The sequence below is a fragment of the Jaculus jaculus genome, chromosome 16, assembly GCF_020740685.1.
Source record: "Jaculus jaculus isolate mJacJac1 chromosome 16, mJacJac1.mat.Y.cur, whole genome shotgun sequence".
Lineage (NCBI taxonomy): Eukaryota > Metazoa > Chordata > Mammalia > Rodentia > Dipodidae > Jaculus > Jaculus jaculus.
This window is the reverse complement of record NC_059117.1, coordinates 44,745,700-45,899,132: the sequence shown is the minus strand read 5'-3', so window position 1 is coordinate 45,899,132 and position 1,153,433 is coordinate 44,745,700. Positions and strand designations below refer to the sequence as shown.

General features: G+C 40.0%; 4 protein-coding genes, 1 long non-coding RNA gene, 2 other non-coding genes and 5 pseudogenes across 17 annotated transcripts; 5 read left to right on the top strand and 7 right to left on the bottom strand.

Annotated features, from left to right (window-relative positions):
- Positions 1-32,115: 32,115 nt before the first annotated feature.
- Positions 32,116-152,054, bottom strand: Avl9 (AVL9 cell migration associated). 4 transcript variants are annotated; one of them, XM_004652754.2, is made up of 16 exons: positions 151,907-152,054; positions 132,001-132,121; positions 129,753-129,838; positions 97,241-97,312; positions 89,975-90,064; positions 89,182-89,248; positions 84,152-84,192; positions 75,727-75,765; positions 69,551-69,620; positions 67,227-67,750; positions 58,733-58,867; positions 56,233-56,452; positions 50,483-50,600; positions 44,497-44,550; positions 43,899-43,987; positions 32,116-34,335 (listed from the first exon to the last, which is right to left on the bottom strand). In XM_004652754.2, the coding sequence occupies exons 1-16, from the start codon at positions 151,997-151,999 to the stop codon at positions 34,220-34,222; spliced, it is 1,935 nt and encodes a 644-aa protein (XP_004652811.1). In that variant the 5' UTR covers positions 152,000-152,054; the 3' UTR covers positions 32,116-34,219. The 4 variants fall into 4 exon arrangements, with proteins under 4 accessions (XP_004652811.1, XP_044991766.1, XP_044991767.1 ...); XM_045135831.1 differs by lacking the exon at positions 58,733-58,867; XM_045135832.1 differs by lacking the exons at positions 97,241-97,312; positions 129,753-129,838 and having other exon boundaries at positions 151,907-152,040.
- Positions 102,348-103,307, top strand: LOC105943673 (annotated as a pseudogene).
- Positions 152,055-152,238: 184 nt separating the features above from the next.
- Positions 152,239-169,004, top strand: LOC123455330. Its single transcript, XR_006633842.1, has 2 exons — positions 152,239-152,371; positions 168,015-169,004. It is a non-coding gene; the product is annotated as an uncharacterized LOC123455330 (long non-coding RNA).
- A 13,562-nt stretch (positions 169,005-182,566) lies between these two features.
- On the top strand, positions 182,567-190,268 carry Lsm5 (LSM5 homolog, U6 small nuclear RNA and mRNA degradation associated). The gene is made up of 5 exons (XM_004652755.2): positions 182,567-182,672; positions 183,968-184,063; positions 186,010-186,037; positions 189,647-189,719; positions 190,066-190,268. The coding sequence occupies exons 1-5, from the start codon at positions 182,627-182,629 to the stop codon at positions 190,096-190,098; spliced, it is 276 nt and encodes a 91-aa protein (XP_004652812.1). The 5' UTR covers positions 182,567-182,626; the 3' UTR covers positions 190,099-190,268.
- LOC101606831 lies at positions 187,165-197,651 on the bottom strand (annotated as a pseudogene).
- Positions 197,652-243,038: 45,387 nt separating this feature from the next.
- On the top strand, positions 243,039-1,025,713 carry Pde1c (phosphodiesterase 1C). Of its 7 annotated transcripts, none has more exons than XM_045135620.1 (19): positions 243,039-243,562; positions 537,343-537,393; positions 591,693-591,864; positions 877,741-877,854; positions 882,341-882,523; positions 883,677-883,743; positions 886,899-887,015; positions 889,271-889,411; positions 912,066-912,166; positions 914,135-914,263; positions 925,319-925,420; positions 926,114-926,234; positions 929,537-929,618; positions 934,983-935,103; positions 937,175-937,350; positions 947,861-948,058; positions 967,458-967,535; positions 1,006,359-1,006,427; positions 1,023,201-1,025,713. In XM_045135620.1, exons 1-19 carry the CDS (start codon positions 243,262-243,264, stop codon positions 1,023,368-1,023,370), a joined length of 2,493 nt encoding a protein of 830 aa, XP_044991555.1. In that variant the 5' UTR covers positions 243,039-243,261; the 3' UTR covers positions 1,023,371-1,025,713. The 7 variants fall into 7 exon arrangements, with proteins under 7 accessions (XP_044991555.1, XP_044991556.1, XP_044991557.1 ...); XM_045135621.1 differs by lacking the exons at positions 1,006,359-1,006,427; positions 1,023,201-1,025,713 and adding exons at positions 997,127-997,138; positions 999,367-1,000,302; XM_045135623.1 differs by lacking the exon at positions 243,039-243,562 and adding an exon at positions 452,799-452,908.
- On the top strand, positions 383,157-383,744 carry LOC101595799 (annotated as a pseudogene).
- Positions 429,494-429,597, bottom strand: LOC123455379. The gene has a single exon (XR_006633868.1). It is a non-coding gene; the product is annotated as a U6 spliceosomal RNA (small nuclear RNA).
- On the bottom strand, positions 447,860-448,214 carry LOC101607120 (annotated as a pseudogene).
- On the bottom strand, positions 883,407-883,513 carry LOC123455484. Its single transcript, XR_006633945.1, has one exon. It is a non-coding gene; the product is annotated as a U6 spliceosomal RNA (small nuclear RNA).
- A 633-nt stretch (positions 1,025,714-1,026,346) lies between the features above and the next one.
- On the bottom strand, positions 1,026,347-1,027,685 carry LOC101607897 (annotated as a pseudogene).
- Positions 1,027,686-1,092,702: 65,017 nt separating this feature from the next.
- On the bottom strand, positions 1,092,703-1,113,947 carry Ppp1r17 (protein phosphatase 1 regulatory subunit 17). Of its 2 annotated transcripts, XM_045136207.1 has the most exons (8): positions 1,113,866-1,113,947; positions 1,113,588-1,113,671; positions 1,113,038-1,113,203; positions 1,107,497-1,107,626; positions 1,102,597-1,102,749; positions 1,101,180-1,101,332; positions 1,094,660-1,094,727; positions 1,092,703-1,093,268 (listed from the first exon to the last, which is right to left on the bottom strand). In XM_045136207.1, exons 4-8 carry the CDS (start codon positions 1,107,588-1,107,590, stop codon positions 1,093,227-1,093,229), a joined length of 510 nt encoding a protein of 169 aa, XP_044992142.1. In that variant the 5' UTR covers positions 1,107,591-1,107,626; positions 1,113,038-1,113,203; positions 1,113,588-1,113,671; positions 1,113,866-1,113,947; the 3' UTR covers positions 1,092,703-1,093,226. The 2 variants fall into 2 exon arrangements, with proteins under 2 accessions (XP_044992142.1, XP_004652815.1); XM_004652758.2 differs by lacking the exon at positions 1,092,703-1,093,268 and having other exon boundaries at positions 1,094,648-1,094,727.
- Between the last annotated feature and the right edge of the window lie 39,486 nt (positions 1,113,948-1,153,433).

The following is a 1,153,433-nucleotide window of genomic DNA, read 5'->3' as shown; positions in this document are numbered from 1 at the left end:
TTCTCACAACATGCTACTGCTTGTCACACACTGCTGCTCATTACCATTGGCAAATCTCTACAGTGAAAACTTTAAAGCATGCAAGTGAGATACATTAGGAAATGGAAAGACATCCCATGTTCTTGGGTTGGAAGAACGATTATTGTGAATATGTCAATCTTATCAAGAGCAATATAATTTAACACATTTAATGCAATCCCTATTAAAATTCCAATGGTGTTCTTCACGGAAATAGAAAAAAAAATCCTAATATTCACTTGGAAGCACAAAAAAACTCAAATTTCCTAAACAACCTTGAGCAACAAAAATGAGGCTGACAGGTCCAAGCAGAGACACACAGAGAGAGCCACAAGCCAAAAGCCACACAGCACACTTCAGCAATTCCATGTGGTACTAGACACTTTGCATATATTTAGATTGGAATTTCAAACCCACCACCACACCTTAAGATCCTCCCAGTGACACCTTCTCCAGCCAGGTGGCTGTAGATCTAAACTACAAACTAATAAAACACTGAATATATTGGGGGCCATCTCTTCAAACTACCACATTCTGCCCCTGGCCTCCAATAGATTACTTTTTTTTTGTTTAATTTATTTATTTGAGAGCAACAGAGAGAGAGAGGAAGAGGGAGGGAGAGAGAGAATGAGAGAGAGAGAGAGAGAGAGAGAGAGAGAGAGAGAGAGAGAGGGAGAATGTGCACACCAGGGCCTCCAGCCACTGCAAACAAACTCCAGACGCGTGCTCCCCTTGTGCATCTGGCTAACATGGGTCCTGAGGAATCGAGCCTTGAACCAGGGTCCTTAGGCTTCACAGGCAAGTGCTTAACCACTAAGCCATCTCTCCAGCCCCAATAGATTCAAAACCTTCATACATTGTAAACTGTATTCAGTCCAATTTCAACTGTCACCACAGTTTTTACCAATTTAACATAGTTCCAACGTCCCAAGTCTCATCTGAGCTTTATGATTGTCTCTTAACCTGTGAGTCCTATAAAATCAAACAAGTTATATATATTCAACATATATGGTTACAGAGTAAATATTTTCAACTGGTGTAAGGCATAGCAAGGAGAGACTAGAACAATGCAGACTCAATCACCATCAAGCAAATACCAAACTGCTGCAGTTCAAGTCTAGTGACTGGGAGTCTCCAAATTTTCCAATTCTGCCCTTCTAGCTCGACAGAGTAGCCAGGAAACACTTTGATCCTGGGCCAACAATGCGCTCCATGGTAGCACTCACACAGTCCTGGTATATCCAAAACATCTTTGGATTTCCATGCAACCCACAGTCCATCTTCCAAAGGCTCTTACAGCCTATCAGGGTCATCATGCTCTGCCTCATGCTGCATCTCAGCAGCAGCTCCTGGAACCCTATGCAATTCATGGCCACTCCATGCATTTTTCATGCTTCCAAACTAATACTAGGTGTTCAGGCCACAAGCAGATTCTTACTTATGGAGGGAGTACATGCCTGGCACTGAAAGCCTCTGGTGGGGAAGGTCATGAGCCTTAGGAGTGTAACTCCTGCTCTTACCTGGCTAAACACATACATTATGCCCACCAAGCTACCCTATAGCACTTCACCTAATTTTCATACCCATGTGTCAATGCTACTTTCAACTTTTGCTTAGAGAAGCTTCTCTTTTCAGATGGTGGTGACCACTGGGATGACCCAAAAGTCACCAAATTGCTGAGAAGATGTGATGGAGGAGTGTTCAACATTGAAATATCTCTATCACACCTTCCAAGGCTCAGGGTCCATTGTGAAAGAGGTGGCAGAAAAAAATGTAAGAGCTGGGCTGGAGAGATGGCTTAGTTGTTAAGCGCTTGCCGGTGAAGCTTGAGGATCCCGGTTCGAGGCTCAATTCCCCAGGACCCACGTTAGCCACATGCACAAGGGGGCGCATGCGTCTGGAGTTCGTTTGCAATGGTTGGAGGCCCTGGCGTGCCCATTCTCTCTCTCTCTGTCTATTTGCCTCTCTCTCTCTGTCACTCTCAAATAAATAAATAAAAATAAACAAAAAAATTAAAAAAAGTGTTTTTCTTTTTTTTGCTATACATCGTGAATATGTTTATTATATGTAATTATGTTGATATATTTATAGTATCATAAAAAGATTAATAATATAAAATGTTTCTAGAAGTAAACACTATATAAAGAATGACTTCCAAGCTAGCAGGGACAATTGATGATTTTATGTTATGGGACATTTGAGAATGCTAAATTTGTGTTACAGTCCCACTATGCTGGTGTTAGGTAATACATTAGTTACAGTAGGGAAAGCAAGGACCAGATGTGCGGTGCATCCAGGCATCCATCACATTACTAGTCATTAATTTGTTTAAACAGGGAGGTGGACACTAAATGGGACAAATTAGAGAAACAGGAAATGTACATACTGTCTCTAACCAGGTGACCCTGAGCTGTGGCTGCCAGCACTTAAGCCATCTGTAGCCAATAGTGAGGAGACTTCATGTACATCCACCTCAGCACAGAGAGCCTGCTTCTGAACCTTTATAATGAACTCAATAGACTAAAAATGACCTAGATTGTTTTCTCTTATTATATCCTCTGGTGAATATATGTCAACAGCCCACAAACTACCTCTTTTCCACTGTAAAATACATAAGGTAATGTTTATTACTTTTTATTATCATTTTGAGCCCATCTGAAACTCTGGTGAAAGCTATGAACTATCTTCCCAGAGTGTGTTCACATATGGAAATTCATGCAGCCCCTCAAGTCCATTTATGTAGGAACTTATTATTTTCAAGGGATACTAATTCCCCTCTTAAACTACAGATATTAACTTTTGTTGAGGACTTACTATTTGTCAGACATTTCACTGTTTAACATGTAACATTTCATGTCATGCTGAAAGTTATAGTATGCTAATATATTTTTTTAATTTATTAGTTTTCTTTTCAGTAAATACAGGCAGTTTGGTACCATTATTTAGGCTCATCTGTGATCTACCCCCTCCCATTAGACCCTCCTTGTTAATGAAAATGGGTCGTGCATTGTGGAGTTAGCCCCCAGTTATTGGTATGATAAATGTCTCTGCAAATCATGACCCAACATGTGACTCTGACATTCTTTCCGCCCCCTCTTCCGCAAAATTTCCCTGAGCCATGTTGGGTTCATTTTTGGTCTGCTTCAGTGCTGAGCTGTTGGGGGCCTCTGAGGCTCTGGCTCTCTGATTTGGAAGGAGTTGATTTTTCTCTGCGTTGATCTCCTTCCCCTTTGTGCTGGTATCCGGTTCACAGGAAAACATCACCCTTGCTTATTTCGCCAGTTGTCCTTAGTTTCTGTTGGGCCCCTTTTGAGGTATGTTGGGGCAGCTCTCTTCTTAGGATCTGCATCTATCTGGAAAAGAGAAGTAGCAAATAAATAAATAAAAATAAACAAAAAAAATTAAAAAAAAAAGAAGTGTTTTTCTAAAAAAAAAAAAAATGTAAGAGCTGAAGAAAGGGTAAGACTGCTTATAATGTAATGGTCCTGACAGAAATTGGCCTCAATATCCATGACCTCATAGTGCCTAATACTTCCTTCACAAGACCCTCACAATAGGAGGAAAAAATGACATCAAAATAAAAGAGAGACTAATGGAGAGAAGGATATGATGGAGTGTGGATTTGTGAAGGGAAAAGTAGGGAAGGGGATTATTATGTCTGTAATTGTGGAATCTGTCAACAGAAAAGAAATGAGCTGGATGTTGTGGCACTCGCCTTTAATCCCAGCATTTAGGAGGCTAAGGTAGGAGGATTGCAAGTCTGAGCTAAACCAAAAAAAAAGAAAAAATAAATAAAAAAGGAAAATACTATTTGACAACCAATGATTTTAGCCTAAATCTTGGATTGCACAGATTTTATGTATAACAAATTTTTATTAACACAAAACTATTTTATGTCTTACCCATGACTTAAAATTGACAAAGCTTAGGCAAGCTATCCCAACATGGAGGATAAAAGTTATAGTGACTGAAATTAAATCACTTAAACCTAAGTGATTAAACATAGTGATGACCATGTAATAGAATTAGCAAAAATCAAACAGGAGCTATCTTGAAAGTCACAATGTCTTTAGGTATGAGTACTTCATCTTTGGAAATCAAACACTTATATGTGAACCTTTATCTTTTTTTAATAATTTTATTAGCATTTTCCATGACTATAAAAAAATATCCCATGGTAATTCCCTCCCTTCCCCCCGCACACTTTCTCCTTTGAAATTCCATTCTCCATCATATTACCTCCCCATCACAATCATTGCACTTACATATATATAATAGCAACCTATTAAGTACCCTATTCCTTTCATTTCTCTTCCCTTTATGTCTCCTTTTTAACTTGCTGGCCTCTGCTACTAAGTATTTTCCTTCTTACGCAGAAGCCCAATCATCTGTAGCTAGGATCCACATATGAGGGAGAACATGTGGCGCTTGGCTTTCTGGGCCTGGGTTACCTCACTTAGTATAATCTTTTCCAGGTCCATCCATTTTTCTGCAAATTTCATAACTTCATTTTTCTTTACCGCTGAGTAGAACTCCATTGTATAAATGTGCCACATCTTCATTATCCACTCATGAGTTGAGGGACATCTAGGCTGGTTCCATTTCCCAGCTATTATAAATTGAGCAGCAATAAACATGGTTGAGAACGTACTTCTAAGGAAATGAGATGATTCCTTCGGATATATGCCTAGGAGTGCTATAGCTGGGTCACATAGTAGATCAATCTTTAGCTAGTGAACCTTTATCTTAAGACTCAGTTTCTCCAGTAGCTAAAACCCAGACAAATGGAGTGTGGTGATTTGATTCAGGTGTCCCCCATAAATTTAGGTGTTCTGAATGCTAGGTTCCCAGGTGATGGAGATATGGGAATTAATGCCTCCTGGAGGTAGTGTATCATTGGGGGTGGACTTATGGGTGTTATAGCCAGCTCCCCTTTGGCACACTCTCCTGTTCTTGTTATCTACCTTATGTGGGCCAGGGGGTGATGTCCACCCTCTGCTCATGCCATCATTTCCCCATTGTGGAGCTTCCCTTCAAGCATGTAAGCCAAAATAAACCTCTTTTTCCCACAAGCTACTCTTGGTTGGGTGATTTCTACCAGCAATGCAAACCTGGCTACAGCATGGAGAAACCTAATTTATTTTATTGAAAGCCTTAAAGCCAGTTTTTATAACCCTTAAACCATAACAAATTAGCATCAGTGAGCTGTTAATGTGTGAAGCCTTAACCATAAGACTCAGTTTCTCCAATAGCTAAAACCTTGACAAACAAAGGAACCTAATTAGCCGGGCGTGGTGGCGCACGCCTTTAATCCCAGCACTCGGGAGGCAGAGGTAGGAGGATCGCCATGAGTTCAAGGCCACCCTGAGATGACAGAGTTAATTCCAGGTCAGCCTGGACCAGAGTGAGACCCTACCTCGAAAAACCAAAAAAAAAAAAAAAAAAAAAGGAACCTAATTTACTTTATAGAGAGTCTTAAAGCCAGTCCCCACCCCCTCTGCCCCAAGGTAAATTCTCACTCTGGCCCAGGCTGACCTGGAATTAACTATGTAGTCTCAGGGTGGCCTCAAATTCATGGTGATCCTCCTATCTCTGCCTCCCAAGTTCTGGGATTAAAGGCATACACAATCATGCCCAGTTTAAAGCCAGTTTTATATCCCTTAAACCATGAATAAATTGATATTGTGAACTGCTGGACTCAATTTCTCCAGTGGTGAAAACCTTAGAATCAAGTAAACATATTTTTAGATTTTATCTGATTAAATGTTTCATTGGAGGAATCCATCTCTAAACACCCTTCATTACTGTTATGATCTCCTGGTGATGTTAATCTTTTTTTTTTTTTTTTAAGGTAGGTTGTCACCCTAACCCAAGCCAACCTGGAATTCACTATGTAGTCACAGGGTGGCCTCGAATTTAGAGCGATCCTCCTATCTCTGCCTCCCAAGTGCTGGATTAAAGGTGTGCACCACCACACCCGGCTCTTTTTTTTTTAAATCTCCCTTTCTATATTTTTTCTTTTTACTTTCTTGGTTTTCTGATTATAATAAGCAGTAGTTGTCACCTGGAGCAACTGCTTTAACCTCTTATCTGGTTCAGCTACTAAGTTTTGTAATTTCTTATAAATGTTAGATGTTGACTGAGTTCAAAGTTTATCGTTAAGAAGAATTTCCTCCTCCATGGTATTTGGGGTTACATTAGTATGTTATCTAATTGTCTCCTTAACTCTCTGAAAAAAAGTAATGGGCAATTCCTGTTCTCCTGTATTATAGAAATGAGCCCAGTTTTTTTTTTTTTCTTAATTAACAAGTTCCATGATTGTAAGCAATATCCCATGGTAATGCCTTTCCTCACCCCACTTTCCCCTTTAAGACTCCATTCTCCATCATATCCACTCCCTCTCTCAATCAGTTTCTCTTTTATTTTGATGTCATGAAGTTTTCCTCCTGTTATGATGGCCTTGTGTAGGTAGTGTCGGGCACTGTGAGGTCATGGATATCCAGGCCATTTTGTGTGTGGGGGAGCACATTGTATGGAGTCGTATCCTTCCTTTGGCTTTTACTTTTGTTCTGCCACCTCTTCCATGATAAACCCTGATCCTTGAAAGGTGTGATAGAGATATTACAGTGCTGAACATTCCTGTCACTTCTTTTTTTTTTAATTTTAATTTTTATTTATTTATTTATTTCAGCGTGTAAAGGCATTTTATTTAAGTGGTTTGTTCAACATTTTATTATGATACTGTACTTGGTCCATGATGGTCGCATAGTTGGTTGAAAGAGTATCTGTAGGATTCCAATGTCTAGAGGGCTTCTTTGTAATTTTTATTTTTTTATTTATTTGAGAGCAACAGACAGAGAGAGAGAGAGAGAGAGAGAGAGAGAGAGAGAGAGAGAGAGAGAATGGGTGTGCCAGGGCCTCTAGCCACTGCAAACGAACTCCAGACGCATGTGCCCTCTTGTGCATCTGGCTAACATGGGTCCTGGGGAATTGAGCCTCGAACTGGGGTCCGTAGGCTTCATAGGCAAGTGCTTAACCACTAAGCCATCTCTTCAGCCCCCTGTCACTTCTTTCCAGCACCATGATGCCTTCTGAGTCATCCCAAGGTCACTTCCATCTGAAAAGAGAAGGTCCTCTGCCAAAAGTGAGAGGAGCATTTATATATAGGCATGAACATTAAGAGAAGTGCTTACTGGGCATTTTGATGAGCATAGTATATACATTTAGCCAGTCAGCAGGAGACATTACACCCCTAGAGCTCATGACTACCCCTGTTGTAAGTTTTCAGTATCAGGGATGTATTCCCTCCCATGGAGCAGGCCTCCAGTCCAATTAGAGGGCAGTTGGTTTCCACCATGACAGACATGCCTCTATTGCACCCGTTGGCTCATTTGGCCTGGCTGATATAAGGCTTTCAGTGTCCACTGTTTATCTTCACTGGTAATTTCTCTCTCTCCCATTGAACTGCATGCAGAATGACTTCTTCCAGCTTTGTGTCAGCTGGTGTACATGGAGGAGGTTATCAGCTCAGTTCCAGCAAGATTTCTCATTGGCCTCGCAGCCCAAGTATGTGGAGTCTTCAGCAATAGGGTATTACTATTTATTCCTGGTGGGAAACCAAGGGCCTTGGCAATGGCCTATAATGTTTTGGGAGCATCAGGGACCTCCCTGGCCAAAAACTCACTGGAAGGTATCCCATCTGTGGTGGTTTGATTCAGGTGTCCCCCATAAACTTAGGTGTTCTGAATGCTAGGTTCCCAGCTGATGGATATTTGGGAATTAATGCCTCCTGGAGGGAGTGTATTGTTGGGGGCGGGCTTATGGGCTTTATAGCCAGTTTCCCCATGCCAGTGTTTGGCACACCCTACTGTTGCTGTGGTCCATCTTATGTTGGCCAGGGGGTGATGTCCACCCTCTGCTCATGCCATCGTTTTCCCCTGCCATCGTGAAGCTTCCCCTCGAGCCTGTAAGCCAAAATAAATCTCTTTTTCCCAGAAGCTACTCTTGGTTGGGTGATTTCTACCAGCAATGCGAACCGGACTGCAACACCATCCCTGGCACTGAAAATTTTCTAGCAACAATCTACAACTCCTGAGTGTTCCATTGTCCAAAAAAGTAGGTTTCCATATGATTTATTTACATCCTCTTAGATTTTGATTAGCCCTCCACCTTTCCTTCACTCAATCTCTTCCCCTGACCTCACTTAGAGCTCAGTTTTTTTTATTACTTAAATTTTTATTAGCATTTTCCATGATTATAAAAAAAAATCCCATGGTAATTCCCTCCCTCCCCATTCCCCACACTTTCCCCTTTGAAATTCCATTCTCCATCATATTACCTCCCCATCACAATCACTGTACTTACATATATACAATATCAACCTATTAAGTACCCTCCTCCCTTCCTTTCTCTTCCCTTTATGTCTCCTTTTTAGCTTACTGGCCTCTGCTACTAAGTATTTTCATTCTCACACAGAAGCCCAATCATCTGTAGCTAGTATCCACATATGAGAGAGAACATGTGGCGCTTGGCTTTCTGGGCCTGGGTTACCGCACTTAGTATAATCCTTTCCAGGTCCATCCATTTTTCTGCAAATTTTATAACTTCATTTTTCTTTACCGCTGAGTAGAACTCCATTGTATAAGTGTTCCACATCTTCATTATCCACTCATCAGTTGAGGGACATTTAGGCTGGTTCCATTTCCCAGCTATTATAAATTGAGCAGCAATAAACATGGTTGAGCATGTATTTCTAAGGAAATGAGATGAGTCCTTTGGATATATGCCTAGGAATTCTATAGCTGGGTCATATGGTAGATCAATCTTTAGCTGTTTTAGGAACCTCCACACTGATTTCCACAATGGCTGGATCAGATTGCATTACCACCAGCAGTGTAGGTTTCCTCTTTTTCTACATCCCCGCCAACATTTATGATCATTTGTTTTCATGATGGTGGCCAATCTGACAGGAGTGAGATGGTATCTCAATGTAGTTTTAATCTGCATTTCCCTGATGACTAGTGACATGGAACATTTTTTTAGATGCTTATATGCCATTCGTATTTCTTCCTTTGAGAATGCTGTATTTATAGAGCTCAGTTTTTTAAAAAATTTTTATTTATTTATTTATTTGAGAGCGACAGACACAGAGAGAAAGACAGATAGAGGGAGAGAGAAAGAATGGGCACACCAGGGCTTCCAGCCTCTGCAAACGAACTCCAGACGCGTGCGCCCCCTTGTGCATCTGGCTAACGTGGGACCTGGGGAACCGAGCCTTGAACTGGGGTCCTTAGGCTTCACAGGCAAGCGCTTAACCGCTAAGCCATCTCTCCAGCCCTAGAGCTCAGTTTTTAAGGAGACAGGCTAGCAGAGACTTTTGGGGTATATTGGAAGCTGATTTTCCCATCTGAAACAAAGTGGAGAAAAGAGGAAGAAGAATGTAGAGTCAGGTTATGCCCAATCCTGTCTAAAATATTGTTGGAGGGGGGAATCCCTCCAGCCTGATTTGGGAGAAGAAATTAGGATGTGTTTTTTTTTTTTTTTTCTAGGTATGGATCATTCTAGTTCAGGCTGACCTGAAATTCACTTTGTAGTTTCAGGGTGGCCTCAAACTCACAGCAGTCCTATTTCAGTCTCCCAAGTGTTGTAATCAAAAGCATGCTCAACCATGCCTGGCTAAAATTAGGGTTTTTAAATCTACAGGAGTCCTAACCCAAAATTTCCTATTTTCTCTCCAATCAAAAGGCGATATGGCTCTTCCATGGCCAGTGTTTAGAGGCACTCAGAGTGGTCCAGCGTTGACATACTATGGTAGGCTTTCCTATAATACATCCTCTAACAAAACTAGGCTGTTCTGAACCCCTGTAGTAGAGTTGTTTTTCCCTACCAAGAAGGTAGGGAAAGCACCAAAATCAGCATACAGCATGTGCCCAGGCCAACTTTGAGGGGTTCATGCTGTGAGACCTAAAGTCCTTATGAGATTGTCCAAAACAAAACAAAAAAATCAGCCAGGCCTATGGTGGTTCCACGAGTGCTAAATGTGTCCCTGACAGGATCAAGTTATCTTTCCTTGGTGAGGAGCAGAAAATTGTCATGAAGGTGTTGAAGGCACAAGCACAGAGTCAGAAAGCTAAATAAATATGAAGCTTTTTTAAATAATAAAAACCAAGGCTTGTTCTGTGGCTTTATGCTAAAAAGAAGAAAAAAAGGGTGATACATAGTGCTGTCTATGTGCATCTGGTTTTATAAAGAAAATATTTAGGGCTGGAGAGATGGCTTAGTGGTTAAGACACTTGCTTGCAAAGCCAAAGGACCCAGAGTTAGTTACCCAGGACTCACATAAGCCAGATGCTGAAGGTGGCACATGCATCTGGAGTTCACCTGCAGTGGCTGGAGGCCCTGGCATGCCCATTTTATCTGTCTCTCCTGCTGTCTCTCTTTCTCTCTCTCTGTCAAATAAATAAATAGTAAATAAAATACTTAAAAAATTTAGTTCACATTTCTGAAGTTTCGATGCCATGGTGCTGGCATCAGTGCCACATTGATGAGGACTGCACTACAGATGGCATTACAGTGGTAGGAACATTTTTGACTGATCACATAGGAGAGGCCAGGGAGAAGACACTGTCCTCAGTGATGATTCTTTTTTTAAAATGTATTTATTTGAGAGAGAGAGAAAGAAAAGAGAGAATGAGAATTGGTGCTCAAGGGCTGCCTTCTTCTGCAAACAAATTCAAGACACATGTGCCATCTGCATCTGGCTTTACAAGAGTACTGGGGAATTGAACCTGGGCTCATAGGCTTTACAAGCAAGTGCCTTGACTGCTGAGCTACCTCTTTGCTTTTTAAAAAAAATTATTGACAACTTCCATAATTGTAGACAATAACCAATGTTAATTCCCTACCACCTCCCATTCCTCTCTTCGAAATGCCACTCTCCATCATATCCCCTCCCCATCTCAATCAGTCTCTTTTTTATTTTTGAGATTCGGTCTCACTCTAGCCCAGGCTGACCTGGAATTCACTATGTAGTCTCAGGGTGGCCTTGAACTCATGGCGATCCTTCTACCTCTGCCTCCCAAGTACTAGGATTAAAGGCATGTGCCACCATGCCCGGTTCTCTTTTATTTTGATGTCATGATCATTTCCTCCTCTTATGATGGTCTTGTGCACCTAGATAGTGTCAAGTACTGTGAGGTCATGGAAATCCAGGCCATTTTGTGTCTGGAGGAACACATTGTAAGGAGTCCTACCCTTCCTTTGGCCCTTAAATTCTTTCTGCCACCTCTTGCACAATGGACCCTGAACCTTGGAAGATGTGATAGAAATATTTCAGTGCTGAGCACTCCTCTGTCACTTCTTCTCAGCACCATGGTGCCTTCTGAGTCATCCCAAGGTTACTGCCATCTGAAAAGGGAAGTTTTTCTAACCAACAGTGAGAGTAGCATTAATATATGGGTATGAACATTAAGAGAAGTGCTTACTGAGCAGTTTGGTGAGCATAGTATACACATTTAGCCAGATAGCAGCAGACTTTACATCCCTTGGGCTCATGACTACCACTGTTGTAGATTTTTAGCATCAAGGATGTGTTCTCTCTCATGGAGTGGGCCTCCAGTCCAATTAGAGAGCAGTTGGTTTCCCTCATAATAGACATGCCATTATTGCACCCGTTGGCTCATTTGGCCTGACTGGCCAAATTTAAGGCTTGCAGTGTCCACTGTTGAATATCTCCACTGGTGATTTCTCTCTCTCCCATTGAAATGCATGCAGCATAGTTTTTCCAGCTTTCTGTCAGCAGGTCTACAGGGAGGACGTTTTCAGCTCAGCTCTGGCGGATTTTTCAGTGACCTTGCAGTATAAGTATGTGGAGTCTTCAGCAATAGAGTCTTACCATCTATTTCTGGTAGGAAACCAAGAGCCTTGGCAATGGCCTGTAATGTTTTGAGGGTATCAGCGATTTCCCTGGCCAACAACTCACTGGAAGGTATGCTATCCCTAGCACTGAAAATTTTCTAGCAACAACTATGGCTCCTGTCCAAAAGTCGGTTTCCATATGCCTTATTTATGTCCTCTTAGATTTTGATTAGCCTCCCTCCACCTTTCCTTCACTCAGTCTCTACCCCTGACCTCACTTAGGCTTTTTAATCCCCATTAATCTGTTCTTCTACTTGCATATTTATAATACCATCCTATTAAGTCCCCTCTCCCTTCCTCCCCCACTTTTAAGGTTTTTTGTTTATTTATTCATTTATTTGAGACACACAGAGAAAAGGCACCAGGGCCTCCAGCCACTGAAAACGAACTCCAGATGCATGTGCCACCTTATGCATCTGGCTTATGTGGGTTCTGGGGAATTGAGCCTAGAACTGCTATCCTTAGGTTTCATAGGCAAGCACTTAACTGCTAAGCCATCTTTCCAGCCCTCCTCCCTCCCTTTCCATTCTCTTTATATTCCCTTTCTAGCTTTGCTACTGAGTTTTATTCCAACTCACATAGAAGTCCAATCATTTGTAGCTAGGGGCCAAATATGAGAGAGAACATGTGACATTTGGCTTTCTGAGCCTGGGTTATCTCACTAAGTATAATGCTTTAACATTCATCTACTTTCCTGCAAATTTCATTTTTCTTTACTGCTGAGTAGAACTCCATTGTGTAAATGGGCCACATCGTCATTATCCACTCATCAGCTGAGGGACATCCAGGCTGGTTCCATTTCCCAGCTATTGTGAATAGAACAGAAATAAACATAATTGAGCAAGTATCTCTGAGGTAGTGAGGTGAGTCAGGATATATGCCTGGGAGTGGTATAGCTGGATCATATAGTAAATCTATTTTTAACTGTCTCAGGAACCTCCACAGTGATTTCCACAATGGCTAGACCAGATTGAATTCCCACCAGCAGTATAGAAGGATTCTACTTTTTGCACATCCTTGCCAGCATTTATGGTCATTTATTCATGATGGTAGCCAATCAGATAGGAGAGGAATGGAATCTCTACATTGTTTTAATCTGCATTTTCCTGGTGGCTAGGGATGCAGAAATTTTTTTTAGATGTTTATATGCCCTCTGCATTTTTTTCTTTTGAGAACTCTCTTATTTATTTCATATCCCATCTTTAAGTGTGTTGTTTGATTTCTTATTATTTAGTTTTTGGAGTTCTTTGTATATCCTAGCTATTAATCCTCTATCAGAAGTATAGCTGGCAAAGATTTTTCTCCCGTTCTGTAGGTTGCCTCTTTGCTCTATTCACAGTGTCCTTTGCTGTACAAAATCTTTGTAATTTCATGAGGTCCCAGCTGTTGATCTGTGGTTTTATTTCCTGAGCAATTGGGGTTATGTATAGAAAGTCTTTGTCAAGACCAATATGTTGAAGGGTTCCCCCTGCATATTTTCTCTAGCAGTTTCAGAATTTCAGGCCTTTTATCCATTTGGACTTAATTCTTGTGCATGGAGAGAAATAAGGATCTACTTCATCCTTCTACATCCCAGCACCATTTGCTAAAAAGGCTGTCTTTTTTTCCAATAAGTATTTGTGGCATTTTTGTTGAAGATCAGGTGGTTATAGCTACCTGGACTTACATCTGGATCCTCTATTCAGTTCCATTAATCTACACATCTGTTTTTGTGCTAGAACCATGCTGTATTTTGTCACTATGGCTCTGTAATATAGGTTAAAATCAGGTGTCGTGATACCACCAGCCTTATTTTTGTTGCTTAAGATTATTTTAGATATTTTTGTACTTCCAGAAGTATTTTTGGATTGTGTTTTCTATTTCTGTGAAGAATGCCACTGGAATTTTGATGGGATTGCATTAAGTGTATAGATTGCTTTTGATAAGATTGATACTTTCACAATATTGATTCTTCCAATCCAAGAACAAGGGATGTCTTTCCATTTCCTAGTGTCTTCTGCAATTACTTGCTTGAGTGTTTTAAAGTTTTCATTGTAGAGATTGTTTACTTCTTTGGTTAGGTGTATTCCAAGGTACTTTGTTATTTTTCTTTTCTTTCTTTTTTTAGTTTAGTTTTTTTTTTTTTTTTTTTGAGGTAGGATCTCACTCTGGTCAAGGCTGACCTGGAATTCACTATGGAATCTCACGGGTGGCCTCAAACTCACAGGGATCCTCTTATCTCTGCCTTCCAAGTGCTGGGATTAAAGGTGTGCGCCATCACGCTTGGCTATTATTTTCTTAATGCAATTGTGAGTGGGAGTGATTCTCTGATTTCATCCTCTGTGTGTTGGTAGCATATAGGAAAGCTACTGATTTCTGTGTGTTTAATTTGTATCCGGCTACATGGCTGCAAATATATATCAGCTTTGACAGTTTGCTGGTAAAGTCTTCAGGATCCTTTATGTGTAGAATCATATAATCTGCAAACAATAACTTGATCTCTTCCTTTCCAATTTGTATCCCTTTTATGCTTGTCTTTTGCCTTATTGCTATGGCTAAGACTTTTAGTACTATATTAAATAAAATAAAAATGAGACAGTGGACCCTCTGGTCTTGTTCCTGATTTTAGTGGAGAAACTTCAAGTTTTGTCCCATTTAGTATTATGTTATCTGTAGGTTTGTCATCAATAGCCTTTATTATGTTGAGATATGTTCCTTCTGTTCCCAGTCTCCATAGGACTTTTATCATGAAGGGATGCTGGATTTTGTCAAATGCTTTCTCAGCATCTAAGGAGATGAACATGTGATTTTTGTCCTTCATTCCATTTATATAATGTATTAAGTTTATTGATTTTTATATGCTGATCCTTCACTGTATATCTGGGAGAAAGCCTACTTGGTCAAGGTGAATGATCTTTCTGATATATTTTTATATTCAGTTTGTTAACATTTTGTTGAGAATTTTTGGATCTGTGTTCATGAGGGAGATCACTCTGTAATTTTATTTTTTTTTGTTCCTTGTTTAGTGTTTGTATATCAGATGCTGGCTTTGTAGAAGGAGTTTTGTAGGATTCTTTTTTTTAATTTTTAATTTTTTATTATTTTTAAAGTTTTTATTAGCATTTTCCATGATTATAAAAAAAATCCCATGGTAATTCCCTCCCTCCCCACCCCCCACACTTTCCCCTTTGAAATTCCATTCTCCATCATATTACCTCCCCATCACAATCATTGTACTTACATATATACAATATCAACCTATTAAGTACCCTCCTCCCTTCCTTTCTCTTCCCTTTATGTCTCCTTTTTAACTTACTGGCCTCTGCTACTAAGTATTTTCATTCTCATGCAGAAGCCCAGTCATCTGTAGCTAGTATCCACGTATGAGAGAAAACATGTGGCACTTGGCATTCTGGGCCTGGGTTACCTCATTTAGTATAATCCCTCCCAGGTCCATCCATTTCTCTGCAAATTTCATAACTTCATTTTTCTTTACCACTGAGTAGAACTCCATTGTATAAATGTGCCACATCTTCATTATCCACTCATCAGTTGAGGGACATTTAGGCTGGTTCCATTTCCCAGCTATTATAAATTGAGCAGAAATAAACATGGTTGAGCACGTATTTCTAAGGAGATGAGATGAGTCCTTTGGATATATGCCTAGGAATTCTATAGCTGGGTCATATGGTAGATCAATCTTTAGCTGTTTTAGGAACCTCCACACTGATTTCCACAATGGCTGCACTAGATTGCATTCCCACCAGCAGTGTAGAAGGGTTCCTTTTTTTCAACATACCTGCCAACATTTATGATCATTTGTTTTCATGATGGTGGCCAATCTGACAGAAGTGAGTTGGAATCTCAAGGTAGTTTTAATCTGCATTTCCCTGATGAATAGTGACGTAGAACATTTTTTTAGATGCTAACATGCCATTCGTATTTCTTCCTTTGAGAATGCTCTATTTAGCTCCATAGCTCATTTTTTGATTGGCTTGTTTGATTCCTTAATATTTAACTTTTTGAGTTCTTTGTATATCCTAGATATTAATCCTCTATCAGATATATAGCTGGCGAACATTTTTTCCCATTCTGTAGGTTGCCTCTTTGCTTTTTTCACAGTGTCCCTTGCAGAGCAAAATCTTTGTAATTTCATGAGGTCCCAGTGATTAATCTGTGGTTTTATTGCCTGAGCAATTGGGGTTGTATTCAGAAAGTCTTTGGCAAGACCCACATGTTGAAGGGTTTCCCCTACTTTTTCCTCTAGCAGTTTCAGAGTTTCAGGTCTGATGTTAAGGTCTTTAATCCATTTGGACTTAATTCTTGTGCATGGAGAGAGAGAAGAATCTATTTTCATCCTTCTGCAGATATATATCCAGTTTTCAAAACACCATTTGCTGAAGAGGCTGTCTTTTCTCCAATGAGTATTTTTGGCATTTTTATTGAATATAAGGTGGCTATAGCTACTTGGGCTTACATCTGGATCCTCTATTCTGTTCCACTGATCTACATGTCTGTTTTTGTGCCAGTACCATGCTGTTTTTGTTACTATGGCTCTGTACTATAGGTTAAAATCAGGTATGGTGATACCACCAGCCTTATTTTTGTTGCTCAGTAATATTTTAGATATTCGAGGTTTTTTGTGATTCCAAATGAATTTTTAGATTGTTTTTTCTATTTCCATGAAGAATGCCTTTGGAATTTTGATAGGGATTGCATTAAGTGTGTAGATTGCTTTAGGTAAGATTGCCATTTTCACAATATTGATTCTTCCAATCCAGGAACAAGGGATGTTTCTCCACTTTCTAGTGTCTTCTGCAATTTCTCGCTTGAGTGTTTTAAAGTTCTCATTGTAGAGATTCCTTACTTCCTTGGTTAGGTTTATTCCAAGGTACTTTATTATTTATTTTTTTTTGATGCAATTGTGAATGGGAGTGATTCTCTGATTTCATCCTGTGTGTTTGTTGTTAGCATATATGAAGGCTACTGATTTCTGTGTATTTGTTTTGTATCCTGTTACATGGCTGTAGGTTTTGATCAGCTCTAACAGTTTGCTAGTAGAGTCTTTAGGGTCTTTTATGTATACAATCATGTCATCTGCAAAGAATGATAACTTGATCTCTTCCTTTCCAATTTGTATCCCTTTTATGTGTGTCTCTTGCCATATTGCTATGGCTAAGACTTCCAGAACTATATTAAATAAAAGTGGGGACAGTGGACACCCTTGTCTTGTTCCTGATTTTAGTGGAAAAGCTTGCAGTTTTTCCCCATTTAGTAATATGTTGGCTGTAGGCTTGTCATAAATAGCTTTTATTATATTGAGATATGTTCCTTCTATTCCCAATCTCTGTAGGACTTTTCTCATGAAGGGATGTTGGATTTTGTCAAATGCTTTCTCTGCATCCTATGAGATGATCAAGTGATTTTTGTCCTTCAACCCATTTATATAATGTATTATATTTATAGATTTGTGTATATTGAACCATCTGTGCATCTCTGGGATAAAGCCTACTTGGTCAGGGTGAATGATCTTTTTGATATACTCTTGTATTCTGTTTGCCAATATTTTATTGAGAATTTTTGCATCTATGTTCATGAGGGAGATTGGTCTGTAATTTTCTTTTTTTGTTCTATCTTTGCCTGGTTTTGGTATCAGGGTGATGCTGGCCTCATAGAAGGAGTTTGTTAGAATTCCTTCTTTTTCTATTTCCTGGAAAAGCTTAAGAAGCAATGGTGTTAGCTCTTCCTTAAAGGTCTGGTAAAATTCAGCAGTGAATCCATCTGGGCCTGGGCTTTTTTTAGTTGGGAGATTATTGGTAACTGTTTGGATCTCCATATTTGTTATAGGTATATTTAAGTGATTAATCTCATTTTGATTTAATTTAGGTAGGTCATATAAATCAAGGAATTCATCCATTTCTTTCAGATTTTCATACTTTGTGGAGTATATGCTTTTATAGTATGTCCCTATGGTTTTTTTAATTTCTCTGGAATCTGTTGTGATGTTACCTTGTTCATCTTGGATTTTATTAATTTGTGTCTCTTCTCTCTTTCTTTTCGTCAGATTTGCTAAGGATTTATCAATCTTGTTTATCCTTTCAACGAACCAACTCTTTGTTTCATTAATTCTTTGTATTGTTTTTTTTGTTTCTATTTCATTAATTTCTGCCCTAACCTTTATTATTTCTTCCCGTCTACTGATTTTTGGTTTGCCTTGTTCTTCTTTTTCCAAGGCTTTAAGGTGAAGCATTAGGTCGTTTACCTGTGACCTTTCTGATTTCTTAATACAGGCACTTAAGGCTATAAATTTACCTCTTAGAACTGCCTTCATTTTGTCCCAGAGATTTTGATATGTTGTGTTCTCATTATCATTTGATTCTATAAATTTTTTATTTCCTTCTTGATTTCTTCATTGACCCATTCATCATTTAGTAGTGTATTGTTTAGTTTCCATGATTTTGTGCATGCTCTATAGCCTTTCTTGCTACTGATTTGTAGTTTAATTCCATTGTGGTCATATAGAATGCAAGGAATTATTTCAATTTTCCTGAATTTGTTAAGATTTACTTTGTGTCCTAATATATGGTCTATTTTAGAGAATGTTCCATGTGCTGCTGAAAAGGATGTATATTCTGCAGCCTTTGGATGAAATGTCCTGTATATATCTGTTAGGTCCATTCCTTCTATGAGCTCCTTTAGTCCAGATGCCTCTTTTTTAATTTTCTCCCTGGATGACATGTCAATTGATGAGAGTGGGGTGTTAACATCACCCACCACCAGGTTCCTTATATGTGTGCTTTTCCTTTTCTTCAGCATGGAGGATTCTATCAAGTATTTTTTGTAGAGCTGGTTTTGTCTTCAAATACTCCTTTAACCTGCTTTTGTCATGGAATGTCCTTATTTCTCCATCTATTTGAATGGATAACTTTGCAGGATAAAGTAACCTTGGTTGACAGTTGTTATCTTTCAGAACTTGGAATATATCACTCCAAGCCCTTATGGCTTTAAAAGTTTGTGTTGAATAATCTGCTGTAATCCTGATGGGCTTGCTTTTGTAGGTAACTTGATTTTTCTCTCTAACTGCTTTCAATATTTTTCTTTGGTGTGTGTTTGGAAGTTTGATTATAATATGGTGAGGAGAGATTCTTTCCAGGTTTTGTCTGACTGGGGTTCTAAAGGCTTCCTGTATCTGCATTGGCACCTCTTTGCCAATTTGGGGAAATTTTCTTGTATGATTTTGTTGAAGACCCCTACTATGCCTCTGGAGTGGAATTCTTCTCCTTCTACTATGCCCTGAATTCTTATATTGGATCTCTTCATAGTGTCCCGAATATCTTGAAATTCCCACTCATACTTTTCTATAAGTTTGTCTTTCTCTTTGTTGGACTGTATTAGATCTGCCACCTGGTCTTCTAGCTTAGATATTCTGTCCTCTCCTTCATCCATTCTACTGGTGAGATTTTCTACAGAGTTTTTTTTTTTTTTTTTTTGGTTTTTTGTGGTAGGGTCTCACTCTAGCCCAGGCTGACCTGGAATTCACTATGGAGTCTCAGGGTGGCCTTGAACTTACGGTGATCCTCCTACCTCTGCCTCCCGAGTGCTGGGATTAAAGGCGTGCGCCACCACGCCCGGCTTCTACAGAGTTTTTTATTTCATTAACTGTGTTTTTCATTGTTAGTAATTCTGACTGGTTTCTGTTTATTATTTCTATTTCCTTATTTATGTCTTGTGTTGCCTTCTTTATTTCATGAAATTGGTGTGCTACATCTTCTTTGATCCCTTTGATTTCCTCTTTAAGTTCTTCTTTGACTCCTTTGATTTGTTCTCTGACTTCTTTGAACATATTTACAATCATTCTTTTGAAATCTTTCTCAGGCATTTCCTCTAACTCGGTCTTACTGGAGGTTATTTCTGATGCATTAGTACTTTTAGGTGGATTTATATCATCTTGCTTTTTAGTGTTTCTTGTGTTATAATGTATATATTTTTGCATCTTGTATTAAGTTAATGCTCGGATTTTCTAGCTTGTTGGGGATTCTTAGCTGTATCAATTTATTTGATGTTATATATTTTCAGGGTAGAAGCTTAAGGTGTTAGGTGTGGCTCTTAAGACTCTCAGAGGATCTACAAAGGTGCTCCTAGGGGTTGAGTTTGCCTGCTATGGGAGTATTCAAGTAGGCTGAGTGGAATAAAATACAGGTAGATTCTAAAATTTAACTAAACACTGTACCCATTCAGTGACAAACAGCCCCAAGTATGTATGCCAGAGTAGTTATTATAACAACCAGATCCTCTATCAACATAGAGGTTAAGATTTCTGGTCTGTTGAGGGATCCAAGTCAGCTTGTGACCAAATGAGACCCTTCCCTGGTGTAAACCCAGTTACCTTGGATGTGTTTGGTTTTAGTCAAGTTGCTGCCTGGGTCATCAGGCTGCTGTTCTGATTTCTGGAGCTGGTCACTGGCTTTTCCTGCAGGGCAATCCAAGCCTGACAGCTGTGGCCCTGCAGATCAGCACCCCTGCTGCTGGAACTGCTGCTGCGAAAGCTGCCTCTGCTGAGTGTGTCAGCTGCTGAAGCTGCTGCTTTGGGCCCACTGCTGCTGCTGTAGCTGCCACTTCTGGAGCCACTGCTGTTGCTGAAGCTTCTACTGCTGGGTCTGCTGTTGTTGCCGCTCCTGGGTCTGCTGCTGCTGGGGCCGATGTTACCGGTGCCGGAGCCGCTGATGCTGCTGTCAGACTCTGCTCCTGCTTGGGTCCCGCTGTCGGCTCAAGTTGGTGTGGCTGGGTCCCGGACCGCTGCTTTGTTCTCCGGAGCTGGGCTCAGGCAGTTGGGGAGGGGAGGGAGCCGCAGCTGCTCTGGATCTCTCGCTGTTCCACGTGTTCTTCTACCTTGTGGTCTGCTCCTCCGTTGCTCACTGCCGCTCTCCCTTCACGTTTCCTGAGTTGCGGAGGGCACCGGTGTGAGTGGAAGCTCCAGCACCTGGCTTTTCCTGTGGCTGAAGCCTAGCCTGTCGGCTTTTTGGTGTGCCTCGCTGCCGCAGCGGTTGGTGGAGCTGCTGGGGCCGCTTTTGCCGGTCTGTGCAGGCTCTGGATCTCTCCTACTTCTCCACTGCTGCTTCAATTTCCTATACACCTCACTTTTTAGTAAAAGTGTGTATTTTGCTGAGTTTTTTTGGTCTTTTTCCCCCCCATGCTGCTCTGGGGTGGTACCTACGCCGCCATCTTAACCGGAAGTCCTCCTATTATTATTTTTTGCTTTTCCTCCCTTAGGCTCTTTTGGCCATGGTTCCTATGCTGCCATCTTAACTGGAAGTCCTGTGCTTTGGCTTTTTCTTTTTGGTTTTGTGAGGTAAGGTTTACTCTAGCCCAGGCTGACCTGTAATTCACTATGGAGTCTCAGATTGGCCTTGAACTCACAGCAATCCTCCTACCTTGGCGTTCCATGTGCTGGGATTAAATGTGTGTGCCCCTATGCCTGGCTGTTTTTTGATACAGAGTCTCACTATGTTGTCTAGGATGGCCTATAATTCCCTGTCCCCATACTTCTGTTTCTGGAGTGCTGGGTTTACAGGTGTGCAACACCAGTATCTGGTTTTAGCCATGTTATTTTAAAAACAGTGATGTAGCCGGGTGTGGTGGTGCACACTTTTATTCCCAGCACTTGGGAGGCAGAGGTAGGAGGACTGCCGTGAGTTCAAGGCCACCCTGAGACTCCATAGTGAGTTCCAGGTCTGCCTGGGCTAGATTGAGACCCTACATCGAAAAACCAAAAAAGAAAAAAAAACAAGACAGTGACTTGTGAGGTGTCAAACACATACACAGACACACACACACACACACACATTCATCTTCATCAGTTTAAAATCCACCTGGGAGTTCCTGTCTTGCAGGAACTTGATGAGGGGGAACTAAGGCTCCAGCTACTAAAGCAGATGCCATTGTACAAAGATCCAGTTCAAGTATGTGGCTGAGGATGGTGTGACATAACTTGCCTTGGGCAATTTCTAAGAGGTGGATCCTGTTTTCAAGGGTAGGCCAGGCCAAGGCAGGTGGAGAGTCTGTTTTAAATTTCCCTTTTGTCCGCTTCTGACTTGAGTATTCCTCAGAGCAAGTATAAGTTCTTCTGTTGAATTTTACAAAAAAAAAAAATCATGGATTGGTTAGGATATGCAACTTCAGATGTTAGGTACAGATGGGCTTTTCACATATACAAACAACTTCATACTTGTAAAGTATATGAAGAAGGCAAGTCTTCTTGTTTAAGTGCACCCATGCATGACAGTGCCACATCTCTGGGGTCTCAGTTCTGCTAAAGAGAGTAACTGAACCAGAATCTCATGGCCCCAATATGATGGCCCACCATACTCACAGTGGCTTTAGTGTGCCTTGTATTTTCCATCTAGCTAATCTAGTCTCCACTGAAATCTGAGGAGCAATGTTCTCACAGTGCTGCCTCCCGAGTACTGGTATTAAAGGCATGCACCACCACACCTGGCTAACTTTCTTGTTTTTCAAATCAAGTTTACACTCCACAGGATGACAGGGCTTTTCTTGTTTCATTTTTTAATTTTTAATTATATTGTAACAGATTATACTCCTTTACCTCTGATCCTGCTTTCCTGGGGTCCTCCTCAGTGGGGTAAAGGGATTCACTGTGGGGTTCTGAAGGCCCCAGGCAGTCCCTATGGGACAGTGGGGGGCGGGTAGGCATGCCTGAGGGTATTCCTATCCACTTTGTGGCTTTTACAGTCTTTCTATCCTCTCTTCAGCAATATTACCTAAGCCCTGGTAGGCCTGTTGACAGTCTGATTTAGTGTTCAGTTCTCTGGATTTCTGCTTTGATAGATTTTGATTGATCACCATGCCTGTCACCATCAACCTGGAGCTGGTTGTCAGGCTAGCAGTAAGATCAGTGTTCATGGCTCCACTTCTACTGCAAGCTTTCCTGGGCCCTGGCAGATGTGAAAGAGGTGGCAAGTCTTGTGGGCGGTCTGTTGTATTTTTTTGTTTTATTGATGGATCTTGGCTGTCCTTCATTTTCTCTGCCATCTGTAAAACAAAGCAGATTCTCCCACAAAGAGTGGCTCTCCTTGTTTGACGTGGCTTTGTGTTTTGGTCTCACCACCTGTTTGTTACTTAGAACATTTGGTTCCCCCAAGCCACTGTTTCCAAATTTTATTTTTGCTGTCCTCATAGCCCTGGGGTCTGTAACATCTCACAGCTTCTCTCTGACTCTCACTTCCCCTCAAAGCTCTCAGCCTTCATTATTATCTTCGGCTTTAAGGGTAAGAGACATCAATCGTCCATGACATATCATTGACCCCCATAATGTCCTGGCTCAGCATTTTGGCTCACAGTCCAGCAGGCTTTACTTGCTAGTGGCTGCTCACCTCTGATGGTCTGGCAATGGAGCATGTATTATATAAAACGCATGGTACACAGTAGGCACTCAAATACTTAATGAGGGAGAAGGCAGACTCTAAAATGCAGCACAAATGACTCAGGTCATCAATAGTGACTTTCCAATCCAAGCAGCCAAAGAATGTAACCATCACATTGCTGGGGGTAAAGTGAGTCTCTGGTGCAGGGCTAAAATGTCTTCAATGTTGTGGCTGCCCAGGACAGTTTTGGAGACATTGGAAATTGATATGTCTATTAGACTTTAGGATGTCAGCCATTAAACAAGGCCCCTTCATCCATCTTCATGAGCCAGTGCTAAAGCAATGCTTTCCCAGGGCTTGTAGTAAAAATGAGATAGTCATGGATAAACTAATAAGACATGCATACTATTTTTGGGGGAAGGGAGTGTAGGGTCTCACTCTAGCACAGGCTGACCTGGAATTCATTATGCAGTCTTAGGGTAGCCTCAAACTCACAGGTGTCCTCCTATCTTGGCCTCCCCAGTGCTGGGATTAAAGGCATATGCCACCATGCCTAGCCTTCTTATAATCTTTCTGTCCTTTCTTCCCAATGTTCCCTTAGCCTTGGAGGGTGTGTTTGAAGTTTCTTTTAGTGTTGAGCTCTCAGCAGTCTCTCATTTTCTGCTTTAATAATTTTGAGTTTCCTCAGTGTCTACCACCATCTTCATGGAGGAGGTTCTCTGGCTAGCAGTGAAAGCAACACTCACATTTAATCCACCCTTTCCTATAATGTTTCCTGGGCCCTCACAGGTGACAGAGATGACTCATAGAGTGCCAGAAATATGGCTTTCTCTTCTTATTTATTTTTATTTTTTCATTAATTAGTTTTGTACTCAGTGAATACAGTCAAGTTGGTACCATTGTTAGCCTCCTCCATGTTCTCTCCCCTCCCCCTGACCCCTCCTTGTTCTTTTTTTTTCTTTTTCTTTTGTTTTTGGTTTTTTGAGGTAAGGTCTCACTCTAGCCCAGGCTGACCTGGAATTCACTATGGAGTCTCAGGGTGGCCTCGAACTCACGGCGATCCTCCTACCTCTGCCTCCCGAGTGCTGGGATTAAAGGTGTGCGCCACCATGCCTGGCTCCCTCCTTGTTCTTGTTGAGGTATATGGGTCATGCATTGTGGAGTTTGCTCACAGTTATGGGTAGAAGGAAATGTCTTTGTGTGTCATGACCCAACGCGTGGCTCTGATATTCTTTCTGCCCCTGTAGTCTCAGGTCTGACATTTAAGTCTTGAATCCATTTTGAGTTGATTTTTACAGATGGTGAGAGATAAGGGTTAAATATCATTTTTCTGCAGGTGGATATGCCAGCACCACCAGTTAGTGAAGAGACTGTCCTTTCCCTAACATCTGTTCTTGGCTCTTTTGTCTGAGTGGTGGTAGTAGTTCTCCTCTTTCTTCTTCATCTTGCATGTGCTTGAAGCATGTGTGGTGTGTAGTGTGTGATGTGCATGTGTGTACGGCATATGCATGTGTGTGTATGCAGTGGTGGGTGTTCCTTGCACACACACGAGAGGCCGGAGAAGGTCAGGTGTCCTCCTTTGTCACTCCTCTGTGTGTTTTCATGAGATGGAGTCACTCACTGAACCCAGAGCTGCCGTGTACTGATGGACAGGCTGACTAGCTGACCTGAGAGTTTCAGCAAGTCTCTAGTGTCCACACATGGGCCCCTTCCAACCCCCAGGACTGGGTTACAGGCGTATGTGTGGCTTTTTCTTCTTGTCCTGATGGGCCATGGGTCTCCCTGGTATTTGCCATGATCTGTAAAAAACAGGTTCTCTAACCAAGAACCCTTATTGGTGGACATAACCTATCCATTTAGCCACACAACAGTGGAAGGCTCCATTTAGGGTCTATGAACTTGCATGCCATATGCTTTTGACTTCATTCTCAGTAACAGGCATGAATTTCCTCCCATTGAGTGGGTCTTATATCCAAAGAGAAACTGATTACCCCCCTAACTCATGCACCACTATTGAATTAGTGGGTACAGTAAGGAAGGGCTTCTTTTTTATTTTTTATTTTTTTATTTTTTTGAGGTAGGATCTTACTTTAGTCCAGGCTGGCCTCAAACAACAATCTACTTCTGCCTCCCCAGTGCTGGGATTAAAGGTGTATGCCACCATGTCTGGCTCATAAAACTTTGAGACAGGATCTCACTATTGCTCAAATAGGTCTTGAACTCCTTGATTTAAGAAATCTTCTTGCCTTATCTGAGTGGATAGACAGGAGAGTGCCTTTCAGACACTGCAGTTTTGAACTGTTACAGAAGTTACCAAACATATATAAAAAGCAGAAGCCTAATGAACTTCTTAGTCTTGTCTCTTAACCTTAACCATGATCAGCATTTCACCAAGTACATGTTGTAATTTCTCCTTGGCACAGTCCCAGTCCACATCTCAGAACTCCAGGAATGCAGACAGTGAAAGATAACATGTATGTTAAAAAATTTGAAGGCGGGCTGGAGAGATGGCTTAGCGGTTAAGCGCTTGCCTGTGAAGCCTAAGGACCCCGGTTCGAGGCTCGGTTCCCCAGGTCCCACGTTAGCCAGATGCACAAGGGGGCGCACGCGTCTGGAGTTCGTTTGCAGAGGCTGGAAGCCCTGGCACGCCCATTCTCTCTCTCTCCCTCTATCTGTCTTTCTCTCTGTGTCTGTCGCTCTCAAATAAATAAATAATTAAAAAAAAAAATTTGAAGGCTGGGCATGGTAGCACAGTTGTTTAAAAAGTGCTTGTCTGCAAAACCAGCTGATATAGGCTCAATCCCCCAACACCCAGGTAAAGCCAGGCACAATGCATCTGGTATTTGTTTGCAATGGTAAGAAACACTAGTAAAATAAAAACTAAAAAAATATCTCTGTACAGATATAACCAGCCAGGCATGGTGGTACATGCCTTTAATCCTAGCATTTGGGAGTCTGAGGTAGGAGAATTGCTGTGAGTTAGAGGCCAGCCTGTGACTACAGAGTGAATTCCAGGTCAGCCTGGGATACAGTGAGACCCTATCTAAAAAAATAAAATTAAAAAACCAATTAAATCCTAGAATTAGGCATCGTGGCATATACCTATAACCTCAATACTCAGGCAAATGTATTTCTATGAGGTTGAGGTCATTCCTGGCTACACTGTTGAATATCAGTCAGCTAAGGCTGTCCTAAACGCCAATTGATTGAAATATCCAAATCCTAATTTGTGTCATGTTGTGGCAGTGGATTAAGAACAAAGAACACATGCCTCTTATCTCTTGCCAGGCTAGTCCCTGATTTGGCTCTATGATCAGGACATGTACCCGTGGATGCAATGAGCATTTGGTGAAGGAATGGGGCAGATGGGGGCTCTGTCATTGTGTTCTACAACTGTGCCTAGACTGCCTTAGGTAGGAAAGGCTTCACAAAAGGTTGTTCCTTGGGATGGCCTAATTCCAAGACCATGCTCCTCCAGATGTTACCAGATTCACACTGTCTATCAGAATGAAGAGCAGGTGGCTCTTACTTAGGTGGTGGCAATGGCCTAGACTAAGCAGGTATTCAGGAAAGGCCATTTCATTAGTTATAGAACTCTAGGTCCATGTCAAAGAATATTTAATCCTACACCATCAGTCACACATTACTGGGGGTAGAGACATTTATCTGCTTCTTCCATGAAATCACAAACTATACCAAAGTCCCTACTTTGTATAATAGTTAAGTTAGTTGTAAGGGAACCACAGTACACAAAACTTTGTATGTCTGAGACCCTAGGCATGGTGGCACACACCTTTAATCCTAGCACATGGGAGTCTGAGGTAGGAAGATTGCTGTGAGCTAGAGGCCAGCCTGTGACTACATAGTGAATTATAGGTCAGCTTGGGCTTGCTCTAGCAAGACCCTACCTCAAAACAAACAAACAAAAACAATACAATACAAAAACAGAAAAAAAAAAAGTGCCTGAAATACTGAGGGAAGTGCTGGGGCTCTTTTGAACCTTTAACTTAGGACAATATCATCCCTGGGCTGTCAGTGATTGTGAATTGATCACCCTTGAATAGCATTGGACCTTGAGTGTTCCACAGAAACTGTAGGGTATTTCGTGGGGAAGTCACCCCTAGAAAGCTAAGGTTCCACCATAAGCAATGCCAGGAGGCTAAATGAGTAGTGAGCCTTTAACTCATCTGTGTGTTGCTAAGGAATATGGTCCTGCCAAGCTGCAAAGGCCAGAAGCCACACTGACAGTGTTGAAGGTAAGCATAGGGGGTAAGTACAACAGCACATCAAAGAAACAGGGCAATTTTATTATCATGTTTTTCCTAACATAAAGATACAACACAACTTTAACAATTCAATAAGATTACACATGATTTATAACTTTAAACAATTTAAAAAAATAACAAAAGAAACAAAAAATTAGTACAAATTATAAAACTAGTAGATGAAAGAGAAGCCACCTTTCTGTCCAGAGAGGTAGCATAGCTAAACTTCTTTAGAAAACTTCCCAAGTGTACAACCTAAACTTTCTTAGAAATGATTTAAATTATTTATGAAACTACAAAGTGCCTTCACCAGGTCCTAAACTCAAGAATTTATGACCAAGTGACCTTAACTTGTCTTGATCTTTTTTTCCAGCTATAAAATATTAGTATTTTAAGAAAACAAAATATTTTCTAACCCCAGAAGCTTTCTGAAAATTTCAACGACCTTTTCTGGCTCAGTACTTGATGGAAATGTTTATATTGCACAGAAAGAATAATTTCAGCAGCATACTATGTGTGTGGGAAGCTGATGGAAAGTAAAATGGGGGAAAAACCCTAATTTGTGTTCCAACTATGTGATTTAAATATATTTTTATATTTTAAATTAGTATAATTAAAAAGGTCAATTTCTGAACAGCACAGAAATACAAATACATTTTAGAGTTTTACAAAATATATCCAACTCCATAGACATGCAGTGTTTTAACTTCAGAGTTAACGTGAAAGGGAGCCAGTTTTTTCTTTCTTCATAATGAAGGTAGGAAGTCATGTGTACATATATTTATAAGAAAAAAAAGATGTGTGCATGTTCCTTTGTGGAATGATGCAAACTATGAAAAATAATTCCAATGTTATGAAATTGTAAGACTTGGAATGAGTGAAGTCCTAGAGGCACATTGCACTACATGGTCATCTTCAAGTGATATGAGCAGTATTCTTTGTCATTATTAGAGGCTATCAAGAGATGGGGTGAAAAGCTATGAATGCTGTACCATATCTCACCAAAGAACCAGAGTATGCAAATGTCCATGACATTTCAAGATTCCCAACCAACTCTCTAATGCACGGTGATGGCTTGATTCAAGTGTCCCCCATAAACTTAGGTGTTCTGAATGCTAGTTTCCCAGCTGATGGAGATTTGGGAATTAATGCCTGTTGGAGGCAGCTTATGGGTATTATAGCCAGTTTCCCCTTGCCAGTGTTTGGCACACTCCCCTGTTGCTGTTGTCCTCCTGATGTTGGTGAGGAGGTGATGCCCACCCTCTGCTCATGCCATCCTTTCCCTGCCATCATGGTTTCCCCTTGATCCTGTAAGCCAAAATAACCCCATTTTTTCCCCCACAAGCTGCTCTTGGTCAGGTGATTTCTGCCAGCAATGTAAAAGGGACTGCAACAGTAAAGTTGGTACTGAGAGTGGTATCATTACTGTTAGACACCTGACTGTGTGGCTTTTGCCTTTTGGAGCTGATTTTTGGGAGGAATGTGTGAGGATCTGAAATCTTGGCCTATGAGACACCTTGTAGAGCTGTAAGTACAGCTTGATGAAAACTATTCTGGTCAGAGTAAAAAGACCTGAATGCAGTAAGAACTATGGACTATGAGGTCTGGCTTGTGAGGGTAAGAAAGAGTTTTGCCTGGACTGGACTAGAAGCATTTTTTGTGAGAGACTTGCTGTTATACCCATGTCCTGAGAACTTGTGCAGGGTTGCTTTGCGTAGAAATGGACTGGTGGGGCTGGAGAGATGGCTTAGCGGTTAAGTGCTTGCCTGTGAAGCCTAAGGACCCCGGTTCGAGGCTCGGTTCCCCAGGTCCCACGTTAGCCAGATGCACAAGGGGGCACACGCGTCTGGAGTTCGTTTGCAGAGGCTGGAAGCCCTGGCGCGCCCATTCTCTCTCTCTCCCCCATCTGTCTTTCTCTCTGTGTCTGTCACTCTCAAATAAATAAATTAATTAATTAAAAAAAAAAGAAATGGACTGGTGTGAGCAGAGGGATATAGCACAGAAAAACATTTCTGCTGAAACTTTTGCCCATTCACTTGCAGTTGTATGAGAGATTACAGATGACAACCTTTGAGATTAGGCCAGCTGACCTGCACTGGGACAACAGGAAGAAAGTAGACTCTTCTGAAGGGGTCTGAATGTTGAAGGAGTGTCTTGTTCTTAAGTCTGTTTTATATCCCCCTAGATTAACAAATTAGCACCCTACCTGGTATTCTGGAGTGTAAGAAATGCAGAAAAGAGAAGGTCATTGAATTTGCAACACAGTCTTGTGTTTTGGAAATGGCCATGGATAATGTGAAGCAGGATTGCCTGCATGGAGATTGGATGGAGCTGTGAGGATGAACTATGGGTTGCAGTGGAGATGCTGGGACCACAAAAGGACTGCTAAGGAGAGCTGTTGGTTTTGGATGAAGTTTTCCAGGACTATGAGTAGCCTAGCTGGAGGGGCAGAATTGGAAATCCAGAGACTTATTGCTGGTTAGATTACTGGACTTGAGACTTGTCACCGACACTAGGTTTTGGACTTGGAGCTACAGTTTGATGTTTGCCCTGGTTGTTTTAAATCTTGTATTGGTTGAATACTCTTTGCTATACCCAATGCCATCTTTTTCAGTGTGAATGCTTATTCTGTGCCATCATGGTTTTTTTTGGGGGGGGGACTTGGGTATTATGGCTCAGGTAAAAGACTTTGGGAATCAGGCGTGGTGGCGCATACCTTTAATCCCAGCACTCAGGAGTTAGAGGTAGGAGGATCATTGTAAGTTTGAGGCCACTTTGAGACTCCATAGTGAATTCCAGGTCAGCCTGGGCTACAGTGAAACCCTACCTCAAAAAAACCAAAAAGAAAAAAAAAAGACCTTGGAATTTGGGAATATTTTAACATCATTTGGGATTAAAGAAAAAAAAAAACCAAAAAGCAACTATGAGAACTTTTAAAGTTGGATGAATACATTGCATTTTACATCATGTATGCTTATCAGTTTATGGGGACCAGGGGCAGAATGTGGTGGTTTGGTTCAGGAGTTCCCCATAAATTTAGGTGTTCTGAATGTTAGGTTCCCAGCTGATGGAGAATTAACACCTCCTAGAGGCAGTGTTGTTAGGGGCGGGATTATGGATATTACAGCTAGCTTCCCCTAGCCAGTGTTTGCCACTCTCCTGTTGCTGTTCTCCTGATGTTGGTGAGGAGGTGGTGTCCACCCTCTGCTCAATCCATTCTTTTCCCCTGCCATCATGGAGCTTCCCCTTGAGCCTGCAAGCCTACATAACCCCCTTTTTTTTCCCACAAGCTGCCCTTAGTCTGGTGATTTCTGCCAGCAATGCAAACCTGACTGCAACATCCACTAGCAAGCTAGTTAGCAGCTACTACATTAACAAGTTGATCTTCAAAGCAGATGTAGCAGACATCTGCCTGTGTTAAGGATCAGGAAATTGACTCCTTATGACATTGCAGGACTTTCAAACTTCACACCAACACTGGAGGAAAAAGAACCACTGGCTTCGTATTAACTCCTACAAAATTTTCTTCACAGAATGTGTAGCTTTAACAAAACCTGTCTACTGAGGAAGACTGCTATTGCTTCACTTAAAATGTATAACTAGCAGACTAATTTTAATTTCTTTCTAAAAAGAACTCCTAACATTTTAGCAGATTAAACATTGTATTAAAATGCTTTTGTTAGGATTTTAAGTAACTTGTTCCCCAGTCATGCAACTTCTCATTTCTCTCCCTAATTTGTTTTTTCCTTGGCCTTGTAAAGGAAGAATAAAACATAGTCCATGCTGAGTATAGAACACAGAAGGTTTGAGGAAGTTACATCATGTGTTGTGGCTTGCTGTCAAAAAAAGCTGTTGCCATTTCTTAAAGCAAAAGGAGGTGAGGACTATTTTCAGGCTTGGAAGCTAGTAAATGGTAAATGAATTTAGGGGAAGACTATTAATAGTAGCCATGGAGTCATACACGTAGATGTAGTCATTCTTTCTGCTTCTATCCATATAGCCAGCCTTTAGCTCTGCCCTTACCTATACCATTGACATTACACTACAGGAACGTAATGATCTTTTGCAAAACCCTACTTTAGCATTGAAGCTACTGCCAGATTACAAATGGAGTCTGTGTGTCTGCAAACATGAAAAATGCTGGTTGGCTAGTTCCCATGGGCCTACTTACAAATACTTAGTTTTCAAATAGGTGTTGATAGTCACTGGAACAAGTATGGCCACCAACAGCACACCTTTAGTGGTGATAAGTCAACACAGCCTTGGCTCCAGGGCTTTACAGAGCCTGTGTTTGGAGGGAGGCTCTCAGCTGGACCCTAGACTGATGAATGAGGTGTGAGCCAGGCCCAAGCTTCTTGCCCTCCAAAGTACTATCTGACTGGGGCCCAGACCAACAGTATAATGGTCTATAACCCTTGAAAATTCCAACCTTTTCCAGAACCTGGAGGAAGTAGAGGTATAATCTCTTGACTATTTATCAGAAGCTCTATATTCTGAGACAGTTGTTTTATGGTGAAATCCAGTAGATGGCCACTTTAAGAAGGAAAACAGAAACATTACTAGAAAGTCCACTTAAAATATACATGCAAGCCTGGCACAGTTATTTGGGAAGCTGAGGCAAGTGATAGCAATTTTGAGGCCCAATTGGGCAAAACAGTAAAACTCAGAGGAGAGGATGTGATTACTAAAGCAGTTAAATTTCAGTAACCTATTTTTTTATTTTCCCAGTGGAGTCCAAAGTGAGTGACAAGCATTTACCCAATTCATACAAACCTAATGCAAACTAAAGAATGACAGGCTGGAGAGATGGCTTAGTGGTTAAGCACTTGCCTGTGAAGCCTAAGGACCCCGGTTCGAAGCTTGATTCCCCAGGACCCACATTAGCCAGATGCACAAGGGGGCACACGCGTCTGGAGTTCGTCTGCAGTGGCTGGAGGCCCTGGCGCGCCCATTCTCTCCCTCTCTGTTACTCTCAAATAAATAAATAAGAATGAACAAAATATTTAAAAAAAAAGAATGAACGATTATCTTGCTGGCTGACCCTTCAGAGGGCTTCAAGCTCTTAGCAGTATCAACTACACATGCTCCAACTAATGATGGAGATGCATGAACTGTGAGGATAAATTCTTTAGTCTTAGTGCAACAGTGATTCAAATACCTTTTGAGGTGTTGTTTGTTATTACTATCTTATCTCCAAATATTTCTTGATGTTACTGTTCCTGGCTGAAGTCCTTATATGAAGCCTATCAATGTCATCAATGAATTCTGAACTGATTAATCTCGATGGAAGTTTGCTTCAAGACCTAGTAGTCTTATGTGGGTACTGAAACTGGAAAGTTTAGTAATGTTACATTATGCCCCTATATTTTTTCATAATTTCATAAGTGATCAAATATAGTCAGTGTCCTTAATTAGGCCCCTTAATTTCCCAGTACTTATTATACCATATGTAGATTATACTCATAATGTGTTTTCCATGTGTCTTTGTTACTGGCCCTCACAAATATTCCCTGAGAATACCCTTTGAAGCCCCCTAAAAAGTAAATGACAGCTAAGTATGGCAAGCACACTAGTCCCAGCTGTGTATAAATCATCAGAAAGAGGCAAACACATGCCCATGACACATGCCATGGCAACATGAAAACAGGTGTCCTTTGCCAAAAAGGCGACTAATGCATGGATGTAGCTTTCTTTTCTTGCTTCTCTAAATGTGAACTACATAGCAATTTCTAGTTAACATTTATTGATCATTTGCTTTTCTTCAGAAGTGCCAGCAATTGATTATAGGAGCGTTTTCAATCAGAGAAGTGGGAAGGTCAAATGCCTTTTCTGAAAAGCTTTATGAAGACTAAGACTATGAATAAAAGCCTTTCAACACCCAATGGAAAACTGTTTCAAGGAAGAAACAATGGGCACAAACTTTAGATTAAAACAATTGCTGATTAAGACAAGTTAAAAAGAGTGTCTTTTCAAGTACTGCCCTAACACACATCATGTTACGCCACTTCAGCACTGCTGAGTCCTTTGCTGTACTGTTCCCTTGCATTGACTAGCGCAGTAAAAGGATGAGGAGAAATGCTCAGCTACTTCTCTGCTGTCTTAAAGCAAGAATGTCAGACAACAACGAATCAAGCTAACTTTAGACTTTCCCTCTAAATGTCACAGCTCTAGGCAGAAGTGAACTGGTAAATATGTTTTGTTCATCAGAACTCAGGAAAAGAATACAGGGTAGATGCATGGCCCTTTTTTATAAGCATATTTTGGGGCCAACTTCAAATGAAAGAAAATAGCAACATAAAAATGACCATCTACATATTGAAAATAGCAAACAGAACAACATATATACATGGAAAAACTTTTCTCAAGTAAACAAATACACAATCTCAGAACTGGAAAGTTCACTAGAAGATTCATTGTGATTAATTAGGCTCAGAATGAAAAGAAAGTAGTCCATCTACACCTCAACCTGGAAAGCCATCCCTGCTAGGGTTGTGGTTTCATCTGTTCACTGTCCTGTGACATTCGTTTACACAGAGTGCAACCGTCCATGTAAACTGCTTGATATCTTGATCCCTTGCTGTGGGCCCATGGATGAAGGAGGTCAGCAGATAGGCAGCAGTGCTCACATCTAACAAAGTAATGCAATCTCTGGCGTGGGGCTCAGGGTTTCCCATTTGGTGGCTCGGGGAGACTCTGTGGAGTGGACGTGGTGAAAGTAGACAGCCATGATGACATAGCTGTCTTTGCACTGGAAAAAGCTCCTCCGACTGATTGGCCTGCATGGAAAGGGGGAAAGAACAGTCTGAACCTTAACAACTTATTTGTAATTAATTACTATATTAAAAATGTTGGCTGGGCATGGTGGCATACACCTTTAATCTTAGCACTTGGAAGGCAGAGGAAGAAGGATCACTGAGTTCAAGGCCATCCTGTGACTACATAGTGAATTCCAGGTCAGCCTGGTCTACAGTGAGACTCTACAAAAACAAAAATAAATAAAATAAAAAGTAAATAAAAAAACAAAAAACTCATGTAAGTAAAAGAAATATAAATCCTCTTGCCATTACAAATGAGTGCCAGCCACTTGGGCTTGCCTTGGGAAATGAAGTGTAGTTGGCAGGCTTTGTAACAAGTGCCTTAAACTGCTGAGCCCCTTAAACTGTTTAAAATTAAAAAAAAAAAAAACAACCAAAAAAACTAATTGCAAGCAGAGAGGGGGGAGGGAGAAAGAACAAGAGATAGACACACAGAGAGAGAATATGAATGAGAGCACCAGGGCCTCTAGACACTGCGAAGGAATTCCATATGCATGCACCACTTTGTGCATCTGGCTTTACATGGACACTGGGGAATTGAACCTGGGCCGTCAAGCTTTGTAAACAACTGCTTTTAACCACTGAACCATCTCGTTAGTCCCCCTTCCCCTGAACTTTTTTTTCCCTTTTCTAGGTGGGGTCTCACTGTAGCCCAGGCTGACCGGAATTCACTCTGTAGTCCTAGGCTGACCTGGAACTCAGTGATCCTTCTACCTGTCTCTCTGTTGCTGGGATTATGCCTAGCCCAAACTTTTTAAAATAGGTTTTTAAATTTTATTTTATTTTTTGCTTGCTGAGAATGAAACAGAGGAACTTATGCATGCTAGACAAATCTACCACTGAAAAACCCCTAGCCCATGTCTTAAGAAACAGCAAAGTTGAGCATGGTGGTGCATAACTTTAATCCTAGCACTTGGGAGGCAAAGGCAGGAGGACCACTGTGAGTTTGAGACCAGCCTGGGACTACAGAGTGAATTCCGGTCAGCCTGGGCTACAGTGAGACCCTATCTTAAAAGAACCCATAAGAAACAGTGAAAACCCAATACCATGAATAAATTTTAACGCACAAAAGTAAAACAATTTGTTATAGTTACTAAAACATCATTTATATTTTTTGGTTCAAAATAATCCCTTCTCATGGGAATGTCTTAAAGGAAACTAGATAATTTCTTACCATAGGAGCCCACAGTACACTCTTTTTTGGTTTATTAAGGTAGGGTCTCACTGTTGCTCAGGCTGACCTGGAATTCACTATGTAGTTGCAGAGTGGCCTTGAACTCATGGCAATCCTCCTATACCTCTACCTCTTGAGTGCTGAGATTAAAGGCATGTGCCACCACGTCTGGCTTCTTGAAGGTATTGATCAAACTCTAATATTTACAGTTCTAACAACACTGGCTATGCATTAGAATTAGAACTTTAAGTGAAAAATGTTTTCTATATCTTACATATTGAGTTGATAATTGATAAACACTTCTATAGGAAGAGTGGCTAGATTGTTATAGGAAAATTTCTTTTTTCCTTTTTTTTTTGAGGTAGGGTCTCACTCTAGCCCAGGCTGACCTGGAATTCACTATGCAGTCTCAGGCTAGCCTTGAACTCATTGCAATCCTCCTACCTCTGCCTCCCAAGTGCTAGGATTAAAGGCATGTGTCACCACACCTGGCTTGGAAATTAAAAAAAAAACCTTTTATTGATTTTTTTTTTATTGACAACTTCCATAATTATAGACAATAAACCATGGCAACCCCTCTCCCCTTTCCCCTTTGTAACTCCACTCTCTAATATACTCCTTCCCCCTCTCAATCAGTTTCTCTTTTATTCTGATGTCATCTTTTCTTCCTGTTATGATGGTCTCATGTAGGTAGTGTCAGGCACTGTGTGGCCATGGATATCCAGGCCATTTTGTGCACTGTAAGGAGTCCTACCCTTCTTTTGGCTCCTATATTCTTTCCGCCGCCTCTTCTGCAATGGACCCTGGGAAATTTCTTGTCATCTAAAAGTGTGCCATGTTAAACAGAGTCAGAACTCTGTCTGGCCCCCACTTTTTTTTCTTCCTTTCTTTTTTGTTTTTTCCAGGTAGGATCTCACTCTAGCCCAGGCTGACTTGGAATTCACTCTGTAGTCTCAGGGTGGCTTTGAATTTACAACAATCCTCCTACCTCTGCCTCCTGAGTGCTGGGATTAAAGGTGTGAGCCACCACGCCCACCCCCCTCCCCCTGTTTTTTTGAGGTAGGGTCTCACTTTAGCTCAGGCTGACCTGGAATTTACTCTGTAGTCCCAGGCTGCACTTGAACTCACATGGATCCTTCTATCCCTGCCTCTTGAGTGCTGAGACTAAAGTTATGCACAACCATAACAGGCATCGGGTCTTTTTGTTTAGTCTCAAAAGTTGAAGTTAATGTGAAATCATCTAAGTAGGTTCAGTGCTTGCAGAGTGTGGAAGATACTCAGACTTAGAACTTAATCATCAGCAGCACTAACAATATAGCAACCATCCCTTATCTGAGATCTTACTTCCTGCATTTTAGTAACCTGTGTATGGTCTGAAAAATATTAAATGGACTATTTTAGAAATAAATAATTTATTAGTTGTAGAATATTCTAAGTAGTGTGATGGTATCTGTAGTAGACAGCTTCATGTTGCTGGGAGGAACTTCCAAACCAGATACAGTTATGAGAGGAAGGAAATTTATTTGAAGCTTACAGATCCAGGGGAAGTTCCATCAGTGGCAGAAGAAGCTGCTTCCTTCCACAGTTCCATGCAAACAGTAAACCTGCTGCAAGCAAAGCACCAGCACCAGCACACACACCAAAAAAACAGAAACCACAAACCAGCAGCAAGCAGGACCCTCACAGAGCACTGTCTTCTCTCTTACACCTCTGTGCTGAAATTCAGATCTGGCCCCCAGTGACACCACCTTCACCCAGGCAGCTAGAGATCTAAGTTTCAAGTTTAACAGAACACCTGAGTCTATGGAGAACACACATTTAAACTACCACAGCATCTCATACCATCCAGCTTTGTCTCATCCCACATCTTTTGTGTGATACATATATGCTGTATATGCTAACTGCCTGTACGTCACTTAGGACATATCTGGTTATCAGAGTCATGCTTATGGTACCCAAGTACCTTGTGTTGGAGTAGTCTTTATTTTACTTAATAGACCCAAAGGGCAAGAGCAGTGATGCTGGCAGTTTGGACATACCAATGAGAAGCAGTGAAGTGATTTAAGTGAAAAGGTATGTTATTTAATGATGGGATATATTCACAGAATTTTCATGAATAGTATAATTGTTTTATCTTTTTAAAAATTTATTTATACTTTATTTATTTGCAAGCAGAGAGAGAGAGACAGACAGACAGACAGAGAGAATGGGCACACCAGGGCTTCTAGCCACTGCAAATGAACTCCAGATGCATGTATCACTTTGTGCATCTGGCTTTCTGTGGGTACTGAGAAAATGAACTTGGGCAGTCAGGCTTTGCAAGAACGAGCTTTTAACTGCTGAGCCATCTCTCCAGCCCCTATCCTGAAGCTCTTAAATTCTGTTTAGTAAGGGCTAATTAACTTCTGTCAGAAAGAGATATGCACTATTTTTGCATACTGGTACGAATGAATAAATGAGGAAAAATGGCTGGGTATGGTGGTGCATGCCTTTAATCCCAGCACTTGGGAGGCAGCAGTAGGAGGATCACTGTGAGTTTGAGGCCAACCTGAGACTACACAGTGAATTCCAGGTCAGCATGGGCTAGAGCAAGACCCTACTTTGAAACCCCCCCACCCCGGCCAAAAAAGAAAGAGAAAAGTATGAAGTTAGTGAATCATAGATTATTCCAAGGTTTCTTTGCTGGTTGTGCTGTTTTGGTAAATTGTGGAACCTTTGGGACTTGTAGTCAGTCAGTCAGTTACTGGTTGGAGGTGGGGCTTGAATGTTCTGAATGATTCAGATTCAAGCACTGAGCTCTCCGTTTCTTGATGCACCAAGGACATGAGGAACAGCTGTACAGTTCCATGTCATGAAACCCACCATGCTTCCCTGCCACAGTGCACCTTGATGCCTCCTTTGAGTTGCTTCTGTCAGGCATTTGGTCATAGCAATGAGAACATTAAACACGATTTCTAGGTTTGAGATTATATAAAAATAACAGCTGTGTTGGAGGGATGGCTTAGCAGTTAAGGTGCTTGCCTGCAAAGCTAAAGGACCTACGTTCGATTCCCCACCATAAGCCAGATGCACAAGGTGGTACATGTGTCTGGAGTTTGCAGTGCAAGGAGGCCCTGGTGCACCCATTCTCTATCTGCCTCTCTCTCTCTCTCAAATAAATAAATAAAAATATTTTAAAAAATGAACAGCTAAAAATGAACAAAAGAGAAAATGAGGAATTGCTTCAGACTCGACATGAAACAATCTTCAAAGAGTGTATATATGTGACATGCTATTGCTTATCTAGTTTTGGTGTCTAGGTAATCTTGGCCTCTTCAAATGAGATGAGCAGTTTTATCTCATTTACTACGTTATGAAACATTTTGAAAAAAAAAATTAGTGTTATTGGGCCAGAGAGATGGCTCAGCAGTTAAGGCGCTGGCCTGCAAAGTCAAAAAAACCTAGGTTCAATTCCCCAGGACCCATGTAAGCCAGATACACAAGATGATGCATGTGTCTGGAGTTCATTTGCAGTGGCCAAAGACCCTGGCATGCCCATTCTCTCTCTCTCTCTCAAATAAAAATTAAGTTAAATTAAAAAATTTAAAAATAGTGTTATTTTTCCTTAAATGTTTGGTAGAATTCAAAGTGAAAGACAATCACAGTGTGCACTATAGACACAGCACCTTGGAGGCTAGTACAGGAGGGTCTTAAATGTAGGCCCATCTCAAAAAGACAAAATAGTGGAAAAGGAGGACCTCTTCTATACTGTTGGTGGGAATGTAATCTGGTATAGCCATTGTGGAAATCAGTGTACAGGTTCCTGAGACAGTTAAAAATAGATTTAACATATGAGCCAGCTATAACACTCCTAGGCATATATCCTAACACTCATCTCATTACCTTAGAGATACTTGCACAACCATGTTTACTGCTGCTCTGTACACAGTAGCTAGGAAATGGAACCAGCCTAGATGTCCCTCAACTGATGAAAGGATAATGAAGATGTGGTACATTTATATAATGGAGTTCTATTCAGTCATACATAAAAATGCAATTATAAAATTTGCAGGGAAATGGATGGATCTGGAAAGGATTATACTAAGTGAGGTAACTCAGACCCAGAAAGTCAAATGCCACATTCTCTCTCATATGTGGATACTAACTACAAACGTTTAGACTTATAGGTGATTTGGAATAAAAGTCAGTAGCAGAGGCCAGTAAGCTAGAAAAGGGCTATAAGGGAGGGAGGGAGGGGAGGGGAGGACTTAAGGGGATGATATTGTATATATGTAAGTAGACAAACAGATTACTGGGGGTGTAATGGCCTAAGAGAGGTTAGGGGGAAAGATTGAGTAAAGGAAGGGTGGGGGAAGGGTTAATCAAAACTTAAAGTGGTATGAATAAGCTGTGCTTTTTTGGATAATGGCACCCCCAGAAGCCATAGATATGTTACTAGAAAAATTTGAGTGCCTGGAATGGGATACCTTCCAGTGAGTTGTTGGCCAGGGAGATCCCTGATGCCATCAAAGTATTACAGGCCATTGCAGAGGCTCTTAGTTTCCCACCAGGTATAGATGGTAAGACCCTATTGCTGAATACTCCACACGTTTGGGCTGCAAGGTTACTGAGAAATCTTGCTGGAGTGGAATTGAAAACTTCCTCCCTGTAGACCAAATAACACAAAGCTGGAAAAAGCTAAGCTGTACGCAACCCTATGGGAGAGAGAAGTCATCAGTGGTGAAAACAACAGTGGGCATCACAAGCGTAAGTTTAGCCACCAAGGCCAAATGTGTCAATGGGTGCAATAGTGGCAAGTCAGTTATGGGGGAAAGCAACTGCTGTGTAATTGGACTGGAGACCCACTCCACAGGAGGGAATATGTACCTGGTACTGAAGACCTAGTCAAAAGCTTATTACAGGGGAGGTCATGAGCCTTAGGGGTGTAACACCTGCTGGTGTCTGGCTAAATGTATATATTATGCTCACCAAACTGCCCTGCAAGCACTTTTCTTAACATCCATATCCATATATTAATGCTACTCTCACTGATGGTTAGAGAAGCATCTTTTTTCAGTTGGCAGTGACCTCTAGGATGATTCAAAAGGCATCACAGTGTTGAGAAGTGACAGTGGAATGTTCAGCATTGAAACATCTCTATCATACCTTTCAAGGCTCAGGGTCCATTGTGGAAAGGTGGCAGAAAGAATGTAAGAGCCAAAGGAAAGGTAGGACTGCTTACAACGCAATCTTCCAGACACAAAATGGCCTGGATAGATGGCTTAGGGTTAAGGTGCTTGCCTATGAACACTAAGGATCCATGTTCAACTCTACCGGTGTCCCTCATAAGCCAGACACAGAAGGTGATGCAAGTGTACAAGGTCACACATGCATACAAGGTAGCGCATGTGCCTGGAGTATGATTGCAGTGACTGTAGGCCCTGGAATGCCAATTCTCTTTCTCTCTCCCTCTCTCTCTCAAGGAAAAAAAAAGAAAGAAAGAAAAAAATGGCCTGGATATCTAGGGCCTTGCTGTGCCCGATATTACCTACACAAGATCCTCATAATGGGAGCAAAAGATGATGACATTAAATAAATAAATAAATAAAAAGAGAGTAATTGAGAGTGGATGGGATAAGATAGAGTAGATTTGTGAAGGGGAAAGTGTGGGAGTTTGGGAAATATGGTTTATTATCTATAATTATGGAAGTTGTCAATAAAAGTATTAAAAGAAGACAAAATAGGCTGGAGAGATGGCTCAGTGGTTAAGGTACTTGGTTGCAAAGCCTGACGGCCTGGGTTCAATTCCCCAGAGCCCATGTAAAGCCAGATGCACAAAGTAGCACATACATCTAGAGTTCATTTGCAGTGGCAGGAAGCCCTGGCATGCCCATTTCCCCTGCCCCGCTTGCAAATAAATAACTAAAATATTTTTTTTTTAAATTTTTATTTATTTATTTGAGAGTGACAGACACAGAGAGAAAGACAGATAGAGGGAGAGAGAAAGAATGGGCGCGCCAGGGCTTCCAGCCTCTGCAAACGAACTCCAGATGCATGCGCCCCTTTGTGCATCTGGCTAACGTGGGACCTGGGGAACCGAGCCTCGAACCGGGGTCCTTAGGCTTCACAGGCAAGCGCTTAACCGCTAAGCCATCTCTCCAGCCCTAAAATATTTTTTAAAAAGACAAAATAGAGGGAGGAAGAAACAAAAATTCAAAGTGGAGACATATGGATGTGGATTAAGTTTAAAACACTGACAGAGTGTTTTTAAAATTTTTTTGTTTATTTTTATTCACTAATTTGAGAGCAACAGAGAGAAAGAGGCAGAGAGAGAGAGAGAATGGATGCGCCAGGGCCTCCGGCCACTGCAAATGAACTCCAGATGCATGCGCCCCTTTGTGCATCTGGCTAACGTAGGTCCTGGGGAATTGAGCCTCGAACCGGGGTCCTTAGGCTTCACAGGTAAGCACTTAATTGCTAGGCCATCTCTCCAGCCCTTTTTTTTTTTTTTGAAAGGTAGAGTCTTACTCTAGCCCAGGACAACCTGGAACTCACTTGGTAGTCCAAGGCTGGCCTTGAACCCATAGCAATCCTCCTACCTCTGCCTCCCAAGTGCTGCCACCATGCCTGGTGACATGGGGTTTTAATTCCTTTAATAGATATAAACTATCGTGTTTTTATAATTTAGTTAGGTTTTTTTTTTTTTTTTTTTTGAGGTTGGGTTTTGTGCTAGCCCAGGCTGACCTGGAATTCACTATGTAGTTGTCTCCGGATGGCCTTGAACTCACAGTAATCCTCCTACCTCTGCCTCCCAAGTGTTGGTACTAAAGGTGTGTGCCAACACACCCAACTCAAACTATCCTGATTTTATTTAAAAAATTGTTCTTGGGGCTGGAGAGATGGCTTAGTGGTTACAGTGCTTGTTTGTGAAGCCTAAGGACACAGGTTTGATTCCCTAGTACCCACGTATGCCAGATGCACAAGGTAGCACATGTATCTGGAGTTCATTTGCAGCGGCTCTGCTGTGCCTATTCTCTCTCTCTTTTTGATTTTCCAAGGCAGGGTCTCATTCTCACCCAGGCTGACCTGGAATTACTATGCAGTCTCAGGATGGCCTTGAACTCACAGAGATCCTCCTACCTCTGCCTTCCATGAGCTAGGATTAAAGACATGTGTGCCATCACGCCCAGCTCCATTCTCTCTATCTGCCTCTTTCTCTCAAGTAAATAAATAAATAAATAAAAATATTGGGCTGGAGGGATGGCTTAGTGGTTAAGCGCTTGCCTGTGAAGCCTAAGGACCCCGGTTTGAGGCTTGATTCCCCAGGACCCATGCTAGGCCGATGAAAGGGGGCGCATGTGTCTGGAGTGCATTTGCAGTGGCTGGAGGCACTGGGGTGCCCATTCTCTCTCTTTCTCTATCGGCCTCTTTCTCTGTTGTTCTCAAATAAATAAATAAAAGTAAACAAAAAATTTAAAAAAATAAAATAAATATTGTATTAGTTTTGGCAATTTGAGTCAAAGAACTGATAAATTTCATTTATGTTGTCAAATTTGCTTGCATAAAATTATGCATAATATTCCTTTATCCTTTTAGGTTCTGTAAGATCTACAGTAATGCCATCTTTGTAAGAGTTTCAAAAAGCTTTCCTCCAATCTTCCACTCTTTCCTCCTCCTATCCTAATTAGTCCAGAGGCTCTGTAACAACCACCTGTTATAGAAATTAAGATTTTAAAGAAAGTTTTCTTCCCCTCCTTCCTGTATGTCCATACTAGATATAAGATCTTAGGATTCCTACCTACTATATTTGGTAAATGGGTAAGCCTTTCCACACTACCTAACCTGAGAGGAAAAACCTTCCTCTCAGCTAATGCCTGTTAACTCTCTTCTCCAACACTCCTAAAGAGTTCAACAGGGGTCCAGGAAGCCTGGCTCCAGCAGGCTCTAGTCAATCCCCTCCCCAACACTTCATGTAATACAATACAAGGTCCTTCATTTTCCTTTACCCCCACACCCAAGAGACTTAAAAAAACCTCTCTTTCCCTCAAAACAAACAAACAAACAAACAAAAGCAAAAAACTCTCTCTCTCCTCTTCTCCTTCCATCTCCCAATGAACTCTGCCTCTCTTTCCTGCTGGCATAAAATAAAACTTTGGGCCCAAGAAACTGTGTCAGAGTCCTCTATTTGGAACCTTAAACCTAATACTTTATCAGTCCAGTTATAAAATAAAATTTCCTTATTTTAAGACAAAAAAATTAAAAACACTTTTGCATTAGTATGTCAGATACAGGTTTCTACAACTTTATACACTGAGAACAGAAAATGTGTATATATGACTCCAATTTGCTCTTGGCTAAAGATGTGCCTTACCAACAGCTTTTCCTGTTTGTACAACATTCCGGCTGGTTGTGACCATGACGTTTCCAAGTTTTTTGCCACGTTCACTGTTCTGAACAGAACTAAGTAAAGGAAAGAAATACACATAATCTTAGCCAAAAGGCTGAGAAGCGATAACAGAAATATTAAATATAATTTTTAAAAACCTCACACATGCATGAGTATGTGCATGCTAACATTCTAGCTACTCTATAGCCATCCTAAATTAGTATTGAGAAAATTTAAAAGCTAAATTATTTGCTATGAATAAATAAACTTAAAAATGTACTAAGAAAACATACAGATATGCTAAAAAGAGGTGAGGAAATGAAGATGCATGGTTAAATTTCCCTCACACACATGGTGTACTGAAGAGGAACGGCAGATCCTGTTGTTAGTTCACACTATTCTCCATAGGACAGAAGGATGTTCATTTTGAAACATGCACACTGTTGAACTACAGCATGTTATACATATATTTGGTTACTATTTGCAGCACACGTCTATCAAGTAGAGAAACAAAATACTCAATTAGTAGAAACACATGGCATAAATTCAGATAATTTCCCCCTTGTTTTCTTTAAGTACTCACTGTGAAAATCTTAACTTCATGTCTGACACTGAGTACTGGCCTTGAAATGGATGACTGAAAAAGAAAGTGTTTTAGACTATGAGTATTTCACCAATAAAGGTGCAAATAGTTATCATAAGACATGTTCATAAACCTCTTGGTGACACAACTATGAGGTGGCACTCTGAAACTTGATGTTGGGAAACTAGGCTTGGATCACAGTTCTCTATAAATATGAGATCTAAGATTATTCAACTGCTTTGAGATTCTTTTCCCCCCTGTAAAATGGATGCGTGTGCAAGAATGTGCACATGTATGTGTGGTGGGGATAGAGGCTTGTAGGGCTATCCTGATATTATGACTTATTTGGCCTGGGGTAGGGTACAAGCATCAGCCTAATTTAAGGTCAGGTGAGTAAGCAATTGAGGCCTTACACAGACATGGATTGTACCCTATCCTAGTCAGTTTATAAATGTGTGCTACTGGCCATGGGGCACAGTGGTTAAAGACATTCTTGCAAAGCCTGCTGGCCCAGGTTTGATTCCCCAGCAGCCACATAAAGGCAGATGCAAAAAGTGGCACAAGCATCTCACATTCCTTTGCAATGACAAGAGACTTTTGCACATGTGCACATACACACATACATGTAATTAAATAAAAATATTTTTAAAAAGAATTGTGAATGGATCAGCAAAATCCAGTTTGTTAAAAAAGTACATCAAAATACGGGTCTTTCAGATATATAAGGTGGTGCATACATCTGGAATTTGTTTGCAGTGGCTGGAAACCCTAGCACACCCAGTTTCTTTCTCTCTCTTCTTTCTAGCTGTTTCTGCTTGCAAATAAATTAAAAAAAAATAATTGCAGGTCTTAAAAATAGCACTATAGCTGGGTGTGGTACTGCACACCTTTAATCCCAGCACTTGGGAAGTTGAGGTAGGATAATCACTGTGGAGTTCAAGGCCAGCCTGAACCTACATCATGAATTCCAGGTCAGCTTAAGCTACAGTGAGACCCTACTTCAAAAAAATAAAATAAGGGCTAGAGAGATGGCTTAGCGGTTAAGCGCTTGCCTGTGAAGCCCAAGGACCCCCGTTCAAAGCTCGATTCCCCAGGACCCACTTTAGATAGATGCACAAGGGGGTGCATGTGTCTGGAGTTCGTTTGCAATGGCTGGAGGCCCTGGTGCGCCCATTCTCCTTCTCTCTATCTGCCTCTTTTTTTCTCGGTCTGTTGCTCTCAAATAAATAAAATAAAAAAATTTAAAAAATAAAGAGAAAATCTATTGTTTATCTATTCTATCTACCTATCTATCACCTATCTCTCTATCTTGCACTGTAGGTCCATGGAGATGGTTTAGCAGTTAAGAGGCACTTGCTTGCAAAGCCTGAAGGCCCAGGTTTAATTGCTTAGCACCCACATAGAAGCCAGACACAAGAAGTAGAGCAAGTACCTATAGGTTCTTTGCAGTGACAAGAGACCCTGGTACCCACCCTGTCCACAAGTCCATATGCAAATAAATAAGAATATATTTTATTTTATTTTGAAGCAGAGTCCAACTCTAGCTCATGCTAATCTGCAACTTAGTAGTTCCAGGCTGAACTCAGAGCAATCCTCCTACTTCAGCCTCCCAAGTGCTGGCAATACAAGCATGCACCACCACATCCAACCTAAGACTGTGTGTATGTGTGTATGTGTGTATGTGCTTCTGTGGGTCCTGGAGGGTCGAATCAGGATCCTTTGGCTTTGCAGGCAAATGCCTTTACTATTAAGCCATTTCTCCAGCCCTTCCCATGTTTCTTGATGGCATACATGAACTTCCTTGATTTTTTTTTTTTTTTTTTTTTTTTTTTGCTTTTTTGAGGTAGGGTCTTGCTCTAGCCCAGGTTGACCTGGACTACACTATGTATTCTCAGGGTAGCTTTTGAACTCATGGCAACCCTCCTACCTCTGCCTCCCAAGTGAAGGGATTAAAGGTATGCACCACTATGCATACCTCCCCTCACCCCAGTAATTTTTGAGTTAGAACTCAGAAAAATAGGCAAGTCAACCAACCACCCTACCACTCTGAACAAGTCAGCCAGATCTCACATGATCTCAAAAACCAAATCTGATGCCAGGCATGGTGGAGCACACCTTTAATCTCAGCACTCAGGAGGCAGAGGTAAGAGGATCTGATGTGAGTTCAGAGGCCAGGATGGGACTACAGAGTTACAGGACAGCCTAGGCTAGAGTGAGACCCTACCTCAGCCCCCTTTCCCCCACCAAAAAAATCAGAAGCTAAGCAGGTTCGGGCCAAAAAAAAAAAAAAAAGTGTAGAAGCATCTCTTCTCTGGACCACAGACAACATGATGACGGCATTAAGACAGATTTCCTCTGTCATCCCATCCCCATCTCCTCTGGACCACAGACAACATGATGATGGCATTAAGACAGATTTCCTCTGTCATCCCATCCCCATCTCCTCTGGACCACAGAAAACATGATGACGGCATTAAGACAGATTTCTTTTGCCATCCCATCTCCACCCTATTCACAAACAAACAGAGCTATTTAAATGCCCATAGTCCTTTTTGTTTTCGTGGTAGGGTTTTGTTTTAGTCAAGGCTGACCCAGAACTCCTTAGCTCCAGGCTGGCTTTGAACTCAAGGTGATCCTTAAGACTGGATTTTAAAAGGCACTATAATTTTGTAAGAAAATATATTATTATTACTTCCTTATTTCTATTACATGAAAGAAAAAAATAATATTAAAATGAACAAACAAATACACAATTTAGTAACAGTTAACATTATAAAATAGAAGGTTAACAAATTAAAACATTTTTATCTCAAACTTGGCATCTTTCTGTCAAATTCTACAAAGAAATTACTAGTGAAATTCACAAATGCTTAGAAGATACTACATGTTTTTCAAATGACAACAAATTGCTTTGGGCTAAAGTAAACTTATGGTACAACCTTCCCTTTTAATGGATTCTGATCACAGGAATGAAAACTCTAACAAATCATATAATCATGCTGGAGTTGTATTAGTGGTACAGCACTTACCTTGCATGATTAAGACCCTGGGTTCAATCCTTAGCACTGAAATTCACAAAAGCCAAGCAAAGCCAAACAAATATAATTCTGTTTCTGTAAACACTATATGAGATGAAATGTACCTGCTGCTTGGTACATGAGAGGTGCATTTAGGAGTTGAAGAGCTTCATAGATTTCACTTTTATTTTAATTTCTTTTTTCAAGATAGAGTTTCACTCTAGCCCAGGCTGACTTAGAACTCACTCTGTAGTCTCAGGCTGGCCTTGAACTAACAGGGATCCTCTTACCTCAGCCTCCCCAGTACTGGGATTAAAGACATGCATCACCATACCTAGCAATCTCAAAAATTTTTAGTTTGTAATATTTGTAAAATAGTTTTAAAAACTTTTAAAAATGTATTTACTTGAGACAGAAAGACAGGCAGGCAGGCAGACAGACAGACAGACAGACAGACACACACACACATACACACACACACAGAGAGAGAGAGAGAGAGAGAGAGAGAGAGAGAGAGAGAGAGAGAGAGAGAGAGACAGACAGACAGGCAGATAGACAGACAGAGATAAAGGACATACTAGGGCCTCCAGCTCCTGCAAACGAACTCCAGATGCATGTGCCACCTGTGCATCTGGTTTACATGAGTCCTGGGGGAATCAGCCTGGGTTCTGTGCTTTGCAGGCAGGTGCCTTAACTACTAAGCCCTTCCTCTAACCTTGTAATATTTTAAAATTATACCTCTGATAACTATGGAAGACTATCATTCCCCCTCCTCTTTTTTCTTTATTACAAATAAGGTATTGCCATATAGTTCAGGCTGGCCTACTTGCAATTCTCTCTCTCTCTCTCTCTTTTTTTTTTTTTTTTGGTTTTTTGAGGTAGGGTCTCACTTTGGTCCAGGCTGACCTGGAATTAACTCTATAGTCTCAGGGTGGCCTTGAACTCATGGAGATCCTCCTACCTCTGCTTCCCGAGTGCTGGGATTAAAGGCGTGCACCACCATGCCTGGCTATCAACTTGCAATTCTCTTGCCTTAGTCTCTTGAGTGCTGGGATTACAGGCCTGTGTCATCCAGCCTAGATGTTATTCAGCCTTGTTTTGAACCCCCTATAACCTCCATTTCTTCATTTCTTTACATATTTTTTATGTAAGCACTGTTTTACAATCCTTTAAAACCCATTCCATCTAAACTTCTTATGAACCTGCATTAAAATCTTTAAAGCTGGTTCAAGTTTAAAGGCACTGGATGCAGTGACTGGGATGACCCTGCATGCTGGACAGCTAAAACAAAGAGACAGTCTTAAGAGCATACCCTCCCTGAGTGTCCCCAGCACACCAGCTCACATTTAACCCACAGTGCTTCAGAACATAAATCTTGTAGTTAGTGAGACAGACTTCTCTGAACTTAGTTCTTTCATTTACTATTACTAAAATGCTTGTTTAAATCCCAAATGTAACACAGACTTTTGCTATAGCCAAAAATGACAACTAAATCATCCACCAAAATTAGTGTTAAACATAAGTAATTTTTCTCAAGAGACAATATAAAACTTAACAGATGAGCACTCCAAAATGGGTCTGAGCCACATCACCCACAGAGATGCTTCCAAGTTGCTATGGCTTAAGGCTCTGTGTCAGTCACTTGGGTCACAGCCCACTAAGAACAGCAACCCCCCAGCCCCAGCCCCAAAATAACATGGGGGTCAAAACAAAATTGACTTGATTTTGTTCCTTCCTTCCTTCCTTTCTCTCTCTCTCTCTCTCTCTTTCTTTCTTTCTTTTTCCTTCCTTTTTTCTTTTTGGTTTTTATTTTTTTTTTATTTTTTTTTCTTTTTGGTTTTTAGAGGGAGGGTCTCACTCTAGTCCAGACAGACCTGGAATTCGAGGGTGGTCTTGAACTTGTGGTGATCCTCCTATCTCTGCTTCCCAAGTGCTGGAATTACAGGCATGCGCCACCAGGCCCAGCTTGATTCATTTCTTACCAAGAGGAAAACCTTAAAATAATGACTCCTGGGGAGTGGGGGACATTTTCTATAGCACTGTAGCCACTGGCAGATTGCATGAGTTCTGTTGAATAATCCCCCTGCACAAGTTCGCAAGGCAACCCTAACTGAACTCAGTGGAGGGCATATGTGTGCACACACCCACACACCAATACAGAAGTAGAGAGGGACTACTTGGGAAGAAGGGCTCGGGGGGAGGGGGACAAGAGAAGGTAATAAGGACCCACCCTGAGACTACCAAGTTAGTTCCAGGTCAGCCTGGGCTAGAGTGAGACCCTACCTCAAAAAAACAACATAAACAAATAAACAAGAAGCCGTCAGTAAAAAAAAAAAAAAAAAAAGAGAAAAAAATAAATGAAAACTTTCTTTTTATTCCTCTTCTTCCCCCTCCCTTTTCTTTCTCCTTCTTTCCTCCTCCAGTTCTCTTCCTATAGTAGAGGTAGGAACAAACTCAGGGCCTCAGATATGCTAGCCAAGGACTCCACTCTTAGCTATATAACTCCAGCCCAGCTTCTATCGTTTGATCATTCTGTTAATTGTTAAAGTTTAAGTTCAGGGAAAGGGAGAGAAGAATCATCATGCATGAGAATTTTCATGTCTCAGGTGCTTCCTCTTTGAACCATACTGATAGCTAAAAAAATGTTAGTGCTTCCTTTCAATCACACCTTGTAATCTGGGGTTGTAGCACAATGGCAGAGCACTTACCTACCATGCACAAGGCCCTGGGTTTGGTCTCTAATGCTGCGAACAAAAGAAAAAAAAAAAAACACCAACAACAATAACAATTTTATGTGAGGATTTGAATATAGTTTGAAAGGAATTTTTACATAGCCCACATACAGTAAGTAGTCTTTGATATCTTCATGGAGTGTTCTTAATATACCCAGTATCAAAGTTAAAAAAAATTATGTTGGGCATACTTAGTATAAGCAACCATGTCATATTTTATCAATCTGATGTGCTTACTTTGGATTTATCTCTGTGAGTGCGGGGTGTCTGTTGCTGTTCCATATCCTATAGTTGTGAGTGTTCTTCCAGGCTGTAACAAAAGTTGTCCCATAGTCTGATAATATCTTTTCATTCTCTGTCAAGTAAATATATGAAAGAAATTGAGCTGAATTACAGCCATTCAGAGATGAAGATTAATAACCATAAAAGGTAAAAGAAAAGCTTTATTTCTTCCACCCTTCCACTTTCTTTTTTGGGAGACAGCCTACCAGATGTCAGGAAACTTGGGTCTAGTTCTAGAAATCCTGTTAAGAAGCTATGTGGCCTTTGGTAAACACTTAGTCACTCAGAACTTCATTTTTCTAACTGGAAAATAAGAGGATTGAGCCAGATATTTTCTAAGGTTCCTTACAACTTCAAAAAGTTTCAATATTCTCCTTATTGTTCTAAGGATAACATTACTTACTAAACAAAAACTGGACTTGAGCCGGGTGTGGTGGTGCATGCCTTTAATCCCAGCACTTCCACTTGGGAGGCAGAGGTAGGAAGATGCCATGAGTTTGAGGCCACTACGTAGCGAATTCCAGGTCAGCATGAGCTGCAGTGAAACCCTACTTTGAACTCCCCTTCCCCCCAAAAAACAATTGGATTTGGGAGGGGTATACTTAATAGATTGGTATTGTATTTATGTAAGTAGAATGATTGAGATGGGCAGATAATATGATGGAGAATGGACTTTCAAAGGGGAAAGTGTGGGGGGGGGGGAGGGAAGAGGGTATTACCATGGGATTTTTTTATAATCATGGAAAATGTTAATAAAAATTGTGAAAAGATCAAAATAAATAAATAAAATATTTCTAAAAAAAGCAATTGGATTTGATAATGAAGAGATATACTGATTTAAGCATATGGAAAAGTCAGTTAGAATATCTGTTCACAAATGTCATTTTTTTCTAAAAACCAAAAAAGATGAAGAATGAATATGGTGGTCTTTTAGCCATGTTTTCTCTTGTTGCACTGTGTCAAAGTGTTTGATACCTCATTATTGAGTTTCTAAGCATTTCATTGTCAAAAATACTTAAAACCAGGCTGGAGGGATGGCTTAGTGGTTAAGGTGTTTGCCTGCAAAGCCAAATGACCCAGGTTCAATTCCCCAGGACCCACGTTAGCCAGATGTACAAGGGGGTGCATGCGTCTGAAGTTCGTCTGCAGTGGCTGGAGGCCCTGGCGCAGCCATTCTTTCTCCCTCTTTCTCTGTCAAATAAATAAATATCTTAAAAAATACTTAAAACAGCCGGGCGTGGTGGCGCACGCCTTTAATCCCAGCACTCGGGAGGCAGAGGTAGAAGGATCGCCATGAGTTCAAGGCCACCCTGAGACTACAGAGTTAATTCCAGGTCAGCCTGGACCAGAGTGAGACCCTACCTTGAAAAACCAAAAAAAAAAAACAAAAAAAAACTTAAAACCATACTGGAGACCTTCTTTATTTTAGTTTTATGATAAAACTTTGATGCAGTCAGAGCACTTTTACTTAAGAAGCAAACAGGTCTGGAAGACTGATTCAAATGATTGCTGCTCCAAATGCATCACATTTGTTTGCTTCTGTGTTCGCTGTTTTCAGGCCGCAAACTCCTGTGATCCTCCTACCTTAGCCTCTAAGTAAATGGGATTCCAGGCATATGCCCCCTGACCCAGCCATGCTGCTTGATGTGAAAGTAAAATTCAAGTTCATTTTGTTACTGGGAAAGGAGAGTAGGAGAGAGTTTCACATGTAGCATAATGATATGCTTCTACAACTGTGTTCCTCAAGCAGCTTAGTGGGCCATATTTTCTCCCCTCACTTGTTTAGAGCATGGGTTTGAGCCAGACTGCTTGGGTTTAAATTGTAGTTCAGCCTTTTAGCCAGATGGATGAACAAGTTATCTTTTGTAAAATAGGTATGTCTAGTATTGTTACAAGAATAAAATGAATTACTATATATACCAAGGGTTAGGAACAGGACTTTGTACATATTAAATGTTTTAAGAAACTTATTATTGGGTTGGAGAGATGGCTTAGTGGTTAAGACACTTACCTGCAAAGCCTATGGACCCAGGTTTGACTCCCCAGTACCTATGCAAGCCAGATGCACAAGGTGGCAAATGAATCTGGAGTTCATTTACAGTGCTGGAGGCCCTGGCATGCCCATTCTTTCTCTGTCTTTCCTTCTTCCTTTCCCTCTCCCTCCCCTCCCCTCCCCTCCTCTCCTTTCCTTCCTTTCTTTTTTTCCCCCCAAGGTAGGGTTTAATTTTAGCTCAAGCTGACTTGGAATTCACTATGTAGTCTCAGGGTGGCCTCAAACTCACAAAATCCTCCTACCTCTGCCTCCTGGGTGCTAGGATTAAAGGTGTGTGCCACCACTGTCCAGCTGGAGCTTCCTTTCTAGATTAACCAGTGAATTTGGGCTATGAGAGTTACTTTGATGTTTTAGCTGCTATATTTATACAGGTTGCGGACATTAAAAAATACCCCACTAACAAAGGACTAGGGAGATAGTTCAGTGGGAAAGGTGCTTGTCATACAAGCATGAGGACCTGAGTTTAGATCCCCAGCACCTATGTAAAATGCTGGTGGAGTATGCCTATAATCTAAGCACCTAGGAGGTAAAAACAGGCAGATCAGGGCTTCATACACATGTTGTGTAGCCAAACCGGTGAACTCTTGGGTCCAGTGAGAGGCCTTGTCTCAAAAAACAATGTGGAAAGCAACTAAGGAAGACACAGTGTCAGTCTCTGACCTCTAAATATGTGCATACATGTGCAAACATATATATAAATGCATGTATCTCTTTCTCTCTCTCTCTCACATTCCACTAACAAATGAAATCTTGTTTTCCTTAACAAATAAAGAACATGCCTGAGACTTTAATTTAAAATGCCGCATATACTATGGCAAGAACTAATCAGGGAATTGGGCATGGCAGTAGTAATTTAAAAAACTCTATTGACACAACAGTTAATTTAATGCCACAGTGGACCTGTACATTTATAGAGTACTGACAGTACATTTTATATTGCATGTGTTTCACTACTATTTAAAATTTTTTTTGTTTTATTTTTATTTATTTATTTAAGAGTGACAGAGAGAGAAAGAGGCAGAGAGACAGAATGGGTGTGCCAGGGCCTCCAGACACTGCAAACGAACTCCAGACACATGCATCCCCTTGTGTATCTAGCTAACCTGGGACCTGGGGAATTGAGCCTTGAACGGGGGTCCTTAGGCTTCACAGGCAAGCGCTTAACCACTAAGCCATCTCTCCAGCCTACCACTAGTTTTTTTTTTTTTTTTTTAGAGACCTCAGCCACTGCAATCGAACTCCAGATGCTTATGCCACCTACTGGGCATGTGTGACCTTGCGCTTGCCTCACCTTTGTCTGACTTACATAGGATCTGGAGAGAGATTGAACTTGGGTACTCAGGCTTCACAGGCAAGTGCCTTAACCACTAAGCCATCTCTCCAACCCACTATTTCTTTTTTTGAGGTAGGGTCTTGCTGTAGCCCAGGCTGACCTAGAATTCACTATGTAGTCTCAGGCTAACCTTGAGCTCAGTGATTCTCCTACCTTGGCCTCCTGAGTGCTGGAATTAAAGGTGTGCACCACCATGCCTGGCACACCACTATTTCTTAAAAAGTAATGGCAATTATACCTCAAGAAGAAGAAAAAAATCCCACAAGCTGACCAACAATTATACTGAATCCATGCCAAATTTCCAAGGTGGAAAAGTTTACTGAGAAGCACTACTTTTAAAATTTATTTATTTATTTAGATAGATACAGAGAGACACGAAGACAGAGAAAGAGAGAAAATGGACATACTAAAGCCACTTGCCACTGCAAAGGAACTCCTGATGCACATGCCACTTTGTGCGTCTGGATTTACGTCAGTCCTGGGGAACAGAACCCAGGTCAGCATGCTTTGCAAGGAAATGCCTTTAACCACTGAGATATCTCCCCAGAACTCTACTTTTATTTTTCAGAAATTCTTTCTTTTCTTCCTTTTTTTTGTTGTTGTTCATTTTTATTTATTTATTTGAGAGTGACAGAGAGAGAAAGAGGCAGAGAGAGAGAGAATGGGGCACGCCAGGGCTTCCAGCCACTGCAAACGAACTCCAGATGTATGCACCCCCTTGTGCATCTGGCTAACGTGGGTCCTGGAGAATCGAGCCTCGAACTGGGGTCCTTGAATTTCATAGACAAGCACTTAACTGCTAAGCCATCTCTCTAGCCCTCTTTTCTTTCTTTTTAAAAAATTATTTATTTATTTATTTATGAGACAGTGCAAGAGAGCAAGTACGTGCAAATGGGCATGCCAGGACCTCTAGCCACTGTAAAGGAACTCCAGATGCATGTGCCACCTTGTGCATTTGGCTTACATGGGTACTGGGAATCAAACCTGGGTCCTTAGGCTTCACAGGCAAGTGGCTAAACTGCCAAGCTATCTCTTCAGCTCTAGAAATTATTTTCTAAGGGGAATGAAATAGTTTTAGCACAGAAGTTATGTTTAGCTGCTTCCTTTTAACCATTTAATAGAAAAAAATTCTTAGAATGGGATAATATTCAAAGGTTTAATTATCTATGATGTGATTTTAAATGACTCCTGGGTTTGTAAGTGTGCATGTATGTTCATGTGTGTGAGCAAAGATATGTGTGTGCTGTGACATGCATATGGAGGCAGAGGACAGCCTTGGGTGTCAGTGCTTGGTTTTAACTCTGTGTGATGCTGGGTCTCTCATTGCTTGCCATTGCCTGTAAGCTTGCAGGAATTCTCCATCTCCACTTCACATCTCTCCAAAGAAGTGCTGGCATGATAGATGTGAACTACCACCTCTAGCTTTTACATGGGTTCTGGGGATCTGAACTTAGGATGTCACACTTGTACAACAAGTGCTTGACCCATGGAGCTATCTTTGCCAACCTATCCTGTTTTTATAATTATTTTTTTCTCTAAATACCTTAAATATGTGAGCAGTATTTATAAATAATTGCCAAGTACTGACATATTCTCTCATACAATTAAATACTTAGCAACCAATTAAGTGACATAAATCAGTATTGTCTTGATGTATGTTTATGGTTCTATTAGAAAGTAAGAAAAAATAGGCATGGTGGCACACACCTTTAATCCCAGCACTCGGGAGGCACAGGTAGGAGGATTGCTGTGAGTTTGAGGTCACATTGAGACTACACAGTAAATTCCAACTCAAAGCCTAGGCTAGAGCGAGACTCTACTTGAAAAAAATAACAAAAGAAAAAAAAAAGAATCATTTAGGAAACATATCTAAAGGGATCCATTTTTGTACTACCCAAAACATCATAAAACCAAAGACCAAAATATATGTAAACAAAAAGGCTTGGAAGAATATAAAGTATCCAAAATGTCGAGTGGTTATATATGTGTGAATAACAGGTAATTTTCTGTAACAAACATATATCATTTGTGAAATTCAAAACATCCACATAAATATCATGGGCTGGAGAGATGGCTTAACAGTTAAGGCACTTGCCTAGAAGCCGAAGACCCGGGTTCAATTCCCTAGGATCCATGTAAGCCAGATGTGTAAGGTGGCACATGCATTTGGAGTTCATTTGCAGTGCTTGGAGGCCCTAGCATGCCCAACCACTCTGTCTTTCTTTCTCTCAAAGTAAGTAAATAAATAAAATATTTTAAAAATAAAAAAAATTAGAACATGAAAAATTACAAGAAAAAGGTAGCTGGGTGATTTCTTACCTAACTGCAGTGTAGCAGCTAGCAGGGCATGGATGTAGACTGCAAACTGGGCTCGAATCCATTCATCACCTCCCTCCCAGCCTGTGCCATCGAGAAAGACATCGTCCCGATTCTCAGTCACATGCCTCACTAGGTAATCTGCAAATCTTAAATCTGCAGTGGTTGGGTTAAGCAGCTTCCTGAGTTCTGGATCATGGATCTGGATCAGTGCTTCTTCTACCTAGAGAGTACCCAGGTATAAGTCAGAGTTGTAGCATTTGCGCAGACATCCATGCCACGCTTAAATGAGTAACTACTGGGAAGTTGGAGCTGAAAATAAAAAAAAATATGAATAACAGCATTCTCAAAAGCTAAATCAAAGAAAGATAGTTTTTTGTTGTGTTTTTGTTTTGGTTTTCTGAGGTAGGGTCTTGCTCTAGCCCAGGCTGGTCTGCAATTCACTCTGTAGTCTCAGGGTGTCTTTTGAACTCATGGTGATACTCCTACCATTGCCTCCCGAGTGCTGGGATTAAAGACATGCACCACCACGCCCAGTGAAAGACAGTTTTTATACTGAAGTTTCCATCTTTTCTATTTAAAAATGATCTTCCCTAAAAAAAAAAATTTCTGGTTTTAGAAAATATATGTTGAATACATTATTTTGAATTGTAAAATTCATGCTGACATGTTGATTATAAATATTTAAGTAAATATAGATACATGTCCAATAACAACAAAAAAAACCCCAAAACTTTAAAGCTAGGTGTGGTGGTGCACACCTTTAATCTCAGCACTTGAGAGGCAGCAGAGGTAGGAGGATCACTGAAAGTTCATGGGCACCCTGAGACTATATAGCAAATTCTAGGTTAAACAAAATCACCTTTAATGTACCACCAAAAATGAACAAGTTAAATTATAATTCCTTCAACTTTTTTTTTTTTTGGTTTTTCGAGGTAGGGTCTCACTCTGGTCCAGGCTGACCTGGATCAACTTTTTCTTTTTGAGAATGTACATATAGAATATATATGTACCAATATTTATGTTTTTTTTTTTTTTTTTTGAGGTAGGGTCTCACTCTAGCTCAGGCTGACCTAGAATTCAGTAAGGAGTCTCAGGGTGGCCTCAAACTCACAGCGATCCTCCTACCTCTGCTTCCCGAGTTCTGGGATTAAAGGCGTGCACCACCACACCCAGCTTATATGGGTTTTTTTGAGGAAGGGTGTCTTGCCCAGGATGACCTAGAACTCACTCTGTAGTCAAAGGCTGGTCTCGAACTCATGATTCTCCTAGCCTACCTCTCAAGCACTGAGATAAAAGGCATGTGCCACCATGCCTGGCTAGAATATTTTTAATACGGTAATATTTGATACACAAACAAACATATTGAACTTAGTTTTTTTTTTTTTTCAGTGCTAGTGACTGAACCCAAGGTCTTGTGCTTACTATTAAGTACTCTACAACTGAATTGCACACTAGCTCCTACAGGTTCATATGACAATACAATAAACTACTTTAGCTACCAAATTCTAATGTCATCAATAATGTTAGAGCCATTCTGTGTTTTCCATCTAAACTCTTTTGTTTTTATATAAGAAAAATATAAATTTTTCCTTATTCAAATTCAGAATCATAATAAAAATTCTAAATCTTGGATTTGTCATTACATTTTTTTCCTCATGAAATATATACTTCATGTCAGTAACTACAAAAACTACCATGCTAAATTTCTTTTTCAAAAGAGTCCTTAATTGTAAAGTTACACAAATGTTTTTTTTTTTTTTTTCCCCATGATAGGGTCTCACTCTAGCTCAGGCTGACCTGGAATTCACTATGTAGTCTCAGGGTGGCCTCCAACTCACAGCAATCCTCCAACCTCTACCTCGTGAGTGCTGGGATTAAAGGCGTGCACCAGCATTCTAATTTTTTTATATGTTGATAAGATGTCAAATATCTACTCTGAACTTCCTTTTTAAAATCATGAGCACATTAACAGGCTACAAAGGTTTGTTTCTGTGTGTGTGCATGTGTGTGACACACGCATGCAGGCCAGGTTCCTTCTAGCTGTAACATATGCCACTCTTTGTGTCCTACTCTATGTGGGTGGCTGAGGAATTGAACCTGGACTGGCAAGCTTTGCAAGCAAGTGCTTTTAACTGCTGAGCCATCTCACCAGCCCCTGTAGGTTTAAATTAGTTGAAAAATGAACACATTTTAGTAAATTACTGAGCTCATGATAGGTCTGGGTTGTTGAGGTTGGAATCCTGGCTCATGTTTAGTATCAGGCAAATCATTTAACCTCTTATTCCTTAGCTTTAGCATATGTAAAACGTAGACAGTACCTAGCCCTATCTTGTAAGGCTCTTATGAGAATTAGATTAGTCAATAGGTATAGTATTTAGAATGTCTGGCATATACTAAGCATTATTTTCCTTATTAGTATTGTTATTATACTACTATATACATTTAGTAAAGAGATAAAGGGAACTGCAAGGCCAAGTAACACACTCAGGCATACACATACTTCCACAATGGCATCACTGAGGTGTTTCTGTTGTCGAAAAAGGATGTTAGTAGCTCCAGCAACAAATCCCCGAACGGTGACATCAGAGAGTAGATGATGCTGCTGCAATGCCATGTAAGGCAAACACAGATATCCCTATGGGTTACAAGAGTGACAGAAAGTATCAGAAAAGTAGACAATAACTGTTTTTCTTTTCAAGCTAACAGCAAGAGAGCAACCGTAAAAGAAATGTCCATTCTTCTTTACCCGGCAGCTATTCTTTGGCTCACTGAAATACTACACAGGGAGCATCTCCGATGTTTGCAGTAAGTCCAGTTTCTGATTAGCTCATTTTGTCCAAAGTGGTCAAATTTCAGCAAAGAGGTTTACTAAGGGCTTCTATATATAGAAACCAATGAGTTTACTTCTTTTGTTTTGTGGTTGTGTATGTGTAATGTGCTATTTTGGTGGCGTGTGTGTGTGGTGTATGCACATGCATGTGCCCTGCAGCATTCCATATACTTGCCTGTGGTAGCCAGAGCAGAACATTGGATACATAGCTCCATTGCTCTTCTGCCTGTTCTTATTTGAGCTGGAATCTCTCTCTGCTCTCCTATAGCACTGGGGCCACAGTTGTGTGTGGTCATGCTAAGCTATTTATGTGGGTCCATGGGCTCAACAGTGTTCTTTCAGGCCTCCGCAGGCCCTCATACTTGGTACAGAAGTGATGTTCACCACTGAATCATCCCTTCAGCCTAAGTTTGACTTTTTTATTTAGGAATTAAATTATTACATTCATGAAAATTCTGCTATTTGAACTGGGTCTGGTGGCTCATGACTTTAATCCCAGTACTCAGGAAGCGGAGGTAGGAAGATTGTCACGTTTTCCAGGCCAGCCTGAGCTACAGAGTGAGTGTTCTGGGTCAGCCCGATCTAGACTCAGACCTAGCTTATAAAGAAAAGAAACAACCAAAAACTTGTATGCCGTTTAGTAGAAAGCACTTAAAGATTTTAAAACATGCAGCTGCACATAACCACCAAATTGTGATTATGAGAATAGTAAAGCACCATGTTGTTTTACTGTCCTGTTGTTATAAACCGTGCAAAAAATGATTAAGATTTTTCTATGTAAATGGCATTGGTAGTATTTGTGCTTAATTTCCATTTGAATTAATATGAAATAGCACTGCTTTGAACATGATAACTGAATTGCTAAACCTTGGCAGCCATTTGACTATGCATAAACCAACCAATCAATTCACTCCACCCCAAGAGCAACTTCAGCATGCTTCCCGAAGCGTTAAAGACTTGAACACTGGTAATGATTTGTGAATGAAGCCAAAGCACACTTGCTTACTCTCTGAATTTGTTTGCACCTTCAAGTCATACACAAATCATGACACGTGTTAAAAACCTATTTTTTGTTTTTTGGTTTTTCAAGGTAGGGTCTCACTCTAGCTCAGGCTGACCTGGTATTCACTGTATAGTCTCAGGGTGGCCTTGAACTCTCAGTGATCCTCCTACCTCTGCCTTCTGAGTGCTGGTATTAAAGGCGTGCCATGCCCAGCCTCCTATTCTGATTCTTTTAGCAAAATTTCATACCCTCCTGTCAGATAATATGTAGCCTAGACTACTGAGCAAAGACCCTGTCTCAAATACAAACCCCAAAACAAAACAAGCCAAAAACAATACTCTTTTGCCCAAATATCTAGCTAAATTTATCCTACTGACATGTCTTTTCATGTGAAAAAAATACGCGCACACACATACACACACACACATTCCAGGTCAGCATGGCCTAGAGTGAGAACCTTTCTCAAAAAACAAGTTTTAATGAGCTTGGCAAGAGGGGCGGGGAGTGGTGAGTGTTGCTGAGGGGTAGAATGAATGCTTGCAATTTACATGACCTTAGGTTCCTTATTTTTCAAGGTAGGGTCTCTTGCTCTAGCCCAGGCTGACATAGGATTCACTATGTAGTCTCAGGCTGGCCTCAAACTCACAGCAATCCTCCTAAACTTTGTCTCCCAAGTGTTGGGATTAAACGCTTGTGTAATCACTCTCAGCATGTGTGATATATTTTTGAAAAGTTATTTATTTTTAGGTTAGGAATACTAACCATTCATGAATATTGGACTACATAAATGTTTAGTCTTATCATGGGATATACAAAAGTGATGAAGTTCATCTCCCAGGAATATTACATGAAAGAGAGTAAGGAACAGAAATATATGTACAATCTACTACTATTGTGTCAAAACAGGACGGGAAAATCTACTCATTTTTCTTTTAACATTTGTTTTTTTTAAATATCACTTACCAACAGGAGAATCTGACTTGTGTCTTTCTCTTTTTTAAAATTTGTTTGAGACAGAGGAGGGCGGGGGGCAGAGAGAGAGAGAGTGAGAATGGGTGTGCCATGGCCTTCAGCCACTGCAAACTAACTCCAGACACATGTGCCACCTTGTGCATCTGGCTTACATGGGTCCTGGGGAATTGAATATGGGTCCTTTGCCTTTGCATGCAAGCTCTTTAACTGCTAAGACATCTCTCTGGCCCTGGAATTTTTAATATTGAACTATGTACACATATTATTACATTATTTATTTGAGTGCATGTATGCCTGAATGTGTGTGTGTATAATGGCAAGGTTTCTTACCACTGCAAATGAATACCTGTTCAGATTTATGTAGATGGCTGGAAAATTGAACCTAGGCTGGCAAGCAAATGCCTTTAACTACAGAGTCAGTCAGTCAGTCAGTCAGTCAGTCAGTCAATCAGTCTATCTATCTGTCTGTCTGTTATCCATCTATCTATCTATCTATCTATCTATCTATCTATCTATCTATCTATCTATCTATCTATCTGACTATCGTATATCCATCCACTCATCCATCCTCTGCCAATCTCCCCTGCCCTACACAGTTTTTTTTTTTAATTTAAAATAATTTTAGTCAGGAGTGGTGGCACATGCCTTTAATCCCAGCACTCAGGAGGCAAAGGATCACCATGAGCTCGAGGCCACTCTGAGATAACATAGTGAATTCCAAGTCAGCTTGAGCTAGAGTGAGACCCTACCTCAAAAAACAAAACAAGGGGGCTGGAGAGATGGCTTACAGTTACGCACTTGCCTGTGGAGCCTAAGGAGCCTGGTACGAGGCTCGACTCCCCAGGACCCATGTAGCCAGATGCACAAGGTGGCACGAGCATCCAGAGTTCCTTTGCAGTGGCTGGAGTCAGTGGCACACCCCTTCTCTCTCTCTCTCTCTCTCTCTCTGTCACTCTCAAATAAATAAATAAAAAACAAAAAACAAAACAAAACAAAAATCATTTTTAATACTGTGCTGTCATCTGGCTAAATGCATGTTATGCTCACCAAACTGCCTTGTAAGCACTTTTCTTAATGTTCATGCCTATATATTAATGCTACTCTCACTTTTGGTTAGAGAAGCTTTTCGTTTCAGATGACAACGACCACTAGGATGACTCAAAGGGCACCACAGTGCTGAGAAGAAGTGGTAGAGGAGTGTTCAGCACTGAGACATCTCTATCACACCTTCCAAGGCTCAAGGACCACTGTGTAACACGTGGCAGAAAGAATGTAAGAGCCAAAAGAATGGTAGGATTGCTTACAATGCAATCTTCCAGACACAAAATGACCTGGATATCTATGACCTCACAGTGCCTTGTACTACCTACACAAAAAAGGAGAAAAAGATGTCATCAAAATAAAAGAGAGACTAAATGAGAGGAGGAAGTGATATCATGGATGGTGGATATGTGAAGGGGAAGGTGGGGGAGGGGAGAGAATTATCATGGTTTATTGTCTATAAAATATATAAGTGTATATGAAATAATGTATATAAAATAAAATGTCAAAAATTGACACTTTTTTATATGTATGCAATGCATTCTGATCCCATTTTCCCTCAATTACCCTTTCATCTCCCTCCTCTCCCACTAAAACACTTCTTTTTCCCATTTTACTCCTATCCTACTTAATAGTATTACACTATTTATAAACTTGTTCAAAATAGTAGTTTAAAACAGCTTTTAAAAAATATTTGTGAGAGCCGGGTACGGTGGCACATGCCTTTAATCCCAGAGTTTGGGAGGCAGAGGTAGGAGGATTGCCACAAGTTTAAGGCCACCCTGAGACTACATAGTGAATTCCAGGACAGCCTGAGCTAGAGTGAAACCCTGCCTCAAAAAACCAAAACAACAACAACAACAACACACACATCTGTGAGGTGGGGGAGGGAGAAATGAGAGAGAAAGAGAATATAAGTGTACCAGGGCCTATTGTTACTGTTATTAACTCCAGAAGCATGTACCACTTTGTGCATTGGCTTTATGTGCATACTGGGGAATCGAACTCGGGCTGGCAAGCTTTGCAAACAAGGGCTTTTATCCATTGGAATATCTCCCTAGGCCCCCAAAATCGCTTTTTTGTTGTTGTTTTTCAAGGTAGTGTCTTACTACCTTCCAGGCTAACCTGGAATTCACTATGTAGTATTAGGATGGCCTTGAACTCAAAATGTTTCTCCTACTTCTGCCTCCCAAATGCTGGGATTAATGATGTGTGCCACCATGCCCAGGTGAAATAGCTTTCAAAATACTTACTTCCAAGGACAGAGTGAGAGAAAGAAGGAGAGGGAGAATGGGATCACCAGGACTTCTAATACTGCAAATAAACTCCAGATGCTTTCACCACTTTGTACATCTGGCTTTACATGGATAATGGGGGATAGAATCTGGGTTGTTAGGTTTTATAGGCAAGTGCCTTAACCACCAAGCCATTTTCCCAGTTCCCAAATAGCTTTGAAACTGTGTCATTACTATTTAGATGTTCAACTTTCCTGAAATCTTTGGAAGGTACTGGACTGTGTAGCATCAAGAACACAGACCCTTTCCCACAATGCAGCTTCCACACCTCAGCTTCTATATCTGAAGCCATAACATATAAAATAAAATGAAATGAAATAAAATAAAAAAAGAAATACAGGGCTGATGAGATGGCTTGGCAATTAAAGGCACTTGCTTAAAAAAAAATTTAGGTGTGGTGACACATACCTTTAATCCCAGCACTCAGAAGGCAGAGGTAGGAGGATCATTGTGAGTTTGAGGCCAGCCTGGGAATATATAGAGTGAATTCCAACTCAGCCTGGGTTAGAGTGAACCCTACCTTGAAAAATTAAAAACAACAACAACAAAAAAACCCAAACAAATCCAGGACCATTATTTTGTGTGATTATATATACTGATGAAAGCAAACACAAAACCAACACTAGGATAAAGAGAACTGACAATTAGAAAAGATGTCTAGAATGCACAAAGAAGTTCTATCAATTAGGGACCACACAGAGAATCCAGAAGTCTGAATCAATGCTATGAAAAGTAAAACAAATGCCATCAAGCATCTGAAAAGACGTTCAACCTAACTAGGGATTACTGAAAAAATATAAGAACTATAATATATCATCAGGTTGACTAAAAATTTATGAATGTGGAATAATGGAGCTATGCTGCTTGTGGGAAAAGGAATTGTTACTATCATTGTAGAAAATTGTTTGGAATTATCTAGTAAAGTTGAAGATACTAATTTCCTATGATGAAGTATTCTGTCCAAGGATGTATTGAATCCTAAAAGTACTTTGGCATTTGTTTCCTGAATAAGAATTTCATAGCAGTATTATTTCTAGTAGCCAGAAACTAGAAACAACATAGATGTCTACCTACCATACAGTTGATGAACCTCCGAGTAACTAACTGTACACTGAAAAGCTACTTAGAATTAATAGTATGCAGAATCATTCATAAATGAAAACATAAAGAATTGTAGTTCCACATAAACAAAATTAAGTTATCTGCAAGTTCCTTAAATGACAATTTTTAGGTTTTTAAATTAATTCTTTATTTATTTGCAAGGAGAGAGAGAGAGAAAGAGAGAGTGAGAGAGAAAGAATAAGGTCACCAGAGCCTCTTGCTACAAATGAATTCCAGAAGCATGTGCCACTTTATGCATTTGGCTTTAAGTGGGTACTGGGGATTTGAATCTGGCTCATCAGGCTTTCCAAGCAAGTGTCTCTAACTACTGAGTCATCTCTCCAGCCTAAAGAGTGGAAATTTACAAGCAAATAAATTCAATAAAACTTAGAAGCAATAATTGAATGAATTCAATAGACATGGTAGATGATTTTCAACTATATAAACTTTTAACTCATGTATAAACTTAAGGCTTTACTAAAACTAACAGACAAACTGAAGCTTAAGGGAATTCTGAGATCTCTTGGTGGAGGTGATTGTGCATTAAAAAAAACCAGATATATAATTTAAAAAATCTAAGTGGTTGATCTTTTAAAAAATATTTAAAAGTGGGCTGAAGAGATGGCTTAATGGTTAAGGCACTTTCCTGTGAAGTCTAAGGATCCAAGTTCTACTTTCCCAGCACTCAGGTAAGCACAAAGTCACACATGCACACAAGGTAGTACAGATATCTGGAGTTCGACTGCAGTGGTTAGAGGTCCTGGCAGGCCAATTTTCAATCACTCTCTCATAAAAATAAAAACAGCCAAATGTGGCAGTGCATACCTTTAATCCCAACACTTGGGAGGCAGAGGCAGGAATATTGACATGAGTTCAAGGCCACCCTCGGACTACATAGTGAATTTCAGGTCAGCCTGGGCTATAGCAAGATCCTACCTTGAAAACCCCAAAATAAATAAACAAACAAAGTAAATTAAGTTAGAAAGTATTAGGTGTGGTGGTGCATGTCTTTAATCCCAGCACTCAGGAGGTTAAGGTAGAAGGATCACTGTGAGTTCAAGGCTGGCCTGAGATTGCAGAATGAATTCCAAGAGAGCCTGGGCTAGAGCAAGCCTTGAGAACCAAAGAATTAAAAAATTAATTAATTAATTAAAAAGTTCAACAGAACTTAAAAAATACTCTCTCTAACCTTTAAACAGTCAAATACTTAAAAAATTATATTTATTCAGTAATAGAAAATGAAGTAACTTTTTTTTTTTTTTTCCCTGAGGCAGGATCTTGCTATATATTGCAGGCTGGTCTCAAACTCAGGATTCTCTTGCCTTAGCTCCCCAAGAAACTTTTGTATCTTTTGTGTACTTATTAAACCAGCTCTCAGGAAAAGGTTAAACACATTTAAGGATACTAGTATCTTTTTTTAAAAATTTTGTTTTTATTTTTATTTATTTATTTGAAAGTGACAGAGAGAGAAAGAGGGAGGGAGGGAGAGAGAGAGAGAGAGAATAAGAATGGGCGCGCCAGGGCTTCCAGCCACTGCAAACGAACTCCAGACATGTGCGCCCCCTTGTGCATCTGGCTAACGTGGGTCCTGGGGAATCCAGCCTTGAACCGGGATCCTTAGGCTTCATAGGCAAGCGCTTAACCGCTAAGCCATCTCTCCAGCCCAATACTAGTATCTTTAACACTTCAACAGTAAGCCTAGATTGTAAAACTGACATGAAAGGCATCATCCTCATGCAAGTTCAAGTATCCAGAGCATGAATCATGCCCATAGTGCAAACACATGGAAGGCTAAGTAAGGCAGAAAAATCTTAAGTTCAAGGTCAGCCCAGGCTACATAACAATGCCCTGCCTTACTCTCCTCTCCAATCCCAACCTAACTCAACCACATATCAAGATTGGAAAGATGAAGATTGGTCGACTCTACTTTTTTTTCTGTTGAGGCATTGCATTTTACATCATGGATGGTTAACAGTTTATGGGGGGCCAGAGATGGATTTGATTCAGGTGTCCCCCATAAACTTAGGTGTTCTGGAGGTTAGGTTCCCCAGCTGATGGCAATTTGAAATTGAAGCCTCCTGGAGGTGTTATATTGTTGGGGGCTGGCTTATTGGTGTCATAGCCAGTTTCCCCATACCAGTGTTTGGCACACTCTCCTGTTGCTATGGGCCACTTCATGTGGACCAGCGGGTGGTGGGACCTCAATATCTATTAAGTTTCAAAATTATTTCCATTTAACTTTCTGAGTTAAGCCAGGAATAGTGGTACATGCCTTTAATCCCAGCTCTCAGGAGACAGAGGTAGGAGGACTGTTGTTAGTTCAAGGCCACCCTGAGACTACACAGTGAATTCCAGGTTAGCCTAAGCTAGAGTGAGACCTTATCTCAAAAAAACAAAAACAAACAAACAAACAAAAAGAATAAAACAACACCCTGGCTGGAGAGATGGCTTAGAGGTTAAGGCATTTGTCTACAAAGCCAAAGGATCCTGATTCTATATTCTCCAGGACCTACATAAGCCAGATGCACAAGGGGGTGCATGCATCTGGAGTTTGCAGTGGCTGGAGTCCCTGGGTATGCCCATTCTCTCTCTCTCTCTCTCAAATAAATGAATAAATATTTAAAAAAATACCCTCTGAGTTTATACATTTAGTATGTAACAGTTTCTAAGGATAATTTTTCAGACCCACAAATGTGTTAAACCCTGTAAATTATAATCCTCATGTCCTCCATAAAAGGATGCTGCATTTTACCTTTGTGAAGATGGCCAAAGGCATACCATACTGGTCTTCTTCCAGACCAGAAATGAGTCCTGGGATCAGGACTGCCGGCCCAGTGTTAGCCTGGGGCTGGACAGTGATTGGAGGCACAGAGTCTTTTGGAAGTAAGTCTGCCTCCTCGGACTCCAACTGTTCCTTTTCTTTTAAGTTGGAGTCCTCCAGAACACTAGGATCCAAGGTCTCCCAGTCACTTTCTGAAGACTCTGGAGATGGACGAGATGGTGGTTTCAAATACTGGTTAGTTTCACTAAGTTCCTGCCCTTTGCTGTCTTCTTCTACTTGGAACAAAGGCTTCTTGGTCTTGACGGCAGCATCTCCCCCATGATTTCCTGCTGTGCCTTTTGTGGCAGTTCCCAAGTTTATATGTGAAATGTCAACAGCTGACCCAGAAACAAAGTCATGTTCAAGGGCATTACTTTCCTGAAGCCCAGTATCTTCAGACATACTCTTTCGGGGTCTGTACTGAGAACAGTCACTGAGACCATGTTCAAGCATGCCTGAAATACACAACATTGGAGAACAGCTTGTCTTATAATAATATGGAATAAGAGCCATATATTCAGTTTTCTACAGCAAAACTTTGCTGCTAATTGTTTTAAGCCATGCTTCAAAACATTTTAATAGGGCTGGAGAGATGGCTTAGCGGTTAAGTACTTGCCTGTGAAGCCTAAGGACCCCAGTTCGAAGCTCGGTTCCCCAGGTCCCAAGTTAGCCAGATACACAAGGGGGCACACGCATCTGGAGTTCGTCTGCAGTGGCTGGAAGCCCTGGCATGCCCATTCTCTCTCTCTCCCTCTATCTGTCTTTCTCTCTGTGTCTGTCGCTCTCAAATAAATAAATTTAAAAAAAATGAACAAAAAATATAAAAAAACATTTTAATAAAAATTTAAAATAAGGTACAATAGAACACCCAGACTGCAGGGAAAATCCTATTGCCAAAATGACAATGTCATACTAAAACAGAAATTTGGGGGCTGGGAAGATAGCTCAGTTAGTAAAGTGCTTGCCTTGCAAGCAGGAGGACCTGAGTTCAATCCCTAGTACCCATATAAAAATGCCAGGCATGGTGGAATGCCCTGGTAAACCCCAGCACTGGGGTGGAGACCATATATTGCTGATGATCCTCACTAGCTAACTAGTCTAGCCCAACTAGTGAGCTCTAGGCCAATTCGATACCCATCTCAAAAGAGCTGGGTTAAGTTCCTGAGGATGACACCTAAGGTGTCACAGGCCCTCCCCCACATGCACATGCACACACAGACACGTAAAAAATCTGCCACCACACCCAGTTAACCTTGAACTCTTTTCTTTTTGTAAACTTTTTTGTTTTGTTTTGGTTTGGTTTTTCGAGGTAGGGTCTTGCTATATAGCCCAAGCTGGCCTGGAATTCCCCATGTAGTCTCAGGCTGGCCTTGGAATCATGGTGATCCTTCTACCTCTGAATCCCAAGTACTGGGATGAAAGGTGTGTGCCACCACACCTGGCTTAAAAATATTTTATTTATTTATTTAAGAGAGAGAAAGAAGATGGCTGTGGTGGTGCATGCCTTTAGTCCCAGCACTTGGGAGGCAGTGGTAGGAGAATTGCTGAAAGTTTGAGGCTATCCTGAGAATACAGAATGAATTCTAGGTCAGCTTGAGCTAGAGCAAGACTCTATCTCAAAAAAAAAAACCAAAAAAAAACCACAAACAAGAAGGTGGGGGGCAGATACAGAGCTTGAGAGATGGCTTATTGGTTAAGGGCTTGCCTGTGAAGCCTAAGACACATGTTTAGTTCCCCAGTCAAAAAAACCTTTTTTGGGGGGGCTAGGGAGATGGTTCAGTGGGAAAAGTGCTTGCTATGCAAATATGAGGATCTGTACCTGGCTCTCCAGTACCCATCTCAAATGCTGGACAGAGTAGGACATGACTTAAATCCAGCACTTGTGAGGTAGAGATAGGCAGAGGTCCAGGGCTTGCTGGCTAACTTGTCTAGTTGAGTTATGAGCACTAGGTTCACAGAGATGCTGTCTCAATGAATACAGTACAGTGACTGAAGAAGATACCTGACATTTTTTACCTCTGGCCTCCATGTGTATGTGCACACATATATATACTTCCCCTCACACAATGACCATGCATAAGAACACTCATACATCCATGCAAGCACATCACACACAGAGAAAGAGAAAGAGAAAGAGAGAAAGAGAGAAAGAGAGAAGGAATAAATTAGTCCTAATGAAGTCATTCTTGTGCACTTGGTCCTGATCGTCTAACTTCCAGTGAAGTTAAACAAGAGTAGACAGGGCTATCTCTTACCTGGAAACAGGGACAGCACAGTCATGAGTGCGCCCACCAACTTATTCACTGGAGAAATATAAAAAAGAACCTGAAATGGATTCAATTGAAATTAAATTAGAAAATTCATGAGACCACAACAATACTAAAAGGAAGGTGGGAGTCTCTGCAGAAGAGTAATGTTAGCAAATCCATAAATAATAATTAAAAACTCACCTTTAGCAGCCATTACAATTCAAGTAAAAAATTATCAACTGACACTAAAATTACTGTGACAGATTGTTGGCAATTGTATATTCACAATGTTCACCAATCACTCATATACTTTTATCTCTAACAAAACAATCGCATTGTCCCACAAATTGCTGACCAAATGATCAAACTTCCTATGACTAAAAATATTACAAATACATGTGAGCTTTCTGATGTCATATGCTGAGGCTACACTGGCAACTATGTAGCATTCTTGATTAAAAAAAAAAAAAATTTAGCCAGGTGTGATGGTGCACACCTTCAATCACAGCACTTGCAAGGCAGAGGTAGAAGGATCACTGTAAAGTTCGAGGCCAGCGTGAGACTACTACTACAACTAGTGAATTCCAGGTCAGCCTGGGCTACAGCGAGACCCTACCTTGAAAAAAGAAAAAAAAGAGGGAGGGAATTACCATGGGATTTTTTTTATAATCATGGAAAATGTTAATAAAAATTAAAAAATTAAAAAAAACCACCAAACAAAAAAAAAAATTAATCTGAAACTAGCCACAAGAAAACAATCATGAGGGTACTGAAAAACCAAACTCAGGGTGGCCTCAAATTCACAGCGATCCTCCTACCTCTGCCTCCGGCGAGATTAAAGGTATGTGCCACCATGCCTGGCATAAACTTGCGTTTTTTGTTTTCGAGTTAGGGTATCATTCTGGTCCAGGCTGACCTGGAATTAACTATATAGCCTCAGGGTGCCTCAAACTCATGGTGATCCTACTACCTCTGCCTCCTGAATGCTAGGATTAAAGGCATGAATCACCATGTGCAGCAAACTCGTGATTTAAAAAAAAAATTTTTTTTAAATTTGCAGAGACAGAACAAACAGAGAGAGAGAGAAAGAGAGGGAGGGAGGGAGGGAGGGAGAGGGGAGGCCTATTAGGGCATCTAGCTGCTGCAACTCTGGCTTTATGTGGATATAGGGAAATTGAACCTGGGTTGTTAGGCTCTGCAGCCAAGCACCTTAACTACTGAGCCATATCTCCAGCCCAACTCTTGTGTTTTGAACACTTGATTTCCAGCTGGTAGAATCGGAATTGGAGCCTTGCTGGAGGTACTACTGGGAGCAGACTTACAAGTGTTACAGCCAGCTTCTCCTTGCAAAACACACTCTACTGCTGCTGTTGTCTACTTGATGTTGGCCAGGAGATGATGTCCAGTCTCTGCCCATGCCACATTTTCCCCTGCCATCATGGAGTTTTTCCTCAAGTCTCTAAACAGAATAATCCCTTTCTTCCCAACAAATGCTTTGGTCAGATGCTTTGTGCCAATAACATGGTAACTGCAACAGAGATCTTAAAAGAAGAGACATGGGGCAGGGGAGATGGCTCACTGGTTAAAGGTACTTGCTTGCAAAGCCTGAAGACTGGAGTTTGCTTTTTCTGTACACGCATAAAGCCAGATATACAATGTGGCATATGCACCTGGAGTTGATTTGAAGTGGCAAGAGGTGCTGCATATCCATTTTCTTTCTCTAAATAAAAATATTTAAAAGCTGGGCATGGTGGCGCATGCCTTTAATCCCAGCACTTGGGAGGCAGAGGTAGGAGGATTGCTGTGAGTTCAAAGCCACCCTGAGACTATAATAGTGAATTCTAGGTCAGCCTGAGCTAGAATGAGACCCTATCTCAAAAAACAAAATAAAACAAAAAAAAAAATTAAGGAAGAAGGGACAATGTAACATCTGGGGGAAACTTGAAAATGGACTGTTTATCATATTCTCCAGTCTTAGTTCAATAAATCTGTATTTTTTTATAAAACTGGGCTCACAGGCCTCATAGGAGGTTGGGCAATTTTTTTTTTTCTTACTGAACATACCATAAATCATCTTGAGAACAGAATCTTGGAATCTTTCTTATTATTTGGAGTTGCATTTTGTCATTTTAAAATTTCTTAGTTAGAGCCGGGTGTGGTGGCACACACCTTTAATCCCAGCACTTGGGAGGCAGAGGTAGGAGAATCGCCATGAGTTCAAGACCACTCTGAGACTACAGAGTTAATTTCAGGTCAGCCTGGACCAGAGTGAGACCCTACCTCAAAACAAACAAACAAACAAAAAAATTCTTAGTTAGGCTTGGTGGGACAGGCCTGTAATCCATGTATGGGGAGGAAGATCAGAAGTTCAAGACCAGCCTTAGCTACAGAGCAAATCTGAAGCAGTGTGGGCTGAACAGAGGCCCTGGTATGGAGCCCAGGCTACAATGGAGACCCTGGAATTTTGGAGATACCAGGATTATGGGACCATCCAAGGAGAGATGCTGGTTCAGGATTTTTTCCCCTGGGCTGTAAGCAGTCCAGATGGAAAGGTAGAATTTGGAGCCCAAAGATTTTATTGTGGGTCTCATGCCAGATGTAAAGCTGCAAGATTTGATGTTTTGCCCTGAAGATTTTTTTTTTTTTCTGCCGACTTTTTAATCTTGTATTGGTCTATTCTTTCCTAGCTATGCCTTTTTAAATTTTTTTTTTTTTTTTTGCAGTGGAAATGTTTACTCTGTGCCATTATGTGCTAAAAGTATTTAACTAGTTTTTTAATTTCATTAGCTCACAATTGAAAGACTGCCTCAGATATGACTTTGGACTTTTGAACAGTGTTTGGATTGGTAAAGATTATGGGGATTTATTTATTAAAAAATTTTTTTTGTTTATTTATTTGAGAGAGACAGACAGAGAGAAAGACGGGGGTGGGGGTGGGGAGAGAGAGAGAATGGGCGCGCCAGGGCTTCCAGCCACTGCAAACGAACTCCAGATGCATGCGCCCCCTTGTGCATCTGGCTAACGTGGGTCCTGGGGAATCGAGCCTTGAACCGGGGTCCTTAGGCTCACAGGCAAGCACTTAACCACTAAGCCATCTCTCCAGCCCTTATAAGGATTTTTAAAGCTGGACTGAATGCATCTTGCATCATGAGATGGTCATGAGTCTGGGAGTAGGGTGGAATGTAGTGGTTTGAATGAGATGTCCACCACAGCCTCACATACTTTAAATCAGCTCCAGCTGAGATGGCAATTTGGGAGTCTTGCTGGAGGTGTGTTGTTGAAGGTGAGCTTTAGGTTTTTTAGTCCAGTTACCTTTGTCAGAGCTCAGCTCATCCTTGCTGCTTTCTGTCAGCTGCTGTGGCAAGAAGTGATGCCCAGCCTCTGCTCTCCATTTCTGTCATGCTAAAACTTCCCCTCAAGACTTCAAGTAGAAATAAACCCTTTCCTCCCATCAGTTGCTTCTGGTCAAGTGTTTTGTCCCAGCAACCAGAAGCTAACTATAACAATGATCAATTTCAGGTTACGTGTTATCACAGTTTAACATAAAAAATTAAAAAGAGAGCTATCACATCATACTGTATTGTTTATTTTATTTTTCTGTTTGAAGAAGCAATATACTCTATATGACAACAGCAGGTGGAAAAATATTTCCTTTTAAAAATATAAACTTTCTTCTAGAATTCTGTTGATATCTTTTTTTCCAACTTTATTTCAATGAATCTGTATTTGTCTATAAAACTGGGCTCAGCCGGGCATGGTGGTACATTTCTTTAATCCCAGCACTTGGGAGGCCGAGATAAAAGGATTTCTATGAATTCAAGGCCAACCTGGGACTACGTAGTAAATTCCAGATCAGCCTGAGCTAGTTTATAAACAAAAACAAAACAAACAACAACACAAAAAAACTGATAGATAAATGGAGAACTTTTTTTTACTTGCCATGACATATCTTGACAACAATAAAAAGTAACGGGAATTTTTATTATTTGGTGTTATAAGCAATATGTAAAATAAATCACTAGTCAATTTATAATTTATTATTAAAAGCATTCTGTGATATACTCATTTGAGTAACTTTTATATCCAATTCATATTAATTATAGAAAAGAAATTCCCAGAGAAGAATTATTAAGTCAAAGAGATAAATGACCTTAAGCTAATGAACCACAGTGAACATGATATACAGCTGAGTCACCAACATCCTTTCTATCTCAAGTCCACTGACCACAGTTAATAAGGAATGTAAAACCAGCCATAACCATGGCTGGCTCCTGATTAGTTTAAAATCAAAAGTCAGAAAATTTCTTCTATAAAGCATCTGATTTACTTTGTATGTCAGGTCTCTGTCACAAGTACTCAACTATACTACTATAGAGTAAAAACATGCTGGGCACAGTGGTACATGCCTTTAATCCCAGCACTCAGGAGGCAGAGCTAGGAGAATCATTGTGAGTTTGAGGCTACCCTAAGACTACATAATGAATTCCAGGTTAGCCTGTGCTAGAGTGAGACCCTACTTCAAAAACACCAAAAAGGGGGTGGGGAGGATTGGAGAGATGGATTAGTGGTTAAGATGCTTGCTTACAAAGGCAAAGATCAATATCCCAGGACCCACGTAAGCCAGAAGCACAAGGAAGCACATGTGTTTGGAGTTTGTTTGCAGTAGCCAAAAGCCCTGGCATGCCTATTCTCTCTCTCTCTCTCTCTCTCTCTCTCTCTGATTCTGTCTCTCTTTCTCTCTCAAATAATAATAATACCCACAGCTGGAAACAATAAACTAAGCAACAGGTGTGACTGTTTTCCAATGAAACTTTATCTATAGGAGTAGAGAGATGGCTTAGTGGTCACTTATTTACAAAGCCTGACAGCCTGGGTTTAATTCCCTAGTACCCATGTAAAGCCAGATACACAAAGTGATGCATGCATCTGGAGTTCATTTGTGATGGCAAGAAGCCCTGGCATGCCCATACTCTCCCTCTGTCCTTGAAAATAAATAAATAAAAATATTTAAAAAAAAGCCTTTTATCTTCAAAAGTAAGTAGTGGGCCAGAATTGGCTATAAAGCCTAGTTTTTGACCTGAGGTATACACTAATCATGGCAATCCCATCTCTTTGATACACAGTGGTCTAGAATCCAAGTTAAAGCAGTACCCATAGGTCTTTGCAGGTCTATGGCTACAATTATGGTCTGATGAACTCAAACAAATCAATTTGAGGGAATAATTCATATTAAATGGTTTGCAAAGAGGTATTATCTCTGCTAGTAGTTATGACTGAGGAAGCAAACTGTTGGCAGTTTCTTATACTCTAAGAGAGATCCAGCTCTAAGCAAGCTACCACTGTGGACTACAGTGTAAAGAGACACTGGTAGTGACACTACACTACAGTGCAAATAGATGGAAAAAACCAATAGACTGACCCTTTGGAGCCATCAGGTCATCCAGTGGAGCCTGAAGTATGAGTGAGTTAACACATTACTTTTTATTTAAATTAATTTAAACTTGGGGTTTGTTACTTGTGGTGGCAACAATCCTGATAACTTAATATACTACCAAACTGCTTCCACAAGGAACAAGACATTAAACTTTGATGGCAGTAAGAAAAAAAAAAAAAAGTTTTACTTTACCACAATTTGATAGACAAAACATTTTTAACACTTCATTATTAATTTCCATTGTATATAATATATAAGAAATATCAATAAAATCATAAAACAAAAAATGGGAGAGATGACTTAGTAGTTAAGGTGCTTAATGGCAAAACCAAAGAACCCAGATTCAATTCCCTAGGACTCACATAAAGCCAGATGCACAAAGTGGCACATGCATCTGGAGTTCATTTGCAATGGCTGGAGGGCCTGGTATGCCTATTCTCTCTCTCTCTATCTGCCTCTCTCTCTCTCTCATAAATAAATAAATAAATAAAATACTTAAAAAGCTTGCCTGGCATGTATGAAGCCCCAGACTGGATATGCAACATTGCATAAATTGGGAATGGTGGTGCATGCCTGAAATCCCAGCACTGGGAGGTGAAGGAAGGAGAATCAGGAGTTCAAGGTCAACCTTAGCAACTCACAGGTTTGAGGTCAGATTAAGCTACATAAAACTCTGTCTCAAAAAATAAAACCACGGCAAATAAATAAATGGTAATAATCCCATCCTTTTCATCCTTCTAGATCTCACCTTTTTCTCAAGAAGAATTAGTTTAAACAAGATTAGGACCTGCAGAAAGAAAAAGAAATGTATTAAACAAGAAACTCAAGACTATTTTTCATTTATGTTTATTTTTCTCAAATATAATTGTGTATCATTTAATATTAAATAATTATAGCACTTGAAATTGAATTATCTGTGTTCTCTCATTTTTCAAAAAATAATTAATTAATATGCCACAGGCCCAGCCACTGCAAATGAACTCCAGACACATGTGCCACCTGTGCACCTGGATTTATGTGGCTATTGGAGAAATGAATTTGGGTCCTTTGGCATTGCTGGCAAATGCCCTAACCACTAAGCATTTCTCTACCCCAACCCGTGTTCTCTTTAAAAAAAAAGCAAGAATCACTTAACCCTCTAACTGAAATTATCTTTATAGGAAGGAGTGGTGACATCTTTACTTTAAATATTTGCAAACTCCTTGAATGGCAGAGATTTGGGGCTGGGATGTAGTTCAGTTGGTAGAATGCTTACATCACATGCCTGAAGCCTTGGGATTGATTATCATTACCACATTTATGCCACTAGGCATGGTATTGCATGTCTGGAATGGAGGCACTTGGAGGATCAGAAGTACAAGGTCATTCTTGGCTATATACTAAGTATAAGGCCAGCTTAAAAATATGTGAGAACATGTTACAAAAAAAAAAGATTAAATTTTGTTTTTATTTATTTATTTGAGAGTGACAGACAGACAGAGAAAGAAGCAGAAGAAAGAGAGCGCGCGAGACAGAGAATGGGCGTGCCAGGGCTTCCAGCCACTGCAAATGAACTCCAGACGAGTGCACCCCCTTGGGCATCTGGCTAACGTAAGTCCTGGGGAATCGAGCCTTAAACTGGGGTCCTTAGGACTCACAGGCACATGCTTAACCACTAAGCCATCTCTCTAGCCACCCAAAAGATATTTATTTTTATTTTATTTTTTTAAATTTTTATTAGCATTTTCCATGATTACAAAAAAATATCCCATGGAAATACCCTCCCTCCTCCCCCACACTTTCCCCTTTGAAATTCCATTTTCCATCATATTACCTCCCCATCTCAATCATTGAACTTACATACACACAATATCAATCTATTAAGTACCCTCCTCCCTTCCTTTCTCTTCCCCCCCCCCTTTTTTTTTTAAACTTACTGGCCTCTACTACTAAGTATTTTCATTCCCACACAGAAGCCCAATCATCTGCAGCTAGGATGAGAGAGAATATGTGGTGCTTGGCTTTCTGAGCTTGGGTTACCTCACTTAGTATAATCCTTTCCAGGTCCATCCATTTCTCTGCAAATTTCATAGCTTCATTTTTCTTTAGTGCTGAGTAGAACTCCATTGCATAAATGTGCCACATCTTCATTATCCAATCATCAGTTCAAGGACATCTAGGCTGGTTCCATTTCCCAGCTATTATAAATTGAGCAGCAATAAACATGGTTGAGCACGTACTTCTAAGGAAATGAGATGAGTCCTTTGGATATATGCCTAGGAGTGCTATAGCTGGGTCATATGGTAGATCAATCTTTAGCTGTTTTAGGAACCTCCACACTGATTTCCACAATGGCTGGACTAGATTGCATTCCCACCAGCAGTGTAGAAGGGTTCCTTTTTTTCCACATCCCCACCAACATTTATGATCATTTGTTTTCATGATGGTGGCCAATCTGACAGGGGTGAGATGGAATCTCAATGTAGTTTTAATCTGCATTTCCCTGATGACTAGTGACATAGAACATTTTTTTTAGATGCTTATATGCCATTTGTATTTCTTCTTTTGAGAATGCTCTATCTAGCTCCATAGCTGATTTTTTGATTGGCTTGTTTGATTCCTTATTACTTAACTTTTTGAGTTCTTTGTATATCCTAGATATTAATCCTTTATCAGATATATAGATGGCAACGATTTTTTCCCATTCAATTGGTTGCCTCTTTGCTTTTTTCACTGTGTCCTTTGCAGTGCAAAATCTTTGTAATTTCATGAGGTCCCAGTGATTAATCTGTGGTTTTATTGCCTGAGAAATTGGGGTTGTATTCAGAAAGTTTTGCAAAGACCAGTATGTTGAAGGGTTTCCCCTACTTTTTCCTCTAGCCGTTTCAGAGTTTCAGGTCTGATGTTAAAGTCTTTAATCCATTTGGACTTAATTCTTGTGCATGGTGAGAGAGAACAATCTATTTTCATCCTTCTGCAGATATATATCCAGTTTTTCCAACACCATTTGTTGAAGAGGCTGTCTTTTCTCCGAGTATTTTTGGCATTTTTATCGAATATCAGGTGGCTATAGCTACCTGGGCTTACATCTGGGTCCTCTACTCTGTTCAACTGATCTACATGCCTGTTTTTGTGCCAGTACCATGCTGTTTTTGTTACTATGGCTCTGTAGTGTAGGTTAAAATCAGGTATGGTGATACCACCAACCTTGTTTTTGTTGCTCAGTATTATTTTAGATTTTCGAGGTATTTTGTGATTCCAAATGAATTTTTGGATTGTTTTTTCTATTTCCATGAAGAATGCCTTTGGAATTTTGATAGGGATTGCATTATTAAACGTGTAGATTGCTTTAGGTAAGATTGCCATTTTCACAATATTGATTCTTCCAATCGAGGAACAAGGGATGTTTCTCCACTTTCTAGTGTCTTCTGCAATTTCTCACTTGAGTGTTTTAAAGTTCTCATTGTAGAGATTCTTTACTTCCTTGGTGAGGTTTATTCCAAGGTACTTTATTTTTTTTGAATCATTTGTTAATGGGAGTGATTCTCTGATTTCATCCACTGTGTGTTTGATGTTAGCATATATGAAAGCTACTGATTTCCGTGTATTTATTTTGTATCCTGCTACATGGCTGTAGGTTTTGATCAGCTCTAACAGTTTGCTAGTAGAGTTTTTAGGGTCCTTTATGTATAGAATCATGTCATCAGCAAATAATGATAACTTGATCACTTCCTTTCCAAGTTGTATCCCTTTTATGTGTCTCTCTTGACTTATTGCTATGGCTAAGACTTCCAAAACTATATTAAATAAAAGTGGGGACAGTGGACACACTTGTCTTGGTCCTGATTTTAGTGGAAAAGCTTCCAGTTTTTCCCCATTTAGTAATATGTTGGCTGTAGGCTTGTCATAAATAGCTTTTATTATATTGAGATATGTTCCTTCTATTCCCAGTCTCTGTAGGACTTTTCTCATGAAGGGATGTTGGATTTTGTCAAATGCTTTCTCTGTGTCCAATGAGATGATTATGTGATTTTTGTCCTTCAGTCCATTTATATAATGTATTACATTTGTAGATTTGCATATATTGAACCATCCCTGAATCTCTGGGATAAAGCCTACTTGGTCAGGGTGAATGACCTTTTTGATATACTCTTGTATTCTGTTTGCCAATATTTTGTTGAGAATTTTTGCATCTATGTTCATGAGGGAGATTGGTCTGTAATTTTCTTTTTTTGTTCTATCTTTGCCTGGTTTTGGTATCAGGGTGATGCTGGCCTCATAGAAGGAGTTTGTTAGAATTCCTTCTTTTTCTATTTCCTGGAAAAGCTTGAGAAGCAATGGTGTTAGCTCTTCCTTAAAGGTCTGGTAAAATTCAGCAGTGACTCCATCTGGGCCCGGGCTTTATTTTGTTGGGAGATTATTGATAACTGTTCGGATCTCCATGTTTGTATAGGTCTATTTAAGTGATTAATCTTATTTTGATTTAATTTAGGTAGGTCATATAAATCAAGGAAATAATTTCTTTCAGATTTTCATACTTTGTGGAGTATATGCTTTTATAGTATGTCCCTATGATTGTTTGAATTTCTCTGGCATTGGTTGTGATGTTACTTTTTTCTTCTCTATGATTTTATTAATTTGTGTCTCTTCTCTCTCTCTTTTGGTCAGATATGCTAAGGGTTTTATCAATCTTGTTTATCCTTTCAAAGAACCAACTCTTTGTTTCATTAATTCTTTGGATTGTCTTTTTTGTTTCTATTTCATTAATTTCTGCCCTAATCTTTATTATTTCTTCCTGTCTACTGATTTTTGGTTTGTCGTGTTCTTTCCCCAAGCCTTTAAGGTGAAGCATTAGGTCGTTTACTTGCGACCTTTCTAATTTCTTAATATAGGCACTTAAGGCTATAAATTTACCTCTTAGAACTGCCTTCATTGTGTCCCATAGAGTTTGATATGTTGTGTTCTCATTATCGTTTGACTCTATAAATTTTTTGATTTCCTTCTTGATTTCTTCATTGACCCATTCATCATTCAGTAGTGTATTGTTTAGTTTCCATGATTTTGTGTATGCTCTATAATCTTTCTTGCTACTGAGTTGTAGTTTAATTCCATTGTGGTCAGACAGAATGCAAGGAATTATTTCAATTTTCCTGAATTTGCTAAGATTTGCTTTGTGTCCTAACATATGGTCTATTTTAGAGAATGTTCCATGTGCTGCTGAAAAGAATGTATATTCTGCATCCTTTGGATGAAATGTCCTGTAGATATCTGTTAAGTCCATTCCTTCTATGACCTCATTTAGTCCAGATGCCTCTCTGTTTATTTTTTCCTGGAATGATCTGTCAATTGATGAGAGTGGGTTGTTAAAAAGTCACCCACCACCACTGTGTTTGGTGTTATCTGTGACCTTAATTCTAATAGTGTTTGTTTGATGAATTTGGGAGCCCCCATGTTAGGTGCATATATGTTTAGGATTGTAATGTCCTCCTGTTGAGTGTGCCCTTAATCAATATAAAGTGACCTTCCTTATCTTTCTTGACTAATGTTGGACTAAAGTCTACCTTGTCAGATCTTAGTATAGTAACCCCTGCTTGTTCGCTAGGCCCATTTCCTTGAAACACTGTCTTCCAACCTTTTACCCTAAGATAATATCTATCCTTTGTAGTAAGGTGAGTTTCTTGGAGACAACAAATTGTAGGATCCTGCTTTTTAACCCAGTCTGCAAACCTGTGTCTTTTCATTGGGGCATTGAGGCCATTAATATTAAGAGATATTATTGAAAGGTGTGGATTTATTTTTGCCATTTTTTTGTGTTTTTTTTCCTACCTGTGCTCTCTTCTGTTAACTAGTATTTGAGTATTGCTTGTTTTTTCCAGGTTCCTTATATGTGTGCTTTTCTTTTTCCTTTTTGTTTTTTTTTTTTTTTTTTGTTTTTTTTTTTTTTTGGTTTTTCAAGGTAGGGTCTCACTTTGGCTCAGGCTGACCTGGAATTCACTATGTAGTTTCAGGGTGGCCTTGAACTCACTGTGATCCTACCTCTTCCTCCCAAGTGCTGGGATTAAAGGCGTGCGCCACCACGCCCTGCTTTCTTTTCCTTTTCTTCAGCATGGAGGATTCTATCAAGTATTTTCTGTAAATCTGGTTTTGTCTTCAAATACTCCTTTAACCCGCTTTTGTCATGGAATGTCCTTATTTCTCCATCTATTTGAATGGATAGCTTTGCAGGATAAAGTAACCTTGGTTGACAGTTGTTATCTTTCAGAACTTGGAATATATCACTCCAAGCCCTCTGGCTTTAAAAGTTTGTGTTGACCATCTGCTGTAATCCTGATGGGCTTGCCTTTGTAGGTAACCTGATTTTTCTAACTACTTTCAATATTTTTTCTTTGGTTTGTGTGTTTGGAAGTTTGATTATAATATGGTGAGGAGAAGTTCTTTCCAGGTTTTGTCTGGCTGGGGTTCTAAAGGCTTCCTGTTTCTGCATTGACATCTCTTTCCCAATTTGAGGGAAATTTTCATCTATGATTTTGTTGAAGATGCCTACTATGCCTTTGGAGTGGAATTCTTCTCCTTCTACTAGGCCCTGAATTCTTATATTTGATCTTTTCATAGTGTCCTGAATATCTTGAAATTCCCACTCATACTTTTCTATAAGTTTGTCTTTGTCTTTGTTGGCCTGTATTAGATCTGCCACCTGGTCTTCTAGCTTAGATATTCTGTCCTCTCCTTCATCCATTCTACTGGTGAGATTTTCTACAGTTTTTTATTTCATTAACTGTGTTCTTCGTTGCTAGTAATTCTAACTGGTTTTTCTTTATTATTTCTATTTCCTTATTTATGTCTCATTTTGCCTTCTTTATTTCATTAAATTGGTGTCCTGCGTCTTCTTTGATTCCTTTGGTTTCCTCTTTGAATTCCTCTTTGACTCCTTTGATTCGTTCTCTGACTTCTTTGAACATATTTACTATCATTCTTTTGAAATATTTCTCAGACATTTCCTCTAACTCATTCTCACTGGAGTTCATTTCTGATGCATTAATACTTTTAGGTGGATTTATATCATCTTGCTTTTTAGTGTTTCTTGTGTTATAATGTATATATTTTTGCATCTTGGATTAAGTTAAAGCTTGGATTTTCTAGCTTGTTGGGTATTCTTAGCTGTATCAATTGATTTGATGTAATATATTTTCAGGGTAGGAGCTTAAGGTGTTAGGTGTGGCTCTTAAGACTCTCAGAGTATCTACAAAGGTGCTCCTAGGGGTTGAGTTTCCCTGCTATGGGAGTATTCAAGTAGGCTGAGTGGAATAAAATACACGTAGATTCTAAAAGTTAACTAAACACTGTACACATCCAATCAAAAACAGCCCCAAGTATGTCTGTAAGAGTAGTTATTATAACAACCAGACCCTCTATCAATAAAGAGGTTAAGATTTCTGGTCTGTTGAGGGATCCAAGTCAGCTTGTGACCAAGTGACACCCTTCCCTAGTGCAATCTCAGTTACCTTGGATGATTTTGGTCTCAGTCAAGTTGCTCCTTGGGTTGTCAGGCTGCTGTTCTGTTTTCTGGAGCTGGGCACTGGCTTTTCCTGTGTGGCAAACTGAGCCTGCCAGCTGTGGCCCTGCAGATCAGCACACCTGCTGCTGGATCTGCTGCTGCTAAAGCTGCCTCTGCTGTGTCTGTCGCTGCTGCTCCTGCCTCTGCTGCTGCTGGTCCACTGCTGCTGCTGCCACTGAAGCTGCTGCTGCTGGGTCTGCCGCTGCTGCCGCTACTGGATCTGCTGCTGCTGGGGCTGCTGTTACCAGTGCTGGAGCCGCTGATGTTGCCGCTGGACTCTGCTCCTGCTTGGATCCTGCTGTTGGCTCAAGTTGGCGTGGCCAGGTCCGGGACCACTGCTCTGTTCGCTGGAGCTGGGCTTAGGCAGTGGGGGAGGGGAGGGAGCTGCAGCTGCTCTAGTTCTCTCGCTGTTCCACGTGTTCTACCTCGTAGTCTGCTCCTCCGTTGCTCACTGCCGCTCTCCTTTCACGTTTCCTGAGTTGCGGAGAGCGCCGGTGTGAGTTGAAGCTCCCCGCACCTGGCTTTTCCTGTGGCCGGAGCCGAGCCTGGTGGCTTTCTGGTGTGTCGCCGCCGCCGCCGCAGTTGGCGGAGCTGCCAGAGCCGCTTTTGCTGGCCTGTGCAGGCTCTGGATGCTCTGGATCTCTTCTACTTCCCCGCTGCTCCTTCAATTTCCTATACACCTCACTTTTTAGTAAAAGTGTGTATTTTGCTGAGTTTTTTTGTCTTCCCCCCCCCCTAGGCTGCTTTGGCATGGTACCTACGCCACCATCTTAACCAGAAGTCCCCCAAAAGAGATTTTTATCAGGGCATTTATAAAGCAAGTATTCAGGGCTGGAGAGATTGCTCAATGGTTAAGTTACCTGCCTGCAAAGCCTTATGACCCAGGTTCAATCCCTTAATACCCATATAAAGCCAGATTCACAAAGTAGCACATGCATATGGAGTTTGTGTGCAGTGGCTGGAGGCCACCCATTCTCTCTATCTCTCTCTGCTTATAAATAAATAAATATTTTAAAAATTAGGTATTTAGTAAATGTTTGTTAAATAACTGATCAATGTCATCAATGGCATGTCTTCCATTCAACATATACTTTCATAATCTCTAGCACCAAAACCAATGAAAATGTAATATACTAAATAATATACTTGGAAAAATGTTCTATCCTCAGGCCAACACATAAAATATTCTGCAAGATTAAAATGTGTTTTTGGCTGGGCATGGTCATGCACACCTTTAATCCTAGCACTCAGGAGGCAGAGGTAGGAAGATCACCTTGAGTTTGAGGCCAGCCTGGGACTACAGAGTGAGTTCCAGGTTAGCATGAGCTCGAGTTGAGACCCTACCTTGAAAAACCAAAACAATAAATAAAATAAAATATGTTTCTTTCTACACTAGTTGAAATTGCACAGACAACAACAACAACAAAACAAACATACAAAAAAACAACTATACCGAGCAAGAAGTAATCTCAGAAAATTTTATGACACAAACATTCCTGACAACTTCAGCTTTGTACATTTAGGAGTCTATACATTGTCTCAGAACTAAAACACTGCAACATTGTAACCTGATTTTGATGTAACTCACTGAATTCTCCAATAAAAGGGACATAGAACTGTCTCCCATAAAGAATCATACCTTGTGTCGAAAATGAAGGACAAGATCTCGAGGAGACAAGCCTACAACATTAACAGAAAAGTTGGATATGATTATACACTCCTGTTTTTGAAATATATAAAATCCAACTATTTATGTAACATTTGCTTAAATAAACGATTAAAATGCTTAAAAGCTTAGAAATAGTCCTGACCAACAGAACCTACTCCAATGATAGAAATGTTTTAAGTCCTCTCTGTCAGTCATGTTAGCCATATGTGGTTACTGTGGACCTCAACTGTGGCTTTAAATTTTATTTAATTTCTATTAATTGTAATCAGCTGGGTGTGGTGGTACATACACTTAATCCTAGCACTCAGGAGGTAGAGGTAGGAGGATCACCATGAGTTCAAGGCCACCCTAAGACTACAGAGTGAATTCCAGGTCAGCCTGGGCTACAGCAAGACCCTATTTGGAAAAACTAAAGGGTGGGGGAGATGTCTATTAACTGTAATCTAAATGAAGTTATCTATACATTGCTAGTGGCTACTGTTTTGAAAATTGTGGGTCTAACACCATTATTCTAAAGAAGATTATATACTATAGTGTCAGTTACTGATTTCAACATCACTGCATTACACATACTATTATTTCTGAATAACAGCCTTTTCCTATCATATGCCTCAGACACAACAGTAAAAGAGAAAATAATTTGTAGAAAAATGTGTCAACAGGAGTTCTGTAGAGAGCTTACTTTACACACAAGATTGCAATAGTAAACTACTACAACCTGGCTTCTTATTAAAATGGGAACCGAGGGAACATAAACCACCATGTCATCACAACTCTTTTTGTCATATTTACTGAGTACCTCTGATATCAATGGATATTTTGAGCCATTAGAAGAGTGTGCCTTAAATAAAACCTCTAACCTGAAATTTTTTGTTTTTGATTTTTCAAGGTAGGGTCTCCCTGTAGCCTAGTCTGACCCAGAATTCACTCTGTAGTCTCAGGGTGGCCTTGAACTCACAGTGATCCTCATACCTCTGCCTCCTGAGTCCTGGGATTAAAGGGGTATGCTACCATGCCTGGCTCTAACCTAAAATTTTTTGAAAAAAGAGCTGAGCAGTACACTCTCTCTTGTCATTCTCTATTTCTAGAATTGAGCTGGTCATCAATAATTTAACAAAAAGCATCCAGTAGCATAAAAGGCCCCAGAGAGCCAAAAGTGTCCTTAGCAAAAAGAATACTGCTGGAGGTATCTCAATACCCAGTTTCAAGTTATACCACAGAGCCACAGTAATAAAAACATCAGTGTGCTGGCAGAAAAATAGACACCTGGCTCAATGGAATAGAGATCCAGGTATAAGTTCATGTAAATACAGCCATCCAACTTTAGACAAAGAGGCTAAGCAACTCATGGTCTAACCTACTTAGCAGCAAATAACCTGTTGTGATGCCCACACAAGTGCAATAGTGGCACACAGTCATGGTGGGGAACCAACTGCTCTTGATTTGGCTAACTGATTCCCTCAGTGGTATGGGACCCAAAGCTGGAACTGGGAAACAAGTCAGAACCATATCCAAACATTAGCCCATTCTCCAATATCAAGCTACCATCAATCATGGGCTACAACTAGGCCTACACCTACTAAATGCTTATTAAAAAAAGTAAGGGTTATCTTATTTGTCCTGGTGCTAACTTACTCTCTGTTGGAGAATCTGCTTCTCTTTTTTAGATAGATGTAGATCCTAAGGAGAGAGCCACCCCATCATACCCCAGAAAGGCCCCAGCTGAAACTAAGAAAAATTGGCAAAACAAGCAAGGGTGCTGTTTTCCTGATGAACTGGATACCAGCATAATGGGGAAGGAGACCAATACAGAGAAAAATCAACTCCTACCAAATCAGAGAGCCAGAGCCTCAAAGGTCCCCAACACCTCATCACGAAGCAGACCAAAAATGAACCCAACCTGGCTCAGGGAAATTTTGCGGAAGAGGGGTGGAAAGAATGTCAGAGCCACATGTTGGGTCATGATATGCAGAGACATTTATCTTACCCATAACTGTGGGCTAACTCCACAATGCATGACCCATATACCTCAACAAGGAAGGGCCAATGGGGAGGGGGTAGGTCATGGGTGAGCCTAATAATGGTATCAAACTGACTGTATTTGCTGAATACAAAACTAATTAATAAAAAAAAATTAAAAATAAGAGGCTAAAAAGATAGTATATTTTTTTTGAGGTAGGGTCTCACTCTGGCCAAGGCTGACCTGGAATTCACTATGTAGTCTCAGGGTGGCTTCGAACTCATGGTGTTCCTCCTACCTCTGCCTCCCAAGTGCTAGGATTAAAGGCGTGCACCACCACACCCGGCAAAAACAGGATTTTCAATGAATGGTTTTAGGAAAACTGGGTATCTAACTATAGAAGAATGAATCTAGATCCTTATCTCTCACCCTGCATAAATATCAACTCTAAATGGATTAAAGACATCAGTGTAAGACCTGAAACCCTGAATGGACTAGATAAAATGGAGAGAACAGTTCAAAATATAAATATGGAGAAGGACTTTCTTAGTAGGACTCCAGTAGCTCAGGGAATAAGAATCTAAATCACTATTGTACAGCTAAGGAAGCTGTCAACTGAGTTAATGGACAATCTACAGAATGGGAGAAAATCTTTACCAGCTATACATGTGATAGAGGATTAATAGCTAGAATATACAAAGAATTAAAAAAAATCTCATCCAGATGTGGTGGTTCATGCCTTTAATCTCTATCGGGAGATAGAGGCAGGAGGATCATCGTGAATTTGAGGCCACCCTGAGGCTACATAGTGAATTCCAGGTCAGCCTACACTAGAGTGAGATACTACTTTGAAAAACGAAAACAACAAAAAATCTAAGCAGTACATAATCAAACAACCCAATCAAAAATGGGCCACAGAACTGATCAGAGAGTTCGCAAAACAAGCAATACAAACGGCCAATGAATATCTAAAAATATGTTCAACATCTTTAGCCACTAGGGAAATACAAATTACAAAACCCTGAGATTTATCTCACCCCAGTCAGAATGGCTACCATCAAAAAATAAATCAAATGACAACAAATGCTGGTGAGGGTGTGGGAAAAGAGGACCCTTTACTCATTGTGGGAGCATAAGCTGTTGGAACCACTATTAGAATCAGTATGGAGATTTCTCAAAAACCTAAAAATAGATCTACCATGTGACCCAGCTATACCACTCCTGGATATATACCTTAAGGACTCTACTCTTTACTATAGAGATACTTGCTCAGTAATATTTGTTGATGCTCTATTCATAAAAGTTAGGGAATGGAATCAATCCAGATATTAATGAATATATGATGAAGACATGGTGCAGATATATGATGGAGTTTATTCAGCTGTAAAGAAAAATGCAATTATGCAATCTGCAGGAAAGTGAGTGGATCTGGAAAAAATTTTAGGCGCGGTAACTCAGGTTTAGGAAGAAAAACACTACATTTGTAAGCTAGAGTAAGAGTTAGCAGTAGAGGACAAAAAGTTAGAATGAGGCTTGGAGGGAGAAGTGAGGAAGGAATAGGAGAGGGGATAGTAGGCAAGTAGAGGGACAGAGTGTAGGTGTGGGAAGGTCTAAGTGGGCACATGGGAAACAGATAAAGGAGATGGGGGGGAGAGGGAAACACAAAACTAAAGACATGAATAAGTAACAAAGACTCAAAATTTATCAAATCTGAAAATAAAAGGCTGTTATGAGTTTAACACTAAATGAGATGTCTCTATCATACTGTCAAGGCTCAGGGAACATTGTAGAAGAGGGGGTGGAAAGAACCCAAGAGCCACAAGGTGGACAAGAGTACATTAATTGACTGGTGCATTCATGACCTCATAGTAGCTTTCGTTACCCCATAAAACCTGCACTGTTCTAAGTCCATCAACATTTTGAAGTGGTGTATAGAGAAAAACAAAAGGAATGAGACATCAAAACAGAGAAAGGACTACTTGGAAAAAGGAGGGTGCTCAGGGGAATAAGAGTAGGGAAAAGGAAACATAAAAGGGTAATGAGACAGGGTTATGATCAAATTGCAGTATTAAGGTTTCAATAAAATGTTAAAAAATAAAAAATGGGAAAGTGTGGGGGTGGGGAGGGAGGGAATTACCATGGGATATATTTTATAATCATGGAAAATATTAATAAAAATTAAAAAAAATAGTAAAAAAAATAAAAAAGAGGGCTGGAAAGATGGCTTAGAGGTTAAGGTGCTCGCCTGCAAAGCCTATGGACCCATGTTCAATTCTCTAAATCCCATGTAAGCCAGATACACAAGGTGATGCAAGCATTAAAGGTCACATATGCACACAAGATGGCACACACATCTGCAGTTCAAATGCAGTGGCTAGACACCCTGGCATGCCAATTCTCTCCCATTCATTCATATCTATCTATCTATCTATCTATCTATCTATCTATCTATCTATCTATCTATCTATCTATCTATCTCATTAATAGTACTATTCGAAAAAGATGAAAAAATTCACCTTGTGCAATACATACTAGTATGTTATAACAACCAGCCTCAGGCTTCTTTCTTCTTTTTTTTGAGGCAGAGACTCACTGTGGCCCAGGCTGAACTGAAACTCACTCTGTAGTCCCAGGCAGTCTTGAACTCACAGCAATCCTCCTACCTCTACCTCCTGAATGCTGTGATTAAAGGTAGGTGCCACCATACTCAGCCTGAAGCAGCATATTTGAAGGACTTAGATCTTATAAAAATATATAAACATTTACTTATATATATAATATTTGATGAAATACATCTGTGCTCAAAACCATTTTCCTGGGCTGGAGATACAGCTTAGCAGTTAAAGCACTTGCCTGTGAAGCCTAAGGATCCAGGTTCAATTCCTCAAAACCCACATAAGGGCAAATGCACAAAGTGGCATATGTATCTGAAGTTCATTTGCTGTGGCAAGAGGCCCTGGCTTCCCCATTTTCTCTCTCTATCTAATAAATAAATAAAAATAATTGAGGGCATCTCTCTGGAAATGTAAAAGTCACTTACCAAGATATACTTGAGATCCTTCTAATGAAGTTCCTCCCAAGGAACTATTCATGTGCTCATATAGTTCCTATGAGATACAGGCTGAATTTAGCACATTATATTATCATTGTAGACAGCAGTTTTAGAAATATGATGAGAAAAAAGGTGGGCAGCTGATTTTGCCAAGTAGTAAATGATGAAACAAGCAAATTCTCATAACTTGTCCATTTTCTAGCTTGAATCCTCTCTGAGACATGAGAAATACCAGAAAGTATCTGGACAAAAAGAATGAAAGCTCCTTAGGGTATTCTCTCCATTTCAGAACTTTCGTGGCCATCTGTCTCCTCACTAAATTCTTTACTGCTCTAGCTGTGACTAGTGTGCAGGAGACATGCATAAATGATCACTGATTTCAGCCTTGAGAAAATACACTATTACATTTCTAGTAATTAGTTAGAGTCCTTATTTTATAAATAGACAGTTTGGCTAAATTTAGTATGTATTTGGGGAGATCTCTCTGGTCTTTCACTATTTTAACACAAAACAGATTTTTAAAGAATGTCTTTCTTAAGCTGAGTGTGGTTGCTTGTTTTAAATTTCAGGACTTAAGAGGCTGAGTCTTAGGAGGAAAACTATGAGTTCAAGCCTAGGCTACAGGGTAAATTCCTGGTCAGCCTGAGTTAAGACATAGCTCCTTTCTCAAATAAAAAAATAACCAAACAAAAATGTCTTCCTTAAGGTAATCAATAACTATCTTTCACAGAATTGTTGGACTCATTAAACTACCTTTAGCTAAACACATCTGTGTAATTACCTTTAAAATGGAAATTTGGGAAAAATCCTTTTCTTCAAAATATGCATGTGTAATGAGTTGAAGTTTTGCTTGAAGTAAGCCATACAGAGGCTAAAAAGAGAGAGAGAGAGAAATCACTATTAAGTTGATAATAATAGCAAATAAATCCCTACAACTTTTTAATTTTTTAAAATTTTTATTTATTTGAGAGAAAGAGAGGGGGGAGAGGGAGGGAGGAAGAGAGGAAAGGAGAGAATGGGCAAGCTAGGGTCTCCAGCCACTGCAACTGAACTCCAGATGTGTGCGCCACCTTGTGCAGTTGGGTTACATGGATCCTGGGGAACTGAACCTAGGTCCTTTGGCTTTGCAGGCAAGCATCTTAACCACTAATCCATCTCTCCAGCCCCCTACAACTTTTTCTCTTTTTTTGAGGTAGGGTCTTTCTCTAGCCCAGGCTGACCTGGAGTTCACTATATAGTCTCAGGGTGACCTTGAACTCTCAGCAATCCTATTTCTGCCTCCAAAGTACTGGGATTAAAGGTGTGTGCCACCATGCCTGGTCCCCTACGTTTTTAATTTGAAGGTATCAGGAAGAAAAAAGTAACTGCCAATGTTATGGCCAGTATTCACAGCTGAAAGCTGTGACATCACCTATTCTCTCTGTTTGTAGGTGAAATGCTGCCTAATACATTAGCATTGAAGTGATTCAGTTTCAGACTTCCTGAGACTAGATCTACCCCCCAGTTACTAAACTGTGGGCCCTTTACCTCTCCATATTTGTTCACCAAGGTGAATAGGTGTATGACAAGATAGTTCATCTTACATGGCTATGCTAAGAATAAATAGTATGTAAAGGGCTGGAGAGATGATTCAGTGGTTAAGGCACTTGTGTGAGGGCCAAATTCCCCAGTACCCATGTAAAGCCACATGCACCAGGTGGTATATGCATTTGGAGTTCATTTGCAGTGGCTAGAGGCCCTGGTATACCACTGTCTCTCTATCTGCACTCCCCCCTTCTCTCTAATAAACAAGTAATTTTTTTTGTTTTGTTTTTCGAGGTAGGGTCTCATTCTAGCCCAGGCTAACCTTGAATTCACTAGGTAGTCTCAGGGTGGCCTCGAATTCACAGCGATCCTCCTATCTCTGCCTCCCAAGTGCTAGGATTAAAGGTGTGCACTACCACACCTGGCAAATAAAATATTTTTTAAAGCAGGCAGAAACACTAACTAGATTATCTGACATATGCCAAACACACTAAAAGCATTATTATTGTAAGATTCAAGGACTGGAGAGATGGCTTAGCAGTTAAGGAATTTGCCAACAAAGCCAAAGGACCCAGCTTTGATTCCCCTGGACCCACATATAGCCAGATGCACTAGGTGGTGCATGCATCTGGAATCTGTTTGCAGTGGCTAGAGGCCGTGGTATGTGTGCATGTGCACGCTCTCTCTCTCTTTCTCAAATAAATAAATAAATAAAAATTTAAAACATTCTCATGGCTGGCCCACAATCCCAGCTCTGGAGGATGAAGCAGATGGATCATCATGAGTTTAAGGCCAGCCTGCTCTACATAATGAACTCAGGACAGCCTGGGTTACATAGAGTTCTGGACAGTCTGACTACACAGAGAAACCCTGTGTCAAAAAAACAAGTAAGAAGCTAGGCATGGTGGTGCACACATTTAATCCCAGCACTCAGGAGGCAGAGGTAGGAAGACTGCCATGTGTTCAAGGCCACCCTGAGACTACATAGTAAATTTCAGGTCAGAATGGGTTAGAGTGAAACCCTACCTCAAAAAAAATAAAAGAAAGAAATAAGTAAGAGAAAGAAAGAAGGAAGGAAGAAAAGGAAAAAGAAAAGGAAGAAGAAAAGGAAGAAGGAAGGGGAAAGAGAAAAGAAAAGGCAAGGCAAGGCAAGGCAAGGCAAGGCAAGGCAAGGCAAGGCAAGGCAAGGCAAGGCAAGGCAAGGCAAGGCAAGGCAAGGAAAGGAAAGGAAAGGTATGGTGATGTGCACCTTTGACCACAGTGCTTGGGAGGCAGAGGGAGGAGGATCATTGTGAGTTCAAGGCCACTCTGAAGACTACACAGTGAATGCTAGATCAGCATGTGCTAGACTGAGACCCTACCTTGAAAACAGAACTCCAAAAAAACAAAACAAAACAACAGAAAAGAAAAAAAAGAGGGGCTGGAGAAATGGCTTAGCACTTAAGTGCTTACTTTTGAAGCCTATGGACCCTGGTTCAAGGCTTGATTCCCCAGTACCCACGTAATCCAGATGTATAAGGTGGTGCATGCATCTGGAGTTTGTTTGCAGTGGCTGGAGGCACTGGGTGTGCCCACTCTCTCTGTCTCTCTGCCTCTTTCTGTCTGTCACTCTCAAATAAACAAAAATAAAAATAATTTTAAAAAGGAAAAGAAGAGAAAAAAGATAAGCCAACCAATTACCTCTGTTTCTTCCGAAACTTATAAATAACTGGCAATAGTGATGCCATTTTATGAGCCTTAAGGACAAAGTGAGGTCATTACTGTCCCCCCAAATGGCTACAATATGTTGGGTGTAGTAGCATGCAAGGTAGAAGGATCACTGTTGAATTCAAGGCCAGCCTGAGACTACATAGTGAATTCCAGGTCAGCCTGGCTAAAGTGAAACCCTACCACCCCCATCCTCCCAAAAAGGGGGAGATTAAAATTTAACTGTAACTTGTTCTAAGCTTAACCAAACCTGAAACAGTTAATAAATCACATGAAAAAAATGTAAAAAACACCAGAGATAAAAAGAAAAGCAGTCTTGTTCCATACTTCATTCTGCTGTCTTGTGGCAACATTTATTCATCTTTAAGCATACTAGTTCTTAAGCAAAGTTGAATACTCATGATTTAAATTCACTTTCCTTTTTCCTGTTCTCTGTAGAAGTTCACAATAGCTAGTCTGTATCCATAATGTTGTTTTGTATATTTGAACAAAGGTCTTCCTTAATTCTTATTTCTCCATGCCCAAAATTTTCTAGATGTTTTCTCATATACATACATACATACATACATACATACATACATACATACATACATACACACATATATATATATGTTAGGATGCAGAGGACAATATATACTCTAACTAGGTCAAATAAATATACTGGAATAACCTGCTAATGTAAGATTACTACCTTCTAAGTACAAAACCATTGTATTTTTATATGAATTACAATACACTATGAACAAGACCACTACAATTTTGCTCTTCTCATCTTATGTCTGTTCTAGAGACAGACAAAACTGGATTTTTAGCCCAATTTTATCACCTAGCAGCTCCACATATGAGAATCAGATATTATTTATCTGAATGCTATCTATAAAATGAGCACAACAAAGAAATCTGTGGTGGTTTGAGGTAAAAAATGACAATTACATAAAAAATATTTGGTACAGAATTAATAAGATAGGCACTCATAGTGCTTCTGTTATAACTACCTTTTGAAGAATGAATGCTAAGGAAGACTTGTGACATGTGCTTGCTTTAGTACCTGATATTCCTATGCTTTGGTCATCTGGCCCTGAATAAAAAAGTAATTAACTAATAATAGATATTTTTCAGGTCCCTTTTAACTGTGTATAAGAAGAATCAGATTAGCATTTTTTCATGCCAGGGTCTTTAATAACTTGTTTTCTGAGGATTTTTGCCGTATATTTAAAATTGGTATTTGCAAAAAAAAAAAAAGTGTCACCTGTGTCTGGAGTTCATCTGAAAAGGCAGGAGGCCCTGGAGTGTCCATGTAGAAAATAAATCTGCTATCTTGGAAGAAATAATCTGATTCTCAAAATCTTATTAAGGCCTACAATACTAAAGTATTTTAAATAGATATTTATTATTTATTGATTTATTTGAGAGACAGAGAGAGGGGGAAGCAGAGAGAAAGAGAGAGGCACATACAGAATAGATGCAACACAGCCTTCAGCTACTGCAAACTAATTCCAGACCTTTGCACCACCTGTGCACCTGGCTTACGTGGGTCCTGGGTAATTGAACTTAGGTCCTTTGGCTTTGCAGGCAAGTACTTAAATCACTAAGGAAACTCTCAAGCACTACTGAATTATTATTATTATTATTTTTGAGGTAGGGTCTCGCTCTAGCCCAGGCTGACCTGGAATTCACTAAGGAGTCTCAGGGTGGCCTCAAACTCATGCTGATCCTTCTACCTCTGCCTCCCGAGTGCTGGGATTAAAGCCGTGCACCACCATGCCGGCTACCTACTGAATTATTTTAAAATATACTTTAAAATTTATTTATTTGAGAGAGACAGAATGACAAAGAAAGAGGCAGAGAGAGAGAGAGAGAGCGAGAGAGAATGGGTGCACCAGAGCCTCCAGTCACTGCAAACAAACTCCAGATGCATGCACTACCCCGTGAATCTGGCTTACAAGGGTACTGAGGAATCAAGCCTTGAGCTGGGGTCCTTAGGCTTCACAGGCAAGCACTTAACCATTAAGCCATCTCTCCAGCCCTTAAAATATACTTTTATTTATTTCCAAGGCAGGAGAGAGACAGACAATATAGGCACATCAGGGACTCTCAGCACTGCACATAACTTCAGACATTATGTGCCAGTTTGTACATCTGTCTTTACATGGGTACTGGGGAATCAAACCTGGGCCAGCAGACTGAGCCATCTCCCCAGCCTAATACTAAATAATTTTTATTCAGGATTTCTCTTTTTTCTTTTTCTTTTTTGCTTAGTAACAAAAATGCAAACAAGCCGGGCATGGTGGTGCACACCTTTAATCCCAGTACTTGGGAGGCAGAGGTAGGAGGATTACCATGATCAAGGCCACCCTGAGATTACATAGTGAATTCCAGGTCAACCTGGGCTAGAGTGAAACCTACCTTGAACCCCTCCCCACCAGAAAATAATAAATAAATAAAAGTGCAAACAAAGCTAGGTGTGGTGGCGCACACCTTTAATCCCAGCACTCAGGAGGGAGAGGTAGGATGATTGCTGTGAGTTTGAGACTACCCTGAGACTACATAGTGAATTCTAGATCAGCCTGAGTTACAGTGAAACCCTACCTCGAAAAAACAAAACAAACAACCCCCCCCCAAAAAAGCAATTATATCTTAGAAAACTCAATGTAGGGCTGGGAAATGGCTCAGTGGTCTAAGGACCTTGTCTGCAAAGCCTATAGGCTTGGAGTTCAATTCTCCAATACTCATATATGGCCAAATACACAAAGTAGTGCATACATCTGGAATTCATTTGTAGTGGTTAAGAGACCCTGGCATACCTACATTCATTCTCTTTCTCTATCATTCTCTGCTTACAAATAAGTAAATAAATAAATATTTTAAAAAACCCAAACTCAATTTAGAATTGGAGAGATGGCTTAGTAGTTAAGGCACTTGCCTTCAAAACCAAAGGACCCATGTTCCATTCCCCTGTACCCACATAAAGCCAGATGCACAAAGTGGCACAGGCGTCTGGAGTTTGTTTGCAGAGGCTGGAGGCCTTGATGTGCCCATTCTCTCTCTATCTGTCTAACTCTAAAATAAATTTTAAAATATTAAAAAAATGCATTTACATTACATAAAGTACATTTAAACTGTCTATGGATAAAGGAAATTTGATAATTGTTCAAGAAGTAATTAAACAAAAATAAATAAATAAATATTAAAAAAAGAAGTAATTGTGGATCCTAGCTACAGATGATTGGGCTTCTGCGTGAGAATGAAAACACTTAGTAGCAGAGGCCAGTAAGGTAAAAAGGAGACATAAAGGGTAGAGAAAGGAAGGGAGGAGGATACTTAATAGGTTGATATTGTATATATGTAATTACAATGACTGTAATGGGGAGGTAATATGATGGAGAATGGAATTTCAAATGGGAAAGTGTGGGGGTGGGGAGGGAGGGAATTACCATGGGATATATTTTATAATCATGGAAAATGTTAATAAAAATTAAAAAAAAAGAAGTAATTAAACAAAACCTATATATTTTAGTGATCAGACCTAAGAAATGTTCTCAACTTTGTTTCAATGTAACTGCAGAAGATTAAGATGGTAATCACATAGATCTACAATAATTAAAACTAATACAGATTTGGACCATTCTTCACAAAGAATTTTTGGAATAAGAGTTTTTACATTAGGTATTTGCTGTTACTAGTAAAGGTGTAGTCATCTTATTCATTAGTACTAAACATGAAGTACTACAAATGATTTAATTAAGAGCACTAGGATAGCCAAAAAGTATCACTTATTTTTTTTTCTCTTCCTCCCTCCCTTTGTGGTACTGGGGGTCAAAACTAGGGCCTTCTACGATAGGAAAGCTCTCTACCACAAAACTACATCCCCAAATATTTAGTGTCTTTTTATAAACAAAATATCAAAATAAACTGGATATAGTGGTAATGCCTAAAATCGCAGCACTTGCTGGGGTGGAGTGGAGGCAGGAGGATCAGGAATTCACATTTATCCTTAAGATACATATAGAGCTCTAGCCAGCCTGAGCAACATTAGACCTGTCACAAAAACCAACAAAAACTTTAAAATGGTTATTTGCGTCTGATCACCTTGTACCTAGAGAAACAAAATTGAAAAAGACTGTAATGGTACAATTTTACCATATCATTTACTTTTCTTAAACATTCTGTAATTTGAAGTATACCTTAAGGCTGAAAATTTTCACTGCAATTCTTTTTTGTGCCTAAATTATGCTAGTTAATTGTCCTACTACTAGAGTTTACTATTTGATGTGTTTGTTTGTTTATTTATTTGAGAGAGAGAGACAGAATGGGTGCACCAGGGCCTCAAGCCACCAGAAATGAACTGTAGACACATGGGCCAAACCATGTGCATCTGGCTTATGTGGGTACTAGGGAATCAAACATGTGTCCTTAGGTTTTGCAGGCCAAGTGTCTTAACCACTAAGCCATTATCTCCAACCCTCACTGCAATTCTTTATCATCAATAACATCTCAGCAATTATGGTATTCTAAATTTTACTACAATATTATCTCAAGTCTTGGGAATAAAAATAAATGATATATATATAACAGCTACTTCATTTTGGTCGAGTGTCAACAATCAACCAGAGTGGTTCCCTCTTATCCATCTAGTTGTCATTGGAGTTATAAGTGAGAGTACTGATGGGACATGAGAAAATCAAAAGGAAAGAGAAATGTAAGAACATAAAAGTTAAGTCCCTCCTAACTAGTTTTAGCAAATTCTTATTCTCATACATTTTTTACTCTAATAATGTGTTAACCTCAAATAAAAAGAAGTAACAAGGTCTCTCACCAGCTTGCTTAGAACACAGACGCTTTTCTGAACAGTCTCTCTGGTGACATCGGCTTGCCTTACTTTTAGTGCCTATTACAAGCAAACAGTTATAAGAAATATTTCACAGCAGTATTTACAAAACATATTTTTCAATATGAAAACAGTTATTTTATTTAATAGAAATATTCTTGCATTCAGGTAATTTAAAAATTTCAAGAATGTCAGAGAAGAAAGGACCCTAGGGTCCCCAATACCTGGATCCCCTGCTTTGGAAGGTACACATGGAATAGGCCAGATCTCCCTTTCCTCCCTACCTCCTCCCAGTTCCCTAGTCCTGGTCAGTTCCCAGGCTGCTGGCTTGGGGCTGCTTGGACCCTGGGAGTTTGTTGCTAAACCAGGCTCCTTGCTCTGCCTTCCTGACTGAAGTGCCCTGGGCCCCCAATTATGGGATCCCTTGCTCCAGAGGGTGTGCAGATTCCATGGTCCAAGTTGGTTCCCCTGCTGCTGGCTTGGGGCTGCCTGGACCCTGTGAGCTTGCTGCAGAAGCAGGCCCACTGCTACGCCTTCTTGGTCGAATGGCCCCTGAATCCCAAACTCCCAAATCCCCATTCTGGAGGGGTTGTAGAGTGAGTAAGACAGAACTCCTAGTAGGTTCCCCACCTCCTCAGTCCCAGTAACCCTGTTGCTGCCTTGGGACAGCCTGGTCCCTGCATGTGGGCTGCAGAAGCACACTTTTGCTCTGGTTTCCTGAATGATTAGCCCCTGGGTACCCAAATCCCTATTCCCCTGGGTCAGAGGGTGCATGGACCACTGCAGGAGCTGGTCTCTTGCCCCTGGTTCTCCAGCCTCCCAGCAACTGATTTTCCAACCCCTGATTGCCCTGGGCTGAAGAGTACCTGCAAGTGGAGTAAGTAGGCCAGAGCTCCCAGTTCCCTAGGTACCTGTGATATACTTGCAATCTCCACAATCTGCACATCTGTGGCTAGAACCCCCATTGTACACCAATCCAGTTCACATTTAAAATGGAACAGCCACTGAAGATCTACAAGGACAAATACTTGCTTTCCCCTCAATAGAATAAAAGAATGAATGAAGGAGAGGACAGAATATCTAAATTAGAAGGCCAGGTGGCAGATCTAGTACAGTTCAACAAAGAGAAAGACAAATAGGAAAGTATGAATGGGAATTTCAAGATATTCAGGACACTATGAAAAGATCAAACAAGAATTCAGGGCATAATAGAAGGAGAAGAATTTCATTCCAAAGGCATAGTATGCATCATCAACAAAATCATAGGAGAAAACTTCCTCCAAATTGGGAAAGAGGTGCCAATGCAGATACAGGAATCCTTTAGAACACCAAACAGACAAAATCTGGAAAGAACCTATCCTTGCCATATTATAATCAAACTGCCAAACACATAAACCAAAGAAAAAATATTGAAAGCAGTTAGAGAGAAAAGTCAAGTTACGTACAAAGGCAAAACCATCAGGATCACAACAGATACTCAACACAAACTTTGAAAGCCAGAAGGGCTTTTTCTTTTTTACCAAGTTCTGAAAGATAACAACTGTCAACCAAGGTTACTTTATCCTGCAAAGCTATCCATTCAAATAGATGGAGAAATAAGGACATTCCATGACAAAAGTAGTCTAAAGGAGTATTTGAAGACAAAACCAGCTCTACAGAAAATATGTGAAAGAATCCTCCATGCTGAAGAGAAAGAAAAGCACACATATAAGGAACCTGGAAAAAACAAACAATACTCAAATACTACTTCACACAAGAGGTAAAACCGGAAGAACTACAAAAAAATGGCAAAAATAAATACACACTTTTCAATAATATCACAATATCAATGGTCTCAATGCCCCAACCAAAAGACACAGGTTTGCAGACTTGGTTAAAAAGCAGGATCTGGGGACTTCGGGCCAAGATGGTGACCGCCTAGCTGCGCTGCAGATCCCGGGGAAAGAAAGGCACTGGGTGTTTTAGGGGAGAGCAATTTATAACAGATTGCCAGTGGTATGGCACAGAGGGGAAAAAACAGGGAATTGCTGATTCGCTCAGGGGCTTGTAGCCCACCCTTCTCCCCAAGCAGCTGCCGTACCCACAGTCCCAGCTTCGGGAAACTCCCGCACTTACTGTAGGAAAAGGATCCCAGGCCAACACAGTTCCACTTGCCTCACTACACAGGGGCGATCACCCTACTACCTCTGCCCACGAGTGACCTTGGCCAGGCTACGCCTGCTGGCCCGTTGGAACTCAGCTCCTTTGATCAATTTGCCTGCCAAATGGCACGGTGGTGCCGATCGATCCCTGCTTGTGGTAGCTTAGACTGCACCACCCACTTGCTCACTTACTGCTCTGGCTGCCACACATTCACGCAAGCTCAGGCCCATAGCAACTGCCATGCAAGCTCAGAGTGTGTCTGTCACTTACACCAGCTCAGGTGCCATCCCCTACCTGTCTGCTGCACCGGCCATCTGCCATTGTCCTGTTGCAGGGGAGCGCAAACTGCTTTCAGGTCCCAGGGTTCCCCCGCCAGAGTTTGGGCTGCTTTTGTGCTTAGTGCTTCAGTGTACCTCCTAGTGCAAGCACAGGCAGCTTTGGTGCATTACAAGAGAGCACAGGCAACTTTGGTGCCCCGGCCAGGCAGGAGCTCAGGAGGCTTTGGCAGTTGAAAGCCAAAGCCCAGGCTGCTTGGCAACTGCCTCAGGCTGCCCCATTGTGCTTCAGCCCAGGCTGATCCATCAACCTACATGCCCATACTCTGTGATGGGTAGACCACAATGCAAAAGAAATCACATGAAAAATCAAATGCAAGAAAATCCAGTTAGAGTACCCAGTCCTAAAATGAACATCTCTAATCAAAACATAAAAGAGTCGTTAGGATCAGAACACCAAAATGAAGCTATGAACAATGCAACCCTGACAAAGCTACTGGTAGAACTTGCAGAAAAGCAACAAAGGACCGATAATTGTGTGGATGCTGCCATCACTAGACTAGACCTAATAGATAAGAAAATGGAAAGAGTTCAAAGACAGTTAAGAGAGTGAAAAAAAAAAAGAAGACCTCAAAACCCAGCTGGCCATGCTAAATGAAGACATAAAGAAATGCAAGGATGAATTACAAGAAGCATCACGAAAACCAGAAAATGATGTGAAAAGGGAGCTTGACATAGGGATGGAAATTATAAATAGAAAAGTAGTAGAAAATGCAAACCTAATTGAACAAGTCCAAAACTCTCTAGAAGCTCTCAAGAACAGAGTCAGCCATAAGTAGGATAGAAACTCTGATCTGGGAGACAAGATGGAAGAAACAGTTCAAGAGTCCAAAAATTTCAGTAAGTTCAAAAGTTTCTGTGAACAGAACATGAGGGAATTATGGGATACATTTAAACGTCCTAATATCAGGATCATTGGAATACCAGAAGGAGAAGAAATTCAGACCAAAGGCATGGAGAACTTATTGAACAAAATAATCAAAGAAAACTTCAACAGTCTCTTAAAAAAAAGGCCCATCAAGATACAAGAAGCCAATAGAACTCCAAACAGACTGGACCAAAGGAGAAACTCTCCAAGACATATTGTCATTAAGACTCTAAACATTGACACCAAAGAGAAAATCCTAAAAGCAGCTAGGGAAAAACAGCACACCACTTTTAAAGGTAACCCCACCAGAAGTACTCCAGACTTCTCAACGGAAACTCTGAAAGCTAGAACGGTCTGGAATGAAACACTGTAAATCTAAGAACCTATGGCTTCCAACTCAAACTACTCTAGCCAGCAAAAGTATCCCTCATAATAGACAGTGAAAGAAAATCTTTCCATGACAAAACTCAGCTTGACAATAATATGAACACAAAACCAAACCTACAGAGCATATTTCAAGAAATTCTGCACAGAGAAGAAACAAATAATCAAACTCAAATGCCTACAAGAAGCAGATCACAATAACCAAACTCAGAGTAGGCACAAAAAACTTCAGAGTCCATGAAAACACCAACCCACATAAACCATCACAATATGGCAAGGATCAAATCAAATCTCACAGTCATTACCCTAAATATTAATGGCGATAATTCATCCATCAAGAGATACAAGCTAACAGGATGGATCAAAAAATTAGACTCTTCAATCTGTTGTCTTCAAGAAACCCACCGCACCACTAAAGACAGACACCTCTTCAGGGTGAAAGGGTGGAAAACAATATTCCAAGCAAACGGGAATAAGAAACAAGCAGGCATAGCTATATTAATATCAGATAAAATAGACTTCAAACCAAAAATAATCAAAAAGGACAAAGAAGGCCACTTTCTACTTATCAAGGGAACAATCCATCAAGAGGATATTACAATCATAAATCTGTATGCATCAAACACAAGGGCACCACAGTTCATAAAGCAAAACCTACTTGACAATAAAATAGAAATAACCACCAACACCATCATAACTGGGGACTTCAATACACCATTCTCAGTAATAGACAGATCATCCAAACAGAAACTCAACAGGGAAGTAAGACGGCTCAAAAAAACCATAGATCACTTAGACCTAACGGACATCTACAGAACTTTCCATCCCAAATACAGACTACAGATTCTTCTTGGCAGCCCATGGAACATTCTCTAAAATAGACCTTATACTGGGTCACAAAGACTGCCTCCACATATTTAGGAAGGTTGACATAATTCTCTACATGATATCAGATCACAATGCTATATTGCTACAAATTAACAACAAAAGACACGCCAAGAATTCCAAAGGCACCTGGAAACTGAACAGTATACTTTTAAACAATAAATGGATAGTGGATGAAATAAAAAATGAAATTGCAAAATTTCTAGAATTGAATGACAATGAGAACACATTGTAACAAAACTTATGGGACACAATGAAGGCGGTTTTCAGGGGAAAATTCATAGCACTCAATGCCTTCATAAAAAAAGACAGAGAGATCCCAAATCAATAACCTAACCACCCACATAAAGGCACTAGAAAAGCAAGAAAAATCCAACCCATACCCATGTGACCAGGAAAAAGAAGTGGGTTGAAAGAAAGCTAAACAAGTTGCGGGAGGTGAATTGCAGCAGGATATAGGGACACAGTAACTGGTCAGCTGATGGAGCAATTTGTCTGCGTTTCCTGCAACATATACCAGGGTCATGGGAACACACTGCCTTTGGGTTCCCCTGCATTCTCAGGGCCTTGTAAGCAGCCACGCTGGAGGCAAACTGTGGCTCCTGCCACTTTCCTGGCCAGTGCAAGGCTGCTGGTGCCCGCAAATATCTCTGACTATTGCACGTACCCTTACAAGAGGGCACAACTCAAGGCCATTCTCACCCAAATGAACCCCAACCCGAGTGTCTGGCTATGCAAACCCGACACCAAGAAGGTGGGCATCCAGGCGAGCCTTAAAGTGGACAAGTCTGTGCAGTGCTTGCTGGGGCCTTGGACCCTGCTCAGCAGCAGCTCCCCATGGAACAGAACCGGCCACAGGGAACCCCTTTTAGCCTGGGGAGTCTATTCAACAGCGGGCTGAAGGGCCTTGATCAGGTTGCCCAACGATGGGGAAGACAAGCAGAGCAAGGAGTCTCCAGATCCTGAGAAGGCTAAGCAGTGCCTGCCACCAACCTCAAGGTCAGATGGTAACAGGCAAGAGGAAGAGGAACCCGTACAGCCCCAGGAGTTGTGGGAGGAGGATGCTGCACCAGCTCAGGAAAGGAAGGGCAACCAGTTTTTGGAACCAAAATACGGCTACTTTCACTGTAAAGACTATAAGAACCGATGGGAAAGTGCATATGTGTGGTGCATTTCTGGAACTAATAAGGTTTACTTCAAACAACTCTGTTGTAAGTGTCAAAAGGGTTTTAACCCTTACCGAGTGGAAGCAATCCAATGTCAGACCTGCTCCAAGACTTGTTTTTCCTGTCCTCAAAAGAAAAGACACATTGATCTGATGAAGCCTCACCGGCAGGAGCTCTGTGGTCACTGCAAATACAAGAAGTTCCCCTGTGGAAACATCCACAGGATCAAGTATGTCCTGTGGCAGGCAGTAGATATGGCTGATGAGTTCGGATAACTGACCATGCTATCTTCCCTTTTTGCAACATGGCTCTGATTTGGCAATGGCAAATGGACTGGGCTTTTTATAGGCTGTATGTAACAGTTGTATAATATGAAGAAATAAAATATATGCATATGAACTAAAATAAAATCAAAGCCAAAGAGCTCCAGAAGGAAAGAAATAGTTAAAATCAGAGCAGATATTAATGAATTGGAAACTAAGAAAACAATTAAGACAATTGACAAAACAAAGAGCTGGTTCTTTGACAAAATAAACAAGATTGACAAAACCCTGGCCAATTTGATCAAACAAAAAAAAGAGATGCTTCAAATTAACAAAATTCAAAATGAAAAAGGAGAGATCATAACAGACATAAGTGAAATTGGGAGAATCATCAGGACTTATTTCACAAACCTCTACTCCACAAAACTGGAAAATGTGGAGGAGATGGATAAATTCCTAGACGCATACCATCTATCAAACCTAAACTCAGAGCAGATTAATCTCCTCAATGAACCTATTACACTCATGGAGATTGAAAAAGCACTAAAAAAACCTCCCCCCAAAAGAAGAGTCCAGGACCAGATGGCTTCACCGCTGAATTCTATCAAACCTCCATGGAAGAACTCAAGTCAATCTTCCTCAAATGGTGCCACATAATTGGAGAACAGGGAAAGCTACCCAACTCCTTTTATGAAGCTATATATCACCCTAATTCCAAAACCAGGCAGAGATGCCACAAGAAAAGAAAACTACCGGCCTATTTCCCTGATGAACTTAGATGCAAAGATCCTGAACAAAATCCCCACAAACTGAATCCAACAACACATCAAAAGCATTATCCACCCTGACCAAGTGGGATTCATCCCACGAACACAGGGTGGTTCAACATACGTAAATCTGTCAATGTAATACACCACATAAACAAGGTTAAACATAAAAGCCACATGATCATTTTGATAGATGTAGGAAAGGCCTTTGGCAAGACTCAACATCACTTCATAATCAAAACATTGGAGAGAAATGGCATGGTTGGTTCATATCTTAACATAATAAAGGCAATATACAACGCTCCTAAGGCCCAAATAATAATTAATGGAGAGAGACTGGAGGAATTCCCATTAAGATCAGGAAAAGGACAGGGTTGTCCACTCTCACCTCTGCTTTTCAGTATAGTACTGGAGGTCCTAGCTCAAGCAATAAGACAGGAGAAGGAAATAAAAGGGATACAATTTGGAAAGGAAGAAGTTAAGTTAGCCTTATTCACTGATGACATGATTGTATATGTAACAAACCCAAGAGACTTCATCCCAAAACTCCTGAAGGTGATTAACTCCTATAGCAAAGTAGCAGGATACAAAATCAATGCACAAAAATCAGTAGCCTTTATATATGCAAATGACAAATATACAGAGAAAGAAATAAGGGACATGGTCCCATTTTTCAATAGCAACAACAACAAAAAATACCTTGGAATAACGTTAACCAAGGAAGTGAAAGATCTATACAACAAAAACATAAAAACATTCAAAAAAGAAATTGAGGAGGACTTGAGAAAATGAAAAGAATGATTATCTTGAGCTGCAGGGATAGTATACTTAAACTCAAGCTTTTGTAAGAGTGCTAAATATTTCACAATTTTATTGCAATACAACATTCAACCAGTGGAATCCATATCTAGATAATTAACTCCACGAGCAGCTTCATGTAAACAGATGTGCTCCCAACAGCTCTGTATGCCTCAAGTATTTGTCTTCTCTGGTTTATAATCATGGAGTGTCAAACAACTAAACATCTCATGACAAAAGGAAGTACTACAAACACCAGGCCTTTGGTGAAAACCTTAATGCTGCATCCCTGCTAACTGTAAAGAGGTCCCCGAATAGAAGCAAAACATTTCCTGTGACAAATCTGTGCAAACCATCTCACCAGGAACTGCCAGGAACTGTTGCCACACACTTCTAAGATGTCATTCCTTGAGCACATAAGCTACACTGTACCTGCAAGGAAACCAGTTTATGTTGTATTTGATCAGAATGCTATAATGCAGAAAAAGGAAATCAAGTTGATTCAAACCTATGCTGGAATTCTGAGACTGGTCTTAGATACTACTGAAAGCATCAGCTCTTGTAATTTGAACTTGACTATCAAATTCATTAAAAAAAAATGTAAGTCAAAAAAAGAAAGAAAGAAAAGAAAATGGAAAGACCTCCCATGCTCCTGGATAGGCAGAATTAACACTGTGAAGATGGCAATCCAACCAAAGGCAATATTCAGATTTAATGCAATTCCAATTAAAATCCCTACAGTGGAGCTGGGTGTGGTGGTGCACGTCTTTAATCTCAGGACTCAGGAGGCAGAGGTAGGAGGATCACTGTGAGTTCGAGGCCACCCTGAGATTACATAGTAAATTCCAGGTGAGCCTGAGCTTGAGTGAGACCCTACCTCAAAAAACCAAAAAAGAAAAAACAAACAAACCCTACAGTGTTCTTCACAGAGATAGAAAGTATGATCTCAAAATTCATATGGAAAGGCAGAAGGACTCGCATATCCAAACATATCCTCAGCAAAAGAAATAACTCTGGAGGCATTGCCATACCTGATCTAAAGCTATATTACACAGCCATAGTAATAAAAACAGCATGGTAGTGGCATTAAAAACAGGAGTATAGACCAAATGGAATAGACTTGAGGATCTGAACTTTGGGTCAAGCAACTATAGCTACTTGATATTTGACAAAGGCCCTAACAATATAGGCTGGAAAAAAAGACAGCATCTTCAACAAATGGTGCTGGAAAAACTGGATAACCATATGCAGGAAATTGAAACTTGATCCACACATGCACTACACTCAAGTCCAAATGGATCAAAGACCTTAATATAAGACCAGAAACTCGACTACCACCAGAAGAAAATATAGGAAGTACTTTCCATGATATAGGAATGACAAAAGACTTCCTGAACAAAACCCCAGTAGCTCACTCAACCAATGGGATTACATGAAGCTGAAGAGTTTCTTCACAGACAAGCATACAATAAGCAGAGCCAATAGATTACCCACAGAATGGGAGAAAATATTTGCTGGTTATCCAACTGACAGAGGCCTAATCTCTAGAATCTACAAAGAACTCAAAAACCTAAACAGTAAAAAGTCAAACACCCCACTCACAAAATGGGGCAAAGAGCTGAACAGGCAGTTCACAGAGGAAGAAATACAAATGGCAAACACACACTTAAGATAAGAAAATGTTCATCATCCCTAATCATCAGAGAAATGCAAATTAAAACAACTATGAGATTCCACTTTACCCCAGTAAGGATAACAAACATCAAAAAATCAAATGAAAATAAATGTTGGCGAGGATGTGGGGAAGTAGGAACCCTCATCCACTGTTGGTGGGAATGTAAGATGGTGCAACACTTAGGAAAGCAATATGGAGACTCCTGAAAAAACTGACTATAGACATACCAACAGACCCAGTTATTCCTTACTGGGCATGTATCCTAAAACCTTCAAACCACAGGCCAGAGAGATTTGCACAACCATGTTTGTAGCGGCTCAATTCATAATTGCTAAGAGCTGGAATCAACCCAGATGTCCATCACTAGAAGAATGTACTACTAAGATGTGGTATATCTACACAATGGAATTCTATACAGCATTAAGAAAAAATGACACAATGAAATTTGAGGAAAAATGTTGAACCTGGAACATATCATTTTCAGTGAACTTACCCAATCACAGAAAAAAAAAAAATAACCACACAGTCTCACTCATCTGTAGCACCTAACCTGAATCTACCCAAGATGCCTTACATACCTAGCAAGCATCTCGTGTACTAGACAACAGGACAGGTGGGGAGGGAGGGGAGGGCAAAGAAGGGGTGGGAAACACAAATGTATACCCAAACGGCAATGGTACCATAAAATTCTACATCCTAAAAGGCAGACCAAATGTCTGAACCTTCATCAGGCCCTTACAGGGAACACCTGAGCCACAAGACACTGGAGAGGGTATGATTAAGACTGACCTTAATCTTCTACAGCTTCCTTCCCTCCCTCCCTCCCTCCCTCCCTCTCTCTCACTCTCTTCTCTCTAAGTCTTTTGTATTAGTTATCTTTTTTCCCCCCTTTTTTTAGTGAGCACTGACCTGATACTCCCAGTACCAGCATGTGGCTATCATCCACAATGGGCTTTTGATCAGAGAGACCTACAAGGATTCCTAAGAAAGACAGATTTCTGTCCGAGTACTTGATGACCCACCAAAGGTTAGTGGTAAGACCCTACTGCTGAAGACACCTTATGTGGATGACACGTAAAATGGAATGGCATAGATGGACGTTGGAAGAGAGTCAGTCCCCAGACAGCGCCTCTAGTGCCAGAAGGTGCTACATGGGCGACTGGGGGAAAATGACCAATATTTGTCCACGCAACTCATGGTCTAACATACTTAGAAGCAAATAACCTGTTGTGATGCCCACACAAGTGCAATAGTGGCACACAGCCATGCTCTTGATTCGGCAAACTGATCCCCTCAGTGGTACGGGACCCATAGAAGGAGCTGGGAAACAAGTCAGAACCATATCCAAACATAAGCCCGCTCTCCATTATCCAGCTACCATCAATTATGGGCTACAAGAGGACCTACACCTATTAAATTCTCTATAAAAAAAAAGTAAGAGTTATCTCATTTGTCCTGGTGCTAATGTACTCTTTGTTGGAGAATCTGATTCTCTTTTTCAGATAGATGTAGATCGTAAGGAGAGAGCCACCCCATCATACCTCAAAAGGGCCCTGGCTGAAACTAAGAAAAATTGGCAAAACTACCAAAGGTGCTGTTTTCTTGGTGAACTGGGTACCAGCACAAGGGTGAAGGAGACCAACACAGACAAAAATCAACTCCTACCAAATCAGAGAACCAGAGCCCCAGAGGCCCCCAGCACCTCATCATTGAAGCAGACCAAAATGAACCCAACATGGCTCAGGGAAATTTTGCAGAAGATGGGGTAGAAAGAATGTCAGAGCCACATGTAGGGTCATGATATGCAGAGACATTTATCCTACCCATAACTGTGGGCTAACTCCACAATGTATGACTCATATACCTCGACAAGGAGGGGCTACGGGGAGGGGGTATTAGGTGGATGAGCCTAATCATGGTACCAAACTGACTGTATTTACTGGAATACAAAACTAATTAATAAAAATAATTAAAAATAAAAAAAGCAGGATCCTTCAATTTGTTGCCTCCAAGAAACTCATCTTTCTACAAAGAATGGACACTATATTAGAGTAAAAGGTTGGAAAAAGGTGTATCAAGCAAAAGGACCTAGAAAACAAGCAAAGTTTGCTATCCTAATATCTGATGAGGTAGACTTCAGTCCAACATTAGTTAAGAAAGATAAGGAAGGTCACTTTATACTGATTAAAGGCACACTCCAACAGCAGGACATTACAATCCTAAACATATATGCACCTAACATGGGGGCTCCCAAATTCATCAAACACTATTAGAACTAAGGTCACAGATAACATCAAACACACTGGTAGTGGGTGACTTCAACACCCCACTCTCATCAATTAATAGGTCATCCCGGGAAAAAAAAAGAGAGGCATCTGGATTAAATGAAGTCATAGAAGAAATACAGGGCATTTCATCCAAATGCTGCAGGATATAAAGTCTTTTCAGCAGCACATGGAACATTCTCTAAAATAGACCATATATTAGGACACAAAGAAATAACTGAAATAATTCCTTACATTCTATCTGACCACAATGGAATCAAACTACAAATTAATACCAAAAGAAAAACTATACAGCACACACAAAATCATGGAAACTAAACAATACACTACTAAATGATGAATGGGTCAATGAAGAAATCAAGAAGGAAATAAAAAAAATTCATAGTCAAATGATAATGAGAACATGACATACCAAATCCTTTGGGACACAATAAAGGCAGTCCAGAGAGATTTAAGGGCCTATAATAAGAAATTAGAAGCAATGGTGTTAGCTCTTTCTTGAAGGTCTGATAAAATTCAGCAGTGAACACATCTCAGCCTGGGCTTTTTTTTTTTTTTAACCCAGAGAAATATATAGATTTATTGAAACATCAATAAACTCCCAACATTTTTCTTCATAGAGATAGAAAATATGATCTCAAAATTCATATGGAATGGTGGAAGGCTATGGATATCCAAATACATCCTCAGCAAAAGAAACACCTCTAGACGCATCACTATACTTTATCTAAAGGTATATTACACAGCCATAGTAACAAAATAATATGGTACTGGCAGGGCTGGAGAGATGGCTTAGTGGTTAAGCGCTTGCCTGTGAAGGCTAAGGACCCCAGTTTGAGGCTTGATTCTCCAGGACCCACATTAGCCAGATGCACAAGTGGGTATACGCATCTGGAGTTCATTTGCAGTGGCTGGAAGCCCTGATGTGCCCATTCATTCTCTCTCTCTCTCTCTCTCTCTCTCTCTCTCTCTCTCTCTGCCTCTTTCACTCTCAATCGCTCTCATATAAGTAAATAAATAAATAAATTTTTTAAAAAAATATGGGACTGGCATGAAAATGAGATTATAGACCAATGGAACAGAATAGAGGATCTGGACTTTGGGTCAAGTAAGTACATCTACTTGATATTTGACAAAGGCCCTAATAATGAAAACTGGAAAGAAGACAGCATCTTCAACAAATGATGCTAGACATACGGGATAACCATATGCAGGAAAATGAAACTAGAACCATACATCTTGCCATGCACAAAAATCAAGTCCAAATAGATCAAAGACCTCAGTTAGAACTGGAAACTCTGCTACTACTGTAAGAAAAAAAAAAAAAAAGGACATTTCATGATATAAGAGTGGGTAAAGACTTCTTGAACAAAAGAACAAAAGGGTAGTAGCTCAGGAAATTAAACAATCACTCAACCATTGGGACCCCATGAAGCTGAAAAGGTTTTTTTCACAGAAAAGCATACAAAAGCAGAGCCAATAGGTTTCCCACAGAATGGGAGAAAATTTTTGCTAGCTATACAACTTACAGAGGCCTCATTTTTAGAATCTACAAAGAACTCAAAAACTTAAACAATAAAAAGTCAAACAACCCACTCACCAAATGGGCCTGGAAATTGAACAGGAAGTTCTCAGAGGAAGAAATACAAGTGGCAAACACACATTTAAGAAATGTTCAATATCCCTAATCATCAGGTAAATGGAAATTAAAACAACTATGAGATTCCACCTTACCCCAGTAAGGATAGCAAACATTTAAAAAAAAATCAAATGAAAACAAACACTGGTGAGGAAGCAGAGAAATAGAAATCCTCATTCATTGTGGTGGGAATGTAAGATGGTACAACCACCATGGGAAAAAATATGAAGACTCCTGAAAAGGTTGACTATGGAGTTATCAACAGACCCAGTTATTCTCTTATGGGCATTTATCCTAAAAGCTCTATGCCTCAGCCCAGAGATATTTTCTCAACCATGTTAATAGCTGCTTAATTCATAATAGCTAAGAATTGGAATCAACATAGATGTCCATAATTAGAAGAATGGGTAACCAAGATGTGGTATATCTACATTATGGAATTCTTCACCGCAGTAAGGAAAAATGGCACAATGAAATTTGAAGAAACATGGTCAAACTTGGAACAGATCATTCTCAGCAAACTTGCTGGGCTTTTTCTAGTTGGGAGATTATTGATAATTATTCAGATCTCCATGCTTGTTATAGGCCTATTTAACTGATTAATCTCATCTTGATTTAATTTAGGTAGGTCATATAAATCAAGGAAATCATCCATTTCTTTCAGATTTTCATACTTTGTGGAGTACATGCTTTTATAGTATGTCCCTATGATTTTTTAAATTTCTCTGGAATCTGTTGTGATGTTACCTTTTTCATCTCTGATTTTATTAATTTGTGTCTCTTCTCTCTTTCTTTTGGTCAGATTTGCTAAGGGTTTATCAATCTTGTTTATCCTTTCAAAGAACCAACTCTTTGTTTCATTAATTCTTTGGATTTTTTTGTTTGTTTCTATTTCATTAATTTCTTCCCTAATCTTTATTATTTCTTCCCGTCTACTGATTTTTGGTTTGCCTTGTTCTTCTTTTTCCAAGGCTTTAAAGTGAAGCATTAGGTCGTTTACTTGCGACCTTTCTAATTTCTTAATATAGGCACTTAAGGCTATAAATTTACCTCTTAGGACTGCCTTCATTGTGTCCCAGAGATTTTGGTATGTTGTGTTCTCATTATTGTTTGACTCTATAATATTTTTATTTCCTTCTTGATTTCTTCATTGACCCATTTATCATTTAGTAGTGTATTGTTTAGTTTCCATGATTTTGTGTATGCTCTATAGCCTTTCTTGCTACTGATCATAAATGCTGGCGGGGATGTGGAAAAAGAGGAACTCTTGTACACTGCTGGTGGGAATGCAATCTGGTCCAGCCATTGTGGAAATCAGTGTGGAGGCTCCTAAAACAGCTAAAGATTGATCTACCATATGACCCAGCAATAGCACTTCTAGGCATATATCCTAAGGACTCATCCCATTTCCTTAGAAGTATGTGCTCAACCATGTTTATTGCTGCCCAATTTATAATAGCTGGGAACCAGCCTAGATGTCCCTCAACTGATGAGTGGATAATGAAGATGTGGCACATTTATACAATGGAGTTCTACTCAGCGGTCAAGAAAAATGAAGTTATGAAATTTGCAGAAAAATGAATAGATCTGGAAAGGATTAGACTAAGTGAGGTAACCCAGGCCCAGAAAGCCAAGTGCCACATGTTCTCCCTCATATGTGGATCCTAGCTCCAGATGATTGGGCTTCTGCAAGAGAAGGAAAATACTTAGTAGCAGAGGCCAGTAAGTTAAAAAGGAGATATAAAGGGAAGAGAAAGGAAAGGAGGAGGTTACTTAATAGGTTGGTATTGTATATATGTAAGTACAATTATTGAGATGGGGAGGTAATATGATGGAGAATGGAATTCCAAAGGGGAATGTGCAGGGGCGGGTGGGAGGATATTACCATGGGATATTTTTTATAATCATGGAAAATGTTAATAAAAATTGTGAAAAGGAAAAACAAAAAAGAAATTAGAACAGTCGCAAGTAAATGACCTAATGCTTCACCTTAAAGCCTTGGAAAAAGAAGAACAAGGCAAACCAAAAGTCAGTAGACGGGAAGAAATAATAAGGATTAGGGCAGAAAATAATGAAATAGAAACCATAAACCAATCCAAGGAATCAATGAAACAAAGAGATGGTTGTTTGAAAGGATAAACAAAATTGATAAACCATTATCAAATCTGTCCAAAAGAAAGATTGAAGAGACACAAATTAGAGAAGAAAAAGACAACATCACAACACATACCAGAGAAATTCGAAAAATCAAGGGAAATAATATGAATACATATACTCCACTAAGTATGAAAATCTGAAAGAAATGGATGATTTCCTTGATTTATATGACCTACCTAAATCAAATCTAGATGATATTAATCACTAAAATAGACCTATAACAAGCATGGAAATCCAAGCAGTTATCAAAAATCTCCCAACTAAAAAAAGTCCAGGCCAAGATGGATTCACTGGTGAATTTTACCTGACCTTCAGGGAAGAACTAACACCATGTCTTCTTAAGCTTTTCCATAAAATAGAAAAAGAAGGAGTACTGACTAATTCTTTCTACAAAGCCAGCATCACCCTGATACCAAAATCAGGCAAAGGTGGAACAAAATAAGAAAATTACAGACCAATTTCCCTTATCAACATAGATACAAAAATTCTCAACAAAATATTGGCAAAGAGAATACAAGAATATATCAGAAAGATCATTCACCCTGACCAAGAAGGCTTTATCCCCGAGATACAGGGATGGTTCAACATATGCAAATCAATAAATGTAATACATTATATAAATGGGCTGAAGGACAAACATCACATGAATACCTCATTAGATGCATAAAAAACATTTGACAAAATCCAACATCCCTTCAGGATGAAAATCCTACAGAGACTTGAAATAGAAGGAACATATTTCAACATAATAAAGGCTACTGGTGACAAACCTACAGCCAACATATTACTAAGTGGGGAAAAACTGGAAGCTTTTCCACTAAAAACAGGAAAACACAAGGGTGACCATTGTCCCCACTTTTATTTGATATAGTACTGGAAGTCTTAGACATAGCAATAAGGCAAGAGACAATCATAGAAGGGATACAAATTGGAAAGAAACATATCAAGTTATCATTATTTGCAGATGACATGATTCTATATATAAAGGACCCTAAAGACTCTACCAGGAAACTGTTAGAGCTGATAAACACTGATAACTAAGGAGGAGGATACAAAATAAACAAACAGAAATCAGTAGCCTTCCTATATGCTACCAACAAACACACAGAGGATGAAATCAGTGAATCACTCCCATTCACAATTGCATCAAACAAAATAAGGTACCTTGGAATAAACATAACCAAGGAAGTAAAGGATCTCTACAGTGAAAACTTTAAAACACTCAAGCAAGAAATTACAGAAGACAATAGGAAATGGAAAAACCATCCCTTGTTCCTGGATTGCATGAATCAATATAGTGAAAATGGCAATTTTACCAAAAGCAATCTACACATTTAATGCAATCCCCATCAAAATTCCAACAGCATTCTTCATGCAAATTGAAAAAATAATCCAAAAATTCATTTGGAAGCACAAAAAACCCTTGGAATATCTAAAATAATACTGAGCAACAAAAACGAGGCTGGTGATATCACCAGACCTGACTTTAACCTATACTACAGAGCCACAGTAACAAAAACAGCATGGTACTGGCACAAAAGCAGACATGTAGATCAATGGAACAGAATAGAGGACCCAGATGTAAGCCCAAGTAGCTATAGCCACCTGATATTCAATAAAAATGCCCAAAATACTCATTGGAGAAAAGACAGCCTTTCAGCAAATGGTGCTGGGAAAATTGGATATGTATCTGTAGAAGGATGAAAATAGATTCTTCTCTCTCTCCATGCACAAGAATTAAGTCCAAATGGATTAAAGACCTTAACATCAGACCTTAAGCTCTGAAACTGCTAGAGGAAAAAGTAGGGGAAATCCTTCAACATATTGGTCTTGGCAATGACTTTCTGAAAATAACCCCACTTGCTCAGACAATAAAACCATAGATTAACTGCTGGGACCTCATGAAATTACAATGATTTCGTATGGCAAAGGACACTGTGAATAAAGCAAAGAGGCAACCAATAGAATGGGAAAAAATCTTTGCCAGCTATACAGCTGACAGAGGATTAATATCTAGGATATACAAAGAACTCAAAATATTAAATAATAAGAAATCAAACAAGCCAATTAAAAAATGGGCTATGGAACTAAGTAGAGTGTTCTCAATAGAAGAAATACAGGTGTCATATAAGCATCTAAGAAAATGTTCTACATCCCTAGCCATCAAGGTAATGCAGATTAAAACTACGTTGAAATTCCATCTTATTCCTGTCAGATTGGCTACCATCATGAAAATAAATGATCATAAATGCTGGCGAGGATGTGGAAGAAGTGGAACCCTCCTACGCTGCTGGTGGGAATGCAATCTGGACCAGCCATTGTGGAAGTCAGTGTGGAGGTTCCTAAAACAACTAAATATTGATCTGCCATATGGCCCTGCTATAGCACTCCTAGGCATATATCTGAAGGAATTATCTCATTACCTTAGAAACACTTGTTCAACCATGTTTACTGCTGCTCAATTCACAATAGCTGGGGAATGGAACCAGTCTAGATGTCCTTCAACTGATGAGTGGATAATGAAGATATGGCACATTTATACAATGGAGTCCTACTCAGCATTAGAGAAAGATGAAGTTATCAAATGTGCAGAAAAATAGATGGATCTGGAAAGGATTTATGCTAAGTGAGGTAACCCAGGCCCAGAAAGCCAAGCATTGCATGTTCTATCTCATATGTGGATCCTAGCTACAGATTATTGGACTTCTGTGTGGGTAGGAAGAAAACTCAGTAGCAAAGACCAGTAAACTAGAAAAGAGATATAAAGGAAAGAGAAAGGAAGGGAGGGGGGTACTTAATAGGATGGTATTGTATATATCTAAGAAGACTAATAGATTAATGGGGGTGAAAAGGCCCAAAGTGAGGTCAGGGGAAGAGACTGAGTAAAGGATAGGCGGAGGGAGGGTAATCAAAATCTATATAAATCATATAGAAACCTACTTTTTTGGACAATGGAACACTCATATGCCATCAATTGTTAGTAGAAATTTTTCAGGGCCAGGGATGGGATACCTTCCATTTGGTTGTTGGCCAGGGAGGTCTGTGATGCCTCCATAACATTATAGTCCATTGCTGAGGCCCTTGGTTTCCCACCAGGAATAGATGGTAAGACCCTATTGCTGAAGACTCCATATACTTAGGCTGCGAGGCCACTGAGAAATCCTGCTGGAACTGGGCTTAGGACCTTCTCCATGTACACCAGCTGACAGAAAGCTGGAAGAAGCCATTCTGCATGTAGTTCAATGGGAGAAAGAGATACCACCAGTGAAGACACTCAACAGTGGACACTGCAAAACTTATATTTGGCCACTCTGGCCAAATGAGCCAATGGATGCAATAGTGGCACATCTGTCATGGTGGAAACCAACTCCCCTCTAATTGGACTGGAGGCCTGCTCCATGGGAGCAAATACATCCTGATACTGAAAACTTAAAACAGGGTTAGTCATGAGCTCTGCTGCTGTCTGGCTAAAAGTATATTCTATGCTTATCAAACCATCCAGTAAGCACTCTTCTTAATGTTCATACCCATATATTAATGGTACTCTCACTTTTAGTAGAGAATCTTTTCTTTTCAGATGGCAGTGACCTTGGGATGACACAGAAGGCATCATGGTACCGGAGCCTTCCAAGGCTCAATGTCCAACATGGAAGAGGTGTCGGAAAGAATGTAAGAGCCAAAGGAAGGGTAGGACTCCTTACAATGTGTTCCTCCCAGACACAAAATGGCCGGGATATCCAAGACCTCACAGTGCCCAATACTACCTACACAAGACCATCATAAGAGGAGGAAAAGATAATGACATCAAAATAAAATAGAGACTGACTGAGATGGGGAAGGGATATAATGGAAAATGGAGTTAAAAAGGGGAAAGTGGGGGGACGGAGGGTATTACCATAGGATTATTATTATTATTTTTTTTTGCAAGGGCAAGGAGCTTTATTTCAGGCTTAAGCTTGGTCTCTTGACTTCACCAATGCAGTGGATCTGTACAAGAGCCCCAAGTAGTGGGAGGGTAGGGTTTTTTTTTATAGGGATTTGAACATAGAAGAAGAGGATGGGTACATAATTGGTTGATTTAAACAGTAACTGCACTTGTACTCTTCTGATTGGCTTAGGATTTTGGCGGTCAAAGTTGGTGGGCTGTGGCTAGGGGAACTGAACTTATCTATGACTACAGGAATGTATGGCATATTCAGTTTCCAGTAACTGTTAAACCCACCTTGCCAAAAAATAAAAACTTAGACCTTGCCAGGAAACAGACATTTAGGCCTACTTGGGACTCTGAAGCCTTTCATGGTGTCTATCTGGTTCCTGAGTCCTTCATTCCCCCCCCTCTTTGTACTATGAGAGCTAATCTTATCCTGATTGAGTTAGTGAGTAGAGTACTGTGATCTTAAAACCATAAACTGTAATGTGTTCCCTAACAAAAGCAACTAATCTATTAATTACGCAAGGTCCTATTGTGATTAGCAACAAAAATAAAATTAATGGCCCTGCTAAAGCAGACAGCAGAGTTGTTAACCATGGGGAATGACTGAACCATGACTCAAACCATCCTCTATCAGCTTTCTTTTCTTTGCTTTCCTTTCTTTCTTTCCTTTTCTTTCTTTCCTTTTCTTCTTCTTTTCTTTTCTTTTCTTTTCTTTTCCTTTCTTTCTTTCTTTCTTTCTTTCTTTCTTTCTTTCTTTCTTTCTTTCTTTCTTTCTTTCTTTTATTCCCTCCCTCCCTCCCTCCCTCCCTCCCTCCCTTCCTTCCTTCCTTCTCTTTTCCAAATTCTCTTGTACCTTCACCATTGAGTCTCTAATTATACCTGAATGGTTGATATAAAAACAACATTCTTCCCTTAAGGCCACACATAGTCCCCCTTGCTGAAGGAATAATAAGTCCAACCCCCATCTATTCCGTAATACAACCTCAGCTAAGGAATCTATATTTTTCTCTAAGTGAGTAATGGACATTTCCAGCCTCTGAATGTCTAAGTCTACACTTTCTCTCAACTCATTGTAATGTTTTCCTTGAAGGGTGAGTGCTGCAATGTCTGTTCTTCCCCCTGTCAGGCCTGCATTGGGAAATACTGTCACCAACCGGACAGTAAATAAGGCACTGGGATCGTAGCATACAGTCTTATTCCTCAGGTCTTTCCATTATCCCAGGAGACCAGTCTCCCTTTTTCTATAAAGTTGAGAGGAACGAAGTTACAGGTCTCATTTCCTTTCAAGGGAGGGAGGTAACATGGTCCATTTTGGTCAACCATGGGATATTTTTTATAATCACAAAAGTTGTTAATAAAAATTTGAAAAAAAAGAAAAAAAGAAAAAAAAATTAGAAACCTCGCAAGTAAACAACTTAGTGCTCAGCCTTAAAAGGTCTTAAAAAGAACAAGGCAAACTAAAAATCAATAGATGGGAAGAAAATAATAAAGATTAGGGCAGCATAGCAAGATATAAAATAAACATACAGAATTCAGTAGCTATCCTATATACTAACAAAAACATGTGGAGGATGAAATAAGGGAATCTCTCCCATTCATAATTGCCTCAAAAAATAAATAAAAATAAAGTACCTTGGAATAAACCTAATCAAGGAAGTGAAGGATCTCAACAATGGAAACTTTAAAATAAACACTCAAGCAAGAAATTGCAGACGATACTAGGAAATGGAAAGACATCCCATATTCTTGGGTTGGAAGAGTCAATATTGTGAAAATGCCAATTTTACCAAAAGCAATCTTCAATTCAATGCAATCCCCATTAAAATTCCAATGGCATTCTTCACAGAAATAGAATAAACAATATTAAAATTCATTTGGAAGTACAAAAAACCTCAAATAGCCAAAACAATTTTGAGTAACAAAAGTAAGACTGGTGGTATCACCACACCTGATTTTAAGCTATATTACAAAGCCAAAGTAACAAGAACAGCATGGTACTGGCACAAAGGCAGACAATGGAACAGATAATCTAGATGTTATTCCAGACAGCCACAGCCATCCGATTTTTGACAAAAAAGCCAAAAAAAAAAAAAAAAATTCACTGGAAAAAAAAGACAGCCTTTTCAACAAGTAGTGGTGGGAATACTTGATATCTATATGTAAAGGGATGAAAATAGATCTTTGTCTTTCTCCATGTACAAGTATCAAGTTCAAATGGATCAGGGACCTTAATATCAGACCTGAAACTCTGAAACTGCTAGAGGAAAAGGAAGGGAAAACCCTACAACATATTGACATAGGCAATGACTTTCTGAATATAATCCCAATTGCTCAGGAAATAAAACCACTAATTGACCACTGGGATCTCATGAAATTACAAAGCTCTTGTACAGCAAAGGAAACTGAACAGAACAAAGAGAAAACCTTCAGAATCGTAGAAAATCTTTGTCAGCTATACATCTGGCAGAAGATAAAATCCAGAATATACAAGAATTCAAAAAACAAAACAATAAGAAATCAAACAATCCAAGTAAAAAATGGGCTATGTAACTAAACAGAGAGTTCTCAAAAGAAGAAATACAGATGGCATATAAACATCTAAAAAAGTGTGCTACATAATTGGCCATCAGGGTAATGCAAATGAAAACTACTTTGAGATTCTATTTTACTCCTGTAAGAATGGCTATCATCATGAAAACAAATAACAGTAAATGGTGACTAGGATGCGGAAAAAAAGGAAACCTTCTACACTGTTGGTGGGAATATAGCCTGGTACAGTCATTGCAGAAATCAGTGTAGAGCTTCTTGAGACAGCTAAAAATAGATTTACCATATGATCCAGCTACAGCACTCCTAGGGATATATCCTAAGGACTTATCTCACTGTTTTAGAGATACTTGCTCAATCATGTTTACTGCTGCTCTGTTCACAATAGCTAGGAAATGGCACCAGCCTAAATGTCCCTCAACAGATGAATAGATAATAAAGATACGGTACATTTACAAAATGGAGTTTTATTCAGCAGTAAAGAAAAATGAAATTTGCAGGGCAATGGATCGATCCGGAAAGGATTATACTAAGTGAAGTAGCCCAGGCCCAGAAAGCCAAACATCTCATGTTCTCTCTCATATGTGGATCCTAGACACAAATGTGTAGCCTTCTGTGTGAGCTGGTACTAAAAATTGGTAGCTGAGGCCATTAAGTTAGAAAAAGGGAGGAGAGGAAAGGACTTAAGGGGATGGTATGGAAGTAGAAGAACAGATTACAGGGAGTGTAATGGCCTGAGTAAGGCCAGGAGAAGAGACTGAGTAAAAGAAGGGTGGGGAGAAGAGGGGAGGGTCAATCAAAATTCAAGATACTCTGAATAAGGCTCATGAAAACATACTTTTTTTTTTTTTTTTTTTTTGGGTTTTCAAGGTAGGGTTTCACTCTAGCCCAGGCTGACCTGGAATTCACTATGGAGTCTCAGGGTGGCCTCAAACTCACAGCGATCCTGATCCTCCTACCTCTGCCTCCCAAGTGCTGGGATTAAAGGCGTGCGCCACCACACCCGGCTCATGAAAACATACTTTTTTGGATAATGGCACTTCCAAAAGCCATAGATGGTTACAAGAAAATTTTCAGTGTCAGATATGGGATACCTTCCGGTGAGTTTTTTGCCAAGGAAGTCCCTGCTGCATCCAAAAATTATAGGCTATTGCCAAGGCCCTTGGTTTCTCATTAGAAACAGATGGTAAGACCTTATTGCTGAAGACCTCACATCCTGGGTGGGACTGAGATGAAAACCTTCTCCCTGTAGACCACCTGACTGAAAGCTGGAAACAGGTGCAGCCCTATAGGGGACAGAAATCATCAGTGGTGAAAACAGTGGACACTGGAAGCCTCAGGTTTGGCCAGCCAGGCGAAATGACCAAACGGGTGCAATGGTGGCATGTCTGCTCTAGGGGAAACTAGCTGCTCTCTAATTAGACTGGCGGCCCACTCTATGGGAGGGAATACATGCCTGGTACTGAAAACCTAATCAAAATCCTATGGCAGGAGAGGTCAAGAGCCTTAGCGGTATAAAGCCTGCTGTTGTCTGGCTAAATACATATATTATGCTCACCAAATTGCCCAGTAAGCACTACAGTTAACGTTCACATTCAAATATTAATGCTACTCTCATTTTGGTTAGACAAGCATCTCTTTTCAGATGGCAGTGACCACTGCAATGACCCAAAAGGCAACATAGTGCTGATAAGAACTGATGGAGGAGTGTCCAGCACTGAAATATCTCTAGCACACCTTCCAAGGCTCAGGGTCTGTTGTGGAAGAGGTGGAAGAAAGAATATAAGAGCCCCGAAAAAGGGTATGACTACTTACAATGAAACTGTCAAGACAGAAATTGGCCTCAATACCCAGGACCCTATACTAGTTAACAATATGTTCATAAGATCCTCATAATAGGAGACAATGACAATGGCATCAAAATAAAAAAAGAGACTAACAGAGAAAGAGGGAGGGGATATGATGGAGAATGGAATTGTGAAGGGGAAAGTGGGGGAGAGGAAGAAATGATCATGGTTTATTGTCTGTAAGTATGGAAGTTGTCAATAATAAAACAATACATTAAAAAAGAGATACCAGAAAGTCTGCAAGTAAACAACATAATGCTTGACCTTAAGACCTTGGAAAAAGAAAAACAAGGCAAAGCAATAATCTGTAGATAAGAAGAAATAAGATTAGGGCAGAAATTAATGAAATAGAAACAAACAAAAAAAATCAATGAAGCAATGAGTTGGTCCTTTGAAAGGATAAACAAGATTGATAAACTCTTAGCACATCTCACCAAAAGAGAGAAATGACATAAATTTACAACAGATACCAGAGAAATTCAGAAAATTATAGGGACATACTATAAGAACATATACTCAACTAAGTTTGAAAACCTGAGAGAAATACATGATTTCCTTTACTTATATGACCTACCAAAATTAAATCAAGAGGAGATTATCCACTTAAATAGATGTATAACAACTACAGAGATTCAAGCAGTTTTCAAAAATCTCCCAAAAAATATATATAATATATAAAATATATATATATAAAAATATATAAAATATATATATAATATATAAAATATATATATATAATATATAAAAAATCCAGACCCAGATGAATTCACTGGTGTATTTTACCAGAACTTCATGGAAGGACTAACAGCAATGCTTCTCAAACTTTTCCATGAAATAGAAAAGGAAGCAATCATACCACACTCCTACAAAGGCAGCAGTACCCTGATATCAAAACCCAACAAAGATAGAACAACAACAAAAAAAGAAAATTACAGACCAATATCCCTCAAGAAGATAGATCCAAAAATTTTCAACAAAATATTGGCAAATAGAATACAAGAATATATCAGAAAGATCATTCATTTTGACCAAGTAGGCTTTATCCTAGAGAAACAGGGATGGTTCAACATGTGCAAATCGATAACAGTAATACATTATATAAATGGACTGAAGGACAAAAAATTCACATATCATCTCATTAGATACAGAAGAGGCGTTTGACAAAATCCAATATTCCCTCGTGATAAAAGTCCTACAGAAACTAGGAACAGGGCTGGAGAGATGGCTTAGCGGTTAAGCGCTTGCCTGTGAAGCCTAAGGACCCCGGTTCGAGGCTCGGTTCCCCAGGTCCCACGTTAGCCAGATGCACAAGGGGGCGCACGCGTCTGGAGTTCATTTGCAGTGGCTGGAGGCCCTGGCGCGCCCATTCTCTCTCTCTCTGTCTCTCTCTCTCTGCCTGTCTCTCTCAAATAAATAAATAAAAACAAACAAAAAAAATTTAAAAAAAAAAAAAAAAGAAACTAGGAACAGAAGTAACATATCTCAACATAATAAAGGCTATTTATGACAAACCTACAGCCAACATAATACTAAATGGAGAAAAATTTTAAACTTTTCCACTAAATTCAGGAACATGACAAGGGTGTCCACTGTCCCCACTTTTATTTAATATAGTACTGGAAGGCTTAACCATAGCAATAAGGCAAGAGATACTCATAAAAGGGATACAAATTGGAAAGGAAGAGATCAAATTATCATTGTTTGCAGATGACATAATTCTATACATAAAGTACCCTAAAGACTCTACCAGCAAACTATTAGAGCTGAAAAACACTTAAAGCCAAAATAAACACACAGAAATCAGTAGCCTTCCTATATGCTAGCAACAAACATGCTGAGGATGAAATGAGACTACCACACCCATTCACAATTGCATCAAAAAGGAGTATACTTTGGAATAAACTTAACCAAGGAAGTGAAGGATGTCTACAATGAAAACTTTAAAACACTCAAGACAGAAATTGCAGAACACACTAGGAAATGGAATCCCTTGTTCTTGGATTGGAGGAATAAATATTGTGAAAATGGCAATCTTATCCAAAGTAATCTACACATTTAATGTAATTGCCATCAAACGTTTTTACGTAAATAGAAAAAACAATCCTAAAATTCATTGGGAAGCACAAAAACCCTCGAATATCTAAAACAATTGGGAGCAACAAAAATAAGGCTGGTGGTATCACTGTACCTGATTTTAACCTATAGTACTGAACCATAGTAACAAAAACAGCATGTACTGACACAAAACAGACACACAGATCAGTGGAACAGAATAAAGGACCTAAATGTAAGTCTGGGTAGCTACAGCCACCTGATATTTGACAAAAATGCCAAAAATACTCGTTGGAGAAAAGACAGCCTTTTTAACAAATGGTGCTGGGAAAACTGCATATTTATCTGTAGAAGGGTCCTTATCTCTCTCCATGCACAAGAATTAAGTCCAAATACCATAATATCAGACCCAAAACTCTGAAACTGCTACAGAGAAAAGTAGGTGAGACCCTTCAACATATTGGTATTGGCAATGACTTTTTGAATATAACACCAGTTACTCAAGAAATAAAACCAATGATCAACCGCTATACAAAGCTTTTGTCAGCAAAGGTCACTGTGAATACAACAAACAGGCAACTTACAGAATGGCAGTAAATCTTTGGCAACTATACATCTGACAGAGGATTAATATCCAGAATATATAAAGAACTTAAAAAACTAAATAATAACTGGGTATTGTGGCACAAACCTTTAATCCCAGCACTCAGGAAGCAGAGGTAGGAGGATTGCCGTGAGTTCGAGGCCACCCTGAGACTCCATAGTGTAGCCTGGGCTACAGTGAGACCCTACCTCAAAAACAACAAACAAAACAAACAAGCAAAACAAAACAAACAAACAAACAGAAACTAAATAATAAGAAATCAAATGACCCAATTAAAATAGGGCTATGGAACTAAATAGAGTTCTCAAAAGGAGAAATACAGATGGCATATAGACATCTTTTTTTTTCTACATCGCTAGCTATTAGGGAAATGCAGATTATAACTACTTTGAGATTCCATCTCACTCCTGTCAGAAATGGCTACCATCATGAAAGCAAATGACAATAAATGCTGGCAAGGATGCAGAAAAAGAGGAACCCTTCTACATTGTTTGTGGGAATGCAACCTGGTCCAACCATTGTGAAAATCAGTGTGAAGGTTCCTGAGACAGCTAAAAAATAGATTTACCATATGATCCAGCTATAGCACTCCTAGGGATATATCCTAAGGACTCATCTCACTATTTTAGAGATACTTGCTCAACCATGCTTTTTGCTGCTTTATTCACAATAGTTAGGAAATGGATCCAGCCTTCATGTTCTTCAAATGATAAGTGGGTAACAAACATGTGGCACATCTGTACCAGAGTTCTGCACAGCAATAAAGAAAATTAAATTTTCAGGAAAATGATGGATCTGGAAAGGATTATACTTAGTGAGATAACCCAGGCCCAGAAAGCCAAATGTCACATGTTCTCTCTCATATGTAGAATCCTAGTTACAAATTATGTGAGTTGGCATAAAACTCAGTAGCAGAGGCCAGTAAGCTAGAAAGGGGATATAAAAAGAATAGAAAGAGAGGGAAGGGGGACTTAAGAGGATGGCATCGTATATATGTAAGTAAAAGAATAGATTAATGGGGGTGGAAAGGCCTAAGTGAGTTTAGGGGAAGAGATTGAGTAAAGGAAAAGTGGTAGGAGGACTAATCAATATCTGAGGGTATGACTAAGTCATATGGAAACCTACTTTTCTGGACAATGTAACACTCAGAAGCCACAGATGTTTATTAGAAAATTTTCAGTGCCAGGGATGGGATACCTTCCAGTGAGTTGCTGGCCAGGAAGGTCCCTGATGCCCCCCCAAACATTACAGGCTATTGCCAAAGCTCTTGGTTTCCCACCAGGAATACATAATAGTAAGAGCCCATTGCTGAAGACTCTCTACATACTAGAGCTAGAAGGTCACTTAGAAATCCTTCAGGAGCTGAGCTGAAAACCTCTGTCTAAAGCAGTGGACATAAAGCAAGTGAAACCTATACTGCATGCAGCTCCATGGGAATGAGAGAAACCACTAGTGCAGAAAAAGAACAATGGACACTGCAAGCATTAAAGTTGCCCAGTCAGGCCAAATGGCCAATAGGTGCAATAGTGAAATGTCTGTTACAGGGGAAACCAACCACTCTAAAATTGGACTTGAGGCTCACTCCATGGGAGAGAATACATGCCTGAAACTGAATCTATGAAGGGGGAATTCAAAAGCCCCAGGGGTATGTTTGCTCGTGTCTGGCTAAATGTTTATACTATGCTCACCAAACTGTCCCAGTACTTCTCTTAATGTTCATACCCATGTATTAATGCTACTCTCACTTTTGATTAGAGAAGCTTCTCCTTTGAGATGGTGGTGACCTTGGGATGACTCAGCATGCACCACAGTGCTGAGAAGTGACACAGGAGTGCTAAACACTGAAATATCTCTATCACACCTTTGAAGGCTCAGATACCATTGTGGAAGAGGTGGCAGAAAGAATGCAAGAGACAAAGTGTAAGACTGCTTACAATGCACTCTTCCACACACTAAAGGATTGGACATCCATGATCTTGTAGTGCTTGACACTACCTACACAAGACCATCACAATAGGAGGAAAAATGATGACATCAACATAAAAGAGACACTGATTGAGATAGGGAGAATATATGATGGAAAGTGGAGTTGTAAAGGCAAAATGTGTGTGTGTGGGGGGGGATTACCATGCTTCAATTATGGAAGCAGTCAATTTAAAAAAAAAGGGAAAAAACAAGAAGAGTCCATCCTTAAGAACTCCAGATGGAAAGAAAGAATTAAGAACAGAGTACAAATTAATGAATTGGGAACCAAGAAAACAATTTTAAAAATCAATGAAATTAAGAGTTCATTCTTTGTAAATATACACAAGATTGATAAACCCTTGGTCAATTTGATCAAGCAAAAAAAAGAAAAAGAAGAAGAGAAAGGAAGTCTGAAATTAACAAAAGCAGAAATAAAAAGGACAGATCAGAACAAACATCAGTGAAACTGGAAGAATCATCAAGACATATTTCCAAAACCTCTACTCCACAAAACTGGATAATCTGAAAGAAATGGATAAATTCCCAGCCACCTACTACCTACCAAAAGTAAACTCAGAGCAGATTAATCTCCTATACAAACCTATCACATCCATGGAGTATGAAATGGTAATCAAAAACCTCCCCCAGCCAGGTGTGGTGGGGCACGCCTTAAATCCCAGCAGAGTAGGAGGATTGCCATGAGTTTGAAGCTATCCGGAGACCACAGAGTGAATTCTAGGTCAGCCTGGGCTAAAGTGAGACCCTACTTAGAAAAATAAATTAAAAAAAAGAAAATTACAGACCAGTGTCCCTCATGAACATAGATCCAAAAATTCTCAACAAAGCCAGGTATGGTGGTGCATGCCTTTAATCTTAACACTCAGGAGGCCATGAGTTCAAGGCCACCCTGAGACTACATAGTGAATTCTAGTTTGGCCTGAGATAGAGAGAGACCCTACCTCAAAAAAAAAAAAAAAAATCTCAACAAAATATTACAAACAGAATACAAGAATATTTACCCTGACCATGTAAGCTTCATCCCAGAGATGCAGGGATGGTTCAACATAAGCAAATTGAAAAATGTAATACACTACATAAATGGGCTGAAGGACAAAAATTACATGATCATCTCAATATATACAGAAAAGGCATTTGACAAAATCTATCCATTCATGGTAAAAGTCCTACAAAAACTGGGAATAAGCTGGGAGTGGTGATGCATGCCTTTAATCCTAGTACTTGGGAGTTGGGAGGCAGAGGTAGGAGGACTACTGTGAATTCAAGGCCACCCCGAGGCTATACAATGAATTCCAGCCTGGACAAGAGTGAAACCCTACCTTGAAAAACAACAACAACAACAAAACAAAACAAACCAAAAATCTGGGAATAGAAGAAACACATCTCAACATAATAAAGGCTACTTATGACAAAATTACAGCCAACACAATACAAAATGGAGAAAAACTTGAAGTTTTCCCACTAAAATCAGGAAAAAGACAAGGGTGTCCACTGTCCCCAGTCTTACTTAATATAGTACTGGAAGTCTTAGCTATAGCAGTAAGGCAAGAAACATATAATATAATATAATATAATATAATATAATATAATATAATATAATGTAATGTAATGTAATGTAATGTAATGTAATGTAATGTAATTAATATAATATAATATAATATAATATAATATAATATAATATAATGAGGCAAGGGATACAAATTGGAAAGGAAGAGATCAAATTACTATTATTTGCAGATGAAATAATTCTATACATAAAGAACCCTATAGACTACCAGCAAACTGTTAGAGCTGATAAACAATTTTAGCAATGTAGCAGGATATAAAATAAATACACGGAAATGAGTAGCTTTTCTATATACTAAAAACAAGCATGCAGAGGATGAAATCAGGGAATCTCTCCCATTCACAATAATTGCCTCCAGAAAAAAAAAAATGTACCTTGGAATTAATATAACCAAGAAAGTGAAGTATCTCTACAATGAAAACTTTAAAAACTCAAGTAAGAAATTACAGAAGACACTAGGAAATGGAAAAACATCTCAGGTTCTTGGATGGAAGAATCAATACTGTGAAAATACCAATCTTACCAAAAGCAATCTTACACATTTAATGGAATCCCCATTAAAATTCCAATGGCATTCTATATAGAGATAGAAAAAAAAAATCCTAACATTCATTTGGAAACACAAAAACCTCAAATAGCCAAAACAATTTTGAGCAAAAAAGTAAGGCTGGCAGTACTTCCATACCCAATTTTAAGCTATATTACAAAGCTATAGTAAGAAAAACAGCATGGCACAAAGACAGACTAGATCAATGGAAAAGAATAGCAGATACAGATGTTAATCCAGGCAATTACAGCCATCTGGTTTTTTGAGAAAAATGCCAAAAAAATTTATTGGAGAAAAGACAGCCTCTTCAACAAGTGATGCTGGGACAAGTGGATATCTGTATGTAGAAGGAAAATAGATCCTTGTCTTTTTCCACGCATAAGAATCAAGTCCAGATGGAGCAGGGACCTTAATATCAGACCTGAAACTGCTAGAGTAAAAAGTAGGGGAAACTTTTCCACATATTGGCACAGGCAATGACCTTCTGAATATAACCCCAGGTGCTCAGGAAATAAAACCACTAATCAACCACTGGGATCTCATGAAATTACAAAGCTTTTGTACAGCAAAGGACACTGTGAATAGCGCAAAGATGCAACCTACAGAATGGGAGGAAATCTTTGCCAGTCATTCATTCATCTGACAGGGGATTGATATCTAGAATATAAAAAGAACCCAAAAAACAAAACAATAAGAAATCAAACAACCCACTTAAAAAATGGGCTATGGAACTAAATAGAGAGTTCTCAAAGGAAGAAATACAGATGGCATATAAACAAATAAGAAAGTGTTCTATATTCTCAGTTATCAGGGAAATACAAATTAAACTACTTTGAGATTCCATCTTACTCCTGTTGGAATGGCTACCATCATGAAAACAAATAACAATAAATGTTGGTGAGAATGCGGAAAACGGGGAACCCTTCTACACTGTTGGTAGGAATGTTAATCTGGCACAGCCATTGTGGAAATCAGTGTGGAGGTTCTTGCGACAGCTAAAAATAGATTTATCATATGATCCAGCTATAGCACTCCTAGGCATATATCCTAATGACTCTTTTCACTACCTTAGAGATTCTTGCACAACTATGTTTATTGCTACTCTATTCACAATAGCTAGGAAAGGGAACCAGCCTATATGTCCTTCAACAGATGAATGGATAATAAAAATGTGGTACCAAAATCCAGGATATTGTAAATAAGCCAAATAATAACCTACTTTGTTGGATAATGGCACATCCAGAAGCCATAGACGATTACTAGAAAAATTTCAGTGCCAGGGATGGGATACCTTCCATTGAGTTGTTAGCCAGTGAGGTTCTTGATGTCCCCAAGTTTATTACCAAATCTCTTGGTTTCCCACCAGGAATAGAATAGACCCGGTTGCTGAAGACTTCACATGCCTGGGCAGCAAGGTCACCAAGAAATCAAACTGGACCTGAGCTGAAAATCTTCTCCCAGTAGACCAGCTGACAGAAAGCTGTCAAAAACTGCACTGCATGCAGCCTTATGGGAGACAGAAGCAACCAGTGGTGAAAGCAGTGGGCACTGCAAGCCTCAAGTTTGGCCAGCCAGGCCAAGCAAGCCAACAGGTGCAATAGTGGCATGTCTGTTAGGGGGAAACCAACTGCTCACTAACTAGACTGGAGACCTGCTCTATGACCTCTACTTCCCTCTGACTCTTGGTTGCTTCTATTATGCACTCTTGTCATGATGTACCTACAGGCCAAGTGACCACAGAACAAAACTTTTGAAACCTTAAGACCAAAGAAATATTTCATCCTCATAAGTTCATCATCTCAGGTATGTTGTTACAGCAACAGAAAACTCTAGCACTACGAAATGTACATTAATATAACCATAGCAAACTGTTACTTTATAAAAACATTACTGTGTGAATAAATGTACTAATGGACTAACAATTATAAATTATTTATAATAACTGATGTTACTGGTTGATCATATGAAAATAAATTAACACTATGTGTTTCCCTAAGTGAACAATACCTAGAGAGAGAGCTTTCCCTTGCTGTTGCTTGCCATTAACTATCATACCTTGGCTTCAATTTGTCGATAGCAAGATATACCATATATTGTGGCTCCATTTCCATTTCTGGGTGGCAAGTGAAAAAACACAGTGTCTAAGAAAAACACAGAAAATACTATATTTACATAGTGTCCCAGATAAAAAGAAAGTAAAAAGTCATAAAAAAACAAATGGCACCATGTGAATCTTAAATAGATCCAAGAAATTATGGGGATAACTGAAGAAAAGTGAACCAAAACTGGATGTGAAATATTATGGAATTACTACTAAATCTTTTAGCTGTAATAACAAAACTGTAAGTTATGCTTAAGAATAAATGGATTCTTGTGAGTTATTTATTTATTTATTTTTTTTTGAGGCAGGATCTCACCGTAGCCTAGGCTGGTCTTGAACTCACAATGGTCCATCTCCACAGCCTGGAATGACTAGAGGTTAGGTAGGAGGTGTATGTGCTTAAGTAGTGAGATGGCCAATATTTGTCAGCAAACCATTTTTGATCTTTAGCATAGTATGGACAAAACTGAACATACACACAAATATAATCAGAGAGTATTCACTATAACTGAATTTCAGTTTTCCCACTGAGCTGAAAAGGCTTATTTATAGTAAAGTGAGGAAGAAAAAAAATTTTGAGTTACAAATCCTGCATTTAAATTTTAATCAAACTGCACAGAAACATTTGATTCATTTTAGCAGAAAATCCAGCTAAATTTAATTTGGCATTTTGGTAGAGCCTCTATATCAGTGTAAAATGCATTTCTTCATTAAGCCTGGCAGTGCACTCATTCAGATCATGAGACTGTGTGGCCTACTGTGCTCAGAGGGTGACTCAGAGCACTTACTTTGATAGTGAGAGACACTGTAAGAGCTTTTTATAACACTCCTTTCTCTGAAGGTTGAATACCACTCTTCATGTAAGCAACTGGATTCACAAGTAAAGCACTGTGACAGCAATGGCTACAGAGTTGAACCTGTTTCTAGGTGGGCATTGGAGGACCTAGTTAGGTATAAAGTTAGAACCTCCAGACAATGTACAGCTGGTGCAGGTAAGCCATTTTATAATTCTGCCTCAGAGGCGAAACTCTGGCTAAACATGAAAGTCTGGCAGGAGGGTCATCAAGGGCTACTGGTCAGGGCCAATGTCAGCCTAGTGCTCTCTGGAGGTTCTTCAGTGCGTGATTAGTCATCTCCAATAGCATATAAACAATTACTTATTTATTTTGATTTTTCGAGGTAGGGTCTTGCTCTAGCCCAGGATGACCTAGAATTGGCCTCAAGCTGGCCTCAAACTCATAGCTATCCTTCTACCTCTGCCTCTCAAATGTTGGGATTAAAGGCATGTGCCACCATTCCTGGCTGAACTTTTTTTTTTTTGGTTTTTAGAGGTAGGGTCTCATTGTAGCCCAGGCTTACCTGGAATTCACTCTGTATTCTCAGGGTTGCCTCGACCTCATGGCGATCCTCTTACCTCTGACTCCTGAGTGCTGGGATTAAAGGCATGTGCCACCATGTCCGGCATGAACTTTTTAAAAAAAATTATTTATTCGAAAAAAGGAGATAGATAGATAGATAGATAGATAGAGAGAGAGAGAGATAGATAGATAGATAGATAGGGAGAGAATGGACATGCCAAAGCCTCTAGCCAATGCAAACAAATTCCAGATACATGTTCCACCATGTGCATCTGGTTTACATTGGTACTGGGGAATTGAACCTGGGTCCTTAGGCTTTGCAGGCAAGTGCCTTAACCCCTAAGCCATCTCTCCAGCCCTGAATATTTTATAAATAATCACAATAGGCCCAAAGACTTTCCTTTATCAAAGCATTAAGGGCTGGAGAGATAGCTCAGTGGTTAATGTGTTTGCCTGCAAAGCCTAAGGACCCAGGTTCAATTCCCTAGTACCCACAAGGTGGCACATGTATCTTGAGTTTGTTTGCAGTGGCTAGAGACACTGGCAAGCCCATTCTCTCTCTCTCTCAAATGAATAAATAATTAAAAAAAAAAGGATATTCAAGCTGGGCATGGTGGTGTACGCCTTTAATCCCAGCACTTGAGAGGCAGAGGTAGGAGGATTGTTGTGAGTTCAAGGCCACACTGAGACTACATAGTGAATCCCAGGTCAGCATGAGCTAGAGACCCTACCTCGGAAAGCCAATAATAATATTAATAATAAAACAAAAAAGATATTCAAGATGACATGGCAAAAATTTTTCACAAGTAACATCTGCTAATCACTCCACTGTTTAATCACATACCTTCCTGGTAGTTGTGTGCGCCATCTGGTAAGGCAAGAAAGGGCAAATACTTCCATTCTTCAGGTAAAGTGTGGCTGTCATGTCCATCTCCTGGAATCAGTGGTGGGTAAGAGAATTCAACCTAAAATGGTAAAGAATGTTACCTAAACGTGGCTGATCAAAGAGAGCATCATAACACTAAATGACTGAAGTGGGGACAAATCACATCTGTTGATGCCATTTGAGCCTAGCAAACCAACATCATAGAAGAAGAAGATTATTAAAAGAAGGAAAGATATGAACTGTCCTTCCTTTCGGATTTAAAGGCCCTGGTTATAACTCAAAATGCTACCTAATCCTAAAATAGTTATTAAAAAATGGAACTTTAGGCACTATATGCATTTCCAAGAATTTAAGGAGTAAAATTAAGGCTATTCTAGGCTGACTTGGTCTCAGACTGTTTATAACATGTTTTCTTTGGGTAAATGTGCTCAGAATTTCAAAATGCAACTTTGGGAACATAATGCATTCATACCTTGTAGATTGCCTGCACAGTAGTAGCAATTCTAGAATTCTTGTCTCTTGCTGATAGATTTGTTATCAACAAATATTTACACTTGTTTGCAAACTGACAGCCTAAGCTGTATTCTTTAGTACCCATGTAAAGTTAGACACACAAATTAGATGGAGCTGGAGTTTGTGTTTTGTAAATTTTTTTAAAAGATTTTATCTATTTATATGAGACAGGCAGACAGAGAAAGAAAGAGGCAGAAAGACAGAGAGAAGAGAGAGAGAGAGAGACTGGGCACGCCAGGGCCTCCAGCCACTGTGAACAAACTCCAAATACATGTGCCGCATTGTGCATCTGGCTTACATGGGTCCTGGGGAATTGAGCCTTGAACCAGGGTCCTTAGGTTTCACAAGCAAGTGCTTAACCACTAAGCCATCTCTCCAGTCCCTGTAAAATTTTTAATAACTAAAAAATAGGAGCTGGAGAGATGGCTTACTGGTCAAGGTGCTTACCAACAAAGCCTAAGGACCCAGGTTTGATTCCCCAGTACCCATGTAAAGCCAGAAATACAAGGTGGCACATGTGACTAGAGTTTACAGTGGCTAGAGGCCTTGGGGTTCCCATTCTCTCCATATGCCTTTTCCTCTCTCCCTCCCCTCAAATAAATAAGTAAAATATTTATTTTTTTTAAAGGCCAGGCGTGGTGGTACACACCTTTAATCCCAGCACTCGGGAGGCAGAGGTAGGAGGATCACCATGAGTTCGAGGCCACCCTGAGACTACAGAGTGAATTCCAGGTCAGCCTGAGCTAGAGTGAAACCCTACCTTGGAAAACCAAATAAAATAGGCCAGACATGGTGGTGCACACCTTTAATCCCATCACTGGGGAGCAGAGGTAGGAGGATCACTGTGAGTTTGAGGCCAGCCTGAGACTACGTAGTGAATTCCAGGTCAGCTTGGGCTAGAGCGAGACCCTACCTTGAGAAACCAAAGAATAATATAAAATCAAATAATAAGGGGGAAGGGGGAATCCAGGGCCAGTGAGATGGCCTAATGTTTAAGAACATAACCTTTGGCCAGATGTGGTGGTGCACAACTTTAATCCCAGCACTCTGGAGGCAGAAGTAGGAGAATCACCATGAGTTTGAGGCCACCCTGAGACTCCATAGTGAATTCCAGGTCAGCTGAGCTGGAGTGAAACCCTATCTCAAAAAAACAAAAAGAGAATATAACCTTTGGGCTGGAGAGATGGCTTAGCAGCTAAGGTGTTTGCCTGCTTCTGGTTCAATTACCCAGGACCCACGTAAGCCAGATGCACAAGAGTGTATGCATCTGGAGTTTGTTCGCAGTGGCTAGAAGTCCTGGCACACCCACTCTCTAATAAATATTTTATTTTTTTAATTAATTTATTAGTTTTCTTTTCAGCAAATACAGGCAGTTTGGTACCATTGTTTAGGCTCATCCATGACCTACCCCCACAATGGCCCCTCCTTGTTGATGTAAATGGGTCGTGCATTGTGGAGTTAGCCCACAGTTATTGGTAGGATAAATGTATTTTTTAAGAATTATTTTATTTTATTTTTATTTGAGAGAGAAAGAGGCAGAGAGAGAGTGGGCACGACAGGGCCTTTAGCCACTGCAAACGAACTCCAGACATATGCGCTCCACTTGTGCATCTGGCTTATTTGAGTCCTGGGAAAACAAACTGAGGTCCTTTGGCTTTGCAGGCAAAATGCCTTAACTGCTAAGCCATCTCTCCAACCCTTAAAAAAAAAAAGATCATAACCTTTCCAGACATGAGACTTCCCATGACTGATTCCCTAGCATACACATCAACAGCTGGGCATGGCCATGCATATCTGCAACCCCTGTCTTGCGAGTAGTAGAGACCAGAGAATTGCCAGGGCTCATGAAAATGGCAAACTCCTGAATTAGTGAAGATTGGGTCTCAAGTAAACAAGAGGACAGCAATGGAAAGAAATGACCAACATTTTCCTGCCGCTTGTGCACAGGGTACCACAACTGCACACACACACACAAGAGTATTAAAAATATCACAACAGGGCTGGAGAGCTGGCTTAGTGGTTAAGCGCTTGCCTGTGAAGCCTAAGGAACACGGTTCGAGGCTCGGTTCTCCAGAACCCATGTTAGCCAGATGCAGAAGGGGGTGCACGTGTCTGGAGTTCCTTTGCAGTGGCTAGAGGCCCTGGCGCACCCATTCTCTCATTGTCTCTCTATCTGCCTCTTCCTCTCTCTGTCTGTCACTGTCAAATAAATAAAAATAAACAAAAAAACTTTTAAAAAAATCACAACAGCCAAGATATTTTTTATGTTTTTTAGTATTTTTAAAATATTTATTTATTTAAGAATGCAAGAAAGATTCAGCAGCACATGGAACATTCTCTAAAATAGACCATATATTAGGACACAAAGCAAATCTTAACAAATTCAAGAAAATTGAAATAATTCCTTGCATTCTATCTGACCACAATGGAATTAAACTACAAATCAGTAGCAAGAAAGGCTATAGAGCATACACAAAATCATGGAAACTAAACAATACACTACTGAATGATGAATGGGTCAATGAAGAAATCAAGAAGGAAATCAAAAAATTTATAGAGTCAAACGATAATGAAAACACAACATACTAAAATCTCTGGGACACAATGAAGGCAGTTCTAAGAGGTAAATTTATAGCATTAAGTGCCTATATTAAGAAATTAGAAAGGTCGCAAGTAAACGACCTAATGCTTTGCCTTAAAGCCTTGGAAAAAGAACATGGCAAACCAAAAACCAGTAGACGGGAAGAAATAATAAAGATTAGGGCAGAAATTAATGAAATAGAAACAAAAAGAACAATCCAAAGAATTAATGAAACAAAGAGTTGGTTCTTTGAAAAGACAAAAAAGATTGATAGACCCTTAGCAAATCTGCCCAAAAGAAAGAGAGAAGAGACACAAATTAATAAAATCAGGGATGAACAAGGTAACATCACAACAGATTCCAGAGAAATTCAAAAAATCCTAGGGACATACTATAAAAGCATATACTCCACAAAGTATGAAAATCTGACAGAAAAGGATGATTTCATTGATCTATACGACCTACCTAAATTAAATCAAAATGAGATTAACCACTAATAGACCTATAACAAACATGGAGATCCGAACAGTTATCAATAATCTCCCAACGAAAAAAAGCCTAGGCCCAGATGGATTCACTGCTGAATTTTACCAGACTTTTAAGTAAGAGCTAACACCATTGCTTCTTAAGCTTTTCCAGGAAATAGAAAAAGAAGGAATTCTAACAAACTCCTTCTATGAGGCCAGCATCACCCTGAAACCAAAACCAGGCAAAGATAGAACAAAAAAAGAAAATTACAGACCAATCTCCCTCATGAACATAGATGCAAAAATTCTCAACAAAATATTGGCCAACAGAATACAAGAGTATATCAAAAAGATCATTCACCCTGACCAAGTAGACTTTATTCCAGAGATGCAGGGATGGTTCAACATACGCAAATCTATAAATGTAATACATTACATAAACAGGTTGAAAGACAAAAATCACATGATCATCTCTTTAGACGCAGAGAAAGCATTTTACAAAATCCAACATCCCTTCATGATAAAAGTCCTACGGAAACTGGGAATAGAAGGAACATATCTCAACATAATAAAGGCTATTTATGACAAGCCTACAGCCAACATATTACTAAATGGGGAAAAACTGGAAGCTTTTCCACTAAAATCAGGACCAAGACAAGTGTGTCCACTGTCCCCACTTTTATTTAATATAGTTTTAGAAGTCTTAGCCATAGTAATAAGGCAAGAGACACACATAAAAGGGATACAAATTAGAAAGGAAGAGATCAAGTTATTATTTACAGATGACATGATTCTATACATAAAGGACCCTAAAGACTCTACTAGCAAACTGTTAGAGCTGATCAAAACCTACAGCAATGTAGCAGGATACAAAATAAATACACAGAAATCAGTAGCTTTCATATATGCTAACAACAAAAACACAGAGGATGAAATCAGAGAATCACTCCCGTTCACAATTGCATCAAAAAAAAATAAAGTACCTTGGAATAAACCTAACCAAGGAAGTAAAGAATCTCTACAATGAGAACTTTAAAACACTCAAGCGAGAAATTGCAGAAGACACTAGAAAGTGGAGAAACATCCCTTGTTCCTGGATTGGATGAATCAATATTGTGAAAATGGCAATCTTACCAAAAGCAATCTACACATTTAATGCAATCACTATCAAAATTCCAAAGGCTTTCTTCATGGAAATAGAAAAAACAATCCAAAAATTCATTTGGAATCACAAAAAACATCGAATATCTAAAATAACACTGAGCAACAAAAATAAGGCTGGTGGTATTACCATACCTGATTTTAACCTATACTACAGAGCCATAGTAACAAAAACAGCATGGTACTGGCACAAAAACAGACATGTGGATCAGTGGAACAGAATAGAGGACCCAGATGTAAGCCCAAGTAGCTATAGCCACCTGATATTCAATAAAAATGCCAAAAATACTCAGTGGAGAAGAGACAGCCTCTTCAGCAAATGGTGTTGGGAAAACTGGATATGTATCTGTAGAAGGATGAAAATAGATTCTTCTCTCTCTCCATGCACAAGAATTAAGTCCAAATGGATTAAAGACCTTAACATCAGACCTGAAACTCTGAAACTTCTAGAGGAAAAAGTAGGGGAAACCCTTCAACATATTGGTGTTGGCAAAGACTTTCTGAATACAACCCCAATTGCTCAGGCAATAAAACCAGAGATTAATCACTGGGACCTCATGAAATTACAAAGATTTTACACTGCAAAGGACACAGTGAAAAAAGCAAAGAGGCAACCTACAGAATGGGAAAAAATCTTCGCCAGCTATATATCTGATAGAGGATTAATATCTAGGATATACAAAGAACTCAAAAAGTTAAATAATAAGGAATCAAACAAGCCAATCAAAAAATGGGCTATAAAGCTAAATAGAGCAATCTCAAAGGAAGAAATACAAATAGCAGATAGCAGATAAGCGTCTAAAAAAATGTTGTACGTCACTAGTCATCAGGGAAATGCAAATTAAAACTACATTGAGATTCCATCTCACTCCTGTCAGATCAGGGATGTGGAAAAAAAGGAACCCTTCTACACTGCTGGTGGGAATGCAATCTGGTCCAGCCATTGTGGAAATCAGTGTGGAGGTTTCTAAAACAGCTAAAGATTGATCTACCATATGACCCAGCTATAACACTCCTAAGCATACATCCAAAGGACTCATCTCATTTCCTTAGAAGTACATGTTCAACCATGTTTATTGCTGCTCAATTTATATTAGCTGGAAAATGGAACCAGCCTAGATGTCCCTTAACAGATGAGTGGATAATGAAGATGTGGCACATTTATACAATGGAGTTCTACTCAGCGGTCAAGCAAAATGAAGTTATGAAATTTGCAGAAAAATGGATGGACCTGGAAAGTATTATACTAAGTCAGGTAACCCAGGCCCAGAAAGCCAAGCGCCACATGTTCTCTCTCATATGTGGATCCTAGGTACAGATGACTGGGCTTCTGCTGAGAGTGAAAATACTTAGTAGCAGAGGCCAGTAAGGTAAAAAGGAGACATAAAGGGTAGAGAAAGGAAGGGAGGAGGATACTTAATAGGTTGATATTGTATATATGTAATTACAATGATTGTAATGGGGAGGTAATATGATGGAGAATGGAATTTCTAATGGGAAAGTGTGGGGGTCTGGAGGGAGGGAATTACCATGGGATATATTTTATAATCATGGAAAATGTTAATAAAAATTAAAAAAAAAAGAATGCAAGAAAGAGGCAGAGAGACCGAGAGAAAGAGAGAGAGAGAGAGAGAGAGAGAGAGAGAGAGAGAGAGAGAGAGGGAATTCCATACACACGCACCACCTTACGTGGGTCCTGGAGAATCTAATTGAGATCCTTTGGCTTTGCAGCCAACGCTTTAACCGCTAAGCCATCTCTCCAGCCCCTGTTTTTAGTATTTTTATTTATTTGCAAGCAGAGAGAGATAGAAAGAAGAGTGACAGCGAGAATGGACATGGCAGGACCTCCAGCTATTGCAAACAAATTCTTGATGCATGGGTTACTTTGTGCATCTGACTTTATGTGGGTATTATGGAATCAAACTTGGGTCATTAAGCTTTGCTTTAACCACTAAAGACCCCAGGTATTTAATTTAAATTGTAACCACTGAGCTCTCTCTCCAGCCCTTAATTTAAATCTTAAACAACAATGCTACCAATTAAAATATATCTGAGGGCTGGAGAGATGGCTTAGCAGTTAAGGCACTTGTTGGCAAAGCCAAAGGACCCAGGTTTGATATCCCAGTACCCACATAAAGCCAGATAGATGGACAAGATGGCACATGCATCTAGAATTTGTTTGCAAAATACAAAGCGAACCAAAGAGAAAACACATGCTGGAAATTAAAAAAAGGAAAAAAAAAAAGGTAGTATATTCATGCCCCAACTAACAGAACAAAATAAAAGCACAAACCAAGACTGCTTAAATCAACTGCTGAAGTACACAAACTTAAAAACACAATCTCTTAAACAGAATGTAAAAAAAAAAAAGTATCAGTAAGTTACAAAGACATTAATTTTATAAATTTAAAACATTTTCTCATCTTCTTACACATTTGATGTTATTCTGATAGCTTACATATCCTCTTTTGATTTTGAGAAATGCCACATTGTAGTGAGGGTAGGCATATATTTTCAGCATGAACATGATACTGAGAACTAATTCCAATACACTTTCACAAAGTCAAGCTGGCTACTGCAACAGTTTTTGAAGGAAGACAATCATTAAACACACTTATACTTCTGCAAAGACCTTCGAATAGTTACAGAATTTTGACTAGTAAAAAGGCTCAAAGAATGATTATGCCCTGTTATTCCACTATCTTATAACTTACCTGTAAAGTTTATATATCTTAGTAAATGGAAATTTTTAATAGCATTGTCATCAGTTTTAGAGGAAATGAACTTACTGAAACAGCAAACTAAAGAAAATCCTAAAACGTGGAATGTTAATTTCATGCACTTTTAACTAAACTTCTCTGATACTTCCAAATTGTATATTAAAGAAAATCAGGTCATAATTACACCACAAAAATAGTCATGCACATACTAGAAGCATCAGCTCTATAATGAGTCAAGAGCTTCAGGCAATATTTCCACTATTTTACTACCACATAAAACAGGACCAGATGCAATGCTATACTGGGCTTCTAACTATACATCCAAATCACTCTCATCTCAACCCCAGAGATACTTGAATAACTTACTCCTTTACTAAAATTAAAAAAAATACAAGTTGAATGGAATAATAACATATATAAAGTAATTCTACAAAAGGTAAGCAAATTAGCACCCAAAACAATCTTTATGAAAAATATTTATTCAATCTTCAAATTAAAATTACAAAAGTTCATTACTTTAGCTTATTGTTTTAGAAAATGAAATACACGTATGGTCTCCAAATGGAATAAAATTGTGTTTTCCCTCCTCCCAGCTGCCTATCATTTCAGTATTTAAACCCAAACTAGTTTCAGGTACATTTCAAAAAATGGTTTTGGTGATAAATTCTCAACAAAACCAAAAACCGGGCTGGAGAGAAGGCTTAGTGGTTAAGTGCTTGCCTGTGAAGCCTAAGGACCCCGGTTCGAGGCTCGGTTCCTCAGGTCCCACGTTAGCCAGATGCACAAGGGGGCGCATGCATCTGGAGTTCGTTTGCAGAGGCTGGAAGCCTTGGCGCACCCATTCTCTCTCTCTCCCTCTATCTGTCTATCTCTCTGTGTCTGTCGCTCTCAAATAAATAAATAAATAAAATTTAAAAAAAACAAACAAACCAAAAACCTCTCTAAAAAGCCGGGTGTGGTGGTGCATGCCTTTAATCCCAGCGCTAGGGAGGTAGAGGTAGGAGGATTGACATGAGTTTGAGGCCACCCTGAGACTACATATCCAGGTCAGCCTGGGCCAGAGTGAGACTCTACCTCAAACAACAACAACAAACCCTCTCTAAATAGTGTCAATAAACTGACTAGTACAAAAACTGATATGCACTGTCTTTTTTTTCTCTCAATTTTTATTAACATTCTCCATGATTATAAAAAATATTCCATGGTAATACCCTCCCTTCCCCCCTGCCACTTTTGCCTTTGAAATTCCATTCTCCATCATATCCCCTCCTCATCTCAATAGGTCTCTCTTTTATTTTGATGTCATGATCTTTTCCTCCTCTTATGATGGTCCTGTGTAGGTAGTGTCAGGCACTATGAGATCATGGATATCCAGGCCATTTTATGTCTGGAGGGAGCACGTTGTAAGGAGTCCTACCCTTCCTTTGGCTCTTACATTATTCCAGCCACCTCTTCCAAATTAGACCCTGAGCACTGGAAGGTGTGATCAAGATGTTACTCAGTACTCCAGTCACTTCTTTCCAGCACTATGATACATTCTGAGTCATCCCAAAGTCACTGCCATCTGAAAAGAGATTCTCTACGCAAAGTGAAAGTAGCATTAATATAAGGGTACAAATATTAAGAGAAGTGCTTACTGGGCAGTTTAATAAGCATAGTATATATATTTTTCCAGACATCAGCAGATGTTATACCCCCAGGGATCATGACTACCCGTTTTAAGTTTTCAGTATCAGAAATAATATTCCGCCCCCCCATGGAGTGGGCCTCCAGTCCAATTAGAGGGCACTTGGTTTCCACAATGACAGACATGCCACTATGGCACCCGTTGGCTCATATGGCCTGGCTGGCCAATTATAAGGCTTGCAGTGTCCACGGTTGAGTATTTTCACTGGTGGTATCTCTTTCTCCCATTGAACTATGTGTAGAATGGCTTCTTCCAGCTGTCAGCTGGTCTACATGGAGGAGGTTATCAGCTCAGTTCCAGCAGGATTTCTCAGTGGCCTTGCAGTACAAGTAGGTGAAGTCTTCAGCATAGGCTGTTACCATCTATTCCTGGTGGGAAACCAAGGGCCTCAGAAATGGCCTAGAGTGTTTTGGGGACATCAGGACGTCCCTGGCCAACAACTCACTGGAGGTATCCCATCCCTAGCACTGAAAATTTTCTAACAATGATCTATGGCTCCTGAGTGTTCCATTGCCCGAAACCAGAGGATTCCATATGATTTACTAGCATCCTCTTAGATTTTGATTAGCCCTTCCTCCACCTTTCCTTTACTCAGTCACTTCCCCTGATCTCACTTTGGGCCTTTTAACCCCCGTTAATCTATTCTTCTACTTACATATATATAATGCCAACCTATTAAGTACCCTCCTTCCTTCCTTTCTCTTCCCTTTTATAACTTCTTTTTAACTTACTGGCCTCTGCTACTGAGATTTTTCCTTCTCACAAAGAAGCCCAATCATCTGTAGATAGGATCCATATGTGAGGGAGAATATGCGGCATTTGGCTTTCTGGGTCTGGGTTAACTCAGTATATATAATCCGTTCCAGATCCATGCATTATCCTGCAAATTTCATAACTTCATTTTTCTTGACCGCTGAGTAGAACTCCATTGTATAAATGTGCCACATCTTCATTATCCACTCATGAGTTGAGGGACATCTAGGCTGGTTCCATTTTCCTGCTATTATGAATTGAGTGGCAACAAACATGGTTGAGCATGTACTTCTAAGGAAATGGGATGAGTCCTTAGGATATATGCCTAGGAGTGCTATAGCTGGGTCATATGGTAGATCAATTTTTAGCTGTCTTAGGAACTTCCACACTGATTTCCACAATGGCTGAACCAGATTACATTCCCACCAACAGTGTAGAAGGGTTCCTCTTTTTCCATATCCCTGCCAGCATTTATTATCATTTCTTTTCATGATGGTAGCCACCTGACAGGAGATGGAATCTCAATGTAGTTTTAATCTGCATTTCCCAGATGACTAGGGATGTAGAACATTTTTTAGATGCGTATACGCCATCCATATTTCTTCTTTTGAGAACTCTCTATTTAGTTCCATAGCCCATTTTTTAATTGGCTTGTTTGATTTCTTATTATTTAACTTTTTGAGTTCTTTGTATATCCTAGATATTAATCCTCTATCAGAATTATATCTGGCAAAGATGTTTTCCCATTCTGTAAGTTGCCTCTTTGCTTTATTCAGTGTCCTTTGCAGTACAAAATCTTTGTAATTTCATCAGGTCCCCTGGTTAATCTGTGGTTTTATTGCCTGAGCAACTGGGGTTATGTAAAGTCTTTGTCAAGACCAGTATGTTGAAGGGTTCCCCATACATTCAGATCTCCATGCTTGTACTAGGTCTATTTAAGTAATTAATCTCATTTTGATTTAACTTAGGTACGTCATATAAATCAAGGAAATCATCCATTTCTTTCAGATTTTCATACTTTGTGGAGTATATGCTTTTACAGTATGTTCCAATGCTTTTTAGAATTTCTCTGGAATCTATTGTAATGTTACCTTTTTCATCTCTAATTTTATTAGTTTATGTCTCTTTTCTCTTTCTTTTGGTCAGATTTGCTAAGGGTTTATCAATCTTGTTTATTCTTTCAAAGAACCAACTCTTTGTTTCATTGATTCTTTGGGTTTTTTTTTTTTTTTAGTTCTATTTCATTAATTTCTGCCCTAATTTCTTATTTCTTCCCATCTACTGATTTTTGGTTTGCCTTGTTCTTCTTTTTCCAAGGCTTTAAGGTGAAGCATTAAGTCGTTTACTTGTGACCTTTCTAATTTCTTAATATGGGCACTTAAAGCTATAAATTTACCTCTTAGGACTGCCTTCATTGTGTCCCAGAGATTTTGGTATGTTGTGTTCTCATTATCATTTGACTCTATAAATTTTTTGATTTCCTTCTTGATTTCTTCATTGATCCATTCATCATTTAGTAGTGTGTTGTTTAATTTCCATGATTTTGTGTATGCTCTATAGCTTTTCTTGCTATTGATTTGTACTTTGATTCCATTGTGGTCAGATAGAATGCAAGGAATTATTTCAATTTTCCTATGTTTGTTAAGATTTGCTTTGTGTCCTAATATATGGTCTATTTTAGAGACTCTCCCATGTGCTGCTGAAAAGAATGTATACTCTGTAGCATTTGGAGAAATGTCCTGTATATATGTTAGATCCATTCCTTCTATGACCTCATTTAGTCTAGATGCCTCTCTGTTTATTTTTTCCTGGGATGACCTGTCAATTGATGAAAGTGGGGTGTTGAAGTCACCCACTATCACTGTGTTTGGTGTTATGTGTGACCTTAGTTCTAATGGCGTTTGTTTGATGAATTTGGGAGCCCCCAGGTTAGGTGCATTTATGTTTAGGATTGTAATGTCATCCTGTTGGAGGGTGCCTTTAATCAATATAAAGTGACCTTCCTTATCTTTCTTAACTAAGGTTGGACTGAAGTCTACCTTGTCAGATATTAGGATAGCAACCCATGCTTGTTTTCTAGGTCCATTTGCTTGAAACACCGTTTTCCAACCTTTCACCCTAAGATTGTGTCCATTTTTTGTAAAAAAAAAAAAAAAAAAGGTGGGTTTCTTGGAGGCAACAAATTGAAGGATCCTGCTTTTTAACCCAGTCTGCGAACCTATGCCTTTTGGTTGCGGCATTGAGGCTGTTGATATTAAGAGATAATTGAAATGTGTGTATTCATTTTTGCCATTTTTTGTAGTTCTTCCTGTTTTACCTTTGCTCTCTTGTGTTAACTAGTATTTGAGTATTGCTTGTTTTTTCCAGGTTCCTTATATGTGTGCTTTTTTCTTCAGCATGAAGGATTCTTTCAAGTACTTTCTGTAGAGCTGGTTTTGTCTTCAAGTACTCCTTTTGTTTGCTTTTGTCATGGAACGTCCTTCTTTCTCTATTTAACTGGATAGTTTTGCAGGATAAAGTAACCTTGGTTGACAGTTGTTATCTTTCAGAACTTGGAATACATCACTCTACGCCCTCTGGCTTTTAAAGTTTGTTTTGAGTAATCTGCTGTAATCCTGATAGGCTTGCCTTTGTAGGTAACTTGATTTTTCTCTCTGACTGCTTTCAATGTTTTTTCTTTGGTGTGTGTGCTTGGTAGTTTGATTATAATATGGTGAGGAGAGGTTATTTCCAGGTTTTGTCTGGCTGGGGTTCTAAAGGATTCCTGTATCTGCATTGGCATCTCTTTCCCAATTTAGGGGAAATTTTCTTCTATGATTTTGTTGAAGATGCCTACTATGCCTCTGGAGTGAAATTCTTCTCCTTCTACTATGCCCTGAATTCTTATGTTTGATCTTTTCATAGTGTCCCTAATATCCTGAAATTCCCACTCATACTTTTCTATTAGTTTGTCTTTCTCTGTGTTGAACTGTCTCAGATCTGTCACCTGGTCTTCTAGCTTAGATATTCTGTCCTCTCCTTCATCTATTCTACTGGTGAGATTTTCTACAGACATTTTAAATTCATTAACTATGTCTTTCATTGCTAGTAATTCTGACTGGTTTTTCTTTATTATTTCTATTTCCTTATTTATGTCTAGTATTGACCTCTTTATTTCATTAAATTGGTGTTCTGTGTTTTCTTTGATTCCTTTGATTTCCTCTTTCATTTTTTGATTTCTTCTTTGACTTCTTTGAGCATATTTATAATCATTCTTTTGAAATCTTTCTCAGGCATTTCCTCTAACTCATTCTCACTGGAAGTCATTTCTGATGCATTAATACTTTTTGGTGGATTTATGTTATCTTGATTTTTGTTGTTTCTTGTGTTATAATGTATATATTTTTGCATCCTGGATTATTTAATAATTGGATTTTCTATTTAGCTGGGTATTATTAGATCTATCAGACAATCTGATATTATATAACTTCAGGGCAGTAGCTTAAGGTGTTAGGTGTGGCTCTCAAGACTCTCAGAGTATCTATAAAAGTGACCCTAGGTGTTGGGTTTGCCTGCTATGAGAGTATTCAAGTAGGCTGAGTGGAACAAAATACAGGCAGATTCTACACTTTCAGTGAAAAAAAGCTCATTATTTACCCAAAAGTAGGTATTATGATAACCAGATCCTCTAACTGTCCCTTAGGGTGTGTGGTGCCCCACCCACACCCTTAATCCTGACAACAAGGAGGTTAAGATTTCTGATCTGTTGAGGGTTCCAAGTCAGCTTGTGACCAACTGAGGCCCTTCCCTGGTGTAATCCCAGGTACCTCTGCTCCTGCTTGGGTCCCACTGTTGGTTCAAGTTGGCATTGCCGGGTCCCTGGACCACTGCTCTGTTTGCTGGAGCTGGGCACTGGCAGTGGGGGAGGGGAGGCTGCCGATGCTGCTCTAGTTCTCTCGCTGTTCCCCGTGTTCTTCTACCTTGTGATCTGCTCCTCCGTTGTTCACTGCTGTTCTCCCTTCACGTTTCTTGAGCTTGCAGAGAGCTCCAGGTTGAGTGGAAAATCCCCTTGCCTGGCTTTTCCTGCGGCTCAAGTCAAGCCTGGTGGCTTTCTCTGCACTGTCTTTTGAAAGGTCTTTTGGGCTGTGTTTAGTAGTGAGCAGGCTGCTGGTGTATCTTGGGAGAGGTCAAACAGCGATGGGGAAGGGGAAAGGAGTTGACTCTCCATTCCTGTCCTGTGTGCATTCAAAAAGTAGCAAAACACCCGAGTTATCCAGTTAGCTGCTGCTCAGCTGTGCTTTCTGCTAGCAGAAGATCCATTTAATGAATTTTGGAGAACTCAGGAAGAGCCATGTCACACGCCTTACAGATCCACTAGGTGTCTTCTAGCTAGTGGTACAATGCCAATCCTCACTTTCATTTTGTCCCATACCTTGACACTCTGGTTGCTGGAGCAGGTGGCCATGTGGCACCCATGAAAGTTGAAGGAGACATCGTGGATGAAATCCTTATGGTCCACTGTGATGCTGCGCACCACAAACATGGCTCCCTGCGTGCCGCCTCCCAGAGGGTGGTGTACGGCCCACAGGCACCAGCCGCCATGGGGGTACGTATGGCACGTCTCTTTTTTTTGTTTGTTCGAGAAGGATCCCACTATGTAGGCCAGGCTGGCCTTGAACTCAGGAGTCTCCTGCCCTGGCATCCTGAGTGTAGGGTTTCTAGGTTTGATTAAGCCACTCCATGCAGCAAAATTCCCTCTCTCCCCTCACTCTCCCTCTCTTTCTCTATGTCAATACCTAAAACTCATAAAATATCCAGGTCACTTGACTCCCAGGACAAAATTTATTTTACAAAACCAGTCACCTAGCCAGGCAGGATGGTACCTACCTTTTAATCCCAGCTCTAAGGAGGCTAAAGTTAAGAGAATCACTAAGACTTTGGTGCCAGACTGGGCTAAACAGTAAGTTCCAGGTCAGCCTAAGCTAGAATAAGATCATGCCTCAAAAACAAAAACAAGGGCTAGAGAGATTGCTTAACGGTTAAGGCACATAGCTGACTCTCCAGATCCCACCTTAACCAGGTACACAAAGGTGAAACAAGCACAAGGTCGTACATGCCCACTAGGTGGTACAAGAGTCTGAAGTTTGATTACAGTGGTTAAGGCCCTGGCATGCCAATTCTCTCTCATTCTCAAAACAAAAAATACAAAAACAAAACAATGGGTAGGAGGGATGGCTCAGCAGTTAGAGGTGTTTATTTGTAGACCCAGACAGCCTGGACTCAAATCTCCAGGGCTTATATAAAGTCAGATGTACAAAGGGTGAGTCTATTTGCAGTGGCAAGAGGCCCCAGCATGTTCATTCCCTCTATCTCTTGCTCTGCTTTCAAAATTTAATTTAATTTATAAACACACACACACACATTTGAAAAACACAAAAAGGAGTTTGGGGTAGCTACACATGCCTTTATCCCAATACTCAGTAGGCAGAGGTAAAAGGCTTGCTTGTGATTTCAAGGCCACCAGTCTGGGCTAGAGAGAGACTCTACCTCAAAAAAAAAAAAAAAAAAAAAAGAGGGGGCTGGAAAGATGGTTTAGTGGTTAAGCGCCTGCCTGTGAAGCCTAAGGACCCCAGTTCGAGGCTCAATTCCCCAGGACTCACGTTAGCCAGATGCACAAGGGGGTGCACATGTCTGGAGTTCGTTTAAAGCGGCTGGAAGCCCTGGTGCGCCCATTCTCTTTCTCTGTCTGTTGCTCTCAAGTAAATAAATAAAAATAAACAGAAAATTAAGAGACTTTATCCTACTTTCTACCTAGACAGATAAGTTTCTTCTTATCTACCCCTGAGATGACTTTCAACACCTTTCGTTTTTACCCTGAAAGATTTCTAAAAAGCCACAGAAGAATGAATGTGGGGTAGGAAGAAATGTTACAATTCTGGCTCCAGGAGAGGGGGAGAGAGAGACAGAGACAGAGAGGGAGAATGTGTGTATCAAGCTGACCTGAACTCACTCTGTAGTTCTAGGCTGGCCTCAAACTCAAAACAACCCTCCTACTTCTGCCTCCCAGGGCTGGGATTAAAGGTGTGCACCACCATACCTGGCTCAGTAATATTATTTTGCCTCCTCCAAGTTCCATTACTTTACCCATATCCAAAGAAAGTTATGAAGTGACCAGTAAGACATTTCTTTAAAATATTTTATTATTTATTTGGAAGCAGTGAGAGAAAAAAAAGAAAGAGAGGGCATGGGTGTGCCAGGGCCCCTTGCCACTGCAAATGAACTCCAGACTCATGAACCACTTTGTGCATCTGTCTTTACATGGGTACTGGGAAACTGAACCAGAGCCATCAGGGCTTGCTGGCAAGTGTCTTTAAATGCATTTCTCCAGCCCCCAAAACATAGTTTTAAAGTGCTGAAAATCTTCTAGTATTGCACTGAGTAATGCTTTCTTCTTAGTGTCACTGTATACTATTTTTATTTGAGAGACAAAGAATATAGTATTAAAATTAATAGTCTTGGGGCTGGAGAGAGATGAGATGGCTTGCTTGTAAAGCCTGCTCTTACCATTTTGATTCCCAGTACTCATGTGGGGGCAGATGCACAGGGTGGCACCTATTTCTGGAGTTCGTATAAAGTGGCAAGAGGCCTGGCATGGCCATTCTCTCTCTTTTTCAAATAAATTTTAAAAAATTTAAAAAAATGTTAGTAGCCTTTTATGAGACAGGGTTGGTGTAGCCTGGCTGTTGCAGTCAGTTTTGCACTACTGCCAGAAAACACTTGACTAAGAGCAGCTTGTGGGAAAAATGGGTTTATTTTGGCTTACAGACTCGAGAGGAATTCTGCTCCATGATGGCATGAGCAGAGGATGGACATCACCTCCTAGCCAACATCAAGTGGACAACAGCAACAGGAGAGTATGCTAAATACTGGCAAGGGGAAACTGGCAATAGTACCCATAAGCCCACACTCAACACCTCCAGGAGGTGTTAATTCCCAAATCTCCACCAGCTGAGAACCTTGCATTCAGAACACCTAAGTTTATGGGGGACACCTGAACCAATCTACTCTTGGTCCCCACAAACTGATAACTATCCATGATGTAAAATGCAATGCATTCAGTCCCACTTTAAAAGTCCCCATAGTTTTATCAATCACAATGATGTTCAATCATCCCCATAATACACAGTCTTTTAATTGAACCATAATACCAAAAACCCATAATGGCACAGGATAAATATTCACTGCAATACATGGCACTGGACATAGCAAAGAAATATGCAACCAATACAAGATTTGAACAGGGCAAACATCAAACTCTGTAGCTCCTAGTCCAGCAACTCTAATCAGTGACAAATCTCCAAGTCTTATAATTTTAACCACTGACAAATCTCTGGAGTTCCAATTCTGCCCCTCCAGCTAGGCTACTCACAGTCCTAGAAAATGTCATCTGGGGTCAGGAGCTCTCCTTGGGAGCCATCTCGTGGTACTGGACATCGCCACTGGGTCTCTAGTGCAACCCATGGTCCATCCTCATGGCTCCACTGGGTCTCCATGCAGGCAATCCTGATTCACACTGCCCATGGCCATTTCCAAAACACAAGGCTATGCTGCAAATTCAATGACCTTCTTTCCTGTATTTCTTATACTCCATAATACTAGATGGGGTATTATGCCACTTTGCCAATTTGATAATCTCCGGGGGGGGGGGGATAAAGAACAGGATACTCCTTGAGCATTCAGGCACCTTCAAAAGAGTCTACATTCTTTCTGTTGCCCAATCTCAAAGGTTCTAATCACTTATATAATTGCAGCTGAATGGACAGTAGTTTCAGCCCAAAGATTTCATTTCTGTGACATATCCCTCTGTTCACACCAGTCCATTTCTACGCAAAGCAACCCTGCACAAGTTCTCAGGACATGGGCATAATAGCAAGTCTCTCACACAAACTGCTTCCAGCTCAATCCAGGCAAAGCTCTTTCTCACCCTCACAAACCAAACCTTATAGTCCATAGTGCTTACTGCATTCAGGTCTTTTGACTCTGACCAGAATAATCCAACAAGTTGTACTTACAGCACTGCAAGGCATCTTTTAAGCCGATATTTCAAATACATCCACGTTCCTCTTGAAAATCAGCTCCAAGGGCTGGAGAGTTGGCTTAGTGGTTAAGCGCTTGCCTGTGAAGCCTAAGGACCCTGGTTCGAGGCTCGATTCCCCAGGACCCACGTTAGCCAGATGCACAAGGGGGTGCATGTGTCTGGAGTTCATTTGCAGTGGCTGGAGGCCCTGGCGCATCCATTCTCTCCCTCCCTCTCCCTCTCCCTCTCCCTCTCTCTCTCACTCTCTCTCTCTCTCTCTCTCCCTTTCTATCTGTGTCTGTCGCACTCAAATAAATAAATAAAAATAAACAAGAAAAAAAAATTTAAAATAAAATCAGCTCCAAAAGGCCAAAGCCACATAGTCGGGTGTCAGGCAGCAAAGACCCCACTCTCCCTACCAACTTTACTGTTGCAGTCAGGTTCACATTGCTGCTAGAAAACACTTGACCAACAGTACCTTGTGTGGGGGGGGAGGGTTTATTTTGGCTTATATATTTGAGGGAAACCTCCAGAATGGCATGAGCAGAGGGTAGGAATCACCTCCTAGCCAACATTACTCCTGGACAACAGCAACAGGAGAGTGTGCCAAACACTGGCATAGGGAAACTGGCTATAATATCCACAAGCCCTACCAATGGCCTCCAGGAGGCATTAATTCCCAAATCTCCATCAGCTAGGAACCTAGCATTCAGAACGCCTAAGTTTATGGGGGACACCTGAATCAAACCACCACACTTGGCCAACCATAACTCAAGGCAATCCTCATACCTCAACTTCCTGAGTGCTTTTTTTTTGACATTAGTACTTGTACAAACAGGGCTAGGGAAATGGCTTAGTGGTTAAGGCGTTTGCCTGCAAAGCCAAAGGAACCTGGTTCGATTCCCCAGGACCCATGTAAGCCAGATGCACAAGGGGGCGCAAGTATCTGGAGTTCATTTGCACTGGCTGGAGGCCCTGGAGAGCCCATTCTCTCCCTCCTTCCCTCCCTCTCCCCCCCCCCCCCCCGTCTCACTTAAATAAGTAAATAAAATATTTTAAAAAAATACAAACACAACCATCTTTTCATTCCCTTCATTACTTTTTGGACAAGGTCAGGCAAGAACCTTGTTCTGTTTTACTATTCTCATTTAACAAACAGAACTTCTGCAAATTAAGTCTTCTAAATGTTACATTTTCTGTGAAAAGCAAGAAACCAAATGTTACATTACCTAACAGGAGCCATCAGTATTTTCAATATGGTAAGAATGCATTTCAATCTAGTATGCACTAGTACATTATGACATCATTGCTTTCCAGTGTGGAGACTAAACAATCCTCTTCTCTTTTGCTCCTCGAGTGTCAATACACACATTAGCAAATGCTCCAAGTCAGATAGGCTGCGACATTAACAAATGTCTACTTACACAATTTGTTCTGCAAGAACATTTTTATTTATTGCAACTGAACTGGAGCGTCAACCTGACCAATCTTTGGACAAGCTTGTTTTTAAATCCTCCCACAGGGCTGGGGCGAGGTCGGCCACCAACCGAAACCCTCAGGTTCTAGGATTTAGACATCAGAGATAAACAAAGTTGATTTTCCTCTGTAGTACCTGCTTATCCGACCTGCGCGTGGAAAACCTACGATACCCACTACCCTGAAAACAGAGTCCAAAGACTGACTTTGTGTAGATTCCCATTACAGTGGGTATCTGGCAAGTCGGTGGGGACACTGGTGGATAGGGAAGATGGGCGATCTTCATTCCTTCCTCCCACTTTACCACAAGAACGTAAAAACCTACCAGGCAGCCAGATCTCCGCTACCCTTTAAGCAATTCTCGGGAGCAGGAAAGGCCTCGGCGGCCGGGGCGCCCCGCGAGCCAGCAGGGGCGGACGCTCGAGCGCGGGGCCCGGGCCCCTTCCTCACCTGGCAGCCCTTCTTGTGGTGGAAGCCGACCACCACGATGTGCAGGACGGGCCCGCGGGGGGCGCCGTCACCCTCACGCCCGGCCTTCTCCATCGGCGCCTGCCGCAGGCCCGCACCGCGACTTCGACCGCCGAGGCGGCCCGGGAGGACGGGGAGCCGCGGCCCTGGGCGTCAGGCTCAGCGCCGCATGGGAGCCGCGCGGGGGGGCGGGCGACGCCCTGCAGCTCGCGCACCTCCGCGCAGCCCCTCCGGGCCGCGGCCGCCCTTCCTCGTCCGCTTCCGGGCTGTCACCTGACGGTCCCTCGCCCCGGCGGGGCGGAGTCAGGGCCTGGGCGGGGCCTGCCGAGGGCGGGGCGGGGCCGGGGCTCTGGCTGTTGGGCGGAAGGAGGTTCTGACAGCCGAGAACCAGTCGCAGCGCGTAGGGGCCAGGACGTGGCGGCGGTCATGCCAGCTCCTCCTCCGAAGGTTTGTTGTCTATCCTACCTCTTCTTTCTTCTTCCCCCAACTTTTCTTTTTTATAAATGTGCTTCAGCGGGTCATGGTGGCGCACGCCTGCAATCCCAGCAATCGGGAGGAAGAGGGAGGAGGATCACCCTGAGTTCGAGGCCACCCTGATACTACATAGTGAATTCCAGGTGAGCCTGCGCTACAGTGAGACCCTACCTCGCAAAACCAAAATAATAATAAAGTAAAAATAAATGTGCTTTTGTTCATTCTCTAATTACTGCCTCTGGCTTGGAGGCTTTGTGCCTTGAATTCCAACAACTTAGAGGCATATTGGTAAGGTTTCATATCTTATGTATTCAGCGTTTACATCGCTTGCCTACTTACATTTTTCTTTTATTTTGTTCTAGGGCTTTGGTGAGGATTTCCCTCTCCATTTAATTTTGATATATACTCCTATGTAGTGAGTGTGCACTTGTTAGTCCAGGATTTGGAGAGGCCGTGGCGGTAGAAGGATTGCAAATTCCAAGTCAGCCTGGTTTACATAGCGAGTTTGAGGCCAAGCCTGACTACACAGGGAGACCATGCCTAATCCCACAAAATAATTAAATGATAAATCAACAAATAAATGTATGTGTGGATGTATGTATGAGAATTTGGAATTGAAGGCCTGAAGCACAATATCATTAACAATAAAGTTTAGATGGACACCTGTAAAATGATTGTTTTAGTACTGTGATTTTTTAAAATATTTTTTGATCATTTTTTATTTATTTATTTGAAAGTGAACACACAGACAGAAAAAGAGGCAGAGAGAGAGAGAGAGGGAGAATGGGCATGCCAGGGCCTCCAGCCACTGCAAATGAACTCCAGATGCATGTGCCACCTTGTGCATCTGGCTTACGTGGTCCTGGTGAATTGAGCCTCAAACTGGGGTCCTTAGGCTTCACGGGCAAACGCTTAACCACTAAAGCCATCTCTCCAGCCATAGTACTGTGATTTTAAAATATCAATTTTCGTTGCATCTTTTGTGTTTACAATTGTCAACACAAAATATATGGATTTGGTGTTACTAGAGTTTTCAATTTCTTTACTGATTGTAGTATATTTTCAAATAAGTCTCATATCAATTTAAAAGTGAATAATGGAAATACTAACAGATTTGACAAGACCTACTTAGGGAAGTTTCGGAATAAACTAAAAGATACATCCCTACTTCAACTATACAACAGAATTTGAGATTGTTGTAATAAATGGCTTTGAAGTTTACTGTTACAAGTCACACATTTTAGTGTAGGCAAACTTAGCATTTGACATCTTCTACCTCTGCTCTTGAAATGTAAGACTTCTAAGCAGGGCTGGAGAGATGGCTTAGCGGTTAAGTGCTCGCCTGTGAAGCCTATGGACCTCGGTTCGAGGCTCAGTTCCCCAGGTCCCACGTTAGGTGCATGCGTCTGGAGTTCGTTTGCAGTGGCTGGAAGCCCTGGCGTGCCCATTCTCTCTCTCTCCCTCTATCTGTCTTTCTCTCTGTGTCTGTTGCTCTCAAATAAATAAATAAATAAATAAATACTTAAAAAAAAAAGACTTCTAAGCATAGCTGAGGAAAACAAGACTTCTTGAATCAATTTATATGGTTCAGTAGAATTTTGTAAATACAACTAAAAATACTCAACCAGGTGTGGTGGCACACATCTTTAATCCCAGCACTTGGGAGGTAGAGGTATGAGGTCCAGCCTGGCATCAGAGGACTATCTTAGGTGGAAGTCCTAACTTTCTACCTTGCTTGAGGGCAGGGTCTCTTATTTACCACTGTGTACCCTAGGCATCTGTGTACCCTTGTGCATCTGGCTTACATGGGTCCTGGGGAATTCAGCATTGAACCAGGGTCCTTAGGCTTCACAGGCAAGCACTTAAGTGCTAAACCATCTCTCTAGCTCCATGTTACCTTTTCTTTAAAAAAGAATATTTTCAAGGCTGGAGAGATGGCTTAGTGGTTAAGGCACTTGCCTGCAAAGCCTAAGGACCCAGGTTCAATTACTTAGGACCCACATAAGCCAGTTGCACAAGGTGGTGCATGCATCTAGAGTTCATTGGCAGTGGCTAGAGGCCCTGACATGTCCATTCTATCTGTCTGCCTCTTTCTCTCTATCTGTCTCAAATAAATAAATATTTCAAAAGAAATTTTAAACATATATTTATTTATTTATTTGAGAGAGAGTGAGAAAGAGGCAGAGAGAGAGAGAGAGAGTGTGTGTGTGTGTGTGTGGCAGGGCCTCTAGCCACTGCAAACAAACTCCAGATGTATGCGTCACCTTGTGCATCTGGTTTATGTGGGTCCTAGGGAATCAAACTTACGCCCTTTGACTTTGCATGCAAACACCTTAGCCACTAAGTCATATCTCCATCCCTCAAAAATATTTTAACTAATGTATTTATTTGGAAGCAGAGACAAAGAGAGGAGAGGGGGGGGGGAATGAGAGAGAGATCTTGCCAGGGCCTGTAGCCACTGCAGATATAGTCCAGATGGATGTGTCACTTTGTGCATCTGGCTTTACATGAGTACCCAGGCCATTAGGCTTTGCAAGTAAGTGCCTTAACCACTGAAAAATCTCACCAGCTCCAATGTTACTTTATTATTTATTTATTTACTATTTGAGAGAGGGGGACAGATCAAGAGATAATGGGTGGGCCGGGGCCTCTAGTTGCTGCAAATGAACTCCAGATGCACGTGTCACCTTGTGCATGTAGCTTATGTGGATACTTGGTAATTGACATTGTAGGTCTTATAGGCTTAACTGGCAAGTGTCTTAACCACTAAGCAATCTTTTCAGCCCTTGAGGTTACCTTTTTTGTGTTCAGTACCTCTAATTGCTGAGCCATCTCTCCAACCCAAACGTTTACTACCTGATTTATCTGTTTTCTTGCTGTAACTTGTGTTGACATCTTCCACAGTTGTGATAGCTAATATTACAGTCTAACTGAATACCTTTTTTAAAAAATATATATGTATTTTTATTGATAACTGCTAACTTACAGACAATAACCCATGATATTTCCCTCCCCTCCCCATGTTCCCCTTTATAACTTTGCTCTCCATCATATCCCCTCCCTCTCTCCATTAGTCTGAATACCATTTTAATAAATGTGAGGCAGATGTTGTCCTGAGGAGCCACTGGTTTTTTCTCTACACAGGTCTTCAGTTGATATTGGTCTTCAGTCAACACTGGAAGGCAGCAAACAGCTCCAGCACCAATAGAAGGAAGGGGGCTCTTTTCACTTTGACCTTCCTTATATAAAGCTCCCATCTGAAAGGGGAAGGGTTCACTCTGGGTGAAGGACTTCCTCCTTCAGTTAATCCTTCCTGGAAGCAACCTTGGAGACCCACCTGAAAGGGATTTCTGTGGATTACTAAACAGATCAAGTTGACAACACTTAAACCATCACAAGCCCACCCCTTGTCAACTTGACACCAAACCATATCTCCTTACATCATACTTAATTTCCAAATGAAAATAGTAACAAGCTCATAATTCTGCCTAACACAGCATAACTATCCCACATACAACCAGAAATGCAAAATCTTCTCTCCAACACAAAGCAAAGTTCCTTGAGGAATGCTTAGTCTCTAATATAATAAGTCAGATAGAAATTCAGCAACAGTTAGCTAGTGATATAGTCTTAATATTGGTGGAGATATGTACAAACACTCTGTATCAAGGTAGGACAGAAACATGGACAGTTACAGTCCTTATTTTTGTAACTACTCACGTGGCCTTAGTTTGTGTTTGTAACTGCCTTCTTCTGCTACCCATTCTGTATTTCCTCCACCTTCAGCAAGCACCTCAGGAAGTCTTGGTTCTTTACCTGGAAGGGTGATCCATACCTTCATTCCTGAAGGATCTGGGCCATTTATCACATTATCTCGATTGGGTTGTTGCAGTTGTCCATTGACTTTGATAACAGGCCATGGTAACACTAAGAGATGCCCTAATGGATCTCCTGCACTCCAGACATACTCTTCCTTATCTTCATTTGGAAGAGCAGTCTGATTTCCCCCTGGTAGTCTGCATCAATCAACCGTGCTAACACTGAACTCCTTTCTTAGACTGCTGACTGGTGGGCATCAGGAGCCCAAAGTGGCCAGGGGGAAGTCTTAGCTTCCAGTTCAATGGAATGTTCTTTGTGCCTCCTGGCAAAAGCACTCTCTGCTCTGGCACCAAGACCTCTAGGCCAGCAGAGCATAAGGTGGCAGGAACAGGAAGCAAAAATTTGGTTAATAGGTCACGTAGGGTGATGGTAAGTGGGACCACTCCCATTTCCACCCCTTAATTCCTGGACCCATGAATCCAGGCTATAGGAGAAACATCACCATATATAGGACACTGATTTAGCCTGCTGGAGGACACTCCCCCAGCCCTCCAAGCTGTTGCCACCTAGTTGGAGCTCTTTTTGTAAAAGACCATTCCACCATTCTATCAAGCCAGCTGCTTCAGGGTGGTAGGGCACATGATAAGACCAGTGAATTCCATGATCATGAACCCACTGCCGTACTTCCTTGGCTATGAAGTGAGTTTCTTGGTCAGAACCAATGCTATGTGGAATACCATGATGGTGGCATTCTGTAAGTTCTTGGGTGGTAGTTTTGGCAGAAGCACTAGATGCAGGAAAAGAAAATGCTTACCCAGAATAAGTGTCTATTCCAGTAAGAGCAAAACAGCTGCCCCTTCCATGATGGAAATGGTTCAATGTAGTCAACCTGCCACCAAGTTGCTGGCTGGTCACCCTGAGGAATGCTACCATATTGGGGGCTCAGTGTTGGTTTCTGCTGCTTGCAAATTTGGCACTCAGCCACAGCCATAGCCAGGTCAGCCTCAGTGGAAATCCATGTTGTTGGGCCCATGCATAACCTGCATCCCTGCCACCATGGCCACTTTGTTCATAGGCCCATTAGGTAATGAGAGGGATGGCTGAGGAAAGAGGTTGACCACTATCCACCAAACAGGTCAGCTTATCTACTTGATTATTAAAGTCATCCTTTGATGAGTTCACCTTCTGATGAGCAGTAACATAGGACACAAGTATCTTTAGATTCTTTGCCCATTCAGAGTTCTATCCACATAAACCTTCCCCAAATGTCCTTCTTACCAGTTTTCCAATTGTTCTCCTTCCAAGTCCTGGACCATCCAGCCATTCTCATGAATCAGGGTGTAACCGCACATCTGTCCATGTTTCCTTCCAAGCAAAATGCACAGCCATATGTGCTGCCCAAAGTTCTGCATATTGTGAAGACTTCCCTTCACCACAGTCCTTCAGAGTTGTCCCAGAAAGGAGCTGTAAAGCTGCAGCTGTCCACTTCTGGGAGGTGCCCATATAATGTGCTGAACCATCTGCAAACTATGCCCTAGTTCTTTCCTCCTCAGTTGATCATAGGGCACACCCCAAGATGCCATAGGGTGCATGCTTGGGAACAGAAGACAATGTAACAGGAGTAGAAACCATAGACATTTGGGCAACTTCCTCATGAAACTTACTTGTGCCTTCAGGGCCTACTCTAGCCCAATCACATATATACCACTTCCACTTGATGATACACTGCTGCTGTGCACATCCAACTTTATGTCCTGGTGGGTTAGGTAACACCCAGCTCATAATGGGCAGCTCAGGTCTCATAGTAACTTGATGTCTCATTTTCAAACGGTCAGTTTCCAGTAAGGCCCAATAGCAGGCCAAGAGCTATCTCTCAAAGGGACAGTAATTGTCTTCAGATAATGACAGGGACTTGCTCCAAAATCCCAAGGCCTTCCACTGTGATTTTCCTATGGGGGCCTGCCAAAGGCTCCAAACAGTATCCCTATCCACTACTGACACCTCAAGTACCAATGGATCTGCTGGATCATATGACCCAAGTGGCAGAGCACCATGCACAGCAGCCTGAACCTGTTGAAGAGCCTTTTCTTGTACTGAGCCCCACTGAAAACTAGTAGCTTTCCAAGTCACTTGGTTTATGGGAAGGAATAAGACACACAAATGAGAAATTTGCTGTCTCCAAAATCCAAATGAGCCCAGTAGACATTGTTTGTAGGAGGGGTCAGATGCAACAACTTATCCTTCATCTTAGAAGGACTATTCCTGCATGCCCTACACCACTGAACTAGAAATTTTACTGAGGTGGAAGGTCCTTGAATTTTAGATGGATTTATTTCCCATCCCTGATGTGCTCCATGAGTTTGATGCTACCCTGAGACTGGATAGTCTTATGTAGGTGGTTTCAGGCACTGCAAGGTCATGAATATCCTGGTCATTTTGTGTCTGCAGGAGCATGTTCTAAGGAGTCTTACCCTTTCTTTGGTTGTTACATTTTTTTTCAGCTACCTCTTCCACAATGGACCCTGAGCCTTGGAAGGTGAGATAGAGATGTTTCAGTGATGATCACTCCTCTGTCACTTCTTCTTACCACTCTGGTGCCTTCTGAGTCATCCCTAGGTCACTGCCATCTGAAAAGAGAAGATTCTCAAGCTGGGCATTGTGGCACCCACCTTCAATCCCAGCACTCAGGAGGCAGAGGTAGGAGGATAGCCATGAGTTCAAGGCCACTCTGAGACTCCATAGTGAATTCCAGGTCAGCCTGGGCTAGAGTAAAACCCTACCTCAAAAATAAATAAATAAATAAATAAATAAATAAATAAATAAATAAATAAAACAAACCATAGATTGTCACTAGAAAATTTTCAGTGTCCAGGATAGGATACATTCCAGTGAATTGTTGGCCATGGAGGTCCCTGATAAACCCCCCCCCAAACATTACAACCCTCTCTAATTAGACTGGTGGCCCACCCATGGGAGGGAATACATGCCTGATACTGAAAACCTATCACAGGGGAAGTCATGAGCCCTAGAGGTATATAACATCTGCTTGTGTCTGGCTAAATATGTATACTATGTTTACCAAACTGCCTGGCAATCACTTCTCTTAACATTCATACCCATATATTAATGCTACTCTCACTTTTGGTTAGAAAATCTTCTCTTTTTTTTTTTTTTTCTTTTTGAAGTAGAGTCTCACTCTAGCTCAGGCTGACCTGGAATTCACTATGGAGTCTCAGAGTGGGCTCGAACTCATGGCGATCCTCCTACCTCTGCCTCCTGAGTGCTGGGATTGAAGGTGTGTGCCACCATGCCCAGCTTGAGAATCTTCTCTTTTCAGATGGCAGTGACCTAGGGATGACTCAGAAGGTACCAGAGTGGTAAGAAGTGACAGAGGAGTGATCATCACTGAAACATCTCTATCTCACCTTCCAAGGCTCAGGGTCCATTGCGGAAGAGGTAGCTGAAAAAAAAAAAAATGTAACAACCAAAGAAAGGGTAAGACTCCTTAGAACATGCTCCTGCAGACACAAAATGGCCAGGATATTCATGACCTTGCAGTGCCTGAAACCACCTACATAAGACTACTATAATAGGAGTAAAAGATGGTGACATCAAAATAAAAGAGAGACTGATTGAGGGGGAGAAGGGGTATGATGGAGAGTGGAGTTGCAAAGGGGAAAGTGTGTGTGTGTGGGGGGGGATTACCATGGTTTATTGTCTATACTTCTGGAAGTTGTCAATAAAAATAAATAATTAGTTTAAAAACCAAAAAAAAAGGGGGGGGACTGGAGAGATGGTTTAGTGGTTAATGCAAAGCCTAAGGACCCAGGTTTTATTTCCCAGAACCCACATAAGCTAGATGCACATGGTGGTGCATGCATCTTGCATCTGAAGTTTGTCTGCAGTGGCTGGAATCCATGGTACACCAATTCTCTGTCCCTCTCTCTTCCTCAAACAAAGAAAAAAAAAAAGTTTTAAAAAATTGGAATTGGCCTATTGTTTCTTTTTGTGTCTTGCTTCAAGAAAGAACACAATAAAATAAATTCTGGCTGGAGGGATAGGTTAGCAGTTGAGGCTCTTGCCTACAAAGCCTAAGAACTCATGTTTGAATCTCCAGATCCCACATAAACCAGACTCAGTGACCCAATTGCACAATGTCGCACATGTGCACAGGGTGGCACATATGTCTGGAGTTCATTTGCAGTGCTGAAGGCCCTGGCACGTCCATTCTCTCTCAGTCTTTTTCTATCTGACTTTCTCTTTCTCTCAAATAAATAAATAAAACTTATATACTGTAACCCTTATTCTTAAAAAAAAAAAACACAACTATTTGATTTATTTAATTTTCAAGCAGACAGAGACAGATATATGAAAAAGAGAAAGAAGGAATGGGCAAGCCAAGGCCTCCTGACACTGCAAGCGAACTCCAGATGCATGCATCACATTGTGCATCTGGTTTACATGGGTACATGGAAGTCGACCCTAGGCACACAAGCTTTGCAAGCAGCACCTTTAAGTGCTGAGCCATCTTCCCAGCTCAACTCATAGGTATTCTAATGTGCAAATTAACTCTTTTTCTTTCTTTTTCTTTTCTTTTCTTTTTTTTTTTTTTTTACAACTTTTACCATTTATGAGACTTTGCAATGACCATAGCATACAGCAAAAAGAAAACTTTCTATCCAAGGGTGAGAGCAACAGTAATCTGTGGCTATAAACATAAATATTCAGAAAACAGATTAAAAACCTACCTGTTAAGCAAAACAACAGTATTAGGTTCCCCATCTAGCACCTGTGATCTTCCCAGCCATGGGCTTTTTGACCTGGTCTTGAATTCCCTCTTGTAGAATGTGTCTCAAATTCAATTAAGTAGCAATTGCTTACCACCATAGCAGCCATGCCACCATTGCACCAGTAGGCACCTCTTGCCTGGAGGTCAGTATTGTAGCTCACAAGCTCCATAGGTGGGTGAGGCCCGTTGGTGACTTTTCTAGCCCAGCAATCTGTATAGTACCTTCTGGCACTGTGAGAGCTATTTGGTAGGGCTGAGGCTTCTAGTTCTGTTCCAGCTAGGTTTCTCTATATTCTATAAGCAGAGCTTGAGGAGACTTTAGTCGCTGGATTTTACTGTTCATTTCTGGTAGGCAAACAAGAGCAGTATCAATATACTATACTATTAGGAGGGCCACTGGGCCTTCTCTAACAACTCATGAGGACATATCTCACATGTGGCTCTGCTATTTTCATTTAATAAATAACTTGTGACTTCAGTGAATATCTATCACTGCAAGATTCTTCTATTAATTCTCTTATTTTTTAAATTATATTTTAATTTAGAAAGTAGGTTTCCATATGATATTTCACATATCCTAAGTTTTTGTTATTATTATTATTGTTAGATATGGACATATTTTATATGTAAACATTACATGTTGGTACCATCCTTTTCCTCCTCCCTGCCCCTTTTCTGAAGAGGCCTTCCTAGTTGGGGATGCAGATCAACTCCATGGGGATTGTGGGCCATGCATTATGGGGGGGGGGGCGCGGAGGAGGGCAATGTCTCTGTGCAAAATGTCCCAACTCGTGTGCCAATAACAATCTTTCCATCCCCTCTTCTGCAAAATTCCCTGAGCCATGCTGGGAGCACTTTAAGTCTACATCAGTGATGGGCACTTAGGACCATCTGGATCTCTGGTTTGGTAGGTGTTAAGTGTCCTCAGTATCTTTCTCCATCACTCTTGTGCTAATATCAGCTTAACTAAGAGAGCAGCACTCTTGCTCATTTCCCCAATTCCTCTGTGGTTTTAGCTGAGGCTGGGTGGAGTGCTGTGGGTCATTTATCTCCTCAGGTCCATTTCCCATCTGAAAAAGAGAAGCAGATTCTTCAATGGAAAGTGAAGTCAGCACTGGTTTAATGGGATAATCATTATTAATTTAGAGAGAATTAAAAGGGTTTAGACCCTTCCCCCAATAGTCTAAGGTTAGTGGGAGCTTGACAATGGAAAGTAGAATCATTATCTGGATGTGATTCTGACTTTTCTCCCAGTTCCAGATATGGTTTCCTCTCCACTGAGCACATCTATTAGCCAATCCAAGAGCAATTGGTTACCCAACATGGCTGTGTGCCACTATTGCACTTGTGTGAGCACCATGTCATATTGTTTGCTTCTGAGTTGCTCAGACTTTAAGTTGCTTGGACAGGTGTTAGCCACTTTGCCCCAGTAGCTCACATAGTGCCTTCCAGGGAATGTCTCAGTGAAGAACAATAGATAGAGATTGTCTAGGCAACTTACAGTGAAAGGACCCTCATGTGAATAGCTTTCCTTAGCTAAACATGGAAACTGACCATGTGCCTATAGGGGAAAATCTAAGTCATTTCACTTTACTACAGGTCACAAACATCAGAAGGGGCTGGCTTGTTCTTAAAAAAACTTAAAAAAATTTTTTTTTATTTATTTGAGAGAGAGAGAGAGAGGAAGGGCGGGGTGGAGGGTGGGGGGAGATGCAGATAGAATGGGTACACCAGGTTCTCTAGCCCCTGCTAAATGAACTCTAGATGCTTGTGCCACCTTGTGCATCTGGTTTAATGGATATTGGGGAATTGAACCTGGGTCCTTAGGCTTCACAGTTTAATGCCTTAGCCACTAAGCTATTCCTTCAGCCTTGGCCTGTTCTTATCTTTGCCCACTTACAGAGTTGTATTAGTCAGCCTCAGTTTTCTAGAATGGAACTCCAGACCAGATACAGTTTATAGGAAGAAAGGATTTATTGAAATTTGCATATAAAGGGGAAGTTCCATAATGCTGAAAGAAGTTGGCTCCCTTTACCAAATCCACACTCAGAGAGAAAAGCAACCATCACCTGCACAAGCTCACTCCAGAACATCATAATGTCAGAACTCAAGCACTCTGCATGTATTTAGACTGGAACTCCAACTCAATCCCTACACCTTAGGGCTGAACCCTAGGATCCACCCATAATGACACCTCTATCCAGGTAGCTGGATATCTTAATCACAAGCTTTAACAAACTCTTGAATCAGTTGGGGGACATCCATTCAAACTATCACAGGAGTCCTTCTACCCACTTCCAGGAGGGCCTTTCCTAGATTATTAAGATTTGGGGGAAAATTGCTCTTTTCCAGAAATCCTGACTTCAGGCATCTGATGTCAGGGCTGGGCTGATTAGATCAGCCATCTATCCAGGGGTTCTCAGATAAATAAATAAATAAAAACCCAACCTGAGTCTAGAGGTGGGTTTCTAAAAGCCCTTCTTGCCTCATTGGATAAGAGCTCTGTCTTCCTTCCTTTTCTTTTTGTTTTCTCAATTTTTATTAACATTTTCCATGATTATATAAAGTATCCCATGGTAATACCCTCCCTCTCCCCCCCCGACTTTCCCCTTTGAAATTCCATTCTCCATCATACCCCCTCCCCATCTCAATAAGTCTCTCTTTTATTTTGATGTCATGGTCTTTTCCTCCTCTTATGATGGTCTTGTGTAGGTAGTGTCAGGCACTATGAGGTCATGGGTATCCAGGCCATTTTATATCTGGTAAGGAGTCCTACCCTTCCTTTGGCTCTTACATTCTTTCTGCCACCTCTTCCACATTAGACCCTGACCCTTGGAAGGTGTGATCGAGATGTTACTCAGTACTCCAGTCACTTCTTTCCAGCACTATATGTTCTGAGTCATTCCAAGGTCACTATCATCTGAAAAGAGAAGATTCTCTACCCAAAGTGAGAGTAGCATTAACATAAGGGTATAAATATTAAGAGAAGCGCTTACTGGGCAGTTGATAAGCATAGTATATACATTTTTCCAGACATCAGCAGATGTTTCACCCCCAGGGCTCATGACGACCCCTGTTTTAAGTTTTCAGTATCAGGGATGGGTTTCCTCCCATGGAGCTGGCCTCCAGTCCAGTTGGAGGGCAGTTGGTTTCCACCATGACAGACATGCCACTATTGCATCCGTTGACTCATTCGGGCTGGCTGGCCAATTATAAGGCTTGCAGTGTCCACTGTTGAGTATCTTCATTGGTGGTATCTCTTTCTCCCATTGAATTATATGTAGAATGGCTTCTTCTAGCTTTCTGTTAGCCTTCCTTATCTCATAAGAACTTCTGAACCTTATTCTCTGGTCTATAGATTTCATTTTGAGGTAGAAAAGACCACTTCCTAATGATTTATTGTAGGTGCTGATTTATTGTAGGTGCTTATTGTTTCCAGACACAATCTCTTCCTGCTCAATGGAATGGAAAGGCCCAGAAAAGCCCCTCCCAGAATAGTCAGAAGGAGGATATGGTTAAGACAAAATAGAGTTTACCCTTGGCAGTGGAAACCATGTAGCTAAATGCCATGTATGCTTTTGGAAAGTCCCCATTTGCTAGCTTGTTCAACCTTGCTGCTATGAATCTGCCTTGCTGGTAGAGTATAAACTGAAAATGCTAGAGTATAAAATGGAAGTGCAGGCTGAGCTTGGGGCCAGAGTTTCTTTGGGAGTGATCCTAGCTCCAGTCCCCAGGTAAATAGACCCCTTTCTTCCACTCTCATTGGTATTGGAGTAATCATTTCAGAGAAATTCTTGCTACATCTCTGGAGAACCCAGCATAGTTATCCTTTGCCACAACCCCCATTGGTCAAAGGGATGCTGTCACTCCTAGGCCTTCCCTGGAACTGGGAAGCACATACTCTCAACATAATTCCAGGGACCCCTTCCAGTTGTCCCAGGGGACTGTGAGACACAGGACTGGAGTCCCCGAGTGGAATAAAATGAGACCAGGCCAGAAATCTGAACCAGGTAATGACTCCCCAGAAAATAGACAGATAGGGCTGGTGTGGGCTTGATCACCCCACATGAGATTGCATCTGAAGCCTCATTGTGCTACTGATATGGCAATGGTCTCCAAGGAAAAAATAGATTGTTCTCCAGAATAATAGAGTAGGGATATAAAATGGGAATGCATAATTTCTGAATGAATTTGTGAATGACTATAATGGTCCCTTAGCCCTGTGGTTATGGGATCTGACTGGGCTCTAATATATGGTTCTGCTGGAAGCCATTTTACCTTAGTGGTCACTCACACCTCTGTGATAGAAGAGCTAACTAGGTGTGGGTTTATATGTGTGGCTCTATGGTAAGGCTTTCTTAAGTCCTCTTCAGGGGGCCAGCCAGGAAGTAACTACTTGAGGGAGAAGCTTCTCTTCTCCTCCCTTGCTTATGCATCACACAGGGTTAGGCACATATGAATTCCCCAAAATCATGGCTAGGGAACCTCTTCTGGGGTAGTTTGAATAAATGTCCTCCCCTCCCCCCCTCCCCCCATAGGAGTTCAGGAGTTTTACTAAAGCTTCTTGGATTTCCAGATACCTTGGCTGAGGAGCTGTCACTGGGTGGATCTTAGGATCAAGCCCTAAGATGTAGGGGTGGACTTGGAATTCTAGTCTAAAATTATGCAAAGTGCTTGAGCTTTTCCTGGTGTTCCTGAAGTGTGCTTGCTTGCTTTTGGTATATTTTTTGGATTCTCTCTTTCTCTCTGCTTGGTCTGGTAAAAGGGGACCAACTTCTTTTGCCATTATGGAACTTCTCCTGGATCTGTAAGCTTCAGATACGTTTCCTTCCTCTCATAACTGTGTCTTGACTGGAAGTTCATCTCCGTACCTAAAGATGACTACTACAGAATTGGTACTTGAGTGTGGAGAGTGCTGAGATAAATATGACTATGTGGATTTTGGTCTTTTGGAAAATGTGTGCTGGAGGAATGGAAAACTTGGTGCTTGCAACCGAAGAAGCTTTCTGGAATGGTTAGCCAAGTTTTATTGGCTACTCTGATGAGAGTTCAAAAATGCTAAGTGCAGAGAGAATTGCACTGGGAAGCTTGGCTTATGAACTTTCTAAGATGAAGAAAAGACTGCAGAAAACCGTGTTGGAACTCGGCTACTGGAATAAGGGCTGGCTGTGTTCTTCTGCCCAGGCTCAGAAAGTTTGATGAAGATTAAATTTATAATGGACTGATGTGCTTGGCTAAAGCTATGGGACTGAGAGATTTAAGATGGAAAAAAACTCAAGTCATTTTAAAATTACTGGCACAGACAATGGTTATTGACACTGCTATTTTCAAACACATTAGCAATCTTTTTTTAAAGATTTTTTTAAAAAATTTTTGTTTGCTTTTATTTATTTATTTGAGAGTAGGAGAGAGAGAGAGAGAGAGAGAGAGAGGGGGGGGGGGGAGAAAATGGGCACGCCAGGGCCTCCAGCCACTGCAAATAAGCTACAGATGTGTGCACCCCCTTGTGCGTCTGGCTAATGTGGGTTCTGGGAAATCGAGCCTCAAACTGGGGTTTTCACAGGCAAGCTGTTAACCGCTAAGCCATCTCTCCAGCCCCAAAGATTTTTATTTTTATTTTTTTTATTAGAGACAGAGAGAGGGAGAGAGAGAATGAGAGTGAGAATGGGTACGCCAGTGAGAATAGCCACTGCAAACAAACTCAAGACACATGTGCTACCATGTGCATCTGGCTTATGCGGGACCCTGAGAATTGAACTGGGGTCTTTAGGCTTTGCAGGCAAGCACCTTAACCACTAAGCCATCTCTCCAGCCTCCTAGCAATCTTTAAAAAATATTTTATTATTTATTTAACAGAGAGAAAGGGGGACAGGAAGAGAAAGAATGGGCATACTGGGGCCTCCAGCCACTGCAAATGAACTCCAGATGCATGTGCCACCTTGTGCATCTGGTTAACATGGGTCCTGGGGAATCAAACCTAGGTCCTTTGGCTTTGCAGTCACACACCTTAACCACTAAGCCATCTCTCCAGCCTCACTTTAAGGAAGATGGCCCAACTACTTAACATTGAAACAATGGAAAGAATGTCTGAGAAAAGATTATGATAGAAATGCAAACTCTTGGAAAAGAGTTGACTGAAAAGGAGCCTGTTTTTAAAAATCACAATTTATTTTGTCCCTGAATTAAGAAGATGGCTGTATCTTACACACCTATTATTGGTATGGGGAGCACAAAAAATGCATGGGGTGTTAATGAAGTGCATATGGCTGTAGGAGCAGCTCCTGAGATGTAGCAAATAGGTGGAGCATAATGACTGTCATGAAGAGGCTGGTGAAGCCATTGAGAGATTGTGGTGGTTTGAATAGATGGCCCCCAATATATTCAGTTTTTTGTTTGTAGTTTGCATTTGCTGCCACCAGGCTGGAGACAGTATCACTGGGTGGATCTTAAGGTGTGGTGGTGGGTTTCAGATTTCAATCTAAAGATATGCAAAGTGCCTAGCTGGAGTTCCTGAAGTGTGCTGTATGGCTTTTGCTTCTCTCTGCTTGGGCCTGTGAAGGCAGGCCAACTACTTCTGCCATGATGGAACTTCCTCTGGACCTGTAAGTTTCAATAAATCCCTTCCTCCATAACTGTGTCTAGTCTGAAAGTTCATCTCAGTGAACCTGAAGCTGTCTGCTACAGAGATGGACTGTGGTTTGCAGTGGGGACCCAAGTATGTATAGATTCACCAGGACTATGAAAGGGCTTCCATGGAGGATGTTGGCTAAGGATGGAAGTTTTCTCTAGCTACCCAGCCCAGCTGGAGGAGTAGAATTGGAAAATCCAGAGACTTTCAGTCACTGGTTATGATATTAGACTTGAACTGCAGATATTTGATGTTTGCTTGATGATTATTGGGTTTGCATTGTTCAAGTCTCTCCTTGCTATGTCTTATAGATGTTAAAAATGTTTATGCTATGCCTTCCTTTACATGTTGAAAACATGTAACTTGTTTTGATTTTACAGTATTCAAGAGACATCTCAGAGAGTTCTTGGGGGCAGCCAGATTTTGTCAAACTTGGATCCCAGATTCTTCACCATTGCTACGCCTTTCCACAATGCCCTCTGAGGACCTACTCAAGACCCATTGACATGGGGGGAAGGGGGAGAAGAAAATGCCTTTTGACCAACTCAGAAGGAGACTGAGTGAAGTTCCTGCAGTGGCACTCCCAGATGTCAGTTGCCCCCTTTCATTCTACATACATGAGAAGGGGTGAATTGGCTTGGAGGTCCAAACCCAATGACTGAGACCATGGAATATACCAGTGGCATACCTGTCCAAAAGGTTGGAGTGGCCTAGGAATGGCTCCCATGGTAGTGCCTCTGAGCACTAGCAGCAACAGTAGTGCTCGTAAAAGAGGCAGACAAACTGATTCAGGGACAAAGCATCACTGTCAAAGTATGGCACCAGGTCGCCTTTTTTGCTAAATAGGGCAGCCAGCCACTGGATGACTGGTGAGTTGAGAGACAAAATATAACCACTTTTTTAAAAAAAAGGCCCAGGCCTGACTTAGAGAACTAGCTGGCCAATGTGCTGACCTTTTGCTTCTGTAAAGTTTGCTTGCTTAATCGCTGCTTTTCCCCCTAAAGTTTCTGAGGTATCTCCACTTCAAGGACATTGCAGAAACACACTACTGTCGGGGGGTGGGGGTCTCTGGCCTCCGACCACCTGCTTAGATAAGAAACTGAGTTATCTCCACTTCAAGGACAATGGAGATTACTTCATCTGCCTGGAGTGCCCCTAGCTCCTGCCCCCAACTTTGCCTGCTGAAACCCCAAGCCAATTAGAACTGTTTAAATCAACCAATCATGTATCTATCCCCTACTTCTTTGTTTGAATTCCCATATGAACCCCTTCCCCCAAAAGAAAGGGTCTCTCTCCCTCACTACCACTGTGCTGGACTGTGGGGACAGAGCCCAGACCTAGGCTTACAATAAAGAAACCTGTTGCTTTTACATTCAAGTGTCTCGGCTTCTGTGGTGGTTCTATGGGTGACTCCTGGGTGACCAGGGGACTTGGCTACTGGTCAGGAGTCTTGGCACAACAGAGTAAGTGGCTCAATATTAGGCCATGTTGGGAGAAAAATCCCTGTGTATGAGTAAAACCCACTCTGGCCCTAAACCCAGCCACCTGAAGAGGAGGGAGAACCCCTCCAGGACTGTGGAGGGGTTATGGAGGAAAATTTCACTTTGTGTCTGGGCCTAAAGGTTCAGACATTAATCTTTTTACTGATGGGAGCAGAAACCTACAACTAGGAGAATACTGCACTTGGTATGCAGTGACCACTGAGGAGCAATTTGTTAAAGAAGGCTGACTACCTAATCACTGGTTGGCTCAAAGAGCTGAAATCCATGCACTGACCTGTGCACTCCTCCTTGCAAAGGGAAAGCAGGTGAACATCTACATTGACTGTTAATATGCCTTTGCTACTCGCCACATACATGGGCACTATATTGAGAAAGAGAGCTATTAACTTGGGGTGGGGGATAGAAATCACACACAGTGATCAAATCCTCCAGCTTCTAGAAGCAGTCTGGGCTCCCTGAGATGTGGCAGTAGTCTAATGCCAAGCACATATGAAGAATTGAGATTGGATAAGTCAAGAAAACCAAGTGGTGGATCAAACAGCTAAGCAAGCAGCCCTCCAGGAAGATATAATGGAGAAGATATGCTTTACAATCCCAGTGCTTCTAGAGTCTCCCTCATATAAATCAGCACTTGGGAGGCAGAGGTTGGGAGATAAGAGTGAATTCGAGGTCAGCCTGGGCTTGAGTGAGATTATACCTTAAAAACAAACAGAAACAATAACATGCAGGGTGTAATGGCACATGCCTTTAATCCCAGAATTTGGGAGGCAGAGGTAAGAGGATCGTTGTGAGTTTGAGGCCAGCCTGAGACTCCATAGTGAATTCCAGGTCAGCCTGGGCTAGAGTGAGACCCTACCTTGAACAAAAAAAAAAAAAGAACTGTATCTGGGGCTGAAGAGATGGCTTAGTGGTTAAAGCACTTGCCTGGAAGCTTAAAGACCCATGTTAAACTCTCCAGATCCCACGTAAGCCAGACACATAAAGGTAAGGCAAGCACAAGGTTTTACATGTCACTAGGTACAGCAGTTTGATTGCAGTGGCTGAGGCCCTGGGGTGCCAATTCTCTCTCCCTCTGTCTCTCTCTCTCTCACTTTCTCTTAAAGAAACAAAACAAACAAAAAACCTGCATCTGTTCCAGCATGAAGGGAATGAAGGTTTCTTATAACCAGAGTTCTTCTATGGCATCCACAAGCTCATCATATGTGAAGATTGACAGGGGAATCAACCATAGATCCTCCTGTATATGAGGCAGGAACAGATAAAATTGTTGGAGAGTAGTGTGTCATCTGGCAGGTCTGTCTCAAGGTGGTCTTATTCAGGTATAAGGGAAAGTTTAGTAATCTTTAAAGAGGAGGGACCTGTGAGTGTTGCCCGGAAAGAGGGAGGAGTGATGAAAGGAGATGATGGGGATCTTTTCAAGTGGAAGAAATGAACCTAGGTTGGGAAGCCCTGGAAGATGGCCGTAATGGGGGTTAGACAGAGATTGGTGGGTGGGATCAGAGATATAAACCATGCCTCTATCTCTAAGTAGGAAGAGGAGCCTCTGGATAGGGGAAGGGGAGGGTGGTGTTAGTGTGTTTACACAGTTTTGTTCTGAGGAATGGGAGGAGATAAGGAGGGAGTAGTGGAGTCTCAGGAGAGAGAGTTCAGGGGAAATCATGGGTTCAAAGGGGCTGGTCATGGAAGTGCGGGGCTCCTTCCCAGTCAGGTAGGTAGTGCCTAGGGAAGAACCAGGCCTGCTGGTTCCTCCCTAGGGGTTGAGGAGGATGATGAGCGTCAGATGACCCAGACCTCTCCTGGCCACCAGAGAAAAACCACACATCTGGAGCTCGGGAGTCTTTTCAATGCAGGAACTTGCAGAAACAACTCGCTGTATTACTCTGAGTAGTTGCTTATATCATGTTGGGGATGAAGGCAGGGATTTTAGGATGGGGGCAGAGGTAAGGGCCAATAGTAAACTGTAACTATTGAAATGGTAATTACAATTACCACGCGGAAGTGGCAGGCCAGAAGCCATTAGGCATCTTGCTGAGTCCTAGCTGGCCAGAGACGGGTCGCCAAACTTTAGCTAGGTTTAGGAAGTTCTACTAGGCCTCACACCTGGACCTTTCTGAGCCCAACATCTCCCCCTTTTGTTTTTGTAAGAGCATTAGTCACCGTGGCCCCTGTCTTAGGTTGTCCCCCTCTGGGGATCTTACCCATCATTGGGTACCAAGTGTTTGGCTCGCTGAGAACACACTCCATGGCCTGTCTTAGGTTGTCCCCCTCTGGGAATCTTACCAAACGTCATCAGTCACATGGAGGGCAGAGGAGGTGGCAGTGGGTCATCTGAGGAACTTAATTCCTGAGTTGCCAGCCTGTGGTAATGTATTTCGACCTGATGAAGTTTTATTGTCTTTAGCCACTGGTGAATAAATTGTGTAATTTTGTTAATTACACAAGGCCCAACACTGAGGATAAGGAAGAGGGGAAAGAGAAGGAGGGGGAGGGGTCCAGGTAGAGGGAGAAGGTAGGGTAAGAAGTCACATGAGCCCATGGCAGCGGGTTGTCCTGGTGGTCCCATCACCTCCTCTCCAAGTCTTCCTGGAGCCTCTTAATCTTGTCCTGGATGATTCCTGATTTATTGGCATAAAAGTGGCATTTTCCTGTAAAAACAAACATACGCCTCCCTTTTCGGTCTATTACCTCAGCCAGGGAATCTAGCTTCCAGGAATGATATCTACATCTGGGATTACAGTGTCTGGGCCACAAAGGCCTATCCAATTGGTGGGCAGAAAGTTATAGGCCATCCCACCTCCACAAACATAAACCATTCCAGAAGGTGGGCAGCGTTGAGCATTGGGCTCAGTTGTGTTAAAAGTACAGAAGGAAGGATGAATGTATCCCACATCTATACTGGAATTATTAGGGGAAGGCAGGGCCCAAATGCCCAGAGGTAACTTTGGGAAAAGCTGGACAGGGATGGGGAAGGTGGCTGAGCAGTTTTTTAAGGTTGTATGGGCAACTGTACTGCAAGCAGCTGAAGAGGCCCAGATTGGAGGCAAAGCCAGCAATCCTCTGCAAGGGAGGGAGTTATTTAATTTAGCAGGGTGAAGGACCATTTTAGGAACAGTCCTCAGGGGTGGGACACTCCCTAGAGAAGTGATTGTCAGTGTCCCCATGTTGGGACAAATATTTTAGGTCTCTCACTGGTACCCAAATGGGTCTTTTTCTTTTTACAAAGTTTTCCCATGGACAAAAATTTTATGAGCTTCACACAAGTTTCTATCAAAAAACTCCTTTCTGTTACAGAGTTTTTGTATTTTAATTACTTCATAGTACAAAGGTTGGGAAACAAACATATCCTTTGATCCCAGCAATACAAACATAAATCTTAAGGAATGGCCAGCTCTTATCAGTAACACTTAATGTGTATAATCTTGTTTATATGTAGGTGCTAAAGTCTTGCTGTCAAATGGCCCAGAGCTATGGACACAAGGCCAGCCAAATGGCTCCCAACAATTTCCCCTTTTTTATTTATTTTTTATGAACCGAGCCCCTCCGGGCCTCAGTGCAGAAAGACTGTGTCTGTCTTAGGTTGTTCTCTATGATATTTAGGTCTTACCCATCATCGGTACATGAATTCCATCATTCATGCCCTGTCTTAGGTTGACCTAACTCGAGAGAATCTTACCCGTCTTTCACTACCAGCCTCTGCAGAGGCTTTAAGATAATGTCTCAGGAAGCTGGGGTTGGGTCCATAGCTGTATCCCATGTATTTCTGTACGAATATCCATAAAGGATCTTAAAAGGTATTTAATGAGTATGGCAGCAGACACAGAATGAGCAAAAGACAAACACCTGTAGCAGTAAAGCTTTCTATCCAAGAAGTGAGAGAATTCCATCCAGGATAGGCAGACTTAAAAGCAGATATTAAGTCATCAGCAGCTTTAGCTGTATCAAAAATAAGCTGATTATTTTGTAAAGACAAAATCTCTGAATGTAACTGAATCAGATCTAAGGAAATTTTATCATTGTGCCAAATATCTCTTAAAAGTATTTTCCTGCTGGGTGTGGTGGCACATGCCTTTAATCCCAGCACTCGGGAGGCAGAGGTAGGAGGATCGCCATGAGTTCAAGGCCACCCTGAGACTACAGAGTTAATTCCAGGTCATCCTGGACCAGAGTGAGACCCTACCTCGAAAAACCAAAAAAAAAAAAAAAAAAAAAAAAGTATTTTCCCAATGCTGTTGACTGTTATATCTTTTAGAAGTAACACAAATCCATTGAAAATCTACATGACACTCCAAACAAGTTCTAACTTTTAACCCTAGTATATAGAGCATCTAACAGGTGAAACTGTATCTATGGTAAGGATCAAGCCCAAGATCTTAAAGGGAGGTGCAGTTTTAATTTTTTTTAGGAGCTACTTTAAAGCTTTGAGTATGAAGGATAGTTAGACATTAAAAGTACAAGCCTAAAGCCAAAAGCCACAGCACACTTCAGGAACTCCTGTTAGGCACACTTTGTATATCTTTAGATTGAAATCTGAAACCCACCATCACACCATAAGATAAACAATTGATTATATTGGGGGCCATTTATTTAAATTACCACATTCTGCCCCTGGAGCCCAATAGATTTATAACCATCACACATTATAAATTGTTAGAAAAAATGTAAATATTTAGGGTAAATAATGTCATACTTAGGGTAAATAATGCCTTTTTTACTTGGTTGTGTGGGGGTAAGGATTCCCCTTTTTGTTTTTGTAATTGAGACTTGAGAGTTTGATTATATCTTTAATGATAGCCTGGCCCCCAGGTGTTGTATGGAATGCCTGTGGAATGTGAGATTTTCCAGGTCTGGAGAAAATCTACAAAGGCCTTGCTTACGAAGTAGGGGCCATTATTTGTTTTAATTTGATCAGGCAGCCCAAGAGTGGCAAAACATTGAAGCATATGACTAATGGCATGTTTTTTTTCCCCCTGGCATGTGTTGATGCCCAGTTGGCGCAGGAAAAGGTCAGTGAGCCCAATCACCTCAAGAGGGCGGACTTCTCCCCTGTCCCCATCTGGGTCAGTCTAAGGGGGCCACGTGGCAGTCTCCCAGGAGTTGGATTGCCCGCCATTTCCCAGTAAGGGAGGGTCGGACACAAGCTGCCAGGAGGGGGGCAATCTATTTAAATTACTAAATTCCATCCCTGACTCCCAATAGATTTATAACTATCATATATTATAAATTATACTTAGTTTAATTTTAAAGGTCCCCAGTCTTGACCAATTTAAGATATTAAGATCTGTAAAATTAAACAAGTTAAACACTTTTAACATATAAAGGCACAGAGTAAACATTTTTAACTGGTTTAAGGAATAGCAAGGAGAGACTAAAACAATGTAAACTGAACCATCATAACCTAAAATTAGTCTCAGTTTGTAATTTTAACTTGCTTGAGGTTTTTTAGCTTAAAATGTTAAGTCTCAGCCAGGCGTGGTGGTGTACGCCTTTAATCCTAGCACTCGGGAGGCGAAGGTAGGAGGATTATCATGAGTTTTAGGCCACCCTAAGGTTCCATAGGGAATTCCTGGCCAGCCTGGGCTAGAGTGAAATCCTACCTCGAAAAACCAGAAAAACAAATCTTAAATTTTTTAATCCAGTATCTCTAGCTAAGCATATCAGTCTATTACAAATTTAACCCTGATTAAACTCTTTGGGCCTGGGCAGCAGGACGTAGCCAGCCCTTATGCCAGTAGCCAAGTTCTAACGAAGTTCCCTGTAGTCTTTCTTTCCTTTTAGAAAGCTTATAGGCTAAGCCTCAAAGTTTAATGCTGTCTGTACCTAGAATTTTTAAACTTTTATCTGAATAGTCCATAAAATTTGGCTTACCACTCCAGAAGACACCTTTAGTTGTAGGCATCAACTCCATGTCTATTTCTTTAAAGCAAAGGTTCCAAAAGATTAACATCCACATGGTCAGGTTCATCTCAGCTCATTAGACAGCTTTAGGTTTGCTGAGATAAACTTCCAGACCAGGTACAGTTATGGAGGAAGGAATATTTATTGAAGCTTACAGATCCAGGGGAAGTTCCATAATGGCAGAAAAAGCTCGCCTGCCTTCACAGGCCAAAGGAGAGAGAGAGAGAGAGAGAGAGAGAGAGAGAAAGAAAGAGAAAGAGAAAGAGAAAGAGAAAGAGAAAGAGAAAGAGAAAGAGAAAGAGAGAAGCATAAGCCTTTAGAAATATAAAATCCACAGATGTAGCTTGCTAGGCCCTGTTCGGAAATATAAAAGCCGCCGATGAACTGAAGGTAAAGGGAAAGAGAAAGGGGACGAAGAGATGTCGACAAGTAAGTACAGGTTACAGAAGCAAAGTTTCATGCACTAAATATGAAGACTGCCTCATAGCTCATGAGGGTACGCTCACCCGCACACACCGATTATCTCCTCAACGACTGCCTCTCATGGGGGGCACTAGTCTGCTGGGGTCCCAGAGCCGTACGTTAGGCGCCAGATGCGGGGCTCCTTCTCAGTCAGGTAGTGCCGAGGGAAGGACCAGGCCTGCTGGTTCCTCTCTAGAGGTTGAGGAGGATGATGAACGTCAGATGACCCAGGCCTCTCCTGGCCACCAGAGAAAAACCACACTGAATCGGGAGTCTTTTCAAAGCAGGAATTTGCAGAAACAACTCGCTGTATTACCCTGAGCAGTTGCCTATATCATGTTGGGGTCAAAGGCGGGGATTTTAGGATGGGGGCAGAGGTAAGGGCCAATAGTAAACTGTAACTATTGAAATGGTAATTACAATTACCACGCTGAAGTGGCAGGCCAGAAGCCATTAGGCGTCTTGCTGAGTCCTAGCTGGCCAGAGACAGGTCGCCAAACTTTAGCTAGACTCAGGAAGTTCCACTAGGCCTCATGCCTGGGCCTTTCAGAGCCCAACATGGAAGGTATTTTAGGTAGGGCTCTAAGTTTAAGTAATGCTAGAAGTAAAAGTCTAATTCAATCCTATTTTAGTTCTAGGGTTAGCTTCATGAGAATTTCTTTCATGGTACAGTTTATTCTCTCAACCTTGCCAGAGGATTGGGGATAGTAGGGAATGTGAAACTTGCAGGTGATCTGTAGGTACCTGGCAACATTTTGGAAGATGGAGGAGACAAATTCTGGGCCATTGTCAGACTGTACTGAGGATAGCAGGCCAAATTGGAGTACTATTTTGTAGTCAATATCTGAGCTACTGTGTTACCTCTCTTGTTTGTGGTGGGGAAGGCTTCTACCCATCCAGAAAAGGTAGCCACAATAATTAAAAGATATTTATATTGTTTAACAGGAGGCATATAAGTGAAGTCCACTTGTCAATCCTGGCTGGTAGAAGGCCTTACATCTGATGGGTAGGGAATTGGAGAGGGTTGGATATTGGAGTTAGGCTGTGCTCTTTAGCAGATATGTGAGTCTGTAATAGCTTTGAGGAATTGTCTATCTCAGAGTTGGAGCAAGGTGTGGTTTTGTAGGAAGGAAAATAGAACTCAGTTAGAGGGATAAAATAAAGAACGCAGGTATGAAAGAATTTCTTGAATGAGGGAGAACAGGGTAGAGGGCATGCTAAGAAAGAGGGGGAGATGGAGCATAAGTCTGGGTGTATCAAAGCAATTTCATTGGCCAATTTATCATCATAGTTGTTTGAGGGGGCGATGTACTGTTGTCTGTCTGTCTTTCTGATGGCCGCAACAGTGGATAATTTCTGCCTTAGGGGAGAGAAGAGTGGCATCCAGAAGGTGTTGGACTAGGAAGGCATTAATAATTAGGGTCTCCTTTTGGGTGACTGACTGTTTCAGTCAGGTTCGCATTATTGGCAGAAAACACCTAAGCAAAAGCAGCTTATGGGCGGGGGCAGGGGAGAGGAGGGAAGGTTTATTTTGGTTTACAGACTTGAGGGAAAGTTCCATGATGGAGGAAAAATGATGGCATGAGAAAATGATGGACATCATTTCCTGACCAACATCAGATGGACAATAACAACAGGAGAGGGTGTCAAACCTTGGCAAGGAGAAGCTGGTTATAACAATCGGAAGCCTGCCCACAATACACTGCTTCCAGGAGGCACCAATTCCCAAATCACCACACCATTGGCTGGGAACCTAACATTCAGAATACCTAAGTTTATGGGGAACACCTGCATCAAACCACCACATTCCACCCCTGGCCCCCATAAACTGAACCACCCATCATGTAAAATACAATTCCTTCAGTCCAACTTTAAGACATTAGAAAAAATTTGTATTTATTTGAGAGGGAAAGAGAGAGAGAGAGAGAGAGAGAAAGAATGGGCATGCCAGGGCCTCCAGCCACTGCATATAAACTCCAGATGCAAGCGCCCCCTGTACATCTGGCTTATGTGGGTCCTGAGGAATTGAACCCTGGTCCTTTGGCTTTGTAGGCAAGTGCCTTAACTGCTAAGCCATCTCTCAGGCCCAGTCCAACTTTAAAAGTTTCCATAGTTTTTATCAATCCCAATCATATTCAAACATCCCCATGGTCTAAAGTCCTTTGACTGAATCATAATAGCAAACCCTCCTCCTCAAACAAACAAACAAACAAACAAACAAACAAAAAACCCATAATGACACAGAATCAACATTCCCACTGCAAAATTTGGCATTGGGCATATCAAAGAAACATTCAACCAATGTAAGGTTTAAACAGGGCAAACATCAAACTCTGTAGCTCCAAGTTCAACAACTCTATCCAGAGAGAGTCTCCAAGTCAATTCTGTCAGTCTCTGGGTTCCAATTCTGCCCCTCCAGCTACGTTACTCACGGTCTTGGAAAACTTCATGTGGTGCCAGCAGCTCTCCTTGGCAGCCATTTCATAGTCCTGATGTCTCCATTGGGTTGCCACTGCAACCCATGGTTCATCCTTTTGCTCCATTGGACTCCACACAGGTAAGTTAACAATCCTGCTTCATACTGCCCATGACCATTTCCAAAATACAAAACAATGTTGCAAATTCAATGATCCTCTCTTTTCCTGCATTTGTTATACTCCATAATACCAGGTGGGGTGCCAATTTGTTAATCCAGGGGGAAATAAAGCAGACTTTGAAGAACATAACACTCCTTCAGTATTCAGGCCTATTCAAAAGAGTCTGCATTCTTCTTGCTGTCCCAATGCAGGTCAGCTGGCTCAATCTCAATGGTTGTAATCTTTCATACAATTGCAGCTGAACACACAGCAGTTTCAGCCCAAAGATTTCATTTTTTTCTGTGCCATATCCCTCTGCTCAAACCAGTCCATTTCTATGTGATGCAATCATGCACAAGTTCTCAGGACACAGACTTAACAGCAAGCCTCTCACACTGTGGTGGTTTTAAATAGATGGCCCCTAATATATTTGTTTTTTGTTTTTAGTTTGTAGTGTGTAGTTTGCATCTGCAGCCAGCTGGCTGGAGGCAGTGCCTCTGGGCAGATCTTAAGGTGTGGTGGTGGGCTTGAGATTGCAATCTAAAGAAATACAAAGTGTGTCTAGCTGGAGTTTCTGAAGTGTGCTGTGCTGTGTGGCTTTTGGCTGGTGCTTCCTCTCTCTCTGCTTGGTCCTGCCATTATGGAACTTCCTCTGGGTCTGTAAGCTTCAATAAATATCAATTTCTCCATAACTGCATAGTCTGGAAATTCATCTCAGTGAACCTGAAGCTGTCTGCTACAGAACTTGGTACCGAGGAGTGGGCTGAGATGAACCTGACCATGTGGATGTTGATCTTTTGGAACCTTTGTTTTGGAGGAATGGGCATGGACTTGGTGCTTGCAACTGAAGATGCTTTCTGGAGTGGTAAACCAAGTTTTATGGGCTATTCTTATGAGAATTTGAGAATGCTAAGTGCAGACAATATTGAACTTCAAGCCTTGGTTTATGAGCATTCTAAGGAGAAAGAAAGACTACAGATGACTTTGTTGGAACTGGGCTACTGGCATAAGGGCTGGCTGCATTCCAATCTCTCTATCTCTCTGCTTGGTCCTGGGAAAGCAGGCCAGCTTCTTCTGCCATTATGGAAATTCCCCTGGGTCTATAAACTTCAATAAATATCCCTTCCTCCATAACTATACCTGGTCTGCAACCTGAAGCTGTCTGATATACACACAAACTGCTTCCAGCCCAGTCCAGGAAAAGCTCTTTCTCACCCTCATAAGACAATCTCACAGTCCATAGTTCTTACTGCATTCAATTCTTTCAATTCTGACTAGAATAGTCCATCAAGCTGTACTTAAAGCACTGCACTGCAAGGTGTCCCTTAGGCATGATTTCAAATTCATCCATATTTCTCCTGCAAAGCAGTTCCAAGAAGCCAAAGCCACAGACTCAGGTTTCTAGCAGCAACAATCCCACTCTTCTGGTACCAACTTTTATTGTTGCAGCCAGGTTCATGTTGCTGGCAGAAAATACCTGACCAAGAGCAGCTTGTGGGGAAAAAAAAAAAAGTTTTTTTTTTGGCTTAAAGACTTGAAGGGAAGTGCCATGATGGCAGGGGAAAATGATGGCATGAATAGAGGGTGGACATCACTTCCTGGCCAACATCAGATGGACAATAACAACAGGAGAGTGTGCCAAACACTGGCAAGAGGACAAAAGAGACTGTGCACAGCCACCTTCCTAATCACCCTGGGTTTGATGAGTTGGGATTCACAACTGGTACTGACAAACTTGGACTTACTTATTGTTGTACAAAGCTATCTGGCAGGAATTGGGGTAGATGTTGGGTGCCCAATGGGGGTGCCAGGTCATCCCTGAGGGAAGTCCCATTTCTAATGACTCCACTGTCCACAAATATGGCAAGCTTTTGTGGGCAGCCTGGGGTTAGGGCAGGCTGTGACCCAGCGCCTTGACTGGTTACACCTAAAGTAGGTCTCAGGTATCTTTTCTCCATTGCAAGTTTTATTAGAGGGTGATAGGGTTGGAGACAGGCAGCTATTGAGAACAGAAGCTAAGAGCTGATATTTAATTTGTCTCTCTCCTTCTCTTGCTTGGCCTCATCTTTTATGTTGTTAAAGACCTTGAAAGCAACATATAAGAGGTCCTTGGAACCCTTTTCCAGTTTGTGAAGTTTGCATTTGGTGTCTGGGCTGACTGATTCATAAACTGGGCATTTAGAAATGAGAATCATCTGGGGTGGAAATGTCTTAAGTTTGAATATATAGTAATAGCTTCGTGGTAGATGGTCCCCAAGATATTCAGTGTTTTATTACTTTGTAGTTTGCATCTGCAGCCACTTGACATGAACAAAGTGACATCTGGTGGTTGCCTGTTAAACAATAACTGTTGAAGAAATGGAATACAAAAGCCTAAAATTACACTCCCAGAAATGACAAGGAAAGAAGCCAAAAGCTGGACTGATGCACTAAGTCACTCTAAGAGTTAACTGCTAAGTAGCTGAACTTATCTCTGTCAGTAGCTGAAGGAATCCCAAAGAGAACTGTTGGGGGCAAGAGGGGGGGAAACCACAGTTTAGACTAAAATAGAGCTCATGGTTAGGGTGACCCCACTACATGATTCATAAGCATGTTGATTCATATGTATGTTTTGAAAATTGTTGTGAATCATATAGGCTGCACAAGCTGTCACATCCTGCTTCTGTAAACCAGCTGATCACTTGTTTGCTCACCCCTCCCTCGGCTATGAACACTATAAAATGAAAGTAAAATCGCAGTTTACTGAAATTACTTCAGGGAGCAATCCCAACTTCAGTCCCTGGGAAATAAACTCCTCTACTTTCACTCTTGCTGGTGTTGGAGTAATCTGTTCAGGAAAGTTTTGCAACAGTCACATTAGATAAAGTGGATCAAATTTAAAGAAAAAGCTTTTATTTAGGTTTTGGCTTTTTGAGGTAAGGTTTCACTCTAGCCAGGACTGACCTGGAATTTGCTATGTAGTCTCAGGCTGTCCTCGAACTCACAGTCATCATCCTACCTTGGCCTCCTGAGCGCTGGGATTAGAGTCATGGACTACCACGCCTGGAAAGAAAAAACTTTTAAATACCCAGCATAGGGCTGGAGAGATGGCTTAGTGGTTAAGCGCTTGCCTGTGAAGCCTAAGGACCCCAGTTCGAGGCTCGGTTCCCCAGGTCCCACATTAGCCAGATGCACAAGGGGGCGCACACATCTGGAGTTGGTTAGCAGAGGCTGGAAGCCCTGGCGTGCCCATTCTCTCTCTCTCTCTCCTTCTATCTGTCTTTCTCTCTGTGTCTATCGCTCTCAAATTAAAAAAAAAAAAACCAGCATATTAATCAAAGCACTTGGGAGGCTGAGGTAGGAAGATCACTGTGAGTTCGAGGCCAACCTCGGACTATATAGTGAATTCCAGGTTAGCCTGGGCTAGAGTGAGACCCTACCTTGAAAAAAAATCTGTAATTAAATATCCAATATAGGAAAAAAAAAAATCTAAAATGCTGCTTTAAAAACTTGTAATGCTGTGTTGAGGAGGTTGCTCAGTGGTTAAAAGCACTTGCTTGCAAAGTCTAATTGCCCAGGTTTGATTCTCTAGTACCCATATAAGGCCAGAGATGCACAATGTGGTGCAAGTGCTGGGAGGCCCTGGCGCACCCATAGTCACTCTTTATCTTTCAACTAAATAAGTAAATTAATAAAATGTTAAAAAATAATACTGTGGGGGCTGGAGAGATGGCTTAGTGGTTAAGGCATTTGCCTGCAAAGCCAAAGGATCCTGGCTGCACCAGGGGCCACATGCATCTGGAGTTCGTTTGCAGTGGCTGGAGGCCCTGGAGCACCCATTCTCTCCCTCTTTCTGCCTCTTTCTCTCTCTCTAATAAATGTTAAAAAAGAATAAACTGTGAAATGACAAAAATTCTAGATTTAAAATAATAATAATAATAATAATAATAATAATAACAATCATCATCATCATCATCATCATCATCATGTAGGCTGGAGAGATGGCTTAGCCGTTAAGCCACTTGCCTGTGAAGCCTAAGGACCCAGGTTTGATTCTCCAGGTCCCACTTAAACCAGATGCACAAGGTGGTGCTTGTAATCTGGAGTTTATTTGCATGCCCATTCTGTCTCTAATAAATAAATAAAAATAAAATATATTCATTTATAAATAACAAAAAACATCTATCTCTATCTTTCTTTCTCTAAAAAAAATAATAATGCTGCTTGTGGGTTTTCAATCCTGTGGATTTAGGAGCTGCAGATTCCTAGAGAAAAATGAGTAGTTTTTCAGAAAATTGCAGAACTACTGATGACGGGAGATTGATTTTACTGGTTTTAGAGAGATTACGCAAAGGTTTCCGTATTCCAAGCTTCTATTTGACTTTTCTCAGAAAGTTCGTGGGCACAATCAATATCAATAATCGAGTGTCTGGGAACAGAACTTCTTCACAACCGTTTCGCTGGCCGGATCTGAAGATCGGCTTTCGATTGGTCGCGCCTTCGCCGGCTGCAGAAAAGGGCGGAAGGGCGCTCTTTTAAAGTCTCCGGCTTTGGTCTACGACCACTTCCGTCGTAGCCATGTCGGTTAATGCTACCACTAACCCATCGCAGCTACTGCCCCTAGGTAATTAGTTGTCTTTCCTTGGGGAGCCGGGTGGGTATTGAAGTTCAGGGCCCGACCGAGGGCCTGCAGCGGGAAAGGGAAAGCACTTATCGCCCCGAGTGGTTTCCCTGCGCGCCTCGTCGGCCGCCGCTGGTCTGTAACGTGGATTGAGACAGACCGTCGTGACTGTGGCTTGGGCTGTTTTGTTGTGAGTTCCAGCAAGGATGACTTGGTAATAGCTTGGTCTTTGGTCTCCAGATTAGATAGCCTGCAGTATATCTGGTTGGTTGAGCATAGCGCCATGGTCTACAATGGACCTTAAAAGTGTAATCTGGAGATTAGACTTGTTTTTCACTTGTTCCCTCAGTATCCCCGCCTTCCCCCGTGTCAGGGCACCGAACTTAAACCACAAGTCATTGTTTCAAACAGCACACCAGTAAACCGGACTAAGCTGGCCCAAGAGGTGTTCAAGTCCTCAAACCACCTGGATGAGCTTTACATGGGAGAGGTGGTGTAGCCAGTGAAGAATGAGTGGGCTGTGTCTATGACTGAAAACTTTCTCATTCTAGCCTCTTAGAATGCCCAATATATGGGGGAAACACTCAAGAGCAAAGATAGTCTCTACCTTATGAAGTGTCTGCCTATTTATTAAATAAGTGTAAAATCGCAGTCATGAATTGCTACAAAGAAGAGATAAATGGAGATCAAGAAGGAAAATGTTTCTGTTAAAGTAGTGATTGAGGGGACTGGAGGCCAGCAAGTGGTTGTGAAATAGTTGTGTTCCTCAGACATTTGGTTAACAGAATGATAATGATTGTGCCCATGAGCTTTCTGAGAAACGTCAAATGAGGTTCACATGATATTTTTTTCTCATACATGTGATTTAACACTTTATATATTTAAATTCAAATTCTATTCTCTATACCTTTATGCAGCAATGTAGTCTTTTTTTTTTTTAAAATTACTTATTTTGTCTAAATTAATTCTTGAAAAGAAGCCAAGTGTGTTAGTGGTTAAAGGTACTTGCTTACAAAGCCCAATGACTGGGTTCCAGTCCCTAGTGCCACATAAAGCCAGATGCACAAAGTGACACATTCATCTGGAGTTCAGTTGTAGTAGCAAGAAACATTCCTTCTCCCACTCTCGTTCTCTTGCTTTCTCTCCATAATCTCTCTCCTTGCAAATAAATAAATAAGTAGTTATTGAACAAATACTTGTGTATTAATATATAAAGTTGTTAATTCTTTTCCCTGGTTTTTTTTTTTTTAACTATATTGAAATAATGAGCAGGTAAAATAATCTTTTTCCTTCCACAGAGCTTGTGGACAAATGTATAGGATCAAGAATTCACATTGTGATGAAGAGTGATAAAGAAATTGTTGGTACACTTCTTGGGTTTGATGACTTCGTCAGTATCCTTTTAAAAAGTGTGATGGGGGCTGGAGAGATGGCTTAGCGGTTAAGCACTTGCCTGTGAAGCCTAAGGACCCTGGTTCGAGGCTTGGTTCCCCAGGTCCCACGTTAGCCAGATGCACAAGGGGGCGCACGCATCTGGAGTTCGTTTGCAGAGGCTGGAAGCCCTGGCGTGCCCATTCTCTCTCTCCCTCTATCTGTCTTTCTCTCTGTGTCTGTTGCTCTAAAATAAATAAATAAAAAATATTAAAAAAAAAAAGTGTGATGGAACCAAACAACACAAAAAAAAAAAAAAAACAAAAAGAGCTGGGTGTGGTGGCTCACACCTTTAATTCCAGCACTGGGGAAGCAGAGGTAGGAGGATTGCTGTGCGTTTGAGGCCATCCTGAGATCAGGTAGTGAATTCCAGGTCAGCCTGGGCTAGAATAAAACCCTACCTTGAACTCTCCTCTCCCCCCAAAAGTGTAATGGTATAGGTTTTTAAAAATTGTTTAATGCAAGGCTGGAGAAATGGCTTAGTTGTTAAGGTGCTTGCCTGCAGAACCTCAGGACCTTGGTTTGATTCTAGAGTACCCATGTAGGGGTAGGTGCATAAAGAAGCATATGCATCTGGCTGAATGGAGGCCCTGGTGTACCCATTCTCTGTTTCTCTTCTCTCCATCTGTCTCTGAGTGCAAATAAATAAAAATATTTTTAAAAGATTGTTTAATGGAGTCGGTTGTGGTGGTGCATGCCTTTAATCCCAGCACTTGAGAGGCAGAAGTAGGAGGATCACTATCATTTCAAGGCCAGCCTGGGACTACAGAGTGACTGCCAGGTGAGCCTGCACTAGAGTGAGACTCTACCTTGAAAAAAAACAAAAATAAAAAATTCTTTAATGGGGCTGAGGAGGTGGCTCAGCAGTAAAAGTCCTTTGCTTGCAGGGTTTGTGGGCCTGGGCTCATACCCCAGTACCCACATAAAGCCAGATAAACGTGGCATATGCACTTGGTACATTTTCTTGAAACAGCAAGAAATGTGGCACACATGCACAAACACACTTGCAAATACATACTTTTTTAAAAAATTAATTTATTTGAGAAAGAGAGAGCAAGAGAGAGAATGGGCATGCCAGGGCCTCCTGGCCACTGCAAACAAACATGGGTCCTAGGGAATTGAACCAAGGTCCTTTGGCTTTGTAGGCAAATACCTCAACCACTAAGCCATCTCTCCAGCCCCACATAAAATTTTTAAAAGATTGTTCATAATGTGTTGGGGAGATAGCTTCATGGATAAAATGCTCATAGGTCAAGCTGGAGTACCTGAGACTACAGTTCTTATGTAAAAATGTGAGATGGGAGTTGAGGCTAGAGTATTTCCCACAACTGAAACTCAGGGTGAGTGTGGCAAAGAACCACAGGGCGAGAACACAGAGAAACCCTGCTTCAAATGAGGATAGGCAAGGAACAACCTGAAAGTTGCCCTTTGACTACCACATGTGTATGTAGTACGTGCATGCACATACATATGCATGAACATGCATACATACACACAAGTAATAAAAAATATTTAATAGCTAGATGATCAGTATATGTTTTAAAAAGTACTTATTTACAAGGAGACAGTATGTGTGTGCCTAGGTCTTTTGCCACTGTGAACAACTCCAGATGCATGTATCACTTGGCTTTACTTGGGTGCTGGGGAATTGAACTCAGGCCTGCAGTGCCTTTAACCTCTGAGCCATCTTCCCAATCCAAGATGATCAGTATGTTTTTGATATGTTGAAATCATCTTATTTCAGGGAGCTTGTGGTAGCATTTTAAAGAGGCATGTGTATTGAAAGAAGATAAAATTCCTACCAACAGTAAGCCTGTTTGAATTAGAACAATTGTGTTAAGCATAATTAAAACCAAATGCAAAGGCAGAATAATTGAATTTTGTATATTTTCTTAACTCCAAATTTCAGATATGGTGCTGGAAGATGTCACTGAGTTGTGAGTAGTATTAAAAATTAAATAATTGAGGGAAGGGGTCTCATTTATTTACTGATATTTGTAAAATTTGGTCAGAAGATTATTACCTTAATGTAATTATTACTGAATTTTAGGAAATTAGTGTGGATAAGCTTTAAGGTAAATTATGCTAAAAACAGTCACATTTTTAGGACTTAAGTCTAATCAAGGAACCGATAATAAGTATTTTTTTTTTTTTTTCTTGAGATATGGTCTCAGGTAACCCAGGCTGGCCTTGACCTCACTATATAGCCAAGAATGACTTTGAATTCCTGATCTTCTTACCTCTTCCTCCTAAGTGCTGGGATTATAGGCACATATCAACCATGCCCAGTCTAGTAAGAAAATTCACTGTATAACATGAAATGTAAATTAGTACTCAGTAATATTCATTCTAATGAGTATGACCAGTATTCCTTAAAATTTTTTTTAATCTTGGGCTGGAGAGTTGGCTTAGCAGTTGAGCACCTGCCTGTGAAGCCTAAGGACCCCGGTTCAAGGCTCGGTTCCCCAGGTCCCACGTTAGCCAGATGCACAAGGGGGCGCACGCGTCTGGAGTTCATTTGCAGTGGCTGGAAGCCCTGGCGCGCCCATTCTCTCTCTCTCCCTCTATCTGTCTCTCTGTGTCTGTCGCTCTCAAATAAAAAAACAAATAAAAAGTGAACAAAAAAATTAAAAAAAATTTTTTTTAATTTATTTAACTTTTTATTGACAACCTCCATATGTATGTACACAATGTAACCTGATCATAATCCCCTCTCACACTTTTTTCCCCTCTTTTCCTTATCCTCTCTCCACTAAACCCTTTCTTTGAAAATAGTCCCTCTTTTATTTTGGGTGTCATCATTTTTTTTTTTTTTTTTTGGTCCTCATGTTATGCAGGTACTCATGCAGCCGCTGTGAAGTCATGAATAGAGCAGCTACTTGGTGGCTTGTGGAAGACAATATTCCAAAGCATTCCTCTCCATCCTTTGAAGCCTCACATTGTTTTTGCTACCTCTTCCACAATGGCCTCTGAGTCTTAGAGGGTGTGATAGAAGTATCTCAATGCTGAACACTCCACTTTCACATCTTCTGAGATCTTTGATGAATTTTGAATCTCCACAGTGGTCACTGCCATCTGAAAAGAAAAGCTTCTCTAACCAAAAGTTACAGTAGCATTAATATGTGGGCATAAACATAAGTAGAGGGCAGTTTGGTGCGCATAATATACCCATTTGGCTGAACAAACAGAAGTAGCTTACCCTCTAGAACTTATGACTTTCTCAGCCATAGACTTTTTGACTAGGTACCAGGCATGAATTCTGTATAGTCAGAGAGCACTTGGTTTCCCCCATAACAGACATGCCACCATTGCACCACTTGGCATATTTTGTCTGGTTGGCCAGCTATATAGCATGCAGGGTGCACTGCTAGTTAAGACCATTGATAACTTTTCTCCTTCAGCAGGCTGCATAGCTCTTTCCAGTATCACGACAGTTAACAGGGAGAAGGCATCTAGCTCAGCTCCAGTTTGATTTCTCAGTGACCTACATATTTTATGTAGTATCTTTAGCAATAGGGTCTTACCATCTAGTTCTGGTGGGCAGCCAAGAGCCATGGCAATAGCTTGCATTGTATCGGGGCATCAGTGTCCTCCCTGACCAGCAACTTGCTGGAAGGTATCCCATACCTCACATTGAACTCTAGCAGCCATCCTACCCCTGGCATTGAATTTTTCTGTTAACAATCCATGACTTTGGAGAGTAGCATTATTCACTCCCACAAGGTACTTCTGTCCAAAATCAATCAATCAATCAATCTTTCTTTCTTTAAAAAAATAGTTTTTATTTATTTGCAAACTGAGAAAAAGAGGGGTTGGTGTATGGGTGTACCAGGGCCTCCGGGCACTATAAACAAATTCCAGGTTCATATGCCACTTTGTGCATCTGGCTTATGTGGATACTGGAGACTTGAACCCAGGTCATTAGGCTTTGCAGGCAAGTGCATTAACCACTGAGCAATCTCTCTATCCAGCTTTTCTTTCTTACTTTCTCTCTCTTTCTTTTTTGAGATAGAGTCTCTGCTCTAGCCCAGGCTGACCTGAAATACTATATAGTCTGAGGGTGGTCTCAAACTCATAGTGATCCTCCTACCTCTCTCCCCACCACTGCTAGGATTAAAGGCATGCACCATCTATCTGTCTATCTATCTAGCCCCCCCTCCCTCCTTCCTTCTTTTTTTCCTTCCTTTCTCTCTTTCTTGAGAGTGAGAGGAGAGAGAGAATTGGTATGCCAGGGCCTCAGCTACTGTAATTGAACTCCAGATGCATGCATCACCAAGTGGGCATGTGTGACCTTGCATTTGCATCACCTTTGTGTGGCTGGCTTACGTGGGATCTGGAGAGTCAAACATGGGTCCTTAGGCTTCTCAGGCAAATGCCTTAATGGCTAAGCTACCTTTCCAGCCCATTTCTTTCTTTTTAGTGTATTTTCTCTAGAAAAGAAGTAAGTTTCCATATTGCTATACATAACATCTTTGATTTTGATTAACCCTCTTCCCATTCCCTCCTGTCTTCAATCACCTTCCCTAGACCCCACTTAGACTATTTCACCCCCTACAGCCCCTTTACTTACATATCTAGTATACTTTCCCTTGACACCCGTCTCCTCGCTCCTTCATGGAACCTTTTCTTTTTAAACATTCTAATTAACAATTTTCATGCATGTACATAATATATTCTGATAATCTCTCATTACCTTCTTTTGTTGTACCTCCCCAAGGCCATTCCACTGAACCCTTTGATGTTATTTCCCCTCCCCACCACCCAGGTAGAGTGTCACTCTAATCCTGGTTGATTTGGAACTCACTATAGTCCAAGCTGACCTCAAAGTCACAGTGATCCTCCTACCTCTGCTTCTCAAGTGCTGGGACTAAAGGTGTGTGCCACCATGCCTGGCTGATGTCATTTCCACCCTCCTTTCATCTATTGAATGTTGATGGGTCCAATATTGTGTGGCTCCTATGCAGATCAGCATAACCACTGTGAGGTCATGAATGCAACAACCACTTTGTGCCCAGAAGATGGAGCTTCAAAGTGTTCTCTCCATCATCTGGCTCTTACATTCTCTCCATTATCTCTTCTGCAATATTCCCTGAGCCTTGGAGGGTGTGCAGAAATATGACCAACATTTCTATTTCCAAAATCAAATTGATTGCAGATTGATTTAATGGATAGGAACTGGTAGTAATAGATATAAGTGCCTAAGAGATCATATGTGATCTCCTTGGCAAGTTCAGTTTCTTTTTTAAAGCTTCAGTGGTATGGATTTTAGGGCACTTAGTCTTATCTTTTGCCTTGATGAATGTATGTTACCCAGTGGGCCATCCCTGTCTATTAAAATTATTGATGTAATTACTTGGCCTCACATTGATTTACATACAAGAATAACATTTTTGGTGTGGGGATTGAGTCCAATGCCTTGTACATGTGCTCTGCCACCAAGCTATAACCCTTAGCCCAAGAATAACTATTTTTAGGGCAGGAAGCTATTTCAAAATGTTGGCTTTGATTACCTGCTTTTCCTGACTCCATTTTATCTATTTACTTAGTGAAATCACACCAGAAGGAAGAAGAATTACTAAATTAGACCAGATTTTGCTAAATGGAAATAATATAACAATGGTAAGACTCAGTAAAGCTGTTTTATTTAGATCCTAGCTCACTTTTGTCTTGCTACTTGTTTTTGGTGCTCATGACCTAGGAGGGCTTAAGGTGGGAAAGGGCTCCTTTGAGATCAATGCCCTGCAGCTATTGAAAAGGCCTGGGTCCCAGGAATAAGTTTGTTTGGTTTGTTTACTTTTTTATTTTATCCAGAATCATTGTTGAGTTACTTGTCAGTTAATGATATTAGAATTGTTAAGAGCTAATGATGATCTGGAGAAAAAAGGGCAGAGGGAACTTTGGTTCACAGGGGAGAAATAGATGGTGTTACCAGTTATTAATAAAATCTTTTTTTTCTCCCATGTAGCTGGTTCCTGGAGGAGAAGGGCCTGAAGTATGACTGGATTTCTTGATTCTGCTAGATTCTCTTTTGTCTTATAATGGCAAGAACTAGAAAACTTTTTTTTAACCTTTAATGTTTAGATTCTATACAGCTGTTTCCCATTACAGGGAAATACCTTAAAGATGTATGTGCATAAGTTAATCATGGTTATCTCAGAAAAGTTTTTTTTTTTTTTAAACTAAAAAATAAAGAATTTTTGATTAACTGTTTTTGCATTTATCATATTGATACAATAGTGGGACAGTGGTTACAGTTATTTGACCTTTTCATGTTATCTTATGTCTTATTTACTTCCTCATTTATATCACTTAATTCTCAATGAACAGTTGTTCCAGAACAAAATGAGCTTTGATTTTGAACAGGTACATTTAGGAAACATGAAATGGGGCTGGACAGATGGCTCAGTGGTTAAAGGCACTTGTTTCCAAAGCCAGATGGCCTGGATTCAATTCTCCAGTGCCCACATAAAGTCAGACACCCAAAGTGGCACATATATTGAATTCATTTGCAGTGGCAGAAGGCCCTGATGTGCCTGTACACATTCTCTCTCTCATAAATGAATAAATACTTTTTAAAAATGGAAATGATTACTTGGAAAATTCAGTTCACAGTAGTGTTTTGCAATTAGGATTCTTCATACTGAACTCAGTCTTCACTAAAAATGCAAAAGAGCAGCTGGAGAAATAGCTTAGCGGTTAAGGCGTTTGCCTGCAAAGTCAAAGGACCACGATTAGATTCCCCAGGACACATGTAAGCCAGATGCACATGGTGGCACATGTATCTGGAGTTTGTTTGCAGTGGCTGGAGGCCCTGGTGCACCCATTCTCTCATTCATTCTTTGTCTATCTGCCTTTCTCTCAAATAAGTAAATAAAAATAAAATATTTTTTAAAAATGCAAAATAGGGGCTAGAGAAATGGCTTAACAGTTAAGGTGCTTGTCTGTGAATCCTAAGGACCCAGGTATGATTCCAAGGATCCACATGAGCCAGATGCACAAGGTAGCACATGCAACTGGAGATAGTATGCAGTGGTTCGAGGTCCTGGCATGCCCATTCTACCTGCCTGTCTCTCTCTCTCCAATAAATAAAATATTTTTAAAAAGTTTTACAAAATGCAAAATAGGGCTGGAGAGATGGCTTAGTGGTTAAGACACTTGCCTGGAAAGCCTAAGAACCCAGATTAAATTCCCTGTAAGCCAGATTCACAAAGTAGCACGTACATCTGGTGTTTGTTTGCAGTGGCTAGAAGTCCTGGTGTGCTTATGTTATCTGCTTCTTTCTCTCTAAAATAAATAAATAAAATCTTTTTAAAATGCAAAATATATGTGATATATGCACATTGTAAAAATGCAGGTAAACAAAAGGAAAAATATAGCTTACCTTATATTAGCTTAGATTTTTTTTTTTTTGGTCTCTTTCACAGACTCTAAGTTCATGTGCCACTTTGCTCATGTGGCTTTATGTGGGTACTAGGAAATCAAACCCAGGTTGTTAGGCTCTGCAGGCAAGCACCTTAACTGCTGAGCCATCTCTCCAGCCCTTTATCTTGCACTTTTCTTTTTTTCTTGAGGTAGGATTTCACTTTAGACCAGGCTGACGTGAAATTCACTGTGTCATCTCAGGGTGGCCTTGAACTCATGGTGACCCTCCTGCCTCTGCCTCCCAAGTGCTAGGACTAAAGGCATGTACCACCATGCCCAATTTATCTTGGATTTAAAAAAAATATATATTTATTTATTTATTTGCAGGTAGAGAGAGGAGAGAGTATGGGATCACTGGGCCTCTTGCTGCTGAAAATAAAATGTACCACTTTGTGTGTCTGGCTTCACATGGGTACTGGGGAATCAAACCCAGAGAATCAGGCTTTACAAGCAATTGCCCTTAATCACTGGGCCATCTCCATAGCCCTATCTTTGGACTTTTTGAGCACACTATCAAAATATAAATTTTTTTTTTTTTTTTTTGAGGAAGAATCTTGCTGTAGCCGAGACTGATCTGGAATTCACTGTGTAGTTTCAGGCTGGCCTTGAACTCACAGTGATCCTACTACCATAGCCTCCTGAGTGCTGGGATTAAAGGTGTGCACCCCCAGCCCTTTTTTTGGTTATTTATTTATTTATTTTAAGAGAAAGTGAGAGAGAGAGAGAGAGAGAGAGAGGAGATAGAGAGAATTGGTGTGCCAGGGCCTCAGCCACTGCAATCAAACTCCAGATGGTTGTGCCACCTAGTGGGCATGTGTTGCTCTTGCCTCACCTTTAATGTGCAATCTGGAGAGTAGAACATGGGTCCTTAAATTTGCAGGCAAGTGCCTTAACTGCTAAGCAATTTGTCCAGCTCCTTTTTTTTTTTTTTTTTTTTTTTTTTTTTTTTTTGAGATAGGGTCTCACTTTTGCCTAGGCTGACCTGGAATTTACTATGTAGTCTCAGGGTCTCAGGGTGGCCTTGAACTCACGAGGATCCTCCTACCTCTGCCTCCCTAGTGTTGGGATTAAAGGTGTGCACCACCATGCCTAGCCTCAAAATGTTTTTGTTTTGTTTTGTTTTTTCAAGGTAGGGTTTCACTCTACCCCAAACTGACCTGGAATTCACTATGTAGTCTCAGGGTGGCCTCAAACTCATGGTGATCCTCCTACCTCTGCCTCCCAAGTGCTAGGATTAAAGGCACGCACCACCACACCTGGCTCAAAATACAATTTAAAAATATTTATTTGAGAGTGAGGCAGAGAGAATGGGTGTACCAGAGCCTCCAGCCCTGCAAATTAACTCCAGACACATGAGCCACCTTGTGCATCTGGATTACATGAGTTCTGGGGAATCAAACCTAGGTGCTTTGGCTTTGCAGGCAAATACCTTAACCACTAAGCCATCTCTCCAGCCACCACCCCCTTTTATTCAAGGTAGTATCTCACTGTAGTCCCAAGCTGTCCTTGTACTTATAGAAGTCCTCCTTCCTATACCTCCCAGGTGCTGGGATTAAAGGCATGTACCTCCATGCTGGCTATACTTTTTTTTAAAAATATTTTTATTGACAACTTCTACACTTACAGACAATAAACCATGATATTTCTTTTCCCTCCCCCATTTTCCCCTTCACAACTCCACTCTTCATTATATCCCCTCCATCTCTCTGTTAGTCTCTCTTTTATTTTGATGTCATTGTCTTTTTCTCTTTATTATGAGGGTCTTGTGAAGGTATTGCTAGGCACTGTGATGTCATGGATATCAAGGCCAATTTCTCTTTGGGCAGTTGCATTGTAAGGAGTGGTACCTTTCCTTTGGTTCTTACATTCTTTCTGCCACCTCATCCGCAATGGACCCTGAGCCTTAGAGGGTGTGATCGAGGTGTTTCAGTGCTGAGCACTCCTCCTTCACCTCTCATCACTATGTTGCCTTTTGGGTCAGCCCAGTGGTCACCACCATCTGAAAAGAGAAGCTTCTCTAACAAAAAGTGAGAGTAGCATTAACATATGAATGTGAATGTTAAGTGTAGTGCTTTCAGAGCAGTTTGGTGAGAATGATACATGCAATTAGCTAGATAAGAATAGGCTTTATACCCCTAAGGCACATGACTTCCCTGCCATAGGCTTTTGATTAGGTTTTCAGTACCAGGCATGTATTCCCTCTCACAGAGTAGGCCCCCAGTCCAATTAGACAGCAGTTGGTTTCCCCCAGAGCAGACATGTCACTATTGCACCCGTTTGGTCATGTGGCCTATCTGGCCAAACTTGAGGCTTCCAGTGTCCACTGTTTTCACTGCTGATGACTTTTATCTCCCATAGGGCTGCATGCAGTGCAGCTTTATTCAGCTTACAGTTGGCTGGTCTATAGGGAAAAGGTTTTCAGCTCAGCACCAGCTTGAGTTCTCAGTGAACTTGCTGTCTATGCATGTGAAGTCTTCAGCATTAAGGTCTTACTATCTGTCACTAGTGGGAAACCAAGGGCCTTGACAATAGCCTGTAATGTTTTGGAGGCAGCAGGGACCTCCCTGGCCAACAACTCACTGGTAGATGTCTCATCCCTGGCACTGAAAATTTTCTAGCAGCAATCTATGGCTTCTGGATGTGCCATTATCCAAATAAGTAGGCTTTCATATGTCTTATTCAGAATATCTTGAATTTTGAATGACACTCCCCAACCCTTCTCTTACGCCATCTCCCCCTACCCTCACTTAGGCCATTCCCCTCCCTGTAATCTGTTCTACTTACATGTATACAATAACATCCCTTAAAGTCTTTCCTTCTCCTCCTTCCCTTACAGCCTTTTTCCAGCTCACTGGCCTCTGCTACGGATTTTTTTTGGTTCCAGCTCACAAGTCTATATATATTTGTTTACTTTTGTTTCAAAAAAATGACGTATTTTAACGTGTGTTTTTAAAAGCTACCAGATACAGAAATCTGCTTTAACACCAATTGAAGCCTAAATTTTCCTTATTTTGTACTGATTAGAAGGCTGAATACCAAACATGATTAAATATATTATATTTATATTAATAACATGCTAAAATTAGCACAAATAATTCTACTTTTGAGTACATATGTTATGATTTTTACATATAATTTCATATAATGCTAAAGTCAAACTACTTTTTCACTTCAGAAATTTTCTGTATATTCAGTGTAGAATGAGTAATGTAGAATGAGTGGGTGAGTGGGGATTATCAGGAAAGGGCTAATGGCCCAAACATTAAAGATTTCTCATTCGCAGGCCTTAACTAGTGTTTTACAAGTGAAGGTTTTTTTTTTTTTTTTTTTTTTTTTTTTTGGTTTTTTGAGGTAGGGTCTCACTCTGGCTCAGGCTGACCTGGAATTCACTATGTAGTCTCAGGGTGGCCTTGAACTCTCGGCGATCCTCCTACCTCTGCCTCCCGAGTGCTGGGATTAAAGGCGTGCGCCACCACGCCCGGCAAGTGAAGGTTTTTTATTGTTAAGATTTTTTTTCTATTGATTTTTAGGAAAGTTCCCTAACTTAATGACACATTCTTTCATATAGTTTTACCCAGGTAAGAAAGAAAATAAGCTACACAGTTGAGAGTAAGTCTGCAGCAGCTCTATTATAAGACATTACTTGATAATTATTTCTATAAATAAATAAGTTAATTTATTGCTTGGATATAATTTCAAGGTCATACATGCTGAGAGACAGTTACTTGTTTTTGTCAACAGTTTTGCATCCCTGGGTTTTTGGTTTTTTTTTTTAAATAGAACTGTAAATTTATGTCTGAAAATCTGGAATGAATAGGAGCCTATTTTGCCAATAAAGATGAGTGTTTAAAAATGAAAAAAAAAATAGGGGTTATATTCAGAAACTCATTACCTATGCCAATATGTTGAAAGGTTTTCTCTACCTTTTTCTCTAGCAATTTAAAAGCTGCAGGTCTGTTATTAAGGTCCCTGGTCCATTTGGACTTGATTCTTGTGCATGGAAAAAGACAAGGATATATTTTCACCTTTAAACAGATACATATCAGTTTTCCCAGCACCACTTTTCTCCAATAAATATTTTTGGTATTTTTGTCAAAAATGAGATGGCTGTAGCATTATATGAAATTATATGTAAAAATCATAACATATGTACTCAAAAGTAGAATTATTTGTGCCAATTTTAGCATGTTATTAATATAAATATTATAATATAAATATAATATATTTAATCATGTTTGGTATTCAGCCTTCTAATCACTACAAAATAAGGAAAATTTAGGCTTCAATTGGTGTTAAAGCAGATTTCTGTATCTGGTAGCTTTTAAAAACACACGTTAAAAATACGTCATTTTTTTGAAACAAAAGTAAACAAACACTTGTAGGTCCAAAGATTTACACCCCCTTTCTGAATGAAAGATCTTAAGAAAAAAAAACCTTACAGGTTATGAGTACCAGAAGGAGCTAAAATAGATCCCGGGTATTTTTTAAAATATTTGAATCTAGTACTTAGGTATTTTAAGAGTTAATTACAAAAAGGGGGGGGGGAGATTCCTTGAGCCAAAGGAATTCCAAATTTGAGATGTGCATACCTATCTTGCTGCATCAAACATTGCAACTGTCAGCTGAATGAACTGTACTCAGTTCTTAACTATCAGCAAAAAAAAAAAAGGAGTAAAAGCTTGTTTTCATCATTAACCAAGAACCAAAACTCAATTCTTTCAAGTAGTTTAACCTACTAAATGTGTCTATTGTAAGAAATTATAAGATTGTCTTTCTTAGAAAGTAATCTTCCTTCTCTTTCATTCCTGAACTATTTCATACTCACAAGTCATAGGTAATTGCTGGTAAGTTAGCTATAACTAACCACCTCTTTTGTTGTGCATATAAAACATTCCTACAGCCTTTAAACCTGAATTGCCTTTTACAGAGTTTAAACAAATGGGAAGGCAGCTGGAGCCTCATGGTCTTAGCTCTACTGGCTGACACCAGACAGGAAGGGTGAACCGTGGCATGAGGAACTTGTACTCATAAACCACGGCCAAACTCACACTTTAAAATATGGGTAATACTATGCAAGCGTCTTTAATCTCTAAATCATCTTCCCAGCCCATAAATTTGGACTATCTATGCATGCCCCAGGCATTACTGGGAGGGTCCAAGTCTGCTTACGGGTCACTCAGAAAGCCCCGGCACCGCTCAACGTGCTGCTGCGCTGCAGTCACGGAAAGCCTTCCCTTGTCCTCCGTCAGCGGCAGCTAGCCTCTGCATCTCAGGTACGTTTGGGAGTGTAGTTTATGACCATTACTGGACATCTTCTGTTGTGATCTCTCAGCCAGTGCACTTGTACGCATTACAGAGCGGGTACAGGCTGACTGAAACAGTTTTCTGATCATTATTTCATGCGCCGGGGCGAGTCCTGGGGGCCACGTGGAGCAATGCGCAGAGCGAGGAGCCGCACACCTGACAGCCACTCAGCTCTTCCTCAGACTCAGGTCGCTGCTGGTCACTAGCGCCTTCTGGAGGCTCAAAAACGATTCTCGAGTTATTTGGAGGATCTCTCTCAAGCCTTTGTTTTCTTGTTCAAGTTGAAATATTCGCTCCTGTTTCTTGCAACCCTGCTGTTCATCGATTTCAATAGCCTTCCTCATTACTGCGGCCATTTCCGTTATCTGGTCAACGTGGGCTTGTAACTCCTTGGAGTGCTGTTCTTTTAGCTTCAATATTATGCTTAGACCATCTTTCTTGCTAGCCATCAGTAGTCTAAACATTTGTTCTCGATATTTGCTCATTATAAGCTCCAAGGCTGACTGATGCTCTTCCAGGGATGTGCGGAGTTCTTTACTCTCTTGCTGCAGTTCTCTGATTTGTCTGTTTTCTTGCTGGATCCCCATAACTAATGTGAATCGCGGGGGATGTCTTCCAACTTCATTAAGTTCTTGAATTTCTTCCCGATACTGCTTCATGTCTTCCACGCGCTTGCTGAGGGCGTGGTCTGCTCAATGAGAGACTCTGCTGCCTCGTCATGGTCCCTCAGTCGCTCAACAAGGGCTCCGGCGTCAGCAAGCGCCTTCGCAATTGTGCAGCTCATCTTCGGCTTCCGTCCCTCGCAGGCACCGAGGACTCCCGGCTTTCGGCCCTCCCGGGAAACCTGAGACTCCGCGTCCTAGTTCCGCCTGTCTCGCGAGCACACGCGGAAACCGGACAGACAGCGGCACTGCGGACCCAGCGCCCGGCTAGGCAGAACCCTGCCATGGAAATTTTTTTTTTTTTTTTTTTTTTTTAAATTTTTTATTTATTTATTTGAGAGCGACAGACACAGAGAGAAAGACAGATAGAGGGAGAGAGAGAGAATGGGCGCGCCAGGGCTTCCAGCCTCTGCAAACGAACTCCAGACGCGTGCGCCCCCTTGTGCATCTGGCTAACGTGGGACCTGGGGAACCGAGCCTCGAACCGGGGTCCTTAGGCTTTACAGGCAAGCGCTTAACCGCTAAGCCATCTCTCCAGCCCTGCCATGGAAATTTTAATGGGGATTGCATTAAATGTGTAGATTGCTTTTGGTAAAATTGACAGTTTCACAATATTGATTCTGGCATGCAAGATCATGGAATGTCTTTCCATTTCCTAGTGTCTTCTGCAATTTCTTGCTTGAGTGTTTTAAAGTTCTCATTGTAGAGATCCTTCACTTCCTTGGTTAGGTTTATTTCAAGGTACTGTATTATTATTATTTTTTTTGAGGCAATTATGAATGGGAGAGATTCTCTGATTTCATCCTCTGCGTGTTTGTTCCTGGTGTATAAGAAAGCTACTCATTTCTGTGTGTTTATTTTATATCCTGCTATATCAGCTATAACAGTTTGCCGGTAGAGTCTTTAGGGAGTTTTATGTATACGGTCATATCATGTGCAAATAATGATAATTTGATCTCTTCCTTTTCAATTTGTTTCCCTTTTATGAGTGTCTCTTGCCTTATTGTTATAGCTAACACTTCCAGTACTATATTAAGTAAAAGTGGGGGACTGAAGAGATGGCTTAGCAGTTAAGACATTTGCCTGCAAAGCCAAAGGATCCTGGTTCAATTCTTCAGGACCCACGTAAGTCAGATGCACAAGGGGGCACATGGACCTGGAGTTCCTTTGCAGTGTCTGGAGGTCCTGGTGCCCCCATTTTTTCTCTCTCCCTCTTTCTCTCTCTCAAATAAATAATAAATAAAACATATTAAAAAATGGTGGGGACAGTGGACACCCTTGTCTTGTTCCTGAATTTAGTGGAAAAGCTTCAAAATTTTCCCCATTTAGTATCATTTTGGCTGTAGGTTTGTCATAAATAGCCTTTATTATGTTGAGATATTTTTCTTCTATTCCCAATTTTTGTAGGGCTTATATATGAAGGGATGTTAGATTTTGCCTAATACTTTTCCTGAATTTATTGAGATGATCTTGTCATTTTTGTCTTTCAGTCCACTTATATAGTGTATTACATTTATTGATTTGCATAATGTTGAACCATTTTCTGCAATCCCTGGGATAAAGCCTACTTTGTCTGGGTGAATAATCTTTCTGATATATTCTTGTATTCTGTTTGCCAATATATGTGTGTGTGTATGTATGTATGTATGTATGTGTGTGTGTGTATATATATATATATATATGTATATATATATATATATATATACATACACACACACACACACACACACACACACACACATATATATATATATATACATATATATATATATTTTTTTTTTTTTGGCAAGGGCAAGGAGCTTTATTTCAGGTTTAAGCCGGGTCTCTTGACTTCACCAAGAGCAGTGGATCCGTACAAGAGCCCTGAGTAGCAGGAAGGTAGGGTTTATATAGGGATTTGAACAAAGTAGGAGATGGGTATATGATTGATTGATTTAACAGTAACTGCACTTGTACTCTGTGATTGGCTTGGGATTTTGGCCAGCAAAGTTGGGGGCAGGAGAGGGAACTGGAGGGGAAATCCAGGCAGAAGAAGTAATCTCCATTGTGACTGGCTAAACAAGCAGTGGTAACATTTGTATGCTTTCACTTGGCTGGTGCAGAAAGGCAGAAGGGACAGGTCTCAGGCACGTCCTGGGCATGTCTAGGAGTGACTGAGGCCCTTGGGCAGATATCTTTCCAGACTATATGTCAGGTCAGTTGCCTTCTGCTTAAGTGGGAACCTGAAACTTAAGCAGTGCCTACTGAATCCCGTCATGGCGTCAGTTTAGTTTCTGTGTCTTTCATTCCCCCTCTACTTGTAACTTCAGGAGACCCAACCTTGGGTATTTACTAGGGAAGAGGTGTTAGAGGATGGTACAGAGTTCATAGCACCATGCATTAATTCGTCCCCTGACAAGAGATCAATCTATTGATTATACAGGGCCCAAGGATTAGTAACAATAGAATCAGGTGTCCAGCTAGGGTTGTTAGCCATGGGGACCAATTGAACGTAGATTCATACCAAATTTGAGTCTGTTGTCTAGCTTTAGCCCTTTCTTCTACCTTCTTGCGGACCATAGCTAAACTACCTCTAACAACTCCTGAGTTGTTGGGATAAAAACAGCATTGTTCTACCAGTGCTTGGCATAGTCCTCCTTGGTGCAGGAAGAGTAAATCTAGCCTCCTTTATTTTGGAGTAACACTTAAGCTAGTGAGTCTACTGACTGTTCGAAGTGACGAATGGACTTTTCTAATTGAGCAAGATCTGAATCTATAAGGTTACTTAGGGTCTGAAAAATTCTGATTTGCTCTAATTAAGGCTGTATTTCCAGTGCCAAGTCTTGCATCTATGCCAGGTCCAATTAACGTTGAAAGAAGGATTGCTGAAGCCCCAAAATCTCATTTTTGTCTATGATGTTCCAGAGCTGTTTCCATACACGAGCCGAATGGAAGGTAATAAACTTAAGGGAATAGAGTAACTAAAACACACATACTGGAGTTTTGAAGAACTCATGAGTGTATACAGGGCGTCAAACCTGTGGTATAAGCAATCCAGGTTCTATTGGGAGGCACTAAATAGGAATTACTATATTTGGTAACTATAGTGTGGTCACAAAGGTGTTTGAGGTCAAGGAAATTATTTAGATTTATCCCTTTCTCTATTACACAAAGTCCTTTCCTGGTTACAGCTCTAAGGGTAAGGACTGGGGATGTTTCCCCAGGAACATCTCAATGGGCTTTCTGGGGGAGATGACAAGTTTCCTACAATAGCCCAACCGATACAGTATGGTGGCCTGGGATCTAAACAAAGCCAACAGTCTTCTCTGGTGAGGTTGGTAGTAGACTTAAATTAAAAGTGAGATTGAGTTATCCGAATAAATTGGGCACATCCAGAACCCCAAAAGGATGCATGATTGTTGAGGTTGTAACCCAATTCATGGGGTGGGTGGTGCTCAAGACTCGGGCTGGTCCTACAGGCTTTAGAATAGGCAAGACAGGAGCTGCTGGCCCTGTCTTGGGAGGTACTATTAAAATAACCTGTCTCTATCTCTGAAAGAGTAGCCCCCTATCCAGGCTAAATATATTTTCATATAACCTCAGACCCCAGTTTTTTCCAGCCTATCCTCTGCTTGTTTGTCCCTTTTCTGTTATGGAGATAGGGTTTCTCTTTTTTAGTGATGTCTGATTGTTTGATCTACTAATCAGTGTAAGGTCCTGATCTTTATCTTTCACCCAGGGAGCATTGGTTTCACAGCCCCATTTATGACAAAAGAAAATTTCCGACCCACCACAAGTCCCATAATTACTTGTCCCTGGACAAACATAAAACTTTAGAGTGGCAAGGTTTTGTTCCTGGCAGTTGCTACCACAATTAGCATCACTCTTGCTAACCCAGTATGATGGACGATTCTATACTTGTACCAGTTCCCACTGGGTGTGGCCCACCCATATGGAGCCAGCTAAGGCACAAAGATCTAGGTGAAAGACTGGGAAGGTGGTACTCGTTGGACCGATTAGTACCAGTGTCTGTACTTCTCTCCCTAAGTCCTGTGGGGAGGCCTTAGGGCCTCGGAGTATCCATTTGGTGGTGACAGCCTGGTGTGGGTTGAAAGTACATACAGTTACCAGCATGGTTAAGATCAAGAGCATTTTGCGTTTGAGTGGGGTGCTGTGTTCCTGGTCGATTTTCTGTGGTGGCTGGTAGTCCACAGATGCAGCTACTGGATCTGCTGGTGAGAAGTGGGTGTGATGAACTCAAGTGGCAATTCAGTCCACCTTCACAGCGGTAAGCATGGTCAGAATGATGATGTAAGGTCCCTTCCCGCAGGGTTCCAATGTCTCGCGGTGATGGCAGCGAACACACACCCAGTCTCATGTGAGGTCTGGAAGCACCAAGGCTGGGGCATTCTCAGCTTTGTGGTAATGTGGCTGAAGGCAGTTTCTTCTTGACACCTACTCAGTACGAGGTCCTCAAAGGGTACTCTGAAGGGCCTCATGATTGCAGAACTCTGGAATCCAGAGCAGACAAAATCCTGCAGCCCCTAGAAATTCTCATTAGAGTTGAAGAGTGTAGTCAGCAGCTGGCAGCCATTGTCCAGAATGGGCTAATGACTGTGATGGTATTAAGAAGGTCTGTCGTGGCCTGTGACTGTTCCAAATATGGTGGCACCATTTCAGGAGGTAGTCCAGTGCTGGTACACATACTGCAGGGGGACTGGGGCTTATCAGAGCAGTTGTGACTAAGGCTAAGATCCTGCTACTATGTTCCACCAGGGTGAGCACAAGTAAAAGAGCTGCCCGCTTATGTGACCCGAGGCCAGGGGATACCATGAGGTGTTCACACTCACGTCCACGGTACGACACACCTTGCTGCGGTCCTCCTGCTGCTGCTGCAGCAGCTCGGGAACCGCCGCCATGGCGACGCGGGACTCGAGCAGGGGCCGCCTGGCTGTGCGAGGAAAGAAGAGGCTGGGCCTGGGCCTTTTCAGGGGCCGCTACGCCCGCCTCCGCTGGCCTCCCGGCCCCACGGAGGCCCCGGGACTCGCCACCATCCCAGCAGCCCCGGGCGCGGGCCAGCGGAGCGCCGCGGGCTCCCCTACTGCGACCTCCGCGCCCCTGCTGCGTCCATCTCGGCGCGACAGGAAAGGACGTGGAGCCTACCCCGGCTCGCGCCGCGCGGATCACCGCAGGGCCGCGACCGAGACGCGGTGCCAACGAAGAATCCTGATTGCCAATATTTTATTGAGATTTTAAGAAAGATTTATTTTTATTTATTTACTTATTAGAGACATAGAGGATACATTCCTCACAGAAAAAAAAAAATCCTAAGATTCACTTGGAAGCAGAGAGAGAGAGAGAGGGAGAGAGAGAGGGAGGGAGGGAGGGAGGGAGGAAGGGAGGGAGGGAGAGAGAGAATGGGTGTGCCAGAGCCTCTAGCCACTGCAAATGAACTCCAGACACATGCACCACCATGTACATCTGGCTTATGTGGGACCTGGAGACTCAAGCCTGAGTCCTTAGCCTTTACAGGCATGCACCTTAACTGCTAGACCATTTCTCCAGCTCTTTCGTTGAGAATTTTTGTATCTATGTTCTTGAGGGTATTGGTCTGTAATTTTCTTTTTTGTTCTTTGTCTGGTTTTGGTATCTCGGTGCTGCTGGCTTCATAGAAGGAGTTCAGTAGAATTCTTTCCTTTTTTATTGTATGGAAAAGTTAGAGAAGCAGTGGTGTTAGTTCTTTCATGAAGGTTTGGTAAAAATCACCAGTGAATCCATTTGCGCCTGGACTTTTTTTAGTTTGGAGACTTTTTTTTTTTTTTGGTTTTGTGAGGTAGGGTTTCACTCTAGCTCAGGCTGACCTATGTAGTCTCAGAGTGACCTCGAACACATAGTGAGCCTCCTACCTCTGCCTCCTGAATGCTGGGATTAAAGGCATGCTCCACCACACCTGGCTGGAGACTTTTTATAATTGCTTGGATTTCTGTACTTGTAATAGGTCTATTTAATTGGTTTAGTTCATCTTGATTTAATTTTGTAGGTCATATAAATTAAGGAAATCATCCATTTATTTCAGATGTTCATGCTTAGAGGCATATATATTCTTAAAGTATGTCCTTATTATTTCCTGGATTTCTTTTGTATCTGTTATAATGGTGCCCTTTTCATCTCTAATTTTATTAATTTTTGTCTCTTCTCTCTTTCTCCTGGTCAGATTTGCTAATGGCTTATATAGCTTGTTTATCCTTTCAAAGAAGCAACTCTTTGTTTCGTTGATTCTTTGGATTTTTTTTTTTTTGTTTTGTTTCTATTTCATTAATTTCTTTCTTTTTTTTTTTTTTTTTTTTTGGTTTTTTGAGGTAGGGTCTCACTCTGGTCCAGGCTGACCTGGAATTAACTTTGTAGTCTCAGGGTTGCCTTGAACTTATGGCGATCCTCCTAACTCTTCCTCCCAAGTGCTGGGATTAAAGGCGTGTGCCACCACGCCCGGCTCCTATTTCATTAATTTCTGTCCTAATCTTTATTTTTCCCATCTACTGATTTTTAGTTTGTCTTGTTATTTTTTTTTCCAAGGCCTAAGGTGAAGCATTAAATTGTTTATTGTGAACTCTCTAATTTCTTCCCCTCAGTTTTTTTTGTTTATTTTTATTTATTTGAGAGTGACAGACAGAGAGAAGGAGGTAGAGAGAAACAGAGAATGGGCGCTCCAGGGCCTCCAGCCACTGCAAACAAACTCCAGACGCGTGTGCCCCCTTGTGCATCTGGCTAAGTGGGTTCTGGGGAATTGAGCCTTGAACCGGGGTCCTTAGGCTTCACAGGCAAGCGCTTAATGGCTAAGCCATCTCTCCAGCCCTCTAATTTCTTAATATAGGCATTAGAACTATAAATTTCCCCCTTAGGACTGTTTCCTTTGTGTCCCAAAGGTTTTGGTATGTTGTATTCTCATCATCATTTTATCATATGTATTTATTGATTTCCTTTTTTATTTCTTCAATGACCCATTCATCATTCAATAGTGTACTGTTTAGTCTCCATGAATTTGTGTATGCTCTGTAGTTTTTCTTCTTGCTGATTTATAGTTTAATCCCATTGTGGTCAGATAGAGTACAAGGGATTGTTTCAGTTTTCCTATATTTGTTAAGATTTGCTTTGTATCCTAATATATGGTCTATTTTAGAGAATTTTCTATGTGTGCTGCTGAGAAAAATATATATTCTGCAGCATTTGGATGGAATGTTCTGTAGATATCTGCTAGGTCCATTTGTTACATGACATCATTTAATCCAGATGTCTCTCTGTTTATTTTTTGCTGAGATGACCTGTCAATTGATGAGAGTGGGGTTATTGAAGTCACTCACTACAATTGTATTTGGTGTTATTTGTGACCTTAAATCTAATAGTATTTGCTTGGTGGAACTGGGAGTCACCATGTTAGGTACCTATATGTTTAGGATTGTAATGTCCTACTGTTGGAGTGTTCCTTTAATCAGTACACAGTGACCTTCTTTGTCTTTCCTCATTAATGTTGGTTGGAAGTCTATCCTGTCAGATATTAGGATAGCAATCCCTGCTTGTTTCCTAGGCCCATTTGCTTGAAATACTATTTTCCATCCTTTTACACGAAGACAGTGTCTATCTTTTGTTGAGAGATGAGTTTCCTGGAAGCAACAAATGGCAGGATCCTGCCTTTTAATCCAGTCTGCAAGCCTGTGTCTTTTGGTTGGGGCATTGAGGCCTGTAGTAGTTTGATTCATGTGTCCCCCATAAGCGTAGGTGTTCTGAATGCTAGGTTCCCAGCTGATAGTGATTTGAGAATTAATACATCCTGGAGGCAGTATATTGTTGGGTGGGTGTGGTGGTTTGATTCAGGTGTCCCCCATAAACTTAGGTGTTCTGAATGCTAGCTCCCCAGCTGATGGATATTTGGGAATTAATGCCTCCTGGAGGGAGTGTATTGTTGGGGGCGGGCTTATGGGTATTAAAGCCAGTTTCCCCTTGCCAGTGTTTGGCACACCCTCCTGTTGCTGTGGTCCACCTTCTGTTGGCCAGGGGGTGATGTCCACCCTCTGCTCATGCCATCGTTTTCCCCTGCCATCGTGGAGCTTCCCCTTAAGCCTGTAAGCCAAAATAAATCTCTTTTTCCCAGAAGCTGCTCTTGGTTGGGTGATTTCTACCAGCAATGTGAACCGGACTGCAACAGTAAAGTGGTACCAAGGAGTGGGGTTGCTGCTAGACACCTGACTGTGGCTTTGGCCTTTTGGAGCTGGTTTTCAAGAGGAATGTGGAAGGAATTGAAACCTTGGCCTAAGAGATGCCTTGCAGTGCTGTAAGTACAGCTTGATGGACTGTTCTGGTCTGAGCTGTAAGACCTGAATGCAGTAAGAACTATGGACTGTGAGGTTTGGCTTATGAGGGTGAGAAAGAGCTTTGCTTGGACTGGGCTAGCTGTTTGTGTGAGAAGCTTGCTCTTGTGCCCATGTCCTGAGAAGTTGAGCAGGGTTGCTTTGCGTAGAAATGAACTGGTGTGTGCAGAGGGATATGGCACAGAAAGAAAAATCTTTGGGTGAACTGTTGCCTGTTCAGCTGCAACTGAGAGATTACAACCTGACTGGGCTAGCTGACCTGTGCTGGGGCAACAGAAAGAATGTCGACTCTTTTGAAGGGGCCTGAGTGCTCAAGGAGTGTCCTGTTCTTCAAAGTCTGCTTTATTCCCCCCTGGATTAACAAATTGGCACCGTACCTGGTATCATGGAGTATAAGAAATGCTGGAAAGAGGGTCATTGAGTTTGCAACACAGTCTTGTGTTTTGGAAATGGCCATGGGCAGTGTGAAGTGGGTTTGCTGGTTGCCTGCATAGAGACCCCATGGGGCCATGAGGATGAGCCACGGCTTGCAGTGGAGACCCAGTGGAGATGCCGGGACCATGAGATGGCTGCCAAGGAGCTGCCGGCCCCAATGAAGTTTTCCAGGACTGTGAGTAGCTGGAGGGGCGGAATTGGAATGCCAGAGACTCGTTGCTGGTTAGAATTATCAGACTTGAAAATTTGTCACTGGTTTGAGTTGCTGGACTTGAAGCTACAGAGTTTGATGTTTACCCTGGTTGTTTTAAATCTTGTATTGGTTGAATGTTTCTTTGCTATGCCCAATGCCATCTACCGCAGTGTGAATATTTATTCTGTGCCATTATGGGTTTTTTGAGGTTGTATTTTGGTATTATGGCTCAGTTAAAAGATCTTGAACTATGGGGATGTATGAACATCATTGGAATTGATAAAAACTATGGGGACTTTTAAAGTCAGACAGAATGCATTGCATTTTACATCATGTATGGTTATCAGTTTATGGGGGCCAGGGGCGGAATGTGGTGTTTTGATTCTGGTGTCCCCCATAAACTTATGTGTTCTGAATGCTAGCTCCCCAGCTGATGGATATTTGGGAATTAATGCCTCCTGGAGGGAGTGTATTGTTGGGGGCGGGCTTATGGGTATTAAAGCCAGTTTCCCCTTGCCAGTGTTTGGCACACCCTCCTGTTGCTGTGGTCCACCTTCTGTTGGCCAGGGGGTGATGTCCACCCTCTGCTCATGCCATCGTTTCCCCCCTGCCATTGTGGAGCTTCCCCTTAAGCCTGTAAGCCAAAATAAATCTCTTTTTCCCAGAAGCTGCTCTTGTTGGGTGATTTCTGCTAACAATGAGAATCTAGCTGCAACAGTAAAGTGGTACTGAGGAGTGGGATTGTTGCTAGACACCTGACTGTATAGCTTTGGCCTTTTGGAGCTGATTTGCAAGAGTAATGTGAAAGGATTTGAAACCTTGGTCTAAGAGATACTTTGCAGTGCTGTAAATACAGCTTAATGGACTATTCTGGTCAGAGTTGAAAGACCTGAATGCAGTAAGAACTATGGACTGTGAGGTTTGGTTTGAGGGTGAGAAAAAGCTTTGCTTGGACTGGACTAGCAGTTTGTGTGAGAAGCTTGCTCTCATGCCCATGTTCTGAGAAGTTGTACCAGGTTGCTTTGCATAGAAATGAACTGGTGTGAGCAGAGGGATATGGCACAGAAAAAAAAAAATCTTTGGGTGAACTGTTGCCTGTTCAGCTGTAATTGAGAGATTACTGACAAGCACTGGGGTAACAGGAAGACTGTAGACTCTTTTGAAGGTGCCTGAATGCTCAAGGAGTGTCCTGTTCTTCAAAGTCTGCTTTATTCCCCCTGGATTAACAAATTGGCACCCCTACCTGATATTATAGAGCAGAAGAAATTCAGGAAAGAGAGGGTTATTGAGTTTGCAAAACAGTCTTGTGTTTTCGGAAATGGCCATAGGCAGTGTGAAGCAGGTTTGCTGGATGCCTGTATGGAGACCCATGCAGCCATGAGGATGAACCATGTATTGCAGTGGATACCTAATGGAGATGCCAGGACCATGAGATGGCTGCTAAGTAAAGCTGCTGGCCCAGATGAAGTTTTCCAGGACTGTGAGTAGCCTAGCTGGAGGGGTGGAATTGGACATGAGACAGAGACATGTTGCTGGCTAGATTTATGGGACTTGGAGATTTGTCACTGGCTAGAGTTGTTAGACTTGAAGCTACAGAGTTTGATGGTTGCCCTGGTTCTTTTAAATCTTGTATTGGTTGAATAATTTTTTGCTATGCCCAGTGCCATCTTTTGCAGTGTGAATGTTTATTCCATGCCATTATGGTTTTGTGTGTGTGTGTGTGGGGAATATTTTGGTATTATGGTTCAGTTAAAAGACCTTGGTCTATGGGGATGTATGAATATCATTGGAATTGATAAAAACTATGGGGACTTTTAAAGTTGGACTGAATACATTGTATTTTATATTATATATGGAAAACAGTTTATGGGGGCCAGGGGCAGAATACGGTGGTTTGATTCAGGTATCCCCCATAAATTTAGGTGTTCTGAATGCTAGTCTCCTAGATGATGGGGATTTGAGAATTAATGCCTTCTGGAGGCAGTGTATTGTTGGGGGTGGGCTTGTGGGTGTTATAGCCAATTTCTCTATGTCAGTGTTTGGCACCTCTTCTGTTGCTATTGTCCACCTTATGTTGGCCAGGGGATGATGTCCACCCTCTGCTCATGCCATCATTTTCCCTGACATCATGGAGCTTGCCCCTTGAGCCTGTAAGCCAAAATAAACTTCTTTTTTCCCACAAGCTGCTCTTGGTCAGGTGATTTCTGCCAGCAATGCAAGGCCATTGATATTAAGAGTTAGTATTGAAAGGTGTGCATTTATTCTTTTCATTCTTCTTGGTTTGTTGTGCTTTATGTTTTCTCCATACTCACTTGTTTTAACTTATTTGCATATGGTTTATGTTTTCCTATTTCCTCATGTGTGTTTTGCTTCCTCTTCAGGGTGAAACATTCCTTCAAGTATTTTCTGTTGAGCTCGTTTTGTTGTCATAAATTCCTTTAGGTTGTTTTTGTTGTGTAATGTCCTTTCTTCTCCATCAATTTGAATAGCTAGCTTTCCAAGATAAAGTAATCTTGGTTGACAGTTCTCTTTCAGAACTTAGGATACATAATTCCAAGCCCTTCTGGCTTTTAAAGTGTGTATTGAGTTAATCTGCTGTTATTCTGATGGGTTTGGCTCTATAGGTGATTTGCTTTTTCTCTCTAACTGCTTTCAATATATTTTCTTTGGTTTGCATGTTTAGTAGTTTAATCATAACATGGCAAGGAGAGGCTCTTTCCACATTTTGTCGGCTTGCTGTTCTAAAAGCTTCTTGTATCTGCATTGGCATTTCTTTCCCAAATTGGGGAAATTTTTCTTCTATGATTTTGTTGTAAATGCCTACAAAGCCCCTCGATTGAAGTTCTTCTCCTTTATTATGCCCTGATTTCTTATGTTTGATCTTTTCATAGTGTCCCAGATATCTTGAAATTCCCATTTAATACCTTCCTGTTAGCTTGTCTTTCCCTTTGTTGGTCTGTATTAGGTCTGCCATCTGATCTTCTAGTTTAGATATTCTGTTCTCTTCTTCATCCATTCTACTGGTGAGACTTTCCACAGAGTTTTTTTATTTGACTGCTTTTCAGAGCTCAAATTTCTGCCTGGTTTTCTTCAGTATTTCTATTTCCTTACTCATGACTTGTAATGACCTCCTTATTTCATTAGCTGGTTTCCTATGCTCTCTTGGAATTCCTCCAGGAGTTTGTTTTCTTCTTTAATTCCTTTGTTTTCTTCTTTGATTCCTTTGATTTCTTCTTTTATTTTATTTTATTTTATTTTATTTTTAGTATAGATAAAATATTTTGTTATTTTGAAATCTTTGTCAGGCATTTCATCTAAAACAGTCTCATTGGGGGCCATTTCTGATGGATTTATAATTTTTCATTGTTGTTGTTTTTCAAGGCAGGGTCTTACTCTAGTTCAGGCTGACCTGGAATTCACTATGTAGTTTCAGGCTGGCCTCAAACTCATGGCAATCCTCCTAGCTCCGTCTCCCGAGTGCTGGGATTAAAGGTGTGCACTACCATGCCCGGCGGATTTATAATTAAAAAAAATTTTATTATTTTTATTTATTTATTTGACAGAGAAAGAGGGAGAGGGAGAGAGAGAGAGAGAGAAAGAGAGAGAGAGAGGGAGAGAGGAAGAGAGAGAGAGAGAATATGGGCATGCCAGGGCCTCCAGCCAGTGCAAACAAACTCCAGATGCATGCGCCCCCTTGTGCATCTGGCTAGTGGATGTCCTGGGGAATTCAATCTGGGTCCTTTGGCTTTGCAGGTGAATGTCTTAACTGCTAAGCCATCCCTCCAACCCAGATTTATAATTTTTGATGTGATTGTATTGCCTTCTATTCAATTATTCTAGTGGGCTGGGTAGAGCATTTTACTGGCAATTTATAAAATTCAACTGAGCAATATACACAATAAAAACTAGTACAGGGTATGCAAGTGTGGGGATTGAAGCAAACAGAAAACATGATAACACCAGAAACCCTAAGGGTGTGTGTTCCTCTATACCCTGAAGCCTGTCAGCTTGGTGGTTGAGATTTTTGTTTTGAAATGAGTTCCACTTCAGCCTGGTTCTGAATCAGATCCTGCCCCACAGAAGAAATAGACAAAGGCCCTAGGAGTCTGAAAGCATTAAAGGCAACAATAGTCAACCCCCAAATATAGCTTAATTGAAAATGGGAAAGCCAACCAAGAATATGTAACCCATAACCTGCCCTGACATAGAAAGACAGATTAGTACTTCCAGTACAGGCCTATGTACCTGCTTTTTTTTTTTTTTTTTTTTTTTGTGGTTTTTCGAGGTAGAGTCTCACTCTATCCCAGGCTGACCTGGAATTCACTATGGAGTCTCGTGGTGGCCTCGAACTCACGGCAATCCTCCTACCTCTGCCTCCCGAGTGCTGGGATTAAAGGCATGCACCACCACACCCAGTCTGTACCTGCCTTTTTGTCAGACAGCCTCGTTATATTTTGGGGGTGGCTTTAAATCTCACCAATGCTGAGTGCCCACTTCAATCCCTCCGTGTTGTGTTGTGAATCTGGTGTTCTGATCATATGTGCTGGATGCCCTGCTGCTGGTAGCTGAATGTCGGTTGGGAGATGGGAGAGTGCAGGAAGCCTGGAGTTGTACTGGAACTGCTCAGCTCCTCATTCCACCAGTGTCCAGCTGTCTCCCCTTCAGACTTTGTGACTTTGCAAGGAGGCTGATGAGGTGGGAAAATCCCCTTGTTTGGTCTCTACTCCTACATCTGGGTGCTGAGCGGGCATGCAAATTCTTGTGAGTTCTGGTGCTCAGATCCACAAGCTCCTCTGTGGGATTCTGGTCAATTTCCTTCATCTAATAGATCTTAGTGTCTCCTGCTTCTCTGCTGTGGCAGAAGAAAAAACTAGACACTTTCACTTTTTAGAGGAAGTGTGTATTTTGCTGTGGTTTTGCTCAAATCCCTAGGCTGGATTAGTGTGACTCCTATGCTGCCATTTTATCCAGAAGTCAGATCCTGGCTATAGTTTTTATATTTATGTAGCTATGTTGACCTGGGCCTTTATGATTTTTTGTCTGCTCTGTGTGAATCAGAAAGCAATTGGCTCTGGATATATATATATTTTTTCCAGGTAGGGTTACCTGGAACTCATTCTAGTCCCAGGCTGTCCTCAAACTCACAGTGATCCATATTTGTGCCCTCCAAGTGCTGGGATCAAAAGGCATGCCCCACCACAACTGGCTTATATACATTTTTCTTTTAATGTTTTTTCCTTTAAATCTTGAATCTATCAGCAATTTTAGTGTTTCTAAATGAAAAAAAGGATCCTTTATTTTCTGGGAAAAAATTGTACTATTGATTGTAATTATTGTTTGATGTACATGGTGTCAAGTTTTTTTTTTTTTTTTTTTTTCAAGGCAGAGGTTTACTCTAACCCCACCCCAGGATGACCTGGAATTCACTATGTAGTCTCAGGCTGGTCTTGAATCACAGTGATCCTGCTACCTTTGCCTCCTGAGTGCTGGGATTAAAGACTTGTAGTGTACCACCACACCTTGCCAAATCAATTTATCTGTCTTAATGATGTAACACCAACCTCTTTGTCGCTAATTTCTACACCTAGGAAACCTTTTTTCCCCTCTGTCTCTGAGTGTAGTTGGACACATGTTCTTGACTCCAACATACTATGCATTTTCTAGGTGCTTGACTTCACTTAGGAAGGCATGGTTAGCTATGTGGCTATGTGGATCAGTGTACTAGGAGTCAGTCATAAGTGTACTTGCCTGCAGATAAACTGGATTGGACAGTCTGCCTTTTTTTTTTTTTTTTCGAGGTAGGGTCACACTCTAGCCCAGGCTGACCTGGAATTCACTATGGAGTCTCAGGGTGGCCTTGAACTCACAGCGATCCTCCTACCTCTGCCTCCCGAGGGCTGGGATTAAAGGCGTGTGCCACCACGCCCGGCTAGTCTGCTTTTTTTTGTTGTTGCAATTGAACCTAGGGCTTTGCACATGCTAGGCAAGCACTTTGAACCATATGCCCAGCTCCTAATAAAGATGGTATATGATTTCTTTCTGCTTATGCTATGTACAAATCACAGTTTGATTAGAATGGGTACTATTCTATTTCTCAACTCCAGCAGTATTGAAAAATTTTTAAAAATTGTCAGTATGTATATATTTGGGTAGGTGTCTACAAGCCACAGCACATGTGCAGAGTTCAGAGGGCAGTTTTTGGGTCAGTTTTTGCCTTCTATCGCATTTGAGGTAGGGTCTCATTCTTGACTGGTGAGTTTCTGGGAAGTTCTTTCTCTACCTCCCATCACCCCTAGTGTGCTGTGTCATGCTTCTAGCTTTCTACATGCAATCTGGGGACTGAACTCAGTACTCAGGCATGAGAGGTGTCATAGTGAGCTCCATGCTACTGAGATGAACTTCCAAACCAGATACAGTACAGGAGGAATGGAATTTATTTCAGACTTACAGATCCAGGGGAAGTTCAATAATGACAGAAGAAGCTGGCCCCTTTAACACAGATCTATGCAGGAAGAAAAAGCAACTACCACCCCAAAGCACACTCTGGGAACCTTAGGCAGAGCTTAAGCTCTCTGTGTATCTTAGGCTGGAATTCAGATCAGCCCTTAGTAATACTTTCGGGCTGGGCCCCAGGATCTGTTCACAGTGATACCTTCTCTAGGTAGGCAGCTGGTGATCTTATTTGGGGATTCAAACTACCATAAGTGAGGCCAGGTGTGATGGTTTGATTCAGGTGTCTCCCATAAACCTAGGTATTTTTGAATGCTAGGTTTCCAGGTGATGGCGATTTGAAAATTGAAGACTCCTGGAGGCAGTGTATTCTTGGGGACGGGCTTATGGGTGTTATAGCCAGTTTCCCCTTGATAGCATTTGGTACACTCTCCTGTTGCTGTGGTCCATCTGTTGTTGACCAGGAGGTGATATTCACCCTCTGCTCATGCCATTGTTTTCCCCTCCCATCATGGAGCGTTCCCTCGAAAATATTTCCCTCCAAATAAACCTTTTCCCCAGAAGCTGCTCTTGGTCAGGTGATATCTGCCAGCAATGTGAATATGACTGCACACTCAGTGTGGTGACTCAAGCCTTTAATCCTAGCACTTAGTAGGGAGGCCAAGGAGGGGAAACACCATGAGTTTGAGGCCACCCTGAGACTACGAAGTGAATTCCAGGTCAGACTGGGCTAGAGTGAACCCTACATTAACCCTCCCCAAAAGAGAAAAATACCCCCAAACAACAACAACAATGACCACAGGTGGCAAGTGCTTGATCCTTTGAATCATTTCTCCAGACCCTAGTGAAAATTCCTATGGGGACAATTTTTAGTTAGTGTGGGCTGTTCTGAGCAGCATCCCTGGCCTCTATCTGTATAATCTTCTTCCTTAGCCCTTTACTTAAAACAAAAAGCTCTCCAGATAACACCGAATGTCCCACAAAGGTGGAATAGTCACTCCTGAGAACCATCTAAGTATAACAAGGTACTATTTATTGGACTCCACTGTCCCCTAATATTTTTTGTTTGTTTTATTTTTATTTACTTATTTGAGAGTGACAGAGAGAGAGAATGGGTGTGCCAGGGCCTCTAGCCACTGCAAACAAACTCCAGATGCATGTGTCCCCTTATGCATCTGGCTAACATGGATCCTGAGGAATCGAGCCTCGAACCGGGTATAGGAGGAATGGAATTACTTGTCTGAGGCTTCACAGACAAGTGCTTAACCACTAAGCCATCTCTACAGCCCTGTCCCCTAAGATTTAACCAGGAATCATGGACATAGGATTTAGATGAAATTGGGAAGAAAATGCTGTGATGGTTCTAGCTGGGCAAGATGGGCAGTTTTAATATGGAAGGATATTAAATTAGGTGTTAACTATGGCTAATTTGTATTATTACCTTGATCAGATCAGGAATCAAGTAAGAGACAACATGCCTTTTGTGTCAGTCTGTGAGAGAGTATTGATGGAGTAAGACCTTTCCCCAGAGTGGGCATCCCTTCCAATGGTGACCTACATTAAAAAAAAAGAAGAAAAAAAAATCTCTAAGTGAACACAGTGCCCTTTACCTGGATGTATCTACCTTGCTGTTGCTATCCTTGGACACTGGAGCCCAGCTTCATCAGCCTTGCAATGTGGGCTGAAGACCAGTGGTTCTCCAGGAATCCTTCAGTCCTTCAGTGCCATATCAGGACTACTAAGCACCCAGCCTCATGGCCTCAACAGCTACTGGGTTCTCCATCTCTCCAGCTTGCTGACAGCTATTATTGGACAGCCTCATCCATATCCTATAAGCTCATCTAAAAATTCCCTTTTATAATACATATTCATTCTATTTATCTGTTCTGCTCCTCTAGAAAACCCTATTCTATTCAAACTACCACATGGCCCCCAACAGATTTATAATCATCTGACATTGTAAATTGTATTCAGTCCAGTTTCAAAGGTCTCTATAGTTTTTACCAACTTTGGGTCTCCTCTGAGATTTAAGATTGTCTCTTAGCTGTGAGTCATGTGAAATCAAACAAGTTATATACCTTCAACATATAAAGGCATACAGTAAACATTTTTAATTATTATAAAGCATAGCAAGGAGAGACTACACCAATGTAAATTCAACAACTAACAAGCAGACATCAAACTTCTGCAGTTCAAGTCTGATATAACCAGTGACTGACACTCTCTTTTTCAATTCTGCCCCAACAGCTGGGCAGAGTAGTCAGGGAAAACTTGCATCCCAGGCCAACAGTGCACTCTATGGTAGCCCTTGTCCTGGTATATCCAAAACATCTTCAGGTCTCCATGCAAACCATGGTCCATCTTCCAATGACTTTGCCAGCCTATTGGAGTCACCATGCCCTGCCTCATGCTGCATCTCAGCAGCCACTCCTGGAACCATGAGCAATTCATGACCACTCCATACATTTTTCATGTTTTAAAACTAATACCAGGTATGTAGGACACAGTCATATTCTTTTTTTTTAATTATTTTTAATTTTTATTAGCATTTTCCATGATTATAAAAAATATCCCATGGTAATTCCCTCCTTTTTATTTTTTTTTTTAAGTTTTTCGATGTAGGGTCTCACTGTAGCTCAGCTGACCTGGAATTCACTCTGTAGTCCCAGGGTGGCCTTGAACTCATGGTGATCCTCCTACTTCTGTCTCCCAAGTGCAGGGATGAGAGGCGTGCACCACCATGCCCACATAGCAATATTCTTAATTCAAGGATGAAATAAATTGTAACCTTGAAAAGGAGGTTCCAAGAGTTGACTGGAGAAGACATATCATTGTCTTTACACAGGCATCCTTTCCATTGCTTTAATGTAAAGCAGTTGGGTCATCTTCCTTAAGATTGCTAACATGTTTGACAATAGCAGCATTAGTAACCTAAAACCAGTCTCAATGCCTGTAATTTTAACTTGTTTGAGTTTTTCCAACTTAAAATCTTAAAATTCTTAGTTCAATATCTTTATCCAAGCACATCAGCCCATTACAAATTTAAACTTGATCAAACTCTATAGGCCTGGGCAGCAGAATATAGCTAGCCCTTATGTCAGTAGCCCAGTTTCAACAAAGTTCTCTGTAGTCTTTCCTTCCCCTTAGAAAGTTTATAAGCCAAGCTTCAAGTTTAATACTCTTGGCATTTAGCAGTTTTAAACTCTCATAAGAATAGTCTATACTTGGCTTATGACTACAGAAGGAGGTTTTACTTGCAAACACCAAGTCCATGCCCATTTCTCCAAAACAAAAGTTGCAAAAGACCAAAATCCACATGGTCAGTTTTATATCACCTCACTCTTAGTCCCAATTTCTGTAATAGACAGCTTTAGGTCAATGGGATGAACCTCTAGACCAGGCACAGTTATGGAGGAATGGATATTTATTGAATCTTACAGATTCAGGACAAGATCCATAATAGCAAAAGAAGTTGGCCCTCTCCTAAAGGACCAAGGAGACAGAGAGGGAGGGAAAGAGAGAGCAAGAGCTAAAGAGAGAGAGAGAGAGAGAGAGAAGCCACACCATACAGAGCACCTCAGGTAGAACTAGGCACTTAAGTATCTTTATATTAGAATTTCAAATCCATCACCACACCTTAGGACTGGAAGATCTGTCCAGTGACAGCTCCTCCACTCAGGTGGCTACAGATTTAAATTTCAAACTGTAATAAAACACTAACTATATTGTGGGCTATCTATCAAAGTACCACAGTAGGATTCTTTGCTTAAAATAAATATAAAAAGGGAGAGATGCTAACTGTGCAGGGTTTAGCTACTTCATAAATAATGAAAGTAGCCATCATGGCACAGGACTAAAGGGCTGCTACCAAGCAAGTGTTAGCCATGTCATGCTTAACAGAGCTGAGGGTGGTATATCACCAAGGCTTCCAAAACCCTCACTTCTAAAAAAGAGACTTAAAATATGTTGGGTGAGTAAAATCTGGTTGTTGAGTCTTCTGTTTGTCTAAATGTCTGGGCCTCCAAGAACATACAACCAATATATATGTCATCTGCTGAGAAGTGGGAGGCTTCATGGATAGAATTTCTCTAGGTATGGTTTATGTAGTTCCCTCATTAGCCTTCTAAGGTAACCAACTGAATTAAAGCAATCCAGTTGAAATTCACAGGTCATGGTTTCTGAACAATTGGCAGAGACAGCATCCTGGTGTTGACCCAAAACAGCTCTCACCTTCAAGGGAATAAAATATAGCTTATTCTTGTGGCAAATATGAGTGATCATGGTGTAGGAACACACCTTAAGCTTGATCAGAAAGATAAGTTCCCTGTAGAAGTGTTTATATTTTACTTTTTTAAAAATTTATTTTTTATTGACAACTTCTATAATTATATACAATAACCTATGGTAATTCACCCCTGCTCCCACTTTCCCTTTTGCAGCAACACTCTCCATCATACATCTTCCCCTCTCAATGTTTCTCTTTTATTTTGATGTCATCATCTTTTCCTCCTATTATGATGGTCTTGTGTAGGTAGTGTCAGGCACTATGAAGTCATTGATATCTAGGACATATAGTGTCTGGAGGAGCATGTTGAAAGGAGTACTCCCATTCCTTTGGCTCTTCTTTCTGCCATCTCTACAGCAATGGACCCTGAGTCTTGGAAGGTGATAGAGATGTTTCAGTGCTGAGCACTTCTCTGTCACTTCTCAGCACTATGGTGCCTTCTGAGTCATCCTAATGTCACTACCATCTGAAAAGAGAAGCTCCTCTAACCAAAAGTGAGAGTAGTATTAATATATGGGTATGAACATTAAGAAAAGTGCTTACTGGGAAGTTCGGTGAGCATAATGTATGCATTTAACCAGACACCAGGAGACACTGAACCTCTAGGGCTCATGGCTACCTGTGTCATAGGTTTTCAGTATCATGCATGTGTTCTCTCCTATGGACCTGGCTTCCATTCCAATTAGAGAGTGGTTGGTTTCCCCCATAATAGACATGCCACTATTTCACCCATTAGCTTATTTGGCCTGGCTGGCCAAATTTAAGGCTTTCAGTGTCCACTGTTGAGTATCTCCATTGGTGATTTCTCTCTCTCCCATTGAACTGCATGCAACATAGCTTTTTCCATCTTTCTATCACTGGTCTATAAGGAGAAGGTTTTCAGCTCAGCTTCAGCAGGATTTCTCAGTAATTGTGCAGCCCAAATATATGGAGTCTTCAGCAATAGGGTTTTACTTACCATATACTCTTGGCTAGGAACCAAGAGCCTTGACAATAGCCTGTAATGTTTTGGAGGCATCAGGGACCTCTCTGCCCAAAAACTCACAGGAAGGGATCCCATCCCTGGCACTGAAAATTTTGTAGTAATAATCTATGGCTTCTGAGTGTGCCAATGTACAAAAAAGTATATTTCCATGTAACATCTTTATACCCTCTAAAATTTTGATTAGCCCTTCCTCCACCTTTCCTTTACTCAATCTCTTCCCCTGACCTCATTTCAGCTTTTTCACCCCCACTAATCTGTTTGTGTACTTACATATATACAATCAGCCCATTGTACCTCACCAGGGCCCCAGCTGAAACCGTAGAGTATTTGGAGAAATGAGCAAGGGTGCTGCATTCTCGGTGAACTTGGTACCAGCACAAGGGTGAAGGACAAAGACACAGAGAACACTCAACTTTTACCAAACCAGAGATCCACAGACACAGAAGCTCCCAAGTCCTCATCACTGAAGTAGACCCAACATAGCTCACGGAAATTCATGGAAGACAGGACGGAAATATTGTTAGAGCCACAAGTTGAGCCGTTATGCACAGAGAATTTGACTCTTCCCCATAACTGATAAATACCCCCCAATTCATGACCTACATTCCCAAAGAAGAGGCTCCCTGTGGAGGGGGAAGGACAGGGAGGAGGCTAACAATGGTACCAACATGGCTGTATACACACTGTGTACATAACTAATAAAAAATAAACAAAAAACTTATTAAAAAATAAAATTTGATTGAGATGGGGAGGGGATATGATGGAGAATGGAATTTCAAAGGGGAAAGGGGGGGTGGAGGGAGGGCATTACCATGGGATATTTTTTACAATCATGGAAAGTGTTAATAAAAATTGAGAAAAAAGATTGCAATGTCAAAATAAAAATAAAAAATAAAATTCATCCAGAAGAGAAAATAATAAATGAATGATAAAAAAATCACAAAAGTAAGATGAGGATTGATGAAGAAGGAGAATATCAATGAAATGTGGAGGGGAGAAAGAGCAATTGGGGAGAATATGATCATATGATTACATTGTATTTTATCTACATATGAAATATGAAAGTAGAAAAAATAAATGAAAAAACACTTTGAGAGTCCATCTTACCTCAAACAGACTGGCTCTCATCAAGAAAACAAATGGCTGGGCTGGGCTGGGCTGGGAATATGGTTCATTGGTTAAAAGCACTAGCTTGCAAAGCCTGCCAGCCTGGGTTCAATTCTTCAGTGCCCATGTAAAGTGAAATGCACAATATAATGCATGCATTTGCAGCAACAAGATGCCATGGAAGCACCTGCTCTTTTTGTCTCTCTCTCTCTCTCTCCAAAGAAAGAAAGTAAATGAATGACAAAAATATTGGTGATGGGCTGGAGAGATGGCTTACCAGTTAAATGCTTGCCTGTGAAGCCTAAGGACCCTGGTTCAAGGCTCGATTCTCCAGGACCCATGTTAGCCAGATGCACAAGGGGGCGCACGCATCTGGAGTTCGTTTGCAGTGGCTGGAAGCCCTGGCACGCCCATTCTCTCTCTCTCTCCCTCCCTCTCTCTTTCTCTCTGTCTGCCTCTTTCTGTGTCACTCTCAAATAAATAAATAAAAATGAACAAAAAAATTAAAAAAACTATTGGTGAGGAAGTGGCAAAAGTGGATCCTTGACTTACTATTGGTGGGAGTGTAAGCTTATGCAGCCACTATGGAAATCAGCGTAGAGGTTTCTCTAAAAGCTAAAAATCTAACTTCCATATGATCCAGCTATATTACTCATGGTAATATTCCCAGAGAACTCTGTATCTTACTACAGAGATACTTGTACATCCATACTTAACAGTGGGTAGGTAATATGTAATGACCTATGAAAGATCATGAGACTCATAGCCCAGTGCTTTTGAGCATATGCCTTTTCCAAGTTTATCATCTCACCCCCATTTTCTTGGGAGTATTTTTTCATTCTTTTTAAAAAATTAATTAGTTAATTAATTTTTATCTTTTCACAATTTTTATTAACATTTTCCATGATTATAAAAAATATCCCATGTTAATACCCACCCTGCACTTTCCCCTTTGAAATTCCATTCTCCATCAAATTACCTCCCCATCTCAATCATTGTACTTACATATATACAATACCAACCTCTTAAATACCCTCCTCCCTTCCTTTCTCTTCCCTTTATATCTCCTTTTTAACTTACTGGCCTCTGCTACTAAGTATTTTCCTTCTCACACAGAAGCCTAATCATCTGTAGCTAGATCCACACATGAGGGAGAACATGTGGCACTTGGCTTTCTAGGCCTGGGTTACTTCACTTAGTATAATCCTTTCCAGATACATCCATTTTTCTGCAAATTTCATAACTTCATTTTTCTTTACCACTGAGTAGAACTCCATTGTATAAATGTGCCATATCTTCATTATCCACACATCAGTTGAAGGACATCTAGGCTGGTTTCATTTCCCAGCTATTATAAATTGAGCAGCAATAAACATGGTTGAGCACATACTTCTAAGGAGATGAGATGAGTCCTTTGAATATGCCCAGAAGTGCTATAGCTGGGTCATATGGTAGATCAATCTTTAGCTGTTTTAGGAACCTTCACAGTGATTTCCACAATGGCTGGACCAGATTGCATTCCCACCAGCAGAGTAGAAGGGTTCCTCTTTTTCCACATCCCTGCCAATATTTGTGATCATTTGTTTTCATGATGGTGGCCAATCTGACAGGAGTGAGATGGAATCTCAATGTAGTTTTAATCTGCATTTCCCTGATGACTAGTGATGTAGAACATGTTTTAGATGCTTATATGCCATTCATATTTCTTCCTTTGATGTTGCGCCCCTCCCGCCAGCAGGAAGAACAACAACAACAGGATTCTTCTCAAGCACACTTTATTGGGAGCTCCAGACTGAAAGAGAGAAGGACCCTGACCCTACAGAGCCCCAAGCTTATATACTAGTGGTTAGATGATTGTGCAGTGTCGTCTGATTGGCTTAAGTCTCATCAGCTGACTATGCATCACCCAATCGGGATAGGTGAGCAGCCATGTTAGGATAACATCATGTGCTCATGCACAGACAATTAGGATACAAAAGCAGTAAACAAGCTGACACAGCAAAGCCTGATAAAGCCAGCATGGCTTCCCACAGTAGCTGACACAGCAAAGCCTGATAAAGCCAGCATGGCTTCCCACAGTTCCCCCTTTAAAAATTGTTTTGAACCTCAGGATACCCGATCCAGGACCAGCCCTCATGATGGCCAGTCCGATCAAGGGTAGAGCCCAAGACCAAAAGCCTGCTTCAGCACCTTCCCGAGTGCAATGGAAAAATCCCTTCAGGGTGCAAAGGCTGCTCATGCAGGAATGTAAGCCTTCCAAGGTGCAATGACAACAAGGTCACTTGGTGTGCAAAGGCCTTACAGTAAGCAGGGTGGAACTAACCATTTTGCAGGCTTGCCAGCCACACTTGTGGAGATGCTCCTTGATCCAAAGCTATAAGTGCCTGAACAATCTTTATGTTATCCTGGTGACGTTGTCGTCTGATTCGACAGATAAGCCAGAGACAGAACACCATACCACACAAAAGGGCTGCTCCAAACATAGCCACCCCCACCCATTCCTTAAAGAAAGAAAATGCAGAAGATAACCAAGAAGTAAAATCTCCCAAAGAGATTGGCTCCAAATGAGTTCCATTCAGCTGTACAATCTGGAACAGTAACTTCCGAGATAGCTGCTCTCCTTCACGCGTCCAGTTTTCTGCCAAAAATTCAGCTAGCTTGCGACTCTGATTAAAAGAAGCAGTAAAATTAAATTGTAAAGGAGTAATACACAAATGTTGATACTGAGACACACATCTAAGTTGTATTATTTTATATAATTCCTCTACTTGATTCTGCACCAAATCTACTCTTTGATTGACTAGATGAATACCAGCAAGAAGGTGTGTATTAATTGCTTCTTGTGTTTCTAATGCTGTAGAAGTCTTTTTTACTATATTATTAACAACTTCCACAGTTTGGGCCTGAGATGTCATGGCAATAGCAGCAGTAGTTGCTGCTGCAGCTGAAATGACGATGGCGGAAATGATTGCTGCAGTAATACCAAAATCTCTTTTATGACGAATAAGTCCTACTAAAGGAAAGGTATTTGGATCCGCCTCTACTGGAATGGGGACAAAAGTAGGTAATTTTACTATTAAAGCTAGATTAACTCTAGCATTCCAGCACTCTGCAAGCCAACATGTGATATTTCTACAATCTATCAAAGAGATGTTAGTGCTAACATTTGCTGTCAGAAAAAAGAATGGAGCTTGTACACAAATTGAGGCTGGATTGAAGCTACTATTAATCCATTGGTGATTTTTATTTATGTCTTTAATATAAATTTTATCATTTATATTAACTCTAACTGCTGAAACATTCCATAATGCATGTTTAGTTCCCAATAATCCTGCTAAAGCTGACACATCTGCCATTGCACCGGCCTCATTGGACAGAAGCCATTTATACCAGGGCCAACCAGCACTATTACTAAGAGTATCATCTCCTTTACTTTTAAATTGGTAACGCCTTAATGGAGGGGTCATTTGAAATCCCTGTAAGATCTGTTTCTGGATTTTATCTGAACTCTGACATGGAGTAAAAATCGGAGGAAATGCATAATTAGGTTCACACCAGGGAGCACCTTTTACATTACTAGCATTTATCTTAAGATTGGGCTGTCTAGAAGGGACAGTCACTTCACTCTGTATCAATAATGTGGTAATATTAACATTTGTAACATTACCTCCCTCTCCTGACCCATTTTGTTTTTCCTTAGTAATCTGAGTTAAAGTTGTAAGTATTATACTCATATCAACTTTAGACTTTTCTAATGGGTCCTGCCAAGCACTAAGATTTTGTTTTTGTAATACAATACATGGGGGAGCTAGGTTTTTATTACCCTGGAAAAAACACAAAGTGCCATTCAGATGAAAAGAAGTTTGATTATAAATTGTTGGTGTTTGCATAGGATCCCTGATGCAAGGCATTTCCCCTTGGCAAGATGTGGAAAATAGAGTAGGTAAGACACTAGAATATGAATGAACTGGCATAGGGACAGGCCATGTTCTGGCCACAGCCCAAAACTGCATCTTAATTCCCTTTATCATCATCGGCAAGAACAGGCTCAGGATCATCAGTAGTAATACGGAGGTTGTCATTCCTTGTTGCCTCATGACGCACGATTCGAGTCAACCGCTCTGGCACCCAGATAGGATCAGCTTGGCCCTGTGGAAAAACACAAACAGCTCCCCTGGATCTGGCTATAACTGGATCCGGGCCTTTCCAGACATTTTCAAGTACATCCTTTCATTTTGTATCTTCGTAACAAGGAGGGGATTGGGTCACATGACGATCAGCTGCCGTCAGACCCGCAGCATCAATTGTCAGAAAGTTCAAAGTAAAAAGTACTAGAGATAATTTATTCTTTGGGGTGTGGCCTTGGCTTATTCCCCTTTTTTGTTTTTGTAAGTATTCCTTAAGAGAACGATGGGCTCGTTCAACAATGCCCTGCCCTTGTGGATTATAAGGAAGGCCAGTAGTATGAACTACTCCCATAGCATCACAAAAGTGGCGAAAACTTTTAGCAGTATAAGCAGGGCCATTATCCGTCTTTAATGCCCGGGGCTTACCCCAAGCTGCCCAGGCCTCCAGACAGTGAGTGATAACATGGTGAGTACGTTCACCAGCAAGGGGAGAAGCATGAACAATACCTGAACAAGTATCAATAGATACATGTACATATTGCAATTTACCAAAAGATGAGATATGAGTAACATCCATTTGCCAAATTTCTCCTGAACGTAGTCCTCGGGGATTAATACCAACATGAGGAGAATGCAAGAAAGGGACGCAAGCAGGACAGTTAACTACAATGTCACGTGCCATGGCCCGAGAGATATGAAATTTTTTGCGTAATACTGCAGAAGATACATGATACAAATTATGAAAATCACGAGCCTTAGACAATGTATCGGAAGAGAATAAAAAAAAGGCTCTGGTGGCTTTGTCAGCAAGATCATTGCCAACAGCCATGGGACCAGAAAGCATAGAATGAGCTCTAATATGTTGAATAAAAAATGGGTTAGTTCGAGACCAAATTAAACGTTGTAGCTGTGATAAATGTACAGCAACAGGACTAGTATCCTTAATAAGACCTGCTACTTCTAAATTTTTAACAGCATTAACTACATATTGAGAATCAGAAATTAGATTAAAGGATTCACTGAAAAGTGCAAATACATGACACACAATTTGACATTCTACTAGTTGAGCAGTATTTGGTTCAAATTGTACAGTAACTGGTTGTTGTCCCTGAATAACATAAGCATATCATAATTCCATACTGGCTGATTATTTGTTGCATTTATTCTAGCTTGACTTTGAGCAGCATCAGTATATAGAGATTTTCAGTCTAAATATTGTCCTAGGCTTAAACAAGCCTTTGATACTCCAAACCAATCTGCCGGAGTCATACAATTGTTAGCAAGACGTTCTAACAAAGCCATCGTAAAAGAAGCATTTATCCCATAAGTTCTAGCAGCTTCTGTAAGATCCTTGAGTTCCTTATATCCTATAGCTTCATGATATCTATTATTGGTATTAGGATCCTCAAAGACTGGATAAGCACTAGCCAGCTTTTTCCAAGTATCTGGTTTTATCAGACTACATCCGGATGAAGGACGTGCCCCAAACGGAAGTCGGCCATCTTGTTGTTTACATTTTTTACTCATAGAAGCATAAGCTGGAGGAGAAGCAAAGACGCCATCTTGTCTGGGTCTAGAACACTCCCGACCACATTCAGTCTCTACTTCCTCAAAATCCTGTTCTTCCTCTGGAGTTAATTCTTCTCCCTCAGATTCACTAGAACTTTCTATATATAAATTTGCAAGTTCCATTAAATCTGGATATAACTTAGGACCTGAATTTGGCCCTTCCTTTTGTGATTCATTTTTATTCTGTGCACTTTTATTCTGTTCTATTTGAAACCTAGGTTCTCCTTTTATTTTAACCTTTTTTTGTTTTCCCCTTTTACTTTCTTCAGACTCTGACATACTATCTTGATGATGTGCTAATATGCGTTGACCTTCCCTGATCACTTCTTCACAATGTTTGTCCTCCAAACAGGATCGCACCAAACGCCATAAGGGCTGTGTACCTGCGCGCAACTTTTGCGTTTCTGACTCACGGTCAATGTCTCTGCCTAATTTATCCCAGCAGGTCAAATTTAAACCTCCAGTCAGCTCAAACCAAGGCGCTATCATAGCCACTTCTTCCAAAAACCCTTTAAGAGTTTTATCTGAAATCTTAAGTCTACGTTGTGTTAGTACTTCCTGAAGTGGCTCCAAAAAGGTGGAGTGGTGTTGTCCCATTTTGTAACCTTATGTATGTTACTTAGAGATCAGTTACAGGCCAAAACTTATCATATAGCACCAGGGGAACTTACCGGTACCGCCGCTCCGTATGTTGAGTTCTGAATCCTCCCTCGGAAGTATCCTCAGGGGTCCTCTCAATTGGCCGTTTGTTGATAAGTTCCCGGGTTTCGGCACCACTTGTTGCGCCCCTCCCGCCAGCAGGAAGAACAACAACAACAGGATTCTTCTCAAGCACACTTTATTGGGAGCTCCAGACTGAAAGAGAGAAGGACCCTGACCCTACAGAGCCCCAAGCTTATATACTAGTGGTTAGATGATTGTGCAGTGTCGTCTGATTGGCTTAAGTCTCATCAGCTGACTATGCATCACCCAATCGGGATAGGTGAGCAGCCATGTTAGGATAACATCATGTGCTCATGCACAGACAATTAGGATACAAAAGCAGTAAACAAGCTGACACAGCAAAGCCTGATAAAGCCAGCATGGCTTCCCACAGTAGCTGACACAGCAAAGCCTGATAAAGCCAGCATGGCTTCCCACACTTTGAGAATGCTTTATTTAGCTCCATAGCCCATTTTTTGACTGTCTTATTTGATTTAACTTTTTGAGTTATTTGCATATCCTAGATATTAATACTCTATCAGATATATAGCTGGCAATCATTTTTTCCCATTCTGTAGGTTGCCTCTTTGCTTTATTCACTGTGTCCTTTGCAGTGCAAAATCTTTGTAATTTCATTAGGTCCCAGTGATTAATCTGCGGTTTTATTGCCTGAGCAATTGGGGTTGTATTCAGGAAGTCTTTGCCAAGACCAATATGTTAAAGAGTTTCCCCTACTTTTTCCTCTAGAAGTTTCAGAGTTTCAGGTCTGATGTTAAGGTCTTTAATCCATTTTGACTTAATTCTTGTGCATGGAGAGAGAGAAGAATCTATTTTCATTCTTCTACAGATATATATCCAGTTTTCCCAATACCATTTGCTGAAGAGGCTGTCTTTTCTCCAATGAGTATTTTTGGCATTTTTATTGAATATCAGGTGGCCATAGCTACCTGGACTTACACCTGGATCCTCTATTCTGTTCCATTGATCTACATATCTGTTTTTGTCCCAGTACCACACTGTTTTTGTTACTATGGCTCTGTAGTATAGGTTAAAATCAGGTATGGTGATACCACCAGCCTTATTTTTGTTGCTCAGTATTGTTTTAGACATTCAAGGTTTTTTGTGATTCCAAATGAATTTTTGGATTGTTTTTTCTATTTCCATGAAGAATGCCTTTGGAATTTTGATAGGGATATTAAATGTGCAGATTGCTTTTGGTAAGATTGCCATTTTCACAATATTGATTCTTCCAATCCAGGAACAAGGGATGTTTCTCCACTTTCTAGTGCCTTCTGCAATTTCTCGCTTGAGTGTTTTAAAATTCTCATTGTAGAGATTCTTTACTTCCTTGGTGAGGTTTATTCCAAGGTACTTTATTTTTTTTTGATGCATTTGTGAATGGGAGTGATTCTCTGATTTCTTCCTCTGTGTGTTTGTTGTTAGCATATACGAAGGCTACTGATTTCTGTGTATTTATTTTGTATCCTGCTACATGGCTGTAGGTTTTGATCAGCTCTAACAGTTTGCTAGTAGTGTCTTCAGGGGCTTTTATGTATAGAATCATGTCATCTGCAAATAATGATAGCTTGATCTCTTCCATTCCAATTTGTATCCCTTTTATGTCTGTCTCTTGCCTTATTGCTATGGCTAAGACTTCCAGTACTATATTAATAATAGTGGGGACAGTGGACACACTTGTCTTGTTCCTGATTTTAGTGGAAAAGCTTCCAGGTTTTTCCATTTAGTAATATGTTGGCTGTAGGCTTGTCATAAATAGCCTTTATTATATTGAGATATGTTCCTTCTATTCCCAGTCTCTGTAGGACTTTTATCATGAAGGAATATTGGATTTTGTCGTATGCTTTTTTCCATCTAATGACATGATCATGTGATTTTTGTACTTCAACCCGTTTATATAATGTGTTACATTTATAGATTTGCGTATATTGAACCATCCCTGCATCTCTGTGATAAAGCCTACTTGGTCAGGGTGAATGACCTTTCTTATAAACTCTTGTAGTCTGTTTGCCAATATTTGTTGAGAATTTTTGCATCTATGTTCATGAGGGAGATTGGTCTGTAATTTTCTTTTTTTGTTCTATCTTTGCCTGGTTTTAGTATCAGGGTGATGTTGTCTTCATAGAAGTAGTTTGGTAGAGTGCCTTCTTTTTCTATTTCCAGGAAAAGTTTAAGAAGCACTGGTGTTAGCTCTTCCTTGAAGGTCTGGTAAAATTCAGCAGTAAATCCATCTGGGCCTGGGCGTTTTTTTAGTTGGGAGATTATTGATAACTGCTTGGATTTCCATGCTTGTTATAGGTCCATTTAAGTGATTAATCTCATCTTGATTTAATTTAGGTAGGTCATATAAATCAAGGAAATCATCCATTTCTTTCAGATTTTCATACTTTGTGGAGTATATGCTTTTATAGTATGTCCCTATGAGTTTTTTGAATTTCTCTAGAATCTGTTTTGATGTTACCTTTTTCATCTCTAATTTTATTAATTTGTGTCTCTTTTCTCTTTCTTTTGGTCAGATTTGCTAAGGGTTTATCAATCTTGTTTGTCCTTTCAAAGAAACAACTCTTTGTTTCATTAATTTTTTGGATTGGTTTTTTTTTTTTTGTTTCTATTTCATTAATTTCTGCCATAATCTTTATTATTTCTTCCCATCCTCTGATTTTTGGTTTGCCTTGTTTTTCTTTTTCCAAGGCTTTAAGGTGAAGCATTAGGTCATTTACTTGTGACCTTTCTATTTTCTTTTTTTTTTTTTAATTTTTATTAACATTTTCCATGATTATAAAATATATCCCATGGTAATTCCCTCCCTCCCCACCCCCACACTTTCCCATTTGAAATTCCATTCTCCATCATATTACATTGTATTATATTATCATTGTAATTACATATATACAATATCAACCTATTATATATTATATACATATATATAATTATATATGGGCACTTAAGTCTATAAATTTACCTCTTAGAACTGCCTTCATTGTGTCCCAGAGATTTTGGTATGTTATGTTCTCATTATAGTTTAACTCTATAAATTTTTTTTATTTCCTCTTGATTTCTTCATTGACCCATTCATCATTTAGTAGTGTATTGTTTAGTTTCCATATTTTTGTGTATGCTGTATAGCCTTTCTTGCTGTTGATTTGTAGTTTAATTCCATTGTGGTCAGATAGCATGCAAGGAATTATTTCAATTTTCCTAAATTTGTTAAGATTTGCTTTGTGTCCTAATATGTGGTCTATTTTAGAGAATGTTCCATGTGCTGCTGTAAAGAATGTATATTCTGCAGCCTTTGGATGAAATGTCCTGTATATATCTGTTTTTCCTGGGATGACCTGTCAATTGATGAGAGTGGGGTGTTAAAAGTCACCCACCACCACTGTGTTTGGTGTTATCTGTGACCTTAATTCTAATAGTGTTTGTTTGATGAATCTGGGAGCCTCCATATTAGGTGAATGTATGTTTTGGATTGTAATGTCCTCCTGTTGGAGTGTGCCCTTAGTCAGTATAAAGTGACCTTCCTTATCTTTCTTGACTAACATTGGACTGAGTTCTACCTTGTCAGATATTAGGATAGCAACCCCGGCTTGTTTTCTAGGCCCATTTGCTTGAAACACCGTTTTCCAACCTTTCACCCTAAGATAATGTCTATCCTTTGTATAAAGGTGTGTTTCTTGGAGACAACAAATTGTAGGACCCTGCTTTCTAATCTATGTCTGTAAACATATGTCTTTTGGTTCCGGCATTGAGGCTGTTGATATTAAGAGATATTATTGAAAGGTGTGTATTTATGTTTGCCATATTTTTGGGATTCCGGTTCTGCCTTTGCTCTCTTGTGTTAACTAGTATTTGAGTATTGCTTGTTTTCCCCAGGTTCCTTATATGTGTGCTTTTCCTTCTCTTCAGCATGGAGGATTCTATCAAGTATTTTCTGTAGAGCTGGTTTTGTTTTCAAATACTCCTTTAACCTGCTTTTTTCATGGAATACCCTTATTCTCTGTCTGTTTGAATGGATAGCTTTGCAGGATAAAGTAACCTTGGTTGACACTTGTTATCTTTCAGTACTTGGAATACATCACTCCAAGCCCTTCTGGCTTTTAAAGTTTATGTTGAATAATCTGCTGTAATCCTGATCAGCTTGCCTTTGTAGGTAAATTGATTTTTCTCTCTAACTGCTTTCAATATTTTTTCATTGGTTTGTGTGTTTGGTAGTTTGATTATAATATGGTGAGGAGATGTTTTTTCCAGGTTTTGTCTGTCTGGGGTTCTAAAGGCTTCCTGTATCTGCATTGGCCCCTTCTTCCCAATTTGAGGGAAGTTTTCTTCTATGATTTTGTTGAAGATGTCTACTATGCCTTTGGAGTGGAATTCTTCTCCTTCTACTATGCCCTGAATTCTTCTTCTTCTTCTTCTTCTTCTTCTTTTTTTTTTTTTTTTTTGAGGCATTAGTTTTTTATTAGTTATGTACACAGTGTGTATGTAGCCATTTTGGTACCATTGCTAGCCTCCTCCCTGTCCTCCCCCCTCCACAGGGACCCTCCTCATTGGGGAATGTGGGTGGTGCATTGTGGGGTTGGCCATCAGTTATGGGCAAGAGGCAATGTCTCTGTGCATAATGTCCCACCATGTAGCTCTAACAATCTTTCCGCCCCCTCTTCTGCAAATTTCCCTGAGCCATGTTGGGTTCTTTTTATTTCTACCTCAGTGATGAGGTCTTGGGAGCCTCTGTGTCTCTGGATATCTGGTTTGGTAGGAGCTGAGTATTCTCTGTGTCTGTCTCCTTCTCCATTGTGCTGGTACCAGGTTCACCAAGAAAGCAGCAGTCTTGCTCATTCCCCCAATTACTCTCAATTTCAGCTGGGGCCCTGGTGAGGTGTGATGAGCTGATTCTCCCCTCAGGTCCTGCATCCATCTGAAAAGGAGAAGCAAACTCTCCAAAGGAGAGTGAAGTCAGCACCAGGTAAATGGGATAACTATTATTATTTTAGAGAGAGTTTAGTAGGTGTAGGCCCTCTTGTAGCCCATGATTGGTGGGAACTTGATAACGGAGAGCCAGCTTGTTATTTGGATATGGCTCTGACTTGTTTCCCAGCTCCAGCTATGGGGGTTCTATTCCACTGAGCAGACCAGTTAGCCAAATCAAGAACAGTTGGTTACCCACCATGGCTGTGTGCCACTACTGCACTTGTGTGAGCATCATGTTAGGTTGTTTGCTGCTGAGTAGCTTAGACCATGAGTTGCTTAGACAGATGTTGGCCATTTTCCCACAGTCGCTCATGTAAGTACCTTCTGGCACTAGACAAGCTAACTGTCTGGGGACTGGCTCTCTTCCAGATTCCAGCCAGGTCACTCCATGTTTCATACCAACAGCATGTGGTGTCTTCAGCAATAGGTTCTTACCACTAACCTTTGGTTGGTCATCCAATACTCTGACAAAAATCTGTCTTCTTTTGGGAAACCTTGTAGGTCTCTTTGATCAACAGATTTTTGTGGATGTAAACCACATGCTGGTCCTGGGAGTTACAGGCCAGTGCCAAGGAAAAGAAGGAAGAAAGAGCTGGGCATCATGGCGCATGCCTTTAATCCCAGCACTCAGGAGGCAGAGGTTGAGGGATCACAGTGAGTTTGAGGCCACCCTGAGACTAATTCTAGGTCAGCCTGGGCCAGAGTGAGACCCTACCTTGAAAAACCACACACACAAAAAGAAAAAAAAAAAAAAAAGAAAAAAGATGAAGAAAGAGATAGGTAATATAAAAGAGATAGAGAGAAGAGGGAGAGAGAAACAGGAGAAGATTTAGGTTAGTCTTCATCATACCCTCTCCAGGGCCCTGTAATTCAGGTGGCCCCTCTAAGGACCTGATGAAGGTTCAACCATTTAGTCTGTGTTTTAGGATATAGAATTTTATGGTACCATTGCCATTTGGGTCCAGTTTTGTGGCCCCCCACACCCACCCTTACCCTCCCCTCCCACCCCACCCTCCCTATTGTCCGGTCCTCGAGATGCTTATTAGGTATGGCAGCACCTCAGCAGATTCGGGTTAGGGCAGCACCTCAGGAGCTTCTAGTTAGGAGCAACAGATCAGTGAGACCATGCAATGATTACCTTTCTGTGACTCGGTGAGTTCACTGAGAATGATCTCTTCCAGGTTCGACCATCTTTCTTCAAATTTCATTGTGTCATTTTTTCCTCACTGCTGTGTAGAATTCCATCATGTAGATATACCACATCTTGGTTATCCATTTGTCTCATGATGGGCATCTGGGTTGATTCCAGATCTTAGGTATTATGAGTTGAGCAGCTATAAACATGGTTGAGCAAATCTCTAGAGGTTTGGGCTTGTTGGATATGGTTTGTATTTTCTAATGCTTTTTTTTTTTTAAATGTAGTTTCCATCCTTCTGTCAAGTTCCCTTTTCATGTCATTTTCTGATTTTCTTAATGTTTCCTGAATCCATCCTTTATGTCTTCATTGAACTTAGCCAGTTGGTTATTGAGGTCCTTTCCTCTTTTTTTTTTTTTTTTTTTGCTCTCCTGCAGATCCTTTAACTCTCCTTGGATACATTCCAATTTCTTTTCTATTAGGTCTAACCTAGCAAGGGCAGCATCAACAAGATTATCCATCCTTTGTTGTTTTTTTTTTTTTTTTTTTTTTCAATTTCTCCTATTTTCTTGGCCAGGGTTGCATTGCTGGTCTCTTCATTTTGGAGTTCTGATTTTATTGTCTTTTCTATGTTTTGTTTAGAGACATCCATTGTGGAACTGGGCAATCTTGTTGGATTTGCTTTTATTTGAATTTTCATGTTATTCCTTTTGTGGTGTCGTCTGCTCATCACAGCATACAAGTCTTATTTAATTTAGGAGAAAGCTGTAGTCTACTCCTTTTTTTCCCCCTGAATTCTTATATTTGATCTTTTCATAGTGTCCCAAATATCTTGAAATTCCCACTCATACTTTTCTATAAGTTTGTCTTTCTCTTTGTTGGACTGTATTAGATCTGCCACCTGGTCTTCTAGCTTAGATATTCTGTCCTCTCCTTCATCCATTCTACTGGTGAGATTTTCTACAGAGTTTTTTATTTCATTAACTGTGTTTTTCATTGCTTGTAATTCTGACTGGTTTTTCTTTATTATTTCTATTTCCTTATTTATGTTTGTATTGCCTTCTTTATTTCATTAAATTGGTATCTTGCATCTTCTTTGATTTCTTTGATTTCCTCTTTGATTCCTTTGATTTGTTCTTTGACTTCTTTGAACATATTTGGAATCATTCTTTTGAAATCCTTCTCTGGCATTTCTTCTAACTCGTTCTCACTGGAGGTTATTTCTGATGCATTAATACTTTTAGGTGGATTTATATTGTCTTGCCTTTTAGTGTTTCTTGTGTTATAATGTATATATTTTTGCATCTTGGATTAAGTTAATGCTTGGATTTTCTAGCTAGCTGGGTATTCTTAGCTGTATTAATTGATCTGATGTTATCTATCTTCAGGGTGGGAGCTTAAGGCTTTAGGTGGGGCTCTTAAGACTCTCAGAGTATCTACAAAGGTGTTCCTAGGATTTGAGTTTGCCTGCTATGGGAGTATTCAAGTAGGCTGAGTGGAATAAAATACAGGTAGATTCTAAAATTTAACTAAACACTATACACATTCAATCAAAAACAGTACTGAGTATTTATGCAAGAATAGATATTATAACAACCAGATCCTCTATCAACAAATAGATTAAGATTTCTGGTCTGTTGAGGGATCCAATTCAGCTTGTGACCAAGTGAAACCCTTTCCTGGTGCCATCCCAGTTACCTTTTTGGATGATTTTGGTTTCAGTCAAGTTGCTGGCTGAGTTGTTGGGCTGATGTTCTGATTTCTGGAGGTGGACACTGGCTTTTCCTGTGGGGCAAACCGAGCCTGGCAACTGTTGCCCTGTAACCCTGCGCTGGAACTGCTGCAGAAGCTGCCACTGCTGGATCCGCTTCTGCTGCTGAAGTTGCTGCTGCTGGATCCGCTGCTGCTGCTGTAGCTGCCACTGCTGGAGATGCAGTTTCTGCCACTCAAGCTTCTGCCACTGCTGCTGCTGCTGCTGCTGCTGAAGCTGTTGCTGTTGGATCCACCACTGCTGGGGCCACTATTGCTGGTGCCAGAGCCACTGATGTTGCTGCCAGACTCTGCTCCTGCTTGGGTCCCGCTGTTGGTTCAAGTTGGTGTGGCCGGGTCCCGGGACCACTGTTCTGTTCGCTGGAGCTGGGCACAGGTGGTGGTTGAGGGGAGGCTGCCAATGCTGCTCTAGTTCTCTCACTGTTCCATGTGTTCTACCTTGTGATCTACTCCTCCATTGTTCACTGCCACTCTCTCTTCACGTTCCTAGAGTTTGCGGAGAGCTCTGGTGTGAGTGGAAGCTCCCTTCACCTGGCTTTTCCTGTGGCTCAAGCTGAGCCTGGTGGCTTTCTGGTGCACCACTGCTGCTGTGGTTGGCAGACCTGCCGGGGCCGGTTTTGCCAGCCTGTGCGGGCTCTGGATGCTCTGGATCTCTTCTACTTCTCCGCTGCCATTTTAATTTCCTATACACCTCGCTTTTTAGTAAAACTATATTTTGCTGAGTTTTTTGGTCTTTTCACCCCTAGGCTGCTTTGGTGTGGTACCTATGCCACCATCTTAACTGGAAGTCCTTTTTCATTCTTAATAAACTCTATTTCTACTCCATTATCATGTGTCCCTGGTACAAATTTTTGTTCTGGGACACAAAATTTGGACATCCCAGTAGATATTCCTGTGTTCTTGACTCTAACATGTGTGTCTAACTTATAAGCAGAAGCTGACATTTTTTTCAGTGTTGTCCCAGAGTAAAAGTAGGTAGAGTGCTATGGACTGAATGTGTTACTCTCAAATTCATTTGTTGAAACTAATCCGTAGTGTGATGGCACTTGGAGGGAGGATCCTTGAGAACTAATTAGGGTTGAATTAGATTATGAGGGTTGAACCACCATAATATTACTAGTGTCCTTATAAGAAAGAGAAGGTGGCAAGCTTTTGTGTCCACTCAGAACAAGGGCCATGTAAATCCTCATAAAGAAGAGGGCCTTACACAAATGCAACCATGTTGGCCCTTTATTCTGAATCTCTAGCCTTCAGAACCATGAGAAATAAATACTGCCAGAGCCATCCAGAGGCAACACCATAGCAATTCAGTTACGCATGGAGGGTTTGCTGGAAAACCAAGTCAAGGTACCAGAATAAGAAATGTCTGCCAAGGAGCTTTCTTTCTCACAGAGGCATTTTCCAGAGGGAAATTTATACCAGGGTATACTAATCTGCCATGTAGGCAAAGAAAGAACAAAAAGGATTTAAAAAATGGAAAGTAGGGCTGGAGGGATGGCTTAGCAGTTAAGGCATTTGTCTGCAAAGCCAAAGGACCCAGGTTTGATTCCCCAGGACCCATGTTAGCCATATGCACAAGGGGGCAGACACGTCTAGAGTTCGTTTGCAGTGGATGGAGGCCCTGGCATGCCCATTCTCTCCCTTTCTTTTTTCTCTCTCTCTCCCTCCCTCTTTCTCTGTCAAATAAGTAAATAAATAAAAAAATTTGAAAAATAGAAAGTAAATGTACGTAGCCACTATGGTATGGTGATTAGTTTTATATGCTATCATGACTGGGATGTGGGGCACCCAGATATTTAGTCAAATGTTACTCTAGGAGTGTCTTAAGAATGACATTGCACTTGGACTGTTTTCCCATAGTGGTTGGGCCATTCAAGTCACTGGAAGCTGAACAGAATAAAAAGGGGAGCTAAACAGAGTTATTCTCTCTGTCTGTTTCCCCGCAGGGACATTGGTCTCATGCTGCCTCTGCCCTGGATTCAGACTGAAGTTCATGCCATCAGTCTTGCAGCTTCTCAGGCCTTGGGAATTGAGTGTAACTTCCTTCAAACCTTTGCTTGCTAGTTACAGGTCATGTGGCCTCTCACCTTACAAAACCACCAGTTCCTTATGATTCATCCTATTTCTCCCTCCCTCTGTCCCATGTTGATTCTATTTCTCTGGAGAACCCAGGATAATACACATGAATAGTTGACCCTGTGACATTCCCTTGTTTTGTCTTGGATCTCTGAGGTTAGAAGAGTAAGAAGACACTTCCAGAGCCTTTGCAAAGTGTGCGGTGGAGTGAGGATTTGGTGTGACTTTAGGAAATGCAGGATCCTTTGTGTAATGTTTGGCTTAGGGCCTAGGATTTCATGTCCACCTCTTGGAAAACAGACCAGAGAAAGAGAGAGGTCTTTGTTGCTCAAAACTGTTCCATCTTGTATGATCCTCTGATATGCCTTTTCTCTAAATCCCAGTTGAAGATTAAAAACCCTTCTCTTTTTTTAATTTTGATTGTTTCTAGAAGCCATCTCCATGACAGTACTACTTTACTGTTGAGCATGGTGTTATACAGGTAACTGGCCGGAGCCATAGCATGGTTTGGTAGTTTGAATGTCAAAGATTGAATGTTTGGCCCCATTGACTCAGTCATTTTTGATTAATCTTCCTAGGTGAGCCCCTAGCAGGAAGATCTCTGCTACAACTGGGCATGTCACTGGGGGCTGGGAGGTCCTGGAGTCCAGCCCTAAGCTCTGTTTAGGAGCAAATCTTAGTCAAGCTTTTCTAGGTGTGTAGAGAGCTGTTTGAGTTCTTGCAGGTTGTGCTTGCTGCTTTTGGTGTTTTCTGTCTGTTAGTGGAGTCTCTGCTTGGATCTGTGAAAGGAAGCCAGCTTCTTCCACCATTGATGGAACTTCCCCTGGATCTGTAAGGCTGAAATAACCCGTTACTCCCATAAACTGTGTTTGGTTGGATGTTCATCCCAGCAACATAGGGCTGACTGCAAAACATGATGTCATAGCAAGTGTTCTGGACTCTGGCTGGATAGGTTGAGGGTGGCCACTGCCCCCTCTCCCATGTAACCTCAGATATTCTGTGGATTTTCTTACTTCAAATTCAATGCCTGGAAACCTTTGGAGAAAAGGAGTGGCACAGATAGGAGACTGGATCAAGAATAAGGACTACCACAGTTGTGTTGCACACCTTTAATCCTGGCACTCCAGAGGCAGAGGTAGGAGGATTACTATGAGTTGGAGGCTGTAAGGTTCAGGAGTGACCAAGGACCATGGAGACCACTCAGAGGCAAAGATGGAAGTTTTTATTCAGGGAAAGACTCAAGCTGCCAGGACTCTCAAGAGTGGAGCAGTCAGTTTGGAATTATAGAAAGTGGGCTTTATAGCCTCTTCAGTCATAAGATGTCCATTCAATCTATAAGTCCGTTTTTGAAATTACTTTATTTATATTTAACATACCCAAAGAATAGAGGAACTGGATTAAACTGCTGTGATTTAATAAAAAAGGAGACAAGTGTCATGAAAAAGAGCATGTTAGGGCCACTTGCCACTGCAAACGATTTTCAAAACAATTTTCAAATGTATGTTCCACTATGTGCTTCTGGCTTTGCAATTAAGCACCTTTAACTGCTGAGCCAAAATGAAATATTTTAAATCTCTTAACATACCCAAAATTTTATGACACAATCTTTAACTATTTGAACCTTAATCAACTCTATAATTCTCTCTGTGATAATTTGGTAAACTTGTTTAGTAATGACATAAGTTAAAATTAAAGTATTAAGATAGATTGTTGGAGGAATTGAGGAATTACATCTCAAACCACAACATAATTTTGTTTAGATTTTTTTTTTTACTGTTCACCATGAAGTAGTTTTTTTTTTTTTTTCTTAGGTAGGCTCTCACTCTAGCCCAGGCTGACCTGGAATTCACTCTGTACTCTCAGGGTGGCCTCAAACTCACAGTGATCCTCCTATCTCTGCCTCCCAAATGCTGGGATTAAAGGCATATGCCACCATGCCTGGCAAGTAAATAGTTTTTATGTGTGTGGCAGATAAATACTGTTTAATGTTTCACATGTGCTCTATTTGCTTTATAAAATAGGGGGAAAAAGAGTAAATAGTTCCTCTGTGAGATTTTTTTTTTTGAGGCAGGGTTTTAGATATAATAACCTTAGGAGAGAATATTAATGAGCTAATTTTAACCTTAAGGTTTAGTTAAAAGGTTGAAAAATAGAGGAACCTAGTTAACTTGATTGGGTACACTAAATTCAGTCTTTCATAACCATTATTATGACCAGATTAACATCAATGAGTTAAAGTTAAGTTTATAACCTGAATACCATTAGCATCCTGCTACCAGCCAGGGCCATACTTTGTTAGTCTGATGTAAACCCTATGCTAAGTCATTTTGTATCTCAAAAGTCTATAATATGATTAAGTACTTTGTCTTTAACTTAAGCTTACTCATATCTTCATCTACATACTTTATTCATACCTTCATCTACATAGTTTTACCTTTCAATCTATGCAACCACTATAACAATTTTATTCATCAAGCATTTAACAGTCAACATTTAAAGTTTTCTCTGCAGTTTATTTTTTTCAGTCAGTTCATCTTATAACTACCAACAAAAACTTTTATTGTCCTTACCAAAATACTTTTTTTTTTTTAAAGTTTTTCGAGGTAGGGTCTCACTTTGGTCCGGACTAAAATGGAATTCACTATGGAGTCTCAGCTCACGGTGATGCTCCTACCTCTGCCTCCCGAGTGCTAGGATTAAAGGCATGCGCCACCACGCCCGGTTCCAAAACACCTTTTTTTTTTTTGTTGGTTTTTCGAGGTAGGGTCTCACTGTGGCTCAGGCTGACCTGGAATTCACTATGGAGTCTCAGGGTGGCCTCGAACTCACGGTCAAAACACTTTTAATATGACCATTTTTTCCTTCAAAAGGCCTCTTGAAATAACTTTTTTAAAGAAAGAATAGATCAGATTTGACTTACGTTATTTACCTAAATTAAACATATAAATTTTAGGGCTGGAGAGATGGCTTAGCGGTTAAGCGCTTGCCTGTGAAGCCTAAGGACCCCGGTTCGAGGCTCGGTTCCCCAGATCCCATGTTAGCCAGATGCACAAGGGGGTGCACGCGTCTGGAGTTCGTTTGCAGAGGCTGGAAGCCCTGGCGCGCCCATTCTGTCTCTCCCCCTCTATCTGTCTTTCTCTGTGTCTGTCGCTCTCAAATAAATAAATAAAAAAATTAAAAAAAAACATATAAATTTTAGAACTTTGTTTCTTATAACTTTCCTGAAACACATTTTAAAAAAAATATGAAGGCAGATTTAAACATTATTAGAAATTTTAGAAATTTTTTTACAAATTTAGTACCGAGTACTTTTAAATTTAAATATAAATCTTTAAAAAATTTTTAATTTTTTTTTTTTTAATTTTTCAAGGTAGGGTCTCACTCTAGCCCAGCCTGACCTGGAATTCACTATGGAGTCTTAGGGTGGCCTTGAACTCACAGCAATCCTCCTACCTCTGCCTCCTGAGTGTGGGATTAAAGATGTGTGCCACCACGCCTGGCCAAATTTTTTATTTTTTATACACCGGTGGGTAGATAATGCTGAGGAGGGACCAGGCCTGCTGGTTCCTCCCAAGGAGTTGAGGAAGAGGGTGAACATCAGATGACTCAGAACCTCTCCTAGTCACCAAAGAAAAACCACACTGAGTTGGGAGTCTTGTCGAAGCAGGAACTTACTTTACTGTTATAAGCAGTTGCCTATATAATGTTGGGAATGAAGGCGGGGGTTGTAGGATTGGGGGAAAGGTAAGGGCCAATAGTAAACAGTGACTATTGAAATGATAATTCCAGCTCCTACGTGGAAGTAGCAGGCAAGAAGCCATTAGGCATATTGCTGAGTCCAAGGCAGATAACCAAACTTTAGCTAGGCTCAGGAAGTTCCACTAGGGCTCATGCCTGGGCCTCTCAAGGCCCAACAATTAACAACTTCCATGATTGTAAACAATATCCCATGGTAATTTCCTCCTCCCCCCCACTTTCCCCTTTGAAACTCCACTCTCCATCATACCCCCTCCCCATCTCAATCAGTCTCTCTTTTATTTTGACGTCATCATCTTTTCCTCCTATTATGATGGTCTTGTGTAGGTAGTGTCAAGCACTGTGAAGTCATGGATATCCAGGCCATTTTGTATCTGGAGGAGCATGTTGTAAGGAGTCCTACCCTTCCTTTGGCTCTTACATTCTTTCTGCCACCTCTTCCACAATGGACCCCATGCCTTGGAAGGTGTGATAGAGACATTGCAATGCTGAGCACTCCTCTGTCACTTCTTCTCAGCACTGTGATGTCTTCTGAGTCATCCCAAGGTCACTGCCATCTGAAAACAGAAAGTTCTCTAATGAAAAAGTGAGAGTAGCATTAATATATGGGTATGAACATTAACAGAAGTGCTTACTGGGCAGTTTGATGAGCATAATATATACATTTAGCCAGAAAGCAGCAGATGTTACACCCCTAGGACTCATGACTACCCCATTGTAGGTTTTCAATATCAAGAATGTATTCCCTACCATGGAGTGGGCCTCCAGTCAAATTAGAGGGCAGCTGGTTTCCCCCAAACAGACATGCCACTATTACACCCATTGGCTCATTTGGCCTGTTTAGTCAAATATAAGGCTTGCAGTGTCCACTGTTGAGTATCTTCACTGTTGATTTCTCTCTCTCCCTGCATTCAGTGTGGCTTTTTCCAGTTTTCTGTCAGCTGGTCTACATGAAGGAGTTTTTCAGCTCAGTTCCAGCAGGATTTCTCAGTGGCTTTGCAGCCCAAGTATGTGCAGTATTCAGCAATAGGGTCTTACAATGTCTTCCTGGTGGGAAACAAGAGCCTTGGAATTAAATATAAGTCTTGAGGCTGATGTCTATTAGCAGTTCCATAGAAGCATAGAAAGATAAAGTAAACCTAAAGCAGTTATGAATTTCTTGTAAGCATAAAACAGTTATAAATTTCTTATAAAAAGTCCCCATAGTGACTTGGTATTCATTCATCATCATGCTGGGGTCAAGATTCTGAGATTATTTGTTCTTGCAGTTCCCAGCTCTGCAAGGCAGGGAAGCTAAGAAAGAGCCATTTTTTTTTTTTTTTTCTAAATTCCAGGGAGAGTCTTGATCTTCTCTCAGGGCTATAAGGCAGCTTTTTGAAACTGCCATTTTACAACTCTTTAAGAGTAGGAGAATCTTGTATTTTTTCTTTAAGAATTTTTTTGTTTATTTTTATTTATTTATTTGAGAATGACAGAGAAATAGGCGGATAGAGAGAGAATGGGCATGCCAGAGCCTCCAGCCACTGCAAACGAACTCCAGATGTGTGTGCCCCCTTGTGCATCTGGCTAACGTGGGTACTGGGGAATTGAGCCTTGAACCAGAATCCTTAGGCTTCACAGGCAAGCACTTAATGGCTAAGCCATCTCTCCAGCCCAAGAGAATCTTGTATTTTTTTTTTTTTTTGTCTATGATCTTAATTACTTTTAGGGTTTCTTCTGGGGGCTACTAAACAGTAAAAAGTTGGCTATGCCATCTCATACAGTGGGCTTTGTGGAAAACATCACCACAATGAAATGGCACTGCTTAGAACAGAAAACATTCTGCAACCTTAGAGCTGTGAGCCACATATATATTCATATACACACATTTATTTTAAGTGCACTGTTCATATGGACTCTAGACAACCATTTATCCTTCATATATTCCTTCAGTTATTCAGAAGTTATGCATTCCCATTTAAAATTTTTATTTGATTTTTACACCTCTGGAGATTAAAATCAAACCTTGTTACTAGGCAGGGTGTCAGGAGAGGCTGAGGGAGCTGGAGGAGCCATAGAAACTGTTGGGGCGAGGCCCTCTATGGTGTCAGGGTCAAAAGCAGAGGGTGAGGACTACTATGGGGGAGGGGTTGAGTGAGAGCGCATTTCTGAGACCTTGGCTAGGACCTGGTGAGAATAGCCCATAGAGCAGAGACTTGCATACAGAGTGAAAAATAGGGTATTGTGGACCATTTACTTGTACATTGGCAGGAGTTTGTTTTAATTCAGTGAGAATTTGGAAATCAAATATATCATTCTCAGGCCATTTGGACTCATTGACCAGATTATGGATGTGGCCAAGCAGAGTTGCAGAGAAAGACAAGATGTCATCCAAGAGTCATAGAGGCTTTAAGTTCTTAAGTTCTTAAGGAAACAGGGAAAGAGCAAAACAAGGGTGAGAGAAAAATAAACCAGAGCTTAAGCTGGGTTTACACAGAACTCCAACATGACTCCCTGGTCCGTTAGGGTGAATGAGGCCTGTACCTCCCATGTGGGCAGAGGCTGTACAGGTTGCCACTGTTGGCCTTTTAGCCTGTTAGTGGGCAAGGAGGGCGACTATGCTCCTAATAGGGAAAGTTGCTGGCTGTGGAAGATTAAAGCCACTGGCAGTGGAAGATGAGAGCTCAGGAGGGAGAGGAAGAGGAGGGAAGAAGATTTGAACATGCATTCTTAGGCTTTGCAGGCAAGTGCCTTAACTGCTAAGCTGTCTCTCCAGCCCTCTGTTACTCTTAAAGCTAATGCCACTTCTCCTCTAGGATGTGCTTCCTCAGGAAAGGCCTACTTGCTCAGGGCTGCTCCTGAGCCGACCTTGTCAATACCTTCCCTGGCATGTCTTCTCCAGAGTGTCTCACCCTAAGCATCAGACCTTGTGGCCACCAAGGCTGCTCATCCTTCTTGTTGAGGGTTGAGCCCAGAGAGGAAGACAGAAGTGCAAGAGGACTCAGCTCAGCTACATCTGCTCTAGAGAGTGAGCAAGGAGGCACCAGCTGGCTCTAGGGGCTCCCAAGAGTCTGAGCCCGAGCAGCCTGGGGCCCTACTAATAACCTGCTTTGCCCACTGGGTTGAGGCCCCTGACCCCATCCTTCTCTGCCTGCAATGAGAAGATGGTGATGTCTAATGTGCGAGACAGAAGTAGGAAGTGAATCCTGGGATGATGTTTTAGCTAAAGGTGTTGCTTGGAGATGTTTAAGGTCTTGCCAAAAGTTACACAATCAGTGAAGGATGAAACTGGAGTTTGTTCACAGTGGCTGAAAGGCCCTGGTGTGCCCGTTCTTCTCTCCTCTCACTCCCCTCTTCTCCCCTCCCCCTTGCTTCTTTCTCTCTGTCTCACTCAAAACTAAAATAATAATACAAAGAGTAACTAAGAGGAAAGCACTATTGACTTCCTCCACTCTCCCTAAACCTTCCATCCTCCCAGGGCACTGATCTGGTCCTCACGTGCTGGGAAGAGAGGAAGGATGTTCAAAACCTTTGCTCCATGTGAACCAAGTGTAGCGATTAGAGAAAAAAAAAAGTATCTTTCCCTTCATACCACGCCCCTTCCTCCTCCCAACCCGCGGTAAAGCCTCCAGACATCCTCTACACACCAACGCCCCTCCCAACGTCCCCTGGCCACTCTGGCCTGGGCGAAGCCAGCCGATCGCTCCCAGTCCACTTGGGGTGGGCACGCCGCCCACCAGCCCTCTCTCCTTCCGCGAAGGTGAGGCTGAGGCTGGCGGCTGGCGAAGAGCAAGCCCCACGGAGTAAGACTTAGCGGGCATCCGTGTGGATCCTACGCGGAGCCGCGGCGCTCACCTGGGCCTTACCCGGTCCTCCGGGATGGGTTCGGTCTCCTCGGCTCTGGTGCGGTCCCGCAACACCGTGGTGCAGCTGGGATCCTCGCCGCCGCCGGCCGAAACGTCCCTAACTGCTCGCAGAGACACACCTGTGCGCAGCAAAACTCAGAGTCTGGGTCCTGGGCGCCGGGAGACGAGACGTCCCCCAGCCGCCGGAGAGGAGCCGCCCGCCCTGCCGAGCCCGAACGCGAGCCCGGGGCTGGGGAGAGCAGAGCTGTCCCCGGTGCTGAAGCTAGTGGCGAACATGTCCCAACCTTTCTTGCTGGAAAGCTGCTGCCCAGCGGGTGAGTTCCCTTACTTCAATCCAGGACTAGGGGCGACTCTGGCTTAGACCCTTACAGTCGAAGGGCTTCTGTCTCCTCACATCATTTCATTTTTTGGGGGGTTTTCTTGCCTATGACTTCTTTCTAAATCAAGATTAATTTCTGTTCAATAGAAGTTATTTAGAAGGGCTGTCATTCTTTCATAGGGCTTTTCACATAGCTGGGAAGACAATTTACACCCTAAGGACCCTTGTCTTCAGCTTTGCACCTGCTCCAGCTCCAGCTCCATAGGGATATATATATATATATATATATATGTATATATATATATATATATATATATATATATATATATTTTTTTTTTTTTTTTTTTTTGGGTCACAGAAAGACAAAGACAAAATTCCCAGGGCAACCGGAAAGACGGAAACGGTCTCTGTTGAAAAGATGTGTAGTTGGGAAAAAGCGAGTGCACCTCTTTCTCTTAGGAAGTGTGGAAGGAGACAAAAGTACACAAACCATTTGGAGCCGAATCTGAGTTTCTGTCTATTGCTTTCATTGTGATCTTGGGTCACATAATTTCCCTATGCTTTGAGTTTTCATTGTGTGACAAATTTATTTGTCTCGATAGATAGCTGGAAAACATGACCAGATATAATGCAAGTATAAGTACTTTGCAAACTATAATTCTATGCAAATATTCAGCACTACACAGGAGCTATACACCTTTTCATTTCATCAGCTGAGGGAACAGTAAAACTTACTTCAACTTTTTTAGTTTGATATATTTAAAAATTCAATTTCATCAGAGAAAGTCCTCTTTTGAGCAACTGTGAATGAAATTTCTCAGCACATGTCATAAAAAACCACATAGAAAATGTTGCTGAATGCATTTTCTGGACCTCTATGTGAATCCTGCCTTCATCCCACAAAAGGCTGCTGCACTCCCTGGGGTTGTTGTGTTTTTAAGGGTTCAGCAGATTAAATGGTTCAGCATTTCAACAAACAAAAAGAAGAGGTTTGTGGAGGGAGACAGGCTTACATTTTGACTCTTGGAAGGTAAGGACACATGTATACACATTCTCTAGTATTTTCTTCTACAAACATTGTCAGTTTCTCTGAGCTGTTGTTTGCTTTTGTCTCTTTCAGTCAGCCCTTTTCAATTAAGAGAAGATGCATACACGTTGTTCTTCAAGGGAGGATTTATCATTGCGAAACATGTTTTCTTGGGTAGTTTTCTGTCCAGAGGACATGGAAGCTACTCATGGAAAGGGAAGTAGGAGTCAGCACATCTGGGGTCTGCCGAGCTCAGCTTCCTGGAGTAGGGACTTAGATTTCCTCAGCTTGTACAATGTTCTCTTTTAAAATGAGTACAAATCTGTTTGCATGATCTTCTATGCTATGGAAGTCAAAGAAAAATTTGGAGGTAAAATAGTTGGTAAATTATAAATATTGTGCAAGAGTAAGAAATTATTAAGGTATTGGGATGCTTTATAATTTCTAATTTATAGATGTAATTTTAATCTTCACATGAATATATTATGGCTTATCATAGTTACATTAGATAAAGTTTGGGTTTTCTTTGTGGAATTCTTCATATTAATTTTTTGAGTGTCATATCAGTTGAATCACAGACATGTATCTATGAATTGACACTATCATGTTTTTATTCTTATTATACTTTTTTCTAGTGTGGACAGATTATATGGGTATTTCAATGAATTCACACATTTGTAATGCTATAAAAACAATTTTAGAAATTTGCATTGAATTAATTTCTTTTCTGGATTCTATGATACTACCAGACTGTGTGTGTGTGCACACACTATACACCTGCATGTAGATGTCCACATCTTATGTATGTGCATGCAGAGGCCAGAGGAGAACATTGGGTGTCCCCTTTTATTTCTCATCTGCATGTTTCCTTGCTTCTCACTGATTCCATAGCTTGCTGTTTTCATGAGCCCCAGAAATTCTCTTGTCTCTGCTCCCCACAGAACTGGGGCTATGCACATGCATGGCTATGTTGAATTATCTATGTGGTGCTCAGGAATCTAACTCAGGTGGTCTCAAGCCCCTTCACCTTCATACTTGTTCAACAAGTGCATGGAACCAGCCACCAAGTTAACTTTTAAAAAAGATTTATTTATTTGAGAGAGAGATAAAAACAGGGAGTATGGGTATGAGAGAGAGAGAGAGAGAGAGAGAGAGAGAGAGAGAGAGAGAGAGAGGGAGAGAGAGAGAGCAGGGAAGAGAAAGAGAAACAGGGAGCATGGGTGTACCAGGGTCTCTTGACACTACAAATAAACTTCAGATACATGAGCCATTTTGTGTATCTGGCTTTATGTGGGTACTGGGGAATTGAACCTAAGTCATCAGGCTTTGCAAGTAAGCACCTTTAACCACTGAGAAATCACCCCATCCCCTCAACATTAATTTTCTGATTGTACAAGAATTGTTTTTTATTTCATTCCTGTCACTTTTATTTCATAAAGAATATTTCCAATTAGGGCTGGAGAGATGGCTTAGCAGTTAAGCACTTGCCTGTGAAGCCTAAGGACTCCGGTTCGAGGCTCGGTTCCCCAGGTCCCACGTTAGCCAGATGCACAAGGGGGCGCATGCGTCTGGAGTTCGTTTGCAGAGGCTGGAAGCCCTGGCGTGCCCATTCTCTCTCTCTCCCTCTATCTGTCTTTCTCTCTGTCTGTTGCTCTCAAATAAATAAATAAATAAAAATTTAAAAAAAAAAAAGAATATTTCCAATTGATATCACATTCTGAGGGTTAGGTTACCTAGACTGCTTAAGCAAAGCAATTAAATTACTATATTTTGTTTCTTTTAAAAATATGGTACTTGAGCTTACATCTTTAAAGTGTGGTTGGTTTAGTTAATTGGAATTGTGGATGAGGCTCTTTTTTTGTCTTCTGTAAAAGTGAGGTGAATTTTCTGTGACATTAGATGGCTTTTTGGCTGAACTAGATTGAATTTCACAATATTGAGTAGAATAGCACATATCTTGTGAATTCTGGGAAAAGAAAACCAGCTTGGTATGATAAAACTTAATTTTATGTATGTGACAAAACACACAGACACACAGACACACACACACACACACACACACACACACACACACACAGGTGCACACACGAGTTATGTGCTAGATGGATGAGACTGTTGGATGTATACTTGATTTATCCTGAAGATAATAGGCACAGAAAGGTTAAGTAACTAATCACATAGCTAGCAAATGGCAGCAATAATTGAATGCTAAGTATTCTCTAGAATGCTGTTCTTATTCACTTCTTAATGCCTCTATTTTAGATTCTGTGTGTTTATTTTCCATTTATTACTCCTATAGTTTATTATTTAGTAAGGTCCTTTGAGAGTTATCTCTCAGCTGTGGTGAAGAGTTACAATGGAAAGCACTTTAGAACCAGTGGAAAGTGCAGAGAGAGAGGTGTCAGAGTATTGGGGAGAGGGAGTCCCTTTGGGGATTACTGAAGTGGTAATTAAAGCTGGGGAGCTTAGAGGAAAGTCAGACTCAAGGTCTAGTCTCCATATGGAAATTTAAATTCTTTGAGCCTCTGAGATTTGTTTTGTTCAGGATGGTGTTGGGCTCCTCTCATCTTGTGGTGAAGATTCAATGAGATAAAGCATCAAAGTTCACTCAGGGATTTGTCATATATTAAATGTAGGTGTTTTTTCTTTATTTTTATTTTTATTTATTTATGAGTGAAAGGGCATGCTAGGGCCTCTACCCATTGCAAATGATGCATGAACCACCTTGTGCATCTGGCTTATGTAGGTATTGAGGAATTGAACCTGGGTTCCGAGGCTTTATATGCAGGAACTTAACTGCTCAGCCATCTCCAGCCCAAATGTAGGTGCTTTATGTTTGTTTTTAGAGTTTTGGAGTTCCACTCACTGGTACAAAGGAGGGTGAAACAATCCCTTTTTTCCCCCTGAAAATCTACCTTAAAACAAACAATAAAATAAATAAGGGACTTCATATACCTATCTGTTAATTACTTAATAACCTATGATTAATTATCAGAAGCTCCTTGTTGTTTTTTGTTTGTTTGTTTGTTTGTTTTATTTATTTTATTTTTTTATTTTATTTTTTTTTAATTTTTATTTATTTATTTGAGAGCGACAGACACAGAGAGAAAGACAGATAGAGGGAGAGAGAGAATGGGCGCGCCAGGGCTTCCAGCCTCTGCAAACGAACTCCAGACGCGTGTGCCCCCTTGTGCATCTGGCTAACGTGGGACCTGGGGAACTGAGCCTCGAACCGGGGTCCTTAGGCTTCACAGGCAAGCGCTTAACCGCTAAGCCATCTCTCCAGCCCTGTTTGTTTGTTTTGAGGTAGGGTTTTGCTCTAGCCAAGGCTAACCTGGAATTCATAATCTCAGGCTGGCCTCATACTCACAGCAGCCCTCCTACTTCTGCCTGGCTGCTCCTTGCTTTTGTTAGAAATGACTCTAGGTGGGAGAGACTTTGACCTTGTTGATGAAAGTTATTGCTTTGGTTAATAATATATATTTTGGAGGATCTTTTAATTTTTATTTTTCTCCCCCTTTTTGGTCTTGCTATTTTAATATTTGTGTATCTTATAAGTGATAAATCCTTCCCTCCCTTCCTTCCCTCTCCCTTCCTCTGTGCCAGGACCTTGCACATACTAGATAAATGCTTTACCACTAAACTACACTTCAAGACTTAAAAGAATATTTGTATTTATTTATTTGGACATGCACGTGCATGTGTATCTCTCTGTGTGTATCTGTGTATGGGTGTGCCAGGGCCTTTTGCTGATTAAAAAGAACACTAAATGCTTGCATCACATTTTGTGTCCATCTTATGTGGCTGGCATGGGAATTGAATCTGGGCCTGCAGGCTTTGCAAGCAAGTGATTTTAATGGATGAGCCATCTTTTTATCCTCCATCTCCAGACTTAAAGCTGATTTACTTCCTTCTTTCTTTATCCCCCCTCTCTCCTTCCTTCCTTCCTTCTTTTTGTGTATGTATACATGTGTGTGCATGTTTATGTGTGTGCTGAGCTCTGATTGTTTTAAAAAATTATTTTATAACAGGATATACTCTTATATCCCCTCACCCTGGCTCCCTTTACCCCAGGGACCCTCCTCAGTGGGGTTATGGTATTCACTGCGGGGTCATGAAGGCCTTAGTCAGTCCTTGACTAGTGGGGGACTATTCCTCATGGTATTTCTACCAACTCTGTGGTTCTTATCTTTTCATCCCCTCTTTTGCTATGTTCTCATGGCAGTCCTGTTGAAAGTCTGGTTTAGTTTTGAGTTCTCTGTAGCTTCTGGATTTGTGCTTTGATAGGTTTTGGTTGATTGCCATATCTGTCACCATTGTCCTGGAACTGGTTGTCAGGCTATTAGTAAGAGCAGTATTCATATCACCACTTCCTCTGCAATTTTTCCTGGGCCCTGGCAGATGTGGTAGAGGTGGTTAGTCTCAGGTGGGCAATTGGCTATCTTCTTATTGATGGATCTTGGCTCTCCTCTGTTTTCTCTGCCATCCTAGTAGTTCATTAGTGGTTTTATTTTTTGAGCAATTGGGGTTATATTCAGAAAGTCATTATCTATGCCAATATGTTGAAGGGTTTCTCCTAACTTTTCCTCTAGCAATTTCAGAGTTTCAGGTCTGATAGTAAGGTCCCTGATCCACTTGGATTTGATTGTTGTGCATGGAGAAAGACAAGGATCTTTTTTCATCTTCCTACATATAGATATCCAGTTTTCCTAATACCACTTGTTGAAGAGGCTGTCTTTTCTCCAATGAATATTTTTGGCATTTTTGTCAAAAATCAGATGGCTGTAGCTGCCTGGATTAACATCTGGGTACTCTATTCTGTTCCATTGATCTACATGTCTGTCTTTGTGCCAATACCATGCTGCTTTTGTTACTATGGCTTTGTAATATATCTTAAAATCAGGTATGGTGATACCACCACCCTTATATTTGTTGCTCAAAATTGTTTTGGCTATTTGAGATTTTTTTGTGCTTCCAAATGAAATTTTGGATTTTTTTTTTCTATTCCTGTGAAGAATGCCATTGGAATTTTAATGGGGATTGCATTAAATGTGTAGATTGCTTTTGGTAAGATTGACATGTAGGAAAAAACACCCCGCAGGGGGCCCCCACGCTCTGCCCGGATAAGGCCACACCCCAAATCACTCATGAGAAGCGGTCTTGATGCAAACTGCAAGAGGATTTTATTCCAAGCGCGCTGGGGCCCACAGCCATACACCGCACAGGGGTAGAGGACTGCAGAGCCCCGAATGCAGGAACGGGACAGTTTTTATAGGGTTTCTAACAAAGCCTGTGCATTAGACCATTCATTATTTAATATCAGGAGCCCCGCAGGGTGTTAGCCAGTCAGTTTGTGCCACCCCATAATTTCTAAGCCAATTAGTTTACTTTGTTCAAGCCCCTCATGGACCAATCATTCTCTTGTGACCTTGGTGGTCAGCATTTGCGCAGGTCCTTGGGTGGGAGTAGCAGAGTGTGGTACCAGTCTCCTATGACCTTGGAGGTCAGCACTTGTGCAATTCCTTAGGTGGGGGTAGCAGAGTATGGTATCAGCCTCCTATGACCTTGGTGGTCTGAGGCAGGCTGCTACAGCTTATGGTGCGAGCTACTAAGGCTTACAGTGTGGGCTATTAAGGCTTATGGTGCAGGCTATTTACAGAAACCAAATAAGTGGTTCACTTCATTACTCATGTCCCATCCTTGAGGGCTATCTCATGCCCTTTTTACCTAGTTTTATATTAGGAGCGGGCTCTGATATAATGAGAAGAGGGATTCTTTACTTGCTTCTAACAGAGAGTAAAGCCTGGAGTTTGAGGTATGCAGGGGGCCTGCTTAAGCTCCCTTTGGAGCGTGATAGTATTTCTGAGCTTCTGAATTCTTGCGCCTTTCATTTCCCACTTTTTCTCTTGTCAATAGTTCTAATCCTAGAACTTGGAAAGACTAAACATAATCTTCCTCTCTGCACTGAAGGCCCTTATATTGTTGTCTAAATACCATGATCTGGACCGCACTCACTCGTTCTCTAATGAAAGTAAAAATCTTATTAAGTATGCAAGGCCCAACTGAAAGCACCAGGAGCAAAACCATTAGGGGTCCCATCAGGGTGGAAAGCAGAGTAGTCATCCAGGAGGACTTGTTAAACCATCCCTCAAACCATCCTTGGTCAGTTTCCCTCTCCCTTTGATGCTTTTCTAGTCTTTCCCTGAGTTTGCTCATGGAGTCTCTGATAGCTCCTGAGTGATCTACATAAAAGCAACATTCTTCCTTTAAGGCTGCACATAATCCGCCTTCTTTTAGGAACAGTAAATCTAATCCCCTCCGGTTTTGTAAGACCACTTCAGATAAGGAGGTCAGGGACTCCTCTAGATTACTAACAGATTTCTCTAAAGCTTGGAGATCCTCACTTATGACAGCATGTAGTTCACCAAGCCCTCTTTCTAATTGTTGTGGTCCCGTGACCAGGGCTGTGGTCCCGTCCCCACACCGGCGGCTATCCCTAAGCCAAGTATGACTGCTAGGGTAAGGGTTACAGGCTCCCTTTTGGATTGGGTGGGATGATAGTCATATTCATCGATGACTACTTCCTCAGGATGGTAGTAAACCTGGGGGACAAGCTGGACCATAATACAGAAATTTTTGGATGGGTTAAAAACTGAAGTAGAAACACAGGGAGTCAGCCCAGTATCACATGCCCACCACCTGTTATACCCTGGCACTAGATATTGGTTGTCTGAAGTCTGACTATAGGTCAGAGTAACATTACAAAGATGTTGGTGGGATGGGGGGGCCTTTCCTATACATGCCCCCCTTCCTGAGACCTCGGGGATAGTCAACTTGTTTTTGGTCCCCCATGAACACTGGCTATTATGTTCTTTAGTTATATTAAACTCTCCCATAGTTGCCATCCCCTCATAGTAGGGTGGTCCTGAGGATAAACAAAGCCAGCAGGCAGAGGTAATGTTGGGGTTGGTGGCATTTATGGCGAGGAAGGCCCCTTGGATTAGGCTAAAGAGCCTCTGTCCTGTCCTGTGTGGGGCTTCCGAGAGTGGGCTAGTCAAAGGGGTTCTAGCAGTCGTTATGTGATGGGTCTTAGTTGCCACTGTGGGTGGGAGCTTGGGTAATGCCATTTTAGGGGGTCCCTGTTCTACTAGAACTTTATTAGGTCCTACTGGTCTTGGGGTGGGAGGCTCTATCTTAAGTCGTATAGTAAAGGTTAGGCCCTTATCCCATCCTGTCATATAAAACCTGAGTCCCCAAGTTTTTCCTTTTATCCAGTCTCGGGACTCTTGACCTTGGGGGGTGAAAGAGATGCTGAGAGGAACTGCTTTTTTCCCATCTAATCCATCCTGCACAGTAATCAGGTCCCAGGAGGAAGCTGGGTGCCAGTAGGTATTACCTGTAGTTTCACAACCCCAGTGTTTACAGTAGAACTCTTTTGTCCCTCCACAACTTCGTTTAGAAGTTCAGGGGCAGACATAAAATGGAGTATGCTGCATCTTACGTTGGGCTGGCCCAGAGCTGCACCCCGGGTTGTCTGCCATATATTGACCTTGGGAGATGACCCCTTGTGTGAGTGCCCGCTTTGCCACATGAGAGTGGACTTCTCTAGAGACCTCCTCTGGGGTGAGCTCTGGGATATCCCAAAATTCTATCCCGGCTACCAGGGCACAGATGTCTGGGGTCAGGACAGGCCACCAAGTCCAGGGGGGTGCTTCCCTAGTTGCAGTCCATATTATATCCTCCGTTTGAGAAAGCACTTGCCAAGTCAACATTTGGGGGGCATGGGGATTGGAGGCATCACCTAGCTGGAGAAGGAGAAGCCATACGGCGAAGCCTGAGTTTAAGGGGATTGTCTGTCCTCTCGGCTTGCCATTCGGGGCCCGGTGGCGGAGCAGGCTTGACGTGAGATGCATGGATCCAGGCGGGTATTTCTTCAACTTTCATGGCCGTTGGAGTGGTCAGTAGGACGAGGTAGGGGCCCTTCCACTGAGTCTCAAGGTTTCCAGCGCGGTGACATCTGACATAGACCGAATCTCCCACCTGGAAGTGATGTGGGACCTGTAAGTCTCCTTCTCCTGAGTAAGCCTCCCGGAGTCGCTTCCATGCTCATTGTCTCACCCACTCGAGCTCCTTAAGCCTAGAGAACAAAGGCTGGGAAAGCGGCACATCAATACTATGTATAGAGGTTATTTCTACCAGTGGAGGAGGCCCCCCGTATAGCAATTCATAGGGGGTCAGTCCAAATTGTCCGGGTGTGTTTCTAACCCTAAAGAGCACAAAGGGTAGGAGAGCTATCCAATCATTAGCGCCAGTGTCTGCGGTCAATTTGGTGAGGGTCTCTTTAATGGTTCCATTCATCCTTTCTACCTGTCCTGAGCTTTGGGGTCTGTATGCACAATGTAATTTCCAATCAATCCCCAATACTTTGGCCAGTCCCTGACTTACCTGGGCAACAAAGGCTGGACCGTTGTCTGATCCTATTACCTTGGGTATCCCAAATCTTGGGAAAATTTCTTCCAGTATTTTCTTAGCCACCACGGTTGAGGTTTCTTTCTTGGTAGGATAAGCCTCTACCCATCCTGAAAAAGTATCTACAAAAACTAGTAAATACTTATTACCATACTTAGCTGGTTTTACCTCAGTGAAGTCCACTTCCCAGTGAGCACCTGGGCTGTCTCCCCTTAGCCTCTTCCCAGGAGGCATTCTTGAGGGATTAGCATTGACCATCTGGCAAGGTACACAATGCTTGACTACTGAGCCAGCTATCTCTGGCAACCTCAGAATATGGTAAGGAGACGTCTGCAGCAGTTTTTGTAGATGTTTGGCTCCCAGATGGGTTAGGTGGTGTATTTGTTGAACGTACTCTAGTCCCTTTGCTTGAGGTAGAATCTCTTTTCCCTCTGAGGTAAAACAGGCCCCCTCTGGAGTTTCAGAGAACTGGCCTAACTTTCTAACTTCTTGCCAGTCACTTGGAGTATATCGTTGCTCACTTTTTTGGTTCTTTGGCTTCTCAATTATGGGCAGAAGGTTGACCCCCTGGGCAGCCTGCTTGGCCACTTGGTCAGCCATCTGATTTCCTTTGGAGATAAAATCTTTGGCTTTTTGGTGGCCAGGGCAATGCATAATGGCCAGTCTTTTGGGTAGATGTAGAGCTTCTAGCAAACTTAGAATTTCTTCTTTGTTTTTAATTTCTTTCCCTGCTGAAGTAAGTAGCCCTCTCTGTTTGTAGATGACCCCATGTACGTGTGCAGTAGCAAAAGCGTACCTGCTGTCCGTGTAGATATTCACAGACTTTCCTTCAGCTAGTCGTAAGGCCTGTGTGAGGGCTATGAGCTCAGCCTTTTGTGCTGAAGTTCCTTCTGGCAGACTGCTGGCCCAGACTGTTCATGTTCCGTCTACTATCGCCGCCCCAGCCATCCTCTTACCTTCTACAATGTAACTGCTTCCATCTGTGAACCAGGTTAATGTTCCTCCAGTCAGTGGGACATCTGTGAGATCCTTTCGGATCCCAGTTTCCTCAACCAGCAGCTGATGACAGTCATGAGTCACTGTCTCATCAGTTTCTTCAGGCAGAAGGGTAGCGGCGTTGAGGATGGCAGGAGGGGCAAACGTTATCCTGTCGGTGAGGAGCAGGCTCTGATAGTGAGTCATACGGGCGTTAGTCATCCATCGGTCTGGGGGCTGCCGGATAATGCTCTCCAGGGCATGGGGGGCAATGACAGTTATCCTCTGCCCTAGAGTTAGTTTATCAGCATCTTTGATCAATGTGGACACCGCCACTATGGCTTTTAGACATATAGGCCATCCACTAGCCATGGGGTCAAGTTTCTTTGATAGGTAGGCAACGGGTCTTCTCCATGGCCCTAAGGATTGGGTTAGGACTCCCTGGGCTATCCCCTTACGCTCATCTATGTAAAGGGTGAATGGTTTGGTCACATCAGGGTGGGCTAGGGCAGGCGCACTTAATAGTGCCTTCTTCATGGCATTAAACGCCCCCTGGTGTTCAGAGGTCCAAATGAATTTTCCTTTCTCTTTAGTTAGTGGATAGAGGGGGGCAGCTAGGGTTGCAAACCCTGGGATCCATAGTCTGCAGAACCCAGCTGTCCCCAGGAACTCTCTAACTTGTCTGGCCATAGTTGGGACCGGTATTTGTACTACAGTCCTCTTTTGTGCCTCTGTCAGCCATCTTTGTCCATCCCGCAAGGAGTACCCCAAATGTGTTACCTCTCTTTTGCATATTTTGGCCTTCTTAGCTGAGGCTCGGTAACCAAGGTCAGTCAGCTCCAGCAGTAATGCTTTTGTACCTTTTAAACAGTCCTGTTGGGTAGCTCCTGCCAGGAGTAAGTCATTAACATATTGAAGGAGGGTTACCTGTGGGTGTTGAGCTCTAAAATTGGCTAGGTCCCTGTGTAGGGCTTCATCAAAGATGGTTGGGGAGTTCTTGAATCCCTGGGGTAACCGGGTCCAGGTGAGCTGCCCAGTCCTTCCTGTATCTGGGTCTCTCCATTCAAAGGCAAAAAGAGGTTGGCTGTCCAAATGTAATCTTAGGCAGAAGAAAGCATCTTTTAGATCCAACACTGTATACCAAATCCGCTCTGGTGGGAGGGCACTAAGGAGGTTGTAAGGGTTTGGGACAGTTGGATGTATGTCTTGTACTCTCTTATTGACTTCTCTCAAATCCTGTACTGGGCGGTAATCATTGGTTCCGGGTTTTCTAACTGGCAGTAAGGGAGTGTTCCAGGGGGACTGAACTGATACCAGAATACCTTGTTGAATCAGTCTTAGGATATGGGGCCGAATTCCTTCTCGGGCCTCTCAGCTCATGGGATATTGTTTGACTGATACTGGTGTAGCACTGGCTTTTAGTTGAATGACCTGTGGGGGTACTCGTTTCGCCAAGCCCATGCCTGCAGTTTCTGCGCAGGCTTGGGGAAATTGTTCTAACCAGGGCTTTAGGTCTTGATCAGGCTCTACCGGGGAAGAGTATAATCGATACTCATCATCTAGCTGGAGGGTCAACACGGTGATGGGTCGACCTCCAGCAGACACTTCTGGTTTTTCTGATTTGAAGGAAATTTGAACACCCATCTTGGTTAATAGGTCCCTACCAAGGAGGGGCGCTGGACATTCAGGAATGACTAAGAATGAGTGGGTTACCCGTCCCACTCCCAGGTCAACGGTTCTTTGGGTAGTCCATGAATATTGCCGTTGTCCAGTAGCACCCAGAACCCAGGATTTTTTATCTTTTAGCCCTCCCATTGGTTCCAAGAGTACTGAATGTTCAGTGCCAGCGTCCACGACAAATTTGACTGGCTTCCCCTCCACCTTCAGAGTTACCCTGGGCTCGGGGAGGGGCTCCGAGTCCCGTCCTCCCTAGTCTTCATCTTCTCCAAGGGTTAGGACCCTAGGTCTTTTGCTGTTCTTCTTAGGGCAGTCTCTTGCCCAGTGCCCTTTCTCCTTGCAACAGGCACATTGATCTCTATCAAGTTGGGTCCTGTTGCCTAGGTTCCCTATCTGCCTGGGGCCTGTCCTAAACTTTCGAAAATTTCTCTCCCTTTCTCCTTTTTTTTCTACCACTGTGGCCAGGATCCTGGTCAGATTTTTCTCTTGTCGTCTATTGCGCCTATCCTCCCTTTCTTCTCTCTCTTTCTCACGTCTCTCTTCACGTTCTTCTCTCTCTCTTTCTCTCCTCTGCTTCTTTTCCTCTTCTGTCTCCCTTTTGTAATATACCTTTTCTGCCTCTTTTACTAAATCACGCAGCTCAACTTCCTGTAATCCCTCCAATCTCTGAAGTTTCCTTCTGATATCAGGAGCTGACTGTCCTATGAAAGCTAATGTTACTGAGCCTTTTTGAATCTCAGAGGTGGGGTCAAAGGGTGTGAATCTCCTAAATGCTTCCATGAGCCTCTCAAGAAACACTGAGGGAGACTCCGTTGGCCCCTGCATCACCTCTCTTACCTTGGCCAAATTGGTGGGCCTTCTGGAGGCACCTCGGAGACCCGCCACCAGAGCCTGGTGATAGATTTTTAAGCTCTCCCTGCCTTCAGCCGTATTGTGGTCCCAAACAGGGCAAGTCAGAGGGAACCCCATGTCTATCTCATGCTGCAGCTGCGTGGGCCGCCCATCGGCCCCAGGGACATTTTTTCTGGCCTCTATTAAAATTCTCTCTCGTTCCTCGGTTGTGAAGAGTGTCTGCAACAGCTGTTGGCAATCATCCCAGGTGGGCTGATAAGAAAACATAAGAGATTCCATCAGCCTCATGAGGCGTTGGGGTTCCTCTGAAAAAGGGGGATGGTTAGCTTTCCAGTTATAAAGATCTGCAGAGGAAAAAGGCCAATATTGGAGGGGTTGTAGTTGGCCCCCCAGCATGGGAGGACCTGCCTCGCGTAGCGGCAGTGTTACAATTCCATTTGCTCCCTCCGGGGTAGCATCTCTCTGGCTCCGCGTCCTTGCGGCCGGCCCTCCCATTTCCAGGAGCTCGGGAGGGGCAGAGGAAGGAAGCCCCGGCAAGCCTGGAGGCGGAGGCTCAGGGAGGGAGGGGGGCGGAGGCTTGGGAAGGGTGGAGGGAGGAGTTTCGGGAGGGGCGAGGGGCGGAGGCATGGGAAGGGCAGAGGGCGGAACTTCGGGAGGGGTGAGAGGCGGAGGTGTGGGAAGGGTGGAGGGTGGAACTTCGGGAGGGGCCAGAGGCCCTCCCTCAGCTCCTGGGACTAGGTAAGGGGGGGGAGGGGCAGGCTGAGTCTCTGGCCAAGCCAGAGGTTCCTTGATCTCAGGATAGATGCGAGGGGGAGGAGAGGGTTTTTTTGCATTTTCAAGAGTCAGGACTCTGGAGCTAGAGTTCCTGGGTTTATTCAGCCATGGCCTGACCCACGGCAGGGGGTTGTCCACCAAATCCTTCCAGGTGAGGATATAAGCCTCTTGGTTGGGACGGGAGCCTGGTCCATTCTGAAAAATAATATCTTTAACGGCCAGAATAGTCTCAGAATTAAAGGTTCCTTCTGATGGCCATCCGACCTTATAAGTTGGCCACTCAGAGGCACAAAACATTTGCCAGGGTCTCCTTCTAACCTCAACTGACAAATTATGGGCCCTAGACTTAAATTCAGTCCAGTGGTCAAGAGTCAAGCTAAGGGGCGTTGTCACCGTCTGTCCCATTTTAGAACTATAGACAAAGACACAAAGAACAACAACAACACACACAACAAAGACTAACAAACCCAGACACCAGCGACCCATCCGCGTCTTCCACAAGCAGGCAAAAGAATTGGACGGCCGCGAAGGAGGAAGCTTCTGCTCTAACAACAATACTCGGTCTTCTGACCGTGAGTAGGAGACTACCAGGCGTCCCTGGCTCTCCTCACCTCCCAGGGCGTCCCCCAGGGTGGCAGCCTGTGGTCCTCCTAGCACGTCTGCTGATCATGGTCCCCTGGCCCTTTAAGGCCCTAGAGGACGGCTGCAAATCAAACCAAGCCAAAAGCATGCGTCCCAGAAACCAGATACTCAAAACGAAAACACCTGCCGGCAAACATTCATTCCAAAGGGCCCCCTTACCTCCAAGTTGGTTCTCAGGTGTGTGGGGGGGCCTTCTATCCCGGACAAGCCCCCAGTGTAGGAAAAAACCCCCTGCAGGGGGCCCCCACGCTCTGCCCGGATATGGCGACACCCCAAATCACTCATGAGAAGTGGTCTTGATGCAAACTGCAAGAGGATTTTATTCCAAGCGCGCTGGGGCCCACAGCCATACACCGCACAGGGGTAGAGGACTGCAGAGCCCCGAATGCAGGAACGGGGCAGTTTTTATAGGGTTTCTAACAAAGCCTGTGCATTAGACCAATCATTATTTAATATCAGGAGCCCCGCAGGGTGTTAGCCAGTCAGTTTGTGCCACCCCATAATTTCTAAGCCAATTAGTTTACTTTGTTCAAGCCCCTCATGGACCAATCATTCTCTTGTGACCTTGGTGGTCAGCATTTGCGCAGGTCCTTGGGTGGGAGTAGCAGAGTGTGGTACCAGTCTCCTATGACCTTGGAGGTCAGCACTTGTGCAATTCCTTAGGTGGGGGTAGCAGAGTATGGTATCAGCCTCCTATGACCTTGGTGGTCTGAGGCAGGCTGCTACAGCTTATGGTGCGAGCTACTAAGGCTTACAGTGTGGGCTATTAAGGCTTATGGTGCAGGCTATTTACAGAAACCAAATAAGTGGTTCACTTCATTACTCATTTCCCATCCTTGAGGGCTATCTCATGCCCTTTTTACCTAGTTTTATATTAGGAGCGGGCTCTGATATAATGAGAAGAGGGATTCTTTACTTGCTTCTAACAGAGAGTAAAGCCTGGAGTTTGAGGTATGCAGGGGGCCTGCTTAAGCTCCCTTTGGAGCGTGATAGTATTTCTGAGCTTCTGAATTCTTGGGCCTTTCAGACATTTTCACAATATGTATTCTTCCATCCAAGAACATGGAATATCTCTCCATTTCCTTGTGTCTTCTGCAATTTCTCACTTTTGTGTTTTAATGTTCTCATTGTAGAGCTCCTTCACTTCCTTAGTTAAGTCTATTCCAAGATACTTTATTTATTTATTTATTTATTTATTTATTTTTGAGGCTATTGTGAATGGGAGAGATTCCCTGATTTCATTCTCTGTACTTTTGTAGTTAGTATATAGGAAAGCTACTGATTTCTGTGCATTTATTTTGTATCCTGCTACATTGCTAAAAGTGTTTATCAGCTCTAATAGTTTGCTGGTAGAGTTTTTAGGGTCTTTTATGTATAGAATAATATCATGTGCAAATAGTTATAATTTGATTTTTTCCTTTCCAATTGTTATCCTTTTTATGAGTGTCTCTTACATTATTACTATAGCTAAGCATTCTGGTAGTATATTAAATAACAGTACTTTTTCCTATTTCCTCCTGTGTGTGTTTTTTCTTTTTCCTTTTTTTTTTTTTTCATAGCTCATACCTTTAATGACTTAAAGATGAAGATATTCAAAGAAAAAAATTCTAACACATTTGTAAACTATACATCTATAAGCTGCGAATAAACTCTTTTCTGTGAGCATAATCCACAGTATATCACAACGGAACTGTTTGTCATAATGCTTACCTGTTAATATTAGATTTATTTGTGTATTCATAGCATCTTGTTTATACAGTAAATAATCAGCCAAAGGCATATGCAACACAATTATAATATTAACTGAAACATTTTGAAATACTTTGGGCTTAAAGTAATATCTGAAGTCAAGGGAAATATTCAAAACAAAACATGTTGGATTTCATCCATCTCAAATATAAGCCATCATAATTGATCCTATTTACTAAACATGCAGACCATGTAAAATAGTTGACATTGATCATGAGTTCCCTAAAATCATAAGAAACAGTTAAGACATTTGGCAAGAAGAGATTCACTAAACACTTGAAAAGCCTCTAACCAACCTATCCCAAAACCAGAACCTACCTGCTTCATAGCACTCTCCCCAATTTTATCTGAATGTTTTCGGATGCTCTCCAAAAAGTCCTTGAGATCAGACATAGAAACCTCCTTGATCTCCTCCCGAAGTTTGGGGATGTTGTCCACCATCACCTTGCAGAACTGATAGTGGCTTACTTGAGGCAGATAGGTATGCTCCAGATGTTCCAAAGTTTTCAGTGCAGGGTAATGCCTTTTAGTTTTCATCTGGTCCCTCAGTTTGCTATACATCTCTAGGACTGGAAGACACAACATTAATTTATTGACAGTGGCAGAAATATTCCTCTGCTGTAGCTGGCACTGCTTCAGCTCTTCCATTGCTATTACCAGTTCCTTTCCCTCATTCTGCAGTTTTCTATTAGTGTCTGTCACTTGGTTTTTGAGTTTTTGGGCTTCTCCTCTCACTTTCAACAATTCAGTAATGGAGTCCACAAAGCCCTGGTAATGAAAGTTGCACATCTTCTCAATTTCTCGATCATGGTGTGGATGCGAGTTTCCAGCTTTTCCATGAACCATCCATGTTCCTCACCATCATAAACAGACCTGCAAAACCTCAAGACTCTTCTGATCTTCTTCGACTCTTCTGATCCCACATAAGCCAGACACAGTAATGCAAGCAGGCAAGGTCGCACGTATACACAAGGAGTGCATGCATCTGGAGTTCGACTGCAGTGGCTAGAGGCCCTAGCATACCAATTCATTGTTTTTCTCTCATTTTTTCTTTTTCTTTTTTTTTTTTTTTTTGGTTTTTCGAGGTAGGGTCTCACTCTACCCCAGGATGACCTGGAATTCACTCTGTACTCTCAGGCCTCAAACTCACAGTGCTTTTGTTTTTTCTTTGGCATTAAGAATTCCTTATTTTCTGTAGATTTGGTTTAGTTGCCATAAATCCTTTAGCTTGCTTTTGTTGTGAAATGTCCCTATTTCTCCATCAATTTGGATAGATAGCTTAGCAAGATAAAGTAATCAGTTGTTACCTTTCAGAACTTGGAATATATCATTCCAAGCTCTTCTGGCTTTTAAAGTTTGTGTAGAGTAATTTGCAGTTATTCTGATGGACTTGTCTTTGTAGGTGACTTGCTTCTTCTCTAGCTGCTTTCAATATATTTTCTTGGGTTTGTGTGTTTAGTAGTTTAATTATAACATGGCAAGGAGAGGTTCTTTCCAGATTTTGTCCATTTGGTGTTCTAAAATCTTCTTGTATCTGCATTGGCATTTTTTTCCAATTTGAGGAAAATTTTCTTCTATGATTTTGTTGACAACAACTACTAAGCCTCTGGATTGAAATTCTTCTCCTGTTATACCCTGAATTCTTACATTTGATATTTTCATAGTGTCCTGGATATCCTGAAATTCCCATTCATACCTGGCTATTAGCTTGCCTTTCTCTTTGTTGGACTGTATTAGATCTACCACCTGGTCTTCTAGTTTAGTCTGTTCTCTCCTTCATCCACTCTACTGGTGAGACTTTCCATAGAGTTTTTTAATTCATTGACTGTATTTTTCAGAGCCAGGATTTCAGCCTAGGTTTTCTTCAGTATTTCTATTTCCTTAGTCATGTCTTCTAATGACTAATATGTTTGTTTTGTTGTTTAATTCATTTGTTTTCTTCTTTGATTCCCTTCATTTCTTCCCTGATTTCCTTGAACATAGATACCATCATTTTCTTGAAATCTTTGTCAGGCATTTCATCTAAAACAGTCTCATTGATGATCATTTCTGATGGGTTTATTTTGGTGGGATTTTATTGTCTTGATTCTTTGAGGGTTTTTTTTTTTTTTTTCGTATTATATTGTAGTGACTTTGCATCCTGAATTGATTTGATGCTTGGGTTTTCTACTTATCTGTTGTGTTCTCAGCTGTGGCAATCTACCTCTATATACACTGAGAATAAGAGTTCAAGGTGCCATGTGTAGCTCTTGTCCCCCCAATCAAACCACAGTAATCCTAGGTATTGAATTTACTTGCTAAGCAAGTATTCTAGTGGACTGGGTAGAATAATTTACTGGCAAATTCTAAAGTTCAACTTAGTAACATACACAATCAATAAATATCAATACAAAGTATGCAATTGTGGGGATTAAAACAAACAGTCATATAAAGCCTAAAACCCTAAGGGTGTGTATTGTTCTACACCCTTAATCTTGTCAGCTGGGAGGTAGAGATTTCTGTTCTGAATTGGGTTCCAGGTCAATCTGGATCTGGATCAGACCCTGCCCCCATTAATGACAGAGGCCCTATGTATATGAAAGCACCAAAGACAATAAAATTCAACCCCTAAATACAGGTTATTTGAAAATGGTAGAACCAACCAAGAATATACACCCCATAACCTGCCCTGACAAGGAAAGAGAGATCAGCTCTTGCAGGACTGTGTGACTGTTTTTTTTTTTGTTTGTTTTTTGTTGTTGTTGTTGTCAGTCAGCCTCATTACCTTTTGGGGTGGCTTCCAATCTCCCCAGTGCGGAGCGCCCACCTGGATCCCTCTGTGTTGTGCTGTGCAGCTGTACCTCTGATCTGCTCTACTGGCTGCACTGCCACTGGGGGCTGAATGCTGGAGGTTCGTGGTTCTGGTGGTGGGGGATGGGAGAGTTCAGACTTCTGGAATTGCTGGCACTTTCAGTAGCTCCTTAGTTGATCTCAGCTGTCTTTCCTTCAGATTTGTTAACTTTGCAAGAAGGCTGATGGAGTTGAAACATCTGTTTCTTTGTCTCTGCTGCTGGAGCTGCTGCCTGGCGTGCCTGGCAGGACTGTGCCGGGCAGGCGGGCATGTGGATCGCGACCTTGATCACTTCAGTGGGACTTTGGCTGTTTTCCTCCTTTCTGGTGGGTCTTGGTCTCTCCAGCTTCTCCTCTGTGTCTAAGAATAACCTATACTCCTTCACTTTTCAGAAGAAGAGTGTATTTTGCTGGGGTTTTGCTTAAATCCCTCCCTAGGTTGGTTTGGCATGGCTCCTAAGCCACCATATTACCTGGAAGTCACAAGTGTGTATTTCTTGTCTGGCTGTTTTATTTTGTACTATGCAGGGTCCCATAATTATTTATGCTGTTGGTGACTGTTGTCCTCCATAAGTTCTCATAGGGCTTTCTAGCACTATGAGGTCTAGCCAGATGGGAGCTAGTTTCCCTTTCAGTTCTACCATGGTATTCCAATGCCCTGTGATTGTAGCCTGTATGTCTTAAATAATAGGGTCTTACATTTTAGCTCCAGCAGGTAATCAAGTTCTTTGGCAATGGCCTACGTTGCTTTGTGGTCCACATGGGTCTCCTTGGCCAATACTGAGCTCTGATTTTCAAGTTTTAATTTATTCTTTTAAAGTTTATTTATTTATTTTGCAAGCAGAGAAAGATAGTGAGAAGAGATACAGACAACTAGAGTGGGTGTGCCAGGGCTTCTAGCCACTGCAAATGAACTCCAGATGCATGTTCTACTTTGTGCATGTGGCTTTATGTAGGTACTAGGGAGTTGAATACAGGCCATTAGGCTTTGCAGGTAAATAACTCAACTGCTAAGCCATCTCCCCATCCCTGAGCTCTGATTTTAATATACAACCAATATTTGTTAAGTAGCAGTCATTGCAGATTTTTTTTTACTGCTTCTTTGTTTCTGTCTATATCCCATGTGACTACTGTTGAAGTTACCACCATGTGGCTCTAGCTGGTCCTTTCAGGCACTGCTATCAGTGATTCTCAAACACTGGAGAGATAAGTCTAGAAGCCCAAGCTGATTGTTACCAGATAGGGCTGGGATCTGAGTAGGCTGACCACCTTTCCCAGGTGATTCTACTACCACCAAACTGTATCACAGCCACCTGATACATAGCCCTGGGCTCCTCCTAAATTTCTCATTTGTAAATCAGGCAAGCAACCAGAGCATCTGTGTGTCTGACACGTTCCCAAATGCTGCTGCTGCTGATATTAGTCAAATAGTCCCACTTTGAAAAACAGTGGCCTACAGGAGGCAGCATTAGTTAGAGTGTTATGTGAGCAACACACATCCTTGTTCCAAGATCTGACTAGATGATCTGTAGATGCTCTGGAGAGAGACTGGAGTCAAGGCAGCTTTCATTTACCTACTCTCTTCCCTTCACCGCCCCCTCCCCAAGCCCCTTAGCAACTATTCTCATGTCATTTTCTGAAATGTCAAGGTAATTATGAACTTTTACCAGTGAAGCTGTTAATTTGAGATTAAGTTTTCTGGGTAACTTTAAGCTGAATTAAAAGGCCTGACTAATGTGAAAATAAAATAATACTCTCATCATCTTAAGGATTGGTGGGCGGATGGATGAGGTAGCGACACCCCTAGTGACTTCATCTTCAACTCTTAACATGTGTGGTCTCCATTCTGACTTGATTAAAACAGATAGGAGCAAACTTCTCAGGCTTAATCTAATGACAGGCAATAATGACAGGCAATATTGATGAGGACAGACATATGATAGGCAAGTGCTGGGCTCCTGGACTTACATTTCCTCCAGGAGCTGCCCTATAAACATGTTTCCTTTGCCCTAGTGAGGCAAGTCCCTACCCCAGAATCTTACCATGACTGAGAAGTCCTGGAAACACTTTCCTTTGATTATTTCTCTTAGACATTACTAGTTATACTTTCCAAAGTCAATCTCAATTTAGGGAAGAGCACAGCAACCTCTTTAGGCCTGAATATTGGTTGCTGTGGGGTGGAAGACCTGGAAAAGGAATACTTATAGTCTGTACAGTACTTCACACTGTAGGGTCTTCATGGAGTCTCTGTCATTGGATCTTCACAGCTTTCTGAGGTAGATAGGACAAATGGCCACATTCCCCCCTTTAATAAAGGGGATTTAAATAAACTGTAAGACATTTTTACTTATGTGCCTGTGTGCACATGGATGTGACAGCCAGGGCTATGTTTTTGTGTGTGTACAGGTTATGTGTATGGATAGAGAATTGAACCCAGGCTAACAGGCTTTGTAAGCAAGCGCCTTTAACTACTGAGCCATCTTTCCAATTCCCCCCATCACCCTGGCTTCTTTTTTTTTTTTTTTTTTTTTTTTGTTTTTCGAGGTAGGGTCTCACTCTGGTCCAGGCTGACCTGGAATTAACTCTGTCATCTCAGGGTGGCCTTGAACTCATGGCAATCCTCCTACCTCTGCCTCCCAAGTGCTGGGATTAAAGGCGTGCGCCACCACGCCCGGCCCACCCTGGCTTCTTGAGGCAAGGTCTCACACTAGCCAAGGTTGACCTAGAACTCACTCTGTAGCTCAGGATGGATTCAAATTTATGCTATCCTCCTATCTCAGCCTTTGGAATGATGAGATTATAGGTGTGAGCCACCATGCCAGACTGTGAACTTTTCATTCATTATTGATGATATGCTGCAAATATTTTCTGTGTGATCAGGAAGGGGGCAGAAGAGTACATACTTTGAACACTAGTGACATTAGTACATTTTAGAGCTTGTTTTCCTCATTTCACATCTAGGAAACAGGCTCATAAAGGCCAAGTGACTTGCTTGAGAATATAGAGCTAGTAAATAGCAATGCTGGGATTTAAGTTTGAAGTTTGGGTTGAGGGATGATAAATTTAAATTAAAGGTCATCAGTAAAGGTAAATCCTCATTCATTAAATTGCATGCCATATCTTTTTTTTTTTTTGTTAAACTTATTTATTTAAGAGAGAGATACAGAAATAGACAGGTAGAGAGAGTGAAAGAAAATGGTGCACCAGGGCCTCTAGCCACTGCAAATGAAATCCAGATGCATGTGCCTCCTTGTGCATCTGGCTTACGTGAGTCCTGAGGAGTTGACCCTGGGTCCTTTTGCTTTGCAGGCAAGTGCTTTAACCACTAATCCATCCCTCCAGCCCAGCCCACGGGCTTTGACCAAGGCGGCAGGAGTGAAGGTCAGCCAGTCACCAGCTCAGCTTGAGCCTGGGCTCCATCCTGTGTGGGAAAGTCAGTGGGACTTATGTGCTAACCACAGCCAGCTCAGCTAGGAGTGGGTCTGTGCGTGTGCACGCGAGGGTGCTGAGGTCTTCACGGGTAGCATGCCATATCTTTTAAAGTGCATATGGAAACTCTTACCTCAGAGTTACTTGTGTTCTTCTTAAAATACATCCTACATCCTTCCAGGATCCCCTGTGACTTCCTGAGTCAGAATCTTGAATAATGAGGCCCAGAAGTTTGCATTTTTATGTCCTTCAGGTGAAGGGAGCCTTAGTTACCCTAATAATGAAAATGGTCCCCCCCTGTGGTGTTTTAATCATCCTCTTGAGAGTCTACATGACTTGTTTGTGGATAGAATGAGTCAGAACTGGGATGAGTGAGAGGATATATGTTCTAGGGCTTTGAGAGTATGCAAACATCAGGTATCCATTTGATTTTCATGGAATCACTGAGGCCAGGAAAGTGGACACCCACTCAGGCCATAGTTGGCAACAGTTGGAACTAATGAGCAAATATTCCAGGAACTTGATGTGGTCTCTGTTTAATTAGTTCTTCTCAGATATCATCTCCACTATCCATAATTTGAATTTACATAAAAGAAATTTTAAAAATCATCTTTTAAAAATATTTTATTTATTTGAGTTTTTCCTTCTCACACAGAAGCCCAATCATCTGGAGCTAGGATCCACATATGAGGGAGAACATAAGGTACTTGGCTTTCTGGGCCTGGGTCACCTCACTTAGTATAATCCTTTCCAGATCCATCCATTTTCCTGCAAATTTCATAACTTCATTTTTCTTTACTGCTGAGTAGAACTCCATTGTATAAATGTGCCATATCTTCATTATCCATTCATCAGTTGAGGGACATCTAGGCTGGTTCAATTTCCCAGATATTGTGAATTGAGCAGCAATAAACATGGTAGAGCATGTACTTCTAAGGAAATGAGATGAGTCCTTAGGATATATGCCTAGGAGTGCTATAGCTGGGTCATAATGTAGATCAATTTTTAGCTGTCCTAGGAACCTCCACAGTGATTTCCACAATGGCTGGACCAGACTGCATTCCCACCAACAGTGTAGAAGGGTTCCTTTTTTCCCACATCCTCACCAGCATTTATGGTCATTTGTTTTCATGATGGTACCCAATCTTATAGGAGTGAGATGGAATCTCAATGTAGTTTTAATCTGCATTTCCCTGATGACTATGGATGTCGAACATTTTTTTAGATGCTTATACACCATTCATATTTCTTCTCAGTAGCAGAGGCCAGTAAGTTAAAAAGGAGATATAAAGGGAAGAGAAAGGAAGGGAGGAGGAGACTTAATAGGTTTGTATTGTATGTATGTAAGTAGAAGAACAGATTAACGGGGGGTGAAAAGGCCCAAAGTGAGGTCATGGGAAGAGATTGAGTAAAGGAAAGGTGGAGGGAGGGATAATAAAAATCTCAGAGGATGCAAATAAATCATATGGAATCATCTGGTTTCAGACAATGGAATACTCAGGAGCCATAGATCGTTGCTGGAAAATTTTCAGTGCTAGGGATGGGATACCTCCAGTGAGTTGTTGGCCAGGGAGGTCCCTGCTGCCCCCAAAACATTACTGAGGCCCTTGGTTTCCCACCAGGAATAGATGGTAAGACCCTATTGCTGAAGATTCCACATACTTGGACTGCAAGGCCACTGAGAAATCCTGCTGTAACTGAGCTGATAACCTTCTCCATGTAGACCAGCTGACAGAAAGCTGGAAGAAGCCATTATACATGCAGGTCAATGGGAGAAAGATACACCACCAGTGAAGAAACTCAACCGTGGACACTGCAAGCCTTATAATTGGCCAGCCAGGCCAAATGAGATAACGGGTGCAATAGTGGCATGTCTGTCACTGTGGAAACCAACTGCCCTCCAATTGGACTGGAGGCCTGCTCTATGGGGGTAACACATCCCTGATACTGAAAACTTAAAACAGGGGTAGCCATGAGCCCTAGCGGTGTAACATCTGCTGATGTCTGGAAAAATGTATATACTATGCTTATCAAACTGCCCAGTAAGCATTTCTCTTAATATTTATACCCTTATATTAATGCTACTCTCACTTTGGGTAGAGAATCTCTTTTCAGATGGCACTGACCTTGGGATGACTCCGAACGTATCATAGTCTGGAAAGAAGTGACTGGAATACTTAGTAACATCTTGATCACACCTTCCAAGGCTCAGGGTCTAATGTGGAAGAGGTGGCTGAAATAATGTAAGAGCCAAAGGAAGGGTAGGACTCCTTACAATGTGCTCCCTCCAGACATAAAATGGCCTGGATATCCATGATATCATAGTGCCTGATACTACCTACACAAGACCATCATAAGAGGAGGAAAAGATCATGACATCAAAAGTAAAAGAGAGCCAGAAGAAGCTGCCTTAAATGGTCCTGTGTAATGCGGTTGCCAACCAGCTATGGCCCACTCTGGTCAGGCTACTTCTTATCAAGAAAACTACCTGGTGATGCATTTTTTTAAATTTAATTTTAAAATAAATGCTGCATTTGGTAAAAAAAAAAAAGTAAAAGAGAGACTGATTGAGATGGGGAGGGGGTATGATGGAGAGTGGAGTTTCAAAGGGGTTAGTGTGTGTGTGGGGTATCACCATGGGGTATTTTTTATAATCATGCAAGTTGTTAATAAAAAATATTTTATTTATTTGAGAGAGAGAGAGACAGAGACAGAGACAGACAGACAGACAGACAGACAGACACACACACACACACACACACACACACACACACACACAGAGAGAGAGAGAGAGAGAGAGAGAGAGAGAGAGAGAGAGAGAAAGAAAGAGAGGGAGGGGGGGAGAATGGGCATGCCAGGAACTCTAGCCACTGCAGTGAACAAACTCCGGATGCATGTGCCACCTGGTGCATCTGGCTTTATGTGGGTACTGGGGAATTGAACCAGGGTTCTTAGGCTTTTCAGGAAAGTGTCTTAACCTCTGAGCAATCTCTCCAGCCCCTAAAAAAATCATCTTTAACAAGTTCCTAATTTTAGTTTAAGTATTTTTAAGTGATAATGATTTAATTTTCCTATTATTGAACAGTTATAATTTTAGCTGAACCTCTCAACCAGTCATTATGGTGCTCTTATGATTCCACTTTATAAATGAAGAAACTGAGGTTTATGCTGAGGGCTGCACAGTAAATATGAGTCAGAATTAGAATATTCTCTGGTCCCAATTAACACAGAGAATCTCGAAATGAAAGTGGCCTTCATGCCTGCACGCACCTCCACAAATTGCATGTGTCTCTTCAGAAGACTGGATCCATCTGGAGTTAATGAGGGTTCATTCTCCCCAGGGGGCTGAAATGGCCCATAAAGTAGAATCCTTGCAGCTGGAGTGGCTGCTTTTGTATGCTGTAACACTTTCTGTCTCTATATCTACTACTTTTTAGGAGTTCTTAGCTATCTTACTAAATACTCTAGAAGACACTAGAAAGTTGTTAACTTGGATAATATATGAAGGAGAAGTCCTGCACACCCTTTGAAGGTTCTCTGAAATAAACTGACAATAGACAGTTTAACAGAAGGTAAACTCATTTATTTCACAAGTGGGAGCGATCACAAGAGGGCAATTACCCAGTAGGCCAGTGAGGACTTAGACTCTTCTGTACCTCTCTTCATCAGGATGGGGAGCTAGGGACAGTGACAATTTTGAGGAGCAGCAATGATCTTAGGTGAGTGAATGGGTCTTACTGCTCAGGTGGTGGTAAATTATTCTCTTTGGGAATTGAATGAGACTGGGAAAGGGACAATACCTTGTGAGTAAACCTGCCCAGATATGGTTCTTTAATATTCTTTCACACAGATAAGCATTTAGTCCATAAAACCCAAGGCAAGGGATCAAAGTTAATCTTATTTGTTTCTTAGGTGTGTTTAATATCAAATGTCTTTTCCAATATTAGATATACTCTATTAGTACCTTCAATTTAAAATAGCATTTTATAGTACTTATACTTTGGGGTATTGTTTTCTGATACCCAACAAATTAAATTAGGAGTTAATATTCAGGGGTAAGCTCTTTCTTCCATGCTTTCCTCATCAACATTTTCTCCCTCCAGTTTAAATATTTCAGGAGAATTCCATCATATTACCTTTTCTCTGCCAGTCAGCAGGCTAACCTGCCCTCCCAAGTCATATCTTCCTAATAGACAGACTAAACAGAAGAGGATGTGCACAGAACCACTGGACCAGCCCATACATAGTCTAGTTATTTATCCTGATATCTCAGTAAGTTTAGCTTGTAGTGTTATGGGGTTTGGTGTCATACAAGTAAGACCATTGACTCATGGACTGTGAGGCAAAAAGTTTTATTGGGTAAAAAAGAAAAAAGAAGGTCTGGCATACCACGTCTGCCCCCAGAGGGGATCTCAGGAGGATAGCCATGAACTGTTCAGAGTGTCAGCTTTTATAATAAGTAATCAAATGATGTTAGAAAAAACAAACAAACAAACCAGGATGGGAGTTAAACCCTAAATCACAATTTACATGTGACAGTTACAGACATAAAAGCAAAAAGAAAAATAAAAGGAACTTGTAAACAAATCTGTTGGGGGTTGTGAGGCAGGCCTATGACCAGGAGTCCTGCTTATCTTAAAGAGTTTGCTCAACAATACAGGCCCCAGGAAATGCTATTCATCCCAGCGGAGACCCTTGTTTACCTGCTATTAGCAGAGCCTCCTATTTGTCTGCCATCAACAGAGCTTCCTGACTTCTATATTTCTCTAGGGTGGGTATAAAGAAATGTAGAGAAATATAACATTTTGCTCTCTTTACATTTCCCCCTCTGACATGGCACTGAATTAAATCTTTGACTCGTGAGGGATAATGTCTAGGGTTTGTTCAGTTTCAGATAAGGGGGATATTGTGTCTGTAATACCATAAGTTTAGCAGAACTAATTGTATATATTTTATATATAAATATTTACTTAGAGTATTAATAATGCAGGGTCCTATGGCAAGGCCTAACAAATTATTATTTTATCTAAAGCCATACACAGACTCCTATTTTATAAAAAGTAAGTCTAATCCTCTTTTATTTTGTTCCCTTCACTTTCATAGCCATTGGAGTAGAAGAAGCCAAGTAACTAAAGGTTTAGAGAACCAGGTGGTGGGGTCCTCAGACTTGTAGCGGTCAAGCAACTCCTTGTTTGAGTTTTAATATTTTGTTTAACAACATTTGATTCATTAACAACAACAACAAAATACAACATTCTTGTCTTAAGACCACATATATCCCCCCCCAAGTTCAGCAGTAATGAGGTCTAACGCTAAACGGTTTTGAAGTACCGCACCCACAAGAGAGTTTGTCTCTGGAGAGATTCAAGGCTGTTGGGGAGAAAATGTCTTACGGTCTTGTTTGTTTTCCCCCTTGGAAAGCTCTTGTTGTATTACTTAATAGGCCATTTATGTATTTTTTTTGTCTTTGTTATACATTTCTCTCTGAGAGTTTAAGACCAAGCAGCCAAAATTTAATCAAGGATTAATTTTAGAGGTCACTAATGGTTCTCCAAAGAGACTTTAGAGACCCAGGAGTAGCCCTATAGATTACTGGTGTTTTCTGTATGTTAGGATGAGTCAGGGCCATGCTGGCCAAGTAGTTTTCCCTTCCAAAGAAGTCAGAAGGATTGGTAACTCCTCAATTGTGACTCTCGTGTTTCAGACTGTACACCAATTTTGTTTAGGTGTTCGTATCCTTCCTGCTCAGGAAGACAGGTGACTTACCAGGGGGCGAGTGTGGAAGTGTCCCTTCATCTCCAGTGGCTTCATGACCTTGGAGGATAGGCCAAAATATTGGCACTTTTTGCTTCGCTGATTTCAATTGGCTTTGGCTTCTACATAGGTAATTAACACACTTAGAAACGAAGTTACACCAGCCTGGATGTATGTTCATATAGAGCACATTTGATTACTGAGGTAGATTTAGTTATAGACTGGTACAACATTTTGTCCAACCTTAAAAAACTTTGTTGTACTGTGGCAGTATAAGCCATATCTGAGGTAGGCATGTCTTATATTTTAGCTATTTAATAGCTATGAATACAGGCAGAACCTGTTACCAGTATTGAAAACAATACGAGTTAATTTACAAACAAACGAACCAATTAATTTAACCTAGAAACAGAATGATATAATCTTTTAAAATACCTGGCAAATTATGAGTCACCACCTCAGAGAGAACTTTTTTTTTTTAAAATAATCTATGTAAGTTGAAGTTGACCTAGAACATAAACTCAGTAATTATATTTATGATATCATGTGACAAAGTATGGAATTGTTTACATAAAATTTTAGCTCATCATAGGCTTTAGTTAAATCTGATTTTTTAAATTTATTTTTATTTATTTATTTGAGAGTGACAGAGAGAGAAAGAGTCAGGGGGAAGCACGCCAGGGCTTCCAGCCACTGCAAACGAACTCCAGATGCGTGCACCCCCTTGTGCATCTGGCTAACGTGGGTCCTGGGGAATCGAGCCTCGAACCGGGGTCCTTAGGCTTCACAGGCAAGTGCTTAACCACTAAGCAATCTCTCCAGCCCTAAATCTGACTTTTATTTTTTTTTATTTTTTTATTTTTAAATATTTTTTGTTCATTATTTATTTATTTATTTGAGAGTGACAGACACAGGGAGAAAGAGGAAGAGAGAGAGAATGGGCGCGCCAGGGCCTCCAGCCACTGCAAACGAACTCCAGACGCGTGCACCCCCCTTGTGCATCTGGCTAACGTGGGTCCTGGGGAACCAAGCCTCAAACCAGGGTCCTTAGGCTTCACAGGCAAGCGCTTAACTGCTAAGCCATCTCTCCAGCCCCTAAATCTGACTTTTTAAAGACAAAAATGAAAAAACAAAAACAAACAAACAAAAACCTTGAAGTAAATCAAATGTCAACAAATCTTTAGGAGAGACCTGTTGGATTATTTGGATTAATAAAGAAACCTACAGGTGTCTATAAACAATGTTTTATTTATTTAAACCCAAAACATAAGAGAAAATATCAGGCAGAGTTCAAATTAAAATTATGTACTTATTTTTATCAAACAATTTAAAAGTCACATGGTTTAAAATGTGGAGTCAGGCTATCACATTGGAACCTTGAATTGGAGATCCTCCTGTCTCAGCTTTCCAAGTAGCTAGAATAATAGGCCTAGCTCATCTTATTGTTTATCTTTTTTTAAAGTGCTTTTTAACCAGTTTTAAAGGGTATTTTTCAACAGAATGATTTTGACCCATATCTTCAAAGAAGAGGACAAGGCAAACGAACACAGCACTGAACACAAACATGCTGGCAGTAACAGCTCCCCTGACACTGCCATCTGCTGCCAAACCAAAACTGAACCAGAAATAGACCTCCACTGGAAATCTCTCAACCTTGATCCCTTGTCCAGGGGAATTAATGCTGTGTCCAGCTTACCTCTTGGGCCCAGAAAAAGTGCACAGAACCAAAAAAAAAAAAAAAAAAAAACCCCAAAAAACAAAAAAACAGGAAAATCAGGAAAAAAAACAAAACAAAACAAAAAGAGTGGAAAAAGCACCTCTGGAGGTTTCTTACCCAATAAAATAGGGGGCCGGCAGTCCTAGGCAAAAGTTCTCCATCAGTGGCTTGTTACCAACTCCCACACTAAGAGCAAGCAGATGGATGGAGACATGGTTCTTGGGCCAAGACTAGGGGGTCTTTCCCCAGTACAGTTGCCCAGAGTCGGGAAGGGAGGTCTTGAAATGTGGATCCAGGGTGAGCCCCCAAGATGTTTTGGGACCAGTGTTGCACAAGTAAGACCATTGACTCACAGAATGTGAGGCAAAGTTTTACTGGGTTAAAAAGAAAAAAGAAGGTATGGTATATCACGTCTGCCCCCAGAGGGGATCTCAGGGGGGCAGCCGTGAACTGTTCAGAGTGCCAGCTTTTATTGGAAATAACCACATGATGTTAGGAAAAAAATGATGTTAGGAAAAAACAAAACACAACACCAGGATGGGAGTAAAACCCTAAATCACAATTTACATGTGACAGTTACAGCCATAAAAGTTTAAAAAAAAAAGGAATTTGTAAACAGATCTGTTGGTCAGTTACAGGAAGCACCAAGTGGGGGGTGTGAGGCAGGCCTGTGACCAACAGTCCCATTTATCTTAAGGAGTTTGCTGAACAATACAGGCTCCAGGAAATGCTATTCATTCCCACAGAGCCTCTTGTTTACGTTCTGTTTGTCTGCCATCAACAGAGCCTCCTGACTCTAGCCTAGGTATAAAGAAATGTAGAGAAATACAACATTTTGCTCTTTACAGTAGCCCACATATTTCAACAGTTAGGTGGGCTGCCCTGTATTTCGTGTCACCTTTTATTGAGGTATGTAATATGGCTTTTTTTTCTAGCTGATATTATGGTATAAAATATGAAAAAATTTCTCTGGGAATTAATAATTTTACTAGTTACTGGGGAGAATTCTGGACTGGGACAGATGGAGTGCAGAATGTGGGTTCTGCCCACTATTAACTGTGTAGTCAAGCAAGTTACTTAAACTCTGGAAGTCAGATTTTTCATCTGGAAAATGGGAGTTCTTTGACAGTGAGACTCTTCTGTTGGCTTTAGTGGGAAACTCTTAACATGGTTCTGGCATAGAGGTAGGGCTCAGTGAGCTCTGTGAACATGGACTATGATTTATTACAGCAGGGGTGTGGAGGCTTGTGGTCCAGTAGACTCACACTGCCTTTGTAACTCTAGTCTCCAACAACCCAGTTGGAAAATGTGTCACTAGCAGTGGATCTTGAGTCCCACCTTACGGTGTGAAAAGAGAAGTTTTAGGTATGGCTGGTGGTGTTTGCTTGCTGTTTGTTGGTGTCTCTCTGCTATGGATCTATGGAAGTGAGCCAGCTTCTTCTACAATTGATGATGTTTCCCTTGAATTTGTAAGCCTGAAATAAACCATTTTCCCCTTGAAAGCTGCTTTTGGTCGAGTGCTTGTCCAAGCAATGTGAAACTGACTGCAACAGGGGTCTTTCTTAACATGGCTTTCCTGACACCTGAGGAAGTGTCATGGTTGCAAAATAAACATTGTCACTTTCTAAAAGAGCTCCATCAGAACTAAGAGCTGACTTTGTCCCTGCTTCTGCTTTGCCCAACTTTACTGTGTGCTTTCTAGCCCTCCCCAGTTTGTGCCTCTGCCACAAAACTGGCACACCAGCTTGTAGCTGCTGGCCACCAGAAAATCCTCATGAGTGGCCGGAACAAAGAACTCCCTGATGCAGAGTAAGCTTTGCTTTTGGTGGCATGTAGAACTCATCAGAGGCCAAGCATTGGTCTTTTGGAGCATGTGGGTGGAAACATTCTGCTCTGAGGGAGGCAGCAACATTGTAAGCATTCCCGTTCTCCCAAGCATTGTCAGTGTGCTGGCTGTGACAGCCAGGTATGGGAGGAATGTTTGAGACTGGCTCTCCTCTGTGGTTGTTCTCTGGGCCTTCCTAGACTCATATTGGCCATTGGTTACCCTGGTCTTTCCCAAGGTCACCCCTCCATGGCTTGCCTTCCCTCTTCACTCATATTCTGCCTGAGCTCATCTTCTGCAAAGAGGTGGGTTTGAAGTGTCTAATATTTTAACATGACCTGCCCAAACACTTCTTTTTCCAAACTATATGTGCAGATCCCAGCCAACCCTGAGCTGCCTGCCTTTCTTGTTGACCAGTCTAACTCACTAACCTCCCGTCTAGCTCTCTTCTGAGGCCATCCACACTCACAATGAGAAAAGAATGTAGATAGGGAGAGTGTCAGAATCAGGTAACTGGCAAGGATCAAGCTAGCTGAAGAAGTTGGGTGTTTGGTTTAATGACAAGTTTAAAAAAGTTATAAACAATTGACCACATCAAACCACTATGTCAAAATGGCTGTCAAAATGTAGGCCGTTTTTAATGCACACTGTGGTCTGTTTCTCAGCAGGGCGTAACTTCTTGGTGAAAGCCCTTTAAGGTTATATTTTCAGTTTCTGTGAGGACAGGGACCTAACTCCCTTCCAGGCCACAAAGCCCAGGCAGGAACATCCATAAGTATTTAACTTACCTCTGAATATATATGGCCAGGTCATCTTCAAGCACGTTGTAAGTCTCTGAATCCCATGGTCCTGTGAGGACTCTCCATTCACCTCATATTAATGATACACTGTAAAACCCCATGGAAAAATCCCAAAGCTAAAACAGCCCCAGTTGCAAAAACCCTGTCTCAGTTTCCCGGAACCCAGGAGGTCACCACCCTGCCTGTGGTTGCTTCAGACTTAGCCAAGCAACACAGGTGGATTCCACCAATCAGAAAGTCCCTTGAGCAAGACCCCCTCCCTAGCTTTGTGGTTGGACTCCACCAATCAGAATCCTCCAGTCCCTTAAGCAAACTCCCTTAAGCAAACCTTGCTCAACTACCTAGTTCCCAAATCCCATCTCGGTTCCTGGAACCCAGCTATGCCCCCCACCCCCATAACCCTGAAACAGCCTAACATTGACCAATGATAAGATTGTAACCATGCATCTGCTTCTGTACACCAGCTTCTGCTCTCCCTAACCCTATATAAAAAAAAACCCTCTACCTTGCCGGCGCGCTCAGTCTCTCGAACGACTAGAGTGCCCGCAGGCGCCTGTGTGAACAATAAAGCTGCCTTTTGCCTTTGCATCCAGTGGCTCGGTCTTGGTTCTTGGGCATGGGTCTCCGGCAGCAGAAGATACCCTCCGGGAATCTTTCAACACAATGTGCCCTGCCAGTGAGGAATAGGGTTCATGTTTACATCACAGTGCCCAGCCATGTGTACATCTCGGTACTCTGACTAACTCCTAAGCTCTGATTGAAGGAATGTTAAGTTTCATCACATCTGAAGGTTACTGGGGTGGAGAGGGGGAGATTGTAGCATGGGGCAGGGCATAGTGTCTGGGCCCACCTTGGGACCAGACACCCAGGCCTTCTGGACTGCCTCCTTCTCTAAACTCCTGATCTACTCAGGTTGGAAGGCTTCATCTTCTGCAGGTATTGTGACCCATCACATGTCCTTGGAGATAACTAGACTGTAAGCCAGAGAGCTGGAGTTTTTGTTTTTTCCATTTTGTCACTTGTTCCACAGCCACACTAAGAGTGGGATCCCACGGAGAAGGAAAGAAAGTAGCTCTTTGTTCCCTAGCCTTACTGCAACCTCTGCCCTTTTGCTTTGCTATTGTCAGTAGTAGCATTCTGGATCTTTAGGGTGAGCAAAGGGGTGGGAAATAGGGAGGAATGTAAGAGTGTTAGGTAAGTGGGGGCCCAGACTCTCCCTGTGGTCTATGCTGCTCCTAAGGCTCCATGTATAACATGGGGCCTATTTTTCCCTTGAAAGATTTCTACATATAACACACACACACATACGCACACTTCTTGCTTAGTGTTTAGACAAATAATATTAATGACTCTTTATGGCTGGGTGGGAAAAGGACATCTTCTGGAGGTGGGCATAACCTTTTTTGTGCATGTGTGTGTGTATGGTGCATGTGCATATGTATGCATGTTTTTATGTGTGTGGGCACATATGTGTGTACACGTGAGTGGGTATGCATGTGGAGGCCAGAGGACGATGTCAAAGGTCTTCTTCAACCAACTCTCTACCTTATTCTTTGAGACAGGATCTCTCTCAATGAACCTGGAGTTCACTGTTCCAGCTATTTCTGCTAGCCAGTGAGCACCAGTAATTCTCTGTCTCTGCCTAGGTATACACTACTATACTCAGCATTTTTTTTTTTTTTTTTGAGGTAGGATCTTGCTGTAGCCCAGTTGACCTGGAATTTTCTGTATAGTCTCAGGGTGGCCTCAAACTCACAGCAATCCTCCTACCTTTGCTTCCCAAGTGCTGGGATTAAAGGCGTGTACCACCACACCCAGCTATACCAAGCATTTTTATGTGAGTTTTGGGACTTGGAACTCAGGCTTATATTTAAGGGACAAATGCCTTAATGACTGAGCCATCACACCAGCCCCAGCCTCTTCTAGTATTTCAGTGTGAGTTGAAAATGGATTTATAAGAAACATAAAAATTGCATTAACTAATATATAACAAATTATCATATGCATGATATGTTACATATACATATTAAATATTCACATATGTAACTTCATGAATGTACAACATATTAGTATATTTTATTATATATTATCATATGGTATATGATTTTATAATATATTAAGTAAATATTAAATTATAATCCATATACATAAGATAAAGTGTTATAAAATAATATATGAAATAATATAAGAAAATGCAAGCTTTTGGCAAAATGTCAAACAATGCGGACTAGTAAAAAGAATAAGACACTAATAAATTCACCAAGCAAAGTCTTGTGAATATTTTTGTAAACACCATGCCAAGCATTTCTCTAGACATATATTCTGATTTACATACATAGGGATCATATGATATATGCTATTTTATAATGTGATGATTTTAACTTTTTTTTTCTTTTGGTTTTTTGAGGTAGGGTCTCACTCTAGCTTAGGCTGACCTGGAATTCACTATGTAGTCTCAGGGTGGCCTTGAACTCAGAGCGATCCTCCTACCTCTGTCTCCCGAGTGCTGGGATTAAAGGTGTGCGCCACCATGCCTGGCTGACTTTCACTTTTTTATTGAGAATTTTAGTATGTGAACATATATTAGTGCAAATTGGACATATTCCCACCAGGTTATACTCTCATGTTCCTTCCCCCCAGACTCCATTCCACTGAGGACCCTCCTCATTGGGGTTATCAGTCTTCACTGTGGGGTCATGAATGCACCTGCCTGTCTCTCTCTCTCTCTCTCTCTCTCTGTGTGTGTGTGTGTGTGTGTGTGTGTGTGTGTGAATTGTACCTCTGAATACACCTTCCCACCCTTGCATTCTTTCCATCCCCTCTTCCACAATTCTCCCTGAGCCTTGGAAGGCATATTGTCAGTCTCCTTTATTGTTGAACTCTCAATCTCTGATTTTCTGCTTTGATGATTTTTGAGTTTTCTCAGTGTGTACTTCCATCTCCCTGGAATTAGTTCTAGCTTTGAGAGCAGCATACGTATTTAATCAGCCTCTTCTTCTGCAATGTTTCCTGGGCTCTGGAAGATAGAAATGACTCATTGCATGATAGGCAGTTGACTTTTTTTTTTCTTGTCATAGTTACAGGTCTTGGGTCTCCACAGTATTTACTGCCATCTGTAAAAATCAGATACTCTAGCTAAGAGTGAGATCAACATGGAACAAAGGGAATAAACATAGATATTTAGCAGACTTTGGGCTGATATAATCTCTCCTTTTAGTCAAAGAACTATGCAAGCTTCCATGTAGGGTCTATGATGTTCCAATCTATAGGCTTCTGATTTGGTTTTCAGTACCTGGTGTGACTTCTTTCATCCTGAGCTGGCCTCATATCCAATCAGAAAGCCATTGATTATCCCCATAGCCTATGTCTCACTGTTGCACTGGTGAATATATTTTTCCTGGCTAGTTGCTTTTGTAGCTTGCAGGATTTACTACTTGTTCAAGCTGTTGGTGACTTTTCTCTCCCAGCAACTTGTATAGCACTTTCCCTTTCCAGCTCTATGAGAGTTAGTCAGCAGGAAGCTGGCTTCTATCTCAGTTCCATCATGATCTGTCAATGTCCTGTGACTGCAGCCTGTATTGTTTTCAGCAATAGAGTCTTACCATTTAGATCTAGTGGGTAACCAAGTGCTTTGGAAATTGCTTGCATTGTGTTGGGGAGCCTCATGGGCCTCCCTAACTAACAGCTCACTGTGGGGATAACACAATTCTGGGATTATTAGCAATAGCTTATGGTTTTAGGGCAAAGATTCTCCACATGCAAGGTGCTTCTGCCCAAACTATCCCCACTCTATTTCATTATTTAACTAAGAGAAAGGTTTCTATGTTACTGACTCATTCCATCATTAGTTTTATGTGTCTCCCTCTCCTCTCCTCCCTTATCCTAGGACTCCCAAGACCCTCCTACTCCCTGTATTCTGTCCCTGCTGTTGCAGCCTCGTATCCCCTCCTTTCATCCTTCCCTGCTCCTACTTTCTCCAAGGCCTATCTGAGCTTCCTTACCAGCACTACTGATTCTACTACAAATTATAAACTGATCAAACTATCCCATGTTAGGATCCACATATGAGAAGGAGCATGTGCCATTTGTTTCTAACCTCATTAGTATATATATATTTTTTACCAGATCCATCCATTTTTCTGCAAATTTCATAATTTTAATATTCCTTAATACTGTATAGAATTCCATTGTGCATATGCACCACATTTTCATTATCCATTGTACATTGAAGGGCATTTAGGCTGGTACCATTTCCTAGCTCTTGTGAATAGAGCAACAACAAACTTGGCTGAGTAAATATCTCTGTAGTGAAGAGTAGAGTCTTTAGGGAATATGCCCAGATGTGGTATGACTGGGTCAAATGGTAGATCTAGTTTTAGGTTTTAGAGGAACTTCCATACTCATTTCCAGTGGTTGTACAGGTCTGCTTTCCCACCAAGAGTGGATGAGGGGTTTTTTATTTCCCAAACACTTGCCAGCATTTACTGACATTTGATGTTTTTTTGATGATAGCCATTCTGAGTAGAGTGAAATGTAATATCAAAATAGTTTTTTAAAAAATATTTTATTTATTTTACAGAGAAAGAGGGAGAGAGTAAGAGAAAAGAGGCAGAGGGAGAGAGGGAGAGAATGGGTGTGCCAGGTTCTCCAGCCACTGCAAACGAACTCCAGATGCGTATGCCCCCTTGTGTATCTGGCTAACATGGGTCCTGGGGTATTGAACCGGGGTCCTTTGCCTTTGCAGACAAATGCCTTAACTGCTAAGCCATTCCTCCAGCCCTCAAAGTAGTTTTAATTTTCATTCCCCTGATGGCTAAAGATATTGAATATCTTTTTTTTTGATGTTTATTGACCATTTGTATTTATTTTCTGTTCAGGTCTCTGTCCCATTTTTTGAGTTGGTAGATTTATTTTATATTGCTTAGCTTATTATTTTTTATTGCTTAGTTTTTTTAATGCTCTTTGTTTCACCAATTTTTAAAATTGCTTTCTTCATTTACAATTCATTTATTTATGATCTGATCTTGATTGTTTCTTTCCATATGGTACTTTTAGATTTAGATTGCTCTTGTTTTCTTTTCTTTTTTTTTTTTATGGTTTATAGGGACTTTATTAGATTAAAAGAAAAAGAAAGAGCTGGGCGTGGTGGCACATGCCTTTAATCCCAGCACTCAGGAGGCAGAGGTAGGAGAATCACTGAGTTTTTTTGCCAGCCTAGGACTACAAAGTGAGTTCCAGGTCAGCCTGAACTAGAATGAAGCCCTACCTTGAAATAACCAAAAACCCCCAAACCAAAACCAAATGAACAATAACAAAAAAAATGAAGGAAAGAGATTATAAAGAGAACCTGCATGAAAAGCAGGAGGGTGTAAAGTTTCTGTTCTTGCTTTTCCAAAGTCTTGAGATGGATCATAAATTGTTTATTTTGAGATCCCTCTATTTTTGTAATGTGAACATTTAGTGCTATAAACTTCCCTCTTTGAACTGCCTTCATTGTATTCCATAAGCTTGATATGTTGTATTTTTCTTGTTAATTAAGTTCTATGAATATTTTGATTTCTTCAATGACCCAAACAATTGAAGGAACCCCAGGAGGGGGACCCCACGCTCTGCCCGGATATGGCGACACCCCAAATCACTCACGAGAAGCGGTCTTGATGCAAACTGCAAGAGGATTTTATTCCAAGCACGCTGGGGCCCACAGTCGTACACCGCACAGGGGTAGAGGACTGCAGAGCCCCGAATGCAGGAACGGGACAGTTTTTATAGGGTTTCTAACAAAGCCTGTGCATTAGACCAATCATTTTTTAATATCAGGAGCCCGCAGGGTGCGAGCCAGTCAGTTTGTGCCACCCCATAGTTTCTGAGCCAATTAGTTTACTTTGTTCAAGCCCCTCGTGGACCAATCATTCTCTTATGACCTTGGTGGTCAGCATTTGCGCAGGTCCTTGGGTGGGAGTAGCAGAGTGTGGTACCAGTCTCCTATGACCTTGGAGGTCAGCATTTGCGCAGTTCCTTAGGTGGGGGTAGCAGAGTATGGTATCAGCCTCCTATGACCTTGGTGATCTGAGGCAGGCTGCTACAGCTTATGGTGCGAGCTACTAAGGCTTACAGTGTGGGCTATTAAGGCTTATGGTGCAGGCTATTTACAGAAACCAAATAAGTGGTTCACTTCATTACTCATTTCCCATCCTTGAGGGCTATCTCATGCCCTTTTTACCTAGTTTTATATTAGGAGCGGGCTCTGATATAATGAGAAGAGGGATTCTTTACTTGCTTCCAACAGAGAGTAAAGCCTGGAGTTTGCGGTATGCAGGGGCCCGCTTAAGCTCCCTTTGGAGCGTGATAGTATTTCTGGGCTTCTGAATTCTTGGGCCTTTCACAATCATGTGTTGTTCACTCTCATGAATTGGTATAAATTCTGCTGTTTTTCTTATTGCTGATTTCTAGTCTTATTGCAGTATGGTCATATATAACACAGGGAGGTTATGTCAATTTTCCTAAATTTGTGGAGACTTGTTTTAATACATGATCTATTTGAGAGAAGGTACCACGAGCTGCTAAGAAGAATATGTATTCTGTAGAGTTTGGGATGTTTTGTAGATCTTGGTTAGGTTCATTTGATCGGTAGTATTGTTTAGCTCTACTATTTCTCTGTTTATTTTTTTTATTTTTATTTTTATTTTTATTTTTTTTTAAATTTTTATTAACATTTTCCATGATTATAAAATATATCCCATGGTAATTCCCTCCCTCCCCACCCCCACACTTTCCCGTTTGAAATTCCATTCTCAATCATATTACCTCCCCATTACAATCATTGTAATTACACATATACAATATCAACCTATTAAGTATCCTCCTCCCTTCCTTTCTCCACCCTTTATGTCTCCTTTTCAACTTACTGGCCTCTGCTACTAAGTATTTTCATTCTCACACAGAAGCCCAGTCATCTGTAGCTAGGATCCCCATATGAGGGAGAACATGTGGCGCTTGGCTTTCTGGGCCTGGGTTACCTGACTTAGTATAATACTTTCCAGGTCCATCCATTTTTCTGCAAATTTCATAACTTCATTTTTCTTTACCGCTGAGTAGAACTCCATTGTATAAATGTACCACATCTTCATTATCCACTCATCTGTTGAGGGACATCTAGGCTGGTTCCATTTCCCAGCTATTATAAATTGAGCAGCAATAAACATGGTTGAGCATGTACTTCTAAGGAAATGAGATGAGTCCTTTGGATATATGCCTAGGAGTGCTATAGCTGGGTCATATGGTAGATCAATCTCTAGCTGCTTTAGGAACCTCCACACTGTTTTCCACAATGGCTGGACCAGATTGCATTCCCACCAGCAGTGCAGAAGGGTTCCTTTTTTTCCACATCCCCGCCAACATTTATGATCATTTGTTTTCATGATGGTGGCCAATCTGACAGGAGTGAGATGGAATCTCAATGTAGTTTTAATCTGCATTTCCCTGATGACTAGTGACGTAGAACATTTTTTTAGGTGCTTATATGCCATTCGTATTTCTTCCTTTGAGAACTCTCTATTTAGCTCCTTAGCCCATTTTTTGATTGGCCTGTTTGATTCCTTATTAGTTAACTTTTTGAGTTCTTTGTATATCCTAGATATTAATCCTCTATCAGATATATAGCTGGCGAAGATTTTTTCCCATTCTGTAGGTTGCCTCTTTGCTTTTTTCACTGTGTCCTTTGCGGTGCAAAATCTTTGTAATTTCATTAGGTCCCAGTGGTTAATCTGTGGTTTTATTGCCTGAGCAATTGGGGTTGTATTCAGAAAGTCTTTGCCAAGACCAATATGTTGGAGGGTTTCCCCTACTTTTTCCTCTAGCAGTTTCAAAGTTTCCGGTCTGATGTTAAGGTCTTTAATCCATTTGGACTTAATTCTTGTGCATGGCGAGAGAGAAGAATCTATTTTCATCCTTCTGCAGATATTTATCCAGTTTTCAAAACACCATTTGCTGAAGAGGCTGTCTCTTCTCCAATGAGTATTTTTGGCATTTTTATCGAATATCAGGTGGCTATAGCTACTTGGGCTTACATCTGGGTCCTCTATTCTGTTCCACTGATCTACATGTCTGTTTTTGTGCCAGTACCATGCTGTTTTTGTTACTATGGCTCTGTAGTATAGGTTAAAATCAGGTATGGTGATACCACCAGCCTCTTTTTTGTTGCTCAGTATTATTTTAGATATTCGAGGTTTTTTATGATTCCAAATGAATTTTTGGATTGTTTTTTCTATTTCCATGAAGAAAGCCTTTGGAATTTTGATAGGGATTGCATTAAATGTGTAGATTGCTTTAGGTAAGATTGCCATTTTCACGATATTGATTCTTCCAAGCCAGGAACAAGGGATGTTTCTCCACTTTCTAGTGTCTTCTGCAATTTCTCGCTTGAGTGTCTTAAAGTTCTCATTGTATAGATTCTTTACTTCCTTAGTTAGGTTTATTCCAAGGTATTTTATTTTTTTTGATGCAATTGTGAATGGGAGTGATTCTCTGATTTCATCCTCTGTGTGTTTGTTGTTAGCATATATGAAGGCTACTGATTTCTGTGTATTTATTTTGTATCCTGCTACATTGCTGTAGGTTTTGATTAGCTCTAAAAGCTTGCTAGTAGAGTCTTTAGGGTCCTTTATGTATAGAATCATGTCATCTGCAAATAATGATAACTTGATTTCTTCCTTTCCAATTTGTATCCCTTTTATGTGTGTCTCTTGCCTTATTGCTATGGCTAAGACTTCCAAAACTATATTAAATAGAAGTGGAGACAGTGGACACCCTTGTCTTGTTCCTGATTTTAGTGGAAAAGCTTCCAGTTTTTCCCCATTTGGTAATATGTTGGCTGTAGGCTTGTCATAAATAGCCTTTATTATATTGAGATATGTTCCTTCTATTCCCAGTCTCTGTAGGACTTTTATCATGAAGGGATGTTGGATTTTGTCAAATGCTTTCTCTGCATCTAATGAGATGATCATGTGATTTTTGTCCTTCAACCCATTTATGTAATGTATTACATTTATAGATTTGCGTATGTTGAACCATCCCTGCATCTCTGGGATAAAGCCTACTTGGTCAGGGTAAATGATCTTTTTGATATACTCTTGTATTCTGTTGGCCAATATTTTGTTCAGAATTTTTGCATCTATGTTCATGAGGGAGATTGGTCTGTAATTTTCTTTTTTTGTTCTATCTTTGCCTGGTTTTGGTATCAGGGTGATGCTGGCCTCATAGAAGGAGTTTGGTAGGATTCCTTCTTTTTCTATTTCCTGGAAAAGCTTAAGAAGCAATGGTGTTAGCTCTTCCTTAAAAGTCTGGTAAAATTCAGCAGTGAATCCATCCGGGCCTGGGCTTTTTTTAGTTGGGAGATTATTGATAACTGCTCGGATCTCCATGTTTGTTATAGGTCTATTTAAGTGATTAATCTCATTTTGATTTAATTTAGGTAGGTCATATAGATCAAGGAAATCATCCATTTCTTTCAGATTTTCATACTTTGTGGAGTATATGCTTTTATAGTATGTCCCTATAATTTTTTGAATTTCTCTGGAATCTGTTGTGATGTTACCTTGTTCATCTCTGATTTTATTAATTTGTGTCTCTTCTCTCTTTCTTTTGGTCAGATTTGCTAAGGGTTTATCAATCTTGTTTATCCTTTCAAAGAACCAACTCTTTGTTTCATTAATTCTTTGGATTGTTCTTTTTGTTTCTATTTCATTAATTTCTGCCCTAATCTTTATTATTTCTTCCCGTCTACTACTTTTTGGTTTGCCTTGTTCTTCTTTTTCCAAGGCTTTAAGGCGAAGCATTAGGTCGTTTACTTGCGACCTTTCTAATTTCTTAATATAGGCACTTAAGCCTATAAATTTACCTCTTAGAACTGCCTTCATTGTGTCCCAGAGATTTTGGTATGTTGTGTTCTCATTATCATTTGACTCTATAAATTTTTTGATTTCCTTTTTGATTTCTTCATTGACCCACTCATCATTTAGTAGTGTATTGTTTAGCTTCCATGATTTTGTGTATGCTCTATAGCCTTTCTTGCTACTGATTTGTAGTTTAATTCCATTGTGGTCAGATAGAATGCAAGGAATTATTTCAATTTTCCTAAATTTGTTAAGATTTGCTTTGTGTCCTAATATATGGTCTATTTTAGAGAATCTTCCATGTGCTGCTGAAAAGAATGTATATTCTGCAGCCTTTGGATGAAATGTCCTGTATATATCTGTTAGGTCCATATCTTCTATGACCTCATTTAGTCCAGATGCCTCTCTGTTTATTCTTTCCCTGGATGACCTGTCAATTGATGAGAGTGGGGTGTTAATGTCACCCACCACCACCGTGTTTGGTGTTATCTGTGACCTTAGTTCTAATAGTGTTTGTTTGACGAATTTGGGAGCCCCCATGTTAGGTGCATATATGTTTAGGATTGTAATGTCCTCCTGTTGGAGTGTGCCCTTAATCAATATAAAGTGACCTTCCTTATCTTTTTTGACTAACTTCGGACTAAAGTCCACCCTGTCTGATATTAGGATAGCAACCCCTGCTTGTTTTCTAGGCCCATTTGCTTGAAACACCGTCTTCCAACCTTTCACCCTAAGATAATGTCTATCCTTTGTAGAAAGGTGAGTTTCTTGAAGACAACAAATTGTAGGATCCTGCTTTTTAACCCAGTCTGCAAATCTATGTCTTTTCGTTGGGGCATTGAGACCGTTGATATTAAGAGATATTATTGAAAGGTGTGTATTTATGTTTGCCATTTTTGTGTGTGTTTGTGTGTGTTACTTGTTCTACCTGTGCTCTCTTCTGTTAACTGGTATTTGAGTATTGCTGGTTTTTTCTAGGTTCCTTATATGTGTGCTTTTCCTTTTGTTCAGCATGGAGGATTCTATCAAGTATTTTCTGTAGAGCTGGTTTTGTCTTCAGATATTCCTTTAACCTGCTTTTGTCATGGAATGTCTTTATTTCTCCATCTATTTGGATGGATAACTTTGCAGGATAAAGTAACCTTGGTTGACAGTTGTTATCTTTCAGAACTTGGAATATATCACTCCAGGCCCTTCTGGCTTTAAAAGTTTGTGTTGAATAATCTGCTGTAATCCTGATGGGCTTGCTTTTGTAGGTAACTTGATTTTTCTCTCTAACTGCTTTCAATATTTTTTCTTTGGTTTGTGTGTTTGGAAGTTTGAGTATAATGTGGCGAGGAGAGTTTCTTTCTGGGTTTTGTCTGGCTGGGGTTCTAAAGGCTTCCTGTATCTGTATTGGCACCTCTTTCCCAATTTGGGGAAAATTTTCCTCTATGATTTTGTTGAAGATGCCTACTATGCCTCTGGAGTGGAATTCTTCTCCTACTATGCCCTGAATTCTTATATTGGATCTTTTCATAGTGTCCCGAATATCTTGAAATTCCCACTCATACTTTTCTATAAGTTTGTCTTTCTCTTTGTTGGACTGCATTAGGTCTGCCACCTGATCTTCTAGCTTAGATATTCTGTCCTCTCCCTCATCCATCCTACTGGTGAGATTTTCTACAGAGTTTTTTATTTCATTAACTGTGTTCTTCATTGCTAGTAATTCTGACTGGTTTTTCTTTATTATTTCTATTTCTCTATTTATGTCTTGTATTGCCTTCTTTATTTCATTAAATTGGTGTCCTGCCTCTTCTTTGATTCCTTTGATTTCCTCTTTGATTTCCTCTTTGATTTCTTCTTTGATTGTTTTCATGTGTTCTTTGACCTCTTTGAACATATTTATAATTATTCTTTTGAACTCTTTCTCAGGCATTTCCTCTAACTCTTTCTCACTGGAGAACATTTCTGATGCATTAATACTTTTAGGTGGATTTATATCATCTTGCTTTTTAGTGTTTCTTGTGTTATAATGTATATATTTTTGCATCTTGGATTAAGTTAATGCTTGGATTTTCTAGCTAGCTTTGTATTCTTAGCTGTATCAATTGATTTGATGTAATATATTTTCAGGGTAGGACCTTAAGGTATTAGGTGTGGCTCTTAAGACTCTCAGAGTATCTACAAAGATGTTCTTAGGGGTTGAGTTTCCCTGCTATAGGAGTATTCAAGCAGGCTGAGTGGAATAATATACTGGTAGATTCTAAAATTTAGCTAAACACTGTACCCATTCCATCAAAAACAGCCCCGAGTATGTATGCAAGAGTAGTTATTATAATGACCAGATCCTCTATCAACAAAGAGGTTTAGATTTCTGGTCTGTTGAGGTATCCAAGTCAGCTTGTGACCAAGTGAGACCCTTCCCTGGTGCAATCCCAGTTACCTTGGGTGATTGTGGTCTCAGTCAAGTTGCTGCCTGGGTCGTCGGGCTGCTGTTCTGATTTCTGGAGCTGGGCACTTGCTTTTCCTATGGGGCAAACTGAGCCGCTGCTGCCGCCTCTGCAGCTGTTGTAGGTGCCACCACCGGAGCCCCCACCGCTGCTGAAGCTGCCGTTGCCGTGTCCACCGCTGCTGCTCACCCCGAAGCCGCTGCTGCGGGATCTGTCACCGCTGCCGCTCCTGGGTCCGCTGCTGTTGGGGCCACTGGTACCGGTGCTGGAGCCGCTGAAGTTGCTGCCGAATTCTGCTCCTGCTTGGGTCCCGCCGTCAGCCCAAGTTGGCGTGGCCGGGTCCCGGGCTGATGCTGTGTTCGCTGGAGCTGGGTTCAGGCGGCAGGGGAGGGGAGGGAGCCGCGGCTGTTCTGGTTGTATCGTTTCTCCACGTGTGCTTTTACCTCGCGGTCTGCTCCTCCCTCCGTTGCTCGCTGCCGCTCTCCCCTCACGTTTCCCGAGTTGCGGAGAGCGCGGTGTGAGGGGAAAATCCCGCACCTGGCTTGTCCTGCGGCTCGAGCCGAGAGTCCGGCGGTTTTCTGCCGCTCCGCGGTTGCGGCGGGTAGCCGAGCCGCCCCGGAGCCACTGTTCCCGCCTGTGTAGGCTCTGGATGCTCTATAACTCTTCCACTTCTCCGCTGCCGCCTCAACTTCCTATACACCTCACTTTTTAGTAAAAGTGTGTATTTTGCTGAGTTTTTTTTGGTCTTTCCCCCCCCCAGGCTGTTTTGGCGTGGTACCTACACCGCCATCTTAACCGGAAGTCCTCTCTCTGTTTATTTTGTTTAGATGACCTATTGATGATAGTGGTATATTAAAGTCTCCTATTATTATTGTGTTAGGATGTTGGGCCTTGAGAGGCCCGGATAGGAGGCCTAATGGAACTTCCTGAGCCTAACTAAAGTTTGGTGACCTGTCTCTGGCCAGCTATGACTCAACAGGGCGCCAAATTGCCTCTGGCCTGCTACTTCCGTGTAGGAAGTTAGAGCTTCCGCGCACGCGCTTAGAACCAATCATTTCAAAAGTTGCAGTATGCTATTGGCCCTTACACCTCACCCCATCCTGAGATTCCCCACCCTCATTCTCAATGGTATATAAGCACCTGCCTGTTACAATAAAGTGAGATCCTGCTTTGACAAGTCTTCCGACTCCGTGTGTTTCTCTCTGGTGACTAGGAGAGGGTCTGGGTCATCGACACTCACCATCCCGCTCCGCCCCAAGGAGAGACTGGCAGGACTGGCTCTCCCACAGCCCTACCTGCCAGAGAATCCAGCAATAGGATTTATTTCTGATTTAATGTCTATTAGATTTTGCTTTATAAAATTTGGTGCACCTGTATTTAGTGCATATAAATTTATGATTGTAATGTCCTCTTATAAAATTGTTTCCTTGATGAGTATGAAATGTACTACATTTTTATTACTTTTTGTTTAAAGTCTATTTTGTGTGATATTACTGTAGTCATACTTGTTTGTTTCCTATTTACATTTGCTTGGAATATCTTTTTCCATAATTTTACCCTAAGGTGGTATCTATATTTAATGGTAAAAGTAAAATGTTTCTTATAAACAGCAAAAGAATGGACCCCATTTTCTAATACAGCCTGTTAACCTGTATCATTTGGGAAGTTAAATCCATTGATGTTCAGAGTTACAATTGAGAAGTGTGTCGAATCCCTGTCAAGTTGAAGACTTTGAGGGGCTTGGGGTTTTCTTGACATTTGCTTTCATATAGGGTCTAGTTTTGATTATTGTTTTTCCACCCTGTAGCATCTTGAATATGTTTGTTCTTTTTGGTATGAAATATTCTGTCCAGTGATTTTTGTAGGGCTGGCTTAGTGCTTATATGTTCCTACATCTGGTGTTATCATGGACAGTTTTTCTTTTAGTTTCTGTTATGAAGGACAATTTTGGGTTAGTGTTTGTTGTCTTTTAAAATTTGAAATACTTGGACTGGGTAGATGGTTTAGCAGTTAAGTCACATACTTCCAAAACCTAGCAACCCAGGTTTGATTCCCCAATACCCATGTAAAGTCAGATGCACAAAGTGGCACCTGCATTTGGAGTTTATTTGCAGTGGTTGGAGGCCCTGGCATGCCTATTCTCATTCTCTCTCTTGCCTAAAAATAAATAAATAAATAAATAAATAAATAAATAAATAAATAAATAAAAAAAAAAATTGAAAAAAATTGAAATACTCTATTCCAAACCCTTCTGGATTTTAAAGTTTCCATTGAAAAATTGGACATAATTCTGGTCGGTTTACCTTTATAAGTGATGAGCTATTTTTCTCTTGTAGCTTTTTATACTCTGTCTTTGTTGTCTGTGTTTAATGTTTTAACCATAATGTGATGTGAGAAATTTCTTCTCTGCTCCTGTCTATTTGGTGTTCTATGTGCTTCTTGGTTCTCTCTTTTGCAAGATTTGGAATATTTTTAAAAATAATTTTATTGAAGATAATTCTCTATGTCCTTGTTCTATAGTTTTTCCCTTGTATGCCCAAGATTTCAAATTCTTGGTCTTTTTAAGGTAACCCTATTTCTCTCATGTTTGTGATTTTTTTGAACTTTTTATTGATTTTGGCCTTCTGCTCTAATTCCTTTGTAATTTTCTCAAGCCCTGATAGTTTGTCCTCTACATGACCTTCTGTTGGTGAGACTTTCTTGGGTGTCTTTTTTTTTTTTTTTTTGAGGTATGGTATCGCTCTAGCCCAGGCTGACCTGGAATTCAGTATGTAGTCTCAGGATGGCCTCAAACTCACAGGAATCCTTCTATCTCTGCATCCCAAGTGCTGGGATTAAAGGCGTGTGTGACTATGCCTTGCTCTTGGGAGCCTTTTAAATGAGTTACTTCACTTTTGTTTTCCACTAGGTATTTCTAGTGTCTCCATCTCTTTGTTGAATTCCATTTTCATTTCTATTTATTTATTTATTCATGAGAGGGCAGATAGAAAGAGAATGGGCATGTCTGGATCTCTAGCCATTGCAAACAAATTCCAGACACATGCACCACCTTGTATATCTGGCATCCCTCTGGGGAATCAAATTTGGGTCTAAGGTTTTGCAGGCAAGAGCCTTAACCACTGAGTCATCTCTCCAGCCCCATTTTCCTTTCTTGATTTGACTTTCTTATTTTCTCTTGGAATTCATTCCTTCATTTGATCCTGTCCTCATTGAGTCCTCATTCTGCTGTCCATTGAGTTCTTTTATGTTGTTTTTGTTGTTGATTCTCATCCATTTCATCCAGCCTCAGTAAGTTTGTTAAATATGCTTATCGTAATTGCATTTTGGCATTCTATGTCTTGAGTTTCCTCTAATTAGTTTTCAATGAAGGCTTCCACTCTGGGACTAGGCATACTTGTTGGGGGTATCTTGCTTTGGTTTCTTGTGTTATTTTGTGTGTGTGTGTGTGTGTGTGTGTGTGTGTGTGTGTGTGTGTGTGTCTGTTGAGGTTTGCCCATCTTGATATAGTCCTTTTGTCTTGGTAAGAATGCAGCAATAGCAGCTTTTATGGAGCCTATGCTTAGTGTGGCCTGGCCAACCTTGGTCCAGATTGGCACGTGCTGGCAACCTATCTGTAGGTTTGGGCTGGGCACACTGGGATATGAGTAGGGTCCTCCTTGTGTCTGCAGTCTTTAGGCAGTTCTGGGCTGGACCTAGGGCAACCTGGCCTACTCAGTGCCAAGGCCTATAGAGTATGATCAGTTTGGGAATCCCTATGCAGGTCAGCACAGGCCTGTAGGCCAGGGAGTGAGGTCAACACCAAATGGGTCTGATCCCTAATCCGAATGAGTGAGGCCAGGGTTGTACCCTCAGGGTTGAGGGGAGGTGCTCACCTGGACCTTTGGAAGCCTGCTCAAGTGCCTTTGGGCTGGGGAGTATGATTAGCTCAGGGGTTCCAACTCCAGGCAGCATAAGCAGACAGGGAGTGAGGTCAATGCCAAATAGGCTTGATCCTCAATTCCAGTGAGTGAGGACCAGGGTTTGATTTTCACTTTTTTGTTGTTGTTGCTGTTTTTGAGGTAAAGTCTTACTGTAGTCCATACTGACCTGGAATTAACTCTGTAGTCCCTGGCTGTCCTTGAACTCACAGTCCATGAGCAGTTGGTTACCTATATCAGCTGTGTGCACAAGTATATGCTTCTTGTTCTACTGGTTGATTTTGTATCTAGCAGGGGCTTCTGCTTATTCAATATGTTGGCAACCATTATTTATTCTTCAGCTGCTCTTCTAGCACTTTATAGCACTGGGCTGTGAGGGAACTGCATTCCCTCTAAGTTCCAGCATGATCACTTGATGTCCTCTGGCTGCAGGTCATTTGATGTCCTGTGGTGTCTTCAGCAATAAAGACTTTCCTTTTAACTCTTGAAGGTAACCAAGTGTTTTGACCATGGCCTGTATTATTTTTGTGATTTCATGTCTCTCTGAAGCAGCTCATTGTGGGGAGACAAACCCAATTCTGGCCCTGGGAATTACCAGCCACAGGCCATGATTTTAGGGTTGTGGTTTTTTTGGGTTATTCTGTTTGGGGTACCACTACCCCTTATTAAGGGTAGTGACTTATAGAATGGTATCTAGGAAGATGGTTTATATTGAATAATAAATAGTTTTCTATGTACATAGTATAGTTCATCCCTTTATTCTAGTTTGTGGGCTTGGGGGCTGTTTCCAGGTTTATTTACTATAAACAATCCCTTAATTTTTAGTTGTAGTTTTAAAGATCTTTAATCTTATGCAAGGTTAAAAAGGATAAAAAAGCCTATGTTTCTTCTAATTTTTGTGTTCAGACATACACTGATGGTTAACTCTACCTCTCCCCTCCTTGCTGTTATAATTGGTTTGAGATTGATTTTTTTTTCTGGTGAAAGAAGTGATATCTTTTCATACTGATATGCTAAGAGGATTAGAACACATCTTGTTTTTTTATATGAGTTACAATTAGGACATTCCCAATTTTCTCTCTTTTTTATGTTTTTATTATTATTATCAACAAGATGTTTCATATGGATGGATGCACAATGTGTAGATACCTTCTTTTCCCTCGTCCCTGCCCCCATTCCATTGAGGTTACTCCTCAAAATAGGGTTGCAGGTATTCCTCATGGGGTTGTAGTTTATGCATTGTGGGAGCAGTAGTCAGTTATTTCTGGAGGGAGGAAATGCCTCTGGACATGTCTCAACCTGTGGCTCTTACAATCTTTCTGCCCCCTCTTCCACAAAGTTCCATGATGTGTTGTGGGTGAGTTTTAAGTCAGCTTCAATGATGAGCTCGTTGGAGCCTCTGGATGTCTACTTTGGTAGGTGTTGAGTATCCTTAAGGTCTGTCTCCTTCACCCTGGTGCTGATTATCAGAAATAGCATGGAAGCAGACTCTTGCTGTCTCCCCATTCCTCTGTGGATTCAGTTGTGGCTTAGCTGAAGTGTGAGGGGTAGTGTACCTCCTCTATTCTCTATACCTTCTGAAAAATAAGAACAGATTCTCCAATGGAGAGTCAAGTGAACATAGTTTAAATGGGATAAACATTATTAATTTAGGGAGAATTTGATGTATGTAACCCCTCTTTTAGCCAAAGACTAGTGAAAGCTTGACACTAGAGACCATATTCTTTGTCTCCAAAAGATTCTGATCTAGTCCCCAATTCTAGATATGGGTTCCTTTACACTGAGTGGATCTCTTATCCAATTAAAAAGCTATTGGTTACCCACTGAGGCTGTGTGCCATTATTGCACTGGTGTTTAAATCATGTCAGGATGTTTGCTTCTGAGTAGCTTAGACATCTGGTTAGACAACTATTGTTGATCATTTTCCCCCAGTAGGTCATGTAGCACTTTCCAACACTAGACAGGCTAACTGGGGACTGGCTTTCTTCTGAATTCTAGCCAGGTATCTTCATGCTCTGTGTCAGCAGCATATGGTGTCTTCAGCAGTAGGGTCTTAGCCATTTGTAATTCTTCCTCTGAGAACTTCCTATGCATTTCTCTGCCCCACTTTTAGAATAAATTGTTTGATTTTTTAATTGTTTAATTTTTGAGTTCTTTGTAGATTCTAGATATTAGGCTTCTGTCAGTGGTATAACTGGTGAAGATTTTCTCCCTCTCAGTGGGTAATCCGTTGGCACTACATATGGTGTTTTGTCTGTGCAAAAGCTTTTTAGCCTCATGAGATCCCATTGGTTGAGTGATTGTTTAATTTCCTGGGCTACTGAGATTTTTGTTTATGAAGTTTCTCCCTACTCCTATATTGTGGAGAGTGCCTCCTGTTTTTTTTTTTTTTTCTTCCAGTAGAAGAGTTTCAGGTCTTACATTGCAGTCTTTAATCCATTTGGACTTGATTTTTGTATATGGAGGGATGAGTGGGTCTAGTTTCATTTTTCTACATATGGTCATACAATTTGTCCAACATTTGTTGAAGATGCTGTCTTTTCACCAGTCTACATTATTGGCACCTTTGTCAAAGATCAAGTATCTGTAGTTACTTGACCTAAGGGCTGAGTCTTCATTTCTGTTCCATTGGTCTTTGTTTCTGTTCTTATTCAAGTACCATATGTTTTTGTTAGTTTGGCTTTGTAAAATATATTTAGATTAGATATGGTGATACCTCCAGAAGATTTTTTTCTGAAGATATGTTTAGATATCTGAGGCCTTCTATAATTCCATATGAATTTTGAGAACATTTTTCAATCTCTGTGAAGAATGATGATGGTATATTACATTAAATTGGTATGTTGCTTTTGGTAGAATTTCCATTTTCACAATATTAATTCTATCTATTCAAGAGCATGGGAGGTCTTTCCATCTTCTCAAGTCCTCCTCAATTTCTTTCTTGAGTTTTTAATGTTTTTATTATATATATATATAGGTCATATATATAGGTCTTTCACATCCTTGGTTAGTGTTATTCCAATGTATTTATTTTTTTTTGCTACTGAAAATGGGACAGCCTCACTGATTTCTTTCTCTGTATATTTGTCCTTTGCCTATTGAAAGGCTACTGACTTTTGTGCATTGATTTTGCATCCCACCACTTTACTGAAGGAATTAATTACCTTTAGAAGTTTTGAGATTGAGACTTTCAGGTCAGTTATGTATGGGATCATATCATGTGAAAATAAGGCTAACATGACTCCTTCCTTTCCAATTTGAATCGCTTTTATATCTTTCTCCTGTCTTATTGCTTGGGATAGTACTTATAGTACTGTGTTGAAGAGCAGTGGTAAGAGAGGGTACTCCTGTCTTGTTCCTGATCTCAGTGGGAACTCCTTGAGTCTTTCCCCATTAAGTATTATTGGAGTTTGGGTACTTTAGCCTTTATTGTGTTGAGTTATAAACCCTCCATGTCTATTCTTTCCAGCATTTTGATCATGAAGTGGTATTGTATTTTATCAAAGGCCTTAACTGCATCAATTGAGAACCAAATGTGGTTATATAGTTAAGTTTATTTATGTGGTGTCTTATGTTGACTAATTTCCTTATGTTGAACCATTCCTGCATCCCTGGGATGAAGTGTACTTGATCAAGGTGGATACTCTTTTCATGTGTTGTTGAATTCAGTTTGTGAGGTTTTGTTCATGATCTTTGCATCTAAATTCATCAGGGATATAATACTATAGTTTTCTTTTCTTCTTGCATCTCTGTCTGGTTTTGGTATTAGGGTGATACTAGCTTCACAGAAGAAGTTGGGGAGGATTCCCTGGTCTCTGTCTTATGCAAAACAGTTTCAGAAAAATTGGTTTCAATTCTTCAATAAAGGTTTGATAGAATTTGGCTGAGAAGCCATCTGGTCCTGGACTTCTCTTTTGGGGAGGTTTTTGATTATCTTTTTAATCTCCATGGATGTGATAGATTTGTTTAGGAGATTAATTTGTTCTGAGTTTAGTTTTGGTAGGTGATATGTGTCTAGGAATTCATCCATTTCTTCCAGCTTATCCAATTTTGTGTAGTAGAGATTTTGGAATTATGACTTGAATATTCTTCTAATTTCATTATGTCTGTTGTGACCTCTCCTTTTTCATTTCTTATTTTGTTAATTTGAGACATCTTTTTGCCTTGATCAAATTGGACAGAGGTTTATCATTCTCCAGCTGTTCATTTCATCAATTTAAAAAATTGTTCTCTTAGTTTCTAATTCATTAATTTCTTCTCTGATCTTTTTTTTTTTTTTTTTTCAATCTGGAGCTGTTTAAGTTGGATTCTTCTTGTTTTACCAGTGCCTTTAGGTGGACAGTTAGGATATTAATTTGGAATCTCTGTTTCTGTTATGAAGGCATTAAGCACTATGAAATTTCCCCTTAGCACTGACTTCATTGTGTTCCATAAGTTTTGGTAGGTCATGTTTTCATTATCATTCAATTCTAGGAATTAAATTTTTTTTTAAATTCCACAATCCATTCGTTGTTTAAAAGTGTGTTGTTTAAAGCAAGGGTGCTGTTTTCTTGGTAAACTGGGTACCAGCACAAGGGTGAAAGAGATCAACACAGAGAAAAATGAGCTCTACCAAATCAGAGATTCAGAGACCCAGAGGCCCCCAACATGGAGGCTTCATCACTGAAGCAGACCAAAAATGAACCCAACATGGTTCAGGGAAATTTTGCAGAAGAGGGGCCGGAAAGAATGTCAGAGCCACATATTGGATCATGATATGCAGAGACATTTATGCTCCCCATAACTGTGGGCTAACTCTAGAATGCATGACCCATATACCTCAACAAGAGGGGCCAAGGGGAGGGGGTAGGTCATGGATGAGCCTAATAATGGTACCAAACTGACTGTATTCACTGAGTACAAAACTAATTAATAAAAACAATTACAAAAAATAAATAAAATAAAAGTATGTTGTTTAGTCTCCAGTAGCTGGTGGAGTTCTTGATGAGTCTCATATTATTTATTTCTATCTTTAAAGCATTTTGATTTGATATGATGCAGGAAGTTACTTCAATTTTCCTGCATTTATGGAGGCACTTTTTATGGCCTAATATATGGTCTATTTTGGAGAAGGTTCCATGGGCTGCTGAGAAGAATGTGGAAAGTTTCATATTTTTCCATTAGGTCTAGTTTATCTATGGTGTTGTTGAGCTCTATTATTTCTTTGTTGATTTTCTGCTTGGATGATAAGTCTGTTGATGATGGTGGAATATTGAAGTCTCTGACTATGATGGTTTTGGCATTTATTTCTATTTTGTTGTCAAGTGGGTTTTGTTTTATAAACTGTGGTAGTGGATTTTGTTTTATAAACTGTGGTGCACCTATGTTTGGTGCATATATATTTATGATTGTGATGTGCCTATGTTGGAACATTCCCTTGATGTGTAAGAGTGGCCATTTTTGTCCTTTTGTGATTACTTTTAGTATGAAGTCTATTTTATCATACATTAATATAGCAACACCAGCTTGCTTTTTCTTTCCATTTGATTGGAATATCATTTTCCATCCTTTCACCCTGAGGAGGTGTCTATCTTTAGGGGTGAGGTGTGTTTCTTGAAGACAGCAGGTAGGAGGGTCCTTTTCGGTTTCATCCTTATAACATGTGTTTTTTGATGGTTGAGTTAAAATCATTAATATTTAAGGTTATTACTGTGAGGTTTGAATTCATCTCTGCCATGATCACATGTTTTATGAAGTTGGCTGCTGCTTTGTGTTTTGTACACTTTGAAGCCTGGTTTATTTTTGGTTATCATGGTCTTCTTGTTGGTTCTTGGGATTGGTTGTTTGACTGGTCTGTATGGAGTATTCCCTGAAGTGTTCTCTTTAGGTTTGGCTTTGTGTTCATATAATCATAGAGTTGACTCCTTTTCATGGAAAATTTTCCTTTTACAATCTATTGTGAGAGATAGTTTTGCTGGGTAGTGTAGCTTGGGTTGGAAGCCATAGTTTTTTAGACCTTGAAGTATTCCATTCCAGGTCCTTATTGCTTTCAGGGTTTCCGTTGAGAAATCTGACATGATTCTGATGGGATTGGCCTTGAATCTAGTGAGTTTTTTTTTTTTTTCTTCCTGCTTTTAGCACTGTGTCTTTATTTTACTTGTTAAGTGTTTTAAATATGATGTTCCTTGGAGAGTTTTTTCTTTGATCCTGTTTGTCTGGTGTTCTGTGGTCTTCTTCTATCTGGATGGGCCTCTCTTTTGAGAGATTAGGAAAATTGTCTTCAATAATTTTGTTGAATATGTCCTTTGTGCCTCTGGCCTGAATTTATTCTCCTTGTATATCCATGATCTGGCTGTTTAGTTGTTTTAGGGTATCCCACAGTTTCCTCGTATTCTGTTTACTTGGTTATTTTGAACTTAGCAAAGTTTTTGGTCTCCTGATCAATTTATTCTGTCTTGTCTTCTAAGTCAGAGGTTCTGTCTTCTACATGAGTAACTCTGTTAGTGAGTGGTTATAGAGAGGTTTTTTATAAACTCTGTTTGATTTTTGTTTTCTGTTGTGTTATTTTGCATCATGTCCCACTCTTTTTTGAGGTGTGATTTTAGTTCCAGTTCTAATTTCCTTGAGGCTTCCTGGAATTCATTCCTACATTTGATCAAGTCTTCATTAAGCTTAATAATTGGTTATTGAGATCTTCAGTTTCATGACTCTCCTTTAATTCATTAATCTCTCTCTCTCTCTCTCTTTTTTTTTTTGGTTTTTTGAGGTAGGGTCTCACTCTGGTCCAGGCTGACCTGGAATTAACTCTGTAGTCTCGGTGGTCTCGAACTCATGGAGATCCTCATACCTCTGCCTCCCAAGTGCTGGGATTAAAGGTGTGTACCACCACACCTGGCTCATTTCTCTCTCTTTTAAAAAAATTATTTATTTGAGAGAGAGAGGGAGGTAGAAGCAGAGAGAGAGAGCAAGAGAGGATGGGCATGCCAGGGCCTCTAACCACTACAAATGAACTCCAGATTCATGTGCTCCTTGTGCATCTGGCTTACATGGGTCCTGGAGAACTGAACCAGGGTCCTTAGGCTTTGCAGGCAAATGCCTTAACTGCTAAGCCATCTCTCCAGCCTCTCATTAATATCTCTTTTGAAGTTTCTAACATTTTCTTCAATCATGTTAAGCCTGCTATCAAAAGATGAATGTTCTAAGAGATGCAGAGATGATTCTGTTCAATTTCATTGATACATCGATTGTTGTTTTTTGACAGTTTGCTTCCAGTTCAGCAGTTGTTTTAATCAGGGTCACACTGGTTGTTGTGTTTTCATTTTGGGATTGAATTTCTCTATGCTTTCATTGGAGGCTTCCATTGTAGGACTAGGCACCCTTGGTGGAGAGGTCTCAGTTTTCTGACTTTTGTTGGCTTTTTTGCATTGTGTTCTACCCATCTGGAGGTGACACTTTAGGATCTTTCAGGGGTATTCTGTTTTCAAAGTGAACAAGATTGTTATACTGATGTTATAACCACAGATGTACAGATTGTAGAGATATCAGGTACATCACAGGAACTTTGGGAACTGGGAGCACTGGCCTACTCACTCCACTTGCACATACTCTTCAGCACATGGGAATCATGGGTGTGGGGAACCAGGTTCCAGGAAGCTGGAGAGCCAGAGGCAAGAGTCCTGCTCCTACAGTAAACCCTACACCCTCTGACTCAGGGGAATAGGGATGTTGGTACCCAGGGGCCAGTCAGGATACAAGAGCAAAAGACCTGTTTCCACGGCCCCCATGCAGGGACTAGGCCTCCCCAAGCCAGATGCAGGGGGACCTACAGGGACCAGGAAACTGGAGGAGCCAGGGAACAGAGATCTGGCCTACTCATTCTGCACTATGTGATCATTTTGGTATGCACCCTCCCAGCACAGGGTATCCAGAATTGTGGACCCAGGGACACTTGGATCAGGAAAGGAGAGCAAGGGGCCTGTTTCCACAGCAAGTTCACAGGGTTCAAGCAGCCTCAAGCCAGCGTCTGGGGAATAAAGTATTCTTTTTTTAGGTAGGGTCTTGATGTAGCCCAGGAATTCACTATGTAGTCTCAGGCTGTCCTGGAACTCACAGCAATCCCACTAACTCTGCCTCCCAAGTGCTAGGATTAAAGACTTGTGCCACCATGACTGGCTTAAAACAAACAAACAAAAAACAACCTTTCAGCAATTTGTTTTGTTAAATGTGATAGATATAAATAATATTAACTTTAACGATCTAAGCATTTTATTTTGTTTCATTTTACTTTTTTGTAGGTGGGATTTCATATAGCTCAGGTGAGTTCAAACTTGTTCTGTAGCTGAGGATGATTTTGAACTTTTGATGCTCCTGATGTCATCTAGTACATGTTGAGAATACAAGCATGTACCATCATAAATGGGGATTGAACCCAGGGCTTTGTACATGCTAGGCAAGCACTCTACCAACTGAGCTCCATCCCCAATCTCTTAAATCATTGTTTTCTCCCTTATTCTAGACTCATTTTTACCTTTTCTAGAATTTTTTGTAATTTTTGTAAGTCATGTATCACTAATGCTCATAATCCAACTTATTTAATGCTTGTGAGAGCCATCTCTTGGTACGTTTATCAGTAACTCATTCTTTTCAATTTAAATATTTAATCATTCCATTAAATGTCTATATAATGTTTGTTAATGTACTTCTGATTATTTATTTATTTATTTATTTGAGAGAGAGACAAAGAGGCAGAGAGAGAGAGAAGAGAAAGAGGGAAGGTGAGAATGGGTGTGCCAAGGTCTCTAGCCACTGCAAATGAACTCCGACACATGTGTCACCTTGTGCATCTGGCTTTACGTGGATTCTGGGGAATTGAACCTGAGTTATTCAGCTTTGCTGGCAAGTACCTTAGTTGTTAAGCAATTTCTCTAGCACTACTTCTGATATTTTTATGAATTTAGTTTTTTTTCTCTTTTAATTTGATTCAGAGTTATCATGGTATACTCTGAGGTAAGGCTTATCTTTTAAAAAAATTTTTTTGTTCATTTTTTATTTATTTATTTGAGAGCGACAGACACAGAGAGAAAGACAGATAGAGGGAGAGAGAGACAATGGGTGCCAGGGCTTCCAGCCACTGCAAACGAACTCCTGTGCGCCCCCTTGTGCATCTGGCTAACGTGGGACCTGGGGAACCGAGCCTTGAACTGGTGTCCTTAGGCTTCACAGGCAAGCGCTTAACCACTAAGCCATCTCTCCAGCCCATCTTTTTTTTTTTTTTTTTTTTTTTTTTTTGAGGTAGGGTCTTGCTCTATCTAGCCCAGCCCAAGCTGACCTGGAATTCACTTTGTAGTCTCAGGGTGGCCTCAAACTCTGCAATTCTCCTACCTCTGCCTCCTGAGTGCTGGGATTAAAGGCATGTGCCACCACGCTTGGCAAGGGCTTATCTTTTGTCAGAAGGCTATCCATTTGTTTTTTCAAATGTCCATTTTTATTCTATTGGTGTGACATGCTAACTTCCTGTATGTATTTGAATCTATTTCCAGGTTATATATTCTGTTTCATCAATACATGTATCAGTCATTTCCTGCCAGGAAACAGAATTCTGCTGAAATGGGAGGAGGGAGGAAGGGCAGGAAAGAGAGAGAGAGAGAGAGAGAGAGAGAGAGAGAGAGAGAGAGAGAGAGAGAGAGAGAGGGAGGGAGGGAGACTGACTTTCATGAAGTCGAAGCCAAGGCTAAGTGAATCTAGAAGAGATGCTGTGTACTTGTAAGCTGAAAGGAGCAAAAAGAGGAAGTAGTAGCACCAGTTCTGTGAGCTCTAGAGCATGGAGGAGGGTGTGTACCCAGCAGGAACTGTAGTATGGAATAGCAGAGTCACACTCTAGGAATAAGAGGGGAAGGAGCAGGGGAAGAAACACATTCCTCTTTCTTCCCTGTATCTCTGATTTGCCAGTGCCTCCCATTGGCTGAACTCTCAGAAAAAAAGGGGGAAAATGAGATCAACTGGTGCATCCAAGACTGGGGTTAGACAGAAAATAATGGCAGGAGGAGAAAAATGCAGCATAGACCTCCTTCCTGCTCCCTGACAGTACCCTTGTCCTGGTTATTGAAGCTATACTAAAGCCACATCCCAGTCATTGCTTTTCTTCCTCAGAGATTCATTGGCTGAACTTTTTTTCCCATAATTTATTTGCAAACAGAGAGAGTGGACAGACAGAGAAAGAATGGGCACACTGGGGCCTCTAGCCACTGCAAACAACCTCCTGATGCATCTGCTGCTTTGTGCATCTGGCTTTACGTGGGTTCTGGAGAATCATCAGGCTTTGCAGGCAAGTGCCTTAACCATTGAGCAATCTCTCCAGCTCAATTTTTCCATATGAATATTTCAATCCATGTGATAATTTAAATATAAAACAGAAACAAACCCACTTGTTGATATTTTTGTTTGTGTTACAATGAACTTATATAGGCATGCCACTTAACAACAGGAATATGTTCTGAAAGGTGCATCATTTATACAACATTGTCACTGTGGGAACACCATACAGTATACATGGACAAATCTGGATAGTATAGCTTAGTACACACCAGGGGTGTATGGGCCCACCATAGCATACACAGTCCATAGTTAACATAAATATTGTTCTGTATTACGTGATAGTATATTAACCCTGGAGAAAAATGACTTCATAATGCTGAGTAGTCCTTTTTCTAATGTCTTTATATTTGTTCAAGTAGTATTTTTGTGATTCATATGCTTCATTAGTATTTTTAGTTTTCTCACTACAGGCCTTATATGTTTCCTTGTAAATTTATTTAAGGCATTTGAAATGGTTGTTTTTCTATTTGTTATTATTAATCATCATCATTGAGGCAGGGTTTTACTTTCTCCCAAACTGGCTTTGAACTCATGATGATCCATGTTCTGGTATTACAGGAATGGGCCACTATGCTTGGCTGTTGTGGTTGTTCTTTTTATTTATTTATCATTTTTATTTCTTTGAGAGAGAGAGAAAGGCAGGTAGAGAATGGGTGTGCCAGGGCCTTCAGTCACTGCAAACAAATTCCAGACAAATGTGCCACCTTGTGCATCTAGCTTTTGTGGGTCCTGGGGAATTGAACCTGGTTCCTTTGGCTTTGTAAACACCCTCCTTAACGGCTAAGCCATCTCTCTAGCCCTGTGGTTTTTCTTCTAAATAGACCTTTTCCTTATCTCATATTGTCTTATTGGTTTTAGTTGCTATAAAAGAAAATAGTTGCTTATGTTTTTTCTAAACTACTTGACAATGACTTTGTACTTTTTTTTTTTATCCAACTAACTTTTCCTATTGTTAGTAGTAGATTTTTGTGCATTGTTTTGAGTCTTCTAGGTGTTGTAGTTACCTTCTTGTTGCTAGGACAAAACAACCTATCAAAAGAGCTGATGGGATAGAAGATTTTTGTTTTGGCTTATAATCTTGAAGAGAAGCTTCATGATGGCAGGAAAAGCATAATGTAGGTACAGGCTGTTTGAAACTTTTTTCTTTTGAAATGCTGGGAGTTGAATTCAGGGACTTATTTATGATAAGCAATTACTCTGCTGAGCTATATCCTTGTTGAGTTTAGCTTTGTTTAGTTTGAAATTTTTTTTTCAGAACCCAAACTAGAGTTGAAGTTTATAAAATGTCTTTTCTACTTCTAAGGAATCACTATGGCTTTTCTCTTTATGTCAACAAATATGAATAGTTAGTAGTTTCCTAATATTTTACCATCTTTTTACTTCCTAGAATAAACTTAAGTAGCATATGACACTTATTATTTTAATGGGTGGGTGCATTTTATTTATTTATTTATTTATTCATTCATTCATTCATTCATGGGGGGGGAGACAGGGAGGGAGAGGTTGGGTGTGCAGGGCCTCCATCCACTACAAATGAACTCCAGATGCATCCAACACTTTGTGCATCTGGCTTTCATGGGACCTGTAGAATCTAATCTGGGTCCTTAGACTTCACAGGAAAGCACCTTAACTGTTAAGCAATCTCTCCTGCCCTACAGGTTAGTATTTAATTTATTTATTAATTTTCAAGATGGAAGGGAGAAAGTATGGGGACACCAGGGCCTCTTGCCACTGCAAACAAACTCCAGACACATGTGCCACCTTGTGTCTCTGGCTTATGTGGGCATTAGGGCATGGAACTGGGTTGTTAGACTTTATTGGCAAATGCCTTAACTGCTGAGCCATCTCTTCAAGCTTAACCTTCTTTTTTGTATTGATAATAAAGAAAATTAATTTTCAAACAATTCTTTGGTATGCATATAATTTTACTGATGAAAAGCCAATTTTATGCTAGTGACGTAGATAGGCTTATTTTTTAAAAATTTTTATTAGCATTTTCCATGATTATAAAAAAATATCCCATGGTAATTCCCTCCCTGCCCCCTGACACTTTCCCCTTTGAAGTTCCATTCTCCATCATATTACCTCCCCATCTCAATCATTGTACTTACATATATACAATATCAACCTATTAAGTACCCTCCTCCCTTCCTTTCTCTTCCATTTATGTCTCCTTTTTAACTTACTGGCCTCTGCTACTAAGTATTTTTCTTCTCACACAGAAGCCCAGTCATCTGTAGCTAGGATACACATATGAGAGAGAACATGTGGCGCTTGGCTTTCTGGGCCTGGGTTACCTCACTTAGTATAATCCTTTCCAGGTCCATCCATCTTTCTGCAAATTTCATAACTTCATTTATCTTTACCGCAGGGTAGAACTCCATTGTATAAATGTGCCACATCTTGATTATCCACTCATGAGTTGAGGGACATCTAGGCTGGTTCCATTTCCCAGCTATTATAAATTGAGCAGAAATAAACATGGTTGAGCACGTACTTCTAAGGAAATGAGATGATTCCTTTGGATACATGCCTAGGAGTGCTATAGCTGGGTCATATGGTAGATCAATCTTTAGCTGTTTTAGGAACCTCCACACTGATTTCCACAATGGCTGGACCAGTTTTCATTCCCACCAGCAGTGTAGAAGGGTTCCTCTTTTTCCACATCCCCGCCAACATTTATGATCATTTGTTTTCATGCTGGTGGCCAGTCTGACAGGAGTGAGATGGTATCTCAATGTAGTTTTAATCTGCATTTCCCTGATGACTAGTGATGTAGAGCATGTTTTTAGATGCTTATATGCCATTTGTATTTCTTCTTTTGAAAATGCTCTATTTAGCACCATAGCCCATTTTTTGATTGGCTTGTTTGATTCCTTATTATTTAACTTTTTGAGTTCTTTGTATATCCTAGATATTAATCCTCTATCAGATATATAGCTGGTGAAGATATTTTCCCATTCTGTAGGTTGCCTCTTTGCTTTTTCACTGTGTCCTCTGCAGTGCAAAATATTTGTAATTTAATGAGGTCCCAGTGATTATCTGTGGTTTTATTGCCTGAGCAATTGGGGTTGTATTCAGAAAGTCTTTGCCAATACCAATATGTTGAAGGGTTTCCCCTACTTTTTCCTCTAAAAGTTTCAGAGTTTCAGATCTGATGTTAAGGTCTTTAATCCATTTGGACTTAATTCTTGTGCATGGTGAAAGACAATCTATTTTCATCCTTCTGCAGATATATATCCAGTTTTCCCAACACCATTTGCTAAAGAGGCTGTCTCTTCTCCAATGAGTGTTTTTGGCATTTTAATCGAATATCAGGTGGCTATAACTACTTGGGGTTACATCTGGGTCCTCTATTCTGTTCCACTGATCTACATGTCTGTTTTTGTGCCAGTACAACACTGTTTTTTGTTACTATGGCTCTGTAGTATGGGTGAAAATCAGTTATGGTGATACCACTAGCCTTATTTTTGTGGCTCAGTATTATTTTAGATATTCGAGGTTTTTTTGTGATTCCAAATGAATTTTTGGATTGTTTGTTCTATTTCCATAAAGAATGCTTTTGGAATTTTGATAGGGATTGCATTAAATGTGTAGATTGCTTTAGGTAAGATTGCCATTTTCACAATATTGATTCTTCCAATCCAGGAACAAGGGATGTTTCTCCACTTTCTAGTGCCTTCTGCAATTTCTCGCTTGAGTGTTTTAAAGTTCTCATTGTAGAGATTCTTTACTTCCTTGGTTAGGTTTATTCCAAGGTACTTTATTATTTATTTTTTTTGATGCAATTGTGAATGGGAGCGATTCTCTGATTTCATCCTCTGTGTGTTTGTTGTTAGCATATATGAAGGCTACTGATTCCTGTGTATTTGTTTTGTATCCTGTTACATGGCTGTAGGTTTTGATCAGCTCTAACGGTTTGCTAGTAGAGTCTTTAGGGTCTTTTATGTATACAATCATGTCATCTGCAAAGAATGATAACTTGATCTCTTCCTTTCCAATTTGTATCCCTTTTATGTGTGTCTCTTGCTTATTGCTATGGCTAAGACTTCCAAAACTATATTAAATAAAAATGGGGACAGGGGACACCCTTGTCTTGTTCCTGATTTTAGTGGAAAAGCTTCCAGTTTTTCTCCATTTAGTAATATGTTGGCTGTAGGCTTGTCATAAATAGCTTTTATTATATTGAGATATGTTCCTTCTATTCCCAGTCTCTGTAGGACTTTTATCATGAAGGGATGTTGGATTTTGTCAAATGCTTTCTCTGCGTCCAATGAGATGATCATGTGATTTTTGTACTTCAACCCGTTTATATAATGTATTACATTTATAGATTTGTGTATATTGAACCATCCCTGCATCTCTGGGATAAAGCCTACTTGGTCAGGGTGAATGACCTTTCTGATGAACTCTTGTAGTCTGTTGGCCAATATTTTGTTGAGAATTTTTGCATCTATGTTCATGAGGGAGATTGGTCTGTAAATTTCTTTTTTTGTTCTATCTTTGCCTGGTTTTGGTATCAGGGTGATGTTGGCCTGATAGAAGGAGTTTGGTAGAATTCCTTCTTTTTCTATTTCCTGGAAAAGCTTAAGAAGCAATGGTGTTATCTCTTCCTTAGAGGTCTGGTAACATTCAGCAGTGAATCCATCTGGGCCTGGGCATTTTTTAGTTGGGAGATTATTGATAACTGTTTGGATCTCCATGTTTGTTATAGGTCTATTTAAGTGATTAATCTCATTTTGATTTAATTTAGGTAGGTCATATAAATCAAGGAAATCATCCATTTCTTTCAGATTTTCATATTTTGTGGAGTATATGCTTTTATAGTATGTCCCTATGGTATGATTTTTTGAATTTCTCTGGAATCTGTTGTGATGTTCCCTTTTTCATCTCTGATTTTATTAATTTGTGTCTCTTCTCTCTTTCTTTTGGTCAGATTTTCTATGGGTTTATCAATCTTGTTTATCACTTCAAAGAACCAACTCTTTGTTTCATTAATTCTTGGATTTTTTTTGTTTCTATTTCATTAATTTCTGCCCTAATCTTTATTATTTCTTCCTGTCTTCTGATTTTTGGTTTGCCTTGTTCTCCTTTTTCCAAGGCTTTAAGGTGAAGCATTAGGTCGTTTACTTGCAACCTTTCTCATTTCTTAATATAGGCACTTAATGCTATAAATTTACCTCTTAGAACTGCCTTCATTGTGTCTCAGAGGTTTTGATATGTTGTGTTCTCATTATCATTTGACTGTATAAATTTTTGATTTCCTTCTTGATTTCTTCATTGACCCATTCATCATTTAGTAGTGTATTGTTTAGTTTCCATGATTTTGTGTATGCTCTATAGCCTTTCTTGCTACTGATTTGTAGTTTAATTCCATTGTGGTCAGATAGAATGCAAGGAATTATTTCAATTTTCCTGAATTTGTTAAGATTTGCTTTGTGTCCTAATATGTGGTCTATTTTAGAGAATGTTCTATGTGCTGCTGAAAAGAATGTATATTCTGCAGCCTTTGGATGAAATGTCCTGTATATATCTGTTACGTCCATTCATTCTATGACCTCATTTAGTCCAGATACCTTTCTGTTTATTTTTTCCTGGGATGACCTGTCAATTGATGAGAGTGGGGTGTTACAGTCACCGTTTCCAACCTTTAACCCTAAGATAATATCTATCTTTTGTAGTAAGGTGAGTTTCTTGGAGACAACAAATTGTAGGATCCTGCTTTTTAACCCAGTCTTCAAACCTGTCTTTTCGTTCGGGCATTGAGGCCGTTGATATTAAGAGATATTATTGAAAGGTGTGTATTTATGTTTGCCTTTTTTTTTTTTTTTTTTTTTGTGGTTCTGGTTCTACCTGTGCTCTCTTGTCTTAACTAGTATTTGAGTATTGCTTGTTTTTACCAGGTTACTTATATGTGTGCTTTTCCTTTTCTTCAGCATGGAGGATTCTATCAAGCATTTTCTGTAGTGCTGGCTTGTCTTCAAATAATCCTTTAACCTGCTTTTGTCATGGAATATCCTTATTTCTCCATCTGTTTGAATGGATAGCTTTGCAGGATAAAGTAACCTTGGTTGATAGTTGTTATCTTTCAGAACTTGGAATATATCACTCCAAGCACTTCTGGCTTTTGAAGTTTGTGTTGAATAATGTGCTGCAATCCTGATGGGCTTGCTTTTGTAGGTAACTTGACTTTTCTCTCTAACTGTTTTCAGTATTTTTTTTTGATTTGTGTGTTTGGATGTTTAATTTTAATATGGTGATGAGATGTTTTTTCCAGGTTTTGTCTGGCTGGGGTTCTAAAGGCTTCCCTTATCTGCATTGGCACCTCTTTCCCAATTTTGGGGAAGTTTTCTTCTATGATTTTGTTGAAGACGCCTACTATGCCTTTGGAGTGGAATTCTTCTCCTTCTACTATGCCCTGAATTCTTATATTTGATCTTTTCATAGTGTCCTGAATATCTTGAAATTCCCACTCATACTTTTCTATAAGTTTGTCTTTCTCTTTGTTGGACTGTATTAGATCTGCCACCTGGTCTTCTAGCTTAGATATGCTGTCCTCTCCTTCATCCATTCTACTGGTGAGATTTTCTACAGAGTTTTTTTATTTCATTAACTGTGTTCTTCATTGCCAGTAATTCTGACTGTTTTTTCTTTATTATTTCTATTTCCTTAGTTATGTCTTGTATTGCCTTCTTTATTTCATGAAATTGGTGTCCTGTGTCTTCTTTGATTCCTTTGATTTCCTCTTTGAGTTCTGCTTTGACTCCTTTGACTTGTTCTCTGACTTCTTTGAACATATTTACGATCATTCTTTTGAAATCTTTCCCAGGCATTTCCTCTAACTTGTTCTCCCTGGAGGTCATTTCTCGTGCACTAATACTTTTAGGTGGATTTATATCGTCTTGCTTTTTAGTGTTTCTTGTGTTATAATGTATATATTTTTGCATCTTGGATTAAGTTAATGCTTGGATTTTCTAGCTAGGTTGGTATTCTTAGCTGAACCAATTGATTTTATGTTTTATATTTTCAGGATAGGAGCTTAAGGTGTTAGGTGTGGCTCTTAAGACTCTCAGAGGATCTACAAAGGTGCTCCTAGGGGTTGAGTTTGCCTGCTATGGGAGTATTCAAGTAGGCTGAGTGGAATAAAATACAGGTAGATTCTGAAAGTTAACTAAACACTGAACCTATTCAATCCAAAAGTGCCCCAAGTATGCATGCCAGAGTAGTTATTATAACAACCAGATCCTCTATCAACATAGAGATTAAGATTTCTGGTCTGTTGAGGGATCCAAGTCAGCTTGTGACCAAGTGAGACCCTTCCCTGGTGCAATCCCAGTTACCTTGGATGATTTTGGTCTCAGTCAAGTTGCTGCCTGTGTCATCGGGCTGCTGTTTTGACTTCTGGAGATGGCATTGGGTTTTCCTGCAGAGCAAACCAAGCCTGGCAACTGTGGCCCTGCAGATAAGCACCCCTGCTGCTTGAACTGTTGCTGCTGAAGCTGCCTCTGCTGGGTCTGTCACCGTTGCTGCCTCTGCTGGTGCTGCTGGGTCCACCGCTGCTGCTGCCTCCGCTGCTGTTGCTGTTGCTGCCACTGCTGGAGCTACCGCTGCTGCTGAAGCTGCTGCTGTTGGGTCCACCGCCACTGCTGCCACTGAAGCTGCTGCTGTTGGGTCTGCCACTGCTGCCGCTTCTGTGTCTGCTGCTGCTTTTGGGTCTGCTGTTGCTGCCGCTACTGAATCTGCTGCTGCTGGGGCTGCTGTCACCAGTGCTGGAGCCACTGATGTTGCTGCCGAACTCTGCTCCTGCTTGGGTCCCACTCTCGGCTTAAGTTGGCGTGGACGGGTCCCAAGACCACTGCTCTGTTCGCTGGATCTGGGCACAGGCGGTGGGAGAGAGGAGGGAGCGCAGCTGCTCTAGTTCTCTTGCTGTTGCTCGTGTTCTTCTACCTCGTGGTCTGCTGCTCCATTGTTCACTGCCACTCTCCCTTCATGTTTCCTGAGTTATGGAGAGCTCCGGTGTGAGTGGAAGCTTTCTGCACCTGGCTTTTTCTGCGATTGGAGCTGAGTCTGGTGGCTTTCTGGTGCGCTGCTGCCGCTCCTGCCATGGTTGGCGGAGCTGCCGGGGCCGCTTTTGCTGGCCTGTGCAGGCTGTGGATGCTCTGGATCTCTTGTACTTCTCCGCTACTGCTTCAATTTCCTATATACCTCACTTTTTAGTAAAAGTGTGTGTTTTGCTGAGTTTTTTGGTCTTTTCCCCCCTAGGCTGCTTTGGCATGGTGCCTATGCCACCATCTTAACTGGAAGTCCCCAGGCTTGACCTTCTTAAGTGAGATTTATCTTTAGAGTTATTGTGCATGAAATATTTATCAGTTTTTTGTTATTTAATATTTACCTACAATGACATAGAAGTTTTCTTTTTCTTTTCATATTCTAGGAAAGTGCAAAAACCTTTGAAAGTACCTGCTTGTTGAAGGTTTTGTTAATCCTGCTGTGGAAGCCTTTGGACCTGATGTTTTTTTTGGAAGATGTGTTTTGATGACTTCATCTCTTTCTTTGCCAAGAAACTGAGCCACGTGGAGTTTGGATTCCTTAAACTAAACTAAAATAAACTAAAATAAAATAGAATAAATATATATATTTGAGAGCAACAGACAGAGAGAGAAAGATACGGGGGAGGGGGGATGGGTGCACCAGGGCCTCCAGCCACTGCAAATGAACTCTAGACTTTAGACCTTTCCAGCTGAAGGCAAATTGCTTCTGGTGGTCCTTATGGACAGATGTGGAAAAGAAAGCATTCACAAGATCAGTAGCTGCATACTAGATTCCAGGAGATGTGTTAATTTGCTCAAGTAAAGAAACCACATCTGGTACAGCAGCTGCAAATAGAGTCACCACCTGATTAAGTTTCTGTAATCCACTGTCATTTCCAGGATCTGTCTGTCTTCTGAACAGGCCAAATAGGAGAGTTAAAGGGAGATATGGTCGGAGCCACCACCCCTGCATCTTCCAAATTCTTTATAGTGGCATTCATTTATCCAATCCCTCCAGAGATGTGCTACTGTTTTTGATTCACTATTTTCCTCAGTAGTGGCAGCCTCACTGGCTGCTATCTGGCCTTTCCAACCATAATAGCCCTCACTTCACAAGTCTGGGAACCAATGTGGGGGTTCTGCCAACTCCTAAGCATATCTATTCCAATTATGTATTCTGGGATTGGGGAAATAACCACAGGGTAAGTTCAGGGGCCCACTGGACCCAGTGTCAGTCTAACATTTGCCAAAACTCCAGTGATCACCTGACCTCTGTATACATCTACTTTAACTGGAGGGCCATCATGCTGTTTGGGGTCTCCTGGAATCAATGTCAATTCAGAGCCAGTGTCAAGTAGTCACCAAAAGTTCTGATTATTTCCTTTTCCCCAGTGTACAGTTACCCCAGCAAAAGGCTGCAAGTCCTGTTGAGGAAGCATAGGAGTAAGCTTAATATTGAAACTTTGGTGGGGGGGTTATGAGGGTCCTTCCTCAAGGGGACCTGGCCATGTCTTCAATCAAGTGGCTTAGGATCTGTAAACTGGCTGGGAAATTATTAATAGGCCTTGATTCTCTGTTGTTATAATCAAAGTGGCCTTTTGTTTCTTTGCTCTGGAAAATTTCTACTTATACAGATCAAACAGGAACTCAGTAGGCTTCTTTTTTTAATTTTTTTTTGTTATTTTTATTTACTTATTTGAGAGTGACAGACAGAGAGAGACAGAGGCAGATAGACAGAGGGAGAAAGAATGGGAGTGCCAGGGCCTCCAGCCACTGCAAACGAACTCCAGACACATGTGCCCCCTTGTGCATCTGGCTAACATGGGTCCTGGGGAATCGAGCCTCAAACTGGGGTCCTTAGGCTTCACAGGCGAGCGCTTCACCGCTAATCCATCTCTACAGCCCTCAGTAGGCTTCTTATTTGACTTTTGGAACACCATGATTAATCAGCCAGTGCCAATGGTCCATATGGGTCATATCTTTATGTGCATTGTTTTGTCTACAGTGTCTATTATGATAAACACGCCCACTTCACCTTTGGTGACTGAGTGTTGTCACTTGGCCCCTGTAACTCCAATATTCATTAGGCCCATTGCATCTAAGTCATCTAGTGCAGCAACTGCAACTCCCACTGTGATGTCTTCTTTACATAAAAGACCAATGATTGGGCACTTTAAGTATGCTGGTACTCCACTCACAAATCTGATTCTTTTTTTTTTTTTTTTTTGGTTTTTCGAGGTAGGGTCTCACTCTGGCTCAGGCTGACCTGGAATTCACTATGGAGTCTTAGGGTGGCCTCGAACTCTCAGCAGTCCTCCTACCTCTGTCTCCCGAGTGCTGGGATTAAAGGCATGTGCCACCACTCCCGGCACAAATTTGATTCTTAAGCCGGGCGTGGTGGTGCACACCTTTAATCCCAGCACTTGGGAGGCAGAGGTAGGAGAATCGCTGTGAGTTCGAGGCCACCCTGAGATGACAGAGTTAATTCCAGGTCAGCCTGGGCTAGAGTGAGACCCTACCTCAAAAAACAAAAACAAACAAACAACAACAACAAAAAAAAAACCCCAAATCTGATTCTTATTGTCTTAGTGAAGGACATATATTCTGGATGTTCCCATTGTGGGGGCAAATATGACTTTATGTGGCAAATCCACTCCAACATTCTAAGTTCTCTGAGCCTTTTAATCCCTTCATCAACATTAAGCCAAGGGATATCAGGCAGCTCAAACTCATTGACAGTAGACCATCTTTGGATCCATACTTCAGCCAACCAATCAAACAAACTCTTGGCACCCCTTCTAACTACAGGACCTGCAGTGTTAAATCTAAAATCTCTGCTCAATGGCCCCATTTCAATAAATTCTGCCTGATCTAATCTCATATTCCTTCTTCCATCATTTCACACTTTTAAATTCCATTACCACACATATTCCCATGCTTCTGTCTGTACAAGTTAGAAAGCTTCTGAAGTTCTTTAGGGGTGTACCTCACTCCCTCTCACATCACACTTTTTATCTCACCTTTAGGAGCATGTCTAGCCTTCCACCTTGTTATAGGCCTAGAGCACAAATAAATGGGCTCTGAGGAGTAGCAGCACCTCCTGCAAACAGGGTCATTGCTGGTTCCTCAAAGAAGGATTAATTCCTTCTGGCAAGGGTAGAGAGGGCAATAATTCACAGTGTGGGTGTGGGGATGCAACTGCCCCTAAAGGAGGGGAGGTCACATTCTCATGAAAAACAACTTCTTCAGAATCTGAGAATTCAATGTCCCCAGATTCTTCAGGGTCTTCCCACACATCCCCATCCCAAGTCATAGGATCCCACTCTTTTCCACTCAGTGCCCTCACTTTAACTTCTGATAGCCTGTGAGGCTGAGATTTGAGCATATGTTGCATATTAGCCAACCTTAAAATGACAGCTTGCTTTTAGTTATCTGTGATTTGAGCACTGTTCTTGCTAGAAAGGTTTATGCAGGCAGTGTCAGGCACTGTGAGGTCATGGATATCCAGCCCATTTTATGTCAAGTTTGATAATATTTTATTGAGGATTTATGTGTCTATATTCAGGAAAGATATTTGTGTATAGTTATATCGTGGCTGGCTCTGGCATTCGGGTAAAAATCAACCTCACAGAATGTGTTGGAAAACATTCTTTCTTTTCTGGAAGAAAGTGTGAAGAGTTGGTATTCTTTAAATTTTAAAAATATGTTAAGTTATTTATTTGTGAACAGAGATAGAAGAAAGAGAGAGAGGGAGAGAATGGACACAGCAGGGCTTCTAGTCCCTGCAAACAAATTCTAGACATGCATTACTATGTGCATCTGGCTTTCGTGTGTACTGGGGAATCAGACCTGGATTCTTGAGCTTTGCTAAACCATCTCTTCTTTAAATTTTATTATTTAATTTTATTATTTTAATTATTATTATTATTTTTTTTTTGGTTTTTCGAGGTAGGGTCTCACTGTAGCCCAGGCTGACCTGGAATTCACTATGTAGTCTCAGGGTGGCCTTGAACGCTCAGCGATCCTCCTATCTGCCTCCTGAGTGCTGGGATTAAAGGTGTGCACCACCACACCTGACTATTAATTAATTTTTTGGTTAGACATGGACATATTTTGTGTGTTAACATCACATGTTAGTACCATCCTTTCTCTCCTCCCTGTCCATTTTTCTGAAGAGGCCTTCCTTGTTTGGGATGCAGGTCAACTCCATGGGGATTGTGGGTCATGCATTATGGGGGCAGCACTTAGTTATGGGAGAGAGGGACTATATCTGTGCAAAATGTCCCAACTTGTGGCTCTAACAATCATTCTGCCCCGCTTCTGCAAAATTCCCTGAGCCATGCTGGGAGCATTTTAAGTCTTCTTCAGTGATAGGCACTTAGGAGTAACTAGGTGTTTGGTTAGGTAGGTGTTGAGTGTTCTCAGTATTTTTCTCCATCACCTTTGTACCGATATCAGCTTAACTAAGACAGCAGCATTCTTGCTCATTTCCTCAATTCTTCTGTGGTTTCAGCTGGGGCCGGGGTGGAGTGTACTGGGTCTTTTTTTCTCCTCAAGTCCAGTTCCCATCTGAAAAAGTAGCAGATTCTCCAATGGAGAGTGAAGTCAGTGCCAGTTAAATGGGATAGCCATTAGTAATTCAGAGAATTATAAGGGTTTAGATACTCTTATAGTCTAAGGTTAGTGGGAGCTTGACAAGGGAAAGTAGAATCATTATTTGGATATGATTCTGACTTGTTTCCCACTTCCAGATATGGTTTCCTTTCCACTTAGTGGATCCATTAGCCAATCCAAGAGCAGTGGGTTACCCACCATGGCTGTGTGCTGCTATTGCACTTGTGTGAGCATCACATCAGGTTGTTTGCTTCTGAGTTGCTTAGACTTTGAGTTGCTTGGACAAATGTTGGCCACTTTCCCCTGGTAGCTCATGTAGTGCCTTCCAGCAGGAGATGGGCTAATTATCTGAGGACTTGCTGTCCTTTGGATTCTAATCAGGTCTCTCCATGGTCTGTTCTGAGAGTGATTGGTATCTTCAGCAATAGGGTCTTACCATTAACCTCCGGTGGGTAATCAAGGATTCTGACAGAAGTCTGTCTTGTTTGTTTTGGGAGATCTAGTAGGTTTCCTTGATCAACAGCTCATTGGGGATGTAGACCACATTCTGGTACAGGGAATTAGAGGCCAGTGTCAAGGGAAAAGAAAAATTAAAAAACCAGAGAAGAAAGAAACAAGAGAAATTTTAGGTTATGTTTTGTCTCATTCTCTCCAGGTTCCTTTGATTCAGGTGCTCCCTGTGAGGTTTGCTCTTCATTTTATTGATTTTTAAAATTGTTTTCCTAGTTTCCAATTCATTAATTTCTGTTCTAATCTTGATTATTTCTTCCATCTGGAACACTTTGTGTTGGATATTTCTTGTTTTTCCAGCACCTTTAGGTGGTCAGTCAGGTTATTGATCTGTGATATCTCTGTCTCTGTGATGAAGGTATTTTGGGCTATGAATTTTCCCCTTATGACTTCCTTTATTGAGTCCCATTAGTTTTGTTAGGTTGTATTTTCATTATTATTCAGATCTAGGAATTTTACAATTTCTTTTTTTATTTCTTCCATGACCCATTCATTGTTAAAAGTGTGTTGTTTAGTTTCCAGGAGCTGGTGGATTTCTTGATGTGTCTCTTGTAGTTAATTTCTAGTTTTAAAGCATTGTGATCTGACATGATCTAGGAATTTATGTCAGTTTTCCTGATTTTATGAAGACATGCTTTATGGCCTAATATATCATCAATTTTGGAGAAGGTTCCATGGGCTGCTGAGAAGAATGTGTATTCTGTAGAGTTGGGGTGGAAAGTTCTGTAGATATCCTTTATGTCTTGTTGATCCATGATGTTATTGTGCTCTATTATTTCCCTGTTGATTTTCTGCTTAGATCATCTGTCTATTGATGATAGTGGAGTGTTAAAGTCTCTAACTGTGATGGTGTTGGTATTTATTTCTGTTTTATTGTCGAGTAGATTTTGTTTTATAAATGGTGGTGCCCCTGTGTTTGGGGCATACATATTTATGATTGTGATGTGCTCATGTTGGATCATTCCCTTGAAGAGTAAGAAGTGACCTTGTTTGTCCTTTTTTAAAAAAAATTTTTATTGTTTTTAAAAATTTTTTTTGTTCATTTTTATTTATTTATTTATTTGAGAGTGACAGAGAGAGAAAGAGGCAGATAGAGAGAGTGAGATTGAGCACGCCAGGGCCTCCAGCCACTGTAAACGAACTGCAGACGCATGCACCCCCTTGCGCATCTGGCTAACGTGGGTCCTGGAGAATCGAGCCTCAAACCGGGGTCCTTAAGCTTCACAGGCAAGTGCTTAACTGCTAAGCCATCTCTCCAGCCCTTGTTTGTCCTCTTCGATTACATTTGGTTTGAAGACTATTTTATCAGATATTATTGTATCAACACTCACTTGTTTTTTTATTTCCATTTATTTGGAATATCATTTTCCAACCTTTCAACCTGAGGACGTGACTATCATTTGTGGTAAAATGGGTTTCCTGAAGATAGCAGATAGAAGGGTCCAGTTTTTGATCTATCCTGATAGCCTATGTCTTTTGATGGGTGAGTTAAGACCATTCATAATAAGGCAATATAAAAAGCTCCTAAGGCCCAAATAATACTTAATCGAGAGAGACTGGAGGAATTACCATTAAGATCAGGATCAAGACAGGGTTGTCCTCTCTCACCTCTGCTTTTCAATATAGTACTGGAAGTCCTAGCTCAAGCAATAAGACAGGAGAAGGAAATAAAAGGGATACATTTTGGAAAGGAAGAAGTTAAGTTAGCCTTATTCACTGATGACATGATTGTATATGTAAGAGACCAGAGAGACTCCATCCCAAAACTCCTGAAGGTGATTAACTCCTATAGCAAAGTAGCAGGACACAAATATAAACATTTGTAGCTAGATCTACATATGAGAGACAACAAACATGTGGTGTTTGGCTTTCTGGGCCTGGGTTATCTCAGTTAATACAATCCTTTCCAGATCTATCCATTTCTCTGAAATTTTCATAAGTTCACTTTTATTTACCACTGAATACAACTCCAATGTATAAATGTACTACATCTTCATTATCCATTCATCAGTTGAGAACATCTAGGCTGGTTCCATTTCCTAGCTATTGTGAATGCAGCCTCAATAAACATGGACAAGCAAGCATCTCTAAGGTAGTCACAACAGTCCTTAGGATATATGCCTAAGAGTAGTATAGCTGGGTCATATGGTAAATCTGTTTTTAGCTGTCTCAGGAATCTCTACACTAATTTCCATAATGGCTGTACCAGCTTATTTCCAACCAACAGTGTAGAAGAGTTCTTTTTCCACATCCTCACCAGCTCATATTGCCATTTGTTTTCTTGATGAGAGCCATCCTGATCAGAGTGAGGTACAACCTCAATGTAATTTTAATTTGCATTTGCTTGATGACTAAGTATGCAGAACATATTTTTAGATGTTTATAGGCCATCTGTATTACTTCTGTGATAAAAGTCAGGGTGAATAATCTTCCTGATGTATTCTTGTACTCTGTTTGCCAGTATTTTGTTGAGAATTGTTGCATCTATGTTCATGAAAGACATTGGTCTATAATTTTCTTTTGTTTTCATTCTTTCTTTGTCTGGATTTGGTATCAGGGTAATATATAGAAGGAATTTGATTGTGTTCCTTCCTTTTCTATTTTATGGAAAATGTTTGAGAAGCATTGGTGTTAATTCTTCCATGAAAGTCTGGTAAAATTCACCAGTGAATCCATCTGGGCTGGACTTTTGTTAATTGAGAGATTATTTCTACTTGATTTTATCTCAGTACCTCTTATAGGTCTGTTTAAATGGCTTATCACACCTAGATTTAATTTTGGTAGGTCACATAAACCTCGGAAATTATCCATTTCATTCAGATTTTCAAACTTTGTGGAGTATATGTTCTTAAAGTATGTCCTTATGGTTTTCTGAATTTCATTCATATCTGCTATAATGGTACCTTTTTCATCTCTAATTTTATTAAGTTATGTCTCTTCTCTCTTTATTTTAGTTTGATTTGCTTAGGGCTTATCAATCTTTTTTATCCTTTCAACAAATTAACTCATTTCTTTGATTCTTTGTATTGCATTTTCTTGGTTTCTATTTCATTAATTTCTGCTCTAATCTTTATTATTTTTTCCTATCTACTGAATTATGAGTTGCCTTATTCTTATTTTGATTTCTTCAATGAGCCATTCATCATTCAGTGGTGGACTGTTTAGTTTCCATGAGTTTGTGTATACTCTATAGTTTTCTTGCAGTTGATTTGTAGCTGAATCCCATTGTGATCAGATCGAGTGCAATAAATTATTTCAGTTTTTCTTTATTTGTTAAGATTTTCTTTGTGCCCTAATATATGGCCTATTTTAGAGTGTTCTATGTGCTTTTGAGAAGAAAGTGTATTCTATAGCATTTGATGGAATGTTCTGTAGATATCTGTTAGATCCATTTGCTCTCATTATTTAATCCAGATGTTTCTCTGTTTTTTTTTTTATTTTTAATTTTTTTTTGTCAAGATGGCCTATCAATTGATGAGAGTGGGGTGAAGTCACCTACTGCAATGGTGCTTGGTGTTATCTATGACCTTAAGTCTAGTATTTTTTGTTTGATGAAAATGGGAGCACCCATGTTAGCTGCATATATGTTTAGAATTGTAATGTCCTTCTCTTTAATTGTTTCTTTAATCAATATAAAGTGACCTTCTTTATCTTTCCTCACTAATGTTAGTTTGAAGTCTATCCTGTCAGATATTAAGATAGCAAGACCTGCTTATTCTCTAGGCCCATTTGCTTAAAATACCATTTTCCATTCTTTCACCCTAAGATAGTGGTGTCTTTTATGAGTTATTTAGAGGCAGCAAACAGAAGGATCCTGCCTTTTAATCCAGTGTGCAAGGCTGTGTCTTTTCATTGGGGCATAGAAGCCATTGATATTAAAAGTTATTATTGAAAGGTGTGTATTTTTTCTTGCCATTCTTCTCATTTTGTAGTGCTTCCTGTTTTTCCTTTACTTTTTTGTATTAGCTATTATTGAATATGGTTTATTTTTTCCTGATTCCTCATGTGTGGCCTTCTTTCTCCTCAGTGTGAAGGATCCCTTCAAGTATTTTTTGTTGAGCTGGCTTAGTGGTAATATATTACTTTAGTCTATTGTTGTTGTGAAATGTCCTCATTTCTCTGTAAATTTGGATGTATAGTTTTGCTGGTAATCTTGGTTGACAGTTGTTATCTTTCAGAACTTGGAATACTTAATTACAAGCCCTTCTGGCTTTTAAAGTTTGTTTTGAGTAATCTGCTCTTAGCCTGGATGTGCTTGCCCTTATAAATGACTTGATGTTTCTCTATAACTACTTTCAATACATTTTATCTGGCTTGTGTGTTTAGTAGTTTAATTATAACATGGCAGGGAGAGGTTAATCCTTGATTTTGTCTTTTTGGTTTTTCTAAAAGCTTCTTATATCTGTATTGGCATCTCTTTCCCTATTTGGGAGAAGTTTTCTTCTATAATTTTATTGAAAATACCTACTGTGCTCTTGGAGTAAAATTCTTCTCTTTTGGCTGTTCCCTCAATTCTTACGTTTGATCTCTTCATAGTGTCCCAAATGTCTTGAAATTCTCATTCAGACCTTCTTATTAGGTTGCCTTTGTCATTGCTGGACTGTTCTAGATCTGTCACCTTGTCTTCTAGTTTAGATATTTGGTCCTGTTCTTTATCCATTCAGTTGGTGAGACTTACTACAGAGTTTTTTTTTTTTTAATTTAATTTATTAGTTTTCTTTTCAGTAAATACAGGCAGTTTGGTACCATTATTTAGGCTCATCTGTGATCTACCCCCTCCCATTAGACCCTCCTTGTTATTGAAAATGGGTCGTGCATTGTGGAGTTAGCCCCCAGTTATTAGTATGATAAATGTCTCTGCAAATCATGACCCAACATGTAACTCTGACATTCTTTCCGCCCCCTCTTCCGCAAGATTTCCCTGAGCCATGTTGGGTTCATTTTTGGTCTGCTTCAGTGCTGAGGTGTTGGGGGCCTCTGAGGCTCTGGCTCTCTGATTTGGTAGGAGTTGATTTTTCTCTGCATTGATCTCCTTCCCCTTTGTGCTGGTATCCAGTTCACAGGAAAACATCACCCTTGCTTATTTTGCCAGTTGTCCTTAGTTTCAGTTGGGCCCCTTCTGAGGTATGTTGGGGCAGCTCTCTTCTTAGGATCTGCATCTATCTTTTTTTCCCTCGTTTGTAGTGCAGCTAGAGTTTTTTACTCGACTTGCTACGTTCTTCATTTCTCATATTTCTCATTAATATTTCTTCAGTATTCCTATTTCTATTTTTACTCATATCTGGTATTGCCCTCCATATTTCATTAAATTGGTTTCCAGTGTTCTTTTTGGGAATCCTTCAGGAGCTTGTTTCCTTTGTTTTTAAAAATATTTTATCTCTTCTTTTTGAGAGAGAGAAAGGGCAAAAGATAGAAAGAAAGAGAGAGAATGAGAATGACCACACCACAGCCTCTAGCCACTACAAATGATCTCCAGGCACATCTTGTGCATCTAGCTTATGTAGACACTAGGGAATTGAACCTGTATCTTTAGGGTTTGCAGGTAAGTACCTTAATCTCTAATCCATATCTCCAGTCCTGATTTTGCCTTTAATACTCTTGATTACTTCTTTGATTTCTTTGAACTTAGTTATAATCATTCTTTTGAATTCTGTCAGGCATTTCATCTAAATCAGTCTCCTTGGAGGGTCATTTCTGATGGATTTATAATTTTTGGGAGAATTAGATTATATTGATTTTTGTATTTCTTGTATTAAAATGTGATTTTTACATTTTCATTTAGTTTTATGCTTGGGTTTTCTAATTATCTGCTGCATTCTTAGACTTGCAAACAGAAATTACATGTTTTCAAGGTAGGAGTCTAAGGTGCCATGTGTGGCTATTTTAATATGCCCACAGTAATATCAGAAGTGACCCTAAGTATCATATTTGTCTGCTATGCTGGACGGAGCAAAATACAGGCAAATTCTAATATCCAACTGGGCAATACACACACAATCAAAACTAGCACAAGTACTTATGCAAGAGTGGGGATTAAGACAGATAATATAACAAAACCAAAATCCGTAAGGGTGTGTGTTGACTCACACCCGTGATGCTATTGACAGGGAGGCTGATATTTCTGGTTTTTAACAGGTTTTGGGTCAGCCAGGGCCTGAGTGTGACCCTGTCCCCAAGAAAGACAGAATAAAAAGACAAAAATGGAGTATAAATCAGGAAATATCAAAGGCAACAAAAGTCATCCCCCAAACACAGCTTATTGAACAATAAAATCTAACATATAACCTGCCCTGACATGGAAAGGTGTTATTAGCACTTCCAGTGCAGGCATCTATACCTGGGCTTGGGGCAGTTATTGACCTAGTATAAATAGGTCCTGTTACCTTTTTGGGATAGCTTTTGGTCTCACCTATGCTAAGTGCTGGCCTGGTTCCCTCTTTGCTGCACTGTGGGCTCAGCTAGTCTGTTTGGGTCTGTGGATCTGCTGTTCCAGTTGGCTGTGCTGGATGCTGTGTGGCTGAGGGGTGGCTGAGATCCCTTGTAGTTCACAAATATTCAGTGGTTCATGGTGCTGGCTGTTGTGGGGAGGGGAAACTATGGACAGTACCTGAAGTTGTGTCTGAGCTTTTCAGCTGGTCCCTGTTGTTTTCCCTTTCCAGGGCTGCTCAGCTGGTTCCTGTTTACTTCTTCTTCAGGGTTTTTTTTTTTTTTTTTTTTTGAGGTAGGGTCTCACTCTGGCCCAGGCTGACCTGGAATTCACTATGTAGTTCTTCAGGTCTTTTGACTTTGTGAGAATGGTGTGAATGGAGAATCCCTTCATCATAGTTCTGCTCCTACTGGCTTAGACAGGGCTGAGTGAGTAGCTCTTCCTAGTGAACACTGGAACTGCAGCTGGAGCCAAATCTGGCTGGTTGTGTCATTGCTGGAAATTCTGTGTCTCTTTTGTTTCTCTACTGGGGTTAATAATTTTTTGCACAGCTTCACTTTTTGGTAGAAGAGTAGCCCATTATTTTGAAATTTAATTTTGCTTATCTTCTCAAGACATGAGAAGAGCATGTTCTGCCTCTCATACAAACTATTTCTAGTCCAGGCCCAACAAAGTTCTTTTCCCTTCATAAACTAAGCCTGCATAGCCCACAGTTGTTTCTGCATTCAGTTCTTTAAAACTTTACCAAAATAGTCTGTCAAGCTCTACCTATAGCACTGCAATGCTTCTCTAGTCCAAAGTTCCAAAATTCCTCCCAAAAATCAGTTCCAAAAGGCTAAAAGCCACACTGTCAGGTTTCTAGCAGCAGTTTCCTATTGTAGTTAGCTTCACATTGCTGGTATAAGAACATTTAACTAAAAGTGGCTAATGGGAGAGAGGGTTCATTTCAGCTTACAGTCTCAAGGAGAAGTTCCTGCATGGTAGGGAATGGATGGAAAGTCAGAAGCTGGACCGCAAATCTTGCATAAAGCTGCAAGAATTATCAGTGCTCTGGCAAGGGGGAGCTGGCTGTATCACCCTTAAGCCTGACCCTAGGAACACACCTCCTCAAAAAAGTCTCCACCAGCTGGGGTCCAAGTATTCAAAATGCATGCATCTATGCTCCTATTCAAACCACCACACATATCCAGCCTACGTCTCAAAATCAAGAGAGAGGAAAGCAAAACAAAATGGAAAAAACAAAAATCCTTTCAATTATCTTTTTAAATGATGGCTCAGGAAAAAAAAAAAAAAAAAAAAAAAGGACTATAAAGTCATGAAGCTAATTGGTCATGGTGCCAGAGGAATGCATCTTTACTTTGAATAGTATACCTTTCCTGCCTAACCAGAGTAAAGTGTCATGGGATTTAATTGGGATTTTACTCTGGAGTTATGAATCAAATCAAGTTAGGAATTTTCACTAATATTTCTTAGATTTTGTTTTATGCTAGAAGAAATGAAATCAGAAGCAAAGGGAAGGTTGAGTCCACAAGGGAGAGAGGGAGGCTCTTGGTGGATGTCCCCTTGTTCTCCAGGAGGAAATTGATGCCACACAGGAGGGCCAGGTCTGAGGAGAGTGAGGTACAAGAGAACCTCACTGCAATAGGCTCATTGTGACACTTCCATACTTGTATGAAATGTACTTAGATCATTTCCACCCCCTCTATCATCTTTTTTATTCCTCCCCCTCTTCCCTTTTTTCCCCTTCTACATGCATAATAACGTGGGGGTGTTTTTTATTTTTTAAAAAAGCTACTGATTATATAATTTATTTTGAAGGTCTTACTTTTTGGTGAGATCTTGAGTCTAGCTTCTCTTCCCCCATTCTGGTTTCATGCTTTCTTTCCTGTGTTCTCATACTCATGTGGTCCATTGGGCATTGCCAAATGGCTTCACAGGAAATAGCTTCAGCCTTTGCTTCTCTCTTTGGATTGCTCATTTCTCATTGATCCTAATTTCTGAAAATTTCTCTTACTCTCATGCCAACTCAGCCAGGAAAATGAGATTAAAAAAATTTTTAATAGCATTTTGTGGTGGTTTGATTCAAATGGTCTTCATAAACTTAGGTGTTCTGAACACTAGGTTCCTAGCTGATGGCAATTTGGGAATTAAAGCCTCCAGGAGGCAGTGCATTGTTGGGGTTGGGGTTATGGTTGGTATAGCCAGCTTCTCCTGGCCAGTGTTTCACATACTTTCCTGTTGCTGTTGTCCATCTGATGTCGGCCAGGACGTGATGTCCATCCTCTGCTCATGCCATATTTTCCCCCTGCCATCACAGAGCTTCCCCTTGAGTCTGTAAGCCAAAATAAACCTTTAGAAATTTTTTTTCCCCAAAGCTGCTTTTGGTTGGGTGTTTTCTGCCACCAATATGAACACAACTGCAACATACCAGGAATAATTTTATTTATTTATTTTGTTTATTTGAGGGTGCAGGGGAGAAAGAGAGAGCTAAGGGGCATGCAGGACCTTCAGATGCTACAAATGAACTCCAAATGTATGCGCCACCTTGTGTATTTGGCTTATGTGAGTCCTGGGGAATGGAACATGTGTCCTTTGACTTTGCAGGCAAGCATCTTAATAGCTAAGCCATCTCTCCAGCCCCCAGGAACCATTTTTTTCCTCTTTTATATATTTTATTTATTTATTTATTTGCAAGCAGAGTGACACAGAGAGAAAGACACACAGAGAGAATGGGTGCCCCCAGAGCCTCTAGCCACTACGAACGAACTCCAAACACATGAGCCACTTTGTGCATCTGGCTTTACGTGGGAACCAGGAAATCCAACTTGGGTCCTTAAATTTTGAAGGCAAATGCCTTAACCACTGAGCCATCTTTCCAGCCCACAAATGATATGTTCTTGATACAATGGACAAACCAGTTAGCCTGACTTGGTCATTCCATACTGTTTGTGTTGACATGGCTCACCAAGCCCATAAATATAGGTGATTTCTGTGTTCATTACACATTCTTCTTTATTTACTTATTTATTTTTATTAACATTTTCCATGATTATAAAATATATCCCATGGTAATTCCCTCCCTCCCCACCCCCACACTTTCCCATTTGAAATTCCATTCTCCATCATATTACCTCCCCATTACAATCATTGTAATTACATATATACAATATCAACCTATTAAGTATCCTCCTCCCTTCCTTTCTCTACCCTTTAACATTCTTCTTTAAATATAGATATCTGCAGAGAAAGAGGGAGGGAGAGAGAGACAGAGACACAGAGCTTGGAGTCCAGATTAGGCAGACTAAGGTCCACCACTTCTTTCTAGGGGGCCTTGGGCTTATTGGTAGAATGGGGAACCCCAAGCAGGCGAGGAACGCAAGGATGCAGTGCTCACGTACGAGAAGCAACCCTACTGGCTGCCTGTATAACTGGTGTTGATCTCCCCAGCTCACAACATCTTCCACCTCCCAGCGTGCAGTGTGGGTCTTCCCTGGACCTTGGGCTTCTCCTAGGCTCCTGGGAAGAACCATTCCAAGCCCAGAGTGTGCTCTCTGTTGTGAACCCTCCTTTAAGGTCCAAGGCCTAACAATGCCAAGCCTAGGGATTGGGAATGTTCTCAGTTACTAAGTCTTCTGGACTTGGTTCACCAGGCCTCAGGGAACTTGTCCACCCCTGATCCTTCACAAGAATCAAGTTCTTGAGGTTGCCAACAGGGTCACCGATCGGACTATGCTGTCATCCTCTAGGCTTCCCTGTGGAAATCATCTTGGTTTGTCTGCAGATGTGTGTTAAGAGCAAAAGAGAGAGAGAGAGGAGAGAAGCAAAGGAAAATTCTCTCTTAATATATGCATACTTTTCCAATTACGACCCTGCAGCCTGTGGTGCTTAATGGTGTATCCAATTATCTGTACTCCCTCATGGAGAGCAAACTCAGAGAATACAGAGCAGTCCCTTGTATCCCAGTACCTAGAACTACAATTAGGAAGACTAAGTCTAGAGATGGAACATTGTGTCTTCTTAGTATCCTGGTACTGGAAACTTAACCTCTGATGTACTGTTCTCAGGCAGTGGGTATTTTGGAAGGTGTATTAGCTACTTTGAGGTCACTGTGACAGAAAAATATAAGGTAGGAAAGATTCATTCTGGGCTTTTGATTTTAGAGGAGTTTGAAGGCAAGATGGTGGGTTCACGGAGGTAAGAGCTTGCTGTCCAGACACCTCATATTATGGCAGCTCAGGAAGCAAAGAGAATGTTCCAGAACCAGAAGCCCGGTTACAACCTTCAAAGGCCTCTCTCTACTGGCCAACTTCTGCCAGCTAGGCGCCACCTCCTGAAGATGACATATTTTCCCCATAGAGAACTTCTATTTGGGATATGACCATAGCAGAGGTGACTGGGCTATGAGAGTGGAGCCCTTGTCAATAAGATTAGCATCCAAAGATACCATGGGGAGCTCCCGTCACCACTTCAGCCACGCCAGTGAGAGCACAGCATATCTGAACAAGAAAGCTAGTCCTGACCAGCCAATGAGTGTGCCTTGATCTTGGATTTCTCAGATGGTCACTTATGAGTGAGAAATCCCCACAGTGTATAAGTCACCAGTCTCCAGAGCTCAGGAATAGCTTCCAAGAACAAAAACAAAACAAGACGACAGCACAACACCGATCTGAAGCTTCCGAGACGGCAGGTCTCGTTTGCTGGCTGAACGCATTCCTGAGTTGTACCATGCCTCCTCTCGCCATGGCCTTGGCCTGGGGTGAGTTGCTCTCAAGCAAACCACCAGCTGTTTTCCTCTTGGCCTCAGAAGTCCGTTTAGAGTTCTTGGCATTTTCTTCTTATTTGAGTCACATGATGGACACGTTGGCACCTTCTGGGGTCAGGGCCTGGCTGTAGCTTCTCACCCACATAGATGTTGCCCCTCTCTCCTCCTCTGGACACATTGCCGAATGAAGATGATAGTTTCAAAAACTTCTGGTATGTACACACACACACACACACACACACACACACACACACACACGATTTTTGCTTTGAGTTTATTTGGAAACTGCAGCAATAAATGAAAGAAAAGACTTTTCTTGAGTAGTAAATCTTCCCAGGCCCAGTGCTAGGCCTCTGGTGATGGGTATTTATGGAGCACTCCACACCACACTACGGAGGACATGTTCTTTTCCAGTACACAAGTGACATTCACCACATGCTGAGCCATTGTGTCTCCACAACTTAGGGAGGACACAAATCCTGCACAGCAGTTTCCCGAAACAAGAGGTGCAGTGTCATTTCCCTACAAATCAGGATAAGTTCTCAGATAAAAGTGAGGAAACACATCAGAATCCATTCAGCAGTCTCTCTGCTTTTATCCTCCCGATCCTCTGGTAGCCGCCGTTCTCCTCTTGACGCCTACGAGCTCCACTTTCTTAGAGTCCACATACAAGAGAGTATGGAAACGTCTGTGTCTCTGTGTTTGTGTCATTTAACATTATGATCCGCAGCTCTGCCCATGTTGCCAGAAATGGTAAGATTCCATCTGTTTCTCAGACAATGGTATTCCATTGTGTGTACATGCATGTTCTTTGGCTGGGAGGAACATGTTCTGCTGCACCACTACATGGAAGAGTGATCTTACCCCACAGAACTGCACTGCAAAATTCCCCAGACTCGGAGACGACGTCTAGAGTGTTCTCCTTGAAAAGATGAGGACGTTTGAGGTGACAGGTGAAGCTCAGGAGAGATCATTACACAATGCATCACAGTGTGCCCCATAAAGATGTGCGATTATGTGTGGATTAAAGAAAAGAACCCACACCCTGCGAGAAGCTGGTGCCAGCCTTCCCGAGTCTTCAGCTCATGCATCCCAGGAACCATTTTTAACTATTAACTGTATTGTTGAAAGTGAAAAACTACATTCAATCAGTAGCATAGTCTGGCTCTGACACTTGAGTGTGACCTTGCTGCCTCTCCAGTGTGATGATAGCCATGAGCAACTCACAGTCTATTGTAGGATATATATATGTAAACCACTGTATACAACCCATTTACATGGCTTATGTGGGGAGAATGAAGTGAAGAGGCCAAGAAAGTCTTCGTGGAAGAGCTGAATTGAGCTGGGATTTAAAAGGAAAGAGTAGAAGGAGCTAAGTCAAAGGCATGAAGGGATGAAAGAACATTCTTAAGAGCTGGAGAGATTTCTCAGTGGTTAAAGGTACTTCCTTGCAAAGCCTGATAGCCTGGATTCACTTACCCAGTACCCACAAAAGCCAGATGCACAAAGTGGTGCCTGCATCTGGAATTCATTTGTAGTGGTAAGAGGCTCTGGAGTGTCCATATTTTCTCTCTCTTTCTCTCCTAGAAAATAGGTGAATAAAAACATTTTTTATTTTTATTTATTAGAGACAGAGAAGGGGGAGGGGGGGAGAGGGAGAGCGTGAATGGGCACTCCAGGGTCTCTAGCCACTGCAAACGAACTCCAGATGCATGTGCCACCATGTGCATCTGGCTCACATGGGACCTGGAGAATCGAACCTGGATCCTTAAGCATTGCAGCCATGTGCCTTAACTGCTAAGCCATCTCTCCAGCTCAAATAAAAACACTAAAAAATGACATTCTTACAATCCCATAGCCAGAGTCACTTGAGTACCACAATGTCTTACAAAGTTTGTATTCCTGGTCTTGAGGTTTCTTGTAGCCTAGGCCAATAGCTTGGACAACAATATTATGTTAGTTCTACTGACTTTGTCCCTTGTTTCCATATATAATTAGTCTCATGCACAAGACCGATTCCCACCTACACGTCTTATTTACCATGCCTGTTTCTCCTTGGGGATTATATAGCCATCTAGAATTTAAGTTCTAATGAGTTATTGCCATAACCTAATTGTCTTTCCTCCTCCTTCATTCTTTGGCAGGTGCTATGCCAGGATTTCTTTAAGTAGCCTCTAATTTTTCTGCTCTCAAATACTCTGTGAAGGAGATTAAGTTTGGAATTCAGTGGACAGAAACAAAGACCTAGAATGAGCTTCCTTCTGGATTTCTCAGAAGCATACTCTACTTCCTGGCAGGTCTAAGTCATTCTGATTGTCAGGGACCTTGGGAATGAAGAGAATCAAGAGAGGGAGTGTCATGAGTTCTTTAGTTTCAACCCAGAATATTTGAAGTACTCTAGAGGCTGCCTGAGGGAAGGAAATGGTAACTCTAGTTTCTTTGGCATTACAGAGTAGGAAAAACAAAAATTTCCCTGTAATGGCTTCCTTATGTATGTCTCTTATCTATAACTCTTTTCTGAGCCTTAGATCTATATATTCAACTTTTTGTTTGGTATTTCTATTTATAATTTTCAAAGGAACTCTAAGAGTACAGCATGTCCAAAGATCAATTCATCTTCCTTCTCAAATGCAATTGCTTTTCCTCTGTCCTTGCCTTGGTTAGTGCTATCTTGATTCATTCAGACACCCAAGCCAGGAACTGGAGGACCACCCTTGTCTTCTTACATCCCAACAAGTTCTATCATATTGCTTCCTCCACTTTATTTCTGTTTCATTTGACACTCCTTCAGCCTGCTTCCTCACTATCACTCATCCAGTTGATACTTCTGCTTCTCTGGTTCTGATATCCAATCTATTTTCCAGAATGAGTTAGAGTACTTCAAAACCTTGGTGCTCAAAGTGTTCACTGGTGCCAGTGGGTCAGCATCATTGGCTTCATGTGGGAGCTCATTAAAACAGCAAGATCTCAGGCTCCATCCAGTCCTATTGAATCAGTCAGTAGGTATCTGTATAATTCAGTCAGTATCTGTATAATTCCCAGGTAATGCCTTAGTACATTAAATTTTGAGATACATAGTTATAAAACAAATATTTAATTTTTTTGTTTAGAAAGTCCTTTAAGGTTCCCCCATTGTACTCAGTAAAATCTACTATCTTTAAATGACACCATGAAGCCCTTTATGATCTAGAACACAGGTTCATCTTCCATCGCCTGCATCTGAGCCCTGAATAATAATGACATTGAACTGTGCTCAGTTCTCTGACAGAATAAGTTCTGTGTCTTACCTCCAGGCCTTTGCTCATGATTTTCCCTCTACCATAAATATTTTTTTCTCTCAGGTATTTCCTCCTGAAGAAATCTTCAACCTACTCTATATGACTTAGGTTCTTGTCTGTGCTCCCATGGTTTTTTGCATACACTTACCTTGTTAGTTAATTCATTTTCTCAAAAATAATTTTATAGTACCCGACTGCTTTGTGCAGGTGTGCACAAGCTGCTGAGACAATCCTGAATGCTGTTTTCAGAGCCATCTTCCTGAAGAGACAGAAGCTTAGTGTTCCCAAATAGTTTTATGTCTTCACTTACAAATCCCTAGGCTCTGGCATTGTCCTGGCTCTAAATAACATGAAATAAAAGCATGTTAAATGGATGATGAGCTCCAATTATACTAATATGAATATGGGATATAAAGGATTACAGCTGTGTTTTTTTTAGGCCTTTGAGGAGCCCTATATGTGTATAAACTTCTCAGCTGGTTGGGTGACAAACTTTTATTTCCTTTGATCTTATCTAAGGTCTATTCTGAGTGTTTTTGGAGATTGGAGAATGGAGGCAAGGAGAATTGGTTTAAAGATGTGGAAACTAAAATTCTGAGAAGTTAACCAATGTGCTGAGGGTAACATTGTTTATGAGGTGAAGTGGGGACAACCCAGCAGTGGCTGACTCCAAAACTGGGCTCTTTTCAGAATCAGGAGTTGAGAAAAGGTTGGGCTGACCCTTTTGTCCTGATTGAATGAATCACTGAATCCATTCATACATCCATCCTTTTGAATTATCTTTTAGTTTGTCAAGTACTTCACATTCAAAATACAGCCTGTAACATAGGACATTCATCCCTTTTGCAGTAGGCACTTGGTATTATATTTGTGTGTGCCACTTTGTATCCAGCTGTATGTGGGTGCTGGGGAGGATATAAATCATACTGACTGGCTTGCAAGAAAGCACTTTAACCACTAAACAACCTCCCCAGCCTCTGGATTTTTTTTCTTGATGGAAGATACAACAAACTTGTGTAATGATGGGAATAATACCAGAAAGAGGAAACTGATAAACAGGAGGTAGGAGGCACTGGCAGGACACAAGCCTTGATAGCAGCTTATAGATCAGCAGGGTGTAGGAGGGGGTGGCCTCTGTCAGCCATCTCTGCCCAGCACAAGAGCCCTGGGTGCTCCTGGATTTTTCCCCAGGAGAAAGGTGGTAAGGGTGTCCTAGGACAGTGACTCCTGCAGTGAATGTTCAGACTTGCTCCAGGGAGCAAAATGTTCAGTCTTTCTTATAGCCTTAGATTTCTGAACATGCAACTCAAGTGAATTTGAGGAACTTATAACCAGAAGCCAGACAACACAGTCACTAATAGCAGCTGGAGGTAATTCTTGGCTTCCAAATTATGCAGTTGTCCATCAGCAGCTCAATGAAGGCACTCAAGTGGAGGCAGTCTGTCAGCTGCGTTTATGCTTAAGCAGGTTAGAGATCCCCTCAGGAAGATGACTGAGCAGATTCTCCATTGACAGGTTGTTTTAGATGTCCTCAGTAACTCTGTGAGGGTGGAATCTCAGCAACCGTGCCAGGAGCTGCGGACCTCAGAAGGCAGCCCTCCACGTAGCACACAGCGTCCTGCTGTTCTCAGGTGCTTTGTGGGGTCTGTCTCTCCTTCCCTTGGTCCCTCTTTCCCTTCATTCCTTTCAAATTAGGTTCACTTTGTAGCCCAGGCTACCCTTGAACTTTCTATCCTCCTACCCTCTGAGTGCTGTGATTACAGGTGTGTGTTACCGCACCTGGCTTGCCAAAGCAGTTTCTTTACCCAGCAATCTTTGAGAATGGGAAGGGGTCTTTGTTTTCCATGGTGTTGCTTGCAAACAGGAGGTTTGCGGGTTTTTTTCCCCCCACTTTCAAGAGTATCTTTCTCTTTTTCTGAAAAGGTATTTAGGGTTTTCCTCATAGTTCATTTTACCCCTTAGGTTTGCAGACCAGATAATTGTTTGGGTTGGTGTCCGACCTAGACCCTATGAAGGCAAGCAAGAATTGGGGCCAAATTGCAGGACACCAATACCTGGCCTTTCCAAGAACATCCTATAGCAGGCTTTCTCAATCTGGGTACCCTTGGCATTTGGACTGGATTCTTTGTTGCTGGAGCTGTCCTAAGCACTGTGAGATATGTCTTTACCTGCTAGGAATCTGACAGACAACCCTTCCCTCTCCTTACGTAAACCAAAAATGTCTCCGGACATTAGTCAAGTGTCCTCTGAAAGCAAAAATCACTATTTTCTTTGTCCTTCAGGTATTGATCCCCTCTCCTCAAGTCTGTCCTGGAGGACAGCCTCTAGGAATACATTAATGGGCTTGGTACCCTTTGCCTTCCACCTAGGTTCAATATGTGGAGATGCGCAAGACTGCTAAGGCTGGCAGTGTCCCTGATTAAAGGGCTCTCCTCACAAAGAGGTGGCTGTAGAGCTGCCTGTCCTTAGTACTACCTCCTTCCCAGACCCCAAGCCTAACTTGCTGCTAGGCATCCAGGATGCTACATGAATCTCTGTATTCTTTCATTTTAATAATGAGTCCCTTTAAGCCCTCCTTGAATGATCCTTTCATTATTTATTTAAGACTCAAGAGATGCAAAATAATCTGGATAATTTGGTTCCTGTGAATTAGTGAAGCTTGCCTAGTACTACTGACATTGTATCAACGACTCACAGTTTTTCCTTGGTTTAGTGAATTGGAAACCATGGACATTAGATTGACTGATGAACTGAAGAAAAAGTGAATGAATTTAATATCAGAACAATCTGTATTTTGGTCAAAACTTTATCCATTATCAGTATCTGGTTTTTGATCATTTCTACATAAGAAAGCACCCCAAATATAGTAGTTTAAGATAGCCACCATTTTATGATTCATAGGTAAGAAACTGGGCAGACAGGACTGAAGAGATGGCTCAGAAGTTAAAGGCTCTTGCTTACAAAGCCTGTAGGCCTGGGTTTGATTCCCCAGTACCCATGTAAAAGTAGATGCACAAAGTGACATCTGGAGTTTGCAGTTGCCAGAGCCCCTGGTGTGCCCATTCCTCTTGCTCTCTCTGCTTGAAAGTTAATTACTTAAAAAAAGAGCCCTAGTGTACCTATCCCCTTTCTCTCTGTCATAAGTGAATGCATAAATAAATAAATAAAAGAAGAAATTGGGTAAATATATCAGGATTGAGTTGTCTTTGCTTTCTGATATCTAGGGTCTCAGCTGAGAAAGTGTGAAGGTTGGGTGACTTGGCATGCCCATTCACATGGTTTGTTGCCTGGGCAGGGATACCTGGAAGACTTAAACTGCTTTCCCCTGGGCTTAGGTTTCTTCTCAGTATACGGCCACCAGTAGGAATGTGAATATTCTAGCAATCACATGGTGTTCATTTGTTCATTCTGACACACTTTTGATTGAAGGAGTCAAAAATTCCCTAGGTCCAAAGGCAGAGAACATAGATCTCCTTTTTATGTGCAAGGGATATCAAAGACTTTTTTAAAAATATCATTTATAGCCCTTAATCCCAGCACTCAGAATGCTGAAGTAGGAGGATTCCCATTATTGCGAGGCCAGTTTAGGGCTACAGAGTGAGTTCCAGGTTAGTCTGGGCTAGAGTGAGACCCTGCTTTGAAATTATATATATGGTTAATGTTTTCTGGTGCATTCAAAAGTTCTTCAACCACCACTACTACAATCAATATTAAGACATCTTCATCACTTCCAAAGGAAATCACATATCCATTAACAGTCATTCCCTTTTTCTTTTCAATCTTCTTACTTCCCATGCTCTAAGCAACCACCAATTATTTTTTGTCTTTTAGGTTTGCCTATTCTAGACATTTAATATGAATAGAATCACATTTCATGTAATCTTTGCCTGGATCCTTCCATAATGTAGTATTTTTCAGGTTTACCCTTGTATGTACCATGTATCAGTAGTGCATTCCTCAAGAAGATTCCATTGGATACTACATTTTATTGATTCACTCCCAGTTCATAGACATTTGGGTTGTTTTCACTTTGAACTCTTTAGAATAATGCTGCTGCAATCATTTGAATGTAATTTTTAAAAAATTTTTTTGTTCATTTTAAAAAATTATTTGAGAATGACAGAGAGAGAGAGAGAGAGAAAGAGAGAGAGAGAGAGAAGAGGCAGCTAGAGAGAGAGCGAGAGAGAAAAAGAGAGAGAGAGAATGGGCACACCAGGGCCTCCAGCCACTGCAAACGAACTCCAGATGCATGTGCCCCCTTGTGCATCTGGCTAACGTGGGTCCTGGGGAATCGAGCCTTGAACCGGGGTCCTTAAGCTTCACAGGTAAGTGCTTAACTGCTAAGCCATCTCTCCAGCCCTGAATGTAAGTTTTTGTGTGGATTTATTTTTCACTTTTTGTTGGATATATACCAGGGACTCCCTGGTAACTCTGTGTTACTGTCTGAGGAATATCCAGACCACTTTCTATAATGGCTGCGCTACTTTGCATTCCCATTAACAATGTTTGAAGGCTTGACTTTGCCACACCCTCCTTATATTGACAATGGTTCATCTTTTAAATTTTATGGTTGATATGACATGGTTTCATATTAATGTTTTCAGTTATATTTGCCTGATGGATGGATAATAGTGCTATATAACATGCTATTTTTTATTGACATCTTCCATAATTGTAAACAATATCCTATAGTAATTCTCCTCCCTCCCCCCACTTTCCCCTTTGAAATGCCACTCTCTATCATATCCCCTCCCCCTCTCAATCAGTCTCTCTTGTATTTTGATGTCATGATTTTTATTGGCAGCTTCTATAAGTATAGACAATAAACCATAATTCTCTCCTCCACCCTCATTTCCCCCTCTCAAATCCACGCTCCATTGAATCCCTTCTTTCGAATTAGTTTCTCTTCTATATTGCTGTCATCATCTTTTCCTCATGTTTTGAAGGTCTTGTGTAGGTAGTGTCAGGAACTGTGAGGTCATGAATATTGAGGCCTTGAAGCCATTTTGTGTCTGGAATATTGCATTGAAAACAGTCCTACCTTTCCTTTGGCTCTTACTTTCTTTCTACCACCTCTACTGCAATGGACCCTCAGCCTTGGAAGGTGTGATATAGATGTCTCAGTGCTGAATACTCCTTTGTCACTTCTCAGTACTGTGATGAATTTTGAGTCACCCCAGTGGTTGCTGCCATCTGAAAAGAGAAGCTTCTCTAACAAAAAATGAGAATAGCATTAATATATGGTATAAACATTAAAAAGTGCTTAGAGGGCAGTTTTGGGGGACATAATAAATGCATTTAGCCAAACAACAGCAGGTGTTATACCCCTAGGGCTCATGACCTCCCCCGCCATAGACTTTTCAGTAGGTTTTCAGTACCAGGCATGTATTCCCTCCTGTGGAGTGGGCCTTCAGTTCAATTAGATAGCACTTCATTTTCCCCATAACAGACATGCCATTATTGCACCTGCTGGCATGTTTGACCTGACTGGCTAATCTTAATAAGGCTTGGAGGGTCCTTTGCTACTTAGTACTTTTAATGACTTCTCTTTTCTATAAGGCTGCATACAACATGGATCTCCTTTTCTAGCTTGCTGACAGTTGGTCCATAGGGAGGAGGATTCTAGCTCAGCTCCAGCTTGATTTCTCAGTAACTTACAGCCAAAGCCTGTGGGGTCTTCAGCAATAGGGTCTTACCTTCTCTTTCTGGTGGGAAACCACAAGCCTTGGCAATGGCCTGTAATGTTCTGGGGGCATCAGGGATCTCCCTGGCCATCAACTCACTGGAAGGTATCCCAACCCTGGCACTGAAATTTTTCTAGTAACAATCTATGGCTTCTGAGTGCACCATTATCCAAAAAGTAGGTTTTCATATGACTTAGTCATAACATCTTAAATTTAGATTACCTCTCTTCCCACCCTTCCTTTATTCAGTCTCTTCTGACCTCACTTAGGCCATTGTACCTCCATTAATCAACAAATCTATTTGCATATATACAATATTTACATATATACAATACCATCCTCTTAAGTCCAACAGTATCCTTCCTTTTTGATAGCCACTTTCTAGTTTACTGGTCTCTGCCACTGATTTTTACTACAACTCACATACAAGTCTAAATATTTGTAGCTAGGATCCACATATGAAAGAGAACATGTGGTGTTTGGCTTTCTGGGCCTGGGTTACCTAACTTAGTATAATCCTTTCCAGGTGCATCCATTTCTCTGAAAAATTCATTTTTTTCTTTACCACTGAATAGAATTCCATTGTATAAATGTACCACATCTTCATTTCCACTCATTGGTTGAGGACATCTAGGCTTATTTCATTTCCTAGCTATTGTGAACAGAGCCACAATAAAATGGGTGAGCAAGTATCTCTAAGGTAATGAGTAGCGTCCTTAGGATATATGCCAAGATATATATATAGCTGGGTCATACGTTTAACTGTCTTGGTAACCTGCACACTGATTGCCACAATGGCTGTGCATTCCCACCAAAAGTGTAGAAAAGTTCCTCTTTTTCCATGTCCTGGCCAGCATTTATTGTCATCTGTTTTCTTGATGATAGCCATCCTGACAGGAATGAGATATAATCTCAAAGTAGGTTTAATTTGCATTAAAGGGCATAGAACATGTTTGTAAATGTTTATAAGCCATCTATATTTCTGCTTTTGAGAACTCTGTATTTAGATCTAGAGTCAATTTTTAATGGGTTGTTTGATTTCTTATTAAGTTTTTTGAGTTATTTGTATATCCTGGGTATTAACCCTCTGTCAGCTGCATAATTGGCAGATTTTCTCCCACTCTGTAGGCTGCCTCATCGAACTCTTCACAGTGTGCTGTGCAGCTCTTCTTAATTTCATGATATTCCAGTGGTTGGTTAGGGGTTTTATTTCCTGAGTAACTGGGGTAATATTCAGGAAGTCATTGCCTATGCCAATATGAAGGGTTTCTCTTCCTATTTCCTCTAGCAATTTCAGAGTTGCAGGCCTGATAGTAATTCATTCGTTAATTTGATTCATTCATTCATTAATTCATTTGGATTTGATTCTTGTTCATGGAAAGAGATAAGGATCTATTTTCATTCTTCTACATATAGATACCTAGTTTCCTAGCACCATTTTTTAAAGAGGCTATCTTTTCTGCAGTATGTATTTTGGCGCTTTTTTTTGTGAAAAATAAGATGACTTTGGTTGTCTGGATTTATATTTGGGTCCTCTATTCTGTTCCGTTGATCTATGTGTCTGTTTTTGTGCCAGAATCATTTTGTTTTTGTTACTATGGCTCTATAACATATATTAAGATCAGGTATGGTGATATTGCCAGCCTTATTTTTATTGATTAAAATTGTTTGGGTACTTCAAAATGAATTTTAGGATTTTTTTTTCTATTTTTGTGAAGAATGCCATTGGAATTTTTGTGTGATTACATTAAATGTATAGATTGCTTTTGGTAAGATTGACATTTTCACAATATTGCTTCTTCCAACCCAAGAATATGGGATGTCTTTCCATTTCCTAGTGTCTTCTGCCATATCTCACTTGAGTGTTTTAAAGTTCTCATTGTAGAGATCTTTTATTTCTTTGATTAGGTTTATTCCAAAGTACTTTTTTCCCCCTGCGGCAATTGTGAATGGGAGTGTTTCCCTAATTTTAACCTCAGCATGTTTGTTGTTACTATATAGGAAGTCTACTGATTTGTGTGTGTTTATTTTTCATTTTATTTATTTATTTATTTGAGAACGACAGACACAGAGAGAAAGACAGAGGGAGAGGGAGAGAATGGGCGTGCCAGGGCTTCCAGCCCCTGCAAACGAACTCCAGACACGTGTGCCCCCTTGTGCATCTGGCTAACGTGGGACCTGGGGAACCGAGCCTCGAACCAGGGTCCTTAGGCTTCACAGGCAAGCGCTTAACCGCTAAGCCATCTCTCCAGCCCATGGTGTGTGTTTATTTTTTATCCTGCTACATTGATATAAGTGTTTATCAGCTCTAACAGTTTGCTGGTAAAGTGTTTAGGGTCTTTTATGTATGGAATCATATCATCTGCAAATAATGATACTTTGTTCTCTTCCTTTGCATTTTGTATCCCTTTTATGGGTTTCTCTTGATTTATTGCTAGTGCTAAGAACTCCACTACTATATTAAATAAGAGTGGAGATAGTAGATACCCTTGTCTTATTCTTGAATTTAGTGGAAAAGTTTCAAATTTTTCCCCATTGTTATGATGGTTGTAGGTTTGTCATAAATAGCCTATGTTGAGATATGTGCCATCTATTCCCAGTTTCTTCTCCTCCTCCTCCTCCTCCTCTTCTTCTTCTTTTGAGGTGGGGTCTTACTCTAGCCCAACTAACCTGGAATTCACTATGTAGTCACAGGGGTGACCTTGAATTCATGGTGATCCTCTTACCTCTGCCTCCTGAGTACTGGAATTAAAGATGTGTGCCACCATGCCTGGCTTCCAGTTTCTTTAGGACTGTTACTGTGAAGGGATTTTAGATTTTGTCAAATGCCTTTTCTGTATCTATTAAGATAATCATGGGCCGGGCGTGGTGGCGCACGCCTTTAATCCCAGCACTCGGGAGGCAGAGGTAGGAGGATCACCGAGAGTTCGAGGCCACCCTGAGACTCCATGGCGAATTCCAGGTCAGCCTGAGCCAGAGTGAGACCCTACCTCGAAAAACCAAAAAAAAAAAAAAAAAAAGATAATCATGTGATTTTTGTCTTTCAGTCCATATATATAGTATATTATACTTACCGATTTGCATATGTTGAACCATTTCTACATCTTTGGGATTAAAGCCTACGTGGTTGGGGTGAGTGATCTTTTTGATATATTCTAGTATTCAGTTTGCAGTATTTGTTGAGAATGTTTCATCTATGTTCATGAGGGGGATCGGTCTATAGATTTTCTATTTTTTTTTTCCTGTCTTTGTCTGGTTTTGGTATAAGGGTAATGCTGGCTTCATAGAAGGAGTTTGGTAGTATTCCTTCCTTTTCTATTTTATGGAAAAGTTTGAGAAGCATTCTTGTTAGTTCTTCCATGAAGGTCTGATAAAATTCACCAGTGAATCCATCCCCGAGCCTGGACTTTTGTTAGTTGGGAGACTTTTAAAATTCCTGCTTCAATCTTCCTGTTTGCTATAGGTCTGCTTACATGTTTATGTCAACTTGATTTAATTTTGGTAGGTCATACGTAGCAAGAAAATAATCCATTTTTTTGAGACTTTCAAATGTACTGGAGTATATGTTCTTAAATTATGTCCTTGTGATTTTCTGAATTTCATTGGTATCTGTTGTATTGGTGCCTTTCATCTCTAATTTTATTATTTTGTGTTTTTTGTCTCTTTTTTGTCAGATTTGCTAAGGGTTTATCAATCTTGTTTATTCTTTCAAAGAACCAACTCTTTGTCTTATTGATTCTTTGTATTTTTTTTTTTTTTTGGTTTCTATTTCATTAATTTCTGCCCTAATGCTTCCCATCTACTGATTCTTGGTTTGCCTTGCTCTTCTCTTTTCCAAGGCCCTAAGATGAAGCATTAAGTTGTTTACTTGTGACCTTTCTAATTTCTTAATGTATGCACTTAAAGCTATAAATTTTCCTCTTAGGACTTCCTCCATTGTGTCTCCTAGGTCTTGGTATGTTGTGCTCTCATTATCATTGGATTCTATAAATTTTTTTTTTTCTTTTTTGAGGTAGGGTCTCAGTCTAGCCCAGGCTGACCTGGAATTCACTATGGTGTCTCAGGGTGGCCTCGAACTCACAGCGATCCCCCTACCTCTGCCTCCCAAGTGCTGGGATTAAAGGCGTGTGCCACCACGCCCGGCTTCTATAAATTTTTTAAAAATTTCTTTCTTGATTTTTTTTTCAGTGAGCTATTCATCATTCAGTAGTGTAATGTTTAGTTTCTGTGACTTTGTATATACTCTATCATTTTTCTTACTGTTGATTTGTAGTTTAATCCCATTGTTATCAGATAGAGTACCAGAAATTATTTCAATTTTTCTGTATTTGTTAAGATTCACTTTGTGTCCTAATATATGCTATATTTTAGAGAATGTTCCATATGCTGGCTGTTGAAAAAAATGTATATTCTGGAGTATTTGGATGGAATGTTCTATAGATATCTGTTAGGTCCATTTGTTCTATGACCTCATTTAATCCAGATACTTCTCCATTTACTTTTTGCTGGGATGACCTGTTAATTGATGAGAGTGGGGTATTGAAGTCATCCGCCAAAACTGTGCTTGGTGTTATCTGTGACCTTAAGTCTAATAGTGTTTGTTTGATGAAATTGGGAGAACCCATGTTAGGTACATATATGTTTAGAATTATAACTTCCTTCTATTAGATTGTTCCCTTAATCAGTATGAAGTTGGTTTAAAGTTTATCCTGTCTAATATTAGGAAAGCTTGAAATATCATTTTCTGTTCTTTCACCCTAAGATAGTATCTGTCTTTTTATGGAAAAGGTGGGTTGCTTAGAGGCAACAAACAGAAGGATCCTGCATTTTAATCTAGTCTGCAAGTCTGCGTCTTTTGGTTGGGGCACTGAGGCCAATGATATTAAAAGTTATTATTGAAAGGTCTAAAGTTTTTCTTGCCATTCTCTTGTTTTGTAGTGCTTCCTGTTTTTCCTTTACTTTCTTGTATTAAGTATTATTTGAGTTTGGTTTAGTTTTACCTGTTTCCTTATATGTGTTCTTTCCTTTCTCTTCAGCATGAAGGATCCCTTCAAGTATTTTCTGTGGAGCTTGCTTATTCTTTTTGTATACTTTTTTGTGGAAAGACCTTATTTCTCCATCAATTTGGATGGATAGCTTTGCAGGATAAAGTAATCTTAGTTGACAGTTGTTGTCTTTCAGAAATACATCATTCCAGGCCCTTCTGAATTTTAATAGTTATGTTGAGTAATCTGTTGTTATCCTGTTGGGCATGTTTTTATGTGACTTGATGTTTCTCTCTAGCTGCTTTCAATATATTTAGGAATAACTGAGTTAATACATGTAAACACAGAGAATAATCTCTGGGATCAGTCAGTGTCTGTTACTACAAGTACTGTTATTTTAAGAGCAACAAGTTTTTAGCAGAGAAGTGCTGGTCTTGTCTTTGACAACTTTTAAGCAACAATTAGGTGTGGACAGCATTAGCTAGCAGTGAAAATAAGTTTGTGTGACCCTTTACCTACTTAATGAAACATTTTAAGCATGTTAGAAATAAAGTTGATGTATCACTTTGCATCATTTCTACCCATTTGTTAAAAGAAGAGCCACAAATACACCATTTGGCAACCTTCCTATAAGCGTGGAGAGTAACCAGAGTTTGTTTCTTAAACTCATCTGACGATTCAGCCTTACTTTATTTTTTTTTTTTTTTGAGGTAAGCACAACAGACTGGCATTTGTAACATGCATGCGTGTACTCCAACCACTGTAATCAAACTCCAGATGAATGTCTTCTCTTATGTGCGTGTATGACCTTGAGCTTGCATCATCTTGTGTAATTGGCTTACGTGGGACCTGGAGAGTCAAACATGGGCCCTTAGGCTTCGAAGGCAAGCACCTTAACTGCTAAGCCATCTCTCCAGCCCAGCTTCATTTTTTAATCAGATTCATTTAGGTTTCATTTCACAGTCTGGGAGCTTTTGTATCCCAGGAAGTATTCTGGGCTTTGCTTTAACACATGGCTTCATAGGAGGCAGCAGAGGTCATGGCAGAGATGTCCTGTCTTAGACTTCCAGCTCTGCCAGTCACCTGCTTGTGACCTTAGGCAAGGTACTTCAGCTGCCTCTGGACTGTTTCTTTATCCGGAACATGCTGTTAATAATATAACTTGCCTCTGGGGTTAACTAAATATGGACTAACTAAATTTTTTGGTTTGTTCTAGGCTGTTCCTTGATTATGAGTGTGCCCCCAATGTTATTAGTAATGTTCATTTTCACTGTCAGAGATGTTCTTGGCTTAGACAAATGGCTGTATTGACAAAGAAGGTAATCAACACAGAGTAAATGCAGTGTACACATTACCTGTTGTCATTATTAGCTTCTTCCTTCTCCCTCGGCCTAATGGGAAAAAAAAAATGATCCCAAATAAAGACCACAATGCACTCAGCCCTTTCTTGCCTGCCAGATCCTGCTCAGTCATTCTTTAGTTGCTTTTACATTCAGTCCTTCTTTCACCTCTGAGGTGAAAGGTTTGCTGTGAGGAGTTCTGAGTATATTACATCTCTGGGTTAGGAGGCACTATGGACTGTGCCTAGCTGGTAGCAAAATATTTTAAGTTCCACCCTTTTTCTTGGTCAAGGCTGGAGAGGAAGGTGGTAAGAGATGCCAATGACTCATGCAAGTGATTATGGTTTTGCACTTGGACTGGGATTTTTGCTTCTTAAATCACCTGCAGTGAATTTCCGTGTGCCTGTGTAACCAACCCTCTTTCAGCTTGCTCTAAACTTACTACTAACTGGGTCACCTAGAACATTTGGTAAAATTAGGATTTAGAAAGACCAAGATATGGGAGAAAATAGTGAGTGTATTTTCTTCTCTATGACTATTCAGTGACCATAGCCATTGAGAGAGATGGGGATGAGATAGGGCCTCTCCAGAAAGAAGGGGTCCAGACTGACATTTCTAATGGAGCAGGAGGCACAACACTATCCCTTTTGATGCCCTAACCTCCTGCAGTTTGCTCTCTTTGCTGAGCTCAGCCTTCCTGACTTGATCCTCCCTGCCAACAGGAAAGACATGCATTGTGCAACAGCTCCTCTCACAATGAAGACTTTGTAGCTAGACAGGCTGTGATTTGAATAGAAGTGTATGGCACAGCTACTTAACATATTCATTCATTTCCAGTCATTCATTTCCAATTTCCATTCTCTCTGGCATTCGAAGTCAACCTTAGGTTTCAAAGTACAAGCTTACCTATTGGGATTGTTGAAGAAAAGGTTCTGTTAAGTTTGGCTAATTTACTCTGGAGGCCAGAGCGGACCCCTCACCTGGTTCGGGGATGCTGGTCAGGCTGTAAACCTATAGTGCCTTTGAGGGTGGATAGACATTTTCTCCCAGAGATACAGCACAAGTCTGGAAGAGCATGGTCACCATAATTGCTGTTGTAGTCACTGCCTGTCCCATATAAATGCCTTGGTGCAAGTCAGAGACCCTCAAAATAGCAATTTCTAAAGAATAGCAATATCGAGCACATACTCTGGAGTACTGACACCCCAGATAGAACTGGATGCTTCTAATATCATGTGTCCCAAACATATGTTTTACTCCATTTACTCCATTTTCATTACTTTAACAATACATGAGAGCCAGACTAACTTTATGAAGAAGAGAGGCTTATTTTGACTCATGGTCCTAGATATGCAACGCTGAGGGATCTGGCCATGAATAAAGTACTTTTTACACAAGTATGAGGTCCTGAGTTTGGTTTGGTACTCACATAAAATCTAGGTACATATGGTGGTTTAAATCACATGTTCCCCACAAGATGATGTTCTGAATGCTTGATCCCCAGCTGGTGGAAATTTGGGAGGTGAAGCCTTCCTGGAAGAGGTGTGTTTCTGGGGACAGGCTTTCTGGTGTTATAGCCGTCTCTCCCTTGCCAGAGTTTGGCTCATTCTCCTGCTGTTGTGTTCTACTTGTAAGGAAGTGATGTCCAGCTTCTGCTCATGCCATGCTTTCCCCTGCTATCATGAAGCTTCCAATCAATACTGTGAACCAAAATAAATCATTTCCTCCCATCAGCTGCTTTTGGTTAGTTGTTTTGTTCCAGCAATGAGAAGGTAACAACAGCATGCCAGCGCATGCCTGTAATACCACTGGGGAGGTAGGAGAGGAGTCTCCTTGGGACTAGCTGGCTGGCTATTCTAGCCAAATTAGTGAGCTCTGGGTTCAGTGAAAAAGACCATCTTTTAAAAATAATAAGGGGAAAAAAAGGCAAAAAATATACACAGCTTGAAAAAGGTTTCCACATGCACATGAAGTCCAGACAGGACCTGTGACAGGTGGCAGTTTCAGTGATCTACACATTATGACAGTGAGGGCTTGTAGTCACCAGGTGGCACTGTAAATACAGAGTGCTGGCATCTAATCCCCAAAGTGTTTCTTAAGGAGGTTAAGGGACTAGGGGCCATAAAAAGTGAGTTTTAAGTAACTGCACATGCCAGAGCTTTTACCCTGAGCTCAGCACTCAGACTAACCTGCCTGATTCTATTTGAACATTTCCTTAAGCTTTCCTCAGCAACTTATTTTATTTTTTAATATTTATTTTTTAATATTGTGGTAGTTTGAATACATGACCCCCAATATATTCTGTGTTTTAATAGTTTGTAGTTTGCATCTGCAGCCACCTGGCTGGAGGCAATGTCACTGGGCAGATCTTAAGGTTTGGTGATGGGTTTGAGATTTCAATCTACAGATATACAAAATATGCCTAGTTGTATCTGGAGTTCCTGAAGTGTGCTGTGTGGCTTTTGGCTTTTTGGCTTGTGCTTCTCTTTCTGTGTTTGGTCCTATGAAAGCAGGTCAGCTTCTTCTGCCATTATGGAAATTCCCATGGATCCGTAAGCTTCAATAAATCCCTTCCTTCATCACTGTGCCTGATCTGGAAGTTTATCTCAGTGAACCTGAAGCTGTCTGCTACAGATACAGACATATTTTGTATGTAAACATCAGATGTTGGTACCATCCTTTCCCTCCTCTCTGCCCCTTTACTGAAGAGGCCATACTCATTAGGGATGCAGGTCAACCCCATGGTTATTGTGGGTCATGCATTATGTGGAAACAGTCAGTTATGGAGGACAGGCAATGTCTCTGTGCAAAATGTCCCAACTTGTGGCTCTAACAATCTTTCCATCCCCTCTTCTGCAAGATTCCCTGAGCCATGCTGGGAATATTTTAAGTCTACATCAGTGATGGCCACTTAGGAGCATATAGATGTCCTGTTTGGTAGGTGGTAAGTGTCCTCAGTATCTTTCTCTATCACCCTTGTGATGATATCAGCTTAACTGAGAGCACAACATTCTTGCTCATTTCCCCAGTTCTTCTGTGGTTTCAGCTGGGGCCTGGGTGGAGTGCACTGGATTGTTTATCTCCTCAGGTACAGTTTCCATCTGAAAAAGATAGCAGATTCTCCAATGAAGAGTGAAGTCAGTGCTAGCTTACTGGGATAATCATGAATTTAGAGAGAATTATAAAGGTTTAGAATCTTTTATAGTGTAAGGTTAGTGGGAGCTTGACAATGGAAGTCAGAATCATTATCTGAATATGATTCTGACTTGTTACCCAGTTCCAGATATGGTTACCTTTACACTGATAAGATCTGTTAGCCAATACAAGAGCAGTTGGTTACCCACCATAGCTGTGGTGCCACTATTGCACTTGTGTGAGCATCATATCAGGTTGTTTGCTTCTGAGTCACTTAGACTTTGAGTTGCTTGGACGGATGTTGTCCCCTGCTAGCTTATGTAGCACCTTCCAGCACTAGATGGGCTAATTATCTGAGGACTAGCTCTCCTCTGGATTCCAATCAGGTCTGTCCATTGCCGGTGCCAACAGTGATTGGTGTCTTTAGCAGTAGGGTCTTCCCATTAACCTCTGGTAATCAAGTGCTCTGACAGAAGTCTGTCTCATTTGTTTTGGGAGATCTAGTAGGTCTCTCTAATCAACAGCTCACTGTGGATATAGACAACATCCTGATACAGGGGATTACAGGCCAGTTCTAAGGGAAAAGGAACAAGCAAAATCCAGAGACGAAAGAGAAACAGGAGAAATTTGAGGTTAGGTTTCATCTCACTTTCTCTAGTTCCCTTCAGTTTAGGTGCTCCCTCTAAGGTTTGCTTGAAGGTTCCATCTTTTAGTCTGATTTCCAGGATATAGGATTCTATGGTACCAGTTAAATTTGGGCTCATATTTTGTGCCCCTTCCACCCTTTCCTTTCCCCAAAGCCCTGCCCTTCCTATTGTCCAAGCCTCAAGATGCTATTCAGTTATGTCAGCAACTTGGGCTGCTCCAGGTTAGGAACTGCAGATGAGTGAGATCATTCAACGATTGTCTTTCTGTGATTGTGTGAGTTCACTTAGAATGATCTGTTCCAAGTTTGACCATTTTTCTACAAATTCCAATGTGTCCATCGTGTTTTTGGTTATCCATTCACCCAATGATGGGCACCTGTGTTGATTCCAGTTTTTAGCTATTATTTTTTTTCTCTTTTTTAAAAATTTTTTTGGTTTATTTTTATTTATTTATTTGAGAGCGACAGACAGAGAGAGAGGCAGAGAGAGAGAGAGAATGGGCGCGCCAGAGCCTCCAGCCACTGCAGATGAATTCCAGACGCGTGCGCCCCCTTGTGCATCTGGCTAACGTGGGACCTGGGGAATTGAGCCTCGAACTGGGGTCCTTAGGCTTCACAGGCAAGCGCTTAACCGCTAAACCATCTCTCCAGCCCAGTTTTTAGCTATTATGAATTGAGCAGCTATAAACATAGTTGATCAAATATCTCTGAACTGAGATGTGGAGCTTAAGGGTAGATGCGCAGAAAGGGAATAACAGGGTCTGCTGTTAACTATATTCATCCTTTTCAGGAGTCTCCAAATTGATTTCCAACAGTGAATGAGGGTTCCTATTTCTCCATAGCCTCACCAACATTTGTTTTCATTTGATTTTTTTTTAATGTTTGCTCTCCTTACTGGGGTAAGGTGGAATCTCATAGTTGTTTTAATTTGCATTTTCTTAATGGTTAGGGATGTTGAACATTTTAAGTGTGTGTTAGCCATTTGTATTTTTCCCTCTGAGAACTCCCTATTTAGTTCTCTGTCCCACTTATGGAGTGGGTTGTTTGATTTTTTATTGTTAATTTTTTGAGTTCTTTGTAGATTCTAGATATTAGGCTTCTGTCAGTGGTATAGCTGGCGAAGATTTTCTCCCATTCAGTGGGTGATCTATTTGCTCTGCTTACGGTATGCTTGTCTGTGCAAAAGCTTTTTAGCTTCCAGAGAACCCATTGGTTGAGTGCTTGTTTAATTTCCTTGGCTACTGGAGTTTTGTTCAGGAAGTCTTTTCCCAGCCCTATATTTGGAGCATGTTTCCTATTTTTCATCCAGTAGTTGAAGTTTTTCAGGTCTTATATTGAGGTCTTTAATCCATTTGGACTTGATTTTTGTGTATGGTAAAATGAATGGATCTAATTTCATTTTTCTACATATGGTTATCCTATTTGTCCAACACCATTTGTTGAAGATGCTATTGTTACTTCAGCCTACATTATTGCCACCTTTGTCAAAGATCAAGTAGCTGTAGTTGCTTTCCCTAAAGTCTGGGTCTTCAATTCTGTTCCACTGGTCTATGTTTCTGTTTTTATCATAGTACCACGCTGTTTTTGTCATTAAGGCTTTGTAATATGGCTTTAGATCAGGTATGGTGATACCACCAGAGGTGTTTCTTTTGTTGAGGATATGTTTGGATATCTGAGGCCTTCTGACATTCCATATGAATTTTGAGATCATTTTATCATTCTCAGTGAAGAATGATGCTGGTATTTTTATTGGTATTGCACTAAATCTGTATATTGCTTTTGGTAGAATTGGCATTTTCACAATGTTATTCCTACCTATCCAGGAACATGGGAGGCCCTTCCATCTTGTTAAGTCCTCCTCTATTTCTTTCTTGAGTGTTTTTATGTTTTCATTTTATAGTTCCTTCAAATCCTTTGTTAGTGTCATTCCAAGGTATTTAATTTTTTTGTTGTCATTGAAAATGGGACAGTCTCACTGATTTTTTTCTCTGTATATTTGTCCTTTGCATATAGGAAAGCTACTGATTTTTGTGCATTGATTTTGTGTCCTGCCCCTTTGCTGAAGGAATTTATCACCTTTAGAAGTTTTGGGATGGAGATTTTTGGGTCACTTATGTACAGGATCATGTCATCTGCAAATAGGACTAACTTAACTTCTTCCTTTCCAATTTGAATCCATTTTATCTCTTTCTCCTGTCTTATTGCTTGGGCTAGTACTTCTAGAAATATGTTGAAGAGCAGTGGTGAGAGTGGGCACCTCTGTCTTCTTCCCAATCTCAGTGGGAACTCCTTGAGTTTTTCCCCATTACAAATTATTTGGGCTTTAGGAGGTTTATATATAGCCTTTATTGTGTCTCAATGACTATTCTTTCCATTGCTTTGATCATGAACTGGGGTTGTATTTTGTCAAAGGCCTTCCCTGCATCAATTGAGATGATCATGTGGTTCTTATGGCTCAGCTTATTTATGTGGTGTATTACATTGACCAATTTCCATAAGTTAAACCATCCCTGTAACCCTGGGATGAAGCCTACCTGATCAAGGTAGATAATGCATTTAATGTTATTGAATTCAGTTTACAAGGGTTTTGTTCAGGATCTTTGCATCTAAGTTCATTAGGGATATAGGCCTATAATTTTCTTTCCTTGTTGCATCTCTGCTTGGTTTTGGTGTTAGGGTGAAGCTAGCTTCATAAAAGGAGCCAGGGAGGATTCACTGGTCACCCATTATGTGCAATAGTTTGAAAAAAACTGGTTTCAGATCTTATATGGAGGTTTGATAGGATTCAGCTGAGGAGCCATCTGTTCCTTATTTTGGGGGAGGCTTTTGATTACCTTTTCAATCTCCATGGATGTTATAGGTTTGTTTAAGAGAATACTCTGCTCTGAGATTAGTTTGGGTAGGTGGTATGTGTCTAGGAATTCATCCATTTCTTCCAGATTATTTAATTTTGTGGGGGAGGGGTTTTGGAAGTATGCCTTGATGATTCTTCCAATTTCATTCATGTCTGCAGTGTTCCCTCCTTTTTTATTTCTGATTTTGTTTATTTGATACTTCTCTTTTTTGTGCTTGATCACTTTGGTCAGGGGTTTGTCAACCTTGTTTATTTTTTCAGAGAACTTTTTTTTTTGAATTGTTTTCCTAGTTTCTAATTCTTTAACTTATGCTCTAATCTTGATTATTTCTTCCATCTGGAACACTTTGTGTTGGATATTTCTTGTTTTTCCAGCACCTTTAGGTGGTCAGTCAGGTTATTGATCTGTGATATCTCTGTCTTTATGATGAAGGTATTTTGGGCTATGAATTTTCCCCTTATGACTTCCTTTATTGAGTCCCATTAGTTTTGTTAGGTTGTATTTTCATTATTATTCAGATCTAGGAATTTTACAATTTCTTTTTTTATTTCTTCCATGACCCATTCATTGTTAAAAGTGTGTTGTTTAGTTTCCAGGAGCTGGTGGATTTCTTGATGTGTCTCTTGTAGTTAATTTCTAGCTTTAAAGCATTGTGATCTGACATGATCTAGGAATTTATGTCAGTTTTCCTGATTTTATGAAGACATGCTTTATGGCCTAATATATCGTCAATTTTGGAGAAGGTTCCATAGGCTGCTGAGAAGAATGTGTATTCTGTAGAGTTGGGGTGGAAAGTTCTGTAGATATCCTTTATGTCTTGTTGATCCATGATGTTATTGTGCTCTATTATTTCCCTGTTGATTTTCTGCTTAGATCATCTGTCTATTGATGATAGTGGAGTGTTAAAGTCTCCAACTGTGATGGTGTTGGTGTTTATTTCTGTTTTATTGTCGAGTAGATTTTTATAAACGGTGGTGCCCCTGTGTTTGGGGCATACATATTTATGATTGTGATGTGCTCATGTTGGATCATTCCCTTGAAGAGTAAGAAGTGACCTTGTTTGTCTTTTTTGTTACATTTGGTTTGAAGTTTATTTTATCAGATATTAATATAGCAACACCCATTTGTTTTTTATTTCCACTTTCTTGGAATATCATTTTTCAACCTTTCACCCTGAGGAGGTGTCTATCATTAGTGGTGATGTGGGTTTCCTGAAGATAGCAGATAGAAGGGTCCAGTTTTTTATCCATCCTGATAACCTGTGTCTTTTGATGTGTGAAATAAAACCATTAATATTTAAGGTTATTTCTGTGAGGTTGGAATTAATCCCTGCCATGATGAGGTGCTTTATGGGGTTGGGTGCTTACTTGTGTTATGTACTGTTTTGATCCTAGTCTATTTTGGTTATTGTGATCTTCTTCTTGGTTCCTGAGGTTGTTTGTTTGACTGTCCTGTGTGGAGTATTCCCTCATATGTTCTGTAGGTTTGGCCTTGTGTTCATATAGCTATAGAGTTGACTTTTTAATGAAAAGTTCTTTTTTTTTTTTAAATTTTTATTAACATTTTCCATGATTATAAAATATATCCCATGGTAATTCCCTCCCTCCCCACCCCCACACTTTCCCGTTTGAAATTCCATTCTCAATCATATTACCTCCCCATTACAATCATTGTAATTACATATATACAATATCAACCTATTAAGTATCCTCCTCCCTTCCTTTCTCCACCCTTTATGTCTCCTTTTCAACTTACTGGCCTCTGCTACTAAGTATTTTCATTCTCACACAGAAGCCCAGTCATCTGTAGCTAGGATCCACATATGAGGGAGAACATGTGGCACTTGGCTTTCTGGGCCTGGGTTACCTGACTTAGTATAATACTTTCCAGGTCCATCCATTTTTCTGCAAATTTCATAACTTCATTTTTCTTTACCGCTGAGTAGAACTCCATTGTATAAATGTACCACATCTTCATTATCCACTCATCTGTTGAGGGACATCTAGGCTGGTTCCATTTCCCAGCTATTATAAATTGAGCAGCAATAAACATGGTTGAGCATGTACTTCTAAGGAAATGAGATGAGTCCTTTGGATATATGCCTAGGAGTGCTATATCTGGGTCATATGGTAGATCAATCTCTAGCTGCTTTAGGAAACTCCACACTGTTTTCCACAATGGCTGGACCAGATTGCATTCCCACCAGCAGTGCAGAAGGGTTCCTTTTTTTCCACATCCCCGCCAACATTTATGATCATTTGTTTTCATGATGGTGGCCAATCTGACAGGAGTGAGATGGAATCTCAATGTAGTTTTAATCTGCATTTCCCTGATGACTAGTGACAGAGAACATTTTTTTAGGTGCTTATATGCCATTCGTATTTCTTCCTTTGAGAACTCTCTATTTAGCTCCTTAGCCAATTTTTTGATTGGCTTGTTTGATTCCTTATTAGTTAACTTTTTGAGTTCTTTGTATATCCTAGATATTAATACTCTATCAGATATATAGCTGGCGAAGAATTTTTCCCATTCTGTAGGTTGCATCTTTGCTTTTTTCACTGTGTCCTTTGCAGTGCAAAATCTTTGTAATTTCATTAGGTCCCAGTGGTTAATCTGTGGTTTTATTGCCTGAGCAATTGGGGTTGTATTCAGAAAGTCTTTGCCAAGACCAATATGTTGAAGGGTTTCCCCTACTTTTTCCTCTAGCAGTTTCAAAGTTTCCGGTCTGATGTTAAGGTCTTTAATCCATTTGGACTTAATTCTTGTGCATGGCGAGAGAGAAGAATCTATTTTCATCCTTCTGCAGATATTTATCCAGTTTTCAAAACACCATTTGTTGAAGAGGCTGTCTCTTCTCCAATGAGTATTTTTGGCATTTTTATCGAATATCAGGTGGCTATAGCTACTTGGGCTTACATCTGGGTCCTCTATTCTGTTCCACTGATCTACATGTCTGTTTTTGTGCCAGTACCATGCTGTTTTTGTTACTATGGCTCTGTAGTATAGGTTAAAATCAGGTATGGTGATACCACCAGCCTCTTTTTTGTTGCTCAGTATTATTTTAGATATTCGAGGTTTTTTATGATTCCAAATGAATTTTTGGATTGTTTTTTCTATTTCCATGAAGAAAGCCTTTGGAATTTTGATAGGGATTGCATTAAATGTGTAGATTGCTTTAGGTAAGATTGCCATTTTCACGATATTGATTCTTCCAAGCCAGGAACAAGGGATGTTTCTCCACTTTCTAGTGTCTTCTGCAATTTCTCGCTTGAGTGTTTTAAAGTTCTCTTTGTATAGATTCTTTACTTCCTTAGTTAGGTTTATTCCAAGGTATTTTATTTTTTTTGATGCAATTGTGAATGGGAGTGATTCTCTGATTTCATCCTCTGTGTGTTTGTTGTTAGCATATACGAAGGCTACTGATTTCTGTGTATTTATTTTGTATCCTGCTACATTGCTGTAGGTTTTGATCAGCTCTAACAGCTTGCTAGTAGAGTCTTTAGGGTCCTTTATGTATAGAATCATGTCATCTGCAAATAATGATAACTTGATTTCTTCCTTTCCAATTTGTATCCCTTTTATGTGTGTCTCTTGCCTTATTGCTATGGCTAAGACTTCCAAAACTATATTAAATAGAAGTGGAGACAGTGGACACCCTTGTCTTGTTCCTGATTTTAGTGGAAAAGCTTCCAGTTTTTCCTCATTTAGTAATATGTTGGCTGTAGGCTTGTCATAAATAGCCTTTATTATATTGAGATATGTTCCTTCTATTCCCAGTCTCTGTAGGACTTTTATCATGAAGGGATGTTGGATTTTGTCAAATGCTTTCTCTGCATCTAATGAGATGATCATGTGATTTTTGTCCTTCAACCCATTTATGTAATGTATTACATTTATAGATTTGCGTATGTTGAACCATCCCTGCATCTCTGGGATAAAGCCTACTTGGTCAGGGTGAATGATCTTTTTGATATACTCTTGTATTCTGTTTGCCAATATTTTGTTGAGAATTTTTGCATCTATGTTCATGAGGGAGATTGGTCTGTAATTTTCTTTTTTTGTTCTATCTTTGCCTGGTTTTGGTATCAGGGTGATGCTGGCCTCATAGAAGGAGTTTGTTAGAATTCCTTCTTTTTCTATTTCCTTGAAGAGCTTAAGAAGCAATGGTGTTAGCTCTTCCTTAAAAGTCTGGTAAAATTCAGCAGTGAATCCATCCGGGTCTGGGCTTTTTTTAGTTGGGAGATTATTGATAACTGCTTGGATCTCCATGTTTGTTATAGGTCTATTTAAGTGATTAATCTCATTTTGATTTAATTTAGGTAGGTCATATAGATCAAGGAAATCATCCATTTCTTTCAGATTTTCATACTTTGTGGAGTATATGCTTTTATAGTATGTCCCTATAATTTTTTGAATTTCTCTGGAATCTGTTGTGATGTTACCTTGTTCATCTCTGATTTTATTAATTTGTGTCTCTTCTCTCTTTCTTTTGGTCAGATTTGCTAAGGGTTTATCAATCTTGTTTATCCTTTCAAAGAACCAACTCTTTGTTTCATTAATTCTTTGAATTGTTCTTTTTGTTTCTATTTCATTAATTTCTGCCCTAATCTTTATTATTTCTTCCCGTCTACTACTTTTTTGTTTGCCTTGTTCTTCTTTTTCCAAGGCTTTAAGGCGAAGCATTAGGTCGTTTACTTGCGACCTTTCTAATTTCTTAATATAGGCACTTAAGGCTATAAATTTACCTCTTAGAACTGCCTTCTTTGTGTCCCAGAGATTTTGGTATGTTGTGTTCTCATTATCATTTGACTCTATAAATTTTTTGATTTCCTTTTTGATTTCTTCATTGACCCACTCATCATTTAGTAGTGTATTGTTTAGTTTCCATGATTTTGTGTATGCTCTATAGCCTTTCTTGCTACTGATTTGTAGTTTAATTCCATTGTGGTCAGATAGAATGCAAGGAATTATTTCAATTTTCCTGAATTTGTTAAGATTTGCTTTGTGTCCTAATATATGGTCTATTTTAGAGAATGTTCCATGTGCTGCTGAAAAGAATGTATATTCTGCAGCCTTTGGATGAAATGTCCTGTATATATCTGTTAGGTCCATCGCTTCTATGACCTCATTTAGTCCAGATGCCTCTCTGTTTATTCTTTCCCTGGATGACCTGTCAATTGATGAGAGTGTGGTGTTAAAGTCACCCACCACCACTGTGTTTGGTGTTATCTGTGACCTTAGTTCTAATAGTGTTTGTTTGACGAATTTGGGAGCCCCCATGTTAGGGGCATATATGTTTAGGATTGTAATGTCCTCCTGTTGTAGTGTGCCCTTAATCAATATAAAGTGACCTTCCTTATCTTTTTTGACTAACTTCGGACTAAAGTCCACCCTGTCTGATATTAGGATAGCAACCCCTGCTTGTTTTCTAGGCCCATTTGCTTGAAACACCGTCTTCCAACCTTTCACCCTAAGATAATGTCTATCCTTTGTAGAAAGGTGAGTTTCTTGGAGACAACAAATTGTAGGATCCTGCTTTTTAACCCAGTCTGCAAATCTATGTCTTTTCGTTGGGGCATTGAGACCGTTGATATTAAGAGATATTATTGAAAGGTGTGTATTTATGTTTGCCATTTGTGTGTGTGTGTGTGTGTTACTTGTTCTACCTGTGCTCTCTTCTGTTAACTGGTATTTGAGTATGGCTGGTTTTTTCTAGGTTCCTTATATGTGTGCTTTTCCTTTTGTTCAGCATGGAGGATTCTATCAAGTATTTTCTGTAGAGCTGGTTTTGTCTTCAGATACTCCTTTAACCTGCTTTTGTCATGGAATGTCTTTATTTCTCCATCTATTTGGATGGATAACTTTGCAGGATAAAGTAACCTTGGTTGACAGTTGTTATCTTTCAGAACTTGGAATATATCACTCCAAGCCCTTCTGGCTTTAAAAGTTTGTGTTGAATAATCTGCTGTAATCCTGATGGGCTTGCTTTTGTAGGTAACTTGATTTTTCTCTCTAACTGCTTTCAATATTTTTTCTTTGGTTTGTGTGTTTGGAAGTTTGAGTATAATGTGGCGAGGAGAGTTTCTTTCTGGGTTTTGTCTGGCTGGGGTTCTAAAGGCTTCCTGTATCTGTATTGGCACCTCTTTCCCAATTTGGGGAAAATTTTCCTCTATGATTTTGTTGAAGATGCCTACTATGCCTCTGGAGTGGAGTTCTTCTCCTTCTACTATGCCCTGAATTCTTATATTGGATCTTTTCATAGTGTCCCGAATATCTTGAAATTCCCACTCATACTTTTCTATAAGTTTGTCTTTCTCTTTGTTGGACTGCATTAGGTCTGCCACCTGATCTTCTAGCTTAGATATTCTGTCCTCTCCCTCATCCATCCTACTGGTGAGATTTTCTACAGAGTTTTTTATTTCATTAACTGTGTTCTTCATTGCTAGTAATTCTGACTGGTTTTTCTTTATTATTTCTATTTCTCTATTTATGTCTTGTATTGCCTTCTTTATTTCATTAAATTGGTGTCCTGCCTCTTCTTTGATTCCTTTGATTTCCTCTTTGATTTCTTCTTTGATTGTTTTCATGTGTTCTTTGACCTCTTTGAACATATTTATAATTATTCTTTTGAACTCTTTCTCAGGCATTTCCTCTAACTCTTTCTCACTGGAGGACATTTCTGATGCATTAATACTTTTAGGTGGATTTATATCGTCTTGCTTTTTAGTGTTTCTTGTGTTATAATGTATATATTTTTGCATCTTGGATTAAGTTAATGCTTGGATTTTCTAGCTAGCTGTGTATTCTTAGCTGTATCAATTGATTTGATGTAATATATTTTCAGGGTAGGACCTTAAGGTATTAGGTGTGGCTCTTAAGACTCTCAGAGTATCTACAAAGATGTTCTTAGGGGTTGAGTTTCCCTGCTATAGGAGTATTCAAGCAGGCTGAGTGGAATAAAATACTGGTAGATTCTAAAATTTAACTAAACACTGTACACATTCCATCAAAAACAGCCCCGAGTATGTATGCAAGAGTAGTTATTATAATGACCAGATCCTCTATCAACAAAGAGGTTTAGATTTCTGGTCTGTTGAGGTATCCAAGTCAGCTTGTGACCAAGTGAGACCCTTCCCTGGTGCAATCCCAGTTACCTTGGGTGATTGTGGTCTCAGTCAAGTTGCTGCCTGGGTCGTCGGGCTGCTGTTCTGATTTCTGGAGCTGGGCACTGGCTTTTCCTGCAGGGCAAACTGAGCCGCTGCTGCCGCCTCTGCTGCTGTTGTAGCTGCCACCCCCGGAGCCACCACCGCTGCTGAAACTGCCGTTGCCGTGTCCACCGCCGCTGCTCACCCCGAAGCCGCTGCTGCGGGATCTGCCACCGCTGCCGCTCCTGGGTCCGCTGCTGCTGGGGCCACTGGTACCGGTGCTGGAGCCGCTGAAGTTGCTGCCGAATTCTGCTCCTGCTTGGGTCCCGCCGTCAGCCCAAGTTGGCGTGGCCGGGTCCCGGGCTGCTGCTGTGTTCGCTGGAGCTGGGTTCAGGCGGCGGGGGAGGGGAGGGAGCTGCGGCTGCTCTGGTTGTATCGCTTCTCCACGTGTGCTTTTACCTCGCGGTCTGCTCCTCCCTCCGTTGCTCGCTGCCGCTCTCCCCTCACGTTTCCCGAGTTGCGGAGAGCGCGGTGTGAGGGGAAAATCCCGCACCTGGCTTGTCCTGCGGCTCGAGCCGAGAGTCCGGTGGTTTTCTGCCGCTCCGCGGCTGCGGTGGGTGGCCGAGCTGCCCCGGAGCCGCTGTTCCCGCCTGTGCAGGCTCTGGATGCTCTGGAACTCTTCCACTTCTCCGCTGCCGCCTCAATTTCCTATACACCTCACTTTTTAGTAAAAGTGTGTATTTTGCTGAGTTTTTTTTGGTCTTTTTCCCCCCTAGGCTGCTTTGGCGTGGTACCTACGCCGCCATCTTAACCGGAAGTCCTGTTTTGTTTTTTTGAGGCAGCATCTCACTCTAGCTCAGACTGAGCTGGAATTCACTATGGAGTCTCAGGGTGGCCTTGAACTCATGGCGATCTTCCTACCTCTGCCTCCCAAGTGCTGGGATTAAAGGCATGTGCCACCATGCCTGGCTATAAAAAGTTCTCCCCCCCCCCAATCTATTATGAGGGATACTTTTGCTGGGTAAAGTAGCTTGGGTTGGAAGCCATGGTTTTTTAGTTTTGAAATGTTCCATTCCAGGCCCTTTGGGCTTTCAGGGTTTTCATTAAGAAATCTGATGTTATTCTAATGGGATTGGCTTTCTATGTTGTGAATTGCTTTTTTCTTGCTACTTTTAACACTCTCTCTTTGTTTTCATCGTTAGGGTTTTTAACTATGATGGGTCTTGGAGAGTTTTTTCTTTGGTCCTGCCTGTTTGGTTTTCTGTGGGCTTCTTGTGTCGGGATGACCCTCTGTTTTGCAAGATTTGGAAAATTTTCTTCAATAATTTTGTTGAATATGTTTTCTATGCTTCTTGTCTGGATTTTTTTTTTTCCTCCTTCTGGTATGCTCATGATTGGGATGTTTGATTGTTTTAGTGTCCCACAGTTTGCACATATTCTGTTCACTTGACTTTTAAAAAAAAATTTATTTTTGTTTATTTGATAGAGAAAGAGGAAGAGAGAGTGACAGAATGGGCATGCCAGGCCCTCCAGCCACTGTAAACAAACTCCAGACAAATACGCCCCTTGTACATCTGGCTAATGTGGGTCTTGGGGAATCTAACCTGAGTCCTTTGGCTTTGCAGGCAAACGCCTTGATTGCTAAGCCATCCCTCCTGCTCTCACTTGATTATTATTATTTTTTTTGGTTATTCGAGGTAGGGTCTCACTCTAGCTCAGCCTAACCTGGAATTCCCTCTGTAGTCTCAGGATGGCTTTGAACTCATGACAGTTCTCCTCTCCCGAGGGCTGGGATTAAAGGCATGCACCACCATGCCTGGCTGCCTCTTGATTTTTTGAACTTAGCAAAGTTTTTGGCCTCTAAATCAATTTCTTCTTTCCTGTCTTCCAGGTGAGAGGTTTTGTTTTCCACATGAGTAACTTTGTTGGTTCTAGAGAGGTTTTTATAAATTCTATTTGATTTTTGTTTTCTGTTGTGATGTTTTGTATAGTGTCCATCTCTTTTTTGAGGTATGATTTTAATTCAAATTCTGATTTTCTTGATGCTTCTTGTAGCTCATTCTTGCATTTGATCAAGTCTTCATTAACCTTAATCAACTGGTTGTTGAAGTCTTCCATTTCTTGACTTACCTTCAATTTATTCATATCTCTTTGGAGGGTTCTAACATTTTCTTTCTTAACTTAATGTTAAGCCTACTGTTAAAACCTGAACACTCTATGAGATGATTCTGTTCTATTTCATTGATACAATTGTTGGTTCTTTGATAGTTTGCTTGGAGATCAGCACTTTTTAAAAAAGAAAAATCATGGTCTCATTGGTTGTTATGTTTTCATTTTGGGAATGAATTTCTGTTGATTTCTCTATTATTTCATTGGAGGCTTCCATATTAGGACTAGGGATCCTTTTTCATTGTTTACCCATTTTAGGAAGACTATTTTATTGAGGAGGAAGCAAGTTTGTGTCCTTTGGCCTGATTCAAGTCAAGATACCAGATATAAAGATACCAGAGATAAAGGCCTGATTCCACAGCTCATACAGAAGTTAGTCCTCCCCAAGCAACACACAATGGGACCTACCAGGACCAGGGGACTAGAAGGAGTAAGAGAACAGGGATCTGGCCTACTTCATGCTGAGCCCTCCAAGACATGGACCAGTACAGGCAACTTAGACTTGGTAGGTGAGAGGAGACCACACACTCACCAGGCAGGGAAATCAGGCTTGGGCCGTGGGAGGGGACCAGAAATGGGTCTAGCCAACTCACTCCAGACTGCTGCACCTGCCCATACACTGACTATTGCAGGGAACTCATACCCAGGCTCTGGGTCTGGCCTACTCAATCAGAAGGCTGTACCTGCCCACACACTGACTGTGCAGGGCTCCTCAGCAAATTATGCTCATCTAAATATATGAGGATTCCCTCTTAAAAATATTTTCATTCTGAAGCCAGACGTCAGAGTAAACAATACCAAAAAAAAAAAAAAAAAAAAAAAGTAAAGCAAATGCCAGGTGTGCACACGCCTTCAATCCCAGCAGTTGGGAGGCTGAGGTTGGAGGATCACTGGGGGGGTTTGAGTCCAGGCTGGGTTATAGAGTGAGTTCCAGGTAAGCCTAGGATATAGTGAAATTCTGCTTCAGATAAACAAAAAATGGGCAATCAATCAAACAAAACACCCATGAAGCATAATTTTATCTGATGAGTCATATTTTAATTCAAACATGCTGTGCTTTACATTTTCTTCTGAACTACACAGATATGCCACAGCAAATGACCCAAGTTTTCTTGCACACAAACAATATGGCCAAACATGAAGACTGACCTTTTCTATGTTAATAAAGATGTAGTGTGTGTTGATATTGACAAAAGGTACGTGTCATCTTCACTCAAGCATGTTTCCTCTCAGACAACTCTGCATCTTGTGAGCACCTTCCTGTCTAATCTGGGGGCTGATTGTGTCTCTCTTAGGTATAGAAAAGAGCCTAGAATGCACAGCTCATCTTCAAAGTAAATTTTATATGTGTGTGTGTGTGTGTGTGTGTGTGTGTGTGTGTGTGTGACACAGTTGATTTGATATAAATCTGGGAAATCAAGGTTGGAACAGTGGAAGTAGGTCATAGGAAATTATGCCACATTAAATAAAATAGCAAATAAAATAGCATCATTAATAGGATGATTTTGTATATATTTTAGTAGAAGAGATTAATGGGGGTATAAAGGCCAAAGTGAGGTCAGGGGAAAAGATAGAGTAAAGACAAGGTGAAGGGAGGGCTAATCACAATATAAGAGGATATAAATAAATCATATGGAAACCTACTGTTTTGGACAATGGAACACTCAGAACCCATATATTGTTACTAGAAAATTTTCAGTGCCAGGGACGAGATACCTTCTAGGGAGTTGTTGGCTAGGGAGGTCCCTGACACCCCCAAAACATTACAGGACATTGCCAAGGCCCTTGGTTTCCCACCATGATAGATGGTAAGACCCAATTGCTGAAGACTCCACATACTTGGGCTGCATGGTCACTGAGAAATCCTGCTGGAGCTGAGCTGAAAACTTCCTCCATGTAGACCAGCTAACAGAAAGCTGGAAAAAGCTATGGTGTCTGCAGTTCAATAGGAGAGAGAGAAATCACCAGTGAAGATACTCAACAGTGGACTTTGAAAGCCTTTAATTTGGCCAGCCAGGCCAAATGATCCAATGGATGCAATAGTGGCATGTCTGTTGTGGGGGAAACCAACGCCTCTTAAATTGGACTGCAGGGCTCCTCCAAGGGAGGGAATACATTTCTGATACTGAAAACCTACAACAGGGGTAGTCATGAGCCCTAGGGGTGTAACATTTGCTGGTGTCTGGCTAAATATGTATACATGCTCACCAAATTTTCCAGTAAGCACTCTGTTAATGTACACACACACACACACACACACACACACACACACACACACACAATTAGTTTTATACTCAGTGTGTTAAGTCAAGTTGGTACCATTGTTAGCCTCCTCCCTGTCCTCCCTCTACCATAGGGGCCCACCTGGTTTGGGGAATATGGATCGTGCATTGTGGGGCTAACCATCAGTTATGGGTAGGATGCAATGTCTCTGTGTATCATGACCCAATGTGTGGCTCTGACATTCTTTTTGCTCCCTCTTCTGCAAATTTCTCTGAGCTATGTTGGGTTCATTTTAGGTCTGCTTCAGTGATAAGGTCTTGGGAACCTCTGTGTCTCTGAATATCTGGTTTGGTAGGAGTTGAGTGTTCTCTGTGTCTATCTTTTTCACCTTCATGCTGGTACTAGGTTCACCAAGAAAGCAGCCCTCTTGCTTATTTCCCCAATTACTCATAGTTTCAGCTGGGGCCCTTTTGAGGTATGATGGGCTGGTTCTCTCCTTAGGATCTATCTTAAAAAGAGAAGCAAATTCTCCAATGGAGAGCAAAGTTAGCACCAGATAAATGGGATAACCATTGTTTTCTTAGAGAAAATTTAATAGGCATAGGCCCTCTTGTAGCCCATGATTGGTGGGAGCTTGATAATGGAGAGTGGGCTCACTTTTGGATATGATTCTGACTTGTTTCCCAGCTCCAGCTATGTATTCTGTTCCACTGAGCAGATCAGTTAGCCAAATCAAGAGCAGTAGGTTTCCCACCATGGCTGTGCACCACTATTGCACTTGTGTGAGCATCACATCAGGTTGTTTGCTGCTGACTAGCTTAGACCACGAGTTGCTTGGACAGATGTTGCTCATTTTCCCAGTTGCTCATGTAGCACCTTCTGGCACTAGATGAGCTAACTGTCTGGGGACTGACTCTCTTCCAGCTTCCAGTCATGTCACTCCATGTTACATGCCAACAACATATGGTGTGTTCAGCAATAGGGTCTTACCACTAACATCTGGTGGGTCATCAAGTACTCTGAAAGAAATCTTTCTCTTTTGGGAAACCTTGTAGGTCTCTCTGATCAAGAGCTCATTGTGGATGATAGCCACATGCTGATACTGGGAGTTACAGGTCAGCACCCATGAAGAGAAGGAAGAAACTGATAAGTAATGTAACAGAAATGGAGGGAAGAGGGAAGGAGGGAAGGGGGATGGTGAGAGAGAGAGAGAGAGAGAGAGAGAGAGAGAGAGAGAGAGAGAGATTGAGAGAGAAACAAAAACAGGATAAGATTAAGGTCAGTCTTCATTGTACCCTCTCCAAGGCCTTGTGGTTCAGGTGTTCCCTCTAAGGGCCTGGTGAAGGTTCAACCACTTAGACTGTCTTTTAGTACGTAGAATTTTATGGTACCATTGCTATTTGGGTCCAGCTTTGTGTCCCTCACACCCATCATTACCCACCCCTCCCTCCCCATGCACCCTATTGTCCAGTCCTCGAGATGCTTGTTAGGTATGTTGGCTTCTCGGGTAGATTCAGGTTAGGAGCTGCAGATGAGTGAGACTATGTGGAGATTATCTTTCTGTGATTTGGTGAGTTCACTGAGAATGATCTGTTCCAGGTTTGACCATTTTTCTTCAAATTTCATTGTGTCATTTTGCCTTACTGCCATGTAGAATTCCATCATGTATCACATCTTAGTTATCCATTCATCCAATGATGGTCACCTAGGTTAATTCCAGCTCTTAGCTAGTATAAATTGAACAGGTATAAACATTCTGAACTGAGGCATGGAACTTTTAGGATACATATTCAGTAAGGGAATAACTGGGTCTGTTGGTAACTCTATAGTCAGCTTTTTTTAGGAGTCTCCATATTGCTTTCCAAAGTGGTTATACCATATTACATTCCCTCCAACAGCGGATAAGGGTTCCTATTTCTCCACATCCTCATCAGCAGTTATTTTCATTTGATTTTTTTTTTAATGTTTGTGATCCTTACTGAGGTAAGATGAAATCTCATAGTTGTATTAATTTGCATTTCCCTGATGATTTAGGGATGATGAACATTTTCTTAAGTGTGTGTTTGCCATTTGTATTTCTTCCTGCCTGTCTAGTTCTTTGCCTCATTTTGTGAGTGGGTTGTTTGACTTCTTATGGTTTAGGTTTTTGAGTTTTTTGTAGATTCTAGAAATTAGGCCTCTGTCAGTTGGATATTCAGCAAATGTTTTCTTCCATTCTGTGGGTAATCTATTGGCTCTTCTTATTGTATGTTTGCTTGTGAAGAAACTTTTCAGCTTCATGTGATCCCATTGGTTGAGTGATTGTTTAAGATCCTGTGCTACTGGGGTTTTGTTCAGAAAGTCTTTTCCCATTCCTATGTCATGGAACGTTCCTATTTTTTTCTTCCAGTAGTAACTGAATTTCTGGTCCTATATTGATGTCTTTGATCCATTTGGACTTGATTGCTGTGCATGGCAAGCTGTGTGGATCAAGTTTCAATTTCCTGCATATGGTTATCCAGTTTATCCAGCACCATTTGTTGAAGATGCTGTCTTTTTTGTAGCCTATTTGTTAAGGCCTTTGTCACATATCAAGTAGTTGTAGTTACTTGACTCAAAGTCTGGGTCCTCAATTCTGTTCCATTGGTCTATACTCCTGTTTTATGCCAGTACCATGCTGTTTTTATTACTGTGGTTTTATAATATAGCTTTAGATCAGGTATGGTGATACCCCAGAGGCATTTCTTTTGCTGAGGATGTGCTTGGATATCTGAGGCATTCTGCCTTTCTATATGAATTTTGATATTGTTTTATTCTATCTCTGTGAAGAAAAATGTTGGGATCTTGATTGGTATTGTATCAAATCTGTTTATTGCCTTTGGTAGAATTGCCAATTTCATGATGTTAATTTTGCCTATCCAGGAGCATGGGATGTCTCTGGGATAAAGCCTACTTGGTTGGGATGAATGATCTTTCTGATATATTCTGTTTGCCAATATTTTGTTGAGATTTTTTTGTTGTTGTTGAGAATTTTTGCATCTATGTTCATGAAAAAGATTGGTCTGTAATTTTCGTTTTTTGTTCTATCATTGCTTGGTTTTGGTATCAGGGTGATGCTGGCTTCATAGAAGCAGTTTGGTAGGATTCCTTCTTTTTCTGTTTTGTGGAAAAGCATTAGAAGCAATGGTGTTAGTTCTTCTCTGAAGGTCTGGTAAAATTCACCAGTGAATCCATCTGCTGCTGGACTTTTTTTAATTGGGAGACTTTTGGTAACTGGTTGGATCTCCATAGTTGTTGTAGGTCTATTTAAGTGATTAATCTTATCTTGATTTATTTTAGGTAGGTAAATAAATAAAAATAAAAAATAAAAATAAATAAAGGAAATCATCCATTTCTTTCAGATTTTCATACTTTGTGGAGTATATGCTTTTATAGTATGTCCCTCTGATTTTTTGAATTTCTGTGGTATCTGTCATGATGTTGTCTTTTTCATCTCTAATTTTATTAATTTGTGTCTCTTCTTTCTTTCTTTTGGTCAGATTTGCTAAGGGTTTATCAATCTTGTTTATCCTTTTGAAGAACCAACTATTTGTTTCATTGATTCCTTGGATTGTTTTTTGGTTTCTATTTCATTAATTTCTGCCCTAATCTTTATTATTTCTTCCTGTGTACTGATTTTTCGTTTGCCTTGTTCTTCTTTTTCCAAGGCTTTAAGGTGAAGAATTAGGTCGTTTACTTGAGACCCTTCTAATTTCTTAATACAGGCAATTAAAGCTATAAATTTACTACTTAGGATTGTCTTCATTGTGTCCCAAAGGTTTTGGTATATTGTGCTCTCATTGTCATTTGACTCTATGAATTTTTTGATGTCCTTCTTGATTTCTTCATTGACCCATTCATCATTTAGTAGTGTATTGTTTAGCTTCCATGATTTTGTCTACGCTCTATAGCTTTTATGATTTCTTTGATTTCCTCTTTCATTCCTTTGATTTCCTCTTTGACTTCTTTGAACATATTTATAATCATTCTTTTGAATTCTTTCTGAGGCATTTACTCTAACTCATTTTCACTGTAGGTCATTTCTGATGCATTAATACTTTTTGGTGGATTTATATTGTCTTGATTTTTGATATTTCTTGTGTTATAATGTATATATATTTGCACCTTGGATTAATTTAATGCTTGGATTTTCTAGTTAGCTGCAGCATTATTAGATGTATCAATCTGATGTTATGTATCTTCAGGTTAGGAGCTTAAGGTGGTAGGTGTGGCTCTCAAGACTCTCAGAGTATCTACAAAAGTGACCCTAGGTGTTGGGTTTGCCTGCTATGAGAGTATTTAAGTAGGCTGGATGGAACAAAACACAGGCAAATTCTAAAATTTAACTAAACAATGTACACATTCAATGAAAACCAGCACAGAGTATTTATGCAACAGTAGGTATTATGACAACCAGATCCTTTAACAAAACATGTCCCTTAGGGTGTGTGGTGCCCCACACCCTTAATCCTGTCAACAAGGAGGTTAAGATGTCTGGTCTGTTGAGGGTTCCAAGTCAGCTTGTGACCAAGTGAGACTCTTCCCTAATACACTACAGAAGAAGAAACAAAGCCACTATAAATCAAGAAGCAACAAATAACAAGCCCAAAATATAGCTTATTTAAGAATGGCAAATCCAACCATCCATGAGATTTAACATAGTATCCTGATATGGAAGGTGCAATTAGCCCTTCCAGTTCAAGCCTATGTACCAGGTTTATTTGGCGGGTACTGTCCTGGTGTAATCCCAGTTACCTTTTGAGATTAATTTGGTCTCAGTTATGCTGTGCTCCTGCTTGGGTCCTTCTTTGGTGGACTGTGGGTTCTAGTAGGCTGGCTGGGTTTTGGAATCACTGCTCTGGTTGCCAGTGCTGGGTGCTGTGAGCTCCCTTTCCCTGGTCTCTGATGCTTGCTGGTGCTTGTGCTGGCAGTGGGGGAGGGGAGGCTGTGTATGGTGGTTCTAGTTCTGTTGCTAGTCCACGTGATCCTCTACCTTGTGATCTGTTCCTCCCCTGTTCACTGCAGTTCTCCCTTCACATTTCTTGAGTTTGAGAAGAGCTCCATTGTGAGTGGAAAGTTCCTTCACTTGGCTTTTCCTGCAGCTCAAGCCAAGCCTTGCAGCTGTGGCCCTGCAGACCTGCTGCCACTGCGGACCTGGTGCTGCCACTGCTGGAGCCACTTCTGCCTGCTTATGTGGGCTCTGGATGCTGTGGATCTCTCCTACTTCTCTGCTGCCATTGGTAATTTCTTATACACCTCACTTTTTAGTAGAGGTGTATATTTTGCTGTTTTTTTTTTTTCTTTTTCTCCCCTAGGCTGCTTTGGCATTGTTCCTATGCCACCATCTTCAAGTTAATCACCTTTAAGAGTTTTGAGATGGAGGCTCTTGGGTCTTTTATGTATAGAATCATGTCATCTGTGAATAGAGCTAACTTAACTTCTTCCTTTCTAATTTGTATCCCTTTTATTTCTTTCTCCTGTGTGCTCTAGCTTGGACTTCTAGTACTATATTGAAGAGCAGAGATGATAGTGGAAACCCCTGTCTTTTTCCTGATCTCAGTGGGAATTCCTTTAGTCTCTCCACATTAATTATTATTTGGGCTTTAGGAGCTGTATATGTAGCCTTTATTATGTTGAGATATAAACCAACCATGCCAATTCTCTCCAATGTTTTGATCATGAAGTAATGTTATATTTTGTCAAAGGCCTTTTTTGCATCTATCAAAATTATCATGTGGTTTTTGTATTTAAGCTTATTCATGTAGTGTAGTACATTGACAGATTTCCATGTGTTGAACCACCCCTACATTCTTGGGATGAAGCCTACTTCTTGCTTTTGATGTGTTGTTGGATTAGTTCTGTGAGGATTTTGCTCAGGATCTTTGCGTCTAAGTTCATCAGGGAAATAGGTCTGTAGTTTTCTTTTCTTGTGGCATCTCTGCCTGGTTTTGGTGTTAGGGTGATGCTAGCTTCATAGAAGGAGCTGGGGAGCTTTTCCTATTCTCTGATTGTGTGGCACAGTTTGAGAAAGACTGGTTTCAGTTCTTCCATGAAGGTTTGATAGAATTCAGCTAAGAAGCCTTCTGGTCCTGGTCTCTTCTTTTGGGGGAGGTTTTTTGATTACCTTTTCAATCTCGATGGATGGGATAGGTTTGTTTAGGGGATTAATATGCTTTGAGTTTAGCTTTGTTAGGTGGTATGTGTCCAAGAATGAATCCATTTCTTCCATATTACACAGTTTTATGGAGTAGAAGTTTTTGAAATTAGTCCTGACGATTCTCCCAATTTCATTAATAACTGTTGTGATCTCTCCTTTTACATTTCTAACGTTGTTAATTTGAAGCATCTCTTCTTTTCTTTTCTTGATCAAATTGGCCAGGGTTTTGTCAATCTTGTTTATTTTTTCAAAGAACCAGCTCTTAGTTTCATCAGTTTTCTTAGTTTCCAATTCATTAATTTCTGCTCTGATCTTAATTATTTTTTTCTGTCTGGAGCTTTTTGGGTTGGATTCTTCTTGCTTCTCCATTACCTTTAGGTGGATGGTTAGGTTATTGACTTGGGATCTCTCTATCTTTGTTATGAAATCATTTAGTGCTATGAATTTTCCCCTGTGTCCCATAAATTTTGGTACAATGTGTTCTTCTTGTCATTTAGTTCTAGAAATTTTTCAATCTCATTTCTTATTTCATTCTCTACCTATTTATTGTTTAAAAGTGTGCTGATCAGTTTCCAGGAGCTGAAGGGATTCCTGGTGCCTCTTCTGTTGTTAATTTCTAGCAGTACAGCATTGTAATCTCATATCATGCAGTAAATTATATTGATCTGTCTAAATATATGGAGGGAGGCTTTGTGATCCAGTATATGATCTATTTTAGAGAAGGTTCCATAGGCTGCTAAAAAGAATGTGTCATCTGTGGATTTGGGGTGGAATGTTCTGTATATGTCTGTTAGGTCTAATTGTTCTATGGTTTTGTTGAGTTCTCTCACTTCCCTATTGATTATCTGTTTGGATGATGTATGTATTGCTGATAATGGAAGTCCCCAACTACGATGATGTTGGTGGTTATTTCTGTTTTATTGTCAAGTAAGTTTTGTTTTATGAATTGTGGTGCCCCTGCAATTAGTGCAGGAGGAACCTTTGGCTGGGACTATGGCTAAGATGGCTGCTAGAAGTGATTGGGGGAATGGTGGGCTACCTGAGAGTATGGGAATCAGTCGATTCCTTTTTTTTCCCCTCTGCATCCTCCTACTGGAGGTCTATTACAGTCTGATCCCCCCAAGAAGACCCAATGAACCCTTAATGTCATGCCTTTCCTTCCCTAGGAGGTGCAGCCCGGTTAGGCAGATGCCATCTTGACTGGAAGTCCATACCCATATATTAATGCTACTCTCATTTTTGTTACAGAAGCTTCTCTTTTCAGATGGCAGAAAACTACATGTTCAATATAATCACTAAAATTCATAGCATATGAATTTCAAATATGAGCAAGGTGTTTTAGGCATCATTGATTGGTTTCATGTGGTGTGACAGCATGCATCGTATAAAGTACATGTGTTGTATTCAGAACTAAGGGCAGTGAAGTCTTACCATGTATCATGGGCAAATGCTGCCACAAATACCTCAGATTCATTATGAGTTTGTTTTGTATATTCAGAAACTTGTTAGTATTGCCATTTTTGTGACCCCCTACATTTGTATGGGGTCACAGCTCACAGTTTAAGAAGCTCTGTGCCACTTGACCATGAATAGACACATGAGTATAATGCAGCACACTGAGTGCACTTTCAGAGGCTGGAAGAAACTGGCCAGGGAACATGGGAAGGAAAGCCAGTATTTGCCACTGATGACTGCTTTTCCTGCTCTTTCAGGAAAGAAATGGGGGAGAAAATCATTTGAGCTGTTCATCAAAACATAAGGAAAAAAAAAGCCGGAGAGGAAAAAATGATCTGGTGGTGATTGTTTATTGACCAAAATTTATGGGGCTCATCATGTTCTCATTTTGAGTATTTTCTGTTTTATTTTTTATTAGTTTTGTATTCACCAAATACAGGCAGTTTGGTACCATTTTTAGGCTCATCTGTGACCTACCCCCTCCCCATCTGCTCCTCCTTGTTGAGGTATATAGGTCATGCATTATGGAGTTAGCCCACAGTTATTGGTATGATATATGTCTCTGCATATCATGACCCAACATGTGGCTCTGATACTCTTTCTGCCCCCTCTTCCGCAAAATTTCCCTGAGCCATGTTGGGTTAATTTTTGGTCTGCTTCAGTGATGAGGTGTTGGGGGCCTCTGAGGCTCTGGCTCTCTGATTTGGCAGGAGTTGATTTTTCTCTGTGTTGGTTTCCTTCCCCCTTGTGCTGGTATCCGGTTCATCAGGAAAACAACACCCTTGCTAGTTTTGCCAATTTTCCTTAGTTTCAGCTGGGGCCCTTTTGAGGTATGATGGGGTGGCTCTCTCCTTAGGATCTGCATCTGTCTGAAAAAGTGAAGGAGATTCTCCAACAGAGAGTAAGTTAGCACCAGGACAAATGAGATAACCCTTACTTTTTTTTATAGAGAGTTTAATAGGTGTAGGCCCTCTTGTAGCCCATGATTGATGGTAGTTTGATATTGGAGAGTGGTCTTATGTTTGGATATGGTTCTGACTTGTTTCCCAGCTCCAGCTATGGGTCCTATACCACTGGGTGGATCAGTTAGCCAAATCAAGAGCAATTGGTTTCCCACCATGGCTGTGTGCCACTATTGCTCTTGTGTGGGCATTGCAACAGGTTATTTGCTGCTAAGTAGGTTAGACCACGAGTTGCTTGGACAGATATTGGTCATTTTCCCCAGTCGCCCATGTAGCACCTTCTGGTACTAGACATGCTGACTGTCTGGGGACTGACTCTCTCATGGCTTCCAGGCATGCCATATTTTTACGTGTCAGCTGCATATGGTGTCTTAAACAATAGGGTCTTACCACTAACCTTTGGTGGGTCATCAAGTACTCTGACAGAAATCTGTCTTTCTTTTAGGAAACCTTGTAGGTCTCTCTGATCAAAAGCTCACTGTGGATGATAGCCCCAATGCTGGTAATGGGAGTTACATGTCAGTGCCCACTAAGAAAATGAGGAAAAAGATAACTGATATACAAGAGTTGGAGAGACGAGAGACAGAGAGGGAGAGGGAGGGAGGGAAGATGTAGAAGATTTAGGTTAGACTTGATCCTACCCTCTCCAGTGTCTTGTGGTTCAGGTGTTTCCTGTAAGGGCCTGGTGAAGGTTCAGCTATTTGGTCTGCCGTTTTGGATGTAGAATTTTATGGTATCATTGCCATTTGTGTCTAGATTTGTGTCTCCCACCCCCTCCCTTGCCCTCTCCTCCTTCCCCACCTGTTCTGTTGTCTAGTCCTTGAGATGCTTGCTGCATATGTCAGCATCTTGGGTAGATTCAGTTTAGGTGCTGTAGATGAGTGAGACTATGTGGCAATTATCTTTCTGTGATTGGGTAAGTTCACTGAGAATGATCTGTTCCAAGTTCAACCATTTTTCCTCAAATTTCATTGTGTCATTTTTTTCTAACTGCTGTGTAAAATTCCATTGTGTAGATATACCACATCTTAGTTATCCATTCTTCTAGTGATGGACATCTGGGTTGATTCCAGCTCTTAGCTATTACGAATTGAGCTGCTATAAACATGGTTGAGTTACAGGTCAGTGCCCTCTAAGAAAATGAGGAAAAAGACAACTAATATACAAGAGCTAGAGATACTAGAGTGAGAGGGAGAGAAGATGTACAAGATTTAGGTTAGACTTGATCCTACCCTCTCCAGTGTCTTGTGGTTCAGGAGTTTCCTGTAAGGGCCTGGTGAAGGTATTTTCAAATATCTCAAAAATTAAAAAAGAACGTTCCATGCTTAATAATTGTAATAAACCAGGAATGTGAATTCAAAGCCATGAAAACCTACTTAGGGAGGAAAGGATTTTTTTTTTTCGAGGTAGGGTCTCACTCTGGTGCAGGCTGACCTGGAATTAACTCTGTAGTCTCAGGGTGGCCTTGAACTCACGGTGATTCTCCTACCTCTGCCTCCTGAGTGCTAGGATTAAAGGTGTGCGCCACCACGCCAGGCCGAGGAAAAGAATTTATTGCTAATGGATGATTATTTTAGATCTGCTCTAATGAATGGAGGGAACAGCTCTAATTGACAAATGCATTATTTCACACGAGCCAGCTCTGAAAGTGCCGTATTTTAAATGTTTTTAGAAAACCCGTCTCCAGACAGTATAGGAGTTACCTGGCCCTACATTCCTAGTCAGATTTAATTCTGGAACATGGAACTTGTCAGACCTGGTTTACCTAGTCTACCTCACCCAGCCTCCTCCCGCACCCTTATTTTCTCTCACCATTGTTTATGTCTATATTACAACAAGCCTGTTCGATGTGACTGTAGAGTCCACTGGACTATTGTCCTTAAGGGTAAGGATATGTCTCATCCACAGTAAGTACTCAGCACAGCACATGGCTCAATAGAACTGAACTGAACTGAGTAACATTTGGCCCAGGCTGTGAACTCACTGAGAGATTCTTAAAGCCTCTTCGGAGGCCACCGGAGACCATGAAGGGACTTAGAAAGTCTCTCGCTGGACTTTGAAGAGATTTCCCTTTGAGGGAGTCATTGATTCTTTCTTTGATAGCCGAACGCCCCCTAGTGGTTCTCTTTTGGAACTTTGGCTCTGTGGGAGAACTGGAATGCTTTTTGGCCACAAGCTGAAGCAGCAGCTTGTAGCTCTTGGTTACTCATCATTGGTCTGCAGGGCAGAGTGGCAGGTTTGTGTGGGCTCCACTGCACATGCTATGGCCCATTCGATGGTACAGACGGGGACCATGTACTCACTTGGTTAGGAGTCATCCTTTGCTGGCCTCTTAGGGGAGCCTTCCATTTGGGTTAGGCAGAGGGCAAGGGTCTTTACATGCTGAAAGGATAAGCTAACACTTTTTAAAAAATTTTTTTAAAAATTTTTTATTAGCATTTTCCATGATTATAAAAAAATCCCGTGTTAATTCCCTCCCTTCCCCCCCTACTTTCTCCTTTGAAATTCCATTCTCCATCATATTACCTCCCCTTAGCAATCATAAGCTAATACTTTTGAGCACCTATTGGATGACAGATATTGCAGGTGTTTCCACATACCCTCCCATTTTTACCAACCACCTATTCTAGTTTTTGTGGAGTACAACTGACTTGGAGCCCTGTTCCCTTTCTCCCAGGAAGTCATTTGCAGTTAACAGCCTATGGGTCCTGCCACATTTATAGTCCTCTTCCTTGAGCCCAACAGCCTTTACTGGATACAACCATCTGACTTAGCCTTTGCCTTTGAATGGACAAATGTATAATTTCTTTTTATGTAACAGATTATCAGAAACAGTCCTTTAAAGCAGCACACTTTAATTTCTCTTACTTTCTATGGGTAAGGAGATTGGCACAGCTGGGTCCTCTGCTGAGGGTCTTGTACTCAAGGCATTCATTGGGCTTCTCTCTCTCTCTTTCTCTTTTCTTTCCCCTTGTGGTTTTCCTCATTACTGGAGAAAAGAATCACAGCTTTAGCAAGGCTAGTCTGGGCTCCATACTGTCCTCAAAGGCTGTATTTGTGCCTGCAGGATCTGCTTCTAGGTTGCTTTAGGAACTGATGGGTTTTGTTTCCTTGACACACTATGAAGGAGGTTCCAGACACTTGCTGGCATCCAGCTGAAGCCTTTTCAGGTCCTGAGGGCTGTCCATGACTCTGCCTGTGGACTGCCTCAGCATGCAGCCTTACTTTATGTCCTCAAGAAGAAATCCTGACCCCAGGAATGACTCTTACCTGCCCAAGCCAAGCATCACATGACACACTTTAAAAATCTCTAAAAAATGATTTGGAGCCTTAGTTTCTTTCCCCTAGCAAACACCTTTAATTTCCTTAGCCATATGAATATTACCAGCTAAGAAAGATCAAGCCACAGGTGATGCCCATCCTGAACAGGGAGGGGGCACATACAGGTCATGACTACCAGGGGGCAGGGGTTCATCTTAGGAATTTGCCTATAACAATCTGACTATTCTGTTTGTAAGAGGTATGGCTATGCTTGGTGTGGAATTCAAAACCTCCTGCCTCAGGCTTATAAGATTAACCATTCCAGACACAAGACCTGATAACAGAAACTTCAGGATCCATAAAACAAGCTAGCCAATAGATTTCCCCCTTTCTTGATTTTTCTAAAATAAAAAATTCAATATCATGAATTTCCCAAGTATTAAGTATATTATTCCATGGTAGAAAGGGGGTTCCTTCAATTGTCTCAAGTCTTGTAGTTAGTTGTGCTTCCTTATCAGTAGACCAAGGAGCTCCTGGGGCAGTATATATGAGACATTGAGGGTGTAACCACATAGATGGAAGGGCGGAGAGGTTGGACCTCTGATTTTTTTTTTTTAAATTTGATTTATTAGTTTTCTTTTCATCAAATACAGGCGGTTTGGTACCATTGTTTAGGCTCATCTATGATCTAACCCCTCCCATTAGACCCTCCTTGTTGATGTAAATGGGTCGTGCATTGTGGAGTTAGTCCCCAGTTATTGGTATGCTAAATGTCTCTGCAAATCATGACCCAACATGTGACTCTGACATTCTTTCCGCCCCCTCTTCTGCAAAATTTCCCTGAGCCAAGTTGGGTTCATTTTTTTTTTTTAATAAATTTAATTTATTAGTTTTCTTTTCAGTAAATACAGGCAGTTTGGTACCATTATTTAGGCTCATCTGTGATCTACCCCTTCCCATTAGACCCTCCTTGTTAATGAAAATGGGTCGTGCATTGTGGAGTAGGCCCCCAGTTATTGGTATGATAAATGTCTCTGCAAATCATGACCCAACATGTGACTCTGACATTCTTTCTGCCCCTTCTTCTGCAAAATTTCCCTGAGCCATGTTGGGTTCATTTTTGGTCTGCTTCAGTGCTGAGGTGTTGGGGGCATCTGAGGCTGTGGCTCTCTGATTTGGCAGGAGTTGATTTTTCTCTGCGTTGGTCTCCTTCCCCTTTGTGCTGGTATCCAGTTCACAGGAAAACATCACCCTTGCTTGTTTCACCAATTGTCCTTAGTTTCAGTTGGGCCCCTTTTGAGGTATGATGGGGTGGCTCTCTCCTTAGGATCTGCATCTATCTGAAAAAGAGAAGCAGATTCTCCAACGGAGAGTAAGTTAGCACCCAGAAAATTGAAATAACAGTTACTTTTTTGATAGGCAGATTGATAGGTGTAGGCCCTCTTGTTCCCCATGATTGATGATAGCTTGATATTGTAGAGTGGGCTTGTGTTTGGGTATGGTTCTGACTTGTTTCCCAGCTCCAGCTATGGGTCTAGTACCACTGAGTGGATCAAATCAAGAGTAGTTGGTTCCTCGCCATGGCTGTGTGCCACTATTGCACTTGTGTGGGCATCATGTCAGGTTATTTGTTGCTAATTAGATTAGACAATGAGTTGCTTGGACAGATATTGGTCATTTCCCCCAGTTGCCCATGTAGCACCTTCTGGCACTAGACACGCTGACTGTCTGGGGACTGACTCTCTCCTGGCTTCCAGCCATGCTGTTCAATTTTGCATATCAGCTGCATATGGAGTCTTCAGCAATAGGGTCTTACCACTGGCCTTTGGTGGGTCATCAAGTACTCTGACAGAAGTCTGTCATTGTTTTGGGAAACCTTGTAGGTTTCTCTGATCAAAAGCTCATTGTGGATGGTAGCCCCAAGCTGGAAGTGGGGGTTACAGGCCAGTGCCCACTAATAAATTGAGGAAAAACATAACTAATATACAAGAGTTAGAGAGGAGAGAGATAGAGGGGAGAGGGGGAGAGGGAGGGAGGGAAGATGTAGAAGATTTAGGTTAGTCTTGATCCTACCCTCTCCAGCATCTTGTGATTCAGGTGTTTCCTGTAAAGGTCTAGCGAAGGTTCAGCCATTTGGTCTGTCTTTTAGGAAGTAGAATTTTATGGTACCAATGACATTTGGGTCCAGATTACTGTTTTCCACCCTTCGATGCCCTCCCCGCCCTCCCTTCCATTCTATTGTCTAGTCCATGAGGTGCTTGCTGAGTATGTCTTGGGTAGATTCAGGTTAGGTGTTGTAGATGAGTGAGACTATGTGTCGATTTTTTTTTTCTGTGATTGGGTAAGTTCACTGAGAATGATCTGTTCCAGGTTCAACCATTTTTCCTCAAATTTCTTTGTGTCGTTTTTTCTTACTGCTGTATAGAATTCCATTGTGTAGATATACCACATCTTTGTTATCCATTCTTCTAATGATGGACATCTGGGTTGATTCCAGCTTTTAGCTATTACGAATTGAGCCGCTACAAACATGGTTGAGCAAATCTCTCTGGCCTTTGGTTTGAAGGTTTTAGGGTAGGTGCCCAGTAAGGATATAACTGGGTCTGTTGGTATTTCTATAGTCAGCTTTTTTAGGAGTCTCCATATTGTTTTCCAGAGTGGTTGTACCATCCTGCATTCCCACCAACAGTGAATGAGTGTCCCTGCTTCTCCACATCCTCACCAGCATTTATTTTCATTTGACTTTTTGATGTTGGCTATCCTTATTGGGGTAAGGTGGAATCTCATAATTGTTTTAATTTGCATTTCTCTGATGATTAGGGATGATGAACATTTTCTTAAGTGTGTGTTTGCCATTTGTATTTCTTCCTCTGTGAATTGCCTGTTCAACTCTGCACCCCATTTTGTGAGTGGGGTATTTGTCTTCTTATTGTTTAGACTTTTGAGTTCTTTGTAAATTCTAGAAATAAGGCCTCTATCAGTTGGATAACCTGCAAATATTTTCTCCCACTCTGTGGGTATTCTATTGGCTTTGCTTATTATATGCTTGTCTGTAAAGAAACTCTTCAGTTTCATATGATCCCATTGGTTGAGTGACTGTTTAAGAACTTGAGCCACTGGGGTTTTGTTCAGGAAGTCTTTTTCCATTCCTATATCATGGAAAGTACTTCCTAAATTTTCTTCCAGTACTATTCGAGTTTCTGGTCTTATGTTGAGGTCTTTGATCCATTTGGATTTGAGTGTAGTGCATGGTGAAATGTGTGGATCAAGTTTTAGTTTCCTGCATGTGGTTATCCAGTTTGTCTAGCACCATTTGTTGAAGATGCTATCTTTTATCCAGCCTGTATTGTTTGGGTCTTTGTTGAATATCAAGTAGCTATAGTTGCTGGACCCAAAATCTGGGTCCTCAAGTCTATTCCATTGGTCTATACTCCTGTTTTTATGCCAGTACCATGCTGTTTTTATTACTATGGCTTTGTAGTATAGCTTTAGATCAGGTATGGTGATGCCACAAGAGGTATTTCTTTTGCTGAGGATATGTTTGGATATGCGAGGCCTTCTGCCTTTCCATATGAAATTTGAGATCATTTTTTCTATCTCTGTGAAGAACACTGTAGGGATTTTAATTGGAATTGCGTTAAATCTATATATTGCCTTTGGTAGGATTGCCATCTTCACAATGTTAATTCTGCCTATCCAGGAGCATGGGAGGTCTTTCCATCTTCTCAAGTCCTCCTCAATTTCTTTTTTGAGAGTTTTTATATTTTCATTGTATAGATCTTTTACTTCCTTGGTTAACGTTATTCCAAGGTATTTTATTTTTTTTGTTGCTATTGAAAATGGGACTATGTCCTTTATTTCTTTTTCTGTGTCTTTGTCATTTGCATACAGAAATGCTACCGATTTTTGTGCAATGATTTTGTATCCTGATACTTTGCTATAGGAGCTAATCACCTTCAGGAGTTTTGGGATGGAGTCTCTCGGGTCTCTTACATATACTATCATGTCATCAGTGCATAGAGCTAACTTAACTTCTTCCTTTCCAAATTGTATCCCTTTTATTTCCTTCTCCTGTCTTATTGCTTGCGCTAGGACTTCCAGAACTATACTGAAAAGCAGAGGTGAGAGAGGACATCCCTGTCTTGTTCCTGATCTCAATGGGAATTCCTCCAGTCTCTCTCCATTAAGTATTATTTGGGCCTTTGGAGCTTTGTATATTGCCTTTATTATGTTAAGATGTGGACCGGCCATGCTGATTCTCTCCAATGTTTTGATCATGAAGTGATGTTGTATCTTGTCAAAGTCCTTTTCAGCATCTATCGAAATGATCATGTGGTTTTTATGTTTAAGCTTGTTTGTGTGGTGAATTACATTGACAGATTTTCGTATGTTGAACCACCCTTGTGTTCCTGGGTTAAATCCCACTTGGACCTCTGATTTTTTAAAATAACATTATTAAGGTATAAAATATACTATAAAATCATTCATCTTTAAAGCACTTGTCGCTGTGTTTAGTATATTTATATACTTTAATCATCTCTATAATCTGTTTTAGAATAATTCCATTACCTTAGAAGTTCTCTTAGGGCCAGTTCAATCTGATCACTATTCTCAGCCCCAGCTCCAAAAAAACCACTGGTCATCTTTCCAAGTTTATAGCTTTGACTTTTCTAGAACTTTTTTAAACAGGTGAGATCATATAAAGTGTAGTCTTTGGCATCTGGCTTCTTTTATTTAGTGTAATGTTTGTAAGCCTCATTTCTGTGGTTGCACATTGCATTAGCTGACTCTTCTTTATTATTGCATAGTATTCCATTTAGGACTAGACTCATAATTTTCAGGCACAGAGAAAATTGAAAATTCCCTTGTTCAAAAACGAGGAGGGCCAAGGAGATGGCTCATCATATAAAGGCATTTGTTTTATGCCTGATGGCCTGGGTTCGATTCCTCAGTACCAACATAAAGCCGGTTGCACAAAGGTGCACCTGCATCAGGAGTTCATATGTGGCAAGAGGCCTTGGAATGCCCATTCTCTCTCTCTTTTCCTTTCCTTTCTTTCTCTCTTTCTTATTTCTTTTCTTTCTCTGCTTGCAAATAAATAAATATTTTTTAATGAGGAAAAAAGTACTATGAAAGGCATAAGAATAAAAGTAATGTAAAGCCATATGACAAACACAGCATGGTACTCTAGCAAAAGCAAAACATAGACCAATAGAATAGATAGAGGAAAGAGAAATACACTTACACAGTTATGGCTGCCTAACTGAAAATCAAATCTTCTTTATTGAGAACTTTAAGATATGAACATATTATAAATTGGTCATATGACCATGCTTTTAACTTATTTGTCCCCCTCCCCCACCTCCATTCCACTAAGGACCATTTTCTTCCAAAGTATTCCTTCCTTTGCTTTGAAGTCTCAGCTTTTTTGTCCTCCATGTCAAAATGTTGATGTGGGGCTAGAGGGATGGTTTAGTGGTTAAGGCACTTTGCTTGCAAAGCCAAAGGACCCAGGTTCAATTCCCCAGTACCCATGTAGCCAGAGGCATACGGGGACACATGTGTCTGAAGTTCTTTTGCAGTGGCTGGAGGCCCTGGCACGCCCATTCTCTTTCTCTCTACCTCTTTCTCTGCCAAATAAATAAATTAAATTAAATATTAAAGAAAAATGTTGATGAGTTCAGAACTATACAGGTCTTTGTTGGGGGGGGTAAGGACAACTACTGTGAGGTCATGAATACAACATTGAGTTTATGTCAGGACAGTGTTCTAAGTGTGGGCATTTTCTGTAAGTGAGGCTATGTACGACTGCACTGCTTCCCTGCCCACAAAGCTGACCACAATTCTGTGTATTCCGTTTCTTAAAAAAAGTCTTTGTTAAGTTTATTCCAAGGCACTTTATTTTATTTATTTATTTATTGAGGCAATTGTGAATGGGAGTGATTCTCTGATTTCATCCTCAGCATGTTTGTTGTTAGTATACGGGAAGACTACTGATTTCTGTGTTTTATTTTGTATCCTTGTATTAGGGTTCTCTAGAGGAACAGAATTACTAGAATGAATTATTTTAAAAAGGGAATTTATTGGATTAGCTTACAGTAGTCCAATAGCAGTTGCAGGCCCGAGAATCACCAAACCTGGTAGCTGCTCAGTCCACGTGGCCAGATGCCTCCGCAGTCCCCACCCGGCACTGCAGAGGGCGCCGGAAAGCCTGGAGGCTTCCTGAGGAGCCGGAAAGCCTGGAGGCCTCCTGAGGAGCCGGAAAGCCTGGAGGCTTCTTGAGGAGCCGCTGGGTTTCGATCCACGTGGGTCTTCAGTTGATGTTGGTCTTTAGTCCGTACTGGTCTTCAATCCACGCTAGAAGGTAGGGAGCAGCTCCGGCAGCCAAGTGGAAGGAAGGAAGGAAAAGGGAACTCTTCTACCCAGAGCTTCCTTATATCAAGTCCCTCTCTGAGCGGGACCGCCCACTCTGGGGGAAGGACCTCCTCCTTTAGTTGATCCTTCCTAGAAGCAGCCTGTGGATTACTAAACAGATCAAGTTGACAACTCCTTAACTATCACAATCCTGCTATGTTGCTAAAAGTGTTTATCAGCTCTAACAATTTGCTGTAGCGTCTTTAAGATCCTTTACATGAAGAATCATATCATGTGTAAATAATGATAATTTGATCTCTTCCTTTTCAATTTGTATCTCTTTTATGTGTGTCTCTTGCCTCATTGCTATAGCTAAGGCTTCCAGTATTAAATAAAAGTGGGGACAGTAGACAGCCTTTTCTTGTTCCTACTTTTAGTGGAAAAGTTTCAAGTTTTTCCCCATTTAGTATTATGTTGGCTATAGGTTTGTCATAAATAGCCTAGTTTCCTTAGACCTTTACCATGAAGGGATTCTGGATTTTGTCAAATGCCTTTTCTGCATCTATTGAGATGATCATGCGATTTTTGTCATTCAGTCCATTTATATAGTGCATTAAACTTATCAGTTTGCATATGCCGAACCATCCCTGAATCTCTGGGATAAAGTCCATTTGGTTGGGATGAATGCTTTTTTTTGGGCATATTCTTGTTTGCTAATATTTTGTTCAGAGTTTTTGCATCTCTGTTCATGAGGGAGATTGGTTTGTAATTTCCTTTTTGTTCTGTTTTCGTCTGGTTTTGGTATCAGGGTGCTGCTGGCTTCATTTAGAAGGAGCTTGGTAGAATTCCTTCCATTTCTATTTTATGGAAAAGTTTGAGAAGCATTGGTGTTAGTTCTTCCATGAAGGTCTGGTAAAATTCACCACTGAATCCATCTGGGCTTGGAATTTTATAGTTGGGAGATTTTTTTTTTTCATAACCACTTGGATCTCCATAATTGTTATAGGTCTTTTTAAGTGGCCAATATCATCTTGATTTAATTTTGGTAGGTCATATGAATCAAGGAAATCATCCATTTCTTTCAGATTTTCAAACTTAGTGGAGTATATGTTCTTAAAGTATGTCCTTATGGTTTTCTGAATTTCTTTGGTATCTGTTGTAATGGTGCCTTTTTCATCTTCAATTTTATTAATATATGTCTTCTTTCTCTCTGTCTTTTGGTCAGATTTGCTAAGGCCTTATCAATCTTGTTTATCCCTTCAAAGAACCAACTCTGTTTCACTGATTCTTTGTCATTTTCTGTTTATATTTCATTAATTTCTACCCTAATCTTTATTATTTCTTCCCATCTGAGTTTTGGTTAGCCTTGTTTTTCTTTTTCCAAGGTCTTAAGGTGAAGCATTAAGCTGTTTACTTGTGACCTTTCTAGTTTCTTAATGTAGACACTTAAAGCTATAAATTTCCCTCTTAGGACTGACTGCCTTCTTTGTGTCTCAAAGGTTTTGGTATGTTGTGTTCTCATTATCATTTGACTCTATGAATTTTTTAATTTCCTTCTTGACTTCTTCATAGACCCATTCATCATTTAGTAGTGTATGGTTTAGTTTCCATGAGTTTGTGTATGTTCTATAGTTTTTATTACTGCTAATTTGTAGTTTAATCCCATTGTGATCAGATAGGGTACAAGGAATTATTTCAGTTTTCCTGTGTTTGTTAAGGTTTTCTTGTGCCCTAATATATGGTCTATTTTAGAGAATGTTCTATGCGCTGCCAAAAAGATTTTGTGTTCTGCAGCATTTGGATGGAATGTTTTGTAGATATCTGTGACATTAAATTCAGATGCTTCTGTTTATTTTTCTGCCAGGATGACCTGCCAATTGATGAGAGTGGGGTATTGAAGTCACCCACTACAACTCTATTTTTGTTATGTGTGACCTTAATTCTAATAGTGTTTGATGAACTTTTGAGCCCCCATGTTAGGTGTGTGAGGGAGTGAAGTCCTGGGGCAGTTTCAGTTGCTCCCAGATTGTATACCTGCATTTTCACAACAGTCCCTTTAATGTTTGAAAGAACTCTTCTCCACAATGGATCTTGCAGGGAGATTTGCACTATCATATTTGAAGGCTAGCTATAATTGTCTGAAACATCTCAATAGGAAAGCTCAGTGTTTTAAGCACAGTAGTATTGAAAATTTACAAGATTTTTACCTAGCACTTACGTGTATAAGTACATTCAAAGACAAGCTAGTACACATGACCTGGGCTGTTGTTAGCCCTGTACCATGTTTTCCACATTGAAAGAAGAGGCCTGGGGTATGGAAAGGTGGCTCAGTGGTTAAAGGTGCTTGGTGCTTGCTCCACAGCCTGCTGATTGGAGCATGTCCCTAGCACCCACATAAAGCCAGTGAAAAGTGGTGCAAGAGTCCATAATCCTAAAGACCCTATGGCAATGGGAGGCAGAGTAAGGAGAATCCTGAAGCTTATGGGCCAGCTAGTCTGACTTCCCCAGTGGCAAAACATGAGAAAGACCTTATCTCAAGCAAAGTGGAAGAAGACCAACACCCCAAGGTTGTTCTCTGGGATCCATGCACACACACACACACACACACACACACACACACACACACACACACACTGTACTACTACTGAACCTGGAGGTCTAGTTAATAACTTTCCACAATCCACCATTTATTTTGAGAATTTTGCTAGTCATCATTTGGTAAATCATGAACTGGTATAAATTTGTACAGTAGATGTATGTTGATTGTTGCAATGTTCGATAGATTTCTATATTTTGAAGGATAAATTTTCCTTCTTCCTATATATAAATTGTTTCTATCTTGGCATTTAGGAACAATAACTAGAGTGAGACTCTATCTCAAAAAAGAAAAGAAAAGCAAAAACAGAAACAAAAACAAAACCCTGGCAGGTCTGTGGATGTATCTCAGTGGTAGGTGCTTGTACAAGGTTGTAGGGTCCAACTCTAACATCATAAAAAATAAAACCAACCAGCCATCCAAACAAACAAAACTGCACATGGGAAGAGAGATTATAAAGGACAATTTATTACAAAGTAAGCCCTAAGCAAGGAACTACAGCATTACAATGAAGGCATACATTTTTTTTTCACATTTTCCATGATTATAAAAAATATCTCATGGTAATGCCCTCCCTCCCCCCTGAACTTTTCCCTTTGAATACTTATTTATTTTTAACTTTTTATTGAAAATATCTGTACATATAGTCAGTATATCATTTCATAATCCCCTCCCATAACTTTCTTTTCCTTGTTCAGAATCTCCCCTTCATTGAATCCCTTCTTTCCAACTAGTCTCTCTTTTATATTGATGTCATTCTTTTGGCTCTTACATTCTCTCCACCACCTCTTCCACAAGGACCCTAAGCTTTGGAGGGTGAGAGAGAGATGTCTTACTTAATGATGAACACTCCACTATCATTTCTTCTCAGCAATTTAGAGAGTTTTGAGTCTCCCCAGTAGCCACTGCCATCTGAAAAGAGAAACATCTCTAATCAAAAGTGAGAGTAGGGCTGGAGAGATGGCTTAGCGGTTAAGCGCTTGCCTGTGAAGCCTAAGGACCCCGGTTCAAGGCTCGGTTCCCCAGGTCCCACATTAGCCAGATGCACAAGGGGGCGCACGCGTCTGGAGTTCATTGCAGAGGCTGGAAGCCCTGGCGCGCCCATTCTCTCTCTCCCTCTATCTGTCTTTCTCTCTCTGACTGTTACTCTCAAATAAATAAAAAAAAAAAAAGTGAGAGTAGCATTAATATATGGGCATAAACATAAGTATTTAGAGATCAGACTGTGGGCATAATATATGTATATAGCCAGACCACAGTAGTTACTTCATCTTTAGATCATATCTCATCTCCAGCCATAGGTTTTTGATTAGGTTTTCAGTACCAGGGAGGAATATCCTCAAATTCAATCAGAGAGCACTTGGTTTTCCTTATAACAGATGTGCCACCATTGTGCCAATGGGTACATTTGGTCTGGCTAGGCCAGCCATAGAGCTTGCAGGGTCCACTGCTGGTTAAGACTGTTGATGATTTGTGTCCCCCAGTAGGCTAAATAGCACTTTTCAACACTATGACAACTAATTAACAGGGAGGAGGCCTCAAGCCCAGATCCAGCTCAGTGTCCTACAGCCCAAACATGTTAATTCCACTTCAAAAATGAGTTTTTCAGGCTGAAGCAGTGGTTCAGTGGTTAAGGCACTTGTCTGCAAAACCTAATGACTAGGATTTGAACCCCCAGTACTCATATACAGCCAGATGCCCAAAGTGGCACATATATCTAGAGTTTATCTGCAGTGTCAGGAAGCCATAGCACACCCATACTCATTCTGTCTGTATCTACCTCTCTCTCCTTGTCTCTCAAATAAATAAAAAAATAAGTAAATAAGTAAATAAAATATTTTAAAAAAGTAACTCATGTGGCAGTGGGTGAAGATGGTGGGGCGATTCCACAGGGCATACACTGAGCAGCTTTCCAAGAAGGACATTATCAGATTTCTTCAGGATTATGGTTCATATTCATTTCTTGCAGAGCATAAATTGTTAGGAAACATTAAAAATGTAGCTAAAACTGCTAATAAGAACCATCTGGTTACAAACTATAACCATCTTTTTGAAAGTAGGCATTTCAAGGGTACTGAAAGTATAAACAAAGTAACTGAGCAAGTGAAAAATGTGAAATTTAGTGAAAATAAACCCAAAGTCAAAATCTGAGGAGATGCGGATGAGGGTTCACCAGAAATATACACAACTTGTTCTGAGGAAGGGAGATAAAACAAACTTTCCCAAAAGGTTCACTGCTAGTACACAAGAATGCTGTTTGATACTAACATTCAAACAAGCTCAAAGAAAAAAAATGACAAGTTTTTAAGTTTTAAGGTTGGGAAGGCTCAGCTGAAGCACTCTTGACTGAGTCAAGGAACAAAGGCTCTAGTATAGATGGAACCAGAATAGGCTCATGTAAAGAAAGGACAGCCTGATGTCAGACTTCCACCACATGAGAAACTCATTTTTAAAAATTGATTTATTTATTTGCAAGCAGAGAGACCCAGACATGCAGAGAGAGAGAGAGAGAGAGAGAGAGAGAGAGAGAGAGAGGGAGAGGGAGAGGGAGAGGGAGAGGGAGAGGGAGAGGGAGAGGGAGAGGGAGAGGGAGAGGGAGAGGGAGAGGGAGAGGGAGAGGGAGAGGGAGAGGGAGAGGGAGAGGGAGAGGGAGGGAGAGAGGGGGGGGGGGAGGTGCTCCAGAGCCTTCAGCCACTGCAAATGAACTCCAGATGCATGTACCCCTTTTTTCATCTGGCTATATGTTGGTACTGAGGAATCAAACTGGTTAACTTTTGCAGACAAGCACCTTAAAAGCTGAGCCATCTCTCCAGCCTGAAAAACTCATTTTTGAAGTGAAATTGGTAGATAGTGATTAAAATAGCTGTCCTTCAGTCTAAAGACATCAGCAACTGATTAGAGCTTATTATTATTATAAGGGAAGAGTCAATTGGAAAATTCAAGGAATTAAAACTTGTTTACTTGATTCCAATTTTTGAGAACTGTAGTAGTCTCAAGTATTGTGTTGTGCAAAGCATTCAGAACTGTTTTTCATTTTACCTCATATTATAAACTTAAAAGCTCAATAAAAATGTGTGAACTGGCAAAAAGAGCAAAAAGCAACTCAATAACACTGGGCATGATGGTATGCTTATATACTAGAATTTCAAAGCCTGAGGCAGGAAGATAGGGAGTTTAAGTCCAGCTGCAACTCTATATTGAGGCCCTGTCAGAAAATTAGCAGCTTAACAGAATACACATTAAAAAAAAATCTGAGTAAAATGGATACTGAAGATGTCTGTGTGCAGATTCAAGTACATAGAGTAATGTGGATGGTGATTCAAACAGTAGGCTTTAATGTGGGCCCTACCAATGTTTGAGAGAAAATCAAGCATGAGCACATAACTCTGCGTGGAGTGTGCAGGGTTCACCTCTGGAGATTTATGACCCAGCCTGCCATCTGTAAATAAGAGATTTGCAGAAGGCTCTGCAAACTGGGTAGCAAGATACGTAGGGAATACATGACACAAAACTCAAACAAATGCCATTATTCACTTTAATAAGAAAGTTCTGCAAGATTTGGGACACAGCATTGCCAAAATATGACCTCAAAAAGGAAAGAAAAGATGACTTCTTCAGACAGATGTGAATACAGGTTAAACTCATCTACTTTCAGGTTTCCTAATGTTCATCTGTGCATAGCCTTATTCACAACCATTGCTGGTGCCCCCTGGTGACTGGTTCTAATTGTAGACTAGCAACAGTAACACACCTGGGCTTTGACATTTCACTCAAGTTTATTCTTTTATTTTATTTTTTAAAAATTATTTATTTGTTTATTAATTAGTTTTGTACTCAGTAAATACAGTCAAGTTGATACCATTGTTAGGCTCGTCCATGTCCTACCCCATCACCTTGGCCCTCCTTGTTGAGGTATATGGGTCATGCATTGTGGAGTTAGCCCACAGTTATGGGTAGGAGAAATATCTCTGCATATCATGACCCAACGCGTGACTCTGACATTCTTTCTGCCCACTCTTCTGCAAAATTTCCCTGGGCCATATTGGGTTCATTTTTGGTCTGCTTCGGTGAAGAGGTGTGTTGGGAGCCTCTGTGTGTGTGGATATCTGATTTGGTAGGAGTTGATTGTTTTCTGTGTTGATCTCCTTCACCCTTTTGCTGGTACCAGGTTCACCAAGAAAACAGCACCCTTGTTTGTTTTGCAAATTATTCTTAGTTTCAGCTGGGGCCCTTTTGAGGTATGATGGGGTGGTTCTCTCCTTAGGATCTGTATCTATCTGAAAAAGAGAAGCAGATTCTCCAGTGGAGAGTAAAGTTAGCACCAGATAAATGGGATAACCCTTATTTTTTTAATAGAAAATTTAATAGGTGTAGGCCCTCTTGTGGCCCATGATTGATGGTAGCTTGATAATGGAGAGCGGGTTTATGTTTGGATATGGTTCTGACTTGTTTCCCAGCTCAAGCTGTGGGTCCTGTTCCACTGAGCAGATCAGTTAGCCAAATCAAGAGCAGTTGATTTCCCACCATGGCTGTGCACCACTATAGCACTTGTGTGAGCATCACGACAGGCTATTTGTGGCTAAGTAGGTTAGGCCATAAGTTGCTTGGACAGATATTGGTCATTTTGCCCCAGTCACCCATGTAGCACCTTCTTGCACTAGACATGCTGACTCTCTGGGGACTGACTCTCTTCCAGCTTCCAGCCATGTCATTCCATTTTACGTGTCAACCACATAAGGTGTCTTCAGCAGTAGGGTCTTACCACTAACCTTTGGTGGGTCATCAATTACTCTGACAGAAATCTGTCTTTCTTTTAGGAAACCTTGTAGGTCTCTCTGATCAAAAGCTCATTGTGGATGATAGCCACATGCTGGTACTGGGAGTTACAGGTCTGTGCCCACTAAAAGAAGGAAGAAAAAGATAACTAATATAAAAGAGTTAGAGAGGAGGGGGGGGAGGGAGAGAAAGAAAGAAAGAGAGAAGCTGTAGAAGATTAAGATTAGTCTTCATTGTACCCTTTCTAGTATTTTGTGGCTCAAGTGTTCCCTCTAAGGGTCTGGTGAAGGTTCAACCATTTGGTCTGCCTTTTAGGATGTAGAATTTTATGATACCATTGCCATTTGTGTCTAGATTTGTGTCTCTCACCCTCTCCCTTGCCCTCTCCTCCCTCCCCACCTACCCTACTGTCTAGTCCTCGAGATGTATGCTGGATATGTCAGCATCTTGGGTAGATTCAGGTTAGGTGCTGTAGATGAGTGAGACAATGTGGCAATTGTCTTTCTGTGATTGGGTAAGTTCACTGAGAATGATCTGTTCCAAGTTCAACCGTTTTTCCTCAAATTTCATTGTGTCATTTTTTCTAACTGCTGTGTAAAATTCCATTGTGTAGATATACCACATCTTAGTTATCCATTCTTCTAGTGATCCCATTGGTTGAGTGACTGTTTAAGATCATGAACTACTGGGGTTTTGTTCAGGAAGCCTTTTTCCATTCCTATATCATGGGAAGTTCCTCCTATATTTTCTTCCAGTGGTAGCCAAGTTTCTGGTCTTATATTGAGGTCTTTGATCCATTTGGACTTGAGTGTTGTGCATGGCAAGATGTGTGGATCAAGTTTCAATTTCCTGCATATGGTTATCCAGTTTTCCAGCACCATTTGCTGAAGATGCTGTCTTTTTTCCACCCTATATTGTTAGGGCCTTTGTCAAATATCAAGTAGCTGTAATTGCTTGGCCCAAATCCGGGTCCTCAATTCTATTCCATTGGTCTATATTCTTGTTTTTATGCCAGTACCATGCTGTTTTTATTACTATGGCTTTGTAATATAGCTTTAGATCATGTATGGTGATGCCTCCAGAGGTATTTCTTTTGCTTGGATATATGATGCCTTCTGCCTTTCCATGTGAAATTTGAGATCATGTTTTCTATCTCTGTGAAGAACAATGTTGGGATTTTAATTGGAATTGCATTAAATATGTACATTGCCTTTGGTAGGATTGACATCTTCACGATGTTAATTCTGCCTATCCAGGAGCATGGGAGGTCTTTCCATTTCCTCAAGTCCTCCTCAATTTATTTCTTGAGTGTTTTTATGTTTTCATTGTATATATCTTTCACTTCCTTGGTTCACATTATTCCAAGATATTTTATTTTATTTTTTGTTGCTATTGAAAATCGGACCATGTCTCTTGTTTATTTCTCTAGATCTTTGTTATTTGCATATAGAAAGGCTACTGATATTTGTGCATTAATTTTGTATCTTGCTACTTTGCTATAGGAGTTAGTCACCTTCAAGAGTTTTGGGATGGAGTCTCTCGGGTCTCTTATGTATACAATCATGTCATCAGTGAATAGAACTAACTTAACTTCTTCCTTTCCAAATTGTATCCCTTTTATTTCTTTCTCCTGTCTCATTGCTTATGCTAGGACTTCCAGTACTATATTGAAGAGCAGAGGTGAGAATGGACAAACATGTCTTGTTCCTGATCTCAATGGGAGTTCCTCCAGCCTCTTTCCATTAAGTATTATTTGGGTCTTAGAAGCTTTGTATATTGACTTTATTTTGTTAAGATATGAACCAACCATGCCAATTCTTTCCAATGTTTTGATCATGAAGTGATGTATTTTGTCAAAGGCCTTTTCTTCATCTATTGAAATGTTTAACCTTGTTTATGTGGTGTATTACATTGACAGATTTCCATATGTTGAACCACTCCTGCGTTCGTGAGATGATTCCCACTTGATCAAGGTAGATAATGTTTTTTATGTGGTTTGGATTCAGTTTGTGAGGATTTTGTTCAGGATCTTTGCATCTAAGTTCATAAGGGAAATAGGCCTGTAGTTTTCCTTTATTGTGGCATCTCTGCCTTGTTTTGGAATTAGGGTGATACTAGCTTCATACAAGGAGTTGGGGAGCTTTTCCTGTTCTCTAATTGTGTGGCAGAGTTTGACAAAGATTTTTTTTTGTTTTTTTTGTTTTCAGTTCTTCCATGGAGGTTTGATAGAATTCAGCTGAGAAGCCACCTGGTCCTGGACTCTTCTTTTTGGGGAGGATTTTTATTACTTTTTAATCTCGATGGATGTGATAGGTTTGTTTAGGAGATTAATCTTCTCTGAGTTTATCTTTGATAGGTGGTATGTGTCCAGGAATTTATCCATCTCCTCCACATTATCCAGTTTTGTGGAGTAGAGGTTTTTGAAATAAGTCCAGATGGTTCACCCAATTTCACTTATGTCTGTTGTTATCTCTCCTTTTTCATTTCAGATTTTGTTTGACTTGAAGCATCTCTTTTTTTTTTTTTTCTCAATCAAATTGGCCAGGGATTTGTCAATCTTGTTTATTTTTTCAAAGAACCAGCTCTTTGTTTTGTCAATTTTCTTAATTGTCTTCTTAGTTTCCAATTCATTAATTTGTCCTCTGATCTTAATTATTTATTTCCTTCTGGAGCTTTTTGGGTTGGATTCTTTTTGCTTTTCCAGTGCCTTCAGGTGGATGGTTAGTTTATTGATTTGGGATCTCTCTGTCTTTGTTATGAAGGAATTTAGTGCTATGAATTTTCCCCTGAGGGAAATTGTGTCCCATAAGTTTTGGTGTGATGTGTTCTTATTGTCATTCATTTCTAGAAATTTTGCAATTTCATTTTTATTTCATCCACTATCCATTTATTGTTTAAAAGAGTGCTGTTCAGTTTCCAGTCACCAATGGGATTCTTGGTGGGTCTTTTGTTGTTAATTTCTAGCAATATAGCATTGTGATCTGATATCATGCAGGGAATTATGTCAATCTTCCTAAATATGTGGGGCAGACTTCATGACCCAGTATATGATCTATTTTAGAGAATGCTCCATGGGCTGCTGAGAAGAATGTGTAGTCTGTGGATTTGGGATGGAAAGTTCTGTAGATGTCCGTTAGATCTAAGTGATCTATGGTTTTGTTGAGCTCTCTTACTTCCCTGTTGTTTCTGTTTGGATGATCTGTCTATTACTGATAGTGGTGTATTAAAGTCCCCAACTATGATGGTGTTGGTGGTTATTTCTGTTTTATTGTCCAGTAGGTTTTGCTTTATGAACTGTGGTGCCCCTGTGTTTGGTGCATACAGATTTATGATTGTAATGTCCTCTTGATGGATTGTTCCCTTGATAAGTAGAAAGTGGCCTTCTTTGTCTTTTTTGACTATTTTTGGTTTTAAGTCTATTTTATCTGATATTAGTGCAGCTATGCCTGCTTGTTTCTTATTCCTGTTTGCTTGGAATATTGTTTTCCACCCTTTCACCCTGAGGAGGTGTCTGTCTTTAGTGGTGAGGTGGGTTTCTTGAAGACACCAGATTGAGGGGTCTAATTTTCTGATCCCTACTTTTAGCTTGTGTCTCTTGATGGGTGAATTAAGGCCATTAATATTTAGGGTAATGAGAATGAGGTTTGATTTGATCCCTGCCAATATTGTGTTGGTATATGTGGTTTGTTGTTTTCATGGACTTTGAAGTGTTTTGTGCCTTCTCTGAGTTTGGTTATTGTGATCTGCTTCTTCTAGGCATTTGATGTTGATTGTTTGATTCTTCTGTGTGGAGAATTTCCTGAAACACTCTATGTAGGTTTGGTTTTGTGTTCATATAATTGTAAAGCTGAGTTTTGTCTTGGAAAGTTTTTCTTTCATCATCTATTATGGGGGATACTTTTTTAAATTTTATTTTATTTTTAAATTTTATTTCATTGATGTTTATTTTTATTTATATTTATATTTATTTGAGAGCGACAGACAGAGAGAGAAAGAGGCAGAGGGAGAGAGAGAGAGAATGGGCGCGCCAGGGCCTCCAGCCACTGCAAATGAACTCCAGACACGTGTGGCTAATGTGGGTCCTGCGGAATTGTGCCTTGAACTGGGATCCTTAGGATTCACAAGCAAACACTTAACTGCTAAGCCATCTCTCCAGCCCAATGAGGGATACTTTTGCTGGGTAAAGTAGTTTGGGTTGGAAGCCATAGGTTCTTAGGTTTTTCAGTGTTTCATTCCAGTTCCTTCTGGCTTTCAGGGTTTCCATTGAGAAGTCTGAAGTAATTCTGATGGGGTTACCTTTAAAAGTGATGCGCTGTTTCTCCATAGCTGCTTTTAGGATTTTCTCTTTGGTGTCAAAGTTTAGAGTTTTAATGACAATATATCTTGGAGAGTTTCTCCTTTGTTCCAATATGTTTGGAGTTTTGTTAGCTTCTTGTGTCTTGATGGGCCTTTCTTTTGAGAGAGTGGGAAAGTTTTCTTTGATTATTTTGTTAAATAAGTTCTCCATGCCTTTGGTCTATATTCCAATGATCCTGATATTAGGACATTTAAGGGAATCCCACAATTCCCTCATGTTCTGTTCGCAGAAATTTTTGAACTTATGGAAACTTTTGAACTCTCGAACTGTTTCTTTCAACTTGTCTTCCACATCGGAGTTTCTATCCTCCACATCTCACTCTATTCTTGAGAGCTTCTAGAGAATTTTGGACTTGTTCAATTAGGTTTTCATTTTCTGCTACTTTTCTATGTATAGTTTCCATCCCTCTGTCAAGCTCCCCTTTCACATCATTTTCTGATTCTCTTGATTCTTCTTAGAATTCATCCTTGCATTTCTTTATATCTTCATTTAGCATCACCAGCTGATTTTTGAGGTCCTCTTTTTTTTCAGTCTCCTTCATATCTCTTAACTGTCTTTGAACTCCTTCCATTTTCTTATCTATTAGGTCTAGTCTGGTGATGGCAGCATCCACACAAGTCCTTTGTTGCTTCTCTGCAACTTCTATCAGTAGCTTGGTTAGGGTTGCATTGCTCATAGCTTCATTTTGGTGTTCTGATCCTAATGTCTCTTCTATGTTTTGATTAGGGATGTTCATTTTGGACTGGATGATCTAACTGGATTTACTTTCATTTGATTTTTCATGCTATTTCTTTTGTGCTGTGGTCTGCCCATCAGAGTGTCTGGGCAAGGAGAGTAGGACTGTGGTCTCGATGGGCAGGGAAAGTAGTGCCTCTTGGGAGAGCTTGCCTGGGCTAGCAGACAGGCAAGCAGATGGGTTGAGTGGTCCTAAGCTAACACATGGGTGGGTGGATCAGCCTGAGCTCAAGCACAGTGGGATGCTGAAACAGTCTGAGGCCAGATGCTGAAGCAGTCTGAGCTCTCAATTGGTGGAATGCCAAAGCAGTCTGAGCTCTCACTTGGCACAATGCCAAAGCAGCCTGAGCTCCTGCATGGCAGGGACACCAAAGTTGCCTGAGCTCTCACGCGGTGATGTGCCAAAGCTGCTTGCGCTAGTGCTTGGAGGGATGCTTAAGCACCAAGCACCAAAGCAGCCTAAACTCGCATGTGGCTGACCACTGGGACACAGAAGCAGTCTGAGCTCACCCGCAACAAGATACTGGTGGGTGGCCAGCATGGTAGACAGGCCGGGGATTGTTCCTGAGCAGGTGCATGCAGATGGGAATAGTGAGCCTGAGCTCACTGGGCAGGTGGAATGGGCCTGAGCTTGCACATGGTGGCTGGAGCAGTAAGTGGACAAATGGGTAGAGCATGCTAAGCTTGCACAAGCAGGAATTGGCAGTGCACATGTGGTGGGCAAATAGATCTATTAGAGATTGCTCTCCCCTTAAAGACCCAGTAAACCCTTAATGCCTTGCCTTTCTTTCCCGGGGATGTGCGGCACTGTTAGGTGGTCACCATTTTGGCCGGAAGTCCAGAGTTTCTTCTTATTTAATAGAAAATGCCTGTGTTGCTGGGCATGGTGGCATATACCTTTAATCCCAGCACTCAGGAGGCAGAGGTATTGTTGTGAGTTTGAGGCGACTATGGAACTACAAAGTGAGTTTCAGTTCAGCCTAGGCTAGAGTGAGACTGTACCTCAAAATACAAATAACAATAAATAAATAAATAAGCCAGGCATGGTGGTATACACCTTTAACTCCAGCACTCGTGAGGCAGAGGTAGGAGGATCACCATGAGTTCGAGACCACCTTGAGACTACATAATGTATTCCAGGTCGGCCTGAGCTAGAGTGAGACCGTATCTCCAAAAACAAAACGAAGAAAAAAATAACAGAAAATGTCTATGCCAACTGCTCTTTGTAAAAGCCAACACTACCCCTTTGCTAGTGGTGAACATTTCAGAGTTTAATAAAATTAACTGAACACTAAATTTGTTTTTGAGCAAGCACAAAATAATTACAAAAACTTGGGTTTCTACAAGATAATAATACCCAATACTTCTGTGTCACTTAACTACATTTTAAATCTTCATAACATTTCAGGGTGCTAAGACAGGAGGGGCCATTGAGAGGCAAAGAAGTCTCACTTGCCCAAGGTCACCTAAAAAGTAAATGCTCAGGAGTAGAAACTGGTTGTTTTGTTTCATCCTCTGCTCTTAACACCACACTATTGCTTATGGGGGCAGGTATGCAGTTGGTTTTATATAATGTCTTTATACATGCCTTTAGTGCTGACTGTCATTATTCAAATACTCACCCTTTTTGTTCATGCTAGACAAATGCTCTAACACCGATGTATATTCTTTCCTTTCAAATGCTTCCACGTTAATAAGGAAGAGCAATATTGTCTTTACGTACATATGCATAGATACATGTATGAAATAATATGAAGTGAAACATATCACTTAAGATATGTCATTTAGGGCTGGAGAGATGGATTAGCAGTTAAGCACTTGCCTGTGAAGCCTAAGGACCCCAGTTTGAGGCTTAACTCCCCAGGACCCATGTTAGCCAGATTTACAAGGGGGTGCACGCATCTGGAGTTCGTTTGTAGTGGCTGGAGGCCCTGGTGTGCTCATTATCTCTCTATCTGCCTCTTTCTCTCTCTGTCACTTTCAAATAAATAAATAAAAATAAACAAAAAAGTTAAAAAAAAGATATGTCATTTAAAGAAATGTATATATACACACATGAAGAAAGATAAATACATAAGTTTGGTTTTATAAAGAATATTTGAAGTTATTATTATGGTTTTATATATCCTAATAATTACATTTAGTACTGTTAATTAACTCAAGCTGTTCTTGATATTGAGCCCATCATGTAAAATTATGTATGTCCTAAGAACACTTGTGCTACCTCTACCACCCACTGATGAGATGTTTGCAGGAGGCACCAGCCATATATAGGAGCTGTATGTGTGAATTTTGTTTAACTCTACTGTATATTGAAATGAAATCTATCTATTTGTCTTGACCATGTTCAGCTGATGTTGATTGTCTCAGAACGAACATTCAGAAGTGCTCAGAACTCTAAATGCAGATGCCACCCATGAGGAGCTAAATTCCCAGCATGTATATTGTATTCCAACCCAATTTTACTGGAACTGTTGAATAAATCTTTTATTTTCTTTCAGGTTTTAAAAAAAATTATGTATGAAATTTCTTTTGCATAGCTGGAAGTTTTCATATTTTAGCTATTATCACAACCACAATGAAAGAGCACAATGATATTATTTTTCTTTGCTATTCTGAGCTGCACAGCACTGCGTCTGATTGATCTCCCCCAAAGCTATACAGGTTTTTTAAATTTTAAAATAATTTAGACTTATAGAATGGTTGCAAAAATAGTAGAGCAACTCCTATCTTCTTCTTCATATATTTTACCCATTAATTTTAGCTTTATCTGATTTATCTTTGAATGCCATTGAAGAAGACTCTATCATGACTTGTTGAATGGGGAAACAATAGAATGAATTAGTAAGTATATCAGATAAACTTTCTCCAAAGTAGTAAATACTGATAACAAATGCTTATCAGGCACTCATGATTCATTACTTTCCTAATTACTTTGTATATACTAAGTCATTTAATCTGCAGCAGGTTTAGGAAGTAGATGCTACTGTTAGTCTCTAATTTACAAATAAGGAAACTGAGGCAGAAAGGTTAAACAACTTGCTTAAGCTTGTAAGTGATAGAACTGATTTGAACAGGAAGGTTAGTTCAAGAGCATCTGTGCAAATATCCCAAGGTGACCTTAAATACTGAATAATCCGGGGCATCTTGGCCAACACTGCTGTAGAGCACTGACTCTTTCTTTAGAGTTGGTCATATCCATCTCAGTGGAAGTTCCAGATATCAGATATAAAGAAACTTTACTGCAGGGTTTTCTAACACTATGCAGTCTTGGCACAGCTAGAGTTGGTTCTTACAAGTTCTAAGGAGTAGGATGTCTTTTAGCACTGAACACACTACTGTCTCTTCTCCTTAGCACTTTTATGGGTTTTGAGTCTCCCCAATATTCACCACCATCTGAAAAGAAGCTTCTATAACCAAAAGTGAGAGTAGCATTAATATATTGTCTTTTCAATGGACTTTAAAATTTTCATCTAGTGTAATATCCATGCGAAGTTCATTCACATTGTAGCATGTATGAGAACTTCTTTTAAAGGAAAAAATTACTATGTTATACACTAGTCTGTTTATTCATCTGACAATGGACATTGGGTTGTTTTTCATGATTTCATTTTTCTTTACCGCTGAGTAGAACTCCATAGTGTAAACATGCCAAATCTTCATTATCCACTAATCAGTTGAGGGACATCTAGGCTGGTTCCATTTCCTAGCTATTGTGAATAGAGCGGCAATAAACATGGTTGAGCAAGTATCTCTAAGGTAGTGAGAAGAGTCCTTAGGACATATGCCTAGGAGTGGTATAGCTGGGTCATATGGTAGATTTACTTTTAGCTGTCTCAGGAACCTCTACACTGATTTCCACAATGGCTGGACCATATTGAATTCCCACCAACAGTGTAGAAAGGTTCCTCTTTTTCTTCATCTTTGCCAGCATTTATTGCCATTTGTTTTCATGGTGGTAGGCAATCTGAAAGGAGTGAGATGGAACCTCAATGTAGTTTTAATCTGCATTTCCCTGATGACTAGACATGTAGGATTTTTTTTTTTTTTTTTTTTTTTTGTATTTTGAGATAGGGTCTCACTCTGGCTCAGGCTGACCTGGAATTCACTATGTATTCTCAGGGTGGCCTCAAACTCATGGCGATCCTCCCACCTCTGCCTCCTGAGTGCTGGGATTAAAGGCATGTGCCACCACTCCCGGTGAGGACATTTTTCAGATGTTGATATTCCATCTTTATTTCTTCTTTTGAGAACTTTCTATTTAGTTCCTAGCCCACTTTTTAATTGGGTTGTTTGATTTCTTTTTATTTAGTTTTTTGAGTTATTTGTATATCCTAGATATTAATTCTCTGTCAGATGTATAGCTGACAAAGATTTTCCCCCATTCTGTAGGCTGCCTCTTTGCACTATTCACAGTGTCCTTTGCTATACAAAATATTTGTAATTTCATGAGGTCCCAGCAGTTGATCATTCGTTTTATTTCTTGAGCAATTGGGGTTATATTCAGAAAGTCTTTGCCAAGACCAATATGTTGAAGGGTTTTCACTAGTTTTTCCTCTAGACTTTTCAGAGTTTCAGGTCTGATATTAAGGTTTTTGATCCATTTGGACTTAATTCTTATGCACGGAGAGAGAGAAGAATCTATTTTCATCCTTCTCCAGATACATATCCAGTTTTAGCAGCACTATTGGCTGAAGAGGCTGTCTTTTCTCCAATGAGGATTTTTGGCATTTTTCTCAAAGATCAGGTAGCTTTAGCTATCTGGACATATGTCTGGGTTCTCTATTCTATTCCATTGATCTACATGTCTGTTTTTATGCCAGTACCATGTGGTTTTTGTTACTATGGCTCTGTAATACAGGTTAAAATCAGGTATGGTGATACACCAGCTTTATTTTTGTTGCTCAGAATTGTTTTAGATATTTGAGGGGTTTTGTGCTTCCAAATGAATTTTTTTTTTTTTTCTATTTCCATGAAGAATGCCATTGGAGTTTTGATGGGGATTGCATTGGATTCGTTTTGGTAAAGTTGCCATTTTTTTTTTTTTTTGAGGTAGGGTCTCACTCTGGTCCAGGCTGACCTGGAATTAACTCTGTAGTCTCAGGGTGGCCTTGAACTCATGGCAATCCTCCTACCTCTGCCTCCCGAGTGCTGGGATTAAAGGCGTGCGCCACCACGCCCGGCTTAAAGTTGCCATTTTTACAATATTGATTCTTCAATGCACAAACATGAGATGTCTTTCTATTTACTAGTGTCTTCTGAAATTTCTTGCTTGAGTGTTTTAAAGTTTTCACTGTAGAGATCCTTCACTTCCTTGATTAGGTTTATTCCAAGGTACTTTATTTATTTATTTGAATGCAATTGTGAGTGGAAGTTATTCTCTGATTTCATCATCTGTGTGTTCCTTGTTAGCATATAGGAAGGCTACTGATTTCTGTGTGTTTATTTTGTATCCTGCTACATAGCTATAGGTGTTCATCAGCTCTAACAGTTTGCTGGTAGAGTCTTTAGGGTCTTTTATATATAGAATCATGTCTTCTGCAAATAATGATAACTTAGTCACTTCCTTTTCAATTTGTATCCATTTTATGCGTGTCTCTTGCCTTATTGCTATGTATAAGACTTCCAGTACTATATTAAATAAAAGTGGGGACAGTGGACACCCTTGCCTTGTTCCTGATTTTAGTGGAAAAGCTTCAAGTTTTTCTCCATTTAGTATTATGTTGACTGTAGGTTCATCATAAATAGCCTTTTTAATGTTGAGATATGTTCCTTATATTCCCAGTCTCTGTAGGACCTTTATCAAGAAGGGATGTTGGATTTTCTCAAATGCTTTTTCTGCATGTAATGAAATGATCATGTGATTTTTGTCCTCCAGTCCATTTATATAATGTATTACATTTATTTATTTGCATATGTTGAACCATCCCTGCATATCTGGGAGAAGGCCTACTTGGTCTGGTTGAATGATATTTCTGATATATTCTTTTTTATTAGTTATGTACACAGTGTGTATAGAGCCATATTCACATCATTGTTATCCTCCTCCCTGTCCTCCCCCCTCCATAGGGACCCTCCTCATTGAGGAATGTGGGTCATGCATTGTGAGGTTAGCCATCAGTTATGGATAAAAAGCAGTGTCTCTGTGCATGATGTTCAAACATGTGGCTCTAACAATATTTCTACCCCCTTTTCTGCTTTTATCCCCAAGCCATGATGGGTTCATTTTAGACCTACTTTAGTGATAAGGTCTTGAAAGCCTTTGTGTCTCTGGATATCTGGTTTGGTAGGAGTTGAGTGTCCTCTTATCTATCTCCTTTACCCTCATGCTGGTATTAAGTTTACCAAGAAAGCAGCAATATTGCTCATTTCCCCAATTACTCTTGGTTTCAGTTGGGGCCCTGTTGAGGTGCGATGAGCTGATTCTCTCCTCAGGATCTGTGACCATCTGAAAAAGAGAAGCAAATTCTCCAACACAGAATGAAGCCAGCACCAGATAAATGGGATAACCATTATTATTTTAGAGAGAATTTAATAGGTGTAGGCCCTCTTGTAGCTCATGATTGGTGGGAGCTTGATAAAGGAGAGTGGGCTCATTTTTTGGGTATGGTTCTGACTTGTCTCCCAGCTCTAGCTATGGGTTCCATTCTACTGGGTGGATCAGTCAGCCAAATCAAGAGCAATTGGTTACCCACCATGGCTGTGTGCCACTATTGTAGTAATATGAGCATCACATCAGGTGTTTGCTGCTGAGTAGCTTATATCATGAGTTGCTTGGACAGATGTTGGTCATTTTCCCCCAGTCACTCATGTAGCACCATCTGACACTAGATGAGCTAGCTGTCTAAAGACTGACTCTTCTCCAGATTCCAGCCAGGTCACTCCATGTTCCATACCAACAGTGTATGGTGTCTTTAGCAGTAGGGTCTTACCACTAACCTTTGGTGGATCATCAAGTACTCTGACAGAATTCTGTCTTCTTTTGGGAAAACTTGTAGGTCTTTCTGATCAACAGCTTATTGTGGATGTTAACCACGTGCTGGTGCTGGGAGTTACAGGCCGTGCCAAGGAAAAGAAGGAAGAAAAGATAGGTAATATAAAAGAAATAGAGAAGAGAGAGAGGGAGGGGGGAGGGAGGGAGGGAGAGAGAGAGAGAGAGAAACAGGATAAGATTAAGGTTAGTCTTCATAACACCTTCTCCAGGGCCCTGTGATTCAGGTGTACCCTCTAAGGACCTGATGAAGGTTCAGACATTTAGTCTGCATTTCAGGATATAGGATTTTATGATATCATTGCCATTTGGGTTCAGTTTGTGTCCTCCTCCCCCTCCTGCCCCACACTCCCTATTGTCTGGTCCTCCAGATGCTTATTAGGTGTGTCAACATCTTGGGCAGATTCAGGTTAGGAGCCACAGATGTGTGAGACTATGCAATGTTTCTGTAATTGGGTGAGTTTGCTGAGATGATCTGTTCCAAGTTCAACAATTTTTCTTCAAATTTCATTGTGTCATTTTTCCTTACTGCTGTGCAGAATTACATCATGTAGATATACCACATCTTTATTATCTATTTGTCTAATGATGGACATCTTATACACCTTCACTTTTTAGTAGAAGATTGTATTTTGCTGTTTTTTGTTTGTTTGTTTTTTGCTTTTTCTCCCCTAGGCTGCTTTGGCATGGTTCCTATGTTGCCATCTTAACTAGAAGTCCAGGATTGTTTTTAATTTTTGACTCTAATGAATACTACTTCTATGACTGGAATTTTTAATAGGTGAACATATTGTAATTTGCTCATAATTTCTTCCTGTTACTCCCTGTATTGTCTCCCCCTCACCCTATTTCACCAACCCCCTCCTATTTTCAAGTAGTCCCTTTTCTATTTTGATGTCTAATTATATGTCTGTGTGTATATGTGTGTGTGTGTTTTCCTAATTTATGTCAAGATATTTAAGAGCTCAGTATCGTACATGACTTATGGTGGTAGTGACCTCCACTGTGAGGTCATGAATCAGTCACTTCATATCCAGAGAATAGTTTCCCACATTACTGCTCCCTGTCCTCCGGCTCTTACATTCTTTCCATGCCCTCTTCCCCAATGTTCCCTGAGCCTTGGACAATATGATAAATATGTCCCACTTAGCACTGTGCTTTCAACAGCTTGCTATTTTCAACACTCTGAATTTTGACTCTCCTCATTACTGTTATCTTCAAAGAGAAGCTTCTTTGGCTTGGGGTGAGAGCTACACAAATATTCTTTCCTCCACCTCTTCCACAATGTTCCCTGAGCCCTTGTGGGTATGATAGAGATGTCTTGTCCAGTGCTGAGCACTCAGCTGTCACTACTTCTCACTACTTTGATGAGTCTTCAGTCTCTCCAGTTGTCACTACCATATGCAAAAACAAGGTTCTCTATCCAAGTGTAAGAGCATCACTAACATATGGGTATAAACATGAACATTTAGAGGGCAATTTGATGAATAGCATATCCACTTAGCCAAAGAGTAGTGGTAGCTTCCCACCTAGGCCCAGTGACTTTCCAAGTCATAGGCTTAAAAAAATATGTATTTATTTATTAGAGAGAAAGACAGTGAGGGGAAGAGAGAGAGAATGGGTTTCCAGGGCCTCCTTTCACTGTAAATGAATTCAAGATACATGTTCCACTTTGTACCTCTGGCTTTATGTGAGTTCTGGGAAATTGGATCTTTAACTGCTGAGCCACCTCTCCAGCCCCAAGCCATAAGCTTTTAATTCAGTTTTAAGTGTCAGATATTAATTCTCTCCTATGGTGTTTTCTATCAGAAAACACTTGGTTACCTTTTAAACTGACTCACTGCTATTTCACCCATGGGTACAACTGCCTGGATGGTCAGTTGTGTGGCATGCAATCCATTCCTGATTCAGACTGCTGATTACTTTTGTCCTCCAGCAGCATACCTAGCATATTCCAGCAATGTTACAGCTATTCATCAAGTAGGAGCTTTGAAGCTCAGTTTCAGCTTGATTTCTCACTGTCCTGCAACCAAAGCATATGGTGGCTTCAGCAATAGTGCCTTACTACCTACCTAGTTTTGGTGGGTCATCAAGGGCATTGGCAGTAGCCTGTATGTTTCTTTTCTTGAGTGCTCATTGGTTTCCCTAACCAACAAGTCATTGTGTGTGTGTGTGTGGGGGGGGGTAACCCTCTCTGGCACTGGGGTTTTCCAATATTGACTTTTCTGGTTTCTGGACACAACTGGTTTCTCCATTCAGCAGGGAACTTCTACACAATCTATTTTTTTAGGCTATATTTTAAAAACATGCTACAGGTATTTATTTTTGTTTATTAATTTTTTTAACATAGTTGTAATATGTCCTTCCTCAGCCCCTATTTCCCTGTGGGCCCTTCTCAGCAGGGTTATTGGTGTTCACTGTGGGGTAATTAGGGCCTCTGTCTCTGGGGGATCTGTGTCTCAGGGTGTTTCTACCTACCTTGTGGCTCTTACAATCTACATGTCCCCTTTTCTGAAACAGTCACTGAGCCTTAGAGGGTATGTTCTCAGTTTGTGTTGACTTCTTTGTAGCATCTGTATTTCTTTATGTGTTTCAGTTCACCACAGTGTTTGCTGCTATTTTCCTGAATGTGGATGTGGGACTAGCATTGGGAGCAATACTCATGTAGTTGCTGCTTCTGCAGTTTCTTCTGGACTCTGGTAGATGTAGTAGAGATGGCATATCTCATTGTGAGCATTTGGCTGTCTTTTCTTGGGTTGATGGATCTTGGATCTCCCCAGTATTCTCTGCCATCTGTAAAATAAAACAGAATCTCTAACCAATAGCAAGAGCAATTTTGATTAAAGGGGATGTGTCTAGAAACTTGAGAGATATTTTGATGAGGCTACCCACTCAACTTATACAGTGAATAATGTGGACTTCTCCATGGGTATTGTTATTTTCCTGACAATGGGCTGCTGAGTTAGTTCTCCATGCCAGATATAACTTCTCTCCACTGAATGGACCTCATGTCCAATAAGAGGGCAGTTGGTTACCTACAAAAGCTGTGTGTCACTATTGCATAAGCATGCCAGCGGGGAGTCGAACAAAGAAGCAAAGTGAAAATCAACCTGAATGAAAGAAGGCAAACAAACACAAGGAGACCATGCTAGATGTTTGTCACGGCCTCTAGAGTTTATTCTTACATGTAGGTTTATATAGGGTTGTAGAGGGAAGGGGATGTGGCCAGGGCAAGGAGTTGTCAGGAAACCTAGAGGGGATGTAATTAGGTGTTCATCTAATCTTGCCTCACTGGCTTAACATCCTGACTGCACCAGGTTTCACATCCTGACCATAAACTGGCCTTTTGCAAAAGATAAGATTCTGTAAGTAGTCTGCTGACCGGTTCCAGAAGTACCTAACAGAAAGCTGGATGGACCAGCTTTCTGAGTAATGAGTCAGTTTATGAGCAGGCCCAGGCAAAATGGAGAGGCTTTTGCTCTATGGCTCCCGACACTTCTTGCCTAGCTGGTGGATTGAGTGGCTTGCAAGGTCTTATTCATGCTGTTGGTGACCATTGTCTCCCAGTAACTCCCATTGCACTTTTCAGTGCCATGTGGGTTTGCCAGGCAAAGACAGTCTTTCCTTTTATTTCCTACATTTTCTCTTGGCATTCTGAGATGGCAGTCTTAAGCAATAGGGTCTTGCCTTTGGGTAACCAAGTACTTGGCAAAGGCCTTGTGGTGGTTTGATTCAGGTGTTCCCCATAAACTTAGGTGTTCTGAATGCTAGGTTCCCAGTTGGTGGCAATTTGGGAACTGGAGCCTTCTGGAGGTGATGTATTATTGAGGACAGGCTTATGGGTGTTATAGCCAGCTTCCCCTTGCCAGTGTTTGTTACACCCTCTTGCCACCTGCTGTGGCAGGGTGATATCCAGCCTCTGCTCATGCCATCAGTCTTCCCTGCCAGCATGGAGTTTCCCCTGGAGTCTGTAAGCCAAAGTAAATCTTTCCCTCCCATAAACTGCTTTTTGTCCGATGATTTCTGCCAGCAATGAGAAGCTGACTGCAATAGGCCTTCATTATTTTGGGGGATCATGTGGATCAACCTGGCCAATTGCTCACTGTGGGGATTAACCAAGATCTGGCCCAGGGATCCACAAGCCAGAGCCCATGGTTTAAACATTAAGGTTTCTCCACCTTCTACTGGGCATTTTGGTCTGGTCCTTCCATGCCCCCCCTTAGTTGGGGGTTCTATCTTCTATACTGGTTTCTGGGAGAAAGTTTCCTTTTGTGCTGACTGCTTTAGTCTTTGGTTTTGTGTAGCTCCTTTCCTTACTCTCCCTCTACCTGATACCCCACCCACCCACTGTTCCACATCAATATTCTTTCCCTGTACTGGTTTGTCTGAAAACCCCTCCTCTTCTCCCTCCCTGATTCTTTTTTTTTTTTTTAAATATTTTTTATTTTTTGAGGGATTGAGAGAGAGGGGAAAGGAGAGAATGGGCACGCCAGGCCCTCCAGCCACTGGAAACTCCAGACGCATGCTCCCCCTTGTGCATCTGGCTTATGTGGGTCCTGGGGAATTGAACTCCGGTCCTTAAGCTTTGCAGGCAAATGCCTTAAGACATGAGCCATCTCTCCAGGCCCCTGATTCTTCTTTTTACTGGTTTCATTCTAGTTACATACCCATAGTCTTAATGCTCACTTCTTTTTTACACTCTTCTGCTGGTTTAGTTTAGGAACCACATATGAGGGAAAACAGGCCATGTTTGTCTTTTTTAGTCTGTAAGACCATTCCTTTTTCTATGAATTTCATTATTTCATTTTTCTTACTGCTGAGTAGAATTCCATTGTATAAATGTACTTCATCTTCATTATCTGTTCATCAGTTGATAGGAATCTGGGTTGATTCCAAATCTTAGCTATTGGTGAATAGAGCAGTGAGAAACATTGTTGAGTAAGTATCTCTGAAGTAGAGAGTCTTTAGAGTAGATACCAAGGAGTAGAATAGCTGGATCAGATGGTATAGATATGCATCTTTTTCAGGAGACTCCATACTGATTTTCATAATGGTTTTACCAGTTTGCATTCTCAGTAGCAGGGAATACAGGTTCCTCTTTCCCCACAGCCTTGCCCACATTTGTTGTCATTTGTTGTTTTGATGATTGCCATGTTGACTAGAGCAAGATGGAATCTCAAAGTTGTTTTTTAAATTTGCATTTCCATGATGAGTAGGGATGTTGAACATTTCTTTAAATGAGTATTGGCCATTTGTGTTTCCTCCTTTGAGGATTCTCTGGTATGCTCTCTCCCATTTTTTGAGTGGATTGCTTAGTTTTTTGAGTTCTTTGTAGATTCTAGATATTAGTCCTTTCTCGGAGACATAGATGGAGAAGATTTTTTCCATTCAGTGGGTCATCTTTTGACTGTGTTTATAATATGCTTGTCTGTATAAAATCTATTTTAGCTTCATGAGATCCCACTGGCGGAGTGTTTGTTTAATTTCATGAGCTACTGGGATCTTATTTAGGAAGTCCTTCCCCACTCTGCTATAGGTATTTATTAAAATCAAGTATCCAATGTGATAAATCAAATATCCAATATGATGAGGACAATTTTATTTTCTAAAAGCCAAGTCATATTTTGAGATCCTAAACTATACTTCATTTTCTAGGCTTAATATTGACTCCATGGGTTTGGTCTGTGTAATATCTCTTTCCCATTATATATGAATGTATGTCAGCCTAAATTCAGTGAGTTTCCACTTGAATTTCTGAGTTGAGGCCACGTGGTAATTCTCATTTTCATGGCAATTATAATAAGGTTGTGAGACCTATGTATAAAGGACTGTGCTGTGAGAACAGTGCCTACACAAGCCTCCTAGATGTAGCTACATCCTACAGCCAAAACTGAAGTTGGGAGCCAAATGCTGTTAGAACAGTGTATCAGGGCCAACATGTGAAAAGTGCTCAAAAAATTAACATTTGAAAATACAATGATATTTATCATTACTTTTTCATCTTTACTGTTTTAAGTTTGTGCTTGACACTATCTTCTCTGTCTATGACTCTGGCTGACCTGAACTACAGCACACACACACATACACACACACTAATGTCAGGAGGAACACATGAGTCCTAAAGAGTATGGTACAGAGCAGACGAGACTAGACAGGGAGGTAGGTGCCAGAGGAAACCTCATTTTTGTTTCCATTCAGCTCTGATTTGGATAAGACCTTTTACATAGCTGTGTGCCTCACCAAGAGAAAGGACTGGCTCTACCTCTTGACCTGCTAATCTGGTATTGGAGGCCCTGGAGTCTGTGGGCATTGTGTGTGGTGATCTATAGAGATCACTCAGAATTCCAGGTGGCCTTGTCTAATCCCAAACTGATATTTACTTTCTTTTCTTCATTTTGTCAAGCCCTCACTTTTCCAAAGTCCTGTTGATCCCTTGCCTAAAGCTCATATGTGATCACATTACATTGCCTCGTTTCTGCCACTTGCCTTGTGGGTCTAGCCACACCATCTATCTCCTACATGAATAAAACAAACTCCCACTTTCCCATCTCTAGCTCCCTTATAGCAGCCACAGTGAACTGATGAAAACATGAATTCAGCTCTACTCAAATAATTATTCTATTTTCTTCCTTCCTTTGTAGCACTTTTCTCACTATGTAATTACACGTCTCTTTCCATCTGGGCCTCCAGGAAGGCAGGATCAGGCCCTATACACTGCTCAGGCGAGTTTCTGGATTAGACCCCTAGTGGCTGAGTCCACCTTTACATCAGTTCTGAATCTCATCTCCAGGGTTCCTGTGGATTGGCTCTCTGGCCTCTGTTGGATACCTTCAGGATGACTGTAGAAGCCACCTACCTGTATTTGAAAAGGAAGGAAGGGGTGTGGCTCTCCTGTCAAATGCTAGATGGGGACTCAGATAATTGAGTTAAGGATTCTGTTGAGCTCTGAGGAGCAGCTGGCCCAGAGTGGATGGCAATGTTCCTGTCTGTCCTGAAAGCAGAGAGGGCAGTATGGATAGAGGACCTTAGCTGGGGGATGGAAGCCATCCCTCCAAGGAGGCAGAGCAGAAGGGAGGAGATGAAAAGTGAAGAAATGCTGGGATTTCTGCAGGATGGAGAACAGCAAATTCTTCCCAGGACACTAAGGTCCCTGCTTAGTTGTTTTAGTTGGAAAACTCCCTTTATTCAGCAAGATGTGATTTCCAGCTCTTTGGCCTTAATTTACCTCCTATCTACAGTGTTTCTGGGGAACCCAGCGTACTTCTTCTATTCTGGGAACAAATCAAGTGTGTGGTCAATCCTGTTTTCAAACCTTGCTGCTGACCTTGTTCTTGGAACTGAAGTTCAGAATGGAGCAAATTATGGCCTGAGCCTGCAGAATAGTCACTGCCCATCTCGCATTGGCCCAGCTCCTCACCCAAGAGTGGATTAGTTAACACAGCTCATCAAAGGTGGTGGTGGGGAGGGGATTAGTCATCCAAGTGCACTCAGGAATGAAATAAGACTGCTGTATTTAGGCCATGTCCCCAGGCTTTAGCTCATCTATTAAGTAGTGATCTAACCTTGTAATGATCTCAATTAATTGGATGTTTCCCCAGTCCCCTTTATATAATCTCTGTTCAGCACTGCGGGTTCATGAGCAATTTTAAATCTAGCACAGGAAAGGGCCTCTGTTCTTTCTCCATTAATTCTCACAGTTCACAGCCAAGGCAGAAAATTTGTCCTTGTAGCCTGTCGAGACCTCAGAGCCAGAGATGTGGGGACAAGCTTGAATCAGCCACTCACTAAGTGGAACTTTGGAAGGTTTCCCTACTTTACTGAGCCCCAGCAGCTCACTAGCAAACTGGAGAAAATGCCCACCTCTAGGACCATTGGAAGACTCTGTAAAGTTATAAAAGGAGTTCAGTGCAGAGTAAAGGCATGTTGAATTTTTTCCATATAGACTCTCATCTCAGGGAAAAGAGGCCAAGCATGGTTTCTGAATCTTGATGGATGTGCTATAAGACTCTGTTCACTTGATCTGAGAACAATTACGGACTTATGTTGTGTTGACATTAACAAGTCCAAAGAGGAGAGCAGGGCTTCTTGGCATCTTTGATGTGAAGACAAAGTCAAAGTGAGAAGGTAATTTGATCAAATGAGCTAGAAACATATCTCAAACAGAATCTTTTGTAAAAATTAATTTAGCCCCAATTAATCTGTATTAGTTTTGAGTGAAAAAGATAACACTCTTGAATAATAATTAGAACTCCCTAAATGTCTGACTTTATGTAGTAGGTTTAGTCAAATCCTCTCCTGAGTCTTTTAATAAGATGGGAGAAAAGAAAGTCTGGAAGGGAATAAGCCCATTTTTCCTGCAAAAAAGAAGTATAGGCAGCTATTGTTTTTCCTCTTATTTTTCCCAGTTTTAAGTGATAATTTGTTATTACCAGAAAGGAAAAAAAGGCCCTACAAACTTCCTGGAGCAATCACACAAGCAAGAAAATTCAAATGCCTCAGTGCCTCTGAAGAGGGTGTGTTGACATTTACAAGTCCAAAGAGGAGAGCAGGAGTTTCAAGGCACCCCAAGGTCAAGCATACTGGATAAGAAACTCATGGACAACCGAGAGCAAGGGCCCGGGTAGCTCTGTTGCAGAGCTCATGTGGTTTACCCCACCTAGCAGGCGCTCTGGGAACAAAGCTATCACAGGCATATAAATGGTGCATCTCCTTGGAGCTTCTAAGAACATTTTGCTATATTGGTTTTTCTGAGTGTAAAAAGGATGCTGAGCTTAGAATTCCTCCAGACAAGGGTACTGTTTATTAAATCAATTAGCTGCTGAAAATTTATTGAGATTATGTTATGTGCCAGGTACTTTTCATATGATACTGACCAAGAAAAGCATGTCTTGTCTTCAAGAGTGTCCTAATCTGATTGGGAAGATAGGATGTGAACAAGTAAATAAAGAAAACATATGGGGCTTGATAGAAGGCTCAGTGTTTAAAGGTGCTTTCTTGCAAAGCCTGATGGCCTGGATTCAATTTCCCAGTGCCTATGTAAAGCCAGATGCACAAAATGGTGCAAATGTCTGGAATTAGTTTGCAGTGGCAGGAGGCCTGGGCATGCCCATTTCTCTCTCTTTCTCTCTCTCTGTATTTGTTCTCTTTCAAATAAATAAACATTTTTTTAAAAAAAGAAAAATGTGACTGTAGAACTGAGTTAGTTAATAAAGTCCTTACCTTGAAAACACGAAGACCTGAGTTCAGATTCCCAGTACCTACCTAAATTGCTGGATCTGGTATGTAATTCCAGTGCTGGGAATGAGGAAGACAGGAGTATTCTAGAACTTTCTGGGTAGCTAGTCTAGCTGAATTTGTGAGCTCTATGTTTAGTAAGTATTGCAGTCAGGTTCACATTGTTGGCAGAAAACACTGACCAAGAGCAGCTTGTGGGGAAAAAAACGGTTTATTTTGACTTACCGACTCGAGGGGACGCTCCATGATGGAAGAGGAAAATAATGGCATGACCAGAGGGTAGACATAACCTCCTGACAGACATCAGGTAGACAACAGCAGCAGGAGAGTGTGCCAAACACTGGTGAGGGGACACTGGCTATAATATCCATAAGGCTGCCCCCAACAATACGCTGCCTCCAGGAGGCATTATTTCCCAAACCTCCATCAGCTGAGAACCTAGCATTCAGAACACCTAAGTATATGGCGGGACACCTTATCTTAAAGAATAAGGAAAGTGGGAAGATGGCTCAGCCATTACAGGCAACTGCTTATAAAGTCTGCTGGCTTGGTTTGATTCCCCAATACCCATGTAGAGCCAGATGCCCAAAGTGGCACATGCACCTGAAGTTCTTTGGGCTGGGGAGATAGATGGCTCAGCTGTTAAAGACACTTGCTTGCAAAGCATGAAGGCCTGGGTTCAATTCCCCAGTACCTATGTAAAGCCAGATGTATAAAGTGGTGCATCTGGAATTCATTTGTAGCAGCAGGAGGCCCACGAACATCCATTCTCTTTTAAATAAATAATAATAAAGAATAAGGTGACAGATGTGGTGGCATACACCTTTAATCCTAGCACTGGGAAGCAGAGGTAGCCTCCATGTGAGTTTGAAGTCAGTCTGGGACTAGTGAGTGAGTTCCAGGTCAGCCTGGGCTAGAGTGAGACCCTGCCTCAAAAATAAAAACAAAAACAAAAATAACAAACAACAACAAAAAAGAATAAGGTGGAAGGCAGCAGAGAAAGACAACCAGTATCAATCTTTGGCCTCCACATGCATGCACATCTATATGCATGTGCCCACACACATATATTTGCACACACACATATGCATACACACACACAAAAAAAGTGTATGTGTCACTATTTCAGAAAAAATAAAGCCTTAACATGATAAGCATTCTTACCTGAGGAGGTGTCTGTAAATTGAGATTTGGAGAATTAATAGTAGGTATGCAGGCAGGGGTGGAGATGGGGGTAGATGATAGAGCTGTACTGTAGCAGAGAGAACAACATATGTAATGACCTTGGATTTGGAGAAAATATATGTAGCTTGTTGTGGGAGAGAGACTGGCCAGTCTGTAGCACAATGAAAGACAGAAGTGTGAGTGGTAAGATGAAGTGGGACAGAAGGTAGAAGCCATGTCCTGTGGAGACCTGGAGGTTGTGATCATGGGTTTGGATTTATTTATTCTGAGGGCAGATGGGAGCTATTAGGATGTCTTAAGAAGGAGAATGGTGTAGCAGAACTTGTGATTGTAGCATATTTCTCTGGTTTTATACAGACATCACTTACAATTCTACTCAAATGTATGACCAAGAGCATATGTGTACCAACAGAATGAAAGAAAATGTTTATGATAGCACAGTCACAAATAGTTCCAACTTGGAAGTAACTTAGATATTAGCAGTAGAGTAAATAAATAAACTATAATCTATTCATTAAAGGGAAGGCAATGCAGAGAAAGACTGGCAAAGCTGAGAGCTTGGTAACTGTTCAGATTATAAAGTTGGATGACTCAGCAGTCCCAATCAGGTGCTGAAGGCATGAATGCTGGAGAGCTGTTGCCCAGTGTTGGAAGAAGGCTGAAGAAGTTGTGTTCTGATGTCTGTTAGGAGTTAACACTGCAGGTGGTAGTGGAAATGGGCTTTGTGAGTGTTGGCATACTGAGAGTTGAGCAGTGGCAGCTCTATATAGGATGAGCAGGTTGCAGCTGCCTAGTAGATGGTGCTAAGCACAGCCAGTGGTGGTGTGGTCATAGTAAAGTGAGATAATTTAGGTCAAAAGCAGTAAACTCTCTGCGTAGCCTTGATTACATCTATTAGATCTCTATTTCCTTATTCTTTTTTATTTTTATAATTATTTATTTATTTGAAAGAGAGAACGAGGCAGAGAGATGAAAGATTATAGATGATAGATAGATAGATAGATAGATAGATAGATAGATAGATCCATCCATCCATCCATCCATCGAGAATAGGCATGCCAAGGCCTGCAGCTGCTCAAACAAACTCCAGGTGGCTGCACCACCTTGTGCATCTGGTTTACGTATGTCCTGGGGAATTGAATTAGGGTCCTTTGGCTTTGCAGGCAAATGCTTTAATCACAAGGCAATCGGTCCAGCCCTATTTCCTTATTTTTTTTTAAAGTTTTTATTGACAACTTCTATACTTACAGATAATCAACCATAATTCCCTCTCCCACTTTCCCCTTTACAACTCCACTCTCTTTTATTTTGATGTCATCATCTTTTTCTCCTATTAGGAAGGTCTTGTGAAGGTATTGGTAGACACTGTGAGTTCGTGGATATCAAGGCCAATATCTGTCTGGACAGTTGCATTGTAAGCACTGGTACCCTTCCTTTGGATTTTACATTCTTTCTGTCATCTCTTCGGCAATGGGCCCTGAGCTTTAGAGGGTGTGATAGAGATGTTTCAGTGCTGGACACTCCTCTGTCACTTCTCAGCACTACGTTGCCTTTTGGGTCATCCTAGTCATTACCACCATCTGAAAAGAGAAGCTTCTCTAACCATAAGTGAGAGTAATATTAATATATGAATATTAACAGTAAGTATAGTATTTACAGGGCAGTTTGGTAAGAATAATATATGCATTTATCCAGACAAGAGCAGGCTTTATACCCCTGAGGCTCATGGCCTCCCCTGCCATAGGCTTTTGATTGTGTTTTCAGTATTGGGTGTATATTCCCTTCCATAGAGTGGGCTACTGGTCCAATTAGACATCAGTTGGTTTTCCCCAGAGCAGACATGAACCCACTTGGTCATTTGGCCTGTCTGGCCTAACTTGAGGCCTCCAGTGTCCACTGTTTTCACCACTGATGTCTTCTATTTCCCATAGGTCTGCATGCAATGCAGCTTTTTCCAGCTTTCAGTTGGCTGGTCTACAGGGAGAAGGTTTTTAGCTCAGCACCAGCTTGATTTCTCAGTGATCTTGTTGCCCAGGCATGTGAAGTCTTACCTTCTGTTACTCATGGGAAACCAAGGGGTTTTGCAGCAGGCTGTAATGTTTTGGAAGGAACAGGGACCTCCTTGGCCAACAACTCACTGGAAGGTATCCCATCCCAGGCACTGAGAATTTTCTAGTAGTAATCTATGGCTTTTGGATGTTCCATTATCCAAAAAAGTGGGCTTTCATGTCTTATTCAGAATATCTTGAATTTTGATTGACCCTCCCCCGCCACCCATCTCTTGCTCAATCTCTTTCCCTGGCCTCACTTAGGCTATTCCACTCCCTGTAATCTGTTCTTCTACTTACTTACCCAGCACCACTTATAAAAGAGGTTGACATTTCTACAATGATTATTTTTGGTCTTTTTGTTGGGAATCAGATGACTGTAGCTGTCTGTATTAACATTTGGGTCCCTCGTTCTGTTTCATTGATCTGTGTGTATGTTTTTGTGCCAGTACCATGCTGTTTTTGTTACTATGGCTCTGTAATGTAGCTTAAAAGCAGGTATGGTGGTACTGTCAGCCTTATTGTTAATTTTTTTTGCTCAAAATTGTTTGGCTATTTGAGATTTCTTTTCTTCCAAAAGAATTTTAGGATTTTTTTCTATTTCTGTGAAGAATGGCATGGAATTTTTATTTATGTTTTTTTTTAATTTAAAAATTTTTATTAACATTTTCCATGATTATAAAAAAATATCCCATGGTAGTTTCCTCCCTCCCCCCTGACACTTTCCCCTTTGAAATTCCATGTTTTTTTTTTATTTTATACTCAGTGAATACAATCAAGTGTGTACCATTGTTAGCCTCCTCCTTGTCCTCCCCCCTCCACAGGGACCCTCCTTATTGGGGTTTATGGATTGTTCATTGTGGGGTTAAGCCTTCAGTTTTAGGTAGAAGGAAATATCTCTGCACATCATGACCCAATGTGTGGCTCTGACATTCTTTCCACCCCCTCTTCTGCAAATTTCCCTGAGCCATATTGGGTTCATTTTAGGTCTGCTTCAGTGTTGAGATTTTGGGAGCCTCTGTGTCTCTGGATATCTGGTTTGGTAGGGGTTGATTGTTCTCTGTGTCTATCTCCTTCACCATTGTGCTGGTTCCCGGCTCACTAAGAATAATTGGGAAAACATGCAAGAATGATGTTTTCCCAATTATTCTTAGTTTCAGCTAAGGCCCTTTTGAGATATTATGGGGTGGTTCTGTCCTTAGGATCTGCATCTATCTGAAAAAGAGAAGCAGATTCTCTGAAGAAGAGTAAGCACCAAACAAATATGATAACCATTATTATTTTTGAGAGAGTTTAATAGGTGTAGTCCCACTTGTAGCCCACAATTGGTGAGAGCTTGATAATGGAGAGTGAGCTCATTTTTGGATGTGGTTCTGACTTGTTTCCCAGCTCCAGCTATGGGTTCTGTTCCACTGAGCAGACCAATTAGCCACATCTAGAGCAGTTGATTTCCCACCATGGCTGTGCACCACTATTGCACCTGTGTGAGCATCACAACAGGTTATTTGCTGCTAAGTAGGTTAGACCATGTGTTGCTTGGACAGATATTGGTCATTTTCCCCCATTCGCTCATGTAGCACCTTCCAGCACTAGATGCGCTGTCTGAGGACTGACTCTCAGCTTCCAGTCATGTCACTCCATGTTACATGCCAACAGTGCATGGTGTGGTGGGTCATCAAGGGCTCTGATAGAAATCTTTTTTTTTTTTTTTTTTTTTTTTGGTGGGGGGGAACCTTGTAGGTCTCTCTGATCAAAAGTTCATTGTGGGGCTGGAGAGATGGCTTAGCGGTTAAGCGCTTGCCTGTGAAGCTGAAGGACCCCGGTTAGAGGCTCGGTTCCCCAGGTCCCACGTTAGCCAGATGCACAAGGGGCGCACGCGTCTGGAGTTCGTTTGCAGAGGCTGGAAGCCCTGGCGCGCCCATTCTCTCTCTCCCTCTACCTGTCTTTCTCTCTGTGTCTGTCACTCTCAAATAAATAAATAAAAAAATTAAAAAAAAAAGTTCATTGTGGATGATATCCACCTGCTGGTACTGGGAGTTACAGGTTTGTGCCCAAGAAGATAAGGAAGAAAAAGATAAGTGTTATAAAAGAGATGGAGAGATGAGAGAAAAGTGGGAGAGAGAGAGAAACAGAAACAGGAGGAGATAAATGTCAGTTTTCATCATACCCTCTCCAGGGCCTTGTGAATCAGGTGTTCCATCTAAGGGCCTGATGAAGGTTCAACCATTTGGTTTGTCTTTTAGGATGTAGATGCTGTTTGGGTCCAGTGTTGTGTCCCCCACCCCTCCCTTGCCTTCCCCTACCTCCCCACCCTTCCTATTGTCTAGTCCTCAAGATGCTTGCTAGGTATGTTAATGCCATGCAATTTTAATGGGAATTGCATTAAATGTGTAGATTGCTTTTGGTAAGATTGACATTTTCACAGTATTGATTCTTCCAGTCCAAGGACATGTGATATCTTTCCATTTCACAGTATCTTCTGAAATTTCTCTCTGAGTGTTTTAAAATTCTCATTGTAGAGATCCTTCACTTTCTTGGTTAGATTTATTCCAAGGTACTTTATTTATTTGAGATGGCAGAGCAGAGGAAGAGAGAGAGAGAGAGGGAGAATGGGTGCACCAGGGCCTCTAGCCACTGTGTTGCAGTCCAGTTCGCATTGCTGGTAGAAATCACCCAACCAAGAGCAGCTTCTGGGAAAAAGACGTTTATTTTGGCTTACAGGCTCGAGGGGTAGCTCCACGATGGCAGGGGAAAACAATGGCATGAGCAGAGGGTGGACATCACCCCCTGGCCAGCAGAAGGTGGACCACAGCAACAGGAGGGTGTGCCAAACACTGGCAAGGGGAAACTGGCTTTAATACCCATAAGCCGGCCCCCAATAATACACTCCCTCCAGGAGGCATTAATTCCCAAATATCCATCAGCTGGGAACCTAGCATTCAGAACACCTAAGTTTATGGGGGACACCTGAATCAAACCACCACATTCTGCCCCTGGCCCCCATAAACTGATATCCATACATGATATAAAAATACAATGCATTCATCTCATTTTAAAAGTCCCCATTATTTTTATCAATCCCAATGATGTTCATACATCCCCATACTCCAAGATCATTTAACTGAGCCATAATACCAAAAAAATAACCTCAAAAAACCCATAATGGCACAGAATAAATATTCACACTGCAGTAGATGGCATTGGGCATAGCAAAGAAACATTCAACCAATACAAGATTTAAAACAACCAGGGAAAATATCAAACTCTGTAGCTTCAATTCTAGCAACTCTAGCCAGTGACAAATCTTCAAGTCCGATAATTCTAACCAGCAACAAGTCTCTAGTATTCCAATTCCGCCCCTCCAGCTAGGCTACTCACAGTCCTGGAAAACTTCATCGGGGCCGGCAGCTCCTCGGCAGCCATCTCATGGTCCCGGCATCTCCACTGGGTCTCCACTGCAAGCCACGGTTCGTCCTCATGGCCCCATGGGGTCTCTATGCAGGCAACCAGCAAACCCACTTCACACTGACTATGACCATTTCCAAAACACAAGACCGTGTTGCAAACTCAATGACCCTCTTTCCAGCATTTCTTATACTCCATGATACCAGGTAGGGTGCCAATTTGTTAATCCAGGGGGGAATAAAGCAGACTTTGAAGAACAGGACACTCCTTGAGCACTCAGGCCCCTTCTAAAGAGTCTACATTCTGCTTGTTTCCCCAGCACAGGTCAGCTAGCCCAGTCTCATAGGTTGTAATCTCTCAGTTGCAGCTGAACAGGCAACAGTTCACCCAACGATTTTTCTTTCTGTGCCATATCCCTCTGCACACATCAGTTCATTTCTATGCAAAGCAACCCTGCACAACTTCTCAGGACATGGGCACAAGATCAAGCTTCTTACACAAACTGCTAGCCCAGTCCAGGCATAGCTTTTTTCTCACCCTCATAAGCCAAACCTCACAGTCCATAGTTCTTACTGCATTCAGGTCTTGCAGCTCAGACCAGAATAGTCCATCAAGCTGTACTTACAGCACTGTAAGGTATCTCTTAGGCCAAGGTTTCAACTCCTTCCACATTCCTCTTGAAAACCAGCTCCAAAAGGCCAAAGCCACAGTCAGGTGTCTAGCAGCAATCCCACTCCTCGGTACCACTTTACTATTGCAGTCTGGTTTGCATTGCTGTTAGAAATCACCCAACCAAGAGCAGCTTCTGGGAAAAAGACGTTTATTTTGGCTTACAGGCTCAAGGGGTAGCTCCACGATGGCAGGGGAAAACGATGGCATGAGCAGAGGGTGGACATCACCCCCTGGCCAACATAAGGTGGACCACAGCAACAGGAGGGTGTGCCAAACACTGGCAAAGGGAAACTGACTTTAATACCCATAAGCCAGCCCCCAACAATACACTCCCTCCAGGAGGCATTAATTCCCAAATATCCATCAGCTGGGAACCTAGCAATCAGAACACCTAAGTTTATGGGGGACACCTGAATCAAACCACCACACACTGCAAATGAACTCCAGAAGCATGTGCCACCATGTGCATCTGGCTTCTGTGGGACCTGGAGAATTGAACCTGGGTCCGTCGACTTTGCAGGCGTGTGCCTTAAACACTAAGCCATCTCTCCAGCCCCCTATTTATTTTATTTTGAGGCAACTGAGTATGGGATTGATTTCCTGATTTCATCTTCCATATGTATGTTGTTAGTAAGCAGTAAAGCTACTAATTTCTATGTGTTTATTTTGTATCCTGCTATGTTTCCAAAAGGGTTTATTAGCTCTAACAATTTTCTTTTAGAGTCTTTAGGGTCCTTTAAGTATAGGATCATATCATCTGGAAATAATGATAATTTGATCTCTGTCTTTCCAATTTGTATCCCTTTTATGTGTGTCTCTTGCCTTATTGCTATAGCTAAGACGTCTAGTACTATATTAAATGAAAGCAGGGACAGTAGACACCCTTGTCTTGTTCCTGATTAGTGAAAAAGCTTCAAGTTTTTCCCCACTTAGTATTTTATTGGCTCTAGGTTTGTCAAAAATAGCTTTTATTATGTTGAGATATATACCTTCTATTCCCAGTTTCTGTAGGACTTTTACAGTGAAAGGATGTTGGATTTTGTTGAATGCCTTTTCTGCATCTATTAAGATGATCATGTGATTTTTTTTCCTTCAGTCCATTTATAAAGTGTATTACATTAATTGATTTGTATATGTTGAACCATCCCTGAATCTCTGGGATAAAGCCTACTTGGTGAGGATGAATAATCTTTCTGAAATAATCTTGCATTCTGTTTGCCAATATTTTGTTGAGATTTTTGCATCTATGTTCATGAAGGAGATGGGTGTGTAATTATCTTTTTTTGTTCTATCTTTGCCTGGTTTTGGTATTAGGAGATTGGTAGAATTCCTTCCTTTTCCATTTTATAGAAAAGTTTGAGAAGCATTAGTGTTAGTTCATCCAAGATCTGGTAAAATTCACCAGTGACTTCATCTGGACCTGGACTGTTTTTAGTTGGAGACTTTTTCTACCTGCTTGGATGTCCATACTTGTTATAGATTTACTTAAACAGTTTATTTCATCTTTTACTTAATTTTGGTAGGTCATAATTATCAAGGAAATCATCCCTTTCTTCCAGATTTTCAAAATTAAAGGGATAAAAATTTTATTAACATTTTCCATGATTATAAAAAAATATCCCATGGTAATTCCCTCCCTTCCCCCCACACTTTCCCCTTTGAAATTCCATTCTCCATCATATTACCTCCCCATCTCAATCATTGTAGTTACATATATACAATGTCAACCTATTAAGTACCCTCCTCCCTTCCTTTCTCTTCCCTTTATATCTCCTTTTTAACTTACTGGCCTCTGCTACTAAGTATTTTCCTTCTCACGCAGAAGCCCAATCATCTGTAGCTAGGATCCACATATGAGGGAGAACATGTGGCACTTGGCTTTCTGGGTCTGGGTTACCTCACTTAGTATAATCCTTTCCAGGTCCATCCATTTTTCTGCAAATTTCATAACTTCATTTTTCTTTACCGCTGAGTAGAATTCCATTGTATAAATGTGCCACATCTTCATTATCCACTCATCAGTTCAGGGACATCTAGGCTGGTTCCATTTCCCAGCTATTATAAATTGAGCAGCAATAAACATGGTTGAGCACGTACTTCTAAGGAAATGAGATGATTCCTTTAGATATATGCCTAGGAGTGCTATAGCTGGGTTATATGGTAGATCAATCTTTAGTTGTTTTAGGAACCTCCACAGTGATTTCCACAATGGATGGACCAGATTGCATTCCCACCAGCAGTGTAGAAGGGTTCCTCTTTTTCCACATCCCCGCCAACATTTATGATCATTTGTTTTCATGATGGTGGCCAATCAAACAGGAGTGAGATGGTATCTCAATGTAGTTTTAATCTGCATTTCCCTGATGACTAGTGACGTGGAACATTTTTTTAGATGCTTATATGCCATTCGTATTTCTTCCTTTGAGAATATTCTATTTAGCTCCATAGCCCATTTTTTTTTTGATTGGCTTGTTGATTCCTTATTATTTAACTTTTTGAGTTCTTTGTATATCCTAGATATTAATCCTCTATCAGATATATAGCTGATGAAGATTTTTGTCCCATTCTGTAGGTTGCCTCTTTGCTTTTTCACTGTGTCCTCTGCAGTGCAAAATGTTTGTAATTTCATGAGGTCTCAGTGATTATCTGTGGTTTTTTTTTTTTTTTTAATACTCATCGAGGCAGTCATTCAGACTTTTTTTTCTTATTGTAATTAAATTTATTTATTTATTTATTTATTTATTTATTTTATTTATTTTGCCTGAGCAATTGGGGTTGTATTCAGAAAGTCTTTGCCAAGACCAATATATTGAAGGGTTTGCCCTACTTTTTCCTCTAGCAGTTTCAGAGTTTCAGGTCTGATGTTAAGGTCTTTCATCCATTTGGACTTAATTCTTTTTTTTAAAAAAATATTATTTATTTATTTATTTGAGAGCGACAGACACAGAGAGAAAGACAGATAGAGGGAGAGAGAGAGAATGGGCACACCAGGGCTTCCAGCCTCTGCAAACGAACTCCAGACACGTGCGCCCCCTTGTGCATCTGGCTAACGTGGGACCTGGGGAACCGAGCCTCGAACTGGGGTCCTTAGGCTTCACAGGCAAGCGCTTAACCGCTAAGCCATCTCTCCAGCCCTGGACTTAATTCTTGTGCATGGCAAGAGAGAAGAATCTGTGTTCATCCTTCTGCAGATATATATCCAGTTTTCCCAACACCATTTGATAAAGAAGCTGTCTTTTCTCCAGTGAGTATTTTTGGCATTTTTATCAAGTATCAGGTGGCTATATCTACTTGGGTTTACATCTGGGTCCTCTATTCTGTTCCACTGATCTACATGTCTGCTTTTGTGCCAGTACCATGCTGTTTTTGTTACTATGGCTCTGTAGTATAGGTTAAAATCAGGTATGGTAAGACCACCAGCCTCATTTTTGTTGCTCAGTATTATTTTAGATATTCGAGGTTTTTTGTGATTCCAAATGAATTTTTGGATTGTTTTTTTCTATTTCCATGAAGAATGCCTTTGGAATTTTGATAGGGATTGCATTAAATGTGTAGATTGCTTTTGGTAAGATTGCCATTTTCACAATATTGATTCTTCCAATCCAGGAACAAGGGATGTTTCTCTACTTTCTAGTGTCTTCTGCAATTTCTCACTTGAGTGTTTTAAAGTTCTCATTGAAGAGATTCTTTACTTCCTTCAGTAGGTTTATTCCAAGGTCCTTTATTATTTTTTTGATGCAATTGTGAATGGGAGTGATTCTCTGATTTCATCCTCTGTGTGTTTGTTGTTAGCATATATGAAGGCTACTGATTTCTGTGTATTTATTTTGTATCCTGCTACATGGCTGTAGGTTTTGATCAGCTTTAACAGTTTGCTAGTAGAATCTTTAAGGTCTTTTATGTATAGAATCATATCATCTGCAAATAAGGGTAACTTGATCTCTTCCTTTCCAATTTGTATCCCTTTTATGTGTGTCTCTTGCCTTATTGCTATGATTAATACTTCTAAAAGTATATTAAATAAAAGTGGGGACAGGGGACACCCTTGTCTTGTTCCTGATTTTAGTGGAAAAGCTTCCAGTTTTTCCCCATTTAGTAATATGTTGGCTGTAGGCTTATCATATATAGCTTTTATTATATTGAGACATGTTCCTTCTATTCCCAGTCTCTGTAGGACTTTTATCATGAAGGGATGTTGGATTTTGTCACATGCTTTCTCTGCATCTAATAAGATGATCATGTGATTTTTGTCCTTCAACTCATTTATATAATGTATTACATTTATAGATTTGTGTATATTGAACCATCCCTGCATCTCTGGGATAAAGCCTACTTGGTCAGGGTGAATGATCTTTTTGATATACTCTTGTATTCTGTTGGCCAATATTTTGTTGAGAATTTTTGCATCTATGTTCATGAGGGAGATTGGTCTGTAATTTTCTTTTTTTCTTCTATCTTTGCCTGGTTTTGGTATCAGGGTGATGCTGGCCTCATAGAAGGAGTTTGGTAGAATTCCTTCTTTTTCTATTTCCTGGAAAAGCTTAAGAAGCAATGGTGTTAGCTCTAAGTCTGGTAAAATTCAGCAGTGAATCCATCTGGGCCTGGGCTTTTTTTAGTTGGGAGATTATTGATAACTGTTCGGATCTCCATGTTTGTTATAGGTCTATTTAAGTGATTAATCTCATTTTGATTTAATTTAGGTAGGTCATATAGATCAAGGAAATCATCCATTTCTTTCACATTTTCATACTTTGTGGATTATATGCTTTTATAGTATGTCCCTATGATTTTTTGAATTTCTCTGGAATCTGTTGTGATGTTACCTTGTTCATCTCTGATTTTATTAATTTGTGTCTCTTCTCTCTTTCTTTTGGTCAGATTTGCTAAGGGTTTATCAATCTTGTTTATCCTTTCAAAGAACCAACTCTTTGTTTCATTAATTCTTTGGTGTTTTTGTTTGTTTCTATTTCATTAATTTCTGCCGTAATCTTTATTATTTCTTCCTGTCTACTGATTTTTGGTTTGCCTTGTTCTTCTTTTTCCAAGGCTTTAAGGTGAAGCATTAGGTCATTTACTTGTGACCTTTCTAGTTTCTTAATATAGGCACTTAAGGCTATAAATTCACCTCTTAGAACTGCCTTCATTGTGTCTCAGAGGTTTTGATATGTTGTGTTCTCATTATCATTTGACTGTATAAATTTTTGATTTCCTTCTTGATTTCTTCATTGACCCATTCATCATTTAGTAGTGTATTGTTTAGTTTCCATGATTTTGTGTATGCTCTATAGCCTTTCTTGCTACTGATTTGTAGTTTAATTCCATTGTGGTCAGATAGAATGAAAGGAATTATTTCAATTTTCCTGAATTTGTTAAGATTTGCTTTGTGTCCTAATATATGGTCTATTTTCGAGAATGTTCCATGTGCTGCTGAAAAGAATGTATATTCTGCAGCCTTTGGATGAAATGTCCTGTATATATCTGTTAGGTCCATTCCTTCTATTACTCACTTAGTCCAGATGCCTCTCTGTTTATTTTTTCCTGGGATGTCCTGTCAATTGATGAGAGTGGGGTGTTAATGTCACCCACCACCACTGTGTTTGGTATTATCTGTGACCTTAGTTCTAATAGTGTTTGTTTGATGAATTTGGGAGCACCCATGTTAGGTGCATATATGTTTAGGATTGTAATGTCCTCCTGTTGGAGTGTGCCCTTAATCAATATAAAGTGACCTTCCTTTTCTTTTTGACCAACGTTGGACTGAAGTCTACCTTGTCAGATATTAGGATAGCAACCCCTGCTTGTTTTGTAGGCCCATTTGCTTGAAACACCATTTTCCAAACTTTCACCCTAAGATAATGTCTATCCTTTGTAGAAAGGTGAATTTCTTGGAGACAACAAATTGTAGGATCATGCTTTTTAACCCAGTCTGCAAACCTATGTCTTTTGGTTGGGCCATTGAGGCCATTGATATTAAGAGATATTATTGAAACCTGTGTATTTATGTTTGCCATTTTTTTGTGTGTGTTTCTGGTTCTACCTTTGCTTTCTTGTGTTAACTAGTATTTGAGTATCGCTTGTTTTTACCAGGTTCCTTATATTTGTGCTTTTACTTTTCTTCAATATGGAGGATCCTCCTATCAAGTATTTTCTGTAGAGATGGTTTTATCTTCAAATACTCCTTTAACCTGCTTTTGTCATGGAATGTCCTTATTTTTCTGTCTATTTGGATGGATAGCTTTGTAGGATAAAGTAACTTTGGTTGACAGTTGTTATCTTTTAGAACTTGGAATATATCACTCTAAGCCCTTCTGGGTTTTAAAGTTTGTGTTGAATAATCTGCTGTAATCCTGATGGGCTTGCCTTTTAGGTAATTGATTTTTCTCTCTAACTGCTTTCGATATTTTTTCCTTGGTTTGTGTGTTTGGTAGTTTAATTATAATATGACGACGAGAGGTTCTTTCCAGGTTTTGTCTGGCTGGGATTCTAAAGGCTTCCTGTATCTGCATTGGCACCTCTTTCCCAATTTTGGGGAAGTTTTCTTCTATGATTTTGTTGAAGACGCCTACTATGCCTTTGGAGTGGAATACTTCTCCTTCTACTATGCCCTGAATTCTTATATTTGATCTTTTCATAGTGTCCCAAATATCTTGAAATTCCCACTCATACTTTTCTATAAGTTTGTCTTTCTCTTTGTTGGACTGTATTAGATCTGCCACCTGGTCTTCTAGCTTAGATATTCTGTCCTCTCCCTCATCCATTCTACTGGTGAGATTTTCTACAGAGTTTTTTTTTTTTATTTCATTGACTGTGTTTTTCATTGCTTGTAATTCTGACTGGTTTTTCTTTATTATTTCTATTTCCTTATTTATGTCTTGTATTGCCTTCTTTATTTATTAAATGGGTGTCCTGCATCTTCTTTGATTTCCTCTTTGATTCCTTTGATTTCCTCTTTTATTTCTTCTTTGATTCCTTTGATTTGTTCTTTGACTTCTTTGAACATGTTTATAATCATTCTTTTGAAATCTTTCTCAGTCATTTCCTCTAACTCGTTCTCACTGGAGGTCATTTCTGATGCATTAATACTTTTAGGTGGATTTATATTGTCTTGCTTTTTAGTGTTTCTTGTGTTATAATGTATATATTTTTGCATCTTGGATTAAGTTAATGGTTGGATTTTCTAGCTAGCTGGGTATTCTTAGCTGTATCAATTGATTTGATGTTATATATCTTCAGGGTAGGAGCTTAAGGTGTTAGGTGTTTTCCAGTACAGTTTTGTTTTTGGACACTGCAATTTCTTACCAAACATTCTTTTTCTTCCCATTTTTTGGCTACTTTCAAATTATAATGCCTTTTTGGCTGCTTAGACTACAAAGTAAATAGCAGAGCCTAGTTGACTACAGGTGGCTGGTGTGTTGATCCTTGCCTAATGTTAGGCACCTAACCTACAGCTGGGCTGGAGAGATGGTTTAGCAGTTAAGGTGCTTGTCTGCAAAGCCTAAGGACTCTGGTTCAGTTCCCCAGTACCCATGTAAAGGCAGATGCACAAGTTGGTGCATGTATCTAGTTTCATTCTATATGACTCTCTCTTGAATAAATCAATAAATTATTTTTTAAAGAAGCCCACATCCTTTAGGGAGCGTATTCCTGGGTAGCTGTAGTGTTTTCATCAGCTGGTGCTCTGAGAGCCTTGAGGAGGAGCTCCTAGTTTGGGCTGGGGACAAAAAGTTGAATGGGTTAAGAGGGAGAGCTGATGTAAAGTCACTTAAAACTTTCTGCTTTGTCCTCAGGCCTGCTTGTGCATTGCCCCTTCTGACCTCACATCTCTTTCCCTGGATAATGGCTCTGACCTTTAGTGTTTACCTCAGTCTCATTTCTGGTGCTGTTTTCCTCTAAGCTCTTACTTGTTTCTGTGTATTATATCAGCATCTCCCCGAGTTTGGTTCAGAGGCTTAATCTCTGAAGAACATTCCTGATGCTTCAGTCTTCAGAGACTGAACATGTGGCCCCTCCCTCCTGAGTGCGCTAAGCCTCGCCCTTAGTTTCCCATAGTCACTATAAATACTTCCTGAAGTGGTGTGTTGGACCTTGGAACTCTGAGCTCAGTGGTGTTGGAATGGTAGCCTGAATTCTGCTGTGGAAGGAGTGTTTTACAGACACCCTGGTAACTAAGTGAAGTTGCAAACAAACCATGGTATTTTTTCCCTTTTGGCTTTTCCTGTCCTGGATTGTTGGTTTACCAGCATAGCACTTTTTGTAAGCCTAGATAAAGTTATTCTTTAAGTTATGATACAATTCCATTTATTGATTAATAGAGTGGTAGAGTTAGGAGAAGTCTAGATTTACATATACCTTCACTTTGCTAGGCAAGTACCTTACCACCAAGCTATACCTCTAGCCCTCCTGTTTGATAAACTTTCAAAAATGTGGGGAATCTCTTCTCACTTTGTACTTTCCTGATAATTTCTTTCTTTATCCTCTGTGTACTTTCCTGATAAATTCTTTTGTATACCCTCTGTTGCAGTCAGCTTGTGGGGTAAAAAGGATTTATTTTGGCTTACAGACTTGAGCAGAAGCTCCATGATGACAGGGGAAATGATGGCATGAGCAGGGAGTGAATATCACCTCTTGGCTAACATAAAGTGTTAATTACCAAATTGTCATCAGCTGGGAACCTAGCATTCAGTATAGCTAAGTTTATGGGGGACACCTGAATTAAACCACCACACCTTCCAAGTCTGTGTTGGTTCTCTTTCCTTGGCACATAACATGTCTCCTTCTGATTAAGAGGCTGTCTTTTCTTCAGCTATTAGTTCCTTGACTGTGGGCTAGGAGTGGCAGCTATAGAGCACAGAGTGACTAATTTCCTAGAACCTGGAAACAAGCTATTTGGATTCAGTTTCTGTTCTATCACTTATCTTAGTCACCTTGAGAAGATCACTAGGTAACTCAGTTTACTTCGTCTGTAGAATGGGGGTGAGACATTCTGAGAGGGAGTCAAGTAGCTTTGTTAGGTAGTTAAGGTGACTTGGCACCTGAAAATATCATTGCAGTCCCCACTTTGCTAGAGATCAAAGTATGATCTGACTTCTAATCTCTTTCTGAGATCTGTTTTTCCACAACCTGGCCCCTTCCTGGGAGAGATGTCTTTCCTAGGATTTAAATCTAATCCTAACATTGTGGTTGGTTAAGTTCAGCCCCCAGAACATGGCTAGCCTCTTCCTGAGATAGTCCCTAGCCCAGATCAATCAACTATTGCTCTGGCTCACCTGAACTGGATAGTAGGGGCCACCACCATAAGGTTATAAATATGTTTGTGGGGAGAGGGCAAGCTCTTGCTCTCTGGGCTGCCTGACCACTGGTGAACCTCCATCTTCTGGTACATTTCTCCTTCTCTCAGCCCAGCTGGGCTGAGGTAAGGTGAGGGGAGAACCTTCTAGCCCTACTTTCCACATCAGATCTTTACCCTCTCCTGCTCCCCACATGGCAGGAGCTCTGTGTACTTTCTTTTCTGCCCTCTCTTTGTTTTTTCCACATGGCTCTCAGGCTAGGTGGGTGTATTCATTTTCCTTTCTTTGGTTCTGTACTTCCCTCAATAAATGTAACAATTTAATAATTATCCTTCTCAGTCTTATTTTATTCTATTCATTGGCTAAAAGCAGATACAAGGGCTGTAGAGATTGCTTAGTGGTTAAGGCTCTTGCCTACAAAGCATAAGGACTCATGTTCGACTCCAGATCCCATGTAAGCCAGACTCACAGAGGTGAGGCAAGTGCAAGGTTGCACATGCTCACTAGATGGCACAAGCATTTGGAGTTCGATTGTAGTGGCTGGGACTCTGGATCACCAATTTTCAAAAATAAAAATAAAGTAGACAGAAACCTAGGAGTTGGAGTTCAAAAACTTTCCTGAACCCCTAACATCCCATTCAATTCCTCCATAGAAAAGGATTCAATATGGTCATATACACAAAAACACTGCTCTTAGTAGGAATTCAGCTATTATTACTAGCTTTTCTATCTTCTATTGTCTGATGCATGTCAGTACATATTTAATATGCATATGAAATACTAATCATGTGAGCAAAAGTAAAAATGAAGGTAGAAAATGGATCAGTCCTTGTGGAATTTGAATAAATGATGGGGTTTGGAATGAGCTTATAGGTTTAGTAGAGTGTGGGCAGAGAGGGACAGGACTTCAGCAAGAAGTTGTACAGAGTTCTGTGATACAAAAGCTAGTCCTCTTGGTAAATACAGAAAATGAGTGTTAGAAGTGATCAGCATTAAGTTGATTTAACCTCAAGTTAGTAGCAGGCTTGCTATAAAAATTCCATTTCTGTCCTCCCCAGTATCTTCTGAAGTATTACTAAGTGTTTTGCTTTAGGAATTTAACAGATTTTAAGTATTGAAAGGTGCACTTGAAGAGAAATCGAGAAGTTAATAAAAATATTCTATGATTCTGGGGCATCTCTTTTATGCTTGATGAAGAAATTAATGTAGTATGGTCACATTTCAATAGTAATGTGGGTTGGCTTAGAGACTGTGACTTACTGAGTTCCCTCCCGATCCATGCCACTTGGCCTCTTGTGAGTCATTTTTCTTTTGGAATTGGCTTGTGCTGCCTTAGTGAGTCAAAGTCAGCTAATCAGGAATGGCTCTACCCTGTGATGGTTTAAATAGGAGTGATGGCTATTAATTTGTTTTTCATAAGGCTTTGAATGGCGATTGAGACTGACACAATTATCTTTGGGATTTCTTTCTTTTGTTACTGAGCAATTGTTCATGATTGGCTTGTGTAATTTATACCTGGTCTCTACCCCACTCCAAAATCTGTGGCTTTGGGGTCAAGACAGATCTGGGATTGGATCAGAATTGCTACTTTGTGGTGAATGGCCCAAACTTGTGATGCACCTTTTGTTTTGGCCTTCACCATTCCTTTACTCCCCATAAACAGAGATTATGACTCACATGTGGTTGTGGGTTTCATGTAGATGGCACTGTGATGACTATTAAACAGAGGTCCAAAGCTTTTCCTATCTTTACCTCTTCTTAAGGTATGCGCTCCAGAAATCTTTCTGGGCTGGGGAGATGGTTCAGCAGTAAAGGTACTTGCTTTCAAAGTCTTCTATCTGGGGTTCAATTCCCCATCCATCCACATAAAACTAGTTTGCATCTGCAAGATACCATGGTGTACACATACACTAACAAATTAAAAAAAAAACAAAACTAGAATGAAATGCTTCTTACTCTGCCCTAGCTACTTGGCCTCTACCTAAAAATGTATAACTGATTTTTCCACATCCATCTGTGAGGTGACATAAAACCTCTACAAAACTGAGAGAAAATAGTTTTAGTCAGCATAAAATGGAACCATTATGTACCACCTAAAAAAAACAGTTCTGTTAGATCATTTTCACTTTAGAATTTGTTTCTGAATTATTCAGTACTCACACCTAAAGGGGTTCTTGTGGGGAGGGAGAAAGCATGCTAGATCTTTTGAATACTGTGTTCGATTTCTGCCACTCAGGATCTTAGAGCTTTGGGCTTGTTGCTTATTCTTTCTCAGTTTGTTTCAAAAAATTGAGAGTCATTATAACTTCTCACTGAACTGTAGTAAATGACATTCTCTGACTGTTTGGCCTCCATTTTCATGCCTGTCTCTTCTATACCAGTGTCTTCAAGATGTAGGAATCTGTGTCATTCTGGGATCATCCAAGAACTTTGTAGAAAGTTCCTGTGACTTTCCCAACTGGTCTCTTTTCCAGGGAAGGCTTGCCACAGCCCAGATGGCACCAGACCTCTCCTGAGCTGTCTGGATGGAAAGGGGCCAGCAGAAATCAAGGGGACAGACAACCATTGCTTTTAAGGCATACTGTGTGCATGGGCAGAGGTAGAGTAGAAGATGGGTTAGGAGTGTAGGAGGGGTGAAAGTGTAGAACAGAGACGAGTCAACCTTGTACACCTGAGAAGGTTGAATGGATGGGAGCTCTGGTTATCTGGAGCTGCTCACAGACCCTGTCTCTTTTCTTTGACCAAAGCCATTAAAGAGTCGTGGAACACCTTGAGGGAAACTAAGCAGTTGCAGTCAGGTTACATTGCTGGTAGAAATCATCCAACCAAGAGCAGCTTGTGGGAAAAAGAGATTTTGGCTTATAGGCTCTAGGGGAAGCTTCACTATGGCAGAGAAAATGACAACATGAGCAGAGGGGGGACATCTCCCCCTGGACAAAGTAAGGTGGACCACAGCAAAAGGAGAGTGTGCCAAACACTGGCAAGGGGAAACTGGCTATACTACCCATAAGCCCTCCCCCAACAATACACGGCCTCCAGGAGGCATTAATTCCCAAGTCTCCATCAGATGGGAATTCAGAACGCCTAAGTTTATGGGGGACACCTGAATCAAACCACCACACATGGAGAACCTCCAGGATGCAGGATAACACCATATGACAGGCATGGTTCCAAATCTTCCTGGCACTCTTCCTATTTCTTCCTAACTCTGAACTTGTGGCAGAAAGAGTGCATAGAAGTTACACAATGGTGACAACCTGAGACTGGTGCAGGCAGGCACCCCACATTGGTTTTGCAAGGATTTGAGTCCTTTACTCCTGAACCTAAGTCCCTAGCAATTGGCCCTGGACTAGTGGGGTCCTAAGGGAATTTCTTAGGCTTTTCCAATTCCCAAGCCCCAATATGGGGCTGTGCAGTGTTGCTCTTCCTGCAGGTATCTGGGTCACACAGATACCTTTGACTTTGCCAATGTTCTCATGACCAATGTGTCCTGGCTTATTGCTTGCATACGCACGCACACACACACACACACACACACACACCATATATATATCGTTTTTTTGAGGTAAGGTCTCACTCTGGCCCAGGCTGACCTGGAATTCACTATGTAGTCTCAGGGTGGCCTTGTACTCAAGGTGATCCTCCTACCTCTGCCTCCCGAGTTCTGGGATTAAAGGCATGTGCCACCACACCTGGTTTATTGCTTATATTCCTGCTCATCCCTTTAACCACTTCTTCCAGATAGGTGGGCAGCACATCTATCCTAAGGGGAAGCAGCCATGGGGTGTGCAGTTTGAGAAGACCCCTGCTTCCATATCACCTTCCATTGTTCTCTGTGCCTGGCATTCCTTTCATGCATTTCTTCTGCCTTCCTATGAAGTTACAGTCCTGAATTGTGTGACATGGAGTCCTGCCACCCTATGGCCAGCACCTACATAGTAAGTGGTGCTCTGTAAGTATAGCCATGTGTACACCATTCCATGAGCTTCCAGTGGGTCAACTTGAGGTGTGAAGAGACAGTGTTTTCTACCATGAGGTTCCTGATACTATGGGTAGAAGTAGATTGGAAATGTTTTGAAGCAGGGACTCAGTGACAACATTTGCAGCACTTAGAATGTTCTTATGCTAAGGATATTATGACAAATCAGTCTCAGGTGTTGGAGCTGGGATCTGTTGAATGTTGTAGAGATGGTCTCTCAGCTCAGTTTTTCTCAGTAAGGATCAGGGAGTGATTAAAGCTTTTAAAGGAATTTTCTCCTGTAAGTCTATGGTTTTAGGGCTGGAGAGATGGCTTAGCAGTTAAGGTGCATGCCTGTGAAGCCTAAGGACCCAGGTTTGATTCTTCAGGTCCCAGTAAGGCAGATGCACGTCGTGGCGCATGCGTGTGGAGTTCATTTGCAGTGTTTGCAGGCCCTGGCGTGCCTATTCTCTCTCTCTCTGTCTCTATGTCTCTCTCCCTCTCTCTGTCTCTAATAATTAAATAAATTAATCTTTTTTCTCATTAAATACAAACTTTCATTTTGTGCTGCACTGCATCAATGTTTTGCATACAGCTTGATGCAAAGGAAATTTTTAAATTGCATCATGTTTAAAAACAAAACAAAATTCAGGAACTGAACAAAGATGACTACAACCACTTTCCAAGAAAGGAAAATTTCCTGCAACAAAGTATATTGCTGTGTTTGTATACAACATGTAAGCACTCAAAGGCAAAATTTACTTTGAAAGAAAATTAAAGATGCATGAAGAGCAAATGTTTAATACACCAAAGACAACCCTTTGATAAACTTATTGCCAACATTTAGAGCAAGTTATAGGTTTTCCAAAAAAGATGGCATTAATACCTCTCAATATTTAAAATAATATTAAAGTAAGATCTTTATACTATATTTGCATAAACTGTTCTAAAGATAGAAAACTAGTGCTCAGTTGCCTTTTCTTTGCTTAAAATAAGATACCAGTAAGTCTAAACCAGCCTCAATTTTTTTATTCCTGACCAAATATAAATATTTGTATTAGCAAAAATGTTTTTAGAATGAGTCCTCCATTAAAGCATCATAATTATGTAGAAATTAGTTTATTTTCAACTTCTGTGACTGGCTTCCAAAAATCCTTTATCCAGTTGAAGTACTGTCAAAATATCAGATATGAAGAATCAGATTTAATTCTTTGGTATAAGCATGGAACTGTTACCAATAACTTTACATGGCCAGCACAAACCATTAAGAAGCTCAAGGAACATGAGAGACAGTGAAGCTTAGAATACATGAAGGCATAATGCTTTGTTTCTGTTTTATAAGAGAAGCCAACACTAGACATACTTTACCATCTACTCAGAAGTTTGAAAACTATGAAAAACCAAAAGGTCAAGTTTCAAAATGACCCAACTTGTTAACTCCCAGCTGGAATATCTTGCTGAACATTGGCATTTTACTGTCACTTATGGTATACAAATATCTGAGGACTCTTAGCACTATCTTGACACATTAGACTAATTCTTCTCAACCCTCAAGAGTAAGAAAAATATGGAATGCTTCACAAATTTGCGTGTCATCCTTGCGCAGGGGCCATGCTAATCTCTGTATCGTTCCAGTTTTAGTATATGTGCTGCCAAAATGAGCACAAATAAATAAATCTTTAAAAAAGGTCTATGGTTTTAAAACAACTTTATAAAGTGTAACACATTGGAAATCATGTGGGAGTGTGGTGGTTTGGTTCAGGTGTCCCCCATAAACTTAGGTGTTCTGAATGCTAGGTTCCCAGCTGATGGATATTTGGGAATTAATGCCTCCTGGAGGGAGTGTATTGTTGGGGGTGGGCTTATGGGCTTCATAGCCAGTTTCCCCATGCCAGTGTTTGACACACCTTCCTGTTGCTGTGGTCCACCTTATGTTGTCAAGGGGGTGATGTCCACCCTCTGCTCATGCCATCGTTTTCCCCTGCCATCGTGGAGCTACCCCTTGAGCCTGTAAGCCAAAATAAACGTCTTTTTCCCAGAAGCTGCTCTTGGTTGGGTGATTTCTACCAGCAATGTGAACCAACTGCAACAGGGAGGCAAAAGTTCTGGTGCCAGAACTGTGCAAAGTAGTGGTCATCATTAGGATTATCTATCCCTCTTTCTGACTCTGTCTTTGTAATGTAAACCTTCCCATTATTCACAGGCTACTAGGACAAATGAGCATTGTGAAAGTGCATTGACATGTACAAGAGGAAAAAAAATGGCACAGCAAGGATGGTCATTGAAGAAGTTGCTTGATACTTAGTTCTTACTCTGAGCCAGTTTTGCCCTAAGCACCATTTACATGTGAATTCCTTTAGTCCCTAAAGCAACCACATGAGGTGTGGCTGGTATTCAGAAGGAAGCAGAATCAGAGCTCAAGGTCATGTTGCAGGTAGTTAAGAGTAGCACCAGGACTCAACTGCTCCTAGAACTTGTGCTGCTCCTTGTGATCAGTCATGGCATCAACAGGCACGTGGGTAGGATGAAAATGACATGATCACGGTTAAGGCAGAAGTGACATTAACTAGGCCTCCAAAAATGGAAAAAGAACTACCACTTATCTCAAAAGGAGAGAGATGCAGCTATTATCTTCTTCAGGAAATTGGGGGCTAGACTAACAGTCCCCAGCTGGTCTTCCCCCAGAACCTGAGCTTCTGTTGTCTCCACAGCATATCAGATTATTATCTTTTTAGTTATGGGCTAGCTTTTCAGGATTGTGAGCTACATGAAAGCAGAGAGGAAAGAATCCCCTTTGGCTCTGATCCTGCCTTACTCCAGCAGGTTAACTTTGTAGCTTTCATTCTGGGACTCTGGGTATCCTTGGTATATTCTCCCCTTTCTTCCTTCTCAGTTCTTTTAGATTGCTGGATCTCCATTCCATTTCCCCAGGACAGTCCTTGTTGAGAGGTATGGGGACTCTATAAGGGTACTAGGGAAGCAATTTTATGGTCCTCTGATAGGCTGCTGGCTTCCGGGTACATCATCTTGTGATGGGATACTTGGGGTTTTCTCATTTATGTTTTTGTAGCAAGAAGCTGACAATGGTCGTTTATTTCCAGGGGTTGGTTCCATGCTGGGAATGTGGAACAAACTATCTTAGGTGCTTGAGAGGATGGGTAGTGAAGAGGTGTTTGAGATGGCACAGGGGTGTCTCTCCCAGAATACAGTCTCTGTATTCTAGCTGGGTCTGGTGGGAAAGAATGGGAGCTACTCTCTGGTCTTCTACTAGGACCTGTCTCCTCCTTGCTTACTCATCATCTCTTTGGACTTATTTTTAAAAAAGGAAGTTGTAAAAGTGGGAACATGTGTAGGAGCTGCCTGCTGAGGGAACCTACAACTTTATACCCTCTCAGGGATTGATAAGCAAGCTCACATGATGAAGCCAGGAAGGAGCTACACTGGTCTCTATTCAGAATGCACATCCTCTTTACTGAAGTTGGATTTTGGTTTCTTTTTGAGTGAAATGGGAATTGTTGTATGAGTCAGATGAGAATCTATAGGTAGAAGAATCTCACACAGTGGCTGATATAAGGAGAGCTCAAGTACCTCCTGAAATAAAATGATAATGGCAGGTAAATATGAACAAACTCATAAAGCTATTTGATCAGAGTTTTACCTAATACACAAGCTTTTAGGCTGAAAATCCAGGGTGAACTTTTTTGTTTTACATATAGGTTGGATGAGGCCTGGATAGGCATGTAGAAAGGTGATTGGACACAAAGGTTATGGTTGAAAAGCCACTGAGGTCAAACCCAGAAAGGTCTGTCCACTGAGATTCTTCGTGGCGTTTTACTACAACATTCCTTCCTTTTGTGTGTGGCTGGGTCTTACGACACTAGTGGACAAGGTACGTCAGAAAATTCCTTTTGAGTAAAATCTTATACAGATAGGCTAGGGAAAGGTAGGATAACCATTTCAGGTTTTATTGCTGGTTTTGGAGAAAGGTTTTGTATTTCACAACCAATCCTGGGGAAAAGGAATTCTAGATCCATGACTTTCTCAAGGTTAATGAATGGTGAGATAGGTGGACGAGAAGTCAGAGAGAAACTTTGCTTTTAATACCTTCACTTGAAGTAATCATTTTCTGAGCCTCAACACTGGAGCACAGTACAAACCTTGACAAATGTGAGTTGTCATTGAAGAAAACCTCAGAAAGGGTCCACTGGCTCTTCTGTTACATCTTTTAATCCAGTCACTTAATTTACTACCATTTTACACTTTCTACTTCTTATTGTTTCTAGCATGTGTCCTGAATTTCTAGTTTATTACATAGTTCGATTTTCCTGTGGTTTGTTCCTGTGGTCACATGTTTTGAGTCAACCCCATAAACACATGCTAAGTGCTGGTTATATGTGTAAATGATGGTGCTTTGGAGGATGACTTTGAAATCAGAGGGAGGACGAATGAAACCAAGAAGTACCACATGTGAGAAGAGGAAACCAACTCACTTTTCATTCTCACAAATGGCTTAAGAAGTATTTTGCTAAAAATTTGGTTTCCAAATGTATGTGTAAGCATTTATCACAGTGGAAAAAGTACATTCTGGTACTTTAGGTACCTGATAAAAGCATCTCAGCATTAGTTGTTAATACTCCCACCTGCTGCCAGCTATGATTGCTTTCTTTTATCATGACAATATACTGTCTGATTCTCTGGTAAAATTTTTGGGGAGCAGTGTAATCAACATCTGGAAAATTTTTATGCTTCTGAGACTTCTATCATCTTGTCAACTTTGATTTTCCCACACAGGAAAGACTTGCAATTCATGATCACAATTTAGAGCCTCAGTCACACTAGCCTGCAGTTTACCTTGTATGGTAAAACTGCCTAATATTTTATAAGTTTCCAACAAAAAAGGTGTCACATGGATCTAATGGGGCAAGAACACTTTTCCTTAGGGTTGTGATATAATATAGAACAACAAAGTCCCTTCTGGAAAGAGGAGCCTGGAAACTCTGGACAAAAATTATGAATTCTTGGGGCTGGAGAGATGGCATAGCGGTTAAGCACTTGCCCGTGAAGCCTAAGGACCCCGGTTTGAGGCTCGATTCCCCAGGACCCATGTTAGCCAGATGCACAAGGGGGCACATGCGTCTGGAGTTCGTTTGCAGTGGCTGGAAGCCCTGGCGCGCCCATACTCTCTCTCGCTCTCTATCTGCCTCTTTCTCTCTCTGTCACTCTCAAATAAATACATAAAAAATAATTTAAAAAATATTTAAAAAAATTATGAATTCTCTTTTCATAATCATTGGCAAGCATGGACCATAGTATCCTCCATGGAGGATGGTTGGAGCCACAGTACCTTGTCCAAGGTCCATTTGTCTTTTGGTGATCCAGGGGTAGAATTTTGATCCTGTTGCACCTTGAACCAGAGTCTGTTCTCCTGATAGGAAACCATCAGCTTTTTGGAGGACCAAAAAATGTGCCCTAGTATTCACCAGGAATCTAACAGGTTCCCCTCCCCCCCACTTGTAGAGTTAGCCTGGGCTTGGGGGATGTGGCGGACTTCAAGCCCTGAGCCCCTCAGTCTTTTAATTCCAAGATGGCTGTAGCCCTTTGGCCTCATTTAGGGCATTCATTTTTCCAGTGGCCCCTTTCCTTGCACTAAGCACATTGATTCTTCTTGAGTGGGGGTTTTGTTCTGTCTTCCTGGGGTCCCCCAGTACTTCATTTTGGTTCTGATAGGGCTGTTTCATGGGCCTTGTGCCTTATGGAAGGTATCCACCATAACCTTAGCCATTTTCTCAGCTTGTCTGTTTTCTGGAATATCCCTATTATTATATACCCTGACAGCAATTCCTACTAATTCTGAAGGAAGTTTGCCTTCAAAACCTTCTATTTCCTGAATATTCTTTCTAATATCTGGTGCAGACTGAGTTATAAAAGCAATGTTAATAGCTTGCCTATTATCAGGGGCCTCAGGATCTATGGGGGTGTACATCCTGTATGCTTTTTGCTGTTGGACCTTGAGAGGCCTGGATTTGAGGCTTAGTGGAACTTCCTGAGCCTAGCTAAAGTTTGGTGAATGGCTCTGCCCAGCTATGATTCAGCAGAGGACCAAATGGCCTCTGGCCTGCTACTTCTGCATAGGAAATCAGAGTTCCTGCCCGTGTGCGCTTAGAACTCAGCATGGGGCCAAATGGCCTCTGGCCTGATGCTTCTGCACAGGAAGTTAGAGTCCCCACCCTTGCGTGCTTAGAACCAATCATCTCAAAGGTTGCGGTATGCTATTGGCCCTTACATCTCACCCCAACCTAAAATCACCACCTTCATTCTCAACATTATATAAACACCCACCTGTAACAATAAAGTGAGTTCCTGCTTTGAGGAAACTCCTGGCTTGGTGGTTTTTTTCCTGGCCGTGGAGACCCATCCTCCTCCTCAACCCCTTGGGAGGAACCAGTGGGGCCTGGTCCTCCCCCAGCACTACCTGCTGGGGTGGGGGGGAGCCTGGCATCTGGAGCCCAATGTGGGGCAACAGAAACCCAGCAGACTAGTGCCCTGTAAGAGGCATTTGTTCAGGAGGTCAATTGGCGTGTGGGTGAGTGTACCCTCATAAGTTATGAGGCAGTATTCATATTTAATGTGCTAAACTTTGCTTCTATAACCTGTACTTGCTTGTTAACATCTCTTCGTTCTCTTTCTCTTTCCTTTCACTTTCGTTTCACCAGCAAGCTGCATCTGCGGCCTTTGTACAGCATGTTTACCTATCTTTTGGATCCTTGTGTTTGTGTTGTACTCATGTGTCTGTGGGTTGTTATTGCCCTAATTTTATGGACATTTCTCTCTCGACTTTATAATATGGGACAGTCTACCTCTCAATCCAATCCTGCCTTAGAATCTCTCAGGGCACCCCTAAAGAGTAGAGGGCTTAATTTAACTAATAATCAGGCTCAACAGACCTGGGATTGCCTTCTTAAGTTGGCGCCATGGCTACCAGAAGGAAATCTCTTTGATTGGGACACGTGGGATAGGGTAGAGGCCCTTGTTTGTCAGGCACATGTGGAAAAGGGTCAAATATCCACCTTAGGGGTCCTCCCTACGATCTCTGCCCTCAAGGGCTGCTTTCCTCCAAGGCCAACCAAACATAAACAAAAGATAGAGGAAAAAGGTAGTATGCAGTCTTCTCCGGCTACTCCTCCTGGAGATACAGCTTTAAAAACCCCAGAAAAAGGTACATCTTCATATCCCTCACTTGATCCCTTTGAGAGTGCTCCCTGGCCTTCCAGGGGACCTCCTCTACCTCCTCCACAGACTAACCCTTTCTGGACCCCCTTGGCTCCTCCTTCATATTTGGCTGCCAAGCCACCAGAAAATAAAGCTACTTTTTTTTTTCTTCATAAATGATTTAATACCAACTTACATAGATATATTATACAATGTTTCACCATTAACGTGCATTTTTTCACTCAGCACAGTTTTAGATAGCTATCCACATCATGCATTTCATACTACTTATTTTTAATTGCTTGTATACTATTCAAACCATTTGGATACATCACATTTTGTTTATCCATTAGTCCACCCCCAAAATATCTAAGTTGTTTTCAATTTTATTTCTTCTGTATTATTTATAAGTTTCTATAGGCTATATATCCAGAAGCAGAAGAAATCCTTCTGTTTAAAAAAATGCTTCCTCGCCTTTTATAGTTATAGACAATATCTTGTATTTCCTTCTCTCTCTTTTTTTCTCCCAGGTAGGGTCTTGCTCTAGCCCAGGCTGACCTGGAATTCACTATGTAGTCTCAGGGTGGCCTTGAACTCACAGTGATCCTCCTACCTCTGCCTCCCAAGTGCTGGGATTAAAGGCTACTTTTATATTTCCCATCAATCTAAATCCTGGGGACAATCGCCCTGCTGCCTGGTATCTGTGGGAAGCTCAGCACCTTAAGGAGCTTAAAAAGGTGGTCTTGGAGGATGGACCTAACTCTCCTTGGGCTGAGACCATGTTACAGGGACTTGCCCATCAACCTTCTACAACCCAAGATTAAAAATTCTAGTCAGGGCTGTCTTGTCAGCTCCCCTATACATTAAGTGGTGTGCCTTTTTAAAAGATGAGTGCCATATACAGGCAGAACGAAACCAAAGTCAACAGCCCCCTGTGCTGATAACTTTTGGGATGCTCTCTGGTACCTCTGATCTATTGATATTGCTACAGGCACTCAATATATCATATAGGGACCAGGTCAGGGCACTGGGCTTGGTGGCATGGGAAAAGCTTGATGAGGGACCTTCTGAACCCCCCCCCCCCGTCCCCTTATGGGTATTACTCAGAAGCCATCTGTGGACTTGGCTATATTTATAGATAGGGTGGAAAAATTCTCCAAAGAAAATTTCCCCCAGGGGCATTACAGGATCAGTTTACTAAAATGTTGGTCTGGGAAGGGATGACGGCTGATCACCATTCACCTGTGCAGGTCTCAAGGACAACTCCATGAGTAGATGGATTGTAGCCATGAAGGACGTTGGCACTATCTCCCATCAGGCTAGGGCCATGGCTGCCGTCCTTCAGGAAAATAAATATTGATATTTGGCCACTATGATCTGTGCATTACAGTTAAACCCTAAAAAACCAACATGTTTTGGGTGCGGGGACGAGGGCCACTTTAAAAAGGAGTGCCCCAACAAGACAAAGCCTCCCCTGCCCTCTGGGGGGATGACCCATGCCCCTCGCACCTGCTGCCCTAAATGCAAAAAGGGGTTTCATTGGGCTAGGGAGTGTCGGTCAAAGTTTGACATATAGGGAAAGCCTTTAAACTCCTCCCAGGGCTCCACCCAGCCCTGTTAAATAAGGGGAAAGAGACCATCAAAGCCCATTGGGCCGTCCCTCTGCTCCTCAGCCTTAGACCCAAAATTATTTTAAATATTGACAATAAAAGATTCAAACTTCTCATCGACACTGGAGAGGACTGAACGGTCCCGAGAAAGGAGGAAGTGCCCCCCTCCTGGAAGCTTGTGCCCAGCCCTCCCCTACTGGGAGTTGGTAGGCAATCCACTTCCTGGGAGACTGCCATGTGGCTCCCTTGGACTGACCCAGGTGGGGCAGGGGAGAAGTCCACCCTCTCATGGTGACTGGGCTCACTGCTAACTTACTGGGGTGAGACATCCTTGGAGATGCTGAGGCCTTCATCACTACTAACCATAAGGCCTTTTGTAATGATTTGTTAGATATAAAAGAATATCAACAACAGTTTGAGGAAGGGAAGGAATGTCATCCTGGTTATAGAGATGATCCTTACTTTGAGCAACTCAGACAAAAGTACTCCAATGAACACCCCCAATTCTAAGGGCCACTGCCCAGGCTCTCCCATTTAAAATTCAGTGGAGACCAAGGGATCCTATATGGGTTGAGCAGTAGCCTCTCCCTTCTTCTAAGTTATACCAACTCCACATACTTATTGATCAACAGTTGGAGGCCAGACATATCCATCCCTCCACTAGTCCCTGGAAGTCTCCTGTCTATGTTGCATCTTTATCCCCTCTTCATCCAGGAGACATGGAAAAATTTACATTCTCTGTACCAGCTATTAATTTTTGTGGCCCAGATAGGAGATTTGAGTGGACTGTCTTACCTCAGAGCATGGCTAATAGCCCACCCATTGGTCAATATTACCTGTTATCCATTTTCTCTTCTCTTATCAATCTCCCCAATACCCTGTTTTATAATTACATGGATGATATTATTCTTGGGTGCCTAGATTCCTCCACACGCCAGGACCTTACCCACCAATGTCTAACTATGCTTCATACTCACAGCTTTAAAGTAGCTCCTGAGAAAGTTCAAACTGTGCCTCCCTTTAAGATCTTGGTCTTGATCCTTACCTTAGATATTCAGCCCTGATTTCCCTCTTTCCCTCTATGTTTTCTCTGGGGAGACCCTGACCACTGTCCTGTTGGCTCAAAAGGGTGAACCTATTCAGTGGATTCACCTCTTGATTGGTGGGGCCCCTAGGGTCTATTCTTTAAGTAACCAAGTAGCTGTTTACATCATTAAAGGAAGGGAAACTGCCATTAGACCCTTTGGTATTGAGCCTCACTCCATTATTACCTCGTATAAGATAACTGATTTCACTTGGCTCCAAAGAAATAATGTAAGGGTCACTATGGCACTTGAAGGGTTCCTGGGTAACATCGACTGCCATTATGGCCCTCATTAAGTGGAGGTTGGAGTGGAGACCCCCCCAGGCTTTTCCTACCTCAATCCAACCCTGACTTTCTCATTGCCTTTACAAATGGGGGACACCTGGTGGCTTCCCTGGTTGTATATCCCCCCTTTAAATTGGGGGTCAAACCTGAGCCCATCAAGTCTATCTCTCAGGAAATAGAGGGATCAGCACAGTACAAAGAGCTTTATGCAGTTGTTCTGGCTCTACATACTATTCAGGAGCCATTCAACTTATTTTCTGACAGCCTCTATGTGGTAAACCTACTGCCTAATCTTTTTGAAGCTCATATTAGACTTGATTCCAACCCTATATCTCCCTTAATGATCCAGGCTCTCACCCTACTCAAACAAAGAGTCCACCCTATCTTCATACAACATCTTCGAGGCCATCAAAATTTACCAGGTTTCCTTTCTGAAGGAAACAGCTTGGCCAATCAATTAGCCTCTGTGGCTCACTATCACACTCTCTCAGAGGCTATCAAATTTCATTCCCTAACCCACACCAACTGGAGAGGCCTTAAACAAAGATTCCCCCAAATACCAAATAAAAATCTTAAAAAGATTATTAGGACATGCAAGTCTTTCCAACCCTTCCTCCAGGTTCCCTCCCTCCAAACTTCCGGGAGTAACCCTTGGGGCCTTCATCCCAACCATCTTTGGCAAATAGATGTTACTCATTATTCACCCTTTGGAAAACTTAAATATATATTTTTATCAGTTGATAATTTCTCCTGTGCCTGTTGGGCATCTGCACATGCTGGGGAGAAATCTAAACATGCCATTAGTCATATGCTTCAATGTTTTGCCACTCTCCAGCTGCCTGATCAAGTAAAAACAGATAATAGCCCCTGCTTTGTAAGTCAAAACTTTACAAGTTTCCTTCAGATGAGGCAAATTACACATGCCACAGGCATTCCATATAACCCTCGAGGCCAAGCTATTGTTGAAAGATATAACCAAACACTTAAATCACAATTACAAAAACAAAAGGGGAAATCACTTCCCCCCCATGATCAGCTAAAGAAAGCATTATTCACCTTAAATATTTTAAATTTTTCTAGAAATAAAAAAATGTCCCTATTTCAAAAACATTGGTCATCCTCTGTTACATACAGCTCGATCAAGGTCAAATGGAGAGACCCATTGACTGGGGCTTGGAAAGGACCAGACCCACTCCTCACAGCAGGGAGAGGGTTTGGCTGTGTCTTCCGTCAAGATGAAAAAAGACCCATTTGGATACCAGCGAGGGACCTAAAGTATTTACCCCAACAGGGGAACATTGATAATCACCCCTCCAGGGAGTGTCCCACCTCTGAGGACTATTCCTAAAATGGTCTTCACCCTGCTAAACCAAACAATTCCCTCCCTTGTGGAGGATTGCTGGCTTTGCGTCCGATCTGGGCCTCCCCAGCTGCTTTGCAGTAATCACCAATGATACAATTACAGTTTCCCATACAACTATACTCGTTGGGTTGGAAATATCAGTGACATAAAACCATGTCCAACACTATCCTTGATCTCCAACAACAGCTAGATTCCCTGGTTGAGGTAGTCTTACAAAACCGGAGGGGACTAAACCTATTAATGGCTGAAAAGGGAGGCATATGCTTATTTTTATAGGAAAAATGCTGTTTCTACACCAATAGATCAGGAATCATTCAAGACAAGATCAAAAGACTTCGAGAGGACCTGGAGAAGAGACGGTGGGACCTCCAGGACAACCCACTGTGGATGGGCCTGCATAGCTTCTTACCCTACCTCCTCCCTCTAGCTCTTCTTTTCCTTTTGCTTATCCTCACTGTTGGGCCTTGTGTAATTAACAAAATTACAAAATTCATTCACCAGCGGCTAGAGGCAATAAAAATCCATCAGGTTGAGATACATTATTGAAGGCTGGCAACTCAGGAATTAAGTTGCTCAGATGACCCACTCCCACCTCCTCTGCCCTCCATGTGACCAATGACGGGTAAGATTTTAGACTAACTGAGAAAACCTAAGACAGCCTGTGGAGTGGGTTCTCAGCGAGCTAAACACCTGGTACCCAGTGATGGGTAAGATCCCCAGAGGGGATAACCCAAGACAGGGGCCATGGTGACTAATGCTCTTACAAAAACAAAAGGGGGAGATGTTAGGCCTTGAGAGGCCCGGACATGAGGCCTAGTGGAACTTCCTGAGCCTAGCTAAAGTTTGGCGAACTGCCTCCGCCCAGCTATGACTCAGCAGGGGCCAAATGGCCTCTGACCTGCTACTTCCTCACAGGAATTTAGAGTCCCCGCCCTCATGTGCTTAGAACCAGTCATCTCAGAGGTCGTGGTATGCTATTGGCCCTTACATCTCACCCCACCCTAAAGTCTCTGCCTTTGTTCTCAACATTATATAAACACCCACCTGTAACAATAAAGTAAGTTCCTGCTTTGATGAGACTCCTGGCTTGGTGGTTTTGTTCCTGGCTGTGGACACCCACCCTTCTCCTCAACCCCTGGGGAGGACCCAGTAGGTCTGGTCCTCCCCCAGCACTACCTGCTGGGGGGGGTCCTCGCCTATTCTCAGGGGCCTCAGGATTTATGGGGGTGTACATCCTGTATGCTTCCTGCAGCCTTTGTAGGAAAGCAGCAGAAGACTTAGTGGGCCCTTAGGTCACCTCACTCACCTTAGACAAGTTTATAGGGTGCCTGAGACTGCCTGGATACCACCCAATAGAGACCGGTAAAAGAGGTTAAGGGACTCCCTACCTTCAGTGATGTTGGGATCCCAGTCTGGTCATGTAGAAGGGAAAACCCCATTGATAACATTAGGGTTCTCCATGGGGCCACCGTCAGCTCCCAACATTAGTTTCTTGACTTTGCTTCTGATTCTTTCACATTTTTCTGTGGTGAAGAGGGTCTACAAGAGTTACTGACAGTCTTCCTATGTGGGCTGATGGGTATAGAAGGCTGTCTTGAGAAGGGATATCAAATTTTGTTTTTTTCTGATAAAGAGGGATTTTTATTCTTCCAATTATACAGGTCACTAGTGGGAAAAGAGGTATAAATCATAAACATGTGAGGGGATACACTGGGTGGTGGATTCACCATCGGAGGAGCCTGTCAAAGCAGCAGGATGGGGGCAGAGACTCCAAATGCTTCAGGAGGGTCAGAATGGGTAGGCTGAGAGGAGGTTGGTATTGAGAACCACTACGAGTCCTAAAAAGTGGGCTCTGTGGCACAGGTTGGGATGGGTCCAGGTTAGAAGATGGCTGCTGTGTTGGAGACCTGTCAAGTGGAGGGATTTCTTCTTCATTCTGAGAAAGAACCTGCTTTAAGCCAGGTTTAGGTTTAGCAATAAGAATGCAGGAGTATTTTCTTTAGCCAGGATGGGATTTCTTCCACAGGATAGTGCTATGTGATGATGTAAGGAACCTGGTATAGGTGACCTGGAGAGGAAAAGGTTCTTTTTTGTAGAGAGAAAATTAAAGATAAGTTAAAGGTGTCTTCTGGTGGCCATCCTACATTGAACACTGGCTAATCAACTGAGCAGAAAATAGTTTACCAGGAAAGACTTGGTCACCCAGTTCTGATGCTTTTTTTTCTGAAAATCTTTGAAATGCTTTTTGACTAGCCCTAAAGGATATTTGTCTATAGACTGGCTTTGACTCATATCTTCAGACAAGACAAATGAACACAACACCAAACACAAATATGCTAGCAGTAACAGCCTTTCTAATGTTGCTGTGTGTCTGCCAAGCCAAAACTGAACCAGGAACAGAGGGGTCTCCAAATGGAAACAGAGGATTGAGGGCAACCTCTTGGTCCTTCATCCAGGGGAATTAATGCTGCATCCAGCTTCCCTCTTGGACCCAGAAAAGTGTGCAGAACCAGAAAACCAAAGAACAATGGAAAACAAAAAGAGAAGGTGGAAAAGGCACTGGGAGGTTTCTTACCCAATAAGGGAGGGGCTGGCCATCTTAGGCAAAAGTTCTTAGTCGACAGTTTGCTACCAATTCCAAAACCAGGAGCATGCAAATGGATGGAGTTATGGCTCTCAAGCTGAGATTAGGGGTCTTTCCCTGGTTCGGTTGCCCCAGAATCGGGGTGGGGGAATTTCGAAATGTGGATCCAGGGCAAGCCCCTAAGATGTTACAGAGTCCAGTGTCACACAAGTAAGACCATTAACTCACAGAATGGTAAGCAAAGTTATATTGAGTAAAAGACTGATGCATCAGAACTGCACCCTAGAGGTTGGGATCTCTGAGTGCAGCCTGAGCTGCTGGGGGGGGGGGTGGGGGTCAGCTTTTATTGCAGAGAACCACGAGATGTTCATTATGAAAACAGAATAGGAGTTAAACCATAAAGTTACACAAAGTTACTGTTAAACAAGGTGGTCATTACAAAGAGTTACAAGATAAAAAAGTCACAAAGTATTCATTACATGAGTAACCCAAGCAGAACTGGACTGAAACAAAGGACATTCCATATTATACATCATGATCAAAGGCAAGACCACAAAGATTACTTTAAACAGAGGGGTTATGGTACATTGCATTAGGGACATTCCTTATGGTGCAGATAACAGAAAGTACCTCCATTTCACAATAAGGCATGTGGTAATGATTCCTGAAACTTCTCCTTTTATCCGTCTAGAAGCTCGATTTGGGGAGTGACTATGTCCTCTGTTATGTGTGCCCTAGAGGCAAGGACCACGCAGGAGAATGTTTAACCAGCTCTGTTGTATCCCTTTACACTAGGTAAGCATTTTACCACTGAGCTACATTCATAACCTCTGTACGTCTTCCTAAAACAACTGCCAGAAACAGTATATTCATGAATTTAGTTATTCAACAAATATTTGTTAACTGCCTACACGAGTATTTCTAGGTATCTATAACATATCAGCCTTCATGAAGCTTACAGTCTAGTGAAAGTATGACATGGAGGGTGGGACAATGACCTGGCCTCAAATAGTTTAGCTAAATATTTAGCTTAACTTATTTAGAAAAGGCTTAAAAGAAAATTCAGTACAGAAAGCAATTTAGGCATACATGCCTATATGACTATTCAACTTTCAAGAGGATTCTCTTTTTTTATTATGAGCATGGTAGAAAATATGGAGGACATATGTATTCATTCCTTTTGTCACCATCACTAAATTCCTGACAGCAGCAACTTAAAAGAGGAAAACTTATTTTGGCTCACAGTTTTAGGGACATATCAGTCCATCCTGGCAGGGAAGGCATGCCAGGGTTCCTGGTGTGTGTAGCAGAGTCATCATGGCAGAGTAGAAAAGAGAAAGAAGGTCAGAACCAGGAATCAGTATAACTTTCAAAAACCAGTCAAGCCTCCCTTTCTAAAGGCTCTATAAGCCTTCAAAATAGCACCACATGCTGGGGTCCAAGTGTTCAAAACATGAGCCTGTGAGGCACATTTCAGATACAAAGCATAACAACATAAAAAGGACTCAGTGTTCTAGCATGGGAAGTCATCAGGGCTCAGTCTTTGTTCACAGGAAACAGGACAAGCTTAAACTTGGTGGCTTTCAGAAACCAAGTTACCTATAATGTCAATACCAGGATATAATCACTATTGCCGTCTTGGTTTCCTTCCTTCCCCTCCTTTCCTTTCTTTTCTTTCAAATTTGCACAGGCAATAACAACAACACACACACACACACATAGACACACACACTCACCAGCCATATTTGGTTCTGGGTTAAGTGATTTGTAAGTATTGACTTAAACTTTTGGTTCCTGGTTTACTCATCGACTGACTCTTTCTTATCTTCCTGTTTTTCTTAAATGATCTTTTAAAAAATAGGGCTGGAGAGATGGCTTAGCGGTTAAGCGCTTGCCTGTGAAGCCTAAGGACCCCGGTTCGAGGCTCGGTTCCCCAGGTCCCACGTTAGCCAGATGCACAAGGGGGCGCACGTGTCTGGAATTCATTAGCAGAGGCTGGAAGCCCTGGCGCGCCCATTCTCTCTCTCTCCCTCTATCTGTCTTTCTTTCTGTGTCTGTCACTCTCAAACAAATAAAAAAAAAATAGTTGAGGGCTGGAGAGATGGCTTAGCAGTTAAGGCATTTGCCTGCAAAGCCAAGGGATCCTGGTTTGATTCTCCAGGACCCACATAAGCCAGATGCACAAGGGGGCATATGCACCTGGAGTTCGTTTGCAGTGGCTGGAGGCCCCGGCGTGCCCATTCTCTTCCCCCCACTCTCTCTCTCTCTCAAATAAATAAATAAAAAAATATTTCAAAAAAAAAGTTGAACATGTTGTATTTTATTTACTTCATAGTTTATTCATTTCCCTTCACATTTTGTTCTGTGACATTTTCATCAAAATACCAATATTAAACAAATCCAATATTATTGTCACTATCATCAGAAGCTACATCCAATGTAGAAAAAAGTTGGATGTGTGTGAGAGTGAAGGGGTTACATATTTTCTGCTAATAAGGAGTAGGTTTTCTATCTGATTTGAGGTGAATCACTAAGAGGGAAGAAAGTCCTAGAGGAGCTTAGTTGCAAGTGAATAGCTGATGCAGGAGAATGTCTTTAATAGAAATCATTTTGCCAAATAGTCAGGTCCACTCTGTCAGAACCCGCCCTTGGGCTGTCTCTGTCTGCTTCTTGGTTTCCAGCTTTTTGGTGCTCTTGATAATTCTGTTTCCAAGGTTGCCACTGGGATGAGTTACCTTTTCCAGGGAGTTCTGCACCACAGAGAGGACCACAGACTGCAAATCCCCCTGCTCAGCTATGGGAGGGCTTGAAATGAGATGCAGGTGCTGTTAGTACAGAGCCTGGCACATGTGGCCTGACCAAGGCTGGACTTCTAAGAAACAAAATTCCCTCCCCTTCTATGATTGTATGAAATGTGTGCCAATTTACTTGTAATCCATTACCCCCTTGGGACCTCCTGCTGCGCAAGTTGTAACCTTAGACTGTCTATTTATTCTAACTCCTTGTTCCCAAGTTTTTCATCAAGCATCTTTTACAAGTCTTGATGGCATATAAAAGACACATATTAAATTTCTCTCTGCTATTCTCTTTGCCTTTTCACATACTGACTCATGTATATTTCTATATATTTATGTTTTCTAGCTACAGAAAGAAATTATATGTCACAAGCTGATGCAACATGCAACCACTCTAAATAAATTATGTTTTTGGTTTGTTTTTATTTTTTTGTTTTTAGTTTTTTATTAACAACTTCCATGATTATAAAAGATATTCCATGGTGATGCTCCCCCGACCTTCCCCTTTGAAACTCCATTCTCCATCATATCCCCTCCCCCTCTCAGTCTCTCTTTTGTTTTGATGTCATGATCTTTTCCTCCTATTATGATGGTCTTGTGTAGGTAGTGTCAGGCACTGTGAGGTCATTTTGTGTCTGGAGGGAGCACATTGTAAGGAGTCCAGCCCTTCCTTTGGCTCTTGCATTCTTTCTGCTACCTCTTCCACAATAGACCCTGAGCCTTGGAAGGTGTGATAGAGATATTGCAGTGCTGAGTATTTCTGTCACTTCTTTCCAGCACCATGATGCCTTCAGAGTCCACAGCTGTAATGTAGCACCAAAACTGTTTACACCCTCTACTAATAACACCCCAAGTGAAATGAGTGGTTCTTTCTGGGGAAAGTGGGCCTTAGCTAAAATCACAGTGATGGTGTCAGGTGCTTTTGTCCTGTGAGCCCTGGTTCAGATGAAAGTTTAATCTCTGGTTTGGGACTAAATTATTTCTTCTGTTAAAACTCACATCTCTACCTGGTGAGTTGAAGGTCAGATTGAGTCAACATGGTAGAGTGGATAGGGTTTCAAAGGATCTGTGTTTACAAAACCTTTTTTTCCCCAGCCCTACCTTCATTTCTCACACCTAGCCTTGAGGTTTCATGGAGCAATATGACTAATTTCTGGTTTCAGGCATGTGGCAGGAGAGGACATATCTCTTCCAGGCTTAGGTCCCTAAAGTCCTTGGTTATGACCCTCTACTTTTCTTCACCTGGAAGCTAGCTTGTAGAGGATTGAGGGAAGAATGCTAGATTGTTAGAATAAAATCCAAATTTTTCTTTCTCTAGTTTATACTTGGCTCTGTGACAAGGAAAAAACAAGTCTTTCTCACAGTGTGAGGCCACTTAGAGTTTGAACATTTTTTAGCATTTAGCAGAGAGTAGACTAACATAGGATTTGCAATTGCAGGTCTCAATAGATGTTGGCACTTTTTCTTCTGGTCTCCATGAAACACATCATGTCTAAGTCTTTTCCAGGCAGTTAAAAGTCAGAAGAATTGATGGAGGTTGTCTAAGCATACTGAGCAGTTTTAAAAATTTTTATTTAGTTTAATTGTTGTTAGCCTACTTATTATGGAGATGTGTTTGCCTCCAGAATTTGTCATAGAGCAAGATGGAGGGCAGTAGAGAGAGAATGACTGGCAGGACAGACGGACTCTTCTGCCCCAATCACATCACTTCATAGCCACATGACATTGCCTTTTTCGTCTTTGTTCACATTTTTATTCCTTGACTGTTTTCACAAGGGCCTATTTTGTGCCAGATATTGTGCTGGGACAATTGAGGTTTGCAATTCTTGGCTTCTTAAGAATTCCAGATTTTAGGCAGTTTCCTTCCTGAGGATGTTTGAAGTATGTTAATGAGGTATAGAGGCACTGTTTTCTCTCTGGCATGGGAAATAAAACATTTTTTTAGATAGCTCACTTTTGGGTAATGTTCTAAATACTGTGTACTGTCTCATCTTTTTTGTTTATTTTTATTTATTTGAGAATGACAGAGAGAGAAAGAGGGGGAGAGAGAGAGAGAGAGGGAGAGGGAGAGGGAGAGGGAGAGGGAGAGGGAGAGGGAGAGGGAGAGGGAGAATGGGCACGCTAGGGCCCCCAGCCACTGCAAACGAACTCCAGATGCATGCACCACCTTGCGCATCTGGCTTACGTGGGTCCTGGGGAATGGAGCCTCAAACCAGAGTCCTTAGGTTTTACAGGCAAGCACTTAACCACTAAGCCATCTCTTCAGCCCCTCTTTTTGTTTTTAATCTAGAACTATAAAGTGTAAAAATCAATGAGCAAGGTGGGCATGGTAGTGCTTACCTGTAATTTCAGCACTTAATGAGGCTGAGGTAGTAGGATTGCTATTAGTTTGAGGCCTCAAGACCCTGTTTTGAGAAATATCTACCAACCAACCAAACCAAAATAAAGCAAAAGTGTAACAAACAACAAGCATGGCCTGTTCTCTTATGTAGAAGCAGGCAGGAAAGCCAGCACTAGATCTGTGGGGGCTCAAAGACCATGCCATGAGGCTATGAAATTATATTCCTGACCAAGAGTCTTATTTTGTGTTATCTTGCCTTATATTTTGTATTCTGTAATATGCACCTGTAATATTTTCAAGGGCATCATTTGACCCATGAACCAGTGAAGGTACTGACTTCAGTTTCTTGTCTACATTTTAAATTTACGTGTGTGTGTGTGTGTGTGTGTGTGTGTGTGTGTGTGTGTGTGTACCACAGCCTCTGCTAATATACTCCAGATTCTTGCACCACTTATTTTGCCTGGCTCATGTGGCTTGACTTGGGAATTAACCCCTGGCAGGCTTTGCAAGTAAGTCCCTTTAACCATTGAGACATCATCCTACCCTGGTGTTCTGCTTTTTTGAGATCAAGCCAGGTAACATTGTTCCTTGAGAGAAATTAATTATTTTTTTTACAGAACAAGGCTTGGTTTTTATTACTTAAAAAAGCTTCATATTTATTTAGCTTTCTGACTCTGTGCTTGTGCCTTCAACACCTTCACGACAGTTTTCTGCTCCTCAGTAAGGGCAGCTCGCTTGGTCCTGTCACGGACACATTTAGCACTCATGGAACCACCACGGGCCTGGCTGACATGTTTTTCTTCTTTTGTACAATCTCATAAGGACATTAGGTCTCACAGCATGAACCCCGCGAAGTCGGCCAGGGCACACACTGCATGCTGACTTCGGTGCTTTCCTGACCTTCTTGGTGTTCAGGTAAACAATTCTATTATCAGGGGTTCGGGACAGCCTATTTTTGTTAGAGGCTGTGTTGTAGGAAAGCCTATGATGGTATGTCAAACGATGGACCATTCTGAGTGCCTCTAAACACTGGCCCTGGAAGTGAGAGAAATTAATTTTAACGCAATTAATCTTGACTAATGACTGGACCCAAAATTCATTTTCATATTCTTTCTTTTCTTCATTGAATACTTGTTGCTCTACGTCTTCATTCCTTGTTAGAATTCAATCCAGTAGTCAATCCTAGGTCCATCCTATTACAAATTTACGTCTTCTTTTATTCCAGTGTGTGTTCATGTGGTGTGTGTACACACTTTTTATGGCATGCGTGTGGATGTCAAGGACAACCTTGAATGTTAGTCCTTGCCTTCCACTTTGCAATAGTCTCTCATTGTTCACTGCTTCATTAGCTAGGGATTTTGGAGAGTCTCCTGTCTCTGCCTCCCATATTGCTGTGCGTTCACTGGGATTATAGACCTTTATGCAACCACATCCAGTTTCTCTGTGTTCTGGAGCTCTGAGTTTAGGTACTCTTGCTTACACAGCAATCCACTGAGCCTTCTTTTTAAGTCTAGATTTTCAAATAAATGCAGTATAACTTAAAGTTATCCAAAGGTACCTATAATCCTAGAGTCAGTAAACACATTATGTAAGGGCCACATAGTACAAATTCTTGACTTTGCAAACTACCTGGTTTCTGGCACAGTTACTCCACTGAGTGTGAAAACACAAGAAAATAATATGCAAATATGTGAGTCTAGCTGTGTGGTTCTAACAAAATTTTAATTTTAGATATCAAAATTTTAATTCCATTTGATTATATTTTTGATATAGGGTCTTGCTATATAGCTTGTGTTCTCCTTGACTTGCGACCTTTCTGCTGCAGCCTTCTGGAAGGCTCACAGGTGTGCACCACCATTCCTAACTTTTTAATTCTATCTAGTGTGGGTGCTCTTGTGCATGTGTGTGGAAGCCACAGGACAACTACAAGTGTCATCTTCAGGAGCATCATCCACTATCTTTTTTTGTCACAAGGTCTCCTGGCTTGCCAGTTAGAGTAGGACTGGTGGTCAGCTTGTCCCAGGGATCTGCCTGTCTCTGTTTCCCCCATTCTAGGATTATAATACCTGCCACAACTAGCTTTTTTATTCTTTTTTTAAATATATTTTTCGATGTCAGGAGTGGGATTTTTGTTGTTGTTGTTGTTTGAACATTGGTTCTGGGTATGAGGTCAAATGTAGGTCTTCATGCTAACAAGGCATGTGCTTTACCTATTGAGCTATCTTCCAAGCCTGAATTCTATGTTTTTAATGTATCATAAGATATTAATCTTCTTTTGAATTTTTTCAATCCTTTAAAAATGTAATAGTCTTTCTTAGCTTGCAGACTCTACAAAGATGGGCAGCAGGCTAGAGTCAGTGTGCTGGCATTAATTGAATGACACCTGCTCTGTTTACAAGGGGAGAGGGTTGGCTTTTGTGTTTGATGGTCTGGACTTAATTTTCATACTTGACAGGATTTCTGGAGGGAGAGTATCTGAGACAGCAAGTGCAAGCCACAGTCCTAAACTATGTCTTGGTTTATGTGCTGTCAGCATTGAGCTTCATTTGGGTAGGTTGGTGTGAGAACCTCACATGGATAAGGCTATTAGAAGACTTGAGACAATGCATTGAGTGGTTCTGTAGGTGTGCAATCCCTAAAACTGTGGGGAGAGAAAATGATTCTGGGGAGAAGCAGTTTAAAAGCAGTTCTAATTGTTCAGGCAAGTTATTTTTACTGCACTGGGGGACAGATCAATGATCACATTGTTATTATTTTTTATAGGTTATATTTCAAGAAACTTTGTTAACAGCAATTAGATACTAGGTTTAATTTCTCTTTCTCAAGGAAAATTTTCCATCACATTAGGCTTTTTTTCCTAGATATATATGTTTTTTTATCTTTTCACAATTTCTATTAACATTTTCCATGATTATAAAAAATATCCCATGGTACTACCCCCCCACTTTCCCCTTTAAAATTCCATTCTCTATCATATTACCTCCCCATCTCAATCATTCTACTTACTACTAGATAATTTACTATATGAGGTTCTAACTCAGGCTTGTTAGGATCTATGTTCCAGGACTTTTGTTGGCATAAAAGAAGTCAAATGCTTCAGTTAAACATTTGTGAATGTGGGAGCAATACAAGGAACAGGGAACTATAAGAAACTTTTAGTGGTTGCTGTATTAAAATGAATATAAAATATATGTCCAAGGGGGCTGGAGATATTGCTTAGTGTTTATGGTGCTTTCCCGCAAAGTCTAAGGACCCAGGTTTGACTTCCCAGTACTCACATAAAGCTCAGATGCACAAGGTGGTGCATGTGTCTGGAGTTCATTTGCAGTGGCTAGAGGCCCTGGTGCACCCTTTCTCTCTCTATATCTGTCTCTCTCTCTCCCTCAAATAAAAATAAATAGTTTTTAAAAGGTATGTAATAATTATAAATATTACACATAAATTTTCATTACTTATAAAATTAGTGGTGGTAACAATAAACAAAATACATTGCCACGAAGAAGAATTTTTCAGTGTCTTTTCTGTCTAATGAGATTTGAGTCATCTGGTGTCCATGTTGTGACTGGGTCTGACACTTTTCCTCTCACTTCATCTACAATCCAAGACAAGGATAGGTAGACATGGGGGATGCTGAGTGTGTTGTAGCTGGTAAATGGTAGAGTTGTACTCTGGACCCAGGTCTCTGTGTTGGGAGTGCCATATAACAGTGTTGCCACCTGGGAATGCACCTCTGTTTCCTATGCTGAGACTGACCATTATATGGGAAAATGAGGTTTATGGCACTCACCGCTTTTACTATTAATTTCTCTTGGTACTAACCTAACCAAACTATCAACATGAATGTGGTTCTAGGTCTTCACTCTAAGAACTGATAACCAAGTTCCAACTATACACTGACTTAAAATTTATATTTCTGTAAAAAGTACCATGACTTAAAAGAAACTAAATTCCTGAGGTATGCATTAATCTGTATTCCAAAGGGCCTGGGATTTTATGGGTCCTTTGAAATTGTATCTAGACCACTGCACATAAGCATACCTGTACCTTTAATTTATAATAAAGTATTATTTTGTTGCATACAAACTAATGGGTTTCATTACATTTTTGCATGTATATTTAATATACTTTGCTCATATGTGCTCCTTAGCCTCCCGTCACCCTCAATTCTCCTTTCACTGGTCCCCTTACTGCCCCAGACAATTCTCTGCTTTTGTGTCACATATCTATGTATATATAGTTAAATCTAGATTCTGTATATGAGAGAAAAGCTATGATATTTTTTGTCACCCCTGTTACCTTCTCTGGTGCCTCCCTCTAAAGAGACCCCTTCTCTCCCTACAAGTCCTACCCCTACTCTCACGTCACACACACAAATCTAGATTCTACATAGAGATAAACCATACAACATTTGTCTTTCTGAGAGAACATTTGCCTTTGTGGGGGGGAGGGGGAGAAGGCCTCTAAATTTTATTAGATTGTAAAGGTGTATGCATCTATTGCTCTTTACATTCAACTGAAGTCAGTTAGGAATATTTTCTATATAACAGGATATATACTCTTATATCCGCTGGGGGTCCCTCCTCAGTGGGATTATGGGGATTATTCATTGTGGGGTCATGCAGGCCTCAGCTAGTCCCTGTGGGATGGCAGGGAGGATCATACCTCAGGGTATTGGATATTCACTTTGGGGTTCTTACAATTTTTCCTCCCCCTCTTCTACAATGTTCCCTGTTGTTCCATTCTCTGTTTGTTTGTTTGTTTTTCGAGGTAGGGTCTCACTCTAGTCCAGGCTGTGCTGGAATTCACTATGTAGTCTCAGGGTGGCCTTGAACTCACGGCAATCCACCTATCTCTGCCTCCCAAGTGCTAGAATTGAAGGCGTGCACCACCACGCCCGGCCCATTCTTAGTATTTATGTGCTTATTAATTATGCCAAGTTTCTACTCAGCTTGGGCTCTCCTTTCTAAGTGTGACAGCGAGTGGCCCCTCCTGTGGGCTTCAGATTTGCAGTCTCAGCAGACCTGCTTAACACCGTCATTTCACACATCTCGGGTCAGTCTTGGGATCATAAGTGAACCGTCTACTTTGTGATTCCTAGCTGAAGCATCTTCCGAAGCTCTCACCCTGTTTCTAGGGGATTGGTAAAATGAGTCCCTCACTCGAGGCACACCCACGTCTGAGGGAACTGGGACAATTACTGGAAATGTATTGCATTTCGGCTGTAAACTGAACATGTTAGAAACGCTCCTCCACGGTGCGGGTCGCCCTGATAGCGGCCAGGCGTTGCTGAGACTTGATCAGGGCTCCGGGCCGGTTCTGGGGACCGCCGAGGGAGCAAGTGGGCGTGACGGGCTTTCCGACTTCCTTGTTTGGAGGGAACTTGGGCATCCCGGGCGCAGATGTTCGCGAGTGCCTCGGTTGGAGCGCTGCCCCGGCGCGGCCCCGCCCGCCAGGAAACCTGCCTCGCGCGGTCCCCGGCGGCAGCGGCCGAGCCGCGGCGGGGAGCGCAGGGCGCGCGCGGTGACCGTGCGCGGCGGGGAGCGGGGACGCGGCGGCCGCGGGGCGGCGGGCGCTGGGCACCTGTGGCGCGGCAGGTCTCCCCTGCCCCGCCGGCCGAGCCATGACCGAGGCCAGCAACAGGAAGGAGGGCTTCAAAAAATGCCGGAGCGCCACTTTCAGCATCGATGGCTACAGCTTCACCATCGGTGAGAACTTTCGTCCCCTTCTAAGCGGGGACCAGGAACAGGCAGAGCTGGGCTGCGTCCGAGGGTGTTTGCTGGCCAGAGCCCTGCTGGAGAAGCCCTGGCCAGGTTTTCCATAGGCACTCCAACACAGCTCTAGCTAGCATCCTGCTGGAGCTGGTTCAGAGTCACACCTCTCTAAATGATTTCTTGTAATTTTAGTGTCATGAGGAAGCAGGAGCATAGAGATGGATGGAGATCGAGGAGGGAAAGTTACCAAAGGACGCGGACACAGTAGACACTAACAGACACACACAGAATGGCAGACACAGGTTATGAGAGACACCTGGGCACCAGGTTAGAAACCTAGAGACAGAAATATGAAGACACAGGCAATACAGTGACAAAGATGGAGAGGAGAGAAAGAGAGAGCACCAGAGACATGTAGTAAAAACAGGTCTGTCTAAAGCTCAGTTCTGAAAAGCAGGATGTTGGCAGGGAGGGAGGGATTATGTATTTTATTACTAAAATATTCCAGAAACTGTGTGTGTGTGTGTGTGTGTGTGTGTGTGTGTGTGTGTAGCCCAAGCTTTGTGTTGAGGGACTCCCAGTGATTTTTTTTTTGCTCCTAGGAACTTTTCATCAAGAAGTGATAAGAGGGGATGAAAAAAAAAAAAAAAAAAAAAGAGGCGTTGGGAGATACCCTTAGGCAACTGGCCTTGGAGTTCACTTTCAGTAGGCTGGTACCTGAAGAGATCTGTTTTTGATGCCTACTATGGCTTCTGTGCTTCAAAGCAACTTGTCAAGGCCTGGCATCTTCATCCTCAGGGAAATAGGCAGACCTGGGAGGCCCAGGTAGCCCTGGAGCAACTTCCTGTTTGGAATGTCAGCTGTGGAGAACAGCTGGCCTCAGCTGACTAGGTGGCGCTTCTGTATTCCTACTTCTGCCAGCACTCAGGGTACTGTGGCCTTCAATCTGGTTTTAACCACCAAAAGTCTTTTGAATAAGGGGGTATACTCTTTTTTTTTTTCTTGTTGGTTGTTCTTACTTGGAAGTGTAGTGGGAAAGTGTTAGGCACAACAAGAGACCAATGATGAGATTGTCTCTGTGCCACTTTTGCTCCTACTGAAGTGACCAGGGCTTTCTGGAACAGGAACTAACCATGTGCTTTTTCGAAAAGCACTTCTACACTTTGTCCAGGCTGTCCCTGATGTCAGGAATGCCATTCCTTCAAATTGGCATTGAGAAATCTTGCCTGACCTCAGATGCCTGTTTAACTTGCTATGCCCGCTATTGTCCGGCCCCATGAGAAAGGCACTCCTCCGCTATAGGCCTAAGAGTCACAAATAGAATTCATATCCTGCCTGAAATTAGCCATTGGGACAAGTGTTGGTAGTCCTTCTCACACTGTAAATTCCTCCAGAAGACACTGCTTGTATGTCTTCCCTGCTCCAGAGGCGGTGAGGGGTGCTCACGGAAGGGTTCTAAGAATGACTTGTAAGTTGCCAAGAAATTTCATAATTAATAAATTAAAAAAGAGCTGGAAATGGTGGCGCACGCCTTTAACCCCAGCACTCAGAAGGCAGAGGCGGGAGGATGGCTGTGAGTGCAAGGCCAGCCTGAGAGTACAGACTGAGTTCCAGATCAGTCTGCACTAGAGTGACGCCCAACCTAGAAAAAAACAAACAAAGAAACCAGGAAAAAAGAGGAAAACATTATAAATATAGCAATGTGCAGCCACATAAGAAAACAATGTTCAGCTGAGCTACTGATAACAAACAGGTTTACCTCAGGGGCTAATGAAAACAGACAAATATCTTGGCTCTTACTAACTAGTGGCTCCTGTGAGGCCCAAGTTCATGCTGAGTGATTTCCAATTAACCCATTTCAATAAATGAGTGTTTTAAAAATTACTTATTTGTGAGGGAGGGAGGGAGAATATGGGTTTGCTCCTGCTTCCATCCACTGCAAATGAATTTCGAAGGCATGTACCACCAGGTGCATCTTATGTGGCTTATGTAGGTCCTAGGGAATCAAACTGGGTCCTTAGGCTTTGCAGGCAAGTGTCTTAATTGCTAAGCCCAAATGACTGTTTTATTCCTTAAAAAAATAAAATTGCCAAAGTCAAAATTCATTAAAAGGTCATGCAAATATCAGTTATTTTGAGTATGGTAGGAAAAATTTTAAAGTGAATTTTAAGTTGTACCTGGTAAAATTCTCACTGCATCTTATTCCCCCCAGAGTGTGGCTTCCTAAAATCTAGGATCATAGTGTGCGTCTCTTCTGCCTGACCCCCCTCCTCCCCTTTAGAAGCGATGGTCTAGCAGAGCCCTATCATCTGGGTTGAGAGGGTCACCAAAAGTGAGCTGGTCACTTCCACATGAAAGTGCCAGCTTAGTGCATATCACTGGGCTTTTCTTTATCTATCTTCCCTTTCCCTTTTTCAATGAAAGTTCATTGAATTTTACTGTATTAAATGGTATTATTGGGCTGGAGAGATGGCTTAGCGGTTAAGCGCTTGCCTGTGAAGCCTAAGGACCCCGGTTCGAGGCTCGGTTCCCCAGGTCCCACGTTAGCCAGATGCACAAGGGGGCGCACGCGTCTGGAGTTCAGTTGCAGTGGCTGGAAGCCCTGGCGCGCCCATTCTCTCTCTCTCCCTCTACCTGTCTTTCTCTCTCTGTCTGTCGCTCTCAAATAAATAAATAAATAAAAATATTAAAAAAAAAGGTATTATTTAGTGCATTTCCTGTCACACAGGAAACTCGAGAAATGGTAATTGTTACAATCACTTAAGGCTGTGAGCTGCTCTATGGGAGTTTATGAGGTTAGACAAGTCTTGATGTCTGTAGTCAGTGGACCTGCACTCTTGCAGTTATGTGCAATGTGCACATATAACCATTCTATGGAGTAGAGATTAAGTGCAAACAAGAGATGTTTTAGAGTTTTAGGCTAGGCCATTCACAAACATTTTAGAAAATACACATAATTAAAAAAATTAAAGGAAGTCTTCCTGTAAGTTTATTACAGAGTGTTAAATGTTACTATTTTTTTTCATGCTTTTCATTGCATTTTTGCATAGACACAATTTTTAGTATTTTATTAGCATTATTCCCTGATGTATATAAAGTATTTATTTAATCAATTTTCCATTGTTGCCTATCTAGGGCTCTAATTTTCACCATAGTAAGCAATGATAAAAACTAAATCTTGATTAAATCCAAGAGATTTAAAAATATTTCTTCATAAAACTCTTGAATATAAATGGGTGCACCAGGGCCTTTGGCCTCTCCAAATTAACTGCAGATGCATGTGTCACCTTGTTGTGCATCTGGCTTATATGGGTTCTGAGGAATCAAACCTGGGTCCTTTGGCTTTATAGGCAAGTGCCTTAACCACTAAGCAATAGCTCTAGCCCTTAAAAATATTTTTGTTTATTTATTTGAAAGACATGCACACACACAGAAAGAGAAAGAGAGAACACAGTATGGCATCACCCTTTTGCCACTGCACCATACCCTAGACACATGTGTCACATTGTATACCTGGCTTTACATGGGTACTAGGGAGTTGAAACCAGGCTAGCAAGCTTTGCAAGCAAGAGCCTTTAACTCCTGATCCATCTTCCCAGCCCTATGAATATTTTTAAGGATAGATTTCTAGAAGTATAAGTGCTTGGTTCAAGATTGTGGATTTTAGGAACTTTAAAATTTTGTGCTCTACTACCACAGATGTCTTGAAGTTCTCACATGCTCTCTTGAATGCTGAGTGCTGTAATTTAAAAAGGCTCCTCGTTTGGGAGATAGAATCTCAATTCTACAAGTTGGTTTACTTATTTTGTAAATTGCTTTTTTAGTTCCTTTGACTATATTTTTCCTCTAGAGAGGTTTATCATTTATTTCACAAACTCATTGTATTAACTATACATAACACATAACTATTGCCAGTATGTGTTAATTACATTAGTATACTATGTTAATTATATCATTATCATATATGAAAATATTCATTTTATATTCATTTATGTATAGATACACATAAATGTGTGTATATTATGAACACGTATATAAAAACCTTACAAATGCTATTATATATGTTACTATATATATATTTCCAGCAAGACTCTTGTCCTTGCAAACATCAGTGTATGGCAGTCAGGACTGATATTGTATCTTGTAGGCCATATCTAATATGTCAGCTCACCATGTGCTTCTGCAACATGGCTGGTGGACAGTGCCCCTCAACTCATGTAGGAGAAAGTCCTGAGGAGGTCTTGGTCTCTCCTTTCCTCAGCCCTCTGCCCTTCTGTCTTCCCCTCTAGTCTGTTAATTTACAAAACTTTCTTGTTGAAGAACTTTGCTACAAAGAGTTCATATGGTTCTGGAGAGTCAAAATATTCTTCCAGGGGAACTCCGTGGGGATAATGGGAATTTAGGGGACTCTGTGGGTAGACATGGGCAGCCTCTGTGGCAAGGTCAAGAACATTTCCCCTTGGAAGGCCCCTGACTAAACCTCTGTCTGATAAAGACATGGTTGCTTTCTGCTGCTAATTGGGCTTTATCTTGTGGGTCTCCCTTGGGTGGTACAGTCCTCAGTATGGTGGTTTGATTCAGGTATCTTCCATAAACTTAGTGTTCTGAATACTAGATTCCTAGCTGGTGGCAGTTTGGGAATTGGAGCCTCCTAGAGGTGATGTATTGTTGGGGGCAGGCTTAGGGGTGCTATAGCCAGCTTCTCTTTGCCAGTGTTTAGCACACTTTCTTGCTGCTGTTGTCCACCTGATATTGGCTAGGAAGTGATGTCCACCCTCTCTGCTTATGCCATCATTTCTGCCATCATGGAGCTTCCGCTTGAGTCTGTAAGCCAAAATAAACCCTTTCCTCTCACAAGCTGCTTTTGGTTGGTGCAGCAACTTGAAACTGACTGCAACAGTAAAATTGGTAAGGAGAAGTGGGATCATTGCTACTAGAAACTGGACTGTGTGGCTTTTGGCCTTCTGGAGCTGATTTTTGAGAGGAGTGCATAAGGATTTGAAACTTTGGCCTAAGAGACACCTTGCATTGCTGTAAGTACAGCTTAATGGACTATTCTGGTCAGAGTTGAAAGACCTGAATGCAGTAAGAACTATGGACTGTGAGGTTTGGCTTATAAAAGGAAGAAAGAGCTTTGCCTAGATTGGGCTAGAAGTGATTTGTGTGAAAGGCTTTCTGTTATGCCCATTGTAGCAGACAGCTTCATGTTACTGGGATGAACCTCCAGACCAGGCATAGTTTATGGGAGAAAGAAGGGATCAAGAGGAACACTGGTGAAAAATAGAAAACCTACCACAGAAAGCAAAAACAAAATGAGAAAGGTAACTAATACACTGCCCTTCTGGCCATAGGAAAGATCATTCATTTCTTTGAGGCTCAGGCCCTTTTGTAGCAATGGGGATAATGATGGCTCTTTGGTTGTGTTGGTGGGAAAATTCTACAGGACCATGAATGTAGGAACCCAGCATGCTCTAGCTGCCTGGAAATTTGTAGCTGTTGGTTTGATGATGGAGAGGCTTTGAAATCAGGGAGCAGGCAAGGCTCCCAGACACCCAGCTGCGTCCTTGGATGGTGCCCATCAGCCTGATCCCAGCTGCCTCCCAAGTCCCCAGTCAGCCACTTATGTTAAACACTGGTGTGGCTGCAGAGTTGTCTTTGTTTTAGGGTAGATTTCTGACCAGGCCAGGGATCTGGAGTGCCTGGCTCTCCCCAGCTAACTACTTTCAGCTGGGTCTGGATGATTGATGCCAGCTGCTTTGGGGAGAGTCACTTGGCGCTTCCTGGACTGCTGGCAGGTGGGCTCTGGAGTGTAGTAGGAGGTTGGCCTGAGAGCCAAGGGGCTTGGGTGGCTTGCAGACACAGCTGTTGGGAGGTGAATTTTACTTGGTGGAAGGTAGTAGCTGTTGGATAAAGGCCCAAAGCCCTCAAGACACTGTCTCAGAGGTTCATGTTCTGCTGCTGAGGTTGCCTGACAGCAAATCACAGTGACTCTGTGTTCCCTCCTCTTTTGTTCTACTTCTCCAATGGCCGCTCTTTCTCTTGGTAACTCTATAGAGTGGGTTTAAGAAGGGACATCAATGGCTTTGCTCAAGAAAAAACAGGATACCAGTTCTGCAGTAGTAACCACTAGCACAAAAGATGGCTGCTTGGGGAATTAGACTTAATTCAGCCTTTCCAGGTTGAAATTAGATAGCTGGGGAAATTAAGCCAATAGTAAGGGTTAGGTTCAGCTCAACTCAAGGGCTCTTTCCTTACTTGTCTCATGTTTTTGGTGGGATGCTGCATTGGACCATCTGAATTATAGATCTTATTCCTTATATGTCTTAGCTGCTAGAGAGCATGTGGTGGAAAATTATTCCTCCTTTAGCTTTGGATACACTAGAAGCAGAATTACTGAGTTCTGATGCTCACTATGTGGTGGTTTTCTTTCTTTTGTTTACTTGTTTTTAATCTTTGTGAGTCTTATTTCCTATTCTTGTAAGGTACAATAATACTGTGTACATACGGTATGGCGTGTGGACCAGAAAGGAGACCATTGGAAGTGCTTATGAAAAGACTAGCTTCTTCCTCTTCTTTCTCTCTCTCCCCAATTCATGCCAGACCTGAAGGAATTTCAGCTGTCATCCCTATGTATGGGAACATCCAGCCCTGTGAAGTTTTTGCTCTCTGAGAGGCCCCAGGAGAAAACTAGAATTGTTTTACTTGTGCTTTAGGCTTTGAGAGCCCAAATGAATGAATACTGCATGATTTCAGCAGCAATGGGAAAGTGGATGGATTTCTATTTTAAATGCATTAGTTTACAATTTTCAAGAAAGGCTTGCTGTGTGTAATGACTTGTTTTTCATTAACAATTGGAAGTTACCTGAGATTTTCTAATTTTGCAAGTCAATACGTATTGAAGGGATTCCAGCATGTTGTAGAAGAGGGAGTCAGCAGGGTTCTGAACTGAGTGCACTCCTGTGCAGGGCCCCAAAGAGATCCAACTTTCTAACCGTGTGAATTTTCTTCCTTTCTCATCTGGGTCATTTGTGAGGCCATCTGTTTGAGATGGTGAAAAAGTTTAAAACGTGCAGAATTTCGTCCAGTGTGTAAGACTGTAAGCGGGGCTGTTTCTGGGGCACTTGTATGGCTGTCATGCAAGGTGACGCCCCCACATAGATGCTGGTGGCAAGGCTTTACTGCTTGTGTTGCAGCTTCAGCTGTAAGCCCTGACAAAATCACTGCGACCGGCTCCATGTCATGGGCATGAATTGGCTGGGTAAGGAAATTGTGCAGTTGCCTTGACCTCCTGAAGGAAGTGAACTCAAGTCCCACCCTCTGCTGCCTTTGCTCTTCATAGACCTTGGAGGGCTCAGGGGATGGCCAAGAGAAGCTAGTTCCCAAAGTTTTCAAAGCTTGGTCATCTGAATCAGAAACCTAGGGGATCACCTTAACTTCCTAATTCCATTCAAATCCTGTATATTCTCTGGTCTTCCAGTTGAAAAGCAAGCTGACCTCCCAGGAAGGACTGACACTTATCCTGACCAGGCCCTAGCTTGTGTCTGGGCTCATACTTTGCAGTGCGCCTCCATGCCCATGGTTTAAATCACCCACTAAGACCAGCTTTTAGAGAGTGCTCACCACATATGCGGTATTGTGCTAACTGATAGGGATACAATGGGAGAAAAACAGACTGGCTCTGGTGTCCTGGCATTTACAGTTAGGTGTGGTCCATGGTCATCAGAAGTATACCTGTGTTGTGTTTTCTGATGGAAAGACCAGGGTGCGATGGGAATGTCTAGAAGTCTGCTGAACATATATCAGTGGCTCTTGGTAGACTTAGCCTGTGCAGAGGCCCTGGGACTGGTGTGAGAAGACCAGCTTCTCGGTGGATAGAGGAGTAGCCTGGATCAGGAATAGACTGGAGAAGTGAGCAGAGGTCTGATTGTGTGAGGCCTACAATATTTTATCATTATTCTCAGTTTATAGGCATGGAAGTTGAGGCTTATGAGATAACATGACTGATATAACAAGGCTAGGACTTGAAACCAGTTCCGTCTGGCTCCATTCCCCTGTAGTAGCTTGGCCTCCTATATGCAGAGTCCTGTGTGAGTGCCACGTGAATAGGGTCCCGAGACTTCAAATTAATTTCTAGGAGAATTCATTATGTGTTCTGATATTACAGTGTACTCTCTGGTTGCAATTTGCTCTTCTCTCCAGTAGATTAGAGGCATATTCCATTTTCTCTAATGGAAATGATAATATCTAAATATAAGATGCCTTAGCTAAACACCTTGAGGCTTTAGTGTATCCTGGTTTCAGTAAATTTCCCTGGTTCTTCCTTCCTGGTCCCTGTTGGTCAATGGATTGTGCTGAAACTTGACCTTGTATCTCTGGTGGCTGTCAGAATCTGAATTTTACAGAAGTGAAAGAGTCATAGCTTCATTGACTGGGTTGGAGTTCTGCAGTAGAGCTGTTTTCAAAGCTGGATGTGTAATGAGGGGAAACTTGTAGTAATTACTGAGCAGATGCCCTTAATGAGGTCTCAGCTGGTTCCCAGCTGGCATCAAGAGCTCTGCATTGGGACGGGAATGCTGAAGTCATGGGGTGATTATGTGACATCACATCCTCTCTTTGTTGTCATAGTAGCTATAATCATATTGCTTAAAGAGTCCCTCAGGGTGATGGCAAACCATATCTTTTTTTTTTTTTTTCCATTTGTGGGAAGTATGGTGCTTCTTTACATCACAAGGAGAAAGAACTAATATATCAGCTATCATAACTGTTACTATTTTAACAGTGACTATACAATTTGTATATGTTGCCTATGAAAAAATATATATGATCTATTATGTTTTATTTCTATAGTTGAACAATCCCTTCATCTCTGGATTTAAACCTGCTTGATCAAGGTGTTCTTTTTTTCAGTGTGTTCTTTTTTTCTTTGTTAGTTATGTACATATGCAGTGCATAAACAGCACATGTTGGTACCTCCTCTCTGTCCTCCCTCCTCTCTGGGGAGAGATTGTGGGTCATGCATTGTGGGGGTAGGCATCAGTTACGGGTAAGAGGCAATGTCTCTATGCATAATGTCCCAACTTGTGGCTCTAACAATCTTTCCGCCCCCTTTTCCATGAATTTCTTCGAGCCATGTTCAATGTGTTCTTACTTTTATTATTTTTTTTGTATGCATGTGCATGCATGTATAGGTGTGTATGCTGTGATGTGGTGTGGTACATCCCAACTGCTGGCTTACAGCATTAAGTGCTTGCTTATGGGGGCTGAAGCATATCTGGTGTGCTTTCCTGCCTGCTCTTACTCTTGAGCTGGAGGCTCTGCACTGATTCGGGGGCTTTTGAGGCCCCTATGATTCTCAGGTCTTTGCTTCCTTGCAGGATTGGGTTTAAGATGTATATGCCCACACCCAGGTGTTTACATGGGATCTGGAGGCTTGAACTCTGGCATTATCAGTCCCCTTCAAGACCCTTAGGCTTGCATAGGAAGCATACTTAGCTGTTGAGCCATCTCTTTGTCACTTTAATGCATTCTTGAATTTGATTTTCAAAAGTTTTATTAAGAATTCTTGTGTTTAAGCTTATCAAGGATATTGGCCTATAATTTTCTTTTTTGTGTGTGTCTTTGGTTTTATTGTTATTTTAAATGCTGGCTTTGTCAAGGAGTTGGGGAGCATTCTCTTGTTTTCAAATTTATGAAATAACTTGAGAAGTAGTGGTTTCAGGTCTTCTGTAAAGGTCTGGTAGAACTTACAATGAATCTGTCTGGGATGGACTCTTTTTTGTTGGAAGATTTTTAATTACTATTTTAATCTCATTTCTTATGATACCTGTATTTAAATTATTTATCTCTTTTGGGTGTAACTTTGGTAGATCGTATGTGTCAAGAAATTCATCCATTTCTTGGGCTGGAGAGATGGCTTAGCGGTTAAGTGCTTGCCTGTGAAGCCTAAGGACCCCGGTTCGAGGCTCGGTTCCCCAGGTCCCACGTTAGCCAGATGCACAAGGGGGCGCACGCGTCTGGAGTTCGTTTGCAGAGGCTGGAAGCCCTGGCGCGCCCATTCTCTCTCTCTCCCTCTATCTGTCTTTCTCTCTGTGTCTGTTGCTCTCAAATAAATAAATAAATTTAAAAAAAAAAGAAATTCATCCATTTCTTATAAGTTTTCCAGTTCTCTGGAATATAGGTTTTTGAAATATGTCTTTCTGATTCTCTCCATTTCATTGGTATCTGTTGTCATCTTTTCTTTCATCTTTGATCTTATTGATTAGGGTTCTGTGTCTCTTTTAGTTAATATGCCTAGGGGTTTATCAATTTCGTTTATCTTTTCAAAGAACAAACTCTTTGTTTCATCAATTTTAAAAGTTGTTAGTTTTTGATTTCTAATTCATTGATTTCTGCCCTGATATTATTTCTTTTTGTATGGTACTTTTGGATTTGGATTGTTCTTATTTTTCCAAAGTGTTTAGATGGTTCATATTTGTTTGAGATCTCTTTATTTTTTTAGGGCTGTAAACTTCCCTTTTAGGACTTCCTTCATTGTGTCCTGTAGGTTCTGGTATGTTGTGTTTTCATTTTCTTACAGTTCCAGGAATTTTATTTCCTTCTTCAACTACTCATTCCTTTTTCAATTCTGTTATTTCTGTTATTTTCTTTTGTTAATTTCTAGCTTCATTGCATTATGGTTGGACATACTACAGGGAATTATTTCAATTTTCCTGAGTTTGTGGAGACTTGTTTTGTTTTCTTAATATGTAACATATTTTAGAGAAGGTTCCATAAGGTGCTGAGAAGAGTGTATTTTCTGTAGAATTTGAATGTAGTATTCTGTAGATGTCTTGTCTATGGTGTCATTTAGCTCCATTGTTTCTCTATTTTCTGTTTAGATGATCTGTCTATTGGCAATAGTGGGGTAGGGAAGTCACCTACTATTGTTGTATTGGGATTTATGTCTGACTTTATATCTAGTAGATTTTGGTTTACAAAATTTGGTGTACCTGTGTTTGGTGCATATATGTTTAGGATTTGGTGAATTTTTCCTTGATGAGTATGAAGCAACCTTCTTTATCTTTTCTGATTATTTTTGGTTATATTTTATTTTGTCAGACTGTAAGCCATATCTGCTTGTTTCCTGTTTCCATTTGGCTTAAAATATCTGTGTCCATCTTTTCACCCTAAGGTGGTATCTGTTTTTGTCACTAAGGTGGGTTTCTTAAAGACAACAAAAAGATGAATCTTGTTTTCTCATCCACCTGGTTAAACTGTGTTTTTAAAAAAAATATTTTCATTTTATTTGAGAGAATGGGGGCGGGGGGCAATGAATATGGGCACAAGGGCATCCAGCCCCTGAAAATGAATTCCAGATACATACATGCATCTGGCTTATATGAGTCTTGGGAAGTTGAACCTGGTCCTTTGGCTTTGCAGGCCAGTGCCTCTTTTGATTGAGGAATTGAATCCATTGATATTCAGAGTTATTATTGAAAGGTGTGAGTTAATCTGTGCCATAATACCTTGTGTTATATATGCAACCACTCTTGAAAAAAATTAACAAATAGAACATATATGGCAATATATCATAATAAAATTACCAGCATCCTGCATCATGGAGCTATTTTTCAATAAGATAAGTGTTTTGTGAGCACAGTCCTTGTGATAGTGTGGCTCTTGGTCTGATAGCCCTAGGGAACACCAGGTGACTGACTGGGGTATTAATGTACATAGCATGGCTATCATGGATGAAGGGATGATTTACATTCTGGATTGCTGGAAAGGGACTGGGTGAGACTCCATCATGTTACTCAGAACTGTGTGCAGTTTAAAACTTAGAAATTGTTTATTTCTTTTTTTTGTTTTTTGCTTAATATTTTCTAACCATGGTTGACTGTGGTTCACTGAAACTTTAGAAAGCAAAACTATGGAGAAAGTGAGATGCTGCTTAGCTGTTGTGCTCCCACAAGTTGGTTTACAGATCTCTGAAGGGACAACTAACATGCCATCTTCTGGCTCCCGCATATCTCCTTCTCTTAAAGTTGACATGTTCAGTTGTCCTAATGGCTCTGCTCTAAAGTGACTGCCATCAGTACTTACAAACCAATGCCAAGAAACCTGGTAGGAGCTGTGGGGATGGCTCAGTGGATAAAATACTTGTAGGTGATGGGATTAAAGGCATTCTTTTGTGTTTATTTTATTTATTTATTTATTTTGGTTTACAATCCTGAGGGGAAGATTCAACATGGGCAAGAAAGACAGAGGCTGTGTATGTCATTTTGTTATAGCAGCTAACAGGAAGCAGCAAGAGAGTGAGCTGGTTTCCGTATCTGGGTGAATGTCATTTCTGTGTGCTGGTACTGCCAAAGGGGAGCTGACCTATAGCTCCCCAAAGCCCATCCTCAGCAACACACCTCCTCCAGCAAGCCTTAACCTCTCAAATTGCCATCAGCTAGAGACCAAACATTCAAAACATATGAAGCTATGTGGGTCATCTCATTCAAACAACCACAGATCCTCAGAACCCACACAAAGCTGGACATGGTAGCACACATCTGGAATCCTACCACTTCTATGATGACATGGGAACATAGACAGGAGAATCCCCAGAAGTTCTCAGGCCAGCTAACGTGGGATACACCATGTCAGAACAACAAGACATCCTGTTCAAAGAATGCGGAGGAACAATAACTATGGTTCTCTGATCTCCACATACATGCATTCCTTTACTCATGGCATGACATGGAAATCTGGGGTGTCTTTGAGAGGAATGGGCTTTTCTCATTTCTTACTTAAGCTGTAACTCAGGAGTTAGCATGCTGGATGTTTACGATCATGCAAAATTTCCACTGAGTCAGTGACCTCTAAGTTCTTGTCTTAGGAATTTCAACAAATGAAATCCATAGGCCAAAGAGGGTGATGTTTGGAAAGATGTGATTATAGAGCTTAAGAGAAGAAGTTAGAGCTCCTGCATAGTAGGAAATGGTTACAAGCAATGGGAAAGCCCATCTGGAAATCCTCACTGGGGTATTTCATGGGAATTTATTAGATAGAGATTGAGATGGTTAGTCCAGCCCCCAACTCAGGTGTCCATGTACTACTAAGTTTCTAGTAAAGGAAATAAACCCATTTATATTCATAGAAAAGGAAGAAACAGTGAAACCAGATCCCATGCCATATGTTCAGTTGCCTATATCACTTATTCCAAAAAAGAGAAGATAAAACCATATTCCTCCTTATAGTCTCAAAGACATTCCTTGCTTTTACCTTCGGGGCCTCTGTTACCCCTAAACTGTCTCAACATGAAACACACACATAAACACAATGAAACCTGAATGTCAGCTCCAATTCTCCTCATTGGGATAACTTACTTCTGCTATGGCTACAGAAATAAGTGTGTGGTGATGACCTTTGCCCTTTGGTAATATGCCTGCCATGCTTTTGTTTGAGAAATATTGTTATTACAGGAAGCTCTTACAACACAAAGGATCAAGAGTTTATTAATCAAGATTTATTTATTTGATTTGAGAGAGACTGGAGAAGGGAAAAGAGAGAGAGAGAGTGTGAGAGTGAGAGAGAGAAAGATAATGGGCTTACCAGGGCCTCTAGCCATTGCAAACAAACTCCAGATGCATGTGCCACCTTGTACATCTGGCTTATGTGGATCCTGGGGAACTGAACCTAGAACCTTAGGCTTGTAGGCAAGTGCCTTAACTGCTGAGTCATCTCTCCAGCTCTCAATATACTTTTAGAAACATCTTTGCTTTCCCTTAAAATGCTGTGCATATTGTTGGCTATGATTCTGTCATTCATATAACTATGAGAGGCTGCATGCAATCAGCTTTTGACTAGAATATTCTTTGTCCTGTGTTGGTCATTGCAGCAACTGCAGCTACTGCTCTGTTATGGTATTATTTGAGTTCTCTGCACTTTTTTGGTATGCTAAGTAGAATTCGACTTTTTCCTGTTACCAGATGCTAGGATACTTTAATGATCCCACTTTTATGTCCATCTCAAAGCAAGCTCAATGGGTTAACTAGGCATATGGGAGATACTTAATAAATATTTATTCAAATTATAGAGTGGACCTGTTTGTCTAGTATTTTTTTAAACATTTTGTCTTATTTACTAGAGAGAGAGAGAGAGAGAGGTGGAGGGAGGGAGAGAATATGGGTGTGCCAGGGCTTCTAGCCACTGCAAATGAACTAAAGACACATGTGCTACCTTGTGCATATGATTTATGTGGCCACTGGGAAATTGAACCTGAGTATTTAGGCTTCACAGGTAAGCACCTTAACTGCTAAGCCATGTCTCCATCCCTGTCTAGTGTATTTAAAAAATACTTTTTATTTATTTGCAATGGGAGAAAGAGAGGAAAAGAGAGAGAGAAAGAGATAATGAACAAATGGGCACATTAGGGCCTCCTTCCACCACAAACCCTGATATAGGTGCCACTTTGTGCATTTGGATTTATGTGGGAACTGGGAAATTGAACCTGAGCCATCAGGCTTTGCAAGCAGTAAGCAACATATCCATTGAGCCATATCTCCAGTCCTTCAGTGTATTTTTTTTGCATTGTCATATTTAACAATGCATTTAAAATTTTTTTGTTTTATTTATTTATATGAGGGGGTTACTGGGAGGGAGAATGGATGTTCCAAGGCCTCCAGCCACTGCAAATGAATTCCAGATGCATGTGCCATCTTGTGGATCTGGCTTACATGAGTCCTGGGGATTTAAACCTGGGTTCTTTGGCTTTTCAGGCAAGCATCTTAACTGCTAAACCATCTCTCCAGACAATATTTAACAATATTTTTAAATAGCCCTACAATTTTCAGATTTTGTTCTGCAGCTCATCATTTATTGTTGGCAAAACATCTGATTTAGTAGTTGCTCCTTTAAATCTCATTTGACGATAGCTGAGTCACATATACACTTCTAGTCCAATTACTGGTGTAGTTGAACAGGATTACCTTGCTTGGATTGATTGGTATGTTTTTATTTATTCATCTTAATCATAATAAAAAATTATAGGTTTAATTATATTATGACAGTTTCATATATATATATGTATATATATATATATATAATATAATGATTATATATATGTATAATCATTCAACTTTGTTCATATCCACCCTTCATTGCTGTCTCTTATGTCTGCTCTGCATCCCACTGTCCTTCACCCTTCTGCTTTCATGTTATATGTGGATATAGCTAACTATATAGTTAAATCTAGATTTCACTTATGAGAACAAGCATGTGGTATGTTTAATTTTCTCCTATTACCTTACCTTATTTCCCCCTTTCTCATCCATTAGATCTCTTCTCTGTCCCACACATGTTATACTTTCATGTAATCTATATGTTTTAAATCTAAATTCCACACATGAAGAAAATGTGAAGTATTTATCTTTATGAATGTGGTTTCTTTTGCTTAACATGATGTCCATTCCCATCCATTTTCCTACACATGACAAAATTTCATTTTTCTTCATGGCTGAATAAAATTTCATTGTGTGTGTGTTGATGTGCATCTAGACTGGTTCTATATCTTGGTATTGTGAATAGTGCTGTAATAAAACATGGATGTGGGTCTGGAGAGATAGTTTAGTGGTTAAGGCACTTGCCTGAAAAGCCAAAGGACCTGGGTTCAATTCCCCAGTACCCACATAAACCATATGTACAAGATGATGCAATGCATTTAAAGTTTGTTTGCAGTGGCTAGAGGCTGTGGCGTGCCCATTCTCTCTATCTGCCCATTTCTGTCTCTCAAATAAATAAATAAAATATTTAAAAAACACATGGATGTGCAAGTATTTCCATGGTATGATAAGTTATAATCCTTAACCAGGAGTGGTAAAGCTGTATTATATTGTAGTCCTATTTTCAGTTTTTTGTGGAACCACCAAACTGATTTTGACAGTGACTGCACCAGTTGGTACTCCCACCTCCAGTATATCAGGTTTCTCTTTCCCCATATCCTTACCAGCATTCATTGCTATTTTTTTTAATAGTCATTTTAAAAAGCTTTTGGATATGTGATTATTTCCTTTCTCAGAAAATTTCTTACCCATATATGGAAAGCTACTGAGTTTTATATATTGATGTTTATCCTGTTACTTAGCAGAAAGTATTTATCTGATGTAGAGTTTTCTGATGAAGTCTTTAGGGTATTTTAACTATAGTATCAGATCATCTGCAAATAAAAATAATTTGACTTCCTCCTATTTGCATCCCTTTTACTTCCTTTCTCTTGCCTATTTCTTGCCTATTTCTCTGGCTAAGACTTCAAGTACTGTGTTGAATGAAAGTGGGGAGAATGGACACCTTTTGTCTCCTGACTTTAGAAGACTTGTTTTTAGTTTTTTTTCACTTACTGGAATGTTACAGCTGTTATTACATTGAGTTATGTTACTTTTATTCTACTTTCTTTGGGCCTTTAAATTTTTTTAAAAAAATTATTTTTGAGAAGAGAGGGGAGGAGGCAGGCACACCAGGGCCTCTTCCTATTGCAAATGAACTCCATATGCATGTGCCACTTTGTGCATCCAGCTTTATATGGGTACTGGGGAATTGAACCCAGGCTAACCCAGTTTGGCAGGCTTTGCTAGCAAACACCTTTAACTACCCAGCCATCTCCCCAACCCTGTTTGGGCCTTTTGTTATGAAGGGATATTGAACTTTGTTAAAGGTCATTCTGACTTTGTTGGAAGAACATATGATTTCTGCTCCTGAATCTATTTGTGTACTACATTTCTTCATTTGTGTATGTCGAACCGTCTTAGCATTTCTGAAATGAAACCAAAGCAGTCATGATATATGAACCTTTTAATGTGTTGTTGTATTAGGTTTGCAAGTATTTTATTGTGCTTTAGACAAATTGGTTAAATTCTCTAGAGGGTGGACAATATGGCTATAATTGTGGAAGGAATAATCAATTCAAAGGTCACCTCACTGAAATCTTGACAGAGCACTTATCACATGTCTGTCTTGAATTTGAGGAGGCTGAGGCACAAAATAGTTAAAGGTCTTCTTCAAATGCCAAAGCTAAAATTTGAATCTGGACCCCAGTTTTGCCTATGTCTTGAATACTATATCTCCCCATGTTCTGTAGGTTGTTAACACAGTATCTAGCTTTGGTCTGACAGTGGGGGTCATCTCAGATCACAAGGTCAGGTGCTCTCTTGTCCCCTATATACAACCAGCCCTTAACATAGGGAGTTTCAACCTGTCATGCACAAAATCCTTTCCTTATAACAAGCCACTAGAAACCAGTGCCCTTTATAGGACTTTGTGGTGCCTTGATGGGCACTTTTGAAATGGACTTTAATTTCTGGAGCAATCTTTTGTCTGTTTCTTGAGTGGGTGCTTACAGTTTCTTGCCTAATAACCCAGAGAGAGAAAACATTTTTCTGGGGCACATAATTTATTGTAGGTTGTTTTTTTTTTTTAACCCAATGCTACTTGCTTATCATAAAAGAAAATTAGGAATTACAGTTGCACTAAAACTAAAACAAATTAAAATCACTCTAAATGTTACTACATAGACATAAATACTAACATATTTTGGAATACATATGTATATATTCACATATATATTTAGACTTTTTTACATGTAAATAAACACTTGCACATAAAGTGGAATTATGTTAGTTTATACTCTGTGTTTTAATCTTTAACATTTTAGTTTGCTTTTTTGCTTCAACCACTCAACAGTCCATCCTAAGTTTCTTTCCATGTATCCATGTTCTCATTTTTAAGAGGTGGATATGATTTTAATATACATTTATTATAGCCCACATTAACCAAGGTTTTGCTATTCATGGGTATTATGTGGGCATTTTCCTATCCAGGAAACTTGTGAGAAATGGGGTCCTCAGCTTGGAACTAGACTATACTACCCTTAGGTACTTACTGTCAAACTGAAATGTGAGAAGTATTGGCTTAAGCCTGTCTACTTCCTGTGTTTTCCCTCTAAACAATACTGTGATGAGTGATTAGCTGGCATATTTAAGGAGGTCTCTGTGTACTGCTCTTGCTACAGCTATTGTGACAACATGAATCCAGTGAGTTCAGGTGACTTTTGTGTTACAGCCTCATGCCTCTTTTGGGTCTGGGGGAAAGAATTCATAAGATCTGAGAGTTTCTTTCAAAGTCAAAATAAGTAAAAAAAAGTATCTTTGTGTGTTCTAACTGGTTCTTTAGTATATCTTGCCCTATTCCAGTCAACACTCAGCACTTAGGGGGTCCTTTCAAATTTGTGGGTTTGTGAAGAGAGGGAGAAAGAGAATGAGTTAAGGATGCCTAGTTCCATGCTATTAACTACTGAAAAAGCTGCATGTTATTTGGGATGTTAGCCATTCTTTTCACTGCATTTACAAGCTAAACTTGTTTTTCCCCTTCTTCCAGTGAAAGGTGGAAACTCAAGTAATTGACTTTAAAAACAACCTCACAATTCATTGTAGGTAATTTTTCTTCATTTTTTCTTTGAGCCTCTCTGTGGGTACTCAGGCACACGTTTCTCTGTTTTATATGATCTAGTCAGCAAGTGTTTACTGTGTTGTCTTGAATCCATCTTAGAAGAAAACAAGCTAGAAATGAGGAGTAGATCTAGCTTTTAACACAGGTCTGTCTCCAGACCCACCCAAGTCCTACCTCTGCAGACCAGACCAAAGCAAGCAAGGAAAATGGAACAGGGAGCCATTCAGAAACTTCCAGATTGAATGGAGCTAAATTTCAGACTTCAGAACTCATCCAGAGTACCCCAGGGGTGGTTCAAGGAATGGACCTACACAGCTTTGACTCTGGCCCTGGTGAGACGTGGCTAAAGGGTAATTCCCTCCAGGGGCCTGCTGCCAGTCTTTTCCTTTTCTGAAGGCCATATGGCATTATGTTAGAACAGTCATTTTCACTAACCTTCTCTGTGCCTCAGTTTCCACCTCTGTAAAACAAACAAAAACCCTGATGCCCAGGTGCAAGCCAAATCCTTCATAAACTGATGCCTGGGACCCTGTGCCTCATTTGTCTCAGCATTGATTTTAATTTCTTCATAGCAAACCTGGATTCTTGTTTTTTCCCAAGCTTGTATCTTCTTGCTTACTCTCTCACCACCTGTCAGTTGGATAAGGATTTTGTCCATCTAGTTTTTAGCTGCATTTGAGGGTGGGGACTATGTCTAGCATGTGACAAGATGCTGAGATATTCCTTTGGTTTGTTTTCCAAGTCTCTCTTCTGCTTCTGCTAATGGTATTACCTATTCACCTTTCCTTTACCATAGTCATAAAATCATTCATTGTTCATGATCTCTCCCTTGGATCCTGTATGTACTCCAGGTTCAAATCTACTCTTCTATTCCTTTACCACCACGGGTGTTTCCCTGTCTCTGTTTCTCACCATGATCGTGGCTGATACTCATTTGCCTTCCATAGACTAGTCTCAGTCAGATTACCTACAGTTGTCTTTTAAACATGTCAGTTTAACTATTCAGACTCCAGGGCCTGACTTGGATTCTGATTTTAACAAAACTAGCATAAAAGGGTACTTTTATGACTGTAGGAATGTTGAATAGAAAGGTATTATTGAGGTATTATTTTTGAGGTGAGGATTGTCTTGTGGTTGGTTGTCTTAAAACAAAACAAAATATTGGAGCGAAATCCTGAAGGTTTATTGGCAAAATAATGTTTAGAATTTGAATTAATATGTTGTATGCCTTTGTGGCTTTTGTTCTTTTTGCTGGCTATTGTTGCTCTTCTCTATCACTCTTATCCCACCTCGTGTCTCTGATGTCCCTAAATATGCATTAGGAACTTTCTCAGATATCCCCTCTGTCGTGTAGCCTTCCCTGAGTACTCCATTGGAAGTTATGTCTTTTTCTTGTGAATGTGTTTTTTATCATATGTTCTTCATTTCTTACAGCTATCAGCCTGATCCACCTAAAAGTTGTTTAGGCATGTATCTCTCTTTCTTGGTGAGGAGTCTATAAGTTGAAAGGGCAAAGATTTACCTCAGCTGACTTGAGCGTAAAATCTAACTCAAGTCACAAAATAGAAAACCCCCAAAGATAATCTAGACTTAGGCATAGTTGGATTCTGTGGATACAATTATATCTATTGGTTTGCCTCTGCCTGCTTCTGTCTCTCCGAGACTCTACTTACATTTTTGTTTGTTTCACTCTCAGACAGACTCTATGTGGTAGCTTCTCTTACATTGTCCTTATAGGAAAGAGAAATTCTGTTCTGGCAGGACCAAGTCTTGTTGGATTAGATTGGATTATATATTTCTCTCTGAGCCAGTCAATTTGGCTAGGGGACAGTTGGATATACTGACTGGCCAAGTTAAAGTCAGATATCCCTGGAGCTGAAGGATTGAGGCAGCATCACTCAGACTTCATCAGAAAGAGAGATCAAATGTGCACTGCTTGTAACTATTCATAAATGTTGCTAGCATGGTAATGAACTGAGTTAAATGGGTTTGAGAGAGTACACATTACCTAGGAGATAAATTCTCTTTTATTTCTTTTCTGCCAGTCTTTCCCCTCTGAAATGTTTTACCTCTTCTGTTTTGTTATCTGCCTAAAATCTGTTACTGTTGTTAATTTTATGTACCTTAGTGAGTTATAGCACAAATTGAACTATTGCTCTAGTTTCTTGGCAAAGCCATCCTAGATTCCCAAGGGAAATGTAGTTTAGCTTAAGGAACAATGGGGGATATTATAGTATAAAATTGGCAGAACAGAAAGCATCTGTTGGGCATTTGGAGAAAGAAAAGGAGGTATGAGGAAAGCTTCTCAATGGAACATTAGCTACTGCCATGGTTTGTTTTCTGGCTCTGTGATAGGCTCAGAAAATGTGGGGCATGGAACATACTGGTTCATCAACTTCAGGACAGTAAGGAAGAAGGATCAATGTGGGCACTGAATCCAGTTGATCAATTTGGATAATTGCCAGGAAACTTTTCCTTCCATTCCTTGAGAATTGCACATAGGCTGTATAGAACCAAAGTTCTCTGTGACACAGTGAATTCTCATTGAGGTCTCTGACCCCAGTGGACACTCATGTGATTAGTAGATACAATGGCTTAGATCCATCTCGAAGGGAATCAGAAGCTAGCTATGAAAGTACAGAGAGTAAAAGGCATGGGCTTTAAAAAATATATTTTATTTTTGTTTATTTATTTATTTGAAAGAGGAAGAGGGAGAGAGGAAGAGAGAGAATGGGAGCACCACTGCAAACAAACTCCAGATACATGTTCTCCTTTGTGTATCTGGCTAACGTGGGTCCTGGAGAATCGAACCAGTATCCTTTGGCTTTGCAGGCAAACACCTTAACTGCTAAACCATCCCTCCAGCCCAAGGCGTGGGCTCAGGTGCAATTAGGTTCAAATCTCAGTGTAGTCCCTTAGCTGTGTGACTCTATACGGGTTAGTGGATCACTCTGAGCCTCAGAGTGTTCATCTGTAAAAGGCAACACAAGTCTCTACTCTTGGTCATTGGAGTGATACACGCATGCACGCACGCACGCACGCATACATATAATGTATATATCAGGTGCTTGATACTATTCTCTTTTTTATTGACAACTTCCATAACTGTAAATAATAGCCCATGGTAATTCCCTCCCCCCCCCACTTTCCCCTTAGACACACCATGGTGCTGAGAAGAAGTGACAGAGAAGTGCTCTGCACTGAAATATCTCTATCACACCTTCCAAGGCTCAGGGTCCATTGCGGAAGAGGTGGCAGAAAGAATGTAAGAGCCAAAGGAAAGGTAGGACTCCTTACAATGTACTCCTCCAGACACAAAATGGCCTGGGTGTCCATGACCTCACAGTGCCTGACACTACCTACACAAGACTATCATAATATGGGGAAGAGATCATGACATCAAAATAAAAGAGAGAGTGATTGAGTCGGGGAGGGGATATAATGGAGTGTCTATTCTCTTTTTTTTTTTTTTTGATAAACTGATACTCTTGCCTTATATAACTCCTATACATGAAATTTGAATTCTTGTCATTTTTAAGGCTTGAAAAAATTAATGATGCTTAATTGTAGAAGAAACATAGGAGGGCAACCATATGGTAAAGGTGAGATCAGACAAGAATCATCCATGGCTATTAAATCTAGGGATATGTGGGATTTTGCCTACTTTAAAGTGTTATGCATTGTGCAAGGCAGGAAATGAAGCAGCAGGCACATTGAGGAATAATCCAACAGCACCTTGACCACAAGACTAAAGTGGCAGGATTTATGTGGACACATGGACATTGTATCCCTCTAGCTATGAGACCCTGGAAAGGAAACAACAACGTCTATGCAGTGTTCTGGCTCAGGATAGAAAACCTCAATCTAACCACAAGGATGTACCAGATACCCACACAGTGAGGAACATTATTTTTAGTATAAAATACAGTGTCTGGTGAATAAGCATGTATACATTAAAAAAAAACAACAACACAAAAACAGTGTCATGAAAGAGAAGGAAGGAAAGGTTGTGGAATTGTTCTAGATGAAAGATTGTGAAAAAGACCTGCCTGACAAGTGTGATGTCTGCACTCAGGCTGGCTCCTGTCTAGAGAGGAAAATGATCTCAAGGACATTATTATATCACCTAAAAAAGCTAGGATGTGGGTGGCAGATTAGATAGACACACTTTGTCAGTGTTCATAACTGCACTGTGGTTATCTCTTTTCTTAAGGCATTTACCCTTGGTTAATATTATAATATAGTATAAATGTAAAATGCCATAACATGTATAATCTATCCTAAAATGGTTCCAAAAATAGATTTACCCACATCTATCTAAAATATATACATGTATATGTACAGTGTAAGACTAGGAAGAGGAGAAGGAAGACAGGACAAAGAGAAAGAAAAAGAAAGAAAAAAATTTAGGTGAATCTGTATAAAGTGTATATGTTTTTTTTTTGTATTACTTTTGTCTTAAGTTTTTGTCAATTTGAAATTGTTTTCTAGAAGTTAAGTATGAGAAATCATACTTCCAGAGATCCATGTCACCAGAGTGTTGAGGTGGCCATGATGAACGGGTATATGGTATCTTCCTACTGTGTCTGATGGAATGATGGAAACTGGACTTTATGTCAGGCAGTCACATTTTCATCTAAATTCTTTAATTATGATTAATTGCTGCTCAAACCAGTAATCACAATTCTGTCATCTTGAATGGAATAAACTTTGTGACTAAGGACTAAAAGGAGGGAACAAGAGAATTTTTGCACATAAACATAGGTGTATGAGTATATAAGACCTCATCTTTCTTAATTTTCTCAAAATTAGCTAAAGCCTTATTCTAGACTCCCAACCTTCTGTGTTGGCAAGAAATTCTAACAGGTGTTACTGGAGCTGCCTTTCCAGGGCTTATAGAAGTTGAGCCACATGAAGTGAATGGAGGGAAGAAAGGCCTGGTAAATGCTCACTGGTTCACAGGGCTGCCTGTTCTTAGCCACTCCTTAGGGGTCTAGATGATTACATTGGTGCTTCTTTCCCTTATTAAGTACACAAGAAATTTTTGGTCAACTGGGACCTTGTGTGTCAGAGGTGCTCTTGTGCTGGAGGCCTTTTCGGCCAACTGAGTGCACTGCATATAGCTACATGTAGCCCTCTGCTGCTCCAGGCGCCCCATGCCCAGCATGGACCTCCTACCAACTGAAATGATCTCTTTCCTCCTATGGAACCTTCAAGAGCACTGAGCATCCTGGAGCCAACATCACATAACTCCTCTCAATTGTCAGCACAGTTTTTTCTGAGACTAAGATGTTAAGAAAAGAAGGAAATACAGACATTTCCCTGGCTGTTTGCTTGGAACTGAGTGAGTGGCAGTGGGAAAGAAAACAAAATGCAAATTGATGTTAAAATTATTTGAAAAAATATTCTGACACAGAGCTTTTCATGTCCCACTTGTAGTTCAATTTAGGTTTTAAAATATATAAAAAAAATTGCACTCAGAGCGGGAGAACCAGGTGAAGTTCCACCTCCGTACCTGGTCTTCTGCAGCTGTTTTCACACTAACTGGCGGGCATCATATCTCAAAATGCGAAAGCACCCACAGGTATGAGGCACCCATATCCAGGGTCAGCACAAAATGTTTGTATTTTGTGTTTAGAATGAAAGGCTTAGGATAATTTTAGCACCACAGTATTTCCAAAATTTGTTTTCCACTTAAAGACAGCACTTTAAACCTGATGCCATGTTAAAATAAAAACCTAACAAGTTGTAATATTGAACTAAGATCCAGGAAATAAATGACCTCATGATGCCTTCTACCTACCAAAATGCTTGTCTGGCTGTTTTGATTCTAACCATTCTATGCAGAACATTTATAGACACTTCTGGGCAGAATCAATGTGAAAAATCAAAGTTTTATTCCATTCCTGGCCTCAATGCAAGAGATGATCAGTAAACCCAAGCATCAGGGAGGGGGACTTTATGGCTCCTCTTAGTCCCTAAGGTATGAGGAAGATGAAATCACCCACAGAGAAAGCCCATGTCAGGGCTCTGCTCCATGGACAGACCACTGTGCTTTCAATACAAAGAACTGGGATGAATTATACTGCAGGAAAAAGTGACTCATGTTGTACAAGGGCCTTTTCGGCATATGACAGTACCCACCACAGTGCTGAACACTAAAGTCAGTTACACATGATCATTTTGCAGATGGAAGAACCAAGATTCAAAATGACAGATAACTTTTTCAAGGTCATGCAGCTAATGTGCAGTGCAGTCAATTTCCAAGACTCTGTTGTGCCATAATTTGCTCATTTTGCTCTTCCTTGCCCTTCTTCCCAAGTTTGACTCATTTGTAGGACTTCCTGTTTTGGGTCCTTAACAATGACAGCTTCTCTGGTTGAGGTGACTAGTAGGGAAATAAGAAGAGGTATGGGGAAGTTCCCTGGTGATTGGTTTGGCTGGCACCTGTTGGGATCAGCTCTGTGCTTAGGTAGGACAAAGTGTTTCTGGGAATCTGTCCCTAGCTGGACAGGTAGAAGAAAGAGCATGTCATAGATTTGTATTGTGACAGATGACTGTAACTGGAGCTGTTGAGGAGTGAGCATGCAGAGCAGACAGACCATCAGCACCAGGAGGAAGGGGGAGGAAGGCAGGTCCCTTGGCCTCTGCTGACAGTCTCTCTCTAGATTCTCTGGTGGCTGAATTGACACCACAGTGCAGTGGCTTGTTCAAGGAGTCTCCCTGAGAGTACACAAAGGAGAATAATCAAATCCTTAAGAGAAATGTTTAATTTGTTTTGAAACTTTCAGTGCAGGCAAATAAGCAAATCACAAGATATTAAGCACCATCTAGATATGACCCTAAAATGTCTAATTGTCACAGAGGTTAGAGGTATAGGCATTTGCTTAGGGACCCTAGCAGGTATGAGGTAGACCCTGACATTAACCCATTCGGCCTGAGCCCAAGTAAGTGTTCTTCTTATAGCAGAGACTTTTCTTTTACCCCAGTCATAGCAAGGCTTGTATCCTGTGCATTTCTGGGCTGTGTCCAGACACTTGAACATATAGGGGAAGTATAACAAAGTGCTCATGACAGGAGGGAGAGAAAGAGAGGTAAGACAGAAAGCCCCATGTTGGGTTCACAGTATACCCGTGACTCTCTCTTTATCCTTGGCCAGAGTGTAGGAAATAGTGTCTCAAAACTGTACTTGGGGGGCTGGGGAAATGGTTTAGTAGTTAATGCATTTGCCTGTGAAGCTTAAGGGTCCTTGTTAAATTCCCCAGGATCCACATAAGTCAGATGCACAGGGGGCACCTGTATCTGGAGTTCATTTGCAGTGGCTACAGGCCTTGATGAGCCCATTCTCTCTTTCTCTCTGCCTCCTTTTCTCTCTCTTTCAAATAAATAAAGAAATAAAATATTTTAAAAACTGTACTTGGGCAGCTGGAGAGATGGCTCAGTGGCTAAAGTAGCTTTCTTTTTTTTTTTAATTATTTATTTATTTGAGAGTGACAGACACAGAGAGAAAGACAGATAGAGGGAGAGAGAGAGAATGGGCGCGCCAGGGCCTCCAGCCTCTGCAAACAAACTCCAGACGCGTGCGCCCCCTTGTGCATCTGGCTAATGTGGGACCTGGGGAACCGAGCCTCGAACCGGGGTCCTTAGGCTTCACAGGCAAGCGCTTAACCACTAAGCCATCTCTCCAGCCCTAAAGTAGCTTTCTTATAAAGCTTGATGGCCTGGGTTTGATTCCCTAATACCTACAGATGGATCATGCACCAGAGTCCAATTGCAGTTGCAGGAGACCTTGCTGCACCCATACTCTCTCTCTCTCTGGCTTTATTTCTCAAATAAATAAAGCATTAAAAAAAAAAACCCTGAATCTAGAGGAGAAAAATGCTGATACTGTCTCTTATACATTTGGGGAGTTGGGCAACATACAATATATGAAGCTTAAGAAATCAGGATTCTACTGCCTGACTTTGTGACATGCACATAATTCACCAAAGTACCAACTCTGAAGTGAGGTCATGTGGATGGGGATGAGGGCCTTCTAAGGACCCATTCTCCTTGCCCTGTACTGGGCACACCAAAGATAGTACCTCCCTTAAACCTAGCTCCTCCAAGAGGCAGATCTTGTTATCTCAATTCCCAACTGCAAAGATTGAGGCTTGAGATTGTAAGTGACCTGGGACCAGCAGGCTTTGAAGACCTGTCTTTTCAAAGTTACAAGATTGTCCAAAAAAAAAAAGAAAAGAAAAAAAAAAAGAAAATATCAGGAAATTGGCAGCAATTAGATTTCTTGGAACTTCCATATGAGAGTTTGTTCCCAGTTTGGGGGCATATCCTTGCATTATCCTGGCTTTTGCTTTTTTTTTTTTTTTTCCTGAGGTAGGGTCTCACTCTAGCCCAGGCTGGCCTGGAATTCACTATGTCATTTCAGGGTAGCCTTGACCTCATGGCGATCCTCCTACCTCCACCTCCCGAGTGCTGGGACTAAAGGCATGTGCCCAGCTTTGCTTTTTTTTTTTTTTTTTTTGTTGTTGTTGTTTGTTTTTTAATGACTCCTTAGGGACCCAAAAGTATTGAAGTCCCCCGATTAGCCCGGGTTTTCTGGGCGTACATATAGCTTGTTAACTGAGAACTCACTAGGGACATGCCCTTTCCCTTGTCCCTCTGGACGCCAGCCAGTCCCAGGTTATGCCACATGCAGGTGCTCTCCTGGGCAAGGAGTGAAGTGTATGAAAAATAAATGTGTCAGTGAGTGAATCACTATCAGACTTAACTGTTTAGAAGATGGGGAAATATTGCCAGATACAATAGATTTTGTTTCATCTCAGCTTTGACTGCCTACAATATGCCTGGCTTTATGTTAAGGCTGTGACTTCATTATGAAATGAAAAGTAGGTTTTGCTGGGTGTGGTGACACATTCCTTTAGTCCTAGTACTCAGAAAGCAGAGGTAGGAGGATTGCTATGAGGTCAAGGCCAGCCTGAAACTATAGAATGAGTTCCTACCTCAAAAAAAAAAAAAAAAAAAAAGAAAGAAAGAAAAGTAGGTTTCATATACAGGACACATAGTTGCTAAGAGATTCAAGAACTTGCCTATGTTCCTGTTGGTGGTGAGAGGCAGAACCAAAATTCAAGTCCAGTTGCCCTGAACCTAAGGCAAGATCCTTTCTAGAACAGAGACATGCCTCTGGCCTCAAGCATCTAGGCATTTGTCCTCACTTTTGGGGCATTAATCTATTCATTTGCCATTCTTGGACACTCCAAGGTGGCCCAGTGCTTTTGAATAGCCTCTCTGGCTCACTGAAGCTATCTCACTTGCTTGAGTAGGTAGATGGGATAGTAAGCATGTATCTGGCTCCCTGGAGGGATGGTCTCTGCCTGTCTTTTCAGGATGCATTATCAGGTTTTAATAAAGATGTTTGCTTCTGCTCCTAGAGACTTAATGTAGCCGTGTAAAGTCAGAACATAGCAGGTAGAGCCCTTGCTGGGCTCTGGTAGGCAGGAGCAGGCCCCCATCACCGGGTTTCCTGCCTTGCCTGGAGCCTATGCAGAGTTTGGGCAATTGAGGTAGGCATGAGCTTGAATGACATACCATCTTCCTGATACTCAAGGGATATCCATCACTTTTGCTACTTCTCAACTGCTTAATCCTAACAGTAGTAGCAGCAGCAGCAAAAGTAACAAAACTAGTAAGTACTCATTGCAGGACATCGTAGTAAGCATTATATTAAGCATTTTACAAATATTAACTCATTTTAATTTTCACAACACTTTAAAATAGGTATAATTATTGTCTACTCATTTTAGAGATGTAAAAACTGAGAAACCAAGAAGTCACATAACTTGCCCATTGTTGCACAGTAGGGGAGCTGGGGATGTGAATTTATGGGGTTGGTATTGGGCACATCATTACAACACAAATTAATTCCCACTGAGCCTCCACTCTCCTTTGTGCACATGATCAGCCCTGGGATGGAGGTGACCAGTTACAGTCAGCCAAGGCAGTTTGGGACAATACTTAAAGTATTGCCATTCTTCTTTCTTTCTTTTTAAAATTCTAATGTATTTTCTATATTTTTATTTATTGATTTTCAAGCAGAGAGAGAGAAAAAATGAATATGGGTGTAACAGGGCCTCCAGATACTGCAAATGAACTCCAGATGCATGTACCACTACACATCTGGCTTTATGTGGGTACTGAGGAACTGAACCTGGGTTATTAGGCTTTGGAGGCAAGTGCCTTAACTGCTGAGCCATCTCTCCAGCCCTTTATATTTATTTTTTATTTTTTATGTTTCAAGGTAGGATCTCACTCTAGCCAAGGCTGATCTGGAATTCACTCTATATTCTCAGTCTGGACTTGAACTAACAGCAAGCTGTTCTTTCTTATTTTCCTCCTTTATGTTCTGTCTTTCTCTAATTTTGCCAAAATTGTATATTTACATTTTCATTATCCCTCATCTTTGCCCATTTTTTTTGTGAGTTCCATGAGGTTGGGAACTATTGGGGTCTTCAAGCTTCTACCCATCCTCCTCTCTGTTCTCAATCACCTGGCCATGCTAACCCTGGGACTCTGGGACTACCTCCTGCAGTATGGTAATTGAGGACACCTCTGGGATAAGGGGAGGGCAGACAACCTCCCCCAACCCACACCTCTGCACACCACCCAAGGCCCTCCCCTTGCAGGCCAGACTGCTTTCCCAATGGGATGGATATGAAAGCCTTTTAGCCATGTTCTCTCCTCTTTAAAGTGCTCCTGGTTTTCAGGTGTGTGCAAACTCTCATCTCTCCCTCTGCTTTTTTCTCCCACCCCACTTGCATGCCTTCTTCCCTTCTATCTCTCTCAGCTTCAGAACCTCTTTCCTACCTGTCCCCATACTTCTCCTAGGACCCTACTATGGGAACAGTACACCTGGGCCAATGACTCTGGCTTGGGATGGCCTTAAGCAGCAGCTGCCATTACTTGGTCTAGAAAACCAAATCGTTAAATATGAGTGTTGCTCTCACTGTTAACTAGTGAATTTTCTCCTGGAAGTTGGTGGTAGACATTGAAGGGTCACAAAATTCATCAAAGCAGAAAATAAGAGATTGCAAGAGCTCAACACCAAAATAGGATTCTAACATGCCCTCCAAGGCTCAGAGAAGTCCTGGAAGAGGAAATGGAAGATCCACAGCAGGGGAAGGTGTACTGGCAGGTATTGTTCTCCACATAGGAAGTGACTGATGTATCCATCATCCCAAACAGACTACTGTTCCCCCACTTCAGGGGATAGGGATGAGGGAGAGGGTCATAAGAGAATAACTCCATGGGAATATGACCAATTTGTAATATGTTCATACATTAAAGTTTCTAATTAAAAAGATAAAAATCCAAATTCTGTAATCCTACTCTCTTCCTTTTCCACCCCAGTACCCCCTCACCCCCCACACCCCCTTCACCAGCTCCAAGCACCATGGTGGCAGTACTGGGGCTTCTGGGATCCTGTCATCTGCTATCCTTCCTTGACTGTCTCTCTTGGCTGCCTCTCTGGCTGTCTGTCTTGGCTGTCTCTCTCTTCCCCTGAAATAAGCCTGCTCTGAGCCACTAATAAATAAACTCTCTTTACCCAAGAAATTATGTCCTAGAGGCTCTGTTTTCCCAACTGTAACTGGAACTATGTGCCTGGGAACCATAGTATTGTACAACATCCATTGTATGAGAAATGCTGGGCTCATGTTTGTGAGATGGAGCCATATGGGCAGATGGTTTGGTGAATTTAAGCCCTGCTTCCTAGGGATCAACCTCAAAATGACCTTTCTTAAATTGGGGAAGGCCTGGTGCCTAGAAGAAGGTAAGAAAATCAAGAAGCTGAAAATAGGAGTTTGGATTAGATGTTGAAACAAGGACACCATGTATTGATTTGCAGTTCACAGAACTTTTTTATATACTTTGTATTTAAACCCCAGAATAACATGTTAGATCAACATGTTAGAGGCAGAGCAGATTCGACTGGTACCTTTTCCAGAAGAGAAAGGAAGCAGGCCAAGCAAAGTGACTTGCTCAAGATCACTTTGCTCTAATTTAGTAGTCCTCCCACTATCCTGCAGGGTTGATAGACTCCACAAATGAGGAATTTAGATGAGCAGTGGAGTAGCATTCATCAGGTGAGGCTGAGTGGGCAATGAAAGTCCCCTGCTGGGCTGGCAGAAAGCCATCCCTTGGCGAGTTGCTGCCTTTCGTCCCTGTGCTCTCTCTTTGAAGGAGGGAGGCCCACTGTGGACGCTGAAGGCTCTGCCACTAGCCATGTGACCCAGATCTCCTCTCAGGAGCTTCCACACTGACACCTGACAGGAGAGTCAGACTTCAGGGCTGTAGGGAGACCCCTTATCTCAGTTCCAAGGCTGGCCATGCTCATCTTTTAGAGAACCCCATTAAATTACTTGTTAGTGTTTTTGCCCATGTCAGTGAATCCTTCTGGTGGATATCTACTTGTGAGAGAGAGTTCATCTGCCTAGGCCCCTGAGGATTAAATCTTTGGTGAACATTACTTTGAGTGAAGTGACAAAACATTGATACTAGTTTGGGCAATTGTCATGAGCTCCTCTCCATTTCTTTTTCTCATCCTTTTCCCTAGGTCATCACTCTGGGTCAGGCTTTCCCATCTCTTGTGCCCTGAAGGTTTTCTCTTCTTCTGATCTTGGCTTCCTAACCCACTTGCCTGCCATTGCCACAGTGTCCAACCCAAAACACAAGAGTGATTGTGCATAAACATGTCTTTTCTCCTATTTCCCTATGGGGAACTTCTGACCATAACATCCCAGGCCCTTAAACTAGCCTTGGCCAGCCTTGTGCATACATGCATAACTCTGGGTAGAGGCCAGTAGGGACTATTTAATCCCCAAGCTCACTGTCTTCTGTCGTGCTTCCCTGCTATTGTTTCTGTTTGGGTCCTTTTCCCTTCCTACTATCCTCTGAGGCCCATGACAAATGCACTGTAAGGCTTTCCAAACTTTTGGTTTCTTTGTAGGCAGGACAAATGTCTTTTTCTTGCTGGCTTCCAGGACATTTCATAAAATTTCTAATGTGTTGCTTAAAACAATGAGTGTTAGTCACTTGCTTATGTCTGACTTCCAGGTTATTCACGGGAACTGGAATGGAATGGGACTTTGCAGCCCAGTAGAAACAGGTGCCCAGGACAGAACTGTGGTTCCATCTTACTAAGTTTCATGAACATATGTGAAACTGGAGGCTAGGCAAGCAGAAACACAGGCCCCTAAAGCTGCATTCACTTCCTTTCTTCTTCAAAGCATGTAAACCCAAAGGAACCTAGAACTCTGACACTATTTTAATAAAAAGATGTGTGTATGCATGTGAGTGTGGAATTCTTTTCATGGTGGTTCTTTGATCAAAACTTCTTTTGTGTGAGACCCTGAAAAAGCAGGTTCTTTCTTGCCATGGCCATGGGGCTCTAGGTGATTGGTCTTGTGTTCATTTAAAAAAAAAAAAAAGGAGTAAGCAGAGGCCTAGGGTCATTCTGGAATTCATCAGAGGTCTTAGAGTTAGGCTGTGTAAAAGATGGGCATCTCAGCCACTTCTGAAGCTTGGGCAAAATGCAAATTCATACATCCACATCAGCCATGTGAAGTGAGTTGCTGTGGGTGAGGCTCAGCACTCTGCGTCATAATAGACTCTCTGGGGGTCTTGCTTGAGTTGAAGGATTCTAGGTGTGGCTCAGCTATAGCCACACTGAGGTCTGTGCACATGCCAGGCATGGCTCATTCTGCCTGCCAATATCTTAGGACAAAGGAAAAAGTGGGGCAGGATGCCTCTGGCTTAGAAAAAAAAAATCTGAGTGGTTTATCTTGATGTATTCCATGCCAGTGGCCTTGACCCCAAGAACTTGCTAATGTACTTAACAGCTTTGCAAAGTGACATCAGCCACCCTGCCCTGATTACTGGGCTCATGCCAGCCTCTGAGACCTCTTGTTATCAATCTGAGCGATTTCCAAAACAGAGGCTTGGGTTTCAGAGCCCTTTGGGGACATTGGACAATGGGGAAAGGTTCCACATTTCAGCAACTTCAGATTGGCTGATTGGACAGATTCCCAAGATATTTCTATGAGTTTGTTTCCCAAGTCAGATTCAGTGGTTTGGACTTCTGGGATAGCCTCTAGGTGGTGAGTTTGTAACCAGGTTTTAGGAATTAAGGGAAGTTCTTGAACTCCAAACCCTGAGTTCATGTCTGTTTTTAACCAAAGAGTTGGATAAACCTGACTGAGAAGGATAATTTATGAACCATTACAAAGTTATTCAGGAATATATGAGGGACAGAAAGAGGGTCCATGAACTGGGTATACCCACATGGCCCCAGAACTCATGTGGGAAGTGAGTGTGGGTCTAAAATATAAAAAGGGAATTAGGAAGGAGAAGAAAGCACAGAGAGCTCCTGCCATGTGGAGGGCAGTAGGGGGCAGAAAGCCCATGTGAAAGTAAAGGAAGCTTACCAGACAGGAATCTGGAAGTTCAGGAGAGATGAACAAGCAACAAAAAAGGGGCTTGCCGACCTGGAAGTATAACAGGGTGATCAGGGTTCAAAAAGATTTTGGACCCCAAACCCTAGGTTTGTTTCTAATTTTAATCAAAGAATTGAATAAAAAAGACTAAGAAGGATAATTATTAAATTATTATACTTACTGAGGAAAGTACAGAGTCAAGGAAAGTTACATGTCTAGAGATCTCATGTGGAGGGCCTGGGAAAACTGTGGTAAGAAGAAGAGAAAAGAAAGTTCAAAGAGCTCCTGCCATGTGGGGAGCTAGAGGAGATAAAGAACTCATATGGGGTGTAAGGACTTGGTGGGTTCTTTGCTCAGCCTGCGAAAGAAAATCCAGGCCCAGTTGAGGGAAACTCATAAGGAGCTGGAAGTTGCCAAGTGATTAGGCAGCTCAGAGAGCATGCCCTCCCCTTTGTAAAGGTATCTATAACCTTATAGTGGAGGGCTGTCTTCTGGCCCAGGTGAACCAGAGGGTCAGCTGGTTGGTTGGTTAGGACTAGGGATTGTCTCAGGGAGTGGCTACCAAGTTCTGGGGGATGAACTTGACCAACCACAATGTTTAAATCAAAGACCTCCCTCCATGAGGGGTCCAGGTTGTTGGAAAACAGGTCTAAGCAACAGATAAGACATCAAGTCATCTTTGATTTCTAGCAAGTGCAGACTTTCCTGTCTTGTTTACTTTCAGGGGCTCAGTCACCCTAACTACCTACTCCCTCTCAAAAGGATTAATATATATTATCTCATTGTGGTGGGCTTTACCCTCATACTTAGGTGAGCCAGAGTGAGGGCTGATTGGTCTGGGCTAGAGGCTGGCTCAAGAAGAGGCTAGCTGTGATGCCGATTTTGAGGCTGAGTTTAACCAACCACAATGTCAGGATTAGATTTAAATTCTAGGAAAGGGGAACTCCTTCCCAGGAGGGGCTCAGGTTGTTTATGGAAAAACAGATCTAGGGAACTCCTTTAGTCAAGAGATAAGGAGAGGAGATATCCTTCTCTGGCCTCTAGTAAAGCAGAGATTGTAAGGGCAGATTTAAAGACATTTTTGCCTTTTAGTTTTGGGGCCCGGTCACCCTAAACTACCTAACAAAGCTACCTGACTCCCTCTTATCAGGCTTCGTTAGAAGTAGGGAGCAGGCTATAGTACCCTAGACCCATTTACTGTAGTTTTGTTCTTTTGCAGAGCTGTCTCTGAGAGCTCTGCCTTTTCCTTCCTCACCTGCACATATGTTCATGCACACATGTACATTTGCATATACAGGCAGACACATTCTCTCTCTTTCTCTCTCTCCATAGACAGCATTGATCTAGTTATTGTTTTGATACTAGTGAAGGATACTGTTGGGCTTTTGGAGTGAAGGGAATGAGCTCTTTGCTTCCTGCTTTCTTAGGAGAGATGGGAAGCTGTGCTGATCTATTCAAGGCTAACATCCAAAGTTTCATCCCTGCTCATGAATTTGTAGGGACTCTTGTTTCCTGGAACTGTCAGTTTAAATTAGATTACAATAGTGGTACTGGAATTGTTAGAGTCAGATCCTAGAGATTAGCAGCCTTAATAAACCAGGTTTGGCCACTGACCTTCAGGAGGCCAATTAAATAAACAGTAAAAAACAGATAAGAAGATATATTGAATGTGTCACATTGAGAAGAGGAACAGAGAGATCAAATGGCCACCAAAAGAGTTCATTTCTGAAAGTTGGGCATGGTGGTGCAAGCCTTTAATCCCAGCACTCAGGAGGCATAAGTAGGAGGATCACCATGAGTTCGAGGCCACCCTGAGCCTCCATAGTGAATTCCAGGTTAGCCTGGGATAGAGTGAAACTCTACCTTGAAAAAACAATAACAAAACGTTCATTTCTGGAGTCTTAACATGAGGCTTAAGTTTAAATAGAGGACAGAAGCATGCATAAGTAAGTAGTCCTGGTCAAGGTGTAGCCCTACCCATCTCTTCATGGTAGAGGCTGCAGTCCCTACCTACTAGGTCTGACAAATTGTCAGTACTGTGTGACATCTCTTTCCTGGAGACAAACTACCCCCTCTGGCTCATTCCAGGGCCTCAGAAATTTTTTTCCCTAACGTGAGACTCCTGAGGAAATTCCAATTCCTTGGGATGCATTTTCTCAATAGCCAGTGGGAGGGGAACACTAGTCTCTTTAGAATATCTTCATTTCTGCCAGGACAATAGCTGTCAATTGTGCTGCCTTTTTACTGTCTGAGTAAATCAGCCAGAACAGATCTTAAGTAAAAGGGTTCACCTTGGTTGTAGTAGAGGTCATGGTGAGGAAAGTAGCATGTAATGCACCTGGCTTAATTCCATAAGTAACCTTGTAAGCAACCATAAGGAACCTGGGCTTTGTTTTAGTAGTAAGGTGCAATCACAAAGGTTTAAGGATAGTTGAGGTGGAGAATGGAGAATAGAGAAAGAGTAAGGGGTTATGGGTATTTAAACTAGATTTCTATAAATCATAAACTGGTGGTCAGTGTGTTATTATTCTCCCCTGAGTCAGGCATTGTGTAGTACAGAGAACTGGGGAAGGCAGTTGACCAGATATAGACGAATCAAGAGGCAAGGAACAGTTAGGAGACAGCTGGAGCAATCGAGAGAAGACATGGTTGCTGGGAGAAGAACTAGAATTGTCCTGGTAGTGGTGGCAAGTGATGTAGAGATGGGTTAGACACAGAATTGTCTAGACTTCACATGGATTAGGTGTGAATGGCAAAGGAACAGGAGTGAAGGATGATGGCTGCTTAGGTGTCTGGTTTAGGAGATGAGTAGGTGATGGTACCCTTCAGCCTGCTCATGCTGTTAAAGAAGGCTAGCCAGTCATGTTAGTCAGCTTTCTGTTTTTAGCAATAAATACCCAGAATGGTTGATAAATACCTGAGAAAAGTAGAACAACAAATACTTGAGACAATGAACAAATTCCTGTGATAACATAAACATCCAGAGATAACAACATAACAACAGATGCCTGAGATAATATAACACATTCCTGAGATAAGCAACATAGAAAATGACTGGTTTATTTTGGCTCACAGTATTAAAGGACTCAGCCCATATCTGGTTGGCCCATTTGCTTTAGGCCTATGGTGGCAGAGTGGCTGATGATCACAGTGACTTATCTTATGGCCAAGAAGCAAAAAGAGAGAATAAGGGGATAGGGTCCTGATATCCTCTTCAAGGGCATGCTTCCAAAGACCTGAGAACCTCCTTCTAGGCCTTGTCTCTTAAAGACTCTACCACTTCCCAGTAGTGCTTCCTGAGGACCAAGACTTTACCATATAGACCTAGAAGATTCAAACTATAGGACTAGGGTACAGTGTGGAAAGGCGTAAAGGGTCTCTGGCCTGATTCATTTTGGCCTAGGTCTACCTGCGCTGTGAGGAGCCAGCTACAGGTGGGAAAAGTTGGGGACATATCCAAGAGTGACAGAGGCCAGGGAACAAGCTGATAGGGAATTCACTGTTATAGTTAAAAGAATTTGGCATTAGACCTCTCTCTCTGTGTACTCGTGCATTGGTAATCCATCATCTTCTTTATCTGCATCATGCTTCACTAAAGCTCTTGACTTAATCCAGCTTGACTTGTATAAATATCACCATCTGGCACTGGATCACGTGTTCATCAAAGGGAGCAGAATGTTTCTGTTCAGAAATACGAACCTGTGCCTGGATGCCTTCATTATGTGTCAGAGCCAAATCTGTACTCGGCCTTTGAGGGCTTTTTTTTTTTTTTTTTTTAAGGCAAAAGGCTTATTTGGATTAACTATGATACAGATTTCTTAAAAGAAAATGTCCCACCATTTCAAGGGCTTTACTCTGTCCTGAAACATTAAAACAAACCCCAAACTGCTGGGTGTACTCCTGTGTGGACTTCAGGCATGCTGCTTCGGATGTGCATGGTAAGAGGATGTGGCTGATGCATTGTGGGTGATCAACACTAGACATTTTATTTATAGCATCACAGCAGTGATAGGCAGTTTAGTACAAAGTGTATTAGACCAGGAATTAGAGCCAACGGCAGGGTTTCTCAGCATGTTCTCTGTGGACCAATGTTGTCAGAATCACCTGGACAAGAAGCCCAAATTGTGATTTAACGGGTTTGATATGGACCAAGAAAATTCCATTTTGATAGCTTCCTCCATGTGATACGAAGCATATCTAATTGCTCCCCAAAAGCCATGATTGAGTCATATGAGACTTTGGCTTCAGCTCAGCCACTTTATGACTGTGTGACCCAGGGTCAGTCTCAGGTGTATCACCTGTGAGATGAGGAGAGTACCAATGTCTGCCCCAACATAACGTAAGTGCTAGGATTCTATAAAGTACTAAACAGGGTGCTTGGGCAGGACGTCAGTGGCCGTCAAATGGGAATAACGGTGTTATTATTCTGCTTCTGTTGGGTCACCTCAAGCAGCTGTCTTTTCTTCTCCCAGAGCTGCAGAGCTGAACTCACTGTGTACTGGTGGAACAGGGATGTGTGTACATTTGACTCATTAAACCTTCATTATTTCGTCTTGTGTATCATTTAAAAATCTACAAAATCTATATTCTGCATTTAAATATTTTACTAAATGCTCTATTGCATGCACTTACCTTACATACTGTTTAGGATTCTACAGATGATGGCAAAGCCACTGTACCTTACACTTGGTTTCAGGGATTTTCATAGGCAACCCTGGAGCACACGTGATGCTTGCTTTCAAAGCTAACTTTAGAACCTCACTGTCGCCCCCACAGAAGGTATGACTTCTCTATACTTAAGACACAATGATTTACCTATTTTTGTGCATTAATATTTTTATCTGAAAAATTGACATAATGACATCTCATGGGCTATTAGATGGATACATGAGATCATAGTTGTGAAAGACGCTTAGTTCTTAGGCAGAAAACCTTTATTTATTTATTTATTTATGACAGAGAAAGAGAATGAGCATGCCAGGGCATCCAGCCACTGAAAATGAACTCCACATGTGTGTACCACCTGTGTATCTGGCCTACATGGATACTGGCAAATCGAACCTGAGTCCTTAGGCTTTTCAGGCAAATGCCTTAACTGCTAAGCCATCTCTCCAGCTCCAGAAAGAGTTTCAACTTAGTCTAAAGTAGAATGGACAAAGGTAGTCACCAGTTTTGGTGGGATGGCTCTTCAAGGATAATGTCCAGAAACTGGTGTCCTACTGCCATAGGTATGAGCAACCTGTATAGTGAGGTAAGTTGGTATTTAAAAAGCTTTTTCTTTTACTTCAGTGTTACATGTAGCCATTGAGAGGACACCTACACTTCTAGTACTGAGATGGTTTCTTCTGATTCAACTGAGGCATGGACTTCACTGTCTGACAGACTGACAGACTAGAGCTTGCACTTACTAACTTCCATGAAAAGGATTCTCCTAGCAATATTGTATAACACCTTCTGTGAGGTGATCAAGATTGTTTGGATAATAATTACAGAATCTTGGAATGGACTTCTTTTTTCAACAGGGTCTGGCTGGCTTCTAACTCAAAATTCTCCCACTTCAGCTCCCAAGTGCTGAGATTTTAGGCATGCTACCACACTGGATTTGGAATGGCCATTTTAATCTTGATCAAGGTTATAAAGGTCCTGTCTGAATCCTGCTATCCATGAGGGGGCCTCATTACCTCCCTAGGTTCCCACTTTCTTCTGAACATAGTTTTTTCAAGGTAGGGTTTCACTCTAGCCTAGGCTGACCTGGAATTCACTACATAATCTCAGGGTGGCCTTGAACTCACGGTGACCCACCTACCTCTGCCACCCAAGTGCTGGGATTAAAGGTTTGTGCCACCACACCTGACTCTTCTGAACATTTTTGACTAGCAGGCATCTTTATAATGTCTCAGATTTGATTTCCAGGAACTTATTGTCCATCACCATTAGAGAGAATATGTTTAGGCCCTTTGAAAAAGAGTCATGTAGCTGTGTTAAGTAGTTTAGGGTGACTGGGCCCCAAAAGTAAAGTCAGGAATGTCCTTTAGGTCTGCCCTTATAGTCTCCACTTTGCTAACGATGAAAGGATGACTTGATTTCTTATCTCTTACCTAAAGGAGTTCCCTAGGCATGTTTATTCACAAGCAATCTGGACTCCTCCTGGGAGGGAGGTCCCCTTTCCTAGAATTTAAATCTGATCCTGACGTTGTCCAGCCTCCAGAACTTGGTGTCATGGCTGTCCTCTTCTTGATCCAACCCCTAGCCCACACGAATCAGCTCTCACTCTGGCTCACCTGAGCCAGAAGGTGAAACTCACTACAATAAGGTTATAAATAGATGTGTGCAAGGGGACAAGCCTCTTTGGACTGCCTGACCGTCACTGCTGAACCTCCATGTTCTGATGAGTTTCCCTTTTCTTGGCCTGGATGTGCTGAGATAGGAGAGAAACACCTTGCCCTTACTCCCAGCTGGGGTCTCCACCCCTCCTGCCCTCCACATGGCAGAAGCTCTTTTTACTTTATTTTCTTTCTTCTATAACTCCTTTTTCACATTTCTTCCAGGTCTACCATATGGGCTCTCAGACCATGCGGGTGTATGCATTTTCCTTCCCTTGGTTCTGTACTTCTCCCGATAAATTATCCTTCTCAATTTAATTTGCCCAATTCTTTGGTTAAATACAAACATGCATTTAGGGTGCCAGGATAATTCTTAAGCATCCCATTTTGTAGTTAGTTCCCATAACATTTCTCTGTATCACTTTCTGTAGGACATCTCCTTCCTATGTGTGGAGACAAGGAACACCTGTCTTCTTTACTATAGACTATAGACCACTCTCCTGTTATGTGTATTCAACAGGTCTCATCTCCTATCTGCTGTCTAACATACAACAACTTTTATACAAGGCAAAAAAACAAAAGGAGGCTTTTGATAGAGTCTTTTAATTCTAAATGTTTTATTTTCTAAGTGTTGGTGACATTTTTAACAGTTAATGTGGCCAGAAGTTAATTATGGTATGACATGGTCAAAGATTATGGGTAGAGGGTCCTGGTAAGTCTGTTTGAGAAAAAGCAGTGATGGTAAATTTTACCTGTCCTTCCAGATTTCCTTGGAGGTCACCAAATCTGGAGGCCTCTGTCTGTCCATCTCCTATGTGCTGTGGCATCCATCCTTACCTGTCACTGCCTGTGTCTGTGTAATTCATAACATGGCCTTTCTGTGCCACTCACTGGTATGGTGGTTTGAAGCAGATGTTCCCCAATAAAATCATGTGTTCAAAATACTCAAACCCTGGTTTGTGGCAGTTTTGGAGGAGCCTTGCTGGAGGGTGTGTGTTGCTGGGGGCAGGCTTAGGGGTATTATAATCAGCTCCTCTTTTCCAGAGTTCAGCTTATTCTCCTGCTGCTGTTTTCTACCTGCTGTGGCAGATGTGGTATCTAGCTTCTGCTCATGCCATACTTTTCCCTGCCATCATGAAGTTTCCCCCTGAGACTGTAAGCCAAAATCAAAAAATTCCCCTCATAGCTGCTTTCGGTCAGGTGTTTTGTCACAGCAGCAAGAACGTAACTACAACTGGGTGGTCTTTCTTTCATAATCTGAGAAATCCATTCTGGGGCTGATTCAACTTTATTAGATTCAGTTCAGCCCATTGCTTCAGTTTGACATACAGTTTTCATCCTTTTAAAAAATTTATGAGTGAGTGAGAGAGAGAGAGAGAGAGAGAGAGAGAGAGAGAGAGAGAGAGAGAGAGAGAGAGAGAGGGAGAGGGAGAGGGAGAGAAAGAATGTGAGTATGGAAGCTTATCTGTTTACATGGGTACTGGGGAATGAAACCCAGGCCATCAGGCTTTGCAAGCAAGTGCCTTTAACCACTGAGCCATCTCTCCACAGTTGACATTCTTAACTTCATATTTATCTGTTGACTCCTTGCTGAGTTATAAGACTATGTAATGGCTGGACTTTGATTTGTACATCTAGGCATTTCCTGTCTAGTGATTATCACGTTATTAGTAGTCAATGTTGTGATGAAGATCTGAGGAGAGTGGTCTTCTGTTCCCCTCTAAAGTCTCTCTTGGGAACTTTATCCATTGACGTCCTTTCTGTACAGCATTCCTCACGGTTTTTATCAAACTCCAGACTGAACATCTCATTGACAACTGAATTTCTTTGTGTAGGTGCTTAAGAGGAACCTCAAACTCAATATGTATAGCAGTTAATAATTAATTAATTAGTTAATTAAATAGCAGATAATTAAGTATCTTTCACACTCTCATTTGAGGTCCTCAAACTGATTCTGAATGGCATCATGACTTACTTCAGTTAATTGCCAGATCTTGCCTCTGATCATATGACATGTTGTTCCTTATTAAATTGAGTTGTTCAACTTTGAAAATGTCTCAAGAGCCTGGCAGAGAAAACACAGGAACATAAAAAATGCTCAAAGAGCAGAAGACAGGGTGGTGGAGCAGAGGAAGGTAGTGAAAGGGAAAAGCAATAAAAATTGGGCTAGAATAGTGATTGTAAATGACACTAGAGAATAAATCTTTCCAGAATAAGTTTTGCTTGTTCATCAATTGCCTCAGGAACAGCCTTGGGCAACCAGGGGGCTAACAAATTATAATTTATCTTATACATACTAAATACTTCAATATTTGAAGGTACCTTTTAAGTGTTTGTTGTTTCAGCAAAAAAGAAGGAAAGAAAAATTTCCCTCTTTTTTTGGGCCTGAGAGGATGGCTGTACTAGGGTGAGGTTACCTTGGCTTCCACCAGTGTATTTACAATGAGAGACTTTCAAGGGCACTGAATGTTGCACTGACTACAAACATTTCTTTCCCTTTGGAAGTACCCTTGGTATGTGCAAGGGCATGGTTTTGGAATCTTTGAAAGCTTGGTAGGGGTCTTATCCTGCCACATACTGGTTATAAAGGCAAGACCCAATCATACAACCTCTCTAAGTCCCAGGTATTTTGTTTCTAAAATGAAGATAGCAGTGCCTGCCTTACAGGGCTTCCTGAGGACTGCATGAGCAGGCATATGCACTACACTTTTCACAGAACTGACAGAGAGCTGTGCCGGAAAGGGGTTTGCATTTTAGTGGAATGGTTCATGGGAAAGGCCATGTGGCCCTCAGAAGCATTCTTTTTTCTTCTTTTTGTTTAAGATATTTTTATTTGAGAGAGAGAGAGAGAGAGAGAGAGAGAGAGAGAGAGAGAGGGGGGGGGGGGGGGAGGGAGGGAAGGAGAGAGAGAGAGAGAGAGAGAGAAAATAGGCATGTCAGGGCTTCTACTCACTGCAAACAAACTCTAGACACATGTGCCACCTTGTGCATTTGGTTTACAAGGGTACTGGGGAATTAAACCTGGGTCCTTAGGCTTTCCAGGCAAGTGCCTTAACTGCTAAACATCTCTCCAGCCCTCATCCATACTTAAAAAATATTTTATTTATTAGAGAGAAAGAGAGAGAGAGGGAGAGAGAGGAGAATGGGGGTGGGGATGCTCCAGGGCCTCCAGCCACTGCAAACAAGCTCCAGATTCATGTGCCACATTGTGCATGGTACTGAGGTATTGAACCTGGGTCCTTTGGCTTTGCTGGAAAGTGCCTTAACAGCTAGGCCATCTCTACAGCCCCATCCATATTTTTTTAATCCATGGTTTTATAGAAACAAATGCTATCTTTGTAAACCCAGAACTAAGGCCTGAACAACTTCCTGTGTTGGTTAATGGTTTAAGATATTTGTATTAAGTCACAGAGAAACCTCCAATTTGACATCTTTACAGCGCCTTCACCCTCTTATAGTGTAGTTGGAGTGATTATTCCAGTTTTCCCCTCTTCCTGGTTTTACAACATTTTGTCTGGCACTCCATCATGTTGCAATACTCTTCAAAAAGCTTTGCAGAAAGAAAGAATGCAAACTCCCTCACTTTCTCAGAGTCCATCATAGTTTGCTTTCTGGATGGCTGGGCATGTGCTTCCAGCAGATGAAATTCTCTGAGTCTGACTTTTGAGGACCATGTCCAGGACAGTGATAGGCAGAATATTTCTTCTGACAGAATTTTTCATCGTTGCGTGAGAAAATCTCAGTTATATGTTTTATTTATTTCTCAATTTTTATTAACATATATGATTATAAAAAATATCCCATGGTAATACCTTCCCTCCCCCCACTTTCCCCTTTGAAATTCTATTCTCCATCATATCTCCTCCCCATCTCAATTAGTCTCTCTTTTATTTTGATGTCATGATCTTTTCCTCCTCTTGGAGGTCTTGTTTAGGTAGTGTCAGGCACTATGAGGTCATGGATATCCAGGCCATTTTATGTCTGGAGGGAGCACATTGTAGGGAGTCCTATCCTTCCTTTGGCTCTTACATTCTTTCTACCACCTCTTCTGCATTAGACCCTGACCCTTGGAAGGTGTGATTGAGATGTTACTCAGTACCCCAGTCACTTCTTTCCAGCACTATGATACCTTCTGAGTCATCCCAAGGTCACTGCCATCTGAAAAGAGAAGATTCTCTACCCAAAGTGAGAGTAGCATTAATATAAGGGTATGAATATTAAGAGAAGTGCTTACTGGGCAGTTTGATAAGCATAGTATATACATTTATCCAGACATCAGCAAATGTTACACCCCTAGGGCTCATGAATACCCCTGTTTTAAGTTTTCAGTATCAGGGATGTATTCCCTCCCATGGAGCAGACCTCCAGTCCAATTGGAGGGCAGTTGGTTTCCACCATGACAGATGTGCCACTATTGCACCTGTTGGCTCATTTGGCCTGGCTGGCCAATTATAAGGCTTGCAGTGTCCACTGTTGAGTATCTTCACTGGTGGTATCTCTTTCTCCCATTGAATGGCATGTAGAATGGCTTCTTCCAGCTTTCTGTCAGCTGGTCTACATGGATGAGGTTATCAGCTCAGTTCCAGTGGGATTTCTCAGTGGCCTTGTTTAAAAGCACTATACTCATCATATTTGTGTGCAGCGGAATACTATGAGTTTTCATCTTTGCATGTGCACTGACCATCTTGGTGATGGGGAGATTATTTGGAGGAGTTTCTAGCATTATCTGACAAGGTACTCTTGCCATGTGAATCATCTTGTAATGCTGGTGTCCTGCAAAATACTCATTGGGAACATTGTTCCAGGCTGAAGGAGCCATTGATTAAGGGGACATAATGAAATACCTGTAGTGGGAAAGGGGCTGAGTAGATTCCATTGTCCATGTTCACTGCTGGGGCTGTGGGTTGTAGCAGAGCAGCAGGCTCTGGAGTCTTCAGGGTTTTCATGTGTGGTTCCAGCTGCAAAATCTTCTGTCTTGCGGAACGTTCCGGGAACCAGTATCAGTCTTACCTTCTTCTTCTTCTTTTCTTTTTTTTGGTTTTTCGAGGTAAGGTCTCACTCTAGTTCAGGCTGACCTGGAATTCACTATGTAGTCTCAGGGTGGACTTGAACTCTCAGCAGTCCTCCTCCCTCTGCCTCCCAAGTGCTGTAATTAAAGGCGTGGGCTACCACTCCCAGCTTTACCTTCTTTCTTGTTCTCTAGCACCTCCTGTGGTCCCAGGCCCAGGGTCTATTCCCAGTTACCTGTCTGCTCCCTGCTTGTGGCCATTTTTATGTGTGCAGATTCCCATCTCTGCATGAGGGTAAAGCACAACATTCCTTTTTTCATTCACCCCACAAACTGGGTGTGGTGAGTGCTACCTTTTAGGCCAACATTTAGGCCTTTCCTCCTACTTTTCTGTTATCTGTCAGAATGTAAAAGCATCTTGCTGGGAACAGGAGTGGGGTGTCCTCTTTCTTTGTTAAGGGAGTGTGTCTCATAGTAGCTTTTGTACAAACTCTCTCCTTGGAAACCTACTAGCACATAAATCCTTATCACAAAAGGCATTTAAGATGTGTTTCATTCTTTCTGCAGCCTTTTCAGAAACTAATGTGTAAGTGTTCTTCCTAAGCAGGAATACTTGTAGTCTCGTGTCTTATACAGGTCTGAATGATCTAGACTTAAGGTATTTTAATTTAAAAAAAAGAAAGGAGAGGTATATTAGTCAACTTTCCATTACTATACCAAATACCCAAGGTCTAACTTACCAAGAAGAAGGGTTTACTTTGGCTCACAGTTTTAGAGATTATACTTCACTCAGGTGGATTCATTGCTTTGGGGCCTCTGGGAAGGAGTCTGTGGTAGAGCAAAGCTACTCATCTCATACCAGGAAGTGAAAGCAAGAGGAAGGGACAAGGGTCCCATAACCTCCAATGACCCAGAAGAGCTCTCACTAGGTCCTACTTCTTTACATCTTTCATCACCTCCAGTAGTCTACTTTGGAGACCCAACCTTTTACACATAAATCTTTGGGGGAACATTCTAGAACCAAACTATAGCTAAATATAACAAAACTAGCCCTAGGGCTAGAGATATAGCTCAGTTGGTAAGAGTGCTTACTTAGCATGGTGAAGCTCTGGGTTTGATCCCCAACACTGTATAATAACTGATAGGCTGATGGCTTTCTCTCTCAGCAGCTTACACATGACCTCTAATATAAAGAAAGCTACTCAGCAGGGAGGAAGATTCCTGCTTAGTTTCTGTGTCCTGCAACATCCACTATCTTTAGCAAGATGGTAAAAGAGGCTTGACATGGTCTCTACAAAGCCTTCACCCTCTTATAGTATACTTGGAGTGAATATTCCAGTTTTTGTGGGCAACCAAGAGCAAAGGTAATAGTCTATATTGTTTGAGGGAACTCTGTGGCCTTCCTGACAAACAAGTCATTGGGAAATTACTATTAGTCACATACAGCTTATGGGAGCAGATTTATCCACCCACATAGGGCATCTTTATTCAAACACTTTTAAGGTATATCTTATTTTTATTTTTTGGTTTTTGAAGGTAGGGTCTCACTCTGGCTCAGGTTGACCTGGAATTCGCTATGTAGTCTCAGGGTAGCCTTGAACTCTCAGTGATCCTCCTACCTCTGTCTCCCGAGTGCTGGGATTAAAGGTGTGCACCACCATGCCTGGCTTAAAGTATATTTTAATTGGCTTACTAAATAGTAGTTTTCCATATGACTTATTCACATATCTTTATTTTTTATTCAGCCTCTCACTATACCTTTTCTATCTTCCATTCTTCTTCCCCCAGCCCTGCTTAAAACTTCCCTTCCACTATTACCCTTTTCTACTTTCATGTCCCATGTGTTCCACTATCTCCCCATAACCTAGCCCCCTTGCATAACCCCATTATAGTTTCTTGGTCTGTATGGACATTCTGACATATAGCTACTAATCTAGAAATTCTAAAGTGGAATCCACATGTGAGAGAAGACATGTGTTCCTGAACCTCTGTGACATCCACTGTCTTACCCAGGTGTGGACCCTATGTACTCACATATGACCTGTTAGGTAAGATATGCCTGCTGATGCAACAATGGAACAGATGTTATGGGAGTAACCAACCGCTTTATGATTGGATTTGAGGCCTGTGCCACAGGGGAGATACCCAGGCTCTGGGTATGTGTGTAGGGGGAAACATACTACTGTACTAACTAAACATAGTACTGTACTGTACTGTGCTAAATGGATATCATGTCAAACTGCCTTCTAAATATGTATATTTGTTCTAGATTGGTAGCAGTGCTTAAAGCCTCAACCTTTGAAGTTTCTTACTATAGTGGGCAGTGGTTAATGCAGAGATGTGTAGCTGGCAAAGTTTCTGAGAACAAGTGACCAATATGTGCTCAACTTCAAATAGGAGATCTAAACCGCCTTCTCCAAGGTTCAGAAGAACTTATGGAAGAAGGGGAGGAAAGAATTTAAGAACAGAAGGGTGAGGAGGAGGGCTGAAAAACATTGTTTTTTGGATATGACATGGTCATTACACTCAGGAACTCACAGCAGCTGTGGTTTTCAGCATAAGATTGAGCCTATCAGTATTTCACCATCACTGGGGGAAGGGTACACCAGATATCTCCAAGACCTCCCAGAGTAGCCAATGTCAGCTAATTGTTGTTAGGAGAGGGGAGTCTGGTTTATTGGTGATATAGCCACTGGTATGTTACCCATTCCATAGAAAATAACCTTCCTTTCACCCATGATCATGCAAACCAACCTCATTTAACTCAGTTTGTTAACAAAGGCATGAATGTAAGATGGGGATAAACTGGGAAGAAGTACATTAATGGGAGGGGAAGGAGATAAGAAAAGGTAATTGGAGTGTATTGTGGTTTGATTTAGATGTCTCCCATAAAGTTAGGTGTTCTGAATGCTAGATTACTAGTTGATGGAGATTTATGAATTCATGCCTCCTGGAGGGAGTGTATTTTTGGGGGTGGTCTTATGGGTGTTATAGCCAATTTCCCTATGCCAGTATTTGGTGAACTCTCCTGTTGCTATTGTCCACCTTATGTTGGCCAGGGGGTGATGTCCACCCTATGCTCATGCCATCATTTTCCCATGCCATTGTGGAACTTCCCCTCAAGCCTGTAGGCCAAAATAAAACTCTTTTTCCCTCAAACTGCTCTTGGTTGGGTGACTTCTACCAGCAATGTGAGCCTGACTGCAACAGTAAAGTGTTACTGAGGAGTGGGGTTTCTGCTAGACACCTTCTGTGTGGCTTTGACCTCTTGGAGCTGAGGAATGTGGAAAGATTTGAGACCTTGGCCTAAGAGATTCCTTGCAGTGCTGTAAGTACACCTTGATGGACTATTCTGTTCAGAGTTGAAAGTCCTGAATGGAATAAGAACTATGGACTGTGAGGTTTGGCTTGTGAAGGTGAGAAAGAGCTTTGCCTGGGGTAGCAGTTTGTGTGGGAAGCTTGATATTATGCCCGTGTCCTGAGAAGTCGTGCAGGGTTGCTTTGCATTGAAATGAACTGGTGTGAGCAGAGAGATATGGTACAGGGAAAAAAAAATCTTTCAGTGAACTGCTACCCATTGAGCTGCAACTGAGAGATTACAACCTTTGAGATTGGGCCAGCTGACCTGCACTGGGGAAAGGGGCAGAATGTAGACTCTTTTGAAGGGGCCTGAGTGCTCTGGGAGTTGTCTTATTCTTCCAAGTCTGTTTTATTCCCCACCACCTGGATTTACAAATTGGTACCTGGTATTGTGGAGTATAAGAAATGCAGGAAAGAGAGTGTCATTGAATTTGTAATACATCTTGTGTTTTGGAAATGGCCATGGGCAGTGTGAAGCAGGTTTGCTGGATGTCTGCATGGAGACCCCATGGAGCCATGAGGATGAACCATGGGTTGCAGAGGACACCCAGTGGAGATGCTAGGACCATGAGATGACTGTTAAGGAAAGCTGCTGACCTGGATGAAATTTTCCAGGACTGTGAGTAGCCTAGCTGGTGAGGCAAAATTGGAATTCCAGAGACTTGTTGCTGGTTAGAATTATTGGACTTGGAGATTTGTCACTGGCTAGAGTTGTTGGACTTGAGGCTGCAGAGTTTGATGTTTGCCCTGTTTTTTCTTAAAATTAAAAAAAATTTGTTTTAGTTTTTATTTATTTATTTGAGAGTGATATACAGAGAGAGAAAGAGACAGATAGAGGAGGAATGGGTGTGCCAGGGTCTCCAGCCACTGCAAACAAACTACAGATGCATGCATCACCTTGTGTATCTGGCTTACGTGGGTCCTAGGGAATACGAGCCTCGAGCCAGGGTTCTTAGGCTTCACAGGCAAGCTCTTAATAGCTAAGCCATTTCTTCAGCTCTTGCTCTGGTTGTTTTAAATCTTGTATTGGTTGAATATTTCTTTGTTATGCCCAATGCTATCTTTTGTAGTGTGAATGTTTATTCTGTGCCATTATGGATTTTTTGAGGTTATTTTTTGGTATTATGGTTCAGTTAAAAGATCTTGGACTAGGGAGATGTATAAACATCATTGGAATTGATAAAAACTATGGGGAATTTTAAAGTTGGATGAATGGATTGCATTTTGTATCATATATGGTTATCAGTTTATGGGGGCCAGGAGTGGAATGTGGTGGTTTGATTCACGTGTCTCCCATAAATTTAGGTGTTCTGAATGCTAGATTCCCAGCTAATGGAGACTTGGGAATTAACGCCTCCTGGAGGGAGTATATTGTTGGGGGAGGGCTTATGGGTGTTATAGTCAGTTTCCTATGCCAGTATTTAGCACACTCTCTTGCTTTTGTTTATCTGCCTTATGTGGGCCAGGGGGTGATGACCACCCTCAGCTCATGCCATTGTTTTCCCTGCTATCGTGGAGCTTCTCTCGAGCCTTTAAGCTAAAATAAGCCTCTTTTTCCCACACCCTGCTCTTGGTTGGGGGATTCTACCAGCAATGATAACCTGACTGCAACAGAGGGGAGTAAGAACAAATAATACACTATGTCAAAAATGGGAAAAAAAAAAACAAAACCTGGGTGTGATGTTGCAGGCCTGCAATCCCAGTGCTTGGGAGGTGGAGCCAAGAACATTGAAAGCTTAGAGTCATCCACAGCTGCACAGTGAGGAGCCAGTCTGGGCTATGGGAGACATTGTCTCAAAAAAGTGGGGAGGGGCTGGGAAGATGGAAGAAGTTGCTGCATGAGCACAAGGGCCTGAATTTGGATCCCAGCACCCACACAGTACTGGTCATGGTAGCTGGAAGAAAACACTGGGTGTTCCCTTCCATTTCTCATCTGTCTAGTTTTTCCTTGCAGTGGAATCTCTTACTGATTTTGGCACTTGCTGTTTCTGAGCCCCAGAGATTGTCTCCATTCCCCACTGGACTGGTGTTACAGGCACGTGTGTCATGCCCAGCTATTCATGTGTTGTAGTTATCTTCATATTGCCTCAGCCCTGGATCAGAAGCAGCTGATGGGAGCAAAGGGTTAGTTTTGGCTTGCAGTCTTGAGAGGGAAACCTTATGATGGCAGGGAAAGGATGAGGCCGGACATCACTTTTTGCCACAGCAGCTTGCTGAAAGCAGCAACTGAGTGAACTGAGCTCTGACAAGGGGGAGCTGGCCGTAACACACCTCAGCAAGGCTTCCCTTCTCAAATTGCCACCAGCTAGGACCAAACATTCAAAACACATGAGTTAATGGGGGACATCTGTGTTAAGCTACGACATGTATGTTCTGCAGACTCAAACTTGGGTGTTCTGTCTTCTCAAGCTCTTATTCTTTCATAGGAACCTCACATAATGGTAGAACCATCTCTCCAGCACTACCATTGAACATTTTGAGAGGAGAAGGCAAACATTTCTCACAGTTACTAGATAAATAGATAGATAGATAGATAAAACATTCTGTATCTCCCTCCCAAGTCCCATTTATTTCCCTGTTCTCATGAGAGCATCTTTATACTTATTTTGGCCTTATTTATTATAGCTTTATTAGACATTTCATGATTATTAGTGAGGTTGGACATCTTATTAATAATCACTGTGGAGGTTTCTAGTTTGTCTTATCTAATTTTTAAAATGATTACATCATTTTTTGTGTGTTTGTCTACAGGAAAATCTTGTACTTTTTTGGATATCAGTATTTTGTTCGTTACATGAATTGTATGTGCCTGCTTCATTTAGGGCTTATATTGTACTTTATTTTTGGAATCTTGGAGCGTAAACGATTTAAAGATTTTAAATCCTTTGCTGTTTCACGGTCTTTTCCTTGATGGCCTTTTGCATTTTGCTTAAGGAACTCTGTCCTGCATAACATGGTCATTGCACTCATGAACCCACTATATTGGGATGGTAAATAATGGATCATGGATGGGGGAAGGGCTTATGAAGCCTCACCCCTGCATGAGGAGCTTTGGCAGTTAGTGGCTGTTTGGAGAGGGAGGTACTTTCTTCTGGGATGACCGCCTCTGCTTGCTCCACATAGTAACTCCCCTCACTCACGCCCAGGCAATCTTAATTAACGTCAGTGAATCACAACAAAAAGATTTGAAAGTAGAGCCCTGCAGGAGTGGGAGGAGGAAATGATAAGAGAGAGTAATTGAGGTGTTTGGATATGATCAAAATATTATATGCATGTATGATCTTGTTAAAAATATAAATAAATTTTTAGAAGAAGTCTTGTCTTACCCTGAGTATATAACATTTTCTTCTTAACATTTTGCTTTTTCATATTTAGGTCCTTATTCTACCTGAAACTGAAAGTTGTGAATTAGTTTTATTTTTCCCCACTATGCATATTGAACATTTTTGGCATCAGTTATCATGTCTTTTCTGTTGTGTATCATGGTTTGATGCAGCAAACATTCTGGGGCTCTTCATCCTATTCCACTAGTCGGTGTGTCTATTCCTGGCCCAATGACAACATTGTCTTAATGGTTTCATAATTAAGCCCTAATAGCAGATGGAATAAGCATTATCTTTCCTCCCACCTCTGTTCTTCAAGATTGCTTTGTCTATTTTTAGACCATTTTTCTGCCTTACAAATGCTTTCAGAACAAGCTTGTCAAATTCTATGAAAAAACTCATTTTGGAATTTTGATTTATTTATTCAATAACAGTTATATATCACTTATTATGTGTCACACTGATATAAATGCTTTACAAATACTTATTAATCGCAGTATAGCTGTATATGGGTTGAATTGTAATTTCTATGCTTCTGACTTTAAAGAGAACTTTCATCTCTGTCACAAATGCTTGCTTTAGGTGTCTGGTAGCTTTTCAGTGACAAGTTGAGGAAATTGCCATCGACTTTCAGTTTGCTTAGTTTTTATGCTCATTGTGAATTTTAGTTTCTAAAATCAGCAGAGAAAATTTTGGTGTACAGTCTGCATATTCAATACAGGTTGAGATTGTGTAAGAGCCACCTCAGGCTGGAGTATAGAATGGTTCCATCACTTCTTTCATGGTCACACCTTCTCCCCTCTTCAATTACTGATGATCACTAGCTTGATTTCTCACTTTATAATTTTAATTTTTGGATGTTGTATGACTGGAATCATGTAGAATGAACCTGAGACTTGCTTTCCCCCAACTCAGTATCATGAATATGATATATAACGCTGTTGTTGCCTGTGTCTGCTTTCTCCCCAGTAGTGTTTATTATAAGAAACTGCCATGCTTTTTGGTGCCTCTGGCTTTAATTGGGTCCTGGGGAACTGCATATTCAATACAGGTTGAGATTGTGTAAGAGCCACCTCAGGCTGGAGTATAGAATGGTTCCATCACTTCTTTCATGGTCACACCTTCTCCCCTCTTCAATTACTGATGATCACTAGCTTGATTTCTCACTTTATAATTTTAATTTTTGGATGTTGTATGACTGGAATCATGTAGAATGAACCTGAGACTTGCTTTCCCCCAACTCAGTATCATGAATATGATATATAACGCTGTTGTTGCCTGTGTCTGCTTTCTCCCCAGTAGTGTTTATTATAAGAAACTGCCATACTTTTTGGTGCCTCTGGCTTTACGTGGGTCCTGGGGAACTGAACTCAGGTCATCACGTTTTGGAAGCAAGCACCTTTAGCCACTGCACCATCTCTGTAGCCCTGATAGTGTCCATTTTTAGAAGCCATTTTATATTCCCTAAGATGTGTGTAGTAGCATCTTGTGGTGGTTTTAATTTATAGCTCCCTAATGGTGAACAGTGTTGCATATTGTTTTCATGTATTTGGGGATTACTATATCTTCTCTATGTAGTCTTTCCACCTTTTGTCGATTTTTATATTTTTTAATTTTAATTTTTTATTATTGACAACTTCCATTAATTATAGACAATAAACCATGATAATCCCCTCCCCCCTCACTTTCCCCTTCACAACTCCACTCTCCATCACATCCCCTCCTCCTCTCAGTCTCTCTTTTATTTTGATGTCACCATCTTTTCCTCCCATTATAATGGTCTTGTGTAGATAGTGCCAGGCAATGTGAGGTCATGGATATCCAAGCCATTTTGTGTCTTGAAAATTATATATATCATATATATAATTTTTTAAAGGTAGGGTCTCACTCTAGCCCAGGCTGACCTGGAATTCACTGTCAGTCTCAGGCTGGCCTTGAACTCAGTGATCCTCCTGCCTCAACCTCCCAAGTACTGGGATTAAAGGTGTGTACCACCATGCCCAGCTCTTTTGTCTAATTTTTTTTTAATTAATTTATTTATTTGAGAGTGACAGACACAGAGAGAAAGACAGAGGTAGAGAGAGAATGGGCGCGCCAGGGCTTCCAGCCTCTGCAAACGAACTCCAGACGCGTGCGCCCCCTTGTGCATCTGGCTAACGTGGGACCTGGGGAACCGAGCCTCGAACCGGGGTCCTTAGGCTTCACAGGCAAGCGCTTAACCGCTAAGCCATCTCTCCAGCCCTCTTTTGTCTAATTTTAAATTGGTTTGTTTTCATACTATTGAGTTTTAGGATAGTTTTTGGAGTATGTGTCATTTTTTGTTGTTGTTGTTACTGGCAAAATTTTCTCCAGGCTATAATTTGCCTTTTCATTCTCTTATCAGTATCTTTTGCAAAGCAACACATGAGATTTTGATAAAGTCCAACACATTGTTCTTCTTTATGGACCATATTTTGGTGTTATGTCTAAGGACACCAAATAATGAAGTTTTCCAATGCATGAACATGGCTTTTCACTCTTTTATTTAGACAGTTTTTAAAAATTTAGAGTTTCTTTTAGACACACACACACACACACACACACACACACACACACACACACACACAGAGAGAGAGAGAGAGAGAGAGAGAGGAAGGGAGGGAGGGAGGGAGAGAGAAAGAGAGAGAGAGAGAAACTGGCTCTCCAGAGCCTCAGCCACTGCAGTTGAACTCCAGATGATTGCACTACCTAGTGGGCAGGTGCAACCTTGTACTTGCCTCACCTTTGTGCGTCTGGCAAATGTGGGATCTGGAGAGTAGAACATGGGTCCTTAGGCTTCACAGGCAAGTGCCTTAACCACTAAGCCTTCTCTCTAGCCCTAGAGTTATATTATGTAATCCACAAACACACACACACACACACACACACACACACACACGTATAGTCTATTTTGAGTTTTTAAAATATGTATAAGGATATTGATATCCAGTCTTTCTAATACCATTTGTGGAATATCCTTTTTGCAGTGAAATATTGTTTTGGGAGGGGAAGGATATCTTGCTCAGGCTGATGTTGAACTTTCCATCTCCCCTCACCCTCCTCAGTAGCTGAGATGTCATTCCAGGCAGTACATATTTTAATTGTAAAGAATCAATTTAACATATTTGTACATGTTTTATTTTTTCCTTTTAAAATATTTATTTATTTATTTGCAAGCAGAGAGAGCTAGACAGAAGGGAGAGAGACAGAGAGAATGGGCATGCCAGGGCTGCCAGCTGCTGCAAATGAACTCCAGATACATGCACCATTTGTGTGCATGTGGCTTTATATGGGTACTTGGAAATTAAACTCGGGTCATTAGGCTTTGCAGGCAAGTGCCTTAACAACTGAGCAATTCCTCCAACCTTGCATGTGTCTTTTCTAGTATATGTATTCAGTTCTATGATTGTTTCTTTGCTGATAACTTCTGATGACTATGTCTTAAGTTTTAAAATCAGACAATGTGGTTGCTTCCTTTTTCTCCTCTACAATTGTTTTTGATATTTTAGTCCATTTGTACATATATATGTATATATTTCTATATTAACTTTATTTATTTGGCAAAATTTCTACTGGAATTCAACTATAATTGTGTTACCACAGTGGTATGTTTATTGATTCTTCCAACTCCTGACTATGATATACTTCTTTTGTTATTTATGTATTCTTTTTTGTTATTTGTGTGTGTATATGTGCATGGGCATGCACATATGGCACTGTACACAAGTGGAGGTAAGAGGGCATCCTTAGGGTGTTGGACCTCTCTTTGTACCTTCTTTGAGATAAGTTTTCTTTTGTTGTGTTGCTGCTGGCCAGTGAGTTTTGGGATTTTCCTAACTGTGCCTCCCATTGCTACAGGATCATTGAGATTACAGATTGCCCCATTGCCCCACATTGCATGTAGCTTTAAGTGGGTACTTGCATCTGAGCTTTGGTTTGTATGGTTATTAAGTAAATGTCTCAACACTGAGTCATCTCCCTAGCTCTTACTTATGTATCTTATATGCGTATTTCATAGTTTTCAATACTCAAATTCTATACATGTTTCAGTATTTCATATAGGAAAGAGCCACTGTGAATAGTATTGTCTTGAAATTTTGTGTTCCAGCATTTTTAAAAATTAGTTTATGGCTCTTACATTCTTTCCATACAACGTGCTCCCTCCAGACATAAAATGGCCTGGATATCCATGACCTCATAGTGCCTGACACTACCTATACAAGACCATCATAAGAGGAGGGAAAGATCACGACGTCAAAATAAAAGAGAGACTTATTGAGATGGGGAGGGGGTATGATGGAGAATGGAATTTCAAAGGGGAAAGTGCGGGGGGGGGGAAGGGTATTACCATGGGATGTTTTTTATAATCATGGAAAATGTTTTAAAAAAATTGAGAAAAAATAAAATAAAATAAGATTAAAAAAATTAGTTTATGGAAAGTCATTGATTTTTGTGGGCTTTGCCAAGGTTGCTTATTAGTTCTGGGGGGGTATTTTTTTTTGTTTTACTTTTTGGTCTGTTCTTTGAGATTTTCTGCCTAGACAATTGTGTTGTTTATGAGTGGGCACTTTCAATTTATTATTTCTAGTGCAACCTCTTTTTCCCTTTGTTTGGTCCCCTCTTCCACCTTTCTTTCTTTTCCTCCCCCCCCCCAATCAGGATGTTTCCTCTGTTTTTAAGTTACTAAGAGTGCTTTTTTTAAAATCATGAATGGATATTTGATTTTTGTCCAAAGAAGACTTGCCTTAGTTGATATTGATATGACTATATGATTTTCTTTTTCAGGGTAATGTAATGTTCCTTTCTTTCTTGGTGTGAAGATGGCTCAGTGAATAAAGTGCTTGCCTCTCCCTTCCTCCCTCACTTTCTGCTTTCTTCCTTCACTGCTGTCTCTTCTTGTTTTTTTTTCTTTTGCTTTCCCTCACTCTTTCTTCACTTAAAAAATTATGTATGTGTGGGGGGGGTGTATGTACGGACATGTCTGCCTCAGTGTGTGTGTGGAGGTCAGTGGACAACTTTAAGGTGGCTGTGCTCTACTTCCTGTGAGAGCGTTTCTTGCTGTTGCAAATGGATTATCAACCTCCCATTGTCATAGGTGCACTAAGATCACAGCTGCAGGAATGTATACAACCTGGGTTGGTAGGCTTTGCAAACCTTTAACTGCTGAGCTATCTTATTACCCTTCTCAGTTCTTCATTTTTTGAGATAGGGTCTTTTCATGTAGCCCAGTCTGATTGACCTTAAGCTTGATATGTAGCTCAGGATGGTCTTAAATTCCTTCTACCTCTACTTCTGAAGTGCTAAGACTACAGGGATATACTTCCACACTCAGTTTACGTGGTACTGGGGATTGAAGCCAGGTCTTTGGGAATGCTAGATAAGCACTCTTCCAAGTGAGCTAAATCCTCAGAATTGATTTTTTTAAAAAACATTGAACCATTGTATTAGAAGAAGAAACCCTACCTGTTTGTTCATATGCTACTATATCTAATTTGCTAATATCTTATCCAAGTATTTACATCTACATTCATGAGAGATATAGATCTGTGGTTTCTGTTTTCCTTATACTGATTTTGTGGATTTGGTATCAGAGTATTACTGGTCTATGAAATGCTTTGGGAAATTTCCTTCTGTTTTCTACATGATATTCTGTCTAATTGTTAATTCCTCTTCAAGTTTTGACTTAGGATGATTTTTCACCACTTTTAACTAAAAATTCAGCTTCCTTAATAGTTGTGGGGGCATTTTAGGCCATATATTTCATCTTAGGCTGGTTGTGATAATTTGTAGTTTGTGAACTGGTCTATTTCATGAAGGTTTTCAGATGTGTTTATATAGAGTTGTTAATTGTAGTATTTTATTGTCCTTACTACCTGTAGAGTCTATATTCATATCTCTTCTTTTACTGATGATATTAGTAGTTTGTGTTTTCTATCTTATTTTCCTTGCCTTACCATCCTAAGTTTTTGCTGCAGGTTTGTAACTTTTATTGATCTTCATATTTTTCTCTCATATTTTAGTTTCATTGACTTTTCTTTATTAACTTGAAACTTTGTATGGATATATCAAGTGTTGGTACCAACATTCCCCCCTCCCTGTCCCCATTCCACTAAGGCCTCTCCTTAGTAGGACTGCTGTTATTCACCATGGAGTTGTGGATTATGAATTGTGGGAGCAACAGTCGTTCATTATTGGGGGGCAATGCCTCTGGCTCTTCCCTCCTACTCTGTGACTCTTACATTTGTTCTTCCCCCTTTTCCACAAAAGTTTCTGAGTCTTGGTAGATATGTTTTAAGTTTATGTTAGTGTTGAGCTCTTAGCAGCTTCTGAATTTCTTGTTTGGTGAGATTTAAGTATTCTCAGTGTCTGTCTCCATCACCCTGGCTCAAGTTGCCAGGCTTGGCATGGAAGCAGCACTCTTGCTTATCTTGCCAATTCCTTTGTGTTGTCACCTGAGCCCTTGCTGCTGTGCTAGGGGTGGTTCATGTGCTGACGTGGAGTCAGCAATTCTTGTCCCGTTGATAGATTTTCATTGTCCTCAGTTCTTATGCTTTCTGAAAAAACAAAACTAAAGTAAAAACATATTCTCCAAGGGAAAGTGAGATCAGTATAGTTTAAGGGTATAAGAATTAATTTAGAAATATTTTGCTGGGTGTGGCTTCACTTTTGGCCAAAGACTGGTGGAAGCTTCTTTTTGGAGTATATAATCTTGGTCTCCATAGGATTCTGATTTGGTTCCCAGCTAAGCTATGATTTCCTTTCCACTAAGCAGATCTCTTAGCCAATCAGAGAGCCATTGGTCACCCACCTGGGCTGGGTGCCACTGTTGCACAGGTGTGTCCATTTTGTCAGGATGGTTGGTTGCACGTAGCAGGATCCCGCACTTGCTCACGGGGTTGTTCACCATTTTCAACCAGCATCTCATGTGGCAGTTTTCAGCACTATACAGGCTAATCATCCAGGAGCTGACTTCCTTCCAGATTCACCTAAATCTCATGTATCTTTAGTTCTGTCTTCAGTTTTACTGATCTATGTTTTATTCTTTATTATGTCCTTTCTTCTAGGATTAGTTGTTTTTCAGTTTCTAGATTGCTAAACTTATATTACTAATTTGAGAATTTTCTTTTTTTAAAATTTTTATTAGCATTTTCCATGATTATAAAAAAAAATTCCATGTTAATTCCCTCCCCCCCCACAGAGAATTTTATTTTTGCCTAACAAGCCATTTAATGCCATATATATTGAGGCAAGCCCAACAGACTGTCCTTAAATTTTTTTTTTTTTTTACTTTTTATTTATTTGAAAGAGAGAGAGAGAGAGAGAGAAAGAGGCAGAGAGAAGGAGAGAGAGAGAATGGGCATGCCAGGGCCTCAAGTCACTGCAAATGAACTCCAGATGCATGCGCCCCCTTGTGCATCTGGCTAATGTGGGTCATGGGGAATCGAACCTGGGTCCTTTGGCTTTGAAGGCAAACACCTTAACCACTAAGCCATCCCTCCAGCCCCAGACTGGCCTTTTTATGAGAGAGAGATAGAGAGATAGAGAGAGGGAATTGGCACACCAGAGTATCCAGCCACTGCAATTGTGAGGAGACAAATACTCCCTTTGTGCGCATGTGCGACCTTGTGTGCTTGCACACTGTAAGTTTGGCTTGAGTGCTTAGGCTTCACAGGAAAGTGCCTTAACTGCTAAGCCACCTCTCCAGATCCTGGCCTTTTGTTTCATGTGAAAGAGTTAGACTGAGAGAGAGAGAACTGGTGCCCTCAGGCACTGCAATTGAATTCCAGACACTTGCCACCTTGTGTGCATGTATGACCTAGCTTATATGGGACCTGGAAAGTCAGACATGAGTCCTTAGGCTTGGCAGGGAATCACCTTAATCACTAAGGCAACTCTCCAGCCCTGATGCTACATAATTTTAAAATAATGCTTGAGTTGTGTCCCATTAATTTTGATACACTGTTTTCATTTTCAGCCAGTTCTTAATATTTTATAATTTCTCTTGATATTTTCCTTCCAAATTATGGATTGTCTTTAGATATTTTATTTAATTTCCAAGTGAATAGAGATTTTCTTATAATCTGAATTTTATTTACTTCTGGGTTAATGTCTCATTTTTGTATAGTTTAGACTGACCTTCAATTAGCTTTGCATCCCATGATGACCTCTGGCTCAAGATGTTTCTGCACCAGCCTATTGAGTGCTGGGATTACAAGAGCATGCCATCATATCTGGCTTAGACTACATTGTAGAAAGCTTTATATTGCTATTTTGGGGTAGAGTATTCTCTGAATCTCTGATGGCATAGCTGAGCTATAATAGCTCATTTTCCTTTTCTTTGTCCCTGCCTTTATTTTTGTGTTGATGGTGCCACCATTATTTAAGAAGGGCTCCATGATGCAGGAGAAAAACAATTTTGAATTAAATGGAGTTTGAGAATAAAATTGTAGCAGAAGATAGGCCTAAAATTATGAGGCCCCATTCTTTATCCTATTTTTAAAAATAGTTAATGTATTTATTTGCATGTCTCTCTCTCTCTCTCTCTCTCTCTCTCTCTGTGTGTGTGTGTGTGTGTGTGTGTGTGCATGCATGTGTACATGCATGCCTTAGGGTCTCTCTTGCCTCTTCAAATGTTTGGCTTTATGTGGTTGGCTGGGATATTGCTCACTTATAAGCAAGTAGCTTTAACTACTAAGCAATCTCCCCAGCCCTTATTTTGTCAGTCTCCCCTGGTGGGTAGTGCTGAGGAAGGACCAGGCCCTCTGGTTCCTCCCAAGGAGTTGAGGAAGAGGGTGAATGTCAGATGACTCAGACCCTCTCCTAGTCACTGGAGGAAAACCACACTGAGTCGGGAGTCTTGTCGAAGCAGGAACTCACTTTATTGTTATAGGCAGTTGCCTATATAAAAATTGGGAACTTAGGTGGGGATCTCAGGAAAGGATGAGGTGTAAAGGCCAAGAGTATATAGTGACTTTTGAAATGATTGGTCCCAAGCACGTGTGCAGGAATTCCAACTCCTACGTGGAAGTAGCAGGCCAGAAGCCATTAGGTGTAGCTGGCCCGAGGCAGATTACCAAACTTTATCTAGGCTCAGGAAGTTCCACTAGGCCTCATGCCCGGACCACTCAAGGCCCAACATCTACCTCTTTTGTTTTTGTAAGAGCATTAGTCACCCTGAACCCTATCTTAGGTTGTTCCCCTCTGGGGAATCTTACCCGTCACTGGGTAGCAGGTGTTTAGCTCACTGAGAACCCACGCTATGGCCTGTCTTAGGTTGTCTCAGTCAATCTGAGATCTTACCTGTTATTGGTCACATGGAGGGCAGAGGAGGTGGCAGTGGGTCATCTGAGGAACTTAATTCCTGACTTGCCAGCCTGTGATAATGTATCTCAACCTGATGGATTTTTATTGCCCCAACTGCTGGTGAATGAACTGTGTAATTTTGTTAATTACATAAGGCCTGACAGTGAGGAGAAGGAGAAGGAGAAGGAGAAGGAGAAGGAGAAGGAGAAGGAGAAGGAGGGGCCCAAGTAGAGGGAGAAGGTAGGGTAAGAAGTCATGTAAGCCCATCCACAGAGGGTTGTCCTGGAGGTCCTGCCGTCTCTTCTTCAGGTCCTCTTGAAGTTTCTTTTTTTTTTTTTTTTTTTTTTGGTTTTTTGAGGTAGGGTCTCACTCTGGTCCAGGCTGACCTGGAATTAACTCTGGAGTCTCAGGGTGGCCTTGAACTCATGGCGATCCTCCTACCTCTGCCTCCCGAGTGCTGGGATTAAAGGCGTGCGCCACCATGCCCGGCACTCTTGAAGTTTCTTGATCTTGTCATGAACGATTCCCAGTCTATTGGCATAGAAACAACATTTTTCCTGTAAAAATAAGCATATGCCTCCCTTTTTGGCCATTAGTAGGTCTAGTCCTCTCCTGTTTTGTAGACCATCCTGCCTCCATAAACATTAGGGGAAGGCGGGGCCCAAATACAAATTCCAGAAGGAGACATTTGGAAAAGCTGGACGGGGATGGGGAAGGTGACTGAAGAATTTTTAAAAAAATTTTTTATTTATTTATTTGAGAGTGACAGACACAGAGAGAAAGACAGAGAGAGGGAGAGAGAGAGAATGGGCATGCCAGGGCTTCGAGCCTCTGAAAACGAACTCCAGATGCATGTGCCCCCTTGTGCATCTGGCTAACGTGGGATCTGGGGAACCGAGCCTCGAACCGGGGTCCTTCAGCTTTACAGGCAAGCGCTTAACCGCTAAGCCATCTCTCTAGCCCGACTGAACAATTTTTTAAGGTTGTATGGGCAACTGTACTGCAAGCAGCCGGGGAGGCCCAGATTGGAGGCAAAGCCAGAGCAGGGTGAAGACTATTTTAGGAACAGTCCTCAGGGGTGATACACTCCCTGGAGAAGTGATTGTCAGTGTCCCCTTGTTGGGACAAATATGTTAGATCTCTTGCTGGTACCCAAATGGGTCTTTTTTCATCTTGAGGGAAGACACATACAAACCCTCTCCCTGCTGTGAGGAGCGGGTCTGGTCCTCTCCAGGCCCTAATCAATGGGTCCCTCCATCTTACCCAGATAGAACTGTAGGTAACGGATGAGGACCAATGTTTTTGAAAAGAGGTAATTGTTTATGTTCTTTAGAAAAATTTAAAATGTTTAGGGTAAATAATGCCTTTTTTAGTTGGTCATGTGGGGGTAAGGATTCCACCTTTTATTTTTGTAATTGAGACTTGAGAGTCTGATTATATCTTTCAATGATAGCCTGGCCCTGGGGGTTGTATGGGAAGCCTGTGGAATGTGAGATTTTCCAGGTCTGGAGAAAATCTACAAAGGCCTTGCTTATGAAGAAGGGGCCATTATCTGTTTTAATTTGGTCACGTAGTCCAAGGGTGGCAAAGAATTGAAGCATATGGCTAATGGCATGTTTAGATTTCTCCCTGGCAACTGATAAGAAGATAAACCAAAAGCCACAGCACACTTCAGGAACTCCTGCTTGCACATCTTTAGATTGAAATCTGAAACCCACCACCAAACCTTAAGATCCACCCAGTGACATTGCCTCCAGCCAGGTGGCTGCAGAATGCAAACTACAAACAAACAAACAACTGAATCAAACAAGCTACACACTTAAGATTGCTAATGTGTTGACAGTAGCAGCTTTAATAATCTAAAGCCAGTCTCTGTGCCAGTAAATTTAACTTGCTTAAAGTTTTCCAACTTAAAAATCTTAAATCTCTCAGTTCAATACCTCCAGCCAAGCACATCAGTCCATTACAAATTTAACCTTGATCAAACTCTCTGGGCCTGGGCAGCAGGACACAGCCAGCCCTTATGGCAGTAGCCCAGTTCCAACAAAGTCCTCTGTAGTCTTTCCTTCCCCTTAGAAAGCTCATAAGCCAAGTCTCGAAGTTTAATGTTATCTGTACTTAGCATTCTCAGACTCTCATCAGAATAGTCCATAAAATTTGGCTTACCACTCCAGAAGACACCTTCAGTTGCAAGCACCGAGTCCATGCCTATTTCTCCAAAGCAAAGGTACCAAAAGATCAACATCCACATGGTCAGGTTCATCTCAGTCCACTCCTTGGTTCACTGAGATGAACTTCAAGACCAAGCACAGTTATGGAGGAAGGGATGTTTATTGAAGCCTACAGATCCAGGGGAAGTAAATGGCAGAAGAAGCTTGCCTGCCTTCACAGGCCCAAGCAGAGAGAGAGAGAGAGAAGTACAAGCCTAAAGGTCAAAAGCCACACAGTGTGTCCACTTGGGACATATGACCCGTTCAGAAATACAAAAGCTGCAGATGCAGCTTGCTGGCGAACTGAAAGTGAAAGGAAAGAGAAAGAGAACAAAGAGATGTTGACAATCAAGTACAGGTTATAGAAGCAAAGTTTAGCACATTAAATATGAAGACTGCCTCATAACTTATGAGGGTATGCTCACCCGCACACCGATTGACCACCTCAACAAATGCCTCTCATGGGGTACTAGTCTGCTGGGTTTCCGGAGCCCCACGTTAGGCACCAGATGCCGGGCTCCCCCGGCAGGTAGTGCGGAGGAAGGACCAGGCCCGCTGGTTCCTCCCAAGGGGTTGAGGAAGAGGGTGAACGTCAGATGACTCAGACCCTCTCCTAGTCACTGGAGAAAAACCAAACTGAGTCGGGAGTCTTGTCGAAGCAGGAACTCAATTTATTGTTACAGGCAGTTGCCTATATAATGTTGGGAATGAAGGCGGCGATCTCAGGAAAGGATGAGGTGTAAGGGCCAATAGCATATCGTGACTTTTGAAATGATTGGTCCCAAGCACGTGCACAGGAATTCCAACTCCTACGTGGAAGTAGCAGGCCAGAAGCCATTAGGTGTAGCTGGCCCGAGACAGATCACCAAACTTTATCTAGGCTCAGGAAGTTCCACTAGGCCTCACACCCAGGCCTCTCAAGGCCCAACATTATTTTGCATTTTAAATAAATGAGTGTTTCTGAATGTGTGCCATAGAACAACCTTCCTTGCTAAATTTTTGGCTACTAGTTATATTACTCACTGAGAGATGAGAATTAAAGTCTACAACTGAAATTGTGGTTACTTGTTCTTTCACTTCTGTTAGGTTTACTTCCTATGTACTGAAGTTCTGCTGTTGCATGCATACATATTTAGGATTATTTTACATTATCTTTTTTTTTTCACCCTTTATTTTTATTTTATTTTATTTTTTTTTAAAATTTTTATTAACATTTTCCATGATTATAAAATATATCCCATGGTAATTCCCTCCCTCCCCACCCCCACACTTTCCCGTTTGAAATTCCATTCTCAATCATATTACCTCCCCATTACAATCATTGTAATTACATATATACAATATCAACCTATTAAGTATCCTCCTCCCTTCCTTTCTCCACCCTTTATGTCTCCTTTTCAACTTACTGGCCTCTGCTACTAAGTATTTTCATTCTCACACAGAAGCCCAGTCATCTGTAGCTAGGATCCCCATATGAGGGAGAACATGTGGCGCTTGGCTTTCTGGGCCTGGGTAACCTGACTTAGTATAATACTTTCCAGGTCCATCCAATTTTCTGCAAATTTCATAACTTCATTTTTCTTTACCGCTGAGTAGAACTCCATTGTATAAATGTACCACATCTTCATTATCCACTCATCTGTTGAGGGACATCTAGGCTGGTTCCATTTCCCAGCTATTATAAATTGAGCAGCAATAAACATGGTTGAGCATGTACTTCTAAGGAAATGAGATGAGTCCTTTGGATATATGCCTAGGAGTGCTATAGCTGGGTCATATGGTAGATCAATCTCTAGCTGCTTTAGGAACCTCCACACTGTTTTCCACAATGGCTGGACCAGATTGCATTCCCACCAGCAGTGCAGAAGGGTTCCTTTTTTTCCACATCCCCGCCAACATTTATGATCATTTGTTTTCATGATGGTGGCCAATCTGACAGGAGTGAGATGGAATCTCAATGTAGTTTTAATCTGCATTTCCCTGATGACTAGTGACGTAGAACATTTTTTTAGGTGCTTATATGCCATTCGTATTTCTTCCTTTGAGAACTCTCTATTTAGCTCCTTAGCCCATTTTTTGATTGGCTTGTTTGATTCCTTATTAGTTAACTTTTTGAGTTCTTTGTATATCCTAGATATTAATCCTCTATCAGATATATAGCTGGCGAAGATTTTTTCCCATTCTGTAGGTTGCCTCTTTGCTTTTTTCACCGTGTCCTTTGCGGTGCAAAATCTTTGTAATTTCATTAGGTCCCAGTGGTTAATCTGTGGTTTTATTGCCTGAGCAATTGGGGTTGTATTCAGAAAGTCTTTGCCAAGACCAATATGTTGAAGGGTTTCCCCTACTTTTTCCTCTAGCAGTTTCAAAGTTTCCGGTCTGATGTTAAGGTCTTTAATCCATTTGGACTTAATTCTTGTGCATGGCGAGAGAGAAGAATCTATTTTCATCCTTCTGCAGATATTTATCCAGTTTTCAAAACACCATTTGCGGAAGAGGCTGTCTCTTCTCCAATGAGTATTTTTGGCATTTTTATCGAATATCAGGTGGCTATAGCTACTTGGGCTTACATCTGGGTCCTCTATTCTGTTCCACTGATCTACATGTCTGTTTTTGTGCCAGTACCATGCTGTTTTTGTTACTATGGCTCTGTAGTATAGGTTAAAATCAGGTATGGTGATACCACCAGCCTCTCTTTTGTTGCTCAGTATTATTTTAGATATTCGAGGTTTTTTATGATTCCAAATGAATTTTTGGATTGTTTTTTCTATTTCCATGAAGAAAGCCTTTGGAATTTTGATAGGGATTGCATTAAATGTGTAGATTGCTTTAGGTAGGATTGCCATTTTCACGATATTGATTCTTCCAATCCAGGAACAAGGGATGTTTCTCCACTTTCTAGTGTCTTCTGCAATTTCTCGCTTGAGTGTTTTAAAGTTCTCATTGTATAGATTCTTTACTTCCTTAGTTAGGTTTATTCCAAGGTATTTTATTTTTTTTGATGCAATTGTGAATGGGAGTGATTCTCTGATTTCATCCTCTGTGTGTTTGTTGTTAGCATATACGAAGGCTACTGATTTCTGTGTATTTATTTTGTATCCTGCTACATTGCTGTAGGTTTTGATCAGCTCTAACAGCTTGCTAGAAGAGTCTTTAGGGTCCTTTATGTATAGAATCATGTCATCTGCAAATAATGATAACTTGATTTCTTCCTTTCCAATATGTATCCCTTTTATGTGTGTCTCTTGCCTTATTGCTATGGCTAAGACTTCCAAAACTATATTAAATAGAAGTGGAGACAGTGGACACCCTTGTCTTGTTCCTGATTTTAGTGGAAAAGCTTCCAGTTTTTCCCCATTTAGTAATATGTTGGCTGTAGGCTTGTCATAAATAGCCTTTATTATATTGAGATATGTTCCTTCTATTCCCAGTCTCTGTAGGACTTTTATCATGAAGGGATGTTGGATTTTGTCAAATGCTTTCTCTGCATCTAATGAGATGATCATGTGATTTTTGTCCTTCAACCCATTTATGTAATGTATTACATTTATAGATTTGCGTATGTTGAACCATCCCTGCATCTCTGGGATAAAGCCTACTTGGTCAGGGTGAATGATCTTTTTGATATACTCTTGTATTCTGTTTGCCAATATTTTGTTGAGAATTTTTGCATCTATGTTCATGAGGGAGATTGGTCTGTAATTTTCTTTTTTTGTTCTATCTTTGCCTGGTTTTGGTATCAGGGTGATGCTGGCCTCATAGAAGGAGTTTGGTAGGATTCCTTCTTTTTCTATTTCCTGGAAAAGCTTAAGAAGCAATGGTGTTAGCTCTTCCTTAAAAGTCTGGTAAAATTCAGCAGTGAATCCATCTGGGCCTGGGCTTTTTTTAGTTGGGAGATTATTGATAACTGCTCGGATCTCCATGTTTGTTATAGGTCTATTTAAGTGATTAATCTCATTTTGATTTAATTTAGGTAGGTCATATAGATCAAGGAAATCATCCATTTCTTTCAGATTTTCATACTTTGTGGAGTATATGCTTTTATAGTATGTCCCTATAATTTTTTGAATTTCTCTGGAATCTGTTGTGATGTTACCTTGTTCATCTCTGATTTTATTAATTTGTGTCTCTTCTCTCTTTCTTTTGGTCAGATTTGCTAAGGGTTTATCAATCTTGTTTATCCTTTCAAAGAACCAACTCTTTGTTTCATTAATTCTTTGGATTGTTCTTTTTGTTTCTATTTCATTAATTTCTGCCCTAATCTTTATTATTTCTTCCCGTCTACTACTTTTTGGTTTGCCTTGTTCTTCTTTTTCCAAGGCTTTAAGGCGAAGCATTAGGTCGTTTACTTGCGACCTTTCTAATTTCTTAATATAGGCACTTAAGGCTATAAATTTACCTCTTAGAGCTGCCTTCATTGTGTCCCAGAGATTTTGGTATGTTGTGTTCTCATTGTCATTTGACTCTAGAAATTTTTTGATTTCCTTTTTGATTTCTTCATTGACCCACTCATCATTTAGTAGTGTATTGTTTAGTTTCCATGATTTTGTGTATGCTCTATAGCCTTTCTTGCTACTGATTTGTAGTTTAATTCCATTGTGGTCAGATAGAATGCAAGGAATTATTTCAATTTTCCTGAATTTGTTAAGATTTGCTTTGTGTCCTAATATATGGTCTATTTTAGAGAATGTTCCATGTGCTGCTGAAAAGAATGTATATTCTGCAGCCTTTGGATGAAATGTCCTGTATATATCTGTTAGGTCCATTCCTTCTATGACCTCATTTAGTCCAGATGCCTCTCTGTTTATTCTTTCCCTGGATGACCTGTCAATTGATGAGAGTGGGGTGTTAAAGTCACCCACCACCACTGTGTTTGGTGTTATCTGTGACCTTAGTTCTAATAATGTTTGTTTGACGAATTTGGGAGCCCCCATGTTAGGTGCATATATGTTTAGGATTGTAATGTCCTCCTGTTGTAGTGTGCCCTTAATCAATATAAAGTGACCTTCCTTATCTTTTTTGACTAACTTTGGACTAAAGTCCACCCTGTCTGATATTAGGATAGCAACCCCTGCTTGTTTTCTAGGCCCATTTGCTTGAAACACCGTCTTCCAACCTTTCACCCTAAGATAATGTCTATCCTTTGTAGAAAGGTGAGTTTCTTGGAGACAACAAATTGTAGGATCCTGCTTTTTAACCCAGTCTGCAAATCTATGTCTTTTCGTTGGGGCATTGAGACCGTTGATATTAAGAGATATTATTGAAAGGTGTGTATTTATGTTTGCCATTTGTTTGTGTGTGTGTGTGTTACTTGTTCTACCTGTGCTCTCTTCTGTTAACTGGTATTTGAGTATGGCTGGTTTTTTCTAGGTTCCTTATATGTGTGCTTTTCCTTTTGTTCAGCATGGAGGATTCTATCAAGTATTTTCTGTAGAGCTGGTTTTGTCTTCAGATACTCCTTTACCCTGCTTTTGTCATGGAATGTCTTTATTTCTCCATCTATTTGGATGGATAACTTTGCAGGATAAAGTAACCTTGGTTGACAGTTGTTATCTTTCAGAACTTGGAATATATCACTCCAAGCCCTTCTGGCTTTAAAAGTTTGTGTTGAATAATCTGCTGTAATCCTGATGGGCTTGCTTTTGTAGGTAACTTGATTTTTCTCTCTAACTGCTTTCAATATTTTTTCTTTGGTTTGTGTGTTTGGAAATTTGAGTATAATGTGGTGAGGAGAGTTTCTTTCTGGGTTTTGTCTGGCTGGGGTTCTAAAGGCTTCCTGTATCTGTATTGGCACCTCTTTCCCAATTTGGGGAAAATTTTCCTCTATGATTTTGTTGAAGATGCCTACTATGCCTCTGGAGTGGAGTTCTTCTCCTTCTACTATGCCCTGAATTCTTATATTGGATCTTTTCATAGTGTCCCGAATATCTTGAAATTCCCACTCATACTTTTCTATAAGTTTGTCTTTCTCTTTGTTGGACTGCATTAGGTCTGCCACCTGGTCTTCTAGCTTAGATATTCTGTCCTCTCCCTCATCCATCCTACTGGTGAGATTTTCTACAGAGTTTTTTATTTCATTAACTGTGTTCTTCATTGCTAGTAATTCTGACTGGTTTTTCTTTATTATTTCTATTTCTCTATTTATGTCTTGTATTGCCTTCTTTATTTCATTAAATTGGTGTCCTGCCTCTTCTTTGATTCCTTTGATTTCCTCTTTGATTTCCTCTTTGATTTCTTCTTTGATTGTTTTCATGTGTTCTTTGACCTCTTTGAACATATTTATAATTATTCTTTTGAACTCTTTCTCAGGCATTTCCTCTAACTCTTTCTCACTGGAGGACATTTCTGATGCATTAATACTTTTAGGTGGATTTATATCGTCTTGCTTTTTAGTGTTTCTTGTGTTATACTGTATATATTTTTGCATCTTGGATTAAGTTAATGCTTGGATTTTCTAGCTAGCTGTGTATTCTTAGCTGTATCAATTGATTTGATGTAATATATTTTCAGGGTAGGACCTTAAGGTATTAGGTGTGGCTCTTAAGACTCTCAGAGTATCTACAAAGATGTTCTTAGGGGTTGAGTTTCCCTGCTATAGGAGTATTCATGCAGGCTGAGTGGAATAAAATACTGGTAGATTCTAAAATTTAACTAAACACTGTACACATTCCATCAAAAACAGCCCCGAGTATGTATGCAAGAGTAGTTATTATAATGACCAGATCCTCTATCAACAAAGAGGTTTAGATTTCTGGTCTGTTGAGGTATCCAAGTCAGCTTGTGACCAAGTGAGACCCTTCCCTGGTGCAATCCCAGTTACCTTGGGTGATTGTGGTCTCAGTCAAGTTGCTGCCTGGGTCGTCGGGCTGCTGTTCTGATTTCTGGAGCTGGGCACTTGCTTTTCCTACGGGGCAAACTGAGCCGCTGCTGCCGCCTCTGCTGCTGTTGTAGCTGCCACCCCCGGAGCCACCACCGCTGCTGAAGCTGCCGTTGCCGTGTCCACCGCTGCTGCTCCCCCCGAAGCCGCTGCTGCGGGATCTCCCGCCGCTGCCGCTCCTGGGTCCGCTGCTGCTGGGGCCACTGGTACCGGTGCTGGAGCCGCTGAAGTTGCTGCCGAATTCTGCTCCTGCTTGGGTCCCGCCGTCAGCCCAAGTTGGCGTGGCCGGTCCCGGGCCGCTGCTCTGTTCGCTGGAGCTGGGTTCAGGCGGCGGGGGAGGGGAGGGAGCCTCTGCTGCTCTGGTTGTATCGCTGTTCCACGTGTGCTTTTACCTCGCGGTCTGCTCCTCCCTCCGTTGCTCGCTGCCGCTCTCCCCTCACGTTTCCCGAGTTGCGGAGAGCGCGGTGTGAGGGGAAAATCCCGCACCTGGCTTGTCCTGCGGCTCGAGCCGAGAGTCCGGGGGTTTTCTGCCGCTCCGCGGCTGCGGCGGGTGGCCGAGCCGCCCCGGAGCCGCTGTTCCCGCCTGTGCAGGCTCTGGATGCTCTGGAACTCTTCTACTTCTCCGCTGCCGCCTCAATTTCCTATACACCTCACTTTTTAGTAAAAGTGTGTATTTTGCTGAGTTTTTTTTGGTCTTTTTTTCCCCCCTAGGCTGTTTTGGCGTGGTACCTACGCCGCCATCTTAACCGGAAGTCTACATTATCTTTTTATTATTATGTAGTGTTTTTATTTATTCACAGTGATTTTCATTTTTCCTAAAGTCTACTGTATCTGCTATTAAAATAGCTACTCCAGCTTTCTTTTGATTATTGTTTGCATGACATATCTTTCTATTTCATTTTAAAAGTTTTTGTGTGTGTTTATTATTAGATATGGATATATTTTGTATGTAAACATCACATATTAGTACCATCCTTTCCCTCTTCCTTGCCCATTTCTAAAGAGGCCTTCCTCACTGGGGATGCAGGTCAACCCCATGGGGATTGTGGGCCATGAATTATGGGGCAGCAGTCAGTTATGGGGGAAGAGCAATGTCTCTGTGATAAATGTCCCAACTTGTGGCTCTAACAATCTTTCCACCCCCTCTTCTGCAAAATTCCCTGAGCCATGCTGGGAACATTTTAAGTCTACTTCAGTGATGGCCACTTAGGAGCATATAGATGTCTGATTTGGTAGGTGTTGAGTATCCTCAATATCTTTCTCCATCACCCTTGTGCTGCTATCAGCTTAACTAAGAGCAGCATTCTTGCTCATTTCCCCAATTCCTCTGTGGTTTCATCTGGGGCTGGGATGGAATGTGCTGGGTCATTTATCTCAAGTCCGATTCTCATCTGAAAAAGAGTAGCATAATCTCCAATGGAGAGTGAAGTCAGCACCAGTTAAATGGGATAACCATTATTAACTTAGAGAGAATTATAAGGGGTTAGATACTTTTATAGTCTAGGGTTAGTGGCAGCTTGACAATGGAAAGCAGAATCCTTATCTGGATATGATTCTGACTTGTTTCCCAGTTCCAGATATGGCTTCCTTTCCACTGAGCGGATCTGTTAGCCAATCCAAGAGAAGTTGGTTACCCAACATGGGTGTGTGCCACTATTGTACTTATGTGAGCATCATATCAGGTTGTTTGCTTCTGAGTTGCTTAGACTTTGAGTTGCTTGGACAGATGTTGGCCACTTTCCCCTGGAAGCTCATGTAACACCTTCCAGCACTAGATGGGCCAATTATCTGAGGACTAGCTCTCTGGATTCCAGCCAGGTCTGTCCATGGTCCGTGTCAACAGCATTTGGTGTCTTCACCTCTGATGGGTAATCAAGTGCTCTGACAGAAGTCAGTCTTGTTTGTTTTGGGAGATCTAGTAGGTCTTTCTAATCAACAGCTCATTGTGGATGTAGACCACATCCTGGTCCAGGGAATTCTAGGCCAGCACCAAGGGAAAAGAAAAAAGAAAAAGCCAGAGAAGAAAGAGAAACAGGAAAATTTGAGGTTAGGTTTCATCTCACTCTCTCCAGGGCCCTTCAATTCAAGTGCTCCCTCTAAGGTTCACTTGAGGGTTTCACCTTTTAGTCTGATTTCCCGGATATAGGATTCTATGGTACCAGTTCAATTTGGGTTCAGATTTTGTGTCCCCCCCCCCCCACTGAACCTTTCCCTTTCCCCAAGTCCTGCCTTCCCTATTGTCCAAGCCTCAAGATACTATTTATTTTAAAACTTTCTGATAGTATGATATTTGAGATGAGTTTATTGTAGTCTTTACATGTCAAGTCAGACTCTCCTTCTAGGAGTTGCCTAAAAGTACCTTCCTGGATCAGCTTGTAGGTGACCCAATAGTTAGCACCACCTGGGCTATGTTGTGTGTAGCTTGGGGTTTGGCATTCCAGAGCTACTTCTTCATGGTTCCCAATTGGCTATATGCAGGGTCCCTATCAATGCTCCAGGTAGGAAAATGGATGGACTGCATTAATGTGGCTGTTATTACCATGCTCAGCTATATCTGAAATACTTGCTATTGAGCCAAGAAGGAATAGTGGAGTGATTTTTGGGAAGACATTGACTTCCTAAGGTGTGATTTTAGACAGTCTTAAGGCCTTTATCTTGGAAATGCTTGAGCCGTGTTGTCCAGGAGGCTAGACGGGGCTGTTAATGGCATAATGCAAGAGGACTAGAACTGCTGGTATTGAGCAGCCACGGAACAGCACAGCATGTTTCTAAATTTTAATTTTGCATATCTGACTATTTCCATTTTTTCTTCTTTTTATTTACTTATTTGAGAGTGACAGACACAGAGAGAAAGGGAGATAGAGAGAGAGAATGGGTGCTCCAGGGTCTCCAGGTGCTGCAAACAAACTGCAGATGCATGTGCCCCCTTTGTGCATCTGGCTAACGTGGGTCCTGGGGAATCTAGCCTCGAACCCGGGTGCTTAGGCTTCACAGGCAAGCGCACAGCATTTTAATTGACTTCTTCCCCCGAACAGTAAATTAAGTGCTCGGATTTCCTCCTTGTGTTCTCTCTCTTGGCTCTTGTCACCCTGCTGGAGCTCAGACAGAAGTGAGTTGCCACTTGGGGGCTGTTGCCATGGTTTTCAGAACTCCCAAAGAGGCCTGTGAAGTGTGAGTCTCTCTGCAAGGTAGACACTGATTGCCTTGAGATCCCATAGGAGGATCTGGAGGCTTCACATGGCAACCATTCTCCTCTTGGGATTTGAGAAGACTGCAGGGGAATGTTCTTTCCCCTTCTGCTCTGGAGATGCTTTAGAGTGCTGCCTCCCAAGCACCACTCCTACCCTCCTCTTTTTAAGCTTGGGCTTCAGAATGTTGTTAGGAGAGGGACATTGTCCCCAGAGGTCTTTTATTTCACTGTTTCCATACACAATTGGAAAAAAGGTCTGCTGAAAAGAAAGTAAGAACTGTAAGTGTGGATAATCTAGGTTTGCTTGTTGGTGGTTGTGATTCAAACACTTTTGTAGCAAGGCCAACTTGTCACACAGGATGTGGGTTCTTGTCATCCTTGCCATGTCACACTTTATGATTTGGGGCTACTTACTTCCCTTTTGGGGACTGTCTTCTTCCAATGCAAAGGGAAGACTTTGAGGGAGATTATCAAGTGCCAGCATTCTTGGAATGGCTTTAGTTCTATGCTCTCATCTCCTATGTATTGAACCAGAAGAACTAGATATGGAAAGGATTGGAGTTATCCAGGGAAGGTGTAAAGATCTGGTAGAAAGAGTACAAGCTTTCCAGTCAGGTAGCTGTTAAGCCAAGTCCCCTCTGGTTGGCAGGGTGCACTGAGAACCAGGGCTGACTCATGTGACAAGCATAAGTGGTGCCTCTTCTGGAGCCACTTTTTACTGGGAGATGTTCATGACAGACACAAAAGTGTGTGATGAGTGTGATGTGACCTGTGCTTGTAAGAGTGGCACAGGACACGTCCTGCCTGGGTGTACAGTCTGCACTCTTCCGCATGTTGATCAAACTCTTTAGGTTTCATTTATTCATCTGGAAAATGAGGACTGTGGTGCCTACTTCATGGGTGGTGGTGAAGATGGATATAGAGAAAAGATGCAGGCCTGGATCAGTAGTGGCTCTGGAAATGCGAACTTCCTTTTCTCTTTACCAGAAGCTTTCTTCCTGGGCTGTGGGCTCAGGGCCATGGTTGGAGGTGGTGGCTGTTTCTGTGATGGGTTTGAAGAGTATGTATTGTGGGTATGGGTATGAGTGTGTGGGTGTGTGAGTAAGTGTGAGTGGGTGGATGTGAGAATGTGAACATATATTGAATGCTTTGAAGGGAGAAGATGTGCTATGTAGAAACTCACAATGGAAGATGAAGACAAAGCACCTTGACTGTAGTATGAAGCTTTCATGTCTATTGTGCATTCCTGGAGTGCCCACCCTGTACCTCCCTTAACATCTTTTAGCTAGAATTGGCCACTTAAGACATCAGAAATTTCATCTGGCTTCTTTGAAGTACCTCAGGTTATTTCATGGAGGTCTCATTTCTAATGTGCATCCCCAGAGTGCCCACCTTGCACATCTTGTCTTAATTTATCTGGAATTTGTCTACTTACTAGAACATCAAAAGTTTAACCTGACTTCTTTGAAAGTAACTAAGAATTGGTTTGCCTTTAAAGGCTTACTTCTTTCTGACTTACAAATATATAGTCATATATAATTCGTTATATACACAGTGTACTTGTATCTTGTTGGTACCATTGTTAACCTTCTCCCTGTCCTCCCCCCTCCACAGGGACCCTCCTCATTGTGGAGGATGGGTCATGCATTGTGGGGCTTGCCATCAGTTATGGGTAAGAGGCAATGTGTCTGTGCATAATGACCCAATGTGTGGTTCTAACATTCTTTCTGCCTACTCTTCTGCAAACTTCCCTGAGCCATGTTGGGTTTGTTTTAGATCTGCTTCAGTGATGAGGTGTTGGGAGCCTCTGTGTCTCTGGATCTCTGGTTTGGTAGGAGTTGATTGTTTTCTGTGTCTAGCTCCTTCACCCTTCTGCTGGTTCCAGGTTCACCAAGGAAGCAACACTCTTGCTTATTTCCCCAAATACTCTTAGTTTCATTTGGGGCCCTATTGAAGTATGAAGGGCTGGCTCTGTCCTTAGAATCTGCGTCCATCTGAAAAAGAGAAAAATTCTCCAGCATAGAGTGAAGTTAGCACCAGATCAATGGGATAACTTTGTTTTATTTTTAGAAAGTATTTAATAGGTGTTGGTCCTCTTCTAGCCCAAAATTGGTGGTAGCTTGATAATGGAGAGTGGGCTCATTTTTGTATATGGTTCTGACTTGATTCCCAGTTGCAGCTATGGGATCTGTTCCACTGAGCAGATCAGTTAGCCAAATCAAGAGCAACCAGTTGGTTTCCCACCATGGCTGTGTGCCACTATTGCACTTGTGTGAGCATCATGTCAGGTTGTTTGCTTCAGAGTATCTTAGACCATGAATTGCTTGTACAAATGTTGGTCATTTTCCCCCACTTGCTCATGTAGCACCTTCTGGCACTAGACACACTAACTGGGACTGACTCTCTTTCAGATTCCATCCAGGTCACTCCATGTTCTGTACCAACAGCATATGGTGTCTTCAGCAGTAGGGTCTTACCACTCACCTTTGGTGGATCATTAAGTACTCTGACAGAAATCTGTCTTCTTTTGGGAAACCTTGTAGGTCTCTCTGATCAACAGCTCACTGTGGATATTAGCCACATGCTGGTATTGGGAACTATATTTTGATAAAGTTTTTAAAGTAATAAAGTCAATTGGTGTGATAGCTTATGTCTATACTTCTAGTACTTGGGAGGCTGAGGTAGGCAGAATGCTATGGGTTGAAAGCTAGCTTGGACTACAGAGTGAGATCCTATCTCAAAAAAAAAAAAAGTTAATCTCTAATGGCTCAATTAGAGGCTTTTGGAGGGCTCTAGGTTTCTAGGTACCTTTCCAGACCAGTGTTAGTTTTTCTTAGTCTTTTTCCAATTTTTTATAATAAAAAATGTGGTGGCCATGCTACTTGCCTATTTCAAAGAGCAGTTTGTATGAGAGGCTTGTTGTTATGCTCATGTCCTGAGAAGTTGTGCAGGGTTACTTTGTGTAGAAAAATACTGGTGTGACCAGAGGGATATGGCACAGAAAAATGAAATCTTTGGGTGAACTGCTACCTGTTCAGCTTTAATTGAGAGATTATAACCTTTGAGATTGGGCCAGCTGACCTGTACTGGGGCAACAGGAAGAGTGTAGACTCTTTTGAAGGGGTCTGAGTGCTCAAGGAGTGACCTGTTCTTCAAAGTCTGCTTTATTACCCTTTGGGTTAGCAAATTGGCACCCTACCTGGTATTGTGGAGTATAAGAAATGCAGGAAAGAGAGGGACATTGAGTTTGCAACATGGTCTTGTGTTTTGGAAATGGCCATGGGCAGTGTGAAGCAGGTTTGTTGAATGCATGCATAGAGACCCAATGGGGCCATGAGGACGAACCGTGGATTGCACTGGAGACCAAATGGAAATGCCGGAACCATGAAATGGCTGCTAAGGAAAGCTGCCACCCCCAGATGAAGTTTTCCAGGACTGTGAGTAGCCTAGCTGGAGGGGCAGAATTGGAATTCCAGAGACTTCTTGATGGTTAGAATTATTGGACTTGGAGATTTGTCAGTGACTAGAGTTGTTGGTCTTGGAGCTCCAGAGTTTGATGTTTGCTTTGTTTAAATCTTATATTGGTTGACTATTTCTTTGCTATGTTGCATGCCCTCTTTTGCACTGTGAATGTTTATTCTGTGCCATTATGGTTTTTTTTTTTTGGGGGGGGATTTTTTTGGAATTATGGCTCAGCTAAAAGACCTTGGATTATGGGGGATGTATAAACATCATTGGAATTGATAAATACTATGAGGACTTTTAAAGCTGGATGAATATATTGCATTTCACATCATATGTGGTTAACAGTTTATGGGGTCAGGGGTGGAATGTGGTGGTTTGATTCAGGTGTCTCCCATAAACTTAGGTGTTCTGAATGCTAGATTCCCAGCCGATGGAGATTTGGGAATTAACACCTCCTGGAGGTAGTGTATTGTTGGGGGCGGGCTTATCAGTGTTATAGCCAGGTCCCCCTTTACTAGTGTTTGGCACACTCTTCTGTTCCTGTTGTCTACCTTATGTTGGCCAGAGGGTGGTGTCATGCCCTCGTTTTCCCCTGCCATCATGGAACTTCCCCTGTAGCCTATAAGCCAAAATAAACCTCTTTTTCCCACAAGCTGCTTTTGGTTGGGTGATTTCTACCAGCAATGCGAACCTGATTGCAATAGTGTCAAACTGCCTAGATGTGAGTCTGACTCCTTTACCAGCTGTGTGGCTTTGGGATGGTTGCCTAATCTCTGTACCTCAGCTGTCTCAGCTGGGAAGTTGAGAGCTGCAGCCTACCTTTAGAGCTGTTGGGAAGACTTCCTGAGTTAATGTGTGAGTGCATAGACTGGAACCTGATACAGGGAAGGGCCTGTATTGGTAGCCGCTGTTCCTGGAATCCCATGTACCAGTGGTATAGCAAGTGAATAGGAATATGTTTGGCAGATGCAAGAGAAAGACGCATGGCCAGTGTGGCTAGAACCTCATTAAATAATGGTTGGAAGGAAGGGTAAGGGTGGAGCAGGAAGAGTTTGGAAGTACCACTGGGGCATGTGGAAAAGTCTTGGAGGGCTACAGCAGGGAGGTCATAGGCTCCATGTGGCCTCTTTATACTGTGCTCCAGTTGCCTTGGGCTGGTTTTAGGATCAGAGCTGGAAGGTGGACTATGAGTTTGGGTCTACTTTAGGGGCAAAGATCATGGGATTTACAATGGAAAGGATATGAGTGTGAAGAAAAAATGCAAGACAGAGCAATGTCCTATTTGTGGCCAGTCAGCTTCTGTGGGGAGGAGTTTGGAAAAATGCTAGTGAACTGAGATGAGGTACCTGGGGAAGGCAGGTTTTGCAATAGCAGGACATTGTGCTTGGGCCCCCTTGTGTCAGAATCATAGTGCATGTTCACATGGGGTCTCAGGTAGATAGTTGGAACAAAGTAGGCCTAGGAACTTCTCCCAAGGGAATTCAGGTCATTTAAAAAATTTATTTTATTGCTTGTATTTTTATGTGTGTAAGAGAGAAAGAGAGAGAGAGAACTCATGAACTAGGGCATCCAGCATTGCAACCCAACTCTAGATGTACGGGCCTTCTTGCCTGCATGTGTGACCTTGCATGCTTGCATTGACTTGTTCATCTGGCTTATGTGGGATCTGGAGAGTCAAACATGGGTCCTTAGGCTTTTCAGACAAGTACCTAAGCTAAGCCATCTCTCCATCCCAGGTCATTTATTTTTAAATGCCTTGCTTGTCAATCCAAATACCTGCCTCTAGTCTGTGAGCTCCCTCCCCAGATAGGACCCAATCTTCCACAAAGATGAAATACCAAGTTAAGAGCAAGCCTTTAACTGTCTTCTAGGAAGGCTTTGGCTTGTAAACAGAGGGAGAAAGTCCAGGCAGCCTGGCACATTTTTATCCCTAGACCCTAAGACTTCATGTCAGGACAGACTTCCTTCTTGAACCCAGTGGCCCTTTACCTAGTGGCTCATGTGTGCCAGGTTTGTGTCAGGCTAATGGAAGAGCATGTGAATATATGTGCCTCTGCCAAGGGAAACTCTGTGTAGTGGGCACCTGAGTTTCTACCCAAGGGCATGATGTTCTATGCCAAGCTTCATTTATTTGATGTAGCTTGATCTGCTTGGCCTGCAGCCACTTGGTCATGATGCAGTGATTTATGCTCCTGGACATAGCAGTGCCAGAAGCACATGCTTGAGCTGATGTATGGGAAGGGGGGGGGAGCACGTGCACACGTGCTTATGTGTATGTGCATGTGTGTGTATGTGCATGTGTGCGAATGTGAGCTGAAGGTATTGTGAAGAGCTGAGATCAAAATGGAGGAGTACAAGGTTAATCCCATTTGTGAGGTTGAGTTCCAGTCTCAGATCTGGTGGTCTCCTTGTTTATGTGAAGCTATGTAACCAGCTTGTGTTTTGCTCAGGAGACAGTAAACCTATAGTTTACCTTTGTGAAGGGGTGAATTTCTCCCTGCCCCTCTGGCCTTCTGCCTTTTTAGACACTTCTTGACTGCATACACTGTCAGTATCCTTAGGTGTGTTTCTGAGTTGTACTGTTAATCATTCTTTCCTGACCCAAAAAATTGTTGAACCAAGCTAATGGAATTTAACATTTAATTCTATAGCATACATTTTCAAGATCACTCATGGCTTTCCAGTGATACTTTAGGAAACGTTCTTTCTTTTTTCTTCTAAAAGTGGGTTTTCATTAGCACCTTGTGACGATGTGGCTACTGGACTTGTGGACTTGTTTGAAATGAAGAATTTTAGCCCTAGCCCCAGCCCCAGCCCCAGGTGGACTGGAAAAGTACTTGCATTTTAATAAGTCCCACAGCCCTGTGTTTGGTTAAGTCTTTGACTTTCAGATTTATTCATTATAGAGAATGCTGTCTGTCTGAGTGCCTTATGCATGCATGACTTAGAAGATGCTCTCTAGGTACCCTGCACTGTTCCTGAGAATCCCATAGAAAAAGACTGATGGAGGCAGAGGTAGGAGGATTGCTGTGAGTTTGAGGCCACCCTGAGACTACATAATGAATTCCAGGTCAGCCTGGGCTACAGTGAGACCCTACCTCAAAAAACAAAACAAAACAAACAAACAAACAAAAAAAAAAGACTGATGGAGCAAAGTGCAAATGTGGCTTGGCCTATCATAAAGATCATGCTGGAAAAATGAGTGGCATTTAGCAATGGGTTGCAGAAGCTTGTTAGAAATAACACGTGAGCCTCTGCCACATCTTAGCATTATGGTGCCTTTTTGGTGCCTTTTTAGTCATCCCAGGGATCACTGCCATCCGAAAAGAGAAGCTTCTCTAATCAAAAGTGAGAGTAGCATTAATATATGGGTATAAATGTTAAGTAAAGTGCTAGCAGGGCAGTTTGGTGAGCATAATATATGCATTTAGCCAGACAAGAGCAGGCAGTATACATCTAAGGCTCATAACCTCTCCCACATAGGCTTTTGATTAGGTTTTCAGTACCAGGCATGTATTCCCTCCCATAGAATAGGCCCCCAGTCCAATTAGGGAGCAGTTGGTTTTCCCCATAACAGATAGGCCACTATTACACCCATTGGCTCATTTGACCTGGCTGGCCAAATTTGAGGCTTGCAGTGTCCACTGTTTGCACCACTGAAGGCTTCTGTCTCCCATAGGGCTGCATGCAGTACAGCTTTTTTTCCAGCTTTCTGTCAGCTGGTTTATAGGGAGGAGATTTTCAGCTCAGCCCCAGTTTGATTTTATAGTGACCCATTTCTGTCTCCCTAGAAGCCTCTTTGTATCATTCATTCCAGGCCCAGAACATACTCTCCATTCTGTATAGGACCCTGCAGGTAAGTTACCTCATAAAGTAATACAGTGTTTCACCAGTGGGGCCTTAGGTTCACTGAGTTGAGACCTGATAACTTGGCCAGGTGGCTTACACAGAGATACTAATCACTTCAATCAATTCATAGAGCAACAACTTGTATGATAATGCCAGGAAGCTCAGTGCCAGCTCTTGAGTCTATAAAGGACTGGTACATACAGTAAAACAAACAAAACATAACAAAACATGGTTTGCATGTTTTGAATATGCCAGGACTGTAGAATGGCTGCCAGGGAGAGCTGCTGGCTGGGGATGGATCTTCCCTATGCTGCAGAGTGGCACTTTGCCTCTCACTGAGCCTATGGACAAAGGAAGGGTCAGGCTGTAGCTTGTTTCTTCCCTTTCTTCTGTCCATAGGTATCCTCATATCTATACTACAAACCACAGTTCATCTTCATAGCTCCTTACTGGGCCTCCAAGGATTTCAACTACCAATGCATGCTAAGCAAATGCTCCAGCACTGAGATATATCTCCATGCAATGATTCTATCATTTTCTTTAAATTTTGGGACAGATTCTCACTAATTTATCCAGGCTGTCCTTGAGCTCACTCTGTAGCCCTGGTAGGTCTTCAACTTGTGATCCTCTTACCTCAGCCTCTCAAGTTGTAGGGTTGACTATAAGGTTGAGCTGCCAGGCATAGCTCCTGTCTTTCTTTCCTGTAGACAAAGAGGCTAAGTTGAAAGATGGACTTTGAGTCCAGACACACCCAGGCTTGGATTGAAATTCTGCCATATAACTGTGGTCTTGGAAGAACTGCAACCTCTTATCTCTTAGATGTGGGAATGGAAGTCCTATTTAATGTATTTGTAGGAAGCAAGACTAGGGGTGTACATATATGGTATCTTCAATATTTTTCAGTGTTTGGTTAATATTTTTGAAGTGATGAATAGTTACTTAGAACACATGAATGCCCAAGGGGTATTAATGTCTTGTATGTTTCTTTTCCTATTTTTTTCCAGTCCTCTTGGCTGTACTCACATCTCTGCATGGTATATGGTAGAAGTTTTCCCATTGACCCATTAAATCAATATTGTGCATGTGACATTTAGGCACTGTGGATACTGTAACATTTTTTTTTACTGGCAAAAAAATCTCTGCTTATGTGGGAGTTATATTGAAGTGGAAGGAGAAAAATATTAATCTCTACAAATAAAATATATGCAATAAGTGTTATAAGAAATAATTAAGCCATAAAGGGGAATAGGGAGCATAGAAAAGGAAGCTGGTCATAGAAGGCCTTACTTAGAAAGCAACATCTAGGGCTGGAGAGATGGCTTAGCGGTTAAGCGTTTGCCTGTGAAGCCTAAGGACCCCGGTTCGAGGCTCAGTTCCCCAGGTCCCACGTTAGCCAGATGCACAAGGGGGCGCACGCGTCTGGAGTTCGTTTGCAGAGGCTGGAGGCCCTGGCGCGCCCATTCTCTCTCTCTCCCTCTATCTGTCTTTCTCTCTGTGTCTGTCGCTCTCAAGTAAATAAATAAAAAATTAAAAAAAAAAAAGAAAGCAACATCTAGGCAAGGCAGTTAGCATTGATGTTGGACTGAGTCTCTGTCTTCTGACCATTCTATCCTATTTTCCTATAGTTGTAAGTTGAAGACAAGGTGAGATGAGACAGATCTCCATGAACAATTGTGAGCTTTCCTCTCCCCAGTAGCTGGGGGAGGTCCCTGGATCTTCATTCCAACTTTTCTTCACTAGGGGTCTGTTTCCCTGACATTTTAGCTACCAGTAGTTCCAAGAGCTCACCTATAGGGGGTCTCTGGGCTAAACACAGAGCTTGAGGCAAATAGGAGCCAGCCAGTACACTGGCAGATGCTGCCACAAGCTCTGCTATTTACTGTGTGTTTGCCCAGGATCCCAGCTGTGTATATGTACACTCAGGTGTCAGGGCTTTCAAAACAAGAGTGGCAGTGTTTTGGTAGGCATTTTCAAAATAAGAGGGGCAGTGTTTTTAGTGGCAGTTTTGGTTACAAAGCAATTTTCATCTGCCTTGGTCACTACTATGACTGACTATTAGGTCTGCCCAACCTTTCTACATACACACTCTCTCTTGTCCTTTCTGATGGCTGAGATTGTAGCTTGGCTGGTATATCAAAGCCCCTTTATTGACTTGGGCTGAGATGCTCATTGTTCTGAGTTAAATTCATTTCCATCACCCATGGTCTCCATAGAAAGGCCTCACTTTGAAGTTTATTTCTGGGTAACTTTTTTTTGAGGGAAAAATAAAGCAAACAAACATAAGGCATATGCCATTTAGAATGCTGCTGTAAGACATTAGCATATCCAAGTGGCTTCTGACTTGTTTAAAACCTAGAGTTTTGTTCCCATTGCAGGGACTACACCAAATAAGTGTAGGCTGGAACCCGGATATTGATATAATTCTCATCAAATCAATTCCTACAGATCACATTTGGTTAAACCTAGATGGTTCACTGGCATGCATGTTAAGGTTTTTTCCTTTCCCCTCAGAACCAAGTTTAGTGCCCAATACCCAGGCAGTGCTCAGGGTGCATGCATGGAAACTTGGAAGCAATGTGAGACAAATCCTTTGATATCTCCAGGGTGCCTGTGTGGTTGCACATACCTTTAATCCCAGCACTTGGGAGGTAGAGGTAGGAGGATCACTGTGCATTCGAGGCCCTTGAGACTACATAGTGAATTACAGCTCAGCCTGGGCTAGAATGAGACCCTACCTCAACACCTCCCCCAAAAAGCATCCTTCAGGGACTTGGGAGATAGCTTAATGAAGCACTTGCCACAAAACTTTGAGTTTGGATCTCTAGACCCCCCACATCTTGTAGTTGGGGCAGGTTTCTTCAATCCTGTGTGCCTATGGAGATAATGGAAGTGGATATAGGAGAATTTCCTGAAAACCACCAAAGGAGTATAGATAACCTGTTTCAAATGAAGTGGAATTTGAGGACCAACCCAAAAGTTGTTCTCTGGCCTCCATATGCATGCTGTGGCACATATGAACCCATACTCACACACATGCAAAATAAATATTTTTTTTTAAAAGAACTTTTCACTATGTGTAGAGTTCTCACCAATCCCGACAATGATGTCTGCAATTTTAGCAGTGGAATTTTCCTTAAACAGAAGCATACCTCAGCTCAGAATATTGTCAGGATAAAATCATTTAGAAAGGAACAGAATAAGGGCAACTTTTTTTGAAGGACTATTAACTACACCTCCTGTAAGTATTATTGTAGTAACAATGTGTAATTATACCATTTTCTGGTGCTTCTCAACTTTGGCTACTTGATGGAAATATCCTGACTCTGAGGATTTGATTGGCCTAAGAAGTGGTCAGAGTATGAGGATTTTGCAAGGGTTCCCAGATTATTCCAACAAATTACTAATGTAGAGTGTGTGGGACTCTGTGGTAAAGAGAGTGAGAGTCATGCCTTCTTGAGTCTTATGGAGAGTCTCTGTGGACCAGAGTGACAAATGCCTTGGAATCTGTGATCCAAGTCTGCTCGTAAATCTGAATCTAAAACTCATGTGTGTGTGCGTGTGTGCGTGTGCATGCGTGCGTTTATATGCTTACAGTTGTAATATATAAAGAAGAATGGCTGATTGTTTTCTATCCCCTTTGATAAAGTATTTTCCCAATTATAAACATGACATATATTTATCATAAATTGAGTTTGTGAAGAAATAGAAAAATAGTCACATTTACCCCTGTGGTGGTTTGATTCAGGTGTCCCCCATAAACTTAGGTGTTCTGAATGCTAGGTTCCCAGCTGATGGAGATTTAGGAATTAATGCCTCCTGGAGGGAGTGTATTGTTGGGGGTGGGCTTATGGGCTTTATAGCCAGTTTCCCCATGCCAGTGTTTGGCACACCCTCCTGTTGCTGTGGTCCACCTTCTGTTGGCCAGGGGGTGATGTTCACCCTCTGCTCATGCCATCGTTTTCCCCTGCCATCCTGAAGCTTCCCCTGAAGCCTGTAAGCCAAAATAAACCTCTTTTTCCCAGAAGCTACTCTTGGTTGGGTGATTTCTACCAGCAATGCGAACCGGACCGCAACAACCCCCTTGGATCTGTGAACACTGGCTTTATTTTAGGAGCTTGGCATACATTTGTGTGTTGAAGGACAGACCCTTCAGAGGAGGCTTGGGGCACCAGGGTGTTAAGTTACATGGAAATAGGTGTGTGCAATCCTAGTGACCTCTCTAGGCATGTTAGACTTAAGATTGTTTAGTCCTCTTCAGGTTTGCTCAATTTTTCTAATCAAGAGAATGAGGCATTGGCCTCAGGTAGGTGTTGAAGGCAGCACTGGAAATCTAGATAGAGCAAGGTTATCTTTTTTCACCTTAAAACTCAAATACAAAAAAGGATAGGGGTATAGGAATACAACCAAATTACTATATGTTCATTTATTAAAGTTCTCAAAACAAATCCTCAAACACAGCTTAATATCAAAGCATGTAGAGGGTCAACTGTAGCTAGGACATTTCTGTGGGTACATGGGCCTTGTTCTTAATCACATTCTTTGTTGTTTTTCCAGTTGCAAATGAAGCTGGAGACAAGGCTGCCAAATCTCTTGCCCGCTTTTCCCGTGAGTAACTCTTCTTTCACTTCTTTTCTGGGCTCCCCGTACAGCACAGTACTAATAGGGATTTTTTCATGTGGCTCACCTCTGATAATTCTGTTAATAAAACAGTAATGGTATTATACTTGGCTACAGGCATTTCAGTCCTCTGTACTGTAGTCTTGGCCTCTAAGTTGTGTTCTGGGGCTTTGCTTGTCAAAGGATGGTCCTCACAACAATGGGACCAGCTTCTTGTCTGCTTTTGAGAAACACAGAGCTTCAGGTCTTCCACCCAGACCTACTGAGTCAGATTTCCATTTTCATAAATTGCCAAGGATTCCTGTTCACTCTGGAATTTGTGAAGCACTGTGTAAGGAATATCCTCAGAGTGTGATGCAGTGGATGTTTTTTAAGAAGATACACAAAAGTGTACACAAGAAGTGCTTGTAGACGTCTAGACTGTACGTGTATAAAGCGTTACCACACATTGTGGGTTTGTGCACTTGCACAGCTGTCTTGGTCACATTTTCAGCAGATAGATTGAATATTTTCCCTAGGCACTAGATTATGACTAAGGCTCTTGGCAGGCTGTGGTATCCCTTGACTCTCATCCTGAAAAGAGAGCAGCAGTAAAAATCTCTCAATGCCAATGCGATCAGCAAATCATATAGCAAATTAGTAGACTCTGGCATGAAACTGAGTTCCCATGAAAATAATGAGAATACTGGAGCTAGAGTAGGATGGGGTTCTGTATTGGTGACTTCCCTCTTTAATATGAGCCTGACAGAAGCACTTAAAGAAGGGTCTCTTTTGGCTTACAGTTTGATGGCACACAGTCTACGATGATGGGTAAGGCATGGCAGCAGGAGCATGGGGTGGTTCAGCAATGAAGCACAGAGCAATGAGTTCTACAGCACAGCTCCCTTTCTCCTTATTCAGTTCAAGACTTTAGTGCATGGAAGGGTGCCAACCACATTCAGCATGGGCCTTCATATCTCAGTTAACCCAATCTAGAAACTCCCTCATAGACATATGCAAATATTTATCCTCTAGGCGATTCTAAATCTGGTTAAATTGGAAATCAATATATAACCATCTCAAGGTAACTCAACGCCCAAACATATCACTTTTAAGCTCTAACCTTTTATCCCTTGTACTCATGGATCATGGTCATCTTATATTGCAAATTTACCTATAATCTCTAGCAGTTACAATGCTGTTCAAAAGTATAAGTACAGAATCTCTTCTGACACTTGGGCAGTAGTTCAAAGCATGAAAAAAATACTTGCTTTTCAACATATAATGGCATGGAATAAACCCAATCCAAAAGGGAGTAATGGGAGCATAGCAAGGAAAGATTGGATCAAAGCAGGCTGAAACCTAGCAGGGCAGATACCAAGTCCTGCAGCTCCGTGTCTGGCATTCGAGGCTCATGAAGGATTCATCTGGGCTCTGAAGGTTGAGTAGCTCTGCCCCTTCAGGTCCTCTGCCTGCAGCACACAACCTCTCTTGCCCCAGCTCTTCTTTGTGTCCACAGCTTTTCTCAGGATGTCCCATAGTCCTGGTATTTCCAACATCCTGGATTCTCCATAGCAACTTAGGCTTCAACTTCACAGCTTCACACAATGGCCTCATGGACCTCTGTACAGAGAATCTGATCTTGACACACATTGCTTGTCTTCAGTGGCCTCATGGAACCTTGGTGTAAGTCTCCATGACCCCCTCATTCTTTCATCTGTAGTGTCTATAAAGCCAGTACCATATAGTTGATGATGCAAAGTTCTGCTGCCAGCTTGAGGTATAGTATTGGCTTCTTGATGCCTTCCAGGATTGACCCTGAGGGATCACTTCCCTGTGTGGTTGTTTTTGAGCAGGGAATCCTGCAGTCACATTCTCAGGGTAGGATCTTTTTCTTCATTTCTTTTCTTTCTTTCCTTCCTTTATTCCTTCTTTTCTTTTGAAGCAGAGTCTAGCTCAGGCTTACTTGGAACACATTTTGGAACCTAGACTCTAAGTCATGGTGATGCTTCTACTTCAGTCTCCTGAATGCTGGGGTGTGGGCCACCATGCCCAGCCAGGGTGTCTTCTTTTAAATAAATTTGAATGTTCATAAGATGAAGCCTTTGATTGGCAGAGTCTTACCCTCAGGGCACCATTCCTGTTGTCCTTGTGCAGAGCAGTTCTCTCTTTAATGATGCACCCTCCTTAGCAATTACCACTGCTCTTTCAGTGCGTGTATTGTCTGTGACTTTATACACCTTCCTTTCCCTGCCAAGTGACACATTTTCCATATCTTTTTGCTCTACCTGTTGCTCTCTCTTACTACAGAAGTTGAAGCCTGGAAACAACCCTACATTGAGATTTCCTTCATTAAACAAGTTACTTTTGTATTCATCACATTTGAATTCAGCTTCACACAAGTTCTCAGGACACAGCAAAATGCACCCAGGTTCTTTTCCACATATCACATGAAGCCCTCTAGCCTAGTTCCTGATAGAGTCCTTGTTCTCTTTGAAACCTCATGAATTGGGCCTCTGCTTGCTGAATTTCTCTCAGCATCCTGATCTTTCAGATTCCTCTGCTTACAGCATTCTAGGGCTTTTCAAACTCAGAGTTCCAAACTCATGTACATAACTTTTGAAAACCAGTTTCAAAGGTCCAAGAACTACATAGGTTTCTCATAGCAACAGCCTCATTTCTTAGTACCAGTTCACTAGTCACTTTCCTCATTACTACAATCAAGTACTTGGCAAGAAGTAACCCAAGGGAGGAAGTTGTGTTTTGTCTCTGAATTCTGATGGGAAGGCATGGCAACAGGAGCATGAGGCAGCTGGCCATATTGCATCTGCAGTCAGGAAGGAGACAGCCATGAATGCTGCTTCTCAGCTTCCTTTCTCCTCTGTTCAGTCTAGTATTCCAGTCCATGAAATGGTGCTATCCTCATTTAGGGTGGGACTTCCTCCTCAATTAACTTAATCTAGAAACTCCTCCACAGACCTGCCAAGAGATTTGACTCATAGATGATTCTAGAACCTGTCAAGTAGACATTAATCACAGAGAGATGTTCCCCAAACCTGCTAATCCTCAAGTGGAGAATGGTAGAATCATCAATTAAAATAGATAAGACCCTCTATCCCAAACCATATCATTATCTTTTTCTTAGAATAATTTTACTTATACCTTTCTGGACCTCATTTTCCCAATGTAAAAATAAAAATGTTGACATCTTTTGATGCCAGAGAATGAGAAGAACACCACAAATCCTATCCCTGCATTGTTCCCACAGGATTGGTAAGGTCTGAGCATGACTACCAAAGGAAATCTTAATATATAAAGCTGAAAGTATAGTTTCTCTATTTACAGGGATTCTTCTAAACTGTACCTTCTTACTCTTTTTTGGACAGCTTCAAACTTTAGGATTGATTTCCTGAAGATGATTTTTATAAAACTATGATAATGTATGCTAATGGAAGAGCCTTAAGTGCTCACATTTTAGAAATATGCAGGAAATCACTATTTCTCACTGCCCTCCTACCAGGAATCATTATTTCAAAAATAAGTATTTTATTCCATAGCACAATGAAGATAATGAATGTGCTTTATTTTTTATCTTCTGAATAATGGTTAGAAAAATTAATAAGCTGCCATTATAACTCTATCATGCTGTGTGCAGGATGTCCCTCCATGGGAGTGCCTGACACTTGTCACAATGTGTGGGAAGGGGATGGGATCCTTGCACTATGAAGCCAGGGGACCTAGAACACCAAGTCCCTTCATGGACAGAAAATGGTAATTTCTCTTTTAGGTGATGTCTACAGATTTTGAGCTATGTGGCTGAATTGGAAGGATTATGCATTACTGGAAATCATGTTAGCTGAGGATAAGTGAGGACATAAAGTGAGGGGCCATCTCTACAGGAAAAAGTAATTAGCAGAAAATCACTTTAGTAGGGCTGATTTGGAAAGGAAAAAGGGAAAAATATGACTTAGCTTAATATCATAGGAAAACATTAGGGAGCACATTAGCTACTTCTGTAGCAAATACTAGAGAAGGAAAAATTAGGTAGTTTTAGGAGGTAGACATTCTCAGTGTTCCATTGACACTCTTCACTATATCACATGGAAAGAGTGGTGGAATGAAGCATTCACTTAGAGAAGAAGAGAAGGATTTGGATGATATTAAAGGTGTAAAAGTGAAGTACTAGGATGATTGTCTAATTTTCTTGCATCTCATAAGGCAGATAGATAGATTGATAAAGAGCCCTGTCACTGTGCATTGCCAAGCATGGATTTAGGCACAATGGGGATAGAAAGAAGGAGCCTCTGCTGTGATGACTGGACACTGGGAAAGGGTTGCAGAGAACCACTCAGCAGATCAGAGGTTATGCTGGTGGGCCCGATGGAATGAGCCCTGGGAAATTTCAGATCCCATCTGAAGTGCCTTTACCATTGCCACTGTATTACTTTGCTCTTCAGCTTTTGGCTTTTGATCAACCTGACAAGTCAGAGCAGCACTTAATAACCATGAGCACGTGATAATGCTGAGGTCATTCTTCTAGGAGTGACACTGCAGAGGAGTAGTGGGGATGAGATTCAAAGGAAATGGAAAAGAGTCTTCTCCCTTCAAAAGTATACAATGAGAGTGTCCAGCACAGTGAATAGTTAAAGGGTGTTCTTGAAAAATATAGGCTGGTGCCAAGGCTCTTGGTTGCCTACCAAAACTAGATAATAAGACTTTATGGTTTGTGGTGGTTTGATTCAGGTGTCCCCCATAAACTTAGGTGTTCTGAATGCTAGGTTCCCAGCTGATGGATATTTGGGAATTAATGCCTCCTGGAGGGAGTGTATTGTTGAGGGTGGGCTTATGGGCTTTATAGCCAGTTTCCCCATGCCAATGTTTGGCACACCCTCCTGTTGCTGTGTCCCACCTTATGTTGGCCAGGGGGTGATGTCCACCCTCTGCTCATGCCATCGTTTCCCCCTGCCATCGTGGAGCTTTCCCTCAAGCCTGTAAGCCAAAATAAATCTCTTTTTCCCAGAAGCTGCTCTTGGTTGGGTGATTTCTAACAGCAATGCGAATCGGACTGCAACAGTAAAGTGGTACCGAGGAGTGGGATTGCTGTTAGACACCCGACTGTGTGGCTTTGGCCTTTTGGAGCTGATTTTCAAGAGGAATGTGGGAGGATTTGAAACTTTGGCCTAAGAGATGCCTTGCAGTGCTGTAAGTACAGCTTGATGGACTATTCTGGTCGGAGCTGCAAGACCTGAATGCAATAAGAACTATGGACTGTGAGGTTTGGCTTATGAGGGTGAGAAAGAGCTTTGCTTGGACTGGGCTAGCAGTTTGTGTGAGAAGCTTGCTTTTGTGCCCATGTCCTGAAAAGTTGTGCAGGGTTGCTTTGCGAAGAAATGAACTTGTGTGTGCAGAGGGATATGGCACAGAAAGAAAAATCTTTGGGTGAACTGTTGCCTGTTCAGCTGCAACTGAGAGATGACAACCTTTGGGACTGGGCTAGCTGACCTGCGCTAGGGCAACAAGAAGAATGTAGACTTTTGAAGGGGCCTGGGTGCTCAAGGAGTGTCCTGTTCTTCAAAGTCTGCTTTATTCCTCCCTGGATTAACAAATTGGCACCCTACCTGGTATTGTGGAGTATAAGAAATGCTGGAAAGAGGGTCATTGAGTTTGCAACACAGTCTTGTGTTTTGGAAATGGCCATGGGCAGTGTGAAGCAGGTTTGCTGGTTGCCTGCATAGAGACCCCATGGGGCCATGAGGATGAACCATGCATTGTAGTGGAGATGCCGGGACCACGAGATGGCTGCTGAGGAGCTACTGGCCCCGATGAAGTTTCCCAGGACTGTGTGTAGCCTAGCTGGAGGGGCGGAATTGGAATGCCAGAGACTTGTTGCTGGTTAGAATTATCGGACTTGAAGATTTGTCAGTGGTTAGAGTTGCTGGACTTGAAGCTACAGAGTTTGAAATTTGCCCTGGTTGTTTTAAATCTTGTATTGGTTGAATGTTTCTTTGCTATGCCCATTGCCATCTTTTGCAGTGTGAATAATTATTCTGTGCCATTATGGGTGTTTTGAGGTTATTTTTTGGTATTATGGCTCAGTTAAAAGATCTTGGACTATGGGGATGTATGAACATCATTGGGATTGATAAAAACTATGGGGACTTTTAAAGTCAGACTGAAAGCATTGTATTTTACATCATGTATGGATATCAGTTTATGGGGGCCAGGGGCGGAATGTAGTGGTTTGATTCAGGTGTCCCCCATAAACTTAGGTGTTCTGAATGCTAGGTTCCCAGCTGATGGAGATTTGGGAATTAATGCCTCCTGGAGGGAGTGTATTGTTGAGGGTGGGCTTATGGGCTTTATAGCCAGTTTTACCATGCCAGTGTTTGGCACACCCTCCTGTTGCTATGGTCCACCTTCTGTTGGCCAGGGGGTGATGTCCACCCTCTGCTCATGCCATCGTTTTCCCCTGCCATCGTGGAGCTTCCCCTCGAGCCTGTAAGCCAAAATAAACCTCTTTTTCCCAGAAGCTGCTCTTGGTTGGGTGATTTCTAACAGCAATGCGAACCGGACTGCAACATGGTTGAAGATACCATGTGTGTCAGTTGCAGGACACAGGGTAATCAAACCGGAGGAAGCCTCCACCCTGCTGGCCCGCTGTCATAGTGTGGGAAGGTGCTTTGCAGGCCTCTGGGGGAGAGAAGTTCTCAATAGTTTTACCCCATGGTTGGTCCCCCTGCTTGCTATACAACTCACCAGCCTGGCAAGATATACCTATTGCCACCATGGTGGCATGACTGTTATGTGGATAACCAACCACCCTTTTGGTTTTTTTGGTTTTTTGAGGTAGGGTCTCACTGTAGCCCAGGCTGACCTGGAATTCACTATGGAGTCTCAGGGTGGCCTCGACTCATGGCAATCCTCCTACCTCTGCCTCCTGAGTGCTGGGATTAAAGGCATGTGCCACCACGCCCGCCCAACCACTCTTTTGATTGGGTGTAAAGGCTGCTTCATGGGAGAGAGTTCCCACTAGCACTGAAAACCTACTCAAAAGCCCGTGGCTGAGAAGGTCATAGGCCTAGGGAGGGAAGCTACTACTGTTGTTTGAGCAAATGGACATAATTTTCTCATCAAAATGCAGCCCAAATTTTTAATGTATATTTTGTTAATTATTTCCAAGCAGAGACAAGAGAGAGGGAGGGGTTAGACAGAACAGAACATGAATGAGAGAAGGGGTGGGGAATGGGCATGCTAGGGCCTCTTGTCACTGAAAGTGAACTCCAGATTCATGGGCCACTTTATGTACTTGGCTTTATGTGGGTCCTAGGAAATCAAACCTGGGCTGTTAGGCTTTGCAAGCAAGTACTTTTCTTTAACCTCTAAGTGATCTCTCCAGCCCTTGCTAGATAAATTTTAGACAAAATTTTTATTATGTTTATACCCGTAGATTAGTGCTGCTCTCACTGTTGTCCACAGAAGCTTCTTTTTGCAAAAGGTACTTGATCCAGTTGTGGTAGAACATACTTTTAGTCCCAGCACTGGGGAGGCTGAGGTAGGAGGATCTCTCTGAGTTTAATCCCAGCCTGGAGCTACAGAGTGAGTTCCAGCTCAGCCTGGGCTAGAGTGAAATCCTTCCTTGAAGCCCCCATCCCCAAAAAGGTGTTAGAGACCCAAAACTTGGCAGAGGGTTGAGAATAAGTAGCTATTGAGTGCTCAGCATTAAATGAGACATTTCTAGCACACCCTTTATGGTTCTGGGAATGTGGTGGAAGTAGAGGTAGATAGAATGCAAGAGCCAGTGTGGGGAGGAGTGGGGAGAATATCTGGGATATTGTCATGCAAATATTAAGTTATTGTTGTATTCATGATCTCATACATTGGCACCTCCACAATATGTACACATTGTTGAGCTCATGAACATTTCAACATGAATGAGGAAGGAGGACAATAAAGAAATTTTTAAGGATATCAAAATAGAAAAGGGACTAGTCCTGAGGACCTCCTCCAGAGAAAGGGCAGTAGATGCTGAAGAGACTCAAAGCTCATCAAAGCATAAAATCAGAGGCTGCTGAGAGGAGACTTATATCACATGCTCTCAATGGCTCAGGAAACATTGTAAAAGAGGGGGTGGAAAGATTGTAAGAGCCACAGGGTGGTATGTAGTATCCTGAAGCATTGTTCCTCTCCACATAGACTCACTTCTGCATTCATGACCCCCACAATGAATACCTATAATTCCATTGAGGAGGGCCCTCAGTGGAACGGGAGTGGTGGAGAGGGAATATAAAAGTACACCTGATGAGAATATGACCAATGTGCAATATGTTGAAAAAAAAAGAGGAAAGGACTAGTTGGAAAGAAGGGAGGGGTTAAGTGGGATGAGGGTGCAAAGAAGAGCCCAAAGAGGTAATTAGAGGAGATTATGATAAAATTACATCATGGTCATATATTACAATTCTCAATATAAAGAGGATAAAAGGGGATGGAGAGATGGCTTGCCTTCAAAGCCTAAGGACCCAGGTTCAATTTCACAGTACTTACATAGCCAGATACATAAGGTGGTACATGTGTCTAGAGTTCATCTGTAGTAGCTGGAGGCCCTGAAAGGCCCATTCTCTATCCACCTTCTCCTCTCTCAAATATATATATATATGTTTTCAAAGTAGGGTCTTGCTCTATCCCAGGCTGACCTGGAATTCACTATGTACTCTCAGAGTGACCTCAAATTCATGGTGATCCTCCTACCTCTGCCTCCCAAGTGTTGGGATTAAGGGCATGCACCACCACACCTGGCTTACATAAAATACTTTTAATAGGGGAGGGACTGGAGAGATGCCTTTGTGGTTAAGGAACTTGCCCATGAAGCCTAAGGACTCAGGTTTGATTACCCAGTACCCCCTTGTAAGCCAGATGCGCATGGTAGTATATGTGTCTCGTTTGTTTGCAGTAGTTAGAGGCCCGGGCATGCCCATTCTCTCTCTCTCTCCCCCTCTCTCTCCACCCTCTCTCTTAAATAAAAATAAAGAAAACATTTTTTTAAAAGAAAAAGTTCAAAATCATCCTTGATTACATAACAACTCTGAGGATGGCCTGGGCTACATGTGACTCTTTCTTTAAAACAACAAAAATCAAAATAAAACAAAATAACACAAAGGTACTAAGGTACTGTGTGAGCTCAGGGTACCTTGGCTTTGGAAAAGTAGATCCCTCATGGGGGTAGCTGTCCTGAGACAGGAGCTCCTGTTTATGTTGGGGTGTGGCTTCTGATATTAAAAAGGAATTGCAGTGGGCTAAGATGGTGGCTCAGTGGACAACGTGCTTGTATGCAAGTGTGAGTGTCACAGTTTGGATCCACTGAGCTCATGTAGAGCTAATGTCTGTAACTCCAGCATGTCTTAGAAAGAAAGGGAAGTAGCGATAGAATTGCCTAGAAGCTTGTGGGTCAACTAGCTTGGCCAGTGCAGTAGTGAATTAGAGACTGCCTCAAAAAAGGTATAAGGTGATGATGGGCACTGGGAAGTTGTTCTCTGACCTCCACAAGCCTCGTGTGGCATACACATGTCTGCATTCACACACATGAACACACCTATTCAGCACAAAAGGCAATAAGACATGCAGTGTCAGGGAATAAAGGCTACATGCAATGCTCAGGCTTGGCCACAGTGCGGCAGAACAACCCCAGATTATGGTGTACATTTTCATTTTAGAAGCCACATTAGACAGAGCACTGATGAAGATCTTCTGGCCTGGGCAGTGTGCAGAGGGACACAGCAGTCCCAATGCTGGTGGAGCTGGTTATCTCCATTATGGAGTTTTCATTGCTCTTTTTATTTATTTTTTATTTTTATTTTTATTTTTTTGTTTTTTCTAGGTAGGGTCTCACTCTGGTCCAAGCTGACCTGGAATTAACTCTAGTCTCAGGGTGGCCTTGAACTCATGGTGATCCTCCTTCCTCTGCCTCCCGAGTGCTGGGATTAAAGGCGTGCGCCACCACGCCCGGCTTGAGTTTTCATTGCTCTTTAAATGACAGGGAGAATGATTTCTCCCCTGAAGCAAGCAGTCATTACAAGAACATAGTGGTTTCAGAAACAGTAGGAGAAATGGAGACTAATTAGGAATGCCTTCAAAATTGACATTTCTTGCTTTGGGAGGGAAAATTCTGGCTATTGTTGGAAACTAATCTTCCCATTGAAGAGCTGGAGTAATTAGGGTGAATGGCTGATGAAACTGTGTTATTGTGTTGGGTAAATTATCTCCTTCCCTGGCATTGGTCAGCAGGAACAAGCACTGAGAGGCTGAGGTAACACTTGCTACATGTTGATACCTATGCCCTATGGAAAACCCATAATCATGTCACAGAGAGGACTATGGGTCAGTGGAGGTTTTCAGATTAATTGTCACCACTAGGAGAGTCTGTCACACACACTGGGAGCTTGAGTTGGGAGAGGACAGATTATGGGACCTGGATTAGTGAGAACAAGGAGATAAAAATGAGGAGGAGGAAAGACTGAGAGGGGCTGCAGCTTATGACTGTGGCTGTTTAATGTGTTGATGGGCATGTGCTAAGGAAAAGAGAGTCATATGAGGTTCTACAGCAGATATGGTCAGAACTTTCAGGGTGTCATGCAAGTGGAAGCATGTGGACTCAGAGAACCAGAAAGCACAAGCTAGGTGCTAGAGGGAGGAGAAAGTGGGAAGTTGTTGTTCAGTGAATATAAAGGTTTGGTTTTGAAAGATGAATAAATCCTAGAGATCTCTTACTTGTTATAATGTCTGCAGTGACTAATATAATATTGCACACTTTAAAATATACTAATAGGATAGATTTTATGTTATATTTTTAACCAAAACAACAAATCAAACAAAAACCAGATGAATGTGAGGACAGTTTTTGAGGTAATGGATATGATTAGTGCCTTGAAAATGATGACAGTATCACATGTATGTACTTAGGACCCAAGTCGTCAAAATGTACACTTTAAATAAATGTATTTGTATACATCAGTTATGTCTCAATAAAGTAAAATAGGGCATTAGATTGAACAGGAACTGGATTTGGATAATTCTTATTTCTCATAAACACACCAAAGCATTTCTCAATACTTCCACTTCTGTGTGGAGCTCTAGGTCCTTCAACAATATTCTAGAAATGAGCATCTTTATTTCCTACTCATCTCAGCAAAAATTATTTTGATGACATTAACTCTAGAATCTCTATAAATTAATTATGAAGGCCCTATGGATTCTAGGTGGAGTTCCCAGGAAACTGTTAAAAAGGCAATTTTCTAATTTCCCACCTTGTTCCAGCTAATTTCAGACCTCAGTCCAGATCTGTGAGTCTTAGGGTGGAAATTGTGGGGAGATGGTCTAAAGGTTTCCATTTTTCACCTTGGAGCTTGCAGTGTTCTGTGTCATGTTGAGTCTGATTCTTTCTCTAAGGTCAGCTGTTACTTCATCTGAGACCTTTCCATAGCAATGATTTATTTTTTATTTTTATTTTTGAGAGAGGGAGAGAGGGAGGGAAGGAGGGAGGGAGAAAGAGAGAGAAAGAGAGAGAGGGAGAAGATGCATCAGGGCCTTAGCCGCTGCAATCAGACTCCAGACATTTGCGCCACCTAGAGTGCACGTGTGGCCTTGCACTTGTGTCACCTTTGTGTGTCTGGCTTACGTGGTTTCTGGAGAGAGATTGAACCTGGGTCCTTAGGCTTCACAGGTGAGTGCCTTAACCACTAAACCATCTCCCCAGCCTGTAATTTTGTTGTAAGAGCTTCTTGGCAGACCCATTATCTTCTTTTTAAAATTTTTTGACAAATATAATTATAGACACTAAACCATGGTGATTCCTTCCCCCCACATTCCCCATCACAACTCCACTCTCCATCATATCCCCTCACCCTCTCAATCAGTCACTCTTTTATTTTTGATGTCATCATCTTTTCCTCCTATTATGATGGTCTTGTGTAGGTAGTGTCAGGCACCATGAGGTTATAGATATTCAGGCCATTTTGTGTCTGGAAGAGTGTATCATAAGGAGTCCTACCTTTCTTTTGGCTCTTACATTCTTTCTGCTACTTCTTCTGCAATGCACTCAGAAGGTGTGATAGAGATGTTTCAGTGCTGAGCACTCCTCTGTCACTTCTTCACAGCACTATGGTGCTTTCTGAGTCATCCTAGGGTCCCCACCATTTGTGTGAAGCTTCTCTAACCACAAGTGAAAATAGCATTAATAATATATGTGTATGAACAACCCAGGAAGTGCTTACTGGGCAGTATGGTAGACATAGTATATACATTTAGGCAGATACTTGCTGATATCACACTCCTAGGGCTCACAACTTCCCCCATCATAGGTTTTCAGTATCAGGCATGTATTACTTGCCATGGAGTGGGCTCCAGTCCAATTAGAGAGCAGTTGGATTTCTCTATTGCACCCATTGGCTTTTATGACCTGGTTGGCCAAATTTAAGGCTTGCAGTGTCCACTGTTGTTTATCTCCCCTGGTGAATTCACTTTCTCCCATGGAGCTTCAAGCAATGTAGGTTTTTTCCTGGTATACACGGAGGAGGTTTTCAGCTCAACTCCAGCAGGATGTCTTAGTGACTTGGCAGCCCAAGCATTTGGAGTCTTCTGCAATAGGGTCTTTACTGGTGGGAAACCAAGAGTCTTGGTCATTGACTGTAATGCTTTGGGGGGGAAATCAGGGACCTCCCTGGCCAACAACTTTCTGGAAGGTATCCCATTCCTGACACTGATAATTTTCTAGTAACAATCTATGGCTTCTGGGTATGCCATTATCTAAAAAAGTAGGTTTCTATATGACTTATTCATACCCCATTAGATTTTGATTAGTCCTCCCCCCACCTTTCCTTTACCCAATAGCTTCTTAACCAACTAATGTTGGTGTTTTAAAAAAGTTTTAACTGACAATTTTTATATACAAATATGATGTATCTTGACCATAATTCCCTCCTGTTGCCTTTTGCCTCTCCTCTGTCCCTTTTGTCCCTACCCATTCTACTGAACCCTCTTTTCTTTTTTAAATATAATTTTATTGACAACTTCTATACTTACAGACAACAAACCATGCTATTTCCCTCCCTTCTCCCACTTTCCCCTACATAACTCTGCTCTTCATCATATCCCCTCCCTGTCTCCATTAGTCTCTATTTTAATTTGATGCTATCATCTTTTTCTCATGAAGGTATTGTATAGGTATTGCTGGGAACTGTGAAGTCATGGATATTGAGGTCAATTTATGTCTGGACAGTTGCATGTAAGGAGAAGTACCCTTCCTTTGGCTCTTACATTCTTTTTTTATTTTTTATTTTTTTTAGGGTTAGGGTTAGGGTTCTGCAATAGACCCTGAACCTTGGAGGGTGCTAGACACTCCTCCATTCCTTCTTCACAACACTGTCTTGCTTTTGGGCCATCCCAGTGATCATCCCCATCTGAAAAGAGAAGATTCTCTAACCAGAAGTGAGAGCAGCATTAATATATGAGTATGAACATTAAATGTAGTGCTTTCAGGTCAATTTGGTGAGAGCAAAATATGCATTTATCCAGATAAGAGCAGGTTTTGTACCCCTAAGGCTCATGACCTCCCTTGCCATAGGCTTTTGAATAGGTTTTCAGTACCAGGCCTGTTTTCCCTCCCATAGAGGGAACCTTCAGTCAAATTAGAGGGCATTTGGTTTCCCCCAGAGCAGACATGCCACTCTTGTATTCATTCGGTCATTTGGCCTGTCTGGCCAATTGAGGCTTCCAGTGTCCAGTGTTTTCATCTCTGATGACTTCTGTCTCCCATAAGGCTGCATACAGTGCAGCTTTTTCCAGCTTTCAATTGGCTGGTCTACAGGGAGAAGGTTTTCTAGTCAGTATCAGCTTGATTTCTCAGTGACTTTGCTGATCATGCATATGAAGCCTTCAGCAATAGGGTCTTACCTTCTGTTTCTTGAGGGAAACCAAGGGCCTTGGCAATAGCCTGTAATATTTTGAAGGCAATAGGGACCTCCTTGACCAACAACTAACTGGAAGGTACCTGGCACTGAAAAATTTTAGTAACAATCTAGGGCTTCTGAATGTGCCATTATTCAAAGAAGTAGGTTTTCATATGTCTTATTCAGAATATCTTGAATTTTGATTGACTCTCCTCCCACTCTTCTTTTACACATCTCCTCCCCTAACCTCACTTAGGCCTTTCTCCTTCCTGTAATCTGTTCTTCTACTTACATGTATGCAATACTATCCCTTTAAGTCCTGCCCTCTCCTCTCTCACTTATAGCCTCTTTCTAGTTTACTGGCCTCTGCTACCGATTTTTGGTTCCAGCTCTCACACAAATCTATACATTTTTAGCTAGAATCCACATATGAGAGAGAACATACAATTTTTGGCTTTCTGAGCCTGGGTTGCCTCACTTAGAATGATCCTTTCGATATCTATCCATTTCCCTGAAAATTTCATATTTTCATTTTTCTTTACTACTGAATAGAACTCCATTGTATACATGTACCACATCTTTATTATTCATTCATCTGTGGAGGGACATCTAGGCTGGTTCCATTTCCTACCTACATTGAGATTCCATCTGTCTCCTGTCAGAATGGCTACCATCAGGAAAATAAATGACAATAAATGTTGGTGAGGATGCTGAAAAAAGGGAGTCCTTCTACACTGTTGGTGGGAATGTAATCTGGTATAGCTATTGTGGAAATCACTGTGGAGGTTCTTCAGATAGCTAAAAATAGATAGCGCTCCTAGGCATATATCCTAGTGACTCTTCTCACTTCCTTAGAGATACTTGCACAGCCATTCTGAATGAAGAGAGATGTCAATCTCTCAATGTAGTTTTAATTTTCATTTCCCTGATGGCTAAGGATGTAGAACATTTTTTTAGATGTTTATATGCCTCTGTATTTCTTCTGATGAGAACTCTATTTAGTTCCATAGCCCATTTTTAATTGGGTTGTTTGATTTCTTATTGTTCTGTTTTTTGAGTTCTTTGTATATTCTGGATATTAATCCTCTCAGATGTGTAGCTGGCAAAGATTTTCTCCCATTCTGTAGGTTGTTTTTTGCTCTATTCACAGTGTCCTTTGCTATACAAAAGCTTTGTAATTTCATGAGATCCCAGTGATTGATTAGTGGTTTCATTTTATGAGCAATTGGGGTTATATTTAGAAACTTATTACCTATACCAATATATAGAAGGCTTTCCCATACCTTTTCCTTTAACAATTTCAGAGTTTCAAGTCTGATATTAAGGTCTTTGATCCACTTTGATTTGATTCTTGTATATGGATAAAGACAAGGATATATTTTCATCCTTCTACATATAGATATCCAGTTTTCCCAGCACCACTTGTTGAAAAGGCTGTCTTTTCTCCAATGAATATTTTTGGCATTTTTGTCAAAAATCAGATGGCTGTAGCTGCCTGGATTAACAACTGTATTCTCTATTCTTTTCCATTGATCTATATGTCTGTCTTTGTACTAATACCATGTTGTTTTTGTTACTATGGCTTTGAAATATAGCTTTTGTAAGTGTCACTTGCCTTATTGCTATAGCTAAGACTTCTAGTACTATATTAAATAAAAGTGGGGACAGTGGGACATCCTTGTCTTGTTCCTGAATTTAGTGGAAAAGCTTCAAGTTTTTCCCCATTTAGTATTAATGTTGGCTGTAGGTTTGTCATAAATAGCTTTTATTATGTTGAGATATGTTCCTTCTATCCCGAGTTTCTGTAAGACTTTTAATGTGAAGAGATTTTGGATTTTGTCAGATGCCTTTTCTGTATCTATTGAGATGATTATGTGATTTTTGTCCTTCAGACTATTTATATGGTGCATTACATGTATTGATTTGTGTATGTTGTACTATCCCTGCATCCCTGGGATAAAGACAACTTGGTCAAGGTGAATGATCTTTTTGATATAATCTTGTATTCTGTTTGCCAATATTTTGTTCAGAATTTTTACATCTATGTTCATGAGGGAGATTGGTCTGTAATTATATTTTTTGCTCTGTCTTTGTCTGGTTTTGGTATAAGGGTGATGCTGGCTTCATAGAAGGAGTTTGGAAGAATTCCTTCCTTTTCTATTTTGTGGAAAAGTTTGAGAAGCAGTGGTGTTAACTTTTTCATGAAAGTATGGAAAAATTCACCAGTGAATCCATCTGGGCCTGGACATTTTTTAGTTGGGCGACTTTGGATAACTGCTTGGATATCCATACTTGTTATAGGCCTGTTTAAATGGTTTGTCTCATCTTGACTTAATTTTGCTAGGTCATATGAATCAAGGAAATCATCCTTTTTTTCAGATTTTCAAACTTAGGGGCATATATATTCTTAAAGTATGTCCTTATAATTTTCTGAATATCTTTGGTATGTGTTATAATGGTAACTTTTTCATCTCTAATTCTATTATTTTTTGTCTCTTCTCTCTTTCTTTTGGTCAGATTTGCTAAGGGTTTATCAATCTTGTTTATCCTTTCAAAGAACCAACTCTTTGTTTCATTGATTCTTTGGATTGCATTTTTTGTTTTCTTTTTCATTAACTTGTGCCCTAATCTTTATTATTTCTTCCTGCTTACTGATTTTTTGGTTTGCCTTATTCCTCTTTTTCAGAGGCCTTAAGATTAAGCATTAATTTGTTTACTTGTGAACTCTCTAATTTCTTTTTTTTTTAATTTTTATTTATTTATTTATTTGAGAGCGACAGACACAGAGAGAAAGACAGATAGAGGGAGAGAGAGAGAATGGGCGCGCCAGGGCTTCCAGCCTCTGCAAATGAACTCCAGACGCGTGCGCCCCCTTGTGCATCTGGCTAACGTGGGACCTGGGGAACCGAGCCTCGAACCGGGGTCCTTAGGCTTCACAGGCAAGCGCTTAACCGCTAAGCCATCTCTCCAGCCCTCTAATTTCTTAATATAGGCACTTAAAACTATAAATTTATCTCTTAGGACTGCCTTCATTGTGTCCCAAAAGTTTTGGTATGTTGTATTCTCATCATCACTTGATTCTCTGAATTTATTGATTTCCTTTTTGATTTCTTCAATGATCCATTCATCATTCAATAGTGTACTGTTTAGTCTCCATGAATTTCTGTATGCTCTGTAGTTTTCCTTGTTACTGATTTGCAGTTTAATCCCATTGTGGTCAGATAGAATACAATGGATTATTTTAGTTTTCCTGTATTTGTTGATATTTGCTTTGCATCCTAATATGTGGCCTATTTTAGAGAATGTTCCATGTGCTGTTGAGAAGAATGTATAGCATCTGTAGCATTTGGGTGGAATGTTCTGTAGATATCTGTTAGGTCCATTTGTTCCATGATATCATTTAATTCAGATGTCTCTCTGTTTATTTTTTTACTGGGATGACCTTTCAATTGATGAAAGTGAGGTGTTGAATTCGCCCACTACAGCTGTGTTTGGTGTTATCTGTGACCTTAAGTCTGAACCCCCTTTTCTTTACATGTAGTCCCTCTTTCATTATGATGCTTTAAAATATTCTTTTTCATGAGCTCAATATTGTGTAGGTCTTATGGAGGTAATGACAACCACTGTGAAGTCATGAAGTAATGGGCACTTCATATCTGGAAGATGACATCCAAAAGGATTCTTTCCCATCCTTTGGCTCTTACATGCTTTTTCCTCTTCTGCTGGAGTGTCCTCTGAACTCTGGAGGGGTGATATATTACCCAACAGTCAATTATTCTCAGCACTTTGAACTATTTTGAGTCTCCCCAGTAATCACTATCATTATCAGCAAAAAGAGGCCTTTCTAGCTAAATGTGAGAGCAGCACCAAGTTATAGTAATAATCACAATATAAATATTTATATGGCAATCTGATGAGCACAACATATCCAATAAATCAAAGAACAGTATTAGCTTCCCCTGTACTTAGATGTTTTTGAAACATTTGTGTTTTGTAACCAGAGGCAGTTACTTCCCAGCTTGTTTTCCCAAGTATTATTTGCTTACCCACAAAGGGATTCTATAACTTTATCTTCCTTCATTTTTTTAGTTCCTTTAATAAAATACTATTGTCAGATAGGCAAACATCCTGACTGAGTGTGGTAGTTATCTTCACTTTACTGGAATAAAACACCTGACCAAAAGAAATTAATAGGAATAAAGTGTTTATTTTGGCTTATAGTCTTGAAGGGAAGTTTCATGATGGCAGGGGAAAACACTGGCACAGGCAGAGGCTGGACATCACTTCTGGAGATAGCAGGGGGAAAATAGTATTAAGAGGGTGAGCTGAGTTCTGACAAGGGGAGCTGGGCTATAACACCTCAAAGCCCACAAGCAGCCATGCACCTCCTCTAACAAGGCTTCACCTTTCAAAGTACCACCAGCTTGGGACCAAGAATTCAGAACACATGAGTTCTGGGGGACATCTGATTTGAACAACCACATTCTGTCTCTGACCCCATAGACTCTTGATCATTTCAAGATGTAAAAATGTATTCAGTCAAGTTTAAAAGTTCTCATGGTTCAAATATCTCTATAGGCCAACATTTCTTTAACTGTGAGCCTGTCAAAGCAAAACACAACTAGCATGCACGCAATGGAACAGAGTAAATAATCCCACTGCAAGAGAAGGCATAACATGAAAAATTGGAACCATGTAAGATCTAAACAAGCAAGTCAAATATCAAATCTGGCAGTTCCATGTGCAGAATCTTAGATGAAATCTCTGGGGTTCCAATTCTGCCCCTCTGTGTGGACTGACCAGAGCTTGGAGAAAACTCTATCCAGAGCCCACAGCTCTCATTGGCAGCCACCCCATAATCTTGGCATCTCCAAAATCCTAGAGTCTCCACTGCATCTTCCAATTCTTCCTCATGGCTCCACTGGGCCTCCATGTAGGGATTCCAGTAACACTGCCCTGTATTGCCTACTAGTTATCTTCTAGAACACCACATTACAAACCAAATGACCCTTTCTTTCTTGCATTTGTTGTACTTATATAGTACACAAGTAGGCCACCAAGTTTGGTAATTGAGGGGGTAATAAAGTCAATTTAAGAAGCAGGAACTTTTAGCATATTTCCTTTAGTCTCCCTTCTTTCAAAAGAGCATTCTTTCTACTGTCTCAATGCAGAACAGCCATCGTAATCTCCACGATGGTAACTTCTCAAACAATTGCAACCTGAAGCAGGCTATAGTTTCTGGCCCCAAAACTTGCACTTCTCTCTGTGCCATATCCGTCTGACTATACCAGTCCATTTCTTTATAGTTCAACCTGGCTTAAGTTTTCTGGAAATGGGAAGAGCTCAGCCAGCTTCTTACACAAACTGCCTCTAAGCCAGTCCTAATAACATTCTTCCTCTCCTTCATTAGCTTAATTCTTAATTCTATATGGTCCGTAGTTCTTTCTGCATTTAGGCTTTTCAGCTGTCACAAGAATTGTCCATCATACTCTGGTTAGAGCACTGAAAGGTATCTCTTATTCCAAGATTTCAATTCCTTTCATGAATCAATCAGTTCCAAATATAAAATCACACAGCCACGTCTCTAGCAGTATCTTCCCCACTCCTCTGGTACCAATTTTCTGTTGTAGTTACCTTCACCATGCTACAATAAAACACCTGACCCAAAGCAGCTGATGGAAAGGAAAGGTTTCATTTTGGCTTATAGTCTTGATGGAAGCTTCATGATGGAAAGCATGACAGGCAGAGGCTGAACATCATTTCTTATGACAGCAAGTAGAAAATATCATCCAGAGAGTGAGCTGAGCTCTGACAAGGGAGAGCCGGCTATAACACCTTAAAGCCCACCTCAACAACACACCTCCTCCAGCAAGGCTCCAACTCCAAAATTGCCATCTTCTGAGAACCAAGTATTAAGAAGGCATGAATTTATGGGGAACTTGTGAGTCACCACACTTAGTCAACAGATATATCAACCTATTATCTTAAGTTTAACAATTTTCAAGTTAGTGTAGAGCTTAAAAATGGTGAGTTCTAGAGCTAGAGATATGGCTTAGTTAAGACACTTGCCTGCAAAGCCAAAAGACCCAAGTTTGATTCCTCAGAACTTATGTAAGCAGATGCAAAAGGTGGCACATATATCTGGAGTTTGTTTGTTGTGGCTGAAGTCCCTGGTGTGTCTATGCTCTCTCTCTCCTCTTTCTGTCTCAAATAAATAAAATAAAAAACATTCTGATGCTTACCACCAACCTACAGCTCTAATATCTTGTGGCATCCCTATTAAGGGGCTGTGAGCAGGCACCTATCTAGTGGTAGAATACTCATCTTGTCTTGCAAAGAGTTGATGGTCTTGTCAGAGGGATGGAATGGAATAGTAAATGTCTATTGGGTATGAGAGGACTGAGAGTCACTCACTTCTCTTCCTTATTGATTGCATTTGATTGAGTCTTTGAAATGTGTTTGCTACAATTGCCCTTAGATATCCATTAGTAATGAGTTACAGTGCTCTCTACCTGCACCCCCCCCCACTATAGATATTAAGATCTGGGGGTTATCTGCCATTATGGAATTTCCCCATGAGCTTATAAGCTAAAATCAAACCTTTCCTCCCCATCCACAAAAAGATATAGGGATTCTTAAATCCCTTATCTAAAATGGCATAATATTTGTATGCCAAGGCATATCCTCCTATATAGTTTAAATTATCCCTAGATTATAATGTAAATGGTTGTTACAATGTATTGTTTAAGCAATAACTTAAGAAAAAAGTAAATTTTTTGGTTGAACCCCTGGATGTGGGACCTGTGAATATGAAGGCATATTATATATATCTTGATTCTAGTATGTTAGTCACTATTCTACAGTGGATTGGCTGATGATATTGTAAGTAATTTCTAGAAGCATGTTAATGATACCTTACTCCAATGTCAGTTAACTGGAGGCTTTTGTTCTTTTAGGATCTGCCCCCCATGTTGGAAATCCAGAGGACCTCCTCCTACCCCCGTGTTGCTGTGAATACCTGGGATAATTTGTTTTTATTTTTAGGCTTGATTTCTTATTTCAGTTGATAGGTTTCCTCTATTGCTTCTGGCTGTCTTTATATTTGCTATGATATAGACCAAAATGTGAACAAAAGTCCTATTTTTTCTTCTTTTAGGTAACTAAAGTGACTAAAGTCAAAGCTGAACTTGATTGAGGAATGCAGAGGATGAAAGGCTCTATGACAGATTCCCAGTACACACTGGAAGCTGTATAAAACAATTTAGATTCATAGAACTGTTTCCCATCATTTCTTCAGCAGCTTCACCACCAGTAATTTTTAAAGGGCCACTTTGCCTTGTTACCACCTGGCCCATCTTGATTCCCTTTCCCTTACTTACCTTTTGTTTCCATCTCCTTTTTAGGATCCTAAAGACACTCCTTAAGTTTCTCACCCAGAACAGCTTTTGACCATCTCTTTATTACCTTGGTGTTTGCAGTCCCTTTGCCCTTTAGTATCTTACCTTCTGCTCCTTTAAACTTATATTTTGGTCAAGTACCAATCAATTTCTATTATTCTGGTATAAACTCTTTGATAAATGTATAGTAGCTTATTAGTTTAAAGATCAGATTGAAATATTGTATTTATATGTATTCATTGTGACCCCAGGGAGGGCCAAGAAGACATGACTTGGCTACTATATTCCTGGTAACACCTCTTTGACCTGTTCAGTGTATACTCTGAATAAAATTAAGATGCAGAGCCGGGCGTGGTGGCGCACGCCTTTAATCCCAGCATTCGGGAGGCAGAGGTAGGAGGATCGCCATGAGTTCAAGGCCACCCAGAGATGACAGAGTTAATTCCAGGTCAGCCTGGACCAGAGTGAGACCTTACCTCGAAAAACCAAAAAAAAAAAAAAAAATTAAGATGCAGTTTTTAAAACTTTTATTTATTTATTTATTTATTTGAGAGCAACAGAGAGAAAAAGAAGCAGAAAGAGAAAGAGAGAGAGAGAGAGAGAGAGAGAGAGAGAGAGAGAGAGAGAGAAAATAGGTGCACCAGGGCCTCCAGTCACTGCGAACGAACTCCAGATGCATGCACCACCTTGTGCATCTGGCTTATGTGGGTCCTGGGGAATCGAGCCTTGAACTGGGGTCCTTAGGCTTCACAGGCAAGCGCTTAACCATTAAGCCATCTCTCCAGTCCTAAGATGAAGTTTTGAATTCCAGCAAAAGATAGACTAGGGTAACTTGAAAACTTTCCATTTTTTACAAGTATATAGAAATACTAAACAAAGTATTTAAAAGTACTTTGTAAAAAACAAAGGATACTCTACAGGTGTAAGAAATGAAAGAAGAATTTAATATCAGTATAGTGGCTTGTGAACATATCCATTGATTATAAATATTTGTAACACAGGGATGGAGTGCTAAATTCATAGCATCTAGTGGCAAACTTTTCAATACCTACATAAGAAACTGATAAAGCCTTGGACTATGCAGTGTGGGGAATGAGAACTGAGTGTTTTGTTTAACTCAGACTTTTAAAACATGTGGCATGTTTTATTTTCTATAATTATTTGAATCTGTGTCTCCAATTCCACGTGTTCCTTTTGCAGTGTGCAACTGACAAGCCCCTCACTAAGATGTGAGACCTGCATCCTCTCCCTTTGTATCTGTGTGTCCTATAAATGTAGCAGAAATGTCATAATCTGACTTGGAAAACTCAATTGTCAAAGGTGATGCAGCTTCTGTCTGCTATGGGTTAGGATGAACTTTTGGTTCTGCCATCATGTTGTGAGGAGTCAGAGAGGCTTTGTGGGTGAGTCCACCTCTAAGCCCTTCCTAGGGTATAGGATTGTGAGTAAAATAAATAAATGATTGTTGCTTAAAACCACTAAGTCTTGAATGCTCTGCTATGCAGCAATAGATATCTATAACAAAGGGTGTATACCCTAGATAACAAGGATCAGGAAGGCAGCATCCATCCATCAGCATAGAGACTTAAGAAGACAACTTGTTCGCCCCTTCTGATTCTTGGGCAAAAGACTTCCAGGACAATTGAAACTATATGTTTGATCCAGGAACATTTTCAGACTAAGGGATTAAAGTAAGTTGAGTCTTTACTGAGTATAATGCAAAACTCTTGTGAAGTAGAACCCAATTCATAATATACTATTGTAAAAATAACGTGACTAACTAAAGATGGACTCACAGGCAACAGAAACCCCTCCAGAGTACCACAGTCTATCCTGCTGAGCGTGATGAGTTAGCCAGACAACTAATAGGAAATTAGATCCTACAGAACTTGATAAGCTGAAAGTATATATAAACTAGATCTAGTTAAAAATAACTAGAGGGCTGGAGAGATTACTCAGTGGTTAAAGCTGCTGCTTAAAAAGCCTTCAAAATACATAGACTAATGCATGTGTCTGGAATTTGTTTGCAGTGGCAGAAGGCCCTAGCACATTCATACTCGTTTTCTCTCTCTCTCTCTCTGTCTCTCTGTCTCTCTCTTCATTAAATAAGTAAGTAAAATGTTTTTTTTTTTTTTTTAAATGACTACATATGGGCTGGAGAGATGGCTTAGCAGTTAAGTGCTTGCCTGTGAAGCCCAAGGACTCCAGTTTGAGGCTCGATTCCCCAGGGCCATGTTAGCCAGATGCACAAGGGGGTGCACGCATCTGGAGTTGGTTTGCAGTGGCTGGAAGCCCTGGCACGCCCATTCTCTCTCTCTCTCTCTCCCTCTCTTTGCCTCTTTCTCTCTGTGTCACTCTCAAATAAATAAATAAATAAAAATTAAAATAAATGACTACATATATAAAAATTAAAAATTAAGAAAAGAATGAGATATTTCTGAGAAAAAAAAGTTTTAAGAGAAGCTGTAGACCTTAAATAAATTTGAAAGTTGCATTAAATACTCAACAAAACTCAAACACACTTTTGTGTGTTGGTTAGGACTAAAAAGACAATTATTGAACAGAAGAAGTCATAGGAAATAACCCTGAATGTAATAGAAAGGTAGTGGAAATGATGGAGTGGGTAAACAATATGAAAAGTCTAGCATGTATTAGGCAGGAGTCCCAGAAGGAAAGATCAGACAGGATATGGAAAAACTGAAGGTCTGATGGCTGAGAATTATCTAGAATTAATTAGTGATATATGAATCTTTTATCTGAAGAATTATACTTAGTTTCAAGCAGAAAAATAAAAACTAGGCTCTTGGTAGACACATTACAATGCAGGACATCAAAGACAATGAGAAAATCTTAAAGAACACTGGAGGGGAAAAGGCAGGTTACTCGTTATATATGAGATTATAAGTTTAGTTCTTTTTTACTGAAAGAACCTCAATTTTTTACCTGGGCTTACATACTGCAATACTGTATACCCAATCAGAGTTTATTTCCCAGGTTGCCTTCAAACTAGGTAAAATCATGTAATTAAGTTATAGTCAACTAAATGGAAGCAGAACTGCTGGGGACATTTATGGACATTTCTTGAGGGTGTTGTATACTCTTCCCCATTTTCCTTTTTCCCTTTTCTATCTTGCTGCCTTTTTGAAGTATCATATTTGAAGCACAAATATGATACTTAGGGCTGTAGCCACCACTTTAGACCATAGTGTATGGCTCATACCAAAGGATTGTTAGAGGAGTGGAAAACTAAAGATCTTGTGGAGTAGAGCTGACATACCAGTTCTGAACTGCCACCATCCAGATTTTTCTGTAACAGGGATACAAAGTACTATCTGGTCTAGTCCACTACCATTTAGGCATATCTAAATGCATTGATGAGAAAAAGATACTGTCAACTGGCCTTTTTTTTTTAAATTTTATTTATTTATTTATTTGAGAGAGACAGACATAGAAAGACAGATAGAGGGGGAGAGAGAGAATGGGCGCGCCAGGGCCAGCCTCTGCAAATGAACTCCAGATGCGTGCACCCCCTTGTGCATCTGGCTAACGTGGGACCTGGGGAACCGAGCCTCGAACCGGGGTCCTTAGGCTTCACAGGCAAGCGCTTAACCACTAAGCCATCTCTCCAGCCCTCAACTGGCCTTTTTATACCAAGACAAATATTATTAAGAGTAATGGGCTGGAGAGATGGCTTAGCAGTTAAAGCACTTACCTGCAAAGCCGAAGTACTTCAGTTCATTTCCCCCCAGGACCCATGTAAGCCAGATGCACAAGGTGATGCATGCATCAGGAGTTCATTTGCAGTGGCTGGAGGTCCTGGCACTCCCAAACTCTCTCTCTCTCTGTCCCCCCTTCTGTTTCTCAAATAAATAAACAAAATTAAAAAATGATGGAATAGTAAAAACTGATTTCAGGCAAATCATCCAGAGGAAACTATATATGTTATATCAAGATGAAAATTGAACCCAGAAGTAAGAATGAATGCAAGCAAAGAAAAAGGGCATTATTTAAAAAATGAGTTTTATAATTAAAAGAGCAAATCCATTGTCCTCTTTAGGATAAGTAAATAAAATAAAATATGTTCTTTTTCACTTAGATAAAAAGTTAAAAAAGAGTAGGGCGATAGCTGCTATTTAATTTTAAAAAACATTTTTATTGAGATATAATTCATATGCTAAAGTTAATCTTTAAAAGTATAAAAGCCAATAGTTTTTAGTATATGCATTTTGAGGCCATTTCCATTATCTAATTTTTGATTTTTTCAAATATTTTATTTATTTATTTGAGAGGAGGGAGGGAGAGAATGGGTGTGCCAGGCCCTCTAGCCCCTGAAAACAAACTCCACATGCGCGTGGCACTTGTGCTTACATGGGCCCTGGGGAATTGAACTTGGGTCCTTAGGCTCTGCAGGTAAGACCCTTAACCACTGAGCCATCTATCTATTCAGCCCTAGTTTTAGAAATATTTCATCAGTCCAAAAAAAAAAAAATCATGTACTTCATAGGGGACAATATCCATTGTGAGATTTACAGTCCTGCTCTTAGGAACCATGAATGATTTGCCTATTCTGGTCATTTTTATATAAATGTGTTAATATGATATGTAACCTATTATGACTGGCTTATTTATTTATTTATCTATTTTACTTATTATGGGTATACTTAGTATGGGTACATCATGCCATCCTTTCCCTTGTCCCTTCCCTCAGTGGGGTTGCAGGTATTACCCATGGAATTGTGGGTTATGTGTTGTGGGTTATTGTGGAAGCAGCAATCAGTTGTTGAGGGAAGCCAGTGCCTCTGGGTATGATATCCCAACCTGTGGCCTTAATAACCTTTCTGCCCCATCTTCCACAAATTGAGCAGTGGGTGTATTTTAAGTGTACTTCAGTGATGAGTTCTTAGGAGCCTCTGGATATCTGCTTTGTTAGGTTTTGAGTATCCTCAGCATCTACTTCCTTTATCCTTCACCCTGGAACTGATTGTCAGGCTCACCATGGAGGCTGCATTCTTGCTTATCTCTCCAATTCTTCTGTGGTTTCAGCTGGGGCTTGGATGAAGTGCAAGGGGTAGTTTATCTTGTTGGGTCTGTTTGACTCCATAAGATTCTAGTCTGGTTCCCACATCCAGATATATGGGTTCCTTTCCACTAAGTGGATCTCTTAGCCAATCAGAAAGCTACTGGTTACTCATCAAGGCTGTGTGCCACTATTGCTCTTGTATGTACATCCTGTCATGGTGTTTGCTTCTGAGTAGCTTAGACCTCTGGTTGGTCAGACCATTATTGGCTGCTTTCCTCAAGAAGCTCATGTGCTTTCCAGCACTAGAAGGCCTGTCTGGGATCTGGCTGTCTTCTGGATTGCAGCCAGGTCTCTTTGTGTTCTGTCCAGCAGCATATGGTGTCTTCAGCAATAAGGTCTTACCTTTTACCTCAGGCAGGTCATCAAGTGCCTTGACAGATGCCTGTCTTGTTTTGAGGACCTTGTAGGTCACTCCAATCAATAGCTCATTGCGGGTATCAACTGCTAACTGGTAGTGGGACTTACAGGCCAGAGCCAAAAAAAGTTTTTAAGGTTGGTCTTCATCCCACCCTCTCCAGGACCCTTCTTTCCAGGTGCACCCCTTATAGTCCTGTTGAGGGTTCAATATTTTAGTCTCTCTTCAAGGATAAAAGTTTCTATGGTACCAGTTCACTTTGGGCTTAGTTTTGTGTTTTTTTCCCATCCTTTCCTCCCCCCAAATCCTACATCCCTCTTGGCTGGGCCTCAAGTTGCCTATCAGGTGTAACAGCAACTATCTTTTCTCCAGTGTATATTATTGACACCTTTCTCAAAGATCAAGTAGCTATAGTTACTTAACCTAAATTCTTGGTCTTCAATTATATTGAATTTGTCTATATTTTGTTTTTATGCCAGCACCATGCTGTTTTTGTTACTATGGCTTTGTAATATAGCTTTAGGTCAGGTATGGTGATACCTTTAGAGGTGATACCTTTGCCTTTGGCTGAGGATATGTTTGGATATTGGAGGCCTGCTGTCATTCCATATAATTTTGAGATCAGTTTTTCTACTGTAAAGAATGATGGAATTTTTATTGGTATTGCATTAAATCTGTATATTGCCTTTGGTCAAATTGCCATTTTCACAATATTAATTCTACCTATCCAGGAGCATGGGAGGTTTTTCTATCTTCTCAAGTCCTCCTCAATTTCTTTGTTGAGTGTTTTTATGTTTTTATTATATAGGTCTCTCATATCTTTGGGTAGTGTTATTCCAAGGTGTTTAATTTTTCTTGTTGTTAGCTAAAATGGGACAACCTTGCTGATTTCTTTCTCTGTATATATGTCCTTTGCATATAGAAAGACTTACTGGTTTTTGTTTGTTGATTTTGTATTCATACAGTTTACTGAAGAAATTAATCACCTTTAGAAGTTTTGAAATCGACACTGTTGGTAACTAAAACATAAAAAGCTGAGGTATGCCGGGCGTGGTGGCACATGCCTTTAATCCCAGCACTCAGGAGGCAGAGGTAGGAGGATTGCCATGAGTTCAAGGCCACCCTGAGACTACAGAGTTAATTCCAGGTCAGCCTGGACCAGAGTGAGACCCTACCTCGAAAAACCAAAAAAAAAAAAAAAAAAAAAAAAAAAAAAAGCTGAGGTAGCTTAGTATCTCTGCAGCAGTCCAAGACCATGTGCCCTAATTACAACTAAAACTACATGTGTTGCATATATTGGAAAGACACACCTGCAGTTAGTGGCTATAATAAATAAAGATAGCAAGCCAGCTTGTCTGCAAAATTTTCTATATTTTGTTTAAAAATTATCTGATAAAAAATATCACTGCACTCCCTTTGCCTCTTTACTACTGCCTAGGCAGTGTTTATGTATAGGAACATATCATCTGCAAATAGAGCCAACTTGACTTCTTCCTTTCCAATTTATATTCCTTTTATTTCTTTCTCATGTCTTATTGTTTGGGCTAGTATTTATAGTACTATGTTGAAGAGCAGTGGTAAGAGTGGGCACCCTGTTCTTATTCCCGATCTCAGTGGAAACACCTTGAGTGTTTCCAGGTTAAATATTATTTGTGATCCAGGTGCTTTATATGTTGCCTTTAATATGTTGAGATATAAACCTTCCATGCCTATTCGTTTCAGTGTCTTGATCATGAAGTCATGTATTTTGTCAGAGGCCTTCTCTGCATGTGTTGAAATGATCATGTGGTTCTTGAGATTAAGTTTATTTATGTTGATGTATTATGTTGACTGATTTCCATATGTTGAACCATGCCCAAGTCCCTGGGATGAAATCTACTTGATTAAGGTGGATAATGCTTTTGATGTATTGTTTAATTAAGTTTGTGAGAATTTTGTTCAGGATCTTTCCATTTAAGTTCTTTAGGAATATAGGTCTATAGTTTTCTTTTCTTATATCTCTGTCAAATTTTGGTATTACGGTGATGCTAGCTTCATAGATGGAGTTGGGGGAATGTTCTCTGTTCTCTGATTATGTGAAACACGTTGGGAAGAATTGGTTTCAGTTATTCAATAAAGGATTGATAGAATTTGATTGAAAAGCCATCTAGTCCTGGAATTTTTTTGGTGGGGGGAGTTGATTACCTTTTCAATCTTGATGGATGTGATAGCCTTGATTAAGAGATTAATCTGCTCTGAGTTTAGTTTGGTAGGTGTTTATGTGTCTATGAATTCATCCATTTCTTACAGATTATCCAATTTTGTGGAGTAGAAGTCTTAGAAGTAAGTCCTGATAATTCTTCTTCCACTTTCATTTATGTCTGTTCTGACCGCTCCTTTCTCATTTTTGATTGTGTTAATTTGAGACTTCTCTTTTTTTCACTTATTCAAATCGGTCAGGGGTTTATCCATTCAAGGCCTTTCTGGTTTGCAGGACTTCCATTGAGAACTCTGAGGTAATTCTGATGAGGTTGCCTTTGTATATAGTGAGTTGTTTCTCTCTTGTTGCTTTTAGCACTCTCTTTGTTTTTATTGTTTAGAGGTTTAGATGTGCCTTGGAGAATTTCTTCTTTGATCCAGTCTCTTTGGAGTTCTGTTAGCTTCTTGTTTCTTGATGAGACTCTCTTTTGAGCATGTGGGAAAGTTTTGGACTCTCTTTTGAAAGGGTGGGAACTTTTTCTTTGATAATTTGTTGGATAAGTTCTTCATTCCTTTGGTATGAATTTCTTTCCCTTCTGGTATATCCATGGTCCAAATGATAAGTCATTTTAAGGCATCCCACAGTTCCCTCATGTTCTGTTCATAAGATTTTTAAAAAAATATTTTATTTTTTTAAAATAATATTATATCTATTTGACAGAGAAAGAGGGAGAGGGAGAGAGAATGGGCGCACCATGGCCTCTAGCCACTGCAAATGAACTTCAGACACGTGCACCTCTTGTGCATTTGGCTAACGTGGGTCCTGGGGAATAGAACCTGGGTCCTTTGGCTTTGCAGGCAAATGCCTTAATCACTAAGCCATCCCTCCACCTCCAGCCCTGTTCATAAGATTTTTTTTAACTTATTAAAGTTTTTGGACTCCTGACCTGTTTCTTCTGTTTTGTATTCCAGGTCTGAGGTTCTGTCCTCCACATGATTAACTCTGTTCTTGAGATGACTGGCTTATTTGATTTAGTATAATATTTCCAGGTTCAACAGTATAATATTTTTATAAGAATATCATTCCTTATTGATGAATCATATTTTACCATATGGATATAATTCATTTTTTACATTCATCATTTTTGGTTGTTTCCATTTTTTCTGGATATGGTGAATAAAGTGACTATGAGCATTTCTTTAAAATATTTATTTGAGAAAGAGAGAAAGAGAGAGAGAGAGAGAGAGAGAGAGAGAGAGAGAGAGAGAGAGAACAAAAGAGATCAACCAGGGCCTCCTGCCACTGTAAAAGAACTCCAGATGCATTGACCAGATTGTGTATCTGGCTTTATGTATGTACTGGGGAATTGAACCTGGGCTGTCAGGCTTTGCAGGCAATCACCTTTAACCACTGACTCATCTCTCCTACCTGACTATGAGCAAATTTTTGGATGGGTAGGTTTTTTGTGGGGGAGGGGTGAGTGTTTTAATTCATCTTAAACATATAGGTACAAGTCATAATGCTGAATCATATGGTAACTCTAAATCCAACATTTTGAGGAACTGCCAAACTGTTTTTCAAAGTGTTTGTGCCCTTTTATTTCTACCAGTGACATATTGAGTTTTAATTTCTCTATATCCTTCCCTACATTTGATATGCCCGTTTAAAATAATTTAAAACCTATGGTATGTGCATGATATCATATGGCCTTGACTTATATTGTCTTAATGATTAATTGTGCTTGGCATCTTATAAAATTTTTATTGGCCATTTGTATGTCTTCTTTAGAGAGAGAATTCATTTTTAAGATAAAGAGTATAATCTAATACTCTAATTTTGAGTTGAAGTATGTTTAAGATGGGAAATAAGGACTAGAGGGATGAATTAGTAGTTAAGGTGCTTGCCTGAAAAGCCAGAGGACCCAGGTTTGATTCTTCAGGACTTATGTAAGCCAGATGCACAAGGTGGTACATGCATCTGGAGTTCATTTTTGTTATGAACAAAAGTTGAAAGAAAACTCACAAGTCACACATGCACTCCTCTTTTCACTTACCTGCACCCAAAGTTCATGGATTCTCTCTGTTAATTCCTTCTAGTCCATTCACATGACCACAGCTTTATTGCAGTCCCTTAGCATGTCTTCTATAAGAGGTTCCAAGGAGCCTCTGTTGTCCTTGGTAAAATCAATTTTCTTCCCCACCAGAGCAATCTTTCAAAGGATAAATCTGACTGTGTCATTCCTCTTTTAAAAAACCTTTAGATGTCTGCTCCTAGTAAAATGGAGTCCACATACTTGGTCCTATAACTCCCATGGAGTACAACCCAACCCCCTATATACTGTATCTAAAACAATCAAGGGAAGATTGAAATTTATTATAATAAAGGCATACTGACTAGAAGCTTTGTGAACTTTTTCCAAGAAACACCATGATCATAAGTTTCCTCAGTTTAATTTTGCTATTTATATCTGAGATTTGGAGCTAAAAAAGCCCTGAAGCAGGGAATGTTGACAGGTGCCACAACACAACTCTGCTTCTCTACCCAAAACCAGGAAAGGCATAGCATAGGGAAACATAAAGCTTTTAGGCAGTAACCACTCAAATCTAGCCAAATAACCACTGAAAAAATAGTGACCTCATCTCAAGCAGATCAAAACAGGCTGAGTGGCAAACCCCTACAAAGTTGTACCTAGATATAGCAATATCCTTGTTACTTGGTCCCAGGGAAGGACAAGTGAGGAAGTTCAGGCTTTTTTCCACACTAGCCTCCTTTCCATTCAGTTTCAGGGGAGAACCTAGGGGAACTGGACTTGTACTTCCATCTGATGGGAACAAAACACATCTCTTCCTCCTGCTGGGTGTTGTCACAGGGTCCTGGGAAGAGCCATCATGTCATTGTCCAGGAGCCATGAGGTTATCCTTACCAAGTGTCAGAGACCACATATGGAACTAGAACTTTCACCTTTCTCTGCAGTGACAACATTTCTTCCTTGCTTGGAAGTGGGAAAGAAGAGGCCCATTAGGACAGTCAGGCTTCTTCAGTGTACTATCTTTTTTGGCTGGTTTGGTGTCAGAGAAAGTCAGTTAAAACAAACCCTTTCCACAATACGTTTAATCAAAATTCCAAATCCTCAAGAAAAACCTCAAGAGCAATAAGAGCAAAGAGACAACTGACTTCTAGGGGAGACAACTGGAGTTATGGTGGCTTTCTCGTCAGAAGGTACAGAAGCATGGTTCATGCTGAGTGCTAAAGGGGAAATGGTAAGCCCAGAATCCCATAACTGGCAAAATGTTTCTTAGGAACAATGGGAAAATTAAGACATTGTAAGATGAAGCAAAAATACAAATTTGATGAAATAATTCCACTAGAAGATGATTTTGAGCTATTTGTTTATAATGTAATACCTAGCACAACTACTTAGAAGCTAGTACAATTACAAAGAGATACACTATAGATAAACCAAGTGAAATTTTAAAAACTGTTCAAACAGGTCACAGGTAGACAGGAAAAAGAATGGAAAAATAAAAACAAAACAAAACATTTATGAGCCCCCAAATATCAATAACTGCATTAAACTTAAATGGTCTAAATACAGCAAAATAATATATTTTCACAATAGATAAAAAATCATGAACAATTTTATATTGCCTCTAAAGAATTCAAATATAAGCAGGTTGAAAGGAAAAAAGATAGCCATACAAACATTAATCAAAGGAAACCTGTCATTGCATCAGATAAAGTAGATTTCAGAGAAAAATCATTAAATCAGAGAGGAACATTATATAATGATATAATAATGATAACCCCACCCAAAAGACAGCAATCCTGTGTTTATGCATAGTTATTGAGTTGTAAAACAGATGAAGCAGAACCTGACAGAACTAAGATGAGAAGCAGACAGCTCCATAATTACGGAAACTTCAACACTGCTCTTCTAACAATGGGATGACTACCAACATAGAAAAAAGGTCAGAGGAGCACCCAGCAGCCAGCAGAATTTAATTGCTGTTTATAAAACTTTACAATCACCAGTCACTGAATATGCATTTTTCCCCAAAGTACTCAAAGGGAATATTCCAAGATGGTCTATGCTGGGTCACAAAACAATGTCCCAAAATTTAAAAGAATGTAAATTACATATTGTATGTTCTCCAATTACTTACGGAAGAGTCTTTTAAGTTTTAGCTTTCTTAGACTTATTGACCTTTTGATTCTCTTCTCTCCTTATGAGGTAATATTTCAGTTCAGAGAATATGCTATATCACATTGTTGTTTACCTACTCCTTTAGTCTTGGAGGGTGGTTGTATAACTTTTTAAGTTTCAGCCCTCCCAGACTTCTTGACCTCTTGGCAACCTCCTTCCTCCAGGAGGGAATATTTCAATTCAGAGGAATTTTCTATACAAATTCTGTTTTCCTCTAGTAGTAGTTTCAAATATTACATTAAGGTCTTTGATATGTTTTGAATTGATTTTTATATAATTTCATTCTTCTATGTGTGGAAACCTGTACTATTTCTTACAGCTTTATACACATCTACAATTATCTCTGAAAAGTTTGAGAAAGGATTGACCTTCAGTAACTTCCTTGGCACACCACACACACTTTGAAATCCAGTACCAGAGTTGACTTCTGTCATGCCACAACTTATCATTTAATGTCCCTCAAAGTTCAAGTAGTTGCCTCTTGTGATGTTTCAATCTAATATATTTTTGCATAAGCTTTTTCCTCTGCTTTCTTTGCTGTTAACTACACACATGGATTCATCTCTAAAATTTCTGGTCACAAGTCATCTATTTAACCAATTATGGTCTAACTTCAAGAACAAAGATAAAATTGCTTTCTTCTTTATCTGAATTGTATTTATATCTGAACAGCTATATTATTGGTATGTTATATTACAAATGTCTCTGTATTTTTTGTGGAAAAAATATTTTTCCTAGAAATTAAACCTTGTTCAGTAGACACTTGCACATTATAGGCAAGCAGTTTATCACTGAGCTAAATTACCAGTCCCTTAAAAATTTCTCTTTAAGGGGCTGGAGAGATTGCTTAGTGGTTAAGGAGCTTGCCTGCAAAGTCTAAAAGACCCATGTTGGACTCTCCAGATCCCACCTTAGCCAGATACACAAAGGTGAGGCAAGTGCAAGGTCACAAATGCCCACTAGGTGGTACAAGTGCCTGTTTTTCTCTCTATGTCTCTCTCACTCTCACTGTCTCTAAAATAAAAAAAAATTCTCTTTAAGAACTACCACGGTACTAGTTTGTTTTACTTCTTTGAAAGCAATACCTGTGTCTTGCTAATCCATGTAGGTGTCTAGGTGCCTCCTTCACTTTCTCCTTCCTTCCTTTTCTTTTCTTGTCTTTTCTTCTTTTTCCTTTCCTTTCTTGTCTTGGTGATTGAACCTAGGGCCTTGCATATGTTGAGGCATATCCCTAGTCCTCTTCTTTTACCTTTTTTTTTTAATATTTCATTTATTTATGACAGGGAGAGAGAAAGAGAGAGAGAATGAGAATGGGCTCACCAGGGCTTTGCATGGGCCAAAGGAGAAAAAGTTACTCTCTGTGAACAATATCCTTTGTTTTACTGAATCTTCAAGCACTTACTACCAACACTTTTATTTTTGATCACAGAGCACATCCCATTTAAACACATCCAGGATTAATGGGGCACATTTTTCTGATTGCTGAGAGTACTCTCTTATATATTATGTCACTGAATTTATTCTCACCAAGTTTTTATAATGAAGTTAAAAACCAATCCTGAACCTTCCCAAAGGAATAGATTTACAAATGAATCATCCAGCAGATGGTAAGAATTGGATATTTGTATGCTTTGCAGGCATTAGCACATTTCAAAGTAGTTACACATTGAAAAATTTTTCCTTAAATGATGGAGGAAGCAGCATCTAAATTAGTGAAAAAAAACCTAAAGTATAGAAAACTTAAAAATATGCTATCCTCTACTCTCAACTATTTGACTTATACTAGCCATTAATTAACTGTCAAGTGGATTTCACTCTTAGTGGATATGCTTCTATCTTTTTTTTTTTCGAGGTAGGGTCTCATTCTAGCTCAGGCTGACCTGTAATTCACTGTTAATCTCAGGGTGGCCTCAAATTCATGGCAATCCACCTACCTCTGCCTCCTGAGTGCTGGGATTAAAGGCGTGCACCATCTTGCCTGGCTGATATGCTTCTATTTTGATTATTATACTAGATGGATGCTGTCAAAGTTTTTGAAAACAGTTACCCTTTCATCTTGTCTATATCATTTCCCTGTGGATAGACTCATTCTTCTTATGTGTGATCACCATACTATGGTTGACTGCACTACATGCAATTCTAAATAGACTTCAAAACTGATGTAGGAACTTTGCACATTCACTGAGTCAGGACAGGTACAAGGGTCTACTTGGAAGCAGTTTGGTCTCTGTTTTTTCTGCTTAGTCTTTGGGTTTGGGTTATTCATTTACTGCTGGGAGAATGAGCTGTTTAAAAACAACAATGCTTCTCTTGCCATTGATTTTCGAGTAGCTCAAGTAGACAGTGTTTGGAACATACAGCACTTTGGCCTTATGGGGAACAGCCATCTCTATATGAAAGCATTGGTACTGATGATTATGATAAATCCAAAATGAAACATTGATCAAAAAATAAAGGATCAGGGAAATAAAATACTCTTCTACAGACCTCGGGTAACAGGTAGACTTGTACAAAAATGATTTAATACAGATGCCAAAATAGCCAGTTGCACCAAAATAAAAATGTATTATTTGCATTCTCCATTAGAAGCAAGATGATTCTCATGGAGCCCCTTTAAGATGGGTGCAGAAGTATAGAAGAACCGAAGCAGGTTATTTTTGAGGGAGATGCAAAGAACAAACAAACAAACAACAACAAAAAAGAAACTCTGCAAAGAAACCAACTATGCTATGTGAGAATTAAAATTCACATAGAAATGACACTAAGGAAAGTTTGGTCACTTACTAGAAGATGAACTTGAGAGCATTGTCTTGGAGTGAAGACTAGAAATGATGAATTATATGATGAGAAAAGCTAATAGGAAGTCATATAAAAACTAATACAAATCAATGAATTATTGATGTTCTCAGACTAAAGCCAAACAACTGGAACAGAAGCAGCAATTAAAGATAAAGTGAAAGGCAGTTCTCTGAAAAGGGGAAAAGAAAAAAAAAAAAAAAGCTCTGAGTCTATAGTTTGTTCATTTTTTATTATTTATTTATTTATTTATTTGAGAGCGACAGACAGAGAGAGAAAGACAGATAGAGGGAGAGAGAGAGAATGGGCGCGCCCGGGCTTCCAGCCTCTGCAAACGAACTCCAGACGCGTGCTCCCCCTTGTGCATCTGGCTAACGTGGGACCTGGGGAACCGAACCTCGAACCGGGGTCCTTAGGCTTCACAGGCAAGCGCTTAACCGCTAAGCCATCTCTCCAGCCCTGAGTCTATAGTTTGAAAAATACAATTGTGTTCAATAAAAGAAGATTTAAAATTCAGTAAAAATGACTTATAATTACAACACAGTAGCAAAAGTTTTGAATTACAAAGTTAAAGAAATACTATAAATGAAAAAATGATGAATCAGTTCTTATTTCACTCTGTCATTCTTAAAAAAATTACTCAAGGATATGTTTCAGTGAACTTCATCATGTATCTAAACAAATGATATAGGCTGTACTTTTTTGTACAATGTGGTTATTAAACATTTGAAATTTAGGTAGTCCTACTTGAGATGTTTTGCATGTATGAAACATGCACTAGATTTATTTTAAAAATGAAATCCAAAGTATCAATATTTTTATAATGATTACATGTTATATTTATTGTCTTAAAGAAACTATACCGTTGAAACTAATGTCATTTATTTATATCTCATAAATGTAGCTATTAGAAAACTTAAAATGATATTTGTAGCTTACATTGTTGTTCTTGATTATACATTACAATGGTGAAGCATTGCTGAACACTAAAACCAGGTAAATATGTCATTAAATCCACATATTTATTGAACATAAATTTAGAAAATAAAATGTAGGGGTTAGGAAGATGGCATACCAGTTAAAGGCATTTGTTTTCTAAAGCCTGACAGCTAGGTTCAATTCTCAAGCCACTCCTTAGTAAGTCAGATGTAAAAAGTAGTGTAAGCATGTGGCATTCATTGGCAGTTGCAAGAGGTTTTGGCACAATCTTCCCACTACAACATGCCTACATGCAAATAAGTAAATAAGAATTTTAAAAAGAAATTAAAATGTAATGGAAAACACAAGTCTTAACAGTGAAAAATATTAATATTAAGATAATTTAGCAATAAAATCTAAATGTTTGTACAATAATAATGAAAGTGAATTGAGAGAAGGGTGAGAAGGGATGCACTTTGATCATTTCATGCAGGTAGGTGTCAATGGATTTTGTATGTTATTGATATTGATATAAAGGTAGAAGAAATGGAATATATAATTGTAGATTTAAATGTAACTGTTATAATTTCCTAATTTTGATTAAAGCACATTGCCATTTTATATTGTTTTAGGAATCAAAACCTATGCAGAAATAATAGGCTAAAATATTTTAGGAAGCTAGAAATAAAAGACATATGTCTGATACTATTACCCTTTTTTTGTTGTTTTTTTGAGGTAGGGTCTCACTCTGGCCCAGGCTGACCTGGAACTCACTATGTAGTGTCAAGGTGGCCTCAAACTCATGATGATCCTCCTACCTCTGCCTCCCGAGTGCTGGGATTAAAGGCGTGTGCCACCACACCTGGCTCTATTACTTTTATCAAAAACAGAATTCAAGGAATAAAGAGCAAAGGAGGTTATTTTCTACTAATAAGAGATATTGTGGTGGGTTGAAAATGAGTGTCCTTTCTAGTCTCAGGTGTTTGTGACTGAGCTTCCTACTCATTCCCCAGCTGGTGAAGTCTTTGGCAGGGGGGAGCCTTGCTAGGGAAGATGTATTTCTGGGGGTGGACCTTGGGGTTAAGGAGTCCAACGTACTGTGTACTCAAGCCAGCTTGTGCTTGCTGTTTTCTCTCTCTGCTGCTTTTGGTCAGGTGTTTTGAACCAGCATCCAGAGATAACTACTACAAAAAATGGTCTACAATAAAGATGTGATAGTTCTAGACCTTGCATCTTTATCTAGAGATGGTCATTTTCTTCAAATAAAGAAATGAAAGTTATAAAATGGCCACAAATTAGATGATAGAGATTAATATTGATTAGATTAAATCAATTAAATAGAACACATTCTCTTAACAAGATTTTTAATAATATTACCATGTCATGCTAGTGATCATTTATGTAAAGATTGTATTGATACCTACAAAATAAAACATATAAAGAAAAAAGGAAATCCTGATTGATAATAACAACTAAAAAGCACACTTGAGGTATTTTTTGTTATCATAACTAAATAACTCATGAGTCTAAAAATGAAAACTTTTAGTAAGTCTTAGAGAGAAAGTTCAGTGTGAAACTGACCTGGAAAAACAGGAGCATTCAGCCAGTACCATGGGCACATGACTCTAAATTAAAAAAATAAATGGACAAAGTGCTAATTTATTGAAAATAGAGGAATAAAATTGTTAGTTCTATGAGCCAAAACAAATTAGGGATGAGAAAAGCTGCAGAGATTATAAATTCCAGAGCTAACATATTAAACAGATAATGAAATTAACAAACTCTTAAGACAGAAATTGCCTATTGAAACTGCTGGGATTATAGAGTATTTTATGTTTGTCCTGTCCAATATAGTATCCACTAGTCATATATGTATATTGAGCATTGAAGTGTGGCTAGCAAGGACATTTTTAGGTTTATTCATTTTTGAATTATTTAAATTTCAATAACCACATATGACTAATGGCTACCATGTTGGACCATTCTGGAAAGTAGCCAGAGAAGAAACTGAATAAGTGAATAAATTCTCAAAACTGTATATATACATATACATAAATAAATAAATAAGTAAATAAATAAATATATATATACACACACACACATATATATATATAAAACATTTATAGCAATATATGCAAATAAACTTGAATATCTCTACAAAATGGCAATTTATAAAGTAAAATACTGACTTTAAAAGAAATGGATAATGACAAAGGAAAACTGAAAAACATGTAAAATAATTACTTTGTTAAAAAGTCTTTAGAAGGACTTCCGGGTAAGATGGCTGCTTAGGAGCCATGCCAAACCAGCCTAGGGAAGGATTTAAGCAAAACCTAGCAAAACACACTCCTCTTTTGAAAAATGAAGGAAGATAGGTTATTCTTAGACACAGCAGAGAAGCCTGAGAGACCAAGACCCATCAGAAAGGAGGAAAACGGCCAGAGTCCCACTGAAGTGATCTCAGCTCTCAATAGGTGTGTGCCTGCCCGGGGCAGTCCTGCCAGGCGTACCAGGTGGTGGCAGCAGCAGCAGAGACCAAGCAACAGATATTTTCAACTCCATCAGCCTTCTTGCAAAGTTCATAAATCTGAAGGAAAGACACCTGAGATCAACTAAAGAGCTACTGAAAGTGCCAGCAATTCCAGAAGTCTGAACTCTCCCATCCCCCACCATCAGAACCGCTAGCCTCCAGCATTCAGCCCCCAGTGGCAGCACAGCCAGCAGAGCAGATCACAAAAACAAACAAACAAACAAAACCAGGTACACAGTCCTGCAAGAGCTAATCTCTCTTTCCATGTCAGGACAGGTTATGGAGTATATATTCTTGGATGGCTTTACTATTTTCAAACAACCTGTATTTGGGGGTTGAAAATTGTTGCCTTTGGTTTATACACACACACACACACACACACACACACACACACACACACACACGCCTTTGTTTTTTGCTTCTGTTATTATTGGGAGTAGGCTTTGATCCAGAGTCAGGTTGACCTGGAACTCAATTCAAAACAAATCTCTACCTCTCAGCTGACAAGATTAAGGGTGAAGAACAATACATACCCTTAGGGATTTTGGCTTTATATGACCATCTGTTTGTTTTAACTCCCACAATTGCATACTTTGTGCTGGTTTTTATTGATTGTGTATGTTACTCAGTTGAAGTTTAGAATTTGCCAGTAAATTATTCCACCTAGTCCACTAGAATACTTGCTTAGCAAGCAAACTCAACACCTAGGATTACTTCTGTGGATTGATTAGGGTACAAGAGCTACACATGGCACCTTGAACTCTTATCCTGAGGGTATATAGAGGTGGATTGCCACATCTGAGAACACTGCAGATAAGTAGAAAACCCAAGCATCAAATCAATTCAGGATGCAAAGTAGCTACAATATAATGCAAGAAACTCAAAGAATCAAGACAATTCAGTCCCTCCAAAAACTATAAATCCACCAGAAATGATCACCAGTGAGACTGTATTAGATGAAATACATGACAAAAATTTCAAAAAAAAAAATGATGGTATCTATGCTCAAAGAAATGAGAGAAGAAATGGAGAGAATCAAAGAAGAAAACAAAGGAATTAAAAAAGAAAACAAACTTCTGAAAGAGAACACAGGAAACCAGCTTAATGAAGTAAAAAGGTCATTAGAAGACATGAGTAATGAAATAGAAATACTGAAGAAAAACCAGGCTGAAATCCTAGCTCTGAAGAATACATTCAGTGAAATAAAAAAAACACTGTGGAAAGTCTCACCAGTAGAATGGATGAAGGAGAGAACAGAATATCTAAGCTAGAAGACGAGGTGGCAGATCTAATACAGTCCAACAAAGAGAAAGACAAGCTAATAGCAAGGTATGAATAGGAATTTCAAGATATTCGGGACACTATGAAAAGATCAAACATAAGAATTCAGGGTGTAACAGAATGAGAAGAATTTCAATCCAGAGACATAATAGGTGTTTTCAACAAAATTATAGATGAAAATTTTCCTCAAATTGGGAAAGAAAGGCCAATTCAGATACAAGAAGCTTTTAGAACACCAAACAGACAAAATCGGGAAAGAACCTGTCCTTGCCATGTTATAATTAAACTACTAAACACACACAGTGAAGAAAATATATTGAAAGCAGTTAGAGAGAAGAAGAAAGTCACCTACAAAGACAAGCCCATGAGAGTAACTGCAGATTATTCAACACAAACTTTAAAAGCCAGAAGGGCTTAGGATGATGCATTCCAAGTTCTGAAAGATAACAACTGTCAACCATGATTACTTTATCCTGCAAAGTTATCTATCCAAGTTGATGGAAAAATAAGGACATTCCACAACAAAAACAGGCTAAAGGAATTTATGACAACTAAACCAGCTCTACAGAAAATACTTGAAGGAATTCTTAATGCTGAAGAGAAAGCAAAACACACACAGGAGGAAATAGGAAAAAATAAACCGCACTCAAATAACAGTTAAAGCAAATGAGTAAAGGGAAAACAGGAAACACTACAAAATAAGAATGATGCTGAGAATAAACGCATACCTTTCAATAATAACTGTTAATATCAATGGCCTCAATGCACTATCCCAAAGGCACGGGGTTGCAGACTGGATTAAAAGGCAGGATCCTGCCATTTGCTGCCTCCAGGAAACTCATCTCTCAATACAAGATAGACACCACCTTAGGGTGAAAGGATGGAAAACACTATTTCAAGCAAACAGGCCTAGGAAACAAGCAGGGGTTGCTATCCTAATGTCTGGCAGGATAGTCTTTACACCAACATCAGTGAGGAAAGGTAAATAAGGTCAATTTATACTGATTAAAGGAACTGTTCAGCAGGAGGACATTACAATCGTAAAAATATATGCACCTAACATGGGGGCTCCCAGTTTCATCAAACAAACACTATTAGACTTTAAAGTCACAGATAACATCAAACACAATTGTAGTGGGAGACTTCAACACCCCACACTTATCAACTGACTGGTCATCCCACCAAAAAATAAACAGAGAGACATCTGAATTAAATGATGTTATGGAACAAATGGATCTAATATATATCTGCAGAACATTGTACCCAAATGCTGCAAAATATACATTTTTCTCAGTAGCACATGGAACATTCTCTAAAATAGACAATATATTAGGACACAAAGCAAATCTCCACAAATATAGGAAAATTGAAATAATCCCTTGTACTATATCTGATCACAATGGAATTAAACTGCAAATCAGCAATAAGAAAAGCTACAGAGCATTCAGAAATTCATGGAGACTAAACAGTACACTATTGAATGATCAGTGGGTCATTGAAGAAATCAAAAAGGAAATCAATAAATTCATAGAATCAAATTATGATGATAATACAACATACCAAAACCTTTGGGACACAATGAAGACAGTTCTAAGAGGGAAATTTATAGCTCTAAGTGCCTATATTAAGAAATTAGAGAGTTCACAAACAATTTAATGCTCCACCTTAAGGCACTGGAAAAAGAGGAACAAGGCAAACCAAAAAGCAGGAGACGAGAAAAAACCCTAAAGATTAGGGCAGAAATTAACGAAATAGAAAACAACAACAATCCCCCCCCCCAAATCAACAAAACAAAGAGTTGGTTCTTTTAAAGGATAAACAAGATTGCTAAACCCTTAGCAAATTTGGCCAGAAGATAGAAGAGACAAAAATTAATAAAATTAGATGTGAGAAAGGCACAATTACAACAGATACCAAAGAAATTCAGACAATTATGAGGAAATACTTTAAGAATATATATGCATCTAACTTTGAAAACCTGAAAGAAATGATTTCCTTGATTCATATGACCTACCAAAATTAAATCAAGATGAGATAAACAATTTAAATAGACCAGAGATCCAAGCAGCTATAAAAAGTCTCCCAACTAGAAAAAACTCAGGCCCAGATGAATTCACTGGTGAATTTTCCAGACTTTCATGGAAGAACTAACACCAATGTTTCTCAAACTTTTCCATAAAATAGAAAATGAAGGAAAGCTACCAAGCTCCTTTCTATGAAGCCAGCATCACCTTCATACCAAAACCAGGTAAAGGCAGAACAGAAAAGTAAATTATAAACCAATCTCCTCATGAACATAGATGCAAAAATTCTGAAAATAATATTGGCAGACAGAATACAAGAATATATCAAAAAGACTATTTACCCCAACCAAGTTGGCTTTATCCAACTTTATCCAGGGATGCAGGGATGGTTCAACATATGCAAATCAGTAAATGTAATACATCATATTAATGGCCTGAAGGACAAAAATCACATGATCATTTCAATAGATGCAGAAAAGGCAATCAACAAAATCCAACATCCTTTCATGGTAAAAGTATTACAGAAATTGGGAGTAGAAGGAACATATCTCAATATAATAAAAGTTATTTATTACAAACCTACAGCCAACATAATACTAAATGGTGAAAAACTCGAAGATTTTCCACTAAAATCAGGAACAAAACAAGGGTGTCCACTGTCTCTACTTTTATTTAATATAGTACTGGAAGTCTTAGCTATAGCAATAAGGCAACAGACACTCATAAAAGGGATACAAGTTGGATAGGAGAGATGAAATTATCACTATTTGCAGATGATATAATTCTATACATAAAAGACCCTAAAAACTCTACCAGCTATCTGTTAGAGCTGATAAACATTTTTAGCAATGTAGCAGGATACAAAATAAAAACACAGAAATCAGCAGGTTTCCTATATACAAATATGTAGAGAATGAAATCAGGGACTCTCTCCTATTCACAATTGCCTCAAAAAAAAAAAAAAAAAAAAACCATGTTGGAATAAACTTAACTAAGGAAGCGAAGAAGCTCTACTATGACAAGTTTAAAACACTAGAGGAAAAGGTAGGGGAAACCCTTCCACATACTGGGATAGGTAATGACTTTCTGAATATAACCCCAATTGCTCAGAAAATAAAACCACTAATTAACCACTGGGATCTCATGAAATTACAAAGCTTTTCTACAGCAAAGGACATTGTGAATAGAGCAAAGAGACAACCTAGAGAATGGGAGAAAATCTTTGCCAGTTACACATCTGACAGAGGATTAACGTTCAGAATATACCAAGAACTCAAACAACAAAACAATAAGAAATCAAACAAGCCAATCAAAAAAATGGGCTATGGAACTAAATAGAGAGTTCTCATCAGAAGAAATACAGATGGCATATAAACATCCAAAAAAGTGTTCTACATCCTTAGCCATCAGGAAAATGCAAATTAAAAGTACCTTGAGATTCCATCTCTCTCCCCTCAGAATAGCTACCATCAAGAAAACAACTGACAATAAATGTTGGTGAGGATGTGGTAAAAGGGGAACCCTTCTGCACTGTTGGTGGGAGTGTAATCTGGTACAGCCATTGTGGAGATCAGTGTGGAGGTTCTTGAGACAGATAAAAATACATTTGCCATATGATTCAGCTGTAGCACTCTTAGGCATATATCCTAATGACTCTTCTCACTACCTTAGAGATACTTGCACAACCATGTTTATTGGTGCTCTATTCACAATAGCTAGGAAATGGCACCAGCCTAGATGTCCATTCACAGATGAATGGATAATAAAAGATGTGGTACATCTACACAAGGGAATTTTATTCAGCAGTAAAGAAAAATGAAATTATGAAATTGGCAGGGAAATGGATGGATCTGGAAAGGATTATACTAAGTTTGGTAACATAGGCTCAGAAAGCCAAATGTCACATGTTCTCTCTTATATGTGGATCCTAGCTACAAATGTATAAGCTATAAGGGAGGGAGGAGAGGGAAGGTCTTAAGAGGATGGTATTTTATATGTGTGTGTGTGTGTGTGTATGTATGTGTGTGTGTGTGTATGTATATATATATATATATGTGAACATATATATGTAGAAGAACAGATTACAGGGAGTGGAATGTCCTAAGTGAGGTCAGGGGAAGAGATTGTATAAAAGAAGGGTGGGGTGGGGGTCAACCAAAATTCAAGATATTCTGAATAAGACATATAAAAATCTATTTTCTTAAACAATGACACATCCAGAAGTCATAGATTGTTACTAGAAAATTTTCAGTGCCTGTGATGGGATACCTTCCAGTGAATTGTTGGCTGGGAGGTCCTTGTTACCTGAAAAACATTACAGGCTATTGCCAAAGCCCTTGGTTCCCCGTGAGAAGGAGATGGTAAGACCCTATTGCTGAAGACTTCACATGCCTGAGAGGCAAAGTCACTGAAGAATCAAGTGTTGCTGAGCATAAAAACTTCTCACTGTAGCCTAGCCAACTGAAAGCTAGAAAAAGCTGCACTGCATGGAGCCCTGTGGGAAACAGAAGTCATCAGCGGTGAAAACAGTGGATACTAGAGGCCTCAAGTTTTTCCAGATAAGCCAAATGAGCAAATGGGTACAATCCTGGCATATCTGCTCTGGGGGAAAACAACTGTTCTCTAATTGGAGTCTATGAGAGGGAATACATGCCTGGTACTGAAAACATTATCAAAAGCCTATGGCAGGGTAGGTCATGAGCCTTAGGGGTATAAAGCCTGCTCCTGTCTGGATTTATGCAAATATTACTCTTACCAAATTGTCCTGAAAGCACTACACTTAATGTTCATATGTATATGTTAATGCTACTCTCACTTATGGTTAGAGAAGCTTCTCTTTTCAGGTGGTGATGACCATTAGGATGACCCAAAAGGCAACATAGTGCTGAGAAGAAGGGACTAAGGAGTGCCCAGCACTGAAACATCTCTGTCACACCCACCAAGGCTCAGGGTCTATTGTGGAAGAGGTGGCAGAAAGAATGTAAGAGCCAAGGGAAGGGTCCCACTCCTTACATACAATTCTCTGGACAGAATTTGGCTTCGATACCCAAGACCTCGTAGTACCTAGCAATGCCCACACAAAACCCTCACAATAGGAGAAAAAGATGACATCAAATTAAAAGAGAGATGGAGGGAATATGACAGAGAGCAGAGCTATGAAGGAGAAAGTGTGTGTGTGGGGGGGGGAGGAAATAATGTGCTTTATTTTCTGTAAGTATAGAAGTTGTCAATAAAAAAATATATATATGTTATAAAAAAGTAAAGTCCTTGTATCTCATGAAACAAAGAGTGGGTTCATTTTTATTTAAGGTTTTGGGAACTGACTATTTCTGAAAACTGTAAACTCTAAATTCCTTTACAAAAGTTTCATGTTATATATTCATTATACATAGTATTTTGTTACATAAGGACATTTTCATATATATTTTACTCCCGTACAATATCCTCATACCGCCCTCTTTCTCAGTTTCCGTGTCTATCTCCTTCACCCTTGTGCTGGTACCAGATTATAAGTTGTAGTAATCACTAGTAGTATTGATTAAGAAGCTATAATGAGGCTTGTTGAAAGAAGAAGTGGGAAAAGATCACAGGATGGGAGAGTAAACAGTTATGTGGAGGGACAGAATACAGGGTGTGGAAGGGTCTGGGTGTAGGACAGAGGTAAGGGAGAGAGTGTAAGAGCAACATGCACAAAATTAATGATGGCATGAATCGGTAGCATAGAAACCTACCTCTTTGTTAACTAATTAAGAGATATAACTCTCTTAAACTAAAAGAGAGAGAGAGTTTGGGCAGAAACCTCCAGAGGTGAAGAAATCTTAACTTTAAAGGTTGTTGCTGGCAAATCCTGGTGTAACAATTGAGGGACCACTTACAGTTAGATGTTTGTCAAGAAGGCCCACGAAGCCTCTGTTCTCCCAGACAGATTTGCTTCTTCTTTGATGTAATATATACATATATGACTTAAGTACCTATATCAAATATAGAAAGTATAAATGTGAGAAAGCATATTTGTCTTTCTTAGACTGGATTAATTTGCTTAATATAATTATATCCAGTGGCTTTTATTATCCTGCAAATGACATAACTACATTCTTCCTTATGGCTGAAAAATTCCATCATGTAAATTCAGCACATTTTCATTATCCATTCCTATGCTGTTAGACATAAAGGTTGGTTCCATATTAACTACTGTAAATAGTACTGCAGTCAGAACTGATGGGCAAGTGTCTCTGTTTTTGTTGACTTGGATAAATATCCCAAGAGTGGTTTGGCTTGGACATGGTAGATCTCTTTTTAGATTTTTTCAGAAACATCTATACTGATTTTCATAGAGCTGGGCTAGTTACATTCCCACCACATTCTTGCTAACATTTTTATGTATTTATGTATTTATTTGGGAGAGAGAGAGAGAGAGAGGAGAGAGACAGTAAGAGAGAGAGTGAACATGCCAGGGCCTCTAGCTGCTGCAAATGAATTCCAGACACATGAGTCCCATTACGCACATGTGTGACATTGCGCTCTTGCATCACTGTGCATCTGCCTTACGTGGGACCTAGAGATTTGGACATGAGTACTTAGGCTTTTCAGTCAAATATCTTAACTTCTAAGCCACTTCTCTAGCCCTTTTTTTTGTTTTATTATTTTATTTTTTATCAGGAATTTTAGTATATCGACATATTGCAGATTGGTCCTCCTCCACTCTCTCCCTTACCTCTGTCCTACACCCAGACCTTTTCATACCCTGTATTCTGTCCTTCCACATAAATGTCTACTCTTCCATTCTATGATCTTTTCCTGCTTGTTTTCTCAACAAGCCTTATTATAGCTTCTTAATCAATACTATTAGTGATTACTATAACTTATAATCTGGTACCAGCACAAGGGTGAAGGAGATAGACACAGAGGATAGTCAACTCCTACTGAACCAGATATCCAGAGATACAGAGGCTCCCAAACCTCATCACTGAAGCAGACCTAAAATGAACCCCAACAGGCTTGGGGAAATTTGTGGAAGAGGGGATGGAAAGAATGTTCAAGCCACACGTTGGGTCATTATGCATAGAGACATTGCTTCCTACTCATAACTGATGGCTAACCCCACAATGCACAACTCATATTCCCCAACAAGGAGGGTCCCTGCAGAGGAGAGCCCAGGGAGGAGGCTAATGCTGGTACCAACAAGACTGTATACACTGTGTACTTAATAAATAAGTAAATAAATACTAGAACAGTGATACAGTAGGAATAATAGTAAAAAATGAAAAAGCTCTATTGTGTGATTTTAAAATGTGAAAAAAAATCAAACTATTCCATATTCTTGATGTTAGCTCCCTGTGTGATGTATAGCTGGTGAACAAAATGGGAAAACATATCCTATTTGATAGGTTGTTCTTCACTGTGGATGTTCTTTCCTTTCCTCACAAAAGCTTTTTAATTTTATTTAATCCCAGTTATAAATTCTTGAGATTATTTCCTGTGCTGCTGGAATCTTTCTCAGAAAGTATTTGCCTATGCCTATATTTTGAAGTGTTTTCTTTGTTTTGCTTCAGTAGTTTGACCCTGCAGGTCTCATTTTAATGGACTTTGATCCAGTTTGAATTTGTTTTTGTGCAGTGGGAGATAATGATCTAGTCACATTCTTCTGCAGGTAAATATCCAGTTTTGCTAACACTATTTGTTAAAGAGGCTGTCTTTAAATGTTAGTTTTTGGCACTTTGTCAAAAATCAGATGGCTGTGGCTGTATGAAGTTATTACTCTTTCTTCTATTGGTCTATGTCATGGAGTATTTATCTTTCTTAGCTTGGGTGACGTCACTTAGTATGAGTATTTCTAGGTTTATCAGTTTTCTTGCAAATTTTATAATTTCATTTGCTGTGTAGGATCTTTTTTAATTTCATGATGTCTCTTTTTGACAATTGTTAGCATTATTTCCTGTGTTAGTTCAGTCTTGTTTAGAAACTCCTTGCCTTGAAAGTAGTTTTCCTATTTTTTAAAAATCTAATAGTTTACTTACTGATCTTACATGAAGGTCTTTGATCCTTTTGGAGTCAATTTTTTACATGGTAATAGATAAGATTCTAGTTTCATTCTTCTATACTTGGCTACAAAGTCATAGTAACAAAAACTGTACAATGCTGTCACATAACAGACATGTAGACCATACACATGATAGAATATCCATCTATAAAGAAAAATTAATTAATTATACTTTTATTAGCTATCATCCCAATATAATTTAAAAAGAGAGATTTTATTTTAGAAACTGACAATATGATTTTAGCTGAAAATTTCCTAGAGATCAATCAGATAAGAATAACTATAAACAGAATATAAAGTATCAGATATTAAAACGCTATTCAAATTAAAAAATAATGTAATCCAGTGTGTTAGTCAGTTTTCATTACTGTGGCAAAATCTTAACATCTTAAGGGAGGAAAACTTTATTTGGGTTCATGTTTCAATCCACGGACAGCTGGATTCTTTGCTGTTAGACTGCAGCGAGATAGAAAATGATGGTAGGGCACACTGGTTGGCGCATGAGGCATAAGCTCACTTCATGGAGGCCGAGAAGCAGAGCAACGCGGAGGGAAAGTCGAGGGACAAGACCCACTCTTCAAAGGCTTGCTTCCAGTGACTTCCTCCAACTAGGCCCCGCCTCCTAATATTATATTCACCTGTGAATTTGTCAGTGGGATAATCTATTCGTTGATGAAGTTAGAGCCTGCATGATCCAAACACCTCTCAGATGCTCAACCAAGCTGGCTACCAAGCCGTTAACACATTAGCCTTTGAAGGACATTTTTAGATTCAAAGTATAGTAATCAGATATTTAAAATCTAATAAGATTAAAAAGAGTGTGACCCAGTCACTAAAAATATAGGTTAATTAAATAGAATAATTTAGAAATAAACTCTAATGCATTTGAGAGTTCAGAATGTGTCATCACAAATAAAATTGGATTCTTAAATCTTTTTTTAAAATTTTTTTTGTTTATTTTTATTTATTTATTTGAGAGCAACAGACAGAGAAAGAGGCAGATAGAGATTGAGATAGAGTGCCAGGGCCTCCAGCCACTGCAAATGAACTCCAGATGCGTGCGCCCTCTTGTGCATCTGGCTAACATGGGTTCTTAGGCTTCACAGGCAAGCACTTAACTGCTAAGCCATCTCTCCAGCCCGGATTCTTAAATCTTGCTGAAGGAGCCCTTCCCTCCCTCTGATAGCCAGAATGTGTGATATGGAATTAAGTTTTCAAATCTCTTTAAAATCACAGAAGACAAAATTCCTGACAAGTTTTTAAAACTGAGAATTAGTGTATTTAAAATAATAGAACATGATCTGTATGATTGATTTAAGAATTGAAAATACTGATACTTTATATTTTGTGCTGTCATTATTGCTTTGCTTTTAGGAGGCTAAAGTTCATCAGGACTTGTTTTGAGTTTCAGATCTGTGCCTTGTGTCCTGCCCAGAGGAGTTCTGGGAGTCTCGTCCTCCTGGAGAGGAGGATGGCTACAAATCCACACTGTAGATAACTGGAAAGCAACTAAAGGTTTCAGTAATGTTTTTTCTTCCCCTTTCTAGAGAATTAAATCTCTTCCTTTCTCTATACTTCTACGGGCTTTAAATTCTCAGCCTTCTGTCAGTGTATTTTTATCAAGAACCAAGTTATTAGTCACTTGTTAAATTTAAATAGGATTAGCTGGGTGTGGTGTCTCAAGCCTTTAATCCCAGCATTTGGGAGGCAGAGGTAAGAGGATCCTTGTGTGTTCAGGGCCACCCCGAGACTGCATACTGAATTCCAGGTCGGCCTGGGCTAGAGTGAGACTCTACCTCAGAAAATCAAATAAATAAATAAATTAATTAATTAAAAAATCAGCTTATGGGGGCCAGGGACATAATGTGGTGGCTTGGTTCAGGTGTCCCCCATAAACATAGGTGTTCTGAATGCTAGGTCCCCAGCTGATGGAGTTTTGGGAATTAAAGCCTCCCAGAGGCAGTGTATTATTGAGGGCAGGCTTATGAGTATTATAGCCAGTTTCCCCGTGTCACTTCTGGCATATTTTCATGTTGCTGTTGTCCACCTGATGTTGGTGAGGAGGTGATGTCCATCCTCTGCTCACGTCATCATTTTTCCCTGCCATCATGGAGCTTCCCCTAGAGTCTATAAACCAAAGTAAACCTTTTTACCACAAGGAGCTCTTGGTTGGATGTTTTCTGCCTGCTGGGAAATTGCAATGGCATTGAATTGGAAACAGTCAGGGGAGAGAGCACAGCTGGGGTAGGGTGGGGGCAGGAGGAGCAGAGGATCAAGTGGCATTGCTCATCTGCACCTGAGCTATACTATTTTTGGTACCTTTAAGGCTTAGTTTACCTATGATTTCCCTCATGGGGTTTTGGATAGTGTTCAAAAAGATTTTTGCAGTTCTATTTCTGTATTTACTCTTGCCTCTATTTGAGTCAGAAACATTCCATACTTTTAAAAATCAGCTTAAAATAAAATGGAGTGGAGGAGATTTTATTTTTCATTTGTCAGAGAAGACCTTTTCCGTGCCCTGGAGAGTATTCTACCTACATTCAAAGTTAAGTGTCAGAAGAAGCATACTTTCCTACTCTGTCCAAATTCAAAAAGGAGAAAGTTTCTCAAAAAGGCTCACATCAAATTGAAATGCGGTCAGCCAATGCAGAGGCCCACATGAACCTTAGAAGGCAGAAGAGTACAGCTGGTGGGCTTATGCCAAAACATTCATTCCATGATGCAGAGCTGGATGGATGCCCTATATACTAAGTACCTAGAAAGGTCGTATTTCTTTGTATAGGATGGTATTCATGCTTAGTTATTTAGCATTTTTCAATACTTTTCTCCATGCATATTCTGTGATTTTTTTAATTAAAAATGTTTTGAGGGCTGGAGAAATGGCTTAGCAGTTAAGTGCTTGCCAGTGAAGCCTAAGGACCCTGGTTCGAGGCTCGGTTCCCCAGGACCCACGTTAGCCAGATGCACAAGGGGGCGCACACATCTGGAGTTCATTTGCAGTGGCAGGAGGCCCTGGTGTGCCCATTCTCTCTCTCTCTCTGCCTCTTTCTGTCTGTCACTCTCAAATAAATAAATAAATAAATAAACAAAAAATGTTTTGAAACTATTTTTGCTCATATTTTACCTTAACATTTTTCTTGTACTTTTGAAAAATAGTTCATTGTTTATTAATTTATTAAGTCATCCAACATGTCCTCAAGTCCTACAATTATGGGTTCATATTGAGATTTTTTATTCAGATAACAGGCCTCTTCTGAACCTTTTCTTATTTTGTGTATTTGATTTTCTTTCTCTTAAAGTAAAAGATTTGTTTTCCTCACTATCATTGTAATTACTGATTTCCTACAGCCGACAATACATATGATAAAATTTAGAATTACTGCTGCATGATTACTAAGATTTCTGTGCAGGGTGTGTGCAGATAGGTACTTAGATTTGATCTCAGGACTAGTGGTGTAGCTAAGTAGTAGAGTATTTAAGCAGGGGAAGCAGGAAAAGACCTTGAGTTCAATCACCAGTACCACAAAGAATTTTTTTTGGTCTTCTTAAAGATACACAATTGGTGGTCTGGACAGATGGCTTACTGGTTAAGGCACTTGCCTACAAAGCCTAAGGAACCATGTTCAATCCCCAGGACCCATGTAAGCCAGATACACAAGGTGGCACATGTGTCTTTGAATTCATTTGTACTGGCTAGAGGCCCTGGTCCACCTATACTCTCTTCTCTCTTTGCCTCTTTCTCTTTTTTCCTCTCTCTCTTAAATAAATAAATAATTTTATAAAAAGATACACAACTGGAGTACAGTAATCTACACATAATAATTTAGGTTTATTTTCCATTATGGTTATTGGTAACTTGACATATAGTTGGGTTTATTTGTTTCTGTTTGTATACAAAATTAATCTTTTATTTTTAATGATTTTAGTTTTAAAAAATATTTCACTTATTTATTTAGTTTAAGAGAGAAAGAGAGAGATTGAGAGAGAGAGAGAGAATGGGAACACTAGGGCCTTTAACCACTGCAAATGAACTGCAGATGCATGTACCACCTTGTACCTCAGGGTTACAGGCAAGTAACTACCTTAATTGGTAAGCCATCTCTCCAGCCCTAAAATATATATTTTTTAAAAAAGATATATGGTTAGTACTTTAAGGAAAACTATCTTACATTTCTGGTGTTTTAGGATGTGTTTCCTTCTCCTAATATCTTTTTGATTGATATAAAAACAGTTTTGATGGACACCCCAAGATGTTCATGTCATTAACAGAGTTGTTTGCTGGTTGGCCATAGGGTGTCCTTGGTGAAGGCTTGGGGAACCTTATGATGTCCATCCCTTTGTGTGTTCTTTTGATCTCAATGTCAGAATTGTCCTTCAGGCATCATGAATCTCTATTATTAGGTGGATGTGAGTTCCAGTGTTGTGAAGAAGTATGTATCCCTATGTGCAAACATGTCTATTCTCCACCCACTTGCCACATGCACATGTGTTCACACTGTCTCTAACTCCTCCTTGCACATCACTCATACTCTATACAGAGCCTTTGTGAGTTAGAAAGAGACATCCATTCTGCATGGCTGGAGCAGAAAAATCCACAGCCCCTTTACATGGACACAGTTCTATGGGAGCATGGCTTAGCTACCTGACAGTGTATTTGTACAAAGGTAAAAATCTTTCTTCTAGGTAGAGCATAGCCATTGTTAGACAACAGTAATCGTATAATGCTTTCAAATTCTAAAAACAAAAGTTTGGAAAATTTGGGTTTCCTCAAAGACTGTTTATAAAATTATTTTGATATTTTTGTTTACTTTTAGTTTTGTAATCATTTTTATTTTAAAAATGGTTTCAGATTTACCAAAATACTATCAAATAATACAATGAGAGATCTCATAGATCCCCACTCACATGTGGTTCCTCTGTTAATAACCTCCTGCAGTTTTTACACTTCCCTGCAATTAAGCATCAGTTAATACAGAAGCTAAAAAAAATGCATTTAGCAACAGTGAGAAAAAACATCTTTTCTTGAGGTGACCTGTTGTTTAAAGCAAGCCAAGCATAGGGTTCAAGTGTAGGTGAGACCTTGTCATGTGGCTGAACTTCCATGTATAGGTTCACAGTATGTCCTTTTCCAGCTTAGGTCCCTATCATAGCATCATCAGGAGCAGCAACACACAGAAAAATACAGCAAGAGAGAACTAGCTCTGAACATCCAGATGACTGGACTAATCAACCCCAAGGTCTACCCTCAGTGATACACCTCCTCTAGCAAGGCTCCTCCTCCCAAAGGCTCCACCAGCTGGGGACTAAATAAGAAGCTTAATCACAAACATTTGAGTTTAAGGGGACATTTTACACTCAAGCTACAATGAAGACAATATATTTAGTACTAACCTGTTTTCTGCATATAAATAGAAATTCCTGGATATTCCATAAATTGCCTGACCAGTATCTCCTAGAGTGATGATGGAGAAGGTATACATCTGCTCTGTTTTTGCAAATCATGAATTGAGAAACAAGACACAGACTTAGTTGAAGATTCACCTTCATGTATCTTTCTTCATCCTCAGGGTCTAAGTCTCAGAACTGCCTGTGGAACTCCTTCATCGATGGGCTCACTGGAAATGTCAAGGAGAAGCCAAAACCAACAATTGTCCATGATCCCCGTCCCCCAGAGGAAATCCTAGCAGATGAATTGCCTCAGTTGGATAGCCCGGAAGCTTTGGTGAAGACATCCTTCAGGTTTGGTGGATGAGAACCCAGTTTGGTTTTTGTTAATTATGTGCAGAGTTGCTACAAACTACTTGGATGCCTAGTGTAGCTAGCAAGTGACTTCCTCTCTTTGTGTTGAGTAAATTAGCATTGATGAAGGAGTGTTGGAATCAATATTAGTTGGAGTTCTGGCTGGATTTCCTAAATGTAATGGAGATGGTATCAGTGTTTCAGTTGCTGTTGATATTTAATTGGTATTGCCATTTCAATGCTGAGGCACAGGGCTTGGTGATATTGGGAATTTGAATTTGATTAACAAGTATTTTGCTTCAAAGGAAGTTAATGCATCCAGATAGATAAACAGAGAGAAAGCATGTGGGGAAATTCATTCAGTCTCTTGCTAGGGGAGGCTTCTGGGTTGGAGAGATGTAAGAGCTGCTGCTGACTGAAATGCAGTGAGAGCTTGGTTGCTTCCCAGGTGGCTGCTGTGCTCTGCTCTTATTCCTTTAGCCTTGCATCTTCCTGCACAAGCCTCTTTTACTTCTTTTGATGGTTTGCTCTATTTCCATTATAACTCTATCCCTTACCTTCTCACCCATATTAAATAAAAATCAATCGTTATGAATGTAATATGAAAAAGGGATTCTTTCTTCTGAATGGGCATTGAAGCTTCCAGTACTACTGGCATCACTAATTAATATGTAATCATTTATCCTGCTTGCCTTCCTCCTTTTCTTCTTGTTACATTCATTTTACTTTTCCTTTTCAACATTTTTTTTTAATCCATTATTTATTTATTTATTTATTTGGCTGTGACAGACACAGAGAGAAAGACAGATAGAGGGAGGAGAGAATGGGTGCGCCAGGGCTTCCAGCCACTGCAAACGAACTCCAGATGCATGCGCCCCCTTGTGCATCTGGCTAATGTGGGACCTGGGGAACCGAGCCTTGAACCGGGGTCCTTAGGCTTCACAGGCAAGCGCTTAACCGCTAAGCCATCTCTCCAGCCCCAACATTTTTGTTGTTATTGTTTTTCAAGGTATGGTCTTGCTCTAGCCCAGGCTTACCTGGAATTCACTCTGTAGTCTCGGGCTGGCCTCAAACTCATGGTGATCCTCCTACCTTTGTCTCTCAAGTGCTGAGATTAAAGGCGTGCGCCACTGTGCCTGACCTTTTCTTTCCACTGTAAACTTTCTTGCTCTTCCCATGGCTAGTGGGGTATATAAACCTCACTTCAGACAATTCTTGAACTTTGTGAAATTTGTTTGAGAAAAATAAGCTCTCTTTGACATCTATGATATGTGAAAGTCATTTCACTGTGTAAAGGCTCTCCTATACATTGAATTATAGATGAATTCTAAAAATGAGTGATGAATAGGGTTTTGATTTCTTTATGCAATGTAATAACTACATTGGTGGGATAAGAATTGCAGGTAAATGCTTTTCTTATCCCTACAAAGGGTTTAGTTATTGCATTCTGAGGTTTTGAGTGTAATTTAAGCCACTTATCTGGAGAGAAGCACCTTCTATGAGACTATAATTCCCTGCAAGCGACTGTGGTGGAAAGGGAACTTTGAATGGCTTTCTTAGGTCATGTGGTTTCACCATGGAATCAGTTTACTCGCATACGTTGTTCTCACAGCTACTTCTTGCATCTCAAACCAGATTGTTTTCTTCAGTTAGTAGTTGAAGGGTTACTCTCACAGGAAGAACATCTGAGTTGCATGTCCCTTTCCATTACCTTCACCCATTCTCTTTGAGCTTTTAAATAGAATGTGCTGACTGGTGGCCCTTCATTTGATCTGCTAGTTATATCACGTGTCAATGTTGTGTTTCCTGAAAGAGATTACAAACTTCTTAAGGTCAGGAATTCTTTTTGGTTTCTGTAACACTTGACACAGAGGAAGAAAAATAGCAGGTATAGATATGCTAGTTTTTTTTTTATATCAGTTCAGGCTAGAAATTGGCTGTTGTCTGTATTAATTGTAAGATTTGTTATACACAAAGTCTTATAAGGATAATAGTCAGGTATAGGGACAATTAACTTATCAGTCAACAAAATCAGTAAGTAAAAGCAGTATCCAGGTTGCTCTTGTGACAGTGCTACTTGTTTTCTATATGGCTTTTGGATTTCAAAGGAAAGAATGATAGCTAGGTTTTTAACAATGCTTATAGAAGTGTAGTACTTTTGTGTTTTTCCTTCAGTTCCCTGTAACTCCAGAGTGAAAACTCTGCAAATTGTAGAATCCCATTGTCAGTGACTTAGGAGAAAAGGTACAACATATCTTACAGGTTTTAAACTCCTTAAACTCTATTGCTCCAGAGCACTGTTCCCTCTGCTGAGGTTGAAGTGTTGAGTTTTCCATTTTGATCCTGAAATCAAGAACCTCTCAGCTTCCTTGTGTTCTGTGTGTACAGGTGACAGCTGTGCACCTGTGAATGTTAATGACATGCACTTCCTGGTCCTGGAGGATCTTGTTTGTGGAATTGTCACCACCTGTCCTCTCAGCCATGACGCATATCACCAGTCCTTCCTGCTAAACAAAATCCAAACCTACAATGGCAGTAAGCATTAGGGAATGGAGACTTAGAGCTCTTGTGGTTTCAGTGTCAGCCTTCATGTTGCTCTGCTTTCTGTCTCTTATCAGGGAATTGAGAGTCATTCCTTAGACCTCAGTGAGGTCATGAGTTGATACGGACAATGGTATATACTCAGATAGCCTCCTGTGTCTTCTCACAGTCCCACTGTTGCCCTTGTCTGTCATCTGGTCGCAGTTGACACTACAGAGATATTTTTTTTTTTTTTGAAGCAAGCCCAACTAGCCTTTTTTTGTTTTTAAATGAGAGAGATAGATAAAGATAGAGATAGATAGATAGATAGATAGATAGATAGATAGATAGTGAGTGAGAGAGACAGAGAAAGAAGACAGCAGGGTAGAGCATCTAACCAGTGCTCAGGGTGCATTGGTTTGTATTTCCGCTTAGCACTTGGTACACTTTGTACCCTGGAGCCTAGGGTAGTTGGGGTAGATGGATAAAGCTGAATTTCTGGCTTCAGGTGCAACACTGTTGGGGTCTTAAAGCTCAGTGAGCATTTAAGCAGAAGTTTTCTTTCAAAACCCAAGACTCATGCAAGGAAGAAAGTGGAAACCAGAGCTAAACAAAAAGTCTTCAGTGTATGGAAAGGCAACTCCCCTTGGGTGCCCCTTTTCCTTGTTCCTTAGGTCTTGTCCCTTTGAGCCTGTTGCTCTGCTAAGCCTTTCTTAAAGGATAATGAAAAATACATTGAGCCTGAGGAAAGAAATTAGCAAGTCCAGCCAGTTTCAACTTACCATCAGAGGTCCCAAGAGAACAGGACAGACCTGGCTGCAGAGTGCCTGACCATACACATTTGCAGAAGAGAAACCTGGCCTATGGTGTACTGAAAGCCAAAGAAACCAGTGTTGTATTGCATATCTGCTGTGTGCCATGTTTGAGGTATCCATTTATTCATTTAGTACCCTCAAATCCTGGCAAAATGTGTATTGTTATTGTACAGGCCAGGAAATTGAGGCACAAGAGATCAGGCAGCTTATCTGAAGTCATAAACTGGTGGCTAGAGAACCAAGTCCACCTGGCTGTAAAGCTCAGTTCTTTCCACCATGTTCTGCCACCATATCACTTTGGCCTTAAGTTTCTGGAATTACTGGTAAAACAAGGATAGTGTGATTGCTTGTATTATTTTGAATATATATACTTTGATATATATTCAAATATCTTCCTAGACAGACCTTCTTCTATTAACACTCAATGTTTTCCTAGTCTGGACTTATGTTTTCTATCTATTCTTGCTTGTTCAGTAGGAATTGTTTAAGGGACTATGTCTCAAACTTTATGCCTAGACAGATTCCTTGACGAATCCTGTTGAAAGAAGACCCAGTTTTTGTGGGTCTGGGGAGCAACTTGTGTATCTGTATTCCCAACAAGCTCCAGCAGATAGGGTGGTCTGAGAACTATCTTCCTAGTGATGAGGTAAGGTCTGTGAAATACCACAAGTATGAATTTGTGCACACTTGTGTTAACTGTATGATGTGAGTAATTTTAACTGTTAATTTCATTTTCCAAATGGAAATACAAGCTGTAGAGGCTGCTGTTAGGATTAAGTAGGTTAAGGGGGCTAACACTGTCTAATTTCTTCTCTTCCAGTGTTCAAAACCCTCTTATACCCAAAGCTCTTTGCTTATCTCTGGGACTAAATATTTGGCAAGGAGAAGTTTAAGTTAGGAAGGGTTTAGTTAGCTCACAGTTCTAGGGTATAGTCTGTTGTGGTGGGGAAGTCATGGTAGCAAGAATTGAAGGCTGGCTGGTCACATTGCATCCATAGTCAGGAAGCAGAAAGAGAGATCAGGAAGTAGAGCTGGTCTATACATCTCAATGCCCACCCCCCAGTGACTCATCCTTCAGCAAGGCTCCAACTCCTGAAGGTTCCACAACCTTCTACCATCAGCTGGGGGCCAAACATATGAGCCTATAACCACACACCTTTCTTCTGTTACTGGGTCAGGCAATCACCCAGGCTAGAGTTGTGTGGGTGCTTTATGAGGAAGGTTGGCTTGCTCACCTGATTGTAGTAATGATGGAAATCACAGAGCACCCTGTATACTGGCCATCTCAGTTACTTCAATTGTGTGTCTCCCAGTTTGGGTACTGTTACGAGATTTTGATAGTTTCACATTTGGAAGGCAAGAAAGTACCCTCCATGGACAGTTCCCAGGGGCTTGGTGGGGCTTGGTGAACCTCTATTCCTACTTTGTGTGGACTGATTTAGGCTTTGAAGATGCTGCCTAGATTTTAGACATAGTTTACGAGGAAGTTACCAAAAGCTGAACTTCATTGATCCAACATCTCAGTCATAGAGGAGATTAAAGCCATGCCACATCCCATTTAATAGACTGTGGTTTCCATGCCAAATTCAATCATTGAATTCGTCCTCATTTTTGCATTTTCAGTCATTTTTCCAGTGAAGGCTCCTGCCAGAAAGTCAGTTTTTGACTTGGTTACTTTAAGGAGATGTGCAATCTGGTTGCTGATATGGTGTGGTATGGCAGAGTCCCCCAAGATCTCAGGATGAGTCATAGGATAATGTGCCCAGTTAGCTCATGGGAAGTCTGGCTATGTGAATTTCTGTGTCACCATGTGCTGCTCTCCTACTGCGGATTTTTGGGGACACCTCCCTGATTTAGTATTGCTGCATAGGGGTTCTTATTTTTTGCCCCCTCTGGTCTTCCTTAATCAAGAAGGTCTTCCTGTCAGGCATGGTGGTGCACACCTTTAATCCCAGCACTCTGGAGGCAGAGGTAGGAGGATCGCTATGAGTTCGAAGCCACCCTGAGACTCCATAGTGAATTCCAGGTCAGCCTGGGCTACAGTGAGACCCTAACTTGAAAAACCAAAAAAAAAAAAAAAAAAAAAAAGGTCTTGTGAACAAAAAAAGGAAAGGGATTTAAATTTTGCTTATTAAAAAAATTAAGTTAATTTTTAGGTCAACATGCAAATTAATGGGTTTCATCATGACATCTCTCTCTCTCTCTATTTCTCTGAAATATATATTCTTATTTATTTCTCACATACTGCCCTCCTCTGTGTCCCTTCCATTTGGTTCCTTTTCTTTCCTCAATTAATCTTCCATCCTGCTTTCCCATATATGTATTCTTTTATATTCTCTGTGTCCTATCTCTATTAAGACCTCTTGATTCCCTCTCAAAATCTCTTTTCTAATTTCATGATCTATAAATACACATATGTGAACACACCTCCATGCACATATATTTCAAATCCAGTTTCTATATATGGGAGATTTCTAAAGCTCAGAGGCATTTTGGTTACAACTTTGGCTTTTCACAAGGGAAATATTTAGGTTTCTTTTTCTAAGGAAGTTTTTATGGACATATTTTTCAATTATAAGTTGACAAAGTAAACCTAAAATAATCCTCTTGAATTTGTCTTAACCCTTCTACTAGAATGAGGGGCTTTGTCCTTGTGATGGCCATAGAATGTGGCTGTCACATTTTACCATTGGTATGTATTTGGCTCATGGCCTTAGTTGCTGAAGAATGACCCTGTGCTTGCTAACGGCTGTCATTCCAAGTGAGCTGAGCATGGCAGGGGTGCTAAGGCCAGGCATTTTAGGAGACACCAGACTGCTCTGATGGGAGTTTGGACTTGGGGCCTTCTGAGTGGGCTTGATGAGCTCTCTTTGGAGCTGTACCATATATAGATCATATCTATCCATCCTTTCTTATCTCCTTTACTGGGAGTCAGATCTACTTCTTGGTTCCCCTAGTCTTTCCCAGATTCTTTTACATTTTCTTTTATAATTTTTTCCCTTAATAAATTACTTATATGTCTAATCTTGACTTTGTATCTTCTTCCAAAGGAACCCAGCTACCAAGGTGTCTGGTAATGCTGTGATCCTCTGAAAGGCCCACTACCACTTGTAGCTCAGTCAGTGCTATGAGCACAGTTCCAAAGCTATGGGCTTAGAAATCCTGAGACAGTCTCTCTGTGTACTTTTATTTGTGTGGTGCTTCTTTTCCCATGGGCTATAACATTATGGCCAGGGCACAGATTTCCTTATTGTCTTGTAGTTTTATTTACTACAAGAGATATTTGAAGTATTGAGTTAAGTAAAGAAACTAAAGTGTATGAGAGGAGAATTTTAAATTATTCTAAAAACATGGTTATTTCCATTGCCTAGAGGAGAGAGGTTGAAGCTGAGTTCTGGATGCTGTCTGGTTCTCAGCCAGAGTCCTGTCTCTGAGACTCATTTTCTCTAGAGCATGTGTGCCCTTCTTCAAACCAGGGTGTACTCCTCATTGAGCTGCTGCCAAATCTAGGTTTACACCTGCAGGAACATAGCTAATTGAGCTCATTTTACAGTGTTAATATTTAGTCCAGAAGAATTTTTAGAAAGGAGTGAGAAACTTCAGTACAGATCTGGGAGGGCATGGCTGGAGCATTCCTAGAGCCTCTATCTAAATCCCATTGCCATTGTCAAGTGTGGGTAAACTTCCCTAGACTTCTGAATTATCAGTAGGAGCTTTTTCTGCAGAAGCCAGATAAAGACATGAAGTAAGCAGGACTCCCTGAAAGAATCTCCAAGGAAAGGAAGGAAGCATGGAGGTTTGAGAATAGCATTGATACTCAGAGTCAGTGAGGGGAGAATGGTGAATGTGTTTGTCCTCTTGGGTAAATAAGTAATAACTTCTTTGTATATATCTGGTAAATTCACAAGGAACATTTTTTTTCTTAAATTTATTTATTTAAGAGAGAGAGAGAAAGAGAGAGAGAGAGAAGGGGGGGGAAGGGAGGGAGGGAGGGAGGGAGGAAGGGAGAGAGAGAGAGATTGGGCATGCTAGGGCTTCCAGCCATTGTAAATGAATTCCAGATGCAAGTGCCACCTGGTACATAAGGATTACAGGGGTCCTGGGGAATTGAACCTAGGTCCTTGGGCTTTGCAGGAAAGTGCTTTAACTGCTAAGCCATCTCCCCAGCCCCAAGGAACATATTTTCAATGGAATAATTAATATGTGAAGGCAGCACTGAAGCTGTGGGGATGGGAATAGCAGAAGAGGGAAGGTTTGTGGGAAATCCAGGTATAACCTCAGGTCAGTAGCATCTGGAACTCTTCCTTGGTTAACTTGTTTGGTGCAAGAACTCTTCCTCAGATCCTCAGCAACATAGAATGTCCCATATTGCTTTAAAAAATATGTTTCACTTAATAATAATTTTTAGAAGGGTAGGAATCCATTGCCTAAGCTGCCTGGTATATCAGAGATGCTCATGGTATATTTGTTGAGGAATGACTAGGTTGTGCTTAAAAAACTTTTTATTGACAATTTTCATATATGAACATAATGTAATTTGATTATAATCTCCTCCTGATACCTTATTTTCTTTCCCTTCCACTGAACTGCATCTTTCCAACTAGCCTATCTTCTATTTTGATGACATTTTTGGCCCTTCTCCATCCATGACAAAATGTTGATGAACTCAATTTTGTATAGGTTTGAACAACAGCCGCTGTGAGGGCATGAAGTAACAGCAACTTCATGTCTGGAAGATAGTGTGCTAAAATACTGTGCCTTCCCATGCTTTTGCTCTTACATTTTTCCTGTCCACTCTTCTACAATGTTTCCTGAGCCTTGGAGGGTTTAATAAAGATGCATCATTTAGCACTGAGGACTTAACAGTCACTTGTTCTCAATACTTTCATGAGTTTTGAGTTGCTGACCACTTTTGAATGTACTTATTCTTTTGTTGCAATAAGTATCCTCTTACAGAAATGTTATTAGAAATCGTTTTGCTAAGTATAATAGTTTGGGTTGGCTGTAGTGGTCTTTCAATATTTGAAATTCATCATACCAAGCTCTTATAGTTTTTAGAGTTTCCATTCAGAAACCAGTTGTTATTCAAATTGGCATGCCTTTATATGTCTTGATGTTTCTCTCTTGTAGCTCTATTTATTCTGCAAATGTAATGTTTGTTTGTTTTTTTTTTTTGGTTTTTCGAGGTAGGGTCTCACTCTGGTCCAGGCTGATCTGGAATTAACTCTGTAGTCTCAGGGTGGCCTTGAACTCACGGTGATCCTCCTACCTCTGCCTCCCGAGTGCTGGGATTAAAGGCGTGCACCACCACGCCCGGACAAATGTAATGTTTTGACTATAATAGGATGTGGTGAGTATTTTTTTTTTTTCTATTCCATTTGGAGTTTGGTTATTCCTCTCTCTCTTCCACTCCCTTACCATTTCCCCTTTGGCTTCTTTTAGATAAAGTATTCCTATATAGCCTCTCTGGCTTAGAACTCACTAAGTACCCTATACTGCCTTCAAATTTCTGACTCTCCTGACTCAGGCTCATGAGTGCTGGGATTACAGGTATGTGCTATCATAACTACCTAGCTGCAATTTGGCAAGGTGATATCTGAATTTGTGTGACTTTGGTACTCCCTAAGGAATGGGGTCACCCATTGACTTTTACTTTCAGGTGGGGTCTGGCCTCCCTTACCTGCCTGTACCCCCAGTGACAGTACCTCAGTCTTGGTTGAGGGTCTGGCTGTGCTTTCTCCTATGGTTCTGGATATAATGGTCCAGCTTTCAGCCTTGGCTACTGTTTTCCCACATCAAATATACCAGCTAACTCTCTAGTCATGATCCCTGGTAACATCTCAGGTTTCTCTGAAGGAGCATGTAGGAAACTCTTGGACCTGTTCAAACCAGGAATGCCAGAGACAAACCAGGAATGCAAAAACCTGGCCTCTCTTTACTGGCTGCTGCATTTCCCTTGATGTGCCTTGAGTCTGGGATAGATGTCCTTTTAGACAGGAAAACCATGAGTCTTACCCTTGCTTCTTCAGTCAGGTTTTCCTTGTCCCTATAGCCCTCCAATTAGCTGTATCTCTGACTTTCCACTTCAATGTTACCTTCTTTTCCTCCCCAGCATTAGACCTGGGCTAAGTCACAATGGTGGATGAAATAGACAGACTGGTCTGGTGACATGTGACCCTATGCTGGGAAAAAATACCATATGTCAATCCACATAAACTTTCACTGCAGTAATTTTTTTGCAGTGAAATTAAGGTAAAAATAAAGCAAATCTCTTTATAATTGTGTCCTCTGATAATGCAAATGTAAATATAACTTGACTGGTAACTGAGCTCTGTTTTCTGCCACAGAACCTCCAGTCAGGTTATTAACACTATGATAGTGTGACCCTGTTTTTTACTCAGCAGAAATATTCATTCCTACTAATAGTATCATGGCAAGGCTTTTGTACAGCTAGCAGAAAAGAAGCAGATTCCTTCCTACAGTCTTTCTAGTAGCAAATACTATCTGTGCCATTTAAATATTCAGGGCATCCTCCAATTTTCTGTTGTGGCATCCTGTCTGGGTATTGGAAGCCACACATACAATGAATTGGACCAGTGCATGCCCTGACACCTTAGCCTCATGTAGATTAATGAATGGCTATTGATAGATATGTGGAAGGCACTGAATCATGGTGGACATAAACAAGAAACAAATGAAACCATATGGAACAGGGTCAGAAGATGGGAAAATGGTTTAAGTTTTAGGGCTTGCTTGATTTGTGTCTAAGGTACATGTAGAAGAGGCAAGTAAAAATTTGAACCAGGTAAAAGAAAGGTAAAGTTGGGACAATACCATGGTAAGGTCTTGTTTGCCAGGGAAGTACTTGCAGTTTTCTGTGGGCAGAAATATTTCGAGGTCTGAAAATCTTTGAAGAAAAAAAGGCAAGTTACAGACTTTGGAATCAATTCTCTCCTATCTGTATAACATCAAAATTAAGTTTTGCTAAGCAACAATAGAGCTAGAGAATGGTGCAGGGTCTACTCACCTGTTCATTTTATGGTGCCTAGAGGGAACAGTTTTGGGAAGAAACCTGTGGAAATATTATTCCTCACATGGATTGGAATGGTGTCCATATTTTAACTTATTTCTAAAGGCAGTAATAGCTAATGGCTATTGAGTAAACCTTCTTATAACAGCCCATGTATGTCACAGTTACCTTCTCATAGTTGGGACTGATCAGAAGTAGCTGATGGTAGGAAAGTTTTTGTTTTGCCTTATAGTCTTGAGGAGAAGCTCCATGATGTCAGGGGGCAGCACAGCATGGCATGAGCAGAAACTGGACATCACCTCTGCCACAGCAGGTAGAAAACAAGTAGGAGAGTGAGCTGAACTTTGGCTAAGGGGAGAATGACTGTAACAGCCCTAAGCCTGCCTTCAACAACACAGCTCTTCCAGCAAGGCTCCACTCCTCAAGTTGCCATCAGCCAGGGGCCAAGTATTCAAAACACATGAGATTAGAAGGGATATCTGATTCAAATAGCCACAACGTGCTTCCACATCTGTTGATTATTACTGTTAAGAGTGGAAAGAAGTGAGTTTGCTAGGATAAACAACCTACAGGCTTTGGGATGGTAGATGGGGGAGGGCACTGCTATTGTAGGAGAGCCACAGGCCCATGTGTCCTTAGAGGATGTTGGAGGAGGAGATCTAACTCAGAAGGGGAAGGTCAGGTACTTGAAGATATACTTATCACAGGCTGCCTCAAAGAATGACTCATCTACTTTCCAAAGTCACAAATAGGAAGATATGACTTAAACAAGCAACTTGGCCTAGGGATCCAAAATTGTAAGCTTGGATTTATTCATTATTCTCCTTCTTTGAAAACAATTCAAGTTTTGAATAAGAAAAGTATAAGGGGAGGGTGAGTATACATTATAATAATTGTTTAATTATGTGTTTGAAAAATGTTTTATTGTTTATTTTGATCTTTAATATCTCTGCCTGAATCAGGGTTGAATTTCCTTGGCTATTGAGTTTCCCAAGTTAGCACATAGTCTGGTGAAAGTATATAGCTCTAGGCCAAACTACAAGGGCCCATATTTAAAGAGATACTTTTACATTTGGCTTTTCAAAAAACATTTTTTGAGACTAATTAAAGTCTATTTTTTTGTAATTATACAAAACACTACACTCTGTTCAACACTGGGATGGAGGCTACAGTGACCAGGGGACAGGAAGTAGGGAAAAGCAGAGCAAGACCTCTGAGAGAGAGAGAGAGAGAGAGAATGAGAAAAAAATAAGGGCTTGCCAGAGCCTCCTGCCACTGCAAATAAACTCCAGTTATATGTGCCACTTTGTGCATCTTGCTTTACATGGGTGCTGGGGAATTGAACCCAGACCATCAGGCTTTGCAAGCAAGTGCCTTTAACCACTGAGAAATCCTCCAGCCCCCCAAAATCTGTTTTGATAAAATGTAAACTTCTAGAAATACTGCAAGACTGATTAAATAATTACCATTCATCATTTTACTACATTTGCTTTAGATCTATCATCTCTCTATCCTGAACCTTTTGCCCCTAAGTTGTAGACAGCATGAACTTTCAGCTTTAATTTGTATCTTTTAAGAAGAAGGCCAATTCCTTTAGATAAGATGATTATCTATAGTCCACATTCAGATTTCACTGAGTATTGCAGCATAATAGCGATGTTCTTTTTCTGATTCAGGTTCCTTTCCAGAGTATCCAGTACTTTAGTTGTCATTTCTCTTTAGTTTCATTCATCTGAAAGAGTTGTTGATGGCATTGACCTTTTGAGGCAAACAAACCAGGCTTTTTGTTGTGTAGGATGTTTCATTCTGGCTTTGTGAATCTGGAGGCTGCTTTACTAGAAACACTGGGTGCTTGTGCTCCTCAGTGCAGCTGCTAGGAAGAAAATCATTGGTTTCCCCTGTTCCTTGTGGTACTGGCTTCATTCATTTGTTAGGAATTTTTATGTCCAACTTTTCCATGCCCTTCTCCCTTTTGTCTCTAAATTATTTTTGGGGAGGCACTTTGTGACTGTACCATTTGTGTTCAAACTCTTGCCTTTGTGACACAATATTGTCATCTATAAAGTTCACACTTAACTGTTCAGTTGAGTTCCAAAAACTTCAAAAAGTAATTGCATAATGGTTTAAGTAAGTTTTTGATTTTGTATTGGGCATTATTTATAGATATCCTCTCTCCATGTCGTGCTGCATGGAGCCTTTGGGTTGCAGGTTGGGCGTATGTGCCGGCTCAGTTGTTTTCCTCAATAACTTATGCAATGGTTCTAGTATTTCTGGAAATTCCTGTTTGAATCAATGCTTATTTCTAACTCCATTATTTCTTCTCTGTTTATAAGAAGATATTTGATTATATATAAGAGGTTTTTCTTTCTTCTCTCTCTCTCCCTCCCTCTCTCTTCTCTCCCTCCCTCCCTCTCTCTGTCTGTCTGTCTCTCTCTCTATATATATATGTGTATATATATATATATATATATATATATATATATATGAGAAAGAATGAGAGAAAATGGGCACACCAGGGCCTCTTGCCACTGCAGATGAACTCCACATGCATATGCTAATTTGGGCATCTGGTTTTAGCTGGGCATTGGGGATTTGAACCTGGGCTGACAGGTTTTGTAAGCAAGTACCTTTAGCTGTTGAGCCATCTCCTCAGCCTTAATCTTCATTTTAGTATCAGTATGGACTCTGTTTTTTTCTTTCATCCAGATTTTTTGTAAGCCAATATATATTTTTCCTACCTGGAGTCCAGGTGGTAATCAATGAGAAAATGTCCATAAAGACCAAACATAGGAAAGGAAGGCTTTTCATTAGTCTAAAATGCACAGACCCTATGGGAGCTGACTTAAAATATAAAGATATATTTCAGTAGATCCATGGTCCAATTTCTTGTCCCATAGCTGCTGTGAATGACCATTGGGGCCTTCTGGAAGTCTTTATTTGATAGAGACAACTTCTTGCCTTTTTCTGATCATTTCTGATCATTGCTCTCTGCTCCTAATGACCTATATCCACTGGTTATGCCAAATACCATTGTTAGTAAAGTTGCAATCAGTGCAGATCTGGTGGGAACATCTATAATCACAGCTCCCCTCCTTGCCCCCTCTGTGAGCTTGAGCATACAGTTTAAGTTGAGCCTTGGCTTCTTCTTCCTCTCTTTAAGTGCCACTGGACATTCTTTCCCTTATGGACTACCTGTGTGGAATCATGGAGGTCATGTTAGGTGCTTGTGCCACAGTGTGTGGCACTGGAAAGTGTTGTGTACTTAGTAAGTGACATGTTCCAGTTTCTGCATCCTGTTTAATGTTCTTGTAAGATGTATAGCAAGTAGCACTGGGCTATGGGTTGTGTGATGGACTTAACCTTATTCTGGCTAGACAGCCATGTTAACATGTCCCTCAACAATGAACAACTTCTTGATACCTGGGACCTTTGAGATAATTTCTGTCTTCCCTATTGTTTTCTTCTCAAGTTATGTTGTGTCATGTTGCATAGACTGATAGGAACAGCTGACCTGAGTGGAGATTGTATGTTAAACATGTTTCTTCTTGCATTATATGCTATAACAAGCTTCACAAACTCCTATAATAGGTATTTTATTTATTTCATCCTATAGGTGGCACAATGGCATTGCTTAATCTGAGGTCATACTATCAATTAGTGGATCTGGGATTTGAGGCCAGACAGTCTGGCTCCAGAACCCACAAAATCTTAGCCACAAGATCATACTGGTGTTCATATTGGTGCTTGGTGTTCCCTGGTAGGACATGGAGGTAGTGGGTTGACCTTACTGGTGTCATGGCTGCTTTTGGTGGAGTAGTTATTTCCTGCCTGCCTCCCCATAATTTCTGTTCAAGGCTGAATACTAACATCAGCTTGCCTGCCTCATTTCCCATCATTTCTGAGAGTTTAGTATCACAGGAGCACAGATAGTACTGCCTTGGGGTTAACCGTGGGACTTGAGAGTTAGAAGGCCTTCAAGTTATACTGCCCTCCTGCATTGAGTTCCTGTCTGCTACCCATGGTCTCTCTTGAAGCTAGTCACCAGCATCACCTTACAGGTTCTCTGGAGCCCTGTCTCTGCAATGCTGAGACCCTGATGGTGTACACTGTGCTGGATGGTGACCCTGAAGAGGAGGGTGCTTAGACACTGAGGCTTGGAAACAGACAAAGCTAAATTTCAATTCTAACATTGTCATTTACTAACTTGTGGGAAGATCCTTAGCCTCAGCTTTCCTTTCTGCCAAACTGAAATAATTATGCTAGGAGGATGAATTGAGATAGTCTAGGCACAGACTTACCAAGAGAACTCTGACAGTTTGAGGTTGTAATTGGATTGTGTCCATGTTGGTTTCCTGGTTGTTTGAGTTGTTATCATGGAGGACCAGATGATGGTCACACAGGACCTCTTATTTTTGCAAGTTCTTGTGTGTAACTTCAATAAAAGTGCCTTATCTCCATTAGTTATAGTTTTCAAAATTATAAATGATCATTCATTATGTTACTTGATTCAAGCTCAACCTTTCTTTTTTTACATGTATACATATGTGTGTATATGTGTGTGTGTGTGCACGTGTGTGGGTGCATTTGGAGGCCAGAGTTTGAACGTCACGTATCTTCCTCAATTTCTCTCCATTTTATTTTATTGAGGCAGTTTCTCTTATGTGAATTCAGAGCTTGCCAGTTTGGTAGATCAGCTAATTGCCTTGGGATTCCTGTCTCTGTCTTCTTGGGTGCTTGGATACTGGTGGGCTGTCTTGATTACCCTGCATTTAAGTGAAAGCTGAGGATCTGAACTGTGGTCTTCAAATTTGTACAACAATTACTTTATCCACTGACTTGAGACATTGTCACTTTGAGGGGAAGCTGACCTGAGACATTCACTCTGAGGGGAAGCTCCTAAAAACTGTCTCAATTTTTTGATCACTAGTCCTTTCCTTTATCTTTTTAAAATGATATTTTTAAAATTTAATTTATTAGTTTTCTTTTCAGCAAATACAGGCAGTTTGGTATCATTGTTTAGGCTTACCCATGACCTACCCCCTCCCATTGGACCCTCCTTGTTGATATAAATGGGTCGTGAATTGTGGAGTTAGCCCACAGTTATTGGTACGATAAATGTCTCTGCATATCATGACCCAACATGTGACTCTGACATTCTTTCCTCCCCCTCTTCTGCAAAATTTCCCTGAGCCATGTTGGGTTCATTTTTGGTCTGCTTCAGTGCTGAGGTGTTGGGGGCCTCTGAGGCTCTGGCTCTCTGATTTGGTAGGAGTTGAGTTTTCTCTGTGTTGGTCTCCTTCCCCTTTGTGCTGGTATCTGGTTCATCAGGAAAACATCACATTTGCTTGTTTCGCCAATTGTCCTTAGTTTCAGTCGGGCCCCTTTTGTGGTATGTTGGGGCAGCTCTCTCCTTAGGATCTGCATCTATCTGAAAAAGAGAAGCAGATTCTCCAACGGAGAGTAAGTTAGCACCCGGAAAACTGAGATAACAATTACTTTTTTGATAGAGAGTTTAATAGGTGTAGGCCCTCTTGTAGCCCATGATTGATGGTAGCTTCTTGATATTGGAGAGTGGGCTTATGTTTGGGTATGGTTCTGGCTTGTTTCCCAGCTCCAGCTATGGGTCTTGTACCACTGAGGGGATTAGTTAGCCAAATCAAGAGCAGTTGGTTCCCCACCATGGCTGTGTGCCACTATTGCACTTGCGTGGGCATCACATCAGGTTATTTGTTGCTAATTAGGTTAGACAATGAGTTGCTTGGACAGATATTGGTCATTTCCCCCAGTCGCCTATGTAGCACCTTCTGGCACTAGACACGTTGACTGTCTGGGGACTGACTCTCTCCTGGCTTCCAGCCATGCTGTTCCATTTTACGTGTCAGCTGCGTATGGAGTCTTCAGCAACAGGGTCTTACCACTGGCCTTTGGTAAAACTTTCCACCTACCTTATAGCACAATTGGTGAACAGAGAAAAATCCCCTATCAAATATCCCAGTTATCATTCCTCATTCCTAAGGTCTTATTATTTATACCTTATTCCTGTAATTTAGGTACAGAGTTATTATATCTACTTTTTTATACTAAACATTTTTTAATTTTAATTTTACATTTTATTTACTTATTTATTGGAGAGAGAGAGAGAGAGAAAGAGGCAAATATATGTAGAGAGAATGGGTGCATCAGGCCTCTAGCCACTGCAAACAAACTTTGGATGCATGCCCTACCTTACGTGGGTGTTGGGGAATTGAACCTAGGTCCTTTGGCTTTCCAGGCAAGCGCCTTAAGAGCTAAGCCATCTCTCCAGCCTTATTTATTTGACAGAGAAGGAGGGAGAGAGAGCGAGCGAGAAAGAGAATGGGCATGCCAGAACCTCCAGCCACTGCAAACAAACTCCAGAGGCATGTGCCCCCTTGTGCACCTGGCTAATGTAGGTCATGGGGAATCAAACCTGGGTCCTTTGGCTTTGCAGACAAACACCTTAACTGCTAAGCCATCCCTCCAGCCCCCTACTGAACATTTTTATCTTTAGTATTTTTCCATATTGACATATTCTCTCTCTCTCTGTGCACATGCACAAATGTACAAGGGTTTATTTCCCTACAACACTATTGTTGGACACTTAAATTTTTTCAAGTTCTTCACTTTTGAACAGTATACTATGATAGAAGAATTCATGCATCTACATCATTTGAAGCTACATTCTAAGGGCGGAAATAGAGCACTAGGTAAAAGAGCATTTTGGCTTGTACTAAACAATATTATAATATTACAAAAAGAACAGAAAAATCAGGAAAAATTTATATAATTCAGAACAAATGAACAAGCAGATAAACCTTGTGGCAAAAGGTCCCCAAGGAGTCCCTTTCAATGAAGATTTTTCACAACCTCAAATCAGCACCAAATTCCTTTTGTTTGGTGTGGTCATGTTTATCTCCCACTGCTGTGGACTGTTTTTTAGGTAGGTTGCCTTTTCATTAAAGTCAGACAGTACATCTGTTGACTATGTTGTGTCTTTTGCTGACATATTACTCATGGTAATGACATACTCCCTTTTTATTTTTGTTTTGTTAGGACTCCCTCATTTATATCCTAGGAAAGCAGGGTTAGGGGTATTAAGTAACTTACCCAGAGACATCAAGTTAGACTACAGAGGCCAGGGTGAAATCTATAGGAAAAGCACCAGGGGACACTGGGCCTATGAAGAGGTTTTATTTTGGGTTGCTGTGGACATATGTAGCCAAGCACATGGCTAAACTGCATCCAGCATTAGTTCCTGTGTGTCACTGAGGTGAGAATCTGATTCTCAGACCAAAGAGCCAAGGTTTTTATTCATATTCATTGTAAATAATGAGCACCAATGCTGAATGGGAGTGGGAGTACCCCTGCTCTCAGGTCCAGACTCTGCTGCTTCCATGTGGTGTGGTCAGGAGCAAGCCAGTCTGCTGTAGCTTGTGAATCAGGAATGATTGCTTCAGAGTTATTGTGAAAATAAAATGAATGGAGCTAGACGAAAGTGCTGTGAAATGGAAGGAACTACTTTGAAGTTATTAGTTATAATGATAGTAATAATTATGTTATGGTTACAAATGATAGGTATTCCTAATAATGTCCACAGAAGCATGAATAACCACATTAAAATAATCAGTAATTGCCATTATAAACTATTGTTTTATTATACTTTTAAATACAATCACTAAACAGATAGAAGAAACACTTCCCTGACACTAAGTGTGGAAACTTTGATCAGATGGAAATCTTCATCTCTTCCCATCTCATTTGCTATTTTGAATGTGTAGCAAGGGAAAGAGAAGGATGGAATAAGGATGACTGGTTTATAAGCTGCTGATTTGATCTAAAACATCACTCAGTTAGTTGTTATATCCCATGCAATGCCTCTGTAATTAGTTCCTCTACTTCATTTCTCTGCAGCTGACTGGCTCAAATCCTTGGCATCCATCATCTACTGCAATAACTTTTCAACTTACCTTTCTGCCTATAAAATGTCTCCATCCCGTCTAGCTTACATTTTTAAATTACATGTGTCTTAATTTGAAACCTACAGTGATTCCTCTTTTCCTGTAACATCTGTGCTCAGTAGAGGCATTGGGAAACAGTGGAATCAAAATAATTTCTTACTACTAATAATTGGAGAGCAGAAGTCTGTGAATAATTTATTCTATTTCTGTTTTACTCTTTAAAACTCAATTAGAGCACTGTTCACTGTGTCATGGCTGTTATTATGGGAGGGTCAGGACAGACCAGATTTATCCATACATGCTCCCATTCATCATTTATATTGTGGGGAAAATAGTTGAGACCAGTAGTCAAAGGAATAAAATACACACTTGTTAGTCTAAACTAGACTTGGAACATAGTTTGATTTGCTCATTTCACTTCTACTCCTCATCCCTCCTTCTACCCCTGGCCTATGTTACTTCCCAGATACACTAGTTCAAGGGACATTTATTTCCTACCCAGAATGTATCTTTCCTTTATGTATCAACTGTACCCTGACTTCCCTTTCAAGAGGTATGCTTCCCCAGCTTTTGGACCATAGGACTTGGTGAGGTTGGCTCCAGAGAAGTACAGAAAGGAATCTTATAGCCATGGTGAATGGTTAGAGATGGGCAAGTGCTTCTAGATGGCACAAACAGACACAACCTACAGTTTTATGGCAATTATTGGGAAAGAAATGCTGTTTCCACTAAGTCTGCCAAGCAGGGAGGATGCATGTTAGTAACTTCTGCAATCCTGTTACACCTTGCTCAAAAGCCTACCAGAGTATAAAGATAATAGAAGAAGGGAGGAATGTTGGTAGATAAATGTACACAAGGTTCTGTGTATGAGTGTGTGCAGGTATGTGTGTACGTGGAGGTCATAGGTCAATGTCAGTGTCTTCTCAGTCACTCTCACTGAACCTGAAGCTCACAGATTCAGCAGGACTGGTTGGCCAGCAAGCCCCAGGAATCTTCCTGTCTATGCCTCTCCTGTCCTCATATTTGAATGGCAAGCAGTTTACCAATGAAGGCATTTGCCCAGTGCTCTGGACACTAAGTCTTAATGGTATCATTTGACTCACTGAATCTTCTCTAAGGTAGAGACTGCTTTTAGGGAAGCATAATGTCCGTCTCTCTGCCTGCCTATCTGTCATCTGTCTGTCTGTTTCACTCTCTTATTTAAGTCAGAGTGAGTTTTATTTGTCACTTTAAGCAAAGAGCCTTGACTAATATATTAGTCTACTTACCATGTCCCAATCATGACAAAGTTTTCATGCTTCTGTGTTTTTGCTTATAGTCTGGAATATCAATTTCTCTCTCTCTCTTCCTGGAAATTTACCAAAGTATTAATCCAAATATAAGTCAGATATCCTTGTATGTTTCTATTCTACCTGGGCAGGGGCAAAACATATTCCTGTCTCTGTTCCTGTAGCCCAGAATCACATGTCTTGTCTGTGGTCTTATAGTTTGGGATACTTAAATTTCAGACATTTTCTTACTTAAATGTACATCTTTAACACTGAAAAATTCCCATGACGTACAAGAAATATTTATTGATATTAATTTAGCAGGAAAAGCAAAATAATGAAAGAAGTATAGAAATAAAGAAAAAATTAACAAAAGTACATTTTGTTCTTTAAATGTAATTTTTGAGCTAGAGCTGTGGGTAATAGAAGATGGAAATGGGTGATAACAAGTTAAGCCAATTTAATATCTTTTTTTCTGGGAACTGTTTTATTTATTTATTTATTTATTTTTATTAGTTATGTACACAGTGTATACATGTATGTTGGTACCATCATTAGCCTCCTCACTGTCCTCCCCCCTCTGTAGGGACCCTCCTCATTGGGATATATGGGTCACACATTGTGGGGTTAGTCATCAGTTATGGGCAAGAGGCAAGGTCTCTGTATATAATGACCCAACATGTGGCTCTAACGTTCTTTCCTCTCCCACTTCTGCAAATTTTCCTGAGCCATGTTGGGTTCATTTTAGGTCTGCTTCAGTGATGAGGTCTTGGGAGCCTCTGTGTCTCTGGATATCTGGTTTGGGAGAAGTTGAGTATTCTCAGCATCTAGCTCCTTTACTCTAGTGCTTTTACCAGGTACACCAAGAAAGCAGCACTCTTGCTCATTTCCCCAATTACTCTTAGTTTCAACTGGGGTCCTTTTGAGGTGTGATGGAATGGTTCTCTCCTTAGAATCTCTATCTATCTGAAAAAGAGAAGCAAATTCTCCAGCAGAGAGTGAAGATAAATGAGATAACCTTTGTCTTTTTTTTTAGAGAGAATTTAATAGGTGTAGGCCCTCGTGTAGCCCACGATTGGTGGGAGCTTAATAATGGAGAGCAGACTCGTTTTTGGATATGGTTCTGACTTGATTCTGAGCTGCAGCTATGGGTTCCGTTCCACTGAGCAGATCAGTTAGCCAAATCAAGAGCAGTTGGTTTCCCACCATGGCTGTGCACCATTATTGCACTTGTGTGAGCATCATGTCAGGTTGTTTGCTGCTGAGTAGTTTAGAGCATGAGTTACTTGGATAGATGTTGGTCATTTTCCCCCAGTTGCTCATGTAGCACCTTGTGGCACTAGACAAGGTAACTGTCTGGGGACTGACTCTCTTCCACACTCCAGCCAGGTCACTCCATGTGCCATACCAACAGCATATGGTGTCTTCAGCAGTAGGGTCTTATCACTAACCTTTGGTGTGTCATCAAATGCTCTGACAGAAATCTGTGTTCTTTTGGGAAACCTTGTAGGTCTCTCTGATCAACAGATTGTTGTGGAAGTTAGCCACATGCTGGTACTGGCAGTTACAGGTCAGTGCAGTGCCCAAGAAGAGAAGGAACAATAAAAGATAAGCAATATCTCTCCAGGGTCTTGTGATTCAGGTGTTCCCTCTATGGCCTGATGAAGGTTCACTCATTTAGTCTGTCTTTTAGGATGTAGAATTTTGTGGTACCATTTGGGTCCAGATTTGTGTTCCCACCCCCACCCTTACCCTCCCCTCCTGCCCCACTCACCCTATTGTCTGGTCCTGGAGATGCTTATTATGTAAATTAGCATCTCTAGTAGATTCAGGTTAGGAGCCACAGATGAGTGAGACCATGTGATGATAATCCTCCGTGAACTCTCTCAATCACAGAAAGATAATCTGTTTCAGGTTCAACCATTTTTCTTCAGATTTCATTGTGCCGTTTTTTTCTTACTGCTGTGTGGAATTCCATCATGTAGCTATACCACATCTTGGTTATCCATTTGTCTAATGATGGACATCTGGGTTGATTCCATCTCTTAGCTATTACAAATTGAGCAGCTATAAACATGGTTGAGCAAATCTCTGTGAACTGAGGTGTGGTGCTTTTGGGATAAATGCCTGGGTCTGTTGGTAACTGTATAGTCAACCTTTCTAGGAGTCTCCATATTGCTTTACATAGTGATTGTACCTTGTTACATTCCCACCAATAGTGGATGAGGGTTCCTATTTTTCCACTTCCTTGTCAGCATTCATTTTCATTTTAGTTTTTAATGTTTGCTATCCTTACTGATGTAAGGTGGATCTCATAGTTGTTTTAATTTGCATTTCCCTGATGATTAGAGATGATGAACATTTTCTTAAGTGTGTGTTTGTCATTTGTATTTCTTCCTTTGAGAATTGCCTGTTCAGTTCTTTGCCCCATTTTGTGAGTGGGTTGTGTTTGACTTTTATTTAGGTTTTTGAGTTCTTTGTAGTTTCTAAAAATTAGGACTTTGCCAGTTGGATAGCCAGCAAATATTTTCTACCATGTTTTTGGTAATCAATTGGCTCTGCTTATTGCATGTTTGTCTGTGGAGAAACTTTTCAGCTTCATGAGATCCCAATGGTTGAGTGATTGTTTAAGATCCTGTGCTACTGGGGTTTTGTTCAAGAAGTCTTTTTCCATTCCTATATCATGGAAAGTTCCTCCCATTTTTTTTTCTCCCAGTAGTAACCAAGTTTCTAGCCTTATATTGAGGTCATTGATCCATTTGGACTTGATTGTTATGCATGGAGAGATGTGTGGATCAAGTTTCAATTACCTGCATATGGTTATCCAGTTTGTACAGCACCATTTACTGAAGATGCTGTCTTTTTTCAGCCTTTATTGTTGGGACCTTTGTCAAATATCAAGTAGCTGTAGTTACTTGACCCAAATTCCAGGTCCTTGATTTTGTTCCATTGGTCTATAATTCTGTTTTTATGCCAGTGCTGTACTATTTTTATTACTATGGCTTTGTAATATAACTTTAGATTAGGTATAGTGATGCCTCCAGAGGTGTTTGTTTTGCTGAAGGGAGAGTGGGATGGAGTTCATGTGGGGCAGGGAGGCATTCTCAAGGGGTGGGGAGAGTGTGTGGGAGTTTGCACAGGGTGGGAAGAACTGGGCTGTACAGGGTGGGGAGAGTGGGAAGGTGGTTGCACAGGGGCCGGTTGAGTGAACTGGGCAGGTTGATGGGAAGGTGGTCATGCGTGCTGGGGGTGTGGGATGGCTGGCTGCCTGGGGCAGGGGGAGTGGGAAGGCGTTTGTGCAGGGCAGGGAGGGCAATGGCCCTTGTGAGGCAGTGCAGGTATAGCTGTGCTTTCCTGGATCCCCTTGCCCACAGTTAACACAGGGGGAACGTGTGGCTGGGACTGTGGCTAGGCTGGCTACTTGGGGGATTTGGGAGCTGGTGGACTATGTGAGAGTGTGGGAATCAGCCAATTCTCTTTTTTACCCCTCCGCACCATCCCACTGGAAGTTTGTTAGAGTCTTCTCCCCCCCAGGAGACCTAATGAACCTTAGTATCTTGCCTTTTCTTCCCTGGGAGGTATGGCATGGTTAGATTGACACCATCCTGACCAGAAGTGGGAGAACTGTAGTTTTTGACAGCTGAAAAATATATGGTAGTACCTAGACAGGAGGAATTTAGCACACCACAAAGAATGGCAAGAAGAGAGCTTCAAGCCACAGTTGCATCTGAGTTTCATAAATTTCATGGTCAGTGACCTGCATCTTGCTGAGTAAATGGATGTCAACACCTGGGACATCTCTAGGACTTTGCCCTTCTCACCACTGCCTAAATCAGACTGTGTCTGCTAGGCTGTTGCAGTGGTCTTCTCACAGGGTTCCTCAACTCACCCTATATGTTGAGCTAGCATGACCCTATTGTTCAGCTCTGACTCCTGTGCATAAAACATAGATACCCAAGATATGTCTTTAAAATCTTGCACAAGATTCACTATGCTGTGTGCGTGTGTGTTTGTGTGTGTGCGCACGCGCATGCGTGTCCTTAAAATCGGGAACGGTTATACCACCAGTCTTACTTTGTTGCTTAAAATCGTTTTGGCTATTTGAGGGATTTTTGTTCTTCCAAATGAATTTTAGGGTTGACAATAAGAAATAAAAAAATCCAATTAAGGGCTGGAGAGATGGCTTAGCGGTTAAGCGCTTGCCTGTGAAGCCTAAGGACCCTGGTTCGAGGCTCGGTTCCCCAGGTCCCACGTTAGCCAGATGCACAAGGGGGCGCACGCGTCTGGAGTTCGTTTGCAGAGGCTGGAAGCCCTGGCGCGCCCATTCTCTCTCTCTCCCTCTATCTGTCTTTCTCTCTGTGTCTGTCGCTCTCAAATAAATAAATAAATAATTTAAAAAAAAATCCAATTAAAAATGGGCTATGGAAGTAAATAAAGAGTTCTCAAAGGAAGAAATACAGATGGCATATAAACATCTAAAAAAATGTTCTACATCCTTAGCCATCAGGGAAATGCAAAATGAAAGTACTTTGTGATTCTATCTCACTTCTTTCAGAATGACTACCATCAAGAAAACAATTAATAATAAATGTTGCCAAGGATGTGGTAAAATGGAAACCCTTCTACCCTGTTGGTGGGAATGTAATTGGTACAGCCATTCTGCAAATCAGCTTGGAGGTTCTTATGATAGCTAAAAATAGATTTACCATATGAACCAGCTATAACACTCCTAGGTATATATCCTAAAGACTCTTCTCACTATGTTAGACTTACTTGCACAACATTTATTGCTGCTGTATTCACAATAGGTAAGAAATGGGACCAGTCTAGATGTTCGTAAATAGATGGATGGATAATAAAGATGTGGTACATTTACACAATGGAGTTCTATTAAGCAGTAAAGAAAAGTGAAATTATGAAATTTGTAGGGAAATGGGTAGATCTGGAAAGGATTCTACTAAGTGAGGTAACCTAGCCCCAGAAAGCCAAACATCTAATTTTCTCTCTCATATGTGGATCCTAGCTACAGATCTATAGACTTGTGTGTGAGCAGGAGCCAAAAGTCAGTAGCAGAGGCCAGTAAGCTAGAAAAGCAGTATAAGCGAAGGAGGAAATGGAAGGACTTCAGGGGATGTTATTGTATATATGTTAGTAGAAGAATAGATAATGGGGAGTGGAATGGCCTAAGTATGGCCAGGGAAAGACATTGAGAGAACAGTGTGGGGAGGGTCAATTAAAATTCAAGATATTCTGAATAAGACATATGAAAGCATACTGTTTTTGGATAATGGCACATCCAGAAGCCATAGATTGCTACTAGAAAAATTTCAGTGCCTAGGATGAGATACCTTCCAGTGATTTGTTGGCCAGGGAGTTCCCTGTTTTTTTCCAAAACATTACGGGCTAGTGCCAAGGCCCTTGAGGAAGAGGTGGCAGAAAGAATGTAAGAGCCAAAGGAAGGGTATGAGTCCTTACAATGCAACTGTCCAGATCGAAATTGGCTTCAATATCCATGACATCACAGTGCCTGCAATACCTTCACAGGTATTAGGAGGTATAGGTAATAGGAGAGAAAGACAGTGACATCAAAATAAGAGAGAGTAACACAGAGATGGAGAGGAGTTGATGGAGTTGTGAAGGGGAAAGTGGGGGAGGGGAGGAAATTATTATGGTTTATTGTCTGTAAGTATAGAATTAGTCAATAAAAATTACTAAAAAAGGAAGATAAAAAAGAATCATGATTATCATTGTGCCTCCATTTGGCATAAGAGTTTTATTTATTTATTAGTTAATTTAGTTTGTGCCTACTCAGTTCTGTCCCCAAACTTCAATTCTTCAATGCTCAGGAAGGGTCAGACCCTGAGCTTATTTTTTCTCTCTTGTCTTGGCTGCCCAATGTACTGTGTTTCATAGTTCTTAACACCTTCATCAGTAATATGTTGAGGAAAGTAAAGGGTACTAAATTCAAATTGTGAGAAATTGTCACTTCTCATCTTATGTGAAAGTCTGGTGGGAAAATGTTCATTCCAAGATGTTTGGATGATCTATTGGCACAGTTATCTGCTGGTATTGGCAACGATTGTCCCTTAGATTGGAGTATCTATTTTTGGGGGTTTAATTAGATGTCCCCAATAGTCTTGTGTATTTTAAATGTTTGGTCCCCAGCTGATGGCATTTTGGGAGGTGAATTTTTGCTAGAGGAGGTGTGTTATTAGGGGTGGGTGGGCTTTGAAGTGTTATCCAGCTTCTATCTTGCAACAGCTAAGTTCACCCTTTGTGTTTCCTGCCAGCTGCTGTGGTGAGGCATGATTTTCAGTTTCTGATCTACCATCCTTTCCCTGCTCTGAGAAAACTTCCTCTTGAAACTGTAAGCTGAAACAAACCATTCCCTCCCATCATTTGCTTCTGGTGTTTTGTCCCGAAAATGGGAAGGTAACTACAGTGCTGTTCAAATTGTTATCTCTCTTATTTTTTTCAGACCTTAACTTCTTTGTTTTTTTTTTTTTTTAACATGTGTATATGTGTGTTATGTACATGTATCTACCCATGTTATTTGTGTGGGCAAATGTATATGTGTGTCTTCATGCTTGCTCTAGCAAGTGTTTTGTCCATTGAACCATTTTTTAAAACTCTCTTTTAATCTTCACAACAAGCCATTGCAAATGAACTTCAGGTGTGTGCACCCCCTTGTATATCTGGCTTATGTTTGGTACTGGAGAATCAGACCTGGGTCCTTATGCTTCACAGGCAAGCATCTTAACCTCTAAGCCATCTCTAGATCCATGCTAATCTCATTCTTGAGAGCTTGTTTGGAGGTTCTAGCAGGGGAGCGCAGCTACTCGTATACCCTTGACCGAAGACTGGTCCTCCTCTATTCGGGGAAGGTCGTCCTCTTCGACCGAGCGTGCAGCTTCGGGAGGGACGCACATGGAGCGGTGAGGGAGAAAGGGGACACCCGCCTAGCCAGCCAGATCAGCTGAATCAACCCTGGCGATCAATGGGGTAACAGATGTCGCAGCCAGATCGCCCTCACATCCCTAATCTCATTCTTAACACACACATGTGTACACACACACACACACACACAGCAACTTTTATACTTACAGACAACAAACCATGGTATTTCCCAACCCTACCCTCCCTTTCCCCTTCATAACTCTGTTCTCTGTCATATCCTCTCCCTCTCTTCATTAGTCTCTCTTTTAATTTGATGTCATAATATTTTTCTCCTATTATGAGGGTCTTGTGTAGGTACTGCTCGTCACTGCGAGGTCTTGGATATTGAGGCCAGTTTCTGTCCGGACAGTTGTTTGTAAGGAGCGATAACCTTCCTTTGGCTGTTACATTCTTTTTACCTCCTCTTCCACAGTGGGCCCTGAGCCTTAGAGGGTGTGAGATATTTCAGTGTTGGACAGTCCTCCGTCCCTTCTTCTCAGCACTGTGTTGCCTTTTGGGTCATCCCAGTGGTCATCGCCATCTGAAAAGAGAAGCTTCTCTAACCAGAATTGAGATTAGCATTAATATATGAATATGAACATTGAATGTAGTGCTTTCAGGGCAATTTGGTGAGAGTAATATATACATTTATCCAGACAAGAGCATGCTTTATACCCCTAAGGCTCATGACCTCCCCTGAACCCTTTGAGGATAGTTAATAGCATTGTTTTACAGATGAGGAAATTGAAGGTTAGAAAGGTTAAATAGCTTGCCATGGGCCTGGTTGCTAAGTGGCTGAGTGGTGATTTGTATCCAAGGATATCTAGCTTAGAAAAGAAAAGATCATCAGTGGACTACTCTGGGTAACAGAGAAAATGAGGACTTCAAACTTCCAAGGAATCATGCTCTGTATTAGATGTGTACCCAGTAGGCGAACATAGATGGTGGTAGGAGTATTTTACTTTCCTACTTATTTTAAGATCTTTAACAGTATTGTGAATTATAGATAATTCTTTAGAAGTGTCCAGAAACCTGAATACCAAGCAACTTTAAATGTTCTGTGATAATTTTCAGGAATGGAAGAATATTTTATAAAGAAGAATGTAAACTTATAATTAGGGGTCAGGTTAATTTAAAAAGTTAAATCTGGGTCTTATTTCTTAATTTCTAGCACTAGGGTCTTATCTTTAGACAGAGGTCTCAGGGTGGGAACTGGTATAAAATATGACTAATGTATTCAATCCATTTGTCCCCATGGGAATTTCAGTACTTAAAACAAGGTGATGTAAAAAAGGAAGAAGCGAGAGTGGGAAGTAAATGTTTCTATTTGTGCCACCAAACCTTAAGATGTTTTATTATGTCATTCTAAAGAAAAAAAATTCTGATTTGAAGTAATAAGTGATATAAATTCTACTATGTTTGATAGCAAAATAAATCCATATTTCTGGTTGTTCCCATTAGTCATACAATTCCATAAATAAAGCTGCTCCCCAGTGGCATAGCAATCCACTTTTCCTTAAAAGACACTCATGCAATATGCTTTAAATTGCCAACCTCTACTACCTTGAGGGAACAGTAAAGATGTTTTACTTGAATTTTCCAGAAAAACATTTGAATACTGGGCTAAGGTAAGCCCCATGATATAGTTTTTACCTTTTCATTGATAACTTCTGTAAATATAATCCATGATTTTTTTCTTTGTTAAAATTTTTATTTACTGTTTTATTTATTTCAGAGAGAGAGAGGGAGGTAGGGGTTGGGAGGGAGGGAGGGAAGGGGAGAGAGAGAGGGGGGGGGAGAGAGAGAGAAATTAAATAAAGAATATGGGTATGTCAGGCCCTCCTGTGGATACAAACAAACTCCAGATGCACGAGCCACTTTGTGCATCTGGATTCACCTGGGTACTGGGAAATCAAAATCAGGCCATTAGGCTTTGCAAGCAAGTGCCTTTAATCCCTGAGCCATCTCTTCAGCCCTTCATTTAAAAAATTTTTTGGTCTTTTTTTATTAATTAGTTTTGTACTCAACGAATATAGTCAATTTGGTACCATTGTTAGGCTCATCTATGTCCTAGCCCCTCCCCTGACCCCTCCTTGTTGAGGTATATGGGTCATGCATTATGGAGTTAGCCCACAGTTATGGGTAGGACAAATGTCTCTGCATGTCATGACCCAATGTGTGGCTCTAACATTTTTCTGCCCCCTCTTCCGCAAAATTTCCCTGAGCTATGTTGGGTTCATTTTTGGTCTGCTTCAGTGATGAGGTGTTGGGGCCTCTGAGTCTTTGGATGTCTGATTTGGTAGGAGTTGATTTTTCTTTGTGCTGATCTCCTTCAACCTTGTGCTGGTACCTGGTTCACCAAGCAAACAGCAACCTTGCTTGTTTCACCAATTGTTCTCAGTTTCAGCTGAGGCCCTTTTGAGGTATGATGAGGTGGCTGTCTCCTTAGGATCTGGGTCTATCTGAAAAAGAGAAGCAGATTCTCCAATGGAGAGTAAAGTTAGCACCAGACAAATGAGATAACCCTTATATATATTTAAAAAAAAAATTTTTTTTTTTTTTGAGAGAGACAGACACACAGAGAGAAAGACAGATAGAGGGAGAGAGAGAATGGGCGCGCCAGGGCTTCCAGCCTCTGCAAACGAACTCCAGATGTGTGCGCCCCCTTGTGCATCTGGCTAACGTGGGACCTGGGGAACCGAGCCTCGAACCGGGGTCCTTAGGCTTCACAGGCAAGCGCTTAACCGCTAAGCCATCTCTCCAGCCCAACCCTTATATTTTTAATAGAGATTTTAACAGGTGTAGGCCCTCTTCTAGCCCACAGTTGGTGGAAGCTTGATAATAGAGAGCAGGCTTATGTTTGGATGTGGTTCTGATTTGTTTTCCAGCTCCAGCTATGGGTCCCATACCACTGAGGGGATCAGTTAGCCAAATCAAGAGCACTTGGTTTCCCACCATGGCTGTGCATCACTATTGCACTTGTGTGAGCATCATGACAGGTTATTTGCTGCTAAGTAGGTTAGACCATGAGTTGCTTGGACATATATTGGTCATTTTCCCCCAGTCACCCATGTAGCACCTTCTTGCACTAGATGCGCTGACTGTCTGGGGACTGACACTCTTCTAGCTTCCAGCCATGTCATTCCATTTAATGTGTCAACTGCATATGGTGTCTTCAGAAGTAGGGTCTTACCACTAACCTTTGGTGACAGAAATCTGTCTTTCTTTTAGGAAACCTTGTAGGTCTCTCTGATCAAAAGCTCATTGTGGATGATAGCCACATGTTGGTACTGGGAGTTACAGGTCAGTGCCCAATAAGAGAAGGAAGAAAAAGATAACTAATATAAAAGTGTTAGAGAGGAGGGGAGGGGAGGGACAGGGAGGGGGGAGGAGAAGGGGAAGCGGAGGTGGAGGGAGAGGGAGAGGAGAGGGAGGGAGGGAGGGAGGGAGGGAGAGAGAGAGAGAAAGAGAGAGAGAAAAGCTCTATGTCAGTCTTCATCATACCCTCTCTAGGGTCTTGTAGCTCAGGTGTTCCCTCTAAGGGCCTGGTGAAGGTTCAACCATTTGGTCTGCCTTTTAGGATGTAGAATTTTATGGTACCATTGCCATTTGGGTCAAGATTTGTATCTCCCACCCCCTCCCTTGCCCTCTCCTCCCTCCCCATCCATTGTATTGTCCTCGAGATGCTTGCTGGGTATGTAAGGGATCTTGGGTAGATTCAGGTTAGGTGCTGTAGATGAGTGAGACTATGTGGTGATTTTCTTTCTGTGATTGGGTAAGCTCACTGAGAATGATCTGTTCTAGATTCAACCATTTTTCCTCAAATTTCATTGTGTCATTTTTTCTTTCTGCTGTGTAGAATTCCATTGTGTAGATCAGAGCTGGAATCAACCCAGATGTCTATCACTAGAAAAATAGATAACTAGGCTGGGCATGGTGGTGCACGCCTTTAATCCCAGCACTCGGGAGGCAGAGGTAGGAGGATTGCCATGAGTTCCAGGCCACCCTGAGACTACATAGTTAATTCCAGGTCAGCCTGAGCCAGAGTGAGACACTACCTCGAAAAAAACAAAACAAAACAAAAAACAGCCAAAAAAAAAAAAAAAGAAAGAAAAATGGAAAACTAAGATGTGATATATCTAATCCATGATTTTTAAAATGCATTTCAAAATACATTGTGGACTTCAGTATCTTCCTCCTTGAGCACTTCAGTGTACATGTCTTGTCCATTTTAACATGTTTATGCTGTTAAGCCAAGATTTTTAATTCATATAACAGAGGACTGATTTGATCAGAAGATCTAGCTTTATGAAAAAGGACTTTAGTCCTATTCTATAGGAAAAATAACATGAGGATGATCTTGTAGGAAATTATGAAAGCAGGCCTTACATATTTAAACCTAGACTCTAGAAAGTTCTCACAGATGTGTAAAGAACCTTTATTCAACTAAATCTCTTCATTTTAATAAAGTAAAAGTTGGAAGAGCTTTGGAATCATAAGCCTGGACTGTTATTCTAGCAATTCTATCTATTTATCCTTCTACCTATCTTTTTTTAAAGAATATTTTTTGCTTTATATAATTAAAAATCTGAACAGTTTGTTTAAAATATAAATGCGATCTTCTAAGGACTTATTGTAAACAAAGTTTAAATGGAAACTAAACATAGTTTTAGGCTTACATTTTAAAGGAAACTGAAATTTACTAGACATATAAAAACCCAAGTCTATGTTAAATCATAAAAGTCTGGAAGTAGGGAGCCTACCATCCTCGTTGTCTCCCTCCCGCAGCTCCGTGCATCCTGCCGCCTGACAGCACAAGAACAAGGGCAAACAGACAAACTCCATCTCATGCCATTTCAAACTGGCTGGAAGGAAAGCCATGCGGTGTCAGGAGCCTCCTCCCTGCGCCACAGATGACAGGCTGGGCTCAGCTCGGCTGCTCCAGTCCCAGAATGGCAGTGTCCAGTGGTCCAGCCCCGCTCTGCAGGCTTGTCCATGCCGTCTTGCAGCACCTGGGACGTTCAGGGTGCTGGCATCTTGGAAAACAAAGGGGATTCCCAGCCATTGTTCTCCATGGCACTCAGCATCACCAGCACATTCTGCCTATCCTTCTCTTACTTTGATTCATATCTGATTTGGCCTCAAGGACAAAAGAAAAATGCAAATTACATCCCTACATAGGAATTATGTTCAGATCATTTGAACTTGAGTTTCTTGGAATCTTTAACAAAGTACAAATAAAATCATGTATATGAGGAGAAAGGCTCACAAACATCATATAACTTTGGGCAAATCTTATAACTTACATGTAGTACAACTTCTCATCTGTAAAATGGAGAAAATAAATGTGTATGCTCCCCAGGGATCTGGTGTAGTTGTATGAAGCTCAGTCTCTTTGAAAGGTCAGACACATGGCCTGGCACTTAGGCATTCAGCAATTGCATTACCATATGACTTGTGTTCTTCCTAAAAGAACATATTCAGAGTCCCACAGAACAAAAGTTTTTGTTAGAGTTTTATTAAGTGATGCTTTGGAACTAATGTCCACTGTTTCCTATTTATCCATCCATCTTCCAACTGAAGATCACAAGAAACTAATGCCTCAACTCAAGGAGCCAAATGAGGGAAGTTGTCTTTTATGCTCTGTTTAGGTATCACATTAACACATTAACTAAGTTGATTAAATGACTTCAGGACTTTTAGAAAACCAACATACCATTCTTGGTTGTGGTCTTCAAGTGCTCACTTATATCACTGCTTGCAGAGGATTGCTGGGCTAATTCATCATTATTATTATTTTGTAAAATTCACCCACAGAAGAAGGCTCTCTGATTAAAAACATACAAGATAAAGCAAAGCATTCTTCTCAACATGGGGTGCTTTGTTTGCCAGCTCAGATCATTTCCCCTTCACCTACAGAACTCCACATGTTAGCAATGAAGTTGGAGCCATGATATGCTGGTCTCTGTGGGGGGGGGGGGGCTCAATGGGCAATAGACAAGATCTCTGAACACTTCATTCTAGCTAGATTGTTACATGACTCCTTCAGTGATTTGAGCAACTCAGTGGTGGGGTTGGTTACCAGGGCTATTTCGATTTACTGCTTGGTATGTTGGTTTTCTAAAAGTCCTGAAGTCATTTACTCAACTTAGTTAATTCAGTAGCTATATTTAGATGTTGGGATGGCTAAATTAGACATTTAGCCAAACATGTTGGTTGTCTACATGAAGGAACTACACAATGAGATGAACATTTGAATTAGTAAATTGAGCACTAAAGATTGCACTTCCTAATGTGGGTAAGACTCATCCAGTAGATGTGATACCTAAACAGAGCATAAAAGACAACTTTCCTCATTTGGCTCCTTGAGCTGAGGCATTGGTTTCTTGTGATTTTCAGACTGGGACTGAAATATCAGGTCTTCTGGCGTCTTAAACCTGCTAGCATTGATGGGGGAACTAAGTACACCAGTCATTGTTTCTCCATGATGGAGGGTTGAGACCTTTCATCACTATACTTGTGCTGTCAATTCCTTATAACCAATATTCCTCCAAATTTCCTGTGTGTTTTCCTGATCAGTGGATACTTGTCCTGAATTATGACATATACCAGAATTTGGAGCAGAACCATCCCTTCTATATAGATAGAGCATAAGCTACTTGCATATGACATAGTGTGATATTTTCCATATTGCAGAAAAACAATATTTTAACGTATGTGTTAATCATTTATTGTCATGTGATGTCATTCATTTGTCTTATTTAGACCTCACAATAGTTCTGCAAAGGCAATTTAGAATTGGTGAAAGGAGAACCAGGAATTGATTCAGGTGTATCTAATTCCTAAGCATGCACTCTTTCCACTGTGATGAGGGGGCTGATGAATAGTTTAGGACATTTTATATTCTCTATCATTGTACAGCTAAATATGAAAAAATTGTTTGGGCTATATTTTAACATTTTCTTATTAACATTGTAGCCTCCTCTGATTCAGGCTTCATAAAACATTTTTCAAATCAGTAATGTTTCCTTTCCCCAGCTTTAGCTGAAATGCCTCGCCTTGTTTGTGGCCGCATGGGTTTATAAAGGCATATAGGCAACAGGGACTGGAGATGATTTGTGGGTGAAGGTTTTTGTGCCCCATAATTAATTCAATAGCTATATTTAGACATTTGGTCAAATGTGCTGGTTATGTCCATGAGGGAGCTACATAGTGAAGTGAATATTTGAATCAGGAAGTTGAGCACTAAGGATCAGTCTTCCCAATGTGGGAAGTCTGGGAAATGCTGCACACTGGTCCCTGTCTGAAGGTTCATAGTACACTTTTCAAGTGTAAGTTCTCAGATATTGTCTAGCAAAGTTACTCTTTTCATTCTTTGTTTTTTTTTAAATTTTTTTCTTTATTTATTTGAGAGTGACAGACAGAGAGAGAAAGAGGCATATATATATATATATATATATATAGAGAGAGAGAGAGAGAGAGAGAGAGAGAGGAGAGAGAGAGAGAGGAGAGAGAGAGGAGAGAGAGAGGAGAGAGAGAGAGAGAGAGAGAGAGAGAGAGAGAGAGAGAGAGAGAATGGGCACGCTAGGGCTTCTAGCCACTGCAAACAAACTCCAGACATGTGCGCCCCTTGTGCATCTGGCTAGCGTGGGTCTTGGAGAATTGAGCCTTGAACCAGGGTCCTTAGGCTTCACAGGCAAGCGCTTAACCACTAAACCATCTCTCCAGCCCTCTTCATTCTTTGTAACCTAGCATTTATATGGTTTAATTGAGCAAAGGCTGTTTTATGATCTCATCAACCATTCTATGCAAGATAATATTATGGGAAATGCTGTCTTAAGCATGGGGTAGGTGTGGAGGCTGGAGAACAGCCAGATGTCAGAGCCTGCATCATGCCATTCCATAGCAAGTTGACTTAAAGACTACTTTGTTTAGATCCCAACAAGAATGAAGGCACGGAGGATCTACCCACATTTGCGTACGGGTGGTCAGTCTGAGTTCTAAACTGAGTACCTGTTCCTAAAGTTCAGAAAACAGCTTTGCAGTACTTGCTGGGTTCTACAAACGGATTTCAAGATCATTGTGCTGCAGGCAGACTTTTGGGTAGAGGATGAAGGCATTGCAGATACGTTTTAGTCCCAAAGCAGGCTGTAGAACTATAATAATAAGCATGTGTGTTCTGTTCGGTAGTCTTTGACTCTGGTCAAGGCTGGTGTTACTCTGGCAAAGCCACACACCCCCAACAGCTGTGCATTGTGACTGCAGCAGGGGCACACTTTGAAACTTAAGAATTATTTTTGGAATTTTCCTTTAACATTTTCAAACCATGGTGAAAACCAGGAAATCATCTGAAAAATAAGGGATCTTCAACAAGCTGTCAGGCTAGTAGCAAATTCATCAGGGACATAAATTATGTTCAGAGCAAGAGAGCCCTTTCTCTCATAGTCAACAGGCTTGCTAAAGAACATTAGCTGGAAGATCTTGAGGAGGGAAGTGGGGGACTAATTTTCTGCATTATGTTTTCATTAGGAACTCTACTCTTGGATTCTAGAACTTGGCTGTAAACTGGGTGGGAAAGTAACATACCCACTGAATACTTACTATGTATCTCATTGTACATGCACCGCATATCATCTGCTAGGTATTTAAAAAAAATTACTACTACTACTACTACTACTGGCAACATATTTTGTATGGATACATCATGTGTTGGTACTCTCTGTTCCCTCATCCCTACCCCCATTCTTCTGGGGGACTCTTAGTGGGGTTGTGGGTTATACATTTGGGGAGCAGCAGCCTGTTATTGGGGGGAGGAAATGCCTTCAGGTATCATGTCCCAACATGTGGCTCTTATAATCTTTCCACCCTCTTTTCTGAAAAATTCCCTGAGCCTTGGTGAGTGTGATTTAATTCTACTTTAGTGATGAGCTCTTAGTAGCCTCTGGATCTCTGCTTTGGTAAGAGTTCAGTATCCTCAGGGTCTCTCTCCTTCACCTTGGTGCTGATTATCAGGTTCACAATGGAAGTAGCCCTCTTGCTGGTCTGCAATTCCTCTATGGATTCAGCTGTGGCTTGGCTGAAGTGTGAGTGGAAGTTTATCTCCTTGGGTCTCCAATGGAGGGTGAGGTCAGCATAGTTTAAATGGGATAAGCATTATTAACTTGGGAGAATGTGATGTATGTAACCTCTCATTTAGCCAAAGACTACTGAGAGCTTGACACTGGAGAGCCTAATCTTTGTCTCCATAGGATTCTGATCTGGTTCCCAATTCCAGGTGTGGGTCCCTTTCTACTGAGCAGATCTCTTAGCCAATCAGAAAGCTATTGGTTACCTGCCAAGGCTGTGTGCCGCTATTATATTGGCATGTACATCCTGTCAGGGTGCTTACTTCTGAGTAGCTTAAAGGTCAGACATTTTTGTTGTCATTTTCCTCCAGTAGCTTATGTTGCAAGACAGGCTAACTGTCTGGGAACTGGCTGTCTTCTGGATGCTCTGCATTTTCAGCAATAGGTTCTTATTTTATGCCTCAAGTTGGTAGCCAAGTTCTTTGACAGAAACCTGTCTTGTTTTGAGGACCTCATAGGTTTCTCTGGTTAACAGCTCACTGAAGGTAGCAACTGATTTCTGTTACTGGGAGTTACAGGCTTCTCTTTTTCAGATGGATGCAGATCCGGAGGAGAGATCCAGCCCATCACACCTCAACAGGACCCCAGATGAAACCAAGAGTAATTAGGGAAATGAGCAAGCGTGCTGCTTTCTTGGTGAACCTGGTACCAGCACAAGGGTGAAGGAGCTAGACACAGAGAACACTCAGCTCCTACCAAATCAGAGATCCAGAGACACATAGGCTCCCAGGACCTCATCACTGAAGTAGAACTAAAACGACACAACATAACACAGGGAAATTTGCAAAAGAGGGGGCGGAAAGATTGTTAGAGTCACATGTTGGGTCATTAGGTACAGAGACATTGCCTTTTACCCATAACTGATGGCTAACTCCATGATGTGTGACCCATATTCCCCAACGAGGAGGGTCCCTGTGGAGGGGATAGGACCAGGAGGAGGCTAATGATGGCACCAACATGACTGTATACACTGTGTAAGTAACTAATAAAAAAAGAACAAAGAAAAAATAAAAATAAAACAAAAAACATGGTTGAGCAAATATCTCTGTAGTGAAGCATGGAACATTTAGTATAAATGTCCACCAAGGGAGTAAGTTGGTCTGTTGGTAGCTCTATGTCTATGTTTGTCCATTTTAGGAATCTCCATATTGATTTCCATAGTGGTTGTACAAATTTACATTCCCACCAACAGTGGGTGAGGGTCCTATTTCCTCACATCCTTGCCTTGTTACTGTTAGATTTTTTAAAAATTTCTTTTGTTCATTTTTATTTATTTATTTGAGAGCGATAGAGAGAAAGAGGCAGATAGAGAGAGGGAATGGGCGTGCCAGGGCCTCCAGCCACTGCAAATGAACTCCAGATGCATGCGCCCCCCTTGTGCATCTGGCTAACATGGGTCCTGGGGAATCGAGCCTTGAACCAGTGTCCTTAGGCTTCACAGGCAAGCACTTAACTGCTAAGCCATCTCTCCAGCCCAGATTTTTTTTTTTAATGATTGCCATACGTACTAGAGTAAAGTGGAATCTCCTAGTTATTTATTTTATTTTTATTTGCATTTCACTAGTGGTTAGGGATACTGAACATTTCCTTAAGTGTGTGTTAGCCATTTGTATTTCTTCCTCTGAGAACTCTGTCTTCAATTCTCTGCTCCAGTTTTGGAGTGGGTTGTTTGGCTTTTTATTGTTTAATTTTTTAGTCCTTTATAGGTTCTAAATACTAGACTTCTGTCAGTGCAATAGCTGGTGAAGATTTTCTCACATTCATTGGGTAATCTATTGGTTCTTCTTATGATGTGTTTGTGCAAAAGCTTTTTAGCTTTTGAGATCCGATTGGTTGAGTGATTGTTTAATTTCCTAGGCTACCGGGTTTTGTCCAGGAAGTTTTTACCCACAGCTATATCATGAAGAGTTCCTCCCACTTTTTCCTCCAGAAGGAGAAGAATTTCAGGTCTTATAGTTGATTTATATGTATGGTGAGATGAGTAGCCCTAGTTTCATTTTTCTATATATGGTTATTCAAGTTGTCCAGCACCACTTGTTGAAGATGATGTCTATTCTCCAATCTACTTTATTGACACCTTTGTCAAAGATCAAGTAGCTGTAGTTACTAAAGTCCTGGTCTCCAGTTATATTCCATTTGTCTATATTTCTTTTTTTTTTTATGCCAGCATCATAATGTTTTTGTTACTATGGTTTTGTAATATAGCTTTATATCAGGTATGGAGATACCTCCAGAGTGTTGCTTGTGCTGAGGATATGTCTAGATATCTGAGGCCTGCTGCCATTCCATATGAATTTTGGGATTTTTTTCCAATCTCTGTGAAGAATGATGCTGGCATTTTAATTGGTGTTGCATTAAATCTGTATATTGCTTTTGGTAGAATTGCTGTTTTCACAATATTAATTCTACATATCAAGGAGCATGGGGGATCTTCTCAAGTCTCCCTCCACTTATTTCTTGTGTTTTTGCATATTTTCATTATGTAGGATTTTCACATCCTTGATTAGTTTTATTCCAAGGTATTTAATTTTTTGTTGTTATTGAAAATAGGACAGCCTCACTGATTTCTTTCTTTGTCCTTTGCATATTGGAAGACTACTGATTTTTGTGTGTTGATTATGGATCCTCCACCTTTATTGAAGGAATTAATCACCTTTAGAAGTTTTTTTTTGTTTATTTATTTATTTGAGAGCAACAGAGAGAGCGAGAAAGAGGCAGAGAGGGAGAGAGAGAATGGGCGCACCAGGGCCTCCGGCCACTGCAAACGAACTCCAGACGCGTGCGCCCCTCGTGCATCTGGCTAATGTGGGTCCTGGGGAATTGAGCCTCGAACCGGGGTCCTTAGACTTCACAGACAAGCGCTTAACTGCTAAGCCATCTCTCCAGCCCTAGAAGTTTTTTTAAAAGAGAGAAGGAAAAACAGAGAGGGAGAGAGAGCAAGAGTGAGAATACCACAGCCTCAGCCATGGAAATAGAACTCCAGATGCTTGCATAACCTAGTGAGCATGTATGACCTTGAATTTGCCTAACCTTTGTGAGTCTGGCTTATGTGAGATATGGAGATTCAAACATAGGTCCTTAAGCTTTGCAAGTAAGCACCTTAACTGCTAAGCCATTTCTCCAGCCCATTTAGAAGTTTTGAGATGGAGACTTTTGGGTCATTTATATATAGGATCATGTCATCTGCAAGTAGGGCTAATTGACTTTTTCTTTTTTAATTTTTAATCCTTTCATTTATTTTTCCTGTCTTATTGCTTGGCCTAGTACTTCTAGTACTATGTTGAAGAACAGTGGTGAGAATGAGCACTCCTGTCTTGTTCCTGATCTCAATGGGAGCTCCTTGAGTATTACCCAATTAAGTATCATTTGCTTTAGGTGCTTTATATGTAGCCTTTATTATGTTGAGATATAAAACCTTCATCCCTATTTTTTCCAGTGTTTTGATCATGAAGTGGTGCTATATTTTGTCAAACACCTTCTCTGCATCAATTGAGATGATCATGTGGTTCTTATAATTAAGATTATTTATGTGGTATATATTACAGTGATCAATTTCTCTATGTTGAACCATCCCTGTATCCCTGGGATGAAGCCTACTTGATTAAGATGAATAATACTTTTGATTTGTTGTTTAATTCAGTTTGTGAACATTTTGTTCAGGATCTTTGCATCTACACTCAGGGATATTGGCTTATAGTGTTCTTTTATTGTTATATCTCTCTGGTTTTATTATTAATGTGATGGTAGTTTCATAAAAAGAATTAGGGAGCATTCCTTGCTCTCCTATTGTATGAAAAAGTTTGAGAAAAATTGGTCTCAGTTCTTCAATGAAGCTTTGATAGAATTTGGCCAAGAAGTCATCCACTCCCGAACTTTTCTTTTTGGGGAGTTTTTTTATTATCTTTTCAATCTCTATGGATGTGATATTTTTGTTCAGAAGATTAATCTGCTCTGAGTTTAGGTGATATGTGTCTAGGAATTTATACTTTTCTTTGGATTATCCAATTTTGTGTGGTAGAGATTTTAGAACTATATTTTGGCAATTCTTCCAATTTCGCTAATGTCTGTTGTAACCTTTTTCATTTCTGATTTTGTTAATTTGAGACTTGTCTTTTTTTTCCCTTGATCTAAGTGGCCAGGGGTATAACAATTTTGTTTATTTTTTCAAAGGACTAGCTCTTTGTTTCATCAGTTTTCTTAGTTTCCAATTCATTAGTTTCTGCTTTGATCTTGATTGTTTCTTTGGTCTGGAGCTCTTAAGGTTGGATTTTTCTTGTTTGTTTCTAATGCATTTAGGTGGATAGTTAGGTAATTAATGTGGAATCTCTCTGTATTTTCTTATGAAGATATTTGACACTATAAATTTCCCCTTAGCATACTTTCATTGTGTTCCATAAGTTTTGATAAGTTGTGTTTTCATTATTTAATTGTAGGAATTTTCCAATTTCTTTTTTGATTTCTTCCACAACCCATTCATTGTTTAAAAGTGTGTTGTTCAGTCTTCTGGAGCTGGTGGAGGTCCTGATGTGTCTCTTGTTAATGTCTAGCTTTAAAACATTGTGATTTGGTATGATGTAGGAGGTTACTTCAGTTTTTCTGAATTTATGGAGGCATGCTTTATGGCTTAATATATGGTATTTTTTGGAGATGGTTTCATGGGCTGCTGGGAAGAATGTGTGTTATGTGGAATTGGGGTGGAAAGCTCTGTATATGTCTGTTAGATCTCGTTAATCTATACTGTTATTGAGCCCTATTGCCTCCCTATTGATTTTCTGTTTGGATGATCTTTCTATTGATGATAGTGGAGTATTGAAGTCTGTGACTTTGGTCATGTTGGTATTTATTTCTGTTTTGTTGTCAAGTAAGTTTTGTTTTATAAGCTGTGGTGCACCTGTGTTTGGTGCATATATATATATGATTGTGATGTCCTCCTGCTGGATCATTCCCTTGATGAGTAAGAAGAGGTCTTCTTTGTCCTTTTTGATTACTTTTGGTTTGAAGCCTATTTTATCAGACTGGAACCAACGAACTCTTCTAGGTTATTTTTGAAGTCATGCATACACATGTGGAATATAATGAGACAGGAAAAGTGACTATCTTGCCTGTGTTGCCCAAGATTTTCCTGCATGTTAAATTCCAAACTCTGGGTACCCTTTAAAACATTTTTTTGTTGTTGTTGTTCATTTTTGATTTACTTGAGAGCAACAGACACAGAGAGAATGGGAGAGAGAGAGAGAGAGAGAGAGAGAGAGCACACCAGGGCCTCCAGCCACTGCAAATGAACTCCAGATGCATGCAGCCCCTTGTGCATCTGGCTAATGTGGGTCCTGGGGAATCGATCCTTGAACCGGCTTCACAGGCAAGCATTTAACCCCTAAGCCATTTCTCAAGCCCCCTCTGGGTACCCTTTTAAAGCTTGGTGGACAGGACAGTTGGTCATCCTAGAGGCAGCTATGATAAAAACTGTACTCTATAAATTCAGCTTTCTGACCAGTGGATCTTTTGTGGAAAACTGGCCAGCTATATGAAACTTTCCTTTTTAGAGAAACTGAAAAAATAATGCTGGCTTTCCAAGATGTATAGATTCTGCAAGATCTTACATTAAAATATATTTATCATTGTCCCTTGTATGTAGTAAATATGCAATAGATTTTTCTTTTATAGGAAAATAGTTTTTCCCTTTACCTGTTCATTTTAATATTTTAAAAGGAAGGTAAAGGGAGATTTACTTTGTGTTAAACCTTCTCAGTTTCTACTTTCAATCCACATACTGTCTCCTGGCCATGCAGTAAGATTTGGCAAAGAGCTCTAGATTCACACTAGACTTGGACCAGATCTGATGGCTTACATTTGTCTGCCAGCTTAGGCGACCAGAAACTTTGGTCCTGTTTGTGGCAGGAAAGGAAAAATCCTGGTAATTGGCTCTTGTTATATTTGGGTATCTGTATCCAGAGCTCATGCTGTAAGGAGCTGATTGCAAGTCACATTTTTGCAGGGGAGCCAGCAGGTGGCCTGCACCAAGGAGAGCAAGAAAGATAATACAGCCTTAGGCACCAAGGCTAGGGGAACTACAAAGAATTCTTTTCAACACTTGCTGAAAACTGAAGTCAAGAAAAAGTGAAACTAAACATGAATGGGCTCCCCCCTGCCCCCCAGGTAGGGTTTCACTGTAGCTCAGGCTGACCTGTAATTCACAATGTAGTCTCAGGGTGATCTCGAACTCATGGAGATCCTCCTACCTCTGCCTCCCCTGAGTGCTGGAATTAAAGGTGTGCACCACCACGCCTAGCCATGAATGGGCTTTTAAAAGATCTCTCTCTTAGTTTCTCTCTCTCTCTTTACCAGCTGTACATGGTAAGCATCTAGCATCTCTGTTTAGTTTTTGCTGGGATGATCTTTCAATTGATGAGAGTGGGGTTCAGAAGTCAACTACAATTGTGTTTAGTGTTATCTGTGTCTAACAGTGTTTGATGAAATTGGGAGCTCCATGTTAGGTGCATATATGTTTAGAATTGTAATGTCCTTTTTTGTTGGAGTCTTCCTTTAAATCATTATAAAGTGACTTTTAAAAAATATTTCCTAACTAATTTTGGTTTGAAACCTATCTTGTCAGATGTTAGGTTTGTAACACCTGTTTGTTTTCTAGGCCTATTTGCTTGACATATTTTTCCATCCTTTTTCCCTAAGATAGTCTTTTATGGAAAGATGAGTTTCTTGGAGGCAACAAGTAGAATGATCCTGTTTTACAACCAAAGCTGAAAACCTATGTCTTTTGGTTGGGGCATTGAAGCCATTGATGTTAAGAGTTATTATTGAAAGGTGTGCATTTATTCTTGCCATTTTTGTTTTGTAGTTCTTCCTATTTTGTGTTTGCTCTCTCGTATTATCTAATATTTTAGTATGGTTTGTTTTTTCCAGGTTCCTTATGTGTGTGCTTTTCTTTCCCTTCAGCATGGAGGATCCCTTCAGTTATTTTCTGTAGAGCTGGTTTAGTTTTCATGTATCCCTTTAGCCCATTTTTTTTTTTTTTTGTTGTGGAATGCCATTATTTCTCCATCATTTTGGATGGATAGTTTTGCTGATAAAGTAATCTTGGTTGACAGTTGTTATCTTTCAGAACTTGGAAGACATCATTTCAAGCCCTTCTGACTTTTAACATTGATGTTGAATAATATGCTGTTATCCTTATGGGCTTGTAAAGACAAGACTTGATTTTTCTCTCTAGCTTCTTTCAATATATTTTCTTTGATTTGTATGTTTTGTAGTTTAATTATAATATGGCAATGAGAGGTTATTTTCTGATTTTGTCTGTTTGACACTCTAAAAGCTTTCTATGCCTGAATTGGAATCACTTTCCATATTTGGGGGAAATTTTCTTCTATGATTTTGTTGAAAATACCTTCTATGCTTTGGGAGTAAAATTCTTCTCCTTCTACTATACCCTGAATTCTTATGTTTTATTTCTTCATAGTGTCCTGAATGTCTTGAAATTCCTACTCATACCTTCCCATTAGTTTGTATTTCTCTTTGTTGGATTGTATTAGATCAGTTACCTGGTCTTCTAGTTTAGCTATTCTGTCCTCCCCTTGATCCATTCTACTGGTGAGACTTTCTAGAGGGGTTTTTCTTCCCTGTTTGGCTTACTATGTTTCTCATTTCTAGTATTTTTGTTTTGTTTTGTTTTTTTGAAGTAAGGTCTCACTCTAGCTCAGGTTGACCCTGAATTCAGTATGTAGTGTCAGGGTGACCTCAAATTCATGGCAATCCTCCTACCTCTGCCTCCTAAGTGCTGAGATTAAAGGTGCACTCCACAATGCCTGGCAATTTCTAGCATTTCTGATTGTTTATTTTCATTATTTCTAGTTACTTATTCATGTCTTGTATTGACCTTATTTCATTAAGTTGGTTTCTTGTGTACTGTTGGGATTCCTTTAGGAGTGTTTCCTCCTTTCATTCCCTTGATTTCTTTGAGCATAGATATAATCATTTTTAAAAAATCTTTATTAGGCATTTCATCTACACTTCTGATGGATTTATAATTTTTGATGGAATTGGATTGTTTTGAGTTTTGTGCATCTTGTATTATAATGTAGAAATACGTGCACCTTGATTTAAATTGATGCTTGAGTTTTCTAATTATCTGCAGTATTCTTAAATGTGTAAATCCTACTTTATCTTCAGGGTAGAAGTTCAGATGTGGCTCTTATATTACTTTCAGGGTAACAGAATAAGTGACCTTGGTTGTTGAGTGTGCATGCTATGCAAGTATTCTAGTAGGCTGGGTAGAGAAAATTAAAACAAGCAGATAATCTAATAAGGCCAAAGTCCATGAGGTTGTGTGTTGCCTCACACCCTTAATACTATCCTATGGGAGGCTGAAATTTCTGGTCTGAAATGGGTTCCAGGTCATCCTAAGGCCAAGTGGGACCGTGTGCCCAATAATGACAGAAGAAAAAGACAAAGGCTGTATAAAATCAGGAAACTTCAAAGGCAACAATAGTCAACACCAAAATACAGCTTATCTGAGAATGGTAAATCAGACAAATAATACATCAACCAAATCTAATTTATCACCTACCCTGACATGGGAGATGAGATTAGTAATTTCAGTGCAGGCTTTTGTACCTGACTATGTATAAGTAGGCTGTGTGATCTTTTGTGATTGCTTCCAATCTCATTTATAGTGAGTGTCCGTCTCAATCCCTTCCTGTTGCACTGTGGACTCGGTTAGGCCATTGGGTTGCTGGATCTGGTGTTCTGATTGGCTGTGTTGGATGCTGGGTAGCAGGGCGGGGAGGGGGCGAATGAGTTCTGTGGTGGTTCATGGCACTGGCGGTTGGGTGAGGCTTTGCAGGATGCCTGGAGTTGCACCAGAGGTGCTCAGCTGGTCCTGTTTGTATTCTTCTTTAACAGCTGCTCAGCTGGTCCCTGCTTTCTTTCCCTTTGGGTTTCTTGATGTTGCTAAGAGGCTGTTATAAGTAGAAAACCCCTTTACCTGGCTTCTCCTCCTGCAGCTCTGCACAGGGCCAGGTGGGTACATGGACCAGGGTTACCTGGGCCTCAGTGGGATTCTGACTCTTCTCCTGCCTGCTGGAAGCTCTGGGTCTCTCTTATTTTTCTGCTGTGATTGATAGTTCCTTATATACCTTTATTTTTAGGTAGAAGAGTACATTTTGCTGTTTTTCTGGTTCTTTCCCTCCCTGGGCTTATTTGGCATGGCTACTATACTGCCATCTTACCCAGAAGCTCTTACACACCCTTTTTAAAATTTTTTTGTATATTTTATTTATTTATTTATTTGAGAGCGACAGAGGGGGGGGGCACACAATGGGCATGCCAGGGCTTCCAGCCACTGCAAACGAACTCCAGACGCATGCACCCCCTTGTGCATCTGGCTAACGTGGGTGGGTCCTAGGGAATTGAGCCTCGAACCAGGGTTCTTAGGCTTCACAGGCAAGCGCTTAACCACTAAGCCATCTCTCCAGCCCTCTTATACACTCTTGATGGGAATATAAACTAGTACATCCACTAGGGAAAACAGTATACAAGTTCCTCAAAACCTAAAAATATAAATAATATGTGAACTAGTCATCTCACTCCTGCTTCTATATTCACATAAAATGAAGTTAGAAAACAAAAGATACACTTGTATATCCATATTTTTGTGGTGCAATTATTTTGATTTCTTGCATCTCTTGCAAGCTTTAAGAAGGGAAAACTAGATGGAATGGAATATATAATCAGCTTAGGTATGTGCCAAGAAATGAATGGATCGAGAAAATATGGTGTTCATTCACAATAGAGTATTCTAAGCCAGGTGTGGTGGCGCATGCCTTTAATCCCAGCACTCGGGAGGCAGAGGTAGGAGGATTGCCATGAGTTCAAGGCCACCCTGAGATGACAGAGTTAATTCCAGGTCAGCCTGGACCAGAGTGAGACCGTACCTCGAAAAACCAACCAACCAACCAACCAACCAACCAACCAACCAAACAAACAAACAAACAAACAAACACACTAGAGTATTCTTCATCCATAAAGAATGAAATGGTCATTTTCATGAAAACAGATAGACTAGGAAGGACATCAGAAATAAGCTAGACACAGCACTGTGGTTGAAGCCATGACAAGCCACAGTGGAGTACTGATGGATATTCTTACTAAATGGCTGTCTTTGATTCCTAACAAAACTTCCTATTGATCTGTGTCTGTGGCAGTGTTTGATGTTTGTATTGCATGTTTTCCTTTATATGTGGAAATATTTTAAAAATATAACCTGAACATAGAAGAGAGACTATTAGGGAAGGGGAATTTGACTGAGGTTTGTTGGGTATGAAAATAGGAGGGAAGGCAGAGGTGATCAAAGCATGGCAATATAGGCATGTGTGGGAATGGCACAGTGAGGCCAACTAATATGTCCCAATAATTATAACTTTAAAAAGAGGATTGATGGGGCTGGAGAGATTGCTTAGCAGTTAACCGCTTGCCTGTGAAGCCTAAGGACTCTGGTTCGAGGCTTGATTCCCTATGACTCACGTTAGCCAGATGCATAAGGGGGTGCATGCATCTGCAGTTCGTTTGCAGTGGCTGGAGGCCCTGGCGCGCCCATTCTCTCTCTCTCTGCCTCTTTCTCTCTCTGTCTGCTGCTCTCAAATAAATAAATGAAAATAAAAAAATAAAATATATATTAAAAAGAGGATTGGCTGCAAGAACATGGAAAATGTCTAGTATGTTTGATGAGAAGTTGGTGCTCAGTATGAAGATCTCCAGTAGCTATTTGTAAATTTTGTCCTTTTAGTAATATTCTTTTCTTTCTAGAGCAAACTAGATTCTCTCTCTCCTCTGACTTCTCTCTCTAGCCACTCTTCCCTCTCTCTCTCACACACACATACACAGTTATAGCAGGAGTTTTAGATAAATGAGCTGGATGACTTCCAAAAGGATCCAAGAGTTTCTTAATGCAAAAGTAGCATATATGTATTTTGTAACTTTTATCAGATTGCCCAAGTGTGTCCTTTATCCATAAACATAATCTTTCTAAAATCCCATGGTTGGTCTGCTTCAGGCTACTTGAAACAACAATTTCAAATGGTAACTATGAGATAATGATTAACTCCAAGATGTGAGTGGCTTTTGTCTGGTATTGGTATTAATGCCTTCAGCTTCCTGGGTGGTGAGAGGTGAGCCTATGAATGTCAAGATCATTGCCATCTGAGCTCCTGAAATTTAGAAGCTTTCTATCACTCAGAGTAAGTGCCATTCACCTTCCCCTCCCCAGATGGTTGGATTGACAGGGCAAGAAGTACAGGCACAAGTGTTAGAAGCCTGGAGTACAGAGGCCAGATCCCCTTGGACAGTCTATAGTTCTGTGCTCTGATTTGGGAAGCCTGTGCAAAGGCTATCCCAAAGGGAGGTAAAGGCAGGAGTGCAGTTACTTTTTTTCATCGCCATTATTATTGTTATTACTGAAGTTATCATTAGCAATAATCCATCAGCACATTTGACTCCATACATTAGTCTCAGCTCAGCAGTATTTAATTCAGCTTCCCTCATTCTGTCTTCATTATTCTAGGAAAACATTATGTTTTGATTTCTTGCATCTCTTGCAAGCTTCAAGAAGAGAAAACTGGATGGAATGGGGGGAATTTAAAGAGCAAGTAAACAGTATCAAAAAATATTTTGTCCTACCTCATAAAAGCAGACAGGACTGTTTTTTTTTTTTTTTTTTTTGTTGTTTATTTATTGTCTCTCCCCTTTCCTTTAAGAGATAAAGAAAAATAAATGCTATTGAGGTAAAAATTAAAAAATGAATTTTGGTGATAGACATTTTCCTGGGTAAGTGATCTACAGGGCTTTTAAGATAAAACCCAGGGTCCCTAACTCTTCTTACAAGGTTTCATTCATGGCTCTGCACACTTGAGTATCCTTTCTGTGTTGGATACCCTGTGGAAGAGAGTGCAGCCTCCTCCTACAAGCTGTGCACTAACACCTTGGACTTTTTTCTTTTTAATTCAAGTATTAGAACATTGTTTTTCCACTTTAAAAAAAAACTTATTTTACTTTCTATGTATTATAACAGATTATATACTTTAATTCATCTCACCCCTCTCCTGTTTCCCTGGGTTATGGTATTCACTGTGGAGTCTAGAAGGCCTCAGTTATTCCCTGTGAAGTAGCCGGGAGGGGGAGGGGGAAGGCGTGGGAGAACTGTGCCTTAGGGTAATCCTACACACTGTGGCTTTTGCAATCTTTCTGCCCCCTCTTCTGCAATGTTGCCTGAGCCATAGTAGGTCTGTTGGCAGTCTGATTTAGTGTTGGTATCTCTTTAGCCTCTGGATTGCTGTTTTGATGGGTTTTAATTGATGACCATGTTGGTCAACATTGCCCTAGAGCTGGTTGTCAGGCTAGCAGTAAAAGCAGTATTCATGTTGCCACTTCCTCTGCAATTTCTCCTGGGCCCTGGCAAATATGGTAGAGGTGGCATACCTCTTAGTGGGCAGTCAGCTATCTTCTCATTTTATCGATGGGTCTTGGATCTCCTCCATTTTTTTGGCTTCTGTAAAATAAAGCAGATTCTTCAAACAAGAGCAAGAGCAGATTGAGTTAAAGAGGATATGCAAAGTTTTTTGAAAGACCATTTTTTTAAAAATTTTTATTAACATTTTCCATGATTATAAAATATATCCCATGGTAATTCCCTCCCTCCACACCCCCACAATTTCCCATTTGTAATTCCATTCTCCATCATATTACCTCCCCATTACAATCATTGTAATTATATACATACAATATCAACCTATTAAGTATCCTCCTCCCTTCTTTTCTCTACCCTTTATGTCTCCTTTTTACCTTACTGGCCTCTGCTACTAAGTGTTTTCATTCTCACACAGAAGCCCAATCATCTGTAGCTAGGATCCACATATGAGAGAGAACATGTGGCGCTTGGCTTTCTGGGCCTGGGTTACCTCACTTAGTATAATACTTTCCAGGTCCATCCATTTTTCTGCAAATTTCATAACTTCATTTTTCTTTACCGCTGAGTAGAACTCCATTGTATAAATGTGCCACATCTTCATTATCCACTCATCTGTTGAGGAACATCTAGGCTGGTTCCATTTCCCAGCTATTATAAATTGAGCAGCAATAAACATGGTTGAGCACGTACTTTTAAGGAAATGAGATGAGTCCTTTGGATATATGCCTAGGAGTGCTATAGCTGGGTCATATGGTAGATCAATCTCTAGCTGTTTTAGGAACCTCCACACTGTTTTCCACAATAGCTGGACCAGATTGCATTCCCACCAGCAGTGCAGAAGGGTTCCTTTTTTTCCACATCCCTGCCAACATTTATGATCATTTGTTTTCATGATGGTGGCCAAACTGACAGGAGTGAGATGGAATCTCAATGTAGTTTTAATCTGCATTTCCCTGATGACTAGTAACGTAGAACATATTTTTAGATGCTTATATGCCATTTGTATTTCTTCCTTTGAGAACTCTCTATTTAGCTCCATAGCCCATTTTTTGATTGTCTTGTTTGATTCCTTATTATTTAACTTTTTGAGTTCTTTGTATATCCTAGATATTAATCCTCTATCAGATATATAGCTGGCGAAGATTTTTTCCCATTCTGTAGGTTGCCTCTTTGCTTTTTTCACTGTGTCCTTTGCAGTGCAAAATCTTTGTAATTTCATGAGGTCCCAGTGATTAATCTGTGGTTTTATTGCCTGAGCAATTGGGGTTGTATTCAGAAAGTCTTTGCCAAGACCATTATGTTGAAGGGTTTCTCCTACCTTTTCCTCTAGCAGTTTCAGAGTTTCAGGTCTGATGTTAAGGTCTTTAATCCATTTGGACTTAATTCTTGTGCATGGCAAGAGAGAAGAATCTATTTTCATCCTTCTGCAGATATATATCCAGTTTTCAAAACACCATTTGCTGAAGATGCTGTCTCTTCTCCAATGAGTATTTTTGGCATTTTTTTAAAAATTATTTATTTATTTATTTATCTGAGAGTGACAGACACAGAGAGAAAGACAGATAGAGGGAGAGAGAGAGAGAATGGGCGCGCCAGGGCTTCCAGCCTCTGCAAAGGAACTCCAGACCCGTGCACCCCCTTGTGCATCTGGCTAACGTGGGACCTGGGGAACCAAGCCTCGAACCGGGGTCCTTAGGCTTCACAGGCAAGCGCTTAACCGCTAAGCCATCTCTCCAGCCCGGCATTTTTATTGAATATCAGGTGGCTATAGCTACTAGGGCTTAGATCTGGGTCCTCTATTCTGTTCCACTGATCTACATGTCTGTTTTTGTGCCAGTACCTTGCTGTTTTTGTTACTATGGCTCTGTAGTATAGGTTAAAATCAGGTATGGTGATACCACCAGCCTCATTTTTGTTGCTCAGTATTATTTTAGATATTTGAGGTTTTTTTGTGATTCCAAATGAATTTTTGGATTGTTTTTTCTATTTCCATGAAGAAAGCCTTTGGAATTTTGATAGGGATTGCATTAAATATGTAGATTGCTTTAGGTAAGATTGCCATTTTCACAATATTGATTCTTCCAATCCAGGAACAAGGGATGTTTCTCCACTTTCTAGTGTCTTCTGCAATTTCTCGCTTGAGTGTTTTAAAGTTCTCATTGTAGAGATTCTTTACTTCCTTGGTTAGGTTTATTCCAAGGTACTTTTTTTTTTTTTTGATGCAATTGCGAATGGGAGTGATTCTCTGATTTCATCCTCTGTGTTTTTGTTGTTAGCATATATGAAGGCTACTGATTTCTGTGTATTTATTTTGTATCCTGCTACATGGCTGTAGGTTTTGATCAGCTCTAACAGTTTGCTAGTAGAGTCTTTAGGATCCTTTATTTATAGAATCATGTCATCTGCAAAGAATGATAACTTGATCTCTTCCTTTCCAATTTGTATCCCTTTTATGTGTGTCTCTTGCCTTATTGCTATGATTAATACTTCTAAAAGTATATTAAATAAAAGTGGGGACAGGGGACACCCTTGTCTTGTTCCTGATTTTAGTGGAAAAGCTTCCAGTTTTTCCCCATTTAGTAATATGTTGGCTGTAGGCTTGTCATAAATAGCCTTTATTATATTGAGATATGTTCCTTCTATTCCCAGTCTCTGTAGGACTTTTATCATGAAGGGATGTTGGATTTTGTCAAATGCTTTCTCTGTGTCTAATGAGATGATCATGTGATTTTTGTCCTTCAACCCGTTTATGTAATGTATTACATTTATAGATTTGCGTATGTTGAACCATCCCTGCATCTCTGGAATAAAGCCTACTTGGTCAGGGTGAATGACCTTTTTGATATATTCTTGTATTCTGTTTGCCAATATTTTGTTGAGAATTTTTGCACCTATGTTCATGAGGGAGATTGGTCTGTAATTTTCTTTTTTTGTTCTATCTTTGCCTGGTTTTGGTATCAGGGTGATGCTGGCCTCATAGAAGGAGTTTGGTAGAATTCCTTCTTTTTCTATTTCCTGGAAAAGCTTAAGAAGCAATGGTGTTAGCTGTTCCTTAAAGGTCTGGTAGCATTCAGCAGTGAATCCATCTGGGCCTGGGCTTTTTTTAGTTGGGAGATTATTGATAACTGTTTGGATCTCCATGTTTGTTATAGGTCTATTTAAGTGATTAATCTCATTTTGATTTAATTTAGGTAGGTCATATAGATCAAGGAAATCATCCATTTCTTTCAGATTTTCATACTTTGTGGAGTATATGCTTTTTTTTTTCCCCTATGATTTTTTGAATTTCTCTGGAATCTGTTGTGATGTTACCTTGTTCATCCCTGATTTTATTAATTTGTGTCTCTTCTCTCTTTCTTTTGGTCAGATTTGCTAAGGGTTTATCAATCTTGTTTATCCTTTCAAAGAACCAACTCTTTGTTTCATTAATTCTTTGGATTGTTCTTTTTGTTTGTATTTCATTAATTTCTGCCTTAATCTTTATTATTTCTTCACGTCTACTGATTTTTGGTTTTCCTTGTTCTTCTTTTTCCAAGGCTTTAAGGCAAAGCATTAGGTCGTTTACTTGCGACCTTACTAGTTTCTTAATATAGGCACTTAAGGCTATAAATTTACCTCTTAGAACTGCCTTCATTGTGTTCTAGAAATTTTGGTATGTTGTGTTCTCATTATCATTATGACTCTATAAAGTTTTTGATTTCCTTTTTGATTTCTTCATTGACCCATTCATCATTTAGTAGTGTATTGTTTAGTTTCCATGATTTTGTGTATGCTCTATAGCCTTTGAAAGACCATTTTTAATGGGAGAGAGAGAGAGAGAGAATTGGTGTGTCAGGGCCTCCAACCACTGCAATTGAACTCTAGACACATGTGCCCCTTTTGTGCATGTGCGACCTCGTATACTTGTGTCACTGTGTGTCTGGCTTACATGGGACCTGGACAGTTGAACATGAGTCCTTAGGCTTCGCAGGTAAGCACCTTACCTGTTAAGCCATCTCTTTAGCACTTGAGAGACTTTTTGGTATGCAATCCCACTCTTGCTCTCCAGAATGTAGTTGGGGCTTCTCTCTGAAGTCTACTAGTTTCCTGACCATGGGATTCTGACTTAGTTTCCAGCACCAGATATGAGTTCTTTTCCACTGAGCAGACTTCATGTCCAATCAGAGAATAGTTAGGTTACTGCAGAGGCTGTGTGCCACTATTGCACAAGTGTGAATTTCTTGTCCAGATGTTTGATTTCACAGTCTGCAGGATCTTCCCTCTTTTTATTGTGAATTTCAATACATGAAATGCTATATTGATCATTGTCTCCTCCCAGTAATTTCTTTTGTCCCCCATCCCTATTCCACTAATACCCTTCTCTCAAGTCTCTCTTTTATTTTGATGTCTCTTTCTTTTTTTTCTTCTCCTCTGTCATCTATGTCAAATGTTGATCTCATTATTGTGCAGGTCTTATGAACATAGTAACATACAGTGTAAGGTCATGAATACATCAATCACTTCATGTCCAGAAGATTGTGTCCCCATGTTCTGCTCTCCACCTTCTGGCTCTTACATGGAAGGCTCAAGGAGACATCTCTATTGCACTTTCCAAGGTTCAGAAAACATTGCTGAACAGGGACAAGAAAGAATGTAAGATCCATGGGCCTTTCATAATCCTGGCTGCTCCATGCTCTGTCTCATTCTGATGCTGAGGGTCTATAGCCTCAAATGACTGACTGACATGGTCCATATACAAGAACTAGAAGTCCCCTTTCATTTCAGCATAGCACTGCCTGCAATGGAACCTTCAGCTAATGGCTTCCTCTACTTTGTCTTCTAGTTCTAGTTTGTAAAATACTGTTTAAAAACAACTTGAAGTGGCTAGTAATTACAAAGTTAAAGCACTATGATGACAGGATCTGGGCTATCAAACTCTAAGATTTAGCCTGTCATGGTTTACTAAAAATACTGGCTTCTAGGCTGGAGAGATGGCATAGTGGTTAAGGTACTTGCTTGAGAAGCCTAAGGACCCAGGTTGGATTCTCCAGGTCCCAGGTAAGCACATAGTGGCAAATATATCTGGAGTTCATTTACAGTGGCTAGAGGCCCTGGTGTGCTCTTTCTCTCTCTCTAATAAATAAATATAAATAAATAAAAATACATTTCAAAAAAATACCAGCTCCTAAGAGCCACCAGTGTTGACAGGCTTTGGTTCAAATACAGTTCTGCCACATGCCCTTGAGCCAGTAGCAAGAGTTTTAGTGTGAGGACACCACAGGATATTAGGCTTACAGAAACGTACGTATAGTAGGAAGATAGAAGTTATTGTGATTATTACCCCTCCTATTACTATCATCACTAGAGTTTCTTATAGCTTTTATGCTTGGGGACAGGACAAAGATTGAGAGGTGCCCTCTGGATGCCAGCCAGGGTTAAACCTGCCCTTTTCAGTAACAGTGAAGGCTCTATGCGTAGATGGTCTTTTAGAGCTATATATTGACAGCTATTCACTTATCCAGATAGCTGACAAATATGTCAGCCATGGTCCCCATGCATTATTGATGTTGGCATTTTTTTCTTCAGCTGCATTGCATGGTCTTTGTCTCTGAAACAGGAAAGGTATTCTCTCCCTTTTGTGTCTCTTGGAGGCAAGCCGACCTGCGCTCCACCTCTAAAATGTTGCTTCAAACATGAACAGCAAAAGTCATATGTGGTAATTCTCCTGGGTCACTTCCTCCCAGCTTCTTCTTCATACCCCCTACTTCTCCTCTGCACTTTCATGGGTGGTTAAAGGCAGGCATGTTTCACTGGAGAGAGGTCAGAGCTGGTGGCTCAAAGAGGGATTTTCCTCTTCTGTGCAAACACCTGGTGATGTCACAGAGCCTCTGGACCTCATCAGTTCACTCATTGCTAGGAAAGCACCCTCTGATTGACAGGGTGTTGATTGGGTGCCACAGTTCACAGCAGCTGGGACAAATGAGGCCTCCTTGCCCCCTGTGGGCCTCCAGCTGCCATGGCTGACTTTGCCAATTAGAAAACATGGTCGTGAATGTGTGCAAAAACTGCCAGACAAGGGGCCTTATCCAGCAGATTTACATTTCACAAAGCAGGAAATGAGATACAAGGCTGCTGTCCGAAGGTCCAGAGCCATGCTTTCACATGTGCGCTTTGGAAAGCAAGCTCCATTCATTGTTTGCACCTAAGAAGTTCAGAGCCATGCTCTCACAGTGCTTTGAAGAGCAAGCCCCACTCCAGTGATCACACTTAAGTACCCAGTTGGTCTAAAAAACCAGGAAAATCAAATCATTATATTTTCCAGAAGTCTTTTGCCTTGACCTAATCCATAGATTTTAAAGGAAAACTTTTTTCAATTTTCCTTAATATAAATAAATACATAATAAATAAATAAATAAAATGGGTTATGGTGATGCAATCTTTCTATTGGCTTCTAGGACCAATGCATAGTAGCAGAAGGTAGTCAACATGCCTTTGTTATGTGGCTTGTAGAACTAGTTAGTAATAGTGGAATGTGGCTAACACTGAAGTACTAATTAAATTTACAAATGCGTTCACTGGAGTGAGTCTTCCTGCCAATACTCTGTCATGATATGACTTCAATCTGATGAGAAAGTGGTTTCTAAAAGCCATTCACCAAGCCGAGCTACTCAGGTCACCTCAGGTACACAACCAGCTCTTGGCCAACAAATCTTTATGGAGCTTGACTTTTGCTATGATTGACACAAGGGGTTTGGAAAAATCCTGTGTTGAAAATTTCTTCCCTAGGGCTGGGGAAATGGCACAGTGGATAAAGAATTTCCTGCACAATTCTCAGTACCTGAGTTCAGATCCCCAGACCCTATGTGAAAAGCTAAAAACTATGGAAAAGCTGGAAAATGTGGGTGGGCTTCTATAATCCCAGTGCATTTACAGTGAGAAGGAGGGTGAATACAGGAATATTTCCCATAAGTTTGTGAAGAACAATGAAAGACCCTATCTCAAAAAGAGGTGAAGACAAGGACCAACCCAAAAGTTGTCCTCTGATATCCACATGTATACCTGGTTTAGTTTACCCATACTTACACATGAACACACATACACATATACACACCAAGCAAATAAACAATCTGGTCTGGGCATACCTATACTTACACATAAACACACACACTAACTAAATAAATTAATTAAAAATTTTCTATCTAGTTCTGATATTTTGACAGATACACAGGAATCCTATAATCAGTAAACAGGGAACATGGCCAAAAGTTTTGGGGACTGGCAGCAGCCTTTGGAATTGCTAAGAACTGATATGACAGAATGGTTGGTTTCTGGTGTATTGAACTACATATGGAGCAGGAGTACATGGGAAGTACTTACTTATCAGTAGGAGCCTTAATGGCAGATAGACTGAGTCCACACAGGATGCAGAGGGCACTTCTGCTATGTAGTTTGAATGGGTGACATGGGGACTTGTTTTCTTAAATGCTATTTGTGCCTGGGAAGTAGAGGGAAAATATTAGATAAAATCTTTCTTGATTCAGAGGTATTTTACTCTGCCCATAGTGGGAGCTGAATAATTTTGGGCAGGGTCTTCTCTGACTCCAGCGGAGCTATTTTTACAATTCAGCACTCTTTTCCATCTGTGCTTACATCAGAATCCCTAAGTGCCTCTACATTTCATCATGGAGCTTTCGTTTTCCCCAAGGTGATAGGAAAGCCCCATAGCTGTACGTGTAAAAGGCCACTGGGTTCTGTGGTAGGGAAACCATGTGCAAATCTACCTAGTCCCATGGTGGTGCATAAGCAATTTGAGAATCTTTAGCCAAGATTTACTTTGCATGCAAATTACTTCTAAATTATGCCCATAAGTTTTCATATTCATCTCCACAAATCAAGTCCTATTTCCTCTTGTAAGAGCTTGTTCATCTCTCAGAAGTAGAAATATCCACACATACCAAGTTCCAGAAGATCTGTGACTCTGTATGTGCTAAGGATTTGGGCTCATTCAAGGAGCCTTCAGGGTCTGTTAGAAGCATGCAGGTGGAAGGGAATCACAGAGACCTAAGCCTTTTATTCTCCTGGGGCTTAATAATTCTTTCACTTCTGAGAATCACAGGCTCTATAATGGACCAGTGAGATGTCACCAAGGACAATTTTTGATAACTTTGTCAGGAGTTATCAAAAAAATGCTAAATCACATAGAGTAACATTTCATTTATTGGGGGATGCAGGAACTGATCATCCTTTGTCAGATAAGTGAAAGTTAACCTTTTATGCCCTGGTGGGCAACACTAGGAGGTAACCCCTCATTACCTTTCTCTGAGGAGCCACATGTAACTTTTCAGTCCAATAGAAGATTCAGGTTGTTTGTTTCCACTGTCTTATGTACCAACTTTAGCCTAAAATGAAACCTTTGACCATTGATGAAGTTAATTTCACAGTAATTCTCTGAAAAGCAAAGCCTCTGGCCCCAGGAGACCACAATTTAGTGGTCTTACATCTCCCCAATCTCCTTCTTGCTTCGTGATCTATGGACATTTGTTCTCTAGTTAGAAATGTTTTCTTCTTATGTGTTACTGGGCCTTCTCCTTCAAGTTTGTTCACATGCTATGTGCTCATGGAAGCCATTGTTGACTACCCAGGTAGAGTAAAAAGGGCACTGAAGCTGAGATCCCCCTTCTCCTGTTCCTTTATCAAGACCTGGGTTTGTTTCTCTTCCTTATAATTCAGAGCTAGCCCGGTGATTGCTTCCACCAACCAAATGTAGCACAGGGCATGCTGTGCCAATTGAGCAGAGCCTTCAAGAGGCCTGGCAGTTCTGTTTCCTCCTTTTGGAACACTTAAGTCTTACAATAAGTTAGCCACATGGTGACAGCATGTGCAGAAACAATGGAGAGAAAGAGGGAGAGAGAGAGGGAGAGAGAGAGAGGGAGAGAGAGAGGGAGAGAGAGAGAGGGAGAGAGAGAGAGGGAGAGAGAGAGAGAGGGACAGAGAGAGAGGGAGAAAGAGAGAGGGAGAGAGAGAGGGAGAGAGAGAGAGAGAGAGAAGGAGGGAGGGAGGGAGGGAGAGAGAGAGAGAGAGATGTCAGCCTTCCAGCTGGCATGAACAAAGCACCAGATATTGCAATGAAGCCACATTGGGTGTTGTACCCACTAAACAAGATTGGATATCCTACCTGTTAAGCCACTATATTTTGGTTCATTACAGCAATGCACAACTGAAATGTCAACCTATGTACAAGTAGGTCCTAGTTGCATTATTATTTGTGCTATATTATTTATTTTCTTTTTAGTACGTCTTTCCTTTACAGTGATGTATCTGTTGTTTTCTATCAAATCTGCTTACTAGCTATTCCTCCAAGTAGACTGAAGCTCCATGGTATAGAAACGGAGAATGGTTTTATTGGCCATGAGATTCCTAGTATCTCAGAATGCCTGGTACAGGGTGAGCATGCTGCAGATGTGTGAATGAGTATACGAATGGATAGGTTTAAGGCTTCAGCAATCTTTCATCCAGGCATAGAGATAAGGGCCAGCAAATCTTTACCTCTTTCTTTTTAAATCTTTCTTTTTAAATCAAAATCCTCAGTTTTCATGGACTACATAATGCATTCTAATGCTTCCCCATTGCCAACAGCATAAAATGCCCTAGCTTTAATCTGACAATCCAGGCCCTGCACACTCTGACCCTCCACAGCCTGACCCCATCTCACCCACTACAGCAAGTGTTTTGTCAAGCATGTTCCCTGTAGCCTCTGTTTTCTAGCTCCCACATTCCCCATCCTTCATAAAGGTGTTGCCAGTGGCCCATGTGTATGGAGAGTGTCCCTTCTTACCTCTAAGTCAACTGAGTGGATGTGAAGCAATTCTTGACCCTGGAGCACTGGGCTGGGGACTTGGCTTTCTCTCTCAGCTCTTCTAGCTACTTACTTGTTGCCCTATTTGGGGGGCACAGCCCTGATTTAGGAAAGATTAACCTTTGGAACTTTGCTATTCAGAAGTGGGCAAACTGCTCCTAGGAGTAGAGCCCAAGAGGCGAGGGAACTAACTGCTGATGCTTCTATCTCAGGAGTGGGCTGCGGCCTCCAGTGGGAGCTCCTGGAACGTGGAAACTATAAAGAAGGCTAGTTTACACCACAGTAAACCTGTTGCATCTGCTGCTGCTGCTGCTCTCATGTCACTGTGGCTGTGGCTTCCTCTGCATACAGGCATTCATTTATTATTGAGTAGAAACTTTGTATGGACATATGTGCTAGTACTGTTTCCCTCCTCCCTGTCCCCACTCCACCGAGGGTCCTTTTCAGTGGGATTGCTGGTATTCACCATATGGCTATGGGTTATGAGTTGTGAGAGCAACAGTCAGTCATCATGTAGTCATCATGAGGGCAATGCCTCTAGATACTCCCTCCTGCCCTGTGGCTCTTATAGTCTTTCTGTCCCCTGTTCTAAAAAATTCCCTGAGTCTTGCTGGGTATGTTTTAAGTCTACTTTAGTGTTGTGCTCTCAGCAGTTTTGGATTTCTGCTTTGGTGCATGTTGAGTGTCCACTGTGTCTGTCACCATCACCCTGGCACAGGTTGTCAGGTTCGCCTTGAAAGCAGCACTGTTGCTCATCTCACCCACTCCCCTGAGGTTTCACCTGGACCCCAGTTGATGTGGGAAGGGTGGCTCATCTTATGATTGGGAGTCAGCTATCTATTGTCTTGATGGTGGATTTTGGTCATCTGTAGTTCTCCATGCCTCCTGTAAAAGAAAAACAGATTCTGTAATGGAGAGTGAGACCAGCATATGTTAAGGGGGATAAGCATACTTAATTTGGAGAGATTTTAATAGGTATAGTCTCTCTTTTGGCCAAAGACTAGTAGGAAATTCTAACTGGAGTCCATGATCCTGGTCCTTGGTTTCCAGTTCCAGTTAGGCACTGACACTTTTATTGAATGGCAAAAAATCAGTAGTATGTGAACAAGCAGAACATTGCATGAGCAAAGGGTAAGGAACTTTCAACCTTGGATAATCCTTAAACATTTGTTCAAGGAAGGGGATTTAGAGGTGTGACCTGCTGGACTCTGCTGATCTAGAACACACATGTACTCTGATCACAAGAGTAATCACATTTAAGCCTACTTGTTGCCTTCAACAGATATGTGGGCCCATAGTTACTGACCTTTTTGTCTTCAGTGCTATGATCAGCACTTCTTATGTGTGCATGTTTGCTCTGAGTCAAGAGTCCAACCAGGCCTCTGAGGAAAAGAGCGTAGAGCACCTTTTAAGACCAATCAGCTTCTCTAAATATTGCTTGTTAATATTGGTCATCTGCTGTTAAGGCCAAAGGTACACCAAGGCAGAGGAAACCTAGTCACATTACTTTAAACAGGCAGATTACAAAGTTATAAGATTAACTTTAGAGCAAGTTACAAGTAAAGAATTTAGCATCTCACAGCAATATACCACAAAAACTATTTTTAAGGTCCACAAGAACTATTCCCAGTTCTTCCCATAACTATAACTTTGCAGATACTTACCCTGTGAGCTGTTCATTTCTTCTCAGGACAACTAAGAGCTCAGACAAAGGGATGGCTAAGATTCCTATCATGTCTGAGGGTTCACACATCAATTTGGCCTTACAGCTATATGAATAACCGGCTGATTTATGAACATTTGGGTCTGAACTTGGCTGACTGCAGCATCAGTACTTCCACATGAACAAAAATTTCAGTTTCAGAGAACAGCTAACTTAATTTTGCTGACTTAGCAATGTGTTCCAAGAGGCAGAGTGAACATAAGGGCCAGGAGGTAAGAAGTCTGAATCATCATACTGTCTGACATTAGCTAGAGGATCATGGGTCAGTATGAGGGAGTTCAGGGACCTACATGACCTCAGAACTTCATTTCATTTCTGAACTTGGGTAATTATAACAATAAATGATTTGCTCATTTTCGAGTTGTGAGGGGCAAATGTGTGTAACATTGTGGTACCTTTACTGATCATTATAAAGAGACAAAATTGATGCCGGGCGTGGTGGTGCACGCCTTTAATCCCAGTACTCGGGAGGCAGAGGTAGGAGGATCGCCATGAGTTCAAGGCCACCCTGAGACTACATAGTTAATTCCAGGTCAGCCTGGACCAGAGTGAGACCCTACCTCGAAAAACCAAAAAAAAAAAAAAAAAAAAAAAAAAAAAAAAAAAAAAAAAAAAAAGAGAGAGAGAGAGAGAAAATTGATGATGTTCATCAATTTGATTTGCTATTCATCAAAATAGTGGAGCCCTGCAATTTACTTTGAGGTTTCTACACTTTCCTAGGATACTGCAACAGTGTTCTAACTTCCTTCCCTGATATCTTGTTGGATGGACGAGATTGAGAGAAACTGCTAATTTAGGAGAGCCTCCAATGTTCAAAGTACTGGCCATATGTTATTTTCATTCTTTAAGACAATGCTTTACAAGAGAAGTTGTAGATGTCAAGATTCTTTGTCAATCAGTGGAAAAACTCTGACACAAACTAGTTTAAGTAAAAAAAAAATGGAGGAGGGTATATTATCTGATTCATAGAACTTCAGAGGCCATGGGTGGTTCTGACATCAGGTATAGCAGGTGCATGGGACTTAAAACACCTTTGCACATTTTATTTTCTTTGTTTCTGTAGTTCTTTTCCATGTTTCTCTGTGTGTTGATGTCATTTTTTTCTGGTGTATTCTCTCCACATGATGGGAGCAAAAATGGCAGGGTTAAAAGAGCCTGAAGTGTACATCTTAAAGAAACAAGAATAACCCACCCTCTTTTCCTGCAAGTAACCGTACAGAGTCCTCATAAGGAAGCAGTATTTGATCTGTTTAAATGCTGTGTCATTCCTGGGCTAACCCTTATGTTCAGTGGCATGAGGTACACAATTCTGATTTAATGGCCTAGGTTGTGTCTCCACAATCATATCTGGCATGGTATATTCAGACTTAGGATTTACTGTAGCTTTGTTTGGCCCATGAAAAGCCTAGATCAGGGCCCATGAGCACTCAAATGGAATCCAGACTTCACTAGCCCAACCTAGCAACATCCAGAGAAGAGAAAAGTTTTGTTATAGGGACACAGAAAATCACTTGTGCCACCTCATCAGAAGGATTTTATGAGCTTCTATCAGAGCAGCTCCAAGATCCTGTTGGGGAAGGGAAAAGGTATGGGTCACATGTCTGATTGTCACCTGGTGTCCTATATACCCTTCTCTTTCCAGATGCTCTGAGCCACTCTTTGAGCAAGTGCTTATGATGCTGGCTGCTCAGGACCCCATTGCAGACGGGGCTAGACTAAAGGTTGGTAGTGGTGGTGGGGACTCTGGGCGTAACCAGCTCACTGTCTTGTTTCCTCTTTTTTTTTTTTTTTTAAACTAGTGATATCAGTTCCTGGGATAATGTTCTCCCATAATCCTAAAATTAAACAGAGAATGTCAGAGGGAAAATCAATGTGACAATTCTTGCAGAGGTCTCTGCCTGAGAGGGAAGCCAGTGAGAGAACAGCCTCTGGTATGGAGCTGGCTTCTATCTGATGTGGGTGGGAAGGAGGGGCTGTTGCGCCTGGTGCTACTTCCAGTGCCCTAAATATGTCTCTAGAATTTCCCTCTTCACAGAGTCTTGGTGATGTCACTGTCAACTTGGGAAAATGGATCAAGGGCACATGCTGGCGTCAGGAGGTCAAAGCAACCAGGCACAATCTTGTAGCTGGATGTGTGTTCTTGGGAGATGGAGCTTTCACTTTTCTGTTGAGTTCCCATTCTTTACCAGACTCTTCCTCCTTTCTTAGCTTAGGATCTTGTTTGCATCTGGTAACTGGGTCTCTAATGGAGTCCTTGTTATAGTTTGCCCCATAGGTGTTACATGCAACATTGAACTTCCTGGGGAAGTGAGCTCAGTGCACAGTGTGAGGTGCATTTGGTTAGCAGATACTCTCCACAGGCGACCATGCCACTTCTGCTGAGAAGCACCATTGGCTTCCAAGATCCCACAAGGAGAGAGAGAGAACCCAAGTGTATTCCTGACCACAAGGGGCTGGCTGAATCTTTCTGCTGGTATCAATACTTATATGAATACATTCAAACCACACAAAACTGTTCATGGATTGCTGGACACTCATACCTTCTCATCCTCTCATTCCTCTTTTCATGACAGGCCATCTTTGTGGAGCCTCCTACCTTCATCCACTTTTCATGATCCTGTTCTGATGTTGCTTGTCCTATGCAGCCCTCTCTTTCCTGTGCAGTGTCGGTGACATCTGTGCTTCTGCAGTAGCACTACCTTCTTTGCTGGGCACATTTCAACAGATTTTAAAGTATGCCCACCAGCAGCTGGTCTAGTTTAAGGGACAGAACATGAGCTTTGTCTTCTGGGCTGGGTTTGAAGCTGCTCTGCTGCTTACTGGTGGTGGCATGATTTCCCTGGACCTTCAGAAAATCTTCTGTTTCAATGAGCATAAGAAGGCTATGCAAATTTAATTTTTAGTGTCATGTACTTATTAAACCATTATACTTGGTTAAAAAGTAGATTTTTATCAATATATATAGTTGTACTTTGACCACCTTTTCTTCCATGCTTCCCTCTTTTCCTCCCCCCCATTAGTCCACTTCTTTCTCCTAAAGAATTTCACTTCTACATTCATGTAACATATGTACACGTGTTTTTAATGTATCTATATAAGTCTAAGATCTTCAGATGGGTGATATTTGTTTTTCTGACTTAATTTGCTTAATATCTCCAGTTTCATGATGTTTCCATGGTTAATTAAATTTTTATTGTGTTTATAATCTTACATTTTATTTATCCATTCCACTGTTGATGGACACCTAGTCTGGTTCCATAACTTAGGTATTATGAATAGTGCTATAGTCGACATCTATGTGCAAATATCTATAATATATTGACTTGAAGTTCTGGAAAATACTCAGAAGTGGTATTTTTGGATAATGTGATGATTCTATCTTTTAGTTTTTTGAAGAGATTGTGGTTGGACTAATTTACATTCCTGCTAATAGTGTATAAATGACTTTTTGTTTTGAAGGTGAGTTATGCATTTGAGTCTCTTATGAGGTGTTATTTGAAAGAAAATATTCTGTTGCTTAAAACTTTGAGGGCTAGGGAGACAACTCAGTGCTTGCTACTTGAGCATGAGGAGCTGAGTGTGTAACCCCATTGCCCACTAGAAACGATAAACGTGCTGGGCATGGTGGTGTGCAGTTGGGCCCCAGCACTGAGGAGAATCCTGGGTCTCCTAGGACAGCTAGGTTAAACAGCGATCTCTGTGATCAGGAAGAGACTTTGTCTCAAAGAATAAGGTGAAGAGCGATTGAAGAAGACACCCACCATCTACTTTTGGCCTCCACATGCATGTGCACACATGTGCACACATGTGCACATGCTCATACCACTGAAGCACACATACATATACATGCATGCATACCACACACATAAACATAAAATAAAAAAAAACTTTGAATTCAGTTCATGGCCCTCAGTTTCAAGCATCATTGTGTCCTAAAATAAGGGAAAGTTATATGTTTTATTAATTTTCTAATACATGTTTAGTTTCTAAAACATCTAACAAAAACCTCATGTGCACATGTGGGAAATGGGAGCTGTTTGTCCAGGATAAGATGATGAGTCTTGCACTCCACTTGCTTGTAGGTGGCTTCTTTTTCTAGCAGATAACTTCCTGTTGCTTCTGTTTTCTTATTTTAAATAGGGGATTGATAATATCTGTTGTATTATGTGAGTGTAGAACCTTTTACACAGTGTTTAGACCACACGATGTTCCCCTACCTACTTGCTTTTGTTATGGTGACTGCATTTCCTTATTCCTGCTCAAGGTGCACATGCAGATGGAAACACCCCATTTGTGGATCTTACTTCTGTCTTCCCTCCTCAAAACATGTTAAAATAATTTCTTTTTTTATTTCCCTAGATCACTGTTCTCAACTGGGTGACATTACATAGATAATTGATTTTATTTAGATAAGTGACTTCCATACTTGTACAAGTGTTGCTTAATATTATCTTTTCCTGGTAATAACACTTCATAACACTTGTAAGGACCCACCAGTGGAGTCTGTGACAGGTGAGAAGGCAAGTCTTTTCTAATCTAAGAAGACTCATTTCCAAGCTCTGGTGTCTTTTCTACTACAGTGTATGGGGTAGCCATACCATCCTTACTTATTACCTTCCACTCCTATTATTGGAAGGTGAATGCTAATTATTAAATGGATGAGTATGTAGAAGTCAGGCACCATCATTTTATTTCTTTGCCAGTCATGTAAATGAAACTTAAGCTGATTCCTAATCCTCCATCCTTCCCACCTTCCAAACTGTTTCCATGCTGCCATTGCATTACTTTATTGACGTTGTACTTGATCAAGGGGAACACCTAGCACTCTTTGCCAACATCAACAGCTGGTCAGCCAGCACCTACAGGGAGCCCCTGAGGCTGCTGCATTACTGGAACAAAGTCAGTCTCTGAGTGAGTGAGTGAGTGAGTGTGTGTGTGTGTGTGTGTGTGTGAGAGAGAGAGAGAGAGAGAGAGAGACAGACAGACAGACAGACAGACAGACAGACAGACAGACAGAAAGATTTCCATTAGTAGAACACCAGGGCTTTGTGAAGGGAAGCTCCAGGCAGAAACAGAAACTCCCTGGAGCATTACCCAGCCCAGTCCCCTGGGAGGACACAACCTTCTCTTTGGGCTGTGCATGCTCAGAGCCCTGTTCTGTTTGTAGTGTGGGCCCCAGGCAGCTATCCCAGGGGGCTGGGTGTCAGAGAGCTGGTAGCCAGCAGCGTGTGTCCCACAGTCAGTGCTGCCTGCGCCCCTCCCTCAGTTCCAGTCCAGCCACCAGCTCCAGTGCTAACAGACGACTTTTCTCACTTTTCAATTCACTCGCTTGTCAGTGGAGCTGCTGGCAAGTGACAGTAGCCAGAGGGGCACGATGGGAGAGGAGAGTAAGGGCCGAGGGAGGCTGGGCGCAGGGCGGAGTCGGGGCTCAGGGGTCAGGCCACCCCGCCCTCGCTCCCTCCCCCCTCTCTTTTCTCCTGGCTTCTCCCTGCTCCACCATCTCTCCCCACGCAGCTTCCATACCGCTCAGCGGCGACAACATCGCTGCCAAGGCGTTATTTAAGGGGAAGAAGGTTCTTCCTCCAGTGCTGTTCCCATCTCTGTTGTTCCTGTAGCTGGCATCAGCTAGGATCATGGCTGGTTCCCCCCGCAGCTGCCTGACCAGCGCACCTGGGGCTGGAGCCAAGGATAGGAGCAGGATTTGAGGCTGGTCCCGCGGGCAGCGCCCGAGAGCGCCAGAAAGTGACAAAAGGAGCAGCAGCAGCACCTGGCTGGAGATTGTGGGCTGGACTGGGAGGAGACAGCACCAATTCTTTCCTCCTCACCCCCAGTGAGAATCTGCAGCTATGGAGTCTCCAACCAAAGAGATTGAAGAATTCGAGAGCAACTCTCTGAAACACCTACAACCAGAACAAATCGAGAAAATCTGGCTTCGGCTCCGAGGGCTGTAAGCAGACCTTTTTACTTCCTTTGGCCCATTTTCCCCCCTCTTACCCTTACTCTACTACACACTCAGAACCACCACTCCTCCCGCTCCCCCCCCCCCCCCCCGCATTGGCCCTCCCTTGGAACTCAGTCCTAGAAGTTCCAGATTGTTTCTCTGTTAATTATAATCACTGTTCCCTACCTTCCAACACCGGAGGGTTGCACTTTCATGTTAGGATCCCTTGCTATTTCGAGCCATGGTTTCTTTGGGAAGGGGATATGTGCCCGGATAAATCATTTGTAGTAATATAATCGCAAGTAGGTGTTTAAGTTTGAGCTATTGGTCAGGGACTTTCAATCAGCTTTGCCTCAATAAATTGCTGGTGGGTTGTTCATGGACTTAGCAACTATTCAAATTCAGCGTAAACTCTGCTCAATTCTCTTCTCTCTCTCCCTAGCCTAGACCAGATTCTGATGTCTTAGGAATTTTTCTGGAAGAAAAATAAATGCTTTCTAGGATGGGCTGATTTGGAGAAAGTGACAACTTTCCCAACATTTGAAGAGTGCAGAAGGGAATTTGCCTTAGTCTAGCGGCCAGAATTCTCCTTGGTTTGTTGGGAGGAGATCTCTGAACTTCAGTCAATTCACTGGGTTTGTTCTGGTTTAGATTGTAAGCAAGAAGAACTGAAAGTGTGTGTGTGTGTGTGTGTGTGTGTGTGTGTGTGTGTATCGTGTGTGCGTGTGTGAGACAACATTCGTTGTACAATGAACAAAGCCAGTTATCTCATTCTGGAAGCTGTGTTGACTGCTATTCTTACCCTCAACTGACTGTGAAGCCCCCAAAGAGCTTAGATATTCATTTATTTTATCAGTGACCTAATGTGGGAAAAAATAGCTTTTCTCCAAGTGTTCTGCAGACATTCTGTTTTTACTAATACAGTGAGAGGAAACAAGGTCCTTGACATGTTTGTTAGGTTGTAATTACTGTTTTCAAAAGTGCTACACACACTCACCTACCCACCTACCCACAACACACACACACCAGAAAAACAAAATTAAAAAAGAACTGATCTAAACTAGTTTCATTTTAGTATTTTTTTTGTTTGTTTATTCATATTTATTTGAGAGCGACAGACAGAGAAACAGGCAGAGAAAAAGAGAGAATGGACATGCCAGGGCTTCCAGCCACTGCAAACGAACTCCAGAGGCATGCGCCCCCTTGTGCATCTGGCTAACGTGGGACCTGGGGAACTGAGCCTCGAATAGGAGTCCTTAGGCTTCACAGGCAAGTGCTTAACCGCTAAGCCATCTCTCCAGCCCTAGTTTTATTTTAGGAAGAACTACCTCCGAAGTATATTCAAAGTTTCAAAGTAGAAGCAATAAGGCAGTCCATGTTTCTTTAAAGGGTTCCTAGTTAAAGATGTAACTGATAAAAGCCATTCCATCAGTAGTGCATGTGAACTTCATTCCCATTATTTCATGGGAAACCATGCCAAAGAGTTTTGCCTTGTTTTTCTACTGTCACTGGAGACTGTAAACTTACTTAAAAGGTTCTGGCTAAGAAACTTTTATGACAGTTTAGGTGACTGTGATGTTCTAGCTCTTTTCAGCACATTCTTGTTCATTGTGAGCACAATTACACTGTATTGCACATACATTGTTGTGTTCACAAAATCTGGGTCTGAGGTATGCAATATCTTCAGTAGTCAGGCTGCTGTCCTTTTGCCTTCTTGGCCAGAAGGACTCAAAATCACACTTTCAGGAACTATTTCTTCAGCTGGTTGATCAGCTAAACCCTTTCCACAAAGCTACTCAGGCTAAAGACAGAAAGCACTTGGCTAGATCACTAAGGTCAGATCACCAAAGCTGAGGTGGCAACTTGGATGAGAAAGTAGTTAGCATTTATACTACACTGTCTTATAGCTTTCTCAAGCCTTCCTTCCCTCCACGCCAGAGGCTCAGTGTGATGTGTGATATGGTATATTCAGAGTTGGGTTTTTTTTTTTAGTCTTCTGTATCTATTCAGACCCTGGGTACCTTTGGATGTAAAAGGTGTGGATTGATTCTTCTCACTCTGTAGTTTTTCTTTTTTCTTTTTTGGTTTTTTGATGTAGGGTCTCATTCTAGCCCTAGGCTGACTTAGAATTCACTATCTAGTCTCACGGTAGCCTTGAACTCAGCGATCCTACTACCTCTGCCCTCCCAGGTGCTGGGATTAAAGGCATGTGCCACCACGCCTGGCTCACTCCATATTTTTCAATCCTGTCTCTGTTCTTCCTGGGGAAACACCCTACCCAGAAACAATCACATGAGATCTCTGACTTCACTTTCTAATTTGAAAAGGATGTTATGTGTTATTATGATACATTTTTAAACCATCATGATGATTCTGTTAACATTCTTACTACCACATTTATTTATTCATTCATTGATTTCATTTAAACAAAGTACCCATGGTAGAAGTGTTGATGAAAAATCTGGAATAAAGCTCATGCTTATTTATACAACTTGGCATAACACTTTAGGTGTCTATAGAATAGGGACCCCCTAGGAGATGAAGGATGTGTGGATATTTGTGCACACAAAACTATCAGAGCAAGGGAGCTGCTTTTCTTTTCTTTTCTCTCTTTTTCTTTTAAGAAAAAGCTGGCAGCCACAGTTGGGTTCTCACAGCAATTTATTATTGTAACACCCTTAGAGATTGGCTTTTATAAGTAACCACAGATGGTTAGGGATTTAGTTCAACTGGCCTGTGAGCCATGTGCATTTTGGATTATTCAGTAGTATTTCTTGCCACTCTCTCCCCTGTTTAATTTACTGTTGCAAAGTTACTTCTACATCAAACCTTTCACTTGTAATGGAGGTCCCTGTCTATAGTCCCAGCTCTGGGACGTTGAGGTAGGAGCATTAGGGGTTTAGGGGCATCCTTGGCGATTCGATAAGTTCAAGGCCACAAAAAAGCTTTCCTTTTATTTAATTAGAAATTTATTTACTTCATATGTCAACATTTTAAGCACTTCATGGCCCTTGGACCTAATTATACTTATGTATCTTTGTTTATTACAACAAAGCCCATTGTTTTCCAGGATGTGAGTCCCACAGGGTGGGCACTTTGTGTGTCTTGTACTTGCTATGCCTCCAGTGCTTGCAACAGGATTTGGCACATAGTAGGTGCTCAATAAGTAGGTGATGAAAGAAACATAAGGGCTCTAATGTGAACTCTTTAATGTACAAGATGAAGACAAATATGTATTTGACTCAGCCAGTGGGCCATGCTAATAATAAACTAGCTGGGGACATGTCTTATTAGCATTACTAAACTGGGGTAGGACCTCACTAAGGCTTCATCTTTCTCTCCCCTTATACTGCCCTTTTTTGTACTGCCTAAGAGGGGTCTTCCCCAGCAGCAAAAAGTTTGCTGTGGTTGTCATCTGCTAGTTCATCATGCAGGAAATATCCAACCTTTCCAGTCCCCATTGTGCTTACTATTGGTTGCCCTTCTCTCCATCTGAGTGCTGTTTACTTTGTTATGCTTGCTGTCTACCTCTCTAGTTAGAATATAAGCTTTTTGAGGGGGGCTTACCTTTGGTTTGCTTTCCTCACTGGCTTAATTCTGATATGTGGTGAATTATTCACACTTGTTTGAAATGGAGAGCTATTTTTCATTTTTATCAAGAGGCAAGAGGCTCAACATTATAGCATTATCAACACAGAAGTTGTGGATGGAATATTAGCAATTAGACCTTAAACACTGTCTCCCCCAGTTGAGACTGTAACAGCCTGTGAGCCTTGGCATTTACTACCATGCTTGACTCTGTGCTTAGAGTAAGGTGCTGCATGCTAATTTGGAGAGGCCCACAGTGGTTCGATTCCTTAGCCTCCTACAGCCATGGCACCTCTTACACACACGTTCATTCTTTAAGCCAGAAGGATCAAATGCTGTACATCTGAGCTTATTTCTTTTTCAATATGCCAGGGGTGGGGGAGGGGGAAACCCTGCCCATCTATTCTCCTGAGAGGGGCCTCACTTTCACTTTTCTATAAACTTCATTTGTGCTCCAGAGCTCTTAGCATACATATTTTGTCCCCATAGGAGTGGGTAGAATATTTTGCCCCTAGGAAATGGTCCCTCCCCTCAATGTCCTAATCACTTTGGTGACAATAGCTCAACCATCAATGAGCATAGTATATCATTATGCTGTGATGGTATAGAAGGCCTCATGGTTGCTGGCTTAGAGTGAGTCATGACTGATGCCTTGGATCCTGACCTAGAGCTTTTCTGTTTCCAATTTGCCACATAATGACAAGACGGTGTTCGTATGCTGAATTTTGTTTTATTGAGAGCAAGAGGACAGATCTCACTTATTCCTTGGTATTTGTTGTCACAATTATTCTAAGCTTTCTTTTATTCATTTTGCCCAGCTCTGAAGTACTATAATAAATAACTTTTATGCTTCTACAATGCTCTATGATGGTAAAATATTTCTTGTGTTTTAAAAGAAGTACTGTGAATACTACTTATGATGAATAAAGGCAGGCAAATAGCTACTAAGTTAATAGACCAGAGCAGCTGCTGTTTTTGTCTCTCCAGTGCACTTTGCTACACTTTTATGGTGGCATTAGACATTCCTTTCCATTCAACCTCCCTCATCTTCCAGGCTCCATCATGGGGCTCCTTAAGAAAAGTAAGAAATTCTAGAATTTCATGTTCTTCACAGTAATGGCTCCCTCTAGTAGGGGGTGAATACCAAATAGTAACATTGGAGTTCCTTGCTGACATGTGAGTATTGGCTGTCGGAGACTAAGGCTCCTTCTTTTGGGCTTTTATAGTGACTGTCACTGAATTCATTAGAGGTCTTAACAAAAAAAAAAAAAAAAAAAAGATTTTTAGGATAAAAGACAGTAAGCTAACCTTCAAGCAGAAGCAGAGATATGAAAATGGGGTGGGGCCTTTGGATCTTTTCCTATATGTGGTTTTCTCTCATGTAAGTTCTAATCAGGCACAACCCTACTAGCTTCCCAAATCAGATGATATCAGGTGCATTCATGGTGGTATGATTGTAGACCCAATATTTCTGATATTGTTGCCTATATATCTGCATGAGGCAGTCTCCAACTTTGTTTTTGCTTAACCTGTTTTTAGTTTGATTTTTCTGAAACAATCTTAACTAATGCCTCACTGATATGCAGGCAACCCAAGTGATTACTCCAAACTCCACAGCAAAGATGTAGAGAGGGAGAAAAGCCATAGTCAAAGATACTTAGATATTTAGATTTTTTATTTTTTAACCTAAGCCTTCTCTCTATATATGTGTTGAAAATCTAAATTTTAAATAGTGTAATTAATGGCTTAGGCAATAGGAAGTTACTTAACATGCACTGTTATGTACTGAACACTTTATATAAGCCCTGGGTATGCAAAAGAAGGTTATGAATTAGTTGGAGATATTAGCATCAATGCCTGAAGTGAGAAATACAACTGCAGAGGGATGCAGGGGGTGTAATTTCTGCTTGGGAGGCCAGAGTAGGTCTTAGACTAGGTGGAATCCTTAAAAATATGGGAAAGCCTCCCTTTAGTGACATTAACCTTTTGGAAAATATGTAAAGAAATCTTTTAGGTTAGGAGAAGGAGCTATCCTATCATCTCAGAGCAAACTATCCCAGAGTTTTGAATTGTTTTCATGGGTTCTTAGAAAAGCTGTATATAGGAACATGGTGTAATATTTCTGTGTTAAAAAGTCTTCCATGTATAGTGTGTTTCTCTATGGTTTACTCCTCATTAATAATTCTCAAAGGACTGGGCATTGTTGGGTCTCTTTGCTGTCCTTCAGAATGTGGCCACTGCACAGAAATCTCTTGGGTCACTACAGAAGTAGTGGCCTTAAGTTGGTCAAGGTAACAGAGTTACTTTCCCCTACATATCAATCCTCAAAAGCATTGTTTTTTCTTTAAAAGTTGGGAGGGTGGTATCCTACTGTAGCTCATGTAGTATTGAGGTATAGATAGAAAGTTCATGCATGATGAGATCATTGTGACCAAAGGTGTAGGTATGTCAAAGAGATGTGAGAGATGATGCTGGAAAAGAAGGTGTGAGTCAGGGATTGATATAGAGTTTAAAATTTTACTTTTTATTTATTGAACACGTTTATAATTTAAAGACGTGAGTATTTGAATGCATTTTATTGTTGCAGTTACTTTCTTGTTGCTGGACCTAACATCTGACCAGAAACAGCTTATGGAAGGAAAGAGCTTATTTCTGACTTGTGGAATTCAGGGGAAGTTCCATTATGGTAGAAGAAGCTGCTTTACTTCTATAGATCTATAGCAAAAAAAAAAAAAAAAAAAAAGACGAGAAAACACCATCAATTATGACTAACCAGAGCTCAAAGTTTCTCTGAACACACCTAGTAGGACTAGACTACAAGATCCTCTCCCAGTGATACCTTCTCTGCTTGAGATTCAAACTGCACCTTAATATTTTTTTCCAGTATTTTTATTGTTTTTATTTTGAGAGAGAGAAAAAGAGGCAGAGAGAGTTAGAAAGAGAATAGGTGCACCAGGACCTTCAGCTTCTGTGAACAAACTTCAGGTGTGTGTGCCCCTTGTGTACATGCGTGACATTGTAGGCTTGTATCATTGTGCATCAGGCTGTGTAGGACCTGGAGATTTAAATATGAGTTTTTACGCTTTGCAGGCAAGCACCTTAACCACTAAGCCATCACTCTGGCTTGCAAGCTCAATCCTAATAAAAACAATTCTGGAGGCTTTGGGGGATATATATTAAAACCACTACAGCTTTGTTCCAGGCATTTCTCTTTAATAGCTAATAGAGAAATCTTTTTTGTTAAATGGAGTTCACATTTTATCCAACTTACAAGGAATTATTTGGATATTTGAAGCTGGTGAGTTGTTATACAGTGAGATTTAAATTTTAGGGTGCTAACTGTGGATGAGTCAAAGAGATGAGATTTGAACTCTGGAGGACCATTGGAGAAGATGTGTGCCTTGGGGTGTGAACAGATTCGCAGTAGGGAAAAGAAGGGGAGGTTGTCTACTAAGTTTATTTTGTCTTGGGTATGATAGAAAATTTGATACTATTTGCTTTGTTAAGGACCAGAGAAAGAAGAGTCTTGGATAAGGAAGATAACTGTGAGTGTTATGTTGATCTGGTAGCTTCTGGAATGTCCCAGCAACTGCTGGTGACAGCAAACTGGAACACATATGGAAGGACTTTGGCCTGAGTTGCAATTCTGAGTCAAAGCCTGACAAACAGGTGATCTGGGGAAGAGGGCATTAACCTGACTCTCTCAACAAAAAAAGTCATTCTAACAGAATTATTTTAAAATTTATATTTTTTGTTTATTTTCCCAAGACCACATTTTTATTTTTCAGTGGGTCCTTTAAGTCATCTATTTACCTGAAATATCAGACAGTTCAACACAGTTTTACTGAGCCTCTCTTATCCACCAGAGATTAGGAACTTACAAAAGGGTATGAAAATAACATAAGGAAAAAAATAAAAATAACATAAGAAAAGCCTTGTCCTCAGGAAACTTAAGAGTCTACTTAAGGTAACCAGAAGTTCTTATAAGGGAGAAGAGGAACTGGTAGTGAATACCTTCACATTTATAGTGAATTTTTCACTTGAATACTAATACTGACTATTCTTATTTCATTGCTTCTTATCATAACTTGGTTCTGGTAACTTAATAGCTAATTATAGCTCAATATGCTGCAGCTCTGTGCTTACTGCTGTGGCCAAGCTTTGCATATGTCAGTAAAGAAGCAATGCTAAGCAGAGGTGTTTCTTCATATCCAGCTCTTGTTTTCTGTCTTTTCTTTGGCTTATAGAAAACTGTTTTCTTTATTTTTTGCATATGAAAGGTGATGGTTTTGTTTCTAACTAGCCAAGAAAGATAATTGTTCAATGTGAGGTTCATAAAATGGTCTATGACACGTTGAGAATAGCTGTCACAGTTTCATTAGTAATAGAAAGCGAATTCTGCAACAAATGGAACACTACTTTTGGAGAAAGTGTATTGCATCTTCATAAAGCATTTACCATTCTTTGAACTTTTATTTGAGTATACTATACATTTAAAGCCCTCTTTACAGCTGTTTCTTTTTAAAAATTATGTGAATCTTAATAATCACTTTCTACATTGCAAAATTGTGAAAAAGCTTAAGAGATTACTCCACTCAAGACATAATTGCTAATTATAGACTGAGTTTTATTTATATATCTGAGTATATTTATTTGAGAGAGAGTTGGTCAAGACTGTGGGGACCTTTGAAAAAGGACTGAATAAAATTTATAATGTGTGATAGTTTTGAATCTATTGAGGGCCAGGGGTGGAATTTGGTAGTTTAAATAGATGACCTCCAACATATTCAGTGTTTTATTAGTTTGTAGTTTACATCTGCAGCCACCTGGCAGAAGACATTGTCACTGGATGAATCATAAGGAGTGGTGTTGGGTTTAAGATTTCAATCTAAAGGTATATTCTGAAGTGTGCTGGGCTATGTGGATTTTGGCTTGTGCTTCTCTCTCTCTGCTTGGGCCCGTGAAGGTGGTCCATCTTCTTCTGCCATTATGGAACTTCCCCTGAATGTGTAAGTTTCAATAAATATCCCTTCCTCCATAACTGTGTCTGGTCTGGAAGTTCATCTCAGTGAACCTGAAGCTGTCTGCTACAGGGGTCCTCCACTACCCACTGACCAAAACCAGATAGACATCCACTTTCAAGATTGAATAAACAATTGATTGTCTTATTTATAGCTCTGTTTTTGATTTGCATTCTCCCAGTTTTGAATACACCATCTCCAACCTCAAGTCAATGGCAAAAAAAGCTTCCTTCATTTGAATTTGACCTCATCACTTTTGGCTAAACATATTTGAGTTTTGCATATTTGGGAGATTTCTGCCCCTGAATAGGAGCAACCTATTCTAAGGAGGTTAAGTTATAGGTCAAAAGTACAGAGAACAATTTGTTCCAGTAGAAGACATGCCATAAAAATCCCCTAGAAAATATAAATGAAGACCACTTCTTTCCAAAGATTGGGCTATTCCAGGTAGTAAGTTAATGTTATTCATAATTTATTCATTTGTCTTGCTTTACATCTTTGACAGATCAGGAAAAGAGAATCATTGTGCACATGGAATTTTATTTTGTAGTTTATCAGTTAAGAAGTGTTTGAGGACTGGTGAGATTGCTTAGTGGTTAAAGGCACTTGCTGTCAAGGCCTGATAGCCGAGGTTCAATTCCTAGTACACACATAAATCTGGATGCACTAAGTGGTATATGCATCTGGAGTTCGTTTCCAGTGGCAGGAAGCCCTAGTGTACCCATAGTCAGTCTCTATGTCTGCCTCTTTTTCACTCTGAAATACATGATATTAAAAATAAATATGTGAGCTAGTGAGAGAAGAGATTTTTTATTCCTCAATATTCTGGTGGAAGGAAGATCCAAAGAGAACACACTTTATGCAGTTTTTCTCACTAGCATTTACTTATTCAAAATACAGAAAAGCCAGAAAACAGTCAATATATATAGTTGTGAGAATCTATATTTGTATAATAAAATAAAATTGCTGGGAGGAAAGAAAAATGCAAAAAGACCTTTTTTCTTCAAAAATCTGGAGGTTAGTTCATAGGGATGAGTTGAAAATTGGGTATAAGTTTCTAGACATATCCATTTGTGTTCAGTGGGCACCGTGCATGCCATTGAAAAATAAAACCAGAGATTGGGTGATCACTCTGATTTTGGCTAATTTCATGGTCATTAGTGGCATTTTATCTCAGTCTACTTTCCCACAAGTGAGACAGATATGGTCTGGCCTTGTGAAAATACATGGTTAGCTGTACAAGTATTGCCAAATATTTTGTTTCTCCACAAGTCTTTCAACTTCTTCTCCCTTGAGAGAACTGAGGGTTGACAAGCAAAATCTCCATACCTGTGTGTGTATCAGAAGTGGCATGGCCTTTGTAAGGAAGGATGGAGACAGGATCATCTATAATGTGAGTCACTGTCAGCAGAAACCCCAGGGTACAATGAAGGCAGAGTTACACTTCTCATTGTGTATATGGTTACATATCCAACTCCTCTTGCTCCAGACCTTCTTGTGTCCAACTGGAGGCATGTTGCTGTCAACTTGAAGCAGAGCACAAGTTGTAGCTTTTCAAATCCAGTTTGTTAGAATATTAGGCCTATTTATAGATTTCCTTATAGCAGCACCCATATGGCTCCTGCTCAGATAGTCACTTTAGAAAAGTAACAGGCAGGCTGGAGAGATGGCTAATTGGTTAAGGCACTTGCCTGTGAAGCTTAAAGATTCAGGTTCAGTTCCTCAATACCCGTGTAAGTCAGATGCACAAGGTGGCACACGTATCTGGAGTTTATTTGCAGTGACTAGAGGCTCTGCTTTGCCCATTCTCTCCCTTACTCCTTCTCTCCCTCCCTCCCTCCCTCCCTCTCTCTGCCTCTTTCTCTGTCTCAAATAAATATCATTTTAAAAAGAAAAGTGAAAGGCTACCAGGTCCTCCAAATTTTAGCATCAACGTCTAATCACTCTCACTTCGCCAAGGCTATTAGAAACAGTTCCCAAACCACCTGATTGAATTTGAGTATTTAATACTTTGGACTATAGATGGGCTCATACCTTTGGGAGCTCCCTGCTTTCAAAGAGAAAACAAACCCCCTCCAAAGTGTGTTTGCTGTACCTCACTGCTACTCTTTCTGGTTGTCTCTAGGCTTGTTTAGTTTCATCATTTACCTCCTTGGTTGTAGCCAGGAGAGGAAAATGAAGCTCAGGATCTAGAAAGCTCTGCTAGAGGACATAGCTGTGAAGAGATTTGGGAAACTTTTCTGACTGTTGGAGGCTGGTGCTCCTTGCCCTTTGATGATGCTCCTATCTCATTGATTCACTTGTCCACCAGCTGGATATCAGTGTTCTGAAGTCTTCAAGGGAGAATTTGGGTGAATTTCCACTATTGTGTATACCTGCATGTGCATGTGTACACACACACAGACACACACACACACACACAGACACACACACAGACACACACACACACACACACACACACACACACACACACACACACACACACAGTTATTGATATTTCTTGGGCAAGCCACAATTCCACTCAAACATTCCAGACATAACCATGTATTGATTTTCAATGAAGACAAGCAGTCTTTTAATTTACTTAAGGGGTAAATGAGTATGAGTTAATCAATAGCTCCTGTAGGTCATGGTGTCTGTGCATTGAGTTATAGCTTCCTGAGCATCATTTCTGTTGCTGCACAGGCAAGATGCTAAATGTAGGGTTTGCAGAACTATTGATAAAAAACATAAATAATTTTTGATATTTCTAGAAATTATCTAGTTCAGAAACATTTATGTTTTATTTTTATCTACCTCAGAGCAATAGCTGGCTTTGATATTATAGGGAAATGTGTAGTTCTGCAGCTAATTGGCACTCTGCCAAGGTGGGAGGTGGGATGTACAGGCTGCAGGGTCCCTTGAGCATGGGAGGAAGTCAGGTAGGGTTTCAACTCATCCTTCTCTTACTGGGACTAAATTAGCTCCACTCTGTAGTTCAAGGGATCCAAGCTAGGAATCGGGAGTATTCAGTTTTTCTGTTCTAGGAAAGCAATCTTCAACATTTTAAATCCTTGAAAGGCTTTTTGCCCTCAAAACAAAATTTGAAAACATATTGAATCATATCATTATAACTTATGCAATATCATTGATTTTAATATAGCAGCTGGCCCTTTCTTGAACATTTACTATATATCCAGCTCTATGCTAGATGCTTAATGGTGGTCACCACATTGAACATTCATATCAACTACAAAGTGGGTATGATTACTCACATTTTTCAGGGGAGAAAGCTGGTGGTTGGAGAAGTGGACACAATAAGTTAGAGAAGGGATTTGAGTTTAGACAAGTGTTTTACTTGATGTTTCTCTTTAAAAAAAAAACCAAGCAAAGAAATGAAGCCTTGTAGCTGTATGTGTGCACTTGTGAACCTGTATGTGTATGTGCATTTGTGTGGTATAAACAGGAGAGTATATTCCAGGGAACAGTTTGTACAGCTTGCTCTAGGCTTGTTTCCTGTGCTTTTCCCAGCCTGGCATCATGGAGCTGAGCTGTCTCCTGTGGCTCTGTCCATCTCCCACACTGTTGCCAGCTGAGTCAGGCCCACAGTAAGGCAGCTTCTGTTCTTTCTACCTTCTCTCCTGCTCAGCTTAAATACATATACTGTGAGATTTGTGCTGTATTATTTCAAGCTTCCAAAAATTTTAAAGTTAAAGTAAACTCAAAAACAAAACAAAAACATTTCCTTTATCTTTCAGGGAGTGAGTCAGGGATGAATTCTGTAGAAGTTCTTAAAAAACAAAAGGCCAGGAATAAACTGGGTATGTTTTTCCAGCTCATTTCCTGCATTCAAGTGGAAAGAACCCAGTGTGTTTTACTGTTGATGCTGTTTTTGTCCAGCATCTACATTTCCTACTGGAATCTTTTAACTTCTTTGCATAATTTCTCCAGTGTTCTTTGGAGACTTCATAACTTTCTTTTTGCATCAGCTTCTTTAAGGTTCTGTAGTTTTAGAAGAACTAACACCTAGCCTAGTTATTTAGTGTCTTAGTTATTTAACTAGTTAAATATTTTTTTTCTGAGCCACATTTCTATAGGCCCATTTTATAAAAATTCTATATATATGCCATAACCCATTTTATTCAGTGGTTTAAGATTCTAGGATTTTTAGAAGGTCTGAGTTTTTGTGCCAGGAGCAGAAAAGGGGGCTCTTGTTACGTTTTGCCTACATATATAGGAGACCATAACTGTGCAGGGTGTTCTTGCCTTTCTTAGTAAATCATCGCTAAACCATTAAAATGAGTAAACAAAAAAGTATATTTTTGATCGATTTCTTACTAAGCAGTTGCTGCTTGCCAGATACTATATGTTAGACAAGGGAGAGATGCAGCCAGAGTGGGCAGGTTGTCATTCTTGCCATCATCGTAATATATAATGACCAGTAGTCCTAAAGGCAACCATATCAGGGAGCCCTGGCTGGCATTAGTAGAGACTTATCTAGCTTGGAGAGGGGCTGGGAAGGAAGACATCTCATGTGAGAACTGAAGGATTAGACACTGGAAATGAAGGACATCTCATATGAGAAATGAAAGATGAGAAAGTGGAGGGAAGAGCAGCTTATGTGAGAAATGAAGGATGAAGGCTGGGAGGGGGAACTACAGAAGTTAGTACTGAAGGAAGAGGTGAGCTCAGTGCCTCTCCACCAACTATGCCCTGTCAAGATAATCTGAGAGTTAGACCTTAAATATTTTCCATGGAGTTATGAGTTTTCTTATGTTTTAAATGATGATTTCCAAACTCTAGATGACATTGTTTGGCCGAAGTCTACCTTTATTTGGGATCTATGTCCAACTAAGAAGTTAAGAAAGTCCTTTAAAATATTTACAGCCAAGAACACTTCTCTGGAGTTAAGCAGTGGGTGTCAGGAATGGGATTTGAAGTAAGTCTTCCTCTCCTTGGGTTTATCAAATGCATAAACCATATTTTAATGTGTATGGATGACAGCTGCAAATAATTATTGTGTTTGACTAACTGATATTTGCTGTTTGCTAACTCTGTGCCAGCTGATGTGCATGCCTGTGAGGCAGATACAGAGATCCTCATGACAGGGTCCCTAACCCTAGCAAACTCAACCCTGGGATCAAAGGGTGATAAATATAAAGAATGTCTCTTACATGGTGGGTACAATACTTGAAGAATTCAACACATCATCTCAATTTGAGATTATTCTGTCTCACTGATGTGGATGGACACTCAAGTATACTTTAGCCCAGACTTTGTCTGAGACCCCCTCATTGGTAAGATCATGGAGTTAGATTTGTAGCCTTAACCCATACTATTGTTACAGAATAACACTTTAGATGACCTGCCCATCTTCCTTTCTAGAATTTAAATTCTTTCAAATAGTGGGTCTTATAGAGTTAGGAATATTAACATTATTCAAGTGTTTATTATGGGGAAGTCCTAGCAATGAAGCTATTCTTATTTTCATTGCTTTGATTCTTTCATCAGTACCAGCAGTACCTTCATATGGACCTTGAAAAATGCAGGGAAACTCCTGTGTAAGCCAATAACACATGTTATTTCTGATCTCTGAAGACACCTTCTCCTGATAGGATTTCTTGGGGGTTACAAGTAGAGGCCAAGTGTGTCTATATAATGATTATTATTTGTCTTCAATCCTTGCACATTCTTATTGGTTGGTTCACTTTTCAGTCCTGTCAGAGGCTCTTTAGATCAGTGTATTATGCTGCACTGCTGACAAGGCAAGGGTGTGGGTCCTATCTCTGCTCTGTGTGTATGGTTAAAACTTTTGCCTTTGGCTACTTCCCAGAGCATGAGATGTCATTGTGACAAGTCAAGCTGTGAGAGAGTGAATGCTCATCTGTCTCATCTTTGGAGGGAGGAAAAGGTAGTTTCGGGCACAGGAATGCAACAAAGAACCATACAAAGGACTTGCCGAGGGGAATAAATTTTATTGACTTTTTTATGTGAGACAGTGACAGCAAGAGTGAGAGCAAAAGTGAGCAAAAGGAGTGGGGAATGAATTGGTGCACCAGGACCTCCAGCTGCTGCAATCAAATTCCAGACATGTGCTCCCTCTTGTGTGCATGTGTGGCTTTGTGTGTCTGCGTCACTGTTCATCTGACTTACATGGTATCTGGAGAATTGAATGTTAGTCCTTAGGCTTCGCAGGCAAGCGCCTTAACTGCTATTTTAACCCTCCAGTCCTTTATTGACTTTTATTAGCATAATGTCCAGAGAGTTTCTATGAATTTTTCTACTATGTAGATGAAAAACTGGATGCACAGAAGTGTTGAATAACTGGTCCACCACTGTTGAGCTAAATACTAGGGGCAAGATTGGCATACATGTAGGTAATTGCAGAGCCCAAGCCATCACCACTCGTTTTAGTTGGCCTTTCTTCTTAGATAGAGTCGACTACAAATACCTGAATCTGTGTATATTCATATACATGTGAATATCACTATATATGTCTATATGTGTTTAATGAATAATTTCAGGAAGTTTTTCTTACTATAAACATAGTACTCATTCTGCAAAAAAAAGCTTAGGAAATTCATAAAAGTGAAAGTTAAAGAAGTGATTCATAGTTGGGATCATGGCTGTCATTCTGGTGTGTTTTTAAATAGTTATTCATGCATATCTGGTGACGAAAACACTATAGGATCTGTGTGGCATGCTGCTTTCTTCATCTAATACCAAAAATCAATACCTAACATGTTTAAATTTTAATAGGGATATAACAGGTCACAGAGATTTTTAATTTGAAACCATTGTATTTATTTATTTGGCAGAGAAAGAGCGAGGGAGGGAGTGAGCACACATTTCAGGGCCTCCAGTCACTGCAAACGAACTCCAGGCACATGTGCCCCCATGTGCATCCTGCTATCATGGGTCCTGGGGAATTGAACCTGGGTCCTTTGGCTTTGCAGGCAAATGACTCAACTGCTAAGGCACCCCTCCAGCCCACCATTATATATATATTTTAATAGCATACAGCTAGCTTCCAATGTGCAAATCAATGGCATGGCATTCTGGGTAGAGGGACTGTAATTGGAAAGCAAGTACAGAGCTATGAGAAACTGGGACGTGTACTTCTGGGGAAGAAAGGAGGAGATGTATCTTCCTCCCCACTAAATAATCTCTCCAAACTCTTTTGATGTTCTTCAGAGATGACAAAAACTGAAAAATAATCAAGTTAGGATAGTGAGCCAGCATACTGTTAAAACCATCTTTCCCTCAGATGCCACTGCTAGCTAGGTGAAATAGGACAAGTACCACCATATTCACTTAGTGGATCAAGAAGCTTAAAGCAGGAGAAATTTCTCCAAGTCTAATTGATAGGACTATAAGTGGTAGAGATGGGCTGGACCAGGACCTCTTCTGCTTGCCAGGGAAGTGCTCAACTGAGTCATTAGGAAGTGTGGACACTGTCCTACCACTTGCTTTTAGATGTTCTCATTGTTCCCTTTCTCACTTCTTCCTTCTTTCAAGGCCTTATGTCCAATCTCATGGTTTAGTTTCAGGTTAATGTATTTTCATTTTAAATAGGTGCATTCTGGGGCTTGAAAGCTTGAGATACAGCTAGTAGTGGAGCATATCCTTAGCATACTTGAGACCCTAGGTTTGAAAACACACACATACACACACACACACACACACACACACACACACACACACACACACACACTGTCCCACTTAAGGAATCTTACTGCTTGATAATAACAACAGTGTAAATACAAATAACTAATCATTATTAATGCTCATTTAATGTATGTCAGACAAAAAACTTGTGTTTTAAAAAGCCTCTGCACATTTTCTATTCTACAACACCATGAATCTTACAGGTGGAAGGGGTAAGGTTTAAACCTGGATCTTGCTGTCTTTAAACATCAATCAAGATGTCACAGTGCCCTGAAAGGGGAAGAAAAGCACATAAGAGAAGAACCATTGAGATTTTGGGGTGCTGTTTTTCACAAGTAAGGTTAAATGTATACATGTCTTTCCACAATATAATGCAACAATCTTGAACTTGTAACTGGGCTATGAATTCATAAATTTTATAGGAAGAAACCTCAGAAATGAGGACATCCATGTTTGTCCCCACTAAAATAATCCCTTTTCTCATTGCCTGCCAAGCACATTTTCTGATATGTTTTTATGCTTATTTTTCTACAGGAGGAAATATAAGAAAACATCCCAGAGGTAAGAGCATCTTTCTGGGAAAGGGGAACTTTCTGGAACATGGTTGGCTGCACCACTAGTGGCACAACTCTTCATGGTGGGATGGAATAGTAACAGTCTCTTGCTGCCTTTTCAGTGAGTCACCTGCTTTATCTCTCAACCACTATAGCTTCTGTAATTAAAACTTGAATTCCTAGTCACGGAAGAAATGGTTTCAAGATCCGTGCATGCCAACTCCTTTTAGACCCCCATAGCCTAATCAAAAGATTTTGATTAGACTCTGGGAAGAGTAATTTGAGGTAGACTCTAGGAACATGGATATAATTAGACAAGATCCGGCTTGGCTCTGAGCTGTACTTACAGGTACTTTAGATGAGGAACCTGGAAGCTCCTAGACCTCTGACCTGTGTGCCCACTGAACTTTGGATTTTCTTCCTTCGCATTTACTATTCCACCATGACTTATAAGCTTTTGAGTGTGTTCCAACTCCCATGTGAAGCTCATTTTCAGGGCATAACATGATTGAAACTACTCACTGATGTGTTCTTCCACAGTTGATGCTGGCTGGTTTAGAGAATGAACGAGGGTAAAGTCAGTGGAGTCTCTAAATAACAGAATAATGAAGTGAGTTTAGGAAATGCTATGTGTGCCATGGTAGAATTTATTCATTGTGTCCCTCTTTGTATTCATTCATATATTGAAGGTATCTAACATGCTGTTTTGATATATGTATACGTGGTAAAATAATCACTACAGTCAAACAAACTAACAAACCCATTACCTTGAATACTTTACACATCATTGATTTGTTCCTTTTTCTGATTTTATTTCCAAGGTAGGGTCTCACTGTAGTCCAGGTTGACCTAGAACTCATTCTATAGTCACAGGTTGGCGTCAGACTCAAAGCCATCCTCCTACCTCTGCCTCCCAAATGCTGAGAGTAAAGACATGCACCTCTACATCTGAACTTTTTCTGATTTTTTTAGACAGCATCTCAATATGTAGCCCATGCTGGCTTTGAACTCATGGAAATCCTCTTGCTTCAGCCTCCTGAGTGTCTTTATGGTTCATGTTAATAGCATTATTATTTTATTAGGAAGATAATTTGTATGGATACATCATTTGTTGGTACCATCTTTTCCTTCCTCCCTTAACCCCATTCCACAGGGGTTCCTCCTCAGTGGGATTGCTGGTATTCCCCATGAGGTTGTGGGTTATGCATTGTGGAAGCAACAATCTGTTATTGGTGGAAGGCAGTGCCTCTGGACATGACATAACAACTTTCTTCCTCATTTCTGCAAAATTCCCTGAGTCTTCGGTGTTTTTTATTTTTTTTCCCCCCAAGGTAGGATCTCACTCTTGCTCAGGCTGATCTGGAATTCACTATGTAGTCTCAGGGTGGCCTTGAACTCATGGCGATCCTCCTACCTCTGCCTCCTGAGTGCTGGGATGAAAGGTGTGTGCCACCATGACCAGCTTGTGTGTGTCTTATATCTACTTCAGTGATGATCTCTCAGGGGCCTCTTGATCTCTGCTTTGTTATGTGTTGAGTATCCTCAACGTCTGTCTCCTTCAACCTGGCACTGACTGTCAGGCTCACCATGGAAACAGCACTGTTGCTCATCTCCCCAAGTCCTCTGTGGTTGCAGCTGTGGCTTGGCTGAGATGTGAGGTGTTGTTTATCTCCCCAGGTCTGTCTACCTTCTGAAAAAGAAAAACAGATTCTCCAACAGAGAGTGAAGTTAGCATATTTTAAATTGGATAAACATTAATTTACAGAGATTTTAATGGCTGTAGCTCCTCTTTTAACCAAAGACTAGTAGGAACTTAACATTAGAGAGCATAATCTTTGTCTTCATAGGATTCAGAACTGGTTCCCAGTTCCAGATATGAATTCCTTTCCAATAAGGGGATCTCTTAGCCAATCAGAAAGTCATTGGTTACCCACCAAGGCTGTGTGCCACCATTGCACTGATGTGTACTTCCTGTCAGGCTGGTTGCTTCTGAGTAGCTTAGACCTCTGTTTTCTCACACTGTTCTTGGCCACTTTTCACAGTAGCTCATGTAGTACTTTACAGCATTAGATGGGCTATGTGTGGACTGGCTCTCTTTTAGATTCCAGCCAGGTCTCTCCAATCAACAGCTCAATGTGAGTAAGTAGCACTGATTTCTGGTACTGGGAGTTGCAGGTCAGAACCAAAATGTTTTAAGATTAGGCTTCATCCCACTCTCTCCAGGTCCCTTCTTTTTGGGTGTTCCTCCTATCCTTCTGGTGAGGGTTGCATCTTTAGTTATATATATTTTTATTTTTTTGTGAGAGAGAGAAAAAGAGAGAGAGAGAGAGAGAGGGATTTACTGGGATCTGAAGACTCTAACATGTATCTTTAGGCTTCACAGGCAAGTGCCTTAACCACTAAGTCATCTCTGTAGCCTGAAGGCTGTTTCTTTTAGCCCACATTTAAGGAGAATGATTTCTATGGTACCAGTTCATTTTGGGTTATGTGTTTATTTCATCCCAATCTCCCCTTATCCTCCCCGAAACCCTTCTATTCCTATTGTCTGGGCCTAAAGTTGCATATTTGGTATGCCAGCAAGTGAAGCTGATCCAGGTTAGGAACCATAGATGAGTAAGAATATATGACATTTATCTTTCTATGATTGCATATGTTTGCTGAGTATGATCATTTTCCTCCAACTTTCATTGCAACCTTTTTTTCTTACTGCTGAGTAGAATTCCATTGTGTATATATACCACATCTTTGTTACCTATTTGTCTAATGATGGGTACTGGGTTTATTCCAGTTCTTAGCTATTATGAATTGAGCAGCTATGAACATAGTTGAGCAAATATATCTGTAGTGAAGCATGGAGCATTTAGGATAAATGCCAGTAAGGGAATGACTGGGTCTGTTGGTAGCTCTATATTCATCTTTTTCAGGAATCTCCATAATGATTTCCACTAGTGGTTGTACAAGTTGACATTCCCACCAACAGTGGATGAGGGTTCCTCATTCCACACATCCTTGCCAACATTTGTTGTCCTTTGATTTTTTAATGATTGTCATCCGTACTGGAAGTGTTTTTTTTTTTTTTTTTTTTTCCGAGATAGGGTCTCACTCTAACCCAGGCTGACCTGGAATTCACTCTGTAGTCTCAGGGTGGCCTTGAACTCTCAGTGATCCTCCTATCTCTGCCTCCTGAGTGCTGGGATGGAGTTGTTTTAATTTGCATTTCCATGATGGTTAGGGATGTTGAACATTTTCTTAAGTGTGTATTAGCCATTTGTATTTCTTGCTCTAAAAGGTCTGTACTCAGTTATCTACCCCCTTTTTTTGAGTGGGTTGTCTGATTTTTCTATTGTTTAGTTTTTGAATTCTCTAGGTTCTAGATACTAGGCCTCTTTCAGTGGTGTAGCTAGTGAAAGGTTTTCTCCCATTCTGTGGCTAAGCTATTGGCTCTGCTTATGATATGTTTGTACAAAAGCTTTTTAGCTTCATGAAATCCCATTGATTGTTTAATTTCCTGGGTGACTGGGGTATTGTTCAGGAAGTCCTTCCCTATTCCTATATCATGGAAAGTTCCCCCTATTGTTTCCTCCAGTAGGAGAAGAATTTTAGGTCTCACATTGAGGTCTTTAATCCATTTAGAGTTGATTTTTGTGTATGGTGAGATGAGTGGATTCAGTTTCATTTTTCTATATGTCGTTATCCAATTTGTCCAGCCCCATTTGTTAAAGATGCTGTCTTTTCTCCAGTCTACATTATTGGCACCTTTGTCAAAGTCAAGTAGCTGTAGTTACTTGAACTAAGGGCCAGGCCTTCAATTCTGTTCCATTGGTCTATATTTGTTTTTATGCCAGTACTATTTTGTTTTTGTCATTATGTCTTTGTAGTATAGCTTTAGATTGGATATGGTGATACTTCCAGAGGTGTTTCTTTGCTGAGGATATGTTTTGATATCCAAGGTCTACCATAATTCCATATGAATTTAGAGGTTATTTTTTATATCTTTGTGAAGAATGATGCTAGAATTTTTATTGGTATATCATTAAATCTGAATATTGCTTTTGGCAGAATTGCCATTTTCACATTATAAATTCTGCCTATCCAGAAGCATGGAAGGTATTTCTGTCTTCCCATGTCCTCCTCAATTTTGTTGTGTGTTTTTATGTTTTCATTGTATAGGTATTTCACATCATTGGTTAGTGTTATTCAAAGGTATTTGATTTTTTGTAAATATTGAAAATGGGATAGCATTGCAGATTTCTTTTTCTCTATATTTACTCTTTGCATATAGAAAGACTGCTGACTTTTGTGTGTTGATTTTGTATCTTGCCACATTGCTAAAGGAATGAATCACCTTTAGAAGTTTTGAGGTGGAAACTTATGTATCGGATCATGTCATCTGAAAATAGGACTAATTTGGCTTTTTTCCTTTCCAGTTTGTATCCCTTTTGTTTCTCTCACCTGTCTTATTGCTCGGGGTAGGAATTCTAGTACTATGTTGAAGAGCAGAGGTGAGAATGGGCACCCCTGTCTTGTTCCCAGTCTCTATGGGAACTCCTTGAGTCTTTCCCCAGTAAGTATTATTTGGACTTTAGGTGCTTTATATATAGCCTTTATTCTGTTGAGATATAAACCCTCCATGTCTATTCTCTCCAGTGTTTTGATAATGAAGTGTTGCATTTTGTCAAATGCCTTTCCTATATCTATTGAAATGATCATGTGGATCTTGTGATTCAGTTCATTTATCTGTTGTATTACATTGACTGATTTCTGTATGTTCAACCATCCCTCCATCTCTGAAATGACTCCCTGTTGATCAAGATGGATAATGCTTTTGATGTGTTGTTGAATTTGGCTTGTGAGAATTTTGTTCAGGATATTTGTACCTAAGTTAATCAGGGATAGAGGCCTATATTTTTCTTGTTGTATCTATGTCCAGTTTTGGTATTAGGGTGATTCTAGCCTCATAAAAGGAGCTGGGGGATATTCCCTATTCTCCAATTGTGTGAAACAGTTTGAGAAAAATTGGTTTCAGTTCATTCATGAAGGTTAAATTGAAATTGGCCAAGAAGTCATCCATTTCTGGACTCTTATTTTGGGAGGTATTTGATTACCTTTTCAATCTTGATGGATGTGATAGGTTTGTTTAGATGATTAATCTGCTCTGAGTTTAGTTTTGGTAGGTGATATGTGGCTAGGAATTCATCCATTTCTTCCATATTACCTCATTTTGTAGAGTAGAGTTTTTGAAACTATGTCCTGATGATTCTTCCAATTTCAATGATGTCTGTTGTGATCTTTTTCTTTTCTCATTTCTAGTTTTGTTAATGTGAGACTTTTCTTTTGTTCATTTCATCAAAATGGCCATGCATTTATCAATCTTATTTATTTTTTCAAAGAATCAGCTTTGTTTCATTGATTTTTCTTAATTTGTTTTCTTAGTGCTCAGTTTATTAATTTCTGCTCTGATTTTGGTTATTTATTTTTGTCCGGATATATTTGGGTTGGATTCTTCTTCTTTTTCCAATTTGATGGTTAGTTTGTTAGTTTGACATCTCTCCATCTTTGTTGTGAAGGAATTTAGTGTTATGAACTTTCTCTTCAGGACTGCCTTCATTGTGTCCAGTAAGTTTGGTAAGTTGTGTTTTCATTATCATTCAATTCTAGAAATTTTACAAGACCTTTTTTGATTTATTCCACAACCCATTCATTGTTTAAATGTGTGTTATTCTGCACCCAGGAGCTGGCATAATTTCTCTTGTTAATTTCTAGCTTTAATGCATTATGATCTGAAGCAGGGAATTTTATCAATTTTCCTAAATTTATGGAGGCATGCTTTATGACATAACATGTGATCTATTTTGGAGAAGGTTTCATGGGCTGCTGAAAAGAATGTATATTCTGTATATTTGGGATAGAGTGTTCTCTAAATGTTTATTAGGTCTAGTTGATCTATGATGTTGTTGAACTCTGTTTCCCTGTTGATTTTTCTCCTCGGATGATCTGTCTATTGATGATAGTAGAGTACTGAAGTCCCCAACTATAATGATGTTGGAGTTTATTTCTCTTTTGTTGTCAAGTAGGTTTTGGTTTATAAACTGTGGTCTACCCATGTTTGGTGCACATAGATTTATGATTGTGATATCCTCATGTTGGATCATTCTCTTGATGAATAAGAAGTGCTCTATTTGTCCGTTTTTATTTCTTTTGGCTTAAAGTCTATATTATCAGATATTAACACAGTAACAACTTCTTGTTTCTTATATCCATTTGCTTGGAATATCATGTTCTATCCTTTCATCCTGTGGAGCTGTTTTTAGTTGTGAGGTGAATTTCTTTTTAAAAAAAAATTTTTTTTGTTCATCTTTTCATTTGAGAGCAAGAGAGAGAGAGAGAGAGAGAGAGAAAGGGAGGGAGGGGCAGAGAGAGGGATAGAGAGAGGGAGAGAGAGGGAGGGAGAGGGAGAGAAGAGGGAAAGAGAGAGAGAGAGAATGGGCATGTCAGGGCCTATAGCCACTGCAAACGAACTCCAGACATGTGCGCCCCCTTGTGCATCTGGCTAACGTGGGTCCTGGGGAATTGAGCCTTGAACTGGGGTCCTTAGGCTTCACAGGCAAGTGCTTAACTGCTAAGCCATCTCTCCAGCCCATGAAGTGAATGTCTTAAGGACGTTTTCTGAGCCACCCTGTTAACTTGTGTATTTTGATGGTTGAATTAAAAATTAAAACTTAAAGTTATAACTGTTTAATCCTGACAGCAATAACTTTAAGTATTGTAATCAAATTTTGTAGTCTCTTGAAATTGGTTGTTTGACTCTTCTGTTAGAGTATTCCCTGAACTATTCTGTTTTTGCTCATATAATCATAGAGCTGACTTTTTTTCATAGAAAGTTAAAGTTTTCCTTTCCCCACATATTATGAGGGGTTCTTTTACTGGGTACAGTAGTTTGGGGTTTCAAGCCATAGGTTTATAGACTTTGAAGTGTTCCATTATAGGCCCTTATAGCTTTCAGGGTTTCCATTGAGAAATCTGAGGTAATTCTGATGATATTGCCTTTATATTTAGTGAGTTGTTTCTATTTTGCTACTTTTTGCCCTCTATTTTTTATTTCATTGCTAAGAATTTTAATGATTATGTGTTTTTTCTTTGGTCCTATTTTGTGTTCTATGAGCTTCTAATATCTGGATGGGTCTCTCTTTTGTGAGATTGGGAAATTCTCTTCAACACTTGTTGAATATGTTCTCTATGCCTCTTGCCTGGATTTCTTCTCCTACTTGTATATCCATGAACCAGATGTTTGGTCATTTTAGGGTGTCCCACACTTCCCTTATATTCTATTCACTTGATGTTTTGAATTAAGCAAAGTTTTTGGATTCCCAATCAATTTCTTCTGTATTGTCTTCCAGTTCAGAGGTTCTGTCCTCCATATGAATAAATCTGATAGTGAGGGGTTCTAGAGAGGTTTTTAAAAGCTCTATTTGATTTTTGTTTTCTGTTGTATTTTTCTTTTTACATTGTGGCCATCTCTTTTTTTTTTAAAATTTTTTTTTCGTCATTTTTATTTCTTTATTTGAGAGTGACAGAGAGAGAGGGAGAGAAAGAGACAGATAGAAAGGGAATGGGCATGCCAGGGCTTCCAGCCACTGCAAATGAACTCCAGATGTGTGCGCCCCCTTGTGCATCTGGCTAACGTGGGTCCTGGGGAATCGAGCCTCGAACCGGGGTCCTTAGGCGTCACAGGCAAGCACTTAACCGCTAAGCCATCTCTCCAGCCCAACATTGTGTCCATCTCTTTTTTGAGGGATGATTTCAGTTCGTGGTCTGATTTTCTTGTTGCATTCTTGCATTTGGTCATGTCTTCATTAAGCCTAATCAGCTGGTCATTGAGATCCTCGATTTGTTGACTTACCTACAATTAATTCATCTCTTTTTTGAGGCCTCTGTGTTTTTCTTTAATTAAGTTAAGCCTAGTGACAAAAGCTGTGTGCTTCTGGAAATGATTTTGCTTAATCTCATTTATGCAATTGTTTTTTAATGATTTTTTTTGTTTATTTTTATTTATTTATTTGAGAGCACCAGACAGAGAGAAAGAGATAGAGAGACAGAGAGATAATGGGTGTGCTGGGGCCTCCAGCCACTGCAAAGGAACTCCAGATGCATGAGCCCCCTTGTGCATCTGGCTAACATGGGTCCTGGGGAATCGAGCCTCCAGTTTCCTTAGGCTTCACAGGCAAGTGCTTAACTGCTAAGCCATCTCTCCAGCCCAATTGTTTGTTTTTTGATGGTTTGCTTCCAGCTCAGCAATTCTCTTGATTGGGGTTACATAGCTTGTAGTGCTTTCATTTGTGGATTCAACTTTTGTTGTTTTCTCTCTGGTTTCACTGGGGTCTTCCATTGTGGGATTATGCACCCTTGGTGGAACTTTCTCAGTTTTCTGACTTCCATTGTAGTTTTTATTTACATTGTGGTCTAATTTGGCATAAAAGTCTTGTTTTATTGAGGAGGAATCAAGTATTTGTCTTTGCAGATCTTCAGTTAGTGATCTGTTTTAAATGTGAACTGAATTTGAGTAGGATGGGGTTATAACCACAGAAGCACAGAGTGTGGAAGTTGCAAGTGTAACAAGGGTATCTGGGGAACTGGGAGCTCAGGCCTACTCACTCCACCTGTGTACACACTTCAGCAAAGGGAAACCAGGGTTTGGGGAAACAGGAGCAAGGCCTGCCCCTGGGTCTCCAACTCCCTGATTCTCTGTACCTGAGGTTACAAGCTCAGAGTGACTAGGCCAAATCTCCTGGCTCGTGCCTCACCTCCCGGGTCCCTGGCCCAGTACACCTGCTGTTGGCTTTGGGCAGCCTGGACCCTGCAAGTGTGCTGCAGAAGCAGACTTTCTGCTCTGGCTCCCTGACTAACTGGATCCACAACTCCTTGTTGCTCCGAGGCAGAGAAGGCATGGGCCCAGGGGCAGGTCAATCTGAGTGGGGGAGAAAAACCTGCTTCCTCAACATGTCAGCAGGGCCCTGGTCACCCCAAGCTAGAAGCCAACTTCGTCTTGAGTTGATTTTTTTCCCCGCAATATATAGATACTCTATTTACTGAATCGTATTATGTATGTTTCTCAGTACTTCTCCAGGCACAGTGAATGAATTCTGGAAAGGTTATGCTTGAAATGACATGATCAGATAAAAGTATCAATGACTTATCATTAAAGGATGCATTAGGCATATAATTAATACAAGTGCCACAGTATTCATTTTATGCTCTTGAGAAGAGTTTGAGAAGTACTTTCCAAAGAAACAGAATTTTATAGGCCTTTTGCTTGTCAAACAGTAGAAGCCCACAGCTCAGTCTATATTATGAGGGTCTACTTATCATTGTATATGACTTCAGCATTACAGATTCAAACAGATTGCATTCAGGCAAAACCTATTAGTGCAATTAAAATCTGTTAGTTGTTTTCATAAGGGACATTTGTAGATGATCATTTTAATCTCATTTTTTCTAATGAGTATAATCTCTTGGGAGAAATTCTTGTGTCTTGTGGTAACATATAAAGTCAGTAGTCCACAGGCATTAATATGCAATGTGCTACATGCGAGTCATTAGGAGAAAAATGAGCCAAAATTTTAAGGCTTCCTGGAGTTGCTATATTATTATAAGTATAGTTGGGTGATACAGATGACTAAACAATTCTGTCTTGTGTAGGTTTGTGGAACTCATGGTAATTATTGTATGGGGACCACTGAGCAGGATGTAAATTCCTCACTCACAATAGAGTGCAAATAGTCTTCAGTCATAAAAAGTAAATTATCACTTTTATGTGTAGTTAACCTGGGGCATGAGACACTTTGGCATCACCTCAATTTTGTTTTAACTAGAGATAAACAGACAGATGAGAGGGAGTTTTTGTGATGCTTGTTTAAAGGTGTCATGGCTCAATGGTTCAAATTACCTTTTGAAAGGGTACTTTTGCATATCTGATGTAAATACTGCTGTATTTTTATTATGTCATAAAAATAAACATAAACCTTGCCTTTTGCTAACTTCATTGAAGTATAAATTAATAAAAAATGTCAGATTGAGTTTTCATCTTTTTAATATTTTTATATGAGATAAATCCAATGATCTATTAATATATAAATGAATAACAAACTATTCTCAATATAATGGCTTAAGACAGCCATTTTATTTTGCTTACAATTTTATGGGTCAGGAATTCAGGAAGAATTTGGCTGGGAGGTTTGAAGTGATTTCTCCCTGCTTTCCATCTCTGCAAATATGTTTCCTCTTTTAGGGAGTCTTTATGGAGCTTCCTGTGGCATATTAGTCTCAGGGGGCTACACAAGACAGGAGTGTAAGCTGTGGTCTTCTTGCCTCTTAATTATGATGTTGGCCTAAAAGTAGCAAAGTGAACCCAGATTCAAGACAAGGGAATAAAGACTATACTTTCTGGAGAAAGTATTTTTTTCTTGCATGCACATGTGTGGGGTATATATATTTTATATATATTTTATATGCATGTGGAGCCCCGAAGTTGATATCAGCTGTCTTCCTTTAGCACTCTACTTTTACTCACTGAGGCAAGGTTTCTTGCTGAACCTAGAGCTCACCAGTTCAGTTAGACAGTCTAGCTAATGCACCCTAGTACTGGGATTGCAGGTGTTTACCACAATGCCCAATAATTTAGTTGGGATTTTGAGATCTGAACTCAGGTCCTGTGCTAATATGGAAGACACTTTACCCACTGAGCAATCTTCCCAATCAGCCCCTTTGAAGTTTTCTTTAACCCATGTAGCAAATCTTTAGGTTTTGTAGAATGCTCTTGCTCGACTCTTTTCCTAAGGATCTGTACAGTCAGAGTATGTGGATTTTTCATTGGCTAAATGGTAGGTATTGGTAAGTGTACCATACACTGCAGTAAGGAACAGGTCTGCTTGTCAACATGGTTAATTTGGAGTGGGGGTAGCTGTGAGTCATGCTAGGAACAAGCTGGTATACCAGCACAGACTCTGGTGATTAGCTGAATTCTAAATGTAGTTATTTGCTTTTGCTTAGTCTTTAGCCAGTTAAAACTGGTAGCCTTGCGTATGAAAACTAAATGCCATAAATATTATATTAAAAGCTTTTGATTACATAGGTCTGATTTGGACACCAAGGAGAAGATAGCCCAGCATGTTCAAATAATCTTCCTTTGCTTACAATTTTCTTGCTGTTTAATTTCATTTCACTTGTGTATGTGTTTACTGTTCAAAGCTACATTAAAGAACTCTCCCTGCTTGAAAAGTAATTATGCTACTGCATTCCAACTGATGTAGTTACCTTTTTTGAAGTGATTCATAAAATGTGTGGCAGATTTTAGCCCAAGGGAATATTTTGATGATTCTAATGTTTCTGAGTCTTACTTTTAGCATTAATGGAAATGAATTTATCTCTTCCATGCCAGAGTTTCAAAGGAATTAGTGATGTTAAAAGTCTGGGTTAAAAGCTGGGCATGACAAAATCTCAGCACTTGGGAGACAGAGGTAGGCGGATTGCCATGAGTTTGAGGTCACCCTGAGAATACATAGTGAATTCCAGGTAAGCTTGGGCCAGAGTGAGACCCTACCTTGAAAAAACAAAAACAAGTCTGGGTTAACAAGGAAATCAGTAGGTAGGAGGCATGCTTCTCCTCGTGCAGAGCCTTACTGAAGAGGTTTTTACATGCTTTGCTATGTGAGTGAGTCTTGTCCAGAAGAGCCAGTTATTCAAGAGATAAGCTAGAGTGATGAAATAGTAATTGTAAGCAGAGAGGATTATAGAACAAATGTGCTTCCCAATAAAAGTCTCATCAGGTTGTTTTACACACCTTCAGCTTCAAGGTATAAATTGGCCTTATAAGAAATTTGTATTTCTGAGAAAAAATGTCAGACCATGTATAGGCTCATCACAAATACAAATAATTTAATACTTCTAGGCTGCTCCTGAAAAAAAGGACTGCTGTCAGAGATAATATAAGCCATGTCAGCAGTACCTCTTCCCTGCCGCCACACAGAGACACATGTGCACACCCAACTTTCAGTGTCCTGGGTGATTCCATGTTGCTAGTATAATTCAGAGGCAGAGGCACAAATACATATCCACAAACTTGAGGGACGTTAGCAGCCCCCTCATCCAATTTTCATGTGTCTATCTTGTGGCAATTCAGAACTTTGACCAATATAGAAAGGATCTGGAGTTTTAAGCTTAACCAGATCATTAAAGACTTACTAGCATGTGGTTTTGCCTTTTTATATATTTATTAATTATGGCTCTGTTTAGATAGTTTAGATAGTAATTCTGCTTCTGTCTATATCAGCCGTACTCATTGGAAATCTGAGCAATTAACTTCAGCCTAAGGCATCTTTTATGTTTTTGATAGTCATAGTGCATTGATAGTAATATGTATAGTACTTTACAATAATCCTTCAATTTAAAAAAGTTTCTTTTTAATAATCGATGTCATATAACTTAGAAAACACTAGAAGTAAAATATCTGTGAATAGAAATGTGGGCTTCTAGGTGAAACAAAGGTGGACAAAATAATTATAATAGGATATGGTGAGTGCTATAATGGATCCTAGTGGATCTAAATATTGAAGGTAACTGGGGAAATCGGGTCTTTGTGGGGATACTTGTGTTACCCTGTGCTTCTCTCACTAATTCACAAACAACCTAGTGGACTGCTGATGTGCACAGGGCTTGAGAGCATAGGCAGAGTGAGGTCTATGGGTTAGTTCAGAATCTTTTCTGATTCTTCTAATTTTTAATAATTTTAAAATGCATATTCTCCTGATTATGATCTTGTTTCTAAAAGGTAAATGGTTCAAAAATATTCTGGACATAAGAATGACAGCTCAGGACATAAACATATTTTAGATATTGACAAACATATGTATAGCTATTGATGATAAACATATGATATTGATAAACACACACACACACATAGATAGATAGATAGATAGATAGATAGATAGATAGATAGATAGATAGATATGCAAGTATGGATAGATGATAGATAGATATTCATCAGGTACATATATTGTAATGTAGTTAGTAGAAAGGCCTCTATCTGTTACAAGGAACATCAAAGAGTTATTTTCACTCAGGTATCTAATGCCTTCTTTCATGTGGACTTTTATGTGGCTCAGTAATCACATTTGATGAGCCCAATAATTGATTAAATCCTGCAAGTAATTTTGTTAGTCAAGTCTGCCCATTTTCTGGCTTCATGACTCAGCTTCATGAGTCATCAACTCATGTACCAACTTTGCTGTAAGTAATAGATCATCAGGGTGAGCATTGTGAAGGTGAGTACATATTACTTTGGGAAGGCTACTTGCTTGGCTGTTGTATCTTAACGTTAGCAGGTATACCACTTTCTTAACTTTGCACCTCATGTCCTTCCCAGACATACTAAGACCCTTCAGTAAATTACAAAGCCTTTCAGCATCCTTGAAAAGAATTTGTGGATTGTTATCCCACCTTTGCAATAAAGAATGGCAATAACATGAGTTTTTAGGAAAGTTAATGGGATTACATAAGAAACACGAAAGCACATATTTTTGCACACTTCTAATCAGTAAAGCAATTATCTGCTTATGTGGGTAGTATTGATATTTAGAACCTAATAATTAGTGGTGACATCAGAGATCAGATAATCCTCTAAGAGATAAATTCCTTTAAAATATTTTCTTGTATTAATGATGATTAATAACTTTTCAAAGTACAATGAGCAAGTTTACCAGACATGACAATATACCTAGCTTATATTCCAAGATTGACAACAGAATGCAGATGGCTTTACAGTACACTGTGGCAAGTCAAGAAGGTAGGTCATAGAACATGAAAGAGAGGGTCTGTTTGGAATACAAATTACAGATAAGCATGGAGACTTCACCTAAACAACATAATGCCCAAGGCACTTAAGGCAAGAAGGCACCTATAAAGTTCTCTAATTTAAGATAAAACCATGCAGAAGGGAGAAGTGGATGATGTAGATATCTGTGTAGGCAGTTTGAGTAGAATTCAGAGTATTAGGCAACTATCATTGATTCACCCTTTACTCAGTTGTCTCAGGAGTACAGATGAGGTACTGGAACTGGGGAGGCTATTTAGTGGAAGTTAGAAAACAAGAAAATCGAGAAAGAGCACTATGTCTGACATTGAGTATGGGTGGTATACTAAATATTATAGCAGAAACAACCTTGCCTTTGAGTTGTCATTGTCTTAGTTAAGAGGAACATTTGGGTAAATTCAGTCTTCTTGTGAATGACAAATGCTATCATTCTTCTACTCATCCAAGACCAAAACTTCAGAGCTTCTCCATGTTCTTTTGTTGCATGCCTTTTAAATTTTAATGTACATCATTATTTCATAATGTACATCATTATTTCATAATGAAGGATATTCTAACAGGCTGTGTGCTTTTGCTATCCATACTCCTGTCTGATTAGTATGCCAAATAACTCTTATCCACTGTCTTTATCCTGGCTCTCTCATCTTCTCTGTTTTATATACATATGGGTGATTTCCCATACAGCTTCTCTGGATGGGACTTATGTGTTCATAAACAACAAACCTCCAATGACACCCTGTTGGCCAGTCAGGGTCTATATTCTTTTTTATAGGCTCTGAACATCTCCCTGCACCTCATTTTCCTTCGTTGTCTGTCTGTTACATCCATTCACACTGAATTCCAGTTAGCGGAACACCTCTCCATCATATTCACTGTTTTCTATAACTGTTTGTTCACATTCCTTTTAGATATTTTATCAATCTTTATTTATTGTACAAAATAGGCTTAGTTGAGAACTTTAATCTTTGTGTATGGGTGTGTGTCATTGTGTGCCAAAGTGTGCATGTATATGTTAGAAGACAATCTCTGATAGGCCCTCACATTTCACCTTGTTTAAGACAGGGTTCCTTCTTATACCCTGTGACATAAGCCAGGCTAGGTGGCCTGCAAGCTTCCAGGGATACACTGTCCTTTGCTTTCCATCTCATTGTAGGTCTGTTGGCATTACTGACATTGCTACCATGACTGGCATAATACAGGTTCTGAGATCAAAATTCATGTCTTTATGCCTTTATGACAAGCACTTTAGTCACTGGGACATCTCCCTAGCCCCATTGTGAAACATTTTTGTAGCTGCATACTTAGATCATTTTACCCTCTATTAGATTCTTTTGTCCTTCTTTCTGAGCCCTTCTTCCTATAGCTCCCTTCTACTTCTTTTGTGTGCATGTGTGTGTATGTGCAGTATGTGTGTTTTTTGTGTGTGTGGTGTGGTATGTGCATGGTGTATGTATGGGTGTGTACATGTATGTGACCTATGTGTGTACCTATGGAGGCCAGAGGAGAATGTTGAATGTTCTCTTAATTGCTCATCCACATATTTTCTTGAAACAGTCACTCTCTCTCTGTCTCTGTCTCTCCCCCTCAATGCAGAGCTGCAGTTTTCATGATCCCCATTTGCTCTCCAATCTCTGTTCCCATAGGACTTGGGTTATAGGCCTGCATGCCTACACCCAACTGTGTGTGTGGGTGCTGTGAAATTAAATTCAGAGGGTCTTGGGCTCTCGTGCTTACACAGGAAACTATCTTACCCATTGAGTCATCTGTACAACCCCTCATTTCTTTTTTAAAAAATCTAGATCCCACATATGAGAAAAAAGCTTGCTTATCTTTCCACTTTGTAGTATTTTGAATGTTTTTATATCTATATATTGTAGTACATTTTTTCAATCTAATCTAAATGCTTCTTCACTCAAATAGAACCTGTCTAAGTATTTCCATCTGTTATAGATCTTGCTCTCCCAGTTCCTGCTGCTTAAATTCCATGTACCACAGTTAGTTGGGTGCCTATTATTCTTGGAACCATTGTAAGATTAAAATATTTTTTAAATTTATTTACTTATTTGTGAGAAACAGAGGTACAAAGAGAGAGAGGAGGGGGGAGAAAATGGACACCCCAGGGCCTCTAGCCACTGCAAGTGAACTCTAAACACATGTGCCATCTTGTGCATCTGGCTTACATGGGTCCTGGGGAATCAAACATGGTCCTTTGGTTTTGCAGGCAAGTGTCTTAACTGCTAAGCCATCTCTCCAGCCCTAGATATTTTTTTGAGTGAGGAATATACTCTATGGTGCATTGGGCATTGCAAGTATTTCTTAATTGTTAGCAGTGTTTATGAATGAATGGGACTTGGATCCTATATATATTTCTACCATGGGTCAGGGCTAAAGTCAGAGTTACCAGGTAGAACTGTGGTTAAGTAAACTCAGGTTGATAAATGACTCATTCTTATAAATGGCTTTGCACTTCACTGCATTCTTCTACATCTAAAGACTTATTTGTTCTGTATCCTGACCAGGGTAGTGGCTTGTGAAGTAAGCAACAAAGATGGCATGCATGGCAAGAATGAGAAAGTACGTAATTGTTTGGATCATTGAGTCTGCATTTCTATTTCTGTTCCTCCTCCATGGAACTGTAACTTTGGGTGGAAATTCTGAGAATATTTATGGTCTACATCAGTGCTTCAGGCTTTGTTTTTCCCTCATTCAAACCACTAAGCTGGGAGATGTTCAGAACAATGTCTGATGTATTTGTTTGATGTGTATCCTATGAGTAATTGGTAACTGTGAGATTGGCCATCATTTGGCTCTTCTTTGATCTTTTGCTAGAATGATTTCAAGAATCATTTTCTTGGACTATCTAATGAGACCTCATTAGAGACTTTACGAGTACCCATGGACTTAATTCAGGGCACATTACTTTGCTTCTTTTTTTAAAAATATTTTATTTATTTTAAAAAGAGAGTGAAAATGAGGAAGATAGGTAGAGATAGAGAAAGAGAGAGAATGGCCACACCAGGGCCTGTAGCCCACTGCAAGTGAATTCCAGATGCATGAGCCACCTTGTGTATCTGACTTATGTGGGTCTTGGAGAATTGAGTCTGGGTCCTTAGGCTTCACAGGCAAATGCCTTAACTGCTAAGCCATTTCTCCAGCCCTCACTTGGTTTCTTATATTATGCCCAGGCTTTAAGTTGCATAAGGAAGAAAGTCTCTGGAGCCTTCTTAACCTCCGTTGTTTTCAATTTGAAAGAGCTTTAATCAACTGGGTTCTGTTAGTAACTGGCGAAGGCTGGAATTGGGGTTATGTCCAGCCTTCAATGGCAGCACCATAACAAGCAGCTTTTGGAGTCTCCAGACCAAAGTGATTGATATAGATCAGGGTTCTTGCTCCTGACACTATTAAAATTTCATTGTGGAGCTGGCCTGTGAATCTGAGGCTGTTTGCCAACATCTTTGGCCTCTCCTCATCAGATACCAGTTGCTATTCCCACATCCCTTAGCAAAAAATGACCCTTGGGAGTCAAATTCACCTCTGGTTGAAAACCATGATGTAAATCAAAGATTCAGAATCAGGTTTGGATTTTGCTATTAATTCAGCTCTGTCAAACTGCCCCTGCCCTGTCATAGTGTCATCATCTGTGAAGAGAAGAAGCTGAAAATGAAGGTTTACATTGTTTTGGCTCAAAAGCAGTATTTTTTGACTCTGAATTTTGAGGCCCTTCCATGAGAAAGCCCAGGACACTGAATAATACTTTTAGGACTGGCAAGTATTCCATGCTTTGTAATTGAACCAGCAAAAGGACCAAAATTACCAGGTAGCATAGAGACCACGGGGCAGGTAACATCACATGTCTTCCTCAGTGGTGTTCCTTTGGACCCTAGCCAGTAATTTTTGTTTTTGAATGCTTTGAATTAAGATGAACTAATCATAGGAAGGATATTAAAAGGATAATTGAAAAGCACAAACTGAAAATGTATGCCATATGATTAAGTTTATTGTGTGCTTGCTGTGTACCAGGCACTTCCTATGCATTATTTTATCTTTATAGTGAGCCCCTTTTGAAGGTGAGGAACTCAAGGGGAAGAAGTAACCTGACATAGAGTATCAAAGTACTGAGACCAGTTTAAAGGCATGTCTCTTGGGTCTGGAAAACTGCTTGAGTCCTTTCCATCTTTATAATTCTGTGGAACCCTTCTGTTTCTTTTTCTAATCCAAATGAAGGAGCTTAAAGCTGAATAAAGTTAAAAGACCAGAAATAATACCTTTGAGAGTCATTTCCCTACTCTTCCCATTATTCTTTTTTTGTAAGGTCATTTATGTTTGAAAGATTTCTTTTTTGTTGTTTTGTTTTGTTTTTCAAGGCAGGGTCTCGCTGCAGCTCAGGCTGACCTGGAATTCACTATGTAGTCTCAGGGTGGCCTCAAACTCATGGTGATCCTCCTACCTCTGCCTCCTGAGTGTTGGGATTAAAGGCGTGAGCCACCACCCCTGGCTTGAAAGATTTTTTTTAATATCTGACCTTAACCTAAAAGTTGAAGATCTCAAGAAAGTTTAATGAAGACTTTAAGGAAAATCTTTATCTAAATAATGTGTTTGAAGTAGGGAAGAGCCTCAACGGCCACCAGATTTTGTAAATTTTAATCATCTACTTTTGTTAAACAGCTTAAAGTGCTTTGAAACATGTGGCCAGACATTCATGAATCCATAATTGTATGCACAAAAAGTAAATAATAAGGTTGAATCAGATAAAAATTACTCTGTATTTTTCTATCTTGCAATTTAATATGATATTTTCTTTCTGTAGTTCATGAGGTCACTGTCTGAATTTCCCTCTTTGCTTTATCACCAGTGGAATTTGGACCATTGATCTTATAAGTTTGGGATGCAAGAGAAAGGAAAAAAAAAAGGACAGAATGAAGAATTACAAGCAAGCTGAGAGAGTAGAGTAAGCTGAGAACATGTTTGGGGAAAGGTACATGTGAAGTATTTGCTCAGCCATGGTGGTAGTAGAGTAAGAGGGGATAAAGTGTAGGGGTTTAAAGTCTCCCACACTAAGGTTGAAACCTGAATCCTGGCAGAAACTCTATGTAATACTTGGAGTGGGAGGGGCTTGCTTATCAACTGGAATCTGTTTCTTTTTGCTCAACTGGAAATGGTATTTGCTTCCTAGGGTTCTAGTGAGCCAAGAATTAAACACCATGTATAAATCACAAAGAAAATTGTTAGCACATGCAAAGGGCCTAGACACTGAGGACCTGGACATCCTTCATGGAGGTGGTTAGAGGCTACTATGCAGTGGTTGTACTTTGAGAAGGTACAGGTTGGTTTAAGGAAGCTGGTTTGAAGAAAGGCTTGACACTTTGCTGAAGTATGAAGTTGGTCTTATTAAGTGATTGGTACACATGGGATAGGACTGGAAGATGGATGAAGTAGGTGAGGCAAGGAAACAAATTGTACAGGGCCTTCATGAGAAAAAGTATGGAGGATCTCTGCACAGAAATTACTTGTAGCTCATCTTCTCCATTGAATTTCTATTTTGAGTTAATAAATTGTGGTGTTCAGATAAATAGCACTGTATTTCAATGGCTCAGTGCATACATTATAGATTTAGAATGTCTGGCTTCTAGTCTACTATTTTTACAAAGTATGTGACCTTTGGTGAATTACTTAATTTCTTTAAGCCAGTGATTTTTCAACTGGGGATGAAATTTTCCCAGGAGACTTTTAGCAATGTGTAGAAACATATTAGGTTGTCACTTTTTAGGGTGGAGTACATTTAATATCTCATGAGTAGACACCCAGTATGCTGCCAAAAGAACAAAGAATTATCTGAATGTCAGTAGAGCTTAAGTTATAACCTTTGAACTAAGCTTACCTTTTTTTACTTGAGAAGAGAAAAATAGCTGGACATGGTGGTGCATGTCTATGGTCCCAGTTTCTCAGAAGGCAGATACATGAAGATTGTTTGAATTTGGGAATTGAAGCCAGCCTGAACAACATAAGAGAATCATATCTCAAAACAACAACAGCAGCAAGCAACAGCAACAACACAACAACAAAAAATAAATGGGCAAAATACAGAATACAACTCACACAGAGTAAATAATAATAGTATGATAGTACTTACTTTATAAGGTTGTAGTGAGTGTTAAATGAAATAAAGATGAAAGATAAAAACTGTATGTGAACATCTGGGCTGTTAGTAAATATATTTTAGCTATTATTAATTTTAGCTATTTTAGCTTTTAAGTTGTTGTTTATATATCACAGTTTATGAGCTGCATTTCATAGTATATATGACTGAATGTAAGATTTCACAGTTATAGTAAATGCACTTAAATTTTTTTATTTAAAAATTTTTTTTTGTTCATTATTTATTTATTTGAATGTGACAGAGAGAGAGGGAGAGAAAGAGACAGATAGAGAGGGAATGGGTGTGCCAGGGCCTCCAGCCACTGCAAACGAACTCCAGACGCGTGCGCCCCCTTGTGCATCTGGCTAACTTGGGTCCTGGGGAAACAAGCCTCAAACCAGGGTCCTTAGGCTTCACAGGCAAGTGCTTAACCGCTAAGCTATCTCTCCAGCCCTAAATGCACTTAAATTTTACAAGAAAAAAAATAAGTGCTTTAAGCATGAATTGAAAGAGATTTTTGAATTGTTTGAGAGGATAATAATATTTGGTTTATGTGTATTCAATATACCCTATCCTGAAACAATGTGGAAATCATCAGCTCTATATGCTATAACATTCTACCAACCCCTCCCCCAAAGCAGTCAATTACATATCTTTACAGAGGCACTTTAGTATCACTACATATGATTACCTAGGAGATTTTTTAAGAAAGGAAGTTTTATACTTCACATGTTGTAGTACAGAGAAGAAATGATCAGAGTACTTTCAATAAAAATTGAAAGCTAGAAATCATGCCAAAATATAAATGGGTGTGGATTCTACCTAGTATACCCAGACTACTATCATCCTTTGAAATTGATGCCAGTCCAATAGCAAGCATTTCCTAGAAATCATAGTTGCCCTCAGTTTTGAGTACTTGAGTAGCAGTGCTCTGACACTAGTGGACAGGGTTCTCCCTACCGTTATCTTTCCCTCTTGAAGCACAAATGAGGGTCTTGTGGGATAGCTTTTCTATAATGTCTTCATTAAACTTTAAGATGTGCTCTAGCAGTAGATCACTGTCAAAGGCTCCATAGAATTAGCACAGCAATTAAAGAGCTTACAAAGAGAACCTGATGCATGCAACATATGCTATGAGATGCCTTATCATCTTTTTGTTATGCTAAATGTGTAGTTCTGTGTCTGTGAAAATTCATCATGATTTTATGATGAGGCTCACTGCTGCTGTGCTGTGCTGGCATGGCAGAAGAGCGCAGTCTTCTCTAGTGATCACTACTCAATCATCATCAAAACAGCAAGAGAAATTTAACCCTTTTAGTAAAGCCAGAAATTCTTGTTGTACAGGCAAACAGAAGTCTCGTTCCTTTAGAGGACTAACTGCTCCTCTCTTGGAATGAATGAACTATAATGATGATGTTTACATCAGTGCTACTGAAGGTGCTGAGTGAGGATGCATTTGGCAGTGGCTTGTGAGCACAGCCCTTCATTAGATCTGCATTGTGTGTTCAACACAGCATGCTAACTTCATGCTTTTACCTCCTTGCTTTGTGTCTGCTTCCCTCCTTGCTGATTTAACTGTATTGAGAAATGTGCTATGGAGCATGATTTTGAGTTTGACAGATGAGGTTCTGATGAAGCCATTGTCAACTTAAATTGCTTTGCATTTAGCATCATTATTTTGAATAGAAAGAAATTTTCCTTAAATTAGTCCCTTGTGTGGAAAATGAATCATGTTTAAAGGATTTTTTTGGGGGGGGGGGTTGATGGGGCAATTTTTTTCCTTCCTTGATATCAGTGGCTTATGCTTGCCATTAGTTTGTCAGGAACATTGTAGCAGCAAAATTATACCAGAAGTGGATAATCACAGCAATGTTATGTTGGCATTCAGAGCATGATTTGGGGGGGGGGGGTCTGAAAGACCTGAGCTTAAATCCAGCTTTCATTGTTTCCTAACTTTGTGATTTCTTTCAGTTAAGTGCATAATATTTTCAAGGCAAGGACTACTCATAGTCCTTGGCAGACTTGTAAAGATTAAACAGGACATTGTGTGTATGGTATATGACAAGATATTTTTGTACCTCAGTTTCCTCATATGACAGAAAAGGAAAATGGCTCTTAACATTGGTATGACTTGAAAGAATCCAAATTCCACACTGGACTCTCCTAAATAAATAAATAAATAAATAAATAAATAAATGCAACTATGCTACTACTGAGGGTGTGGCTTTGAGCAAGTTGTTATATCTCTCTGGGCCTCCTTTTTCTCTTTAGTCAAAGAGTATTTTGAGGTATTAAGTGTGTTGTAAAACTAACATATACTAATCACTGTTAAGAAAATTTTCAAAAGAGGGCTGGAGAAATGGCTTAGCGGTTAAGCGCTTGCCTGTGAAGTCTAAGGACCCCGGTTCGAGGCTCGGTTCCCCAGGTCCCATGTTAGCCAGATGCACAAGGGGGCGCATGCGTCTGGAGTTCGTTTGCAGTGCCTGGAAGCCCTGGTGCACCCATTCTCTCTCTCTCCCTCTATCTGTCTTTCTCACTGTGTCTGTCACTCTCAAATAAATAAATAAACAATGAACAAAAAATATTTAAAAAAAAGAAAATTTTCAAAAGAAAGTAAAATTACACTTTCACATATGAAGGGAATGTGTGTTTAAAGAATTTCTTCCATTCATTACTTATAAAAGAACTAATATTATATCAAGTGAAATGATCCAACAGGTAGAGCAAATCTGTAGACTAAGGATGTGTAGACAGAGGGCCAAACCTTTTCTACACTGGGGGAAGAAAGTTGACTAACTATCCATCAGGCAGATATTATTTGCATGTCTATAGACAAGAGCTAATGTTATTAGTATTAGCAGCATATGTTGTGAAATAGCTTAATGACTTCTTATGGCAGAAGACTCAAGCAAGAAAAAGGCTTGGTTTCACTTGGTCACCTTTATAGATATTGTTTGGTTCAAGAATTCATCAAGATTCATATTTTTTGAACACAACATATCTCATGACCAAGTCCAACATCAGGGATTTGGAATATAGTACTTTCATGGAAGAGTTGGCATTGGCAACATCTTGTTTTTATTTCATAAATTTAAAATCAGGATTATTATAAATTCTTGAATAGGTTTATTATGAAGTCAACCAAAGGAAGATGAGAGGCTGCAAATATTGCTTAGAGTATTGCATCAATCTTAGCATCTGATTTATTTCTCCATTTTATTTTTATTTCATAGTATATCATGGCCCTGATTCATACATGTAGGGGAAGAAAAGTAGTTCTTCTTTTTTCCTTGTTGAATTGTTGACTGAGGGGTCCTGGGTCAAAAGATAGATTAATTATCAAGAGGAAAATGTAAAGATTTATTTAATGTATGTTTTACATAACATGGAAAAGTTCATCAGAAAATGAAGACTCAAAGAAGTGGTTGGGGGCTGGAGAGATGGCTTAGTGGTTAAGTGCTTGCCTGTGAAGCCTAAGGACCCCGGTTCGAGGCTCGGTTCCCCAGGTCCCACGTTAGCCAGATGCACAAGGGGGCGCACGCGTCTGGAGTTCGTTTGCAGAGGCTGGAAGCCCTGGCGCGCCCATTCTCTCTCTCTTCCTCTATCTGTCTTTCTCTCTGTGTCTGTCGCTCTCAAATAAATAAATAAAAATACTTAAAAAAAAAAAAGAAGTGGTTGGACATGAGCATTTTTTACGCTAGGCTGATGAAGAGTGGAAAGTTGTGGGGACCGTGGTAGGACAAGGGAGATGACAGCTATGTGTGATGACACGGGGGAAACTCAACTAGGGCTGCTTTCTCCAACTCTTTGGAGATGAGTTTAAGCCTTTCTTCTGAGCATGAAGGGCACCTCTCAAATAAGGTTTATGCCCTACTTTAGGGAAAAAGTAAGTTCTTCTCAGGTAAAGGGACCTGTCTCAGGAAGGTCAGACAGTGTGTTCTATACATGCTGTTTTTAAGCTCCTCCAGATAAGTAGAAACATACTGATGTTCTCAGTCTTGAAAAATATGTGCAGAAATCTGAATTTTTAAAATTAAAATTAAATTAAAAATTTTTTAAAAAATATGGAATTCAAAGGAATAATTTCTTTGTATTTAGGGATCCACCTACACATTCAAATACAGATGGTCCTTGACATAAGATAAGTTTGATTAGTGGTAAAACAATATGCATTCAGTAGAAAGTATACTTGAAATATGAATTTTGTTCTTTTCTCAGTCTGGCAGTATGTGGTATAATGCTATAGTGTGTTGTGCTGTTCCAAGGCAAGACAGACTGATGATTTCCATTGTAGGATATTATTTCATCATCAGTACAGGAGCATCTGTATATTTACAGACATGATAGGAAAAGTTTTGTTTTTAGATAAGTGTGGTAGGATCCAATACATTAAATTTTGATTTGGGATAAGCACATTTGAGTATGTATTATTTAAAGTAATTTTTTCTATGTAAGTTAAATATAATCTTCCTTTATAAAACATTAAAATATTATTAAGAGGTCTGTAGTGGTTTGATTCAGGTATACCCATAAATTTATGTGTTCTGGATGCTAGATCTTCAGCTGGTGGCAATTTGGGAATTGGAGCTTCCTGGAGCCAGTTTATTGTTAGGGGTGTTTATAGGTGTTACAGCCAGCTTCCCCTTGCCAGTGTTAGGCTCACTCTCCTACTGGTGTTTTCCATCTGACGTTGGCCAGAAGGTGAAGTCCAGCCTCTGCTCATTGCCAGAGTTTCTTCTGCTGTCTTGGTGCTTCCTGTCAAGTCTATGAACCAAAATAAACCCTTTCCTCCAATAAATGCTTTTGGTGGGGTGCTTCATACCAGCAATGAGAAGTTGACTGCATCAATGAATTGGTACTAAGAAGTGGGATCATTACTACTAGAAACCTGATTCTGTGGCTTTGGCCTTTTAGAACTGATTTGTAGGAAGAATGTAGATGGGTTTAAAACCATGGCCTAAGAGACTCCTTGCAGTGCTGTAAATACAGCTCCATGGATCATTCTGATCAGTTAAAAGACCTGAGTGCAGTAATAACTATAAACTGGTGAAGTTTGGCTTATGAGCATGAGTAAGAGCTTTTTTGGACTAGGCTAGAAGTTGGGGGAGAGGCTTGCTCTGTCCTGCCTGCCCATCCCCTGAGAACTTGTATAGGATGTGAGCAGATAAATATAGCTTAGAGAGAAATGAAATATTTGGGTTGAAACTTCTGCCTATTCAGCTGCAATTGTTTCAGAGATTACAACTAGTGAGATTGGACCAGCTGTTTTACATTGGGACAGCTGGAAGAATGTAAACTCTTGAAAGGAAGGGACCTGGATGCTGATGGAGTGTCCTACTCTTCAAAGTCATAATTATTCCCCACTGGATTGACAAATTTGGTAGCCTAGCAGGTACTATGGATTATACAAATGCAGGAAAGAGGGGTCATTGAACTTGAATAACAGTTTTGATTTTTAGAAATAGGCATGGGCAGTGTGAAGCAGGCTTTTTGTATTACCTGCATGGAGGGCTGATAGAGACATGAAGATGAACCATGGGTTGCAGTAGAGAGCCAGTGGAGATCGCAGGACTATGGATGACTGCCAAGGAGAGCTGCTGGCATTGGATGAAGTTTTCTGAGACTGTGAGTAGCCTAGCTGGAGGAGTAAATTGGAACTCCAGAGAATTGTCCCTGGTTAGAATTGGTGGACTTGGAGCTACAGAGTTTGATGTTTGCCCTATTTGTTTTAGATATTGTATTGGTTCAGTATTTTTTTGATATGCCCAATGCCATCATTTGTAGTGTAAATGTTTTTTCTTTGACTATATGTGTGTGTGTGTTATACACACACACACACACACATACACACATACACACATACATACATACATACATACATACATACATACATACATATATGTATTTGTATGTGTGTGTGTGTATATAATGGCTCAGTTAAAAGACCTTCACTATGTGGATGTTTGATCATTGATGTCAGTAAAAAATATGGGGAGTTTTAATAATGTTGGACTGATTGCATTACATTTTACATCATGCATGGTTATGAGTTTATGGGTGCCATGATGGAATGTGATGGTTTGATTCAGGTGTCCCCAATAAACTTTTGTGTTCTGAATGATAGGTTCTCAGCTGGTGGAAGTTTTGGAATTGGAGCCTCCTGGAGGCAGTGTATTATTGAGGGCAGGCTTATAGGTGTTATGGAAAGCTTCCCCTTGCCATTGCTTGGCATACTCTCCTGCTGCTGTTTTCCACCTGATGTTGGCCAGGAGGTGATGTCCACCCTCTGCTCGTACCACAGTTTCCCCTGCCATCATGCAGCATCCCTACTAGTCTGTAAGTCAAAATAAACCCATTCTTCCAATAAACTGCTTTTGGTTAGAAACTTTCTGCCAGCAATGAGAAGTTGACTGCAACAAAGTGTGAAGGTCTTTTGCCTTCTTCTCTGTTTCCTCACTCTTCTTTGCCCCAGGTTCTTCCATATAGAAGACAGCTATTATGTTTTGGAGGTGTGTTTGTGTGTTTTATACAATACACAATAATTTTTGCAGCTTGCTTTTCTACTCAGCCATTTTTGGAGGTTTTCTGTGTCAGCTCATTAAAGTATATATCTTTTGGTAGTCCCTGGAATGCCCAAATCATTATAAATTGGGCTATTGTTTTACTGATAGATACTCAGGTTATTTACGGTTCTTTGCTGTGATAAAAAATAGTGAAATGAAATAAGAGGATAATTATTATAGTTATTAAAGGGCAGTCTTTTATATATTTATTTAATTCTTAGGTTGCCTTTCAGCAAGTTTCCCTATGGCATTTTCACACATTTGAGTCATACTTTGTTCTCATTTACTCCCTTGCCCCCTGCTCCCATTCCATACCCATTACCTGATTCTGCTTTCTTATCAAATTTATTTATTTTTTTAAAAATTTATATATTTTATTAATTAGTTTCGTATTCAGCAAATACAGTCAGTTTGGTATTACTAGGCTCATCCGTGACCCACCCCCTCCTCTTGGCCCCTCCTTGTTGAGGTATATGGGTCATGCAGTGTGGAGTTAGCCCATAGTTATGGGCAGGATAAATGTCTCTGCATATCATGATGCAACGTGTGGCTCTGACATTCTTTCTGCCCCCTCTTCCGCAACATTTCCCTGAGCCATCTTGGGTTCATTTTTGGTCTGCTTCAGTGATGAGGTGTGGGGGGCCTCTGGGTCTCTTCTTATGAAATTTATTCCATAAGCTTTGTTTAATACATTATTATTTCATAAACTATATTTTTCCATCTTTGCATTTGTTTATTTATTTTTTTAATTAATTTTCTATTCAGCAAATACAGGCAGTTTGGTACCATTATTAGGTTCATCCATGACCTTCCCCCTCCCCATTGGCCCCTCTTTATTGAGGTATATGGGTCATGCCTTGTGGAGTTAGCCCACAGTTATTGGTACAATAAATGTCTCTGCATATCCTGACCCAACATGTGGCTCTGATATTCTTTCCGCCCCCTCTTCTGCAAAATCTCCCTGAGACACGTTGAGTTCATTTTTGGTCTGCTTCAGTGATGAGGTGTTGGGGGCCTCTGAAGCTCTGGCTCTCTGATTTGGTAGGAGTTGATTTTTCTCTGTGTCAGTCTCCTTCCCCCTTGTGCTAGTATCTGGTTCATCAGGAAAACAACACCCTTGCTTGATTCGCAAATTTTCCTTAATTTCAGCTGGGGCCCTTTTGAGGTATGATGGGGTGGCTCTCTCCTTAGGATCTGCATCTATTTGAAAAAGAGAAGCAGATTCTCCAACGGAGAGTAAGTTAGCACCTGGAAAGTTGAGATAACACTTACTTTTTTAATAGAGAGTTTAATAGGTGTAGGCCCTCTTGTAGCCCATGATTGATGGTAGCTTGATATTGGAGAGTGGGCTTATGTTTGGATATGGTTCTGACTTGTTTCCCAGTTCCAGCTATGGGTCTCGTACCATTGAGGGGATCAGTTAGCCAAATCAAGAGCAGTTGGTTCCCTACCATGGCTGTGTGCCACTATTGTATTTGTGTGGGCATCACATCAGGTTATTTACTGCTAAGTAGGTTAGACTGTGAGTTGCTTGGACAGATATTGGTCATTTTCCCCAGTCACCCATGTAGCACCTTCTGGCACTAGACACGCTGACTGTCTGGGGACTGACTCTCTCCCAGCCATGCCATTCCATTTTATGTGTCAGCTGCATATGGTGTCTTCAGCAATAGGGTCTTACCACTAACCTTTGGTGGGTCATCAAGTACTCTGACAGAAATCGGTCATTCTTTTAGGAAACCTTGTAGGTTTCTCTGGTCAAAAGCTCATTGTGGATGATAGTCCCATGTTGGTACTTGGAGTCAGAGGTCAGTGCCCACTAAGAAAATGAGGAAGAATATAGGGTACTCAAGTGTATTCCATTGGTCTATACTCCTGTTTTATGCCAGTATCATGCTGTTTTTATTACTATGGCTTTGTAATATAGCTTTAGATCAGGTATGGTGATGCTACCAGAAGTATTTCTTTTGCTGAGGATATGTTTGGATATGCGAGGCATTCTGCCTTTCCATATGAACTTTGAAATCATTTTTTCTGTCACTGTGAAGAACACTGTAGGGATTTTAATTGGAATTGCATTAAATCTATATGTTGCCTTTGGTAGGATTGTCATCTTCACAATGTTAATTCTGCCTATCCAGGAGCATGGGAGGTCTTTCCATTTTCTCAAGTCCTCCTCAATTTCTTTTTTCAGTGTTTTAATGTTTTCTTTGTATAGATCTTTTACTTCCTTGGTTAACGTTATTCCAAGGTATTTTTGTTGTTGTTGTTGTTGCTATTGAAAAAGGGACTATGTCCCTTATTTCTTTCTCTGTATCTTTGTCATTTGCATATAGAAATGCTACTGATTTTTGTGCATTGATTTTGTATCCTGCTACTTTGCTATAGGAGTTAATCACCTTCAGGAGTTTTGGGATGGAGTCTCTAGGGTCTCTTACATATACAATCATGTCATCAGCAAATAGAGCTAACTTAACTTCTTCCTTTCCAAATTGTATTCCTTTTATTTACTTCTCCTGTCTTATTGCTTGAGCTAGGACTTTCAGAACTATATTGAAAAGCAGAGGTGAGAGAGGACAACCCTGTCTTGTTCCTGATATTAATGGGAATTCCTCCAGTCTCTCTCCATTAAGTATTGTTTGGGCCTTTGAAGCTTTGTATATTGCCTTTATTATGTTAAGATATGAACCAACCATGCCAATTCTCTCCAATGTTTTGATCATGAAGTGATGTTGTATCTTGTCAAAGGCCTTTTCTGCATCTATTGAAATGATCATGTGGTTTTTATGTTTAACCTTGTTTATGTGATGTATTACATTGACAGATTTCCATATGTTCAACCACCCTTGTGTTCCTAGGATAAATCCCACTTGGTCCAGGTGGATGATGCTTTTGATGTGTTGTTGGATTCGGTTTGCAAGGATTTTGTTAACCATTTTTGCATCTAAGTTCATTAGGGAAATAGGCCAGTAGTTTTCTTTTCTTGTGGCATCTCTGCCTAGTTTTGGAATTAGGGTGATACTAGCTTCATAAAAGGAGTTGTGTAGCTTTCCCTGTTCTTCAATTGTGTGGCACAGTTTGAGGAAGATTGGTTTGATTTCTTCCATGAAGGTTTGATAGAATTCAGCTGAGAAGTCATCTGGTCCTGGAATCTTCTTTTTGGGGAGGTTTTTTTTTTATTATTACTTTTTCAATCTCCTTGAGAGTGATGGATTCATTGAGGTGATTAATCTGCTCTGAGTTTAGCTTTGATAGATGGCATGCATCCAGGAATTTATCCATCTCCTCCACATTATCCAGTTTTGTGGAGTAGAGGTTTTTGAAATAAGTCCTGATGATTCTTCCAATTTCACTTATGTCTGTTGTGACCTCTCCTTTTTCATTTTGAATTTTGTTAATTTGAAGCTTCTCCTTTTTCGCTTGATCAAATTGGCCAGGGGTTTGTCAATCTTGTTTATTTTTTCAAAGAACCAGCTCTGTGTTTTGTCAATTGTCTTAATTGTTTCCTTGGTCTCTAATTCATTAATTTCTGCTCTAATTCTAATTATTTCATTCCATCTGGAGCTCTTTCGGTTGGATTTTTCTTGTTTTTCCAGTGCCTTTATGTGGATGGTTAGGCTATTGTTTTGGGATCTTTCTGTCTTTTTTATGAAGGCATTGAGTGCTATGAATTTTCCCCTGAGGACCACCTTCATTGTGTCCCATAAGTTTTGGTATGATGTGTTCTCATTGTCATTCAATTCTAGAAATTTTGCAATTTCATTTTTTATTTCATACACTATCCATTTATTGTTTAAAAGTGTGCTGTTCAGTTTCCAGGTGCAGTTGGGATTCTTGGTGGGTCTTTCGTTGTTGATTTCCAGCAATATAGCATTGTGATCTGATATCATGCAGGGAATTATGTCAATTTTCCTAAATATGTGGAGGCAGTCTTTGTTACCCAGTGTATGTTCTATTTTGGAGAATGTTCCATGGACTGCTGAGAAGAACGTGTAGTCTGTGGATTTGGGATGGAAAGTTCTGTAGATGTCTGTTAGGTCTAAGTGATCTATGGTTTTGTTGAGCTCTCTTACTTCCATGTTGAGTTTCTGTTTGGATGATCTGTCTATTACTGATAATGGTGTATTGATGTCCCCAGCTATGATGGTGTTGGTGGTTATTTCTATTTTATTGTCAAGTAGGTTTTGATTTATGAACTGTGGTGCCCTGTGTTTGGTGCATTCAAATATATGATTGTAGTATCCTCTTGATGGATCGTTCCCTTGATGAGTAGGAAATAGCCTTCTTTGTCTTTTTTGATTACATTTGGTTTGAAGTCTATTTTATCTGATATTAATATAGCTACACCTGCTTGTTTCTTATTCCCATTTGCTTGTAATATTGTCTTCCACCCCTTTACCCTGAGGAGGTGTCTGTCTTTAGTGGTGAGGTAGGTTTCTTGAAGGCAACAGATTGACGGGTCTAATTTTTTGATCCATCCTGTTAGGTTGTTTTTCTTGATGGGTGAATTAAGGCCATTAATATTTAGGGTAATGACTGTGAGATTTGATTTGATCCATGCCATGTTGTGATTGTAGATGTGTGTTGGTGTTTTCATAGGCTTTGAAGTTTTTTGTGCCTACTCTGGGTTTGGTTGTTGTGATCTGCTTCTTGTAGGTGTTTGAGCTTGGTTATTTGTTTCTTCTCTGTGGAGAATTTCCTGATATACTCTCTGTAGGTTTGGTTTTATGTTCATATAATTGTAGAGCTGAGTTTTGTCAAAGAAACTTTTTCTTTCACCATCTATTATGAGGGATACTTTTGCTGGGTAGAGTAGTTTGGGTTGGAAGCCATAGGTTCTTAGACTTTGGAGGGTTTCACTCCAGGCCCTTCTAGCTTTCAGGGTTTCCATTGAGAAGTCTGAAGTAATTCTGATGGGGTTTCCTTGAAAGTGGTGTGCTGTTTTTCCCTAGCTGCTTTTAGGATTTTCTCTTTGGTGTCAATATTTAGAGTCTTAATGATAATATGTCTTGGAGAGTTTCTCCTTTGTTCCAGTCTGTTTGGAGTTCTTTTGGCTTCTTGTATCTTGATGGGCCTTTCTTTTAAGAGACTGGGGAAGTTTTCTTCAATTGTTTTGTTCTCCATGCCTTTGTTCTGAAATTCTCCTTCTGGTATTCCAGTGATTCTGATATTAGGACGTTTAAGTGTATCCCACAATTCCCTCATGTTTTTTTTTCACAGGAACTTTTGAACTTACTGAAGTTTTTAAACTCTCAAACTGTTTCTTCCATCTTGTCTTCCAGATCAGAATTTCTATCCTCCACTTTGCTGACTCTGTTCTTGAGGGCCCCTAGAGAGTTTTGGGCTTTTTCAAATAAGTTTGCATTTTCTACTACTTTTCTATGTATCATTTCCATTGCTCTCTCAAGCTCCCTTTTCACATCATTTTCTGATTTTCTTGATGATTCTTGGAATTCATCCCTGCATTTCTTTATGTCTTCATTTATTATGGCCAGCTGATTTTTAAGGTCCTCTTTTTTTTTTCACTCTCCTGCAAACCTGTTAACTCTCTTTGAACTCCTTCCAGTCTCTTATCAAATTATACTAGCTTAGTGATGGTCCTTTGTTGCTTTCGTGCAAGTTCTATCAGTAGGTTGGTCAGGTTCGCATGGCTCATTACTTCAATTTGATGTTTTGATCATAATAACTCTTCTATGTTTTGGTTAGATGCATTCATTATAGGACTGGGTGGTCTAACTGGGTTTTCTTGCATTTGATTTTTCATATTATTTCTTTTGCACTGTTGTGTGCCCATGACAGTGTTTTGGCAGGTAGGCGGGTGGATCAGCCTGGGCTCTAGTACAATGAGAATATGAGGAAGCCTGGGGCAGTTGTCAGGCAGCCTGGGCCTTGGCTCCCACTTTCCAAAGCCAGATATCTATTGCCTGACAGGGGCACCAAAGTTACCTGAGTTCTGAAGCGGTAATGTGCCAAAGCTGCCTGCATTCGAGCTTGGAGGGGGTCTGATCTACAAAGCCCTGGAGTAACCCAAACTCTGGCTGGGCACCCTGGGACTTAGAAACAGTCTGCGCTCCCCCGCCACAGGAGAATGTAGGATGGTGGACGTTGCAGACTGGTAGGAGAGGGCACCTGAGCTGGCCCAAGTGAGAGACATTCTGGGCTTGGGTAGCAGTTGCTGGGGGACTGGGCTCGCTGAACAGTAGTGTGGGCAAGTGTATGGAGCGGTTTAAGCTTCCTCACACAGGGATTGATCTGTGTGCGCAATTGGAGTGTGGAAGCGGGTGTGGCGGCAGAGGGGTGCAGGACCACGAAGGTGGGTCACAGAGCTGCGGAGGGGCAGTGCAGGGCCGCAGTGGCAGGGTGCAATGGGTATTTGGTGTTAGGGGTGGTCTACCCACTCATGAGGGGATCCATGATTCACTGTTTTTCCCCCCTCTGTGCCCTCCCACTGATAAAAAGTCCTAGAAAACCCTTAATGTCTTCCCTTTCTTTCCCTGGGATTTGCAGAGCAAGTAGGCAGTCACCATCTTGGCCGGAAGTCTCCATCTTTGCATTTTTTTATTTAAGCAAATTTTTACCCTTTGTTATTATAATTATCATTTTTTATTAACAACTTCCATGATTATAAACAATATCGCATGGTAATGCCCTCACTATCCCCACTTTCCCCTTTGAAACTCCAGTCTCCATCATATACCCTCCCCCTCTCAATCAGTCTCTCTTTTATTTGATGTCATGATCTCTTCTTCCTATTATGATGGACTTGTATAGATAGTGTCAGGCATTGTGAGTTCATGAATATCCAGACCATTTTTTGTCTGGAGGAGCATGTTGTAAGGAATCCTATTCTTCCTTTGCCACTTACATTCTTTCCCAAACCTCGTCTACAATGGACCCTGAGCCTTGGAAAGTGTGATGGAGATATTGCAGTGCTGAGCACTCCTGTCATTTCTTTCTACCACCATGATACCTTTGGAGTCATCCCAAGGTCACTGTCATCTAAAAAGAGAAGGTTCTCTACCAAAAGTGAGAGTAGCATTAATATATAGGTATGAACATTAAGAGAAGTGCTTACTGGGCAGTTTGATAGGCATATTATGTACATTTAGCCAGACAGCAGGAAATGGTACCCCCTTATGGCTCATGACTACCCCTATTTTAGGTTTTCAGTATCAGGGATGTATTCCCTCCCATGGAGCAGGACTCCAGTCAAATTAGAGGGCAGTTGGTTTCCACCATGGCAGATGTGCCACTATTGCACCCATTGGCTCATTTGGCCTGGCTGGCCAAATATAAGGTTTGCAATGTCCACTGTTGAGTAATTTCACTAGTGATTTCTCTCTCTCTAATTGAACTTCATGCAGAGTAGCTTCTTCCAGTTTTCTGTCAGCTGGTCTACAGGGAGGAGGTTATCAGCTCAGTTCTAGTAGGATTTCTCAGTGGCCTTGCAGCCCAAGTATGTGGAGTCTTCAGAAATAGGGTCTTACACTCTATTCCTGGTGGGAAACCAAGGCCCTTAGCAATGGTCTGCAATGTTTTGGGGGCATCAGGGACCTCCCTGGCTAACACCTATGTGTAAGGTATCTCATCCCTGGCACTGAAAATTTCTAATAAAGATCTATGGCTCCTGAGTGTTCCATTGTCCAAAAAAGTAGGTTTCCATATGATTTATTTATATCCTCTTAAATTTTTATTAGCCATCCCTCCACATTTCACTTAATCAATCTCTTAACCTGACCTCACTTGGGCCTTTTAACCCCCATATAATCTATTCTTCTGCCTACATATATATATGTTACAATATAATACAATTAAGTACCCCCTCCCTTCCTTTCTTTTCCATGTATATCTCTTTTCTAGATTACTGTCCTTTGTTACTAAGTTTCCATCCTACTCACACAGAAGTCCAATCATCTGTATCCACATATGAGAGAGAACATATGATGCTTGGATTTCAGGGCCTGGGTTACCTCACTTAATGTAATCCTTTCCAGATCCATCCATTTTCCTGCAAATTTCATAACTTCATTCTTATTAACAGCTGAGTAGATCTCCATTGTATAAATGTGCCACATGTTCATTATCCACTCATCAGTTGAGGAACATCTAGGCTGGTTCTATTTGCCAGCTATTATGAATTGAGCAGCAATAAACATGGTTGAGCATGTACTTCTAAGGAAATGGGATGAGTCCTTAGGATATATGCCTAGGAGTGCTATAGCTGGGTCATATGGTAGATCAATTTTTAGCTGTCTTAGGAACCTCCACAGTGATTTCCACAATGGCTGGATGAGATTGCATTCCCACCAACAGTGTAGAAGGATTCCTCTTTTTCCACATCCCCGCCAGCATTTATGATCATTTGTTTTCATGATGGTAGCCAATCTGACAGGAGTGAGATGAAATTTCAATGTAGTTTTAATCTGCATTTCCCTGATGACTATGGATGTAGAACATTTTATTAGATGCTTATATGCCATCCGTATTTCTTCTCTTTGACTCCATAGCCCATTATTTAATTGGCTTGTTTGATTTCTTATTATTTAACTTTTTGAGTTCTTTGTATATCCTAGATATTAATCCTTTAATAGATATATAGCTGGCAAAGATTTTTTTTCCCATTTTGTAGGTTGCCTCTTTGCTGTATTCACAGTGTCCTTTGCAGTACAAAATCTTTGTAATTTCATGAGGTCCCCATGTTTAATCTGTGGTTTTATTGCCAGAGCAATTGGGGTTATATTCAGAATGTCTTTGCCAAGACCAATATGTTGAAAGGTTTTCCCTACTTTTTCCTCTAGCAATTTCAGAGTTTCAGGTCTAATGTTAAGGTCTTTAATCCATTTGGACTTAATTCTTGTGCATGGCGAGAGAGAAGAATCTATTTTCATCCTTCTACAGATACATATCCATTTTTCCTAACACCATTTGCTGAAGAAGCTGTCTTTTCTCCAGTGAGTATTTTTGGCATTTTTATCGAATATCAGGTGGCTATAGCTACCTGGACTTATATCTGGGTCCTCTATTCTGTTCCATTGATCTTCATGTCTGTTTTTGTGCTAGTACCATGCGGTTTTTGTAACTATGTCTCTTTAGAATAGGTTAAAATAAGGTATGGTGATACCTCCCACCTTATTTTTGTTGCTCAGTATTATTTTAGAGATTTAAGGTTCTTTGTGATTCCAAATGAATTTTTTGTTTGTTTTTTCTTTTTTTGTGAAGAATGCCCTTGGAATTTTGATGGGGATTGCATTAAATGTGTAGATTGCTTTTGGTAAGATTGCCATTCTCACAATATTGATTCTTCCAATCCAGGAACAAGGGATGATTTTCCATTTCCTACTGTCTTCTGCAATATCTCACTTGAGTGTTTTACAGTTTTCATTGTAGAGATCTCTTACTTCCTTGGCTAGGTTTATTCCAAGGTACTTTATTGTCTTTGATACAATTGTGAATGGGAGTGATTCTCTGATTTCATCCTCTGTGTGTTTGTTGTTAGCATATATGAATGCTACTGATTTCTGTGTATTTATTTTGTATCCTGCTACATGGCTGTAAGTGTTTATCAGCTCTGACAGTTTGCTGGTACAGTCTTTAGGGTCCTTTATATATAGAATCATGTCATCTGAAAATAATGATAACTTGATTTCTTCCTTTCCAATTCGTATCAGTTGTATGTGTGTCTCTTGCTTTATTGCTATGGCTATGACTTCCAGTACTATATTAAATAAAAGTGGGGACAGTGGACACCCTTGTCTTGTTCCTAATTTTAGTGGAAAAGCTTCCAGTTTTTTCCCCATTTAGTAATATGTTGGCTGTAGGCTTGTCATAAATAGCCTTTATTATATTGAGATATATTCCTTCTATTTCCAGTCTCTGTAAGTCTTTTATCATGAAGGGATGTTTGATTTTGCCAAACACTTTTTCTGTTTCTAATAAGATGATCATGTCATTTTTGTCCTTGAATCCATTTATATAATGTATTTCATTTATCAATTTGCCAATGTTGAACTGTTCCTGCATTTCTGGGATAAAGCGTACTTGGTCAGGGTGAATGATCATTCTGATATATTCTTGTATCCTGTTTGCTAATATTTTGTTGAGAATTTTTGCATCTATGTTCATGAGGGAGATTGGTCTATAATTTTCTTCTTTTTTTTTTTTCTATTTTTGCCTGGTTTTGGTATCAGTGTGATGCTAGCTTCATAGAAGGAATTTGGTATGATTCTTTCTTTTTCTATTTTATGGCAAAGCTTAAGAAGCAATGGCATTAGTTCTTCCCTGATGGTCTGGTAAAATTCAGCAATGCGTCCATCTGGGCCTGGGCTTTTTTTAGTTGGGAGATTTTTGATAAGTGTTTGGATCTCCATGCTTGTTATAGGTCTGTTTAAGTTATTAATGTCATCTTGATTTAATTTATGAAGGTCATATAAATCACAGAAATTATCCATGTGTTTTAGATTTTCATACTTTGTGGAGTGTATGCTTTTATAGTATGTCCCTATGAGTTTTTGGATTTGTCTGGCATCTGTTGTGATGTTACCTTTTTCATCTCTAATTTTATTAATTCATGTCTCTTCTCTCTTTCTTTTCGTCAGATTTGCTAAGGGCATATCAATCTTGTTTACCCTTTCAAAGAACCAACTCTTTGTTTCATTAATTCTTTGGATTGTTTTTTGTTGTTGTTGTTGTTTCTATTTCATTAATTTCTGCCCTAATCTTTATTATTTCTTCTCCTCTACTGATTTTTGGTTTGCCTTGTTCTTCTTTTTCTAAGGCTTTAAGGTGTAGCATTAGGTTGTTTACTTGTGACCTTTCTAATTTCTTAATATAGGCACTTAAAGCTATAAATTTACCTCTTAGGACTGCCTTCATTGTGTCCCGGACATTTTGGTTTGTTGTATCTTCATTATCGTTTGACTCTATAAATTTTTTGATTTCCTTTTTGATTTTTTTATTGACCCTTTCATCATTTAGTAGTGTGTTGTTTAATTTCTATGATTTTCTGTGTGCTGTATAGCCTTTCTTTCTATTGGATTGTAGTTTGATTCCATTGTGGTCAGACAGAATGCAGGGAATTATTTCAATTTTCCTGAATTTGTTAAGATTTGCTTTGTGTCCTAATATATGGTCTATTTTAGAGAATGTTTCATGTGCTACTGAAAAAAATGTATATTCTGCATCCTTTGGATGAAATGTCCTGTATATATCTGTTAGGTCCATTCTTTCTATGACCTCATTTAGTCCAGATGCCTCTCTCCTTATTTTTCCCGGGATGACCTGTTAATTGATGAGAGTGGGGTGTTGAAGTCACCCACTGTTGTTATCTCTGACCTTACGTCTAATAGCATTTGTTTGATGAATTTGATGGCCCCCAAGTTAGATGCATATATGTTTAGGATTGCAATGTCCTCCTGTTGGAGGATGCCTTTAATCAATATAAAAATGACCTTCCTTATGTTTCTTAACTCATGTTGGACTAAAGTCTACATTGTCAGATATTAGGATAGAAACTCCTGCTTGTTTTCTAGGTCCATTTGCTTGGAACACCGTTTTCCAACCTTTCACCCTAAGATAGTGTCTGTCCTTTGTAGAAATGTGGGTTTCTTGGGGGCAATGAATTGAAGGATCCTGCTTTTTAACTCAGTCTGCGAACCTATGTCTTTTGGTTGGGGCATCAAGGCCGTTGATATTAAGAGATAGTATTGAATGGTGTGTATTCATGTTGCCATTTCTTTTTTTTGGAAGTTCTTCTGGTTTTACCTTTGCTCTCATGTGTTAACTAGTATTTGAGTATTGTTTGTTTTTTCCTGGTTCCTTATATGTGTGCTTTTCTTTTTCTTCAGCATGGAGGATTCTTTCTGCAGAGCTTGTTTTGTCTTCAAATATTCCTTTACCTTGCGTTTGTTATGGAATATCCTTATTTCTCTGTCTATTTGAATGGATCACTTTGCAGGATAAAGTAACCTTGGTTGACAGTTGTTATCTTTCAGGACTTGGAATGCATCATGCCCCACCTTTCTGGCTTTTAAAGTTTGTGTTGAGTAATCTGCTGTAATCCTGATAGGCTTGCCTTTGTAGGTACCTTGATTTTTCTCTCTCACTGCTTTCAATATTTTTTCTTTGGTTTGTGTGTTTGGTAGTTTGATTATAATATGGTGAGGAGAGGTTCTTTCCATGTTTTGTCTGGCTGGTTTTCTAAAGGCTTCCTGTATCTGCATTGGCACCTCTTTTCCAATTTGTGAGAAGTTTTCTTCTATGATTTTGTTGATGCCTACTATGCCTTTGAAGTGAAATTCTTTTCCTTCTACTATGCCCTGAAATATTATGTTGGATCTTTTCATAGTGCCCTGAATAGCTTGAAATTCCTACTCATTCTTTTCTATTAGTTTTTCTTTCTCTTTGTTGGACTATATTAGATCTGCCACCTGGTCTTCTAGCTTATATATTCTGTCCTCTCCATCATCTATTCTACTGGTGAGATTTTCTACCAAGTTTTTAATTTTGTTAACTGTGTTCTTCTTTGCTAGTAATTCTGGCTGGGTTTTCTTTATTATTTCCATTTTCTTATTTATGTGTATTGTTGACCTTTTTTTTTCATTAAATCGGTGTCCTATGTTTTCTTTGATTCCTTTGATTTTTTCTTTGACTTCTTTGAAAACATTTATAATCATTGTTTTGGAATCTGTCTCAGGTATTTCCTCTAACTTGTTCTCACTGGAGGTCATTTTTGATGCATTAATACTTTTTGGTTTGTTTATATTGTCTTGGTTTTTGGTGTTTCTTGTGTTATAATGTATACATTTTTGTATCCTCTGCTCCTGTTTGGGTCATACCGTTGGTTCAACTTGGGGTGGCTGGGTCCCTGGACCGCTGCTCTTTTCGCTGGACTTGGCACTGGTGGTGGGGGATGGGAGGCTGCCAATGCTGCTCTAGTTCTCTCACTGTTCCCCGTGTTCTTCTTCCTTGTGATCTGCTTCTCCATTGTTCACTGCCACTTTCCCTTCACATTTCTTGAGTTTGCAGAGAGCTCAGGTGTTAGTGGAAGCTCCCCGCACCTGGCATTTCCTGTGCCTCAAGCTGAGCCTGGTGGCTTTCTTGCATGTGTGGCCCCTGCAGCAGTTGGCGGACCTGCCGGAGCTGCTTCTTCCAGCCTATGTCAGCTCTGGATGCTCCTACTTCTCCTCTGCCATTTCAATTTACTATAGACCTCACTTTTTAATTAAAGTGTGTATTTTGCTGAGATTTTTTTTTTTTTTTTTGTGTGTGTGGCTTTTTCCTCCCTAGGGTGCTTTGGCATGGTACCTATGCTGCCATCTTAAATGGAAGTCGAGGTGGGTTTCTTGAAGATAGCTTATAGAAGGGTCTAGTTACCTGATCCATCCTGACAACCTACTTTTTTTTGGGCGGGGGGGGGGATGGATGAGTTAACACCATTAGTATTTCAGGTTATTACTGTGAGGTTTGAATTAATCCCAACCATGATGAGGTGCTTTATGGGGTTTGGTGTTTTTTTTGTGTGTTATGTACTGTTTTGAGCCTGGTTTATTTTTGCTATTGTGATCTTTTTCTTGTTGGCTCTTGAGATTGGTTGTTTGACTGTTCTGTGTGGAATAGTCCCTCAAGTATTCTCTGTTGGTTTGGTGTTGTGTTGTGTTGATATAATCATAGAGTTCTTCACTTTTTTCATGGAGTGTTTTTCTGTGTTTTCTTATTATGAGGGATGCTTTTGCTAGGTAAAGTAGGTTGGGTTGGAAGACATAGTTTTTCAGACTTTGATGTGTTCCATTCCCAGACTCTTCTGACTTTCATGGTTTTCATTGAGAAATCTGATGTTATTCTAATGGGATTGATTTTGTATGTTGTAAATTGTTTCTCTCTTGATGCTTTTAACATTCTCTTTAGGTTTGTTGTTAAGAGTTTTAACTATGATGTGTCTTAGAGAGTTCCTTCTTTTGTCCGGTCTGTTTGGTGTTCTGTGGGCTTCTTGAATCCCAATAGGCCTCTGTTTTGCAAGATTTGGAAAATTTTCTTCAATAATTTGTTGACTATGTTCTCTATGCCTCTGGCTTGGATTTCCTGTCCTCCTGGTATGCACATGGTCCATGTGTTTGGTCATTTTAGGGTGTCACACAGTTCCCTTATATTATGTTCATGTGATTTTTTGAACTTAGCAAAATTTTTGGCCTCCCAGTCAAGGTTTTCTGTCTTATCTTCCAGGTCAGAAGTTCTGTCTTCCACATGAGTAATTCTGTTGGTGAGAGGTTCTAGAGAGGTTTTCAAAACCTGAATGCTATAGGAGACAATTCTGTTCAATTTCATTGATATGATTGTTGGTTTTTTGATAGTTTCCATCTAGTTCTGTGATTTTTTTTTTTTAAATCAGAGTCTCATTGGTTGTTGTGTTTTCATTTTAGGAATGAATTTCTGTTGACTGCTCTATGATGTCATTGGAGGCTTCCATTATAGGACTGGGCATCCTTGGTGGACACCTCCCAGATTTTGTTGGCTTTTTTGCCTTTTTGTCTACCCATTTTTGGAAGATTCTGTTTTTTTAATGAGGAAGCAAGGTTTTGTCCTTTGGCCCACTTACCCCCTTACTCAGATGAACAGGGCCAGTCAGGATATCAGAGATAAATGCCTGATTCCACATCTCACACAGAGACTAGTCCTCCCCAAGCAAGGCATAATGGGACCTACCAGGATCAGGGGGCTAGGAGGAACAAGGGAACAGGGATCTGGCCTACTTTGTGCTCCACCTCCTGAATACAGATCAGTGCAGGGAACCCAGACCAGGGAAGTGGGAGGAGCCCAGAAACAGGGTTCTGGCCTATTCACTCCAGACCTCTGTGCCAGCTAACACACTGTCTGAGCAAGGAACTCCTCCATAAACTTTATTTTATGTATACAAATCCAGTAGCTAAGCCATGTTTTCTAGCTCTTGGAGATGTATTGGTACATATAATAAATGATCATTGCTCTTAACAATTCCTTTTAGTACAGTTTCTTGGTATTTTTTTCTTTTAAAACGTAGGTTGTATTTACCTTTGTGTGTGAAAGTCATTAAATGTGAGACTCCTAGTTTTTAACTCAGGGTTAAGTTCATTCCATGAAATGTTGGCTTTCTTTCCTCCACCCTTTCTTCTCTTTCCTCTACCTCTCCCTGCACTTAGCTGCACTTTTATCGCAGATATCAAATAGCTTTGTATTTGTTTATTCTGCCTTTTTGAGACCTTTAGATAATTGTCATATCCAAAAGTAGGGTATCCCCCATGGGGTTGTGGATTATAGATTATGGGAACAGCAATAAGTTATTGAGGGAGTATCTCTGGTTATGACATCCAGACCTGTAGCTCTTACAATCTTTCTACCTCCTCTTCTGCTAAGTTTCCTGAGACTTGGTAGGAGGTATGTTTTAAGTTTACTTCAGTGATGAGCTCTTAGGAGCCTCTGGGTTTCTGCTTTGGTATGCGTTGAGTATATTCAGTGTTTGTCTCCTCCACTGTGGCACTAATAGGCTCACCATGGAAGCAGGACTTTTGTTTATCTCTACTTCCTTTGTGGTTTCACCTGGGCCTTGCTTGAAATACGAGGGGTGGTTTATCTCCACATGATGTCTGTGCAAAGTATGTTCTTAATAAAAGTTAAAATAAACTGGGTCTTTAGGCTTCACAGGCCTTAACTGCTAAGCCCTCTCTGCAGCTCAAGCCTATATTTTTTTTTTGTGGCAACTGTTCCACATGCCTGACATCTCCAACAAATTGAAGTCTCCATTGTAACTTAGGGTTCACTTTTACAGCTTCAGTTTGTGGCCTCATAGGGAATCCTGTCAGGGAATCTGACTGTTTTCACTTTTCTTAGCCCCAGTGGTTCTCTGGAATCTGATAATCCATGTTCTCTATCTAGTATCATTTATTCCTCCAAAACCAGTACCAGGTAGCCTTCCCATTGATCATCTTCTGCCTTCATTGTTGCTTCAAGGATAGGTAGGTCATCACTTAACCATGATAAAAAGGAAAACAGTAGAGTTAGGGAGAGAGAATTCCTATATAGGCCGTGCTCACTGACAGTGAGTTTGGGTACAGACATGGAAGATAGAGATACATATACATATATACAAGTTTGGAGATCAAGTCAAATTACATACACAGAGCATAACAGTTCTCCCATGATGGGCTTTAGTAGGTGCTTGCTGAACAAGTACGGTGGTAGTAAAAGTGACGGCTTATGTCTGACATAAGAGGGAGATTTCCTGTCTTTCTATGACCTGCAAGGTACAGAACCACCCTGCCTCTGGCTGGAGGTCTGAACCTCACCTGAATTGAAACAGCATTTGTGATTTTGGAAATCTCTAGTGATGAACTTTGGCCAGGTTTGATTCCCCAGTACCAATGTAAGTCAGATACACAAGGTGGTGCATGCATATGGAGTTTGTTTGGAGTGGCTAGAGGCCCTGGTGTGCCTTCTCTCTCCCTCTCTTTCTCTCTCAAAAATAAATAAATATAAATAAATTTTTTAAAAAACAAAGAAAAAATAAAATAAAACAAAAAATAGAGTATTAGTTTGAAACCCCAACATAAGCTGTGATGAGAAAATTTTGCTTTCCCAAATGTTATGAGAAGGATGATTTCATGATTAGCTTTTGTGAATGCTGTTGAGCATACAGACTGTCTTCCACATACTGGTTTGGGTTAAGCATTCACAAGTGGTATTGGTGAATCTGAAGAAAATAGTACTTCTTTTAAATGAGCTTCCATGTAGTTTTCCATAATTGCCATACTGATTTACATATGTATTCTCACAAATACATGTTTACAGGTACATGTGTGCATGCGCATCTGCGATAGGGTTTCACTGTAGCCCAGACTGGCCTAGTACTTGCTGTGTAGACTAGTCTTATCTTTAAACTTCCTGTGATCCTCCTGCCTTCTAGGGCTGGAATTACAGGTGTGTGACAGAACACCAGGCAATCAATATTCATTATCTTTTAGCTTTATGGTGTTATTTATTCTAACAGATATATGATGTTATATCATTGTTTTATTTGTGACTACATAGTTAGCAGTATTGAACATTATTTTCATGTATCTGTTGACCATTCATTTGTATATTTTCTTTACAGAAATGTTTGTTGAGGTTTCATAACTATTTTTCACTGAATTTTTTGACTTCTTGCTAATGAGTTGTTTGAATACCTTATATATTTTAAACATGTTTCCCTTATTGGATGTATGATTTGAAGATGTTCTCTGTCAATTTATAGGTTGCCTCTGTACACTGTTATTTACATCTGTTATATATGAAATTTAAAATAACAGAACTCATATAGGCAAAGAGTAGCATAGTGGTTAGAGAGGTCAAAATCTCAGTTTTAGTCTGGGGAGATGGCTCATCAGTTAAATGTGTTTCCTTGAAAAGTTTGCTGGCCCAGGATTGATTCCCTGGTATCCATCAAAAACCAGTTGCATAAAGTAGCACATGATCTGGAGTTTTTGTAGTGTCATGAGCCATAGTGTGTCCATTATTTTTCTTTCTCTCTTTCTGCTTTCAAATTAAAATATTATTTAGATAGGAGGAATGTGGATTTCTTTGTGAGTTCTGGTGCATACATAGTGAATATAGTAAGTAGTAGGAAGATATGTAAGATTGTGCCAGTTTGCAATCCCAGCAGAGGTAGAGTCAGCTTTAGGTCAAGGCCATCCTGGGCTACATAGTCAGAGTCTACCTCTGAAAAACAAATTATTAGGGCTAGGGATATGGCTTCATGGGTAAGAGCATTTGCCACTTAAGTATGAGAGCCTGAGAGGGCCTAAGACCACATGAGTTTGATTTTACAACACTCACATACAAAGCTGGGTATGACCTTGTGCTTGCCTCACCTTTGTTCATCTAGATTATGTTGTATCTGGAGGGTCAAACCAGCATTTGGAGTTTGATTTCAGTGGCTGAGGTCCTGGCACATCAATTTTCTTTCTCTGTCACTCTCTCTTTCTAAATAAATAAATAAAACTTTTTAAAACTAGGTATAGCCATACACCTCTGTAACTCCAGTCCTATGGGTAGCAGAGACTGGAGAATTACTGGGTCTCTGGCTGAAATGTCAGTTCTTGATTGAAGGAGAATCTCATCTCTAGGAAATAATGTAGATAAGCAATAAAAGAGGACAGCTGACATTTCCTCTGACCTTTGTATATGTGCATGCAGGCTGTAAATTTGTGCACACATGTGAATAGGCCACATACATAACATCACATGTTATATACATGCTTGCAAGCCCCACAAATTATAAATAATAATAACAACAACTGACATTGTACAAATTTTCTAGGAGAGCACATTTGTAATGTGCTCATGTTTACACCACAAAAATATGTAAGTATCTGAGGTGATAGATATATTAGCTAGCTTGACTTAGTTACTTAACATTGTATTCATTAAATCATAATATCACTTAATACCCCATGAATATATATAGTTACCAACATAACACTAAAGTTAAGATTAATAGCTATTTCAGTGTGTGTGTGTGTGTGTGTGTGTGTGTGTGTGTGTGTGTGTGTGCTTCTGAGCACTGGCTATCTCAACATGCAGTCTTACTTTCTGGTGAAAGCTTGTGTAACAAGCTGTTAGAAGAAGGGACCTCATTATTAAATCAGATTTCTAAGAAAGCTGCCAGAATTTGGTTGGCACTGCTCATTTAGATGTTCTAGTCCTCTTCCTTAGGATCAGAGGCACCATACACACTCATGAACCAAGCTGTGGAGTACAGCCAGCTTCCTGACTATAGCCTTTGGCTGTAAACATGGTCTGGAACTCCGTCTATAACATGAATGCTGTAATTATGGGTCACTCAATTCAATTTGAATCAAAACCCACCTTGTATTCTTGAGCAGTAACCTGCATCTATTTCAGTGATGTCTTCTGGCTCCTGTTTATGGATTTCATGCCACATGCTGAGTCCATTCATCTCCTGCTTCCCCGCTCCAACTGGGCCCAGGTTCTGGGTTTCAGCTGTCCTTGGTTTGGCCACTGTCTCATACTGTTTTTGGTGTCTAGTCTTCACATATTGAGATGGGAGAGCCTCTTCTAAAAAGTGGTGTTCCTACATGAAGAGGACAGGCTACTCAGGGTCCTGCCCATCTGCCTTGACTGTGGAGTGTTCGGGGACCAATTCCTGCCTTTATCCTTCTTGTCCTGCTTAGACTGTTCAATTTTATACCCTTTGAATCTATTGATTGCCTCATTGGGCCAGTATTTGAAGAAAGCATTTTTTCCAATGTTCTGTTTGTTGTTTTCCTATGCAAAGGGACTAGATGGTATATTATATTCCCTCATGGAAGTAGAATTGAGATTACATTGGGAGACAGACTAGAGAGAGGTAGCAAATATAAAGCAAGATGGTCAGGGAAAGTGAATATTTTTATTTTTGGTGTAGTATGCAAGCATGTGTATACACATATTTGTATGTGTGGGGGTGCACTTGTGTGTGGGTATTAAATGTCTAAAACATTGCTCTTGTTAAAGTGATACAGCATTCAGACTAAGCTGGATACAGAAGTTCAATGTTTCTTAGTGCTCATAGAACCATGCCTCAGTGGTTAATGACCAAGCCTAGGCCTGTATATGCACCTCGATGAGAAAAGCTCTGGTTAATATTTAATCTTGTTGTCTGATGGATATTGAAGGCAGATGTAGTAATGTTACCAAATGCAAGAGTAAAGGAATGACCAAGCTACTGTGGTGATTTAAATGCCATCATTGTGAATTCTCCTACATGACTGATGATAATTCAAAATGATACAACCACTTTGCAAAACAGATTGACTGTTTTAAAAAGAAAATTTAATTCAGCATATAGACACCACCCTAAATGATGGAGTGAGAAACTCCACTAATGGGAGCAATGGCTCACAAAACTGGCAAAAAATATCTGCTTCAACTTTCTTTGGAACTGTGAGTTCTAACAAACACCTTTATGATAACCAAGGGAGGGCTTAATTAAGAAAGAAGCTGGGAAACTTCAGTTAAGAAATTCAGTTGCAGGCTGGAGAGATAGCTTAGTGGTTAAGGCTCTTGCCTGCAAAGCCAAAGGATCCTGGTTTAGTTCTCCCGGACCCACATAAAGCCATATGCAAAAAGTGTGCATTTGTCTGGAGTTCCTTTGCAGTGACTGGAGGCCCTGGCGCACCCATATTCTCTCTCTCTCTCTCAAATAAAACAATAAATAAAATATATTTAAGAAATTCAGTTGCAGGAGTGCTCAGCACTGCAATGCTTCTATCACACTTTCCAAGGCTCAGGGTCCATTGCGGAAGAGGTGGCAGAAAGAGCCAAAGGAAGGGTAGGACTCCTTACAGTGTTCTCCTCCAGACACAAAATGGCCTGGATATCCATGACCTCACAGTGTCTGACACTACCTACACAAGACCATCATAAGAGGAGGAAACGATCATGACATCAACATAAAAGAGAGTGATTGAGAGGGGGAGGGTATATGATGGAGAGTGGAGTTTCAAAGGGGAAAGTGGGGGGAGAGAGGGCATTACCATGGGATATTGTTTACAATCATGGAAGTTGTCAATAAAAATAAATAAATAAATAAAATGTATTTAAGAAATTCGAAAGAAAAGAGTAAAGGAATGAGAAGGATGAAGTAAGTAATGGGATATTTTCTTTATCTGTTTATTTCTTTTCTGTTTATTTTATTTTTCATTCTGAAAATATTTCTTTTTTTTCTTCTCAAAATTGAGAACATTAATATATGACCTTTGGTTGATTGATTGTACTCCTGCCCCATTGTCCTCTTATATGCTCTTCCCTATATCCAAGCCACAAAAGACTCTCCTTTTTCTAACTAGCTATGGTGGTTTGAGTAGAATAGATGCCCTCAATATATTCAGTTGTTTATTTGTTTGTAGTTTGCATCTGCAGCCACCTGGATGGAGGCAGTGTCACTGGGTGGATCTTAAGGTGTGATGGTGGGTTTCAGATTTCAATTTAAAGACATTCAAAGTGTGCCTAGCTGGGGTTCCTGAAGTGTGTTGTGGCTTTTGGCTTGTGCTTTTCTCTCTCTCTGCTTGGTCCTGTGAAAGCAGGCCAGCTTCTTCTGCCATTATGAAACTTCCCCTGGAGCTGTAAGCTTCAATAAATATATCCCTTCCTCCATAACTGTTCCTAGTCTAGATGTTCATCTCAGTGAACCTGAAGCTGTTGGTACCAAGGAGTAGAGTGAGATTAACCTGACCATGTGGATGTTGATCTTTTGGAACCTCTGTTTTGGAGGAATAGGCATGGATTTGGTGCTTGCAATTGAAGATACCTTCTGGAGTGGTAAGCCAAGTTTTATGGACTATTCTGATCAGAGTTTGAGAATGCTAAGTGCAGACAGTATTGAACTTCGATGCTTGGCTTATGAGCTTTCTATGGGGAAGGAAAGACTGCAGAGGACTTTGTTGGAACTGGGCTACTGGCATAAGGGTTGTCTGCTTCCTGCTGCCCAGGCCCAGAGAGTTTGACCAAGGTTAAATTTGTAATGGACTGATATGCTGGCTAGAGATATTGGACTGAAAGATTTAAGATTTTTAAGCTGGAAAACCTCAAGCAAGTTAAAATTACAGGCACTGAGACTGGTTTTAGGTTACTGAATCTGCTATTGTCAAACACATTAGCAATCTTAAGGAAGATGGTCCAATTGCTTTACCATGGAAAGGATACCTGAGGAAAGACTATCACAGAAATGCAAACACTTTTGGAAAGAGTTGACTGGAGAAGGAACCTGCTTTTCAAGGCTATGATTTGTTTCATCCCTGAATTAAGAATATGGCTGTGTCCCACACAACTGGTATTGGTTTCAGAAGCATGAAAAATGCATGGAGTGGTCGTGAATTGCACACGGTTCCAGGAGCTGTTGCTGCGATGTGGCATGAGGTAGGCCCTGATGCCCTGATAGGCTGAAAGAGCCTTTGGAAGATGGACCATGGTTTGCATGAAGACCTTAAGATGTTTTGTATATACCAGGACAATGCAAGGGCTACCATAGAGTGCACTGTTGGCCTAAGATGGAAGTGTTCCCTGGCTACTCTGCCAAGCTGGACGGGAAGAATTGGAAAATGTGGAGACTGTCAGTCTCTGGTTATATTGAACTTGAACTGCAGAAGTTTAATGTTTGTTTGATGGTGGTTGAGTCTGCATTGTTTTAGTCTCTCCTTGCTATGCATTATACCAGTTGAAAATGTTTACTCTATGCCTATATATGCCAGAAATGTTTAACTTGTTTGATTTTACAGGTCTTAATATCTTAAATTGGTCAAGACTGTGGGGACCTTTGAAATTGAACTGAGTACAATTTGCAGTGTGTGATGGTTATAAATCTTTTGGCAGCTAGGGACAGAATGTGGTGGTTTGAATAGAATAGATGGCCCCCAATATATTCAGTTGTTTATTTGTTTGTAGTTTGCATCTGCAACCACCTGGATGGAGGCAGTGTTACTGGGTGGATCTTAAGGTGTGATAGTAGGTTTCAGATTTCAATTTAAAGACATTCAAAGTGTGCCTAGCTGGAGTTCCTGAAATGTGCTGTGGCTTTTGGCTTTTGGCTTTTGGCTTGTGCTTTTCTCTCTCTCTGCTTGGTCCTGCGAAAGCAGGCCAGCTTCTTCTGCCATTATGAAACTTCCCCTGGATCTGTAAGCTTCAATAAATATCCCTTCCTGCATAACTGTTCCTGGTCTGGAAGGTCATCTTAGTGAACCTGAAACTGTCTGTTACACTAGCCTATCCTGTTTTGTTGTCTCATTCCCTTGACCTCCTCTGCCTCCATCTCAGAATCTTTCAATCAAGTTTCAGTTTCTTCTCACTAAATTTTCTTTCCTTTACCTTTGATTCTTTCTCTACACACAAGTGTATATGCTCATAAATACTTACAGGCAATAATTTATGTGCATATAAGAGCTATATAACATAGTTGCCATATAGTTGGTTTTTAGTATTCCCATTGTGTAAGATATGTTGAAAATTTGACTTTACAAATTGTGCCTCATCAGATTTTCACCATTTTAATATTTACTTCTGTCCTTTTTTTCTTTCTTCTTTCTTTCCTTTAGGAAATGTTTATTTTTTCATTATTCTATACTTATTTCTCTCATGTACTTTCTAACTTAGGAGAGATAAACCTAATGAATACTGAAACTACCTGACTACATGTTTAAAATATTTTCCCTTAAATGCTAAGTGTAGAGTATCTTAAGAAAGTGCTGTGTATTTTCCTCTAGCTCCCCCAAGTTTTCCTCTCACTGGGTGTACTGCAGTCTGAACACCAAGCACTGGCAGGGTGTACTACACAGAGAAAAGGCAGACTGTGTGCACATGTAGTGGGGCCTCATGTAAACACTCCACAACCAAGGAACCACAGGACCATGGCCATAAGACTCCCTAATATTGTTCCTCTACAGACACATCCATCTCCTTTCCTCCTTTTCTTTATTCCTGCCAAACACTAATCTTCTCTCTCTCATTTTCATAGATGTTAAGTATATAAAATCATGTAAGACAACATAAATTTTCACATAGTTAATTTAAGTTGTTCTATACATTCGTATTTTCTTATTCTTTTTATTACTGAATCCCATGGACTTACATTGGTTGACCAGTCATTCATTGAAGGTAATTTGCATTGCCTTTAATTTTGTGCTCTTACAAACAAAGCTGTTACAAACATGTGTGCACAGGGTCCTCAGTGGAAAAGAGATTAAATTCTTCTAATATATGTCTTTGCATTTGCTTGACACATTAAAAAAATCAGGATCATTAGGCTGGAGAGATTTCTCAGTGGTTAAGGCCCTTGCCTACAAAACCTAATGAACTGGGTTCACTTCCCTAGTACCCACTTAAAACCAGATGCACAAAGTGGCACATACATTTGGAGTCTGTTTGCAGTGGCTAGAGGTCCTGGCAATCCCATTCTGTTTTCCTTTCTGTCTCTCTATGCTTGTAAATAAATAATTTTTTTTTAAAAAGTATAATCACATTGTAGATGAAGTTTGACAGCTATAGAGCAGAGACATAAATTAAGGCCAGTGGCTGAAATGTTTTCTTTTTTATCAAATATAATCAAGCATCGCAAGCTGTGTGGTAAAGCCTTCACTAATCCCACTGACTTTTATGCTAATTTTATTTATTTTATTCTGGAGGTAACATCTCTGCAAGGACCCATTGTTTGTTAGTTGCTTGTATTTCTTAGCTCTTTAATAGAAATCACTCAGCAGGAGAGGACTTTCTTGGCAAATGAGTTTGTCAACTTTTGATGTATTAATGAGTGGGACCAAGTATGAAAAAAGAGAATCAGAGCTGTGATTTGTTCAGGTTTTTAAAAATTTTACTTTATATAAAATATAAAAGGTTATACACTTATCCCTCACCCTGGCTTTGTTACTCTGTGGCCCCTTCTCAGTGGTGTATTCACTATAGGACGTAAAGGCCTCAGTCAGTGGGTAGTGGGGGTTTGTAGGACTGTGTCTCGGGGTATTCCTCTCCACTCTATGGATCTTACAATTTTTCCACCTCCTTTCTGCAACGTTCCTTGAGCCATGGCATGCCTATTGGCCATCTGAATTAGTGTTGAAATCTCTATGGCCTCTGGATTTCTGCTTTTATGGGTTTTGATTGATCACCATGTCTGTCATTATCACCCTGGAGCTGGTTGTCAGATTAGCAGAAACAGCAGTATTTATGTCAACTCTTCCTCTGCAATTTTTCCTGGGCCCTGGCAGAGGTAGAGGTGGCAAGTCTCATGGTAAGCAGTCAGTTATCTTCTTGTCTTATTGATGGATCTTGGCTCTCCTCCATTTTCTTTGCCATTTGTAAGATGAAACAGATTCTCCAATGAAGAGTGGGAACATATTAAGTAAAAGGAGATATGCAAGGTTTGAGAGACTCTTTGGAATACAAGCTTACTCTTCTTCTCCAGAGAGCACTTGAGGCTCTCTCTGATGTCTAAGTTTCCTGACCATGGGATTATGACTTGGTTTCCAATACCTGCTATGAGTTCTCTCCTACTGATTGGGCTTCATGTCTAATCAGGAAACAGTTGATTACCCACAGAGGCTGAGTGCCAGTATTATACAAGTGTGTACATTTTGTCTGGCTGGTTGATCTCATAGTTTGCAGGGTGCCCTGCTTATTCATGTTGTTGGTGAACATTGTCCTGTGGGAGGTAAACAAATTCTACTTAACAGTAAGGAAAAATGAAATAATAAATTTTGCAGGATAATGGAGAGACTTGGAAAAAGTATGCTAACCAAGGTCATATAGGCTCAGAAAGATAAATGCCAAATATCTGAAGGTCCAAACTAGGATTAATTGGAGATGGGTGAAAACAGTAGTAAGCACCCAGGATATGGGCATAAAACTAGAATTAGACCAGTAGAGAGAAGAAATAGGGAGAGAGGAGAGCAAGAGTTACCTGATCGGTTAGGGGAGGGACAAAATGTTGGGGGTGGGAGGGGCTTGGAGGGTAGGAGTCATGGAGGGTAGGAAGGGAATTACAGTTAAGACATGATTCTGTTCAAGGATTTCTTTCTTTTTTTTGCATGTGTATATAGGGTGCTATGCATACATGTTTGTGTGTGCACACACATGTGCATGTGCTCTTGTGTGTGAATCTGTATGCACTTGATACCTAGAGGCCAGAGGTTGATATTGGGTGTCTTCATCCTTTGCTCTTCCCTTATCTGTCAAGATAGGGTCTTTCATTTGAACTCAGATCTTGCTAATTTGTGTCATTTAGCTAGCTGGCCTGCCCCTTGCTTCTCCACCCTAAGTGCTGGGAGCACAGGTGAACCACCATGCTAATCTGATACTTTCTTGGGTGCTGGGGATTCAAACTCAAGCCCTCACACTTGTGCAGAAAGCACTTTATCCAATACCAAGTCAGCTGTCTTCTCAGCCCTCAGTATTTTTAAAACGTTTTTATTTATTTATTTATTTGAGATCCAGAGACAGAGTGAAAAAGAGGAAGAGAGAGAAAATGGGTGCACCAGGGCCTCCAGCCACTGCAAACAAACTCCAGATGCGTGCACCACCTTGTGCATCTGGCTTAAGTGCGTCCTGGGGAATCGAGCCTCGAACCAGGGTCCTTAGATGTCACAGTCAAGTGCTTAAACACCCATCCATCTCTCTAGCCCAGCCCTCAGTTTTTGAATGTTTAAATATGTCAAATAAAGAGAAATAAAACGAAATCATATTAGATTGTTATATTGGTAGTGGGAAGTATCTATTTTGTATTGATGTTCTATATTCTTGGGATTAAACTAAAGTGATAAAAATATTGAAATAATTAAAATTATGCCATTATTTTATTACTCAAATATAGCAAAGTTAAGGTCCTGTTCCATGAGGGTCTTTACAAGGGGTGTAATTCAAAATGTCATTAACAGATGGATTGTAGGAATCACATGTTTTGTATTTCTCTTTCAGTGCCAAACTTATGCTAACTAGTTTTCATTCTCTTGTTATTGATTCATTGAAATGATCTCCTTAGTCATTACTAATACTTCTTTAAGTCCAGATACTGGCGAACCCCATCCTATGTCATGTTCTTCCCATAAATTTCATTATCTCCATCACTCTGTAACTTCCCACATCCATGACTTCTCCATGAACTTATACTTGTCTCTTATGATTGCTTATCTATAATCCACTTATTCTTCAAAGAACACCTCAATTATCATCTCCTCTCTTATCTCATATACACTTTACACCTTTGCTATTATGTTGCTAACATTTTGAGTGCTGGGTTCATATTTGGTTCTTAGTATAGTTTTGTTCTCTCCTCTTCCTTTTTTCCCCTCCCACTTCTTCCCACATCTTCTGCTTTTTCTTCTCTTTCTCTCTTGTAGCTATTCATCAAATATATACAGATTATCTAAGCACATATTGTAATAGGGGCTCTGAGTAGAAGAAATTATACCACATATTAGGTCTCTGCAACAATCTGGCTTTATATTTAAATTAAGCAGGAGGGATTAAAAAAAATCTTCCAGATTGTTAGGTTGGAACACCAAAAACATCTCTAGAAACAAATTAATATTCATCTTCAGAAATTTTAAAGGAGAGTGAGATATTTTGTTTTCTGAGAGGAACATGTGAGTGTAGCATTCCTTAATGGCAGTAGAATGAACAAGATCTATTTGGCTTCTGATCCAGGCCTCTGCAAACTTAAGAAAAGTGATTGGGGACTGGAGGGATTGCTTAGTGGTTAAAGTGTTTGCTTGCAAAGCCAAAGGACCCAGGTTTGATTCCCCAGGACCCATGTTAGCCAGATGCACAAGGGGGTGCATGTGTCTGGAGTTCATCTGCAGTGGCTGGAGGTCTTAGTGTGCTCATTTTCTCTCTCTCTCTCTTTCCTCCCTCCCTCTTTCTCAGTCAAAATAAGTAAATAAATAAATAAATATAAAATATTTTTTAAAAAAGAAAAGTGATTGGTCTTCCAAGTTTTGTTGTTAGACCTCAGCTGCCAGCTGTTGATATAAACTGAAAATGTCAGAATAAGATATAACTGGAATTCATACTCAGTCCAAATAGTTAATGACTGATATATAAAATGTCAAGGAATATAGCTCTAAATCATGAAAATATATTTTGAACACAGAGCAGAACTACAGAATAAGTATTCAATTTGTTGATTCCTTATCCAGGCTATTCCTAATTCTGTGTCTTGTTCTAAGCATGAAGAAGTGCTTGATAAAATGACATACTCAATAATTCTCCATTTCTTTTCTGCCTTCCCTTCTTCTCAAAAACAACAACAACAACAACAACAAAAAACAAAAAGTTATTGCACTGGAAAGATAGCATAGCAGTTAAGTCACTTGCCTCCAATGCTTAAAGACCCATGTCTGATTTCTCTCCAGGTCCCATATAATCAGATGCAGGAAGGTGATGCCAGTGTGAAGTTGCACGTACATACCAGTTGGCACAAGTGTCTGGTTTGATTGCTGTGGCTGAGGCCCTTGTGTGCCAATTCTCTCTCTCTCTCTTTCTCACTGTCTCTGAAAAAAGTTCTTGTAGAAAGAACATATATGGAGCTAGAAACATCCACTGAATAATTTGTTTAGGGAGAAGTCAGACAAGTGGAGATTTGCAAGGAAACATTTACAAAGCTATTGGTAGTTCAGTGCTCTGGGTTGTATGGGAAAATTTAGAGTTTGAAGGAGTTCATTTCTATCCAATGAAATCTGTGGGAAACATTTGTTTGAATACAATGGAGAAAGCCATATAGAACTTAATGTTAGACTATCACAGTGAATCCTGGGGGACCATGGGAGCAGGGGCCTTAATGACTGGGGATAAAACTACAACTATGATCTCAGGGAAGCTTGATCACAGTGTGAGCAAGGCAAGAATACAGAGGGGTAAAGGGAGCACTTCTCTGGGCTCCTCAAAAAGTTACTTTTCTAGTCTCTCACCTGCACATCATTTGTATAGCAGAATGGGCAGCAGAGAAACATGGCTGCCCACTAGTTCACAAGGTCAAATGCTTTACCACATTATGGGCTGGAGATCACTGCAGGGCAGAGCATGGAATATAATTCATGATCTTGGCAATTGTGAGGAAAACAACTACTATATGACCTGTGTATCTGCAGGAAAATTTTGATTTCTTTCCCATTGTAAATTCGATTTGTGATAAACTAGTCTGATATTCATTGGACTCTTTGAGACCTGTATGACTGTAGTTTATTGTTGGACAGCTTTTTTTTGCCTTTGAAGAATATATGCCTGAGAAGGACTGAGACTTCTGGTCAAGATGGCCTCTGCCTCACTGCACTGCACCTCCAGGGGAAGGAATGGGAAGGCACTGAGAGTTCATTGGGTCTTCTAGAGGGAACAGACTCTAATAGATCTCCAGTGGGAGGGTGCAGAGGGACAAAAAAGAGAATAGGCCTATTCCCACAATCACAGGTAGCCCACCAGTCCTCATACCCTCCAGTAGCCTCCAGCTAAACTCCCAGCTGCAGGTTCCGCATGTACTAACTGCAGACCAGGGCACCCAGGCTGTGTAGCTCCACCTACGCTATAGCAAGCTTTCGACCTTCCCACACCCCCTGACCAGCGAGACCTCAGTCCCACTCCCCCTGCCCCAGACAGCCTCCGTCCCACTCTCCCCACCCTGCAAGACCTCCTTCTTACTCACCCTGCCTGTGTGAATGCTGCCCCACACTCCAACCCCAAGCGATCTTTGCCCCACTCCTCCTACCCCCACCCATGGCCATTGTCACACTCCCCCTACCCTGCATGATCACTGCCCTACTCCCCCCCGCCCCATGAAAACTCCATCCTACATAAGCCATCCCACTTGCCAGTGTCTCCCATCCCCTTGTGAACCCAGGAAAGCCGTATTTGCTCCACTGGCACCTCCAGGCTCGTGAATGCTATCCCACTGGATACTGCCCCCCATTCCCTTGTCCACTTCAGGCCACCTGACCACTCACTCCCTGACCTCCAATCATAGAACAACAAGCCTCCACATCAGGTCCTTTGGCCCCCACCAGAGCCTTACAGGATCCTTTCCTTCTGAGCAGGCAAGCCCAAGTGCCACCAGAAAAGTAGTGGAAGCAAACATGAAAGGAAATAACTACTGAACACACAAGATTGATAAACTCCTTGCCAATTTGATCAAGTGAAAAAAAAAAGACACTTTAAATTAACAAAATTGGGATGAAAAAGGAAAGATCACAACAGACATAAGTGAAACTGGGAGAATCCACATGACTTACTTCAAAAACCTCTACTCCACAAAACTGGTTAATACAGAAGAAATGGATGAATCCTGGACACATACCGCCTTAGAGCAGATTAATCTAAAAAACCTATCACACCCATCAAGATTGAAAAGGTAATAAAAATCCTCCCCAAAAAGAAGAGTCCAGGACCAGATGGCTCCTCAGCTGAATTCTATCAAACCTTCCTAGAAGAACTGAAACCAATTTTTCTCAAACTATGACATGCAATTGGAGAACAGGGAATGCTCCCCGTGTCCTTCTATGAAGCTAGGACCACCCTAATACCAAAACCAGGGAGAGATGCCATGAGAAAAAGAAAACTCTAGGCCTATTTACCTGATGAACTTAGACACAAAGATCCTGAACAAAATCCTCTCAAACTGAATCCAACAGCACATCAAAAGCATTATCCAACTTGCTCAAGTAGGCTTCATCCCAGGGACTCAGGGATAGTTCAACATATGGAAATCTGCTAATGAATTTAAGCTTAAACACTAAAACCACATGATCATTTCGATAGATGCAGAAAATGCCTTTGACAAAATAAAACATCACTTCATGATCAAACCATTGGAAAGAATTGTCATGGATGGTTTATATCTCAAAGGCTATAAAGGCTATAACAAAGCCCCTAAAGCCCAAATAATACTTAGTGGAGAGAGTCTGAAGGAATTCCCATTGAGATCAGGAACAAGACAGGGGTGTCCACTTTCACCTCTGCTTCTTCAGTATAGTACTGGGAGTCCTAGCTGAAGCAATAAGAAAGGAGAAAGAAATAAATAGGATACAAATAGGAAAGGAAGAAGTTAAGTGAGCTCTATTTGCAGACGACATGATTCTGTACATAAGAAACTCAAGAGTCTCTATCTCAAAACTCTTAAAGGTGATTAACTCCTTCAGGAAAGTAGCAGGATACAAAAATCTATGCACCCAAATCAGTAGCCTTTCTTTTTTTAATTTTTTTTTGTTTATTTATTTGAGAGCAACAGAAAGAGAAAGAGTGAGAGAGAGAGAGAGGGAGAGAATGGGCGCGCCAGGGCTTCCAGCCACTGCACATGAACTCCAGATGCCTGCACCCCCTTGTGCATCTGGATAACGTGGGTCCTGGGGAATTGAGCCTCAAACTGGGGTCCTTAGGCTTCACAGGCAAGCACTTAACTGCTAAGCCATCTCTCCAGCCCATCACTAGCCTTTCTATGTGCAAGAGACAAAGATACAGAGAAATAAATAAGTGACATTGTCTCATTTGCAATAGCAGCAACGAAATAAAATCCCTTCAATAACATTAACTAAGGAAGTAAAAGACCTATACAATGAAAACATAAAAACACTCAAAAAAGAAATTGAGGAGAACTTGAGAAAATGGACAGACCTCCCATGCTCCTGGATAGGCAGAATTGACATTGTGAAAATGGCAATCTTTCCAAAGGCAAAATACAGATTTAATGCAATACCAATCAAAATCTCAACATTGTTCTTCACAGAGATAGAAAAAATGATCTCACAATTCATATAGAAAGGCAGAAGTCTTTGATACCCAAACATATCCTCAGCAAAAGAAACACCTCTGGAGGTATCACCATATCTGATCTAAAGGTATATTACAAAGCCATAGTAATAAAAACAGCATGGTGCTGGCATAAAAACAGGAGTATAGACCAATGGAATAGAATTGAGGACATGGACTTTGGGTCACATAACTACAGCTACTTGATATTTGACAAAGGCCCTAAGTATATAGGCTGGAAAAAAGACAGCAATTCAACAAATGGTGCTGGACAAACTGGATATCCATATGCAGGAAATTGAAACTTGATTTACACATCTCACCAAGCATAACAATGAAGTCCAAGTGGATCAAAGACCTAAATGAAAGACAGTAAACTCGGTTACTACTAGAAGAAAAATAGGAGGAACTTTCCATGATATAGGAATGGGAAAAGACTTCCCCAGTAGCACAAGATCTTAAGCAGACTTAAACAATCACTCAACCATTGGGATCTCATGAAGCTGAAAAGTTTCTTCAGAGATGAACATACAATAAACAGAGCCAATAGATTACCCACAGAATGGGAGAAAATATTTGCTTGCTATCCAACTGACAGAGGTCTAATTTTTAGAATCTACAAAGAACTTAGAAACCTAAACAATAAAAAGTCAAACTAACCACTCACAAAATAGGGCAAAGAACTGGACAGGCAATTCTCAGAGGAAGAACTACAAATGGCAAACAAATACTTAAGAAAATGTTCATAATCCCTAATCATCAGGGAAATGTAAATTAAAACAACTATGAGATTCCACCTTACCCCAGTAAGGATAGCAAACATTAAAAAATCAAATGAAAATAAATGTTTGTGAGGGTGTGGAGAAATAGGAACCCTCATCTACTGTTGGGGATGTAAGAAGGTACAACCACTTTGGAAAGCAGTACGGAGACCCCTAAAAAAGTTGACTATAGAGTTATCAACAGACCAAGTTATTGCCTTACTGGGCATTTATTCTAAAACCTTCATGCCTCAGTTCAGAAAGGTTTGCTCAACCAGGTTTATAGCTGCTCAATTTGTAAAAGCTAAGAGCTAGAATCAACCCAGATGTCCATCACTAGACAAATGGATAACTAAGATGTGGCATATCTACACAAGGGTATATCTACACAGCAGTAAGGAAAAATGACACAATGAAATTTGAAGAAAAATGGTTGAACCTAGAACAGATCATTCTCAGTGAACATACTCAATCACAGAAAGATAATTGTATCATCTCACTCATCTCTGGCTCTTAACCTAAGTCTACTGGAGATGCTGACATACCTAATAAGCATCTCAAGGACTGGACAATAGCATGGATGGGATGGGAGAGGAGGGCCAGGGTAGGAGTGGGGAACACAAAACTGGACACAAATAGCAATGGCACCATAAAATTCTACATCCTAAAAGACAGACTAAATGGTTGAACCTTTATCAGGCCCTTAGAGGGAACACCTGAATCACAAGACCCTGGAAAGGGTATGATGAAGACTGTCCTTAGTCTCCTCCTGTTTCTCTCCCTCCCTCTTCTCTCTGTCTTTTATATTACTTACCATTTTCTTCCTTCTGTTCTTGAGCACTGTCCTGTAACTCCTAGTACCAACATGTGGCTAACATCCACAATGAGCTGTTGATCAGAAAGACCTACAAGGTTTCCCAAAAGAAGACAGATTTCTGCCAGAGTACTTGATGATCCACCAAAGGTTAGTGGTAAGACCCTACTGTTGAAAACACCATATGCTGTTGGTATGGCACATGGAATGACCTGGCTGGAATGTGGAAGAGAGTCAGTCCCCACACAGTTTGTGTAGTGCCAGAAGGTGCTACATGAGTGACTGGTGGAAAATGTCCAACATCTCTCCAAGGAACTCATGGTCTAAGCTACGGAGCAGCAAACAACCTGATATGATGCTCACATAAGTATAATAGTGGTACACAGCCATGGTGAGAAACCAACTGCTCTTGATTTGGCTAACTGATCTGCTTGGTAGGACAGAATCCATAGCTGGAGCTGGGAGTCAAGTCAGAACCATATCCAAAAATGAGTCCAATCTCCATTATTGAACTCTCACCAATTGTGGACTACAAGAGAGCCTGTGCCTATTAAATTCTCTCTAAAAAATAAAAAATGAAATGTTATCCCATTTATCCAGTGCTAACTTCACTCTTCATTGGAGAATTTGCCTCTCTTTTTCAGATGATGTAGATTCTAAAGAGAGTACCACCCCATAATATCTCAAAAGGGCCCCAGTTGAAACTAAGAATAATTGGGAAATGAGTAAAAGTGCTGCTTTCTTGGTGAACCTGGTACTAGCACAAGGGTGAAGGAGATGGACTCACAGAACACTCAACTCCTAACAAACCAGATATCCAGAGACACAGAGGCTCCCAAGATCTTATCACTGAAGCAGACCTAAAATGAACCCAACATGGCTCAGGGAAATTTACAGAAGAAGTGGTGGCAAGAATGTTAGAGCCACATATTGGGTTATCATGCACAGAGACATTGCCTCTTACCCATAACTGATGGCTAACCCCACAATGCACGACCCACATTACCTACTGAGGAGGGTCCCTGCAGAGCGGGAAGGACAGGGAGGAGGCCAATGATGGCACCAACATAGCTGTATACACTGTGTACATTACTAATAAAAAAGAATATATAACTTAAATTTTACACTAAGCATTTTTAACTGCTTATTTGCAGGCAGAAAGCAAAAGTTGGGGGTAGGGGGAGAGAGAATGAGAATATGAATATGAATATGGATGCAGAATTGAATCCAAGTTGTTAGGCTTTGTAGGAATATGCTGAGTCATCTTTCCAGCCCTACATTAAACATTTTTACTTCAGAAAAACAAATGGTGCTTTCATTGGTCTTATTTTAAAGTGTCTCAAAATTTCTACATTTCTTTAATAGGATTTGTTTTAAGTGCCCATTTGAGAGAAAGGACTGATTAAAACCTGGAAGTGTTTATTATTTCAACAGAATGAATTCATAATTTATGAAATTAAATTATCCTTTTGTATGCAGATATCTGGTTGTCTCAGCACCACTTACAACACTATTACAGTCATCTCTTTGGGTCTAAGAAAGATTGGTCTTGGGACCACTGCAGACTTCCAAAACCCACAGATACTCTAGTCTCTTGTCTCTTATACAAAATGGCATGGTAGTTGCTCTCTGTATGGCTTTTTCAGGTGTGAATTCATCACTAGATTATTTATAATATTTAAAAAATATATAATATTATAGAATAGGTAAATGTTAACCTGTAATGTTTAGAGGATAATGACAAAATCTGCACATGTCCAGTACAGATGCAAGTGAAACATTGTTTTTTTCTACTGGTATTTGTTTGAATCCACATATGTGGAATCAATGGATACAGAGAGATGTCTGTTTCTGCTCAGTGAAATCTTAACACCTTTGTTCATTATTCAAATCAGCATTTTTTCTTAATTGATCTCAATGTTATTATTTTTCACATAAGTAATATATGTGAGAAAATGATAAATAGCATTGCTAAGTCATGAGTAGGTATCAGGTACTATTTAAATTCTATTACTTGGTCCTCTCAATACTCTATGAGATAGGTGCTACTGTTGCCCATGTCACACGTAAGGAAGCAAAAACATGGGAAAAATAAATAACTTGATAAAGGTCATACATCTGGCAAGTTTGGAGGCAGCATCTGAACCTAGTCAAGCAGGCCCTACGGTCTGTATTCTTAGACATCATGCTTTTCTAAACTTTATTTATAGGAGACATAAAAATTGCTAAATTTCTAATATATAAAACTAAATCTATTTGCCTTGTTTTCGTAAATAGCCTTTTAACTTTGTTATAGCACAAATGATATAACAATGGGATGAAGCCATATATTAGATATGGCTTTATCAACTTCATACTTATATAATATTGACTTCTCTTGCCCATAAATTAAATATAATATATCCTTTATAATAGTTACATGATATATATCAGATATCCATGTAATTACTGATTTGAGCATCTACGACTGTAGAACCTTTAGATCATCAAGTTTTCAGGGTTTATTTTTAGGACAACAAAAATTTTTCTTTAGTGGAAATTAAAGAATATGAAGAAAATTTCACAGCTCATATTGAAGAATTGTTCTCTGGTATCTCCCTGCTTACTATTAATATTTTATATCTAGTATGAGACTCTTATTACTTCAGTTTAGTTTCAATCTCTGATGCCTAGGATATTGAACATATGTTAATGAATATAACATAACCTATTTTGTGGATTAAGTGTTCATATTTTAATTCATATTACCATTCAAGAGATCTGTCTACTACAAATATATTAGCCCTGTGTCTTTTTCTTATTTTATGACAATTTATCATTTTTATTTAAAATTGTTCTTTTTGTCTAATACATCAAATACTTTCCATATTGAAAACTTAATCAGTAAAAAATATCACTAATTTTCTTCATAACATCCTTATGTTTGAAAAGTAAAACGTCAGTTTCTAGTGGCTGGCTCTTCTGAGCTCAGGGCATGAGAAGAAGCAAGAGGTATTATCTCTTAGCCATTGATTCTGTAGTACTCACAAGGAAATAAAGCATCAGTTTAACCACCAGCAATTAACTGTCTTACTACTGAGACAGAATAGGCTGGAGAGCTAACATCTCCTCTGTTAGATGGTTTTCAGCAGTATTTTCCTCCGTGTTTTATTTGTTTACATTTCCTCCTTGCATTTAGACTTGATATCTCATAACACACACAGCTCATTGTAATGTACATGGTTTTATGACAATATTGATTAGAACATCAGCACACTATCCAGCGGTGTCACTCATGGGACATCTCCAGATTATGACAGTGCTTCCTGCCTAGGCAGTGGAACCCTTTTCTGGTCTCTGATTTAGATTTGTGGTTAAAATGCTGACAACAACCAGATGGGCTTGACACAATTGCTTTAGGAAATTGATATTTCCATTTTTAATCTGATATCCCATTTGTATAAAGTGTGTTTCTAATTTGGACTTTGGCTCCCTTTCAAATTTATTTTTTTCAAAGGATTTAGACAGAGGGTCTAGAAATGTGATTGGTCTTCACCAAAAACAAATGCTGTATACTTTATTTACAAAAATACTATTTTATGTATATTTTGCATAGGAAGAAATTAAAGTTTAGTGATTTCAATGGAATTACACATGACCAAAGAGGAAACATTTACAAGAAATAACTGACTCTAGCCGGGCATGGTGGCGCAAGCCTTTAATCCCAGCTGGGAGGCAGAGGTAGGAGGATCACCGTGAGTTCTAGGCCACCCCGAGACTACATAGAGAATTCCAGGTCAGCCTGAGCTAAAGTGAGACCCTACCTTGAAAAACCAAAAAAAAAAAAAAAAAAAAAAAAAAAAAAAAGAGAAAAGAAAAAAAAGAAATAACTGACTCAAACTTACATGTAATTATAACTGGTTTCTGTGACAATCACATTGCCAGAGATGGGAAAGATAGCCACTGCATTGAATTTAAGTACACAGTACACTGAAACTTTATACTCACAGAATAGGCCTAGGGCCTCCAAGATTAGAAACTAATGTTATAAGTATTATCCTATCTGTAATTGCACACAGATTAGTAGGTCTCCATAAGATACGAACTACACATTTGGCACTATTTTTTTTTTGATGTTTGTTTTGCCTCTGAAAGTTTCAAATACACACATTTAGAAACATAGGCTTTAAACATATACATACTGTAATTGAACTTTCAGTCTAAGTCTGTAGACCTTGTCTCTGACAACAAACTTGTGAAATATAAGACAGGGAGCCAGGCATGTTGATTGATGCCTGTAATTCTGTCACTGAGGTGGGCTAAGACAGAGGATTGCTGTCAGCTTGAGGTCAGCCTCACTCTTACGTTGTCCCTCCAATATGTATGTGATAGAAATGAATGGATACTTTGCCATGTCATGGTTATAAAAGGACTTTAATATATTTCTTCAAGATATATTACTACAAATGAAGTTCTCAAAAGTGTTTTCTACTTCCTAGGCATGACACATTACACTCATGAACTCACAGTAATTGTTTCATGCATACTCTTAAGCCCACCAGCATTCTTCCACTAATGGGGGAGGTGATCATGAGGCCTCATCCTTCCTGAAGGACCTGTTAGCAGTTAATGGCTGCTATGGAAGGGAGATTCATGGTCTTTGGTGGTTTAGCCACTGGTAAGTTGCCCATGCTCTATTTAGTAATACCCCATCCATGCTCATGCAAGCCACCTTAATTAAACTCCCTAACCTCCCTCCCCCCCGCACAGAGAGAAAGAAATACATGAATGTAGGAGGGGGAGTAGTTGGGAAGAAAAAGTTTATCAGGAGTATGATGGAATAAAGGAAATATGGTGATAAATATGATCAAAATATATATATTTATTAAATTGTCAAATAATATAAATTTGCTTTGTAAGCTTTAAAATATATCATGTTATCAGGAACTGTTTTGAGGGTTTTTTTTTTAATTGACATCTTCTATACTTACAGATGATAAGCCATGATATTTCCTTCCCTTTCCCCACTTTCCCCTTCAAAACTCTGCTGTCAGAGGCCAGTAAGTTGAAAAGGAGACATAAAGGGTGGAGAAAGGAAGGGAGGAGGATACTTAATAGGTTGATATTGTATATATGTAATTACAATGATTGTAATGGGGAGGTAATATGATGGAGAACGGAATTTCAAATGGGAAAGTGTGGGGGTGGGGAGGGAGGGAATTACCATGGGATATATTTTATAATCATGGAAAATGTTAATAAAAATTAAAAAAAAAAACTGCTGTCCATTATATCCCCTCCCTCTCTCCATTAGTTTCTCTTTTAATATGATGGTTTTTTTTTTTTTTTTGAGATAGTGTCTTGCTCTAGCCCAAGCTGGCCTGAGATTTACTGTGTAGTCTCAGGTTAGCCTTAAACTCATAGCAATTCTCCTGCATCCTGAGTGATGGAATTAAAGGTGTGTACCAACACGCCTGGCAGAAGCTGTTTTGAGATGGAGAGACATTTTGAATTATATTATACCAGAAGTTTTCTGTTTTGCTTATTGTACAGCTTTTAAATATTTTCAAACAATCTTATTACTGATTTGACATTTATGGCATTTTACATAGGGAATCCCCTTATTTCAAACTCTGAGCAAAATACAGTTCTTGTGGATCTCATGCTTTGCCAATGATTGCAGTGCTTCTGGGCAGTTCTCCAGCCTGGTCTTCCACCCACATACCTTGTATGAAGAGTGCTGCCAGGCATTCTCCTCCCTGCTCATCACAGGTCTGTCTGTGTCTTTTAATGGAGGAAGAGAAAATACCAAAGCTTTCTTTGTGTTCTTTGAGGGCCTAAATTAAACCTCATATAAAATAGACCTTTAAGCTAAAAGATTCTGGGTATATGTGCACATTGTTCTTTAAAAGTAGAAATGTGGTTTTACTAGTTAAAGTAGAGGCCAGCTTTGTATAGGGAGGAGGGATTGCTGTCGCTGTGTAACTGTGTAAGCACATTGAGTTTGTCGCTGGGGAGGTCAAAACATACAATTGAAAATATTTCATATTTGAAAAAAATACTTTTGATTTCCTGTTAAGGCACTTCTGATTTAGCAACACTCATTGTCATTAGTACAATACTGAGAAAGTGGAGTCAGTGTACCTCCTTCCTTTCTGTTCTTCCTTCCCTTCTCCCTTCCTTCCCTTCCTTTCTTCTTTCCTTATTGAAATAAGGTCTCATATAATTCAGGCTAGCCTCAAACTCCCAATGTAGCTGAGGCTGGCTTTGAACTAATGATTCTCCTGCATCCGCCTCCTGATTTTATCGAGCTTGTCGGTGTGCATCACCAGGCTCAGTAGCGTCAGCTTTCTAGATCCTAAAAATATGGGCTGAGAATTTTGGCTTTTAAATAATTTTTCCAGGAAGTTAGAAGCTCTATTATTTGTTTCATTAACAACTGCAATTAACTAAGAATCTCTGTTTCAGACATTAAATGAGTTAATACAATAGCTGGGAAATAAATGTTACCATTTATAGCTAAATTTTTTGACATATTTATTTTTTATTTATTTTTGAGAGAGCGAGAGAGAGAGAGAGAGAGAGAGAGACTGAGAATGGACACACCAGGGCCTCCAGCCACTGCAAACGTACTCTAGGCGCATGTGCATTTGGCTTACCAGAGACCTGGAGAATTGGACCAGACCTGGGTCCTTAGGCTTCATAGGCATGAGCCTTACTTGCTAAGCCATCTCTCCAGCCCTACAGCTAAAAATTTTGAGGCTCAGAGATAACAAAGCTAGAAAGGAGTGGAGTCAGGATTTAAAACTATCTATCTAAACAATGAAACACATATTTTAAATCTGCTTTGTTGTAGTTGGACACACTTGTAATCTCAACCTTTGGTAGGCAAATGGAGGAGTATTGCTACAAGTCTAAGATGAACTTGGTCTACCTAGAGAGTTCCAGGCCAATCAGGGTTATATAGCAAGAACCTGTCTCAAAAATGAAAACAGAACAACAGCAGAAACAACAAAAAATACCAAAGCTAAAAAACATCAAAAAGACATAAAATGAATTAAATAAGTTATACTGAGTTGAAGTAAATATTTTGCACATAAAGTGTACAATATAGGCAGTTCTGTTATATACATACATCATACGTCAAGATTGTGTTCATGATAAAGACCATATCCATCACCTCCCAAGCTAACATAAATGTACTTTCCATCCAGAACACAATTTTTCTTTCTTCAGAATCTTAGCTTTCTGACTCTAGCCCTTTTTAATGTGCTTCATTACTCATGTGCCTATCCAAAACCATCAATTGCCTGTTTCTACCACTGCATATGACTTTGCACTTTCTAGAATTTTACATCTAATGGATTCATGAAGTAAGTTCTATCATCTACTTTGTTCAGTTAGCATAAACATTGGTATTGCATGTATCTATAGTTCATTGTAGAATATTGCCCCATTATATGGGCTGTATACCACAACATCTTAAAACATTTACTATTGTTGAACATTTGAATTATTTTTAGTTTGGAGCTATACTAAATAAAGTTGTTAATAAATTTCATGTGCATATCTTTGTGTGGATATAAGTTTTTGCTTCTGTGGCATAAATTCATAAGTGGAATGACTGCATGGTCATTTAATGTTTTAAGAAACTCCTAAGGCTGGATGTAGCTTAATGGTAGAACACTTGACTACCATGCCAGAGGTGCAAACCCCAAAATGAACAAAAATTGAACAAGGAAATGAAACTTTACTTAAAAAAATACTTGTTGAACTTTCCCTCCAAACCTGTTTCATTTTATGTTATCACCAGTGGCTGTGGGAACTTGTAAACTTCTGGGTGCTGGCTTGTGCACTTACATTCTCACCAGTGGGTGTGGGTGTTTGTACACTTATGCTCTGACCCTTGGGTATGGAAGCTTGTACATTTATGTTCTCACTTGTGGGTATGGGAGCATGTATACTTCCATTGTCATTCATGGGTGTGGGGGTGTGTACACTTGCATTGTCATTCATGGGTGTGGGGGTGTGTACACTTGCATTGTCATTCATGGGTGTGGGGATGTGTATACTTACATTGTCATTCATGGGTGTGGGACATGTACATTTAAGTTCTTATTCATGGGTGTGGGCACTTGTATATTTATATTCTCACCCATGAGAATAAGTGCTTGTGCACTTAAATGCTCATCTGTGGGTGTAGGCTCTTGTGCACTTAAGTTCTTATCCATGAGTGTGAGTGCTTGTACATTTACATTCTCACGTGTGGGTGTGGGCACTTATACACTTAAGTTCATACTACTAGGTCTGAAGTAATAATTGCTCCATCTCATTGTCAATACTTGGCATGGTGTTTTTTTTTTTTCTTCTCATTTTAGCCAGATAGGTGAGCAGTGACATCTTCAAACACAGTAGTCTTGACTCTATTGAAAAGGTTGACCTTTCTCCACAGAATTGCTAGTTTACTTTACTTTTGTTGAAAACTAGTTTTCTGTTTAAGCTTAATACTGTAAAACTTGCTGTTCTGTTCCACTGATATTTGTGTATTTTGATGCTCACTCCCAACATCACTGTGTCATAAGCCATGAAATGCAGCTGTATTAGCCTTCCATATTCTATTTCACAATTGCTTTGTATATGCAGGTTACTTGTCTTTCCACATGGATTTTAGAGTCAGTTTTTAATTTGCACAATTTGAGTGCATTAAATCATGTATAACTTTTGAGAAACATTAGTGTTACAAGGTCGTGTATTTTGACCCATAAACACTTTACATATTCACTATTATTTTCTTATTTCTCCAAGTAGCATGTTGTAGTTTACAAGTCTTATGTTCTTGCTAGATTTATTACTGTTTCATATTTTGATGTTATAAATATAATTACTTTTAAACTTTAACTGATTTTAACCATTGTATTGAGAATTTTAATACATGAACTTGCTTCTGATTTGATCATATTTTTTTTCCTATTATCATCTTTTGTGCCCTTCTTCCCTTGTCCCTATTCCATTGGGCACCCTCCTCTTTCCAAGTACTACTTCTTTCGTTTTAAGCTCTCATTCTTTTTGTCCAGCTGACTCCTCTATGAAAAAAGTGTTGATAGACTCAGAACTATGCAGGTATGGATGGGGAAATGACAACCACAGTGATATCATGAATGTGTCAACCAGTTCCTGTCTGGAGGACAGTGCCCCACAGTACTCATTTCCATCCTGTGACTCTTACATTCTTTCTGCACCCTCTTCCATAATGTTCCCTGAGCTGACATACAGAGGTTTCCTTTAATGTGGAGCTCTGGGATTTTCAGCTTTGATGATATTTGAGTCTCCGACATCTCAAACTTCTCTGGCTGGCAGTGAGAGCAGCACTCATATTCTTTTCCTACTTCCGCTATAATGACAAAGATGTGATAGAGATGACTTGTCCATTGCTAAGCACAAGTTTAAATAATATTTTCAACAATATTCCTGGTTTACTAACATGAAGTTAAAAAACACGGTCTTAAGAATTACCAAGCTGCCTGTATTCACTGAAATGAAAGCTAATAAATTAAATAAAAAAAAAATAAAAAAAATAAAAAAACAAAAACAAAACAAAAAAAAAGAATTAGCACAGAACATCTTATGCCATTTAAGTACCCTATAACCTACTAATATTAATTATTAGTTTCTTCATTAAAAGTACACATAAATCTCCTTATTTTTATATCATAATTTGCACATTGATGCTGTTTGGGGATATATGGTGATTTATGTGCTCAATGGTCTCCTCATAAAAGTAACAGTTTGATTGTATCATTACAAATCATTGGATCAATAGTCTTAGAACAGGAAGAACTTTGACAAGTCCTTTTCTCTGCTGAGAAATCCTATTTACAGCATTTTTGTGTGTTTGTATGTGTGTGTGGTGTGTGAGTGTGGGTGCTTGTATGTGCAGGGGGGGGGTACACATGCATGTATGTGTGCATGGGCAGGCGACAGGCTGATATCCAGGTGTCTTCCTTGATTGATGTTCTCTTTATTTTACTGAACCAGTTACTCTGTTACTTGAGCCCAGAGCTCACTGATTCAGCTAGTCTAGATTATCAGTTTGCCATCTCTGCCTCTGGCATGCTGGAATTACAGGTGGCTTTACCTTCCTGGCATTTTTGTGGCTTCTGGAGATACAAATTCAGGTCCTCATGCTTGGACAGTAAGTGCTTTATCAACTGAGCCATTTTTGCCAGCACTTATTTAGCACTTTTAAATAACAGGTATAAAAAATGCTAGCAGCTGTCTGACTCTCACTATTTTCTATTCTGTATATACAAGCATGAGCACTGATAAGGATTTATGTGAAAGGTGCCAAAACCCAGGGCTGTAACTTCTCTGTGATCTCTCAGCTAGTGGGAGGCAGAGACAGATCCCAGAAGAGCATCTAGACACTCCAGTGGCATATTTCATGTGCGTGCTTGGACATTACACTTGAGAGCCTTTCTGTAAATGTGGTTTGAGAGCCTGTGCTTAAGCAATTGGGAGATTAGGGCACTCATTTTTTTCTGCAGACCACTTATGCTGTTTTTGGACATTTCCCATTTATGAAATCTGATATTTATACCTTCTGATGCTGAAAAGATCTCTTGGAGTAGCACAAAATAAATGAAATACATCTTCTTCATGCATGTGAAAAGAACAGCCATATTCCCTCCAAACCTCCTATCCTCAATCCAAATACTTTCCAGTTCTTTCAACTTTTTTCTTATGACAGAGTTTCTAGTCTAGCACATTCCATTTGCCCTCTCTTCTACATTTGATTGCCAACAACAATTTTAAATTATGGAAACCAGTATTCCAGAAATGAACTTACCATTTCACATTGTACTTGGAATCTACTCTTCCCTATCCTTGTGTGTGATAGACAGAGAACCTTATTATTTCTTATGGAATGTTACTTCTTCTAACATTGACTCAGCCAGCAACTCCATGAAATATATAAAATAATGAGGATATAGATGTATCTTGTAAAAATTAACTGTTTGCGTTGAAGAAGAAAAAATTTCAAAATATATATTAAGCATATTTTTTTAACAAAATCATGTTTTACCAGTTGTGAACTTCCCCTCCTGAAGGAGAGATCTTTTATAAGCCATAGAAAACCACAAATGTTTCTAAAGGCTTTCAATTTTTTTCTTCTTATTCCTTTTCTTATTATTTATTTATTTTTATTTTTTTGTTTTTCTTTTGAGGTAGAGTCTCACTAGCTCAAGCTGACCTGGAATTCACTATATAGTTTCAAGGTGGACTCAAATTCATGGTGATCCTCCTACCTCTGCCTCCCGAGTGCTGGGATTAAAGGTATGCACCACCAAACCCGGCTTCATATTTTATTAAGAGAATATGTTTTATGGATACATCATATGTTGGTACCATCTTTTCCCTCCTTATTGCCCCATTCTGATGAGGGCCCTCCTCAGTGGGGTTGCTGGTATTTCCCATGGGGTTGTGGATTATGTGTTGTGGGAGTATGAGTCAGTTATGGGGGAAGGCAGTGCCTCTGGGTATGATGTCCCAACTGTGACTCTCACCATATTTCTGCCCTCTCTTCTATAAAATCTCTGAGCCTTGGTGGGTGTGTTTTAAATTTAATTTAGTGATGAGCTCTTAGAAGCCTCTGGATTTCTGCTTTGGTAAGTATTGAATATCCTCAGGGTCAGTCTCCTTCATCCTGGTGCTGTTGGTCAGGCAGATCATGGAAGTAACACTCTTGCTTATCTCCTCATTTCTTCTGGGGTTTCACCTGGGCCTTGGCCAAAATGCCAGCAGTGGTTTATCTATCGGGTCTTGCTAACTTCGGAAAAAGTACAAGATTCTCCAATGGAGAGTAAAGTTATCATAGGTTGAACGTGATAAGCATTATATATTTATGGGGATTTTAATGGATGTAACCCCACTTTTAGCCAAAGACTAGTGGGAGCTTGACATTGGTGAGCATAATCTTTGTCTCCATAGGAATCTGACCTGGTTCCCAGTTCCAGGTATGGGTTCATGTCCACTGAGCTGATCTTAGCCAATCAGAAAGCCATTCATTACTCACCAAGGCTATGTGCCACCATTGCACTGGTGTATACTTCTTGTCAGGCTGGTTGCTTCTGAGTAGTGTAGACCCCTGCTTGCTCTCACTGTTGTTGGCCACTTTCCCCCATTAGCTCATGTACTGCTTTCTAGCATTAGATGGGCTAACTTCCTGAGGATTGGATCTCTTCCAGATTCTAGCCAGGTCTCTCCACTCAACAGCTCAATGTGGGTAGCACTGGTTTCTGGTACTGGGAATTACAGGTCAGAGCCAAATTTTTTTTTATTTTTTATTTCTTTTTTTTTTAAATTTAATTTATTAGTTTTCTTTTCAGTAAATACAGGCAGTTTGGTACCATTGTTTAGGCTCATCTGTGATCTACCCCCTCCCATTGGACCCTCCTTGTTGATGAAAATGGGTCTTGCATTGTGGAGTTAGCCCCCAGTTATTGGTATGATAAATGTCTCTGCAAATCATGACCCAACATGTGACTCTGACATTCTTTCCGCCCCCTCTTCCGCAAAATTGCCCTGAGCCATGTTGGGTTCATTTTTGGTCTGCTTCAGTGCTGAGGTGTTGGGGGCCTCTGAGGCAGAGCCAAAATTTTTTAAGGTTGGGCTTCATCCTACCCTTTCCAGGGCCCTCCTTTTTGGATACTCCCCCTATATTCCTGTTGAGGGTTATATCTTGTAGTCTACCTTGAAGGAGGAAGTTTCCTATGACCAATTCATTTTGGGTTTAGTCTTTATTGTTTAGTCTTTAGTGTTTATTTTTCCCCACCCTCTCCCTCCCCCCCCATCCCTATTGTCTGAGTCTCTATTTGGCTGTCAGGTATGTCAGCAACTCAAGGTAATCCAGGTTAGGAGTAGCAGATGAGTGAGAACATATGGCATTTTCTTTCTGTGATTGTGTGAGCTGGCTGAGTATGATCTATTTCAAGTCCATCCAATTTTCTACAAATTACATTGTAACCTTTTTTTCTTACCGTTGAGTACAATTCCATTGTGTATATGTACCACCACAAGTTTGTTATCCACTTGTCTAATGATGGACACCTGTGTTGATTCCAGTAATTAGCTATTATGAGTTGAGCAGCTATGAGCATAGTTGAGCAAATATACTTGTAGCAAAGCATGGGACATTTAGAGTAAATGTCCAGTAAGGGAATAACTGGGTCTGTTGGTAGCTCTATATTCCTTTTTCAGGAATCTACATATTGATTTCTATAGTGGTTGTACAAGCTTACCTTCCCACCAACAATGACTGAGGGTTCCTCTTTCCCCACATCCTCACCAGCATTTGTTGTCTTTTGATTTTAATGACTGCCATCCTTGCTGGAGTAAGGTGGAATATTATAGTTGTTTTGATTTGCATTTCTGTGATGGTTAGGGATGTTGAACATTTTCTTAAGTGTGGATTAGCCATTTGTGCTTCTGGCACTGTTGTCAAAGACTAAGTGGCTGTAGCTACTTGGCCTAAGGTCTGGGTTTTCAATTCTGTTCCAGTGGTTTGTATTTCTGTTTTTATGCCAGTACCATATAGTCTTTGCTACTATGGCTTTGTAGTATAGCTCTAGATTGGGTATGGTGATACCTGATACCATTCATTATTAATTCTGTGATCATTCTATCTCTGTGAAGAATAATGATGGAATTTTCATTGATATTTCATTAAATCTGTATATTACTCTTGGTAGAATTGCTATTTTCACAATGCTAATTTTAACTATCCAGGAGCATGGGAGGTCTTTCAGTTTCCCTATGTCCTCCTCATTTCTTTTTTGTGTGTTTTCAGTGTATGGGTCTTTCACATCCTTGGTTAGTGTTATTCTAAGGTATTTGATTTTTTGTGGCTGTGGAAAATGTGACAGCCTTGCTGATTTCTTTCTCTGTATATTTGTCCTGTGCATATAGAAAGACTACTGATTTTTGTATGTTGATTTTATATCCTGCCACTTCTCTGAAAGAATAAATCACCTGTGGAAGTTTTGAGGTAGAAACTTTTAGGTCACTTATTATTATGCCATCTGCAAATAGGACTAATTTGACTTCTTCCTTTCCAGTTTGTGTCCCTTTTATTTCTTTCTCCTGTCTTATTGCTTGGGCTAGGACTTCTAGTACTATGCTGAAGAGCAGTGGTGAGACTGGGCACTCTTGTCTTATTCCAAATCTCAATGGGAGCTCCTTTTGTCTTTCTCCATTAAGTATTATTTGGGCTTTAGATCATTTATATATATATATAGCCTTTATTCAGTTGAGATATGAACCGTCCATGCCTTTTCTCTCCAGAGTCTTGACCATGAAGTGGTGTTGTATTTTGTCAAAGACCTTCTCTGTGATCATGTGATTCTTGTGATCAAATTTATTTATGTGGTATATTACATTGACTGATTTCCATATGTTGAACCGTCCTTGAATCCCTGAGATGAATCCTGCTTGATCAGGGTGGATAATGCTTTTGATGTGTTATATTTGGTTTGTGAAGATTTTGTTTAGGATCTTTGCATCTAAATTCATCAGTGATACAAGCATATAGTTTTCTTTTCTTATTGTATCTATGTCTGGTTTTGGTATTGTGGTGATGCTAGCCTCATAAAAATGACTTGAGGAGGATTCCCTGTTCTCTGTGTGAAATAGTTTGAGAAAAATGGTTTCAGTTCTTCAATGAAGGTTTGATAGAATTTGGCTGAGAAGCCATCCAGTACTGGACTTATCTTTTTGGGGAGGTTTTTTATTACTTTCTCAATCTTGATGGATGTGATAGGTTTGTTTAGAAGATTACTCTGTCCTGAGTTTAGATTTGGTAGGTGTCTAAAATTCATGTAGTTCTTCCAGATAATCCACTTTTGTGGAGTACACGTTTTGGAAGTATGTCCCAATGATTCTTCCAATTTCATTGATGTCTGTTGTGACCTCTCTCTTTTCATTTCTAGTTTTGTTAATTTGAGACTTTTTTTTCATTTCATCAAAATTGCCATGCATTTATCAATCTTGTTTACTTTTTTTTTTTCAAAGAATCAGCTCTTTGTTTCATTGATTTTCTTTTTTGTTTTCTTAGTGTCCAGTTTATTAATTTCTACTCTGATTTTGATTGTTTGTTTCTGTCTGGATATGTTTTTGTTTTGTTGTCATGTAGGTTTTGTTTTATAAACTGTGTTTCACTCATGTTTGGTGCACATAGATTTATGATTGTGATGTTTTCATGTGGGATCATTCCCTTGATGATTAAGAAGTGACCTTTTTGATTATTTTTGGTTTGAAGTACATATTATTAAATACTAACATAGCAACACCTGCTTATTTCTTATTTCTATTTGCTTGGAATATCATGTTCCATCCTTTCGCCCTGGGGGAGGGGTGTCTATCTTTAATGGTGAGCTGTATTTCTTGAAGACAGCAGATAGAATTGTCCATTTTTCTGATCCACGTTGTTAATTTATATCTTTTGATTTTTAAGTTAATGTCATTAATAGTTACATTTATAACTGACAGGATTCTTTGTGATAGATTGATTAGAACCAGAAGCCTGTTGTGGTGAGTATATGACTCTTTGGGGAGAAAAGAATGGATGGAACATTAACATTTGTGAGGTCAAAGCTTTAATAGGATATATGAACATCAATGTTAACCAAAATTTTATGCAATTTACTGACACAGATAAAGCCTCTTTTTAAGATATTTATGGATCTTACTAGGGATGGACTAATTTAATGGGGACAAAGGTTGCTTATGGCATTCCAAAGCCTGTACTCACTAGTTTAGTCATGGCGCTCAGGCTCAAATATTGTCAAAAATAAGATAAATCATGGTAAAAGTGAACTAAAGAGCATCACTGAAGAAAGTGAGGAAGGGAGAAAGGGAGACCACTATATTGGAAGTGCTGTTGTGTCAGACAGTATGCTTCTGATATTTTTGTCTTTCTACAGAGCATTGTACCTAGAGAGTGGCAAAACAAAGATTTAGGCTGGTCCTGAAAGGCTTCAGTTTGTATCATACCTATCTTTGTCACTCCCTCATACTATAGTTTCTCTATCTTTGTTGGCCATAAGTTCATCTCACTGTCAGCATGAATCATGTTTCTTTTCTGCACTCAACTTACCTGTTTATGTACTTTCTTTTTCTGGTGTGCCTGTGAGTAGAAGGACAATATTCCAACCTTGAGCTTTGTATTCTTCTTAGGAAAATGTCACCAATCCATTTTGTGCTATCAGTAACCACTGTAAGTGATCAGGATGACAGAGTGGCGCTCCTTGACTACAGAGTCTGTGAACCAGGTCTTTTGGTGGAGTATGAAGAATCTGGAAGTGAGACATAGCTCATTCTTCCTGCAACACCCACATTATAGAGGCATTTATTTATTTTTTTATCTTATGCCTATCACCTCCTTATATTGTATGTGTTGAGAAGATTTTTTGTTTGTTTTAGCACAAAATAAGACAATTTTTCTAAATCGATCAGCCAACTAAGAGAACTATTTCTCTGGGAAAGTATTGTTTCCATAAAATGAAACTGTTTCATCAAATTAATGTGGCAAGGAACCAGGCAAAGTAGAAATCAAGTACCTGTAAAAAGTTAAAACAATTTCTTTGGTGATTCTATTAACATTTTATTGTCACTTTAATTTTTTTGGTTTTTCAAGGTAGGGTCTCACTGTAGTCCAGGCTGACCTGGAATTCACTATGTATGTAGTCTCAGGGTGGCCTTGAACTCATGGTGATCCTCCCACCTGTCTCCCAAGTGCTAGGGTTAAAGGCGTGTGCCACCATGCCTGGCTGTCTATTAACATTTTAACTAATAAATCTCCTATGTCTTTTTTATCCTGATTGGCCTCAGATAGAAGCAGTACAACAAAGAAATGTACAATAGACTTATTAGTGATTTGCAAAATGAATAAAAAATCATTATGTGCCAATTAAAAATAAAAGAAAATGCTGCTTAAGAAAAACAATGCAGGCTGAGGGTTAGTTCAGCTGGTAGAATGCCCACCTTAACATGCATAAAGCTGCCCTGGATTTGATTCCCCAATGTAAAACTTGGTATAATGGTGTAAGCCTGTAATTCTAGCTCTTGGGAGATGGAGGCAGGAAGATCAGAAGTTCAGAGTTATCCTCAGCTATAAAGTGAATTCAAAGCCTAAAATAAATGAGACCCTATATCAATTTTTAAAAAGAGAAAAAGGAAGGAGTGACTTCCTAAAGAAGTGATTTCAATACATATCGCTATCTATCTATCTATCTATCTATCTATCTATCTATCTATCATCCATCCATCCATCCATCCATCCATCCATCCATCCATCCATGTGTGTGTGTATATGTATATATATAGACACATAGTATATATATATATATATGTATATGTATATAAATACATATATATATATATGCACATGTAGATTGATAGATAAACGACAGATAAATAGATAACTTAAGCTGCTGCCTTTTTGTACTGAAAAACTTAGTTTAAGTGTGTCTTGAATATTCCATTATGTCTGTAGGTACCAATTTGTATTTGCGAAGAAGGAATCCAATTCAAGTACTGACTATGAACAAAGCTCTTTAGAATGGCCACATTAAAAAATGCCAAATCTGTAATTTCTTAATGTCCAGCTTTATGCTTAGAGGTGAAATGCTTTGAATGGCACTTGCCAGAGGGGACTACCAGTGTGTTCCCTCTCTATGAGGAGCCTTTTCGTTTATACTTGCACATAAGGCAAGGTGATGGAAGGTCTGGATCTGAGGCTTGCTTGATTTCCCAGAACCTTACCTTTCTTGTTCAGCTGTGAAGATGAAATAGGATAATGGCAGGAGGAGTTTGAGGGTGCTTTATAAAAAGGAACCATGCATGAAGTAATGATGATATTTCATGAACCAAGGATTTTTTAAATTTAAATTTCTTTTTAAGATATTTATTATTTATTTGCAAGCAGAGAGAGATAGATAAAATAAGGGCCCCAGGGCCTCTAGCTACAGCAAATGAACTCTGGATACATGTATCACTTTGTGCATCTTACTCTATGTGGGTACTAGGGAATTGAACCTGTGTTGTAAGGCTTTCCAGGCAAGTGCCTTAACCACTGAGTCATCTCTCTAGCCCAAACCAAGGATTTTGAAGTATGTAGTCTAATTTTATGGACTTAGACTTTAGTGTTTAGAAGTGCTGTATAGCATATAAAACACTATGGATCAATAAGACTTTGGCAATGTTGATAGGTTGTAAGACATACTCTGAGGCCAGGGCAGCAATGTTGGATATGTTTCATCCTCCAGTAGTACTGGCTTCAATCTGAAGACATGATTAGTGTCACATGTTGACTAATGGAAATCAAAAGACACTTCACTTTTCTCTCATTAACAGATTAGAATTGCTGTTTGAATATATGAAGAAATACCCTCTCCTCAGTAATTAAGGTGAATTTATTTATTGTATGTATTTGGACCCTGTGGCATGTTATAGAGTACCTATCTCACATTCAGATAAGAAGTAACAAGATAATTTGTTATCTTTTGGGAATATTTTTTGAATTTGAAAACCCTCAATAGATTCAATTGCAACTTGTTCTCAGATGAAGTTACCTAGATCCAGTGTCTCATTGTACTTTCCCTTACTCCTGCCCTTCCCAGGCTCTCCTCTCTGCAAACATTATTTATTACAGTGAATCCTACATAACACAGGGTCATATCCAATGGGGAAGAATGTCTCTAGTAATTCTTGCATGAATCTTAGTCATATTCCCATCCCTTCCTTCTAGTTTTGGAAGGGTGTGACCTGACCTGCACCCTGACACAGGCTGTACAGCCCTCTTAGAACAGTGAATAGGGTCCTCTCCAGACAGATCTAAAAATGAGAGGAGGTGAAGTTTCTATCACCAAAAGAAAGTAGGCATGGCTACCAGCTGACCTTACTGTGTGGATGCCTGGTTTTGGAGTAGATCTTAGAACAAGAGACAATGAAAATTATAACAGTCTATTTTGTTATTTTAGTCCCATTTACTTTTTAGGTATCTTGAGAGCTAGTTTTTATTCACAAAAACTATACTCAAGCATTTGACAAGAGCTCTCTATGGATCTTAAAAACCAAGAACTCAGATGCATGGAGTTCAATTCAAATTCTCTTGGTCCATCCTAGCTGTGACTTTCTGGGAAACTGCTCATTATGGTTCATTCATAAAGTTCCAAATAATTATGAATAGAATAGTCACATTAAATTCTATACAAAAGACAGACTTTGCATGGATTTTTTTTTTTCTCATTTTCAGTCTTGAACCTTACCATAAGAAAGGTCTTTCTGGTTTTTCTAAACACATCATTATGTGAAATTGGCTTCTTTTTTCTCATATACTCTCTCTCACTAATCTGCAACTAATATTACATCCTATAAGAACAATTTTTTTCTGTGTTGTTTTCTTCAGTGGGTATAGAACCCACATATGGTGCATAGTGTAGGTATCCAATAAACAGTTGTTGTACAATGAGTAAATGAATGGCTTCTAGAGCCATTTTTCTATTATCTCTGCAGGCCAAACTGTACTTTGTAAATGAAGTGGGACTGAGCAACTACAATAGCTGAATCTGGCCATAGCTGTGCTTTAATGGATGGACTGTGTAATAGAGTTATTAACTCCTACAGTTTATACTTTATCCAAAAGACATATAACTGGTTTGAGGCAAGTAATGAGCCTGGTTACCATGATGAACAGGACTTACATTTAAAGACAATACATACAGGCTGGAGATATGGCTTACCAGTTAAGGCACTTGCCTACAAAGCCTAAGGACCCATGTTTGACTCTCCAGGTCCCACATAAGCCAGATGCACGAGGTGATGCAAGTGTGCAAGATTGCGCATACACACAAGGTACACACGTGTTGAGTTTGATTGCAGCATCTGGAGGCTCTGTTAGGCCAATTCTCTCTCTCTCTTTCTTTCTAACTCTTACTATCATATAAAAAAATGTCAGTCTGGCTGGGCATGGTGGTGCACACCTTTAATCCTAGCACTTGGGAGGCAGAGGTAGGAGGATCGTCATGAATTCAAGGGCACCCTGAGACTACGTAGTGAATTCCAGGTCAGCCTGAGCTAGAGTGAGACCCTACGTAGAAAAACCAAAGAAAAATTTAAAAAGGCCAGTCTTTTGGGCTTGCCTCAAAAAAAAAAAAAAAAAAAAGGACAGTACACTCTTTACTATAGTTTTATCTCAGACCTTACAGTTGCATCTAAGTATAAATGTGATTGTACTATAGAAATAAAGTGTAGTTAATAATGTACCCTTTGAACTTACAATCACTCTAGTTGGTAGAAATATCTAAGTGCCACATCATCCCCAGTGCCTACAAATGGGTTAGAGTTTCTATGGTCAGTTTCTTCATATGTTCCTGCCCTCTACTAATCTCTGAGAAAGATAACTGAGTCCAGTGACTGTACTTGTTAGTGGGGTATGTATGCTTCCTTCCATTTATGAGAGAAACTCTTGACTAGATTTAGGTGACTGTGGCAGGCCGAGCTCCTTGATAGATTGAATTAATTTGGCTGAGTGCACTCTTAAAATTTGCAGGAATAAAGTTGAATGAATATCAAGAGAAATGACAGGATGGATAGCTTAGCACATTAGCAGACCTCCAAGCTTAAGTTAGCTTTATTTATGGATATTACTTTTATGGTGAATAATATAAAAAGACATCAACAAAATGAAAAGAAACTGAATTTCAATTTTGAGAATATTACCTGCAGTTACCACTCTGTGAGTCCAAATGATTTAAATTTTTCATTTCACTTTGTTGTTTTCAAAAAACATGCATGAACACTTTCCAAGTACCAAACATTAAGTATATGAAATTCGATAAAACCACCCTTGTCATGGTCTTTGGGAATCATGTAGTTAGAATAAAATAGACCATAGACCTGCACACAGCTAGGTTAGTATGTGTGATACATAGTACAGTAGGAGTCTGTGGACAAAAAATGCCTTTCGGAGGTAGCAAATGATTTTTCTTCTGATGGTGTGTGTGTGTGTGTGTGTGTGTGTGTGTGTGTGTGTGTGTGTGTGTATGAGAGAAGGGAGAGAAAGAAAGAGGGTATTTGCTTTTGCCTGTTTGACTTATTCAAGTGCTTTTTATGTTAGTCACTATTCTAATTACTTTATACTTAAAATTTCATTAATCTTCAAAGAAGATCCCTCAGTGCCCAAGTCCTCCTACTTTTACAAATGTGGCAACTGAAGCCCACAGAGGAACAATAACATGGCTAAAATCATGTGGTGGAACCTGTTGTTACCAAGGTGACCCAATTTCCAACTTGCCCAGCAACTCTGGGCCTCCTGTTTCCATGCTAGTTAGCTGGGTGCCCTGTGTGTCTTAAAGAGTGGTTTTCTTTCCCTATGGGTTAGTTTTTGTTTTTTCTTTCTTTTTTATTATTACATCATGTATTAGTACCATCTTTTCCCTCCTCCCTACTCCTATTTCCTAGGGCCCCTCCTCAGTGAGGTTGCTGGTATTCCCCATGGGATTGTGGATTATTTGTTGTGGGAACAGCAGTCAGATATTGGTGAGAATGCAGTCCCTCTGGGCATAATGTCCCAACCTGTGTCTCTTACAAATTTTCTGCCCCCTCTTCTGCAAAATTCCCTCAGTCTTGGTGGGTGAGTTTTAAGTCTACTTCAGTGATAAGCTCTTAGGAGCCTCTGGATTTCCGCTTTGGTCTGTGTTGAGTATCCTCAGGGTCTGTTTCCTTCACACTGGCACTGACTGTCAGGCTTACCATGGAAGCAAAACTTTAGTTTGTCTCTCTACTTCTTCTGTGGTTTCACCTGGGCCTTGGCTGAAATGCAAGGGGTGGTTTATCTCATCAGGTCTCACTACCTTGTGAAACAGAAAAACACATTCTCCAGTGGAGAATGATGTTCCCACTAGTCTTTGGCTAAAAGTGAGGCTACATCCCTGAAAATTTCCCTAAATTAATAGTGCTTATCCTATGGATTACTTTTTTCCTGTTTAGCATCCATGCATTTCAGGTTGGACCTCTAAAGTGACTTCACTAGTGTCAGGAGAGAAACTGGTTTAGACATCTCACTTCTTAGTATTTCCCATTGGGGTTCTCACTGGATTTTCAGTTCTGCTGTCAGGAAGTGCATTGGATCAGTTGATTTTGATGCGCCTGCTGTCACTGACAACCTGCACCCTGGGAGCAGTGGGAACTTGGATTTTGTTTGCCTTTCCCTCAATTTTTATTACTTTTAGCCAGTTACATAACCACATGGGCCCTAAGTTACCTCATCTACAAAACAGAGATAAAGAAACATGTGTTCCCAACCCTACAGGGCAGGATATTTATTTCGGTAGATGTTGGTTTGGCTGGTCTGCCCTGAGGATATCCTCTGTGGGAGGCACTGTGTGTGCTGCATATATGTGCCCTCATCATGAAATTCATGGGCTCACTTAGGGAGGATACAGAATGCTCATAAATGCCCTGGGCATACAGTAATAATATAAATTACTTACGCATTAGAAACTTTGCTTATGCATTAGGATCTATTTCTACCATGAGATTTCTTACTTTTTCTACTTAGTTATGTAGTACATATGTGTTGTATAAGGTTAAGCTATAAAAGCACATTGAATGAAAATTCATTCTTCTATTGTGAATCTAGTCTATCAAGAAAAATCACTATGAACATTCTCTTTTGTATCCTTCAAAAATTCTAATGAGCATCTCTGTTCTTTCGTTCTCAGTTATATTCATATTCTCACCAAGTATTCTGTCTCTATCTCTGATTCTTTCTCTTTGTTTCCTTCTATGCCCCTCTCTTACACATAAACACATGGGGTGGATTCCAATTTCTACTTCATTATTTGATATAATACTTGGTATACTTTCTTAGAGAATCAGGTATTTTTTAAAAGCCATGTCATGTGAAATTGTCATATATAAGAAAGTAAATATAACACATTAGAACTAGGTGGGTGGGGTGTTGGAACTTGAGCTAAGGAGCTTCAGGAAGTGGCTCTGGTTGCAGGGTACCAGATCTTGCAGGTTGAGAATGGAGACTAGAGCGTATGTGTGTGTGGGGGTGTGTGTGTGGAGGGGTACAGGACCTCTTTCTGCTACAAATGAATACTAGACACTTATGTTGCTTTCTGCATTTGGATTATGTAGGTGGCTTAGGAATTGAACCTGGGGCTGGAAGACTTTGCTAGCAAGTGCCTTCAGCCATTGGGATATCCTCCCAGGCTCAGTAAATAATTTTTGAATGGTTTATCCTCATGGCTGCTCTCTCTATATGAGGGCTTCTGGCCTTACCAAAACCTCAAAGCATGTCTCACTGTGACTGATTTGAAATTCTATATGAAAAGTATAAAAATTTGGCATGCCTTAAAGTTGACCCCTCACCTTGAGTTCACCTGTGCTCTTGTCTGAAGGAATCTTTATAGCCATCCTTGTAGAAGCATTTTCACACATGGCCTGGCATAAATCAACAGACTTAATAATTTATCAATGTCATCTGGGGCTTATCTTGATGCTGAGCATAAAGTGCCTTTGGAGTTAGAGAGCTGGACTTGTGAAGATTTTGCTCTGCTGAGTATGAATTACAAAGGTCTCCTTGTCCCCACCCTTTGTGTGGGAACTTGAAATAGCATTTGGATTGAGTTATTGGTTGAATATGTCAGTCGTGTTGGATTATTTCACAGATGTAATTTTAGCATGTTTAACTCATGTTCTTATAGAGTGTACATTTGTCTGTTAATGTACATATTCATTTTGTTTCTAAGCCATGTACTTACATAAGATTGTGTCCTGATGTGTAAAAATTTCAGATATATGCCTGTCTCTCTCATAACATTGGCCCCATAGCCCAAACCTGGGAGAGTTCTTGGCACAGAGAGAAAGCCAGTTGTATTGAGTGGATGAATGATTGTAGTTTTCAGAGGTGAGTTACAGAAAATGCTGTGAGTATATGTGTTCTTTTGTTATTTGAACCTTATAGTTCCTTCTTCTTTCAGTATAAGCTTTAGGAGGGTAGCACAGTGACACTGACTGGAATCTTCTTGGTTGTGATGGTTATTATACAGAGTTACTAAAATTAGACTGTTGCTGTAGTTGGAGTGCTGTTGTCCTGCTGTTATCACTGGGGAAAATATGACAATATTACACAATTTGCAAGGGACTAGAATGCAGCTATGGAAATGAATTTGTATTAATTTTTTCTCTAACCCCAAACTTCCAGTATTAGAACTTACATGTTAACCAAATTGTTAATTCTGTTCAAAGTAATGTATATGATAACTTAAAAAATTTAAGTTTTCTGCTAAAGTATTTACTTTTATAGTCCTTTTAACTGATCATATAGGATAACTGTGTTCTTAATTATCTTATGAATCAGACTGACAGTGTACAAACCTATAGTTGTATATTGATGTGCATCACTAACAATGACAATAAGAATTCATTAAGTTAATTTTGCTTTCTGATTGCTGGAATTCACTGAAATAATAAATGTGCAAGGGCCTATGACAGAGTGAGACATATGAACAAAGGCTGGCAAGTACAATTATCTGTTCAATAATGCATGGATTCATTTTTTTCCAACTGGTGACAGTGCTACTAAGGTATTTTTAGTAGACCTGTGGAGGCATTTGCTTTTTTGATGGTTTTTAAGTAGGTGATGTTCATCTTAGATATTCTAGTTGTATTTATTGCTCTATTGCTCTATGATAGAATCCATTCTCTTGTAAGTACTTGAAAAGTTCACATTTATGCTTTGGGGAAGCACATAATTTTATTTTTCTATAATCATGCTTTGAGCCAGCACCAAATGTGGAGTTTGGGAAATCTACTTGCTGGGTGACATGGTTAAAAATGGCAGTTCTTCCACTTGACAATGAGACTCTCAAATATCTAGCTCTCCCCTTAGGAACTTATCAAACAGAAGGGGTTTGACACTTCTGCATCTGCTCCCTCTGTGTGAGGCCAGCTACCATCCCTCCAGGTTCTCCTTTGTTACGTTTGACTGGCAAACAATTTATTCTCATCATTATAGTATGTCTTTTCTCGATGAAAGTGCTTTAAAGTCATTGTCTCTGCCTTTGTTGCATCTGCATGGAGATCTGAGTCCAACTATTGTAGGTAAGGGAGAGGGAAAGGATGTTGAAACAGTGTTTCTTGTATACCTGGTAGGTACTGTGTAAAGATCCTTTCTCCTAGTTACCTTACTTTACAGTTATTTTACTCATGGTAACCTTAAGAGAAAGGGCCAGGCACATTCGTTTTAGAGCTGAAAAATCAGAAACTTGGTAACTTGTCCAGTATTTTAGTTACTAATTTGAACCCAGGTTTGTCTACTACAAAAAACATACTTAAAACATACAACCTCTGTGCTGACTCACTCTACAAACTACCATTTGTTATTTGTTTTGTCCATGTTCATCTAACAATACATTTTTCTGCTTTTCCACTCAATGTAACAGTTAGTGTCAAGATGGCTTGTTTCTCTGTAAGCTGAAGATGCTCCTTTTTCTTAGACAGTAAGGACACTGCCATTTATTGTCATTGCTTTTTGTCTTGACTAGAACTCTAGATTATAGACATTCTTGAGGTATTTCTCATCTCTGACTGCTGGTCATATTGTTGTTATTATTACTTTATTATTTTTTCCCACTGTCTGTCTAGGGTTTTTCTATTTTTCTGCTATTTTACTTATCTGTTTCTTACACTTCCTAAATATTTTTAAGTTAAGGTATCAATTATAAAATCATATTTTTCAAACAGTCAAATAGACTTTTGTTGTCAACTTAACAATGTGTAACATAGAGCGATACTAGAGTGAATTGAACAGTCACTTTGTGTCCATCCTTCCACCCCTGTGAGGACTGATGCTGGCATGTGTCCATGTATGCATTCACTAGTGTGATAAGTCTTTGAATCTCCCACCCTGTGGCTTGTGTCTGTAAATCTTGTGTGACTTTGATCTCATGACCTGTGCTAATTCCCCCTTATGAAACCTGTCTTAATTTTTTTTTACATTTGAAGTTTTTTTTTTTTTCTTAAACAACAGATCATGGTTCTCTGACACAGATATATGACCAAATTTTTGAGATCATCTCTTTATCTTTCTTCTGTCTTCCCAGTTCTCTAATCTACTGTTCTAGCTTGGGCTTGGCACTGGAGTGAGGCATGAGCACGGCAGGAAAGGTGTTTTCCTCCTATAGAATACAAGAAGCCCTCCAGGGACTCATGATTTTCAACTGTGTTCTCCTTCTGCCTTTGCAGGGAAGGGATGTTTGATGTTACTGACTTCTTTCACTCAACCTGGGCTTCACATTCAGTGAATGCACTGGGTGTGTGCATGTGCTCATATGTAAGCATAAAGAGACAGATGGTTCTGAAGACTGGCGCAGAGTGGAATCTTCCTCTTGAATAGATGTCTCTCAGGGACAGGCTGCTGATGAAGTCTGTGGTTAAGCAGACTGCACCATGCACAGATGGAGCCACCAGCAAAGAAGAAAATAAATGGGCACTGGTTTGGTCTAGATAGTGGTAAAATTTTAAGATGGAAGTTTTTGATATGCTTTGATTTAAAATACAGTGCTTTCTATTATGACATATTCTGGTTATAATTATTATTTTCATTATCTTCATGATAAAGGTAGTTCATATAATATCAGTTATAGATCCAGATAAGAGAATCAACACATAGTAACTTGCTGGTTATTCAAGACAGTAGCATTAGAGACAGAGCATTGGGAATAATGATATTTTAGTCTATCTATGAGATGTTTTATGGGCCATACTGTCCCGTCCCGCAGGACCTAGTTATTCACGGGGGCGAGGAGGATCCTAACCTGAAATAAGATGGGCGAGAGAGAGAAAGAGACTCAAGCAAATGTACACTTGTCAAGAGTCCAATTTTATTGAGCCGGAGTGGCCTTTTAAAGGGTTAGGGTTAGGGTTTTGGGTGAGGGAGGTGCTGGAGGAGGCAGGTGGTGGAAAGTTACAGAATCTTCTTGGCCTTTGGCCTAGGACAGTTTGTGGTTATTCAGACAAGTCACCGTACAGTTCTCACCTCTCTGCAGTTGCCAGGCAGGATGTTAATCAGTTATGTGTGGTGGGGTTGGGGGATGGAATCAGTTAGGTGTGGTGGGGTGGGGGGATGGAATCAGGTGTGGCGGGGTGGGGGGATGAGGAGAGGTCAGAAGTTGCTCAGGGCTTGTCTCTAACATTTCGCCCTCTTCTGTATACAAGGACTAGGATAGGGAGGTTACCACGACCTCCTGATGATGTCCCAAAGAAGGGCTTGTTTTGGTGGCCAATTATTTTTGTTTAAGAGTAAAAATGGATCCAGAGGAGCAACCTGACAGCAACCTGACATCAGAGAGGCAAGCGTTCCCCAGAGAAGGTTGACCGCTGTTACTCATAGGTTATTGATTTCGATAAAGTCATTTGGATTGACCTTAGAACAAGGGGCACAAATGGGGTCTGAGCCTGTTAGAAGGGCAGTACTGGACCCTTACCCATCATTGGATCAGCCTCCTCCCGGCAAGGTCGTCCTGTCTTAGGCGGGTCGAGACTTAGCCACCCGTTCCGTCGCTGACTTACCAGACCACTCACTTTGTGGAAATGTAATGTATTTTGCTCTCAACAAGACCGATAAAGCCCCATAAGGATCCTGGAAGAAATATGTTTGGTAGCCAAGTAGTATATGAGGGGTCACGGAGACCTGAGTTATTATTCGGAGGGGTGGGCCCAAAATTTCCACCCCAGGGTGGATTTTTGTAGGCAGGTAAAGTCTAAGGGTCGAGATGGGGGGTTGTCTTATTCTTTTGGCGGGTCAGCGGCAGATGTTTCTTCTGTGGCAAGTCGATGGTAGTGGACTTCCACCGGCTTGATTGCAGATTCTACCTGATTCTTAACAAAACTTGTTAACCGTTTAAAGGCCCAGGGGCCAAAAGAGAGATGTAAAAGGACACCTACAAAAGGTCCTAGCAGACTGGGAATCAGAGTGGTTAGCCATGGAGATGTGGAAAACCAATTTTTTAAAAAAATTTTTATTAACATTTTCCATGATTATAAAATATATCCCATGGTAATTCCCTCCCTCCCCACCCCCACACTTTCCCATTTGAAATTCCATTCTCCATCATATTACCTCCCCATTACAATCATTGTAATTACATATATACAATATCAACCTATTAACTACCCTCCTCCCTTCCTTTCTCTACCCTTTATGTCTCCTTTTTAACTTACTGGCCTCTGCTACTAAGTATTTTCATTCTCACACAGAAGCCCAATCATCTGTAGTTAGGATCCACATATGAGACGGAACATGTGGCACTTGGCTTTCTGGGCCTGGGTTATCTCACTTCATATAATACTTTCCAGCTCCATCCATTTTTCTGCAAATTTCATAACTTCATTATTCTTTACCGCTGAGTAGAACTCCATTGTATAAATGTGCCACATCTTCATTATCCACTCATCTGTTGAGGGACATCTAGGCTGGTTCCATTTCCCAGCTATTATAAATTGAGCAGCAATAAACATGGTTGAGCACGTACTTCTAAGGAAATGAGATGAGTCCTTTGGATATATGCCTAGGAGTGCTATAGCTGGGTCATATGGTAGATAAATCTCTAGCTGTTGTAGGAACCTCCACACTGATTTCCACAATGGCTGGACCAGATTGCATTCCCACCAGCAGTGCAGAAGGGTTCCTTTTTTTCCACATCCCTGCCAACATTTATGATCATTTGTTTTCATGATGGTGGCCAATCTGACAGGAGTGAGATGGAATCTCAATGTAGTTTTAATCTGCATTTCCTTGATGACTAGTGACGTAGAACATTTTTTTAGATGCTTATATGCCATTTGTATTTCTTCCTTTGAGAACTCTCTATTTAACTCCATAGCCCATTTTTTGATTGGCTTGTTTGATTCCTTATTATTTAACTTTTTGAGTTCTTTGTATATCCTAGATATTAATCCTCTATCAGATATATAGCTGGCGAAGATTTTTTCCCATTCTCTAGGTTGCCTTTTTGCTTTTTTCACTGAACCTTTGCAGTGCAAAATCTTTGTAATTTTATTAGGTCCTAGTGGTTAATCTGTGGTTTTATTGCCTGAGCAATTGGGGTTGTATTCAGAAAGTCTTTGCCAAGACCAATATGCTGAAGGGTTTCCCCTACTTTTTCCTCTAGCAGTTTCAGAGATTCCGGTCTGATGTTAAAGTCTTTAATCCATTTGGACTTAATTCTTGTGCATGGCGAGAGAGAAGAATCTATTTTCATCCTTCTGCAGATATATACCCAGTTTTCAAAACACCATTTGCTGAAGAGGCTGTCTCTTCTCCAATGAGTACTTTTGGAATTTTTATCGAATATCAGGTGGCTATAGATACTTGGGCTTACATCTGGGTCCTCTATTCTGTTCCACTGATCTACATGTCTGTTTTTGTGCCAGTACCATGCTGTTTTTGTTACTATGGCTCTGTAGTATAGGTTAAAATCAGGTATGGTGATACCACCAGCCTCTTTTTTGTTGCTCAGTATTATTTTAGATATTCGAGGTTTTTTTGTGATTCCAAATGAATTTTTGGATTGTTTTTTCTATTTCCATGAAGAAAGCCTTTGAAATTTTGATAGGGATTGCATTAAATGTGTAGATTGCTTTAGGTAAGATTGCTATTTTCACAATATTGATTCTTCCAATCCAGGAACAAGGGATGTTTCTCCACTTTCTAGTGTCTTCTGCAATTTCTCGCTTGAGTGTTTTAAAGTTCTCATTGTAAAGATTCTTTACTTCCTTGGTTAGGTTTATTCCAAGGTACTTTATTTTTTTGGATGCAATTGGGAATGGGAGTGATTCTCTGATTTCATCCTCTGTGTTTTTGTTGTTAGCATATATGAAGGCTACTGATTTCTGTGTATTTATTTTGTATCCTGCTACATGGCTGTAGGTTTTGATCAGCTCGAACAGTTTGCTAGTAGAGTCTTTAGGGTCCTTTATGTATAGAATCATGACATCTGCAAATAATGATAGCTTCATTTCTTCCTTTCCAATTTGTATCCCTTTTATGTGTGTCTCTTGCCTTATTGCTATGGCTAAGACTTCCAAAACTATATTAAATAAAAGTGGGGACAGTGGACACCCTTGTCTTGTTCCTGGTTTTAGTGGAAAAGTTTCCAGTTTTTCCCCATTTATTAATATGTTGGCTGTAGGCTTGTCATAAATAGCCTTTATTATATTGAGATATGTTCCTTCTATTCCCAGTCTCTGTAGGACTTTTATCATGAAGGGATGTTGGATTTTGTCAAATGCTTTCTCTGTGTCTAATGAGATGATCATGTGATTTTTGTCCTTCAACCCGTTTATGTAATGTATTACATTTATAGATTTGCGTATGTTGAACCATCCCTGCATCTCTGGGATAAAGCCTACTTGGTCAGGGTGAATGATCTTTTTGATATACTCTTGTATTCTGTTTGCCAATATTTTGTTGAGAATTTTTGCATCTATGTTCACAAGAGAGATTGGTCTGTAATTTTCTTTTTTTGTTCTATCTTTGCCTGGTTTTGGTATCAGGGTGATGCTGGCCTCATAGAAGGAGTTTGGTAGAATTCCTTCTTTTTCTATTTCCTGGAAAAGCTTAAGAAGCAATGGTGTTAGCTCTAAGTCTGGTAAAATTCAGCAGTGAATCCATCTGGGCCTGGGCTTTTTTTAGTTGGGAGATTATTGATAACTGTTCGGATTTCCATGTATGTTATAGGTCTATTTAAGTGATTAATCTCATTTTGATTTAATTTAGGTAGGTCATATAGATCAAGGAAATCATCCATTTCTTTCACATTTTCATACTTTGTGGAGTATATGCTTTTATAGTATGTCCCTATGATTTTTTGAATTTCTCTGGAATCTGTTGTGATGTTACCTTGTTCATCTCTGATTTTATTAATTTGTGTCTCTTCTCTCTTTCTTTTGGTCAGATTTGCTAAGGGTTTATCAATCTTGCTTATCCTTTCGAAGAACCAACTCTTTGTTTCATTAATTCTTTGGATTGTTCTTTTTGTTTCTATTTCATTAATTTCTGCCCTAATCTTTATTATTTCTTCCCATCTACTGATTTTTGGTTTGCCTTGTTCTTCTTTTTCTAAGGCTTTAAGGTGAAGCATTAGGTCGTTTACTTGCGACCTTTCTAATTTCTTAATATAGACACTTAAGGCTATACATTTACCTCTTAGAACTGCCTTCATTGTGTCCCAGAGATTTTGGTATGTTGTGTTCTCATTATCATTTGACTCTATAAATTTTTTGATTTCCTTTTTGATTTCTTCATTGACCCATTCATCATTTAGTAGTGTATTGTTTAGTTTCCATGATTTTGTGTATGCTGTATAGCCTTTCTTGCTACTGATTTGTAGTTTAATTCCATTGTGGTCAGATAAAATGCAAGGAATTATTTCAATTTTCCTGAATTTTAAGATTTGCTTTGTGTCCCAATATATGGTCTATTTTAGAGAATGTTCCATGTGCAGCTGAAAAGAATGTATTTTCTGCAGCCTTTGGATGAAATATCCTGTATATATCTGTTAAGTCCATTGCTTCTATGACCTCATTTAGTCCAGATGCCTCTCTGTTTATTTTTTCCCAGGATGACCTGTCAATTGATGAGAGTGGTGTGTTAAAATCACCCACCACCACTGTGTTTGGTGGTATCTGTGACCTTAGTTCTAATAGTGTTTGTTGACGAATTTGGGAGCCCCCATGTTAGGTGCATATATGTTTAGGATTGTAATGTCCTCCTCTTGAAGTGTGCCCTTAATCAATATAAAGTGACCTTCCTTATCTTTTTTGACTAACGTCGGACTAAAGTCTACCCTGTCTGATATCAGGATAGCAACCCCTGCTTGTTTTCTAGGCCCATTTGCTTGAAACACCGTCTTCCAGGTTTTCACCTAAGATAATGTCTATCCTTTGTAGAAAGGTGAGTTTCTTGGAGACAACAAATTGTAGGATCCTGCTTTTTAACACAGTCTGCACATCTATGTCTTTTTGTCGGGGCATTGAGGCTGTTGATATTAAGAGATAGTTTTGAAAGGTGTGTATTTATGTTTGCCATTTTTTGTGTGTGTGTGTTTCTGGTTCTACCTGTGCTCTCTTCTGTTAACTAGTATTTGAGTATTGCTTGTTTTTTCTAGGTTCCTTATATGTGTGCTTTTCCTTTCCTTCAGCATGGAGGATTCTATCAAGTATTTTCTGTAGAGCTGGTTTTGTCTTCAAATACTCCTTTAACTTGCTTTTGTCATGGAATGTCTTTATTTCTCCATCTATTTGAATGGATAACTTTGCAGGATAAAGTAACCTTGGTTGACAGTTGTTATCTTTCAGAAATTGGAATATATCACTCCAAGCCCTTCTGGCTTTAAAAGTTTGTGTTGAATAATCTGCTGTAATCCTGATGGGCTTGCTTTTGTAGGTAACTTGGTTTTTCTCTCTAACTGCTTTCAATATTTTTTCTTTGGTGTGTGTGTTTGAAAGTTTGATTATAATATGGTGAGGAGAGGTCTGTCTGGGTTTTGTCTGGCTGGGGTTCTAAAGGGTTCCTGTATCTGCATTGGCACCTCTTTCCCAATTTGGGGGAAATTTTCTTCTATGATTTTGTTGAAGATGCCTACTATGCCTCTAGAGTGGAGTTCTTTTCCTTCTACTATTCCCTGAATTCTTATATTGGATCTTTTCATAGTGTTCCGAATATCTTGGAATTCCCACTCATACTTTTCTATAAGTTTGTCTTTCTCAGTGTTGGACTGTATTAGGTCTGCCACCTGGTCTTCTAGCTTAGATATTCTGTCCTCTCCCTCATCCATCCTACTGGTGAGATTTTCTACAGAGGTGTTTATTTCATTAACTATGTTCTTTATTGCTAGTAATTCTGACTGGTTTTTCTTTATTATTTCTATTTCCTTATTTATGTCTTGTATTGCCTTCTTTATTTCATTAAATTGGTGTCCTGCATCTTCTTTGATTCCTTTGATTTCCTCTTTGATTTCTTCTTTGAATATTTTGATGTGTTCTTTGACCTCCTTGAACATATTTATAATCATTCTTTTGAACTCTTTCTCAGGCATTTCCTCTAAATCTTTCTCACTGGAGGACATTTCTGATGCATTAATACTTTTAGGTGAAGTTATATCGTCTTGCTTTTTAGTGTTTCTTGTGTTATAATGTATATATTTTTGCATCTTGGATTAAGTTAATGCTTGGATTTTCTAGCTAGCTGTGTATTCTTAGCTGTATCAATTGATTTGATGTAATGTATTTTCAGGGTAGGACCTTAAGGTGTTACGTGTGGCTCTTAAGACTCTCAGAGTATCTACAAAGATGTTCTTAGGGGTAGAGTTTCCCTGCTATAGGAGTATTCAAGCAGGCTGAGTGGAATAAAATACAGGTAGATTCTAAAATTTAACTAAACACTGTACACATTCAATCAAAAACAGCCCCGAGTATGTATGCAACAGTAGTTATTATAACAACCAGATCCTCTATCAACAAAGAGGTTAAGATTTCTGGTCTGTTGAGGGATCCTAGTCAGCTTGCGACCAAGTGAGACCCTTCCCTGGTGCAATCCCAGTTACCTTGGATGATTTTGATCTCAGTCAAGTTGCTGCTTGTGTCGTTGGGCTGCTGTTCTGATTTCTGGAGCTGGGCACTTGCTTTTCCTGTGGGGCAAACCGAGCCTGGCATGTGTGGCCCTGCGGATCAGCACCCCTGCTGCTGGAACTGCTGCTGTTCAAACTGCCCTTGCTGGGTCTGTAGGCACTGCTACTGAAGGTGTTGCTGCTGGACCCACCGCTGCTGCTGCCCCTGCTGCTGCTGTAGTTGCCACTGCTGGAGCCACCACTGCTGCTGAAGCTGCTGCTGCTGTGTCCACTGCTGCTGCTCCCCCTGAAGCTGCTGCTGCCGAGTCTGCCGCTGCTGCCACTCCTGGGTCTGCTGCAGCTGGGGCCGCTGTTACCGGTGCTGGAGCCGCTGATGTTGCTGCCAAACTCTGCTCCTGCTTGGGTCCCGCTGTCAGCCCAAGTTGGCGTGGCTGGGTCCTGGTCCGCTGCTCTGTTTGCTGGAGCTGGGCTCAGGCGGTGGGGGAGGGGAGGGAGCCGCAGCTGCTCTGGTTCTCTCGCTGTTCCACATGTTCTTCTACCTTGTGGTCTGCTCCTCTGCTGCTCACTGCCGCTCTCCCCTCACGTTTCCCGAGTTGCTGAGAGCGCTGGCGTGAGGGAAAGCTCCTGCACCTGGCTTTTCCTGTGGGTGGATGGAAAACCCATTTTTATACCAAGATTCTTGTTGTTCCCGAGCCCTTTTTCTATCTTCTAGATTCCTTTTAAATTTGTCAAGGCTATTTTGTACTAGCCCAGTCTTATCTGAGTAGAAACAGCATTCTTCCTTGAGGGCTACACAGACTCCCCCTTCTTTAAGGAAGACTAAATCTAATCCTCTCCGATTTTGAAGAACTACCTCAGAAAGGGAAGCTAATGAATCTTTAAGATCTTGTATTCCCTCATGTATGAGGCTGAGATCTCTATCCACTAAGGTACTGAGATGTGAAAAATGTTGTTGGGAGGTAACCATTGAGGCAATACCTGTTCCGGCTCCTGTAGCACTAAGCCCCAGGAGTACAGTCAGAGTAATGGTGGTCAGGGGTTCTCTTTTCTGCCTAACAGACATACCTCTGTCTAATGTAGTTACAAAACTCTCTGGATCATGGACAAAGAACCGTGGTTGCACAGTGACTACAACACAATAATCCTTGTTATTAACAAAGTCCTCATTGGTTATAAAAGGAGTTAGACCTGAAGAGCAGGCAAAGTCGGTGTTATTGGGAGCCTTAGTATAAGTGGATGTTCTATTGATAACAATAGTCTGATTACAGACCGATATGAGTGAATTGGGGGGCAACATTTTAGGGCCAACAAGACAGAGTCCAATACCTGAAATGGAACTAAGAGTAAGGCCTCCATCTGGGGCAGCATGCCAAGGCAGGCCATCTGTGTCATTAGTAAATATAGGGGCCATAGGCATCGTAATACCCTCATAAAAGGGAGGTGTAGGAGAGAAGCAGATCCAGTATTCTTGATAATTGGGATTGCTAGTATTATGATTAGCTTCCAGGGAGGCGTTCACTAAGGAAACAATAAGATCAGCCAAACTTGGGGGTCCCTCAGGGATGGTGGGTTGGAACAAGATATGTCTTTGAGATAACTGAGTAACAGTAGGGGGTGTAATAGACTGTGGGGTAATGAGTAATTTGGGCTTTGCTGGTTTAAGCAGGACAGGGTTAGGTCCTATGGCCACAGAATTATTGTTGGGAATACATTTAAGTAATTTGATTTTAAAAGTAAGTCCAATATCTTTTCCTTCTTTATAGACTCTGAGCCCCCATTCAAATCCCCAACCAGTCCAATCTTGTTGTTTGGCCTGAGGGGTAAATTGAATTAACAGGGGGTTTCACCATCCACCCGTAGAGGAATGGGCAGTATTACAGAGTCATCTCACATCCTGGGGGGAATGGTTGGGCATTGCCCGAGGATGTTTCCACTTTCGTTTGACAGAAATGTAGTCCCAGGAGGAAGAAGGCTTCCAATAGGTGTCCCCGGAGGTCTCACAGCCCCAGGAGTCACAAAAATAGTCATTAGCCCACCCGCACTTATAATTGAGGGATTTATCCCAGTGGGCTCCCGGGAAGACATAAATACCCTCCAGGCCATGAAGAAGACTTTTTTCGACATCATTTCTACAGCCAGGGAAACTGGGATTGTGTGCGGGAAGTTCAGGTGCTAGACCCTTGGGCCGAGGCCAGAATACCTCCACTAGACCCCAATCAGGGTGTGCTCCAAGGGCAAGGGCGCAGAGATCTACTTCTAAATCAGGCCATTGGGGCTGGGACCCGACCAAAGAACTAGAGTTAACAATGTCTCCGGCCTGATTCTCAATGATCCAAGTGTAGTTATAAATTTGATAAGGGGAGGGGGCACTTACCACCAGTCGGGCTACAAGTAGAAATGAGAGAATGGCAAGGCCGAGCATCTTTCTGTAATTAAGCACAATTAAAATCTTTCTCAGGGGTTTCCCTGGGATAACTAATCAATTTTCTTAGCCTCTCTGGGAGCCATCTAGCATTTTGTTCTTTAGAATCATATATGCAAGCATGTCCTTTCCCCCAGATTAACACAGGATCTGGGCCGGAGCACTTATAAGTTAATGGATCCTTCCATAATGCTTGAGCATAATTATTTGATGTAGAATGGTGCCAAAATCTATCAGCCGCAGATTTACCATCCTTATCAAGGGTCAGGAAATTTAAAACAAACAAAGCATGGTTTAATAATGTTTTGGGATTTGTTGCCTGGGGGTATAATATTCCCCCTGAGTGTTGTAGCTTGGAAAGCATATTTTTAAGGGTTTGATGTGCTCTTTCTACTATACCTTGTCCCTGTGGATTATAGGGAATACCAGTAAGATGTTTTATTTTTAATTGAGCACAGAATTGTTTAAAGCTAGTGCTGGTATACCCAGGGCCATTGTCTGTTTTGATGACTTTTGGCAATGGCATAAAGGCAGAGCAGGCAAATATATGATTAATAACATTTTTAGTAGCTTCTCCCATCTGAAGGGAAGCACAAATAAATCCACTAAAGCTATCTGTAGACACATGAATATATTTTAATTTGCCAAAAGGCGAATAATGGGTAACATCCATTTGCCATAATTCCCCTGGTGTAAGACCACAAGGATTAACTCCCAAGTGTGGCTCAGGCAAAAATGTTATACAGCCCTGGCACTGGTGGACTATCTGTCGGGCTTGTTCTCGGGTGATAGAGAACATCTGTCGGAGAGTTTGGGCATTAAGGTGGTGTAACCGATGTGTCTCTTGTGCCTGAGATATGGGGTCAGGTGGGGCGACCATTCCAGTTAGGACAACAGAAATATTTTGAGTTGCCTGATCCACAAGGTTATTTCCTTTACTTAAGGGTCCAGGAAGACCAGAATGTGCTCGAATATGTCCTACAAAGAAGGAGTGAGTTCTGGCCAGGATTAGTTGTTGAAGTTTAGCAAAAAGAGGGGAAGCATTGGTAGAGGGACAGATGTAAAGGGACCATCTCAAGCAAAGGGACTGAGCTGGCTACATAGGCGCTGTCAGTATAAAGGTTAAATGGGTAATTGGAGAGAGTCTCAAAGACCTGTATAACAGCAACCAATTCCACAAGCTGTGCTGAAGAAAGTTTAGTTTAGACCTTGGAGATTTTTCCATTGATGTTAAAGGCTGCAATTCCAGATGAAGAACCATCAGTAAAAACTAACATGGCTCCAGGAATGGGAGAGCTTTTAGTCTGTTTTGGGAAAACAATGGACTGTCTATAAAGGAATTGAATTAGTCTGTCTGAAGGATAATGATTATCTATTTTGCCTTGGAAGGAAATACAATCAACAGCCCATTCATCAGAGGACTGTACTAGCCATTGAACCTGGGAGGTGCTACAAGGCACACTAATGGTGTCTGGGTCTTTTCCAAAAAGTTTAAGGGAACTTTCTCTCCCAAGTTTTAAAACCTGGGCAACCAGGGAGGGGTAGGTGGGCAGAATTTGGGGGGGGGGTAGCAGGTAAATGGATCCAATATAAAGGCTTAGTCTGTCATAAAAGACCGGTGGGTGTAAAGGTTGTAGGGAGAATAAGTAACCGTAATGGGGAGGTGGGAGAGAAGTATCCAATCTTTTGTGCCTGAATGGCCTTTTCAACAATTTGTAAGGAATTTTTAGCCTCTGTAGTAAGCTCTCTAGCCGAGGAAGGGTCAGAATCCCCTTGCAAAATATCAAACAAGGGTTTAAGTTCTCCAGTAGTTAATTTTAAATAGGGTCATAAACAATTAATGTCCCCCAAGAGCCATTGGAAATCGTTAAGTGTTTTTAAAGAATCTTTTCTTAACTGGATTTTTTGAGATAGGATTTTATTGGAGTGTAATTCAAATCCAAGGAAAAGGTGGGGAGGATGGATTTGAACCTTCTCTGGGGCTATTTGCAGTCTGAATTTTTGGAGTATAAGGATTAATTCTTGTTCCACCTTATATAATTTTGTTGTCTCTGGTCTGCTAATAAAATATCATCCATATAATGAATGATATATAAATTAGGATATTTAAGCTGTAAGGGATCTATTGTTTGGGTGACAAATTTTTGACAGAGGGTAGGGTTATTGGCCATCCCTTGTTGCAAAACTTTCCATTGGAAGCGGGGCAATGGACCGATACAATTAACAATAGGGAGGCTGAAGGCAAAACATTTGCAATCCTCTGGGTGGAGGGGAATGCAAAAGAAGCAGTCTTTAAGGTCAATGACTAATTTAGCATAACCCTGCGGGATGGCTACCAGTGACGGGAGACCAGGCTGAAGGGCCCCCATCGGAACCATGGTCTTGTTAATTTCTCTTAGATCTTGGAGTAATCTCCATTCCCCCCTTTTTATGTATAACAAAGATGGGTGTATTCCAGGGGGAGGTGGAGGGTTCAATATGACCAGCCACTAATTGTTCCTGCACCAACTGCATGGCTGCTGTTAACTTATGTTGAGGAAGGGGCCATTGATCTACCCAGACAGGGGAGTCATTTTTCCAGGTTATTTTATCTGCCTGGTGTTCAGGAGGAGCAATGGCCCTTAGGAAAAATGTGAGTCATAGCCAAGACCTGTCCGTGTTGTTTTTGGAGTAACCGAGACAGGGTTTGGTATTCCTTGGTTGTTTTTTCCAAGGCCTCTGCCTGGGATAAAACCCTGGCTAATCATTTGTTGAGTAACTGCCTCAGAAGGGCTGAGCATGAGGACTCCCATCTGGGATAAGATGTCTCTTCCCCAGAGGTTGACCAGAAGGCCAGGGACTGAATGGCCGAACGTGTCCAGTGTTTCCTTCGGGGTCCTCCCAAGTCAGGAGCTGGGAGCTCTCAAGGGTGTTAGTAGATTGGCCAATACCTTGAAGATGAGTCAATGAGGGCTGGAGGGCCCAGGAAGGGGGCCATGCATTTTGTGAAATTACGGTGGAATCCGCCCCTGAGTCTAAGATGCCCTCAAAAATTTTACCATTGATTTTAAGTTTTAGGCTAGGACGTTCTTGGGTCATTTTTTGAATCCAGTAAATGTCTGAAGACCCAGGCCTGGAGGCTCCTCTATGGGGACCTATTGAAGGAGCCATTGAATCCAAGGGCAGGGGGAGGGCCTATGCTAAACATTGTCCTTGTATAATAGGAAGAGGCCCTTGTGTACTGGTGGCCAAAATTTTTATTTCTCCTGTATAGTCATTATCAACTATTGATGTAAAAATGGTGATGCCCTTTAAAGTACTAGATGCCCTTCCCAGAATTAGATAATAGGTTTGTGGAGGGGGTGGGCCAAAAACTCCTGTAGGAATTATTTGGACTCCCTCTTCTTTTAATATTGAGTCAGTGGAGGCACACAGGTCCACCCCTGCACTTCCGGGAGTGGCCCTGTGGAGGCAGGCAGTTGATTAGGGGTCTGCCTGTTGTCTGTCTGGCTGTTCCCCGAGGCCGGCAGGAAGGCTATCAGTTGAGGGGCCCGGGGCTGGCCCCTCATTCTGTTTCCTGGTAGGGGAGGGAGAGGATTGCCAGAGATGTTTGTTTTAGACCGGCAAGTATTAGCCCAATGTTTACCACAACAGCAGCGAGGGCAGACTATGGTAGGTGGGGGGCGAGCCCCTCCAAGTTGACCAGGAAGCTGTGGCTGACCAATGGACTGTCCCACAGTTCCTTGGGGGCATTGCCGTGCAAAATGGCCTGTTAGTCCGCATTTGAAGCAAGTATGTTTAGAACCGTTGGGTTGAACAACTGCTCCAATGGCCAGATTGATTGCCTGAGAAACCTTATGGGTAAATAGATCTATGTCTTGGCATATGCGGATCATGTCATGAAGATCCTTGTCTCTATATTTGCCGCGTAGGGCGGCTCTGCAGGCCGAATTGGCATTTTCATAAGCAAGTTGTTTAAGAAGTTTATTTTCATTTTGACCAGGTCCCAGAGACCTTTTGGCAGCCTCTAAGAGGCGACTGACAAAGTCGCTATATTCTTCATGATTGCCCTGGATGATTTTTGTCAAGGGTGAGAGAACAGATCCCTTAGAGGGAATTGCACGCCAAGCTGCCATAGCGGCAATAGCAGTTTGTGCCAACAGGCCTAGAGGAAAGTTTTGTTGTCATTGGTCAGAGGAATATTTCCCTTGACCTGTAAGTTTCTCAAGTGTCCAGCCAGCAGAGGGAGCTCTAGGTCTTTTAGTGTTATTGTTAGCCAGAGTCCTACAATGATCAACCCAATCAGCCTGCCATGAAAGGAATTGTCCTCTAGTTAAGACCAACTGTACAATGGTGAGCCACTCATTAGGAGTCAGATAACCTCCCCCACAAAGGCTTTCCAATAAGGAAAGGGTAAAAGGGGCATTAGGTCCATAGTCCTTTACTGCTGAGTTTAAGTTTTTCTAGGTTTTTAAAGCGGAGTCAGCGATAAACAGTCTCCTCACCTTGACTATCTTGGCCTGTGGTGGGCATATTGTGGCGTGGTATACTCTGACTTTCTTCCTCCTCATTTTCATTTTCACTTTGAGAATCATCCTCATCAGAGGAAGTCAAGGGAACAGCGACTGCGGGGAGATGGCGTGAAGAGGATGGGGCATCGTGATTAGGGGCAGAGGAGGAAGGCCCGAGGGGGTTGGACCCATATCTCCGATCGGGAGTGTGTCTAGTTTGTGAGTGGGTAACAGGAAAAGCCAAACAAGGAGAAGAAGAGGGGCAACGGGGCTGGGGTTGGGGTAAGGGAGGGGGGTGTCTGGCAGAACAGCGAGCAGAGAGACAAGAAAGTTGTTTTTGAAATTGGAGAATTTCAGTGAGATCTTGAACTTGAGAGGAGAGGTGAAGCTTGGTCTCAGAAAGCGAATTAGGCAGAACAATCGGAAAAGAGGGCAGAGTCAAAAGAGAAGCAGAGGGGAGAGTTTGGGGGGAAAGAGTTGGGGCAGCAGGGGTGAGGGATGGCCAATCAGGATTGTAATAACAGGCGGCCTCATCTTCTAAGGTGGTTGCATCGCCAGGATCGAGAGGGTCATCTGGAGGGGAGGAAGAGGATGAGGAACCAGTAGGAGGAGGCTGAGGTTAAGTGGTAGGTTGCTTCTTTAGAACAGGATTGATTAGGTGAGGCGATTGGTTATAGGGGGGTTAGAAATTTCAATTGGGGGTAGTGGAGGGTAAAGTTGGGGAAGATTCGAAGGGTCAGAAGTATGAGAGTCAGAAACATCAACGAGAGAAAAGGAGTCTGAAGCTCAAGAGGGGGTATGCAAAGGGCAGTGGGAGCCAGGCCGTGAAGACGAGAGACAATGTTCGGCCACAGAGAGAAGGTGGCGTTTACCAGAGTCATTATTTGCTTCCTCGACAATGTCTCGATTTAAGCCCCTGAAAGAGAAAATAGTTGGGGATAGTGCATCATTGCCTTCCTCAGTGAGTTTCTGATTTAATTCTCTACCTACTCTTTGCCACTTTTTGGGATGAATATTAGGTCCATCAATCATCAACCATGGACATGTCTTATCAACAAAAATAAAAAACTGTATAAGATCCTTTTTCTTTACCTGTATTCCTCGCTCTCTGAGAGAGGTTTTTAAATCCTTTATGAAAGAAGCCTCTTTAGACAATGAATGGCCCATCTCGATGGGACGGAAAGAAGAGGGAAAACTTACCAGGTCTTGCCGTCTTCTTGGGTGGAGAAGCGGTGACCATTCAGGAACACTCCGGAGATCGTGTGCTGGGGGGGTCTCTGTCCGGCAGGGGTCCGTGCCTCAAGCCCCAAGTTGGGCGCCACATGTCCCGTCCCGCGGGACCTAGTTATTCATGGGGACGAGGAGGACCCTAACCTGAAATAAGATGGGCGAGAGAGAGAAAGAGACTCAAGCAAATGTACACTTGTCAAGAGTCCAATTTTATTGAGCTGGAGCAGCCTTTTAAAGGGTTAGGGTTAGGGTTAGGGTTTTGGGTGAGGAAGGGGCTGGAGGAGGCAGGTGGTGGAAAGTTACAGAATCTTCTTGGCCTTTGGCCTAGGACAGTTTGCGGTTATTCCAAGAAGTCACGGTACAGTTCTCAGGTCTCTGCAGTTGCCAGGCAGGATGTTAATCAGTTAGGTGTGGCGGGGTTGGGGGATGGAATCAGTTAGGTGTGGCGGGGTGGGGGGATGGAATCAGTTAGGTGTGGCAGGGTGGGGGGATGAGGAGAGGTTAGAAGTTGCTCAGGGCTTGTCTCTAACACCATACTAATTGGTTCAGGAAAATAGGTGTCTGCACAATTTCTCCTGCTCCCTGCACCACATTATTCCAGATAGGTCTGGAATCATCTAAGGACCCTATGACATATTATCAGCCATAAGATAATAGGTCAGTGCTTGTTGGGAAAAACATTATTGGGTTTATACTGAAGAGGACTAAGGCAGAACTTTGAGCAGAATTTACAGGCTATATCCATGAAAAAGGAAGCAGAAGAGCCAGGATGGTACCTGGATGTGTTGGAAAACTGAAGTATACCAATATTTAATGAACTCTTCTATTCACCATGTCAGATTTTAAATACTTATTGACTTTGTGCTTATATAAACTCACTTATATGTAAATTCATGCATACATGTGTGTATGAATATACACACAGAGGCATACACATTTCATTTATTTCTTTTGTTCAGTCCTACATCATTTTTTCATAGTACAAGATGAATAATACAGAATGAACAGGGAAACATATCTTGTGCTAGGCAAGGTTGAGATGCTTCACACAGGTTATCTTGTGTGAATTTTCAAATTCCACCACATCTTTTCCACTTCTGAGGTAAGGTGTGATGGCTACAGCACTAGTATTTGAGTTTTAATTGCTCATTTTTTTCCATGGAGACATCTAATATGATGGATCCATGCAATGGGCTCTTAGGACTAGTCACAGACTTAGGCAGTATTCAGTATCACAGCTTTATGAAAATACAATTTTATTACAAAATATATTGATACAAGAGACTTACAAATCATCAATGAATAATAACATATTCAAATATATACACATGTAATAAATAAACTTTGAAATTTTAAAGTTAAATGTTCCTATATTTACAGTAGCTGATTTATTAAAAATGTTTCTATCAGGTTCCATATGCATCTTTGAGAGAATTGAGGAGTAGGCAGCCTTACTAGCTATAGAAGTTAGCTTCTTATTATTGGGACAAATCACCTGACCAGAAGCAGCTTATGGTAGGGAAGGTTTTATTCCAAGCTTATAGTTTCAAGGGGAAATTTCATCATGTTGGAGGAAGCTAGCTCACTTCAGTGCACATGCACAGTGTACAGTGCAAATAGCAAGCAAGGCAAGCTGCTCACAACCAGTGGGCTAGACTCACCAACCTCAAGATCTTCCCACCTCTGTGACACACCTCCTCCAGCAGGACTCCAGCTCCTGAAAGTCTTGATAGCTGGAGGCTAAGTAGAAAGCTGAAACACAAGCACTTCAGGCCATGAGGGACATTTATGTCCAAACTACAATTCTGGTAAGGCACTAGGACTTGTTCATAACTATAATGCTTCTTCATGAGAGGAGAAAAATGTAGTGGTTTCAACTTGAAATGAGCAACATAGTAAGATACAATGTTGCATTGGTTTTTTAAATATAATTTAAATTTATGTTTTCCTATATATTGCTACTCTGTGTGAATCTGGCAGAGAATCATTTAAGTTTGAAGCTGAATTAAGTTCCATAGGCATTCAAAGAAGATAATTTCTCTTTATGCATGGTAGAATATAAGTAAACTTGTAATATTTTTAGTTGTGGAGAGTATCTGTCTTTTGTTGGCAACTATGACTTATTATTTCCATAATTTGCAAAATTACCTGAATTTAAAGGTATTTTCTTTATTTGTGTAACTCCAACTTAGGGCTAGGTTTAGTGGCGCTTTCTGGTTAGTCTTATCTGGCCTTTTTCCAACAATTAATCTGGTCAGGACTGGACACCCTCCTGCTGTGCTCCCAGACTACATTGAGACCACTGTGAGGATGGTTGCTTTTATGTTCCTTTACCCTCCCCCACCCACACCTCATGGGGCAAGTTCCTTTTAGGAAGGAGGACCTGCTTCAGATTCAGTGCTTCTCTGTACCAGCTCAGGTGACCTGCCCTAGTAAGTAGTATTAAATAATCCAACAAGTGAACAATGAAATCATTTCTTTGTCTCTCTGGATGAGGAAGCAAATATGAGGCTCAGATAATATAGGTAACTTGCATGCCATAGTTCTGTGATCCTTCCATGTGATGCCTGCTGAAAAAAGATAGAGATACTGACCTGCTGCTTTCCAAAACTATTATAGCCAGGGAGAGAAAGAGATGGTAAAGCAATCAGGGTCCAAACACAACTCTAAGGAGACACATCATGTGGTCTTAATACAGTATAAAGGGAACAAAGAAGAAGAAAGTGAATTCTTTATAGTGAACAAATATACTGATATGAAGAGCTTATAATGTGGTTAGAAAAATGACTTAACCAAAGGTGAAAAAAGGCCAAATGGAAAGGGAGAATTCATCTAAATAATTCAGATGATTATGTTAATCTAGCATGCTGACATGTGTTAATATATATGTAGGTAAAATATGTATGTATAATAATGTTAATGTATACATAGGTGTGTAGGCAATGTGTCAAACCTGGCTTGTGTGTTTCTGAAATGTTCCTGGTTTGATGTAGGAAAGATTATTGAAAACATTTTCAATGGCTAGAGCTCACAGCAGCACACATTTATTTTCTATGCTGATACTGACTTAATGAGTTTGGAGTGATATAGAAATTAGCTTCATCCTGTTGCTGATCCTAAAAAACATTTAGCCAAACAAAAGTGGCATAACCTGAATATAAATTAAAACATAGAAAGATAAAAATATCATAACTAATGTCTAAAATAATCAAATATTTTTTAAAAAATCAACATGGAGGCACAAATATAGAACAATTTATATGCATTTAAAGGTAACCTATGAAGAATAGGTAGAATTTCAACAGAAAAATGAAGGAAGTAGAGGAGGTAGGTTACATAAAATATTAGTGTTGACTTGGTGTGAAACACATGGACACCTTTAGCAACTTAGGTGTTGTCATTATTCCCTTGTTGGCCATGATCCTCCAGAGGCTTCTCCAATGGCCAAATAGTGAAGGTGCTCCTTACTATGGACCTTTAGACAGAGAATACAGAATCAAAAGTAAGGTGAGGCACCAGGAACTGAAATTGTAGGAGTATGTTACACCTCCACCTTCAGCCTGGTAGGACAGGGAGGTAGAGTCACGGTCATTGCAGTACGAAAGGACCATCCCATCTGACACTGTCAACCCATTAGTGAGCTGAGGATGGGAACTTAATACCTTAATACTTAATACATCTACTTAACACCCCCAAAAGAACTTAATTTCTTTTGGAAAATAAAAATGGAATAATGTTTAAATAAGTGGCTTTTACTGGTGGTGATATTTTATTATCCAAGACTTTGTTCCTTGATTTATTCAGATACTAGATGGGACTAGTGAAGAGAGAACATAGCTCTGAGGTTGTAGCTGGAGACATTTTCCTAGATTCCAAGTTTATGCTTTTTTCTTTAGGTGTATATGTAATTCCATGAGGGCCTGATGTATAGCATTCTCATGATCCTTGTCCCTGAGTTCATAAATCTGTCCACAGAAGAGAAATTCCATGCACTCATCTGTTATCAGCATTTCTCCAGAGATTTTTAATAGACTGGTTAAAATAATTAATCATTATTTATTATTATCAATTTATTAATAATTATTTAATTTTATTAATTGTTCCTGTATACTTTCCTTTTTTCTACTTCTTAAGAGAAAAAGGCAGAGAGAGTGAGAGAGAGGCAGAAACAAGCGTTGTAAACTTTAGGCGCATGTGACATCTTGTCCATCTGGTTTACGTGGGTGCTAGGGAATTAAACCTGGGTCCTTAGGCTTCTCAGGCAAGCACCTTAACCACTAATCCATCTCTCCAGCCCTAAAAAGTTTCAAGATAGGGTCTCACTCTAGCTTGGCTGGCCTCAAGCTCACAGAGATTCTCCTACCCTTTTGTCTTCCAAATGCTGGGATTAAAGGTGTGTGCCACCACACCCAGCTACTTTCCTTTCCAGCACCTTGAAGTAATGTTCATCTTTCATCAAGAGTAGCTAAGGAAGGGTTTAGAATAGGAAACTTAATGTGCTTCTACCCCATAGTATGATAGTCATGGTCATTTCCCTGGGTTTCTGAATGGGAGTTCCCATAACTTGTTGATTTACTGGAATTTCTCAAAGAATAAACATGGGTCACATTTCCACACTTAATAATCATGTTTTTGTACACTGAAGTAATAGATTCTGTACACAATCAATTTTTAAGAGCACGTTATCCCAGATGTTATATTCTTTAGTAATTAATTTCCAGAATTCTTTATTTAGACTATAGATCTTTAAGGAATCATCATTTATAATTTTCTGAGTCCAGCTCTACAATGAAAATTTGGGGCATTCTATTAAAAATTATTAAGAATTGTGAGACCACAACATGTGTGTTAAATGCAGAAGCTCTCTGAGCACAGGCTCTTTGGACCTAAGCCATCAGTTTTTGTCCTGATTCTAGGATGATAACTCCAACAAAATGGGAAGGTGAAGGACAGAAGTAGGATGGGACAGGTCAAAGATGCTGAAGGTGCCTAGAAGGATCAAAGGCATGAAATGGCCAAAAAAAAGTAAGGCCTGGAAGGAGACAATAAATGAGGAAGAAAAATTAAAGGTGATGTGGGAGAGAGAAAAGGGATAGGGTTGCATCATCTGGATATAGTTCCCATCCATAATGCTTCAACATTGCAGCTCTTGTTTCTTCCCTGGGATCCTCTAACCACACTTTCAGCCTTGTGCTTGAAAAGTCAATGCAGTGGTCCCCTCCCCTTGAAAGCTCTCCCAGTATTCTAAGGCTGAGTGGGGAACAGCAAGGTATCATTTTTCAAGACACAGCAGACCACTTGGCAGTTGCACTTTTTTTCTCTTCTAGTTTGACCTGAATTTAGCTAGATATATTCTGTTTCTCCTCTGTCCCTCCTAATGTGTTCATTTGTCTACTAGAAAGCACAGCACAGGTTGAGAAGACCTAATTCAGAAACCTAACATCTGAAATTTGAAGAAGGGTGATTCTTCAAACTACTCCTAGAGAGGTCACTCCTTTTTCCTTTGTATCCCCAGAACTAACTTACCTCTATAACTAACCTTGGTTACAGTTCTTATTTGACTTGGAGCTCCACCAGGTCAGCTATGTGTCCATGTTTTTCAGTGCCCATTCTCCAGTGTATCCTAACATTATGGCATGAATACATAGTAGACTTTCAATTAATTACCTGCTTGATGCATGACTGGGACTCAAAATTTTTGTTGGCTTACTCATTTATACTCCAAAATTTAATTTTGTTCTCCTTTCCCATGCATGTGTGTGCATAGTAGTAGTAGGTGCTGTAGCATATGTGGTGTACATGAGTGTGGTGGCGTGGTGTATACAGGGGTATGTGCAAAAGTAGAACCCCATGTGTATGTGAAGGTCAGCAGAGAACATTGTATGTCCCCATGTATTGTTCATCTGCTTGTTTCCTTGAGATGGAATTGCTTCTCTGAACCTGGAGTTCTGGCATTTTTGAGATTCCCAGCAATTCTACAGTCTCTTCTCCTCCCAGGTCTGGGATTATTGACATGTGTGGCTGTGACCAAATGTTTAGAAGTTGGATATTCAGACTCAGAATATCTCAGAGACCCTATGGCCCTCATGTTTGCTCAAAAATCCTTTTATTCTTTGAGGGAAGCCCAAGAAAGCTGGCCTTTTTTGTGTGAGAAAGTTGAAAGAGAGAGAGAAAGAGAGAGAGAGTGAATTGGTACAGCAGAGCCCCCAGCCACTGAAATCCAACTCCAGATGCATGTGCCATCTTGTGTGTATGTGTGACCTTGCATGCTTGCAAAACCTTGTGCGTCTTGTTTACATGGGACCTGAAGAGTTGAACATGGGTCCTTAGGCTTCACAGGCAAGTGCCATAATCTCTAAGCCATCTATCCAGCCCCCTAACACTTTTTACCTACTGAGCTATCTCTTCAACAGAGGTTTGAGTTTTTACATGACTTATTTATACCATAGGCTTTAAGGCTTTTATGTTATAGGACTTGTAATTTCTCTCAAAATTCCAGTGAATTAAATAAATTATTTATTGATAAGAGCCATCAGAATGTCACACAAAATAGTCTTATTGTGTCATTAAAAATTGTGTATGCATTTGCTTTGTCATAGTCAAAAATATAGCCCAAGAAATGTGGAAAGGTACAAGATGTAGAAAGGAAAATGTTCTTAACATTCTCAAACTTGGCTGCATGCTGGGAATACTTTTTAGAACCCAGTATCCAAGCTGTACCCCAGAACTCAAGATTCTTTGAGATTGGGTCCAAAATGTACCCTAGAACTCTTAGGTATGCTCCTTAAGAACAAGTCCAAACTGTACTCTAGAAGTCTTAGATACACCCTTTAAAAGTGAGTCCAAACTGTACCCTGGAACTTTTAGGTAGACTCTTTGAGAGAGAGTCCAAACTGTACCCTAGAACTCCTAGATATACTCTTTAAAAGTGAGTCCAAAGTGTACCCTAGAACTCTTAGAATCTTTGAGAGTGAGTCCAAAGTGTACCCTAGAACTCTTAGAATCTTTGAGAGTGAGTCCAAAGTGTACCCGAGAACTCTTAGGTAGACTAAGAGCAAGTCCACACTGTACCCTAGAACTCTTAGATACGCTCTGAGAGTTAGTCCAAACTACCCTAGAACTCTTAGATAGAATCTTTGAGATCAGTACTTGTTAAGATTCCTCATGGAATTCAAATATGAAGCCAAGCTTGTAATCCACCTGTGTTGACATGTAATTTGCTATCATCAGGGAGGAAGTCACTGAACTTTCACCTTGTCATCTTGTCACACTTGTAACTTAGAATCTTGGGCACTGAAACAGGAGGATCTCCATGAGTTTGTGGCTAGACTGGGCTATAATAGCAAGGTCAAGGCCTACCTGTGTTAAAAGTGAAAACTTATTTTCACAAAAACAAACAAACAAAAATTCCAAAATAAAAGCAAGAAAAAAAAAAAAAACCCAGAAACTGAAAAAAAAAACAAAAACCAGAATCCAGAAAGATTTAATAGTTTGCCTCAAATCTCCTAGTGAGGCAGTGGTTCAAATTTGTCTATCTGAAGCCAATGATGCTGTCATTCAGTGGTTGATAATATTCAAGTAGTGGGTTTTAAATGTTAGGGTTTGGAGCCACTAAGTTTTTGAAAAATTTTCTATGTATTGTGTACCTTTTTAAACTAAACTTGCTTATATTAGCCACTCACTGCATATTCATATGCTTGTCAGAAGCTTACAGAAGATAGGCACATCCATTCCTTCTTTACCACCTTCGATATAATTTTTCACTAATTCTCTGTAGTTTGGCCACTGATTCTTAAAACAACAACCACAGCTGGTCAATCATTCCTGGCAGTGTTATTTTTATTTGATGATGATCATGTGCTGGGTACTGATTTCCATAAAGGAACAGGGAAAATAATAAGACAAATAGGAAAAACATGCTGACAAGGGGGCTGTGGAGCAACCTTGGGGAAGGTGTGTGATGGATGGGTTTGGAGAAGGGAGAGAGTGTAGACATATAGAGAATTTAAAGACATCGTTGGCCCCTTTGTGAAGAGTTGGTCATTTTGGAGGATGGAGATATTGCTCAGCAGATGTGTGCTTGCCAGTTAAACATGAGAACGTGAGAAGACCTGAAACCACCTGAATTTGATTCCCCAGCACCCATGTAGAAAGCTGGATATAGCCACACATATCTGTCTATAACCCCAGTTCTGTGAGGGGACAGAGACTGGAGAATTGCTGAAGCTCACTGACTCAAAATAGCAGCTCTCGGTTAAGAGATAGACTCTGTCTCAAGGAAATACCTAGATGAGGGATAGAGGAGAGTACCCAATGTTTTCTGGCCTCTGCATTTGCACACATATGGTATACACATCTATACATATGTGCATATGCCACGTGCACATCATATCACATACCATGCTACTATACATATTGTATGTACACATGCAAAATAGTTATTTCTTATTCAGCTTTGTGAATGCTATAATGGTGTCAGAGGTTTTCTAATTTTCAGCTACTGCATGTGTTGAGTACAGAATCCTTTGCATACTGTCACAGGAAAGTGTATGAGCAGCACTGAGTGTCCTTCCTTGCACATCATATACTCCATGGTGCTTTTAGTTCCCATTTTCCTGGTCAGAAGTGATTGCTTTACTGTCTGAAACCAACAAAATATTTTGAGTTACCAGCTGTAATAGAAAACAGCATACTGGCCTCTGTGTATCACCTTGATACCTTATTTTCTGCACTGTAGTAGTAGGAAGTCATCCATAAAGTGCTCTTCAGCAAGACTATGCCTCTACCTCCCTCCATTTGGATGCTTCCACCACCTTTCCTGATGTTCATCTCTTTTTTTCATGTGAAATGTTTAGTTAGATTCTTTTTGATCCTTCATTGTCTTGGTAATTTCAGTTTCACCAGAGTATGTGAACATTCAAATGTCCATTGTACTCATCTTTGAGTGTGATTAGATGTTTCTGTCCCCATTTAGCCCTGAAACAGTTTGTACTCCAACTTAAAAGATAGTGTGACAAGGATGGGTATACAGAGAGGAAGATGGTTTAGGATATTCATAATTGCTGCTATACTACATGCTACTATGACATGTTATAGTATGTTAAGGGAAATTTTGCTAGACAATTTAACTCTTTACCAGTCAGTCATACTTTGTTCAGAGGAGGTATGAAGGAAATAGTCCAAACATTTCAAAAGTTACTTGATTTTCTGAACATAGTGTTTTTCTGTGCTTTGGCTACTATAAAATTTTGTCATTGTCTTTAGCTATTTTATAATGAGTATAGATGAGGCTGTATTTGTTTTATTTTTTTAAATTATTTTTGTTTATTTTTATTTATTTGAAAGTGATGGACACACAGAGAGAAAGAGGCAGATAGAGAGAGACAGAATGGGCGCGCCAGGGCCTCTGGCCACTGCAAATGAACTCCAGATGTGTGCGTCCCCTTGTGCATCTGGATAACGTGGGTCCTGGAGAATCGAGCCTTGAACCGGGGTCCTTAGGCTTCATAGGCAAGTGCTTAACCGCTAAGCCATCTCTCCAGCCCTGTTTTATTTCTTATTTGGGGTTGGTTTCACTTTCTGGATTACAGGTTCATTGAAAGAAAAGATTTGTTTTAAAGCTAAGGCAGTGATCAAATTTTGTCATTTTAGTATTTTATTCATTTAGGAGAGAGGAAGAATCAGAGAGAAAAAGAAATAGGGAAGTAGGATGGGTGTACCAATGCTCTGGCCACTGCAAATGAACTCCAGTGCTTTACCCACTGTGCATCCGGCTTGATGTGGTTTGGGGGATCAAACCTGGGTCTCTAGGCTTCACAGGCAAGTGTCTTAGCCTCTAATCTATCTCTCCAGCCCACCCTCTTAAAAGTTCATTAATTACTTAATTAATTTACTTGAGGGAGAGAGAGAGAATTGTATGCCAGGACCTCTAGCCACTGCAACCGAATTCTAGACACATGCACCACCTTGTGTATCTGGCTTACATGGGTACTGGGGAATTGAACCTGGGTCCTTAGGCTAAGCCATCTCTCCAAACCCCCCCTTTTTTGAGACAGTGTCTCATGTAGCTCAGGCTGGCTTCAAGCTTGCTATATAGTCAAGGATGGCCTTAAACTTCTAATTCTCCTGACTGAATTTTATGAGTGCTAGGATTACAGTTGTGGGCCACCACATCTGGTCTATGCAATGGTGAAATGAAACCCATGGCTTTGTACTTGCTAGGTGAAGGTTCTCCCAATTGAGCTAGAGTCACAGCTCCAAAACTGTTTATGCTTAGTGAGTAAAAGAATTGTGATAAAATATATTTTTTTAATTAATGAATTAATTTTTGACAGATTATACTCTTTTATTTCATCTCCCCATTCCCTGTTTCCTGGTCTTTAAAACCTTATGGGTCAATTGAAACATTTCAATAGAAAACAGATTGCATTCAACTCTTGTCAGCAAAATCTTAATAATTTAATAGTTTAGAGGTAAGTGACATATGCTATGAAAATTTATAAACTTATATGTCAACTGAAAATCAGCTTAAATTCTGTAAGATTTCTATGTGCATAAAAAACATAAAATCATAACTTAAGTTTCTGGGTTCTCTCTTCTTTTTGAGACAGGGACTTGCTCTGCAGCACAGGATGCCCTAGCACTCACTATCTAGTTAGACTGGCATTGAACCCCTAGCCTCAGCCTCTCAAGTGCTAGGATGACAGGTATGCTACACTGATCCTAGATGACTTTAAAATTTTAAAAGCATTCATTATGCTTATCCCCAGATTTATATTGGTAATGATATATTTTCCACATTCTTTTTTTTTTTTTTTTTTCCGAGGTAGGGTCTCACTCTGGCTCAGGCTGACCTGGAATTCACTATGTAGTCTCAGGGTGGCCTCGAACTCTCGGCGATCCTCCTACCTCTGCCTCCCAAGTGCTGGAATTAAAGGCATGCGCCACCACGCCCGGCTTGTCCACATTCTTGACTATAGTCTGACACAACATTTTATTGTAAGGTTAAACTACTAGATGTGGACAAAGGCTGTATAGTTACAGAAGAATAATTTAAAGTTTAATGTTTTGATATTTACTAGTTTTATAGAGGAAAATATTTTAGGAATTAAAACCTTAGGGCCAGGCGTGGTGGCGCATACCTTTAATCCCAGCACTCGGGAGGCAGAGGTAGGAGGATCGCCGAGAGTTCAAGGCCACCCTGAGACTACACAGTGAATTCCAGGTCAGCCTGAACCAGAGTGAGACCCTACCTCGAAAAACAAAAAAAAAAAAAAAAAAAAAAAAAAAAACAACAAAAAAAAAAACCTTGTGCTAGGGATATAGCTTAGTGGCAAGACTTGGTGGTGGAGCTCATGCTTAGCATGTATGAGGCCCTGGTTTCAGCCTTTAGTGTGGAAAAAATGTTTAAAGCCCTAAAAACCAATATAATAGGATAATATCTCTCCAAAGTTGTGTATATTTTAATTTCTGAAGCCTGTGAATGGTACTTCATGTGGCAAAAGAGCCTGCACCTGTAAGTTACAGATTTTGAGGTTAAAAACTCTAGATTTTTGAAATCCACTCTTTCATCTATCAAATACTTCAATTCTTTTTTCTGGAGAACCCACTTCCTACCACATCAGAAAGCCTTTAGTTCAATTCTAAGGCCAAGTTCTATTACTTTCCTTTGGCAAAACAGGACTTCTTAATCCAAGTTAGAGGGTTGATGTCTACATAACCTAGCTTACTTTGCAATAGCAGTTCTTTGCATCCTGACTCAGTTTCCTAAAACACCAGTTGGGTCTGCCTTATTGTCAGTGTCATACTTCCAAATTTGATACTAATCTTCTAAACACCTGTGCTGATTTAAGTCTTCTGAAATATATATTTACTGACTACTCAGTGCTTTACATAATTCTGTGAAACTGTGGTGACATATTTGGTTCCCTCTCTGCCCAGCTTCTGCTTGTGGGAGATCTGAGTCAGGAGGATGGTCCTCCTTGGACATCTCTACAGTCTGCTGAGAGACAGATGTCTTCTAACAGAGGCAGTGTACTGTAACAAGACTATGGACATCCAGGGCTTAAGTCTTGGTTTTGAAGATGACCAGCACTATAGTCCTGGAAAGTTGAACCCTCATCTTTTGATGTCTTTCTCTCTATGTAAGCAGGAAATTAGATTCTTGTGATTAGAAATCATGTTTCAGTATTATCCTAGCTTTATGTAGATGGATTTCTACTGAGTTTGTTATTATATCTATTATTTATTTTTAATTGCTTATTAATTTATTACATAACTATTGAGAAAATGCTGTGTGTAGTACACTTGGGCTTGTATGGTTGAGAGACCATGTTGTCAGGGGGTATAACACATAAGATTAACAGGAGATAATCAGAATGTACTCAGGGTTTTGTTGAAAGTTGCCCCAGCCAGTGGGGAGTTCAACAAGGACTGAGTGGAAATTAACCTGAATGGGAGAAGGCCTCGAGAGTTTATTCTTACACGTAGGTTTATACAAGGTTGTAGGGGGAAGGGTGCCCCGGTCAGCAGGGAGTTGAACATGGACCTCAGGGGAAGTTAACCTGAATGAGAGAAGGCAAACAGACACAAGAAGGAGACCAAGCTAGGTGTTTGTCAAGGTCGTGAGATTTTATTTTTACATGTAGGTTTATATAAGGTTGTAGGGAGAAGGGGACGTAATCAGGCCAAAGATCACAGAGTTACTAGTTAAGCTGCAATGCCTTTGTTTCCTCATCAGTTACCAGCAGCATGGGGGAGTATTCACCCAAGTGCACGATTTCTTTGTTTCTGGTAGTTGAATATTAGACGAGGAAGTAGAAACTTAATTTGCTATATGGTGGTCTTTGTTTCTGGTAGTTGAATATTAGATGAGGCAGTAGAAACTTAACTTGCTATATGGCGGTTTCTGTTAACATGGCCAAGGTTTGGTTCATAGCTCCCAACATCTCCTCCCTTATTTTATACAAAAATAGGAGGAGGCCTGTTTTGCAGCGGTGGGCATTAACCAACTGGGGGAGTAGTGACCCGACTCTTCCTGTGGGATGTCTTTTTCCCACAATCTTTGGCCCTTGGTACCTTTTGGGGAGGGGAGGCAGGGCCTATATGGCTGGAGAGCAAGGCATGGCCTTAGTGATAACAGTTATGGTATCAATCTCCATGCAAGTCAGGTTTTTCTCTCAGGGAATTCAGAAGGGGTCAGAAAAGAACCTTCCCTTGTGGTGCTTTGCCTTGCATCCATGTTGTTATCGCACTCACTTTATTGTGAGCCGATATGCATAGGTCTGGATCCTATGCAGCTCCATAGGAGGGGTAGCTATTTGGCCAAGATATGTAGACCACAGCAATAGCAGAGGTGTAGAGGACAGCAGTATAGTAAATGAGTAAAGAATGTATGTAGTATAGTAAATGAGTACAGAATGTAAGATCAAGGGAGAGTGACAGCTGCAGGTTGTAGGTCTTCAGTGGCAACGCCTCGATCTGCCAGCTCCAACCTGTGATAATGGACCTGTAAAAGCTGCATCTTAATAGCTTTAATCTGTTGACGTACAAAAGACATGTTTTTATTTATAATAATGGGTCCTATTGTGAGTAAGAGGATTAAGATAAGTAGAGGTCCTTCCAGCTTTGTCCTGTTAGGGAAAAAAGGAGATTCTCTCAGGGAAGTGTTTCTTCCCTGGATATGTGATATGTCACTGGAGGATCATCAGCTTGTTTTACAAGTCTCTCTGCCAGCCATCTCACAGCATTTTCTATGGTGTCAAACAAGCATGCTGATCCTCAGCCCCAAATGAGTACTGGGTCTGGGTCATTCCATTTTAAGATTAAAGGATTTTTCCACATGATTTTGGCAAAGGTAGTTTTTGTATTTATGTGCCAAAAGCAATCAGCAGCTGAATGTCTCTGAGTATCAAGGGTTAAAAAGTTTATGACATACAAGGCATGATGAAGGATATTTCTTGGAGAGCCTTTTATGGGATATAAATTGCCCATTTTTAATTTTTGGAGGATATTTTTAATAGTTTGATGGGCTCGCTCGATAATTCCTTCACCCTGGGGATTGTATGGTATGCCTGTAATATGTTTAATTTGTAGTTGATGATAGAAATTTTGGAATTTTTTTCTAGTATATCCAGGACCATTATCAGTTTTAATAATCTGGGGCTTTCCCATGACACCAAGGCAATTGAGTACATGAGCAATGACATTTTTTGAAGCTTCTCCAGCATGGAGGCTGGCAAAAATGAATCCACTAAAGGTATCCACAGTACCATGGAGGTACTTAAGATTACCAAATGAGGGAACATGTGTTACGTCCATTTGCCAGATCTCATTGGCAATTAAGCCTCTAAGATTCACGCCTAAGTGGGGAATGGGTAGGAGGGTGACACCGTTGGTGCATTGTTTGACTATCTGGCGAGCTTGTTCCCTAGTGATTTTAAAAAGAATTCACAAGGTTTGAGTGTTAAGGTGATGTGCAGAGTGAGCTGCTTTGGCCTGGGCCACAGGATTGAGCTTCACAAGGAAGGCAAACTGGGTGGCTTTGTCAGTCATGGCATTGCCTGTGGCTAGAGGCCCAGGGAGTCCAGAATGAGCACGAATATGGCCTATATAAAAAGGATGTTGCCTAGAATGTATGCATTGCTGGATGGAGAAAAACAGAGGGGTAGCATGTGTAGTTTTTACGTATGTATGTTGTGGGTTTTATGTATGACACAGTTTCTAACAGGGGGCTGGATTGAGCAATATAAGCACTATCAGTATACAGATTAAAGGAGGTATTTGGAAGTTGTTGAAAAACCTGTAAAACAGCAAAAAGTTCCACCAGTTGAGCAGAGTGGAATGGGGATTGTATGGAAGTGATTTGATTGTCTACAGTGAAGGCTGCCACTCCATTAGAGGAGCCATCAATGAAAACTAGGGGGACATGGGGAAGGGGTCGGGTAGAAGTCAATGTAGGAAAAACAAATGGTTGAATTCTCAGAAATCGGAGAAGCTTGTCAGCAGGGTAGTGGTTATCAAGGGATCCCTGAAAAGAGGTGCAAGATATTGCCCATTCGTCATCATTTTGTATTAACTATTGTATTTGGGAAGTGGAATAGGGTAGAATGATTTTATCAGGATCCTTACCTAATACTTTTCTGCTTTAATCATGTCCAATTTTTATTAATTCTGCCACCCACGAGGTATTTGGGTGGTGAGGCGGGTAAATGGACCCAGAAGAGGTGCACCTCCTGCCAGAACACCCCAGGGGGTGTAAAGTCAGTGCCACAAATGACCAGGAGAAGAGGCTTCTCATAAGAGGTAAAAGTGACCCTTTGGCTCAGAATTGTAGCCTCTACTATCTTCAGGGCCTCTAGGGCAGGGGCCGTTAATGAGCAGCTGGAGGCAGGATCTGGGTCTCCTTTGAGGATGTCAAACAAGGGTTTAAACTCTACAGTAGTTAGCTTAAGATAAGGCCTGAGCCAATTGATATCTCCTATGAGTTTTTGAAAATCATTTAAAGTTTTTACATGATTAGTTCTAAGCTGAATCTTTTTTGAAAGAATTTTGTTATGAAAAAGTTCAAAGCCTAAGAATAAGTAAGGAGGTTTTAATTGAATTTTGTCAGGAGCTATCTGAAGACCAGCTCTGGTAAGGGCCGTAGAAAGCTCTTGAAAGCAAGTAAGGAGTTCAGTGGGATCAGGATCGGCTAAGAGGATGCCATCCATTTAATGAGTGATATACAAGGAAGGCCATCTATGTCTAAATGGATCTATAATTTGGGCCACAAATTTTTGACACAGCGTAGGGCTGTTAACCATCCCTTGGGGCAGTACTTTCTATTGGAATCTCTGCATAGGGCCTCTAAAATTTACCACAGGTAAACTAAGTGCAAAATGCTGACGATCCTCCGAGTGTAAGGGAATTGTAAAAAATCAGTCCTTTAGGTCAATAATGATTTTACAATATCCTGCAGGAATTGTTACTGGAGTGGGGAGGCCTGGTTGTAGGGCTCCCATAGGTACCATGGCCTTATTAATTTCTCTAAGGTCCTGGAGCAATCTCCATTTTCTAGACTTTTTCTTTATAACAAAGATAGGAATATTCCAAGGAGAGGTGGTAAGTTTAATATGACCTGCAGCAAGTTGTTCCTACACTAACATCTTGGCTGCAGCTAATTTTTCAGAAGTTAAGGGCCATTGATCAACCCAAACAGGTTCTGTTGATTTCCAAGATATTTTATCTGCATGGGGTACAGGCATGTCAACAGCCATTAGGATAAATTTTCATAGCCTATTCCAGCACGATCAGGCTTTATAGTAACTGAGATTAGTTCTTTTGTTCCCTGTGAATGTTTGCCCAACCCTTGTCCCAGGCAGAAGCCTTGCTTAAGAATCTGGTGAGCTACCAACTCATTAGGGCTGCACATAATAAGTTTCATTTGAGAGAGGATATCTCAGCCCCAGACATTAATGGGCAGGCTGTGACCACATAAGGTTGAACGGTGCCCTGATTGCCATCCTCGTCCTCCCACTGAATAACTTCAGAACTTTGTAAGGGGTTAGAGGCCTGTCCATTTCCTTTGAGATGGGTCATGGAAGCAGTGAGAGGCCAAGATGCAGGCCAATTTTTACTGGAAATAATTGTGGCATCTGCACCAGTGTCTATAAGACATTTAAAGGTTTTTCCTTTTAGCATTAATTTAAGAAGGGGTCTTGCTTGATGACCCAAACCCACGGGGGCCTCTCTTTTGTTTCTGGTAGGGTGCTTTATCATTGAGGGGCAATAGTATTCACTGATCAATACATTGGCCAGGAAGTATGGTAATAGGTCCCTGAAGGGCAGTGGCCATGAGTTTAATGTCCACAGTATAATCATTATCAACAACTCCTGGAGAAATGGCGAGGCCCTGAATGGTTGAACTGGTATGTCCCGAGATAAGACCAAAAGTGTTTTTTGGCAAAGGACCAAAAACTCCTGTGGCAAGGACTTGAGTACCCACCTCTGGTGTTAATATTGTTCTGGAGGTGGAACAGAGGTCCAGTCCTGCACTGCAAGTGGTTGCCCGGGAGACAGCAGAGATATTACATTTTGGGTAGACTGGGGAAGAACCTGATAGCCCCAGGTTTCTGTACGGGGATTGGTTCTGGGACCCTGGGGTAGGCTGTGTTAAGTTTCCCTGCTTTTGTGGTAAGGGGTTTCCCTGGATATCTGTTTTAGAACAGCACTCAGAGGCCCAATGTTTGCCACGCTTACAACATGGACAGAGGGAGGAAGGAGTTGGGTGTGTAGCCTTAGGGGCGGTACATTCTCTAGAAAAATGACCTGGCATTTTAAAATTAAAGCAAATTTTATTGTTATTTCCCTGTGTTAAGCCCTTCAGGGTGGCTCCTAAGGCTAGCCCAATGCTGCGAGAAGTAGGGTCCACATTTGCACATAATTGGATAAAGTCAGAGATACTTTTACCATGGTGGGAGGAAAGGATGGCTGCCTGGCAGGCCGAATTGGCATTCTCAAAGGAGAGAAGTTTTATGAATTCATTATCTGTTTCTTCTCTTCCCATAAGCCCTTCTGCAGCCTTAGTGAGGCACCTGATAAAATCTCTGTGTGGCTCATTAGGTCCCTGTCATACTTTAGTCAAGGAAGTCACAGCTGATCCTTTAGATGGGAGATTTTGCCAAGCCTTAATGGCAGCATGTTGGATTTTTGAGAGTAACCCAGGGGAGAATTTTGCCTGATCCTGATTAGTATCATAAGGAGCATTGCCCAAAAGTTTATCTAACATCCAGGACTTAGAAGAGGATCCAGTGGATGCATCGCAGTTGGCAGCATCTCGACATCTCTCAGTATAATCAGCATGCTACAGGAGGAAGTCCCCTCATGTCAGGACAGCCTTTGCAAGCATTTTCCAATCATTTACTGAAAGCCAATTATCACTAAGGGCCTCTAGTAGGGTCATGATAAAGGGAGCAGTAGGTCCATAAGAGGAAACAGCACGTTTTAATTCCTTGATATGTTTAAATTTTAAATGGTGATGCTGTTGGGACTTAATAACAATATTTTTGCCACTAGGTGGCTTACTGTCCTCATCCAAACAGGAATATTGTTCAGAGGGCTCCTCTCTTTCAGATTCTTTGTCCTCTAAATCAGATTTAGCTCCACTTGATTCAGGTGGTATGCTGGCTAAGTAATTGGTTTTAGTTTTAGCTTGAGCATGTGTTATAGGAAATGCATGAAGGGTCTTAGGAGGTTTGCTCTTAGTCTTTGTATGTAGGATGGTGGCAGGAGAAGGTCAACGGGTCTCTAGGTCTAAGTCATGGAGTTGTTTAAGTAAGGCATCCTTTTCTTTTTTAACTGCATGGAGAGTTTTTAGTGATTGGGCTTCCCAGGAAAGTTGGCAGGTCTCCTGTTGAGTGACTATTTCTAAATCAGAATCGAGGGTTACAGCGGCACAGAAGTGACGTGGCTTAGGCTTGTGAATATAAGGTGGAGGGTCTTCTGTGGTGTCTGTAGGTGGCAGCCATTCAGGGTTATGATACCTGGCAGACTTACCCTCTAGCTCTGATTACTCATCTGGGGAAAGAGGGGCATTAGGGGGAGGGGAAACTGTAGATTTGGAGAGAACAGGATAAATAGATTTAGGGGCAGGTGGGTCAAGTGGGTCATCCTTGGGCATAGGAACAATGACCGAGGGGCTCCGCAAAGGGGGTCCATTTGTCCTGCCCAGTGCCATTGCCTCGGGGCCGTTGCCTTGATGTTCGCCTGGAGGGCTGGGCGGTTCAGGGGAGAGAGCTGCAGCCACTGCAGCCACCACCACGTGGGGAGCCTGATGGTGGAGAGTTAATTCATGAATGGGAGGGGTCTGGCTAGGTTTAAGATTATTTTTAAGAAAGAAATCTCCATCCCTAATAACTTTAAAAAATTTTTTTCTTATTAGTTTTCTATTCAGCAAATACAGGCAGTTTGGTACCCTTATTAGGCTCATCCGTGACCTACCCCCTCCCATTGGACCCTCCTTGTTGATGAAAATGGGTCGTGCATTGTGGAGTTAGCCCCCAGTTATTGGTATGATAAATGTCTCTGCAAATCATGAACCAACATGTGACTCTGACATTCTTTCCGCCTCCTCTTCCACAAAATTTCCCTGAGCCATGTTGGGTTCATTTTTGGTCTGCTTCAGTGCTGAGGTGTTGGGGGCCTCTGAGGCTCTGGCTCTCTGATTTGGTAGGAGTTGATTTTTCTCTGCGTTGGTCTCCTTCCCCTTTGTGCTGGTAATGCATTTTAAGGAAACTCAGAGAAACAAAAAGCTTTTTATGCCAAATAAGTGTTATTCTTTGTCCCACTATCTAGTTATGAAGAATCATGTTTCTATTCATGATAACATTCTGTTAACATATTCTATTTCCAGCAGTAGTAGGGAGTAAAGTAGACTTCTAGAGGTGGGCCACTGAGTTTGAATCCTCTGCTTTGCTGATCACTGGCTATGTGTCCTGGGGCAAACTGCTTAACTTGGAATTCCAGCTTTCTTGTTTTTAAAATGAGAATAATGCCTACCTCAAGGATTTTTGAGGATTTGATAAGTTAACATTGTCAAAACACTTATCAGTAGCTAACATACTATCTGTGCTGATGTATGTATCCATTTGGGAAAAAAAAAAAATTGGTATGCAAAGGCTTCCCAGTGCAGAATACTGTTGAGCTTCCATTTCCCTCATGTTAATCCTATTACTTTTCTTTTATTGTCTTTACTTTTCAGAAATGATAATGTGTTTTAGTATAACATTTGTTTGGATTTACATCAATGGGGTCCTCTTAGCTGTTTGAATCTATACGTTTGTTATTAGTTGTTTAATGAATCTATTTTAGCCCCATATTCTTATTTTTCTTTTTCTGAGACCATAGCAACTAGCAGATATTTTTCATTTTAGTTAATACTGTTTCAGGTTTTAGAATTTTATTTTATTTCTTTCTATCTCATATTACTGGACTGGGAGATGTCAGGTCAGTAAAAGTAGAACATTTTATCTGCCTCAGGCTTTGTGGCACTGGGGCTATCACTCAGTCCTGGCTTTTTGTCACCCACACAGGCCAGCTTTCTTGATGTGTCTTGCACTGCTAAATTGAGAAATGGAAGATACCAGGTCCCCAGGGTCATAGTGCTGCATCTGGCCATGAATGTTAGGTGAACTCTGACTTGGTCTTTCCTAGAGACACCTGCAGGAGAAGATATACTCACTTATGTCACTTTCCACATTTATAGAAGTCATTGGAAGACTCTGTTCTACTGTCCTATTCATCATATCTCTAGCCAGTCTGCTTTCCTCTCTCAGTGACCTCTCGTGATTGTTTACTTCTGGGGTTTTCAGGTACATGCAGCAGGCAGGAAGAGAAAGAGTAGGCTTCTATCTAGTTTGAAACTAGACAATCCAGTTTTTTTCTCCCAAAATATACTTGAAAGTGATTTTTTTGCCTATGCAATTGGACTTAAAACCTAACAGTAAGAACTACTTTAAACCTTTTTTTTCTTGTAGACTTTTCATGACATTATACTTTCATTTGATTCTCAAAACAGTTCTATGAGAGACTGGGAGATGATGATGTATATGCTACATCATGACGTCCCAGAGGAGGCCACTGGAACCCAGGGAGGGAAGACACTTTCATCCAGGCCCATGTCCATAGGAGGAGGCAGCAGCGCAGGGCTTTGGAGATAGGATTTTGAGATTTGGGTAGAATCTGTTCCCTGCCCAGTGGTTTTACTTGGAGTAGTCACCTACTCATCTCCATTGTTCTACAGCACCTGCCCTGTATTCTTTATCATGAACAAAATACTGCAGACTTGAGGCTTGTACAGCAGTCCAAGATGCCAGCAGGATACAGGATTTGTGTGGTAGTTTAAATGTGTTAGTTTGAATGTTTGGCCCCATAGACTCATGTATTTCATTAAAATTGAGCTTATAACATGAGCTCCTAGCAGGCAAATCCTTGCTACAGGGAAAACCTGTCAGTGGTGGTGGATCATGGAATGCAACTCTAATGTGTGTTTGTGTGTGTGTGTGTGTGGGGGGGGGTTGGAGGGTGGGTAGACCTGATGTCCTGCTTAAAGCTATGGAGAGAGATCTAGCTGTTAGTGATTTTGTGTGTGTGTGTGTGGTACTGGCTGTTGGTGGTGTCTCTCTGCTTGGATCAATGAAAAGGAGCCAGCTTCTGCTATGGATGATGGTCAACTGGACTCCATGAGCCTAAAACAAACTCTTTTTCATGCATAAGCTGTGTGTGGATGGCTGTTTGTACCAGCAATGTGGAGCTGACTACAGTTGGTTTCTCCTGAAGTCTCTGTCCTTGGTCTAAAGATGGCTGCCCTCTTGTTGCCATAGTTGTCTCTGTACATTCAAGCTCCTGGTGTCTGAAAAGATGCTGGTCATTTGAGGCTAAGGTCCATTCTAAGAGCCTCTTTTTAATTTAATCAACTATTTAACAATTCTCTCAATATTATCATGCTCTGAGGTACAAGGGTAGGCATCAACAATTGAGTTCTGCTGGGTGGGTCACCATTCAGCTCATAATAGAGAGGTAACACATTCTCTGACAAGCTGTGAACTCTTGGACACCACAGTTACCAGTGAAGTTATGCTCTGCACAGACTAGTGTGGGGGGAGTATTTTGTTATCTTCTCATGTTTTTTTATTTTGCCATGGAATGATTCATCCTACCTTTACTTTGGTCATGCTTATCATCTGTTCTTCCTCCCTCTACCCTTTGCAATCCTAGAGATCTCGTCAGAAATACATTGCCCAGGGCTGGAGGGATGGCTTAGCAGATAAGGTGTTTGCCTGCAAAGCCGAAGGACCCAGGTTTGATTCCTAGGAACTACGTAAGCCAGATGCACAGGGGCCACATGCATCTGGAGTTTGTTTGCAATGACTGGAGGCCCTGGTATGCCCATTTTCTCTCTGTATCTCTCTCTCTCTCTCTCTCTCTCTCTCTCTCTGTCTTTCCACTTGCAAATAAATAAATAATTAAAAATGAATGCATGGCCCAGGCTCTGCTGTAATAGCTCTTGGGAGCTTCTCTGTGGCCCTGCAGGGGCTTTATTGACTTTGGAGAAGAAGCATAACTTCAAATTGTATGCTTTCTTTCTAAAGAAATGTCTGTATTTCATTGACAAATCTATCCCAGATTTCTGCTTTTTCCTTGGAACCATTAATTATCTTTGTCTCTTATTCCATCCAGATTCAAATGACTTCTGTAAAAATTATATGGTATATGTTGGTAGAGCATCATAACTTCTCTACTGTGTCACTTGGATGAGGGCACAATGTGTTTAGGTGATAACTGTAAGCCAGGTATTGTTCCTTCTTGTGTGGCTGATTGCACTGGGTCTGGATGGAATAAAGGTTTCAAGAAAAGGGCACTCTGAGAGGGAAGGGATGTAGTCCTATGGTTTACCTTTTTATGTTTTAATTTTGTGTGTGTATGTGTCTGTGTGCACTTGAGGTCAGAGGGCAGAGGTCAAGTAGGATGTCTTTCTCTTATATTCTCTACATTATTTTTTGAGACAGGCTCTCTCACTGAACCTCAAGCGCACCAATTCAGCTTAACTAGCTGGCCAGCACATCTCAGGGATTCCTCCTTAGCACTGGGAATACAGGTGTGAGCCACCATGCCCGTCTTTTCATGGATACTGGGAATCTGAACTTAGGCCCTCATGTTTGCACTGTAAGCTGTTTACCAACTGGGCTGTCTCCTCAGCTGCTCCCTTGCCTCACTGATTACGTAACTTTTAAAATAAATCAACATGAAACTGATCTATCCTCTGGGCAGGACAAACCAGGGGTCAAGCTTGTTGCATTAGTGGGAGCAGCAGGGATGCTAAGTAGAGCCACAACCTAGCTTCTTAGGCTATGTGTACAGTAAGTATGGTCTGATGGGTACAGAATAACATTTGATATGGAGCACTGAAAGAGGACTGTCCATAATATGCTATGTTTCAAACATTCAAGGTGATTTACCTACCATAATCTATTCATCCACTTATTATTCATTTATTACTTCATCTACAAAATATGTATTTTGTGCCTACTATGTGGTAGGTAAGATCCAGAAAGCTGAATTAGTACTTGGCAACTGGAAAAATGTGGAGATAAATGATGACTCATAGGTCTAGCTGTTTAGGATATGTTCCTGAAGGAACATCATTGTTTCTTTCTTCCTGGGCCCTTGTAACTACAACAGATTCTTAAAACCACTTCACTTTAATGGAAAGAGCTTTCACAAGCCACCACTTACTCCATAGTGGAATGTTCCAGCATCTGAGATAGAATTCTTCAGCTATGTCTGTGAATGACATAGGGTTCAGAGCAGGAATTGGGTAATAGTTGTGTGTCTAGGTGACATTGCAACTGGGAATTAACATTGACAGAATATAATTATTGAAAGTGGCAAGATGCCAGGTTCTCAGAGCTCATATTCTGTGTCTGTTTTCCAGCTTGAAGTTTCTTGAGGTCTAGCAGTTGTTAAGACCCCTGTTTTTCTGCACAATTACAAAAAGAGGAATTTGCAGTCATTCACTAGTAATGCAGGGTCACTTATAATGTTGCTTTTAGTCATCAGAACTGGTTACAGTCATGGAAATGCTGTGGCACATTATTTCAAATGCTCTATCTAATGTGCATAAAATGCACAATAGCAAAACTGTCCAACAAAACGAAAGCTGTGCAAATTCTGCAGAAAGAGCAAAGGGAAATACCAAAGCAAACACAAAATATTTTAATATTTGAAAATATATTCTTTTGGATAGTGTTCTAGTATTCCTTGAGCTTGTAGGATACAAATAAATGGTCATATAATTATTCTTTAACTGAGCAATTACTTGCTTGTCCATGCCCCGTGGGATGATTACAAATTATACTTGGAATGGGGAAAAATGATACCCACTCAATGGCTTCTATTAAGTCCTAAGTGAACTGGTTGAAGATTATGGTTTGAAAAATGGCTGGGGTGATACTTTCATAACACTTGTTTCCAGAGCTTAGAAGTGATAGAAGTTTTAGGAGGACTGAGAAAAACTGGGCAGGTAACTCTTTGGGTAAATTTCTTTAAGAGTTCAATGAATAATCTCCACTTGTTTCTTTCTTTTAGAATAATCAGGTTGGCATGTCTCAGAAAGAAAAGTTGGATTGTAGTTGGTACTTCTTGCTTAATTGGTTTTAGGCCACCCTATGTACTTAGGGGTTGGGTGTTTAGAGTGAAACAGGACACATTTTAAGTTTGCCAGCTAAACATGAACAGTGCTCCTCTCCTTTGTCACAAATGTGTACTCAATAATACTTGATCGTTAAGTGTTTTTGCAGTTTAGATAACCATTGGCATTTGAGTGCTTTGTAAAATTTGGGCAAGGAGCTACAATGGTGGCTAGATCCCTCATTTACCAGCATATAATTTGGGAGTTGGGGTATCAGTCAGGGCTATGAAGGAAGTAGATTACGAGTCATTCAAGAGACTTTGATAAAGGGACTGCTCATAAACACCAGGGCTGATGCACATCCAGAGGTGGTCTTCCATTGGGAAATGTTACTATCCATACTCATGGAGGTATAAGAGATTGTATTAACACTTAAGGACACAAAAGGCAAAAGCTATACAGAGGGCTTTTCAGAAAGGAACTGGACTCATGCAGGGGTAGTCCTTGACATAAAACATCTCAGAGGAAGAAGAGAGTGGAAAAGAATATTTCTATTTCCTTGAGGCCTAAAATCTCCTACAATTACTGCTTCCCATTGTCATTGACAATCAGGACTGGCAGTGAGGGAGATCTGGAAATGCATCTTAAGGAGGAAGACTCAGAACACACATCAGTGTAGAGGAGGCAGCGGAATGACAGAGTAGGGTGGGTAGGCAGAATTACTGATGCAGACTGAAAAACGGTAATAACTGCTTCTACTGAACGATGAATTCTGAATTCTGGTGTGGTGCCATGAACTGAGCTAACTGCTCTGGACACCTATTCTCAGACCTACTCTTACAGAGAACTCTTATTTCATTGAAGAGAAGGTTGAGCCTCAGAATGACTCAGTAACTTACTCAAAAATCATACAGCCAGGAAGCATCAGAGCAGGTATGTGAACACTAGTGTTGAAGTCCCTGGCCTGTGTTTCTACATCTTGGTTATAGCTATTGTAAGCCTCAGGTCTTAAGTTGCAAACTGAGGATAGACCTACCTCAGAAGGTTGTTGTGTGTAGGACATGTGGAGTATTGGTCAGGGAAATCAGAGATTCTCAACGCTAATTCATTTCCTGTGATTTTCCCATTCTTCCGGGTTGTGCATTCATAACAAAATGGGGTAGCAGGTGTGATTTCCTGCACATGACTGAACTGTCAGTTCTATCATAGATGGAGAAGGGGCCCATGAGATCCCATTCCTCCTAGAGGAGCAAGTAACAGTTACAATTGTCAATCAATAGTTACTAGGGAAGGAGGAGTCTTGCTCTTCAGTGGTAGTAGTAAAGGAATTCCATCCATGCTCATGCAAGCAACCCTAATAAAACTGAGTGGGACACACACACAAAAGACATGAAAGTAGGAAAAGAATTAGTTGGGAAGAAGAGGTTTAGTGGGAGGGTAATCAGAGAGGGTAATGAAAGTGAATATGAACAAAATACACCATATGTATGTATATATATGGTGTGTGTGTGCGTGCGTGCAGGAAAATGTCAGAAATAAAAAGACAAATTCAAAGATAATATAAAATATGAAATATCTGTGGGCTGTATTCTCAGAGGATAAAGCATCTAGCATTGGAGGCTTTGGCTCTGGGAAGAGTACAGTAGTTGTTACGGAGACATTATGACCCTGGTTTAATAAGGCCTTCTAGGATATTAGATTCTGTGGGGCTCTGTGCCATCCATTAGCTTGACAATGTTCAGCTCTGCAGAGATAAGTTATCCCTTAAGAGCACAGATGTTGATACAAAAGCATTCCTTCACAAGGTGAAGAAGCAATTGGTCTCCTACAGGAGATGCCAGTCTTTCATGTGGTAGCTGACTCATCTCAGCATCCCTAGTGGTTTTTGACATGTTGGTCCTTGGATTGTCCTTGGCCCTTCCCCTTCCATGTCGTACTGCTACATAAGCTAAATGAACCACCCCTGTTTGTGCAAGTTTTTATTTGCATGACTACTATTTTTTGCTCTTTTGAAAAGCAAATTTTAATGCAAATTTTTATTTTTCCTTTAACAGGTTATTGTTACTTATCTAATGACGTTTTTATTAAAAATTGTTTTACCATACAAAGAATTGCATTTCTTCATGGTGTTTTTCAAACAAGTTATTTGGTTTCCTTTTCTCTATCTTCTCCCGTCTTTACTAGACTTTAGGAAGGAAAGGATATATGTTTTTCCAGTATCAGGATTTAAAGAACACCTTCTTTTCTCTTTGGTTTGTGTTTTTGGTTGTGTGTTACACTGTTCAGGCCAAACAAAGAAAGAAGGAAGCTGTGCTTTCTGAAGTTTTCATTTACAAAAAATGGGGTAGCACTGTAGCCAGCCTCCAGAGGATAGTATGTAGACTCTCCAGTGGAGGTAGAATGCCTTCAACCTCCTTTTCTTAGTTCCTTCCAGGACCATAATTGAGATATCAGTTCATATCTGGAGATGTGTTAAGGAAAGGTGACTAAATATAAATCCACTGTAGGGAACAAAGGTGTCAGGAAAAATAGATAGCTTGGACTGGAGAGATGGCTTAGTGGTTAAGGCACTTGCCTACAAAACCTAAGGACCCAGGTTCAATTCCCCAGTACCCACATCAGCCAGATGCACCGAGTGGCACATGGGTCTGGACATTGCTTATAGTGGCTGGAGGTCCTGGCATGTCCATTTTCTCTCTCTTTCTGCCTTTCTCTCTCAGATAAATAAATAAAAATAAATAGCTTAACAAGTTGTTTGCTCAACAATTGCAATTATTTCCTAGGAAAGTGCAATAAATTCCTAACTGAAAAAGATATGTATATAGAACAATTTAATAAATGAGCACTTAAACAAGAAGCTGTTATGTTTGAACACATATTAGAAATATGTGTTGTTTAAGCTGGGTGTGGTGGTGCACACTTTTAATTCCAGCTGGAGAGGCAGAACTAGGAAGATTGCTGTGAGTTCAAGGCCACCCTGTGACTGCATAGTGAATTCTAGGTCAGTCTGGGCTACAGTGAGACCCAACTTTGAAATCCTCTGCCCAAAAAATGACAGAAAGAATACAGAAAAATGTATCATTTAAACTTATAAGCAGGGTTTTTTTTTGTGGATGTGATATCTCTTTTTTTCTTCTTCCCCCAAATTTTTCCCATAGAGACTATTTCAGATGGTTTTGATGAGAAGCGGCAATGTTAAAGCTTAGTGGATGATGGAGTTCAACATGAAAATCTTATATCAGTTTCATATTGAATTTCTTTGTTTATATTAATTTCTTATCTGTCAATTGACCACTGAATGTATAATGAGATAAGCTTGTTTATTTTAGTGGGATTTTTTTTTTCTACTTCACCTCTTTAGACATTGTGTTTTCCTAACATCTAGCATGTGTAAAAGTATGTTCCACAGGTTCATACAGTAACTTCCAAACACCATCCAAGTTGTAAACTTCCCCAGGTCATGGTCCTAGGTCACATAATTCTTTCAGGAACTTCTATGGCCTATTTCAATGTTAGACGTAGTCAGAGAGTAGATGTGGACTGATGTTTACAGTCTGCACTTATTTCTGTCTCTTCCAATGATGGCAGTTAAAGCAAACTAATAGTTATTCTTCATTTTCTCCACCCCTAAAATTTTAGCCTTTCATAAGGAATCTCATGGTCATCTTCTCAAATGTTATAGGTGTCTGAAAAATTAAAGACCACTCAGAATAAATATACAAGCACTCATACAATTTAGTTGAGTCCTAAACACAGTTGTATTAAAAATACAATTTTAAGGATAAGCTCAAAAAGGTCAGAGCTCATATGAAAAACACTAGTTTTTATTGAGTAGCATGAAGATCTAAATTAATTTTAAAATATTCCATGTTTCCAAATTAATGACTTCAAATTTTAAGATGAGAATAATCTTATCACTAAAGAAGTATATAAGTACACACACAAAGAAGCAAATATTTACTAGGCAGTATAACCCAGGTATTCAGCATGACATTGGGTATCCAATGTCTATAAAATGTATTTCATATATTTTACAACTAAGTTGAACTCTGAGGAATTAATAAGACAATATCTGTAAAATGACTAGCAGGGTGTCTGGTATATACCTGGGCCCTAGTCATAGGTGAACTAGACCTGTCTTTTCAAAACTCTTTTGATGTGTGTAAGCTATAATGGTAGCCTGGTTTGTTTGTACTCCTACAGATATCTTATCTAGCTAGCCCTGGCCTGTATGTGCAGGTCTTTATGGCAGTAAACATGGAGAAATCTTAGTTGTGATGTTCAGATGTGGGGGTGGTGTCATGTGGCTGTGACTAATTCTAAGAAGTATATTTGATATCCAAACCTTCAATCCAGTTTGGTAGCATCTGTCCATCACACATCTACTGTGTTGGCTGGCAAGTCTCAGTAAGATCACCATGTCTTTTTTTCTTCTTCCAATGTCTTCTCAGCCTTTTGGACCAGAGAATTTTCAGTTCTAGTCCTATGCTTTTTTCCCCTCTTATGCATTATTCCTCTCTAGCCTCCTCTGTTCTAGCCCTGAGGACAGCAGTAAACTTAGAAGTGAGTCAGTTTTCTGTGGGTGGATAAATGTGTTCCATGTGTCTGCCCTATCCATTATAGACTTCATTTTCTGTGTCAACAGGTTGGCATATATTAAACTGGAAATCTTACATTTCAACTATTGCAAATAGCATCTCAGGACACACTTTTCTGTGCTGACACTCCATGGTTGTCACTTACCAGGCAAGGGAAACTGGCTTTGAAGGATGTTTGTACTTGGTGCTTCTGAAGGACTTAGAAGTAACACTTGGCAGTATATCTAGGCTCCCCTGCTTTGCTTACCATGGAAGGCCCCAGAGATCAGTGGTAATGAAGTGCTTCTCTCATTTGTGCTGTTTTACAGGAAGATGATGGAATTTTTCTTTCACATTTATATATCAGAGCTTGTTTTCTTTTTTTTTTTTTAATTTATTAGTTTTCTTTTCAGCAAATACAGGCAGTTTGGTACCATTGTTTAGGCTCATCCATGACCTACCCCCTCCCAGTAACCCCTCCTTGATGTAAATGGGTCATGCATTGTGGAGGTAGCCCCCAGTTATTGGTATGATAAATGTCTCTGCATATCATGGCCCAACATGTGGCTCTGGCATTATTTCCGCCCCCTCTTCCGCAAAATTTCCCTGAGCCATGTTGGGTTCATTTTTGGTCTGCTTCAGTGCTGAGGTGTTGGGGGCCTCTGAGGCTCTGGCTCTCTGGTTTGGTAGGAGTTGATTTTTCTCTGTGTTGGTCTCCTTCCCCTTTGTACTGGTATCCAGTTCATCAGGAAACAGCACCCTTGCTTGTTTCGCCAATTTTCCTTAGTTTCAGTCGGGCCCCTTTTGAGGTATGATGGGGTATCTCTCTCCTTAGGATCTGCATTTATCTGAAAAAGAGAAGCAGATTTTCCAACGGAGAGTAACTTAGCACCTGGAAAATTGAGATAACACTTTTTTAATAGAGAGTTTAATAGGTGTAGGCCCTCTTGTACACCATGATTGATGGTAGCTTGATATTGGAGAGTGGGCTTATGTTTGGATATGGTTCTGACTTGTTTCCCAGCTCCAGCTATGGGTCTCGTACCACTGAGGGGATCAGTTAGCCAAATCAAGAGCAGTTGGTTCCCCACCATGGCTGTGTGCCACTATTGCACTTATGTGGTCATCACACCAGGTTATTTGCTGCTAAGTAGGTTAGACCATGAGTTGCTTGGACAGATATTGGTTATTTCCCCAGTCACCCATGTAGCACCTTCTGGCACTAGACACGCTGACTGTCTGGGGAATGACTCTCTCCTGGCTTCCAGCCATGCCGTTCCATGGAGTCTTCAGCAATAGGATCTTACCACTGAAGCCTTTGGCTGTGGTCATTGTAAGCAGATAAACAGTGTGCCATTGATTTTCTGTTGACATTTGCTCTGGATTTTACAGAGATGATTAGCTGTAAGTTTGTCTTGGAGGTTTGAAACTTGTGCTCTCTGGCTTAAGATCATCTCAGCAAATGTAGGCAACATTTGTTTGTTTGTTTTTTCTTTTTTTTTGTTTTTTGTTATTTTATTTTCATTCTAACATTTTTTTTTTAAAGGACACTTTTGAGACATCTTTATCATACCTTCCAAGGCTCAGAAACCATTACAGAAGAGGTGGTAAAAAGAATGTAAGAGCCAAAAGAAGGGAAGGAGTGCTTTACAATACTGTCTTCCAGACACAAAGTGGCCATGGTATTCATGACATATAATGACATAAAAATAAAAGATAGAGTAGTTTCAAAAAGAAGGGATTCAGTTAAAGGAGAATTTGGAAGAAAGAAATGAAAGGGTGGTTGGACGTGATTATGGTCATGCTATATTGTTTGTATGTGTGGAGGTTATCAATAAAATTAAAAATATAAGCATTTATATTATATGTTTATTGAAAACAATGGGTTCTGAAGATATTTTTACAGATGCTGCTCTTGGATGAGTCTGGGGAAAATTATATATATATATATATATATATATATATTTTTTTTTTTTTTTTTTTTTTTTTTGAGGTAGGGTCTTACTCTAGCCCAGGCTGACCTGGAATTCACTGGATTTTCAGACTGGTCTCAAACTTGTGGCAATCTGCCTACCTCTGCCTCCCGAGTGCTGGGATTAAAGGTGTGTGCCATCACACCTGGCCTGATATATGTTTTTATATACAGTCATATATTTTAAAATATGCATATCTAGACATGTTTGTAAATAGTGAAAGGAAAAGTTCAAGCCAATTCCAGAATGATTTAGTGAGTAAGTATGAATGGACAATGGGCTGGCTCATTTCTCACTCTTAACTGACCAAACTTTGTATCTATGTTTCATGTTTTTTCTAACATTCTTACCTGTTTTGTATATCTCACAGTCAAAGATTGCACATAAAATAAATGCATAAGATGCACTTTGACATACTTCATTTTAAAGGGAAATTTCATTATACTTTACATATTTTATCAGATATTTTGAGTGTAACTTTATCCATTTACTCAATTACGTGTATATGTATACATTTATAATGTATATAATATATAATGCATATTCAATAGTATGTGAAGAGTTTTGGATATATTTTGTTTTCCACTAGAAGAATTTTCTTTTTGCCCTATGGTGGCAAGGTAAGTTAAGCTATATTAATTATAGATCATTTGTCTTTAAATTTAGTTAATCAGTTACTTTTTTAGTCAAAACAATTCATGTTTTTCTACCATAAAGTGGCACTTTCTTTACTATTTCTTGAGAGAGTGGCAGACAGAAAGTGTCAACTTGCTAGGCTCAATTGCAAATTGTAAATAATGAGTATTCTGAAGTCCTAAACTCTGTCTAAATGTGATTGCAGTGTTTAAGGAAGGTGATTATAGCAGTTGGTTTAGTAGCTTATCAGAGTAAATCATGAGATCTGAAGGAGAAACCTGAGTTCAAGTCTGTGTTACCTGTTTTTCTCCGCTTGGCTCTAGCACAAGTGCAAGTTATCCTTTAAATGTTTATTCGAACACATTTTGGCCTGGTGTTAACTTTGAACATTTTAAGCCAGTACAGATGTGTCACTAACTTGTTGTATATCTAAGGTTCAGAGCCCCTCAGCAAATAAAAAATCAACCATTCAAAAAAAAAAAAAATCTCAACCATTCACTGGCCCATCCAGCATTTCTTGTGTAGCATACTGGATCCACATGGCTGGAAACCATGCTTTAAATGATAAACCCCAGTTGATTTTCAGAAACGTTTAATCTTTTAACAGTAATTTGCTAAAAAAAAAATACAAAGTGCAAGACTGCATTTGGTCGTGCATACCTTTAATTCCAGTGTTTGGGAGGCCAAGTTAGAAGAATAGACATGAGTTCTAGGCTACCCTGAGACCACATTGTGAATTCCAGCTCTGCTTGGCTTACCTTAAAAAAAAAAAAAATTACAAAGTCCATCTGTCACATACTGGTTGCTTTTCAGTGTCTCCATGCAAACAAGGTTTTCTATGTCCACTTCTCTCAGGACCCTCACCTCACCCACAGCAGTAACCCAAACCACATCTGGAAAGCAAACTGCTGAGAAAATGATTTTGCTATGCTCCCCAGGATGAGAGCCCCAGTGTATGCAATGCCACATGAAAACTGTGCTACTCTGATCATCATTTTTCTCTTTTTAAACATAAAAGCATTTAGGAAAAGAAAGAATTTGCTTATCATACTTTATCAAAAACCAGTCTAAGTTTGCCTGTGACACAGTTTCCAAATGCCAAGTCACTTCCTATTGTCCTTTGTCTTGCAGGAGAACACTGTGATATTAGTCAGCTTTTCTTCACTATGACAAAATACGTGAGAAAATCAACTTAAAATGGAAGAAAGGTTTAATTTGACTCACAGTTCCAGTGGTTTCAAGTCATGGTCCTTGGCCATGCTGCTTTGGACCTGTGATGACCCATTCACTTCATGGTGGCAATGAAGGTCTAATCACCTTATGGTGGCCAGGAAGAAGAGAAAGGAAGGGGCCAAGATCCTGATACCCAGTTCCAGGGAATACTTCTAATGACCTAACCTCCTTCTAGTAGACACCACATATTTAAGATTTTATTACATCCCACCCATTTGAGAAACTGGTAGCTGAGTCTTTAGCATTTGACCACTGGTACTTCCAAATGGTAGCACTAGCATGTCAATGGGGCCAGGTGGCGTATTCTGTCCCACACATAGGAAGGATCACAGAGAGTATCCCATTGTGTCACTAGCAGCTATGTTTAAGATTAGCTTGTGCTTACTATGGTTGGACACCCCTTTAATCCCAGCTCCTTGGAAGTAGAGGGCAGGGATTTAAGGCCATTCTTGGCTATGCAGTAACTTTTAGAGCAGCCTGAGCTACATCAGACCCTGTCTCAAAAACAAACAAATAAAAACCAAAATGCATCAAACCAAAATAAGTATCAAAATTGAATGATGCCAGGGTTATAGCAGAAAGGTTTATATTTTTGCCTTGTAGCCATAAGCCAGATAATGGCCATAATAGGAAGAGCTAATAAAAACTCATACATCATACTTTCAGTGCACCTATATCAGAGGGTATAATTCATTTGACTGTCTAGTACAAAATGTAACACTGGGGAAGATCATGAGTATATATAATAATAGCACCATAATTTTAAAACCAAGGAATTTTCTTGCCTCTTTACAAAGGATCATTAATAAAATTTCTAATTTTTATTCCTTATGTTCTTATCAGTCAACTTGGTCTGTGCCACTCTTGCCATTAGTTCCCTACCTCTTCAGAGAAATGGGCTTTTTAAGAAGAGCATTGGTCTTTTTTCTTTTATACATAGACATGCCAATTTATAAAAGGGAGCCAAGGACCACACACATAAACATTGGTTCTACTTTTTAGCCACTCATGTTTCTCCCTAGTTGGTATTCAATTTTCTGTTTGTAAATATTTTAAACATTATTATAGTTGTAATAACTTATGGGAATTTTGACTAGATAGTTGATTCTTTTACTCTTGGAAATAAGTGAGTTCAATTTTAGTTTGGGTTTTTACTTCATTAATTAATTCTGAATTGAATTTTCCCTTGGTGGCTGCAGGCAATTGGGAAACAGGTTAAATTAAGTGAATATCACCATGGCAAAACAAGTGATACTTATTAATTACAAATAAACTGAATCTTTGATTTGAGAAATCTTTGATTTCTCATAACTTGTATCTACCAGCTGATGGGTTCAAGCAGCACATTATTCCTGATGAAAATGTCTGCACATACTTCATTTTATTGGTAAATCTGCTACTTAGTACATTCTGAGCATATTAGGCTATATTTTTAAATTACAGAATTTTTTAAACTTTATTTTTATAATTGACTTGTGAAATCAATTCACAGCTTTCATTTTGAATCTAATAAGTAAAAGCATAAACACATATTATCTTAATGAATTCGTATGTGCTCAGTTCCTGTAACTCTCAAAATGGAGTCCCTAAATATATGGAGAAGGAATTTCTCTTTCCACAAATGGAGCACTTTGTTTATTTTCCTATGCACACTTCCTTATCAAGTTCCAGCATTATTTCTCTTCAAAACAGAACCATCTTAAAAAATGGTCAAAAGATAATATAAATCAGCAATTTGGGATGACACACATCTTTAAGTGTACATAGTGAATTCCATCCAGGTCACCATGGCCTAGAGCAAGACCCTACCCCATAAAAAATATAAGTCAATCAGCAAGAAGGATCTCACCCAATGTTACAGTCTGTCTTATAAGAGTCCATAAAAGAAAAAAAAAATATATAGCAAAGCTAAATTTAAGTGCCAAGAAAGAGGCTCCTTGGCTCTTAGCCAAAGCCTTTTGACATTGATGCTGATGTCAGCTCCTTAAGGAGTCAGGCTCCAGGTCCTTTAGCTCAGATCAAAGATGCATGCTTCAGTGCTGGGAAGTGTGCAGAGGATGCCAATGCAGAGTGGAAGAAAGGAGCCAGGAACTGCATTTCCCACAGTGAGTTAACAGACTCTTGTGGCTGCAGCATGGTAAATTACTATAATCCTTCAGTCTAAACTTCATTCAAATTTTCTAATTTGGACTTCTTACTGTCAAGTGATACAGTGGGACAAGATGGCATCTAACTCTAGTAATATTCTTTAGAGGCCTAAACATATCTTTCAGTAAGTTCACGATCTAGGGCACACTGTTCCAGTTACTTTTGGGAAGTTGAGGACTCTACATTAGTATTGTTTATACTATCCCACTGTATTTTTTAGACATAAAAAATTTTGGGTCTTTGAATTTACTCTTTGAGAATTGCCTCCTGAAGCCCAGATTGTCTTTTTTATTAGATTAGTTCATATTTAACTGATGGTATTTCAGCATTTTGAAATGCTTGCTCTTTAAGTATACATGGCATTCTCTTTTAGTTAGAAGTATCTAATGAAATGGTTATAGTAGATAGCAGTTTAATATACCATATATGACGAATCACCAGCCATACAAAATTATATGTAACAAAATCCACACAGGCAGGAAGGATTGTCAAGATAAACTGCCCCACATCAGATGATAGTGTGGCTACTTCCACATGAAATGCTTGTCTGTTGTGTGAAATGTCATTCCTTAGTACCAGATTTATCACTAGGTTTGCTGGGATAGTAACTCAAATTATAAAGAGAAATATACCTAAAACTATACCTCACTGAATGAAAAGTTATCTCTTCACATTCTGAGACTGGAAATGAAATCTCAAGGCAAGGATAAAATGCTATTGTCCTTTTACAAATGAGAACTGAGGCTGGGTGGTAGCTTGCCGAAGGTTATACAGAACTAGCATTCAAACTTATATCTATATGATACTCCACAAGTCTATTCTAATCCCTTCCATCAAGTAGTCATGGTTGGCATACAAGCAAACTGTGATAGATCAGTGGAAAAGAGAATGGATATGTAACTATTTTATTGTCAGAAGAAACTTTCCCGTCATCAGCTGTTTTTGGTTGCATACTTTGTCCCAGCAATGAGAAGGTAAGTATAACACTCCCATTTTTTCAAAACAATTTATATTTTTATTAATTAGTTTTGTATTCAGCAAATACAGTCAGTTTGGTACCATTATTAGGCTCATCCTTGACCTACCGCCTCCCCATTGGACCCTCCTTGTTGAGGTATATGTATTGTGCATTGTGGAGTTAGCCCACAGTTATTGGTATGATAAATGTCTCTGCATATCATGACCCAACATGTGGCTCTGACAATCTTTCCACCCCCTCTTCTGCAAAATTTCACTGAGCCATGTTTGGTTCATTTTTGGTCTGCTTCAGTGATGAGGTGTTGGGGGCCTCTGGGTCTCTGGCTGTCTGATTTGGTAGGAGTTGGTTTTTCTATGTGTTGATCTCCTTCACTACTATGTTGGTACCTGGTTCACCAAGAAAACAGCACCCTTGCTTGTTTTGCCAATTTTTCTTAGTTTCAGCCAGGGCACTTTTGAGTTATGATGGGGTGGCTCTCTCCTTAGGATTTACATCTATCTGAAAAAGAGAAGCAGATTCTCCAACGGAGAGTAAGTTAGCACCAGGACAAATGAGATAACCTTTATTTCTTTTTTATAGAGAATTTGATAGGTGTAGGCCCTCTTGTAGCCCATGATTGATGGTAGCTTAATAATGGAGAACAGACTTATGTTTGGATATGGTTATGACTTGTTTCCCAGTTCCAGCTACGGGTCCTGTACCACTGAGGGGATCAGTTAGCCGAATCAAGAGCAGTTGGTTCTCCACCATGGCTTTGTGCCACTATTGCACTTGTGTGAGCATCACAACAAGTTATTTGCTGCTAAGTAGGTTAGATACTTGAACAGATATTGGTCATTTTGCCCCATTTGCCCATATATCACCTGCTGGCACTTGACACGCTGATTGTTGGGAAATGACTGTCTTCCAGCTTCCAGCCATGACATTCCATTTTACGTGTTGACCATGTACAATGTCTTCAGCAGTAGGGTCTTACCACTAACCTTTGGTGGGTCATCAAGTACTCTGACAGAAATCGGCCATTCTTTTAGGAAACCTTGTAGGTCTCTCTGATCAAAAGCTCATTGTGGATGATAGCCACATGCTAGCACTGGGAGTTACAGGACAGTGCCCACTAAGAAAAGGAAGAAAAAGATAACTAATATAAAAGCGTTAGAGAGAAGGGGGGGGGAATCCGTAGAAGATTAAGGTTATTCTTCATCATATCCTCTCCAGTGTCTTGTGGTTCAGGTGTTCCCTTTAAGGGCCTGGTGAAGGGTCAGCCATTTGGTCTGCCTTTTAGGATGTAGAATTTTATGGTACCCTTGCTGTGTGGGTCTAAAATCACCACATAGTCTCACTTATCTACACCACCTAACCTGAATCTACCCAAGATGCCTAACATACCCAGCAAGCATCACGTGGACTAGACAATAGGATGGGTGGGAGGGAGGGGAAGGCAATGGAGGGGTTGGGAAACACTCCCCTTTTATGGGATTTCAGGAACATAGTATCATGTTTAGTATTTTTTGTGGGTGCTGGGGATCTTAGTCAGGACCTCATGCTTACTCACTTTGCCATCTCCCCAGACCCTGAAGGTTAACTTGATTATCAACTTGATGAGATTTAGAATCACGTAGGAGACAAACTCTGGCACTGTCTGTGAAGGCATTCCTTAAATTGCTTTTGTAAGCTACTTTGTCATAGCAACAAGAAAATAACTGATACTCTTGTAGAAAATTTTTGGAAAGATCATCCCAACACCAGAATGAGTGAAAGTAGAGGAGTGTATTACCTGAGGACTGAGAAATTTGAGGTAGCCCTCCAAAGAAGCTTTGTCCCCAAGTTGAGATTTTATTTTTATAGTTTACATAGCCAAGGGGAGGAGTAAGTGAACAAACAATATATGGCAATTTGTATATCAATCGTTTTATGGCAATTTGTATAGCAATCGTTTTATAGTAGACTACCCTAATAATAAACTTTATGTTACATTGTTTTAGCCTAAGCTGTCTCTTGTTTTTGTTTTCCCTTTGGGCTCTTCTGAATAGCTTTTGGGATATTTCTATCTGCTGCCAACGATAAGTTTTAGCTCTGAATATTAACTCTTATAGTAATTCAGTGAATCAGTTTAATTGTTTAGCTTTTGAACCCACATTTCTCCTCTTTATCATCATTACACCTTATGATTTTGTATGCAGTGACTTGTATACCTGTCATATCTCCTGTATTTTAATTATTTTTATCTTAGCTTGGATGAAACTGGACAGAATATTTAGGACATAGGATTTTAACATAAGTCCCAGTGTAATTATTATGAGAGGGCCATTAAAGGAGCTATCCAGTGTCCTCATGTAGTCCACATAGGGGGTAGACCCAAGGTCTGGAGTACATCAGCTCTAAGATCTCCAGAGTCTTAGCTAAGTGTTACTTTGCGGGCCAAGCATTTGTCAGTTGTTATTGGGAATGCTGACACAATTGCCATTAAGTCTTGTATTTAATTTCCAGTAGCAGGAACTGGTTTATGATTATTGTCCTTGAAAATATGGATGACAACACAAAAATTAGTATAAGAAAAGAAAGAGCCAGAAGGGCCTTCTCTGTACAAAATTTGTCAGCAGGAGTGACTGTGACTAATCCTGTTGTGAGGAATACAGCATAGGGCATTCCTGTGAAAGAGGAAGGGGGATGGTACCACATTCCTCAAAAAGAAACAGATATTCTGTGTGTTGAGTTTATATCACTTGGCTGATGGGTGTGGGCCAAATTTCCCAAGGGTATGTGGGTCCCCTGTTACAAATTTTAAGGAAGCATCATCAGTGGCAGGAGAATCTGGCTTACCTCTATAAATCTAAGCAAAGAGATACCATCAAATGACCAGCACCACCAAGATAACCAAGTACAAACAGATGGAACTCTAAATTGATGTTACATCTTAAGGCTAGGCTCTAGATTTATCCCAAATGTACTTTAGGCCTTGGTTTTGAGAGCTGTCCTTAGTGATATACCTTGTTTTGATAAGACATATCATGGAGAGATTGGACTAATACAAATCAATAGCTACCAGGTACACATAATCAGTGAAGAAAGTATGGGATCTTTGATTTAAATGCAAAAAGTGGCTGACTAATCAGAGCCAGGCAGAGGCAGAAGGCATGAGTTAATAGTTTAGTACTATAAGCCAGCAACAGGCAGGGCAGTCTATTTGTCTGAATCTTGGTTTATATTGTAATACCGTGTAGTTATAATTTTTTACTGGATGTTTAAGACCATATAGGCAGCAAAAATTAATGATGTAGTATATTTTAGAGGTCATTCATGGCTCTGTATGAGAGACCTTAGGGACCTGTAAGGAATTCTGACTCTCAGCAGTATCATCTTCTAGGATAAGTCAAGGCCATGCTGACCAAGTAGCCCTCCCTCTTTAGGGAAGCCTGAAGGATTAATTTCCCTTTGATGTGACAGTCCTGTTGCAGATACATTTGGAGTCCATCTCTGGGTGGGTCTTTCCTGATCAAACAGATAGGCAACTTACCAGAGGCTATAAGTTAGCAACTGTCCCATTGTCTCTTGTGACTTTCTGACTTGGGAGCAGGAACCAAAATTGTAGTTATCCTTTTAACTCTGCTGTTTTTCATTGACCTTGGATTTTGTAGTTATTAATCATTCAGAGAGACTATACATATCTGATTAGCAAAACAGATTTAGTTACAAATGAATTCTCAGCACTGAAACATCTTTATCTTCCAAGGCTAAGGATCCATTGAGGAAGAGGTGGTGGAAAGAAAGTAAGAGCCAAAGGAAGGGTAGGACTCCTTACAACATGCTCTTGTAGACAACAAAATGACTTGAATGTCCATGAACTCACAGTGCCTGGTACTACCTACACAATACCATCATAATAGGAGGAAAAGATGATGATATCAAAATAAAAGAGAGACTGATTGAGAAGGGGAAGGGATATGATGGAGAATGGAGTTGCAAAGGGGAAAGTGGGGGGAGAGAATTACCATGGGTTATTGTATATAATTATGGAAGTTGCCAATAAAAAAGTCTAAAAAATTTTTAAAAAGGAGCCAAGTGTGCATGCATTTAATCCCAGCACTTGAGAGGCAGAAGTAAGAGGATTGTCATGAGTTAGAGGCAACCCTGTGACTCCATAGTGAACCTTACCTCAGGAAAACATCAACAACAACAAAAGGTGTAGAACATATCTGGTTACCAAAGCAGATTTGGTCAGAGAATGACAATAGTTTTAAATCATTGTGATTAGCATTTAAGTTTGTCAGGTGACAGTGTGAGCTATATACAGATCATAGAAGGTATACACATTTTATCTTTTAAGTATCTGTTAGTTATAAATATAGGCAGAACATGTTAGCAGCCCTGGAAAGAATATTTTATCCATAACTTTAAATCAGTTGACTTGATTTAGAAACTGTATGTCAGGAAAACACAAGCCAGTATAAAATCTTGAATCTGTTTGAAAACAACTTCAGCTAGTGCACACCTATGTAGGTGCCAATTACCCCACAGAAGCAGAACATCAACTTTTAAGATAATTTTTATAGATCAGGGAATGTGCCTTAAGTTTCAATATACCTATAAACAAGGAACTTAAGATACAAGAAATGAGACAATTGCTTAAGTAAAACCTTGACTGAGACTGATTATACATAGTTAAAGAATAAAATCAGGCCTTGTTATTGTTGAGCTAAATTAGTCTGATTTTTAACATACATTGGAAACATCATGCTAGACATAAAGTGATTTATTTCTCAACTACCTTTAATTATCGAACCATTTTTAAGTTTAACATAAAGAAATATTTATGACTGGTAGGATATATGAAGCCTAGACAAACTATATTAACATCATTTGTATATTGCAGGCTTTCCTAGGATAGGAGGAGTTTTCCTCAGTTTCCCTAAGAACAAAGTCACAATGACTATATCATCTCTTATAAGACTTAGACAATAATCTCAGTGATAATCACCTAATAAAACAGCGTGAACAAGACAGGAACCATCTTAAGGTTACAGTGTTTGTTTTTAAACATATAACCACCATATTAAATACTAAAAGGGTGACAAATAGAAAAACATAACAAATGCGGTTTAGAACTTTAAAGCCAGTCTTTTACAACCTTATAACTGTTATTATGATGAGATTAGTATCAGTAAGTTAAAGTTTTACATTTACAACCTAAATATCATAACATCCTGCAACCAGCTAGGGTCATCCTTTGTTAGTATGATATAAACTCTAGACTAATAGTCATCTTAATCTCAAGTAGTCTGTAATCTGATTAAGTACTTTAAAATTTAATCAAATTTCTCTTTAAATTTTTTTAAGTTTACTCATACCTTTATTTACATGTTTTTACCTTACAATCTGTGTAACCATTCTGCAACAATCTTTTTATCAAACATTTACTATCTAATATTTAAAATTTTTTCAGTTTATCATTTTATCTAGATTATTTTATTAGAATTAGCCAAGCTTGTATTGTCCTTATCATAATACCTTTTAATATGACCATTTGTATTTTTGTCTTCAAAAGGCTTTTTTTTAAAAAAAATTTATTTATTTATTTGAGAGTGACAGACAGAGAGAGAAAGAGGAAGAGAGAGAGAGAGGAGAGTGGGCACACCAGGGCTTCTAGCCACTGAAAATGAACTCCAGACGCATGCGCCCCCTTGTGCATCTGGCTAATGTGGGTCCTGGGGAATCGAGCCTTGAACTGGGGTCCTTAGGCTTCACAGGCAAGCGCTCAACTGCTAAGCCATCTCTCCAGCCCTTCAAAAGGCTTTTTGAAATTATGTTTTAGAAAATAGTAGACCACACTTGACTTACATTATTTACTCTGAATATACATACAGATTTTATCATTTGTTGATATTTGGAACCTCTTTTCATCAGCTTTCTGAAACACATATTTTAAAAATATGAGAGCAGATTAAAATGTTATTAGAGGTTTTAGAATTTTTCTGACAAACTCAATATTAAGTACTTCTCAATCTAAACACAAACCTTGAGGCTGTTGTCTATCAGCAGTTCCATAGAAGCAGAGTGAGATAAAATAAACTTAAAATAGTTACACAGGTCTTATAAGAAATCACCATCTGTCTGCAGCAATTCAGGACTCACCCATCTTCATGTTGGGACCAGGACCTAAGATTCCCTGTGTCTGTAGCTCCCCTGGCTCTGCAAGGCAAGTAAGCCAAGAAAGCAGGGCCGTTAGGGATTTCTCTGGTGGTGTCATAAGCCCAGAGAGGTTTGTGTTTGTCTCCTTGTCCAATGAGACTTGTGTTCCCTCTCCTATCCCAGGGCCATCTGACCATCATGTAGGTCAAGCCCTGCATGGGAAGCACTAAGTGACACCTTGTAATTGCAGGTGCCTGCTCATGTGTAGTCCCCATTTTGTTTTTGTCTTGGAGAGCTGCCCCAGCTGCAGTAGGTGAGAACAAGATAGATGAGTTTTCCCAGGTTTCTAGCACTTGCCTGAGACTGGCCTCAGAATTTAGCTATTCCTGATTGATCTTTTGCCCCTGAGGAACATAGTAGGACAGCATAACCCTTCTAGCCAGTGTGGAGGGGCTTTCCATCCTCTTCCAGTAGGTATGTGGCTGGGTTGAGGGCTTGAGTGACTTTCATCACATTTGTTTAACTCAGAAGTATTTGTAAAACTTTGCAGTGAGACTTTTATCTTAGTTTGTCTTCTCTATCATTTAATTTTGTTCTCAGTGTCAGGCCCCAGAGTGGTGGAATTTCTCCATAGCCCAAACAATATCATCTCCCTTTATCCCTCTTTTCTGTGATCTTGGATTTTGTCAATTTTAAGTTCTGTTAACCAGTACTTCATTACTGAAGAGTGTGTTATGAGGCAGCTGTGTAGGGATGATCTTTGGCCTTGAAGCTTCTGTTCTGATGCTAGTTGAGCATTTTTTTCTTCCCCCAAGGGAGAATTTTGTATTTCTCTCTGGTATACAGGGCAACTAGCTGCCTGATCTTGTCATTTTGTAACTTTTAAGAGTAGCAGAATCTTGCATTTTCCCCTGTCTATAATCTTAGTTATTTTTAGTATTTCCTCTGTGAACTATTCAACATTAAAAGCTGGCCTTTCTAATTTACAGAGGTCTTTAATTTTCCTAGTATCATCTTAGTATTATAATCTCTGGAATATTTCCTTCTGAAGTATGGCTTGATTTTGATTATGCAGTCTAGGATGGTGGGCTTGGTGGAGGATTTCCCTCACAATGAATTTCCCACTGTTTTACTGCTATAGAAGAGACACAAAGACAGTCATTCTGCAACTTTGGGGCTATGAGTCACATGCATACTTGTATACACATTCATATTGCGTGTACTTTTCATATAGACACCTGATGGCCATCTCCTCCTCACATATTCATTCATTCATTTAGAGTTTAAATAATTTTTCTTATCTAATTCCATCCCTGATAGATCTCATTAAAGAGACTGGAACATCATTGGTCCTTATCTAGCTAGTTTCCAAGACCAGATATCATTGGTCACCCTGATACCTGATGGAAAGAGGGTTGTAACCTTGTAGTAATATTGAGGCTCAGGGATTCCTCCTCTTGTGGAGTTCAGTCTGTACTAGCTCCTTCAGACATGACTAGTTACAATCCCAATTTCCAGTTACCCCAGGAAAGTTTTAATTGGTCTGGATGTCCAACTCAGCCTTCTACTCAGGAACTCTGTTCTGGGGCTTCATAGTCTCCTTGGGCCTCCTGGAAGGGGACCCTGCAGTCACGTCAGGGGCACGTGCTTCCAAGTTCCAGGTTCCAAGTTCCGGGGACCTTTGGCAGGCTGAGAGGCCCAGGAGCAGCAGTCCTTCCTGACAAACTGGGGTTGCGGGTGAAGGAAAAGTTTGTTGGGCCCTCCAGATATGTAATAGAAATTTTCTGGAAAGATCGCTTCAATGCCAGAATGAGTGAAAGTAGAGGAGTTTATTACCCAGGGGCCAAGAAGATGGAGGTAGCCCTCCAAGGAAGCTTTAGCCCTGAGTTGAGATTTTATTTTTATTTTGTAGTTTTCATAGCCAAGGGGAGGGGTAAGTGAACAAACAAGATGTGGCAATTTGTCTATCAACCATTTCTGTAGTCAGGCCACCCTAGCAATGAACTTTATTTTAGTTTGTTTTAGCCTAAACCGTCTTGTCTTTTTTTATCATCCCTTTGGGCCCTTTCTGGACAGTTTGGGGCATATTTCTATCTGTTGACAAATATAAGTTTTAGCTCTTCAGCAATTAACTCTCACAGCAATTCAGTGAATCAGTTTAATGTTTGGCTTTTTTTAAACCACAATGCACCTTAAAAATAATTAATATTCAGCTTACATAATAATCTAACTGGTGCATTGTATTCCTGAGGTCTTCTGCTTTGTCCTTTGCTTTTTTTAAAAAAAAATTATCCATTTTGAGAGAGCAAGTAAGAGACAGAGGCAGAGAGAGAGAGAGAGAGAGAGAGAGAGAGAGAGAGAGGGAGGGAGGGAGGGAGGGAGGGAGGGAGGGAGGGAGAGAGAATGGGCATGCCAGGGCCTGAAGCCACTGCAAACAGACTCCAGATGCATGAACCTCCCTTGTGCATCAGGCTTATGTGGGTCTTGGAGAATCCAACCAGGATCCTTTGGCCTTGCAGGAAAATACCACTAACTGCTAAGCCATCTCTCCAGCCTAGCCTATGCTTTTTTTTTTTTTTTAATAGTCTCTGAATTCTCTGCCTTCTGCCAGAGAATGAAGTAAAAAGAAATTGAAGTTTCTCCTGAAGTTCCATGGTTCTAACGCAACACACAGCACTCCCACCTCAGAACCATGGCTTCACTGTGGCTGACAGCTGCTTTTAAGACATGAGGACAGGCATAGTCCTTTGCTGGATCATTAGCTACCTGACCACACATGTTGGATTTTTTTTTTTTTTTGTCTCTCATACCTCCCATTCATGAGCTCTGTTCACTTATCATAGCAGATGATTGAATTACAGGATATATTTGGTGAAAGAAAGGATGGGACTTCACTGAATTCTAAAATTTCAAATCAGACTTTAAAATATTGCAATCAAAATATCCTGTACCATGGTACTCTCTGGTTTGTCCCTCCCTTCCTCTTTTCTTTCCTTCCTTCCTTCCACTTATAATTTACCAACTCAGAAGAAGTGGACTTTTCACATTATTTTCCCTTCTTCCTAAATTTGTGCTTTTTTTTTTTTTTTTTAGGTAGGGTTTCACTCTAGTCTAGGCTGACCTGGCTGGAATTCACTATGTAGTCTCAGGGTGACCTCAAACTCATGGTGATCCTCTTACCTCTGCCTCTCCAGTGCTGGGATTAAAGGCATGTGCCACTACAACTGCCTCTGTGCATGTTTTCCTACAAGAAGCAATTAATTGGTCTCTGAATGACTGTAACTCTCAAAGTAACTTTTTGATGACACCATCTGAGAGTTTCTACTGTCATTTTCATGTGTTCAGATATGTTTCTGTTAGTATGAGGCTCCTTTGTGAAAGTATTTCAAGGTGTGCCTATTTTTCTGGGGAGAATGATTTGAAGTGAAGAGAATGGGTTATAGAGAGGAAATCCAAGCAGAGTCTACCTAGAAAAGATGTTCAGATGTGGAATTGCCAAGCCCAAATTGCTTTGGGCTCCTGGTAATTTCAGCAATTTTGCTGAAGGACTTACATTAAATTACACTGTGAAGAAAATGGTTTTGCATTTACTTTGATACCAAAGAATTGGGAACCTTCCTCTTTCTTTATCCTTAGAATAGAGAATGGATTCTCCTAGCTGTGAAGATAAAATGTAAATGAATTTATTAAGCAAATTTATGAACCAGTTGGGTTCCCAATTAAATGAACATGATAGCTCTAAACCTGTGCTTCTGTAGACCTGAACAGACTGAGGGAGATTAGCCAAAGATTAATTAATGAACATTCAGGAAAACTGTAATGATTTTAATCTCTTATTTTTTAAAACTTTAACTTATTTGGGAGACATAAGGACAGATAAGAGAATTTGTACACCAAGACCTCCAGCCACTGCAAACAAACTCCAGACACATGCATTACCTTGTGCATGTGGCTTACATGGGTCCTGGAGAATTGAACTTGGGTCTTTTGGCTTTGTAGCCACACTCCTTCTCTCTAGCCCTAATCTCTTATTTTGAATGTCTAAGAGTAAATGCCAGCTCTCTGGCTATTTATATATTTGTTGTCAATCAAACAGCATATTTTAATAACTGCTTTATGGGGAAGCATGTAGGGAATTATAAGAAATATTAAAACAGTAGAATCCCCCAATGTGTGACACTTACATCCATGCTCCTAGACAGACAAAGGAGAAAACAGAAATACCTAAAGGATAACAGGTGTTCTGCATGGTTCAAAGTCAAGAGAATTCTGCAAAATGAGTTCTTGGAGTTTGAGGAGAGAGGAATTGTCACTAGCTGAGATTATCTTGTCCAGGGAAACCTTGAAGAATAGTGTTAATAAATTCTAACCTCATGTTTGATATAAATACATTTAACTTGTGTAATTGATTTTTCTCAAATCCTTTGAAATGAAGCATCTAATTCCAATTTTTGCAGCCCCATGCAGTGTAAAGAACATGTATTCTGAGTCTATTGCCCTGGTGCTGACCTTGAAGCACAGTGAGCATCGCCAGAGCTTATTGGAGGTGCAGAATGTAAAGCCTGACCAACACCCTTTGCCTGGAGTAGTAATCTATGTACTATGGGAAAGTTCTTCTCTCTGAAAAGGGATGGAATGTTGTATTTATGAAAGCAGAAAAATACTAATAGTTAAATTTGAGCACTGAAAATTGTAAATCACTCTGCCAATTACCAGTTGTACATATTGAGGGGCGAGTGACTTTTAACTTCACTGATCTTGATTCTCCCATCTTCAAATAATATGTCTATTTAGGGAATTTATTAAATAATGAAAATAATTAGCTCTATGTCTGATACATAATCAACACTCTCTTTCTTTCTTTTTCTTTCTTACCTTTTTAAAATATTTTTTATTGACAATGTCTATACCTACAGACAACAAACCATGATATTTTCCTCCACTCCCCTCCTGCACTTTCTCCTTTATAGCTCCTCTATGTGTCATATTCCCTCCCTCTCTCCATTAGTGTCTTTTAATTTGATGTCATCATCTTTTTCTCCTATTATGAGTGTCTTGTGTGGGTATTGCTAGGCAATGTGAGGTCTTGGATATCGGGGCCATATTCTGTCTGGACAGTTGTATGTAGGGAGTGGTACCCTTCCTTTGGCTCTTACATTCTTTGTGCCACCACTTCCACAGTGGACCGAGGGTGTGAGATGTTTCAGTTCTGGACACTCCTCTGTCTCTTTGTCTCAGCACTATGTTGCATTTTGGGCCATCCCCATTGGTCATCACCATTTGAAAAGAGAAGCTTCTCTAATCAGAAGTGAGAGTAATATTAATATATGAGTATGAACATTAAGTATAGTGATTTCAGGGCAATTTGGTGAGAGTAATATATGCATTTATCCAGACAAGAGCAGGTTTTATACCCCTAAGGCTCATTACCTCTCCTACCATAGGATTTTGTTTAGGTTTTCAGTACAAGACACATATTCCCTCCCATAGAGTGGGCCTTCAGTTCATTTAGAGAGCAGATGGTTTCCCCCAGAGCAGACATGCCACGATTGCACTCGTTCAGACATTTGGCCTGTCTGGCCATACTTGAGGTTTCCAGTGCCCACTGTTTTCACTGCTGATGATTTCTGTCTTCCATAAGACTGTATACAGTGCAGCCTTTTCCAGATTTCAGTTTTCTGGGCTATAGGGAGAAGGTTTTCTGCTCATCACCACCTTGATTTCTCAGTGACTTTGCTGCTTAGGCAAGTGACATCTTCAGCAATAGGGTTTTATCATTTCTTACTCATGGGGAACCAAGGGCCTTGGCAATAGCCTGTAATGTTTTGGAGGCAACATAGACCTCCCTGGCCAATGACTCACTGGGAGATATCCCATTCCAGGCACAAAAAATTTTCTAGTAATATCTATGGCTTCTAGATGTGCCATTATTTAAAAAGTAGATTTTCATATATGTTATTCTGAATATCTTGAATTTTGATTGACCCTCCCCCATTTTTCTTTTATACAATCTCTTCCCCTGACCTCACTTAGGCCTTTCCCATCCCTGTTATTCTACTTAAATATGTACAATACCATCCTATAAAGTAACCCCTGCCTTCCTTTCTCTTCCCTTTATATCTTTTTTTTTGTAGCTTACTGGCCTCTGCTGCTGAGATTTTTCCTTCTCACACAGAAGCCCAATCATCTGTAGCTAGGATCCACATATAAGAGAGACCATGTGATGTTTGGCTTTCTGGGCCTGGGTTACCTCACTTAGTATAAGCCTTTCCAGATCCATCCATTTTCCTGAAAATTTCATAATTTCATTTTTCTTTACTGCTCAATAGAACTCCATTGTATAGATGTACCACATCTTTATTATCCATTCATCTGTGGAAGGACATCTAGGCTGGTTCCATTTCCTAGCTATTGTGAATAGAGGAGCAATAAACATGGTTGTGCAAGTATCTCTACAGTAGTGAGAAGAGTCATTAGGATATATGCCTAAGAGTGCTATAGCTGGATCTTATGGCAAATCTATTTTTAGGTGTCTCAAGAATCTCCACACTGATTTCCACAATAGCCGTACCAAATTACATTCCCACCAACAATGTAGGAGGGTTCTTCTTTTATCACAACCTCGCCAACATTTATTGTCATTTGTTTCCTTGATGGTAGCTGTTCTGACAGGAGAGAGATGGAATCTCAAGTTAGTTTTAATTTGCATTTCCCTGATGGCTAAGGATGTAGAACAATTTTTTAGATGTTTATATGCCATCTGTATTTCTTCTGATGAGAACTCTCTATTTAGTTCATAGATCATTTTTTAATTGGGTTGTTTGATTTCTTATTGTTCTGTTATTTTGAGTTCTTTGTATATTCTGGATATTAATCTTCTGTCAGATGTGTAACTGGCAAAGATTTTCTCTTATTCTGTAGGTTGTCTCTTTAATCTATTCACAATGTCCTTTGCTGTACAAAAGCTTTGTAATCTCATGAGATCCCAGTGCTTGATTAGTGGTTTTATTTCCTGAGCAAATGGGGTTATATTCAGAAATTCATTGCCTATGCCAATATGTTAAAATGTTTCAATACGGCGGAAAGAATGTCAGAGTTACATGTTGGGTCATGATTTTCAGAGACATTTATCATACTAATAACTGGGGGCTAACTCCACAATGCACGACCCATTTTCAATAATAAGGAGGGTCTAATGGGAGGGGACAGATCACAGATGAGCCTAAATAATGGTACCAAACTGCCTGTATTTACTGAAAAGAAAACTAATAAATTAAATTAAAAAAAAATGTTTCAATACTTTATCATCTAGCAGTTTCAGAGTTTCAGGCCTGATATTATGGTCTTTGATCCATTTGGACTTGATTCTTGTGAATGGAGAGAGATAAGGATATATTTCCATCCTTCTATATATAGATACCTAGTTTTCCCAGCACCACTTATTGAAGAGGCTGTATTTTCTCCAATGAATATTTTTGGCATTTTTGTCAAAAATCATATGGCTGTAGCTGCCTGGATTAACATCTGGATCCTCTATTCTGTTCTATTGATCTATGTGTCTGTCATCGTGCAAATACCATGCTGCTTTTGTTACTGTGGCTTTGTAATGTAGCTTAAAATCAGGTATGGTGATACCACCAGCCTTATTTTTGTTGTTAAAAATTGTTTTGTCTATTTGAGGCTTTTTGTGCTTTCAACTGAAATTTAGGATTTTTTTTTTTCTATTCCTGTAAGGATGCCATTGGAATTTTAATGGGGATTGCATTAAAAGTATAGATTGCTTTTGGTAAGATTGACATTTTCACAATATTGATTCTTCCAATCAAAGAACATGGGATATCTCTCCATTTTCTTGTGTCTTCTGTAATTTCTCGCTTGAGTTTTTTAAAGTTCTCATTGTAGAGCTCCTTTACTTCCTTGGTTAAGTTTATTCCAAGGTACTTTTTTTTTTTTTTTTTTTTTTGTGGCAATTGTGGATGGGATGGATTCCCTGATTTCATTCTCTGCATGTTTGTTGTTAGTATATAGGAAAGCTACTGATTTCTGTGTATTTATTTTGTACCCTGCTATGTTGCTAAAGGTATTTATTAGTTTTAACAGTTAACTGGTAGAGTTTTTAGGGACTTTTAGGTATAGAATCATATCATGTGCAAATAGTAATAATTTGATCTCTTCTTTTCCAATTTGTATCCTTTTTATGAGTGTCTCTTACCTGATTGTTATATGTAAGACTTCTAGTAGTATATTAAATAAAAGTGGGGGCAATGGACACACTTGTTTTGTCTCTGAATTTAGGTGGAAAGCTTCCAGTTTTTCTCCATTTAGTATTATGTTGGCTGTAGGTTTGTCATAAATAGCTTTTATTATGTTGAGATATGTTCCTTCTAGTCCAAGTTTCTGTAATACTTTTACCATGAAAGGATGTTGGATTTTGTCAAATGCTTTTTTGGCATCTATTGAGATGATCATGTGATTTTTTTGTCCTTCACACCATTTATATGATACATTACATTTATTGATTTGCATATGTTGAAGCATCCCTGTATTCTTGGGATAAAGCTGACTTGGTTGGGGGGAATAATCTGTTTAATATATTCTTGTATTCTGTTTGCCAATATTTTGTTCATAATTTTGGCATCTATGTTCATGTGGGAGATTGGTATGTAATTTTCTTTCTTTTTTCTGTCTTTGCCTGGTTTTGCTATGAGGGTGTTCCTGGCTTCATAGAAGGAGTTCAGTAGAATTCCTTACTTTTCTATTTTATAGAAAAATTTGAGAAGCATTGGTATTATTTCTTCCATGAAGGTCTGGTAAATTTCACCAGGAAATCCATCTGGGCCTGGGCTTTTTTTAGTTGGGAGACTTTTTATAACTGCTTGGATCACTGTACTTGTTATAGGTCTATTTAAATGGTTTATCTTGATTTAATTTAGTAGGCTATATTAATCAAGGAAATCATTCATTTCTTTCAGATTTTCAAAATTAGAGGCATATATATTCTTAAAGTATGTCCTTATATTTGCCTGAATTTCTTTGTTATCTGTTGCAATGGTGCCTTTTTCATCTCTAATTTTATTAATTTTTGTCTCTTCTCTGTTGCTTCTGATCAGATTTGTTATGTGTTTATCAATCTTGTTTATCCTTTCAAAGAACCAATTCTTTGTTTTGTTGAGTTTTGGATTTTTTTTTTTTTTTTTTGGTTTCTATTTCATTAATTTCTGCCCTAATCCTTATGATTTCTTCTCATCTACTGCTTTTTGGTTTGCCTTGTTCTTCTTGTTCCAAGGTCTTAAGGCAAAACATGAAATTGTTTATTTGTGAACTTTAGAATTTATTAATATAGGCCCATAGAGCTATACATTTCCCTCTTAGGACTACCTTCATTGTGTCCCAAAGGTTTTGGTATGTTATATTATCATCATAATTTTTTAAAATAATTTTATTTTTTTATTTGAGAGCGACAGAGAGAGAGGGTGGGGGGAAAGAGGGAGAGAGATAGGGAAAGTGGGTGCGCCAGGGCCTGTAGCCACTGCAAACGAACTCCAGATGAATGCATCCCCTTGTGCATCTGGCTAACATGGATCCTGGGGAATGGAGCCTTGAACCAGGGTCCTTAGGCTTCACAGGCAAGCACTTAACTGCTAAGCCATCTCTCCAGCCCTTATCATCATAATTTGATTGTATGAAAATATTGATTTCCTTTTTGATTTCTTCAATGACCCACTGATCATTCAATAGTGTACTGGTTAGTCTGAATGAATTTCTGTATGCTCTGTAACTTTTCTTGTTGCTGGTCTGTAGTTTAATCCCACTGTGGTCAGATAGAGTACAAGGGAGTATTTCAATTTTACTATATTTGTGGAGATTTGCTTTGTGTCCTAATATATTGTCTATTTTAAAGAATGGTCCATGTGCTGCTGAGAAAAATGTATATTCTGTAGCATTTGGATGGAATGTCCAGTAGATATCTGTAAAGTCCATTTGTTTCATAACATCATTTAATTCAGATGTCTGTGTGTTTATTTTATGGTGGATGACCTGTCAGTTGATGAGAGTGGGGTATTAAAGTCTCCTACTACAATCGCGTTTGATGTTATCTGTGACCTTAAGTCTAACAGTGTGTGTTTGATGACACTGGCCACCCCCGTGTTGGTGCATATATGTTAAGGACTGTAAGGTCCTCCTGCAAGAGTGTTCCTTTAATCAGTATAAAATGACCTTATTTATATTTCTTCACTAATGTTGGTTTGAAGTCTATCCTGTTAGATATTAGGATAGCAACCCCTGCTTGTTTCCTAGGCCCGTTTGCTTGAAATAAGATTTTTCTTCATTTCAACCTAAGGCAGTGTCTATTTTTTACGGAGAGATGAGTTTCCTGGAGGCCACAAATGGCAGGATCCTGCATTTTAATTCAGTCTGCAAGCCTGTGTCTTTTGGATGGTGTATTGAGGCCATTGATGTTAAGAGTTATTATTGAAAGGTATGCATTTATTCTTGCCATTTTTCTTATTTTGTAGTGTTTCCTGTTTTCCCTTTACTCATTTGTTTTAACTGTTATTTGAGTGTGGTTTAGTTTTTCCTGTTTCCTTCTGTGTGTGTTTTTCTTTCTCTTCAGCATGTAGAATTCCTTCAAGTATTTTCTGTAAAGCTGGTTTAGTTGTCATAAATTCCTTTAGCCTGCTTTTGTTAGTGAATGTCCCTATTTCTCCTTTAATTTGGAGAGATAGCTTTGCAGGATAAAGTAATCTTGGTTGACAGTTGTTATCTTTCAGAACTTGGAATATGTCATTCCAAGCCCTTTTGGCTTTTAAAATTTGTGATTGAGTAATTTGTAGTTATTATGATGGGTTTGTCTTTGTAGGTGACTTGCTTCTTCTCTCTAACAGCTTTCAATATATTTGCTTTGGTTTGTGTGTTTTGTAGTTTAATTATAACATGTCAAGGAGAGGTTCTTTCTAGATTTTGTCTGTTTGGTGCTCTAAAAGCTTCTTGTGTCTACATTGGCATTTCTTTCCCAATTTGAGGAAAGTTTCTTCTATGATTTTGTTGGAAATACCTACTCAGCCTCTGGGTTGAAATTCTTCTTCTTCTGTTATACCCTGAATTCTTATGTTTGATCTTTTCATAGTGTCCTAGATATCTCAAAATTCCTTGTCTTTCTCTTTATTGGACTGTATTAGACCCACCACCTGGTCTTCTAGTTTAGATATTCTGTCCTCTCCTTCATCCATTCTATTGGTGAGACTTTCCACAGAGTTTTTTTTTTTTTTTTAATTTCATTGGCTGTGTTCTTCAGAGCCAGGATTTCAGCCTGTTTTTTCTTTAGTATTTCTATTTCCTTACTCATGTCTTGTAATGACATTTTTATTTCATTAAGCTGGTTTCCTGTGTTCTCTTTCAGAAGTTTGTTTTCTTTTTTTAATTCCTTTGCTTTCTTCTTTGATTCCCTTCATTTCTTCTCTCATTTTTTTGAGCATAGATACCATCATTTTCTTGAATTTTTTGTCAGGCCTCTCATCTAAAACAGTCTCATTGGTGATCATTTCTGATGGATTTATAGTTTTTGGTGGGACTGAATTGTCTTGATTCTTTGTGTTTCTTGCATTATATTGTAGCTACTTTGCATCCTGAATTGATTTGATGCTTGGGTTTTCTACTTATCTGCAGTGTTTTCAGATGTGGCAATCCACCTCTATATACCCTCAGGATAAGAGTTCAAGGTGCCAGGTGTAGCTCTTGTACCCTAATCAATCCACAGAAGTAATCCTAGGTGTTGAGTTTGCTTGCTAAGCAAGTATTCTAGTGGACTGGGTGGAATAATTTACTGGCAAATTCTAAACTTCAATTGAGTAATGTACACAATCAATAAAAACCAGCACAAAGTATGCAATTGTGGGGGTTAAAACAAACAGATGGTCATATAAAGCCAAAATCCCTAAGGATGTGTATTGTTCTTCACCCTTAATCTTGTCATCTGAGAGCTAGATATTTCTGTTCTGAATTGAGTTCCAGGTCAACCTGGCTATAATAATAACTGAGGCAAAAAACAAAGGCATGTGTGTGTGTGTGTGTGTGTGTGTGTGTGTGTGTGTGTGTGTGTATACACATATATACCAAGGGCAACAAAATTCAACCTCCAATACAGGTTGTTTGAAAATGGTAAAGCCATCTCAGAATATATACCCCATAACCTGCCCTGACAAGGAAAGAGAGATTAGCTTTTGCAGTGCAGGCCTATGTACCTTGTTGCTGTTGTTGTTGTTTTTGTCAGTCAGCCTTGTTACCTTTTGGGGTGGCTTCCTGTCTCACCAATGCTGAGTCCCTGCCTGGATCCCTCCATGTTGTGCTGTGCAGCTTACCTCTGATCTGCTCTGCTGCCTGCCACTGGGGGCTGAATGCTGGAGGCTGGCAGTTCTCATGGTGGGGGATGGGAGAGTTCAGACTTCTGGAGTTACTAGTGCTTTTAGCAGCTCTTTCGTTGATCTCAGCTGTCTTTCCTTCAGATTTCTTAACTTTGCAAGAAGGCTGATGGAGTTGAAAAATCTGTTGATTGGTTTCTGCTTCATCTCCTGCTGCCTGGCGCGTCTTGCAGGACTGCACCAGGTGCGCAGGCATGGATCGTGAGTCTGGATCCCTCAGTGGGACTCTGACCATTTTCCTCCTTTCTGGTGGGCCTTGGTCTCTCTGGCTTCTCCGCTCTGTCTAAGAATAACCTATATTCCTTCACTTTTCAGAAGAAGAGTGTATTTTGCTGGGGTTTTGCTTAAATCCCTCCCTAGGCTGGTTTGGTGTGGCTCCTAAGCTGCCATCTTACCTGGAAGTCACAATCAGCATTTTTAAATTATACCTGTTATTTCTGCTTTAATGTCCCAAGTTGTTTATGTATTTCACAAAGATTAGGACAAATGAAGCTGTAAGTTTGTTCCTTCTTGTGGCATTTCAAGGAAAGGAAGGCTAAAGGATCTAAAATCAGTGAATTTTGAATAATCTGTACAAACCAGGATGTACTGGCTTCAGGAAGCTTGCTTTGTGCTAGACAAAATCTTCCAAATTACCAACGGTCAGGTTTTTAATTTATCCTGGAGTGGTGATTCCAGCATAAGAAATTTGAGTACTTCCAGACATTGAGAATTTTCAGAAGGGCTTTTATTTGGCATCCTGGTCTTGACATCTATCAGCAATGGTCATTCACTACCTGCCCACCATGGCTACTTATATTTTTAGGTGTTATTGACATCTTCTTACTCATATAACTGCCTATGTGGCACTTATTACTAATAGCATATAAATAACAGAAATAATTGATTATCCTTATCAACAGCTAAAATTTCTCTCATAGAATGCTCATATCTTATTACATGTAAACTCAGCTCTGTTGGATGAAATTTCAGTGAGTACCATATGGATTTTGCTTTCCCATTGTAACCTCTGCTAAAGATAGCAGTTGTCCATCAAGATAGATTTTACTCAGTGAAAGACCAAGGTTTCTTATTACTGCTTGTTGAGTCAGGTCTGGGCAAATGATCTCAAGTTTCTAGCTCACATTCTTTTAATATTTTGAACTTCTACTTACTTGTATAATATTACTTATTACCTATGAGACAGAGGGGGAGTACACATCTCTTTTAATACCCCTGCAGATCCATTTCTTCTGGGAACTCAAATGGCTTAGCATTGGTGGGTGTGAGGACAAGGGGACAGACATAGTGCCACAGACCCAGTGGTGCAGACCCAGTGGCATGGACTCGGTCGCTTGGACCAGGTGGCATGGCAGAGCAGGGGGATGGGACCGCACCGACTCAGTTGCTGGGAAAGGGAAGAGGAAGGGTGGAAAGCCTCCAGAGGGAGGGAGGGGGGAAGGAGAGCTGGTTGGAATAGGGAATGGTGAGAGGTGCCCAGCTCAGATCCACGGAGCCTGCAAGTAGCACAGGAGCAAACCTGGTATGTGGTGCAACAACTGGAATTGCCTCTTGAGTGGACTGGGGGTTCTGATGAGATACCTGAGAATATGGGAATCAGCACACTCCTTACTGTGCTCCTCTGTACCCTCCCACTGGAGGTCTGGTATGATCTGACCTGGGAATCCCACAGATCTTGCTTGGTATTATCCTGGGAGCTAATACATGGTTAAGGTATACCATCTTGACTGGAAGTCTGATGAATGGTTTTTATTTATTTATTTATTTATTTATTTATTTATTTATTTATTTTCTCAATTTTATTAAACATTTTCCATGATTATAAAAAATATCCCATGGTAATACCTTCCTCCCCACTTTTCCCCTTTGAAATTCCCTTCTCTATCACATCCACTCCCCATCTCAATAAGTCTCTCCTCTATTTGGATGCCATGATCCTTCCCTCCTCTTATGATGGTCTTATATAGGTAGTGTCAGGCATTATGAGGTCATGGATATCAAGGCCAATTTTTTGTCTGGAGGGAGCACATTGTAAGGAGTTCAACCCTTCCTTTGGCTCTTACATTCTTTCTGCCACCTCTTCCGCATTAGACCCTGAGCCTTGGAAGGTGTGATTGAAATGTTATTTGGTACTCTAGTTACTTCTTTCCAGCACCATGATAACCTTCTGAGTTGTCCCAAGGTCACTGACTTCTGAAAATAGAAGATTCTCTACCCAAAGTGAGAGTAGCATTAGTATAAGGGTCCAAATATTAAGAGAAGTGCCAAATTTTGGGATTTCCCATTAACTAGTACCAAAACTTTTTTTTTTTTTCATGATTCCACCTCCTAGTTTTTCTGTATTTGTAAATAAGCTCTTCTAGGAAATTAGTATTAACTGGAATGTTTCAAATGACTTTGCTTTATCATCCACTAGTGAACTTTTACAGAGAAGTATGTTTAAGGTAAAGATATCATTAGCTTGTGCAAAGTATTGTACAAACATTGTTTACCACTTTAAAGGAAGTTGCACATTATATTTAACTGGGACTATTTCTTCTTTTCCCCATTTCTTGAAAAAAAAAAACTGTCAAGGCTTATGCTAAATTCTAGCTGCTGAAGCTTTGCCATAAATAGATATAATGTAGAAATATGTACATTTTTAAAGCATGAAGATGACAAACATTTCAAAGCACCAGGTAGAGGACATTATTCAGAGTTTATTCACAGCTCGGTAAAGAAGCAGTTATGATTTCTTTCAGCCTTGTTGCTGTTTTCTTCTGCATAAATGTATGCTCCTATGTCATATGTGCCTTGCTCCCTGATTGGGTAAAGCTATATATAAACAAATATATATATATGAAAGAGATAAAACAAAAGAGAAGTGCTTACTGGGCAGTTTGATTAGCATAGTATATACCCTAATCCAGACATCACCAGATGTTACAACCTGAGGGGTCATGACTACCCATTTTAAGTTTTCAGTATCAGGGATATATGCCCTCCCTTGGAGTGGGCCTCCAGTCCAATTGGAAGGCAGTTGGTTTCCACCATGGCAGATGTGCCACTATTGCACCAGTTGATTCATTTGGCCTGGTTGGCCAATTATAAGGCTTTCAGTGTCCACCATTGAGTATCTTCACTGGTGGTGTATCTTTCTCCCATTGAACTGCATGTAGAATGTCTTCTTCCAGCTTTCTGTCAGCTGGTCTACATGGAGGAGGTTATCAGCTCAGTTCCAGCAGGATTTCTCAGTGGCCTTGCAGCCCAAGTAGGTGGAGTCTTCAGCTGTTACCATCTATTCCTGGTGGGAAACCAAGGGCCTCAGCAATGGCCTATAATGTTTTGGGGGCATCAGGGACCTCCCTGGCCAACAACTCACTGGAAGGTATCCCATCCCTGACACTGAAAATTTTCTAGCAATGATCTACAGCTTCTGAGTATTCAATTGCCCAAAACTGAAGGATTCTATTTGATTTATTTATATCCTCTCAGATTTTGATTAGCCCTCCCTCCACCTTTACTTTACTCAATCTCCTCCCCTGACCTCACTTTGTGCCTTTTCACTGCCATTAATCTATTCTTCTACTTACATATATACAATACCAACCTATTAAGTACCCTCCTCCCTTCCCTTCTCTTCCCTTTGTATCTCATTTTTAGCTTACTGGCATCTGCTACTGAGTTTTTTCCTTCTCACACAGAAGCCCAATTATCTGTAGCTAGGATCTGCATATGAAAGAGAACGTGCGGTGCTTGGCTTTCTGGGCCTGGGTCACCTCACTTAGTATAATCCTTTCCAGATCCATCCATTTTTCTGCAAATTTCATAACTTCATTTTTCTTTGCCGCTGAGTAGAACTCCATTGTATAAATGTGCCATATCTTCATTTTCCACTCATCAGTGAGGGACATTTAGGCTGGTTCCATTTCCCAGCTATTATAAATTGAGCAGCAATAAACATGATAGAGCACGTACTTCTAAGAAAATGAGATGAGTCCTTAGGATATATGCCTAGGAGTGCTATAGCTGGGTCAGATGGTAGATCAGTCTTTAGCTGCTTTAGGAACCTCCACACTGATTTCCACAATGGCTGGACTGGATTGCATTCCCACCAACAGTGTAGAGGGTCATCTTATTCCACATCCCTGCCAATCATTTGTTTGCATGATGGTAGCCAATCTGACAGGAGTGAAATGGAATCTCAATGTAGTTTTTAATCTGCATTTCCCTAATGACTAGGGACGTAGAACATTTTTTTAGATGCTTATATACCATTTGTATTTCTTCCTTTGAAAACTCTCTATTTATCTCCATAGCCCATTTTTAATTGGCTTGTTTGATTTATTATTTAAGTTTTTGAGTTCTTTGTATATCCTAGATATTAATCCTCTATCAGATATATAGCTGGCAAAGATTTGTTCCCATTCTGTAGGTTGACTCTTTCCTTTATTCACAGTGTCCTTTGCAGTACAAAATCTTTGTAATTTCATGAGGACCCAGTGGTTAATCTGTGGTTTTATTGCCTGAGCAATTGGGGTTGTATTCAGAAAGTCTTTGCCAAGACCAATATGTTGAAGGGTTTCCCCTACTTTTTCCTCTAGCAGTTTCAGAGTTTCAGGTCTGATGTTAAGGTCTTTAATCCATTTGGACTCAATTCTTGTGCATGGAGAGAGAAGGATCTATATTCATCCTTCTACAGATACATATCCAGTTTTCCCAACAACATTTGCAGAAGAGACTGTCTTTTCTCTGATTGAGTATTTTGGGCATTTTTATCGAATATCAGGTGGCTATAGCTGCTTGGACTTACATGTAGTTCTCTATTCTGTTCCATTGATCTACATGTGTGCTTTTGTGCCAGTACCACGCTGTTTTTGTTACTATGGCTCTGTAGTATAGGTTAAAATCAGGTATGGTGATACTACCAACCTTATTTTTGTTGTTCAGTATTATTTTAGATATTTGAGGTTTTTTGTGATTCCAAATGATATTTTGGATTGCTTTTTCTATTTCTGTGGAGCATGCCTTTGGAATTTTGATGGGGATTGCATTAAGTGTGTAGATTGCTTTTGGTAAGGTTGCCATTTTCACAATATTGATTTTTCCAATTCTCGAACAAGGGATGTTTTCCCACTTCCTAGTGTCTTCTGCAGTTTCTTGCTTGAGTGTTTTAAAGTTTTCATTGTAGAGATCCTTTACTTCCTTGGTTAGGTTTATTCCAAGGTACTTTGTTTTCTTTGATGCAATTGTTAATGGGAATGATTTTCTGATTTCATCCTCTGTGTGTTTGTTGTTAGTATATATGAAGGCTACTGATTTCTGTGTATTTATTTTATATCCTGCTACATGGCAGTAGGTTTTTATCAGCTCTAACAGCTTGCTAGTAGAGTCTTTAGGGTCCTTTATATATAGAAACATGATATCTGAAAATAATGATAACTTGATATCTTCTTTTCAAATTTGTATCCCTTTTATGTGTGTCTCTTGCCTTATTGCTATGGCTAAGACTTCCAGTACTATATTAAATAAAAGTGGCAACAGTGGATACCTTTGTCTTGTTCCTGATTTTATTGTAAAAGCTTCCTGTTTTTCCCCCATTAGTAATATGTTGGCTGTAGGTTTGTCATAAATAGCCTTTATTATATTGAGATATGTTCCTTCTATACCCAGTCTCTGTAGGACTTTTATCGTGAAGGGATGTTGGATTTTGTCAAACACTTTCGCTGCATCTAATAAGATGATCATGTGATTTTGTTCTTCAATCCATTTATATAATGTATTACATTTATAGATTTGCATATATCGAACCATCCCTGCATCTCAGGGGTAAAGCCTACTTGGTAAGGGTGAATGATCTTTCTGATATATTCTTGTATTCTGTTTGCCAATATTTTGTTAAGAATTTTTGTATCTATGTTCATGAGGGAGATTAGTTTGTAATTTCCTTTTTTTTTGTGCTATCTTTGCCTGGTTTTGGTATCAGGGTGATGCTGGCTTTATAGAAGGAGGTTGGTAGAATTCCTCCTTTTTCTATTTCCTGGAAAAGCTTAAGAAGCAATGGTGTTAGCTCTTCCTTGAAAGTCTGGTAAAATTGAGCAGTGAATCTATCTGGGCCTGGGCTTTTTTTAGTTGGGAGATTTTTTATAACTGTTTGGATCTCTGTGGTTGTTATAGGTCTATTTAAGTGGTTAATCTAATCTTGATTTAATTTAGCTACGTCATATAAATCAAGGAAATCATCTATTTCTTCCAGATTTTCATACTTTGTGGACTATATGCTTTTATAGTATGTCCCTATGATTTTTGGAATTTCTCTGGCATCTGTTCTGATGTTACCTTTTTCAACTCTAATTTTATTAATTTGTGTCTCTTCTCTCTTTCTTTTGGTCAGATTTGCTAAGGGTTTATCAATCTTTTTTATCCTTTCAAAGAATCAACTCTGTTTCATTGATTCTTTGGATTGTTTTTTCATTTCTATTTCATTAATTTCTGTCCTAATCTTTATTATTTCTTCCCACCTGCTGATTGTGGGTTTGCCTTGTTCTTCTTTTTCCAAGGCTTTAAGGTGAAGCATTAGGTCATTTACTTGTGACCTTTCTAATTTCTTAATATAGGCACTTAATGCTATAAATTCACCTCTTAGAACTGCCTTCATTGTGTCTCAGAGATTTTGGTATGTTGTGTTTTTGTTATCGTTTGATTCTATAAATTTTTTGCTTTCCTTCTTGATTTCTTCATTGACTCATTCATCATTTAGTAATGTGTTGTTTAATTTCCATGATTTTGTGTATGCTCCATGGCCTTTCTTGCTATTTATTTGCAGTTTGATCCCATTGTGGTCGGATAGAATGCAAGGAATTATTTCAGTTTTCCTGTATTTGTTAAGATTTGCTTTGTGTTCTAATATATGGTCTATTTTAGAGAATGTTCTATGTGCTGCTGGAAAGAATGTTTACTCTGCAGCATTTGGATGAAATGTCCTGTAGATACCTTTAGGTCCATTCCTTCTATGACCTCATTTAGTCCAGATGCCTCTCTGTTTTTTTTTTTTTTTTTTTCCTGGGATGACCTGTCAATTGATGAGAGTGGGGTGTTGCAGTCACCCACTACCACTGTGTTTGGTGTTATCTGTGATCTTAGTTCTAATAGCATTTGTTTGATGAATTTGGGGGCCCCCATGTTAGATGCATATATGTTTAGGATTGTAATGTCCTCCTGTTGGAGGGTGCCTTTAATCAATATAAAGTGGCCTTCCTTATCTTTCTTAACTAATTTTGGACTGAAGTTAACCTTGTCAGATATTAGGATAGCAATCCCTGCTTGTTTTCTAGGCCCATTTTCTTGGAACACTGTTTTCCAAACTTTCACCCTAAGATAGTGTCTATCCTTTGTAGAAAGGTGGGTTTCTTGGAGGAAACAAATGGAAAGATCTTGCTTTTTAACCCAGTCTGCAAACCTATGTCTTTTGGTTGGGGTATTGAGGCCATTGATATTAATAGATATTATTGAAAGGTGTGTATTTATGTTTGCCTTATTATTATTATTATTATTATTATTTGTGGTTCTGGTTCTACCTTTGCTTTCTCGTGTTAACTAGTATTTGAGTATTGTTTGTGTTTTCCTGGTTACTTGTATGTGTGGTTTTCCTTTTCTTCAGCATGGAGGATTCTTTCAAGTATTTTCTGTAGAACTGGTTTTGTCTTCAAGCAGTCCTTTAGCTTGCTTTTGTCATGGAATGTCCTTATTTCTCCATCTATTTGAATGGATAGCTTTGCAGGATAAAGCAACCTTGGTTGATAGTTGTTATCTTTCAGAACTTGGAATATATCTCTTCATGCCCTTCTGGCTTTTAAAGTTTGTGTTGAGCAATCTTCTGTAATCCTGATAGGCTTGCCCTTGTAGGTAACTTGATTTTTCTCTCTTACTGCTTTCAATATTTTTTCTTTGGTTTGTATGTTTGGTAGTTTGATTATAATATGGTGAGGAGAGAGTCTTTCCATGTTTTGTCTGGCTGGTGTTCTAAAGGATCCCTGTATCTGCATTGGCACCTCTTTCACAATTTAGGGGAAATTTTCTTGTATGATTTTGTTTAAGATACCAACTGTGCCTATTATGCCCTGAATTCTTATGTTTGATCTTTTCATAGTGTCCCAAATATCTTGAAATTCCCACTCATACTTTCCTATAAGTTTGTCTTTCTCTTTGTTGAAGTGTATTAGATCTGCCACCTGGTCAGAAATATCTAGCTTAGATATTCTGTCCTCTCCTTCATCTGTTCTACTGGTGAGGTTTTCTACAGACTTTTTTATTTCATTAACTGTGTTCTTTATTCCTAGTAATTCTGTTTTTTCTTTATTATTTCTATTTATTTATGTCTCATATTGACCTCTTTATTTCATGAAATTGGCGTTCTGTATTTTCTTTGCTTCCTTTGAATTCTTCTTTGAGCATATTTATAATCATTCTTTTGAATTCTTTCTCAGGCATTTCCTCTAACTCGTTCTCACTAGAGGTCATTTCCGTTGCATTAGTAATTTTTGGTGGATTTATATCTTCTTGATTTTTGGTGTTTCTTGTGTTATAATGGATATATTTTTGCATCTTGGATTATTTAATGATTGGATTTTCCAGTTAGCTGGGTATTGATACATATTATTGATTATGTATCAATCAATCTGTTGCTATATATCTTCAGGGTAGGTGCTTAAGGCACTAGATATGGCCCTGAAGACTCTCAGAGTATGTACAAAAGTGACTCTAGGTGTTGGGTGTGCCTGCTATGAGAGTATTCAAGTAGGGTAAGAAGAACATACAGGAAGATTCTAAAATTTAACTAAACAATGTGCATTGTCAAGGAAAGGCATCTCAGAATATTTATCTAAGAGTAGATGTTATGACAACCAGATCCTCTGTCTGTCACTTAGGCTGTGTGGTGCCTCACCCACTGCCTTAATCCTGACAACAAGGTGGTTAAGATTTCTGTTCTGTAGAGGGTTGCAAGTCAGCTTGTGACCAGGTGAGACCCTTCCCTAAGGTATAACAGAAGAGTAAACAAAGCCACTATAATTCAAGAAGCAACAAATAACAAGCTCAAACTACAGCTTATTTAGGAATGGCAAATTTGACCATCCATCTGATTTAACATATAATTTATCCTGATATGGGAGGTCCAATTAGCACTTCTGGTTCAGGGCTATATACCAGGTTTATTAGGCGGCTACTGACCTGGTGTAATCCCAGTTACCTTTTGGGATGATTTTGGTCTCAGTTTCGTTCTTGATTGGGTCTCTGTTTGGTGCTCTGTCAGTTCAGTAGACATGGCCTGGTCCCTGGACCTTTATGCTGCTATTCCTGTGTGCTGGGCTCTGGTGGTCCGAAGGGGAGGGAGCCAATGCTGCTCAGTTTGCCTGCTGTTCCATGTGTTCTTCTACCTCGTGATCTGCTCCTCTGTGGTTCACCCTGGTTTTCCACATTTCCTGAGTTTGTGGAGAGCTCAGGCATGAGTGGAAAATCCCCTCTTCTGGCTTTTCCTGCCGCTGAAGCTGAGTGCCACTGCCATCGCCAGTACAGGCACTTCTGCTGGCACGTGCAGGCTCTGGATGCTCTTCTCTGCTGCTGTTTCAATTTCCTATACACCTCAATTTTTAGTAAAAGTGTGTGTTTTGCTGTTTTTTTTTTTTTTCCTATTTTCCTGCCTACACTGCTTTGGTGAGGTACCTACACCTCCATCTTAACTGGAAGTCTCTGATGAATGGTTTTTAAAACAATGTCATAAACCAACTATTTGAGCCATGTAGGAACTCTAAGTAACTCAGTATTCTCATCATATAGTCACCAGTGAAAAACTCTTTGTCTTAAAGAGGTCAGAAATGCCCCTGTGCCACTGGTTAAAGAACAGTAAAGAAAATGTTAGGAACCTGGTCCCCAACTCTGTTAACCCAATGCTTTTTTCCCGAAATGTCTAAAAGGCCTAGATGAGGGACTATAGACAAAAGGTAGATATTGGGAGTATAACAAAGGACTTGCTATTTCCAGATTAACTTTGTGTACAGACATTATCTTATTCCTTTTCCTAAATCTGACAGACATGACAGAAGCAGACGCAAAATCACTATAGTGATATAAATTGGTGACTAGGAAAAGGTTCAAGCAGGGAGAGGGTCCCTTTCTGGACTGGCCAAAGAACCCTACCAGGCTTCTACCCATGAGCGTGCATGCACACATGTGTGCACGCATACACACTTGCACTCAAACTGTTATGGTCTTCTAGTACAACTTCTCTAGATTTTACATCATTGAAATCTGTATTGATGTCTTCTTTAGAAAGATTAGTGGTTTCTAGAGTCAATGGACTTGCCTGGGGTGGAAGCAGAGATGGTGATCTGGTCCTGTCTGCTCTTCAGCATCTAAAGACCGTCAGGGTACCTCTTGGCTGCACCTATACTTACCAATCTGCTTGGCACTTTAGTGTTGTGCTCTTGGTGTGGTTGGGTGCACTGTTAGGGAACCATGATCTCCCTCCCTAAGCTTCAGGCTACGCAGAGCTCAGCTCACCTTTGCTTTCCTGTGCTGTTGGTGGCTATTCTGTGGTCAGGTGGACAGCTCAGTGTTTGAAATATCTGTTTCCACTTAGAACACTGGTGTGCTGCTGATTATGTTCATGTTCTTAGATGGGCTTTTAGTTGGAATTCATTTGCTATTTGAGATTATTTTTGACACTGTGTGTAGAAGTGTGAGTTGGAAGAGGTCTGTTCTTCCAAAAGGATGGGACAAGCAGAACAAAGTGACTTGGGGAGAAAATAAGGGTGGAAATGACCTGCTGGGTGTGCGTGACTAAAAGCTGCATACCCAGTCAGGCTGTTTGTCATGATACTTAGAATTAAATTACCATATAGAGTGGCTGGCTTTCATTCACTTGTGCATCAGCAAAGCCTTGCCACAGTTAGGGTCTAGTGGGAGATCGACATAGGCTTTGCTGCAGCCCAAGAGAAACTGCCTCATAATCTTTCTTCAGAATGCCTCCATTCTCTATGGCTCAATGAAATCCATTTCCATGTTCAGTTTTCTAGACCTATTTCCTCCTTCTCCTCAGGCTCTGTGAGAGTTAATCTTAATGTCAGTGTAATTAGATTAATAATTTCCAGGGTTTGGAGGATGGATCCAAAAGCCTGCTGACCTTAGTTCCATCCCAGATGTTAAGATAAAACTGAATATAAAGTGATGCACACATCTGAAATCCCAAGAAACCTGTGACTCACAAGCTGGGTATACTGGTCTTTCCAGTAGGAACAAAACAGAAACTTGAGAAACGCTGTCTCAAACAAAATGCAATGTGTTTTCTTCTTTCTCAGGTAATGAGTCTAAATTTCTATAAGTGTTTCATCAGAGGAGGAAATGTCCACATGCCTCCACTTCCATGTAGTTGACATTTGTGAGTAGTGGCAGATATTCATAACATTTAACACAGGATTCAAAGGAAAATAGCTCAATAATACATCTTGTATTAAGTGAACATACTTTGACTAATAAGGCTGTGTAGAGCTTTAAATTAATGAGTTCTGTCTACCAGTTTATGAGGTTTACTTTCCTTCTTTTGAGAAGCCTTATGAGGAAAAAACAAAAGATACAAAGAACTTCTTTTGAATTACATAAATTTTTGGAAACTGAAAGTTGTATATCTCTGTTTCTTATATGCTTGCTTATTTTGGATATTAGATTGATAAACATTGTTAAGCTTAAAAATTATTCAATTATTCAAAATTACATTCTTAAAGAAATTTAAAGAATTGTCCCTGTGGCCTAGGGAAGGCAGCCAGGGCAAAGCAGAGCAGCACAGTGCAAAGAGTGCAGTGAGGTAGAGCTAGTGGCAGGAAGACAGAAGCCTTTATAGGCAAGGTGAAGACCCAGCTGGTTTGTCGATATGGAGGGCAGATCCCAGAGCCACTCTACCTGGGCCAGCCCATTTGGTCCATCTATCCAGGTAGTGCACCAGACTGTGGACATCAGGGGGTGCTATAGATAAGTCTTAATCAGACATGATTTCCATTTCTGCCAAGAGTTTGCTTCTTGCATCAGGGTGAAGTATTATGTTCAGTTGAGCCTCCTGGTTCTCTCTGAGCCTTAATTTCTAACTGAAACTGCTTGGAAGAAGGTATCTTGCTTTTATCCTCCTTCAACAAGGAACTAAGCGTTATTTATCATTCTGTCTCCATGGCTCAGTGCTGTACATGTCACTGAGTAGGTTACTAGATATATAGATAAATTAAAGTGAGCTTGGATCATTGAAAGCACTGTAACGTTGGCATTGCTGATTTTCATTTTCTCTGAATGTTGATTTATAGCTTTTCCTTTCAGCTATAAATTTTGTTGTGAAAAGCAAGAGCTAAGGGAGAATGAAGTGGTGAGAGGAAGGTCTGGAATGGAGGGAATTGCAGACTGGGGTTAGGGCAGAGTTGAAATAACTGACTTAATTTGTTAAAGAAATGGAGAATGACCTCTGCCCACAGCTGTCAGCCAAGCAGTTCTAAAAAGTACCGCTTTCAATTAAACTAAGAAATTTTGTATCAAAATGTGAAATTTCTGTTTGGTTTCCATCTTCCCAGGATGCCTTCTCTTTATATTCACAGGGTATTGACCTCCTAGGATTTATGACCCCATATATGGATGATAGCTTTACTCATTGACTTCTACCAAAGAAGACATTTCAGGTTTTGTTGCTTGTGTCATAAGGGTAGATTATATGATGACAAAAATAAGATTTGCTGACATTTTTATGCTTATATGTATGTTCCAAAAATGAGACCTTTAGTTTGGAAATTCAGGAAGGCTACTAAGAATAAGGAAGAAGATAAGGGCAGGTAAGGGGGGATAAAAAGTGTGATCGAGGGGTTGAATATAAACAAAGTGTTATATGCAAACCATTATAATTAATGTATACTAATAAAAATCATATTGAAGCACAATTATTTCCATTTTTCCTGAAATCATGTATTTGTACAATTGAAAGACAATTCTTATTTAGGAAGCTATATTTTTTATTTTTTATTATTTTATGTTTTTATACTTTTGCAAGCAGAGAGGTGGAGGGAGAGAGATGGCATGTCAGGGCCTCTTGCCACTACAAATAAACTCCAGATGCATGTGGCACTTTGTGCATCTGGCTTTATGTGGTTACTGGGGAATTGAACTCGAGCCATCAGGCTTTATACACAAGCACCTATAATCAATGAGCCATCTCTCCAGTCCTTTTATACTTTTTGTAGAATCAAGCCCTCATGATTACCTGGCACACAAATATACTACAAGAGGATGGAAGGCAAGTTTGTCATCAGTCAATGCAAGACCATTAAGTACTATAAACAACTTTTTGCAAGAGTTCTGTCACTAATAGGCTATTATGAGAATGGTGACATAAGAATATGTTTCTTCAGACAAAGTAAAAACTTTTGCTATATAAATCGGGCTGGCTTCATGCTAGTGTGATTTTTTTTTTTTATGGTTCTCATTTTGCCAGAGATTTTCCCATCAAAGAAATTGTGCCAGGAACATAAAGGAATTTCAATAAAAAGCATGTGACACAGAGAAAATTGCCACTGGAATAAACATAAGGGTTTGCATTAATTATGATTTTTTTTTAAATATTTTTTATTTATTTATTTGAGAGAGACAGACACAGAGAGAAAGACAGATAGAGGGAGAGAGAGAGAATGGGCACGCCAGGGCTTCCAGCCTCTGCAAACAAACTCCAGACGCGTGCGCCCCTTGTGCATCTGCTTCACGTGGGACCTGGGGAACCGAGCCTTGAACCGGGGTCCTTAGGCTTCACAGGCAAGCACTTAACCGCTAAGCCATCTCTCCAGCCCGATGTTTTTTTTTGTTTGTTTATTTTTGTTTTTTTGGTTTTTCAAGATAGGGTCTTACTCCAGCCCAGGCTGACCTGGAATTCACTATGGAGTCTCAGGGTGGCCTCAAACGGCAATCCTCCTACCTCTGCTTCCCGAGTGCTGGGATTAAAGGTGTGCGCCACCACACCCAGCAGTGATGTTGTTTTTATTATACATAGTTAAAATGCTATTGATAATGAAGGGTATTAGTGATCTACAGCATCAACTTCAATTCCAGAAAGGATATTAAAACACCAGATCTTTGTTGGAGTTCCTGCACTTCTCATAGTAAAGATGTATATTAAAAATAGCATTTTTTTTCATACTCTAAAGAGCTACTCTCAAATCAAGGAAGCCTTATATTTAATGATGTCTACTATTATGAAAACTGAAGATAGAAGGACATGGTGACTTTTGGCAGAGATCTGAATGCTGTCATTTAACCTTTTCAAGATAGCTCCCTGCTTTTTTTTTTCCATACTGTGAAAAAACATGAAATGCAATAGTGCGTGTTCAAGTGCTTTGAAAAAGTATCACTCACTCTTTGGGTACTAGTTTCTTAAATATCCTACATCTGTTATAGACTTGCTTAATGTAATGGTCCTACTGTGTGTGCTTGGCGTAAAAACACTGTTTAGATAAAAACTCTCTTCTTATATGATACTTGATGCTGAAATTCAAAAGGTGAGCTTTTGGGCCTGATGAGAGTCTGATTGCGGCCATACCACCTTTCAGCACTTCAGCCTTCAAAATAAAAGTACTCCTTAACCTCTCAACTCCAATTGTGTCCTTTGTAGTACAGGTACCAATAACAGGCATCTCAGATTCTTGTGAGGATTAAATAAGCTAAGTACATAAAATGCTTGATGTAGTACCCCATACAAAATAATCTCTCTAGAAAAATATTAATGTAATTATTAATAATAGAAATAGTATGACGATCATGGTCAATTAGTAATGGTCATTTTTGTTTTTATTAATAATACTAAGTAAGCAGTTTATGTAAAGTGAATATGTGATTCTGTTATATTTTCCTGATAAAAGCTTGATGTTTTCTTCATAAGCTTCATTATATTACTCTCATTCTCTCCACTCTACATATCAGCTAGGGTTAACTTGTTAAGTATTTTGCAAGGATGGGAGGAATAAGTTCTCCCAAGGACATACCATCCCACTGGCCATCAAAAAATGTTTCCCTCTATCATGTTGAAGGTGAGGAATATAGAATCCAAGGTCCCAGATTCTGATCTTATGATCATAGCATGTGAGCTATATTGTAAAGATCAGGAAACTGCTGTAAGAATTTGTCTACAAGAACTCCCCATGCTTGATATGTCAATGGCTCCTGCATCTCTGAACAGCATGTGTGATCTCTGCTATCACTTTTTATCTCAGTTTTAAATTCACATCTAACCCTATGATGAGTCAGTTATATCTATGATGATTGCCATTATTATTGGATTATTTCCTGATCCATGGAAACAGAGGAAGAAATAGGAAAAAGAGAGGCAATGCCATTCATTTTTTTCATATGTAGCCTGCCACCCCACCCCCACAACTGTGGGCATAATAGCTGTCATAACTCTAATATATTTTGGTGTAGTATAGTGGAGATGTTTGGATATATATGACAGATTAAACCCAGGCTTTACCTCTGCTCCATCACCAACTTATTCTCAATGACAGTAAAGCAGTGAATAGGCATAAGTATACAAAAATATAGGGGAGAAGAAATGACAGGAGCAAAGAGAGATAAACAAAAACTTAAGCCAGGTGTGGTGGCACATGCCTTTAATCCCGGCACTAGGGAGGCAGTGGTATGAGGATTGCCATGAGTTTGAGGACACCCTGAAACTACGTAGCGAATTTCAGGTCAGCCTCAGCTATAGTGACACCCTACCTCAAAAAACAAAATAAAAATAAAACAAACAAAGAACTTAAAAGCTGAAAATGACATAGGCTGGAGTTGATTGACTTGACTGACTTCCAAGACTGGATAAAGGAAAAAAGCCTATAACTCAGAAATTGGAGACATGGAATGCCTGCTTCAAAAGATATAGGTCTCCAGATGCTTTCCCCAACAAGTACAACTCAGTCTGCCCCATTCTCTCTCTTGTCTCTCTCTCCCTATTTTCCCTCCCCCTTCCCATCCATGAGATGAGTGTGAAATCACTAGGGCATGCAGAAGGCTTCCAGGTTGGCATGGGGATACATAGGCCTAGATACATACATGGATAATATTTCACCTCCATTGACAGATTTGCAAGGTTTATTTGTTTAATGTGAATTATTCTATTTCCAAAACTCTGAAGCCAAGTTGGACCAAAACTGTGATCTAGGATGTCCCTGTCATATTTAACTTGAGCTCAGAACACTGACAGTATACATAAGGTAGGGAATTATATTTAGTATTTAATGCCTGTGAGAAAATAGACAATGGACTTGTTGAAATTACTAGCTACTCATGGATCTCTTTGACAAAATAAACCAATAAATTAATTTTCATCTTAAATAAGGAGGTATAATCACTTTCACTTCTTGTGAATCTCCTGTGACTTAGTATTAGCAATGTGTTTGATGATAAATATCATTGAAAGTATTTGATATATGTGGCAATAGGACGCATTCAATATTATTTAGTTTGGTATCATTATTTCCATAGGTTTTTAAATTAGAGTACTGATATGAATCTAAACTATTCAGTATATCAGTTCTCATCACAGGGTTTCATACATATATACACACTCTGAAAGATTATATGTATGTATAAAATATCATGACTGAAGAGGACCATCTTACTGAACACTATGATTACTTGGAAGGAACTTGGAGAATGTTAAAATGTGGATCAATAACTTCACTGGACCCTTTGCAATTTTTATAATTGTTTTGGTTGGGTTGAAGTATTATTAATTCCTATGATTTTTTTCTATGTAACTTGTTCATTTTCTTTTTATTCAGTTGTTATGTAAAACTGAAACTTATTCAAAGGCTTGGTGTAGGCAGCATAATGAAGCACAGAGGCTCACAGGTCTGACTCATTTGTACTTAGGTTGCCATTAATTTACTTTAAAGAGGAATACCCATCTGTAATTGTTGCATTGGTCATGAAATCTTGAAGGGACCTCAAAGTCTATAAAATGTCATTGATGGCTTTAAAGCAAATCTATTTCTCAAAAATAACCCCTGGGAGTTTAGATCACATAATCTGACATGCCTTTAACCTGCAAAAGGAGAGTGACCTTTACCTAAGTTAACCCTCTAAAGGTGGAAGTTGTATCAGAATTGGAATCACTTACTTGTGGACAGGTACTTTCTACCCATCATGGACTGGAGTGACTCCTTTCCTATTCAGGGATGCTGCCTTACACTGAGCTACTGGATCTTCCTAAGGCCAAATAAGTTCCTATCTATACCTAGCAGTCGGATTTCCCCCAGATAGGCTGTGAAGTATATGCATTTTGCACAGGGGTTGGCAGCAAAATCAAATGTCAGGCTGGAGAGATGGCTCAACAATTGAACGTACTTCCTTATAAAGCCTTGAAGGTCTGGATTTGATACCCCAGTACCCATGCAAAGCAAGATGCACAGAGTGGTGTATGTGTGTGGAGTTTATTTGCAGTGGTGCTCATTCTCATTCTCTCTTTCCTTGCTAATAGATAAATAAAGTAATTTTTAAAATGTCATAGATCAGCATCAAACTGTAATCCCTCTTCACAAGCAGATGTTGTAGAATTCCTCTAGAAATGGATGAGCTGGAGCCAAAATTATCATTCCAGTTGATATGCTCTGTCACAATTTATCAGAGAATATTTTGATTATTATCTAGATTTCCCAAATGTAAACTCTATGCAGCCATTTCTTTTGTCTGATTTCCTTACACCTAAGACAGAGTAAAGAAAAGGGTTGACTAATAACTATAGGATTGAATGAACAATGCCACAGCAGAAGTTAATTTATATAATAGAACATGAGTTCAGAGTAGATATATTGGTTCTCATCTCAGGAATATAGAATCAGAAGATGGGTTGTAGAACCTTCAGTGTGGACTTAATGACTATTTTGAATTCCTGACTATTAGTGACTTTTTTTCAATTTTTTGCAAAAAGATATTTTTAATAATTTTATTAAAAAATATTTTCTACAAGCCAGGCATGGTGGTGCACACCTTCAATCCCAGCACTTGGGAGGCAGAGGTAGGAGGATCGCCATGAGTTCTAGATCACCCTGAGATATCATACTGAATTCCAGGTCAGCCTAGGCTAGAATGAGACCCTCCCTCAAGAAAAAAAAAAGCTCAATACAGGTATTAATAAATCAGGTCAGTTAATAAGAATTGCTAGTTGCAATAAAATGGACTCCATGTTTTGCCCAGCAATCCCTACTCGCTAGTTGCAATCAATCTTCTGTCTTTTGGGCAAGGAAGGTCCCAAAATACAGATTCACCTAATGTGTATCTGGAAAGAGATATAGAAATTATTTGTTTCCTCTGCTTCTGGTTGGGCATTTTATTTCAACAATGAGAAAGTATCTGATACACATGGGTTCTAAGGATATTCATGCTTGCATGGAAAGTTCTTTCTCCACTGAGCCTTTTCCCCAACCCTATCTTAAAATTTTTTTAAATTTATTTTCAAGGAGAGAGGAGAGAGAATGAATGAATGAATATCGATGTGCCAGGCTGTAGCTGCTGCAAACACACTCCAGATCCACTTTGTGCATCTGGCTTTACATGGATACTAGGGAATTGAACTTGGGTCATTAGGCTTTATGGGCAAGCACCTTAGTCAGGTTCGCATTGCTGGTAGAATTCAGCCAACCAAGAGTAGCTTACAGGCTTGAGGGGAAGCTCCATGATGGCTGGGGAAAACGACGGCATGAGCAGAAGGTGGACGTCATCCCCTGCCCACATAAGATGAAAAATAGGAACAGGAGGGTGTGTCAAACACTGGCAAGGGGAAACTGGCTATAACACCCATAAACCTTCCCCCAACAATACACTCCCTCCAGGAGGCGTTAATTCTCAAATCTTCATCAGCTAGGAACCTAGCATTCAGAACACTTGTTTATGGGGTCACCTGAATCAAACCACCACATTCTTCCCCTGGCCCCCATAAAATGATATCCACACATGATGTAAAATACAATGCATTTAGTCCAACTTTTAAAAGTCCCCATGGTTTTTATCAACTCCAATGATGTTCATACATCCCCATAGTCCAAGATCTTTTAACTGAGCCACAGTACCCAAAAATAACCTCAAAAAAAAAAATCCCACATAATGGCACAGAATAAACATTCACACTGCAAAAGATGGCATTAGGCATAGCTAAGAAATACTCAAGAAATACAGGGCAAACACCAAGCTCCAAGTCCACCAACTCTAGCCAGTGACCAATCTTCAAGTCTGATAATTTTATCCAGCAACAAGTCTCTGGAGTTTCAATTCCACCCCTCCAGCTAGACTACTCACAGTCCTGGAAAACTTCATCAGCACTGCAAGGGGTCTGTTAGGCCAAGGTTTCAAATCCTTCCACATTCTTCTTTAAAATAAGCTCCAAGAGGCCAAAGCCATACAGAAGGTGTCGAGCAGCAATCCCACTCCTCAGTACCACTTTACTGTTGCAGTCAGATTCACATTGCTGGTAGAAATCACCCAACCAAGAGCAGCTTGTGGGAAAAAAGAGGTTTATTTTGTCTTACAGGCTTGAGGGGAAGATCCATGATAAAACAGTGGCATGAGCAGAGGGTGGACATCACCCCCTGGCCCACTTAAGGTGGGCAACAGGAAAAGAAGAATGTGCCAAACACTGGCAAGAGGAAACTGGCTACAACACCCATAATCCCAACCCCAACAATACACTTCCTCCAGGAGGCATTAATTCCCAGATCTTCATCAGCTGCGAACCTAGCATTCAGAACACTTAAATTTATGGAGACACTTGAATCAAACCACCACACACCTTAACTGCTCAGCCATCTCTCCAGCCCCCAACTTATCTTTTGATTAAAGTTAAAAGCAATAGGTGCCGGGCGCGGTGGTGTATGCCTTTAATCCCAGCCCTCGGGAGGCAGAGGTAGAAGGACCGCTGCGAGTTTAAGGCCAGTCTGAGAATACAGAGCAAATTCCAGGTCAGCCTGGGCTAGAGTGAGACCCTACCTCGATAGAAAAAAAAAGCAAAAAAAGCAATAGGTTATGGAATTCCATGGCATAGCAGTATAAATATAATTAACAAAAGGTAATATAAATCTCAAAATAAGTAACAGGAATTAGAATATACTCACCAAAATAGGTGATAAAAGATTATATGGTAGATTTATTAATTACCATGAATTGGTTACTAATCTGTATACATGATCAAAGCACTTTATTGTTCCTCTAGGTCAAAAAAGTCAAAAAATTAATGATAAAAATTAAGATAAAGGAAGTTAATAATCACCCTGCTTGCTAGTGAGTATTAAAGTTGTTAATACATGGTTTGACTGTTTTTACAAGATCTGGAAGTGCTTAGTGAATGGAGATGAAGCAGGAAGGTTCCATTTTCATTTTGTGCTTTACCTGAAACAGAGCACACATCTGGTTCCTGGTTACCTGCTCCAGGCAGAGCTGCATAGGAGGCTTCTAGGTTATAAAGCATGTTACCATTGACTGAATGTCTCTTTCTGAAAGTAACATCAAGGTGACAGGTGTTCCATATTTAATTGCACAATGGGTATGCTATTAACTTATCTTTAAATTTGTGTTGTACACATTTCTTTTTTCCCCTTTTATCAGCATACACGGCGTGTTTCCACTATATGGTTTAATTTTACTTTCATTATTTGGAGGCATACAATCACATCTTGACTTATGAAAGTAATTTTTATCCATTCCCTTGTGATTTCTAACATTAAAAGTAAATTAAATTTAAAAAAACGTAAAAAAGTAGATGAAAGTGTTTCTAAGGAAAGGTTAACTCCCTCTATGAATGCTTTCATAAAAGAGATATATTTTCAGCTTTGTATAATTCTGTTTCTATCTTTGGGGGTTTTCATATTCACAGATTTTACTATTTTTATTGGACTACTTTTCATGCTAAAATAAAGTGCCTACCAATGAGTTGCAATATCTTAGCTTTTAACTAAGAATGAAATGAAAGGGGAGCATAAACATTTATAAATAACTATAAATGATGTGGTTCTAATGACAGCAGGCTTAGCACTGTCTTGTTCCTTGGGCATGTAAGTACATCTGCATCATTGTTCACAGGCGGACCAAGCTCTCAAAGTATCTTCATTAGGCTCATATCACAAATATTACTTACCTTCTTTTCATAAAGTTTCATAGGTCCTATTTATTGAAAACTTATCTTGCTGACTGGTCTCAGTGATAAACTAAATCTGTATTGAAAGAGTTGTTAATGAAGTTCAACTCTCCCTATGGAAGCCTGTATGTTTTGGGAAGGAATCATACACAGGACTGCTGATGATGAAGGTTATAGTTCCTTATTCAGTGTCTTTTAGTCATTCTTTTTTTCTTTCTCTCTGTGAGTATGAGTGTGTGTGTGAGTATGAGTGAGTGTGTGTGTGTGTGTGTGTGTATGAGTGTGTGTGTGTGAGTGTGTGTACGTGGATGGATGCATACCTACCCTGGCATGAGCATGGAGGCTGTCAGTCATCTTCTGTTTTAGACAGGGTCCCCTGTTGTTTATATCAATGGAGAGTCCAGTATAGTGGACTGTGAACTTCTGGAAAGCCCTGGTTTCATCTCCCATTGTCATAGGCATAGGATTAGAGACCTGCACCACATTGTGCCTGGCTTTTATGTGGATGCTGGTTTGCAAATAAGTGCCTTTAACTGTTGAGTTATATGCCCAGTCCCCAATACATTGTATTAGGGGCTGCTTTGCTTATTTGAACAAAGAAATTTATGTTCCTTCCTTCTACCCTGTAAGCTCAGAACCTCCCACTGTCTGAAATTATTTCTGATAACACACACACACACACACACACACACACACACCAGAATGACTTTGGCTCATTATCAAGCTCTACTCTTCAGCAGTCAGTCATTCTACCTTGCACTATAGTTATTTATATAGTTAGTACACTATTTTGCCTGACATTTTTATAAGGGTTTTGGGGATTCAAACTCAAGTCCCCAACCCTATACTTAATCTTTGGAGAATTGTCTTAATTAGCCCATTTATTGCTTAGGTTGTTTGATTTTCTTGCTGCTCATTTTTTAAAGCTCTTTGTATAGTGTATATATAATGCTTTGTCAGATATATAACTAGCAAAGAATTTCTCCCATTGTGCAGCTGTCTCTTCATTCTAATAAGTGTTTCTTTTGCTGTGCCAAGATTTTTAATTTCATGAGGTCTCATTTGTTAGCTGTTGGTATTAGTTCCTGAGTGACTGGAGGCCTATTCTGAGATTCTTTCCCTATGCCTATTTCCCTATGCCTATTTCTTAAAAGTATTTTCTATACTTTATCCTATAACAATTTCAGGTCTTATATTAAAGTCCTTTATCCATTTGGAATTGATTTCTCTATAGAGCGAAAGATAAGGATCTAGGTTCATTCATCTACATCTAGGTCTTCTATTTTGTTTCATTAATGTATGTCTGAGTTAATGTCAGCACCATGCTACTTTGTTACTATGTCCTACAGTACAACTTGAAATAGGGTATAGTAATACCTCCAGTCTTAAACATTTTTTAGCATTGCCTTGGCTATTGGGAGTCTTCTGTGCTTTCATATGAATTTTAAAATAGTGCTTTCTGTTCTGTGAAAAATTGTATTGAGATTTTGGTAAAGATTGCATTGAATGCGCAGATTACTTTTCATGGCATAACCATTTTTACAATTTGTAATCTAATCTGTGAGGATGAATGGTCTTTTCCTCTCTTGTGTCTTTAATCTCATTGAGATGATTATGTTATCTCTATCCTTAAATCCATTTATATGAAGCATCTAGTGATTAGCATATATTGAACCATTCCTGTATTTCTAGAGTGAATTTAACTTGACCATGGTGAATAATCCTTTTGATATGTTTTTGAACTTGATTTGTAAGTTTTTATTGAGAATTTTTGCATCATTGGTGCAATTAGTATATAATTTTTTTCTTGTGTCTTTATCTGGTTTTGTCTTCATATGAAAGTTTGGTAGCATTTCTTCCTTTTCTATTTTATAGAATTGTTTGAAAAGCATGAGTGTTAGTTCTTCTGAAAAGGTCTGATACAATTCAACAGTGAATCTGTCTGGGCTTGATTTCTTTTGTCAGAAGATTTTGGTTTCTTTAAATTACTGTTTCCATTCTTAGTGTTATATATAGTAAAATATTGAAATTATGTATCTCATCTTGGTTTTATATTGGTATGTTAAATGCTTATAGAAATACATCCATTTCCTTTAAAATTTTCCAATTTGGTGAAATATAAGTTTTGCAGGTATATCCTAATAATTTTATGAATTTCATTGGAATCTGATTTCTCAATGTAAAACACTTATAGCTATAAGCATCCTTAAGGACTGCTTTTATTGTATCCCATAGGTTTTGGTATGTTCTGTTTTCATTTTTATTTAATTCTAGAAATTCTAAATTTCCATGCTGATTTCTTCAATGCCCCATTTATCAAGAGACTCTGACTCAAACAAATATATTCAGGTTTTTCTTGTGATTTCCATACATACAATGACAGATGTGTACCCATACTCTCACATGAATATATGATTCATACACATACAAATATAATAGTAATGAAATAGCTTATGCCTGTTGTGATCTAGGAATCCCTAGAGATATGAGTTTGCAGAAGTTGTTTCTTTTGATTTTTATTTGGGGGGGGGGTGGTCTCATTAGCTCAGGCTGACCTGGATACAGTCTGTGGTCCATGCTGGCCTCTAACTCAGTGATCCTTCTATCTCAGTTTTCTGAGTTCTGGGATTAAAAGTATGTGCCACCACACACAGATTATTTTTCCTATAATTTTGTTTTGTGCTTCTTTTTGTTGACCATCAAATAAAGAGTTAAGATGACTTTTCTTCCTATTTCCCAGACCTGCATTGATCCAAACTAGCTTCTGTCTGGGTTGATGAGAAGCTAAGTCAAACATTTCCCAAAACACTCTACTTAGAGTCCTCTAGGTTCCTAAGCATGCAGAAGGATAGCTCATGAAACTGAGAAAACATTTATTGTGCCTACATTTATGTTTTCTAAGAGAAGATTTGTTTTATCATTTCAAAACAGTTTCTGGGGGCTGGAGAGATTGTTCAGAGGTGAAAAGCACTTGCTTGAAAAGCCTCATAGTCCAGGCTCAGGTTTCCAGTACCCATATAAAACTAGATGCACAAACTGGCATATGTATCTGTTGTTCATGTACAGTGGCAAGAGGCCCTGGTATACTATATCTCTTCCTCTCAAATAAATAATAACCAGGTAAATAAATAAAAACAATTTCTTAGTGTCTATTGACCCCAACATTTATAAAAGCATTAGCTGTCTTTAGAAATTTTTTCTCTTTAAAAATTTATGTTCATTTGAAATAGAATATTTTCATATCAATCATTGTTCATTATTAGTCACAATTCTGATTGCTTCCTTGTGATGTTTAATGTAGCGTGTGCCTAATGACATGTGAATCTGGGAAGTTTATTTGTTTAAATGAAACATGAGGTTATAAAATTGTCTAATATGTGACAGATAACAAAAAATTGCATTTTTATTTTAGGACAGATCAATTATTTGATTTTCTAGCTGTCAGTTTAGACTAAGAAAGATCACTTATGATATGGATACTTTCATAAAATTATGAAATTCTCACAATAATATACTTTATAAAGAAGTATATACTATAATATAGTTTTTATTAGATTGATAGAGAATATGGATGTGTCAATACCTTTTGCTACTGCAAATGGACTCTAGACTGGTGCACTACTTTGTGCATCTGGCTTTATGTGGGTACAGGGGAATTGAACCCATGCTGGAAGGTATTGCAAGCAAGCACCTTTAACCACTGAGCAATCTCCCTACACTGGCATAATATGATTTTAAATTACATCACTAGAAATTGAATATTTTTCATTGTATTCTTTTGTTGAAATGTATTTAATCAATTCACACAATTCACTGTTAGTTGAAACTTGTTTTTATCTGTGCTGTTGAAAGTAGTACACCTCTGTAAGTATTTCAGTATATTGTCAGTTATCTAATTATAATGAATGACTAGAAGATATATTACTAAATCAAAGGATGCCTAGGTCACACTATCCACCAAGAAGTTGATGCTAAGTTGTATATCCATTATCATATTATGAAAACAAGCATTTTCTCCTGTGCTCAGTACTGAATTTTATTTTACAATTCTAGCCAATGTTCCTAATAAACTGCTACCCAAATGACATTTTAATTACATTTCTGAGGTCTCTCAATTTTTCCAGGCATATTTGATATGTATATTTCATGTTTTGTGAATTGCTCTTATTTTCTTTGTATATCATGTCTAAAATATATTGACCTCAATAGCCTTCTAGAAATGCTCTTTTTTAAATAGAGTGTTTTCATCTCATGATGCTACCTTTAAACTTTTTACATAACATTTTAATGTGGTCTGTTGGTCTATTTCTATTATGCTTAAAAGTTTTGATGCTGTGCTTACAAAGGTCTTTTCCAGGCTGGAGAGATGGCTCAACAGTTAACATGCCTGCCTGCAATACGTAACAACCCAGGTTTGATTTCTCAGTACCCACATAAAGCCAGATGCACAAAGTAGTTCATCTGGAGTTTGTTTGTAGGGGCAAGAGGGCCTGGCAAGCATGCTTCCAATCTCTCTCTCTCATATATATATATACTTTTTGAAAAATAAGTCTTTTCTTACCCCAGAATTATACAGATATATGCCTTACATATGTCTCAAATATTTTCAAAGTTTATATTTTCCCCATGTGAATCATTAATCCATTTGGAAATTATTCTGGTATAAATGTACTATAAATTCATTTGTCTAAATTCTTTTTACTTTCTTTTGAGTTTCAGCACTGGGTCAGAGGTAAAATTTTTTTTTTTCTTAACAAATTCCATGATTATAAAAAATAACCCCATGGTAATGCCTGCCCTCTCCCCCCCTTGCCCCTTTGAAACTCCATTCTCCATCGTACTCCCCTCCCCATCTCAATCAGTCTCTCTTTTACTTTTAATGTCTTGATCTTTCCCTCTTCTTATGATGTTCTTATTCAGGTAGTGTCAGGCACTGTGAGGCCATGGATATCCAAGCCATTTTGTGTCTGGAGGGAGCATGTTGTATGGAGTCCTGCCCTTCCTTTGGCTCTTACATTCTTTCTGCCACCTCTTCCACAATGGACCCTGACCCTTGGAAGGTGTGATAGAGATATTGCAGTACTGAGCACTGCGGTCATTTCTTTCCATCACCATGAAATGATGAATCATCCCAAGGTCACTACCATCTGAAAAGAGATGATTCTCTACCAAAAGTGAGAGTAACATTAATATAAGGGTGTGAACATTAACAGAAGTGCTTACTGGGAAGTTTGATAAGCATAGTATATACATTTAGACAGACAACAGCAGACATTATACCCCTAGGGCTCATGACTACCCCTGTTTTAAGTTTTCAGTATCAGGGATGTATTCCCTCCCATGGAGTGGGCCTCCAGTCCAATTAGAGGGCGTGTGGTTTCCCCCATAACAGACATGCTACTGTTGCACCTGTTGGCTCATTTGGCCTAGCTGGCCAAATATAAGGCTTGCAGTATCCACTGTTGAGTATCTTCACTGGTGATTTCTCTTTTTCCCATTGAACTGCATGTAGAATGGCTTCTTCCAGCTGGTCTACATGGAGGAGATTATCAGCTCAGATCCAGCAGGATTTCTCAGTGGTCTTGCAGCCCAAGTATATGGAGTCTTCAGCAATAGGGTCTTACCATATTCCTGGTGGGAAACCAAGGGCCTCGGCAATGGCCTGTAATATTTTGGGGGCATAAGTGACCTCCCTGGCCAACAACTCACTGGAGGTATCCCATACCCGGCACTGAAAATTTTCTAGCAATGATCTACAGCTCCTGAGTGTTCCATTGTCCAAAACTAGAGGATTCCATACGATCTATTTATATCCTCTTAGAGTTTGATTAGCCCTCCTTCCACCTTTCCTTTACTCAGTCTCTTCCATTGACCTCACTTTGGGTCTTTTCATCCCCATTAATCTATTCTCTACTTACATATGTAAAATACCATCCTATTAAGTAACCCCTTCCCTTTCTCTTCCCATTATATCTCTTTTCTAGCTTACTGGCCTCTGCTACTGAGTTTTCCCCTTCTCACACAGAAGTCCAGTGATCTGTAGCTAGGATCCACATATGAGAGAAAACATGCGACACTTGGCTTTTTAGGTCTGGGTTACTTCACTTAGCATAATCCTTTACAGATCCATCCATTTTCTTGCAAACTTCGTAACTTCATTTTTCTTTACCACTGAGTAGAACTCCATTGTATAAATGTGCCATGTCTTCATTATCCATTTATCAGTTGAGGGACATCTAGGCTGGTTCCATTTCCCAGCTATTGTGAATTGAGCAGCAATAAACATGGTAGAGCACATACTTCTAAGAAAATGAGATGAGTCTTTAGGATATATGCCTAGGAGTGCTATAGCTGGGTCACATGTAGATCAATTTTTAGCTGTCTTAGGACTCTCCACACTGATTTCCACAATGGCTGGACCAGATTGCATTCCCACCAACAGTGTAGAAGTGTTCCTCTTTTTCCACATCCTCTCCAGCATTTATGGTCATTTAATTTCATAATGGTAGCCAATCTGATAGGAGTGAGATGGAATCTCAATGTAGTTTTAATCTACATTTCCCTGATGACTAGGTATGTAGAGCATTTTTTTAGATGCTTATACACCATCCATATTTCTTCTTTTGAGAATTCTCTATTTACCTCTATAGCACATTTTTAACTGGGTTGTTTGATTTCTTATTATTTAATTTTTTCAGTTCTTTGTATATCCTAGATATTAATCCTCTATCAGATGTATAGCTGGCAAAGAATTTTTCCCATTCTGTAGGTTGCCTCTTTTCTTTATTCAGTGTCCTTTGCTGTACAAAATCATTGTAATTTCATGAAGTCCTAGTGGTTAATCTGTGGCTTTATTGCCTGAGCAATTGGGGTTATATTCAGAAAGTCTTTGCCAAGACCAATATGTTGAAGAGTTTCCCCTACTTTTTCTTCTAGCAATTTCAGCATTTCAGGTCTGATGTTAAGGTCTTTAATCCATTTGGACTTAATTCTTGTATATGGAAAAAGGGAAGATTCTATTTTCATCTTTCTATAGATAAATATCCAGTTTTCTCAGCACCATTTGCTGAAGAGGCTGTCTTTTCTACAGTGAGTATTTTTGGCATTTTTATCTAATATCAGGTGACTGTAGCTACCTGGACTTGCATCTGGGTCCTCTAGTCTGTTCCATTGATCTACATGTCTGCTCTTGTGCCGATACCATGCTGCTTTTGTTACTATGGCTCTGTCATATAGGTTAAAATCAGGTATTGTGATACCATCCACCTTATTTTTATTGCTCAGTATTATTTTATATATTTGAGGTATTTTTGATTCCAAATGAATTTTTGGATTGTTTTTTCTATTTCCGTGAAGAATGACTTTGGAATTTTGATGGGGATTGCATTAAATGTGTAGATTGCTTTTGGTAAAATTGCCATTTTCACAATATTTATTCTTCCAATCCAGGAACAAGGGATGTTTTTCCATTTCCTAATGTCTTCTGCAATTTCCCGCTTGAGTGTTTTAAAGTTTTCACTGTAGAGATCCTTTACTTCCTTGGTCAGGTTTATTCCAAAGTACTTTATTCTCTTTGATGCAATTGTGAATGGGAGTGATTTCCTGAATTTATCCCCTGTGTGCTTGTTGTTAGCATATAGGAAGGCTACTGATTTCTGTGTATTTGTTTTATATCCTGCTACATAGCTATTGGTGTTTATTAGCTCTAACAGTTTGCTGGTAGAGTCTTTAGGGTCCTTTGTATATAGAATCATGTCATCTGCAAATGCCTAATGCAATCACCATCAAAATAGAAATAGAAATAGAAAAAAAAATCCAAAAGTTCATTTGGAGTCACAAAAAACCCTCGAATATCTAAAATAATACTAAGCAACAAAAATAAGGCAGCTGGTATCACCATACCTGATTTTAACCTATACGACAGAGCCATAGTAATAAAAACAGCATGGTATTGGCCCAAGAGCAGACAATAAATGAAATGAACAGGCACTTCATAAAAGAACAAAGTCTAATGACTAGTAAGTATTTTGAAATGTGTTCAACATCCCTATCCATCAGGCAAATGCAAATTAAAAACATTTCAAGATGCTATCTCACATTAGTCAAAATGGCTATCTAATAATTTCACCTATATAATAATTTAAGTTCCTTTTAGTTAATTGAATGGATCAATCTGTTTATTTGGCAGAACCCTCATGTTCGAATGACTTCCCTCAAGCCCAACTTATGAATATTGCACTGGAAACCTAGCTTCACACAAAGGGTGGTATAAGAACCAATTTATATCTAAACCCATAATCAGTTATCATCTACTCAGTTAGGCCTTTGGCTCTGGATGGCTATGGGCAGTACAGGTGCCTATTGCCAACAGATCAATTTCATTCTGGGTCTATGTCATTTGAGTGTACAGCCAGTGAGAGGGGGATGAGAAAACTCATGAGATGCTGAGATGCTTTGGTAGCACAGGTAGGAACACCACACCATTAGTTTCTGGAGATTTTACAAACCTCATGTATACTTCCATTGTCAGTGCAAGTGTTGAACACTTTGTGGTTCCCTCCTTGTCCCTTTTTCCTCCCAAAGGAGAATCATATGAATGAATTGCTTCTTCCTCTTTCCAATCCCCAATATTTAATAATAGAATATAATGGCACCACATAGTTTCAAATGTCATTAAAAAATCTTATTAAACATGTCCACTGATTTAGGATGAGTTTACAATGCTACATGAAGAAGTTCTAACACAAAAGAGGCCCAAAGTATTCATGAGAACCAGCTCCAAAGCACTAGGTGATATTCTAAACTACAGATTACCACTGTGAACAAGAAGGGATAGTTTGCTGGGGGCATGTGGAGTATTTTAGTATTTTGTCTTTATTGATTCATCATTTTTTGGTACCTGTGATGGTTAAGTTTTGTGTCAACTTGATTTGTTTAGGAATCCACAGACATTACCAATAAGCAGGTCTCTGAGGTTGGTGCCAGGGAGGATTAACTAACGGAGGAATCCTTCTCCCAGGGTGAGCCCTTTCCTCATAGTGGGTGTCCCCTCTGGGGTGGGAGGTGCTTTAGCTAAGGAATCTCAAGGAAGGAAAAGATCTCCTCCTTCCACTTGGCTGCTGGTGCTGCTTGATGATTTCCAGTGTGGACTGCAGACCAACATGGACTGAAGACCAGTGGTTCTCCAGAAAGCCTCCAGGCCTTTAGTGCTGTATTAGGACTTCTGAGGAATCCAGCCTTGTGGACTGAGCAGCTACTTGGTTCACTTGGGTGTGTTACTCCATCCTATATACCAAGTGACTTGGAAAGCTATTCATTTTCAGTGGGGCTCAGAACAAGAGAAGGCTCTTCAACAGGTCCAGGCTGCTCTACCACTTGGGCCATATGATCCAGCAGATCAAATGGTACTTGAGGTGTTGGTGACACACAAGGATACTGTTTGCAGACTTTGGCAGGCCTCCCAAATGTGAATCACAGTGGAGGCCCTTGGGATTCTGGAGTAAGGACCTGCTGTCATCTGTAGACAATTATTCTCCTTTTGAGAGACAGCTCTTGGCCTGCTATTGGGCCTTAGTGGAAACTGAATGCTTGACAATGGGTCATCAAATTACTATGCAACCTGAGTTGTCCATTATGAACTGGGTGTTATCTGACCCGCCAGGCCATAAAGTTGGATGTGCACAGCAGTAGTCCATCATCAAGTGGAAGTAGTATATACTTGATCTGGCTTGACCAGGCCCTGAAGTCACATGTAAGTTACCTGAGGAAGTTGCCCAAATGCTTATTGTTTCTACTCCTGTTACAATGTCTTCCATCCCCAAGTGTGTACTGATGGCATCATGGGGTGTGCCCTATGATCAGCTGGCTGAGGAGTAGAGGACTAGGGCATGGTTTACAGATGGTTCAGAACATTATGTGGGCACCTCCCAGAAGTGGACAGCTGCAGCATTACAGCCCCTTTCTGGGACAGACCTAAAGGACTGTGGTGAAGGGAAGTCTTCACAATGGGCAGAATTTTGGGCATGCACATGGTTGTACATTTTGCTTTGAAGTAAAAATGGCCAGATGTGCAGTTATACACTGATTCATGGGCTATGGCCAATGGTTTGACTGGAATGTTTGGAACTTGGGAGGAACACAGTTGGAAGATTGGTGAGAAGGACATTTGGGGAAGGTGTATGTGGATAGAGCTCTCTGAATGGGCAAAGGATATAAAGATACTTCTGTCCCATAGTAATACTCATCAGAAGGTGACCTCATCTGAGGATGACTTTAATAATCATGTCAACTTGATCTCCTTAGGAATCCACAGACATTCCTCATAAGTAGGTCTTTGAGTTTGATTCTAGGGAGGACTAACTGAAGGAGGAATCCTTCCTCCAGGGTGAGCCCTTCCCCCAGAGTGGGTTGCCCCTCGGGGGCGGGGGGGTTATCTAAGGAAACTGAGGGAAGGATTCCCTTCTCCAACCTGGCTGCTGGTGCTGCTTGCTGTGTGCTGCATACTGCTTTCCAGTATGGACTGAAGAGCAGCACGGACTGAGCACCAGCAGCTCTCCAAGAAGCCTCCAGACCTTCAGTGCTGGATTGTGACTGCTGAGGAATCCAGCCTGTGGACTGAGCAACTACTGGGTTTTGTGACTCTCAGGCCTGCAAACTGCTATTGTTGAACTGCTTTAAGATAATCCAATAAATTCCCTTTTAATACAGTTCATTCTATCCTCTAGAGAACCTCTAAACCAGTCTCTTTGCAAATTCTGACAGGAAATTGCTAAAAGGGGATGAGTTTTGTTCCTAAATAGTTGCTAGAGTTGGCTTCTATATTAGTCATTACCTTTTGTAGCTCCCTAAACTATCAAGTTCTTTTTCTAGCTAGGAAAAAAAAGGAGAAGAGGAGGAGAGAGTGGGAGAGGAAAAGAGAAGGGAAGTCAGGGAAGGGGAGAAGAGAGGAACACTATTTTAGTGGAAGACAAGATGAATTGATCCCAGTCACTCATCTTCTCTCTAGAGAGAGGGAGGCAATTCTGTTCAATAAAAATATAACAAAAAGAAAAAGAAAAAAAGGACAATCTTGGAGCTTTGGACACATTTAGTTATTACAATTTGCTAGAACATACCATGAATGATAATTCACTATGGGTTAATATCTCTATCTGCCTGATACCCCAAATCTATTATAAAATTATTTGTGGATGGGAGGACAGTGAATGGTAATTATGCTTTTAAAAAAACCTTAAGCATTAGTAATATGGAAAATGTCTTCCTGCTGACAAGAAGTCTCATGATATACTCTGCTTATCTCCCTTTTACTCTCATTCAAGAAGCTTCCTATGGAGCTCTGAATGTTTCTCTTTATTTCTATTTTGTGAAATTCTTTATTATATGATTTAATTCAGTCTTAAATGATGCTAGGGTTTGGATCTTAAATATTGTGCCAAGGCCATGTGTTGGGGGCTTGGTTGCCAGCCTGTTTTGCTTTTTCCCTACCCTTGTCAAATCTTCCCTAATTTATGGTGTCTTTTCTTTAAGATCACAGGCAAGGACTTCAGAAAATTGCTCAGAGAATTAAAACTAAAGCATAAAGGACTTCTTTTTACTTAGGACTTGTCAGATTTTTCTAATGGTATTTCTAGGGCTGCAATGATTCTTTAATGATGCCCAAAAAGGACTGCTAGAAGCATAGTAGGGCTTATGATTTTTCTAGTCTTAAATACAAAAATTGAAGACAAAGGAGGGGGACCTTGCTTGTCTTTGGTTTCTCAGGTAACAGCATGTTGCAATGTGCCAGCTCTCTTTGTTGGAGAACCCTGTGGGGGTTGGCACTACTGAGAGTGCTTGGATCTGGGCACCATTGGCACACTAGCCAGGATGTTGGATGTGCTGGGTTCTTGGTAAAGCACATTTGTCCACGGAAGTATGTGGATTCTGGTGAGCAACTAGTGTAGCTCACAGAGCAAAGTGTTTATCACCCAGGGCATTGATGCCACAGATGAATGTGATTGGTGCAGATGCATAGACTTCCCCAAGCTTGGTCTTCTGTGCCTTCCTCCTCATTTGTGTCCTCAGTGAGTGGGTGGTTCTGCATTATTCGCACTCTCCAAGCTTTCTTGGTGGACATGTGTCTGATCTTTCTCTCCAGTTTCCATTCTGGTGGCAAAGAAATGGTATTTCCATGTTTTCAAGAGATCTTTAGAAGGCAGTGAACCACTGCTGGCCAGCCAGATGGGAGTGTGCCAGAGAGCTCCAGGCAAAGGTGGGCCTGGGTGCAACAGAGCAATTGCCCATTGAAGCAGTTCCTATTTTTTTTTTCAAAAGAAGATTTGATACCCATTTAATTTGTGCTTCTTTTTGTTACACATAGAATAAATGAAACTATTAATTCTTTCATTTATTAAGCTGATGACTGCTGAGAACCAAACCATTTTGAGCTAATTTCACTAACCTGGTCTGCTCATCTCTGAACATACACTCATACGTCTATGTTGTGAGCTATGTTTGAAAGTTTCTAATGCTGGAAAAAATTATTGTTGACATTCTTTTCCTCAGCAACTATATTAGTTCTTAGGTTCTTACTTAGGATATGAGTTCAGAAGTTCATGGCCTTTTCTAGTCCTCTGAATGTTCAAGAAAAATTTGAATTTCTGCTAAATGGTGATTAATAGCCAGCAGACAGAATGACCACAGAATAACTGTATAAATACAGTTATACCAGTGTGATGAAATCCTGTGACCTTGCTGGGTTAGAGAGATTTTGCATCCCAACAAATTGTAACTCAGGCTGAATAAGAAACAGGGATCAGGGAAGGAACACAAAGGGCCATGGGGCTGGGTGATTCTTAAGATTAGAGATGCCTCCTTGGATGTATTGCCATGTTCCTGAGTCTTCCTATGATCTTTTCTGCTCATCTGCCTCTTCTGATTATCACCATTCAGAGATGTTTTATGAGCTTCTTGTTTCTTTGATCGATCAAGGCAGATGTTGTTGCTGAAGAGGCATGTTTATCAGCAGAGAAAAGTGATGGTAATTTTTTACACATGAATAGCTGCAAATGAAAAATTGCTTGTGGAATTTACCTCTAGGCAGCCTGACACGATTTACCTCCATCCTCCTCATTTCTCAGCATGGCTAGTGGTGAATTCTGAATAATGTCTGCTTTTGAATAATAATGATTAGTGATGTGAGTTCTTATGTTAGCATCATTTGCTAATAAAGCCTGCCTACCTAGAAATAAGCTTCAGAAGCAGTTTGCTTCTGGGAAGATTTTCTTGGCCTTATTAGTATAGTTTGCATTAATAACATGTACTATAATTTTTAAACTTGTATGAGTTAAATGAAAGTAAAAGCAAGCAGTGAAAGCAATTTTTAAGTAAGAACTGTCCTTTACAAAGCCAAGAATGGGTGTGCTGGTGAATACCTCTAATCCTAACACTTGGAAGACCGAGGCAAGAGTATTGTAAGTTCAAGGCCAACCTGAGCCACACAGTGAGTCCAGGCTATCTGCTATATGAAGCTCTGTCTTAACTCCTACCCTATAAATAAAAAGCCAAAAATTACTTGGTAATAGTCACTGTCTAGCTCACTGCATTATATTTCTATAAGAATTTAAAAGTCGTGAAATCAATATTAAAATTCACAATAGATTAAAATTTAACTGGATCATAGCACCTCCTCTAATATAAAAATAGGTGGTTTCTCTTGCCCCAGTGTTTTCTGTGAAGTTTTTATCTCATTGAGCTGACATACATGCACATGCTTGTTCTCACATGCTCATACCTGCAAAGATGTTTTTTAAAGCATTTATTATGTGGGACAGAGCTATAAGACTGGGTTATTCTGTACCACTCTTTCATGAAAATAAAAGGATTGTAAAACTCAAAGTCTGTAGCAACCTTGAGATACACCTCAAGATCACAGACCCATCCTTCATTGAGGTGTATCCTAATACTCCTCATGATGAAAGGGGGCTGTGCTCATGAATGTTACATCACTTGAGGATGGGGTAACTTAAAAGTGATTTATATTTGGCTGCTGTTGCTGCTGCTGCCTCTGCCACATCCACATCTTCCTTTTCCCATTCTTTCTACTATCCTTTGATTTCTTCCTCCACCTATTTTCCTTCATGTTGTATGCCTGGCTCCTGGTGGCCTTCAGGAGAGCTTTGATAGCACCTTCTCCAGAGAGAGGCTCTTCCTAAGTGGACGTTTCTTTCCTTTTTGCTTTCTAATCCCATCACCTCTGCCATCATGTTTATAGGACTCTATTGTAAGTACAAATAAGTTACCTGACTTTTCTTATGCAGGGGAGGAGATACATTTCCTGCTTTGTATTGCCAGGGCTTTCCCCTGTACCCTATACACAAGAAAACAAATGTTTCTCATGCACCCATTCTAATCAATTGTCAATAATTATAGAAACAAGCAAGTCACCATAAAAAAAAGTCCAGATGGCATCAACAAATGGCCTTAAATTATAAGCCCAAAAGTCACTGTGGGGGCTGGAGAGATGGCGTAGCTGTTAAGTGCTTGCCTGTGAAGCCTAAGGACCCCGGTTCAAGGCTTGGTTCCAGGTCCCACGTTAGCCAGATGCACAAGGGAGCGCATGCATCTGGAGTTCGTTTGCAGAGGCTGGAAGCCCTGGCACGCTCATTCTCTCTCTCTCTCCCTCTATCTGTCTTTCTCTCTGTGTCTGTCGCTCTCAAATAAAGAAATAAAAAATTAAAAAAAAAAGTCACTGTGGGCACCCATTTGGAGGAGTTGTTTTAAGTTACTTTCTATAGCATTTAGGTAAGTGTCAGGGGACAGGAGTGATGTAGAAGAGGCAGGATGTGAAAGGCACAGACACCTGTGCTGTATCAATGTGCAGATATGATAAACTGAAGGCAAGATTATTTTATTCAAATGAGCATTTAAGGGCTCATGATTCATCAGGACATGTAGGAGGAAGTGCTGTAATGAATCTGGTTTCCTTTCACATTATATCAAGCTAAACCAAGCCTGTCTGAGACAACAGCCACCATGAATCAGAGGGTCTTAAAGAGCTGCCTATCCATCCTCAGAAAAACTAGACAGAAGTCAGACATGAGAGTGTGTTTCTGAGGCTCTTTCTTCAAATTTATACTTACTTGTGCTTTCTAATGATGTCACTGTCAGCATAACAAGTATACCTGTTCTCTGGGTGGTGATACTACAGGGTTTCAGTGACCTTGCCTAGTAAGGTAATGCCCAGTCCTGCCTCTGGAAGCTTTATATTTTGTTTTATTTTATTTACTTTTTAAAAATTAGCATACACAGCACTTTCAAAAAATTAATTTATTATTGATTTTCTTTCCTCCCTTTTCTCCAGCCCTTGCCCCACTTGTACCTACCCACCCCCACTAGGGTGTTCAGTTATAAAATGTGAACCAGTAAGTTGCTTCCTGATGAGCTTCATTTCAGTAGTACTAGAACTTGTCTTTGTAGGAAAAGGACTCTTCTACTCCAACTGCCTTTGGAGATTCATAATGTACCATTTAGGCCTTTCCTTATTTAGTACCCTACTCTTGCACCCTTTTGCATCCCACATAGTGACATTGTTTAAGCGGGACTCTGTACCCATAACTTACCTTAGACTTGAATGTACAGAGAACTTAAGACATGTACCACACTTCTTGCATATTCTTGTAACAGAGAAGTACACAGAAAGCATGTTTCTGTGAAGAAATGGAAACCTTGGATGAAGACACAATGGCTTATCCATGATGGCATTATATACAGCCTAACAAAGGCATCTTGCCCAGGTTTGAAAGCATAAGCTTTTCCTAAAATGGTGTTGCACATTTATTCTAGAACTATTATGTGGAAGCTACCATTACAGAAGTGGATGGAGTGCTGGAAACTATGAACATTCATTCAAACGACAGACTATTTTTATTGTTGTATATTTTCTGTTTCCTTGCTTCCTTCTCTCCTCTTCCTGAATTTATTTTGGATGCCATGAAATTATTCCCACCAGGTTCATAGACCAAAAAAAAAAAGTCCTTTTGAGTACCATCAACAAGCTAGATGTATTATGCCCAGTTCTTGGCACCCCCAGTGACCACCAAGGAGAACTAAACACATATGCAAAGGCAAGGAGCTTTATTTCAGGCTTAAGCTAGGTCTCTTGACTTCACCAACATAGTGGATCCATACAAGAGCCCCAAGCAGCAGGGGGACAGGTTTTTATAGGGATTTGAACAAAGAAGTAGGGAGTGGGTACATGATTGGTTGATTTCTTAGGACATTGGAGGCAAGGTTGGTGGGTGGGAGCTAGGTAACTAAGCAACCAACAACAATAACATTTGTATGTATTTCGATTGGCTGAGATAGGAAGGCAGGAGGGATAAATCTCTTCATTTGGCTGGAACAGGGAGGTAGGAGGGCCAAATGTTTGGCAAGTCTCAGGTGTCCTGGGCAGGGGCCAGGGCAGCTGCCCCTTTGTTCCTTTGTTTAAGCTGAAACTTGTAACTTAGGCCTAACCAGGGCAGCACTCTACTGAAGCCTGTCATGGCATCATTCAGTTTCTGGGTCCTTCATTCCCCCCTCTCTTTGTACCATGAGAAGCCAATCTTGGATCCCAATTGAATTAGTGGGTGGAGTCTAATGGTATATACTGTGATCTTAAAACCATAAGCAATACTATATTAATGTGTTCCCTAACAAAAGCAACTAATCTATTAATAATGCAAGGTCCTATTGTGATTAGCAACAAAAATAAAAGTAATGGCCCTGCTAAAGCAGACAGCAGAGTTGTTAACCATGGGGAATGACTGAACCATGACTCAAACCATCTTCTATGAGCTTTTCTTTTCTTTCTTTCTTTTTTTTTTTTTTTTAATTCTCTTGTACCTTCACCATTGAGTCTCTAATTATACCTGAATGGTTGATATAAAAACAACATTCTTCCCTTAAGGCCACACATAGATCCCCTTGCTGGAGGAATAATAAGTCCAATCCCCATTTATTTCATAATACAACCTCAGCTAAGGAATCTACATTTTTCTCTAAGTGAGTATTTCCATTGTGGCAGATAGTCCTCAGGTTCAGCCAGGGGATCTGCCAGTCAGATGTGGGTGGGTGTGATGAATCCAAGTGGCAATTCCATTGATTTTCACAGCAGTAGGTATGGTCAGGATGAAGGTGGTAGCGTCCCTTTCAGTGGGGTTCCAGGATCTCCTGGATTATTTACATATTTTATATACTTTACATATTTTAGATTTGAAAATAACCTTTTGAACATCTCTATTTTTTTAAATTATAGAATTAAAACTATGAGGAAAAGATGTCTTAATGTTTGTTTCCCCTCTTGGAAAGCTCTTGTATTAATTAATAGGACATTCATAAATGTAAGGTATTTTTCTATCTTAGGTTATACATTTCTCTCTGAGTGTTTAAGACCATGCAGATAGCCACATTTAATTAAGGATTAGTTTTGGAGGTCACTAATGGCTCTCCAATAGACTTTAGGGACACAGGAGTAGCCCCATAGCTTACTGGTGTCTTTTGTCCATTAGGATGAGTCAGGGCCATGCTGGCCAAGTAGTTTCCCCTTCTTTGGGAAGTCCGGAGGACTGATTGCTCCTCAATTGTGACATCCTGTTTCAGACTATACACCAATTTTGTTTGGGTCTCCATATCCTCCCTGCTCAGGAAGACAGGTGACTTAACAGAGGGCAAGTTTATAAGTGTCCTATCATCTCCAGTGGCCTTCAAGACTTGGGAGCACAGGCCAAAATATTAGCGCCTCTTGCTTTGATGATTCCAATCGGCTGTGGCTTCTATGTAGGTAATTAACACACTTAGAAGTTACACCAGCTTGGATGTATGTACATATAGAGCACATTTGACTACTGAAATAGACTTAGTTAAAGAATGGCACAAGGGCTTCTAAAATCATTTTGTCTTATCTTTAAAATTTTAGTTGTACTACGGCAGCATAAGCCTTATATATGAGGTATTGAAAGTAGGCACATCTAACATTTATAAATATAGGCAGAACCTGCTACAAGTCTTGAAAACAGTACCAAATGATTTACTTGACAACCAATGATTTTGGCTTAAACTTGATAGGTATTGATTTTATGTACCACAGAAATTTTTATTAACATAAAACAATTTTATGCTTTATCTATGACTTAAATTTGATAAAGCTTAAGCAAGCTATCCCAACAAATCCCAGGAAAATGAAAGTTATTACTGAAATTAAATCACTGATTAAAACCTTGGTATCAGGTACACATTAGATTTAATCCAACTAAATGTTTCAATGAAGGGGCCCTTCCCCTGATATACACATTAGGTAAGTCTGATGCTTGTCTTATGTAAGGAGTTTGTAATCTGATCAAATACCTTGACTCAGTTTACCTATTAAACATTTTGTCTAGTGAGAAATTTTATCTAACAGATGTGACTTTAGGTGTTCAAAAGAGAAGAACTAAAGAGAACCACAGTTATATGCTGTACTCCTTTTTCCTTGTCAGAGACAATTGCCCATTTTGTCTCAGTCAGAGCCTGGGGGACACGTGGCTTAAACTTGCATGGGGTCTGAGATAAAGGGGGTTCCATCCGTTTTTTTCAGAGTCCAGCTTTCCATGAATTTAAGTAGCATATATTGGAAAGCAAGAGTAAAATTAAATTACAGAGCAGAGAGATAAGCATCCTGACATTCCTTATTCTATTCTGAAGTTGTTTGTTTTTACATAGCAAATTTACCCATTTGCAAAACACAAGGTGATAGACTCTTGTTAAACATAGGTTAAACCTGGTTAAACCTCCAGTTACATCTGTACTTATGACATTGTGACCCACCTAGCATAGGCATCACCTGTGTCTAATATAAGATGAATTTAGACTAAGACTATGTCCCTATATAAAAATTTAGAGTATCCTTAAGAGTTTGTAAACAGTTGAAAAACCTCTAACTTTAGGCATGGCATTTAGGTTTAGGCTGAAAATTCTTTCCTATATATACACATCTTTATTCACATACTTTAACATTCTCATCTAAGTACCACTCACAAAACATTTTTAATGAGCATTCTATGTCCCAATGTTGAAAAATTCCTTCCCAGTCCCTCCAATCAATTTATTTTTTCCCATTATTAACCACCTTTCTTACAAGGCTATTATGAAAAACTACACCAAATTAATTAATCTTATTACTTACTAACAAGTGAGTAGTCTAAAGACAATTTTATGTCATTAATACCAATAAGACATTAAACTAAGGCAAATATTGTTGTTATCTTGAGGCAGGCTGACCTACAAGTCAAGTCAGTTGCCTCCTCCTTTTAAGTACATTACAATTATTTTTTTAATGTCTGACAAATTATAAGTTACCATTTTAGAGAGAATTCTGTTGTTCTTAATAATCCTCTATTAGTTGACCTAGAACATAAATTCAGTAATTATATTTATGATAACAAAAGTAACAAAGTTGACACTTTTTTTAAAGTAAAACTTCAGTTCTTTATAGGCTGTAGTTAAATTTGACCTTCTTTTTCTTACCATTTTTTGGTGCGATGTTGTGGCTGGGCGGGGCTTGTATACACCTCAGATCAGCCCTGCCCTACTTCTGGCACTCTCCAGGGGTCCATCTAGTATACCTGAAGGTAATGGCCAAAATGACTGCTGGGGGACAAGGATTCTGACTACCTGAAGGGAAAAGGGGATTCCTCCAGGACTGCCAGGAGGCCTCTGAAGAAGGCTGCCCACTGGGAGGCTGCTGAAGAAGGAGTGGGGCCCACTGGGGGCCACTGGGAGAGGAGGCGGAGACATGGCACCTGCATGGGAAGAGGCGCCATTGTCTGTCTGCCATGTGACTCTGACCTAAGCTGCTTTGGAGTGCTTGCAAAGCTGGCTTGTAGTTTTTCTGCTTAAAGGGAGTGAGGGGAAATTTCCTTCCTGAATTTTTCATTTCCTAGTCAGATAAACTATGCGGGTCCACATGGATGTCCAGAAATCCAGAAATGACCAGGAGGACTTCTTCCAAAAAAGAGCCTGCCTCCCTCTGGGAGAGCTAATTCCCTTAACTTTCAGAAGAGCTCTTATTCTGTGAATCTGATGTATATGTATATATATGTATATGTATGTATGTGTGTATGTATGTGTATATATATATATATATATATATATTTGGGGGGAGCATTCCCATCTGCACCTGGGACCAATTTCTAGGCTTTAGTCTGGTTTCTCTCTGTTTCCTCTGTAGTAAAGAAAATCTGCAACAATTGTTGACAGTCATCCCATGTTGGTAGGTGGGTAAAAATAATAGAATCCAGAAGATCAATAAACCCCTGTGGTTTCTCAGAGAATTTAGGAGTCTGTATTCTTCAATTATATAGATTATATAGTGTCGAATGGCCAGTAGTGATGTGGATGGTTACCATCTTGGTCTGGGGGTCCCATATCCCAGAGGGGAAGCATATGCGGGTTTATAGGTTGAGGAGGGTAAGGAGGAGGAATGATTAACTCTTTTACCTGGGAATTTGGAAGCACAGGATATAAGGGAGCAGAGGGAGGAGAGGAAGGGAAGTCACCTGATTTATTTTTCTTCTCCACCATCAGAACAGTAGTGGTCTCCTGTGGAGGGGGAAGAATAGGTTTAACTCAGGGGTGGGGGGTGTCTTCCACCAGATCCCTCCAAACCAGGATATAAGGGGTCTGGTTTGAATGGCCATGAGGTTCTTGGAAGATGTTTTCCTGGACTTGCTGTATGATCGGTAGGTGGAAGGTGTCTTCTAGTGGCCAACCCACATTAAAGGTGGCCCATTCATTCCTGCAGAGAACAATGAGTTTATTTTTCTTTATCTTTACAGTAAGGCTACGAGCTATAAATTTAATGCCCTGAAAATGGTCTGTCACTAAAGAAAGTGAGGTAGTCTGTGTCTGTCCCATCAGTACAATCACACAAACAGTAATTCCGACAAAGAATAGAACAAAGAGATAGCAAAAGAGTTCAGCTGGCCAGCGATTACAACACTGAAATTGAGACAAGTAGCGATCCGCATTGCCTCTGCAAATCTACCAAAGGGATGGAATTCCCTTCTGGCAGGACTGGGGCACCCAGGACTCGCCATTCAAATGAAGTGGCCTCTAGGGGCGCATCCACCCCAACCACAATTTTCTAATGAACAGAATAACGAAGGACAAGTCTCTTGACTTTACCAACACAGAGAATCCATACAAGAGCCCCAAGCAGCAGGGGGACAGGTTTTTATAGGGATTTGAACAAAGAAGTAGGGAATGGGTACATGATTGGTTGATTTCTTAGGACATTGGAGGCAAGGTTGGCAGGTGGGAGCTAGGTAACTAAGCAACCAGCAGCAATAACATTTGTATGTATTTTGATTGGCTGAGATAGGAAGGCAGGAGGGATAAATCTCTTCATTTGGCTGGAGCAGGGAGATAGGAGGGCCAAATATTTGGCAAATCTCAGGTGTCCTCGGCAGGGGCCAGGACAGCTGCCCCTTTGTTCCTTTGTTTAAGCTGAAACTTGTAACTTAGGCCTAACCAGGGCAGCACTCTACTGAAGCCTGTCATGGCGTCATTTAGTCTCTGGGTCCTTCAAGAAGTCCATCTTTCTCAACATATAGTTTGCCACTGACAATGTAATGTGACCTTTGGACTTTTAGTGGAATGAATTTACATAAGAGAATATGTAGACATACTTTACTAGGTAAACAAAGGAAGTCATCCAAGACTTCCTGCTTCAACAGATTTTCTCCAAGTTTAACAGAAATACTTTACAATATGTGTATGAAAGTTTCCAGGGACTTTTGACATAATTCAGATCTAGGGAAAACCTGCACTATGATGGGAAGTAGAGAAGTGTCCTTATCCCAAAATACTTCAGGCATTTTGGAGACCAGTGGCTATTAATTGTTTAGTGATAAATAAGTTAATTTTCAGCTCTTCTTCCCTGCAAGCAAGTTTTATTAAAAAAGCATATGGTAGGAGCTGGAGAGATAGCTTAGCAGTTAAGCACTTGCCTGTGAAGTCTAAGGATCCTGGTTCCAGGCTCAATTCCCCAGAACCCACGTTAGCCAGATGCACAAGGGGGTGCACATGTCTGGAGTTCTTTGCAGTGGCTGGATGCCCTGGAGTGCCCATTCTCTCTCTCTCTTTGTCTATCTGCCTGTTTCTCTCCCCCCCCCCCACCTCTCTCTCTGTCACTCGTAAATGAATAAAAGAAATGAACAAAAAAAAATTGAAAAAGTATATGGTAAGTGGAGAAAGGAGGGCAGGGTACTCTCTATGGGTCATCTGTATGGTACTTTCCCAGTAAGGAAGAGAAAGGAGAGTGGGGTGAGGCTTAGTGGGACAACAACAACATGCATACAGTGCAGTAGCCAGACACTTCTGTGAGAATGGTCATCTGAAGCTCCTGGAGAGCTGAGAATCAGCTCCATGACACATGTAGTTGACAGTTCCAATGTCTGCCCCATGTAGGTGTTGGTCAAACAGGAACTGGCCATTTAGAGAGTTGGTTCCAATTTATTTCTGTCCAAAATAATGCTTGCCATCTTTCTATTTCTATGTCTTCCTTCTTTTTAATTTCTTCTTGCTCAGTATGTTCATATTTATTACATTGACTTTACATTCCACAAATTTATACTTTCTTAAATTTTGTTGAGCCCACATCATATACTATCTAAAATTTATTTGTTTCCATTGGTGTATTTTCTTTATTTTAAAACTTAATCCTTTCTCTGTGCTTCAAGTGCTATATTCTTTTCATATTTACTATTCAGTCTTCTTGTAATTTCCTCATTTTAATAATCCTTTAATCCAGAGAGGTGAATGTTCACTAGGTGATTTTTCCAATCAAAGTGGGTAGGTTGACCCAGGTTTCCTGTGTTCTCTGATATCTATTAATAGAATCTTTCAGTCATCTTAGAAGCACAAAAGTAGGAAAGGTGTAAATTTTTGAAAATATTCATGCATTCTAATAGTTCTTCATTTATGTGCCCTTCCTTCTCGGAGCTGAGGCTCCTTAGCTAGAGTTTTATGACTGCACCATCATGCTTCTGGTGTTGACATCAAGGAAAAGTCCTGCACTGTTAACATTTTGCTAACTCTGGCACAAAGCTCAGGCTTTTCCATGCAGCTCTGGGTGAGATTCTGAATGGTGATTTTTCTGGGGCAAAATCTGACCCATGCCTAGCACCAGGTTCCTATGGCAAGCAACTGGATGTTCCCCACTACTTGATTCTATTGGTAGTGTGCTTTCCCAGGAGTGGGGATTGTTAAAAATAGTGGACATAAATCCACAGCCCATGTAATCTTCCTGTTAATTTTGGGTGTCTTTTGATTTTTGTATTTTAGTAACATAAGAGGTGTTTATACTAGAAGTGAGAGCTTGTCTCAGTAAATGATACATCAGTTCGTTTTCATGTTTAGTGGTCCTTGTATTATTAGTGTTCTATTCCATTGCCCACATCTTTCAGGAAGCTTTTGGAATTAGTTGTGTTTATAAAAACTGGCTTAGTCAAATATAGACCATGAAAATCCACAGTCCATTTAACTGGACATTTATGAATGTACTGTCTAATGATTAACATTCTAGAATGTTTCTCAAAGCTTTTGTCCCTCTTTTTTGACAATCATATGAATGATTCTCTTTTGGGGGTGGCATTCAAGGTAGGGTCTCATTTTAGCTCATGCTGACATAAAATTCACTATGTACTCTCAGAGTGGCCTCAAACTCATGGTGATACTCCAACCTTTGCCTCCCAAGTTCTGGGATTAAAGGCATGTGCCACAATGCCTGGCCAATGATAGCATTCTTAACGTGTCCATACCTAATAGTATATTTTTAGTGCCACATATATGTGACAATGTGTCTACAATTTGATCTAAATATCCTTAATTATACTACATTATTCTCAAAAACTGATATTACTATTAAATTGTTTTCTGGTGTTTGTCACAGTAGAAACCTATGACCAGCATAACTTTTTGCTACTTTTGAAGCAATATGGTTTATTTTCTAAGTTTTTAAGGTTTTCTTCATTACTTGGAATCATAAATTGAAACAGCATATGTTGTATGTTTTCACTTATTTTCTTTTCAGATTTTATTTGATCCCTTTTACCTGCTTGTCAAGGTTTTACTTTAACCCACAAAAACTGACCTTTATTTTGATTAAAGCTGTTACTGTTTCCAAGGAAGCTCTATTATTAAGTAGATAGGATCCCCTGGTTCTCATTTCTATTAGCCATATTCTCCCTTGCTACTGTTCCTCTTTTGCTATTTCCTCATAGATTTTATGAGGGTTAAAGTGGTTTCTGACAGAGATTTAGGCTGTATTCCTGGGAGGATATTTAAGATCCAACTGAAGGCAGAATTTTTTTAAGTTTAAATTTTATTCTCATTTTATTTTACCAGTTGTCATCACAAACATCCTCAGAGTGACTGGGCCCCTTGAGGAGACAGAATTGGAAGCAGATTTAGCCAGGAATGTGTTCTGATGGGCATTCAGTCCTTATTTGGAACAGCTTTTAGGGTTCTTTGCTGTACTCCCCTCATCCCATCCTTTGCTATACAGGCTGTCCACTGAGTGTGAGTGACTTGCAGACCTTTCCATGCCAAGTCTGCCTTGTGCTGACTCTAAAATCTAGCACTCTTCCAAGTGCTGCTAACAGGATCCACAAAACTGACCCTCACCTACAAATGAGCAGAGGCCTCTGTTGATTCATTCTGCAGGTTTTGTTTTCTTTGCATATTAGAAATTCACAAGTCTGCAAAGGCTACCCTCAAACTAACTTTATCTACATCTTATCTATATCTTATGTTATTGAAAATTTTGGACATGTCTTTTGTTTGGTTGTTCTTTATTGCCTAATTTTAATGGTTGATCTGGGAATTTTTGATTATCATTAGGTATTTTATTGCTGTTACACATATATTGTCATTGTCTGTTCAAAAAATATCCATTTATATAAGAAAACATGTTTTTTATTTCTCATAGATAACTGTTAACTATTCAGTTTATCACACATCCTCATTTTTCTGTCTTATCTTCGATGGATTCTTCCTGTCTACTAAAATAGTTTGCTTTTTTGTCCATTACATATATTTTTTTATTAATTAGTTTTGTACTCAGAGAATACAGTCAATTTGGTACCATTATTAGGCTCATCCATGACCTACATCTTCCGCCTGGCCCCTCCTTGTTGAGGTATATGGGCCACACATTCTGGAGTTAGCCCGCAGTTATGGGTAGGAGAAATGTCTCAGCATATCATAACCCAACATGTGGCTCTGACATTCTTTCCGCCCCCTCTTCTTCAAAATTTCCCTGAGCCATGTTGGGTTCATTTTTGGTCTGCTTCAGTGATGAGGTGTTGGGGTTCTCTGGGTCTCTGGATATCTGATTTGGTAGGAGTTGATTTTTCTCTGTGTTGATCTCCTTCACCCTTGTGCTGGTACCTGGTTCACCAAGAAAACAGCACCCTGGCTTGTTCTTAGTTTCATCTAGGGCCTTTTGAGGTATGATGGGGTGGCTCTCTCCTTAGGATCTATCTGAAAAAGAGAAGCAGATTCTCCAAGGGAGAGTAAGTTAGCACCAAACAAATGAGATAAGCCTTACTTTTTTATAGAGCATTTAATAGGTGTAGGCTCTCTTGTAGCCTACACTTGGTGGTAGCTTGGTAATGGAGAACGGGCTTATGTTTGGATATGGTTCTGAATTGTTTCCCAGCTCTAGCTATGGGTCCCGTACCACTGAGGGGATCAGTTAGCCGAATCAAGAGGAGTTGGTTTCCCACCATGGCTGTGTGCCACTATTGCACTTGTGTGAGCATCATGACAGGCTGTTTGCTGCTAAGTAGGTTAGACCATGAGTTGCTTGGACAGATATTGGTCATTTTCCCCCAGTCACGCATGTAGCACCTTCTGGCACTAGGTGCGCTGTCTGGGGACTGTCTTCCAGCTTCCAGCCATGTCATTCCATTTTATGTGTCTACTATATACAGTGTCTTTAGCAGTAGGGTCTTACCACTAATCTTTGGTGGGTCATCAAGTACTCTGATAGCAATCTGTCTTTCACTCAGGAAACTTTGTAGGTTTCTCTGATCAAAAGCTCATTGTGGATGATAGCCATATGCTGGTACTGGGAGTTACAGGTCAGTGTCCACTAAGAAAAGGAAGAAAGAGATAACTAATATAAAAGGGTTAGAGAGAAAGAGAGGGAGGAGAGGGAGAGAGGGCGGGAGGGAGAGAAGCTGTAGAAGATTAAGGTCAGTCTTTATCATAGTTTTCTTTTATCTGTTTCCTGTAGCTCTGTGACTATATAGTGCACTTTTTCTAAATGTTTTGAAATATCTGTGGCCCATGGGGTGTTCCCTATGGCCAGTGCTGACCGACATGCCTTTATCAGAGAGAATCTAAAGAGGTGTGTGTGTGTGTGTGTGTGTGAGAGAGATGATGTTGCTACTAGTCATACTTTACTATGTCCAGCTAGTGTCCAAAAGAAGCAAATCTGAGGAAAAGCAAAATGATAATTTAGGAACTCATAAAAAGAAAATTGCCTAGAAAGTGTTCCAAGTGGTCAGGGTCTGGTGATCAAAACATTTTTCCTCTTGTTTTGCACTTATTTATTTTAGATCTTGGTACTTTGACCCCATAATTATTTTCCTTTTAGAGGTATTAAAGTAAGAACAACGCATGACTATAAAAGTTATCATCATAGTTGTAAAATTTTTCTTTGTTTATTCTAATGGAGACCTGTCTTTTTCTGCTATAGGTTACGGTCTTTGGTCAAGCAGTTAGAGAGAGGAGAGGCTTCAGTGGTAGACCTTAAGAAGAATTTGGAATATGCAGCTACAGTGCTTGAATCTGTCTATATCGATGAAACTAGGTAAGTTAAAAATGACAAAAGAGGCCCAGCATGGTGGCGCACACCTTTAATCCCAGCAATCAGGAGGCAGAGGTAGGAGGATTGAGTTCAAGGCCACCCTGAGACTACATAGTGAATTCCAGGTCAGCCTGGGCTACAGTGAGAACTTTCCAGGAAGAAAAAAAAAAAGACAAAAGAGATTACTAACGTGCTTCATTTTCTGTTGAATTGTTATCCTTCATGGTAGGTATGGGGTATTATTTAAACTATTATCCTTGGAACATTAGTTTACACAAATAAATGGGAAAGATTGGAGGTCACTTCACTTCTATACTTCCTCATCTATAAAATCAACTAATAGAACTTATCTCAGATGACAATAAGGTTATAAGATGATATAAGAGAAGAAAAAAGTAATTGATAAAAATATCTTACCAGATTTTTAATATATATAACTATATATAATATATATTATGTTACTATATATAATATATAGTTCTGTCATAATTATTGCATGTTTTTAATGTCTATGTAAAAAATGTGTTTGAGGCTGGAGAGATGGCTTAGGGGTTAAGGCACTTGCCTACAAAGCCAAAGGACCCAGGTTCAATTCTCCAGGACCCACATAAGCCAGATGCACAATGTAGTGCATACATCTGGAGTTCATTTGTAGCAGCTAAAGGCCCTGGTATGCCCATTCTCTGTCTCTATCTGCCTCTCTCTCCTTCCCTCTCTCCCTTTCTGTCAAATAAATAAAATATAATTTTAAAAAATTTTGTGATCAAATTCATAATATTCATCAGTTACTACAAGATCTTGAAATGATCAAGGAGGATTTAGTCTCTTAGGCCCCGGTACTCCTTTTGCATTCATATATGTTGGTTTTCCAGCACATTTTTCCACTTGGATTATTCAAAAGCACTAAAATGATTCCAGGTACTAAAAATAAATTATAAAGTAACAAAATTCTTTTCCTGTTGAAAACAAGAAATGTTGAAGAGGAATGTCTTTTAAATCTTTTCTAGTTCAGACAGGTACCTCTACCACTATTTGTAATGACTACTTTGCCAAGTTCTCATCTGAAAGTATTTGAGTGCAATGAGAAGATTGTATGGTTTATTTTTTATGGGAGACCTTATTACTAACTTAAGGGAATTTGATATGACAGTCTTTTTTCCCTTTACCCCAATTTATGTATCAAGACAAATAAAAAATACCACTATATTGATGTCACCTCTACTGCTAATTTTAAACATGTTTATTTATTTATTTGACAGCAAAAGAGGAAGAGAGAGAGAGAATGGGCATGCCACGGCCTCCAGCCACTGCAAATGACCTCCAGATGCATGTAACCCCTTGTGCATCTGGCTAACATGGGTCCTGGGGAATTAAACCTGGGTTTTTTGGCTTTGCAGGCAAACATCTTAACTGCTAAGCCCTCTACTGCTAATTTTAAATAGGGCTTACTACATATGAAAATTTTTAGTTTTCACTGTTACATAATTTATGTTCCTTGCTAGTGGTCTGACCTATGAACTAATTAGACAAATAGCAAAGCAGGGCCACAGATGGCTTAACTCACTATGTTCACATACAGAACTGAATTGTTGTGGAAAGTTTGCTTGGTTTTAGAAACTTAACTTCTATTATGTGCTATTAGATGAAAAAGATACCTGCTGACATCATTTAAGATCATTGCTTCAGAGGACTTGGTTGTTGTGATTTCTTTAATATGATCACTACTCTGGGCTAAGATGGCAACTACCTAACTGTGTGGTGCATGTCCCCGGGAAAGAAAGGCAAGACATTAAGGGTTCACTGGGTCTTTTAGGACAGAGAAATCTCCAATAGATTGCCAGTGGGAGGGCACAGAAGGGGAAAAAACAGGGAATCGCTGATTCCCTTGTGTGTGGGTAACCCACCCCTCCCCCCAAAGAGCCACCATACCCACACTCCCAGCTTCAGGAAACTCCTGCACTTACTGTAGGAAAAGGGTCCCAGGCCAACATAGTTCCACTTGCCTCACTGCACAGGGGCGATTGCCCTGCCACTCCTGCCCATGAGTGATGATGGCCAGGCTACGCCAGCTGGCCCATTGGAGCTCAGGCTCCTTTGATCAATTTGTCTGCCAAACACGCACCTCTGCATAGATTTCTGCTTGTGAAAGCTTAGCCTGCTCAACCCATTTGCTCATTTACTACTCTGGCTGCCACACATTCATGCGCAAACCCAAGCCCATTGCAACTGCCCATGCGAGCTCAGGCTGTTTTGATCTGTCACTTGTGCCAGCTCAGGTGCCAGCCCCTCCCTGTCTGCCATGCTGGCCAATCACCATTGTCCTGTTGCAGGTGAGCTCAGACTGCTTCCAGGTCCCAGTGTTCTGCCACACCAGAGTTTGGGCTGCTTCTGTGCTTTATGCCTCAGTGTCCCCCTAGCATGAGCACAAGCAGGTTTGGTGCATTATTGCGTGAGAGCTCAGGCAACATTGGCACACCTGCCAGACAGTGATGCTGCCATCACTAGACTAGACCTTATAGATAAGAAAATGGAAGGAATTAAAAGTCAGTTAAGAGATATGAAGGAGACTGAAAAAAAAGAGGACCTCAAAAATCAGCTGGTGATGCTAAATGAAGACATAAAGAAATGCAAGGATGAATTCCAAGAAGCATCAAGAAAATCAGAAAATGATGTGAAAAGGGAGCTCGACAGAGGGATGGAAACTATACATAGAAAAGTAGTAGAAAATGCAAACCTAATAGAACAAGTCCAAAACTCTCTAGAAGCTCTCAAGAATAGAGTCTGCCATGTGGAGGATAGAAACTATGATATGGAAGACAAGATGGAAGAAACAGTTCAAGAGTTCAAAAGTTTCTGTGAATAGAACATGAGGGAATTGTGGGATACCTTTAAATGTCCTAATATCAGGATCATTGCAGAAGGAGAAGAAATTCAGACCAAAGGCATGGAGAACTTATTTAACAAAATAATTGAAGAAGAATTCCCCAGTCTCTTAAAAGAAAGGCCCATCAAGATACAAGAAACCAACAGAACTCCAAACAGACTAGACCAAAGGCAAAACTCTTCAAGACATATTGTCTTTAAGACTCTAAACATTGACACCAAAGAGAAAATCCTAAAAGCAGTTAGGGAAAAACAGCACACCACTTTTAAAGGTAACCCCACCCTACCAAATCAGATATACAGCCACCCAGAGGCCCCCAACACCTCATCACTGAAGCAGACCAAAAATGAACCCAACATGGCTCAGAGAAATTTTGCAGAAGAGGGGGCAGAAAGAATGTCAGAGCCTTATGTTGGATTATGATAGGCAGAGACATTTCTCCTACCCATAACTGTGGCTAACTCCAGAATTCATGACTCATATACCTCAACAAGGAGAGACCGGGGGAGGGGTAGGACATGGATGAGCCTAACAATGGTACCAAATGGACTGTATTTGCTGAGTATAAAACTAATTAATAAAAAATATGGTCTTTAAGCATTCAGTATTTCTAATAGAATAATACTGTATGGTCAATGTGTAAATTGCTTATGCCTATTTGTGAATGTGTTTTTTTAAATTTTTTATTTTTATTTGAGAGGGAGGGAAAGAGACAAACATGGAGAGACAGAGAGTGAGTATGGGCACACCAAGGCCTCTTGCCACTGTTAATAAACTCCAGATACATGTACAACTTTGTTCTCTGTCTTTATGTGCATACTGGGAAATTGAACCCAGGATACTAGGTTTTTCAAGAAAGCATCTTTAATGGCTGAACAATCTCTCCAGCCCTGTAAATATATTTTAAATGGAAGTTACTTCTTACACCAATTTGGCTACTCTTGGAGAATTAAGAATCCATTGTGCTTCTGAGTATAGTTGATCTGTCACCAGTGGAGTCCTCAATGAAGTGTGTTTGACTCTCATTCTGTCTGTCTCTCTCTCTCTGATGTTCCTTTGTTGAGTGTGTTAGCTTTACATTATTCTGACATCTGAAATGAATTATTTTGGTTATTTTAGGTTTGTGTCTGTGATTGGTTGGTCCCTTTAATTTTGAATCTTTGGCAAAGCAATATGCCATGGTGGCAGTGAGTGGTGAAGCTAAGCTGCCTACCTTATGGCTAAGAAGTGAGAGAAGAAACTTTGGTCCCACTAATTCATGCAAGGGCATGTCCCTAAAGGACTTCTCACTGGGCTCCACATCTTAAATGTTCTACTACATCCCAGTAGCATCACTGGCTGGCTCCTTGCTTATGACACATGAGTCTTTTTGGGACATACCAAAACCAAACTATAGCAGCAATGTAGTCCAAGTGCAGGGATTCATTTTAATACACCAGCATGAGCTTTCACAAGCTTGTCAAAATGATGCTGTATTTTTTCTGTGATCATTTTAATTTTGTTTCTTTGTATCTATATTGTAGTGTAGGTAGGATCAGATACTTCAAACAGACAACTCTAAGTTAAGTCTCAGCCTTAGTGTCCTGGTTATATTTCTATGTTCAGGCGACTTCTGGATACAGAGGATGAGCTTAGTGACATACAATCAGATGCTGTGCCTTCAGAGGTCCGGGACTGGCTGGCTTCCACGTTCACACGACAGATGGGGATGATGCTCAGAAGAAGTGATGAGAAGCCCAGGTTCAAGAGCATCGTCCATGCAGTCCAGGCTGGAATATTTGTGGAGAGGTAACGGCATCATTCACTGTTACTCAGTGACCAAAGCAGCAAAAAGAACATCAGCTTCCAATAACAGGAAGCCTTGCTTCTATGCAGTTTTGATTTGTGGTTATGAATACTGAAATTTCTGGAAGGAAGCACTATTGAATGAGAAATGGTAAAAATCATATGTGTTTAAATATCTGTGATATCAGGAGGAAGAGTTTTTCTTTTGTTTATCATTTCTTAGTAAGATTTAAATTGAATTCAATCTCTGATGTTTAAGACAGTGGGTGGTGACTTCTGGGATAGGTAAAGGATGGTTTGAAGTTGTGACCCAAGGAGAATGAGTTCCCTGGGACACCTTAAGTTTGCTAAACCTTTGAAACTGAATAGTCTCCTACCCTAGAACTAAATTAAGTTCTTTTTATAGTTCCCATTACACATGTTAGAAAATCCATGTTGATATCAAAGTTCATCTGGGACTTGTTTTTTGTTTTTTCCATGCTAAGGACAGTTCTAGAGAGCAACCTTTTGCCCCTAGGAATTTTGCCTTCAGGTTCAAGCTCTACACTGCATACACTTTCTACTGTACAATATTTATTTCTGGGAGACCAGGCAATCCCTTTTAATAATTAATTTTTAATCTTGGAACATAAACATGATTTAATTTTGTTTCCAATGGCTCATGTTTTTGGTTGGTTCATTTTATTATTTTTATTTTTTTAAATTTAATTTATTAGTTTTCTTTTCAGCAAATACAGGCAGTTTGGTACCATTGTTTAGGCTTATCCATGATCTACCCCTCCCAATGGACCCTCCTTGTTGATGTAAATGGGTCATGCATTGTGGAGTTAGCCCACAGTTATTGGTACGATAAATGTCTCTGCATATCATGACCCAACATGTGACTAAAAATATGGAACGCTTCACGAATTTGCATGTCATCCTTGTGCAGGGGCCATGCTAATCTTCTCTGTATCGTTCCAATTTTAGTATATGTGCTGCCGAAGCGAGCACTGGTTCATTTTTTTTAATAACTTGGAAAATTCCTAAAAAGATTTTTAGTTTCTTTGGGTCACAAGATTACCTGACTTTGTGTTGTCAATACATGGCATAAATATGTGGAGTCTATTGTTCATTATAAGCTATCACACTGTATTTTCCCTTCTAACATTGCCAGAATGTATAGACGGACATCAAACATGGTTGGATTGAGCTATCCCCCAGCCGTCATTGAAGCACTGAAGGTAAGAGCAATGCAGAGGTTTACGGGCACATGGTGCCCATAAAACAAACATTTACATTTACTTAAGAAAATAAGGAGGTTTTCCTTACAGCTCTTTTGTTATTGAGTTCTTGTATTTTCTAACAACATTTTCAATCTTCACTCTCCTTATTTTTTAAAATCAAACTTGGTGTGAGTTTTGGTTTTATACACAGATCTGACATTATAACTTTGATTATAGGAGATCAAACATAACAGCTTATTTACTATTAACAGGAACCTTGGTGATTGCAATTATTCTAATTACATTATTACTGATTACTCAGTCCACGTCTATTTTGTAGATGAAGAAGTTAAGACCCAGAAATTATAAAGAGGTGGGAGAAGCAGGGTTAATCAGAGATAGAGCTAAGGCTTGATCACATGGCATACTCTTCTCCAGAACCCTTGTCCCCTCCATATCAACTCCTGTTTTCCAAGGAAATCCACCTATCCAGCTGTTCTATGCAAGACACGACAGGAAAAAACGTCCAGAAGCCAAGTTTTTCCTCAGTTCCCCACTTTAATGTCCAAAATAGCAGTTCATTGACAGTTTTCATTTAACAGTAGAATCACTTCATGAGATCTGATGTTTTGTAACAACCACTGTAAAATTGAATTGATTTTCATAATTGGACCTGAAACACTCAATGAAAGACTTGAAAACATTAAGAACATATTTTAATCTTTAATTTCTTTCTTTATCATGAGCACAAACACAGGTAGATATACTCATGACTAAGACATTTCTGAGACTGTTTCTTCCAAACTTAAGACTCTTTTCTATGAAGAATGACTGAAAAAAGATGTGGAAAACCCATTATGTGCTACAAATGGCCATTTAACACTTAGATAAAAGAAATTCTCAGAGGTGCATGTGGTATCTTTCTCAGAGAAAAGCAGTGAGATTACTCTACAAGGATAAGCGCTAACTCTCAATGGCTGCTTTCCTCCACATGCACTGCTGATGTGCACTTTAAGGTTAAAGCTGCGGCTCTTGCCCCCTGCCCTGTGGATCCAGGAAGTTCACAACCTTTTTTCAATTTAAGATTTTTCCCAGTTCTCCAGACTTGTCTTTTATTGGCAGTGGTGTGAGGTAAACTGGAGAGAACACAGAGATAATCTCTTTTCCTTTCTTATATAGTACCTATTAGGGAAAGATTATTTGAATCTCACTACTGAGAGTTTATATGGGTTCACTGTTTTTTTCTGGTGCAGAAAAATTTCCCAAAGACTAAGATAATACAGTTCACTAAAATAGTTTATGTTATTGTCATGCAAACTTCTGTAGTTAATTTATATAAGAACATGTCATAAAATGACATGCTAGACAATAATTAACAGCTATTCTGCTTAAATTTGAAGTAGTTTGTATTTTGTTCTTTGCATTTTTTCATTCAGTATATATTTTCTACTCATTTTGTTCTGTCTCTAGTCTTTAGGATGGGGTTACTGGGGACACAGAAGTGTGCTTTTTCTTAGAAGGACAGTTTTCCTGTGACTCAAGAAACAGCACCTTGGATAAACTCCAGGTTTAAAGTAGGAGGAAGCATGTAGGCTCAGGCTTCCTGTCAACTGTACTCTAAAGGAATTATCCTTGGGCAAAAGTTGCATGAAGAGGAAAGCTGTTATAAATTAGTTAAAGTGGATGCTTGTTAAAACACAGGTTTGAGGCATAGGATCTTTCAGAGTCCCACTTAATCCCTACTCAGTAATTTCAGTGTTTTGAAAGAACATTAAAGTTTGAGAATCAGTTGACATTTTCTTGAAGAGAGCTCAGTGAGAATACCTCAATGCATTTATCCATATTCCCCTTTCTCTGGGTTAAGTGGCCTTTTCTGTAGGACCAATTGCTATGAATCATGGCAATGCCAATTATAGAAATTAAAATCATGCTTCAGGTCTGAGATAAATCTTAACTGACCTTGGGGTTGATGGCCTGAGCCCTCACTTGGTATTTTGGGTACAAGACCTGAGTCACAGTGTAGATTCATTGGGTTTGCAGCATTAGGTGTTAGCAGAGGGGTTGCCAAGTGTTTCCAGTGGGCTTCCTACATGGTGCTGCTTCTGTATGTAGGTCCTCAGTTTGTGTCATCTCCTGTGGGTCCTCATTGCAGTCATATTCCTTTTAATTGCAGAAGTGAGACACGTGATGTGTTGAGAGCGGTGCCTGTTGTTTCAGCTACTGCTTAAACACACCCGTGTTCATCATGCCCAGTTGTAGCTGGTTATGCTGTGTTAGAGGCACACTAGCTACTGTTTACACTTTTTTTTAAGTAGCTACTGTGGAAAAATAATGGGTGGTATTATAAAAGCGTGTATCCAATTTAGCTTTTTTTTCTTTTCAAGGTAGGGTCTCACTCTATCCCAGGCTGACCTGGAATTTTCTCTGTATTCTCAGGGTGGCCTCATACTCATGGCGATCCTCCTACCTATGCCTCCTGAGTGCTGGGATTAAAGGTGTATGCCACCACACCTGGCTTTAATTTAGCTTTTATGACTACCCTTTTCAGTAAAGTGCACTGCATATTTGAGGATTAGATTACTATATTAGTGTCTCCAGAAATGGTAATATTTTTCTATCCCATGAAATGAACATTTTCTCCTTGGTTTCAACTTAGCAATTGAGATTGAAGTGACATTCTGTTTTGTATTTTACATCATACATGTTTCTGAGTACTTTTAAATGAGTAAACATTGTCAACTCTGGACTAAGAGGGAGTAATTGGATAGTGCCAGTGGGTTGGAGAGAATTTCATGGTGACACACCCTAGCTAGTCATGAACCAGTAGTAGCCAGAAGACTTAATGGATGACATCCTGAGAGAAGGCATCTATGTGAAATGTGTTTTTGTTCTCATTCCACTTGTCCCAAGCATTTACTTGCAACAGGCTTTTGGAAAATCATATAACTGTCAGTTTTCTCATATGTAAAATGTGACTAAAATTTTGTTTTTAGGATGTTACATAGTCAGTGTTTTATAGTACCACAGCATTGAAAAACTGAAGGTAAAAAGTGTGCTAAAGTAGAACTATGGAATCTCAGGTGAGAGCTACAGGATGACTGTAAAGTAGGGAGATTGGTTGGTGTGTAAGTGATGTGAACTAACCTGTGTCTTTTCTTTGCCTTATCCTGCAGGATGTGGATACATGGTCCTTTGATGTCTTTTCCCTCAATGAGGCCAGTGGGGATCATGCATTGAAATTCATTTTCTATGAATTACTCACACGTTATGATCTGATCAGCCGTTTTAAGGCTAGTACCTCATTAAAAAGATAAATAAGTAAACTGGCTCCTTCTATTACTTCTAGGCTGAGCCCAAGGGAACTGTTGTAGGGGACCCTGGGAGCATCATTCTGAAGGTGGCTGTAGCACCTTCCTCCTGAAGGGAACTTTCTTTATGCTCTGGTTAGAGGGCAGAGTCTGGAGGAGGCAGGGAAAATGCTTTTCCTTCAGACACTGTCCAGATTGCGCAGTGGTGAGGGCCTTAGGGCGCTGCTGCGTGCAATTGCATTTCAACGTGATTATGTGCGCTGTCGACCACTGCTGTCAGAGAGGCTATAATGGAGACAGAGTGAACTTGACTACCTCCATAAACTCCCCCTCAGCCTGTGCTCATTAAAACAAATACTCCCACTTATTATTGGTGGCAGATCATTTGTATTTCCTGGCCACTCATGCTTCTTTCTTGGAATGAGGCACCTATGCACATGCACATACCTTCATCTAGTCTTTCATTCACTCAAAGATTGCCAAGGAGCCGACTAATGACACCATGTTTCTGCAACCTTTACTTTGGAACAGCGATGAGTTCATCTCTGACCTCTTAAAAGCCTTAGTTAGTTGGGGTTGTAGTCAGCTCCATATGCAGGACAACCTTCCAAACAGACACAATTTATGGGAGGAAGGGATTTATTTCAAGTTTACAATCCAGGGGAAATTCCATCAATGGCAAAAGAATATGGCTCCCTTTGCAAGCAGAGAAAGAAACTACCACCAGCCAGCAAACCCAGAAACAGTAAACAGGAAATCCTGCCAGAGCTCACACTGTTCTCCACACCTTTGGGTTGGAATCATATCCGCCCCCAAACACACTTTAGGGCTGGGCCCCAGGATCTGCTTCCCCAATGACACCTCCTGCAGCCAGGCAGCTAGGATGCCAGAGAGGGAAGTTACATGCTTAATAAATCTCAGTCCATGAGGAACATACATTCACATTCTAACCACCACAGTTAGGTTTTGTTGTTGTTGTTGTTGTTGTTGTTGTTTTTAAAGACAAGATCTTGCTATGTAGCCCTGGCTGGCCTTGATTCCTGTGTCTCCTGCTCAAGTGCTGAGATGTAGGCATGAGTCATCAGGGCTGGCTTAAAGGCCACATTCAAATCAAAACAACATGAATGGTTAGTGTGGAAAAGTGTGCAGGTCGTGTGCTTTCCTTCATGTTTCTCATGACTATGACTGGGAGTCTATAGGAATACACGCCCTCTCCTTTGCCACCAGCCGGGCCCTGTAAAATTTATCCTAAACCAGAAATAACTCAGAAAACCAGCACAATCAATATTTCAGGCTCCTATGTTGTACATAACATTTTGCAGTTTTCCCCTTTCTACCATATGAGATAGCAAGATATGTATATTATATATATTGGAGTTGGAAAAGCAATTAAGCAGTGGAAAATATTATCCTAACTTAGTGGTAGTTCTAAGCAAAGGCTCAAGTGTATAATGCTTTGAGAAATGAATGCTTACATATTATGGAACATATTTATTTGTGAGAAAAAAAAGTACACAAGAATCTTGTTATTAAATGACAGAGGATAAGAGAAGTTGCACTTCCAGAAAGCCATGCTTTGTTTTAATGAGTGATTATATGTATTGGCATCATGAGGGAAAACCTTCAATGTGAGAGTTCGTTATGTGTGTATATGTATGGTAGGAGCAGGCCACATGCTCAGCTTTATTTCTTGGTAATCTATTATAGTAACTGGCATCTGTTCTGCTGACAGTGTGTCACAGATAGTAAGTTCATAAGCTGGTAAGTTCATAAGCTGGTACTAATTATTAGCATTATTTTATGTTCCTCATTATCAGTTATGACGTTGTTTGGTGTCCTACATAGAAACTCTTAATCTCACAGATTGAGAAGGAAGTCTATTTAAGGACAGATGAGGATAAGAAAATACAGAAAAGTAGAAGTTACAAATAACTTTGATTTTATAGGTATCAAAATCATTAGTTATATATAAGTAAAATAAAACTTCTTTGAGATTCCACAGGGGACCTGAATTGAGGAGCAAAGAATAACTTACATATAACTCTTCAACTAGGAACTCTTACTGGATTTTTCAATTCACTATTTCTTCAGTGATTTTTATCAACTGAGGGAAGCTATCATTTCCTTACGTGATGTGTTATACTCTGGAAAGGAGCAGGAAAGTGGCCATAGAGTTTTGCATCATTTAAAGCAATTCAGTCCTTAGTCAGTAAACTTTGCTGTTTGTTCTCTTTCAGATTCCCATCTCAGCACTTGTGTCATTTGTGGAGGCCCTGGAAGTGGGATACAGCAAGCATAAAAATCCTTACCACAATCTGATGCATGCTGCAGATGTTACCCAGACTGTGCATTACCTCCTCTACAAGACAGGAGTGGCAGTAAGTAATGATAGGGACTCTCCAATGATACAGAAAATGTGATGGTGACTTCCATTGGAGGGTGTCACAGCTCTGATGATGTTAACCCCAGATGAGTACATTGCTTTGGTGACTCCTTGGTTCCCAAGAATTACCTAGCCACTAGGGAAAGCTCTGGTGTTCTCTAATGCCTCTGAAATTGCCTTCCTCCTGGATTTAATGTAATTTTGATAGATAGTTATAACAGATATTGAAAGATATAACTACTTGAAATGAGTGCATATATTTCTGTAAATAGAGAGTGATTCTGTTGACTTCTTGGTATGGTTAATTAACAGTGATAATCACACTTCCTAATATTATATTGAGTAGATTTGTCAATCAGGTTACTCAAAATCACATCTTTTTCACATGAATTGTGGTTATTTATGTTTCATTTGTGTCCTTTTAGATGTTTTGAATGTAAGGACAATCTTCTCTTCTAATCATTTAAACTGTCCTTGGTTATTGTGGCACCACCTTTCAACTCTTCAGATGGTGTTGATTGCCTCTTCTGTGACTCACTGTGCTAACTGACCTGTCCTATTCAACTTGCTTGCCTTCTTTACCTAGCTACAAACAGTCTGGTTTTTTAATGTTTATTTGTTTGAGAGAGAGAGAGAGAGAAAGAGAGAGAGAGAGAGAGAGAGAGAGAGAGGAGAGAGAGAGAGAGAGGGAGAGATTAAGAACTACAGAGTAAGAAAGTTTGGGCATGCAAGAGCCTCTAGCTACTAAAAATGAATCGCAGATGCATGAGTCACTTTGTGCAATTATCATTACATAGGAAATTGAACCCAGACTGTCAGGATTTTCAAGAAAGCACTTTTAACTGATGAGCCATCTCTAGCCCAACCATTTGTTTTTTTTTTTGTTTGGTTGGTTATTTTTTGTTTTTCGAAGTAGGGTCTTGCTTTATCCCAGGCTGACCTGGAAATCACTATGTAGTTTCAGGCTGACCTCAAACTCAAACCAATCCTCCTACCTCTACCTCCTGAGGGATGTGATTAAAAGCATGTTTTACCATGCTTGGCCCATTTGTTTTTTTGATAGGAATAGATATTAGTGACAAAAAGGAAAAAGGCGGATTTCTGTTGTTTTCAACTAGCCTGAAAATCCCTTCAGAATTGACACAGATACAAACTTTAGGGGAATGATCATCAATTAGTTACAAACCCAGAACACATTTGTTAATATTTCTGTATGCTAAGATATGTAGTCTTAACATTTCACTGAATTAAAAATGGAATAGGGCTGGAGAGATGGCCTAGCAGTTAAGGCACTTGCCTGCAAAGCCTCAGAACTATGTTCGAATCTTCAGGTCCAACATAAGCCAGAAGCACAGTGACACAACTGCACAATGTCACACCTATGCACAAGAGGGTGCACATACCTGGAGCTAATTTACACTGGCTGAAGGCCCTGGCATACCCATTCTTCCTCTCTTTCTCTCTCTCTCAAAATAATTTTTTTTTAAATGAAATACAGTAGGAGAAATGTGGGTTTCATAGCTAGGTATGCTTGGATCTAAGTCCTGGGTTACTTACTTACTAGATTGTGTGATCTGTGGTAAATTGATTGGGTCACCTACTCAAGATTTCCTCATTTATGAAATAATTGAAATAGAGAATACTTAACCTTAAAGAAATTATTTGATGGTCAATAATATAGCATACAAAATAGCAAGTACCCTGTCCTCCTTCCAAAGCAATAGTTATATATTATTATTAAAACATTTCAGAATTTTGCCAAAACTGATTACCATGTTGTACTTCTTTTATTTTCTTAATTCTTTTTATTTGACAGAGAGTAAGATGGAAGGAGAGAGACAGATAAAGAGATAATGGGTACGCCAGGTGCGGTGGTTTGATTCTGGTGTCCCCCATAAACTTAAGTGTTCTGAATGCTAGGTTCTCAGCTGATAGAGATTTGAGAATTAACACCTCCTAGAAGGAGTGTATTGTTGGGAGCAGGCTTATAGGTGTTATAGCCAGTTTCCCCATGCCAGAGTTTGGCACACTCATCTGTTCCTGTTGTCTACCTGATATTGGCCAGGCGGTGATGTTCATCCTCTGCTCATGCCATCGTTTTTCCCCTGCCATCATGGAGCTTCCCCTAGAGTCTGTAAGCCAAAATAAACCTCTTTTTCCTACAAGCTGCTCTTGGTTGGGTGATTTCTGCCAGCAATGAGAGCCTGAGTACAACACCAGGGCCTCCAGCCACTGCAAAAAAACTCCAGATGTATGTGCCACCTTGTGCATCTGGCTAACGTGGGTCCCAGGGAATCCAACCTGGGTTCTTTGGCTTTGCAGGCAAATGTCGTAACTGCTAAGCCACCCCTCCAGCCTGTGTTGTCCTCTTATAAGGTTTATTTATGAAAAATACTTGTATAGTGTCATAAAGGATGTCAACCAGAAATGGAGATGAGAAGCCTTACTTAATGACACACTCAAATCATGGACTCAACAAGAAGAAGCCATATTCATACTGCAACTGAGTATTTCTTTTAGACAACTGAGCTAATGTAATAGGTTTTTTAAGTCTGAAATAATGTGAAAACAGTGAGATCATTTACTTTAGAAAATCAATGGAAAGGAAACAATTAGAAATGTTTAGATTGAACACAAGACCCCAATCAACTTTTAGTAAAGAGCTAGCATATATACTGGAAATTAATAAGTGTGATATCAAGATATACTCATAACAATTTAAAGTTGCATAATTATTTATGAAGAATTTCAAGATACATAAAGAAAGTATAAAACTAAATTGAAGGATATAAAGTATTTTCAATGAGTAGAGAAATGTGCAGTGTTTTAAATGTGACACCATACTGTTATATAGATGGAAACCTTCTGCAAACTAGTTTATAACTTCAAAACAATACTAATTAAATCTCCAATGTAATTTAATGTGAAAGATACCTGAGACTGAAATTCATATAAGATGTATATTTTCAACCTTAGAAAAAGTGACTGTGAAAAAAAACAATGGTGGTGAAAATGCACCTCTTTAATCTTAAAATATTAACAAAGCTATAGTAGTAAAATAGGTAACTTTACACGCATACACGCGCACATGATAAAAAACATCAAGGTAGAAGGGACTAGTAGGGAAGAAGGGGTTTAGTAGACAGGAATGAGGCAAAAGAAACAAGAAGGAGGGGGTTATGATCAACATAAATATAACTGCCTAAAAATATAAATGCAAAAAATTGTCAATTAAAATGTTTAAAAATAAGAGGACAAATATTTCAATGGCATTTGCCAGTTTCAAAAAAAACACATTCAAATATTTGTTGAGCACTGGTTACTTTTAAGGAGGATGCTATAGACTGAATGTTTGTATCCCCTACCCTGAATCTATATGTTATGCCCACAGAATTAGTTCAGGGTTGGCATGAAGCCCTTCTTTGTTTTGTTTCCACAAGAGCTGAGTGTTTTGGGTTATTGTAGCAAAAGAAAGCACCATAAACCGTAGGCCATGCTAAGAATCAAATAAGGTGGGATAGAGAGCTGACCATTGGCTTTGGCAATGTAGAAGCCACTGTTGGTCTTGACATGGGTAGTTTCAGTGGTTTGGTAAGAATAGAGCACTCATTAGAATAATAAGGAAAGTATATTAGAAGAGAATGTGAAAACATGTCTATACTCAACAACATTAGAGGGGCGGGAGAGATGGCTCAGTGGTTTAGGAGCTTGCCTGTAAAGCCTAAGGACCCAGATTTGATTTCCCAGTACCCGTGTAAGCCAGATGCACAAGGTGGCACATGAATCTGGAATTTGTTTACAGTGGCTAGAGGCCCTGATGTACCCATACTCACTCTCTCTCTCTCTTTTCTGTCTCTCTCTTCTGCGTCCTCTTTCTCTTTCTCACTAAAAACTAAATAAAATATTTTTTAAAAATACCTTGGGATATTTTGGAAAATTTGTTTTTTAAAGTGGAGTGCTTTTGATCTTCAAATTATTCACTAAAATATGTCAAAAAATCTTGATATTTTTCTATTTATATAAGCTGATTTATCTCTATTACAAGAATGGAAAACTAACATAAGAAATTACTGCAAAATTGTTTTCTTAAATGTCTATACAAATACATACAAGCATGTATAAGAGAATATTATTTCCTGTAAGTCAGTGGCTCTAGCCTAGGACAACTGTTCCCATCCTCCATCTCACGTTTATCCATATCCCTGGATTTTACCTGTGAGATATCCTACCTGTCATGCATCAAAGAGAACATCTCCATGACCAAAAAAAAAAAAAAAAAAATCCCTTACCTAAAATGTCAATAGTGCTGAAGTGGAGAAACTTCTAAATCTTACCTGATGTTACTATCAAGCTTCCAATAGTCTGTCTATATACCTGTATATATTATGAAAATTGACACTGTGTTTAAGTTTATATATTCTTTTTTAAGGTTTTTTCCTTTTCTTTCTTTCTTTCTTTTTTTTCTGTTTTGGTTTTTCGAGGTAGGTTCTCACTCTGGCCCAGGCTGACCTGAAATTCACTAGGTAGTCTCAGGGTGGCCTCGAACTCTCAGCAATCTTCCAACTTCTGCCTCCCAGGTGCTGGGATTAAAGGCATGCACCACCATGCCCGGCAAATATATATATTCTTGAATGTGAATGAGTTCTTTTATTTTTAATCAAATGTATTGCCTGTGTGATGCCTTCCCTTATTCTTCCCTGTTTTTCTACTCAACTTGTGTGTGTGTGTGTATATATATATATATTCTTGTTTATTTTTGTTATTTAGATCTTTGTCATTGAGCTATTTCCTCTACGTCCATGAGTCTATTATGCTTATTATCTTACAGATATTTTAATATTTTGTTTTAAAACTTATGTTTTGAACTTGAAGAATTTTCTTTTCCAAGGCCATAAGCACATTGCCTTGAGAATTTTTCTTCTAGTATTGTCAAATTATTATTTTTGTATTTATATATTTAATTCATTTGACATATTTAGTAAATAATTTCAGGATCAAAATAGACTCATGACTTTGGAAATTCCAGTTCATGACCATTTGGCTCTGTTGTTTTGGGGTAGTAGATACTATACAGCAGAACAAAGCTATTCACATCATAGCCAGGAACAAAAGAGAAAAGAAAGGGGCTAGGGTACCTATCTCCTTCAAGGTCATGCCCAAATGTCTGCAAGACCTCCTACTGGGCTCCCTTCTTAGTGTTCCCACCAACTCCCAGTAGCACAAAACTGGGACTAATCCTTAACACTTATGGTCTCCTGAGGATGAGATTCAAATTATTCATTTTCATAAAGAAAAATTTACATATCTAGCACTTCAAAGTTGGCCCATGGTGTAATGAAAAGTAATATTAATTGTAGCCACATTTGCAATAGTGGAAAGTTCAGAATATATGATAAGTATGGAATTAAAATTCTGGAATATCATGATTGCGAATAATCAAATAGATTTATATATCTGGGATTCAACATGCATTATTGTTTAAAAAGTTTCAGAAATGTATAATCTGTATATTACATGCTATTGAACATAGCATATCCATATACATATATATATATGAATAAACATAGAAAAGGTTCTAAAAGATAAACACTAACCTGAAGTCAATGATTACCTTCAGGGAAGTTCCTGTCATGAGCTGATAAGCAAAGGAATTTTTGTATCTGTTATTTCTTGATTTTTTTTTAGCAAAAACTATTCAGTTATAATCTCTGTACTTAGGAATATATAAGCTTCATTAATAGAGAAATGTCTAGTATATGCTTCCTTCAAAATATTTGGAAGAGGGCTGGAGAGATGGCTTAGTGGTTAAGCACATGCCTGTGAAGTCTAAGGATCCCGGTTTGAGACTCGATTCCCTAGGACCCACGTTAGCCAGAAGGGGGCGCACGCATCTGGAGTTCGTTTTCAGGGGCTGGAGGCTCTGGCGCGCCCATTCTCTGTCTCTGTCTCTCTATCTGCCTCTCTCTATTTAGGCACAGTGGCACAGGCCTTCATCCCAGCACTCTGGAGGCAGAGGTAATAGGATCACTGAGAATTCAAAGCCTTGAATTATTTCAGGAAAAAAACAATTTAAATAAAATTCTCCGTCTTTCCTAGTAGATAACAGAGATAGTGCTGTTTGTAAAGGAATATATATATATAAATCTGGGAGAGAAATGAGGGTTTACTTCATAGGTTAGGGGAGGGACAGAGTATCAGAGGTGTGATGAGCTTGGAGAGGGTAGAGGGTAGGGAGGGTGGAGAGAGAACTACACTAAAGTTAAGACCACATGAATCAGTTCCGTAGAAACACCCCATTTGGCTAGCATTCTACAAGATACAGTCCCCAATAAAGGGGGTTGGGGGGATAGTCTTGATGGAAGATGAAAAAGGCTTATCTTAAAACCATGGACTCAATCCAGGAAATCCCAAGCCCAGAACTGGGAGCTTTTTGGAACAGTGGGGAGCATTCTGATGAATGGAGAACATATTGCTAGTCTAGTTTTTCATTGAAAACAAAAGTAGAAAATGGTTTAAGTCATTTCAGTTCTATAACTGGTAGGCCATAGAGGAACTGAATGCATCCATTGATAAAGTGCTGCCTGGGAATCACCACCTAGAGCACTGCTCACTGTCACACTTCATTGATGGTTATTGGTGTTTGACACATGTATCTAGAAGTTGTTTGGATCCTCTCAGAATTATTTTATTTTGCACATTTTTAGGATAAAATCCTCAAACAGAATTAAATTGTCATTGTTGTTGAATTCACATTAACCAGACTACAGACTTTACTCTGCTTTTCTTTAGATATCAGATTTCAGATCTATCCATTGTTTTCTTGTTGCTATTGTTAGGCAAGGTGGAATTAATATTGTTTTTGACTAATTTTAGAAGGTAGAAATTATATATTGTGTTCTTTTGATCATACATGATATGATACTTACAAGGAAGACAGTAAAGATATTAAAATGACATCTTACTTGCATAGTGCTGAGTAATTTTAGTAGAAGTTGTGTTTGACAGAATCTTGACCTTAATAACCTTTGTCCTCTGATGTCATATGCTCTAGTATGCTGTATTATAGGTGGTAAAAAAGATGTTACTAAAGGACTTTATAGTTAAGCTCACTGATTAAAAGACCCTAAATAGTGAGATCATCTAGGTGGCTCCTAGGATCTCACACAGTCTGTTAATGTCACAGAGATAGGACAAATATTGAGGGGTTTGAAGCATGGGGAGGATTCAACCAGGCATGTAAGCTTGCAAATTAGAGGGGGTGGGCAACAGAAATCTTGAGAAGAAAATCAATTTCCCCATTTCCTGAATATTCTTCAAGTATATTTCCTTCCAGACCATCTAGAAAGAAAATGCAACCTTGTCCACACCATGATTTCAGCCTGGTGAGGCACCAACCATAGAAGACACTGCATTGTGCTGGCCTTCTGTCCAGTAGATCTCAGTGCCAGTGACAGGGATTCTTTAAGCCTTGTAACTTGTGATTTGTTAAGATAACAATGGAAAACTAATACAGGAGTGAAATTGGCTTATTAGAGAAGTTCTGCTACTCATACAGCAAAGTCACAACTTACTAGTAATGGTAAATGATATGTGCATTTCCCTTAGTGTTCTCTAGACATTCTGTCCAGCTCTCATCACATGCCCCTACACCTATGCAAACAGCTTGCCTTTCTGAGCCAAACTCAACATAACATAAACATGTACCATCCCCAGGTGTCAAGGCATGCCTCTCAATTAATTACCTGTTGCACTTCTATTTTGAAGGTAGGAAAACACTGATAGACTCTATGACTGATACGTTGTCACAGTTTGATAATTCTAGAACAAAAATCCATGTGGAATGGAAATTTCTAACTTCTCATAGGTTGACATAAAACGTCTGTGTTCATAGAAACTAGTTTGTAAACAGCAAAGATATCTAAGCCATATTAAAGTATGAATCCCAACTTTATCAAAATAGCTTTTTGTAACTTCTGTTTGCCTATTCTGATTTACAATGCCATCTAATACCACATAGGGTGGTTTCAGCTATTCAAGGCAGAGTTTTAAGGCTGTATTCAGTTCATTGTTCTCGTTTTTTTTCTCTTTATTAGTTTTCTATTCTGCATGTACAGGCAGTTTGGTACCATTATTAGGCTCATCCATGACCTACCCCCTCCACATTGGCCCCTCCTTGTTGAGGTATATGGGTCATGCATTGAGGGGTTAGCCCACAGTTATTGGTATGATAAATGTCTCTGTATATCATGACCCAACATGTGGCTCTGACATTCTTTCCACCCCCTCTTACGCAAAATTTCCCTGAGCCATGTTTGGTTCATTTTTGGTCTGCTTCAGTGATGAGGTGTTGGGGGCTTCTGGGGCTCTGGCTCTCTGATTTGGTAGGCATTGGTTTTTCTCTGTGTTGGTCTCTTTCCCCCTTGTGCTGGTATCCGGTTCATCAGGAAAACAGCACCCTTGCTTGTTTCACCAATTTTCCTTAGTTTCAGCCAGGGCCCTTTTGAAGTATGATGGGGTGGCTCTCTCCTTAGGATCTGCATCTATCTGAAAAAGAGAAGCATATTCTCCAACAGAGAATAAGTTAGCACCAGGTCAAATGAGATAACCCTTACTTTTTTTTAATAGAGAGTTTAATAGGTGTAGGCCCTCTTGTACCCCATGATTGATGGTAACTTGATATTGGAGAGTGGGCTTATGTTTGGATATGGTTCTGACTTGTTTCCCAGCTCCAGCTATGGGTCTCATACCACAGAGGGGATTCCATTGGTTGAGTCACTGTTTAAGATCATGAGCTACTGGGGTTTTGTTCAGGAAGTCTTTTTCCATTCCTATATCATGGAAAATGCTTCCTAAATATTCACCAGTAGTATTCGAGTTTCTGGTCTTATATTGAGGTCGTTTATTCATTTGGATTTGAGTGTAGTGCATTGTGAAATGTGTGGATCAAGTTTCAGTTTCCTGCATGTGGTTTATCCAGTTTGTCCAGCACCATTTGGTGAAGATGCTGTCTTTTTTCCAGCCTATATTGTTTGTGCCTTTATCAAATATCAGGTAGCTATAGTTTCTTGACCCAAAGTCCAGGTCCTTAAGCCTATTCCATTGATCTATACTCCTGTTTTTATGCCAGTACCATGCTGTTTTTATTACTATGGCTTTGTAATATAGCTTTAGATCAGGTATGGTGATGCCACCAGAGGTATTTCTTTTGCTGAGGATATGTTTGGATGTGCGAGGCCTTCTGCCTTTCCATAGAAATTTGAGATCATTTTTTCTATGTCTGTGAAGAATAGTGTAGGGATTTTAATTGGAATTGCATTAAATCTATATATTGCCTTTAGGAGGATTGTCATCTTCACAATGTAAATTCTGCCTATCCAGGAGCATGGGAGGTCTTTCCATTTTCTCAAGTCCTCCTCAATTTCTTTTTTGTGTCTTTTTATGTTTTCGTTGTATAGATCTTTCACTTCCTTGGTTAACGTTATTCCAAGGTATTTTTGTTGTTGTTGCTATTGAAAATGGGACTATGTCCCTTATTTCTTTCTCTGTATCTTTGTCATTTGCATATAGAAATGCTACTGATTTTTGTGCATTGATTTTGTATCCTGCTAATTTGCTATAGGAGTTAATCACCTTCAGGAGTTTTGGGATGGAGTCTCTCGGGTCTCTTACATATACAATCATGTCATCAGCAAATAGAGCTAACTTAACTTCTTCCTTTCCAAATTGTATCTCTTTTATTTCCTTTTTCTGTCTTATTGCTTGAGTTCCAGAACTATATTGAAAAGCAGAGGTGAGAGAGGACAACCCTGTCTTGTTCCTGATCTTAATGGGAATTCCTCCAGTCTCTTTCCATTAAGTATTATTTGGGCCATCAGAGCTTTGTATATTGCCTTTATTATGTTAAGATATGTACCAACTATGCCAATTCACTCCAATGTTTTGATCATGAAGTGATGTTGTATCTTGTCAAAGGCCTTTTCTGCATCTATTGAAATGATCATGTGGTTTTTATGTTTAACCTTGTTTATGTGATGTATTACATTGTATTACAGATTTCCATATATTGAACCACCCTTGTATTCCTGGGATGAATCCTATTTGGTCCAGGTGGATGATGCTTTTGATGTGTTGCTGGATTCGGTTTGCAAGGATTTTGTTCAGGATCTTTGCATTTAAGTTCATCAGGGAAATAGGCAGGTAGTTTTCTTTTCTTGTGGCATCTCTGCCTGGTTTTGGAAGTAGGGTGATACTAACTTCATAAAAGGAGTTAGGTAGCTTTCCCTGTTCTTCAGTTGTGTGGCACAGTTTATGAAAGATTGGTTTGAGTTCTTCCATGAAGGTTTGATAGAATTCAGCTGAGAAACCATCTGGTCTTGGACTCTTCTTTTTGGGGAGGTTTTTTATTACTTTTTCAATCTCAATGAGGGTTCATTGAGGTGATTAATCTGCTCTGAGTTTAGCTTTGATAGATGGTATGCATCCAGGAATTTATCCTTCTCCTCCACATTATCCAGTTTTGTGGAGTAAAGGTTTTTGAAATAAGTCCTGATGATTCTCCCAATTTCACTTATGTCTGTTGGGATCTCTCCTTTTTCATTTTGAATTTTGTTAATTTGACGCCTCTTCTTTTTTTGCTTGATCAAATTGGCCAGGGGTTTGTCAATCTTGTTTATTTTTTTCAAAGAACCAGCTCTTTGCTTTGTCAATTGTCTTAATTGTTTCCTTGGTTTCCAATTCATTAATTTCTGCTCTGATTTTAATTATTTCTTTCCTTCTGGAGCTCTTTGGGTTGGATTTTTCTTATTTTTCCAGTGCCTTTAGGTGGATGGTTAGGTTATTGATTTGGGATCTTTCTGTCTTTTTAATGAAGGCATTGAGTGCTATGAATTTTCCCCTGAGGACCACCTTCATTGTGTCCCATAAGTTTTGGTATGATGTGTTCTCATTGTCATTCATTTCCAGGAATGTTGCAATTTCCTTTTTTATTTCATCCACTATATATTTATTGTTTAAGAGTATGCTGTTCAGTTTCCAGGTGCCATTGGGATTTTTGGTGGGTGTTTTGTTGTTGATTTCTAGCAATATAGCTGATATATCTGATATCATGCAGGGAATTATGTCAATTTTCCCAAACATGTGGAGGCAGTCTTTGTGATCCAGTATATGGTCTATTTTAGAGAATGTTCCATGGGCTGCTGAGAAGCATGTGTAGTCCGTGGATTTGGGGTGGAAAGTTCTGTAGATGTCTGTTAGGTCTAAGTGATCTATGGTTTTGTTGAGCTCTCTTACTTCCCTGTTGAGTTTCTGTTTGGATGATCTGTCTATTACTGATGATGGTGTATTGAAGTCCCCAGCTAAGATGGTGCTGGTGGTTATTTCTGTTTTATTGTCTAGTAGGTCTTGTTTTATTAACTGTAGTGTCCCTGTGTTTCGTGCATACAGATTTATGATTGTAATATCCTCTTGATGGGTTGTTCCCTTGATAAGTAGAAAGTGGCTTTCTTTGTCTTTTTTGATTATTTTTGGTTTGAAGTCTGTTTTATCTGATATTAATATGGCTACACCTGCTGTTTCTTATTCCTATTTGCTTGGAATATGGTCTTCCACCCCTTTACCCTGGGGAGGTGTCTGTCTTTAGTGGTGAGGTGGGTTTCTTGAAGGCAGAAGATTTAGGGGTCTAATTTTTTGATCCATCCTGTTAGCCTGTGTCTCTTGATGGGTGAATTAAGGTCTTTAATATTTAGAGTAATGACTGTGAGATTTGATTTGATCCCTGTCATATTGTGGTGGTAGATGTGTGTGGGTATTTTCATGGGCTTTGAAGTTTTTTGTGCCTACTCTGGGCTTGGTTGTTGTGATCTGCTGCTTGAAGGTATTTGAGTTTGGTTATTTGTTTCTTCTTTGTGGAGAATTTCCTAAAATACTCTCTGTAGGTTTGGTTTTGTGTCCAAATAATTGTAAAGCTGAGTTTTGTCATGGAAAGTTTTTCTTTCACCATCTATTATGAGGGATACTTTTGCTGGGTAGAGTAGTTTGGGTTGGAATCCATAGGTTCTTAGACTTTGGAGAGTTTCACTCCAGGCCCTTCTAGATTTCAGAGTTTCCATTGAGAAGTCTGAAGTAATTCTGATGGGGTTTCCTTTAAAAGTGGTGCGCTGTTTTTCCCTAGCTGCTTTTAGGATTTTCTCTTTGGTGTCAACGTTTAGAGTGTTAATGATAATATGTCTTGGAGAGTTTCTCCTTTGCTCCAGTCTGTTTGGAGTTCTGTTGGTTTCTTGTATCTTGATGGGCCTTTCTTTTAAGAGACTGGGGAAGTTTTCTTCAATTATTTTTTTAAATAAGTTCTCCATGCCTTTGTTCTGAAATTCTTCTCCTTCTGGTATTCCAGTGATTCTGATATTAGGACGTTTAAGTGTATCCCACAATTCCCTCATGTTCTGTTCGCAGGAACTTTTGAACCTACTGACGTTTTTGAACTCTGGATCTGTTTCTTCCATCTTGTCTTCCAGATCAGAGTTTCTGTCCTCCACTTTGTAGACTCTATTCTTGAAAGCCTCTAGAGAGTTTTGGACTTGTTCAATGAAGTTTGCATTTTCTAGTACTTTTCTATGTGTCATTTCCATTGCTCTGTCAAGCTCCCTTTTCATATCATTTTCTGCTTTTCTTGATGATTCTTAGAATTCATCCTTGTATTTCTTTATGTCTTCATTTAGTATGGCCAGCTGATTTTTAAGGTCCTCTTTTTTTTTCACTCTCCCTCAAATCTCTTAATTCTCTTTGAACTCCTTCCAATGTCTTATCAATTTATTCTAGCTTATTGATGGTAGCATCCACACGATTATCGGTCCTTTGTTGCTTTCATGCAAGTTCTATCAGTAGGTTGGTCAGGGTTGCATTGCTCATAGCTTCAATTTGATGTTCTGATCCTGATGATTCTTCTATATTTTGGTTAGATGTATTATTCATTGTAGGAGTAGGTGATATAACTGGATTTTCTTGCATTTGATTTTTCATGTTATTTCTTTTGTGCTGTGGTCTGCCCATGACAGTGTATGGGCACGTATGTGGGTGGATGAGCATGGGTAGTGCAGTGGGAATCTGAGGCAGCCTGGGGCAGTTGCCAAGCAGCCTGGGCTTTGGCTCCCACTTGCCAGAGCTGGCTATCTATTGCTTGACAGGGGCACCAAACTTGCCTGAATTCTCAAGTGGTAATACGCTATAGCTGCCTACATTTGAGCTTGGAGGGGGACTGAGGTACCAAGCCCTGTAGCAGCCCAAACTCTGGTTGGGAACACTGGGATGTGGAAACAGTCTGTGCTCCTCCGTCTCAGGAGAATGGGGGCTGGCTGGAAGGCACCTGAACTGAGGCAAGCCAGAGACATAGTCTGGGTTTGAGTGGCAGTTTCTGTGGGACTGGACTCACTGAATATGCAGTGGCAGGAGCAGTAATGTGGGCAAATGTGCAGAGCAGTTTAAGCTTCTGCAGCAGCGGTGGGCCCGCGGCTGGGCGCAGCAGTGGGGGGTAGCAGCAGGGTGCAAGACAGGGCACGGCGGTGGTGCAAGGGACTGTGGAGCATGTGGGAAGGGGCACAGGACAGGGCGAGGGACAGTGGCAGGATGTGGGACGGGGCGCAGGACTGTGCGCGGGATGGCGGCAGGGAACAGGACGGGGCGTGGGACAGCGGTGGGATGCGGGGCGGGCGCAGGACCGTGTGCGAGACAGTGGCAGGGCACAGGACAGGGCACAGGATGGTAGCGGGGCATGGGATGGGGCACGGGACAGTGACAGGGTGTGGGATAGGGCACAGGACTGTGGGAGGGCGCAACAGCTATTTGGTGAAATTGGTGGTCTACCTGCCCGTAAGGGGATCTGCGAGTCCCTGGTTTCTCCCCTTCTGAGATCCCCACTGACAAGAAGCCCCAGAAAACACTTGATTTCTTGCCTTTTCTTCCCTGGGATTTGCAGGGCTGCTAGCGGTCACCATCTTGGCCGGAAGTCCTCATTGTTCTCTTGATTATATCTTTTTTTCTGTTTCGCACCCTACCCTGAATTCAACACTTAGTCATATGGATTCTGTCTTCATGCTGCCTATTCATCCCATAAGAATTGTCCATCTCCCTGTCCTTTTGCTGAGCAGAATATTTCTTGAAGTGGTACACTGTCTCTGTTACTCCTTACACATAACCATCACTGCCTGCTGAATCCAGTTTACATTTCTCATTCACACTAGAATGTATTATTTGATCTCTAGGCCTTAATCAGCCCTGATTCTCACTCCAGTCAAGGGATTCATTTCCTAACTAATATGGACAGGCTGGTAGAAAGGCCTGCCTCCATTTCATGCTCTCTTCTTCAAGGTGCATCTTCACTATTTCTTCTCTGTGAAGCCATTTCACTCCCTATCCCAGACAGTGTTTTTAAACAATTTTTATTATCAAATTAGCTTGCACACTGATTGTTGAAAAGCTTGTTATTTATTAGTTAATTTATTTATTTATGAGAGAGTGTCTTGTGTAGTCTAAGCTTGCTTTGAACTCATTATGTACTTGAGGTTCGTCTTGAACTCTTGAATCCTCTTTCTGCCATCTAACAAATTCTGTGATAAAAGGAATGTGACAGATACCATGTCTGTTTTTATACAGTCCTGTGACTGAATCAAGGGCTTTGTGCATGGTAGGCAAGCATTCTATCAACTGAGCTACCTCTCTAGCCCGAAGCTTACCTTTAAAAATGAGTTTTAAAGATTATATTTTTGGTTTTCACTGTATGTTGTTTAATAATTCATTATTCAGGTTTATTAGAAGTTAAGTTATAACTAAGACAGGATCTTTGCATCTAAGTTCATTAGAGATATAGGCCTTTAGTTTTCTTTGCTTGTTGCATTTCTGTCTGGTTTTGGTATTAGGGTGATGCTAGCTTCATAAAAGGATTTGGGGAGGATTCCGTGGTCTCCAATTATACAAAACAGTTCAAGAAAATTGGTTTCATTTGTTCAATGAAGGTTTGACAGAATTTGGCTGACAAGCCATCCAGTCCTCAACCTTTCTTTTGGGGGAAGTTTTTGATTACCTTTTCAATCTCCGTGAATGTGATAGGTTTGTTTAGGAGATTAATCTGCTCTGGGTTTAGTTTTGGTAGCTGGTATTTGTAGAGGCATTCATCCATTTCTTCCAGGTTATTCAATTTGTGGAATAGAGGTTTTGGAAGTATTCTTTAATGATTCGTCCAATTTCACTGATGTCTGTTGTGACCTCTCCTTTTTAATTTTTGAGAATTCTCTGTCTTTTTTTTCTTGATCAAATTGACTAGAGGTTTGTCAATCTTGTTTTTTTTTCCCAAAGAACCAGCTCTTCATTGCATCAATTTTTAAAAATGCTTTCTTAGTTTCCAATTCATTAATTTCTGCTCTGATCTTGAATATTCCTTTCTGCTTGGAGCTCTTTGGGTTGAATACTTCTTGTTTTTCCAGTGCCTTTAGGTGGACAGTCAGGTTATTAATTTGGGATCATTCTGTCTTTGTTATGAAGGCACTTATGGCTATGAATTTTCCCTTTGGAACTGCCTTCATTGTGACCCATAAGTTTTGGTAGGTTGCGCTTTCATTATCATTCAATTCTAGGCATTTTAATATTTCCTTTTTATTTCTTCCATGACCCATTCATTGTTTAAAAGTGTGATATTTACTGGAGTAAGGCAGAATTTAATAGTTCTTTTAATTTGCATTTCCCTGATGATAAGGGATATTTTCTGAAGCATGTGTTAGCCATTTGTGTTTCTTCCTCCAAGAACTCCCTCCTCAGTTCACTATCTCATTTTCTTGAATGGGTCAGTTGATGTTTTTATTGTTTAAGCTTTTGAGTTCTCTGTTGATTCTAGATTAGGCCTTTCCAGTGGCATGTCTGGCAAATATATTTTCCCATTCTGTAGGAAATCTATTGGCTCTGCTTATGGTAAGTTTGTCTGTGCAAAAGCTTTTTATTTTTATTTTTTTATTTTTTTTATTAATGACTTTTGTATTCAGCAAATACATACAGTTAGGTGCCATTATTAAGCTCATCTGTGACTTACCTCCTCCCCTTGAACCCTCCTTGTTGAGGTATATGGGTCATGCATTGTGGAGTTAGCCCTCAGTTTTGGGTAGGAAAAATGTCTCTGCATATCATGACCCAACATGTGGCTCTGACGTTCTTTCTGCCCCCTCTTTCACAAAATTTCCCTGAGCCATGTTGTGTTCATTTTTGGTCTGCTTCAATGATGAGGTGTTAGGGGACTCTGGGTCTCTGGCTGATTTGATAGGAACTGGTTATACATATATCCAATGATGGATACCTGGATTGATTCCAGTTCTTCGCTATCATGATTTGAACAGCTATAAAAATAGTTGAGCAAATATGTCTGAGCTGAGATGTGTAGCTTTTAGGGTGAATTCCCAGTAATGGAATAAGAGAGTCTGTTAGTAACTCTATATTCATCCTTTTCAGGAGTCTCGATATTGATTTCCATAGTGGTTGTACCAGCTTACATTCCAACAGTGATGACTCTTCCTGTTTCTCCTCATCCATACCAATATTTGTTTGCATTTGATTTTTTTAGTGTTTGCTGTCATTACTGGGGTAAATTCATCGTTTTTTTTAAATTTGTATTTGCCTAAGGGTTGGAGATGTTGAACATTTTCTTAGATGTGTGTTAGCCATTTGTAATTCTTCCTCTGAGAACCCCCTATTCAGTTCTCTGCCCCACTTTTGGAGTAGGTTGTTTGTTTGTTTTTATTATTATTTAGTTATTTGGATTCTTTGTAGATTCTAGGTATTAGGCTTCTGTCTGAGTTATAGCTGGCGAAGATTTTCTCCCACTCATTGGGTAGTTTATTGGCTCTGCTATTGGTATATTTGTATGTGCAAAAGCTTTTTAGCTTAGTGAGATCCCATTAGTTGAGTGCTTGTTTAATTTCCTGGGCAACTGGGCTTTTGTTCATGAAGTCATTTCCCAGTCCTGTGTCATGGAGAGTGCCTCCTATTTTTTCTGCCAGTAGTTGAAGAGTTTCAGGTCTTATATTGAGTTCTTTAAACCATTTAGACTTGCTTTTTGTGTTTGGAAAAATTAGTGGGTCTGCTTTCATTTCTCTGCATATGGTCATCCAATTTGTCTAACAACCTGTGTTGAAGATGCTGTCTTTTCTCCAGTCTACATTATTGACCTTTGTCAAAGATCAAGTAGCAGTAGTTAGTTGATCTAAGGTCTGGGTCTTCAATTATGCCACTTTGCTGGAGGAACTTATCACCTTTAGAAGTTTAGAGATGAAGACTTACAGGTCACTTATGTATAGAATCATGTCATCTGCAAATAGGGCTAACATGACTTCTTCCTTTCCAATTTGAATCCCTTTTATTTCGTTCTCCTGTTTTATTGCTTAAGGTAGTACTACTAGTACTGTGTTGAAGAGTAGTGTGAGAGTGGGCAGCCCTGTCTTGTTCCTGATCTCAGTTTTTACCTTGAGGTTTTCCCCATTAAGTATTCTTCTTGGGATTTAGGAGCTTTATATATAGCCTTTATTATGTTGAGATATAATCCCCCATGCTTATTCTTTGCAGTGTTTTGACCATGAAGTAGTGTTTTATTTTGTCAAAGGCCTTCTCTGCATTAATTTAGATGATCATGTGGTTTTATGGTTAAGTTTATTCATGTGGTATATTATGTTGACTGATTTCCATATATCATACTATCCCTGCATTCCTGGGATGAAGCCTACTTGATCAAGATAGATAATGCTTTTTATGTGTTGTTGAGTTCAATTTGACAGGATTTTTGCATCTAAGTTCATTAGGGATATATGCCTAAAGTTTTCTTTCCTTGTTGAATCTCTGTCTACTTTTGGTATTAGATTTATTCTCGCTTCATAAGAGGAGTCAAGAAATTCCCTGGTCTCTGATTATGCAGAAACGTTTGAGAAAAAGTGATTTTAGTTCTTCAATGATGGTTTGGTAGAATTCAGCTGAAAAGCCATTCAGTTCTTGACTTTACTTTTTGTGGAGGCTTTTGATTACCTTTTCAATCTCCATGGATGTGACAGGTTTGTTTAGGAGATTGATCTGCTCTGAGTTTAGTTTGGAAAGTGCTATGTGTCTAGGAATTCATCCCTTTCATCTGTACTATTCAATTTTGTGGAGTAGAGGTTTTGGAAGTATGTCCTGATGATTCTTCCAATTTCTTTCTTTTTTTTTTTTTTGTTTGTTTTTTCGAGGTAGGGTCTCACTCTAACGCAGGCTGACCTGGAATTCCTTATGTAATCTCAGGGTGGTCTCGAACTCACGATGATCCACCTACCTCTGCCTCCCAAGTGCTGGGATTAAATGCATGCACAACCATGCCCAGCGATTCTTCTCATTTCATTGGTGTCCCTTTTCATTTCTGATTTTGTTAATTTGACTCTACAAAAACCTCTATTAAAAGAATAAACAGACAATTCTCAGCTTAGGATAGGATTTTCAAAATATAAGTTTGGTGAAATATTGTTATCAAAAATATATATTCTAGAAAAAATCTCAGTATACAATAATAAAAAATCTAGTTAAACACATGCAGCATCTTACTATGGAAGATATGAAACTACAGGCACTGCATTTGGGAGATACAGGTTAAAAGCTAAATAATAAATCAAATGAGAGAATATAAAACAAAAAAAAGGTATAGAAACAAAAGAATTATTTTAATCTTTGTGTTTTATATTTGTGTAATGATTTCTGAGCCCTGTAAATCGCTGTGTCTGACAGGGCACAACTATTCCAACATGTTTCCTCCAAAAGGAAGTGGAATTTTCACAGCTGAAGTTAACTGTTAAGATGTTCATGTATGCTTGCTTGGGGTTACAGTATAAAAAATATGGAGGTGGCAGTTAGAGCTATATTATTGTTAGTTTGTTTAGAAAAACTGGGATCAGAAGATCTGCTTTTTGCATTATAGGAAGTTTCCTATGATTTGATCCTTTATAAGTCTGATTTCTCATACTTGGTTTGTTATAAACACCACAAGAATTATTTGTATTCTGAGTGGTATGGCCATAGGTAGAAGAAGTATCTGTAGAAAAGAATGGGGTTTTCCTGACATTCATTTGTGCTTTTTAATTTTTTTTTTATTAATTAGTTTTGTATTCAGCAAATACAGTCAGTTTGGTACCATTATTGGGCTCATCTGTGACCTACCCTCTCCCTGTTGGCCCCTCCTTGTTGAGGTATATGGGTCGTGCATTATGGAGTTAACCCACAGTTATGGGTAAGATAAATGTCTCTGCATATCATGACCCAACATGTGGCTCTGACATTCTTTCCGCCCCCTCTTCGACAAAATTTCCCTGAGCCATGTTGGCTTCAGTTTTAGTCTGCTTCAGTGATGAGGTGTTGGGGGCCTCTGAGGCTCTGGCTCTCTGATTTGGTAGGAGTTGATTTTTCTCTATGTTGGTCTCCTTCCCCCTTGTGCTGGTATCTGGTTCATCAGGAAAAGAGCACCCTTGCTTGTTTCGCCAATTTTCCTTAGTTTCAGCCAGGGTCCTTATGAGGTATGATGGGGTGGCGCTCTCCTTAGGATCTACATCTATCTGAAAAAGAGAATCAGATTCTCCAGTGGAGAATAAGTTAGCACCAGGACAAATGAGATAATCCTTACTTTTTTTTATAGAGAAGTTAATAAGTTTAGGCCCTCTTTTAGCCCATGATTGATGGTCGCTTGATAATGGAGAGCAGGCTTATGTTTGGGTATGGTTCTGACTTGTTTCCCAGCTCCAGCTATGGGTCACGTACCACTGAGGGGATCAGTTAGCCGAATGAAGAGCAGTTGGTTTCCCACCATGGCTGCGTGCCATTATTGCACTTGTTTGAGCATCACAACAGGTTATTTGCTGCTAAGTAGGTTAGATGCTTGAACAGATATTGGTCATTTTCCCCCAGTCGCCCATGTAGCACCTTCTGGCACTAGACATGTTGACTGTCTGGGGACTGACTCTCTTCCAGCCTCCAGCCATGACATTCCATTTTACATGTCAACAGGGTCTTCAGCAATAGGGTCTTACCACTAACTTTTGGTGGGTCATCAAGTACTCGAACAGAAATCTGTTTTTCTTTTAGGAAACCTTGTAGGTCTCTGTGATCAAAAGCTCATTGTGGATGATAGCCACATGGTGGTACTGGGGGTTACAGGTCAGTCCCCACTAAGAAAAGGAAGAAAAAGGTAACTAATATATAAGAATTAGAGAGAAGAGAGGGGGGGGGGAGATGGAGGGGGAAGGTGAAGAAGATTAAGGTTCATCTTCATCATACCCTCTCTAGTGTCTTGTGGCTCAGGTGTTCCCTCTAAAGGCCTGGTAAAGGTTCATCCATTTGGTCTTTTAGGGCATAGAATTTTATGTACCATTGCTGTTTGGGTGTAGATTTGTTTCCCACCCCATTATTGCCCTCCTTTCCCTCCCTACCCATCCTATTGTCTAGTCCACAAGATGCTTTTTAGCTTCATGATATACCATTGGTTTATTAATTATTTAATTTCCTGGGCTACTGACATTTTGTTCAGGAAATCTTTTTCCACTTGTATATCATGGAGAGTTCCTCCTGGGATACTGGGGTATGGTTCAGGAAGTCCTTCTCCACCCCTATATTGTGGAGAGTTCATCCTATTTCTTCTTCTAATAGTTGAAGAGTTTATTGAGGCCTTTAATACATTTGGAGTTGATTTTTGTGTATTTTGAGATGAGTAGGTCTAGTTTCATTTTATTACTGAGGTTCTTCAATTTGTCCAGCACCATTTGTTGAAGATGCTCTCTTTTTTCCAGCATATGCTATTGGCACCTTTTTCAAAGATCAAATAGCTATAGTTACTTAACCTAAGGTCTGTGTCTTCAGTTCTGTTCCCTTGGTCTATATTTCTGTTTTTTATGCCAGTACCATGCTGTTTTTGTTGCTAGGACTTTGTAGTATATCTTTAGATTGGGTATGGTGATCACTCCAGAGGAGTTTCTTTTGCTGAGAATATGTTTGAATATCCAAGGCTTATTGCTATTCCATATGATGAATTTAGAGAACATTTTTTCTATCTCTATGAAGAATTATGCTTGAATTTTTATTGGTATTGCACTATATATATATATATATATATATATATATATATATATATATACATACATATATATATACACATATTTCTTTACTTCAGTCTTCTTCATCACATGTTATTAGGTTTGTCTTAATCTCATTTTACTTTGTAATTCTGTTCCTTACACATCAGTTTGTATTTTTGGTACAGTTTGTATTTTATTAAATATGTCGAAGGATTGCCTGACATTTCATGCTTCTAGAAATAATTTTTCTTCTTCAAATTATCTTTATGTTTATTCTTGGCCTGAGCATGAAGTTCTTTTTTTCATAGGCTGTAGGCCATTTGCTTATTTCTTCTTTAATTGTCAGGACTTTTCTTAGTTTACCAAAATTAACATTTTTGAATGTCATGGTCACAGTTGGATATTCAAAGTACATATAAATACATTTGCATGCTTGTGAACGTTGATCATAACAATATGTTTCCTACACATATTTTAAATTCTGACCTTAGATTCTTTTCTGAGCTCTGCTGATTTTAGTACTCATTTTTGTCACTCGCCAACCCTGTCTCTAAGTGAGATTTCTTTTCTCACCTGCAAAGTAAAATGAAAAATAAAGATACTTATCAAGCAAACTGTGTCAAGGCCCTCTCAAAAACTTTACATTTGTTCCTGTGGTTTCCCTGTTGTAATATTTTGACAACATGTACACCAAAGTGACTGTCTAAGACATTGAACTGAGGCTCTTTAGAAGTATCAATTTGATTTTTGTGTTCATATTTTACTGGTTATATCTCACCTAACTAATACAATTTTAATAATAAGCACAACTTGTCAAAACAGAGTTTGAAGTAACCATATTGAATTTGGCGACCATCAATTCAGCCAGTGAAAAAACTAAGTAGAGTGTACAAAAAGAAAGCCAGTGATGTACGACTGCAGTGTTAGGGACACTGGGCTGTCAGGGGTATATAAGAAATGACAACATCACTAAACTTAATGTATCTTCTCAATAGGTCTTAAGTAAAGAAGTGTCTAGTAATAGTTCTCAAGATGCCAGTAGACATCAGAATTCTCTGGAAGACTTAATATAGTCAGGATACCGAGAGACCACTTAACAATTCTGATCTAGTGCTATTGGATGGGGCCAAAGAACTTGTTTGTATTTGAAGCAAGCTTCCTGGGAATGCTAGTTTTACTGGTCTATGGACATATTTGTCCTACTATTAATCATAGACAAATTCAGTAATATGGGTGGGGAGAGTCCCTTCAAACACCAGTATGCAAAGGTGGAAATCTGGGTCTTTTTTTTTTTAATCCATGTGTCTCTGACCATCTTGGAAGGAAAATAGCTCTTTCAATATTGCCTACTGTTTTCAAACCACAAGTCTCACTGTCTCCTCAATGGGGGGGGGAGGGGAATCATGATGTTTTTGTGCCAGAACACTTGTTTCACAAAATCATACAGCTGCATAGTAGACCAGCCATGTGTGGGTGTGTTGTCAGTACACTGGAGACTTTGAGAAGGAGCCAGATTATCTGATTTCTTGACTATCTCTCTTGTAGAACTGGCTGACAGAGCTGGAGATCTTTGCTATAATCTTCTCAGCAGCTATCCATGACTATGAGCATACTGGGACCACCAACAATTTCCACATTCAGACTCGGTAAGGAGGTGGAAATATTGGCAAAGGAGCCACAGGGGACAGGAATAGAAGCCATTGGTGTGTGTGGGTTCATCACCTTTCCAGGTAAACACAAGGCTTCTTTGGGAAAACAAACATGGGACTAAGTGCCTAACCCTAAATATTCAAATCTATAACACACATCAACATTTGGTGTTAGTGTCTGTGATTTATCTGTCATATTCTTCTCATGACTGAATTCTGGGCAAATAATACCAATTAATTAATCAGTGACACCTTATCTTTCCTATTCTGGTCTGACAACTCAACTCTTGGCCTTCAGTCTCTTAAGACAGTGGTGGAATCTAGGGAAAGCCTCACAGTAGGGTAACAGGGCTTGCATATACTAATCCAAAGAAACTTGGATTTGGGGAAAGGTGGTAGGGTTAATAGAGAATTTGCTGGATATGAAGTTTAGTTAAATATAGATTGTTGATTTCACTTGAAAGGAGTGGGTATATACTCCAGACCAGTTATAGCCATCAAATCAATCTACATATATTTCATATGCTCAGGCAATTGTGTGGAACACAAAAGAAAACAATGTGGTCTGCTCTTTGTTCAGAAGGTGAATCCAAAGGGAATAGAAGTGAACTAAGGAACTGAAGGTATTCTCTTTGGTTCCTATAGCCACTCCCCATTCAGAGTTGTCTGTGATGCTGCAAGTAGCTTTGTGTCATCTGTTCCAAAACCTTATACACAGCGAAATCCCTGTAGTAGTCCTGCTTACTGTGGGTCAGTGCATGGAGGCTTTGATCTACAGTTACTCACACCTGCCCAAGGAAGGGAGGGCTGTGGCAACTGTTTAAGTACCTTGCCTGGAGACTTGGATCAAATCCTGTCAACTCATTGGAAAATAACTGGATTACAGGTGGTAAAATGGTACTTAATGCTACAAAGTACCCACTGGCTGGTACCTAACTTAACTAGTAGCAAGCTGATACTTCTCTATGCATTCATATTTTACATGTTCTTTTCACAGGAGTAGGAAAATTCCAGTGGGTTCAGTGAACCTTGGTTTGGAATGTAGTTTAAATACTGACACATTGACCTTCAACATAGGTTTGTCCAGTACTTCTGACCCTATGAGATCCCTGTTGAGAAAGTATTATGACCAGGTTCTTTGTCTTTTGATACAGAAAATGTTCAGCCAAATACCATCAAGGTATTTAGATTAAAGTTCAGACAAAGACAGGTGGAAATTCCCAGAAGACCTGACTTCCATCCCTGCCCTGCCAGTTGGCCACTCTGGGGGTACTAAAGACACTTGACAGCTCTGGACTTCATATCCTAGATGAGAAAAATAAGCTTTAATAATCTAATCTTTTATTAAATTAGTGATCATAAAATAACATACAATCCTCTGTTTAGTGACATTCAATTATAGAATAGTCTTTGAGGAAGTAACTAGCAGTATATTATATATATATATATATATATATATATATATATATATATATATATATAATCTTTATATTCTGTGCTTTTAATTATCCACATGTTGCTTTTCCATTAAAAAATAAGATCAACTTACCACAACAGGCAGCTTGTAGAGAGTACCCACCAGGTGATGTATATTCAGAGAATTAAAACTAAAATAAATAAATCTGTGCATTCATTGAATTAAGTAAAAGTTAAAACTAAAATTATACCAGAAAAAATAATGAAGTTTATACCACTGATATTTTCAATTGTAATGTGGCAATTATTTTTTTTAATTCTCAGGCTGGATGTCACACTTGTCAATACCCATATATTGACTGTAAAATGCCTTACATCATCTACTGAGAATTTGCAGTGTTAGTTTGAGCTTTTGTTGACACAAATTGCATCGGGACAAGATAATTTCTAAATACAGGAACAAGTGATGGTTCATGATAGTCTGTGAGAGTAAGCTGAAATTTCAACTGAGGTCCCATCCCAAATGATTATGCATGGCTCTCTGTTCAGGTCTGACCCAGCTATTCTGTACAATGATCGATCTGTACTGGAAAATCATCACTTGAGTGCAGCCTATCGTCTTCTGCAAGAAGATGAGGAAATGAATATTTTGATCAATCTTTCAAAGGATGATTGGAGGTAAGGATGAGGCAGAGATCCAATAGGTAGGAAGGACATGTGATGATAGACAATGTATACTGCCACTGAAGAAATTAAACCCTGCTCAAAGTTTGTATCCTCCCTTGGTCTCTTTCTCTCTCCTCTCTCTCTCTCTCTCTCTCTCTCCCCCTCTCCCTCTTCTGTCCACCTTCTCGGTTTATATATGTGTATATATACTTTACTTTGGCCACAAATATTTCAGTATTTTTAACTGAAGTGCAATAGAATGTTGTTCTTAGCCCTTTTTTTGCTGTCTTTATATTATTTTTCTGTTAATGTATTAGGAAGTAGAACCAGTCTGATTCAAGTAAATCAGGAATATGTTAAAAATACTTGATGAGGGGATAGAGAAAATGGCTTAAAAGGACCCTGGTTCAATTCCCCAGTACCCACATAAGCCAGATGCACAAGGGCACATGCATCTGGAGTTCATTGGCAGTGGCTGGAGGTCCTGGCACATCCATTCTCCCTCTCTCACACACATTCTCTCTCTCTCTACCTGTTTCTCTTTCTCAAACAAATAAATAAAATGTATTTTAAAAAATATTTTAAAAATTTAAAATAATACTTGAAGAGGGCTGGAGAGATGGCTTAGCAGTTAAGGCATTCTCTGTGAAACCTAATGGCTCATGTTCAACTCTCCAGGTCCCATGTAAGCCAGATGCACAAAGTGACACAAGTGTACAAGGTTACACATGTGCACAAGAAGATACATGTGTCTGGATTTAAGCGCCATGGCTGGAGCCCTGGCATGCCAATTCTCTCCCTCTCCTCCTCCTTCCCTTTCTCTCTCTTTCTCTCTCTCATACACACACACACACACACACACACACACACACACACACACACACTAAAAAAGAGCAGTCTGTTGGGCTTCCTCAAAAAAAATACTTGAAGAAAAATTAGAAATCCTCTTCTAGTACCATTCATCTGGGGGTGCTTTGGAAATATTTATAGTTTGTCACCTTAGAAAACTTCTGTTACTTTGGACTGACCTAAATCTGAATTTATTAAAAATAATAAGACTTGGTTTGGGCTTCTTCTGAAATTTTCTAAAGAAATTATTGGTCAATAAACAAAAACAGTGGGGCTGGAGTTAAGTGGAGCTTAGCAGTTAAGGCCTACAAAGTCTTAACAACCCAAGTTTGATTCCCCAGGACCCACATAAGCCAGATGCACAAGGTGGCACATACATCTGGAGTTCGATTGCAGTATCTGGAAGCCCTGGAGTACCCATTCTCTCTCTCTCTTTCTCTCTGTGTCTGCCTCTTTCCCCTTCTCTCTCTCAAATAAATAAAAAGGAATAAAAATTTAAAAATAATAAATAAATATCATATAATATAATAAATATAAAATATATTTAAATGTGGACATTTAATTCTGCTTCCTAAATGATATTATGTGACCTTAGATTCAGGTACATCTGGCTGAATTATTTACTAACTGTATAATATTCATAAAGTTACTCAACTTACTAACATATATTCTCAGTGTTTGATTTCTAGAAAAATAGATAACATTTACACAATGGGTAGAATTATATTAAGTGACATAATCTATTTTTAACACAGCAAAATTTGTGGCATATCTTCAATAAGTCTACAAATTACTATAGCTGCAAATATGGGTCAGAGAATATCAAAGATTATAGATAAAATCACCTAAATACTTACAAATTTCTAAATCTACTGTGACTCAAATTGTACTGATGTTTTAATTCAATGACCATGTTCATATTTAGTGAGTACATGAGTATTTTCTGTTTTGCAACTGTTCAGAGAAATAGTCTTATAAGAAATGCGAACACGGGGGACTTGAGGTTAAGATGGCAGCGTAGGTACCACGCCAAAGCAGCCTAGGGGGGAAAAAAGATGAAAAAACCTCAGCAAAATATAAACTTTTACTAAAAAGTGAGGTGTATAGGAAATTGAAGTGGCAGCGGAGAAGTAGAAGAGATCCAGAGCATCCAGAGCCCGCACAGGCTGGCAAAAGCGGCTCAGGCAGCTCGGCCAACCGTGGTGGCGGCGGCGCACCAGAAAGCCGCCAGACTTGGCTCCAGCCACCGGCGCTCTCCGCAACTCAGGAAACGTGAAGGGAGAGCGGCAGTGAGCAACGGAGGAGCAGACCGCGAGGTAGAAGAACATGTGGAACAGCAAGAGAACCAGAGCAGCTGTGGCTCACTCCCCTCACCCACTGCCTGAGCCCTGCTCTGGCAAACAGAGCAGTGGTCCTGGGACCCGGCCATGCCAACCTGAGCCAACAGTGGGACCCAAGCAGGAGCAGAGTTCGGCAGCAACATCAGTGGCTCCTGCACCGGTAACAGCGGCCCCAGCAGCAGCAGACCTAGGAGCGGCAGCAACGGCAGACCCAGCAGCAGCAGCTTCAGTGGGAGGAGCGGCAGTGAACACAGCAACAGGAGCTTCACCAGCAGTGGTGGCTCCAGCAGTGGCAGCTACAGCAGGAGCATAGGTGGCAGCAGCAGTGGGTCCAGCAGTAGCACCTTCAGCAGCAGCGGCAGCAGCTTGAGCAGCAGCAGTTCCAGCAGCAGGGGTACTGATCTGCAGGGCCATACTTGCCAGGCTCAGTTAACCTGCAGGAAAAGCCAGTGCCCAGCTCCAGAAATCAGAACAGCAGCCCGACGACACAGGCAGCAACTTGACTGAGACCAAAATCATCCAAGGTAACTGGGATTGCACCAGGGAAGGGTCTCACTTGGTCACAAGCTGACTTGGATCCCTCAACAGACCAGAAATCTTAACCTCTTTGTTGATAGAGGAACTAGTCGTTATAATAACTACTGTTGTATACATACTCGGGGCTGTTTTTGATTGAATGTGTACAGTGTTTAGTTAAATTTTAGAATCTACCTGTATTTTATTCCACTCAGCCTGCTTGAATACTCCTATAGCAGGGAAACTCAACCCCGAAGAACATCTTTGTAGAAACTCTGAGAGTCTTAAGAGCCACATCTAACACCTTAAGCTCCTACCCTGAAAATATCTTACATCAAGTCAGTTGATACAGCTAAGATTACCAAGCTAGCTAGAAAATCCAAGCATTAACTTAATCCAAGATGCAAAAATATATACATTGTAACACAAGAAACACTAAAAAGCAAGACAATATAAATCCATGTAACAGTATTAATGCATCAGAAATGACCTCCAGTGAGAACGAGTTAGAGGAAATGCCTGAGAAAGAGTTCAAAAGAATGATTATAAGTATGTTCAAAGAGGTCAAAGACCACATCAAAACAATCAAAGAAGAAATCAAAGAGGAAATCAAAGAGGAAATAAAAGCAATCAAAGAAGACGCAGGACACCAATTTAATGAAATAAAGAAGGCAATGCAAGACATAAATAAGGAAATAGAAATAATAAAGAAAAACCAGTCAGAATCACTAGCAATGAAGAACACCGTTAATGAAATAAAAAACTCTGTAGAAAATCTCAAGTAGGATGGATGAGGGAGAGGACAGAATATCTAAGCTAGAAGACCAGGTGGCAGATCTAATACAGTCCAACAAAGAGAAAGACAAACTTATAGAAAAGTATGAGTAGGAATTTCAAGATATTCGGGACACTATGAAAAGATCCAATATAAGAATTCAGGGCATAGTAGAAGGAGAAGAATTCCACTCCAAAGGCATAGTAGGCATCTTCAACAAAATCATAGAAGAAAATTTCCCCCAAATTGGGAATGAGGTGCCAAGGCAGATATAGGAAGCCTTTAGAACCCCAGCAAGACAAAACCTAAAAAGAACCTCTCCTCGCCATATTATAATCAAACTTCCAAACACACACACCAAATAAAAAATATTGAAAGCAGTTAGAGAGAAAAATCAAGTTACCTACAAAAGCAAGCCCTTCAGGATTACAGCAGATTATTCAACACAAACTCTTAAAGCCAGAAGGGCTTGGAATGATATATTCCAAGTTCTGAAAGATAACAACTGTCAACCAAGCTTACTTTATCCTGCAAAGTTATCCATACAAATAGACAGAGAAATAAGGACATTCCATGACAAAAGCAGGTTAAAAGAGTATTTGAAGACAAAACCAGCTCTAGAGAAAATACTTGATAGAATCCTCCATGCTGAAGAAAAGGAAAAGCAGACATATGAGGAACCTAGAAAAAACAAGCAATCCTCAAATACTAGTTAACAGAAGAGAGCACAGGTAGAACCAGAACCACAAAAAAAAAAAAAAAAAAAAGGCAAACATAAATACACACCTTTCAAAATTATCTCTTAATATCAACAGCCTCAATGCCCCAATAAAAAGAAATAGGTTTGCAGACTGGGTTAAAAAGTAGGATCCTACAATTTGTTGTCTCCAAGAAACTCACCTTTCTACAAAGGATAGACATTATCTAAGGGTGAAAGGTTGTAAGACAGGGTTTCAAGCAAATGGGCCTAGAAAACAAGCAGGGGTTGCTATCCAAATATCGGACAAGGTAGACTTTAGTCCAACGTTAGTCAAGGAAGATAAGGAAGGTCACTTTATATTGATTAAGGGCACACTCCAACAGGAGGACATTACAATCCTAAACATATATGTACCTAACATGGGGGCTCCCAATTTCGTCAAACAAACACTATTAGAACTAAGGTCACAGATAACACCAAACACAGTGGTGGTGGGTGACTTTAACACCCCACTCTCATCAATTGACAGGTCATCCCAGGAAAAAATAAACAGAGAGACAACTGGTCTAAATGAGGTCATAGAAGGAATGGACTTAACAGATATATACAGGACATTTCATCCAGAGGCTGCAGAATATACATTATTTTCAGCAGTACATGGAACATTATCTAAAATAGACCATATATTAGGACACAAAGCAAATATTAACGAATTCAGGAAAATTGAAATAATTCCTTGCATTCTATCTGACCACATTGGAATTAAACTACAAATCAGTAGCAAGAAAGGCTATACAGCATACACAAAATCATGGAAACTAAACAATACACTGCTAAATGATGAATGGGTCAATGAAGAAATCAAGAAGGAAATCAAAAAATTTATAGAGTCAAATGATAATGAGAACACAACATACCAAAATCTCTGGGACACAACGAAGGCAGTTCTAAGAGGTAAATGTATAGCCTTAAGTGCCTATATTAAGAAATTAGAAAGGTCACAAGTAAATGACCTAATGCTTCACCTTAAAGCCTTGGAAAAAGAAGAACAAGGCAAGCCAAAAATCAGTAGATGGGAAGAAATAATAAAGATTAGGGCAGAAATTAATGAAATAGAAACAAAAAGAACAATCCAAAGAATTAGTGAAACAAAGAGTTGGTTCTTTCAAAGGATAAACAAGATTGATAAACCCTTAACAAATCTGACCAAAAGAAAGAGAGAAGAGACACAAATTAATAAAATCAGAGATGAACAAGGTAGCATCACAACAGATTCCAGAGAAACTCAAAAAATCATAGGGACATACTATAAAAGCATATACTCCACAAAGTATGAAAATCTGAAAGAAATGGATGATTTCCTTAATGTATATGACCTACCTAAATTAAATCAAAATGAGATTAATCACTTATATAGACCTATAACAAACATGGAGATCCGAACAGTTATCAATAATCCCCCAACTAAAAAAAATCTCAGGCCCGGATGGATTCACTGCTGAATTTTACCAGACTTTTAAGGAATAGCTAACACCATTGCTTCTTAAGCTTTTCCAGGAAATAGGAAAAGAAGGAATTCTACCAAACTCGTTCTATGAGGCCAGCATCACCCTGATACCAAAACCAGGCAAAGATAGAACAAAAAAAGAAAATTACAGACCAATCTCCCTCATGAGCATAGATGCCAAAATTCTCAACAAAATATTGGCAAACAGAATACAAGAGTATATCAAAAAGATCATTCACCCTGACCAAGTAGGCTTTATCCCTGAGATGCAGGGATGGTTCAACATATGCTAATCTATAAATGTAATACATTACATAAACACGTTGAAGGACAAAAATCACATGATCATCTCATTAGACGCAGAGAAAGCATTTGCCAAATCCAACATCCCTTCATGATAAAAGTCCTACAGAGACTGGGAATAGAAGGAACATATCTCAATATAATGAAGGCTATTTATGACAAGCCTACAGCCAACATATTTCTAAATGGCAAAAAACTGGAAGCTTTTCCACTAAAATCAGGAACAAGACAAGGGTGTCCACTGTCCACACTTTTATTTAATATAGTTTGGAAGTCTTAGCCATAGCAATAAGGCAAGAGACACACATAAAAGGGATACAAATTGGAAAGGAAGAGACCAAGTTATCATTATTTGCAGGTGACATGATTCTATACATAAAGGACCCTAAAGACTCTACTAGCAAACTGTTAGACCTGATCAAAACCTACAGCCATGTAGCAGGATACAAAATAAGTACACAGAAATCAGTAGCCTTCATATATGCTAACAACAAACACTCAGAGGATGAAATCAGAGAATCACTCCCATTCCCAATTGCATCAAAAAAAATAAAGTACCTTGGAATAAACCTAACCAAGGAAGTAAAGAATCTATACAATGAGAACTTTAAAACACTCAAGCGAGAAATTGCAGAAGACACTAGAAAGTGGAGAAACATCCCTTGCTCCTGGATTAGAAGAATCAATATTATGAAAATGGCAATCTTACCTAAAGCAATCTACACATTTAATGCAATCCCTATCAAAATTCCAAAGGCTTTCTTCATGGAAATAGAAAAAACAATCCAAAAATTCATTTGGAATCACAAAAAATCTCGAATATCTAAAATATTCCTGAGCAACAAAAAGGAAGGTGGTGGTATCACCATACCTGATTTTAACCTATACTGCAGAGCCATAGTAACAAATACAGCATGGTACTGGCACAAAAGCAGACATGTAGTTCAGTGGAACAGAATAGAGGACCCAGATGTAAGCCCAAGTAGCTATAGCCACCTGATATTCGATAAAAATGCCAAAATACTCATTGGAGAAGAGACAGCCTCTTCAGCAAATGGTGTTTTGAAAACTGTATATATATCTGCACAAGGATGAAAATAGATTCTTCTCTCTCGCCAGCACAAGAATTAAGTCCAAATGGATTAAAGACCTTAACATCAGATCTGAAACTCTGAAACTGCTAGAGGAAAAAGTAGGGGAAACCCTTCAGCATATTGGTCTTGGCAAAGACTTTCTGAATACAACCCCAATTGCTCAGGCAATAAAACCACAGATTAGTCACTGGGACCTCATAAAATTACAAAGGTTTTGCACTGCAAAGGACACAGTGAAAAAAGCAAAGAGGCAACATACAGAATGGGAAAAAAATCTTCGCCAGCTATATATCTGATAGAGGATTAATATCTAGGATATACGAAGAACTCAAAAAGTTAAATAATAAGGAATTAAAGAAGCCAATCAAAAAATGGGCTATGGAGCTAAATAGAGCATTCTCAAAGGAAGAAATATTAATGGCATATAAGCATCTAAAAAAATGTTCTCTGTCACTAGTCATCAGGGAAATGCAGATTAAAACTACATTAAGATTCCATCTCACTCCTGTCAGATTGGCCACCATCATGAAAACAAAGGATCATAAATGTTGGTGTGGATGTGGAAAAAAAGGAACCCTTCTACACTGCTGGTGGGAATGCAATCTCGTCCAGCCATTGTGGAAAACAGTGTGGAGGTTCCTAAAACAGCTAAAGATTGATCTACCATATACCCAGGTGTAGCACTCCTAGGCATATATCCAAAGGACTCATCTCAGTTCCTTAGAAGTTTGTGCTCAACCATGTTTATTGCTGCTCAATTTATAATAGGTGGGACATGGGACCAGCCTAGATGTCCCTTAAGTGATGAGTGGGTAATGAAGATGTGGCACATTTATACAATGGAGTTCTACTCAGCGGTAAAGAAAAATGAAGTTATGAAATTTGCAGAAAAATGGATGGACCTGGAAAGGATTATACTAAGTGAGGTAACCCAGGCCCAGAAAGCCAAGCGCCACATGTGCTCTCTCATATGTGGATCCTAGCTACAGATGATTGGGCTTCTGTGTGAGAATGAAAATACTTAGTAGCAGAGGCCAGTAAGTTAAAAAAGAGACATAAAGGGAAGAGAAAGGAAGGGAGGAGGATACTTAATAGGTTGATATTGTATATATGTAATTACAATGATTGTAATGAGGAGGTAATATGATGGAGAATGGAATTTCAAATGGGAAAGTGTGGGGGTGGGGAGGGAGGGAATTACCATGGGATATATTTTATAATCATGGAAAATGTTAATAAAATTTTTTTAAAAAAATTTTGTCAACAAAAAAAAAGAAATGTGAACAGTAAATTTGAGAAAATGATTTTCACTTAGTTGTAGTTGCTAAGAGTTTTCATGTATCCTTAGTTTATTAAAACATCAGTGAAGGCTCTGGAGACAGCAACATGGTGAAGTGCGTGTTTACAAGCATAAAGACTTGAGTGTGATTCATAACCCACATAAATAAAGCTAGGCATGGTGGCATGTGCTTGTAATCCCAGCACTGGGGAGGCAGAGACACCCCGGGCTCACTGGCTATCTAGTCTAATCTAATTGGTGATCTCCAAGCCAATGAGAGACCCTGTCTCAAAGAGGTAGGTGGCACATGAGAGGAACCATGCCTGAGGTTGTCTTCTAGGGCCTCCACACTTGCGTGAGCATGCGTCCTCTCACACACAAACGTGCATACACACACAGAAGTCAAGTGCCAGGCATGGTGGTGCTCATGTGTAATCCTAGGATTTGGGAGTGGAACAGAAGGTTTCTTAGTTCAGGCTGGATGGGCTACCTAGTGAAGTCCTATGGTTTAAATTTGATTAGGATATGATACACACTCATCATCTGAAAAATTCTAGGCAGTACATTAACCATTCCCCATTTTCATGGAAAAAGAGGAACACTTCATTCAAGTTAAATGTTTTTGAAAATTCATTGAAAAGTTTGAATATGGTAGAAAACAACTTCACATATCCATCTAGGTCTGAAGGATTTGAGTGAGGGAATCCTCAGCATATAGTCCTAGCCCATGGCAACCTTTAAGTACTGCGCACTAACTGGTCACACCACAGGAGCTCCCCTTGTGACAATGTAATTAAGTGCTCCAAAGCTTGAAGAACTTGTTCCTTAGCAAATTTGTAAAGGATAGATGTATCAGTTGGGGCATTAAGGCTGTGTAAGCAGAGTCTAAAACCCCTGGTACCAGGAGTAACCCAGGGCATGTCAATTGACACAGAGCCATGGTCCACACGAACACAGCCATCCCAGTTTTTCATTAGCTCTGCATTCTGGCTGATGGAAGTTGGTGACATGCCTCTTGTGAATGTGAATACTGACTCTGACTTGTGAAATGTATAAAGTTGACAATTCACAAAACACTGGCAAATTCAGCATTGAAAGTCAAACTAGTTCCTTGAACATATAGTTTAGTATATTTATGTGCTATATTTATATAATTATGTTTCTTATTTAGCACTTTGTTGTCCCAAAGAGAAAATAAAATATAAAAGGAAAGATGACTGAAATCCTAGAGTATCTAAGATATTGGACCAGCCTCATTTATTCATACATTATATAATACGATGGCTTTGGGAAGCTAGAATAAGAAAAACAAACTCAGCGTAGATAGAAGGAAGGAAACAGCAGTGTTAGTAAAGAGACTCTGGTCTTGTGCATCTGGTAAATGGATAATAAATTGTGCAATATTCTGGGCTACCTCTGAGCAGTAAGTGGCAAGGAGCTATTGATGACTATTGCATGAATGAATGGCAAATCATTAAGCCAAAGAGAAGAACTTAGGACACAAAATATTACATTTTATGTTCTCTCTCTCTCTCTCTCTCTCCATATATAATATATATGTATGCATAAATATATGTACATATATATGTACATATATGTATATATCACACATAAATTTATAATTTTAGAAGGTAGTATATGTATACCTATAATTACATGCATATATATAATATACATATCTATACTACATGTATGTATATTATGTATTCTCCTGTATGTAAGTATGTATAACTAGGAAATTGGCCTGTTTTGAAGCTGATGAAAATATTTGGTATCACGAATGCAGTGGTGTTTTCAAAAACCTATTTCAACTATTGACTGATTAAATCACACAATCAGAAGCAGTTAATGTAAATTATCGTAGTGCAGTTGTTAGGACAATAGTTCAGTGATTATCAGGGGTTCATAGAGTGATGAGGGGGTTAGAAGCATGGAGGACTTTAGGATTCTGAAATTGCTGTGCAGGACACTATAATGATACCTACACAGGTTTGTTAAAACCTGCAGAGCTGTGCAACATGAATGGACCCTGGTGTAAGCTGTGGATTTGAGCTAATAAAATGTGTCAATAAGCTGGGTGTGGTAGTTTACACCTTTAATCCCAGCACTTGAGAGGCAGAAGTGGGAGGATCACTGTGATTTTAAGGTCAGCCTGGAGCTACAGAGTATCACGCCAGTCTGCCATAGAGTGAGACTCTACTTCAATAAAGAAGTATCAATATTGGTTCAACTGTAGGAAAAAAAAAATAACTACACAAATGCAAAATGACTGCAATTGGGAGAACTGCAGCGGGAGAGAAGATACACCAAAACTCTCTGTGCTGTCAATTTTTCTGTCAACTTAGAAAATAAAACTTAATTTAAGAAGGTAAACAATCCAAAGTACAATATGAATTATAACTCTAGCTTCTGTGATGTGTTTCATGTCAGTTCCTTCTTAAGATTTGAATTCAATTGAGAAGGATCAATTTAACATAATTTTTAGCTTCATTAGATTTTTTCCTATAGATTAATTTTCTAAATAGCTCATGTATCATATGTGTAATAAATTATTTCCTTAATCCTTAACCTTCAGTTTTCCCTCCAAAATCATCTCAGTAAAAGGACTCCAATTATATTTGAAAAATCAGACATAAGTGATTTTTGCTATAAGTGGCAAAAAATAAATTTGATTTTCCTTTTATTAAATTTTTTTATCTGACAGGGAGTTTCGAACCTTGGTAATTGAGATGGTAATGGCCACAGATATGTCTTGTCATTTCCAACAAATCAAAGCGATGAAGACTGCCTTACAACAGCCAGAAGCGTGAGTGTTCCTATGGCATCAAGTGTTTTCATAGATGGTTGAAGTGAGATCTGTCCATTTTGTACATTTAAAGCATATCACCTTCATATAACTACTACTAAACATTTTTTTATTTATGTGTGTGAGAGAGGGATAGAGAGAATGGGTATTACAGGGCTTCCAGGCACTGCAAACAAACTCCAGACATATGCACCACCTGGTGGGTCCTGTGGAATCAAACCTGGGTTACTTAGCTTTGCAGCCAAGCATGTTAACTGCTAAGCCATCTCTCCAGCCCCAGTATAACTATTGAGTGATCTCATAAAGTAGTGACTTTTGAAGGAGAGGGCATAAACACTGAACACATCTCACAATTAGTTACGAGCTCATTAGAGTTGTATAAATTACAACTCAACATCATTTCCCAGTGTATAATTAAATATACAGAAATCTGCTAATTGCAGAGGTATCAAATGAAAGCCCTTCTTGGAATCCTGTTACATAAATACCACTATTTTATAAATATGTTTCAGTGAAAATGCCCAGTTCAGTAAACTCGGAGGTGTTCATGCACTGATGTGATACATAATGCCCTTCCCTCAGTTTAGCATAGGTTGCATTTGAGATGGGAGAATGGAGGATTGAAACAATTTCTGATACTCTGAGGTTGTGAGGAGTGTTGTCACCAGATGTTTGGATTGATTGTATTTGCAGGATTGAAAAGCCAAAAGCTTTATCCCTGATGCTGCACACAGCAGACATTAGCCATCCAGCAAAAGCATGGGAATTACACCATCGCTGGACCATGTCTCTTCTGGAGGAGTTCTTCAGACAGGTATCTTGTTATTGTGCTGCTCATCAGGAATATTGCTGGGTATTCTTGGAATTGCATGATTCAGCTTCTCTGAGATAAGAACTATCAAAAACACAATTTTCTCTGGGGAGGCAGAGTTTCAGAGCCTTTTTACTTCTGTAAGTCAATGACCATGGTGTTGGTATCTGAAAAGGCTGTCTTGTTGCATGATGGTGTGGTGTAGAGCCTCTTAGAGCAGGTGTACCAGCTCTTCTCTCTCTTACTCTTCTTTATATCTACTTAGACCTTTATATACCTGTGCTTATGGTCATATGGAATCCTGATTACCTCCCAAACCTCACCCTCTAATATCACTGACATACAACTTTAAGAATTAAGTTTCTACGATATTAAATTTGGGGAAAATGTTTAAGCAGTATCATATTGGTGCTAAGGTTTATGTAAGTGAATTATTCTTGTTCATAATTTTCACTTGAATGAATAAATTAAACAAGCATCTCGCTATATGTTCTTTCTTTCTGAATCCATACACAGTATCTGGTAATGAGTGAGACTAAAATTAACAGAAAACTAATCAAAATACATAAAATGACAGGAGTTTTGATTTCAGATGGTTTGTGACCTGAGATTAATCAAATCACCCTTGTAATTCCATGTGCTTATCTGTGGTTTGGGGTGTTTGGATCAGTTGTCTTAAGATTCATTCAGCATCAACTATTGAATTTTTGGCCTGTTGTAATGGAATGTTAACTCACTGAACTGGAACTTTTTTTTTTAGAAATTACATATAATTTAGTTAATGGTTTTATTGACTTCATATTTTAACCCACATGCCAGAAAGTATAATAGGTAAGTCTTGAAGGAAAAATGGTGCTTCAACTCTTAACGGTAGGTTTTAAATTGGATAGTTCACATGAGAAATTTCAAAGGGACTGTAAAGCCTTTAAAAAGTTACCTTTGGAAAGCTAGGTTATATTTCAAAATATGGCATAGCCGTGGTGTACATGCCTTTATCTCATTTAGGGATTACGGTAATGCTGTCTTGGTAGATTAAATATGAAAGTATTCCTTCCCTTTCTATATTGTTGAACACCTTGAAAAGAGTTAGTATTAGGTCATTGTTGTACTTTGTTGTACATTGTCTACTGGGATGAACCGTCAAACTTGACATGGTTTATGGGAAGAATGGGATTTATTTCAGGCTTACAGATCTGGGGGAAGTTCCATAATGGCAAAAGAGGCTAACCCCTTTGCACACAGATCTAGAGAGACACAACCACATATCAGTTCCACATAGCAGGCAAGCACACTTGGGCTGCAAACAGACTTGTTAGACTTTTTTAAAATTTTTTTTCATTTTTATTTATTTATTTGAGAGTGACAGAGAGAGAGAGTGAGAGAGAGAGAGAGAGAGAGGCAGGTAGAAAGAGAGAGAGGAAAGTGGGTGCGCCAGGGCCTCCAGCCACTGCAAACGAACTCCAGATGCGTGTGCCCCCTTGTGCATCTGGCTAACGTGGGTCCTGGGGAATCGAGCCTCGAACCGGCTTCACAGGCAAGTGCTTAACCGCTAAGCCATCTCTCCAGCCCTTGTTAGACTTTTTGTATACTACTAATGCATTGGTAATATTTATACAACTGTAGTGTGTTAAATGGGAAAAGTCACTAAATGTTTCTCAAATCTTGGCCTTAAATATGACTACCTGTATGGCAACAATAAATTATTTTTTAAAATATTTTATTTTATTTATTTATGAGAGAGAGAGAGAAAGACAGCATTCCAAGACCTCTATCCACTGCAAATGAACTCCAGACACATGCACCACTTGTGCATCTGGTTTTATGGTACTGAGGAATCGAATCCAGGTCATGAAGCTCTTCAGGCAAGTGCCTTAACCACTGAAAAATATCTCCAAGCTAACAATAACTATCTTAATAATTATTTTTGTATATAGTCTTGTCATTTTTCCCCCAGGATAACAATATTCAGTAGGGGTCATTATCACACTTTAACAGGTGGAAGAATTGATAGGTAGGCAAGAAGTAAACTTCCTATGATAACATGCCTTGCAGGAGCAAGGGAGAATTCCAATGTAAGCTCCTTGGCATTATCCTGAGCAAGTTCTTCCAAGGATTAGGACAGAGCTTAAATCACTTTTAGAAGGGTGACATATTCTTCCCTTTTGTCTGGGTGTGACTGATGGATTGAATTTCTGCTTCATGTTTTAAAAGGCCATTACACTCAATAGTTAGATTTTTTATTTTTAGTTTTTTATGGGGGGAGGGGAGTGGGCACGCCAGGGCCTTCAGCCACTGCAAACAAACTACAGAAGCATGTGCTACTTTGTACATCTGGCTCACCATGGGTTTTGGGGAATCAAACCTAAGTTCTTTGGCTTTGTAGGCAAGTGCCTTAAAGTCTAAGACATCCTTCTAGCCCCAGTTAGATTTTTTTTTTTTTTGGTTTATTTTTATTTATTGATTTGAGAATGACAGACAGAGAGAGAAAGAGGTAGAGAGAGAGAAAGAGAGAAAGAGAGAGAATGGGCACGCCATGGCTTCCAGCCACTGCAGACGAACTCCAGACACGTGTGACCCCTTGTGCATCTGGCTAATGTGGGTCCTGGGGAATGAAGCCTTGAACCGGGGTCCTTAGGCTTCACAGGCAAGTGCTTAACCGCTAAGCCATCTCTCCAGCCCCCCAGTTAGATTTTTTTATAACACTTGTTTCTATACTTTTTGTGAAATTAAGAGTATATTGACCAAACAGTTATGCTTTAATGCTAGCTAGATAATAACTAGTTCCTTTTAGTCTACTTTTCATTGTAGATAGAGCCCTGTGGCTTAAGAACCCTGAAACCCTTATATCACTTGTGTGGCTTCCTGTAGTGGTAAGAGACAGAGTCCATTATTTCACTTTGAATTTCCTTGTGGACATTGCCACTTGAAGGAGTTCAGTGATGAGAATAGGGCTGCAGATGGTCACAGGAACACATAGAGAAGCACAGCCGTTCTGACTGCAGCATTAGCTCCAGGCCACAGAACACATGTCCTGTCGCTTGGTTTTCTGTGAGGTACCTATTGCTACCTAATGAGGTTTTCTTTGTGACAACAGGAGTTTGGCATTCTGATGGAATCATTGAACCCCTGAAGGGCTCAGCCTCTTGGTGTCTTTTGTGTAGAAGACCAGCCCCACCATGAGTTATTGCATAGTATAACTGTAACCATTAAAGACAAGTGGCTTAAGTGGCATTGAGGCTGCTAAATATAATCTGGGTAGATCAGCCTACTGTTCCGAAATTTACTGTGACCTCCTGTTTTTGTAGGGTGACAGAGAAGCAGAGCTGGGGCTGCCTTTTTCTCCTCTATGTGACAGAAAGTCCACCATGGTTGCTCAGTCACAAGTAGGTAAGTGTCTGTCACTTGAAGGAAGGAAACCAGATGGCAAATCTGTCGGGAACAGACACTCTTGGGACTCTGCCTGGGCATGGGACCTTGTTGCCATCCTGGCATGCAGCTTTGGCAGCCTGGCTAGATAAAGCCGCTCCATTCTCTTTGCAATGCTGTTGGTTCCAGAGATTAGACAGTGTCATGCTGTGGTCTTTTTCCTGACAACAAGAGGGGCTTCAGCTTTCCAGGGAAATTGAATGTTGTAGTCTGGGAGTCTTTCCTGCCTTGGCTTCTCATTCTGCTGTAGCACTAGAAGTTACCACGGCATTTCTGCCTATCCATGCTTCTTCAGCCCATGGTCAGTATGATACACCTTCTAAAGTGGCTGTTTAAAATGTTTCCTTCCACTTTCACTTTATTCCTTCCTTTACTTTCTTTTTTTTTTTTTTCTTGCTGTGTCTGGGAACTTCGGTGAGTGTGTGTGTGTGTGTGTGTGTGTGTGTGTATCTGTGTGTGTGTACTTGTGCATGTACATGTATGTGTGTGTATAGATGCACATGCCCCATTTGCACATGTGCAAAGACCAGAGAAGGGTATTGTATGTCCTCTTTTAATGCCTTACTTCCCTCAGACAGGCTTTCACTAAGTGGGAATCTTGCCATGTTTTGGTCAGACTGACCATTAAATCCCAGTGAGCCTCCTGTCTCCACCCTACTTAGCACTGAGATGCTTTTTATATGGTTTCTAGGGTTGAACTCAGGTCTTCATGCTTGTGCAGCAAGCACTCTCACTCAGTGAGCCATTACCCTAATGGTTTAATTTGTTTTTGTTTTTCTAGGTAGGGTCTCACTCTAGTTCAGGCTGACTTGGAATTCACTATGTAGTCTCAGGGTGGTCTTGAATTCACGGTGATCCTCCTACCTCTGCCTCCCAAGTGCTGGGATTAAACGCATGCACCATCACACCCATCTCTCAGTTTAGTTTTTATTCAAAACAACAACAACAGTATTTTCTTTTGTAAGGATAACTATTATACTCTTAATTACCATAATATGTATATTATAAAAATCCTCTCTAATGGGAGAGGGTACCAGTACCATACATTAATGAAATTTCAGTAGAATAACATTTAAAGAGCCTGACCTCGTTAAAAATGATGAGGATTTACTGGATTTTCTACCTTAAGTTTTTGAGGTGGACTCATGTATTTCAGGTTGAACCCTTGAACTTGCTGTTTAACTAAAGTTTGTTTTGAGCTCTTGTTACAGTCCGTTTCACCTTGCTGGTAGAAATCACCCAACCAAGAGCAGCTTCTGGGAAAAGAGATTTATTTTAGCTTACAGGCTCAAGGGGAAGCTCCACGACGGAAGGGGAAAATGATGGAATGAGCAGAGGGTGGACATCACCCCCTGGCCAACATAAGGTGGACAATAGCAACAGGAGAATGTGCCAGATACTGGCATGGGGAAACTGGCTATAATACCCATAAGTCCCAATAATACACTCCCTCCAGGAGGCATTAATTCCCAAATATCCATCAGCTGGAAACCTAGCCTTCAGAACACCTAAGTTTATGGGAGACACCTGAATCAAAGCACCACAGCTCTTGATCTTGTCTTTACCTACCACATACTGAGATTACCTACATGCACTGCTATACCCAAGTTCTACATGAATTGTGAGTGTTTGTTCATTATTTTTATAACATATCTTAAGTCCCTGCTAGATATTGGATATTGCTAGGTGAGCTGTTGATCTTCTTGTCTTTACCTCCCACATACTGAGATTACCTACATGTACTGCTATACCCAACTTCTACATGGAGTTTGAGTGTTTGTTCATTTTTTTGTAACATACCTTGAGTCCCTGTTAGATATTGGATACTGCTAGGTATTATAATAGATGTTATAAAGACAAAATCGAGGTATATATGGTACCTGCTATCAAAATCACTAAACCAGAATTAGATAGTAGGCAAATGTTATGAAAACAACAAAAAAAATCTCTTTGAGCATTAACAAGTTAATGTAGAATTCTAAATGGTTGACAATGGAATACATAACAGTGTATAGATCCATTATACTCAGGTGGCCCATAAAGACTGTGGAAGGGTCATTTTTGAGTTGCATCCCAGGAAGTATTCAGTTGGTGTCTAGGCAGAGAGTGATAACGATGAGCTTGGATAAATGGAAGGACACCTCAGACAAGAGATAAAGCATACAATTCAGGGGAATTAAAAGCTGCTTAATCTGGTCAGTGAATTCTAAATAGCTCCATATAGCTGGAACAGTGGGTAGGAAGCAGGATGTCATAAGAGAGATGTCTAGATTCCACCTTGTGTTAAGAATAGCACATACTAGGGGATGTAGAGATGGCTTAGTGGTTAAGACACTTGCCTGTGAAGCCAAAGGACCCAGGTCTGGTTCCCTAGTACCCACATAAGCACTAGGGGGCACGTGCATTTGGGGTTTGTTTTCAGTGGCTATAGGCCCTGGCATGCTCATTCTCTTGTCTCTCTTCTCTCTCCTTCAAATAAATAAATAAAATAAAAATTAGAAGACAATAGTACATACTTAGATTTTCTTGCTGATAATAGTGGCATAACTAAAGAATTTTAGTTAAACTTAAATACAAATAATATCATGTTTTATACTATTAGCTAAGTGAGACTGACAACCTGTTCTTGTCAGAGTTTTATTATACCACAGCTAAGTCCATTCATTTACATATTGCCTATGGCCACTTTTACTATAGGTGTCAAAGTTGAGTAGCTTTGACAGAGAGGATATGTCCCAGGAAGCCAAAAATGACCATCTGCTCTTTTGCAGAAAGTTTCCTGGTACCTGATTTCATAGTATTTCTTTTCTAGTAGCATGAAAAATTAGAGAGTATGAGTACGGTTAGAGGTAAGGAGGTCAGGAGGATACTTCCTGCAGGAGAACAGGGAAGGGATGGTAAGTGACAAGACTAAGGTGGTAATGGTGTTCTCATCAAGAGAGAGATGCATGTAAGATGTGAAGGGTTTGGCTATATGCCAAACTCAGCAAAAAGCAGGTAATTCGATTAAGGGGCTGGACCACTGACTGGGGTAAAAGCTAATGATCTAGTTCTAGTTTGAACATATTCAGTTAACATTAGGGGGTGGAGGTGAAATACTGTTATCAAATACTTCAATTTGAGTTCAAAATTAAACTTCAGTGAACTGCAATACAAATTTTGATACCATTGTTTCCTTATAAATTCTTTATATTTATTTATTTGTTTTTTTTTTTTTTCAAGGTAGGGTCTCACTCTAGCCCAGGCTGACCTGGAACTCACTCTATAGTCCCAGGATGGTCTTGAATTCACAGTGATCCTCCTAACTCTGCCTCCTGAGTGCTAAGATTAAAAGGCATGTGCCACCATGCCTGGCTTTTCATATCAATTCGTATTCTGTTAATTTTATTGCAAAATTTTAGCATCCTTCACTGTTGAGTGCTGGTCCCAACATCAACCCCACCTAAGTCATTGTGAAATCTGAATACACATTCATGCATTTCTGCCCCCTACTTCTGAGGGGTGGCAGTTTGTCCCTTGCTTGGTATTTAATTTCCTTCTGATGTTCATGAGGCTGTGCAAAGAATTGCACTTATTCCTGCTAGTTTCAGTACGTATGTTTTTACCTGATGTCATCACAGAATACTCAAGTAAGTTTGTGCTTCAGCTGTCTTCCCATTCTGGCCATCTTTCAAAGGTATCATTCTAGTAATGACTTCTCTCCCAGTTTCCGGACCTTTTCTGTTTGTTCCTTAAAATTTAGATCTGCCCACTACCTCAGCAGTGTGCAGCCTATTTGTTTATCCCCCCACATCCTTCTTTGTTGTTGGAATTTCTTGGAGAGATCTCCCAGTGGTACCTCCTCTGTTCCCCTGTTGACTAGGATACTGGTTCTCATTTTCAATTTTGTTTGAGTAGTTTCAGTGGCTTCTAACAATATTCCTGTCTTCCATTACTTTTTCTCCTCCTCACCCCTTCCCATCCATCTTGTCTTCTGAACTTTTTCAAAGGATATTTAAAACATATTATCTCATTGCTATGTGAACATTTTTAAGTCATCCTAGAATCCTTCTAAGCCCTGCTCTATGGGAGCTCCCCTCCATGAGCTGTGATTAACTAGCCTTTCCCCTAAGTCAGGATTCCCTAAGCCTCAGGCATCAATCAGACAGTTCATGCATCCTTTCCCATCTCTTCCACTCCCTCAAAACAATAAGAATGGTCACCTCTTCATCCCTATCTATTCTCAGGGGCTCAACTCAAACATCACAACTTCCACAAAACTGTTCACAGGTCTCTCTGTGAGAGGGAAATGTGTCCATCTCCTTCTTTTTTCATTCCCCTCTCTGGAACCATCATCTGGTCTTCTCCTCTGGCTCCACATTATTTCTTTAAAAAATACTACTTTTTTTTAGCTCTTTGTTTACAAGAGATAGACCAGATAAAGAAGGAGAGACAACATACATATAGGTGTACGGAGATCTCCTGCCCCTGCAAATGAAATCCAGATGTGTGCTACTTTGTGCATCTGGCTTTACATGGGTAACTGGGGAATTGAACCTGGGCTGGTAGGCTTTGCAAACAAGTATCTTTAACCATTTAGCCATCTCCCCATCCCATCTCCATCATTTCAGTGCTCACTTAATCTCACATATAAATTCCTAGAGGGCTGTCAGATTATGTTATTCCTCTTAAAAGTCTTATACAAAACTCCTGTCACATTGATTATTACACAGCAAATTATAAATATGTATTTAAGCATTTATGTGAGTTATCTATTGAAAAGTCATATACATAGGGGAAATGAAACTGATTCATGGCATTCAAATCAGAAAGTAGATTAAATAAAAAAGATCAACTCAGTCAGATAGAGAGTTCTAATGTAAATGACGTGTGTGTGTGTGTGTGTGTGTGTGTGTGTGTGTGTGCGTGCGCACGCGCGCATGCGTGTTTATGTGTTTTGTGTGGACTTTTGCATAAGTGTTTGTATGTGTTTAAGTGTGTGTTGAGTCCAAAAGTGATATTGGGTATCTCCACCTTATTCTTTGATACAAAGTCTCACTGAACCTGGAGCTCACCAATTTGGCTAAACTAGATAGCTAGTCAGCCCTTAGGGGTACTTCTGCCTCCATTTCTCCAGTAAGGATATTACAAATGCATGTCACCACACCTCAGCTTTTATGTGGGTCTTGGGGTATAGAACACAGGGTCTCATACTTAATGACAAAGCATTTTCTCCCAAGCCATGTAGATGATTTTTTAAAGAAAATGACTCACCAGTTTCTACTGGAATATGTGGAATATCCTATTACTATGTCATTCTTCTGAGCCATTGCTGTTGCTTTGTAGGTTTTATTGATTTTATTGTGGAACCCACCTTCACTGTGCTCACTGACATGACCGAAAAGATTGTGAGTCCATTAATTGATGAAAGTTCCCAAACTGCCGGGACCAGACAGCGGCGTTCAAGGTCAGTGGGGAAGCTTGAAAGCTGGGGGTCAGTCTGACGACAGAGATAGATTTTTCCTGTGGTGGGGAGGCATTTGTAATGATGTCTGCCTTCCCTTCTTCTTACACAAAATCTGCCTGTGTCCTTCTTTTCTTCATTGAAGTTGAAATTATCCTATCTGTGTCTCTCAGGTGGCCCAGAAAGTGTGAGCAAAGACAACATTAGGACTGGCATATCCCTAGCGCCCCCATTGTCTCCTTCTTTTTGCTTAGAGCTGTATACTTCTGTCTGCTGTGCTGCGTAATCTTCTTTCCTGACTCAACACAATGACAGTACTGCCAATCAGAGCTAGTATAAGAAATGAAACTGCATCTCATTTCTAAGTTCAGAAAGAAAGTGAAATATAGATTTTTTTAAAAGCCAAATTTAAATGTTTTCAGTTGCATTCTGCAAGTACAAAACTATATCAAGTATAAAATAGTAGAGTTTGGGCTCTAGAGCCACAGTGCCAGGGTTAAAATACTCCCCACCTCCCCGGCAAGTATGTTCAATTAGTTCAGCTTTCTTGTCTGAGAAAATGGATATTGTTAAATGGTTAAATGATTGTTAAATGGTTAAATGAATGTTGTCCAATATTTTTAAAATCCTTACAACAAGGCTTCCCATAGAGGAAGTGTTGGGTACAGTAAAACTGGGTACTCCATCCTTATTGGCAGTGATGCTTCTACTGCTACATGTCTATAACTTCCATCATTGTACTAACAGAGCTGGTGACGCTACGTTACTCCATATGCTGTTACTGTGCCACCACTGCTACTGTCACCACTACTGGTAGCACTGTAGCGGTTATTCTACATGTATTGCTATACATGCCGTTACTATGCCACCACTCATACTGTCGCCAGTACTGTTAGTATTCTGGTGGTGATGCTATATTATTGCTTTATGTACTGTTACTGTGCCATCACTCCCACTATTACCACTGCTGGAATTGCTGCCACTATTAGTGTGTTTTTATTATCCCACCACTGCCATTATCCCCACAAGTGTTATTATCACCACTGTTACTGTACTGTTACTATCCCATCGACACTGCTTTTTACCTCTATTTCCTCTATTGCTAGTCCTACTGATATTACTATTGCTATTACTACTGTAATGACAGCTTACATAAATATCCATGAGAAACCTTGAGTATTTTTTCATAAAGAGCATAGAATGAAGAAGAAATATAGAAGGTAATAGGCAAAGAGGTAAATGGAGAGAAAAGAAAACAAGAGCAGCACTATGACATTTGACCCCCAGACATGCTGCAGATGGATGGACCTTCATGAGATCATTAACAAAGAGGAAACCCCTGACATACTCTACATTCTCTCAACTGCTCAAGCACTATCCTAAATGTGCTATAATGATCCTTCATTATCATTTAGTGGATGTCATTCATGTCAGTCACTGTTAAACCCATTTAAGAACATAAGATGCTTCATGATAAGGATGGCACTGCCTGATATTTTCAACAACACTCATGTTTGGAGCATAAAGTATTATTCATTTAAAGTTGGGGAATTTACTAGATCTAGACTTCCTGTTCTCTGAGCTACCTTTGCCTCTCCAGTGCTTCTAAATAGCATAAGGACATCATCACTTCTTCTGGGCTTAGGAAACCAAGATAAAAGGGATCCAGAGTCCAAGAGGAGGTGGCACTAGAGGGAAGGAAGGCCACTTTGGAAAAGTGTTCAGTTTGGAGGTAGGTGGGTATCTTGTGAAATAAACAAAACTCAAAGTTCAAATTTGTTCATTTCAGATGGTAAAACAGGAAAAATATATGTTAGGGAATCTAGTTACTAGAAAAGAGAAAAAACAGCATAGAAGGAAGTATGAAGTTATGATGTTAACATTGTTTTCTGCTGAAATTTATGATTTTTTTTTTCCTGTCACAAATGGAAAATAGGAGATTCACAAACCTCATGGCCCAGGAATTTTATGATAATAACTTGATGAGTACTATCTGATCTTTTCTTGGGCTTGTTCATTGTATATTTTTCAGACACTAATATTCCTCTTTGGTCTGACTGCTTTTGTTCTCCAGTTTGAATAGCATCAGCTCATCAGATGTGAAACGGTCAGGTGTGAAAAGCTCTGGGTCAGAAGGAAGTGGCCCCATCAATAATTCTGTCATCCCTGTTGACTATAAGAGCTTTAAAGCCACTTGGACTGAGGTGGTACACATCAATCGGGAGAGATGGAAGGCCAAGGTGCCCAAAGGTAACATGCTGTTTTGGGATGAACCTTGTAGGAGAGTTGTCCAAACCAACTAATATCCACTCATACGTAGAGCAAGTGGTTGCCTTCAGTGATTGATTAGTGTTGCCATTAAAGCACAGTTTCTTAGAATGTTGAAATTGCTGAATACTAGGCTCTCCCATCTTTTACACCTCACTATATCTCACACTTAGCACATGAAAAAAGCCTCCTGGAATATGAGTTTATTGTAATATGACCGAACTCCATTTCCTGGTATGATGTTGTATAGGGAATGTGTGCTATCATTTCCTGGTTTCTGCTACATCACCTTGTCCTTTTCATTTGGTGTCAAGTGCCACAACTCTACCCTGGTAAAGTCCAGATAATAGCCACTGTGCCTATTAGTTTAAGATATAAGAATCTTTAATTTCTTTACAATCTTTTTTATCTTCCTTTCAAAGTCACATTGATATAACCATAAGACTGCTTTTCTGATACGATAATCATTTCTAAATAAACAAAAATTTCCTGAGGTAGATAACAAAGTTCAGACCAGAAAAGCTATAGCTATAGAAAAAGTTGGAAATCTAAGTTTCTTGAAAATTTAGGTTTATTTGTTCATATATGTTACTGAATATGCCCTTAATGGTGATCCATGCTCACATTGTGTTTAAGTAGAGAGGCACATTGCACACAGAAAGCACACACAGCATGAGGGGGATACCTGATCCCAGAGAGAGGCACATGTGTGGCTCTCAGCACTCAGTGTTGGAATGGATTGCGGTGGGCTTTGGCAGCTATCATTGTTTGCCAGCAACTGTTAATGGGCCTAATATTTGCCAGGCTCCATGCCAAGTACCAAGGGGACAAAGAGGAATAATGGATGTCTTTATCATCTAGGTTCATACAGTAATGTCAAGAGAAGAAGGCTGTTATTTAGAGTTTGATCTTAAAAATGAGTGAATTTGGTACTTTACAATAGTCCTGGGCCCCAGTTCTAAATGCAGGCAAAGAGGGGTTTGTCCTCAAACACAACACCTACATTTTCACTCTGCCTGTGTCAGCACAACATGTGTAAAGTAGGTGAGCTGTCTTATGTCATTTTCCATTGCTATAACAAAATATTTGCTACGTGGTCATTTATAGAGTAAATATTTATTCAGCTTCTGTATTCTGTAAAATCTAACAATATATGTTGGCATCTGGGAGGCCCCTCTTGCTTCATGGTTAAAAGTATTACATGAGGAGACAGAGCACACATGCTAGCTTGGATCTTTCTTTCTATAACCCCACTAAAGCCATCATAAAGGCCCTACCCTCATGAACTAATCAAATTCACATTACCACTGAAAGGTTTGAATGACTCCAGTCAACATAAACATTTTGGGATTACATTTACAGTACATGAACTTTGGGGGAAACATTCAAAACATAGTAGCAAGACAATGTTCTGTGGTGCCTACATCAGGGTCAGGCCTGCCTCTAGGGTAAGAAAGAAGTGGCCACACAGTTGGGTTTATTCAAGGCTGACTTTGTGACTTACCCACAGAATACTTTCCAAATAGCTACTACTTTCATGTGAGGCAAAAGGTTAAGATTTATGGTTTAAGACATAATTAGAACTTTATCTTTTGGGGGTGGACGTTGTACTTCACACTGTGGAAGGAACCAAAACTCTGTCCGTGAGGCCTTCAGAGTTCATTTAGATGTTTTAGACATTTAATATCTCCCTGTTTGCAGTAGTTGCAGCAGCTATAGCTGCTTCTGCTTTATCTCAAAGGAGGCACTGTGGATCAGTTACACTCATTACTCTTGAATATCCAATTCCAGATAAAAAAGCACACAATTTTAAAAGGGACTTCAAATTTTTTGTTTGTAATTATCTGGGTTACTGAAATTACCTTCTGAAACTAATTGCTTGGGAAAGCACTAGATGACTTCTTTTCCAAGGGAAACTGGTGTTTCAAAAGGATAGACACACAGCTCATAAATTTTAAATGTATGAGGCATACAGGTAGAGATATGAATAAGCTGTTTTCTCAGCAGGAAAGTACTTGTCACTAACCCTGCTTGGGTCTTTGGGAAGGCATCATGTAGCCAGAACTTGAAGGATGCTGGGGTTGGCCCAAAGACATGTTAGAAATGGGAGTGAGAAGATGCAGAAATGAAAAAGCTTAATCCTAACTTGTAAGGTCATCATTCAAGTAGGATTTTTGAGTCTTTGTTATGGGTGTGATTTCAGAATTGATGCAAAGAATGGAAACATTGTAAGTTATGCACTAAGAACCCTCACATGGTTAGTACCTGATAAAGAGAAACTCACTTCATTGAAACAGAAAGTTAGTGTGCAACAAAGATAAGACACTGGCAATACAAGGATCAACTGGAAATTAACATTTTATATCAATTATAGCCTCCTAAGGGTGCTATTTACTGGTTTACTGATGTTATGGAGAAGCCCAGTTTGTGTTTCATGGATGGTCAGTTTGATTGGTTGATCTCAAGCTATTTTTCTGATTACTTTGTCTTAATTCCAAAGGTTCCTTATTTCCAGACAATCTACTTTCCATTAACACTTGAACATTTATTTTTATTAAACATTGGAAACGTGATTATTGAAAGATTAGGTTGTATTAACCCACCTAAATTATATTGTTTGATAAGCCAGAATCCATAGTTGTTGGAAAAGATTAAATCCATATTTTCATAGCTTTTTGTGTTAAATATTATTTCCAGCCAAAAATGTAGGTGTATAAAAATTTGGAAGCCTGGTCTATATTCATCAATTTCCATCCAGTATTTAATACTTTTTGTTTATTTTCTGACAATTTCATATATGTAAATAATGTATCTTGATCATATTCACCTCCATTATCCTCGATTATCCCCTTCCCACTTAACTTCTCCCAAACCTGTCCCTGTCTTAATCATCTCTGTTTTGTGATCTACTGAGTATACTTAGGACATGAGCATGAGCATGTTGAAGGTGTGTCCTATTTACTGGAGCAGGGGCAACTTCAGCAGCTATGCCATGGAGAAAAGTGACCTATCCTTTCCAACCAATAATTAACTGTCAGTGGCTCCTCTGGGAAAGATGGGTTCCCATGAGCCCCTTTCCTATAAATGATGGAATGTTGACAGTCCAATCTTCTGCAGATCTCTGTCAGGTAATCATACTGTTGCATGTTCATGAGTACAGTGGCTACATCACATCCAGAGGACAGCATGCCATAGCATTCCTGCCCAACCTCCATTTCTTGCATTTTTTTACTAATTTTTCGGTGTTTTGCCCTGAGCCTTGGAGGAGATGATGCAGATGTCTTATTTAGGGGTGAACATTCAACAGTCACTTATTCTCAGAACTCTCAGAACTAGTTGGGAATCTCTGAATTAGCTGCCACCCAATGCAAAAAGAAGCTTCTCTGACCAAGGCTGAGAACACATGGTCTAACCATAAATATTTAATAGTATTTTTTGTCATTTTTTAATTTTATTTGCAAGCAGAGAGAGACAAAAAAATACTGGCAGAATATTTACACAACATCCATTTAGCAAAACAAGATTAGTAGGTTCATTCCTGGGGCCTATGATTCCTCCAACAGTGGGCTTTTTTACCAGCTCTTCAGTATCAGGAGGAATTGCTTCCTGTGGAGCAGGTCACAATCAGAAAACAGCTGTTATTTCCAAAATAGCCATGCCATTATTGTACCAGTAGATATAGCTTGTCTGAAAAACTAGTATCGTAGCATGCAAAAACCATAGCTTGGTAAGTCCATTTATGACTTTCCTCCCACTATGACCTGCATAGCGCCCTCCAGCTCCATGATGGCTAATCAGTAGGGAGGAAGCCCCCAGCTCAGTTTCAGTTTGATTACTCTGTGTTCTGAAGGCATTATGTAGGGTGTCTTCAGCAATAATAATTTATTATCTAGTTGTTGTGGGAAACCAGGGAAAATAGAAATAGCCTGTATTTTTTGGGAGGGAGTCTCAAAAGCCTCCATGACCAACCCACAACTCCATACCTGGCACAGGAGGTTTAATTTTTGAACAGTGCATGGTTTCTGAGAGTAGCGGTACCATGTAGGGTGCCTCCATTCAAACTCACTTGTTCCTCATATATTTGGAGCTTTTATATGATGTGTGCATATGCATGTTAATGTGTGTGAGTGTGGATACATACGTGGTACAGTATGCACGTGGACAGAGGACAATTTTGGGTGTCCCCTTTACTTCAGGTTTGTTTCATTGCTATAGACTCCAGGTTAGGTAGCCCTGAGCTTCCAAGTGATTCTCCTCTCACCATGTCCCTTTTCTTCCAAGGCATGCTGGAATTATAGATGCTAGTACTTCAGTGCCCAGGTTTACCTGGGTCCTGGGGATCCAAACTCATGTACTTACACTTGTGTGGCAAGTGCTTTATCCATTGACAAATCTTTTTAGGCCCTAATTATAGTTTTTAAATCAACTTACAAAATGGGTTTCCATATGGCTTAGTTTCCATCCTTAGTTTTGGTTAACACTTTCCACCCCTATACTTCCCCTGTCCCCCCATCCCCACCTAAACATTCCTTTTTACTAGTCCTCCCTCTGCTTTAAAATATGTTTTATTACTCCCCAAATTAATGCCTCTCTCACCACCCCAGCCTCAGAAAGACAAATACCACATGTTCTTTCGCCTATGTGAATCCTAGTATTGAATTTTTAGAATTGTATGTTTAAGTTGGAATGAGTACCTATAGGGGCTAAGAAGCTTAAAAGGGGGTCAAAGAATGAAGGGAGGAACATTAGTACATTTTTACCATTTATGTTCTGATGTAGGAATAATGTGTATAGGTTACAAACATTGAGGTATTTAAAATAGGTATGAAGAAAATAAAATCATTCTTACTGTATCCAGATACACAGAACTTAAAAAAAAATTCTTTTCATTCTTTTTAATTTGCATATGTATAAATAAAAGTTTACCCCACAAATTTGGATTGTAATATAATGCTACTTTGCATTCTTCTCTCTACCCATTTTGAGAGTATTTCATTCTGATATGGGATCTTCTGATTTAACATTGTCAGCAGTAATACCACTAAGCTATCCTCAGCATTCGTGTCCTAGTTCATTACTGCATGTATTATTGCTATAAACATACAAATCCAAAAGTCTTCATTGAATTCTTCTGTCAAAGGGGAAAAAAACTTTTAAACCTTTCAATATATGATTTCAATTTTATATAATATATATAATATGTTATTATATATTATATAATAATCCAATATAAATAAGATTTAAATTAAATTTTCTTTCTCAATTGGAAGTATAAAGTATCTATCTCTTTACTATTTCCCCCTTCATTTTCCCACCATTATATTTACATTCTTATTGATTCATAATAATTATATATATTTAGGATAATTTCTTAATTCTCAGAATATCTTGCAGTTTCTACCTCATCATAAGCTTTTAACTTTGCTGAGCTTCTTGTTACAGCTCTGATTTTTACTCTCTTAGAAATTCACTTTAAGTTTTTAATTGGGTTTTAAGTTAATATAAATGTAAGCATGGAAAAATCATACAGTGATATTCCTTTGCAAATATTGAGAAATGCAATTAATTTTGCTCATTTTATCAGTACTCTGCTTTTATCAAACATAGAATTTTTAATCTTGGTGATTATAAGTACTATGATACATTATCATCAGCTTGCCCTTGACTATTATTTTTAATATTTACTTCAAGTTTTATCTTTCATTTAACATTTATTTGATTGAAGAATAAGATTTGCAGTTCCATTTTACATCATTAACATTTTTCTCACTTTTGAGTTTTTAATTTTGATTAAAATATGAAAACATTTCTTTGACTAAAATTTCCAGGAATTTGCTATAAGAATCTTCTGTATTCTTTGAATTGTGTGTGTATATGTGTGTGTGTGTGTGTGTGTGTGTATCTGTTACTGAGGGATTATCTAGTATATTTATTCTTGTCAGTTAGTTGCTTGTCTCTTTCTCTTTGTAGTGTAAGTCAGCAGTGCAAAAGATCACATCAAGGGATAACTAGCTCAGTTTTTCACTAAGGAGCTGATAGGATCATTTTTACAATGGAAAATTGAATACGTGCACCAAGTTGAATCTTTGACTCTACACAAACATGTGGTGGGGCAGATGCAGCTCTTGTTGGGAGGGTATGCTTTCCACACTAGGAGGGTCTGTGCTACCAATCCTAGAGCACTGGGTCACTTTCATGAATCACCACCACAGTCTGAAATAGAGCCAAAGGAATCAAACTTTCTACTAATTCTACTAATCTAGAAGCCTAGGAGCATAATATTCTAAAATCAGAAAAATGAATTCTGTGTATGCATGCCACCACTACAACCTATATATAAGTCTGTATAAATTAGAAGTGCTTTAACCTTTCCAATTTTATCCAAAAACGATAAGGGAATCTGATAACAATAGAAAGTAAAACTACCTCTTGTTGGTGTATTTTTTATATGCATCAGCTCAGTTTTATCTATACATCTTGAGTAGTATCCTTGTATACACTATGACTGATCACACTTTTATCAGCAATTCTAGATTCCAGCCAGTGGAAACTGATTGGACAAGCCAGAGAGTACTGCAGAGCTACTGCTGGAAGGGTTGCTACCAATAAAGGAGTCATGCAGTGGGGCAAGTTTAAGCTTGTGTCTGATGTGATCATGTCAGAAGGGCTATCATTCATTATTTTAAACCAGTTGTTCCATGTCAGCTTCATTTGTGCAGAAACAGATTTGGTTCTGAAATCTACCGTCTCCCTGCTGCTCCTTTTTTTTTTTTGGCTGCATCTATGTGGTAGTTTGATTGTCTGGCCCCATAGACTCAGGTATTTTATTAAGTTTGTAACTTGTATCACTAGCTGCCTGGCTGGAGGAGGTGTTTGTAGTGGGTCTATTCAGGTGTCCCCATATACTTATGTGTTCTGTATTATTTTCCACCTGATGTTGGCCAGGAGGAGGTATCTACCCTCTGCTCATGCCATCATTTCCCCCTGCTATCTTGGATCTTCCCCTCAAGTCTGTAAGCCAAAATAACTCCTTTGTCCCACAAGCTTCTATTGGTTGAGTGTTTTCTGCCAGCAATGTAAACTTGACTGCAACAGTGTTACTGGGAGTATATCCTGGGGTCCAAATCTAGTTTTAGCCCAAGGTAGTGTGCAGAGCAGTTGAGTTCTGGGTTCCTGATTGCTGGTTTTTGGTGTTTTCTGGCTGTTTCTCTTTCTCTACCCCCTCTCACTCCCCCCACCCCCGTCCCTCTCTGGATATATGCAAATTAGCAGCTGATCCTGCCACTGCAGGAGTTTACCCTGGACCTTGCAAGCCTGAAATTAATCCCATTCTTCCCCCTACACTATGTATGGTTGGCTATTCATCCTAGCAAGGTGTAACTGACTATAACAATCTATAGGAAATTGGTCTTATTCAGTTGTCATATGAATTTTTCTTCCTAAGATAATATTTTATGGTCTTATTTAGCAGAATTTAATACCTTCCATTTTTATTAAAATTACTTTCAATTTAAGCCGTGGTGGCACACACCTTTAATCCCAGCACTCGAGAGGCAGAGGTAGGAGGATTACTGTGAGTTCGAGGCCACCCTGAGAATACAGAGTGAATTCTAGGTCAGCCAAGAGTAGAGTGAAACCCTACCTGGAAAAGAACAACAAAAAAATACTTTCAACTGGAAGTTATTTTAAATGTGTAAAGTTTTCCATGGATTTAGTGGAGTTTCTGTCGAGGAGTATGACTAGATTCTTCCTTTTTGCCTCTATTTACACTGTGTATAGTATAAACAATCTTTTCACTCATCTATGTTATCAGTTAATTGAACTAACATTTATATATGTATCTTGTTCAGAGTAGAGTCAGTGAGTCTGTATATTTTTGTTTTATAAACCTAAATTACTGAAGATGGAATATGTTAAATAAGGTTACATTGGTAGCTCATATAAATCATATGCATGGTGAAGCATTTCATTGACTCAACAAGTAACTTCATATGATATGTGGCAGATGCCGTGCCATGATCGTGATGGTGATGACATTTGACCCCTAAAGAAGGACAAAAGGATGAATTTCCTAGGAATCTTTTGTACTTTGCAACCTATAGAGAATACCATCTTTTCTAAAGGCCTTCTTTCACTTTTTAGTTTACATTTCTATGGGATTCAGAATATGTATTATATATGATCATCATTATGTTAGTTACAAAGAAATATGCCCTTTTCAGTGCAAATTGTAAATCCATCTTTTTGAGAAGTAGAATGACAAATATTTATATTTTAAATCAACTTCTCAGCACTTACTGCATGTTACACTTGCCAAGGAAACATTTAAAATAGCCCAACTTCATCTTCTCCTTTCAGAATATGATTTAACTTTTTTAGGATGAGGCTAGGTCAATAATTTGGATGGAGGAATGAATGGTTGGAGGATGAATGGATTGATGAATAAATAAAAGAATGAACCAAAATACCATAGCTTATTAAGGAGGACATCTAGGATAGCCAGTAGATGGGCCTGAAAAAATAAAAAACAAAGCTAAGCATCAAGCATCCACAAAATGCATGCCATAGAGCTTTATCAGCCTATGGATCTAGATCATATTTAGATTTTGAGAAATTTTGGAACCAAAACAAAAGGAAACATAATTGGTTGCAGGACCACTCTATTATTCATTACACTGAAAACAATAATCATACTGTCTGTAATAACTAGTGTGTGTTATAGACCACCACTAACACAAGGGAAATACAGAAAACTCCTGATAATAAGATGTAGGGAATTTTTAATAATACCTACAGAAATATGCAATAGTGCTTTTCATAGTGGAAGCTGATAGCACAGTCTAGAAGGCCTTTGAGCAAGCTGAATAATACATAGGATGGTCTCTAGAGCTTACAAAGGATTGGGATATGTGAGGGACATTAATGCATATTATTCTTTTCAATTTAAATCAAGTGGCTGGCCTCCAGGCCTGCATGATCTGAACTCTGCCTGTCCTTGGTCATTTGACATATCATCTATGATTATCAAATAGCAAAATCTGCTTTAGAGGGCAACTCAGCTTCCTAAGAAGTGTGTTTCTCTTCATGGTCTTTGCATTTTCCAGGTTCTTTTCTGAAATACCATTTGAAATGTTAACCAGATTATTATTGCCTGGTCAGCTTTCATCACTTACAACTTGGTCAAATGTCACATTATCAAGGAAACGTTCTTCCCCTCTCTGTCTAAAGCCGCCTCCCTGCCCTGTGTAACTCTGTTCTAACCTCTCACTCTGAATTCAGCTTTTGCAAAATACTTTTACCATTTGATATTATCTCAGATATTTCTTTATTCAACCATGTTATCCTCTTCTCTGTGATTCTTCCAAGTATGTTGTCACACTTCAAGTAATTAAAATCATGCTTGAAAATACAGTCCCCTAGTAAAAGTCAGTTGAATGAATAAAACAGTCTGTTCAATATGTTTGACTTGTACACTTATACTATATTTTAATTGAGTACAAACCCAAAACCTTTTATATTCAACTGAATCATAAATAATGCGGACACACTCTCATTAAAGGATAGGACACAGAACAGCCAAACTGATGGCCACATTTCAGCCTGAGGGCAGTTGTTTGCTCTATTTTGGCTTAACTATCCTCTGCCTAGTTTTAACTTCACAAACTAAGAGACCAATGTGTATAGTTCTAATGATGGCTATTTTGTCTGACTTTGTTTTATAGTCCTTTTATGTTTATACTCTGTTTTATTTTTTTATTTTTATTTTTTAATTTTTAATTTTTAAAAATTTTTTATTTATTTGAGAGCAACAGACAGAGAGAAAGAGGGAGGTAGAGTGAGAGAATGGGCACGCCAGGGCTTCCAGCCACTGCAAACAAACTCCAAATGTGTGCGCCCCCCTTGTGCATCTGGCTGATGTGGGTCCTGGGGAATTGAGCCTTGAACCATGGTCCTTCGGCTTCACAGGCAAGAGCTTAACTGCTAAGCCATCTCTCCAGCCCATATTCTAGGTTTTAAAAGAATGGCATTTTTAACTGCAGTGGGAAGAAAGTTTAATCCTGCCTCATGGCCTTAATTTCCACATCCATAAAATAGGGTGGCAGTAATAGCTGCTGGAAAATTGTCTTAAGGATGAAAACAAATGATCCTTGAAAAATACTTATCATAATACCCAACATAGAAATTAACAAAAAGCATCATCTTTCATGATCATCATACCTAGTACACTACTAGTCAATTGGCCATTATTATCCTTGTTCCTATGGCTATTTTCAGAAATGGCATCATCATAGACCTGTTATATTGTGTTCCCAAATAGATATGCCAGTCTGACTAATACTCAAAAATATACCAAAAACTCTCTGTAATCAGCAAAGTTCATTTTAGTGTATTCATTCCCATGTAAATCACTGTTATTTTTTCCAAAGAGGTACTTCCTCTAATGGCATGTTCTTTCTCTTTCTTCTGTCTTGCCTGATTTGCCTGCATACAGAGGAAAAGGCAAAGAAGGAGGCTGAGGAGAAGGCACGCCTGGCAGCTGAGGAGAACCAAAAGAAACTAGAAGCCAAAAACCAAGCTGAAGAAGGAGCATCCAGCAAAGCAGATAAAAAGACATCTGGAGAAACTAAGACTCAGTTCAATGGAACATATACAAGCAAAAGTGACAACTCTCGTGGGAAGAACCCAAAAGGTGAGGAGTCAGGGCCAAAGCAACAGAATGTTGAGAAGTGGGCCAGCTGATAAATGGTTCTTTGTGGGATGTTAAGGATGTGATGAATGGAAGCTAGCAGACTCCTCCTCTGCAGCTAGAAGAGGCTTCCTTGCCCTTCATAGATGCTACTGGGATTCCAGTACAAGGGTACAAGCTTGGCTGTGTTTGTATGGCCCTTCTGGCTGTCCTGAACATTCTCAGCTGTGCCTGCCTGCCTGCCCACCAGGTGCAAGTTACTACCAGAGAGGCCACAGCAGTCCTGAATGCTCACTGCCAGAACATGTGGATGAAAAGTCAACTTCCCAAATATACCATCCTCCCTCTATCAGGGCCAGCTCTCTGGTCTGCAGAATATGCATCTATATACAATATGGTCTACACACATTAGGTTACCTGACATCCTGGTTTGCCTGGTGCTGAGGGCTTCCTGGGATACAAGCCTTTCATGTCTAATTTCAAAAAGGTCCAGGAAAATAAGTCAATGAGCTACTATGATTTTCAGATGACATGATTTCTTAGAATTGATGCAATGAGCATTGATAAATTACCAACTTTGTATCACTCTGCATTAGGCATAGGGGATTTAGAAACGGAAATTCTGAGGGAATATAAGGGATGTAGACATCCTCATACATCATCCTAAAGAAGTGTGGGTCTGCTGCAGTGGGAGGAAGTAACAGATAGACTGCTCAAGAATCATTTGCAAAGAAAGAGATCTCAGACTTGGGAAACAGGGGGTGATGAGATGTGGCTTATAGAGAAGTCTCCAAGAGGAGATGGTATTTGAGCTATAGAGGAATTTCCAAAAAGAGATGGTGTTTGAGATGTAGAAAAATCTTTAAGAGGAGATAGTGTTTGAGGTACAGAGAATCTTTAAGAGGATATAGTGTTTGAGGTACAGAGACATCTGCAAGAAGAGTTGATGTTCGAGTTGTAGAGAAGTCTTCAAGAGGAGACAGTGTCTGAGCTGTAGAGAAGTCTTCAAGAGGAGATGATGTTTGAGTTGTTGAGAAGACGGCAAGAGGAGATGGTGTTTGAGCTATTGAGAAGTCTTCAAGAGCAGAGGGTATTTGATCTGGGTTTTAAAAGCTAAAGTTTGCTAGTCAACTGAGTGAGGGACTTCTCAGACAGAAAACAAGATAACAAATCCACAAGATCATGGCATTAGTTCCCCTGTTATTTATGATTATATATCAAATACATTGTGAAAATACTTGGAGAATGTCATGCTAAACATTTTCTATCTACTTCATATTTTCTCAGATATATATTGAACATATTCACAATTCACATATATGATCAGAAAATAGTATTCTAGTATATATAGTAATAACTTGTAGCACATTTCAATAATTTGCCCAAATACCCTCAGTTAAGCCTTATAACCCTTCTATGAGGCAAGAAAACCTTTGCTACTTACAGTCCCATCACCTAAACAGATACAGCCTGGTTCCAGAGTCTTCTTTTAACTAATGCACTTTGTATTCAAGTGCACTATTTTCATAAACAAAAGCTTGATTTAATAAGAACATGGTAGCCCTGTTAGTATTAGAGGATGGTCTAAGAAATTCCTGTTTTCCTCTCCTGAGATCTGAACCAAGAGGGGCATAGAGGCCAACATTGCAAAGCCCAGGATGGAGAAGTCAGGTCCACTGCAGTGGGAGCTATGTCAAGACCATGAATGCACTCTGCTGAGCACACGTCTGACCTGACCTGAGCTTTGCATCCAGGTGTTGGCAGAACCAGGCAGGTGCAGGGTTTACCTGAACTCCAGCAATCAAATCTAAAGGTGTGTCCTGTGGAAAGCACATCTAAAGAGGGATGGAAAATGAGTGGCTGGATTGAGTTACTCATGCTGAACTTCTTCACCCTCTCAAGGAGGCACATAAGGGGTGGGTGGAGAGGCAAGATATACCCTACCCACTTTTTTTATTTTGCAAAGTGGGCTAAAACTGTCTTTCCCCTCTTGAAAAACTACAGTTATAATTACACTTTTATTTGTTGAATGCTCAATGAATCTAAGATTTTTTTATTAATTAGTTTTGTACTCATGAATACATTCAAGTTGGTACCATTGTTAGTCTCATCCATGTCCTACCTCCTCCCCCTAGGCCCTCCTTGTTGAGGTATATGGGTCGTGCATTGTGGAGTTAGCCCACAGTTATGGGTAGGAGAAATGTCTCTGCGTATCATGACCCAACATGTGTCTCTGACATTCTTTCTGCTCCCTCTTCCGCAAAATTTCCCTGAGCCATGTTGGGTTCATTTTTGGTCTGCTTCAGTGATGAAGTATCGGGGCCTCTGGGTCTTTTGGATATCATACCTGGTAGGAGTTGATTGACCTCTGTGTCGATCTCTTCACCCTTGTGCTGGTACCTAGTTCACCAAGAAAGCGGCAACCCTGGCTTGTTTCGCCCATTGTCCTTATTTTCAGCTGGGGCCCTTATGAGGTATGATGGGCTGGTTCTTTCCTTAGGATCTGTGTCTATCTGAAAAAGAGAAGCAGATTCTCCAACAGAGAGTAAAGTTAGCACCAGACAAATGGGATAACCCTTATTTTTTTATAGAGAATTTAATAGGTGTAGGCCCTCTTGTAGCCCACAATTGGTGGTAGCTTGATAATGGACAGCGGGCTTATGTTTGGATATGGTTCTGACTTGTTTCCCAGCTCCAGCTAAGGGTTCCATACTGCGGAGGGGATCAGTTAGCAAAATCAAGAGCAGTTGGTTTCCCACCATGGCTGTGTGCCACTATTGCCCTTGTATGAGCATCAGGACAGGTTATTTGCTGCTAAGTAGGTTAGACCATGAGTTGCTTGGATAGATATTGGTCATTTTCTCCTAGTCGCCCATGTATCACCTTCCAGTACTAGACATGCTGACTGTCTGTGGACTGACTCTCTTCTAGCTTCAAGCCATGCCATTCCATTTTATGTGTCAACCACATTAAGGTGTCTTCAGCAGTAGGGTCTTACCACTAACCTTTGGTGGGTCATCAAGTACTCTGACAGAAATCTGTCTTTCTTTTAGGAAATCTTGTAGGTCTCTCTGATCAAAAGCTCATTGTGGATGATATCCACATGCTGGTACTGGGAGTTACAGGTCAGTGCCCACTAAGAAAAGGAAAAAAAAGATAACTAATATAAAAGAGCTAGAGAGAAGAGAGAGGTGGGGAGAAGCTGTAGAAGATTAAAGTCAGTCTTCATCATACCCTCTCCAGTGTCTTGTGGCTCACGTGTTCACTCTAAGGGCCTGGTGAAGATTCAGCCATTTGGTCTGCCTTTTAGGATGTAGAATTTTATAGTACCATTGCCATTTGGGTCTAGAATTTATTTTCATTTGATTTTTTGATGTTTGCTATCCTTACTGGGATAAGATGGAATCTCATAGTTGTTTCAATTTGCATTTCCGTGATGATTAGGGGTGATGAACATTTCCTTAAGTGTGTGTTTGCATTTGTATTTCTTCCTCTGTGAAACTTCCTGTCCACCTATTTGTCCCATTTTGTGAATGGGTTGTTTGACTTTTTATTGTTTAGATTTTTGAGTTCTTTGTTGATTCTAGAGATTAGGCCTTTGTCAGTTGGATAATCAGCAAATATTTTATGCTATTCTGTGGTTAATCTATTGGCTTTGTTTATTGTATGCTTGTCTGTAAAGAAACTCTTCAGCTTCATGTGATCCCACTGATTGAGTGACTGTTTAAGACTGTGAGCTACTAGGGTTTTGTTCAGGAAGTCTTTTGTCATTCATATATCATGGGAAGTTCCTCCTATATTTTCTTCCAGTCGTAGCCGAGTTTCTGGTCTTATATTGAGGTCTTTGATCCATTTGGACTTGAGTGTAGTGCATGGCAAGATGTGTGGATCAAGTATCAATTTCCTGCATATGGTTATCCAGTTTGTCCACCACAATTTGTTGAAGATGCTGTCTTTTTTTCAATGTATATTGTTAGGGCCTTTGTAAAATATCAAGTAGCTGTAGTGGCTTGACCCAAAGTCCGAGTCCCCAATTCTATTCAATTGGTCTATACTCCTGTTTTTATGCCAGTACCATGCTGATTTTATTACTATGGCTTTGTAATATAGCTTTAGGTGAGTTATGGTGATGCCCCAAGAGTATTTCTTTCCTGAGGATATGCTTGGATATCTGAGGCCTTCTGCCTTTCCATATGAATTTTGATATCATTTTTTCTATCTCTGTGAAGAACACTGTTAGAATTTTAATTGAAATTGCATTAAATCTGTATATTGCCTTTGGTAGGATTGCCATCTTCACAATGTTAATTCTGCCTATCCAGGAGCATGGGAGGTCTGTCCATTTTCTCAAGTTCTCCTCAATTTCTTTTTTGAGTGTTTTTGTGTTTTCATTGTATAGATCTTCACTTCCTTGGTTAATGTTATTCCAAGGTATTTTTTGTTGTTGTTGCTATTGAAAATGGTACCATGTCTCTTATTTCTTTCTCTGTACCTCCGTCATTTGCATAATGAAAGGCTACTGATTTTTGTGCATTGATTTTGTATCCTGCTACTTTGCTATAGGAGTTAACCAACTTCAGGAGTTTTTGGGTGGAGTCTCTTGGGTCTCTTACGTATACAATCATGTCATCAGCGATTAGAGCTAACTTAGCTTCTTCCTTTCCAAATTGTATCCCTTTTATTTGTATATTGCCTTTATTATGTTAAGATATGAACAAACCATGCAAAATCTCTCTAATGTTTTAATCACGAAGTGATGTATTTTGTCAAAGGCCTTTTCTGCATTTATCGAAATGATCATGTGGTTTTTGTGTTTAACCTTGTTTATGTGGTATATTACATTGACAGATCTCAATGAGTGTGATAGGTTTGTTTAGGAGATTAATCTGCTCTGAGTTTAGCTTTGATAGATGGTATGTGTCCAGGACTTTATCCATCTCCTCCACATTATCCAGTTTTGTGAAGTAGAGGTTTTTGAAATATGTCCTGATGATTCTCCCAATTTCATTTATGTGTGTTGTGATCTCTCCTTTTTCATTTCGGATTTTGTTTAATTTGAAGCATTTCTTTTTTTTTGGCCCAATCAAATTGGCTGGAGGTTTGTCGATCTTGTTTCTTTTTTTATTTTTTTGGTTTTTTGAGGTAGGGTCTCACTCTAGTCCAGGCGGACCTGGAATTCACTATGGAGTCTCAGGGTGGCCTCGAACTCACAGTGATCCTCCTACCTCTGCCTCCCAGTGCTGGGATTAAAGGCGTGCACCACCCTGCCTGGCTTTGTTTATTTTTTAAAAGAACCAGCTCTTTGTTTTGTTAATTATCTTAATTTTTTTCTTAGTTTCCAATTCATTAATTTCTGCTCTGATCTCAATTATTTCTTTTCTTCTGGAGCTTTTTGGGTTGGATTTTTCTTGCTTTTCCAGTGCCTTTAGGTGGATGGTTAGGTCATTGATTTGGGTTCTCTCTGTCTTTATTATGAAGGCATTTAGTTCTATGAATTTTACCCTGAGGACTGCCTTCATTGTGTCATATAAGTCTTGGTATGATGTGTTCTCATCATCATTCATTTCTAGAAATTTCACAATTTAATTTTTTTTTAATTTCATCTACTATTGACTTATTGTTTAAAAGTGTGCTGTTCCCTTTCTAGGCACTGATGGGATTCTTGGTGGGTCTTTTGTTGTTAATTCCTATCAATATAGCATTGTAATCTGACATCATGCAGGGAATTATGTCAATCTTCCTAAATATATGGAGGCAGGCTTTGTGACCCAGTATATGATCTATTTTAGAGAATGTTCCATGGGCTGCTGAGAAGAATGTTTAGTCTGTAGATTTGTGATAGAATGTTCTGTAGATGTCTGTTAGGTCTAAGTGATCTACAGTTTTGTTGAGGTCTCTTACTTCCCTGTTGAGTTTCTGATTGGATGATCTGTCTATTACTTATAATGGTGTATGGAAATCCTCAACTATGATGGTGTTGGTGGTTATTTCTGTTTTATTGTCAAGTAGGTTTTAGTTTATGAACTGTGGTGCCCCTCTGTTTGGTGCATACAAATTTATGATTGTAATATCCTCTTGATGGATTGTTCCCTTGACAAGTAGGAAGTGGCCTTCTTTGTCTTTTTTATTTTTGGTTTGAAGTCTATTTTATCCAATATTAATATAGCTATGCCTGCTTGTTTCTTATTTATATTTTCTTGGTATATTGTTTTCCACCCTTTCACCCTGAGGAGGTGTCTGTCTTTAGTTGTGAGGTGGACTTCTTGAAGAGAACAGATTGAGGAGTCCAATTTTCTGATCCATCCTGTTAGCTTATATCCCTTGATGGGTGAATTAAGGCCATTATTAATTAGGGTAATTACAGTGAGGTTTGATTTGATCGCTGGCATATTGTGTTGGTATATGTGGTTTGTGTTTTCATGGAGTTTGAATTTTTTTGTGCCTTCTCTGAGCTTGGTTATTGTGATCTGCTTCTTCTAGGCATTTGAATTTGACTCTTTGGTTCTTCTGTGTGGAAAATTTCCTGAAATACTCTCTGTAAGTTTGGGTTTGTGTTCATATAACTGGAAAGCTGAGTTTTGACGTGGAAAGTTTTTATTTTACCATCTATTATCAGGGATACTTTTGCTGGGTAAAGTAGTTTGGGCTGAAAGGCATAGGTTCTTAGACTTTGCAGTGTTTCATGCCAGGCCCTTCTGGCTTTCAGGGTTTACATTGAGAAGTCTGAAGTAATTCTGATGGGGTTACCTTTAAAAGTGATGTGATATTTTTCCCTAACTGCTTTTAGTATTTTCTCTTTGGTGTCAATATTTAGAGTCTTCATGACAATACGTCTTGGAGAGTTTCTCCTGTAGTCCATTCTGGTTGGAGTTCTATTACCTTCTTGTATCTTGATGGGCCTTCCTTTTGAGAGAGTGGGAAAGTTTCCTTCAATTATTTTGTTAAATAAGTTCTCCATGCCTTTGGTCTGAATTTCTTTTCCTTCTGGTTGGTATTCCAGTGATCCTGATATTAGGATGTTTAAGGGTATCCCACAATTCACAGAAATTTTTGAACTTATTGCAACTTTTGAACTCTCAAACTGGTTCTTCAAACTTGTCTTCCAGATAAGAGTTTCTATCCTCCACATGGCTGACTCTATTCTTGAGAGCTTCTAGAGAGTTTTGGACTTGTTCTATTATGTTTTCATTTTCTACTACTTTTCTATGTATAGTTTCCATCCCTCTGTCAAGCTCCCCTTTCACATCATTTTCTGATTCTCTTGAGTCTTCTTAGAATTCATCCTTGCATTTCTTTTTTTTTTTTAAATTTTTATTAACATTTTTCATGATTATAAAATATATCCCATAGTAATTCCCTCCCTTCCCACCCCCACACTTTCCCGTTTGAAATTCCATTTTCCATCATATTACCTCCCCATTACAATCATTGTAATTACATATATACAATATCAACCTATTAAGTATCCTCCTCCCTTCCTTTCTCCACCCTTTATGTCTCCTTTTCAACTTACTGGCCTCTGCTACTAAGTATTTTCATTCTCACGCAGAAGCCCAGTCATCTGTAGCTAGGATCCACATATGAGAGAGAACATGTGGCGCTTGGATTTCTGGGCCTGGGTTACCTGACTTAGTATAATACTTTCCAGGTCCATCCATTTTTCTGCAAATTTCATAACTTCATTTTTCTTTACCACTGAGTAGAACTCCATTGTATAAATGTACCACATCTTCATTATCCACTCATCTGTTGAGGGACATCTAGGCTGGTTCCATTTCCCAGCTATTATAAATTGAGCAGCAATAAACATGGTTGAGCATGTACTTCTAAGGAAATGAGATGAGTCCTTTGGATATATGCCTAGGAGCGCTATAGCTGGGTCATATGGTAAATCAATCTCTAGCTGTTTTAGGAATCTCCACACTGTTTTCCACAATGGCTGGACCAGATTGCATTCCCACCAGCAGTGAAAAATGGTTCCTTTTTTTCCACATCCCCGCCAACATTTATGATCATTTGTTTTCATGATGGTGGCCAATCTGACAGGAGTGAGATGGAATCTCAATGTAGTTTTAATCTGCATTTCCCTGATGACTAGTGACGTAGAACATTTTTTTAGATGCTTATATGCCATTCGTATTTCTTCCTTTGAGAACTCTATTTAGCTCCATAGCCCATTTTTTGATTGGCTTGTTTGATTCCTTATTATTTAACTTTTTGAGTTCTTTGTATATCCTAGATATTAATCCAATATCAGATATATAGCTGGCGAAGATTTTTTCCCATTCTGTAGGTTGCCTCTTTGCTTTTTTCACTGTGTCTTTTGCGGTGCAAAATCTTTGTAATTTCATTAGGTCCCAGTGGTTAATCTGTGGTTTTATTGCCTGAGCAATTGGGGTTGTATTCAGAAAGTCTTTGCCAAGACCAATATGTTGAAGGGTTTCCCCTACTTTTTCCTCTAGCAGTTTCAAAGTTTCCGGTCTGATGTTAAGGTCTTTAATCCATTTGGACTTAATTCTTGTGCATGGCGAGAGAGAAGAATCTATTTTCATCCTTCTGCAGATATTTATCTAGTTTTCAAAACACCATTTGCTGAAGAGGCTGTCTCTTCTCCAATGAGTATTTTTGGCATTTTTATCGAATATCAGGTGGCTATAGCTACTTGGGCTTACATCTGGGTCCTCTATTCTGTTCCACTGATCTACATGTCTGTTTTTGTGCCAGTACCATGCTGTTTTTGTTACTATGGCTCTGTAGTATAGGTTAAAATCAGGTATGGTGATACCACCAGCCTCTTTTTTGTTGCTCAGTATTATTTTAGATATTCGAGGTTTTTTGTGATTCCAAATGAATTTTTGGATTGTTTTTTCTATTTCCATGAAGAAAGCCTTTGGAATTTTGATAGGGATTGCATTAAATGTGTAGATTGCTTTAGGTAAGATTGCCATTTTCACGATATTGATTCTTCCAATCCAGGAACAAGGGATGTTTCTCCACTTTCTAGTGTCTTCTGCAATTTCTCGCTTGAGTGTTTTAAAGTTCTCATTGTATAGATTCTTTACTTCCTTGGTTAGGTTTATTCCAAGGTATTTTATTTTTTTTGATGCAATTGGGAATGGGAGTGATTCTCTGATTTCATCCTCTGTGTGTTTGTTGTTAGCATATATGAAGGCTACTGATTTCTGTGTATTTATTTTGTATCCTGCTACATTGCTGTAGGTTTTGATAAGCTCTAACAGCTTGCTAGTAGAGTCTCTAGGGTCCTTTATGTATAGAATCATGTCATCTGCAAATAATGATAACTTGATTTCTTCCTTTCCAATTTGTATCCCTTTTATGTGTGTCTCTTTCCTTATTGCTATGGCTAAGACTTCTAAAAGTATATTAAATAAAAGTGGGGACAGTGGACACCCTTGTCTTGTTCCTGATTTTAGTGGAAAAGCTTCCAGTTTTTCCCTATTTAGTAATATGTTGGCTGTAGGCTTGTCATAAATAGCCTTTATTATATTGAGATATGTTCCTTCTATTCCCAGTCTCTGTAGGACTTTTATCATGAAGGGATGTTGGATTTTGTCAAATGCTTTCTCTGCATCTAATGAGATGATCATGTGATTTTTGTCCTTCAACCCGTTTATGTAATGTATTACATTTATAGATTTGCGTATGTTGAACCATCCCTGCATCTCTGGGATAAAGCCTACTTGGTCAGGGTGAATGATCTTTTTGATATACTCTTGTATTCTGTTTGCCAATATTTTGTTGAGAATTTTTGCATCTATGTTCATGAGGGAGATTGGTCTGTAATTTTCTTTTTTTTGTTCTATCTTTGCCTGGTTTTGGTATCAGGGTGATGCTGGCCTCATAGAAGGAGTTTGGTAGGATTCCTTCTTTTTCTATTTCCTGGAAAAGCTTAAGAAGCAATGGTGTTAGCTCTTCCTTAAAAGTCTGGTAAAATTCAGCAGTGAATCCATCCGGTCCTGGGCTTTTTTTAGTTGGGAGATTATTGATAACTGTTCGGATCTCCATGTTTGTTATAGGTCTATTTAAGTGATTAATCTCGTTTTGATTTATTTTAGGTAGGTCATATAGATCAAGGAAATCATCCATTTCTTTCAGATTTTCATACTTTGTGGAGTATATGCTTTTGTAGTATGTCCCTATGATTTTTTGATTTTCTCTGGAATCTGTTGTGATGTTGCCTTGTTCATCTCTGATTTTATTAATTTGTGTCTCTTCTCTCTTTCTTTTGGTCAGCTTTGCTAAGGGTTTATCAATCTTGTTTATCCTTTCAAAGAACCAACTCTTTGTTTCATTAATTCTTTGGATTGTTCTTTTTGTTTCTATTTCATTAATTTCTGCCCTAATCCTTATTATTTCTTCGCGTGTATTAATTTTTGGTTTGCCTTGTTCTTCTTTTTCCAAGGCTTTAAGGCGAAGCATTAGTTCGTTTACTTGCGACCTTTCTAATTTCTTAATATAGGCACTTAAGGCTATAAATTTACCTCTTAGAACTGCCTTCCTTGTATCCCAGAGATTTTGGTATGTTGTGTTCTCATTATCATTTGACTCTATAAATTTTTTGATTTCCTTTTTGATTTCTTCATTGACCCACTCATCATTTAGTAGTGTATTGTTTAGTTTCCATGATTTTGTGTATGCTCTATAGCCTTTCTTGCTACTGATTTGTAGTTTAATTCCATTGTGGTCAGATAGAATGCAAGGAATTATTTCAATTTTCCTGAATTTGTTAAGATTTGCTTTATGTTCTAATATATGGTCTATTTTAGAGAATGTTCCATGTGCTGCTGAAAAGAATGTATATTCTGCAGCCTTTGGATGAAATGTCCTGTATATATCTGTTAGGTCCATTCCTTCTATGATCTCATTTAGTCCAGATGCCTCTCTGTTTATTCTTTCCCTGGATGACCTGTCAATTGATGAGAGTGGGGTGTTAAAGTCACCCACCAACACTGTGTTTGGTGTTATCTGTGACCTTAGTTCTAATAGTGTTTGTTTGACGAATTTGGGAGCCCCCATGTTAGGTGCATATATGTTTAGGATTGTAATGTCCTCCTGTTGGAGTGTGCCCTTAATCAATATAAAGTGACCTTCCTTATCTTTCTTGACTAACGTCGGACTAAAGTCTACCCTGTCTGATACTAGGATGGCAACCCCTGCTTGTTTTCTAGGCCCATTTGCTTGAAACACCGTCTTCCAACCTTTCACCCTAAGATAATGTCTATCCTTTGTAGAAAGGTGAGTTTCTTGGAGACAACAAATTGTAGGATCCTGCTTTTTAACCCAGTCTGCAAATCTATGTCTTTTTGTTGGGGCATTGAGACTGTTGATATTAAGAGATATTATTGAAAGGTGTGTATTTATGTTTGCCATTTTTGTGTGTGTGTGTGTGTTACTGGTTCTATCTGTGCTCTCTTCTGTTAACTGGTATTTGAGTATAGCTTGTTTTTTCTAGGTTCCTTATATGTGTGCTTTTCCTTTTGTTCAGCATGGAGGATTCTATCAAGTATTTTCTGTAGAGCTGGTTTTGTCTTCAAATACTCCTTTAACCTGCTTTTGTCATGGAATGTCTTTATTTCTCCATCTATTTGAATGGATAACTTTGCAGGATAAAGTAACCTTGGTTGACAGTTGTTATCTTTCAGAACTTGGAATATATCACTCCAAGCCCTTCTGGTTTTAAAAGTTTGTGTTGAATAATCTGCTGTAATCCTGATGGGCTTGCTTTTGTAGGTAACTTGATTTTTCTCTCTAACTGCTTTCAATAATTTTTCTTTGGTTTGTGTGTTTGGAAGTTTGATTATAATATGGCGAGGGGAGGTTCTTTCTGGGTTTTGTCTGGCTGGGGTTCTAAAGGCTTCCTGTATCTGTATTGGCACCTCTTTCCCAATATGGGGGAAATTTTCCTGTATGATTATGTTGAAGATGCCTACTATGCCTCTAGAGTGGAGTTCTTCTCCTTCTACTATGCCCTGAATTCTTATATTGGATCTTTTCAAAGTGTCCCGAATATCTTGAAATTCCCACTCATACTTTTCTATAAGTTTGTCTTTCTCTTTGTTGGACTGCATTAGGTCTGCCACCTGGTCTTCTAGCTTAGATATTTTGTCCTCTCCCTCATCCATCCTACTGGTGAGATTTTCTACAGAGTTTTTTATTTCATTAATTGTGTTCTTCATTGCTAGTAATTCTGACTGGTTTTTCTTTATTATTTCTATTTCCCTATTTATGTCTTGTATTGCCTTCTTTATTTCATTAAATTGGTGTCCTGCCTCTTCTTTGATTTCCTCTTTGATTTCCTCTTTGATTTCTTCCTTGGTTGTTTTCATGTGTTCTTTGACCTCTTTGAACATATTTATAATTATTCTTTTGAACTCTTTCTCAGGCATTTCCTCTAACTCTTTCTCTCTGGAGGACATTTCTGATGCATTAATACTTTTAGGTAGATTTATATCATCTTGCTTTTTAGTGTTTCTTGTGTTATAATGTATATATTTTTGCATCTTGGATTAAGTTAATGCTTGGATTTTCTAGCTAGCTGTGTATTCTTAGCTGTATCAATTGATTTGATGTAATATATTTTCAGGGTAGGACCTTAAGGTATTAGGTGTGGCTCTTAAGACTCTCAGAGTATCTACAAAGATGTTCTTAGGGGTTGAGATTCCCTGCTATAGGAGTATTCAAGCAGGCTGAGTGGAATAAAATACAGGTAGATTCTAAAATTTAACTAAATACTGTACACATTCAATCAAAAACAGCCCCGAGTATGTATGCAAGATTAGTTAATATAATGACCAGATCTTCTATCAACAAAGAGGTTTAGATTTCTGGTCTGTTGAGGGATCCAAGTCAGCTTGTGACCAAGTAAGACCCTTCCCTGGTGCAATCCCAGTTACCTTGGGTGATTTTGGTCTCAGTCAAGTTGCTGCCTGGGTCGTCGGGCTGCTGTTCTGATTTCTGGAGCTGGGCACTTGCTTTTCCTATGGGGCAAACCGAGCCGCTGCTGCTGCCTCTGCTGCTCCCATAGCTGCCATCACCGGAGCCACCACCGCTGCTGAAGCTGCCGCTGCCGTGACCACCGCCGCTGCTCCCCCCGAAGCCGCTGCTGCGGGATCTGTCGCCACTGCCGCTCCTGGGTCCACTGCTGCTGGGGCCTCTGGTACCGGTGCTGGAGCCGCTGAAGTTGCTGCCGAACTCTGCTCCTGCTTGGGTCCCGCTGTCAGCCCAAGTTGGCGTGGCCGGGTCTCGGGCCGCTGTTGTGTTCGCTGGAGCTGGGCTCAGGCGGTGGGGGAGGGGAGGGAGCCACGGCTGCTCTGGTTGTCTCGCTGCTCCACGTGTTCTACCTCGCGGTCTTCTCCTCCGCTGCTCGCTGCCGCTCTCCCCTCACGTTTCACGAGTTGCAGAGAGCGCAGTGTGAGGGGAAAATCCTGCACCTGGCTTTTCCTGCAGCTCGAGCTGGTCTGGCGGTTTTCTGCTGTGCCGCGGCTGCGGCGTTTGGCCGAGCTGCCTGAGCTGCTGGAGCTGCTTTTCCCGCCTGTGCAGGCTCTGGATGCTCTATAACTCTTCTACTTCTCCGCTGCCGCCTCAATCTCCTATACACCTCACTTTTTAGTAAAAGCGTGTATTTTGCTGAGTTTTTTTGGTCTTTTTCCCCCCTAGGCTGCTTTGGCGTGGTACCTACGCCGCCATCTTAACCGGAAGTCCGCATCCTTGCATTTCTTTATGTCTTCATTTAGCATCACCAGCTGATTTTTGAGGTCCTCTTTTTTCTTTTTAGTCTCATTCATATCTCTTAATTGTGTTTGAATTCCTTCCATTTTCTTATCTATTATGTCTAGTCTAGTGATGGCAGCATCCACTCTATTATCGGTTCTTTGTTGCTTTTCTGCAAGTTCTACCCATAGCTTGGTTAGGGTTGCATTGCTCATAACTTCAATTTGGTGTTCTGATCCTAATGTCTCTTCTATGTTTTGATTAGAGATGCTTGTTGTAGGACTGGATGATCTAAGTGGATTTTCTTGCATCTGATTTTTCATGTTATTTCTTTTGCGCTGTGGTCTGCCCATCATAGGCAAGGAGAGTAGGACTGTGGTCTGGATGGGTGGGGGAAGTGGTGCTCTTGGGGGAGCTGGCGTGGGCTAGCCAGAAGGCAAGCAGATGGGCTGAGTGGTCTTGGGCTAACATGTGGGTGGGTGGATCAGCCTGAGCTCAAGCACAGTGGGAAGCTGTAGCAGCCTGAGGTAGATGTCAAGCAGTCTGAGTCCTTGGCACAATGCCAAAGCAGCCTGAGCTCTTGTGTAGCAGGGGTGCAAAAGTTTCTTGAGCTCTCACATGGTGATGCGCCAAAGCTGCCTGCACTCACGCTTGGAGGGATGCTAAAGGACCAAGTACCAAAGCAGCCTAAACTCACACGTGGTGGAACACTGGGACCCAGAAGCATTCTGAGCTCACCTGCAACAGGACACTGGCATTCAGCTGGTGCAACAGACATGGAGAGGCTTGCACCTGAGCTGGCACATGCAGACAGGCAGAGTGAACCTGAGCTCATATGGGCAGATGGAATGAGCCTGGGCTCACATGTGAATGGATGGAGGCTAGAGCAGTAAGTGGGCAAATGTGAAGAGAGAGCAGGCTAAGCTTTCACAAGTGGGGATCAACAGCGCACATGTGGGAGGCAAATGGACCAAAGGAGCCTGAGCTCCAGTGGTCCAGCAGGAAGAGCCTGCCCAAGTTCATACGTCGGCGGGGGTATCAGGGTGATCACTCTGTGTAGTGAGACAAGGGTAACTATGTTGGCCTGGGTCCCCTTTCCTACTGCAAGTGCAGGGGTATCCTGAAGCTGGGACTGTGGGTGCGGTGGCTGCTTAGGGGTCTGGTGGGCTACCCACCAGCAAGGGAATCAGCAATTCCTTTTTGTTTTTTCCTCTGTGTCCTTTCACTGGCAATCTATTAAAGATTGCTCTACCCTAAAAGACCCAGTGAACCCGTAATTCCTTGCCTTTCTTTCCCATGGATGTGCAGTGCTGTTAGACTGTCGCCATCTTGGCCAGAAGTGAACCTAATATTTTAACCAAGATTTTACTTCATATTGAACTATTTTTTTACAAATTCTAACAATTCCATCAGATATATATCTCCATATGAAATATGGGGTAGTTGGGCTGGAGAGATGGCTTAGCAGTTAAGCGCTTGCCTGTGAAGCCTAAGGACACCAGTTCGAGGCTCGGTTCCCCAGGTCCCACGTTAGCCAGATGCACAAGGGGGCACATGCATCTGGAGTTCGTTTGCAGAGGCTGGAAGCCCTGGTGTGCCCATTCTCTCTCTCTCCCTCTATCTGTCTTTCTCTCTGTGTCTGTCACTCTCAAATAAATAAATTAAAAAAAAAAAAGAAATATGGGGAAGTTGAAACTCAGAGAGGTTAAATGGGTTGCTTAAGGTTAAGTAGCCATCATGTAGATATCCCAGGTTGAATTTGACTTTATGTGAATCCCCATTCTGTTTCTATCTGCCAAGTCTGGTATCATCAGCAAGACGTGGAAGTCAGAGAATGTATGCTGCCCATTAGACATAGGTTGGTACATTTTTTTTTTCTATAATGGATCATAGTAAATATTTTTAGCTTTTCAGGCTATATGTTTTCTGATACAGCTATTCAAGAGCCCTTAGCATGGGAGAATCAAAGGAGATGCAGGAGCGAGTGAGTGACTTCTAGAAATTGAAATTTGAGTTCTATGTTATGTTTATACACAAATGTTCATAATTTATTAACCCTTTGTAATATACAATCCCATGTTAGATTGTTTCTCATACAAAGCCAGGCATTGAGGCCAGGTTTGGCCTTTGGGCCCTAATTTGCCAACCTTTGGTTTAGCTGGTGGCAGGATCCAGTAACTAAAAAAATATAAGTCACAGAGAGGTTGCAAACACTACAAATACTCAGAGGATAGAGGAAAGAGTCCTTATCTTGAAGATAATGAGGAAGGAGCCTGAAAGACATAAAACAGGAGCATGCCTGTTTAATTAGGATTGATGTCACAACCGCACTTACTCCCCAAAGTAGGCAGAAGCCTACCATTTCCCTTAAAAGTCAAGTATGACCTGAGAAGTGGGAAAAGAAATCAATATAACTTCCCAGAAGGCTCTGCTTCTTGATTACGAGCTCACACCAGCCATTACTCCATGTACAAGCCATGAGAAATTCCCCAGTGAGTTCTGTTTAGGGAGTGTCATCACACAGTCCTGTGTCACTTTCTTAGCTCCCTTCTATGTGGGCTACAAAGGTATTTTATAGTTTAAGCCTAAAAGACATTTGTTCTAGTGGTTCTAGAATTTTGGTTTCTTCTTGCCAATTAGGGAATCTGAGCTTTGGTCTCCACTAAAACAACTTCTTCTATCAGCTCTTCTAGCAGCCTCTAGCCACTTCTGCCGATATCCTGGTCTTAATTTGGCTGGGGATAAGCAACATGGAAGACCAAAACACAGTGCACTAGGGATGTGAAAGTTAATAGAGGGGAGAACAATAATTTTCTGACAGGAACTAATTTAGTTAAATGTCTTGAGATCCTTGAGTCTGTCATTGGCATCCTTAAACAGGGAAAGGTAGAATGGACTGTTTCATGTGAATTTCAAAGGAACTTTTTTTTTTTTGGCCACTAGTAGTAACAGAGAGCCATGTCTTTTTCATCCTGTGGAATCTGGCCTACACCAACACCTTTTCTCTTGAATCTTTCCAGCCATATCAAAATTGAGGCTGACCATGCATGTGAGAGTTCCAACTTAGCTTAGGATTTGTCAAACTAAAAGTACATACTTGAAAACTAGGCATGGTGGCACATGCCATGCCTATAAACCCAGCACTTAGGAGGCAAAGGTAGGAGGATCACTATGAGTACAAGGCCCACCTGGGCCTATAGAGTGAGTTCCAGGTCTGCCTGGGCTAGAGTAAGACCCTACATTGAAAACAAACAAACAAAGTACATACTTTGTAGAACACATCATAGCCAAAAATAATCTCAAATTATCCTTGAAAAACCATTCCTTTATAGATGTAGAAGCCAAGGGCATTTAGAAATGTAAAAAGAAAATGAGAACCTGAAATTTAAAACATGAGCTTCCTAGGAAGGCTGCATACAGTAGAATTCAACACATCTGTGGCTTGTGTTGCTACTATACTGTCCCTTAACTTCCCAGGCCACAAAATGGGGATGACAATACACGTCTTATGTCAGTTCCATATAAGTCATTTTCAGGACAATTAATTCATAGGGATATCTCTTGTCATGCATTCAGAAAACACTGTTAGGTGGCTTAAAGCAGATCTATAACAGCCACCAGGGACAGTTTTGTCACAGATTTAAGGTTAAGGTCAGAGATGAGGCCAGAGTGGGATCTGAAACATGTCCAGTCCACATGACATAGACAATAAGGCCATTCTTTGTCCATATGACAACTGTGACACCAAGAAAAAATTCAAACATGGAAAATAGTCATTATCATTTGCTCAGTTGATTATTAGCTACTTTGTAAAGGAATCTTTCATGCATTTATCTACTTTTGTAATTAGGTTGTCACAAGACTTTGATGAAATAATATGTGTAAAGTACTTACCACTCTGTGTGGCACACAGTAAGAACAGGTAAACCTGTTTCCTCATACACATATCTTGGTGGTTCCACTTACAGCAGTTATTGTTCGGATCTTTTTGCTCCTATATGCTTCATGCAGGCTAAAAAGAAAGCTGGTGTTAGTAAGATTGGCAAGAAAAATATCCAAAGCCTGTTAAATAAGGTTGGTGGAAGGTATCCATGACCTTTCAGTGCTGCACTGGCCAGTCATGAGATCTGCCCAAAGATAATTAAATTATCCTCGCCAAGGGTAGCACCCTTTTCCTGTAAAGGACGAGATAGGCAATCATACCACCTGGGGTGATATGTTTCTATTGCAGCTCCTTAACTTTGCTGCTGTAAAATAAAACAGCCACAGACAATATTTAAATGAAAGGCATGGCTTCATACCAATCAATCTAATTTACCCTAACATGTAGCTGGCAAGATTGGCCCAAGGGGCTATAGTGTGCTGACCCTGATGTTAGAGAATATGGCTATGTTGAACTTCGTTATTTACTATTTGATTCATATAGCTGTACAGTTATATGAGAACTGAGAAATTTTAGACTTGCAGAAAAGATGACCCTTTGTGGTATTATTCTTTAAAAATTTTTTTTATCCATTATTTATTTATTTATTTATTTGAGAGCGACAGACACAGAGAGAAAGACAGACAGAGGGAGAGAGAGAGAGTGGGCGCGCCAGGGCTTCCAGCCTCTGCAAACGAACTCCAGACGCGTGCGCCCCCTTGTGCATCTGGCTAACGTGGGACCTGGGGAACTGAGCCTCGAACCGGGGTCCTTAGGCTTCACAGGCAAGTGCTTAACCACTAAGCCATCTCTCCAGCCCCTTTGTGGTATTATTAATTCATGGTTACAAATGGTTTGTCTCTCACTTGGCAGACATATATTTTAACATTTTTATAAAATGCCCACTAATACTCACTTCTGTAAATTCTTTTAGAACCAATGTAATATCTTGCTTGTTCCCTTACAAATGAGTTTAATACATTTTGACATACATATTCTGCATTTGTAATAGTATTTTATTTTTATTTATTTATTTTTAAGTTTTCATTTATATGCAAGAAGAGAAAATGGGCGTGCCAGGGTAGCCAGGGTACTCGGCACTGCAAACAAATTCCAGTTGTGAAACTTTTTGCATCGGCTTTACATGAGTACTAGGGAATAGAACCCAGGGTTCCAGGCCTTGCAAGCAAGTGTCCTAATATCTAAACCATCTCTCCAGGATTGTAATAGTATTTTTATCCTTTTATAAATTATACTTTGATAAACTCATTAATTATAATACCAATTACAGATATGTCTTAGAATCATAGCTGTCTTTGAGTGATATACTACATTAACTACTTGCATGCCATAAACACATTTGTCCTTTTGCTTTAAAAGTAGATAGTATTATCCCCACTTTCAAATAAGAGAACTAAAATGTTGAAATGCTGCATAGCTATTAATTGGTAGAACTTATATTTAATCCAGGTTTTCATTCATTTTTCTATGTAATAACAAAACTTCTTTTCTTAGAAAATGAACATCATTGACTTAAGTACAATTCTGTTTGACAGGAAATTTCGGTTTTAATTTCTGGTTATAATACAATTTCCAGAACCTAACGTGTTACATAAGATATTTACACTCAGACACACACTCCTTCATGACTATAAAATTACACTGCACTTTTTTTAATTTTACAGGTTTAAAGATATAACTTCCCTTCAGCTTTACACATATTTTGTTTGTCATGTTTATTACTTTTAGGTGACTTGAAAGATGGTAAAAATAAGACAGATAAGAAGGATCACCCCAATAGTGGAAATGATTCAAAGAAAACAGATGGTAAGTGTATCATTTCCATTACATGTTTCCATAAAATGTGCAATGACTGCAAACTTGTTAGAGTCATACCTAAGATTGAAGTAGTGTTGTTAATATATTCTTATATTCTATCCTGAAAAAAATACTTCATTACATTTAAAGAGCACATTCATCTCATTTTTTCACTAAACAACACACGATTTCTCTACCTTTTTCCCTCCACTGTACTTTCCCCATTGCAAATGTCTATGTTGCTTTCCTGCTGGTCACTTGAGTAAAATTCATAAAATCCAAATTCTGGACTTGTTAAGTGAGACATGGTGGAATACCAATGCTAATATGTTGAAGAGTTTTTGGAACATTTATTATGCAATATAAGTAGAAAATGTTTAATGAGTCCAGTTTATACTTTTTTAAAACTTGAATGAGGTATTGCATTTGGTATAAACAATAACGGGAATCTGTTCAGTGTAGTGTTGGGAAGCAAAATGGGCGTTTTGAGAACATAGTTTTGTCAACATGAGCAAGTCTTAAAGTCAATGGCAATAGAAAAATCAACTTTAGAATGAGCCTGTAGTATCTGTGCTCCAGTACTGTTGCCTTAGCTTTTTCTAAGCAGCCTTCTACTCCTAAACCTTGAGAGTGCACATTATCCTCCCCTCCCCACCTGGAACTACCAGATGGAGATACCTACCCTCATCTGTTATACTGGTTTCATTGTCTTTATTGTAACTTCAACTCCTTCCTTATTACTCCTTCATGCAGAGACATGATAATCTCCTAAAAATGAATTTCCAGGGAGTTTTTCTTGTATAGAGTTCCACATTTTCCTTGAAGTTTATCTCCTTGGAGATATCTTATTTGATGTGAAGCAATTCATTTTATAGTTTATGTAGAATGTCTTTGAATAGCAGATGCTTGGTAATCAGGCTGAGCAGTAAGTGGAAAGCTGAAAACAATGCCCCATGCATTTATTAAAAAAGTAGCCACCACTCTTGCTGTCAGCTTTATGTCTCTACTTGTCTCTACTTGCATACATGAAATCAGGTTTCATAATGATCTATTTCAGAACAGTTAAAGAATTCATTCTAAATGTCTTCTCACAAAATACCTGGGGAACTCACACTTTTGATTTTTCATCAGCTTGCTTATGCAAACAGAAATCAGTTGCCAGATGAGTGCAATCTCCTTGAATAATTGCATATAAAAGGTGAATTACACAAAAATTTGCTTATAGGAAATGTGGCTCAATACCAGAGGTTCATTGTCAAGCATTGTTAGGCTAAAGCCAAGGCTACCTAACTAAGAAAATGTATAGTGGAAGAATGAGGTCAGCTATAAACTCAGCACCCACACAACTACCATATCCTGTTATGAATTCCTACAGCATGAAGACCCAGATTCAGTGAATCCTCCAGTATTCAGTGTGGAAACTTGAACTGCATAGTTTTTTATATTCATAGTTTATTATTACTTGTCATCGATGTTGGGGATCAAACCCAGTACTTTGTGCATGCTGAGCAAGTGTGCTCACACTATGCTGTTTCCCCAACTTCGTTTCAGCTGTGCTGCAAATAGCTGGTGTAATGTCATCATATACACATTGCAGGCTACATTTTACCATCTTCAGGAAGCCGTCTTATTTTAACTGTGTACCTTTAATTAAACTATTAACAGGGTTGGAGAGATGGCTAATCAGTTAAGGCACTTTGCCTTCAGAGCGCGGAGATGTGAGTTTGATTCCTGGTATCTATATAAGGCAGATGCACAAAGTGGCACCTGCATCTGGAGTCTTTGCAGTGGCCAGAAGCCCTGGCATGCCCATAATCTCTTTCTCTCTGCCTCTTCCTCTATCTCTCTCTCTCTAATAAATAAATAAAATATTTTTTAAAAAAATCTACTCCCAAATATTGAAAAGAATGAAATAAGTTGAGGGTAATGAAATAAGTAGCAAACTGGGTTGTTTATTGAATAAGATTCTTGATTGCATATTATAGCGAACTGACCACTGTAACCCCACCCTGCTGCTTCCTCAGAGGGATCCATGGTAATCCCTATGCTTTCATGTTTGGATGGATCACTGTGTTTTGATTTCATGGGAGAACTGGCCTGACATTAGTTATCATCACTGTGTTCAGATCTATGAGACTCATAGCATTGAGCTTTGGTGAGTTTAGGCTACTTTAGGTCAAGATCTTTACTAGGACCAAAACTAATTCTTTCTTATTTATTTATTTTAAAATTTTTGAGGTAGAGTCTCACTCTTGCCCAAGCTGACCTAGAATTCACTAAGTAGTCTCAGGCTTGCCTTGCAGATCTGTGAAAATGGTGATATTCTTATGCCCCTGCTCCCTCCACCCCAGTGCTGCTGAGGGTCTTCTTAGGTGGGGTTTTCATTATGGGAACTAAGAGGCCATAGTCAGTCAGGGGGAAAACACCTTGCCTCAGGCTATTAATACTCACCCTGAGGTTTTTACAATCTTCACCCACTCCCCTTACCTGAGCCTTGATGGGCAAGATAGGGTATTTCTTTCTCTGTAGCCTCTGGATCGTTTGAGTGACCACAGTGTCTATCACCGTTTCCCTGGAACTGGTTTTCAGGCTAGTGCTGAGAGCAGTATCTGAGTTATTTCTTCCTCTGTAATGACTTCTGGGCCTGGGCAGATGAGGTGGAGGAGACCCATCTCATGGTAGACAGTTGGCTCTCTAATAATTAAAAAATATATATATATATATATGTGTGTGTGTGTGTGTGTGTGTGTGTGTGTGTGTGTGTGTGTGTATTTATTTTCAAGTAGAGAAAGATAGAGAGTAGCAAAATAGAGAAAATAGATAGATGTTCCAAGGCTTCCAGCTGTTGCAAATAAATTCCAGGTCATTGTGCCACTTTGTGCATCTGGCTTTATATGAGTACGAGGGAATTGAACCAGGGTTGTTAGGCTTTGCAGGCATGTGCCCAAACCTCTGAGCCATCTCTCCAGCCCAGATCTGTATTGTTGATGTATTTTTGTATCCTATTTCTCCCCAGTATTCTCCATCTGTAAGATAGAACAGATTCTCCAAACAAATGTGAGAACAGTTTGAATAAAAGGGGATAAGCCTAGTTATTAGAAAGAAATATTGATGTGTATATCCACTCTTCAAGACAAGTGGAGGTTCTCTTGGGAGCCCATTGGTTTCCTGTCCTAGAGAATCTTTTTGGTGGTATAAAATAGAAACAATTCAATGAATCTTAGTTTTTATTCCCCTTTGGTAATTAAAGACTCCTGCTTTAGAAAATTGAACAAGAACATATTGACTGTTTAAAAACTGTATAGTGGGCTGGAGAGATTGCTTAGTGGTTAAGGCACTTACTTACAAAGCTTAAGGACTCAAGTTCAATTCTCCATCTCGTGTAAAGCCAGATATACAAGGTAGCACATGCATCTGGAGTTCATTTGCAGTAACTACAAGACATGGCATATCCGTTCTCTTGCACTCTGTCTCAGCTTCTCTCTCTCTCTCCATCTGCCTCTGTCTCTCAAATAAATAATTTCTAAAAAACTGTATAGAAATAACATTTTAAATGTTTCTTTTTAGATGAGCTTATTATGTTGATGACTGGTGGGGTGTTGATTTAACTTTTCAATGACTTTCCTCCCATTCTGACTTCTGAGAACTATCAGACACTAGCTCTCTATAATTGTTGAGAGAGAGAGTATGCTGGTGCAGTTCAGGCTCACAAGGATTTAACTCACCAAGGCTTATAGTTGTAGCATTGGAAATTCAGAGAGAAACAGTGTTGGTTATTCTCAAGCTCTCATGACCCTGGGTATGCATAGAAAGGAGTGTGTGCTGAAAAGATAAATTAGACCCTGGCATAATGAATGCATTGCAGATATACATTATCTCAGTTAGGTTAATGAAGTACTGTTTAGTACTCTGCAGCAATAATTCTCTAACTGACCTCAAAGAATAGATGTCCTTTGGAAGCCCTTGTTTACCTCTAGGGAGAAATGTACTAACATAAAAAGGTCTACTTCTCCAATGCAAGTTTTTTCTTAGTGGCTAAAGTTATCTGCTGCCATTGGCAGCCTGCAGAGTACCACACAAATAAATTCTCTTCAGTACATTTCTAGCTGTGTTTGTAATAGCATTGTTTCTTTGGCCAGGTGGAGTTCATTTGCAGTAACTAGAGGCCATGGCATACCCATTCTCTCTCACTCTCTATCTCAGCTTCTCTCTCTCTCCATCTCCCTCTTTCTTTAAAATAAATAAATAAACTTTAAAAACTGTTTTTAAAAACTGATTATAATTGCTCAAAAGTACAAAGTTGAGAAATATTTGGTGACTAACATCTGAAATCCAAACACTTGGGAAGCTGAGGTAGGAGCCTCACCATGAGTTCAAGGATAATCTAGGATATATAAATTCTAGGCTAGTCTGGGCTACAGAATGAGACTATTTCATAAAAAGGAAGAAAGATCCAGGCATGGTGGCACACACCTTTAATCTTAGCACTCAGGAGGCAGAGGTAGGAGGATCACCGTGAGTTTGTGGGCATCCTGAGGCTACATGGTGAATTCCAGGTCAGCCTGAGCTAGAATGAGACTCTACCTCAAAAACAAAAAAAAAAAAAAAAAAAAAAAAAGAAAGAAAGAAAAGAAAAAATGATAATAAAAACTTCTTAACTTTACTTGGGTTGCATTAATAGAGGCATAGAAGATATCCACATTTAAAGAGTGATTCAATTTAGGCCCTATACCATTAGTAGCCAGGGAGAGCATTCAGCTAATATTCTGGGAATTAAAATACTCCTGGTGCTGGTTCATGTTATTTAAAAAGTAAAGTTGGGGCATGGAGAAATGGCTTAGTGATTAAAGTACTAGCCTGCAAATCCTAGGGACTCGGGTTCGATTCCCCAGTACCCATGTTAAAGTTATGTTATGAATGCCAGCTTCCCAGCTTGTGGCAGTTTGTGAACTGTAGCCTCCTATAGTTAGTGTATTGTGGGGCGGGCTTATAAGTGTTATAGTCAGCCTCCCCTTGCCAGTGTTTGGTACACTCTCCTGCTGCTGTTGTCCGCCTGATGTTGGCCAGGAGTTGATGTCCACCCTCTTCTCATGCCTTTGTTTTCCCCTGCCATCATAGAGCTTCCCCTCATGTATATAAACCAAAATAAACCCCTTTTCTCCCATAAACTGCCTTTGGTCAGGTGATTTCTGCTGGCAATTTGAAGTTGACTGCAACATCCGCCAACCTGAAAGCAATCACCAAAGCACCAGACAAAACATGTGAAAGGGTAATTTTCAAGACACTGTATGTCAGAAGATGAAGGACAGTGATTTCCTTATGGCAGAAAAGAAATGTGATGAATACTTTGATTGCCTCAGCTTTCTACCAAAAATAGAGCAGGGACACAGGCTACCCTACTTTGATCTCAACAGTCAAGATTTTAAATAAGAATCCAAAAAGATAGCATAGATACAAGTAACAGAATAATATATAAAAACAAGAGACAACTATAAAGAGATGCAGATCTAGAGATCTGAAAAGTATTAATAGCTAAATGATTATCTCATGCAGTGAAGAAACTACCTGAGGGGTCTGGAGAGATGGCTTAGCGGTTAAGGCATTTACCTACAAAGCCAAAGAACCCCACTTTGACTCACCAGAACCCATGTAAGCCAGATGCACATGGGGCACATGTGTCTGAAGTTTGTTTGCAGTGGCTGAAGGCCCTAGCTTGCCCATTCTGTCTCTGTCTGTCTCTCTTTCTCTGTATCTGTGTGTGTGTGTGTGTGTGTGTGTGTGTGTGTGTGTTTGCAAATACTAAATAAATAAAACATTTTTTAAAAGCTCCTGTTTAAAAAAAGAAGAAAGAGACTTTGGGTCGCAGACTCTGGCCTGTGCCACCATGCTTAGGGGCTAGGAGGAGAGTGCCCAGGAAGCCAGAAATGATGGAAATTTAAAATTTCCTAGAATAGAATTTCCTGTGAAACTTTGCTGCAGTGGGATCAAGAGAGGACCCTAGGATATGGACATGATGGTGGTGACCACTGGGATGACCAGGAGGCAACATAATGCTGAGAAGAATTGACAGAGGAGTGTCCACACTGAAGCATCTCTACCAAACCCTCCAGGGCTCATGCTCCACTGCACCTGTCCAGACAGAAATCGGCCTTTATATCCATGATCTCACAGTGCCTAGCAATATCTTCATGAGACCGCCCTAATAGGAGAAAAGGACAATGACATAAAAATAAAAGATAGACTAATAGACAGAAGGATGGAGAGTGGACTTGTGAAGGGGAAAGTGGGGGAAGGGAGGGAATTATCATGGCTTTTTGTCTGTAAGTTTAGAAGTTGGGATGACTCAGAAGGCATCATGGTGCTGAGAAGTGACAGAGGAGTGCTCAGCACTGAAAATATCTCGATCACACTTTCTAAGGCTCAGGGACCATTGCGGATCAGGTGGCAGAAAAATTGTGAGCCAAAGGAAGGGTAGGACTCCTTACAATGTGCTCCTCTAGACACAAAATGGCCTGGATCCCTATGAACTCACAGTGCCTGATAATACCTAGTCAAGACAGTCGTAATAGGAGGAAAAGATGATGACATCAAAACAAAAGAGACTAGTTGAAAGGGGGAGTGAATATGAAGGAGATTGGAGTTTCAAAGGGGAAAGTTGGGTTAAGGAGGGAATTACCATAGGATATTGCTTACATCATGGAAGTTGTCAATAAAAACAATAAATAAAAAATTAAAAAAAGAAGAAAGAAACTACCTGAGGCCAGAAAAAAATAAAAACAATTAAGAAGATTAAAGGAATAGTCCTGATACTCTTTGTGGCAAGAAAATTTCCTATCCTGTAGACACTAAGATAACAAGTCAAGGATAGCTAATAAAAAAAAATTAAGCCATAATATAATCCCAAATTTGGTAGAAAACAGTGTAAGATGTGGAAAAACAACAGATGAGATAAATATAAAATAATAACAATATCATATCACCTTAAATTTAAGCATATCAGTTACCACAATAAATATAAATGATGTAAACACTTCAAAGACAGAGATTGTTAGATTGTAAGAACCAAATTTATTCTGTCTTTATTTTAAACTATAAATACTTTAAAATTAAAAGGTAAAAATTTGTATACCATCTTAGAATTAATAAAAAGGAAATTTAAATGATTATATCTAACAATATACATTTCAGTGTAAAGACCAGGGATAAATATAGTTCAGTAACAAAGAAGTTCATTTCATAAATATGAATTCATCCATTTTAAGAAGATTATATCTTTTTATAATTACAATCTTTTTATAATTAAAATATATGAATTACAAAATATATTTTTATCGCCAATTTATATAGATATACTCTCTTCTCAGTAATCTATAGAAAAACTATATATAAAATCATCAAAGAAAGGAAGATTTAAACATAATTATCAACATTACATAAGTAGCATTTTTAGAGTACCATTCTTGCCAGAATTTAATATAATTAATTACTATTATTGACATTTTCTATTTTTATAATTTTTTATTTAAAAATACTTATAGACTTTCTAGAGCTCATTAAAATGTCCATTTTCTCTAGAAGGAACTATAGGTTAAACACAGCCCCACTTGTAATCCTATCATGCTTTTTGGAAGGAATTTCCAAGCTCACTCTCTTTTTGTTAACTATTTTATTTTATTTTATTTTATTTTATTTTATTTTATTTTATTTTGTTTTGTTTTGTTTTGTTTTGTTTTGTTTTGTTATTTATTTACTTGAGAGTGACAGACAGAGAGAAGGAGGCAGAGAGAGAGAGAGAGAATGGGCGCGCCAGGGCTTCCAGCCACTGCAAATGAACTCCAGACATGTGCACCCCCTTGTGCATCTGGCTAACTTGGGTCCTAGGGAATCAAGCCTCAAACCAGTGTCCTTAGGCTTCACAGGCAAGCACTTCACTGCTAAGCCATTTCTCCAGCCCTTTTTGTTAACTTTTTTTATTGACAACCTCCATTCATATACACAATGTACCTTGATCAGAATCCCTTTGAATCACCTTACTTTTTCCCCTTTCACTGAGCCCTATTATCTTTTCAGCTAGTCCTTCTTTTATTTTCATGTCATCAATATTTTTACTTTCATATTATACAGGTCTTGGGTAGATAGCATCACCCAATGTGAAGTCATGAATGCAACAACCACTTAATGTCTGGAAGACAGTATTCCAAAGCTCTCTTGTCTTTCCTTTGGATCTTACATTCTCCTTAAAAAATGTTTTTAAGTTTATTTTTATTAGGTATGGACACATTTAGTATATAACCAACACATGTTAATACCATCCTTTCCCTTATCCCTGCCCCTTTTCTGAAGAGGCCTTTCTCGTTGGGGATGCAGGTCAACCCCATGGGGACTGTGTGTCATACACTATGGGGGTAGCAGTCAGTAATGGGGGAGAGGCAATATCTCTGTGCAAAATGTTTCAACTCGTGGCTCTAAAAATCTTTCTGTCCCCTCTTCCACAAAATTCCCTGAGCCATGTTAGGTACATTTTAGGTCAATTTCAGTGATAGGCACTTATCAGTCTCTGAATCTCTGGTTTGGTAGGTGTGGAGTGTCCTCAGTATCTATCTCCTTCACCCTTGTGCTGATATCAGATTCACTAAGAAAACAGCACTCTTGCTCATTTCCACAATTCCTCTGTGGTTTCATCTGGGGCCAGGGTGGAGTGCACTGAGTCATTTTTCTCCTCAGGTCCAGCGCCCCTCTGAAAAATAGAAGCAGATTATCTAATGGAGAGTGAAGTCAGCACAAGTTAAATGGGATGACCATTATTAATTTAGAGAGACTTTAAAGTGTGTAGACCCGCTTAAAGCCCAAGATTAGTGAGAGCTTGACAGTAGAAAGCAGAATTGTTATCTTGATATGATTCTGACTTTTCCCAGTTCCAGACACAGTTCCCTTTCCACTGAGTGGATGTGTTAGCCAAGCCAAGAGCAGTCAGTTACCCACCATGGCTGTATGCCACTATTGCACTTGTATGAGCATCATTTCAGGTTGCTTGCTTCTGAGTCACTTAGACTTTAAGTTGCTTGGACAGATATTGGTCACGTTCCCATGGTAGCTTATGTAGTGTCTTCCAGCACTAGATGAGCTCATTGTCTGGGGACTGGCTTTCTTCTAGATCCTAACCAGGTCTCTCCATGGTCTGTGCTAATAGCAGTAGGGTCTTACCATTGACCTCTGGTGGGTAAGCAAGTGCTCTGACAGAAGTCTGTCTTGTTTATTCTGGGAGATCTAGTAGGTCTCTCTGATCAACAGCTCATTGTAGATGGTACAGGGAACTACAGGCCAGTGCCAAGAGAAAAGAAAAAGAGAAGAAACAAAAACAGGAAAATTTGATACTAAGTTTCGTCGCACGCTGTCCAGGGACTTTTGATTCAGGTGCTCCCCCTGAGGTCCCCTTGAAGGTTCCAACTTTTAGTATAAATTCCAGGATATAGGATTCTATGCTACAAGTTCAATTTGGATTCATTTTTGTATCCCTCCCACCCTTTCCATTCCACCCAAGCCCTACCCTCCCTATTGTCCAGGACTCAAGATGCGTGGTATGTCAGCAAATTGGGCTGATCCAGGTTAGGAACTGCAGAGGAGTGAGACAATGCAATGATTGTCTTTCTGTGGTTGTGCGAGTTTGCTTAGAATGGTCTGTTACAAATTTGACCATTTCTCTACAAATTTGATTATATCAATTTTTATTAGTGCTGAGTAGAATTCCATTGTGTAGATATACCACATCTTGATTATACATGTATCCAATGATAGATACCTGGATTGATTCCAGTTCTTAGCTATCATGATTTGAACAGCTATAAAAATGGTTGAGCAAATATGTCTGAGCTGAGATGTGTAGCTTTTAGGGTGAATTCCCAGTAATGGAATAAGAGAGTCTGTTAGTAACTCTATATTCATCCTTTTCAGGAGTCTCAATATTGATTTCCATAGGGGTTGTACCAGCTTACATTCCAACAGTGAATGACTCTTCCTGTTTCTCCTCATCCTCACCAATATTTGTTTGCATTTGATTTTTTTAGTGTTTGCTATTATTACTGGGGTTTATTCATAGTTTTTTTTTAAATTTGTATTTGCCTAAGGGTTGGAGATGTTGAACATTTTCTTAAATGTGTGTTAGCCATTTGTAATTCTTCCTCTGAGAACTCCCTATTCAGTTTTCTGCCCCACTTTTGGAGTAGGTTTTATTATTATTATTATTATTATTATTATTTAGTTGTTTGGATTCTTTGTAGATTCTAGATATTTGGCTTCTGTCTGAGGTATAGCTGGCAAAGATTTTCTCCCACTCATTGGGTAGTTTATTGGCTCCACCAAGGGTATATTTGTATGTGCAAAAGCTTTTTAGCTTAGTGAGATCCCATTAGTTGAGTGCTTGTTTAATTCCCTGGGCAACTGGGCTTTTGTTCATGAAGTCATTTCCCAGTCCCATATCATGGACAGTGCCTCCTATTTTTTCTGCCAGTAGTTGAAGAGTTTCAGGTCTTATATTGAGGTCTTTAAACCATTTAGACTTGCTTTTTGTGTTTGGCAAAATGAGTGGGTCTGCTTTCACTTCTCTGCATATGGTCATCCAATTTGTCTAACAACCTGTGTTGAAGATGCTGTCTTTTCTCCAGTCTACATTATTGACCTTTGTCAAAGATAAGTAGCAGTAGTTAGTTGATCTAAGGTCTGGGTCTTCAATTATGCCACTTTGCTGGAGGAACTTATCACCTTTAGAAATTTAGAGATGAAGACTTACAGGTCACTTATATATAGGATCATGTCATCTGCAAATAGGGCTAACATGACTTCTTCCTTTCCAATTTGAATCCCTTTTATTTCGTTCTCCTGTTTTATTGCTTAAGGTAGTACTCCTAGTACTGTGTTGAAGAGTAGTGTGAGAGTGGGCAGCCCTGTCTTGTTCCTGATCTCAGTTTTTCCCTTGAGGTTTTCCCCATTAAGTATTCTTCTTGGGACGTAGGAGCTTTATATATAGCCTTTATTATGTCAATATATAATCCCCCATGCCTATTCTTTGCAGTGTTTTGACCATGAAGTGGTGTTTTATTTTGTCAAAGGCCTTCTCTGCATTAATTTAGATGATCATGTGGTTTTATGGTTAAGTTTATTCATGTGGTATATTATGTTGACTGATTTCCATATATCAGACCATCCCTGCATTTCTGGGATGAAGCCTACTTGATCAAGATAGATAATGCTTTTTATGTGTTGTTGAGTTCAGTTTGAAAGGATTTTTGCATCTAAGTTCATTAGGGATATATGCCTAAAGTTTTCTTTTCTTGTTGCATCTCTGTCTAGTTTTGGTATTAGAGTTATTCTCACTTCATAAAAGGAGTCAAGAAATTCCCTGGTCTCTGATTATGCAGAAACGTTTGAGAAAAAGTGATTTCAGTTCTTCAATGGTGGTTTGGTAGAATTCAGCTGAAAAGCCATCCAGTTCTTGACTTTACTTTTTGTGGAGGCTTTTGATTACCTTTTCAATCTCCATGGATGTAACAGGTTTGTTTAGGAGATTAATCTGCTCTGAGTTTAGTTTGGAAAGTGCTATGTGTCTAGGAATTCATCCCTTTCATCTGTACTATTCAATTTTGTGGAGTAGAGGTTTTGGAAGTATATCCTGATGATTCTTCCAATTTCTTTCTTTTTCTCTCTCTCTATCTTTTTTTTTTTTTTTTTTTTTTTGGTTTTTCAGGGTAGGGTCTCACTCTAACGCAGGCCCTGGAATTTATTATGTAACCTCAGGGTGGCCTCGAACTCATGATGGTCCACCTACCTCTGCCTCCCAAGTGCTGGGATTAAATGCGTGCACCCCCATGCCCAGCAATTCTTCTGATTTCATTGATGTCCCTTTTCATTTCTGATTTTGTTAATTTGAAGCTACAAAAACCTCTATTAAAAGAATAAACAGATAATTCTCAGCTTAGGATTGGATTTTCAAAATATAAGTTTGGTGAAGTATTGTTATCGAAAATATATATTCTAGAAAAAAAATCTCAATGTACAATAATAAAAAAATCTAGTTAAACACATGTAGCATCTTACTATGGAAGATATGAAACTACAGGCACTGCATTTGGGAGATACAGGTTAAAAGCTAAATAATAAATCAAACTGAGAGAATGTAAAACAAAAAAAGGTATAGAAACAAGAGAATTATTTTAATTTTTCTGTTTTATATTTGTGTAATGATTTCTGAGCGCTGTAAATCGCTGTGTCTGACAGGGCACAACTACTCCAACATGTTTCCTCCAAAGGAAGTGGAATTTTCACAGCTGAAGTTAACTGTTAAGATGTTCATGTATGCTTGCTTGGGGTTACAGTATAAAAAATATGGAGGTGGCAGTTAGAGCTATATTATTGTTAGTTTGTTTAGAAAAACTGGGAGCAGAAGATCTGCTTTTTGTATTATAGGAAGTTTCCTATGATTTGATCCTTTATAAGTCTGATTTCTCATACTTTGGTTTGTTATAAACACCACAAGAATTATTTGTATTCTGAGTGGTATGGCCATAGGTAGAAGAAGTATCTGTAGAAAAGAATTGGGTTTTCCTGACATTCATTTGTGCTTTTTAATTTTTTTTATTAATTAGTTTTTTTTTAATTTTTATTAACATTTTCCATGATTATAAAATATATCCCATGGTAATTTCCTCCCTCCCAACCCCCACACTTTCCCATTTGAAATTCCATTCTCCATCATATTACCTCCCCATTACAATCATTGTAATTACATATATACAATATCAACCTATTAAGTATCCTCCTCCCTTCCTTTCTCTACCCTTTATGTCTCCTTTTTACCTTACTGGCCTCTGCTACTAAGTATTTACATTCTCACGCAGAAGCCCAGTCATCTGTAGCTAGGATCCACATATGAGAGAGAACATGTGGCGCTTGGCTTTCTGGGCCTGGGTTACCTGACTTAGTATAATACTTTCCAGGTTCATCCATTTTTCTGCAAATTTCATAACTTCATTTTTCTTTGCCGCTGAGTAGAACTCCATTGTATAAATGTGCCACATCTTCATTATCCACTCATCTGTTGAGGGACATCTAGGCTGGTTCCATTTCCCAGCTATTATAAATTGAGCAGCAATAAACATGGTTGAGCACGTACTTCTAAGGAAATGAGATGAGTCCTTTGGATATATGCCTAGGAGTGCTATAGCTGGGTCATATGGTAGATCAATTTCTAGCTGTTTTAGGAACCTCCACACTGTTTTCCACAATGGCTGGACCAGATTGCATTCCCACCAGCAGTGCAGAAGGGTTCCTTTTTTTCCACATCCCCGCGAACATTTATGATCATTTGTTTTCATGATGGTGGCCAATCTGACAGGAGTGAGATGGAATCTCAATGTAGTTTTAATCTGCATTTCCCTGATGACTAGTGACATAGAACATTTTTTAGATGCTTATATGCCATTTGTATTTCTTCCTTTGAAAACTCTCTGTTTAGCTCCATAGCCCATTTTTTGATAAGCTTGTTTGATTCCTTATTTAACTTTTGGAGTTCTTTGTATATCCTAGATATTAATCCTCTATCAGAATTATATCTGGTGAAGATTTTTTCCCATTCTGTAGGTTGCCTCTTTGCTTTTTTCACTGTGTCCTTTGCAGTGCAAAATCTTTTTAATTTCATTAGATCCCACTGGTTAATCTGTGGTTTTTTTGCCTGAGCAATTGGGGTTGTATTCAGAAAGTCTTTGCCAAGAACAATTTGTTGAAGGGTTTCCCCTACTTTTTCCTCTAGCAGTTTCAGTGTTTCCGGTCTGATGTTAAGGTCTTTAATCCATTTGGACTTAATTCTTGTGCATGGCGAGAGAGAAGAATCTATTTTCATCCTTCTGCAGATATCCAGTTTTCAAAACACCAATGAGTATTTTTGGCATTTTTATCGAGTATCAGGTGGCTACAGCTACTTGGGCTTACATCTGGTTCCTCTATTCTGTGCCACTGATTTACATGTCTGTTTTTGTGCCAGTACCATGCTTTTTTTGTTACTATGGCTCTGTAGTATAGGTTAAAATCAGGTATGGTGATACCACCAGCCTCTTTTTTGTTGCTCAGTATTATTTTAGATATTCGAGGTTTTTTGTGATTCCAAATGAATTTTTGGATTGTTTTTTCTATTTCCATGAAGAAAGCCTTTGGAATTTTGATAGGAATTGCATTAAATGTGTAGATTGCTTTAGGTAAGATTGCCATTTTCACGATATTGATTCTTCCAATCCAGGAACAAGGGATGTTTCTCCACATTCTAGTGTCTTCTGCAATTTCTCGCGTGAGTGTTTTAAAGTTCTCATTGTATAGATTCTTTACTTCCTTGGTTAGGTTTATTCCAAGGTACTTTATTTTTTTTGATGCAATTGGGAATGGGAGTGATTCTCTGATTTCATCCTCTGTGTGTTTGTTGTTAGCATATATGAAGGCTACTGATTTCTGTGTACTTATTTTGTATCCTGCTACATGGCTGTAGGTTTTGATCAGGTCTAACAGTTTGCTAGTAGAGTCTTTAGGGTCCTTTATGTATAGAATCATGTCACCTGCAAATAATGATTACTTGGTCTCTTCCTTTCCAATTTGTATCCCTTTTATGTGTGTCTCTTGCCTTATTGCTATGGCTAAGACTTCCAAACTATATTAAATAAAAGTGCGGACAGTGGTCACCCTTGTCTTGTTCCTGATTTTAGTGGAAAAGCTTCCAGTTTTTTGCCATTTAGAAATATGTTGGCTGTAGGCTTGTCATAAACAGCCTTTATTATATTGAGATATGTTCCTTCTATTCCCAGTCTCTGTAGGACTTTTATCATGAAGTGATGTTGAATTTGGCAAATGCTTTCTCTGCGTCTAATGAGATGATCATGTGATTTTTGTCCTTCAACCTGTTCATGTAATGTATTACATTTATAGATTAGCATATGTTGAACCATCCCTGCATCTCTGGGATAAAGCCTACTTGGTCAGGGTGAATGATCTTTTTGATATACTCTTGTATTCTGTTTGCGAATATTTTGTTGAGAATTTTGGCATCTATGCTCATGAGGGAGATTGGTCTGTAATTTTCTTTTTTTGTTCTATCTTTGCCTGGTTTTGGTATCAGGGTGATGCTGTCCTCATAGAACGAGTTTGGTAGAATTCCTTCTTTTCCTATTTCCTGGAAAAGCTTAAGAAGCAATGATGTTAGCTCTTCCTTAAAAGTCTGGTAAAATTCAGCAGTGAATCCATCCGGGCCTGGGTTTTTTTTTAGTTGGGAGATTATTGATAACTGTTCGGGTCTCCATGTTTGTTATAGGTCTATTTAAGTGATTAAACTCATTTTGATTTAATTTAGGTAGGTCATATAGATCAAGGAAATCATCCATTTGTTTCACATTTTCATACTTTGTGGAGTATATGCTTTTATAGTATGTCCCTATGATTTTTTGAATTTTCTGGAATCTGTTGTGATATTACCTTGTTCATCTCTGATTTTATTAATTTGTGTCTCTTCTCTCTTTCTTTTGCTCAGATTTGCTAAGGGTTTATCAATCTTGTTTATCCTTTCAAAGAACCAACTCTTTGTTTCATTAATTCTTTGGATTGTTCTTTTTGTTTCTATTTCATTAATTTGTGCCCTAATCTTTATTATTTCTTCCCATTTACTGATTTTTGGTTTACCTTGTTCTTCTTTTTCCAAGGCTTTAAGGTGAAGCATTAGGTCGTTTACTTGCGACCTTTCTAATTTCTTAATATAGGCACTTACGACTATAAATTTGCCTCTTAGAACTGCCTTCATTGTGACCCAGAGATTTCGGTATGTTGTGTTCTCATTATCATTTGACTCTGTAAATATTTTGATTTCCTTTTTGATTTCTTCATTGACCCATTCATCATTTAGTAGTGTATTGTTTAGTTTCCATGATTTTGTGTATGCTCTATAGCCTTTCTTGCTACTGATTTGTAGTTTAATTCCATTGTGGTCAGATAGAATACAAGGAATTATTTCAATTTTCCTGAATTTGTTAAGATTTGCTTTGTGTCCTAATATATGGTCTATTTTAGAGAATGTTCCATGTGCTGCTGAAAAGAATGTATATTCTGCAGCCTTTGGATGAAATGTCCTGTATATATCTGTTAAGTCCATTCCTTCTATGACCTTATTTAGTCCAGATGTCTCTCTGTTTATTCTTTCCTGGGATGACCTGTCAATTGAGAGTGGGGTGTTAAAGTCACCCACCACCACTGTGTTTGGTGTTATATGTGACCTTAGTTCTAATAGTGTTTGTTTGATGAAATTGGGAGCCCCCATGTTAGGTGCATATATGTTTAGGATTGTAATGTCCTCCTTTTGGAGTGTGCCCTTAATCAATATAAAGTGACCTTCCTTATCTGTCTTGACTAACGTCGGACTAAGGTCTACCCTGTCTGATACTAGGATGGCAACCCCTGCTTGTTTTCTAGGCCCATTTGTTTGAAATACCGTCTTCCAACCTTTCACCCTAAGATAATGTCTATCCTTTGTAGAAAGGTGAGTTTCTTGGAGACAACAAATTGTAGGATCCTGCTTTTTAACCCAGTCTGCAAATCTATGTCTTTTCATTGGGGCATTGAGGCCGTTGATATTAAGAGATATTATTGAAATTTGTGTATGTATGTTTCCCATTTTTTTATTTTTGTGTTTCTGGTTCTACCTGTGCTCTCTTCTGTTAACTAGTATTTGAGTATTTCTTGTTTTTTCTAGGTTCCTTATATGTGTGCTTTTCTTTTTCTTCAGCATAGAGGATTCTATCAAGTATTTTCTGTAGAGCTGGTTTTGTCTTCAAATACTCCTTTAACCTGCTTTTGTCATGGAATGTCTTTATTTCTCCATCTATTTGAATGGATAACTTTGCAGGATAAAGTAACCTTGGTTGACAGTTGTTATCTTTCAGAACTTGGAATATATCACTCCAAGCCCTTCTGGCTTTAAAAGTTTGTGTTGAATAATCTGCTGTAATCCTGATGGGCTTGCTTTTGTTGGTAACTTGATTTTTCTCTCTAACTGCTTTCAATATTTTTTCTTTGGTGTGTGTGTTTGGAAGTTTAATTATAATATGGTGAGGAGAGGTTCTTTCTGGGTTTTGTCTGGCTGGTGTTCTAAAGGCTTCCTGTATCTGCATTGGCACCTCTTTCCTAATTTCGGGGAAATTATCTTCTATGATTTTGTTGAAGACGCCTACTATGCCTGTGGAGTGGAGTTCTTCTCCTTCTACTATGCCCTGTATTCTTATATGGATCTTTTCATAGTGTCCCGAATATCTTGAAATTCCCACTCATACTTTTCTATAAGTTTGTCTTTCTCTTTGTTGGACTGCATTAGGTCTGCCACCTGGTCTTCTAGCTTAGATATTCTGTCCTCTCCCTCATCCATCCTACTGGTGAGATTTTCTATAGAGTTTTTTATTTCATTAACTGTGTTCTTCATTGCTAGTAATTCTGACTGGTTTTTCTTTATTATTTCTATTTCCTTATTTATGTCTTGTATTGCCTTTTTTATTTCATTTAATTGGTGTCCTGCATCTTCTTTGATTCCTTTGATTTCCACTTTGATTTCCTCTTTGATTTCTTCTTTGATTGTTTTGATGTGTTCTTTGACCTCTTTGAACATATTTATAATTATTCTTTTGAACTCTTTCTCAGGCATTTCCTCTAACTCTTTCTCACTGGAGGACATTTCTGATGCATTAATACTTTTAGGTGGATTTATATCGTCTTGCCTTTTAGTGTTTCTTGTGTTATAATGTATATATATTTGCATCTTGGATTAAGTTAATGCTTGGATTTTCTAGCTAGCTGTGTATTCTTAGCTTTATCAATTGATTTGATGTAATATATTTTCAGGTTAGGACCTTAAGTTATTAGGTGTGGCTCTTAAGACTCTCAGAGTATCTACAAAGATGTTCTTCGGGGTTGTGTTTCTCTGCTATAGGAGTATTCAAGCAGGCTGAGTGGTATAAAATACAGGTAGATTCTAAAATTTAACTAAACACTGTACACATTCAATCAAAAACAGCCCCGAGTATGTATGCAATAGTACTTATTATAACGACCAGATCCTCTATCAACAAAGAGGTTAAGATTTCTGGTCTGTTGAGGGATCCAAGTCAGCTTGCGACCAAGTGAGACCCTCCCTGGTGCAATCCCAGTTACCTTGGATGATTTTGGTCTCAGTCAAGTTGCTGCCTGTGTCGTCGGGCTGCTGTTCTGATTTCTGGAGCTTGGCACTTGCTTTTCTTGCGGGGCAAACTGAGCCTGGAAAGTGTGGCCCTGCAGATCAGCACTCCTGCTGCTGGAACTGCTGGTGCTCAAGCTGCCCCTGCTGGGTTTGTAGCCACTGCTGCTGAAGGTGTTGCTGCTGGACCCACCGCTGCTGCTGCCTCTGCTGCTGCTGTAGCTGCCACTGCTGGAGCTACCACTGCTGCTGAAGCTGCTGCTGCTGTGTCCACTGCCGCTGCTCCCCCTGAAGCTGCTGCTGCCGAGTCTGCCGCTGCTGCCACTCCTGGGTCTGCTGCTGCTCGGTCCACTGTTATTGGTGCTGGAGCCGCTGATGTTGCTGCTGAACTCTGCTCCTGCTTGGGTCCCACTGTCAGCCCAAGTTGGCGTGTCTGTGTCCTGGGTTGCTGCTCTGTTCGCCGGAGCTGGGCTCAGGCAGTGGGGGAGGGGAGGGAGCCGCAGCTGCTCTGGTTCTCTCGCTGCTCCAAGCGTTCTTCTACCTCACGGTCTGCTCCTCCGTTGCTCGCTACCGCTCTCCCCTCACGTTTCCCGAGTTGCAGAGAGCGCCGGTGTGAGGGAAAGCTGCCACTCCTGGCTTTTCCTGCGGCTGGAGCCGAGCCTGGCGGCTTTCTGGTGTGCTGTGGCTGTGGCGGTTGGCTGAGCTGCCGGAGCCGCTTTTCCGCCTGTGCAGGCTCTGGAACTCTTCTACTTCTCCGCTGCCACTTCAATTTCCTATACACCTCACTTTTTAGTAAAAGTGTGTATTTTGCTGAATTTTTTTGGTCTTTTTCCCCCAGGCTGCTTTGGCATGGTACCTACGCCGCCATCTTAACCGGAAGTCCTATTAATTAGTTTGTATTCAGCAAATACAGTCAGTTTGGTACCATTATTAAGCTTAACGTGACCTACCCTCTCCCTGTTGGCCCATCCTTGTTGAGGTATATTGGTTGTGCATTATGGAGTTAACCCACAGTTATGGGTAAGATAAATGTCTGCATATCATAACCCAACATGTGGCTCTGACATTCTTTCCGCCCCCTCTTCCGCAAAATTTCCCTGAGCCATGTTGGCTCTGTTTTGGTCTGCTTCAGTGATGAGGTGTTGGGGGCCTCTGAGGCTCTGGCTCTCTGATTTGGTAGGAGTTGATTTTTCTCTATGTTTGTCTCCTTCCCCTTTGTGCTGGTGTCTGGTTCATCAGGAAAAGAGCACCCTTGCTTGTTTGGCCAATTTTTCATAGTTTCTGCTGGGGCCCTTTTGAGGTATGATGGGGTGGCTCTCTCCTTAGGATCTACATCTATCTGAAAAAGAGATGCAGATTATCCAACGGAGAGTAAGTTAGCACCAGGACAAATGAGATAACCCTTACATTTTTTATAGAGAATTTAATAGGTTTAGGCCCTCTTGTAGCCCGTGATTGATGGTAGCTTTATAATGGAGAGTGGGTTTATGTTTGGATATGGTTCTGACTTGTTTCCCAGCTCCAGCTATGGGTCACATACCACTGAGGAGATCAGTTAGCCAAATCAAGAGCAGTTGCTTCCCAACCATGGCTGCATACCACTATTGCACTTGTTTGAGCATCAGAACAGGTTATTTGCTGCTAAGTAGGTTAGATGCTTGAACAGATATTGGTCATTTTCCCCCAGTCGCCCATGTAGCACCTTCTGGCACTAGACATGCTGAGTGTCTGGGAACTTACTCTCTTCCAGCTTCCAGCAATGCCATTTCGTTTTACGTGTCAACTGCATATGGTGTCTTTTGCAGCTAGGGTCTTACCACTAATCTTTGGTGGGTCATCAAGTACTCTGACAGAAATCTGTCTGTCTTTTAGGAAACCTTGTATGTTTCTCTGATCAAAAGCTCATTGTGGATGATAGCAAGAATTTCCCAGGTTGGAGAAATGGCTTAGCAGTTAAGGTGCTTGCCTACAAAGCCTAAGGACCCAGGTTTGATTCCCCAGTACCCATGTAAGGTGGATGTACAAAGTGGGGCATGCATCTGGAGTATGTTTGCAGTGCTGGAGGTCCTGGTGCTGTTGCACCCATACTGTCTGTCTCTCCCACACTAAGAAATAAGCTGAATAAATAAATAAAACATTTTAAAAAGAATTTCCCTTAAGATGAGACTCCAGCATCCTGATGGGTTGTTTTCCATTACTATAGAAGGACCAAATATCTGAAATGCTATGGTCCCAATTAAGATTAGTTATCATATTGGAATAAGAAGTAACATGTTGTGATTAATATCCTATTACCTTTAGACATTTATTCATGAAGACTTCTGTGACCTACTAAAGCAACACAGCAACAGTAAGGGAAAGCTGTGGTTTTCCATAAAGAAACATGACATTTTTTTTGGATTTTGAAAGCATTTTACAACTTTGTTTTCTCAAATGCTTTACTAAGTGTCTAAACCTCTAATCCAATGTCTCTGTCAGAAGGAAAACAGGAAAAAAATTAATGAATGGAGGGGAGAATTGAGATATATTTTAGGTGCCAGTTGTAAAGGGTTTCATTGAGATGCAGGTATGAATGCACGTTCATATGCATGTGGGCTCACGTGTGTTTGCAGATGTATGTTCACATGGGTGTACATGCATGTGGAGACCAGAAGTCAATGTCAGGTATATTCTTTGGTTGCTGCCCACCTATGAAATAGGGTCTTTGAGTGGACCTGGAGTTCACCCATTCAGCACCTGCATGGACTCCTCTGTTCTACCTCCCCAGTGCTGGGGTTATAGTACATGCTTCTACACCTGGCATTTGATATGGGTGCTGGAGATTGGAACTCAGGTTTTCTTGTTTGCTTGCCAAGTACTTTGCACACCGAGCCACTTCCCAGATCCAATATGTTTATTTATAAACTCTGATATTTTCTGTTACTTTGGTTATCAATGCTATATTGGTTGTTATATTGCTATATGGTTGACCAAGCAGTAGAAGTAATTATGAGCTCAGTGCTGCTAAAACCTGCCATAACTGGATGTTGAGTGCATTTTGGGGAGGTTAGAAGTAGTTGGATAGATTGAACCTGAAAAATCTCTGTATTCTTTTAATGTGTTAACATATGTTCTTGAGACATATAAGCCTGCCGCTTCCTTAAGGCTCTAGCATGTAGACTTTTGTGTTCTTGAAATTCATAGTGCAGTATATTTGTGTGTGTGTGTGTGTGTGTGTGTGTGTGTGTGCTGTATATCTCTATAACATGATGTAGGGTCAGTTAGGTTACATGAAGGGTAGAACTGCTTACAAAGCAATCTTCCAGACATAAAATTCCCTTATTATTCATGGCATTACCTGGAAAAGGCCTTCATAATATGTGGAAAAGATGATGACATCAAAACAGAAGAAAGACTAAGGCTAATTGCAAAGAAGAAGAGATTCAATGGAGGGTGGACTTGAGAGGGGGAGAATGGGCATGGGGAAAAGAATTATGGTTTATTGTCTATACTTATGAAAGCTGTCATTAGAAAGTTAAACAATAATAAATTATTATACATAATTATACTATAGAAAACTTTGGCTTAGGTGTTTAGATCCCAGTCTCCAGTCAAATAGCTGCACGTTTAAAATGTACAAAAGCATATTGTACACTCCTTAATTATGACAAAATTAATTTTTGAAACAACTTTCTCTTGCCATTATTGGTATGTAAACTTTTATTGTTTCACTCTATCTTCTAGACACTTGGTTGCATTCCTAATGTACCATTATATTTTTAAGGAACCTGGCTCAACAGAGAGGAATAAAAATTTGAAACTATCATGGAAAAATCAACTTTTCTTTTTTCCTAATACTGCTGTTCAGAACTTAGAAAAAAAAAAAACAACTTAGGAATCATTTGTTTTCCCTTTAGAAAAAGTATATTTCATCAGGTTCTATGCAAATAATTAAACACAAAAGTAACAATACATTTGTCCAAAGAAACTCCATTGAATTTATTAAGTTCTTTTAAATATCAGCTGCTTTAAGACCAGGAGCCAGAGCTGACTCCACTGTTAATGCTATTTATTGGCTACACACCTCCTACTCAAAGAACTGTGCCCAAATGTAGTTTCAAGCAAGTACCTCATCTTCTCTCTGTGTCATCTTAATATTCTCCTCTAAAAGCACCCTGTCTCTAATGATGGTTTGTGTGCTTCTAACCATAAGACCACTAAAAACAATGCACACTATTTTATTCTGTAACCATAGCCAAAATAAAAACATTACAAAGTGTGAGGGTATATGTATGTGTGTGTTTCATTCATGCTGAAACATTTAGTATTTTTCCTGAACTAATAAGTTGACAAAAAGCATGAAGAGCAGTCAGATTGCTTACATGCCTAAATTCTAAGCTCATACTTGTTCTGAAGGACTTTCTTGTCTTTATGGTCTTGGTTTAAGCCTGGCTTCAAGAGACAAAGCAGAAACAAAACTGCCCCTTGCTTAACTCTGCAAACCCACACCTGCTGATTTGATCACCAGTAATTGCAGGTCTTGTCTGAGGAAGGGGCCCAAACAGTTGAAAAGTTGATGTTTTAATTAAGTTTTTAGGTTTTAATGCCATAGATTCCTAGAAACAGAGTGAGAACGCAGGAAGGCATTCTTTATTGTATGAGGCAAGGAGAAATATTGTTCACGTAACAAATTTTGTTTTAAAAAAGCTTCCATCAGGGATGGATAAATGGATTAGCGGTTTAAGCACTTGTCTGTGAAGCCTAAGGACCCCAGTTTGAGGATCAATTCCCCAGGACCCACGTTAGCCAGATGCACAAGGGAGCACACACATCTGGAGTTTGCGGTGGGTGGAGGCCCTGGCTTGTCTTCTCTCTCCCTTTCTCTCTCTCTTTCTCTCTCTCTCTGTTGTTCTCAAATAAATGAGTAAAAATTTAAAATAAAAAAAAGCTTTCATCAGGCTGGAGAGATGGCTTAGCTGTTAAGGCCCTTTCCTGCAAAAAGGACCCAGGTTCGATTCCCTAGGACCCACATAAGTCACAAGGCAGTACATAGAGGTCACTTGCAGTGGCTGGAGGTCCTGGCACACCCATTCTCTGTCTGTCTCTCTGTCTCTATATATACAGACACACACAAACACACACATGCCTCTTTCTGTCTCTCTCAAATAATTTAAAAATGTTTAAAAGTAAAAAAGAAAAACAGATGCCATGAAAGTAGATCTAGAACAGTGAATCTTTGCCTAGGTGAATTCTATTAATGTGATGTTTTTCTTAGTATCTTCTTGTTACTAAAAAAAAAAAATACATTAAGATCCATTCATATGTACCCTCCCAAAAAATCTTACTTGATATTGAAAACTAGGTCTGGTTACTTGTCTTATTCTCCATTTATTTTTCCAATTAGCATTTTGTAATTCTTTCAGTTGTTTGCTGTATGACTTTGTTGTTTCTGTGAAAGTTTATCCCATAGAGGGGTAGCTATTATGGGATTGTTACTGGGATGTGCATTCCACTCTGTTTGCAGTCACAGAAACTTACTTCTTTGAATTTTGCCAATAGTTGGAGCAGGTTGGAAACAAGTTCACACTTCTTTTTGGCCGGTGATAATTTTTGAAATATGCCCCAGTGACATTCTACTTATAATGTAAGAATAAACATTGTAAATGATCAACATGTTTTCAGTATATCATATTTACTTGAACTGCAGCCATTAAAAAAACTATTATCTTTAAATTGAATGATTGTATGAACCTGGAAGCGTCTCTCCTCAATTGCTGGAGTGGAAAATGGCAGTCTCCCACTTGTCTAAGTGAAGGACCTTAAGTATTACAGTCAATCCATTACAGTTCATATGTACCTATGAATTCAAGTGCACATAACCGTGCTTTGAGATTCTAGGCTACCCCCTCCTCCCCTCTGAGATGCAGGAGGTTTTTTGGTCAAGGAGCAGGAAGGGAATGACATTTGCCCAAATATGTTCTTGAATTGTCCCAAGATGGGGCTAATTTGCATTTTAGCTCATGAGTAGCCCTTTAACAAAGTGGGTGAGTCTGTAAACTTTTGGTGGCCTTCAAGGAGCCAGGATCGATTAAGAATCAGTGAACTCCAGAGCCGCAGTTATAGAAGTTGTCGTGCATTTTAATTCAGCAACACACAGCCTCTTTCACTTGGTCTTCAGGGCCCAGGTTTTCATATATGTGATCTTGTGGAAGCTTCCTCAGTTTCTTTTAAATTGGAAATGAATGAAAAAATGTAAAACACATCAAAACAATTACAAGAAGTAGAATGAGGAGAGAGTAGCTCAGGTATGGTTTTCAAACCAGGGCAAAGCTAGGCTTATACAGCAAATGGTCCTTCTCTAAGAGATCAGCCCCACAGAGAGCATGATGAGTGCATAATGGGGTTTCTGTATAGGGAGTATAAGTTCTTGTCATGTCATACCTTGTTATTGAATAAATTTTAAGATTAGTGTATGCATGGTTTTATTTTTAATTTTCATTTTCTTCTGTCAAGCACAAAACAAAGGGTGTAGATGGAAAAATTGTCTTATCATTACACATTCAACCACCTCAATTCTCTATGTGTGATGTTCTCCCTGCCCTCAAAGAGTCTGAAAATTGAGGAGTAACATCATTCTGTGGGTAGCTATGAAACTCAGCACCTCAGGGAATATGCTCCAAACAAGTTAGTCAGAAAGCATGCATTTGGGAAGACCAGGATGATAGCAGGTGCCACAGACAGAGCTTCAGAACAGATGCCTCTTGTTCATTCACTGTAAATTGGACTCAGTTTAAGTGCATCATCTTCCTTTGCTTGCCCCTTCTTTCCATCCCTTGGCCCAAAGCTGGAGTGGAGAATTAAGATCCATAGCGAGAGGAAACACTTCCTCCTGACACACTCTGAAATGATATAAGAAAGCTCCTCTTGGTGGAGTTTGGATTTAATACCCCAGAAGGACCTCTTTTAATCTCTAAGCCTACCTCACTATAAAACAGGCTACCTCTTACCCAGGCTTCCTCAAACACTGTTGGCTAATTGGGGATCTTGGTGCCTGTCCTTCCAACCAGTTAGTCGTGTTATTTAAAAATCAAGCTCCCTCTTATCTATGCTTTACAGGAGAGGTTCTGAGGAAATCTCTGAATGATTAGCATCAAGCTGTCCATCTAAATGGAGTCTCATTACATAGGATCATAAGCTGAGCACAAAGGTTGACAAACTATGCTTCTGCTATGGAAGTCAATGAAAAATTTGTAACCCTTGATATTGGCTTTTGTTTCATCACTTCTCTTACTTCCAAGTTGTCAGTCCTAGTATCAGAGGGGAATTATTGGTCTGAAGCTTTTCTCTGTTATTTCTCCCCAGTGGGCAAAGGTGCTGGTGGAGGGTAAAGATAACAAACATCATCAACAGGATAAACAAATAATAACAACAGGGGATGGAGAGATTGTTCATTCATTAAAGACACTTGCCTGCAAAGCCTGATGGTCCAGTTTCAGTTCCCCTGTACTCATGTAAAGCCAGATGCACAAAGTGGCACATGAGTCTGGAATTCTTTTACGGTGGCAGAAAGCCCTGGCATGCCCATGCTCACTCTTTGTCTGCCTCTTTCTCTCTGTCTCTCTCTGTTTTAAATAAATAAATAACTTTTTGTATAAAAAGGAATAACAGCAGGAGGCCAGTGTCAATGGACTCAGGAAAATTGAGAATTTTTGTGATTACTATAGATCAAAAGAGGCTCTCCAACTCCCAACTAGTTTTCTGCCTAATTTCAGCTAAGTCTTACTTAGGAAAGGATCTTAGTCTTTAAAGTTGAGGTGAAAACTTTCCTTGTGCTAAAATGACTGAAAATCTTTGTTGCCCTTCTGAAAGTCTAAACCTCTGTGCTGTTTGGATCCTACACAGGAAAGAACTTTTTACATAAGGCATGATGACTTGAAGAGCATGAAGTGGGATATAATCTCATAGTGGAATGTTGTCTTAAATTTTCACTAAGACCATTGGGTTATGTTGAGTAGAGTATTCCAGATGGAAAATATATATATATTATTTCCTCTTTTCACTAACCTAGTCTGTTTCTTTGTCTTCTTCCTCTACCCTTTATTCTGGGTCCAGTAGCCAATTCAGGTGATTTGCCTATGGACATAATGATTTTGTCTGGGGCATGTCTTGTTTTAAATGCCTTTGGGAAGTTTCTATGGGTAGGGCAAAAATTCTAAGACAGTTATCTTTTCCATGGAAACAAGATTAGATGAATCTAATTTCTTCTAATTCCAAAGATGAGGTAAATTGACCAAACTAGCAGCCACTGTCACCTTAGTTGCAAAATAAAGTGATTTAATATCCATAGTGCATGAACTAAATGCTTGATAATCCAGCTTACAGTAGTTACTAAGTTTTCACATGTATTACTATTTAACATTTTCCACTGGGATTTTCCTTTATGGAGAAAATGTATCTTGTTACAGGGAGACAGCCATTACCAGTTTTTAAATGCTTGATTTATTTCTCTAATTTTTTTTTGTCCCCTCAGATTTTTTTTCTTTTGAGACTGGAGGGTGGAGGGGAAGGCAGCATTGACACTTTTTCTTTTTCTTTTTCTTTTTTTCAGATTCAGAAGAGTAGAAAAGAACTCTCATAGACTAAAAGAGGATGCCACTGTCTTGCATCATTTTAGCTGAGCTGCTTCATTCCTTCTTCTTCCACAAAGAACATATCTGGAGAAGGTGTATAACTTTCAAAAACAAGCCCTCAACATTTGGCCTCCTCTCATGCCATCTCCTCTCAGGGAATGGTTCTTTGAGGGTTGATTTGAGGTCTTAGAACTCTGGGCACGTTTCCCCTGAACAAACTCACTTGGGATTTTTTTATTTTTTCACAAACATTAAAGTTTGAAGGAGCTTCCTCAAAATCATTTGCTAGTAATCTGGCCTTCACAGCACTTATCTGAGCTGGTAAGAACAGACATCCTAGATATGCTGAGCAAGGCCTGGAAAAGTCACACACACACAGTGATTGCCATTTTCTTGTCAATACCATTACTTAAAATGTTGTCTTTTACACTGGCTCTGGATGGTGGATGTAGCCAGACTGGCCTTCATCACAGCTAAAATAACAATTCCAATTCCTGGTTCTCTTTTTGAATTGGGAACATTCAGTTACCCCAATTTCCTTTCAGACATAAACATTGTTCTTATGCATTTTTCCATTTGTTTAATATGAAATTCTGTTTTTTAAAAAGAGTGTTCTGCAAGAATATGTAATTGATGCTTAATTTAGTCTGTATATTCCTGAATATAAACCTGAATGTGTTAGCTGATGGCCATATTGTCAGGTAGGAACCTAGCTGTTTTCACAGGGTAGCATTCATGACTATAGTCATTGAAATTTTGACCACTGGATGGTTACCTTCTTCTGAGTATCTGTAAGTTGGCTTCATTACTTGTATCAGGTTTTGGTAAGGGTAGGGCACTAGTATCAGGATCAAAGGTTAGGTAATTCCTTTCATTTGAGTTAGTCTTTAACAATACCAGATAGGAGTCACTTAATAGCATAAATAAAAGACAAGGTGTATTGGGAACAAGGATTAAAGATACAGACTTTAAGTAGAAGCTAATGAAATGCAAGAGGAGTATGATTTGGTAGTTTTTGATACAAGTGATTTTCATAAGGTGACTTTGGGTTACTCCTTCCTGATAATAAATCATGTGATATGAGATTAGTAATAGAGAGGAAGAGAGGTAGTGATTGGTTTAGGAATATTCCACTATTTGATTTCTACATTCAAAGCATATAGACAGATATTTAAAATAAATATCTATATTGTTAAAACAAAATACTGGTATTTCTCAGATATAAAAAATGTGGGCCACAAGACCTTTCCGCTCTCTGAAATAGTCTGCAACAGGAATGTCTGAGGAATCAGAGGGAAAAGCCCATAGCCATTCACTATATTTTTCTGTGGAAGTATATGGGTCCTAGGTAACTAGAATTTTATGTGAATCTTCTTTAAATTATTACATATTAGCAATAGATTCACACATACTAAGCCAGTAAAACAAAGCATGTCTTTGAGTTGCATGCAACCTGTGGGCCATCAGTTTACAAACTATGCTCTTCATGGTGGTCTAATTTTGTATAGCAATTAAATAAAACCAAGTATGTGCTAGTTCTTGACTTGGAACCTGGGCCTTTTACCTCATTTCTATTCTGTATTTTTGTACATGAAGCTTCTGGGCCAATCAATATAGAATGCCTACAGCTTCCATTTTTATAATCTAACAAGTAATGCTAAACACTATTTGAAAAAGAAACAGGAATATAGCCATTTTTCTAGCACCAATGATGATGGAAATATTTTTCATCTGCTTTAAGTCATTAATCAGCTGAAAAAGAATGGGAGAATTTCATGCCATATTGAACTTTGCTTAAAACACTCAGTGAGGAAAAACAAAAGCTCTGTGTTACTCAGTCATAGTTTTTAATTTAAGTGATTTTAAAGCACATTGAGTAAAAACGCAAAGTCATCTGTTTAAAAAAACTACAAAACTGTTAATATGCTATGAATTGATCTTGGACATGATTGTACATTTAAATAATTATGTCAATATTTACTGGAATAACATATTTGCAAAGCTGTTGCTTATTTTCTATGGTCTTTTAATGTGTTTGAAACAACAAATGGAGTGATAAGATAGGATGAACATTATGGCACTGTGCAAATCATGGCATCCTGCTCTGGCTCACACAGCACAAAGGCTTACACACCGAAGGTAGAGTTGCCAGTATGTGGAGACAGCAGTTTTCCATGAGCCTAATGTGACAAGTGTATCAGTACTTGAGTTTGGCTCTCTGTCACTCAACAGGCCAGGATCTAACTTAAGAGTTCATGTACTTTGAGTTTGTGGCATAATTATCCATTCTTTCAGAGGTCTTCATTCTATGTTTTATTTACTCTGCCTTTCCTCATTGTTGAGACCTATTAGCTTATGGCAGCAAATAACAGACTTATTTTTGACTCAAAAACCCTTTCTTCTACTCACCCTTCTATTTTCTGAGCTTAAAAAAAAAAAAAAACTATTGGAGACATCTGATAGGGTTTCATTGTCAAGCTGATAAACTTAAACATTAAAATCATACTAAACACCTGAAGGCCAAAGAAAATCTAGCACATGAATTTCTTTCATTTGCAGAGTTTTCACATTGTATATTCCAGGTTGAGCCAGATCGTCAGTAAATGTAAAAGTAAAAAGTGAAGAGCAACATTACCCTGGAACATGAGAGAGAGGAGGCAGAGATGAAGACCAATTCTGTAATCCATATTTTTAGAGTAGGGATATTTTTACCTTCTTACTATCTTTTCTCTCATATCTCTCTTCTCTAGACAGATGCACAGGTAGATGGATGGATGGATGGATGGATGGATGGATGGATGGATAATATATATTTTCCTCCAGCTTTTCTGAATGTCTGGGCAGCATGATAATAGAACATACTTCGTAATGTCCCCCATTTAGTTTTGGAAGAACCCATGAAAAAAGTGGAATATCCTTTTCTCATAAGAAGATTCTGAGATTAGAAGTCTCTGTATATATAATTAGATCCAAAAATAAAAGCGATTTGGAAAATTTAGGACACATTTTTTTTTTCTGGGTGAAATTTTGTTTTGATTCTGAGATACCCACACACATCACAGGCATTACAGTCATGTCTAACCACTAGCAGGTAAAATTCTACTGTTCACTCATGAATGCCAGAAAAATTCAAGTTTACTTGAAAATGTATTTAACATCTCCTAAATGCCAAGTATACTCCTTTAGGTTCATGAGACTTTCTTTCTAGTATACTCAGACATACTCTAGTTACACCAATAGCTTATTATAAGATATAGAAAATGTCAAGTAATTTTAGAAAAAAGTTATTTATGAAAATATATGTAAAATATTTTTGTGCCCTTTAAATTTAAGATAAAGCAATAAGATCAATGCAATTAAACAAAATCCATATGAGAATGATCCATCTAGAAAAATAGTGACACTGACTTCCTTGTCTGAAACACACATGGCTTTATTTAGTATTCAAGTTGAAACTTTAAATCCAAGTGGACTCTCTCAGGGCAAAAAAGAAATAGTCCATGCAGCATGAGAAACCATTGCACAGTTCTGCTCTGTTAACAACATTATAGTAGGCATCACACCAAGCCACAACAAAATTGGGTGTTACAGATTATAAAATTTTAATAATGATGCTACATAGGATCTTATTTTTGAATATATGGAAAGTTATGCTTATAATTATCAATAGTAATCCATGATTAAAAGCCTCATTATCACTAAGCAATGAAGTTAATGGGAAAAAATGGTAATGAACAGCCATACTCTTCCTAGGAACAAGAAAGTGTACTCCTAAAGGCCAGGCTTTAGTTTTTAAAGTTTCCTATGATCAAAGGGCTGAGGTGACCCTTTCAAGAGTTAGAAGGGAATCAGCACTGTCTTCAGTAAACAGACTGTATGGGACTAACGAAAAAATCTGGGTCTAGTGAAGCATAAAAATGGAAAGTGGGCCTCTGAAAATTTTCCTTGGACATTTGTAAAGATAAATGCTTCTTCAGGAAAGTCTTTAATAAGCAAGAATTACTTCACTGGAAGAAACTCTTGTTTTCACATTAAACAAACATTGAGTACAGTGGAGACTGGACTTGAGAGGATCATGAAAGTCTAATTCAAAGTCCTGATTACCCCCCATTCTACATTTTTATTAAAAATATTGGCAGATATATCTAGATTAATTGTCATAATTCTGGATTTTGTGTCCAGGTGGACATGACATAACACTGGCAGTTTTAGGCTTTACTAGATGCACATGGACACAAACTATGGTGCCATTGCAGAGCCCGAAGCAGGAGTGACATATGGGCAGGTCCTTTCAGCTCACTCAGGGTACACAGGATACCTCAGCATCTCTTGGGGTAAAAGTCAGTTCTAGTCGGCCATATTCAGTGCCATTGCCAGGGCCATCTTCTGGGTTGATCAGCTCCTGTGCATTCTTCCTGGGAGCTGACTGATGCATCTGCACAGGCATTTTTTCTCTCTGCTTACAGTGAGGGGTGAGTCATTCACAATGGAGCCCCATAGAACCTGGTGCCTATGAAGTGGCTTTTAAATAGATGGCTCAGGAGGCACATCTTTGCATTATCTTTGCTCCTCTGGTATGGTCTATCTTGGGGAAAGAGCTTTGTATACTACCGTACTTGTCTTTGAATGAGCATATATGTGATGACATAGAATTACAGCCATAGTCCAATATACATAGCTTTATGGTAAGAACCTATAGCCATAGGTGTTATCCAGTAACTGATTCTAGAGATAGACTTTGAAATATGCCTTTCCTTTTTCCTTGCTTTAGTGATATTTTTATACAGTTTTATATGCTGTCAATTTTTAAAAATATACTTGCTATTTTTATTTGTAGAGCTAAGTTAGGTTTTATCAACTCTTGTGCTCACTGTATAGCCATATACCACCATCAATTTTTATGTATCCTATCCCTGTTTTATACCCTTTTACTCCTGTCTTCTCTCATTGTTTTTACCTGTCAAAAATCTCTTCATTTGCTTCTACCCAGGTAGCCCATTCTACTTGCAGGGTCACCTGAGCACACAGAAACACAAAATTATAGGAAACTCAAGAGCATCTTCCAGTGTAATGCACGTGAGGAAGTGTTAGTGTCAAGGGAAAGGTGGGTACATGGGAAGGAGAAAGCAGGTTGGTGAAATGAAAGCATACAAAAGGGATTCTTCAAGGAAGGCAAATTGCTTGTAGGCTAATGTGATGTTGTTGTTATCTTCCTTGAGTGGAGAACTCAGTCTATGCTGCTACAGGCTCTTCTTCGGATTCTGAATCTCATCGTGGCCTGTGGACAATTCCTAATGAGGAGCCTCCTTGGTCAGATGTGAATGGAAAATGACACTTATCTCCTAAGCCTTAAATTTTGCTACCATCAAATCAAAATAGCTATCTGGATTTGTGGGAAATGTCCAATCAATATCAAGAACATTTAGCAAGACCAGAAAAGAAAGAAGGCAGAGCCAGAATTCCAAACCCACCTAGACCATGCTGCATACATCATTCATGAAGAAAAAAGAAGAGTTGCTAAACATGTTCTGCAGGTCTCTTCCCAATGGAAATGGTTCTGTTTTTACTTTAAGGCAGTGATATTATGTGTTTCCAAGATGTGAAATGTGTTTTAGACAGGTTTCAGTTTGTACTTGCACATCAGAGGGCAAGAAAATGACCATCCATTCTAAGTCTGTCCCCTAGATGCTACTATATGTTGAAAATTGTTTAAATGCTATAACACCCCATCTCCAATTGCAAAATTAGACCTTGGTATTCATGTAAACAGAATGCCTAATTGCTGTCAGAGTTAAAGATGTGTTTGTTTATTGGAAGTCTTTATTGCACATATACCCCTTTGATGTATAATTTCCTCTAACATCTCATAAGTGATTGTATGTACTGATTACCAAATAAAAGCAATGAGTTAACCTCTGAACTAGAATTTGAAAAAAATAAAATGGCTGTTTTTTTCTTTTTCCATTGTCTCTGTTCCATCCCAAATTATGGGGCTAGCAAGGCAATCTTCACCATGCTTGTCTTGTATTCCTCCACACACCACAAAATACCCAAGTCGTGAGTGATATTGTCTATATACTAGAAGATATTCATGAAGTATGGCTTTCATATTTCATGTAATCATTCTTCACTGAAGGATGAGATAAATGGTCCCCAGAAACTCTTCCAAGGCTTAAGAAAACTCACTATTCATGGCATTGAGCTGGCTTTCAAATTATCTTTCATCAGGATACAATGACATGGCATTCTAGCAATGCTAGCTTTTTGAAATCCAAACTTTTTTCTTTCCCCTTTCTTGAAAAGCCCATGATTAGGAATATTTTTCTGGTTTTCAAGAGCTTGATTAGTAAAAATAGTCATTATCTTTTTGAGGGTACAAGCCATGGAATGGCATCCTCTTGTGATAATGAAGTGTACTACACAAGTCCTGCTCCTTTATGGGTCTCCCTGTGCTTGTACAGTAACAACACTTGATTAGTACCCACATAACAAATTATAGCACTGTTGTTATATGATCACTAATAAGAACTTAAAATCACATGTAATACCCCATCAGTACTTTACTGCATTTCCTTAAGGTCTTTTATGATGCATGTTTACACAGTTAAGGCTACATAGTACACTTCATTTTGTATGACACATTCGCATAAAATTGGATTGAAAGAACTTTTCTGGTTTTTAAAATGTCATTGTTAATATAATTTCAATGGAAACATAGTATTTCATATTGGGGCTCTAGCAGTTTACCTAACTACCTCTGTTAGGATGAACGGTTATATGCTTCTATTTTAGTTTTTGCATTTTAAATAACATAGAAATTTTGTGGTTTGTATATTAGTTTTTATCATATTTTATAAAATTCTCACTGGAAAAATTTCCACATATTCAATTACTGGGTCAAAGTTGTGAACATTTAGGGGTTGGGTTTAATTCCAGGTCATATTCCAATGCTAAAAAGCCTATTTCAACAGCATATTACATACCTCTGAAAGTCAACTCTTCAAGAGGTATACATGATCTGATGTCCTCCAAACTCAGTGATTCTGCAGCCTGAAGGAAAGTTTGGGCATCTCTTGATGCTCTATCTGTAAGGGAAAAAATGATTATTAGTTCTGAGACATGTGCTCATTGCCTACTGCTATAACACAAATAGTAAACAAACATGTTGACAGATATTGAAATCATGACCATAAGGTGGTAAGTACAATAAAGACAGGCATTTGCATCCTGTTGGAAGAAAGCAATTTCTTGCTGTGCTGACATACTTCCCACTATGAGCTTTCTACGCACTTTGCTTTCCTGTGGAATCTGACCATATTATTCTCATTGATTACATTTGACCTCAAAGGTTCTTACATCATCATTTACAGAGCAGACTTCAGCTTGGTCAGGGTAACTCTATTGTTTAAAAGGAAAATGAGCTGTTTAGGTGAAGCCACAAATCACTGGGCTTCTCAGTATTCTCAGGTCTCCTGTCAGAGGTATATGTATGTTCACTTCATGGCATGCAGGCAGCCACTCCTCACTTCCATCACTGTCCTCTTTCCTGATGAATTATATTCATTGCCTTTAAGCTGAACCAACCAAGGATATTAATTTTAAATATCTGAAAGGTATTTGGCTGTCAAAAGATATCTCACATTGCATAAGCTGCCATGATAGCACTTCTGCCTGACTGACTAGGTTCTTTACTCTAAACATTCACTGATGGTCAAGGATCCTGCAATTCCTGACCTTGGGTTCTTATTTCCCAAAGATGAGATTTTCCACTTCTGTAAATACACTGCATTTATATTCTCATTCTCTCTCTCTCTCTCTCTCTCTCTCTCTCTCTCTCTCTCACACACACACACACACACACTAGATAATAAATAGTAACAAACACTGATGTACTTCACAGCTTATTGAAAACTTTCACACAAGTATTCTTACTCTTGGTCCTTATCATGTCCTGAAATTGATATTTTTAAACTTTAATACATGAGGGAAATGGCAAAGTCTTGGTTTATTCTTTTGTTTACTCATTTATGAAGCATTTGAGATTTGTAAGAGTTCATAAATTGAATATATATATTCATTTAAATATTTTATTTACCTGAGAGAGGGGGAACACAGAGAGAGAATGGGCATGTCAGGGTCTCCAGCCACTGTAAACAAATTCCAGGTGCATGTGCCACTTTGTACATCTGGCATACATGGGATCTGGGGAGTCAAACATGGATCTTTCAGGTTTCATAGGCAGGTGCCTTAATGCTAAGCCATCTCTCCATCCACAAATATATTTTAAATAAAGAAAGTAGAGTAAAACCAGAAGCATGATGTAGAGTTAGTAAACCAACCATGGCAGGTGTTCTGAAGGGCAATGGGGTATCTTCACTTCTCAGCATTAACTGTATCTGAATTTCCTGGAAGCCCAAATAAATATAGACAGAAATCACCTAAAAATTTGTATCATCCATGAAAACATGCGTACAAAGCACACTAGTTCAGGAAAAAAAAAAGAAAAAGAAAAAAAGCCTTCCGTTCTGATGGCTCAAAGCATCTTCACTGAGTTATTTCCTTCCCAAGTGCCCTGACACCCTGAGTGAAGGGCTCAGATGTCTGTGTATGGCACCATGGTCTGAAAGGCAGAGTAAAAACTTCTAAAAGGATATGGACGCCAAGTCCTCAGGGGAACAGCTTCTCCATGTAGACTTTTACATAAATCCAAGAGCCTTTTTTAGTTTGTCTCCAGTTGTTTCCTGAATGATACAGTGCAACATAGTTGGGAAGCTAAACTTGTACCTATGTTGTCTGACTCCACTTCTGATGTTTTCCCTCAGAAGAAAGTATGGGGGAGGTGAAGAGTTTTAGAAACTGAAGTTTAGAATGGAACTTTGAGTAGCATTATAGTGACTTTGGTATCTGTGTAGTGGAAAATGATGTCAGGAATACATTTCCAGTGAATTGGGAGCCAGTGGGAGGCTGACTCATGACTATGGGTGCATGACTGGCTGTACTTCCCTGGTAGGACTGCTGACTCAGCACCAAACCATTCCCACTGGTCTATAGTGCTTTCACAAGTTCTGGAAAAATTATAAAAAGCCTTGTTTTGTTCCCCTCTGTCCACTACCTGCTTGTGACACATAATTGTGAGAGGCTGGTGAGAATGGTGTCAGTCCTTCTGGATATATTGGGCATTTTACTAATCAATAATAACAGCATTTCTAGAAGAGCTTGCATATCTGCTTTTTCACTGTCCCAAGGCCCAGAGACCCTTTCTTTGTGTCTCCAAAGAAGATGCCTAAGGGGTTCAAATCTGCCTCTAGGAAGAGCATGAAGCTCAAGCTTTTGGGAGACCACAGTATACAGGTTTTTGTTTGATGGTTGTATAGGTTTGTTTGTTTTAATTTCACCAAGAATTCCTATGAAGTAACCTGACAGAATAAATGTTTCCACAGTTAATAACTAAAAAGCTTACAGATACAGTGCTTTGTAACTTTTCATGTCCCATGAGGGTGAGATTAAATTGGGTCTCCCAACTTCACAAGATCACCCTCTGAAAGCAGAGTGCTCTATTCTCACTAGATAGGTGAGAAGGAAATTTCTCTTCTCCCTTTTCTCCTCTCTGCTTTTCTCCCCTTTCTTCCTCTTCCCTTTCCTTTCTTTTATATTTCCTGTCTCTATATCTTTTTGAGTGGCTAAATGTTGAATCCAGGGCTTTCTGCAATCCAGCAAGAAGGAAGGTAAGGAAGCTCAGCTGCTCAAGACTGCCAAGACTGCTTGAGGTCAGAATGTCGGGACATTGATGAACTGGGAAGCTCCAAGGCATCTCCTCTAGAAATGCTGCCTCCCTATGCTAGCCTGGGCCTAAGACTCTGGTTTTGGTTTTCTCTTTTGCTAAAATAGTTGTTCTATATATGGTCAGGATGCTGTACTTGAAGGGAAAGGTAGATAATGGTATAAAGAAGTAAAAGTCATGGAAAATTATTTCTGTAGGTTGGGACTTTCTCCTTCCTTAGTAACTGAGTTTTCCTCTAGATCCTATAAAATGGGAATACACTTGAGATCAAAAAAAAAAAAAAAAAAAAAGAACATACATTCCTTTCATGTCAGGTTAATGTAGTGCAAAGGGCATGGTAACTATATGATATGTGATAGTGACTATCACCAGTGACCAAGCAATCATATTGGAAAACACATTTTTGAAAAATTTAGATCTCTATATGTGAGGAAAACCTAGCTGCGACATCTGTTACCCTGTTAATTACCAGGGATGACTCAGCTGATCTGGCTGAATATGTGGATGTCTTCTTCCTCCCTTACACTCTCTAGGTACCCTCCAGGAAGCTCCATGTCCAGTGGACAAGGACCATCCCAAATAGAGGTGGGCTATTCTTTGACTATGGGTGCATGACTGGCTGTACTTCCCTGGTAGGACTGCTGACCACGCTTTCAGGAAACCTTAACTGGTTCTGTCTCCTCCTAGAAGTGGTTCTCCGCTGAGGCCATTAGTTACTGTGAAGACACTAGGCTGTTGTAATTGTGCAGAAGACACTTTAGATTGTCATAACTAGGGATTTAATCATGACATCTAGTGAATAGATAGCTGGATTGCTGCCAAGCCTCCCACAGTGCACAGAATAGCTCCCACCATAAAAAATGTATATGGCTCAAATGATGCTACTAAGAATTCTGTACAACAAGCCAAAGGTTTTGTGAGCAGAAAGATAAACACACTGATTTATTAGTGTTCCACAGTGCAGGTAGGTTCCAGTGGAGCAGGAAGGACTCTAAACCATAAGATCAGAGGCATGGATTTGCATCATAGTAGTGCCCCCACTCATAGATGATTTGTACTCCTTCCTGCTTTGTAGCATTCACTGGACACTTTTGTGTAGGACACTGTATGAAAAGAGATTCACTGGGTACTTTGCATAGAAAACAATGTGAATAATGTCCACCAGGCACTTTGTGTACGATAGAAAGTGACCAGAACCACTGGGCACTTTGGTTAGAATATGGAGGGAATAGTCTCACTAGATGCTTTGTGGAGGATATAATATGGAAGCTGCCCTTTCATTCTCTTATGATCCAGGAAATAGTGAACAAATTTTTTTTTAATTGCCATATGTTGGGAAATTCCATAATCCCATTAACCTATCCAACTGTCAGGAGCTTGGCTCACTAGAATCCTTGGATATATAGTTGTTACTACCCTTATTTTTCAGATGACTAATCAAGCCTTAGAGAGACTCTTAAATGACTCAAAATAGGTCCACTATCAGGGAAAATCTATAGCTAAAGTACAGTCAAAATCTCTGATTGGGGCTGGAGAGATGGCTTAGTGGTTAAGAGCTTGCCTGTGAAGCCTAAGGACCCCAGTTCGAGGCTCGGTTCCCCAGGTCCCACGTTAGCCAGATGCACAAGGGGGCGCATGCGTCTGGAGTTCGTTTGCAGAGGCTGGAAGCCCTGGCGCGCCCATTCTCTCTCTCTCCCTCTATCTGTCTTTCTCTCTGTGTCTGTCACTCTCAAATAAATAAAAAATGAACAAAATATTAAAAAAAAAATCTCTGATTGATCTCTTCTAAATCCAGAACTGTGCCTTTCCCAGGGAACTTTCTACCATGGATTCATATTAGAACCATATGGTGGGGATTTAAAATACCACTTCTGGGCTGGAGCCCACTATAGAACACAGCAAATAGAATCTCTTGGAACTTAATACTTGGAAAGCCTCTCTGGTGATGGAGGTGTAGCCTGTCAAGGAGCATTTGCATTCAGCATGCCAACCTCTGAGCCAAGAATACTAAGCATTATCATTCACACAAAAGCAGAATCTGGCTTTCTGGCTACTCTGAAACCCCACCCAACCTTCTTTACTTGTTTCTTTCATACCCAAGCTTTTGGATCATTGCAAACATTTTAGATGAACATTTACTGGGTCCAAAATGTCTCTCACCAATTCTCCTTTTCCTCACCCTCCTTTTTTTCTCCTCACAGGTACAAAGAAGCATTCCCATGACTTACCAGCGCCCAGCACAAACTCCACAAGTCGCCTCACTTTTCCAGGTGTGTAAATGGCATTGTGTCATTCTCTTAGTGACTACAAACAATGAAAATGGACAGCTTTACAAAAGTTGAGCTCAGCAGTTGTTATACTGAGACTCTGCCCCTTTATTTATCTAGTCAGATCTACTTTATCAGAGATTTGTCTTTGTTGTTCACATCTGAGAGTTTCTTCCACAAGAGGTTACAAAGATTCCTTAGTTTAATCCCATTACTTCCACTCACCAGAGGGCAGACTAGAATCATGCTCTTTTCTGACCAGGCATAGAAGCATCTGCCTATGAGAGGCAGAAGGTAGATGGTACAAAGGAAAGAGAAACAGACAGATAGACTTGAGTTCAGATTCCAGCTTTGTCATGTTCAAAAGTTTAAACCTAATTTGTAGTCCTTTTTTCATAGAATTTTGTTTTTCTTACATCTATCTGCCTCCTCTGTCTGATAAGGACTAGAGCTGATGCTTATAAACTTAGCACAGTACCTACACACATAGTTACTATATCATAGCTAATGACATAGCTAGTTCCTACTATTGAGAAAATGAGCATATATATGTCCAGCTCCATTTGGCATATACTAGGAAAATGTGAAGTACTCACAAGGATCATCTGTAGTTGCTAAGTAGTGGAAGGAGCACCTGTTAGTCATTCTGTGAGTATGTATAGATTTTCACTCCTTACAACAATTTTGTAGTAGAACTTGGAAAAACACATCTGTATTGAGGGATTGAAAGGTTATAAAAGGTAAACATAGTCATTAGATAGTAGCCAGGTGTGGTGGTGCACACCTTTAATCCCAAAACTCGGGAGGCAATGAGTTTGAGGCCAATGTGGTACTACGTAATGAATTCTAGATCAGCCTGGGCTACAGCAAGACCCTACCTTAAAAAATTAAATAATAAATTATTATAGGAAGGAAAATTGTTGCTGATAATGCTACCTGTTGAAGATAACCTGTCAGGTTTTATTAAGTAATTTTTTCTTGCATTCATGTTATACGTTTTTCTCTCTTTTGAAATTTACTCTTACATTGAAAGATTTTTCTCTATGTTAATAGGTTAACAAATATTTCAGTAATTGGTTAGTATCTATTATTACATCACAGTTTATTTTCATGTGCAATGAAAATTTGTCATTTGTGTACTTGGCATTTTTATTATCATAAATAATGTTACATTCCTGTCCATAAATCTGAGTCTGTAAGTATGGAGTTGGACTATAGGCATAAAGGTGTGTGTGTGTGTACATGCGCATGCACACAATCAGGTAATTGGCAGTAATTCAGTATTCAGTACTATTAATTTATAACTTTACTTTGAATTTTCTTATTTGTTGGCATTGCTAAATGTTAATTTTCATAGCTCACTACTTTGATTAAAAAATAACATCTTATCCATAGTGTATTTGCCTTAATCTTTTTACAAAGTCTACTTTCTAATGTTAATTCACTTTTTAGATTTCTGCTTTGCAGAATTATATTTCATCCATTCTGAGAAGCACATTGTTTTACATTTTAACCTCTCTGAATTTAGGATGGTTATATTTTCATAACAGATAATTTGTGATGTTAAATTAGTAGCATTAAAAAATATTTATTTATGTGTTTACATGAATATGTACACACCATAGCCTCTTGCTGCTCTGTCTCTTGGCATCTGGTTTAAATGAGTGGTTTAGGAATTGAACCTTGGCCAGCAGTCATTTCAAGCAAGTGACTTGAACTGCTGAGCCATCTTCCCAGCCCCAGTAGCGTATTTTGTTTGCCTATACATGAAATAATAATTCACTTTCCAATTAGTGGCATTTTAGGCAGACACTGATTATCCTATTCAACTTCAGGTTTATAGCTGTACCCAAGCCCAACTGCTGGATTCTGTCAATGTCTGTACTTTGAGTTTTCTTGCCTTTTCAACTGCCTACAACTAATTTCCATTGACTTCCTTTGGCTAATTTCTCTTTGCAGATCCCTACAAATCACCAAGCTGGAATTAATATTGCATGACAGTATTTGCTTTAAAGAGCCTTACCTGTTGATAAGTGGATTTCTTTTTCCACAGTGGAAGCTATCTTGTTCCTTCCTGACCCCAGCTGCCAAATTGACAGATAGATGCTCATTAATGTTCATTAGGCTGGAACAAGTCATGTGTGAGTGAGCACTCTAGAAATTAGTTTATGACTACACAGAAATTAACCATTCTCAGGAAAAGGCTCAATTTAAAGTTTGGATTTGCTTCAACCATACTGACTTTTCTTTCAAGCAGTGAATGTACTCTGACCCCCAGTGCCTGGAAGTCACTCTTACCATTTCCCTGCACTGGTATGGTACTGTTAAGACTTCAAAACATTAGGAAAAAGCCAGCTTTACATCAGCAGCTCTCACGGGCAGTGATCATACCTGCTTATTCTCAGACCAGGTGAGACCTCTGAGGTCATCCTGGCCATCACAGCCATCTTGTGTTTATCCTGACTTTGGTAGTTTAAAAGTGACCCCTTAAGATCCAAATTCTGACTTTTTCCAACATCTCTGGTGTAGAATAGATGATTCTCAAAACCTCTACCATAGCTGTCTGCACTGTCTAGCAGATGCCCACTTTATTGCTAATTACAATGCCCTGCTCTCAGCACCCCTTCCACCTCAGGAAGGAGTATACACATTGCCTCCTTCTCACTGAAATATAGCTGGTACTGCTCATAACTCCACTTCAGAGGAGCTTTTGCTAATATTACAACCATGCTAGAGATAATTTTAAACTATCACTATAAATAGCAGCTTTTATAGCATTTAATGATGTATTAAGTTGAACAGAACTAGTCAGAGACTTTAAGGACTTTAAGGACTGCACATCAGCTGCAGGCTATTCCACTCAGCCATTAAGAAATGAGAACACATGGGCTGGAGAGATTGTTCAGTGGTTAAGGCACTTGCCTGAAAGGCCCAATGACCTCAGTTTGATTCTATAGTACCTATATGAAGCAAGATAGATGCACAAAGTGGCACATTTGTCTGGAGTTTGTTTGTAGTGGCTAGAGACACTGGTATGCCCATCCCCCCTCAAATAAACAAAGTTAATTATTTCATAAACAATGATAACATCTGTTGTGAATCCTTGCCAAGACAGTCTAGGTTGGAGGTTCATTATTCCATTTTAATTCTCGTTCCAAACACACACAAAGATGGATATGATAAAACAAGCACTTAATAAAAATATCTTCAGAGGCAGTGCTAGAAATGAATAGCTCCAGGAACCATAAATAAAAGTGACTTTTGGGCTGGAGAGATGGCTTAATGGTTAAGCGCTTGCCTGTGAAGCCTAAGGACCCCGGTTCGAGGCTTGGTTCCCCAGGTCCCACGTTAGCCAGATGCACAAGGGGGCGCACGCATCTGGAGTTTGTTTGCAGAGGCTGGAAGCCCTGGCGCGCCCATTCTCTCTCTCTCCCTCTATCTGTCTTTCTCTCTGTGTCTGTCACTCTCAAATAAATAAATAAAAAATTAAAAAAAAATAAAAGTGACTTCTACACACAGTGCTCCTTGTCAGGAGTGCACAGCTCCAGGGGAATCCATGCATGGGATGATCCCAGATGGAAGGATACACAGAGTAAACATTGGTAGACACCAATTGCAATGCAGAGTTCTATATTCCAGTCACAGGGAATGTGTTCACAAGCACACTCCATATACTGATCTCATCCATACTTGGGTATATAGGCAAACTCTATACAATTATTTCATCTGCATAAGGGGTGCTGAATCCTGGTTATAATAATAAGCAAGTTTCAGCCATCTGTATGCTCAGCCAGAGGTTAAGCCTATAAAAGGTATTTGCCCCTACACTCCTGACACCACTGGACTCAAGCCAGCAGATAACTGTGTTCTAATCGTGACAGGGGACTGTCAGGCAAGAGCAAAAGGGAAGAAGAGTGCTACAGAGTCACACCCACTCACATATAGGGACTAAGTCTGAATACAGGGGATGGATGAAAAGGCTATAATCACTGCTATTGGCCTGTGATTTGGAGCTGTTGGAGAGATGGAATGACATCAATCCAGCTTTTCTACCAGACCCAACCAGCTTTGGATTTGGATCTACAGTCTCTCCAATATGATTGTAGGGCTTTAGAAACAAAGGGTCATCGTAAGCCCTGGCTCTGATGTAGCCGTTTAAGGGATCAGGTCAAAATAATTATGAACTCTAGACAACACTAGGAACTGAGGGTTGGGTGGAGGATAAGGTAGGAGGAAGAACAAAATACCAAAATTCCAGACATAATAAAAGAAGCAATAGGTAAATTAAATACAAAATTAAAGAAAAGTGCACCTGGGAGGTGGCATGTGCCTTTAAGCCCAGCACTATGGAGGCAGAAGTAGGAGGATTGCTATGAGTTCAAGGCCAGCCTTGAACTACAGAGTGAATTCTAGGTCAGCCTGTGCTAGAGTGAAACCCTACCTAAAACAAAAACAAACAAACAAACAAGTGTATCCAATAATACTACCAGCAGAGTGAAAGTCAACTCATAGACTGGGAGAGAAGATTTATAATCACATATCTGATTAGGAGTTAATGCCCAGAATCTGTAATTAACTTCAAAAACAGAACAACAAAAACTGAACAGCTCAACCTCCAAATGGACAAAAGATAAAATAAGACAGTTCTCCAGAGATCAACAAATGACCAATAAGTATATAACCAGATGTTTAATTGACACTGTAGGTCATAAAATATTAATCAAAACTATAGTGTAATCCCTCTTCAAATGCACTAAGACAGCTAGAATTTTTAAAAGATGAATCATACCTGAAGGTAACAATATGAAAAAAAAATAACCCTAACCCTTTTTGGTGGGAATGTAAAATGGTATAACCACTTTAGAAAAGTTTGGCAGTTTCTTTATAAAGTTAAATGTAGCCAAATGTGGTGGTACATATTATTAATCTCAGTACTTGGAAGGCATAGGAAGGAAGATCATTCATTAGACAGCAACACAGCCTATATAGTAAGCCTGATGTCAGCTTAGGCTACATAGAGAAACCCTGGTTTCCAAAAAAAAAAGAGAGGGAGCTAGAAAGATGACTCAGCAGTTAAGACACTTGCTTGCAATGCCTAACATCCCAAGTGTTATTCTCTAGTACCCACATAAAGCCAGATGCACAAAGTATTGCATGCATCAGAAGTTCATTTGCAATGGCTAAAGGCCCTGGCACACCTCTCTTTCTTTCTTTCTTTCTTTCTTTCTTTCCTTCTTTCTTTCTTTCTTTCTTTCTTTCTTTCTTTCTTTCTTTCTTTCCTTCTTTCTTTTACCTTCTTCCTTCCTTCCTTCCTCCCTTCCTTCCTTCCTTCCTTTATTCTTTTTTCTCTCATCTTCTTTCTTTATTTCTTTCTATATGTGGACTTGAAGAGATTGCTCAACAGTTAGGGTGCTTGCCTAAAGTCTAATGATCTGGGTTCAGTTCCTCAGTACCCATACAAGGCCAGATGCACAAAGTGGCACATGTATCCAGAGTTTGTTTACAGTGGCTGGAGACCCTGGCATGTCCATTCTCTTTGTTTGTTTCTCTTCTATCTTTCTCTGCTTTCAAATAAGAAATAAATATTTAAAATAAATAAATATTTGTTAAAAAAAAACAAAAGTTTAATGTATAGTGGTCATATGACCCAGCAATTCCTCTTCTAGACTAATGTATAAGAGAATTGAAGGCAGCTATTCATGTAAAATCTTCTTCAAAAGTGTCCACAACAGCATTTTGCATAGTAGCTCAAACAGAGACAAACTAATTTCCAAGACTGATGAACTTATGAATAACATGAAATATCTCCTTTGAAAAAATGAAATGCTAATACATTCCAGAACATGGGTGAACTTGAAAACATTCTTGTTCAGAAGAAAACAGATACAAAAAGATATGTGTCAAATGATTCCACTTATATAAGATATCCACAATAGGCTAATTCATAGATACATAGAGTAGGTCAGTGGTTATCAAAGACTAGGGAGAGAGGAGAATGGGGCCTGACTTTTTAAGAGTATATTCAGGAAATTGATAGTGGGAATGATTACAATACTTGGTGAAATACTAAAATCATGGAGAAGGACACCTCTAGCAGGTAAACTCTATGTTGAGTAAGTTATAATACAATAAAATAATTTTTAAAAAAAACATGGAAGATAGAAAACTTACTATGTCTTGGGAATCCAAGGCCTAGAAAGAGTCACAGGAAAGCAACATTTCAACAGATGGGTGATGATTTACCTGTCATGAAGAAAAATGGGCTCTTTGGTGGCATATTGACCTCAAGTGTCAGACTTAAATAAAATCAAATGCACTCCTAAAGCATAGTAGAAAATTTTTCGAAAGTCATCTCACAGTGGGGTAAGTCTTAAATGCTGTGAAAAACTAGTCATGTTCAGGGAAGCCACAAGTAGTCAGGTGACAATCAAAGGCCATCAAAATTCCTCCACAACAGTTGATTGAATGAAACACTAGCAGAAGGCAATGAAGATATTTTGTACATGGCTAAATAGTGCAATTACCAGTTATGAGTGGAGGAAACCGAAAACATTTTCAGGTACACAGTGACTTAATTGCCACTCATGTGCCATTGCTAGAAAGTACTAAGGGGAAAAGGGAAGTAAGCATGACTCAGCATGAAGGTGTGAGAAACAAGAATTAACTGAGTACTCAAGTCAGTCAACATGTTGATAAATTTGGGTATGTAATGGCCACAGAAAGAATGATGTCCAGTTTTTGTATTACAGTAAGAAAGAAACTATATATTGAAAGAAAGATATTGCAATATGAAGTTGAGAAGTACTAAGATCTATTTTATCTTTGGGTAATTTGCAGTTTTTTTTAACTTTTTAACACAAAATCATCAATAAAATATAACCTATAACATTACTATGAACTACTGAACTCTTGTGCCCTGTCCCATTTCTTTGTGTTGAAAACTGATCCCCAAAATAATCTGTTTGGAACTGGTTATGTCATGAAGGTAGAGTCCTCATGATTGTGATTAGAGCCTTCATAAAGGAGACCCCAGAGAATGAGTTATTTCTATTTTCATAGACAAGGATACGTCATGGAGTAGGCAGTCTACACTGAAAAAAAAAGGGAGCACCCTTATCAGAACTAGGTAGTGCTGGTGTGTAGGTCTTAGGCTTCAGAGTTACAACCTGGAGAAAAACTGATTTCTGTTGTTGATAAGCAATCTAGTCAGTCCCTTTGTTAAAACAGTTGAGTAGAACAAGCATGTGAATCATCAAATGAACAACAAACATAAGGGAAAATAAGGCAACAGATAATAAGGAATATAAACACAAAACAAATTAGATTGTATCAATAAGTCTAAAATATAAAGCAGCATTAATCAAAAATGGTTTAAAGTTGCTTTTAAAATACATAGATTAGAGAGAACAGTATAGCTAGGCAGTTAAAGATGCTTGATTACAAAGCTTGTTGACCCACATTTGATTCCCCAGCAACTATGGAAAGCTGGACACAGAGTAGCACGTGTCTGACAGCAAGAGACCCATGCATACACAAAAAAACTAAAATTAATTAACAATAACAACCAACAAAATCCAGCTTCCAAGAGATACACCTTAAAGAAAATGCTTATAGGTTTGTAAATGTATTGCAAAATTACATGCAAAGCTACAAAGCTAGTGCTTTGAAGAACATCTATATAGAATTCAGTTAGACAAATGAGTCACAGATACCTAATCAGCTTCCTATTTATGGTTGTTTGCTGCAGTTGCAGAACAAGCAGTGCCCAACATAATGTTGAATAAGCAGAGTAAGTCACAGCAAAATATACGACATCTGACACAATTTATATGATTTTTTTTTAATTCAGAAATATTGGATAGTTTATGTTTGCAAATGTATTAATTTTATGCATACACACATAATAAGTATCAAATTTTAGATGTATTTTTGGGGAGAGAAGAGAAATAACATATAGGAGGAATACTAAGTAATTAAGTAGTCCTACTTGTGTAACTTAATCTTTTATTTTTATTTGTTTATTTGAAAACAACAGACAGAGAGAAAGAGGAAGATATAGAGAGAATGGGTGCACCAGGATCTCCAGCCACTGCAAACGAAATCCAGACACACACGCCCCTTTGTGCATCTGGCTAACATGGGTCCTGGATAATCAAACCTTGAACCATTGTCCTTAGGCTTCACAGGCAAACACTTAACTGCTAAGCCATCTCTCCAGCCCATGTTACTTAATCTTTTTAAACTAGTTTTGTGAAAATAGGAAAACAAAGATCTTGTTCAGCTACTCTGAGAGTATAGGCACTTGTTACATTAGTTCTTATACTTTTCTGTATGTTTAAAGCATTTCATGTTAAATAATTTTCAATGAAAAATTGGTGGCTGTTTTGTAAGCCACTTTTCATTTTATTTCATTCATATTGATTATTTAACATACATTTCTAAGAACTTTGATGTTTGCCTTTTCTAATCTATGAATACATTGGATGTTGTAATATGAGGATTTAGATCTAAAAATAAAATCCTCTATTAGTAACATGTCTCAATCCAGAAGCCACTAGTGATCACTTCATTAAAGGACTGCTTGTATGGTTGATGAAATGGGGCCATCCTCCAGCTTCAGTACCAGCAAACTGCTTGAAGGACATCACCTTTACCACATGGCTCTTATATCAGAAAGTAATAACGTCCATAGCTATTTTTTTTAGAGCAAACTTCATCAATTGGCCCATGGGATTTGTTAACCCAGTGGAGCTCTATGGGTGGGGTCATCAATGATTGTGAGCTGGGAAAATGCCAACTCTGGCTAGAGGCACAGATCAGAGTTCCACCACCACTACCACCACTACCAGTCTTGACTGCTAATGATCCAGGGCAGTTACTCACCTTTGAGCAGCTCCTCAGGGTGCCTCGCCCTCCTGAAGTGATCTGAGTTGAAAAGGTACAGTACCATAATCCTTTGCTGATGCACATGTGGTTGCCTGCTCCTTCCTCTGTGCCATTGCTGGCAGGCATAGTAGTCCAGGTAGATGCAGCCCTGCTTCTAAACTCTGCTATGTGCTGTAGAAAGTTTGTGTGTTAGTTGTCAACTGCTGTCAATGACATTCTTGTGTCTTATTGTAGGAGACTATGGATAAAACATCCATCCAGAAGCTTCCTTAGAAGAGATCTGACCAACTCTGAGGTCTGAAGACATTATACAAAGTTTATATTTCCTTTACAAAAACAATCTACATTGGTTGTAAGTTACTAAGTTACTGAGTGAGTTACTGAGCTTCAAGCAAGGTGACTTCTTATGTTTCAAATTCAGCTTTTTAAAAAGACAAAAATATTTTTATATGTCTTTCAAACTCACTGATGTAGGATTTTGGGGTCTAGGAAGGAATTAAATTCTATAAAGATGTAGGAAATCCCAGGCCTGTGTATCCCAACTTTTGTATTCTTATCCATAGTAGCAAAGGATTGAAAAGAAAACACAGAGTCTGAGAAGAGTAAATTATGAATTATGGGTTTTGTGTTAGAGGTAGTTATGGTCCAGGGGGAAGGCTAGCTAAAAGACCCAAGCCAAAAGGGAATTTTCTCCCTTGCCTGGCTGGAAAGGGAGAAGGAAGTAGAGACAATGTCCTTCACAGAGAAAACTTGGGGAAAGGCCTCTGGAGAAGGCTCATGCCCAGCATGAAAAGTAAAGTGTGAGTGCCCAAGGCAAGAGCCGTCTTCCACCCTTACTTAAATGATTGACTGGTCATTCTGCAGCCATCTTTCATCTTGTGCTCAGTTTGAAGGACGACAGTTGTCACTTACTATGGACTAAATCAAAGCTTATTTGTGATGCCTTGATATAGCACTTCAGAGCATAGCCATGAAGAAATTTACCAGGATAGGCTACTTCTGAAATTGGTCTCTGTTAGCACAGGCAAAGGACATAGTGTTCCCAGCTGGCCTTGCATGTCCAGTTCATACTCATTCATAAAAACCATGCACATGTTGATGAGAAAAAGGTGACAGACTTAGTTTGCGTAATCTGAAAAACAGTTTTCTCCACTGACACAGCGTGGAAGGTGCACTTTGTATTTGCCAGGACAAGCAAGATGAAAGCAAAGCATGAAATTAAAAATGATCAGCATCTTCAGGGAGGTTTTCCTTGTGTTTTTATTTTTATTTTTTTAATGTCACAGGGGATTTGTAGGTAACTGTTGTTTGAATTTTAAGGAAAGAGTTGAGAGATGGAGAGATGACTTTGCAGTTAAGGTGCTTGCTGGCAAAACCAAAGGACATAGGTTCGATGCCCCAGGTGCACCCATTCTCTTCCTCTCTCTCTCTCTTCTTCTCTCTTTCTCTTTCTCTCTATCTGCCTCTTTCTCTCTCAAATAAATAAATAAAAGGAAAAAAAAGAGTTTACATTCAAGCCTTCTTTAATTGCTCCTCTCCTTGCCTTTCACCAGTTTGTCTAGAGGAAGGGGCTTGGAAACTGCCTAAATGTCTTCCCGTATCATAATGGGACCTGCAAATGTGCACTGAGATGGCAGCATCTGTGTCAAACAGAGGTTTGCTCAGGATCCAGACTTGTAACTAGACAGAAAATGGACTTGGGTGACATTCTTCTCAAGCAAACCTAGGCATGAACTCTAGGTATGAAGGCATAGCATACACACTATCCCTGTCACCAGGACTGAATTGTCCACGAGTGAAGAAGTATCTAAAAGACCAGAGTCAGCTCAGGAACAGCTTCCTCTGAAGTGTCTCACAGGCTTCCCGTGCCTCTATATAATTCAGACTCCTAAGAACCAGAAGTGCCCTTTTAATTTTCCTAACTCCTTTGCATTTTCCTAATTACAACTCCTTCCACCTCAATAGTTGTCTGAACCATCATTGCCATGGGGATCTCTAGCACTGTTTTATAATCATAATTTGGCCTTGTTCAAAATCACTTAAAGAAATGCTATCTTAGCCGGGCGTGGTGGTGCACGCCTTTAATCCCAGCACTCGGGAGGCAGAGGTAGGAGGATTGCCGTGAGTTTGAGGCCACCCTGAGACTCTACAGTGAATTCAGGGTGAGCCTGGGCTAGAGTGAGGCCCTATCTCGAAAAACCAAAAATAAAAATAAAAATAAAGAAATGCTATCTTTTTACATTGCTTAGTTTACAAAGTGGGTAGGTATTGCTTTGCTTAGAATACTACTGAGTTTAAGCAAAGTTGTTTCCATGGGCATACATAAATTTTCTACCACAAATGTATGTCTTAGACTATTGGACTTTTGTATATTAAAGTGGTGTGATCTCTGAAAAAATACAAATAAATTCATTATTTAATGTCTTTATTTTTGTGGAGAAGATATTCATATAGTAAAACTTATCTGTATGGGGAATTAGATGAAATTTCTGTACTGTCATAAAAATCCTACATCATGGACTCTGTAACAATGCACCTTCCTGGCCTTTTGTCTTCTTGTGTTATGACATAATGATAGCCAACTACCTACTTCATTTTGGCACAATGCAAAGAACTACCTCTCTATTTTCTGGTGTATATTCCCTTAAAAATCCTTGCAACCATCATGCAAGGTTACTATTTTTCCCATTGCACAGAATGGAAGAAAGAAAATAAATCCCTGAATGGAGGAATAGATTAACAATTTCCTTAGGCTCTCATTAATAGTTGTTTATCACAGTTCTATGTGGCCCCAAGCCCATGTTCCTATCATATTGCCACACACTATTCTCCAAAGGAGACTTTCATGGGTTTCTTTTTCTCTCACAGATTTTAGCATATGGTCAGTATTATGGTAAGTGCCAGGGAATAGGGACAAGTACTGGTTTTGTATGATGAAAGACCCAGTCAGCTGCTCCAAGAAGCTCTCTAACACTAAAGACTTACATCATTGCTTCACAATGGGGGAGACATTGTTAAGAATATATCATAAAGAGATTTCATTATGTTTCAATATCATAGAATGTACTTACACAAGCAAGTATAGCCCACTACACACTGGGGCTATCCCATTCTACATGTGGCCCACCCTTGACCAATAATACATAATTATATTATTGGTGGCATCTTTTCAAAACAGACTCAGCCCAGTCAGTGGTTCTTAACTTTAGCAACATATCAGGATGACTAGGCATTAAAAATGTATGGATGCTTAGAAACCATTTCAGAATAATTATTTCTATTCCCTTGGTGACCTACAGAACCTCCAGGGTTGAGAACTACCAGAGGAGATGGATAGCTTTGGGCTGGGTGGAAGACACCTGTGCTATCTAGGTTTTCTGTTCCATCTGTACAGACATTCCTCTGAGGAGCTGCAAATGCTGGCTGGGTGGTCTTCCCATACCTGATTGAAGATGGTTTGTTTCAGATGAGAACTTCTCAACTTCTACTGGATATCTTCTCAGATTGCAAGACTTCCTGATTCCATAGCTTTTAATTCTTGAGGTGAAGAAGTATGGTGGAGGTCATAAAACATTTAACCTTGTTTTCTTGCAGAGCCAGAGTCCTTAAAAATGGGTTTAATTGGGGGCTAGAGATATGGCTTAGTGGTTAAGGCACTTGCCTGAAAAGCCAAAGGACCCAGGCTCGACTCCTCAGGGCCCACATAAGCCAGATACACAAGGGGGTGCATGCATCTGGAGTTTGCTTGCAGTGCCTGGAGGCCTTGGCACACCCAGTCTCTCTCTGTCTTTCTCTATCTCTGTCTCTCTCTTTCTCTCTACCTGCCTATTTCTGTATCTCTCTCTCCCCCAAATAAATAAATAAAAATAAAAATAATGGGTTTAATTATCCTTGTGTTCAAAATGAAGTACACCTTGAGGACTTTAAGAATAGACTATCACCTTAAACAATACTCTATCTGATGTGTGTAGTGTCATAGTAATTTTCTGGTTGGTTTAATGTTGCTAAATTGTTTCTACAAAAGGAAAGGATTCTTATCAGCATGGCTGCACTATACTCCTTTCATGTCTTGGGGATGTCAATGAATTCCCAAGTGGGGAAAGGATGCTGCTACTGAATATTCCTGATAATTACAAATCTTCTAGATAATTCCAGGTCCTCATCTCAGAAAATAGGGAAAAATGTAAGGAATAGGCACTTACCATGTGTCAGTACCATACTGGCTTCAGAAGATAATAATCTTCATTATTTTAAAATTAGAAAATGGAAACAAGTCCTCATGTCACATGTGCACAGAGCCAGAAGTAAATCTGGATACCTTACAAAGAAGGTGAAGGGATACAAAGGAGATTCTGGATATTAAGAGAGGGAAGAAGAAGCTGGGCATGGTGACGCATACCTTTAATCCCAGCACTCAGGAGGCAAAGGTAGGAGGATAGCTGTGAGTTCAAGGCCATCCTGAGACTACATCATGAAGTCTAGGTCAGCCTGAGCTTACTTTGAAAAAGAAGAAGAAAGAAGAAGAAGGAGGAGGAAGAGAAGGAGGTAGAGGAGGAGGAGGAGAAGAAGAAAGAAGAAAAAGAAGATAGGGGAGAAGGAGCTTGGAGAGATTAAGTTGGTTAGTGTTCAACTTCAGGCCCAGTCCTCCCCTGTAGATTTTGCTAAGTGTCTGAGGTTCAACTTGAACACCAAAAGTATTGAAAACCCACAGTGACAATTCCACTTAAGTCCTGAGACTTGCCTAGCAGGGTGACTTGTTCCTACTGGCCTGGCGTTTTATAATGCCTGTTAACACTTCAACCTGCACAGGTGAGACAGGAGATGAAGGCAGTTGTTTCAAAGTCTTTTAACCAGGTCTTTTATGCATGTCCTCCCTGGGCTGTACCACATTTATTAGCTTGCCCTAATTTTGCTTTAGAGGAACATGATTAGAGCTATTAATAGGGTATTCAAGAATTTGGCATATTATGCCACAAATCAATGATAGTATAAATGAGATACAATTTCTTCACTATTTTATTTATTTGACAGAGAAAGAGGAAGAGAGAAAGAGAGAATGGGTGTGCCAGGGCCTCCAGCCACCTCAGATGAACTCCAGACACATGCGCCCCTTGTGCTTCTGGATAATGTGGGCCCTGGGGAATAAAACCTGGGTCCTTTAGCTTTGCAGGCAAATGCCTTAACTGCTAAGCCATTCCTCCAGCCTTTAAAAAAAATATATTTATTTATTTGACAGAGAACGAGGGAAAGAAAGAGAGAGAAAAGAGGTACATTTTTAATTTGACTCATTTTACCCATAGTGGCAGTTATTAAAACTGAATTTTGGCCAAGATGATTTCACGTGTGTGCAGAACAGTCTGAAGTTCAGCTGGTGGCAGGCATGAGAATCCCCTGTCCTTCTTTACCTTGCCAAGGGGGAAAAAAAAAAAAAAAAACAACTTTTTTGATACTTGTTTGTTTTTTTGAGGTGGGACCTTACTCTAGAACAGGCTGACCTGGAATTCACTATGTTAGTTCCAGGCTGGCCTCAAACTCACAGCAACCCTCCTACATCTACCTGCCAAGTGCTGGTATTAAAGACATGACCTGGCTGTGAAATTTTAGGGAGTGATGTTCACCTGGTGTGTATCAGTTTCCTCACATGGGAAAGGAGTGATAGTAGCACTTGCTGAGTTAGATGCATGGTGAGGAATAGTGACAGGCTCATTTGCATTACATTCTTCGCATTGTGCCTAGTATAGTTAGTACCCAATATATGTCAACTGTTGTAGTTATTTTATCAGATCATTTCCTGAAGCAGAAATCACAGGCTATTCTTACATTGCTCAATCCTCAATGCAGCAAGCATTCCAATCCCATGCAACTCAAAATTCCGGGATAATTTTTGTGTGCTTTTATTGGGACCTTTCATGAAACTTTAAACAAATGCCATAAGCAGATACTAGTTTGAAAATGACATGTATGGTTTTCATGTAAAATGTGGCTTAAGCATTATTATAAAAATTAATATATTTAAAAAATTTATTTGTGTGTGTGCGAGCGAGAGAGAATCCCTCTCTCTCTCTCTCTCTCTCTCTCTCTCTCTCTCTCTCTCTCTCTCTGTGTGTGTGTGTGTGTGTGTGTGTGTGTGTGTGTGTGTGTGTTTGCCTGCATGCACACATGTCAGGGCCTCTTGCTGCTGCAAAAGAGCTCCAGACATGTGTACCACTTTGTGCATCTGACTTCATGTTGGTACTAGGGGGTTAAACATGGGCTAGCAAACTTTGCCTTTAACCACTGAGCCATCTTTCCAGCCCAGGACACCGATTTGGTGTGCATGTTTTGTTTGTGTATAAGTGCAGATAGAAAATGTCTATAGGTTATCATGTTTTTGCAAAGGTCTTATACCATTATCTTCAGAAGAGAAAAAAAAAAAACAGATACCTAGGAGTATTATTTCAGTGGCCAATATTAAAGTTCACTAAGAAGTCAAGAGTATATCTAGTTGCTGCCATTTGAGATGTGTGCCACCATAAAAATTGTTCCAAAATTCTCTATATAAATGCACAATTTCTCCACATAAAACTGCACCACAGTGTGGGATGTCCATAAGTTCATGCTGAAGTCAAAGGGGAATGAAAGACCCAGGGCCAATTCTAATATAAATCAAATTTAATTAAAGGTCATCAGGACAGGCCCCAGTTTGGACCAGGACTAGTGACTTAGTCTTTGTGCCTTGTCACATTTAGTGCAAAGCAGAATAGTGTATGTTGAATTAATGAGATGTGGCGTAAAGTGACAGTACCGCTTTCTGAAAGTTTCATGCTGAACATGGTATAAGGAAGGAGCTCCTGATAAAAGGGGTTTATTTAGTTAAATAAAACAGAAAAAAATGTATGCTCTTGGCTTTTTTGATGGTTTTGATTAAGCTTGCAACTTGTGTCTCCAGTGGGTACAGCCCTGCTGGGGAAGAGGGTGTCACTGGGGGTGGGTCGTGCAGTGCAGCCCTGCTAGGTGTGTAGAGAGCACTTTGTACTCTGGCTGCTTGTGTTTGCTTGCTGCTTGGTGGTGTCTCTCTGCTATGAATCTATGGAAGTGAGCCAGCTTCTTCTACCATTGATCATGTTTCCCCTGGATTCAGTAAGCCTGAAATAAACCCTTTTCTCTCATAAGCTGCTTCTGGTCAGCTGTTTGTCCAGCAACATGAAGCTAACAGCAATACAATGAAAAAACACATATCTACAGCATCCTCATTGCTTCTAAATGTTTTCAACAGCAGAGCAATTACCCCATGCAAACCAGTTTCTAGAAATACTTTTATATATAGCCATTTATATCACTATTAAGCTAAATCTAAATTTATATTACTTGGTGATAAAAGTGTCTGAGCATCTTTTTGTTGGTTATTTCACATCTACACTTTCTACAATGAGTAGTCTGTTAATTTTTTTTTCTCTATTTTGTATTGGGTTCTATCCTTTGGATGAATTTTAAAACTTCTTTTTATATTTTAGATATAAGACCTATATAGGTACTTTTAAAGTATTTTAAGTGTATTTTTAATTAGCACTTTGCAGCTGAGTTTAACTTTCTTTTCCCAAAAGGTTACATTGCAGTGGGTCCTGTACACTGTGTTCACTTTGCTGTTTTTTTAAAGTGATCACAGTATACCCTGTCCCTTCTATAACCATATCCATTCATTATGCAACAGGTGTTATCGCTTCTTATATCTAGGATGTCTCATTGTCATTGATTTTAAGTCAATGACCAGATTAACAATATACTTATTCATCTATATATAATAAGGTTCCTATTAAGAAATCAACCCTACTAATTTTCTGGCTTAAAGGAAACAATATAGGTCATGCCATATCATTGGTGAGGCTAATGATTATCTGTCTTCTTTTCCAGTGATCAAGCCTCCTCTGCGTCACTTTAAACGTCCTGCTTATGCATCTAGCTCCTATGCACCTTTGGTTCCAAAGAAAACTGATGAACATCCTGCAAGGTACAAGATGCTGGATCAGAGGACAAAAATGAAAAAGATTCAGAACATCTCACATCACTGGAATAGAAAATAAGCAAGGGAAAGAAGAGAGGGAATAAAGGAGGGCCCAGAAGTTTGCCTCTCAACACCTGTTGGACAAGCAGGACATGCCTCCCAGGACCTTAGAAGTCCATGGTGTGGGCATGCTCATCATTGACTCCTTAGAAAGCAAAACGAAGGTTGTAAGCAATTGTTTCCATTTGTCATTCCTTTACAGACATATCAGATTCTGGGTCTGGGGACAATTCAGACTCCAGGAACAAACAAGTGAGTTATTTCATGTGTCTTTTATTTTATAGGCCTTCCAAATCTAAAAGTTATACCTAACTTAAAATGAAACATCTTATTCAGGAAAAAATTAAATTCCTCCAACTGCCACATTTTCATCCCTAAAAGTTTTGCTCCAGTAAGAGCATTAAGTTAATAATTACCAAATTTAAGAAATGGACTTCTAACAGTGTCATTTCCAAAGCCAGATATGGTAGTACACACCTTTAATCTCAGTACTCAGGAGGCTGAGAAAGGAGAATTGTCATGAGTTTGAGGCCAGCCTGGGGCTACAGAATAAGTTCTAGGACATCTTAGGTTATAGTGAGACCCAGCCTCAAAAATAAATAAATAAATAGTTTCATTTCTAACTTTATATATGCGCATTTAAAATTTAAACATACTTATTTAAAGTTCTAGTTAGTATGTAACTTTCAAAGTAAATATACTCAAAACAAAGGTTGTACTTCTGAATGCAACAACATTTGAGGAAAAGAAAATTGAAGGATAGTATGTTCATGAATATTTCAGAATTTAGCATTACAAAGTTACAATGTTAAAGACAGAAATAGAGCTTTGTTATTTCTTATCACATTTCTTATGTCCTGTAGCTTCAGTATATTATGAAGGGTTTGAGAGTTTTCTGGAGAAGCATTTGCTTCTATTTTCTTCTAATTCTTTCCTCCCACTACAGTAGATGTTAATAATTGGTTAGATACCCATGCCTTAGACACAAAATAGGATACTCATGCCTTAGACACACTGTAGGTACCTGTGCCTTATATACAAAGTAGGATACTCATGCCTCAGGCTTACAGTGGATACCTATGCCTTAGACTCATGGTTGGTGCTACACTGGTTTTGGGGTTCTGAGGCAGGAGAACATAAAACAATGAACTTAGTCTTAATTCTTACACCTGGATGTTTCTCTAGAGATGCCTGTACATTAAATTTTATATCATCCTACCAATAGACCACATATCTGAAGCTCTTTGGGATCCTATTTGCCTCCCACAAGTATTGGTGGAACAGAAGTCCTATCATTCACCTCTCTTCAGGGTGGCATTGTTAGCTTCTCTATAGTTCTCAAGAAGTTTTACATTTGGACTAAAATCACAGAAGTTCAAGGGCAGTATCAAGGCCAGGGAGCTTTTTATTCCTTCAGAAATGACCCATATCATCAGAAAATTGGGGTTTGCTGCCAGACAAATTTAAGCTAATTTTGTGACTTGTCACAGATGTTAGAACTAATGATGCAGCTTTCAGCTTGCTTAACTGGAAGTGAGAGAGATGATTCCTACTCTACATTTTGTGACAGAGGCTAATGATAGTGTAGATATTGGTTGTAACATCTGAGCCTGGTGAATAATAGGTGCTAGAGACATTTCACTCAGGACAAACTTAACTGTCCAGCACATTCCTTCAAAAATGGAGTCACCCTTGATGACTACAAGCTCTAGATGTTGTTTAGTATACCTCTTCTTATTCCCAGAAACTCATTTCTAACCAGCCCTTAAAACCCAGTTGAGCAAGCTTTAGGGTTTAGTAAGCATGGTACTATGGAGCAGTTTATGTATGATGTGGTTTATTGTGGTGTTCCACAGAAGTATCATGGCTCTGCAAACAGAAAAAAAAATCACTGTGACTTTTTATTTAGTTAGGCTCCTATAACTCTCTGCTACTTGGCCAGTGTTTATGCAGGAAGACTCTCTGCCAGCTGCTAGTGTCTCTTCTCTGCATTAGGTTAACTCTGAAAATTATTCCTATCTGTTTGCATGCAGGATCTTTAATCCTGGCTACACACAGCCATTTGGGTACACAGTGAGGAAGATTCCTCCAGTCTATATGTATCGCACAACACAGTCAGCCTTGGCTTTCATACTTCGGAGGGGCAGTGTCTTCCTGACTGTGCTTTCTGATATTGGAAGCCATGTTTCTGGAGGACCAAAGTTGATTCCTTCTGTATTTCTTTCTCCTAAGATGTGGTTTTCAAACTTTGCTAATAGTTAAGAAAATGTACAGATGTTGAAATTTTGCACTGCTTGTAAATGCATACATGCAAAAATGCAAATGATATTCTTGCAGCAAATAAAAAGATGCTTTTAATGGACTTTCTAATATGTGAGTCATCTTTTTCTTCTCTAGAATTCATTTAAAAATATCTCCCCTTCAATTTGATAGTATTGAAGCAGAAGCAGGAGTAAGACGGTGTTGTTGTTTTGTTTTGTTTTTTAATAGGCAGTTAGTTAGGAACAGAAGCCCAAAGAAGGAATAAGGAGACACTATTCTGTCCATCCTGGCAAAACTGAAACCTGTGTCTGTCTTAACCAAGATGGCTCCCAATGAACAGTCCAGCAAGATCTTCCTGCTTTTCCTCAGCTCAACCTCTGTGAGTCATCATTCCCACCACCCTGGTCCACAAACCTACAGATCTTAGCCCCTCCTGGATCAGCGTCCCCTGAGCTCGAACCAATCAAGTCTCTGCTTACACACCTGAGTCTGATGAGGAGACTCACCCTGATTGAATGTTTGATCCTTATACACAAGGTTACATACCAGGCCCAGTCTCTCTCTTTGTTCTGTGACTTCCTGAGCACACAAATAAGTCTTTCCCTCCTTCAGCCTGCATGTCTGGGAAAGGGAGATTATTTACCATGACTTGGATTTTATTTGCTTTTCTTTTTTTTTTTTTTAATGTTCAGTTTCCTTTAATGACTCCCACCTCACTGATAGACAGGTCTAGGCAGCTAGGCGATGGCAAGAGATGTTCATTTGAAGATCTTGCCTTGATTGAAGGCTTTGCCCACGTGTTGGAAGGCCCCTCTCGGGTAAAGTACTCTCAAACCAGGGTCTGGGTCTCCTCGCTGCCAGGATCCAGCCTCCGCCACGTGTATGATTCATAATCCACCTGCCAATCTGGACTCAGCTTCCTCACCGGAAAGGCGAGCTCCTGGCCTCCGAACACCCAGACTCCAGAAATGGAGCTGCTGTTGTTTGTTCCAAAGAGGACGACACTGGCAAAAGCATTCTTCCTCAGTTTGTCTAATCGCTGGAACATTCCAGTGATGAGGTTGCAGCTCATGAAGGTCTGGGTGAGCTCTTCAGGGAAGCGGTACTCAGCGTACCACAGGGACCAGCCATCCTTATCAAAGTGCTCCCCCAAAATGGCAGTGCCACGGAGAGGGTGTCCTCGTTGGAGTATTTACGCTTAAATTCATCCAACACAAAGGTAATTTTAGGCAATCGAGCAAAGGGGTCCTTGGCTTTGGGCTCCGCAGCCAATGCCTGCTCACACTCGTCCAGCTCCTCCTCAGGAGCTGGGGCTGCTGCCTTTTTCTCCTCTTTTGGCTGGGCCTAGGGCTTCTGCTTCTCTTCCCGTGAACCTTTTTTCTTTCCGTGGAGCATCCTTTTTAGGCTGACTCTCTGCAAATTTCTTAGCATCAAACTGTGCTATCTTCTCACACAGTTTCACTTCCCCTAAGACAGCCCTGAACTGGGGTTGGTTGATGCAGGTGAGGAACCAGCGATTGGTATTGGGAAAGACTTGGCAGAAAGAAACCTCCAAGACTTGTTTGTAGAGCCATAATAGGGTACAGACAAGTGTGATGTCAGCCAATGTCACTCGTTCGACCACCAGTAAAGTCCTTGTCTACAAGTGAGCATTCAGCAGCCCCAGGATTGACCTTACCTCCTCTGCATTTTCAGTGGCCTGTTTGTTACGGTGCATGATGCCCAAGGTGGCTGGCTGGCTGGAGGAACTATGTCACTGTCAGCAAAGCTCACCCACTGCACCACCCGAGCTGCTGCTTCTGGAGTACTTCCCCACAGCTCCTCATTGCTTACATAATAGGCGATGGCATTGCTCTCAAATACACAGAATCCATTGTCACCCTCAAGTGCTGGGACCTTGCCGGCAGGAAACTTGCGGAGAAATTCAGGGGTGCAGTTGGTTTGGCCAAAGTGGAAGTGGGATGGTGCACAGAGCACGCAGACCTGAGCCCCGCTGTACTGAGCAACGAAGAGGGCCTTGAAGGCCCTCCAGTTTTCAGGATAAGTGTACAGGGTCCCAGCCGCCATGGTGATTCCGCAGAGAAAGACCTGCTTTGCTTTTCTTCAATCAGTGCCATTCTTTAGAGTGTCTATTCACTTTCTTACTTTGATTACATTTATGATTTATCTTTGATCTCCAAGTCCTTTACTATTTCTTAATACTCTCTAGTCTGTTATTTGAAGGGCCTTCTATGTCTGGTATACTGTGTGTGTTCTAGCCTTTTCCCAAGTATCATTTTCTCCAAAATGTCATGAATTATTTCTCTCTAAATAAACTTACTAATTCATAATTTGTCCTTCTCTAGTTTGTCTCATTGATTCTTTGTTAAAAATAGGGTAAGGACCCCAAAATGGAAAACCCAAACCCCAAAGTCCTGCATCGCTATTAGGCCAGGTTATCTGGTCAAGATAAAATGAGTGCCTTACCCTGTTTGATTTGCTTGTTTGCTTATGAAGATGATAACATTTTTGTAACCTTATCCTCCCTGAAGAATCAGTAAATTATTAGTGTCAGCACCCATAGTAGGGACAGTCAATGGTGGCCTCTATTGTCAGCTTGGTTTTTATTATTCCAGGACAAGCTGTAAAACTAGTGGTTAAGAACTTGGACTTAAAGTTAGAAATCTTACAATTAAATCCTGGCTTTACCTTTTATTTATTTTGGGAGACTAACTGATTTACATAATCTGACCCAACTTTACTTTCCTTCACTAAAAATGAGGGGGGGGGGGGAACCAAACACCTGTCTCAGCATAGTAGGGCTGGCCACCTAATGAAAACAACTATTAGTTATTATTATTTCTCAGAGAGAGAGAGGTGGGACACAGAAAAAGAAACTAGGCCTTTGAGTTAGGGAACAATGTTCTTTACTAGTTCTATTATGTGAGACAGATAATCTTCAACTTCAGTTCAAGGGAGTTAATATTCTGTTACTCACCACCCTATCCTAAAGTCTTTAATGTATTCCTATACCCAGTACTGACACAGGATCCCTACCCTAACATTCCCTTCCCACGTTTCCATACATTAATAGTCTTATGTCTCATCTGCACTAACCACTTCTTATTCTCATGTTTTACTTCCTCTAAATCCTTGACCACCTCCTGCATCTTACCTTCCTCCTTCCTTCGGTTCTATTCATCCTATTATTCATTTCCCATACTGAGGGACTTTGTTCCCTGAAGGTGTAAGCTTCCACGGAAGCCACTGCTTAAATAAATTAAAAACAAAACGAAACAAAACAAAACACTAACAAGAGAGTATTAGCTTGTTTACCTTTGTAAATGATTTCTTACTAGCTGTGACTCATTTAGGAAGATTTGCCTCCAACTTCTTGGATTTCTACTATCACTTTCCACTTCTTCCACTGAGCCTAAAATTCCTGTGACTGTATAGAGCTGTCCATTTCTAACCCTCATACCACTCAGTGACTGGGTATTTCACCACATACAAACCTATTCTAGCAAACAATTGGCATCATGTTTGGTCTCACTTCTATGAGCACACACACAAAAATAACCAGAAACTTCATAGTGGTAGTTTTTCTGTTAACACAATTCAGTTCTTGGGTAAGACTTGGTCTCTAAAGAGTATAATAACTATGTTGCTCGCTTTCCTACCCCAACCACTCTGACCAGAGTAAACTGAAGTTCTAATTTTTTTTTTCTTGTATAGTTATACCAACATACAGAAGTCAGAATAGTGACTGTCAGTTGTAGGAGCTTAAAGAGAGCTGATCTTTTCTTCCTACTGGAAGCCAGCCAAGCCTTATAATGTGCATATCCACTGTGCAGTTCAGTACTTCCTCTGTCAGGGCTTTCAGTTTCTCCACGGGATAGAGATGGTGGAGTGGTTGAGGTTGATAATTATTATTTTAAAGTCTAGGATTTCTATCAAAAACTCTGTTCCTAAGATAAATTGATGGCTATTTATTCTTCAGTAAGGTTGCAATTTCATTTCTGATGAGCTTGCTAACTCACTTGGTCAATCCTTTTTGATCAAGCTCAAATTAAAACTTCCTACTTAGGCAATATCTTAAGTTATCAGTAGTCTGTTAAATGAGAGAAAAGGATGTCTTGGAGCTTGGACTTGGGGATGATGAATCATTATGCCCTCCATCCTTTCTTGGTCTTGTATATAGCCTCTACTGGTCACAGCAAAGCCAGGTAAGGCAAGAGAAAATGCTGCTGTATATGATAAGTATTGTTTTAAAACTTATCTAGGAGACTTGTCTAGGAGACAAAGTATTAATTATACTTTGTCTTATTCAAAGAACATGAAAATCTGCTTTGGAGAAATAACTATGGAATCCTGTCTGGACCAGCCTACATATATTAATGTTCAACTTGGATTCTCTGTGGGTTTTTCATGGCATGATTTGTTTTGTACATCTGAATAAGATGTTCAGCTGATCTGTGTTTTCATAAATATTTCATCTGGAACCAGTCACCATGGAAACAGTTCATTTATTAGGTTGAAACAATTTAGGGTGACTGGGCTCTGAAGGTAAAAAGCAATAATGTCCTTGAGCCTGTCCTTGCAGTCTCTTCTTGCTAAAGATCAGAGAAAGATCAGGCCTCCCCTTATTCCTTGCCTGATGGAGTTCCCTAGATCTATTTTTCCATAAACAATTTGAGTCTTTCCATGGGAAGAGGTACCCCTTTCCTAAAATTAAGATTTAAATATGATCCTGGCATTGTAGTTGATTAAGCCCCTCCTCCAAAACTTGGTTCAGACCTCATTCAGAAACTATTTTATTTGTTTATTACACGCAGAGAGAAAGAGTGGGGCAGGGGGAGAGAATGGACTTTCCAGACACTCTTGCCACTGCAAATGAACTCCAGATGCATGTGCCCTTTGTACATGGTACTGGGAATCAAAACCATGCTTCCAAGCTTTGCAAACAACTGCTTTATCCATTGTTCCATCTCTCTAGCCCCCAGTTAGAACCTATAAAAGACCCCCAATTTGGGTCGCAGGGTGGGGCTTCACCCCCTCTCACCTTCCACATGAGCTCTCTGTACTTCTCTATCCTTCTCTTAATCAAAAAGTCTCTCTAAATCTTACCCTCTTGTCTGTGGATTTCAATTCTTTAAATTCATAAGATAAGAAACTGTGGATACCTTAAATTTATCAGGGCACTGGCATATGTTGGTGTATTGGCAATAGACCACAAAAGTCTCATTTCAATGTCATTATATTTTGGCAGCATCTCTCATAACTCACTGATTAGCAGAATATCTCAAACTAGCACATAAAAGTAGAGGATACTCAATAAATATAATAGTGTCAAAAGTTTGAAATTATAGAACACCCAGCAGAACAAATTCTTGAATTCATCTAATATTTTTGAGTATATGCCAAGTTCCAGGTTCTTTAATATACAATACATTTAATTTCCATAAGTAAACCTGTGGTGAGCAGAGACTTACCTTTGTTATTACAGATTAGTAAATTGAGACTCAGATGAATTAAATGTTTGCAAAGAGGGAAGTGAGTGTGTGTGGGGGTCAGTGGAATAGCAGTTGTATGGAATACAGAAGGCACTAGGTTTGATTCCCAACACAGCAAAAAAAAAAAAAAAAAAAGATTCAATAAATAACTACATGGTATATAGATGAATGTATGGTGTGGTAGTTTGAATGAATGGTCCCCAGAATATTCAGGATTTTATTAAAGTTTGTAATTTAGATCTGTAGCCACCTAGCTGGAGGAAGTGTCACTGGGCAGATCTTAGGGTCCATCCCTAAGGTGTGATGGTGGATTTGGAATTCCAGTCTAAAGATATGCAAAGTGCCTGAGTTTTGCCTGGTGTACCTAAAGTGTGCTTGCCTGCTTTTTGGTAGTGGCTTGTGGCTTTTCTCTCAGTTTGGACTTGTGAAAGTGGGCCAACCTTTTTTGTCATTATGGAACGTCCCCTCTAACTTCAATAAATCCCTTCCTCCATAACTGTGCCTGGTCTGGAAGTTTATCTTAGTGACCTAAAGCTATCTACTACAGATGGTGATAGGTAGAAGCAATACATGTATGTGTGTATACATACATACATGTACACACACACATACACACACACACATACATATACGTGTGTGTGTGTGTGTGTGTGTTTGTGTGTATCAGGGAAAGTTAAAGAATAGATCAATGAAGCTCTTTCAATTGCATGGCCACATATTATTGTCCTTACCTCTCATTAGTTAATCCAAATTCATGTCTCTTTTCTTACTTCTTGCTTCCTTTCCCCTATCCTCTCAGCCAAGCCACTGACAACACAGTTGATCTTGGGAAAAATTCCCTCTTTAGTCTGTCCAGAAATATCTTACTTCTTACTCTCTTACTCTTCCCTAGCATCTCAGAAGAAACCAAAATTCTCTCTCTTCAAACCAGTTTCCACTACTAAGCCATTTACCCTTTTTACTGCCAAAATATTTTTACATTTCATTTTCACAGAAATCAGCAACCAAATCAATCCAACTGCTAAATAATGATTCATACTTCCAAAGTATTATGATTTCCTCACAGACCAATTTCTTTTGAACTATCTTAAGCCTTTCAGAAGATGGACTTCACTATTTCACCTAAAAGCTAGACCTGCTTTCTCTCTTTTCTTCCCTACATTGCTATCAACTTCTTCTATCCCTAGAACTTCCTGCAGGATCATGCCATAAACCTCCATTTCTTAATTTTCTCCCCCAATTTGTATGTTTTTCAGAACTTTAATTACCAACTCAGTTTGATATCTAAACCTTTGCATAATTCTGTAGGCTGCATTCCCAGCTACTGGTTGGACTTCTTCATCTGAGAGTCTTAGGAGTATTGGGAGCCTTAGTCCTCAATCCTATAATTCTCATAATGTCCTCATACGAATATGGATATTTCTGCTTTAGATGCCATCATATTCCTTTGTTATCCATTCTGAAAGCCACTGATCTTTCACATTCTTGCAATCACTTTCCATATTTGTCATTTGTCACGAAATCTTCATAGTCTCTAGGTCTCTTCCTTAGACATAGAAGTCTTCTGTTTTAAGAGATGATATTCCCTCCCATGTCAAGTTTCTGATAGAAGTGGAAGGCCCATTTCTAATAACCAGTGGTAGAGGTCTCATCAGAAGAAACATGAAGAATAAGTTTGCTGATGTGTGTTCCCTCCTGGTTAGGAGTTTTCCCTCTGCTTCTCATAGACTATGGTACAGAACCTGTTGTTAGGTACTCATGGTATCCCACAAGTCTCTCTTGCACATACTCCTTTACCATACTTGTCATTATTCTCCCCTACTGTGTTATCATGTCCTTGAGTGAAGAGCTATCATTTCTTTTTCATGTTTGTATCCTGTGAAATGATTCTGTACAACGTTCCAAGTAAAGGAGACCCTCAGAAATGTAAAAAATAGAGGTGGATCAACTGGGGATCAGACAGCAATAGATGTATGAACATGGGGACAATATCATCATGACTCCTGCTTCACTTAGGGAGGGCATCACAAATTTCTCTCCCCAAACTCCGAAACAGTTGTAGAGGTCTTCCTGACCACAGAACACCAGGCCACTGGTGCTGGTGCATGGGATGCCCATTCTGTTAAAACCAATGTGCAACCCTGAGCCAAGAGAGAGCCCTGTGCTGCCATTATGTCGGTGCTCTGCCAATAAAGCAGGAATCTCAAAATTAAGCAAAACCTCATTTGATTCAGAAAAAAAAAAAAAAAAAAATATATATATATATATATATATATATATGTTTAAGGAATGTCATTATATTTTCTTTCAAAATTGCTACTTTGCTCTTCACGTTAATCTGTTTTTTTTTTTTTTTTTTTTTTTTTTTTTGTTTTGTTTTAACCCAAGTTTCCTCAAGAAGACCAGAAGTTCTTAATCCTTAAAAGTAGGAAATTTGTCTGGACTATTCTACCTCAGGAACGTTTCATGTACAAAGCCTGATAATAATCCAGAACCATGGAGACAAGTACAATGTCAGTGTGATCTCCTTATTTCCTAAAATAAGCTGAAAATGCCTTAGGTAATGTTATGTTACACAAAGCATTTGTGTTTCCAGTCAATAGTTTCCTATTTGCTAATAAGCCAAATAAAGTGGCCTCACTGAAAAGGCATTATACATTCCTTCTCTTGTTTCTGGAAATGGGGAAGTTATGATGATTAGAGGATTTGGGTATATACTTCCACAGCTGAATAGGTTTATTTAATTAGCCAGGATCCAGTTTCAGTACTAATGGAGCTGGATCAGCCACTTCTTATGCTGCACTGCCATCTGGTGTCTTTCAGAGACAAGAGGGAGCTTTATCTGGGCACACAGGCTGTGAAGACCACAGCTATATTTCAAACAGACGGTATAAGGCTTAGATTCCTAAAGAGTGCTATTTTTAAAATAATATATATATTTAAAAGATGAATGGAATGAAACTGGTGTTCAATAAAATTATAACTTACTGAATTTAAATGAAATGCATAGTTTTTTCTCTCAGAGACAGGGTCAAGAAGCCCTGGGCTGTCCTAGAACTCCAGATGCAGCTGAGGACAACCTTGTACTGATACTCCTGTCTCCATCTCCCAAGCACTAGGATTACAGGTATGAGCCACCACACCAGGCTCTATGTGGTACTGGAGATCAAACTCAGGGCTTTGTGCATGCTAGGAAAACATTCTACCCACCTGGCCACATCCCCAACATCTAACTACCTAGTTTCAGTGGAAATATTTGTTTTCATCCTGTACTGAGACTATTTTATTCCATTTGTTTATGGATATACTGTTGAATATTATTTATTGCTAAAATGATATGGCATTACTCTTTTAGCAGTGAGAAAACTACTTTGCATAAGATAAGGAAATGGAAGGAATTTTCTTCTTTTTTTAAAAAAATATTAAACCACCTCCAGTAATATACACAATATATCAAGAATATAATGCCCTCCAGTTACCCCCCACCCTTTTTCCTCTTTCCTACTTCCTCCACGGAACCTCTTTTTCTTATAGAAGGAGTTTTATTACAGTAATTTTCCTTGCAACTTTGAACTATTTTTCAGAAATATGCCCAAAATAAAAACATGGTAATAACATTCTGACTTCTTAAAGAAATCAATACTTCTTGTTTTAGAGAAAGATTTATAATACAGGCATTTAAAGCAACTACTACCTCAAGTTTTTAAACTACACAGAGCACTTTACTTAGATTCATCCAATAATTATAAATATATACACAAATTGGTATGTGTCAATACTCTCTTTTTCTAGATTTTACTTTTATTTATTTATTAGAGACAGAAAAAAGAGGGAGAGACAGACAGAGAGGGAGGGAGTAGGCATGCCAGGGCCTCCAGCCACTGCAACCGAACTCCAGATGCATGCACCACCTTGTGCATCTGGCTTGCATGGGACCTGAAGAATTGAGCCTGGGTTCTTTGGCTTTGCAGGCAAGTGCCTTAACTGCTAAGCCATCTCTCCAACCAAATAATCTTTTTTTGGAGTTGGGGGGGGTTCAAAATAGGGTTTCACTCTAGCCCAGGCTGACCTGAAAGTCACTATGTAGTCTCAGGGTGGCCTTGAACTCACGGCGATCCTCCTTCCTCTGCCCCCAAGTGCTGGGATTAAAGGCGTGCGCCACCATGCTTCACTTCAATACTTTTTAAAATAACTTTACTATCTATTTATTGTTGATCTATATATGGATCGACAATCTATCTATCCATTCATCCATCCATCATCATATATCATCATTCACCATTCAGGAGAAAAGACAACTTTATCATAATGCTTCTTTGTCAATAATGCCCATTTCTGTTGCCATATTAGAGAGTGGGGTAGTAGGTACCTTCTTTCCATACCTTTCCTGAATACCATAAATTATTCCATTGTCATTGGAGGACATTGTGTAAGAGTATTGCAAAAGAGATGCCAACCCTTCATAAAGTTCAAGCTGAGGGAAGATAATCCCTAAAACAGGCTTTATGTGCTTTGATTACTCAATATTTGAGGCTTCCACAATTGATACTTTGTGATATACCATGCTTTTGGAAAGTGGGAGAAAGTGGGACAGGAAATGAAACTGCATGGGCATTCAGACAAGTTCTAAAGCAGATCTTTAAAAGAGTGAGAAAGTATGGCTAAAAGTCAGGAAACTGAATTGTCACCATTCCCCTTAGAAATTCATGATGCACCAGACAGACAGATCTCATTTGAAGACTGCTGTTTGAGGAAGCCACTGCTGCACATGATTGATCCTTCATAGAGGAGGACGTGTATTCTATGAATTTGGTAGTTGGATGTGGGTGACACTCAGTAAATGTGTGTTCCCTTTCCTGACAGCCACACACTTACGACTTCCTTTCTTAGAGCCCAATTAGGTGGGTCATATAATCGATTCTGGCCATAGGGATGTAAGGATGTTATCAATGTATCCATAACAGAGTGTTAGACACTGCAGGGACTTCCAGGTTCTTGTGACCAGAACAAGGAATTGTGCAGAAACATGTGAATAGTAGAAGCAAGCAAAGTGGCAGAATTTATTAAGAAATTGTAGACTACCAAGGGAGGAAGCAGATCAGACCAGGGAGTTTAGCCACTTAAATGTCTTACCTTTCACTGCAGGTAGGTAACCAAATGCTTTGACAGAAAGAAGTCTGTCTTGTTTTGGGGACCTCGTTGGTCTCTCCAATCAAAAGCTCAATGTGGTTAATACCAGGGTCTGGCACTGGGAGTTACACACCAAGGCCAAATATTTGAGGGTTAGGTTTTACCCCATCCTCTCCAGGGACCTTTTTACCAATGATCCCTCCAGCTGCTATTGAGGATGTTATGCTACAGTCTGCTATCCAGGGGGAAGGTTTCTATGATACCAATTTATTTTGGATTTGATTTTATGTATAACTGCAGCAACCCTTCTGTTCCCCTTCCCCCAAACACTTCTCTCCCTCTTATCTATCACTTGAGTTGCTTTTAAGGTATGCCTGCAACTCAAGAAGTTCCAGTTTAGGAACAACAGATGAAGGAACACATGTGGCATTTGTCTTTCTGTGCTTGTGTGATGTGTTCCAAGTCCATCGTTTTCCTACAAATTGCATTATATCATTTTTCCATATTGCTGAGTAGAATTTGATTGTGTATATGTAACATGCTCATTATCCACTCACAAATAATGGACATCTGGGTTGATTCCACTTCAAAGCTATTGTAAATTTAGCAGCTATAAACATGGTTGAGCAAATATCTCTGCACTGAAGAGTGGATCCCTTAGGGTAGATTCCCAGTAAAGGAATGGCTGGGTCAGACAGTAGCTCTATTTTCATCTTTGTTAGGAATCTCTATATTGATTTCCAGAGTAGTTGAACAAGTTTACACTCCTACTAGCAGTGAATGAGGGCTTCTTTTTCCTTACATCCTCACCAACATTTATTGTTATTTAATTTTTTAATGATTGCCATTCTTTCTGGAGTAAGGTGAAATCTCATATTTTTTGAAAAAAATTAATTGACAACTTCCATAATTATAGACAATGAACCACAACAATTCTTCCCCACCACTTTCCTCTTTGTAACTCTACCATATTCCCTACCCCTTTCAATTAGTTTCTCTTTTATTTTGATGTCATCATCTTTTCATCCTATTATGAGGGTCTTGTGTACGTGGTACCTGGCACTGTAAGGTCATGGATATCCAGGCTACTGTGTGTATGGAAGAGTGTATTATAAGCAGTCCTACCTTTCCTTTGGTACTTACATTCTTTCCACCACCTCTTTCACAATGGACTCTGAGCCTTGGAAGGTGCAATAGAGGTGTTTCAGTACTGAACACTCCAATGTCACTTTATCTTAGCACTATGGTGCCTTTTGAGTCATCCCAGGGGTCACTGCCATCTGAAAAGAGAAGTTTCTCTAATCAAAAGTGAGAGCAGTATTAATATATGGATACAAATGTTAAAAGAAGTGCTTAAAGGGCAGTTTGGTGAGCATAAAATATTCATTTATCTAGACACCAGCAGGCATTGCAAACCTAGGGCTCCAGATCTCCCCCATAATAGATTTTTAGTACCAGGCATATATTCCCTCCTGTGGAGCAGGCCTCTAGTCCAATTAGAGAGTGGTTGCTTTCCACCACGAGAGATGTGCCACTCTTGCACTCTTTGGCTCATTTGGCATGTCTGGCCAAACTTAAGGCTTACAGTGTCCACTGTTACTTATCTCCACTGATAACTTCTTTCTCTCCCATGGAGCTTCATGCAACATAGCTTTTTCCAGCTTTCCATCAGCTGGTCTACAGGTAAGAGGTTTTCAGTTCAGTTTCAGCAAGATTTCTCAGTGACCTTGCAGCCCAAGCATATGGAGCCTTCAGCAATAGAGTTTTATCATTTATTCCTGGTAAGAAACCAAGAGCAAAAAGCCAGGCGTGGTGGCAGACACCTTTGATCCCAGCACCCGGGAGGCAGAGGTATGAGGATCACCATGAGTTCAAGGCCACTCTGAAACTACGTAGTGAATTCCAGGTCAGTCTGGGCTAGAGTGAAACCCTACCTCAAAAAAAAAAAAAAAAAAAGAAAGAAAGAAAGAAAAGAAAAGAAAAGAAAAAAAGAAACCAAGAGCCTCCTTTATTGCCCCTTTCTAGCTTACTGGCCTCTGCTATCAAATTTGAATCCAATTCACGTGCAAGTTTCAACATTTATAGCTAGGATCAACATATATGAGAGAATACATGGTTATTGGCTCTCTGGGCTTGGGTTACCTCACTAAGTATAGTCCTTTCCAGATTCATCCATTTCTCTGCAAATTTCACAATTTAATTTTTCTTTACCACTGAGTAGAACTCCATTGTATAAATGTATGAAATATTCATTAGTCATTCATCAGTTAGGGGACATCTAGGCTGGTTCCATTTCCTAACTATTGTATAAGTATTTCTAAGTAGTGAGACGAGTCCCTAGGATATATTCTTAAGATGATTTAACTGGGTCATATGGTAATCAATTTTTAACTATCTCAGGAACCTCTGCACTGATTTCCACAATGGCTGTACCAGTTTACATTCCTACCAATAGTGCAGAAGGACTCTTCTTTTTCCTCATCTTTTCCAACATTTATTGTAATTTGTTTTCTTGATGATAGCCATTCTTACAGGACTCAGATAGAATTTGCATCTCCCTGATGGCTAAGGTTGTAGACAATTTTTAAATCTATTTTATTTTTATTTATTTATTTGCAAAAGAGTCAGAGAGAGAGAAACAGCAAGAGAGAGAGAGAGAAGAGAGAGTGAATGGCAGGCCAGGGCCTACAGCCACTGAAAATGAGCTCCAGACACAGGCACCACCTTGTTCATCTGGCTTACATGGGTACTGGGGAATCAAATCTGGGTCTTTAGGCTTCGCAAGCAAGTGCCTTAATCTCTAAGCCATCTCTCCAGCCCTGGATTTTTTTTTTTTTTTTAGATGTTTATAGGTCATTTGTATTTCCTCTTTGTAGAACTCTCTATTTAGTTCCATAGCCCATTTTAATTGGCTTGTTTATTTTTTTATTATTTATTTTTTTGTATTCTTTGTGTATTCTGGATATTAATCCTCTGTCAGATATATACCTGACAAAGATTTTCTCCCATTCTGTAGGGTGCCTATTTGATGTATTACCAGGGTCCTTGGCTGTACAAAACATTTTCAGTTTCATGAGGTCACAGTGGTTGATTACTGGTTTTATTTCCTGAGCAACAGGTAATATTTAGAAAGTCATTGACTATGCCAATATGTTGAAGTGTTTTCACCACTTTTTCCTCTAGCGGTTTCAGTTTTTCAGGTCTAATATTAAAGTATTTGATTCATTTGAACTTGATTCTTATGAATGGAGAGAGATGATGATCTATATTCATCCTTCTACATATTGATATCCAGTTTTTCTATCACCATTTGTTGAAGGGGCTATTTTTTCTCTAATGAGTATTTTTACCATTTTTGTCAAAAGTCAGGTGGTTGTAGCTTGTTTTGTTACTGATGTTAGTGGAAAAGCTTCAAATTTTCCCCATTTAGTATTATGTTGGCTGTAGGTTTGTCACAAATAGCCTTTGTTATGTTGAGGTATGTTCCTTCTATTCCATGTTTCTGTAGGCTTTAAAATGTATTTAAATGTTCTTAAATTTTGTCTTTATGATTTTCTGAATTTCTTTGTTATCTGTTGTAGTGGTGACTCTTACTTCTCTAATTTTATTAATTTGTATCGCTTTTTTTTTTGAGTTCTTTGTATATCCTAGATATTAATCCTCTATCAGATATATAGCTGGCGAAGATTTTTTCCTATTCTGTAGGTTGCCTCTTTGCTTTTTTTACTGTGTCCTTTGCAGTGCAAAATCTTTGTAATTTCATGAGGTCCCAGTAATTAATCTGTGGTTTTATTGCCTGAGCAATTGAGGTTGTATTCAGAATGTCTTTGACAAGACCAATATGTTGAAGGGTTTCCCCTACTTTTCCCCCTGGCAGTTTCAGAGTTTCAGGTCTGATGTCAAGGTCTTTCATCCATTTGGACTTAATTCTTGTGCATGGAGAAAGAGAGAACAATCTATTTTCATCCTTCTGCAGTTATATATCCAGTTTTCCCAACACCATTTGCTGAAGAGGCTGTCTTTTCTCCAATGAATATTTTTGGCATTTTTATTGGATATCTGGTAGCTATAGCTACTTGGGCTTACATCTGGGTCCTCTATATTGTTCTAGTGATCCACATGTCTGTTTTTGTGCCATCAACATGCTGTTTATGCTACTATGGCTCTGTAGTATAAGTTAAAATCAGGTATGGTAATACCACCAGCCTTATTTTTGTTGCTCAGTATTATTTTAGATATTTGAGGTTTTTTGTGATTCCAAGTGAATTTTGGATTGTTTTTTCTATTTCCATGAAGAATGCCTTTGGAATTTTGATAGGGATTCCATTAAATATGTAGATTGCTTTAGGTAAGATTGCCATTTTCACAGTATTGATTCTTCCAGTCCAGGAACAAGGGATGTTTCTACACTTTCTAGTGTCTTCTGCAATTTCTCGCTTGAGTGTTTTAAAGTTCTCATTGTAGAGATTCTTTACTTCTTGGTTGGGTTTATTCCAAGGTTCTTTATTATTTTTTTTGATGCAATTGTGAATGGGAGTGATTCTCTGATTTCATCTTCTGTGTGTTTGTTGTTAGCATATATGAAGGCTACTGATTTCTGTGTATTTATTTTGTATCCTGCTACATGGCTGTAGGTTTTGATCAGCTCTAACAGTTTGCTAGTAGAGTCTTTAGGATCCTTTATTTATAGAATCATGTCATCTGCAAAGAATGATAACTTGATCTCTTCTTTTCCAATTTGTATCCCTTTTATGTGTATCTCTTGCCTTATTGCTATGGCTAAGACTTCCATAACTATATTAAATAAAATTGGAGACAGTGGACACCCTTGTCTTGTTCCTGATTTTAGTGGAAAAGCTTCCAGTTTCTCCCCATTTGGTAATATTTTGGCTGTAGGCTTGTCATAAATAGCTTTTATTATATTGAGATATGTTCCTTCTATTCCCAGTCTCTGTAGGACTTTTATCATAAAGGGATATTGGATTTTGTCAAATGCTTTCTCTGCATCTAATGAGATGATCATGTGATTTTTTTGTCCTTCAACACGTTTATATAATGTATTACATTTATAGATTTGTGTATATTGAACCATCCGTGCATCTCTGGGATAAAGCCTATTTGGTCAGGTTGAATGATCTTTTTGATATACTCTTATATTCTGTTTGCCAATATTTTGTTGTGAATTTTCACATCTATGTTCATGAGGGAGATTGGTCTGTAATTTTCTTTTTTTGTTCTATCTTTGCCTGGTTGTGGTAGAAAAGTGATGCTGGTCTCATGGAAGGAGTTTGGTAGAATTCCTTCTTCTCCTATTTCTTGGAAAAGCTTAAGAAGCAATGGTGTTAGCACTTCTTTAAAGGTCTCGTAAAATTTAGCAGTGAATCCATCTGGGCCTGGGTTTTTTGTAGTTGGGAGATTATTGATAACTGTTCGGGGTCTACAAGTTTGTTATAGGTCTATTTAAGTGATCTCATTATGATTTAATTTAGGTAGGTCATATAAATCAAGGAAATCACCTATTTCTTTCAGATTTTCATACATTGTGGAGTATATGCTTTTATAGTATGTCCCCATGATTTTTTGAATTTCTCTGGAATCTGTTGTGATGTTACCTTTTTCACCTCTGATTTTATTAATTTGTGTCTCTTCTCTCTTTCTTTTGGTCAGATTTGCTAAGGGTTTATCAATCTTGTTTATCCTTTCAAAGAACCAACTCTTTGTTTCATTAATTCTTTGGATTGTTCTTTTTGTTTCTATTTCATTAATTTCTGCCCTAATCTTTATTATTTCTTCCCACCTACTGATTTTTGGTCTGCCTTGTTCTTCTTTTTCCAAGGCTTTAAGGTGAAACATTAGGTCATTTACTTTCAACCTTTCTAATTTCTTAATATAGGCACTTAAGGCTATAAATTTACCTCTTAGAACTGCCTTCATTGTGTCCCAGAGATTTTGGTATGTTGTGTTCTCATTATCATTTGACTCTATACATTTTTTGATTTCCTTCTTGATTTCTTCATTGACCCACTCATCATTTAGTAGTGTATTGTTTAGTTTCCATGATTTTGTGTATGCTCTGTAGCCTTTTTTGCTACTGATTTGTAGTTTAATTCCATTGTGGTCAGATAGAATGCAAGGAATTATTTCAATTTTCCTGAATTTGTTAAGATTTGCTTTGTATCCTAATATATGGTCTATTTTAGAGAATGTTCCATGTGCTGCTGAAAAGAATGTATATTCTGCAGCCTTTTGATGAAATGTCCTGTATATATCTGTTAGGTCCATTCCTTCTATGACCTCATTTAGTCCAGATGCCTTTCTATTTATTTTTTTCCTGGGATGACCTGTCAATTGATGATAGTGGGGTGTTAAAGTCACCCACCACCACTGTGTTTGATGTTATCTGTGACCTTAGTTCTAATAGTGTTTGTTTGATGAACTTGGGAGCCCCCATGTTGGGTGCATATATGTTTAGGATTGTAATGACCTCCTATTGGAGTGTGCCCTTAATCAATATAAAGTGACCTTCCTTATCTTTCTTGACTAACGTTGGACTGACGTCTACCTTTCAGATCTTAGGATAGCAACCCCTGCTTGTTTTGTAGGCCCATTTGCATGAAACACTGTTTTCCAACCTTTCACCCTAAGATAATGTCTATCCTTTGTAGAAAGGTGGGTTTCTTGGAGACAACACATTGTAGGATCCTGATTTTTAACCCAGTCTGCAAATCTGTCTTTTCGTTGGGGCATTGAGGCCATTGATATTAAGAGATATTATTGAAAGGTGTGTATTTTTGTTTGCCATTTTTTTTCTTTGCTTCCGGTTCTACCTGTGCTCTCTTGTGTTAACTAGTATTTGAGTATTGCTTGTTTTTTCTAGGTTCCTCATCTGTGTGCTTTTCCTTTTCTTCAGCATGGAGGATTCTATCAAGTATTTTCTGTAGAGCTGGTTTTGTCTTCAAATACTCTTTTAACCTGCTTTTGTCATGGAATGTCCTTATTTCTCCATCTATTTGAATGGATTGCTTTGTAGCATAAAGTAACTTTGGTTGACAGTTGTTATCTTTCAGAACTTGGAATACATCACTCCAAGCCCTTCTGGCTTTCAAAGTTTGTGTTGAGAATAATATGCTGTAATCCTGATGGGCTTGCTTTTGTAGGTAACTTTATTTTTCTCTCTAACTGCTTTCAATATTTTTTCTTTGGTTTGTGTGTTTGGAAGTTTGATTATAATATGGTGAGGAGAGGTTCTTTCCAGGTTTTGTCTGGCTGGGGTTCTAAAGGCTTCCTGTATCTTCATTGGCACCTCTTTCCCAATTTGGGGGAAATTTTCTTCTATGATTTTGTTGAAGATGCCTACTATCCCTTTGGAGTGGAATTTTTCTCCTACTATGCCCTGAATTCTTATATTTGATCTTTTCATAGTATCCCAAATATCTTGAAATTCCTACTCATACTTTTCTATAAGTTCGTCTTTCTCTTTGTTGGTGTGTATTAGATCTGCCACCTGGTCTTCTAGCTTAGATATTCTGTCCTCTCCTTCATCCATTCTACCTGTGAGATTTTCTACAGCGTTTTATATTTCATTGACTGTGTTCTTCATTGCTAGTAAATCTGACTGTTTTTTATTTTTTAGACACATTCATTTATTTACAAAAAGCAATTGATTCTCTTAGTTCATAGAAAAGTTAGAACTTTAAAAAAAAATTTGGAGAAGGGAGAAACACAATGACTATCCTCAGTAAAGAACATATAAAAATCATGTATGTTCAGAGATAAATAGGCAACATTTAAATATTTTATCTTTAGACACACTGGTTTTTCTTTATTATTTCTATTTCTCTATTTATGTCTTGTATTGCCTTCTTTATTTCTTTAAACTGGTGTCCTTCATCTTCTTTGATTCCTTTGATTTCCTCTTTGACTCCTTTGATTTATTCTTCTTTGAACATATTTAGAATCATTCTTTTGAAATCTTTCTCAGGCATTTCCTCTAACTTGTTCTCACTGGAGGTCATTTCTGATGCATTAATACTTTTAGGTGGATTTATATCGTCTTGCTTTTTAGTGTTTCTTGCGTTATAATGTATATATTTTTGCATCTTGGATTAAGTTAATGCTTGGATTTTCTAGCTATCTGGGAATTCCTAGCTGTATAAATTGCTTTGATGTTATATATTTTCAGGGTAGGTGCTTAAGGTTTTAGGTGTGGCTCTTAAGACTCTCAGAGGATCTGCAAAGGTGCTCCTAGGGGTTGAGTTTCCCTGCTATGGGAGTATTCAAGTAGGCTGAGTGGAATAAAATACAGGTAGATTCTAAAAGTTAACTAAACACTGGACCCATTCAATCAGAAACAGCCCCAAGTATGTATGCCAGAGTAGTTATTATAACAATGAGATCGTCTATCAACAAAGAGGTTAAGATTTCTGGTCTGTTGAGGGATCCAAGTCAGTTTGTGACCAAGAGAGACCCTTCCCTGGTGCAATCCCAGTTACCTTGGATGATTTCGGTCTCAGTCAAGTTGCTGCCTGGGTCGTCGGGCTGCTGTTCTGATTTCTGGAGCTGGGCACTGGCTTTTCCTGCAGCAAGGCTGAGCCTAGCAACTGTGTCCCTGCAGATCAGCACACCCGCTGCTGGAACTGCTGCTGCTAAAGCTGCCTCTGCTGAAGGTGTTGCTGCTGGGTCCACCGCTGCTGCTGCCACTGCTGCTGCTGCTGCTGTAACTGCCACTACTGGAGCCACCGCTGCTGCTGAAGCTGCTGCTGCTGGGTCTGCTGCTGCTGCCGCTACTGGGTCTGCTGCTGCTGGGGCCACTGTTACCGGTGCTGGAGCCGCTGATGTTGCTGCCGGACTCTGCCCCTGCTTGGGTCCCGCTGTTGGCTCAAGTTGGCGTGGCCGGTCCCAGGACCACTACTCTGCTGGAGCTGGGCTCAGGCAGTGTGGGAGGGGAGGGAGCGGCAGCTGCTCTGGATCTCTCGCTGTTCCACGTGTGCTTCTACCTCGTGGTCTGCTCCTCCATTGCTCGCTGTCACTCTCCCTTCACGTTTCTTGAGTTGTGGAGAGCTCCATTGTGGGTGGAACCTACCCGCACCTGGCTTTTCCTGTGGCTCAAGTCAAGCCTGTCGGCTTTCTGGTGCGCTGCTGCTGCCGGTTGGCGGAGCTTCCGGGGCACTATTGCCAGCCTGTGCGGGCTCTGGATGCTCTGGATCTCTTCTACTTCTCTGCTGCCGGTTCAATTTCCTATACACCTCACTTTTTAGTAAAAGTGTGTATTTTGCTGTGTTTTTTTGGTCTTTTTCCCCCTGAGGCTGCTTTGGCGTGGTACCTATGCCGCCATCTTAACTGGAATTCTCTTGTTCCCTTTCTTAATGGGAACTCCTTCAGTTTCCCCATTAAGTGTACTTTTGATTTGAGGTGCTTTGCATATATATGTATATTCGTATAGCCTTTATTATGTTGAGATATAATCCCTTCATGTCTTGTCTCTCCAGTGTTTTGATTATGAAGTGGTGTTTTACTTTGTCAATGGACTTCTCTGTATCAGTTGAAATGATCATGTTTCTTCTGTTTAAGATTATTTATGTGGTATATTATGTTAATTGATTTACATATGCTGAACCATCCCTGCATCTCTGGGCTGAAGCCTGCTTGGTTAGGGGATAATGTTTTTAATGGGCTGTTGAATTCAGTTTGCAGGGTTTGGTTCAGGATTTTTGCATGTAAGTTCATCAGAGTTGTAGGTTTATAGTTTTCTTGTATTTCAGTCAGGTTTTGGTTTTGGAGTTGGGGAGAATTCTCTGTTTTCTGATTACGTGAAACAGAAGTTTCAGTTTTCTGGGGAATGTTTGTTAGAATTTCACTGAGAAGCCATCAGAAACTGGACTTTTCTTTTTGGGAAAGTTTTTGATTATATTTTCAATCTCAATGGATGTAAGAGGTTTATTTAGAAGATTTATCTTCTCTGGATTATGTTTTAGGTGGTATGTGTCTAGGAATTAATCTATTTCTTTGGGTTACCCAATTTTGTGGAATAGGGGTTTTGGAAAAAATGTCCAAATCATACTTCCAATTTCATTGGTACCTGTTATGATCCCTCCCTCTTCATTTATAATTTTGTTAATTTGAGACTTCTCTTTATCTTATTTGAACAGATTAACCAAGAGTTTATTAATCTTGTTTATTTTTTCAAAGAAACAACTCTTGGTTTTGTCAGTTTTCTTAATTTCCAATTCCTTACTTACATCTCTGATCTTAATTATTTCTATCTATAACTCTTAGCTTTGAATTGTTCTTCTTTTTTGAATGCCTTTAGATGAACAGTTGAGTTATTAATTTGAGATCTCTCTGATTTTGTTACAAAGGGTTTTAGTGCCATGAATTTGTCCCTTAAGACTGCCTTCTTTGTGTCACAATGAGTTTGGATATGTTGTATTTTCATTATCGTTCAATTCTAGAAATTTTATAATTTCTTTTTTTTATTTCTTCCACAACCCAATCTTTAATATTGTGTTAAATATTTTTAATATTATGTTTAACATTGTGTTTAATATTGTGTCATTCCATCTCTAGAAGCTGATGTAAATTATGTTGTTTCTCTTGCTGTTAATTTCTAGCTTTAATGAATTGTGGTCTGATAATATACAGAATGTAACTTCAATTTTCTTGAATTTATTGAGGCATGCTTTATGCTCTAATATATGATCTGTTTTGAAGAAAGTTCTGTGGGCTGCTGAGAAAACTGTGTATTCTATAGAATTAGTGTGGAATGTTCTGTAGATGTCTGGTAGGTCTAATTGTTCTATGGTGTTGTTTAGATCTATTATTTCCCTGTTGGTTTTCTGTATGGATTATATGTCTATTTATGATAGTAGGAAATTAAAAATCCCTTACTATGATGGTCTTGGAATTTATTTATGGTTTGTTGTCAAGTAGGTTCCATTTTATAACTTGTGGTTCACCTCTCTTTGGTGTGTATAGATTTATTATTGTGATGTCCTCTTTTTGGATTGTTTCCTTGATGAGTAAAAAAGATATTCTTTTTGTCATTTTGATTACTGTTGGTTTGAAGTCTATTTTTTCAGGTATTAATATAGCCACACTTGCTTTTTTCTTATTTCCATTTGCTTGGAAAATCATTCCCTATCCTTTCACCTTGAGGGGGTATCTATCTTTAGTGGTGAGGTGGGTTTCTTGAAGATAGCAGATGGAAGGGTCCATTTTTCTAATTCAACCTGTAACTTTTATCTATTCATGGATGAGTTAAGACCATTATTATATGTTATAACTGTCAGGTTCAAGTTAGTCCCTGACATGTTGGAGGTTTTATGGGGTTTGGTGCTTCCTTGGGCATTGAATGTTTGTTTTTGTGTCTGCTCTAGTTTTAGTTATTGTGCTCTTCCTCTTGTGGATTTGATGCTGGTTGTTCAACTCTTCTGTGTGGTGTATTCCCTGAAGTATTCTCTGCAGGTCTGGCTTTGTGTTCATGTAATCAGAGAGCTGGCTGTTATCATGGAAGGTTTTCTTTTTGCCATCTATTATGAGGGATACTTTAGGTTGGAAGCCATAGTTTTTTTTTTAGACTTTGAAGTGCTCCATTCCAAGTCCTTCTGCTTTTCAGAGTTTCCATCAACAAACTCGTGGTAATTCATATGGAATTTCCTTTGTATGTTAGGAGTTGCTTCTCTGTTGCTGATTTTAATACTCTCACTTTGTTTTAATTATTTAGAGTTTCACTATGGTATGCATTGGAGTTTCTTCTTTGGTCCAGTCTTTTTGGTATTCAGTGAACTTTTTGTATCTGGATGGGACTCTCTTTTGAGAGACTGGGAATGTTTTCTTCAATAATTTTGTTAACTATGTTTTCCATGCCTTTAGCCTGAATTTCTTTCCCTTCTGGTATGCCCCTGATCCAGATGTTTGGTCACTTTGGGGTATCCCACATATCCCCCATATTCTGTTTGCATGATTTTTTGAACTTACCAAAGATTTCTGAACTATTTCTTCTGTCCTGTTTACAGCTCTGAGGTTCTGTCCTTCACATGATTAATTAACTCTGTTAGGGCTTCTAGGGCAGCTTCTACAAGCTATGATTTTTGTTTTCTGATGCATTTTTTTTCTGTATTTTATCCACCACCTTGTTGAATTCCAGTTTCAGGTCATGGTTTTATTTTCTTGATGCTTCTTGGAATTCATTCTTGCATTTTGTCATGTCTTCATTAAGATTAATGAGCTATTTACTAAGATCCTGTATTTGTTGACTCATTTTCATTTCATTTAGCTCTCTTTTGAGATCTCTGCAGATTTCCTTCATTAAGTTAAGTCTACTGACAAAAGCTGTATTCTGTAAGAGATCATTCTCTTCAATTTCATTTATGTGATTGTTTTTTGACAATTTGCTTCCAGTTTAGTAATTTGCTTCTTCAGGGTAAATAAACTTATTGTGTTTTCATTTTGGGATTCAATTTCTGTTCTCTGCTGTATGTTTTTATTGCAGACTTCCATTATGCAACTAGGCAAACTTGGTGGAATTTGTTGTCTCATGTTGTTTTCCTTATATTTGTGGTTTATCCATTTTGGGGTAAAAGTCTGTATTATCAAGTAGGAAGCGAGTGTTTGCCCTTGTAGGATGTTCAGTGAGTGTTCTATTTTGAGTTTGAAATTGATTGGATGGAGTAGGATGTCATTATGTCCACAGATGCAAGGGTTGTAGAGGTTGAAAACATGCCTGCAACTCTGGGATGCTGACTGATAGGAGAGCTGTGGTCATAGTTCTTGGATCTCTTCAACCCACAGCTGTGCTTTGCATGTTGGGCCCAGAGCCCTGCTCCTTGTTTCCAGCTGAGCAAGTTATAGAAGACTCACTGGTACCTCCTGGTGGATAGTTGCCAGATATTCCTGTGTTCCCAGCCTGGGGTAGGCACAAATGTCCCAAGGGTGCACAGGTAGTCAGATAACAGCAGTGGGGGTAGTAGGGGCAGGGTGGGGTTATGGAATATTGGGCTCCATGGACCAGGCTAGAGCTCAGGTCCACAGAATTAGCTGGTAGAATTATCTGCTGTAGAGACATTGGTGAGAAGGGCAAGGCTTGACAGGATCAAAGGAGATGGCAAGATCTGCTGAGGCAAGAGGGGCATATCTGTAGGGGCTCTGGTCTAGTAGAAAATAGCTATATTAAAGAAAACTTGCACTGGGTTGTAAAAGTCCCCAACAGGCCACAGGAAGATAACCCACAGGGAGAAACCAGGGAACAAAGATAAACTCTCTCCAACCTGCAAGATACTGATAAACTTAAGCTTAATGGAATAAGAGTTACAAGAAAATTATGATCCTTTATGGTAAAACAGTTCAGCTGCTTGCTTAATGCCACATACACTTCTGTAGTTCTTGCTTGCTTCCACTATAGATGAAAAGTTTAAAAGACTGCATGCCTAAGCCAGTGGCTGAAGCTATTACAGAGAGATCTGGGTGTCAGTCTGCTAGCATGAATAAAGCTTCCCATCCTCTGCCTGAATGGTTCTGATTCTTAATCTGTCCAGGAATTCCTGCAACATTCTTGGAGGCCCCCAGTGAGATCAGATCACTAGACCCCTTATTGGGTAGAAGGGGCTGCTGCTCCTGGGATCCACAGCCCGCTGTTCCCTGGGACAAAGAAGTGCACACCCAGACATGATGTCAGGGTCTTGTTTTAGGTGGCCAGAAGAAGGGCTGTGGAGCCCCAGACCAAGATGCCTGAATGACAGAGTGAGACAAAGAATCAGAGTGGCCAGCCAGGTCAGATAGGCAAACCCCAGTGTGGTCAGTATAGTAAGAAGCCAGCATGGATTGATCCCTGAACCTCGAGGTGATCCTGAGGTGATGACCCTCCTTCTGTCAGGTCTGAAGTTGTTCTGGTCTCCGTAACTAGCTAGAATAGGAATATCAGTGGATTAAATAGGGAAATTGTTTAAACTCTGAGGGACTGAGTGTGAATGTGAGAAGGCACGTGATGGCTCCACAGCTCTGAGGCTACAAGAATATGATGGGGCCATAACCTGCAGTTCCACTGGGATAGCTTCACCTAAACAGGCACTCATCTCTCCATAATAAGGAGCTCTTACTAGGTGTAGAGCTTGCCAGGTGTTGCAGTCTGGTTCTCATTGCTGGTAGAAATCACCCAACAAGAGTAGCTTCTGGGAAAAAGAGATTTATTTTGGCTTACAGGCTCAAGGGGAAGCTTCATGATGGCAGGGGAAAACGATGGCATGAGCAGAGGGTGGACATCACCCTCTGGCCAATATAAGATGGACCACAGCAACAGGAGGGTGTGCCAAACACTGGCATGGGGAAACTGGCTATAAAGCCCATAAGCCCGCCCCCAACAATACACTCCCTCCAGGAGGCATTAATTCCCAAATATCCATCAGCTGGGAACCTAGCATTCAGAACACCTAAGTTTATGGGGGACACCTGAATCAAACCACCACATTCCACCCCTGGCCCCCATAAACTGATATCCATACATGATGTAAAATACAATGCATTCAGTCTGACTTTAAAAGTCCCCATAGTTTTTATCAATCTCAATGATGTTCATACATCCCCATAGTTCAAGATCTTTTAACTGAGCCATAATACCAAAAAAATAACCTTAAAAAACCCAGAATGGCACAGAATAAATACTCACACTGCAATAGATGGCATTAGGCATAGCAAAGAAACATTCAACCAATACAAGATTTAAAACAACCAGGGCAAATATCAAACTCTGTAGCTTCAAGTCCAGCAACTCAAACCAGTGACAAATCTTCAAGTCCGATAATTCTAACCAGCAACAAGTCTCTGGCATTCCAATTCCACCCCTCCAGCTAGGCTACTCACAGTCCTGGAAAACTTCATGGGGACCGGCAGCTCCTCGGCAGCCATCTCATGGTCCCAGCATCTCCACTGGGTTCCACTGCAAGCCACGGTTCATCCTCATGGCCCCATGGGGTCTCTATGCAGGCAACCAGCAAACCCGCTTCACACTGCCCATGGCCATTTTCAAAACACAAGACCGTGTTGCAAACTCAATGGCCCTCTTTCCAGTATTTCTTATACTCCACAATACCAGGTAGGTGCCAATTTGTTAATCCAGGGGGGAATAAAGCAGACTTTGAAGAACAGGACACTCCTTGAGCATTCAGGCCCCTTCAAAAGAGTCTACATTCTTCTTGTTGCCCTAGCACAGGTCAGCTAGCCCAGTCTCAAAGGTTGTAATCTCTCAGTTGCAGCTGAACGGGCAGCAGTTCACCCAAAGATTTTCCTTTCTGTGCCATATCCCTCTGCACACACCAGTTCATTTCTACGCAAAGCAACCCTGCACAACTTCTCAGGACATGGGCACAAGAGCAAGCTTCTCACACAAACTGCTAGCCCAGTCCAGGCACAGCTCTTTCTCACCCTCATAAACCAAACCTCACAGTCCATAGTTCTTACTGCCTTCAGGTCTTTCAGCTCAGACCAGAATAGTCCATTAAGCTGTACTTACAGCACTGCAAGGCATCTCTTAGGCCAAGGTTTCAAATCCTCCCACATTCCTCTTGAAAATCAGCTCCAAAAGGCTGAAGCCACACAGTCAGGTGTCTAGCAGCAACCCCACTTCTGGTACCACTTTACTGTTGCAGTCTGGTTCTCATTGCTGGTAGAAATCACCCAACAAGAGTAGCTTCTGGGAAAAAGAGATTTATTTTGGCTTACAGGCTCAAGGGGAAGCTTCATGATGGCAGGGGAAAATGATGGCATGAGCAGAGGGTGGACATCACCCCCTGGCCAATATAAGATGGACCACAGCAACAGGAGGGTGTGCCAAACACTGGCATGGGAAAACTGGCTATAAAGCCCATAAGCCCGCCCCCAACAATACACTCCCTCCAGGAGGCATTAATTCCCAAATATCCATCAGCTGGGAACTTAGCATTCAGAACACCTAAGTTTATGGGGGACACCTGAATCAAACCACCACACCAGGTGACTGGCCAGTCAGGCATCTGACTGAGGGGGAATCTCTGGCATTTCCCCCTTCCCTATGCACACTGAACATACACCCTAGGCACATGTAAATTAAGATGGAGTTTTCCCTGCTGAAGCATCTGACAGTGCTCCAGACTATGTTAGAATATTTTAAGGTAGGATATTCTGCAGATTATGGCATCAAATTGAAACCATCAAATTTAAAGACGTTCTATGAAGTCAACTGGCTGCATTTTGTTATAGAATGGTCACCTGAGGGCACCCTAGATCTGGCTGCCATCTGTAGAGTGAGAGAAGTCTGTACCAGAGACTGGCCATCTGGACCAGTTGCTGTACCTTGATTCCTGGTATGTGCTAGCTTTGTGTCCACCTAACTGGCTCTGCTTCCATGCACCAAGAAAATCAGCTGCCATGCTGGATGCATAAATAACCAAACCAAAAGAGTAACCTCTGGTCCATCAGACCTCCAAACAGGACACTGAGCACCCCCCATACCTGCTGACGGTGAACCTGCTGCCCCCTGCAGCCAATCAGAAACCAGAGACACCACTGCCTTCCATTTATCTGGCTATTCCATGGGAAGAACCAAGACCTTCCACTGCCCTCAGCACTCCCTCCAGATGAGAAATGGGGATGATCCCTGAACTCAGCAGCCTGACAACTAGGGAAGAACCTGCACCCATCTGTCTATTGGGAAAAATTCCAACCCCATCCCTTCCCAGGATAGAGAGATAGAGACATATGGGACATGCCTGATGCAGTATAGCTACAAGCCTTTCACTACTACCAACCTCCTGAACTGGTATTCTCAGAGCAACTATATAATTCTCAGAGCAACTTCAACCCATGCTAGATCTCCTGTCCACTATCATGAATAGCCACCAGCTAACTTAGGATGATTGTGGCCAGATGTTGTCCACCCTTTTCACCTTTGATGAGAGGTGGCACATTTACCAAGCCACTTGATCCTGGTTGATTACCCAGGCTTACCCAGATGTCACAAATTAGCAGACACTGTTCTTCCAAATGAGTGGCTAAATAGGGACCCCAATATCCAAGAAGGGATGGAATCCCTCAGCCATATGAGACAAGCAATCTTAGGAAGAGCCTGAGTGAGTGCCTGGGGAGCCACCAATTTGACCAAAGTGAGTAAAGTGGCATAGAAGCCAGATGAGTTATCCAGCCAATTCTATGAGAGACAGTAATGCATACCCACTCTTCACTCCATTTGTTCCTGAAGCCCGAGAGCACAAAGCCTTTGTCCAACAGTCAGCTTTGGATGTGCACTGAAAACTACAAAAGCTAGAAGGTTTTGCTGGAATGAATATCCATCAGTGTATTGATATTGTAACCAACATGGAGGCTGAGAGGAAACAGCACACAAAGAAAAGGAGAAAACCTGGAGAAAAAGGCCAAAATCATTGCAGTGGCTCTCAGGGACAAAAGGGCTGCTAGGAGATTGAGGCCCACCACCTGTTGTTAAGGGAAGCCATCACATTCCATTAGAAAAGAACCAAAGTGCCTATTGTAAGGAGCAAGGTCATTGGAAGAACAAATGCCCTAAGAAAAGAAAAAAGAACCCAAAGTTGTGAAGGAGTAAGACTTGCCACAATCGCAGTCTTCAAGCAGGCCCTTCCACCCAAGGTTGAAGAGCCAGGATGGGAGACTGAATCTAACTGAGGAGGACCAGGCCTCCAAGAGCCCACTGTCAAACCTGAGGGGCCAAATTGTGGATTTTGTTTTAAATACTGGCACTGCAATTAGCATGGTGACATCCCCCCAGCAGCCAACTCACCAATTACAATATCACAACTGTCAGGGCTGAATAGCTTCCACAGCCCATTGCTGGTACCCAAAATCCACAAGCTCCTCTGTACCATGGACAGATACTTATCTACAAGACTAACTTTGTTCCCTCCAGGGCCCTTGTCTCATCTCTTTCAGGTGGTGATTCTCAAGAGGATGTGACAAAGTTATCATCCTCCTATCACTGCCCAGAAATCTTGCTGTGTATATCCCTGCTTGAATTACCAGTATGGAGACACAAGAGATGACTGGGGCTATGTGGCCTACAAGCACAAACCAAGAAGCACTAGTGACTGTCAGGAAGCATACTGGTCATACCTTAGATATTGCTCCTGCATGGACTTTGCTGCTCCATAGGCTTGGAAAGGAGCCCCTGAAAGGGGTAAGGGATCTCAATCACTGGTACAAATGACTGTCCCAAGCTAGGGAGAGGCTATGGAATGAATTGGTAACTGACTATAGAGAGGCCCCAATAGGGGGTCTCTTGAAACTTTGGGATGGGTTGGTACACCAAAAGCCATAGGTAGGGAGCTAACCCACTGGCAACACTCAGACTAATCATTAATCCTGCCAACATGTCACTGTCTGTGAGCAGGTCAGCATGCTGGATCACTGGGCTCCTCACCCAAACCCAAACCCATAAACCCCCAAGGGCAATACTAATTCTCCCAGATTCAACTCAGCAACCCCCCACACTGATAAAAATGCCTCAGCTGAAAAACACCATCTATGAGTTAATAAGGAAGGCCGATCCAGAGCTCTGGAAATATTGCTAGCCAGATAACATATCCTGGAGTAGGAATTTCCAACCTAACCCTCTTCAACCTGACCCAAGACAATCTAGCCACCAAAAATGGTGCCTGTGTGGCAGGGCCCTTAATACAAACTCTGGGAGAAGCAAACTGTATAGGAGAGAAAGACAACTGTACCAGCATGGCCACTAAGACTAAGGCCCCAGATGGTAATTTTTTTTTTTTTTTTTTTTTTGCTTGGTAAGATGGTACCTGCTAGCCAGGGGGTGACTGTACCCTAGTCTTCTTGACCCCTGACTTAGATATACTCAAAGGAGATGAAATATCCCTATATCTGTCTAGACACTCCAGGCAGAAGAGGAACATGGTCCTACACCCCATCCTCCTGAGTATGGCTTTCATGAGGACAGCAGCTACTGAGGCCACTTCCATAGCACTCCAAATAGGTACAGCAGTCGATGGTCTAATCAGATTAAAGAAGGTCTCGGCTTTGTCTAGCAAAGTATAGTTGTCCTGAAAAACTAGATAGATTCCATACCTTCCTCTATATAGTTTTATCTTACATCTATGCAACCACTGTGTAACAATATTTTTCATCAAACATTTAATATCTAACATTTAAAGTTTTCTCTCCAGCTTATCTTCCTTAGTCTTTTCATCTCATAGCTACCAATAAAAACTTTCATTGTCTTCTAATATGATCATTTAAGATTTTTCTTATCCTCAAAAAGGATTTTTGAAATAGCTTTTTACAGAAGAGTAGACAAGACTTGACTTATACTATTTATTCAGAATATCCTGAGACATTTTTTTTAAAAAATATGAAAGCAGATATGAACATTATTAGAAATTTTCTGACAAACTCAGTATTGAGTACTTCTAAATTTAAACATAAATCTTGAGGCTCTTGTCTCTTATTAGTACCATAGAAGCATAGAGAGATAAACAAAACTTAAAAACAGTTGCAAATTTCTGTAAATTCCCATCTGTTCACAGCAATTTGAGATTCACCCATCATCATGCTAGGTCCAGGATCATGAGATTCCCCACTGGCTCTGGCTAAGAGCCATCATTGATTTTCCTGGGGACAGCATAAACTCTAGAGGTCTGTATCTTGGCTCTGTGCCCAACAATGAGCCTTGTTTATTAGGCTCCTCCTCTTATTCCCAGGGCCAGCTGGCCATCTGCAATTAAGTCCCTCAGGGGAAGGCAAAAAAGTGACACATTACAGATACCTGTTCATGTGCAGTCCCCTACTTTTGTCCTTGCTGTGGAGAGCTGCCTCAGTCACAGCACGGGAAAGCAAGATAGGTTTCTTCAGGTTCTAGCATCTACCTGAGATTGACCCAGAAATGAATTATTCCTGCTCTACTTCTTGCCCCTGGGGAACACAACAGGATAACATGACCCCCTTTCTTTTCTTCTTAAAATTCTAGGGATAGTTTTGGACTCCCCACAGGGCTACAAGGAGACTTTCTGATCCTGTCATTTTACAACTTTTTAAGAGTAGGGGAATCTTGCATTTTACCCTGCCTGTGATTTTAATTACTTGCAGTGTTCCTCCTGGGGGACACCCAACAGTAAAAGTTGACTGTGCAGTCTAGGACAGCGGGCTTGGTAGAGGACATCCCCCACAATGAATTTCCCACTGTGTTGGTGCTGCAGATCAGGCACAAAAGCAAAGCCTTACCATTGTGCAGCCTTAGGGCGATAAGCCATGCATATACTCATATACACACACCTTCATTTCAAGTATACTTTTCATGCAGACTCCAGACACATCTCCCTCATACATTCATTCATTCAGAAGCTATGTATTCCTATTTAAAATTCCTATTCTATTTACAACTCCAGAGACCAAAACCAAATCCCAAAATTACTTTGATTATAATTTCAGACCTTACATTCAGGATTTTCCAAACCCAAACCTGACTAGTCTCAATTCCAATTTTTTAAATTATTGTTGCTTATTTTTATTTATTTGAGAGCAACAGACAGAGAGATAGAAAGAGGCAGAGAGACAGAGAGAATGAACACACAAGGGCCTCCAGCCACTGCAAACTCCAGATGCATGTGCCACCTTGTGCATCTGGCTAACGAAGGTACTGGGAAATTGAGCCTTGAGCCAGGGTTCTTAGGCATCACAAGCAAGTGTTTAAGCACTAAGCCATCTCTCCAGCCCCTCAATTCCAATTTTTAATTTCCAATTTACTTGGGGTGATCAGGGTGTCCAGGTTGCCCAAGGATGACCTGTGACTAGATATGCAGTTGGGAGGTTGAAGATTCCCTCTAGCAGCCATTCCACATCAAAGGATACCAATCTAATAATTCACAGAACTTCCTCAAGGAGTCAGATGCCCACTATTGGAAGAATGAAAAGTTAGTAAGGGCAGATTGCAATGAGCTAGATGTGCTCTGTCTTAAGGTGGCATTTTCAGATTCTGCAGCTGGTTTCCTAGGAGGATCCAAAAATGTAAGCACAAAAGGACAAAACAGCCAGATGTGGTGGTACATGCCTTTAATCCACCCTGAGACTACATAATGAATTCTGGGTCAGCCTGGGATAGGGTGAGATCCTACCTCGAAAAAAACTAAAAAAAAATAAAAAAATAAAAAAAAAAAGACAAACACTAAACAGACAAAGATTTGCAGCCACACAGAACTGTAGCAGACCAGGGCTGGGGTGACACCTCACCATCACCGGGGATTCAGGAAGTAATGTTGGGTCCACCCTTCCACTGAATTCTCCTTATCTCTGGAGGCTTTCCAGACCAGATGATTCTCTACTCCCAGTCTTGATATCTCCTGATTTACACTCCTTCCTGCCAGGGGCTGGATAATGTTCCTGGGGCTGAGGAACATCTCTCAGTGACCTCCCTCTAGGGTCTCCAATCCTCAATCAGAGTAGAGTCCCAAGAAATCAAGACTTTGAGGCCAGATTTGGAGAACCTCAATAAATGCACGCAAACAGAAACAGAAACAAACTTAAATCCAGAAAGCCTCCCTCTCTCTTTCTCTATAAAGAGGATGGAGGTTATGTTGCCTCTTTGTCTCTCTTAGTCATGGAAAAAATCTAGATTTTAAGGTCCTGGAAACCTATTCAGGCCGAAGCTTCATCAGCTGCCCTGAGGGTCTTGGCCTCCAGTGCTTCACTGGGTGTTTCTCAGGGCTTAAGGCTAGTCATAAAAAAGCAGGAATGAATCAGGCTGAGTGCCCCTGGCGGATTGCAGATGAGCCCCCAAATGTAATAGGTCTGGGGTCACTCAGAGATTCACCAGTCTGAAACAAATATGATATTAGTACAATAGAGGCTTTATTTCTGGCCAGGACTACACTTTGAGCCAGGAACTCAAAAGTTCATCCCTGAGTTCCATCTGGTCAGGATAAAGACAAATCCACAAGTTTACATCACATTGATAAGCAAGTATAGGTGACAACATTCACATTGCTATTTGTTAACAAGCTGAGCCTAGTTACAAAAGTGGAGAAAAGAAAATGGTTAGCAGTTATTTCAATCAAGCAGATGCCCTGGCATCATCCTGCATACCAAAGGTAACATTTCCTTGTCCATCACATTCCCTTATCCATCACTCCAAAATCCATATGGTCAGGTTCATCTCACCCCACATTCTGGTACTGGAAGTAACACAACACTTATATAAGATGGCAGTAGGAAGCATGGAACAAAGTAAACCAAGAGTGCTGAAAAGAAGGAGGAGAAAAGAACAAGAAGGGGTCAACTTAATGGGATTAACAATCACAGTGTTTATTTCTAAAAGAGTGATGAGATGATTAGATTAGGTCAATTAAGTTGGGAAGGCCTTCCTTAACTGTGGGTGGCACAAGTCCATTGGTTGGGAGGGGGAGTTCTGGATTATATAAAAAGGAGAAAGTGAGCTGAGAACCAGCATTCATCACTCTGCTTCTTGACTGCAGATTGTGTTGAACAGCTGCTTCCTGTTCCAGCTGCCAGGTCTTTCCCATCATAATGGACAGTATCCTCTCAAATTAGAAACGGAAATAAACTCTTCCCCTTAACTTGTTTTTGTCACAGCAACCAAAAAGGGAATTAAAACAGAAAGTGAGGCTCCCGCAGCACAGGGTAGCCCATGGAGGCAGTGCCACATGCTGCAACCATGGACCAGATATGTTCGGCACTATTACTGTCACCTAAAGCCGCCTGGAACCATCTGAACAGACGCCTGCATGCTTGTGACTCCTGGCACACTGTGGTGTGAAAGTTACAGCCTGGATCCTTGGCATCCAAACATGGACATCCAGAGAGTCCTCTTCCTGCCCTGCACATAAACCTGGTATACCTGTTGGCCCCAAAGAAAGTAAAAGGGGGATGCAGAGGAAGTAAAATAAGGAAGGAAGGAAGGAAGGAAGGAAGGAAGGAAGGAAGGAAGGAAGGAAGGAAGGAAGGACGGACATCAGGAAGAAGAAGGAAGAAAGGGAGGGAGTGGCTGCTGAGCAGGGCACACTTCTTAGGGGAAAGAGAAGGAAAACATCTAGACTCCTTTGAGGTGATTGGTCCTTACAGGATAGCTGCTGTGGGGTTGTGGGTGGTGATTATTTTCTAGTGTGTCTTGATACATGAGCATTGCTTTGTATCTGGTGAATGGTGAATTCTAACTTCATGAGAAGATGATCATGTCATAGGAGTCTTCAAGTGGTAGAAACCATAATGGCTCCTAATTTGTTGACCTTTTCCTGCACTTTGTAGTGGCTTCTCTAAGGCGCCTACAGAACAAATAGGAAGCTTTAAGAGATTAGAAACATAAATTCACTTCCTGGCTGATTTGCCAACTAATGTTGGTGGATATTGGAGTTCTGTGGGCACCCATCAGGATTTCCAAGTTATTACATTAAAGAGCAAGGGATTGGGAGAGATGTGTGTAATAACCAACAAGGTGATAGAATTTATTAATAAAAAGACTACACTTTCAAGGAGGAAGCTATTCAAAGTAAGGAGGAAAATTAAAAGCTCAACACTGAAGATACACAAAGGATTACAGATTTTATGGGTTTTTGCATAGTGCTGACTGTAAACATGTCACATGTTAGGTTTGTGGGGGAGGTTAGCCTTCCTTTCTGCCAACAGGTTTTTCTTACATGCTAATTTTGCCACCTTTGTAGGCTGCCTGGACTTGAATCTCTATCCTACTTTCCTGCCTCAGGACAAGTAATGTATGTGTTCTTCAACTCTGGCCTCAAACTTCTAATATAATGCTCAGTAATGTTTTGGCCTCATTAGTGATCAGATGGATTGGTAAGTGTGAGCTCTGAGACTCCAAGGGGTTAAAGGATGATTAGAAGAAGGTCCTTGAATGAATTCAGGAAAGTATCTTCCCAACTCTGACTCTTCCAGTCTAATAGTACATTGTGCTGTTGTAGGGTGGGAAGTCACTGAAATTCAGGCTGTTTCAGAAGTTAGTCTACACTGATGAATAACAGTCTTCCAAATATCTGCAAACAGTATAAACCTAAACAATACAATGAACATGGTTTGGCCTTACTCTCTATTTCATGGGCTTGGGTTGGTGTTAAGTTTGCCTGCATGCATTATTACCATCTATATGTTTCAGGTTTGTATTTGGGGATGAAAGAGAGGAGTATGCCTATTGATATTATACTGCTAAATTTACCTGTTTCTAAAATGTCCAGAATTATTCCTAAAGTTTTAATATTTTATTATTCCCATCATTAACTAGAAAATTTTTATTTATGTACAAAGACTTTAATAAAATGAAAGCATATTTACTTATATGTATGAACATATATAATTTTATAGAAATGTTAAGTAAAGATCTTTCCTTCCAAAACTGTAGCTATTGTAAGTAATAAAATGTACCTCTAATATAATAATATTATGTACTTTTCCAAACCATGTTGTCCATAAATGTAACTGGTTTCTGGTTTAATTTGAGGGTGGGACTTTTTTTTTTTTTGATGTAGAGTTTCGCTCTAGCCCAGGCTGGAATTTATTGTGTAGTCTCAGGGTAGCCTTGAACTTACGGTGGTCCTCCTACCTCTGCTTTCCAAGTGCTGGGATTAAAGGTGTGCACCACTACACATTGTGAGGGTGGGACATATTTTTTTGTTTATTTTTATTTATTTATTTGAGAGTGACAGAGAGAGAGAAAGAGGCAGAGAGAGAGAGAGAGAGAGAGGGAGAGAATGGGCATGCCAGGGCTTCCAGCCATTGCAAACGAACTCCAGACACATGTGCCTCCTTGTGCATCTGGCTAACGTTGGCCCTGGGGAACCAAGCCTCAAACCGGGGTCCTTAGGCTTCACAGGCATGTGCTAAGCCATCTCTCCAGCCCAGGTGGGATATTTTTAACACTAATATGGAAAATATGTGAATTTAATAATGGCTAATGCTTGTTTATGTTGCTTAGATTTCATGATTTCTCAGCAACTATTCTTTTACTTGTGAATAAACTTACTGTTGGTCATTCTATGGAAATCCAGACAGACCCCACAATACTTTGTATCAACTGAGGAATGCAAAGTTACTAAAACCACCAGTGTGATATGTTAGTTCCACACTTGATCCAGTCATTTCCTATTGCTTTGTGACCTCAGCTGAATGCCCATCAGTGCTCTCAGATCTGTTCTTGCCCACCTTCCAGCGGTGCAACTATCAGGCGTCCTGTTTTCATTTCCTTTGCATGTCCTGTGTCCTCTGCTTGGTCAGGTTAGCTGGTGAAGCAAGGCTGCACTTTTTTTTTTTATTTTTGTTTTATGAGGTAGGGTCTCACTCTAGCTCAGGAGAACTCACTATGTAGTCTCAGGGTGGCCTTGAACTCATGGCAATCCTCCTACCTCTGCCTCCCAAGTGCTGGGATTAAAGGTGTGCACCACCACGCCCAGCCTAAGGGTAGGTTTTGAATGGAGTAGGAATTTAGCAGGTAGCCTTGAAGCTATTGTCCTAGGTGGGCTGGTTAGGGTCTTAGTCTAGAGAAAGAATTCTAGTCACTGCAAGTCAATGTCACAATCCAAGAAGACAATTAGCACTGCTCAGTGGGACAGTGGTAAGAAGACTCCAGATACACAATGCACCAGGACTGTGCTCTTTGTTGCCTATCAAGAGGACTATGCTGGTGACCACAGCTTTTTAGAATGTCACTTTTACTGGACTAAATTCACAGCTCTGTGGCTTATGAGTTGTCTCTGCTACATGATCTTGGACAAATGAATGAATCCTTCAAACAACTGATTTCTTATGGTTTAAATATATATAAGCTGGGATGATGACTTGATAAAATGTATATAAAACTCCTAACAAAAGCAATGAGGCCAAGTGCCCTTGGACTGAAACCATAAATCAAAATAAATCTTTCTTCCTCTTAGTTGATTATCTCAGGTATTTTGTCACAGTGATAGAAGGCATTTATGGGGTGGGATGTATGTATATATAGCTATGGTAGTTTGAACTAGATGGCTTCCATAAACTCATGATTTTAGAATGTTTGATCCCCAACCGACAGCAATTTGTGAGGTACAGCCTTTCTGGAGGATGTGTGTTGCTGGGGGCACACTTAAGGGTGCTTTAGCTAGTTCCACCCTGCCAGACTTTTCTCATTCACTTGTTGCTCTTTTCTACCTGTGGTGGCAGAGGTGGCTGATGTCCAGCCTCTGCTCATGCCATGTTTTTCTCTGTCATCATGACATTTCCCCTTGAGACTGTAAGCCAAAATAAACCCTTTCCTCCCATCAGTAGCTTTTGTCCCAGCAAGGTGAAGGTAAGTACAGCAATAGCATATGATTATGTGGCTGGGTGGGGGTAAAGTCAGGGGACCAGGAAGGAAACTTGTTCTTCAAAAAATACAAAAATATTTCAAGCATTTCTATGAGAAGGTTTTGTAGTTCCTTCATGGTTCTGTTATAAAGCACTCAGCCAAAAACAGCTGTTGGAAGAATATCTTATTTTTTATTTTTGGGTTACAATCTTGAGTGGTAGCTTCATGATGGTAGGCAACAGCATGGCTTGAGCAGAGGCTGGACATCGCCTATGTCACAGCAGGTACAAATAGTAGCAGTAGAATGAGCCACACTAACACTGGCAAGCTAGAGCTAATAAACCTCAAGGTCCACCCCTAGCAACATACCTCCTACAGCAAGCCTCCACCTCCCAAATTGCCACCAGCACATATGTGTATGGATATATCAAATTCAAACCACCACATTCCACCCCTGGACCCCATAAACTCATGACCATCCATGATATAAAATGCAATACATTCAGTCCACCTTTAAAAGTTGCTATAGTTCTTTCAATCCTAACACTGTTCAAACATTCCCATAGTCCGAGGTCTCTTAACTGTGAGCTGTAAAAGCAAAAACACACAGTAACACAGAATAAACACTCAGACTGCAAAATATGGCATTACAAGGGAAGGTTGAACCAATGCAAGACTTAAAACAAACAGGGCAAACATTAAATTCTTTAGCAACAAGTCTGACATCTGTAACCAGCAACAAAGTCTCTGGGGATCCAATTCTACCACTCAAGTTGTGCTATTCATAGCTCAGTGAAAACTCCATTCTGAACCAGCAGCTCTCTTTGGCAGCTGTCTCACAGTCCTGGTATCTTCTAAAAGTCTCAGGGTCTCCACTGCAACCCACAGTGCATCCTCATGGCTCAAATGGTTCTCCATGCAGGGACTCTCAACAACCCTGATTCATATCACCCAGTGGCCACTGAAGAATACTTCCATGTAAAGCAGGATGCCCTGGGCCTACACCTCTGATTTTCCTTGTCCATCTGTTACCCCCCAAAGGAACTGGATGGATTTGATATCTCTCTGGCCCACTGTACCTTTCCTTTTTTTCCCCTGAGTCTCACTAAGGGGTTACAGAGATGGTTTGGCTGTTAAATGCACTTCCTGCACAAACACATGAGCTTGAAGAATCCTGAGACCACCTAATTCAAATCTCTAGTATGAACATAAATAGCTGGGTTGGCCAAACATACCTGTAACCCCAGTTCTATGAGGAACAGATACTTGAGAATCACAGGGGCTTGTAAACAGCAATATCTGGACTCAAGAAGAGACTCTGTGGTGAGGAAAAAACAGGTGAGTGAGGGATGCAGGAGGATACCTGAAGTTTTTGATATTTTATTATGGTTACTGCAGGTAAGCCATCAGGGTACCATATTAGCACAACACTACACAAACATATGACACATGTTAAAAAAATAAAGTCTAAGTTGCCCAGCCTGGTCTTGATCTTCTGATCCTCCTACTTCTGGTATTACAGGCAGGCAGCGTCACATACTGTGCTCCCTTATCAAAATACTTAATGTGGTAGAAATTATCCCCCTGCTGATCTTTCAGAAACACTTTCCCAAGACTATACTTTTTTTGGGTGGGGCTAGCATCTGTATCAGAGGGGATCACATTTGTGCATCTTACCTCACCCCTTTTCACTTTACACACATGCTTCTTCCTGGATTCTCCAGCATACTTGGCCTGATGGCTAACAGTCATGTGAACTGAAACTCCCCAGCACTGACCCATCATTCCAGTACTAAGCCATCATGCCAGGACTAACTAACCCATCATGCCAGGACTAACTAATCCATCATGCCAGGACTAAGTAACCCACCATGCCGAGCACCTGGAAGGGCTATGTGATGGAGAGAGGGGCAAGAAAGACTTCCAGCACAACTAACAGGTGGTCTAATTTTTCTGAAACATTTTGTGTATTTCAGACTTTCTATGACTTGGGTGTTCTTGGATGACAGCTGAGGCAAGGAAACTTGCAATCTCCTATTCACCCTATTCTTATTAACACTGATCAATATCAGAGTACAAAAGAAAAAGCCACAAATTTAAGTAAAGATGCGTTTTCCTATACTATGATTCCAGTGTGAGATAGTGTTTGCTATATATATATATATTTTAAATTTTTAATTATTTATTTGAGAGTGACAGAGAGAGAAAGAGGCAGATAGAGAGAGAGAGAATGGGCGCACCAGGGCTTCCAGCCACTGCAAACGAACTCCAGACGCCTGCGTCCCCTTGTGCATCTGGCTAACGTGGGTCCTGAAGAATCGATCCTCGAACCGGGGTCCTTAGGCTTCACAGGCAAGCACTTAACCACTAAGCCATCTCTCCAGCCCATGTTTGCTATATTAACTTGGCAAATTAGTACTATTACTTTGAGAGGTCAGCTCAAGTTACTGACAAATGTGTATTTTTAAAATTATTTATTTATTTACTTATTTGAGAGCGACAGACACAGAGAGAAAGACAGATAGAGGGAGAGAGAGAGAATGGGCGCGCCAGGGCTTCTAGCCTTTGCAAACGAACTCCAGACGCGTGCGCCCCCTTGTGCATCTGGCTAACGTGGGACCTGGGGAAGCGAGCCTCGAACCCCGGTCCTTAGGCTTCACAGGCAAGTGCTTAACCGCTAAGCCATCTCTCCAGCCCCAAATGTGTATTTTTGATTCTAGGTTTCAGAAGGAACACTTTTGTGGAATATGGAGGCAATGTGAGTAAACTAGGTTCATGGTGGTATTCATGTGCTTTTTCCTATAGCCTTAGTGAGAACTAGTAGAGTTGTTTTAATGAACAGATAGTTATAGTGAACAATGGTAGTAAAATGCCCACTTAAAAACCGCCCACAGCCTGGCTTGGTCTGGCCTCGACCTGTGACTCACTGTCACCTTCCTTTTTTTTTTTTCTCAGAGCCTCATTAACACATGGGACTCCAGTAATATTGAATGTCATGTTCAACCTCTTTTACACAGAGATTGAAATGATTTTTGTATACTTATGAATATATTTCTATTACATTTTATCTGTTATTTTTAAAACTTTATAGAGAAACGATAAACATTAATCTTGTTTAAAGAGTTGCAATAACCCCCAAATGCAGATAACAAATCAGTGTTTACCTAAGGCACCCTGAACCTAGAGCAGCAATACAAGAATACTTCCAGCAGGTGGCAGTGCTGTGCAGGAAAAACTATTCTGACAAAAAAAACGGAGGCTGGCTTGGGCTGTTCCATGGCAAATCAGCAAATGAGTATGCAGCCCTTTCAGTCTCCAGACACTGCCTTGGATGTGTGGTTCTTTCAATAAGAACGAAGCAGAGTATTATTGCTTAAGGGAATTCAGTTGCAGAGAAGAATGTATCATCTGCCAGGTAGAGTTATTCTTGCTCTGCAAAAATAACTGAAAAACAAACCCGCAACCAGTTTTTTGCCCATGGACCTTCATGTACCTTCATAGTTTTCTCTTATAATAACAAAGAAATCCCAAGGGCAAAGCGGTAAACATTTACAGGCAGTACTGTACTCAAACATAATGGTTTGCATGGTCAAGATAAAAGATGGAGGAAGATTTATTACTAGCATCAGGTAACAAGGACATGAACAGAGAAGTCATTTCTAAAGCAATGCCCTCACTGAACAAAGAAAGCATGCGGGTTTTTTTCAAGGAGCCTATACATATTCATATAAAGCACCTCAGGTGTAGGCACATTCCTGAGCATGCTCACATACAGAGTATATTCCTAAGGATGATCAGTTTAAGGTAATAATTTAAAGAGGAAAGACAACAGATAAATTGTGGGGCATATTTTGTTCAAAGTCATCAAGTACATGTTCAAATGGTTAAAACGGTGAACAGGAATACATATGGGCATGTCCAACTTGCATCATAAACTTTTAGCTGAAAATAAGGGGATGTTATTTACTTTGGAGATCTAATAATGTAGGAGTTTACCGATATAGATGTATGTCAAAGTTAGTGCCTAATGGTACCCTTTGGTACCATGTGGAAAGAAAAGATGTGCTTAGTAATAGCTAGAGACATTTATTTTGTAATGATTTTATATAAAATTTCATTTCTCCTGCAATTGTGACCCATGAAAGATGCAGGAAAAAATCATGACAAATCCCCTGCCTTAGAGTCATGATTATAGGAAGTACAAGAAAATGATTGCTATTGACCTTCTCCACTCCAGGGCGGGCATGCTACTTTGTATTCATCATTTCATTAGCATTTATGACCACTCCAAGTGCGCAGGGAAAACCATTATCCTCACCCAACAGGTAAGAAAACTGTGGCTCAAAGTTCTCAAGACTACCCAAGATGCATAGCTGGTAGGTTTGAAGGGCCGAGATGAAATTTAGTCTGGCGCATACTGTGCATGGCATAAGGAGGCAACGGCAGGGCTGGCACATTTGCTTAGATGGTTTTTCTGATACTTCAGTGAACTTCTTTTCAAATGCTGTGTATAGGAAAGAATCATGAATCACTGCGGGGCTCTTACAGCAACAGAACCCTGATGCATGAGGCAGGGCATCCACATTTTAAATCAGATTCTCTGATCTCAAATGCAGTGGGTGAGGGGATCATACTTTGAGGAAGATTTCAGTTTGCAGAGGTTCCTGAACTTTTTCATTGTTTCAGCAATTGTTTTCTCCTAGCACTAGGTCAATGAAATTCCTATGCTATTTTCTAACTTCTTAGTTTCAAACAACCTAGGTATTTATGATGTATCAACTCAATAGCCATTTGAAAAAAAAATGATTCGTATATGTATGTGTAGTATATATGTAGAGATAGAATAATAATGTTTTAATTTGCTCCTTAAATTACTGGAGAAATTACTAATGGGATATAGGTAACTCTTGAGCTTTGACATCAGAACCACTGTTCTCATTTCCTATTTTTTATTGTTGTTTTGGAATACTTTCTCTCTAGTAGTACAATAGCTTTGAAATATGTATTGCAACATGAAAAGTTTTGTTTATTGGTTTATAAGCATGCATCTCCAGTTGTTAGATTCAAGATAATAAAATAAGACTGTACATACAGTGAGGAGACCTGCAGCTTGAGTCTATTCCTAGATAGTTATTAATTCTGGACACATCATTTTCTATCTTTGTCTTTCATTTTTTTCTTCTGTACAAGGAAGGGGAGGACATTAAGGGCCTTCAGAACAGCCACACTATTTGTCTTGGGAATTCTACTTGTATTAATATTTCCTAATAAAATAACCAGAAATATCTATGTAAAAAAGTACATAGAAGAGGAGTATTTACAAAATACCAAGCCTAAAAGAAAACTAAGGGTCCACCATTAGTGTCAAATGAACCACTTTACTTGCATTGGATGAAATATAGGGCAACTATTATAAAAGGGAAGTATGTGTGATAGTGCAGTTGAGTAGCTGAGTGTTTATAATGTTTCAATATTTTCCATCAAAAGTTGCCACAAATACACTGGTAGTTGAAGAAGTTAGGCTAGTTACTTATTATGGGAATGAAAAACACACAGTCCAGAGAATGAACAGGGTCTCAGTGAGAAGGAGAGAGAGAGCTTGCATGATTTGGACTTTTGAAGAATGGCTTGAAGAGGGTTTGGGATCAGGGGCTTTGTTCTGGATTAGATGCTGCCAGGAATTCTATAACTGGCATCTTACTATATCTTATGTAGGAGAGAAGATTGTCCTAGTTCACCCCAGTGGAAACATCTTGTATAACTGCAGTACATTAACACATCAGGAAATTGGCCATGATACAATCCAATCCTCTTCTTTTAAAAAAATCTTTATTTAGTTGCAAGCAGATAAAGAGAGAGAAAGAGAAGGAGGGAGGAAAAAAGGGAGAGAGAGAGAGAGAGAATGCATGCACCAGGGCCTGTATCCACTGAAAATGCACTCCAAATACATACTTCACTTTGTACATCTGGTTTTGCATGGGTTAAGTGCCTTGACTGCTGAACAGTCTCTCCAGACCCAATTCTCCTCACTTTTGCATTTGAGGAATGTTGAAGAGCACCCTTTAGCTCCTTATGGGCAGTGGTTAGAACCAAGAGGACATGGTGCTCCAATAGCATTTAATAGTTGATAGGAAAGCACCAGCAGCCACCATCTGTATTTGGGGTAAGCTTAGAAGATTTCTCGTTATAGCTCTCTCTTTGTTGAGCTCACTGTTGAGCTGCCACAAGTCTCCATGACAAAAGTTCATTAGTTTCCTCATTTTGGACAGACTATTATCATAAGTTGTAATAAATTACAGTGTGAAAACACATCTGTACAACCAAGGTTACTATCATTTACTTGCGTAGTGGCTATCCAAAGCAGCAATGTAAAATATCCTTCCATAGCCAACATCTGCTGATGGCCAGAGGACCAAGCCAGCTTTGTGCAGTCCACCAAGTGACTCTTGTGGTTCTGAAGAGATGGACAACACATAGTAAAAGGAGCAAAGCAGAAAATTTTTACAGACTTGCCTGGGAGGTCCTGGGGAGACCCACTCAGATCCTACCATGTGTCCTGTGATATGCAGAACAGCTCATGTGAAAGGATTTTGAAATGGTATTTTCCTGGTTCTTTCTAGGTTGAGATATCATAAAGTAAGTAAAACTAGCAAACGGCACACAGCCTCACATCCAGAGTGCTTATTGCCCTTTATGGGGCTTTTCAACAGGGTAGTCCACAAAACAGTCCACCACTCATCTCATAGGAACAGCAAAAGGAAAAACAGAAAATATTTTATTTTTGGAAAAAACTGTTGGGGTAAATGAAAAAGCTGGAGAAATTAGACATAGCATGATTTTAAAATAACATCACAAATTATTTGCATGGAGCTGGCACAAGCAGTCACTATAATGACTGGGTGAGCAAAACCAGAGTTGACCTAAAGCACTCATTAAATAGACGAGTTGAAGAGCAATGAAGAAAAGCAAAAAGCAAATTAGTGAATTCAGGATCTGACTGGGGAGTTCTTCTAGAAGGTGGTTTGATTCAGGTGTCTCCAAATTTAGGTATTCTGAATGCTAGGTTCCCAGCTGATGGAGATTTGGGAATTAATGCCTCCTGAAGTCAGTGTACTGTTCGGGGAAGGCTTATGGGCATTATAGCCAGTTTTCCCATGCCAGTGTTTGCTATTGTCCACCTTATGTTGGCCAGGGAGTGATGTCCACCCTCTGCTCATGCCATCTTGGAGGTTCTTCCTTGAGCTTGTAAGCCAAAATAAACCTCTTTTTTCCCCACAAGCTGCTCTTGCTGGGTGATTTCTACCAGCAATGTGAACCTGATTGCTACAATATATAATAGTGGAAATCTACAAGAAAACAGTATATACAACAGATGAAAAGAAGAGAAAAACCAGTATTTTTGCAATAGGAGACTAAATGGAGAGAAAAAATACACAAAATGGATTTAGAGCTTGATAGTAAGGAGGACTGGGAATTTTCTGGATGCATGTCTGTTATGGGTAAACCAACTGCTCTCTGATTAGTTTGAGGAATGGGAGGGGATTCATTCCTGGTACTGAAAACCTAATTAAAAGTGTATGGCTAAGCCAGGTATGGTGGCACATGCCTTTAATCACAGCACTCAGGAGGCAGAGGTAGAAGGATCATCATGAGTTTGAGGCCAACCTGAGAATACATAGTGAATTCTAGGTCAGCCTGGGCTACAGCAAGACCCTACCTAGAAGAAAAAGCCTATGGCTGGGGAGGTCATAAGCCCTTGGGGTGAGGGGAAACTACTATTATTGGCTGTCTAAATGGATATATCATGCTTACAAAATTACCCTTGAAATATTTATATTTATGTCCTTATGTTAACACTACTCTCACTTTTTGTTAGAGAAGCTTATTTTGTCAGATGGCAGTGACTACTAGGGGACTCAAAAATCATCCAAGTTCTACTTAGTAGCAGAGGCCAGTAAGTTAAAAAGGAGACATAAAGGGAAGAGAAAGGAAGGGAGGAGGGTACTTAATAGGTTGATATTGTATATATGTAAGTACAATGATTGTGATGGGGAGGTAATATGATGGAGAATGGAATTTCAAAAGGGAAAGTGTGGGGGTGGGGAGGGAGGGAATTACCATGAGATTTTTTTTTAATCATGGAAAATGCTAATAAAAACTTAAAATAAATAAAAAAATATCATCCAAGTTCTGAGATGTGACTAGTGAGAGACTTTTATATCATAGCCTCCCAAGCTCAGGTACCATTGAAGAAGAGATGACGGAAAGAATGTGTGTGCCAAAGGATACAGAGTAGTGCTTTGGAATGCTGTCTCCCAGACACAAACTAGACATGCAGTCATGACATCACAGTGATTGATGCTCCCTACACAGGACCTACAGTATAAGGGGTACTAAAAAACTGAAATGATGACATCAAAATAGGGGGAATAATTATAAACTGGGAGCTCAGTGGAGGGAATATGGAAGGGGAATAAAAAGGGTGGTAGGAGGATATTATGATTAGGGCACATTGTGTATATGTATAAAGTTTTCTTTCAAAAAGGACCTCCCTTCCCCTGGATCTGCACATACCTTCCCTACTCCATAGTTTTTTTACCCTTTAGTCATATTGGTTCACTCTGGCCTCTTGGAAGTTCCATACTTCCTAGGAGCTCAATAACTAATCTTTTCCCACCAAGTGTCTGCCAACCTTCTCTTCCCACCCTCCCTCCTTTCCTCTGTCTTCTTAGCTGGCTAACCTTCATTCATTCTTGATATCTCAATTGGCAGGTTTTCCTTCCACCCTTCTTCCCCAGATAGATCACAATCCCTTTTGATAAGCTCCTATAACCACTGTGTGGCCATCATAATTTCATTTACATACATAATTAAATTATTTTCTGCTTTGTGTCTGTCCAGAAGGTAGACTAGAAACTTTTTGTGGGCAAGGTTCTTGCATCCATTTTACCACTTTTTCTGATGTACAGCTAGCCCGTTATTAATAAATATTAAGTAAATGTGGCTAGTAGTTTTACCAATATAAGGAAAATTCTGAGTGAAAAACCATGTAAGCAGTCAGATGGATGGGACCTTAGTTTCAAAATGAAATGTGTTAAGCAGGAAGAGAGTGAGGAGTAGGGGCTGTAACTGGCCTCAGGACTAGGGAGAAACAGGACAGGTAGGCTTCTGGTGGTGAGGCTGGAGCATGCTGGAAAGGGATGAAGAGTTGAAGGAAAGAGTACAGGAGAGAAAAGAACCAGGCATAGTGGTGGCTCATGGAGGATGTCAGTATTAGAAGAAAGACACCACATAGTCTGAGCAAATATGACCTGGATTTGAATTCCAAAGGTTATATTTATTCTGCATAAGCCTCATATGCTCCCTTTCCTAGTTTCTGGGTATAGTCTTGTGAAGGTAAAATGTGATTCCATTGGTGGTAGCACCTGCTACCCAGTAGCTAGCAGATAATCAGGAAATCTTGGACACCCTTGTCTTGTTCCTGATTTTAGTGGAAAAGCGACAAGTTTTTCTCCAGTTAGTAATATATTCATTGTAGAATTATTATAAATTGCCTTTATTATGTTGAGTTATGTTCCTTATATTTCCAGTTTCTGTAAGACTTTAATCATGAAGGGATATTGGATTTTGTCAAATGATTTTTCTGCATCTAATGAGATGATCATGTGATTTTTGTCCTTCAGTCCATTAAATATACTGTATTTCATTTATCTAGTTACATAAGTTGAAACATCCCTGCATCTTTGGGATAATGCCTACTTGGTCAGGGTAGATGATCTTTCTGATATATTCTTGTATTCTGTTTGCCAATATTTTGTTGAGAATTTTTGCATTTATGTTCATGAGGGAGGTTGGTCTGTAATATCAGGGTGATGCTGGCTTTGTAGGAGTTTAGTAGGATTCCTTCTTTTTCTATTTTGTGGAAAATCTTAAGAAGCATTGGCATTTGTTCTTCCATGAAGGTCTGGTAAAACTTACTTATTTTAGTTGGGAGATTTTTTTAAAATAAATGCTTGGATCTCCATACTTGTTATAGGTCTATTTAAGTACTTAATATCATCTTGATTTAATTTTGGTAGATCATAGAAATCAAGAAAATCATCCATCTCTTTCAGATTTTCAAACTTAGTGGAGTATATGTTCTTACTTGCCCCTATGATTTTTTAATTTCTCTGGTATCAGTTGTGATGGTGCCTTTTTCATTTCTAATTTTATTAATTTGTGTCTCTTCTCTCTTTTGGAGAGATTTGTTAAGAGTTTATCAATCTTATTTATCCTTCCAAAGAACCAATTCTTTGTTTCATTTATTCTTTGGATTTCTTATTTTGGTTGCTATTTCATTAATTTTGCCATAATCTTTATTATTTCTTCCTGTCTACTGATTTTGGTGTGCCCTATTCTTCTTTTACCAAAGCCTTAAGGTGAAGCATTAAGTTGTTTACTTGTGAATACTCTAATTTCTTAATTTAGGCACTTAAAGCTATAAATTTCCCTCTTAGGACTACTTTCATTGTGTCCCAAAGGTTTTGGTATGTTAGTATGTTGTGTTCTCATTCTCATTTGATTTTTATGAATTTTTTGATTTCTTCATTGACCCATTCATCATTTAATAGCGTATTGTTAAGTTTTCATGATTTTGTGTATGTTCTATAACTTTGCTTTCTATTGATTTGTAGTTTGATCCCACTGTGATCAGATAGAGTGCAAGGGATTATTTCAATTTTCCTGTATTTGTTAAGATTTGTTTGTATCTTAATATATGCTCTATTTCAGAGAATGTTCCATATGCTACTGAAAAGAATGTGTATTCTATAGCATTTGGATGAAATGTCACACACACACACGTGGTCCCTTTGTTCTATTACCTCATTTAATCATATAATCAAGAACCTGGATTGGGACTGCTGAGGCATCTAGCCATGTGGACTGAGCAGCTACCAGGTTCTTTGATTTTGAGGCCTGCAACTGCTATTGGGCTACCATAAACTAATCCAGTAAATTCCCCTTTTAATATAACTCATTCTAGCAGTTCTGTTCCTCTAAAGAACCCTGACTAATACAGACTTTGGTACCAGAAGTAGTTCTAGAAAAACAGAATTGTAAGAATGGATTTCTCTAGTGGGCTTGGTGCTATCTGGAGTTGGCTTTCCAACTTCCATGCTACTAAAGGCCCTACTGGTGTTAAGGGTAGTGCTTTTACTGGAAATAAGGAGGGTGCTAATAATCTATGGTGTGCACTATTTAAAGAGCTCCATGAGATAGGTGTATTTGGTGATCCAGAGTCATGTCTTCTGAAGAGCAAGGAATATAGTGACTCTGTGTTTAAAACATTTGAATATTTGAGGCAGACTAAGACAAATGATGAAGCTGGTTATTGCTTCTAGCCTCTCTGGACAAACTACTGAGGGGACAGCAGAAGCTCAAGAAGGAAAATTTCAGGCTTAAGCCCCACATACATGATCTCAAGGTTTCTAAGGGAGCCCTGGAGCAGAGTCTCCTCCTAGCCAGAACAGGGCTCAGATTGCAGAGAACTAAGCCCAAACTCTCATTGTAAAATTGGCGAACTTGCAAGGTAAATGCAAATCCTAGCCTCACCGGCCATCAGAAGTTAAAGTGAGGGCGTTGATTGGAAAAGAGTGGGGTCCTGTGACTTGGGATGGTGATGCCTGGAAAGACCCTGAAGAACCTGGGGACATTGAAGTGTCAGATTTTGAAGAAGTTGTTTTGGATGGAAATACACCTCTCCTCCCTTAGCAGCAGATGTATCCCCACGCCCTGAAGTATTACTCTCCCCACCCTTGCCTGAGGGAATTCATCCTTCTTTATCTGAGGAATCAGCAGGAGGCTAGGCAGGCCTCTAAAGGTGTGACACAAGAGGAGGTGAGGTACACTCCTAAAGAACTTCAGGAGGGCTGGAGAAATGGCTTAGCGGTTAAGTGCTTACCTGTGAAGCCTAAGGACCCTGATTCAAAGCTTCATTTCCCAGAACCCACATTAGCCCGATGCACAAGGGGGCGCACGCATCTGGAGTTCATTTGAAGTGGCTGGAGACCTTGTCTCGCCATTCTGTCTCTTTCTCTCAGTATCTGCTTTTTTCTCTTTGTGTCTGTTGCTCTCAAATAAATAAATTTAAATAAACAAAATTAAAAGAAAAGGAACTTCAGGCGTTTTCTAACTTGTATAGGCAGTAGCATGGGGAATATGTGTGGGAATGGAGTTTAAGGGTTTGGGATGATGGAGGAAGAAATATAAGATTATATCAGGTTGAATTTACTGAAATAGGCCTGTTGAGCAGAAAGGTTAGACTTAACACTGCAGTTCGTGCAGTTGGAAGAGGTACCAAAAGTTTATTTGATTGGTTGGCTGAAGTATGGATCCAAAGATGGCCTACTGTGAATGAGCTCAAGCTGCCTGATATCCCTTGGTTTAATGTTGATGACGGGATTAAATAGCTCAGAGAACGTGGAATGGTGGAGTGGATTAGCCATGTAAACTCATCTTTGCCCCCACAATGGGAGCATCCAGAATATGTGCCCTTGACTAAGATTATAAGAAACAGATTTGTGAGGGGAGGACCAGCATACTTAGAGTCTCCCATCATTGGTCTTGTATGTAAAGAACACATCACCGTGGGAGCTGCAGTTGATGCATTAGGTGACCTAGATGCAATGGGTCTAACTGGATCTTGGGGTATAAAGGGCCATGTGGCAGTGCTGAATCGCCAAAGACAGGGTGAACATGTTTTTCATAATAGACAGTGACAGTAAAAGTGCTACCAAAGGAGTGGTGTCATTTGCTGCTAGATACCTGACTGTGTGGCTTTGACCTTTTGGAGCTGATTTTCAAGAAGGGATTTGAAACCCTGGCCTAAGAGACGCCTTGTAGTGCTGTAAGTACAGCTTCATGGACTATTATGGTCAGAGTTGAAAGTCCAGAATGCAGTAAGAACTATGGACTGTGAGGTTTGGCTTATGAGGGTGAGAAAGAGCTTTGCTTGGGCCTGGCTAGCAGTTTGTGTGAGAAGCTTGCTGTTATACCCATGTCCAGAGAAGTTGTGCAGGTTTGCTTTGCATAGAAATGTACTGGTGTGATCAGACGGATATGGCACAGAAAGAAAAATCTTTGGGTAAACTGCTGCCCACTCAGCTTCAATTGAGAGATTACAACCTGTGAGATAGATTGGGCCAGCTGACCTGCACTGGGGCAACAGGAAGAATGTAGACTCTTTTGAAGGGGCCTGAGTGCTCAAGGAATGTCCTGTTCTTCAAAGTCTGCTTTGTCCCCCCCCCCCCGCCCCGATCACCCCCCCCCCCGCCCCGATTAACAAATTGGAACCCTACCTGGTATTGTGGAGTATAAGAAATGCAGGAAAGAGAGGGTCATTGAGTTTGCAACACAGTTTTTTGTTTTGGAAATGGCCATGGGCAGTGTGAAGCAGGTATTTCTGGATGCCTACATGGAGACCCAATGGAGCCATGAGGATGAACCGTGGGTTGCAGTGGAGACCCAGTGGAGTTGATGGAAACACAAAGGCTGCCAAGGAGAGCTGCTGGCATCGGATGAAGTTTTCCAGGACTGTGAGTAGCTTAGCTGGAAGGCAGAATTGGAACTCCAGAGACTTGTTGCTGGTTACAATTATCGGATTTGGAAATTTGTCACTGGCTCAAGTTGTTGCACTTGAAGCTGTCAACCAAGGTTACTTTATCTTGCAAACCTATCTATTCAAATAGACAGAGAAATAAGGACATTCTACAACAAATGTTTGCCCTGTTTTAAATTTTATATTGGCTGAATATTTCTTTGCTATGCCCAATGCCATCTTTGCAGTGTGATTATTTATTCTGTGCCATTATGGGGCTTTTGGAGATTTTTTTTTTTTTTTTTTTTTGCTATTATGGCTTAGTTAAAAGAGTAGGACTATGGGGATGTGTGAATGTTATTAGGATTGATAGAAACCATGGGAGATTTTAAAGATGGACTGAATTCATTCCCTTTTACATCTTGAAATCAGTTTATGGGGGCCAGGGGTGGAATGTGGTGGTTTGATTCAGGTGTCCCCCATAAACTTTGGTATTCTGAATGCTAGGTTCCCAGCTGATGGAAATTTGGGAATTAATGCCTCCTGCAGGCAATGTATTATTGGAGTTGGGCTTATAGGTATTATAGCCAGTTTCCCCTTGCCTGGCACACTGTCCTGTTGCCATTGTCCACCTTATGTTGGCCAGCAGGTGATGCCCACCCTCAGCTCATGCCATCGTTTTCCCCTGCCATCATGGAGCTTCTCCTTGAGCCTGTAAGCCAAAATAAACCTCTTTTACCCACAAGCTACTCTTGGTTGGGTGATTTCTACCAGCAATGTGAACCAGACTTCAACAAAAGGTATGTTTGTTGGAAGTAACAAACAGTATCCTGCTTTTTAACCCGGTCTGCAAACCTGTGTCTTTTGGTTGGGCATTGAAGCCATTGATATTAAGAGTTATTATTGAAAGGTTTGTATTTATTTTTTGCCATTTTCTTGTATTTTGTTCTTCTGGTTTTGCCTTTGCTCTCTTGTATTAACTAGTATTTGAGAATGTTTTATTTTTTTATTTTTCCAAGGTAGGGTCTCACTCTAGCTCAGGCTGACCTGGAATTAACTATGTAGTCTCAGGGTGGCCTCAAACTCACGGCAATCCTCCTACCTCTGCCCCCTGAGTGCTGGGGTTAAAGGCATGTGCCACCACTCCTGGTTCACAGAGGGTCTTAAATATTTTATACTTATTTATTTATTTGACAGAGAAAGAGGGGGGGGGGGAGAGAGAGAGAGAATGGGCCCACCAGGGCTTCCAGCCAGTGCAAATGAACTCCAGACCCCTGTGACCCCTTGTACATCTGGCTAATGTGGTTCCTGGGGAATTGAGCCTCGAACTGGGGTCCTTGGGATTCACAGGCAAGTGCTTAACCGCTAAGCCACCACTCCAGCCCTGTGGTTTATTTTTTCCAGGTTCCTTATATGTGTAATTTTCTTTCTCTTCAGCATGAAGGATCCTTTCTTGTGTTTTCTGTAGTGCTGGTTTTGTTTTCATATATTCCTTTAGCCTGCTTTTGTTGTGGAATGTCCTTATTTCTCTGTCTAGTTGAATGGATAGCTTTGCAGGATAAAGTAACCCTGGTTGACAGTTACTATCTTTCAGAAGTTGGAATACATAATTCCAAGCCCTTTGGCTTTAAAAGTTTCTGTTGAGTAATCTGCTGTGATCATGATGGGCTTGCCTTTGTATGTGACTTGATTTTTTCTGTCTAACTGCTTTCAACATATTTTCTTCAGCTTGTGTGTTTGGTAGTTTAATTATAATATGGTGAAGAGTGGTTCTTTCCAGGTTTTATCTGTTTAGTGTTCTAAAGGCTTCCTGTATCTGCATTGACATCTCTTTCCCAATTTGGGGGAAGTTTTCTTCTGTGTTTTTGTTGAAAATGCATACTATGCCTTTGGAGTGAAATTCTTCTCCTATTACATTCTGAATTCTTATGTTTGATCTTTTCATTATTTCCAAAATATTTTGAAATCCCCATTCATACCATCCTATTAGTTTGTTTTTCTCTTAGTTGGATTGTATTATATCTGCCACCTGGTCTCTGGATATTCTGTTCTTGTCTTCATCCATTCTACTGGTGATACTTTCTACTGGTTACTTTCTACTGGTTTTTATTTATTTCCCTCCCAAACTCTCTATGCAACTATGACAATGCCTGGGTGTCTATCCTCCAACTCTCAAGACCAAGAGCAACTCAATATGTGTTCATATATGAGCTGGACCTTCCTAATGAGCTTGTCCAGACATTGTCACCACATTTGCCCAATTCTGTTTTATTTAACTTGAATTTTACATGAAATTTCTAAATCCTAATGCCCACTACATGGGGACACTAAAATATCTTCTAACTTACAATCCATTATCTTTATATATATCCAATCATATATACTGCATGGATAGTTGGTTCTATTTCCAGCCACAGACTCCTAAGTTATGCCCCAAATCTTTTTTTTTTTGGCCTAAAAATTTATTTATTTATTTATTTATTTATTTATTTATTTATTTATTTATTAACATATTCCATGATTATAAAAAATCCCCCCCACTTTCTCCTTTGAAATTCCATTCTCCATCATATTACCGCCCACCTCAATCATTCTAATTACATATATACAATACCATCCTATTAAGTACCCTCCTCCCTTCCTTTATCTTCCCTTTATATCTCCTTTTTAACTTACTGGCCTCTGTTACTAAGTATTTTCCTTCTCACACAGAAGCCCAATCATCTGTAGCTAGGATCCACATATGAGGGAGAACATGTGGCACTTGGCTTTCTGGGCCTGGGTTACCTCAATTAGTACAATCCTTCCCAGGTCCATCCATTTTTCTGCAAATTTCATAACTTCATTTTTCTTTAGTGCTGAGTAGAACTTCATTGTATAAATGTGCCACATCTTCATTATCCACTCATCAGTTGAGGGACATCTAGGCTGGTTCCATTTCCCAGCTATTATAAATTGAGCAGCAATAAACATGGTTGAGAAGGTACCTCTAAGGAAATGAGATGAGCCCCTAGGATATATGCCTAGGAGTGCTATAGCTGGGTAATATGGTAGATCAATCTTTAGCTGTTTTAGGAACCTCCATACTGATTTCCACAATGGCTGAACCAGATTGCATTCCCACCAGCAGTGTAGAAGGGTTCCTCTTTTTCCACATCCCCGCCGACATTTATGATCATTTGTTTTCATGATGGTGGCCAATCTGACAGGAGTGAGATGGAATCTCAATGTAGTTTTAATCTGAATTTCCCTGATGACTAGTGACATAGAACATTTTTTTAGATGCTTATATGCCATTTGTATTTCTTCCTTTGAGAATGCTCTATTTAGCTCCATAGGCCTTTTTTTTTTTTTTTTTTTTTTTTGGTTTTTCGAGGTAGGGTCTCACTCTGGCTCATGCTGACCTGGAGTTCACTATGTAGTCTCAGGGTGGCCTCGAACTCTCGGTGATCCTCCTACCTCTGCCTCCCGAGTGCTGGGATTAAAGGCGTGCGCCACCACGCCTGGCTTCATAGGCCATTTTTTGATTGGCTTGTTTGATTCCTTATTATTTAACTTTTTGAGTTCTTTGTATATCCTAGATATTAATCCTCTATCAGATATATAGCTGGCGAAGATTTTTTCCCATTCTGTAGGTTGCCTATTTGCTTTTTTCACTGTGTCCTTTGCAGTGCAAAATCTTTGTAATTTCATGAGGTCCCAGTGATTAATCTGTGGTTTTATTGCCTGAGCAATTGGGGTTGTATTCAGAAAGTCTTTGCCAAGACCAATATGTTGAAGGGTTTCCCCTACTTTTTCCCCTGGCAGTTTCAGAGTTTCAGGTCTGATGTTAAGGTCTTTAATCCATTTGGACTTAATTCTTGTGCCTGGAGAGAGAGAACAATCTATTTTCATCCTTGTGCAGATATATATCCAGTTTTCCCAACCCCATTTGCTGAAGATGCTGTCTTTTCTCCAATGAATATTTTTGGCATTTTTATCGAATATCAGGTGGCTATAGCTACCTGGGCTTACATCTGGGTACTCTATTCTGTTCCACTGATCCACATGTCTGTTTTTGTGCCAGTACCACGCTGTTTATGCTACTATGGCTCTGTAGTATAGGTTAAAATCAGGTATGGTGATACCACCAGCCTTATTTTTGTTGCTCAGTATTATTTTAGATATTTGAGGTTTTTTTTTGTGATTCCAAATGAATTTTCGGATTGTTTTTTCTATTTGCATGAAGAATGACATTGGAATTTTGATAGAGATTGCATTAAATGTGCACATTGCTTTAGGTAAGATTGCCACTTTCAAAATATTGATTCTTCCAGTCCAGGAACAAGGGATGTTTCTCCACTTTCTAGTGTCTTCTGCAATTTCTCGCTTGAGTGTTTTAAAGTTCTCATTGTAGAGATTCTTTACTTCCTTCATTAGGTATATTCCAAGATACTTTATTTATTTTTTTTTTGATGCAATTGTCAATGAGAGTGATTCTCTGATTACATACTCTGTGTGTTTGTTGTTAGCATATATGAAGGCCACTGATTTCTGTGTATTTATTTTGTATCCTGCTACATTGCTGTAGGTTTTGATCAGCTCTAACAGGTTGCTAGTAGAGTCTTTAAGGTCCTTTATTTATAGAATCATGTCATCTGCAAAGAATGATAACTTGATCTCTTCCTTTCCAAATGTATCCCTTTTATGTGTGTCTCTTGCCTTATTGCTATGGCTAAGACTTCCAAAACTATATTAAATATAACGGGAACAGTGGACACCCTTGTCTTGTTACTGATTTTAGTGGAAAAGCTTCCAGTTTCTCTCCATCTAGTAAAATTTTGGCTGTGGGCTTGTCATAAATAGCTTTTATTATATTGAGATATCTTCCTTCTATTCCCAGTCTCTGTAGGACATTTATCATGAAGGGATGTTGGATTTTGTCAAATGATTTCTCTGCATCTAATGAGATGATCATGTGATTTTTTTCCTTCAACACGTTTATATAATGTATTATATTTATAGATTTGCATATATTGAACCATCTCTGCATCTCTGGGATAAAGCCTATTTGGTCAGGGTGAATGATCTTTTTGATATACTCTTGTATTCAGTTTGCCAATATTTGTTGAGAATTTTTGCATCTATGTTCATGAGGGAGATTCGTCTGTAATTTTCTTTTTTTGTTTTATCTTTGCCTGGTTTTGGTATCAGGGTGATGCTGGCCTCATAGAAGGAGATTGGTAGAAATCCTTCTTTTTCTATTTCCTGGAAAAGCTTAAGAAGCAATGGTGTTAGCTCTTCCTTGAAGGTCTGGTAAAATTCACAGTGAATCCATCTGGGTCTGGGCTTCTTTTAGTTGGGAGATTATTGATAACTGTTCGTATCTGCATATTTGTTATAGGTCTATTTAAGTGATTAATCTCATTTTGATTTAATTTAGATAGGTCATATAAATCAAGGAAATCATCCATTTCTTTCAGATTTTCATACTTTGTGGAGTATATGCTTTTATAGGATGTCCCTATGATTTTTTGAATTTCTCTGGAAATTGTTGTGATGTTACCTTTTTCATCTCTGATTTTATTAATTTATGTCTCTTCTCTCTTTCTTTTGGTCATATTTGCTAAGGGTTTATCAATCTTTTTATCCTTTCAAAGAACCAACTCTTTGTTTCATTAATTCTTTGGATTTTTTTTTTTTTCGTATCTATTTCATTAATTTCTGCCCTAATCTTTATTATTTCTTTTCGTCTACTGATTTTTGGTTTGCCTTGTTCTTCTTTTTCCCAGGCTTTAAGTTGAAGCATTAGGTCGTTTACTTGTGACCTTTCTAATTTCTTAATATAGGCACTTAAGGTTATAAATTTACCCCTTAGAACTGCCTTCCTTGTGTTCCAGAGATTTTGGTATGTTTTGTTCTCATTATCATTTGGCTCTATAATTTTTTGATTTCCTCATTGACCCATTTGTCATTTAGTAGTGTATTGTTTCGTTTCCATGATTTTGTGTATGCTCTATAGCCTTTTTTGCTACTGACTTGTAGTTTAATTCCATTGTGGTCAGATAGAATGCAAGGAATTATTTCAATTTTCTGAATTTGTTAAATTTGCTTTGTGTCCTAATATATGGTCTATTTTAGAGAATGTTCCATGTGCTGCTGAAAAGAATATATATTCTCTAGCATTTGGATGAAATGTCCTATGTATATCTATTAGGCCCATTCCTTCTATGACCTCATTTAGTGCAGTTGCCTCCCTGTTATTTTTTCCTGGGATGACCTGTCAATTGATGAGAGTGGGGTGTTAAAGTCACTCACCACCACTGTGTTTGGTGTTATCTGTGACCTTAGCTCTAATAGTGTTTGTTTGATGAAATTGGGAGCCCCCATGTTAGGTGCATATATATTTAGGATTGTAATGTCCTCCTGTTGGAGTGTGCCCTTAATCAATATAAAGTGACCTTCCTTATCTTTCTTGACCAACCTTGGACTGAAGTCTACCTTGTCAGATATTAGGATAGCAACCCCTGCTTGTTCTCTAGGCCCATTTGCTTGAAACACCGTTTTCCATCCTTTCACCCTAAGATAATGTCTATCCTTTGTAGAAAGGTGAGTTTCTTGGAGACAACAAATTGTAGGATCCTGTTTTATTAACACAGTCTGCAAACTTATGTCTTTTTGTTGGGGCATTGAGGCCGTTGATATTAAGAGATACTATTGAATGTTGTGTATTTATGTTTGCCATTTTTGTGTGTGTGTGTGTGTGTGGTTCTGGTTCTACCTTTGCTTTCTCGTGTTAACTAGTATTTGAGTATTGTTTTTTTCCCCCCCCCATGTTCCTTATATGTGTGGTTTTCCTTTTCTTCAGCATGGAGGATTCTATCAAGTATTTTCTGTAGAGCTGGTTTTGTCTTCAAATATTCCTTTAACCTGCTTTTGTCATGGAATGTCCTTATTTCTCTCTCTATTTGAATAGATAGCTTTTTAGCATAAAGTAACCTTGGTTGACAGTTGTTGTCTTTCAGAACTTGGAATATATTACTCCAAGCCCTTCTGGCTTTATAGTTTGTGTTGAGTAATCTGCTGTAATCCTGATGGGCTTGCCTTTGTAGGTAACTTGATTTTTCTCTCTAACTGCTTTCAATATTTTTTCCTTGGTTTGTGTGTTTGGTAGTTTGATTATAATATGGTGAGGAGAGGTTCTTTCCAGGTTTTGTATAGCTGGGGTTCTTAAGGCTTCCTGCACCTGCATTGGCACCTCCTTGCCAATTTGGGGGAAGTTTTCTTCTGTGATTTTGTTGAAGATGCCTACTATACCTTTGGAGTGGAATTCTTCTCCTTCTACTATGCCCTGACTTCTTATATTTGATATTTTCATAGTGTCCTGAATGTCTTGAAATTCCCACTCATACTTTTCTATAAGTTTGTCTTTCTTTTTGTTGGACTGTATTAGATCTGCCACCTGGTCTTCTAGCTGAGATATTCTGTCCTCTCCTTCATCCATTCTACTGGTGAAATTTTCTACAGAGTTTTTAATTTCATTAACTGTGTTCTTCATTGTTAATAATTCTGACCATTTTTTATTTATTATTTCTATTTCCTTATTTATGTCTTGTATTGCCTTTTTTATTTCCTTAAATTGTTGTCCTGCATCTTCTTTGATTTCCTCTTTGATTTCTTCTTTGATTCCTTTGATTTGTTCTTTGACCTCTTTGAACATGTTTACAATCATTTGAAATCTTTCTCAGGCATTTCCTCTAACTCGTTCTTATGGGAGGTCTTTTCTGATGCATTAGTACTTTTAGGTGGATTTATATTGTCTTGATTTTTAGTGTTTCTTGTGTTATAGTGTATATATTTTTGCATCTTGGATTAAGTTAAAGCTTGGATTTTCTATCTAGCTGGGTTTTCTTAGCTGTATCAATTGATTTGATGTTATATTTCTTCAGGGTAGGAGCTTAAGGTGTTAGGTGTGGCTCTTAAGACTCTCAGAGTACCTACAAAGGTGTTCCTTGGGTTTTAGTTTCCCTGCTGTGGGAGTATTCAAGTAGGCTGAGTGGAATAAAATACAGGTAGATTCTAAAATTTAACTAAACACTGTACACATTCAATCAAAAACAGCACCAAGTATTTATGCAAGAGTAGTTATTATCACAACCAGATCCTCTATGTACAAAGAGGTTAAGATTTCTGTTCTGTTGAGGGATCCAAGTCAGCTTGTGACCACTAAGAACCTTCCCTGGTGCAATCCCAGTTACATTTTTGGATGATTGTGGCCTCAGTCAAGTTGCTAGCTGGGTCGTTGGGCTGCTGTTTTGATTTCTGTACCTGGGCACTGTCTTTTCCTGCAGGGCAAACTGAGCCTGGCAACTGTGGCCCTGCAGATAGGCATCCCCGCTGCTGGAACTGCCACTGCTGCTCCTGCAGGTGCTGCTGCTGGATCTGTCGCCACTGGTGCTAAAGCTGCCGCTGCTGGGTCTGTCGCCTCTGCTGGGTCCACCGCTGCTGCTGCCGCTGCTGCTGATGCTTTAGCTGCACTGCTGGATCTGTGACTGCTGCCTCTGAAGCTGCTGCTGCTGGTTCTGCTGCTGCTGCCGCTACTGGATCTGCCACTGCTGGGGCTGCTGCTACTGGTGCTGGAGCCGCTGACGTTGCTGCTGGACTGTGCTCCTGCTTGGGTCCTGCTGTCGTCTCAAATTGGCCTGGCTGGGTTCAGGGACTGCTGCTCTGTTCGCTGGAGCTGGGCACAGGCAGTGGAGGAGGGGAGGGAGCCGCAGCTGCTCTAGTTCTCTCGCTGCTCCATGTGTTCTTCTACCTCGTGGTTTGCTTCTATGTTGCTCACTGCCACTCTCCCTTCATATTTTGAGTTGCGGAGAACTTCAGTGTGAGTGGAAGCTACCCACACCTGGATTTTCCTGCAGCTTGAGCTGAGCCTGGCGACTTTCTGGTGCGCTGCCACTGCTGTGGTCGGTGGATCTGCTGGGGCCTCTTTTGCCGTCCTGTGTGGGTCTGGATCTCTTCTACTTCTCCACTGCCATTTCGATTTCCTATACACCTCACTTTTTAGTAAAAGTGTGTATTTTGCTGAGTTTTTTTGGTCTTTTTCCCCCCTAGGCTGCTTTGGCATGGTATCTAAGTGGTATCTTAACCAGAAGTCTCAAATCTTTACTGTACAATAGGATAGGTAGTTTTCACATGCGGCTATTTAAATTAAAAATAACTGAAATTAAACTTTGAGTTCCTCACTCTTCCTGGTTATATTTCAAGGCTCAGGCAGTATATGTTGCTAGTGCCTACCATGTTGGAGAACACAGACCTAGACCTTCATTTCTGTTCTTACAGGGAATTCTGTTTGTCAGTATTGTTTAAAATGTGTATACATCATCTGCTAACTTTTGCACTCTGATAACAAAAGCTATGGAATTTAGAGTAAATAGTGAATAGTGAAAAAGTCCATTCTATAACCTTCTCCTCTCCTTATTAATTAGTGTTAAACTTGAGATAAAATAGACTCAGAATATTCTCCACTTTGCTAAACCCTGTACTTATCATTGAGTGGAAAGAACATTTGGCTGAGGTTTCTATGCATCCCTTCATACATGCCAATTGTCAGGTGATTGAGGATTTGTGATGGAGAGTATGTCCTTAAATCATCTGTGTAACTATAGCATAGTCCTTTTGCTCTGAAATTCTCTGTAGATATTTCATTTCAGAAGCATGCATTTGTAAAATCAGGGATAGATAGATTGTAACTCCTCTCATCTGAGGCAATTCTTTAAGGTAGTAAAAATATAAATATTTTTACTATTGGTAAGTGTATATTGCTTGTATACTTGCCAAATATCTAAATGGAGGAAGAAACCTTCCTCTCTGCTTTGGATTGTTAGAACAAAGCTCTAGGAGGGGATTTATAATTTCACAGTTACAAATTATGAATGTGCATTTGTTCAAGAACTACACCCTGTTGATTTGCTATTTCATTTTTTTATTGCCTGCTTTTTGCATTGCTCTATGGGAGACTGGCTGCATATTTGGCTGCTGCTCAGAGTAAGGAGTCACTAGGGATGTGGTTCCTATTCAGAAATATGCATGGTATATCAAAGACAGAGACTGAAAACTTGTATATTAAAACCCATACATTACCCACACAGTGAAATCCTGCATCCCACTCAATATGGGAGGCTTGAGGCCAAGTGTTAACCAGGGATGCCCAGGTTGGAAGCAGTGAAGGATGTCTCAAAGCTACCTAATTCCCTTGTGTGGTGCTTTTTGGCCCTGCTCTGACGAATTTTGGGGTTTTTCTAAAAGTCACTAGGTGAAATGTGACAGGGAAGGCAACAGAGGGCAGCCTTGTGGCTATCCCCAGTTCCTAACTTGGCAACTCAGTGGTTATGCATTCTACATATTGAATTTGTAAATGTAATTTCTGTTTTTTAAAAAGTTCCCTAAACACTTGATCATGGAAGGAAGTATCTTTCCTATGAGATAGAAGATAGCAGGCTGGAACAGAATTGGCAATGCTGTGGGCCTTTATTGCTGATAAGTTCCAGGGCAATAGGCATTGAGCGGTCTGTCCCACACGCTGCATGTGCATGAATTCTCATTTCAATTAATGTGAGACTCATGCTTGTTCTGGGTGCCAGCATCACCTACTAGCAGACAGAGTAGCACACAGCAGTTCTTCCCTCGGGCCCAGCTCTGGGTCTGTGGCCAAGGTTCCCAACCTCTGGCTTCCAGAATGTGCTGAAAGGCAGTTGATACTAGGGAAAGGTATTCTTCTTCCTTCTGCAATGCCTCCCTGCAACAAGGGCATATGCCTGAGCTTCTGTGTGTCTAGCCTCCAGCATGCTGACATAGACTCATGGTCTCCGAGGTGACCCACCAGCAACCTCTAAAATTCGTTTGCTTCAACTATGTTGAGCTATTACCTCCAACTCCAGAATGAAAGTATTAGGAGCTTTTCTGAATTTTACTCAGCAAGAGGTTGCAAAATTAAGTTCTTGTGTGCTGAGAGGCCAGGGTTTTCTGTGCATCTTGACTTCTGCCCCTGTATATCTCAAAGTTGGACATAAATCTTCATGATCTGCTTTCCATGCACACTAGTATTCTTTGTTTCTCCATCAAGTGCCTGATGGGCCCCATCTTCCATTTTCATTGACCAGTTATCCTTCCAGTTTAAGTCTTGTGATATCCCTCTACACATTGCTAGAGGCTCCAGATTTCCATCTGCGTGGGTAAGATGCAGCCTGTGGAATAGTGTTCTAAAATACTATGGGATATGTTTTCTATCTTCCAATCAACATCTATAACTGTGTATGTAGTGCAAGGGTGATAAGTTAAGTCCTAAAACCCAGCGAGACAAAACAGTTTGTAATTGAAAGCAGAGATATTAAAATTTAAAGTAAAAAAGTGTTTGAGCTAGGCGTTGTGGTACATGCCTTTAGTCCCAGGCCTTTGGAGGCAGAGGTAAGAGCACTCCAGGTCAGCCTGGGCTAGAGAAAGTCCCTACCTCAAAATAAATAAATAAATAAACAAATAAAAGTGTATGAACAGCATTTTTCTTATTTGTTTGTTTACTTTTTTGTTGCTGAGAAGAAAACTCGGGGCTTCATGTATACTAAGAACACTTTCTACAATTCCTCAGTCTTGCTATAAGACTTATTCTTGTTATATGCCTTGACTAATTGTCAGATTTCAGGGTTTGAATTAGCTTCAAACATTTCATCCTTTGTGCTTTTAGTGTCATGAAATGCATCCAGGCATTTGTATGAAAAATGTTTTCAGACATCATCATTTCTTCTGGGATGTCTTCACGCATGCTTTCACCACAGCTGCTTCCTACACGAGGCAGACGAGCACTGGCGGCGACGTCAGCCATCTTCACTGGCTCTGTCTCTTGGAACTCACTTGCTTTCAACTTTACTTTCACTTTCAGATTTCAGTGTTATAACTTTATTTCATTGTTTCATTCTTGTACTGTTATATTTGTGGTCAATTCCTTCTTTAAAAAATATTTTATCTAACTGGGCGTGGTGGTGCATGCCTTTAATCACAGCACTTGGGAGGCAGAGGCAGGAGGATCGTAGTGAGTTCAAGGCCAACCTGAGACTACATAGTGAATTCCAGGTCAGCCTGGGATAGAGTAAGACCTTACCTCAAAAAACAAAATAAATAAATAATTTATTTAGAGAGAGAAAGGGGGGGGGGCGGGAGAGAATGGGCATGCCAGGACCTTCAGCCATCACAGACGAACTCCAGGTACATGAGCCGCCTTGTGCATCTGACTTACGTGGGTACTGGGGAACTGAACCTGGGTCCTTAGGCTTCATAGGCAAGTGCCTTAACTGCCATCTCTTCAGCCCAAATTCATTCTCTTTGTTAAAAAAGATTTTTATTGGCAGCTTTTATAATTATAGACAATAAACCCTGATAATTCCATCCCCACCCTCATTCTCCCCCTCTTAAATCCACCCTCCATTTTGATGTCATCATCTTTTCCTCCTATTATGTAAGTCTTGTGTAGGTACTGTCATGAACTGTGAGGTCATGAATATCATGGTTCTTTTGTGTCTGGAAGATAGCATTATAAGCAGATCTTAATTGTGATTGCAGATGAACAATTCTCTCATAAAACTGTCATTGAAATTGTTTTTATGGTTGAGATATGGATTGAATGAAATTTTTTCCATGGATTCATGTATTAAATGGTCTATCCTCAGCTAGTGGTACTAGTTCAGGAAGTTTAGGAAGCTTAAGAAATGAGGCATAGTTGGAAGAAGTAGCTCATTGGGGCATGCCTTTGAAGGTTATATCTAGTCCCTAGTCCCCTCCTCACTCTCTGTCTCCCATCCACTGTGAAGGGAAGAATGTTCTTAATCATATCTCTGGCCGTCATGATGCTCTGAGTAACTGCATAGATCAAGCCTGTCCTGTTTGCTCACAGTTCTCATTAGAAACTTGTGCTGGGATGGCTCAGTGTATAAAGTGTTTGGTGTACAAGTGTGAGTACCTGAGTTAAGATCCCCAGAGCTCACATAAGGCTGGACAAGATAGTGCTTGACTATAATCCCAGTAGGCCTACTGCAAGATCAGAAGTAGAGATAGGAGAATCCCTTAGAAGCTCATGGGGCAGCAAACTTGTCAAACACTGTGGTGAAAAATGAAAGACTCTGCCTAAAACAAGGTAGTAGGTGGTAGATTGTCCTCTGACTGCCACATGTGCATCATGGCACACGCATACCTATACTCACACACATATAATATGTACACATATACCAAAAATAGAAGAAAAACAGAAAAGAAACTTGGTTATTTTTCAGGAGATAGTGACTGCTAGGAGACTCAAAACTCATCCAACTTTGGAGAGGAATTAATAGTTGAATTTCCTGCACTTAAGTTATTAAGTTAACATCTCTGTAAGGCTTTTCAGTGGCTCAGGGACTGTAGTGGGGGAGGTGGTGTAAAGAATGTGTCCAAATTCTGCTTTTATAAATCATGCTTGCTTGCTCTTGCAAAAGATATTTGGGAAGGGGGGATGATTAAAGAGTGAGGGGTAGGTCATTGTAAAGGAATGTGGTTTTTGCCTTTAAAAACTCAATGTAGAGGAAGGACGGGGCTGCTCTCCTTCTTGCTGTGTGGGGACAGATGCTGGCTGGCTTAATAAAGACTCTCCTTTTTAATTTAACTCTTTTTTAAAGAATGTAACAGCCAAATGATGGGGAGGAGTGGTTTGGAACACTGTCTCCAAGACATAAAGTGGCTGTTGTATTCATGACCTCACAGCAGCTGTCATTATCTGCACAAAACCTACATAATATTGGGCCCACCAATAGGTTGTTGTAGGTGATAGAGGAGACAAAAAAAAGACGTTGATATGGCCTCAGTGTAGCAGGACAGCAGTGGGGGTGGCTCAGTGGAGGGGGGCGGGGAAGAGGGTTGAAGGAGTGTGGTGGGAGAAGATTATGCAAATTATTATTTTTTATTTTTTAACTATTTTATTTATATATTTATTTGACAGAGAAAGAAGGAGAAAGAGAGAGAATGGGTGCACCAGGACCTCTAGCCATTGCAAATGATCTCCAGATGTATGTGCTCCCTTGTGCATTTGGCTAAGGTGGGTCCTGGAGAATTGAACCTAGTTCCTTTGGCTTTGCAGGCAAATGCTTTAACTGCTAAGCCATCCATCCAGCCCAAAATTATTTTAAAAATATTTTTATTTATTTATTTATTTATTTATTTATTTATTTATTTGAGAGCAAGACAGATAAATAGGCAGAGAGGGAGGGAGGAAGAGAGAGAGAGAGAGAGAGAGAGAGAGACAGAATGGGTGCACCAGGGCCTCAAGCTGCTGCAAACAAACTCCATGTGCCACCCTATGCATCTGGACTACATGGGCCATGGGTAATTGAACCTGGGTACTTAGGCTTTGCAGGCAAGTGCTGTAACCACTAAATCATCTCTCCAGCCCTTCCTTAACTTTCTTACATATTGCTTTTAAAGGTCAAATTAGAGGATGTAAAAACAAGATTTATTAAAGACAAAGGCTCAGAGAGCCCTGTTACTATCTGAAAGGTGATTAACAAAATTTTAACTATATATATATATATATATATATATATATATATATATATATATATATATATAATTTGATTGTTAAATGTGGTTTAATTGTTAAATGTGTAGCATCCACAGTGTAGTACTTTTATATAACCCTCAAGGTGCATCTTATGGAAAAGTCACATGAATAAGCAAGTCTTGAAATAGAGGGATCTCTCAAATAAGAGTGTTTACAGATGCTAGCCAGAAAGTATCATGTCCTGGGCAACTTTCTTGCAGCCACCAGTATCAGGACTGGATAGCAGCTGGAAAGCTGTTCACTGGGCTTCCAGCTGTGAGTGTTTTTATATGGGAAGTTTGTAAATGGATAGCATACATTGTTTCCACTGACTACTCCAATTGTGGATGAAGATGGTTGGGATAGCATGAAGTGGAGAAAGACTTTGGGATAGTAGGACAGCTCAGAAAAATGAAGCCCTGTTTCTGGTTTGGTTGGGGTTATAATAAGCAAGATATGATACCTCATGATAGGCAGCCTGGGATTTGAGTCAAGGTGTTTTTAAAAAAACTACTTCACTCATTTATTTCTTTGAATGGGCATGTCAGGGTCTCTAACCAATGCAAATGAACTCCAGATGCTTGTACCACCTGTGCATCTTGCTTTATGTGGGTACTGGGGAACCAAACTTGAGTCCTTTAACAAGTCCTTTAACTGCTAAGCCATCTCTCCAGCCCTTGAGTTGAGATTTTAATGCATATTCAGGAATGTGGAATAACTCACATGTTGGCTAGCTGGTTAAATCATCTCCCCTTAAAATTAAATTTAAGACACATGAGGTTTTTCTCATCTCAGGATATACCTATCCTTTTCCTGAGGAAAGTAAGTTGATATCTTGAACATTCCAGGGAAGAGCTGGTGTCAAGTAGCACATGGTTTTCACCCTAAATATTCTTACTTCTGTGGAGTCTCTTGCTCTGACGTTGGGGTTTAGAATAATGTTCTGAACCTTTGCAAAACTTTTAGGTTGAAGGTAATCCTGTGTATCCAGGAGCCTGGAGAATATAATTATCTGTTGCCTGTGCATTTTCTCCCTGCCTTTGGAGTTTTATGAATAACAGTTTCACACTTACAAACGATAAGAGGCAAGGAAGCTTAATTTACCCAGAATGGCAGAACTTCTAAATATCCACCCTGTAACTGATCTCCTATTTTTCAGCCAGCAATAATGATTGCTTTGCTAACTTATTTTCACAACTTCCTGCTCAGTCTCTCCTTTAAAGAAGATATCCTGGGCACCACAGGATGAAGAGAGAAAACGCAATTATGTTTAAAAGAAAGCACTGCTTGAGTTCTTTATGGTCTTATCCCAGTTGTGGCACCAGTTTCTGCCTCTCCAAGTGATAATTAGAAGCTGGCTGTGTGATCTCTGCCAATAGCTTCTAAAGGGTGGATAGATTTTAAGAAAGTCCCTATGTGGGGCTTTTGAAAGTGAGCTAAGTCCAGGAAGATGCCTCTAGAAGGAATAGGAACAAATGGCCAATCACTTCTTTATTTCTGTTGGGACATCTTTAAGCCTTCTTTCTTAATGAGTACTTTGTAATGCTCTTAATATCTTGTCAACACCATTGTCTGGTTAGAGGGAGCTGCTCACAGTGTACTATGATAATGGGAATGTAAATCTAATTTACCCACCCAGAGAAGGGTTACATGAGGCAAGGGGTATAAGAGAGATTTGGCTTCAGCCCACATCACCTCAGTTATGCTGGGTTGACTCTGTTTTTCCTGGTTTTGTTCCTCACCATTGAAGCTATATGTCTGTTATAGAGGTCATCATTCCAGAAAGAGACGACTAACATTTCAGTGAAGGCTGTCCAGGTGACAGGGTGTTCCAATTTTAACTCTTTCTGCAGCTGCTGTGAGTTCTTCAAAAATCACTCACTGTTCAACCCAAAATCAATTGAGAGCCACAGAAAAGTCACAACCCAAACTCTGATGATATCTTCAAAATATCCTTGTTGTAGCTGGACAAGCATTTTAGCTCCCAAAGCTCTTTGCTGCACATTTTAATTATCAAATTATGAAGGAGGATAAATAAGGACTATCACCTTTATCATCACGGTGGGAATTAGACTCAGAGGTCCAGGGACTTTCTGGGTCACACAGTTGGGGTTGGAATCCAGGGTCTTTGCTTATAAAGCAGCCCATCTTCTTCTTCACCACAGGAATCCAGAAATGATGAGGGCTTTTTGGTCTAACTAAGCCTGTGCCATGTGCACATCTAACACAAGAATATATCTGTGTTCTCTGATAATCCCTTGGCACAACTGCTGGGGTCATGATTATTATCGATATGCTTATAATGCTTCGGGCTACTTAAAAACCCTATAGTGGCCTTTTTCTATCTTAACCAACAATATAGCCACAGTCTTCTGTCTCCCAAAGCCATGACTGAGATGATCACAATGGAGCGAGGCATGGGAGTCAAAAGGGAAGGAAATAACTGGGGCTAGGATGGGGGTCTTCACTCCAAGCAGAGCCTGGTGGGTGAAATCAGTGAGTGAGCAGCTGGAATGGGGCAAATGGCAATCAGGGGAGCGTGGGTTCCTTCTTCAGAACATTAGTTCTTAGCTGCAAATGTAAAGGGTATGTACTAATTAGATCTCAGATTGCTATCTCTTAAGACTTTTTCAAGAGAATCTGAAAATATAGAATTTTATATGAATTTCCTTGATTGGATTCTTATACATTAACATGTAATTTAAGCTTTTTATACCATTTCAGTTTTTTTTTTTTTTGTTTTATGTTTTTGCAACTTCTGTTCTCTAACTAAGTAGGGTATAGGAGAAATGCACCAGGGCATATACATGCATGTAGAAGTATCTTTATTCCCAGCAGAGTCTTGCATCTTTCACAAATTTGTGAGGGAAGCAGAAAGGCAGAAGGAATTAATAACTGTTGAGTCAGGGTATATACAGAACTTCCAGTTTTTCAGGTAGGTGATTGGGCTGCCTATTTTTCTTCCTTCTAGTAATTCTTATTGTTTTTCTTTGTCTATTGCGTGATGGATGAAGTTCACATATAAAGCCATTTACAAGTATCAGATTGAAGGTTGTGACAAGAGCTGAGTACAGACCTCTGTTTACTAGCTAACATCACAATTTCCCATCTTTTTCAAGACAGTGTATTGGAGTCAAAATAAATGAGATTTCAGAACTATCAGAATAATCAAAAATTGGCCTTAATTTTTTATAAAGTTCCTCACAAATATTGGTATTTACCAATAATTAGTAATGACTCATTTGTGAAACAATTTACAAATGTCAGGGCAACATGATTAAGAACTGTTATTTTAAAAGCAAAAAATAATAGATAGACCAGCTTCTCTGCTTCTGGCATCTTCAGCCATAGCATGGAGGACTGGCTAACTCCTCTCACTTGAACGTTCACTTTTATGGTTTCTGTTACAAGGATTTTTAGACTGTCACTAGAGGTGGGCCTTCAAGATGTCGTAGAGGAGATGAAAGACTATGTTTGTGCAAAGAACTCAATGCTTAGAGATCAAGTGCTCTCTCTGATCCAAGCAGCTGCAGGGCACCTGTTAGGCTGGTGTTTGGATGATAAGTCAGTTTGTGCCTAGCAGATAAATTAGCAACAAACCATATCCTGGTCATCTATTTGTTTTGCTCCATAGATTCATCCAGAAGATGCAAAAACAAAATATCAGAGTTCTTCCTTTGACTTCCTATTTTGGAAAAATTAATTTCCTTCACACTACCTCAGAAAATGAAAATCCCTGAAGTGGGACTAGAAACCAGGGTCAAGGAAGAAGAAAGACAGAGAGGTGATAAATGATCTGCAACAGTGGGATCTCCTGGGAGGAGGTGTCTTGATCTTTAAGTCAGACTAGGACAAAATGGGAACAGAGAAAAGTCTTTTTTTTTTTTTTCTCTAGAACACCATAGGGAACCAGTCTAACCTATTTACAAGCAATCTCAGGGGAGACATCTTTAAATAGCTACCTTGTCACCATCCTTTTCATCATCTTCCATAATCACTCTGGGTCTCTCATCTCTGAGCAGAGTCACACCTGCAAAACAAAGCACAGCCTGCAATTAAAAACCTCTAATTAAAATATTAGACAGCTTTTCAGAATCAGTGCTGGGCCCAGGAGCATGGCAACCCAGAAACGTCTGAGTCCTCACCACGAGAAATGGTGACTGTTGGACTTGTTCAGTAGTGTTGCTCAGTGAGGGCACCATTCTGGGCAGAAGGGAAACTACAGGCCATCTCTGCCCCCTGGGTGCTGCAAACCAGCACTTAGGATGGACGACATGCGTGCAGGAGGGTTCCACTTCAGCCACTCTTCATCTGAGTGGGTCACAAGATGTGTCTCACCCAAATTTTCTTTTATGCAAAATTAGGACACTAGAATTTGCAATATAGAATTGTGTTCATTGAATGAGATAAATGTTAAATGCTCAGCAAAAAAAAAAGTCAGTGCCAAGGCTGGAGGGATGGCTTAGGAATTAAGGCCCTGGCGCACCCATTTTTTTTTCTCTCTCTCCCTCTTTCTCTGTCAAATAAATAAATAAATAAATAAATAAATAATATTAAATGTCAGTGCCCCCCATAATTTACCATTTTCTTTTCCCTTTATAAAGGAACTGGTAAGCCTCACAAAGTAAAATTGGGGCTAAACGTGATGTTTCTGAATGTCAGTTGACAAAGTTCCTATAGTTCACAGCAGAGTGAGAAAATAAGGAGAGTTTTTCACATACTTCTATGGCTACAACTTGGATTGGGTCTTTATCCTTTTACTTTCTTAGAGAATTAAAATAGCTTTTGTATAAAACAAAATTTAGAACTGCTAAGTAGTACATTTATTTGCATCTTTATTTGTGCAAAATAAAAACTTGCTCTTCCTATGTTGACTCCACAATATTTTATTTTAAAAGTTTGCTGGTCTGTGAAATTCAGACAGTTGAATCTCTTTATTTTTCTTTTTGGTGTATGAGCAGTAAGTGTGGTATTTGTTCTTGTGGTGTATGTAGGTATGTGTGTAGATGCATGTGCTCAGTGCACATAGGTGCAGAGGTTTAGAGGAGGACATTGAATGTCCTTCTCTATGGCTCTTCCACCTTACTTCCTTGAAACAGTCTCCCATTGAATCTAGAGCTTGATAGCTTGGTCAGCAAGCTCCAGTGACTGTCTTCTCTCTGGTGTATATGGTCATCCCTGGCTTTTTAATATGGATTCCGCAAATCTAATTCAGGTCTTTATGCTTGTACAGTAAGCACTATTACCCCCTAATACATTTCCCTAAGTTGGAATTCCTTTAGTTTGAATACAGTCTTTCTTTAAAAGATTTATTTTATTTATTTATTTGAGAGAGAGAAGCTGAAAGTATGAGAGAGTGAGAGTGAGAGTGAGAGAGAGAGAGACAGAGAGAGAGAGAGACAGAGAGAGAGAATGGGCACACCAGGGCCTCCAGCTGCTGCAAACAAATTCCACATGCATTAAACACCTTGTGCTTCTGGCCTATGTGGGTACTAGGAATTTGAACCTGGGCCCTTAGGCTTTGTAGGCAAATCCCTTAACCACTGACCCATCTCTCCAGTCCTGAATATGATTTTTCTGGGCTGAGCAGCCCAGTGTGACCCAGCTAAAAAGACCTGGTAGTTCTGCCCATCCTGGGAAGTGCAAAATAGTCATCTTAATAAGAGGACAAAGGGATCTGGGTTCAAGGCCAGTCCTCTATAACCTCTCTCTTTCTGCTTCTGTCCCAGTGCTGTTTCCTCACCGCAGCCTGGCACTGTTGTCTCTCATAATTAGAGACCATCCAGTCTAGGAAGCAGCTCCTAAAGCCCTGAGCTTGAGGGGGGGCTGAGCACCACAGGGGCCTTCCTACAGCCCTGGACTCGACTTAACAGCAGCAAGTTAATGACAATGCATTTGATTCAATTCCTAGTTTGTTTAGATGCATTCTTTACCAATTAGCTAGGATTTATTAGAGGAAAAAAAAAAAACTATTTTAAGAGTCTGGCTGAAGCTAATAAGCTTTTGCACAAATCACTTATGAAACGCAGTGGGAGATATTTTCTCTTGTGACAGCTGCACAATGGGCTAGATTTTATTTGGAATTAAGGTTGGTATGTCAGGAACACATAGAATTAGTTCTGCTGAGCCTCCAACTTTCACTATATTCTTTTTGGATATTCAAACTTTGATTAATTTAAAATTGGTTAAAACCTGTATATTCCCAAGTCCCAATAAACTTTTTACTTTGGGTGTCTTTGAAATCTAGTCATAGAGAATCTGGGTCAAAGGAGGACTTCAAGAATAGGAGAAGCTTGTTGAACAATCAAGGGTAGCCCTTCACAAAGCAGAATATCCTGTCAACAAGGGCATATGAGATAATTTTTTAATTTTTATTTTTTTGAGGTAGGGTCTCACTCTAGCTCAGGTTGACCTGGAATTCACTAAGAGGTCTCAGGGTGGCCTTGAACTCATGGCGATCCTCCTACCTCTGCCTCCCGAGTACTGGGATTAAAGGCATAAACCACCATGCCAGGCTTGAGATTATTTTAAGTCAAAAGTGAGCTAGCTGTTTATATTAACATATTGAAACATTAGGTGTAATGTTTTGTAATAAAAAATAGATGGGAGCCATTATGTTCTGAATTGCAGCTGATGGTATTTTCAGAAGAAAGAACCTGAACCTTTAGGAGGTAGATTTAACAGAAGGAAGTTGGGTCAATATGGTCAAGCCCTGGAAGGCTTTACTGGAACCATGGCCTTTCCCTGTTTCACACTTTGCTTCTTAGCCACCATGAGGTGAACAACTTTGTTTCACCATGTTTTCCCCACTACAATGTTCTGCTCTGCCACAGGCTCTAAGGGATCAGAGTAAATTGTCCATGCATTAAAACCATGAGCTGATATAAAGCTATCCTCATTTTAAGTTGATTTTCATGGACATTTTATTGTCAGAAAACTAGCACAGGAGTTCTTCATAATCTTACTTCTGTAAACATGACAGCTTGTGAGGCTCTAGATGAGAAGCATGGACATGTCATCACTGCACTCTGGCTCCTGGTTCTTTTAGGATTTGAGGACGACCCAAGTTTGATAAACACTGGTGTGGTGTGGCCTCCTCCAGGTGCTCTGCTCTTCTGAAAACAGATCTGTCACTGAAGGAGGAAGGTGCCAGAGCCAAAAAGCTTTTGCTCTTGCTGATCATTCAACATTGAGCAACTCACTTAATCTGAGTCTGTTTATCTATCTGTAAAATTTATATCTCTTCTAGGGTATGATGACACAAAGAGCCTTAGACCTACATTCTTTAATGCTCCAAGGATACCTTCTATAAACTGTTGCTGAAACATTGTTCACTTTATAGGAACCATTGAGAAACATAGCCATCTTTCCTCATTGTTCTCTAAGTGTACAACGTCTCATAAGACTTGGCATATAGTAAGGACTTAGCAAAAGTTATTTCCAATTCCTTCCTTTCTGGATAGAACAGACTTCAAAATTTAGTTAACTTGGCTGCTTGCAAAATTTTGGTATATTTAAGGCCAGGACCACCAGTCCTGAGTCTCTGAGAGGCACTCACCTTGGTGTAACTATTTCAGAGCAACATCATACCCAGAGGACCATGTGTAACTGCTGGTCCACATTAAAGACATGTGCCTTTGCAGTGGAGAAGCCAGAGAAAGGTGCCATTTGTCCTAATAAATTGCACTATGGAGAAGACTCTATTACCAGCAGGATGGAAATATGTCATTTTCAAATGAGTCCTATCCTAAACTACCCAAATGCACAATTCATACAAGTTTCCCAGCTTGCTTTTCTGCAATGTTATAGCTGCTCTTTCTCTCCTCTACTTTGCTTGCATTCTTTGCCACCACTGTCAACCAAGGATTTCTTTCTCTCTTAAATAGGCTTTGATTATCTGGATTTGACCAATCACAACAAACACTCCCTGCCATACAATCTCCAAGATTGGGGTTCTGGCAACTGGGGGCCAAGTTGGAACAAGCATGGAGCTGGCAGCGATGCCTCAGATGGCTCCACACAGAGGGGCCATTCTGGCAGTTGGACCTGTCAGATAAGCTCATTAACTTAAGGGAATGAGGTGGTTAGCAAGAGAATTAGAAGAATGAATTCTTGTCCAGCTTCCACTTGCCAAGGGCTAATGAGAGGAGACATCTCTATAGTGCATTTGTCTGTGTGCTCTTTTCAACACCCTTATTAGAACCATGGAGAGTCTTTCTGAACTTTTGCCAAAGGCTCTGCCCTTATCAGCTTAACTAGCATTTTGATTACTGTGAAATCGTTAGATACTAAATGGCTCTTCAAAAATAAAGCACTTCAGCTAATATGGTAATAGCAGCTAGGATCATGCAAGATACCTATCATTGTGCATACTTACATAGACTTGCTGACTCAGGGAATTCCACAATGTTCCCAGAGCCTTTGTGTATTCAAATCCTTCCAACTCTTCTAGACACTGCCATGTTTGATAAACACTGTTGATTACACAGAAACTGTTCTTTCAAGATATGAATAGTGGAAGGTAGGCAGCATTCATTGGCCAGTGAAAAGAACTAAATTTTTTAAGAAAGTTTCTTGAGTCAGCAGGCTTAATGAGGATGTGAAATTCCATTGCTAAGAGGTTTCTTATCTCTACCTATCTTTACTTATCTCCACTGCATTTACTTATAGAAGACATTTGATTATCTGTTAACTTATATAATTATTGACATTTTGCAGTACCAAGGCCTTGGAAAATAATGAAGATAGTTTGAGGATAGACATCTTCCTAAAGCTTCTGTATACTCAGTGCACTTGTGTTATCTCAAAAGGTTGCATCTAGTCAGTGCTCAGAATGGCTAGTCTCTGCGAGTGTATGCATGTGTGCAGAGAGATCATGAGAAAGGGAGGAGAGAGAGGGAGAAGGACGGAGAGACTGTCAAAAGAGACAGAGAATGGCTGACTAAACATAACTAGGAGGGATCACATTTCCCATTCACCTTGATGTACTTGACATAAATGCAGGAAGTGACAAGCAATATATGAAGGTAAATGAGATTAAAGAGTTGAAGAGGCAGACGAAAAGGAGAGGAAGAGCAGAAAACAGAAATCCCATGGAATTTAGGACTGGATCATTGGGCTCCTGATTGTTGTATGTCTTCTCAGCAATTTCTGTTTTTTTTTTATATTAAAGTAAGAAAATGGAAAATATAGTTTTATACTGGTCATATTTTATATCCTTCTTAAAGTGTGACTCCTGCCTCCCATAGTTTGAAACACAGCATGATGAAACACGATGGATGGGAGATGGGGTTGGAGCTAAGCTGCAGATCATCCATGTGACAGTGTTTTATTTCATATTTACTTTTCAATTGGTCATCTCATAGTGTGTCCAACCAATCATACAACCAAACAACCAAGATGGCTCAGTTCTTAAATGTGCTGACCTAAATTGTATCCCTAGCACCCACATTAAACTAGAAGCAGAGTGGAAGAGGTCCCTACAGTCCCTACTTGCTTATGGCAATGAGAGGCAGAGCCAGGAGAATCTTGAAGCTCATGGGATGGTTAGATGGACTTTTTCAAAGGTAGAATATCAACAACAAAGTGGAAGGAGAGTATCAATACCCCAAAGTTGTCCTTTAACCTCCACACATGTTCTATAGTATGTACACACACACACACACACACACACACACAAAGTAAAAAATACTTTACAGGGTCTGAATAAGTAGATTCAACTAAATTCTCTCAGCTCATTTATCTGTAAGTGAAGATAATAGCCACTCACTTGTGTTTAGTATGTAACTTTTAGATATTCACAATCAATCTCATGCAAAACATTTAATAGTCTCAGTAAATATCAGTACATTCCTCCCCTTGCCATTCTTCTCACAAAACCATCTATAACACAGATTCAAATGCAAACATATACACATACATATAAACACATACACATATAGATTCAAAGTGAGATCATGAGTGTGCATCTATTATTCCCCTTACTCCCTTACTCGTGAAGGACAAGGAGGACAAAGGGAACAAGTCTCTTACAGAGTGAATTATGAGCATTGCTCACATATTAAGATAGCTATCAATATTTTGTCATAGTTCTCTTTCTTTCTATCTCTCTCATTTTGAGAATTAGTCCATACACTTGGGGAGAATCCACCATCAGCTATAGGATGCCCAATTCTTGTTAGATGGAGAAACAGGCACTCCACCTCTCTGAAGTGTATTTCTTTTTCACTGGCTTAGTGAGTGTGACCAAGCCTGCTGAAGCAGGAGTAATCTTTGGACCTCCCTTACCTCCAGGGCATTCCCTGGGGAGTTACCAGTGAAGAGAATCCTGAAAGGCAGCAGTAAATATTCTCCTCCCCAGAGCTCTTGAGCACAAGACACAGCTTGGTGAGTCAAGAAAAAAGTCATAAAACTGACATCTCCAGAAGGTAAGCCCCTTTCTTGTTCTCATCCTCTTGTAATGTCCTGTTCCAGCTCTTTTACCTGCTGCAAAGGGAGGCATGTGCAGGGCAGGTGTGTCTTTTCTCCTTGGCTTTTTCTGTTGCATGTCAGTGTTCTGAAGTTCTGGGATCATTTTGCCCTTTGGATACCTCTCTGGAACATCACATCTTTGAATTAAATGTTCTGAAATCACTCCTGCATTGGGTTGGGTGGGGGGAGAAAGAAACAGAAACAAATGCACATATCTTCATGAAGGACTGTCAATATATATTCCTGGTACCATGTACCAGGAAGACAATATAGTCTTTCAAAACTTTCTTTAAGAAAATAAAATAAGTTTCCTGATAGTAGTATTTATTGAAACCATAGCCTGTAGTAGAAGGGGTTTTGATTATTTAATTTAGCCTGAGGCATTTAATATTACCACCATTATCACCAATATCAGAAAAGTGAAGCAAAGAAATAGACTTGATTTCTTTCCACTAATAAAGAGATAGAACCTGGACTTGTCTTTCCCTAAAGCTTGCCCTTCTTTATCAGAGAGGACTGTCTGCTGTCCTCAAGCCATATTTTACACACTTCTATTTGGACACCTTGGTGATTGTTCCACCTCCACCCTCTATCACCTGTCTGCCTCTCTCTCTATTGTATCAGGGAAATTCCTAACCATCACTTAGTCATTCTTTTAAAATAGCCTTTTTTTAATAAACTTTCCCACAGTTTGCTACTACCCAGACTCAGCTACTATGGTCCTTTAGCTCACTAAGAATTTTGTGTAATTATGATGTTACTTCTTACTCCATATTTCACCTGAGTATTTGCTGCTGTTATTTCTCATACATCTGAAAGTTTCTTCTCCAATAGATCTGTTTTTCATGTTTGGTATCCATTAAAGTGTGGTATAGCAGAAAGTACATGAAGTGATTGGTTAAGGGTAAAGAAGAAGAAGAAACAAAACAAAATCAAACTGAGAATAATAATCATGTGTCATGTTCAAGGGTGTAATAGAGAGAGGCGAGCTGTTCCTCTGACTCCTTTGTTTTACTACTGGGCATTTTAGCCTTCCCTTGGGTCAGGTGACACCCAGGACTGATGGAACCAGGTCCCTTATGGATTTCCCCAGCAATTCTCTGTTATGTCCCTCCTCCATGCATGCTGAATATTGAAGTTCATGGTCATTTAGGAAGCTTGTGAAAACCTTGTTCACTGCAAATTGACTACGTCAAATCTCACCCTGTGTCCGTGCTTGTCTGGAGCATAGCACACCTCCTCTGTCACTCACTTCCACTACCAGCGACTAAAAAAGCCTATGTTGCATTCTGCACATGGCACTGCACTATGGCACTGATAGTTTAGAATTTAAATATTCAGATATCTAGTTAGAAAGTTTTGAAGACAAATGCATCCTGGTAGCAGGTGCACCTTTTAGTTGCACAGACCAACTTCATTTTTCCCTTACCTGGGATGAATGGTGGGGTGTGCAGTGCAGGTGTATCTTTCCTCCTCGGTTTTTTCTGATCTGACTCAACATTCAGGGTGGTCTGCTCATTTTCGCCTTTTCTTGGCTTATTTTTAAGGTCACAATCCTTAATGAACTGGTCTGAAAGATCATCTGGTTTTGAAAGGATAGGAAAATGAATAAATATGAATAAGGATCCAGTCACAAATTAGTTGGTTTCTAAGTACACATGATGATACAGATGTAGGTCATTTGGTCTGAAGACAGAAGTACTTAGTCCACAAGTCTTCCATTAAAGAATCAATCCTTGAGGAATCAATATTCAAGGGAATGAAAAACAGAAAAGCATGGCCAGGCCAGCTACAGAATGAATTTGACTTAAATTTCTGAAGGGTGAGTGGGTCTTTGTTCCAAATGTTTAATTTCCTTTGTTCAAGACTTTCTCTGCTCTCCTTAGAAACCCACAGGCCAGGGGGAACCCAAGACTCATAGAATATTTCACTAGAGTTCTTAGTTAGTGCCTAACTTGCTTCATCTGTATGTCCAGCCAACTTCTGATAAACCACAGTGTACCCCCACTTTTGCCCTCTGACTTTGCAACATACAAACTCTAGATCTTCTTTTATCCCCTATCATAATCTCACCAGAACTTTTGAAGCTGGCTTCTATCTCCTGTCATCAGAAATTATGATGGGTTTAGCTGGGTGTGGTGGTACATGCCTTTAATCCAAGCACTTGGGAGGCAGAGTTAAGAGGATCGCTGTGAGTTCAAGGCCACCCTGAGACTACATAGTGAATTTCAGGTCAGCCTGGCCTAGAGTGAATCCCTACCTTGAAAAAAAAAATAAAGAGAGAAATTATGATAGTTGGTAACTCCAATTTGTTCACTTGGTCCCAGAAAGCCTTTCTTATGTCTACTGTACACCCTGATGCCATGGTCTGCTCAGTTCTCCTTTGCCCTTCTGAGACATTGTTCAAGCCCTAGTTCATGGTTCTGTAATAATTTTTCTCCTGCTCCAGTCTTCCTGGTGCTAAAGATCACATGCTTTCTGCCATTCTTTTCTTAATTGCACCTCTCTCCAATAAATGCATATGGAATGGGAGTTGAACTAATCTGAATTCAAATCCTGGTGCTCTCATTTGCTAATTTTGAGACTTGGCCCTCAGTTTCTTGAAACTTTAATATTCTTTCACTATCTTAAGTGGGGAAGATCAGTGTGTGAGTGTGTGTGTGTGTGTGTGTGTGTGTGTGTGTGTGTTATATATGATATGTTTTGTGTGTTCAATAAATTTTCCATTGTGCTCAGCCCCTAAATTTCCACTAGACCCAGGGAAGTTATCCTTGTCAGTCTTTCCATGTCAAACTCAGCCCTAGCAGTTCTTTCTCAGTTTCTGGATTTTACAGCACTTTTTCTCAGGTTATATCTTTAATGAACAATAAATTCATAATGTCTGTGCCTTCTCTCCCATCTTTAAAATTTTTTGTTTTATTTTTATTTATTTATTTGAGAGTGACAGACAGAGAAAGAGGCAGAGAGAGAGAGAGAGTGAATGGGTACGCCAAGGCTTCCAACCACTGCAGACCAATTCCAGATGCATGCCCCCCCTTGTGCATCTGGCTTACATGGGTCCTAGGGAATCGAGCCTCGAATTGGGATCCTTAGGCTTCACAGGCAAGTGCTTAACCACTAAGCCATCTCTCCTGCCCTCTCCCATCTTTAGATGCAGTATCTTGTTTTTTTATCTATTTAGCAACAACGAAAAAATATTTGTTGAATGTGTGTTTGAATATAAGGAGCCATCTCTAAAAACTCTTAATTATAGCCTGAATATGGGGAATTTAGAGCTTAAGCTGATCTTTCAGCTCTGTCCTCTTTCTGTCTTTCTTGACTCCTGTTAGTTCTTTTCTTTTGATTTTTTTATTTCTTTTTGCTTTTATCCTTTCTCCATCCTGCCCTTCCCCTTTTCTTTCTTTCTTTTATACTTTATTTCTTTATTTAAGAGAGAGAGAAAGAGGCAGATAGAGAGAGAATGGGCACACCAAGGCCTCCATCCACTGCAAACAAACTCCAGACACATGCACCTTATGTAGGTTCTGACAAATCAAACCTGGATCCTTAGGCTTCAGAGACAAGCACCTTAACTGTCAAGCTATCTCTCCAGCATCATTCTTTCTTTCTTTAATTTGGCCAGGCCTGGTGGCACACGCCTTTATTATTATTTTTATTTATTTGAGAGCGACAGAGAGAGAGAGAAAGAGGCAGAGAGCAAGAGAGAGAATGGGCGCACCAGGGCTTCCAGCCACTGCAAACGAACTCCAGACGTGTGCACCCCCTTGTGCATCTGGCTAACATGGGACCTGGGGAACCGAGCCTCGAACCGGGGTCCTTAGGCTTCACAGGCAAGCGCTTAACCACTAAGCCAACTCTCCAGCCCTCATTCTTTCTTTTTTCCCCTTCCTTCCTTCCTTCCTTCCTTCCTTCCTTCCTTCTTTCCTTCCTTCCTTCCTTCCTTCCTTTCTTCTTCTTCTTCTTCTTCTTCTTTTTTTGTTTTGTTTTTCGAGGTAGGGTCTCACTCTGGTCCAGGCTGACCTGGAATTAACTCTGTCATCTCAGGTTGGCCTTGAACTCATGGCGATCCTCCTACCTCTGCCTCCCGAGTGCTGGGATTAAAGGCGTGCGCCACCACGCCCGGCTCTTCTTCTTCTTTATAGATTTTATTTATTTATTTGTTTGAGACAGAGAAAGAAAGAGAGAGAGAGAGAGAGAGAGAATAGAGCCATTGCAAACAAACTCCAGATGTATGTGTCACCGCCACCTTTGTACATATGGCTTACGTGGGTCCTGGGGAATCAAACTGAGGCCCTTTGACTTTACAGGCAATTACATTAACTGCTAAGCCACCTCTCCAGCCCCACTTCCTTTCTTTTTGATAGCATCTCCCTTTGTAACCCAGACAAGTCTTGAACACTTGTGATATGTCTGCCTCAATTTTACAAGTGTGCATAACTACATCTGGCTTCTTCCTTTTCTTCCTTTTTCTTTTCCCTTCTATCTGCCTTTAGAAAAAATTGTGAAGTTAATCTATTTAAAACACTGATAGTTAAATATCTGAAATCTTTTCACTTCAGTGGATCTAGACATAACCCTGTCATTCATTTATTTAGTCAAACAATATTTATTAAAGCTACTGGTATATCTCAGGTCTTTTATTAGATTCTTGAAATAAAACATAAGATATTATTCTTGCCTTCAAGTTGATTATAGTCTGTTGGAAAGATCTTTTGTTTCGGAATATTCATCATGTTTCAGGAGGCTACATTAGAAATACCTAGTACCACACAACATTATGCCTGTATCATCAAAAATTATCATTATATAATCAAAATAAAAGCAGATGTTACCATATTCAACTACCATATTTCACAATAATAACTTTTTTACCCCGGAGAGTTTGATAATTTGATAAACGTGTTCTGAGTCATACTCTGTGCATCGCGCTTCATACAGAAGAAAAGGAGTCAAGGGGAGACTTAGCTGAGCCCGACTATATAAAAGGTGATTTTAAATATTTTATTTACTTATTTGTCAGAGGAAGAGGGAGGGGGAGAGAGAGAGAGAGAATGGGTACTCCATTGTCTCTAGTCACTGCAAATGAACTCCAGACATGTGCGCTCCCTTGTGCATCTGGCTAATGTATGTCCTGGGGAATCAAACCTGGGTCCTTTGGCTTTGCAGGCAAATGCCTTAACCACTAAGCCATCCCTCTGGCCCTAAAAGGTGCTTTTATATCACTCTAGCCTGTGGGATACTCTAGCTTATTGGGACCTATGCATTGCCAACTGCTCAATATAAATGCTGTTCTCAAAAACATTGCCTTATTTATTTCCCACACAAAGCCTTAGCTAGTCTTGTAGTTGCAGATTGGAAACTGAGGCTTAAATGGCTGGTTAAGAAGGTTAGAAATGTACTGATTATTCATTCAGAACTAATAACTCTTTATATTTGGCTTAAAATGCAATTCTGAAAATCTGTTATCACAGAGTGGTTAATTTATCCTCACATTGTACGCAGCATTGGTATCAATTGAATGAATGTTGCTCAGAATAGGCACTGCACAGCGTGGTTATTTACCTGTTATGGGTGGACCACCATTCTCACCCAAGGTGATTCTCAGCATATAGTACTGAGAGCAAGACATTTGCTTCAATGTTGACTTTCACTTCAATTGCACTTTTCCTCATTTTTTGGAGAAAACCTGAATATAAAGTATCTTGAAGACAATTGGGGAGAAGGGAGACAATGGGAAGTCATAACCAGGCAAGGCATTAACAAGGGTCATGAATATGCAAAAGGCCCATCAATCAAAAGTCTGAGTGTCTCATTTTTAGAAATGGGAAGAGGCAGAAATGTTTCTGGTATTTTCATTACAAAGGTTATGCAAAAAGTCAGTTCTGGAAAGGAAACAGATTGACAATAAAGCAGAAAAATGCTATTTAAAATTCTGTCTTGATAGGCAAGGAGAGGTATTTGAAATATTTTATTGGCACTGCACATGGGGTGCAAGTGTGCTGGAAAATACTGGAAACAAGCTATATTGCCACATTCCATTTATTGCCTCAAAAATGCTCTGCCTGGATTATGTCAGGCCCAGAAAAGAGGACAATGCCTCTCTGTCTTTCTGACACTTTATCAGACTTCTCTCCAGGGTTTCAGCTAATATTTTCATGGCAAGCCCCATAGCTTCATGGCTACTTTCCTGTCCATCTGGTGTTGGCTGTCACCAGAAGGTACAGGCTATCGGGTTTCAAGGGAACCCACTGCCTCTCTTGCCTGAACACAGGATGGCAAAGAACCCTCCTTCTGACTTCCATGACTGACATTTCCAATGAAGCATTTACCTAAGTGGCTGCAACGAGGGTCTAGTTTGTCCAGCCTGTCTTCTGAAAGCTCCTGTGGCTGCACTGGCTCAGTGGTCATCTTGGTGGACATCATCAAAGGAGCCTGGGTGGATGTGTTTCTTTCCCAGAACTATAGAAATTTAAGATATAGTCTATAAGTATACCTTCTGTTCATTCATTCATCCATTCATTCATACAGCACACATATTTACCAGGTGGTCACTATTATGCTTCCAATTCATTCCCATGTTTCAAGTCAGCTTGTTATTCTTAGCTGCTAAGTTTACAAAGCAAGACAAAATCAAATGAGCCACATACATACATGTTTGTCAGTGATTGGCATATATTTGTTATTTGCCTACTCATGGTTTCCAGAATAGGTGCATATGAAGTCTGAATTAAAAATGAGTTGGTTAAGAGTTACAGAACATTTCCATCAAGCATCATGTATATATTCTGTTGAGTTTTGCAAAATATGATTATACCCACATCACAAATAAGGAAACTGAAGCTCAGCATGTTCACTTATCTAATCACATGTCTATTACTTAAGTTAGATCAAAATCTAGTTCACAAACATCTACTAGGCATTCATCTCTTCATGATAAATTGAATCTCCTGGATCCAAATTTAACTAGGCTTCTGATTTCCTACTGTTATTATAATTATAAGATAATACAACCATCTCCCTTTCTGTAGTATGGCAGACACATAGCAGATGGAAAACTGTCCCAAAGGATTTTTTTAGCATTTTCTTCTAAGGGACTTTTGGCATGAAAGAAAGTGTCCTCCAGTCCCAATATCCCTATCTTTCCTGTACCACAAATCCATTTTTCCACAGCTATTAGTTAGTCATTGACCAGGAAGATTCAAATCCAGTATGGATATATGTCTGGGGTGGATGAGAAGTGCATTATCTGAGATTTATAGTAAATCCTCATTAGAGTGTGCTTCTTGAGTTCTTGTCTGATAATTTATTACTTGTCTCCCACAATAGCAAGAATGGAGCCAGAGGGAGAAATGAATAAGGTTAAAATGAACCAGCTGATCCTCTTCTTGTGAGAGCCCCTGGCCTGTGACCTGCATATGAACCACAGACCAGCAGTACTGACATTTCAAACTCCTAGAATGAGTTAAACTAAGCTGCCTTTGAGGACTAAGCTGCTGTTCTCTGCTTCTCACATGAGCTGAGATCATTGTACAGCAGATGGGGCCATTAGCTGATCACTTAAGTCTAGCTTTTAGTGTCACTCTGAGAAGACTGTATGAGTGACTTCAGTAGATATCAATTCAGACCATTGTTCTTAATATATGCAAAGAGAGTCCCAACTCCTTGAAACCTTCTTACCCCTGCATAGGCAGCCCCCTTTCTCAGTGTTTGTAAAAAGGAAAGCTATGGGGCTGTAGAGAGAGCTTAGCGGTTAAGCACTTGCCTGTGCAGCCTAAGGACCCTGATTTGAGGCTTCATTCCCCAGTAAGCCAGATGCACAAGGTGGCACATGCATCTGGAGTTCATTTGCAGTGATTGGAGGCCCTGGCGTGCCCATTCTCTCTCTTTCTCTCTCTCTGCCTCTTTCTCTCTCTCGCTGTCTGTCACTCTCAAATAAATAAATAAAATTAAACAAAAAAAAGGAGAGCTATGGGAATGTCATCCAGGAGTGGGTTCTATGCCGAGATCTCAAGAAAAAGTGGCAGCCTCAAAGCCTCAAATGTAGACTCATTAAGCCAATATTCCCTCTCTCTGGGGAGTAATGGCCCTAGTCACTGATGTGCTGAAAATCACTGAATGGGGAATCTGTTCAAACTGTTTATCCTATAGAAGAAAACCTGAGGCTTAGTGGGCTCACACTGATTTACCATTCATTTTCCATTTGCAATCAGTCATTGCATAGACTCAGGCCCATACTGCCTACTTCCTGTTGTCTAGCATAGTTTTCCTCCCCTCTACAACCTAAAGCAAGCTTCTCTTTGTTCTTAAGTCATATATACCATATATCCAAATTCTAGTTATTTAATTTGAACCTAGGTTTTTCAGTTAGTAGACTTAAATTTAATCTCATATCTTTATGTAAAATGTTACATGACTTTGAGGAAGGTACTAAATCTTAAATTGCAGTGAGAGCAAATACAGGTCAAAAGCAAGTATGGGCCTAATTTTAGAAACTATTAATGCTATAATTAAATTTACTGGGGCTGGAGAGATGGCTGAACAGTTAAGGCACTTGTCTGCAAGGCCTACCTAACAACCCAAGATTGATTCCCAATACCTACGTAGAACCACAAAGTGGCTCACACAATTGAAGTTCATTGTCAGTGTCTGGAGGCCCTGGCACACCCATTCTCTCTCTCTCCCTCTTTCTCTGTGTATCTCTCACTTCTGCACGAGGTGACACATGCTTTTAATCTCAGCATTCTGGACAGACTGATGCTACCAGTGATTCATCACAAATCTGACATGTGTCCTTCCCCAAGACAGTTCGTTTTGTCTTGCCTATAGAGGAAACAATACTATTTTCAACCAGTGTGATGAAAAGAATGATGGTGATGTATCTCTGAGACTGTTTGGTTGGGAGCTGGGGGATGATTTCAAGATCTGGGATTTTACATTACAACTATGTTTGGCAGACATGTTTTTCCCAGAGGATTATAAGACACTTTAACTTGGATGATTTTATGACCTGCTTCTCAGGAAATCTTCAAATAAAGACAAGAGCTAGCATGAGGAGGAGAGAGCTATTTAGAGTTTAGTGTCATTGGTTGTTGTCACTGCACTGCCTGTTGGGTGGGGAGTCTCAGCCCTACTCTCCATTCCATCCTCAAAGGAAAAAGTGTTTTAAGAGGCAACCACTGTAAGACATGAGTCCATCTAACTCTTGAACAAAGATGGAGCATTTCTACCTCCTAAACGCTATCCTGACACCCATGCATTCGCCTTTTAGTTCATTCTCCATGCCTGGAAGGATTCAGAAAGGGGCACTGTCCTTGTTATGGAAGACCCATCATCTCTCCCAGCATTCCCCAACGTTTCTGAAGCATTGGTTTCATTTTTTTCAAACCTAAAACCTAAACCCATGGGTCTTCAGATTCCATACAAAAAGCTAGGGCCTTTGCAGGTCCTTATTAATGTATACCTAAACTTGAGGAAAGTTTCAAATATTGTCTCTACTACAATGCTTCATGCCTTCTTTATCATTTTTTTTTTTTTGCCTTGTAGTAGCTCAGCATGGTCTCTGAATTTTAATTTTTGTTCAGTGATAAGACTGGGACTTCTGATTGCAATATTGGATCACCCACCTTCTCTAACCAGCCTAAAGCCCAATGTGCTGTGGAAATGAGAACATTTTCATTATGTAAGCCTCTCCTTCCGGGACAGGCCTCCAGAAGCCCCAGCAATCACATGCATTATTTCTGTAGCCAAATAAAGGACTATGAAGGCTGAGAAGATGTTTCAGTGGACAAAGTCCTTGCTGCCCAAGCCTAAGGACACGAGCTCGGATTCTTAGCACTCACATAAATACCAGACATGAAGGCCAGTGCTTGTAATCACAGTGCTTAGGGAGCAGACATAGGTGGATCCCCAGGGCAGACTGGCTAGCTAGACTTCCAGATCAGCGAGCTGCAAGTTAAGTGAGAGGCCCTGTCTCAATAAACAAGCTAGACAGCAATTGCGGCAGACAATGGAGTCTACCTCTGACTTCCACGCAAAAGTGTGTCTGCATGTACCCCCACAGGTATGCCCACACACATATGAATATGCATACACACATGTACATCCCCCACACATACATACACCAACTTTTTTAAAAGATGGACAAGACAGACCACTTAAACAGCATGTCCTCTCTTGTCGGTTTTCCACTGAATGAGTTTATAGAGAACTTCATTAACAACAACACAACTCTGCCTTTCAGATTTGTCAATTAGAAAAGATAAGACTGGACCTGAACTGTTTCACTGTTTTTTTTTTTTTTTTTTTTTTTGAGAGAATGTGGGTGGCCCATGAAGCATGTACAGTAGACCAAGAGATGTAGGTTTACAGTTTGGAGAGGTTTTCAGGACTCCAGATGCTAATTCATATAATCCCCTTACTGATCCTTTCCACAAGAGACAGAACCTCTTCTTTTTCATAGAAATACTTATTAATAAATGCAAGAGATGATCTATAAACTGAAGTCACAGTACACAGCCAGTACACATGACAACCTTCACTTGATCTTTTGAGAATAGGAACTGCAGGCATCAGGAAGCCAGGTGCTTGGGAAGGAATGTAGTGAGCTACCGAAAGGCAAAGGGCCAGCATATCTGTGCAGCCTATGGCAATGAGGACATGTTTGCTGAGGGCAGCTGCGCTTATCCAGGCTAGTTTCTATTTCACAGGTCAGTAGTGATGGCTCTACAGTCCAGTTTGTAGTACAAAGCTGATTTGCCACTTTGTCTTTTCTCTTAAGACTATATAGGTTTCTTAGTTGTATATAAAGATATATAACTTAACTCATGGGTAAGAAAATGGCTCCCCACCAGCTATCAGCCTATGATATTGTGAGGGAACCCATGGCAGAAATAAATGCTTGGTCACTTGTCCTGGAGTTTGGGGGAGCTATGTGATACTTTTCCAAGCTAACTTACACATCTGTATATTTGATCTTAGCCAAAAGACTGAGAGCTGATAGCTTTCTCATCTGTAAAGTTGTGGTGTCAGTGGCTATTCTCCAGGGTTGTTGAGACAGTTCACAGTACAATCTATGCACAGCATGGGCCCAGAACCCCTGCACACACTAACCCTTTCATGAATGGAGATGCCTTTTGTCCCTGTAATTGTAATTCCTGTATTTTAATTGGTTGTCAGAATAATCTCCTTGTCCCATTCCTGAAGTTGACAATGAGGTTAGAACACTGTATGGCACAAACCAAAAGCAGAACAGTTGTGTCCAGACCTGGGAAACTAGTAACACTGTCTCTCAGGAGTGAGTGTACTCTCAGCCACATGACATTCTAAAGAATATCTTCCTATCAGGTCAGGTCTAGCTTTATTTGATCAATAAATTAAAAAAAACTTTGTCCTTAGTATCTGACTAGCATTCCCTCTGCCTATGTACAATTGATAACCTCTGTCAATTCTGTTTTGAAACTAAGGATTGAATTCTGGCTCCAAAGCATCACATATTAACTTGCAGCATTCCTGAAGCAGTGACTATGATTTGAATCTGGGCATGGAGATGATTTGTGAGAGCCCATTTTGCTCAGCCCTGAAAGCTAAGGCACCCCGTACCATGAGAATGCCCAGATACATGCTCATCTCAAAACTTTACAGATTTGTTTGGGAGATATGGACTCTCACAGAATTCAGAACCTTGGAAAAGTCACATGAAAGTGGTGACTTTATCTGCCCCACCTAGACCCAGCCTAGCTTTGTTCCATAAAGAACAGGCCCCATGCCACCAGCCACTGCTTTGTCCCAACAATCACAAGAAAAGCTGTAAGTTACTGGAAACTTGTTCTTCTCACCACAAAGCTGCTAGGGTGGAAATTCAAAGCACTTACCAATCAGTGCAAGCTGCAGGCTAAGAAGGCAGAGGCGAGGGACTGCTTCACACTACAGATGCTGGGGCCTCTCTCCTGCACAGTGGCTGCTGCTGCCTGCTTCCAGCTCCTCTTATCTAGGGACCAGCTGGTGCTGTTGCCAGGGAGATGCTCCATTTCTCAAGCACTAGGGCAAAGGGGATGGACAAAGAACGAGAACTAACTTGGTCATTCTTGCATGCCACAGCAATAATTATACAGTGCAGAAATAAAATATTTAGAGTCCTGCTTTGAGCTATTGGTATGAATACCAGAGAAATATAGACAAAACTACATCCTTGAATCCCCTAAACATCCAGCAATAGGGTTAATTGTTCTTTTTTGTCTGACGTTGCAAATATGGAAACTGAGGTACAAAGTTTCCTCAGCTTGCCACAGCACATTTTGACATTCAAGTTCAGAGCATTTTCACCCACCCTGCTGTCTCTTAGAATAACATCACAATGCAAAAAGAATAACAATAGTGGCATTCTCTGATATTTACATAATACTAATGCTCCTGTGTACTTACTGAGTGGTTAAATCATCTGCTTAAGGTCTCAGTACCAGTAAACAGCAAGGCAAGGCTTTGAATCCAGCAAATCACTTTGCAAGGCTGCCAATCAGAGAACATTTCAAATAGCATAAAGCAGAAGAGAGCATAGTTTGGAAGGTAGAGGCCAGGAAAAATGTGCTCTTTCAAAGGAACTCCATCAAAGGCTTGGGACCAGAGGGTGACTAAGCAAGGGTAAAGGGTTGACATAACGCCATGTGAGGAGGAGGGGTTTAAATCTTAGCAGCTTACTGAACCTGCTGCATTGAGGAGGAGCAGACGCCTATAGTCTTCTAGCTGGGCACGAAGGGCAGTAGAATCTGACTAGGTGGTCCATTCAGGAAAGCACAGACACTAGAAGGCTTGAGACCCAGCAGCATCCCAGAGAACAGTGAACGATGCCTACAAGACATGTTCACAGAAGCCATGTAATTACTATTCATATTGCTTCCTTTCTTTCCCAAAATACTATGCAATGCAGGCCTCAGGCAGCCAATCATTGGCTTCAACTATCTACTACTAATGCAATGCTGATTCATACCTCTGTTTCATCTGTCAGCGTCCCAAATAACAAGGCTGGAAGAATAGCACATTTGACATGAAGCTGACTCCTAGGGCTGTTACAATGTCTTCAGATGCCATAATCAGTTTATCAAGGAGGGAGCTTCCTTGTCTGGTGAACTTTAATGGGTTCTTTTTGGAACCTCCTGGAAAAAAAAAAGATGGGGACTGACAAAAGGCAATGCTCCTGTCTGGGAGGGAAGACTCAGATACCAAAGAAAGAACATCTGGAAGCAGCCCTCTGCTCCCAACTGCCTGACATCTTTGAACGGCCTTGCTGGTCATTCTAATAGTATTATCATCTTCATTCCAAATGAGTAGAGGATATACATTTCTTTCCCAAATGCTTAAATTCTTCATTTTACATGAAATCTTTTCGAGATAATGGTAGATTCACTTGTACTTTGAAGAATTAATACAGAGGAAACCTTCGTTAAGCAGTTTTCCCCAGTGGATGCATCTCATAAAACTAGTAGAATCTCAGAACCACTGAATGATATTCATATGGTAATGTTCAGAATATTTTTCCACCATCAAAAATCTCCCTTACCAGGTCCTGATGGAGGCACACCCATCACCCACTTACCCACATGTTCCTACACGTCTATGATATTGTGATTTTAAACATGCCATTAACATGGAATAAGACAATAAAATGTTTTTTGGCCTAGCTTTTTCATTCAGTATTAATCTCTGGAGATTGCTTCAGGTGGTTGCCTGCACTAATGATTTATCCCTTTTTATTACTGAGTAGTATTCTGTGGTGCTAAGTAGTGTGTCTAACTATTCACTCACAAAAGAATGTCTGGACTGTTCCCAGTGTCTAGCTATTGCAAAAATACATAAATAAAAAAATAAAGTTGCTGTGAACATTTGTGTAGAGGCTTTTGTATGAACGCCATCTCTCATTTCTCTTGTATTAGTGCCCAGAAGTACAGTTTCTGGCAATCACATGTTTAATTTTTATAGCATTGAGCAACTACAGTATTCCCACTCCCAAAGCCATGTGTAAATGCTCTAGTCCCTCTAAGCCTTCATGTCAGCACTGTTGTTCTACAGACTGTTCTTACAGGTGTGCAGTATGCCTCACTGTGTTTTAACTTGCTGTCCCTAAATGGACGATGCTGTTAAGCATAAGTCCCTGTGTTGTTATCTTGTTGTTTTCTTTGTGTAATGTGTCTCTATTTGCTTACTTGCTAATGGGATTGATTTTTTTTTAATTGTTGAATTCTTAAAATCCTATGCACTTGTCTTTTATCAAGAATTTAGTTTGCAAATATTTTCTCTTAATTTGTGGTTTGTCTTTTTTTGTTTTAATTTTCTTTTTAATTGTGTATGTGCGTACATATGTGCATGTGCACATTCCTGCTCCAGGGTGTCGTTTCTTGTCACTGCAAATGATCACCACACACAGTCATCACTTCTTGGGTCTGGCTTTACATGGGTGCTGGAAAATTGAACCCAAGCTGACAAGATTTTCAAGCAAGCTCCTTTAACTGGTGAGCCATCTCCCTACACCCTAGGTTTGTCTTTGTAACATCTTAATGGAGTCCTTCATAAAGCAGAGGCTTTTAGTTTTAACAAAATAGAATTTAGCAACAAATTACCTTAAAAGCATGAGATATCTCAGACTTTTCAGAGCTGAATGATTTTAAGATATTCCAGCCTCTGGATTTTTATAAACTCATTGATCATCTAATTTTCTACAGTTAAGAGGAAATATTTTTCAAAGGGAAATAGTATGAATTACTACTTTAGACAGCTATATGCACTTCTCCCAAGTTCAAGTTGATGCTGTGGATTTTTATTCTCCAGGTCTTTCTATCACCCTTTAATTGATCATGTCCACTGCCCCCTTTTAAGACAGATGTAAACAGCAAATCAGATGGCAGATGGTAATGTAAATGTATACCTCTGAGAGCTCTAAACAACAACTGCATATGTGTGCTGGTGAAGTCACAGACTGTCATTGCAGCACCCCAGCATGAGTTCAAGGAGTCACCGTGTCCATGACATGATTTGCAGGGCTGAAATGCCCCTGATGTATGGTTGAATTGGGATCTGGCTCTATTCCTTCTGGGTGCTGAGTGGTAAATAGCTTTATACTAATATATTTTCATTTTAATCACAAATATACCATATTTATGAGTAATACTGATCATAGTACTACACATTTACAAATGATTTATTTGTCAATAACCTATAAAATGTCTACTTTAAATATTTGGTTTTCAAAATCCAAGGAAGTTTCTGTGTGAATAAATGATGGAGAGATAAAGATGAGGGAAAGAGAAAGTGAGAGAGAGAGAACACTGAATATCTTTAGGCTGAATTTATTTCAGAAATCTTGCTAGATGCTTTTGATTGTCTCCCTCAGCCTCTCAGGGGTGGAATTAACTGCTTAATATCAATAGCTTCTGGTAAATAAGTGTCTATGGCTTTGCTTTGGGTAGTTCTGAATGCATTTTGCCTCTTGATATGGGGGGGTATTTGAGTTAACCTATACAAAATTTTCCTTACATTGAAATAAAAATATAAAATATATTTAATTTTTAAACTTCCTTTCATTTCAATTGAAATCTTTGTAGATAGGTATAAGAAATAACAAAGAGATAGATCTTTTCTATTCATGGTAACCAATAACCAGTCTTCTTTTTTTTTTCTAAAATTTTAAGAATGTTATATAAACAAAATGATATGCTATATATCTATTGGTTTTGGCTTATTTCAGTCAACATTGTTATTGAAGATTCATTGAATTTGAAATTGTTGAATTAATGTTTCATCCCTTTTTATGGCTGAGAAGTTATTCATGTCATGGATGTACCAATTTGTCTAGCAAATCACCTACTGAAGGATGTCTGGACTGATTTAAGTTTCATTTACTGCAAATAAAGGTGATAAGATAGTTTTGTGTACACATTTTGTGTGAATATTTTAGTTTATCTAGTATAAATGCTCAAGGGTGCAATTGTTGCTCCAGGTGGTAATTTCATGTTTAATTTGATGAGAGACCACTAAACTGTTTTTCAGAGTGGTTAAGCTATTTCATTCATACAGCAATGTATGAGTGATCTGGTCTCTTTGTATCCTCAGTAGCACTTTCTTTTCTAAAAAAAAAAAAAAATTAGCCAATCCAATAGGTATGAAGTGATACTTAAAAGTTCTTTTTTGTATTTCACTGTAGCTAATGATATTGACCATGCTTTCGTGAACTTATTTGTCATCTGCATAATTTCTTCAGCAAAATGATTAATGTCACTTACCTATTCTATAGCATTTTATATGGACACAAGATCTCATTCATTTTCTCATATTTAAAATTGAAAAATTATCAACAAAATGTTTTACATTTAGTTGAATATATGCCAGACCCTGGTTTTTAGCCTATTTCATAGTTATTTTTTTAAATTTTTAAAAGCCTTGTGAGGTAGGTGCTATCATTATGGTCCCTATTTTATGGATGAAGACAGTGCAGCCCAAATATGGGCCAAGTATACCTATAATAAGTGGTAGGGTTGAGATTAATTATAGGAAGCCTGTCTCTAGCACCTGCCCTCCAAGATACTGACCAGATGATAAACAAGGATATTTGATGCATAGAGAATGGATGCTAATTCAGGGAGACTAAATTTCAATTATATCTAAGAGCACATCAAGCGAAAAGCAATTAGCTTGCTGTTATTATTGTTGCTTCTTGACAGATTCCACCAGAATTTAGCAATATGTCCAATTGAGGAAATATATCCTGAATCAGATAAAGCAGTAGCCAATTTTGTGTCTCAAGGAACTGATAGTGAGTGCTTCTCAAATGAACAGTTATCATTTAATGATGGTTAACTGGCATTAGGCAGTTAGCATGAACAATATGTGTATCATTCTTTAAAGAGCTCATAATCTGGAGGGAATGAAGGATTGCAGATGCAGAAAGATTATAGTACAGAGGACAAATGGGAGTTAAGTGTTTTGAAAGCACATAACAGGAAGCAAGAACTTGTTTCTGAGGAGATTAGCAGGGATAGTTGACAATAAGGATGGGTGACTTTGTGTGGAAGAAAGGAAAAAAATATAGCTGACCAAAAATAGCATATCCATCAATCCATCATCCATCCATTCATACAATTTTATACAGGCAGTGCTAAGTACTACAGGTTCAAGGGTGCATAACATATAGTGCCATCACAATATTCAAGACCTTTGCACGGAAGTTGGCAAATGGAGATGGCCAAGTACAGCCAATGAAAAGTTGGAAGACCTGCTTTTCATTTTCACCAGGGATGGTGAAGCAACATTTAAATAAATTTTGAATTATGTCTGATACTTTGGCCTTGGTGATAACATCTCCCTCAGATTGTGGGAGAAGCTCTTCCCTATTTCCTGATGTCACTTATCGCCCTGAATGTCTCTAAGAATGTAACACTCACATGTCAATACTGACTTTGAAGCCAGGTGTGCTGGTACATGCCTTTAATCCCAGCACTTGGGAGGCAGAGATGGGAGGATTGCTGTGAGTTCAAGGCCACTTTGAGACTACATAGTGAATTCCAGGTCAACATGGGCTAGAGTGAGACCCTACCTTGAAAAAAAAAAAAAAAGATTGATGTTGATACTTTCATATGCTCAATTAGGAATCTGTTTTACAGATGCTTCCATTCTCTAAACCCCCTACCCCAGTCTTAGTTAAACTTCTTGGCCTTAGTTTTGTTTTTATAAATTTTATATATATATAAATATGAACTTGGTTATATCATCAGGTTATACTCTTATGTTCTCTTTCCCCTACCCCCATTCAACTGAGAGCCTTCCTCAGTGGAGGAATCACTCTGGAACCATGAATATACCAAATAGTTTGGGGGTGGGGGGGCGTAATATCTCACAGTACAATTTCACACCTGGAGGCACTTACAGTTTTGTCACCTTGGAGGATGTATTATATGCTTCTTTTATTTCTGAGTTCTCAGTAGCCTCTAATTTTCTGTTTTGATGAGTTTTGAGTCTCTTCAGAGTCTGCTCCCATATTCCTTTAGGGGTTCTCAGGATAGCAGTGAGAGTAGCACTCATATATAACCCACTACTTCCTCTGTAATATATCCTAGACCCTGGAGGGTATGGCAGAAATGGCTCATCTCATGCTAGGTACTTCATTTTATTTTCTTGTCATTCTGATGGGTCTCTCTGGTATTTACTGCCATCTGTAAAAAGCAGATTCTCTTGCCAAGAGTGAGAGCTACATGGATTTAAGAGGATAAGTGGACACTTAGAAGACATTTTGACAGGCATAACCTCTCCTTCTAGCCAAAGAACAGTGGAAGTTTCTCTCTAGGTTCTATAATCTTCCAAGCCATAATCTTCTGACTTGGTTAAAGTACCAGGCATGAATTTCCTCTCATTGTGTGGGCCTCATATCTAATCAGAGAGCTGTTGATTACACATATAGCTTGTGTGCCACTATTTCACCTTTGTATATATCTTGTCTGCCTGGTTGATCTTGTAGTTTGCAGGATGCACTGCTTCCTCATATAGTTGGTGAATTTTATCCTTAGAAGCTCACATAAAACTTTCCAGCATCATGTGGGCTAATCCATCAGGGATCTGGCTTCCATCTTATTTACAGCATGGTCTCTTTATGTCCTGTGGATGTAGCCTGTGGTATCTTTAGCAATAGGTTCTTAGCGTTTAGCTCTTGTAAATAACCAAGTGCTTTGGCAATGTCAGCTTTGGTTTTCTTTCATTTCTTACAACAGAATTATTCCCTAGTCTTGTTCCACCTGGGTGCATTTCTTTCTAATCTCCAGATTTTGGTGTGTATTGATTTGTCTTATTCAGCAGGAATCTAAATCCATGATGTCCATTCTGAACAAATGGGTCAGAGTCATATTTACCTTGATAACTATTCTGATCCAAAGGACCACCATTGCTCTGACCTCAATATATTTTATGAAATTTCACTCAATTTTTTTCATTCAATCTTCTTATAATCTACTTCGTGCTTATTATAACTCCATGAAAGGTGTGTTCTCACATTATTTTGAAAGTGTAAAAGTGGATTTTTATAGACACAGGCCCTGGCTATGCCACATAGCTGCTAAGAGCAAGGGGGTGATATGAATCCAGGTATCTCTTATCTGGAGTCAGTGTTTCCCTTTATCTTTCTCTGTGATGACAGTGGCACTTTCCCCAGCTGTCATAGCACTGGAGGTCTCTTCATGCTTCATGCTCTTCTATTGTCATTCATTAATGACATGAATCTGGCCCATCACTTGAGTAGTCATGAAAACATGCTCTGAAGACTGGACATCTGGCTTTTGCATAAAAGGCTGATCACTACTCAGGATAACAACAAGGGTGCCATGTGGCTTTTACTCAGTTTATCCAAAGCCTTCCTTGAATATTAATTCTTGCATGGTTTCTCAAATGCTTAATCAATAGGTGTGCTGAAGATGAGCTCTTTATCAACAATATAAAGTCTGCTCCAAGTCACAAAGGAGCAGTCTCGACACTGACTCCCACTTACCTCCATGGCTGTGATGAAGAAGAGACTTCCCCAGAATCCATTTATTGCCCCTTTTCCTTGTTTGCTTCTTTCCAGATCAGCCATTAGGATTTTCCAAACCTTAGCATTGCCTCCAAGCAATGGACTCCAAGAAATCTATTAGAGAAAGAGTACAATAAAGGAATGGGTCTAATCCCATGGTGTCACAACAGCCAGCCTAATGTTGCTGGAAGTATTGTTATAAGGTTGTCTTGTTGGAGGAAACCAAAGGTGACTGATGTCAGCTACCAGATGGCAAGAGTGGTACACACAGTGCATTGTTTATGGGGGCTTTTGAACACAGACAGCAAGTACATATATTTTCCCAAGGGACACATTGAATTTTAAGGCAGCTACAAAGTAGTTTAAATCTTCTATTACTCAGAGACATATTTAGATACATTGGGTTATCATGTTTGAGTTGTGTTACAAAATATTAATAAGTAAGTTCATTAACTCTCTGAGCATAAGGAAAAGTGTCGAGTAAGAGTCTTCTAATGTGAAAAAATCTTTTTAAATTTTAGGACTTTGCTGTTTGGTTTCAACGATATGAAAAATCACACACAATTTAGGAATATGTAAAAGCAAATTTTAAACCCAGCATGTATTTAAAATAGCAGCTATAACTTCTGCACTTAATTTCAAGAAAATTACATGCCTCATATTACTACACTCATAAAACCCAGTGGGAAACTCTTGCTTTTTGCCAGAGAGAAGGTCAGCTCCCCAGGTTCTGGCAGGGGTCTCCGTGCAGAGGTTGGGTTTGCACCTCCCATATGGTCTGTTCTTCCTGGCCAGACAGTGTCATCTCTAAAGTGTCTACATAAGAGGGGCCTGGGTACACTCTGGTTATAGAAGAAGAGAGAAGGTTATAGAAGCTATCTGCAAGCTGTATTAGAAAGTAGGCATATGGTTGTTTTTTGTTTCTGTTTTAATAGATTGCATGTTCTTTGGGGTTTGAATTAGTGGTGTAGAGAAAATAAAGAATGCATTATCTCTACCTGGGTCTCCAGAGGGAATTTTCTTACATCCCTATTGTCACTCAGATAGTGCATTGATACCACTTACCTTCAAGGTCAGTTTTGAGCATCTATATCATGAAGCAGAACTCACCTGACCTGAACCCATCTCATCAGCCTGGTCAACCAGTAGTCCCTGAACAGTTTCCTCATTGGACTCTATACACATTCTTGGCTCATGCATATATATACCTGGAAAGAAGGCACAAGATTTGGAGTCATAGAATACTGAGCTTAGATCCTATCTCCTCATTTGCAGTACAGATTATTACAGATAATTTAATCTCCTAGATCTCTTTTGCCTATAAAATGAATAGTCATGTTTGTCCTAAAGAGTTGTGATGAGTTATAAGTGGGATAATAAATAACAGCAAGATGTTTGACAGTGCTTGACCCTTGGTAGGCACAAAAATACTTATTTCCTTTACTTATCTACTCTTGTATTAGTAAAAGAAAAATCAAGTCTAACTTTTGTCAAATGAGAATATTCTGGATCAACTTAGATAAAATCCATGTATTTCAATATTCAGTAGAACTTTGAGAGTCATATATAAGAATAATTATAATCACATAGTCATATATAAGAATTTATAGCTCCATAACCATTTAAAAATTACTCACTAAAATAAAAGGTAACATAAGGCTTCTGTTATCTATTAAAATGTAGAGAATCACAAGATATCAAAATGTTTTTTTGACCAATCATATAGATGATATTATACAGAAACCCAAATAAACTAAATTTGAAAAGATAATTCCTGCTATAAGAGAAAGGGTTTATATTTTCTATCATCACTTGTGGAAGGAAGAATTCTCTGGAGATGCACATAAAGAGAATCTTCAATGGATGGGTATGGGTATGGGCTGGAAAGGGAATCCTCAGCAGCTGGGTATGAGTTGGAAAGACAGATGAGAATTCTAATTCAGCCCTGGCTGAAGAGAATCCTCACTTATTTTCCATCACTTTCCCAATGATCTCCATGAAGAGCAATAGGAAATTCATGTGCTATAGGCTAGGGCAAGGTAGGGAGTCTTGGGCTCGTCCTACCTTTTCCAAGGCAAATACAGGGGCCGACTGAAGCCTACATCTGGGGAAGAACTGATAAGGGAGGGCTCTGAGTTGTTAGCAAACTAGTTACTAACATCTACTTTTTATTAATGCAAGTATATTACACTACTAAATGAAAAAAATCTTATTAAAAGTATTAGAAGATACAGGTAAATCTTTTCTATACTTTGACTATGAAAAGTTAAAAGACACCATTGATATTGATAGTTTATATAAATTTAAAACTGATACAACTTAATCATAGTAAACAAATCAAAAATTCAGGATAAATGTCCTTAATCTTGCAAGTTCTTACATACCAAAGAGAAAGCAATGCAATTTCCTTTCTAAAAGACTGAATACACAAATGGCCAGATCTGGCTTGAATATAGAATTCCATTCAACTGTCACTTGGGAGATTAGATTTGGTCCAAAATCTCAGGACCTGGGTTGTAGCTTCCCTAAAGTTTTTGTCTCTACTTCTAAATCAACATGAAACCTGTCGAGTATAAATCCATTATAAACCATTATAAACCCACTTCACAGGTTGCCTTGCTTCTAGTTACCCTGCCTCCAGCTTACACAGGATGGCAGCTGACCCCTTCACTGTAGCAAATTATGAACAGAGAGAGTCTGCTTGTTCTTATATGAGTGGTCTTTGTATATTTCAAACATAGAACTTTATAAAGAAATCAGGTGCTCAAACTTGAACAATTAAAAAATAATGACATCACCACTGAAAAAAAATAACCCAAGGCCCAAAACATATGTGAATACATTTAGACTCTCCAGTATTGAGACAATTGCAAACTACATTTATCTATTAAATTTGTAAAGACTTAAATGCATGAATGACTTGTCAAGGAGGGGATATGAAATAACAGTTACAATCAGTGCATTTATCTTGTGTCAATGTTGACAGGAAGTGGGGACAGAAAGAATATAAGAGCTGGAGGATAGAGAGGAGCACTGTGAAACTCACCTGGACATGATATAACCATTGTACTTATGAAGTCATAACAGCTGTGGTTACCTGCACAAGACAGGGACAGTCACCATTTTGTCATGCATGGTGGAAGAGGCTTATACGTCCCTAGGCCTTTCTGAGGAATGACTGGTAGTTAATGGTTGCCATGTGTCCACTAGCAGGGGGAGGGAAGAAGTAAGGCAGTAGGAGAGGAATAAGAATGATAAATGGAGGTCTTCTATATAGTCAAATTTATACATACATATATATATATATATATATATATATATATATATATATATATATATATATACACACACACATACATATATATACATATATATGTATGAAATTTTCAAAGAACAATTTTTTTAAAAAAAAGAAATATCTGGGTCACCTGTGGGGCAGGGGCTGGAGGAGACTCAGAGGAGAGTGGGACATTTCAAGGTTGGTATCAGCTGCCTGCTGTGCACACCTACATCAGCGAGATAGATGAACTCAAGACTAGGGGATAGAGAAAATAAGGGAGATTGGTCTTCTTTTATTTTAAAATTATATTTGATAATCAAAACATAGGTAGACACCAATTTAGGCCTGGGGAAAGTGCCCATTGAAAAATATGTTGACTAGCAGAGTTGAGACTGCATTGCATGAGTAATGCCTAACAAAGCCTGGCTGTTCTTTGCCACCCCCATCATTTTTCACAAAGGAAAAGCCCTTTGGGAAAAATGAAGTATGTGATACCAATTCTATTTGACAACAGATGTACTATTGTTCCTTTGCCTAATATAGTACGGAAGATTGTGGTCCATGATGTCAGAAAGTTATTTGTTTGTTGCCAGCTAGGGAACGAATGTTGAAAAAGTTGCAACAAACACATGAAGTGGCCTATATTTTACCTTGACAGTGCTTTTTGGAATAAACAGTGGATTAAAATACTTAGTTGGAATAATACTCCCTTTGTAAAAACTGATTGCTTAAAGTTTTCATTACTAGGCTATTCTTACTATAACGAAGAAAGATGAGTCAGATATTTTATCTAGCAAGTTTTTCTGGGACAACACAGAGACATTTCCTCCTACCCATAACTGATGGCTAACCCTACAATGCACAACCCATATACCCTAACAAGGAGGGTCTTTGTGAAGGGGACTGTGAGGAGGCTAACTTACCAGAAAAAAAAAAATTAAGTGAGAAAGAAATGTGCAAGAAAACATTGAACTTGATCTCAAATACACAAAGACTGTTTGCTGAAGCACAGAGAGGGGCTGCAACCTTCCCGTGGGATGGGGGATGAATCTTTGAAGTAGGCTAGGGTTCAGGCTTATAAGGAAGACCTTGCAGAAAACAGACAGAACCCAGTGTAGGTCTAAGGGAAGATGGTAATGATCTCTAGCTATCTGTGGCCTTGCTCTGAAAGACTCAGAATAAGCAGTTTTAGCAAGCTTGTCTTGTAGGATGCCTTGGATGTTTTCTGTTCCCTCAAGGCCTTCTAAGTTAGGGGAAGTTGGTTAATTAGGGGAGTTGCTAAACTTGTCTGTACCTGAATGTCTAGTCTCAAGTATAGTTATTACACTTCAGTTCCCTCTAGTATCGAGGAACATCATTAACCCTTCAGTTTAGACCCTGAAAGGATAAAAAGGTTAGGGAAAACTGGGGAGTGAGTGGGCTATCATAGAACTTGGAAGTGAGGGGAGAGAGCAGGAGTGTCATTTAAAATCGTGATGATTCCTGCTGAAGGGGGTGTCAATCTTTTAGGAGAGGTACCCCTCATAGTCCAATGGAGGTTGGATGTCCAAGGGTTGATATCCAGTATCCATGAAGAATTCAGTGACTTGCTGGGAGGTAAATGTTTGTATTCTTTCTTGATGGAATTCAGTGAGGTATCTGAATATGCAAGACCAAAAGAGAGTGTTAGTAAAATCATGACAGGACCAGGCAAAGAGCTTAACCATGGAAATCATTGTCCTAAATCTGACCAAAAGGTGCTCTCATGGATTTTGTTAACCTTTTTTTTTTTTTTTTTTTTTTTTTTTTTGTCTACCTGCTGTTTAATAATATTGGAATTGTCTGTAATGTTGAAGCAACACATTCCAGGGATTTGTTGACAGTTAATATGATGTTTATTTATTTTATTTAATTTTAGAGAGAGAGCAAGAGCAAGAATGTAAGAGAGAGTGAGAGAGAGAACTGACATGCCAGAACCTCAGCCACTGTAGTGAAACTCCAGACACTGTGACACCTAATGTGTACGTGGGACCTTGTGGTTGCATCACCTCTGTGCTTACAAGGGATCTGGAAAGAGATTGACTATGGGTCCTTAGGCTTCACAGGCAAGCACCTTAGCCGCTAAGCAATCTCTCCAGTCCTGATATGATGTTTAAATAATAAAAAAATCAATAGTCACTCTATTTTGTAATATTGAAGCTCATACTTCTTTCATCTATTGCTTAATTTCTGCCAGAACTCAAGCAGTGAGGTTAGCAGTTTTGCTAAAGACACAGGCCAACATAGAGACTTCTTTTGTATCCCTGTCATCGGGTCCAGAACAGGCAGGGTAAAGTTTGCTGTGATGGCTACTTGTCTGGGATGTAGGAGGGTTAAATTGTATCACAATTGGAAGGCAGACTTCGAGTAGTCTGGTGATGAGGGCTTACAGATGGTACTAAGGGGTGGATTTGTCCAATGGAACAGAACCCAGTGAAGTTGGTAGGAAGGGCTTGAAAGGCTGTTTTATTGCAGAGGAAGACCCATGCCATGGGCAACTGTTTGCCAGTGGGCAGGGAGATATTTCATTCAATAGAACAATTAGGAGGTGGGGGTTAAAAAGTGGTCAAGGACAGTACTCTGAGGGCTCTAGAGATGTTTACATTCAAGGTTGCCTTTGAATGGACTGTATCGGTGGGGGATTGCTTTTGAAGTTTGGTATAAGAGTATTGTACTGAATCTTGAGGGTGGACTGGAGTTTTATAGATACCAATGTTTATATTATCTCTTTTAGACTGATCTGTGAGATTTTTCCATGGTCCTTGTGTGACCCCTTGAAGAAATATTTCTTGGTTATTTTAAATTTATTTTTTATTGATAACTTCTAAAGTTGTAAACAATATCCCATGGTAATTTCCTCCCTCCCCCCACTTTCCCTTTGAAACTCCACTCTCCATCATATCCCCTCCCCCTCTCAATCAGTCTTTCTTTCATTTTGATGTCATGATCTTTTCCTCCTATTATGATGGTCTTGTGTAGGTAGTGTCAGGCACTGTGAGGTCATGGATATCTGGGACATTTTGTGTATGGATGAGCATGTTGTAAGGAGTCCTACCCTTCCTTTGGCTCTTATATTCTTTCTGCCACCTCTTTCACAATGGACCCTGAGCCTTGGAAAATGTGATAGAGATATTTCAATGCTGAGCACTCCTCTGTCACTTCTTCTTAGCACCATGGTGCTTTCTGAGTCATCCCAAGGTCACTGTTTCCTGGTTATCTTTATACCATCTAATAGGGCCAATTATGCTATCAGTGAAAAGGAACAGTATAGTATTAAGGGAGGTCCTGCAGTGACAGTTCCCATTTGGCCCATAGAGGGGATACATGTGTCTGGTATAGCATAAGCATGAGTGATAATAAGCATGATTAGGGATATGGTAATGGGATGAGGGGCAGCAAGCTTGTTATGTTTCACCTTTAAGAGGAGTACATAGAGTGAGGTAGAAAGAATAAGGTGAGTAGAAAAAGGGACAACAGTATATAATTATGATGATAATGAAATATGACCATAATAGGAGGGTGAGGGCTGCCTTTTTGGTGGAGGACCACCTAGGGATTATGACTGTGATTAATCCAATGGGAAGAATTGTGGTGGTGATGACAGCAAGGACAAGAGGGAGGATGGGGCTGAGTATGACCAATCCCTATGAAAGCAAAATGAAAGTCAAGGGTAAGAAATTCATTCTTGTGGGGCTGAAAAGACATAAAAGGGCCCTGTAACAAAGGGTCTCAGTGGCCTTGAGCAGCTGGCTACAAGTGTGGATGGCATTATCCATATGTACTCTAGTAGGTAGTCAGGAAAAAGTGAAACTGGTGAAGGTCCAATGTCATTTGGTTGATCTGGAAAAAGAAGCATAAAATTAATGGTGGTCTTGGTTGTCTCTTTGGGAATCAATGGGAGGTGGGAGATTCTTAGTTTAGTGGACCTTATGAGGGAAGATAAGTAGAAGGGGAATACCTTTGAGAAGCATGTGGGATGAACCAAGGAGCAAGATTTTGGAGGATTGCAGCTGTTGGGGTGAGAACGATAACGTTATGAGGTCCCTGCCATTAGGTTGCAGGAAAGAGTGTGTGTTAGAAGAGATATAGACTTGATTGCTGACTTGGAGATAGGAGAGAGGGATGTTAGGGCTAGACACAGGGAGGCTTGCAGTCTTCCACAGTTCTGAACTGATAAAGGGGAGAAAATCCTGAGTAAGGGTAGGGAGTAGATGGGAACTTGTGGGAAGAAATCCAGGTGGAATGATGGGCCTGCTGTCCATCAGTTCAAATGGGCTGATGTTAGTTGGTTTTCAGGGAAGAGCATGGAAGCAGAAGAGAGCCAGGGGTAAGAGCTTGATCCAAGCAAGTCTTAGTTCTAGAGTTAGTTTAGTCAGAAATCTTTTGAGAGAGCAACTGGTATTTTTAACTTATCAGAGGATTATGGGTAATAGGGAATATGAAACTTCCAGAGTGTATGTAGAGCTGTGGCTACATGTTGGGTGACAGTGGAAATAAATCCTGATCCATTACCATATTGTAGAGAAGATGGCAAGCCAAACTGGGGAATTAGGCCTGTAAGAAGAAGTCTAAAGACTGTGAAGGCCCTTTTTGAGATTGTGAGAAAGGCTTCTGCCTATCACAGATATCAGAAGCGTTTGACAGGGGGCATATGAGAAATGTCTGGTTGCCAATCCATAGCAGGAGAGATTCTTCTCATTTTGTGGACATATGTTGGAGTTAGGATTAGATTTTTGGCAGACAGTGCAGGAAGCAGTTAGGTTTTGGAGAAAAAGCTTATCTTCGGGAGTGAGGCTGTATGAATCCCAGAGAAAGGAGAACACTGTGTTGTAAGCTGGATAAAGGATGATTTGATGATGGGTGGATCTCTTTTGTGTGAGGAAGCCCCCTTACATCCAGATTAGAATGTTTAAACATATGATGCTATATGCATATTTAAAATTGGTATAGATGTTAACACAGTGAGCAGTTGATCGAGGGTCTGTGTTAAGTAATGAGTTCAGCTTGTTGTAAGATGGTATGTGAAGGTAGAGACCTTGCCTCTGTTAGTTGTGAGGGGTGTGGGTTCTGAGGGTCACCATGGAGGATGGCATAGCCTCTTGTAAAAGGCTCTTGTTTAAGGGCACTGTCATCAATGAGCCAGTTGAGGACATCAGGTAAGGGGGAGTTGTGGATGTGTGTGAACCAGTTCAGAGAGAAATACAGGATCTCTTTGCAGGTATGAATAGGGTTTTCAGAGGGTGTGGAAGGACATGAGGTGGGTAGGATAGTAGCAGAATTTAGAGGGGGATTGGTCAAAAGATAGGTTGGGATCAAGGAGATGAGAGTTGGAGAATCTGGATGTGGGGAGGAGGGATAGAGAAAAAGGCTCATTAACTCACAAGATCCTTTAAAGAGTGAGAAGTGAGAATGTGGAGAGGGATATGGAGGGATATCTTGTCAGCTTCAAAGACAATGAGGGCCCCTTCATCAAGGGTTTAGAGGCAAGGGTGCCACCCCATGTTATCATGTCCAGTTGTTTGGAGAGGCAGGCTAGGGGGCGAAAAATGTCATTCTTTTGGCAGATGATGGACAAGGCCTGTCCCTGGTTGATGTGCCAAAAGAAAGGAAAAGGGGCTTGTTTTTGTCAGGTAAAGAGAGGGTGATGACTGTGGATAAAGGCCATTTGAGGAGGTGTATGGGGCTCAAAGAGATATGGTGGCAGAAGTGGCTCATCAAGGGATCCCTTAGTGGCCTCATAGAGGGAGTGGAATATGACACAGAAATTTGGAATCCAGATATGAAAGAAATTGAAGAGAGCAAGTAATGCAAGCAGTTCATGTGTAGTATAGAGTAAGGGATAATTGATGAGATCTTTAATTCTGGAGGTTGGGATGGCCTTGCCTTCTTGTGAGAGTGAGAGTAGAGATAGAGAACAGAGGTTTTACTGAGTTGGACCTTACCCTTAGAAGTTGTAGATCCCCAAGATGCTAATGTGCAGGGGGTGAGCATGAAGTGACTCACACAGGTTTGAAGGCGTGGGACCTGGAGTCAGGTTAAGCTCCAGAAAGTCTATTTTAGGCCCAGAAATGCGGAACTGTATGTTCTGAACCCTGCTGCTTCCCTCACCTGTTTGTGATAGAAGCCCCTGGTGTTGCTCCCCTGTTTTTCTCCTGCTTACTCTTGGCAGAATGTTATGACTGTCTGTCTTCAGTTGTTTTCCTAATGTTGCAAAGATAGAGTAGTTCCTCTTCTGTTCTGAGAAGCATAAAAGTCTGAAGCTCTGCAAATAAACGTGGCTCAGCCTTGCTGGGATCCCTCCGACCTGAGCCTGCTTCATTCCCATTGACCATTGTCAGGAGACTTTGCCTGCTAGGAAGTGCTGGCCACTTTCAGAGGGCACCCGGACCAGGGGCTGAATATATGGGAGGAAAATAATAGAAGGTGAGAGACCTCTAGGGTAAAGTGCACAGGATTATTTTATAGAATAGAGGAAATCACATTGGAGGTTATAAAATGGGAGAAGTTGAATCGAAGGAAAAGCATGTGTTTGCAGATGTCTTACAGGCAATGTTTAGAGAGAAGGAATAAAATCAAGTCATAAGCAGTTGATTAAATTCATAAATTTTATATTGGAATTACAACCTTCCTTTCTGGAAGTGGGCACATTAGACCCTCAGACATGGTCTCAGGTTGGACATGTAATCCAGGGACAACTGGATGATTTGGGACCAATGCAATGCTTTCTCCTTATGGAGAGAGATTAAAAGTATTATTGGTCAAAATGAAACTAAAAGCAGTCTCTCTGAAGGGGAACCTGAGGATGTTCTGTCCACATGTTCTCTAAAAGAGGAAGCAGACTTTTGCTTTCCTTTGGCTTCCTCTGCTCCTGCAGTTTTACCAGTTCAGTCAGCTTCAAATAATTCTCAAAAAATTTTAAGTAATTTAACTGATAACAAAATGGACAAATTATTACATGAATGAATGAGGATTTTCCCTGATGTCACAGGACTGGTCACTGAGGCTACCCTTGGCCTCCAAAGCACCGTGTTCACCCTTTCAGGCTAGTTTACAAAAGGCTAGAGAAATGGGCAAGGATATCACATGCCTTTCTATCTTTCCTGTTATTGAAGCCATTGATCCTAATAACCCAGGTCAAAATTGTTGTAATCATGTTCCTCTAGGTTTTAAGGTATTAAGGGATTTAAAAACTTCTTTCACTCAATATGGACCAACTGCCCCGTTTACATGAACTCTGCTAGATTCCATGGCCAGACAGGCTTTCTCTTCTTCTGACTGGAAATCTCTGGCTAAGGCTTGCCTTTCTGGGGGAGATTATTTATTATGGAAAACAAAATTTGCTGAAAGTGGTCAGGAATAAGCTAATAGAAATGCTTAGAACAACATTTCAACAACCCAAGATATGTTTTTGTGAGAGGGAGCCTATGGTGGTAATTAACAACACATAGCCTATCCTCCTGAGGCTTATGGTCAGATTAGTTCTATAGTTATGTGAGCTTGGAGGACGTTGCCTGACTCTGGCAGAAAGACAGAAGAATTATCTAAAATTAGGCAAGGACCTAATGAACCTTATCAGGATTTTGTGTCTCAGTTATTACAGGCAGTTGGAAGGATTATGGTAGATGGGGAAGCAGGATGGTTGATTGTTAAACAACTTGACTATGAAAATGCAAATGCAGCCTGTCAAGCTGCAATTAGGCCTTTTAAAAATAAAGGAGATTTATTAACTTACCTAAGCTTGCATTCTGATATTGGACCTTCTTACATCCAAGGGTTTTTAATGGCTGCTGCATTATAGGGAACCACGTTTCCTCAATTGCTTGGTTATTCAAAAAGGGGAAATAATAGAAATAACAGGTGTATTATTAATAATAATAATAAAATTAATAATCTTTTAATTGCTAGAAACATGATCAAATTAAAAGAAATTGTTGGCTGAGAAAGTTCAAAGAACTACTCATTATTATTTATGCAAAATAATTACCAATTCTACAAATTGTCCTCAGAAATTAAAAATTAAGACTTAGAAACTTAGAACTCTGAATGATTTTCAAAAATTGCTTGGGGACATTAATTGGATTAGGCCAATGTTGAAAATTACAACCAGAGTACTGCAACCTATGTTTGCTATATTAAATTATATTCACCTACCTCTGAAAGAGTCTAGACCAAGGAAGGACTAAAAGCTTTATTACTGGTGCAGGAAGCTATTCAACAAGGTCAGACTGAAAGAGTATCAGCTTCTTTTGCCCAACTGCTATTGTTAATATTTCCCTCTCCAGACCTCCCAAGTGGGACCCTGTGGGATACAGGTCCAACTGAATGGCTGCATTTACCTATCAGCCAAAAGCAAGCTATCAACATTTATTGGTCTCTAGTAGCAGAACTTATAATTATAGGAAGAAGGCAATGCAGACAATTGATAGGATCATAGCCTTGGAAAATATGTTTACTTTATGACACTAATCAATTATCCCATTTAATGCAAACTTCTGATATATTTGCTATATCTTTGGCTGATTTTCACCATAAAATTGGTAATCATTATCCTGTACACAAACTTCATACATTTTGCAAAATGACAGACATCTACTTTCGTTCCCTAGAAACATAACCTCTATTCCATTTTTTGCTATGAATGTATTTTTGGAGGTTATAGGAGATGGAAGAAGTTCTGTGATTCAAAATGAAGTTCAAATTTCCTTTCAATTTGAATACAAATCAGTCCAATGGCCTGATGATAATGGTAGCCTTGGGAAAATATCCCCAAATTATAAATGTTTATTCAGATTCCCAATATTCTGCCTATGCTGTGCAACAATTAGTGACTGCTTAGATTTCTGAAATGGGAACTGCTAGTCATGATTATTATCTGAAATGACAAAAAATATTAGAGGTAGACAGAACCCATGTTATTTGGGTCAAAACTGAGCACACTCAGGTTTGTCTGGGGCTTCTGCAGAGGGGAACGAGCAGGCTGATACATTGTTGGGATCCATATCATTACACGATGTGAAATTGTCTCATCAGCAACATCATCAAAATGGTTCTGCTTTATGGAAACAACTCCACTTGACCACAGTATAAGCTTGACTTACAGTTGAACAGTGCCCACAATGTTTGAAATGAAATAATGCTCCTTTGCCTTCTTTTGCTGTCCTTCCAAGAGGCCTTATGCCCAATCACATTGGGCATATGGATGTTACCCATGTGCCTGCTTTTGCAAATCTAACTATGTACATGTTCATGTTGATGCCTTTTCTTTGTTTACTTTTGCACTACCCTTAGCAGGGGAAGCAGTTAAATATGTCTTTACCTTCCTCCTATGAGCTTTAGCTCACTGGAGTCTGTAAGATTTTGAAAACAGATAATGCCCCCACTTATATCTCTTCTGAATTCCCAAAATTTTGTTTAGATTATTAGATTTCTCATATGACAGGCATCCCATATAATCCCCAAGGACAAAGTTTTATGGAATGTGCCAATGGTATGATAAAGCATCATTTGAAAATTAGAGAGGGGGAAAGGGGATATAGTCCACACCTAATAATAAAATATATACCATACTTAAAAATTTTTAAATATAGGGAAAGATGGTCTTACTGCAACAGAAAGACATTGGGCAACCTCTTATAAAAGGTCTATAAGAGTGTTATGGTGGGAGGTAATGTCTGGCCAATGGCAGGGCCCAGATCCAGTCTTGCACTGGAGGCAATGTTCTGTTTGTGTTTTTCTGCAGAAAAGAGCTCAGCCTGTGTGGGTACCTAAAAGGCAGACTCAATCAATGGAAGATGGAGATGATAAAGGTCCTAGAAGGGATCTACCAGTTGTTGCTGGGAAATAGAAAGAGGCCCTGGACTGCCTGGCACAGCAAAAGAACTGAGAGTGAACCTTCCGACATGGAGTCAAATTAGGAAACTGGTGAATGAGGGAAGACAGATGGTTTAAAACCAAGGTATAAAAAGACACCTGATATACTGTTGCTGGCAATGTTGGCATTGTTTGCTATGCCAGCATAAGGAGAGACTTATTGGACACATATTCCTGACAACTTACATGTTGTTACTTGGGGAGAATAATGATATCATTGCATTGCCATGCAGACTATAGATGGATAAGTGTAACTATTAAGGAATATAATGAATCTAAATATCCCTGGGACAACATAAAAGCTTATGTCTTAGTAATATGGGTTCATGAAAATCTGAGTCTTGATATTCAGCAACTGCATGATGATGTAGTTACCATTCAAAATGCTACGTTGCCTTATGTTTCTTCTACAGACGTGGCTGAGAATCTTATTTCCTAATTCCAACATTGGTTTTCTTTATCTGGATGGCAATCAAAGTTGTGGAACATTGGATTGACATTAGGCCTCTTACTTGTGATCTGTCTGCTAACAGTATTATCTAGGCAATGTAATGTGTTATTCTTTAAAATCACTTAGGATTGACATGCATTGGCTGAAATTGAAAACAAATAGAAAAGGGGGAGATGCAGAGGTTCAGCATGGAGTAGTTCTGATGCAGGTTTGAAGGAGTGTGGCCTGGGGTTAAGCTAAGCTCCTGGGAAGTCTATTTTAGACCTGGGAATGCAGAACTATATGTTCTGTGCTGAGAATTGAACCCTGCTACTTTCCTCACCTGTTTGTGACAGAAGCCCCTGGTATTGCTTCCCTGTTTTTCTCCTGCTTATTCTGACAGAATGTTATGACTGTCTGTCTACAGTTGTTTTCTTGATGATGCAAAGATTGAGTAGTTCCTCTTCTGTTCTGAGAATCATAAGTCTGAAGCTCTCCAAATAAACTTGTCTCAGCCTTGCTAGGATCCTCCAACCCAAGCCTGCTTCACTCCCACTGACCATTGTCAGGAGGCCCTTATCACTGGTAAGTGCTGGTCTCTTATACTAAACTCATATGAGTTTAGAAGTATGAGAGTATGTGTTAAGTTGAATTCCCTGGAGGGGCTGCATAATAGGAGACCCTTAATATATTGGAGCAGAAAATTAGGGTTGAGGACCAAAGTATCCAGGTCTCATTGTAAGGCCTGACCAAAAGAAGTGAGGGCTATCCCTAAAATCTTGTTTGGCCTGTAGGGTATCAGGGTATTCATGAGTAAAGGCAAAGAGTGGTCTCAACTTAGTATATAAGGGGATAGTGAAAAAGGCATCTTTGAGATCAATGACAGAGAAATATTTTGAATATGGTAGGATAGAAGAAAGAAGCATATAGGGGTTGGTAACACTAGGAAAAGTGGAGATGATAGCACAGTTTATTTTTTGGAGGCCCTGCACTAAATGATAGGGTATATTAGGTTTCTTTTATGCCCAGGATGTGGGTGTAATGAGGTAAATGATTAGAGGTGAGCAGAGATGTCAATTATAAGCACTGAATAATGGGTTTTATTCCTTGATGAGTGGCAGAGGAGAGAGGGTATTTATCCTGAGAGATGTAGGTTGAAGGGACTTAAGGCTTATGAGGTCAGGAGGGTGATGAGAGGCAATGGCAGAGTTTGAGGTGTCCCATATCAAAGGGTTGACAGAGGGTAACTGAGAGGGAGGCAGCTGTGAGCTTGCATTCATATGTATGAGGAAAATAGTGGTTGCTTTTTTTGGAGGGGGGTATGTGAAGGAAAACTCTGAGTTTGGAAAGGATATCACTTCCAAGGAGAGGGAAGGGACATTGAGGCATAACAATAAACTTGTGTGTTAGAGTTGGATCCCTGAACTTGCAGAGGGAAGGTGGGGTAGTGGGGGTTATGGGGTATTCCTGCGATCTCAATAATAAGGACTCCCCACCCCAAGAAGTAAGTAGAGAATAAGAGGCCCCATTGTCCAAAATGAATGAGATCTCTTCATCAGCCAGTATGCCTTTTACCCTGAGTTCTGATGAGCAGGGTGTTAATTCAGCTTGGGGCCAGGAACTAGGGTCCCATCATTAGAGCAAGGTATGTGATGGAACATTGGCATGGTTGCCAAAGATGCCACCTGATTGGCTAGACAGAAAATCCATTTTCCATAGATTGGACAAAACTTGGTGAGGGGGTGAGGATTACGGCAGTCTTTAGCCCAATGGCCAAGTTGGCTACAAAGGAAACAAGGACCAGGGCTGACCCTGCTTCCTAGAGATAGAAAGTGGAGGCATCACTGGGACCATTGTAGGGCAGCATCCAAGAACTGGAAGTCAGCCTGGCACTCTTTCCTACTTCATTCCTTGAGGACTGGATGGGGGATTAGGAGGACCTGAGTGGAGAGTTTCAGGGTGTTGAAATAAAGCAGGAATGGAAGGGAACTGGAAGGAAGCAGATGCAGAAGGGAGTTGAATGAGGAGGTTAAGAGGGGGACTGAGATAAAGAAGCAGGAGGAGGAGAAGGGACCTGGAGAGACACAGGTGTACTGGGGGGGGCGGTGAAAAGATTGTAGGTAGGGGGTTCATCTGCTGGGTCAAAAGAAGGTGAGTCCTGGGAGGACTTTAGTTTTGAGAGGGTTGTTGATGGCAGAGAAGGACTTGGTGGAGTACAAAGCCGGGGGTGGGGAGGACAGGAGTGGAGGACAAAAAAGCCCTGGACATAAGGAACCTTACAACAGTTGCCATGTCATTGGAGAAAGCTACTGAGATCAGTGAGAATGTTGAAATCAAAAGTACCAAATTCTGGCCAGTGGTGGCCATTATCTAGAGAATACTGTGGCCAAATATGAATAGAGAGTTAGAGTAATTTGGTGGGCAGGAGCCAAATTCCTTTACATGGTCTCTAAGGCATGCCAACAGGGTGTCTTTTGGAACAGATAATTTTGAACACATTTTGTAGGACAAGGACTAAGTGGAATGCTGATCCCACCCCAGAGACATCTCTAAGCTTAGCAAGGGATGTGAGGAGTGACCCAAGAATTAGGAGGGTATGTTCTCACACTCATAAATCTTGGGGTATCTAGTGGAACAATAATTGTGGGCTCCCAGAACCTCCTATCATCCACAGACAGAGTCATCCACAGACAGAGTAAAGAGTGAGAAAGTTCTAAAGTTTCTAGGGTCTGAGACTGCAGGGGTGGTGGGAGGCGGTGGCTGGAGTTTGATGAGGATGTATATGGAAATTGGACAAATGGTGAATGGTCTCTTGTCTGGAATTCAAAAGTTCAGGGGGAGCGGAGAGGGAGAGAAAGAAATGTCACCTGGTGGATTACCCAGAGGGCTGTCAAAGACTTGGCTGAGCTCAGAGAGGTATTGTGGATATCTATTGGAGTGTAGCTCTGGCCATAATTCCTCAGTCTCCACAAATGAGCTGAGGAGCTTAAGTAGTTTGGGGGTTAGGGTTAAAAGAAGAAGAAAAACAAGAAGTTGCCAGGTATCAAGCTGGGCTTACATAGAGCACAAATAAATTCCCTTGAACCATGAGGTCTCACTGAACTTGCGTCACTCACATAGATAAAGTCTGCAAAAGACTGGAGGTCTCGGGTCACAGCTGGCAGCTGTTCAGTACAGAATAGTGACCATGGCAAGTATTGTGTCCTGAGGGAGCAAAACACTGGCAGGGAGATAGAGAGGAAGAAGGAAATTGAAGGAGGGGGCATGTGGCCTGAAAATCCCTAAAGATTCTAATCTGAGTCAGGGCACCAGACCTGGGCTTGATCTCAAACAGACAAGAGACTAGTGAAACACAGCTAAAAATGGCTTAATAAACTAGTTTTAGAAGTCCCCTAAAGGCCACGTATTGCAGACTTGGTTGACAACCTTTAGCACTACTGGGGGGTGGTGAAACTTTTAAGGAGTGGTGCCTAGTGGAAGAAAGTTGGACCACTGGAGAACAGATTTTTAAAGGGCACATCTGGCTTGTGGTCCCTTGCTTTCTCTTTTTTCTTTCCAGATGCCATGAAATGAACAATTTTTCTCTACCCTACACTTTTTCCATTGCATACTGACCCACCAAGACCCAAGAGCAATAAGTCAAGCCACTATGGACTTAACGCTCTAGAACAATGAGCCAAACTAAATCATTTCTTTCCTTTAAGTTGTTTATCTCATGTATATGTCACAGTGATAGAAAGATGACAAGTGCACCACTATTTGATATAGCCCCTGCTTACTCTTTCCTCAGATGGTTCTGGTTTTCCAATTTTCTCCCAGTTCATGTGCAGAGAAACCCTCCCCAGCACAAGGGCTCCTATTTGCTCTGGCATCTCCAGAAATAGGTGGTTTAGATGTTCACATTGTTGCCTTATTTTTTTCATACTTCATTGAGATATAATTTGTAAACAAGTAAATAATTTAGTGGGTTTTATTATATTTACATAACTGTTCATTCATCTCCATAATCTAGTTTCATAATGTCTCCATCATTCCCACAAACAAGACTTTATCCATAGTGATCACTCCCAATCTCTCCTCACCTCCTTGTTATCCAGCGTTAAACAGCTAAAAGGTAGTTTTTCTGTAGATTTGGCTTTCCTAATTATTATGTATAAATAGAGTCATAAAAATATAAATATTCCAGGTGTGGTGGCACATGCCTTTAACCCCAGTACTTGGGAGGCAGAGGTAGGTGGATTGCCATGAGTTTGAGGCCACCCTGAGACTACATAGTGAGTTCCAGATCAGCCTGGACTACAGTGACACCCTACCTTGAAAGACATGTATATATATATGTTGTCTTTAGTGACTGTCTTCTTTTATTTAGCAATATGATGTCATATGTGTGTTATGGCAGGAATCAGTTTTTTCTTTTGTATTTTTGAATAATTCTTGTATAGATATATCACCACATTACTATCCATTTAATAATTGAAAAAGATTTGTTTAATTTCTGTCTTGAGGCTGTCACAAACAATGATTCTATGAACATTCATATATAAGTCTAAATGCGTCACACATTTTCTTGTGTAGACAGGAATAGAATTTCTAGGTTTGTAACTTGATGCTTAGTATATTAAGCCACTGACGATTTATTTTCTAAATTGATTGTAACCATTTTACACTGTCACCTACAATTTTAGAACATCCCAACTTAACTACATCTTCAAAAGCATGTAGAATGTCCAGCAAAATACTAGATAGGAGTAGTAAGAGTGGATATTCCATGCCTGACCTTACTGTCAATCAGTAAGCCTTTTATATTAGTGATATAGAGTTTTATTGATGTCCTTTAACATTTTGTAGAGGTTCCCTTTCATTTCTACTTTTGTAGATTTTTTTAATCATAAAAGGGTGTAAATTATCAAATATTTCTTCTGAATTTGCTAAGATATTTATAGGTATTTTATTGTAGTTTATTAATACAATTATTGTATTAATTTTAAACATCTATAGATCTATCAGTATAGTTAATAAATTCTTGGTAAGTAGTTGAGATTTAATCACAAATATATGAAATTTCATTGAAGACTCTTATGCAGCTTAGTGTACCTGATTTATGTTTATAAAAGGACACATTGAGCTGAGGAGATTGTTCAGTGGTTAAAAGCACTTGCTGCTTAAGCCTGAGGGCCTGAGAGGACCTGAGATGCTTGAGTTCTATTTCTCAGCACCTACAAAAAAGCTGGGTGGAGTCACTGGAGAACACCAGTCCTCAAGGGGTGAGGCAAGATGGGAGAATGGCTGGGACTTGCTGACTACAAAATAAGGAGGGTCTGGGTTGAGGGAAAGACTGTAAGTTAAACAAATGCCTGGATGAGGAACAGAGGAGGACTCATGATATTCTTCTCTGTGCCTTCAAACATGTGCATAAATGGTGCACACATCTGCACACATACTTGCCCACACCACACACGCATCACACACCACACTACATATACTCTGCATGTATAAGCACAGACACACACACACCACACAGTATGGCTATTGAGTGGCAAACTAATAAATGAAAAAATGAATTAAATAATGTTGTTATATTATGAGAATGGTTATTTGGATAGGTTGAAGTAGGATGAGTGAAGACATAGTACAGAAAATGTCCCTTCTAGCCCTATCTCAAGAATACCCTCATGATCTTATAGGACTCAATTAATCTCTTTGAAGGACAAGATTCCTGTGAGAAGTATCTCCTGTTGGATGAGATCCTCTGATGTTGACAAGAGTTTATGGAGCCCCTTTCCTTCAAGCCACTTCAGACATAGTAATCTGGGAGGAGTCAGATGCTGCATCTTAATTGCTGTCATAACAAACAATTGCATCTGTTTACTGGGTAAGTCAGGCACATGAATCTGTGTTCCATACCTATGGCAACTAGAACATCATTTTCTATTATGTTCCATTTAGTACTGACAGACAAATGATTAATTAGCACAATCAGTATCTCTCCTTGAAAATGGCCATGGATCAGTGTGTCTTTCTCTATCCTGTAATTGAATCAAGGCCCACACACCTGTTTTCACTTCCTCTAAACAAACACCTGCCCAATAACCAACACAAAGCAATATTAAATCTCAACCTGCCTCATGCATAAGTACCTCTTTCAACCTGACCTAATCAGTGCTGAAAGCTAGGCCAACAAGGATTTCAGAGAAGACTACAGCCTCATCCTTACCTATAATCAAATATCAGTGCCTCTGGCACAATTCATGCTGCACGACAGAACTGGCTATATTATCAAATGATCCAGAGTTTGGCTGCTGTTTTGTCCCTTGGGTAAAACTGAGCAAGTTACTTAGCACCTATGAAACTCTGTCTCCAATACGTTAAATGGGGACATTGATGAACACTTTAAATATTTCATTTTTAAGTGTAGGTTATGCCTGTAGAAGGTTTAGCATAGTATTCAGCACATGGCAAGCAACTATAGCATTTTAAAATAACAATAAGAAACAATAAGACAGTATGAAAATAATTATGTTGCTAGATTGCAGTTCTTACTAGAAGGAATATCCCTTGCATTAATGAGAACTAGGAGTCCTATTGTCTAAAACTCATCATTATTACCTATAGAATTAATACCCTGCTTTTTATTCCATCCCACATTACTCATGAGTTTGAAATCTGAAATGATGCAACAGGTGTGAACAGAAAAAGAAAACAAACCTCTGTTTGGAACTAAAGGACTGTTTGGACTAGAGGAATTTTTGGACTGGAGACATTTTAGGTTTTCCAGCCCCATTCTGGCATGCCAAAGTCATTCCCATACAGCAACAATGGTACATTATAGAGAGTGGATTGGGATGATAGCCTCAGCAGCAGAGTCTCAGAGTCTTTGCTCTTACCAATTTATCTTGAGAAGGACCCAGATACAAGTGTCCATGACAGTTCAGGAACACTAAGCATCATTGTATTCTAGCCAGAATTAATGAAACAAGTCAACAGAACCCAGAGATGAGTAGGGAAGGGTCACAGACAGAAAATACATGGAGAGAGGGATCCCTAATTTTATTTTGTGTGTGTGTGTGTGTGTGTGTGTGTGTGTGTGTGTGTGTGTGTGATTTTTTGAGGTAAGTTCTCTCTCTAGCTCAGGCTGACCTGGAACTCACTATGCAGTCTCAGGGTTGCCTTGACTCACAGTGATCCTCCTACCTCTGCCTCCCAGGTGCTAGGATTAAAGGCATGTGCCACCATGGAGCTCCTAATTTTGTATAGAAAGTAATGACTCATCATTGAGCTGTCCACTCATAGCACTGGTCAAAAGCTGCAGAGCAAAGGCTGGGTTTCCATGCTGCTGACTTGGGGCTGCCTGGACCATGTGTAATTGCTGTGCAATTAGGACCTTTTATCCACCTTCCTGATTAAATGGCCCTTAGGTCCCCAGCTCTTGAATCCCCTGCTCCAGAGAGTGCTCCTGCAGATTGAGAAGGCAAGAGCTCCAGGTTCATTGCCCACCTCCCAGTTCCCTGGTTGCAGTATTCCTGGTGCTGGCTTGGGGCTGCCTGAACACTGCAAGCATACTGCAAAACAGGCCTTTTGCTCCAGGTTCCTGATTGACCTGTCCCTGTGGTACCAAGTCCCTATTCCCCTGAGCCAGGGGGAAATGGGTCACTGGGGGCCTCTTGCCCCTGGCTTCCCAGCTTCCCTACTCCTGGATAACCAACCCATGGTTTTTATGTGCTGAAGAGTGTACACAAGTGGAGTGAGTAGGTCTGAGCTCCCATGTTCTACCTCCCATTTCCCCCAGGTGCCTTTGATGTACTTGTAATCTCCACAATCTGAACATCAGTTAAGACCCAATTCTACTCCAATCTTTTTCACATTTAAAATATAACACTCACTGAAGATCCTATAAGGACAAATTCTTACTTATTACTCAATAAAATAAGACTTTTACCCTGAGATGGGTAGACCATAATGTTAAAAAAAAGATGCCTACTCCCAAAATGGAAGCTCCCAATGAAATAATAGAGAAAACAACAGAAATTGAACCCCAAAATGAAAACACAATAAGATATATGACCCTGATCAAGAGAATTGCTGAACTGGAAGAAAATTATCAAAAAATCAACAATTACATAAATGAAATTTATCAGAATCATCTCTTAGAACACTTGACTTTTGTCATATGATTTAACTTAATAGAAGAAAACCAGTGATGCCTCAAAAGAAAGATAAATGAATTGAAAGCAAGACAACAAATAGAGGAGTTCAATAGCCAGCTTGATTAAGCTTAATGAAAACATGATCAAATGCAAGAATTAATTCCATGAAGTACCAAGTTGATCAGACTTCTACCTACAATCATAACTCCAAAAAGAGATGGATACAGAATAAAAACAAATACACAACAGAAAACAAAACCAAATAGAGCTTTTAAAAACTTCTTTGGAAGTCCTCACTAACAGAGTCACTCATGTGGAGGACAGAACTTTTAAGCTGGAAGAAAAGACAGAAGAAATTGATCAGGAGTTGAAAACCTTTGCTTAGTTCAAAAAATCATGTAAAGAGACTATGATGAAGCTATGTGATATCTTAAAATAACCAAACATCCAGATCACTGATATACTAGAAAGGGAAGAAACTGAGGCACACAGAACATATTGAACAAAATTTTATTGAAGAAAAATTTCCCAATCTCACAAAAGAGAGGCAACACTATAGATAAACTATACCTAACAGACTTCTAAAGAATATTCTACACAATGCACATTCTTCTCAACAGTCCATGGAAACTTCTCCAAAACAGAGGATATATTAGACCATAAAGCATGCCTCCATAAATTTAAGAAAATTGATGTAACTTCCTGCATCATATCAGTTCTCAATGCTTTAAAGCTAGAAATTAACAAGAGACACAGCAAGAATTCCACCAGCTCCTGGAGACTGAACAACACACTTTTAAACAGTGAATGGGCTATTGAAGAAACCAAAAAAGAAATTGAAAAATTTCTAGAATGAACACATAGCTTACCAAAACTTATGGGACACAATGAAGGCAGTCTTAATGGGGAAATTCATTGTGCTAAATGCCTATATAACAAAGATCAAGAGATCCCAAATTAATAACCTAACTGTCCACCTAAAGGCATTGGAAAAACAAGAAGAATTCAACCCTAAGAACTCCAGATGGAAAGAAATAATCTAGATCAGAGCAGAAATTAATGAATTGGAAACAAAGAAAACAATTAAAAATGATGAAGAGCTAGTTCTTTGAAAAGCTAAACAAATTGATAAACCATTGGCCAATTTGATCACATGAGAAAAAGAGTAGTCTCAAATCAACAAAATCAGAAATGAAAAGGGAGAGGTCACAAGAGACATCAGTGAAATTGGAAGAATCATCATGCATTATGATATACTTCCAAAACCTCTACTCCACAAAATTGGATAATCTGGAAGGAATGGATAAATTCCCATCCACCTACCACCTCCCACACTAAATTGAGAGCAGAGTAATCTAAACAGACCTATCACATTCATCAAGTTTGAAAGGTAATCAAAAACCTTCTGAAAAAGAAAAGTCCAGGATTGATGTGCACTCCACCAAATTCTATCAAACCTTCATTGGAGAATTCAAACCAATTTTCCTCAAACTGTTTCATATAGATGGATCATTGGAGAATAGGACATGCTCCTCAACACCTTTTCTGAAGCTATCATCACCCTCATACCAAAAGCAAACAGATACAACATGAAAAGAAAACTATAGGCCTGTATCCCTGATGAACTTAGATGCAAAGATCCTGAAGATAATCCTCACAAACCAAATTCAACATCAAAATGCTTCATCAAAAGTATTATCCACTTTGATCAAGCAGGATTCATCCCAGGGATGCAGCGATGGTTCAGCATATGAAAATCTGTCAACATAATACACCACATAAATAAACTTAATCACAAAAACCACATGCCCTTCTCAATAGATGCAGAGAAGATCTTTGACAAAATATAACATCACTTTATGATCAAATGCTGGAGTGAATAGGCATGAAGTATTTATATATCAACACAATTAAATCTATATATAAAGCACCTAATGCCAAAATAATACTTAATGGGAAAAAACTCAAGAAGTTCTCATTGAGATTGGGAATAAGAGAGGGGTTTCCATTCTCACCACTACTCTTCACTATAGTACTAGATGTCTTAGCCCAAGCAATAAGACAGAAGAAATACAAGTGATACAAATTGGAAAGGAAGAAGTCAAATTAGCCTGATTTGCAGATTATATGATCCTGTACAAAAGTGACATGAAACTATGCATCTCAAACTTATAAAGGTGATTAATTAAGGACTTAATTACATCATCACAGTGGCAAGGTATATCAACACACAAAAACAGTAGTTTTTCTATATGCAAAGGACAAATATGTAGAGAAAGAAATCAGCAAGGGTACAATTTTCATTAGCAACCAAAAAATCAAATACCTTGGAATAACAATAAACAAGGATGTGAAAGACTTATAAATGAAAACTTAAAAACACTGAAGAAAGAAACTGAGGAGGACTTTAGCAGGTAGAAAGACCTCCAATATTTCTGTATAGGTAGAATTAATATTGTGAAAGTGGCAATTCTACCAAAAACAATATACAAATTTATTGCAACACCAATAAAAATTCCAGCATCATTCTTCTCAGAAACAGAAAAAATGATCTCAAAATTTATAAATTCATATGGAGTGCAGCCAGCCTCAGATAGCCAAACATATCAAAAGAAACACCTCTCCGCAGGTTATCACCATACCCAATCTAAATCTGTATTTCAAAGCCATAGTAACAAAAACAGCACGGTACAAGCATAAAAACAGAAATATAGACCAACAGAACCAAATTGAAGACCCAAACCTTGGGCCAAGTAAGTACAGCTACTTAATCTTTGACAAAGGTGCCAATAACATAAGCTAGAGAGGGAATAAACAGCATCTTCAACAAATGGTGCCGGACAAATTGGATAACCACATGTAGAAAAATAAAACTAGACACACTCCTCTCACTATACATAAAAACAAACTCCAAATGGATTAAAAACCTGAACATAGTCCTGAAACTCTTCAACTATTGGAAGAAAAACTAGGAGGAAATCTGCATGATATAGGAGTGGGGAAGGACTACCTGAACAATTTTCCAAGCCCAGGCAATTAAACAATCTCTCAACTAATGGGATCTCATGAAACTAAAAAGCTTTTGCACAAACATACCATAAGCAGAGACAATAGATTACCCACAGATTGGGAGAAAAATTTTGCTAGCAATACCACTGAAAGAGGTCTAATATCTAGAATCTACAAAGAACTCAAAAAACTGAACAATAAAAAATTATACCAAAGCAGAAATTCAGAAGCTTCTGAGAGCTCACCACCAAAGTAAACTTAAAGCATACCCACCAAGGCTCAAGAAATTTTGCAGAAGAGGGAGTGGAATGATTATGGGAGCCACAGTTTGAGATATACCCAGAGACATTTCCTTCTCCCAATAATTCACTGCTGCTCCCATAAGCCATAACCCAGAACCCCATAGGGAATACTAGCAACCCCATTGATAAGGGAACCCTGTGGAATGGGTGTAGGGAGGAGGGAAAAGAAGGTACCAACATATGATATGTTAATACAAAGTATATTCTAAATTTAAAAAACGGAACTGTTGACTATCACATAAGTTACAGATTAACACTTGGTTGGTACATGCACATTGTAGGGCAGACTAAGGAAAGATTGAGAACACTAAATTTACTAGAAGCACAGTTGGAGGATGGATCTGAACTACAGCACAAAGTAAACAGTTAATTCCTATCAATACAAATAACTAAACAAACATTAGAACTCTCCAGAAACTTTTTAACAAAACCATGTGTCACATATCTTATTATCAAAATATAAAGATAAAAACCTAAAATTAGCCACATAGAAAGAACCAGGAAAATCTTAACACCATTCATGGTATATATCAACAAATACAAATTCTGAGATGAGCAAGAGCTGGGGGAAATGAGAAAGTCTTTAAAGTACATCTTATAATGGCCCATGAAATAAGTGTGTGTACTCTTGAAATCAAAGATAGATAATGTCATAAAAGTGGTATAAGGTATATCAAAGAACCCAATGGAAACTTTACAAGTGAAAGATACAATAACAGAAAGTCTACTTCATAACACCAAAGAAATATGCAAATGAGAAATAGAAGAATCACTGAGCTATGAGGCAGGTTCATAACTATAATCCAGCATGAGGCCTGGGGGGAAAGCTTAGTTGATAAAGTGTTTGCCTCACAAGCATGAGAGCCTAAGTTCAATTTGCAGTATTCACATAAACAGTGGGAAAAGCAGAGACAGGTGGATGCCTGGAAATCTTTGGCTAGCTTATCCAGTCTACTTGGTGGACCCCAGTAGCTTAGGTGCAGAGAGGCAGACAATGTGCCTAAGAAACACAGCTGAGTTGGCCCTCTGGCCTCCACATACATGTACACATACATGCCTATACATACACAAACACATACACACAAGCATACAAAGAACCTGCACACATAAAACAAAGAAAAAACACACCACGAAAGACACACAACTGAAAAAATTTAGTAAACTATGAATTGTCTCAAAGAACTGTGGGATAGTAGGACCCATGTTTGTACTAGTAATACTAAAGTCTTACTAGGAAAGGAGAAAGAAATTGATGCATAAATATTGCTAATAATTTTCTACATCTAGGAGAGATCATAAATTTGTAGATGCAAGAAATTCAGTGAACTTCAGATAGTATGAATTTGAGAAACATGTTTTGGCTCATTATAATCAAGGAACAGATACATATCTACAGTAATTCTGTCTATGCAGAACAAAATTTTCCAGATATTAGAACCAGAACAGAAAAAGTTTTGGTATTTTTCTGAGAGTTGGCATCCTCATCTGGAATAGCCTTTACCTGTACATTTATCTAAGGACATTCTAGCAGTTCTTTGGCTTTAAGAAAAAAACCTTTACTAAAAAATCAGCATCAGCTAGGCCACATGCCCTTCCAGGGTTAAGAACATAGTCCAGTGCTGAGGTAGCCTTGAGCAGTACCACTGCTTGTTCAGATTATAGATTTCTGGAAAGGCTACTGCATATAAAAGTACATGGGATACTTTTGTCATCATTGATGTAGAGAACAGGCCACAATGTGAAAGTAACCACAATATTTCTATTTTTATTTTCATGTGTGTCTAGGAGCTTTTAAAATTTCTTTCTTGATTCCTTTGATGACTCATTAATCTTTCAACAGAGTGTCATTTCATTTCCATGAGCTTCTGTATGTTCTGTAGTTTCTCATGATGTAAATTGCAAGTTTTATTCCATTGAAAACAAGAAATTATTTCATTTTTTCCTGTATTTGTTAAGGTTTGCTTTATTCTGTAGTATATGATGTTTTAGAGAGAGGTTCATGGGCTGCTGAGATGACCCTGTAGATGACTGGGTCAGTTTGGTCTACAACACCATTAACTCAGAGGTATTTCTTCTTATTTTGTTCTTGTTTTAAATGACCTGTTTATTGGTAAGCATGGGTATTAAAGTCACATGTTATAATTTCATTGGATTTAATTTCTATTTTTACCTCTAGGAGTATGTGTTGTATAAAATTGGATGCACCCATGTTCAATATGTATATGCTTAAAATTATAATGTCCTTGTTGAATTGTTCCCTTAATCAGCATGAAGTGACTTTATAGCTTCTCACTAAGTTTTGTTTGAAGCCCATGTTATTAGATATTAGAACAGTGACATCTACTTATTTCCTAGTTCAAGTTGCATGAAATAACTTCATCCCATTCCCTTACCCTAAAATTATTTATTTTTGTTTAGTGAGGTACATTTCTTGGATGCAACAAACAGATGGATCCTTTTTTCATACTTTATTTATTTTTCAAATAGACAGAGAGAGGGAGGGGAGAGAGAGAATGAGAATGGGTGTGCCAAAGCCTTCTGGCCTCTTATCACTACAAATGAACTCCAGATTGATGTGCTACTTTGTGAAGCTGGCTTTATGTGGGTACTGGGTAATTTAACACAGGCTTTGCAAGCAAGTTCTTTTAACTATTGAGCCATCTCTCCAACCCAGATTCTGCTTTTTTAAAAAAAAATCATTTTATTTATTTATTTGAGAGTTAGAGAAACAGAAAAATAAACAGAGAGAATAGATGCACCAGGGCCTCCATCAGGGCAAATGAACTCCAGATATATGTGCTACCTTATGCATATGGTTTATGTGGGTACTGGGAAATTGAACTTGGGTCTTTAGGCTTCACAGGCAAGTATCACAACCATTAAGCCATCTCTGCAGGCCCAGATCCTGTTTTGTTTTCAATTCAACCTGCTAGTCTGTGTCTTTTACTTGGGGAATTCAGACCATTAATATTCAGAGTAACTTTTAAATGTATATATTAAGTTCTGTCATTGTGCTTATTGTGTGTTTTTGATGAGTTTGTATTCCTCATTTACTTACTTACTTTTCTAATATGATGTGGTAGTTTGAATGTGATAGCAGAAACATATGACTCTGCACACTCAGACCACCAAGCTGTTGATACAGGAGGGGTCTTTTAAAAATGGCATCTTATTCTTGACAAGTACTGAGAGGAAAGAATTTTCCTACCATTTTTTCTTCCTTTTGTTGCTGTTATGCATAACTCTTTCTTCCCTCCTGCCTTTCATTAAAATGTCTATTTCTGAGAATGTAGTGCCAGAATTCTGAGGTGGTCTGTCTTAAATGTGGTTCTGATCACTTCCTAATACTGGGAAGGGGGAACTCCCTAGACCTGCCAATTCCTCTAGATTTTTTGTGGTTCAGCTTTATAATATTTTCTATTTCAGTTTGCTATTAGACTATAGATTTTCAACTGTCACCCACCTTTCCTGAAATCTATGTATGATACCTCTTTTCTGGTTTATCCCCTTAAGACTGCCTGCATGTCTTCTGCCATCTTCTGAAAACTAAGATTTTAAGTTTTAAAACAGAAAATATATATTGCCATCCTGTCACCCTATGCAGTTTCATTGGTATATGATTATAAAAGACAGTGGGATAAAGAAAGGATGACACACTTAGGGATGCTATTTGATGGAGGAGTTTATTTCACTTCCAGTGTCCCTAGTAAGCTAGTTGAACAAAGGTGAGCTTTGGGTGTTTAGAGGGCATTACCAGTGCTGGATGGCATTGCCTTCTTAAGAAGTCAGAAGGATGAGCTGGAGAGATGGCTTAGCAGTTAAGCGCTTGCCTGTGAGGCCTAAGGACCCTGGTTTGAGGCTTGATTCCCTAGGACACACGTTAGCCAGATGCACAAGGGGGCGCACACATCTGGAGCTTGTTTGCAGTGGCTGGAGGCCCTGGTGTGCCCATTCTCTCTCTCTCTCTGCCTCTTTCTCTCTGTCGCTCTCAAATTAAATTAAATTAAATTAAATTAAATTAAATTAAATTAAATTAATTAAATTAAAAAAAAGAAGTCAGAAGGAAAAGTCCTCAGGTTTATTTATGAGTTGAAATCATTTTTGATGTGGAGAGTTCTTTCTCTAACTTGGCACAGATTCAGACAAGGAACATTCCCTACAAACTTATAGTCTGTGAATGTTTTAAAATTAGACCATTAGTTTGGGTTAGAGAAAAGTACCATCATGTTTTAGGCTCTGTTCACAGTCTCATTTGCAAGAGAAGCAGTTTGGATCTATAGTCCATCACCCCACACTAAAAACTCAAACTTTTTCTTCTCAAGGGAAACAACTTGTATTATTTTACTTCTTCACAAATGCCCTCATTTTATTTCACTGTGCTGAAACACAGATGATGGCCACTCAGAGAGCCAACAATGACAGCAGATTAGATTCTCATGTTATTCAAAAGTCTTTTGTCTTTATCAGTACTTTTAAAATTATTTCTTGTTGAAGAAAACTAAACTCCAGCTTTACAGACAAAAATTACAACTATGGAAATTTTTGTTAACAAAATCTACTAGGATACTTTTCTGGTGATTTTTTTTTTTTTCTGGGGCTAAAACAAATACGTATTTACTTACACAAATCTACATGGGCTGTGTATATGCTATGGTTCAGAGCAACCTTCAAGGTTAAATCATTTTGTCTATCATGCAACTTGAGTCTTCATTCATGCATAACAAGAAAAGGAACATATTGAATTCTAAGTGTTATTCTCAAATCAGGGTTCTCTGTTCAAAGCTCTTGGCTTTGAATACTGAAATGGAATATCGAGGAGATAAACTAATAGAACAAAGGACCCTGATAGTGATATGTAAGTGACCAAAATTTTCCCTGGCACACTTCTAAACTTGGAAATGAACAGGTAGCCTACTTTCGTATTCTCTCTTTTTATTTAAAAGAAATTATTTCAGCTTCATAGAAAAGATCATATATATATAAGAGAAAGAGACATTTCATGACTTGATGACAGAATGATATGATATAGTTAGTCATTCAAGGACTGCAAATTTATTGCTACTAATATTGTTGCCAGTGTGGCAGGAAGATAAGTGTTCCTAATCTGGGAGGCAAAGGTAGAAAACATTTTGTGTAAAAGCAACTCAGACCACCTGACTACAAGTGTCAGGTGTCATTAGTAGACATACTGATTTTGATTTTCAAATTCCTCAAAGCAATAAATATTTTCTTTAAGCATAATTTCTACAAAGCCCAGTGTATAATACAGATAGGAGAAGAGTTACCATGGTTTAACTGGACTCATAATTAAGCTCACCATGAACTGGAAGGCTTGGCAGAGCCAAATGGTTAGCCATTATTCCAGGAAATCAGCAAATCATGATCCTTCACAAGTTGCTAGACCTTAGACAATTTGGAGTCTTTCTGAGCACACATCTCTCTCTCTCTCTCTCTCTCTTTCTTTGTGTGTGTGTGTGTGTATGCATAGATGAATTCTTGCCTCTTTGGATTTTGTTGTTAAAAATAAATGGCTAAGCTGATTGTCTAGCTCCTGGGTCCCCAACTCCTGGTTGCCCTGTGCAGGAGGGTGTGCTCAGGGAATGAGTAGGCCTGAGCTCTTGGTTAGCCAGACCCCAGTACCTCTGCTGCTGGTGTAGGGTGGCATGGACCCTTCATGCATGCTGTAGAAGCAGGCCTTTTCCTCCTGCTTCCCGATTGACCAACCCCTGGGTCTCCAACTCCTGGATACCCTGTGCTGTAGGGTGCATATGGAGTGAGAAGGCCAGAACTCCTGGTTCGTTCCCACTTACCAGTTCCCTGACTCCAGTAACTTGTACTTATGTTGCTGGCATATGGTAGCCTGGACCCTATGTGTGTGCTGTAGAAGTAAACCATTTGGTCTGGCTTCCTGAAACCCCAACTTCCTGTTCCCCTGAGCCATGGGCCATTGAGGAAGCTGGCTATTTGCTCCTAGCTCCCCAGCTTCCTGCCTCCTGGCTCCTCAACTCCTGTCCCCTTGTGCTGAAGTGTGTGCACAAGCAGAATGAGTAGGCTGGAGCTCCCAGTTCCCCACCTTCCACTTCCACAGGTACCCGTATTGCATTTGCAACTCCCACATTCTTTAAATATAAAGTTATAACCCTATCCTACTTCAATCTGGTTCAAATTTAAAACAGCACTCACTGAAAATCCCACAGAGAAAAATATTTTCTTCCTCCTTAATAAAATAAGACTTTAATGCCGAGAAAAGTCAAAAACTGAGAGACCTCCAAAGATACTTAGATCCACAATGGAAGACTCCATTGAAAACAGAAAACAACAAAAATTGAATCCCTAAATTATAAAACAGTAAGTGTTATATGTATATAAGTTATATGACCATGACTAAGTGAATTGCTGAACTGGAAGCAAATCATCAAAAATCTAAAAACCCCATAAATGAAATTGAGCAGAATCATCTCTTAGAGAACACAGCTTTTGTCAGCAGGCTTAACTTGAAGAAAACCAGAGAGATCTCTAAGAGAAATAAGTAATTTGAGGGTGAGTCAACAAAAAGAGAATATCTAAAACTAGCTCATTAAGCTTCATGAAGACATGGTCAAATGCAAAAAATGAATTATAGGAAACATCAAGAAAATCAGACCTCCACTTGAAATCATATCTCAAAACAGAGATGGGCATGATGTGCTATTATTCAAGACTTCTGGGTAAGATGGTGGCATAGGAGCCATGCCAAACCAGCCTAGGAAGGGATTTAAGCAAAACTGCAATAAAATACATCTTCTTCTGAAAAGTGAAGGTATAGGTTTTGAGCAACAAAAATAAGGCTGTTGGTATCACCATACCCAATTTTAAGCTATATTACAAAGCCAAAGTAACAAAAACAGCATGATATTGGCACAAAGACAGACATGTAAATCAATGGAACAGAATAGGAAACCCAGGTGTTAATCTGGGCAGCTATAGCCATTTTTTTTTTGACAAAAATGCCAAAATTATTCAACAACTGGTGCTGGAGAAACTGGATATCTATATGTAAAAAAGATGAAAATGATCCTTGTCTTTCTCCATGCACAAGCTAGAAATTAACAAGAGACACACCAGGAATTCCACCAGCTCCTGGAGACTTTTAAACAATGAATGGGTTGTGGAAGAAACCAAAGAAGAAATTGAAAAATTTCTAGAATTAAATGATAATGAACACACAACTTATCAAACTTCACACTTGATCTGAGCCAAAAGGCCAAGAAGCAATTATCAAAACTTATGGGACACAATGAAGGCAGTCCTGAGGGAAAAATTCAGTGCACTAAATGCCTTCATAAGAAATATGTAGAGATCCAAAATTAATAGCCTAACCATCCACCTAAAGGCATTAGAAAAACAAGAAGAATCCAACCCTAAGAACTCCTGATGGAAAGAAATAATTAAGATCAGAGCAGAAATTAATGAATTGGAAACTTAAAAAATTAAGAAAGTCAATGAAATGAAGAGCTAGTTCTTTGAAAAAAAAAAAAAAATCTATAAGCCCTTGGCCAATTCGATCACATGAAAAAAAGAAGTCTCAAATTAACAAAATCAGAAATGAAAAGGTAGAGGTCATAACAAACATCAATGAAATTGAAAGAATCATCAGGACATACTTCCAAAACCTCTACTCAACAAAACTGGATAAT

Coding starts and splice junctions, on each gene's coding strand:
- Avl9 (XM_004652754.2), bottom strand. CDS start 151,999: ATGGAGAAGGCCGGGCGTGAGGGTGACGGCGCCCCCCGCGGGCCCGTC. Junction 129,839..132,000: donor CGCACACAACTACCAGGAAG/GTATGTGATTAA, acceptor TGTTTTTCTTAG/ACACTGTGTTTTTTCACTTG. Junction 89,249..89,974: donor CCCAAATTTCCATTTTAAAG/GTAATTACACAG, acceptor TGTATCTCATAG/GAACTATATGAGCACATGAA.
- Lsm5 (XM_004652755.2), top strand. CDS start 182,627: ATGTCGGTTAATGCTACCACTAACCCATCGCAGCTACTGCCCCTAG. Junction 184,064..186,009: donor TGGGTTTGATGACTTCGTCA/GTATCCTTTTAA, acceptor TCCAAATTTCAG/ATATGGTGCTGGAAGATGTC. Junction 186,038..189,646: donor CTGGAAGATGTCACTGAGTT/GTGAGTAGTATT, acceptor CTATTTACTTAG/TGAAATCACACCAGAAGGAA.
- Pde1c (XM_045135620.1), top strand. CDS start 243,262: ATGGGTTCGGTCTCCTCGGCTCTGGTGCGGTCCCGCAACACCGTGGTG. Junction 914,264..925,318: donor CTTTCAAAGGATGATTGGAG/GTAAGGATGAGG, acceptor TTTATCTGACAG/GGAGTTTCGAACCTTGGTAA. Junction 1,006,428..1,023,200: donor AAGTCGCCTCACTTTTCCAG/GTGTGTAAATGG, acceptor CTTCTTTTCCAG/TGATCAAGCCTCCTCTGCGT.
- Ppp1r17 (XM_045136207.1), bottom strand. CDS start 1,107,590: ATGATGTCCACCAAGATGACCACTGAGCCAGTGCAGCCACAGGAGCTT. Junction 1,102,750..1,107,496: donor CCCTCGTTGCAGCCACTTAG/GTAAATGCTTCA, acceptor TTTCAAAACCAG/ATGATCTTTCAGACCAGTTC. Junction 1,094,728..1,101,179: donor CATGCCTCCCTTTGCAGCAG/GTAAAAGAGCTG, acceptor TTTGTTTTGCAG/GTGTGACTCTGCTCAGAGAT.